The sequence below is a fragment of the Bactrocera oleae genome, chromosome 6 (genome assembly GCF_042242935.1).
Source record: "Bactrocera oleae isolate idBacOlea1 chromosome 6, idBacOlea1, whole genome shotgun sequence".
Lineage (NCBI taxonomy): Eukaryota > Metazoa > Arthropoda > Insecta > Diptera > Tephritidae > Bactrocera > Bactrocera oleae.
In genome coordinates this window covers 12,631,443-13,701,263 of record NC_091540.1, presented here as the reverse complement: position 1 = coordinate 13,701,263, position 1,069,821 = coordinate 12,631,443, and the positions used below count along the sequence as shown (strand labels likewise).

The window sequence follows — 1,069,821 nt, the reverse complement described above, 5'->3', positions numbered from 1 at the left end:
TGAAGACGCCGAACTGCAAGCAATATGGGATGAAGATGATACTTTGAGTCAAAAGCAAATGCAAAAGTCGTGTTAAATGTTGCACAACAAACCATCTCAGGCCATTTAAAAGCTATGGAAAAGATACAATAGTGTGGAAAATGGGTGTCACATGATTTGAATGAAAGCCAACTGGAAAAATTGAAAAACACCTTTGTCAATCTTTGAAAATCAGTTCATCGAATTGTCAATGTCTATGAAAACTGGATTTATTTTAAGAATCAATTGATCAATTTGAACCATGCATGGATCGAAAAACAATCAGAATAGGACAGAAAATACGTCAAAGTAATTTTGTTACACGACAATGCACCTGCACACAAAGCAAAATCGTTTCAGGATATAATCAAAGTGCTTAGCTGGGAGCTGCTACCCCATCCGCCGTATTCAACAGATTTGGCACCTGCCGATTACCATTTGTTTTCATCGATGGGACACGCATTGGCTGAGTAGAACTTCGATTCCTACGCAGAAGTCGAAAATTGTGTGTCTGATTGGTTTGCTTCAAAAGACGAACATTTCTATTGGCATGGTATCCACAAATTGCCAGAAAAGTGGTTAAAATGTGTAAAAATCGTTTTTCTCTAGCAGCTCTGGTTTTCGCACTATGTGCATATTATATTTTCAGTCAAAAATACTAAAACTTTAGAACTAAAAAATATATTGCTCTTACTTTACATGAAAAAAAAATTTCTTTTATGTGTTTTTCTTGCTTTAGTCGAAACAGCAGTCAATGCCCCATTAGTAATGAGCCATCATATTTGCATTCCAACAACGCTGGTATCGCTCTTCCTTTGTGCGAATATACTGATGAAAGCGTTCTCAGTGTTCTTCACTTAAGTCGCCTAAATTTCCTGGCAAGCAGTCTAAATGGCCGAAGAGGGAGTCCATATTGATGCTCATGTTACATCCTAGTCTTTGGAAGTGCAAGATGCGCTGCTCAATGTGTTAAATGTAGTTTGGAAATTTTTTATTTTCTAAGAAATTTTGCACATCCCAAACAAATTCAATCCATGCAGATTTCTTCTTATCTGTCGTACAATCAGTAAAATGTTGGTGCTTTATTAGTTCCCTGATTTGAGGACCGTCAAAAATACTAGGTTTAATGTTTTCTGTGCTCAATTTTGGAAATATTTTACTGATATGTTTAAAACATTCCCCATCCTTACTCTGAACATATAGTCATCACAAACAGCACAAAAATTATTCGGATTATTTAAGGGGGGAAAGCAGTTTAGATGATTCAAAAAAATCGATTTATTTTTATTGCATAAATTGTTAGTAGAACTATTTAAGAAAGTGTTGCTTAAGTTTCAAAACGAAATTCCAATTAGTTCCGAGCACTAAGGTAAACACCGGTCGATTCAGTGGCGAAGCGCACTTTTTTTTCAAAAACGTTTTTCGCGAAACGACTTTTTTTCAACTTGCTGGAATCCTAGCTCGAAAAGTTATTGACGAATTGTGTGAATATATTTTATTCAAGTCCAAACAATATGAAATAAACTCTGGAATGATATTATTAAGTAAAATATATTTTTTTATGTAAGAAAGGTGAAAAAGAATGATATAAAAACATAACACATTGTTCAAACACCACCAAAACACTAAATTTCAACTCTTTTGGCCAGAGTTTGGTTAACATTTTTGGGAAATATGTTACTAACGAAAGAAAAAAAGTTAATGATTTCAGATCAAAACTGTGATCTTCAGAGGCCTATAACTCCACCACTTCCGGCGGAAATGGCATCGAAAAACTTAAAACTGTAGTTTAAAATAGGAATAAACTACGCTGCAAGTTTAAGAGAATTCTAAGTATTCTTTCTCAGTTAAAAAATATCGCAAAAACATTCGAATTTCGGCCACCTTAATTGGTTTTTCCTCTTAAACAAGTTCATCTTAATGTAGAACCGCCATGTCTATATTTATAATCTATTTCTAAAGGGTAGTAATATGTTGCCCTAAAATTTAGTTCAAGTAAGATAACGTAAACGATATTTCAAGAAGTACATGTATCATTAAAACTAGTGCTGCTAGAAAGAAACTAGGGATAAATTAGAATCAGAGTAAAATTAATAAGAAACAGTTTATAAACTTCATAAAACAAAAAAAAAGTTTATTTTGTTTACCAGTGTCATATACGCTGCAATTACTTGGGTGCCGAGCTCGGCTAGCTAATACAGCGCCACCTGTATGCGGAGCTTTCATGGTCATTAACGATGGCAGAGAACGTATATTCATATATATATATAATATCCATTCATTGAATATTCATATAAATATAAATAATATACGTGCTCTGATACAAGGATGCCGATTGATGGATATTACTTTGTGGATACTTTTATTTGTTTTTCATTTATTGTACGTAATATATGTATGTATGTATATATAGTAGTTTGTCATAAATTTTAACGATATTACTATCAATTCCTGCATATCAATTCGAATAATTTTTGAATGAACTAGCGAGTGCTTTAACGGAGAGAATAAATGCAGAAACATTGCTCATGCGTGGAAATTAACTTTATTCTCCTAGCTTTCCTTACAGTGCAGAAAATGGGAGCGCTTCTCTAGCTGTGAGATACAACTTAATAATTAGCAAAGTGTCTACATGGGCGAACGCGTACATATGGTACACACTAACAACAAAAAATGTATATATAGAAGTGTACGAATTCCTGCACAGGACATTGTCTAATGTCGACTATTGGCAGCCAACATTGAGAACCGCTGCGGCAACAGGACAAGTAATCGAAAGTGGTTTCAAAGCGTTTGTACACACTTTCATTCGCAAGCCAGATTAACACACGGATGGTGTTTGCTTCGGAGGAAAAGTGACAGTGTAAAAAATCGAAAAACATTGAAAATAGCAATTAATATCATTTTGTGTTTTAAATTAAAAATCGATAAACTAAAAAGTTACATATCAGTAAAATCATGCTGCTTAAGGAAAGACGTATCGCCACACAAATTGTGCACTGTCTTCTAGTATTTGTATTAGGTGAGTATATCTGTGCAGTACAACAGCAGAAAATCGATAAGCGTTTTGCACGAGGCCACAGGCAGGATATTACAATTTATTACAGTTTAGTGAATTAAAAATGGAATACATAATATTTATGCAGTCATTTTTTTTTTAATGTTACTATTACTATCATTATTGTATTATAAATAGACATTATTTTCTTAAATTTCAGTGTCGCTTTGTGATAGCCTGCAGCTGGGCGCCTTCACCACCAAAACGCCCAGGGTTACCAAGTACACGACGAAGCCAGCATCGGTAAGTATGCATTGGTAAAGCAGTGGGCGTATTTAGCTGTTTCGTCACCAAATTTTAATTGATTCAATGTTAAGACGTAAGCAAAGTCAGCCGCTTACGATCGATAAGCTTGTATTGGTGTGCAGCTACAATTAGTGTGCTGTATAAGTTATGCTTTTATACGCTAATGAGTAGAACTGCAGCTTCAGTTCCAATACACATAATATTAAGTTAAATAATACAATATAAGTGCGTATTGGTAGAAAACGAAGTATGTATGTCTATAATTCGAATGGCAAACACATTTTTATTGGCTTCCTTTTATTTGGGAAAGTTTAAAAAAAAAATCATTGAAGAAATTAAGTCGAGTGCATATTTAGTCTAGTTATCGCTTGCGCGTATTATTATAAAACATATTTATTATAAAGCTGATTAATTTTATTTACTTTTGTAGTCCTCCTCAATGAATCACGATGCTACAACATCTATTTATCGGCTCAATGCCACAAATGGAATCACCTGCATTTTGGTTAGTGTGGATGGCCTCATCAGTATTAAATATCGGAATAAGTTGAACGAAGATGTTGAGGCAGATCTCTATCTACCCGATGATCCAAAACTCACTGGCGAGTGTGTGGAATCCAATATGGAAATATTGAGATTAGACTTCAAAGGATTCGTTCTGACAATGACTTTCCGAAAGGTGAGTGAACAAGTAAAAAGTGGCATCGTTCATATTAGTTACTAAATACTTGTATGTATGTGCATTTGCCCGAATGTGACTGGCCAAGAAGTTGACAGCGTGAAGATTTACCTATCATAGTTGTAAAACAGTGGCTGACATATGTTAAGTACCTATAATATATATAATTAGGAGTGATCATTTTATAGTTTTGTGCCTCACACATAAATTCCTTTAGGCGTATTGATACAGTGACTCTTAAATTCTTCTACCAGCATTAATTGCGGTTTCGTCGATCACAAAGGCTCCCATGATCACCAAAGTTTGTTATATTAATATATAATGACAACTGCACGACATATACCAAACATTCGTAGGGGGTAACATCATCGACATTGAATAACTTATTGCTGCCTTGAAAATATAGCAATGGCTATTAATGAATCTACCAATGCAACACTGCTAAAATATTGTCTGCAGCCGTTGCAGCTAAGTAGCAAAATGTATCCGTTCGATGGCTCCAAGCTGTTAGATTTTATGAGAAGCTTTTTTACGTAAGCTATACACAATAAAAGCAGGTTTTGATAATGCCCGCAGTTGAAGAACCGGGCAGATTCTTTACAATACCACCGTATATACTACATGGTTTCGCTTAAATGCTGTCTCGGACTTATTTATAGATATGTGTATTGGTTGACTATACCGACTTAGCATTATTGAAAACTAAAAAAGAAGTGTTTCGGGTCAAACTTCCAACTTCTCTGCAACAGAGATCTGTACCTGAAATTGTGAAATTCATTCGTTATTTTAGCGGCAGGCATCATTGCCTGAATAATTTTAAGGAACGCTGCCGAGTTATCAGAATTTCCGTGTCCTTTCCGGTTACGTAGACCCGCCGTCGGCAAAACCGGCCATGCTCTTATTTCATAAATTATTAATTGTTTGTTGCTGGTTGCAAAGCACGACGTTGGAAAAATGGAGAGTCGAAAAAGGTTTCAGACTATTATTATTACGTAGTTTGCTTTTTATATTTCAGCATTTGACAACCCAAGTTGCTAGATTACTCACGACTTCATCGTAAAGTTTGACACTTTTAATGTTATACAGACGTTTTGACATACCAGCGCCATTTGTGTTGTTTACAGTAACTTAAAATATTCATTTCGGCTAAATCTCTCGATTCTCATACATAAACTTGATCTGCTGGGCTTTCAGCCAAGATTCCTTCAATGGGTATCTTCCTATCTTTATAATAGAACACAACGAGTTATATTTGAGGATACACCTTCAGATACAATTAATGTTTCTTCAAGTGTTCCACAAGGTAGTCATCTTGGCCCGATTCTGTTCTTGTTGTTTATTAATGATATCTCTTCAGTAATAGAATTCTCAAAAGGTTTATTCTACGCTGACGACGTAAAGTTTTTTAAATCATAGACTTCAACTTAGGAAAGGTGTCTGTTACAAACAGACTTAAACAATTTGGTTGCATGGTGTGATAGAAATGATTTGCCATTGAATCTCAATAAATGTAAGACGATGTGCTTTTCCCGTAGACCTATGCACCACACTTCTTATGTAATAAAACACCATATTCTAGAGCAAGTGTTTAACTATGTTGATTTGGGAGTTAATATGAACCTTAAGCTTAATTTTAGTCTTCATATTGATACCATGGTCTTGAAAGCAAAAGCTGTCCTCAGTTTTGTTAAACGTTGGTCTAAAGAATTTAGAGATCCGTATATTACTAAAACACTTTATACAACTTTGGTTAGACCTATATTGGAATATGGCTCTGTTGTATGGAACCCTAGCTACCAAATCCATTCTGACAAGTTAGGGTCTGTTCAAAAACAATTTTTACTTTTCGCCTTAGCGCATTTCCGATGGGATTCTAGGGTAAGTCTACCTCCATACACTAGTCGTTTAAAACTTATTAATCTACTTACACTTTCTAGTCGTAGGGAAATGCTTGGCATAATATTCTTAGTGAAAATTTTGAATGGAACAGTTTGGAGTTCTTTTCTCCTGTCTGAAATTAAATTTAATATCCCGTTTCGCCTTTCGAGGCAGTTTAGAGCATTACTGCTAAAATCCTGTAGATCAAATTTTGAACTAAACGAGCCATTCCGCCGTATATGTCATGATTTTAATTCTCATTCCAGCACATTTGACTTATCTGACTCACTTTTCAAAATTAAAAAGACTTTATTGTTTTCTCTTAATAAATGAATATGTAACAATTTATTATATTGTAACCTTAAATCTTGGCTGTTGAAATTTTTGTTTCTGTAGCTGAGCAGTTTAAGATCTCAACACTTAAAAAACTTCTTGCCTTTTCTGACTCGGCTAATTCCGCACGTATGCGGATTGCGCCCCTCGCGTCGGTTGGGCGGGAGGAGGGTAATCGTTGGGTTATTATTATTATTATTAAAAAATGGAATAAAATTGCAAAAATTTTCAAGCGATCAGTTTTTAATTAAATTTTTGGCGATTAAGCTCTATCAAGAACCAATGCTTATCGATGACATGGTGAATTAAAACGGGGTCGTAGAACTCTTCAAGACGAATTTCGTGACGGTTGTTCAAAATCAGTTGTTGTTCTGGAAACTATTGATGCTGTGCGCAAACTGATATTGCAAGATCGTCATGTGAACTATCGTGAGATTGAGACAACTATAGGGATTAGTGGGACCAGCATACCTTCAATATTACACTACATTCGACTGTAAAAGAAAATTGTTCACGTTGGATCCCACACAGTTTATCAATTGCCTAAAAAAGGCGCGTTTCGATTGGTCGAGAAAAATTAAAAAAAAAACAATACGATATCAGTGTTTCGAAACACGTCTATGACACCGTGACAGGTGATAGATCGTGGATTTACACGTAGTAGTTACTCGACTGTATGGGGGTTTCCAGATGAGACGAATGCAACAAAAGTTGTTCGCGCACGTAGCACTTTCAAGCACATCGTTGCCTGGTTTTGGGGTGTATATTGCACATACTACTAGAGCAACGTGGAACAGTAAATTCTGAGTGCTACACAACTATTTGTTTGCCAGTTATCTTTGAAGAAATTAGGAAGAACAACCGCCGAAGACGGATCACTTTTCACCACGATAATGCGAGCTCTCATACAATAACTGAAACAACTGCACTTTTGAGCAGTCAAAACATCGATTTGATGCGTCCTTCACCGTATATGTAGTCCTGACTTGGCACCGAGTAACTTCTTTTAATTCCCGTACGTAAAAAATAAACTAAGAGATCAACGTTTTTCGACATCTGAAGCGGCAGTTGATGCGTTCAGAACGCATGTTTTGGAGATAACTCAAACAGAGTAGCAAAAGTGCTTCGAAAATTGGTTCAAACGCATGCAAAAATGTATACAACTTAATGGAGAGTATTTTAAAAAGTAATAAAGCTTAACCCAAAATATAAAAGGCTAATCCCGCATTATAATATTTCTTTTATAAATCCAAAGCAACGAGTGGCTCTTTCTATTTTAGCTTATTACACAGTTTATTGGCTGGCTTGGAACTTTTACCTGACCACTTAGTACCTATATATATACTCCATAGTCTTATATATGCAAATATTCGTTAGCCCTTTCAAAACCAAGCTCAATGCTATTACTTTTTAATTCCAACTTCCAACAGTCATCTGGTGGCGAAGGATGGTACATAAATCAATTCGAACTCACCTATTCTTCATCGAATTCGCTTTTTGAACATCCTGATCGCCCAAATTTGGATGTGAAACTTACCTCACCGATACACACGCCAATGTACTTTCCAACGCCCGTCGGCAAGTCTTACGTTTGTGACAAGGAGCAAAGCGTCGTATTGTATGCACCAATAGATTCCGGTGACATGTCGGGGCACATTGCGCGCCTCTACCTGCGTGACTTGCACATGCAAAGCTTCATGTTTAAGGAAAGCGGCAAGTGGGGCCCGCCGTTCCATTGCAGCGCAACGGGATCATATCGCGATGAGACGGCACCACTAGCGGTGGGCACCGCCTTAGCGATAGCGGTACTAATTACTATATCCGGCTACGGTGGTTGGCGGTAAGTAGCAACGGCGCAGACGGTGTAGAGCACGTGTTTAAACTGTTTTATATTTCTCACATGCAGCTACTTCAAAATCAAGAAAGTCCAATATGGTTCTATGGAGTAAGGAGGATCTGGACAGAAAATGAAACTTGCATACAATTTGGTCGATGTCTTAATGGATTCGTGTAAGATAATTCAGTTCTTTAACATGCAGCCTTACAAAAGTTGACGAAACATAAAGTAAAGTGTTCCGCTTGCGAAAAACGTTGTACATATCTGGTTATTATTCGTAATTTATGTCAAATGTAAAATATTTCTTTTTCAAATTGATATGTCTAAGAACAATTATCTGTGTATTCAAATAGCAAACGGTAAGGAAATGGAAAATGCCATGTAGCAAGTAATTAGAAAGCGAACATTAAATGCGATTAAATTATGAGAATTGCAAAAAGTCTTCCATTATTGTTAAATAAATACAAAACACAAACAAAAACAACAAATTTAAAAGTGTAGTGAAAATGTATGCGCACTACAATGAGCATATAACCGCATATGCATGATATATATATATATTAATCTACACATACATACCTGCACGTATGTACATGAGAGTGAAATTCTTAAATTTTTTGTTTTTGGTTAAAATTATGCGAGAAAATTATAATAAGGCAAGTTTAACAATTTAAAGTAACTAAAAAGCAATTTTCTCATGCATTTTAATAAAATTAACTAAATAAGTATATATTTTCTATTTGATTGACAAAATCTGACATATTACATCTGAAATCTTAACTTTCTCAAATTCTATGCCGATTTTTATTGCATATTAAATTATAGTAAAATTGCACAAAAATCTCAAAGAAATCTTAATGTTGTTAAAATGTAACAAATATGGTATAAAAATCCTACATATATGTATAAACATACATATAGCATGTTTAACGTTGGCCACACGTTAAAATATTAATGATGGTCTAAAGCAGTTTGGAAATTTGACGTTACTGCTGCCGAAAAATAATTAAAATTTTGTTAGAATAATTGACATCTGAACTGTAGAGTGGCGCAACAACAAAAAATAAAATTGTGAATTATTTCGATTTTTATTTTTAAAATATTAATGATGGTCTAAAGCAGTTTGGAAATTTGATGTTACTGCTGCCGAAAAATAATTAAAATTTTGTTAGAATAATTGACATCTGAACTGTAGAGTGGCGCAACAACAAAAAATAAAATTGTGAATTATTTCGATTTTTATTTTTAAAATATTAATGATGGTCTAAAGCAGTTTGGAAATTTGATGTTACTGCTGCCGAAAAATAATTAAAATTTTGTTAGAATAATTGACATCTGAACTGTAGAGTGGCGCAACAACAAAAAATAAAATTGTGAATTATTTCGATTTTTATTTTTAAAATATTAATGATGGTCTAAAGAAGTTTGGAAATTTGATGTTACTGCTGCCGAAAAATAGTTAAAATTTTGTTTTAGAATAATTGACATTTGAACTGTAGAGTGGCCCAACAACAAAAAAAAAAAATTGTGAATTCATTTTCATAAACATTTACGTTTTTTTAAGAAAACCTGACGGCTTATGCGTTATATAAATATAATATAAACAAAAATGAATTTAAGGTTTATTTTAATAGAAAAATATATTAATATGAATACGAAGAAAAGCTTAAGATATATTATCTAGCAGAAATATGAACTAAATGTCTGACAAAGCGCATTAATTGGAAAGCTAATCTAGACAATTTGCTGAAGTGTTAGTTTTGAATTACAAATAATTGAATTTTTGCTGCCGAGTTTTGGAAAAAACACATATTATATATATACTTAAATACTTTCCAAATGCATATAGAATAAAAACATATGCACACTAAAGTGTATGCAGCAAATGCGAAACATAAATATGTACCTTGAGCATATCAAATACCTAATATCAAAACTATGTACCGTTGTTAGTTTTTAGCATATTTATTTTTTTGCTTTCTTGTTGTAACTTGGTAATTGAACGGCTGGATTGCAATGCTAAAAAAACAACCAACGGCCAATATCGATTATAACGAGCTGCATGCGAGTTGGTATATAATTTGGCCAATAGACGACAGACATTTGCAATGCGCGAGCAGTTGCATGAAAATATCATTTCATATATGCACACACATGTACACAAAGCATTTTTATTGTAAATACTAGCGTACATTGTTGGGTTAAAGAGATTGTTATTATAATTGATTATATATACACACACATAAATGAAATAAATATAGTATATCAACTACTTATCAACATAGTTTATAACTGTATATTTGCAAGGAAATTATATATCATATATTATATGTTTTGTGGTGTGGATACAAAACTCTGCTGCGTTGTCTCGAAGTTATAGAGCAAGTATGCCAATGTTAAAATTCCGAGGACAGAGGTCTTGGGTGAAAGTTTTCTTCATCACTGAAACTGCTTTAAGCGGCTATTTTCAAATGAAATAAACGCACAAAATGTTTATGGTAAACACCAGTGAAATGAAGCAGCCAAAAATTGTTATCGTGCTATAGTTATGGAAATCAATTACTTTGACTGATTACTAAGCTGAGAAACTGACATTTGCGCGCTTATGCATATATGTATATATATACAAATCTCAGCGTATTTATCGATTGCAAATGAACGCTGTCTATGCATTTGGTAATGCTGCGGCAATTTTCATAAACACACAAAATGCGCCGCGCACAAATATCCGAAGCAAGTTAACCGTTGCGTTCAGCGTTCAGTGGAAAAAAAATTGACGGCGGCCATATGCTTTGAACGATGATTAGTAATGGTTTTAGGTTTTTAGTTTTTAGTTTTTCCTACTTTCGCACTGAGTTCGCGTTGTGCCGCAGCCATTTTAGCATTTCAGTTATTTTAGTCGGTTGCGCACAAGCAGAGCATGAACAATAAGCCAACAGGTATGTAACATTGAGCAAATCAAATAACAAATCAAAGCGCATGCACATTCGCCGTGCACTGATAGTTAAAATCGTGCGCATGTATGTATTTGTACGTAGAAACTGGCATACATATGTATATACAGGCCTACAGGCGTTTAACAACACAATAGATGAAGAGGGTAAATATTGGCTAAACATTTACTTCCAACAGACAGTTGAACAGTGTGCAAGCAACAGCAAAATGTATGTAAAATCGTGTTTGGTGCACCGATCGCTATACAGGGTTTTAACACAATTTAGTCGCAACATTCTTTTAACATTTTTAAAGGCAACAACAATATTTTTATTTCTATTTTATATTTGAAATAATTTGAATTATTTAGAAAATTTGTTGCTATAAATTTAATAACGCATACAACGCAGTAACCGAGTGCGTATGTACGCGTTCAAATTGCACAACACAAAGCGTCCTTATGACACCAAAGAAATTAGCCATTATTTCAAGCAAATGCATTATTAGTGGCAGCCAGCGGGTTCGTGTTTTAAGTCTTCTGTACTCGGCCACAGGAACATAAACGAGCAATACTCGTACGATATCGGCAGGTCTGGCCTCGAAAGTATTACATCACAGCATTGCTACCGTTTGCCCTGCCCGCTGTGCCCGTGGTTTTTCCGCCGTTTTATTGTTATGGCGGTCGGTTTGCACAAGCGTCGACCGCTGGTCATTCCACACGTTTGCTCCTTTTCATATAATAATTTATTGTTTTTATTGTTTACAGTTTCTGCACATTTTGTCGATATTTATGTGTTAATAACCTCAGACTAATTAAGAAGCTGCCATTAAGTGAGGCCGAACGTGTTTAGTGTCATAAAGGACTAGCGGCTCTTCTGTTAGGCAAAGGTTAGCTAAAGGATTGAGTTTTGTTTACTGCTCTTTACGGCGCTGACGTTGAATGGTTGCAATAGCGTGCAAGGTTTAGAGTAAGGGTTGAGAAAAACGATCTGCAAAATATTGAGCGAAACATTTAAAACAACAAATATTCTGAAACAAATGAGCAAAGTTGTAGTGTGCAATTGGTGATTTATGCGCCTACGTTCTATTTCGATTGAAACATAACTGCACTCAAACACACACACATACACACGCCTGAATTGAACGAATTGTTGGTAAGCAGGTAGCTGCGGGCGTAGCATGTATAATTGTGTGGCTTAATTGTTTTAAGGACTGGCATTTGACCTTGGACATATGTTGCACATAAATGTGCTCGCGTTTCGCTCTGCGCGCAACGTTTGTGCCTTTACTTTAATCTAATCGGTAAACATTTGCATATTTGTTTGCATAACATAAATGTTTGCGATAGGTAATAGCAATAAAATTAGAGCACTATTCGGTTATTATTGGAAGAAATATTTTCAAGCGTGTTCAGTAGTCTGTCTAAAATTTCTGAAACCATTTTTGAGCTCAAAAAGTGACGGAAACTGATAATCAAAGGGTGCGAAGCTTGAATTTTGTATATACAAGTAACAGCTGTAGGAGAAGAAACTGGCGCACCCAGAAAGTAGGGGAAGAAGCGGCAAGTATATAGATATGTAACGAAAGACCGAATATTGTTATGAAAAAAGTCAAAAAATATCAACTTTTTTAATGATTTAATTTTAATGATGACAGTCGATTATTTTTACATAGAAATTTAAATTAGAGTGTAGTTTTTTTCGCAGTTAGAGGTTTTTTTAAGTAAATTGAAAATTATTTCTGACGTTCTGTTATAACCCATTTCATTACAACTTGCTTTTTACCACTGCATTCAAAAACTGTCTCGCAGTACAGGAGTATATGCTCAAGAGTTGAATGTGATTACGCTTGTGTACCAATATGCTCATGCCCCATGTCTGACTGCGGGCAGATTTAACATTTGTAGAAGGCGCTGTAAAACGTACCAAATAATGTGCCAATGAGAAAAATCAACAAATTTGTAAATGGACAGAAAATGTTTATACTCTTGTACTTGTATAAGTAAACCAACAATGGGCTGACTGCTGAAAAGCAGATTCTGCGTACAGCGTTCGCTATGAACAAATATTAATGTTTATGTGACGAAGTGAAAAAGTTGAATATTATGCTGAATTATTGTGGAGAGCACCACTTGGAATGAGATACATGGGAATTAAGTTGGTCTTTAACAAGCTATGCTACTGAAAATGTAGCAACACAAAAGTAAAAAATAATCGATAAGTAATATCGATAAGGTCACTGGAATAAATAAAAAAAAACACAACCTAAAGATCTGATTTTCTGCAGCAAAAAAGTAAAAAATAATCGTTAAATAATGTTGAATTGGAAATTAAAAATATCGATAGCCAATGAGTTCTTTGCATAAAGTCATAGGGATAAATCAAAAAAAAAAAAAGATAACCTAAAGATCTGCTTTTCTGGTGACACGCAACACAAGTGTAATAATGTATTCAAATATATCCTTACTGAAGGCTGTCTACAAAAACTAGCATTCTAGTATTTCCTTTTTTATTTTTATTTATTATACGTTGTTCTCTACCTGGCCCCCAACGAATGCGTTCAGCTGATTTAAAACCACTTATTTAGTGCCATTTAAACTGGTCTAAATTATTAATTGCAAGATCTATGAAGCGATATATCAAATCAAAATGAGGGATGTAGCAGCATGAAGCGCATGCAAAATCTTTAGATTGATTATGATTTTTTCTGCATTTGAATTTTTTTTTTAGAAAAGAAGAGGAAAAGAAGGGCTGACATTTGACCTTGGACATGTTGTAAAGTTGTTGCTACAACCACACCAATTAGTCTCTTATCGTGCTACTGCAGATCTATTTGTCAGTGGTTATTTACTTGAGTACTTTGTGTGCTTACTAATGCAAAATATTCTCTAACGTTGAACCGAATACAATTTTTCGTGTATTATCCACATGATCAACTCGGAATGACAAGATATGAAAGCTACTGAATGGCGAGTGATCTCTAGTTAATAAATCTGACAAATCAACAAGACTTGCGACAAAAACAACAGTAGCTACACAACAGACACATGTGAGCGCTGTGCTTTTTGCTCTTGTGTGCGTACACCGTAAGTGAGGCTGGCCAGCGTTCGAGCATTCGAAACAGGTAAGTCGGTAAACGATTTGACCTGCTGAACATGGCTGTTTGTGCCACGAAGGTGTGGCTCCGGTGAACGCTCGCAACAAGTGTGAGTGGCAACGTCAATGTGTGCGACTGAGTTGGCAGCACAAGCGAAAGGGTGGGATTTAAGTGTAGCTTGCTGATGTCAAAGCAGGAAAGATAGAAGAAAAACAAAGTGTATTGTTTGTGGAAATTTATATATATGAAAAAAAAACAAAAACAAACACAAATAAATACATACATACATTGGCGACTACAACCGAATGGTCATTCGACCGGCCGATCTGCTAACGACAACGAACGCATATCGCTGAAGACGGACGTTTGTGATGGCTGAAAAAATTAGCACCGATCATTAGCTTGGTAGTGCGCAAACGGGTGTGAAGTCCGAAAAAAAAGTTATGCGAATAACGCGAATGCGATCGCGTACGCAAAGGTGACCGCAAAGTGATCAAAATGAGCTAAATAGCCACACAAAAAAAAAAAAAAAAAACAAAGAACACATAGAAAATTACCAAAATATTCAAAACAATAGAAACAAGCGTCAAGCTACCGAAAATACTAAGAATATTTAATAATTAAATAAGGATCTACGTAGTTATATAAAGTAATATAAGTGCAATAAGTTAGCGAGTTATCTCATATTTACAAGAAAGTGTGTGGAAAATTATAGTGTGCGCTGAGCAATAAATAGGATACACAACTGCAACAGGGACGTCAGTCATCTCTTTTGGAGCGAAGAAAGCAAAAAGAAATTCTACAGTTCCAACAGAGTAAGTTTAAGCAAGCAGGTTTGTTAGTCTACATTCGGGTTCATATTGGAATAAAAAAAAAATTGTTAAGCCTTGACTGCTTTAACATAATTTCAATAATGAAAGATTATAGCAGTTAAATGACATGACATGAAAGTCTTTTTTTAAATTATATTACTAATTCTGATGCAAATTAACACTTTTATTAAGCTTGTGTAAATCATAGGGTCAGTATAAAATACTGCATATGTTATAGATTCTCTAGCTTATTCACATATTCTTCGCAGCGCCGTATATGAAGATACGTTTAGTGCATAATGAGACAAAATATTGCATAAAAAAGTAAAGTTCGCAAGATAATCTTACATCTTCGCTCTGACTTACACTTGAAGTTAACAGCTACAATAAGTAGCACGAGCCTGAACATAAGGACTAGCATGCTAACAGCAGCAACATTTCTACATCCCTTTATAAAAACCCTTTAACAAGTGCTTTATGTTTCACTATGTAACTCTTTGTATTGCCATTAGACACTTTAAGATGCACTAAGTCTTCTATCGGCGTTTCATACAAAAGCTATTTAAAAACTGTTTATTTTACTTTTCGCAGATCGCAAAATTATACATAATATAATAAAAAAAATATTGTATAAAAAATATTTTTTTTTTTATATATAAAGTATTTACCTTCTTACAGCGTAGCGTTATAATATAGGTGACACAATGTTTCTAGTTTGAGATTTTCACACGCAAATTAGTAAAGTTATAAAAGTTTGCCCGCTTGTCACAGACAAAAGTAAATACTCGCACGTTAAATGACAAAAAATGGTATTTTAATAAGCTGACACTAATCAATTGTATACAATGGCAAACACAATAACCGTACAAAAGCCAACAACAGTAAACGTCGTCGAAAAAATTATAACACGTTAATAAAAAGTGCGAGAAGCCGAGGAAGAAAGGCCAATTCTGCTATATACAGCCAGCAGAGCAATTACGACCAATGTGAAAATTATCCTATTAAATAAAGCTGTTAAAAAAAAAATCGTACATACTTATGCATGTATGTATGTATGTATGTATGCAAGCATGTTATGGCAATACACAAATGTAAGAGTCGCCAAAAAGCAGAATTGCGTGTTGAAGGAATTGACCAGCACTCGGCGACGCAGCGCATCACTGTTGGCGGGAAAGCAGCTGAGCTGCTATGACGCTGGCGATCATAAAGACAGCACGAATGCGCGCGTACATACTTGACAAATGGATACTAATTAATTGCAGTTTGTACAAAGTTTTAGTAACTGGCAGCAAGGGGCTGGTTTGGAGCAGTCCAACGCTTTCATTGGTTATGAAAAGTGCGTTCGGCAATTAGCTGTATCAGCCGAAGGAATTACTATTTGAATTGTTTATCATATGAATTAGTTTAGATATTGTTGCGCAGCGCATCGCCCTCTACCGCGATTTCGTGTGAATGGTGCTCGATTAAAGAGCTCAAATATTGCGCGCCTTAACTGAAATTATCGCTACTGGTGACAACTTTGGCGGGCCAGTGTGAAACTCCTTCCGAAAACATGCACACACACAAACACACGCATTATACAGTAAAGCGCCTTTGTGTATTCGTGTATGTGTGTGTGATGTTTCTACAAAGACACAATGTGTGGGCGCCATCGCTTCTGTTGGGCAAACTTGTTGCGTGCTGAATTATGGGGAGGCGTTTTTTCGTACCATCGAAGCTAATTGGAATTTGAAGCGTGTGACAGCGACTGTGATTAGCAGCTTTGCAGCGGAAGTTGACAGCAGTTGGGGTAGTGCCGGTGGATAATCGCGTATGAAAGTGTGAAATTTGACAATTTCATTTAATTCACATACCAACGGAAATAACAATGTCAATATGGACATGGTGTCGCAGCACGTGAAATAACAAAGCCGGCTGATAAGCTGATAATCATAACAACGATAAAAGTCAACAAATGACATACGCAAATTTGCTTATTATGAATAATTATTAAAAGTTTAAGCGTTTGCCGATATATCCATGATTTCGAATTTAGTTCAAAACCAAAGAAAAAATACAAAAACAAAAAGAAGGAGCAAAGCCAGGGAAATGCGTTGATTTGCATAAGGTTTGTTAGATCAACGAAAATCAATATAACGGGTGTTTTTTTCGAGGTATAGAACTTTAAGTTGGTATTATTGCTCAAGATTGCGACCGATTTCACAGCTGTCAAGTAATTTATTCTCATTTTGGTTTGGCAATTCATTATGAATAGACTCACGCCTGAACAACGCTTGCAAATAGTGCAAATTTATTTCGAAAATAATGGTTCTGTGCGGAATACGTATCGTGCACTACGTTCATTTTATCGTATCAGCTGGTGGAATCATTGGTCCGTACTTCTTCAAAAACGATGATGGCCAGAACGTTACAGTCAATGGTGATTGCCATGATTACTAACATTCCTGAATTGAACAACCATTATTTCTAGGAGCTGTGGTTCCAACAAGACGGCGCAACATGGCACACAGCTCGTGCCACAATCGTTTTATTGAAAGACACGTTTGGTGATCGCCTAATTTCACGTTTTGGACCTGTGAACTGGCCTCCAAGGTCTTGTGATTTAACACCGCTAGACTACTTTCTGTGGGGTTATGCAAAGTCATTGGTCTACGCGCATAAGCCAGAAACGCTTAACCATTTTGAAGACAACATTCGCCGTGTTATTGCTGATATACATGCCACAAGATTATCTTTCGGATAAATAAAATTCTTGTCAATCGAATAAACCCTCGTTCTTTTATTGCAATTTAAAGTTCTATACCTCTAAAAAACACCCTTTATATAGTATATGGTAGTTTGGGTAATTCCTGGACCAATTTTACAATCTTTCCGCAATAAACTAAAGCATAACCAATATTATACGTGCAGTCAATTTTGCTGAGGATCTTAGACATTTGCCGATATATGCGTTTTAAAGTCAGCCGATAGTTCGAAAATCATTATATTACGTATATGGAGGCTAAAGGAGTTATTGACCCGATACAACCCTATTTTAACATATATACATATTATTTACCGAAAAGGACTATCTTCGAATTTCTGTAATATATCTCACAGATTGACTGATATTTTCAAACAAATGTTCGCTGCAAGCGCTGTGGTCCACATATTCGCTATCTGGTATTTAGACAAATTTTGGTAATAAGATGGAGCAATTGAAAGCCACTGTTTGTGGTAAGTTTTATGGCGATACATTCATTGGTGCTTGAATTGCATACTGGAAGGTGAAAGCATCAGATGAAATTTTAATAATATATTTAAAATTGAGTTATATGGGGAAGTAGGCGTGGTTGTTATCAGATTTCGCACTGAAACATAGAAATAAGAAGATAAAATTATATAATATATACATATACAGTTTGGTAGATATCGGTCGAGTAGGTTCACATATATGAATTTTCAACGAAATGTGGGCGGTGTCACGCCCATTGTTCAATTTTGATCACGGCCCCTATAAAATCCTCTCTTACCATTTCGGTGGTAAAATTTTATGTCTCTGGCGTGTTTATTATTGGTTTATCGCTCTTTTAGTAGTTTCTAATAGAACCGTTATATGTGGAGTGGGCGGGGTGATCACCCGATTTCAACCATTTTTACAGTGTCGGTAGAAGTGCTTAAGGGATTTATCTTGAGCGTTTTTGGTTCTTGTAACTTAAGTGGTTTAGGATATATGTTTATTAAACCTCTTAAAGGACGGGGCCACGCCCAGTTTTTCAAAAGTTTTTGATCTTCTGTGCCAAATTACAGTTTTATATCTTAATTTAGTTCTTAGTTATGGTCTTTTCGTTTAATTGAGTTTTGTGGGCGTGGCTGTCGTCCATATACGTACTCGTCCTTACTCTTTTGCCTGGGAACACGTGTACCACAGTTTCATCACGATATCTCATTTTTTACTAAAGCTACAGCTTACACAGAAAGACGGACGTACAGACAGACATCCGGATTTAAACTCGTCGCGTCATTCTGATCATTTATACTGGTACATATATGTTTATATATATAAGTCCATATTTATCTCGCTTAGTTTTGGGTCATACAAACAACCGTTAGATAAATAATACTATTATACTCTGTAGCAACATGTTGCTAGAGCATAAAAATAGTTAAGTTTAAAAAGTTTCAAATATTTCTAAAATAATTTGTATTTAAACTTTGAATCTGAAGCAAATGATATTTGGCAAGTAATCGTGAGAATATCGGTGCGTTTGAATTATTTAAAGGTGTTAATCGAATTCAAGAATTAATTAAGAGAAATTAATTTTAGGTGCATGTGCTGCACGAAATGCAATTTAATAAAATTATTTATTGTTTTTGGTCACATACATACGTGGAGCGGACTTAGACTGCGACATCTGCGATATTTCAGTTGGCTACAGTATTTGGCTGATGCCGCGTGAAACATGCGCTAAATTACCGTGTATTTAGGATAACAACAACTTTGAGTCAATCTATAATCCGTACACACATGCATGCAATTCAGCTTCTGAAAATAATTAAAAAAGAAATAACGAAAAAACATATGCTCAAATGAGTGCAAGAGTCGCCATTTGTATTCATCGAATATCGCTTCAAATTAGCCTGTTTTGTATACTTTTGACTGCCTTTCAGCCAAGTGTGCAAATAATATGAGCAAGTCGAGCGGCTTTCAACCATTTTGTACGCCACGAATAGTGTGTACTCGCATACATTCCTATAACATATGTATATATGTAGATATGTGTTTGTCATATACATATGTATACATATATATAGTAAATAAGTTTGTTTGTGGCTTTTGTATTGGCTTGATTTTAGTGTAAATATTGTATTAAAATTTTAAATTGTTCAAATGAATTTCGAATAGCGCACATACTTATGTATGTACCTGCCATTACGGCGAAGAGGCGAGGCGGCGTAGCAGCATGTGATATATGCAAAACGGAGTAAGAAAATGTTAAAAGTTTCATTAAGTAAATAATACAAGTAACTGGAGATCATGATGCGCGCATACACACACATACACATTTCTATTTGCTTATGGAAGAAGGTAGATGCCACACCAATATGGCGGTCATATGGCACACCATTGTTGTTTGTTTTCATACACTTTATATTTTATATTTACTCTACTCTTCTTTTTGTTTTGTGCCTATTTCCAACGGTGTTAGTAAACATTTACATTTGCCTTGTTGCCAGGCTCGGCTATGCGTGAATATACATTTGTATAAGTCTAGTCTTTGTAAATAGACAATTCGTTTGTGCTTATAATGTGTAAAGTAATGCATTAGCTTCAACAAAAAAGCGAGTAAAGCGAGAAAAGCAAGTTGGCTTATTAAAAAGTTGGAACTATATACAATCAACATGTTATTTGAAAGCAACTTCTAAACCATACTTGATATCAGTAAGCAGTGACAGTAAGAAAGCAACATCTATCATTTATCAGCACTAAATTTAAAATTTTATTTTCCTTGCTTGCTTTTGGAGTGCAGTTTAAAAACATTTGATCACGCTCACATTATTGCGCTGCTTCATATGCTCAGTTGACAAAAAGTTGCAAATGTCTGCATTAACAGAAAGCCACTGCATATATGTGTAGTAACATTATCCGCTGTCACAAGCGTGACAAGTTCGTCGCTTAAGTCTTTTGTTTGTTCATTCTTTACACTAATCAAGCGTGTTTTTATTGCTGATTGAATTTGGTTTGAACCAAGCGCAACTGACACAAACTCGGCTGCTCAAGTTGAAACTAGTTACGGTATTAAATTGAAATGCACGATTTGCGGCAGTGCCTTGCACGGTTGTCATGCACTACACAGACGAGTTGATGTGTAGATATGTATTAGAAGCTGTAGTGCTTACTACCACATGTCTGTCTATTTCCAGAATAGATAAACGATGATTTCTACAAAGTACCTTTGCACGACCATACGTCATCATATGCCATAACACAAAAAAAAAACGTCAAAAACAATTCAATCAGTATCAATACAAATACAAAGAATATATATAAAATAGATAAATAACAACAAAAACGCGTCATAAAATCCAATAAAAAATTTTCGTCCAAAGAGGTAGCGTTGCCTAATACATACATAGCTACAAATTCATGGCGTGATAAAATCAAGCAGCGCTACGCAGTGTACAGCGGCAACAATAACAATACCAACAACGGCAAAAACAATAACAGAAGCAACAATAAAATGTCGGCAAAGCACCAATTTCGACGGTCATAAAAATAAACAAAACTATTAATACATTTTGTTAATTTATGACATTTACGGCAGTTCGTCAACGGTTGTCTGCGGCAAGATGCCCACAAGCTGTGCAGTTGGAAAGAATGCAGAAAAAGATTTAGACATCACTTCGGTATGCAGAGCAGCCGCACGGCTAGCTAGCAACCTCACCCAAGCACTAGCAAACAGCAAACGGCTGCGGCTTTGGTCGCGCAGTAAAAGTAGTAATGTAGCGGTTGCGGCAGGCGGAGTTGAAATAAAAAGAGAAATTACATTAATGAAATGACAGCAGCGATACAACAGCAACATAGCCATCATAAATGGCCGGCACAAATGCTTATAAGTGTCTGATTGATTGTGTTGTGGGAAGTGTCTTTTGTTTTTGTTTTTTTTTTTTTTTTTTTGTGCACATAAGTGCTCCTTTTATAACGTGCCATCTTAGTGGTTATTCGACGCGCCGCAACTACAACTGCGTGCGTGCTGTTCTTTGTTAACGCAGCAGCCGCCGGCATTCGAAGTTCAACTGCTGCTGCGGTTCCCAGAGCTTGCAGGGCCGGTGCATGCAATAAAACTCAAAAGCCGACAAACGTTTTCGGCTCCATGTAAGTGCACCCATACGCCATATACCTTCAAAATGTTATATGCAACATATAGTGTGCGCTTACTGCTTACTTCATGGTCTCATGGTGTGTGTTAGTAAATGAAAAGTTGAGTAATGAAGTCATCCGCTTTGGAATGCACGCAACGTTTTGAGTCGTTGTAATCGATAGAAATGTTGGCATTAAACAGTTGTACCTTCAGTAAAGGTAAATTGAAAACTTTTATCAACAATTGATTCGTTGACAACGCTCTTCAATTTTTCGATTTTCGATCTCGATTTGATCGAACCTGAGGTAGTGTACTTGTATGCGTGTTGGCGTTGCCGCCCTCAGTTCTACTCACTCGTTCATTAAGTTCATGCTTGTGTTTAATTGTGATAAATTTATTTTATGAACTAATAAAATTTGTATTTCTGTTGCTAACAAAAGGATTTGTTTGTTCGATGGCCATTCAAAACACTTCAAAACACTTTGAGTGCGAGTAATTACGACATTGTTGAATTTCGGCACAAACACTGAATTATTGAGCAGTTCTGTCATTTTAGAGAGCGTAAAAATATTTTGATTATTTTGCTCTGCAGGTGCAATTGCTTGTCTTCTCCATAGCCAGCGCTCATTAAGGAAGAAAAAATAGTTTTTGATTTAGTATTTAGTTTTCTAGAAAAAGTTATGAGCTGAACGCTGAAACGTTGCACTGCTTGCAGAACTCTGCAATCTGAGTAACAGAGCTATTGCTTGTCAGCTGATATAATTACTTTTAAAATGTCTACTTTTGTGCGAATCCATTATGTTTAAGCGTATTCCTAAGGTTAGCTTCCAGAAATGTATATAATTGTTGCACAAAGCCAAAGTCAAAATCAATAAATATATAACAACTAATAAACATAAATGCATACAATTTTTTCAGACACGATGACCACCTCACATATTTTGTCTGCTGCCGATCCCGCCGGCATGAATGGTGCTAGCAATCATAGTAATAGCAATAACAACATCAATAATATGACGGGCGTTAATGCCGACAACAACAGTGTTGGCGGCGCACTTCACAATGGTACCAACAACACTAACGGCGGCGGCCATTCGGGGGCTCACTCGCCGCATCACGCACACCACAACATGGCGGCCAACAGTAGTGGCAGCAATGGGGTCAATGTTGGCAACACCGGCGGCATGAGCGGCAGCATGAACCAACTCGGCGGATCGCTGGCGGCGAACCGCAGCCCGGGCATGGAGAGAAATCTGCATGTCAGTCTCGATGACCGCGAATTGTGGTTGCGCTTTCAGAATCTCACCAACGAAATGATCGTTACAAAGAATGGCAGGTAAGTTGATTTAGCTTGGTCAACATGACACGCAGTAGAGCTGATGTGTTCATGTAGTGAGTGTTTAACGCTGTTATTGTAGTCTAAGAGTATACAGATAGCGTGCTTTCTGCTATTGTTACGCGTTAATTGGCAATGAGTTCTATAATATAGTTTCAATATAGTTTGAATAGGTTTTTCTATTTATTTGTTTGGATATGAAAAATAAGTTTTACGATGCTCCTAATTAATAGTTAACGTTTGCACGAGGTGTGATATTTTTCCTCATACTTTTACAAATAGAGCTTTTAAAAATAAATCTAGTTTAATTATTAAATAAAACGAGCAGGGCTGAACTGCAAATGAGCCAGCTGGAAAATTTGTGTTTGCAAAGCAGTGGAGGGAGGGCGGTATGAAATTAACTGATGTCGTATTTTCAAAAATATACTCACTTTTTTAGACGCATGTTTCCGGTGGTCAAGATTAGCACTTCTGGTTTGGATCCAGCTGCAATGTATACAGTGTTGCTGGAGTTCGTGCAGGTGGACACACATCGCTGGAAGTATGTCAACGGCGAGTGGGTGAGTCCAGTTTACAAAGACATATGCTAAGTTCAAATTATAATTAACGCAGTGTCATGCGGATTTTCTTCAGGTACCCGGCGGCAAGGCAGAGGTTCCACCCGCAAACCCCATCTATGTGCATCCCGAGTCGCCGAACTTCGGTGCGCACTGGATGAAAGAACCGATTTCGTTTGCCAAGGTGAAGTTAACGAACAAAACCAATGGCAATGGTCAGATTATGCTAAATTCGTTGCACAAATATGAGCCACGTGTGCATTTGGTGCGCGTGGGCTCAGAGCAGCGTCACGTGGTCACATATGCATTCCCAGAGACACAATTCATTGCTGTTACCGCATATCAAAATGAAGAGGTTACATCTTTGAAAATCAAATACAATCCGTTTGCAAAAGCTTTTTTGGATGCCAAGGTAAGTACTTCGCTAAATCGTAAATCGTTAATTTTCTAACAAAAACACACACTCTTGCACAAAGGAGCGTCCGGATACATTGTATTCACATGAGGCACCATACGGCTGGCTAATACCGCCGCCAACACATTATACAAGCGTTGCACAGGCACCACCTCCACCGCCACCCAGCTTGGCCGTGTCGAACACTCCATTGGGTATGAGTTGTGATCGTTATGGGCGCGCGCTCAACACTCGCGGTATGGCTACACATAGTGCACGCGCCTCACCGTACGCCCGACCGCGTCTCGCCTCGAGCACACCTGGCACAAGCTCGCCAGGTCCTGTAGGTGCGGGCGTAATTAATGGCAGCGCTGGTAGTGCATCGCCGCCGCAGCAGCCGCCTTCGGCACCGCACACACCCACCAGCATGCAGTCCACACACACTAACAATATGAGTGCTGGCGCCAGTAATGCTGGTTTGACTAGTTCCGCGAGCGCGGTCGGCACTTTTTCAGGATTTACCAGTTCCTATTCGCAATCCAGTTTTATGCCGGTGGAGCCGAGCTCTTCGATGTTTTCATATGCCGGCAGTTGGCAAAGCAACGGTGGTTATTGGGGCACACCGGCGGCGGTGCCAGCTGTACCACCAACAGCGGTGCCGGTAAATGTCACTCAAAACAGTAGCAACGGCAGCGGCAGTATTGCCCGTTCGATGTGTAAGTAGTAACATAAAAAAGCTTCTGAAAAAAGTAATTATCTGACAGATGATGATTTGTTTGCTTCGCTACAGCTGCACATAATTCACCATCTCCCACTAACGGTGCTTCACCAAACTACACGAGTCCTTCCCCTGGTTATACTATTCACCATCTGACATCGCATCCTTCTCATCAGTACAATGTTGCACAATCGGCGGCGGTAGCGGCACATGCAGCGGATATGTATCAAAGCGCCGCACCCACACAGTCATACGCCGCGCCGCCAACACATCAGGTCTATCATCCCACGCCCACATCGCCACCCCATCAGTTGTACACGAATGTGCTGAATGCACCAACGGCGTTAAGTTATGCCGGCGGCTCGTGGCATAATGGCGGTGGCGCTGAGTATGGATTGTATCAGAATGCGGCTTATGGCTACCAGCCGGAGTATATACCTTTAGTCTCGGACTTGGGGTAAGTTTATGTGAGACAAAATCTCATTTAAACTCTAAATATTTTGAATTTTACCCTTTGCAAAGTACCGCAGAGTTCGCCAAATTCGTACATTTGGTGAGGCTTATGTGTTCTCAACAAAAGAACTTTAATTATTACTTGTAATTACCGCGAATAGTACTTACAATTGAAAAATTCAAAATAAAAAAGAAAACTGCTTTTAGCGCGATTTTAAACTAATTTCATTGAATGTAGTTTTTATTGATATCCTCCTCCCACTCACCCACCAACAACCCTAAATCCCCGTCCGTCTTTCACCAATTTATCTTATGCACCAGCAGCTATACCACGCATCCGCTAGAGCCCATCGAAGTTCCTAAATCGTTCGAAGACTCACAAGCCGCCATATACAAGTCACCACATCAGACGGGCGGCGATGGCGCTGGAAGCTCAGTACTAACATTGGAATGCACCAATTTGAAGGAACATTCGTCCTCCGTCGCCGTGAAATTGGAAACGCTAGACGCTAGTGTAGTTGCGGCTAGTCACGAGCGTGGCGCCGCGGTCGCAACTGCTGCCGAAGTTGTCGCTGCCACAGACAGCCAAAATACGCCAAGCGGAGCCTGGACACCGCTCACACCACCACAGAGCGCGTTGCAATAAAATAATCGTATGTGGATGCAAAGCCTTCAGAAGCCATTTTGTTCAAATTTGTTGTATTAAACTATTTTTAGAATTTTAGCGGAATGATCATTAAACTTCTGTTTATCGTGTTTATAATTTAACTTAGTTTAGTCCTCAACATGTATATATAGACGATTGATTAATAAATAGATATTAGATGCTACAAAAACACTTTCGAAGCGTCGTAATTGTTTTCTAATAAGTTAGTTAAGCATCGTTTGTCTCTGTGCTGAACATTCTCCTACTCTTCAACAAATAAGAATAGCGTTAAGTCGTTACCAAACGGCTGCTAAGACTTGCCAGCAGGCACAAAGCTTTTTCATGACTTTGCAAGAGAAACACTCGCATACTTGAGATTGCTTGTCGAGTAGTGTACACTAGGGTGGAGCGAAAAAAAAATTGTTTTTGCTTATTCTGAGAGTAAAATTTGTAAAGAATAAAAAAGGAAATTTTAAATAAAAATTTTGTTAACATCTAGAGGTAAAGTAAATTTCGAGTTAAACTTTTTTCCGACCAAAAAAAATTTTGTTTTAGTTTAAACTCTTAACATTTATATGAAAATTGCCGAGTTTGACGGTTTTTGACTCAAAATTTATTTTAATGCTAAAGGAAAGCATGTGGTCGTTTCAGACTTTTTTTAAAATTCCAATAATGACTACAGAAATTTTTTAAGTTGATAGCTCTTAATTGGCCAGAAAGACTCTTTACTTGAAAAGTGAGATGTTAGAAAAAAATTGTTGTTTCCAAAAATTTTCTTTTTTTATAATCTACAAATTTTACCCTCAGGCTAAGCAAAAAAAAAAAAAATTCGGTCCACCCTAGTGTACACAACATTTTTTGCTTCAGCTTTTGCCCTAATACCAAGTTATAGATAAGCACTGAAATTATTCAGCTTTCCACAAGGTGCTGTGTTTCCGTGTCCTTTAGTGAATGCTTGCGCTGTAATCAATCATAAGCGAGACTAATACGCAATTTTTACGTTGTAATACACCGCGTACGAATGTTGTGAAAGAGACTGCTTAACAGGAGGAAGCTACATATGCGTTTGAAGGCCATGCAAAGCAAAAATATTTATTTTCTCATGTTCCATAGTTGTTTGTTTGCGAAAATCGCAATGAGTTAAAAAACAGTTTTGAACAGTATAATTAATAAAATTTATTTATAGTTTCCATAAAATGCTTTGTATTAACATTTAAGGTAAAAATATAGATTTGTTCTCGAATAATCGGAATTATCTGTGGTCTTTGGTGTGTGGCACTGCGCATACATTTGTTATGATTTACTAACAAGCACATTATAAAGATTAGCAGCTCACTTCTTTGCATTTATTTTACATTTTCTTAATTACTAAATTACTTCCATCCAATTTAATTAACTATACATTAAAGTTTTATAAAAATACATATATTTAAATTGATTAGCTGTACGTAATAAATATGTATGCTGAATATACATATACATATATATGTAGGTATATATGCATGTACTCATGTATTGCTATACAGTGATACTGTTAATTGATGTTGCACTTATGATTAGAACGAGTTACTGTATTTCAATTTTTGCCAACCGTTACGCTGCCTCTTTAACTGTCTTAAACTATTTGGTAGTCCATAGAAAAAGTATATTGACAAGCCTGTGGAGGGGTTAGAAGAATGTGTACAAACATATATGTATATACGGGTACGCATAGATATGGTGAAGAAAATGATGTTGTGTTAGATGCATGTACACTAGGGTGGTTCGAGCCTGAGGGTCAAATTTTTAGATTACAAAAAAAGAAAATTTTCGGAAAAAAAAAATTTACTTTTACTTTTAAAGTAAATTTCGAGTTACAATTTTTCATTCGAAAAAAAATTTTGATAAGTGTTCTAGAAGCTGTGGAGAGTGCTCTTTCTGGCCAATTAAAAGTTATCAAATTAAAAAAAAAATTTGTGGTAATTATTGGAGTTTTAAAAAAAAGTCTTAAACGACAACATGCTTTCCCTAAGCGTCAAAATAAAATTTGAGTCAAAAACCGTTAAATTCGGTCATTTTTATATAAATGTGAAGAGTTTAAACCGAAAAAAAAATTTGTTTTTGTCTTAAAATTTTGTTTGGTTTTTTAATCTACAAATTTTACCCTCAGGGTAAGAAAAAAAAATTTTTTTTCGCTTCACCCGAATGTAAACGTAGATCGGTTATAAGTTTTGTAAACATTCGTGATTAATTGTATTACGTGATAGTTTTAGTTAATTAAAGGAAACGGAAATTAGTTGTTTAAGTTTGATAATAGCATGCACTCGCCAATTTATAGATACATTACGACTGATTAATTATTAGTTTATGCTAAGTAAGGACTAAGCTACACACATGCAACTTTTGGGGAAAACAAGAACTAATAACAATTAAATATAATTACAAAAAAAAAAAAAAAAAAAATTAAATTAAAAAAATATAACACCAAAGCACTGATTTGGTTTTTTGTGAACGTTGTGTGGTTTTCCAAGCTGCACACATACACATGTACTTATCAACAATTACAATATTACAATACAAATATAGGTTATACCTATGTTATAACAGTATTTAAGCTAACGAGTTCTACGCCTACAACAACGAGTTTATGCTAAGGCTTTGAGCCAGTTACTTGAGCTTTAGGTATTTGTGACTAAATATTTGTTTAATAAATTCCAACAATAAATATCTTTAACAACTACAATACTAAAATGCAGTATATATGAATACGTTAATACATATATTCCCAGATATGTAGATACAGCTACATACATACACACATACAATATGCTTGTATATGCATGTAAATACCCATTATAAAGATTAACGAGCAACCATTGTCTGCTATCCATACAACTCGACGGCCCCATTTGGCACGTGTTTAAGTAAGCTTCGTGCGTTTGTAATCATATTTGCGCCGTCGTCGCTAACTTTGGTGGCTAGATTATTTTCCGATCGTGCCATACTTCTTCTCGTAGTGCCATTTTGTTTGGGCCTAAGGATTATTTGCTCCTCGGTTTCTTCTCGCAGTGATATTGGCTCGACTGACTTTGGCCGACGTATTTGCACTGATTCTGGACGCTGTTGCAGGCGATGTGATGGACCGCGTTTCAAAACTGCTTCCAGCTTTTGTTTAAATGGCAATGCCTCTTCTTGTGATGTGTCAGCTGGTGTTGGTGACGCGATCGTTTTAACCGCCAATGGCTTTTCGTTGATTTCCATTAGTTGCTGTAAGCTGGGTCGTTCTTTGTTGGAGCGCAGGTTATTGATTGTTTTGTAGAGTATTGGATCAAATTTCGGTGGTTTCGGTATACCGTTAACATTTGAATCAGACGGTGTAGTGACGCCATTTAATTCGGCTAACTCCGTGTTCACAATTGCTTTCAAGACGAGTTGGCGTATGTCTGTTTCGCTTTTTGAATGTTTGAGTTGCGGTCGCGGAGAGCAGTTTTCCGTTGTTGGTTTGTCTATCAGTGTTTGGTCCTTTTGCGAAATCTTGTGCGGTGTTGCTTGTGCAGGTGGGAGCATTAAAATTTTACTTAGCTTATTCTTAAAGTGGTCGGAATGAATTGCATCATCAACGGAGAGTAACGATGATTTTGAGTTCGTTCGGATGCGTGGCACAATCTCTTCCATTTGCATTGGCTTACGCTCGGGTGTATCAGTTGATGTGAAAGTATTTTGCACATTTGTATCTTTGCTGTCAATTTGACTGTTCGAAAATTGCAGATTTACAGCTTCGTTTAGAGATTTTTGGCGTTCCAAAGCTTCCTTGAGCGCAGTACTGTTAATAATTTCATCAACTAATTGCTTTGCTGCCGCATAGGTGGCGGTGAAACGCTCAGTAGCACTGTTAAGGCTGCTGCAGCTGGAGCCCTTGATACTTTCCACCTCGGGCACAGCTTCCAAATCGTCCGATGAATTGCTACTGGTGTGCACGGTTGCTATTGTATTCATTTCGATGACGCTCGGCAGCATTTCAGAATCCACGCTAAATTTGCGATAGTCAGGCATATTGGATGTTATTGTAGTGCCGACATCCGCTGCTTGCAACACATCGTCCAACATTGCTATCACAGACTTTTCATCCTCTCGCGTACCATCTTTCTCCCCATCTGTTTTATCTAACGAATTCTTTGACGAGTGACTTCGATTGTCTTCAATGTAGAAAACTTTACCATTTGGATGTCGCATCTCGATCAAGTCATCACTAACTTCATTCATATTCATAATTTCGTCTAGACTTTTCACCGTATGTTCGTTTTGAGAGCTTAAAGTGGTGTTGTTTGCCACCCCATTGGCACTTTTCGACTTCTTTAGAACACCATTTGATTTTATACTTTTGTTTAAATGCCCATTGACCGGTTTTGGGTTGCGCGCACTCTCTTTCAAGGCACGCTCAAATGCGATGCGCTCGGGATTTCGTTTGGTGACATCAGTAATGTCATACATGCACCAACAAGCAATGAATATTGGTATGCCTGTAAATCATTTCAGTGGAGTGGTTCAGGAAGCAAGGGAGTAAATAGTAAATCAGTTCCATTGTTAGTACTCTAAATAATTGAGCTAAGAAACATGCTTATATGGTACGTGTATCTTTCAGAGTTCCAAAAATGGATGATGCCAATTAAAGTTAGTATACTGTGTAAATAAGGCATGCAACCTAGAGTAATACTCATACTTACCAATCAACATCCATATACCGAAACGGATCCAAGTCATCACATCCAGCTGCAACATTAGGTAGATATTAATAAACACGCTGATGGCTGGTAAAAGCGGTACTATGGGAACGCGGAATGTTTTTATAACCGGCTCGCGTGGTTGAAGGCAAATCATGACCAGTGTAAGTATAGCAAATAACACTAAAATGGGTAATAGAACAAGTACCCATAATTGGTTTTCAAGCAGAGCATCGTAAGCTTCTTTGAATATTAGACCGATGAATAATGAGAGGAGACCTAAATAGAGAAGAGTGTTAAAGCGAAAACGTATGAAAACATAAAATTCTTACAAAATACTGAAATTAAAGTGCCAACGATCCGAGTTGAAAGAGAGTTTGGTGTGTTCAGGCGTTTGATGTTGAACAATTGCTGTAATACAGCTTTAGAGGTGACTCGAGTACCCGCTGATGTAAGCATGGAGTTTTCGGTTAACGGCTGAATACCGCTTTCACAATCCGAACCCTCAGCCGACTCCATGTACCTGTCAATTGCGAATGAGATGTGTGAGTAAACAACGTAAGGTGCTGACAAATTGAATTGTATACCTAAGTATGGTAATTGAAATGGCCACCACGCTGTAAGCCAGCAAAGTGCCGATTGACAGTAGATTAACTAATTGCTGTAGGTCGAACAATCCCGCCATGAGAGCTAAATAATTATAAACTCGTTAAAATGTACAGTAAATATTGTGATTACACTACTGACCTGTGAATATAGCGGCGCAGATTGAACCATTTACCGGTACCCGAAAGCGCGGACTGATTTTTCCTAAAAACCGAAATAATAAACCATCTTCTGCCATGGAGTACATGACCCGCGGCAACGGAAACAAAGCACCAAATAAACTGGCTAACAAACCGATAAGCCCACCGATGGCCACTATCCACATGGCGAAGGTCCAGCCGACTTGTTTGAAAGCAAATGGCAAAGGCGCATTCGGGTCTTGCTCATAGTACGGTACCATGAGTGTGAGTACTGTTGAGACGCCGAAATAGCAAAGAAATATGATAAACAGCGATAGTAAGATGGAACGTGGTATATTGCGGCGCGGATTGCGCACCTCTTCGCCGGTGGTTGCGATGCAGTCGAAGCCAACAAAGCCAAAAAAGCAAGTGGCGGCACCTTTTAGTGTGCCTGCGAAGCCAAATGGGAAGAAACCACCAGAGCCAATATTGCTCGTTGTGATGGTGGCGTTGATGGCTTGCGGATCAATAGACCAGTTGGCGAAGTTTGCTAAAAAGTACAAAGTAATGTAAAGCGAATTCATCTAACAATCTTATAAATAGTAGTTCACCTTTGATAGCTCCAAAAATTATGACAAACAATAGTATGAAAATATTGAGGCTCGTACAGAAATTATTAGCCAAAGCTGACGTCTCCACGCCAAAGGCCAATGCAACTGAAAAAGCGTGCGTGAAAGAGAATCTCAAATTGAAAAGTCTTTAATTTTACGTACCACCAAATACAATAACCAGCCCGACTGCAAAGAAATCGAAGTAGCTTGCGAGGAAACTAACATTGATTGGCGCTATCTCGGCAAAGGTGTTCTTGAGCGTATCGTTTATTAGCGTATCCAAATAGAGACTGATGCCACGGCAAACACTGGCGGTGCCAATAATATACTCCAACATCAGATTCCAACCGATGACAAAGGCAGCGAACTCGCCGATACAAACATAGCTATAGACATAAGCCGAACCAGCTTTGGGTACACGCGCACCAAACTCCGCATAACAAATGCCTGTAGAATGTCAAAATATATGATTTCAAAAACAATTGTTTCTATACACATGCATATCGTTCATATCACCTGCTAGTAAAGATGCCAGCGCTGCGATTGCAAAGGATAGCACCACAGAGGGACCCGCTTGATCGCGTGCTATTTGACCGGCTAACACATAAACGCCTGCGCCCAAAGTCGAACCAACGCCTAAAGCGGTCAGATCGAATAAGCCGAGTACACGATTCAGCTTCGTATCACTCTCCGCTCCCTCGTTGGGTAATATTTTCCGGCGCGTTAACACTTTCCAATAAGTTGTTTGCCGTGCCATTTTCGTACAGATGCAACACCGATTTTAGCGAAACTGTCCCTACGAGACGTTGACGAATGCGATCCGAAGTGGTGTGAAAGTGCTTATGACTCAAGCTAATTCTGAGAAACCTATAAAGAATTAATATAATATGTTATTAATTAATGACTAATTTTTCAGTAATTGTGAAATCCATATGTGTTGTAGGTGAGAACACTCAACTAGATCATTGTTTTTCTATCAGTAGTCGTGCAGTTAATTAGATTATTGTGTGTGTATTGGTAGACGTAGTCTAGCAGCATTGGCTTTTGATACGAATAACGCGAATAACAGTAAATTTTAAATGCACACCTATCATTATATACAATTGACGGACTCAGCGTTAGAGTTGCTGTAACTTGCACACTCCAGAGATATAGGATAGCGATTTTAAGAGGTGTTTAAGAGCTAAATTGTACAGGTTGGTTATAAATTTTCTGCGCTCGAAATGCAAAAATTCTGTTTTTGTTACGAAATATATTTTTTTATTCAATATAATCTTCCTTAACTTCAATACACTTATGACAATGATCCTCCAATAATTTTATGCCATCCTTATAATGACTTTTCGTAGGCTCTGCAAAATACCCGTCTACGGCTGTAATAGCTTCTTCATTCGACGAAAAACGAATTGTTTCAGGTTTCTGAAGAGTTAGTAGTCGCTGGGAGTCAAATATGGTGAATACGGTGAATGCTCAAGCAAGTTGTACTTTAATTCATTGAATTTTGTCACTCTTTGTGAACAGGTGCATTGTCGTGATGAAAAATGATTTTTCGGTTGCGGTTTTGTGCCGTCCTTCGGGTGGATCGTTTTCAAGCCTAGTACGACCACGTTTAAATTCTCCTGCCCATAATTCAACAGCGCGTTTTGAAGGTAAGCACTCTTTATACACTTCTAACACAATTGTTCATAAATTTCTATTCCTTTTAAACCTTTCAAAATAAAGAATCTAATCACTGAATAATCACGATATTCAATTTTTTCCATATTGAAATTCCACACATCCACTTCAAATGGCTTGTAAACAAAGAATTAATTGACAGAATGACGTGTAACTTTGCATGTGTTCTCATGGCAGATGTAAAAATATGAGGGAAAAAAAATGTGGAGTAGTGCTATTTCTTGGCGAGAACAGACACTTTTCAACCAACCTGTATATAACTTTAATGAAATCAGACAATTACAATTGAGAAAACGTGTCTTACGTCGCTATTTATTTTATAATTATTACAGACAATTAAAGTGTTATGAGTTATCGCCATAAACATAATGAATTGAAGCTGAAAGTATTTAAATTTTTGGAGAAAATGCACAATTTATGACACTTGTTTCGGAAGTATTTACATAATCGATTAAGTATTAGTACTGAAAAGTGATTTTTGTCAGTCGCCCACCAAAGAAACAATGTAAAAAGTATCGAACGATGAAAGATTATGTCAGTATGAGAAAGCAATTAGAATTCTAATCCATATATTAGATGCCACGAAGTGTAGAAAATTATTCGATTTTTATGTGACTTTCTTGCCGTAAATGGATATGAACCCCCAGGCATAAAAAATAATTCAATCATCGACACTTACATAAACGCACATTCAGTAAGCTTGTTTGAAATTACACTACTTAACAAAAATTTAATTTTTATCACATGAATACTTATATCGAATTTTGAATGTACTAGGACCAGTAAACAATAATATGTGAATGAAAATAATTTCACACGTTAGGTTTTTTTTGTGACATCAAAACATATACTTTCTTAAAAAGTACCAACATTAGCTACACTTAGAGCAATTATTGCTTAATATAAAAAAAATACTTATGATTTTCGTGAATATTTGGCTTTTGGAAGGCCTTCAACAATAACCTACTAGCATTACAGCGCTACATTTCCCTTGATAGCGCTTCTCCTTTAAGGAAATGTCCTGATGGCATCTCTCGTCTTGTTCATTATTCACAACACCCAAATTTGCCGGCAAAAAATCCAGATGAGAGACTAGCATATGTATTTTATGACATTATAAGTTCATTTATTAATGCTGGAATTAGTCACCGACATTCCGCACTTCTGTATTTAACGCCCGTATCAAACGAAGTTTGTCAAAAGTTATGCCCGTAGTGGCAACGTAGAAGTCAGTTGTTTTCGTTTGTTTTCATTTCACCAATGTAACCATTGCTTAATTTATATGCACACATATAGCTTTTCAGTTATAATTTTTCATAATATAAAAGCTCAAAACTGAAATCCAACTATTAAAATTATTTATAAATAAATATATTCGACTGTGATTTTGAGTTAGTTTAAAAATATTTCAAATATATTCAAGTTTAGTATTTAATTACTACAAAATATCGAAACTCTGGCAACCCTGCGTTGCAAGAGAGCAATCAGCTGACTCGTTTCTACGGAAAAAATCCAATTTTCGTGGATATCCCACCGTACGGTCGGTAAAAGCGGAAGCTGCGGTGAGTGTTCATTTACATAGCGCTCTCATAAGAACGGTCGTATCAGCTGATTCTACGAGTTTCCGCCGGTGACTGTTTCCAGCATAAGTCTTTGAGAGCGTATTCTATTTTTTTCATATCTTCAAAGTTTAACAATTTAAGAATATGTCTACGAGAGGTTTTTTGAAATTTTAATTGAACAAAAGACTTTTCGCGAAACTTTCAATGCGTTTTTCGCGGACCAGACTTTTTCAATATGATATCCAAGATTTCTTTTTGTTCTACTGAACCGATTTACTTGAAATTTTATAGACCTCTCTCGAGTATGAACTTCAAATTCAAGTCTTTACTATTTTTAAAAAAGGAAATTAAAAAAATGGTAAAAAAATCTTTTTTTTTCAAACAGTCGCCATTTAGTCAAGCAAATTTTTTTTTTACTTATCGCTAGTTTATACAATTGCGACATCATTGCAGATTTATAATATTTTTTTTCATTTTAGATGACTAGAAGGGTGAAATAATGGGTAATTGAGACCCCACTTTCATTAGATGCCAGTTTTTTAAATTTTAAAATTTTTTTCTATACTCTTGTAATATTAATAAATAACTGATAAAAAAATCGATAGTAAAAATATTAAAATTACCTAAAATGATGTAAGTAAGTCGATTAGAATAGTTATACAGTGATATAAATAAAGTTATTTAAAAAAGTCACATATATGAAATGAGAAAGGAATATGTAGCTGTCACAAAAAACTGGGCGTGATTGATTATACTCCTATATTGTTAATAAGTATACAACAACATAAACCAAACTTATCGCAAAGTTCGTGTGACATATACAGTGTTTAACAGTGTTATTGATTGATTTTTTGCGAAGTTACTTGCAAGCGCATAATAAATCATAAAAAAATAATTTGTAATCGTTTTGATTACTTGCATTGTTTGCCAAATAAAGCGTTTCGGTTTTTGTCGATATTCACATATTCAACGTATATGTGTGTAAGTGCACTTTACAAGTATTTTTTTTATTGAAAACATTCCTGAACGGATTTGCATATCTGCCGCGCAAAGTCCAACGTATTTGCAAATCGAAGTCGTTAATGCATTCTTTGAATTTATGCTCACAGCAGTAAACCTTATAAAATAATCTTTATTCAATTATTATATTAATTATTGAACATTATACTTTATTAATAGAAGCTCTGATTGTGGTTATCCCATTTTATTGTATGTAGGTCAGCGAACAGGGCTTCACTTGGCGTGCTACTTTAGAACACATTTTCTTCTTATCAGTCATAAAGTGAAGATTTTATAATTGTAAATGGTTCAGGCATAACTGCTGGGTACGCTTCGAAGGCTGGCAGCATAAAAGCTTAGTAGTGGAGTATTCATAGTCGGTTGCTACTTATATTATGATATCTCATATGTACATATATATACGTATATGCTCAACAGTCACCTTAAAATTGTTTACCTTAATTCATTATATTTTTTTTATATCTCTTTTTATCTTTGAAATATTTTTTTTTATCTACCGGGAAGCCGAATGAATTTAGAAAATCATTTGAAATTGCTGATAATGCATATTTATTTAGATGGATGACTGCGAGTTCGGTTATGACTTATGTTATTGTTTTTTTTATTAAGCCACTTAAAGTAACTTATTAACTTTTAAATAAGTATGTTAGCAAAATGAGTGTCGGCGTTGATGATCAATCACCTGAATTATATGGAGTGTTAAACGCACGAGAAGTGAAAGGTTTAGTTATTAAATTAAAGCGATTTTCATAATAAAAACATTAATATACGCGTACAAGTATTTAGCTTCAAATTGATTGATGATTAGGGAGCTGTGATGAGTGAGTGTTTACTCTCAATAGTTATGACTCATAGCTGTTTTCTAATTCAACGAGCTGCAGCTAATCGAGTGGGGAAACACCTCAAATAATATATAAATGCACTTTATGTGTAAGTATGTATATGTAACACTAATTTAATACATATGTACAGACATGCAGCTGTGTTATTCCACCAGAAGTAATACTAAAATTCACAAGTTTAAAATTAATTTAAATAGTAAAATTAATATAATAATAAATAAATACACAAGCTGTTATCGCAAATAATAAAAAGCTTTTATTGGCTAATAGAACGTCAAGAGCAGTAAATAATATTTGTTTAAGCCGAGATTTGTGCACAACAGGCAAAATATAAAAATAAATATGCGCTAATTATATGCGCTCTGGCAACTAGATATCGAAAAAAGCATAGCCTTATCAACTTATTTACTTTTTGATAAACGAAAGCGCTGCGGCTAGAGCGTTCTGAAGCGTCAAACAAGTATAAACGCTGAATAATTTTTATTGCTGCCAACAACCACGCACTCACGGCACTCATACGCCGTGTTATACCAAACACAAACACATCACACATAAGCAATGCATGAACATGGTGGAAGCTTCTGAGAGCGCAAATTAGTGGAGGTCGGAGAAGAGAAAACCATATCAAAGCTAATTGATTATCTTAAATTCTTAAATTTGCGTAAATAAGCGAAACACCAAAGAGAGGTGTGTAAAAGCATTGATTCAGTTGCTAATTATAACAAATTGTTACAAATAGATTATATGACGCAACACTTGCGTGCTTGGCGGTGGGTACGCACGTGCATATATGTACAAACATACATACTTCCATACATACATACATACAAGTGGGTGCCTACGCTTCCTGAGTAGAGTTTACGCGCGCGGCATTAGCCAGTTCATGCGAAAATATTGAGGCAGCGAAGCAACAAGTCAATAACCGCAACTGCCAAGCCGTTTAACACGCTTGTGCATTGCTCGTGTACAATGTAACACAATGAGTGTGCGGTAGAAGCTTTGCTGTTCGACAAATGCAAAAACACAGCTCAAACTGTGACAAATTGTACATAATACTTGTAATTTCTTACAGGTACAGCACTAGAATGCCGACTTTCCGAGATGTTTTGGAAATATTGCTCTATACAAATGAACGCAGTGAAAGCTAAATGATTAGAATTATAAAAAATTGGCTTACTATTTTTTATTGCTTGATTTTTATCAATTCTTTAGGCCTTTAGTAATAAAAAAGTTCTCCAAACGTCAAATTGTATTTAATGAAATTAAATAAATATTCAACGCGCATTTCGTCAAATGGCTTTTAGCCTAAATGCTTTTATAAGCTAGTTGTATGTACAATTACCACATACTTATTACTTGGCTAGTTTTATAAATGCGATTACAAATTACGTAGTGGCATAAGATAAGACGTTGTTATTAAATGCACGAAGGTCTACTTTGTAAACAGATAATACGCACACAATTATAATGCCTACTTGAATATGATTTTACTAACGAAAAAATATGTAAAATTTTAAAAGTAATAATTATATGTGGCGAAGTTCGTGGTTGAAGGGTTGTGATTACGCTAATATAATCTTGTGTAGCTAGTTTGTCTCTCATTAGAGAGCTTTCTGCTTTGTACACAAAAATGAATGCACGACATGACTGCACGACAGCGAAATTTTGCTTGTCTGCAAATGTCGTCTTGAAGCCAGCTACTTGAACATATTGTAGACGGCAGCGACATATCAAACAGCCGCTGTACATAATTTCGTTGTTGCTGTACTAAAACCTTTCAGTACAATAAAATTTCAATAATGTGCTCAAAGTAAAATTCTTTGTGCAAAAGTAAGTAAATAAGTCGATTTATTCGATATTTGTAATAACAATTGATATATCAGAGCTATTTTATGCTTATAAAATTAGATTTGTTAGCGCTTTTGATAATTTTACGCTTCACAAACAACACATTGTCGTCGGCAATATTAGAAATGGTTTTAATTTGCCGACAGCCACAACTGCAAGCCTGTTGCCGTGCAGTCGTGCTGTGGTTTAAATAACTGTGTACATAAGCACTTGTGTGCTTTAATATTTGTTAGATGCTGCCTGTCGCTTGTCGTCGTCTATGTGTTCAGCGTATTACTTGACTAATTTTCTTGAAACTTTTATAAGCTATAATTCATTTGGCGTTATGTGTGAAAATTATGTATGTATATGGATTCTAGTGAAATAATATGTAGAAAACTGGGTATGATTTCCACTTGACTGTTTGTGTCATTGTGACTAATATTTATTATAATACAATATAATACGAACTCAAGCAACCTAAAATTTGTGGTTTTTTTAAATTAAATTAAATTTTTTTTTCGCTATTTATAATTTATTGGCGTTTGTTATAAAGCATGCTAACGGTTGCTTATGTTCTGAACGTTTTTTATCAAGCGCGATGTATGTAAATAAATTTGAAACTGCTAATTTTTTATATACTTACCGTTTTTCTAATTTTTTTTACAGTTCTTGAATTCTGATGACTGAGTTAGGTGTATTTTTGAATAATTTATTTTTGTTGTGTTCATTTGCCGGAAGATATTATTTATGCACTTTGTATATTTAGTTGGTGAAACACTGGCGTTCGCGCTCAACAAGTTTTCATTTAATGTCTCTTATCACATTATCTTATTTAACTTTATTATATAAGATGGATAGTCACAGCTACAGAGATTCTCCGTTTTGCTTCTCAGTACGCACACTTTCAACAAAGAAATTTATGAAATTACAATTAATTCGTATACCAAAAAAAAGAAAAAAAAATTAATGCGTTTCTGGTAGCCTCTCAGCACTGACACTTTCGCCCTCAGCTCAAATGTAATTTGCAACCTGTTGCTGCTTTTGCACTTACTACCGCTGCCGTCGGTGTTCCCGTCTCAACTGTCACACGACGTGTTTACAAGTGCCGAGCACAGGCCAAGTATCGGGTTACGCATCAATTACGAACTCAGCCTCACTGCCAGACCGCATACGGTCCGCCCGCCCTGTGCGCTGTGGCGAAGCTACAATCAAATGGAGTGAACAAAGCTAATAACAACAAATCGAACAAAAGCAATAACAACAACAACAACAGTAGCTAATGCAAAAGTATAATAAAGTGCGGAAAGGCTAAGAAACAGTACACACGCACACACTCACGCATATCAACATACATGCATGCAAATACGCGAAAGTAGGTAGCCAGACAACCGTTTGCATGTGGAAAAAAAAAAAGTAAAATAAACAAACAAACAAGTAAACAACTTAAACAATGGAACTCCAGATAAGACGCAGCGAATGCGGCCGTACAGAGCGAGTAATTAATGAGCGGCGTGCCATAAGGCATTATTGTCATATGTGTCTTCCTGCACATATCGCTTGTATGTACTTTATGTACGAGTATCTCACAGATGCTGATAACATGAGCGCAGCCGAGCAGCAGCAAAAAATTGAAAACTTCATAGAGCATCTGTTCATTTGGCATGCACTTTCGATCGTCAAGTGTCAATCGTAGGCCAGTTTGTATTGCTGCGCAGGTTCCAATACTGATTACAAATGCATTAGTTGCGGACTAGTGTACGTTTACATAGTTTGGAGTAGCAATGGCGTCGGCGTGTGGCAGGTACACAAGGCAGGCAGGGCAAGAAGCTGGCGAAAAACTGCATTTATTGTAAACAACAACATCAGCAACATAATAGACTGTTGTAAAAGTAAACAACAAAAATGTAATTGTTTGTTAATCGCTCAGCAATCTCCGAGTAGTGAACGGCTGGGCGCGTTAGTGCTGCTGCTTCGTGTTTTCAGGAAGTCAGTACAATTTTGCAAATATATACGCACATACAAACATATATATGTAAACTCAGGTATATATGTTGGTAACCATGTCGTGTAGATTTTTATTTGTTGTTATGGTTTTTGTTTTGAAACAGCATATTGTCATGCCTGCCACATTTTTCACATAATTTACACATTCGACTTGTGTGTTTGCTTAATAACAGCATTATTATACCCTGAATAGGGTATATTAAGTTTGCCACGAAGTTTGTAACACCCAGAAGGAAACGTCGGAGACCCTATAGAATATATTCATAAATGATCTGCGTGCTGAGCTGAGTTGATTTAGCCATTTCCCTCTGTCTGTCCGTCTGTCTGTATATATACAAACTAGTCCCTCAGTTTTAAAGCTATCGAACTGAAATTTTGCACCTGTCCTTATCTCACTAAGAAGCTGTTCATTTGTCGGAACGGCCGATATCGGATCACTATAGCATATAGCGGCCATACAAACTGAACAATAGGAATCAAGTGCTTGTATGGAAAAATCATTTATTTGACGTAATATCCTCACGAAATTTTGCATGAGTTATTTTCTAAGGCAACAATGTAATCTCCAAAGAATTTATTTACATCGGATAACTATAGCATATAGTTGCCATATTAACTGAACGATCGTAATAAAGTGCTTGCATGGACAAATCTGTAGTTTGACGAGGTATATTAACGAAATTAAGCACGAGTTATTGTTTAAGGCAAAATAATAATAATGCAATCTAAAAAGAAATTGTTCAGATCAGAACACTATATCATATAATTGCCATACAAACTGAACGATCGGAATCAAGTGCTTGTAGAGGCCTTTGTATTTGTAAAGCGTATTATAGCTTCGGTGCAACCGAAGTTAACATTTTTTCTTGTTCTCATACATATACGTACATATGTACATACATACATCTTGAAAGAGGTTCGTTGCGTTAAGTATAATCCTCCTTATAAAAATGAATGACATTTTCCTATTAACTTTCTTATTTAATAGAAATATTAGAATAAATATGAAAAACTTGCAACTAAGTTACTTTGACATATGTAGATGTTTACTATGCTAACAGACTTGCAAATAATCCCTATATATACATATGTACATGTCAGTCATGGCAATCACGCTACTTTAATGCGCTCATAAACGATTTGAGTCAAGCCGCCTGTACTGCAACTAGTAATTGGTATCAACATTTGTATGCATCAGTAATTATAGGCTTTATCAATTGACATACGAAATCAAAAGCCTAATTTTGAGTTCTTTCCGATCTATAGACCCACCGAGCTGCGGAATTCGAAATAATCGTCGGAATGTGTTGCGGCGCACTAATATACATTTGCTTCAGTTGTATGCCTCAAAGGCACGTATTACTAATTATTTAACACCGCGTACTTTGGTATGACAACTTTTTGTTGCTACATTACTAAGTATAGTAATTAATTGAATTTCAGAAATACATACTTCCGCAAATCCGTGTAATTCGATTCACCCGATGTCAGCTATCGCTCGGCGCCATGCACGTGTTAAACAAGTCCCGATTCATTTCTACGCACAATAACTAATATTCTAAAAATAATTAATTTTAGCAATATATTGTAATTAGTGTTGTTGACTATTAAATTTTCCATCAAAATTGTATTTTGTTCATCGGCACAGTAGTTTGAACGCCGAGAGCAAGGTGAGGCGACACGCAACACCATTTGACGTATAAGCCAGCGAATTCACACACAACTGTAAATATGTATTCAAATAAGTATAGCGCTTTTTTTCGTAGAAGAGCGTAACACATTATTACATAAATTTTGAAAATTTTTCCAATCGAATTCCTTACACTTAATCAGCTTATAAATCTCGAATACAAATTCCCGACTTTTCTTTAATAAATTCAATAACTTTTAAAACACAAGTTAATTGTAAAAGCATAGCACAACTTCCGTTTGATGTGCGCTTTTTAATATAAGCGCCACATTGTTTTCGAAATCAAATGTTTTTTAGTTATGTTGTTTATAGTGCAAGCGTTTGCCATATATGTAAGATAAATTTGAATTCGATTTCGAATGCGAGCGCGAATGTGAACGTGGTCAATTAACATTTCGTCAAAGCGCGGTTTTTAATAATGTTTTTGTTGCTATTGTGAGCAGTACGTTTTATTTTTGTCGCGGTGTTTTACACAACGCGTACCTGTCGGTATGTAAGCATGTGCATATGTATGTATTTATACGCTGGCGTTTCATGTGCACAATAAATTTTCGCATTTTATAAGCGGTTATTCTGCTGTTGTTGTTGTTGTTGTTGTTTGATATTTTTAATTATTCCGGCATGTTTGTTATTGCCTGGCGTATTTTGAACGTTCTTCCCCTGAGTGAATTGTACTCGCTTAATTTGCTTACTTGTCGCCCGGTGTCACTTACTAACTGACTGACTGATCGACTGGCTGAATGGTTGCTGGTTAAGTGGTTAGCGGTCAGCCGACGTCGAGATGCATTCGCGTATATTTTTAAAGCGTGCAAGCTTTTGCATAAAACAAAAAAAAACAGCAATAACAATTTGTATGTTTGTATGTGCAAGTGCTTGTAATATTTAAAAGCGACGTGAAATTAAACGGTTGTGACGTTTGTATATATGTATGTATGTATAGTGTGTACGTGGGTAATATTTAAAAATAATTGCCCGTAAACACATACATACACAGCTTTGGAACTCTTCATGTTCGGATAAAATCATATATATGTAGTTATGTATTTATTTCCGAAGTATCTTTGTGCTGTGTTTTGACTTGCATTGATTCTTGTCGATATACATATTATATATGTACATACAGTTTGGTTGAAAAGTTGGTTGGTCTCACCAAAAAATAGCGCTACTAGCTCCAAATTTTTTTATGCCAAGTTCGTACATCTGTCGTGAGAACACATGCAAATTTACAATTAATTCTTTGTTTACAAGCTATTTGAAGTTGACATTGAGCAAGTTCATAATATTGTTAGTGATGATCCAAGTTTGACTATGCATGAAATTGTTAATACCATAAGAATCTCAGTGAAACGGGTACTTCATATTTTACATGGAGAATTACATATGAACATGTTTGGAAAGTTAGTGCCGCACACGTTAACAATTCAACTCAGCATAATTTGGAGCATTTTAAACAGAATAAACCGGATTTCTTGCGTCGTTCTATAACTATGAATGAGACTTGGATCTACCATGATCCTAAATTGAAACAAGCACGTTTGCAGTGTACTGAAGCTGATTGTTCAGCTCCAAAGCAGATGAAGTCACAACGATCAGCAAAGAAGGTTATGGCATTAGTTTTTTGGGATGCAAAAGTAATTTTGTTGATTGATTATCTGCAGAAAGGTAAAAAATGAACTCTGAATATTACTGCATTCTTTTGGATCAGCTGGATGACAAAATTTGTGAGAAAAGACCTGGTTTGCAGCACAAAAAAAAATAATTTTTCTTCAAGCCAATTTTTCTTCACAAAGGTGTTTTAAAAATGACAAAATTCAACGAATTAAAGTACGAATTGCTTGAGCATTCAACGTACGCACCAGCTTTGGCTCCCAGCAACTATTACCTCTTCAGAAACCTGAAACAATTACTTCGTGAAAAGCGTTTTTCATCGCATGAAGAAGCTATTACAGCCATAGACGGGTATTTTGCAGAGCTACCGGAAAGTCATAAAATAATTAGAGGGTCATTCGTATACGTGTATTAAAGTTAATTTGAATAAAAAAATATATTTTGTTGTTAGAAGTCTGGAGCCTTTAGTGTGTTTAACTGTTTGTTACACATACGCGTGCAAATATATACACGTTTGTACATATGTACAGGTAGCGGGATAACAAGTTAAAGTGTGCTCGACCTGGTTGAAGGCGTAGCTCATAAGCATTATAAAGCTTACAAAAATTTCATTCTAAATTATAATAGTACATAAAATTACCGTGAAGTGCGCATATGTGCGTGTGACGTGTGTATGTACATATATTATATAACTATGTAAATAAAAAACAAATAAGTCATGAATTATTCTCACTTTCATTCTAGTAAATACAATAAAGCGCATTACGGCGTAACTAAATTAATGGCAAACGATCAAAGTTCCTAAAATGTTACGCGCTAATCACCGCTTCCCCTCGCTTTGCAGCATACATATTGATGCGCTGCCCAGTTGAGCAAATGAACGTGAAAATGTTGAATATTGCCATATAATTGTTGAAAGTAAGCGCCGTTAAATATATAATAAGCGTAATAACACTCACACACATGTACGCTAATTTAGCTCAGACGAACCGAACTACGTAAACATTTTCACATCTGCAAAACTTTCAGTAAACACAACAACCACAAATACAAATTTGACACAATCTCCAACTGAGCTGATAACGCAGATAAGGATAAACTGACGTTCGTATCACATTCACGATCTAGTTTTCTCTGTGTATCTGTGCACATATATTTCGTTGAAACGCACACACGCGCACAAGCATTCCATACGATTTCTTTGTGTGTGGCAAATATTTACATTTTCTGTTTAATGATAATCGCACAGTTTCAGTACCAGTACGCAAAAAAAAAACAAAAAAAAAAACGCTAATTGCGGCTAAAATGCGAGAAGCGCCAGAAAAACGAATACAAATAATCCGTAACTCAAGCCACCACTATCAGCAAGATATCCGCGCCAGTGCAGTGACTAACCAAATTGAAGCTGGCCGAATAGTCGACGCTGCACGAAGCTGCCAACGACAATGAATTTTGATTACTGAGTTTTAGCTAAGAGTACGTCTCGTGAGAATTTACGGTCTAGAAGGTATCGCCGGCAAGCCCGATACCGTCACTTATGATACTTTCAAACGCTGCGATTGCTGAGCTACGACTGACTGAGCACCGAGCGCTAGCGCGCCGAGCACCTGTTGGCCCATATACACCAGCAGCCTTCGTCAGCGCTCGGCTGCACCTGTAATCAAGTGGAGCAGACCGCACGCAGCCCCGTGATGGCTGAGCGCTGCTTTATTGCTGTTGTTTTTGTTGTGATATTGTGTAAGCAGCTGCTGAAGGGCAACCTCTGCTCTCTGTTTACAAGTGCCAGTTCGTTTGTTGACATTACGTTAGAACAATTTCCGAGCAGGCGCTCTTACATTAACACTTTGCGCATATTCAAATCTTGCCGAAAAAAAAATAAACGTTTCTTGGCTGGCTGTTTTTAACAGTGAAGGATTTTCTAGATCTTCATCTTATATAAATTACGAAACCTACGCTTGTTGCATGTGCGCGTGTATTTGGCTTTGCAGCTGTACGTGTATCGTTTTTATTAAAAGCAACGGTAAGCTGTCATGTTCACCTAAGGTGGTTGTTTGCTGCTCGGCTGCGTTCTATGCTGCTCTGGCTGTTTGTCAGTTAATAGTGATAAGATACGCGTATTCGCCGCTGGTTACGGACTGCGCGAAAAAGTAAGCACTTATCAGACGCCACGAAAATGCCGCATCACATTTTGTTGGCTTGCACTTGAAAATTGCAGTCAGAGAAAAAATCAGCTCACCCACACAACAACGAAGCATATAGAGACAAACTTCCAAGTCTGAGCATGTGTGCCAACAAATGAAGAAAGCTTTCAATCAACCTTTAATTTGCCGAGTGCAAAGTGTTCGCTTTTATTAAAAAAAATATTGCTGTATTATTTATTTATTTTTGTTGATTCCCACTTGCTTCGCTCTCACTCTCATCATCTCATCAACAGGTGATACTGTACACTCGTTGCGATTCCCGTAACTGTTAATTACTTAAATACAGCAAGTTTGCTTTGTAACTATTTCACGATTCCAAGAGGCTATCGTGGATTGCAGTTCCAATTTGATAAGTAGACAACCGCTTATCTAACAAAGGTTCGAGTGTCTTCTATTGTTTTAATATCGGCACCTAGAAATCAATGAGTTGACAGAACATTTTTCGGGTGAATAATACTCCGCTTTTGTTAAATAAAATACTTTTGTGTTAATTATAAATTGAACGAGCCAAATATGCTGAACATAATTGCGGTCAATAATTGGGTAGAGAGTGACTAATTCGTGATTTTTACTTTATCGCTAGAATCACAATCGGCAGCCGATAATTTACACGAACCTCAACAGCACCCTGAAGAACTAGTAAGCGGAAGACACGCCGGCAACCGCTACTCTCTGTTTATGATTTATCAAAAGAAATTACTCTTCGTTTTATTCGTTCTCGAACCAGATTTTACTAAATAAGTTAGTTTATACTAAATTTTGACCCACTTAAAAAAAAACTTCAAATTAGATTTGCTTAAATTGTACACCTTTTGCAGTGCTATTTTATTTCATATTATCAGAATTGCTTTGCTTGCTGGTAGGATCTAGTAGCTTTAAAAAGCTAAAGAGCATTTTTCAAAACTTATGGTATATATTTAAGAGTTAAGTACGCTTAGTTAGATGTCTGCATTAATAAATAATTTTCATGCGCTTAAGCAACAAAAAATACAAATCGGTATATTACTTTCTAAATACCATGATAACAGTAACTGTATACCCAATATATAACTATTGCTAATAGTTTATGCAAAAATGCATATAAATATTCAAACTTAAAATTCAGCAAAGCTTTTAAAGCATACCATGGTACATATCCCTTTTTGTGGTTTACTTAAACTTTGTTTTGACAAATGCAACGCTGACCGAGCGTAATAGGTGGGATAGCCTTTGTTGATTTGACGTGGAGGTTGTATCATCAGCCTGGCAGAGAAGCTTTAAAATATTTGCGTTAATTAAGTAATTAATAAGTTTTTGGTTTAAATCACGCCACCCTTCAAGACTGTCACGAGTTTGCTATTACTGATATACTTAGAAAATTAAACCAACTTAAGTTAATGCTAGACTATTATAAAACTACGGTATTCGGACACTTCGAGCCCCTTTTAGCAACAAGGCCATTTTCTATGTCTAACCAATTAATACATACTCCCGATATATGTTTTGTTTAACATATTCGGTACCACATCTTTGCTCTTTTAACTTGTATTATTCATGATTATGAGTGGAACCTCGGTGTAATCATTATGTAGTGGCAGGCCGGACTCACTGCTCTCCGTTGTTTCTGGAAGTACTAGACGAGATTCACGTTTACGCTGACGGCTGTAACGAATACCATAACTGAAGTAGATCAGCAGTCCGATAGCTATCCAAATGCCAAAGCGGACCCAGGTCATTACGTCCAGACGCACCATCAGGTAGACATTGATGAAGATTGACAGTCCGGGCAGCCAAGGTACCATTGGAACTTTGAACGCCAATTGTGTGCTGGAGCGCGGTTGACGCGAAATTATGAACAATATCAGTGGTAGTGGCAGACCAGTGATGACTAGGAGAACAATATAAGGCGGAGTTATATTTTGCGGTTCGATTTCCACCTTTTGAAGAAAGTGTGAGAATACAAAGCACCAAGAAACTGAAAGCCAAAAACGATAGAAAAGTTATTATAATGACAACGTCAGCACTCTAAAGAATATATAACTTACAGTATAATGTTATCATAAAAGTCACCAGCCTACTACTCTTTCCATTTGCCAATGTTACATTGTTGGTGTTGAATAACTGTCGCCAAAGATTGCAATTAGTTTGAACGCGTTCGGCTAAGGAACGTCCATTCCCGATACTACGACCATCTCTGCGGTCTTCGCCGTCATAGCGTAATATGAGCACACAGCTCGCCACCATCGAGTAGGCTAAGAGCGTGCCAATTGACATGATGCTCACCAGCTGACTGAGTTTGAATATGGCAGCCAGCAACCCCGTGAGCACGCCAGTAATCAAGGTGCCTTTGAAGGGTGTTTTGAAGCGCTGGCTAATCTCTCCCATGCACTTGAAGAGCAGTCCATCTGAGGCCATCGCAAAGACAATGCGCGGCAATGGGAACATGGCGCCCATCATACTGGCACAAAGACCACACAGCGCACCAATTGTTACCAAATACTCAGCTACCCACCAGCCATAGCGACTGAAGACATGCGGCAGTGGTGCTTGTTCGTCCTGCTCGAAGTAAGGTAGCATCATTGTGAGCACGGTGGAGACACCAAAGTAAGCGAGGAAAATCATTGCAAGCGATGTGACCACCGCAAAAGGAATGGATTTTTTGGGATTTTTGGCTTCTTCACCGGCCGTTGCGATACAATCAAACCCAATAAATCCATAGAAACATACCGCAGCACCGCGTATGATGCCCGTAAGACCATATGGGTTGAAACCGCCATTACCGTAACCTTCAGGAACCTCCGATTTCGGTATAGACCAGTTGCTGAGTGAAACTGTGTGACACAAAAGTATTGATATAAGTATATAAGATATATATATTGTATATTAGGGTGGAGCGAAAAATTTGTAGATTAGAAAAAATAAAACTTTTGGAAAAAAAAATATTTTTTTATAACTTCTTGAGGCGGCACTTTTAAAGTAAATTTCGAGTTAAAATTTTTTTTGGACAAAAGTGTTCTAGAGTTCTCTTTTTGGCCTATTAATAGTTATCAATTAAAAAAAAATTTTTTTTCGCACCACCCTAATATATGTATATATATATATTATATAATCCTTTAAATATATGTAGGAATGCTGGTTAAGGCTTTACCTTTAAAAAGCCCGGCGATTATTACAAAGAGCACAACACTCAAATTTAGGAATGTGAAGACGTTATTCAAACGAGACGACTCCTTGGCACCCACTGCAATGGCGAATGCAAAAAGCACCGTAACGATCAGCGCAAAGAAATCCGGATAGTCCCCAAGACCCTCGATGTTCATAGCGAAGTTCTTACTTAAATAATCACGCATCGCATAATTAAAAAGTTTGTCCAAGTAAGTGCTCAATCCCTTGACCACACTAGCGCCACCTTTAATTACACATAAGAGAGGAAGAGAGTAAAAGTAGTTATCATTCTGTTGTAATTTGAGATTACGTTAAAACTGACACTGAAAAGAAAAGTTTCATGGCGAAAATTAGCACTACCATCGCTTTCGCACACAAGCCAGTTAGTATTGGCTGAAACCGACAAGAAACCTGTACATACTAAATATCCCAAGAGGTCCACAATTATCAATGGCATGTGAGTATGAGCTTGCAGTTGTTGGTGTGTTTGTGTAAATATTTTAAATTGGACATCAAAGATCGAAGTGAGATGGTGATTCCAGAGCGCACATACACAGAAGCATGATGTTTTATTCGATACGGATACATATGTATGTATTTACGCACATAATATATACATATACATACATCAGCATTAAATTGAAAAACGCGACGTAAATTACACTCAATTAAGCGTACTCCAAAGTCGAATTGGAATCGGCATCAAATTAGGCAAAGACTTTTCTACATGTGCGTGCAAATTCAACGAGTTGTTAGGGCTCAAGCACGAACGACGTTTTGAAGTTATGTACTTTTTTTTAAAATAAAATGAACCGATTACTCACCGATTGCATACTCCAATATCAGATTCCAGCCAATAATGAACGCCATGAATTCGCCGATTGTCACATAACTGTATATATATGCCGAACCAGCTTTTGGCACACGAGCGCCAAACTCGGCATAGCAAAGGCCGGCAAATATCGATGCGATAGCGGCGATAAGAAAACTTATAACGACCGCAGGTCCAGCATAGACCTTCGAAACTTCACCAGCAAGCACATAAACGCCGACACCCAATGTTGAGCCAATGCCGAGTGCTGTGAGATCAAATGCGGATAGTACCTTGGCTAGTTTGGATTCGGTTGTATCCTCCATGGGTTTGCGTCGTGTTAGCACATGATAGGCGCCGGATATACTGAGCGAAGGCATTCTGGCGGTGAAAATAAGAAATTTGTATTTTACTTAGGATCATTAGTTGGCGAAGCACTTCGTTAAGTAATAAATATTTTGTATGGCGTGTTTACAATACATTGTTGCTGTGACGCTTTTGAAAAAGATAAGTCACGTTTATGTACGAGTACTATTGGGTTTTAGGGGTGCACGGTGCAACTAAAATTTTAAAATGTTCGATACATATGTACGTATGTATGTATATATTTATCAATTTATTAAATAAAATTTCAAATACTCCAGTTTCTACAAAGAGAAACAAATAAAGCATTTAGCACGTTTGAAATTTGAACTATGCGCGCTGCTAAACAATATAAAGTAGAAATTAGAGGCTTTAGTCGAAACTGAATATGTACGTTATATGTACGGTTACAAGGTGTCACACGACCGAAATTATAAAACAAAAACGATCACAAATTACGGTTAGTATACCGTTGGAATAAATATACAATTATCAAACAAACAACAATACAATTTCTACATTATTTTATTAACACCTTTTTTGTTTAGCTTTTCGTAGAAATTAAATTTGTATATTGTTCAATTAAGATTTTTATAGATTATGGCTATATTGTACAATATATAAAAAATAATATTTATTAAGCGTGTGCGTGAGCGTTTTATATTACTCGGGCTGCTAACCAATTGGTAAGTTGAAAAACGCAAGCTCCCCACTGTGTGCAGCATATTTTCGGCAGATACGCGTCTGAATTTTGCTGCAGTAAAAATTTATTAAAGAAATCCAATTTCGCTTTAAAATTGCATTTTTGGGCGTTAAGCATGCAGTTCTTTGTGGCGTGCAAGACCTTCGAAGAAGTGCTGATGTAATTGCAAGCAGAAATTTTAGCGCGGCTGAATGATGGAAGCATATATATTTAATTGTTTTTTTAAATATATATATACCATTTGCAATACAATTACTCTTATTAAAATTTAATTTTTAAAAGGTTTATTTCAACGCTCGCAACTACGAATGCAACGCACTAATTGGTCGTTCCAAACAACATTTAGCTTAAATTATAAATAACAGTGTTTTTATTTATTTTTCACATAAACAAATACCTTGCTTACGTTGGTGTAAAATTAATAAAAATCTCTCGCACTATTTAATTTTCGACTTCCACTATTACAGCACACAATGCCACGTATTCCCTTGTGTATCCTTTTTGAGCGTTGCTGTCGTAGTTAAAACAATTGTCTTGCATTTAAATTCAGCACACTAAAAATCTATCACAGGCAATTACTAATCTGTTGCGATTCGTGAATGCCAATAGTTTGAGATCTTTTGATCAATTGGCTTCTTTGCGGCTTGAGCGTCGGTGACGATTTGACATGCAAGCGGTACATAACACATCTGCCAAGTCGCAATCCACTTTTGTAAATTACTGAAAGCTCGATATTTTAGCGCGTAAAATAGTAACGTAACCAAAGCTTTTTCATGAAAGCTTTTACTTGGTAGCTGGTAAGTAATGTATACAAAAATGTGAATGAAAGATTTGAAATGGGGTTGAAAAGCTGTGTGTTATGCTGCAGCGAGTCGTGTACGATTTTTTTGATATTTTGGAAAATTTCGCTTAAACATTGTCTTCGGACGCATTCAATCGCAGCCTTATTGAATTGTTTAAAGGATGATACTCATTGATGGAATAATAGAAAATTACAATCAATAATTAAAACTTTGTGAAAAAAGATGTAGCAGCTAATCTTAAGCTCTAAGCTGGATAAGCGAGAAGAAGTATCAAAATAATAGCGATACGATTACGCCACGAAACGTCATAGACCAAATTTTCAACATCCAATATAATTCTTTCGTTTATGACGTCGCAAGCTGTTGCATTTTTCTATCAAACTAACACCATAAAGGTTACAGCATAAAATTGTCGTGTCTACACACACCAATAATTCTAAAATTCAAATATCGGTTGATCCAAGTATAACTACTGTTTTCAATAGCCTTTTTTTTGACAGATTACGTATGAGTCGTGTCAAGCTGTTATGTTATTTTTATTCAGTATTGTTTCGCATTTTATCACGAAAATCGTTAAACTTTATTACGAAAATTCACGTACTATAAAGAATGTGTTTCGCGCTTCGCTTAACTTATGGTCAACATATAAGTAATATCCGACCGAATAGACCACGTCCAGCACGCAGTGTAGAAAATATAGCGGCCGTAGCTGAGATTGTACCGAGGACCGTGCAGAGTCGATTCGGCGCCATTTGCAGCAACTTGGACTGACGTATGAAACGACTTGGCGCATTTTACGTCGAAATCTTAAATTGAAACCGTACAAAATACCGCTTGTGTAAGAACTGAATCCGTTCGAACTTCCCAAGCGACATTGCTTCGCTCTATGGGCTCTTGAAAAGTTACAAGAATATTCAACATTTTCGAGCCACATTGTTCAGCGATGAGGCCCATTTCTAGCTCAATGGGTATGTTAACAAGCTTAATTGCCGCATTTGGAACGAAGAGCAACCTGAAGAGATTCAAGAGCTGCCATTTCATCAATAAAAAACAACGGTTTGGTGTGTTTTGTGGACCGGTGGAATCATCGGTCCACATTTCTTCAAAAATGATGCCGGTGAGAACGTAACCGTTAATAGCGACCATTATCACGCCATGATTACCGACTCTCGTGATCTCGTCGACATTTCGTTTCAACAAGACGGCGCCACTTCCCAAACATTGCATCAAACAATGGATTTATTTGGAGAACACTTCGGGGATTGGCCGCCAAGATCGTGTGATATCACACCGTTAGACTTTTTCCTGTGGGGATATGTAAAGTCTAAAGTCTATGCAGCCAACCCCGCTTCAATTCAGAATTTCGAGCAAAACATCACGCGTGTCATTCCCCAGTTACCAGTCGTAATCCTCAAACGAGTCTTCGAGAATTGGACTCAACGGATGGACCATTTGGGACGTACTCGGGGCTAACATTTGAGAGAGATAATCTTCAAAAAATAAACGCCGAAGAATGTTTTTTTGAATGATAATAAACATTCCCCATTAAGTTTGAATTTTCTGTGTTTTTCTTCTTAAAATAAAGTAGGGAACCTCGAAATGGATCACCCTTTATATTTATGAATATTCAAATTATTAGCTTTTATTTTATTTGCCGATTAGAATACAAGGAAAATCAATTTTATCGGTTATGTACTTACATACATATATATATATATTTTTTAATCTTTGCATTATACTTTGGAAAAAGCACGTAAAATTGCTATGACTCATACTTAGCTTCTTTCTTTTCTTTTTTAATTTTTCAAAGTGCTATTCTATATATTGAGTTACCGTGTTTTACAGACAACAAATATGCAATTTAACACGGCAACTCTGCGTAAACTAAAATTTGCCAACAATACATTTCATATATGTACGTCAGTGCGCTCTTATCTTTCACTCTCTTCTCCGCCGCCAAGCATGTGCTGCGCTCTCTTTCGTTTACTAAACCTCACTACTAGCTAGTGAATTAGTAAGTCAACGGAAAATATTCAATAGTTTGTATATATGTCTCTAGGTCCACTTCCCACATGGCATAGCAATCATATGAATGATAATTGAATTTTGTTGTTGTTGGGGGAATACGTCTGAAAGCCTAAATTTAGTTTCGCGTGTAATAAAAATAGCATATCGAATACACTCTCGCACAAATGTATGTATGCATTGATATGCGTTCGCTGCACATTTGCCTTAGTGAATTCCGTCAAATATTAAATAATCGCCGTTTGGGAACGCATTGTATGCCCGACCGAATTCAATTCTTCTAGCCAGCTGCAACGTAGGCAAGGCAATATGGGCATTTATATGAATATAGGTGCAAATACAACCATACAAACATGTACCTACATACATATATGCGTCTTCTATTCAACCTATCGCTGGAGCCGCCAACTAAGAATCTAGCACGGCTGCTTCACTTACCCGCAACTTTCTAGGAACTCCTCCATTTCTGTGTCGAGTTGTTGCTTACTTTCAATTCACTTTATTCAAAATATGTGTGTTAATTATAATTTTATTTTTGCGAAATCAAATAACTTCCGATTATATTTTATTGGTGATTAAGTAATAAACTATTCACTAAATACGCGGCGAACGGTAATAGATGGAGCGTGCTCATGCTGCGTTTCTACTTGTGGACAGTTCACATGTGAATATCGAAACTTTAGGTGTTGTCTAAGAAATATAAGATATAGCTATTATGCACAATCGGTATCGAATGGATAAATGTGGTGGCTTTTTCGCCGGTCGCAGCGGTTTTACTCTGCAAAGAGCACGTGCAATTGGAACAGCTGACGTGCGACGAATTAAGAGAGCGCAAGAGTTACCGCCCTGTTTGCGAGTCAAAAAAAATGTAAGCACTATTAAAATTAAGATTTACAAAATTACTGCTTATCTAACCAAAACTGAAGTGTTTATGGAAGCGCGCTCGGTTAGTTGGCGAATAATAATTGTTCAATTACTTTGTACTCAGAGTATGTAAAAGCTTTTGGTTTGCAAAAAAAACTACTGTAAACATAAATGCATACAAATATAATTTTGTTTTTAATTAAGGTAGGTCACTCTACGCTGCAACGCGCTCTTGCTATTGCACCTTTGTTGCTCTCTCTGCTTGCTTGTAGTGAAACCAGCGAATGTAAATGTACATTCTCTGGTGAAACGTCAATTGAACGCCGCTTTACTTTCTTAGAGTAAATTGTTTGCACCGCCATGTGAGTGCGTGAAATATACAGCCATATGTATATATGTATGTAAGAAAAGGTCTTCTTTCAAATGATAGTTCATTGGCGCGAATTGCATCAGCAAATTTTTCAACAAAAATCTACGAACTAATTATATTATAAAAATGCAATTAGCGACTTCAAGCCTTAAGTGTAAGCTTTAGTTATTGTTTCTTGTTATAGTTCTTTCTTGACGGCTTAAATTTCTGTAAACAAATATAAAATGAGACATTATGAGTACTGCAAAGAAAAAAATAATAAAAATATATGGGTTGAAAATTATAGTATTTCTTTCAAACCGTTTATTAAAAGAGACATATGTACATAAATATAGCGTATGCAAACATAACGCCGTTTGTTTGTAATTTGTAGTTGCATAAAAAGTAGCTGTGAGCAAGTAGCTAAGAAATGTAAAAGCAGGGAATGTTAATAAATATGCATTAACATTCGCTGTTAAAAGCTACGAGAAAGCTTTCTGCTAAATTAATACTCTGTACAGAGCATGTTATTGTTAACTAAATTTCGTATATATTTATTTGTCGCGAGTGGTTTGATTTGGGGGTTATGTTCCACACTAAATACAGAAACATCTTAACTCAAATTATGAAAATTAACTTTAAATGGAAAATCAGCTTAACGTTGACTGATTAGATTTGTTGCTTTTAGCACGCGTGAGTATACGCACTTAAACTAAGAAAGCGCATGTATGCTTTTAATAAATTAAGTGCTAATAATTTTTAATTCTATATTCACACAAGTTTGAGAGTAAAAGAGATCTGTAAATGTTATATGTAAAAATATGTTAAAGTAAAACTAAAGTATATTTCTTATTAAATAATTATGCCAAATTTAAATATATCACTATTTAAGCTTCATTGGTTACTCTGCAATATAAGCACAGGATAAAAGAGAGCATCTACAAAAGGCACATAAAGATTGTGCGAGCCAGCACGCTGTGCTCTATTCAAGCTTTCCAAACGGCATTGCTGTCTATTGGAGATTTAAAATTCGATGCAGCGTTACTGCATAAACTCAGTTGCGAGCGAACATTCGCGGTTAAAGGATGTGTAAATCATATCTTAAATTTGACGCGGCGCTTTATATTGAGTGTTAAGTGTTTAGTGTTATAATTGTGTCTGTGTATTGACTGTTGCAATGTGTAAGTTTGTGTTGGTTTGTGTATGCGCGCGGCGTGGAGGCGTAGGTGTTGTCGCTTATCGCTCCAATTAGTAGGCGCAATATAGTAGAATACTACAGAGTGTTTGTTACACAAATTTTGTTGGATTTCTAGAAATTGTATGCGAAGTATGTAAATTTGCGTATTTAATGAAGCAACAAAACGGCGTCGCGAGACTTCCGGAAAAACACGAGCTGTGGAAAATCAAAGAGTGCAGGCATAATTGTTGTTAGTATATAATTTATTGTGTGCGACGCGCTACCGACTATATGTACACGCGTACAAGTATGTAAATTGGCGTACCAATACATCGTAAACACTTCTCGCATACACTCGCACGAAAGGCACTTAAAAGCTCGCGTTTGTGTTGTGTCGGCGTCGGTGTTGGCTCTTCCTTGCTGTGTTGAAGGAAGCGTGCTGAAAGTGGCGCAGTAACGAAAAATTGCGCACGCGCTGTTCATGGCGTGCATGCTGTGATTATTTATGGCAGCATAATAATAATAATAAAATACAAAAAAAAAAAAAATTAAAAAAAAACAACAACAGAAATATAGATGGAGCAAAACATAATGCAAAAAGCTTGGTTGTAGCAAAAAGTTTTTAATAGAAAATATTTATGCAATGTTTTTTTGTTCGGAGGCTTCTAAGTAACAACGTGGTGTTTGGAAAGTAAACAACCAACATTTGTTGAAAGAAATGTAAGTAGATATTGTTATAGGTATACAACCTACATATGCATATATTTATTATTTATTTTTTATTATTTTTTTGTATTATATACTTATGTGTTAGATATGGCCCAGCAAATTTGGTAGTACGTGTTTCGATATGCTAAACAAAAATTTATTTTTGCTTATAGTTAATAGGTAACAATAAAATTTAGCGTTTTTTTATTACCATTTCTATATAAGTCGATTGTAATTAAAGTTACTTCAATCATTCCTGCAACACTCAATGCTTTTATCTTCCATAGACAGGCTCCGAAGGAATTTTTTTTTGTTCCTTAAGGCAATTTGTAGTCTGCCTTTTTAATCGTTGAATGCAAAATGCCGTTAGCGTGCGACGTTTGCTGTGGGTGTCAATAATGGCGTTGGCGACAGTGGAGAGAAATTTTCCATAGAACGGCGCTCAGCAAATAGTAAATAGAGAAAGCAACGTTTGTAGAGTGTTCGAAGCAACTTGCGTTTGTAGGAAAACGTAGCTGTGAAAAAGCAACCCTCTCTCGTTGCCTTCCCGCACCTCCCACTGCCCCTCCCCACCGTTATACATATTCAGATGTGCACGAGCACTACGTGGTAGTAGAGCTTTTCATTCAAAATAGTGAAGTTGTTGTTGTTGCATTTACACTTACAATTCATCGTTAGTGTTGCTACAGTTGTTTTATATGCAACCACCCACTACGAATCACAACTAAAGCTACGCCATGCGGCACAAACCAAAACATTCTCATTTACTCAGGCGAATTACACATGCATCTAACAGACCGCATTCTTCTTCTCTATTTGTAATACTACTATATTTAGTAAATACATATATTATATAGCATAATATTTAATTTTATCGCTCTTATTTAATTTCTGTCTCTTACTAATTTCACATATTCCTGTGTGTACTTGTGAATTAGTAATGCCTTATCTTATATGTGTTAATAATTTACATGGAGCACGCACACATCAAGTTATAAAGTTATTTCACATGCCGGCTGGAAACTGAAAAACGTTGATCCTTGCATTCTTCGTCATCCGTGGTTGCTCGCTCTCTCTCACCCTCCCTTTCTCACTCTCTCGCTCACCAACGTGCGTTTGTGTTTTCTGCTTGGCTTGCATTGTTTTTTGCTGCTGAGCCGTCGTCTGTTGCAGGAAAGCTGGCAGGAAATGGTATGGCTGCAGCTGCGACTGACTGACTGCCATTGTCCTCGTCGCCGACATTGCGTTCGTTGACATTTTCGCTTTTACGCCTTCAATTGCTTGGCATCTTTCAACGGAGTTGGCTTGGCTGCTCATGGCAAATGCGAGACGCGTTGCAATTTTCTTGGCAATAACCGGTGACTGATTGCGTTTGGTGTGTGAATTCTAAGGGGTGGGAAAATAGAGGACTGGTTCTTGTTATGGCAGAAGCGTGTTGTTGTTTTTGCACGAACATGTGGCCAAGGTTTGTATAGCTTGTAAGCTTTATATCTATTCTTATTACAATTGCAACTGCTCACATGGCGGTTGTTGCGCTTGTTGTTTTTGAATTTGCTCTTGCCCTTGAGCGTTGTTTAGGTATCAATTACTCAGACAATGAATGTTGATTGCTCAACATCGACAATAAATGACACAATTTCAGCATTCTCCCAGTGAGCTTACATCTATGTACATATGTTTATAAGTGTGTATAAAGAACAAGCGATAGCAATGCAAAAGCGCTAGAAGTCGCGGAACTACCGACGTGCTTTGGGCAGCAGACTTGTTGCCGTTGAACGTCATCAAATTATTATGGAGGCTGTGCATTTGCAAGGGTTATTAATTTACTGTTATCTGCAGCTTGTTTAATGGAAACGAATAATTGTCGGAATACAACTTGTATACAATAGTTTATAGAGCAACTATATTGCATACTTTTAGGCATATTCGCTATCGGTCTCTATGATAAACTGTAAAAAGGTTCACCAAGCAGGAGAACAAGAATTCACTTTGTGTTGTTTATTTCTGTGGTTCGTACGAGTAAGAAGAAATCACTCTTTTGGCTTCTTCTATTTTCAGTTATGTCTATGAAAGTATTGTATCGCGCGATCTTCTCTTATGACTTACAACAGATCTCTAATTAGCGGTATTTACCATTATTATTTGAGATTAGTGGTTTACTGTATTATAATTTTTGTTTAGCATTTTTTCTATGCTTTCGCTGGAAGAATGTCAGTACTGATTATATCCAAAAATGAAATGGAACTAATATCTGGCTCAGTTTGGATATGAATGCTTTACTATTTTCAGTGATTCTACTGTGCTTAGCTCGTAACTTGCATATCTACATTTGCTCTAGCCCTAAAAACAGCTGGTGTCGCATTATTTTGCTTTATTATATTAACCGTTATGCATTTGGACATTTTTCACAAGTCGGAAATTCGGTAAGCGGCGAATACCTACATAAATGCTGCATGAAATGCAAGTTCTGCCTTTGCGCAGTTGAAAAATATTGTGGCCGGAAATGAAGCCTTTAAGACTTTAAATGCTTAAATGCATATATTTAACTGTGAATATATACATGAAAGACCACTGCAATGCGGTGAGGCTGTAGCGCCAACTGCAAATAGAATTTTTAGAAAAAGCACTCACATATGCACATACATTTGTACACAACTACATACATATACACATATTTACATATGTATGTGAGTGGAAGAAGCTGTAGAGACAACGTAACCGAAAAAGGTTTGGGACAAACGTACAGTACAAATTAGACAAAAATAAAAGATGATATGAAATAAAATAATGACTGCGGCATGAAGGGATTACAGCTGGAAGGCAGCTTTGTTTGACCATGAGAATACATACGTTTGTAAATAACGGCAATAGCGACTGAATATAGTTGTCTATTACAAAGGGGGAGCACACTGAAAAGTGTTTGCAGAGTAATTTAAGTTAGCTGCTCACGCTGAATTGTGAACGAGTGTACTGAAGTTACGAGGCATTATGTTGGGATTACTTGCTTAAATAATTCGACTTGCAAGCGCTACACATTTTACTATGACTGTCTAATAATTAGTTGTTGTAGAGGTGTATATATAGATTGATTTTAATACATATGAGTATTTAGGCGTATGTCCGCATGTTAATTACAACTTTAAAGCTTTGAATATTAGCAAAAGTTTTTGAGTTGCACTTTCTAGAATTTGATGCCGGTGTAGATAATCGAAATATTCTATTTTCCATTGACAGGAATATGGCTAAAATTTCACTCGAATTTTACTTTCTTTCATTAAAGAAGATTTACATACCGAGTTGTTGATATCCAGGTTTGCGAATTTTTTGATTCAAAATTTTTTATTTTTTAATTCCGATGTGGGTAGTAAAAATTAGATTTTCATTTTTTAATCTCGACGTTGGGATTAAAAATTAAATATTCATTTGTTTTATCCAAAATGTTTGGGACTAAAAATTAAAAATTGAAAATATTACTTCTTGATTTGAATGAATGCGAAAAAATGTTAATTTCAAAACATTTTTTTTTAATTTAACTATATGCTTAAGATAAAATTTTTTTTTTTAATTTTTCATATATTTTCCCGTTTTTGGGCCAAAAATGCCAGAGCTTCGATCGGCTAGTCAAACTAGCTGTTTTATAAATCTCCGACTGCAGTGCGGACGGTCTAGATTAGCGACTAGATTAAAGGTAATCTAAACACTTTTGTTTGGAACATCGTATTAGCGTTACACTTAGAACGTAATAATGTGTCACAGGCGGTGATAGTTGAAATCTTAAAGTTTCTCCACGATAAAAGTATTCACAAGTAATAGTTTTTGTAGCAAGTAGGAGTGCTACAGACATGTCAGTATATTGTGCCATTTTTTCTTAACCAATAAATTTTCATTATTTATGCTGGCGTTTGCAAGTGTGTCTTTTGCAAGTGGGTCTTTTGTGAAAGCTCTCAACTCGAAGAGTATCGGAAAGATCGTTAGAATAGTCATTCGGTTTTTTTTAAATACTAGTTTAATGTGTGTATGTGCGCAAGCTTCAGGTTGTATGTTGGTGGAAGGCATAGCTTAATTGGCACTAGTGAGTGCTCGCTAATAGTAATGGCATATCTTCATCAATTCAGGTCTGTTGTTGTGTTTCTTCTTTGGTGAAATACTATTATAATCCGGTGAGATCTCGTAAATATCAGAGATATATATATTTGACAAGCACTTCAAAAAATCACATCAGTGCATATATACATTGGTATTCGCTATACATATTTTTAATTAAACGTTATTGTAAGGTAAAATTGGTGCTGCAGGCCGTGTAATTCAGCTGTCTTCGTGTTAATGCATCGCGAAAGGCAATACATAACCGTACGAGTGACGTTTGTACTCGCATGCTTAAGCGCCGTTACTCGTACGTTCCGTTGTAGGCAGTCATCTGATTTGCGGTGAAGCACATTGTGCTTCATATACTAGTTAGTAGATACACATTTGCATGCGTGCTTTATTTCATTTAATTTGACGTTTAGCGCCTGTGGTTATGCAATAATAATTAGACATTGAATGTATTGCAGCTGAAAATGTATGCAATCTTCTCTCACTCAAGAACGCACACAACATGCGCACATAAATGCATAACGCATATATTTGTACATCCCCGCGTGTCATACAGTTTGCGCACCCTTTTGTAATTCTTTGTATCGCCCTCCAGCTCTGAGGTGTTTTGCCACCGGTGTGACAACTCGTTTAGAGGTTCGTGGGCGTTTCTCACACTTTGATCGATGTTTATTGTTGCTTGTAATGACATTTACATGAGTTTTGGATTATCGATAATTACCAGCAACGTGATTGATTACTTTCTCGCTGCAAAGTACCTGCGCTTCGGTGTGGGCCGCAGTCGTATGAGGTGAGAAAGCTATCGTGGGCGATGACTCTGATTGCATTGAAAGTGACGATTTGACGATTGTCCTACGTTTTTGTTAATCGCCACAGTCACCAAGTCACGTCTCTTGTGTTAATTTGTTGGCGGAAATCATTTGATAATGTGTTAGTAATAAATTTGAAAGGTTGGAGGGATTTCAGTGGGGACTTAGGCGAATAAAAAAGTTAATTGCGTATATTAAAGAGCGAAATTTGTGATTCACTCTAATAGGTTTATTGTACATATATCTTAAACCATTAAAGCTAAACCAAATTAGCTTTGGACAAATTATTTAAGCGCACCTACCGATAGTGTGAAAATGGAAAAAATCGGGTGATAACCACGCCCACTCCCCATATAATGGTTTTGATTTAAACTACTAAAAGAGCGATAAATCAATAACCAAATGCTTCAGAGACATACAACTTTACACGCCAGATTTTAAAAGGCGGCTTTACAGGAGCCGGGGTCAAATTCGGACACTGGGCGTGGCACATCCCACATTTAGATGAAAATTCATATCTCGTAACCTACTCGACCGATTTCAACCAAATTCGATGTGTATTGTTATATAATAATAATGTAATATAAGAATATCAGCTATATTACAGTGTGAAAATTAGCGAAATCAGACAAAAACCATGCCCACTTTCCGTATAAAAAATTTTAAAAGCCACTTGATTCTTCAACTTTATGTAAATTCAGAACCACTCAATGCAGCCGGATAAAACTTTGCACAAATAGTGCCTTCAAGGTATTTCAACTTACGCTCAAAAGTTGTCGAAATGGACTATAACTTTTCAAGAATCCAGACACCACATATGTGAACTTCAGTGCGTATGGCTTTTTTTTTGCCGAAAATATTGGTCAATAGGTGAGATATATAATTGAAATTCTGGTGAAATTTTTTTTGCTAATAATATACCCTTGTATCAAAAATTGATTGAATCGTATCACTACTTCCCTTAGACTCCATAAACCTAATATAAAAATTTTCGAACTTTCAGTTGACTTCATACCACATATATCGGCCAATGTGTTAGTTAATTAGATGATAATTGAGAGAGCGTGTTTCTCTATTAACAGTGTATCTTTGTGCTTAAAATGGATAAATTCGGGTGAAAACTTGCTTTAGTACCCATATAACTGATATTCACGGCTATGAGCTTCGCAATCAGTTACTATGATACTAAAGTTGATTGTAATCCATTCACGATTTCCCCAGGGCTCAAAAGCATTAAACATTTGTTTAAAGTTAAGTCAATTTGACTAAAAAGCTATAAGAATAATTTAATACAAAGCTGAAGGCAATGAAAATCGAAGTAAAAAAGTCCATTTTTCCAAAAACAGGACAAAAGCGAGACAAGCCAGATATCATAAAAGTAGAAAGTTCAATTTGTGTTTTACTCGCAAAAAAAAAAATGTTAGCAGTTCATAAGAATTCCTTTTGAACGACTGAACCATTCAACTAGAACGTCTGTCTGACCGGATCGCACTGCCACCTACGTGAATACGGTCAGGGCAGGCCAGAAAAGAAAGCGAGCGAATGAGGAATGAAAAATTGACATAAGCTGAAGCAAGGCATGTTCCTCTCACAACAAACGACCTTCATACATTTTTCATGTACCAGTATTGACCGATAGAACAAGAAGGCATGTGAAATACTTGTGAGCTTGTGAGTTGTGGAAACCTTTTGGGCTCAAGGTGAGCAAGCGCTTCATTGAAATGCTGTCGATTTATATAGGTATACTTATTTAAAAGTCAACTAGCAATGCTATCAGTAATAATTTTATTTGCATTGCCATGTACAGACGGAACCATCTATGTGCAGTTCTACGGTGTGTGCTACAATTTGTTACGTATACGCCGTGTGCGCCGAGCCGCTGCTCGGCCACATTGGGATTTTGTTTATTTGTTTTTGTCATTACAGCTGTCATTGTATTATATTGTCAAATGCAAATGGAATTATATGAAATGACAAACAATAAACCGATAATACAATGTTGAGAAGTCAACGACACAAGAGAGTGAAACAAGTATAATATGGTGACGTGTGAAACTGGCTGAGAATGGTCAATTTACCAAACACGAAAGCAAAATAGACGAAAAGGTTTAACAGAAGACATGATAGTAAAGCACACACTGGCTAAAATATTGATATTTCGTTTTGCGCAAACATCCGGTTCCTGCAGCGTGTTTATATACGCAAATTTTGTGGCCGCATACAGATAAGTGCCAAGTATTAATGCATAAATGTACTTATTTATAATATTCATGGGCGTACAAGTGCCAGCACTGGTAGCAAAATGAAATGTCAAATTCCCGTTGACATGACACGTTGCGTACTTAGGTGTAGGTTGAAGTGGATAAAAATGTTGTCTAGATATGCCAAAATACTTATCACTCGTTTGCGAAATAAGTGAGTCTTTGATGTGTCAAGTTATCCCTTGTCAAGTGTCAAGACAGTGCTTTAGTGGAATTAACCGATATGTGTGACGAAACGTGGTGAGCAACAATCAAAAATAATATATACATATGTACTCGTATATGTTAACAAACGATTTTTGATTTTCAATAACTTTTGATTTCGATCGTCAATATCCGTTTGGACATATTGCATATAATATTTCACAAAAACGTTTGGTATACATATAGTCGATTTTACTTCTTGAAGATGTTGGCAATACTGGTAAAATATTGCTGGTTTTAATAGCAGCTCGCATTGTACATACCGAAGAACCCATGTTATTTTACTGGTGTGTGTTACCGCGCTCTTAAATTTATCGACATTGTTCCTTGTTCCGCCGGTCTTTTGTCCAAACACTTCGTGGAACTTTTTGCAGTTATCAGACGTTATGCGGTTGGTGAAGGGGTTATCAATATCTGAAAATTGAATCACGCTTGACATTTCATACATGTTTTTGCGTTTTTTGGAATAAAAATTTTTTGCCTTTAAAAACACACTCTATATTCTTTTTAAAAAATATATGCATTAATCATATGCTGGCAGGGTTGCGAATTTTTTTTATACAAAAATTTGGGTTTAAAATTTAGATTTTCATTTTTTAATTCAAGATGTTTGGAATTAAAAATTGAAATTTGAAAATATTACTTTTTAATGCTAAATTTTTAAATAAAAAAAAATCGCAACCATGCCAGCATGTCATCAATGCATCTATTTTTTAAAATAGCCAGAGATTTTGATTTGGAGGAACGCAAAACTTGTTAAATCTAAAGAAAAATCTTCTTTTAATCCTTAGTTACAAGCTTAAGTTTAAAATTTTTATTTTTTTGGTTTTCAATGCGATAGTTGTAATTAAAAATTAAAAATAAATTTTGAAGCCGGTTTTTGGGATTAAATATTTTTTAATTGTTTTTTAATGCAGTATGCGAGATACATTTTTTTTTTGTACTTTTTTATCCGGTATGCGGGATTAAAAAATAAAAATTAAAAATTTTAATAAGCTTATAATTAAGAATTAAAAAAATATTACATTTTTTCACGTTCATTCAATTTAAAAAAATAATATTTTAAATTTTTAATCCCCAACCGCTTGGATTAGAAATTGAAAATTTAATTTTTTATTTCAACAGCGGCATTAAAAAATGAAAATCTCATTCTTAAGCTAAAAGTTTTGAATCAAAAAAATTTGCAACCCTAATTATTTGCATATATGTATTTACTAAGATATTTATTTCGGCCTGAATACGTACATACATACATACATTCATTATGTCTGTAAAGTTGAATATTGTTGTGCAGTCAAGCTTAAGCTCTCATTGGTTGACACTGCATTGTTTGGCTTGTTTGACCAAAAGTAGCGTCAACACCCAAACCACCGTAAACATTTTTATCACGTACTGCAACGTAGGAGCTCGGCAATAACTCCGTTGAGTGAACATAAATGAATTATGACACAAATTGCAGTCATTGCCGATGAAAGAGCAACCGCAGTTGCTCACAGACATACGCACACACACACACACATAAATAACAAAGGAAGTGGGAGGATCGGCAAATATTTGCCTGACGGCACACCCGCCTATGCGCACGGACACCCAACCACAACTGCACATACACACACACACACATGCACAGGCGTTCGCACCGAGTCCTATCCTTCAAAAGTGATATATGTTTGTACACATATTCAAGGAGATAAGCGATATAATTTACATTTATCCATATATGCATATATGTATATGCATTGTAATATTTTGTTGTTGCTTATGTTGGTGTCTTTATTATTATTGCAGCAGTTTCTGTCGACGCAGCTGATGTTTACTGCCACTGCAACAAATTCGAGAAATTCATGTTGCTTGTTGCATGTGTGTGTGTGTTTCTGTTTGTTGTTATTCCTTTTGCTGCTGGTATTTTTACTATAATTTTTAAATGTCAGCAGTTAACAGCAAATAAAATAAAAGCTATAAGTGCAAACTTGCAACAAATCACAGCAACAGTAGACAGTTACACACATGTCAGTCAAAAAGTCACCGCCCAAACAGGGTTGATAGATAAGCTACAGACATAGCCATAACGCAATTGCATGAAGTAACTCGAAGTTCTATCTAGGGCGTTGCACATAGTTGGCTTGAAACGACAATGGCTTTGAGCCTGAGCAATCGGCTGGAGTTCAGCCAAAGCACCATTTGCAAGACTACGACAAAAGTCGACAGCTCAGAGTCTCGAACAAGAGAAACGATAAAAAGTGTGGAAAATGGAAGTTAGCAGCAATGCAAATCATTTGTCGCGCCAGTATCATCAATTTTGTGGCTATTGCAGCTTGTTCTTCACTGAACTGTCTGCAGCTGCGGCTATACAAATCTGCCTTAATATTATATACGATGTTTGCATTTTTACATATTTTTTGCCTTGTGTCACTGTTCTCAAGATTCCTTTCTGCAATACAAATTGCCGCGCTCTTTTTGCTAAAGGAGGCATTCAAATCTTGGCGCTTACTGTGAGACACTATAGGCGTATTACAGAGCATATAGGTATATGTATATATATATATATATATAGATTTGAAATCCTCTTTTTGCAAAAAGAGCGCTGCAAAGAATATATATAGATAAATAAATATATATTATTGGCCCTTTTTTTCGAATACAACTTTCGCCGATGAAAGCAGAATAAAGCTGCAAAATTTTTAATTCGAAATAAAGCAGCCGAGATTTAAAGCTTACCAGTTATTACTAATAAACAACGTTTACGAGTACAACTCTCACCATTTTTTTTATACCCTGAACAGTTTGCCACGATGTTTGTAATACCCAGCATAAATATATGCTATATCTAAATGATCACCATGACGAGCTGCGTCAATTTAGCCATTGCCGTCTGTCTGTATGTACGTGAACTATTTCTTTAGTTTTTGAGATATCAATCGATGAAATTTTGCACACGTTCTTTTCTCTCCAAGAAGCTGCTCATTTGTTGGAGCTGTTGATATCGAACCACTATAGCATATAGCTGCCATACAAACTGAACGATAGGAATCAAGTGCTTGTATGGAAAACTTTTTCATTTGACGATTTATCTTCAAGAAATTTGGCAATAATTATTATCCAAGGCAATAATGCAATCTCTAAAAAAATACTTCAGATCGAATCACAATAGCGTATGGCAGCCATACAAACCGGCTGATCAAAATCAAGTTCTTGTAAGGAATCTTTTGTATTTGTGAAGTGTAAAAGAGCTTCGGTGCAACCGAAATTAACGTTTTTTCTTGTTTTCGAAATACATCGACTTTAGCGTCAGCTATCGGGTCCGAGAAAAATTATGCCTAATTAAAAGGCTAATTTTTGAGCGACAAATCATCGTAGTGCTTGCAGGCATGACACTGAACTCAATCTTTAGATTTCTCTGATAAATTTTTGTTATAGTTGTAGTATATTTATTCCCAACAGCCCGGTATTCCAACTTAAAGTATAATATATAGCTGTGCACTGTGGTTTGTGTGAATATGCTGCAAATTTACAACAATATAATAATCACATTTTTATTATTCCGAAACTCAAGAATACACAGGCATATGCTCGATTAAAAATAATTATATTTATTTGTATATTGTCAGATGTTGAAAAGTGCAAATCCAACCAAATTCAAATATTAAAGCTAGAGACTTAAAACCTAGTGCAAATATGACAAGTTTCATATTTTATAGATTTGCATGGCAATTTTTGCTTAGTAAAAATATAGGAATATAAATTGTATATAGGGTGCATATATATCTATAAACAATACATATGTAAAAATCAGCATATTTATGTAGTTCTCTATGCCGTTATTATGTATGTACAAATGTGTTGTTGAATGTGCGAAATATGCATTTTTTATAATGCCGCAAAGCATGTTTGATATTCGCAGCACTCTTCGTTGTTGTTGATGCTATTTAAATTTTCAATATGCCAACAAATCTGACATTAATCCTTGCACTTCAAGTGCAGTGCAACAAAAACAAAAATTTTATTATCTTTGACAAAAATTTGTTCGTGTTTGCATATAAAAAGGAGAAGTAAACAATAGAAAAAATTTAAAAGCTGAATTAACACAGTGAAAAAGCATACAAGCAATTTAGATTGTGCTGCGAAGTCTTAAGCTTAAAAGCTTCAAAATTCACATTTGCACAAGCTTAATCAAAACTACTTGAATTAAATATTACAAAAACTACTAATAAGGCGAGCTCTCATTTAAGAAATTTGATAGACACAAGCTTACGCAATTTTTTTGTAATAAGAAACTCAGAGCAAAGATCACAGCTTTTCAAAAGTGAGAAATGCTCATACTCGTAAATATTGGGTTTAATGATAACAGCTGATCATATGGCATTTTTTCGCAGCCAACTTCACACTTAACAGCTTTACCGTTATATATTTGAACAGTTAGTTTGTGAAAAATTTTCCTCAATTTTTTTGGAATAGTTTCTGTTTGGTGCGCTATCGATGGAAGTTCGAAAACAGCATTGTCGACATATTTTACTGTTTCTTTATCAAAAGTGTAAAAATGCAGTACAAGCATGGCGAAAATTATGTGATGAGTACGGAGACGATGTGTGAACAAATGCTAATACCAAAATTTGTTTGTAAAATTTCATTTAGGCAATTTCGATCTTGAGGATGCACCACGGAAGGCAACTTGAAGCCGATGTAGATAAAATAAAGTCGTTGTTCGTTGAAAATCGTCAAATAACAACGCGAGAGATTGCTGAAAGATTAAATTTGTCTAACGCAACCATTCACAAGCACATGAAACGTCTAGGATTAATTGTGAATATTGTAAATGGGTCCCTGATTTTCGTACAGAACGAATTCGTTGCATTAACGATTGTGAGTTGCTTATCAAACGACTAAGAAGTGATCCATTTTTGAAGCGCATTGTAACTGACGACGAAAAGTGGATTGTTTACAAGAATCTAAAGCGCAAGAGATCATGGTCTAAAAAGGATAAACCAGCTCAAACCACTTCGAAGGCCGAAAGTCAACAAAAAAAGGTTATGTTGTCTGTTTGGTGTGATTTCAAAGGGAACGTTCATTTTGAGCTTTTGCCCGACAATATCACGATTAATTTTGAAGTGTATTGTGATCACCTTGACAAATAGAGTGGTGCACACAAACAGAGCAGACCACAATTGGTCAATAGAAAAGGTGTAGTGTTCCACTAGGATAATGCGAGACCACATACAAGTTTGATGTTTCTCAAAAAGCTTTTGCAGCTTGAATGGGATGTGCTACCACACTTTTTTCAGACTTGGCGCCTTCCGACTATTACTTGTCTCGGTCTTTGCAAAATTTTTTGTATGGCAGAACCTTCACCTCAGAACAAGACATCAAAAACCAGTTGGAGCAGTTTTTTGCTTGCAAGCATCAACAATTTTAAGAGCGTGGAATTAAGCTCTTGCTCGAAAGTTGTCAAAAGTTGTGTTGGATCAAAATGGAGAATACATAGTTTCATAAAATGTTTCATACAATAAAAAAAATCGTGTTAAAACTGCACTAAAAATAATGAAATTGCTTAGTGAATGATAATATAATAATTAATATCTCGTTACCTGTTTTTTTCTAACCTAAGTCTACAAATTGCTGTTTGTCCCGCAAATACCGAAGTCAGAACTCGAAAATTCAGTCACTTAGTTGTACTTGCCGCGGCCTCATTGCTGTGGCACCGTTCTATTTCGCTATTTGCTATTGCTCCACGTAACTCATACACACACATACGGAAAATTTGAGCAACACTTCATACACCGTTACATGCAGTCGTCGTTCCACCCACCTTACTTACCATGCAGCTTAGTTAGGATATTCCACACGATTTCCAGCGCCTATGCTACGGCACGCTACTTGTCGCACACGCACATACGTATATACGCTATGTAACTGGCGCATGCCACTGACAGTTAGTCGAAACTCACGTTGCGTCCGCGCGCTAAATGAAACGGAATCGTTGAAGTCGTTGGCTTGCTAGCTCGCATAGCGGCGGAAACTCGGCTATTGCTCCAGTGTACGGCACTTATGCGCGCATACATACACAATGTGTTCGTCTTCGTTGTTGGTGGAACTGCCACTTGCACATTTCGTCGACTCCGGTGTGCTTCGGCGCGGCACTCGACTGGCATTCATGCTAGGTAGACAGGAAGGAAGCGGAAGCGTCTTCGGCACGACACATGAGAGCTACACGCGGGTACTGGAGTTGGAGCTGGTGCTGGTGCTGGTTGGCGTGAGGGGTGTGCAACAACCACATGAGCGGTTGAAGAGGAAATGCTTTTGCATATTATGCGCTGCCATCAAAAAGTCATAAAATCATAATTTGTTTCCGGCTTTTATTTCAAATTTATTTTACAAAATTGTTATGGCTGCCAATGCCACTTACGTTATACTCCTGTACACATACACGACGGTACAATCATGTAGCTAGCCACCTACTGTACACAACTTTGCAGCCACATACACGAGTATATATTATATTATATGCGGTGCGGGTGTGTTATGTGTGTGATGTTGTATAAATTTTATTATGTTAGTGGTTTTATGAATTTATAACGGCTGAATGCCATGTCCACATTTTACGAAGCATCTACCTACAGTTATGCACAGCTATTTGCTTGTAATGATGCTCATTTTTCATTCTGTACATCGATATTGCAATTCATATGTTACTATTTAAAAGCGCGGCAGGGGTTCAAGAAACAGGCGCGCCATTTGGAGATAACTTATACATTAGTACCAGAAAGTTTATAGAAATTGTAAATAAAATGAAATTTTTTTAATCTTCATAAATATTTATTTTGTCGCCTTCAGAATATGCTTCTTCTGTAGCGATACACATATGCCACCTCTTTTTCCAATCATCGAAACATGCGTTGTAGGTCCGCGTGCGAAATCGCTTTCAGTTTCCTCTGCGAATTTTCTTTTACGGCCTCAATCGCGTCGAAGCGAGTTCCATGGAGTGGTAACTTTACTTTGGAAACAAAAAAAAAAGTTGCATAGGGCCAAATCCGTTCAATGCGGTGGTTGATCGATGATATTGAACGAGTTTTTGGTCTTAAAATCGTTTATTATACTCAGTAGCAACATGTTGTACCATGAAACCAGAAGGTTTCCGAAAATTGCTTTTTGTTGATATACGCGATTTGCTTCATCATGGATTTGTTCCAATGGTACAAACGGTCAGTAAAGAGTATTATTTGAGCGTTTTGAGGCGTTTGCGCCAAAACATCCGTCGTAAGCGGTCGGAATTGTGAGCATACAGTTTCCAGAAACTTTCTGGTCCGAATATATTATATTTTTCAAAAGCCGATGAGTATATTGAAGCGTTAATTGCAGTGTTGTCATAAAAGCACCAAGCTTGAATATGAAGACACTACTAAAATAAGTTGTGAAACGGACTATCTTGCATGACTTTGAAGAACTAGGAATAACGGAAAGTCACAATCTTTTACTAATTAAGTTATGCAACATTTATGTAATAAAAAGTCGCACGAAGTTTAGCAAATCCTCTGCAACTAAAACTATATTATAATCATCTATATAAATTCGCGGCGATTTCATCGGGCCTACTTAATATTTTAACGCTGTTATTGAACTTCTTGCTCAGTACCCGCTTTTGATATCGAAAGAGATGACAACGATTGAAAACGAAGAGTTCGAGTTGACACGAGAATTTAGAGTGATCCTTGCGCAAATTTGTTCTGGATTCTGTAGCAGGTTAAACTACTAACTATGCAGAATCGACCCCTATATACCAAATATATGTTCAGCAGGCAATGAATCTCCGCATGACACTAACCACCTCTTTGCATGCCCAACCAACCGCATTCATCTAACATCAAAGAAACCGTATGGTCCGTCCCCGTCGAAATAGCTTGTTTCCTGGACCTCCTGTTAGATGACCTCGACGACAGCCAAAGTGAACCTTACCACCCAAGCGGCGATTAGACAACCGTTAAAACAACAAAAACAACAACGATATATTGTGGCAAGACGCTCATATATCGGTACGAAAAGTCAGGTGTATATATAAATATATGCACATATATAAACATATTATGTATCAACACTTTTAACATTATATTTGTGGGAAAAAACCGCGTTGTTATATATATATATGTATATATAACCTCTTTGATGATTTTAAGCGCTATTAAAATGAATCTACAAAAGTGAGGAGAAATTCAGCTATTTTTAATAAATTTTAAAGTTGTTTATTTTAGAGTTTTCTTTAAATTTTTTAAACTGAACTGTAGTTGGTAGTAACTGTAAATTATACTACGAGTAACATTACCATTAACTTAGAAGTGAGTAAAAATTTGCAGCAAATATATGAATGAGCATATTTGTATGCAATCACACACACACATACACACGGAAATATGCTTGTAACGGCGCATTCTAAAAGCTTGTAGTAATCAACGCGCTCAGCGTTGAAGAAAAATAAAAGTATAATGGAAACCTAGAAATGTTTGTATGTGTTATTCTGCACGTAAAACGGTAAACGAAGAAAAATACATAGACTTGTATATGTGCGCATGTGTGTGTGTGAGCTTAAAGCAGCGTAGAGAGCGGCAACAGCGTGTTTGAGTGTGGATTTTTATTATTCTTGCTGCCTCTTCAGCAATTTGCTAAAGCAGTTGAAGGCGAACAAAGCATGGGCGTGCGTGTGTGGCATTGCGGTTGTGTGAAGTCACTCACACACACACACACACGTGCCGGCGTTTACGTACATGTCTCAAGCATTGCTACACCCACGCAAACATTATCCTGCCACACGGTGTCTGCTATAGCACCCAAACACGCCTGTGCGTCAGCGTCTATGCCTTGGCAACGTAGTGGCTGCAACTCCTAGACTTTTCCGTGTTTATTTTATATTTTATTTTTCTTCCTCATGTTTAATGCTGCTGCTTACTGTTTGCAGTCGCAATTTGCAATTTACGCACTCAGACTCTCAAGCTTACGGCAGGACTGCATATGCTGCTTCTATGTTGCAAGTGCAGCATTGCAATAATTATAAAAGTTGCACAAACGCAAACGCAAACGCATAAATATGTGCTTACGAAGGCGTATACGTGTGGAATGTAAAGTGGCAGCTGCAATAACTATGATAACTTCGAAAAAATAACAACAACAGCAATAATTGGTAGAGCTAACAAGTGAAGTCCAAATTACTGCTGACGAACTCCGAGCAATGATAAGTGAGTTTTGCAATTTTCTTCAGCTGCTTGATGATGTGGAAAGCAGTTTGTATATAAATACCTATTTAATATAACAGGGTCTTTTTACAGTTTTTAGCAGAATACTGCAGACTAAATTGTGTTTTACTTTGTAGGCGTACAAAATATATTAGTTGACACACATAATAGTGGCAGAATTTAGCGTACCTTTATGGTTAAATAAAAATGTACCTTTTTCACCCTGTTTCTACCCTCAACAGGTTATATTAAGTTTGCCACGAAGTTTGCAACACTCAAAAGTAAACGTGGGAGACTTAAAATATATATATAAACGATCAGCATGTTGAGTTGAGTCGATTTAACCATGTCCGTCCGTCTGTCTGTATATTTACGAACGAGTCCCTTTTTGGATTTTTGAGATAGCATTCTGAGTTGTTGCACCTGTCTTTTACTCACTAAGAAGCTGCTCATTTGTCGGAACGGCCGATATCGGACCACTATAGCATATAGCTGCTATACAAACTGAACGATCGGAATCAAGTTGTTCTAAGGAACCTTTTGTATTTGTACAGCGTATTATAGCTGGAACCACCATGTAGCATAGGAATTTAAATTGCTTACTTTCCTGTGTCTGAAATTAGGTGACGAAGTGTTGTAATAAAATAACAGTAATACTTTGCCGGAAAATGTGTGCTATTGCAATTTATACATATGTATGTATCTGTCGCAACATTATAGTATTTTCGGTTCTCCCTTGCTGCCACATGTCACCTCGTCGCTTCAACTGAATTTGTTGTGTCAGCGGTATTATAACTGTAATAAATGTCTACTAAGCACTAAATGGCAACTAGAAAATATACGTTGACAAAATTTCGTAACTTCCGAGACGAGCAGTGTTGACGCGGCAGAAAATATACGATTTCGTATGTTAAGGTTGTTGCTGCGTTCCAAAGGCGTCGTGTGTGTGGTTGACTCACAAACGCCGCATATGTGTATTTTGCTCACATTCATTTGCATATTGCAATATTTTTTCTTACGCTTGCAACCTGCCCGCCACACAAACCGACTTACCAACTAACTGGCTGTCTGTCTGTCTGCCTGTCCAACGCACACCAACAGTATGCAGAGTCACATGCGTTGCCACACGTTTGTTGTTTGTGAATATGTTTACTTGTGTTATGCGTATGTGTGGGTGTTGTTGTTATAAGGATGCAAGTGTTTTCCTTCATTTGCGGCATTTATTGTCATAATCAGGCATTCCGCAAATGCAACTTTTGATTGTGGCATTCTTGCTGAAGTCTTCTCAATTTTTGTTTCGTTGCTTTTCTAGTCATTCTGTCAGGCGAACGTGTGCGCTTTGCCGCACTTGAACAGCAACTGAGTGGAACATGACATTCGTAATTGTACTTTTGGTATTTCGTGCGTGTTTTTGTGTCATAATTATTATTACGCTTGTCTACTGCTTGTTTTCAACGCCTCAGTGTGGGCCTGAACACACACTGCCAGAGGCATGCATGAGTGTGTGTGTGTGTCTGTATGCGCATGTGTATGTGTACTTTTTTTTAATTAATCATTTGTTGTGTTTTTATGTGTGAGTGAAGTGCAAAGTATTCGCAAGTAGTTGAGCTGTATGCAAGAAGCATACGCTTGTGCAAGCTTTAATTATTAATATCTTGAGCTTTGAAGGTGTTTTGATGTACGAAATATAATACCTAAAACTATAAAGATGATAATTTTGAATAAGTAAAATACGTTTCTGAACTTATCATAACTTTTTTTAGCATAAACTCAGTAAGAATGCGATCTGAAAAGAAAGTAACTTTTCGCAACTTCTAAAAATGAAGCCTACTTTTAGGCGTGATATTTTTTAATTTATGCACGGACTGCTGGCAGCTCGTTTTTAATTTGTAATTCCGTATAAGCGTTTGCCTTGATCAAAGATAGCTGGTAAAGCTTTTAAGACCGGCTATTCAATTATGAGAATACAACTAAAATTAGCCATATACAGTTATGCTACAAAACTGTAAGCAGTTATGCATGGTAGAGTTTAAAGTAATTTAAGAAGAATCACCACATTTCGATGCGAGAGCGGGGCATGCCTCTGCGTACATTTCGAGTTAATCGAACTCACTTACCCCTGCGGGAGTTTGTGGCAGTGACAATTACGAACAACATAGTTGCAAATTAATGTGCCGCCAGTCGCTAGCAAGCAGCGCAGAGCAAAGGCAAACAGCCGCAAGCGAAAAGCAGCAGTGAGCGCGAAGATAACGCAAACGTTGGTAGATGCCGGTGTATTAGTGTGCGCGTTGCTTTTCTGGCTAGCGTCTATCGGCGTTGTCTGCCTTTCTACTATTACATTGAGGCGTTTTCATTTTACTTACAAATACATACATATAATTTTGCTTTTGTTTCTTTGTTTCCAGCCGTGCTGCCAGTCAGTTAACCATTACCTGCGCACTTGCTTTGTGTGAACTCGCTTGAGCGCCTAAAAGCATTTAACTAGACATTCAGTTTTTTCTACGTCTGCCTCATATATACATACACATATATGCACTAGGGTGAAGCGAAAAAGCAATTTTTTTTTGCTTAGTCTGAGGGTAGAATTTGTAGATTATAAAAAATGAAAATTTTTGGACAAAAAAAAAAACATTTTTTAACATCTAAATCTTGAGTTAAACTTTTTATTTCGTAAAAACTTTTTGATAAGTGTACTAGAAGCTGTGAAGGGTCCTCTTTATGGCCAATTAAAAGTTATCAACTCAAACAAATTTTTTGTGTGTTTCATTATTGGCGTTTTAAAAAAAAGTCTTAACGACAACATGCTTTCCTTAAGCGTTAAAATACAATTTGAGTCCAAAACCGTCAAATTCGGTAATTTTTATATAAGTGTGAAGATGTGTGATTATTATTGATGTGGGTTTAAACCAGAAATAATTAGTTCTTGTCCAAAAAAATTTTTAACTCGAAATTTACTTTAAAAGTGGGCCCACTCATGATATTAAACAAAAAAAATTTTTCCAAAAAATTTTCTTTATATATAGTCAAAAATTTTAGCCAAAGGCTAAGCAAAATAAAATATTTTTTTTTTACGCTCCACCTTAATATGCACATATAATATACCGTTACGTCAGTATATACGCATGTGCCTAGCCATGCGAATTTGTAGTTCGCTGCCAATAACGTGGCATGTTGGCTTTTACCTACGCACCCGTCACTTTCCTATTCAGCTTCGTAAATATGTCTGTGTAAGCGGCTTTCAGCGACAGCGCGCGTGTATTCTGCATATGTATAAGAGTAAGTGTGCACGTATGAGAGAATTAGCGTCGCTTTGATTTGATCATTTCGTGCAGTTTTGTATTTGCGGTAAACTAACGGGCGAAAATTGCCTTGTTTCTATTGGGAATATATTAAAAATGAATCAAGAATTCCTTTAGAAACTCATATCACTTGTGCAAAATACGAAGAGCATCGTGCACCATTGAAGATTTAAGGGTAGGCTAAATGGCATTTAAATTAAACTTGAGTTTGTAGTGATCTTGCCAAAATGCGAGCGGGTTATGGTGTGGAAGCCATAAAATATCAGTTTTATATCTAAGTTGAGTTAACTCTGATTTTTCGTTCGAATATATAAGGTTGGCCGTTATGTCCCTTCCGCTTTTTTGTCTTTTGAATTTCGCGGCTATGTACAAAGCGCTACAGAGCTCGTATCTGGCAACACTATACATAATTTGAAAGGTCTTGACATAACCTACAAAACAACGCTATGCATGATTAGTTTGGATATTGCGTTCAACAGTTATAGACGTGTAAACATGGAGTTCACTAACACCGAAATTCACGCTATTTTAAAGTTTTCCTTCGTTAAAGGCAAATCCTCTAGAGAAACGTTCCGTGAGATTAATGGTGTTTTGGGGGATGGTACTCTATCACTTCGAACCGCGGAGGAATGGTTTCGACGATTCAGAGCCGGTGAAAACGACACCATGGATAAGCCAGCCGGCGGAAGACCTCTGACGACAAATACATGGAATGCATCGAGTTAGACCGGCATATGGCATCTCGTGACATCGCCCAGGAGATGGGAGTTAGTCACCAAACCATTTTGACCCATCTGCAAAAGGCTGGATACAAAAAAAAATTTGATGTTTGGGTGCCGAATAATTTGACGCAAAAAAACCTTCTGGACCGAATCAACGCCTGCGATATGCTGCTGAAACGGAACGAACTCGTCCCATACTTGAAGCGGATGGTGACTGGCGACGAAACATGGATCACATACGACAATATCAAGCGAAAACGGTCGTGGTCGAAGGGAATCATCCACTATGAGCTGCTCCCATATGGCCAGACGCTTAATTCTACCATCTACTGCGAACAACTGGCCAACAGGAAGGGTGTAGTGTTCCACCAGGACAACGCCAGACCACACAGTTCGTTGATGACTCGTCAGAAGCTACGGGAGCTCGGATGGGAGGTTTTATCGCATCCACCATATAGCCCGGACGTAGCGCCAAGTGATTACCACCTGTTCCTGTCCATGGCGAATGCCCTTGGTGGTGTGAAGTTGAACTCAAAAGAGGCTTGTGAAAAGTGGCTGTCCGAATTCTTCGTGATGGAAACAGATCATCGAACAAAACGGCGCATATTTTAACTAAATCCGATCACTGTAACACTTTTTATAAAGCATTGAATGAAGAGCAAAAAAGCGGAAGGGAAATAACGGCCAACCTTATATAATGCTAGCTTGCATTTGCTCTTATATTATATATTGCCGAGTCTACAATTAATTTTCACTATTAAAGTCATTAATTCGGCGTGCTTTACAAAGTTCAGCCTGTTTATTTCTTGCTAGTTCACTATTTCAATTTCCTGTATTTGTACCTTAGACCGTAGTTGTTGTTTTAGGTTATTTATTTATTTATTTTTGTTTTTTTTGTTGCAAACTGTTCACAATTGTTGTGCAGCTACCATTTAATTTTGTTGGCCAGACTTTTCTTCCACTTCACAACGCATTCATTCGTTGTTTTTCTTTTCAGGGTTTCCACCCTGTTGCACTTTTTAAGTTTGTAAACATGGCTGGACAAGAACTCTACTCTTTTGTTTCCTAATACTTGCAAACTGAAGTGCACAACCGCACAACCGCTACTTTGCGTTTACAAGCGTTTTGCTTTTCCAATACATACGCACCTACACAGTATACACACGCGCACACATACATACAGGCATACATATAAACATAGAAATTTAAAGTGCATTTATGGGATTTTAGACTAAGTTAGTGTAAGTAGTAAGTGGGAATATTTATTTTAGAAGTTTAATGCGTAATTTATATTGCTCATAAATAAATAAATTAAAAAGTATTATTGCAGAAAGGTTGCGGCATTGCTGCGCACAATGTCTTGAAATACATGGGAAAATTTAAAATCAATACATTGCAACATTATGAGTTATTTACAACTGAATATTTATAAAATACAATACAATATAAAATTGATTTAGTGGAGACAGCCAAAGAAAAAATATTCTGAAAGCTCTCATAAAATCTGTTATTATTAAATCCTTTTTTAATACTCTCGCAACCTGTTGCTACAGAGTATAATAGTTTTGTTCACCTAACGGTTGTTTGTATCACCTAAAACTAATCGAGTTAGATATAGGGTTATATATATATAAATGATCACGATGAAGAGACGAGTTGAAATCCGGCTGACTGTCTGTCCGTCCGTCCGTCTGTCCGTGCAAGCTCTAACTTGAGTAAAAATTGAGATATCTTTATGAAACTTGGTAGACATGTTTCTTGGTACCGTGAGACGGTTGGTATTGCAGATGGGCGTAATCGGACCACTGCCACGCCCACAAAACGCCATTAATCAAAAACAAATAACTTGCCATAACTAAGCTCCGTAATAAGATACAAGACTGTTATTTGGAACACAGGATCACATTAGGGAGGGGCATCTGCAGTTAAAACTTTTTTTTAAAACGTGGGCGTGGTCCCACCTCTAATAGGTTTAATGTGCATATCTCCTAAACCGCTAATGCTATAATAACAAAATTCACTAGAAGCAAATGTTTTTAGACGGTGTGAAAATAGTTGACCACTCCCCATATAACGGTACTGTTAAAAACTACTAAAAGAGCGATAAATCAAGCACTAAACACGCCAGAGACATTAAATTTTATCTCTGAGATGATATAAGATGTCTTTATAGGAACCGCGTTCAAAATTAGACAGTGGGCGTGGCACAGCCCACTTTTAGGTTAAAACCTATATCTTGAGATCTGCTCAACCGATTTCAACCAAATTCGGTGCATAACGTTCTTTTTATATTTCTATGTCATAGTGCGAAAATGGGCGAAATCGGACTACAACCACGCTTACTTCCCATGTAACACCATTTTCAATTCCATCTGATTCTTTCACTTTCCACTATGTAAATCAGGTAACAATGATTATATCGGGGTAAAACTTTGCGTGAATAATGCAATTAAAGTATGCCACCTTGCGGCCAAAAATTGTCTTAATCGAACCAAAACTGTTCAAACCCCTAAGTACTAAATATGTGGACCCCAGTGCCTATAGTTGACCTTCTACCGAAAATATCAGTCAATCCACAAAGAAATCTCAAACGAGTATACCATTTGACTTTGCGAGAGTATAAAATGTTCGGTTACATCCGAACTTAGCCCTTCCTTACTTGTTTTATTAATATTCCTTTTCCTTAAGTTTGCTACAAAGTTTTGTAATCCTCAGAAGGGAATGCCGAGACCCTATAAAATATATTAGGTTTAGTAAAAAGAAATCCATTATTTTTGCTTGAAATTGAATGCTTTAACTATTACTTTTCGTATCCAGCGTTATTCATTGAACAAGCAAACAACATATTTTTTCATTGTGTTGCGAATGCCAAATTTTGTAACGGGAAGTGATGATTTGTGGAAAGCATTAAATTTTTGTTTCCATTTGAAGAAAAGTGCTGCAGAGTCGCATCGCATGCTTGTCGAGTCATATGGTGATCATGCTCTAACAGCAGCAACATGCAAGAGATGATTTCAACGATTCAGAGATATTGATTTTGATGTGAGAAATGAAGAACGTGGAAGACCCCCAAATAATGTGAAGACGCCGAACTGCAAGTAATATTGGATGAAGATGATACTTTGAGTCAAAAGCAAATGCAAAAGCCATATTCAATGTTGCAAAATAAACCATTTCAAGCCATTTAAAAGCTATGGGAAAGATACAAAAATGTGGATAATGGGTGCCACATGAATTGAATGAAAGCCAACTGGAAAAACCGCAAAAACGCTTGTGAAATTTTGCTTCAAAGACACGAAAAAAATGAGTTTTGCAACGAATTGTCACTGGCAAGGAAAAATTAATTTATTTTAAGAATCAATTGATTAATTTGAACCATGCATCAGAATAGGACAGAAAATACGGCAAAGTAATTTTGTTACAGGACAATGCACCTACACACAAAGCGAAATCGTTTCAGGATACAATCAAAGTACATGGCTGAGATCTGCTACCCGCCGATTACATATAAATCCGTATAAAAAGTAAAGGTCAATACTTTGAGTAAATTTTTTTTACTTTCCCATTCAAAATTAACTCGTTTCATACCGGTATATATCGATTAGCCAAGTCCGTCCGTCTATGCTACACGTCTGTCTGTATATACGCGAACTAATCCCTCAGTTTTTGAGATATCGATCTGAAAGTCTTACACGTTCTTTTTTCTCCAAGAAGCTACTCATTTGTCGGAACCGCCAATATCGGACCACTATAAAAAGAAAACTTTTTTAGTTGACGACATATCTTCACGAAATTTCTTAATTATTATTATCCTGGTAGGTAGGTAGAGTGGCTGTCTTTCGACACACCTAGGCCTTTAGGAGGCCCAATGTGATACCACCGGGACTTGAGTCCCCACACTCTATTGATTCCTCTCTGAACCATCCCGTGCTTCTCATGAACTTTATCAGTATGACAAGTTTTATCTGTTCAACCTCCGAGACGTTGTCAAGAAACCCTGGACCGATGGTTGCGATTCTTTTCCTATAGAGAGCCTTACAATCGCATAGAATTAAACATCTTCTATTAAATATCGTCTCCTTCTCTTCTTATTATTGTACAAGGTAATGGTAAAATCTTCGAAGAGATTGCTCAAATTGAACTACTACAGCATATAGCTGCTACACAAACCGATCTGTAAAGGGTATTATACCTTCGGCGCAGCCGTTTACGTTAACGTTTTTTTTTTCTATATAACATGCTATTCTTGAGCTGTTGAACTGAAATTAGATAATATTAGGTGCGTAACTAAGTTCTCGCTGATTACAAACTAGTTCTTCGAAGTATTTGAAAGTAGATTTTAACGGATTTAGCAACATGAGGATTTAGCGGAATCACTTCTTCGTGCTTCTTACGGCACGTTGTTTCACTTGTTGCAGCACCTACGTAAACTGTTTGGATTTCTTTGACTGAAGGACGAAAATCAACACTTCTAGAAAATGACAATTATTTGGCAAAAATCAAACATATTCGCACAATAAAAAGTATATAACACATAAACAAAGTCGCTAATGTAGAAACGCAGTTTCTTTTTCAAATGTCTAGGTTAAGTTTATCACGTTTTGGATATATCAAAATCGATCACCACTAACTACTGCAGCCATCTATTGACAAACAGCGGGAACTTAGCTGCGTATCTAATAATTATTTTTTACATATATGTACATATATATTATATATATATCTTACCTTCATTGTAAGCGCCTGTGGAAGTGTCAATTCTCCTTTCTTTAGCAGAGTGGCTGAACTAATCCGACACACATATCTTTCTTGTTTATATTTGTACGATTTAAAATCTCCACCTTATCAAAAGTATAAATTAAAGTGGGAATATGTGTACAAATAAGTTGGCAGAGAGAAATTTACGTGATAAAAAGGCATCATAAATTTGTGTGTGATTTTGCCGAAAGCAGCTCGCGCCACTCCGACTTTGCGACATTGTCAACTGCAAACAAATAAAAATAAATATTTGAGAACGTTCCTAACCAACGAAAAGCAATAAAAAGTTTTATTTTGTTCTTTATTTCCGACCGCACAGCTTTCAGCCCTTCCCAACAATGCAGTGTGGCTTTTAGATTTCTGCTAGCAAAAGTTTAGTGTATCGAGCTCCCATTTGTAAGTCCTTACCTGCTTGGCGCAAATTCGGCATTACGAGTGTCTTCGCAAAACGACTCGGCTGTGGAAAGTTTGTAAAGATAAAAGAAACCACAGAAGTCATAAGATTTTTGAATGACTGACAACAAAATTGAAACAGCAATAAAAAATCTATCTTAGTTAAGTGCGTGAAACGTGGGAAAGCATGAGAAAAAGCACAATTTGATAGCAGAAAGAAAGAGAAGTACTATTTCTTGTCGCAGAGTGTGCGAGCAACGCAGCAACTTCTGTACTATTTATTGATGATGTCAATTGACTTCGTCTGATATATACATTAGGGTGGAGCGCAAAAATAATTTTTTTTTGTTGCTTAGCCTGAGGGTAAAATTTGTATATTATAAAAAAAGAAAATGTTGGAAAAAAAAGAAATTTTTTTTTGGTTTAAGCTCTTCAAATTTACATTAAAATTACCGAATTTGACGGTTTTTGACTCAAAATTTATTTGAACGCTTAAGGTAAGCATGTTGTCGTTTAAGACTTTTTTTAAAACTCCAATAATGATCACAAAAAATTTTTTTAAGCTGATAACTTTTAATGGGCCAGTAAGAGGACTTTCCACAGTTTCTAGAACACTTATCAAACATTTATTACGAAATAAAAAATTTTTGTTTTCGCTCCACCCTAATTTACATATATACATTCATACAATATATATATATATATGCACACATACGCAAGTATGTGTCTACATTTCAGTCGAAAATGCGTTAACAAATGAATAAGCGCTTAATTACGCCTGCAGGCACACACGAGCCGCACACACTGTGTGGCGAGCATACATTGTACCGTTGCACCCACATAATTGTAACGGTTTATACGCGCCAACGCCTTTTTGCTTTGTCTGCTTTTAGCATACTCACACTGCTGCTCGCTTCTAATCTTTAATACCGATTTCATTTCTCTGCTTTCTGGGCTCTATCGGCCCACCTTATTTGCGGATTTGTCATTCGTGCGTCGCTGTCAACCTTGCAACCGCTGCCCAAGGCTTACCTTTTCTATGTAGGTGTCTCTTATGTAAGAAAAATGACCCTTGAAAATGATTAAAGCTTTCTTAGCTGACGCTTTACGTTCAACAACACTAACAGTCACCGTGTTTCCGAAGCAGGGAAGAGGCGTACTTAATACAATAAGAATAGCAGTTTTATTGTGCTTACATTTGCGGTTATGCTTTTTATATCTTTTTTTTATTTTGTTAAGCGTGACTTTTGCTATTTCCTTGGCAGAGTTCTCTATGAAGTTATTCCGTTAACATTGCTGTGCTTCTTTCAGTGAAATCTTTTGTTGATAAATGGTCTGCGCCCTCTTCCTTTACGAAGTTCTTGCGGGCTGTTCAATACATCAAAGTACACGGAGCACTTCATTGTTGCCTCTAATGATGTTGGCGCTCTAATGAACCGTCATTTATTGGCTGCTTATCGAACAAATCAGTTAAAGCGAATATACTTCAGTTTGTAACAAAGTGCGTCTGCAGTCAGGTTGAAAAAACACCAAAAATTAAATGACAAAATTTATGTCATTAAACTAGTAATTGATAGCGCCGGTGAAGTAGGTGATCAACAAAGTTGGGAAGAAAATGTATGGGAGTGCGATTAAAGTACTTGAGCTGCAACCACTGGTGGTCTAAAAAAATAGAAATTTTATCTAAAAGCACCCTAGGTTGTACACGATTTCTGCGTAGACTAACTCATTTCTTTAGTTTAGGTTGAGAGTTAGCCTTAAAAAGATGTAAGAATCGAATTTACAAGCAGGTATCTAGGTTTCGTGCTATATACATATATGGTAGTATATGCTAGTGAGTCCAATGAAGAAAGCAGCGTGAGCGGCACTAATTTCTTGCATTAGAGAGAGAAGTGGAAAGTGAAGGATGTTGCTCCATTACTCTCTCTACATAACGTGTGAACGAATGCCACCTTGCGTCTCCGCATTTTACGCATTGTGGCTTAGTGTTGGTAATCGCTTATGGGTAGAATTATGAAATTGAATTTTCGCAATGTCGTAAACACGCGTTTAGACGTGACTTTCTGGCGTTTTCTTGACAAATGCTTCTACGCTGTTTATGAAGCAATGAAGCGAGAAAGTGCAGAGACTAAAAGTATGCTTCTATGGCAGAACAACGGTGAGTGCAATTGTTGCTGAGTACTTATGCAGCAATAATAACGTACAGGTGTATGTGTGTGTGTGCGTTTACCTTAGTGTTTGGTAGTGTACTGTACTGTACATGGAACAAAAGATGAATTTTTAATTATTTTCTATTTTGCTCTCTTCAAAGTAATTCCACTCGGATATAATACACTTGTGCCAACGCTTTTTCTAATCCTCGATTCTGACTTGGTCTCATCAATCATGGCAAAAAGCTTTCCTTTCATTGCCAACTTCAGTTTTGGGGGTAAAAAAAAGTCGCATCGAGCCAAATCTGGTAAATATGGTGGTTGAGGCATGATTACGGTTTTGTTTTTGACCAAAAATTCACAAATAAGCCCTGTGTGTGAGCTTTTGATCAAAATTTAGCAATTTCAAAAAAAAACTTCGCTGCCACGCGTTTTAAGCCCAAAACAATCTAGAAAATTGCATGGCATGAGCCGATTGACATGCCAACATCCTCTGCAGCTTTCCTAATAGTGATTCGATGATTTTCGAGAACAACATTTTTTTTTCACTGTTTCGATGTTTTTTTGAAGTGGTCGCATCTCCAGGCTGTTCATCGTCATCAACATCTTCTCGACCTTTTGTAAAGCGCTTGTACCACTTATAAACACTATTTTGAGACGAAGTGGATTCACCGAAGGCCACAGTCAACATTTCAAGTGCCTTGGAGCACTTTATTCCATTTTTAATGCAAGATTTGATACATTTGCTTTGTTCCATTTCTTTCAAAAGTCAAACATCGAAGAACACACAAAATTGTGACTAACCTTTTCTGTTGTCAAAAACAAATTACTAACCGAAATTGCAAGCACATGATAAACATATGTATCCGTTAATAACAAAAACAAAACCTCGTATGTTAAATTTATCGAAGTTTCACTGCTAATTCCATATAAAAGAATATTTCGTATAAACATCAACTGAAAGTATACAACTTTACTTTATGCGCCAAGTATGCGTGTGTGTGTGTATTGGCGCCATTCCGTTGTTTGCTCGTTGCGCGTAAGTGTAGTCAAACTGATTTTTATTGATGCGACATAATATTGTGGCAAGCGCAGCTTACACGGTTTTCCACGCGCGCCTTTAGGTAAGGTGTAGTTTCTTGTATTGTTGTTTTTTTCATTTCGCGTTCCCCTTAACGCAACTTCATTTACGGCTTCACTGAAATTTCTGAGTGGTTTCGCAACACTTTCGAGTGTACCGTAGCATTCGCGCTTGCGCTTCCAACGCGCTTAACGTATTAATTGCCAAGTTCTTGACGTCTCTTTTTACTGTTCGTTCGCCATTGCCTCGGAAACGCGACACATGCACGCCTGCGCGTGCCACTTCCGTTTCACGCAATAAAAGCGCACAAATTGGCAGCGTTGACGGCGTAAGTGCAATCCACAATATTTACAACGGCCATGAAGTCACCTGCCACAGCGCTGACAGTTGTTGCAATAATGTGTGGCAAGTTTTATTGCGCACTTGAAACGAAATCAAAGCTATTGCCGAGCACTGTGCAAATAAAGTCAAATACAGTTAAGATGTTCACATAAATCGTCTATACCGAGCAAAGCGTGTGTGTGTGTGTGTGTGTCAGCAATGTAAACGCCGCAGTGAAGGTGACATTTCATCAAATTTGTTAAAGCACACACAAAAGCGTTAAATTATAAATTATTTATACGTTTATGTGTTGGTATTTACACACACACAATCATGTAGTCTCTCATGCGAATTTCCCAAGACGCTCACGACACGAACAATTTACGCTCATCGCCAAGGGGAAATTTAAAGTGAAATGGAGTTTGACTTGATTTGTGGATAAACATTCATGCGTGGCCACATGTGTGTGTGTGCGCTTTGATGCTTATGTGTGTGCGTGTGGCAAAAGTTATGTTTACGGTCATATTTGGAATTGTTTGCATTCCATTTTATTTTCTCTGAAATTTGAGCAAAGCAAAATTAATTTGACACAATTATAGTTGTGGGAATTCATATGTCAGCCGACAATTTGTGTTGACTTATTTCGAAAGTCGGCAATATAACATACAAAACAACCTACATATATACATACACGAATATGTATGCAGCAAAGAGCTTGTACTGGCCGGAAAATAAATTGTGTGCGAATAATGTAAATTGAATTTGACAAAAAATCTGGTTTGGTATAACGGGGGTGAGTTTTCATGCTTTATCATATTACATAAAACTGTTATGTATACGAATGTTTTCGTATTTCAAGAAGCCGATGTTAGGCGGTATTCAGCGAACAGCTCGTTCGAAGTGTTCTCAAGGGTGGAGAACTAAATTGTTAAGAAGTGAATATATTGAATTTGTAAAGCTAAAAATTGCTTACACTGAGCTTAATGTAGTCAGTGTGGCAAAAAGTCCGTTTTCAAAAACTGAAAAATACCACAGGTTGTGCTGTTGGTCCCAATTGGAAGCATAACGGTAGTCATTATTATATAACCAGTTGTTTCATTTGAATACTCTCTAACCTCACTCCATTCACACAACTAAGAGCAACTCTTGGTCAGCAATAATTATAAGGCCTCAAATTAAGAGTGAAAATCACAGCTGAAGCTCACACTCGCCATGGCGACACAGTTCGTTTTTATACCCTGAACAGTGTATATTAAGTTTGCCACGAAGTTTGTAACACACAGATGAAAACGTCGGAGACCCTATGAAATATATACATACTTAAATGATCAGCATGATGAGCTGAGTTGATTTAGTCATGTCCGTCTGTCTGTATATATACGAACTTGTCACTCAGTTTTTAAGCTATCGATCTGAAATTTTGTACCTGCCCCTTTCTCACTAAGTAGCTGCTCATTTGTTGGAACGGTCGATATCGGACCACTATAGCTGCCATACAAAATGACCGATCGGAATCAAGTACTTGTATGGAAAACTTTTTTATTTGACATAATATCTTCACGAAATTTGGCATGAGTTATTTTTTAAGGAAACAATGTTATCTCCAAAGAAATTATTTAGATCGGATTACTATAGCATATAGCTGCCATACAAACTGAACAATCGGAGTAAAGTGCTTGCATGGGAAACCTTTTCATTTGACGAGTTATTTTCACGAAATTAGTCACGAGTAATTGTTTCAGGCAACAAATTATTCTCCGCAGAAATTGTTCAGCTCAGATTACTATATCATGTAGCTGCCATACAAATTGAGCGATCGGAAACAAGTTCTTGTAAGAAGCCTTTGTATTTGTGAAGGGTATTATATATTTGGAATGTTTTCCTTACGTCTCGCCGTTGTTTCCAGGCTCACTAAACGGTTTGAGTTGTTGATATTCCGCTGTCCAGCCATGAAACACTTGCACTCATATCCATAAGCAATCACTCGAACAGTTGGCGACTTTTGTAGCCTCACGGTTCCCCAAACTTACACACACATACGTACATCTGTATAAATGTTTGTGCTGTGTTGGCGCTCTTTATTGACAGCTGGCATCGCTGTGCTTTTAATTTCATTTTATTGTATTTTGTTTTCACTCCTAGTTTGGCTTTATTGCATTTTATTCCCACCCAACAATGCTCGGGTTTCATGTGCAGCCGCAGTCTGTTGTTTGTCTACCAAAAAGTTCGAGATTTTCGGTGGGAGCGCCTATGCGGTATTGTGGTTGTAAAGCTTGCTTGTTGATAGAACAGAGTACCTTCACGAGGTTTTGCTGGCCGAAATCGAAATCCGTGTTTTGGCATTCCACTGTTGCGGATTTAATTATTTGTTACTTCAGTTTTGTTTTTTATGAGGTTCAAATAGCAGCATTAAGCTTAAAGTTAGTTGGTTTTCATGAGTTCCAGCACTTACTTCATGATCGATATTATTATGCTGCAATTTTTTTTTTACTTACACTTACCGGTTCTTTATTGTTTCAGCAAACGCCTGCGGACGTGTCAAAATTTTACCATTCAAAGCGATATTAAGCATCACATGTCATGTAATAACGGTTTATTCTATCGGCGGAACTGTATTACTATACACTTTGACTAAGCCAGCAATACACTGACAGTAGCGGCAGCGACAAGAGCAATATCAAAGGACCCACAGCATTATTGCAAATTCCCATAGCGCCCATAGTCAAAGTAAGTGGCAGTGATAGCCACGCATTGACGGTTGAGCTGTCGCGGCACGCCACGCCACGCCATGGTGGAGTCCTCGGCCATTGGCCGGCCACTAACTGGATGTGTAAATCCACAGCAGCCGGCAACAGCTGCCATCACCGCCGCACAGCATTCGCCCTCCGGCATGCGTTGTGGCACGTTGGAGACGCGCGTGAGAGGCGCCTGGTATCGGGTGCTGGTGACGCTGGAAACCGACTTTCTAGCAATTAGTTTGGACGAGTCCTGCGATGCGGCGGCCATCAGTGTGGACCAATCGACCACACTGAATGGTACTTTGGGGTAAGTAGCTGGTGGTGCTTGTGAATCCATGCATACATATGTACGGATGTATGAGCAATGAATGTTTAAATTTTGCGAAACTTGTAAATAAGCTTGGCTCTGTGCGCAATCGCTGGCCGTTTTGTAATTAAGTGCATTTTTAATTGTGTATATCGTTGTTGTTTTTCTTTTTTTTTAACGTTGCACTTTGCAGCAGCAACCACAGCGGTCATAATGGGTCCATATCCTCATCGGCCTCTATGCAGGGTATGGGCGGCACAGGCGCGGGCAATGGCGGTGATACGGATTGTACGGATAACGGTGGTGGCAGCGGTAATGGCGGTGACCATTTGCTGAACAATAATACAATGGACAATGGACTGGATATGTGCGATGTACCTGATCATGTGGCAAATCAAAAGAGACATGTAAGCTAGGCACTATACGTACGTGTTGCATTGTTGTTTTTAATTTCTGCTGCGTTTTTTTTGGCAGGTGCGCATCATTAAATCGGACAACAACGGTCTCGGCATTTCCATTAAGGGCGGACGTGAAAATCGTATGCCTATATTGATATCGAAAATTTTCAGGGGCATGGCGGCGGATCAGGCCAAGGGACTGTATGTGGGCGATGCCATTTTGTCGGTGAACGGCGAGGAGCTGCGCGAAGCAACACATGACGAGGCGGTGCGCGCGCTGAAACGTGCTGGGCGCGTTGTGGACTTAGAAGGTGAGTGATAATTCTATTAATCAGCTGGCGATACAGCAAGCAACTAAGCTATATTTTACTTCTAGTATATGTTTATACTAGATACTATTGTATAATCATCGCCAAGATTTGGTAATGAAACATTATATTCTAAAGGGCAACCTAACCCTCGCTCATAACAATTGCAACAAAAGTTCGTTTGGAGTCAACAAAGTTTGCTAATTATGTAACATTCAATGTAACTTTCTTTAGATCCGTGCGACTTGTAGTACTAGTATTACTCTCGTATACTTTTAAAAAACCTTTTGGACCAAACCACTTGCCAAACCAGTACCGTTTTTGTGCGTTTGTAACGATTTCACATGTGGGAGACACACTACACTTTGGTAGGCATTAAATCCGTATATTGTTCGATATGTCGTGCACGCAATTTCAGCTTGAATTATCAAACGCTGAGTTTATGCATTTGGCACAGGTTTATTGCGCCATTTCCAGCTGTGGCAGTTGGCTGATTGGTGTTTGCCCATCACCCTTGTGCATGTCGTTTGTAGCTGCATGAACAAGCGGCAGCAAATTGCGTGCTTTGAATACTTCACGGTGTTATGTGAGCCATCAGCGCCATCAACGTCGCCACACAGCAATCAACAACGTCCCTATGACTGCGTCGCGTTCAAGTTCGCGTTTCACATCCGCTCGCCGGCATTTTATGGCAATCGGTGCTTGAGTCCAATTCATTCATTCTGCGTTGTCAACGGCGTTCGAGTGTTGACATTTACTGCCGTTACGCCATGCTGCAATGCCAACCATGCCGCATATTGGCTCTCAACACCGGAGGTTCAATGTTGCACCATAGCCTGCGACACGCCGTTCTCGCCTTCGTGGCGTAACATTACCAATAAATTGAACCAACTGCGCATTATTAGATGTGTGTGTGAGTGTGTGAGTGCGCGCATACTTATGTAGACACTTTGGGGGCCATGAAGTCGGCACACGCTGTGTGCTGCAACCATACAGTGCACCAACATTTAGACGTATTGGTAGTTTAATTAAATTTTTGCTCTTTTGCGCTTGCTGCTGAGAGCGCGGCGGTGCTGGCGGCAGCTTTCGAGAGGGCCATCAGCACACACGATAGCAATTGGCTTCAAACGCGACTTGGCTTCAGCGGTGGTGAAAGCAGCAACAGTTGCGGACACTTGGGTCACAAAAGTTACGTCTGTGGCAACAACATGGGTTATGCGCTGGCAAATAGTCTCGAGGTTGTGCGTTCGCGGCTGACGGCTGCCGGCAATCAAATGCTAAGTCAGCATCTGCTTTCACCGCACACGCGTACATACGCATGTGTGTCAATGACGCGAAGTTGCAACAGATACACTGCTGTCACCGTTGTTACTGCTACTCGCAACTCCGTGCGTTGCTGCCACTCGAACGACGCTCGTAGCCTGTCGTCGTCAGCTGTTTGCCAGCAGTTCAGGCGCAATTATGGCGATATTTGATGGCGGCAACTTTCCAATGACAGGCAAAGCATGCCACCACCACTAACTGCCACATGCGGTGCATTTTGTTGAAATTCATTTGCGTTCCACACAAGCACACTCACACTCACCAGCCGCTGCATGGGTGTCACTCATGTACATATGTATGCATGTATGATAGGTAGGTGTGTATGTGAGCTGGGTGGCAGCGGAAGCCAGCTTTTGTATGTGTGTGTGTGTGTGACAGGATGTGGCTTAGCGCGTTCGCTCAGTGCCCGCCGATGTGTGTGTGTCTGTGTGTGCCTGCGGTTGCTGTGTTCGTTTCCTGTCGTTCATTAAGCATTAAAGCAGCGTTGGGGAACAAAGTTCAACAACTTCAATAAATTTCTGCTTTCGGGATATTGTTAAAGTTGTAGCCGAGCACGTGAGTGCAAAAGATTTGCAGGGGAACTCGTGTGTAACTTGCTTAATTGAAAACCAGGTTACTGACAGCACGGATATGTTGTGTGAAGACAATCAGGAAATGAAAACTAAATTCAATTTTTCAAAGGAATTGCAATTATTTCCCAACTAAGGTCTGTAAGGGGGACGATATTAAAAACAATTTATATTCTCTAAACCTGTATAGAAAAAGAGTTTGCTCTCTACTAAGCCGAAGTTTATTTTATTTGGATGGAGCTGAAGCTAGTTGTTTAGCTCCAAAGCAGGTGAAGTCACAACGCTCAGCAAAGAAGGTTATGGCATCAGGTTTTTGGTATGCAAAAATAATTTTGTTGATTGATTATCTGCAGAAAGGTAAAAGAATCAGTTCTGAATATTATTGCAGCATTTTGGATCAGCAGAATAAAAAAAATCGTGAGAAAATACCTGGTTTGCAGCACAAAACAATAATTTTTCATCAAGACAATGCAACTGCTCACAAAGGTGTTTTAACAATGACAAAATTCAACGAATTAAAGTACGAATTGCTTGAGCATCCACCGTATTCAACAGATTTGGCTCCCAGCGACTACTACCTCTTCAGAAACCTGAAACAATTCGTTTTTCTTCGAATGAAGAATCTATTACAGCCTTAGACAGGTATTTCGCAGAGTTACCGGAAAGTCATTATAAGGATGGCATAAAAATTATTGGAGGATCATTGGAATACGTGTATTGAAGTTAAGGCAGATTATATTGAATAAAAATATATATTTCGTAGCAAGAACAGTATTTAAGCATTTCGAGCGCAGACACTTTATAGCCAACCTATACAAAACAAGGGTTTTATCAATATGTTACAAAATTGAAAAGTCATTCAGAGCCAACCCAATCCTACGGCCTTGATTTGTACACCATGCTAAGTCACAAATCGTAACTCTTTATAAGAAATATCAAAGATATAGTCACTGCTTTCAAAATGGTCGATTATATTAAATATATTTAATGAAGTTTGGATGATAACGAGTAAAAGATATCTTGCAACATCGCGTTGTGTAATATTTGCAAATGAATAATCATTAAAAAGGAAACGCTTCCAAAGTCAGAAAGTCAGCAACGATAGTCGCAGGCAACAGCTCGATGTGCCATGTCCGTGTGTCTTCCAATATTCCCACCTTTCATGCTGACCAGAATGACTACTCTATACAATCAAAAAGTTGAGCTGGGCAATGCCGCAAGCAGTGTGCTTGCGAAGCCGTGTAGTAAAAGGTAGAGAGTGAAATATGCAAAAAAAAAAAATAACAATAAAAGAAAAACAAAAGTAAAAAACAAATAGATAAAACGACTGGCCAAGTAAATCAACAACATTGAAGGTCCTGACTGCGGCGGATACTGACGATGCACGGCGATAGACTTGATGTGCAACCACCGGGCAATGGCTACAAATTCATCAACATAAAACCGCAGTCAGACTAATAACGAACCGTCAGTCGGACAGTACGGCAGTCGGGCAGGCGAAGCACATAAAGCACACTGATGGCAGTTAAGACAGGAAAATAACAACAATGCTTAACGACGCTATGGCAAAGACTTTCACATACAACTATGTATGTTTTTACTGTTATTTTTATTTACATTGTACATTTGTTACTTTGTTGGACCGGCGAGACACGGAGACATTAGTAGCGAGCTGATTGCCGGACGAGTCAACTATTCAAGTGTGTTGAGAAGTGTGGTCGCAGCAAGACCGTCACGGTATAAACACAGCTCAAGCTGAGTTGTGGGTTAAAGGTGAAGATAAATAACAACAAAAAAAAAGTTTAAAAAAATTACGACAACTAGTAGTAGAAAAAAGGTGAAGCGGAAAATAAATCTAAATAGACAAGAAAAATGTCATCAAACTATTCATGGCATAAATACGCTGGAACGAGTAATATGCATCTGTAAACAAGTAGCAAACGTACACAAATGTGTATTGCTTGGAAGGTAGGCGCCTGAGGCAAAGGATTATTTAGCATAACATAAGGATATGCAAGTAAGACAGCAAAACTCTCATTGTGTGGCGTGCCGCAATCACCTGCAGTAACAAACTCGTTGCATGGTTGACTTATGTTGTTGTGGGTAGCAGTTGTCTCACTAATGCGTCTAAACGGTTCAACCAAGTTGTCTATTAATAAAAGCACACAACTTACAGTCACATTGGTTGCCTGGTCAGTTCACAGACACGGAGTAATAAAAAAATTGCACCTTTTGGCTACACGCCGCTATCAAAATTAACTAAAGAAGCGCAATTCGTTGAATTCCCTTAAAGTTCTGAATCAACAGTATCTGAGATGGTATCGCATGCCGTTTTTGTCAATTATTGTGTGAGATTTCAGAAATCAGCTCTAAATGAACAGTTAATGTTTTTCAGTATATATGTAGAATTATATAAAAAAAATATAATATATACACAAAACAGTAGGGTGGAGCGAAACAATTTTTTTTTGGTTTAAACACTTCACATTTATATAAAAATTACCGAATTTAACGGTTTTTGACTCAAAATTAGTTTTAATGACCACAAAATTTTTTTTTAGTTGATAACTTTTAATTTTCCAGAAAAAGGACTCTCCAAAGCTTTTACAATACTTATCAAAAAATTTTTAATAAATAAGAATTTTAACTCGAAATTTACTCTGAAAGTGAGTGGGTCGCCTCTAGATGTTAAAAAATTTTTCTTTTTTTACAATCTACAAATTTTACCCTCAGGCTAAGCAACAAAAAAAATTTTTTTTTCGCTCCACCCTAACATAAAGTCATACATGTTTTATCAAAAGTTTGCTTCATTTCGCCATAAAAAGAATTCGCCTCGTTTAGAGTATATCGTGCCGTTACGTGTTTGCTTATGTTTTTACTAGTTTTTTACTAGTTCGTCGAATGCGGAGTCAATGCAAATACCGCTAGTAACTTATGCGTTATGTGGCATAGACTTTGTTCATTTCACTTTTTTGACAAAAATTCGAACGCAACACAAATATTTGTATCAATTTCATTTGCCCATCCAAGTGGAACCGACAAGTAGGAATATCGACTAATTGTAAATGTAAGGCAAACACACATACATACATAAAGAAATAAATATATATAAATTCAATTATAAGCAGAATGAAAGCGCAATATTTTCCACTTCAATTCTTAAACTAATTAAAATCAAGGACTATACATATACATACATAAATAAATGTGGGTATGTGTGTATATGCAGTTTTCATATAGATTTGGCGTCAATGCGTCCTCTACGAAGTTCGCTAGAACTTTTAATTCTATTTGTGGCGTTCGAGTTGGTGTTATCTGTCAAGTGGAGGATACCAGAGATCAAAGCTTTCGAAAATCTGCTGTATTTTTTGTGCATATTTTCCAAGGCAAAAATGAGTCAATATTTTTGACTCGTGTGGATGGAAATGTTAGAGGTATAAACTCAACTAAATGGTGATCCAAATAAATGTACCTTTTTCAATAGCCTTTTTTGACAGATCACGCGTGAGTTGTGTCAAGCGGTCATATTATTTTTGTTCATTATTGTTTGGCATTTTATCATGGAAAGACTTACATCTGAACAATGTTTACAAATCGCTCAACTTTATTATGAAAACTCACGTTCTGTAAAGAATCTGTTTCGCGTGCTTTGCTCAACTTATGGGCAACATAATCGGCCTACTGAGCGTACTATTCGCAACACCATCACTCATCTTGAGACTCAGCATTCATTATTGGATAATATTCGACCGAATAGACTACGTCCAGCACGCAGTGAACAAAATATAGCCGCGGTAGCTGAGAGGGTACGCGAAGACCGTGAAGAATCGATTCGGCGCCGTTCACAGCAACCCGGACTGGCGCATGGAACGACTTGGCCCATTTCACGTCGAGATCTTAAATTGAAAACATACAAAATACAGCTGAAGCCGTTCGATCTTCCCAAGCGACATTGCTGCGTTCTATGGGCTCTTGAAAAGTTGCAAGAAGATCCGACGTTCTCAGCGCAAATTTTGTGCAGCGATGCGGCCCATTTCTGGCTCAATGGGTATGTAAACAAGCAAAACTACCGCATTTGGGACGAAGACCAACCTGAAGAGTTTCAAAATTCATCCAGAAAAAACAACGGTTTGGTGTGGTCTGTGGGCCGGTGGAATCATCTTTCCATATTTCTTCAAAAATGATGCCGGTGAGAACGTAACTGTCAATGGCGACCGTTGTGACGCCATGATTACCGACTATTTGATGCCTGAAATTGAAGCTCTTGATCTCGGCGAAATTTGGTTTCAACAAGACGGCGCAACTTCCCACACAGCGCATCAATCAATGTAATTACTCAGAGAACACTTCGGTGAGCAGATAATTTCACGTTTTGGGCCAGTCGATTGGCCACCAAGATCGTGTGATATCACACCGTTAGACTTTTTCCTGTGGGGATATGTAAAGTCTAACGTCTATGCAGACAAGCCCGCTTCGACTCAGAATTTGGAGCAAAACCAACGGATGAACCATCTAAGATATTGCCACGGCTAACATTTGAAAGAGATAATCTTCAAATAAATGCCAAAAAAAGTTCTTTCGAATGATAATAAACATTCTCCATAAAATTTGAATTTTCTGTGTTTTTTTCTTTAAAAAACTAGGGAACCTCGAAATGGATCAAATGTTTTTACGTCCATCCATTTATCGAGAGTCTGAAAAGCTTTTACACAAAGCTGCAATTCAAAGAAAGTTATATAATTTCCATTCGAAATACCGACATTCTGTAAAACTCATTTGGCTTGTCAATAGCAAAACAACAGTGCCCTGAAATGGCCACCAACAAGAAGTCGCGGCAAGCAGCTTTGCACATAGCTGTCATTACATTGACCGAAAGTTCTCTTCGCTAAGTGGTGGTGGGAGCGCCAACGGAGGCGATTGCTAAAGTAATCAATTTTATTGACGTTACATTGCAATTCATATTCTTGCAGCAATGTTGGCAGATTGTGGTAAGATATCAGCTCCACTTGCATTGGCTGCCACCGCATCGACTACATGTATCTTGTCGCCTTTCACTTGTCTAACGAAGTTGTTTGCACTTCCTACGTCGCGTCCCACTTTTCACAGCCGCACCGTCAATGCCTCAATGACTGGCGTCACTGTTTTGTTGCTGCTGCATCGCTAGCGGTAGACTAGTTCTTGCTGGCTTTGTGTCGTATATCTCATTATCGATGACTTTAATTTCATTTCGCCGCGGTATCTTGCACTCTGGCAACTAACAGTACTTTAGACTTAGTTATGGCAATGTGATGTTATTGCTTTTACTGCTGTTGTTGTTGTAGTTGCAATTGCATTGCTGTTTTATGTCATTGCCAGTTCATGGCAATATTTGGTTGTTTTTGCTTTAATTTTATTTTATTGCAATATCGTTCTGTTGCTATATATTGTTGTTGTGTGTGACAACTAACTGACGTCATGTTCACATACTTGCTTGGCAATGTGTTGTAGTTCCCTTACTTTTACTTCTCTGCTGGCGTTGCTGGCAAGCTTACTTGCCCCACGGCCTATTCGTGGCATCGCATGTGGCATGCAACAGCATCTGTAGTGAAGCGGCAAAACCCGACCATTGCTGCAATGCGATTTTTAACGCTTGTTGCTGGTGCTGTTGCACAATCACTACCCCACCCGGTGAGCGCGTGCAAGTTTTTCAACGCTCTCCGTTCGCTGGCTCCCGTTTTTCTCCATTCTGGCTTCAGTGGTTTTATCACAGTTCTTATTTAATGCTCACTGCCGCCATACTCATTGATTTTATCTTCCATTTTCAATCTGTCTGCAGTCATATACATACACACACTCGCTTGCATGTGTTGCAAGTTGCTGCAAAAAGGTTGCGAATGGTTGCTGAATTATTGCTGCCAGCTGCAACATTTGCGCTTTTTTTTAATAAAAATATTTTTGCGCTTCTCTACCGCCAATCCGCTCTGGCGCTCCGCCATCTGTCTTCATCACTTGAAAGTTGCTCTCCCTTCGTACACATACTTGTGTGCGCCACTGTTTACACTCGCGTTAAGTGTACATTTATTGTTCGATGGTTTTGATCGAAATTGCTTCCACGCTGCTTTTTCCGTCTGCGTCGCTTTTTATACAGAATATGTTAGATGAATTTCGCATTTTTTCTACTTTGTCTCTTTGTTATTGAATTTGCTCGCCTTTCGTTTACTCAGCTGCCACACATTTGTGCACTTGCCACTTTTTTCTTACGTTTTGTATTTTTATTCCTTTTGGGAGCCACTTTGCTAAATTAACTTTGGATAAATCCGTTAACAAAAAGAAATTCCGCGAGTTTCTTCTATTCCGTTACAATGAGAAATTGTGCAGCGATAAGCAACGCTCGAGGTTATGTGTAAATGTATAAGCTCGTATGAGTATTAGCAACTAATATTTTTAATGCCGATAAACATTCGAAACGAAGCCGTAAGAAAGCTTGTGAATGATGTTGAAGATATATGGGATAAGTGTTTGCCTCGATGAGATTTGGCATTTGTTATTTAATACTCTCACAAGTGAATAGTCACCTACCAACAATAAGGTATTTACATATTCACATATGGCTTACGTACGTATGTATTAGGGTGGAGTAAAAAAAAGTTTTTTTGGAAAAAAATAAAATTTTGATAAGTGTTCTAGAAGCTGTGGAGAGTCATATTTCTGGCCAATTAAAAGTTATCAACTTAAAAAAAATTTTTGTGGTCATTATTCGAGTTCTAAAAAAAAGTCTTAAACGACAACATGCGTTAAAATAAATTTTGAGTCAGAAACTGTCAAATTCGGTAATTTTTATATAAACGTGAAGAGTTTAAACCACAAAAATTTTATTTTGTCCAAAAAAAATTTTAATTCGAAATTTACTTTAAAAGTGACTAGGTAGATGTTAAAAAATTTTTTACCAAAAATTTCCTTTTTTATAATACACAAATTTTACTCTCAGGCTAAGCATAAAAACAAAAAAAAATTTTCGCTCCACCCTAGTATGTATACATAAGTACATACCACGACCGAAGTTCCAGACTGAATAAAGTTCAAAAACTTGCGCCTTAATCCAAGAAAGTTACAAAATATTCACGCTCATCACGCGCGCACGAAAAGGTGTAAAACTTTCAGCTTGCTTCAAGTTAGAGTTAGACTTGTCGAGCGCGAAGAAGTGACTAGCGACTGGAATAAAACGGCCATGAAAATTTTTGGCACGTGATTTTCGCTTTCAAATAAGTGCAGGTTACACGTAGCATGCTTGCGAACTGGGAGAGAGAGAAATGGGATTTTCTTAGCAGCGCCCGAATCTAAGCTTCACAGCTTTTACTGTTGTTATTCGTAAACGTATTTAAAATGAGTTTATTTAATTACCCTTAGGTATTTATCTGCTCTTTAGTTTTTGGTATCCTTCGTGGGTATCGTTCATTCAAAGTATTAATACCCCTTTGGGAAATTTATAATGGAGTTCTTCAATATCTTTGCAGCATCTTTTTTCCATTAAGCAAGTATCTTCGCTATTTTATCCAATGTAATCGTTTCGGCTTGTTTATTGTTGCGAAGTTTGTCAATGTCAATGTTAGAATAGAGAGAGTGAAGAGAAACCCTCAAACTGTATTTGAGAAAAAAAAGCAAAAATGGTTGAATGACATAATGCGCACATTGAGTAGCTAAAAAGCTAGATTTATAAAAATGTATTTACTTGTATTTTAAATAAAAACAAGTACGGAAGTGGTAAGCTCGGGCGTAACCGAACATTTTATACACTTGCAGCTTGCAAGGCTCAAAGCCGGCTAAATACCTTCAGGTGTAGGGAAAACTTTATATTACTGCTGCGAAAGTATTCAACATTCATTATTCGACGAAATCGTGAATGGATTAGAATCAAATTTGTATCTTATTAACTTACATTCACTAAGGTACCACACATACCAACACCAATATATGTATAAGGAGTAAAGTCAATTAGATGTTTGAAAATTTTGATATTAGTCCCCACATAACTAGAACAAGTTTTCACCTAATTTTATCCATTTTAAGCATATAAGATACATTATTATTAGTTAAACACGCTTTTTCAATTTCAATAAGATAACTCACATATTGACCGATATATGTCGTAAAAAGTCAGCCGGAAACTGGAAAATTTGTCTATTAGGTATATGGGGACTAAGGGAATTATTGATTCGATTCAATCTATTTTCGACATACAGGCATATTATTATCAGAAAATCATTCTGTCAAAATTGCTATAATATCAGTATCGATCAGAGATATTTTCGATAAAAAGTTCGCAATAGTTTTTAGTTGAGGTTCACATATTGGGTACCAAGGGGCTGGAATAGTCAGCAAAGCACTCTCTCCGAATTTTTATAATATATCTCAGAGAGTGATCGATAAAAAGTTCGCAATAGAAACTGACGTCCACATATTCGGTACCTAGGGGATTTGAGCAATTTTTGGTCACAGGATGGCATACTTCAAAGGAACTACTCGTGCAAAGTTTCATATCTTTATATTCATTGCTTTTTGATTTCTCTTATAAAAATGAAAATATAAAGTGGAATTTCAAATTATGTTATGTGGGAAGAAGGCGTAGTTGTAGTTTGATTTGTCCCATTTTTACACAGTAATATAGAAATATGAGTATAATGTTACCGCCGAATTTGGTTGAAATCGTTCGATCAGTTCTCGAGATATGGGCTTTCACCTAAATGTAGGCGGTGCTACGCCCATTATCAAATTTTGATACCGACTCCTATAAAACGTTCTTCTATCATCTCGGTGATAAAATTGTATGCCTCTGACGCATTTATTTATACATTTATAGTACTTTTAGTAGTTTCTAACAAAACCGTTATATGGGGAGTGAGCGGTGTTATCATCCGATTTGAGCTATTTTTGCACTATCGTAGGAAGGGTTGAAAAGTTTGTGCAAATTTAATTGTCATAGCTTTATTTGTTTGGAAGATATATATATAATAAACTTATAAGGGGGCGTGGCCACGCTTACTTTTTAAAGCTTTCAAACCGCAGGTGACTCTCCTTAATGTGATTCGTTGTGCCACATTTGAGTTCTCTATTCTCTTTTACGGCTTGGTTATGGCACTTTATACATTTTCGAATAATGGCGTTTTGTAGGCGTGGCAGTGGTACGATTACGCGTATTGCTTGCATAGACGGACGTATAGACAGACAGTCATTCGGATTTCAACTCGTCATCATCCTGATCATTTATATAGATATATATATATATATATATATATATAGGGGGGGTATATATTACTCTATATCTGTAGCAACATGTTGCAAGACTGCAGTTAGATACATTAGAAAGATTGTGGTCACGTCCTTGATCTGCAATGTGACATAGCACAGCATAACGGAGACAGCTCAACAAGCTCAAAGAAGTCAGCAGTTAAAAACAGTTGTTGGCAAATAAATGAGAAAACGTTAAGTGGAGCAATAAAAACGCTGCAGCTGAATGCAACCAACGGGAGAGAGAGGGCGGACGGATTTCGGAGCAGTTAAAATGCTGCGAGGCAATGACAAATGAGTGTGACACTACGTGGAAATTGCGGATGCACGAATGGTGGCCGTGCGAGCGGTGGGCGTGAGGCGAAAACAATGCTGTAGGTTGAAAGCGAGATAAAGGAAGAGCATGTGTTGACTGCAATGTCACTTAAGAAATGGAATGCTTGCTGCACTCAAAAGGCAACAGTGCATTTGACCATTGTTGTTGCACAATGGCAGTGACAACTTAAGTGCAACTGGCAATGCTTTCAAATGTTTGTTTGTTAATTCCAGTTGTTGTAATTTGTTTCTATTTTCCATTTGCCATCTATCGTGGCATATAATACCGCCTGTGAGTAGATGACCTGAGCGCTGACCTCAAGTTTTTTGTCTGTGTTCTGTGAATTTTTCAGCAGGTTTTTCTAGCTTTGTGCTTATGAACTTAAAATGCTTTGATGATGGTAACATAACGACACCAAGGTGTGGTTTTCATATACCCTTAATGACTTTATCAGCTGAATGGTTGGGAACTGATGAACTTATATCAGTCTGAAGTGGCGATGTTCCACAATTAGTGGTCGCACTACAAATACTCAAGAACTAAAAGAGAAGCATTTATTAGCTAACCAAGCGTTAACTTCATACCGGTACACCTGGTATGTATATGTAACAAGCATGTCTAAATATATCAGAAAGTTATATTCCATAAGAACAAGAATTCTATTAAGTCAACATTTTGTTGCTCTCTCCGATCTCGGTTGCAGTTGTGCTAACAGAAAGTAGGCGGTATAAGTAACGAAAAAGCTGCATCTGTAGTTGAAGTGGTGATCGTTACAAAGCAATGATGATAGCAAATAGTTTGTTTGAATTTTAGCACCAATACATTCACAGGTATTCACAAGGTGTAATATTGTGTCATATCGTCATATTGTCTTATTTTTTTATGATGTTGTTGTTTCCCTTGCAAAATTGAAATAAATGAATAATTGAAAATGACAAACACAACACGGCGAGGTATGTTTTTTGAGTGTGCTATTCTATCAGCGTATCTGTTTACTTTTTTATATTGTTTACGTTTAGCTGTCTAAAATTAATAAAATAAATAAATTTCATCAATTTCTTCAATAATATGGAAGGAAGCCACGATATTCAGGTAAATTAAGTTGAAGAAAAGTGAAATATAAAAATATTTTGTTGTTTCTATGGTTGCAATGTGAACCAAAATGCTGCCGTTTCAACATAAAGAAGCTTTAATTTTATTTTAGTCACTTTCTCGTGGCATTTTTGTGTTCTTAATTTTTCACTACCAGCTGGTGAAGTGTAGAAATATTACATTTTATGACATACAACAATTAAGGGGTGCTCACAAGTGTCGTATTTTTTAAGACTATTGAAATACGGCATAAGACATTAGACGAAGCTTGTGAATATATACATGTATATATACATCTTCGAATACTTATTTTCCATAGGTTAACTAACAATAAATATAAAATATCTGAGGAAGTTAGAAGCAGCCAATCGCTAACAAGGGTAGTACGTTATAGATATATTCTGAATTTTCGTTGCTGGGAGTACGCAGGGTATATCGACAAAGTGCACCATTTGTGTGCAATTTTGTATAGTCAAAGCTTTTCATTGGCAAAAGGTACTAAAGCAAATATTTTACTTTTTACGCTTCGTTTAACGTCCTTTAGCTCTTCATACCAGCTTTCAGCTGCCATGCGGCTAGTTTCGCCCATTTTACCGCAGTCTTCCTTTCCTTCTGCCATGCTATGTTCACCTTGTACCGCGCTCTTCTGCCACCGCCACGCAGCCAAATACTTGCAATGGTAAATGCTCCACGCCAAATTTCATATTTCTGCACACATCTAAATCCCACACTTACACGCATAGCTTTGGGCTGACAAGTTACTGGTGGCTTTAGCTTTCAAAGATTTATGAATGAAGACGGCAGTTGGATTTTTCATTCGCCACTACCGGCCACTTGTGCCATTTTTGTCACACATACGCACGTGTAAGTGTTCTTGTGTGTGTGTGTGTGCTGAGTATCCGCGATACACACTTGTGCCCATTTGTTGAGTTGTGTGTGTATGTCGTGCCAGTGAAATATTTGCACTCGCATGCCGTGAAAGCCGAAAAATGTGTACATGAACGGACGTGTACATTCGAGCAAGGTAGCAAACTGTAGTAGCTGTAGTTGTGGTTGTTGTTGCTGCTGCTGTTGTTGTAGTGTGCGCAAATTATGAGAAATGTACTGAAATCTACGACGCAGATTTATTTAATGTTTCATCCTTCCTTTAAGCCTCGCTCTCGGTCGTGAGCTCGCACGCTAATGCTGTTGCCAAGAGTGTGGGGAACGCTTGGCGGGAGGGAAGTGAAACAGCGAGAAATATATATATATATATATATTTTTACAACACTAACCGCTACTGATTATTGCCACTTGGAGTATACTTTTGCAACTTTCGTAACAGCATCTGTATGGCATATATACGTGCCGCATGTACTCATACATAGGCGTACATATATACATTAAATACACATATACATACATACATACGTTCGGGTATTGCTATTCGCTTGTTTATGAGCATGAACGCCGATTTTCACCACAAATGCGAATCATTAAGTTTAATGAGCGCTCACATTGCGTCTGTGCTGTTGTTGAAGAGTATCTGCAGAAAATTTATATGAACTTAATGGCTATATAGAAGAAATAGTACATGAATACTCAGCAAAATGTGTTTTTAGATTAACTTAACTTACTTCGTGACTGCGGCCAAAATACTTATTCCGGTAAACTGTTTTTGATACTGAAAAAATTAACATATCCGCTCGGAGAGAAAATGCGAAATTTCTTTGTTTCACTAAAAAGCGTTTGGGCGCTGATTTTGCGTTAATCGAAATGAGTTTGCTCGTTTGGGTGACTCGATCTGAACAATTTCTGCCACTATGTCCTTGGCCAATAACCCATGCCAAATTTGATGAAAAAACTCCTCAAGTTAAAAAGTTTTCCATACAAGCACTTGATTCCAATCGCTCAGTTTCTTTATGCTAAAGTGGTCGGATATCGGCCGTTCCGAAAAATGAGTAGCTTCTTGGTGAGAAAAGGTCGGTGGCAAAATTTCAGATCGATATCTCAAAAACTGAGGGAATAGTTCGTATATATACAGACAGAAGTATATGGCTAAGCCGATTTAGCTGATCATTTATATATATATTTATAATGTCTCTGCCACTTGCTTTTGGGTGTTACAAACTTTGTAGCAAACTGCATGTACCCTGTTCAGGATATTAATATTCTGCGTACATACATAGTGTCTCGTTAGCATGAAGGACACGATCCACCAAATGTCAGTCAAATGTTCGCGCTTTTCGCTGATGTTGTCCAAGTCTAGTTACAATGAAATTGAAAGTGTGCTTTAGCTTTTATTTACACAAATCTTTAGTTATAACTACTACACATATATATAAATAAGGCAATCCATATTGCAAAACCGAAAACAAATTTACGTTTACAGTCTTATTCTAAAAACGAAGTAAACGACCATTCCTATTCGCGCGCCGCTGTTGTGGTGACGCTGCAAATAAGATCTGACGCAAATTGCCACCATCAGCGGGTACGAAAATCAAACGTCCGCTCTGCAACTCACTAAGTCCACTGAGCAATTCAATTTGTTCTGCCGACAATTCCGCATCTTCGGCGGCAGCCGCTGGCTCCAACTCGTTCAACTCCACACCAAAATCTTCCTCCTCAAACTCGTGTGGCACGACCTCAACAACGCCAGGAGCGCCATATGTTTCCGCCGGCAAGCGTGATTCCGCTTCATCCACGCCGGTTGGTGGACCGTAAGTTGCGGCTGGTATTGGTTGTGCCGCTGCAGCAGCATCCAATTCACTACTCACATCGATGGGAGCTGCGCCAGCGTTGTCGTTATTGCTCGACGCCACAGTAGGCGTGAAGCGCGCCTCTTCCACTGCCGGAAAATCAGCAACAGGCTGAGCGGTAGTATCAGCGTCAACATTAGTGGCAGCACTGCCAGCAACAACGGCCACTTCTGCGTCGAATGTGGGATTGCTGGCGGCAAATTCTTCGGCATCTTTATTGGGTGGTTGAAAGTGCTCTGCGGGTTCAACGACGGTGTCGGCATCGTCCTCAGGTGGACCATATTCGTTTGCGGGCGTGTGCGTTTCTACCGCTGCCGCTGCGCTTTCTTCCTTAATATCCACTTGCAACTCAACTTCGTTTTCAGCGTCGCTCTTCGGTGTTGCGGTTGTGGTTGCGAATTTTTCGTCATTCACCGCTTCGCCTGCATCTTCGACAATCAGCTCAATATCAATAGTTACATCATCCGAGCTAGCGGCGTCTTCGGTTTGCGCGGTTGTAACTTCATCAGCTGGCGCTGACGTGCTGCTCACTGTTGGCAACTCTGTCGTTTTGCGTTCATTTGGCAACTCAAAGGCTATGTGTGGCCGAAAGCCGGCTGCCGGGTAACCGGTTCTAGCTTGCACTGGCTGTGCGGTGGTTGCCAGCAGCTGACGTGCTGAATGCACTCGCTGCCGCTGGTGAGTGCTCGTACGCTTAAGTGGAGTTGCCGCAACAACCGCAATTGCCACTGCGAGCAAAAAGAAAGTAGTGTAGCGCATTTTATGTGTTACGTGCCTGTTGTGGTACGTGGATAGATTACTTTTTTGGTGCTGCTTTTTTGGGGTGGTGCTCCCAATAAGGCTGCGATCGTGCTACTGCTACTACCGGCACCCAACCTAAGCTTTTATAGTACGCTATAAAAAACTCGAACTTATTTGTTTATTTCCATTGTTGCGTTGCTCTGAAATTATGCGCGCAAAAACAAGTACAACCTCAGAATAATATTTACTTGTATTTATTCACTTTTTTGTTAAAATTTTTCATCGCTGCTTCCGAAATTTATATTCCTATATGGGTTTATAGTCGCACAGTTCGTTCCGAATCTCGAATTTCGAATTCTTTTTGCGCATTCAGCTGACATTTCCGGTTGCAAGGTTGAAAAGTCAGCACAACAACAAAGTCCACATTGATAACTGGCGAAAAATATGTGTGCGCGGCCTTTGAAGTGACTATTGATTCAATAACTAAAATAATGCAAAGAGCGCAAAACGATAAACGACGTTAAATTCAATGTTAATTTCGCCTATAAGCACACATACATATATATTTACAAAAACTGCTAAACATACATACAAAATAGCGCACGAATTTCATATTGTCATTACTACTTTTACAATTTTTTTGCAGCCAAATTAATCGTGTTATTTTTGCATTTTGTCTGCTCGTTGACGAAGTTGCTGCGGCTGCTGAGCCGCGATGACGCAGCCGAAATGCCAATCACGTACAAGCGGCGCATCGCAAATTTATTGCCTCTTTTGGCGTCGAATTTTTTAATTAATCCATTTTTTGCATGTGTGTTCGCTTTGCCGTCACTTCTGAGCGCCTTTTCGCTGCGTAATTCTATGCGCTTTTTACCGCTTTTTCTTTTTACTCTTTTGTCGTTATTTTCCTGCTTGTTTTGAAATTGTTTTTAAAAACGGTTCAGCACGCGATTTTGTTTTTCAAATTTAAATCTATTTTTTCAGCATTTCGCTTGCTTGTTGTTGCCAGCATGATTGATGTTGTGGTTGTTGTTGTTGTGTCGCTGGTACAGCTGTTGCCCTCATGACAAATTATGATTGTAATCTCATTATATGCAGCAGCTGCTGCAGCGCGCAGCCAGTGCAGTCGCTACCAGCAATAACAACAACAAAGTGCGCATTTATCGTTGCAAGCCACAACGCCGTCGCTGGCAGACTGTTTGTTCCGCTATAAACTTTCAGTTCGCCGTTACTCGGCTTAACAAACTTCTACTACAAGAGTGAGCAACATTTTTGCAATTTAGTTGGTGAGCGGAAACTTGGTGAGTGGGCATGGAAGTCGTAGTCGATAGCGCTCGGTTAGTGCGTATATTGCACTCGGTGGTACCTTTAAAATCCAGCAGCGTGTTAGAAATCGGCGTAAAGTATCATTAATTGCAATAGCTCCTCAGTGTAATACATACAGGTTGGTTGAAAAGTTTCTGCGTTCGAAATAAAAAAATACAGGTACGAAATATATTTTTTATTCAATATAATCTAGTAGTGTTATTTTTTGGTGAGAGCCAGCAACTTTTCAACCAACCTGTATATTATATGTTCGATTTTTTTTCTATATTTTAAATTTTAAATATGTCAGTTATTTATTTTATATAACTTCATGAAATGCCTCTATCTAAATTAGCAAAACCAAATAATACACATACATAGAAGTCATGATTCACAAATTTCCGCTTATATTACATAATGTTATTCATTTTCGCGTTCGTGTTAAATTATGCATGCATACGCACATATTTACTTCGCGCCGTTGCAATTTATTTCACAAATTGTTTACAAATAAATCTATTTTCGCAGCCATGCCCTGCCATGCTATGCGACACACTCGCTGCTGTGGCAGCACGTGCTTACAAATACCTTTACGTACCTGTGGCAAGTGAACGCACCGCAAAAATTGATTACAAATCACGCACAAAAATACAAATCGATTTGTAAAGCAGCGTACCAATATTCCAAATATTCCAACTTCTGTAAATAACTGATTTTATAATCAAACTTACACATTTATGGCAATCGCTATGGCTGTTGTTGTAATCACCGCAAAGTCAGACGCGCAAACACACAAATGCATGCATTAATTAGTTTGTAGTTATGTATGTATATGTATATGTTTGTACAGTTGGGTTCATTTAAATTTGCATTTTGGAGAGCAGGGGTTGCCAACTGCCAACTAAGGTGTTCAAATGTTGGGTTTTGCGTTTCTAATTTTGTTTGGCCTGCGTTGTGAAGCGCTGGCTTTATCGTTTTGTGTATGCAAAGCGAAATGTCATGCCATTAGGTTGTTTAGCGCCCAGCCTGTTGTTTTAAAGTGGTCAAACTCGACTATTTGCATTGTGCGTGGCTGCTGTTGTTGTTTAGTTTTTGTCATAGTTGTGCCACGCATGCGGTCTCTGCTTATTTGGAGATTTTATAGCGCGCATTTTTGTTATTACTTCATGCCAATATTAATGCCTAACAATAATGAAAAATTACGAGTTATTTTAATTTAATAATAGCGCCTAGCTAATTACGGTTGGCCAAGGATAAGTGCGCTTTCGCGTATATCCAATGGCTGCATTATCGAAATAAATTAAATTAATAGCAAATTTCATTTGAAAACTCCAACTTTACTGTTTGCTAGTGTGCAAAAATGCTGCATGGTAACTTTTGTCAAATTTCGAGCAATTTTCTTCCGAAATTCTTGCTAACAGTTATGCTTTCGCAATTAATTTTTTCGCTCGTTTGAGTCCTTTTTTTTTGGGCAACCGCAAACTAGCCGCATTTGTTGGACCAACAAATAACGAGTTCGCAAAGCGCTCGTAAACTTGTTTGTGAAGCCCCTTCACTTCCCCGCTCACGACATGTGCGTAAATGTGGCCATTTGTTTGTATGTATTGGAATGTTGGCCTTGTTGTTGTATGTGTTCGAGTGTGTTATTAATGAATTGGCTATTTTTGTATGTGCGCGCCATTCCATGAACCAAGTCACCAAATGGCCATTGTAGTTGCACGAGCAGCAGCAACAAATACAACAACAACAACAATTGAGCATACTTCGGTTTCGTATTCATCAGCTACTGCCGCTGACTAATGAACTTCCGCTCAATGTGCTTTGCGTGTTCGTTTTTCTTCCTTGCCTTTGTTCTTATTCGCCGTTTGCTCTTCACATGTCTTCTTCACTATTATTTTGATATTTGCAATTTTTTCCTACTTGTACACTCCTGCTCGATATTCAATAGTGTTGCCGTACAATTTGTCATTTCGGCAAGTAACTCGTACGAATGCACATACATACGTACATACATAGTCTGTGTTTGTTTTTTTGTTGCGCTGGTCTTTTCGTATTCAGTGCGTTGTTTTTTTGTTATTAATTTTTTATCAATTATTTGGCGTTTTTTTGTGTTAGATTCGCCTTTGTTATTCTAAGCACTCCACTCTCGAGTTCAGTTCGATTCATTAACCCAAATGCTGATACGAATTTCAAGCTATTATTTGTGCGACGCATATATCATTGGTAATGATAGCATTATAATCCATACCCCCCAAGCACATTTTTTTGTTGTGCACATTTTTGAAATCGTTGGATTTACAGTGACAGCCTTGTGTAGATATATGCTAACGCTGCCATTTACTCTTTAAGCTTTCTTGGCATTAAAGCTGCCACACAATTACTTACCTCCACTTTATGTTGCACATTTCAAGGGTTCAAAGCACGTTTTAGTGCGTCTACCGTTACTCACTCGACACCGAAGGCGAATGACGCGCGCTCTTGAAGGTCTTTCTGGCTACCACTACGCTCGCTGCATTTCTGGAAATGTGCTCGTAAGTTGAACTCGAAAGTAGACATTCCTGCGCACGCACAAGAACACACACAACCATTTACCCTACAAGAACAGTGACAGTCATCTGACTGGTAATATGATAGTCATAGCAGAAAAAAGTTTGTCAGCGCGCAGAACAAAGTTTCGATCATTTGCTTAAGAGCCCTGTGCAAAAACTGATGTAAACAAACGCATGTCTGCGAGTTTTGCATCTCTCTTTAACGCATGGGTATTTGGAATTGATTCACTATATATCTACACTGCTCACTCTCATGTCTTTTTCTGAGTCATTGCTGACCATAAATCCATCATAGCTGAAAATTGTCAGTTATGACTGTAAATCTATCACAAGTGAAAAATTCTTTTGCGCAGTAGTTAATATAATTTTTGCTTCTTTAATAAATTCAAAACTTTTAATTAGTTATAATAATTTACTAGTACATAATATAAAATATAATTAAAAAATAAATTATGGAAAGAAATTTTCACTTAATTCCATGCTTGCTTCTCTCAAAAGCTCTGCTGTACGTGTTTCTTTTGTTCATGAATATTTCAGAATATAAAAATGCCTAAATAAAATGAAAATTAACTAAAAATATAATTTTATTTAAAACTTAAAAATAACTTACGCATATTATATTTGAAAACTCCTTCGTTGACAGTCATTTTTCTGTTCATTTGAATGTCAGTACTGACATAATAAATGTGAGTTTATTGCTGAACCCTTTCGCAGTTTCTTGTAGGGTAGGTGCAATAACAATATGGTACATATACACACATTTGCCGACTCTGAGTGAGTGCAATAAAATCTGTCACCACTGCCTACAACACTCTCACATTGTGCACGCAACCAGGGAAGCTGAATACGTATGAGCCAGGAGATAGGCTATAGAAAAGGCAGAAAAATGCAGAAGCTAAGTGCAAAGCGCTAGGTAAAGATAGCGTCTGCACTCAAGCCACGTTGACCGCCAACGAAGATGTGTGTGGCGCAAAAAGAAAATATTATGAGAGGAAGTTATTAAAAATAGTGAAAGAAAAGAGTGAAAATCTGCATTAAAAACGTGTGCAGCAATGATAATCACTTTTGTGTGTATGTGTGTGTGTGTGCAGTTTTACACCTGCATAAGTCTACGCAGCGTCTAAGTGCACGAAGACATAGTAAAGTAAAGTATGCAAATACATACTTTGAAAAATATGCAGTTGAAGTGGCTGCCTGATGGCATTGACTTCAGAAATTCCATTAAAGTGCGTTCAAGTTGTTTGCTATTCGTTATATGCAAAACTTAATATGCGTTGTCTATAGCATAACACGCTAACAAATGCGTAAGGCATAACTATCGTTTGAAACTGCATTCAAATAATCATAGTTTTAAATGTGATTAGAGTCTTTTAGTAAGTTTTCTTTAGAAAAAGCGGCAAACTAGTAATGTTATCCACGAACTCGGTGGGTATATATGTATGTAAGTGGGTGCGCAAGTTTTAAATACACCGTAAATTAGGTAAAATTGTGGTTCGTGTGTATAAAAAAAAGTTGTGCGCAGGTTAACAGTCCTCACGTTAATATCTAGAATTACGAAAAATAACTGGAGATTTGTAAAAAAAAAATTACATTTTAAGCTGAATAGCTTAAGTTTTGATGAGTTATTTGAAATTGTGTCGTCTGGCGAGTGACAGTTTATGCATATATTATTTCGGTAGTGTCCCTAGCAGCGCTATTCATACGCGCGCACGTTCATTTACAGTTATATGCGGTATCTGTATAATAGATTTTGACTATTCCAATCAAAACGCAGCCGAAATCATTTGTAGTTTTGAATAAACACTGTGCGTGGCGCAAGTAAATAGCAAAAACAAAAACAAATAGCAGCCAGCAAATGTGCCTCATTAGCACAAGCTTGTGTGTGTATATACATGTGGGGTGTGTGTGTGGTCGAATGAGTAATTGGACCACATAACCAATGAACCACATTCACAAGCGCAGAAGTTGTAGTAATTAGTAGTTGCGAATGTGGTGGTGCCTAAAATCGAGCACTTGAACTTGCCGCGCGGGAAGAGTGTTGGTGGGGAAGAAGATATGAGTGTGTACCACGATCCAAGGATCATCCGAAATGTGTTTACATATTTACATATTGTATAAATATAAATATAGTTTACTCAACGCTGTCGAGGGTCTAGCTGCCTGCCACCCGCTGTCCACTGTAATCGGAGTCCAGCTAAGCGTGTCCTCTGCAATTTATGCAAATGCAACTGCCAATGTTATTGCATTATTGATGTCGCTCTTGTTGTTATTGTTATTGTGATTGTTGTAGTTGGCTACAACTGAAGTCAATTGCAAATATAAGTAGGCAGCGGGATACGGTGTTAAAAGGGCACACTGTGCTCGGCTGGTTGTGGTTGCTCGAAATGATTGAACTGGCCAAGTAAACAGGCGCATATAACGGGTGATCCAAGTAGTGATACTTTTCTCAATAGCCCTTTTTTGAAAGATTACGCGTGAGTCGTGTCAAGCTGTTATGTTAGTTTTGTTCAGTATTGTTTGGCATTTCATCATGGAAAGACTAACACCTTAAAAGCGTTTACAAATTGTTCAACTCTATTACGAAAACTCACGTTCTGTAAAGAATGTGTATCGTCCGCTTCGCTCAGTTTATGGACAACAAACGCCCTACTGAGCGCACTATTCGCAACACCGGCATTCATCTTGAGATTCAGCATTCATTATTGAATAATATTCGACCGAATTCACCACGTCCAGCACGCAGTGAAGTAAATATAGCGGCCGTAGCTAAAAGTGTACACGAAGACCGTGGAGAGTCGATTTAGCGCCGTTTGCAGCAATTCGGACTGACGTATGGAACAATTTGGGGCATTTTACTTTGATATCTTAAATTGAAGGCGTAGAAAATACAGCTTGTGCAAGAACTGAAACCGCTCGATCTTCCCAAGGGGCATCGCTTGCTCTATGGGCTCTTGAAAAGTTCCAAAAATATCTAATTTTTGAAGCCCATTTCTGGCTCAATGGGTATGTAAACAAGCAAATTTGCCGCATTTAGGATAAAGAGCTACCTAAACAGATTCAAGAGTTGCCATTTCATCCAGATAAAACAACGGTTTGGTGTCGTTTGTAAGCCGGTGGAATCATTGGTCCATATTTCTTTAAAAATGATGCCGGTGAGAACGTTATTCTCATTGGCGACCGTTATCGCGCCATAATAACCGACTATTTGATGCCTGAAATTAAAGCTCGTGATCTTGGCGACATTTGGTTTCAACAAGATGGCGCCACTTTCCACACAAGGCATCAATCAATGGATTTATGGAGAGAACACTTCGGTGAGCAGATTATTTCATGTTTTGGGCCGGTCGATTGGCCACCAAGATCGTGTGATATCACGCCACGTAGTCCTCAAACGAGTCATCGAAAATTGGACTTAACGGATGGACCATCTGAGACGTAGTCGGGGCCAACATTTGAAATTTTCATAATCTTCAGCGGACTATAGTCGTAATTCCAGCGGTAATGCACCGCGTCATTGAAATTGAGTCATGGTGGCCACTATGACATAAAATTACTTGAATACCAAGAAAAAAATAAAAAAAACTGAACCGATTTTTACCAAACTTGCGTATCTTACTTGATTTTAACACCATGTCCTTCTTGTTGGTAGACCCTTTATTTGCTATTTATTGCTGGTCACCAAACTGCCACATGCACTTTGCGTTGCATGGCAACCAACTGCATCTAAATTAGCATCCCATTATTATTGGCTGCCGCGTGCCAGTCCGCTGTCGCTGTTCCTCCTTCATAACCACTATGTGTGTGTGCTTTTGCGTGTGTGTGCCGCAAACCAAATTATTTCAAAGCAGCGCTTAACGCTGGCGGGACTCCGTGTCAGCCTGAGCTATTAAATATAAGATACAGTCGCTGACTGCCACTATGATGACTGCCACTATGCCATTGTTGCTGCGTCTCAGGCTCCGTAGCCGATAATACGCCCGTTGTGTATACCGTGGCATTTATTTATGAAACCACAAGCACTAGCACCGTGACTGCCGCTTAACTCCAATGGCACGAATTAGCCAAACTAGCAGGAGGGAATTCCTTCCCGGGTCTAGAAACTGTGTGTGTATTTGTGCTTTGGCACACTACCAAAGCGGCTGCGTCAATACATTATTGGTATAATTGCAACAACAGCTTTAGTGACGCATGCCGCAAAGCAATTGAGTTTTGGTGAATGCTCTGTAGAATTGTTAATCATTTATTGGCCACAGTCTAGCGCCACACTGTGCATCCTTAAGAGCATGCCAGGATATTTGTCGTAATTCAGGAAGCAGAAAGACTGCCCTTACTGCATGTTTGCTGTTTGCTTGGCGATTTACATTCAAAGTAAATGTGTACCATATATATGAGTATATATCAAATAGTAAAACTGTAATGTTCGAATGTCCCTTTAGGCTAACCTAATGGCCTAAAGAGATATTCGAACATTACAATTTTACTACTTGTACTTGAAATATTTGCACTGTTGGACTTGCGTCACTGAAACGCGTACGGAAGCTACAAAAACTCTGCTATGGCGGTAGTTATATGCTAAAAAAGCAATTTTAAACTCAAAGTAAAGTACAAAAGTGAGTGGACTACATTATATTAAATTCACATAAGAGTTGAAAATTTTTGAAATTCGTATAAATATTTATAATAATTTTCAAAAGAGAGTATATATAATATTTTCGTATCGTTATTGGCACTGAACGTACTCGCCATGATTAATATGACTTGTTTATGAATTTCGTACGGAATTATAGAATCGATATGAATATCTTTGTAATATTTTTATATTTTCTTATATTTTTTACGACATTCATACTCGTTTTTGCTTTAAATAGTTAATTGGCTCGACAAATATTTTACTCTACAACGCTGGCATGCAAATTTATTTCGAGCGTTTTAAATGCGCTTAAAGCATCTCCTTGAGTTATTTGCAATTCACAGCGGCAACCATTACAACAAAAAAAACTCCAAATTATTTGCTTTTAATCACCTTTTCTAAATGAGATTTCATTAGCAAATCGTTTGAATATTAAATACTGAGCTTGAATAAGGCGCTGAAATGGACTTCACCAACACTTTCATCATATTTATTACACTTTCATGTTATTTCGCTGAATCACAGCTGACGCAGTTGACAGCGTTCATTTTACACACACACACACAGTTGTCAAGCCTTCTAATGACCGTTTCATTAAAATTGTATTCAAAATTTCGTCAACAACAAATGTTAACGGAACAAAATCACATTTTGTTTGTGATGCGCTGAATGAAATCAAATCAAATTCAGACAAGTTATGCGAAAGACTTTAGAAAAGTTGAGTCTAAGCAATTATAGCAATTAACGCATCAACTGCTGCGTTAGTGTGCGTGTGTGTGTGTGTGTGTGCATGGAAATCTAAATGCTTTTCTAATTAAATTGCACTCATACGCACTGGTGTACCAAGCAGCAAGTGAGCGTTAAAGAAGCGCCAGCGTCTGTATGGCTTTCAGTTAAGAATGTTGCTGCTGGGGCAGAGCGAGTTGCATGTGGCGCATAAGCGCTGTTAAACACAATTAAAAACTGCGCAAAAATTCAACTAAATAACAGCAATAATAACATGACGCACACAATATGCATGCTCGCCTATGTTTGTGTTTGTGTATGCATTAGGGTGGAGCGAAAAAAAATAATAATTTTTTTTGCTTAGCCTGGGGGTAAAATTTATAGATTATAAAAAAAAATTGTTTGGAGAAAAAGTCACTTTTAAACTAAATTTATTATAACGCTTAAGTAAAGCATGTTGTCGTTTAGGACTTTTTTAAAACTCCAATAATGACCACAAAAAATTTGTTTACGTTGATAACTTTTAATTGGCCAGTAAGGACTCTCCACAGCTTCCAGAACACTTATAAAATAATTTTTACGACATAAACATATTTTTTTCGCTCCACCCTAGTATGTATATCAATAGCTGCGCACATATTTAGCATTCCGTTGCGCATAGTGTTTGCTTTTTAAACTGTGTGTAAATGTTGTTGCCTCAAATAGTGGAGTGCAAAATACAAAATTCACATTGCACTTAGTTCATAATGCAATTCATGTTGTTGCTGATGGATTGTTGCTACACTTACACATGTACTGTTGCACATTGTTTGCTCTTACATAATGTTCGCATTGTTGTTATTCTTGTAGCACTTAACCTGTTCTACATCAACATTAACATAATATGACTACAACAATCTGCTGAAACTTTGAGATGCCAACAACAAGAACAACAGCGCTATGCACGTGGTGGCAGCAACTAACTGCAACGTGAATGCGAAATTTGTCGTGGCGTTGTTCGTGCTACAATTGTGCGCTGCAATACAAAAAAAAAAAACAAGAAAAACTAGGAAACAATAGTAAATAGTAAAAATTTGATGTGTTGCTGTTGCAGTGGTGGGCAAATGGGTGTAAAGCAGCTTAAACTTGTTGAAAAGTGTTCGCTGCGATTCCATTTCTATTGTTGTTGCTAGACTTGCACACTTGTACGCATTTTATGTGTGTTGCGTTTACTAGCACAACGAAAGATCGGCATATGCTACGAGTACTAGGTATTTCAAAATATTTATTTGTTTTAATGGCGAGGCCCATTGAACTTTGGAGAAATTGGAGAATCCGTATTATATCTCAAATTAAAAATGAAATTGTTTTAATTGCTCAGTTTGTCACATAACTTTTAATAATTTCAATCACTTTGCTGAATTGCTTCGAATTCTCATCGGCGCATCACTACAGGTTGGTTGACAAGTTTCTGCGCTCGAAATAAAAATATACTGTTTTTGGTACGAAGTATATTTTTTATTCACTATAATCTCGCTTAACTTCAACACACTAATTCCAATAATTTTATGCCATCCCTATAATGACTTACCGGAAGCTCTGCAAAATACCCGTCTACGGCTGTAATAGCTTCTTCATGCGACGAAAAACGCTTTCCACGCAGGAATTGTTTTAGGTTTTTGAACAGGTAGTAGTCGCTGGTAGCCAAATCTGGTGAATACGGCAGATGCTCAAGCAATTCGTACTTTAATTCGTTGAATTTTGTCATTGTTAAAACATCTTTGTGAGCAGTTGCATTGTCTTGATGAAAACTTATTGTTTTGTGCTGCAAACCAGGTCTTTTCTCACGATTTTTTTTATTCTGCTGATCCAGAATGCTGCATTAATATTCAGAGTTGATTGTTTTACCTTTCTGCAGATAATCAATCAACAAAATTCTTTTTGCATCCCAAATGATGCTATAACCTTCTTTGCTGATCGTTGTGACTTCCACTGCTTTAGAGCTGAACAACCAGCTTAAGTCCACTGTAAACGTTCTTGTTTCAATTTATGATCATGGCGGTGGATCCAAGTCTTATCCATAGTTATAAAATAACGCAAGAAATCGGTTTTATTATGCTTAAAACGCTTCAAATTATGCTGAGAAATTTGTTTTCGATCCAGTTTTTGTTGAATTGTTAACATGTGCGGCACTAACTTTCCATACAGCTTTTTCATATGTAATTCTCCATGTAGAACAGGAATTACTCATTCGTCTGAAATGCCTATGCCATTAGCAATTTCACGCTAAGTCAAACTTCGATCTTCACTTACAATATTATGAACTTGCTCATTGATTTCTGTTGTTGTTGCGGTTTTTGTTCGTTTTTTGTGAGGATCGTGTTCGAGCCAGGTACGACCACGTTTGAATTCACCAGCCCAAAATTCAACGGTGTGTTTTGAAGGTGGCTACTCTTTATACACTTTTAACACGTGTTCATAAATTTGCTTTGCTTTTAAAAAATTCAAAACAAAGAATATAATCACCGCGCAATATTTAATTTTTTCCATATAAAAAAAAATATGCTGAGACGTGAACTTTAAATGGCTAGTAAACAAAGAATTAATTGATAGAATGACTTGTTACTTTGCATGTGTTCTCACGACAGATGTACCAACTTGAGAAAAAAAATTAGAGCTTGTAGTGCTATTTCTGTGTGAGATGAACCAACTTTTCAACCAACCTATATTGGGTTAAAGCGGCGTTTTATTAATATTTCACAATTTATGCCGTTTCCATGGTTCTGTGCTGGTAACTTAAGTTGCAATTTTGTTAAACTCTGCGGAATCAAGATTGAATCAGAACACTATTGTATTTAAAATTGTGCAAAAATCTTTTATTAAGGCAAATTTAGCCTAACCTAGGCAGCTTTTTATACCCTGTACCAGGTATATAAAGTCTGTCACAATCAGAAGGAAATGTAGGAGAACCTTTAATATATGAATGATCAGCATGTTGAGCTGAGTTGAGTTAGCCATGTCCGTCTGTCTGTCCGTTTGTCTGTATATAAGTGAACTAGTGCCTAAGTTTTTGAGATATTGATCTGAAACTTTTCACACGTGTTTTCCACCTAAGCAGCTGCTATTTTGTCGCAACCGCCGTTATCGGACCACTATAGCATATAGCTGCCATAACAAACTGAACGATCGGTATCAAGCTCTTGTATGGCACCTTGTGTATATGTGCAGGGTATTATAGCTGCGCTGCAACCGAAGTTAACATTTTTTCTAGTGTTATATGTACAACAAATATTTTATATTTTATGCAGTGTAGTTTATGTTTCCAAAGCAAGTTTCTCATCCGCTTTTGCAGCAGCAGTTTTTTCGTCGTTTTTGCATTTTCTTTCTGTTTAACTTTGCCCTCTACTCTACTTCACTTTTGTTGTTGTTGTTTATGTTATTATTCTGCAATTTTTGCGAAAATGTTTGCCATTTGTTTTAGCACCAACGCTGATATGAAGCAGACTTTGTGCTGAGCAAGTGTTGGCGGTTATTTGCTTGTTTTTTCTTGTTGCTTTTGTAGTGTGATAAGAAAATCCAAAACAGCTTTTTGCAGTAAAAATTAAATAATAAAAAAACAATGAGAAAAAATGAAAAGTTGCTTCCTTTATGAAATTTAACAAGGCAAGCACGAAAATGTCAATTTTATAAAGATGAAATGAAGCTTTTGTGTTCGCTGTGTTATAGAAAAGCGAAAAAGTGTGTGTTTTTGCTGGCTTTATGAAATCTAAACTAAAACTGTATAATAATAAATATATATATTTCAATCATTTTGCATTTAGTTTAAAAATAATAGCTCAAATATATATAAATAGCAGTGAGAAATAATGCTGTTGCGTAGTGTCTTGAGCGCTGGCAACCTGGTGGCATTTTCGTCTTAATACAAAAACTAAATGCGGCCAGAAAGAAATTTGCATAAAATACCGTTTCAGCTTTACTTAAGTGGGTATTCTAGTTTAGAAATTTAAAAAAATCTAGTTTTTTTTTTCAACATCATTGTAGTATAACCCTTTAAGAATATGTCTCTTAACAGATTTTTTGAAATTTCAATTATTTTCGGAGTTACAGCTCATTTTGTGATGCGCCGACAAAGTGGACTGGCAGCTCGACGCAAGCTTTAAAGTCGTATTTCTCTTATCTCTTATATCTGAAGTTTTACTCAATCGATTGACTTGAAATTTTATTCAGAGCTTCTTTATACATTACACTATGATTTGAGATTTTTGCAAAACTATTGTTTTTTTTATATTTTTAAAAAATTCCGAACGGCAAAAAACAGTTGAATACCGAAACATATTTCTCAAACAGCCGCCATTTTGTTAAAAAAAAAATTTTGTTACAAAAATATTAAAAAAAATTTTTTTTACAAAATCCTCTCGTAGTGCTATAACTACATCCTTCCTCTTTAAGGATCCCTCAACAATTACTATTTCGGCTTACTGGGAGTTCTGATATCCTACACACCTAAACTTTTTTTTGTTTAACATAATATTAGGTAAAGTAAAAAGTTCGTTCGGTTTTTTATTGATTTTTCAAAAGATGATAACTTCGTGTGCATTTGTCCGATTTAAGTCAAATATGTGCCGTTTTGTTCATAAACTTGTTGCCAACGAGATGCCAACTTCATTATACCCCTCTCGTAGAAGGATGCGTCCCTATTGGCAAAAAACTCGGAGAGCCAATTTTCACAGGCCTCTATTGAGGCCTCTCTTGAGGCTAACTTCCCACCATTAAGCGCGTTCGCCATGGACAGGAAAAGATGGTAATCACTTGGTGCCAGGTCCAGACTATAAGGTGGGTGCATTAGGACCTCCCATCCGAGCTCGCGGAGCTTCTGGCGCGTCATCAAAGACGTGTGTGACCTGGCGTTGTCCTGATGGAACACAATTCGGCCTCTGTTGATCAAAGATGGCCTCTTCTGGATGAGTGCTGCCTTCAAGCGATCCAGTTGTTGGTAGTCGAGGGCCGAATTGAACGTTTGGCCATAGGGGAGCAGCAAAACGTTCCTGGCCGTCAATCAGGTCTTGGCCACCATCTGGGCCGCTTCCCCGAGCTTTGACCACGACCGTTTGCGCTCGATGTTGTCATAAGTGACCCATTTTTCATCGCCAGTCACAATCCGCTTCAGAATCGGGTCGATATTGTGGCGATTCAGTAGCGATTCGGTCAATCATGTTTTTTTGCGTTAGTTTGTGTGACACCCAAACATCGAGCTCCTTTTTGAATCCAAGGTTATGCAAATCTTTCCAAACGGTTTTCTGGCTTATCTTTAGTTCCTCATCAATTAAATAAGTGCTCACGTGACGGTCTGTTTCCACTATTTTCATGATTTTATCGCACTTTTCGACGACAAGCCTCCCGACGCGTGGTGCATCTTTGACATCGAAATTACCGGAACGGAACCTAGCAAACCATTTTTGTGCTACACGTTCGTTTACAGTATCGGGCCCATAAACTAAATTAATTTTTTTTGTCGCTTTGGCTGCTTTTTCGCCTTGATCGAAGAAAAATTGTAAAATATAGCGAATCTTCTCTTTGCTGGTGTCCATCTTTGACGAGCGCTCACAACGTACTTAGTCAATCAATCGAAAAACCGTCAAGGACAAACTTTTAGCGCGAATAAACACGTTTTCAGCGCTGTTCAGTATGACATGATGCGACATGTAACACTAGTACTATGGACAATAACGCCAGCTCTTAGATAAAAACCGAACGAACTTTTTACTTTACCTAATATTATAATTTATTTGTACTCTCTAAATATCTATGAAAAACATATAAAAAATGTATGGTTTTTTCGTTTACCGGGTCCGAAAAAGAGCCTAACATTCGGGCTTCTAAACTAGATCCTCTTAAAAGTCCATATCTCTTGAACCTTTTAGTTAAAGCTTCAAAAGATGTGGCAATTGCTAGGGCACAAGGCAGCCCTTTCACTTCTTTGCTTCTATATATAGAATATATACTTTTATATTTATAAATATTTTTTATATCCATACAATTTTATACTATTTATTTATAATATACATAAATATACTAAAGCAGAATTAACAATGACTGCACTAAAGGTGATCCAAATGATCTCTTCACTTCAATCAATTATTGCACAGGAATAAGAGTAATTGAACCTCAGTGCGCCATTTTAAATAGGTTTTTAAATTTATGCTAAACAAGATTTAATTTAAGTTGCAGACATTAAATGTAATCTCCTTTAGAATTCACTTTGTTCATTTGTTAAGCTGTGTGTGTGTATGTGTGTGTGGCGTCTTTAAAGTTGCCAATAGAATGTGAAGGCAATGTATGGAATGTTAATTAGCAAGTCACTCAGACACACTTAACTGTGTGTCTATAATACTTAGATCTAATATTACAGATTTCTGCATGCCATAAGCATAGTTACAAGTAAATGTCACTCATACGACCTGTCGTACGCCACACCCGCTTGATCATTGCATGCGTTGCCGTAGCTTGTAGCATTTATAATAATTATATTATTATTAAGACACATACAACAACACATAATAATGGCGCAAAGCCAATGCCAAACATATTACCGGCAGAGAAAGTCAATAAGTCTTTGGCCAGTGTTTAAGAATAGCTAGTTTGAGGCAAGCGTCAACGGTGTGCGAGTAAGCTGCAAAGCTGCACTGATATCAGTATGCTTAGATTGATAAACAATGCGCTCTCTATATATATATATATGTGTGTGTGTGTGTGTGTCTAAGTAAATGCTTTTAATAGCCGCAATCAATTTACAAAGAGATATGGTCTGAAGCTTTGGCCAATAATACCATATACAGATATTTTCAAAAACCAATAACATGCTTAGACTTCACTACACACAGACACACACAACCACATTAATGCAGCTATAGATTTTTGCTAAGCAACATAATGTACTAACATTCATTATAATGAGTTAGTAGCGGCATTTAATATGATTAACTCAATTTATATGTGCATATTTGCGTACACACACACACACGTGCACAAACACCATGTTGTAGTGGCATTGAAAGGCACGTGTAAGGCGCTTAACCACAGCAGCCAAACGTCTAACCGCACGCCTGCTGGTGAAATATATCTACTTGCACGTGCCAAATACATATGTATCTATATGTGCACAAGTTTAGGGCAGCTGCTGATGGCCGGAGTGTGGTTGGATTGTGTTTTTGCTTTGGGTTTTCTTGGTTGGTTAGCTCACCATTCGACTGTTAAGCTGCTCGATTGAGTTCGTTTACCTGTGCACAGTGGTTTCCCTCATAGGCCAAAAATAAAAAAAAATCAAGTTAAAAAATTTGTGTTCATGTTTTCATGCAAAGTCAAATTTGCCTTGCAAAGCCGCTGCTTTGCCCTCTTGTTGTGCTGTATTTTTGTGTGTTTTTCAATAATTCTGATATTTTTGCTGATATTGCGGGTATTGATAAATACTTAATACTCAGCGCCTCAACTTTGTTGCAAACCATATCTTCGGGTTACAAGATTAATGGAACAAAATTTGTAGACTATGCTCCTGAAACCACACAGCAGCTGGTTGGCAAATGTCGCTGGTTTTAATTCACTCCATCGGTGCATAAAATTTACATCATAGTTTTGAAGTTATAAAACCTTTCTTTCTTCTTCTCCTGAAACATTCCATGCTTCCGTTTGAAGAGCTTTCTGTAGAAGCTGGCAGAGAAGGATTAAAGTTACAAAAAGTTACCATTACAATAGACACGGAAAATTCCACGTCTCACATGAACAGATTGCTTTTAAGCTCTGTTCCCTTTATTACTGGGCAACGAAAGCTTGCTTAAAACCATAAGTCAACTAGAGATTTACTTGATTAGACAATATGAAAATTATTTGTAAAATTTTTGTTCCTTTTCTAATATCTTTATATGTGATATATAAATCTTCTGTATAAATCTTTTAAACGGCAAGACCGATTCTGATGCAATTTTTTGTGTGTATTTAAGGGGATTTGAGAATGCTTTAGATTCACAATTCGATCAACTAGATGTTCATTTAACAATGAATTTATTTGTTATAAATTGTTGTTGATGTTAGAACGTTTTAAATAGAATTCCAGCAGACTGCGCTGCAGTCGTGTCAGTTATTCAAAAGTATGTGTGAGTTTCAGTTGCAACTGGTAGATGGCGCTGAGATCAGATTCTAAGATAGCACAAGTATAGTCTAAACTATTAAGACTATAGACATGTGTAGGGTGTATAGTGTCTAAACATACATACCGCTATGCTACTCTATACGATACATATCTGAATGAAGATTCATAAAGGATAGTACGGCTGAACACATTTGTTACTTTTTGGTACATCCATTACTTTCTTCTTACGGATATTACTTAAAACTATTTATTTTGAAATTTGTTACTGTTTCGCAGTATATATTATATTTTACATAATTTTTCATTAATTTTCCTAACCTACATAACTATCCTAAGACGTCTGTCGGGTCTGCTTGTATTATAATTAGGTTATTATTTATTTATTTATGTATTTATTAAACTAACCCATCGTCTATGTACATTCAAATATATATAATAACTGTAGTAGTATTAAAGAAAAATTTGATTAAAACTCTGTAATAAATATGAGTTAATAATAGCTTAGATAGTCAGTGGTGAAATCAATGATAGCTGAACAGCGTGTCTTTCGTGCCAGAGATGAAGCTACAATAAGATCCGCCGTCGAAGTCCAGATCGTTGTGTAGTGAATTGATTAGGTTAGCGATGCGATTTTGCGGTCCATACATGATGTAGTTTTTGGACGATTTGTTGGTCTTAAGCAGGCGTATGCGTCTTAACGTTAGATTAGTAGCTGTAAACTCAAAACTAATGCGTATCTCACTACTACACTGCTTGGTAAAAGAAGGCTAGGCTAGCAATTTAACGGCGAGATCTGAGTGTATTAATTTTGAACTCACGGCATGTTTCCTCCGTTGAGTTGTCTTGAGCTGGTTGAATGCGGTGATACATTAGGACTTTGCGCATTTTTTTTGTATTTTTTCAAAGACAATGAGAGTATCTGTATAGTATATGGAGACTAAATGACCGAGCCATATTCCAGTATGGGTTGGACAAGTGAGTAATATAGACTAATCCGCGATCGAGGGTCAGCAAAATCTCTGCAGGTTTTGGTAACGAAGCCCAGCATCTTGTATGCCCCCAAAGTTGTCCTATTAACATGCTGAGCAAAGTACAGCCTATTATTTATGTTGACTACGGATCTTCGAGGTTTTCAATCTCAGTCATTCTCTTATTATCTAGCTTATAGTTGGTAGGGTGAGTGACATCTGGGCGCGAGAATGAGATTACTGTATATATTTTTATGTTTGAATCTAGTTTATTATTGAGACAGCATGCAGTGAGCTGATCTATGTTGTGTTAGAGTACTTACATACAACATCTGTGTTATCTGTAATCGTTCTAAAAAGTTTCAGATCATCAGCATAGTGCAGGCAAACTGAGTTGTAGTTGGATCCAATATTATTAATAAATATGTTAAACGGGAGGACTCATAGATGTGATCCTTGTGTTACTTCTGTTTTCATGTCGTAACTAGCAGATAAATGACCATTAATCTTGACTTGAAATTGTTTGCTGGTTAAGTAGGAGCTGATCCACTTCAAGGCGTTACCATGTATGCCGTTTGAGTTTAACTTGTTCAGCAAGATGCAGTGATTAACTCTGTCGAATGCTGTACTAAAGTCGGTATAGACGGCATTAATATTATGCTCATTATTCACGCAGAGTCCTATCGCACAGCTTTTAATAAATATCTTGAAAATACCGTCTGCTCCAGCACCCTTCTTAAGGTTTAATGACTTGTTTGTTTTATGAACATTGTCGTCGGTGATCTCCAAGTCGCTTAGCGTGGATTGCTGACAAACGAAGTGTCTGCCCTGGATGAATTCTGGACGCTGTACTTTTTCCGCGATAATTTCGGCCAACTATTTGTCCATTTGACATGGAATGACCTTATAGCTTCATTCAAAAATCAAAAAATCTTTGTAGTAAGTTTGCTTCGTTGCTCTCTACTTCGTATGTTGTGTCTTTATATTGCTGCTCGCAATTTCCTAGCGGATATGCATGAAAATTCTGAACATTTTGATTGATATGCAGGACGGGCAGTATCCATTTTCTTACGCATGTCAGCATAAGACCCGCACATAATTGTACTTAATCCCGCTTCTCAAATGCGTGCTTGAACGTGCGCGGAAATCTCCGCAGCAGTTAATGCATAATTAAAGCGCATTATGCCGGCAGTCCAGCTAGCTGTGTTGCTTTGCCTAATTGTATGCTTAGCCAATCTAAACGCTTGCCACGCCCCCGCATAGCTGAAATTTATTCATAGCTTGCTGGGCTTAGCAGCAGCGGCAGAAAAATATATAAGGGCGCTGTCAAATAGATGTTTAATGCGTAAGCGTGTTTGCGTGTACGAGTATGTAGGGGTGTTGCATTTACAATAGTTTGTGCGTCTAAAATAATGCGACAGAGATTAATGGCGTACATTATGTGCGACAATTAATTATTGCATACCTTTGGGCGTGCACTGATAACTAATACATGGATGTTCCTAATTATTTGTGCTGAGCGGAATGCGAAGTTTGCTAACTACGCTTTAAAGCACGTATGGTATTAACAGTAAATGTGAGAGAAAGCGGTAAACAGCTGTACTAAATTTAGACTATTAGTAAGTCTAGTAAGTAGTGGCGCTTAAAAGACATGCGCTTCACTTTTCGAACACTTTTGACTCAAAGCGTTATATTTGCTTTGAATTTCTATATTTGGCTGCCGCTAGCTTAACGGATACATTAAGTGCACTCTTAGAGAAAAGTTACGCCGAAAGCGCCGCTAAAAGCTTTTGTTGTAAAATGTATTAAAATATGAGGTTTGAACATATTTCGTATTACTTTTTAGTTGTCTTAACAGTACATGCGTTATCACTTCAAAAATTATTCTTATACTCCACAACTTTCCATTTTATGTGCTTTTAATTATTTCAGCTTTATGGTGTTTTGAAATCTCAAGCCTTTGTCATCCACACTTCATTTAACGCTTGCGCTCACATTATATATTCACTGGCGCAAACTTTACCTTTGCCTAATGCAAATACAAGCAAATCTATTCAAAACAACAAAACTTGCGTCCGCCTGCGTTTCTTAAATACCCCGGCGACAGTTGGCAAACTTGCATACGCTTCAACTTTAAATAAAAACAAATATATATTTGTTGAAAAGCATTTCAACTTTATATGAATCTTATCTTATCTCTAACTTGGAGAGCACATTGAATTGTAAATTGCATTGCGAACATTCAGAAATCTGCAACTATTTTGCAGCTTACGGCTGTTCTTTTAGGCCAATGCTGAAAGTTGAACTGAAAAGTTTCAATCTCCGCCTGACCGCTGTTCGTGTTTACACCCCGCAATTCCATTAGTATGAGTACTACAACTCGACCTGTCAACTCGCCGCCAACGCAACGCGGCGCCTGGGGCGGCGGCAAAGTTGAAAGTGCAACAACGAAAAATACTTGGAGCGGTTATTAATATGCAACTGCAGCTCTTGTGTCTTCTATAAGAGTGGTTGCGGCGCAACTCTTACAATAATAAACAAAATCCGTACAAAATACAAAAATAACCACAACACGCGCACTTGTTATGGTAGCAATGCTTAGGCGGAGCGATAACAGCGTAAACTACAGCATAAATTCGAGCAAACTGTTGGTATCGTTGTATGGGCGCGCAGCGTTGGCAGGCGTTGGCAATGCCAGCAGAACACTTGGAAAATAAATTTTGTCGCTTTCGGTTAGTATGTGTTTTTTTGTTGTTATTGCTTCCTGTCAACTTTGCTTGTGGCGACGACGGAAGTGGGGTAGCGGCAAGGCAAGAGTTTGAAAGTGGGCGTGGACTTCTCACGGCCACTTGGTAGACACTTTTGAACAGCCGTAATGCCTAAAAAGCAGCGCTGCAGCTTTTCCTTTAAAATATTATATATGTATATGTATGTATGTGCTGATGTGTACTTGGAGGCATACTTATATATATATATATTAGGGTGGAACGAAAAATTTCTTTTTTGCTCAGCCCGAGGATAAAGTTTGTAGAAAATAAAAAAGAAAATTTTTAGAAAAAAAAAAAAAAATTTTTTTTAACATCCGCTCGCTTTTAAAATGAATTTCGAAATAAAATTTTTATTTTGTAAAAAAATGTTGATAAGTGTTCTAGAAGCTGTGGAGAGCCTCTTTTTGGCCAATTAAAAACTATCAACTTAAAAAAAATTTTTGTGGTCATTATTGAAGTTTTAAAAAAAAGTCTTAAACGACAACATGCTTCCCATAAGTGTTAAAATAAATTTTGAGTCAAAAACCGTCAAACTCGGTCATTTTTATATTATATAAATGTGAAGAGTTTAAACAAAATACAATTTTTTATGTCCAAAAAAAAATTTTGCTCTAAATTTACTTTAAAAGTGAGTGGGCTCTAGATGGTAAAAAAAATTTTTTTTTTCCAAAATTTTTTTTTTCCAAAAATTTTTTTTTTTCCAAAAAATTTTTTTTTTTCCAAACATTTTTTTTTTCCAAAAATTTTTTTTTTTATATTCTACAAACTTTACCCTCAGGCTAAGCTAAAAAATTAAATTTTAAAATTTAGACGTTATAAATCGCCAGACCATTTTTGAATTCGCTACTGTTGTGAAATATTCACGCTGGCCTTAAAAAAAAGCAAGTGCTCACAACTGCAATGCTATGTTTAGTAAATCCCGTTAGAATTTTCCGCTTCATCCTAATATATATATACGCATAAACGAGTATATATTTGCTAAATAATATGTACAATATAATATTGGTTGCGTAAAATAAATTCTTATTAAACACAAATACATATATACACATACATAGATACTTAAGTCCACAGACACATTTGAAGGCGGCAGTAAATGCGAGTTTAATAGCGCTGTTGTTGTACTTGTTTATTCCCCAAACTCAAGTTGCTCACTTACTTGCTTATAAAAGTTTACTGCCTCCACCGGCAGTTTCAGCGTCACCAATACACGGCAACCCTTTTGATATTATGCTTTCACACAATTTAGGGAGCGCTATGGGCTGGCGACAGAGGTTGGCAATTGCAATGCAAATTTTATTTTTATTCAAATTTGATGTGGTTACTTTAGCGAATGGACTTTAAAACGCTTATTTTGGCACACTTTGTAATCATTGCACTTTGGTGAATACCCACGCCCCACTTAAATGGCACACATCTAGGGACTTATAGCGCTGCATAACTATTTGAGCTAACTTGCGAGTGTTTCGAAATGACTACGGTGGTACTTTTGGCGCATAAATTTGCTGTGGGTATGTGTAACAAAAAAAGTCAAAAATAAAATGGTGGCAACTAAGTCGCTGACGGTAAACAATAGCAATCGATGAGTTGCAGCAGCTTTAACATAGAATTTAATGAAGAAGTAGAAGAAAAAATAGCATTACCATGACTATGCGACGTAACTTAATATATAAACGAAAGTAAGCATGCAACGTGGCAAGTGGCATTTCACAGCCACGCTGCCACATGCAGTGGCAAGAAGTACACTAAAGATGGTAACAAACGCCGCTGCTTTCAAATGCTGTATGTTGATGACTTAAAATAAAAATACATTGATGCCATCATGTTGTTGTTGTTATTGTTGATGCTTTTGTTAGCAACTGCTGTTGCTGTCGCCTTTACATTTGATGATGCGTTGATAGAGCAGCACATTGCAGCTATGCGCTTGATGAAGCCATTGTTCGTCGACATTATGTTGCATGCAACGCCGTTCAACAGGGGATGACGATGTATATGCCACTGCTTATACATGACTATGCATGCGTGTATGTTGTGTGTGGCTGCCGTGTGTTGCGTGCATGCACATATGTGCAACAGCAATTTAAGAGCGGTGTCGAGTGGAATTTGCAGTGGCTTTCAGCTTTTAAAAAGCGACAAAACGGTAAATGCTTCAATGTGCACATGTACGAGTAAATTCGTATGCATCAGTGTGTGTGCAGTAGCTATTAAAGTGCAATGCAGCCAGTGGAAAGTCTAGAGCTGACTACGCACAGCAATGGCAACAATTACAAAGAAATATGAAAAATTAAAGTGTGTAAGCAAGACAAAAGCTAACATGCAACATTTTGCGGCAGTTTTAGTAAATAAAGTGAAATTCTGAAATTTGTTGCACGTAGGCGCAGTCGAACGTTACGTTGTCGCACAATAGCTGTTTGTACTTTCTATTGCTATTTCTTGCTGTACATTAGGGTGCAGCGAAAAAAAGTGTTTTTTTGCTTATCCTGAAAGTAAAATTTGTAGATTATAAACAAAGAAATTTTTTGGAAAAATTTGTTTTTTAACATCTACTTCTAGTAAATTTCGAGTTAAAATTTTTTTTGGACAAAAGAAATTTTTTTGGTTTAAACTCTGCACATTTATATAAAAATTACCCAATTTGACGGTTTTTGTGTCAAAATTTATTTTAACGCTTCGGAAAAGCATGAAGACTTTTTGTTAAAACTCCAATAATTACCATAAAAATTATTTTTAAGTTGATAACTTTTAATTTGCCAGAAAGAGGCCAGCTGCTAGAACACTTTAAAATTTTTACTCAAAACATTACTTTAAAAATTAGTCAAATGTTTTTCCAAAATGTTTTTCCAAAAATTTTATTTTTTTATAATCTACAAATTTGACCCTCAGGCTAAGCAAAAAAAAATAACAAAATTTTTTTCGCTCCACCCTACTGTACATTTCTTTTTTCTTTAATTTTGCAACAACAGCTGTGTTGCACAAAGCGTTGGTAGTTCTGCTCAAATAATAATGAAATAATAAATAATTTTAAAATTTTTCGCAGAGTTATCGAATTGGAATTTTTTAGGTTGCAACATATCAATCTTCTCGGAAATTGCGGGCCTGTGGGCACTACATCAAGCATCTTTATTAATCTTATGGGATGGACTAGTTTTAGCAGATACATATTTTAAGCTATTTTGAAGTCCATTTTTTTCATTTAAAACCTTATTATCGCGGCGGCATTTTTCAGCAGAATTTTTAAACGATTTTCTCTTCTGCAAATCCTATCTTAACATACTCTAAAAGTTTTCCGCATACTGTTACCACTTCTCACAAATAAAACGCAATATATATCTGCCTTTACACACGTATGCTTTACGTTAGATAACTTTTATTAATGCCAACTAGTAAGTAATTTCATTGACTTAAGCATAATCGGCCTTCTACGACTGGCCACAATTATTACTATCTACACATATGTGCATTTATACGAGGTTTGTTCAAAGGAAAAGGTGAATTTTAAATTTTTTTGATATTTTTTTTGAATAGTACTTATTTATTGATCAATATCTATTGTGTCCCCTTCAAAGTAATTTCACTCGGATATATTACACTTGTGCCAACGCTTTTTCCAATCCTCGAAGCACTTCTGAAATGCTCTTTCTTCGATTCTGACTTGATCTCTTCAATCATGGCAAAAAGCTTTCCTTTAATTGCTGTCTTCAGTTTTGGGAATAGAAAAAAGTCGCAGGCAGCCAAATCTGGTGAATACGGTGTTTGCCGATTGATATGCTAACATACCCTGCAACTTCCGTAATAGTTATTCCACGATTTTCAAAAACAATTTTTTTCACTGTTTCGATGTTTTATTCGCTTGTTGACATGGTCACACCTCCAGGCTGCTCACCGTCATCAACATCTTCTCGAACTTCTGTAAAGGCTTGTACCACTTATAAACACTATTTTGAGACAAAGTGGATTCACCGAATGCCACAGTCAACATTTCAAGTGTCTTGGAGCACTTTATTCCATTTTTAATGCAAAACTTAATACATATGCTTTATTCCATTTCTTTCAAAAGTCAAAAATCGAAGAGCACACAAAAACGTGACTAATCTTTTCTGTTGTCAAAAACAAACTACTAATCGAAATTGGCAAGCACAGGATAAGTGTATGTATCCGTTAGCAAATACATAATATCGATGATCGAATGTACGCAGCGCGAGAAAAAACAAAATTCAGCTTTTTTTTGAACACACCTCGTATGTACACGGGTATATATGTGCAGGCATGTGTGTGTGTGTGTCGCTGCCTTCCAGTAACAGAGCCCACAGCAGCATTCCAACAACACTAAACCGCTTAATGTGGCGTCATGACAACAACTATCACACCGCAGCAAACAAGCTAAATCATAAAAATCGCTTGTGGTACAACAACAAGCCGATTAATTTGCAATTCGATAACATTTGCATATAGCGCGAGCTTCCGCATTGTTTGCCGCCGAGCCAAAGCAGGAATGAGCGCGTACAGTTGTCGTAATGAGGCATTAAAAATGTGGCAAGTAATCGAAGCGGCGCTAATAAGCCGCAAATCGCTTAAGTGCGCAAAGCAAAAGCAATTGGAACGTGCAATGGCGCGTCAAAACTGCTGCACCCGTCCACAATGCCAACAACCGTTGTCTGTGTGTCGTATGCTGGTTGTTGGTTGAAAGGAGTAGTATAGCGGTAGTATGCTTGCAGATGAGCAGCATTTGAGGCAGGTGTGCAAACACTAAGCGTTAAGCTGATTGCACAACTATTTACCGGCACTGCGCGCTTCCTACAGCTCATGCGTTTGTAGTAATTTCGTTGCGACTCGTATATTCCGCGCCAAACCCCGCTAATGTGCTTCGTTGAGCCGTTTGCTATTTGGCAACAACTGAAATTAATTCACAACGCAATCGAGCAGGCAACATAACGGCAATTACTTAACTCTTGGTGTGCGCTTTGAAAATGGGGAAATGAGCGTACGCGCCGCACTGCCGGCGGTAATGCGAGACGCGCGTGCTAATATAATGGCGGGAGTGCGGCGCTGATGGTGTCAGTTTGCTGCAAACGATGCAGTGATGTTGCCAACTAATTTGGCAAACTAACAACCGTGTTGCAACATTCAAACAGGCGTATCGATTTGCAACACTTGACACCTAACGGCAGTGTCCGCCCGCCCATCCGCCAACCAACGAAACGTTATGCCAGTGCCAAAACGGTGCAAAGCGTTGGCGCCTGCAGCTCAAGGCGAAGTTGTTGCCATTTCGTTATGTTGGTTGTGTGTGTGTGCTGTTGCCACGACGGTGTGTGCTTGTGGCGGGAAATGTAAATTGTGTTAGCAGCATTCAAGTTTACCTGTTGGCAGCGGCGGCAGCAACAGCAGTTGCACGTCGCCAATGGCACTGACAATGACAGCAATTGCGGCAGCGAAGGTATGTAGTGCAAGTTGATTGCGAAGTGTAAGTCGAAAGCGGATGCAACGAAGTTGCACACACTGCCAATGAGCTAACGGTATGAAGACATCGCTTATTATGTGTGAGTGTGTGGTGTGTGGTGTGTGTGTCTGCGCAGTTTGGAAGTTGTTACATTTAAGCAGTTACTTTGGAGCGCTGATGTGGCGGCAATTGTTTACTGCGACAATGTCAATGATGACAACGATGATGCGATTGGCGTTGAAGACAAGCTTGTTGCTGTATTCGCATTGTTGGCAGCAGCGTCTCATAACAGTGAAGTCAATTTGCTAAAAAGGCAAAATAAATGCAATTATTGAAGTAATAACAGACTACTGATTGAAAGACAAATTATTTGTAGCGCATATTAGTGGTTTATGTTTATGCTAGACTTAAACGAAAGTTAGAAAAATATAATTTTGTGGCATATCGCTTAAAACAGCCGCTCAAACACTTTCTCTAGAAAACAGTTTTATCAAAACCCGACGTTACAATGACGCTTACACCGACCAATGAAGACAGCATTTATATTTATTGTATAATATGTTTCAGCTTAGTTATTAGGGTGGAGCGAGAAAATTTTTTTTTTTGCTTAGCCTGAGGGTAAAATTTGTAGATTATAAAAAGAGAAAATTTTTGTAAAAAAATTTTTTTTTTAACATCTAGAGGCGACTCACCCACTTTTAAAGAAAATTTCGAGTTAAAATTTTTTTTGGCAAAAAAAAAATTTTTTTGATTTAACACTAGAACTTCGAACCTGTCAAAATGACCGGTTGCATCATTTATTTATACCATTTCCTCTTTACTCCTATTTAATATTTTACGATAATTTCATGGTTTTTATTAAATTTGTGTATAGAATAGTTTTATAGATTATTTAGTTCTTACGCTTCTAATTTTCAGAGAGAGAGACCTATTTGAAATAGGTATATGGTAAATCTTCGTAGTTCTACTGTTAAATTCATTCATTGACTCAAAATTTATTTTAACGCTTAAGAAAAGCATGTTGTCGTTTAAGACTTGTTTTTAAAACTCCAATGATGACCACAAAAAAATTTTTTAAGTGGCTAGAAAGAGGACTCTGCACAGCTTCGAGAACAGTTATTAAAATTTTTTTACAAAATAAAAGTTTTAACTCGAAATTTACTTTAAAAGCGAGTGGGTATCTAGATGCTAAAAAAATTTATTTTTCCAAAAATTTATTTGTTTTACAATCTATAAATTTTACCCTCAGGCTAAGCGAAAAAAAATTTACCGCTACCATTCCTGCCGCAGTATCTCTCGCAGCTGTGCGCTGTTATGAAATGTTGACGAACTGTAATGAAGCATTTTACTGCTATTAGAATGTAGCAAATTAGCTCGCCTGCCATTGCACGCCAATAGGCTACCACCAGCGCCCGCTTTGTCTTGCCGTTGCCGCGTGTTGCATTGCTGTAATTGAATTTACATTTTGAGCATAACGGCGTTGACGCCCTTAATGCATTGTTGCGGCCGCTTTTGTCGATGGCAATTGCTACAGTGCCAGCTCGCTGCTGTGTGACTGTTTTTCGTCCGCTCCGCCTGCGCTTAAACTTTGCTTTGCGCGTTGTTACAGCACTTTTTACATATTTTAAGCAGATCAGTCGCCGCTATAGCGCATAAATTTGCATCGTAACGCGACACTCTCCATGTAGTTGCCACATACATAAATATGTATTACTGATAAAAATATAATCATATACGCGTGCGCTATAAATATACATATTTACAAGTGCATTTGTATGTGTGAATGTAATTTATGGCGAAATTGGCAGATAAAGATGCCACTCTGTTATGTCATACCATTTATAGCGCTGTGGCATGTATTTCAGTACTCAAATATTCAAAGCCATACACAGTTATATATGTATGTATGTGTGATAGTTTGACATGCAACGCGAAATTTACGCAAATTGCACTGGTGTTCTACATATATAGCAGGTCTTTTTTCGTACTTTATGCTCGCCTCTTTGAATATATGTTTTTTGTATGTGCGTGTATTCGCAAATTCGCATTAAATTTACAATTGTTTTGTTGCCTTTGCTTACTGCAATGATTGGCAATACACAAATGTACTCATTTTTTAACTCAACATAATGTATATATAAAAATAATTTTTATTTTATTTTTCATTTTGCGCGTTTAATTCATACAAAACACGCTCAGTTAAAATTAAGTACTTCCTTTTATCTTTTAGTGAAATTTCTGCGCGAGGTGACACCATACTTCCGAAAAGCCAGTATTATCTCCGAAGTGGGCTGGGAATTGCAGCGCGCCTTTCTGTGTCCGCTGGGGCCCGGGGCGCCCACATCGCCGCCAGCGCCGAAGATAACACCGCGCGCCGATACGCGTTACATACCGTTGCAGTTGACACATTTGGCGCGCAATTTGAAATACATCGATCCCGGTGAGTACAATGAAACAATTAATCAATATTTTTTGATAATATAAGGCTATGCGCCTTAAAGCTTGCCTACCTAGTAAGTTCGGCATGTTTTAGTTTTTCTCCTGCAAGTATTTGCTAATTTTTCGCTAAAGCAAATAATATTACATTTTTACTATGATATGTGGATATGCAAATAAATACTTGCATAAATCAGCTTGCTGCTCACTCAGCTGGCAACAAAACCAGCGCGCATTGTCGACCTAAAATCTCTAAAATCCAACTGCATACTGATTAAACGGCTCACAGCGTTATGTGGCAGACTTGCTATATATTCACAGGCATCCACCCACACGCATACACTCACATCCGTCGCCCGTGAAACTTGGTTGTTGCCCACAACAGCAACAATACCAACAGCTGCAGAACCAACAACGTGTGCTGCAAGTGTGCGCAGCTCGTCATTTGCATGCGGCAGCCAGCAGTTGCACGCAACGTTAATGGCAACATCAGCAAATGCGATGAATTGCAGCAAACTGCTGGCGCAAAATACACACTCAAAGACAGTGATCTGCTGACAATGAGCGCCAGCCCTTACCGTCAGCCTGCGGCATAGTCTCATTACTCGCTGCTGAGGCTGGCTATGGAGGTGATGGCGGCAGCTACGACTTTGCCCCGCTTGTCATTATTGCCGTTGCTGCTAGCATTTGTGGCAATAGTTATTGTTATCATTGCGCTACACACACACACACACACATACAAACATGCATACTTGCACACTCTTAATCACTTGCGTCCTACTTGTGTATATCTTTTGCTTCATCGCCTTAGTCCACGTTGTCCCGCACCGACGTTGTTCTTCGTTTGCGTGTTCGCTTTTATGCCGGCGACTTTTGTGTCGCTTCACAATGCCAGCATACACAAACGCACATCGCCGGCGCTTGCAACGTCTTTGCGCCACAACACGACTTGACGGCATTTAACCCACCCCCCGCCTGCGCTGTACTGTATAAAACTCAGCGCCCTCACTCTTTTTGCGTTGCATTGAGTTCAGGGTTTTTGTGGTTAATCTTTCCGCCACGTTGATTTAATGCAACGTCGACGCTCGGGACCGGCAAACGCCTCCGTTGCAATTGTTTAAGCTGATGATGTTGCTGACGTTGTTGTATTTGTTGTCAATACTATTGTTTAATCACTAGGAAAAGTACTAACGGCGTCATTGTTATTGTTATATTTGCTGTGCGCACTGCTCTCATAGCCGCAAATCCGACGCCAGAGAGCGCGGCAAAGCGAAGCAACGAGAAATAATGGCCACGTTACGGTTGGGATGGGATGGGAGATAGCAGCAAGTGGCAAATGAGTGTGTTGCAAGTGTTGCAGTAATTGTAATGTCTTATTTGTTGCTATTTTCCTTTCTTTAATCCGCCGTTATTGTACATAACAACAAAGCGCTGCTTTCACTGTGCTCCCCCCCACCCCCATACACAGTTTCACTGCTGGTGAATGACAGGCGGCGTTGGTTTTTCTATACGTTTTTCTGCTTCCACTGTTCTACACATTTCGAGCGTTCTGTATTTAATATGCATTACTTTTAATATAGATATTTATACTGCACAGGATCATGCTATCCAAAATTGCAATAATTTTTGAGATAGCGTGAGTAGGCGCAAAGTTTTATCAACTCTCTGCCAGCGTTAATTTTAGTGTGTGTATAAAAATCGCAAATATTTGTATTGAAACACAGCTCCCCAGCGCAGCGCTCTGATTTATTGTAAAAACTATATTATATATATTCAATATGTTGTTTCTTTATACGCGCAATAGAATCACATATACAAATATATAAATTAAATAATATTCTTTTCGTACAATTCTTATCGCTGAGCGCAGCAAAATTTGTTAAGTCAACGCGTCAAATGCCGCAGCGCTCATTGTTGGCGTGTCTCAATGCATTTTTGTTGTTACGTAGGTTGCTTTTTATATTTCGGGATTTGGCAACCCTATTGTTGCAATCTGGCAACTCACAACTTTATCGTAAAATTTGACATTTTTGATGTTATACATACTCAGCACGTTTTGACATACGAGCGCTATTTGTGTTGTTTACAGTAACTTAAAATATTCATCCCGGTCAAAATATGAAATTAAATCGCGCACCTTTTTGCGCGTTTATTTTTTACAACTTTCGCGGTAAGTTTACTTATCAACAGTACATCGTTGAACTTAGGTAAATTTTTGGCGCTGAAACTACATTAAAGATACTAGAACACTAGTTCATCGATGGTATTAAATTCAATCGGGGTCGTTGAACACTCCAATTTGAATTTTGTGAAGGTTGACCAAAATCAGTTGTTGTTCAGGAAACTATTGCGGCTGTACTCAAACTGATATTGCAAGATCGTCTTATGACCTATCGTGATGTATCGAGTAAAAAATAAACTAAACGGTCAACGTTTTTCGACACCTGAAGCCTGAATTTGATGCGTTCAGAACGCATGTTTTGGAGGTACCACAATCAGTGTGGCAAAAGTGCTAGGACAATAGGTTCAAACGCATGCACAAGCGTATAGAACTTAATGGAGCACATTTTAAAAACAAAAAAGCGATTTTCGAAGATTAAAATTTGTTTTTTTTTTTGTAATCCCGAAATATTAAAGGCAACCCTCATATTGTTAGGCATATCTTTGTTTGCTGCGCTGCCACATGGAAATCCGCGTATTTGTCGAAATTGTTTCATATCAGGTGTCGGCATTTGGCGGCAAAAACCGCCAACCCGCCAAAGCAGTGAACCAACTAAACGTAACAAACAAATGTGCAGTGATTTATTGTTTGCGGAAAATGCATTTGTGTTTGCATACAACTGCATGCGCATACATAACGACACTCCAATATGTGGCAGACAATGTAGAGTTCAAAATTATTTTTGCTCTTCTCAGTTGCAAATAAAATAGCGGTTGGCAATACAAGCGAGTGGCTAGAAAACCAAAACTTTCCAATAAAGCTGCGCAAATTCAGCTACAAAAAACAACAACAATTTAGCAAACAATGCAACAACAAAGTGCACAGTACAGCGATATATATAACTTTTATCCATTTGCCGTAATTTTTTTTTTATAATTAGCTGCAAAAATTATGCTGTCACTCAGTTGAAATTTGTTTTTTTTTTTTCGCTCTGCAGCTCAGTTGAATTCAGTCAAATCGCATATAGCAACACATTGTGTCGCTAAGCATTGTGTATATTGCCTTATTGATCAGCAGCTAGAGCATATATTATCGCTGCTGTAGACTGTGTAGAAATAAATAATATGCTGCGGTAAAACACCAAACTTGTCTTACAACCTTTTTTAATTCAAAGTCAACCCACAACAATTAGGTTGAAAATCTCTTCAACATATACATACAACTGTGAACACTGGCCCGACACATTGAAAGCGTACTTGCAACAAGATTTCTTCCATCGCTCCCTATTTTTTATCACATCAGTGTAGCTTTAAGCGACCAGAGGCAGGGAGAGGGTAAGCGCGCCACACCCAGAAGCAATCTCGACTGCCTAAAGACCAATTGCAACCACAATATCTAATTGCGCCGAAAAGTAGCAGCAACTTTCAGCTGAGGTGTGTAAAAAGGCGATTGTTTTAATTGCCAACAACAAAACAGAATATATTTGAAAGTATCTGTTAGCAAAGCTGAGTGCACATATACTCGTTTATATGCACATTAGAGCAGGTTGATGTACATGGAGTCAAAAAAGAAAAACAAAAAAGAAAAAAATATATATATACTGTAATATATATCTTCCATACAACCGGTTATTCAGATATTTTCAACTTCAAATCGCTGGCTCGAAACCGGTTTTAGACTCATAGTCTCTTTGGCAAAGTTGTGCAGAAGAATTCGCAGAGAAGCTATAATACCCTTCACAGCACTTGATTCGGATCGTTCAACTTGTAAGGCAGCCATCACTATATATATATATATATATCTGATCTGAAAAATTTCTTCAAAGATTACATTTCGCCTTGAATAATAATACATGCCAAATTTCGTGAAACAACTCGTCAAACAAAAAAGTTTCCATACAAGTACTTGATTCCGATCGTTCATTTTGTATTGTAGCTATATGCTATAGTGGTCTGATATCGGCCGTTCCAACAAATGAGCAGCTACTTAGTGAGAAAGGGACAGGTACAAAATTTCAGATCGATAGCTTAAAAACTGAGTGACAAGTTCGTATATATACAGACAGACGGACATGGCTAAATCAACTCAGCTCAGCACCCTGATCATTAAGGTATACATTTTATAGGGTCTCCGACGTTTCCTTCTGAGTGCTAAAAATTTCGTGGCAAACTGAATATATCCTCTTCAGTGTATATAAAGTCGACCTGCTCTAATATATGTATATACATACATTACGGCCGAAAATTATATGGGTAGCGAAAGGCGAAATTATGCAACAAAGTTGCTGCAACAAAAACTGTTTAATTAGAAATAAATGGCGAACGGTGTGCAACGTGCGAAATAATGAAGCAAGCCAACATAAAAAAAAACAACAACAGTGAAATGAAAACTACGATAGTTGATAGCTACCTAGGCCATAACTAAGGGCGCCTCCTAGTACGGCAGATAGTGTACAGAAAGTACGAAAAGTTTGAAATTTACTACACACCCGACTTTAACAGTGTGATAGTAAAAACAAAAACAAAACTTTTAAACTTCGGCATTGCGAGTTTTGGTTTGTGTGTGTGTATGCGTTGCAGCAGTGTGCACAATAAACTGACTGCTGAAAATAACCGCAAACGCGCGAAATGTTGCTGATATACTAGTAGATGTGGCAACTTCAACGCCTACTTAATATATTCGTGTCTATGCGTGCATGTGTCTGTGTGCACGGTTGCTTTGCTGCCCTCGGCCGCTTATTTTCATAAAAATTCAAGAAAAAAGGAAGTCAGCACAGAGTGGCGCCTTGCGACTGCATTACGCTCTTCATTACTACTCCCGTTCTCCGTCAACGTTATCATATTTTATTCAGAAAGGCAGATTGATCAGTTGTGAGGAAAAAAAATATACACTTTAGTAATTTTCCTGCGCTGAAATTTGTTGTTAGTCACCGTCTCATCAACATTAAAAATAATAAAAAGCGGTAAAAATTTGCATTTGTGATAAATGCTGACGGCGAAAAAAGCACAACTTCCACCCGCTGTCAACGCGTTTCGTCTATTTCCGTTTATTCCGACATCATTTTCTATATAGCAACGGAATTTAATCAAGACTTTTGCTTCTGTATATACATACAAGTATATTCGATGTTTTCAGCAGAGCTGCTCCTTTCAATGCTGATAGCGGTGGTGCGTTAGCTGCGACAGCATGTGCGGGTGGGGAACTCATCAGCGTTTCGTAAATTAAAATATTCTGGCACTTTTTCGCGTAATATTACTTTATTAAAAATTTATGCTTCTTTGAATGAATAAACAATGCACCATTGCGGCAACAACACAACTGACCATGACACGACAAGTTTTGCATACTTGAGAAAGTACTGCGTTTGCTCTGTTAGTAAATGAGGAAGTATAGCATAATATACTGGTAAATAACCGAAGGAATGTTTTCCGTTGGAAGGCATCGATGTCGTTATTATTTACCTGCCTTATTTGGGCTAGTAACCACTAAGAAGTTTGGGGGAGAATTAGAGAATATCTTATGTTCTCATTACGACGCATCTCTGCATTTAATATTGGACGAAAAGATAGGTAAACACATAGCAGTCATTGCTCAGTACCGCATAACGAATCCTCGAACAAAACAAACTCAACGAAGAATTTGATGGAGATTTGTTGTTGCTGCACGAAACAATGGCAATACAGAGGTTGGTTGAAAAGTTTCCGCTCTCCACAAGAAATAGCACTACTAGCTCCAATTTTTGTTTTTCTCAAGTTAGTACATTTGTCGTGAGAACGCATACAAAGTTACAAGTCATTCTGTCAATTAATTCTTTGTTTACAAGCCATTTGAAGTTGATGTGTCAGCGTATTTTTTCAATATGGAAAACATTTAATATTGCGCAGTGTTTAAGTTCTTTGTTTTGAAAGGTTTAAAAGTATAGGAAATTTATGAACAATTGTTAGAAGTGTATAAGGAGTCCTCACTTTAAGAACGCAGTGTTGAATTTTGGGCTGGTGAATTTAAACGCGGTCGTACTTGGCTTGAAGACGGTCCACGCGAAGGACGACCAAAAACCGCAACAACACCAGATATCATTGAGCAAGTTCATAATATTGTTAGTGAAGACACAAGTTTGACTAAGCGTGAAATTGCTAATGCCAAAGGTATCTCAGACGAATTAGTACTTCATATTCTACATTGAGTATTTTTCAGAAAAAGCTGTTTGAAAAGTTAGTGCCGCACACGTTAACAATTCAACAAAAACTGAATCGAAAACAAATTTCTCAGCATAATTTGGAGCGTTTTAAGCAGAATAAAATCGATTTCTTGCGTCATTTTATAACTATGGATGAAGGTCTTGGATCTACCACCATGATCATAAATTGAAACAAGAACGTTGACAGTGGACTGAAGCTGGTTGTTCAGCTCCAAAGCAGGTGAAGTCATAACGATCAGCAAAGATGGTTATACAAGGTACAATTCAAAAGTTCCAGGACTTTTTAAACAACGCGGCTGCTAGTTGCGCCATCTGTCTGAAATTGTTATCCCTCAATTGTGTTTTCTTCAGCGTTGTCGTATAAAATTTATATAACAGCTGAGATATCGCGCTACATGTGACATTACATTTGTAGTGTCGGTCGGAAAATGAGCTTCGAACAAAGAGCCAACATTAAATTTTGTTTTAAAATTGGTAAAACTTTAACCGAAACGTTTCAATTGATGAAAAAAGTTTATGGCGATGATTGCCTATCCCGTAGCAGAGTGCATGAGTGGTTTCAACGTTTTCAAAGTGGTCGTGAGGAAATAAATGAGAAATGAGCCGAAACCCAAAAAATCGCGCCTGGAGAAGTCAAAAGTGAAGACAATGCTGATTTGTTTTTATGATTCCAAGGGTATTTTCCACAAATAATTTGTTCCACCCGGCCAAAACGTTAATGCGGTATTCTTCTTTGGAGTTTTGAAGCGGTTGATGCGCCGTATTCGACGTGTTCGGCCCGAATATCGCGATAATGCGCCGTCTTATCGATCGACGCATGCAGCCGATTATTTGACCAAAAATCACATTTTAACAATCAACCACTACCCGTATTCACCTGATATGGCACCTTGCGATTTTTATTTGTTCGGAAAACTACATTTGGCCATGAAAGGAAACCGCTATGCTGACGTTGATGCCATCCTCAACGCTATACCGACAAATGACCTAAAAAAGTCATTCTATAATCTTTTTGAACGCGCAAAACGTTGTATTCAGACGAAAAGAGATTATTTTGAAGGCGACCAATAAATTTTTCAAAAAAAAAAAACACAAATAATATTCGTTTTTTAATAAAAGTCCTGAAACTTTTGAATTGCACCTTGTAGCATTAGTTGTTTGGGATGCACAATTAATTTTGTTGATTGATTATCTGCAGAAAGACAAAACAATCAACTCTGAATATTATTGCAGTCTTTTGGATCAGCTGGATGAAAAAATTTGTGAGAAAAGACCTGGTTTTCAGCACAATCATTTTTCATCAAGACAATGCAACTGCTCACAAAGGTGTTTTAAAAATGACAAAATTCAACGAATTAAAGTACGAACAGCTACTACCTCTTCAGAAACCTGAAACAAAACCTTCGTGGAAAGCGTTTTTCGTCCCATGAAGAAGCTATTACAGCCATAGACAGGTATTTTGTAGAGCTTCCGGAAAGTTATTATAAGGATGGCATAAAATAATTTGAGGATCATTGAAATAAATGTGTTAAAGTTAAGCGAGGTTATATTGAATAAAAAATATATTTCGTCTCAAAAACAGTATTTTCCATTTCGAGCGCAGAAACTTTTCAGCACACCTGTTGTATGTTTCTTTTAGCCAGATTTGTGCACTTTTCAGGTTATTTTCCGAATTTCTTATTAGTCAAACCAGCTTCTTTTGTTATGTGCATTACAGGCAGCGCGTGTTATAGCACGTTGCTGATAATGAAAGATATATGTTTGTAAAGTCTGTTAATTATTTGTCTCAGCTGAAAAGTAGGAAATATCAATTTACTTTAATTACCTCTATAGTCAAAATTGTAGCAATTATACACGCATTGTAGATATGCCCGTGCAGTCAACAGTACGCGCATAATGGGTGTGAAAGTATTTACTGAGTCTCTGAGAGCGCTGGTGCATTCATTAATACTTTCCATTACTGCTGTTCTCGCTTATATGTGCTGCTTAAGTTATTAATGCTTATTTGTTGTTGTTTTTTTCTGTTGGCTTATTTGCAGAAAACCGTTGTATCGAACTGCATTCGCCGGATGGCGTGCACTCGTGCATCCTGCGCGCCACCGACTCAGCGGAGGCGCTGATCTGGTTCAATGCGTTGCACTCGGCGATGTGTGGCAGCACTCAGCGCGCGCTCACCGATGCCAATCGCGCGCTGATGAATGTCATCGGAGAGCTGAAGCACATTGGCTGGCTTAGCAGGCGTTTGAGCGGCGGCAGCACTAGTGGCGGCGTCGGCGGTGGCAGCTCTGGCAGTGGTGGCGGTGGTGGCGGCAGCAGCGCCAACGCAATTGGCGGCGCAGGCGATTTGGTAAGTGGCCAACGAAAGTCTGGCGTACTCAGTGCCGTAAGTAGATTTAAGCGTTTGATTTTCTTTATCTGTCATTGCAACGCCTTCACTTTCGTATTTTGCGTTCCTTTCATTGCTTTCCGTTTTCCAATCATTCTCGGCGCATTACCATTGAATTTTTAATGAATTCACTTTATTTACAATTCTTTTCCGGTATGCTACGCTTTTTTTGTTGGTTCGTTTGCTGACCTTGTAAATGTGCGACATGCAATGATGACCGTACGTATTGTGCCACAGCCAAGCGGACGTTCCAGCTCGGAGAGTTCCGATGAAAACGACAAATGGCAACCGATTTTTGTTGCAGTCACTGAGCGCGAGTTCAGGTAAGTGATTGCTCTTGCAGGCGTGTGGAATCAACGCGTTGCCACATACTTTTAAATAACACACTTTATCTGGATTATTGGCAGATTTGGCAATATCGACGCGTCGCTGCTGAAACAGCAACAAGAAAACACTATACATATGTATATACATATATTTATTATTTGGTTTTAATCGTTGCATGTGTATGTGTGCATTATAACGTGTGCACTCAACTGTAGTTCAAGTAATCCGTGAGATTACCTTCGAGTGTGGTACTTGAGAGTGTTTACTTATATTGAGCACGTCGCCAGCAGCTGAGGCGAAATACGTGGGTATACCATAAAAAATCTAAGAGACATTTTGTCTACCTATACCATATGCTTATGTAACTGACTTTGTGTAATCTGTATTTGCCAACTGTATTTGCAAATGGAAGTTAATAATACGCTCCGTTGCACTGTTTGCCAAAGGTGGGGCGAAATCTCATAAAGTAAAAGAGTTTCGCATTATGGATTACAAGAACATTTTTCAGTGGCATTTCTAAAGACATACTCGCACAGATCTACAGCAATTTCTCAAGCGCAGCTTGTCTGCCTCTAGCCGCCTTCCCAGGTGTTCACTTAAACGCTTCTTGAGCTCGTCAAAAAATAAAATAACATTTACGAGTGAAAATGCTGTTGCGTTGCTTTGTCATAGCGACACTGTTCCTGGTATAAAGAGATAAGAAAGTGAATTGTGGCAGGTGAGCGTTGAGTGCCACATTAGTTGATGGATTATTGTAATCACGGCATATATTTACTATTGTGTGGCTGAATATTCTTGCGATTTCACTCTACTTTAATGCCGCATAACATACAATTATTTGTATATATATAATATATATTCCAAAACTGCACATGCGTTCACGTGACTGCAGTTATGTGGCTCACGGTTAAACTGTGTAAGTAATGCGTGACGCGTTTGCTCCAAGTGCATTTTACTGTGAAAATATACGCCAACCGTTTTTTTTTTGGATTAGTTTACGCAGCAAACTTAAGACAGTGTCTCTAAAAGCCGCTTTGTATAGAAAATATTTCTGACATCTAATGTCAATCTCTCACAGCAAAATATTCGCTATTTGCGTAAAAATGCAACTCTGTGGCCGACCACTGAACCATTCATATAATTAGCTTTTCTCTATCTGTTTGTATTCGCCTAGTAAACCTCGTAGAATTTTCACGACGAAAATGTGCGATTCCCAAATTAACTGTTTGTATCTGTAATCCTGCCGAGAAAGTCTTACGTATGAGTTATTGATCAAGAGTTTTGTGGTAACCCGGCTGCATTAACTCTGAGCTAAACAAAAAAAAAATTGTAGAAATATGACGAAAACTGCAAAAAATAAGACTGCTTTAACAAAGTGGACTTATAGCATATGTGGCAATGACCCTGTATGGTTTCATCATGTTCGTTCCTGCTCCTGTAAGCTTTCTGTTGCCAAATTATGAAAGCTACGTTAACTGTTTCTATATATGTCAGTTTATATTCTTTTTACTACTTATTCTTAGTTGTATTTTCATTGTCAGAAATGCAGAATTATTATAATTTTTTATTTCATAAGCAAAGTATTCCTTGTGTCCATACAAAAAGCTTAAAACTCTGCAATCTACCGCTCCAATTTGTTATGCGAAATATGTAAATTCGTTTCGATTCGCTCCTGTGACTATGTGCAGCGCAGCTTTGCCATTATGTACACAGTTAATCACAAGCGATTTGCCGGTCACTCATGTTCATTGTTATTACTGTGTAGGGATGCTTTGCTTTTTTGTTCGCTCACAAATGCGTTCGAACACACGTCACTCCTTTCATGCGGCTCATTTATTATTGTTTGAATTTGTTTCAGTTTTTTTATTTAATTTTTTATTCACTTTTCGTGTTTTATTTTGCACATTTTTTACTTTGTGGCAACATTGCGCAATATTACATCATCAATCAATGACAAACGACTTGGTAACCCTTTTTTTTGCAGCTTTTGTTCCTTACAAGTTTTGACTTAACTGCGCTGACCGCGGCCAGCTGGGAGTGAAACGATTCATATGCTGGTATAGCGAACGGTCAACTGGTTATGAAAGCAGAGCGGGTGTGAACGGCGTGTGAGAGCGAGACGGAGCGCAGATATAATTTATAAGTGGGGTTACTCAGCAAAACATTACTGATGGGATTTGTGTGGTACAACGGGTTTTAATTGGATTGAGTTACTCGTATAACAAGGCGTAAAGAGCAGGGAAAATGTTTGATTAAAATGCCAATGTGCTTACCGTTTTGTACGGTTAGAAGAACAGAGAGTAGTGTAAAATACTATCGAAATCCGCGCTTCAAAGCTTGTAATAAGAGAAGCTTTAAAATCTTGGAATTCACTAAAAAGTTTTTAAGTAATCTGAGTTCTCAAAGCAATACTGTAAGAAATTTAAGAAGTAGTCACTTCTTGGCCGTTGGCATTCAAGTGGAGGTGCTTTTCCGACGTCACCCGAATGTTGTAGCTTTCTACTGTTTGCATTTAAAGCATCTAGCTGGCACTGTATTTGCGCGTAGCAGGTGAACAACAGGAGGTTATATTCGGTGTGTGCGTGTGTGGTGTGAGGGGGTTTATGAACGCGTACTGTCTCCGCTTGTTTTCCGTTTCCACGCGGCGCCCAAAGACCCGCCTCTGCGGCGATTGCAATTTCCTGCAAATTTTCGCTTTGTGTATTTTCTGTGACTCTGCAGCAAATATTTCCATTGTTCCTCCTTCGCTTTTTGTATGCTCGTTTGTTTGCTTGTCTCGGTTGCAATTATTGCAATATAGCAACATTGCTTGCAAAGGATATAAAAATAATAACAACAATCATGACAACGTAGTAGCAGCTGCACAATGCAACGGAAGTAGTGTCTGTTGGCACTGCACAATGAGAAGCAGCAGCAAAAGTAGGGGTAGAAGAAGAAGAGTACTCTGTGTAGACCGGGTGGTGGGGGAGGAATGTGCTAGTTGACGGAGCAAAAGTCAAGTGCCACGCAACACAATTTCCGCAAATTATATCCGAAATTGTTCAGAACTGTGGTCACCTACATACACACAAAGCTGCCAGCTGTTGCCTTTTGACAGCAATATGAACATGTGGCACACATATACTCCAACACATATACATATATAGAATTATGTACATAAAATAGTGTAGTGTATAAACATCGCATGGAACCTTCGTTGAGGGACCAAAACTTACAGAGCAAATATGTATATATTTCAGTGGAGTCAAATTCGTATTTAAATAAGTATATACGTTTGTGGAGTCTTAAATTAACATAAACTTAGTTAAGGCTAGTTATATGTAGTCGTTCATCATTATTTTTATATAAAAGTGTTTTAATTTTTCTCTTTTTTTTTGTGGGGTTTAATCTCTATATATTTCGAAAATGTTATCATCTTTACCTACTCATAAATGCTGCCTTTACTTAGGCATCAATTCTATTCTAAATGTTATCGTTTCTTTATCGGTATCTGTATTTTCATCACATCTTTAGTTAACGGTTTCTGGTTTAATCAAAATAACCGATCGCGTTATTGTTTGGTGGGGTAAAATGTTCCTTATCAGATCGATTGCCTCTCGTTTACTTTTAACGAGTTATGAAACCCAACCTAAGGTTATTGACTCTTTTGTTTATCCTTAGCGAAGTCAATTATATTTGGTGAGATCAATTACCCTTTGTTTACATTTAACGAAGTCAACTACCTGAGCGCAATGACTTTTTATTTACCTTTAGCTAATTCAACAACCCGGGGTCAATGACCATTTTGCTTATTTTTAGCCAAGTCAACAAGGTTAATGACCCTTTGGCTTATTTTTAGCCAAGTCAAAAAGGGGAATGACCCTTTTCTTTACCATTAGCCAAGTCAATGACCTTTAGTAAGATCAATGACCCTTTGTTCGCCTTTAGCTTAATTTTGGTGAGGTCAATGACTCTTTTGTGTACCTTTAGTAAAGTCCACAACCTGAGGTTAGTGACCCTTTTGATCAAAATTGCCTAAGGTCATAGATTCTTTGATTTTTTGATTGAAGCTGTGAAGCCCATGTAACCTCTTAAGGCGGGAAACCAGTTTAGAAGATACAAAAAAATAATTTTTTTTTATTGCATAAATTGTTAGTACAACTATTTGAGAATATGTTGCTTAAGTTTCAAAACGAAATTCCAATTAGTTTCGATAATATGAGCACTAAAGTAAACACCGGTCGATTCAGTGCCGAAGCGCTTATACCTATAAATATATAAATACTCATATTAATAATTTGGTCTCCATACATATGCACATTTTCCGAACATTACATTTACTTTGAGGGTGAAGGTGCAAGTTGTGAAAAGCTAGTTAGTGGCAGACGAGCTCTAAGTAAAAAGAATATTCAAACAAAAAAAAAATGAACTGTAAACTGATTTTGAATGACATAGTGCATAAAAATATTGGAATTCTTCTGATCTGTCAACATAGTTGACACCAAAGGACGTTCTGCAATGCATTTCCATACAGCCACACATGCCAAATGATATCCAAATGAGAGTTTATTTGTATGTGTGGGTGTTCGCTTGATGTTGCAGCTATAAAGTAATACACGCACACTCTTACAAAAAAAAAAGAAAAAAAATATTGAAGAATGGAGCGAGCTGTCACTTGTCCAACTCACAAAGCCAAAGAAAGCTATCTGCTAGCGTTGTGAGCATTTGCAGCGTTTCACTGCTACACACACAACTTGCAATACTTGCTTGTAGGCATGTGTGTGTGTGTGTATGTCGCTTGAATGCTGCACGCTAACTGTGTCAGCAAGCTGTTGATTGTCAGCCGCCAGAGGATGTTCGAAGCCATTCGGGCATTTGGCATTTGCAGGAAATTAGTAAACCGAAATGAAATGAATTCGCCAAGTAAGAGAGTGCGAGCAGATATAGTTCGATGTGAATTTGCATACCTGTATTTCGGTATGTTTATCTTACGGAAATTTAGAATATTTTGGCAAATTGCAAAATTGCAAACGGAAATTGTCGGTTGCTATTTTTCAGTATGAGTTTTGCTTTTCTTTTGAATGTATATGTAAATATTTGTGATTCGATGTGTTCTCATACTTGTCTCGTTTTCTATTTCGTTGGTTGTGAAATGGGTTTGATTTGAATATGAAAATTGCAGTGTTGCCTGTGATAAGCGGATTGTTATGTTCGCATCTATAAATATTAACTTGACGCATACAAGATAAAACCTCGCACCAGCTGTAAGTTAAATCAATAGCGGTGTATTTTGATCATTACTTGGACTTCTTTTTCTTTTATCTTTCCGCTGTCGATATCTAGTTGGATAGCTTACTGTGTACTTAGTAAGGCACTGTGATCTTTGTTCTTCACTGCTTCCACTATAGATCCAATTAGAAAATTGTGGGAACTGGGCTATATATTTTATTTACAGTTTGCCAAATAGTTTACCAGTGCTAACTTTTTGCTTTCTATGTTGAATTGAACGCATGATCGGCATTGTAAAATTTCGATAAAATTCGCCAACGTTTAAAATATTGGAATTTTTTTCCTAGAACTGGAATTCTAGTCAGATATTTTTAGTACATGGATACGCTTACAAAGCCAGTGTTGCGAGAGTGGCAAAAAAGAAGCGAATAAATACTGATTGGAACAAATTCGCAATACAATTACATAAATAAATCAAAGTGCAAAACAAACTAAACAAATTGAATTAAAAAGAAAACAAACAAACAACAAAGCTGCAAATAAATGAATAAATAAATAAAGTGAATAGCGAAAAGCCACAAAATTTTCAAGCGAACGGCAAAAGCCCAAAATTGGAAACAATTTGCCAAAACAAAGAACCGCATAGAACAGTGGCGTCGCGCCTAAAAGTGTGCTACATAAATGGGCAAGATTTCTCTTAGACTTCGTACGCTTGCGATAAATATATGTATTTAAAAGCAATAGTTGCCATATTCTAGCTAAAACTGTGTGTGAAACTCCTCTGACTCCAATAGTTATACTCTATGTAAGCATATTGAAGCTTGGTTTGTCCATTTGAGTCCGCTTTGTAGCACCCCATTTGCTAAGCGCCTACGCTCACTGCACGGCACTGCACTGTTGCTATTTGCAAATGTTTTGCAGCAAACAAAGTTGAAATATCGGCACTTGCACTTTACGCCCGAGCAATAATTTACACATCGGTCGCAACTCCACACCAGCCACCCGCGGCATGCAAAAAAATATTCTTGAATTCGTTTTTTTTTTCATTTTTGTGTCTATTTTTTACATTGCGGCGCAAAAATATTTTCTGTATTTAGTTGTTGTTGTGGCATTTTGGTTTTTTGTTTTCCAATGCATAGCTTTAGTTGGAGCGCCCTTCATTTGCTGCGCTGCAGTTGCGCCTTTCGTTGGCGGCCGATTTGGTGCGCCAATAAAATGGCATACCAATATACACACTATATATGTATATAGGTTGGTTGAGAAGTGAGTAGTGCTCACGAAGAAATAGCACTACTAGCTTCAAATTTTCTTTTTTCAAATTGGTACATCTGTCGTGAGAGCGCATGCCAAGTTACAAGTCATTCTGTTAAATAATTCTTTGTTTACAAGGCATTTGAAGTTGACGTCTCAGCGTATTATTTCAATATGGAAAACATTGAATATCGCGCAGTGATTAGATTCTTTGTTTTGAAAGGTCTAAAAGCAAAGCAAATTTATGAACAATTGTTAAAAGTGTATAAAGAGTGCTCACCTTCAAAACGCATCATTGAATTTTGGGCTGGTGAATTTAAGCGTGGTCGTATTAGGTTTGACGACGATCCCCGCGAAGGACGACCAATAATGACAAACACACCAGAAATAATTGAGTAGTTTCAGAATATTGTTAGTGAAGATCCAAGCTTGACTAAGCGGGAAATTGCTAATGCCATAGGCATCTCAGATTAACGAGTACTTCATATTTTACATGGAGAATTATACTTGTATATTATATATGAAAAAGCTGTTTGGAAAGTTAGTGCCGCACACGTTAACAATTCAACAAAAACTGAATCGAAAACAAATTTCTCAGCATAATTTGAAGCGTTTTAAGCAGCTTAAAACCGATTTCTTGCGTCATTTTATAACTATGGATGAAGGTCTTGGGTCTATCACCATGATCCTAAATTAAAACAAAAACGTTGACAGTGGACTGAAGCTGGTTGTTCAGCTCCAAAGCAGGGGAAGTCACAACGATCAGCAAAGAAGGTTATAGTTGTTTGGGATGCAAAAGGAATTTTGTTGATTGATTATCTGCGAAAAGGTAAAACAGTCAACTCTGAATATTTTTGCAGCCTTTTGGATCAGTTGGATGAACAAATTTGTGAGAAAAGACCTGGTTTGCAGCACAAAAAAATAATTTTTCATCAAGACAATGCAACTTCTCACAAAGCTGTTTTAACAATGACAAAGTTCAACGAATTAAAGTACGAATTGCTTCAGCATCCACCGTATTCTCCAGATTTGGCTTCCAGCGACTACTAGCTCTTCAGAAATCTGAAAAAATTCCTTCGTGAAAAGCGTTTTTCATCGCATGAAAAAGCTATGACAGCCATAGACGGGTATTTTGCAGAGCTTACGGAAAGTCATTATAAGGATGGCATAAAATTATCAGAGGATCATTGGAATAAGTGTATTGAAGTTAAGCGAGATTATAGTGAATAAAAAATATATTTCGTCTCAAAAACAGTATTTTTTCATTTCGAGCGCGGAAGCTTTTCAACCAACCGGTATAGGAAGGAATATGCGTGTGTTTGGGCGCACGCTATTTTTTCACTAATGCTGCGCCTAACCGGTGCTGGTAGGAGTAGAGGCGCGCGCGAGGCATTAACTAGTCAATGGGCTGCATATTTGCCGAAATCTCTTCGATATGCAACGAGTAGGTGGCACCAATGGGCACGTGCGCACGCTTTGGTTTGCTTTTTCGGTGAGATGCGAAGCTTTGCAAAAGTGGGCACCAAATCGGCGAAAAATAATGTTTTTATTTTATTTATTCTTTGTTTGTTAGTAGTTTTACAAGCGCCATTGTGTAGCGATAATCACTCACACATACACAAAACACAAACACAATGTGGGCGTATTTGCAGTGTTTGCCTTTGTGCATCCTGTACATTCGTGAGAGTGTATGTATGTTATGGAGGAACACGTTGTGGTCTGGCACTTCCTTGCAAGTGTTATGGGTTTTTGTGTTTCGGCCAATCCTTTTGTCCCAGCTTCACATTTATCTTCTATTAAAACTATTTTTAGTACAAATTTTCCGCAGATTTTTGAAATTGTTACCAAAACTTCCACACCAGCAGCCATTAGCGTTCGCACTACTACACACACACATACACTAAGTTTCAATATGCACAACCACACACACGCGTTGGTCAAACTACGGCTTCATTGTTTGTTTTAATTATTATTCTCCTTCTTTTACCGAATTTTTTTCAGCTTGTTGTAGTGGGTACAACAATTTACCGCAACCCTTGAAATCACACTATTTTTCACATTAGTTTGTCTTGCTCATTCTTTTAATTGCTTCTTTACTCGATTTTTGTTTATTTTTACAGAATTTACGAGTCCGCTCCTTGGTCAGTGGAGGCATGGGGACGTCCGTTGGAGAGCTTCGCATTGGCAACGACAAGACTGGCTGGCGCTGGCAATAATTCATCTTTGAACGTAAGTGTTGCAATTTATGCTCTTGTACTGGACGAGAGCTTTGCTCTGTTTGCTTTTGTTTTTTATCTTTCTGATTTTTGTTTTTTTGCGCGGTGGCTTGTGCGCAAATAGATCTTTCGAAAGCGATAAATCCTAGTAAACAGCATATGCTGTGAGCAAACAGAGTATAAAGGTTTTAAACGGACACCACAAAAATGCAAGTGAGGTATAGCGGAGAATGCGCTATTGTCGTAATTCTATGGGATTTCGCTTGAAACTGTAGGAATTGGAGAAATTCCAACTGCTAAGCTGTGAAAGGATTTGAGTTGAAAATTAGATCTCTAACTCAACTGTTATTTCTGCAACGCTCTTTTAATTAAATTAAACTAAAAATTATTTCACTTAAGCCTTAAGCGGTTACATGGGTTTCGTCGAGCAAAAACGCCCTATTTTCTATATTTTTTTTTTTATAAAAAATGAAATACAATATTTTAATCGAGCTTTTTATTATTACGAAGATACATATTTGATAAAGATTTTGTGAAATTTTGAAAGGTATATATACAAAACTAGGTCATTACGACGTCATTTCCGGGAGTCGCTCGAAAAAAAAGGCAGAATTTCTGACAGAATCATCAAAAGTAAAAAGAAAAAAATATGTGTTTGCACTAAGACCATTAACTAGGTATTGGGATGACAAAAAACAAATAAAGAGAAAATTGTATCTCCAAAACTATAACTGGGATCAACTGTAGAGTTTATGGTAATATTCTAGAGTTGTAATAGAATTAAATAAGACTATAATTTTTTTTGTTTTTTTGAAGTCGTGAAATCCTTAAGAGCATTTCAATTTAGAACACATAAATATTTCTTCGATATTTGCCTGGCTTCGACGGTGTCGAATAACGAAAGATCTCATTGAATTTACAACAATTTTGTTCAACACTTATTTGCAAAAATTGTCGTTTATTTTTCAGGGTCAACAGACGACGGTGTTTTGCGTGCGCTGCGGCACCAACCGCGGCGTTCTGGTCTATTGGCTGCGCTCGGAGACGCATCGCGATATGGCTGCGTGGGCGCGTGCACTGGTGCAGGGCTCACACAACGCCGTCAACTATCAGCGTGAGTTCTCATTCCGCTGCCTCTACCAGGGCAGACAGTGTCAATTGGTTGTGCATTTGAATCGTGGCTTTTGCCTATACGACTGCAGCGGGTTTTCAGCGGCGGCGGCGGCGGGTGTCGTAGTGCCGCCCAATCAGACCAAAACTCAGTTGTGGCAATTTCCGTTCGACAAATTGAAGGGCTCAGCGGACGACGGCATACGCATGTTGTTCTTGGATTTTGGCGATGATGGCGAAATTGTAAGTATTATATTTCTTTCTATAAAATTTCGAAGACAAGCGAAATTCGCTAGTACTTTTGCTTGGCGTGCGAAGTGTAATTAAGCAATTATGTATATTCGCAGCGAAATTAGCGTTTACGTTGCATTTTCCTGCAAATTGTCTGCTGCTTGTTGGTCGGTAATTCAAGTTAATTAAATTAAATAACTTTCATTTCATTTATGTCTGATTTCCTGCTACTGAATTTCGCATTCCGCGCCACCAGCCGTGGCGGTCTCTGCATCTTAATAATATTTCCTTTTTTCATTTCGCGCCTTCCGCCTTTTATTGCTCAACAAAGTGAAACGCATTAAGTTTTCAATTAAAATTTCACACGGTGCGCCCAACGGTACCAGACGCCAGCCAACTGTAAGCAGGGCTGTCAACTGTCATCGCCAGCAACACAGGCAGAGCAGCCTTAGTCACGATGTTGGCAGTCTGCTGCTTGCCGGTGTTTCTGCACATCGCATCAACATATCGTTGGCCGTCGCGTATGACATGATGACCCGACTGCGTGTTCTCTCTTTTCCACTGCTGCTTGGTCGTTGGCACACCTTTGTGCACGTCAATGTCATAATCAATGAATGGCTTCTTTCTTCGACACCGCTACACTCCTTCAGCCCTACGCAGTTGACAGCCTTCCGTCACTTAAGTCACTGTGCAAGTAGCAGCCAGAGGGCTCTTCACTTGATCGCCTTTGCTAACGTTGCAATTAATTTTAAATCGGCCTTCACTTCGTTTCGTGTCGGCGTTTCACCCCATCGCCCGTTGTGGCGCCGCACATCAGCTCAAACTAGTACAGCTGCTGTTTCTTCTGCTTCAGTCAGCGGTGGACGAAGTGTGAAGAACGTGGAAAGTGTTGCTGCCGCTACATTTTGTAGCACGTTGTCAACTGTAATTAAACTAATTTTTTCACCAACACCTTACTCGGCTTAACCTTCGCTTGCCTTGTGCACCTTCTTCGTGTGGCATGTTTCTGCCACCGCATACTCATGTCTTGGAAGTATGTGTGTTTATATGTGGTTATTGCTTGGATTTCAATTTGTTTTGTTGCATTTACTTAATCTTCTCTCCGAATTTGGCTTAATTGAATCTACCGTTTTGTTGCAAGTGTCGACTTTCTTGACCCAGTTCTTTGCGGCATATTTATGAATTGTTGCCTTTGTGCGCGTTTCGAGATCTTATATAGATTATCTTGCAAATAACTGTATTTACTTTCGCAATTGAGTCATTAAATATGCGGCCTGCCGTAGTTTTTCAATGTGCACGTCTAGAGTCCAGCATATATCTCTGAGCTAATGTTAGCCTCGGCAGTATGATTGCTGGAATATTAACTAGAAAGTTTTGCTTGAGGGATGTCTTCAGTTGAGTTGAGATTACTTTATCTGTTAACAAGTATCACTCTAGCCTAGAGTCGGTGAGCTCAGTTTATGTAGCGTTAAGAAAATTCCAGCTCTTCTCTTTAGGATAGAGAAGTCATGGTGGGCAAATGTACCACTGATACCCACAAATACGACTCGCTACAGAAGGCACCGTTTTTTTGTTTTTACGTTCTGTAACACACCGAACTTAATAAGTCTATGTGTATTTTGGCACTTTACAATGAATGTAATCAAAGATTGACTATCGCTTTTTACTCACTTAACCACCTTGCTGGATATCATGCCAATTAACGATTCGTCTCTTGAAGCAAACCAATCAGACACACAATTTTCGACTTCTGCGTAGGAATCGAAGTGCTGCTCAGCCAATGTGTGTGCCATCGATGACAACAAATGGTAATCGGAAGCTGCCAAGTCTGTTGAATACGGCGAGTGGGGTAGCAGCTCCCAGCCAAGTACTTTGATTGTATCCTGAAACGATTTTGCTTTCTGCGTTCAGTTTGTTCAGTTTAGTTTGTATGACAGCTATATGCTATAGTAATCTGATCTGAACAATTTCGGAGATTGCGACACTGCTTTAAATAATAATCCATGCCAAATTTCGTGAAGATATCTCGTCAACTAAAAGAGTTTTCCATACAAGCACTTGATTCCGATCGTTCAGTTTGTATGGCAGCTATATGCTGTAAACTAAGGCACTTCATACTCACCGGTACACCTTGTAGATTAATTCGGTTTAGGCAACGCTAATCAGGGTGATGCGAAAGTAACTCGAATAAATCATAAAAATCCACCATTTTTTATTCTATTTAAATTGAAATATGTATTTTTGCACAACTAAACTATGAGGAAACACTGAAACCACTTATTGCAGGAACTGGATATGGAATGCTGTCCCAAGCCGGTGGTCTTTGTGGTGCACAACTGCCTTTCGGCGAAGGTACACTCGATTACCTAAGAGGAGCAAGCGGAACCTGTAGTGCAGCGAACAGTTTGAGCGTCTGACATAGCAAGAAATACTTTGAAAAAGCGACGTAGCCGCACAAGTGGCGAGAAGAAGTAACGTAGTAAAAATTTTTGTAATTTCATACCAAACGTTGATGAGTGAATACATTTGAAAAAAATAACAAAAAATCAAGATTATACACTGTGCAACATGTTGCGCGGTTATAATAATGCAATATATCAAATTTACTTAGCAATTAATAATAACGTAATTATACTTAATAAAATTGTGGTAAGAATAAGTAGATTTGTATAGCATATGTTAAACCGTTGTTGAAGGCTGCGCGAAAGTCAAGTGATCAGCTTTTGAGAGCGTGTGTGCTTCCTTATTTTGTATAAGGTGGAAAACTAGTCTACAGTATACTTCAAAATACTCATTTCATTATGTAAAAATGTATTTATTAGTACAGTTATACATACATATATATGTATGTGTTATATTTAAATGTATACACACACACTCCACAATATTTCCAACTTTAAGCTGTTGCCATGCGGTACTTTGCAACAATATTTTTCACACCGAAATTACAATTTCCAAGCCTACAGGGTTGCATATTTATTTAGTTAAATTGTGGAATTTGAAATTAATACGCACAAAATCGTGTGAAAGTGTTTAAATTTTAGATTTAAAAAGTAAGTCGAAAAAACTGTCTGTATGTTTGAAAAAAAAAAAACCAAATTCAAATGAAATGTGTAAAAAAAAATAATTCTTTCTTAAATTTGCATAATTAAATTGCACTTTCGCCTAATATTTAATTAACAAATACAAACAGGCCAAAGCCAACGAGAGCACATGTTATACACACATACATATATACATACATACAAACGTTTATAAATACATACACAACAAACATAAGGTGAAGCGAGATTTGCAAATGCAAATTAACAATGCAATATTTATTTATTTGTATGTTTGTACATACTTGGAATACAATGCCGAACAAAAGAACCGAGGATAATAATTAAATTTAACAGATAAATAAATAAAACGTAGCACATTTAAATTTACTGCATACAATTTACAAAAACTATGGAAATCAGCAATTACCGTTAGATAAAAAAAAAAAAAACAGAAACATATCTCGGTCAGCTACAGCTGCATCTGCATACATAGACTTAATAATATTAATTAAAATTGTTAATATCAAGCGCGGAAATCAAATGAAAATAACGCTAACGGTAAGTGAGCGGAGTAGAAGATTTGGAATACATTTTTCTCTAATTGTAAGTTTCCCTATACACATTTGACTCGTATTTATGTGCATATGTATGAAAGATGAACAAAACCTAACGTTTGCCACATAAATACCAACTAACTGAATTAAAAAATAAAATAAAAAAAATAAAAATAATAATAATAATTAAAAAGTACGAACCACGCCCCTAAAAAAACAAAAACAAATTTTTTCTTAAAAAAAGAAAACAAAAAAAACACAATAACGCAATAGCTGTGGCGTCAAGTCAACATTCGACTCCTTGTTGCAAACAAGCAAAAGCGGGAAAGCACAAAACCAAAAACAAATAAAAAAAAACATGAAAAAGAATCATGTAACAAAATGTAATGTAAGTAGAATTGGTAATTATGGAATTGGAAAATTCAAAAATTTAACAAACATTGTGTGTGCGCTAGCAATTGTCTAATGAGCAAAAAAAAAAAAACAAAAAACAAAAAAAAATCAAGTAATATATAATGGCAAAAATTAAGTAAATACTATTAATAATACAGACAATTATTATGCCAGCAATTAGAGCAAGGCGTGAGCGTAAAAACGACATTTTGTGCAATATTATATCTCTCCCTATGAAATGATAGAATCATATACAATAAACAATTATGATGCGAATTAAAAACTGGAAAAGTAAATAAAGTTGTTTTATTTTTATTTGGTTTGATTTAAATTATTTCAATTTCAGCATTTAGCTCAAAATTAAACGCTGTTAAAGCGTTCAACAGCGCTGTAACGAAAAACGTCGCGCTTTACACGGCGCAGTCGCTGTCGGCGCGCGTCGTCGTCGGCTTTTGTGCTGAAAAATCACACTTTCGTCACACGAAATGCAGCAGGCGCCCAGCATGCGTCAGCAGGTTGCGCTGTTACAACAAAAATGTTATATGAATAACATGCCATATAAATGTTATGAACACTGTTAACATTACTGCTACGGTTAATGTTAGCAACACTGCTTGTGTTAACAGATAACACATTAACAGCATTTGAGTGCATTTAAAGCAGTATGCTGTGCAAATGCAGCGTCTACATATAAATTGAGTTAATTTATTGTTTGTTTTAACAACTCAATTGAAGTGGAGTTTACAAACAAATAATACACACAGTTTAAATTTTGTGATATTATATATTTAAACTTTATATTAAGATATATATTTTATTAAGATTTTACGGTAAACATATGATTTAAACACTAGTAAAAAGTAGGAAAGAGCGGTCTAAAAATGCTAGTCTTGGTAACCATGCCTGGTTTCATCACCCCATTGCAACGTTTTGGAGAAACAGTTCGTTGTTCACAGTAACGACTCTTCAAGAACCAAGAGTAACGAAATATTTATTAAACTAATTGCTGGAAATTATACAAAAATATTGATTTTAATTTAGTAATTTGTTTGTACTTCTGCCTCATTTTAGTTCTATTAGATATTCAGGGGTTTTGTAGAATCTGATAGTGGTCGAATTTAGAATTGAAATCGATAAAGAAATGTAGTTGGTGTTATGAATTCAGATATTATTGGTTTGACGTTCGAAACAGCAATTGTAACGGTTTTGGCTGTCACGGAAACCAATTTTTATCGGGTTTGTTATCAGAAACAAAGCATGACAGGTTTGATATGTAAGTTAAGAAAATAATTTATAGTATTGTTACGATTTAATTTATCGTTATTTCTATGGGTGAAAACAAAGGAATAAAATACAAAATGTCAGAAAAAATCCAGGTATTTTTATAGGATTTACAAAACATAATTTAGCACCCAAATGCGTCTTCATTCAGTTGATAATAAATGATATAAATCTGCAAAGTAAGCATGTATACAAACATATACATAAGTAAATGTAAGCCAAATTTCAAATGCGATTCTCTGGTGCATCAAGTGGATTACTGTGATCTTTTAATACCTTTCTTTAAATTTTTTCGTTGCTTTCTTTTCCAATAAAATAAAAGCCAAAATAGCGCAACTCATTATAAACTTTAGTAGATTTATTCAGTATTTTAAATTTATCAAACGCTTCCAAATCTATTCATTAGCAAGTTTTGTCACATTAGTAAACAGCTGATTCGAATATTGGTTTTGCATATGTTCGAAAAGTCTTAAACCTAATCAGATTCTGTGACAACATTGAAAATCAAAATTGGATTGCAATTCTGACAACTACGCAAATCTGTCTTTGATTCCACTACACCCCTGATTATACCAGAGAACGTTGTTCTAAGTTCTCTGATTATACTACTAAAAACTCCTTTGAGTTATGGCGGTGTACTTCCTAAAGCTTTGCAACTTATTCACACATTTATGAGTCAACATGCGTTCGAAGGTTTAGGTTTATCTCTGGTTTGGGCGTCACTCTGGTGCTTCTTTAGCGAGTTTTCGCTTTCACAATAGCACACATTTCTCCGCGTCTCAGTCGCGCAAACGCTACAATAACAATGCATATAGCTATGCCATGGCTGTCAGACCGAATTCTACTCAAAACATTCAAAATTTTATAATTAAAATAGCATTTTCTCAACATACACACAACTCGGAGCCATTATACTACAGTACACGCGCGCGCTGCCTATTCCATTTGACATCCGCTTTACATAAAATTTACTTGACGAATTTTCGGCTTTTCAGACAGACAGCAAGGCAATTGCAAATACTGTCAGACTGAAACTCTAACTTCGTCTGCTCTTACTTGCCTGTGACTTGCAAATCAGTGTAAGTAAACACTGCTGACGGTGTCAGACACAAATTTTAAAATTAATGCAGCTCTTGGATTCCAAACTCGCGTCACAGCGCACTCATCTCATGCAAATCGGCAGCAACAACAACCAGTGTTCAGAATGTCTGCGCCCGTCTGCTGTTTGCAGGCGAAATCTTCACCGTCGGATGTTTACTTTTTAAAATAATTTTTTAAATAAATTAAATTATAAATTTTATTTAACAGGCAAACAGCAAATGACTGCTAGCGGCCAGCGGGCACTGTGTATGGTAAGCACTCGTGCGCTGTGAACCGCAAGTACAAGTTAAAGCGCTCTGCAAATAACTTTTTAAAGCAATGACGCGACGTCACGAAGGCGACAGCGCGTAGCGGTTCAAAAGCCAAGGCGAGCGTTAATGGAAATGTTGATGTGCACGTGTTGCTTGGTGTTGTTGTTGTGTTGGTCAGACAAGGCACGCGTCGCAAGCCTATACACATACATCGTTGAGCGCCGGTCAACTGAAATGGGTGAGCGCAAGTGAAATTATGTGAGTGCGGACAGAGTAAAAACAAAGCAACAAATATGTGCGTGCGCGTGTGTATGTGTTTTGAGCGTGAAATGCAAACGAGCGACAAGGTCGAATGAATGGCTGGTCACTTGAGGAACGCCGCATAAGCAAGGGAAATCGAAGACGAAATTTCGGCAGCCATACAGAGAAAACTGCACAGAGTCGGTGTGAGAGCGCAGAAACACAATGGTATAAGTTAATTTGATGAGACTTTGTGTATGTAGTGTAATTCTTCTTTTAATATTTATTCAAATTGTGTAAGTTCTACTTTTATTTGCACTAATTTTTGACTGCGCCATATTTTCAACTTTACATTGCGTTGCTCATTTTCTTTATATGTGTATGTATGTATGTAAATAAGCTTGTACACATATTTATGAGTATACGTGCATCCACTTGTGACCATACAAGTATTTCCCATGCTGATCGCAGTTTATCAAACACTTGTTTTTGTTTGCGCCCATCGTTCACTGCTCTTCGCCGCTCTGTCACTTCATCCGCTCTCTTAACGATTGCTGATAAGGTGTTCGTTTTCGTGTGTGATTTCGACATTTTAAGTACAACACACGGAACTGGACGTCATAAAACATGTGAACAATAATGGTTGTTTTTGCTTTCCGCGTGTTTGCGCTAAAGCTTCAAAGTTTTTACATATTCTGTTTTGTGTCGAGACAATTGCTGGCATTTGTTTTTGCTTTTTCTTTTAGTCACTCTCACTACTTTGCATTGCTGCGGACCTGTTACTTAAAACAGTTTAAGAGTGACTTGTGAAAAAAGTGAGAGTGATGTGATGACAGTCAGTTACCATATGTCTAACTAACTGGTGGACTGACAAACTACGCTATCAATACTTCGGCAAGCTAATGACAGTCGCTATATATTATATATAATAAATATTGCAAAGTGTTGAACATGAAAAAAAATAAAAATTTGTTTTGAAAAATCGTAGGCAAACAACTGCGAACATATACATATAAGTAGTTGTATTCCAATGGGCAATAATCGGTATATGGATTACACTTTTGCCTTGGATTCTAAAAAAGACGCTATGAGTTTAAGCTTTTATGTGACTAAGTTTGCAATGTAACCTTTGTGACTAGAAGCTCTATACTGTGAGCGTCAAAAAAAATTAAACACCAATTCTACCAAAGTTAAAGTTGTTATTACAATGCAGTCTTTAATACAACAATAAGAAGTTTTGTTAGGTCACCAAACGTGTTTTTAAAAAATCGATTGTGGCACGCGCTGTGTGACATGTTGCGCCGTCTTGTTGGGACCACAGCTCCTAGACATCATGGTTGTTCAATTCAGGAATGAAAAAGTTAGTAACCATGGCTCTATACCGTTCACCATTGACTGTAACGTTCTAGCCATCATCGTTTTTGAAGAAGTACGGACCAATGATTCCAGCAGCCCATAAAAAGCACCAAACAGTAAGTTTTTCTGGATGTAATGGTATTTCGACACACACTTGAGGATTAGCTTCACTCCAAATGCGGCAGTTTTGTTTGTTGACGTAGCCATTCACCAAAGGTGCGCTTCATCGCTAAAAAAAATTGTTGACGATAGAATGAACGTAGTGTGCGATACGTATTCCGCACAGAACCATTATTTTCGAAATAAAATTGCACTATTTGCAAGCGTTGTTCAGGCGTGAGTCTATTAATGATGAATTGAACAGTAATGCCAACTTAAAGTTCTATACCTCGAAAAAAAACACCCGTTATAAATAATAAACAAAAACTAAACGCAGCCAAAAATAATTCGCTTCAACTAAAAATACACTCGTTTTTTCGCGTCAATAAAAAAGTCAACAGATTTCAACAAAGTTAAAATCTATTTACATAAACTAAATTAATATTCATGATATTATCATTAAATAATTTTCCTGCCTTTGGACTTCAGGACCACACTTAAGCTTTTAGACATGGATTTTCAAAATTTTTTTTTGGTAATCTGCAGAGATTTTGTGCCATTCTTTTATCAAGTTTCTTTTTCGATCATCCCTCTTTGAAATGTTTCTCTGCCTGATTTTTCGGTCAAGGTGCGCCCACAAATGCTTAATAGGATTAAGATCTGGATAGTGCAGATAGTGAACCAGAGTTTTTGGTGTTCGTTATAATAGTCACTCACTAACAATTTTGGACTTGTGTTTGGGATCGTTGTCCTGTTGAAAGTTTCAATTCGCTGGTAGTCCTAATTTTTCAATACTTAAACAAACCAATTTTTTATTACGAACTCAATGAAATTCTCACAGCAGATGCTGTCATACAGCCTCAGACCATAACTGACCCTCGACCGTGCTTTACGTTATGTATATAAAGAGCAAATAGAGATTTCCAGCACAAATGAGATTGTCTTTTTTTTTATTAAATAAATAAAGCAAATGGAAAACGCCAATAAAAAGTAAGCTTACAGAATGTTTTCTGCGTTAGAGGCAAATTTTTAAACTTTGTGGCACAAATTAAAATTTTTGTTGAAGATGAATTGGTTTGGCGCTGTATGCGATATATTTTTTGTATGTATATATCTTTCGAAAGAATGCAATTCCGAAAACGTGCAAAAAATTTTACTCAATTGTTGAACTTTAAATATAACTTTATTTATTCTTTTTTTCATTATGTGGCTCTTCTTCTTTGAGTTAGAATTGCAAACCAAATATGATTTTCAATTGTGTCACAAAATCTGATAGGATTTTCGTATTTTCGAACATATGTAAAACCAATATTCGAATCAGCTGTTTGCTAATGTGACAAAACTTGCAAATGAATAAATTTGGAGCATTTGTTAAAATACTGGATAAGGTATACTTAAGTTTACAAAGAGTTCCGCTGTTTTAGCTTTCATATTAGTGGAAGAAAAAAGCAACGAAAAAATTTAAAGAAAGTTATTAAAAGATCACAGTAGTCCATTGATGCACCAGAAAATCTCATGTGAAATTTGGCTTGCATTCACTAGTATGTATGTATACATGCTTACTTAACAAATTTATATCACATTATCAACTGAATGAAGACGCATTTGGATGTTAAATTACGTTTTGTAAATCCTATAAAAAAACCTGGATTTTTTCCATAAACTCAAAAATTATGACATTTTGTGTTTTATTCTTTTGTTTTCCCCTATAGATATACCAAAAAATTAAATTGTAACAATACTATAAATTATTTTCTTAACTTACATATCAAAACTGTCATCGAAAATCCAACACCCCTGATAATTATTAACTAGTGTGTTCTCGCGACAATTGATTGATGTCAGCCGAAAATTGAAAGATAAAACCAGCTGTCTCTTATTTATTTCGCATTGTAATAAAATACCGCTTCTTGCAAAAATGTTGTTTAGGCGAATCACCGCGTTTACATCTATCACCCCGATTTTATAGCTTGCCGACCTCACCACCTCAGAAGTTATGCTTTACGCTCTCAGATTTTCATGTCAAAAATGTCATTAAGAATTATCGGTTTCATAAGTTTGAAAATCTAGCTATTTCTTCATATATAAAAACAGTTACTTAAACACAATTCTACAATAGCAAATTTAAAACTCACACAATTTACGCCAAACTCTGCGGTCTGCCTCATCCGCTGCTCGCACGTAGATAATTTCGCAGTCATTCGCAACCGTTGTACTTCATCACTCGTCCATGAATAAATCTTTGCTGCTCCAACTTGAATCCAACATTTTTTATGTTTCTCGTTATCCCCGAACATTAAGCGTAAGTATTGCAGATTCTTTTGTTTTCAGGCGAAAACTTGACGAGCGGCGCCGACGTAGCGGAGGCAAGGAAAAATTGCGAATTTCCACTTTATCGATGCATTAAAGTTTTATTACATTAGAACTGCGAAAAAAACACAGAGAAAAAGTGTAGAATCGTTAGCAGATAAAACTATGCAAAAACAAAAGGAGCAAAACAACAAAAAAAAAACAAGAAAGCAAACAAAGAACTAGTGAAAATCCATTAAATCGTCAATGGGGAAAATGCAAAACTATCGAATAGCAAAAATACAGGCATTCTAAAATAAGAAGAAATCAGCGCCAAAATGAAGGAACAAATCAAAGTATTCTAATTTATAAAAGTGGAAAAGGCTAAAATGGACAAGAAGAAAGTTACCGAAGAAATATTGTTGGAGAAATGGAAAAAAATGCACATAAAGGAATGCAATGCCAAAAACCAAAGGGAACAATGCACTTATAGCAACAACATACCCATCTTCAGCTAGCGAGCGAGCAAGAAAATGGCAGCGGTAGAGTTTTGCGAAAGAGTCGAAAGTTTAACGCTCGATTGCATACGGCAGCCCACAGGACCTCACCAAGTTTAGATCCACCACAGACAGCAAAGCGTTGGACATTTACCGGTGAGTGCTTATATATACCAAACAGTGTCTGTGTATGTATGGAAAAGTGAATGCATGAATGAAAACCGTTATATATAGTATATGTAAGGTTGTGTATGTATGTAAAAAGCATGAAAGAGTCCACTTTAACCGAGTTTAGAACGCCTAGCTGGTGAACATTTGAATGTGCGCAACAACTCCGAGGGTGTTGAAGTGGTCCACTTCCGCAGACCCTGTTCAGTTGATTGCACAGCTGAAAAGTGAGGAGTCAATGCTGCACATACTGTGAGCGACAAGCTGTTGGCGGGCGAGCGGGCGGTGGCAAGTGCATGGAGTTGCAAATAACGAGAGCTTAGTGAGCTGATATTACGATGAAGCGATGACAACAAATCGGTCAACTGGCATTAATGCGACGGGCAATCCGAAAAATACAAAAAGCAAGCTAACGAAAAAAAGTCCGTTGTTAGGGCTGTGGCGGTGGAACTGACGAATACGGGTCGATAGAAAGTTGGCTAGCTTGCAAATACTGCATAAAAAAGCAAACAAAACAAAGAGCGCAAATAAAACCTCACACACGTAAGTTAGTGTCAAATGATGCCGAGCGCTACTGTTGCTGCTGGACTATTGCCGGTGGGTGGCGGGCTTAGTAACGGTACCTGCGAGTTGATCTCCCACAGCGACACACATAAAACCCAAATGAAATGGAAAGAAGTGACGCGGAAATGAATTTGAATTGCATTTGGGTCGGGTGGAGGCAGACCACCAGAGTTGCAACTAGTACTTGGATAATTTAGATTTTTTATTGCCATATCGAGCAGATGGACGGAAAATGTGAAATGCATTTTAAACGACTTTATTTATTTATGGCATGCTAATATTTTAAAGCGATTTCATATTACTTTAACGCTTTTAAGTGCTGGGACTTAAACTATTTTTTTGTTGAATCTCAAAATATTTTTGTAACGACTTTAAATTATTTTTTTGTTGAATCTCAAAATACTTTTATAACAATTTTTAATTATATATTTTTTTGTAGAATCTCAAAATATTTTTGTAACGACTTTATATTATTTTTTTGTTAATTCTCACAATATTTTTGTAAAGACTTTAAATTATTTTTTTTTTAATCTCAAAATATTTTTGTAACGACTTAAATTTTTTTTTTTGTTGAATTTCAAAATATTTTTGTAACGACTTTATATTATTTTTTTGTTGAATCTCAAAATACTTTTATAACGATTTTTAATTATATATTTCATTGTTGAATCTAAAAATACTTTTGTAACGACATTAAATTATTATTTTTTTTTGTGGAATCTTAAAATATTTTTGTAACGACTTTAAATTATTTTTTTGTTGAATCTCAAAATTTTTTTGTAACGACTTTAAGTAATTTTTTTGTTGAATCTCAAAAGATTTTTGTAACGACTTTAAATTATTTCTTTGTTGAATCTCAAAATATTTTTGTAACGACTTTAAATTATTTTTTTGTTGAATCTCAAAATACTTTTATAACGATTTTTAATTATATATTTCATTGTTGAATCTAAAAATACTTTTGTAACGACTTTAAATTATTATTTTTTTTTGTGGAATCTCAAAATATTTTTGTAAAGACTTTAAATTATTTTTTTTGTTGAATCTAAAAATATTTTTGTAACGACTTTATATTATTTTTTTTTGAATCTCAAAATATTTTTGTAACGACTTTAAATTATTATTTTTTTTGAATCTCAAAATATTTTTGTAACGACTTTAAATTATTTCTTTGTTGAATCTCAAAATATTTTTGTAACGACTTTAAATTATTTTTTTGTTGAATCTCAAAATACTTTTATAACGATTTTTAATTATTTCATTGTTGAATCTAAAAATACTTTTGTAACGACTTTAAATTATTATTTTTTTTTGTGGAATCTCAAAATATTTTTGTAAAGACTTTAAATAATTTTTTTTGTGGAATCTCAAAATATTTTTGTAACGACTTTATATTATTTTTTTTTGAATCTCAAAATATTTTTGTAACCTCTTTATATTTTTTTTTTGTGGAATCTCAAAATATTTTTGTAAAGACTTTAAATTATTTTTTTTGTTGAATCTCAAAATATTTTTGTAACCTCTTTATATTTTTTTTTTTGAATCTCAAAATATTTTTGTAACGACTTTAAATTATTATTTTTTTTTGTGGAATCTCCAAATATTTTTGTAACGACTTTAAATTATTATTTTTTTTGAATCTCATAATATTTTTTTAACAATTTTATATAATTTTTTTTGTTGAATCTCATAATATTTTTGTAACCTCTTTATATATATTTTTTTTGAATCTCAAAATATTTTTGTAACGACTTTAAATTATTATTTTTTTTTGTGGAATCTCAAAATATTTTTGTAAAGACTTTAAATTATTTTTTTTGTTGAATCTCAAAATATTTTTGTAACCTCTTTATATTTTTTTTTGTGGAATCTCAAAATATTTTTGTAAAGACTTTAAATTATTTTTTTTGTTGAATCTCATAATATTTTTTTAACAATTTTATATTATTTTTTTTTTGAATCTCAAAATATTTTTGTAACGACTTTAAATTATTTTTTTGTTGAATCTCAAAATATTTTTGTAACGACTTTATATTATTTTTTTTTGAATCTCAAAATATTTTTGTAACGACTTTAAATTATTATTTTTTTGAATCTCAAAATATTTTTGTAACGACTTTAAATTATAATTTTTTTTTTGTTGAATTTCAAAATATTTTTGTAACGACTTTATATTATTTTTTTTTGAATCTCAAAATATTTTTGTAACGACTTTAAATTATTTTTTTATTGTAACGACTTGGCTGAATTAATTAATATGCCTGAATTTTCGTTTTACTTAGCAAGCAGAGACACACATCCATACATACACAGCTTTATTGTAAACGTGACGAAACTTAATAAACGCTAACGAACTAGTCATCGGCTCACATTCGCTAGATGTAAACGACCGGCGCGTTAAGTTGACCGTCAGAAATCGAACACATATGCCGCACGAAGTATGTGGGTTTTAGAAATTCTATTATATTCTAGGTATGTAAAGTCTGCGATTAATTTTTAATAATCAGTTTTCAGCACACACACACACATACATAAAGCTGCATTGTTATTTTTGAGCCAGTGGGAGTCATCCTGCCTGTACTTGAAAATAAGTGTATAATATAGGTGAACTAACCAACGAAAGGTCTGTATCAATAAGCTCCAGTTGTGCGTTACAATTTCCGGTAAGCGGGTGACAAAGCGCGTTCAGCTGCCAATTAAAAAAAAATTAAAAAATAAAATAAAATAAATACACCTATGCACGCACTCCAGTAATGTTAAGAATATTGATGTCAGGCTGGCAAGCAATCGTCAGGTTCTACGGAACTCCATAACAAATCAAAACAAAAACCCCCATTGGTCAGTGCCAGGGTCAGCCTCGCATCGGATGTTGTACAGTGTGTGACTCTACTCGTCGATAGCAAGCAAGCACAGCTGTCGGTGGGAAACAGTAGAATCGTTGCATAAATATTCGATATAAATACTAGTTTATTTGGTGTAAAAAATTAGTTGATAACTAGAAATTGAAGCGTCTACACAAATACCCATTAAATTACCACAAAATGACGCGCAAACTGTGTATTTTGGCAGTCTGCTGTATCCTTTTATACACCGCGACACCCATACAAGCGGGTGTGTTACGCGCTGACAAGCCAGCTGTGTCACCAGTAACTGAAACACAAGCCAACGGGAGCGATAAACCGGAGAGCACGACAATTCAAATTATTGTCGAAGATGAAGTGGCGCTCAGCAGAGATGAAGATGCAACTGTGAAGATTGCTATAGCTTCCTTAGATCCTGCACCGGACACCATCGAAGGCATTGCAATTACGTTGGACACAGTAGACGATAAAACTGCGAAACCAAGGCAAAACGATGCGGATGAAAACCAAACTGAGGAAGAAGTGCAAACCGAAGCCGCACTCAGTAGAGACGAAGTTGAAGCACACGAAACTGCTGATCTTGCAAAGAGTATACCAGCCAGCAGCGCGGAACTCACGAACACACCGCAAAAGTTCTCCAAGTTGCTGTTGCTGAGCACACCAAGACTGGCACGCGAACAGGAGGAAAATATTGCAGAACCCGAAGATGTTGATATTAATACCGCTGTGTCTACGGATGACACAACAGAGTTGAGCGTTGAAATCGAAAGTGACAAGGACAAGTGCAGCGAAGTAAGTCAAGAAGCTGACAAAAAAGCAACGACCGAAGAACCCAGCTTTCTCACACGTGTACGCGATGCAATTTTTGGCAAAAAAACAGTGGAGAATACAACGCAGGCAGCTTTAGCTAAGAAGGAAGATGCGGTGGATAGAGAGGAGATTAAGAAAGACGATGAAGCCACCATACCAGCTGCTGCCGAACAGACGCCAGCGCCACATAACGATAATACAGCGACCGCTGTGCTCATCGAAACCGAGGCTGACTATGTGCTCGTCGACTCCGATGTCGAACAGCTGGAGCATCTCGGCAGCTTCACACACGCCGACAGCGAGGAATACTTGCAGCCCATAGTACATTCCGTGGAAGTAGTGCCGACGCATTTTGAGGAACCGCTGCTTTTCACCACTAGCTACGTGCAAGCTTGGTAATGCTTCAGCGCGGATCGTGCCAAAGGAGTTATTGTTAAACTAATTTTAATGTCGTGTTTTAGTTTCTCGAGCTTAGATTTTACGTTTTCACACTCTCGACGCTACGCCGCTCTTCATGCTTTGCGCAAATATTCACATTGTGCTACATGCTATTATGGCAAAGTGTAGAGTAACGATTTTTATAATATAGACGAATATTTTTTTTTTTTAATAACTATGAAATGTGTTTCCAGTTGGTTTGCTAGCATCACATGGGCACCGCCCGATTCCAATTTCGCGCATCTTATTGGCTTACACAAATATTTAGTTTGCGCTAGTTAGCTCTTCACTTTGAAATAGAAATTTCATTTTGTGTGTATGTCGCAGCTACAAAGTGGATTTGCAGTAAACTCGAGCGGATGACAGCGTTGTCCTGCATATATGCAGACCCTCACTGTCAACATGCACGGCGGCAACTGCAAACTCAATCTACAGATAAAAAGTTTAACCACATAACACAGACAATTTACTAATAGTGTTGCCACACTATGTTAAATTTTTAGATCAAAGAAAATTTTAATTATTACTTAACGGTACAGAAGCGGTACGAGCCATTCCAAACCCAATTGCCAGTTCCACTTTCACAGCACAGACGTACCGACACTATTAGCCCAGCACAGAGACAGTACAACAACACTGCTTGCATTTTGTTATATTTTCGTGCCAAGTGGCAACATTCTCGCAAGTAGCACCTGCTGTCCCTTGATGATGACCTTGCAGCATAACATTTATTTTACTTTTCAACACATACTTAGGTGACAAATATTTTGCCATTTTTTGTGACCATACCACGGGTATAAGCAATTTTCCGTTCAAATACTTTAACGACCACCAACACACGGAGACGCTTGCTACCGTGTGCACATGTTATATGGAAAGTACATTTCTGCGGCTGCATAAGTTTTCCCTAATGTGACCAGCAAACCACGAACGCTACCATAACAGCATGCTTACCTACACGCAGCACAGTGCTGAGTAGCCGGCCGCACAGCTGTTCGACGAGTTATAATAGTGTGGTGGAGGCAAGCGGAAGCAGCAGCGCATATAAAAATTGTATGTCATCAAACAGCGGTGCAACAACTCGTATATCAGGAGTATACGTTTCAGTCAATTGCGCGTGTATGTGTGGGTATCAGGGGTCTAGGCAAGCAGTTAGGTTTGTTGAGCGTTGTTGGCCTATGGTTGTGGGTTGGCTGGAGATTTACTTCAAATGGACTTGAAAATAGTTTTCACAGCCACTGATGAGCTGATGCTGGTGCAGCGTTACACGCTGTCGTGGTTGTGGGCGCTTGCTACGCTTTGGTTGCAGCGCCAACACACACACACACATTCAATAAACTTGAACAACTACTTATGTGCTTTTGAATGAGCATTAGCACGTGTGTTTGTGTGTATGTGTGTGAGCTCATAACGCACCTTTTTCAGCACACTAACTTATTCAAAGAGAAAGAAGCGGCTGTGATAATAAATTGTGGGCAGCGTTCATTTGAGCCCCGCGCGCCGCCAACTGACGTTGGCTTCAACACTTTGCACTTCGGCGTCTGTTTGCACCGCAACACCGGCGTGGCGCCGCGCTTTTAACTTCTGAGTCGCCAAGCTTCATTGAATGTGCAAATCCGCGAAAGTGGCGAAAATGTGGAAATGTTTTGGCAAAGCGCTGAAATGTTTAAGAGCAATAGCGAACAGCGGCGACGACAGCGCGCCCAACACTACAAAGTAAGCGCCAACTCAGAAGCGTAGAGTCGCGCCATAGCCCCTAGGCGTGGCTGCGCCAGAGCTGTGGGTGAGTCAACCAAAAATTCCATATGTTTTGGCAGCATAAGTTGAGGCGACGCTTGATGCAGAGTCAGTGCACCGACTTAGCAAACTAAAAGCCAGTTGATTAGGGCAACGATGTGGTAAGTGAGGAGAGCGAAAATTTGTTGCCAGTGTGCGGCTAGCGCGTCTAATGTGCAACATGGAGTGCCACATTATGTGCTCTGTTTAAGTGCATATAAATTTAAGTGTGTTGGTGTATACACGCTCAACGTAAAAAAAACTTGCAAAGCGACGAACGACAATGGCATGTGGGCGTACAGCGGTGAGGGTGAGTATGCGTTCCCAGTAGATGGAGCGTATAGTAGAAAGAAGCTGTAATTGAATTTTCATGAGGTAATAATTTCTGTGCATACAAGTATGAGTGCATGCGTATGTGTTCACATGTGTTAATGTATGAGGCCGGGGCACCTTTCATTGCTTTAAAATTTCTGAGTGCTAAATTTTGTGTGTACGCGTGTGTGTGTGTTGAAATTCAGCTAAACCGAGACCGACGAATGTTGCAGAATAATTTATGTACAAAAACCAGTACAGCTGAAGATATCTGCACATAAGTGTATATATATATAGTATACATATACATATTAGGGTGGGTCAAAGAAAATAATGTTTCTTTTTTCGCTTCGTACTCTTAAAAATTGTTTGATAGACAACTCTTAGCAAGGCGCTCTTAGTATGAGATCTTAATCGTAACGGAAAGGTGCCTCGCCGAACGGTTTTCTATTTTTTTATTATTATCAGTTCAAAAAATTCATATCTTGCTTCCAACTAAGGGTTTAAGGCAACGGTTTTCTATTTTGAAGTTTGACTATTTTAAGGTAAATTTTTTTTTTCGAATTTTATAACTCAATGAATATACATTATTTATAAGAAATTTTCTGCTCTACACAAATCTGATAATAGAAACAACTTAGAAAACCTTTAGTCGCAGGACCCTCCCGTACAATTAAGAGCTCATGGAGAGCCTTTCTAAGAGCTGTCTATCAACCAATTTTGCAAAGTACCAAGCGAAAAAAGAAACCTTATTTTTTTGATCCACCCTATTGTATATATGTACAGACAAACATACACACATATGTGTTACCACTCGTACCATATACCAGGTAAGATGTGGAAAGCTGCGTTTCTTTATGTCTACAACAAAAATTGTTCGTGTTGTCTTTGAATTTAACGCAAGCATAACGAAGTGTTGGCAACAAAGCGACGACTCCGCCTAAAAGGTGTGAAAAAAATATATGAGCACTAAAATCACAAGCATTTCAAAATATTATAATCTGCGCATAATGCGAAATTTCAATTTCGCGCCTCAGCAAGCTCTTTAAAGTTTGTAAAAATTAAAGAACCTTATGGAGATAAAGTCGTTTGGGAAAAAGAAAGCAAAATGAAAAAGGAAATCAGAAAAAAGTAAATGGTTGTAAAGCCAACGCGTTCTAGATATATGTGAAAGGAAGCTTGGTATGCATTCCTAAATAGACTCTTAAGCATTCGATCTGGAAAACTCGTAAATTTTAATAAAAATTTAAATATTTATGCCATTTAAAATAATTATAAATAGCATACAATTTAAGATACATGCGTAGCCTGTTTACCGCATTTTACTATGCTGACTCACACGTCTTGCAAAGATGTTTGTCTGTAGCGCTTGGCAAGATAAAAAGCTTTTCACCCAAGCTGAGGCAAACAGCAACAATTGAAATAGAAAATATTTCATACCAACAAGTCATGATAAAAATTTAATTTACGAAGCACAAAAGCATTTATTTGTTGCTGAAAACCGCTTCCTTGCCGTCTTTTGAACGGTTGCTTTAAAAAAAATCTTGTTAAATATAAAAAAAAAAAAAATTTCGAAAAGTTTCATGATTACTGCGAACTTGTCCTTGCCATTTGCTTGTTAGGCGAATGGCTTTTGTCAGTCTTATTTGCGAAATGTGCTTGCGGCAAACATCTATTGCTAAGTAGCACCAAAGTGCATTTAATCATTTACAAAGTCTCAATTTTCTGCTCAGCCACACACCTTTTCGGTGTGAGCGCTTCAAGTTTTCTCCCCCGCAACCCAACAGCTGCTCCTAAACTTTTCTGCCATAACGGCCACACTGGCAAACTGAGAATGTAAAATAATGATAAATAATGATTTCCCGTTGTCGCAAAGATGCTGGTCATGCCTGTGCGTGCTAAGCTGTTTTTACCGACTGCGACAATAAAATCGTAATACGCCACCAACTCACTTCGACTACGAACAAAACACGCAATTTACTCTGTCACATAATGACCACCAACACTTCTGCGCAGCCACAAGCCAAACTTATTGCGCTAGCATGCCTTACTGCTGCTTACCGCGTGGAGACTTGTGGTTGATGGTGAGTGGTTTGTTACTGCCTGTGTGGTGTTTAAGGTGAAGACGCCCATTGCCATTTCGTCACTTCGAATTTTTAAGCTTCTTAAGCAGCAAACAGTTGGCAGCGAAGAAGCAGTTTTGGTCTGCAGCAGTCGTGTGTACAAAGTAGAGTAAATGGTTGTAAAATGCGGAACGCAGTGGTAGGTGAATAAACAGCCGGCAACAACTTTAACTATTATTTAGCCATTGCCGTGCTAGGGACCACATAGGATTTGTGTCATTACAAATGTATTTGTTTTTGTTTTTGTATATCACACGGCGTGCAGTATTCTTTACCGTTGCGGTCTTATTAGGAGCCTTTGCGAATTCCGTCCCAAAAGGACGAACTAAGATGGTTGGCATAGCGTTTCCGGCGCATCAAACACCGAGACAGCAACCAGCGACACGACGGCAATACAACAGCAATTGCATAGCAGAGCGGGGGCAGTGAACAGTGCAGCTGTGGATTAAGCGTGCGTCTTTGCCTAGAACACTAATGGCGCTGGGAACTATCATAATTGGAAGTACGCCAAGCGGGCGGATACAGAAAGATATAATATAAGCACGAATGTAAGGCGTAGTGTAGTACGGCCGGAAGCACTAGTTGGACCACTGTGAATACAGCTGCACTGTGAGTACATAAAAGCAATCAGAAAGCAAAGCAGATTAAAAGTGAGCAAATGAGCATTTTTGCTATATTAAAGTTGGTAGCGATATTTAAGTTGCAGTTAGCACAATTTTATTAAAACCACTCAAGAAAAATGTAACAATATGCAAAGATAAATCACACTGATGGTTGCTTTCATTGCGAGCCAACACACACTTGATTAGCATTGCTCACTAACTCTAGCTTATGCATTCCAGTGATTAGTTCTAAATGTACGCAATGCTTGCGGATTTGCCTTGAACTCTTTGAACACATACATATATATATTATTTTGTATATATGTAATCGAAATATCATTAACTGAAGCACAGCTAAAATGTACGATAACCAAGGACGGTCGATTTTTTACCATAAACATACAGTGGATGCACAAAAATGACATATTCGATTTTTCTTTGCAATTTGAACATTTTCATTTTCATATAAATCGTTGTTAAACGCTTTCTAAACTTTGTGATGTAGAATTTCAATTTACCCGCTTTAGTTTACCGCTACTCATGCTCATTAATTATGTTTTTCCTATGATTTTCAGCGCACAGTGGGCTAGAGTAAATGAAATAATGCTCTGCACAACAAGTGGTTTAAGCAAGGGCAAAGGTAAGGGTTTTGTGTGAATACAGTACACTGAGAGAGAACTGAATTAAGGTAGGAATATAATACAACAAATTGTGCGCCTAATATAAATACTAATATAAAGAAGACAGCGCACTGCAAATAGATGTAGCTGGTATCTCAAATGCAGACAGAGCAGCTACAGAAGCCATTAGGCGCCTTTAAAGTCTGCACAGTAGGAGACGAGGCGAAACTATACTCACGGTGTGGTCTAATTTAATATCTTAGAGTTTAGTCGGTCTGTATAAGTATAAAAAGCACAGCTGGCGCTGCACTGTACGGAATATGCTTGAGGTAGCCGTATTTTATACACCGAAGGCTATTCGAAGCAAACGTTAACTGCGGTTGCAGCGCAGCTATAATAATACCCTTCACAAATACAAAGGTTTCTTATAAAAATTTGTTTCCGATACATTGTTGCTTTAGGAAATAATTCATGCCAAATTTTGTGAAGATATTACGTCAAATAAAAATGTTTCCCATACAAGCACTTGATGCCGATTGTTCAGTTTGTATGGCAGCTATATGCTACAGTGGTTCGATATCGGCCGTTGCGACAAATGAGCAGCTTCTTAGTGAAAAAACAACCGATGCAAAATTTCAGATCGATATCTCAAAAACTGAGGCACTATATATACATATATATATTTTATAGCGTCTCCGATGTATCCTGCTGGTTGTTACAAACTTCGTGGCAAACTTAATATACCCTGTTCAGGGTATAAAAAGCTTTAAAAAAATGCAATTTGTGCGCCTGTAGCGCAAGGCTTTTTCATTTCTCACATTTTTTTTACCTGGCTCGCAGAATAAAGGCGCATGGAGACACCAACTAGACTGTGGTACAAAAAAAAAACCAAACATTTCTAATGCGCGCGGCACAGAGCTAGCTTTTCAAGCGCAAATCGGATTTTTTAATCTTTTAAATAAAATTAATGCGCATATTTGCACAGCAAGCGTAACTCACGCCTTACAAATTTACGGCGCAACGACACTCACCCAGCTGTCAGTCAGCTGCGGTTTGGTGACTAATGCCAGCGAGCACACAAAAAAGCTAACAGCGCGAAAAAGCAGAGATTTATTTGAATATGTCTGCCGCTTTGCCGCTTACCGATTTGTCCACCCTTGCAGGTTATTTCTTTTGGCCTCTAACTCATTAATTTTACGTACACTTTTTCATGTTGCAGTTTGCTACAGTTTTTCTCGACTTGTATGTCTGCGCGCCCCGCGCTGCCTGGCCGTCATGTTGGCGCTGCGCCTAATTGTAAATGTTACCACGTGTTGATTATGTGCCAAATGCCAAATGCGAAAAGGTTAAAATGCCATTTCGGCCATCAGTCGACGCGACGCCGACGCTGACGACCGAGATTTATGTGGCTTGCCGACTAAACGCCGTCTTGTACGCTGCGCACCTCTGCCGCCAGTTAGTTGATTTTGCTTTGAGTGCTCTACGCTGCCTGCCGTTGAGGGGATGTTGGCGAGCGTTGCTTTTCACAAAGCTAAGTGGGTTAAATAAAGACACTATTAACCGCAAATTGTGGCACAACTTTTGACATAAATTCTTGTGGGCGCACTTTTAATTGATTTATATGGAAATTTGTAGGCACATTAAGTTTTATTTGCGCTTCATAAATGATTGCTGACCCTGGGCTGAGCATTTAGCTTGGCACCGGGAATAATCTTTTTTGCGCATAAACTTTGCTGAACAAACAAGCAAGCTTTTATCGAAAGCAGAATATAATGTAATAAAGCAGTACGAACTTTGCTTTCTTATTTACAGAGGCATCCGGCTTGATAAAATAACTGTGAAGCAATTTAATTATATTCCTACGAGAGCGCTTAGCATAAGAACATATCTTCAGCAATCTTAGCAAATTCCAAATTAACATAGTTTGGACGCTTGTACGTCAGCAAATGTATGAGTAATAAATCAGAAAATTACCGACTGCCTTTGTAGCACATAAACTGTAAACATTGCCTCCACTGCTAGTCATTGCACTAACCGAAAACCAACAGGTAGCCGCCTCAATATCTTGCCGAAATAATCACTCATACGACCCATTGGCCCACATACTAAGCACTGTGTGTTCTAAAGCTCTATGGGCGGAAAGAGTATGGAGCTGGCATCTTCAACACACAAGTCCTTTATGACTTGACCAAAAGATTTTTAGATTTACAGTAGAACAAGACACAAACACAAATATAATGTGTGCACATTGTGTATACAAAACAAGAAGAAACGTTAACTTCGGTTGCACCGAAACTATAATAACCTTCACAAATACAAAGGCTACTTACAAGAACTTGCAACCGAACGTTCAGTTTTTATGGCAGCTATAAAGTATAGTGATCCGATATCGACAGTTCCGAAAAATGAACAGCTTCTTGGAGAGAAAAGGACGTGTGCAAAATTTCAGATAAATATCTCAAAAACTGAGAGGCTAGTTCGTGTATTTACAGAGAGATGGACGGACAGACAGACAGATAGAGAGATGAACATGGCTAAATCGACTCAGCTCGTCATGTCATTATCATTTATATATATATTTTATAGGGTTTTTCCTTTTGGGTGTTACAAACTTCGTGGCAAACTTAATATACCCTGTTCAGGGTATAAAGAAATGCAAATGCAGCAAAATATTAGATTCTTCAACAACTAAATGGTAAAATTGCAACATAATATTTATTGTTAAGTGTTGGCGCTCGCCGGTGGCACTCAGTTAGATACTTCATAAATACAAACGTCTTATTTGGCATTCATTTCGATACTGAAATCCGCCAGTAATTGGCTCATTTGTGCGAGTTGTGTGGCTTGTAAGTGAATTGCTTATAAGCCGCTTACGACAGCGGCCGATATAGACATGCGACGTAGTTAAAGTGTGTTAGTGTGCGTAATTTGTATGTGATATATGATAACTGTTGTTTTATTCGCAATAACAAATTTAACAGCTGCTGTTGCTACCGCAGCATTTCACGCAGCTCATGCGCATCGGTAAGCAATATGTGCATGCGCCGCAAGCTCCGATGCCACACACGGCAGGCGCAGTAAAATTCCTGCTTAACACCAATTCATTGTTTGTGCTTTGCAAACTTTTAAATTCCTTCAATTCTTGGCCGTCTACTCACACCGCTGGCAGGACAATGACGTGGGCTTGTGCCACGGTCAATTTACACTGACAACAAGCTTTGGCAATAAATTCCCACTAAGCTGTGCTGAAATGTTTAACGTCATCGGGAAATATATACACATATATATGCATGCAATGATATGCTGCTGCTGTCGACCGGTCTCGCAAAAAGGTAGGCGAGAAGTGCTTGCATATTGTGAATGCCTGAACAAAAGCCCTTTGTGGCTACAACGATGAGTGCCGTTAGCTGTCAATAGATTCAAGTGTAACGCTTTGTCTGCTACTTGCAACGCTCGGTTGATTTGTAATAGTGTGTAGAATAAAGTAAGTAAGTGCTGAGTTCGGTTGCAGTCGGATCCAACCAGTATGAGATATATATTTCTGGTGCTAGTGAAGGTTTCAACAAGTATCATCCTCCGTAATCACAATATAGTTGACCGTGAGAGCTTGCGTTCTGCTCATAGGTTTTTCAAAGGTGTACCGTTATATCTAAGGTTTTAGGCTGATGTTTGAACAAAGTTATTGCGAACACTAATTTAGAAAAATATTTGTAAAACTTTAATAGAAAAGCTAGCGGACATTTAAGCAACGGCGACCAACTTCTTCTCGCTTTGATATACTTGTATTCTTGTGACTATACGAACACTTGAAAGAATGCAGTCAGCTCGATTATTTTTGGCCAAAGATTAATGCTATTTATGCACAGTATTCACATCGAATAGACAGAAGCACGCTTGTAGCAGCCGATAATGCAGCTGAGTTGAAAAGGTTGCGTATCATTCACACCACAACTTGGCATTACCTACGCCACACACGTGACTCGGTCTTACGACTGAACTTCGTAAAGCTGCCACCGCAACAGCTATAATGAAAATGACGGATTTTCAGTTGAGTGTGGGCGGATGTTGCTGCCGGCTGTAGCTGAACTATGTCCCGGTTGGTGCAGCGCCCTGTGACATTATGGCAGCAACAGTGACAGTGGCAGTGAAAAAGGTGCCAGATTACTCACCTAAGATTATGTTGACGTATTACAAAGAGACATATTGTCACAGTGCCACACGCACACCTGTCTGCCCACACAGAAAGCTCCAACAGCCGGCTGGCGTCTAGCCTAAAGCAACGACGTTGTGGCAGTGATACTTAACGGGCAAGGCTACGGCATGTGGGCGAGACTTCGGTTCTTGCGTGGCAGTCGGTGTTTTAAAATCGGCTGCTGTGTGTCCCCACACAAACACTGCGTGGCATGGGGATTTATGGAGCAGCTCAAAAGCACTTTTTGCGCAAAAATATTCATTGAATAGAAGGTGTGTTCGCCAATACCACAGTTTGAGCAAGCTCACATAGAGCTTGTTGTTGTAGCCACTTCGATGTATGTGAAGTGTTTGTGGCAGAGGTCACGTTTAATCTGTCATCCTGATTGATTTTACCTTAATGCAAAAAAATTGCCCATTACACGTGGTTTGAGTAAGGCAAAGTATAGCGAAGGAAGCAGCTCACTACATTTCTAAGCCGTTCTTTATACCAGAAGCTGACATAAATATCCATACATGTAGTGTAGATATGAAATCTAATAATGTTTAGTCACAAACAATTTATTTACAGTTCTGAGTACACAAAGTGTTGCATTCGGTGCGGAATAGGTTGTCCTCCGCTGCAGATTTACGTTAGGTATAATTGACTTTTGACTAAAAATTGCAAACACTGAAAGAGTCTCTGGAAATTGTAGCACTGCAATATTTCTGCTGTCAATTCATCGGCAGCAAACACGAGACATCGGAAATTTCGAAGTGCTACAAAAACACACCGTAATAACTTTTTTTTTGTGTGAGCAAACGACTCTCCCGAGTAGATGGACCATTATGAGGTTGGTAAACATATGCACCGAATCTAGAAGTATCGCAAGAAGACCGTATCAAGGAGATCCGTCCTGTTCAAAAAAATGTCGCGGCTGTTACATCGTCAATTCAGGCAAATCCAAGAATTTCGATTCGCAACTTTCTGGCGCAACTTGGAGTTAGCAGACGCTCATTACAATGGATAATCGATGATGACTTAAACCTTTTTCCATACAAATCTCAAATAAAAAGCTGGTTAAACCCTGGAATTTTGTTAAAAAATGATTGAAATGGCCGAAGCAGACAATAGCTTGGTAAATTGCCTGTTTATGTCTGATGAGACCTATTTTGATCTAAACGGAAATGTAAGCAAGCAAAGTTGCGGTATATGGCATGTATCCAGAAATAATCCACGAGACGGAAATGCACAACGAGTCACAGTGTGTTGTGCAGTTTCAGCGAAGTGTATTGTCGGGCCATACTTCGTTGAAGAAAACAGTGTAACAATAACTGTCAATGGCCACCGTTATTTAAAGATGTTCAATGAGTTTTTTTTAACACAGAGCTACGCCGCAGACGTATCCCTTTCAATAGCGTTTGGTTTCAGCAAAATGCAGCAACTGCACACATAGTTAGACCGGTTAGTGCGGAGATCCAACGAAAAATTGAAAACAAATTAATATCAAGGAACTTCACTTTACGCTGGCCCCCAAGCTCACCTGACCTGACTGCACCAGAATTTTTTTATGGCGTTATGTCAAGCAGTAGGTGCTTAAAACGAAACGAAGAAATCTGATTGCGTTGAAGCAGTCCATTAAATCGATAATTGAGGCAATACCATTTAAGTCCTTCAGGCCGCAATGTATAATTTTCTAACTATTTTTCACTAAAACAAGGTTAAACTATAAGTTTATTATATAAAAATGATTTCAAGATGAAGTGAATAAAAAGACTTGACACTCAAAAAAAACTGTCTAACTTAGGATAACATAAACCTCAGTTTTGCGCTATATATAGCCACTCTGTAAAGTGAGTGGGTTTTTTTTTTCGCTGAGTGTAGGTGTCGCATATGCGTGGCTGAGCATGGAGATCATTTACGGTCCTCGGTAATTTTTCAAATAATTATTTATATGAAATAAAATAAAATTTGCTACACAATAATAAAAAAAATGTAATGCAATGAATAAAAAAAAAAAATTACTACGGTTCGTTTTTGTAGCACGATTTGTGCGCCACCCTGTCGAAGGGTTGTAAACTTCGACTGTTTCCTCAACTTAACATATGGTATATATATGGTGTATTGCAGGCGTCACATGTAGGGACGTAATTTATCCTATGCATCTTTCATTGCTGTGCTCTGAATGCATTTTGAAGTTAAACAAATGCTTTTATCACGGCTGTACGTTTAAAACCTTTGATGAGTGTAAAGTAATCCAGATCTTTATGCAATCACAACTAACGAATGCAACTCACAGTGGCTTCTAATTGCTTCTAAATCACACGCGATGAAGATGCTAAATGCGACTATCAAAAGTGACTGTGCTACATAACTACAAGCCGAGTCATGGACACGCTGAATGCATTCAATGAAATTTGTAGTTAGTTCATAAAAATCTACAACACAGACACACAGACGTTCCGTTAAGTGGTGTTATTTCAGCAGCAATACAGGTGAGCAACATTAAATATGAAATTAATCACTTTACTAACAACAAAATGAGCAATCTAGCGGCGCTTTATGAAGTTCAAAGTCGTTGGTATTGGCGCAATGTTTTTTGAGCACTAACTCGTATAAATATGAAATGTGTTTGGAATTAATGCATGGCAAGAGCAGCGATTGTGTGAACCAAAGGCGAATGTCGGTAGACAAAGGGAAAGAAAAATGTGTTGATTGGAGCTGGTATTTGAGCCTGTGTGTGTGCGTCTAAGTTGCGGTGTGCTGCTGGAATTATGATTAGAGCATTTCCGACGTCGACACGTCACGTACGTGCCGAATAGCGGACAGAACTGCAGCAATATTAGGAAGCAAAGAAGTAATAAATACAAAAAGCGAACAAAATAAATCGAATGAATCGGAACGAAGGCAATTCTGTGTATTTGTGGCGCCTAACAATTGGACTTGGTCAACTTAGTTGGCTCAATTATGCATTGCATGTAGCGGCTGCCCTCACTAGAAGCCAAGAACACTGTCGAAAAACTTAAAGGCAAAACGCATTAATGAAGTAGTAAAACAATCTTAAACAAATAATATTAAATTAATTAAATGAATGAAATTAAATATTATGCAGCCACAAAAAAACGCCAACAAAATATTTAATTACATTTTTAAAAGACCTTCAGAAGTTTCCCGTATTTGCAAGTAACAAAAACGTAAACGAAAAATTACGCTTGTATGTATAAAAACACAAGCATTTCGTTCAATCGTCATCAGTTCACAGCTACCCAAGTTCGGTACAGCAAACTAAAAACAATTCTCAAACATGTCTCGTTTCTTCCAAGTCTTGCTCGTCGCCTGTTTGGCTTACGCACTCTGCGCTGCGGAAGCTCCACGTTATCGGGTTCGCAATGGACGCATGCAACTCTCCAAACAACGTAGTCGTTTCTTGGCGCGTCAAGAAGTCGCTGAGGAAGCAGCAGTGACACCATACCCCTCCGCTAAGGAACTGATTCCAGAGATTCCATTTGATGAAGCCGCCGCCGCTGCTGCACCTGAAGTTCCCGTTGAACCCGAAGCACCAGCTGCACCCGAAGGCGACATTAATGTCTCAGTGAATGTTGATCTCCCAGCGGAACAGGAACCAGCTCAAGAAGAAGCTGATGAATCCGCTTTCGCCGATGATGCTGAGGATGAACACGAACCAGATCTCATCTATGGCCCACCAGAGGCGGAGGATGTACCAGTTGTCAATGAAATCATCCCCGTTGATGAAATCGAAGCCACCATCGCTGAGGAAGAGGAAGCGCAAGCAGCTGCTGAGGAAGCTATCCAACCTGAACGTTTGACTTTCGGTCGTCGCCTCAACGCACGCAAATCCGCTCGTCCCGCTAAATTGCGCGCAGCCGCTCGTGCTCGTGTCAACTCCGTTAAATCGGCCAGAATTGTAAAGGCTAAGGTTGCAACAAAAGCACGCTCAGCTCGTCTGCAACAATTGCCACAACAACAGCAGTTCTTTGTTCCTCAACAGTTTGTTGCACAACAGCAGCAACAACCTGTTTTCTACTACACCGCTGGGCAACTGCAGCAGTGGTAAAGATAACTCCATTCTAAATATTTTTTTCTGGAAGAAGGTGGTGGGAATCGAATCGGTATTATGACTTTATTACAAGTAAACAATGGGGCATAGAAAATTGTTAACAATTAATATTAAGATAAAAGAAGACAAAAGTGATAAAGATTTAAGAATTGTTAAAGATTTTTGTAGACTGAAAATAAAAACAAAACCAATAAAAGCGAATTAAGTGTGTTATGCAATTGAAGGCCTGACACCGTCAGTTATGGGTCATCGAAGTATGGGAAATAGTTAAAAAGTTTCGGTAAACTCAAATTGTTTCTATTTATAGCTGTTTGCCATTTCTCAGCTCGCTTCTGCTCTTTGGTAAAAAAATACATGTAAAAGCAGCAATAAAGTTATCGTTTTGAATTTGTACAAGACAGTCTGCGGATATCTAAAGTGGGATAACCGCTATCTTCAGTGCTACGAAGCTTTGTTTGGTATATTTTAGATCAGTTTTACTAATGTGAATGTTTCAAATGACAAAGGAACATACAAATTGCTTTTTTCTTGTATTTTTAAAACTTAAGGGGATATTCTAGTGTAGAATTAAAAAAAAAAATTTTTTTTTGTTGCATTTTTTCAAAGTTTTTTGAAAATTTAAATTATTTTCGGAGATATAGACAGTTTACTGACCCGGCCTCCAATCTGGTTCAGCTGGGTCTAACCGAACAAAAGACTTCACGCGAAACTTTAATTGCGTTTCTCTCAGACCAAACTTTTTCAATACGATACCCATGCTTTCTCGAGTTCTACTGGACCGATTTACTTGAAATTTTCAAAGAATCTTTGTTATAGACTCTTCCGAATATGAACTAGCTTCATCCCAAAATTTAAATTTATACTATTTTAAAAAACTGGTAAAAAAAACTGGTTTTGTTTTCAAACAATTGACATTGTGTTAAACAGTTTTTTTTTTACTTATCGCTAGTTCAAACAATTGCGACATCACTACGGATTATAATATTTTTTTCTTTATTTCAGATTTTCTTCAATTCAGATTTCATGGGTATGCTCATGTGCTAATTTTTTGAGACCCCCTTCCTCAGCTGCTAGTTTTTAAAATTTTTAACTTTTTTTTTCAATTTTTTCTGTAGTCTTGTAACATTAATAAATAATTAATAAAAAATTGATAGTAAAAATGTTGGTTTCTTTTACAACACTTTAAAAATTACCTAAAATGCATGTTTCTAGATAGCATACCCTCTTAAGTCTTAAATTGAATTATAGTAATTTATAGAACACAAAAATTAAGGGTTATTACAATGCGATAAAAATAATTAATCCACTAAATAAGGTTTATAACTCTATCGCGCATGCGTCAGAAGACATGTTAGCGCATGATAAATGACGAATGATAAAATATAAAATTATATTCTTTACGACATCTCGAAAGCATTAGACATTCTACGAAGGTCTCCCTCCGCGAAGGCGTTCTAGTGCCGTACATCATAACCGCTTAAAACTGTAGATGTAAGCTCAATTGAAACTTAAAATAGTCTTCACCGACAGACTAACCGAGAGATAGACATCTCGAAATAACTACCAGTATTTTAAAATGCCACGAAGAATTGTTGAGTGTGTGCAACATATTTCGGTACTATAAAATTAGCAACTAAACCGAATTCAATCCCACAAACTTTGAAGTTAAAGAAAACATTCCCCAAAAATGCTTAGAGAAACTTCATGACAATAATTCCTTCCAATTTATTGCATCAGGACTTAATATTTCGCTTATAACAATCACGGCTCAAAGGTACACCTATTTATTTATACCATACACTGGCAGCCTATTTAAATATAACCTAATAGATGCATCATAGAAAGGAGAACGAAAACGATATAAAAAATATGCAAATGTACGCCATTTGTACAAACATACAAAAACAGAACTTTAAATTACGGTATCGCGAACCGTGAACAATCATTAAATATTAATAAGGCGTTTTATGAACTTTTAAGGTCATTACGGCCAAGCGCAAATCAAACGCTTTTACGACAAATTAAAGAAATTAGTATAAAAGCCTGAACTGCTGCGAAAATAGTATCAGTACTTGGTATTAACTACCCAGTAAAGTACATACTACTAAATATTTTAGAAATGGCTCGTTTCCTACAAATCCTGTTAGTGGCCTCCCTGGCTTTTGCACTCTGCGCTGCGGAAGCTCCACGTTATCGTATTCGCAATGGACGCCTGCAACTCTTCAAACAACGTAGCCGTTTCTTGGCGCGTCAAGAAGTCGCTGAGGAAGCAGCAGTGACACCATACCCCTCCGCTAAGGAACTGATTCCAGAGATTCCATTTGATGAAGCCGCCGCCGCTGCTGCACCTGCAGTTCCCGTTGAATCCGAAGCACCAGCTGCACCAGAAGGCGACATAAATGTCTCTGTGAATGTTGATCTACCAGCCGCGCAGGAACCAGCTCAAGAAGAAGCTGATGAATCCGCCTTCGCCGATGATGCTGAGGATGAACACGAACCAGATCTCATCTATGGCCCACCAGAAGCGGAGGATGTACCAGTTGTCAATGAAATCACCCCTGTTGATGAAATCGAAGCCACCATCGCTGAGGAGGAGGAAGCGCAAGCAGTTGCTGAGGAGGCTATCCAAACTGAGCGTTTGACATTCGGTCGTCGCATCAACGCACGCAAATCCGCTCGTCCCGCTAAATTGCGCGCAGCCGCTCGTGCTCGTGCCAACTCCGTTAAATCGGCCAGAATTGTAAAGGCTAAGGTTGCAACAAAAGCACGCTCAGCTCGTCTGCAACAATTGTCACAACAACAGCAATTCTTCGTTCCTCAACAACTTGCAGCTCAACAACAACGTCCCATTTTCTACTACACCGCTGGTCAATTGCAACAGTGGTAAGAATGTGTGATTTGTGGTAAAACGCAAAAGCGGTTATACATACGGTAGTATAGAAAATTGTTAACAATTAAATTTAAGATATAAGAGAGTGTTGAGGTGTAAATATGTAAACACAAATTGTTAAAGATTTTTTAGAGTGATAATAAAGAAAAGTATACAAAACAACCATAAATAAATTATGTGAAGTAGGCGAAAAGGAAAACACAGAAAGTTTACGAAAATTGCAGGAATATAGGCGCGAAACATATTTGGAAACAAAGCATTTTGACCACATAAAAGTAAAAGAAATTAAACTTCATCTGAGTAAGGTTCGTAAGCGCCGGTATTACTATTCTTGTGCTATTGGTTTTATATTACCTAAAAGAATTTCGGATGAGTCCGTAATAAAGTTCAATAAAATTATAATTTTAAACTTCACAGCGGTCAGAAATCTTCCCTAAATGAAAGCTTTTTATATGCTATCGAAAGCCTTGGAGGAACTTTTCGATTTTGATTGGGCTAGTGGTATGATGCTCAATGCTGTACACGGTTTTATATTTTAGAACGGAATACTAAACGCTGGCTTAATGACATAACTTTAACAGTTTGTCAAAAATGGTTTAAAGCCGACTCATTGATGATGACTTGCAATCGTTTTGTTTTGGATCTTTTCTAGCCTGCTGTGTCACCTGTCCTCTGGATTAAGTATCATGCAGATATGCATTTTCCGAAAAAATGCTGCATAGAAATTGAAGAATGCACTCTCCTACCTATTATGCGATTAACTCAGACGGTTCCTAAGAGTTGGCATTGTGCTTTGTCCTTTAGACTTCGTCATGGTCCAATATTAGCATTAATTTCATAATCCTCGTCTGAATATCTTTATTCATCTCCCTCTCTCATCTGTATCTTATCATAGACCTATTGAACGCACGTTTTGCCAGCCAACATATCGGTTTGAACTATTGTTAAATGAATACGCCTGCCTCCCATTTCAGCCTCCTAATAAAAATGAAATTGTTGTGTAGCAAATAAGGTTTTAACATTTGCTATTCTTTAAGGTTGTCGCCTGTTTTATTTGCTTTGCGTAAAGCAAAAGTGCTAGAGACAATTAAATCACCGCCTCAGCCAGTTTCCAAGAGTCTTCATCATGTCCTTCCCCACTTCGGAGTTTAGAAAACTGATCACGGTTTTGATATAATAATAAGACCTATGCTAATATTGTATATTACGTCGGGTCCAAAGAACTTAGAAAAGACTTTTTGGTCGATGCCTTAAATTCCTTTGTTTGAAACTGTGACACAAGTTTGGGATGGTCGAATTTTACTTTTATTCTGTTCTATCGAGATATTTAATCAATGGTCAGTTTGATCGATTATGCAAAATTACCTTTGGCTAATTCGTCCTCTTGTTTTAACCATTAATAAGCAAGACAACATCCTATTATACCCCGAATAATCTTCTAATTTTGTCCTTCCTTTTAAAGTGATTTTATAAGACACAACGAGTTCAAGTATATCTGGAAATAAAACGCATCACTACTTTTCATTTTACAGAACTTCTTCATTCAAAATGAAGTTCCTATTGACAGTCTACAGAGGGACACTATGTTATAATTGCAATTGCCCTTTAACAAAAGTAAAATAAATTAACCATTTTATACAACAACACATCTAAACATCTAATAACTATTCTATGTGGTTCGTTTGCTTATGGAAATAAGTACGATAACAATAATTTGAATATAAAATCAAAAACTCAATGATAACTTAGCAATTACAGTTGTTTGTGTATAACGAATGAACAAGTAAAGTGCACAGAAAATCAAAAATAAAACAAGCCGAATTCAGAACTTCGTTAGTATAGGCAAGTATGTGCATCATTAAATATTAATAAGGCATTTGTGTACTCCTCATACTCGAAACAAATGGTCTTGCGTTAAAATGCAATAATTGGTATATAAGCCTGAACTGCTGGTAAAATAGTATCAGTACTTGGTATTAACTACCCAGTAAAGTACATACTACTAAATATTTTAGAAATGGCTCGTTTCCTACAAATCCTGTTAGTGGCCTCCCTGGCTTTTGCACTCTGCGCTGCGGAAGCTCCACGTTATCGTGTTCGCAATGGACGCCTGCAACTCACCAAACAACGTAGTCGTTTCTTGGCGCGTCAAGAAGTCGCTGAGGAAGCAGCGGTGACACCATACCCCTCCGCTAAGGAACTGATTCCAGAGATTCCATTTGATGAAGCCGCCGCCGCTGCTGCACCTGAAGTTCCCGTTGAACCCGCAGCACCAGCTGCACCAGAAGGCGACATTAATGTCTCAGTGAATGTTGATCTCCCAGCGGAACAGGAACCAGCTCAAGAAGAAGCTGATGAATCCGCTCTCGCCGATGATGCTGCGGATGAGCACGAACCAGATCTCATCTATGGCCCACCAGAGGCGGATATACCAGTTGTCAATGAAATCACCCCCGTTGATGAAATCGAAGCCACCATCGCTGAGGAAGAGGAAGCGCAAGCAGCTGCTGAGGAAGCTTTCCAATCTGAACGTTTGACTTTCGGTCGTCGCATCAACGCACGCAAATCCGCTCGTCCCGCTAAATTGCGCGCAGCCGCTCGTGCTCGTGTCAATTCCGTTAAATCGGCCAGAATTGTAAAGGCTAAGGTTGCAACAAAAGCAATTTGCTGCGCAACAAAAACAACGCCCCATTTTCTACTACACCGCTGGTCAACTGCAACAGTGGTAAAGTGAGAGGGCTTATAAGAAATGTAAATAGTATAGAGAATTGTTAACAATCGGATTGTAGAGTTGTTAAAGATTTTTTTAGACTGATAAATATACCTAAAACCGTTATTCGAACAAAACATATATTATAAAATATGCGATCTTGTGATGTAGGTTGTTACTTTCGGCTGCTGAGGATTGTTCTGTTATTTATATCTATATCTATTCTGATATTGAACATAATGTTAAAGTTTCCGTCCAGCACCCGACCTTGACGATAAATGGTATATGTGTGGTTTCAGTACAAACACACGAAGTTCTTTATAAGTTACTCTTATAGTAAAAAACAAAATGAATATCTACTTATATTTTCTTTTGTTGTTGATTTCATAATCACATTTTGCTTTTGCCTTCATACCAAGTTTATTCATTAAAAATCTCAAATAGCCTCATAGCGCTCTGGAGCACGTAGTAACTCGATCGGTATTTCAAAACTCTCTAGTTTATCCTCTTTGGGCTCCTTTCTTTGTGGCTCTGACTGCGCCGTATCGACGTATTGTTCGGACTTTTGAGCATTTGTTTTCTGTTGTTCCACTCCGGACTGTTGAGATCCCTTAGTGCCCTCTTCCTCTGGATATTGCTCGTATTCATAGTCGGCACGAAAGCCACCATCGCTTATATCATCATCAGCAGAACTGGGCAACTCGGCAGGAGGACCGTAAATGTCATGAGGACTCGGTTGCCTCGGCCTACCCAACGGAGGCGGTCGAATTGGCCAATTAACCGGCGGCGATCCATAAATGTCGACAGGTCGTCGATGCTGCTGTTGTTGTGGCACTTTGCCATGCAGGCGCGTATTGCTTTGTGAATTCCAAGAGTGCCGCGTCTCATTGGGCAGTTCGTAAGTTTGAGACGGCCGATAACCGCTTGGGCGGTACTCACCCCTGCGTTGTGTGTCATCTTCCTCGGCGCTGGGCTTGTGTCGGAATGCTTGAGGATATCTGTGATGCAAAATACGATGACGGTGCCGCGCTAGACGTGTCGCGTCCTCGGCAACATTCAGAACTAGAGCCAGCAGTAAGACGATTGTAAATAATATTAGTTTTGACATTCTCGCTGAGCGCTCTCCTGCAAGTTGCTCTGCAAATTTACGACTTTTCGATTTGTTGTAATGCTTTTATAGCAAAAATTTAATGCGAAAACTTGGCAAATGATCAACTTTCCTATAAATATGATAGAATATTGTTTTCTTTCTTGTTTTTTCGAAAATCTTTGTAAACATTACATTCAAAAAAATATTGAATAAATGCCAATTTTCCACCTGCCAACTCGGTTTGTAACGAATCGGCCGCCACTGTAACCTTCAATTCGACCAGCGAACACGTGAACCGATTACTCGTGTGACCCCGGTTAACAAATTGAGTTTGTGATTCATTTTTATCGCTTGCAAATTAGTAATAGCTTATATGTAAGTCCACGCTTTGCCGGTGACTTTACTGAGCACAGTGTCTCGTTTTAATAATATGGGTCATTTCATGTCAAATCGAAAAATAGTTGGATGCGTTCCCCACCGTATCAAATGAGTTTTGGTGGAAAGTTTTGTCTTATCATAAAACAAAGTTCTGGCGAAAGAAAAAATTTTGAAATTGAAAATTTTACTGTATTCCCGATTTTATGAGTTTATTTATACAATATTTCAGAAACTACTGTATATTAAACAAAGAACGCTGGTGAGTTTTCAGAGGACACTTAGAGGTATGGGGAAAAAATTGTTTTGAAAACAAATTTTGAAAATTACCAAAATAAAAAAATTTTGAATTCTGGAAAATCTTAAAAAGTAAACATCGCGGGAAAATTTTGGCTTAAAAATTTTTTATATTATACCACTTACATATCTAAAGAAATTCCGAAATTTTCATAACGGTGTTCTTCTTGGTTTCAAAGATATGAATTTTTGAATTTGGCAAAACGACTTTTTTCTAGTTTTTCAGCTTTTGTGAGAATTAAGAAGTTACGTTGACAAGTCACGAGAATTATCTATTTTTTTTCTTCATTTCAACCTTTTAGAAACAGAATGTATTTAAAAAAATTAGCGAAAATCACTTTTGTAATAGTGTCTACTTTGTCTTCATAACAAGCTTGCCTGAGGCTAAATGTATAGCAGCTCGCCAAGCAGTGCGGGTGACGAAGAATAAAAGTTAAGCAAAAAAGGCTCATTTTTGTACACTGTGCAACCATATATTCGGGTATGTTGCCTATTTAAACGCATTCAACAAGTGTCAAAATTGAACTTCAAACAACAAAATCTGCAATCTTGCATACAAAATAGACACAGCAGCAAACAAAACAAAAACAGCAAATATTATTTTGTTAACATCAGATGACACAAGCACACACACACACATAGAAGTGACGGTGTGTGATATGTGTAGCTGGCAGATCGAGCGAAATGTAAGATAGAATGACAACAACAAGTAAAACAATGAGCATAAGATAACTGCCGGCTGCAGAGATGATTCCCCGTGGAGCGGACACCCTGCGTTTGATGCGGGAAAATCGCGCAAAATGCAACGTTGCCACAGTTCAATATTCTTACAATTCAATTTAAAGCGTTTAAGGCGCTTCGTTAAACTTCGGAAGTTTCGCAGCGCACGTAAAGACAAATCAAAAACAGATACAGCACAGTTACAAACTCTGCTCTCACGCACACAGTCACACAAATCTATATACCAGCGAATAAATTGCTTTTGCCATACTTTATGTTTTGTTTGTTGTTGTGGTTGCTGTTGTTGTTAATATATGGTATCATGTTTGCTGGGGACGCTCTGCTGCGGTCGCCGGCCACACACAGCCACTGTCAATGGCGCTGGTAACGGTGGCGTCGGCGGCGGCGGCGGCGTCTGAGCCACAGCGTTCGGTAGCCAATCACGCTTGCCAAGCACGTAGCGGCTGGCTACAACGACGCTGTTGCTGCTGGTGGTCATTTCCAATCGAATTTAAACGTCGTTGCATGCGCGCGCGTGTGTGTGTGTGTGAGGTTCCCTGATACTTGGTATGCATACGTGCGCCGGCGTATGTGCGCCTGTGTGTGTGTGTGTCGGCTATAATTATTGAATTTATTCGCTTGCACCTTCGTACGCACACTTGTAGAAGCCACTGTACGCTTGTACATTGGCCTTTTTTGTGACAATCTACTTGGTCTATTTTGGTCCTAAAAATACAAAGCTTGTGCCAAGCTTGGTGGCGGGTGGGAGAGTTGTGCACAGCATTATTGTTTTTTATTTATTCTTGCTTTATGTTACAAACATTTATAGTATTATGAAATATGTTTAATGTTGTTATGTCTATTTCGTTTGGGTATTTGTTGGCCATTTTTTTCATAATCGCCATCTTTCACTTTTGTTTCCAAAGGCTAGCGCTGGTCAATTGCTTTTGTTGTTATTGCCGCAATATTTGTATTCAGCAGGCACGCTGCGACTGTGTGGTGTGCGTGTGTTTGTATGCTTACTCGTTGAACATTTAATTTCCGGTTTCCGATACTTGCTGCCTGTTGTTGTTGTTTTCGTGGTTTTTGTTACATTGTCTACAGTGGTAATTTTTCGTGGAATTTGTCATTTAAATTTTAAATAATATTACAAACTCAAAATGCATAAAACAATTGTATATGCGGTGTTTAGTTCACCTAGTGTTGTTGTTGGCAATTTTTGTATTCTATTTCTGTTATAGCATTTATTGATAGAATTTATTTGCTATATTTTTGTGTTTATTAATATGTGTACATATATTTATGTAAGCTTTCGTGCATTTAGTTATGCATTAAAAATAACAATTTTTTGCTTTGTTTATTTTACTATGGTGACATCACCATTTGTTGACCCAGAATTTATTGTAAAATATACATTTAATCGGCATCCCACCCAGGGTGATTATCCTCAAGTCGTAAGCTTTTAAAAAGTATATATAGTACATACAAGTACATATGTAAATATGTATCGTTTTTGATTTTGATTTTACTTCTTTCGCAACATTTTTATACTCTTGCAACAAGTTGCTACAGAGTATAATAGTTTTGTACACCTAACGGTTGTTTGTATCAGCTAAAAGTTGTATATACCAATAAAAATTATCCGGCTTATGAGACGAGTTGAAATCCGTGTGACTGTCTGTACTTCCGTCTGTCCGTCCGTCTGTCCGTCCGTCTGTCCATCCGTCACAGACAGCAGTAACTTGAGAAAAATTTAGATATCGTAATGAAACTTTGTACACTCATTCCATGGCAAAAACAGCGGACAGGTTCGTATATGGGCGTAATCGGACCACTGCCACGCCCACATAACAAAATTAATTGAAAATCTATAAATTGTCATAACTAAGCACTTAATTAATATATAAAACTGTAATTTATGCTAGGCATCGCGTTAGATAAGGGACCCTGTGGGTTAAAAATTAATAAAATGGGCTTGACCACGCCCTCTAATAGGTTTAAAGTACATATCTCATACATATAGGTTTAAAGTACATATCTATACAATAACCGAATTCGTTTAAGACAAATTCTTTAAGAACGCCTACCGACAGCGCGGAAATGGATGAAATCGGATTATAACCACGTTCTCTCTCCATATAACGGTTTTGTTAAAAACTTTTAAAAGTGCGATAAATCTATAAATAAATGCGCCAGAGACATAAAATCTTACAACCGTGATAATACGAGCGGGCTTCGAATCGGAACAAAACTATTCAAGCCTCCAGTTACTCCATATGTGTACGCCTGTACCTGTTGCTAACTTTTCACCGGAAATAACGATCAATCTGTGAGATATATTGTAGAAATTCGAAAAGAATAATTTTCTGATATCAGTATGCCTGTATGTCAAAAATGTGTGGAATCGGATTTATTATTCCCTTAGCTTCCATATACCTTATAGAAAGATTTTCCAACGCCGGCTTACTACTGCCAGATATGTCTTATTTGATAATGATTTTAATATAACTTTCGCTGACAGGAAGTAAAATATAGGTATAAAACTAATTTAGTCTATGACCTATAATATAAAAGTTAATAAAATGCAAATTTGATTGTAACCGATTCATTATTTCGTCGAAAAATGAATGTTGCATTGTTTCGCAACATTCTTCAAATATAGCTTTGCCAACAGCTGAAGGTATTTGCCCGGCTTTGATTCTTGTAAGTTGCAAGAGTAAAAAATATTCGGTTACAGCCGAACTTAGCGCTTCCTTACTTCTTAGCTTTATTTTCAATTTAATATTCTTAACGCTTCCCTTCGTATGTATGTATATGGTATGTAGTTATGTATGCGGTGTTTAATATATTCAGAATATTAAGTAATAAATATTAGAATTTTATTCAGTAAAGGAATGTCCTTGCTAAATACATACATACTTATAGTCATGGGTTCATGTGTACGAGTATATACTTGGAAAAAATAAACAAATAATAATAAAAATATTATAATATAAATTACGTAATTTTTACTGAAATATTGAACAATATAAAAAAGGTGCTTTCGGCCAAAATAATACATATGAGTGATAAGAAGTATGCAGACTTCTATAAATAACGCGATATTGCCTGTTTGAAATGCTGAAAGTTCCATAAAACCTTCGCTGAATTTCTATATCACTCCTCTTACTTTACTCAGTTACCGCACTCACTGACAAACTATGCCTTGATATACCCTCTACTCGAGTCAAAGCTAACATATGACTGTCTGACTGTTGTTGTTGTTAAGTTCATTAATCTAAGCAGTGAATTTCATAAAGATATGATGTGGTAAATTGGAATACCTGCTATTAAACTCTAAGTAAAGTCTAATTATCCAAACCCAAGGCCACTTTTTCAAGGCCAATTACGAAAGGAGTGTCGCGACAACTGTGCAGGCTACTCATAGCAAAGAGAACATATAGCATGTTGCAAGTGTTACTTACTTTTCTTATAAAATGGAAAGGCGGCACAGTTAAGTCAAAAACATTCATTGTGCAGCACGAAAACGCTTTGTATTCTTTAATAAGAAGACTTGCTGCCAATTTTTCTCAGTTTAATGTGTAATATATGTCAGTAACAGAGTGAAATGTAGCTTGCATTATAATAATTAGTAAACGCAATAGTTTCTGGCTGTCAATCTGTAACATGCAACATTTTCCGCTTGCTGCGGCACGTTGCCTTAACACTTTACGCTCTTTACTGCTGTGAAGCTGAAGTTTGAAGTGTGAGCCAACAACTTGTAAACAAATTGGGAAATGTAAAATTATGAAGACTCTCACAAAATTATGGTATGAGGCAATAACTTCCGGACAGACTTTGCAATTTTAGCTCAAAGTGTGAAATGAGTGTAATTAAAACTTCAACAACCGAGCAAGCGACGCCAAAAGCGAAAAGTAAGCTTTTCATATGCAACGTATAACGGTAAGCTGGTGTGTGGCATGCATGTGTGCAGTCAGAGGAAAACTATTTCTTTTGCTAATTATTTATGCTAATTATACATGTTGATGTAATTTTTATTAAAAATTTTATTTTCTAAAAAATTATATAAAAACAAATAAAGTATATAAAAAACGATCAGCCTTAAAAATAATAAGAATCCTATATGCTTTCTTCAAACACATTTTCACTGAATACTAAACAAATATACTGCTTAGCGCCAGCTCTGCACACTGGCGGAGTAGGCGAAGGAGCGACCAGCCGGCACATAAATTGGCGGTGTGATTAAACGTTGTGAACGCAGCAATATAGGCAATGTCAATGGCGATTTCACTACGGCTGGCTCCAAGTTCGCTTTGACATAGACACGTTCCGCATCCGGATTCTCTTTGGCGCCTTCCTCTGGCTTTGGCGCTACCGGATTGTCACTTACACCACAAGCAGGATGACCAGCCTTGTCGGCTGGCGACACTGGATCCTCAGGCTCATTCACAGCAATGGTTGAGTCCTGATTGGCGGCTGCGATCTCTGTGGGCAATAGAAAAGCACGACTTGGACGCCAACCTGATGGTGGATACGGTGCTTTATCTGCTGATGCTTTGGAAACAGTTGGTGCAGCAGTCTCCTCTGCAGCATTCACAGCGTTCACTTCGTTTACTGTTTCAATAGTAGGCAGTTCCGTTGTGAAGGGCGCAAGCGGCGTTGCAGTGCTGGTTTCGTACGCATACACAATATCCTTATCATTTAGAACAGGCGCTGCTTCAGTGTTTGTGTCGAACGCTTTAACAATATCCTTATCATTTGGAACAGGTGCTTCTTCAGCGACAGCAGAATCCGATTCTTGTGCGGCTTTTATTTCAGTGGGTAACAAAAAGGCGCGGCTTGGACGCCATCCAGCAGGTGGATAGGGTGCTTTAGCTGCGCGCCCTTGCTTGGCGGCATCATCGCTCGCCAGTTCAGCGGGTACCCATTTGTATGGTGTGGTGGTCTCAGCTGCAACGGCCACCTCCGTAGTGGTGTACTCGTTCGCAGGCAATACGATTGTTGTGCCAACTACACCAGCGCCTTCTGTTTGCTCGTCATCTGCAAGGCTTTCATCTTCGCCGGGTAGGTTGAATGCACGGCCAGGCCTATAACCAGCGGCCGGATATGGAGTTGGATAAACTTCCTCTACCACAGCCACCTCGATATCGCCACTATCTGCCTGCTCAATACGTGCCGACAAGCGGTTACTGGGTAGCTGACGTGCATGTGTGACGCCACTCAGCACTGCGGCTGCAAGTAACAAATGGTGTAATGTCGTATATCCAAGATTTAACATTTTGCAAAACAATTTGTTAATATTAATCTAGAATGCTAGTTTTTAGTGAAGTCCTTTAAAGGGTTTTCCTGCTTCGCTTTTTGCTTTCGTAGCACGCACTCCGTTTAAATTTCGTTTTATGTGTGCCCAATTAGTGTATTCAAATACTTAATGCCGACTGTTTTTAATAGAGATGTCAGCAATCATTTTTATATCGAACGCCAAATTTGCGTTCGCGCTGTCGTCCATAAACGCAATTGAGTTCTCTCCGACGCAGGTGTTCTCCGATACTGCGCTCTGCGGCGGCAATCAAATTCGCAATTGTTTCAATGTTGCGCATACGCCCCAACGTCCCTTTAAAGCAGCGCACTACGTCTTCCCAGATCGCACTCAGTTCGATTGCCAAATTATTGATCGCAAACACACACACATATATACATATATATATACGTCAACATTGACGCGTATGTCGTGATTGAGCGCAGCTAATTTGAGCAATTCAAACACACTCGACGCTACCTCGGTTACATGGGACTGCCTGTTAGGTTCAGGCGTATAAAGCGATTATTGCTTAATAATTCTCATTCTATACATTCGTTGTGCTCGTAATCCGCTTTAAATTTGGTTCGAGAAAAATGTAATATAAAATTAAAAATTTACAAAAATAAAACAAAATAAAAATTGCATAATCACCGGCAATGTCAGCGAAATTAAAAATGTTTACGTGCTTGGCATCATAATCTGCATGTTGTTTCATTTGTTCTGATGTTTTCGTGTTTTCTTTTTTCAGAATATAACGCTCTTCTTCTTATCGTAATGTATATAGGTATGTATGTTTCATATTGCATATCTTTCGTTCTTCCATTCATAATGCCGACAGCACACATATTTGTATGTACAATACATATGTCTGCCTATGTGTATGTAAAACTTTGCTCGAGTACCAATGGGCGTTGGAGCTTTCATGAGCGGCATATTAAAATTTTATAGCTTCTTATTACTATGCAAAATATGCTCAATTGCGTATATTTCAGCGAAAGCAAACGTAACTCACACTTTTACATTAACTTAACTTGTGCAGAGTTTTCCAATAAGAATGATATGATTTAAAAAAAAAAAAAAAAAAAACACACTAATTGTTAAGGAAATTCAAATGTGTTTTATTTAATGTGAAGTACGATCGATACAATTAAGTTCTGAGTATAACATCATGCAAATGACCGCCAACACTTCTTTTGCAGAAACGAATTCGATGAACCCAATTTTCAAGTACTTCTTCCACTAAATAAAGTTGTATGTCATGAGTAGCACGTTCAATATTGACACTAAAGCTTGAAGAGAGTCTGGTTGATTGCTTAAGACCAATGACTTTAAATAATCGCACAAGCAGTAGTCTAATATTGTTAAATCACAACTTCTTGTAAGTCATTCAATGTCACAATTTTTTGAAATCATCGAATCTCCAAACTTGTCTCGCAATAATTCGTTTGTTGCACGTGCTGTGTGGCACGTATCTCCGTCTTGTTGGAGTCAGATGTTGTCAAGAGCAACTTCTTCCAATTGCAGCCATAAAACGTTGGTTATCATCGTTCCATACCGCTCTGCATTGACAGTGACCGTATCACCAGCTTCATTTCGAAAGAAGTATAGATCGATGATTCCACCAGACCAAAAACCATACCAAACTGTTAATTTAGGTGAATGTAATGGTTGTTCATGAATAATTTGTGGATTTTCTTCGCATCAGAATCGACAGTTTTGTTTATTTATGGCACCACTCAGATGAAAGTGAGCCTCATCGGAGAAGTTGATTTTCTTAAAAAAATCGTTATGGTTTTCAGTTGTTCCAAGGCAAAATCAGCAAATTAACGATGTCTACGTTGGTTCAATGGATTCAGTACTTGAGTGAGAACAATTTTATACGGATGTAAGCCCAAATTCTTTCTCGAAACCCACCAGATTGTGGTTTGAGACAGCCCCAATTCTTGAGAACGTTTTGGAATCGACAAATTGCGGCCTTCAGCAACACTGGCCTGACAGGCAGCAATATTGTCATTACTTCGAGCGGTTCCTTGTCTTATTGTCACTTGAACATTATGTAATGAAAATTTAAGCTCTAAATTTTGAATTCGACGAATAGCGGACAGAGGTGAACGATTATTATGACCATAAAATGGCAAAAGCGCGCGAAAAATTGCAATTGAAGAACGATTATTTTGTTAAAAAAATTAAATAGTTCGTAAACGTTGTTCTTGGGAATATATTTCTGAGATGAAATTGTAAACATTACTAAATACAATGAAAAAAAAATTACAAATCATGACATATTAAAAATGGCCGAAACGACACTTAGAAATCATATCATCCCTATTGAAATCCCAATATTTAATTTGTGAAAAACCACTTCCTGAAATGAAACTTTATGGATAACACGAAAGTTTTTTCCAACAACTTTTCCATATGGAGAGGTTCCACGCAAATTAAGTGGCAGCAAAGACCTTTGATTGTGCGAACTTATTAGATCCATTTAGAACTACAACAACGAAGTGAATGAGTTAGAAAATAAACACCACGATATTAATGGTGATTATAGAGCACTCATGGGTGAATCCTATCTCAAGCTTTCGCTTTATTGTACCACACAAAGTTGATTAGAAAAGCTTACGACTAGATTGCTTTCATGACCGATATTATCTGAAAATAAAATCGATGACTTTCAGGATTCATATTCAGATTGTTGCTGTTCGCTTGGCAGTGAGCTTTGAAAATTTCATACCGGGGGCATTACTAGCAGACTTACCCCTCACCCTTTCCTCGATTGAAAATAAAAGCTATGAATTTCAAGGTACATATCCATAATGATGATATTCGCTTGAATTGATGATGTACAGCTATCAAAATTTTCATACAGGTTGCATGACCCGCAAACTTCCACCTCATACTCTCATCGACGGCAGTGGTAGAAGGATTCCAGGATCACATTAGAGGTCGCGTTGTGCCCATTTCTGACAAAATGCTGAAATTAATTAGCTATCCTTTGAATATTTCCACTCACAGCAAAACAGACCAAACACGTCATTTACCTAATTTACCGTAGCAGAAAATAAAAATCACCAAAAGTCAATTGTTGTTGTTGGAAATGTCACGAGCATAAATTCACTGCAACTGAGGGCGTTGTGCTGTCAACGAGAATGTCAAACAATTGTCGCACAAACACCAACGTAGCAGAGCGGCGGACAGCAGGCAAATAGCAGACAGCTACAACAACAATGTTGTTGGGCACACGCGACGGCACAATGTGGAGAACGACGCTTGATTGCATTAATTAAGTCACACTTATTTGTCTTCAATAAACAACAACAACAATAACGAAAACAGCGACAGCAACAATTGTCGCTGCGGCCAATTACGATGGCTACTACAAACTAAAGCAACAACAAACAACAAGCGTGTACATACAACAAACAATAACGACAACATTGCGAACAAGCAGACAACGCATTCAAGCATCAACCATTATGTCGCCGCACACACAAACACACATGCGCAACCACACACACACACTCGACAACAATAACAGCGCACAGCCAACAACCAACAACCAACAGCCATTGTGGCAACAACTAAAGCAAATAGCCCAACCGAGTGACAATAAAATCGCGCAAATTTTATGTCAACAACAGTGCGCACCGAAACGCCTATCGTGACTGAGTGTGAGCGCATGTAATTAAGCGCGTATGTATGTACCAGCGCTTGGCCATGACAAAGCCGAGACGAACAAAAGTTTTAATCTATGCGCGCTAGTTAATTTCTACAAAGAAAAGAGCATAGCTAATAAGCGTTGAATGTTTAGGAAGCGGAACAAAGACAATTGACTCGCCATCACTGACGCTGCTCTGTGATCACTTCCAATAAAAAGAGAGCAGAAGCGAATCGTAGCAAGAAAAAATGATTGAGTTATAGAGCTTCGGTTCGTTTTTTGTTGTTGAAACTTAGCTGGGCGCACTATACGCCATTATGGCTTGTAATCAGGCATTCTTTTTGGCTCACCTTTCAGCCAAACAGAGTTTCATTAATAGAAAGCATTGAATCTATTTGGGTATGAAGTCGGTTGGTATACTCCACCAATCGGTTGGTATATTCCAACTAGACAATCGCAAAATGTAAACAGAAAGCAGTATTTAGCAGTCTCACAGCTATAAGTTTAAGCTATACCCCCCCTAAATTAAATCTTGCTCTCTGTATCTCTGCAACAGGAATCTAGAAGCCGCTTTCCGTATAGGTTTAATTTGACGACCTCATTCGTTAGAGTGAAAGTCTAATATCCATGCATTCACCATTACCTACCATGCATTCACTTAACCATAGAATTTAAGAACTTGCCGCATGCTGTTCACTACCACAACTCACCTAGCGTCTGACGAGTGGCGTCGACCACAGCGTCGAAATTTTAAAAGCGATAAAAGTGCGTTTAATTGCATTGCAGCGGCTGACGTGGCCACAAAAGTAAAAAACTACTAAAAACTTAATAAAAATCTGACAGCTTAAAAATATTGCAATAAAAACACAGATACCGTTATGTGTCAGAACACTGCGTACGCCTGTATACGGCGTTTACGTGGTCAATTCATAATAAAACTTGGTTGATGTGGCCGGAACCCAGCGATGCCCGGATTTTAAGCACTTCGTTTATGCACTTGTGTTAGTGCGTGTGCGTGTGTGTGAGTGCGACATGGAATGTCGAGAAGTGTTGTCAAATACAGTTGTATGGCAATGAGTGAACAAATGGTTTCGCTGGCACACAAGCGCAAGCTGGCGCTGCAGAAATATACGTGTGTGTGTGTGCCGCGGCATGCTGATGTGCGAACACAAATAAGTACTCGTAAATAACTGTGTAAATAAGGCTTTGCATGATTTTTTCAGTTTGTTTGCGGCAGTGCAGTTGCTGCAACTTGAGTGCATGGTTAACCCGGCGTCGAACACCGGAATAACGGCTATTTACACGCCTGAAAGTCAGCAACTGCACAGACGGAGGCGCAGAGCAACGCCAATATTATTTTTATTTAATTAACAATTGCACCGGCACTTCATTAAGGCTGCGTCACAGCGGTTAGCTGTTTGCAACATATTTAATTGGCGTGAGTGAAGCTGTGCCGCAAATGGCTTTCCACCTTAATTAATTGCATACCCCAAACCATTTAAGAAGATTATGGATGTAGGCATTTATCGCCTGATTTTCAATTTCCTACGCTGCATTGAAGTCGAAAAAAGCAAAGCAGCTAATATTTATGTATGGCCGAAAGCTATCATTGCAACGACGGTGTCAATTCAATTAGGATCGAGTGGAATTTTGTATTGTAATAGGCTTTACGGCTCGTAACGGAAGCTGCTGCAGCCACCTACTTCTTTGTTTACGTGTGCGCGCGCCCAAACTGGTCTCATCAATGGTCTGTCCATTTGGCACTGTAGCGGCGCAGCAAACCAGCGCCGCAGCTATGGATGCGCGTCAGCCAGCTGCCAATTCCGCATACACAGCATTCAATGCGCTTGAATTGAAGTGGGTGTGCATTATGTTGCATACCTTTTGGCGCTAAAGAATTTCGCCTTGTTTGCATGCAGAGGTCACACACTGCGGTTGCTTCGGAAGGCATTCAATTGCGCCGGTGTGTGCTTGCAAGCGGCGCATATGTGCGTGTGTGTGCCTTCTTTTGACATTCACAAATGAACTGCGCTTAGCCAAACAGCTTGAAGTGCTACGTTGTTGTTGTGTTTGTTGCATGCCGGCAATTTCATTTGCGTAGTCGATTAGCTACCTGCGGCTTTTAAGTCGCCTTTTGAAAAGCTAAGTCAAGAGAGTGGACGCATGCAGACGTCAAATGCATGGATGAATGCGCATGGACGCGATGAATGAAAGGGTTTCGGTATATGACAGGTTGCATGTGGCAAACAGGGCGTTACTACATGCGCTTCTGTCTAATCTGCATTGTAGCGCTTTGATGCAGAACATTTGTTTGTTTCGCGGAATATGGAACAGAAGACTTCATTCAGGCGATCGCTTGTATGAACCGTGGCTTATTGAAGCGTGTAAGCGGCGCTTTTTGTAGGACCTCGCTTTTAAGCGCGTTTTGCAAACATGATTTGTGGACTTGAACTGATTGGATTTATGGTGAATGAAGGTACCGTGGTAAATGGTGACATGATTGGCACTCTTTCACGGTACCGAGTGATGTGATGTTATAAGGTATGGAACTACGTTTTGGTAGCAACAAGAATGGAAACACTTTTCAGTAACAACAAGGAAAAATCAATACAGTGACCTCTTAGTTATGACTGTAAACACGACATAACTGATGAACACATCAAATGGTGGGGTCTTATTTCTTATACATTGCCACAACTGTTAAATCAAAACATGTGATATTTTTTTGCAAGAAAACTTTTTTTTTCATTAGACAGTTAACAAGATTAAATTTACAAATACAAATAAATGTTACAAAATTTGTGATGTCATCGTTGTGTCGGCTGGGTGGTGTCCTTGTTTGTAGATTCCTTTTATATATTTTTTGGTGCGCTGCGCTTCAAGCACAGCTTTAGCTAATTTTACACACATACATACATACATACTAGTTTATTACAGTGGGAGCACACTTTAATTTTTTTGTTGTTTTTTGTTTTTTTGTATTAAGCATAAAAGGTTTGTCAAATTTTCTTATTTTTACAAAAATTTACAACTTTCTGCGGCACTTCTGCAGTACTCACACTTAAGCGGCAGACCTGCAACTCAATGGCGGCGCTGGGCAACAGCTTTGTATTTGAGTGGGCGCGCGGCAGCACGGGCAGCCAAGGATTGGCGGTAAGCCGCCGCTTTGCGTTGACGTTGGCGCAGCGCAGCGGCGCGACGAGCAGCAACCAGGCGCGCTTGTTGTTCGTCCAAAGGAGCGGGGAAGGTTTCGGCAGCTGGGTCGGCAGCGGGCACATCATCGACTGGGGCAGCGTCAGCGGGCAATTCATTGCCGAAAACATCTGGTGGTCCGTACACTTCATCGGGCTGGTTAGCTTCTGGTGGCCCGTACACCTCGTCGGGAATGTTGGTGGCAGGTGCACCTTCATCGAAGGGCACAGCTGGTTTCAGCTCATCGGCAGAGGGGTAAGGGGTGACAGCTGGTGCCTCGGGTGCGGCATCGGCTTCCACTTGACGTGCTAGATAGCGGGTGCGTGGACGCTGGTAACGCGCAGCTGCCGGACGGTAGTAAACGCGTTGACCACGTTGCTGGGGCTCAGCTTCGATGCTGACGATGCAGGCGATGAAAGCGAGCACGGCGCATAGCACGAAAATTTGGAATTTAGCCATTTTTTATTGTTGTATTTGATACTCAAGTGGAGGTTGAAGAAGTTGTTAAATCGTTTGGTTTTTCGAGGATATAATTTTTTTTATCAATCGCGCTAATTTTTTCGAATTATGCAATTTAATTTGATTTAAGAAATGAGAATTTGTGTATGCGGTTTAGTGTGCGAACACTGGAAACTGATATCGAATGACCGTGAACGCTTTGCTTTTATACGCTAAGCCAGCACGAAGCTACCGACTTGGGCGCACGTCCAGCCGCCGACAATTTGGCATGCAGGAACTGCGTGGTGGCGCGGGCATCCTTATTTGGCGCGACCGTGTACGACAAAGTCGCCGCAACGCTGCCTGCAAGCATTTGGGAGTTATGCTGATTTTATGACTAGACGTGACGAACATTTTACCGGTCGCAAACCAAACTATAAAGTTCTAGTGTGTGCGCGCAGATCGACGGTGCGGCGGCAGCTCTAGAGCGTATAAATTCGTGTTAATTGACAGAATGAAAGCGAAAACAGTACTCGTTTTTGTTACTGCTGCTCAGCTGAGCGATCAATGGAATGGCTAGCCATTCCCGTACACTGCCTGTACCCGCTAGCTTGGCGTCGATAGTCGATTACCCGCAGGCTGTTGCTAGGCGCTGTCAATGCTAATTCTTCGGTTCCGCAGTAAAGTTTGCGTGCTCACTTGGTATGGCAAGTGTCGTAGGAATATGGTAATCGGTAGCAAGGCGAATCGGGCAAAGGGTAATTAATAAAATGTTCGTAGATATTCATTAATCTCCATATATATGAGTGAACTAAATTCAACGCAGCGTTGCTAATAAAATATATTTGCTTTGCTTTGGCATAATGAATATTTTTGGATTGTAGTAATAATTATTAACAAGCAAAATCGTTCACTTCGGTTGCACCGCAGCTATAATACCCTTCACTAATACAATGGTTCCTTACAAAAACTTGCTTTCGATCTAATTTCTTGTAGATATCTCGTCAAACGAAAGATTTTCCATACAAGCACTTGATTCCGATTGTTCAGTATGTATGGAAGCTATATGCTATTGTGAACCGACCTAAAGAATTTCTTCCGAGATAACATTGTTGTCTTGGGAAATAACTCATGCGAAATTTCGTGAAGATATTACGTCAAATAAAAAAGTTTTCCATACAATCACTTGCTTCCAATCGTTCAGTTTGTATGGCAGCTATAAACTATAATGGCTGACTAATAAGCAGCTTCTTAGTAAGAAAAGGACAGATACAACATTTCAGATCGTTAGCTTAAAAACTGAGAGACTAGTTTGTATATATACAAACAGACGGACATGGCGAAATGAACTGCTGATCATTTATGTATATATTTTATAGGGTATACGATGTTTCCTTCTGTTCAGTGTATAAAAATCATTCTACATGTTATAAATTATGTGAAAAATATCGCTTAAAGAGGAAGTGTGTCGAAAGTCATGTGAGAATATGTCAAATCGCACGCATTTATGAATATGGTAAGTTTCTTTATTAAGCACCTCCTTTGATTATGTAATACTGCTAACTTTGGATGCGTATACGTATCCGGCTTCGAATTGAACGCTTTCGTTGTTTCGCAACAAAGCTCGTTAACTGAAGACAAGCACGTTCTGGCTGATGAGCTTCACAAATAATCTCAAAAGTGGTTGCGTTTGCTACGAAAAGAAAATATATATTTAATCAACACTGCCAGTTCAGGCTAAACGAAACCCTGAATTTATATCAGAACATAGATTACCAGTACAATAATATTGCAAAAAACACGAAATTCGGATATACCCATATTTGAAGTATGAGCTTGAACGGAAAGGAATAAAGCTACGGTATAGAGTTAAGTCCGTTTGACTAGGGGAAGTAATATTTAGCTCAAGAACGCTTAGTTTGCATATGAGTATACCTGTAGTGAAGCGTTGCTGACAAGGGCGTGCTTACGGAAAAACGACAGCACGTTGACGTTGTGAGCTGATGTGCTGATAGAACGCGGGACACAGGCAGGCTGCCAAAGGTGTGCTATTTGATTTCCATTTACAAAAGAACACACATAGCACACACACACACACATATTTGATTGCGTGTCTGCACAAATACAAATCTCTATGAGTGAGTTGCGAAATCTATTGTTATTGAACTTTGACGGGGCTTTTAGCAGTAAGCGCTTCTGCAACAACAAATTCACTATCGTTCGCTTATCGTTTGCCAGCTCACTGAACTAAGCTTTTCGACCACCATTGAGACAAGTTAGTGAAGAAATAGTGCTGCCTGCAGTTCTGCTTTGAAACGATAAATATGCTTGTTGGGCGAAGGTAGGGGCGTGCAAGGCGGAGCACAAAAGATCTAACTGCTTGAGTACATTTGAACCCGCACAAATACATCAAATATCGCTATTATGATGAAATATACCACATAGTTGTTGTTATTGCTGCATAGAGAAAATGCTGGCATACACAATACAAACACACACATACACACAATTGCAGCTTGTAACTTGCGCCGCATAAACTCCATTGAGCTGCATAAATGCGTAATATAACAGCGCAAGTCAAAGCAAAGCGTTTGCCACCAATCTAATACACAGCTCCACATATTGTGCATATATAGTTGTGTGGGTGCTTGGCACTTTTTATGATAAATATGTGTGCGCTTTCGTTGGCATTGTATTGCAGCGTCTTGTCATAGAATTTCAATATTTCTTGCGCAGCTCAAAAGCAACAGCGCACTCCTTGCCAGGTTCCTTACGAGGCGCCATAGCGCTGCATTTCCGCTGCAGTTGCTCGACCGCGCCGCCACTGTGCACAACTCGCCTGCCATTGCAATTTGTATGAATATGTGATTGCATTTTTATTGCGTTGCAATTGTGTGCAATTTTTAAGATTGGTAGCACAGCAGTAGCGCACCAGCAGAGGCAACGCGCTGGGACCGCCAACTTCCGTTGCCAAGCGCTTCTCATCCGTTTTGTCATTGCGCTTCGAAGCTTGTGTGCGTATGTGTGTGCACGAAATGACTGAATATCTGTGCTTATGCTTCCGCTTGCAACATTTGTAGTTATACAAGCGTAGGTATTTATTCGCATGTGTAAGTTATTGCTGCTTGTTTTTACGTTTCGTTAAAGTTAAATCAGAATTATTGCTATGCATTACGCAATAGTAGAGATCTACTAGGAATTTAACGGCAACACGAAAACTTATTCGTCGAAAGAAATTTTTAAACACACATTTTTTTTTGGTCAGCTAGTTCCAACACCTCAATATATAATATTTTTTAAAAATTTCGATTAAGGGGAAACCAGTTTAGGAGGCCTCGATTCGAGTGCTTTTTGTGATTTTTTTTAAACTGAGAAAGAATAATTATAATTCGTTTAAACCCTCAGCGTATTTTATTTCTATTTTGAACAACACTTTTAAGTTTTTCGATGGCACTTCCGCCAGAAGTGGTGGAGTTAGAGGGTGTTGTTCATTGACGTTCGCCATCATGACTGCTGGCGGAACACCTGGAGGTCACAGTTTTGATCTGAAATCATTATTTTTTTTTCTTGCGTTAGTAACATATTTTCTAAGAATATGAACTAAACTCTGGCCAAAAGAGTTAAAAATTAAATGTTTCGGAGGTGTTTGAATAACATGTTATGTTTTTATATCACTTTTTTTCACCTTTCTTGCATAAAAAATATGTTTTACTTAATAATATCATTCCAATTTTAATTCATAATTTTTGGACTTCAATAAATGATATTCACACAAATTTTCAGATCGATTCGCCAATAACTTTTCGAGCTACGATTCCTGCAAATTGAAAAAAAGTCGTTTCGAGAAAAATGCATTTGAAAAAAAAAGTGTGCTTCGGCACTGAATCGACCGGTGTTTACCTTAGTGCTGATATAACCGGAACTAATTGGAACTCGTTTTGAAACTTAGACAACATATTCTCTAGTTCTACTAACAATTTATGCAATAAAAAAAATAATTTTTTTGAATCATCTAAACTGGGGTCCGCCCTTAAAGGAATACATAAGTTTTACGGCTTCAAAAAAACAAACAATTTTTTTATTGTCCTATTTAATGCTATAGCATCTCTAAAATTTTGTCCTAATTCTCAAGTTGATACCAGTAAAAAAATAGTCTTAGAGATAAAGCTTTGAAAAGTTGCGTGCTCCAGGTCAGCTATATAGTCACTTAAAATCTCTTAAAACTTTAAACGGGTTTTTCTTGAAACTGTGTTTTCAAAGTCGGTTGTCAAGATTTCTCATGAACTACTCAACCGATCTTAATGAAATTTTACACAGGTCTTTGAAATATAATATAATATATTGTACAAGGTTTTGCAGTGGAGGATTTTTTTTGTTCAATTACAAATATTTAATAAAAAAACAACGTCAAGAAATTTTCACTAAAATTTGCATGCTTTTATAAAAACGTCTGCCAAAAATACAATTTTCACTTTATTTGTTTTTCTCATCCCAATACCTAGTTAATGGTCTTAGTTCAAACTTTTTTTTTTTTTTTATTTGATGATCTTGTCAGCAATTCTGCCGGACTACCGTCGTAATGATAGAGTTTTGAATATCATAAAATCTTTATCAAATATGTATCGCGGGAATAATAAAATGTTAGAATAAAAGATTTTATTTTTTATACAATATGAAAAACAAAATAATTGAAAATAGGGCATTTTTTGTTCGACGAAACCCATGTAACCCCCTAAACTACTTTTTTTTACTAAAAATAAATACCTGAACCATATGACTAGTGTCTTTTCTAAAGCGCATATCTGCATCAAAGCTTATTTTGCACAAAATGAGAAAACGTTATGTTATGAAATGAACAAAGCTATATTTTTATATGTAAAAATAGCCCGTTTTGAAACGAACACGCACATTTAAGGCTTATTTACTTGGAAACTAACTCATTTAGACCATAATCTTAGTGACGATATTGTATTTATCAGCACTAAGAGCAAGACACTATATAGAACAGTATAATTCTAAGAGATTTTTCATATAGAAACTTTTTGTCGTTGCTCAATCTTATTAAAATTGTTGGCGCTGCAGCTCGCATAGTTCTGCAAGAAGTGGCATACATTTTATTGCCACGAATTGTCAAAAGGTGCAATATAAATTTATGTAAATACAAGCGCACATACAATGTATAACATATCTAGCCACTCATGTGCATAGCACCACCCACATAAGCTACTATACACACAATCTGAGCGGTGCGCGTGCGAGTGTGTGCTTTTAGTTTACCTGCCACAACGTCCACAACGCCCATACGCCCACTTTTGTCACTTTGCCATGCTGCCGAAAAGTTGGTCTGCTATTCGGTGGCACTTCACCTCACCTATGCTCAAGCAGAACCGATACACACACACACACACATATATATATGCAATGTGCATGCGACGCTGGCGCAGGTAGAGATACAGATATGACTTTTGCTCATTTGGTTTGTGTGCATTTTAAATAGTTCTGTTTCCTTGTTGTTGTTGTTATCGTTGTCGTTGTTGCTCTCCGGTTTATTACACATGGCTGCATTGCTTTTGTTTTTGTTTTTGTTGTTGTTTTTGTCTACTTTTCTTTGGGAAGTCTTTGGGAAGTTGGCTTGCACTTTGGCCTTGGCTTTCGGCAACCAAACAAAAAATGACACTGCACAAAAAGCAAATCACAAGAACGTCAACAGCAACAACAAAACTGATGCAAGAAGATTGTGAAATTTTGTTGGAATATTTAACTGGCAAACTTTTAGCTTTTCACCTGCAAAAGCGCAGCTCGGTCGGTGTGATTTGCATATGTATGTACGAGTATTTGTGTGAGATAAAAAGCGCACACCTTTCTGAACTTCTCGAGATGCGTTAGCAGCAGTGTGTGAAGCCGGCTGCATGCCTTTGCAAATAAGCACTCAAACACATGCATATATATATTAGGGTGAAGCGAAAAAAAGTAAATTTTCGAGTTACAATTTTTATTTCGTAAAAAATTTTTGATAAGTGTTCTAGAAGCTATGGATAGTTCTTTTTCTGGCCAATTAAAAGTTATCAACTTAAAAAAAATTTTGTGGTCATTATTGGAGTTTTAAAAAAAGTCTTAAACGACAACATGCTTTTCTTAAGCGTTAAATTTAATTTTTATTCAAAAACTGTCACATTCTGTAATTTTTATATAAATGTAAAGAGTTTTAACCAAAAATCATTTTTTCTTGTCCAAAAAAAGTTTTAACTAGAAATTTACTTTAAAACTGAGAGCCTCGAGATGTTAAAAAAATTTTTTTTTTGTCCACACATTTTCTTTTTTTTATAATTTACAAATTTTACCCTTAGGCTAAACAAAAAAAAAATTTTTTTTTGCTCCACCCTAATGTATATATATATGTATGTGTGCCCTTCCCGTTGGTGTTACTTAGTTTATATATATTATACTTATGTAGTATTATTAACTATTAGGTAATTGTAATTGAGTTCGCGCTTGGATTATTCGGTCTTCATGCAGAACTTCGAAGCTGAAACTGAAAACTCAGTTATTGAAGTGTCGAATATGGTTTTCGAAATGATGACTAAGTCTGCTATGCTCTTAGTATTTGCTAGCCTGAAAATTTTTAGAAAAAAAATATACTTTAAAATATATGCAGAAATTTACTTTCTTTTGCCAATCGTTTTTAGTTGACGCCCAGTTACTGCCAAATGAGCGTGAAAAATAATATGAGATTCAAAGCACCCACACCACTTGCACACTGAAAATGTGGAAAGTCCAATTAAAATTCCTCACAATTAAAGCAAGTAATAAATTTTAAATAAGAAAACTGCTGTCTTCTGCACAAAAGCTTGTTTATATTTATAGCTGAGGTATATGCGCGCACAGCGTCTATGCCAGCTTGCTGCTCCTACACAGCATGACAGTTGCACTTTTTCCTCGAATTTCTACTTAAAATTGTTGTCGCATTTCATCCACCTGCTTAAACTTTTGTCTGGTAAAAGCTGATGGATTTCGGAACAATATTTACATAACCAAGCAACATATCTACATATGTATGTATGATATATATATATATATATATATGTGTGTAGGTATGCTTTTGTGTAGCGAAATTTATTTAGGCAATATTTAACATTCATTGGTCATAATAACTTAAAATTTTACGAATTTCACTCCGCTGTTGCATTTAAGCGACAGCTATATCTATTTTCATATTTATTCCGGCTTTTCTGTTTGGGCGAAAAGCTTTTATAAAGCATATATGCATGCTTGATTGTCTTTTCAGCGATAAGCAGCGTTTTATGCTTGAGCTATGCAATGAGCGTATTTCGATAATATTACTCACACGAATTTCTTTTTAGCTTCTTGGCGCTGTTTACTCTTTAACGAGTGGCGCTATCAAACAAGACGGCGAGTAAATTTTATTTTATAGCTTGCAATCAACCAAAGTTATATGTTTGCAGTGTTTGTTGTAAAATAAAAGCGCGGAGTCAAGAAAATGCACTGGCACTTGCTCGCTTCTGAAATTTTTATTAGAAATGTAATTAAAGTTCGGCTTTAAACTCAAATAAATTAAAGTTAGATAGGCAGCTCCTTAGAAATAACATTAATTATATTACGAGTAAAAGTATTTTTGAGTTTGTACCCAACATCATGCGTTGGGTGAAGTAATGAGCACGAGAAATTTACTCGTTATTTTACTCATTTGCTAGCTAAGCTCATTCTTATATACACTACCCTACCACAATATTAATTATGGGTAATTTGGAAATTATTCAAACGTCACACATTTTATAAGATTTCTAAAAGCGCGAAAAATATAACCTCAATTGCGTTATTCTAAAGATGAGAAGCACCAAAAAACATTCTCATCTGCTTTCAACATTCTGGCTAAGACAATAAACGATTAAAATACTGCTTTTAAATACTTTATTTACGAGGCGAGCAGCAAAAGTATTGCTCAAAATTGTGAATTAAAAACGAAATAAAAAATATATTAGAGTGTGGCAAATGCACTACCCAAGCATATACAAAAACAAGAAAAAAAGTTAACGACGCTATAATATCATTTTATTTTGATTGGTCAGTTTGTATGGCAGCTATGTGCTATTGTGATCCGATCTGAACAATTTCTTCGGAAATTGCATAATTGCCTTAGGGGTTAGGGGTAGTCATAGGCAAGAAAAAATGAGAATTTTTTTTGCTATTAAATCATGTTATTTTACAAAAGTACTAATATGCCATTATTATACAATGTTTTGACTTGAAGTCACGAAAATTAAAAAAAAAAATTAATTTTAATTTCCAAAGTTATAGCAGTCTGTGTTGACCCAGTTCCAAAAAAAGGTCCTTGAGGTGACAACCATAAGTACTTGGACATTCATTTAAAATCAATGGGATGAATAAAATTAGTTTTATTAATAAATAATACTGGGCCTGAAGCAAACCTTTTTTTTAATTAACAAAATGGCGGCCTCAGGAATTTTTTTTCTAGATTTTTGGGAAAAAATCAACAGCTTTTGGTCTTAAAAGATCGAAATTTTTGAAAAAAAAAATCCTACGCTTAAGCCTGAGTTTATTATGTATTCTAAAAGCTGTATAAATTTCATTAAAATCTACTGAGCGGTTTTCGAGTTACAGTTGCCACCAGTTCAAAAATTATAGTTTTGAGAAAAAAGTAGTATTAAAAGTTTCTTGCAGTTGCCGCTAGCTATTAGCTAAGTAATTATCAGATCAACTTGAAATTTTCAGAGAATATTTTCAAGATATTACACTTAACGAAAATGCAAAAATTGATTTTTTGAAAATTCTGACTACTCCTAACCCCTTAGGCAAAAATACGGAACACATTTCTTGCAGACTTTCCTCAAATGAAAACGTTATCCATACAAGCACTTGATTGCGATGGTTCAGTTTGTATGGCAGCTATAAGCTATCGGCGGTTCCGACAAATGAGCAACTTCTTGGAGAGAAAAAGACGTGAGAAAATTTTCAGGTTGATGTCTCAAAAACGGGGAGACTAGTTCGCGTATATACAGACAGACGGACATGGCTAATTCGACTCAGCTCGTTATGCTGATCATTTTGATACATATTTTATAGGGTTTGTAGGGACTATAAAATGTATGTATTATGTATTGGATGTTGTATATAGTTTATGAAATACTGAGTTATGCAATTGATAAAAAAGAGAGAAAGGTAATATTTCCGAAAAAATAATAATTTGATATTGTTTTTTTTTTCGAAAATTTATCAATAATACTAAAACGAGTAGGTAGGGGTTAGTTTTGGGTGAAGCCGATGTACAATACTCTCACAAACCTTAAGAACGTGCTGGATGTGTAAATATCAAAGTGCTTTACTTCACAAAATGCGAGGTCGGAAGTCAATATTTAATTTTCAGAGGTTTCTTAACCGATTGTGGGCATATTTGGCTCCAAATTTACTTTAAGGTAAGAGCATTATACATACCAAGCTTTCGCCTCCCTTAAAATTCTCAGACGAAAAAAGAAGTTGTCAGAGCTGATAATTTCTGCTAGCAGAAATTAGCTACTGCCACATGAAGAAATATGTAACTGTTGTTTTTGCACAAAAACATAGGAATGTCAAGGTAATATAACATACCAAATTTGGTCGATATCGGTTAAGTAGGTCCTGAGATATGGGTTTTCATGGAAATGTAGGCGGTGCTATGCTCATCGTCCAATTTTGACCCCGCCTACTATAAAGCCATTTTGTACTTTCAGGGTGGAAAATCTAATGTCTCTATCGTATTTATTTATTGATTTAAAAGCGATGATGATAGTTTTTAACAGAACCAATATATGTGGAGTGGGCGGAGTGATCTCCCGATTTCATCAGTTTTTACAGTGTCGATAGGGTTGCTTCCGGGATTTGCCTTGAGTGAACTTGCTTGTTTTATCTTAAGTGGTTGGTACCTGAACCTCTTAGAAGGCGGGGTCATACTCATTTTTTCAAAATTTTTAGCCCACAAATGCCTCTTGCTATTATGATCCCCTATACCAGATAACGGATTTATATCTTAATTTAGTGCTTTGTTATAACACTTTATAGATTTTAGTTTACGGACGAACAGAAACACATTCGGATTTCAACTCCTGATCATGTATATATACCTGATTATCATTTATTTATGGAGTATATAACAAATATAACTATCTCGATTACTTTTAATTGATACAAACAACCGTTAAGTGAGCAAAACTATTATACTATGTGGCAACCTGTTGCAAAAGTATAAAAAGGGACAGACTACAAGACTCAAATACATATATGTACATATGTATGCATGTAGTTCAAAATATATAAAGAAACAATAACTTTTGTTTTGCTAATATTGATAACTTTAAATGTTGGAGTTAGTGTGTCGGCGGTTGTCATCACCCTGACCAAATTTTAAGTTTTAATTTGCTAAAATAATTTTCTTAGAATTTGTGAAGTTGTGGGCAACAGTTCAACTCATTAGTAAAAAAAAAATCCAAAAAAAAAAACAAACAAAAAAAATAAAAAATTAAACAAATAGAAATGAGCATAAAAGTGGAAAACACATTGCTCTGCCGCAAAGATAAGACATACATATTCGTACGTGATTATTCTGTCGACACTTTCAAAGCATGCTCACTCTTCGCACGTAAATATGATTGCTATTGTCACAAAGGGTGTTCAATTTCGAGTGATAAAATGCTGTTGTAAGGCTTTTCTGTTTTTATGATGCATAAGTATATGTATATATACATCAACTGCTGTGTCGTCTTCGTGTGCATATAAAGTGCAAATGCATCATACATCAATCTGTTGTTGTTATTGTTGTTGTTTGCATGATATATTGCGCCTTAGCACCATAATATTCATTTATTGCCTAGAGTTCAGAGCCATTTGGCCAACATTCCGCCAAATCGTGCATCCACGCCTACTTTTTGAGCACATCGAGTGAGCTGTTGAGAGCAGCAAATTGCTCAATCAATTACGTTGACTATGAGTGAGTCGATTTTTTGCCTTCCATCAGGAGTGATGTCGTTAATTTTTATGACGGCTGCTTCGGAGTGTACTTTGTTTATGATGAGATGAGTTGACTAAGCGGTATTCTCACCGATAATACGTACATAGATTTAATGACGCGCTACGAAGACACCGGGAATTCCGACACGTGACGCTTCAAAAGGACGTGAAAATGTTGGAAATATTTTAAATTATCAAAAAAAATTTAATTCATCTGAAATATTTAGTAGCCAGATTTTAACATAACAAACGGAAATTAAAGCGTTTCATTTCGGTTAAGATTACATCAGAATATTCTACAAGCATTAATCTGTTTCCTTGGGTACCTTTCATCAGGTTAATTTTAAAAATTAAAATTAAACAAGTAAGGAAGGGCTAAGTTCGGATGTAACCGAGCATTTTATACTCTCGTTTGAGATTTCTTTATCTATTTTGCTTGATTTGCATATTGGAAAGTGAAAGAATCAGATGGGATTTAAAATGGTGTTATAAGGGAAATGAGCGTGGTTGTAATCCGATTACGCACATTTTGGCACTAGACAGACGGACAGACAGCCACCCGGATTTCAACTCGTCTCCTCATCCCGATCATTTATATATACATAGCCCTATATCTCACTCGATTAGTTTTAGGTGATACAAACAACCGTTAGGTGAACAAAACTATTATACTCTGTAGCAACATGTTGCGAGAGTATTAAAACTCGCGTGTAGTTACAATACTCGGTTAAGTTATAAAAAAACGTTAATTCTCCGTTTTTCGAAGTTAGTCTCCAAAATCGAAATATTCGACTTCGAATTTCGAAAATGAACTGATTGCAGGCTTCTTTACTTTATTGGTAAACAAAATTAAAATTTTTTTGTTACAAGAATTTTATAAACTGTTTATATTCTATAAAAGGCCGTCTATTCTATAAAATGGCCTCTTTGGACTACCTTGGGAATAAAATACATAAAACGTAAATTTTCTTTTGTGTCAACAAGTAGGATATACTAAATACACCTGTTTTAAAAAAGTTTGAGCTTTGAGAGTGAATTTAATACCGAGTAGTATGAATATGATGAATGTCCCTCTAGTAGCCAGAGACCACATTATATTACCCCCTCTTCATATAAAGTTAGTTCTGATAAAACAGTTTGTAAAAGCTGCCAACAAGGATGGGGCATATTTTAAATATATCAGTAAAATATTTCCAAAATTGACCACAGAAAACATTACAGCTAGTATTTTTGACAGTCCTCAAATCAAGGAACTAATAAAAGACCAACATTTTACTGATTGTATGACAGATAAGAAGAAATCTACATGGATTGAATTTATTTGGGATGTGCAAAATTTCTTAGGAAATAAAAAGTCTCCAGACTACAATCAACACATTGACAGCTCATGTTGCACTTCCAGAGACGAAGATATAATATGAGCATTAAGATCGGATAGAACACATACCTAAATTTAAAGCTTCGCAATTAATCCTAGACGTTTAATGTGCTTGTGAACGGTCGCGTTAGACAAATTTAATATTTCAGCGACCTATCGAGTTGTTATTCGACGAGTTTTCATTGACCAGCGATTTATTTATTTTATCTACATCGGCTACAAGATGCCTTCCAGGACATGATGAATCCTGAAGATCGAATATGTCGGTATTATTATTATTATCACTGCTGTCGTGGACGTTTGTGTCCAGTAGGCTCTTCTCTCACCAGATAATTTACATTCGGTTCACTCACTCAAATGCAACATATGAGCATAATATATGTGCCAAAAATAATTTAAGAGCTTCAATGCTGAGATGAATGAAATTGCAGACAAACCAGTTATTCTCGTAAATTATTCACTGAGCTTGCACTAAAGTCACAGCGGCATGCACAAGCATCGCTTTTTCGCTTAAAATCAATGTCAAAACGTAACAAGTGAAGTCACAATTCGCTTGTCAAACATGTTTGGCGCGCTGAACTGGAAAATAAATGTATAGTTATGTGTATGTAATTACGAAAACTATAGTGAGCAGCCAAAGGCAGCAGCGCGCGAAAAATTGGCGTAAACGGCGGCGTTAGCTGGGTAGGTTGTAGGTGCAAACAGCGGGGTTTAGAGGCAAGTGAACAGCGTCTGCATGCGATAAGAAGTACTTCGACATTCGTGACACTGATACGCCGGGGATCCATGTCAGACAGAAAAAATGATCACGAGAGCGTCGTGACGACCAACTTGCGTGACTCAATCGCGCTGGAGAGCAACACCAGCTGAGCTGTGAAAATAAATTGTGACAAGCTTGCCAAAGCTGTGGACAACAATAAGCGAGTATAAAACCAGCGAGCGCCAGACCGAAGCAACACAGTCATTATACAGCAGAGATCAGACCAAATCAGCGGATACGCAGATGAAAGTAGCATTTGCAAAGTGAAATAAGACACATTATAATTGCTTACATACAAATTATTTCGTGAATTAGCAAATATTATATTGCATGTGTATTGAATTACGGTTAGAAAATAAACACAAAATAAACAAATAGAATGCACAGCAGCAAACAACGCAACACTTTCACCGTGGCCACCTTGTTGCTGCTGCAAATGACTGCAGCACAGCGCCCCTCCTTCGCTGGCATACGACCACCGGGGCTCAATCAAAAGGACAAATACAACATGAAGAACAACATAAACAACAACAGCAACGTGGATATTGGCAATCGTTTCGGTAAACCAGATGTGCCAGCACTGCCTTTTGGCGCTACACAAAAGCCACCAGCAAATTTCATACCAGTGGTCTTTCCCGAGTCCAACTACCTGCCATTGGCCACGCCGACTGTCCGACCTGTGCCCGATGGGATTGTGAACCGTTTTGGCAGTGGCGATGACAAAGTGCAACAAAATGTAAACATCAATAATAGCGCGGCCGCCAGGCCCGCCTCGTCTAGCTCGCCTGCTGTCGGCGGTGCTGTGCATAATCGCTTGCCAATCGACGCGAAAGACGATAGAGAGCTGGTGGCTATACTTAATCGCTTGCCCGAGGACCAAAGACCTTTCTGGTTCATCAACGCCGCAGCGATCGAAGCGCAAAGAAACGGTTCATTTGCGAATTTCGCCGGCGCAGTGGATACCCGCGGCAGCTTCTTCGGCTAAAGTGAAAGCCAATCACACAAACACGCACACACAAACTGAATTTCCTTTCATGCGCACTTCTACCATTTAAGTTTCAGGTTTAATTATTTATTATATGTATTTTCTATGTGTTAAAATGTGTTTAAGATATTGTCCATAATCGAATCCATAGTGCTCGGTGTAACAGGTTGCGCGTATATGGAAAGGTACGCGTTATTGTTAAGTTAAGTACTCATCGCTTGTCATATATACATATACATAAACAAACAAATGTACATATGTATTTCTGTAGCACAAACTGCTTCCGTACGCGCCGTTAAATGTTTTGTCCGAAACAAAAAATGTGCTAAAACAATCAAAAATGAGCACTCAGAATAATGTTGTGTATAATAATAAAAAGTAAACCACAAAGTGGAATTTGAAAAAAACAAAAAAACGCCGAATTCTGTTTTTCCTTAACGTTCTTATCGCTTAATTACATTACATTTAATTATTTTTGCCATTTCACGTACTTTTTGATATTTTTGTTGCGGACTTTTGCTCAAAAATAAACCTTTGTTGTTTTGAATTCATGCCAAGCAATCAAAACAGGAGATAAACAAAGTGTAAGAATCGCACAATTAAGCATATATATGTAAGATATTACACGAAGTCACCGAAAGTAAGCGATAATCGCGCTAAGGTGAGGTATTAATAGAGCTCGGCTCGACTAAGTGATCTCAGTTGGACTCCCGCTCTCAGCGCTTGATCTGCACCAAGAGAGGCAGTACGAAAGGCGTACTAAAATTAGTTTGATATTTATTTGAATGAATTAAACGCTTTCTGACTTCAACTGAGGTTTAATTGTTATTGAAAAGCATTGTATGCAAATTACATTGCGCCGAAAATAGAAAACAAAAAACAATGCTTTTAGCTGTCATTCCGTGTTAGGTTTTTATTGAAATTCACACGAAAAAAATATTTAAAAATTTACAGCGTGAGCTACAGCTTCGAAACTAAAAAAATATATAATAATAGTAGACTGGTTAGGTTAGCTAAGGTGTGTGATTTAGCAATATTTCGCTCGTAACATCCAATTCTCAAAACAAGCGAGCGATCAACACCTACTTGATAGCAGGTGTACAGGTATGAAGTGAGCGTTAAGATGCAAATGTGGTGGTAGCGAATATTTGTTGTGAACGAACCTTAATTTTTTTTACTGCTTGGTTGGCATGACATCTGTCAAACATATTCAATAACCTTACATACAGTCATTGAACAAACAACATATTTTTTCAAAGTGTTGAAAATGTCAAATTTTGTAACGGAAAGTGATGATTTGTGGAAAGAATTATTTTTTTGTTTTGATTTGAAGAAAAGTACTGTAGAGTCGTAACGAATGCTTGTCGAAGCATATGGTGATCATGCGCTAACAGCAGCACAATGCAAAAGATGGTTTCAACGGTTCACAAATAATGATTTTGATATGAGAAATGAAGAACGTGGAAGGCCATCAAAAAAGTTTGAAGAAAGCAAATGACAAGCAGGTTAAATGTTGCACAATAAACAATTTCAGACTATTTGAAAGCTATGGGAGAGATACACAAATGTGAAAAATGGGTGCCACATAAACTAAATGAAAGCCAACTGGAAAACCCGAAAAAACGCTTGTGAAATTTGGCTTCAAAAACACGAAAGAAAATCAGTTTTGCAACGAATTGTTACTGGCAAGGAAAAATTAATTTATTTTATTTCTCCTAAACGGAGAAAATCAAGGGTTAATCCGGCAAAACGACAACAACATCTACTGTGGTGTAGCATGAGCTTCTAAAACCTCTTGAAACTGTTAATGCTAATCGCTACAGACAACAAATGATTAATTTGAAACACGCATTGATCGAAAAACGATCAGAATTGGCCAGCAGACAATCAAAGTAATTTTTTTACACAACAATGCACCTGCACACAAAGCAAAATCGTTTCAGGATACAATCAAAGTACTTGGCTGGGAGCTGCTACCCGAACCGCCGTATTCAACAGACTTAGCACCTGCCGATTACCATTTGGTTTCATCTATGGGGCATGCATATTGGCTGAGTAGCACTTCGCTTCCTACGCAGAAGTCGAAAATTGTGTGTCTGATTGGTTTGCTTCAAAAGACGAACATTTTTATTGGCATGATATTCAAAAATTTCCAGAAAGGTGGTAAAAATGTGTAAAAAACAATGGTTATTAATTTGAATAAGTTTCTTTTACTTTCCCATTCAAATTTATTATATTTCACAAAAAAAAAGTTCTCTCATTCGCTCATTTTATACTAGTACACCGATAGATGCTAACCAGCAAAGGAAGACCACAGTTGGCTTTTGCGATTGTTCTAGCTAGTTCAACCTTAGATCAATGCATTAATATTTGAACTTTGCAAAGTCAAAGGCATTTTCTTATTGTTTTCTCTTACACAAACATTGATGCGACCAGCAGAGAAAAACTGAGAGTGGTTGTGACAAAAGGTGCCATCGCTCAAATGATTATACATACATTTATTATCTTCAACCAGCATAGATCACTGAACCGCTACTGACACAGTGGTGAGAGAGCCTATGAAATATTCATTTATGCATCTTCGCGGAGAGCAGCAGATTTGTGAGCAAAATCTCTCAACAGCAGTTACTATAAATTTAGTTTCGACACCAGAAAGAATATACAAACGAATTAATTTTGTTAAGTTTTAGGTCCTTTATGGTGTATAACAAATAGTCTGAAAAAGTATACAAGCATATAAGTATTGTACTTAGCCAACAAATATTGAAAGCTAGTTTTTTATACTCTGGTATAATTAAACGCCATCCTTTTTGACGACGAGAAAATGTGTGCTGTTTTAATTCAAATTTATCCAGTTTAAGCCTCAGATACTAAAGCACGTAACTTTAAACTTTTTAAACTTGGGTAAACACCCAGCTGAACCACATTTACTCACACGAAAAGTAAAGTTATCTCTCAAACTCAAAAGCTGATAATTTACCGTTATTGTCCATTTTAATAGTTTTACCAAACATCATTATCTTTCAGCTTTTAGTAATGTTTACTAACACTATAAAGTACACTCACACACACTTATTTGCAGCTGCAACAGCTGTTGAAAAGTATCATAAATAAACCACTTAACAGTTAAGAGGTTAAGATTTAAAATTAAAAGCATTGGTAAACATAATATTATTGTGCTGCCAACTAGAAGCCCTTACACATACTTACACACACACACACCGACACATGCATACACTCAAATATAGTTGGTCAATGGCTGAAGATAAAATTCAGCAACTGGCAGCCGAGTAGGTGGCAGAGGCAGCGGTGCGTTGAGGATGAACTGATGAACATGATTATGTGCGTTTGTGTGTGTATGTGTGCGTGGAGCAAAGTAAAGTATCAATAATGACGCTGACCAGAGGAAATTGCTCACAAGTGTACACACTAACTAATCCTTCCACCAATCGCCAGCAGCAACCTAAAGCAATGAAACGGAACTTTGCAACAAGCAGGACAACGACTGGCGCGCTTGACCGCAGCAAAGCAGGACAATAATGACAGCCAACAGCAAAGTTAATTTCCCGCAATAACACTCATCGCAATTTCTTATGTCATCAAATAAATTTCTTACTGCTGTCACTGCTGTTGCCACACGCAAGCGCGTTGACGACGTTGCTGATGATAACGATGCTACTTGAGCAAGCGCTGTCCCAGCATGTTGACTTAGTCGCGCAGTGCGAACTTAAGCGCTTATGTTATGCATGCATAGTAGGGTGGAGCGAAAAAAAAGTTGTTTTTTTTTTGCTTAGCCTGAGGCTAAAATCTGGAAATTTGGAAAAAAATATAAAATTTTTCAACATCTGGTGGCGACGCACTCAGTTGTAAAGTAAATTTCGAGTTAGACTTTGTTTTGAACAAAAAAAAATGATTTTTGGCTTAAACTCTTTACATTTATATAAAAATTATCGAATGTGACGGTTTTTGACTCAAAAATTTTTTTAACGCTTAAGGTAAGCATGTTGTCGTTTAAGACTTTTTTTTAAAACTCCAATAATGACCAAAAAAAATTTTTTTAAGTTGATAACTTTTAATTGGGCAGAAAGAGGACTCTCCACAGCTTCTAGAACACTTATCAAAATTTTTTTACGAAATAAAAATTTTAACTCAAAAATTTACTTTAAAAGATGTTAAAAAAACTTTTTTTTTCTCCAAAAATCTTCTTTTTTTATAATCTACAGTTTTTACCCTCAGGCTAAGCAAAAACAAAAAATATTTTCGCTCCACCCCAATGCATATATATAATTGTTGTGTGTGTGTGTGTGTGCAACATATGGTGTTATAAACAGCTGATTCGCATTGTTGTTGGTCGCCTTAGCGCACATTTGAGTAAATAATGTCAATAATCGTAAAAATTTGTGGAATGGCATATTGAATGCTACAGAGTTGACACCCACACATGCAACTGGCCGCAGCTTAGCTGGGCACTCATGCCACGGAAAAATACATAAAACGCAGCCGGCCATAAAAGATAATAAAAAATGGTGAAAATGCAGTGGAAATTGGAAATTAGTTGTACCAAAAAAAAAAAGACGCAGTACAATTGAAAGAAAGCAAAGACTTTTAAGAATAAAATAAAAAGTGAAAACTATAACTGAAGATTGAAAGGAAGATATGAGCCAAGAAAATTGTATTGAGTGAATTGTGTGGTCGCCCACTAATATAATATTGGCACAAGAAAAGTAAATTCGTAAAGTGATTACTCTTAAGGAAAAGAACATGCTAGCAAAATTTAATTGAGTAAATTTCTTAAACTTATTTTTTAGCACAAAGTTATTTGACAAACGAAGAGCGCTAAACTCTTTATCTGCATATTGCTCCAAAAAATTCTACAAATATAAATTCGCAATGAACGCAATAAGAAATCCTTGTAATATTACTTGAAGGCAGGAGTTGCACTGAGTCAACACATACATGTCAGTAAATCGCAATACGCTGAAATTATACATCTTTATCTTGCCGGCGTAGTGGTTTGGTTGTAAAGTCTCATTGCAGTTACACTTGTTCTCAGCGTTCAAAAATGAAGTCTCAACTGGATATCACCACTTGGTTTCTCTGTCGCTCAGTTCTGTAACACTACTGCTTACTTCAAATCAATATCTGTTTACATACATATAACTAAAGATTAGTAGGACAAATTAAGCCAAGGCGTTTTGTTTTCTTCTTCTCGCTTATTTGTCAAAGCTTTGCCTCAGGCAAATATGCTGAATATTTCATTTCGACACAAGTCATGTCATTATTATATGCAACAAAAAATTATAATTTCAGACCCCTCATTTTCCATTCGCTTGTCACAATATCCCGCAAACAAAACTGCAGACATGCCAGGGCACAGCATTCTGTTGAATTTTTAGTTCAAATTCAGTTTATTCGGTGTTTTTTTTCAGCTCTTTTGACATGCTTTTGTTGCTGTTGTTGCACCATCAGCTGTGGCGATAATCAGCCTCATTTTTATGGCCTCTAACAGCCACATAGCCACACACACACACACACATACCAACATACCACACTTCATTCACATCCGGTCTGTAACGCGCCTGCGGACTTTTTGCTATTGTTGTCGCTTCCAAAGCCAAACAACCAAAGAGACATGCAAATTTTCCAAACTATCTGTGCGCTACTTCATTCTGTCTTGCAGCGCCTTTTATTTCACTTTCAAAGGCAGCAAGGAATTTTTCATTCGCACATTCCAACACTTCTATTATACGCGCGCTTTCACGCTGCACTCCTTGCTCATCTTTATCGCTTGTTCGCCACCAACCTGTGGAATCTGTCGGTGCTGTGACCGAGACAAATAAAATTGAATAAAATTGCAAATCCAGTTACGTTCCGCAGCCCTAGTTTTCTTCTGTTTGTTGCATGCTGCTGCACTATCCTCTTTATGCTTATGCTGCTGCGGGCGCTCGGGCGCTCGGGCCTTATCGCCGGCGTCCGTAGGTGACAAGTGGCAAAATATGGCTCACAATCAGTCACATTAAGCACAATGAGAATGCGCGCATAAATGTACGAGTACCTTTGTGTCTACTAATATATATATGTAAATGTATTTACGATTGTGTATGTGTGTGTGTGTGGGGGTAACAAAATAGCAAGACCAACAAAGGCGCAAGCCAGGAAATGCCAGAGAAATAATTCAGAAAATTTTCGAAAACAGAATGATGAAGTAAGTCAGGGATCTCGTGGAAATCATTGTTGCCACAGCTGGCTCAGCACGACAATGTCGACGGAAGACAAACTGGCTGGCAGATAAATACATCGGCAGGCGGAGGTGTGGTCGTGTAATCGAGGAGCAAAGGATATTCATCTGCCATACTGATTGCTGTCATTTTGACGCAATAAAAGCACTTCGTGTGAAGTGAAAAATGCAACTGAATAGTTGATGATGTTGGCGTCAAGGACGAGAATAACAATGCATTGAACCAATACGACTGCAACGCCAAGGATTACGAAGAACGAAGGCAGTGTAAATACTAGGAAGTGAAGTGAAGGTGGGCCAAGCACAAGTATTAAATCTTTTAATGATGTGGGTGAGAGAGCGTATTTACTGAAGAAGCTATGTTGGTAAAGTTTAATGAGTTTTTAAATTACGGTAAACGTTGTTCGGCAATTCGCTTTGCTTCAGAGTATTTATTAATCTGTTGATGCGAACTTACAAACAAACACGTAATATTCCCCAAACGATTCACAACAACTTTATGTTCGGTCAGTAAGGAAGTCAAAGGCTGTTAACGTTGCGAGTTGAAGTGTAGACTATTTATAAAATCCAATAAGTATATATGTGTTTATGTATGTGTATATGTCGGATGACTGTCAACAGATGAGCTCAGCAGAAAAGTTGAGATTTTAATTGAAATTATTTTAATTGAAACTTAGCTTGAGTGAAAGAGCGAGGAGAGCTGTAGGGAGTAAATAAGGGAGATTCCAACTTGATAGATGTTCGAACTTAACGGTACGTTATCAGTAGATGGCGATTCTTATTAATCTCAGCTTTACTACTGGGTGCGTGTTTATGAAATCTTTTTATAAATCTTGGAGCTCAGCGTTTGCGGAAATAAGCAATACAAATCTGGACTTTGAATTTAATTAGAATTACAGTTAGTTTTCGATTTTTTCATTTATTTAAGTTTTGTATATATAATACTTTGATTGTATAACTTTCCTAAAACATTTCTGCAATAAAACAAAATAACAAGCTCACATTCTTACCACGACTTGTAATGTGCGGTTAAATCAAATGGCGAGTTGATCACTACATAAGACTCGCCGAGTGGCGTGCCAATGGAGCCGCTGACAAGTGATGCTGGTTTCACTTGCACTAAGCGCTCCGAGCTGATCACCAACTTGGTAGGTGCATTAGCCGACGCCGCTGCTGCAACGGGTGCTGCCACAACTACTGCAGCAGCAGGCGCGGGTTTTGCCACCAAACGCTGTGTGCTCACCACTTGCCTAATGGTCGCTTTCTGCTGGGGTGCGTTAACGATCTGCTTAATGATGGCTTTTTGTTGTGGCTTTCTCTGCTGCAGACGTTGTGACTGCTGCACAAGATGTAGTTGAGCTGTTTGCTGTTTGGGACGCTGTTGTAAGCGTGAGGGGCGCGCTTGGGTAAAACGTGCGAACTCTTCGGCTTCGGCATTGGGCGCAAAATCTTGTGGTGCGTCGACGACGGGCAAGGGATCTATGGCGGGCAGTGGTGGTCCGTAAGTGAGATCAGGTGCGCCGTATACCAGCTCAGGGTCGATGACTTCTTCCTCGCCTTGGAAGGGATTTTGCGGCTTCAATTCATCAGCTGAAGGGTAGAGTGCGAACTCAGGCTGTTCTGGTGGTGAGGGAACTGACTCCTGACGTGCGGAGAATGGTCTGCGTTGCTGGAGGCGACTATTGCGTTGGCGAAAACGTGGTGGCTCCGCGGTGGCAAAGGCCACTGCCAACACTAGTAATAAAATGGCGGTCTTATGGAACATTTTCCGCGAAATTTAAGTTGTGAAAAGTAAATACAAGACTTTGTCGTTTGATATGTAAAAGTTGAGCGCTGTTGCTCCTGCTGTTGCTAATGCCTGTTGATGACTGATTTATTTCGAGACGGATGACAACGTTTTATACTATACAACACTTTTTCGCCCACGCACTTCAAAATTTCTGTGTGTGTGTTTTTTTAATAATTTGATTAGCTTAACTTTCGCACTATTTTTCGTTGGACACTTAACCGCTGTTGTTGATATTTTGCACGTTCAGTTCTCTATGAGATTATTATTAAATATAATTAGTCACTTGTTTATTTGGTTTAAGTTTTTATTAAACAACGCTCGCATATAAATGAGCTGGGATATTCCCTTTGGGCTGTCAATCGTAAAGCTAGCTCACCGAACTAACTTTGCTGTTTACTGAGCTTCAGTATTTGAGTCCCCCAAAACGTTTAAGGGTCGCCGAGCCAAAATAGGAGTTTATAGGGTCAATGTGTTCCAAATTTGGAAACAACTTTTTATACTTATTATTAAACATTTTTATAATTCGTTAAGCGGAAAGTAACATGTGTATACTTGTACTTGACAATGTAGTAATTTATGAGTGCACATATGAAAATCTGGCAATGCTATTTCCAGCTTCAATATTGTACTTTAGCACAAAGCAGATCAACATCAAAATGGGAAAATTATAGCTAGATATTATTGAGACCTGAGTGGTTCTTGCTTTAATCGTGAAAATTACGCACAGAAATAATTTAATATATTATAAATAATAATTGCAAAAGTTAATACATTGCATTACTTTTTACACTGCTTGATAATTTTATATGCTTAAATGCTATGTGTCTGCGGCAGCCACGTTTGGCACCCGATTAGCCATTGGCCCTTGACATAGCAGTCAAACGAGCGGAACAACCTCATCGTTATTGTCACGTAAAGCCAGTGAAGAGTCAAGCTATTGACGCGTCGTCGCACAACTATTGTAAGCGCGCACTTAGAACGACTACTAGGTACTCGCTACAACAACAGCAACAACGACAACACCGTCAGACGTCAATAAGACTTGCCGGGGTGCACCAAATTTGGCAGGAGGCCTAGTAGTTGCGCGTGTAATTGAGCGTAACAGTAACTTTAGAGTCGTTTTGTTGAATGAAGTTCATAAAACTCAGATTTTGTGCCAAAGTATATAAGCGCAATAGTGATGGGATTAAGATAGCATTCTCGCAATCAACCAGCGGCAGTGTAGCAGCAGCGACAACACCAAATCAAAGGAATCTTTAATACAGAAAAATGTACAAGTATACCGCACTTCTGGCGCTCCTTTTCGCCGCTACCTTAGCAGTGGTGCAGGCCGAACCACCGCGTTTTCGTGCAGCACTCAGACGCGCGCCGGGTCGTTTTTTTGCACGTCAAGAGGCGGAGATCGCAGATAGCGCAGACGATGCGCCACCTGCTGTAACGGCTGACCAGCCTGCGCCATATCCCGCAGCTGGAGTTACACCATCGATTCCCTTCGATTTGCCGACAGAGACAGAGGCACCACTCCCCGATGAAGTGTACGGCCCACCAGCGGAGGAACCCACACCCGACCCAACCTATGGTCCGCCAGAGGAGACTACTACTCTGGCCGCACCGGACAATGCTGCTGAGATCGACGTCGTATCCGATAACTTAATTCAACCACGTCAAAAACCGGTTTCGGCCAAACAACGCGCCAGAGGAGTTGTACGCTCTCAGCCGCTGATCCTGCGAGCTGTGCCTGCTGCACCGGGTGTTGTAGAGCTGGTGCGCGCTGAGCCCGGTGTTATTTACCTTTTAAAATAAATAGATTGGTCATGGAAGAAGTTAGAGAAGTGGCGAAATTTCGAGGTTTACGGCGGTCACCTAATCATTTCAAATTTGTTTTGGTTGTTGTTATGTTGCAATCGATTATAAAAGCGATAATAATAAATACATTTATATATTTTTAGCGACAATAAGCTCTCGGTTTTCTTTAATTTTGTTTGCTTGATGGTGTCGGCACATAATTGTGCTCGCTAGTGATTTTGCCTACAGCTTTCCAAGGCAATATTTTGATTTGTTTGACTTTGCCTGCTGTCAATGAGTAAACTTTCCATAAATGCGATCAATATTTAATTCGTTTATAAAGTGAAATCGAACGTGAAAGGTACCGTTGAATTCTCTTGTGGAAACTCACTCTGCAACTGCATGAAGAAGCGCAGTGCGTTAGTTTGTGAGTTTGTGCACGAACTTGTACTTTGCCTTGAACTTGAAAATCAGCTAACCTTGGCACTACTTCGTAAACTTTTCAGAAATCAACACATGTTTATGTGTATGTATATGTACATACATATGCTTTGCATATACACGGATGTGTGCTTGTGTTGTTTGCTCACATGAAACTATTAGTTGTACTTAAAATATTCGATGCACGTACAACGGTATCGTCGACTGTACACGCACTCGAATTGACAAAGGTGGAGAAAGAAATAAAAATAAAAAACAATCTAGAAACTACTAGTATTAATTTATGCATGTGTGGAGGTCTAATAAAAAATACAAGTTCATTAGAAAAAATATATTCAAATTATTTTCTTAACCAACTTTGGGATGCTCATGAAATATAATCATTTTCACCGACTATCTGTAATAGGGAAACCCCTCTACAGCGAATATTACATACAATAGCATTATTGAAACGTTTGACAAACGAAAATACAACCATAAGAACCCCATTAGCAGAAGAAGGAAATATTGTTTCAACAAGGCTTGCATTGAGTAGGTTAGGTTATGTGGCTGATACCTCGATATGACGGAGGGGTCACACTTGGACTGTTCTGGCAAAAGCGGGCCATTCGAGGAGGAGGCGTTGAAACGTTTCTATCTCATCTTCATCCAAATAACTGGTGCAGCTGGCATCCGGTAAGATGTTTAATCTTACTGCGTGAGTCCCGATGAAGCAGTGTCCAGTTAGAACTCCTACAACCATTGAAAGGTGAACTTTGTTCAGAGCAAGATCTAGGAAGCTCAGACCTCTTCTGATTTACCCTAGGCCAGAAGGACCTTGCGACTGCACAGCTGGTGGTGGTTTTCCAACGCTTGTCGAGCTGGTCTGGGGCCCAGCAGTCCAGTAGCAAACCTCGAGCTTCTACCCGTTCCCATTCCGTAGTTATTGAAACTGAAGTACCTTGAAGCTGGAGATAAAGAGTCTAAGCACCCCTTCACCAGTCTTAGGCGCACGGTCAGTGAGTTCAAGGCTAATATCGCGACCATACAATCGGATCTACTGCTACCTTAATGGTACCTACTTCTGGTCTACTAAGGTATCCCTGAGGTAGCTCATACACGGTATTCAGAAATTTTCCCTCACGACGTAGCTCTCGTCTGCGTTGGCAATCACCCGGTAATTCTACTTCCTCACGCTTTTCCAGAATATCATTAACAACCATGATCCAGAGAAGTAGCCGACCTTGCCCCACGATAGTTCTATCGCAGAGATATTTGTAGAAACGGTTCTTTAGGTTCGATTACCATAAATTTATTTAGAGCTCTAAGGAACGCTTCCGGCAATACATTATTGAAAGTTCCGATATCGATGAAGGTTTCTACTGCAAACTCTTTGTTCCGCCTACTCCTCCCTAGCCAGGAGACAAGAGTGCACAAGGCATGATACACTGACCTACCTTTGCAATAGGCATGATGTGCCCTGGAAAGTCGATTTATGTAGGAATTTTTTTAAGAAAGATGAAAGCCTGATGGATCTAAATTTCTTGGCCGACATATGCATTCTTTTACCGCAACTCAAAAACGAACGCAACTCTAACCCTTCTCCCTTGTATTGAGTAAGAAACCAAATATTTGGATTTCGAAATACTCCACATCTACTCTACTCTCTTTATTTGGCTACCAGCAACTCTTTGCTGTATACAGACACTTCAAGATAATGCTCGCTGGAAAGAGATTTAACGACTGTGAAATATTTAAATATTTTTTTGAAAGTCGGGTTTTAGCGTACAAATTTCTTTCATTTAAAAGAAAGGAACTTATCAGCTTGTCAGAATCTTATATCAATTTAACAATGCTGTGTTTACTACTTCAACTAATTCTGAGAATAACCTGAGACACAAGTATAAAAACAACAGATGAGAAAGACTCTGCACAGAATCCTTCGAATGAAGCCTGTGACCCCATATTCTAGTTTTAGCTTTCATATAGCCCATAATCTTTACGCTTTGATAAGTAATAATATATGACTATAACCTAAAATCTGGCAATGAATGTTGAAAAAGACTGTGAAACTTATACGAGTTGGCGTCGTCTGCACTTAAGTAAAAACTCACACGAACATAAAACTCAAATGTACATTTGACACCTTCAAAATTTTATAGCGCCATTGTAAGCGCTTAAATGCTCGCATGCAAATTGGCTTAACTAAAATGCTACTTAAATAGTCTGTGCTGTATTCAGCGACTCACGCTATCAGAAATCCATAAACCTTGCTGTATACATGCGTACGCCAATGCTCTTGTCATAATTCAGTCAATATTATCTAGTAGGGGTTTTATGATATTTTTATTGCCGCGCGCTCTAAAATTTCTGATATCAAATGCACCCAACTAGTGAAGTCGTCAAAAACTTTGCTATTTGGTTGTCTATAATTTCGACTTCAACGCTGCCACTGATGGACAATCGCAGCGCCAATTTTGTATAATGTATGACATTCATCTGACATTCGTTTGACATATGTAGACAAGCGAATGGGCAATTTAGCGACGTGGCTGCGAACAATAATCAACGAGCCACTATTTGGGCGAAACAACAATGAAAGAACAGCATTAATAATGGGAAGAAGAAGAATTACGTACTTGACTTGGAACTGCGTTGGGTACAGCAACACAATGTGTGACCATGATTATGCGGACAACAACAACACGCACAACAACATTCGACAGGAAAAGAAGCTTCGAGCATTGAAATTAGTATGCAGTGGTGCGTGCGTCTATAGTGGGATCGTGAGGAATTTTGGCAGCCGAAATTTGGCTTTATGTGTACCGGCTTCTACTAATTTGTAATCATGAAATTTTGAATGCGATTAGTCTACATCAGAAAGCGGAAAATACTTCTAGCGATTTTTTCAAATAATTCACAATTAGTTGTGAACTTAGCTTGAAAGCTTGAGAGCCTGCCACAGCCGCAGTGACAGTGTTGTAATTACTTCTACACGATTTTTTGAAAATGAAACACATCAGTTTGACATTACTGTTGTTGCTGCTGTTGGCGCATAGTTTTGCCAGTCCAGTGGCACAACGCACACGCGCAAATGCAAAAGTTTTGCGGTATCCACACACAGCTCGTCAACTGGCGCCATATCCAGCTACAGGCTATAGGCCGCAAGTGCCGTTTACACTACCAACCGACCAGACAGCCGAAAAGCCAGCAGAAGCAGTGACCTCGGCGACGGCCACACAGCTGGAGGAAGTAGATGCAGCAGAAGCAGACGAAGATTTGGCCGAAGATGTGGATCCGATCGCGGCTGATGCGGCCGAGGACGACACTGAGCTTCTGCCGGAGCCGGAGGCAAGAGTGAGCGGCAAAGACGATGAAGAGCAGGATGAGAACGCAGACATTATACCCGAAAGAGCAACTGGTCCTACACCAAGTAAACGCTATTGGTTCTTCCGAAAGTGAGACAGAGTAAAGCAATAATGTTATGAAATATGTATAAACAATAAATGTTCTTTTTTTTTTTTTACTACAAACTAATTTGTTTTCATAAATAAAACAATGTAGTACGGCTGAGTGAGCGACTTTTCTAGCAATGCAATGTTTGAATTTCTGAATGAAAGCTCTCAAGCTCACAGTAGACGGCTGCGTACCGACAGGCATATGGCAACTTGCAATAACGGTATTTGCACAAGGCAAACAAGCAAACTAGCAAACTTTGCGCAAACATTTTCTTTATTTGCATCTCTTGTCATGCATACACACACACACAAACATATTTACGCACAGACACTTGTACAACAAACAGTACAATTTTTAAAGCTGCATATATTTGCGGATTTGTATGCGTAATTACCGTTTCAACCGCAAAAATATTTACTCAGCGTCTGCAAACAATAAATTTATGCTTGTGTTTGTTTATGTGTATGTGTGTGTGTTTGTGTGTTGCAACGCTGTAAATCTTTGCAAACACACAGGCAACCGCTTGCAACTACGCAATTAAGCCTGGACAAATATGGGCGGGCACTTATGTGTGTGTGTGTGTGCATTCAATTATTTAAACTATGGTGAACACACAAAAACTCAGTCGGTTTTTTTACCAATAGTTTGAGGAAATTGAGACTCAAGAATCATATTTGTTTTCTAATCTTTCGCAATGTGTGCACTAGTAATACGCCCAGCAGGTGGTGTGCATATTTAAAATAACAAATGATTATTTAACGGTAAAAAAATGACAAAATCAAAGCACATGTTGCGGCAGCAGAACATCCGACGCATTGAATTTCATTCAATTTTCTATGCGACAAAACAATTCGCTGTGAAAATAACTACACAAGTGGGTAATAATATTTGCCACGTACAAGCGTATGTAGGTGGAGGGGTGTGTGGGCATGTGTGAATGCATAAAAATACAGGCCAAACTTGGTAAACGCAAATATTTATACAGGCATGCTATAACATACACACACCCACACACATGGGTATATAAGTGCATTCCCTACAAGAATAGTGACAGTCATCTGACCGGTAATATGACAGTCACAGCTGAAAAAATTTTGTCAGCGCGCAGAACAAAGTTTCTATCATATTCTTAAGAGCCTTTCGCAAAAACTGATATAAACAAACGTATGTGGGTATTCGGAATTGATTCACTATATATCTATGCTGCTCACTCTCATGTCTTTTTCTGAGTCATTGCTGACCATAAATACATCATAGCTGCAATTTGTCAGTCATGACTGTAAATCTATCACAAGTGAAAAATTGAAACAGCTAAATAGGTATTTCACAACTTCTCGAAACTTCTGTGGAAATGCATGCTGTCTTTTTTCGACATATACAGAATTTGCTTTTGGAAAAATCGTAAATACTGACAGTGATTTTAGTGTTCATTTGACAGTCGGTACTGACATAAGTAAATGTGAGTGCATTGGTGAACCCATCAGCCGTTTCTTGTAGGGTTCATAAATGCGTTCAAATGTGTATGTATATGCCTGTATGCGTGTGCTTTCTACGCCTGGTTAGCATACGGCTTCATTCAGTTCTTTTTTCCAACTAATACATATGCCCGTGTGGGTGTATGTGTGTTTTAGCATTGTGTCAAATCAGCACACTTGCTGCAGCCGAGCGCAACATATTTCACAAAAATAAAAAATTAAAATTAAAAAAATAAATATAGCTACACCAATACACATAAGCTTCAATATATGTTCATAAGCATGTCTAGCGCTTTTGATTTAAAATTGTTTGAATTTTGCATTTATGCTTTAAACGCTTTAAAGTTAAAATTTATTGCGTTATTGAATTTTTCACATAAATTTTTTTGCTTCCACACCATGTGCCATAATTTACACTGATACGACTGCACTCATACATTTGATTTTTTATTTGCCTGCTTAAAATTTTCAGCTGATGTATGTGTAGCTGGTGTTGGTAATGTGTCAGCAAATGTCACTCATACGACGTGTATGCCATATTTTAAGGCCTGCATATGTACCATAGGCATGTAGCTGGTTCGCTGGGTGTTCAAACAATTCTGTTATAAAATCAATTATTTTTTATTTGAAAAGTGCATTGCAAATATTTCTAATTAAATAATGGTCCGAAAATTATTTCCTACGGCTTTATTGTTTGCTTTTAAGCGCTTAGCCCCAACCTCATTATCTTACCTTATCACAAGAACACGAAATGAAATGCATTACGAAAGTAAACTCTAAAGCCAATAAGTTACAGTTAAAAGCTTATCACAGACAAGGTCATGTGATGGCCGGCAATGCACAAGCACAACGAAGTGCAGAAAAAAAAACAAGAAAAAACATTAAATTCGGCTGCACCGAAGCTATAATACGCTTCTACGGTGCATTTTTATAGCTTGAAAGAGTATAAAAGTATCTTTAGCTTTATTTTGATCGGTAGTTAGTATGACAGCTATATCTTATAGTGGTCCGATCTTAACAATTTCTTCGGACATTACACCATTGCTTTATGCAATAAACCGTGACAACTTTTTTAAAGATATAGATTCTTCGTAGATTGTATAATGCAATGCCAAATTTCTTGAAAATATCTCGTCAAATGAAAATGCTTTATATAGAAGCAATTGATATCGACCGTTTAGTTTGTATGGGAGCTATATGATATTGGAGCACTAATATCGACAAATGAGCAGCTTTTTTGTGAGAAAAGGATATGTGCAGAATTTCTGGTCGTTATCTCAAAAACTGAGAGACTAGTTTGCATATATACAGACATATAGACGAATATGGCTAACCCGACTCAGCTCGTCACGCGGATCAACTATATACATACTTTGTCTATGACATTTCCTTTTGGCTGTTACAAACTTCATGGCAAACTTAATGTATTATGTTAAGGGTATAACAAATTAAATTAAAAATGCTCACAACATCCACAAAAGAACAATAAGAATAATAATCCACTAGCATAATGACACTGAATTAAATGAAAGACAAATGGAAAAACGAAAAAATACTTGTAAAATTTTGCTTGAAAGACATGAAAGAAAATCAGTTTTGCAACGAATTGTCACTGACAATGAAAAATTAATTTATTTAAGAATCCTATATGGAGAAAAGTATGGGTTAATCCGGGACAACGATAACAACAGCGACTGTGAAAACCGATCGATTCGGTAAGAAGGCCATGCTCTGTGTTTGGTGGGATCAGCAGAGTGTGGTATATCATGAGCTTCTAAAACCGGGTGCTACTGTTAATACTAATCGCTACAGACAACAAATGATCAATTTGAACCAAGCATTGATCGAAAAACCATCAGAATTGGACAGACTTGTATTAACGTATTCACCAGACTTGGCACCTTCCGCTTACCATTTGTTTACATCGATGGGATAAGCATTGGCTGAGCGACACTTCGATTCCTACGCTGAAGTCGAAAATCTGGTGTCTGATTGATTTACTTTAAAAGACGAACATAACCAGAAGGGTTTTCCAAATGTGTAAAAAGCAATAGTCAATACTATGATAATTTTTTTTTACATTGCCATTCAAAATTAGTATTTCAGTTTCACAAAAAAACTGCTCTTTTCATACCGGCACAGCTGGTATATATGTACAATCAATAAGTATATGTTATATTAACCTCTACAAAGTTTTTTCTTTCTCCAAAGCTGTCACTACCTAAATATGTAGAGTTTCAGCGTTCTTTTCAAGCTTTCAGAAAAACTCTGAATCGTCTGGACCTGTACCATAATTGAACAGGTACGCTTTTGAAAAATATCGTTTGGCCTCTATACTTGTGGGTACTAGTTTAAAAGGTTATATTATAATTGGTGTTGTTGTACACCAACTGAAATATACTAAAAATTCAAGGCATAATGTTAATAGTATTTTTTTGCCGAAGAATTAATAAATTGAAATATATAAGAAATCAAGAAAAGAATATGGTTTTATTAGGAAAACGACTATTATTATAGTAAAGGCGCTTTAAGTTACTAAAGCGAGAAAAAAATTACATAATGCGTAAATAAGTTGAGTCGCAGCGTTCAAATTTAAAATATTTGCGCAACTATGAAGTTGTAGAGAGTTCTACATTATGAGGTTTTATACAGTTAGAAAGCCGGAAAAAATTAATTTTCCATAACATTTTCTGAGAAAACTTTTAAATTTATTAATCCAAAAATTTATGCACATATTATGGTATCTTTTAACCATACTTTAAGACTTAGTACTAGTAAATATATTTATTTGGAAAAGAGCTACAACCAATCTTCGGGAGCTCCTCTCAAAAAATACGTTTTGCGGTGACTCTCTCTGAAACTACCTGAACTGGATCATCTGAAATTAAAAACCCAAACAGATTTCGTTAAAGTAATGTCAAATCTTGTAATTAAACGAAGGAATGAGCAAAGTAAAATTTTTTTTTGACAAAATGGCTTCTCAAAAAAAAAAACGATTTTTCCACGAAATTTCAGCTTTACATTGTTTATAAAAATAAAAATATTTATCGGAGAAAAAAAATATTCGATTAATTTCTAAAAAAAATGTATTTAAGAAGCTCGTGTTTAAATTTGAGACTAATCGGTGTAGCCGTTTTTGAGTAATGTTGGTCAGCGACTTTGAAAACACCATTCTGAGAAAAAATCGCTGCCGCACCGGCCTTGTACTTCCAAGCGCTCTGAAACGCATTTTCAAATTTGCGTGTAACTTCGAAAATGTATTATACATATTGCAATTATGCCAAATATCGTTTTGTCTGTCGTTCGCGTCAAGTGTGCGATTTGAGGAGTGCAAGCTAATGCACAACCGCTGCGTTACTAATTAAGACGCCGTAAATGATGTTATCATGAATATTCGCACTTCATTTTTGTTTGCTTCATTATTGTTTGCCTGTCAGTATAGTTCATTACAAATCAACAAGTTGCCCCACATCTAAAAATTGTCAACATAACAGACCACAAAACATGCTCGGCCGCTGTCGGTTGCATTGTTTATGCGTTAATTGATATAAATTAAATGTTAAATGTGACATACGAAAGGTATCAAGTAATATATTAACACGAGTAAATATTGACTGTCTGTATATTTGTATGTATTTATTTGAAAATGCGCACATTTATCTTTACAAATAAACTCATTAATTACTTAATAAACAGTTGTCAATTTTCATTAAATATTGATAAGCCGAAAACGACAACAAAGCGACAACAAATGCTATTAACCCGCAAAATCCAAACACATTTGACATTTAACACAGGTTAAATGTCACTCAAGTTGTCACGCACCGTTACAAAAAAACAAAAATACAAAAACAAAAAACATATTATATATAAGGAAGTTCTAAGTTCTGCTATAACCGCACATTTTATATTCACGCAAGATAAAATCAAATGCTGGATTTTCGCATATATCATAATTTAATTAAAATTAAGAAGTATGCGTTCATTTATTTGCAATCACAAGCAAGACGATACACTATAATTAGAAAGAGATTCTTTCAGAATTTCATTCTAATTTCTAGCATTTTGACCGATAGATGTGGTATAAAGTCAACCAGAAGTTCGAAAATATTTATATTTGGTATTTGCGCTAAGGGACTTCCCTTGACCCGATTTTACCCATGTCCTTATGAAAAAAATATTTTAACCGAATTTCAATAGTTGAACTCTTGACCAACCGATATGTTCGGTAAAAAATAAGTCATATGTATTGATGTCCACATATTTGGTGTCTGTGTGCTTGAAAAGTTATAGTTCGATTTCGAGTTATTTTGAGCGTTAGTTTAACTTGAGCACACTACTTGTGCAAAGTTTTACACTAATAACTGCATTGATGTCTGACTTGTATGCTGCAAGGTAATAGACTCAAATAGAATTAAAAAGTTTGTTATATGCGAAGTAGGCGTGGTTGTCAACCGATTTCGCAGAATTTCGCACAGTGTATGATAGAAATAATTGGGTTACTTCAAACACCCGATTTGGTTGAAAATGGTCTAGTAGTTTCTGAGATAAAGCGTTTCATCTAAAAGTGTGCGGTGCCATGCCTTCAATTTTTACACCTTTCAGCTTCCATAAAGGTTTTCCCTGCGATTCTGGCTGTGAAATTTCATATTTGTGGCTCCTTTATGCAGTGTGTTATCGCACTTTTAGTTATTTTCAACATAATCGTTATATGGTGAGTGGGCGTGGTTATTAATTGATTTTCTCCACATCTCACAGTGTATAAAGCAATGCTAAAAAGACTTCTTCTCAGTAAGTTTGGTTGAGATAGCTTCGGTGGTTTGGAAGATTTGTACATTTAATCATTTAGAAGGCGGAGCCATGCCCACTTTTTTAAAAATGTTTAGCGCACAAGTGCCGCTTATCGCTACGATCTCTTGCACCAAATTTCAGCGTTGTATCTTAATTTAGTGCTTATTAGTTATGACACCTTATAGGTTTTCGTTTAATGACGTTTTGTGGGTGTGGCAGTGTTCCGAGTACGTCCATTTGCAATACCAACTTTTTTTGGATGCCAAGGAATATGTGTACCAAGTTTCATCAAGATCTCTCAATTTTTACTGAAATTATCGCTGGCACGAACAGACAAACGGTTGGACAGACAGTCATTCGGTTTTCAACTCGTCTCTTCATCCTGATCAATTATACGTTTCTATATATATATATATATATAACTTCACATCTATCTCGATTAATTTTAGGTGATACAAACAACCGTTAGCTATACAAAACTATTATACTCTGTGCAACATATTGCGCGAGTATAAAAAATTAAACGAATTCAGTAGCGACTAAAAACAAAAAGCAAGTAACATAATCTCGGTAATCTCAACGAAGCGAAGCGCATTATGTTATAGTTCATATCCAGTTAATAATGTAATATTTGCGCGACATTTATTTGTGAAATGCCTTTCGCTTTTCTACTTTTGACATTAATGAATTTCATTTCATTTGTCGCGCTTCGCTTCCATGCTGTTGTTTATTTGCATGCCTATTAAAATGTCGCATGAATTTAATGCGATATACTCAGCTATTTATGTAGATATGTGTGTGTGTTAAAATTAGCTGTGCCTGAAATGGTACATATTTACTCAAACAACATTTTTATAATTCGCATGGCGAACTTTGTAATCGAAAAACTAAATAGAAGCACTAATTTTACGCATACATATGTACGTGCGGGTGAAATTTGATCAGTTGGCATGTACATATGTATAAAAATGTGTATATGTATGTCTAAGCAAAACTATAGCTTTTCGCATAAAGTAAATCGCCGCCATCAGATTTTGGCAATTATTGCAAATATTTATGCATTGATTTCACTAACAGCAGTCCGCTTGTTCAGTGGTGCAGGCGCAATAAATACTAATATTTGCATGTGTGTGTGTGTAGCTGGGCTGGCCCTCGAGTGCACCGCAGAGCCGCTTTTATGAAATTATCATATATTTAATAAAATATTGTGCGTTTGATTGCCTATTAAAATATTTGGAAACATAATTTGTAATGCAGTTCGAAAGCAGTGTTGTTTTAATGACGCTCAACCTGGCGTATACGCAACAAATTTAATATTCATAGCGTACACAACAGCTGAAGGTACGTAGGTCTTCAACTTATTGACTCATGCAGGAGCATTTAAAACAAGCGCATTAGTTAGCATGTCAGCGCAAAAAGTATTAAACTTATTTAAATCAAAAATTTTATTTCACAATTTTAGTTAGCAAATGAAAAGCTAATAAAAATATTAAAAAAAAAAACACTTTATTTAATTAATGTAAAAAAGTCGTCGTATACTCATCGATGTGCATTACCAATTTACTTCCGCCACATATATGTTGGCTTATTTATACAATAAAATAGCTGTATGTAATGTTTTTTAGCTTGCTGCTAGTCGAAAGCATTTGAATCAAAGTTAGCTGATTAATTGCGGATTGGCGAAAATATTTCAATAATACTTAATTTTTAGTGTCATCGCGTTTGTTCTATTACAGTGGTATGCTTTTAATTATGTTTTCCATATATTATATGTATATACATTAGGGTGGGCCGAAAATCCGTTTTTTTAGAATTTTAATTATTATTACCGAAAATATTTTTTTAAAAAAATTTCTTTCGTCATCTTAGGCTTGCCAAATCCAGTTAAAGTTAAAAGTTTTTGAAAAATACGTTTTTCATCTAGAAAAATTAATACCATTTTGAAAAATCTCATTTTTTAGAGGAAAATCGCAATTATCTCAGCAGCTATCAACTTTACGTAACTTTACTATAGGACCTTTTTAGTAGAGAATTAAATTTCCGATCGATACAAGCTAAGAAAAAACCTTTTCAAAAACTTTTAACTTTTACCGGATTTGGCAAGCCTAAGATGACGAAAGAAATTTTTTTTTTCTTGAAAATATTTTTTTTTAACAAAGAAAAATATTTTCGGTAATAATAATGATACATACTGAAATATATGATACATACATATGATTATTTTTAATAATATGTATTATTAACTTATCAGACTAGGAAAACCAGTTTCGAACAAGCCTAACACTGACGTTTGATTAATCGCAGGGTTAAGTAGATTTCACTATAATCGCATTGCAAAAGAACACTAGGTAGTCTAGCTGCTTTGTGTACATATACATATGTATATTTTTCTTGCCATTTCGTTTTCAACTTAGAGTTTCATAAAGTGTATTAATTGTAGAATTTTGGACTATTTTCAGTTTGTCTAAATTTCCACAAGCTCACTAGTCAGCGAATGCAATTATGATAATATTAAATAATGTTCACATATTTTGAAAATTGAATTGAGTTGATTTCAGTTGGTCACATAATTATTTAAAGAACAATTTTGGCATGTTTGGGCACAAGTAAGCTGCCTACAAACCCGGCTTTTGATCACAACTTTGCATACTTTTTTTTTGCTTGTTTTTCTGCAACTCTCAGTGGGTTTAATTTGTAATTGATGCACATTTGTTGTTTTTTTATTGTAACCCTATAATTTACTGCATTTTTTCATGTACTTTTATAGATATTTATACCCTGAACCAGGTATATTAAGTTTGTCACAATATTTGTAACACACAAAAGGAAACGTTGGAGACCCTATTAAGTATACAAGTATATGGTATTGTATATAAATGATCAGCATGACGAGCTGGAGTCGATTTAGCCATGGCGTCAGTCCGTCCGTCTGTCTGTATATACGCGAACTATTACCTCAGTTTTTGAGATATTGGTCTGAAATTTTGCACACGTCATTTTCTCAAAAATAAGCTGCTAATTTATCGGAACCGCCGATATCGGTCAACTATAGCATATAGCTGCCATACAAACTGAACGATCGGAATCATGTTTTTATATGGAATTTTTTTTTTTTTTGACGAGCTATTTTCAAGAAATTTGGCAGATATTATTATCCAAGACATCGCTACTATCTCCGCAGAAATTGTTTAGATCGGATCACTATAACTTATAGCTGCCATACAAACTGAACGTTCGAAATCAGCATAAATATCTTTTTATACCCTTTTATGCTATCAAAAATGCACCGGTGAAGGGTATGTTAGCTGCGCTGTTGCCGAAGTTAACGTTTTTTTTTTATTTGTTTTTTTTTTATTTGTTTTTTTTTGTTACTTTTTTGCATGTAATTATTAAATTTACAGCGCTATTTGTATGGCAACTTTTTCATGCACTTGTTGTTGTTGTCTTGTGGTCAGAGCGTTCGCTTGTGATTGCGCATTTAATTCGCTGCCTTACTGATTACCCATCACGCCTTCAATTATATTATATATATAGTTGTTGTTGTAGTTTTTTTTTGTATATGTTATGTATTCAGCTGCAAGTAATGTCAGCGGAAATGCTCGCGAACATTTAAACCGCAAGCGTAGAGATTTTTAATTGATTTTTTCCACAACGAATTGCCAATATTTTTTCCTCTCGATTTTTGTTGAAATTGCTCATCTGTTTACTATAAATAGTTTTAATTAAATTGTGTTCGTTTTTATAGCACGCGGGTGTAAACAAGTTTTTCTGAAATTAAATTGTGATTTGATGTTTGCCTTTGGTGCCACAACCCACTGTGCAGGAGGGGCTTTTTCATTAACAAATTATATCTTAATAGTCATTCGTTTATGAATATGTGAATGCGCTCTTTAAAACTATTGTTGAAAGCGTATTAAATGTAAAATTGTCTCAGATACTTGCTGTGCAATTTGTGTAAATATAAGAGCGCTTTAAAAAACCAAAAAAAAAATAGAAAAAAGTTTTTAAAAATTTTAGCAATTTTTTATGCAAATAACCAACCATGTGTGGAAGATTAATATTTAATGCGTCAGACTTTTTAAAACATTAAAGTTCTCGAAAACCGTTAACTAACACAGACTCCTAAAAGCCATGCAGGCAACTCACACACCGTTATTACCGCCGCTGTGCTCCATTTTGTTCCAGCAATGCACTCAAGAAAGCTCTAGTGTTTGCAATTAGAAATTATTTAACAGCTGTGCTAATAGACAATAATGACAGCAACAAGAAAATAACAAAATCAGCAGCAGTTAAAACTATAACGACAACAAAACAAGTAATAAAATGAGCATGAGCATAAATTTTGTTGTTATTTTTTAGCAAAGGAGCTCAGGGAGACCAAAACAGGTGCATGTGAGCTAATGAATGCACACATGTTAGTCGGTATGTATGCATATGTTTGTATTGGTGAGTGAGATGTGAAAAATTAAGAGAACAAAATAATGTAGAAAACACGGAGCAGTTGAACTGAAGCGAACAGCTGTGTTGGACATGAACCGAAGCACCGATTCACACACACAAGAACGAGCGCATTATTTAATGACAAAGCAAACGCATCAGTAGATCGTTAAATATAGAAATAAGGATGTGCCACACATACTCAACAATGCATATGTGCTAACAGCATATATATATAAGTACGTACATACAGCGGCGGTCACCTAATTAGCAAAGCTACTGTTTGCATCAGGTTAACATTAATAAGTCGAAAAGTTGACTAGAATAATTTAAACTTTTGAAGAATAATTAAACGGCATTTCACTGCTTTTAAATAATATGTAACGGGTGATACATTTAGAGGCACTTTTTTCAATAGCCTTTTTTTTTTGACAGATAACGCTTGAGTCGTGTCAAGCTGTCATATTATTTTTGTTCAGCATTGTTTGGCATTTTATCATTGAAAAACTTACGCCTAAACAAAGTTTACAAATTGTTCACTTTTTTTACGAAAATTCACGTTCTGTAAAGAATGTGTTTCACGCGCATCGCTCAACTTATGGACAACATAAACGCCCTACTGAGCGCACTATTCGCAACACCTTCACCCATCTTGAAAACCAGCATTCATTATTGGATAATATTCGACCGAAAATATAGCGATCGCAACTGAGAGTGTACACGTTCGCAGTGTCGTTCGCAGCATCTCAGACTGACGTATGGAACGACTTAGTGCATTTCACGTCGATATCTTAAATTGAAAGCTTACAAAATACAGCTTGTGCAAGAAATGAAGCCGCTCGACATTCCTAAGCGACATCGCTTTGCTCTATGTGTTCTTGAAAAGATCCGACGTTTTCTAGCAAAATTTTGTTCGGCGATGAATCCCATTTCTGGCTCAATGGGTATGTAAACAAGCAAAATTGCCGCATTAGGGACGAAGAGCAATCGGAAGAGATTCAAAAGCTGCCATTTTATCCAGAAAAAACATCGATTTGGTGTGGTTTGTGGGCCGGTGGAATCATTAGTCCATATTTCTTCAAAAATTATGCCGCTGAGAACTTAACCGTCAATGGCGAGCGTTATCGCGCCATAATGACGGACTATTTGATGCCTGAAATTGAAACTCGAGATCTCGGCGACATTTGGTTTCAACGAGACGGCGCCACTTCCCACACATTGCATCAATCAATGGATTTATTGAGAGAACACTTAGTTTGTTAATTTAATTTTATTCTGCATAACGTTTTCCACTATTTGTAAAAGCATCTGCCAAAACCTCTCGTTTACATAATTTTTATTGCTTGATATTTTGTTTAAAAAAATTATATTTTAAAGCTTATATCTTTTGGTAAAACCATTATTTTGAATAATTGCTGCATATCTGCGTGGCATTTATTCAAGTAACTTCGCACATATGTTTTTTGGAAATTGCTACACATTCCGTTATTACATTTTCGAATAGTTCGGTGCAATTACCGACTTGGTGCAATCGAGCCAACGTTTTCAATTACTCCCAGATATTTTCAATGGGGTTCAGGTCTGGACTGCATGAAGGCCAGTCTTATAAAGAAGTCATATTTTCGTCCAACCAACGTTAAGTTGACCGCGCGGTATGTTTGCGATCGTTATATTGCTAAAACAGCCAAGTAGCAGGCATATTGTGGTGGGAATATGGAGACATTACATCTCTCAGTATAAAAATATACTATTGATGATCTATATGACTCTCAATTTTTGTTATAGGTCCAACACTCCTCGATGACATAGCACTAAATATCATTATATTATCGCCGCCGTGCTTCCGCGTGGGACAAGTGTATTTGGGGTCAAATTCTTTACAACTTTTTCCAACTGGTGACAGTGGTGACTGATGACTATTTATTTTCGTTACATCCGAAAACCGGATTCTTTTCCACTTCTTTGGAGTCCAATGACAATATTGCTTGGTCAAGTTTTCTTCTACGATTTCGCTCTGACAGCAGTGACTTCTTCCGTTAGATCCTCGCAAAGCGTCCTTTTTCTCCTAAACGTCTTTTGGCAGTTTCAACCGATGGTGCACTTTTTATGAATTTTATTTGCTGTTTCTTGGCGGTATTTTTTTGATTTGCTCACGATGCGCTCATCATCTCTAGCGGTGTGGTTATACGAGGCCTTTTCTTGCATGGCACTTTTGCTGTGGTTTTGTGGGTTTTAAAAAACTGAACAGCGTTGAAAACCATTCTTTCAGAGATAAGAGATTTGGAGCAAACTACGCAAGGGAACCATTTTAAAATTGAAATCAAGCAAAACGTCTTTACAGATTAAAGAAATATTGGTATTAACACAAAAAGATTTCTTTGTTATATATCGTTGTTATTGTAATTAGTTGGCCGTAGCTGTATGTGCAGAAACAAATAAACAAGCGAGCAAATTAAAGAATGTCATATTGTGCGCTGGTTCTTGGATGTAAGCAAGTTGCGCGAAGCAGTCGGGGAGGGTAAGTAGCGGAGGCAAGTAGAGCCAGTTAAAACTAGAATGACTGGTATAGAAAATTCGACCGTTGTCGAGGTTGGTATAAAGACTTTTTGAATTGAACGACGTCGGAGAGTAGGCGTTAAATTGGTTTCTACTGGGCAAGGAGTTAGTTGAAAGCTTCAACTTCATTTAGCTGCGCATCAAGAAATTCAATGATCGAAGTACTATATATATGGAATTCATTATAACTGTGATCGCTGTCAAGAAGGCGCTTGAATTTTGCTTCAATGAGATATGTGATCAGCTGACTAAATGCAAAGTTTGCACTAACGTCGGTCGAGCCGCTTTGACTAGGCTTAACACTGAATAAGAATATTTCTATATATATATATATATATAGAATCTAAGAATATTTCATTAAGCTTTTGTGTCGCCAAAAGACCATAAACGAACTAGTCCTTTTGTGAGCTACTGAAAAGAGCTACCGAAGTCAAAGTACAATATAAATATGCGAATATGGTATATATTTATTCGTAAGTATGTATGTACATGTGAGTGCATGAATATTTTTACGAAAGAGTTGGTTGCTGCTCGCTGCTTGGACGCAACATCTGCAACTACTTGACATCGCTTCAGTAATGGGCAGAAGAAGAAAAAACAACAGCAACAACAATAGCAAATTAACAAAACATTAACAATAAAGTGAAAGCGCCAAATATGCCATAACCGAAGGTCCTGCTCTGCGAAAAGGTTGAAATACAAATATCGTTACAAACACACACACACACACACACAGAGAGAAGCAAACAAGCATGTGCAACAGCCACATAGCATAATAGCGTACATCAGTGCCGACATACATACATTAGCAAATGTGTACGAGTATGTGTCAAGTCGTGTGTGATGAAGTGGCCCGAGGTTAGATGCGCCGCACTGAGGCTGATGGTGAGCGGCGGCGCGCCATGTCGGATTGTACGAAAAGCAGGCAACTTCATTACATGCTTGGTTTATTCAAAACAGTCAACGTAAATTACATTACAGGCGCACGCTTACACACACACGCGCACACTATATGCGGACAGATGCTTGCGCCACAAAATACATTAGACGCTACATATTAAAACAATAACAACAACAACAACAACAACTATGAGCTGCACAAACACATTGTTGAGCAGATGAAAAAGCGTTATTACAACAGCAAGAACAGCCACAGCCACAGTAAACGCCTGCAACATAAAGGAATACAATGGCGAATCGCTGTTAGTTGTTAGCGCGACCAAAGCATGAAATAAGCATAAAATAAGTACAAGAATGGGACATGTTGAGCGAGAGCAAGCGTCCTGCCCCGTCATTCATTGCTAACAAGCCTTTGGTTGGCCGGAAAGGCGAACACCCGCACGCACGACAAATAGGTATGCCTGGCTTTAGCACATAAATGTATGGTTGTGTGTGTGTGTGTGCCTATGCAATTTGTGAATTCGTGTGTAATACATACGCACATTTTATGCTCTGCATCCCTTTGCATGGACAGACTTTTCATACAGCTGGTAAAGTTCGGTGACAAATGAATGGACAAGCACTTGACACACACACCCACATATATATATATATTTTTTTTTTCTTTTTGCACTTGCGCATATGTTTGTGAACGCATATTTGGTTGCTGGCATGACTTATGGCGCGCTGTTGCAGATGAATGGCTTAATCCACACACACACACACACACACACATACATACATGGCAAGCAAGAAAAATAGTTGCTGTTTAATTTCGTATTTGAATTTCGCACTAAATCGCGTTTGTTGTTGTTCTAACATCATTGAACAAGCGCAAACTTAGTCTCTGCTGCAGCTAGCCGCCATACACAATCACAAGCTGTACATAATCCTTTGCTCTCTATCAAACACCGGGCAACATTTCCATTTACGCTTTGTTATCGGTGGCAGTGAAGTTAATTTATTTATTTATTTTGTTTTTGCTTTAGCTTAAGTTTGTCTGCGTCTGGGTTATTAAGCCACCGAATGAACCTTTACTTAAATATATTGTAGTCCCTAAAAATACAACAACAAATCCCTTAAGTGCATATGTGTGTATGCGTTTAAAACAAGCAGCAGTGTGTAATAATAACAACAAAGCACAATGACACAAATGAACAACCTCAAATTATTGGGCACAACATAACTGTATGGTACATTTATTTACATATGTACTTTTGCGACTTTACATGTACATACAGGTTGGTTGAAAAGTGATAAGTGCTCAGCAATAAATAGCACTACTAGCTTCAAATTTTTTTTCTTCTCAAGTTGGTACATCTGTCGTGAGAACACATGCAAAGTTACACGTCATTCTGTCAATTAATTCTTTGTTTACAAGCCATTTGAAGTTGACGTATCCGAGCATTTTTTTAATTTGGAAAACATTGAATATCGCGCAGTGATTAGATTCTTTATTTTGAAAGATTTAAAAGCAAACAATATTTATTGTTGAACTTTGGGCTTGTGCGCGGTCGTAGTAGGCTTGAAGACGATCCACGCAAAGAACGACCAAAAACCGCAACCACACCAGAAATCATTAAGCAAGTTCATAATATTGTTAGTGAAGAACCAAGTTTGACTCAGCGTGAAGTTGCTAATGCCAAAGGCATCTCAGACGAATGAGTACTTCATATGGATAATGGAGAATTACAAATGAAAAAGCTGTTTGGAAAGTTAGTGCCGCACACGTTAACAATTCAACAAAAACTGAATCAAAAACAAATTTCTCAGCATAATTTTGAGCGTTTTAAACAGACAAAAACCGATTTTTTGCATCGTTTTATAACTATGAATGAGACTTGGATCCACCGTAATGATCATAAATTGAAACAAGAACGTTTACAGTGCACTGAAGCTGGTTGTTCAGCTCCAAAGCAGGTGAAGTCACAACGATCAGCGGAGAAGGTTATGGCATTTTTTTGCATGCAAAATGAATTTTGTTGATGATTATATAAGGTAAAACAGTCAACTCTGAATATTATTGCAGTTTTTTGGATTAGCTGGATTAAAAAATTTGTAAGAAAAGACAATTTTCATCAAGACAATGTACCTGCTTACAAAGCTGTTCTAACAATGACAAAATTCAACGAATTAAAGTACGTATTGCTTGAACATCCACTGTATTCACCAGATTTGGCTTTCAGCGACTACTAACTCTTCAGCAACCTGAAACAATTCCTTCGTGAAAAGAAAAAAAGGAATGAAGAAGCTATTACAGCCGTAGACGGGTATTTTTCAGAGTTACCGGAAAGTCATTATAGGAATGGCATAACATTATTGTAGGATCTTTGGAATAAGTGTGTTGAAGTTAAGCAAGATTATATTGAATAAAAAAATATATTTCGTAACAAAAACAGTACTTTTTCATTACGAGCGCAGACACTTTTCAACCGACCTGTATATGCAGGTATATACATATGTATAGATATATGTGGGTATGTGTGTCATAAGGATAAGATGAAGCTCAATTAGTCAAATACGCATTGGAGCTAGCTGTTTGTGGCAAGTATTTATGTCTTTGTTTTTGTAGATTGTAGAATTATTTTATGACCTCATCCCATGTGACGGCCTGTTTTTAAGGGATTTTTTTGAGATTTTTTCTACGACCAGTAAATAGTTAGAGTTTTAAGTTTATAATCATTTTTCATCATACTAATATATATTTCAACAGAATAAATATAATATAAATAATAATTTAATAATTTAAGCTGAAAATATCGTGTAGCAAATGAGTTACAGCGCTCTGAACACCACCGCCTCAAGAAAATGAGCTCGCACTTCCGCCACGATTCCTGATGGGTTTATCTTATACAAGAAAAAAAAAGTATTAATGGACTATTATCAAATGGATATACCAAAAATTTGACTTTTGGTAGACATTTGAAAAATAAGTTGCGTTATTGGTTTTTTTTTTTGCTATAAAAGATCGAAATTTTGAGAATTTTTGATTGATAATAGTTCCTTCCATGCATTTACATGTGCTGAGTGTATGTTACCCTAGACATTTCAAGTCATTCGGTCTTCTAACTGCTGTATCTTTCAAACGACTTCGAATTTTGAAATTCTAGACATGCTGGGAAAGCAACTTATAAAAAAAAATCTATTGGTTACACTCTGTGATTAGCCTAAGTCCATTTGGAAATGCAAACGGAAGAACAACAATAAAACCCTGTTATATTTATTTGGTATACAGACGCGTGCAAAATATTTGTAGCTTGTACAAAGAATATAAATTTTTGGGCGCATTACAACCTTATGCATTTGCCTTGATGAGTTCAATACCTCAACCGCGCCCCTGAGCCAGCAAATGCGCGCTTGCGTTTGAGTCGCCTAAGCACTGTTTAACAAATTTACAATATATTTTTAGTTTATTAATTCACGCGCATATACATATTTCTCTTTTTGACTCATCTCAGCCGGCGCTAATTTTATTTTGTAAACAAAACTAGAAGGTGAGTCGTTGAATTGAATTGGAAAATTAATTATACTCAAATTCCAGATACGCTAAAGCGATAATTACCCTCCGAGCATACGAAATGTGGCTTTAGTTGGGGGAGAAATAATGCCAAAGGCAAGCAGAGAGAGAGATGGAGAGAGAGAGAGAGGAAGCGTGCAGGGCGAAAAAACTATAAGCTCAGTACGTTTGCGGTGGCGTTGAGGTGCTTGTGTGAACAACAACATTATGACTATGGGGGTAGCATACATAATTAATTTGAAAATACGTCACGTAAGTGGCATTAAATGCAGTAGCGAACAACGCTTTTGATAAGAATAGTGTAGCCATAATCCAAAGCGAACAAGTCGGCCGTTAATGCATGACATGATAACCCCAAAAATTACTAACCGCTCACTGCGCGCCGGCTTATGCTAGTCATAATTCGAGAATACTGAATTTAATATTTATCAGATATTTTACTAAAACATGGTATAAAAGCTAAGGTAATTTAGTGCACAGCTACAGACAGTGAAGTGACAAGGCAGTCGCAACTTAGAACTCAGTCCCAGGAAGCAGCCTCTACACACAAACGCGCTTTACTCTTAAGCCAAACTTCGAAATGTTTAAGCCAATTGTTGGTTTGCTATTACTGGTCGCGCTTTGCGCCGCCGAAACCCCAACGCGCTACCGCACAGCGGCACGTCGCCCCGCCGTGGCCCGTGTACGCTTCCTTGCACGCCAAGAGGTCGCACCCGCACCTGCACCGACGGGTTATCCGGCTGCAGGTGTGACGCCTGAAATTCCCTTCGACTTGCCCTCATCAACTGTCAAGCCGGATGTAAGCTACTTGCCACCAGATAATACCTACGGTCCACCGTCGCCACCGCAACCGGACGCTACCTATGGCCCACCAGCGCCACATAGCACTTACGGACCACCGACTGAAGCGCCTGTCACGCCAGCTGCTGTATACGGTCCACCGGACAACAGCTACTTGCCACCCGAACAAAGTGTCACCGTACGCGATGTGAATTTAGCGGTTGATGTGGCTGCAGAGGAAGAAGAAGCTAACGTTGAAGAGCAGCAGCCCAGTGAACCACAGCCGGAAGTTAGTGATGAGCCCAAAGAGGTAGTAGAGGAGGCGCCCGTTGAAGATGAAGGCGAGGAACTCTACGTTGCAGTTGCAGAGGATGGCTCCGTCATTGCGGTGAGCAACTCATTTGATGCCCAGGAAGAGGCAGCGGCGCAGCAGTCAGCACGTTTGGTCTTCCAACGTTTTCCACAAGGCAGACGCCGCGCACCGACTAACGCGCCCGTGCCCGTGCCCGTGCGGCTGATTAAGGCGCGTCGTGTAGCGCCAGCTAAGTTGCTGCAGCGTGTGCAACCGCAACCAAAGCCACAGCCGCAGGGTTTCTCGTTCGCCTCGCAGTACACCGCCTGGTAGTTAATTAAGGCATTTAAGTTTAGACTCGTCAACTGCGCGTGGGCACAGTGTTAGTTCAATTTAGTATAGTGTTGCGGTAAACAGTTTTAAATACAATAAACAATAATAAAAAATAACAAAAACAATGTGAGTTTATTTTTGCATTATTCAAAAATGGCGCTTTCAAAAAAGTACTATTTACCATTGTCCTTAGATTTCTAAGTAGTGTGGCAAACCTTTCATCGGAATCAAATGGAGCATGGAATGGAGCTCTGGTAAGTATAAGTAATTTGCTGAAAGTGCCTTACGCTCTTAGCTTTCAAATTTACATGTGAGCATTACTGTGCATGTGTAAGCATCGTCTTTGGTTTACTTTCAACAGTATATTTTTCCGCATGTGAACTCTACCACAGCTACATATGCTCGCACACATACACATACCATACTCGTACTTAGATGTGCTTACCTTTTTAGCATAAGAACACAGTAATTTTTAATGGCTATAAGCGACTGCGAGGAGCGCTGCCGTCTAAGCTGGCTTGAAGCAAGGAAGTAGTCGTACTTCAAACCCATTACAATAACATTTTAGTAGAAATGTGGAAATAATGGAAGTCAGGTGAATGACAAGCGAAAGGCCATGAACTCCACTGGTCACAAAGTGCTTTGGCTGCTTACGTGTGCGTGTGTGAGTAGGTGATCTAATGTATTTTTAAAGCTTTTACTGATAAAAATCCCAAAGAAATGAAAGGCAAATTTGCATGAGTGCGCCAAGATTGGCTTGTGCCAGCATTAGCTTGATTTGCCGAACTACACGCTGTCGTCCTGACACCGCATTAACGATATGTGCCACATATAATGATAAAACGGCAAGAACAAGCCACATTAGCAAAAGTAACTGCCGAATTAATTTGCATAACAAAAAAAAAAAAAAACGAAAAGAACGAATTACGACCTACTTACACACACGTACATACCTACATATCTAGAGGCATATGTGTGCGTGTGAAAGGCCGCCACAATGCCTTAAAATATCCAACGCATGTTTGGCCAAACAATATGCAACATCTGTGGCACCATTTATTTTACTCTTAATTACAATTTTGCAGGCTGATTCCACATGTTGCCACGCATCCACATCTAACAACTGTTCAGCGGCGCTGTAGTACCACGACGCGAGCATCTATAAGCCGGCCTGTGGCTAAGTGGTCAAGGCGCACGAACCCAAACTAACAAAGGGGCATACACGCGTTCGCCGCGAGCGCAAGCAACACAAGCCTCGAAGACAGGCAGGCATTCGTTGCCTGGTCATTTTCGACCAAGATGAAAGACATAAAAATCGCACGTGTTGAAGTGTGTAAAACCGACATTAAATACGTGACCAACTTAGCAAAGATTTTGCCATTTCACTTAACGTGTCACGAGAGAAGTAACAACAACAATAACTTTCGACAGCTGCACCGCGCGTAGGCTGTGGCCAAAATGGAAAATGGATGACCAAAATAACAAATATATGTACATGCACGCACCTCTGTGCAAATATATAGGCATTCACATATTCATATTTTTATTGCGCTGGAACTCGGTGCAGCATAATCGGTCAAATGGTCAAGGTTGTATTCAATTAGCAGTAAACTTGCTGAGTAAAAGTGAAATGCCGCAAAGCATAAAATTTTGGGACTAAATTCGAATGCGTTCAAGGGTTACATGGGTCTTGTGGCTTAAATTAAGGCTGTTTTTCTGGATTTTTTTTTTTTGAAGCTACAACATAACCTATATAATGTCAACAGCAGGTACAAAAATTGTAAATTCAGCCATTGACAGGGCCTTAACTAACGTCAGCGTGAGAAAAATGTACTCACGGTAATCACTGTAGCTTGGGTAATTTTTAGCTGAAATCAAAAAACCAAAATTTTACTTTCAATAGGTGAGTATAGCTACTGTTTGAACAAAGGATTTTGATAAAACTTGAAAATTGAAAATTGTTTTTTGCACATTATATGCACTTTTGCACTAAATTTGGTCAGGTATTACATTCTCAACTAAATTGTAAATGTTGGAAAAAAAACTTTCGTTCAAGCAGTAGTCACATATGTTTAAAAGATGTACATATGTAAAATATCAAGTTCATCGACTCATAATTTATCGAGAAATTTTGATTACCGACTACAAAAACGCAGTTTTGAGAAAAACGCCTTGAAAGTTTCTGAAAGTCGAGTCGACCGTAACTACGAGCTTTAAACGCATATATATTTGGAAATTTGGCTCGAATCGGCTTGACGTTTTCAGACAATATTCCTAATGAGTTATACAATTGAATAAAAAAATCGTTTATCTAAAGCTACAAGACCCATGTAACGTCTTTATGTGTGTGTGGAGAGACAAGGAAAAACTATGTATAGAGATATTGACCGTTAAACGTTATTTGGTAAAACAATCGGCTATGAAATACACTTGGGCGGCACATTTGAACTGTGGACTCCGAACCTATAAATAGTAAGAAAGCTTCAACTCGGAATGAATACGACATACTCAAACAATTCGTAGGAACAACTTGCTTTAAGGATCAAAATAACTAAGCCGAAGAACGACACGTTAGACTTTTACGTCATTTAACGTTACTTTAAAATATAGCTTACATATTTTTACTTACAATGGCGATTGAATATCTTTCTGAACATTCAATATTGCGTCTTGGAATACTCGATTAAGAAGAGTAGCTATTCTAAAGCGCTAGCAGATAAATCAAACATTTTCTTAATTAATGTATTCGGTTATAGTTATTGCAACATGTTGCTACAGAATTTTGTTCACGTAACGGTTATTTTTATAACCTAAAAATAATGAGATAGATATAGATACATACATAATGTATATAAATGATCAGGATGACGAGATGAGCTGAAATCCGGGTGACTGATTGTGTGTCTGTCCGCGTCCGTCTGTGCAAGCTGTAACTTGAGTTCAATGATAAAGATATCTTGATGACCACTAACTTGGTACCATAAAAAGTTTGGTAACGTTGGCGTGTCCGATTACTGCCACGCCCACAAAACGCCATTAATCGAAAACCTAAAAAATGTCATGACTAAACACTTAATTAAGACATAAGCCTGTAAGTTGGTACAGAGATTGCAGTAGCAAGAGGCGCCTGTGATAATGTGAACTTTTGAAAAAATGGGCATGGCCCAACCCTCAAATAGGTTTAATGTACATATCTCCTAAACCACTTAAGCTACAAAAACCAAATTCGCGCTGGAGAAATGCTATAAAAGCCCCTACGGACAGTGTGAATAGATGCAATCGGATTATAACTCCGTTCTCTCACCATATAACGGTTTTGTTAAAAACTACTAAAAGCGCGTTAAATCAATAACCAAATGCGCCGGAGACAATAAATTTTACATCTAAGATTATACAAGAGGGTTTTAGCGCAGCCAATGGCAGATTAACACAATGGGGGTGACACCGCCTACATTTAGGTCAAAACCATAACTCGGCACCTACTCGACCGATTTCAACCAAATTCGCCAAGTAGTATTATCCTCACCTTCCTACATGACAGTGCGAAAACTACAACCACGCCTACTTCCCGTATAACACAATTTTAAATTCCATCTGATTCTTTATCAGTTTACAAATCAAGCACTAATCAGTGTTTCCACATAAAACTTTTAACAAATAGTGCCTTTTAGGTGTGCCAACATATGACCCGAAATTGTCCAAATTCAATCAATTAGCCCTTCCTAACTAGTTTTGTTTCGAGATTTTCCAAGCAAACCGAATTTAATTTTTAAAAATGTAGGATAACATTTACTCAGACTTCGCCTTCTCCACAAACTTCTGCTATGAAATATGTTGGATATGCACACAGAAAGCACGACAGCAACAAGTATGTGTTGGTGGGTGCTCATAGGTGCATGTGTAAGTGTTGCAGTAAATAGCACCGCCGTTAGATAAATGTGCCGTTTTGCTTTATTTCTCCATGTTAGCCATATTCTTTGCATTGCCTTACGTCTTTATTTGCTTAGGGAGTCCGCGCAAATTGTTTGTGTCGAAACCATTACATTAGCCGCAACTCCATTGAGCTTGCAACGTAACTCCACAAATTCAATGCAAACAATCAAACAACATTTGCGCCACCCTTTCGCCACAGCACCGCCGCTTGGTTGCAATTTTTCGTAACATGCACGTTCTTACAACAGCTGCAACAACAAAAGGAACGAACAAGCAAATAAAAATTAAAAAAAAAAGCACAAAAACAACGCTCCCAAAAGCCGAAGAATAATGGACTACAAAACAGCAAATAAATTCAATATTAGCCAACAACATCATCGTCTACTTGGCCAGCTAAGTGCCGTTTCAGACAGGGACGCAAAAGAGTCTCATACCAGTTTATTGTGGGCGAGGGGACGACGAGGAAAGACGAAGGGACCGTGCCACTCGTGTTCGGGTGGCACGCTTTGTGTTCTTTTTCGTAACAGCTCGCTGCTACCCTTTTCAGCATTCCTTTTCACTTTCAAATCCTTTGAATGGTTGCAAGAGCGCTCGGTTTCAAATGAATTCGATCGCAAATTTGAGTTCTGTTATCTATTTTTGTATGTAATATGCAAATACGTATGCATAGAATAATAGAAATATTATGACAAATTGTAAATAAGGAGAAAATTAAGATATAGATTATGGAGTAAAGAAATTATGAGTTTTTAATACTTAAAGATTAGGAAATTCCTATTATAAATTTGGCCTTGAAAATATTAATAGCGGATATTCAATACATTCTTGTGGATTAGGGAATTCCCGTTTTTAGTATTTTTTTGAAACTATTTAGCGGGTAGGTACTTGTATTATGCATATTGTTCTACCATATTCATGGTAATTCATTGCAAGCAAAATGTGTGACCATCATCTCAACATACAAATGAAATACGCAGCATGCAGTGTTGCGCGGTGTTGCGCAGTCGAACCGCACAAATATTTACGAACATTTTGTGAAAAGGAATGCAGAAAAACTAGACTCGAGTTGCTGGACTCTTTTTGACCGTGTGAATGCCCAGAGCGACACCAAAAGAAAATTTGAAAAAGATCAGACTCTTTTGCATCCCTGTCTGAAACGGCACTAAGCAAACTGACAGCGTCGAGCGCTGCGGGGCGCGCTTGTTGGCGGTGTCGGTGTTGGCGATGTTAGACACAGGCTAGGAACACTTGCGCGTTAACACACGGTATGTGTCTCGGTGTGTATGCCTTCCACACAGTGTAGAAGAATATGCAGAAAATATCGCAACAAGCGCCGCATAACACGTTACAATGACAACAATAACAACACTATTGGTGGCACAACTACAACCCAACACTATTGTAATGCAACATGCATTACAAACAACACGCGCAGACAGACAGGCAGACAGACAGCGAGATGCCGAGTGCTAGATAAGGCGAGCGGCAGGATATTCAAGGATACGCCCAAACAAGCACATCACTACTAATGGCATGGAACCGCAAATATGTACCATATACATATTTACATATGCAACGTTAGGGGCAGCAGACAAGGCTAGGTTGCGGATCAGCGCTAACGCTAGGCGGCTACGCATTAAATATTAACAACAAACATACATAGCTGTCTAAGCAAAGTGTTTTAACTGAACAGTCGTACCGAGACGCTCAAGAACCTGGGTTGTTTATGTGTCTTGAAGCCGGTCCATCGACGTTTTCTTACAAATGGTGATCCTGTATGGCTATTTATGGAAGTCCTTTTATCAAGAGACTGATTAAGAGAGCGAAACAATATTCAATTGCATGGAAAACTTGCTTTTTACTATAAGATCTACGCAGGCAGCTCACAAAAAATTGAGTGACGAAGAATGCTTAAATTAATTTGGTCTTGATTCCCATATATACACTGAAAGTGGAAGCAGGTAGTATAAGGGGTAGTGGTATCTGATTACAATACCAAGAAAGGAGAATTTGAGAATTAGTCAAGAAAACCTCAAGCACCAAAGGTTTAACCCCTAAAATTTTCGAGTCTAATATCTGAAAACTTTTTCAATGTATTTGATATTAATTTTAGTAGACTAAAACTTGCCGATCCAAACAGTGTTAAATCGCTGAAATCACAACCCTTGGCTGGATAAAATGCGGGTCAATTCCGGTAACGTAGAACCAGCTGTTGTGGAAATTAATATTAATTTTATCGCGAACTGTGTTTTTTCTGAGTCCAAGGAGCTAATGCTTACTAATTTTATGTATGTGCTATGGTTGTCCTTAACCAATATTGCTGCGCCGATAAGCAACAACCACACATCAATATATAAGTATATGCATATATAGGTATATAGCCACATAGCAGTAATAACAGTATCAAACAGTATAATAATAAACATTACGCAATTATGTAATTTACAAAAAACCTTCTTGATTTCTTAATATTTTTTTTATAGTTTTCGAAATGTGTGTTCTGTTCTGCGCCACAAAGCAGCAGCTACAGTGGACGTGGTAAGTTGGAAATGTAATTTAACACCACAATCACGTCTGGCGGCAACGCCAAATTTGTCATATAGTTTGAGCGCGCGTTGTCGATCAGACGCTATAGACTCATTGGAAATTTTGGGTTTTCGCTTTGTCTTATTACAAATACGAGCGTCAATATAAATACATACATATCTTCGCATAAGCGCACGAAGGAAACCTACTTGCGTATATAAAACTAAAGAAATGCGAGACAACAACAAAAGTGTGGAGGTCAAACGCGAAGTCAAAATGCGTTCATAACTACCGTTGTCGACTTCGACAAATCGTATTTAATAGACACAGTGATTCCTAAACAACATCAGTTCACTTCTAACGGTCTTGGAGACCACAATTTTTTACGAAAATCCACGGGTTTGCATTAAGGAATTAAAGAACAATAATGTCAAAAATATTGTACACACTGGCCGCAGTTGGCTTATTGGCCACACTGACTTGCGCTGAACCGCCACGTTCTCGTTTGCGTTTTCCCGGACCCGTCAATAATCGTCCACTGCCATTTTTAGCTCGACAGGAATCAGTGCCATCAGTGCCAGTAGATGCAGCTCCTTATCCGCCAGCAGGTTTGAAACCAGAACCCGCCTTTGAGTTACCAGAGCCCACTTATGGCCCACCAGAACTAACTTATGGTCCACCAGAGGAAACATATGGACCACCAGACCAAACATATGGACCACCAGACCAAACATACGGACCACCCGACCAAACATACGGACCACCCGACGAGACTTATGGACCACCAGACGAGACATACGTGCCACCTGTAGAGGAACCTCTACCTGAGCCTGCACCGTCCTACGGACCACCACCATCAGGTACACCGGCTGATGAGTATGGACCACCACCACCACCCGTAGCTGATGTACCACAAAGTGCATCGATCATTGACCATCGTGCTGTCTTCCCACAAACTATCTTCACGCTGCCACGTGTTGAACGTTTAGTAGCTTTCCGTCCAAGACGTCGTCCAGCGCCAGCTAAGCTACGCCGTCCAGGCCCGCGTCCTAAGCCGGCCAAATTAACCCGTCCTCGACCACAACACCAAACACTAGCCCAAATACAGCCAGCCAAATTAGTTTTGCACATTCATCATTAAATAATGCGAAATCCCTGCTCTGATTTTCAGAGGCAGAGTAGGTGTATTATTGTTATTAAAATAAGTATTTGTTTGTACATAAATAAGCTTTCGTTGTATTCTAAGGTACTGTTAATTCGTTGTACTTTTTCTAAAAATATGCTTTACTAAATGTTATAAAGAAATCTAATCGAAATCAAATACCGTAGTTTTTACTAAGCACTTTGAAAGGTAATACAAGATCACATTATAACTTATTGTTTTACGCTCGTTTTTACTTTGCACAACAAGTGAGTAATGATACGTCAACTTAGTTTCGATTTCCACTTTTTTTCCATATATTGCATGCATTACCGAAAATTAGATTATAGTACATTCAGATCCCTTTTTAATAAATTATGTTAAGTTGAAAGTGAAGGAAATACGGGCGAAAGATACAAACATTCTAATTTTGAAGTATTTTGGAATTCTTACTCTTTAATTAAATACTTGTCTACAAATGCTTTTTTAAAATATAGTATGTCAATCAGTGTAAGAAAATATACTACACACAAAAATGTTTTGAACTACTGTATGTACAAGTATATTACCCGTCAACAGTGTATCCTTTTCCCCAATTAAAATACTCTTTTAACGGAAATGTGCACTGGTACTATTTAATTATTTTCACTGTATTAGCAGCACACCCAACCATATTTCATACACAAACAAAAACTAAATGTTAAAATTACTTTAATTTCTTCATTTATTTTGTGAATTTTAGCGCAGTTTATAAAAAATACTGTTGATATTTCCATTTTTAAGAACTGTCAAAATAACGGAAGAGTGATAGAAGAAGAGTCATAAATATAAGGACGGCATTCACGTAGAAAAGTAAGTAAGTGGTACATAAAATTTCCTAACGAATGATCCGTGTAATTTGTGCATGAAATAATATAAATCAATATGACAGTAATTCAAGTTTAAAAAAAAGGTATTTATATATTAAAACTTTTGTTATGTACAGTTTTTGGTATTAGTTTTGTTGGTTAAATATTCTTTAGTAGACTAAATAACTACATTTTATTCACAACATATGGCAACACTTAATATTTAGCTACTCCAACTTCGAGCTGTCAGTCACTTACACTAAATTTGTAAACAAATGAAAATCACCAGAATTGCGTATTTACAGTCAAAAGTTAAAAACAAAGAAATCATAACAAAGTAATATGGATATAAATCATCGACTAATAGAGGCCGTGCGACAGTGTCCTTTGCTTTACAAAAGCAATGCATCATTATCTGATCGTAGATGTGGTTGGCAACAAATCGCTCAACAAATGAAAATGCAAGGTACGTGCATATTGCACTAGATTTGGCTAAACAAAATAATTCAATATCTGTAATTTTATAGAGGCACTGTTAAAGACACGTTGGCACTTTTTACGTGAACATTACAAACGTAATGCTATCGCAGACAATCAATTAGAGTCTAATCAGTTCCCCTACAAAAAAGAAATGGAATTTCTATTGCCATATTTGCGTCCACCACCCAGGGAAGAAGAACAAAACGAAGCTGTATATATGCCAGAAGGCGTTTTAAAGCCAGAGTTCGTTATCACTGAAAAGGATTTGGAGAACGATAGCGGCAATGAGGAATATGTCTTTCTGGAAGTAGAGACGCTTGGCCCTGAATACGAAACGTCCAATGTGGTAACTGAACAAATAAGTGCAAATGATCTTAAAAAGGAACTACAACAAGAGCAAGAGCAACAGCATGAGGAATATGAAACCGAGGAACTTACACATTTTGAAATGGAAGTACATGTCAAGGAGGAAGAAATAGAAAATAAACGGACATGCGATGTTCAACAAATCGACCAAACACCCATGAAAGAAGACGCAAAGGCTACTTGCAATAGGAATGGAGCCAAGGAGGACGAAGCTGTGCGCAATCAAATCCAAGAGGCTTCAGAGGAAAAGCGTGATAAAGTAGAAGTTCGGGAAGGCGATAGCAGTAGTGACAACGTTACCAATAACAGCGATCGCTGTGAAGATGCTATTTTCGGTGAATTGGTATTTGCAATGTTAAAGAAAATGCCAGCAGAAAAAAAACGTAACGTTAAGCGTGACATTATGAATTTACTACTGACATAAATTGATTAGAGTGGATAGCAATTGCAAAAGATGACTAGAGAAATCTTTATGCATTTTAATTTTAAGTTATTTAAACAACTAAAACTATATTCATACAATAAGATAAAAACAGACTTCTAGATTTAATGTATTTAGAACAATTCATAATTTATAATCTTAAAAGATGTATGTACCATATACCATATCCGATTATTAGTCGTTTTCATATAAAAGTTTGTAAAAAATATATGTAGATAATGCTAATGCACATCTTAAAGTTTTAATTGGTACAGTTAAATATTATGTTAAATTTTCTATTCTGCTTATAGCGATAATTTCCACCAAAAAAAATTTGTATATTAAATTAAGCATCGTTTCCAAGAATTACTACATTTTAAAACTCATCTTTCGTATATTCGTATATGTATGCCTAGCCTTGTGCTATAAACCGATCTCATTAGTCTTTCTCAGCACTCGATGCATATTCAATTTGCAACAGTGTCGCCTACGGCCGAAAACGAATATAAAAGGTTTCGCACAGTTTTCGAAAACCCCAATTGCAGTGGCATGCGTCACACCTATACGCAACGACTCTGTTAACTGTTCATGCCATGAATATGACATATTTTCCAACACCATCACTGCGCTCAAGTTTTGACCCATCAGTTTGATCTGCTTTACAGCATCCTCGCTGCGCGCCAGCACAATAACAAAGGCAAAGCGCGTAAAATTTAACCAATCTTGCAACAGATGAAGACACACCTGTTTGGCCAAATCGATTATAATTAACTTACAGTTAAAGGTTATCATATCCTGTATGATAGCCTGTTTGAACTTGCTATTAAAATCTTGTCGCGCTACATCGGTAAGCTTGAAGGGCGTTAAATATTCGGGCCATTGCATATACCATGGGTACTGGCGATTTATGAAACTGTGCGCCAGCTTGCGACGCGTATCGAAAGAGTTATTAACTGCCGCGGTTTGTTGTCCCAAAGATTGAATATCTATGGCCTTGGCTCTATACAATGAGTCCTCCTCGTCCTGTGATTGGTAGGAAAACTCATCTGCTTGCATGCCACTTGGTTTAGATTTTTCCAATACAGTGGCGTTGTTGTCCTCGCTCGATTCACATAGCAATAGCTTTCCCTCGTCTTCATCGAAGCAACAACGAATCACTGTTGGTGGTTGATAATTTTTGAAGCCGCGTTCGGCGAGATATCCATGCAGCCAGATGTTGTCGAACACTGTGTCTGGATAATAGTAAGAGCACCTGTGCTTGCTATGCGTGTCGCACACATTGTCAGACAGTATTAACGGCCATATACTATCAAAAAATGACTTCCGCAAAGTCAATCGTGACATGCTAGCTTCTGTGCGCTTATCTTCTTTATACACGTAGTAGCGAAAAAACGTTTTAAATTTTTTTTTTAATGAAAAGAAAAATAAAAAATATTCAAAATGAAACAGAAATGTCGTTTTGATTTTATGAATTTGAAATTTAATATAATATTTGGCGTTCAAGCAACTTAAATAAAAGACAATCGCATAATAAGACTCGCGCATTATGGATGATGACGAACTCTTTACGAATATATGCGAGAAAGTGCGCTGTACGCTACTGTCCGCCGATATGGAGAAGTTGAACTATGTGCGTGAAATGCAGGCACGCCTTCAACATCAAAGCATTTTCACCAATGCGCTAGGCTCCGACAAGTATGTCGACGAAATGGATCAGAATTGGATTGAGCGCGTGCGTAGCTACAGCACGGAGAAGTCCATATCTGACAGCTTTGATGGTTCCGAAACGGCGGAAATGGAAGACTTAATGGAGGAGGAGGAGGGAACAGCAACTAAGTCGGAAGGTACCGAAGAGCAGGCGGGTGATGTGTGGCAAGGCTACTTTAAAGGTTTTCAAATATTAAGTGAAGCTCAGGAGGGTGCCATTGGAGACAATAAAAAATGCATTGAACTGACATGTAGCGATTTTGATGATACAATAATTAACTATTTGCGTAAGTAGACATAAGCAAGTGGATCATATTTATTTACTACAATATCATTTATTTACGATTTTTGGGTAGGACGGGGTTTTGAATGTTACCACCCTCAGTTTTGTTATATAATTTATATATCTTTCCCGCATTGATTTAGATGCCGGCATTAGCTGCTTTGCTATTGATCTCTTTTACGGTACTGTCGTTGAAAATCAGGCTTTGATTTTGCGTGTACGAGAAAGTGAACTAAAGCTCTCCAAGGAGATCGGCTTTCCGATATCATCCACAATATTCGCCAAACTTAGTCCACGCCTGCAATACACCGGCCTAATGTATCCACCAGACGTCGAGGTCGTGCTAAACAAAGGCGACGAGATCACATTGACTAGTATGCGTGAATGGTCGACGCATTGTAGCAAGAGTTGCGTTTACGTGAACGCGGCTTTTCTATTCAACGATGTGAATGTTTTCGATTTTATTTGCATCGGCCCCGAAATACAAGTGTCTGTGCACAAGAAGGACTCGCACTTGCGTTGCACCGTGGAAGTGGGTGGGAAATTGAGCTCGCGAATGCCGGTTTTATTCCCTTCACGCTGCACGAAATTCCTTGTGTCTATGGAGGAATTGGAGGATATCACTTTCTGCAAGGAGGTAGGCATAAATATCATCGTCTCGTACATTGGTGGCACAGAGGAATACTTCGAAAATGTAAAATATGCATTGAAGACGTTGAGTTGTGATAATATGCGTATATATGCCCGTATTGTGCTCAATGAAGTAAAAGGTTGCGACAACGACATGGATTGGATGGCCGAAAGCTATGATGGGTTCATCATTGAACTGAGTCCTTCTGACAAGCATCCAGAGAAAGATATACTACATCTCTGTCCGGCCGGTGAGGCGTTTATCAAACGCGCATATCAGCTACAGAAAGTGATCGTATTGGCACCTTCTTTGATCGCCAGCAAACGACTGATCGTCGATCCAGCGCACTATCATCACATATTTCACTATCCCGATAAATATATTTTGCCTTGTGATCACTCCAATAGTGCTTTCTACTTCTTTTATCTGCACGATTCAATTTCGGAATTGCTGATCGAAGAGGCTCTCAGTAAGCTGCCATATTGCGATCGTTCGCTTACCGGCAGCGACACGCTGGCGCGTTCGGTCGCCTGTGCCTCGTATGAGATGAACGCACCCTTGATATTTGTGTGCTCGTTAACCGGTCGTATGGCGGCGAAGATTTCACATTTCCGCCCAAAAGCACTAATTATTTTCATAACACGCATGAAGTCCGCTGAGACTTTTATTTCGATGCATCACAACGTCAGATTTCTTTACTATAATGGTATAACGGATGAAAATTATTACAGTTCGTTGTACAAACATCTGCTCTTCGGTTTGCTATACGCCGAATCGCAACGATTGGTCAAACACGACGACAATGTAATGTTCGTGTATCGGGAGACCGCCAGCATTCGTTTGCCGAACAAGTATGTGACATATAAATTCCACGCGCGCCATTTCCCACAGCATTTGGATAAGATTCTTTTTAGCAAGTTCCCAGACGGCTTCTTTAAACATCAACCCAGACAAGACGGTAAAGATAGCAAAGCAGCACCAGTTGAATCTGTATCAAGTACGAGCACGGATATCTTAGTTAAAAAGATTAATTAATTGACATATTCTGAAATTGACTGTAAATTCTAAAGGCCTATTGGATCATCCTATAGATATGCAACGAAATTAAACGTATACATACATATATACTTTTATAAAAAAAAATAAATATTTATAACATATAAATATACATATGTATATAAATCAAAAAAAAAATTTTGTGTATATTTATAAAAAAATATTTAATAAAAAAAATTTTATGTAAAAAAAGAATATTTCCATATAAAAAAAAGTATTTATATACATATATAATTTTTTACATTATAAAAAAAAAATATTTATATACATATATAATTTTTTATATTATAAAAAAAAAATATTTATATACATATATAATTTTTTATATTATAAAAAAAAAATATTTATATACATATATAATTTTTTATATTATAAAAAAAAATATTTATATGAAAAAAAATTATATACATACATATATTTATGTACATAAAAATATATTTATTTCAAAAAACAAAAAAAAAATATAAAAAATGAAAACCAATTATATAAAAAATAATATTTACATATATAAATACAAACATATTTATATATACATACATATACACACATATATAAAAAGAAATATTTATAAAAAACAAAAAAAAATATTTATATAGAAAAACAAATATTTATATATAAGAAAAATATTTATATATAAGAAAAATATTTATAAAAGAAAAATATTATGTATAAAAAAAAATTTATATACATATAGAAAAAAAAAAATATTTATATATGAAAAAAAACTATATATAAAAAAAAGCATATTTATAAAAAAAAAAAGTATTTATATAAAAAAAAAGTATTTATATAAAAAAAAAGTATTTATATAAAAAAATAAGTATTTATATAAAAAAAAGTATTTATATAAAAAAAAAAGTTTAATGTACATATGTATGTAGATCTCATAAATGAATTTATTCGCTGTGTAGACATTTTTGGTAACAGATCTCTTTTATTAATACTACATCTTAATCTTCTTCTACTTCGTCTGGATATAAACCATATTTTCGGCTTTTATTTTTCATCAGTGGAATGTTAGTATGCATTTAACATTAATTATACAACTTTCACAATTATTGGTCTACTCTATTCACTTTTACGGTAACAATATATAGTTTGGGGAATCTTTTTTCGTTGAGAATTGTTGAGGTTAGCTGTTTAAAAATAATACCGACTTTAAAATATTTCAGCAAACTTTTTACAGACAACTAATACAAGGATTAATAATCATGATCTTAGAAATAATAATAATAGTAATCAAACGATAATTATAAAGCTTAAATTGAGTCGAATTTTTTTAGCAGGCTCAAAAAAGTTTCTGAGAATTTTTTCAACTTAATAATTGTACGCACCTTTCGAGCATACATAATTTTGAAATCGCATTTGTCGTTTATAAGAAATTTGTGAAATGCGTCTATTAACTCAATAGGTCACTTTGAACAGTACGCTTATTCTTTACACTTTTAAACGCCGACATTTTGGATAACTTATGCGTAGGTTATACAATGTTCATTCATTCAAATTTCAACTACAAAGCTTAATGCTTAATGCAATTGCTACTAAAACAAGTTTTGGTGAGTTTTCTGCACAACTGGCGTGCATACGTAAGAATCAAGGAGGTGGTGTTATGGAGCGCATTACGACTTATTTAGAGGCACGGCGGTGATATGCTCATAGGCAGCCTGCAGAAACACAAAACAATATAACTAAATTCACAGCAAGTGAAAAAAGCAGAATTACAACCTTGAGTGTCGTGTAGCAATAGCCGGCAATGCCGTTCATTTCAAATTGAAAATTAGTGCCACCGGTCAAGTCATCCAACAACGCTAACTCGGCACCGAGATGAGGTACGGCCGCGCGCAGCACCAGAAAAAGCGTGAGTGGCATCATGCCGTCGGCGGCTAATATCACAGAGTTCACTAAAATATGGAAAATTGGTAGAATGTGAATACACCGTTATAATGTACGCTCTTATAGAAACTTACGGCTAGCAATAGCCTTGTGTGCGTCGGTTATTTGTTGTATGCAACGCTCTATCACAGTTAACATCGCTTTAGGACTATATTTTTCTTTGAGTTGCTTCAACGTTTGTATGGCCTCGGCGTAACAGGCATGACGCACGATCGGTAAAAATGAGCTGCAGTTATGAAAGGCGGTTATGATTATAAAAATAAGTGGAACGCAATTACGCTACCTTTCGAGTGCTAGACATGCGGCTAGATCTTCGTCTGTCAGCTTGTCCGCATAAATAAGGTTCTGTCTGTACATTTCGTCCTTAACACTGCACTTGTTAGCGTAGAGCACGAACAGTGTCGAATAAATGCCCTCACTTAGTACGATGGGATACAGCAATGTGATGTGCGAAACTACTTCGCGTGTGCTTTCGATAACGCAATAGTCATCGGGCAACGCCGGAAACATTTTCTGCACAAATCTATAAACACGTTTCGAGATCGATTCCCATTCTAGCATTGCTTGCTTTGCCAGTATGGGTGTTGGCTTCATTTTCCAGCAGCCGTATGAGTTGTAAAAGCAGTTGGATATGCGTTGATTCAACATATACAATGGATGATAGCGATCTTTGAACGCTTGTTGCAGGTAATCTTTGACGGCGGCCACATCTTGTTCTGTCAGCGAAGTGATACCGAAGCTGGGCACGATTTCCAGATCAGTTTGGGAAGTGAAGCTGTGAAAAATTATTAAAAAAAAAAAAATTATTAAAAAAAAAACTTATTAAAAAAAAATTATTAAAAAAAAAAATATTAAAAAAAAAATTGTTAAAAAAAAATTATTAAAAAAAAAAATAATTAAAAAAAAAAATAATTAAAAAAAAAAATAATTAAAAAAAAAATGATTAAAAATAAAAATTATTAAAAAAAATAAAAAAAAATTAAAATAAAAAATTTTTTAAATAATAATTTAAAATAAATAATAAAAAAAAACATCTATATTAAGTGATCAATATTTTTTTATGATAATTTGTTACCTATTATTATTAAAACTTTCGCCAATATTCAGTATACTATCGAAAGAAGAGCGTAAACTCGGCGTGTTGGCATCGCCCAGCCAATGATTGATCTGCGCGTTAAGCAAACCGCTTATGGAGTTATTATCCTCGCTGTTGTAGTGTGTAAAGCTTGTTGTACCCCAGACGTTATCGAAATCGTTTACGTCGCCGTCGTAAAGCATTTCCTGTGAATGGGAACGTCGCGAATCCGTAAGACTGCTGCTCAGATCCAGTATGCTCGATTTAGCTGTTGTGAGCAAACTATTTGTGGACTTTAGACTAAGTTTATCGAAGCTGTTGGAAAAGCCGAGTGATATGTTTTTGGCAAAGTAACTACGAGTCGACTGATAAGCGCTGTCTTGCTGCTCTAATGTGCGCTCACGCTCTCGCAGTGAGTACATGTAAACCGCAATACGATTCCATAGCGCTTTTGTCAAACTCACGCTATCGTCGGATTTCTGATTCCCGTTAACGATACCACTGCCGAACACTTCTTCTTCAAAATTTTCAAAGAGCGAACGCCATTTACGATTATTATCTACAACAAGAGCACCAATAGCACTGGAAAAGAAAAATTAATTAATTTTGTTTGGCAAAATTCGCATAGCAATGCCATTATTAATACTTTGGATATTTGGGAAAATGCTTATTCATAGCCATAGCTCCTGATATAATGCGCACTTCTTGCCATGTACCACCTAATTGGCCGCTCAACACATTGCCTAACATTTGGCGACACGCAAACTCATCGCTCTCGTTTAGGCCTGAATCCTATATACATGAATTGTTTTTGTAATAAAATAGTAGAAAGACGAGTTTGATTTTTACAGACCACAATATTTGCTGCACCCGTGGGCATGTAATAAACACCCTTTCCAATTGGGCCCTGCAATGACAATTCGCCCTCATAGTAGTAATCCTTCTCCAGCACAGCTATACCCGGACCAGCTAGTTCGTCGTTGGCAAAGAGACCCTCGAAGTAGTCGCCGTTCATCGTAATGCAGATGCCAGCACCGATCCGCTTATTGTCCGCAAACATGCCCATGTACTTGTCACCCGTTAACATGTCGTCCAAAATGCCATAACCGCATTTGGCATTCGCCTGAAATTCGCCAACATATGTGCAATTATTGCTGCGCTGCATGCCATGCCCGTGAAATAGACCATCCCGAAAGTGACCCTCGTAAACCTCATTATCTTTCAGCTCGTAGGTGCCGTGACCGTGGAATTTGCCAGCCTTGAAATGACCTTCGTACAGACCCACCGAAGGTATTACCATTTTTCCATAACCTAGAAAATCGATATGTCAAATGCATTTGCCACAGTTAGCTAACAAACTAAAGCTGTTAAGTTTACCTTCTATTTCGCCATTTCTAATTTGTCCGAAGTATACACGTCCGTCCGAATACTCGAGGTAGCAGCTGCCATTCAGCACACCATTGCGCCAACGACCATAAGCGTGCACCCCGGCATATTTGGCATGGTTGCGACTAAACAGGTGAGCAGTAGTGCGCACGCTCGACAACTTGGCATCCGCCGGTCGTCCTAAAACGATCTTCACTGCCGACTCAATTTGATCGTACCAAAGTTTCTTATCGTGGTTCGTTCGTGCCAGCAGTGTGAATGTGCGCTCCGGTGTTGTTATTCGTAAAGCGGTGTCATTTTCCATCTTCACCCACAGCGTCACCAAGGGATATGTGTGCAACTGTCCACTAACCTGACAAAAGCAATCGGAGAATAAGATAAAAGTGTTGCTGGACATGCTCATGGTGGTTTGAGCCAATTTCAATGGCACCGTCGTTGAGGTAAGTATGACGCGTCGTTGCTTACGACGAAAATGTCGTATTTTCGTGTTGCGCTCATTGCGCTGCCAAAACTCTAAGGTGTTCTCCGCCAGCTCTAAGTCAATGCGCTGTTGTCGTGAGTACGCGTCCCAAGCGAAAAGATGCTCTGTGTATTCGGGACGCGTTTTTACGAGTTGTTCGAGAAATTGCACATAATGGGGGAATACTTGAAATGGCTGCTGACAGATGCGCAGCAAGTCGATGTTATGCTCGCGCTGTCCCGGCATTAACGGTACACTCGACAAATGGCTATACAGTTTGGAGGCCTCTGCGAAAGCATCGACCGAGTAAAGGTCGCAATAAGCTTTTGTGTACTGTGTAAAAAGTTCAATGCACTCGCGGTAATTCTGCACAAATACCAATTCTGTGGGGTTTGTAAAGTCGGAACGGTAAAATTCTTCGAAGGATTTCAACGTACAAGCTATCAGGTACAAGAGTTTGTGATAAAACTGGCATATGTATTGCAACTGCATCAACACGAAAGCTGTACTCTTCTGCTGGAAAAGCTCAATCATTTGTATGCCATGACGGTACACCAACAGCATTTTTAATTGCTGTTGAAGTCCAGTGTAGTAGGCGTGGAACTGGCGTTGAAATTTACGTCGGTTCTGCAAAGTATAATTCGCGCAGGCGAGCACCAAAGGAATGGTTTTCCGATTGATGGCGTCACGCATATTCAAAGTGAGCAAGTGTTGTTCAAAGCTTGATAGCTGCTGCTCCTTTAATTGTACTTCTCCGCGAGCATTCAATAGAACAGTTTGAAAATCGCCGCAGCAAGCATTGAGTATGTTGCGCTGCGTAACTTCCAGTTCCACTTTGTCTAATTTCAGCTCGGTAGGCGAACTTATATCAGCTAGTTCTTTTTGGTTATTTAGTTGCAGCTGCGTGTTCAGACCCCAGTGAAATAATCTGCCATCTAGTGTGCGAGCTACACTGTGTTCTCTACCAGCAGCCACACTGCATACTCCCAACGCTTCCAGTTTTTGCAGATAATTTACTGTATTGCGTTTAATGTGATCGCCAGTGCCGAGAAGACCACCATTCGCAGCACCAAATGTGCAAACTTGTGTGTGCAGCAGCGAGTAGCCTTGTTTAAGAATTTCTTTAAGATTGTAGTCAATGTCATCTTGTTGTGTTTGGCTAGATTTCGTGCTGCTATAAGAGCGCACCGATGAGTTCGAGTTTAATTCAACTTTTTTATCTACATTATCGTCTCCACAATTGACAGAATTTTCCATTTCTAGCTGTTTACCAAAGCCAACACGTGCAGATGAAGGAGAATGAGTTGATGTTGCTGGGCATACAAAATAATTGTTAGTTTTGTAAAACTTATAAGAATTTGAGTTTACTTACAAGCAAAATTAGTTTGTCGTCCATTGCTTAATAGTTTCAGCGGATCGCCTTCTGTAGGGTAAGCTCGTTGAAGTAATAAAACAAAAAACTCATCACCAGCTACGAGATCCAGTATATATTTACTTTCTTCGATGAGGCGTATATGCTTAGGCTGCACTTCTGCGTGAAATATATCACCACAACTGCCCATTACATATAATTCTCCAGAGCGTGTGACAAAGACTACACCTCGAGACGAACAGCAAACACGTTCAATAAAAATTCCCTCCTCGGAAAGCTCGAGTGGATCAAATGATAGCGATCGCCAAGAATTTTTGCACAAATTTGTGGTCTGCTTTATAGTTTGCATCAGCACTTCACCGTTCTCCGTTACAACAAACAGTTGGCATAGTTGCCGACAATAGGCTATATCCACTATACATTTGCGGTGCAATTCTAAATGCAGGGTGTTGGGGGAATGCGTCGAATTCTTAGCAATGTAAAGTGAGCCATCAGCTGTGAGTATCAGTAGTAACTCGTATTGATCAACAGCACAGAGACGTGTGGCAGGTTCACGTTTCAAAGGTGGCACTGAATTCCATTGCAACTGTTGTGCCACACCCTCGCGGTATATAATAAATGCCTCCTCCGTATTTTCCTCTGCCATTATAAAACTGCAAAAAGTCACACATAATTACGCAATTTAAATACAGATCTGATATGCCAATATGATATACTCTACTCACCTTGAGATTTGTGAATTTCGAGACTTTTATTTTATCTTATCTTTTTAGCTATATCCTTACTTTCGCTCACATTAGCAACTTAACATATTTTATTTACAATTTTGTTTTACATATGTCTGTATTTTTTTATTTGTATTTTAAAGAATCTAGGAATACACCATTAATTGCAGTGATCTCCGAATAATTGTATCTCGATTTGTTTTCACATGAAAATTAAGAAACCTATACAAAGAGAAATCAATTAACTGCGATTCAAAACAAACCCATTGACGGCGATGACGTATAATAGCACAGCTGATTGTGTGCATCGTTACCTACTCGTTTAAAAGTTATTTATTTATGCATTTATTCTGGTAAATTCAAAGTGATTCCTCAATAAAATACACCACCGCCGTTTCAAACAGCTAATAATTATTATTTCAGATTTTTGTATATATTTATATGATACATTAACTCATTATCTATGTTTCCATACCCAATACCGACAAACCGAAAAGCTAGTCCCGAATGACATGAGCGGTATCCCGAATTGTAAGTGACGTACTATCAGCTGATAGAATGAGATAAAATGTATACGTCAAAAGAAATAAACTGAAAACAGTGAAAGCAAAACAGAAATTGGCTGGGTGAAAAACAAAAATAAATATATTAAATATTACCTTGTAGCGTTACAATTGTGTTGATTTAGATTTATTCGTTTGCATAAGTTTCGAAGATGTAAAAACAAAGGTCCAAAATATTCCATTTTACGCTTGTAGGAGTTTGATAAAATATCAATTGAAAACAAGACGTGATGTCAGCGGCCCATAAATAAACCAGACACGACAAGTAAGTAATTTGATGGTTGTGGGAGCTTGGAAATGTAGTGGTTAAACATTAGATTCATATACAGATGATTGTACGATAATGTCGTCGGACAATGGATTTTATGGCATGTGTTTAAAAGTGAACGCATATCTCTTAGAACTTTCACACTTCGTCACTGCAAGGAGAATAAATCTCTCCCCTGCCAAATTCACGGCCATCCGATTTACAAATTACGGAGTACAGACTGGATCCCAACATTTCCGTCGTTGATGGTAAAATTCGGACGATAAATAATCCTAAAATTTTAGGCGTTACATTCGACAGTCTGCACTCCTTCACTACGCACGCAACCGCGATTGTTACAAAAGTACAGATCCAAAACAAGATCCTCTAGTCGCTAGCCGGCAACATTTGGTGCAAGAACAAAGAGACGTTGTTGGCAACGTATACATATAAATATTTCCAGTTCGTCGACATATTAGAGGAATGTTCTTCTGAAGTCTCCCATCGAGTATATTCATAGTGAGGACACCATGCTCCCTGTAAAGGAGTATAACACACTTCTCTCCAAGCAGTTTCTGCTCGTTGTGTTTTCGCCGAAACCATCCCTACAGTAACCTGCTTGAAGCGGAGTCCTCTGCTAGGAACATCAAGAGAACATTTCTCCAACATGTCGACGAACTTAAATTTCGGTCGCGACCAATTTCCCACAGACATTGAACGCCACTCATAGTGGAGCTAAAAACACCTTCATTGTCTCCCTCAAGTTCAAGCACCACCGATCTTTGCATTCCCAATGAAACCAACTCACTTAACTCCCCACCCCCTAAGGTTCTACGAACCCGAATTTTTATTTGGCCAAGGGCTGTCAACTCGGCAGCATTCTTCACAATTATTTCAGGAATGTTTTTGCCGCTACAACAACACTTAACTTATTGCTTTCCTCCAAACAGGGTCTGCATAATCGTTATAACAACAACAGTCAGTCATTTGCATAGAAGTATTCATGGTAACTTTAGAATTTATATTCTAAGAAGTGAGAAATAGCACAGCAAAATTCATGATGAGTGGGATTCAAACTGAAAACGTAAATTTAAATTGGGAATATGAAGTTATAGATGAGACAAAAATTCCTTTAGCAGAAAACATGGAGATTGCTGCACTTCAGCACAACACTTCAGATGGGTCGGAAATATCTGCTGTAGGTGGGACGAGAAATTCCGGTTTAGCATATGACTCCGGGAATTACTCTGCCAGTTCAAACAACAGCGAAATGTCGTGCCCATTTCAGATGGAGCTAAATAATCATTGTCAGCATATACATAATTTGCTGAAGGAGCGAGATCAAGCGCTGTTCAGTGCTATGCAAGATGTTCGAAAGCTACGCAGCGAACTTGAGCGGCTAAATAAATCGGAAGATTGGTATAAAAAGGAGTTGCGGGCACAAAAAAATACGCGGTTGGAGGCGCTTGAACGAATATATGCGCAAGAACGTAAATATATGCAAGAGAATCAACGTTTACAACGCGAATGTGTGCGTCTGTATGAAAAATGCGGCGATTTGGAAAAGGAGCTGCAAGCGAAACGAGATAAAGCTATGCAAAAATTAGTGGAAGATGAGCAGCTGACAACTGTGAGCGATAAAACTGATGAGCTGTTAAACAAATTTGAACTGGAACAACAACGTTCATTAGTTAATGACCAGGAAAAACTAATCAGTGTTCTACGTAAGCAAAAACATGTTTTGCTTGAGGACTTGAGAAGATTGAATGCGGAAAAAGATGCAAAAGTATTGGATCTGCAGGAAACACTTGCTGGTGTCGAAGTTGAAAATACTCATATGACAGCACAGTGTAAACGTTTGTTAACCGAAAGGCAAATATTAGAAGGCACGCTAAAAACGAAAGATGAAGCGTTAAATGCAGAAATCGCTGAGAAGCTAAAAATGACAAATTTGATTGAGGAGCTAAAAGAGCAGAGCAAAACACAGCAGGAATTGCTAGCGCACAAAGAAATCGAAATGCAAGAGCTGCAGCGGCATTTCAATGAGAATATACAAAATGAAAGAAATATGGATGAAGTGCATCGATTGAGTATCGCTTATCATGACGAAATCAATGCTAAAACCTCTGAGATATCGTCACTAAAAAAATCTGTATATGCGCTTCAGATAGAATTAAATACTTTGACCGATTTGCAATTGCAGAATGAGGCGCAGTCCCGACACATAGATCAACTCAACTTCTCACTAGAAACACAAAAATGTGAGCTAAAAAATTTAAAGCAAACGGACGAAGAAAAGACACAGCAAATATCTGAGTTACAGCAGAATTTGGAAAAAATTCGCACGCAGCATGACATTACGCTTGAGCAAATGAGTGCTGAACAATCTAGTTTAAAGAGTGTCAAGCGGGAATTGATTGCTCTGCATGAGCAATATGCTAGCATGTGTGCGCTTTGTGAAAAAACGCGTTTCGAATTGGAAATTCTCGAAATCGAAAACGGAAAGCTGAGATTCCAATCGGACGGTGGCAAACATGAAATCGACGCGCTGAGGACAAAATTGAAAGAATACCTTAAACACACAGAGGATTTGGGCATGAGAATAAATGAGCTTGAAGCAAAATTGCACAGTGCAACCGTGCGAAATGAGGAATTAGAAGCGAAATTGGTGCAGTTCGTGAAAAGTAACGGAGCACAGGACCATTTCAGTAACGAAAATGAGCAAATAATCATTGTACAGGCAAATAAAGCGCTGAGCGATCGATTAAGCGAGGATAATAATAGTTTTAAAACCTGCGAAGGCAGCCAAACTGATTTAGGAAGCATAAATGATAATGAGCATGATGATAGTGGGTTTTTGGAAGCTAACAACGATAGCCTAAACGAATGTGTGGACAAAGCAAAAGCTAAGCCTGATATACAGTGTACAAGGGATTCAGATTGTGCCACTATCACAGCTGTAAATGAGACCCTTATGCAACAATTGAGTCGGCAAAGTGAAATTTTAAAAGAGAGACAAATATTAATCGTTGCTTTGGAGGAGCTTATTTGTAATGGCACGGCAGCACTAGATAACGGTAATATTGTAAATAAAGTACAGCTAGTGTAAATATAACTAATAATTTCTAAACGCTTTTAGGTCCTTCCATCACAACTAGTGTTGAAGACAATCGGCCGTTTGGTGAATTATCGGAGCGACAACAACAACTGATGGAATATTTGAATTCTCAAAGTCTGTTGATTGAGGAGAAACGAAAACTTTTGGAAGCGTTTGAATCTCTAGTCAATGAAAAACCCGGTCCACATGAAAAATCACACGACATTCAAAATATTTCAAATATTAGAAAAATCATCGATGAAAGCAGAAAACTAAAAATTGTAAATACGAAAGAAGCCGATGTATCAATGAACACAAACATAAAAGACAACATTGAAAGAGATACAGCTTATAGCAAAGAGTTAGAGTATTTGCAAAAGCAATTACTGGAAAATGACGAAAGGCATTTAAAAGACAGTAGCGAACAAGCGCGACTACACAACGTTCAAATGAGAAACTGCGAAGAAACCATTCATCGTCTTCAAACAGAGAATGAACGGCTAATAAACGACATGCAAAGCTTGTTGGAAGCAAAATTTCAAATTGAAAATGCGCTTGAAAAGCAGACACAATTGATTGTTCAACTGAAAAGTAAGTTGTCCATAGTTGAAGTAAATGAAAACACAACCGAAGCTAGCAACACACCGGAACTATTACCACACGAAAGAGATGAACTTCTGCGTTTGCGTGCCAATGTTGAGGAGCTTGAAAAGCGTTTGGAGGCAGCTATGCAGCATGACGAAGCCCGACGCAACGAAAGAGTACGTCTCATACAACAGCTGATAGAGCAGCAAAATAGCAAAGTGAAGCAGCTAACGGAATCTCAAGAAGACTGGGAAGAGCTGCTTACTTCGCTACAAGCTGCACAAAAATTAGAGGATAATGCGAGAGCAGAGTTGCAGATGAAAAACGACGAGCTGGAGGAGCTGAATGCGCTATTCGCCGAGCAGAATGTAGAGTTGAGGCAACTCCAAGAAATTACTTTGCTTGCGAAAAGCAATGAAAAACAAAACGAAAATGCACAACTGCAATTAACATACCAAAAGGAGTTCGAAACAATGCAAGCTAGTCTCAGCGCTCAATTGGCCGACAGCGAAGCAAAGCAGCGCCAAATTGAGGAATTACAAGGCAAAAATGAGCGTCTTGAACGTCATCTCAATGAAGATTACGCCGAAGAAATGGCAAAAAATCAGCGACAGTTGCGAGCTTTGCAAATAAAAATGGAAGATCTAAAAACAGAACGAAATCATTATGCTGCACGTCTGACGGAAATGGAGACAGAATTGCAACAATTGAAGAAGAGTAAACGCGATGGACTGGTGTTGCCACCAGAATTTGTAGTACTTCCTAAAAACACAATACACACTTGCACCGATGAAGCAACATCCTCCTCAACCGATGCAAATGGAAACTCCAGCGCCAGCGAATCAGATAGCAACGAACGCATGCGTATACTCACCAAAGTACTCGAAGCGGAGTATAAGCGAAAAATGAAGCGCTACGACTTGCACATACACACGCTCTTGGCCAATATCAAAAAGTTAAAGAAGGCTCTGCGTGCGACCGAGCAGCGGGCCGCACAATTGACACTCGAACAGTGTAAGACGTTGGAAGAGCTGCGCGAACTGCGTTTGACGCGTAGGCAGCTGGAGGAGATGCGTTTGAAATGCGAGCATAACCAAATCACAATTAAAGTATGTTGTTGTATTGGTTTATTGTTAAAATTCGAAAATAATTGTTTGCATTTACAGGCGCTCGAACAGGCTCTAGAAATGGAGCGCAAAAAATTCGAGGCTTCCGACTTGGGCAAGGCAGCGAACATTGAACGCGACTCGGCTGCGGAGGAAGTGCGAACGGATGAGCCGGCGCATGAGGTAGCCAATTTAATAGATGATTATAAAAAGGTATTTTACACAGTTATTTTACACCATCGAAATTGTATGAAATATAAAATCGACTGAAATTTTGCAGTTAATTCAACAATCGGCGTTAGCTACACGCCGACCGAAGACCAGCACCATACTGGATCTCATTCAACGTAGCAATCAATGTGTGCCAAATTTACATAAACTGGACGCCACAGTCGACGGCTTGCGCAGCGACTTGGAACACTTTATTAGCGCGCATACAAGGAATATGCGTCAAACTTCAAGTGCTAACAAGTTGGATGGGCCCTCGCTGTTGGATGAGCTGCGTGCTGCAACTGAAAGTTACTAAATTTTTAGTAAATCTTTATTATTAGTGGTTTAAACTGTGAACGCGTCGTGACAGAATCACTCCTTTATATCCTACTTTTGCTTTCTGTGCATAAAATGCAAACAAACATTGCCAAATTAAGTTCAACTATTTCTATATTTACTTATTTAATAGTATTTTTATAAGCTGTTTTCAGTTCTTGTATGTATATTTATTTGTTGATTTCGTTTTATATTTATTCATAAAGTACTTTTCTTTATTTACACCTAAAGACATTTTTCTGCATACTCGAGTTATTCTTGCAAAAAAATGTATATCCAGTTAATTGCCAAACGACCAAATAATCGATGTTGACTCTAATAAAAATTGCCTAAATCTGATCTTTTGCAAATTGGTTTTTTATGTGTTTATTTTTTATTTATTTATTTTTTATTAATTTTTTATTAATTTTTTTATTATTTATTATTGAGTTATTTATTTTTTTATTATTTATTATTGAGTTATTTATTTTTTTATTATTTATTATTGGGTTATTTATTTTTTTATTATTTATTATTGAGTTATTTATTTTTTTATTATTTATTATTGAGTTATTTATTTTTTTATTATTTATTATTGAGTTATTTATTTTTTTATTATTTATTATTGAGTTATTTATTTTTTTATTATTTATTATTGAGTTATTTATTTTTTTTATTATTTATTATTGAGTTATTTATTTTTTTATTATTTATTATTGAGTTATTTATTTTTTTATTATTTATTATTGAGTTATTTATTTTTTTATTATTTATTATTGGGCTATTTATTTTTTTATTATTTATTATTGAGTTATTTATTTTTTTTATTTATATAATTTTTTTTATTTATTTTTATTTATTTATATTTATTTATTTTTTTTTATTTATTTATTTATTTTTATTTATTTATTTATTTTTATTTATTTATTTATTTTTATTTATTTATTTATTTTTTTTTTTATTTATTTATTTTTTTTATTTATTTAATTATTTAATTTTTTTGTTTATTTTTTTTTTATTTATTTATTTTTTTTTATTTATTTATTTATTTTATTTTTATTTATTTATTTTTTTTATTTATTTATTTATTTAATTTTTTTGTTTATTTTTTTTTATTTATTAAATTTTTTTGTTTATTTTTTTTATTTATTTTTTTTTATATATATTTTTTTTTTTATTTATTTTTTTTTTATTTATGTATATTTTATTTATTATTTATTTTATTTTATTTATTTCTTTGTTTTATATATTCATTTTTTTATTCTATTTATTTATTTTTATTTATTTCTTTTTTAATTAATTAAATTTTATTTATTTGTTCATTATTTAATTATTATTCTTTTGTTTATTTATTTATTTTTATTTATTATGTTTATTTAGTTATTTATTTTTTTTATTATATATATTTCTTTTTATTTACTTTTTTCATTTAGTTATTTTATTTAGTTATTTATATTTTTATTTATTTAATTTTTATTTATTTAGTTTTTTTATTAATATTTTTATATATATTATTTATATATTTTTTTATATACATAATATTTATAAATTTTTTTATATATATAAAATTTATATATTTTTTTATATATATAATATTTATATATTTTTTTATATATATAATATTTATATATTTTTATATATATATATATTTTTTAGTTATTTTTATTAATGTTTTTTTTATATGTTTTTTATTTTTTTTTTTAATATAATATTTTTTTTTTATATATTATTTATTTTTTTTTATATTTTATTTATTTTTTATATTATATTTATTTTTTATATTTTATTTATTTTTTCTTTATTAATTAAAAAAATTATTTAATTAAAAAAATTTTTTTTTTGTTTTCTGTTTATGTTTTTCTTTTTATATACATATGTATATATTTATTATTTTTTTGTTTACTTTTATGAGAGATGAGTAGAAAGATAAGCACAAATATTGGAGAAGCGTAGAACTCTCACCACTCAGTAAAGCTTTTCGGGCTGATAATTTTGTAAATCACTTTTTAAAAATCATATTGATGATAGCACCCACTCATTTTAGTCTATAGAATCAGTTTGGTAACTGAATTTGAGGAGTTAGGAAGCCTTACGGTTGCTCTCATATTTTTTAATCTTTGTGTCCTGGCGATAATAATATCAATCTCGTAATCAACCGCGTCAAGTTGATAAGGATTTGTAATGTTGCGTTTCCTTCAAACACTTTGCACCATTTTGGTTGCATTACACTACCTCACTGAGGCCAAATATGTGCCCGGCATTTCCTATATAGATGACGTGCAACTCTCATATGAAAATGGTAAGCCATCATTGCTTGACATGAACTTTATAACGTTTATATAATTCACAGGCACTTGGCAATGTGATCGCATAACTTGTAAACATCGTATTCATGGCTGCAAGATTTCGATTCGTAACAATCCGGACGACAAAAATGAGTTGATTCGCTCGAGCGCCTGCTATACGAAAGATGGTACCGCTACACGGCAGCTGAGCCAAGTACAACGCATGGTAAAACCAAAAACTGTCAATATCGATATAGACTCATATGTTGGCGCGCTGTCGTTATATACGACAGGCTACAGTTTGAGCTGGCAGGAGGTGAAGGGCACCGTAGCCGCTGAGGATTGGGCTAAAACGCAGAAGATCGTCAGAGATGATATGAAAGCTGTCGATGAGTCTAATAGCTCTTTGAAGACTCGCTGATACCAGAAGCTGGCAATTTGCCATGGCAACAACAACAATTTCATCAAGATATGTTATATAATAATGACGCCTGTAATTTATTTTCGACCCAGACTACCAACTCAATCTAGATAAAATAAAAAATATACGAGTTTATAAATATGTATACATATATAGTTTTAAATAAAAAAATATATATACCTAAGTACATAAATATATATCTATTTTGTTTTTGCCGATATAATTTTTTCTTAATCGCTTTTAACCACTTCAATTTGTTTACAAATTAAAAATTGTAGGCTCTCAGTTGTGTTTGAAGATATACTCTGTAGATACTCGTATACTTGTATATATATATTATATATACAACTCTTATCTAATTTATTGACACCTGAAATCAGTGACAGCCCAATCGTCGGTATCTGAAATTCTTTAGACAAGTCTTAACGCGCCCTGCACCTCTTCCATTCTCTTTATTTCAGATATTGATAAAAAAAGTGACTCATTCTTTAAAATTATGTCTTTTTTTCTCTTCTGGCACATCAGAGCACTTCATATACTAAGCTATTCCTATTTAACTAAGATGGTTGTGTTCTGAGAAAATGATATGATAACCGCTGGTCCAAAGCTTATAACTGCCTGTTATATAATTGCCGAACTTTACAGGTACAAGATTATGTGGTTTGATTGTTTGTCACAAAGCTTCCCATAGCTGTAAGATCATGACGCAAAGTGACCCTGTTTAGGCGTACCAATTGAATTTTACCAATATTTGCTATGATCGGAATGATATTATCAAGCTTATGTTGACGCATCCGAAAGCTATGGTGAGACCACAATTATTTAAATTATTAGGTTAGGTTAGGTTAGTCTGGTAGGCTACTGAACCACGCATAGACCAGTTTTGAGCTTTTGCGATATCAAATGGAGTTCAGTGACGAAGTCCATGAGTAGTAGTCATTCTTTAGGATGCCTGCGCTTGACGCGGATTTCACTAAACTCTGTGTCCTCACTGTTGATACTTCATCCAGTGACTCATACCGTGCGGCCCCCAAATGCTTAAAGCGTAGCCCTGTCAATGCGCGATAAGTGCAAAAGAGATAATCCATTGTTTTCCTGGTGCCTTGCGCTTGACATTTTCTGCAGGCGTGTGCCGCCACCAAACAGCGATCAGTGAGTATTCCGATCATGATCCTACAGCTCCTTCTATCGAGTGCAAGTAGGAATTTTGTATACTTCCGATCTACCGGTTTAAACATGACTTTTGCAGTTTTTCAGCCGGGTAGATCATTCCATCGCGTTTTGATTCTTCTGTCCATATCGTCGTTTAGACAATTCATGGGTTTTCCAATGTTGATCACGTTTTTGGGTGGCGTACACCACTCTTGCCAATCTCGTCCACTATCTCATTGCCCTCGACGGCTTTGTGACTTGGCAACCAGTATAAATGAAGTCGCTTACTTCTGGCGACACCCTCCACGGCTGCCCTGTTTTCTAAGACACTTGCGATACGCAAGTCTGGACTGTATTAACTGTTATAACTAAGAAGGTAGTCCACTGTAGCTTTCTTGGTACTAAGAGACCAACCTCTCTTTTGGTCATAAGCGAGTTTTCACCTGCGAAATTTGCTTCTCAAAGTTCTTTAGTTCTTCCAATAGTATGATGTTAATATCGTTGGATTATGTGTCGATTCAACTTCAAGTACAAGTATAAGTCGAAATTCTGACGCGTACAAACAGCTGTTACGATACGAGCGAGCACTTGGTTGGACAATATTTGCAAACCGAGACCTTGGTGTACCCGAAGACGGTCGAAATTTTTGTTAAGCCGTATATGAGCGCCTCATCGTCGTGGTCTACTGGCAATGATACGGAATTTCAATCGGTGAACACAACAATCGACGCTGATTCATGGCCCAATTTGCAGAGAAAGACGAAAGAGAACCTTAAACATTACAAAGAGATACCACGTTCTCTCGGGTTCTCGGCTACGAGTGCGAATAAGTGTTTAATGAAATTTTACTAAATACTAAACAAATATCCAGCAACCAAGTCATAATTTCTTTATTAAAATTTTAACAATCTTAATGATCTTTTTATAGATTTTTTTTTATTATACTCATAGCGGTTATTTACATACATATACGGATTTTTATTATTTCACAGCATATTTTCCAGTGTTGATTTTTTAACTAAAAAGAGCGTTCTGCAATGCTAAACTCACTGTCTTCCGAAATGTATACTCATTTCCCCCAAAAGCCTGGACCTCGGAATGCTTCTATTACGTCTTGATTAGCTGCTTCGAGGCTTCTTCTCACTGCTTCACCGGTCTGCTGGAGAGTTCTAGCAATTTGACGATTAATATGAGCAGTATTCGCAGCAGCATTTGCAACAGCCTCCGCAGCAGCTTCTTTAGCGGCTTTTACAGCAGCTTTTACAGCAGCTTTTTCAGCAGCATTCGCAGTAGCAGATGAACTTGAATATGATGTATAGGTGTTGGAATAGGAGGAGTCTTGTAATACAGACGCACCGCTGCTGCTCACAACCAATTTGAAATTATTGTCTTCATATTGCTTAATTGGCTCAGTTACCGACTCATCGACAAGTCTCTCGTTGTTGGCGGACACACAGATATTGCGTCGTATTAAATCTTTCGGTTCTGTAGGCGATCTAGATTTCGTCACCACGCATCGATCCGTACCTGCGGGACATAAGACGAGATCACAACGCCAGTACGCTACAAAATCAAAAAGAAAATATTGTATAACAAACTGAAATATTTCATTACAACAAACGTTGTCTATAACAGCTTACTGGCATTCAGGTAAACAAGAACATCGCCGGCTATGGTTTGGCTATATGTATTGGTGACCATTTGGCTATAAGCGCTAGCAGGATCAGTTAGACTAAAACAAACGAGTCCCATGAGTAGCGCCAGAAGATTGAGTGGTTGCTTTCCGAATCCTTGCATATTGTCCGATGTGCGTAGTTATAACGGTGCTATTGGTAGGTCAACTTATTATGGTGTTTGTGCTGAAAAGTTTTCAAAATCAGCACAAATTTACGAAAGTATTATATGTAAATATGCGGCTACACAGTATGCCGTCCCTATGCTGTAACTATGTCATTAGAAGTACTGATTTCTGTGGCTTCAATGGTTTTCGCGTAGATCGAATACGAGTATAAATCAACCAAACTGTTGATCAAGTTCATATAAAAATATTTTTTAATTGACTAGCTTATAAGCGGAACCTTATTTTTAAATATAAAAGTATTATATTATATATTTTGTGTTTTATAAACAAAAAAAATATTTAAACAAGCAATAAAAAGTCATAAATGCCCAATCACTTAATCGAATTTCGATTGGTGATAAATATCAGTAAAAAAAGCCTATAGTAGGTGCCTACTAATCAAAAGTGAACGTTTTGAACATTGGCGCAATGAAGACCCCATAAAAGCTTTGCTAAAATAGTCTGTTGTTTTTATCAAATCTCATGTGGCTTCACATTTAATTTATAGACACGTCTAAGGCCAGAGATAACGCGTTGCATGAATGACTAAGATTGAGTCACAACTGTTGGTTGCTTAGATCCTACGATTATTTTATGACAGACAATAAAAGTTTACGATTATTTATAGCGATTGGACAGGTTGAAGTGTTGGCTACCTGATTTTGGAGCGAATAAAGGTTTAAATGCGTTTAATATCTGAAATTGTTTTGCGGAAAACCCGATTATAAAAGCAAATGGCGAAAGCGTAGAAAGCATTAGTTAAAGAGTTGAGCAATCAACCAAAGAAATATTGGTTTGGCGCTAACGACTGTGAGTTAAAAAATATTTTAAAGTTACGTAGAATTCAGTGCGCTACCGTTCTATACCGTTCTTTACTTCACTACACTATATTTCAGCTTTAATGACCGCCTTTATTAAGATCTCAAGCATCGCCTTCTTGGCCTTTTGTTGCCTGGCTGAGGCGCAATATGTGCCCGGTGTTTCCTATATAGACAATGTGGAACTCGCCTACGACAATAGTGAGCTTGCAGAGCTTTTTCGGCTAACCGAGCATTTTTTTTTAAAAATAATTTAAACATTTTTTTTCAGTGACAGACATTTGGCGATGCAATAAACTCGTATGTCCCACTAGTACGCACGGCTGTAAGCTCATAAAGCGCAACAATCCCAACAAAGCAGACGAATTGATTTGCAACAATATTTGCTACAACAAGAAGGGTGAAAATTTGTTGAAGTTCACACATACCGAGTCCATGTTGACAGCGCAGACAGTTGATATTTATGTAAACTCTTATGTGGGCAGCGAAGTTGTCGGCGATGTGTGGCAGTGGAGCACGGGTTACAGTCTGTCGTGGCAAGGAGTAAATGCCACCATCAAAGCCGAATATTGGCCAAGAGTACAAGAAAGTATGAGAGATCTTATAAAGATATTTGACGAATCATATGGTAAAGAGTAAACGGCACATATAAGGGAGCTCATTAAGAAAATTATATTCAATTTACTTTTTTAAATTATTAAAATTTAAAATAAATATAATCTCACTCGGCATCAAGCACTTTTTTTGTATTTGAAATTCTCGATTATTATTTATTGCTAAAGGAATACGTACTACCACAGAATGTTAATAAATTCATCACATTCTCATTTCATGCTCTAATACTACGCTTAGAACGTTCTGTGGAACTTAACTAACAATGTAAGTTTAAAGCACTGTTCTGTTGAATTCAAAATAACCTCATCGGATCGCTCATCTGTGCATACATTTTGGAAATGTTTAATAAATGGTCGTTATTTCAGTAACAATCAACTCTAGAAAAATTGTTTTTACATTTATGCAGTAGAAAATAGAATTCCCTATGAAAATAATAAGATCAGATACATTTTTCATATAGGAAAATTAATACCATATTGAAAAATCTCATTTTTTAGAGGAAAATCGCAATTATCTTAGAAGCTATCAACTTTACGTAACTTTACTATAGGACCTTTTTAGTAGAGAATTAATTCCGATCGATATAAGGTAAGAAAAGATTTTCCAAAAACTTTTAACCGACCGAAAATTTTTTTTCTTGAAAATATTTTTTTTTTAACAAAGAAAAATATTTTTGGTATTAATAATGAAAATTCTAAAAAAACGGAGTTTCAGCCCAGCCTAATGTTTATGTCAGCAACGAGTCACTAGCTTAGAGTACAATTAGTAGCATTTCCTCTCCAGTAGTGTTGAAATGAAAGCGCTATTGAGTTGCCCGGCTGGCTTACGTTAGAACACGTTTCTTTATGAAATTTTAAGCTCGACTAAGATGGAGAAAACTAATTGTTTTGCGGTTACAGTGTATATACATACATATATACGTGTGTATATTCATAACCTAAGTACGTAGTTTATGAAGAATTTATGAAATAAAGCTTGTGCAACGAGTGATCTGCTGTTTTCGAAGAAATTGCACTGTTCTCGTGTATTGATGTTAGGTGTAAAAACCGACTAGTATGAGAATATTAAGCCCATTAATATGATACACTATATAGGTAACATATCTATGTCTACACTAGACAGAAAAAGTCTGCGTACAAGGTAACAACAAAAATAAAGCGTTGGATAAAATAGTTTTATATACTTTTTATAAAAACCAATTTATTGAATATACATTAAAGCATATTAAATATGTGTATTCTTACACCGAATTAGTTTTAAAATTGACTAGCAAGTCTGATCTGCAAGATCTGTCCAACGTGTTAAAACATGCGCTAAAGGTTTTGGCATGAAATAGATAAGCTCAGCGTTTTCTGTCGAAGGTATGTCAGCCCATTATTTAAGGTAATAGTGCGTTGGTGGATTTTACGTTTCAGTGCATCCCATAGCTGCTTTTTAGGATTCAAATCACTTAATGTCATTTTATTCTAAAATTTTGTATATAAAATGAGTATGAGTTGGACGTTTGGGTAATGACCACAGAAGTAGTATATAAAAATTTAGATTATTGCTTCGGACGAAACTCTACCAAATCAAATAATTCACAAACTGACTCCAAATGCCTAATGGAATTTAGGACGAAGGATTACCGTTGTTGATTTTGGTGGAAGCTGTGAACGACTTTGAGTCCTGAATATTGGTATTGCACACTTTTCAATGGAAAAAATGTATAGTTTATTTGATTGTAATTTGTTATATAACAAACTAATGTTATCATTAGGTTACTTGGGTGTCGTCGAGCAAAATACGCCCTATTTTCAATAACATTTTTTTTTCATATAAAAATTTTTTCATATAAAATATAAAATATTTTATTCAAACTTCTTATTATTTCGAAGATACATATTTGATAAAGATTTTGTGAAATTTTCAAAGAAAAATATTCAAAACTCGGTCATTACGACGTCATTTCCAGCAGTCCCTCGGAAAAAATGTGCTTCCGCGTTGACAGCAGAATTTCTGACAGGATCATCAAAAGTAAAAAGAAAATTAATATACCCAGTTGAGGGTATAAAAATACGCGTTTGAACTAAGATCATTAATTAGGTATTGAATCGAGAAAAAATAAGTCAAATTGTATATTTGGCAGACGTTTTTACAAAAACATGCAAATTTTGGGTGAAAATTTCTCGAGATTTTTGTAATTGAACAAAAAACAACCCTCTGCGGCAAGACCTTGGTTATTATATTTCAAAGACCTGTGTAAAATTTCATTAAGATCGGTTGAGTAGTTCGTGAGATATTTCGACAAAACACAGTTTCGAGAAAAACCCGTTTAAAGCTTTAAGTGACGGTATAGCTGAACTCGAGCGCGCAACTTTTCAAAGCGGTATCTCCAAAACTATTACTGCTTTGATTGAGATTTAAGGACAATATTCTAGAGATGTTATAGAATTAAATAAGACAATAAAAAATATTTTTTTTTAAAGCCCTGAAACCCATATAAGCCTTTAATGAACTTAAAGCGTCTAGGAGCTTGTGGAGCTTTAGGTTCTACCTGTCTAATATATAGACCGGCGACGATATTATTGTAGTACTGGCCGTGAAAAGCCTTCAAACAGCGCTAAACAAAAAGCAACTATCGACTCGATAACGCATTTACTACTATTGATAGATATACTTAAGATTCACTAACCAAAGAAACTTTAAGAAAATAATATCACAAGGATACTGCAGGGACCATGCATAACGATGAAAGTGTTAAATTTCTAACGAAGCAAAAATGCATTGTTAAAGCCGAACAAATACAACTTTTCGGTACAAAATTTGACATTTTCAACACAATGAAAAAATATAATATGTTGTTGTTTGTACAATGACTGTAAGGTAATGGCATATGTTTGACAGATGCCATGACAACCAAACAGAAAAAAATTAAGCCACAAATGTTCACTGCCAACACATTATATTCTAACGCTCACTTCATACCGGTACACCTGGTATGTATGGATCTTCTTTTTTCAGGTGTTATGCACTTGCACTCAATACGAATGGAACGAAATGGAAGTACAACGCAGTTTAAAATATATAGTACATGTCAATGACAACCACGCTACATTTGAACATCAAAATCGATTCGTTACTTTAAAAAATTTCGCGGTAATTTGATAAGGTGATAAACATTTTGCACTCTCGCTCATGCGTTACATTGAATGAATGTACCTACATGCATGCCGGCAAATATTTACATTTTTTTTTTGTTTTTTATACGCTCACAACATGTTGCTACAGAGTATAATAGTTTTGTTCACCTAACGGTTGTTTGTATCACCTAAAACTAATCGAGTTAGATATAGGGTTATGTATATATAAATGATCAGGATGAAGAGACGAGTTGACTGTCTGTCCATACGTCCGTCCGTCCGTGAAAGCTGTAACTTGAGTAAAAATTGAGATAGCTTAATGAAACTTAGTACAAATATTTCTCGGTACCGTAAGACGGTTGGTATTGCATATGGGCGTAATCGGACCACTGCCACGTCCACAAAACGCCACACATTAGGGAGGGGCATCTGCAGTTTCACTCAGAACAAATGTTTTTAGCAACTCTATCGACAGTGTGAAATCGGGTGGCAACTCACTTCACTCCCCATATAACGGTACTGTTAAAAACTACTAAAAGCGCGGTAAATCAAGCACTAAACAAGCCAGAGCTATTAAAATAAATAAATGAAACGCTCGATAATAGTATGTCTTTGTGTCAAAAATGGGTTGAATCGGATCAATACTTCCCTTAAAATAAAATTTTAAAATTTTGCCAACACCTGAAGTAATTACCCGGGCTTTGATCCTTGCAAGTTGCGAGAGAATAAAATGTTCGGTTACACCCGAACTTAGAGCTTTCTTACTTGTTTTTTTTTTTGTTTTTTTAGGAAACGTATTTATTTAAGCCGTCATATTATTTTGAAGAAAATCGTTAGCTTTCAGCATAAATAGTTTTTTAATGCGCACACACTCACTCCAGTACGGTTTTCAAAAATTTTACTTACAAACTCTAAACTGGTATTTGAAACCACCTAAAGACTACAAAATTACTAAATTTACAATATTCAGTTAATTATTGCGGCGCTGAGTGTGTAAGATTTGTATTTGTTTTCATGCGCGTATTGCGAACTTTGCGACAAGTCGTTATCGTATCTCTGCAGCGACTGAGCTCGGCACTGGGTGGCTAGCCGCGCAATTGTATTGAAAACCCAAACAATTTCAATATAATTTAAAACAAACAATAAAAATGACACGAAACTGCAAAGAATTTCAATATACACGTATGCACTATATTATATAGACAAGCGTGTACATACATACATATGTACTTTATGTACATATGTCTGTCTGTTGGTTCATTAATTCTAATAGCGGCATAGAGCATCGCGAGTGGCGAGAGACAGGTGGTCGGCACTTATTTCACTTTTAATTATTTTTATACTATCTATTCCATACAGTCTGTGCTACAAGTTGACATATAATTATATTTTACTTGGTCAGCTGCTAAACTATTCTAGCTGATTCTTGTATTCAGAGCAGGATTACGTAATTTTTTAGCTTTAGGCATATGTTGTCTGAACTTTAATCTGATCTACATATTTTACTTAAGCGTTCGTTTGTTACTCTCTTACAAGAGATAACTTAAAAAATTTGTTTTATAATTTGTTACATGTTACACATTTTATGTTTCTATATATATGTTATGCCTTTTGAGCTTCCTTATGAACTAATAATCAAGTTTTTGTTATTTTTTCATATTCTTGAATGTTTCAGAATTTCTGCCCATTAATTCTACTTGATATGTGGTGTCAAAATACAAGTGATAATATGTGTGAATTACCGCAAAGGTTGCGAGATTTAACCTTTGAGTGTAAATGTTTTATTATTTAACTAAAAATGTGCTACAAATATAAAGTAAATATATCAAGTCTTCACTTATTAATAGAAAGTATAAATTTTTGCATGAGACAACATGTGAGACAAATGTGTACGAATCCTTTTCGTATTACTGATAATCGTCCACTACTCCTCAGCTACTATTGTTGTTGTAGTCGTAGCGGCAGTAAAAGTCCTTAAGTAATTTGCAGGAATGCTGCCAAGTTGACAGCACTTGGCCGTATAAAAATCCGGGTCCGTTCCGGTTACATACCTCCGACCGTCGTGAGAACGATGCTTGATGCTTCGAATGAAGTTTACGCAGTAACTTTTGACTTATTTACGTTTAAGTCCATGCGCATTGTGCAAGGGTTAATTGTTAAGCGTGTACTACGTCATCAATATATGCGGTAGCTAAAAATTTAGAATTCCTGTTGTACGATTAATAAATTGTCGTTTATAGCAGCGTGAGAACAGCGCCCGCCAGTAATGAAATATTTTTCTTGAAACACAAAAATCGAAAATGAATTATTCATAAAATATGTGTACGTTTTGTGTGTTTCGGTGTGTTAACATTTGCTAAGTACTGCGACAATGTACATGTAAAATATATTAGTAACTAAAATATATTAATATTATTATTAAAAACATCACAATTAAGTGTATAAAATCAAAATAAAAAAAATCGAAAAAAATGTAATAGTTTTAAAATATATGCAAAAAAATTGAAACGCATTTAATTAGTAATCACTAGGTGATGCTAGCTTGTGCTGTTTCAGTAGCATTTCACAAACTGGTTGACATTCGTAAATATGTATGTGTGTATGTATATAAATTTGTTCCGATTGAGAGAAGACTTATTCTGATAATTTTAATTAGTGAAGTGCACGATTTGTTTATGAAATCACATATATAACGGAATTAGTGTTGATCAATCATGAGTTGATTCATATTTGGTGTAGCTATAAGTGGCAATTATTGAGAGATAATAATCGGTCCAATCTATCACACTTTATTACAATATATTGTGGAATATTTTATATAATTTAAGAATGTTTGATGTTCTCACATAAAGAATTAATTATTCTCCTCGTTCTCTTTCACATAATAAGCATATATCTAATATATGTATATCACAGCACATCACAATAAAATAAGCCGTAAGAGATCATATGATGATATGTCACGTCATACGAACATGTGTAATATGATGCATTGCGATTTGATATACTATGCTCAAGATGTGATCTGATATAGTATAATATTATCGGAAATAACGACATATGGTCAGATAAAACTATGTCAGATCACATAGTGAGCATATTATCTGATATAACAACATATGATCAGAAAAAATTATATCAGATTACATAGTGAGCATATTATATCACATCACATTGTATCATATTGCAAAGTCGTATGACGTGACATATCATCATATGATTACACCATAACAAATAATATATTATCACACCAATTCCTCATTATGTTATTATATATAAAATCAGTTTATAACATGTAACAGAAAATCAGGTCATGTTATGTGACGATATGTTACATCACATCATAGAAGTTATATCGCAGTACATTGTATTACAGATTATCACATCATATAATATTATATAATGTCAATTAGTCAGTGTCCAATAATTACGCATATCACATGACATTGCATCACATCTTCCTACATCTTATCCTAACAGGTAAATGTCGCTAAAATAGAAAATCATATGTTATATGGTATATATCATAACATAAATTCAAACATTTAAAAGGGTTTTATTCCATTAGATTTGTAACGAAAAAATTGCAGCGTTAGTGCAATATGTTTATTGTTTTAATTAGGTGTCAAAAGGTCTGAATCAAGGAAAATAATCTATTTACTTGGAATTCTGCTATTCCTCTCGATCGAAGCGCTTACTTATGCGCTTATACTAATTAGTTATTTATAGTTTCGAAACAGCAGTCACAACACATCATATAATATGATGAAGTTGTATTAAGTTATATGAGAATTACCTAGAAAAGCTGCCTGGTTGTTATATTAAGCTGCGACTTCACTTTTGTTGGAAGAGTGCTTTGCGTTGCGCAAATCTGATTTGATAATAGAAGGAACGATAAAATGAGTTCCACAGTTCTATCCAGTAGCTCGATATATTCTAAGCGAACCCTGTACTCTATGTAGATAGGCTTGGTAAAATTTTCTGCCAAGCGAGCATCTTTTGCTCTATTCTTAAACATTCTTAAACAGAGACTCTTACGCTTCTCAGTTCACCTATGTACCTCTGATGTGTAGAAAAAAACCTAAAGGCTCACCTCTCGTAGCAGCGCATTAATTTAAGTTTTTATTACTCTACAAAATGACCAAGTTTCCGTTTAGAAACTAAAACAGATTGGCATTTAGTAAAATCCACAAGACATTTGTATGTGTGACTAAGTAAGTTATGTAAGCGCCGATAAATTCCCTACTTCATGGTGCATAAGTTACGCTTAACACCCTACGGCGGCGCCCGCCCTCAGCTGAATGCGCAGACTTGATGCCGTCAAATATATGAGCACTTTGGCTCACTGCCAGCTCAGGCGGCGAATCGATGTAACAAAAGTGCAAAAATGCATTAAACGACACCTTAGCGCTACAACAAAAGTAACAGCAACAACAACAACAACAATGGCAACGAATGTGGCAGCAATAGCATGAGCTTCTGAATGGAGAATAAACGCAAATTTAACACACACACACACACCGAAATCTGGTTATGTAAAGGTGTTGCGCATGGCACATGGTACATGTGTGTGTGTGTGAGCATAGGCACATTAATACATATATAGGTAGATAATTTTATAGCAGTAATAACAACAACATAAATTCGCATTTGATATGAAATTATGTGGCAGGCAGCATAAAAAATCATAAATTACGGATTTTTATTAAGGTGCCAGAGTACCTACCATGCGTCGCTGTGGCATGCCACAGCAGAGACGACATTATGCGAGGTGTGAATCGTGTAAAAGTGCTTGTGGCAAAGTGCGGACGGTGCTAAAACTTAACGGCTAACATTTGTAGTTGAGGTGTAAGTACATATTTATCGCTCCCACACACACACACACACACACAAGTGAGAGCACGCTATTTATTAAGCACATACGAGTATTTACATTTCCACGCGTATTTGCAATTGACTTTGCATTGAGTGAGCCGGTGGTCTCACACGGCGCTGGCCGTTGTTGTTATAAATTGGCATTAGTTAACGATTTAATGCATTCTTGGAATTTCAATTGTTGCGCGCGTTTAATTGCGACAATTTCCAAGTGACACCGAATGCACAACCGCAGCTTTTCGTGCCTAGATTAATTTTCGTGGCCAGCTAATTAAAGGTATATGTAGGAAAAAGGTGCGCAAACTTGAGAGCGATTATTATTATTACTTGTTGTGGTGTAGGTGTTGGTGCTATATGACCCTATATCTTAACATATCATATGCCATGCAGCTATTGCTCTGAGTTAGAAAATAATATTTAGAAGAAAATTGTTTCTGAAGTGATGTTATAGGCATAAAAAAGCAGCGCTAGGCACTGTGCATAGTTGGAAACGAGCTACTTCATCAACTAGCTCTACAATGTATATAGATCAGCACTTAAAAGCTTTTCAGGAAAATCAGAAGCAGTAAAGGAAGTGGCAGTCATCAAACAACAAAGCTTTGTGTTGACAAAATACACGAATTCTCAATATTGTGGTTTGAGACAGTCCAAATTCTTGTAAACGTTTTGGAATAAACCAATTGCTGCCTTCAGCAACACTGCCCGAACGGCAGCAATATTCTCATTATTTGAGCGGTTCTTTGTGTTATTGCCACTTGAATATTATGTAAGGAAAATGTACGATCGAAATTGACAATGAATCTACAAATAGCGAGCACAGTTGGCCGATTATTACGTCCATAAAATGGCAAAAGCGCACGAAAAGTTGCAATTGAAGAACGATTATTTTGTTAAAAAAATTGAATAATTTTTAAACGTTGTTCTTGGGAATATCTTTCCGTGATGAAATTATAAACATTACTAAACACAAAGAAAAAAAAATTACAGATTATGACATATTAAAAATGGTTGAAACGGGACTTAGAAATCATATCATCCCTATTGGAAAACCCGATATAACGCACTTCGTCGCCGGTTCAGACGGGTGTGTTTAACTAATTTTACAATACGTATGTAGGCATATGCATGCACATTACTATAAGTAAGCGTATTTGTTATAACTCCTAAATATACGAGTGCATATCTGCGTGAGCTGACATTTTTAATCCTCGGCAGCTGCGACTGCGCATGATAATATGTCAGCCACTAGAGTCGGCGTTAGCAAAGCCCAATTATGCTTTCAGCGCCACATATTGCTGATAGTAGAAGTAATGTGCAATTGGTGTTGGTGGTCACGGAGACCTATTTAAAACATACTTGTACAATATTTGAACAATTTCTTATCGTGCTTGGTTGCTGGGTTACTACGCAGGGGAGTATAATGAGTGAATTTCTCAACAACAAATATATTTTTTATTAGCCAGCGGATGGGATTTGTCAAAATAAATAATTTTTAAGGGCATTATTCATTCAGTTATAGTGTGTGTGTGTATGGAAATCATAATACCCACAATGATTGAGGTCATGTAATGAGCATAAATATTACGAAGTCTCATTTCAATGGTTGCAGATAGCAAACCGACTTCTTTTGTATGATAAACGGAAGTTTTCTTTGAGTGAAACATAGTTCATTAGGTGCAGTACTCAGGAGGAAAACCTAAAACAGTAAATTGTGATCATATAAAAAGTCATATAATTCTGTGACCCGCGGTGCCAATTTTTAAACTGCACAAAAAGCAGTATCTGTATTTGAATTTCTTGCCAATCTTCATATTGCTAAATTTGCTTTGAACGTTGCATCGACTTAATGCAGCCACCACTAAACATAAGCTGAGCTTATACATCTGCTACTATCTATCAAGGCTGTTCAAAGAGCAATAGCGCTGTTTGTACTTTTCATTGTCATGTAGATGCAGCTCTTGCACAAATAAAGCTAATTTAACCTTCGCAACGTCTAATTTACTAAACAGTTTTGTCTACTTGCTGCTCGATTCTAACCAAAGGAATAGCCCATAGAGTGCGAAGATCTGCTATGCGGCTGCCATCCACACTTCATAAATTCCACATACGGCTCAATCGTGTCTACTGCTTGTCTGCCCAGCTGTCATAATGTTCAACCTGCCGTCAACAGAATGCCGCTGTCGCTGCTGCAGACGCCGAAGGCACGACGTTGTGAGACGCGGAACAGCGCTGGGCTGGACATATTGCGAAATTCACAAAGCGGTAAACGCCCATTAGCACTTTGGCACTCAATCGATCGTGTTTGCAGCATAAAATTTAAAATGTTGAATTACTATGTGCAATAATAATAACAACAACAACAATAATAGACGTAATAGCAACACACCCAGATGGCAGAAGACAACAGAGCAGAGCGACATGCCACAGATACCTTCTCAACTGCCCAACGCAGGAAGGAAGCACACAAGGCAAGAGCCGCAAGAACGCGAAGCAGGTTGACTCTGGTAGTGTTGCTGAAAATACTGACTCACAGCCGAAGCCACACGTAACTAACAATTTATTTAATGCGACGTACGTGCGCGCTTTGATGTTACGTATCAATGCGACAGAACGGATGAACGGGCGTACAGACGGACGGACGGACGAATGCGCGAACGAACATCTCAGACACACAGGCGGACAGATAGCATAGCAGATGCGCACACTATGATGATTGGTTGCTGACGGAGGGAAGCCGACTGTTATGAGGTATGAGCCGTTCGCAAGCCAAACAAAGTCCTTCTGCGTTGGAACACAAACTCGCGCTTGCGCAGCCAGTGTGGCGAATTGCGTGCAACTCCGATTTCGACTTCGACTTGTATAAAGTGCGCGGGTGTTGTAGCGCTTGTCCTCCTTGCAACGCCGCAAAGGCGTTGCACTAATGAAGCCATAAAGGCACGTCTTCGTTATGTCGTCATCATTGTCGAGGCCAATGCCACAACGCAATTAGTTAGTCAGTCGAGCGAAACGTCATTCTTAGGCGTACACGAAATTAAATAAAACCGTGTCGCAACGCCCACACAAACGCTCACGGCGATTGACAACAGCTTGCAACTCAAAGTGATTATTTGTATTTGGCGCTGAGTTTGAATAGATCGACACAGCTTTCGTAAAATGCTTGCTAAGTACTGGGAAGGGCGCTAAGGTGCTCAAGCTGAGGTTTTCAGTTACAGGCATAGGCGTAAGGACTGAAATATGGTATATGGAATTTGGAAACCTCAATTCCGTGTCCACATATATAACAGTTTTAGACCCTAACCTGAGCTAAGCTGGGCTTAATGTCAATTTTGGGGTACACGGGGGTATATAATAGTGGCGTAAAAAAACCGTTTAGGGACGCAAAAGTACAGACATTTTTCTGCAGTAAATATTCTTTCAGATACTAGACGAATTTCGAATAAAAGTTCTTAACTATATTGGTGTTGCAAAAAGATTTTAAAGCCGTTTTCGTAAATTTGGAGCCAAGGCTGCCAGCGTGAAATGGCTCGTACACATACTCACACACACACACACACGAACACGCCGTATACAGTCAAATGGAGCTACATTATGCGTCACAGCAGCATACATACACACATATAGAATATGTTTAGCTGTATGCTGTGCTCTCCTAACGAGGTGTCAGTATCAGTGAATTCTAATCGCCGACACAATAGACCGATGCGACCTTTTTTAGAAGCGCACCAACATAAACTTAAACGAATCACCGTAAATCAGCGAACTTGGCCTTTGTCTTGCGAAGCAATGCTGGAAAGACTGAGAGCAGCAGCGGCTCGTAATAAGTGAAAAATAAACTACCAAATGTACTGGTCAAAATCAAAGCACGTTGTTGCCTGAAATAGTAAACGCAACAATAACAATAACAATTGTTCGAGCGTAGCGAAAGAAGGATTCCTTTGGTGATGTGCGCGCAGTGATTAAAGCGTACAGCTGGCTGGCCATATATCTACACACACACACACCAATACACACACAACAGCGTTATAGCCTAAAATGCCAAGTTCGCTTCACGCATGCGTGCGCATTGCCCGCTAACCAGCGCGAGCGGCGACGGCAAATTGCCCTTTTCACTAGCCGTTTGTTTTGGCAATGTTTTGCTTTCGGTTGTTGTTGTTGTTGCTATTGATATGGTTGTTGTTGTTATTGTTGTTGTTTACACCGCCGATTCACTGATTTACTACGATTCATTTGAGTTTTATGTGCGCATAGCGCAACAAGGCATTATTTGGTTGCTGTTGTTGTTGTTGCGATTTAAATGCATCGATATTGACACCTTGTTAGGCTGCGCGTCCAAACCACGAGAAATTATGCTTTTTTCTACTTCTTTGCTATGCTGTGCACTTTCCGCGTCGGTGCCTTTAGTTTTGCTCGTGTAATCGCGTAAAAAGTGCAATTTCGTGATTAACGTTGAATGATAAAACGTTCGCGCGCACTTTTATGACTTTATTGAAAAAAGCTAAAGGTGAAAGTACCAAAGTATTTGCTTCCAGCCAATTGCACCATTGTTGTTAAGCTGCGCGTTTGCTTGGCTTGGTTCTGAGTGCGAGCTTACGCTGATAAGATATATATAATATATTATATATATACTATTATATATATATACATTAGGGTGAAGCGAAAAAAATTTTTTTTTTGCTTAGCCTGACTTTCAAATTTGTAAATAATAAAAAAATTAAATTTTTGGAAAAAAATTTTTGTGGTCATTATATAAATTTTAAGTCAAAAACCATCAAATTCGATAGTTTTTATATAAATATAAAGAGCACAAACCAAAAAAAAATTTTTTTGGCCGCCTCTAGATGTTAAAAAAATTTTTTTTTTCCAAAAATTAAGTTTTTTAAAATCTACAAATTTGATCCTCGGGCTAAGCAAACAAATAAAAATTTACATTCATATACATATGTATGTATATTAGGGTGTGTCAAAAATGCGAATGTTTTTTTCGCTACGTACTCTGAAAAATTGTCTTAGAAATGCTCTCTCTCTCTCTCTCTCTCTCTCTCTCTCTCTGCTTTTCAGTCACTTGCAAATTCACCGGCTTTCATACAATCATATACATACACACATATATATATATATTTATATTAAGATGTGTCAATAATTCGTATGTTGTTTTTTTGCTACGTACTCTGAAAAATTGTTTGATGGACATCTCTTAGAAATGCTCTCTAAGTATGAGCTCTTAATTGTAACTGGAAGGTCCTCCACCTAACATTTTTCTCTTTTTTCCAACTACTAGTAAATTAATTTGGTTTGTGGATTTCGTAGAAAATTAAATGCTCTTCAAAAAAGGTCTTATACGATTTTACCTAAACTTAACTGTTTAAAAAATATTAAGTTGCAAAGCTTATAGTTTTAAAGTAAGTTTTCTGTTCTACAAAATTTCTCTACAAATTTTTCGCTTTCAAATAGTTGGAAGCGAGATATGCATTTTTCTATGTGATAATAAGAAAAAATATAAAGGCGGACAACCTTCCCGTTAAAATTAAAAGCTTATATTTGGAGAGCCTTTCTTGGAGGTGTCTATGAACCAACTTTTCAGAGTACGAAGCGAAAAAACCATTCGTTGTTTTTGACCCACCCTAATATAAATATACATATATGCGTGTGTATGTGCTTGTTTGAAAGCTGGTTCTTTAATCGTAAAATGAGTGCTAGCGGCTTTCTGATAGCTCACCACTTTGTATAAATATAAATACATACAAATTTCGAACAAGTATTCACATATATTGAGTCAAATCAAGCAAAAATCTGCATTAGCGAGGTTGAAATATTTATGTTTGAATTATATTCTAATATCCGATTTTATTTTTTTACAATTTGCAAGCATTTGCCATAGAAATGATTTAATCAGCTTCCAACAAAGTGATGTAATGGCTTCAGGTATAGTCTGTGTTGCAATACAGAACTTGTTATGTTATGAAAGAAAATTTTCTTAATATTTGATTGGCTTTTACTAAGCAGTTGGAGAGAATTTTATATCAACCGAACTGACTGTTGTATATATCATCGTCGCTGCATCCTGTATTGAAATATGAGTAAATAGTGCTTGAATCAAGCGCTGCACCTTTTAATGAAGTCGAAAGTTAATGATAACAAGAAGAAACGTTAATTTCTAATTCACCGAGAATTTGTTGCCGATCATTTAGTTTGTATGGCAGCTATTTATATGCTATAAAAAATCCGTTCTCAACAATTTCTTTGGAGTTTGTAGCGATGCCTTGAAAATTCCTCTGCCAAATTTCTGAAGTACCACGTTAAATGAAAATATTTTCTGTACAAGCACTTGATTCTTATTGTTCAGTTTGTATGACAGCTATATGGTATCGGCGTTTCCAACAAATGAGCAGCTTCCTTTTAAGAAAAGTACGCAAAATTGCAACATTTTAGACCAATATCTCAAAAACTGAGAGACTAGTTCGCGTATATATAGACGACAGATGGACAGATGGACAGACAGATGGGCATGGCTTAAGGGGTTGCGTGGATTTTATGGCTTTTTTATTGTATTATTTAATTTTATAAAATATCTAGAATAAATTATGCTAAATTTTCAAGTTTATACCAGTAATAGTTTTGGAGATACAGCTTTGAAAAGTTACGCGCTCGAGGTCAGCTTTATATTCACTTAAAATCACTTAAAACTTTAAACGCGCGTTTCTCGAAGCTGTGTTTTCAAAGTCGGTTGTCAAGATTTCTCACACAGCTTATACACAGCCTTTTGAGATATGATTAACAAAGTCTTGCACGAAGGAATTTTTTTGTTCAATTACAATTATTTAAAAAAAAAACAAAAAACGTCGAGGAATTTTCACCGAAATTTGCATTTTTTTTTAAAAACGTCTGCCAAAAATACAATTTTGACTTTATTTTTTTTTCTCGATCCAATACCTAATTAATGGTTTTAGTTCAAAGACGTATCTTCTTAATTTTATTTTTGGTGATCCTGTCAGAAATTCTGCTGTCAACGCGGAAGCAACTAATGACCTAGTTTTGATTATTTTCTTTTGAGAATTTCACAAAATCTTTGTAAAATCTTATCTTTATACCTATAAAAAGTTTGAATAAAATATTTCAAATTTTATATGAAAAAAATATTTTTGAAAATACTGCGTTTTTTGATCGACGAAACCCATGAATCCGACGAAACCGCTTAATCGACTCAGTTCATCACGCTGATCACTTATATATATATACTTAATAGGGTCTCTGACGTTTTCTAGCGGCTGTTGCAAACATCGCTTCGGATTTTGGCAAACTTAATATACGCTGTACAGTGTATAAGAATGTTAATAAATGGTTTAAACACCTAAGGCATTGTGTGTAGTTGATGTGAAATATCCACAAGCGCAGTAATAATCATCGCATCTACGCGCAACAACACAAAAACTCTGCCAGTGTACTTCCGGGCTAAGAAAATTGCGAGAAAATTTGCTTCCTTAAAAAGCGTGAAGTGTAATTTTTAATAAATGTAAAATATGAATTCAAATATTTACAACTAAAAACTAACAATTAAATGCGTACACACACACAAATATTATTACAAACAAAACAAAAGACTTGAGCAACGAACGCGGCAATTTGCTTTCAGCGCGCCTATTGATTGCCTTGCGCCCATTTGTTCATTGCTGCAGCCTTTAAGGCATTGTTGCTTTGTTGTTTTTGCTTTCGTACAATATACAATATAATACAAATTTCTCATTTACTTTCATTTTCGCTGCGTGATAAAGGCGCTTACAAAGTTTACAAAACAAATGAAGACACGGCCGTGTAAACAAATTATTAAAATGTGTGAATTACTAATTATGCATGCATGTATGTATGTATGCAGAAAAGCAAATGAAAATCAAAAAAAGCTTCATATCGCGGCTGAGACAATGCCCAAATGCGGTCGCCGCATCGATAAACGAGACAAAGCGTGCGCTAATGCTGCTGTTGCCGCCGCCAGTGTGTAAGCGCGCGCTACGAGCCGTTTGCGTACGCGCAGCTGCGGCGTTTTGCAAAGCGTTCGCCAACAATGGATGCGTGATTGAGGCAGGCAGTCGAGATAAAAAGCAAATGAATGACTAGCAATTACTTAATAGTTTAATTAAGTGTACCGTTAAACCGCATGGACGAGCTTGTGTTGCTGGCTGAAAGCTTTATTTAACTGCGAGTTTTATTTTGTTTTAGCTGGCGGCTGTGGAGCTACGAGGAATGCTTTGTTGAATGTGTTAATCGTGTGATTGAGTTGATTGAATTGTGTTTGTAATTCAGTGTAATTGTGAATTTCCAAGAAAGAGGAACTAATGCGCTCTTGGCTTTTGATGTTTGCAGTCTAAGATACATTTGATATGACTACAAATTGATTTTTATATCAAAACAATCGAAAATGTGCCACAATCGCCCTGAGGTTTCATAGGAGATTTGTGCGCTTTTAGTTGAAGAATTTTGATAACTTCCATTGTAAGCGCGTCATATGCAGTCCACGAAAGCAACGTTGGATATTCAAACACAAACTTCACGTGTTTGAAATTCTCAAGATGTTTGAAGAGTTCAATTCTCTAAAATTCCGCCAAAGGAAGCCTGCAGCCACAGATTTTTTAGGTTTTCCTCTGTTTATTATTACTTCGATTTAGTAGTATTCTAAACTCATATTTTTAGTTTTATCATTTGGTTAACTTGTCATAGCCATTCTCCACAATTCACAACGCTAAATGCTTTCTTGTTGACCGCTTTTGTTCACACAAATAACTAAGCTCTGAGAGTTTTTGGTTACTAACTCAAGTTTATGCACACATAATTCCTACAATTGCCGCTTGTGCCAATTTGCCTGCTCCATATTTCTGCTATGATGGATTTTCGGTGATTTTTTCATCTCACTTTATTAGCATTTTTACGTGGCCAACAAGAAGATTGCCTGCGCAGAAAGCAAATTTCGCCGCACCAACGCGGCGCCAAGCCATGTCAGCGCTATCGCTTGCTGCTATGCCGCCAATATGGTGAAGTGACGGTCAAGCAGTGCTTTGGTATCTGGTCAATATAAGAATTCAGAATGTTTGCTTAAATTTCGCTTAGCAAAAATCATAAATTAAAAGCAACAAATGTTCTAAGTTTACTCCGCCCGCGCGGAGAGTGCTTGCTGTTGATGGCGTCTGCGCCGGTAAAGTGGGTTTCTATTGTTGCTCTTATGGTTTATTCCTTGCTCATCTCCGGCTATGTTGGCGTCGTGCGCGCCACGTTGCCACGGCATCCTCTTCGGCGGCGAATGTCGTCGCTGTGGGACATCATGAACTGTTAATTTATTTTATGCTCGACCGCTATTCATTTAGTGCGCTGCGAAGTGCTTTTGCCTTACGCCACCCTCCGCACCACTACCAACATGTGGTGCATGCGTCCAGTAGACTTGCAAAAGCGAAAAAAGAAAGTAACCGAAATCGTTAACGAAAAAATTCCCTTCGCAGTTAAGTAAAAATAGAAATGAGGCAGAGGGTCAGATGTCAGCTTGTTTTCTCGGCCGCGTTGTCGCCTTTCGGCGCATTTCACCCACTCGGCGTACAATGTTGCCGCCAATTGTTCTGCGTATTGTTGTTGTTTCATGGTGATAGTGCGCCAAGCGGCCTGTGGCATTTGTAGCTTTCCAATTCTTAATTTGTTTTGCCCTGGCAATTTGCGCTCAAACAAAAACTATTAGAAATCATTTTCTTAAACAAATGCGCACAATCGATCGTTCTTCATTTTCGTTTGCTTGCTCTTTGTTTGCGCACAAATGTTGTTGTTACTTCATTACGGTTGTCTTTTGGTGCAAGTTATGACATCAAAGAATTTATAGAAATTATGCTTGAGTATTTATAGCTGCGCGAATAATTGATTTCGAGTATTTACTTCCCGCTTGAGTTATTCTCACAATGCATATACGTATGTGCTCTATGGATTCGTGTAAACGGTACAAAAGGAAATGAGTGCTGGAATTTAATTTATTAATGTAAGCAACGATGCATAACGAGTGCCTTGCTTTTTCTTTCGAAATATAGCTTAACATAAAGACTAGCAGTTAGAAAGGTCGGAAAGAACACATGACCGTTATGCGGTGGAAACAAAGATCAGTTTGGCAGCTTATGCTCAGCATTCGCTTATGCTCGTATAGGTGCTTGTCCATGCTAAAATCTGTGATATCTGGTGTGCAAGCAGACTAACAGCAATTGAAGGCGGATGATATTGAGAGTTAAAATTTAATTAAAAAAAAGTTGATTTTGTTTTAGTAGTATTTCATAAATTTCAAGATTTCAGTCATTATATAACAGACTCATTGTTGAGCAAAGGCCCTCTGTAAGATCGCTGGATACTGTCAAATGTGATTAACAAGTTCATTAACCTTAAAATCTTACAGAGATAAATACACATAAATGCTTCGGAAGATCGCTTCATCTCAAGTGCCGTAAAGAGCAAAACCAATTGTCTCATTAAAATGCTGTTAACCTTCTGCTCTAATTTTAACATAATGGAATAAAAAACACAACTACAAGAACACAATATAAACAATGAAATTGTTTTATTATTAATTTACTTTACACGTCAATGAGTCAAATACACTTCGCACTGCACACGCACATAAAAAATTAACAGTTAATTTTGTGGTCTTCTATGGCAAAATGCGCTCATCAAAGTACTCGGACTCTACCCACATACAGCAGAGAAGAGTAAATTGAGTATCGCTAACCCACCACGCCGCAACATTTATCAGCTGTGCGTAGACAATTTGTCTTCTTTACAAGTGTTTGGTATTCTAGCTGCTTGACTTTCCGCATATGCTGATTATATCTATATGTGAGCTAGCCCTCTAGAGAAATTTGAACTTAAGTGGTATTTCCTTTCAGAGCTGAAGTCGGCGCTGACATATTTTCAACGAATATGAAATCGACGAGTGAATTTTTTCACTAAACATTTCAATACTCACCATGTTTATAAAAATAGTTAGTGAAAAGTTTGCTTTTAGCATATTGTTTATTGCTTTAAAAAGAAAAAAATCTAAGTAATAATGTTTTTCTATACAGTTTTAATTTGCTCTGTTCACATTATGCACCGATGTGATAATGGCACGAAGAAAACGGCATCAAATTCCTACAGGGTTCTTACATGGTAACGCTTTTACAACGAATTATATGAAATAAACACATTTGCTTCGCCTATAATTTATCGAAAATATCTCGTTTTACATTAGTACGCATATTACGGTAAATTGACTGTGTAACCCACCACGCGTAACCGTTAAGATGATTGATTATTTTAAATTGTGTTTGTTCTATTTTTATTTCATTAGTTTTAGTTGGCTTTTTTACTGGTTAAAGCAGTCCGAAATTAATTATTCCATCGAGCTTTGGTTACCAAAAAAATTGTGTTTTTGTTGTGTAATTAAGCAAAATAGTTCAATTATTTCTTGACATATATGTATGTATGTATGTATACATATTTCGCATGGCATATGTGCGGCTGCTCTTCAGCAGCAATTAAAAACAACTTTTATATCTCTCAAATAAATTTGCTTGGCATATCATGCCTTCAGAATGCCCGAGGCCCTTAACTTCCTAGACAGTCCATTAAATTGGAAAATTACCTGCACAATAATCCCGTAATCTCTGACTTTGCCGCCGCTGCTTTTTCGCCGAGCAAGCGTTTGAAGTTGAACAGCCGTCAGGCAGTAATTTCAACAATGTCTTATTTGCGTATAAATTTTCATTTGGCTGCACAGCAGGGCGTACAAGTAATATCTACATTTTCTGCCTTTTCTTACTTTTTCATGCCTTGCTCAAGCCTGCGTGCGAAGAATTGTGTGTGCTAAAGCTAAGCGCTTTTAATTGCTTCACATATTTTGATATTGCAATGTGTGTTAGTTTCGCTTAGAATTTGCATTTGATATTTCAATGAAGTGCGCAAATTTTCCCCTTTTGTTGGCCATCTAGATTAATATTTATGAAGATATTAACTAACAAATTTAGTGTGCATTTTTTGCAAACAATTTGCCAATATTGCCTTGGAATTTTTATTAAGAGTGTCTCAAATATTAAAAAAAAAAAATACAATGCTTATAAAGTTGACTTTCTTGCTTCGTTGATATTGTTGATGTATTAATTTATTTCAGCTAATAGCGGAAACAAAGACTTTATTCAATCAATTGTTACAAACTAAATTGTTTGCGTGCGCAAGTTTGTTGCTTAAGTCTTTTGATGGCCTTTCATTAGTACAACGTTTGTGCACGCGACAAAAGCTTAGTTTTTTAAATTCGTTTATAAAGACTGTCGGCACTCAAAAAAGCATTGAAAAGTCTCCTGTTTGTAAATAATAAATTTGAATATAAATACCAAAACTCTTTATGGAATTCGAACAAAAAATACGCAATTAAAAAAAAGAGAAGAAGCAAAAGATTTCTTATATTATTAGTTACAGCCAAGCTTGCGAATTTTTCAATTAAAAAATTTGGAATTCAAAATTAAATTTTCATTTTTACTTTTATTTTTTAATACCGATGTTGGAATTAAAAATAATATTTTCATTTTTTAATCCCGATGTTGGGGATTGAGATATAAATTTAGTTTTTTTTTTCAAGCTGCGATTAAAAATTAAAAATAAAAATTTAGAATAAAATTTTAAAAACTAAAAATAAAAATTAAAAAGGAATTTTTAAACCGGTTTTTGGAATATAATTATTATTTTTTATTTTTCAATCCGGTTTTTGGGCTTAAAATTTTTATTTTTATTATTTAATCTGGGATTAAATTTTTTTTTATTTTTTAATCCGATATGTGGGATTAAACATTTTTTTTATCCCGTATTTGGGATCGCCCATATTTGTGATTGCAAAATAAAGTAAAAATTTAATTTTTCTTTTTTATATTTCAATCTGTTAGTTGTGACTAAAAATTAATACATTTTTAATTTAATTTTATTCTTAATTTTTAATCCGGTTTTTGGAATAACATATTTTTTTTTTATATTTTTCAATCCGGGTTTTGAGATAAATTTTTTTTTTTTTTTTAATTTTCAATCCAGTTTAATTTTCAATCCGGTTTTTTTTTTTTGTAATATCTTTGACGCCTAGGAAGTCTAAAAAATTGTTAAAGCTTCAATAGGATTTAGTTTTGGTTTCTAAATATTCATTTTTACAGTGTATTGGAGTCTCTAAAATTTTCAAATATTACTATATATAATATTAATAAATTGCATGTCTCCACCCGCACTGCAATGCAACTTTTTCTTTTAACATACGAACTTTTTCCCCTTTTCCCTTATTTGGTAAAAATTCTTTTGCCCTTTGTTATGTCTTTACATGTGCTATTCGGCGTTGTTATTTGCATTTTAATTATTCGCAAGAGATTTCGATCAGTTTTCACATGAATTGATGAGTGAGTGTTTCGATTCACAAACATGCAGTGCCGCTAAGCGACTCCGCCAGTCGCCACCCGCGCACGTGCTACGAGGGCCAGCGCTGTTCTGCAGAGTACATTCAACTTACTAGCTGTCTGCTTCACTCACACATAAATACTGACATACTTACATACACATACATGCATAGTAAACAGCCTCGCTTAGTGTTTTATAGGTTTTGCTTCTGTTATGTCAGCTAATCATAATCAAATGGCTTACATACTTGTAACCTATTCGCTAACATTGCTACCGCCGTAATGTATTTATATATATAATGCCTTCGAAATGCCTCATCTAATTCGCTCAACACCGAAAATGATAGAATTTGCACTGACATGAGGCGGCATTGTCATTGCCATTGCCGTCGGCGCGCCTGGCGATTATCATAATCACGAGCGTCATTATCGTCACCTCCGCAGCGAGCACCGTTCGCACTCAACGCACATAAACCACAACATTTACCACCTGGCGTGGGACATTGCCATTGCTACCGTCAACGTCAACGCCGAAGCTGACACGTAGCGGCAAGCGAACGGTCGACCGACCGACCGACTGCCACCTGCTTTGGCGGCAAAACTTATGCGTGAGATTTGCGTGTTTCTACGTTTGGTGCTTCCTTCGCTTGGCCACATGCCAAGCGTCAGGCGAGTGTATATTCTTTTTGTTTGTATTATGCTATTCGAGCGCTTACTTGCTTCATTTAAATTTTTGGAAAATTTATGTTTGCTTCCCCATATTAACATACCTACATATATGTGTGTATGCGTGTATGTATGTGCTGCGTCTGTTATGAATCAGCTATGCGCTAACGTATGTCCCTATAATTAAAGTACACACTGTGCCGTTGTTTTTGCACTGCCTTGTTGTTGTTGTTTTTGTTGATGTTATTATTTGTACTCTGGTTGAATCGACTACAAGTACGCGCTCGCGCATTGCTGCGCTGTGTGGCGAGCGCTTGTTCTAGTTTGCCAGAGTCGTCCGCGTCGCCAATTTTCGCCAATTCATGCTTTGCCCGGCTTTTAACAGTTATTAATTGCTTGTAGCCAATAAATTGTGTACATGCAAATTCCGATATGTCTTTGCGCTCCTCCGCCTTCGCGCTTTCCGACGAACAACTACAGGTAACATTTGCGATTCGTTTAATGCTCGGTGTTCTGGCAATTTACGGTTGGTGACGATCTTTATTTGGTCGCCGCTGTGCCGAATTGCGTTTTTTTCATAGCCAAACGGCAAACATTATGGGGTCATTAAATTTTGATTCATTATGGAATCTAAAAACATAAGATTTGTTTCTATTTGACGCGGAAACGCAAGTAAGACACAGCGCTTTCCGTAGCGAGATGATTTATGGCGGCCATAGAGAGACTCTAATAAATTGAACTGTTGTGTAGTTCTAGGAAGGTGCTGAGAAGACTTGAAAGCGCTGTTCGTGAACAAGTTACGTGATCGGCAAAAGCATGTAAGGCAGGGAAAAAAATCAGTACTGTTTTTGTCAGACTCTTGTTTCTTAGAAGGGTTTAAGGCTCTAAGAAATTAATCTAGTGCAATGTGGAAGATACACAAATGTGCGTAAACTCCAATGCCAAGGACGTGTAGCGATACCTTTAACTAACTGCTGCCATAATCCTCTATATTTTGGAAATGCAGTTTCTGTAGGCGCAGAAGCTCTTCGTTAAAAAACAAACTGTTCCATTGACTTATATAATATATGGCCCAGAAGTGTAATTTGAAATTTTATCAAAATCGGTTCATGAGATATAAAGCATTTAGGACACCCAATGCACAATTCCTGAAGCTCTAATAACAGAAGAATGTTAAGCGGTAACTGAATCCCACTAATATATTATATATTATACATAATTAGTACTTTTATTACAATAATTACAATATAAACTCTGAGTAAACATTACAGCTTCAATTAGGAATTATTAGCTACGAATTATTTGCCTGCATCTGCTAATTGAATTTCAAACGCAACTACAGCAACTCAAACCTTGTGAAACTTGGTTCGAATCAACCATCCGCAACACCATACAAGTTGCAACATAATTGGCCAAACACCAAGTTTCAGCGACAAGACATCAAAGTTGCTGGCCGCAGTGCAGAAGTCCAATCGCGCACAACACGAAGACAGTCTGCAGCAGTCGAGCGAAGTGAATAAACGTGTTAAGCGGATTGCGCACAATCGTTGGCGGTTTAAGCGCAAGCAAATTGTACGGGCTGTGGCAACACAAGTAACGAGTAAAGTTAAAACAAGATATACGGTGTGAACGATTTACGAAAAATAAACAAGCGTTAACATAAAAAAAAATTACTATAATTGAGTTGCCAGTCGAATTTATTGTGCAAAATTAAAAGTAGTGTAGTTCAATTGGCTTGTGTCGCTTTGTATGTTTGCAACCGATGCAACGACAGACTGTGTGCGCGCGCAGCAGCAGTTGGGCATGCTCCGTCGAGTGGGACGGTCGTTAGTCGGCTGCCAGAACGAGAACTTAAGTAAAAGTCGAACGCCTAGCGCGTGTGTGAATGTGCCAAACGAAAATGTGTGCGAAACAGCGCGGCATGCCATAAAGAAGAAAGTGACTAGCCGCCAGACGGTTGAAACGACAAAGCTTAAGATGAGGCCCGCGATAAATGTGGTGCCGCGTCGCGGTTCATGGCAGCGCTCCATATGGCCCATGACCTTGCTATGCTGGTGTTTTATAATAGTTAATTCGCCAGCAAAAGGGCTGAACTACGACGCTGACACGACCGCTGAGTTGAACACACAAGCCGGGGCTCGAGCGATGGGTCTTTATGGAACTCGCGAACCGCGTTTCGGTGATCGTTTACTACCATTGCGCAAAAAGACCGGTGCAATAGTAAATGTGGCGGCGTCCAGCCAAAGGCAAGCGAATAGTGTTTTGAGTAAAAGTAATTATGTGGTTAGTTACGCGAGTGTTAATACAAATAACGCGGCCTCAAGTGGGAAAGTTATGGCACGTGCCACAAATACAAACACGACTGCTGAAGTGAATGCATCGCCTAATAAGAGTGTCGATGTGACAAGCGATGTGAGTGATAGTGTTGAACCCAAAACTGATTTGTATACAATGGAAGTCCATCATGCTGATTATACAGATCCTCCAACGACCGTACAACGTCGTGGCAAACAGTTGAGTCGACGCGAAGATACCAATATCGGTGGACTTTTACTAGACTCGACTACCTTCAGTAGTAAGGACACGAATATTTCGAAAGCTGATCGCTTGGTAGTCATGTCCACCGAGTTCTTTGTAGTACCAACAAGCACACCACTACCAAAGCACGTGCACACTTCTGGAGCGCCAGTACGCACAGGCGCTAAGGCAGCAGTTCTGCCTGATTATATACAGCCACCCTACACGGGTGTACCGACTGCTGGACCACGTTCAGTTTTAATTGTAGCGCCGCGGCCAGTAAATACCTCAAATGCAGCGAATACAGTCAGCGCGGGTTTGCCTCCATCCATAATGCCCACACATCTGCCATTCACAGGCCTGCGCAAGGAGCCTTGGGTGGTGCCCGTGTTGGTGTTGGCAGCTCTCACAATGCTAATGATGACAGCTTTTGAGATTTTCGTGCTGTTCAAGGCATGGCGTACGTCACCATCGCGGCGTCATCTCTTTCTTGGTCAGATGCTACTGTTAGGACTTTTCGCTTGTGCTGGGCTGGGTGCCGTCTTAACAGCGCAGCCCTCACTGCTCAGCTGTGGCACAATACGTTTCGGCGTGGGTGTTGCGTACGCGCTTGTTTTTGCCGCGCTACTCGTCAAGTGCGTTTTCCTCATTAGTCTGAATGGCGGCGTGTATCTGCCTGCACCCTACCAAGGTTTATTGTTGCTTTTCGCCGTGCTCATACAAGTAGCCATAGGCACACAGTGGCTACTCACACAACCTCCGGAGATTTACACCCAAAGTGTACCGATACTTGGCAATAGTCTGTTGGCTCCTACTATAGCGTCCAGTGGCGCCACATCTGCGGCACATACCTTTGCAGCGCTTTTTCAACCTCATACCGCCACACCCACCGACGGTCCATCCACAGCAGCGCTCGGCTCCAGTCTCGGCTCGGATCTATATGCGCGTATCACTGCTGCTGGTACGATGCTGATACCGCTATGCAAAACACAATTTTCGGAGCTGCTCTTCTCGCTCATCTACATTGTCTTCCTGATTGTGTTCGTCGCTGTGTTGGCCATCAAATCGCGCGGCATACGTGACAATTATCGCGAGGCCACCTACATTGGTTTGGCCATCGGTGGCGCTATACCCATTTGGTTGGGCTGGATGTTGTGCGGACTGGCGGTGGCGGATCGCCATAAGGATGCTTGTATCGCTTTTGGACTGATAGCGACATCAGCAACTGTCTTTCTAGTTATGTTCATGCCGAAAGGCAGACAGCTGGCGGCCATGGGCAAGGAGGGCCTATACGTGGAAGATCGTGAGGAGCAGTTCAGCTCTCTGAGTCGTGCTGGCTCCGGTTACTCACCCTCATTCTTCCACTTTAAGCCGATCAAGTACGGAGTAATGGGCGGAGGTATGCAGAATTCGGCAACAAATACGGGGAACGGCGCCAGTATGAAGCACTGCTCAAATGGTCTAGGAGGAGGCGGAGGAGGTGAGTGAAATGTTTCATAGCATAATTTCAGTTTGAGTGTAGTTATGAGTTTTGTATGAGATTCATCACAGCAGTCCATGCGTTTTGGAAATACGAAAACTATTTTTTTAATCATGCAATGGAGTTAGACTTAACTGGGTTTTGATGCTCATGAGATGCCGTTTTCGAAGCTATTGAGATATAGCGTAAGATTGTTACGGATATTGACCGTCCATTGAGTTTCGTCAACTCTGAGTTAGTTGTGTTTCCTCTACTAGTCTAGGGGAATGTTTTAAATAAAACAGTAAGAGTTTTCTGATGCACGCTGCTTGATGTATAAAGAGGTTGCTTGAGCTAGAGAGGACTTCGGTAACCGCCTATTGGTCTTAGCCCCTTTTACCATAATTATTTTTATACTCTCAGCTTGCTGGACATGAGTAAAGTGAGGGGAAAAATGAAAGTGTGAGTAGATTTTTACTTTCCAACAGTCTAAATCGCATTAGCGTTAAATGATTTTACTATACAATGCTTTCTCGCAAATAGCACGTACTCAGCGCAAAGAAGCAAGCTGCCGAGTAATGCCTAAACCACGTAAAACTGTAAATGCAAAGCATAACAAAACTCTAAATATAATCAAGCAATAATAACAACAAACAAAACGAAAACGTTTGTAAATTGCATGAAGTATTTGCTTTGCTTCCCCATTGGCCTAACTGCAGCTTTACTTAATTCCGCTGATGCTTGCATTATTCAAATTCGCAGCGCACATGGAAAACATGTCACTCACATGTTGCGTCTATGTCACAGTGTAGCGTCAGGCGCCTCGTCAAACGAAAGATTTTGCTGTCGGAAAGACGAAAAGTTAGTAGGCAATAGCAACAAATGAGTTTGTATGTAGGCGCAGGCAAGCGTTTTATGAACATATGTCTTAACTACATACTGCTGATGTTGTCTTGACTGCCGCGTTGCCAGCGCAACCAAGCATGGCCGGCAGTTGGCATGCCGAGCGGTAAATGCCTGCGCATACGTGTGTGTACACACTGAAGTGTGTAATTTGAATGCGTGCGTGCGTGCGTTGCCTGAAAATGTGCGCTTTTCCGCATTTAAAAGAGTTTTCCCACTACACACACGCCCATGCATGCTCCAACGAGACTCACTGGCTTTGACAAACATCGAAAAGACGCCTGCCCTCCCCTGTCCGATGCCTACATGTGTATATATATTTGTGTCTATGATTTGAGTGCATACAAAGCGCGTAATTTCAATTCCAAACACGCGGCGTACACAAATACTACAAGGCACTTGCGCATGCGCGGCAACCTTTAATTATAATAAATGAAAGTACAATATATGCGAGTACATGTGACCACAAATGAAAACTATTTATTTTTTTCTAAGAGTATTACTAGTACTAGCATTTTGTATGCGCAAACATGACAGCTGTCATGTTGTTGATAGTTTTGTAGTTTTTGTTTTTTTTTGTTTTGGCTTTTTTCACATCTGACTAAGCTTACACTCTTTCGTGCGCTTTTAAGTTTCTAATAAATATAAATTTGAAATTCTGTTTATTTTATCGACGTTCTACATTCATTTTGAGTTGTGTATAAGATAAACTACTTTGTTGCTATCTTTGTTTGTTTTCGCCAACTGCACGCCTAAGCTCGGTTAATGAGCTGAAGACATGCATGAATATCAGCAACGCAGCATTGCTTGTATTCGTATAGGAAAATGTGTTTAACATAAACTCAGCGCAGGAATTGTGCAAATAAATAAAAAGACAGCGCTTAAGCTTTGTGTTGCGCGCTTGTTTGCTGTCTCATTATCTGATTAAGTTTCTGCTCCAACAGTAATCGTTTCTGTTTTTCTTGAGGCGTTTATAAATAAGTTCATATATAAATCAAATATATTTCAAGGATACCAGTTTCAAATTTAAAACGAATATTATTTAATACAATTATAAAAAAAAAATATTTTTTCTAAATGTAAAATTGGTAAGAGCGAGTAAAGAAAGAGTCTACTTTTAGGCGGAATGTTTAAAAACCAAGAGAGAAGATAACTCTGGTATTATGAGCAATTTGTTTCAATATAAGGAGGTTCTGTTAGAGTATACAATACAAGGTTTGTTCAAAAAGTATTGCAAATTTTGTATTTTTTAAGAAAATGATTATTTTTTATGAATACTTATTTTGAAATTTAGCGCGCTACGTGTATTCGTGGCCTACGTGTATCGCATCTTCACCGATATATACTTACCTAATAGTGGAAATAATTGCATTATATCTAGTGGTGATTACTTTGAAGCGGGCAAAATAGATATTCATTAATAAATAAACACTATGTTAAGAAATAAAAAATTCGCGATACTTTCTGAACAAACCTCGTATATCAAAAACATATACGTGGCAATTCGAATGGCTCAAAAAAATTTGTTTTCCATAGTGCCGACTACCTAAAAGTATACTTACAGTGAGCGCTCTTAAAAGTGTAACTGAGAAATATTGTAGATGTGTGAGCGCTAACCTCTTCTCTTCAGCTCTAATGTCTTCTCTTTAACTCGATTTGAAACTGTGTACAAAATTGTTGTTCCAAAAAAAAAAAAAAATTTTGTTGCACATGATTTCAATTGAAACAAAATAACTGGCGCTAAGCAATTGCACAGGTTTTGATTTATTGCCCAAGCCGCTTGCATTGACTTGCTGACCTTGAAGTGAAAATGTTGCAACAACTGCAAATATTGTAAAACGCTATTGTTATGAAGCGCTGGCACTTTTCTATGTCGAAATAACTTCGAATCAAAAGCCTTAAACAATTTAACGCGCTAATCTGGCAACAAATAACGGCAGCGTCGCTTCTTTGCTGTCAAATTAACAAATAATTGCTATTTTCTATTGCCTTCAGCTTCGGCGCACATAAAGTGAAACGCGCGCTGAGCTACTTACATGGCGTGGCGCCTGTGAAAGTGAAAACTGCATTGCTGCGCTCGCTTGGCGCCCAGAATTCGTGCAATCGGCGTGTAGCATGATGATGGCCAATAGTTGAAATTGAAAACGTAAAGAGATACACGCCAAGCCGAAACTGCTTAGAAATCATTCGCATTCATTGACACACTTTTCACGCCTCAATAAGTAGGAATTTCGCAAATTGCACGCTTTGTCAGTAACAAATTAAAACCGAGCGTAGAAAAGGGTGTAAAGCGTTACTTCTTCGCTTCGTCAAGTTTATTGATTATGTTTTCGATTAGATACATACTCGTACGTTGTATGTGTTGCTTTGCTAACAATACCGTAACGCACGCAAACACAACAACAACAACACTGCTGGTTAAGACAGCTTTCTGCTTTGCACGCTAATTCCATGAAACTTTTCCATACACAATTCACTGCAAACAATGAACAATGCATAGCAAAAACAATTTAAGCGCACAGACAAAGGTTTTTTTTTTTTGGTGCGCATGTGTGTGTTTGTGCGAGTTAATGATATTAAATTAGTTATTGTTGCGCTGGCGTCTTTATGTGCAAATCGTGCAAATGTTTTGTTTTCAAACAAAGAATGTGACAAGTCATTAGAGCTGAGAGCACTTTCGTTTGTTTCTACACAAAAAAGTGATGAGCAAGTATATTTTGTGTAACTTGGTGCAATTAGCTGTAACTTGGGGTTATTAATTGGGTTTTAAACCAGAAAGTTAATAACTGTTGAGTCGAAAATTACGCACTAGTTGTGCTGGTTGCGAAAGATAGTTGCATTACGATCATTTCAAATTCTACTTACAACAACAAATAACGAATTTAATGCGCTTACTGAATATTTAGCTGCTTAGATCAGCTTTGCTATAAGCTAATCGCAAATTTTATGCAGGAAATTCAAGTACTTACGCTAGCTCTGCTTATCGCCAATTTATAGATTCGTTAACTTAGCAATGCATAAATCGTTTTAAATCTGACCAAGACTTGGCAACTCAGCAGCAATAAACAATGTTTTTGTTTATAAGCAGAAAACTATTTTCTTTCCAGCAAGCCACACACATGCATATGTTGAAACTTTATTTAGAAAAGTTGCTACACGATATCATGTCAGCAAGGAACTATAGCTTAGAACTAGCTACTAACATAACTTTATCATTACAAGTATGCAATAATATCTTTAAAGGCTAAAGCAAATGCAGACTAAACGACTTCGCCTAAAGTTAGACGAAGCGCACCACAATTAAATAATTACAACATTTTATATATTTGATTATTTTGTGAAACGCTAAATTAACAACAATTATAGCCCAATTAACGAAAACATAACACACCTTGACCCCACAGTTTTGAAAATTGCGCATAAATTATTTCACTTTCATAAAAGCTAATTTCGGCGCTGAATTATTAAAATAATTTAAAATTTCGACAAACCATCGAAGCAACTAATAGCAAGCAATTTGTTTTATGCATCATTTAAGTTTGTGTAAATAATAAGTCGAGCTTTGCTTGTTACTTGGCGCGTTAAAGCAACGTGTACGTTATGTTTTCTCAGCAACGAGAAGTAGGAAATTGCTTGATCTCTGGCCGCAAACCTCTTCGCATCTACATTTAGTCTGGAAATATATATGCTTTTTGGTGTTGTTTTTCTTCATACCCTGAACAGTGTATCATATATTAAAGTTGCCACGATGTTTGCAATACACAAAGGGAAACGTCGGAGTTCCTATAAAATTTATGGTACATCTAAATGATCAGCGGTATGAGCTGAGTCGATTTGGCCATGTCCATCTGTCTATCTGTATATGCGCGTACTAGTAACTCAGTTTTTGAGATATCAACCTGAAATTTTGCACACGTTCTACTCCTCACAAAAAACTGCTTATTCGGATCGGATATCGGAAACACCGATATCGGACCACTTTAGCATATAGTTGCCATACAAACTGAACAATCGGAATCAAACGCTTGTATGGAAAACTTTTTTATTTTACGTGGTATCTTCACGAAACTAAGTACAGATAATTTTTTGTAACAACGCTACAATCTCTGCAGAAATTGTTCAAATCGGATCACTATAGCATATAGCTGTCATACAAATTGAACGATCTTGAGGGCTTGTATGGAAAACTTTTTCAGTTGACTAGATATCATTACGAAATTTAGTATAGATTATATGCTATAACAACGCTTCAATATCTGTAAAAATGTGCCAGATCGGACTACTATAGCATATAGCTGCCATGCAAACTGAACGAACAAAATCAATTTCTTTTATAGAAACTACGTTATTTGTGATGGGTAAGCTAGCTTCGTTGCAGTTAAAGTTAACGGTTTTTCTTGTTTTCTTTTGTTTTTTTACGCGGTTTAATTAATTTTTTCCTTTTTGCATTTTCACAGTTATTTCAGTAGTATGCTTGTTTGAGTATGTGTGTTGCTAAATTGTTTGCTACATTTGCTCAGACAATCAACCGCAAGTGCTGCTTATATAATATAATTCCATTAAATGCTCTTATTTTTCACTTATTACCTTTCATCGCGTTGCTGCAGCAAACGCAAACACAACATACACAACAACAAACCGGGTGACGCTAGATAACTGATTGTGCGCTAGTTTTAATGAAGACGTTGCTTCTAGTTGTTGTAATTTTTTGTTGGTTTTTTTGGTGGCTTTTTGGCTTGCGGCATGTGCTGTTGTTTGCGTAGGCATTTTTCTTTGTTTTTGTTTTTGTTCTTCTCATGAGCACCTTAGCATTTGTACGCTAAATAGCACAACAATTAACAGGTAATTGTGCTGGCTGCCTTCCCCCTGCCCCCCTTGCCAAAGTGGAATTACATGAAGCACACTTTTGAATTAGAAAAACTAAAAAATAAATATAATGAAAGTACTAGTACAATTTTTGTTTTTGTTGTTGTTGTGTTAGTATTTATTTTTCAAATCTCATATTTGTTTGACAAGTAATAGCATGTTGTTGTTGTTGTTGTTGTTTTCATATAACCTAACAACGCTGCTTTGCTATGCCATTTGTGTTAATTGTTTGTTATTGTTGCAATGTGGTTCGCAATGAAATAGTGCGTTTGCGCATGCGCAGCCACCAGAGTTCATTATTTGCTCACTTGCTGCCTTACAAACTGCGGCAATAAAAGTTTTGTACGAAACTTTTGTATATCTGTTATTTACAGTTATTTGCTACATTTTGTTGCAATGCCATTGAGCTTTATGTGTGCAGTAATTACATAATGTGAGTTAGAAAAAAAAACTGCTATTGTGATGAAAATAACATTCGGAAGTGTAGCATGTGGTATAATGAGAAGGAGTAGAGACTTAGAGATCATATTTTTGAATAAAGCATATATTCACTTAAAAAGCTGCAGTCGCCCGGCTTAAGCAACCCTTTGGAGACTCCGAAAACACAGCAATTTAATTGCAACAGCAAAAAAAAAAGTTGTAAGAAATTGAAAGCAGTTTGCGAAGCTTATATGCTTTAATTGTCGTTAAAATTTTTCTATCGCTCGAAGATATACTTCCTTGGCGTTTTCCCCGAAAACTACAAACTTCTAAGCGAAGCTTTTGCAAATGTGCCTGCATTGGGCTTACAACAAGTTTTTTTTACGTTTTGCCACAAATTATTTACGTTTGACATTAAGTGTCGGCCAATGGTTACACACACATACATACTTATATATATGCATAAGCAAAAGTGCGCCTTACATAACCGTTTTTATGCTTAGTACTTTGCAATTGGGCAGCGTGTAGCGCAAATAACTTTTCATTGGAAGCAAAAACCTCAAATTGTTTCTCATACTTATGTTCACACTTTGCAATTAAGCCGACCACGGTAGTGAAATAGTGCACAGCAAAAACCATTGAAAAACTTAGTGCGCGTGTAGTGGTGCGCAGTGAATTTGGAGTCAGTGAAGTGCAGCACAACAGGAAGACATTTGAAATGCATTTTCTGCGCTGCTGATGCAGTGAAACGGTAAAATGTAGCCGCTGGCACTTACGCAATTTTCGAAACTGAAAACCAAAGACTTCAGACACGAACTGACGAGGCGTACCAGCTGGGAGGCAGGCAAATGCACTTCGCTGCATAAGCGAAACCATTGTGACACAAGACAAACTGCAGACTGTAGTACGAGCAGGTGGGTCGGTGGGCGTTCAACTCAGTTGCATGAGCATTAAGCTGCCATAATAGCTCATTTGTGCATGCAGACATGACAGTTATGGCGGTTTTACTTTCCGTCAGACATTTATTGTTTGCTACAAAAAAATTTACGAGCAAAGAGCAGCGCAAACATAATATACATACATATGTAAGTAATAAATAAATTTGTTTTGCTGCAAGCAGCATGAAAACATGTGCAGTAAGGCGTACTTGTTATGCCACAACAACAATTTAAAAAAAATATACATTAATTGTGGCACATTTCTCTGTGAATTGTTGCTATAGCAGCAGCATTGCGCTGCCCCTTAGTGAAATTGTAGCTCTGTAGTGTCATGAAATTTCACAATTCCTTTCAGTTGTAAAGAAAAACATCGTCTTCATAAAATAAATTTAACAAAAATACCGAACATTGCGCGCATTTGACGGCATAAGCGCAGAAATTGCAGCTAAAGCAAGTTTTGCATTAAAAATCTTAGTTTTTGTTTTTATAGATTTTTGTGAAATATAAAATTTAATTATTTTTTTGACTGAAATATTTTTAGTGTAGGTTGGTGGGTAGGTAGAAGTACTGTCATCATGGGCTCAATTTTAATGCACTATTGTAAGTCCTTATAGTCTAGCTATTCCATTTCGTCCTACCGCTCAAAGCATTTGGCGCTCTCAATGAAGCTACTTAAATATCAAGTATTTTGTGTCGAATTTGTGTTAGAGCTGGGTATTCGCAGAAAAAGTGGAAGATCGTTTCCGTATGCCCTTCTTGCTTGCAGCTGCGGCAACTATTGTTATAAGGCAGGCGCATTATAAACGCATACTCGCCAAAAAGCAAGTGCCCCGTTATAATAGCTGTAAGCCTGTATATGCATTTTCTGGACTTGGCTAGTGGCTCCGGTTCGAATTCGTTTAAAGAGACTCCAAACTTTGCCAACTCATCTGCCCTTTCGTTGCCGATAATGTTCCTGTGACCGGGTATCCAAATTATTGACAAGTGGAGTTGACCTGCCAGTGAGCTTAAACCTTGCTGCAGTTGTTGACTACGTTGAAATTAATCTGTGCTGTCGACAAGGCGAGCAATGGCGCCTAGCTGTCCGTGTATATGGTTGCTTTCTGTATGCTCTCGTAGTTATTCATTAGAACTCCACAGGCCTTAACTATACCTACTTGTAGTACTTCCGCTTGCAAGAGTTTTTAGTGTAAATGCCACAAAATTTCCAAGTATTATACTTTTTAATATGCAAATAAACTTCGAATTTGTATTTTAATAAAGAGGTATTGAAAATAAGAGGTGTATTAAAAATAAAAAGGTTCTAAATATTAATTGCATTATATAATCGAAAAGTAAGCAACTTTAGTATAACGTCTGAGATAATTTTTGCGCAATATTTCTATTTTACAGCAGCATTCTCAAGTTTCTAACTTTCAAATGTATCACTGACTTATAATGCTACTGCTTAACGTTCATTTGTACTGTGCGACTAGTAGAGGTGAAAGCAAGATGCTGCGAAAACGAATATGTGTTCCAGCCAGGATTGCAAATAATGCATTAAATAAATAAATGAATATACATTTGCATTACTTTTTTTTTGTAAACCTCAATACGGAATTAAAAATAGAAAAAATTTAATCCCACGTTCCGGATAAAAAAAAATATAAAAATTTAATCACAAAAACCGCATTGAAATTTTATTTTTAATTTTTAATCCCAACTATCGGATCGGTAAAATAAAAACGAAAAATTTTCATCCCAAACATATAGTTGAGAATTAAAAAATAAAATTTATGTTTTTTATATTAACATTTTTTCGGTTTCATATAAAAAATAGTATTTTCAATTTTTAATCCCAAGCATCTTGGTTTAAAAAATGAAAATCAAACTTTTAATCCCAACATCGGGATAAATATAAAATTTTAATTTTTACTCCAAAAATGTTCATCAAAGAAATTTGCAACCCTGGTTCCAACCCAAGCTGCAGAAATACTTAGAATACTTATCGCTTAAAAGTTATGGTGCCATATTCCATATGTTTGATGACTAACGCAGCCATAAAATGAATCATAGCTTTTGCTTCATCATAATAGTACAGTAAAATTGCTTTAATCCCGCCAAAGAACTTTTTATTAAAATAAAAGCATATCTCTTAAGTTTATTAGCTCCTGATTTCCTACTGGGTAACTGTTGTATGGCATTGTACGCATGTGTGTACAAAAAGAATGCTACGCAGATAAGTGGCAAAACATGGTCGTTGAACTAGTTAAAATTGCTGTTGCATGCAACGCTACAACAAAAGCAACAAGTTTTTGTCGGTCTTGACAAATATAGGTACGAACAATAGTGAAAAAAAATTGATAAAAGTATGAAAAATGAAATCAAATCAAATATAGAAACCTTATGGCAAATTAATAAGAAGAGTAAACCTGCTTGAATGGCACAAAAAGCAACACATTGCTGTCATAGTGTAAAGTTTTTATACCCTGAACAGGGTATTTTTAGTTTGCCACGAAGTATGTAAAACCCAGAAGGAAACGTCGGAGACCCTATTAAGTATATATGGTATATAAATGAGCTGAGTTGATTTAGCCATGGCCGCCTCTGTATATATGCAACCTAGTCCCTCAGTTTTCAAGCTATAGTTCTGAAATTTTGCAGCTGTCCTTTTCTTACCAAGAAGCTGCTCATTTGTCGGAATGGCCGTTATCGGACCACTATAGCATATAGCTGCCATACAAACTGAACGATCGGAATCAAGTGCTAGGCATGAGTTATTGTCTAAGACAACAATGTGATCTCCGAAGAAATTGTGCTTTCATGGAAAACTTTTTTGATTTGACGAGATATCTTCAAGAACTTTTGCATGGATTATTATTTATTGCAATAATGGAATTTCCGAGGAAACTGTTCAGATCGAATCGCTATAGCATATAGTTGTCATACAAGCTGAACGATCGGCATCAAGTTCTTCTAAGAAACCTTTTGTAATTGCGAAGGGTATTATAGCTGCGGTGCAACCGAAGTTAACGTTTTTTCTTGTTTTGGTATTTATTTGTCATAAATATATATATATATATGCAAGCCATATGCTAATACCTATGAACATATCGTTAACTCCTTCCAGCTGCAGTGTCGCTCCTCAATTGCTGCGCTGACGATAAACCGCTTTGCGCGCGGATGCATTTCAGTGGGTCTGCGTGGGCGCCGACTTTCATAGAGCCCCTTAAATTTGACAGCTCGCTTTCAACACATTCGCCTTGGGTCCCTCATATATGTGTTGAGCGCGAATTAAGCTGCTTATATTACGGCACAAACCTTTATTTTTGAGCGCCTAAACTCGTGGCTTGCGCATTAATTCAGCGAATGGCAGTTTCTTATCATGCGAGAAAGATCTGAAGCCGTCACTTTGGTAGGAAATTAGATTTTTTTTCTTTAATAACATAACAGTGCAACGCGTACGTACGCCTTAAGCGTATGTGTGTGTGGTATAACGGTGTTTGGCCAGCGTATAAAAGTACTTAATATTTTTGCGTGATATGCTTGTTTGGCATGAAATATCATAATTCTCATTTGAAAATCTGAAAATAAAAAATAATTAAACCGCGCGCATTCATTGTTATGTGGCAGGCGATTGCGTGTTGGATTTTTTATTATTTTCAAAAACCACTTTCATCAGTTTATTTTGAGGTTATTAAAAATTTTACAACATTTTTTATCTGTTAATAAGCGTAAGCAGCAGTTAAAAAACACGCCAGCTGGATTGCGCAATTTCATAGACTGTAATGACTTGTATAACATAAGCCACAGAGCTTTACGCGACTTAACAAAGACTCTTGCATAAACTTTACAAACTAAAAAACTGAAAATTCTTGAACTCTAGCCTAGCTAGTCGTCAGCAGTGATAAGAAATATTGCATAATTTTATAAAAACCTGACTAAACGTTGATTATTTAACAAAAGTCGCCAATGGGATTCCCACTTTGTGATTTCTCGCAAGGTTTTGTGTGTTGAGTCGGCAAAAAGTACCGCTTATTGCGCAGCATCATTGCAAATAAACAATTTTTCAGTCTAATCTTGTACTTATGGCAATATCATAAACAAGCTACGCTGCTCTTTTCGGATTTATCTCGTTTTCTAACTATTTTATTACAACGTTACAGCTTGAAAACGACCTGAGCGAGACTGAGAAACTCTATATTTCGTAATCACCAGCCTGCCTAGACCTCACTGTCACTGCTATTTCTTAACCCGTTGTCCACATCTTAAAATAGTATTCAAATAATTTACTAATTATATAGTGACATTTTATTGTCTTGTTCTTTTGAGCTTTCTCACTGCTTCTTTACGCATACGAGCTGACACACAAAAGTCTTCAACAAACTCTATAATGGAAAGACAAAAACACAATCGAACATGCTTCTTCTACCCAGTCTACAAGACACAAACAAAACATGTGAACGTTCCCTTTAACTGTCAAATATTGACAAAACGTTGTTGGCACAGGCAGCTCAGCTATGTCAAATTGCGTATATTTTTCCAGTTTTAATGGAAAGAATGCCTGAATTGACATTGTGCTCATTTTACTTGCGGCAACTGGCAACTTGCAAGTGAAGCGCAACAATGTAAGTTACTTTTGAACTATGCACAACAAAAAAAAAAAGGAAAAAAACAAGTTTGCTTCAATTAATAAAAAATACATAAAACGAAAACTGAAAATAATATTAAATAAATTTTTTTTTTCGCAAATTGGCTTGCTTGTTTGACTGATTGCGAGCAGTTATCAACTACAATGCAGCTTAACCACGCCATAGCCATTGTCAACACCACTGACCAAGTAGCCTGCAATCGCGCTGTGGCAAGCAAACTGGCTAACCTGCCATTGTGCAAGCAGCGCGAAAACGAAAGCGGCATATGCCAACATACATGCAACATATTGTTGCACTGCATATGCTGCAAGTTTGTGTGAACTGCTGAACGCTGCTACGTCACCAAGTGGCAGCGACACCACTGCCCGGAGCAGTACAAATTTCTACGACTCGCCGGCGGCGGAAGTTGTTGTGCATGTCTTGCATGCCGCTGGCAGATCGGAGCAGCCGCAACATTGCCACATACGCGCTATGTGGTGCATGTGAATGTTGTTGCAATTGTTGTAATATTGTCGATCGTTTTGTTGTCGCATTTTTTGCTCCATTACATTTACAAGTAGCTAGTCAGCAAGCATGTAAGCGCTGCACTGTCGCCATTGCAATGCGCAATGCAAGTTGAAGACACTAGTGTTGTTGTTGCTGTTTGTTGTTAACCTTGAACTCTTTTGTAGTGATTTCGCTGCTTTGCTGTTCACTTTGACTTTTGCACACTCTTTACTTGCCACACGGCTTGTATAATTGTTGTTGCCGTGTTGTTGTAGCAACAGCGTGACGCATACAACTTGCAGAATCGCTTGCTAAATTACCACAACTATGTACGTCCAGCTAACGTTGCACGTCAGTCAGTCACTCAATTCTTGCATAGTTTGTCTGGTCCATTGTTTTTGTCGTTTTACGCTAGCAGCGCTCGCGTATATTACTCACTGTAATCATCAGCATGTCATCAGCGGGCAATAGCATTCAACATTATCACCTTCAGCGATTTCAACAGCTACAATGTCAGTGCCGTGCAGCACTTGTTCTGCGCTGTAGTGCCGTACAAGTCATCATCAGCAGCCGCCACAATTGCTCGACTCGTCTTGATATCAATAATTTTTGATGTACTCCCTTAAGGACTTACCGCATACACTTTAAACACTATAAACACCATAAACACTTAAGAGTTCATTCGCTTTAATTATACGCTTTAATTTTGTATGATTATGGGGCGTTGTGGCGTGCACAGCCGCGGCGAGCGCTCGAGCTCAAGCACCGCCTCGTGCATACTTATGTGCTTATGCGCTTAACTCTGTGTGGCAGTGTGTGTGCAGAGCTATCGCCGCATGTTGATTTTTATAAATACTCACGTTTGTTGGTGAATTTGTTTTGTTTATGGTTTTTTTTTTTTGGTTTTTTATTTATTATTTTTTTTGTATTCGGTTCGCACCTAATGGGCAAGCAGTTTGTCGGACGTGCCTCGTTTTGTGCTCTGTGGCGTTAATTTTATTTCCAGCAAAGTGTGCATTTAACGTTAAATATGCGGATGAGCGGTGGATGCAAATGAGTAACACCGTAGCTTTTATTGGATTTGAGCTTAGCGCTGGGTAGGAAAGTGGAAAAATAAAGCGCGCATTGTTTAGAAAGTAAATTAAGGCAAACGGGTTTGTAAAAGGCGCTGAGTTACTTTTCATTTAGTACTTGGATTAGAAACTATGCTTTGATTAGTAAGTTGTTTAAATAATGATGCAGCTGTTGGTTATCTATTGATTAACTGTTATCATCGATGATGGCAAATCACGAATACTACTTTAGGTGAATAAAAATATGGGGTTGCTACTTTGTGAAAGTCGCATAAGTTTGAAATGTCTAGCCAACTATACGGAGTAGAGAGTACTCTAGCACAAAAGTCTATAGATGGTACTAGGGTGGAACGAATTTTTTTTTGAATTTTTGGGTACTAGGGGGGAACGAAAAAAAAATTTCGGAATTTTTTTTGGAAAATTTTTTTTTTCAACATCTAGAGGCGGAAATTTTAACTTTACTTTAAAAGTTTTTGGACCACCTCTAGATGTTAAATTTTTGTTGTTTTTTCTAAAAATTTTCTTTTTTTATAATCTACAAATTTGACACTCAGGCTAACCACAAAAAAAAAGTTTTTATATTAAATTTTTTTGTTCCATCCTAGTGGGTGCCACCAAAAGCGCTAAAGTGTGCTGTTTAATTGCGATGTATGAGATATAAGTAAACCTAGAAGTGCACTCGCTTTCATTGCACCATTGAGTTGGCTCGTCTGATTACTAGAGCATATATTATTATATTATATATACAGCAAGCAGAAAACGCGATCTCGGTTTGCCGATATTTCGTCGACAGTGTTTTCCATTTTCGACTTCTTAGTTTTTACTAATGGCGACCTTCAAATCTTAGTCAAACAGTAATGATCAGCGGCTCATGACCTCCAGAAGCGTAGTTTCAGATATATACCCGTTAATGGACTTTGAACTGTGAAACTCTATGCCAATTAAAATAACTCACTTTGAAAAAGTATCAAATTCGCTATAAATAACTGAAGCCGGTAGAAGAAATCCCTCAATATCACGTATCAATCAAATTAAGCAAGAAAAATCTTAATCACCGCAGCTGAAAGACCGCACCACACCCAACTCTACATACAAATATACGATTACATATGCGCTGAGCTCTGACAGCAAGAAGCACACGTGCTGTCAATATGTTAAAAACTGTTGTTGTTGTTATGGTTAAGCCGGTTGTGTGCTGCTAACACAAGCCGCATGTTATAATAACATACATGTGTGTGTGTGTGTTTGTGTGCGAAACTGTATTTAAGCTGGAGCAACTAAGTGGCAGGAAACTTAATACTTCCACTAGCTCACAGCAACATCAACAACAGTAACAACAACAAAAAAACGCAGCGTAAACACATACACCTACAAACAGGCAGCGGGAAAAATTCACAAAATGAAATTGAAAACGCGACTAATAGCGGTGGTTGCTGCGCATAGCAGCGGCCAGACAGATAGTGGTGGCAACGTTAAACAGCAATCGTGGCTCTTAGGCGAACAGGTTACACCGGCTGTCACCGACTTCGCTTGCCACCGCTCTGCCGCACAGATACAGCTGCATTTGTGGCGCACAATGTGTATCGGACGAGTTGAGTGAGCAGACCGTCTGCAACGGCCAGACGACCGACAATGTCATGCGCAGCAACGTAGTGCTATCGAATAAACAGTAAGTGGTCGATGCGCTCATCGCATCATAGCGGCCGGTGGAAAAAATTAATGAATGAACAAACGCATTGAATGACGAAATAAAACGGCAAACTAAAAATAAATTAAATCAACAACTTGTTGGCTGACGTTGTTGTTGATATGTTTGTTTTACTATGCGGCGGTTGAATGTCGGCGTTTAAACTTGATTTATTAGTTTATGATTGCCAATTGATAAATTGAATCCAAAGAGTGGCTACGTCGATCACAAACAGCTCGGAGCAGTGTGGTGCGGCGCGGCTGTACGTGTTGTAAGTTGCAGCATTTGTTCTGGTGCGTGACCAGCGCGAGAAAATTATCGATAATATTGATGTTGGTTGATGATGATGAGGAAGAGGATATCGCTGTCGTTCAGTTGGTCGCAGTGCCGTTCACAGCACAGCAATATTGCTGCATCCCGTCAGTCAATGGCACTGTTGGCACACATGTTGCGGTTGCCTGCTTGGGTCAGCACATGTGTGCGATCGGCAATCAATACAACCGGTTGGGTGTCTTCGCATCTGCGCGCCTTTGCCGCCTATCAGCTGCAGCGAACCGGTCGCGGCTGCCGGCTTGACGGCTAACCGTTTGCCGACAATTTCAATTGCTGTTGCAACACTGTTGCAAACGCTAGCGGTAGCAACAACAACGTTGCAAAATAAACAACAACGACATTTATGTCATTGTCTAATTAAGCGCAGCGGCCACGGCTTAACAGTGTTTATATTAAGAGACACGATTTGATGACTTAGGCGCTTGTCAATCATATTTTGTCGTTGACAAATGCATTTGTTTGTGCCGCCATAACGGAAGTGTGTGCAGAATATAATATAATATTTGTTTTGATCTGCTCATTCGCGAGCAAACGCTATTGTGTGCATTTAACAAATCTAACGGTACTTTTTCTGCGTTATTCACGGTTTTTATGGCGTTTTTATTTATGACTGCAAACAAATTTCGTAAATGGGCGTTGGACCAAGTTGGCCCATAATTACCTAATGGCTGTGTTAATGCCGTGTTATGTGTTGATATAAATGATTATTTAAGTGTTTGTGTGCACAAATATTATTGCTACATAATTAAGACTGTGTCAACACAAAAAAAAAAAAAAAATGCAAGCAACTGATACTGCAGCCGATGCTTTAAATTTCATCGCTTCGGTGTTAGAGTAAATGCTAGTTCGCGACGATTCGAGGCTTCACCTATACTAATATCAATTTTGGTTGTGTATAAGCTAAGTGTGAATGTTGCAAGAAGGCTTTGTAATAAGGTGTCTCTAATAGTTTGTTAGAATTAGGGGTATTTAAGTCTTTAAATCTAATATTACCGATTGCCTGGAGAACCAAAATGACTAACATGACTTCATGCAGTCCCAGCGTCTAACGGACGCCTACCACCACACTTGAGGTAATGAAAGCAACGTTCTCCTTTCGCGGATTCATCATTAATATACTGCTAATATCGAAAGAGTTCGGTAGAAAATCGATGCTTTTGGCTACGCTAGCCAACAGACACATAACACAAGAGCTGAAAAATTCCGGGACTAACAAACAAAAAAATACGGTTTTTGCTTTACTCATCAATATAATCTCCATCAAGTGCAACACAATCATGCCAGCGCCGCTCTAACATTTCAATACCACTTTTGTATAACAATTTGTGTTTTGCCTCAAAATAGGTCTCAGTGCCAGTGATCAGCACTTCATTCGAGCGTAATTTCTTACCGGCGCGCATTTTTTTAAGGTCTGTGAACCACCAATAGTCGTTGGAAGCCAAATCTGTAGAATAAGGTGGTTGCGGCAGTAATTCAAAGCGCAAGCCATGCATTTTTGTCATTGTTTTGATTGACTTGTGACACGTTGCGTTGTCTTGATGAAAACAAAACTTTTTTCTTTGCCATATGTGCCATTTGCCACTTTTTTACGACCTCGGACTTCAAACGTTTCAATAACGCTATATAAAGCGCGATATATAGTCAGCGGTCGCGGCGCTGCGCGGCAGCATGCATTTAACAGCTTTATTGCCAAACACGCGAGCTATATAGTGTAAGCGATGTATATATATAGTCAATAGTGACTTGATGCTTTTTTCCTTTTTAAGTTAGTACTAACTGAAAATGAGGTGAATTCAATAAAACTAGCGCCATCTATGTGTGAGGCCCGGAACTTTTCAGCACATGTATAACGCAACTAAACTTTATTTTTAAGCGACTACTTGATCTAAATGAGTACTTTACTCACAAACTTCTGCGACTGCATAATCGTTTGCTGTGAAAATGAAGAACGTCGAATAAACTAATCAAAAAATCTACAACTAATCTTTAATTAAGAATATTGTCTGACCCTTAGGGATGTAGTTAAAAGTTATAGCAGACGTAGGTCGTAAAAAGCAAAGTAAAATTTATTGTTTCGTTTACAAGCGACACTAGAAATCGGTCAATCAAATCAGTTAAAAGAAGGCACAAAGCATTCAGTGCAGCGTACGACTAGCTCACATCACTTATTAAGCTATACTTAAATTTGTGTACACAAATCACCGTTATATTTGTGGTGAATTGGGAAAAAATAAATACTTTTACAACCATTAATTTATTTCCAATAAAGTTTAAAACGTTGAGTAAACGCTACTGTGCTATTGTTGTTGCTTTTATTTCACTATTTTGCAGCGCTCTTAGGCAACGCTCGCTGCCTACGTCTTGCGCTGCCTGCAGGCTCACACATCCGCCGCGCACTCGCCATTTATTACTTCAAACTATTTATTTACTACAACTTCGCCACTATTTCGCTTTGATGTTGATTGGCGCTGCGCTGCTTTGGTTTCTATTTCATACAGACATCGGTCACATTGCCGCTGCAAAAGCAATGACGCTCAGTATTGAGCACATCGCTTACACTATATAGCTCGCGTGTTTGGCAATAAAGCTGTTAAATGCATGCTGCCGCGCAGCGCCGCGACCGCTGACTATATATCGCGCTTGCTCCCATCTTGGTGGAAGCGCCATCAGTTATTACTACAACACTTTTATTGTTGTTGCTTGTTGCAATGCATACTGATCGATTGCATGCAAATACAAGCATCGGAGGGGTTTTGCTTGTTCAACGTTTGTTGTGGCGGATGGCTGGTCGATTGGTCGGTCGCTCTGCTGGCACCGATGCGCTTCGTTGGCTGGAGAAATTTTACGCTGGCAATGGCCACCCATACGTTCGGTGCACAACAGGCGTCGGCTTATCGATGCGCAACTGGGTTAATTTGCGCTGTATTTTCCAAATAATTACCATTTATTGATGGCATGCAGATGTAAATAAAGTTTGCGATTTGCTTGCTTCGATGTTGAAATAAAATTCGAAATGGTTCTACTGCACTCGCGTGCTCATCGATCGAAATGAGGCGAACTCAATATATTTTTTTCGCATGTAGTTGAGGTCAGCAACAAAGTGTAGAATAATAACTCATTGAGTTTACTGGAAACAGCGAAAAAGTGACAATATTATGTGTAGTAAGCAACAAGCGTTTAAGGCTAAGCACACAGTGGTGGTAAGAAAGAGAAAAACGCAGAATATTTGCCTTTCATTATGTGCTCAATTAAGAGAGCCTCGTGACTTAGATAAATATGAGCTGGTACTGCTATTATATACAGGACTTAAAACAAATGTCAAAAATCACACGTAAACAAATATACAAGTACAGAGATCTTTAACTTTGAGAAATAAAATACCAACAACAACAATAAAACAATGTATTTTAAATATCAAGCAACCGAGCGGCGATGATAGTGCTAATTATGCCGCGAACTGCAACAAAACTAACAACAATGAGTTGGAAAAAAACATGGAAAGCAGACCAAAAGCGCTGCGCTGTAAAAAGCACAAAAAAAGCAAGTAATACAATTGTCCTTGACAATGAACTCCGTTGCTGCTATGGTTATTACCAACAGTGACGGTCAAGTACGACGAAAAAGCAAAAACTACAACAACAGCAATTATATGATACTTGTTTAAAGTTGAAAAAAAAACAACATAAAAAATAAACAAAAATAAAAATTAACTTTGTCATGCCATTCTCGAGTAACGTGAGACCACAGCCGAGATATATCGCACGTTAACACACGTTTTGTCTGCAACACTCCTTCTGCTTGGCTGCGCGCCTCACCACAGCATCATTTAAGCCGAAAAGTTCGATAATGGCAACTTTTTAATTTTTTTATATATTTTTTTTTTGTTTATTTTTATTTCTTATTGTAGACCGACGAGCGCATTTACGTGTGTTGGAAATCCCAATAAGAAGTAATTAGAATAACAGGCAAATAAGCTGTCAACAAAAGTAAACAGCGCCGCAGCAGTTTGCCACGTTGTTTACAGTATTATTTTTATCGTTTGTCATTTTCAACATTAATTATTTCATATGCCTTAGTAAGCTACTCTAGGCTTGGCAAATATTTTTTTCTGTCAGTAATAAATACTTTTTAGCGATTATACAAACAAAAGAGTACACAAATATTTGCGTTTATACATTTTTTTTTGCTTCATTTCAAAACGCTTTAAAATTTTCCATTTTTTTCAGCTGCATAAACATTGTAGTTTTTTAAACACACTCACACGCGTTATTTATCAATGGATTATTCCAGTTTTTTTTTTTAATTATTTTTATAGTGATTTTAATTTTAAAGTAGCATTTATGGCTAGTGCCTGCTGAAGCATTTGTTTCTATAGGTACAAGTGCGTTTTATTATTAAAGTTTTTTTTTTTTTTTTTTTTTTTAAATCCATAAAAAATGTAGCAAGCAAGGTTGCATAAATAGTTGGGTCTTTAAATTTAGAAATTCGTGCGCGTTTACTTAGTAAAGCAGTCTAAAATTGTTAATTGTATAAGAAATGCTTCAGGTTTTGAATACTGCCGCCGCTGTACATATGTAACTAGAATTATAACCTTCGCCCCAACGTCACCCTCACCCACTGTGCGAGCTGTAAAAAAATTGAAATACAACAAACTACAAAATTAAAGTAAAAAAACAGCTTTAGTCACGTTCAATTACGTCGGGCGGTAGCGGCAGCAGAAAATGAACTACAGGCATTCGCCTGCTGATGGTAAATGACATTATTTTGTTGTTGTTATGCGCTCTTAAATTATTTTGTTTGACCAAAGCCAAGCAAAAAGCGTCAGAAAGTACTAACTTTGTTTGCAGCTCTTGTTGTCTGTTGATTGCAGTACACCGACAAACAATGACGACGAACGCGACAGCAACTGCGATGGCTACAACGACCTTAAAGCGTGGCCAATTAGCTGAGTTGCTGATGCTGCGACTATGATAGTTCGACCAGCACGAAAATCTTGCAGTAAAAATCATAAGGAGCGTGCAAGCTTGAGAGTTACGTAGAATCGTGGCTATGGCAGCGACGTCGGGTCTGTAGAAACGGTTCACTTGCGCTACTCGATGTAGAGACAGAAAGCAGAAACTGTTTTCATCAAATGTAGATGATTTTTATTTGAGAGCGTTCTCTACAATTGCGCCACAAATACGAGCGTAGTTTTGAGAAATAACGCCAGAGCATCTATAAAACATATTTCGTAAATTTTTTTTTAATTGTTACATTCTTAGACTTTCATGAAATATTTTTTTAAATTAAAATAATTTAATCGCGTGCGCTTGTTAGGTGCCTGACTTTGTCACCTCGAAAAAACATGCTTCTCATTGTTGTCACACTTCGGCCATTAGCATTGTCTGTTCTCATATAGAAATTGTTGTAATTTCCTTGATAGTGATTTTCTTTGATTTTTTCCCCGCTTACTTGACCACCTACGCCCAACAAACATACAAAATAATTGCAACATCACTCTTGTTTGCTGACAAAAAAAAAAAAAATCCAGAAAAAAAACAATAAAAACAGCGGTCACTCCACAAGTAAGCCAGCGGTAGACGCGGCCGACTAGCATGCTTATCCCCACTCCACGCTGCTCACACCACTTAACCGTTACAACATTTTTGTTGCTGCCACAAAATTGCACTTCAAATTGTTTTCCAAGCAGCGGCAATTTTCAAATTTCTAAGGTATTTATTGTTGCCTCTTGTTGTTGTCAAGCATTTGTTTTCCTCAAAGTTCGCTATGCAAATTATTGTGAGTCTGTGGCAACACATTGTTTGGCTGTTAATTTCCTCCTTTCACCCACACAAACAAACATACACAGTTGCAAGGCAACCGACCGGTCGCAGCTGAATTGTCAAACTCCCACTCACCGCAGTTGCAATAGTCGAAAATTGCCCATTTCTGCCCTGAAGAAGACCGACAACGCTCGATGGACAGCGTGACGATACGAGCAACATTAGCCGCACTGCGCCGGCGGCGGCGATGACGGGCGCCAAAACCGGGGGGGTAGAGCGTTCGCTCAACCTGTCCGGGTGACTTTGACTTTGATGTTCTAGCTGATTTGTTACATGCTAGTTGCAAGCCGCTGCCTGCTGACAGACCTTGTAGCTTATGCAGCAGCTCACTTTTCTTCCTTCTGCTGGGCATGGGGTTTTTCGCATCGATTTCCATGAAAATGTTTTATGTCATGCTGTTGATGTTCTTCGACTCTTGATGATGTTGTAGTCGTGTGTCTTTTGTAGTGCAATGTCGTTGCTGTTGTTGTGTGTGCTTGTATGTATTTTTGTGTTTGCTGTTAGTTGTCACTGCTGACGTTTTGTAGACAGCGACAACTGCTCCAACTGACAGCTACAATTACACGTGCACGCGAAGAGCGTTGACCACTAAGACGAACAATCGGACAGACCGGCCGACACTCAAGCGGTAGATCAACAAATGTTGATTTTATGCAATGGATATATAACAGCTTACAGCTTAAACAAACGAGTAATTATGTGTTCAGCTTGAAACAATTGAGCCCGAAAATTAAATAGGCTTGAAAACTGTAGACAGTATTATGGAAGTCGTGATAGATATCTTCGCTTAGGCTAGCTACTAGTGTAGCCTAGTCTGACCTAGTATAAAAATCTCAAAATATACTGCACTGAAAAGTAATCGCGCCGAAGCCAACGGCGGCTCATGCTTAAAAGCTAAAGAAGAAAATTTTCCAATCTGAAACGTAAATCATAATACAAAATGTATAAAATTGCGGCCATTGCCAGTATATATAATTCTAACAACTTTCGTTGTAGATTTACGTGAGTACCTGCCGGCGACGTCCCTACCTCACGGTGTTCAAAAAACACAGCGTATCAAAACAATGCGTTGATCAGCGCCCCAAACAATACGAGCTATTTGCAAGTATTTCTTTGGATACCAGTGGCAGTGTGTCTGGGCACACACTACCATCTTGGTAAGATTCGAGGCCGACCTAAAACCTCTTCCGTTTTCGGGTACGGAACCCATTTGCTTTTTGCAACTTCTTTTTAGAACTGAAAAAAAAACAGTTAAGCTGAATTTTCAATTCTTCCTGCATTTAGGTTTCAACCACAGCCACCACGAATCTCCCCAAAGGCCTTAACCCAATGAGCAGATTGGACCGAAGTCCAAGGGCTTTCTGCTCCCCGTGGTACCAGAAAGTCTCCGGTAAGACTGCGTAGCCGAAACTACTGCCAGTTGAGCTACCCATTACTCAATGACTGGTGACATTTGTCGCTTGAACTTCAAATGTCTTTTTATTCGCTTTTTTCATTTAAAGTGTTTCTAATATCAGTTCAAGCTGAGTATTATAGCACTATTCCTCAACATACTATGCTGATATTACTGTGCAAAGTATATAATAACAGTCATAGTGCATATTGGCTTTTAGTCGCCTTTTACGACAGACATGCCTTGCCGCGGGCATATTCTATCCCCTGCCCGCAGGGGTATATAATTCTAACAGCAAGTTGTAGAAAAACTGATGAACACCAGTTTTGACCAAGCAGCATACTCACGCGCAACTTTCCTTGGCCAATATATATCAACCGCCATAACGTATTTTAATAAGAATTTTCATAGTGTCGGAACTTGGACGAAAATGTTTTTGCATTTCCTTACCTCAACAATTAGAGTCTGGCGTCAGAGACGCACGAAATTTAACAATTTATTTCACGATCGAAGTTTGTAATTTGTCGACTACAACGGCTTTACAATTGGCAATAAATAATTCAACTAAAACATCCGAGTGAGTTTCAAAAATTATAACCAAACACCAACGAAAGTTGTTCAGAGTGAATGGAAACCCTGGCAAAGCTAAATCGATTACTTATTATTGCAAGCGCTTGAATTTTACCGGAATTTCAATCAAAATATATTTGTTTTGCTTTTCATTTCGCTTTATTTCGGTTTTTTTTTTTTGATCGTTTTTTGATCAGCCGAAGCTGTGCGTGCTCATATGTCAAGTTTGCTGTTCAAGTCTTCTGTTATGTCATTGAATTACACGTTTTTCTGCACCCATTCGAATTCCATAAGCATTTTTGACCCACAAAATATAAATCTGGTTTTCCGCACTGACATAACGTATTACAAACGCTAACGACTGCCACAAACAATTTGTGGCATATGCGCGAATAGGAATGAAGCAATCAAAATAAAAGCGCCAAGGCAGCAGCGTGCAACATTGAGCATTGAGTGCTCGAAACTAGTTCGCAACAAATACAAATAATACATAAAGCACACATATGCATGCTTGTGCATGTCTGCATGTGTGAATAAGCGCTTGCGCTTACATCGCTGGCAAGTATGTGTGGAGTGTGTTGTATGTATGTCGCGCGGTCAGCAGGCCGACGGCGTTGCATTTTCATTTTCTGACACATAATTCCACATTCGCCAGCAATCAACGGAGCTGCCAAACATGCGGCTGCAGGCGTTGCAAGCGCTGTGGCGGCCGTATGTTGAAGCATGCTGCAGGAAAATGCACAATGGAAAGCGTAGAATTTAGTTATGTGGTAGCATTGGCATTAGCAGCGCTTAAGTGACACACACACACACACACACACACACAGAAATGTGCTAGCGCTGGTTTTTTTTTTGTTTTTTGGTTTTTTTAAGTGTATGTGTGCCTGTGTGGCAAGCAGCGTTGTTTGGAAAATGTCTAAAGAAAACTGTGCTTAATTGCATTTGCGGCTTGTGGTGGGTAGTCACTCGCCAACGCCAGCCAATCAACACGTAAGCTGCCACACAAATATGCCTGCTTGTGACTGTGTAAGTGTGCCGCGCGCATATAGTCATGACGCACGGCGCTTGCATGCCGTAAAGAGGTGCTAATGACTGCTTCCAAGTAACAACGTGAAAAACAACGGATTTCAGAGAAAAGTGGCAGTGTGTGGCAACTGCAAAACTCACAACGAAGGCACGCGGCAGCAATGTTCTTAATCGCGTCTAGCGCGGCTTAACACACGTCGTCTCCGTGCTAGATATGTACGAGTGTGTATATGTGAGCTCTGGGTATATATGAGCACATGCGCATGCTTACCTGTGTATTTGTATTTGTGTCGGTTTGTTAGCGCCCGATAAATGTGCCATTAACACTATTTAATGTAAATTACAAAATTTCACTGCTGTGGCCTTTGGCATTTTGCACTTTGCCGACAATGACATTTGCGGCTGTAGCTGCGCAACACCAACAACAATTACAATAACTGCAACAAAGGCAATTATGTATTTACAGCTTGCTGTAGGCGCCTATTAGTACAAGTCATTATTTGCTCATAACAATTAACACACGCCGCCGACGGTGTGGCCAAGTTAAGGTGCAAGGTGTTGAGTTTATGCGTAAATAATTTTCGGAAAATTAAAAACTCATTTTCATCGCACATGAACGCTTGGATATGAGCACATGTGACCCAAATAAATTGGCGCCATTTAAATAATTATTTCACAGTCAAGAAATAGTGTGCGCATAGTGGTTAGTTTGAAAAGAGTCAGCGGCTTGCATTGGAACGTGTGTAGTAGCGCATAAGGAGACACTGTTATATGAGCAGAAGTTTATATTTCAAATTTAGACTTTATAGAGTTTGAAAGCTATTATATCTTTTTATTGGAAAACCTAAGAATCGGATGTATTAGCAATTTGGTTAGAAATTTTAAATACGCTGTTCGTTGCCTTGAGTAAAAATTCCATGATATACAATAGTTACACAATTTATTGTGGAAAGCCAGTTTCGAGAAAAATGCGTTTAAAGTTTTAAGTGATTTTAAGTGACCATATAGCTGACCTCGAGCGCGCAACTTTTCAAAGCGGTATCTTGAAAACTATTTCTGATATCAACTTGAGAATTTAGAACAATATTATAGAGATGTTATAGCATTAAATAAAACAACATAATTTTTTTTTTTTTTTTTAAACCGTGAAGCGCATGTAACCCCTTAATGCGCGTCAATTAAACATGTTTTGTGCAAGGTTGACAGCTATCAAAAATAAAAAATTAAAAAATGTATCCAAGCATACATTCTTAAAATCTTAAGCATACACATGGTTAATACACATACACATAAATAACTTCCTACCGAGTTGAGCAAACATTTATGAACACAAATATTTTCCCACAAATTCGAAAAACGCTTTGGCGCCACAAGGCAATACAAGTCTCAAATAAATATTTAATCAATTCATAAATCAGTATTAACCAATCGACACGGCTAGCTGCTACAAACTTAAGCGCTACACTTAAATTGAGGAAGCGCAGAAGAAGCTTCGAGCTTGTTAAGATTTAGTTAAGTATTTCATGTGCACAACTGATCTACAAAGATTAATGGTCTTGAGTTGATTAAAATATGTTATGAAAAAGACTCTAAACTCAACTGCTGCCAATGTCATGTAGGAATAAAGAAAACGATTGCTTGTTTAACTTGTGTGTGAGTAGTGGTGTGTGAAGATAGTTTCACAAATATCAACATTTTCTGATTAGAATTCGCTTAATTTTCATGGTGCATTGAAAACAATTGCCTGAAAATCAAAGCGTCACAGTTGTGCGCAAAAAAGAAAGTGACCCTTCTTCAGCCGTCGTTCTGCCCATTTAACGAGCTTTTAACACTTTTATCCATTTTCCATATCGCTACATTTGACGCCATCAAACGCACTATTAATCTTCGTCAACCTTGCCAGCCGCGTTCCATTGAACTAAAAAGTCCATAAACGCTTGCATTCGACCACGAGCAATTAGTGCGCTCTCATTTGTTTGCTCTTGTTAGCACTTTCCACCTCCAAGAAAGCTCGTAAACTCATTGCTATTAAGAGCAAAGAAATAAATAACTAATTAATCAGCGTTTGGCTATATTCGAGAACAAACATTTGACGTGGTTCATTCACTTTTTCTGTGCTAAAACAACAAACACGTAGAATGTGGCAGTGTGCGCGAGTCTGTACCGCACCATTAACCCAATTTCACTGCGCTCAGCAAGCGCTGATTTCACTGCGAACGCTTCTAGTTACAATAACAGCGCGCAGGCGTTTTTCCGCGTGGCATACACAATGTTTCGAGGGGGTTAGAGTGGGTGTAACAGCGCATATTACACATGGTTTAGCAGCGGCCTTACTAAGTGGCTGCTTAACTGAAAGAATTAGTTGGCTGCTTAACTGAAAGAATTAGTTGGCTCAGCGTGCTGCAGAGTGCCTGTTAAGCTGTGGCATTTAATTAAAATGAAATTATGTTCGCAGCTTAATCTATTTCAAGTTTTGCTGCTTGAAATTCCTTGGCTACTACCGAATGGCAGTCAAAAGACTTAGGCAACGAACTTGCGTGACAATTTTGCAATAAGTGTTGCCCGCGAAGCGCACGCGCGCACTTACATATCTATATAAACAGAAGTGGCTGAAAATATGTCAAATGTTGCACATGTATGAGTAAGGCTTGACCTTAAGGCTTAAGCGTTGTGCCGCAGAGTCAGGTTTAAGGCACGAATTAGTAGTGTTAAAAAGACGCTTATGCAATAGAAACAATTTTTAATTAATTATTCTGTTATGCTATAATTTCGTAATTATTTAAATTTGCATTTACAAGCAAGAAAACAAGACAAGCAATGCGCATTCGATTTGACGCTTCCTACTTATGATAGCTGAAGCAGCGCAAACGGTTGAACGATCCAATACTATTTTGCTGTTTATTTAACGCTTGTTAGCCAATTCTTAGTGCCATCAGCTCAAGAGATATTAAGACAAACAACAAAAAGCAAAAGCAAACCGGCATTCATTAAGCATATAGTAAACGAAAAAAAAACTTAGCAAACTGCTGTGCTGAGTCTCCATACCCAGCGCTTAGTAATTTTTTACACATATATTTTTAAGTAATTATCTTTATAAAATCAATAATCATTTATCTTTGCATTTGTAAATTGTTCATCAAAAATTTTTATTTCATTTTATTTACATAATTTCATTCATACCACTCATTTTGCCACCAATACGAACACCATCAACATCAATCACCCTACATCATTGTTCACTGGTTTCATGTGCACCACACCAACAACAAAAATATAAAATCATGTAACTTTAATTAAAACGACACATGTCAATGATACTAAAATGTTGATAAAAAAATGTTTGCAATCATTTAAAAAATTATCAAAATTGTTAAACGAAAACTCGTTAAAAATATTAATTGAAAAATCATAACAAAACACGCTAATAATTAAACCAAACACTCATAATCATAAAATAATAAAATAAATCAAAACCACCATCATAAATGCATGCCATAAATTTAAACAAAAAAAAATTAATTAAAAAACACTTTCATATTTGTTTAATTACGCTTTTATCACTTCCACGTGATTAACACAAACCGCAAACGCATTACCAAAAACAAAAATCATTTTGAAAAAAAAAAAAACATAAAACCAACATGCTTTTGTACATAAAAATCCACTAAATTTCCTTCACAACAAATACATCAATCACCCATCAATCAAATTGTGTATAAATATTTATGTTTGTGTGTTTATTTGTTTGTTTTTTCATATGTTTTTTTACCACCACACCCCGCAAATTGCTTTGGTTGTTTGGTTGCGCGCGTCTACCCACCACGAATACAATTAAACTGCAAAAAAAAAAAATATAAATAAATTTTTAAACATAAACAAAAACAAAAAATACCCGGTGTTTGTTGGGACGGTGTCATTTCGTTGGAATTTATATTTTTTCTGGTGTCTAATCATAAATATTTTGTATAAAATTCCAAAAAACAAAAAAACAACAACAAAAACAATAACCCGTATGCTTTGGTGTAACGTTACGTAATTGAAAAATAAATAAAATTATAAATAAATAATTGGATATTGTACAATGAAAAAAACGCAACGTGCAGATCGCGTTGCCTTGGTCACCGCTGCACCACCGAGCTACACACGTATGTATCACTATTTTCCAGCACATTTATCAGCGCACCCGTTTTGTTTTTATCCACAACCACCCCCACCACCACCGCCACCACCAATTCCACCGCCAACGTTGACACAATTGCCCTCACCACCGACACTCAAACAATTGGGCAACTCCCTATCGTCAATGACACAAGCACATATCGCACAGACACTCCGGTATCCAGGTAAGGTTTGTATTTAATGCTTTATTATATACCAAACTTAACTCTTATTCAATACACATACGTCATTATGTAATAATATTGTACAAATGTTTATATATATTTATATGTGTTGGCTTGATTGCATGCGATTTCAATATAAATAATAAGAAAACTAAATGAAATTAAGTTTTATATGAAAAGCTTCTAAAATTTATGATTTCTTGTCTAAATAAGCGCAAAAAGTTTACTTCTAATAAAGATTTTATTAGACATTCTTCTCTTGAATTTTGATAATCTGAGATTATAAATTTTCGTTATTTTCCTCAGACTCAGTATTCTCTGCATTAATTTTAAGAATATAAATGTAAATTCCTTATAAGGCAACAAGCATGAAGTTGCTCAAAGCACTGGTACCTCTAGCCCAACACTTTTCACTTGCTGATCTAATAGCATAGTAAAAGACTGAGAAAAAAAATTTCATTTAAAGATTTAAAATACTTTCCAAATATCTCACATAACTATTTGCATATAAAAGTTGATTTCTAAGCTTCTCACTAGCTTGTAGTCTCACGTCTTTTTTCCATAGCAAACTTACTTTTCAGCATTTTCTTCTAACATTATTTTCATTTTGCTTTATCCATCCATTCGGCAGGTTTATTTATACGACCCGATGAGACCAATCTTTACACGACGTTGGAACCAACACTAAGCAGTAATCCGAACGTGTACTTCCAACGCGGTGGTGCCGTACATCCGGGCATGATGTATTAGGCACAAGCAACGAACTCCATGCGAACGTTTAAAAATTCACAGCGACACAAGTGAATTGAGAAAGATGACATTGACTGCTGGCAGTGGTGACAAAAAGCCGCGCGACAGTCGAGCACTGAGCAACTCAAAGTATAAAAGTATAACTTAATGCAATACGAAACGCTAAGCTAAGTTACAAACTGAAAACAAATTTTATTTTTTATTAACTTAGAATTATATGAAAATCAATTTTATAGCACATAAGTCCAACACTTAAAGTTGTAAGAACTCCACACGTGCACATTTGCTCCCAGGGAGTGTATTTTATATAAGTATTACTTAAGCTTAGTTGTACTTAAGCGCTTAAGCAAAAACGAAAGGAAAAATATATGAGTAAGCATAAATGAGGAAGCGAAAGCGTTACGAAAATAGATTTATGAAAACAAACAATTGGTTCGTAAAAACTTAAGCCGTATTTCATAAGCGACCACAGGCATAAAAAATAAACTAAGCGATTTAAGAAACGAACACTCATAGCACATTAAGCGCAATTAATGCTAGATTTACTTCGTATTGTATAATTATAAGCTAGAGAACATTAGCGCCACAACATCTTCATATAAGGAAGTTAACAAAACACAGTTTTAGAAATGAAATTACGCTCACTTCATATTTCCACAATTTGCACACGATTTTCAACGCGCCACCCTATTAGTGATGGGTGATTAATTAATAAACACTCATTGCAGAGTGAGTTCGTGTTATTACAGCGGCGCGCGGAACGAGAAGTTCATGCTACCGGCGTTGAGAGCAAGAAACAAAACAAAAAAAAAATTGAAACAAGCGCCTAGTCGTTGCACGTGATATGCTCCGCTAAACGCTCAGCTTAAGCATCAACAGCTGCCGTACACGCCGCAGGGAAAGTGACGTTGCGTAAGTCGACGGCCGACAGTCGAAGGCAAACAAAACTGTACAAAGGAAAAAGCAACTGTAAGCCGAAGAAATGTTGAATGAAGTGCTTTCGGTTTTTATTTTGATTGCCAATTTCTAAATACACTCGCCAAACAACAGCTCAGACATGTGCTTTGTTGGCATTTTAATAACAATAACGTTTTTTTTTGGTGTTTTATATGCCTCGCATCTCGCTGCCGCGCATAAGTAGGCATGTGCAGCGCCGCCAAATGCGCAGTGAGCATGCGCAATATTCGAGTGCGGTGCACTTAAAGTATAACGAAAGAAATACACGCATTTTTGTGGTGGCTTTCAATAAATTTTTTGCGCAGCTTGAATTAGTTGAAAGCATTAAATTTTGATTTTCGATTTTTAGCTTAAGTACCAATGCACTTACGTAAGTTTAAGTCTACTTTTAATTGCTAGCAATTACATGTAAATAAACGATAATAATAATAATTACAAAAATAATAACAATAACGTGAAAGTAAGAGCAGTAACTGTATGTTTAGTGTTAAGCAAGTCTCTTAATATTTACTTATGTATTACAATAAGCGCTTCCATACTCGTATATTTGTGTGTTTTTCTTTAAGTATTAATGGTAAGCATGTAAGTGATGAAATTGTGTATTTGTAAGTAATTCGCCGACTTGTCAATACGAACCTTTTATACTGTGACAATGTATGAAAAGAGTAAAATTTTAAATAAAATACTTATATCGAGTTAACAGAAATATATGTATGTAAATACAACGCTGTCTTTTAACATAGTTTAAACGATTTTAAGCAGGTAAGTTTGATAAAAACAAGCGATACATCAATTTTAGCACTTTAGGGCTTTAAACAAGCAGTAAGCTGTTGCAGTACCAAAGAATGTTCGACAAGGCACAAGCTAGAAGTATCTAACTGTATAATATAATATTAAAGCTTCATAAATAGCAGGTGTCACATGACATTTTTATATTAAAGTACTGATTTTATGAATATCGCCAAGACAGCGCCACCTTACCTAAGAGCTACGAAGTATTTGCTCTACTAGTGTAATAAAGTCTACTCAGCCAGTCAGTTTAAAATATATGAACCACAGCGACACCATTCTGCTAAATTTTCAAGATTTTTAAATGTTTTCGTAAGCATTTCCATGGTCATACTGAACACAAATGTCGAACATAACCGTTCACTTTGACAGCTGATATGAGCGCAATTGCGGCAGGAAATTCTACTGCTCTAAAAAACACTCTTTAGTTTTTTCATTGCATTACTCAGGTTGCCTTTAAAATTTCGAAATTTGGCAACCCTAGCGTTGCAATCTAACCACTCACAACTTTATCCTAAAGTTTGACATTTTTGATGCCATACATACTCAGAACGTTTTGACATACGGACGCTATTTGTGTTGTTAACAGTAACTCAAAATATTCATCTCGGCAAAAAAATGGAAATAAATCAACTCAGAAAGTTTTGACATACAAACACTATTTGTGTTGTTAACAGTAACTTAAAATGTTCAACTCAGACAAAAAATGGAATTAAATCACGAAAATTTTAACGCGATTATCTTTCACAACTTATGAACTTATTTAAATTTTTGGTAATGAAACTTCAACAAAGACCTATATTTATCGATGGTATGTTGATTTCAATCGATGTCGTAGATCAATCCAAAGCGAATTTCGTGGCGGTGGACCAAAATCAGTCGTTGTTCTGTTGCCTATCGTCAGATTGAGACAACTATAGGCATTTGTGGGATCAGCACACATTCAATATTGCCAATATTGCATGAAAATTTTACTGTAAAAAAATTGTGCGTGTTGGAGCTGACACAATTTGTCAATTGCTCAAAAATAAAGGCTCGTGTCGATTGGTTCAGAGAAATTTGAAACGCGTCTATGACATCGTAACAGGTGATGAATCGTGGATTATTTGGAGCCCAAAAGTAAACAGCAGTCGACTGTATGGGTGTTAACAGATAAACCGAATTCAACCAGAGTTGTTCGCCATGCCACCAAGACAATACAGAACAGTATATTTTGTGTGATACACAATCATTTGTTTGCCAGTTGTCTTTTAAAAAAGGAGAAAAACCAACCGCCGCAGATGGATCACTCTTTACCACGACAATGCAAGTTCTTATACATCGACTAAAACCACTGCATTTTTGAGCACTCAAAACATCGATTTGATGAGTCATCCACCGTATAGTCCTGACTTGGCACCGAATGACTTTTTTTTATTGCCGTACGTAAAAAATAAACTAAGCGGTTAACGTGCGGTCAACGTTTTTCGATAACTGAATAGGCGCTTGATGCGTTCAGAACACATGCTTTGAAGATACCTCAATCTGTGTGGAAAAAGTGCTACGACAATTGGTGCAAACGCATGCAAAATCGTATAGAACTTAATGAAGATTATTTTGAAAAGTGATAAAGCGATTTTCAATGATTAACATTTGCTGTTGTTCGCTAATACCGAAATATAAAATGCAACCCTCGTATTAAGACCGTTAGTTCTTCAAAAATATAAGCAGTTCCATATGTACATACCTAAATATAAATATAACCTAAATTAATTCTTTAAGCTTGTAGCCACAAGTAATTTACTACTTAGCACTTTCTAATAACATTTACACTTGAGTGCTTTTCGAAAATTCATAATTAGCAGTAAAAATATACATTTTCTGTTGCAACCGAAAGAACAGTAATATTTTGCAGCATTTCTTAGGCAGCGAGGTATTTTCACTACACTAGCTTCTTGATTCAATGCATGACCAATTACTAATTGCTATAACTCATGCGATATTATTTTGGAGTTGTGAGGCAACGGTTGCTTCAGAGTTCCAAAAGAGAGTTATGAAAAAATGCAAAGTTCTATTAACTTCAAATTGCGGTTATGTGGATAATACGTTACTTTCAAAAGCTTGGCTTAATTATTTGGAAATGCTCTTCAAGCAAAAACTTTAGTCATACATTGCTAATATTGAACTTCTGAGAAGCATGAGAAGCTCTCTACAGTTCGCAAGAATGCAAAGCTGTGCCACCATTTCCGCAGCTTATACTTAAACCATAATATGACCGATTGACAAGTGATAGAGTTTTCTACACCGCAGTGACTTATACAAGCGCAGACACAGTGCGTAGGATAACGAATAAAGGCTACTAACTTTAGGACAGTTCAGTATGCTGGAAAGAGTAAAGATGCTGTCACAGTAAATTAGCAACATGATTAATTATGCCTCACTAATCAAGGAGATTGTAAATGTCAAATTAAGGCAAACTGACAGCTGATGCTACGTTCGTACATACAATGTGAGCGCATTGAGTGGGGCACACTGAATTCGAGGTTGATTGAGTGGGCAGCAACGCGCGCGCTAATAATTGGAACGGAAGAACTGGCGTCACGATAGACTGACCACAGCAGCAATGTCGCACATGCACCACCAGTGTGGCACGCACTTTGCAGCCGCAGCTTCACTACTCTACTTTATCCGCGCCTAATCCACTTAAGTCAGCGCGCATGAATGCAATTCATCATGTAGTCCTATGCTGCAATATTGTGGCCGCAGCTAATTCAAACTTATGCAATAATCTGAGTCGATGCACAAAACTGGCGCTGAGTAGACAAATCGCGCAGAGAAATAAAAGCAAATGCGCCAACATTGACCGCCAGCTCCAACGGCTGCGACGCATGCGTTAAATTTACCATTTAAGGCAATCGATTTCAATTAATTTTGAATGTGCAACACAGTGCCATGACATTGGCGCAACACTTTTGGCACGCGCTGACAGTGGGTGGATGTTGGCGACGGAGCGCTGTGTGTGCATTTAAAAAAATGGAGCAGACTCGAATTTTAGCTGCCTCTTTTGCATTATCGAATAGCAGTAACATCGCTGCGCTGTGGCGTGTTTGAGCAGATTCGGTGTTGCTGCGTCGCCTTGGCGCCATTGCAACGCCTTCAACCACTTTTTGAGTTATGAAGTGTGCTTGGCTGTGGAAGTGCGCCGGCTATGGCATGGCAAAGTTGTATATGTATGTGAGAGTATCAGCGCCAGTCTCGCTTGTATAGTCGCAACAGCTAAAGGGCGTGCATGGCTTGCGCGCTGTCATCCTTGCCGTTTCTTGTTGCTTTGCATAGCCGCGGCATGGTAGAACCAGATGATTGGCGTGTTGGCCTCAGTTTACAGCAGCATGCCAGAAGCTGCAATTGCTTTACTTTAAAATACCAACCAACGAATAACGGATCTTGTTGGCTAGCTTATATTGCATAGCGTTAGAATGTTGCATAGCTTTGCTGGCTACATTTCTTTGAAGCGTATATATAGAAACTGACATTTTCTGGAGGAAATTCGAGAAGCGCTTTTTAGATTATTAAAATAAACTTTTGGGATTTCGCATATTTTCTGCTATTTGCTTTGATTTATTGATATTGCTGAACCAACGCCAATAATATTCGTGATGAAATATACCAAAGGAAAAGTTCATTCCAATAAGTCAAGGTGCTCAAGGTGTTTGGCAACTTCATCCCTGGCTATTTGCACAGAGCTCTGCAACTTTTTTAGCATTATTTTTTATTTTTTTTTTCATTACAAGCAAATATAATTTAAAAAAGTTTAATTTCCAACACTCAAAGCAAAATTCCTGAATTTCAGCTCAGACATACAGACATGGTATTTTCTGCAAATATTTAAGGTATTTTCACACTTTCGAACGCGAACATTTCGCTGAAACCCATTAGTGGCAACAATTCGAGCGCCCGACACTTCTTTGACGAATTCCATGATCGGCGTAAATGAAATTGTTACACCGACCAAGTCACTCACTAATTGTTGCCATAATGAGATTGCAATGGCCGTGACTCAAGTGATGTCCAGACGCACGCTTAGTGTATGGGTATGTGTGTGTAGTATTGCTAGGCGTCGTTTTCAAATGAACTCGCCGCTTGTAATGTTGCAGCAAGGCAAGTGAGCGCCATAATTGAACGCTGGGGAGCAGAGTCGCGGCAGCTGAAATAGCGCGTCAAAGCGCAGAAGTGCCGCGCATGTGCAGATAAACGCCTGCTGGCGGGTAGGTGAACTAAACTAAGTGAGCCGGCGGCAGTCAGTTACTTCGTACAACATCTAGCGCAAAAACCTTAAATGCACAACGCGACGCAACGCGTGCAACAAAGTAGGAGTAATAAACTTCGTAGAAAATGTGAGATCCCCAGCGACAATTGCAGCGAGCGCCGACTAATAATGCGGCGACATTGACATGCTGGCTGATTTTTAGAATACAAGCGTGTAGTTGTTTTTGCAACAAGACAAGAGTGCTGGCGTCTGTTGGAGCAGTTGCAATTACGACAAATATGGAGTTGGCGCTGACTTTCGTTGTGCAGTGTTAGTTGCCGCCGTTGTTGTTTTTATTGTCGACGTTGATTTCTTACCTCACCGTCTGGATAGACTGGCAGAGCTAGCAAACAAACCATTTCACGCTGAGCTGTCAGTGTCACACAATAAATGATACCGCAACTGATAAGATTGACAGGGCGCATAGCAGAGCGCAAACGCGTCGTTTGTGCGGGACAGCGGCGGCGTCGCAAGCGGCATGTAGCATGTACACGTCTAGGCAACGCCTGCCAGCAAAAATGTAGTGATAAAGAAAGCAAACGAATGCGCCAACTAACAGAACTGCCAGCGCTGTCCAGAGCTAAGCGTTGACGACTGGCTCAAAGGGCGGCGCGTACAGTACAAGAAGCGTTCGCATAAATATAAAATATCAAGCTATGTGCGCTGGAAGCTTTTGATTGGCATTTAACAGCCGCAACAACAGCAAAACCACACACACACATACAAACAACCATGCGCGACAATAAAGAATTGTAAAAAGTGCTCAAATGTGTAACAAGAGCGGAATTTCATTTGATTTCATTTTGCTATGAATAAGCGGTCCGCGCATATGGCGTATCGAGGAGATCACACTAAAATTTGATTGACTTGTGTTATGCGCCGCGGCAGTGCCGGTTCACTGCTGTCTATCTCATTGAGATCGCTCAGCTTTAACATACTCAGCCGCTTTGCTAAACTGCGGGTGTTACTTTAATTGAGCGCAACGCAGTATTAACGAATTACGAACGAATCGACTTATTATATATTATATATAAATATCGTCTATGCCCGCTTGTCTGGTTCATGGCAACACAAAGAAGCTAGAGTATTTCTGCAAAATATTTATTTAAAAATCATGTATTCGTGTTGCGTAATCTTGCAAATATCGATGCAGCACGCTTTGGAGTCTGTTCAGTAAATGCATACAAACACTTTGCAATCTGCTCAGCTTATAAATAATATTTCATACACTCCCACAATACAATTAAAATTCCATTGGTCGGACAAATCGTTTAATTGCCGCCATAAGAACTTCGCACTGGCGAAATTTTTGTTCATGTTCCTGTGTTGATTTCATTTCAGTAGTTTCTTTTTGCTACATTGTTTTTTAGTGAACCCACAATAGTGCGCACAAGTTGCAAGCAACGAAAGTGCCAGGCATAAATTTTCTTTTGCGCGCGCGGCATTTTTGTGCCAATACAGCAATATATTGGCGCTGTCGGACAACTGCTGGAAACCTTTTTGGCTTTCTCATATCTATGCGCTGTCAAATTGAAATCATAAAAGTCATATTTGGAAATTTACTTGCCACACGCCGCCACATTTTGCGCAAATGCCGAGGAAACAATGAATACCAGTGCACAGTCAATGGCTGGCAGCGGCGGCAGCAGATGGCAGCACCGATAGGCAAGGTCGGCAGCGACTAGCACTTTAGGCGCTTCGTAAAGAAGCCAACGAGCTAATGGAAGGCGTTGGTGGTAGATGAATCATTGTTCACTGGCAACAAAGCAGCCATGGAAGAGCCGCAAATCATTGAATAAACGCGTTGCCGATATTGTAGCTGCGAGCAGCTGCGCAGAAACGTGACTTCTGGGTAAACGCCCAGCGAAAAATGTGCAGTTCTGCGGGAGCCAAATCGAAGTGAATTACGGTTAAGCTGAGCGCACATAATTAGCTAAAGTATATAACGGTAAAAGTGATTACACATTGAAACTGAAATAGAAATTCGAACCAAGGTGTTTAGAGTGAACGTTATATCGATACAACTGAATTATTATAACCATTCATTATGTTATTGAAACCAGACATTCTGCTAAGATCGAGATGTACTTCTACTTTTACCGCTTATAGCTTTCGGTATGGTGTTCAGCGCATATTTGTACACGAAAAACTAACCGAGCCTTTCTGGAAACACTTGACTACTAGATATGTGCGTTTAGCTTAAGTGTGAATCTAAGCTGTGAAACTTTTTCTATTCGTTATGCTTCGAAGTGTAATCGCGCACAGAGAGTTCAGCGCTCTCACAACTTTTTCGAAGCAAATGTCATAATTGCAGCAGTATTGCGAAAGGTATTTGAATCTGTATCATTTTAGGGTGATACTGCAGCATATACTTCCTGTTATCGTTTGACATATTAGCCCATGCCACCTACGCGTTTACATGCATACCACCGACAAGCGCCCGATTCTACACAAAAATTCACTGCAAAATGATATATGTATATGGAGAAGTGTATACCCATAAATAAACATGTAAGCGCTTATTTGACACACGCACAAACAAATAGCATTAAAGCCATGCGAGTACATTGTACCTCAAGTGCAAACTTAATAAATTTACGCCACTGTTATCGTAAATTCACTTTTGCTGAAAAATGCCATTTTTCTTTCTTCCACAAACGGCGACGTACAACTAAATGGGTCGAAGAGGTACAAAAATAAGGAATACCATAAAATGCTAAGTAGGCATACACACACACACACACACATACATACATACACGGCAAACATATGAACATTTGCAAACCTATGGATGAACGTTGAAGCCTGTGGAACCAGCAGTGAGTCCAGCGCTGACGGCTGCTCATTTGGCGCGCATTGCTTTTTGTGGCACGGTGCATGCTGGGCTTTAATCACAAAGTGTCAACATAAAACACCCAATGCTATAAGTAATATGTTGCAATAGTGAAATAGCGAAATATATAGCAAACCAGTAGGTATAGTTTGAAGCCCTTCGCGCTTGGACAACTAGCGCTGGCTGTTCTCGGTGGGCAACCCACAGTCTGCTCTAGCTGCCTCTGCGCAAATGCGTGGGATTTCCATAGCAGCTCGCTGCCAACCGTTGAAAGGCTTACAACATAAATGTGCATATATATATATATATATATGTTTGCGTGTGTGTGTGTCTGACGTGCGGTGTATTTTACTTTCGTTGTTGGGTAGATGGTAATCTCATTACGCCTCTTCCATAATGGTATTCTGAGCTTTTTTTTTTGTTTTTTTGTATTGGATGCTTCTTTTTATTTATACTCAATAGTTTGGCTACCTTTTCACGGCTTGACATATGTGGAGCATTAAAGGCACTTTTGCTTTTAAATAGCTGAGCAAATGAGAAAGAAACAAGTTTCTTAATATGCAGAAACATGGCAGTAAAGCTTAACTTATTAGAATGGAGACATTGGCTCTCTCTGATATATTGATCTGCGAAGAAAGCATATGAATACACACGGAGTACGCAGAAGGCTGGTAAATGTATTACTACTCAGAAGTATGAACAACTGAAAGCTCACGTTTTGAGTTCGGGGTCAAAAACCGTGCAAAACATGTGTAAAATCACATGACTAGGGCGTCATGAATAACACAAGATACAGAATGGAGTATTTCCATTAGTTACAGCTCTAAATATATTCCTAATTTTTTAACCAAAACCATGTTAAACGCCTGAGCAGTGTACTGAAAGTCTGTTCGTAGTCGCCACTTATGGCACAAATAGTCACCGACGCAAAACCGTGGCCCGAATTCGCTGATACGACCTATCTTATGAGAGCGCAATGTAAATCAACAGTCACCACTGCTTCTACCGTTTGCTTCAACAGAACGTACGGTAGGATATCCGCGAAAATTCGATTTTTTCTGTAAATATATAAACGAGTGAACTGAGAGTGAGAGATCTCTTGCAACGCAGGGTTGCCAATCTCGATATTTTGTAGTAATTAAAAAATGAACTTGAATATATTTGAAATATTCTTAAAATAACTCAAAATCACAGTCCAATATATTTATTTATAAATAGGTAAACTTTTTTTTACTAGTTGGATTTAAGTTTTGAGCTTTTACATTATGAAAAATTATAACTAAAAATCTAAATGTGTGAAAAATCGTGTATACAAATAGAACAATGGCAACATTGTTGAAATGAAAACAAAAGAGAACAACTGATTTCTGCGTTGCCACTACGGGCATAACTTTGAACAAATTTGGTTAGATACGAGCGGTAAGTACGAAAGGGAGGAATGCCGGTGACTGTTTGTGCTATTATACATACAAGTATATGCATTATATTCTCAATATCTTTTCGTAGCATTTATTAAGACTTTGCAGTCAGCTTTTGCGCTGCTAATTTCCAACAGTTTCAACAACGCATTTGTAAGGAAATTAGCTAAGCGTTGCAAACGTCACAAGTCCACTAAGTTACGTTTATGTGCTAGATGTGAGTGTAAATTTTTTTGCTGCGCAGTTACTTCTGAACAGCGGGTACAGACTCTGTTCGCCGATTGTAGTAAACGGCAGTCAAGATATAGCCAAAGCAGCTGCCACTCGTCTCTAGGATTTGAATTCCTTTTATGGGTGGCGGCGTTTGCTATTGGTGTTTATTTGCTATATATTTCAGCTGCTGTTTGTATACCTTTCACCTCTGTCCTCCCAGCTCTATGTCAGATATTTATGGAATTTATGTTTGTTCGTTGCAAAAACAGTCACATAAAAAGCACACAATACAATAAGAAAAGCTTCACAATAAAACACAAAAGGTTGTCTGCATTGTTGTGCGAGTACAAGTTGTCTGCTGTGTCGCAAGTAACAACAAATTTATGTTCACTTCGGTGGCATAATTCTAACATGACTGGCTGACGTGTTTCCTCGCTTGTAACAGGCGCTTGTTCTTATTGTTGTTGCTTCGTTTTGTTTAACAACAATGCAATTTCGTATAGAAATTTGCATGAAATTCACTTTTCGAAGCAAACGAAGTTCCGCCTAACTCATTTTCGGTTTTCTGACTGTCGGGTTTCGGGCTGTCGAGTTGTGCATTTTAACCGAAAATCAATCACTGGAGTACACTTTCTAACAAAATGTATATACAGTTTATTTTGCTTACTGTGGCACCGAACACTTTTTATATTGAAGTCGACTTTTATGACGTAAAAAGGAAAACCATTTAATTAGCATTTGACTATTTCATATACCATTTCCTTAAGTTTCTAAAATCATCGCATTTCCCCGATAATGAAGTCAATAAACTGTGACTCGCGTATGCAAGTACGAATCGATTTGTGGAAACTAGGGTGGCCCTGTTCTTTCGCTTTGTTTTCTTATGCTTCAAACAGTCACCGACATTCCTCCCTTCCGTACTTACCGCCCGTATCAAACCAAATTTGTCATTGTTCTATTTGTATACACGATTCTTCACACATTTAGATTTTATATATTATAATTTTTCATAATATAAAAGCTCAAAACTAAAATCCAACTATTAAAAAAAACCTTACCCATTTATAAATAAATGTATTCGACTGTGATTTTGAGTTATTTTAAGAATATTTCAAATATATTCTAGTTCATTTTTTAATTACTACAAAATATTGAGATTGGCAATCCTGCGTTGCTCTATCACTCTCAGCTCACTCGTTTCTACGGGAAAAATCCAATTTTGGCGCATATTCTACCGTACGGTCTGTTGAAGCGGACGGTAGAAGCTGTGGTGACTGTTCATTTACATTGCGCTCTCATAGGTTAGGTCGTATCAGCTGATTCGGTCCACGGTTTTGCGTCGATGACTGTTTGAAGTATCTGTCGCGACAATAGTTCATATCTAACAACAATTCGCACTTTTTCTTTCGACAAAAACCGCGCGATAAATTTCAGCACCAGTTGCGGCTGACAACAAGAGTTAGAGCGCTAACGCGGTGTCTCGCTCTGGCTTGCAAGCCAGTAATTTTCACCTTAGCTGTGCTTTTATGAGTTGTGCTGTATCACTGGTTTACCATAATGTTTGGAGTTTCGGGTACAGTTAATTTCGCAGAACTTGTGACTTTGTGCCATTTAGAAAATCCTGACTTAAACGTATATACAGTTTCCGCTGTCGCAGAATCATAAAACCACAAAAGTTCAATGCTCGCTAAATTGTGAAATAAATCTTAGAAAGAAATCATGTACAGTCGTTCACCCTAATGTATGTTCTATGTATAAATTGATACAGCTGCGGGCTATAAAAAACAAATGAAAAATTAATTACATCCGTGAGACAACTTTTTTGTCACTTTCCTTAGCGTGGTGCCCATCTACGAAGCTTACGTGTGCATTTTCTTTGAGTTACACGTACAATTTCACTGTTACATTGCAACGGAGTAGGCGTGCGTGTGTTTCATTCTGGTTGTGCAACTAATAATTTCCACTTTATGCTATTTCTTACTCTCACTACCGGTGACTCTTACTTACCCGACTGCCTATTGCCGTTTGTCACTGCTCTTACTGTTGTTTTGTGTGTGTTCTTTTAGTATTCTCGTTATTGTTTTTGGTATTGTGGCAACAGCTATAATTTCTAATTTACATACATCAACGTCAACGAGAATACGAAAGCGACTAGTTACGTGTATTCCACTTACGTAATCCTATCCGTAATTGCTCCTGTGCAAAACCACCTCAAGTACGCTCTGGAGTATGAGGCGCAGTCTGCGTCGAGTATAATCGTGCCACATTAACTCGCATACCCAGTTGCTTGTAACATTTTCACCACAGCAACAACACGCTCGCTGTGGCCGCTGGACAGTTGTAGCGCCTGAATGGCGTGCTGAGATTGCCACAATCAACCGTTCGTGTGCTTCACCTCCAAGGCTGCAGTTATCGCTCTATTCCTTGATTCATCATTCGCCAGTTTGCTGTTAATAATTTCAATCCTGTTTTGCGGTAATTTCAATTAGTGAGCCGATGCGCAACGCTCTCACTGGGCAATGCTCCGTGTGTAGACGCACAACTGTTTTTAGACCTCATAACTTAGAAGTAACTTATGCCAAAGTCCATGGACTTGCGGAAGTCTGATTATCACAGTGCAGTACGCTAGTAGGGGTAATTGCATTGTTAGATCATCGGAGTAGAAAAGTTGTGCAAATATAGGCAATTCCAACGTTGTAGCTTTGTAGACCCTTAAACTGGCTAGTTTTGTGTGGCAGCGCATATGCGGTATATTGTTCCAAGAAATTGTACAAGGTTGTCATAACCTTTCGGGCACGTTCCCTGTATTTGCCTGATCGTTACTAACTAGATTAAATACTCTGTAAACACTCTTTAGCTTTTTTTCAAGTATTGAATTTCTGTGATTGTTTTTGGCCAGCAGTAATGCGCAAAAGAACGGAATTTACATTTTATATTAATCTATGATGCATCTAACCTCATTTTCTCACTGTCAACCGAATCTATTAACCGTAGAAGCGACCTCCATTTAAAGCTGGCTTTGGTTGTTGTGCCGCACTCCAGTAACTGTGGTTTAAATTACAAAAAGGCCAATAGGAATTTCGAAAAGTCACACGAGCATATCTCACCCCAGCATTTCGTCAAACCAATCGGGTTTGTTTCGTGAAGAGGATTGTGTTTTAAGTTATGTAAAAGAACTCTAATGCATGAGTATTTTACCGACCAATACTCACTAGAGCGCCACTGAACTCAGTCTGTAGCAGTAGCTGAGGCATACGAAGTCTGCAAAGATCAGTTACTTCAAAAATAAAAGTAGTATCTTATAAACATTCCTATTCGGCTGTTATGCAATCGCTGTAAAATTAACTGTTTATCCCTGTGTTGGCAATATTAGTGTACGGTGACCGGAATAAAAGCCATCAACAGTCCCCTAACGTCTGTTGCACGCAATTCTTGCCACGTTCCATCGGTAAGATTCGTTTCCTAGTGCAATTCGTACTTTCATGCTGCCTCCATCATTTGTCACTTCTTAGCGGCCGTTACAGTGACTAAACATGACACGATCTCTGCGTGCTGGGTACGCAAATGGTAAGCGCCGAAATAGAATAACAGAGGCGTAACAGCTTTAGGGGTAACGATTGTCGCAAAACATTGCAAGCAGCTTCGTTTTTCTAACACCTACCAGCGCTAAACCCCATCTCTTGTAATCGCACTGTGTGGCAATAGCGGTGTGGCCACTAATTGTCAACTGGTTCCAAAGTCGCGAGCTCATTTGGTGTGTAAGTGCGTTTGTTGGCCAAAACATTACGTGTGGTTCCAGTGCGTGCGTGAAAAATGTGCCCATCGCTTGCGTACATCAACGGCCAACGGCATTTGGCAGCTGGCGACCGACAACCAGTAACTGGCCACAGCGGTAAACCGAGAATTGCCGCAAACCTGGCGCACACTCATCTTCTATACATTCTCTACCGTATGCCAAAGGAAGCTGCCGGTTTAACTGGCCTGTTGGCGGGTGTTGGACGTTTTGTTGCGCGAATTGTCGCAAGGGGTGCCGGCGGCCGTCATTTATTTGCCTTGCAGGCCAGCAGGCTATAATAATAATAGATGCCAGGATGGCGCAGAGCTATGTTGTGGGGCGTGTTGGTATTCAACAGCTAGTTTACATCTTCGTTCTGTCCTCAGGCGGTTCAGCTTCAACAGGCAATTGATGATAGCGGATGCGTAAACGCATTTTGTGGAAAATGCCGTTAGGCATGATCATGCACCGCGCTTACCGTCACCACTTCAAGCGCACAATTCAATTAAAAGCGCTCAGCCAAACCAGAGTCAGCTCCGGTGCCACAGTGCAACACTTTATTGCATCATGTTGCATGCAAACGCGTTGGTTAAGCAAGTATAGAGTACAAAGTAGTTGTATAGCAAAAAGGGAGTATCAGAAGTTTAGCAGCTGGATTGCTTGTTATTCTTTTTACCCAAGGTGAGCGGATTCCTCCGCGAACCAGTTGTTGGTTGCAACTAAGTTAATGCAACACTTTCAGTTACGCCAAAGTGAAGTTCTTTGTGTTGTTATATTTTGAAAGCCTCTTAACGAGTATTTGTTGGCCGTGTTCTTGACAGTAAGAAATAATTTTTGAATAGCGGAAATCGTATGATTCGCGCCTACAAATAAGCTAAGAGTAACTGTAATTTAACAAATTAACCTAAGGGAAGGTTTCTCATTTTTTTGTTGAGAATAAAATATTTTTGGTACTGGCGTCCACTTTAGCCATTTAGGTTTAAGCTAGAGTTGGCATTACACTCGAAGTTAAGTTCTTCTTCACTTGAAAAGTTAAACGAAGATCCGACGTTTTCGAGCCAAAATTTGCTCAGCAATGCGGCCTATTTCTAGCTCAATGGGTATGTAAGCAACCAAAATTGCCGCATTAGAAACGAAGAGCAATCTGAAGAGATTCAAGAGCTGCCATTTTATCCAGAAAAAACAACGGTATGGTGTAGTTTGTGGGCCGGTGGAATCATTAGTCCATATTTCTTCAAAAATTATGCCGCTGAGAACTTAACCGTCAATGGCAAGCGTTATCGCGCCATGATAAACGACTATTTGATGCCTAAAATTGAAGCTCGTGATCTTGGCGACAATTGGTTTCAACAAGACGGCACCACTTCCCACACATCGTATCAATCAATATATTTATTGAGAGAATACTTCGGTTAGCGGACCATTTTGGGCCGGTCGTTTGGCCACCAAGATCGTGTGATATCACACCGTTCGACTTTTTCCTGCAAAGATATGTAAAGTCTAAAGTATATACAGGCAATCCCACTTTGATTCAGGGCTTGGGGCAAAACATCACGCGTGTCATTCGCCAGTTATCAGTCGTAATGCTGAAACGAGTCATTGAAAATTGGACTCAACGGATGAAGTATCTGGAACGTTGCCGGGCCCAGCATTTGAAAAAGATAATCTTCTAAAAACTAATGCCAAAGAATGTTCATTCGAATAATAATAAAAACTCGGGATGAAGAATGTAGAAATCAACAACGGTCAAAAAGTTTTCTACGTATTTGACTTTTTTTCTGAGGTCACTGTATGCAAATTCGTCGCATGAGAGATGTGGATAGCAGAAGACAGTACTGTTAGTTGAATATTGTGTTTACTTTTCATAAGAATATATATATAGGTATACATAATTTCGCCAGTTCTGTTCAATGCCGTGGAGTACTCTTTAAGGCAACCTTTCGTAGGTAAAGAACTACTGCTGCGACAACGCTTAACTTTCTTGAACTACTAGTCCTAGGTTAGAATCACTGTTTTCAATGTATATTTCCGTTTGCTGCTTTAATGTGTCAACGTTTTGTACTTTATTGAATAAAGGAACCATTCTGAGCGTTTCGTTTGTATGCTCTTCAAAGATGCAGGTAAATTTACTGAGGTCAAAATGAGGCACAAAAACAACTCCTTCAATACGAAGTGCACTTTAATGCAATGCATACCGTAACAATGCGCCCATCTTCAACTATGAGTTTCATATTCAACAAAAAATAAAACAAAAAATGCACAAATCATCTTTCAATTACGCGCCCAAAGCAGAAACAAAAATTGTATGTAACAATAGCATGCTAACAAAGTTTCTCGACATAATGCAGCATTAGTGGGCCGAACAGTGTGGCAAGGCACTTGAAATGTGCCGCATGTTGGTGTTGATAAAGTATATAACGGTATAGATGCAACAAAGTGCTATTAATTGTGTGATCATGCAGCTTCCTTAAGTGAGCTATCTGCACACAACAACACAAACATAACATGATGCTGCAACAAAAACAAAAGTGAACAAAAAGCAGCGCGAAAGCAACAACTCCAAAGCATTTGTGTCTTCACATAAAGCAAAATTAAAACGCTGTATTTTGATATTTGTGATTACACATATGCTATGGAAAAATTTCCATTAGCGTTTTGGCGTGCGCAGCTGAGCTTCTTATAGATGTACGGAAAATTGGGTCAAAAGCGTTTGAATGGCTTTTAAAAGTGTGCGGAGCATTGAGGTCGCCACGTCGGCAAATGCAACGCCTCTACAAAACGTTGACTTTCGTCATGCAATCATTCTCTGAAAAGTGTGGTTGCACGCACACACACACACACACGCAGGCAAACGCACTTATCATAGAAATTTATGTGCGCTTGTGTTTCTCTTATCTCTCAAACGCTTTAGTCGAGATATTTTGTAACTGCTTTTCAGCTGGCTGTTTGCCTGCTTACTTTAGCCACTTGCGACTTCCACACTCTTAATAAATTAACTGTTTCAAACACTTTACCAAAGTTTACAATTTTACGAAATTAAAAAAAAAAAGTGATTTTAGTTTCTTTGTGCAATGGTGCTGGTGTAAACATGCGGTGACATTTCAGTTAAAGCAAACTGTAGTTTAAGTTACTGAATGAACCAATGAGCGTGACTAATTTCATTTATTTGCAAGCCTCTACTTCCTTAAGCGATTTGAGATCTTCTAAAATATAAAACATGCAAATAAACATACATATCTTTGCTGCCGAAAAATAAAAGAGTTGATATCAAAAACGTTTTTCTTTGTACTTTGCTTCGCTTTTATCGCGTGCTCACGACATTTCACTTTCGCATTTACTACTACGCTTATATTGAATTCTACAGCAAATAAAAAAGATTTCCGCAACACAACAATAGCGACAACAACATACGAAATATATGCGAAATTAACCGAGACAGGATCAAGAGTTTAGTGTAAGAGCCGTGAAACTACTTGCGCTCGCTTAAAAAGCGACTATGCATAATGAACTATAAAAACATAGCAACAATCAGCGCGAACAACAACAATATATGCGATATTTGTGAATTTTGCATTATAAAAGAATGGAGCTATCTCATAACAATGGCATTGGCAATGAATGGCAAAATGTGGTGATCACGCTCATCATGAGCCATTCAGCATTAAGTGGCGACAGTACGAAAGGATCAAAAATAAAACAAATAAAAGCAATGAAAGCAATGAAAGCACAAAAACGAGTAAAAATAGGGGTTGCTATAAAATAGCTAAGTGGAGCCATAAACTGGAAAATAGTACTTACTAAATTGCTCTGGGTTTTGTTACCAAATATTTAAACAAATTTAAACAGTTTTTATGTAACACTAGTGTCCCAAAAATGCTGATTTATACTCATTGGAAAGAAAAGAAAAGCGTATAAAGTTTTCTTTGCTCATTTAGTTGTTATTACAATACTTGCCATAAAATTATGGCTAATGAAAATATGCTACTATTTTGTTCTCCTCACCATGCTGGTTGCAAAAACTATTTTAAACTTAGCAGTTTTTGTAACATTTTTTCGCGCTCGCTTCCTTTGACACCCTGTATATTTAAGGCGACTTTTCTTGTCGCGGCGCTTGTGTATTTCATTTTGTTGTTGTTTCTATTATACATATTTTAGCGCCTTTCGCCCGCAGCTGCACTTGCTAAAGCGTTTGTGCAACACGTGCAGATCTTTGAGGCAATTTAATATGGTACTTTGTGCTCAAATTTGGGCAACACGTTTTTCCGTAAATCGCGACGCTCATTTTTCAGCTGAATTTTGTATTCAGTGCAGTTTTTATTGTTGCACCATGATTTCTATTTTAATAGCTGTTCATTTTCTCTTCGCTTTTGCGTGTTTTGGCAATGGTGAGGCGAGAAAGCGTGATCTGTTCTTTTGTTGCAAGTTTGGTTTTAATGATTCTCTAATGCACATTGTAAAAGTAAATAAACAAAAACAAGTAAGGATGTGCTAAGTTCGGGTATAACAGCACATTTTACACACTTGCAACTTGCAAGGCTCAAAGTCGAGAAAATACGTTCAAGTGTTGGCAAAACTTAATATTAGAAAATTTTGCGCAAGAATTCAGCATTAATTATTCGAAGAAATGGTAAATAGATTACAATCAAATTTGATATTTAATTAAATTATATAATATAAGGTGTAGTAAAAAGAAATCCATTATTTTTCCAATAGATGGCGTTATTTATCTGTATCTCGCGTTGTATAAGTCCGATCGGGTTCAACAAAATGACGTTAGAAAGATGACATTTTGTACTAAAAAAAAACTTTTCTGACAGTTTTGTAATTGGTTGATTCAGTTTTGTTTCAGCGTGCGTCAAAGATGGACACAAGCAAAGAGAAAATACGCTATATTTTACAGTTTTTCTTCGATAAGGGCGAAAACCCCAGGCGGCTGAAAATGTGAATAGCGTTTATGGTTCTTATACTTTAACAGCCAATTATGCGCAATTTTGGTTTCGTCGATTTCGTTCCGGTAATTTCGATGTCAAAGATGCACCACACTCTGTAAGACCAATTATCAAAAAAAAAAACGATCAAATAATGGAAATCGCCGAGTCTAAACAACGTTTACGATTGTCCAGAACCTAAACATTGCACAAAAAACCGTTTGGAACCATTTGAGTAAGGCCGGATACGAAAAGTAATAAATAAAGCATTCAATTTCATGCAAAAATAATAGATTTCTTTTTACTACAGCCAATATTATATAGGTCTTGGACTCACTGCGTTTTATTGCTATATTTCAAATGAGAAATATGTGTTATTAACTCAACTGAAGAAGCTAAATTTATAATTACATTTTTAAATTTTTCGATGCCATTTCCGCCGGCAGTGGTGGAGTTAGAGGGTGGTGTCCATTGACGTTCGCTATCATGACTGCTGGCGGAACACCTGCAGGTCACAGTTTTGATCTGAAATCATTAATTTATATTTTCTTTCGTTAGTAACATATTTTCAAAGAATATGAACAAAACACTGGCCAAAAAAGTTGAAAATTAAATGTTTTGGAGGTGTTTCAACAAAATATTATGTTTTTATATAATTTTTTCACCTTTATTACATAAAATATATATTTTACTTAATAATATCATTCCAGAGTTGAGTTCATATTTTTCGGACTTGAATAAAGGATATTCACAACAATTTTCAGATAGATTTTTCAATAACTTATTGAGCTAGAATTGCTGCAAGTTAAAAAAAAGGCGTTTCGACAAAAACGCTTTTGAAAAAAAATCGCGTTTCGGCATCGATCTTTGTTTACCTTAGTGCTCATATCATCGGAACTAATTGGAGTTTCGTTTTGAAACTGAAGCAACAAATTTTTGAATAGTTGTACTGACAATTTATGCAATAAAAAAAATCGATTTTCTTGAATCATCTAAACTGGTTTCCCCACTTAATTTTACTAAGTTAGCGCACATATTCGCCGTTATATGCGGCATAAAGTAAACCGGAAGTTCGAAAATATTACGATATGTTATATGGGGGCTAAAGTAATAATAGATCCGATTCAACACATAATTGACATACAGGCATACTTTTATCAGAAAAGGTTTCTCTCCAAATTGTAATAATATATCTCACAGATTGACCGTTATTTCCGGTAAGAAGTTAGCACCAGGCATTTCGCTCCCATATTCCGGTGACTGGCGGTTACAGATGAAGCATAAATGAACTGAAAGATGCCAGCAAATGCAAATCTGGGACAAAATATTATATTAATTGCCATTTCACAGTTGTGCGAAGTTTGACCAATTTTGGTATTCTTGCTGGAATTAACTTACAAAGTTGTACAAGGCATTGAAACATGACCTTTTTGTTCGACTCGTATTGGAAACTAAAATAAAGCAGGCGATAATTTGATTTGAACGTATTTAATACAAAAATAATAACTACAATAAATATGTACTTAATGTATGTACGTACAGTTCTCACTTACTTGCACTTATTCCACCTCATAAGCGCTAAACCTGCAAAAAAAAATGTAAAATATTAAAAAACCAAATAAATTAGTAACAACAGTTAGTAGCTTGTGAGCACTTGCACTGAACGATTTTCCTAATTACGCAACTGCCATACAATCGTACAACAACAACAACAACCACAACAGCAGCAACGGCGCACATGGCAGTCAAGTGGAATGAGCAGAAACAACCTTAACTATGCTGCCGCAGTAATTGCCCGACAAGAATGTGCAACACTGAAAAATAACAACAATTACTACAACGAGGCTTGCCGTCACTGCTGTCGTTGTTGTTGTTGGCTTTGTTGCACAGCGGAAAGTGTGAAACTCACGTTATTGCATTTAACTGGTAGCAAAAATGAATTAACTTTCACGTTATGGGGCGGACAGGCACTCGCCGCGTCGCCTGTAGACGCACGGTGCGGCATGCGAGGTGCGACGAAGCATCAAGGCTGGCAAAACTGCAGCTAAGGCCAAGGAGGCAACCACGTATGCACCGCATAAATAGACAAATGAAGCATTGCCACTTCGCGCCTCACTTGCCTGCCCACTTAATACACAAGCCACAGCGCTTTTGTGGCATGCAGATATGTGCATGCGTATGCTCGCAAAGGCTATGGCGTGCACTTACACATGCGTCGAGAATGCAACTAGAAGTAGTGGCATAGCTGCGCAGCGAAACACTTTCATTTCCCTGTCCGCCACACATTGAACATTTGTAAAGCTTCGTGTGTATTTTGTGTGTGTGTGTGCGCAAGGAGTAGTTGTTTGTAAGTGCTTGTTGCAATTTTGTTTGCTTGCAACAAATGTCATGTTGCATGCTGTGAGGAATGGTGTTAATTCTATGCTGTGCAAATAACTCGGTCTTTTATCAAATCGCCGTTGTAGGCAAGCCATGCTCCCAAGCGTATATATATGTGTGTGCGTGTGTGTGTGTGAGTGTGTTTGCCTGCTTGCGCCGTAGCTTGAAGGCAAAAGTGAAAATTGGACATTGTTACGCTCGCATGTTGTGCATTAATAATCCCCAGTTAAGACAATTTTTATTAAGAAGAATTGCCATTGCCAATTACCAAATTGAGAAGAAGAAAACATTAAGAAGTGGAAAAAATGATAATATAACAAGCTAGGAGAAAGGTGCGCAAGTAAACAGTCACTCGAAAATGTTTAGAAAATGCGTAAGATTTATTTCTAGCAACTGCCATTCTAGTAGGCGAACTTTTAGGACCTTTTGAGGAGCTTAGAAGCATTTAAAGTGATTCTTGCATAAAAAAAAGAATTTGCAAATAACGTTTGGACACGAAAACATGGCGGAGAATACAACTGTTAAAATTTATTTAAACTGAAAAAATTCATAGTACTTGAACGATAGGCTTTAAAAGATTTGCCAGTATCATTTGACGCATGGGTAGTTCAGGCACCATTCTAGTGCAAAGAAAAAGATGAGAACGATGAAAGAATCGCTCACTTTACGAAGGACCAAATGCAGGAGAAAATGTGCGCTTTTCTATTTTAATAGGGCTTAACTCAAAGCACGAAGCTTCTGTACGTTGTTCGTGAACGTTTGGACACGAACACATGGCGGAGAATACAACTGTTACAATTAATTTATACTGTAAAAATTCAAAGTACTTGAACGATACGCTTTAAAGGATTTATCAGTTTCATTTGACGCATGGGTAGTTCAGGCACCATTCTAGTGAAAAGAAAAAGATGAGAACGATGAAAAGAATCGCTCACTTTACGAAGGACCAAATGCAGGCGAAAATTTGCGCTTTTCTATTTTAATAGGGCTTAACTCAAAGCACGAAGCTTCTGTGTAAAATAATGCATCTTAGTGAAATCTCATGCTTTAGTTAATATGTGCTGATCACTTGATTATTTCAAAGAACACAAATGTAAGCAAAAGTAATTAAATGTTAGATTCTGAGAAACAAAAAACTAAATTGCATTTTTACTGGTAGTTCAAACTTTCTGGTAAAGCCTTAAGACAGCCTACACTTACACTTACGCAATCGAAACTACACACATAAAAGCTACAACAAAAACTTTATATTTCAGATTCGTGTACTGAAAGCTCTAATTACATTACGCAGCTGCCGATAAAAATAGCATCTACAAGTAATAAAGAGTTAAAGGCCTATAAACACAAATAATGCTATTAATACTCGTAGTAATCACATACTATATAACGGTGCATTGGTTTAAAGCCAATGCAATAAGCAGATGAATTCAAATGGCTCATTTACAACTGTTTTTTTTGTGTGGAGTTCATATTGGAATTCATGGTGAATACAAAAACAAAAACAAGAAAATCGTTACTTCGGTAGCACTGAAGCTATAATACCCCTCACAAATACAAATATTCTTTACAAGCAGTTGATTCAGATCGTTCAATTTGTATGGCAGCTATATAATATAGTGATCTGATCTGAACGATTTTTTCAAATACTACATTGTTGTTTTAGACAATAAGGCTTGCCTAATTTCGTGTAGATAGCTCGTCAAATGAAAAAATTTTCCATACAAACATTTGATTCCAAGCGTTCAGTTAATATGGCAGCTATATGCTATAGTCATCCGTTCTAAACAATTTCTTCGGAGATTACATTGTTGTCTTAGGAAATAACTCATGACAAATTTCGTGAAGTTACCTCGTCAAATGAAAGAGTTTTCCATAGCAGCACTTGATTCCGATCGTTCAGTTTGTGTGGCAGCTATATGTTATAGTGATCCGATATCAGCCGTTCCTACAAATGAGAAGGTTCTTAGTGAGGAAAGAACAGGTGCAAAATTTCAGATCGATAGCTTCTAAGCTGAGGAACTAGTTTGTATATGTATAAACAGACGGACAGATGGACGGATATGGCTAAGTCCACTCAGCTCATCGCTGATAATTTATGTATACATTTTATAGGGTCTCCGGCGTTTTTTCTGAGTGTTACAAACTTCGTGCCAATCTTAATATACCCTGTTTAGGGTATAAATAAGCAGATTCATTAAATTTCTCTTAATGTAAGGGCAATAATTTTTCTGTGCCGTAACATATCTAAGGTGTTCTCTTTATTCGCATAAACCGAAATTTAAATTTTCAGTCAGATGCTTCTCAGCTTCAAGCAAATTTTGATAAATAACACTACTCAATAAATCTGAAGGAAAAATTTGCGCCTACAGTGCTAAGAGGTGTGTGGGGGTATTTGAGGTGTACTGATTACAAATTTGAGTTTAAAGATTTTCCAACACGTACAGCTATTTTTGTCATTCTAGTATATGATGTGGTGGTGTTTTGGTGCCTACACCCCTTGACTACAACACAACAAATTCCACGTGTTAGGAAATTTTTAATATCATTTTCGGCAAAAAATAGCCTTTAACTTTACATTCGCAAAATGACTGTAAACTAGTGTAATTTTGCTACTCATCGAGGCAACCAGTATTTTTGCATAATATCTTTTTCACAATATCGTATATAGATTTTCAAATTTTCTCAACAAATTCACTTAAAATATGAAAAAAAAATCACAAAAACAACAGAAAACACTGCCTGTGCCCAGCGCATATTTCATGCACCCAAAGCGATTGGCTGCAGAGACCGCTTGCCACACGTCGAATGACATGCAGATTCTTTGTTCGTCTCAAACTGTTGACTTTGCTGTTGTAAATCTTGCGCTGCGCCATAACTTTTGCCATTTGTGTGGCGCATTTCATTTCAGTTTCAATTGACTGACTGCCATTGGCCTCTGCTAGACACAAAAGAACACACTCACGTGTTTTTTTCATATTTCGTATTTGTATATGCAATAGGCACTTCATTTAAATGAACGTAAGGACAGCAGCGCAATTTGCTTAACAGCCATCGAGCAGAAATAAGCGAAATGCATTTTTCAATCTCTTTGCAGGCATTAAGCCAGTGTCTACTTGTAATCTCCAGGCATTTCCTTCGCCGACTTTTGCATCTCATCATGCACGGCTGTGGTTGTGTGCGTGTGTGTGTGTTAAGATACGCATGCGCAGCATTTCAAGTTCAAGTTCAATGCGCCTGTAGTATATATACATGCATGTGTGCATGTATGTGTGCGTGCGTGTTGCAGCAGCAGCTAAAGTGGTGCTTGTTGCCAAGCTGCACCCAAAGGTAATATGCCATAAAAATGCATTTAAACATAAATGACAAATGAAAATTATGTTCCCCCTTTGTGGCTAAAAGCCCAACTTCCATTCGTATGGTTAACACCCTACGCTTCCCGCCAGCGTGCTCCCTTCTGCTGTGCTGTTGTGTAGACGGCTTTTGGAATTGCTTCTTCGTCAGTTTGATGCATAGCTACACATCGGCCGTTTGGCACTTCATTTCATTGCATTTCATTTCGCAGACCCCAGAGCCAGGCGGCTCACATTGTGACAGGCATTTAGTTGGACGAGCATTTTGCTATTTTAGATCACTTAAAGGCAAATCCTTCACTTTTGAACAAAACGTGTTTTGCGGTGGCTAAGCCGATTGTGCCATTTATTTAGGGAATTATATAATATTAACTACACCATCGTAGATCCCCACTAAACGTTCTGACGCCAGAGTACATCTAAGCGATTTTCAAATATGATAGATTTCCAAAAATCGTGCAATCGTTTATGCCTTTTGATTGTTAGGAATGCTAAATATGCGTGTCGGCTTATGAGCCCTGATAAACTCAAACAATGAACAACATGCTCTACAAGAGTGAAATTCATCTACAAAAAGCATAAAAATCGATTTATTGCATTTTTAAAGTGATCCTGTATCCAGAATAATAATCACAACAAGCTTTAATTGCTCGACCACTGACACCTCCAACTCCCATAAATTATATTTTTACTAAGCAATGTTTGAAAAAACTGATTTTGTGCGGAGCTAAAAGGACCACTGCTCATAATCATTGCTCTTCTTCTATCTAGCGCCAATCTTTAAAGGGTTACATGGGTTTCGACGAGTAAAGAAGGCCCTATTTTCAATATTTTTTTTTTTTCATATAAAAAATTAAATATTTTATTCAAATTTTTTATTATACGGAAGATATGTACATATTTGAATAAGATTTTGTGAAATTCTCAAAGAAAAATATTCAAAACTCGGTCATCACGACGTTAATTCCGGCAGTCCCTCGAAAAAAAGGTGCTTCCGCGTTGACAGCAGAATTTCATGATCAAAGGTAAAAAGCAAAAAATAAGTGTTTGCACTAAGACCATTAATTAGATATTGGATCGAGAAAAAAATCAAGTGAAAAATATTTTTTGGCAGACGTTTTTACAAAAACATGCAAATTTTGGGAGAAAATTTGTCAACATTTTTTGTTTTTTAAATAGTTGTAATTGAACAAAAAAAAATCCTTCGCGGCAAAACCTTGTAAATTATATCTCAAAGACCTGTGTAAAATTTCATTAAGAGCGGTTGAGTAGTTCGTGCCAACCCTCTTTGAAAACACAATTTCGAATTAAAGTTTTAAGAGATTTTAATATATATATGTATCTCCAAAACTATTACTGATATCTACTTGAGAATTTAGCATAATATTCTAGTGATGTTATAGCATTAAATAAGACAATAAAATTTTTTTTTTTTTTAAAGCCGTGAAACCCATGTAAGCTCTTAATGGAAATTACATTTTCAACAGTTTTGTACAAAGGTTTTCGGAACGGTGTCGTCAGACTATGACACAAACATATCTTTATGGGTAGATAGTTGTAATAAAAATGCTCATACTAGTACCTTTTTGGGCGAGTAGATCTAATAAAAAACACTTAAGTTATTCAGAGTCGCCCGACTTTCGATTGCAGTTGAAGCTTAATTACCTTACTTAGCTTATGTCCCCACAACTAGATCGTGTGCATATAGACAAGAATCAGTTTTAGGCAAGCGAGATTTACTCATTTATGTGATACTACAATATATAGAAATATATTTTTTTACCTAACTAGACAAATAATTTGCACTTACTAAGAACCCGCCAAGTTGTGACTTCGTTGTCTTCAATCTTTGCAACGCGCTGCGCTTTGGTCACACTTCTCGTCGGCTCTTTCTTAAAACCGCATTTTGTTGCGGCGCACTGAATTTATTTCGCATCATTTGCCACAAAACCCCATCATCATTAAGCATAATCGCAAAAATAAAATTAAATGAATTACGAAGATGTCAGCAAAGCAGATCAACGGCGGCAACAATAGCAACAACAGCAGCGGCAACGGTGCAGGGGCGATGTACAAAGAACACCGTCGAGAATTGCAAACCAAAAATGCAAACATAATTCGTTACAAAAATGAAATAAAAAGTCGAAATACCAAAAACACAAAAAAAAAATGTTGAACAGCGAAAAGGTTTCGAGTGAGACAAATGCATAACAGAAATCAGCAAAAGTGATTCTTCCACCGCCAGCCACATTTGTATGTGTAAATGTAGTGCCCCGTTGTCGCTGTTTTTCGTTTTTATTTAAGCTTTCCGTGGACTTTTGCGGTTTGCAGCACATACACTCACAAAGCAACACTGCAACGCACGACCAGCGAACATTCCCCATAGGCGATACCCGCAGGCAATCGCGGCCGTTGGTTATGCTACTGCGGGCGGGTCCATCACATATATGAGTGCACGCACACGGCACTATGGCACTATGCACGACAGGAGGGTGGTGTAGCGGGGCTTTTTGCGAGCAAACATGTAGCATTTATATTAAAAATGTCCAGCAAAAACCGCAGACTGAATGCGACATGGTGTTGTTAGTGTGAGCCGCACAGTGTACGAATTGTGGATGATCACAGTATTCTATGTCACGAGTACAGTTAGGAAAGTAGTGTGCTTGAAGACTGAGCGGTGAACTGCCGGTTGTTGTGGAAGCTATAATACCCTACACAAATGCAAAAGATTCTTTACAAGCACTTGATTCCGATCGTTCAGCTTGTATGACAGCTATATGCTATGGTGGTCGGATATCGGCCATTCCGACAAATGGGCAGCTTCTTGGTGAGGAACGGTCATATGCTAAATTTTAGGTCGATAACTCCTTATGGACTTAAGACACTGAAGTCTCTCTCACTTTGCTCCACTGTACGTACAATGCTGCTGCCTGCAAAAGGTTTTCGTTGTTACAACAAATTTTCTTTTTGTTGTTTTTGTTATGCTTTTGCGGTTTGCTGTTTTTCATGCCGCTTTTTAGCCACGCATGTGTGTAAAGTTCAAATGTGGCGGTGACCAGTTAACCTTGAAAATAGCGTACAACAGCAGCAACAACACTGAATGCAACAGTACAAATCGCGAAAGTCACAGCCGCAATGCATTTTGTACTTCGCAACAAAAGCCATTACAACGCTAAGGAACCCAAAGAGGTTTTAGCCCCGCGTATATGCCGCATTTCGCCCTTCGCCACGCATTCATGTCACAATTTTCACAAGTGGTTCAAGCGCGCGCAGAGAAAAAACAAACGAGCTTCGGCTGTGCAGTCAACCGTAGCGGCGTATCCAAGCTCAAGTGCATTTGGCCGGACTCCATTGCAATGCTTCATCGCATTTAATAAACAAATGCTTGGGCTAAACAAATGTGTGTGTGTGTGTGTGTGTGTCTATGCGCCTCTTTGCGACCACTTGCCTATGCTAAGTAATGCGTCCATGCGCAGATGAATGACACTCCATCTGTCTACGCATGAGCGTTCATCTCTATCTTGCCAACAACAACCCCAACACCCTGCCCTTTACCGGCCGTCGGTCTGTCGGCTGCACTATCAACATCAACCGCTCCATGCAAGCAACGCCTTCGTAGCTGCGCTGTTTCCATTTGTACATCTGCCATTCTGCCATTCCTTCACATATCCGCCCGTCAGAGTGTGCTTTTGTGCCCCACAACATCCTCGAAATGGGCGAATAATTAAAACTGCACATAAAAGCAACTGAAAAGACGCTGCATAAACAAATTTTACTTTAAACGAAAAACCACTTTACGATGTCGTTACAGCAAATGGCGGAATGATTTTCTGAGTGTCGATATTGAAATTGCAGCCCGTTTGTTTAGTTTACACAGCAACTCCACATCTATACGAGATATCGTACAAACACTTGCTGCTAATTAAGCGCGCGTGTTAGACTCAGCCTTAGACGACAGCCACATGGAAACAAGCATAAGGCTCTAGAGAGTCACCAGAGATAGCGTAAATTGTTTTTGAGAATATTGCGTATCTTCGTTTGATTAGATTTGATGCCAAATTACGTAATTTATGGTTTTAAAAGCAAAATTTGTAATTGGCATCGCAAGGAAGTAGGAAATATTCACTTTGTTTCAATTTCGAGTACCGCGAATGCTTCTCATCATACTCTTGCAACATGTTGCTGCAGAGTATAATAGTTTTGTTGACCTAACGGTTGTTTGTATCAACTAAAACTAATCCAGATAGACATGGAGTTACATATACATATATAAATGATAAAAATTACGTGTTGAAATACGGATATTTGTCTGTCCATCCGTCTGTCTGTCTGTGCAAGCTGTAACTCAGTTAAAATTGAGACATACTAATGAAACTTGTTACTCGTGTTCCTTGGCAGAAAAGTGAGAACGAGTTCGTAGATAGACCTACACTGTAAAACTGGATGAAATCGGATGATAACCTCGCCCACTCCCCATGTAAACGGTACTGTTAAAAGCTACTAAAAGCGCGATAAATCAATAACTAAATGCACCAGAGACATTAAATTTTACACCCTGGATGTACAAAAGGGCTTTATAGTAGCCGGGGTCGAAATTGGGAGAGGGGCGTGGCACCGCCCACATTTCTCATATCAGTACCTACTCGACCGATATCGACCAAATTTGGTATGTAATGTTATCTTGTTATTCCTATGTAACAGTGCGAAAATGGGCGAAATCTGATTACAACCACGCCTACTTCTCATATAAGACAATTTTAAAATCTGAACCTTTCACTTTCCACCGTACAAACAAAGCACCAATAATATATTACGTAATGAAACTTTGCACGAAAAGTGCCTTTGAAGTGTGCCATCTTGTGACCAAAAATTGTCCATATCAGACTACAACTGTTCAAGCCCCCAGATACCGAATTTGTGGACCCCAGTTCTTACTGCGAACATTTTATCGAAAATTTCTGTGATGTATTGTAGATGTCAAAAATTGGGTTGTATCGAATCAATAATGCCTTTAGCCCCCATATAACTAATAGAAAGATTTTCGAACAACCGGCTGACTTTATAACTCATATATCGGCAAATGTGTAAGATGCCCCAGCGGAAAATATGTGAAATTGGTCCACAAATTACCCAAATTACTCAAACTACAATATACTATATATATTTATTTTCATTGTTCTAACAAATCTTATGCAACTGAAGTTATTTTCCTGGCTTTGATGCTGACAAGTTGCAAGAGTATGAAATGTTCGCTTACACCCGCGCTTAGCCCTCCTTACTTGTCTTCTGTGTATTTGTATGAGTATTGAAGTCCAGTTATGATTTATACATATATACCTCAAGTAAAATTGCGAATTTAGATTTTCAAAACCACAAAAAGAAATTATAAAATCAAAATAGAAAGTTTATTCGGCGGCAGAGTCAGTCAATTGAGTCAAAGCTTATTGTGCCAGCTCTTTCATCAAATGTCTCATGGCTACTTTCATCTGCAGTTGGTGTGAACAAGTGATATTTAACGCAAGTATAATATTTGAAAAACACCAAAAAAAAAGCAACAAATAGCAACAACAGCAATAGCGCCAATGCAATATAATTAACAGGCAACAATAACAGCAATAGCAGCGAATACTTTGCGCATTATTTTTATGGCGATTTCTTTAAAATAATAAAGTTGCAGACCGTAAAACGGAGGTGGGACAGCCAATGCTGCGGCAACTAATTGAAAAAGTCGAGAAATTCAATTTGTGCGCGGGTCTGTGAGTGTGTGGCAAGTAGCGCAATTGACTGGATGGATGAGTGCGTTGCACGCGAACTCAAACGGTGCAACTGATAGCAGAAAAACAAAAACAACAACAGCAACAAGCGAGAGCAGCCCAAGCGCAATAATAATGATGAAGCGGCATAATTGTGTGCGCCGCGCTTATGTTGCATGCAACAATCGCCTGAAATGGATGAAGCGCACTGGAAGCCGATTGTGGTGCGATGATGAGCATTACGTGGCGGTTTTAATTAATTGCAAGCTAATGTGTGATTAACACGCGATGCGCCGCCAACAGTAGGAAAAGCGGCAACAACAAAAACAACAACAACAATAGTAATACATAAGCCAGTGCGATTAGACGCAACAGCAGCAATAAAGGGCGCAATTGATGTAGTTGCGTTTGTGGTTGTTGTTGTTGTGGTTGTTGTTGTTGAAGCAGATGCAAATGCAGCAGAGAAAGAGTGAAATTTCTAGTTTGCAATGGCGACAAACAAATAGATTTCACTTTTATTGCAATGACAACAGATGAGTGTGGTATTTTACGTTCCCACACGCACACGCACACATACACAAACAGACCAGCAAACCAAGTGCAAATCACTTATAAAATGTATAGTATAATTTAATAATTCAGCAGTGAAGGAAATTATACATTACGCCTGCGCACAAAGAACTATATGTCTCTCAGCAGCGGTTGGTCAACGTTGCTTTTGTAAAGCTTGAATGCATCGCTAGCAATAGCAACTACCTCGTAACCACATAGCCGCGTGCAGCTTAGATCGCTGCCTGTCAGCGCGAACGTGGCTTGGCTCAAATTGATAAATACGCTAAGAAGTGACCGCCCAGAAATTTAACACTGCCCGACGATGCGCTCGTCCGCTGGGCACACAGCCAGCACATTCCTTTGCGCAATCTCAGTGCTCGCCTGCTTGTTAAGTTCGCAACCTCTGCCGTGGCGGACCGCCTCATTTCCGAACAATAAAACAAAATTCAATTGGCGCAATTTTTCAGCAACATTTCACAAGTGTACGCTAGCCACGGTCATGGCGAAAGATAGAATGCTTACTGCAAGCCAACTCGACAGCTTTTGATTGTGGGCAAAAGGACACACGCGCACACACATACACACACACACAGGCTGACTGGCTGGCTGGCTGGCTGTGTAGCATGATCGGTACGTCAGTCCTTGGTCTAGCCGCCTTGCAGCAATGACGTTGCATTATTGCCAATTGTTAATTTCAAGGCTGTTGCGCATTTTTTGAAAAATCACCCGAGTGCGACGTCGCTGGCACATCCCTAATGCCATTCGTCTGTTGTCACGCAGCGCGTCCCTACACCAACGCCGCTCGTTGCATTGTAAATGCGCTGTCCATTGCAATTGCACCTTCCTGACTGAGGCCGCCACTTGTCCACCTCCACTTTGGCTGCGCGCATCCTTAGCCTCCTTAGCCACTTGGGACTCCATTGTCTACGCTGACAGCAGACATTTCTTTTGCGGTCGAAGCTGTCAAGTGCGTTTTAATACTTATTTGTCTCTACGATTGCATTTCTGCAAATGCATTTATGGCTGCAGCAGCACACTTATGCGCAGCCGTGTTGTTGGTGTTGGCATTGCATGTCCGTTGCAATTCGTGCGCCCTCCGCTGTTGCTGACATTTATTAATTGAATTCGATTTATTCTGCGTGCCACAGCGCTTCATCTCCGTCCAATTTTTTGCCGCCAGTACGCTGAGACTATTCTTATTTTTTGGCACAACAACAGGACTAGATCCAATAGGTGGTGTCTAGCAGCGGGTGGCTGTGAAATTTCAGTTTACTGCCAGAGGTCGCGCATAAAAACGAAAGCAAAACTTTAAAAAGTCAACGAAAAGGGAGATCGTTTATGTAATTCGTGCGGACATTATGAATTATTGAATTATTGAGAGACCTTGCATCTTTTGTTCTATAATTTGTTGTTGGTTTAAGGGAAACAAACATATGTTTATATATATGTACATGTATATACATGTAGCTGAACATTCGTTCCGGATTCCGAGTTAAGCGTCCCAGCCATCTCGGGCTTAGAAATTAAAAAAAAAAAATTAATTGAATAAATTCGTTTCGCTCTCTCACCTTTTTCACCTTAGAAATTAAAAACAAAAAAAAAATGAATTGAATAAATTTGTTTTGCTCTCTCACCTTTTTCACATCTTGTAAAATGACATTTGGCACATATCAATTAAATCCATCAGTTCATCCTCATGATCCCTTATAATTCAAATAGGCCCTAACCGACTAAACAGCTTAGGCTAAACATTCTTAGGCTACGCAGAAGGAACTTATGGGATGGGAATATATTTAACGTCGGTGTTGTTTCTAAATTTAATTTTTAATATGCTGATGAGCCTTTAGTAGAGCTAAGCCGCAACTAGCATTAAGCTTTAGCGGTTTAGGTCTAGCTTAACTATAGCTTCACTGGTGTGCGATTTGGCAGTCAATGTTAAAAATTGCCTCCAGCGAATTAGGGTAGAGTCTCTAACTCCACACCGAGGCCAGTGATTAGTGTGTTAAAACTTCTTCTTAGAGATATTACGCATATGTACGCTCTAATACAAAGATTTCACGCACTAGTAGGCTTTTGAGAATTGATCCTTCTGCAAAAAGTGTTTCTATCATATTTCGATCTCTTATCTCTACTCTAAGGAGTAAACTCATTACAACACAAACACGGGAACATATGCCTCTTTAGTTGTTGGTATTGTAGCAGCGAAAAAACAGATGGCAGCGTTCTCCAGAGGCTTGTTTAGACGGCCTCTACGGTCTCTACTATTAAGATCAAATTCCGAAAGAACAACTGAAGTCCAAATGACTTTTTATATGCAGATTATAAAATACTTTATATCACTTCAACAACAAATAAAAAAAAAACTTGTGTCGACCCAAATCCAAAGCAGTCGCCAAAACTAGACTAAATTGCACACCTACAAAAGCAATAAATAATAAAAGTGGACACTTAGATATGCAGAAAATCGGTAAAATTGAAAAAATATGCTAATCAAATCAAAGTAGAAGCAAATATCAACTAAATCCAACTGAGCCACATTCAGCCACATTGAGCGCCCTTTTGCTGCGCGCACAGCCAGAGGAAATAATTTTCCAAATTCGAAAACTACTATCGCGCGACGGACATTTTTGTTAACTCGACCGCAATAAATTTCAATTTGCTGCCAAATAATAAGCTACAACACGACCAACAACAGCTATTACAACAACAAACGTTGCCACATGACAAACAATAAATAGCCAGCGAGCGAACAACAATTCGGCAAACGTATTTTATTTGTGTTGTTGTGTAGCGGGGAGTTGTGTTGTATTGCAGCGACGCAGCAAATAAATATTTTCAGGTGTGAAAATCAACACGGAAATCGAACGAATTGCTGGCAATAGTAAACAACAACACTATGCCGGCAATGCCACAGCAATGCCACTTTACAATGTTGCAACAAGGCAGTTGTTAGCAACAGTTACGTTTGTTGTTTGGCATTTATAGCTGCCGTTGCCATTGTCGTTGCTTCTATCGGCACGGTTGCTGCTACATTTCTGCTTGATTATACATACTTGTTTGCAGTACTTTGGTATTCGCTGTTGCGCTTGTTGTTGTTCTTGGCATGGCCCTTGTTGGCCATTAATCATTTGAGTGTTTGCACGGTCAGCGCCGCAGAGAAGTCGCCTGACTTGCCCTCACCGCCAGCTCGGTGGCTGTGGCTGCTGGGCGCGCTGCCTTAGCCAATCAATTGGTTGGCTGGGCTGGCAATGCGGCTACCATTGCCATTGCCACTGTGGCCAATTTACCAGCCACCTATTTACCCACACGACCGACTGGCGTCTCCTTGCAGCACGATGCCGTTGTGTCATTGACCAAAAATGGCAGGAACGCCACCAGCGTACGTCATCAACACTACCAGCAATGCCAGCAACAAAAAAAACTACTACAGCAGCAGCAATAGCAACAACAATAACAGCGCCGAGGCGTACCGCTACACCACCGCCGTCGTCAGCATCTTCGGCGCTGTTGTCACCAGGCACGCTGGTGTTGTTGCACGGACAACGGTGAAAAAATCGCTCAGACAAAAAATAGAAATCGCCAGAAAATGCCAAATAAAGAGCTACATACGGTTTGCAAGAAATCGGGGATTCCATTTGTTTGCTGCTGCGCCGTGCTTTATGCTCGCTTAATTGGCTACGTTGCACACACACACACACACATGCGCCGAATCAAAAAGGCAACCATATAGGTAAGCGTGTTTGTTTGTGCGGCATTGCATGCCCCTAAATAAAGTGTGCTTTATGGCAGCTGTGGAAAAATGAAGGAAAGCCCAACTGTGAAAACCCAGTGGAAATGCAGGGAATGCAAGTGGCTACCGAGCAGAGCCGCGGAAAATTGAAATAAAATGGACTGCAATGAATCTAATTGGATTGACCTGCAGTGTGCTGCGACCGCGCCACGTATAAGCAACGCTAGCAGCAACCGAAGTAACGGCAAAACGACTAGCCATGGCGTACTCTAAGTCAGGCGGGCAGTGTTCGGTGAGGTCGGAGCCTTACGCCAGCGAGAATATTGCGAATCTGCGCGTGAGTGCTGCTGCCTTCGCTGATTTGCTGCTGAATCGCGTATTGTGCGCTTCAAATTTAAGAAGTATTGTTATTTTGATTTTGCTTGTGTTATTTCTGTTGCCATTCGTATTGAAATTGGCTGCTTAGTGTGGCTCAACGTGACGTACGATTTTGCGGAAGTTATTGTCTCGGTTGCCAATAAGCTCGCATACATACACACACAGACACACTGAAACAAGCGCAACTACTTTGCTACAATGTAAAAGAAATAATAATACACTGTGAGAAATGGTTGCTTCCATGTGTTTGCTTTTTTCAACAGACACAGTTCTGCAGCAACAACCTTTGAAGCAAAGCAATACAACAAAACGACTTTAAACTCTACCCAACCCAGTTGCCAAAGCATATTGCTGATGGCTGTTGTAATTTCTTATGGAAAAACAGAAAATTTAAGAAAAAGTAGTCGAATTATAGTCGCACTAGTCAGTGAGACCTATTGCTTTCCGCTGTAGTAGTAGGCCACGTTAGAAACGTCAGCTACTCTCAGAGCGTACGTAAACGACGAATTGTTGTGGAAGCGCGGACGGTTTGCGCCGACGTGTTAGCGACGTTCTTCGGATATTGCTGAATACATTTCTTCAAGTGTGCAATTCGCAACGGCTCTTCGAGGATTGGAGGCGGCCGAACACCGACGAATTGGTTGTATCGGCAAATCACACTGTTTGGCAGTTTGTGCTCGTCTCGCATCAAATGCATGAAACGCGACGTAACTTCATCAACGAAACTGCGATTGCAACAGTGAAAACACTTCGCTGCTAGTTCTTTTCATTATATAACTGTTGTTGTTTTGTTACGGTTGTGGCTTTTTTTAACTCTTTTTGAGCGCACAAACAAAATTTTATGAGCTCTGTACGCTTCTGGCGAAAACGCAATGAAACAATAAGAAGCAGTTAAACAGCGAGCGCTCGCAATTCGGTATTGCTCACAGAAAATATTAACGAAAATCTCAAAAGTAAAAAAAAAAAATTTAAATAGAAAAACATGCGGCACGGTGTTGCTCAAGCCTGGCGAATAGCCGTGCAAATGTGAACTCATACACTGACCAGCTGTTCACACATTGAACGCGATCATGCCAACCGCCGCGCTCGACGCATACACTCAACTGCAATTCAATTTAGTTCAGCGCAATTCGACCCAACGAAGGTCAGTACAGAGCGCGCGCAAACAAATTTGCGTTCTCGTTAGCGCAACGAAATGACGTTCACGGCATTGAATGCTAGCGCATGCACACATTGCAACAACGACAGCACAAAGTGTAGGCGCATAGGCGGCCAAACGGGTTGAAGGCCGCAGTGCGCACATTATTGCTGGCGTTGAAGAACTGAGACGAATTCAAAGTCAAAGTTGCAAACGTAGACGTCGACGACTTTTTGGTCACAGCCAATCGGATTTTGAATGTTGAATGATGGACGAATAGCCACGCTGAGATTTATGATCACGTCAATAACCTTTGATCTGACATGTAACCGCAGCTTGCCATAAAACGATCAAATATAATATAACAACAACAATAGAAAGCATTGAGCAAGCGTTGCTTGAAAGCAGCCACAGCGAATGGCAATCAAATTGACAATGTAAAAAGAACGTTTGCGCTTGCGCTTATGCCACTCAGCTATACGTAGCAGAAAGCAACGGGAATTCGAAATTGGTGAAAATCAATTCCACGAATATCTCACGCACGTACCCGCAGTTTGGCGCACACAAGTGCATACTCACACAAACAATAAAAATGTGATGCCTTGCCATAAATAATTGTGAGCTACTTGTGTACTTAGTTACACAGTGACTGAGTTGTTTTCTCATTTTATTTGTGATGCAACTCTTTGACTCTTGCCTACGCACTTTAGCAAGAAACATGCTTGAAAGATGACGTAATAAGCTCACACGATGTCAACAGCACAGCACAGTACTAAAGTTGCTGTATGATCTGCGGAAAGTCCTGTGATCGGCTGTATGAAAAAATCGAGCTGCACAAAAAAGATTGTTGTCGAAAGTATGTTGCGTGTGAACTTTCTAAAAAAAAACAATAATCTGCTATAAATAACGCTTTGCTCCGTTAGCTAACCAACTATTAACCTATAGTTCAGATATTATTCTATTAGTGCTACCTCAAAAGTAAGAGCATACATAACCTTTAAATAGCGTAAGGGGTTTCGCTTTCTGTAAGTCGCTTAGGTGAAATATAAAAGTTAGTTACAACTTAATTGTTAGCAAATTTTCACTTGAAAGCATTTAAGGAGCAACGCTTAAGTTGCCTGAACTTAAAGACTATTGTGGCATATCAAAGTGGAACCATTAAGCCCTAAGCTAGCAAACTAACGCCTTGTCTTGCATTAATTTCCGAGCCATTAAGATGAACCATTCACTTGATTGCCATCACTATTTTTCCTTTTGCGGTAATTACGCGCATATCAGTAAACGCTTCAGCCGTCAGCATGCTCTAATCACAGCCTAATCAACGAACGCTAATGCCAACGTGCAGATCAATACTGCGCTGTTGTCTAAGTAATTCCGCAGTTTCATTTACATATCTGCAACACAACGAAATTTTCACGCCTCATCAAATCACACCGCAAATTACCGCAACGAACGTCACATACCCACATGCGCCCGGCGGCAGACGCAACGCGCCGAATAGACATATCGCAGCTGATTATATTGGCCATCAACAGGCTGCTACCACCAACTGCTGCTGCACCGTACAACATATCGGCTTGCGGCTAATGGCAGCACATTTGCGGTTTCTGGTGTGTGCTGCGGTGTGGGGCGATGCGACGCGCTGTCAGCGCTTCAATTTCAGCTCATCAATTCAACATGTAACGCCACCCGTCGCCCGCCGTTCAACGTGCGCCTGCGGTCAATTCTGCTGAATTTGAGTATGGCGGTTTTATGGAGATTTTCACAGCCCAATAGGTGTGATTGCATCGTCACTCATGCTACGCAGTTGCTGGCGCACTGACTCACAGACCGACTGGCTGCTTAAGTACCTGATGTTGCTGGACAGGCGAGCGGCACGCTGCCAACTACTGCCACAGCCAAGTGCTGATGGTTATCCCTTTTTGGTGAATGATTTAGAATGGTCGCGTAATTGACAGGTGAGAAAATTTATTGTAATTCATGGTGGAAACAAGCTTGCCACACTGCCAACACAGTGCAATGGCAAGTTGAAGTTCAATTCCGTTTCTCTGTTCGCGGCTCGATAAGCGCGTCAGGCAAATTCAAAAAGCAGCAACTGAGACGCTCAAACGATTCATAGTGCTCGACTGTTGCGACTGCGCAATCGCAAGTGTTTTTCAATTTTCGCTTTGTCCCCGCAACAGCACCGTGTTTGCGGCTACAGTATGCGGCAGCAATTCTCTAACTTTTCTAAATGATGCTGGAAATATTCCCATTGTGGCAGTTTATAGCGCTACAGCTCTGCTGTGGATTTTTTGCTGCTTGCTGGTGGCATTATCAGCTTGTGCCGCGCGCGCTCATATTTCGTGGCTTATTTGAATATCCGCAGTGTGTGCGCATATTTTGTGGTTTTGGTTCTGCTCGTGCCGGTCTCTGCAAGCGGCCGCCCTCCCGCCCACAATTCAATTTTCAATTTCCATTTGCCAATTTCAATTTATTTAATTTGAATTTAAACTCACTCGTGACTTTCAAATTGACTGATTTGCATCTGCAACTGCCAAGCAATCAACGGGGCCCGAACCGACTGGGCGGTCACTTGGACAGACGCTTGCACGTTTCGTAACCCGCATGCGTTGGCAATAGAAATAAATGCTGCCAAAGAGCTCTCCTCGTGAATGATTCTTGCGGTGATGAATAAATGGAATTACTGATGCGATTTCCATAAGCGCTGTCAGTGGCTGCCTATGGGGCACGCAAAGCACGGGCATGTATTGATAACCACGACTGTTAGAACCGATGTAGGTAGAAAGGCAAGATATGCGCTTCAATCTAAGTAGACACGGTGGTGTGCTAAGGAATCGATTGACGCCTACTTTGTTCCAGCTTATGCATCCTTCATGGTTTTTAAGCATGAGCATTTGAGCTTGGACTATTGCTTTTATCAGCAGAGGTAAATAAATTAGGTACTGCAAAACTTTGCATCAAATATCTATTGGATCTAAGGGTTCCATACAGCCACAGTGTGTATTATGTCCTTGCTTCTCATATAGTTAGAATCATCATGACCTAGTCCATCAAAACTTTGATTTGCTTTCTCTTTGTCTTCACAGCGCCTGTGACTCAGCTAGACTCTTCAGAATGATATTAGACAATGTTTTCGCTGCTGTTATTCTTGTGGTTTCTGTTGTTGTTGTTGTAATCATTACACATTCCTAACCAAGATTATAAAGTTTTTACTCATGCTTTTGCCATGATTGCAACACAATCTAAGTATCCTGCTTTTTTTGTTGTTATTCGTTGCTGCCGTTATCATTATTGTTGTTGTTATTGCAGCGAAAGCCATTAAAGCAGTTATAGCATATAGCCGAAGAGTAACGAAAAGAAAAGCTATTGACGTGCTGGAAGTTTTACTATCAGATGCAGCGATGCGCGCAGTCCACACAACAACAACTACTATATTACTACAACAACTACAATAACAATCTAATAGTGCAAAAGCGCCAACGCGAATTGCCAGCGCACTCGGCAGTAATCAGTGGAAAATCCATAATCGCACAAGAGTTACTGCAATAATGGCAACAACAACAAAACAACCACAACTGTTGCCAAGATTTATTGTGCAGATAACCGCGAAATGTTGCAACCACTTACTCACTTCCACTGCCACTGCCAGAGCAGCGTCATAATAGCAGCGGCGACCGCAATGAAAACCGCTTCTGCGCTTACTCCAACCTCTTTGCTGCCGCTTCAACATCACCACCAATTGAAGTCTCAGATTTAGATTCAGATTTAAACGCTGTTGCGGCCACTCCAAGACGTTTGCACCGGTGTCTGCCTGGTAGTCTGGCCAGACGCTCGTGCGTCCATTTGTCGCTCGTCTGCCCGTCTGCAGAATAGTCTAGCCTCTTGTCAGCTTCTGTGGTGCTTGCTGTCTTTCCGTCGTGAAAGACGCTGGTGCTACAAATGCGGCGTCTGAGTTGCAATTTAGGTGCCATGCAAGTGAGGCGACTTTGTTCTATTTAAAATGTAGTAACTTATGCTGCTAATCCTTGAAGAATGTTGTAAGCACATGTGCCACATTTGTGTTGTTATTAGAAGCCAGTTTTCTTTTATTTTTTTTGTGCTTTGTGACTTGTTTTTGTAATGAGAAAAAATATCCATTCAATCTCGGCGTCTCGTTAAGCTCACTCCAGCGCTCCAATGCTGATCGGCTGACCAAGATTACATTTCTTTGTGTTTGCAGCGCATAAAACGATGCTAGATATCGCATTCAGTCGCAATGGGTTTCGCCACAGCGGCTAGGAGATTAGTCCTCAAAGGGTTAAGCGTTGTTCCAAAATCAGCGCAATCTAAGGGCTTGATGGTGCCTGGTGCCACGTACGTTGTTTGAAAGTTAGAGTTGCCATGGTATACAAAAATTGTATATAGCACATTGCATACTGCTTTGCGTAAAGCACAAAAAAGAATAGTCGTCATGTTACGAACCCACCTACACTTTCATCAGGCCATCGAATATGCCAGTCCGTACGATATGCGTAACAAATTTTAATGTTTAGGGCGATACTTCGATATTGGCAGGCAGTGGGTTTCACGCACTACATTTAGTTTTGAGAAAGAACTTCTACGGGATTTTCTACCCTCTATTAGTTGAATTCACATAGATAGAAGCCTCTCTAAGGACAAATATTTATCATCACAAGTCTTCTTGGCCTGACTTAAACCGCTAAGAGGACCTTACGCATTTTAAGGCCACTAATATATTATATTATTATATTATATTACCTTTCTCATTATAAACTAACCCTTCTAACAACAGATCGACTTAAAGAATTCTTTGGTGCAAAAATACTATTATTGAGCAAAGCAGTTGGTAACCTTGTTCGAAGGCAAGCTCGTAGCTTAGTAGCCGCCATCTATCGCATTGAAGCGCTGCCTGTACTAGCCGGAGGGGGGTGGTGATAGCCTAGAATAAATTGGTGAGCTTCATCTGCCTGCGTTGATATGCATCAGCTCAGCTAACCCTTTTAGCTTCAAGCAGCAACGAAGACCCAGCAAGAGTGTATCTATGTTTTATTTATTTTGTTTGGTTTCGTTTGTTTATTGAATGCGATTCTTATCGGAGATTGTGTGTAGCAGAAAAGTCACTTACAATTTATTTTCGCTCAAACAAAATGAGTTCCTTTGACTAGGCATTCACATTGATTGGAAATTCAATTAAGCGCGAATATTTAAATCAGAAATCCCAACGGTAAGGTAATTAAAATGTGCAAAGCTTGCTGAAATCGTGTCTACCATCTTCTACTCGCAAGCATATTTTAATGAAAAGTTTCACTTTGCTTGAAGTTTTAGAACGCGGTTCACAGTCAATTTGATTTGCTCACAAAACTGGGTTTTCACTTTCGTTCAGCGAAATGTGCAGCTGCTGGAAAATGCTTCGCGTGGAAAGGGAAAGCGAAAATTAGTTCGGCCCAGTCACTATGGAGGCGTTGAAAACATGCGAATTGAAGCGTGGCGAAAGCTAATGGCATTTCAAAAAGAAATAATGAAACTTACAGTCAGTATTTAGCAAAGCGCCGTCGTCACGCCAGATCTGTAGCACGTCAAATCTACACGAATTGCAGTGCGACGCTTGTAAAGCGGTATGCAACATGCAACGCAACCTTGCAACAGTCAGCTTGCATTATAAGCTTAAGGCAAGCATAACAATGCTATAATTAACAGGCGTCTTGATTGCGCTCTAGGACATGAAAAATTATGCTTGCTATGCTCAGTGTTGCAAAAGGTCCAATAATAGCAGTAATTACAATAAATGGCGGTCAACACAGCGTTACCAGCTTAATATACAATAACTTTAACGGGGGTGGGCTTGAAACCAAAATAATGATCTTTTACGAAACCCCAAACTAAAATGTGCTGGTGATAGCACTTGTACGGGCGATTCGCCTACCAACGCAAAACTCATATGAGACCCAGTCGCCTAAGAGTAGACGACCAGAGCATATAAGACACCCCACCCGCTCTCAGTCCGATAATAATGAGATACAGTTTAGTCAGCCTTACAGTTTCCGCCGATTTCGCTGTTATTATTTTAGGTATCTTAGGTCCTAAAAAGAATAAAAATCTTGTTGAAATCAAAAATGAAGTCAAAATCGTAAACTTTTTTTGTATATCTTTTCGTGAACACAAACAGATTCACTTTGAGGTTCTCAGCTTAAGAACAATGCGACTCTCTATACTAGATATTGCTCTCTTGAAGTACTTCAGAGATTGCCTCAAGTGTTTCAGAGACTGAAATGTTAATACAAGTAGTTCATTTAAATGCAGCCTATAATATGTCTTTGCGCACAACTATAGCTAGTGCTTCTAATGAAGAATAATAACTAACATATTACTGGCAAATGAAGGCTATAGGCAAACTGAAGTAAGTAGACGTTTTAACGAATTTCTTTTGAAACCGCCTACGACGCCATACGCAGAATTCTACTTAAAGGACTAATTAATGCAGAGACATCATCACTATTCATAGGTAACAAAGGAGCGTAATTTTCACAAGCACTCACATAAGTACGGCTCATAGCTCACTGTCAACCGAATAGCTTCACTTTGTTCGCGTTTTGTTCTCAAATCTATAAGAATTTTACCATTCGAAATGTAATTGCGACGTTAAAATGTGTATTGCGAAGGCAGACTTTTACCGTTGTCACACATTCAACACACTCGTGCTTTACGAGTCGCCAGATGCAGTGCATCGACAATTTGCAGACAGACAGGGGCTGGCCCAGTGTCGCAGACAATATTGGACTGCACCCATTTTGGCATTGACAGGCTTTTTTACGAGCGCAAACGGGTAATTAATCTCTGACATGTATCCGCCGGTAAACACTCACAAACTATTTGTCGCTTGCATATGGCATTAAAGCGACTTTTACAGACTGACTGCCCGGAACACTTATGCATATTTAAAATAATCAACACGTGCGTAAGAAAACATTATGTGTTTACCTTGCGTTTGCGTTGGAAATCGAACGAAAATGTTGAGCAATTTAGCATAAGAGATGTGGCTGATTAGGGACTGAGATGTAGTTAGGCTAGAGGGAAAAATGTATACGTTTTTGCTAATCCCTTCCGCAAAACAATGGAAATGGGAATAATATCGCAGCTACGATTTCAATGTGGAATAGCAAGCCTCTGCATACGAGTATTACTTTAATCGTATAAGTAACCAGTAGGGCTGAAGTCAGCTGGCCAGCGGTTTTATCAGCTGTCTTCGATTGGTCATTTCTCTGCTCGCTTCTGCCCTCTTGTCAAAAAATTCACTTGTTAAAGCAACAACAAAGTTATCGAGTTGAATTGAAGCAAGAGAGCATGCGAATAAGTACCTCATTAAAGTGTTATAACCGCTATCTTCAATGCTACCAAGTTTTGTTTTCCATATTTTAGCACACTTTTACCAGAGAATGTAGATTATAGAGAAGGTTCACAGTGCGGCCATTAGCAAAATATTTCACTTTTGGGAGGGGAACTGAAAATGATGAGCGTTGTACATTCTCTGCTTTTACAATTGTGAATGCTTCAAATGACACATGAAAATACAAATTTCTTTTTTTCTTGTATTTTTTAAACATAAATCTTAAAATCAACTATAATAATTTATAGAAAACCAAATTAAAAGGTTACAGCAACGTTTTTTAACGCGAAAAAAAGAATTACTCCACTAAGAAGGAATCATAACACTATTGCGCATGCGTCAGAAGACATTAGCAAAGGGTTGCACCACAAGCGCTGTACATTTATTTGAGCATCTGGTAAGTTTGTTCGATTCTTAGTAGAGTAACGCTGGCGAATCGAAAGCAGCTATTATTATGTTTGAACTTGCAGGCTGCATTTCTTCGAAGGTGGAATGGCTTCTTTTCACGTGTTGAAGTCAAAATTTATGCGACTATATTTATTTTATTTAATTAATAATAAATCAAGGAAAAATCTACTACATAACTAAGATATTTTTAAGTGGCACTCACAATAACACATATTAGTTGCGGATTAAATTTTAAAAGAAAATGGAAAACTAATTTATACAAACCTATTTCTGAACTACTCTCGAAACAACTTATACTAAACCAGTTACGAAAACAAATATAAAACTGGGCTCATATCCGAAAATGTTACTCCTAATTTGCGCTTTCTTTTTATACCTTGAACAGGGTATATTCAGTTTGCCACGAAGTTTGTAACAGCCAGAAGGAAACGTCGGAGACCCTATAAAATGTATACATAAATGATCAGCATGATAAGCTGAGTTGATTTAGCCATGTCCGTCTATCTGTCCGTCTGTTTATACATATACAAACTAGTCCCTCAGTTTAGAAGCTATCGATCTGAAATTTTGCACCTGTTCTTTCCTCACTAAGAAGCTGCTCATATTTCGGAACGGCCATACAAACTTAACAATCCGGATCAAGTGCTTGTATAGAAAACTTTGTTAGTTTAAGAGAAATCTTCATGAAAATTCTCACTTATTATAAACCAAGGCAACGATAAAATCTCCGATTAAATTGGTCAGATCGAACTATTATAGCATATAGCTGTCATACAAACTAAACAATCGGAATCAAGTCCTTATATGAAAACTCTTTCATTTGACGAGGTATCTTCACGAAATTTGACATGAGTTAAATTCTAAAGCAACAACAAAATCTCCGAAGAAATTGTTTAGATCGGATCACTATAGCATATAACTGCCATACAAACTGAACGATCGGAATCAAGTGCTTGTATGGAATCTTTGTATTTGTGAAGGGTATTAATGCAACCGACTTAGCATATAATTTTGTGTTGCCCCGCATGGCATGGTTCTGCCATTACAGTTAATCCTCCGATTATTCTAAACAACCGAGGTGCTGAAAACATTTATTGCACCCCTAAGTTATTAATTTCTCTGCTCATCAAGCCAATTGCACTGCATATTAATTATGTTGCGACACGTCACGACACGAAAAAACGACTAAAAATTAATGGAATGAACCATAAAAGTGACTAATCAACACACATTTCCATGAAGTAACTATTTTAGATGCATTTCAATATTTTGCTCTTTGCATTCAATATAAAACTATTGCTTCCAATTAAGTGTCGCTTGACAGTCGTGGCATGTGAGTCACCAATTCGCACATTTTTTCCAACACTCATAAAAAACATCAGCTTAATAACATACCTGAAACCACTTCAGAAAACAATCAAATCAATGTCGAAGGAATCCAGCGTTGTCTATTATTGCAGGCAGACATTTCCGCTGTCACCAATAGCTACTTTTATATTTATTGTTATTGCAATTTCGCAAAGCGTCACAATTTTTATCTCCAATTCGCAATCTTTAATTGCAGCGGTAAGCGGAAGCGGTGCGGCGCTGCTAGTCGTGGCATGTGACAAGCAATGAGCTGCTGCTGATGGCTCTTACTCTTACTCTCCACTTCGTAGGTGTGGGTGCTTGACGTGGGCGCGTACTCGTTGTATTTCAACATTTTTAATTTGCAGCAAAGATTCGAAAGTTTATTTTTAGATTGGATGAAAGAGTATACAGATTATTATCTTGATGAGCAGAAGATTAAAATCAAATCAAAAATGGACCCAGATCATCAAATATCCTATTTCTGCCTTACAAATTTCGCCAAATTGTAAAATGTATGGAGTATTTGTAGGTTATGGTTACAGCGTATTGGTATTTCAGCCACATAAAGGTACATAAAAGTATATTTTATGCAAGAAAATATGTAAAATAACAATAACAAGTAAGGAAGCGCTAAGTTCGAGTGTAACCGAACTTTTCATACTCTTGCATTTTACAAGTATCAAATACGGAGAAATACCTTCAGGTGTTGGCAAAATTTTATTTCAAGCAAGTAAGGAAGCGCTAAGTGCGGCTGCAGCCGAAAATTTTTTACTCTTGCAACGTACAAGTATAACTCAAAGACACTATTTGTGTCCAAAAGTTTTAACCGAATATATTCCTTGGTGCTTGATTTGTGTCCTGAAAAGTAAAAAATTATTTGGAATTTATAATTGTGCTATATAATAAATAGGCGTGATTGTAGGCCGATTGCGCCCATTTATATAATGTAATATAAGATATATTCAGGATACTGTTATGTATCGAATTTGGTTGAAATTGGTCGAGTAGGTCCAGGGATATGTGATTTCATCTAAATGTGGTAGATGCCACGCCCACTGTCCAAAATAACACGGCTCGCTATAAAACACTTTTGTATCATTCTTTGTGCAAAATTAATGCCTCTGACGCATTTGGTTATTGATTTATCGGGCTTTAAGTAGTTTTTAACAAAACCGTTATATGGCGAGAGGGCGGGGTTATAATACGAGTTCATCCATTTTCACACCGACGGTAGGGGTTCTTATGGGATTTGTTCTAAACGAATTCGGTTATTGTGGCTGCAGTGATTTAGAAGATATGTACATTAAACCTATAAGAAGGCGCGGCCACGCCCGTTTTTTCAAAACTTCTAGTTTACCCTTGCTACTGCAATCGCCTGTACCAAATAACATGTTTATATCTTAATATAGTGCTTAGTTATGGTATTTTATAGGTTTTCTATTAATGGCGTTTTGTGGGCGTGGTCCGTGTACCAAGTTTCATGTTACAGGCGTACAGTCACTCGAATTTCAACTCGTCGCATTATTCTGAACATTTATGTATATACTTGTATTATATAACCCTATATCTAACTCATTTATTTTTAGGTGATACAAATAACCGTTAGGTGAACAACACCAATATACTCAGTAGCAACATGTTGCCAGAGTATAAAAATTATCTTTACGCACGCAGTTTCCATGGAATCCACTTATTATACATTTTCAGGCATGAATACTATGCGAAAAGTCACATTTTTTATACAACACTTAGCAGCATGTTTATTTCTTGCACAAACAACTTGTGTTCACACACATGCCGCATCGCTTTTCATATACACCACTTCAAAAATGTATGCAAAAATGTGTGTACCGCAATTTGTAAAAAATAAATAAGCGCTTCCGTTGCGTTTGTCCAGCACCTGAGTCAGCCAGTGAGTATGCAGCAGCGCTCCTGAGTGCTGATCCTTGCGTGCCGCAAACGGTGGCATACGAATGCTGATTGCTGACAACAAATTTTGTCATACGCCCTTATTGTTGCTAAGGCTGCTGCTGTTGTTGGTTACTCTTGCGACACTTGCCAGAGCTGCAGCACGGTCACTGACTCACCAGCTTGCCGCTGCCTGCCAACTGCGGCATGCCCCTGCTGTCTGTATTGTTGTTGTGCATTGTTTTTGTTGCTTGCTGCTGGTACATTTGTTATGCGTTTGAATGGCTGCCGCACACAATCGTCGCGTTGCATCTCAGTTTACACATTAATTATCACCTGTTGCATCTGCTTGCTACAAATTTTTTTAAGCGCGCATATATTACGAATGTTCGTTGCCATTGCTAATATTGTAGTTGTTGCGTTTTGTTGTGGCGGCAATGCAAATACGAGTATCACTTAGCACGATGTCCTCTTGGATCATTGCTTGTCGCGCTTTTTGCTGTTTTCTTGTGTTGTTGTTATTGTGCTTGCTATTTGCCTATTCATGTATGCTCATCCGCGCCGTCGGCTCGGCGTGCAAAAGTATCGCTGACAATTATATTGTTGCAGTGGCAATGACAGTGGCAACGGTAGCACTTCGCACACACACACACAAATGTGGATGCCACGTTGACAGCGGCAGGCGCAAACAGCCACGGCAGCAGCCCGAGTAGCCGTTGGCAATAATAAACATGACAGTTGACAATGACTTTTAATGTTTGACTGCATTCTTACATGGGTTTTACCCTTTCTTCACATCGGCGGATGCTGCAAGAATATCTGGTGGCATGTACTTAAACGCCACATACGGTACATACATGATTCCAGCTTAAGTTGCACTTAAATATATTTTATTAACTCGAGTTTCACTTTCCGCCTCCAGCCAGTTCTGCCGGAATAACTTTATTATTATGCTTATTTATAGACAAATAAACATTAGCTTTGAAAGTAAGATAATGGCATGCAAAAAAACTTCTACTTGGCTACACACTAGCTACAAAAAGTTCCAACCACGACGGCTTACATGTCTGCACTACACCTTCTATCAGCTAAAGACGAATTCGTCTGTGAGCTTGCTCCGACTTTTAGGTAGAACACAAAATGATATGACCCGAACTGAATGCTAGAATTTTCATGGCAGTAAATTGCTTGGATTTAAACACTTGCCATATAAAAACTTTTCATATCTATGTTAAACTTATGAATGCGAAAGCTAATTTGACGTTAAGGGGTTAAAGGTAGTCAGAGGCACGAAAAAATGAGAATTTTCAATAATTTTGTTTGCTATTAAGTCATGTTATTTTACAAAAGTAGTAATATGGCATTATTACACAATATTTTGACTTGAAGTCACGAAAATTTCAAAAAAAAATTTTTTTTTGAATTTCCAAAGTTATAGCTGTCTGTGTTGACCCAGTTCCAAAAAAAAGTTTCTTGCGTTGACAATCATAAGTCCTTAAAAAAATTTAGTTTTATAAATAGATAATCCTGGGTCGAAGCTGTTTTTTTTTAATTAACAAAATGGCAGTGATAGGAAATTTTTTGCTAGATTTTTGAGATAAAATTAACTGTTGATTTTGATCTTAAAAAATCGAAATTTTTGAAAAAAAAATTTATTCGATCAGGCCCGAATCTATTATGTATTCTAAAAGCTGTATAAATTTAATTAAAATCTACTGAGCGGTTTTCGAGTTACAGCTGTCACCAGTTCAAAAAACATAGTTTTGAGAAAACGCATTTAAAGTTTCAGACTAGAGCTCCCAAACGCTTTGAAGTGCACGAGCACTCTTTGTTATTTGTCGAATAACTCAAAAAGTTATTATCGGATCAACTTGAAATTTTCAGAGAATATTTTTAAGATATTACACTTTATTATCTGAAAATTCTGACATACCCCTAACTGCTTAAAAGAAATAAGCAAGCCGGTAATTAAGCTATTGACTGAAAATGTGCGCTATATCAAATTTCTTCACAATATAAAATATGTGTAGGGTATAGCATGATCGGTTAGGTTGGATGTGCCTCACGTAGCGACTTGTTTTCGGCGTCTTCTGTTGACGTAGTTTTAGTCATACAGGAGCGAGCGATCATTTGCCATGCGTTTGTGTCAAAAATTTTTATGCTTGATAACTGTTTACGTCGAATTAAGGTAATCAATGAAAAGATATGCGGTTATTAGTGATGTCATATGTCCAACCTACATGCAAAAATACGTAGATTTAATGGAATTTTCCCACATTCTCGGCCCTTGAGCAAAGTGCTTCGCATTGCCTTTGAATCATCCAGAGAAATCCACATAATGCTTTCCTAAAAGTATAAAAATTATGTGAGAGTTAAAATTGGAATTAGTTACGAGTTTGTAAAATGTTACTAGATGTTCAAAAATTGCAGCTGTTGGGGGCCAGATCAGACGAATATACGAAAGTGTATTCAAAAGTTACTCTTCTCATTTCAAACATTTTTTTTTTTTGGAAAACATTGCAGTCTACTGCTGAGAGTGATTTTCTGGCTATGCTCTATAAGATTTACTTGATAAATATTATAGTAACAGATATGAAATTGTATTAATAGTAAGCGGCCATTGTAAAATGTTTGGAGGGGTACCTTATATCTTTGGCTCAAAGTTTATTTTAAACCGGGCATATTTACTTATTAAAAGCTATTATAGGTAACACTATTACTAAGTCTTGGCAACCGTAAGTAGCATCCCACAAATATTTTGTCAAGATTTTTTGTTTCGAGAGGTATTTTTTGTCAAAAATGGAGTCCAATATCAAATAGAAAACTAATAACTCAGTTCAGCTGTCAAACTTGGGATTGCTTCATAGATAAAAAAGCGTTCTACGTCAGCTTGGAGATTCTCTGCTTTACCGAAATGACAATCTGAAATTACCTTTGTTTTAAAATATCAATAAAATAAGTAAAAACATTAACTTCGTTTGCACTACTATAATACCCTTCACAAATACAAAAGTTTTCACATAAGAACATGATTTTAATCGTTCAGTTGGTATGACAGCTACATGTCATAGTGGTTAGAAATCGTTTGTTCCGACAAATGAGCAGCTTCTTGGAAAGAAAATCTCAGGTCGATATCTCAAAAACTGTAGATAGACGGTGCGATAGTCATAAGCTTCTTAATTCTATAAATATATTTTTTTACTTTGATATTACTTAGCTACTCTTAACGAAACAATCGAGTGAAGACTAATACAATTATTTGTAGTCCTCACGCTCGAACTACATTCCTTAGCTGAAAAGCAGTATAACACTGTTTCGAACGCCGCTAGAGCTTTGTTGTGCTCATCGATAACTCGATTTAGCTTCTACAATTTTCATATGTGAACAATGAGGTAGAGAATATTCAGTTCTATGCGCTGCATTTACTCGCGCCTTTGCAACCAGAAATTTGGATTTCACAAGCTAATGCTGTTCCTTATCAAGTATTGGTTCCTCGACTTTGTCAAGCGCAACAAAACTCTATATGTCGACAAATTGTTTTGTTTATAATTAAATTAGTAAGCACTTTTTCTTTACGTTTGCATGCCTATATTGTTATTAAAGAGATGGAGATATTGGCAATGACATTTACAATTTAGCACAGATGATAAATGAAGCGCGGAAAATCGCCGAAAGGCAGTTAAGTCATAACTCAAGCAGATTGCTGCCAATAAACGACGGACAAACGCTAGCATATAAACACACGCACGCGTAGCAGCGCATGGATTGCGTGAATGAAGAATTCAAATTGCTATGGATAACAACAAACACTCTGTGGCATGCCACACTGTAAAGATCCTACCAGCGTTAGCAAGCAACTCGATTCCTGTAAATTGAAAAAGTAAAATAAATGCCAACCAAGGCAAGAATACAAAATATACCGTGTAAGCAAGCCCTACGCAGCTTGGGTCCGACAGCCGCCGCGCAAGCGTCTTTTACTAGCCACGTTCCAAGTGCGCATTGCGCGCCGCTGTAAGTTGGTGCGCGCTTTGCGATTTTGCATTCGCTTTACATAAATTAAATTATAAAATACTTTATAGGCGCGAGCAACAATTTGAAACATGTCCAGCCAAAGCCAACCAAGCGCTGGCAGGCGCGGAGATGGCAGCGCAGGCAGCGACAGCAATGCTCCTTTGCTTTTGCCGCAAAATAAGAGGGTGGACATGTTTTCAATTCTCTACAAGAGCAGCAACTCCTTTGTGTGCCAGCGTCATTCAGCTACAGCACAGCTCCCACCAAAGATCAGCCACACTTACACAAATGCTATGCACATGTTGCTCTGGCGGCAAAAAATTGGTTTATGCCAGAATTATTCTGTTGTGCCGCTCAGCTCTTGGCTTCACTTTTTCGCTATTTTTTTTTGTGTTTTCAGTATTGTTTTTATTACAATGAATATGTTTTTCAGCAGCGCCACGCCCACATTTTGTATTTATACGATCAACAAATAACCAGCGGGCAGATTTTGTCGACGCAACAATTGCGGCAGCCGCTGCAACTCCCAACTTTGAATTGAACATCAACGTCAGCCAACACGCGGTCTTACAAGCTCGCTAAGCGCGGTGCTAAGTGCGTGGTAGTCTGCCGCTCGGCATTCCTGCCGCCGCTCGAGGCTCTAGATTGTATTGTGCTTGAGACGTACGTACGCTCGCCGCCTTCATTCGAGTTGGTGTCTGTGTTGGTGTTTTTGTGTGAGAATTTTTAATTTAATTGCAATTGTTTTCTATCACCATCAACTTGAAAGTAAGAAGAAAAGAATTCTTCTGCTTATTCTGTGCGCTTTTTTGCCTCCTCGCAGCCGATAAATGCAAGAGTAATGAGTGCATACTTTGGGGCGTGTTGTAGTTATTTGTTTTGGTGTCGGACGGCCAGGCATTGGGAGCGTTCAACAAGCGTATGATTAATGTGGCAATTTTTCATGTTGTCTTCACTTATTGTTGCCATGCGAAAGCGTTCTATGTATGCCAAGGCTTAAGAAGTCTTCTACTTTGAAAGCGAACTTAGCTTGCGGAAAAGTTCACACGCTGTTTTTGCTGAGCTGGAATTTATATGTATGAAAAGTTTTTGTACTGTAGCAGTACATTTCAATATAAATGATTACCGAGTTGAGTTAATTGAACTATAAAGCGTTGAAGTTCCCACCGCTCTCATTAGGCGTACTTATTGCGGAGTAGTCTAGCGTGGGCTTTAATTAGTCGAACATTTAAACCATTACTTACAATCGCTATTGCTAATGATGTGTGATGAAATTGTGGCCTCGAACCAAAATTAAAAGTATTAGTGCAAATATTCATTACCTAATCTTTTAATTACATATATGCCACAACACACAGACAATTTGTACACTCTTACAACATGTTGCTAGAGAGAATAATAGTTGTGTGGATCTAACGGTTGTTTGTATCATCTAAAACTAATTGAGATAGATATGGAGTTATATATTATACATATATATAAATGATCAAGAGGACAAGACGAGTTGAACTTCCAGTGACTGTCCGTCCGTCCATCCGTCTGTGCAAGCAATAACTTGACTAAAAATTCAAATTTCGTAATGAAACTGTACATGTTTCTTATCAAAAAAGTGAGGACGAGTTCTTAGATGGGCGTAATCGGACCACTGCCACGCCCACAAAACGCAATTAATTGAAAACTTACAAAATGCCATAATTAAGCACTTCATTAAGATATAAAACTCTAAACTGGTACAGAAAATCGCAGTTGAAAGGGTTGAAAGTTGGTTTTAAATTACAAAATAGGCGTGGCACCGCCATGTTATAGGTTTAATGTTGTTTCCAAAACCACTAAAGCCACAATAATGATATTCACTTAAGACAAATTCTTGAACAATCCCTACCGACAGTGCGAAAATGGATGCAATCGGTTTATAACCCCTCCCTCTCCCCATATAACGGTTTTGTTAAAAACTATTAAAAGTGCGATAAATCTATAAATAAATGCACCAGAGACATAAAATTTTACGCTCGGTATGGTACGAGAGAGCTTTATTGGAGCCAATAACAAATTTGAACGATGGGCGTGGTACTGCCCACATTTAGGTGAAAGCGCATATCTCGGGACGTGCTCGACCGATATCAACCAAATTTGGTTGGTAATATTACACAGATATTTCTACATTACAGTGTGAAAATAGGCGAAATCGGATAACAACCATGCCTACTTTACATATACCACTGTTTTAAATTACAACTGATTCCTTCACTTTTCAGTATAAAAAGATAACAAAGAACTAATGTATCCGAATAAAACTTTGCACGAATAGTGGCTTTAAGGTGTACCACCTTATGAACAAAAATTGTCCAAATGGCAACAAAACTGTTTCAGTACCTAGGTACCGAATTAAAAGACCCCAGTGCCTATTGCGAACTTTTTAACGAAAATATCGGTCAATCTGTGAGATATATTATAGAAATTCGGCGAGAAACCTTTTTTGATAATAGTATGCCTGTATGCCAGTATGTATTAAAAAGAATCGCAACTATAGGTCGTGGGTCCCTTGACGACGTATCAGAAGTTGCTAGTATACAATTATTTGTGCTAATAAGCTTCATCAGGAGCACAGGTTGTTTCAGAGAGGAGACGATAGAGTGAAAGAACATTAGTCCCGATGGTATCACAATGGGGCTCCTATAGGCCTAGGTGCGTCGTTAGACAGCCACTCTACCTACCTACCTACCATGCCTGCATGCCAAAAATGTGTTGAATGGGATTTATTATTCCCTTGGTCTCCATATACCTAATAGAAAGATTTTTGAACTTTATACCGCATACTTGACTTTATTTCTATCAGATATGTCTTGTTTGATGATATATAATATAATTTTCACTGACAGAACGTAAAATATAAGTACAAAATAATATTTTAATATAAAGTTTTGCCAACAGCTGAAGGTATTTCCCCGGCTTTGATCCTGGTAAGCTGCAAGAGTTTGAAATGTTCGAAATTAACGCTTTCTTACTTGTTTTTTTTCATTTACCAACAGCGAAGCATTCAACCAACAAAATCGATTCATCCGCCGCCGAAGCAAACAACAGACTTAAGTCGCGAATTTTATGATGGTCAAGAGTATTTACACACTCTACACTTAACAATCAGAATTTTGGAAATATGACTTTGTACTTTATCAACTAAAATTCCATACCCATTCGATTAGTTACTGAAACTTTGTAGTAGAAATATTCAGAGCCGAACCAATATCCCAACAAGCCCTTGGGTACAACTGATGCTATCAGCCAATGCGCGCACAATTAATCAACTCGTGTTGCTACTTCTTAAGCTACTTATGTACAAGTATATATATATATATATATATATACACACAAATATACTCGATCTGAGCAAAGCTGATCGACGTGCTGATAACTGAGGGATGCCTGCGTCGAAGGCAGTTGCGCAGAAGACGAACTTCATTTGTCATTACAATATTCTGCTATCTTTCCATATAATTAATTTTAAATCGTTTAACTTAAATCTGCTGCTGCTGCTTGTTTGCCTATTTAATGGTCGCATGTCACATTACTGTCTGCATATCACACGTTTATCATGCGCATGCGTAGTGAGAATGTGTTGGCGCTCAAGTGAAAACAGTTGAAGCGTGTTCTATTGGCACGATGGCCAGCATTCGCATAATTATAGCTAGTACTTCTTTAGCACCATTAGTGTTGTGGCACTTTCACAAGTCATTAGCCGCTAGTGTGTGTGCCTTTGAGCTTTCGGAGGCCGCCTGACCCAGCTACACACATTTTCGCTGATTCGATTAGAATGCCCACAGCGCATGCGCAGCGATTCGCTTTTCTTTTGCCATTTGTGGCACGAAGCTAAGGTCATGTGATGTTTTACACAGCTGCAACAACAACAAGAGCTCAAAAATAAACATACACATCATGTAAAACTATTTTTAGCAACACCTCAATATATCGCTGTCTGGCGCATGCAACAACCCTCCTATTTGCAATGCCACTATGCGTCTCCACAAGCGACGCAACTACTTGACGAGCATACGCTTTGCCTTTTAATCCTTTGCCATTTAAGAATTTTTTGCAAAAACGCTGAACATGTGCAAATTCTGTATACGGTATGCCTGAGTGTAATCCCCGAAGTCCACGCTTGCACATATGTGGCTTATATTCGCATACACGCATGTTGTGAGCTAGTGGCCACATCCTCCTGCTGTGAATTATGTGTCTACATAAATTACCAACTGCGAAATTAATCATTTTTGCTGTGTTGCAAAGTTTACTCATTTTCCCAACGGCGCATAAAGAAGACTTAGAAGCGCACAAACTCACACAAGTGCGCACAAATATAGAGTGCAAGTGGGAGCACTCGGGCGGCAGCGGCTACTTTGGGGTGGTGGCGAAGCAGGCCGAACATCACTCAAGGCAGTTATGCACAAGCTTTCTTCTATTATATTTGTACTACTTATTTTGTTTGTTGTTGTTGTTGTTGCGCTTTTGATTTATGCAAATGACAGTGGCGCCACCACGCCACCAGTGTCATTTTATTTTGCGGCCGTTGGGCCCACAAGGTAAATAGTGAAGGTTAAAAATGGTTACAAAATTGCAGGGTAATATCGGAAGACGCTTCCATGGCAAACTAATTTAAATTCTTGTTAGAAAAATAAATGAAATTCGTGCACAGCGAGAATAGAACAACTATTACAACAAGTTAGCTTAAACTTTCTTTTCCTTTAGAAACTGAAGTGGTCAGCAGTGATTTTTATACGCTGAACAGGGTATATTAAGTTTGCCAAGCTGTTCCTAACACCTAGCAGGAAACGTTTGAAACTCTATAAAATATATATCTAAAGCACGATCAGCTGAGTCGCTTTAGCCATGTCCGTCTTTCTGTCTGTTTATGCGCGCACCAGTCCTTCAGTTTTTGAGATATCGATCTGAAATTTTGCATATTATCTTTTCTCAACATGAAGCTGCTTATTTTTTTGGAGCTGCCGATATCGGACTACTATATCATATAGCTGTCATACAAACTGAACGATCGGAAGGAAGTGCTTGTATGAAAAACTCTTTCATTTAACGGGACATTTTCACGAAATTTGGCACGGATTATTGCCGAAGGCCAATAATGCCATTTCCGAAGAAATTGTGCAGATGGGATAACTATAGCATGTAGCTGCCATACAAACTCAACGATCGAAATCAAGTTCTTTTAAGGTATCTTTTGTATTTGTGAAGGGTATTATAGCTTCGGTGCAACCTGTCCTTGTTTCATATCTAAAAAGAATATGATGGTTTTCTGATAATTGAAAGACAATACATAAACTGATGATCCTATCATACCAGCAATCCTCCTGAAACATGTGTTTATTTTAAAGTTTTCCTATAGAAAGCCATCTGCTGCCTCTGTCATTTTATATCTCATTATTATTATGGACATAGGTAGCAACTTCTAACTTTTTGTGTAATATCGGAACCTGTCAAGTCTACAGATTGCAATGGAACATAAGTGCATGCAAGGACTCAGTAACTAAAAGCCGGATTGCTTGACAAATTGAATGAAACTACTAATAAATGGCTTCATAAATCGGCCATCCACTTTAGGCTGACCACGCAATTTACCGACTTTTTGGCAGACTTTAGAAAAGCCACACGAAACCATCATTCGGCGCATACATGTTGACCATGAAGCCGCGTTGGTGTTGTGTTTTAACATTGGCGCGTGACAATTGTTGGTAATGTTGGCATCAGCTTATTTGACTAAATTACAACTCATTCGATTAAACCGCAATTTGCAATTTAATTTGTAATTTTCATACGAACGTGGCGCTGCTCATCGGCAGTTGTTGGCCACAAAGTAATCAGGCTGATGGCACCACTGATGGCTGTAGCAACGCCTAACTTGCCGCTAACAAACAACGGATAATGGCTGAATAAATTACGAGTTAATAAGGTGCTGTGAGGAATTAGAAGCTAATTTATTGGTTAAACAAAATATGATAAAGAAATTCAAAATCAAACAGAATACGTATGCCACAAATGGCGGTGGTGGAGGAATGACAAGCAGCGACGCAAAATGCCATGGCCGGCGGTGTTAAGCGGCAAATGTGTGTCATAAATGTTGTTGCACGGTGATTAGAGAGATTGAGTCAGCAAACTGAGTGTCATGAGTGTAATAAGCACCTGCTAATGACCAAGTTAATGGCGAAAATCCGCGAAGCCAACGCGGACTGGCAAGCGCAAGTAAGTAGCACGCGCACAATGGAAGTGGCGGTGTGCGGTGTGCGGCGAGTTATTGTTGTTAGAGTGTGGAGAATTTACAATTTACAGCTCATACAACACCACTTCGAAATGTATGTCAGCGCATTAGTTCCTCGATTTTGCGATCGCTAATAACAAACAACGCTTAACTTCGTCTGAATTTGCGGCAAAGCTGTGAACTCCAAGGATACACGCTTGGTTTCCATTTACTAAAACTAACGGTTTGCTTGCAATAAGCCATTCAAAATTCCAGTTAAGGGATGCAGCGTTCAAATTGACCACAATTCTCGAAATATGCAACACAACAACACTTCAGGCACAAGCAACAGAAATTAATTATCAACATATGCAAATTGCTTTCAGTCTGTTCTCTGCTTTTGCGGGTATTTTGCGCTTCGCTTAGGCGGACAAGGTTGGCTCGTTGTGAAAACTGGCTGCATTGGAATTTCAACTACCAAAATTTGTAAACAAATGAACGATAATGACAAAAGCCAGACGCTATTTGAGTTGTTCTAAAAATGTTTGGGCTTGTGTGTTAGAATAAGATGTATGTAAGTGCTGCGCCGCTAAGCATTTAACCAGACCACGATCGATTTTTCAATCCAATAGTTTAGAGGTTATGATCTTCTATTACTCAGTGAGTCAAAAATTAGCGGGGTTGACAGGAATTCCTTACAGCTTCACTAACTTTTTGTACACGCTTTCGTACAACTCACAAGCGTATATTTATTAGCCCAAATTATACGTAAATTAAGCCGCACATATAATTAAACAAGCAGAGTTTTAAAACAGGCGACGTAATGCACGAGTACTGAAGAATGCAAAAAGTCAAAAAACTAAAAGTTTGCAGAAGACGAACAAAGACCCGTACCGTTTTAGGCTAAATTTGGTGTGCTGGAACTCAAAAGCACATAAATATACCTCCACCGAATTTTAAAACGATTTATAATGAACGCATAAATTTTAGGGCAGTCAAAAGGAGAACGACTAGCAAGAGGCACGCAACCAGCGCTGAGTACTCCTTGAGCGGAACGAAGGCATAAAGTGTTTAAGAGGCGTAAGAAACTTAATAAAATGTGCTTTAATCGAAAGCTGACATACACAAAGGCACACACACACACAAACCAAGCGGCACACGTACATGTGAACTGCTTATCAGCGAAACGCCGTTGAGCAATGGGCTTGCCAATATTAATAAACAATAGAGTGCGTCGCTCAACAAAATCGCGAGGAAACAAGAAAAAACGTTAACTTCGGTTGCACCGAAGCTATAATACCCTTCACAAATACAAAGGCACCTCACAAAATCTTGATTCCGAACGTTCAATTTGTATGGCAGCTATATGCTATAGTAGTCCGATCTAAACCATTTCTTCGGAGATTACATTGTTGCTTCAGAACATAACTCTTGCCAAATTTCGTGAAGTTACCTCGCCAAATGAAAGAGTTTTCCATACAAGCCATTGATTTCAATCGTTCAGTTTGTATGGCAGCTATATGCTATAGTGATCCGATCTAAACAATTTCTTCGGAGACTACATTGTTGCTTTAGAAAATAATTCATGCCAAATTTCATGAAGATACCTCGTCAAATGAAAGAGTTTTCCATACAAGTACTTGATTCTGGTTGTTCAGTTTGTATGGCAGCTATATGCAATTGTGGTCCGATATCGACTGTTCCGACAAGTGAGCAGCTTCTTAATAAGAAAAAAACAGGAGCAAAATTTCAGATCGATAGCTTAAAAACTAAGGGACGTTTCCTTCTGGCTGTTACAAACTTCGTGGCAATCTTAATATACCCTGTTCAGGGTATAAAAAGCAAAACATATGCTCTGTAAATAGCAAAAACAACAGCAAAGAACAAACGATTACTTTGTTTATCATCATCATTATGGCAGCAACAATAAGTGAGATACTCAAAGAGGCGTGTGTTTTTGATGAGTCGTCATTGATATGCTATGATGGTGGCCAATGGCCTCAGGGCCAACGCTGTTAGGGGCCAAACTACTACTGCTACCGCTACTTCTGTGCAACAATGTGACTTTTTAACTTCTGCTTCCACCTCTGCTTCAACTCTCACAACATTCTTCGGCATTTCCCGCCGACTATCGCCGCAGAACGCCGCAATGCGTCAGTATTGTTTTTGTTTTTGTACTTTTTACTGCCTTTACGTGCTTATGCGCAACAGTATTTTCATAATGATACCGAGTGTCGAGTTGAATCGCAGCGGGAAATGAAGGCAGAAGAGAATTCTTGAAATTTCGCCATAAAACGTGTTACGTTGCATATGATTCGGTATGCCGATTATTACCAAACTATTTTTTAACAACGCCAACAACAACAGTAAAAAATAATATAAAAACGATATGAACAAAAAGTCATTGACTCGTGTATTGCATAAGCATCATAAAAATGATTGGCACGAAGCGCAGCCATGCCACAAATGCTGAGCAACAACAACAGCAAGCCCACCATTAAGGCAATCGGCTTAAGACGCTGTTGATAATATTCAATGCAATCGCCTAGTGATATCATCTATAGGTGCGCGATGACGTCCTCACACAATCTTCGTCCATTGGTCAAACGGCATAATGAATGAGCAACACAAAGATAAAAATTAAGTGGAAAACCAAAACATCCGAACAAATACTTCCAAACAATAACTCAAAAGGCTGGTCTTTATTGTGTTATTCTAAACAGAAAATTAGCTTTGTATGTGACATTTGTCCGTTCATGATTCTGATTCTCAATTTTGTTGAGTGCATTTAATGCGCATGACCAATTGTGATATATTGTGATATTCTCTTTTTGCATGCGCTCGGCTGTGTTACGTGACAGGCATGTCGCATGCGAGATTGTTCTGGAGTGTCAGCTATGGCCCATTCATTGTGTTATTATTATGGGATTTATGTGTTTGCCTGTGCATTAAGAATAACAAATTAAATAGCAGTCAGAGCCGCTGCTGGCAGGTGATAAAGGAAGTGAATCTAAAATTTCTAATATAAAAAGAATTTATTGTTTTTCTTTTTAATTTTAATTTTAATGCTGGTTTCAACATGTTTATACATGTGTGAGTGTGTGTGCAACATATATTTAAATATAACTGAATTTTATGCAACACTTTACGGTGAGCTTTTAAATTATTATTGGCGTTATTATGAAGCTGCAGTAAAAGAGTCTGTGACCAAAAGTCATTTAAGAAGGAAAACAATAAGAAGAAATGTGATTTTGTTTCACCCAAGGCCTCTAAAAATTGCTGAAACCATTTTGGAATGCATTGAGCCAAAAGCACTTACTTTTTGTGGTACGATTTTCAAAAAATGGAAGATTTTGTTAATTTTGTATATTTTGTATATTTTTACTTTAGAAATACCAAGGCGTTCTAAATGGAAATCTACGCAAGCAGTGGTGCATGCTGATGGATCGATTAATGAAAATTCACATATATCTGTAATGGAATAAACACATAGCTTAGCTGTAATACTAAGTGAAGAGAAACTTTCTCAAACATCTAGAAAATGTGAGGCACAAATTATGATATCTATTTACAGGGTTGCAAATATTGCAAATTTGAATTTAAAAAAAAAAATTATTTGGTAATGCCACATACGGAACAAAAACAAAAAATTTAATCCCACAAATCGGATTAAAAATTTATTTTTAATTTAATTTTATTAATATTATTTTCTATATTTTGTATATTTTAATCCCAACTACCGAATTGAAAAATACAAAAGGAGAAGTTCAATCTCAAGCATATAATTAAGAATTAAAAACTAATTGGTGTTAAAATAAACATTTTTTCGCATTCATTCAAATCAAAAAACTATATTTTTTTTTAATTTTTAATCCCAAACGTCTTGGATTATTAAAATAAAAGATTAATTTTTAATCCAAACGGTGCCTATGTGGCATTTTATTGATTTTTTTTTGACAAATATTTAGTTGGAAAAAAAATAGCCGAAAGAAAATCTCGTTCAAATTTCTCCAAAAAAAAAAATCGAATCTACAAGGAAGTGGAAATATTACGTAAAAATTTATTGAAATTGAATCTGTACAAAAGCAGCGTAAATGAAGTGTAAATGAACTCTAGGCACTCCATACTGATTATGTCACAATCATTCTCTGATCCTTCTTCAGACAAATTCACATTAAGCTATACGTATACTATAGAACCTATTTTCAATCAATTTTATAAATATATAAATATAAACATAGCATATATGAAGTAAAGTCAGCCGAATGTATCGAAATCCTGATTATCAGTTATATGGGGTCTAGGGCAAGTTTTCGCCTGGTTTTATGTATATTTTTAGGCACAAAGATACACTGTTATGAGTAAAACACGCTCTCTCATTTTCATTGAGATAACTCACATATTAACCGATATATGTGGTATAAAGTTAGCCGTATGATCAAAAATCTTTATTTTAGGTATATGGGGGCTAAGGAAAGTATTGGTCCAAGGGTATATTATTATCAAAAAACATTTTTCCTGAATTCCAATTATATATCTCACAGTTTAACCGATATTTTCGGCGATCAGCCATATGTTCTGGGGTCCACATTGCCCATTGTTCAATTCGACACCTACACCTATAAAGCTCTTTTGTGTCATCTCGGCTGTAAAATGTAATGTCGTTATTGATTTATTGCAGTTTTATTAGTTTATAACAAAACCGTTATATGGGGAGTGGGCGTGGTTATCATCTGATTTCACCTATTTTTCTGCTGTCGAAAGTGGTGTTGAAATCATATGTCCTGTGCAAATTTGTGTGTTATAGAAATATACATTAAACCTATTAGGGGGCGGGGTCATGCCTACTTTAAAAAAATTTCCAGACATTTCGTCGTAACAAATTAAGATTTTATATCTTCATTTGCGGCTTAGTTATGGCATATATACATATTATAGGTTTTCAACTAATGGCGTTTTTTGGGCGTGGCAGTAGTCCGCTTACGCCCATCTATTATTTCGTTCTCACTTCATTTACCAAGGAAAACGTGTACCAGATTAAGATATCTCACTTTTTACTCAAGTTATCGCTTGCACGGACGTACAGACGGACACATGGACGGACGGGCAGATATACAGTCACTCGGATTTCAACTCGTCTCATCATACTGATCATTTATATATATATTATATATTATATAAGCGATTATTTCCAGGTGATACAAACAACCGTTGGATGAACAATATGCAACATGTTGCAAGAGTATAAAAAGTTGCAATTTGTGTGTAAATATTTACGGTTTGATGTCATTCCCGTCACAATTTTTAAAGCGTTAATGATAAGTTTAAGATTTCGGAGTATAAGAAATTGTCTCTCAACATATATCTCCTGATTGAGCTATGTCTTATAGCGGTTAATGTGTGCATAAAATTCACAAACTGTTGCTATAATTATGACCACTAGCTGATATACTTGTATGTAACCATACCGTTGCTGCTGGAAATAAACGCGGAAGATTGTCGGTTTTATAGAAGACCTACACAGACGTACGCATTTCCAAATGTCATTATGCGTGCCGTAAGAGACGTATGAGAGACTCTAATTTTGCGGAGTCATAATGCATAATTTGCAATTCAAATATCACTCAAACTCACTAAAACATCAATAAAAACATAGCAGATTGCAAGCACAATTGCATAAAAGGCAAATTGACAGACGAAAAGCAGACAAGAAGAAATCATGGAAATGTATTCGTTTGTCTTTTAACCCTTTGTTGTTGCAAAAAAAAACACAAATCGACGAAACAGTTGTGAAGGATATCTGCGTCTAAGCGCGGCGAGCAAATGCGACGAGAGAGCGCGAATGGTGGGGACAGCGCGGCGAAAGCACTCCGCATAATATGAGTGGGTATGCCTAAACCAATATGTCAAAAATGTTAAGCAGACACATATATGCAGATATTGGCATAATAAACGGACGGCACACGAACCGCACAGCACCGATGGCCAACAACGAAAGCAGCAAATGGCAAGGAAAGAGCCATATGCCTTGGCCTGGCCACGAAGCGACCATTCGACGAGCAACTATGAGGCAATGAGGGAATCAGCGCGCACTTAAATAGAAAAAGACATTAATATACTCAGCGCGCACAGAAACTATACAGACATACAACAACAACAACGGCAGCAGGAACTAAAATAAGCCGAATAATCAGTGAACAAGCAATGAATGGCAACAACACCAATAACAGCAGTAAGCACGACAGCAACAGCAACTTCAACAGCAACAACAGTAATCATAGCAATAACTAAAACAATTGCAAATGAATATCGCTTGAGCGCACAGACCGATTATGCGAATGGTGGGGCGGAAAGGTGGTATAGTGCAAGGCTTTTGCATAGACAAATAGATGTGGACGCAGGCGCATACACACATACCTACACACAGAATTATATATTAACCAAACGTATGAGAATAACCAGAGAAGCCAAATGTCGAACTTGTGGACCGACGCCAAGCGGCTCAGTCGAGCGTCGGAAGGCGCGACGCAAAGGACAATTCGCCAAGTTGGCAGAGAAATGAGATATGCCTCTATAAAGTTGTAAACTTTTGCCAATGAAGCCATAAAGAAAAAATTTCCATTTCCTTGTTGATATGCACGCGTTGTTGGCCCCGCCAAGGCTCTAACCGAAGTCGCAAGCAAAAAGCACAAGAACCAAAAAGTGATCGGTTAAGTGAAATGGATTTGTACAAATGTGGCTCCTGCATAGCACTGCTTGGCGTCGCGCTTTGGCACAGCATACTCGCTGCCAAACATTTGTTAAAGTGTGTACACATGTATGGTGTATGTGTGCGTTGGAGCGGATGGACAGTAGCGCTGTTGCGAACGGCCTTTGCTGGCCCCAAACATGGCCCCGACATGCTGCAGAAATTAGAAATGGAAGCTAAAAGCAAACATTGCTTACAACACAAACAACGCGGCGAACATGCCGAACATGGCAAGAGTACGAGCCGAAAACTAATATAAATATATGTACGCTCAGCAGCACTCGAAGGCGTAGTAGAAGCGCTGACAATGGCGCATATTTATGCCACAAACGAAATTTTATGTTATCTGCCAATGATGGTAGGCGCGCGCAGGGTATGACCGCTGGCAGGGCAGTGCAGCGTAGCCCTGGCGTTGTGGCTGCAGCTAACAAATGTGCCATACAATCGATTTCCAGCGCTGCGGCGCGGCGGTCGCCGCAGGCTGTCAAGGCAGCGCGCATTTGCAAATGCCTATATTTATGATTGCAAGTGGCGTGTGTGCGTGTGTACGCTTGTGTGTTTGTGCGCTGAAGAAGTCATCGCTTCATCATAAAAATGCCATAAGCGTATTTATTATTGAAATTAATTCAATTGCTAAGTGGCCATTGGGGAGTTCGGTGGCGCGGCGCAAACAATGGTTTACAATGTTGCGATGTGTGTGTGTAAGCATATTGATTTTACTAATTTTAGTATTTTACAACGCTCTATAATGTTTTCAAACAGTTAACTGTAGTGCGCATACGCTAGTGTGACGTCACAAGCAATTTTATATTATTATGGAAGCAACAAGCCGAGCGGCAGCCTAAAGAAAACAACTTGGGATTGACTGACAGTCGAAATAACAGTGTGAGGTCTACAATTTAGAGAATTGTGTTTTTGGGTAAGAATCAAAATTTTAAATTGAATAAAATAATTTTTCAGCAATTAACGTAAAATCTTTTATCGGAATATGACATTGCTTTAAAGGATTGCTAAAACATGTGAGACAAAAGAATTTAAACTTAGATATATCTTAGGAGGTACAGGTAGATAGTATAGTCCCACGTAAAAACAACTTTTAGTAGAATTTATCATCTCCGCAATAAGGTTTCATAATGCGTTGCCAAAGCAGAAACTCGTAATGATCCATGGTGACCTATTGCCATCAATGGCAATAATCAAACATTCTTTAAGAATCGATTCTTATCTATTTTATTTCAGAAATAAGTATAGCTTAATAAAAAAGAAATAAACTTGGATTATAAACTGTACAAGTATATACAGGTTGGTTGAAAAGTTTCTGCGCTCACCAAGAAATAACACTACTTTTTCTTACGTTGGTACATCTGTCGTGAGAACGCATGCAAAATTACAAGTCGTTCTGTCAATTAATTCTTTGTTTACAAGCCATTTGAAGTTGATGTCAGAGTATTTTTTCTGTATGGAAAAAATTTAATATTGCGCAGTGTTTAAATTTTTTGTTTTGAAAGGTTTAAAAGCAAAGGAAATTTATGAACAATTGTAAGAAGTGTACAAGGAGTCCTCACCTTAAAAACGCACCATTGAATTTTGTGCTGTTGAATTTGAACGTGGTCGTACTAGGCTTGAAGAACATCGACGCGAAGGACGACCAAAAACCGCAACCACACCAGAAATCATTGAGCAACTTCATAATATTGTTAGCGAAAATCCAAGCTTAACTAAGCGTGAAATCGCTAATGCCATAGGCATCTTAGATAAAGGAGTAGCTCATATTTTACATGGAGAATTACATATGAAAGCTGTTTGGAGAAACTTGCATCTATCACCATGATCCTTAATTGAAACAAGAACGTTTGCAGTGAACTGAAGCCGTTTGCTCAGCTCCAAAGCAGGGGAAGTCACAACGATTAGCAAAGAAGATTATGGCGTTCGTTTTTTGGGATGTAAAAGGAACTTTGTTGATTGATTATCTGCAGAAAGGTAAAACAATCAACTCTGATTATTATTGCAGTCGTTTGGATCAGCTGGATAAAAAATTCGTCCCAAAAGGCCTGGTTTGCAGCAAAAATAATAATTTTTAACAAGACAATGAACCTGCTCATTTAAACAATTTGGTTAAACAAGGACAAAATTCAACGAATTAAAGTACGAATTGCTTGAGGATCCATCCTTTTCACCAGCTTTGGCTTCCAGCGACTACTAGCTTTTCAGAAACCTGAAAGAATTCCTTCGTGAAAAGCGTTTTTCATCGCATGAAAAAGCTATTACAGCCATAGACAGGTATTTGCAGAGCTTCCGGAAAGTCATTATAGGGATGGCATAAAATTATTGGCGGATCATTGCAATAAGTGTGTTGAAGTTAAGCGAGATTTTATTGAATAAAAAAAATATATTTCGTACTAAAAACAGTTTATTTTTTTCATTTCGAGCGTAGAAATTTTTCAACCAACTTGTACTTGGCGTTAATAAATTGCAAACTTTGTATCTGCAGTGCATTACGCAAAGGGTACATGCGTTTTACTTAAAGGCAATAAAAACTGGCAATAAGAAATTAAACTTGGCATTTAATAGATTTTTCCGAAAGTACGTAGAAAATGTAAGAATAGCGGATGCCGTAACTTTCTTACTTTGTAGCCCTGTGCTTGGCAATTGCGAATTATGCAACATGGGGCACATGTTCGATTTACTCGTACTAAGTATGGCCTTATGTAAGAAAGCTTGCATGGCTGCGTTCTCTACACGCGCGGAGGTGTCTCTACACCTTGAACCTATCAAATTTGCACTAAACAAATTTATTGCCTGTCTTCGTTTGCAGCTTTCATAACAACATGCAGCAAATACTATTGTGTCTCGTTTTGCAGCTGTAAAAGTTTCGCTTGTTGATAAACAAAAGTCAGCAAAAGACACGCGGACAGACAGACAAATGATTGCAAACAAAGTAATTATATACTCAAAGCGTTTTAATTGAAAGTTATTGCATTTTTATGGACGTGCGCTTGTTGTTGCCACAATAGGAAAATGGCACTGATACTCGTGCAACATGTTGCATGTACATACAAAAGCAATCAAAAGACGGCAAATTGAAATGCGCACTTATCGAATATACAAAAGCAACAACAACGACAACAACCGAAAAAAAATAATCAAATAATGGAAAAACTTTGCAGCAAACGAAGAAAAAAATCGCAATTGTAGAATTTTACAGCGCACCGCAGATTATTGGCGTATAAATTTACAATAAACATACACACACAAACAGGCAGTTTTGATTACGTCGCCACAACAAATGTGGGAAGAGCGTGAAAGGATCGGCGCGCCGCTTGAAGCTATTTTTAAAAATTAACAACTTTGCATTTTACTGCTGATGACCGCGATGATGGCGTCGATAGTGTTGCTGATGTTGACAATAATGCTTAATGTCACTGCTGGCCATAAATACACGTTGCCCACAAGTGTGACTCTAAAATGGCATGCGATGGTCAACATCAGCGATTCGCATTTAAAAATTCAAAGTAATTGAATCCGCAGAGACTTACTCGTGTAGAGCTCTCAGCTGGGCAAGACACAGGCCGTTTAAAGCTTGCGCGACTTTGCCCATAGGAGTGTAGTTCGGGCCTCGATCTAAAAACATATCAAGAATAATACAAGAGATCGGGATTCATGGGTTTAGTAGTCGCTAATATTCGTATTATTATTTTGCAGTCCTTTATTATAGTGTGAAATCTGTCTCAAAGCATCTAAGTTCTTCCTTAGAAAATCGTTTTGAATCATTAAAATTATATTACACAAAGTTTGCTGGTGCTTTCAACGTCTGTGAAAAGCCGATGCCACACACACTTAGGTTATTGCTTTGAGTATAGAAGTCGTAGCCATCAGACAGTATAAAAAGATCAGAATTTTTAGAGCTCCAGTTCGCGAAGAAATGCACGAAACAACAGTCAAAATGAACATAATCAAAAGATGATCGAGAAGCAAGCCGTGACTTATTGTTCTTTTTACCTACCGATTATGTTAGGTTAGGTGAAGAGGTCGATCCTAACCTCCACCAGACGAATATACTATAGAACATTATTGGCTTGACTATGGTTTCGTAGAACCAAAACAACACCTTTGGTGAGAGTCGCCACATTTTCCCTATAGCTTCTCTGCAGCAATATAAGGCAACCGAAGTCTTCCTAACTCTCTCCTCAACGTTTGGCTTCCAAGAAAGCTTTTTATCAAGGATAAAGTTAGGTAGGTATTTCAACTTATCAACAGGTTGAAGACGTGAACCCCGGAAATAGGGGTGAGGTACATTTGGGATCTTGTACCTCCTAATAAATAAAACCTTTTCAGTTTTACTTGGGTTGATGAGTAGGCCGCTTCTTTTCGCCCAGTTCGATACCGCATTGAGGTTCCCTTTTGTTAGCTCGTAGATGGTATTTAGGAATTTTCCTTTAACCATAAGAACAACATCATCATCGTAGGCTATTACCCGACAGCCTCGCTCCTCGAGTTCTTTAAGTAGGTCGTTAACCACCGAAATCCAAAGCAGTGGGGAAGATACCCCACCCTAGAGGATATATTAACGGGCCTAAAATCCTTGACACCGACGTGAGAGCTCTTACCGGCCTTCGGTATGAACGCAACCGTAACCAATCTCCATGCTTTTGGCACATGGCCTAATCTAACACAGTTCACGTAGATGGGAGCCAGCCAGCTACATAACACCTTGACCGTAGGCTGCAGTATGATGCCTTCAAGGCCTGGGGACTTAAAAGGTTTAAATGAATTCGACTTCTTACCTACCATAGTGTGGTTGAAATTTCTGCTACGGTTACCGAATATTTTTGTGATTATGCAACAGCTATTCGAGCATGACTTCTTTCATTGCAAGTAATCGGTCAGTTCAGTTTTATGCGAAGTAATTGGCAAGTGTTATGCGATCCATTGTCATCACCATAAGCTCTAGCAATGGCGTACTTCACTCCAACTGATGAGCATTTTTCATAACTGCGCTATCAGCTCATCCGAAGAGCTCGGCCGGCCAGCAGCTCCAGCGCTCCTTTGGCACATATGGAGCCTGCCACTCAGCCTGCTAGACAGCAACGCTTTGCCTGCCATTTATTAGCAAATGGCGTTAATAGTAAGCACTTGCGAGCTGAGCAAACTCACAAGTGCCCAGATATATGAGAAAAGTGCGCATAGCATGCAGCTTAATATCGGCGAGGCATTTATTTGCGCACATTTGCGTTGCGAACGCTTGTTTAGTGTGTGTCTTAAGTTTTATGTGTTTTTGATTGGAAAATGTTGCAAACACTTTAAAATGCACTTGACATTAATAACAAGACTGACGTGATTGTGATATTGCTGGCAGTAAAATTTAACACTTCCACTGCAAGTGAGATATACGCTACGGACCATGAGACGTTGGTCGCTGATGCTGGTGAGTATTTCACGCACTCGCCTTGACCATGATTTCGCTGCGTGGCTATGGAATTCTGCTGGTTCTCTCACTTCTTTGCTTCAAGGCAGTATTCACTAGGTGCGTACAGCGAAAAATATCTTACGCACTTTTGTCTAGTTGTGTGGATTGTGTGGAGCAAACAAGAAACTTTTTTATATGAGGGCAAGCAAGGCCATATAGTAACTCATACCGTTCGGCAAATATGTTTGGAAAAGAAAATGGTTTTTAAGGGGTAATCAAACGTCGCTAACAGGATGCTTATATGGAGTAAAAACGAGTCATTGATCAGTTTGAAGTTATCGGTGCCGCATTCTCTTACGAAGTATGAGATTAGCTCGGAAGTCCAATCGGTTTTCATGTTTTGAGTCTCAAAACCTTGTAGCCGTTTTGACGAACCGTACTGAATATACCGTTATTTGCAATTCAAGGCTAAACAACACTTATGATTCGTTGCTATATGTCTTTTACCCTGTTTACACAAGCGATGGGTCAAAGAACACTCGGGAGCAATTAAATTTTCGTTCTGCAGACCGTGCAACTTCACCAAAACATGCATACACATGAAACTAGATCCATCTTGCATGCAAATAAACAAATCTACAAGACAATTATTTATTTCTTTTAGTTTTGCTGTTTGACATTCTCGACTATCTGGCAACTATTGCAACAGCATATTTGTCGCACACAACCAATTAGCAACATTTACATATCATAGCCTAAGAATCACAACAGCAGCAACAACAATTGCTTGCCAAACATATGTCGCAGCAATCAGTGTATGTTGCATGCATTTGTTGCACATACATTGTATGGACGACTACAAAGCATCATACAACCACCGGTTAGGCCAAAAGCGGGCGCGCAGCTGTGTGGCAACATTGGCAATGCCAAACGGTGGCGACAAATCGCCAATTGCCTGTTTGAAATTTCGCTTCGCATTTGTCGTTCGCACTGCCTTTGTGGCAGTGAGGCGCTGGGCCACTCTGCTGCCTTGCTCTTGTTGTTGGCGTTATTTGGTGCGTGTTTGCGCTTAGTTTTGCATAGTAGTTTCCTTTGCTGCCTGATTTCCACCGCTCAGTTGCTATTTGCCTTTGAATTTTCTGCACTCACTTCTGCCTCTTTGCCGTTGTTGTTGTTGTTGTTGTTGCTCTATCTGCTGCCGAGCATTTAAGTACTAACGCGCTGCCCAATACGTCGCTGTTGATTGCGCTGCAACGCTGTCACACTGCAACAAATGCAATGTGGCATATACACAATTTTTATTTTGTTGTTGTTGTGGTTGAGTCTTTACTGTTGCATGCTATTGTTTGCCTAGGCGTTTTTTTTTTGTTGTCTTAGCTGGTCAATTTAGAAATTGCGTGTTGAATCACCGAAAAGCAGCGCCCAAGTAGCACAGCAAACGGCAAGCCGTACAACTTTACTCCTCGCCGGCGACCACCCGCTTGTCGCCGACCGCCGCGGCACTTCGTCAACTTGCCACCGGCGGCCGCATACCAATCTAATGTCTACATTTGTGTTTGACCACAGTGTTGCCTGCAAGCGTTTGCTATTGCTATTGCTGTTGTTGTTGTTGTTGTTGCCGCGTATACACATCTCGGCCTGCTGGTTGCGTGCCACTTTGCACTTGAATGCGACTTTTCTTTGCGCAACAGCATTTATTGCATTTATCGAATTTTGCTTTTGTTGCTGCTGTGGTTGTTGTTGTATGCACAGCGCATATGCTGACTTCTAAGCCCTTCTAAGTCGCATGCTCGTTCGGCTGCCATTACCATTTTCGGCATCGCTGCAACATGGCTTGCGTGCGTGCAATCCTTCTAAGTTGATTTAATGTGTTTTGTTGTGTTGTTGTGCTGTTTCCCCATTTTCGCTCGCTAGCCTCGAGATTCGTGTTGCAAATTTGTTAAAGGCATTGAATTCGTGATAAGATTTTCATGTTATTATTTGTTCGGACATGCAAATACGCATGTTCTCTGCTGGATATTCCACGAGGCTTATTGTTGCAGCGTCGCATCGAACTCGGTTACATTGTTGCCGGGTTTGCGCGTTGTTGTAGTTTATTTTGTTTGTGAAGTGAAATACTTACAAAAAATCGTATTAATTGGAACTTTAGCGACTAACATTTAAGGGGTTACATAGGTTTCGTCGAGCAAAAAAACGCCCCATTTTCAATAATTTTTTTTTCATATAAAAAATTAAATATTTGATTTAAAATTTTTATTATTTCGAAGGTACATAATTGATAAAGATTTTGTGAAATTTTCAAAGGAAAATACTCAAAACTCGATCATTACGACGTCAATTCCGACGGTCCCTCGGAAAAAAGGCGCTTCCGCGTTGACAGCAGAACTGCTGACAGGTTCATCAAAAGTAAAAAGAAAAAAATATGTTTTTAAACTAAGACCACTAACTAGGTTTTGGAATGAGAAAAAAATAAAGTCAAAATTGTATTTTTGGCAGACGTTTTTACAAAAATGTAAATTTTGGTGAAAATTTCTCGACGTTTTTTATGTTTTCAATAGTTAAGTGCTGGTTAACTCAACCAAAAAAAGGAGTCCGAAAGAAGGAGTCTTGTTTGAGTTAACCAGATTTCAACTGACAGATGGTTGCTAACCAGTCATTGAGAAACGGCCCTTAGAACTAAATAGAGATCTTATAGAGATCTATGATCAAGTCGATGACAAACCCTATTTTCTCATGCTACATATTTTACAGTTGAGTAAGTTCAGCTAGATATTTTGATTATAATCTACAGGAAGTTCTAAGTAGCAGAAAGAGAATAAAAGAGTGTATAATGATATGTTCCAAGTATTTTGTATCGGGTTTGTAATAGAGCCAGTCATTCATAGAGAGTGTGGAAGACCGTTTCCTTATTCCCTTCGAGCTTGCAGCTGCGGCAAATATTGTTTTATGGCAGGCCCATTTTTAGCGCATGCTCTTCAAAGAGTCCTTGATTCTGCTTTTGTCATACTTGGGTAATATTTGTTTTGTTATCTTATCAATACCAAGCATTGATTTCCATGTGCTCTGTGCTAAAAACCTTTCTGCAATTGTTTACGACACCGTCATTAATCCTTGGCACCGACAAGGCCACCAATGCTGCCTGGCTATCCATTTATATGATTGCTTTCCGCATCCTCTCGTAGTTATTCAATAAAACTCCACAGACTTCCTCTATACCTAGTACTTCCGCTTGGAAGATACTAACTGAGTTTGGTAGATGGATAGAAAGAGAGTTGTCAAGATCATTGGAGTACACTCCTGCACCTACTCCGCAGTCAATTTTGGATCCGTTAATATAAATAAAGGTATTACCTTCCTCCGCTACTACCCCACTTCTCCATTCCCTCTATTAAATGCTGCGAACTCATCTTTTCTTTATCTCTAACATTACAGTTTCCTAAACTCCTAAGCTTCCGCTCGCCTTACCTTACCTAACCACGCTAATAGCCTACAGTGCTTTTATTATATTCTATTTCTTTGTCTTTTTCGTTTCATCATTGGATTTCACAGTGCGTTTGTTTTGCTAAGCACATGCGTGCGCTAATTGCCGCTTGCACGTCGCCTCTTATTGCGAATTTATGAGCAAAAATTTATGGGCCCACCAATCAGCTAAAGTGACAGCCGAACCGGGTGGTCCTGTTTATGGCTGCATAGCACGTTGTAGGACCACATGCTCGTATGTTGCCAGTCACATTTACACGTGCGTCAATGTGCACATGCGATTTAGTTAGGTGCCCACACAAGCATACACATATGTGTGTAAATATGTGCTTGTATGGATGCATTAAAGGAAAAATGTTTGGTTTAACTTGCTAGCAATCTTTACAAAGCTAGGCTTTGGAATTAAGTTTGAAAAGATATAAATCACATATATATTAGGTGTAGTAAAAAGAAATCCATTATTTTTCCAATAGATGGCGTTATTTGTCTGTATGTAAAGGTACCATAATTTATGCAAATTAATCGTAGATTTTTGAGCTTTTCTGTTATGAAATATAAAATGAAAGGTATGACTATTGAAAGCGGAATTGATGTATTGTAAATTTTATTGATTGCATTTTTATTTGAAAACGCAAAATTTGACTGCAAATGAAGTCTTTCGAAGTACTTAAAAATTTCAACTGCTTATCTTTAGGTTAACGCTTTTGTCTTCGGCTTCAGGGCACCATATGTCAAAGGAAAGCTTAAATTTAAGCACCAAACTTCCAACACTAGCAGCTAAACCCGCCACTGACCGTCTCACCGCACACGCTCACTCACGTGCCCACGGCATTGCGCACGCCTGCAATTGCGACAAAATTCCATCAAAAGAATAAGTTGGAATTGCCGAAGTAAGAGAGCTAAGCGACAACGGCAACTACAAATGCATACACATAAAGAAAATAAACAGCGACAACGCGGCTACGCGAAATGTAATAAATCTAGTAATATTGACATTTATTTCCTCGCATAATGTCATTGGCGTGTATTCGCCATAAAAACCTACCTGCTGTTAGTACTTAAGCTGCTCAGTCTTCTATTTTCTATTGCTTGAGCTTAGCGCGCACACATACAGACATTCTAACACATGCACTTGCGTTTCATTTGACGCTATTAACTGTGACTAGTTCATGCTTCAAATTCTATTCGCCAACAAGTTGCATAGCGCAGCGAAAACGGTGGGTTATTTTGAAAATTTAGTCGCTCAAACTTTAATATGATGATGGGAGCATCGAGCGTTTAAGTTACTTTAGACATAAGGCATGCCTGTTAAATTTTTAAAAAATTATATAAACAAAGAGACTGACACACTGTGCCCCATGGGGCGGCTGCGACATTGGCTGCACTTGGAGCGTGAAAAAAATGCTTTGACGGCGTGCACGACGCGCTCTTTGCAATGCCAATGCCAGTGTCAAGCAGTAATAACAGCGACGCTGCCAACAACAACAGCAACAACAACAACTGCACACTTAACAAGCTCGTACACGAAGCACAACATCAAATCTAACAACAATAACAACACCTGCAACTTAGAAGTGCGATCAGTTATGGCAAAGTGGTGGCATTTAAGCGTTTGCCGCCACTTTTTATGCACAAACCGAACTCTATAAATATAGATGTGTGTGTATATGTACCAACATTTCCGTGTAGCTGCAAGCGCGGCGCACCATATATAGCGACAACAGCGCGCAACTTGTCGTCGATGTTGATCATCGTCGCTGCGCGTATACCACAACGTACGTAGACAAAAAGACTGGCGCTAAACGCTCCAGAGCTGATGGCATGCCGTAGCGCTTTGCTTGCTATTGCGAGCATTCATTACTGTTTGTTGTTGCATTTTACCACAAGCGCATTTGAACAAATCGCTGCTAAATTGTACGCGCCGCCGACTGAATCACATTGAGTGGCGGCTAAGTTGGCCGATTTGTTGGTTTGTCAGTTGTCTGAATTGAGTTGGCTGGCCACCAATGGCGCGACAACAAATCGACAAGCATAAATGGCTTTATATGCTCACAATATCACATGCTTACTTCTAATGCCAGACATAGTTTGATGGCGCGCTTATGCGTGCGGTAGGCAATTGCGCTTGCTATGCGCTCAGGCACTACTTAATACAACCGATAAGGCACTTGTGCACTTGAGTGCTTAGTTGTTGGCACTTCCGCTACTACAAGTGCAAATACAATGTAATAGACTCGGTGATTCCCAACGCACTTTCCCAGCAATAGTACAAAAGTATGGTCTATGTGTGCAGCGGCCTAGCAATAAAATGCTTTAAAATACTTAATATGCCTCTTTTTATTCTTGCAGAAAATAAAACTGTCTTTGCACGGCACCAGTCCACAGCTTGGTTCTGCCAATATAATCTGTCATTGATTGGTCTCTATCTACGTCACGGTCGCCGCCAGTCATTTTGTCTACCCAACCGTTTGAATTAATGCGTTTCCATATTTGTGAGGCATTTAGCCGGCGAAGTCCGTGAATTTGTATTAAAAAGTTTGTCATGTCCGACCATGACTTTGACGTGTGTGTTTGTTAGGTTAGAATGATGTATATACAGCTGACAAAAAAATCAATAAGAAACAAGCATAACAAAATTTTGTGTGGCAGAGATGACTAGGAATTGCACTGCACGAACGGTTGCAAGGCCACAGAACTGTTGACAAAGTATTCTGTGGGTCCTATAAAGGTATGCACCTAACAGTTTTAGCATATCTCTTGAAAGAGCTAAACTTGAAACGCTTGGAGCCCACACTTGTTTTGAGAGCTCATACTTAGTCCACTCGAAAAATGCCTCTTTTGTTGTGTGAATTTTGATCTTAGTTTTGCAATAATATACCTCACTTGCAAATATAATTTTTTTTTTTTAATTAATTCAAGTGTGAAAATTGCTTTCAACAGCTCTATTACTCGATTACTAGGAAAGTGTGACCAACACAGATGGTCTTAAGTGTAAGTTAATTAAAAACGCTTATGCAACAGCACCAAAGAATTCAATCAAGCATAATATCTGTAATTACTGGACAACGTTATCTAAGCCAAAGTATGTCAGAGAATACATATATAAGCTCACAACAATATTATATAATGCAACACGCCACAGAATTCGGCACGCTACGTCATTTGAGGGTCAAAGTTGTTGCATTGAACGCCAGCAATTACAATTCAATCGAAAGCAATTATTGCCGCACAAAATTTAAGTGAATGAGCCACCGTTAACGCCACGCAAACATACAACAACAATAAACAAATAACATAACGTGCTAACGGCGCATGCTTGCAGCGCCGCAACGGAACGAGTTCGTTGCTTAAGTCTTTTGATTTGCGATTGAACACAACAAAGTGGCGCAGCAATGAAGTGATTCGTGCAGCAAGCTGCCTGTGTATTGTTTGTTTAACACCGCTAATTGCAGCTAAAATTGCCGAAACCAACAGCTGCTCTGCAGCCAAGCCAAATGAACGTATATTTAGCGAATTGAAGCGTATTGGATGTCTATTGGCAGAAGCGGCGCGCTCTAGTAAGCGACACAAACCTTGAACATAGCAATGGCCGAAATTGCGCGCATCGCAATGAAAATTGACGAAAATCCTTGAAATATAACTAAGATACTATCAAAAAACGCAAATCAAAAATAGCCGAACGTTGCGCGGCGCTCGCTACCTGACCGCAATTTTGCAGCTGTTTTCGTTACTTTGGAGTGTATTGAAAAGAAAACTAATAAAATTCCAAATTAACCACACAGGCAACGGCAAATAATGAAGGCAGCCGGCATAACGTTAGGCGACGTTGCTGATATGCCGAAAATGGCGCGCGGCACGCAGGTCAAACGGTCGTACGGTCGTACGCTCGCTGCAGCGCGCACTCCTTGAACTACAGTAAAGCAGTGCCGGCGATGGATTTCGTTGTCAAGACTCAAAAGCATTGAAGGTAGCTGTAATAAAGAAGACTTTGCTGGACACACGCTACAATGGATTTACAACGGCATACAACTGAAATCCGCTTTGTTCGTCTTTGTTCGTGTTCTTAGCGGCGACGGTAGGCCAATACGCGCGACCGACTTTTCGCCAAATCCACCAGCAACGCAGCGCCGTGTAGGTGCTAGTGGCGCTGCTGCCGCCAGTGGTTATGTTGTTGGTGTTGCTGGCGTTACTTTGGCCACTTTCATGTGCAAATTCAAGTGAAATGTTTGCCTTGGCTGCTTGGCTTCCGCAACGGTAACTGTTTGCGATATGGGGTGGTATCAGCGATGCCACGACCGCGTCCATGGCCTTAGCCAACGCGGCAGCACCTTCAACCGACGCCGTCAGCTTGTTCGGTTGCCACTTCAGTGGCTCAGTGGCTGGCAGAACGCGCGACGTGACAAGATGGCAATCTGCCGACGTGAGTGAGTGTGGCGTTGCACTCGCTGCATTTAGGCAAATAAATACTCGTAAATTTAATAAGTACACCGCAAAAGCCGCAAAAATGCTGAAATGCTGCAGCGTCAAGAATAATCTGAGTGCTCGTTGCCCGCTGCCCGCTTGCCGCGCGCCACGTTGCGTTGACACTGCACTTCTGTTGCCAAGCTTTATGTCTCTCGCGTTTTGTTATTTTCGGTATTTTCGGTTGTGTGCCAAGTTTATCGTTGCTTTTTACGTTAACTGTCGCTTTGTTTTTGTTCCTCAACGTTATTTTTTTTTTTGTATTTTTTTTTGTATACAAAGTGAAGTTTTTATTGACTGTTCGTGGTGTTAATGGCTTATAAAATTTGGAAGCTGTCAACGTGGCCGCTAGCCGAAAGGCGATTACCGCAGCAAGAGCTCACCAATAGCAATAACAATAACAAAACAATAATAGTAACTGCTTGAAATAATAACGGCATATTTGAATAGCACTTAACACGGCATTGACCTGAAGACAGATTGCACATATTCTACACTCGCAAAAAAAAATACAATAAAAATATATTTGAGTGCCTATGTACATACATATGTGTACATACTGAAAGATTCTCTAACTTTGAAGTTTTGTTCTTCTTAATGGCATAACTTTTGCAACCAAGCATAACTTTTATTTTCGTTTTATGAGCTTGTGCAAATAATTGAATTTTCAAAAAGGGGTAAAAGGCGAAAAAAAATGTATAAACTTTACTAAAGACAGACTTGTGTTCACTTAATTAACGCTATTTCCTATACAAACAGGCAGTTACTATGATGAAAGATAGGCAAGTATTGGAAAAATTTTGCTAAATTGAGCCAAAAGTGTCGATTTCATATTTTTAAGATCTTAGTAAAAATGTAAAGTGCCACTGCACTGCCTGCAAGCTACGCACTTCCTGCAAAATCATCATTGGAGCCACGCCTTAAATTCGAACTTTACTATGATTCCACTAGGGTTGCGGCTTGCAATTTCTTTACTTTCTCGTTAACTCTGCTAAAGGCTTACCACTGTCTGCTCTGCTGCATCACAGCGTTGCCTGTTGGCATATGCATTTCTTTTGTGGCTGCCAATGACTACAACTGTCAATAGCAATAATAAAGTCCGTTTGCAATAGCTGAACTCACGCCCCTGTGGAGCTCACTTTACTAACGACAACGACAACAGTGCTTTGCATGTGTGTGTGTAAACAAGTGGCTGAACTGAACTTCTGCGGCTTTTAGGCACGACTAATAGTTCGACTGCTTTTAGCCACTGTGATAGCATGCTGTTATGGGACCTTAGACTTTTCTATAAGTCACAACAACTTCTTTGCCGCTTACTTGTATTATTAAAAGTGATAAATATACCGTTATTATTTATGGCTACCGTAAATTTTGCTGATTTATTGCAGCAAAATGCTGGCGAATTTGCAAATATAAAGCTTGAAATGCATATTTTCTAAGCTGCGGGACGTTAGCAATAACAACAACAACAACTCGCGGCTAGACCAAGTGTGACAGTGCGCACAATGTTTAGGCATTCAGTATATTGAGTATGAGTGTATTGAGTATGGCGACTCAAAATACAATAAATATTAGACAGATTTTTTTTTATTATATTGGTAATAACCATTAAATACAATAACAAATACTACGCTAAAGAAACATTTAAACATAAATATATATTTGGAATGTGGAATTTATATATCAAGCTTTCATTTCATTGCAGGCTACGGCTACAATTTGTTATCCCATAGTTAGAATTGCATAAGAAGAGATAAGAAAACTTTGAAGCACGTTAATCAATTACTTTAACCGTTTGAGAATTTTATGTCTACAAGGTTGTGCCAATGAAATAGTGGTTGTAAGCTGCGTGGCGCCTAAAAGTATGCCTTCAGGAAAAATGCGCTAAAGAGTTAATAATATGTTAAGGGCGTCTTGCTATGAAACCACTCAGCCCTCACCAAAGCAGTCACTCAAAATGAGCCTAATATAACGCAACAGCAAGCATATAATTACATGGGTAATATAACACACAGGCTATCACACACTACAGCTCACTACTAGTTAAGTGCTACGCGCACTAGCTTAAAACAAAGTCGCAATTTTTTTATCCTAAGGCATTGACATAACTACTTAGCTTTAGTATGATACTTGTTGCTGCAGTTTCTATTGCAAATGCCTCGGCGAATGTGTGTCTAATAATATCGTGTGGTTAGGTTAAAGCTGATGATGTGGTTGCCACTTGTACTTTTGCCACAAACGACGCTGTCTTGACTGCTGATGACTCTATAAGTAAATGCAGTGAAGTGGCAACTGCAGCAACAGCAACAAACGGCCGCGCTGGCATTAGCAGCCGCACTCACTTCAACTAATAACAAATTCTGACAAATTGGCAAATTAACTGCTGGCCGCGCGCGCAAACTGCCTGAGCAGCGCTTTCAGTAGTCTCGTTTGCTCCATTAACCGCTGTACGAGCTGATAGCAATAATAACAATAATAATAATAATAATAATAATTGCAACAGTCGCGCGCAGCTTACACACACATACACACCCGTACAAATCACTACCGAAACAGCACTTCGAGTTCTAACATTGTTTTTATGCGCCATTTAATTTGTTGCTAGTAATGGTCTGCTCGCCTGCAACACAAAGTGCGCGTATCGCGCGAATAAAGGAAAGTGCTATTGCCGCAATTGTATGTTATTGCTGCTGCAAATAAAATCACTTACAACCAAACGCGTCAGTTCAGCAGCTCTGCAGCCTACCGCTAGCATTTAGTAGCTGTTTAAGAGTCGTCGACAAGTTGCGCATAATTGCTGCTTTGTTGCCGCACGCAGAAGCAGCTTTGTTCTTGTAAATTATGCTGTTTTGTTTTTATTATTGTTGCGCTTGTTAGCTATTACTGCTACTGTTTCGCACTTGACCTGTTGTCGCTTCTAATGGCAACCGGCATCGTCTAACTAGTTACACTTTTACAACAAATACACGCGCATATTTAGTCAAGTACATTAGATGCCTTCAGCACACTCAATTACAGCAAACTCATGATCATCCTTCGGTCGTGGAAAATTACTGCTCACAATGTTAACTTATTCAACGCGGCATACATATGTACATACATATGCAGAGATATACATGCTCGTATATGTGTTATGATGTCTTGCCTACCCAGCAAACCAAGTGTTATCGAGCTCCTTGAGTATTCATATTTCCGATTTTTTTTAAATATACAAAGTTCTCTTCGGTATGCGAGAGATTAAAGATTTACTTAAAAAGCGCGATATTAATTATTTGGAATCACGCATAAAAAAAAAAAAATTTTTTTCTATTTTTTAACACACTAAATTAAATGCTTTCTTATAATTAGACTCAGTGTTATGGTAAACCGAAGCAAATACCGTAGCTATTCGTCAACTTTCGTGAGCGCAATTTTCTTTAAGAACGCGCAACCAATCATTCTTTATAAAATTTCTTTACTGGGCTACTTATCCGTACAAGATTTGTTGTACAACACTAATTGCGTATTTATGTGGCGTCTACTAATGATCTTCAATAGCCGGAAATTGTTGTAAGGACATGTCTTGATTGCTATTCAAGCACTTCAACAATGTGAAAAGAGGATAAAAATGCAGCAAAATTATGATGTGCAAATTACATTACAACACAACAGATCCAAGGCACAGGAAAATAACAACTTTACTAGGTACCTACTACAAGCGAATATGTATACGACACCCAGCTAGAACTGCTACCTCATTGATATATAAACATATAATTTTAAATTATTTTATTGTTGAAATATATATATACGCACGAAATAGATAAGAAAATAATACAAAAAAAATATACAATACTGTTGCAAATTATAGGACTGTGCTTGTTCAGTTGTAAATTTGTTTTAAGCTCAAGAAAATATCTAAAACTATATTTAATATAACAGGGTAGTCCAGTAAATGTACTTTTTTCAATAACCTTTTTTTACAGATCACGCATGAGTCGTATATAATTATTTATAATAACTCAGAATAAAAAACTATCAACCATTCGAAAGGTGCTTAATATTTTCCAATTGGAAAATATCATTAACAAAATTGGTTTATCAGATTTGTCAAAAATTCCTTAATTTTTTACGACACAATATTCAAGCGAAATATATACGAGTATATACAAGTTTTCTACTTAATACAGGTTGGTTCAAAAGTTTCTGCGCTCGAAATGAAAAAATACTGCTTTTGGTACGAAATATATTTTCTTATTCAATATAATCTCCACTAATTTCAATACACTTATTCCTATGATCCTCCAATAATCTAAAGCCAACCCTATAATGACTTTCCGAAAGCTCTACAAAAGCCTAGTACGACTACTTTTAAATTCACCAGCCCAAAATTTAACGGTGCGTTTTGAAGCTGAAGACTCCTTATACACTTCTAACAATTGTACATAAATTTCCTTTGCTTTTTAGCTTTCAAGACATCGAATCTAATCACTGCGCGATATTTAATTTTTTGTATATTAAAAAAATACGCTGACTCCTCTAACTGTCAACTTCAAATGGCTTGTAAACAAAGAATTGACAGAATGACTTGTAACTTTGCATGCGTTCTCACGACAGATGTACCAACTTGAGCAAAAAAATTGCAGTTAGTAGTACTATTTCTTGGTGAGCACTACTCACTTTTCAACCAACCTGCATATCCCAAAAATCACTATAAAAGGAGATAACTTTCGTAATTTTCGATCGAAATCCGATCAAACCTAAAATGGAATTAAAATGTACAGAAAAAATGTATGGCTTAATCCCTCTAAGTATAATATTTACGTATTACCAAAAAATTGATTTCCAATAAATTATGTACTCACACACACACACATAAGTTTTATTTTAAAGATTTGCGAAGAGCCCAATTGAAATACGAGAAAGAGAAAAAATATTTGAAAAAACGTGCCAAATAAAATGCTACGCAGAACGACCTTCGACTTAAGCCAAAGAATCACTTAACAACACAAAAGGAATTATGGTATAAGCAAAAGTTTCCTGTTTGTTTTAATACGTTCTTTTGATTGTTTCATTTGTTTTTATATGTTCTTGCCAGCATGCGCTAATAATCACTTCAGCGAAAATGGAAAAGGGTAACTTCGGACGCAACATTTTTTGTAATTTATTTTGCGCTGATTTATGACCTCAGGCGAACTTGAAGTGAATTATGATATCAGCGCAAAGGTATCATAAATTCTGCACACATAGTAATTAGAATCGAAGAAACGCTGCAAGCAGTTATAAGTGCTCTTTCACATTTTTTATTATTTTTTATTGAACTTGATTTCGTTTTTTCGCTTTTATATGCATTTCTTAATTATAACAGATTTTATATATTTTGAAATGTCCATAAATAGCAGTTGTGAAACTTGTGAAGGACGTACAAAGAATGTGAAAATATGGCAACACTACTTTTGCGCATATGTGGAATGATACATATGTGTGCATATATTATATATACGAGTACATACGTATGTATGAAAGACGACTTACCTTTATGCGAAAAGAACTTCAAGGTAGTTTTCCAAATTTTGTTCAAACTTCGTTATTAGCTTTATATGCGTACTCACACACGCACCTGACTTCATTAACACCATTTTCAGCTACACATATAATATGTACATAGCCTGGCGCACTCAGCAACCGCATTTCTTCACTTCTCAATAAACATTAAATTTACAATGTAAAACCATCACTACACACAACTTTATTTCCCCACACTTTTATTTCGGCTTTATTTAATTAAATTTCTACACTTTAAATTTTTAACGCAAATTTGCACTTTGTTTTTAATTTTCATATTCGCGGAAACTGACAATTGCTACAGATGGCGGCGGAAGTTTGACAACACAGTGTTGTATTTCTCTTGCATGTTGTTTTTTAGTTTGCGTATCACCCTGTGGCAAATGTGCGAAGCTGTGCGGAGTGCACATAACTAAAGCGTACACAAACACTTAAAGATTTTCTTTATTATTATTGTTTATGTCCGTTTTATACTTCTTTGTGTAATTTTAATTATATTTTATTGCCGTCAAGCAAAAGCAAAAGAAATTTTTAACAATCTAAACAAATAATGTGTAGTACAACCCTGAGTGGTGTGAAACTTCCGCCATTGTTGTGGCCAGCTGTGAGTTGACGTTTCAATTTAAGTAGCGAATTCGAATTTTGCTGTGTAGTGTTTCGTTAACAATTAGTTTATTTTAAAATTTTGAATAAAGTTCTAAATTAAGCCGGTAAATGTTTACATATGCAGAATAATTTGATTTTCTAATATGTTCGTTATATTATTCTGCGCTATGTTAATACAATTCTACCAAAGTCTTCGTTCCTTTTATATTTTCGCCTAAAATAGCTAATTCACAACTTCCTGAACTAAGTAAAAAGACTAATTTTCCACTTAATGTGAACTTTGGCTTCATGTTTTATTATTTCACGATTTATGCAAGAAATATTTTGATTACAAATTTATAATGCAATAGTCTAAAACTACATATGGCAAGAGTTGTTAGCATAACATAAATTTAAATTTATTGAAAACTATGCGGATATGACTAGCTGATTTTCTGTGGAAAAAATCAAGCACAGGAGCTAGACAATATTTGATAGGACTTCAATAAAAATATAAACAAAGAAAAAAGAAAAAGTGAATAATTCGTATTCAGTTAATAAGTGATTGATAGTAAATGCTTTGGTGGTGAGATAACTTAAAAAGAACTTAAATTATTGCTTATTAAAGCAAGCTTTTGGCAAAAATATCTTTGGATTGCTTTTTTGGTGTTATTCGGAAAGAAAAGTGCAAAGGATAGAAAATATTACTAAAAACTAAAAAATTCATGTGAGAAACTAAAATGCAGTCAATTCTAGCTTAAATATTGACTTGCAAAGCACTGACAGATAATGCTAAATGTTATGGCACGTTCTAAAGCGATAAATAATTATAAAAAAAAATCAGCCATTGATACTCGCTACGCTGCACTATCACTTGTGCTTCATATACATGGTGACTATTTTGTCCAATATGTTCTCTACGGACTGTTGCTCCTGCCGAAATGTCTCCATTGCCTTTGCCGGCACAATCCAATTGAGAAATTCTTCAACATTTTGGCGCATACGTGCGATAGCCGAAAGTGACTGATCCTCACACGCTTTGCGATTGGCAAGCTTTAGTGAAGCGACGATAACATTATCGATCAGCCGCTTCTCGTAGCCTAATTTCTGCAGCTTTTGCTGCGATGAGATTTTCTTCAGCAGTAATGCCATAAGGAAGCGTAGGTGTGACAGTGTCTGCGAGTCATTATTTTTGACATTCTCCTCCTCTACATCAACATTGCAGCTGTCACATTGTTGCATATGCGATTGGAGTTCCGCTTTGATTTTAAAGAACTGGTGGCAGCCTTCGCACATATATGGATTGATTTGGTTGTGGATTTTCTTCATATGTGTCTTGAGGTGAGCTAATTGCGAGAACGCGACCACGTCCGTACAAATCAAGCATTGAAACGGTTTCTCGCCCGTGTGCTTGCGTATGTGTAGCTTTAGAACACTGGAGTAGGCGTAAGTTTGCCAGCAAATCTGCAAATGGAAAATATACAATAAATTAATCAAATTTAATGTTGTCAAATTAATGCTATTGAACTCACCCTACACTGATACGGGCGCTCACCAGTGTGCATACGCATGTGCACATTGTACTGTGACTTCTGCATGAAATATGACTTGCATACCTCGCAGACATGTGTCTTCACATTTGTATGGGTCTTCATGTGCTTGGCCAGTGCATCATCTTCGATGGTCTCCTTGCAGATGTCGCAGTCGAACTGGCCCAACTTATAGTGTAGTTTGTTTATGTGCGCCTTGAGCACTGGCTCGTTTGGAAAGTGTTCCTTACAGATCTCACAATAGTGATCGGGTCCATTTTCATGGCGGTCCATATGTGCACGCAAGTTGGAGGGCGTGGAGAAAGCGGTCGAGCACTTCTCACATATATACTGTTTGATGCTGCTCTTGTGATGGCTAATGACGTGCTGCTTCAACTAGAGATAAAAAGGAAAGAAATAAAATAAGTAAATTTGAATTGTCTGAAAATTGGTCCAGCCTAGCATAGGCACTTACATGACCACCGCGTGCAAAGCGTTTATCACACTCTGGACAAGCGTACGGTTTTTCGCCCGAGTGTAGCCGCATATGCAGCCGCAAACGCTCCTTCACCGCAAACATTTTCGGGCATTGCTCGCAAGCGTACTGACGTTGATTTGTGTGCGCGCAGTTGATGTGATTTCTGAGGTTGACCGCCTGTCGGTAGCAGTTGCCACATTGCTCGCACTTATATGGGCGCTCGTCCGAATGGATTAGCATGTGACGACGCAGATCATTATTGCCACGAAATTGCTTCGAACAAATGTGGCAAACGTGCAACTTACGCATGAACACTTTACCCGAGCGCTTATTCGCTGCCGGTGTCAGCGTCGACTCCGAAACAGAGACTGTATCGGCAAGCGAATTTGTACAGTCATTTGTTGAGTGGATTAGTTCCGACAAATCGGCTGCCGATTGTGTAATGTCTGTCTCAGAAAAAGCCGAATCAGCTAATGAAATGGAGTTTTCAGAAACTGTCGTCAGAACAATAACGGATTTTTCTGCTGCATCCATGTAATTAATCGTGTCGCTCGTGGCAACAGCAGCTGGTATTACAATAAAGGCTGCATTGACAGCCTCAGCGGCTGCGGCTGCGGCTGTTTGTGCTACATTAGTTAAATCGGCTGCTTCTGGTATCTGCTTAACTGTGTATTTCTCTGTATTTGAAGACTCAGCGGCATCACCTATTTCGCCCGCTGCAGTAGCGAATGACTCTTCTGCCTGCACCAATTGCATTTCGGCGGCTTGTAATTTTTCTTGTGCCGGCGCTGAATTACTTGCGCTAACTGTGAAATCTGTTGCATAGCTAGTTTTTTGTTTCTTTGACACTGGCGTAGCTGTGGTCGGCACATCTTTGCTCTTTCGTCCTCTTTTCGTTGCTTTTGCGCCGCTAACGCGCCGACGTACTTGCTTTTTCTTAGACGCGGCATGCGCGTACTGCTGCTCCTCGCCATCGCCGAGCTCTGTGCGCGCGGCGGGTGGCGACGAGAGTGATACACCGCTGTCGGTAAGTACGAATGCACCATCTTCTTTGGACAACGAGCGGCGACTGCGCACCATTTTTTTTTATTTTTGATTTTTGAGAGAATTTAGAATTTTAGCAAAATTAATTTGTTTTTATATTTTTCTTTTTATAGTTGATTAAAGCACCGTCACCGTCACCATGAGCATATGCTATAGTGTTTATAAGCTAATTCTTAGTGAAGCAATATATTTAGGGATTTACTATAATTATGCATTGGGTTAAAACTTGTCAAGCGCTAGCGCTGTAGACATACACCGCTCCGTCACTGTAGATTTTTGTTAGTTAATTATTTTAAATATTTGTTTTAATTTTGATTTAATGTTCACTTGTGTTCAGACTTAAATATTTCAAAACCAACACCAAATATAATGTTTATGCTTTTTTCATGCCTTTCAATATATATAAGTTTATACACGTAGTTGCTTAGTTGCGCGCGACAATTGAATGGCGCTACTGTTCTGTGAAAACTTTTTTGCGGGCAATTTAATTTTCATTACGCTATATAGAGGGTGTTTTGGTGATTAGAGTTCTTTTTTATAATTTTTTGTACATTTTTGTTTTTGGTTTGCTTTAGAGCGGTACGAAAATGCTGCAAAAAGAGAGCAAGAGAGAAAGAGAGAAAGAAAGAAAAAACATTGTAATTTAAGCTTTTAAATATGTATATATGTACATATATATAAACTGTGATATGAATAAGTGGATGTGCATGACAAACAGCGGGGCGGCGCACAATAAACAGGCGACTAACTACCGCTTCGAATTGATATTGAAATCAGAACAAAAACTCAAGTTTTTTTGTCGGTCGCCTGTGACGCTGAATTAATTTGTGCACATTACAATTTGTAGTGGAGCACAGCAAAGCCGCGGTAACAACAACAATAACAACAACAACGGCGACAATAACAACAACAATAACAGCACCGAGCCTGACCACACCAAACCATGCGCCCGATAATGATGAGTGAACACTCAGCGGAATGATGAACTGAACTCAACTGAACTGAAAACAACTGAATTGCTGAATTATACAATACGCTTATGCACGTATGTATTTATTTGTCTGTATGTCTGCATGTGCATACATTTCGTTGCGCTGTTAGGTGAGGCGACAGTGTTGGATTGATATGAATTGAAAAGCGAGAGTGCGACGCGGCGCGGCGCGGCGAAATGCATCAAAACAGCAACAACAATACAAAGTAAAGCAAAAACAAAACAAAAAATAAATAAATACAGCAATAACAAAAACGTAGAACACAAACAAAACATTAATAATAATTAAAGCACAAAGCAGCTGTGTCAACAGTTGAAACATTTCGTTGTGCTGACGTTGAACTTTAAAACTTCTGTTCTACGAAAAACTAAATTAAAAACTCAACTGAATAAAGAAATTCTAAAAAAAAAAAAATAGGCAAATCAGACCACATGCGGCAACACATTTCCAGCTAATAAAAAATGTACACACATACACACACATATTTATACATATATATATATATAAACACAAAGCAAACTGCAGCACAGATGCCGTTGATAAGCGTAGCTGGCGAGCGCATGCATTTGAAGTTCGTTCTCGAAGTCTTTTGTTTGCAGTTAGCAAACGAGCGGAGACTTTACGCTGACAAACGAACGCATTGAAGCGTATAACTAAACAAGTTGTGTACATTTCCAGACAATTTACAAAACAATTAAGCAAATATTGACACTTAGGATAACACTACTTGTAAATAACTGCAACTATGAAGTAATCAAATAAATATGAGTGTGTTTATGTGTATGTGTGTGTGTGTGTACTGTGAAAAGCTAAAGTATGTGACACAACTGATAAGGAAAAATGTTAAGCAAACGTCGGCTGACTGATAGCGTGCGAGCGCTACAACACACGTACAATTAGAGAAACAGATAATGCAGACGATATCAGAATGAGAGCGTAAACAACACACACACACTTAAAAGCATACAATATAGTAATACATATTGTATCTACTGTATGTGTAGCAGACTCAAGCTGAGTAGCAGCCCAATGAAGACCTGCTATGCTCACCCAGATACTATAAATGCGCACGTTTATGTATGTATGTATGTATGTACAAGTATGTGTGCGTGCGCGATAAGATAAGGCGCACAAGTCAAGCACAGCAACGACACAGTTATGCAAGCATTATCAGTGTGATTTTACGGTAGAATTTTATAGAAAAAACTTGATAAAGGCAATAAAGCAAGTTCGAAACTCATTAAAGTAACACGGCTTCAAAAAACAAAAAAAATAAAACAATTTTTTATTGTCTTATTTAATGCTATAACATCTCTTGAATATTATGCTAAATTCTCAAGTTGTTACCAGTAATAGTTTTGGAGATGCCGCTTTGAAAAGTTGCGCGCTCGAGGTCAGCTATATACGCGCTTCAAATCACTTAAAACTTTAAACGGGTTTTTCTCGAAACTGAATTTTCGAAGTCGGTTGTCAAGATTTCTCACGAACTACACAACCGATCTTAATGAAATTTTACACAGGTCTGTGAGATATAATTTACGAGGTCTTGCCGCGGAGAATTATTTTTTTTTTAATTACAAATATTTAAAAAACAAAAAACGTCGAGAAATGTTCACCAAAATTTGCATGTTTTTGTAAAAACGTCTGCCAAAAATACAATTTTCACTTTATTCGTTTTTTCTCCATTCTAATACCTAGTTATTAGTCTTAGTTCAAACAGGTATTATTTTCTTTTTACTTTTGATGATTTTCTGAGGGACTGCCGGAAATGACGAACGCCGAAGAAATACAAAAACTAAAGAAACAAGTAAGGAAGGGCTAAGTTCGGATGTAACCAAACATTTTATACTCTCGCAAAGTCAAATGGTATACTCGTTTGAGATTTCTTTGTGGATTGACTGATATTTTCGGTAGAAGGTCAACTATAGGCAATGGGGTCCATATATTTAGTACTTAGGGGTTTGAACAGTTTTGGTTCGATTTAGACAATTTTTGGCCGCAAGGTGGCATACTTTAATTGCATTATTCACGCAAAGTTTTACCCCGATATAATCATTGTTGCTTGATTTGCACAGTGGAAAGTGAAAGAATCAGATGGAATTTAAAATGGTGTTATATGGAAAGTAGGCGTGGTTGTAGTCCGATTTCGCCCATTTTTGCACTGTGACATAGAAACATGAAAAGAACGTTATGCACCGAATTTGGTTGAAATCGGTTAAGCAGATCTCAAGATATGGGTTTTCACCTAAAAGTGGGCTGTGCCACGCCCACTGACTAATACCATCTCAGAGATAAAATTTAATGTCTCTGGCGTGTTTAGTGCTTGATTTATCGCGCTTTTAGTAGTTTTCAACAGTACCGTTATATGGGGAATGGGCGGAGTTGCCACCCAATTTCAACTATTTTCACACCGTCAATAGAAGTGCTAAAAACATTTGCTTCTAGTGAATTTTGTTATTATAGCATTAGCGGTTTAGGAGATATGCACATTAAACCTATTAGAGGCGGGACCACGCCCACTTTTTAAAAAAAAGTTTTAACTGCAGATACCCCTCCCTAATGTGATCCTGTGTACCAAATAACAGTCTTGTATCTTATTGCGGAGCTTAGTTATGGCAAGTTATTTGTTTTTGACTAATGGCGTTTTGTGGGCAAGGCAGTGGTCCGATTACGCCCATCTGCAATACCAACCGTCTCACGGTACCAAGAAACATGTCTACCAAGTTTCATAAAGATATCTCAATTTTTACTCAAGTTAGAGCTTGCACGGACGGACGGACGGACGGACGGACGGACAGACAGTCACCCGGATTTCAACTCGTCTCTTCATCCTGATCATTTATATATATATAACCCTATATCTAACTCGATTAGTTTTAGGTGATACAAATAACCGTTAGGTGAACAAAACTATTATACTCTGTAGCAACAGGTTGCGAGAGTATAAAAATCTAATTAACAGCTGCCAACAACACTAAGGCAGAACACTGTTCAATATACATTTTAAATACGTCAAACATTCAAACTAACCGCAAAAGTGTTAATACGTTTGTCTGAAGAGGATTTTCAACTACAGCATAAGTTTTAAACTTTAACTAGTGTAGACCCCGAAGTGGCCACACTTAAAGTTTCGATAAAGCAGAATGAACTTTAAATGCAGTTAATCGTTTGCTTTATTGGATCGACTTTTTATACCCTGAACAGGATATATTCAGTTTGCCACGAAGTTTGTAATACCCCGAAGGAAACGTCGAAGACCCTATAAAATGTATACATTAATGATCACTATAACGGAGCTGAGTTGATTTAGCGATGTCCTGCCTAACCGTCGGTCTGTATATATATGAACTAGTCCCTCAGTTTTTAAGCTATCGTTCTGAAATTTTGCACCTGTCCTTTACTCACTAAAAAGCTGCTCATTTGTCGGAACGGATATCGTACCGCTATAGCTTAAAGCTAGCATACAAATTGAACGATCGAGTTCTTGTAAGGAAACTTTGTATTTCTGAAGATGGTTTTTCTTGTTTATTGTTTCTTTCACCAGATAATGTGAATAAATAGAGAAGGCGCAAGTGTTAAGAAGTATTAATGTGATATTTTCACAAGAGGGAACATCGAAAACTATAACTTCGAACCCTTAGAAATACACCACACAATGATCGAAACGGGGAAAGGCTTTAAATAGACACAAAGGATGTTCTTAAATGAATTATGCGCATGTTGATTTACATTTGCATATCACCAAAAAATTATAATTTTTGTAATTTAAAATAAGTCTTCAAATTATATAAAAGGATTTTTAACCAATAATACCCTGGAATTTTCAATAAAATAAGAAATTAATAGATAAATTCTTCAACACATTTTTGTGCGTTGCATGAATAATATCTAATAGTCAAAGGATAACAACAAAACAGTGGCTAAGCGGCCGCTTTCTCACTTTTGCGGTGGCTCAGGTCGTAAGCGTGAAGGAGTTAAGCCATTCCGAATACAAACGCTTACGTTCGGATCCTGTAAATCATAAATCAGCTTCTTTCGCGGGCTTTTCGAGTATCTCAAGCGGAGCAAATCAATTGAAGAGCAGGGTGATTCAAAAATAATAATATTTAAGAAACAATTTGTTAAACGGCAAATAAAAATTAAGAATTTAATCAAAATTTAGTTAATAAAAATAAATTAGTCAATATTCGGAGACATAATATTAGTAATATTATTATTATTTTGGTAAATAGCTACCCCACCTTTGGGAACAGTATCTCGTTTGAATTGAACAATACAATTGGAATTACGTATTTCAATCGGATTATTATTGGTAATAAATTTCCACTTATCTTGGCTGACGATTTCAACATCAACTTCGCTAATAAAAAATTATAGCAGTTGACAGCTTTTCTTTCGGAAAAATTGGAATTAAAAATGAATAATGTTACACAAGAATTCAAACAAAATATGATTTGACACGGTATTTTTCAGATATTTAGAGAATATCAAGTGACGAACTTATGTTTCTTATTTAAGTTACCATAAGCCCATAGTTTCAAGGCAAAAAAATCTTGAACATGTTTTGTAAGATAATAAAAATATGTTAAACAATATTAACTTCTCATTTATTTAATAAAAGAAAAACAATGTGTTTTCTTATCGAACACTCAAAAAGTGTAACTTGAATTAATATCAAAGAAAAAAAAATACTGCACGATAAATAAATAAATAATTATAATTGCATAAGTTGATAAAAAAATGCTATGCAATAGCTTTACCGCGGCAGTCTCCGAGTGCCACACGTTTTTTTGTTTATTTTATTTTATTATTTGACATTTTAGCTGATCTCAATTCAGTTACTTAAATAGCATATTTTACTCAATGGAATAATTAGAATATTTCCGGAAAATATGTTCATATGATTATGTTTATTGGAAATTCCCTTATTTATGCGTATTTACACAAATGTGACAATCCCGCATCCATTCTTAAATACACGTGCGCTGATGCTTGCTACTTCTTACCCCGCACAAATACTGACTTTTGTGTACACTTTTTGCTTTTTGCGAGAAGGAAGTTGAACGATCGCAGACAAGGAGGGATCAGGGGCGCACTGCCACATAATATTTCAAAGATTTACCTATTAGTCGAATTTATTTTAAAACCAATAAAAAAGTATGAATTGATGGGTATTTATATTTTGTAGTATATTATTATTATATTTCGAAAATAAGTCATTTATGCATCAGTATTTTTCAATACCAATTAAGCAACATAATAATATATTATGAGCCCTCAGTTGAAACGCCTCTGTGTATGGTGGCAAGCCAACAAAATAACGTCGAATTCACGTGGACAAAACAAACAACCAAAAAACCCGTTGTTAAAAAAAAAACCAAATGACAACTTTGTCGAGAAACATAAATATTTACATACAGACATATGAGCTCGCATACACATTGACATCAAATTGTGCGAATGGTCGCGAAGTTGACAAAATTTGTTTCAATCGAGAATTTTGCGACAATGTCGGTTGGCTATGTTGTCACTTTTGCCTTTTTGCAGTGCTTTGGCATTGAAAATTAACTTATGCTCTTTTGTGCTACTGCGATTTTCGATTTTGCTGCATTTTCATGCCATTGAATTTAGATAAAATGGGCTAAATCGAAAATCAATAAAATTTTGATATTAAGTGAACATGCTTAAGCACCATAGCAAGTGTGCCTAGAACTAATTGAACTAATAAGGGATTTCATATAAATGGCAATTTTATAACATAATGTCATATACATATAATGAGTAATATGAAGTAAATTAAAAAAATAGTGCAAGTCGCCATGTTGTCAATTCTCCTTTCTTAAGGGAACATCAGACAAATTCCTCAATTTCTGATTTTTAGCATCGTGCTAAAGCGAGGGGAGTGTGGTACTACTTGTATAGCACAGCTGAGCAAATTTACATCAAATACTTTGCCCGAGTTCACATCCTAGCAAAGATGTAGTTTTATTCCTTTTTTAATATTTAAAAACCTTTTTTATTGAATTTATTTTAATTTTATTTTTTTCCTCATTATATAAATATTCTTCGTAAGCTATTAATTCTTTTTTTAATTCTAATTTTCCTTAATACGCATGCCAAAAAACATCTGCGCACACATACATTTGCCGTTCCTATATAAGGTGGTGAAAATTTGCTTGGTACTTTCTTAGAGTGGTGTAGTTTATTGAGTTCGCTTACAAAGAGGAGAAGATTCCTTTTTGACGTTAATAATTTACATTTCAGCACAGCTTACATTTGCGCCTTCTCTATTTATTAACATTCTGTGACATTGTCGATTCAAACGAATTTTGTCAACTTCGCGACGATTCGAGCTCGTATGTATGTATGTTTGTTGACAAAGTTGTCATTTGGTTTTTTTCCAACGTTTTGTCAGAACTAAATTTTTTGCTTCGCCCCGTCTCCGCGCAAACTCGCCGTTACTTCCATGGCGTGCCACCATGGACAGAGGCGTTTCAACGGAGAACTTCATCATATTATTATATTGATTCATTTGTATTGAAAAATACTGATGCCTTAGGACTTATTTACGTAATATAATACTTACGTAAAAATATAAATACACATATTATACTTAAAATCGTTTTTAAAATAAATTCGATTAATTAATAAATCTCTGAAATAATTATGTGGCAGTGCGCCCCTGATCCCTCCTTGCCTGCGAAGGTTCAACTTGCTTCTCGCAAAAAGCAAAAAGTGTACACCAAAGTCAGTATTTGTGCGGGGTAAAAAGTAGCAAGCATGAGCGCACGTGTTTTTAAGAATGGATGCGTGATTGTCACATTTGTGTAAATACGCATAATAAGGGAATTTCCAATAAACATAATCATATGAACATATTTTCCGGAAATATTCTAATTATTCCATTGAGAAAAATATGCTATTTAAGTAACTGAATTGAGATCAGCTAAAATGTCAAATAATAAAATAAAATAAAAATAAAAATTAAGATTTATTATTTTTAGTATTCGACGCTTACGTTGTATTTTTAATCGCTTAATCGGTTTAGAAATTTAAAAAAATCAATTTTTTTGTTTTTACATATTATTATAGTATGACCCTTTAAGAATATGTCCCTAAAAAGATTTTTTCAAATTTGAATTATTTTCGGAGTTACAGCTTATTTTGTGATGCGCTGACAAAGTGGACTGGCAGCTCGGCGCGAGCTTTAAAGTCATTTTTCTCTTAACTACTTTTTTAAAAACGGTGTGTATGATATCACAAGTTCTATTCAAACGATTTACTTGAAATTTTATATAGAACATCTTTAAACATTATATTATACTATCGCACTACGAGAGGGAATTTTTTTTATATATATTTTAACAATTCCGAACGGCAAAAAAGCAGGAAAATAGGGAAACATACATATGTTTCAAACAGCCGCCGTCTAGTGAAAAATATTTGTTTTCCAAAATCCTCTCGTAGTGCTATAACTACATCCTTCCTTTTAAAAGATCACTCAACAATTTCCATGTCGAGTTACTGGGAGTCCTGACATCCTGCACACCAGGACGCGCTATTTTTTTAGCAGTCCCCACATTGCCGGCCTGGAATTTTTGGATTTTTTTTTATTTGATATTGTTCATGCAACGCACAAAAATTTGTTGAAGAATTTATCTATTAATTACTTATTTTATTGTAAATTCTAGAGTATTATTGGTTAAAAATCCTCTTATAAATATAATTTGAAGACTTATTTTAAATTAAAAAAATTATAATTTTTTGGTGATATGCAAATGTAAATCAACCTCATAATTCATTTTAGAACATTCTTTGTGTCTATTTATAGCCTTTCCCCGTTTCTATCATTGTGTGGTGTCTTTCTAAAGGTTCGAAGTTATAGTTTTCGATGTTCCCTCTTGTAAAAAACTCACATTAGTATTTTATAACATTTGCGCCTTCTCAATTTATTAACATTCTGCGATAGCACATGGGCTTTAAATGACCGGGCGTCACATATAGATGGCGCTAGTTTTATTGACTTCATCTCAATTTCATTTAGTACTAACCTTCAAAAAACAGCTGTAAAAATTTCATGACATTGTTATTAAATTAGTTTGCGAGTTATTTTGCTAAGAGTGACGCTACTATCGTTATTTTAAAAACAATGGATGATAAATAATTTCGTGTTTTAATTTTAAACTGCTTCTTGGTGGGAAAAAAATAGCATTCAAGCGAAGCAATGGCTTGAGAAGTGTTATGGAGATTCAGCATCAACAGAAACCACTCGATCGTAGAGACACCAATGATGCAAAACACAGTGGACGCCCAAGTGATGCTATAACAACAGAAAACATAAAAAAAAATACACAAAATCGTTCTGAATGATCGGAAAGTGAAGCTGCGTGATATAGCTGACATCCTAAGGATTTCAAGAAAGAACGTTTTGGCTTTATATTGCATGAGCGTTTGTACATGAGAAAGCTCTGTTCCAAGTGGCTGCCGCGTTTGCTGACTGTTGCCTAAAACCAGCAACATGTTGATGATTCTGAGCAGTGTTTGGACATATTTAAACATAACAAACCGGAATTTTTATTTTTTTTTTTTTTTGCTCCCAGCGCCTATTAGTTGTTCGCAGACCTCAAAAAAATGCGCGCCGTTTAGAAATTTTGCTCGAATGAAGTGCTGATCACTGAAACTGAGACCTATTTTGAGGCAAAAGACAAATCGTTCTACAAAAGTGGTATTGAAATGTTAGAGCGGCGCTGGCATGATTGTGTTGCACTTGTTGGAGATTATATTGATGAATAAAGCCAATTTTGAACAACAAAAAATATATCGTGTTTTCTTTGTGGGGATCGGTCATGTTCAGCCCATGTGTTACATATGTCAACTGCCAATCTTTAAATTTTTTAAACGCATGAAAATTTCTTTATATTCACTTATATTCCATTTCTTTTTGACAATTATTTTGCAAGCTATTAAATTTCGGTTGAAATTTCACAAACGAAATTATTTCAGGTTCCTTGCTTTAATCTTTAGTACACACGCAAATGCACATACACAAATTTAATGACTTTCATTTTCATAACAAATTTTATGACTGAAAAGTGTTTTAGAGCTGAAATCAGCTTTAAAACGAACAAAGCAACAACTTGCTTGCTTTAGAAACAGTCGCGACCGATCAATAAAAACTCAATTTGATGTCAGCGTGCACGCTGCGACGTTTAATTTACGTTTGTCATTGCGCCTATGATATATTTGCGGTACCCCGAACTTTTGCGCGCAATTGTAACGGTAGCCAATTGCACTCTTAATTACCTGTTTGCGCACACACGAACAATTAGTCAGCCGAAAACAGCAGCTGAAATCGATACCGGAACGAGCTAATAATTGTTTGCACACGCGTTTTGGCGAGCGAGATGATCAAAGGCCGAGCGCTCAAGCTTCCGAAATAAACTTAATCGTGCTGCTATCAGACGCAACATTTGTCAACTGCTGTCAAAATTACGCAAAAACCACAGAATAAGGTGAGTGACGGCTACGCGACAGCGGCAGCGAAGGCGCAGAATGTGTGTCTGTGTGTTGAGGCTTGCAGCGGGGGGGTGGGTGTCGCGTGTGGCAGCAACATACGCGTAACGATCAAACGGCTGCAGCTTATTACGTTGAAATCGCAACAACAACAACACCAAAAATAGCAACAAACGGCAGCAGCGCTAATGAATTCGAAAAAATTTTGTGAAGGAGACGAAAACCAAAAACAAAAAAATTATTGGGGGTGACAGGGGGCAAAATTTGAATTTCAACGCGCAGCAGCAAAAAACAAACGGCAACTGAATTACACACGCGTATACATACAAACGGAGAATCGGCGACGAATTTTGATTTAGAATATTTAACGCAGCGCACAAAAACAAAATTAAATGAATTACAAAACAGCGAACGAACGAACGGCGCGCGAAAACCAACTGAAATGGAATGAGTGGAAAACAGATTTTTCAAGAACACCGAGCGCTACGCCGACAACTCGTCGGTGCTCGAGCCGTTGAGGAAAATTTAGAGCAAAAAAAAAGCAACAAAAATATATATAAAAGTATAAATACTTGTATAACAAATGTCATAGAACGTATGACAAGAAAAAAGGAGAGCACCAATACGTGCGCAGCGCCAACAACAACAACAACAGCATTAACAAGCTCAACGCCATAATAATTTCTATGGCGTGCCGAGTGGGAATCGGAAAACATTACAAAGTCAATATATGTATATATGCATGTTTGAACATGTGAGGGTGTGTGTGCATGTGTTGAATCTCCGCTAGAAAGTCATTGTTGACGCGGCGTTGCGGGGCGGCGTAGCATTTTGCTGATAAAACCAAATTCAACGCGAAAAACAACAAAGAAACAGCATTGTGAAGTTAAAATGAAAAAAATATGGATAGCGGCGAAATGTAATCCATGCACACACACAAACACAACACAACACACGCCGCACGCATGCATTGCCCTTCATGTTGACTCGGAGTGTTTATGTAAATAGTGCTGCATATCGCTGTGGAAGCGAAGGCAATAAAGCACATCGTTTATGCATATGGCGGGCAGATGTTGCAGCGACTGCAGCAGCGTGTGGCAAAGTACACAAGAGTCGCAGCTTTAAAGAAATAATTTTCAGGCGGGTTAAATGTGTGTTTATTTCGAAAATATTCACTACAGGCATTAGTGAAGCAAAGAAATCGCTGTGCCCGGTTGCTTGCGTATGAGATCATTAACAGAAAAGCGTGCAATAATTCACTAAAAACTATTTTTTTTTTAATATTAAATAATTATATAAAACAACACACTGTAAACTCGTTAAAGCCGTCAGAATTGCTGCTGCGGGTGTTGAAATTAAGCAATAATTATGAAAACAACAACACTGTAGTAGTTGCCACTCAACAAGAGCAATGTTTGCAGCAATTATGAGACGCGTTGCTGCAACGCATCATCGGCTTAGCGCGTAATGCTGCAAACAGTCACCGACATTCCGCCCTTTCGTACTTACCGCCCATATGAAGGATGACATGATACGAGACTCTCACAGTTTTCCTCATTTTTTTCTCATTCTCTTTCGCTGATTATGAAGATTAGTGAATTTTGAGCAGCTGATATCAAAAGAGGCGAGTTGCCAGAAATAAATCCGCTAACAAAAGCAGTGCGAAACGAAATTTCAAGCAACGACACATATACTTTTGAATAACGTGCAACTAAAGTTTGTTTACTATTCTTTGTTATAAATTCGAAATAGTTGCATTTTAAACGTTTATCATAAAATTGTGATATATTATTATGAGTTGTATTGTTTCTTTGATATAGTTTTTTTTATTTATGTCTTAGTTTATTATGTTATATGATTTTTAAAAGTTTTACAATATGTTTACGCGTATTTAGGGCTGTATATGCGTGATATAGGTCTACTCCTGAACCGAGTACCTTAAAATAATAATATCGAAATGCAAAATACCCAAAAGTTATTTTTAAAATACCCTAACCATTTTCTTTCGACAGTGGCATGATTGACAAATTTTATAAAAAATGTGGGTTTTGACAGCTCTCTCTCTCGCATCAAAGAGTTTCGTATCATGTCAGCTATGCCCATATGAAACAAAATTTGTCAACATTTATGCCTGTAGTGGCAACGTAGAAATCAGAAATTTTCTTTTGTTTTCATTTCACCAATGTTGCCATTGTTCTATTTGTATACACGATATGTCACACATTTAGTTTTTATATATTATAATTTTTAATAATGTAAAAGCTCAAAACTAAAATCCAGCTATTAAAAGTAGTCTACCTATTTATAAATAAATATTATATATTCGACTGTGATGTTGAGTTAGTTTAAGAATATTTCAAATATATTCAAGTTTAGTATTTAATTATTACAAAATATCGAAACTCTGGCAACCATGCGTTGCAAGACAGCAACCAGCTGACTCGTTTCTACGGAAAAAATCCAATTTTCGCGGTTATCCTACCGTAAGATCTATAGAAGCAGACGGTAGAAGCGGTGCTGAGTGTTCATTTACATTGCGCTCTCATAAGATAGGTCGTATCAGCTGATTCGGTCTACGGTTTTGCGTCGGTGACTGTTTCCAGCATAAAGCAGCCTGCTGGAAACCGGAGGCAGCTGTGAACCACGCTGAGCGACAAACAAAATTTCATTTTGACATTACTGCAATAAGTGAGCATGTGGCGCAGAGCTGTATATGCATGTACATACGTATGTATGCATGTAAATTGACCTCTGTCGATCTACCCCATATACAACAAATCAATGAAGCGTCAAACCATCTCATATCGCAGCGCACTAGTCAAAAGTGTTCTTAGAAGCCACTCCGATTGCCAAACTACAATTAAACTGCACACATGTACATACATATGTATGTTTGTGTTGGTGACTTCGAATTGGTGCATTTGCTCGCTTCATTGGCACCTCACCCAGTTAAGCTGCCACTTCGTTGCGGTAATTTACGGGAAACGCGCGCAAATGTGTGCATTAACATTTCGCTCGGTCGTCCGTCTACAATAAACAGCTGGCCTTACTTCGTTGCTTGACGGGAATTGTTTACGTCTGCTCACACCGCGCACCCATGCCCGCAAGCGCCGAGCGCGCTCACATACCGAAAGCGAAGCAAACATTTATGGGTATGCATTCGCCAAAGCCAAATGCTTCATTGTAGAGGTTTGCCCTCTTGCATGGGCGGCTATAAATGGTCGCGAACGGAAAATGCGCTGATGGGGTGAAATGCAAGCGGTGAAATATGAAACACTCGCGTTTTTACGACGTCTTGTGCCACTGAACTTTGTGAATTGTGTTCGGCTACTGTTTTGTAGCTTCTTTGAAACATTTTAGAATTACGCTGAAAATGTTCTTTTTTAACACGCCTGCATTTGACCTCACCTTCTGTATTGTACAAGCACTTGCAGGCGTTTTTAAAATTGATAACCTTTAGTCCGATGATTTTAAGTGCTAGAAGATGAAACTAGTTCCCCAATTTAAGGGATATCAGGGTAATTGGGTTCAAAATAGCGACGGTTCGGCAACCGTCTACAGGAAGATAAAACAAGACGAAACATTAACTTCGATTGCACCAAAACTGTAATAACCCGCAAAAATTTTTTAAATTCTTGATTTTGATCGATTGACACAGTTTGTGTGACAGCTAGATGCTATAGTGGTCCGATCTAAACAATTTCTGCAGAGATTGTTGAGTAGCCATAGACAATAATCCATGCTAAATTTCGTAAATATATCTCGTCAAATGGAAAATTTTTTTGTACAAGCGCTTGATTCCGATCGTTCATTTTGTATGACAGCTATATGCTATAGTGGTCCGATATCGGCGGTTTCAACTCCTGAGCAGCTTATTGGAGAGAAAAGCATGTGTACACAATTTCAAATAGATATCTCAAAAACTGAGGGACAAGTTTGCCTATATGCAGAGAGACGGACGGGCATAGCCAAATCGACGCAGCTCGTCATGCTGATCATTTCTATGAATATGTACAATTTATGGGGTCTTCAGCGTTTCCTTCTAGGTGCTACAAACTTCGTGGTAAACTTAATATACCCTGTTTAGCGTATAAAAAAGAAATGACAGGTCAGGAAGTGATGCAGTGCGTTTCCCCTGCTTAACATAGAACACAAGTAAACTATTCAATATAACTTCAATTACTACTTTATGTAGAACTATCGCGTTTAACCGCTTATAGAGTGCATTGCAGTACTGCCTAGCTGCTAATTGTACACTTCATTACAGCTTAATGAGCGAACGTGCTCTTTTCAAGAACATAACAAAGCGACGAAACGAATGCAAAACAAATCTACAAAGAAATGTTTTTATATTGAGAATGCAAAAAAATTTTCTGCAAATCGAGCATGAATTCCAGCTTGATTTCACTGGCGTTAGAAACTCCACTTGTAAGTTTACATGATGTTATTATTTTGGCTCGTATTCGCAAATTTGCGGAGTAATTAAAAACTTTGAAAAATCTGATGGCGACTCTATAGGTAGTTAAGGGCGGCATAGGGTTTTTAAATTTTTTTTGAAGTTTTATTTTAAATTAATTTTTTTTTCGTATTAATTTTTTTTGTAATTAATTTTTTTTTTCAAATTAATTTTTTTTTTCAAATTAATTTTTTTCAAATTTTTTTTTTTTTCAAATTAATTTTTTTTTCAAATTAATTTTTTTTTTTCAAAATAATAAATAAATAAATTTTTTGCGAAATAACGCTTTCATTTGATTAATTTATTAACACTTTTCAATTGACAGTAACAAATTAAACGGTTTTTTTTTGCAAAAAATTGCGTGTTTTCCTTCAAATGTAACAGAAAAATTTTAATTTCGAAAAAATTGCCCTAGCTTTAGCTGGGCAAAGCGTTTATCTAACGTTATAATTTTAATTTTTTGATTTCAGATGTTCCAGCACCGTGTTACGAAGGGCATCGCAATTCCAATTTTTTCCGAGACGCTCCAGTATAATTGCTGCCATTGCCATATTTTTTAATATTTCTTTACGAAAATTTAACAGAACATTTTTCAATTGTCATACTATAATTTAACACTGGTTGCTAAAAATAGGTAACTGTTAAAACATCAAAAAAATTATAAAAATTGGCCTTGTTTTGCATGAACTAAACCTAAACCTCCCTTAAGAATGATATAGATATGCATACATATATACATACATATGCATGTACAAATGTACATATATGCTAACATAAAAGTTGTTTAGGTATTATTAAACATATGGTATATTCTAATAACGGATCATTAAAAATTATTCTCTATTTCTAATGAAAAACCTCGTGAATTCACTGAATGGATGAAAGGTTTTCGAAAAATTCAATTAAATTTGCATATAAGAAATTCTAAATAATTGTAAAATCAAACTATATACATATGTATATACTTAAAATATAAGTACAAATATAAAAGCACAGGAGGCGACAGCGTTGGCTATAAAGCGAAAAATAAAATATATGTAAATTGAGTTTGTGACACAATGGCGATTGAAGTCTTTAGTTCGTTCGGCAAAGGGGTTGCATATATTATACATATATATATATTTGTATGTATGTATTTATGCTTTCGAATTTTCGATTTTTATTACCCAAAATATATGCGCATATGTAAGTGAGTTTAAAAGAGAGGTTAAGTATGTTCAAAGGTAAATGCCAGAATTTACAAATCGAAATGAAACTGAGTTATAAATGTAAATGCAAATATATTTGCGTATATATACTTATACATATGTACATATGTATGACAATTGTTGCTTTTTATCATATACTGATTTATTTTACCTTAAGTTCTAAAGTTTTCTTTATCTTTGTATTTTATGCTTACGCCTTCCCCCATATTCGCATGAAGCTTTCGTTCGTAAATACGCGGTTGAACTTATTTTTGCTGATAAGAAGCACAGTTATTACAATAGCGAAAAAGTGTGTATTTTCGTCGGCTATATACAATATTTTAACACTGAGACAGACACTTTGTGTTGTGGTGTTTATATATTCGCTTTAGCGTATGATAATTCAGCTAATGCCTAGCGTTTGTGTATCTGTGTAATATGATCTGAACGCACCCTTATTTGAGGGTTGGTTCGGTGTTGTCTGAAGCAAGGATCAAGGGCAGAGTTTGTTACACCGTTGAAGTCTTTCGATTGCTATTAGTATAAAAGAAATTTTAAGGAAAGATATTTGTACTGAAATTGGAACTGCACTCATACTAAAAATTGATTTTACAAATATCTACACATGTACAGGGATGTAAAATACCGAATTTTGCTGCATTTTTCAAAATTTGTTCGCCGCACACTTCCTTTCGTACTATAAGCAATAGATGTCGTTATCAGAACAAATTTGTAGCAAATAACTTTATGAAATTAGTATATGTATACTTAAGAATGAACCAACACCTTTGCAAAGTTTACCCCAGCACCACATAAGTTTACACATGTACACAAATGTACATATATACCTAATATCAATTCATATTAGACATATACGTATGTTGCCATCTACGATAAAACCAATTCCCACAAGCGCAATGGTTATATATCAGAAGTAACTTACCAATGGGCACATACAAATTAGCAACTTATGAGACAGCCAAAATATTGGCGCTTCACCGCGACACACAGAACAATTACATAGAATTTACCGACTCAAGTTATTTTGAGAATCTTTTTTTTATAAAAAAAACAATATGCCTTGTGCTCCATACTCAGTGAGAATACACAAAGTCGATTTTGCAAGAAAGTAATCCAATTTGTATTTGCTATTTACCATTTGGGCGACAATGCAAAACCCCACTTTGACGTGTGAATTTTTCTCGCTACCAACCGATTTCTAATAATGCTAGACCGTCACATCATCCTTATATACCATAGATCCTTCACCTTATACCACAGGTTTTCGTAATACGTTTGATATTTGCATTTAATTTTAATTTTCACGAACGATTCTTTTCACATTTTATTTCAATTAGAACTAATTAAAAGAACTTCTAGCTGACGGCGCTCCCGCATTTGACGTCGCCTGCTTTATTTGACAGCTCTTGTTATTTGAAAATGAGGATGTGTGTGCTTTCTTCTCTTACTGCAATTTTTTGTTGTTTTGCTCGCCATTTATTCCCATTGCGTTGTTGGTGTATTGTGGTTTATGAGAAATTAAAAATGAAGTATGCTCTCTCTCAGAATTGTTGAAAAACACAAAGAGCACAGTCAAATGTCAAATGGCGAAAGGTAGTGATGCCAGAGGGTGAAATAAACAAAAGATTTCGATGCAGTAACAAACTTCAATGCTTAAGCAGAAATTAAGCGAGATTTCACTTTCCTTTAAAGAAAATATTTAATTTATTGTTTTATAAAAAATCAATTGTTTTGTGAAAAGCTTTTTTTAAGTATATTTTAATATATATATTGGCGGTATAAACATTATCTATGCTAAATGAACGCATACTAACAATAGAGTAAATCATACTGCGTATATATTTAATTGCATAATAAAGCTACGAAACCAATTAATTATTTTAAATTTGTAAATAATTCGATAACGAAGAACGCAGTTTTTTGGTTTTTTTTATTTATATTATATGTTCTTATATACAAAATAACTGTTTATTTAATTTTTTGGTGATTCAATTTAGCCATGTGGGTCAAAAGGCGCGCACTTGAATTAAACTTTTTGTCACATATCTCACAAGTTAATTTTTCAATTGTATGCATCTCGTTCATATGGATATTCCTACGTGGATTAGTTGTGAATACCTTATCACAATAATTACAACGGAATTCCCTTAAGCATTTCTCTTTAAAGTGCTCCACACGTATGTGTTTAACGATTGTATGCATATTGTATGCCTTAATTTTTTTGCACAATTTGCAGTGAAAAGGATTGTGCTCCTCGTGACGCACTAAATGCCAAAGCCTTTGTTTTGCACGAAATGTGGCGAGACATATTTTACATTCAACTAAATTGTCTCTTATCGCGTTTACCTTTTCATTCAATTTATTACACCAATCGTGTTCTATTTCCAAGTGGCTCTTCCATTCTTTTAAGTTTGCAGCCTTTTTCTTACAAATCGGACACAGGAATCGTATGTGACATCTTAATGACTCTGCGCGGCGTAACTTATGTAAAGCAATCTTTTTATGCTTTTTCCTAAAGTGAAATAAAAACATGCGACGTGAGGAAAATCTTTCCTCACACAGACGACAACGCAAAAAATATGGAATCGCCATGTGTTGTATACGATGATTTAACAACTTTCCGTATGGAGCATCGGAAATAAATTTTTTTTCACACGAGTTACACTGATAAGATAATTGACCTTGTCGACTTATTACCGTTTTTAAATTGAGTATTGAAATGGAACGAAAATTGTGAACGATATCCGTGTGGGCATTCCATTTCTTTATATTGCCACAGGAAACACCACATTGTGGGCATATATAATTTAAAAAAGCTTCTAAATTATGTGCGTTTAAATTAGTTTGTTGAGCTGCATCCGTTGATGTCGTAGGTTGATTAGAATCATTTGAACTGTCATCTAAGAGTACGATACACTTTTTTTCCTTTACATCTTCCTCTGAATTATCATTACAAACTGAATCATTATCACTATCATCTAATTCGATGATTTCATTGAATGAATCTTGACGCGGTGCAATTTGTTCCTCGGCTTGTTCAAGACTTACGTTATTTAACAGAACATCATCGTTGTGTAAAACAGCTTGATTAGTTAATTCTTCAACTACTCCATTCGTCGATTGCATGTCATCAATTTTAATCTCAAATGGTACAACAAAATCGGTTTGAGTGTTTTCCGATAAATTTTCTGTATTAGTACACATCTTTCCAAATATTTCGCAATCTGATCCATCGTCTTCATCATCTGCATTTTCTGATTCACTTAGAAGTTCGACTACTTCCTCCGGCTCATATGATACAAGTTCCAATTTGGATTCTTCGTAAACTTGGTCTGCTACAGCTCTAAGAGCTCTTCCAACAGCAACTATTTGTTCGTCGTCAAATGAAACCACTTTCAAATTGGTAGTATCCATTTCAGCGACATGTGTTCTCAAATTTTAGAAACGCACTGATGACTTCTGTCAACTCTTAGCTCCCTACCAGGAAAAGTACTTTAATGCAGATTTATTTTCGGATTGTTTAATTATTTACCTTAACTCCTTATTCTTCAAGGCGCTGCTTCTTTATCTAGATTTTGGAAGCCAAAAAACTAAATGCTTTGCAATCGTTTATTTCAAGTGCCTGCTGTCAAATAATTAATTTGACAAGTAGAATGTAAATACCATTCACAATAGACAAACTTGTTGATAACAAAATGTTTACTATTTTTTAATATTATCCTACTTTTAAATTACATCAACAAATTTTATTTCCTTTGTACAGTACTACGATTTATTATTTAAAACTACACACAAGTATAAAATTTCGTCCAAACCACACTAGCAGCTAGAAATCAGAATGCCAACTTTTTCATCAGCAAGTACATCTGTTGGTCAACTTCAAAGCCGTGCAAATTGTTGGCATCCCCTTGTAAACGCATTAGCAGTCCACCGAAGGATACGTACGCTGATAGGCGAGACGATGCTTCATTATGTGCCTCATCACCTTCAATACGATATACCTTCCCGAACATAACATACTCGAAACTATCGGCACGTGTACCTTCTTGCTCCAACGGGTTGAATTCACCACTGTCAGGGCAGCCGTCCTCGCGCAGTGTTGTAGCCAGCACCAAGCGGAACTTGTCTCCCAATTCCATAGGATACAACCATGAGTTAATATCTAGTATCAAATCCATTTTGAAGGATTCAGATTCACAATGCAGTCGCGATACACGATCGAATTTCTTGCCCTCTGGATCCATGTCTTTCACATTGAAAATATCCTCAAATAAAACGCCAGCCATACTTGCTTCTGGTTTGAGTTAATTAAACTTTTGATTAAAAGTTATACCAGGCCAATTTATATTTATTCGCGAATTATCTTATATATAATATTAATTATTTTATGAAATCTTATTTGTTTTCATAAAGCACGCTTTTGAAAGTTGTAAAGTATTGTTGTTGTTTTGCCTTCTCCCGGCGCACTGTCAAAATTGACACAAGCTATAAACATTTGTTCCTTGCCAGATGCATCGAAAATATATAGTAATGGAGGAATTTTTGAGTTGGCAGGGTTTTCAACAATTTTTGGTGATATGTGATGGCTTAAGTTAATATGAATATATAGCTGTTTACGATTGGTCATTTATCTGTTTTACTATCAAAAAATTTACATGGGAAAGCGGGAACAAAGTTATCGAGTTGAATTAAAGCAGGAAAGTATACGGATACATCATTAAACAAGAATAATAGAATACAAGATTACGACAAAGATTTACGGTAATTTTTTTTGGTCTAGGCTGTAACAATTAAACAAAAACAGGTTGCAAAATGCCGTCTTGTTGTGACGAAACTCTTTTGAGTTGAGAAGAAGAAGCATAGAACAGCATGTAAATTGCAAACAAAAACGTAAGTACTTTTGTAAATTCCGGAAATAGACCAAATTTATTTGTTAATAGTGAAACACACAAGAACTACGTCCCAACGTGGCGGCTGGCGTAATCTTGTATTCTATCATTCTTGCTCATTAAAGTGGTATAACTTCTATCTTCAATGCTGCTAAGTTTTGGTTGCCTATATAAGCTCACTTTTACTATTGTGAATGGTTCAAATGTCAAATGAAATTTCAACTTCTTTTTCTTGTAGTTTTAAAACATAAGGCTTAAACTCCGTTTTAATAATATATATAGAAAACCTAAATAAATGGTTACATTAACGTTTTTTAACACAAAAAAATAATTTTTCACTAAGATATAATCATAACACTATTGCACATGCGTCAGAACACATGTTAGTTGCCCGTTCGGTTGAGCATCTGGTATAGTTTGTTCGATTCGCTGGAGAGTAAGCGAATCGAGGACCATGGATAATCTATGCGTTTAACATAACAATGTAATGTTTTGTGCTCAACGAGCAATTTAATTCATGACAGCAAATGCAAAAACAGATATTTTTCCTTCCAAACATTGTTGTTTCAGAGAGAATACAGTGAGTGCAATAAAACATTTTCATATTCCTATAATATATATTTATGTATATTTGTGTGTACTGCTTTACAGCTAAGCAATAAAAATAATGTTTTACATTGCATTGCTTTTCAAGCATCCAAAGAGCGTATGTGCTGCTTGCATAGTTGAGAGAAGCAAGCATGAAATGTTTGTTTGCGTTTTTTGTCTTCGTTGCTATTCAAGTTAACCACTTACATTGCTGTAAATCAAGAATGTTAAAAATCAAACATATGTTAATACAGGTTGCAATTGCTTCGGCAATATCAGGTGCTTTTGTGCGGCAGTTTAATATACATACCTTCATATATGTACATATAAATGTAACGTTCGTCGAAATACATACATATATACTTTTGGAAAATATTATATAACATATCAAATGTAATGAGTATTACTACGTGTTTAAGTCTTTAGTTTGAGACAAATTCGCCCGCTGACTTGCGGTTGATACATACATACATACATAAACATATATATTTGTTTGAAAAAATTATATAGCAACAAATAAAACATAGTTTCAAAATAGTTTCGTTAAAATTTTTTTTGCGTACTTGTTTCTACACATGACCAGCATCGAGTTGAAATGGGTTTTTTGCAAAAAAAAAAACCAAAAAGAAAAAATAATTAAAACAAACCTTTGTTATAAAAATTATATGCAGTTTCTTATGATAAGTATAAATGTTGTTGTAGCGGCAGAAAACATCACTGAAATAGTTTTGAAGAATGCTGCCGTCTTGATATTCCTTAAACGTATAAAAATCCGTGTTACATAGAACCGACGGACGTGAGAACATACTATTATATTTATTGCCATAAACATTTAAATTTAAAAAACTAAAGTTAATTGAAAGGAATAAATTAAATGTGCTCATGCGATGCCTTGAACTGTGGTGTTGAATATTTCCATGCTAGCACCGCCACTTCACCTACGCTGGGCACACAAACTCATGAACTAAGCAATCTAGTCACTTTTGTCTTCTTTGATCTACGATTTATGAGTTTTACGAGATTGATTATTGTATATCATTTTAACATCTATTGCATACTTAAAATGCAAACACACAGCCACGCACACATGCAAAGTGGCAAAGTGCTGTGATTCGATAAAATTGTGTTTTCATGCAAACAATTAAATTCTTGGAAGAAAATATTATATTTCTGCGATTTAGTTATTGCTTGCTTTTTAGTTTTTGTTTGTGTAATTATCTAACTGAATATTTGTATACATTGCGCTATTTTAATGTTTGTGCATGAATTTTCTCACCTTGTAAATTTTTCATGCTACGCCAATCCAAAATCCAATAGAAAACTATGAAAAAAATAACAAAGCGCTGCAGCGCTGCTGTCTCCTGGTCGGAAGGCAGGAAAACCAAATGATTGTTTACACAAACCGAATGATACAAAAAGAAGCCAACATTTAGTCATAACTAACAATAAGCAGCTAGAGATGCGCATATATGTATGTATGTATGTATTTTTTTTTTATGGATACGCCAAAGGTGGGTGTAAATCTTCGAAAGATATTGATGGACCGTACCATCAATTATGCCCGATTCACTGTACAATATAAAGTGTACAGCGCATACGTGCTAAATCACCCCCTTGCTCTCAGACCTGTGTTTCCCTGCGGAACTACCGTTAGGCTTTCCTTCGCAGGGCAGGTATTATACACAATAATGCTTCTTTATTTCTATTCCCTTATGGGGTGGTCTTAGTTTGCAATGCGTAATGCAGTATCTCGGGACTGCGCTCTCGGTCTTTTAGCTACTTCATCTTCGCGGCCCGTTTGCATAATATACGATATTATGCCGCATACTGTATCCCAGCCATTTTGGGAGGATAGCATATGACGCAAAACATCAGTGGAACGTATTGGTTGAGGTTTCCCTAGTTTCTCAGATAGTATTCGTCTTTCATTTCGGAAACGGACACATTTTACCACGAGGTGATCTGCCGTTTCAATGTAATTTTCGCAGTATATGCAGTAAGGTGTTTCAACGTGCTTGTATTTATATATAGATGCTCTGAAGCAGCCGTGGCCAGATAAAAACTGTGTAAGGTAATAATTCAGCTCGCCCTGTTCGCGCATAATCCACTCTTGGATATTGGGTTACTGACACATGTCAGTAGCTTTCTCACTTGCTGTCTGGGGCCCCGCGTATTGGGCATTATCCTAGCGATTGCCGACACAGACCGCGCCGCTTTTTTATGGGCGGCGATTAGGTGCTGTTTGAATGAGAGCCTGTGGTTCAGGATCACTCCCAAATATTTGAGTTGAGGGCTCAACTTTATGGTGTGCCCATCAATGCTGATCTCAATGGTTTCAACTTTCTTTCGACTAATCTTTAGCACCACCTCAGTCTTGTGTGTTGCTAGTGCTAAACCGGCGTTCTCTAGCCAGTTTTTAACATGGCTTATGGCTTCACTGCAATTGTTCTTGGCTTCACTTAGAGTTTTCGCTATGACTACGACCGAAATATCGTCCGCTTATCCTACTATTTTTACTGTGTCCGGCACCGCTACTCTTAGAACTCCGTCATACATTATGTTCCACAAGACAGGATCAAGAACTGACCCCTGTGGGACACCGCCAGTAACTTTGTATGTTTCGGGACCGTGTTCGGTATCGTAAACCAGAACTCTGTTTTCGAAATAGCTCGTAACAATTCGACAAAGGTAATCCGGGACCTTTAGCTCTTTCAGGGCCCTTATAATTAGCGTCCATCCTGAGTTGAAGGCGTTCTTGATGTCGAGGGTAATGACAACGCAGTATTGCTTACTACCTCATCGCCATCTACTCCCTTCCAGTGCTTTTTTTGTTAGTTTTGTGACAGTGTCTAAGGCATCCATGGTGCTTCGTCCTTTCCGGAAACCAAACTGCATTGGGTTCAATCCACAGTCTCCTTCGGTGCATTTCTTAAGCCGTTTACATATTATGGCTTCCAGGACCTTTCCTGCCGTATTGAGCATGCAGAGAGGGCGATATGATGAGGGTTCTTCCGGAGGTTTGTCACCCTTTGGGAGAAGAACTAGCCGTTGCCGCTTCCAGTCTCGGGGAAAAATCCCTTCCCTCAAACAACTTGTATACGCTTGACGAAACAGTTCGGGTTTTCTTTTTGTGACGTGCCTGATAACGAAATTGGGTATTCCGTCCAGGCCAGGTGCTTTTCCTACCTTTATTCTTGTCACAGTATGTTTCAGTTCCTCATGGGACACCTCCGGGATTTCATCCATGTTTATACGAAAAACTGGCACTCGAATGGGTTCACATATTGGAAACAGGGCACTAACTATCTCGCGTAGGATGATGGGAGATATAGGTAGTCTTCTTGATCTTCCCAGTTTCCTCATCACTATCTGGTAAGCTTTTCCCAAAGGGTAATTTTCTACTTGTGACAGGAGCAGGTTGAAAGCGTTTTTCTTACTCCTCACTATTGCTTTATGAAGTTCTTTCCGCTTTTTCCGGAAGTTGACAAGCAGTTCCTCAAAGTCATGTCTTCCTCTAGCCCGTTGTTGCCTACGTCGAAACTTGAAGCATTCAGTTCTCAGATGAGCGATTTCTTCGGACCACCAGTACGAGGGTGCTTTGTTTACCCTGTTTTTCTTTCTTGGCATTGCGGCATTGCAGACCATTGTAAGGGATTTCGTTATGTTCTTCGTTTGGCTCTGTGCATCACCTCGTGTGTCTTCATTAATTTATCCAATGGCATATTCAAGCATTTCTAGATCGCAAGCTTTTATCTTCCAACGTTTGATCATATTTTTGGGCATCGTACTACTGGGACTTTGCCTTTGTCGCGAATTTATATCGAACGTTATGACTTGGTGGTCACTATGAGTATATATTTCGGAGACTTTCCATGATATCTGTGCAACTATGGATGAACTTACAAAGGTGAGTTCAATATAAGACGACGCCCTGCCTTTAATAAAAGTTGGTTTGCGTCCGTTGTTAAGAAGTACTAGGTCGAGATTTGCGAATGATGATAGTAGGGCTGTACCCCTCGCATTTGTAACTGTACTTCCCCATTCGACCGCCCATGCATTAAAATCGCCGGCTACCACTAGCGGTACCTTACCCCTTGCGTGCGTTGTGAGCTTGAAGAGCATGTCCTGAAATTGCGTAAGTGATCAGCTATAAAAATGTATGCCTTTTATCCTTGCATATACAAAGACATTATCTTGACTTTTGGGTGCTTCTTCAAACGGTATATTGCTTAAAGCCCATATCGTGGATTTTGAGCTTTTGTCTTCAGTCCAATTACTGTCACTACCTGGGGTTTTGTATTGTTCGCTGAGTAGTAGTACGTCTGTGTTGAGATCTGATGCAGTTTTTGTCAGTAGTGCTTGAGCTGCTGAGCAGTGATTCAGTAGTGCTTGAGCTGCTGAGCAGTGATTCAGGTTCAGTTGGAGGCACCTAATCATTTGCCTGTGGTTTTCCAACAGCCCTTTTGTATGCTGGGCAGCTGTAACTACCAGTCGGGTGCTTATTTCCACCTTGTGGGCATAGCACACACAATGTATGTATGTATGTATATATGTATATGTGTATGATCTTAGAAAGTTGGCAGTATCGAGATCTAGCCAATTTGAGGCGTATACGCAACATCTTAGCGGAAGATTGCAAGCAGTTATTACCGCTGCGCGCACAAGCACTCACCAACACACACACACACATGGCGTTAACGATTGCATGCATTGATATAATCCACAGTCAATGCTTCTGTTTTATTTCCAAATCGAAAACGTTGCGCATTGAATAGCCTCATTTGGTCAGACTACCCCTTTCCAGCACACACCCTTACACACACACACACTCACACACAGGTACAAACGCAGTCGTGCTGAAGCCACAGGCGTTGAACTCTTTAATTTTTCGTCTAATTCGGCAGAACGTACAGCGCCGCAATGGCCATACCATTGTTTGTAGAATGATTTTTGTTTACATTTTCGCTACTAAAAATAGTTTCCTTTTCTAAACAATCACTTCACGTTGCTGTTAGCATTTAGTTGTTTGCTGCTACAAAGAGAAAGTCAAATTTGTTCGGAAAAAGAAAAGTCAAGACATGTGAGCCATCTGTATTTGGTTGGGGTTTTAGCGGGAGCACTCTGCATCTAAATTGGCGGCATATATTTAAACGATAAGTAAACCAATTTAGTTGCCAATAACTAATTTGTATGCTTTGAAGGTGCTTCTCAATATCAATTAGTGCCATAACCACCAAGTCCATTCAGCAATACAAAGACTTTGCGCTAACTTCCTGCAGTATAACTTTGCGCCGACTTTCTTCGGCAGTTCTGTTTATAAGCTTCAAAGCTTCAGCACTTGCGCAACTTTCGTGGTGATCGAATTTGTCCATTTCTTACTGCTGTCAGTTTTCGTAGAGCTTTCATTAAGTTTTAATTAAACTTAAGCAAAACTTATTAAAAACCTGAAGAGAGCATTCATATTTAAATATATGTATATGCATATATGGTTCTATAAATGTTGGCTAATCACATTTACTTTCGAAATTAGAAAACAAACAGTTGGCGCGCATTAACTCCAAGAAGTTCTGCTTTATTAGGTTCAGAGTGTTCTTAGATTGTTTAGTTGTAGTCTCGGGTAAACTTATTCTTTTTACTTTGCTTTTCATTCCAAGAGATTTTTTCGAGGGAAGGTAAGCGTTTCCATGATAAAATGTTCTCCATTCAATCGTTGCTAGTTCAACTAATCAACAGTAGAAAGCGGCGCCTGATTTTATACTACTTCAGAAACTAATAAAAAAAAACTAATACAGAACTTGATCATCTGCGAGTTCCGCTGAGCTTTTGATTAGCATTTTTAAATGAAGTTTTTTCTGTACAGACCGTGTTTGACTTGTTCAAAATGTCACGGAGATATTGTTGTATTGAAAATACTGCCGCAGCCAATATCACACTTCCCAGCAAATATTTATTAACAATAAAGTATGATTAAAAAAAAAATATAAAGTTTTTGACGGCCTTATTTATTATGTTACCACCAAACTAAATAATCCGCCTACACAACTTTCATACTAATAGCTGCTACATACATATTTTTTATTAAAAATTATCTATTAAAAAAGCTTCTTCACATGCACCCAAAGTGGCCTCCATTTCCTACATTTACAGAGCTACTTGCCACTTTGGCACTCTCGTCATCTTTATTAGCCCTATTTTTATATATCACTTGCATAGGCGAAGGCTCCCCTTTTATCATACTTAATAGCCACAAGCTTCCATTAGTTTCGGAAAAGCAAATATGAGAAACGCTAAAAACCAAGTGCCGTGTAGGAAATACACACGTTCATATTTATTCATGACTTTGCAACGGCTTGTAGCCTTGCCAAACGACAACATCATAAATGATATATAAAATAATAGATAAGCTCTAATGAGTGTTTCGTACTAGAAAATAATCGGTGTATCGTTGGTATTGAGCTGTACTTAGGAAACACTTGTTTTTTGATCAGTTGATTTCGAGGCTCTTACGCGGGTTGCCTTTATATTTCGTGAACAAGAATAAATATTATATTAAATATCGAGCTTCACTTTATTGTTTTTTAAAATAAAATGTACATGCAATATAAAATGTATGTAGGTCCCACTAATGCCTATAGTCGCTTCAATCTCACGATAGGTCACATGACGATCCTGCAATATTAGTTTGCGCACAGCGTCAATAGTTGCCGGTGCAACAACTGATTTTGGACGGTCTTTAAAAAAAATCGTCTTGGCGAGTTCAACGACTTCGATTGAATTCACCATACCATTGATAAACATTGGTTCAAGGTTGGAGCTTCTTCGTTTAAATTTAATTTAGTTCCTCGTTGCACCGTTGCGGAGTTAAGCCACGTCGAAAGTTGTAAAAAATAAACGCGATATAATACAATTTTTTCGTCGAGGTGAATATTTTAAGTTACTGTAAACAACACAAATAGCGCTCGTATGTCAAAACGTTCTGAGTACGTATGACATCAAAAATGTCAAACTTTACGCTACAGTTGTGAGTTGCCAGATTGCAACACTAGTGTTGCCAAATCAAGATATATAAAAGGCAATCTACTTATTGCTTCCCAACAAAAATATTTAAACATTTTAGTTTGATAAAAAAAAAAGTTTACATTTACATGTAGTAAATGGAAATAGACAATTTCTTACAGGGCGTTTAACTAACTACAAAATACTCAGCATAATTCCAGCTATTTCAATGCGCCAGGCTGTGAAGCACGATCCTGCATTAACTTCTGCCAATGATCTTTTCAATTTTTTTTTTGCTGTTTTACTTTTGACACACACAAACACACACTCATGCGCTCCCACATTATCGCTTTCGCTCTCGAGTACACTTGCTCGTGTGCGCTCCGCTTGTTTATATCTTATTTTAGCGCCCACACCTCAAACCATATGTGCACATATCGCCATCTCAGTCGCGCTGCTCACTTTCTATTGGCCAATTGTCTAGAAAACTGTTTTGTGTCGAGGCAACACTAAATTCAACACTGAAATCGGTGCGTATTTTGAAAAACCGAAAATGTTTGCGGTGGATATTTCGAAATTTTTTGGAATGTGGGTGCAGTGCGTCGCGGCGCGTTTAAGTGTGCACAACATGTTCTGCTCGCGGCTAACCAGACTGGCCAGTCTAGTAGAGTTTCTCAGTATTTTTCAAGTTGTGATTTTCATCAAAGTCTAAAGTTGAATACTCAGTGCTGTAGAATAGTTATTTATTTTTCTAATACGTTTAAACGGAAGTCGCGCAATAAACGAATGAAAACAAAAACAGAAAATTTGGCTCAGCCTCAGGCGGTAAGCGGCGGCCAACAGCGACAGTGGCGGTGGCACGATCAGCCGGAAAAGTAGCAGAGTTGAAAATTGTGCAAGCACACACACATACACACGCGGCTGTGTATGGCAAGCATGTCTATTTAAAATTGTCCTCCGTCGTCCAAAAGACAAACGGCGACAAAGAGACCACTCTGCAGAAATTCAGATTTCAGAATTCAGAATTCAGAAATTCACGTCAATGTTTCTAAAAATACGCTTTTTAAATTATTATTTATATTTCTATTCCTAGGTTCCGTTTGCGGCTTTTCAACTTTCGTTTTCTCTGCTTTCCTTTCGTATTTTTTGCCTTGCTGTTTTTTGTTCAATCCCCTCGCTCGTTCAGTGTCGCCTAAGTTTTGTTGTTATTAATTTTTTGTGTTTTTTATGTTTCTAAGTACGTTGGTGGAAATATTTGCGTTCAAAAAAGGTGAGTGCGCTTAGATATATTTATGGCATACCATTAAAAACGTTGTATATAATAAGCATGTCTAGACTTTGGTACAAGATTTTGATGAGATGCGCTTTTATATTTGTTGTTGAAGCGATTTTTTTTTACAAAATTAATATAAAACTTTTTTTGATACAGTAGCGCTAAGAGTTTCATCATTTACAGCAAAAAAATTACAACAAAATTTTATATACGAAATTTTGTAGATAAAAAAATTATAATCTCATACGCATAAATAATAAAAATAATTTCGAAAATAACGCATTTTGTTAGTGTTAATTTTGCTGTGAAGAAAGTCAAAAGAAACACTTTTTAGTGTAAATTTTCACTAAAAATATAATCTTGTATATTTTTTAAAATTTTGAATTTAAATTTTTTTAATAATTGATATTTGGTTGTACGCACTTCTAAGCTATATTAAAAAAAATTAAGGACTCTCTGTTGCTTTTTTCTTTTCAACAGTATTTTCAGCAAAAAAAAAGTATGGATGAAGTATTTTAATGAGGGATATGTTGTTTTTTTTTTGTTTTTTTTTTTAATCCGCTAAACCTAACCTACTCACATCACATATCCCTCCCACGGAACCACCTGCTTAAGTATTACTTCGTGGGATATGTTGTATTTGGGTGTGTGTGTGAGGCATATATTTGATCCTAGCACTATTTTATTTTTAATATTAATACCACTCGCATGGTATATTGAGCGCTTTGTGCTTAGATTAGTAGAAATCTTTTATAGACTCTGTCATAAGTATTTTATTTTATTTGTTTCCAACTGTGATCATATAGCGGATGCGCTCTTAGCTTCTTTCGGCCGCTTTCAGCAATCCGTGTAGCATTTACGACTTGCATATATATTTAAGCGCATGTATGCAGAGGAATAAAAGTCTCTTATTGAAATATAAAAATACAAATATCAGTCAAGGTATAAATCGCTATTGAATAAATAAACAAATTAATTTTAAAATATTTTTAAATATTTGTAGTAAAGTAAACACGTCACAAAATACTTCATGTACTTGCTGCTTTTATTGTCATGGCATTTCATTGTATATTTTTTTAATCAAAATGCTGAAAAACTGTAAAATTCAAAAGCGTCAATTTTTAAACAAGTCAGCGTGACAGCTAACAAACGACGTCAACTTGTGGCTAAATGGACGGTAAACACGCTCGGAAACACCGGCGAACTTAAAAATGTTAATAGACGCGCACGTAGACGTAGTGCGCCCGACAAACGCCCGACTTGTCGTAACTGTCACATTAGCCATCAAATGTTGAATGCTGCTTATTTCAGTTGAATTATATTTTATTTTTAACAGCAATCATTAAAAAAAGACAAAAAAAAAAAGAAGTGAGCGCTAAATCGTAGCGATCTCAGCGATATTCAAAATTTATAGCGGCACATAAACGTTCCCAGCAAATGCCGCACACAGCAGGCGGCGTCGACTGTAAGGGATTCACCTGCGTTGAATGGCAATTGAAAGGCAACGCGCTCTTCTACGGCTGCGGGACGCAATGAGGACGCCTGAGGAGCGTTGCATGCCGCGCAAGTGTAGGCGCAGCAACTGACACTCGCCTGGATGACAGCCAACGATCACTCAAACACACAAGCACAACAGCAAAAGTAACAACAAAAGCAACAAAAAAAGAAAGTGAAAATATGAAAACTGGCAGGCGACAGCAAAGACAACGGATATTTGGCTGCGCCAGCAAAGTGACTTTTTGGAGCGTGGCAAGCTGGCCGAGGGTGTGGGAGGTGAGCGCGAAAAATAAACAGAAATTTCATTGTGAGTTTGGCGGCAATTGCAAAACCACACAAGTATTTCGGTTTTTATTGGCTACTTAAGCTACTTTGTGCGCTTCACTGACATTACGTATACGCCACGCCGCACACAAGCGCAACCACAACGACACTACTGTACAAAGTAAATTCTTGTGCAAAATGCAATGATTTTCCATTTAAAAGTGAAGTTGAGCAACGGAAATGGCCGCAAGCTAAAATAGGTTTATGCACAAAATGCCACAACAACAAAGGCGTTTAAGTAAAAATATAATAAACATTCTTACAACACATAAAAAGATTTTCACATGTACAGCTGTTGTTATATGCGCGCATTCTTTGGCGCAATCAAAGAATAGCTGGCGCGTCATAAATGTCGTTCAAGCCTTCAGTGCAGCGCGCGCCCTTCGACGAACGCCTCCGCTACCGCGCATGAAATGCCACGCAATTACTGCAGTATTTATGCCATTCACCCGCTGGATTTTCGTTAATTGAGAAGAAAAACGCGCGTGCAACAACATTAGCTACAAAAACACGTAGAGAACATGTCAGTTTTTGCCTTGCGCCTACCGCCCACTTCTGCGCTTGCATTCACGTTATGCGCGCAAGAGTGATGCATTGCATTCGACACAACAATTTGTCGTTGCTGTCAACATTTGTGTTGCGCGCTGCGCCAGTCGGTGCCGCGTTGCGGTTTCGCTCGATTTCCTCTTAATTCATGTCGTAATGTCAGGCAATTTGAGGCAACAATTAATTGTCGCCATTGCGACGATGTGTTCGCGATTTCATCTTGCGTTCTCAACTACATTTTCAGCGATTTACGTATTACGTTGTTGGGCGCTGTGTGATGGGAACTCCCTTGAATCAACCTAGTATTGTCCGTTCGCAAAGGGCCGTGATGTGATTTGTTTGCTTCTCTCACTTTTAATTCGCTGCGAATGAATTCCATTTTAAATGCAATTTGCCTTTGTCAAATCAAGTCCATTAGTCTTACCGCGCTAGGGGGAATCACGCAAATGTTATAGCAAGTATAGTATGTCTGTATTTGTAGTTGATTTACTGTCGCGTTTATTGATAGTTTTATTGCCAGCTATTATTACTGCAACCTGCTTGTATGCATGCCACAAGATGTTATATTTGTGATTTATGTGATTCTTTGCACAGAAATCTATGAGAATGATTTAGAAAACATCTTATGAGTGCAAGGCGAGTTATTGTTGGTAATAACTTGCCACAAGCACTTTTTGTAGCGGAAAACTTGGTAATTTACAGATTAAATCGGAAAGAAGACTCAAAGTTTCGAAAGCTGTCAACCGATACATGTTATGATCATAAAGGGTTACATGGGTTGCGTCGAGCATAAAACGTACTATTTTCAATAATTTTATTTTCATATAAAAAATGAAATATTTTATTAAAATTTTTTAGGATTCCGAAGATACATATTTGATAAACATTTTATGAAATTTTCAAAGAAAAATATTAAAAACTCTGTAATTACAACCTCATTTCCGGCAGTCCCTCGAAAAAATAATGCTTCCGCGTTGACAGCAGAACTTCTGACAGGAGCATCAATAGTAAAAAGAACAAAATACGTGTTTGAACTAAGAACATGCACTAGATATTGGATTGAGAAAAAACAAATTAAGTTAAAATTGTATTTTTGGCAGACGTTTTTGCAAAAACATGCAAATTTTGCTGTAAATTTTTCGAGTTTTTTTGTTTTTTAAATAGTTGCAAGTAGTCCGCGGCAAGTCTTTGTAAATCGTATCTCAAAGATCCGTGTAAAATTTTCTTAAGTTCGGATTAGTAGTTCGTGACAATAAAATGTTTGTTTGTTTTTTGAAACCGTGTGAAACCCCTTAAGACCAACCGACAGCTTTTAGACGACTTTGACTGCCAGCTGGAAGCTGCGTTAGTTTAAAACTAGTTAGTAGACTCAATTAAAAAAAGAAAAATGACAGAAAATTTGGCCAACTTAGCGCAGTAAAAATTGTTGAAAAAATTATTTGAAGAGTTCTTTATAGACCACAGTTCAGCACAGAAACAGACATCTCGAACTTTTGACTTCATTTGTTTTTTAACGAACCGTTAAATTTCCAAATAAATCAAGCGCACTTGTCGAAAATAAACATTACCATTTCGTAAGATTTACGCACACACACATACACACGCATACATAAAAGTGAGAAAGGAAAGCGTGCAACAACAATACACAAACAAACATGTGCAAGGTGTTGAAAATACTGGAAAAATACACAAAACCTCAGCAACGACAGTAAAAATCTATACTTTTCGGTGGATATTACATAGCCGCAAGGGACAGCGCGGGTGTTGAGCTACTTACGTCAACGGCAACAGTCAGCAGCGTGTTCACTTGCCATAACAACATATTGTTTACAATGAAAGTGAAAGGAGGCGATAAATTCTGATTTGCTGCCGTAAAGGAAGAGAATGCCATAAAAAGGCGGAACATGTTGCATGCATTGCTTGCCACAGAGTGTTGAAAAAATTTGAGGCCATGTGAATTGTGCTGCCGCGTACAGCGTAGTGCAGTGGCACTGGATTGCAACTTGCCGCACCGCAGCGCACTTGCCACATGTAGGCGTATTTTTTTTTATCAATTATCCAAAACATATTTACGCATACATGTGTATGTATGTTTGTCGAGAATCCAAAGTGCGTTTATATGTTGCATGCGCTGTGCTGCGTGGCGCGTGGCATGCTTTGTTTAAATATGCACACAAGCTACACCGCTTGCGCTATACATATGTACGTGCTTCGTGAAAAGAAACAAATGCATGAAAGCGATCTTTGTTTACGACTCGTGCACGCCTCGCAGCATGCGCCGAGATTTCTAAACGCTCATCAATTTTCTTAATTTCCCTCCCTTCGCACACATTATTTCCGAAAATAGCCGCTGTGTTAGCGAGAAGGGCTGAACACTGCCTTGCGCTGTTGTTGCAGTGTTTCTTATACCGCCTAGTGTTTTAGTTGTTGTTTTTGGTTTCCTACTTCTAATGGAATTTATTGCTTTTCCTGTTTGTGGCGCGTTATGTGCTCACCGCACACATGTGTGTGTGTGTGTGTGTTTGTTGTTGCATTTATGTATATTTATGCGTGGCCTATGATGTTTGTTGTAGCATAGCTTCTGCCTGCATGTCATTATCCCAGCACTTTGCTACTGTTTGAAATGTTTTTTATGTCTTCAAACGAAAGTCAGTTTCCCCCCCGCTTCGAAGAGGCGGTGGAATTGCTATACACAAAAACAAAAATTTCAACTTCTAAGTTTATAGTTGAGTGCGAGGCTTCCATTCTGAGCTGTGAGCCGAAAACTTATTCACTAGTAGAAACAGGAAAGTTAAAAAATCGACGAGGCTTGGCAGCTGAGATTAATTTACAAAACAATTGGCGTTTTTCCTAATACTAATCTTTTCGATATTAATTTCTACAACTCTTTAAGCTTTTCAAAATTTAAGTTCAGTGGAGAAACTGGTTTAACGTTAGCATACTCTAATCTATGCTACTTAGTAAATTCTTTGAAGTGCGTAAGAGGTTGCGGCTCTTGCGGCAACTACTGGCTATCGGTACAGCTAATTTATGGGTCTAGTAACAATTTTGCTGATCTTGAGTCTGATGCATTTTCTCAAAGTACTATGCTCTCGCTTCATAATCACTATTTTTGTCTGCATTGTCAGCGCAATACGATTTTTGGTGTTGCCTGTCGTTCATTTTATCGTAGTTTACTCAAATGTGCATAAATTCTTAATACACAAATGTACACTATATACACCATATAGTATACATGCATTCATATTTTCTCAGAATCTAGTGAATGAATGAAATTTGCCGCCATTTGTCGCTTGAGAGCGCATCCACATTCTGCTCTTTAGGCAACGCGTTGAACGCCATCTTGCAGGCGTAGCACGTTGCCCATGCCATTGACGACACACGGCAATACAGCGTCACTTGTCAGCCAGCAAAAAGCTGACCAACGCCTAACCGACGCAACGCGCTGCTTGCTAAGACGCACTGCGGTGCAAGCAGCTATGGTCCAACAGATAAATGACGTTTAAATGAATTTTTATAGAATTGAAGAAATAAATTAAACAAAATGCATTATAGGTGTGCGGTTATAACGGAAATTAAATGCCGTGTGTATGTATCTGTGTATTTATGTGTTAGCTAACACTGGCGAAATTGTGAGTTAAATAGCTAAATTTAAGCGATTGCTTGCAAAAGCAGCCGGTCACACAACTGCGTTCAGTTTTAATTACCTATATGTATATATATAGGTATATATATGAAGCAGGTATATATATATATATATATATGAAGCAGAACTCTTTTTTATATAGGCGTATAGTTTATACACATTTGCTGAGCTTGTAATTTTTTAATTAATTTATTTCTCTCCTTTATAATGCAAATCAAACAGCAGATTGCTTGTCTTCCAACTTAACGCTCGAATTTTGACGCAGCATGTGCACCACACAACTTCAATAAATGCTCCAAATAAATAAACGCAGATATAAATGGATACAGCAAGTTATATGTAAGATGGTATATGTGTATGTGTGGACACATTTACTAGCATCTTCCATTTGATTTGTTTCGCGCTTCCATATTTTGTGATTTTTTTTGTTGTTTTGTCTTTGTCGCCGGCATGGTTCCGCCTTTTTGGCTGCTGTGAAAACTGTGTCACGACGCGCCAAGATTAATTATGACAGCTCGCATATAAAAGCTAACACGGCGGCAGAGCGCTCTGCTAAAGCTGAAGCTGACAGACATGTTCTAAGCAAATAAAGTAGAAAAACGCACGCACATACATATATGTGTGCATATATACATATGTACAAATATACATATAATATATGGGGAAAGAATAAAAAAGTAATATTGAAATTTGTACGTATATTAAATGAAATTAAAGAAATATGAAATTCAAACGCACATACGCCACACTCAAGATCTGCTGTAGCGTCTTCATAACCTCCAAAACAAAAAAAAAACAAAAAAAAAAAAAACATAGTAACAGCAAAGCGCTTTGTTGTCAGTGCTCTATAATGGGAATTTCCCACATCAAGGTCGTACAAATTCACTAAAATACCATTGGTCCATACACATCACACATACAGGCACACAATTGAATTTACATCATAAACCACTTATGAAAATTGAAAATTTATTTTATATCCACACATTTTATGCTAACTGTTCTTTTGTTTTTCAAAAGGCGAATACGAGTAATGATTTACGGCACGCTGCTGCCTTTGCATTTATGATTTTTAGAATTTTGCACTAAAAATTAAGTGTCGATGATATTTTTAATACACAATATACACACACATAATTAATAGTAGAATTGTGCCAAAAAAAAACTTCTTAACTACACGTGCTGCTTTGAAAAGGATTCTACTACAATTTTGTGCAAATAGAGTCAAACACTGTTGGTGTCAAGTCAAGCGTGCTAAGCTCGTGCAGCTTGCGCTTCCCAAAACCTCGCGTCTTTAGAAGTTTTCCAGCCTTGATTATAAATATAATATAATAGCAAAAAGCATATGTATGTTTCTATGTTGTGTTGATGTTGTGTATATGTTTCATTAAATAAACATATGTAAATATCTTTCTCGTGCGACAGCAGCTGGCTCGATTTAAACTTCGGCAAATTCTTGTTTTATAGCTTTTTTTTTTGCTTTTTGCCAGCCTTCCCAACAGTTGCACTCAAAATTCTCAAAGATTTTCTATTTTCATGCTTATTTCCATAGACTGTTGTGTATTTTTTAGTGGACTTGATACTTTTGTACTTTTTGCCGTTAGTTAATTAAGAAATCGTGTTTCTTTGCACTGTGCGCCGATTTGGTTTGATTTATATGCCAGAAGCTTTGTTGAAGACGACTTGACAAAGTGCTTACTTCTGCTGCATTCTGATTTTTATACATTTTATTTAAAAGCCACATTAGAATGTGTAAGTATATAGACTTCTTGATTCATTTCCATCTTGTTTCTTCAGCAAGTTTAAGTGAAGATGAAACTATTTTAGTTATGAAAAATGAAAAGCTTATCTTAACTTCACAGTAACATAGATACATACTTTGTTTTTCTAATTTTTTCCCTGCATTACATTTCTCGATAACCGTCTTCTTTTGGTGATTTGTTTTTTGTTCCACGTATATCATAAGGTCTTCAAGCATGTACTTTGAGCAACATCGAGAAGCCAAAAATAATGCGCGATCCTTACAGATGCTCTACCAAATCGATATGCAGAAGTCTTTGAAATAACGAAGCCAAGCGATATGCTGTAAGATGCTTCGGTAATGCTATTGCGAATGTAATCATTACTAAAAAAGTTACAAATAACTATATATTATATATAGAAATTCAATTCCAAATAGAAATATTTTTTTCAATTGCCTTTTTTTGACAGATCACGCGTGAGTCTTGTCAAGCTGTCATGTTATTTTTATTCAGTATTCTTTGGCACTCAACTCTATTACGAAAATTCACGTTCTATAAAGAATGTGTTTAGCGCGCTTCGCTCAACTTATGGTCAACATAATCGGCCTACTGAGCGTACTATTCGCAACACCATCACCCATCTTGAGACCCAGCATTCATTGTTGGATAATACTCGATCGAATAGATCACGTCTAGCACGCAGTGAAGAAAATACTGCACTCTATGGGCTCTTAAAAAGTTCCAAGAAGATCCGACGTTTTCGAGCCAAGTTTTGTTCAGCGATGAGGCCCATTTCTGGCCAATGGGTATGTAAACAAATAAAATTGCCGCATTTGGGAGTAAGAGCAACCTGAACCTGAAGAGCTGCCATTTTATCCAGAAAAAACAAACCGGTGAGAACGTAACCGTCCATGGCGACCGTTATCGCGCCATGATAACCGACTATGTGATGCTGAAAATGAAGCTCGTGATCTCGGCGACAATTGGTTTCAACAAGACGGCGCCACTTCTGACACATCGCATTAGTCAATGGATTTATTGAGAGAACACTTCGGTGAGCAGATAATTTCACGTTTTGGGCCGGTCGATTGGACACCAAGATCGTGTGATATCACACCGTTAGACTTTTCCTGTAGGAATATGTAAAGTCTAAACTCTATGCGGACAATCTCGTTCGAACGAGTCATCGAAAATTGGAATCAACAAATTTTCTGTGTTTTTTTGTTTTTATGTAGGAAAAATCAAAATTGATCATCCTTTATAAATTCCGAAATGCAACTCTGACTGCAAATTAAAAAACATATACGTTTTGAAACACGCGTTTGCATGTTGATCGGGAAAGTTAAAGCATTTTAAATTATATGACAAACGAACTGAGTACATGTTTTCGAAAAGATCAAACAAATATTCGAAACAAACCATGCAATTCTGGTAGATTTGTCTTTTTCCGCTTACTGTCGCTTTGTTTGGGACGACAGGAAAGGGGAAGAGACGTATTCACTTAGAATTTAAACAACGGTTTTTAGTAAAAAATTGCTGAAATAAAACGGAATGTGACAAAAAATAATATTATATAAAAATGGTGAGTAAAACAGATGCAATTATTTGTAGCATATATAAAATAGCGTAACTCGAGTTTTAAAAATTTCGAAAACTCATTTTTAAATTATAAAATATTGAAATAAATATAATTTTTTTCTTCTTCTTAAACACTAAAAGCAACGCTAATAAGCGCCTTTGAGGTTTGAAAAATTTTTATGAAATATTTGTGCCACAAAAAAAAGCTGGAAATCGTTGCCACAATACCACTACTGTGAGCGCATGAGACTTATAAAATTTATTTCAACGCAAAACAACTTCAATTGCGGATTTTCATGCAAATAGCAAACACGCACAAAAACACACGAACATTTTCATGAATTATTATATCGCAATGTGGCTAAATGTGTAATGAGTAAGCGCAACTAAAATAAACAATTCGGCAAGAATAACACAAACATTTCGCAATTGAAATGAAACAGAACAATTTTATTAGAATTTCCAGAAGAATCGATTTTATTTCGCGCTTGCATAACTTTCAATGCAATTGCCAACGCCAGCGGGAGGCGGTAAGACGTGCGCCATGCCAAAGCAATTGAATTGAATTAGGAGAATGTGTGCGTTGCGGTTGAATTAAAAGAAATGCTTCGCTGCAAATTACTAAACATGTATTAACTATTTGAAGAATGTGTATATGTGTGTGCGTGTAAGCAACAACAGCCAGATTTATATAATAAAATTTCATATTTAATATTTGAATAAAAGGAAAATAATATTTTAAAGTTTTCTTGCTAATATAAAAGGCAAATTAATGAACCAGAGAAGTTCATTAAACAGCTACGTAAAATAACAGTAATAAATTCATTTCTAAACAAATAAACATTTACTTATGCATAATCCATCAAAGTGCTGTTAAAACGCACTTTTTGTATTCCTTGATATAAAATAAGTATGTGTGTGTATGCAAAAAAAAAAATAGAAGAAAAAAATCACTTAACATTTCGCCTACAAATTTTGCCAAATTGAAATTAATTTTTAATTTTTTAAGATTGCCACAATTTCGAAGCATTTCAAAACGCCTTCACCCGCGCTGTTTTCGCGTTAGCAAAATTTTCTGATGGCAACAAAAGTTTCAAAATTGATGCGAGAACAACTCGCATCAACAACACACACAAATAAAAAATTGCATATATTTTCAGCAGAAAGCAGCAAAAAATATTTATAAAAAAAAAATTGGAAATCAAGAATCGAAAATCAAAATTATTATAGCCATACAGCGTGCTGCGCATTGCCGCTGTTTGCTCGCGCTCACTTAGTGCGGCTGTTGGCCGCGATCGCTGATTTCGCGCGCGCAAAGCAAGCAATCGTTCGATATCGTTTTGGCCAAGCGCCAAATAATAAAACGCTGCGATTACACTGCTACATTACGGCGATTCATATGGCACCCATATATGTTTGTATGTGTGTACGTATGTATATAGTATAGCGGTACATGCCATTTGTTGCTGTTGTTCGCGTGTAGTACGTAATGAAAGCGTTGGCAACAGTCAGCCGGCTGTCCTAGCATTGAAGAAAGCATGGCTAGAAAATTTGGAAAGCGTCAGCGTCTTTGTTAAAGCTATTCGCGGCAAAGGAAATGTAAACAAACTCTTTGTTTCGGCTTTAGTAGCGAAATTGTACAATATATATGTATGGGGATGTATATTGGCCAAAGAAAAGGTCTCAACTCTATTGTACAATTGTGGATTATGGTCAAGATACGCGATTATGAATATAAAAGTGCGTATGGAAGTAATGAAACCAAAATTCTGTACAGCAATGCATGTGCTCCACTCTGTGCTCCGCCTTACTTTGCGCAGGCTAAAATACCTTTTGGAAATCAGTAATTCCTTATTTTAATCAGCTGAAATTATTAAAATCGGTTGAGTAGTTCGTGAGCAATTTTAAGCAATCTGACAACCGACTTTGAAAACACAGTTTCGAGAAAAACGCGTTTGAAGTTATAAGTGATTTTAAGCGACCATATAGCTGACCTCGAGCGCGCAACTTTCCAAAGCGTTATCTCCAAAACTGTTAGTGGTATCAACTTGAGAATTTAGGGCAATATTCTTGAGATATTATAGAATAAATAAATATAAACAATATTTTTATTTTTAAATGAATTTTTATTTCAAGCCGTGAATTCCATGTAACCACTCAATGTTGTCGCCTTTAAAATAGTCCTCATTCGAAATTATGCACTTATGCTAGCACTTCTTCCAATCGTCGAAACACTTCTTCAACTTGAATTTTGAGATAGTGTTTATGCTGGAATTAGTGATTGTCGTGCCGCTCTTTCGTACTTACCGCCCTTATTAAACAAAATGTGTCAAAAGTTATGCCCGTAGTGATAAAGTAGAAATGAGTTGTTCAATGTTGTCATTGCTCAATTTGTATAGATGGTTTTGCACAAATCTAGTTTTCCAGTTATAATTTTTCATAGTGTAAGAGATCAAAACTAAAATTCAACTCTTAAAAATAGTCTACTAAATAATTGTATTCGACTGTTATTTTGAGTTAGTTTAAGCACATTTCAAATATATTTTAGTTTATTTTGTAATTACCACAAAATATCGGGACTGGCAACCCTATGTTGTGAGGGAGCAATCAGTTGACTCGTTTCTACGTCTATCTTCTTCTATCATACCGTACGGTCTGTAGAAGCGGTGCTGAGTGTTCATTTACATTGCGCTCTTATAAGATAGGTAGTATCAGCTGATACGGTCTACGGTTTTGTGTCGGTCACTAAGTGCAGCATTAGTTCTTTCAGCGCAGCGCTGCGCTGTTTATGTCAGCTGCTTGTAAAATGACAGCCCTTTAATATTAACTTTATGTTTGGAAATAGCAATAAGTTACACGGAGCCACGTTCGGCGAATATGGGAGTAGGCAGTATTATTAAGAATTTTCCAAACTCGCAAAGTTTTCGTTTTAAAATTCCCGTTTCTTTTTGAACACACTTCGTACGAGTATTTCCAATGGACTCAACATGTTAGCTCAAACTATAAAGGTAAGAACCAGAAATCCACCCCTCTATAAATATACACTTTATACATTCATATATGAGCTATACGCGTAATCAAATAATTGATATTAAGAAATTGCACCCAAATCATTTGCGGCCCCATCTACCTGCCACAAGCCACAACCGCTTTCCGGTGGTGCTGTTATTCAATACGCGCAATAAAAGAATAGCAATGGAAACGCCCGCCGCAAGGGCGCTGAGCTATGCGGGGTACGTTAATAACACGCCGCCAACCAGAAATAGCAACAACAAAATGTAAAATATTTACTACACTCAAATATTATGATCGGTATTGAACGTTAGTAATACAACACAATTACAAAGCATGCCCTTGACGCACGTTGCGCTCTGCACCCTGCACCCCAACCACCAAGCTCACCACTCGACATTTGGCAGGCGAGCGACTTTCTGGAGCGATGATTGTTTTATCGGGCAGCCTTCGAAGCGTAAGGCCAAAAATAGCTGCCGCAACAGCGGAGAAGGCGGCAGCAAGTAATGCTGAATCGATCGGGCATTTGTTGCTTGGCTCGCTAACTGCGGGCTGCGCATTTTATTCGATGACTAAAAATAGACTAACCAAATCTTAAGGCAGCAGAAAGACGGAAATCGAAGGCAGCGCTGATGGAAATAAATATGGCGGAGGGGCGCGGGCGGCGAACACAAGTAATTTTATTTTATATAAACAATGCCGAAAAGAAAAAAAACACACAGCAACAAAACAACAATAGCAGCAGAGCGAATATATGGTATTCAGTTGCTGAAATGGCTGGCGTAAATATGCCACACATACACACACACACACACATACTCATAAATGAACATGCACACATGCATGTACGAGTATGTGGAGAATTACAGCATTTGTTGTTGCCGACTGAAGTATCTCATATGAATTTATGTATTTGCTCAAAATGGCGTGAAAAGGAAATCGATGATTTAATCAATTCGAACGCAAAAGTAAATAAACTAAAGCGCAAACTTCCAGAAATTTGCACGTACTATTTTAATACACAAAAACTACACTTCAATTACAAACACTCATACATCATACATTAGTTTTTGTAAAAATACTCTAACCGCTTCGCTATGCATTCAACCTTAGCGCTCTCAGTAACTGCATTTGTAAATACTGCACCATATCGGTATTCTTATGCTGGAAACGGTCACCGACGCAAAGCTGTGGACTCGGTTCAGCTGATAGGGCCTATCTTATGAGAGCGTAATGTAAATGAACAGTCAGTACCGCTGCTACCATCCGCTTCAACAGACCGTACGGTAGGATATCCACGAAAATTGGATTTTTGCCGTAGAAACAAGTGAGCTGAGAGTGTGAGAGCAATCTCTTGCAACGCATGGCTGCTAGTCTCTATATTTTGTAGTAATTAAAAAATAAACTTGAATATATTTGAAATATTCTTAAACTAACTCAAAATCACAGTCGAATACATTTATTTATAAATAGGTAAACTATTTTTAGTAGTTGGATTTCAGTTTTGAGCTTTTATATTATGAAAAATTGTAACTGTAAAGCTAGATGTGTGTCATGTATACAAGTTGAGCAATGGTAACATTATTGAAATTAAAACAAAGACCAAACAACTGATTTCTACGGGCATAACGATGACGGGCATAACTTTTGACAGATTTCGTTTGATAAGGGCGGTAAGTACGAAAGGGCGGAATGTCGGTGACTGTTTCCAGCATAAGAGTTGTCAAGTCAAATTTTGTCAAGATTTTGTGTTGCATTGCCGGTCACAGTAATAGTTCTGGGCCAGTTTTCATTGAAACAATTTCGTGTCATAAGAGAAATGCATTGTTTCGCCGAAGATTTCTCTCAATACGGAAGAAAGGTTAAGGTGACCTGCTAGCTACACATTTAAGAGTAACTGTCGTTCCTAAATAAAAGCGGCAGCGGTAAATTACTGTCGAAAATTCCTCATTGCCATATATTTTGTGTGGCGCAAACCTAAATAAACGCGGCGACAACGCTGAGCGTTGAAAAATGTGATTTTAACAGCGCGTTAAGAGTAAGAAGTGAGGTTGGCTAAAGAAAACGAAGAAATTGTTTCTTTATCTTGGCTGAAAAATTTCTTGACGTGCAAATGCTTGTACAAACGTATGTAAGTGTTAATAAGAAATGAATTAAATTCATTTAACATTTTTTGTACTAAATTTCGAATTTAAGTGAGAGTTTGACGTAAAGTTGCCGCTTTATGTAGGGATGCCGCGTCGGCGTTAACGCTAAGCGCAAACAACGCGCCGCTCGACGCTTTTATTTAGGGACGGCACTAAGGCACTCAGCGGCAATTTCGCGGATTATTTATGTGCATTAAGAATCCATATTATTTTTAATTGCGTACTGCATTTGCATAAATAAAACAAAACCAAAAACCACATAAATTTAACAAAATCTTACCAAATTCCGTCTGCCAACACTTCACTTCCACTTACCTTCCTTAGTCACACCGTCGACAGTTCACCGACACTTCACTCCGCCAGCTGCGGTTAAACAGAAGAAATGGAGAAAATAATATTGCCATCAGTCAGCAATCCGTAACACACACACACACACCCACATGAGCACACAAACATATGGTACTTGAACGCGGCGCCGTCCTGTTCTTGTGCTTCGTTTTCCTTTTTTTTCTCTGATATTGTTTTTGTTGCTACTTGTTCGGTTGCTGACGCTGATTGCATATGACTCTTCGGCAGTGTTGCGAGAAGATGTGAAGATGCGTCAATTATGGCACACTGAAGCGTCATTTCTCAAATTGTTTGCGATTTTTGAAGCTTTGTCAGTGGAAGCGATTGGTAACACGTGTAACGAACAGCACTTGCTAAGTTTTTGTCTTTTTTCAATGCAAATGAAATTTGCAATGATATATTACCTCAATTAGCTTGATGGAGCTATTTTTGTTACTCTACTCTAATAAGCAGAAACAGCTTCATCTACAGATGAAGTGAGGTCGGTTCTCATTTCTTTGTTGCTGGTGTTGTTTTAATAGCTATCTAAATCGCATTTACCATAAATGTAATTATTGTCAACAAAGTCAACTAACGATGCTTCCGTTCCAAAACGGTAAAGAGGATCATAGCTCGTGTAGAAACATCAGTGAATGGTAAAAATAGAATTCTAGCCCTCCTTCCGACAATTCAATGATATTCAGTCTTCTGATATTTGAAAACGAAATGTTATATAATATAAGAAATTGTTGCACATTTCTCTCAGTGCATAATTTGGCCAAACAACACAATTCAATTTAAAGACTTGAACAAGAACTGAATTTAAGCGCAATTATAAGTCTTTAAAGTGCCAAAATGGTGGCTAAAAATAAAGCTTATTGCATATCATGCAGCAGAAATGTATGCGCGTACCCTTGTATTTTACTTCCACCGCAAATTGGGTATAAAAATTGTGTAAACTCAGTTTTGTAGCATATTTGTTAAGCCAGAGTCAAGCGAGCAACATCCAAGGCGAGAAATTCGAAAATGTTCCGATACGTCAGTAAAGTTTTCTTACAAAATATTTCAGAATTATTTTATAATAACTCGAAACATAAAATTTAAACGTTTTTCTACACAGTTCTGTTTTACAGCATTGCTGACGCTTGCATGCGCCGCACCCGTCGATGAGCAGGTAATGGTTACCGAGCCCATTATGGAGCTGCGGACGCCACCGATGGATAATATGGGCCCGGTTGTAGTGACAGAGATGGAACCTCGCGTACCCGTTATTGGCATTATGGACGCGGGACTGCAGCAATCCACAGATGGCGCTTATAACTTCCATTATCGCGGCGAGGACGGCTCCTTTCGGCAGGAGAGCGCAGTGGTCATCAATCCAGGCACTGAATATCAGTACCTGAAGATAAGTGGCAGCTACTCGTACTTCGACGCCAACGGCAAGGAGGTGGTGGTGCATTATAATGCCGACGATCGCGGCTTCGTGCCCGAGGGCAATAACATAATGCCGCAAATTTCGACAGCGGCGAAGATGAACAGCCAACTGCCGCGCGTGGTGGAGAAGCCAAGACCACAAGAATCGAATGTTCCGCATGTTTCAAATGTTCCGCATGTTTCGAATGATCCACAGGTTTCGACTGTTTCGAATGTTCCGCATGTTTCGCAAGTTCCCGTTATGGGCAGCGTTTGGAATAGTCAAGTTATGCAGGTGTAGGCGCTAAGCCGATGTTAACATATGTAAATGCGAATTCGGTTAAGAGATAAATTATGAAATGTACGCTTTAGATGCGGATCTTTTTGTTTCTGCTTTTATTTTATGTTTCTTTTTAAGTTGAATTTAGCATCTTCTTAATTTGCTGCAAATGAGAATAAAAAGACTTTTCACCACGATCGCATGTGTTGTTCAATATCTGTTGCATACCTTTAGGCGCTGTTTTTGGTGAAAACTTAGTTACGCTTGGTTTAGAGCTGATTTGAAAGTTCGGCAAGCTAAATCGACTTAATGCTTTAAATACTCAAATAATAATTGGCATTTTTCTGGATTATTTTAATTTATTAATTCTAATAAAAATTTCGGGTAAACTAAATATACATACATACAATATTGTATCTAAATTTCGCTAGAAACTACAAGCGTGCCTACGTACAAGCAATCTAGGCAGCCTAGAGCAACTTCGAATACTTAAGGTTACTACGAAAGGCTATTAACTAAAGTGTATATGTCTCATAAACTATAAACAAGGTTATACATACATATATATATATTGCAAGAAAAAACAAAAACATTTAAATAAAAGTGCCGCTTAAGCGCCGACTTGCATTATTGTATGAATTGTATTCGTGGAAGAAAAAATACCGATAATTTGAAAGGGTGTTTATAGCTACGAACATATAAATATGTTTAGTTCATTAAAAGGTAAAAGGTATATATTACTATATTTCTAAACCAATATTGTAATCGTTTTGTATTTTTTTAAACTCAAAACTCCATTTGTCAGTAGTCAAGGCTGGCAACGCTGAAGAAATTCATTGAAAATATCTGAAGTCCTTTAAATTAAAATATAATACAGTGCAAATGTGCACATCTATTTCTTGGCGGCACCCAGACTGCCACCGACGTTATTGCCCATGCTTGTGCTCAATAGATGAGCGCCTGCGGTGCCTGGTGGCGGCGAGCTGAGCTGCTGGCGGAAATTGCCCACGCCCATGGGCTTGCGCTGTTTGATGCGTTGTTGCAGCGTGTGCAGTAGGCCGGAGAGCACATCGTGATTGGGTATCTTTTTGGCGAAGAGCAAGCGCTTGACGGAGTCGTCGTAGGTGAGAAGTGCGACCATGTTCTGCAGCAAGAAACCTTGGCAGTACTCGAGTAGCTTGTTGGCATTGTAGACCTGCAAAGACTCAATGCCATATTATTTATTCGTTAAGCGTCATTTGATGACCGTTAGACACTTACCTTCGCGTGTATGTACATGGCCACCACATTGTCGATGTCGATCATCTCAGAGCAGCGTGATTCAGTGTAGCGCAAGAAACCTTCCAGCTGGAAGAAGCTTGCCGCCGCCATCAGCTCCAAAACATCAGCGTTACTAACCTCCAATGTGGCGCAACCACCGCTGTACAGATAGTGCATGACCAATTGGAAGATGTGGTAGCGAATGTCGTTGATCTGCACTGTGGGCGTGTTTCCATCGCTCAGCTTGGAGCTGAGCATGCTCTGGAAACGCGGCGAGGCGGTGACAAGCACTATTTTGTGTCCATAGAATATCTTGCCCTCCACTCTGAAAGTATAAAGCAGACACCGTTACGTAAGCAAACCAGCGGAATATCTGTTTGACTTTTACCTAAATGTGACATCGCTCAATTCTGGATTATTGACAAATTTGGGGTCTATGCGCGAGCTGTTCACCGATTGCATTGGCGCCTCCTTTATTGGCTTGATGGTCTCCCAGCCAAAGCAAGTGGCGAAAATGTCGGCTAGCAGCAGTGTTGTGCCCTCATTTTTGCTATAGCGAAATATGTTGAAGAGCAACGGTAAACACTCGCTCACGAACTGCGCGCTGTAGTCATCCGGACAGACTTGCAAGAAATCCTGCAGCAGTTGGTCGATAACAGCATCCAAGCGCAACTCGTGCGCCGCCGCCAGTGCGTGCATCCAGCAGTGTAGTGTCCAGGGTACGCCCAAAGTGCGCAGCTCTATTGTAATATCTGTGAGAGAAGTGTTATTGATAGCGGTTTTGATAAAACCAACTTGCTTAAGAATTACTCACCCAAATGATTATTTTCGGCGCTGTGATACATTGCCTCCTGCAAACTTTTGATTTGTGTCTTATTTAATGTGAGTGGTAGCTCGGCGCTTATGCGGTCACCGCCCGCATTGCTCGTGCATGCTGCACCCCGCGTCGCATTACCTACCGGTTCACCTTCAGCTAGCATTTCCTCGAGCGAAAGCACGTCTTTGCTTCCCGGTGACATTGGATGGGAGAGTAGTTTGCGGAGACAAGCGCGCTGGCCATGCGCTGCGGTCACAGAGATGGCGCAATAAGAGCCCCGCTGAGCTGAGCCACCCGCAAAGCACATTGTGTCTTTCTGTTGCGTGGAGAGAAATGCGTTGGCGCCATGTGCTAGCAGCAGCGAAATGACCTCGACATTGCCAGATCCGCATGCCACTTGCAGTGGCGTCAGCGTTGGTTTTTCTTCACTTAGTCGTGCACCACCTTCAACCTTGCCACCCCTTTCCAGTAGCAGACGCAAAGCCAAGTAATTGGCACGACTTGCGGCGAATGTTACTGCCGTCCAATGTTGCGTATCTGGATGTACACCAGGAAAGTTCGGTTGACCGACTGGTGGCACTTCCACATTTGGATCACAACCGGCATCGAGTAGCGCCTGTATGGCCACCTCGTCATTGCGTATTGCGGCGATCATAAGCGCTGTCAATCCCGCGTGATTCAGTGTGTCATAACGCGTGGTGGGTGGCAATAAATTTGCCGCCTGTGCCATTAACTCAGCGCGTGCAGTAAGCATGAGTTTAAAGGCAAGCGTGATGGTGGCGCGTTTGCCCAACTCTGTGGTATCTTCACTAATGCTCAATGCTATGGGGGTAGTTGAACCAGGGTGTGAGAAATGTGTCTTTTTTGTAGGAAGCTCCTCTTCGTGGCCAATCGGTCGCATTGGACAGTCAACACCTGGTAAAAGTAGGCGCGCTGCTTGCATGATATCGTCTTTATCTATCATGACAGCGTGTCGATATTCCGCGTGAGCCGAGGCAACTCGCAACCATTCCACTAATGGTGGCAAAACCACGTATGCACGTTCATAGCATAGCTCTTGCACATTTTGACTGCTGCCGCCCGCGCTACCGCTGGAGCTAGAAGGCGCGCCACTAAAATCACTGTGTTCTAATTGCGAGCAGCGCATGAAGTAAAACAGTGTGGAGAGCGCAGCATTAGACAGAGCTGTGTGTTGAAACTTTTGTTGAGCGCGCAAAGTCAAGTCTTTTAGTTCAGTTATGCTCCCGACGCATGTCGTTAGCAGACAAGGCTCCAGCGAGACATTGCTATTGGCGCCCGAACTGCCGCTCTTTTGAGTGCCCGAGCCAAGTGATGACAGACTTGCCCACCTTGGCATAGTGAGTGCTCCTGATGCTATGCGTCCTGCATTCAAGTGTGCGAAGGGCTGTAGAAGACCCCACAGGTCACCGGAATGAGCAATAGACTGATCCAGTGTTGCTGTGGTAAATTGGCTAGATGAATCTGCAGGAAAGCTTTGCAACAATAACTCCTCGAGAAGATTTTCCATCCCAGCACATAGGTATACTGCCGCGTACTCGTGTATAAATTTCCCCAAACGCGCGTCGGCCATCCAACGATGAAAGCGTCCTACGGGTAGCTGAAGCCCAGCGCGTGCTGACTTGCTTTGTTTTAAGGTGCTGTCACCTGTTACAGCGAACATTGCTGCGGCGCGTAGACAAGCCTTAATGCAAGAGTCCGCCAGTGCCGGACAAAGCACTATCTTGTATGCGGTTGCGACTTCTTGTTTTGAACACAGACCTAAGCAGGCGGATAGTCGCTGCACCTCACGTGCAATACGCACCAATGCACGTTGCAGCAGGTATCCTAAGCGTGGAATGGTGTCCACTGAAACTCGTTCTGCTTGCTCCTTGCAACGTCCATTTCGTATTACGCGCATTATACAGTGTTGGCTCCATGGTGGATGTTGTAACTCTACTAGTCGATTATGTGAGTCCACCCAGACAAACTCGTCAGCGTTTGTCACATTCGTATTTACTGTTTCCAGCGACGAGTAGCGACCTAAGCGGCGCGCGGGTTCTGAGCTCTCCGAACCGGCGCTGAGACTGCTGTAAGTGCTCGTGCTCGTTTGCGAACGCATTGTCAGCTGTTGTATGGCCAATTTTATATCCTCCAAACCACTACCGCTCCATGGTGCCTTAGTCGCTGGGGTGGCACGATGGCGTGCACGCGAATGATTTGTGCTTGTGCGAGAACGCGTACTACGGTTAGTGACAGCGGCGGCAAGTCGATCTTCCGGTAACGGTCCTAATGCTACTCCACCACCAGGTGAGGAACTGCCATGACCTCCAGTATCCGACATACTCGCATGACCCGATGAGCGATTCTCATCCGACGAGCTATGACACTCCTGTACGCGTTGCAGCGCCCGAAATTCATGATGATGTGTGCGCGTGCTAGTCGCGCTTGCCTTTGCGTGCGTATTGCGCTGATAGCCTCCACCACTGGGAGTCACGTTCGCACAGGTCGAATCAGATGTTGGTATGCCGATGCTGCAATTGCTCAAATCCAATGATAATGGCAGCGGACGCTTGTCGTTGCTGCTGAACTTTTGTTGTGTTGTGACCGGCTGTTGAGGTTGTGGTTGCTGTGGTGACAGATTGCCACTCAACATGGGCGGCTGCGATTTGATAGGCGTACTTTGCACCGTAAGCCGTGCTGGTGCCGCCAAGGTGCGATGCGGCGCCGGTTTACTAGGCGCTTGAGGTGGACTGCTTACGTTTCTTATATTGATTGTAGTATTGGGCACAATACTGTGCGCGGTCTGTGAGCTGACCACCATATTGGGCGCGCCACAAACGGCACTATTAAAACGTTGCGCCACCTCCTTGGAGATGCGTGGCGCTGGTGTTGCCACAGCGGGACTTTGTATGCGGCCAGTGGAGGAACTCAAACCATTTGATGTATTGAGCGGCGCGGAGGTGGCAGTCATTGTGGTACCGGTGGATGGCGATGAGGGCACGACGCTAATTTGGTTTTGATGTGGCAAGCCCGTTGTTGTTGGCGAGCTGACGGGGCAGTGTAGTTGCGAATTTGTTGGTTGCGGGCTGAATACCACGGGCATGTCGCCGCGCATGTTGCCAGTCGGTCTGTAAATGAGAAAGAGTGTAAACTAATTAGACAGTGGAATATATGATTTTGTGTGCGCACTTAAGCAAAATGTGTGAAATCACTCTCAAGTGAGAAGTGACAACTGATAGCTGCAGCGTTGCATTACTATGCTTTGCAAACTGCCTGCTTGCCAGTGTGCCTCAACGCGTCAAAACAGTTACACATAATTAAGCTGCTTAGCTGCTTATGGTTTACAACAACTGCCCAGTGACTAAGTCAAATGTCAAGAAGCGCAACAACAATAAATTAATCCATTAAAACAACACTCAAAGTAAAGTTTACGTTCTTCAACAACAAATTGGAAACTTTAAGCGCTTTCTTTTCTCTCTTCATATTTAATATTCGCCTTTCAGCTTTGAGCTCTGCACGGCTGTCAGTTCTATAAGCTGTCTTAGACGTCAGCGTTCTCCCCACTGGGCACCGGGTTAATGCTGTCACTCAATTACCGCTAATCCGCAGCGCAAATTCTTGGCCACTCAGAATTGGAACGAGCATTCAGCTTTTAATTATAAATGTGCTGAATCCAATCTTTCCCTTTATTTTTCATTCTTCAACAAATCGCCTTACTGAACATTATGCGCTCGAGCGCGCAGAAGAACCAAAAGATTATAGAAATTTGCATAAGAATATAAATAGCGGCAAAATTATTGTAAGAATCGTTGAAAACCACGAAGTTCACCAACAAAATTGAATAAAAAGCTGTGTGTGTGTGTGTGCGTTTGCCTGGATAAATGTCATAACTGTTCACCAACGCGGCCGGACGCGCTCAATGTTGCTGACAATGAAAACAAAATTATGTCATTTATTGTTCTTGTTATTGTTGTAGGCATCAGCGCCTTATTTGCATTTGAAAAGCTGTAGTAGCCACGCCAACAAAGCGCCAAACGGAAACTAACAATAGCAGAAAGATTTGAATACAAAGCTCAGTAGCGCATGCGCGCAAACAAATAAACATAAAGCGGCAATAAATTGTTGTAATTGTTGTGTTTGTTGGCCTTTGCCTTGCATTGTTGTAAATCGCACATATTTTGCCGTCCAAATAATGTGGAAGAAGAAGATAATAAAACAATTAAACTAAATTTTTTTTGTTTTTGATGTTGCTGCCTAAGAATCTCTTTGCATGAGAAGCTGCTGGCACACTTTTATTGTTTAGCACTAAATAACTTGAAGAATAAGCCTTTGTTTGGTAGGAAATGGGTCAGAACTGCTAACCACCTTTAGGGGAAAACCCATATCTCGGCATCTACTTGATCGATTGATTACAACCAAATTTGATAAATAACATTATCTTGAGATGCCTATGTTACAGTACGAAAATGGTATTACAACCACGCCTACTCCCCATATAACATAATTACATAATTTTAAATGCTATCTGTTATGTTCTATCTCTTCCCAATAGACAAATCAAGCACCAATGAATATATCGGTATAAAACTTTGCCCGAATAGTGCGTTTAAAGTGGGCCACCTTGTGACCTTGTGAAAATTTTCAAAATCAGACTACAGCTGTGTAAGCCGCCAGTTACGGAATATGTGCACCCATGTATCTACAGCAAACATTTTATCTAAAATATTGGTTAATCTGTGAGATATGTTATTGAAATTCGGAGAAACACTCCTTTTCAGATAATAATTTGCCCGTATGTCATAATAAGTTGAATGGGGTCAAATTTCCCTTAGCCCCGATATACCTAATAGAAAGATTTACGCACTTTCGGTTGACTTTATACCGCAAATATCGACCAATAAGTGTTGTTGTTGTTGCAACAACAGCCAATATGTAAATTATTTTAATAATAATAGTTTTTCTGATAACGGTGCATGCTTAAATTACATAAAATCGGATGAAAACTTGACCTAGTCCCCATATAACTAATATCAGGATTTTATTTGACTTTACTTTTTATATATTGGTGATGGTATGTGGGGTACCTTAATGAAACTCAGCGATCATCCTTTTCTGTTAATAATGTGTGGTAATATGGCAAAAATTGATAAAAGTGGTTCAATACTACCTCTATCTCCCATATACCTAAAAGAAGATTTTCAAACTTCCGTTTGGCTTTATTCCGCATATATCGGTCTGTATGTACAATAACGTTAAAAAACGTAACTTATACTACAATATATTATACTATATATATGCATATAAGGGTGGAACGAAAAAAAAAATTGTTTTTTTTTTTGCTTAGCCTGATGGTAAAATTTGTAGATTATAAAAAAAGAAAATTTTTGGAAACATTTTTTTTTACTTATTTTTTCTTTTCCACAAATTTTTTTTTTTAATAATCTACAAATTTTTATCTTAGGTGAAGCAAAAAAAAATTTTTTTTCGCTCCACCCTAATATATATACAATATTGTAGTCTAACGCCGAAAAAATTTGAATTTAGTATACGAAATATGCAATTTCCATATACTACATATAAACATAAAATAATTTATGTTGTTTTTACAAACCTTATGCTGAATATGGCGGTCAGTGTGTGAGTTATTTATTTATAAAATTGCTTGAAAATATGTTCTCAAGTATACCTTAATAATGTCAAAGTTAAATGCAACAAGCTTAAACCTTTCTCTGCGCCCGAAATGCCCTGTATAGTGATTTCCAACTTTCCAGCTGATTTTAAAACGTTTAGGTTAATCAAAATGTGGCTTACTTTAATAGAATTAAGTGGACAAGTTTTCTTCAAAATTATATCAATGATTTAACGCTAATCTAAGGATTTGGTGTAAACCATCGTATGAATCTCATATCCCTAATATAATGAACTCCCGTCCTCTGGTTGACGTTTTTCACTTCAACTCAATATATTAAATTAACCTCTTCGGTTGAGTTTATAACACATAAAACTGATTTAAAGATAATTTTAATATAATTTTAGTTGATCCGAATAAAAATAATAATTGAGGCTATGACCACTAACATAACTTAAAAAAATAACAAATTTTATTGCAATCCATTCAAGATTTCGTCGAATAATGAATGGTGAATTATTTCGCAATTTTTTTTATTAACAGTTTTGACACACCTGAAGGTATTTCCTCTGCTTTTATCCCTGCAAGTTGCTAAAGTATAAAATGCCCGTCCTTACTTGTTGTTTTTATACTCTCGCAACCTGTTGCTACAGAGTATAATAGTTTTGTTCACCCAACGGTTGTTTGTATCACCTAAAACTAATCGAGTTAGATATAGGGTTATATATATATATATAAATGATCAGGATGAAGAGACGAGTTGAAATCCGGGTGACTGTCTGTCCGTCCGTCCGTCCGTGCAAGCTCTAACTTGAGTAAAAATTGAGATATCTTTATGAAACTTGGTAGACATGTTTCTTGGTACCGTGAGACGGTTGGTATTGCAGATGGGCGTAATCGGACCACTGCCACGCCCACAAAACGCCATTAATCAAAAACAAATAAATTGCCATAACTAAGCTCCGCAAGATACAAGACTGTTATTTGGTACACAGGATCACATTAGGGAGGGGCATCTGCAGTTAAATTTTTTTTTAAGTGGACGTGGTCCCGGCTCTAATAGGTTTAATGTGCATATCTCCTAAGCCGCTAATGCTATAATAACAAAGTTCACTGGAAGCAAATGTTTTTAGCACTTCTATTGACGGTGTGAAAATAGTTGAAATCGGGTGGCATCTCCGCCCACTCCCCATATAACGGTACTGTTAAAAACTACTAAAAGCGCGATAAATCAAGCACTAAACACGCCAGAGACATTAAATTTTATCTCTGAGATGGTATGAGATGACTTTATAGGAATCGCGTTCAAAATTAGACAGTGGACGTGGCACAGCCCACTTTTAGGTGAAAATCATATCTTGAGATCTGCTTAACCGATTTCAACCAAATTCTTGATTCGTTCTTTTCATGTTTCTATGTCATAGTGCGAAAATGGGCAAAATCGGACTACAACCACGCCTACTTCCCATATAACACCATTTTCAATTCCATCTGATTCTTTCACTTTCCACTATGCAAATAAGGCAACAATGACTGTATCGGGATAAAACTTTGCGTGAATAATGCGATTAAAGTATGCCACCTTGTGGCCAAAAATTGTCTAAATCGAACCAAAACTGTTTAAGCCCCTAAGTACTAAATATGTGGACCCCAGTGCCTATAGTAGACCTTCTACCGAAAATATCAGCCAATCCACAAAGAAATCTCAAACGAGTATACTATTTGACTTTGCGAGAGTATAAAATGTTCGGTTACATCCGAACTTAGCCCTTCCTTACTTGTTATAATTGGTATACAACATTTACCGAATAGTTTTGGGGAGTTCTGTTGCATTGCCGGTTTTGGGCATAAATCTGGGTTCGTTCCGGTTTCATTAAAGGTTTGTGAAAAGGTCTTTATTTGTAAGTAACATAATTATATATCATTTAGACGACATTGCAAGTCGCAATGAAGACAGAAACACATTGATGAATAATTTGGCTTGAATTCGCAGCAGACCCAGCCAAAGCCAAAACAATGTGAAATGCATTTATGCCGATTTTAACCTAAAAATTCTGCCTGGCCCATATTTAGCACATGTTTACCGATTACGAGATTTTTTTCTTATCAATGTTCGGCCTTGTGTTTTTGAGAATTCGAAAGCAAGGATTGAAATAAATTAAAACGTTTGAGTAATCCAACGCTAATTTGGACCACTTACTTTTCCCGTACAAAGTCAAAGTGTGGCGTGATGTAAGCGACAGGGCCTTTTTCCAATTAGTGTACTAACGACTTTGATAAAAACAAGCAGACGCCATTTAAAAAATTATTGTGAATATTATAGATAAGCTAGTGTTTATGTGCGTCGAATCTGTAAGATCCATAAATAAATCATAATTGAGTTCACCTTGAAGGCGTACGTACATTGAGCAAAATTTTGCAACAGCCATTGAGTTTTTCCATTAAACGGAAGCTGGCTGTCAAATGAAGTAGTAAAAGTGTATGCTAATCAGCGATCACATGCACGAAGGCCTTTGCCGGCCGATCGCGTGAATATCTTCATCAGTCTGATTATTATGTGTAACAAAGGGAGGGAGTTTGTGTGCAGTTGAAAAAGCGCAAATTGGCTGAGAGCGGTTTGCAACAGCGGACGTCACGAACGCGATCAACGAACACAAACACACATACACACAAACATTTGAGTTGGCGCAGTGAGCGCTGGCTGGCTGAATGTTATGTGTTCATTGCCAATTTTATTTTTATTTATTATATTTTGTTATATTTATTTTCGATTTTTCCATTGTTGATGGTAGCAGTAAAAACTTTTAGTTAGCTGCCGAAAGTGTTGAAATCATAATTAATTATAATTATAGCTCCACTAATTGCTTTCATTTTCACAAGCTTTTTTCTCTAAAAGGCAGTCTGACAATAAACAAATTATTAAAACCAAAACTAAATATTTAAGAGAGAATAGTTATTAGTTCTAATTTTAAGAAGGCGCTGTGAGAAAAATTTAGTAAAGAGACTCACGCGAAGTCTTGTACTTGTATATCTATGACGAAATCTTGAAATGGCTTAAGTAGACTTTAGCTAGAGTTTTATTTATTATACCCTGAACAGGGTATATTAAGTTTGCCACAATGATTGTCACATACAAAAGCAAACCTCAGAGATCCTATAAAAAAAAATATATATATATATATAAATGATCACCATGACGAGCTGAGTCGATTTAGCCATGCGCTTCTGTCCATCCGTCTATCTGTATATATGCGAACTAGTCTCTCAGTTCTTGAGGTATCGATGTGAAATTTTGCACCAACCTTTTTCTCGCCTACATCTGACTACTCATCTTGAACAAGTTATTGAGTAAGAATCAATCCGTTTACTACACTATATCGCTCTATCTACTTTATTATTTTCGAATATACCGAAAAGAAAGTGCTTCTATTGCACACTTCATTACTACAAATTTGGATAGCTCTAGTTTAAAGTAAATATATCATTAAAACTTTGAAATAAGCTTTTGCTTATACTATATTTGAAGAATTCACTTTTCCACAACAGATAAATACTAACAAAAAGCATTCTTGCGATACACCGATCTTCCTCTTAGAATACTGCACCTTTTTAGTATGAATATGAATATCTTTTAGCGACTACAATAGACTGTGTCTCCTGTTAGCGACATATATGAGATATGATAATCGACAAGTTATGTAGAATATACTTTATCCAACAGATGGCGCTGTAGTTGAGTTTTTTTAAAAAAGCTGCTTTAATATGCGATTTGAATGATATTTGTAACATGTATTCGTTTAGAGCAAACAAAATAGTTTACTGCACATTTTATTGATAATGCTTGAAACATCTCTCAAAATACTGGAAGTTAGAAAATTTTTTTTGAAAGTAACAAATAGACATATAAGTTGCTCATTTCATATAAAAACCAAATAAAATTTAAAAAGTCATAATAGCATTAGTAATAATATTGGTGCTTGCAATTGACTGCCCATTTTTTATAATATTGAAAATGTCTTAATCCGTTAAAGGAAATTTATTTGCCAAAAAGAAAAAAAAAACAAATAGTATAGGAGTGGAGTGTTCGTTTCATAAATTCGCTACGCCACGGTTATTTGTTATGGCCAATCTAAAAATGGCAAATAATAAAATGAGCGACAAAAAATTGTAATTAATACGCCGTAAAAATGCCGTTATACCGTTGCAATTGAACAAATGTGGTAAATTTTTTAGCGGCTGACAGGACGCCAACACAGTGGAAATGGCTATCGTTAGTATATCAACCAAAAGTCGTATGAAAAAAAATATTTAAAAAAATGCTTATAAACAAAAAGGGACCTCAAAGTTGAGACAATAAGTTAAAGAGTAAGAATAAATAAAAAAATAATCAAGCCGATAAAGGCAATGCAAGCTGTCACAAGGTTAAATGAATGCAAACTCAAAATACAAATAAAACAATAACACAAGATAAAATATAAATTTGGAAAGCGTTGGGCAGCACCGCCAACCATTTGAATTTGCTGTGCGCAACTGTAAAATTTTATATGGGAAACAAACGCGGCTTTTTGCTCGAGCCATACTTTGAACAGCTTAATTAACTGGCTGCAGCTGAGCTGCCTTATAATCGCAATAACGCAAAAACACCACCAACAATTACCGCAAAATTTGATAAATTGAGACATTCAAATGCATAAATTTGCAAAGCGAATGCACAACAACAAAACCAACACGCTGCAATAAAGCGCACAATTGTGGGGTGCAGAGCAAATAAATTTGGGCCAACGAATTGCTCATAAATAATAGCCACAAGTAAACGCGGCGTATACGTAACCACAAATGAGCCCATTTGCCACCGCATTTATTGCATGCAATAAACACACACGCGCCGGCAATAGGCGCACTCAAATTTATTGGGCGCAAAGCACTGAAATCAACAATTTCTTGAGTAATTTGTTGCTAAGAGGTGCGAAGTCAAAGCGTAAAATTATTTAAATTGTTTGGAAAATATTACATTGAAAATTTTAAAAATTTTTTAAATATACTTTTGAACAGCATACCGTGCGCGCCACTCCTGTACAAAGCTCCAATCGCACGAGTCACATGACTGCTGGCTCGCATTGTCCTCGACGCCGCCAGCCAACTGCTCCGCCTCAGCCAACACATGCACCGTGGCGAGCGTTGGTTTTGCTACCGTCTGCACTAAGGCGCTGGCGCGCTGATAGTTGCCTTCAATCTTGATGTTAATCACACCATTCTGCACGCTCTCGATGTAGGAGGGCAAATCATCATCATTCACACACTTCGAGCCTAAGCACTCCGCGCTGTCTTGCTTTGGCGCCACTACATTAGGCGCAGTATCATCCAACAGCTGTGCGGCTTGCACCACGTCCTTGGCCGTCTCGCCCACATTGTGTTTGCCGCGATTGGCAATCGAGTCGCCGAAGTAGATGACAACCTTGTGATTGGGTTTGGGTGGCGCCGCCGGTTTGTTGCCGCGTGTCACATCTGTTGCCACAGCAGTATTTGCTTGCTGTTGCTGTGGCGCGGCATGCGGTGATGGCTGTTCAGAGTAGACGTTCGGCGTAGTCGCGGCGACGCGCTGCTGAAACATTTCGCTGCATTTCAATGACTGTGGCTGGAATGTCTTGAAGGAATTGTTTGTGCTGCGGCGACGCAGTATGAAATTTTCGTTAAAGCGTCCGAATAATGAAGTGGGTGGGCGTGGCGCAGGCCGTTTTGTTGGCTTGGCGGGCTTGTAATTGCGCAGTTCGCGACACAAGCTGCAGCTGCAGTCTTTACCGCAATACATTTTCGTTATAATTACTGTGAAATTGTTTGTTGTTTCAAGGCAACGTTATTTATTAGCGCGATAGCGTCACTCCAATATTCAACAATTCACTTCAACAGCGACTACTGTTACGATTTTCACTTCACATGTTAACACTATTTTCACACATATTTATTGAACATTTGTTTGTTGTTAATTTTGTAAGCTTTTGTTATTGTATTTGCATTTGTTTGTTTGCTTGCAATTTGCGGCCGCGCATTTTTCATATTGTTCCGCAATTATTTCACGATTTCTCTTTCATCAATTGGCATAATTGTCTTTTCGGCAATTCGTCTTTTTGGCTACTTGGCTACTTGGCTACTTGACTGCGCGGCTACTTAGCCATTTGGCCAGCATAGCATTTGTTGAAGTTCATTGCGTTTTCTATACAACGAATATCAAAAAAATCGAAATTAACTCATTCACTGTTTGGGGCCAATGTTGGCCTAGTTGGCCTGCAATTAAATACCCAAAATTGTAATTATAAAATGAAACGAAACCACCAACAACAGCAACAGTTGCACGTAAAGTGATGTGTAAGTCAGCGAATGCATTGTGCAAAGCGTGCGAAAACACCTTTTGAGTTCGTGCCAAATTTTAACAGGCGTAACCGTCTTGTAATCAATCAGCGCGCTCTTTCATAGCTGCGCCACTTCATTAGCTTATGACTGTTATTCGCGTTTTAACACTTTTCTAACAAAATTTTGAGTTTTTGTATTAATTTTGGCTACAGTTATCATGCAAACGCAACGTTGCAACTTTTGTGGGCGTTTTTTGAGTTCATCATCCGCTTTGAAGATGTGCTGCAGACGATTGTATCTTTTTTTTCATGTGTGCAAGCTTGCATGTGTGCGTGTGCGCAATTCATACGAAATCACGAAAAATTAATTCATTTACAATTAAAGTTAATTTACAAATAAGTATTCAATTGAATTGTTTGCCATTATACTCAAATATTGCAGACAATTAGTTGTTATTTAAGGGTGTAACTGTCGTTGTGCAGCAATTAGCGCATCAACTAGAGCACGCTTACGCAAGACGCATTACTTTGTGTAGTTTTTGTTACTGTAAAGTGGCTTATGGTCAATTAGGTATACTTTTTAGTGGCTTATGGTCAATTAGGTATACTTTTTAGTGCAACAGAGTTGAAATTGCGTATACATTGGCTTACATATAATAAAGTATATCCACATTTTGGTCGTTGTTCAAGTAAAGAGATTGCTATAAAATAAGTCAGTTAACGCCAGTTGCTAAGTGATACAATATCAAGACATTAAAATTATATAGAACAGCGAGATTTGGATTCGCTTCTAGTTTAAGCCAACATTGAAAATATTTTTGCTTTTAATGACAGTTGTCATTCACCAATAACTGGTAGCTTCAGGGGTTAACCCTTATGTTAGTAACCGGGTACCCGGGTACCCACCGCGGTGTATTTGTGTGAATAGCTTAAAAAAATTCAATATTTCATTTTAAGCTCTCAAATCGTCGTTAAAAAAAAGCTATTTGTGAGTTAATTTTTTTTTTTTTTTTTATTCTACGTTGTTTTTTTTAAATTGTCACTGACTATTAATATTTGAAGAAAAAATTTTTTTAGAATTTTTTTTTAATAAAATAAACAAAATAATAATAATACTCAGATCGTGGGCTGAAAGGCGTCGGTAAAGTTGGTTACTAACATAAGGGTTAAATGGGTTTCACGGCTATAAAAAAAAATTTATTTTTACTGTCTTACTTAATTCTATAACATCTCTAGAATATTGTCCTAAATTCTCAAGTTGATACCAGTAATCGTTTTGCAGATACAGCTTTGAAAATTTGCGCGCTTGAGGTCAGCTATATAGTCGCTTAAAATCACTTAAAACCTTAAATGCGTTTTTTTCGAAACTGTATTTTCAAAGAGGGTTGTCCAGATTTCTCACGAACTACTCAACCGCTCTTAATGAAATTTTACACAGGTCTTTGGGATTTAATTTACAAGTTTTTTTTTTGTTCAATTACAACTATTTAAAAAAAAAATCCTCGAGAAATGTTCACCAAAATTTGCATGCTTTTGTAGAAACGTCTGCCAAAAATATTTATTTGTTTTTTCTCCATCCAATATCTAGTTAATGGTCTTAGAGCAATCACGTTTTTTTTCTTTTTCTTTTGATGATCCTGTCAGCAGTTCTGCTGTCAACACGGAAGCACCGTTTTTCCGAGCGACTGCCGGAAATGACGTTGTAATGACCGAGTTTTTAATATTTTCTTTTAAAATTTTAACAAAATCTTTATCAAATATGTATCTTCGAAATTATAAAAATTTTAATAAAATATTTAATTTTTTTATGAAAGAAAAATTATTGAAAAGAGGACGTGTTTTGCTCGACGAAACCCATGTAACCACTTAAAACTTGTTTGATGTTATCAGCTAAAGAAAAGCTTAGCTTAGCAACTAACAAAAAGTTAGGCGCATCTCTTCACAAAGGTGACTGATTTTAGTAGTAATTTTGAAGTTGTCGATAACTTCGTGTAGCTTGAACATAGTTTTAACACCCAAAAATAATGTCAACCTTGAATTGAGTAGGCGAATAAGCAGCAAACTTCGCTGTCCACAAACAAAACTAACACATATAAGTTTGTTGTTAAGATCGATTTATGGTATATACATTGCAAAAGCGTATACAATGAAATATTCTATAAAAAAGTGCGAGATAATGACTTTTTGATATAGCATAAGAGAGTACCATGATATGTGTGGTGACAGCTAGACAAGTCTTCAATTTCAATTTATTGCTACTCGTTGCTTTCAAAATGGCTGTGAAGCAATTGGCACACACCTGTTTATGCTTTTATCGTACTTTTCTGGCGCGCAGTGATCACTCATTGGTTCTCTAATATTATATAACTTAAACCATAAATATTATTCAACAATGGCACAATTGGTTCTATAGTTTGTTACCGATTGGCTTACCCACTTTTCTAGAATAATTATGCAGTCGACCATTTCAACAGCTTGAAATGTTCACAGCATCGTTCTAGTATAGTACCTAAGCCCTTCAGAAGGTTTTCAAGCGACTTATTTTAACTTTTTTGCTTCGGGTTACTACATAAAGTGAATATTGTTTGAAAGACTTGTTACATCTATCCCTAACTATGGTAAAAATAAGGCTGAAACTTTATGTGGTGCAGTTTATTGACTTTTCACAACGCTTGTATAAAACTCACAGGTGTCTTAGCTCCGTCTAATATAATATATAGTATTATACATAATATAATATTTGTCATAATAAACTGTTTGCGACTTTTTAGATTTCTTGCTTTATATTTTTGCCAAACTTCTCCCCATGCAACTCTACGTTAGGACAGAGAAGTCTTAAGTACGAGCACTTTTAATTCAACTACTGCTGCCAAGTCGCCGTTGTTTCCCTCGCTTTAATGTGTATTTATTTAATTAAATTTTTTTTTATATTTTAATTTTTATTTGTTCTTTGTTTGCATCACACACACTCACACCTGTTTAGGTTGGCTGTGCTACATCACTTAGCGAGTGTTTTTTCCGCAATTATAAATCATTTCGGCGTTTCTAAAAATTTCATTAAAAAAAATGCGCACACACACACATACACGCATATCACACACATATGTATATGTGAGTTTGCTAAGCGCGAGCACATGCGTAAGTATGTCATTATTTTGCCGTTTCCGGTTGGTTGGTCAAAGCTGCGGTTCGTTAGCAGCAAAAGTAAAACTAAACCAACTCGAGCCTCAAGCCCTCGTGAGGCTGAAACTGCCACCACCGAGCGTTTAGTTGGAGTCTAGTGTTTGCTAAGGAGCGCGCTGGCAGTGAGTAGTGTTTTTAGTTACGCGCGGAGGCAGAGGTGCATCAGCTGTTTGTTGTTGTGGGTGTAATGACGCTTAAGACTTTTGATTTCGTTTGCATATGCTAAGAAGTGCCGTCATGCTGCGAACGCTTTGAGATTTTCTTCGATTTATTTTTAATGAAATGCAAATAAGTTCAGATTTGCAAGTCGCAAGTCATTCAAGCGTTGCCTTTGGACTGCAATAGGCATACATTTGCTGTCAGTTGACGTGATTGATGGTTTCGGCTGATTTGTTGGCTTCGAAATACTATGCAAGCTTTTACTATTTTAGAAACAGTTTAGTACGGTAAATTTAAAATAATTTTTTTATTTTTTATTTTTTATATTCACATTAATATTTACAACAAAGTGAAAACACCCGTTGTATTGAAAACACTACAGCACACAGCATTTTCGAATAACTTTTTTTCAGAATTTTATTTAAAACCAACACCACACAGTTTGAGAACACACAATTTCAACCAACCGCCAACGGCACAAGCTCAAAAAATGCTTTACGTCCGAACGCGTCGCTTGACGAAACGAAACTGAAACTTTGCCGCCGCGACGGTTCGCTTGGTTACGTTTGCCAAGCGCGACTCCAGCGTCACAGCGTCGGCGATTGCGTGCCACATGCTGGCTGCGCGCTTGTATAATGTGAGCGAGTGTGCCTTGCGCCAGACAAATAGACAAGCAGCCGACAGCTCAACAAGCCACACAGCCCGACAGCCAAGTATGACCGCTACAATGAGCAGCAATGTTGTTGTAGCTTTACTTTGGTTTGGATTTCTCTCCGCCTAGCTTAGCCGGCTATGCGATGCTTGTGCGACTGACTTCGCGCTGCCACTTGGTTGATTCGTTTATACGTTTTTTTTCTCAACAACAATATTACTAGTGTTTTGCTTTGCTTTATTTTGCTGTTTGACGCTACGATCTTGCGGAGTATTATCTGAGTTTCGTTGTGACAGCGGCAGCGGCAGAGGCAGGGCGTGTGGTAGGGGCAGTCCATTGTCTCCGCCTAAACACTACTGTTGTGCCATGATCGGCGTGCAAACAATGGCAACACCGTAACTGGAAATTGGCTATGCTGCCAGCCGCTGTTACAGCAATAACAATAATAAAAACGACGGCATTAGCATGCAGCTATTTGTTGTTTGCTGTTGTTGGCGTTGCAAGTAGCGACTCAATTTGAAATTTGTAATGAATGAACCCGTGCAACGTGCAACTAGCAATCAAACCATACACAGCAACAACGGTAGCAGGAAAATATATAGAAGCAAATGGACAAGCATACACCGGCCTATAAACATAGAAGCGCACACGTACTCGACAACTCGAAAGACAAATTAAATAGCAACGGTGTATCAACGGTTGGTTTTGTTGTTTCGATTTTCTTTATTGCGCTGCAGTGGCTTTGCGCATATACATATATATGTGTGTGTGTGATTTTTGCGCCTTGCTGCTCAGACATTATTTTCCTGCGCTTACAAGTAAGTATTCTACTGTCGAGGAAGTGCTTGTAGAACGTAAGGGTGACCAGCGCATGCGCGCATCATTACCACCGTTGTGTACATATATACGTGTGTGTGTGTGTGAGTGGGTAGCGTGGCAGCAAATTATGTGCTGTTTTCTTGTATTCACTGTTAGTTTTGTGCTGTTCTCGGCTCTAAAGTGTTATAAACGCAGCGTATTCACATTTAATTAGTTCGTAAATTATATTAACAGCTACAAACACACAGTCACACGCGTGTACGGGACGCAGCGTTGCAACGCTTGCAATAACTATGCTTAAGTCTCGAAAATTATTACTTATACGCACTTGCTAGATACCAACGACTGCAAGTGTCATAAATTCTACACTCTGCGAGCGCGTCCATATACATTTCTGCTAATAACACTTATGCAACAGTGTTTTAAGTGCTCAATTAGTTGTTGTTGCAAGTGCGAAAATATATTACGGCATGAAGAGTTCTCGATAATAGAGCAGTTTGTTACAAATATATCTGCTACTCAGTTTCATTTGTCCGCTCGTGGACAGTGAAAATAATTCTAGGAAGTTGGAAGTCATAAAGATGGCAAGAATCGCAGAAATACCTATGTGTGTATGGGCTTTCTTCTTCATATATGGTACTGCGCTGCTTAGTTTGGAACAGCAAACGCTTGAAAAATCTTTTAAGAAATATGAACGCGCCTCTGAAAAGTGGCTTTTGAAATGAAAGATCTAATTTGACCAAGCGCGCTACTTTATTGTAGCATAAAGGGTTCGTAAAAAAATGTTTACTATTTTTCCAATACTACAGCGATACAATGGTGCACACAACGCTTTCGAAAAGTTGAGAAAACCACTTGGATTACGATTTTTTTCTAAAACTCGTATTTTAGCGCATAATTCTAGTGAATATTCTTTAACCAATCACAAAGTTGCTCTTTCCACTAAACACACGAAATTTTTGCAAAAGCTCGAGGGGAAGTATACAAGTAAAATACGTTTTCGAAATGTTGGGAAAACTACTTAAATTCCGATTTTTTCCTAAAACTCGTATTTTTAGTAAATAATAGTCGAAGTAGTCTTTTCCACTAAACGTACGAAATTTTTGTAAAAACTCAAGGAGAAGGTATACAAGTAAATACAATACAAATGACGAGTTCCTGTTGTTATTTCTAACTCACGATAGAAGGTTTTGGCATCAAAGATCGATCTTATCTCACCGTTGAATACCTTTGACGGTTGTCCAAAATTTTTGAGTAGCTTTTGAACTTTTTCGAATAAAGTGAGTGGTTAAATTGCGTGGTAGTTCAAACTGGACATTTTCATTACTTTAACTGTTTTTAATGGTGTCAATGTACGGAAATATTATTCTCTCTAAACGCTTAGGTGGTCAGTATAGTTAAAGCTGTGTGAACTGGTGATGGAAACTATCATTTGACAAGCACAAAAGAAAATGCTTTTCATGTTCTACTCTCCAAATAAACTCAAAAGAGTTTATTACGGAAAATTCATGCTCTCACGCTTTATTATTATGTGATAGGTAGTAGTTTGGACTACAGTGGCAACGTTAGCTGCTGACTTATAGGAAATGAAATAACATTTTAGGTAACGAAAGGTCAAAATGCTACATCATCCTACATTGTACCTAACTTTTGAACTTGATAATGTAATAGCGGACCATTTTCTGTGATTTTCTTCCGAACAAACCTTCAGCTGCAGTCTTTTTGTCGTGCACTTCAAGCTACATTTCTCCTAATGCTTACTTACAGAGCATCATATCAGAGTTCATTAGCAGTTCAATGATGATGAATTAGTAAAGTACGCTGCAATAAAAACGTCAAGTGCCACTTTACCAACAACGCAGCGGCCGTATCAATCTGCTGCTCGCGAAGAAGAGCAATCAAAGCAACGCGCATGCGTCTCTATGTGCGTTTAAATAAGTTCGAATATACTTACTTGCATGCGAGCGGCGCTTGTGCGTTGCACTTTTCCGCATCATTATGCGAGCGTTGAGCTCGAAGCCGACGAAGTACAGAAAAAATGGAGACAACAAGAGCTTGGAAGACAACGTAAGAAAATATTTCGTAGTCAAGGCATTACGAGTTAGAAAAAATCATAACGAAAAAGCATAAAATAAAGTTACAAGTAATGCAACCAACAATAACAACAACTTATATTACATGTGTGCACAAAAAATATCAATGAAGTTATTACAAAGAAAGTTGCCAACGGCGCGCAAATGCTCACATGTAACTCTGCAGGGGCAGAAGCGTTGCAGCGAGTAGGTCTTGTTATGGAAAAATATATCGATGCTGGAATTTGATAATATTATATATACCGGATACAATGTTTGACATCCAACATTTGCATGAAATTGGTGGCCACACACACATATGTATTTATTGTATTGCAGATGCCTATATTGAGAGATTCGCGAACTAGAACAGAAGCAAAAACATTTGGCTATACAAAAAAATATAAAAAAAAAATGTGTACATAGTGTGTGGAGCAGCATAGTGTGTAAATAATGCAAATAAGTTGGTGTAAATCACAAAAAAATAACTTCTCATCATTAGCACAGTGAAAGGCTATCCTTTCAGTACTAAGAAGTCAGCTTTAGTATTAGGCGTTCAACAATTCTTATTTTTTCTGAGTTGTATTAAGCCACTTAGCCCTACGTGTATGTGCTGTTTAAGCTAACTTTAATTTTAAAAAGATGCCTGTAAAAATTGTACTGTTTTAAAAACTACTTTTTACTGCTACTTTATCTCCTTTTTTTCATTGCAACACAGTTTCGTTTCACTTTCGTTGCTCATGTGATGGCGGTCAGTGGGCGTTGCAGCCGCTTTTTTGTTATTAATTAAGCCTCTGTAGAACAATGCCGTTGCACAGTCAGTGAATCTAATTATGCTTGCGTTCTCCATGATGCTGCCTGTGCCAGCACATCTCACTGGCTTTCTCTTCATTTTAGATGCATGCAACACATCACTTCTTTCATTCTGTTGCTTTGTACTCATTTGCTTTTTGTAATTTACCCCATTTTTGTTTAATTGCTTTGGATGATATTTGATCTTTATCTGCGTGGTAATCAACAACAAACCATGAAGCTTAAAACATTTGTAAAGTTTAAAGTCAAATTATCACACTAATTTACAAGAAATTGTAAGTTTTTTTTCAGATATTGTATTTTCCAGCTTTTTGCTGAATAAAAATTGCAGACAAAGTAAAGCTCCGTTAAGCTGTGCGTTTCAGAAAACATAGCAGATTTTACTGTCAAAAAGTGAGCTTTCGATAAAAATATATAGTGCTTTCATACATGCGAAAGATTTTTTGCTTAACGTGAACAGTAACGAACTATCAAAAACTGAGCTTTCGATGAAAGCTATAGAGCCTTCATACATGTGAAAAGCTTGTTGCTTAATTAAAAAATTTATTGAATACTGTAACGAACTGCCAAAAATTGAGCTTTCGATAAAAGCTATAGAGCTTTCATACTTGTGAAGAATTTTTGTTTAACGAAAATACTTATTGATTACAGTAACCAACTAAGCTATTAAGCTTTCGGTAAAAACTGGAGAGCTTTTATGCTTGTGAAAGTTATTTGTTTAATCAACTGACAAAAATTAAGCTTTCGGTAAAAACTGGAGAGCTTTTATGCTTGTGAAAGCTATTTGTTTAACAAAAGGATTTAGTGATTACAGTAACCAACTGTTAAATATTAAGCTTTCAGTAAAAACTGGAGAGCTTTTATGCTTTTGAAAGTTATTTGTTTAATTAACTGACAAAAATTAAGCTTTCGGTAAAAACAGGAGAGCTTTTATGCCTGTGAAAGCTATTTGTTTAACAAAAATATTTATTGATTACAGTCACCAACTGTTAAATATTAAGCTTTCGGTAAAAACTGGAGAGCTTTTATGCTTGTGAAAGTTATTTGTTTAATCAACTGACAAAAATTAAGCATTCGGTAAAAACTGGAGAGCTTTTATGCTTGTGAAAGTTATTTGTTTAATCAACTGACAAAAATTAAGCTTTCGGTAAAAACAGGAAGTAAAACACAAAAAGTAAAGAAAACGTACTTTCTAAAATAATTTACAATAAAATTACTTATTCTTCTCTGCGCGACTTCATGTAAATTGCTTGTAATTATAATAAAAACCAACTGTAATTAATTCTCACTCGAAGCTGCGCCGAAGTCGATCAAAAACTTAGCAGCGACGAAAGATTAATAACTAAGCGCACGAGATGCAGCGCAAAAGAGCAGCAACAATAGAAGCTCACCACAAAACACACATCTACGTACATAGAGTATCCGCATTGAAGGCGATGGCAGCAACCTAAAGCTACGCCGCCGAAGTTCACGCTCTTCCACCGAACAAATACAAAGTCTGGCTAATTGACGTTTGAAACAAAAGACCGACCAGCGAGAATTGGGTCAATATTTTGTGATGGATGCGCTCAGATTAGAGCACTTTTTTCAGCGGAGGGTGTGCCCTCCATTCTGTGGCTATGTGTTTGCTTAATTTTGGTAATTTCTAAATTTTTTTTTCAGCAGCAGACTTCTTTGTTTAAATTTTTCTTGAACGCATTTGTTTTTGTTAAGATTTGTTGTTGTCGATTTTAGAATAGATTACCGGCAACGGGCTAATTACGCTTGTACCTGCAATTATTAAATTGGTTACGGCGCTGCGGTTGAATGGAATGTGAAGCGAATTGGATGAACGAACGTCAAGTTGACAGTCTGAAGGAAAGTCATTAGAAATTTAATTGGAAAAAAGGCGGAAAGATGTGCAGAATTTAGTTGCGTTGCATTCATATTTATTATGGTGTGCAGGCGTTGCCATATACAAACATATAAACATATGTGAGTGTGAGAATATGAGTGAGAGAGAGAGAGGCACTAATAGGGGAACTTAACGGCAGTTTTATAATAAAAACTTAGAAATAAATTTTATTTTTAAGCAGAAGTGAAATATTTTAGGGTTGCCCTTGCGATTTGTTCGTATGCTCACTATTTCTTAAAACTTCGTGCCTTTCAGTCAGATATTGCATATTTCAGTGGACGTGGAAGCCTACTAATGAAGAACTGTTAACTGAAATACTGTTACCAGAACGCTACAAAATACATAATATTAAAATACTGTTACAGCAAAAACAGCACAGGTTAATTTTTTTTCAATCAAATACATTTCAATCGAAAATTTCTTGTTCTAAGTTTCGAAATTTCAATAAGAAAGCAAAACAAACGAAATATTCTAAATTAAAGAAAAGTGAAAAAGCTTACAGAAAACGAAATAGACACATACACGCCTAGCACAAAATGCCAGCGATGACTCTGCAAAGCAAACTGACATTGTTGCATGATGAATGAGGATTTTATGCATATATACAAACAACTTAACAATGAGCGCTGGCAGTTACGCTGCATGACCACAGCGCCAGACGCACACCCGCGCCTAGCAAAAGCAGTAATGTGGCGGGTGCGCATGCGCTTGCTTCAAAAAATGCTTACGTGCTGTTTCCACGCTAGCACTGACTTGTTGCCTAAGTGAGGCACGAAGAATGTGCTTAATGCCCGCTTACTAATGGATATGGCATTTGCCATTGTTTGCGGCATGCGCTTGCAACATTCCATTTCTCCGTAGGCGTTTACGTTTGGCATTTCTTTTTTTTCGTTTACCCACGCAAAATGGACATTAAACATAGTTGGCAGTGCGTGCGCTTGAAAGTTTTCGGCGAAAAGTTGGTTTTCAGTTTTTCCTTTAAGCATTTTTTTTGCGTACGACGATCACAGCCGCTTGTTAAATCGCGCAAATTTCAATTGTAACGACAATAATTTATTTTGTGCTTTTGAAGCTTTCGTATTTTATAGCGTATTTTCCTTAAGCGTTCTCCGCATGCGCGTCTGCCAAGCCACCCTTTGTGTTGTTGTTGCAAACGTTGTTTATTGCCGATGTTTTAATGCCAAAATTGTTGTGTAATAAATTCATTTTCATTATTACTGCGCTGCCGAGCTGGTAATTGGCCGCAAAGAAAGTGCCAGCAATTAAAATTCAAAAAGTCGAAACAATGTTTGCAGAGGCATGAGAAAATATGAAAATATGAAAACTCAATTGAAATGGAAATGCGCAAAGGAGCCGTCAGCGCAGCTCAGCCCCTCACTTGCTACATGTTACTTGCTACTTACCGCTTGACGCGTCTGCCCGGCATGAATTGCATATGCGCGCATTATATAAAAATCGTACAAAAAATTGTGTATGAAGTAGAAAAAAAGTCTCTTCGGGTGTTGTTAGCGAAATGTACAGGAAATGATTGCACTTCAATCGCGCTTCCAACAAGCGATTACACAAGTTTTAGTCTCACTTGTAAATGATTGCAATCGACAGTTATTGCGCTGGTCATTGTTGTTGTATTTAATAAAAAAAACCTAATTTTTTCACATTATTGCCCCAAATTTCCTATGAGAAAATGTGTGAACGTTGATGATATTGATGTGTTAATGTGAGTTTATAATGTTTAACTCTAAACTTACATCATCTCATCAAAATATAAATGTTACCAGATGTTAAAAAACAGCAGCTATAGTGTAATTAACGATTGATGGCTGGCTTCCAAACTAAATTTCTTAGAGACAAGCAACAACATAAAACGGCATAAGAGGTTGTGGAATTTTTTTTAAAAGGCAAGTAGGGGAGTGAAAAATTCTGGAAGCGGTGTAAAGTATATAATATAGGTATAGGTCAATAGTTACGAAAAGCAAATTTATAAGACAAAAATGTGTTGAATTTACGCAAACTAATTAAAGAGCAGCAATGGTGAGTGGTACGTGTATTAATTGCATATAATTTGTTCGTTGTAGCGCCAAGATTCAATGTCTTTTGCAGCTTATGTTGTGGCATTTCATAACTCCTTTCACCCCTTTTCAATGAAATAGGTGTGTAAATTTTGTGGAATACAGTAAAATAATCACTAAAGCTGTGGCAAATTAAATACAGAGAATAACTGCTAAAACTTACAGAACTCTGGTTATTTAAGATATATTTTCACTATTAACGCTATACATACATATTTCTCCCACATGCGATAATTCATTTAACTCTACGCTTTCGCCTTTCAAAATAAATTTGCTGCAAGGTAGTGTCGCTAATCACAATAAAATATATAAAATATCTGCGTTTTCAATGCTATGGTGATAAGGGAAAATGTAGCAAGGTATTTGACAAATGCTTCAGTGCAATGCCAAACAATAGCTGCTGCAATATGCTGAAAGGCAACGCAAGTGCATGGCAGCTCAAGTTTTGACTGCACGTTGAGGTTGCATGTTGCACTTCTGCACTTTTACTTTTAAACAATTACATGTTTTTCATATGAGCTTTGATAAATAGGGGTCTTTTTTTAAATTGTCGCACATACAGGTTGGTTGAAAAGTTTCGATTTTCAAAAATAACTGGCATTACTAGCTCCACATTTTTTTTCTCAAGTTGGTACATCTGTCGTAAGAACACCTGAAAAGTTACAAGTCAGTCTGTCAATTAATTCTTGGTTTACAAGTCATTTGAAGTTGATGTGTCAGCGTATTTTTTCTATATAGAAAAAATTTAATATTGCGCAGTGTTTACATTTTTTTTTGAAAGGTTTAAAAGCAAAGGAAATTTATGAACAATTGTTAGAGATGTATAAGCAGTCTTCAGCTTCAAAACGCACCGTTGAATTTTGGGCTGGTAAATTTAAACGTGGTCGTACTAGACTTAAAGACGAGCCACGCGAAAGACGACCAAAAACCGTAACCACAACAGAAATCATTGAGCAAGTTCATTTGTTAGTGAAGATCCAAGTTTGACTAAGTGTGAAATTGCTAATGCCATAGGCATTTAAGACGAAGGAGTACTTCATACTTTACATAGAAAATTACAGATGAAAAAGCTGTTTGGAAAGTTAATGTCGCACACGTTGACAATACAACAAAATTTCAATCGAAAATAAATTTCTCAGCATTATTTAGGTATTTTTAGCAGAATAAAGCCAATTTCTTGCGTCGTTTTATAACTATGAATGAGACTTGGATCCACCACCATGATCATAACCATGCACCTGCACCCACAAAAGTGTTTTAACAATGACAAAATTCAACGAATTAAAGTACGAATTGCTTGAGCATACACCGTATTCACCAGATTTTGCTTTCAGCGACTACTACCTCTTCAGAAAGCTGAAACAATTCTTTGTGGAAAGCTTTTTTCATCGCATGAAGAAGCTATTACATCCGTAGACGTGTATTTTGCAGAGCTTTCGGAAAGTATTTATAAATATGGCATAAAATTATTGGAGGATCATTGGAATAAGTGTATTGCAGTTAAGGGAGATTATATTGAATAAAAAAATATATTGCGTACCAAAAACAGTGTTTTTTTCATTTTGAGTGCAGAAACTTTTCAACCAACCAGTACATACATACAAACGCATGTTGTACGCCGCTGCTGGCAATTAAACAGCAATGTGAACTGAACTTCTGCCACAAGGTTGTTAGCACGACAACAAATACAGCAACACATGGAAATTACCGTTAGTCATGCAAGTACATACATACAAACATAGAAAACATTTAAATGCTAGCTGCTGCGGCATTGCTTGGCGGCATTTCGAATTGAGTGCAACATCCCATTAATGCTTGAATAGTGAGAATTTTCCGTTTGCTAATTCGTGGCATTTGCATTATTTTCGACGCTCCTCTCAAGCAGCTGCCATTGTTCGGTGTTGTTGACATGAAAATTTGAATATTTTTGGTGAATGCATGGTGAAGGAAAGAAATTTGCATTTTTACGATTGTAAATTTTATATTATTTTGATGATTTTACTAATTATAACTGTGTGAAAGTTGTAATAAGCACGTATTTTGTGGTCTGAAAATGTTTTATTTTTACTATTTAATTTAATTTTTTTTTTGAATGAAAACTGTTTAAACAATACTCAAGTGCAAAGAAATTTTCATAGTTAAAAGTAATGCCACCTAAAGTGCCACTGAGCTTAAGCAGCTTTCTATTTCAAAACAGAGCTTTCTGGGCACACTTATCTGCTTCTTTATATTCTATATATAATATTTTATTTAGAAATCTCAAACAGAAATAAACTGAACTTTTGGTGAAATTTTTGTAAAAATTTGGTTTACTTAAAATTGGTAATGCCGCCTTAGAATTGCAAGAGTTCTAAAATAAATTAGCTAGAGAGAAGGTACTCCATACTCCCATTTTCCCTGTAACGAATGTTTTTGTCATGATATTAGCCCAACTAAATCTAATGATCAAGTGCAGACACCATGCGGAAGTAACCTCTTTTAACCAATATACACATATAAATAAGACCGTATTTAGATTCTAAAACTATATTTAGTGCTTAAAACTAAACGCAGTGTTTGCAGCAGCACAGTAGCTAAGCAGCTTTAAACACATAAATAAAAAAAATTAATTACATAAGATCCAACTAGCAATTTTCATCACTTTTCTAATACTTTTAAAGGCTCAACACTATTTTTGCCAATCACTATTTGGTCGCACATTTTCTCAAATCTCTTGAACTTATTTCATGTAATTTCGTTTCATTTTTCCGGCAACTGAAGCGCCACATTGGCTTCATTTCCGCAATTTTGCTATCTTATTCGTTAAATAGCTCTCAAGCGTCAGCTTCTACTCTTCCCGCGGTTCCCAGAGCAAACAAAGCGAAGAGCTACTCATTAGCTTCCCGAAAAAAAAGCAGTGCCAACTAAATAAGCACTTCACTCGCATAGTAAATAAATAAATGCCACCTTCCGTTTCCGCAATATCTCGCAGCAATGCGGCAGTGATGGAGAAGAAATCAGAATCTACGTTTGGCGATGCGGCAGTTACAAATACAAGTGTGAGAAATGTCTTCAAACAAGCGGCACGTTTTTTTATGCCGCCGAAGCCGAATGAAAAAACACATAAAAACAACTACAAAGCATTATTGTGTGGCATGCTAGTGAAAAACTTTCAAAACAAAAAACATCGTGCAACAAGTGTCGCCTGCGCATTGTTTTGCGGCACTTTTTTTGCTTGCCGCATTTGCAAGGCGTCAAAACCGCGTTGTGGCACTCGCCCATTCACTCAGCCGTTCAGGCACACGCTGCAGTGATTAGTTAAATAATTGCACGCTTGGTAGGTAACAAAAATGCCCATTATAAAAAAAAACTACAAAAACTATGCATACAGACAATTGTCAGCATGCCGCTCACACAGTGAATGCCTAAGCGACTCCCACACTTTCACGCGGCGAATCACTGCAGTAGCAGTAGTTGTTGTTGTTATTGCTGTTAGCTTTGGGTGTTTGTAAATACTGCAATTTAAGTGGCGGATGCTCTACTGACTGTTGTAGAGTTTAGTACTTTTGTTTAATTTTGTTCATAAGGCGATACAGAAAATCACAATAAGGTGCCAGCGATAAGTGTAGGAAGCGATTTACTTTCAGATAAATCTTTGTGAATTTTAAAATGTATCTTAAAATATGGTTTAAATAATTTTAAAGTTCTGTTAGTTAACTTTGGGCTCGCCGATTACAGCTATATGTAAGCAAAGTCTTGAAAATTAAAGGCATAAATAATATAAAAAAAATAGAGCAAAAATAGTTTCGAGTAGATATATCGGTATAGAATACAATAGAAAGGAAATGAGGTATGCGCCGCGACCTAAGGTCTATTGTGCCCACCCCTAAGTCTCAACGACTCACTTAGCCGCAGCACATTGCTGATGTTTCCCTATTCGAAAACATGAATCCAAGGTCAGCTCATAAGCAGTTGTTCTGGGGTTTCCGGCTCCATGTCGCAGAACTGGCAGTTTGCACCAGAGGTTAGGCCCATGTTGTATAGATGCTGCATGAGCTTGCAATGGCCAGTGTAGAACGCGACAAGTAGCCGGAATTTATTTCTCGATAGATTGATTACATTTTTAAAATTACTGCGGTCGTAACCACCTATTAGCAACCTAGCATGACGCATGTCGCCGAGTTGTTGCCAAAGTTTCTCCCAGACATATCGGTATAGTTTAAACTATCCTTCTCTCACTGTTATCCAATAAATAGACACTTTTACGGTTAGGAATTTTATTTTACAACAGAAACGCCCTCAGAGACCTTTCCAATAAAATGGGATTTTTATGCGACTGAAAAGTGCACTTTTGATCCACAGCGGACTAACAGTTTCTAGCAACTTAATTTATACTCATACACCCATAATTAGTTGTACTCTGAAGTTGTAAGTCAAATCGATCTTCAGATGAAGTTAAAGTACGAGTATTAAAGTTTCGCTACGCGTATTTGGAGCCATTGCAAACTAATATTTTGAACAATTTTTTTTATTTTTTCGGAAATTAGGTTACACCATCATGATCACTAGGACAACTGAAGTGAAACACCCGTTCTTTGTGATGCCAAAAACTCTTGGATAAAGGCACTGTCATCTATCTCGACGGAGCTCTTTAAGTCTGTCACAACTATGTGAAGGGTGCTTATATTGATTCCAATTTATTAACCCGGCATTTAAGTTGGTTCGATTTGAGTCTAGCAAAAGCTTGGCAGTCACGCAGATGGTGTGGAGATTACCTTACCTTACCTTACCTTCCTTCAGAAAACTGACGTCTATCAAACTATTTCTCTTCATGGCATATATATATGCCTAGTGAACAGTGTCCGGTAAAGGCTATGAGACAAGTAAAATGAAAATTTTCTATTGACTTTAAATCCCTTATTGAGCTTTGAATGCACTGCAAAGCTTATAACGCACATGTGTGACAGCCGCGTGTGACGTAGTAACAAAAACAGGTATTTATTTAAACCGCCTCACAATTGTTTACATAACTTTTCTTACACTCTAATAATTATGGCCAGCTGAGTGCAGCCGCAATTATAGCAAGTGTCGACGCCAACGCCTCACTGCAAACGCACCTTACGTACTTACGATAAAATTACATAAAACCAGCATCGTTCGAATCTATAAAGATATTCATAACGGCAACAAATACAAAAACAACTAAAGCCATATGCTTAGATAGAGCGCTGTAATGAGCTTGCTGTGGCGGCTGTTAAGACGGATGTAATGTACACCCATTTGCATATTTGTCTGCGTGTGCGCTCATATGTAACTGTACTGTAATCATTGTCTATGAAGCTGTAAGTACGTACAAACTGCGTGGCGAATGTGCGTTGTCACGACTGTTTGTTGTAAGATTTCGCAAAAAGAAAACAATAAAAAAGTGTAACGCAAAGTGCTGTCATGTTGACAATTAAAACGCGTTCAAACGCCTCAGCGCAGAAACGCCCGAAGCTTCTCTGTGGCAGCTGATATTTCTCTGATTCTCTTCTTGCGCGCCAGTGGCTTTTGTTATGCCTCATTTTATTCTTGCTTTTGGTGCACGCTTCTTGCTGCTTGGCGGACGCTTGAGTTTATTGCCCTCTCAGCTGACACACCGCCGCTGTCGTGATGGCAATCAGATTGCTGAGCTTTCTTGTTTAGAGTCTCCTCTGAGTGCTCTTCATACGATTTGGCATTGTTGTTGCATTTTTGTGTGTTCATTTGCTGGTTGTTGTTGTTCTTGTTTACATTATGTCAGTGTTAAGTGCGCGAATTTCATTTTTATCATTATTAGCGACTCTTTTCGAGCGTTCCAGTTTATTGCCGCCGTCGCTGGTTTGCGGTGCTCCTTAGCACTGCGAAGCTGCTTGCTTTTGCCATAATAAACATTTAATAGTTTTCGTTGTCGCCAATTATTCTCCATTTAGTAAGCTTATTAACTTTAGTGATAATTTCACTTTCATTATGTTGCAGAGTGTGTTGTTGTAGCCAAATGGGTTATGTTCAATTCACCGGTACTGTGCCGATATGATTAGGGTTGTTGGCGTGTACTTCGTAATAAAAATGTGCTATGAAGGGGTTTTTTACCGCGTCATTTACATGCGAAATACTTTTCGATTTATAACTAATTACTTTAAAAACTGCTTATGTTGAAATTTTAAGTTTTTCAATTATTTGAATGTGGCGGATGACTTGGTAAAGTCTTGGTGGCGAATCTTTGAAAAAATAAATTTTTGTTTACTTTTTCATTGAAAAACCATGTTCTACATGGTAACTTCGGTACAAAATTTGTTTTTTTTTTTTAATGAAATATTATCTATCTAAAGAGAAGTGATATATTTGGAAAGGGTTTAGAGTTTTTTAATTTTTTTCGTAGTAAAAAATATTTCTTTTCTATGAAATTTACCCAAAACTTGTATTTTAAGGCGTAAGTATCCAAAAAGCTTATTACTATTATCTAATAAAATGAGATTTGTTAACTATTTGTTATCTGTCTTGCTATTTTAGTCTCAGTATTTATATAAACCCTTTTTTATACTCGTGCAACATGTTGCTACAGAATTTAATAGTTTTGTTCACCTAACGGTTGTTTATATCACCTAAAACTAATCGAGATAGATATGAAGTTATATATACATATATAAATGATCAGGGTAACCAGACGAGTTGAAATGCGGGTGACCGTCTGTCTGTCCAACCGCCCATCCGTCTGTCAGTCTGTGCAAGCTGTAACTTGACTAAAAATTAGGATATATTGATGAAACTTGGTACACATGTTCCTTTGAAAAAGGGTTGGGACGAGTTCGTAGCATAATTGGACCACTGCCACGCCCACAAAACACCATTAATCGAAAAAGTATAAAGTACTATAACTAAGATACAGAACTCAAATTTGGCACAACGAATCACATTGAGGAGGAGCCCCCGTGGTTTGAAAACCTTTAAAAAGTGGGTGTTGCCCTGCCCTCTAATAAGTTTAATGTATATATCTTCCAAATTAATAAACCAATATCACCCAGATTTGCACGCTCGACCGATTTCAACCAAATGTGGTACATAACATTCTTCTGATATTCTCATATTACAGTGCAGATATGAAAGAAATCGGCCGACAACCACGCCTACTTCTAATATAACAAAATTTTAAACTCCATCTGATTCTTTCACATTCCAGTCTTTTATATTCCAGTAAAGCACCATTTAATATAACGAGATGAAACTTTGCATAAATAGTGCCTCTAAGGTATGCCACCCTATAACCGAAAAATTGTGCAAATCGCACCAAATCTGTTTAAGCCCCTTGGTGCCGAGATAGAAATGTAAAAATGTTTCTCTAATAATAATGTATCTGTTTGCTTAAAATAAATAAAATTGGGTGAAAACTTTTCTTGGCCTCCATGTAACTAATATGCAAATTTTCAAAAATCTAGTCGACTTTACTCTTTATATATAGTATTGGTGATGGTGATGTATTTTAATCCATTAACGATTTCGTCGAGTAATGAATGTTGAATTCTTTTGCAACATTTAATATGAAGCTTTCACAACACCTGCAGGTATTTATCTGGCTTTGGGCCTTGCAAGTTGCAAGTGTATAAAAAGCACATACTTAGCCCTGCCTTACCTGTTTACGATTATATTTAATATTTTTCGTTAACTCTGATTTAAATAATTAATCAAAAGCAACGTCCCTATTTTCGCCTCTTCAAATTAGTACACATACGAAAGGTCTCTTCTTAATTGGCGACAAGGAAAAGGCGAGCATATGAAAACTACAAGGGCATCCGCACAAAGTTTGTTCAAAATCAATGTCTTTGCCTGCAGCACACCAACTGAAATTTTTATATGAACACACATAACATACATATAGTTTACTTCACACCTTTTTGTACAAGAAAAAAACCAAAAAAAGAAAAAAAAAATTATAATAATAATCAATCAACATAGCATTGAAGCTACAAGTTGCCTTTGAATAATCTAAACGCCTCGATTTAATTGAATTAATGAATCGTAGTGAAGCAAACCAATGTGTACAAACTTGTAATTAATTGTAATACAAACGCATTGAGTACACTCCCTTTTAAATCACGCCAAGACAAGAAATATACTGCTGAGGCATGTTTCTATACGAAGCAATGTAAATGTAAAGACGTTTGTGTGTATGCGTGCCGAAGTGAATGCTAAACCGTTACAAAATTGAACAAAACTATTCACAACAAATCAAACTAGACGCACCAAAAATATTTTGATTTATTTATAAAACACACACACAAACACGCATGCGCGTAGCAAAACCTTAAAAGTGCAAGTGTCAATCACAGCGGGCGAGCAAAAAACTGATTAACAACTTGAACAACTTCATCTGGCAGACAGACTAGCACGTTATAACAAAGTAATTGTAGAATTGTAGTACAAAAATAGCAAAAACAGTCATTAAGTTTGCAATAAAAACGAAAAGCCACAATGATAATGCACAAATTGGCATCAATGGAAACGCGAGAATCGTGCTGTATTGGTAAATAAAATCTACACGTCGAATCTATTACGTAACGGTAATGTGGTTAAAGTGTTAAGCTGTTAAAGGCGTACAAATTCTATAAATGCGAAAAGAATCAGAAGTAGTGAAACCGATTACTGTACCCAAACGGTTATTATTGCGCCAATTTCATAATTGTGTTCCACTTTTAGTGCTAATAATTCAATGTTATTGATCATGTGATTATGATAAATGTATATTAGAGCAGAAGCACATGCGGGAAGAAACTTGCAGATCCACCCAGCGATTATTACAATACTACTCATGTTAGTCATTTGCTTGCCAAGGATTCAAACAAGCTTTCGAGGTTGAATTTATTGTGAGCTGGTAAAACAGTTTGGTTGATAAATAGGAGCGTTTTAAGCAGCATAAAACCAATTTCTTGCTTGGTTTATAACTATGAATGAGACTTGGATCTACCACCATGATCCTAAATTGAAATAAAAGCATTGACAGAGCACTCAAGCTGTTTGTTCAGCTCCAAAGCAGGCGAAGTCACAACGATCATCACAGGGGGTTATGGCATCAGTGTTTTGGGATGTAAAAGGAGGTTTGTTGATTGATTATCTGCAGAAAGGAAAAAAAATGAATTCTGAATATTATTGCAGCCTTTTGGAGCAGCTGATAAAAAAAATTAGTGAGGAAAGCCTGGTTTGCAGCACAAAAAAGACAATACACCTGCTCACAAAGGTGTCTTAAAAATTACAAAATTCAACGAATTAAAGTACCAATACCTTGAGCATACACCGTATTCACCAGATTTGGCTAACAGCGACTACTACCTCTTCAGAAATCGGAAACAATTCCTTCGTGGAAAGCGTTTTTCGTCGAATGGGTATTTTTATAGGATGGGTATTTTGCAGAGCTTCCGAAAAGTCATTATAGGGATGGCATTAGATTATTGGACATCATAGGAATAAGTGTATTGAAATTAGGGGAGATTATATTGAATAAGAAAACATATTTCGTACCAAAAACAGTATTTTATATTTCGACACTTTCACCCAACCTGTATGTGTAAGCTAAAGTTTTAGATTTAAATGTGACAAAGTAGCGAGTAAAGAGTTCAATATGCATGCTCGGCTTAAGATTTTTAAAAGTAATAGGAAAAAATTCGAAATTTCAATTTTCTAGGATAAAAATTCATTACTTTCATTTGCGCTTAATACGCTTTATTCCACCATATCTTTCACAATTTTCGAAGAGCGATAACTAATTCTCTAATCTCATCTACAACATCATTTTGTAAGTGCCTCAAGCAAGCAAATCCGCATACCATTTTTTAACACGCTTCTGCGCATTAATCCGTCACTACAACATAATCACTCGATAATAAACGCCCACTCGATTCGCGAGATTACGCGTGTGTAAACAAAAGACTTAGGACACGAACTTGCTGAAAACACAACAACTTCAAGTAAATATGTAAGAATGAAAGAAGAATCAAAAAAAATAAAGAAAATATGAGTGGCTGATGAACGCAGTGGTTTTCTAGTATTCATTCCACTCATTCACTACCTGAAGTGTTCTACAAACAAAGCAATATAAAGTAACAAAATATATGCATAATTGAAAACAAATAGAAAAGCAGCGACAGCCGAGTCTTAGCCACTTTATATAAAAAATTTGGCTTCCATTTTTTTTTACTTTGTTTTTGTTCAAGAATCAACTTTCGATGTGTGCTTAAGTATTTAACTTTCTCCTCGGAGCTTAGGCTTAAGTCTGGTGGCCTACAGCGCTACGCCTCAACAATTAAAGCTTGAGTTGCAGCAAGAAAAAAGCGCGCAGTGCTTATTTTTATTACTTAAATTTAGCTATATCCGCTTTTTGGCTAAGTTTTGCGCATTTTTTCTGTAAATAATACTACGATTTTTCTTGTTTACACTTTACTCTACACTTTTCCATTTATTTATAGATGTTATTATTATTTTTGAGATTTCTATATTAAAACCATGCCGCTATAACACGCTGTTTCCACGCCAGCTCACTTTCAAGCTGCGCAGTCACCTCTCTCCACCGCTTGCGCTTCTATTGGGTTCTGATGGGCTTTAGCGCGCTGCCGTGTCCAGCGGCCATGTAATTATGTCTTTAACTCGGTTTTAGCACCATAACGAGCCAAATGGTAAATAATTGGTTGGCTGTCGTGGAAAACAGCCAAACGGTCAAAGTTGCTGACTACTGGTTGGCAAATCTGATAGTTTTGGCGCTTTTGGCTGTCGCTGTTTACAAGCTGCTTATTTGTTTGTTTATTTTCGTTTTTAACCAGACTTTTTGTTCATATTGCCACCGGTTTGTTTGTGTTTTTTTTTGCGTCTGTCATGGGTGGACCTTCTAAGCGTACGCGGTCCACTTTAAGGCAGTCGCAGACAACATCAACTAATTACCAACTGCTTACAAAGGTTGCTGCTGTTCAGCTCATTTATCTTCGTCTGCGCTTGTTGCTGTCAGTGCAATTTTCTATTTCGGCCTCTCGGCCTCTCAGCCTCTCGTCTTCTTTTTCTACACTTTGCAGTTTCTGTTGATTTTGCTTAAAAAAGCGCGCATTCGCGCCAAACTTTGTTGTTGTGTTGCGCATTTGGTGTTAGAGTATTTATGTAATTCCGCCTTTACTCGTTAGTTTTTGGCAAATTCTTTGGACGCACTTAAGTTGCAGCCAACAATTCATCACTCGCAGCGCTGACTTTTGGACTTGAGTTACTGAGTAAGTAAGTCAATGTAAGCGTGTGTGGATTACGAAATCAGACCTGCCGCCTTTTAGCACTGAGTATGTAAACTATTTTTATTGCAAATATGCAGTTGCAGAAGATAATTCAGTTTTGGATAGTTGAAAATATTTGCAAACGCAATTTGCTATCGAAATCTAAAATCACTGCCACAAGCGTGAGGAAGGTCGCTTCGAGCTAGGTCCATCTTAGGTGTGAAGTGGCAAATGCTTTTCTTACTTTGGTTTTGTCCTCACGTTATTACGTTAAGCCAATTGACACTTGTAGTTCTTCTTATTGGAAGTCTAAATAATTCACGTGAGAAATTACCCTGTCATTCTACTTTTACTAACATTGTGTGGTATCTGTGTGGTATCTTCTTCTCTTTCTTAGCATATTTATAAGACTGCAGTCAACTGAGAAGAGTAAATGAGCTAGAGTCATACCTTCTATTCTTCTTTGCATACAATATGTCATATGTAGAACTAGACCAGTGCCTGCTCTGTTCGAAATAGTTTTTTGCAAATAAATATCGCTATATTATCACTACAGCTGAGACAATCTCCAAAATAATTTTCAATTAGATTTTCCTAGACTAGTTTCGAACACACATTTTTTGTACAGAATTTTCGTAGAATTTTTTCGTAGGCTTGTAGTGATAAAAAAATTCTAGAGTGAGTGAAATCGTTCTGCAAAATTTTGAGGCAGTAAAGACTTATTTAAGTATTATTGGCAGTGCTATTACTGGCAGTGCTATTACTGGCAGTGAGCAAAGCGGCATAAAAGTCACGACAATCAGAACTACTTAAGAAGAACGAAACCGCATTTTTATGCAAGCAAGACTTTTCAACTCAGCAGGAATTCGCAAACTAATTTGGCAATGCTTTCTGCCACTACAAAAACAGTAAGTAATAAGAGTATGATGACACCCTTAGCAAAATTCCATGCCTTAAGTTTTCAATTGCAGTAGAGCAGTAAAACACGAAACTAAAAAAGTTTAAACTTTCTGCTCAAAACTTACTACTTAAATTTACTAAAAAAAGCAACACTTCTGCGCTATTTTATTGTTCAAATGCAAATTCTCATAACTAACTTAGTTAGCGAGTAATTAACTCAAAGGCGGAGGAGTATTCAATTACGATTTAGTAGCAATTACAAAGTGTTGACACAAGCAGGTTGAGTGTGAACACCGAACAAGGCTAACGTCACTGGAGCATTAAGATTTACTACGTGTTGTTGGAAGTTCTAGAGCAAAAAATTTAACAACGAATTGGTGACATAACAAAAATATGAGCCATAAAGTCAGTACTTAATTATGCACAAGATATTTTAATACATAAAAAAAAAATATATATTTTAGAACATAAAACAAGAAAAAACGTTAACTTTGGTTGCATCGAAGCTTTAATACCCTTCACAAATACAAATACTTTCCTTAGAAGAACTTGATTTCGATCGTTCAATTTGTATGGCAGCCATATGCTATAGTGATTCGATCCGAACAATTTCTTCAAATATTCCATTATTGCTCTAGATAAAACCACGTTTCAAATTTCATGAAGATAACTCGTCAAATGAAAAAGTTTTCCACACAAGTACTTGATTCTGATTGTTCAGTTTGTATGGCAGCTATATGCTACAGTGGCCCGATATCGGCCATTGCGACAAATGAGCAGCTTTTTGGGGAGAAATGGTCATATATTAAATTTAAGATCGATATCTCAAAAACTGAGAGACTTTTTCGCGACTGGTTTATGTATATAATATAAAGGGTCTCCGACGTTTCCTTCTGGGTGTTACAAACTTCGTGGAAAACTTAATATACACTGTTTAGGGTATACATATATATATTTTAATGAACTGCTGACAAAGAAGAATCTTTTAAATAATTGTGAAATTAAATTTTTGTTAGATGTAGAAAATTTGACTAAAAAAATTTATTGTTTTTATAACAAAATAGTATTTTAAATCATCTTTGTTGTTCTTAGCCAATTGCTGGTTCTATCAACATACATATAAACGATTGTAAGCCAGCTGCACAAACGAATTTGAAATTCAAGCCACAAAATTGCAAGCGTTCGAGCGTTGGTTGAAGTTGTTTAGAGCAACATATTACAACAACAAGCATAGTGTAAGCAACAAACGATATGAAAACAAATGAATTGAAAACAGATTGAAATCAACGCACACACATACACACATATTTATGTAGCGATAAACAGTTAAGTTTTAGCAACTCATCATCGGCACTGCTTGTTTGTGTGTTAAGCGGTGAGACGCACACGAAAAAAGCTGCACGCGCACGCAAATTCACACAGTCGTTAAATACACTATGAAAGTGTAGAAGTGTTGAAGCGGCAAGTAAACCGCCAAACGTTGACGCAGCTGTGCAGCGTGTTTGCGGTGGCTACGACGCCACGTCAGAAGGGCAGAATGCTGGTCAAGGTTAATGGTGAAAACTAATATCCGACAAGTGCTGGCCTGCGCACAGATGATACAGCGCCAACACAGCTGTTAAGCGTTTGCGGTCGCTGTCGGTTGTCATTGTTGTTATTATAATGCAGTGTCGTTTTGTTATTGTGTTAGCAACTGCGGTTGCGCTTGTTAAAGCCAAACAGCGCACGAATTTCAAGTTTTGCGCAAGCTTGTCGTAAACATAATTTAATTTTTTTTCGTAAAATCTTGTTAAATTCACTTGCTTTGCAATTAACTGAAACTGAAATTAATTGTTTTTTTTTTGTGTCATTAAGGTACACAAGTAACATACAAACTAATATACATAACTTTCTTCAAACTTTTTCAATAAGCATATTGGATTTCATTACCAGCATGCTATTCCGACTGGGGTTTAAGCGCAAAAATACATACAATTCTTTATATATTGCCTAAAAGTAGGCTTCGATTGTGTTTGCAAGCAATACAGCTAAAGAAAGTCATATGAAATGTTGCTTGTTGTTGCCTACCTTTAGGCGTTCTAAGCTCATATGCAATCCACATACACACGTTCCACAACAAAAACCACACAATCAAATCTATACACACTGAACATAATATATGTAAATATATACACACTGAACATAATATATGTATATGCTTTTATATATATATGTGTGTATATGCATGCAAATGTGGTAAAAATCAATCAGGCATCGCCTGTACAGCGACACTCACCTACGCGGCTTCGGTCGCACGATTTCATGACTCGAATCGGTGATGCAGAGCGGACTTAATGCGCCGGCCAAGTGTTCGACACCAATGCGACCCGGGTCCCAGCTGTGACGTTCGGGCATATCGTTGTTGTTGCTATGGTTGGCGTTGTTGCTGCCACAGCCACTGCCGCTGCTAACACCGACAATACCGCAATCGTTGTTGCTGTTGCTGTTGCTGTATGCGTCAAAATGTTTGCTCTTATTGTGTTGGTTGTTGTGTTCGCTGCTGTTCGTATTGTTGTTGCTGTATTGCGGTTTGGAATGTGTGACAGCACTAGTTGCTGCGTCCGACCGCGCTCCTACTGCTGTCGCTGTCGCCGCGCTTGATTTGGGTTTCACGGCAATCGTTGGACGTAAATTGTAATTATTGCTGCTACCGACGATGTTGCTGTTATAGCCACCAGCAGCGCTGCGTTGCTTGCTGCTGATTGTGGTTCTGGCTGCCGGCAATGGCACTTGCTGATTGCTAGCAATAATCGTGTTGATGTTGGCGGTGTTGGCGGTTGTTGCAGGCATTCGTGCGCTGTTTGCTGCATCGGTTGCACGTACATATATAGTTGATGTGTATGTATTACTGACGCGTTAAACTTTTTGTTCGCAGTTGCGGTTTAGCCAATTGCTACTGTGCACTTAGCTTTGCGAATTTCTCTCCGTCGTGTGTTGTTGTTGCGGCTGCGCAGCTTCTTTTTGACACCCGCGCACTTGAGAGTGTTAATATTTACGGCGTTGCTACTTATCGGTGCTTGTAAGTGGCTGCCACTGAAATTAAACTAAGAAGAGCGAAAGAAGTAGAGGATTATTAATAAAAAATTAAAACTTACCAAAAAAAATTAACAAATATAATTTATTATTATTATATATATTATAGAATTAAAATAAAATATTATAGAATTAAAAAAAAATTATTATATAATTAAAATAAATTTTTAACCAATAAAAACCTAAAAGCAACACTAGTATATTTGTTTTATTATATTAATATTAAACATATTGGGGTTTCCAATAGGAATGATATAATAACTAAGTGCCGTTTCGTTGTCTTAGTTAATATGTCATGAACTTTAATTTTTTTGTTGATTGACAGTAATGTTTACAATTTCATCATGGAAATATATACGCAAGCACAATGTTTACAAATTATTCAATTTTATTATCAAAATAATCGTTCTCTTTTTGTTAAAGTTGCGCTTTTGCCATTTTATGGTCGTTATGATTATGGTGACTGGTGCGCTAAATAAACAAAACTGTCGATTCTGCTGCGAAGTAAATCCACAAATTATTCATGAACAACCATTCCATTCAACTAAATGGACAGTTTTGTGTGGCTTTTGTTCTGCTGGAAACATCGGTCCGTACTTTTTTCGAAATAAAGCTGGTGATACGGTTACTGTCAGTCGTGAGCAGTAGAGTAGAGCGTTGATAATCAACTTTTTATGGCCGCAATTGGAAGAAGTTGAACTTGACAACATTTGCTTTCAACAAGACAAGGGGCTACGTGCTACACAGCACGTGCAACAACCTAATTATTGCGAGAAAAGTTTAGAGATTTGATAATTTCAAGAAATTCTGACATTGAATGACCTTCAAGAAATTGAGATTTAACAAAATTAGACTGCTTGTGGTGTTATTTGAAGTCATTGGCCTTTAGCAATAAACCAGACTTTCTGCAAGCTTTATTAGTCAATATCAAACGTGCTATTCATGACACACACTTGATTTAGTGTAAAAAGTACTCGAAAATTGAGTTCATCGAATTCGTCTTACCGCAAAAGTATTCCATTGAAGGCCATTTGAATGATGTTATATTTAGAACTTAATTCCATCGATTATACTTCCCATTAAACAAAAAAGCATTAAGATTTCCTTAACAATTAACGTAGTTTTTTTTAAGAAAAAAATTATATCACTCTTATTGAAAACCCCTTTATATGTACTCTTTCATTTTATTAAATGTTGCACCGCTTTATATTTATTGAAAAACAAAAGAATGCTTTCAATTTGATAAATATTAAATGGTTTAGAAATTTTTTTCAAATACAATATTTTATATGTGTACTCTTTACCAAAGTAATTAATTACTTTGTGACCAAAACTAAGAGCAATTAAATACAAGCAACCATTGTGGGATTAGCATGGTCCGAATAATTCCAATACTTGCGAGTTTATAATTGTCATTTCAATTACATAAATTCATTATAAATACGAAATTCATCGAATTCCCTCACGTGATATTCATTAATTAACGATTACACGTTGAAATGTGGCCAGCAAGTTTTATAAGAAAAATCAAATGGCGATTTGCGATTTTGTCATTTTGCGCGCAGACATGCCAACATAATTACATACAAACTGCAGCGCATAGCTGTATTTATTAACGAAATAGCAACAGCACCGCGACAATTTCGTAGCAAATAGATTGTCGCATTTTGCGCGTGTACGTGCCACACATATTATATACCATAAAGCGACAAGGCGGCCGACTGCTAACACAATGTTGCAACATTGCTGCGAACGTGCAACTGCAACATGTGTGCGTACCGGCAACACACAACGGTGACAACAACTAGCAGCTTGCAATGGGCGACCGCAAAAAAGTGCCACCAAACCGGCTACTCAACCGGTTGCTAACCAAAAGCGTTGCTGTGCGCATGCAATGTGTGCATGTATGTAGTGTTGCAACTAGTGTCTAAGACATCGCATCATAGATGCTTATGTGACTGCGACTGCAGCTGTGACTGTGCGTTGCAGCGTTCAAATGTAAACGAACTACTACATTAATTGCATACCAATGTGGCTCCTAAGTGCTTAAGTCCTTACGTTGCGCTGTACGCCTTGTGATGTTTTGTGGCAGCAAATGTCGCAGCGCATAAGCTGTGCACGACGCCGCCCTGCTGGAATGTGCGGCCTGCCATGCTCAAGCTGCGCGCGCTGCGACTTATTGAGTTCGCTTTGTGGGTATCGGAGATAATCGGCCGCATCGTCAATAGTCAACTAATTTCATGTTTCATAATTTATAAGAAATTTACGAGGCAACATTCAGCGCTGCAACCAACGCGCCACCGGTCGGCTGTTTTGTTATGTTGCGTTCACTAAGAAGCCGACAGTCACAGCACAAATGCGATCACGACAGTCTGCCATAGGGGACGTCAGTGATGTGTCTCACTGGTTTGTTGTTTTTGCTATTATTGTTGGTGACGACCAAAGAGCAAGCAGCAATAGGCGATTTGCGAAGCAGCAAGTAATGATGTGGCAACTCGGTATTTTGCCGTTGGCGTTGATGCTGTGGTGGCGTTGAAGCTACGACGACGGCCAATGTCAACTTATGCGCCGGTCAATATATATACCACATAAATATCTATATATATATATATATATATATATTACCTGCTGTATGGCTGCAGTGGCGTAATGTGTGTTAGGGTGCAAGCAGTTAGTGTCTGTATTCTATATGGCTGATTTTGTGGCCAAGCGTAAATTATGGTGAGAATTACTAGTTGGTAACCACAAAAAACAACAGCAGCACAGCAACAACAATACCAGCATTTTTATGCCGCAATGTGCATGCCTCATGTCTGTTGTAGCGCTTTATGGTGCCCCTTGCCGTGTAGCAGCATACATTTATGTGCCCAAACATATTTACTGCCCATCAGCGCCTTCGCCGATTGCTCGTGAAGAAATTATGCGCACGCGTGTGGAATTAATGCGAACATATTTTACTCTTATTCGGCAGCAATCGGCTGTTGTTAAGTTCTGCATTTTATATGAGATCATTTTTTAGATTAAAATATTTTGCTGCCATTTATTTAATGGCGAGCAGCCGGCAGTTAAACAACTTTGTTGCGGCTGTAATATATTTGAGTTCGGTTTATATTTAAGAAAAAATAATTTTGTATATTCTAGGTAATTAACATACACTCTGTACTTAGGGTGCATTTACTCGTAAAAATTAAAATTTTTAATAAAAATTGCGCAAGAATTTTCGGTTTGTTGTTAAGCTTGTTGGTTTATTGTGGAGTAATCTCAATGTATTAGCTGCGCAACTAAGTTGCCGCTGTTTTATTTTTTAATGAAAAGACAATTTTCTTGCAAGCAAATGGTTACAAATGAATTGTTTGAAGTATTGCCCATCACTAGTCACAACCTTTATCAAATATGTATCTTTGAAATAATAAATTTGAATAAAATATTGAATTTTTTATATGAAAAAAAGTTATTGAAAATAGCGCGTTTTTTGCTCTACGAAACCCATGTAACCCCTTAAGCGTTGCCAGGTGGGTTTTAATAGGTTTGGCATTGTGAGGCCGAGTGTTGTCATGCAGCTTACTGCACTTTTTCGTGCCTCTTCTGTTATTGAGGCCGCTTTTCGCGCAATTCCATCAATTGAAGTCGATATCGTTCCCCATTTAATGCTCATCGGATCCTCAGCGAGCAACGTCTACAATTCACCGTTATCGAAGGTATTTGGGCTTACCCCCGCGGAATATCGAAATAGCCGTCTATGAAGCGACTAAACCAAACACGGCACGTTGTTTCACTTGGGGCAGCACCACCGTAAACTTTTTGGAGTTACGAAGAAAATCAACACTTCCGCAAATTACGATTATTTGGCAAAAAATTGGACATATTCGCACAGCCAAAAGTATTATATGACACATAAACAAAGTCAGTAATGTGGAAACGCAGTTTCTTTTACACATTTTTAGGTTAAGTTTATCACGTTTTGGATATGGTATATCAAAAACGATCACCACTAACTGCTGTAGCCTACCAATAGTGTCAAGAAGCAGACTCTTGCAGAGTTTAGCGCAATCGTTTGACAGTTTTTTTTTGTACCACTTTTTCGTGTTCCTGTCAAATGCCTATATGCTATATTTTAACTTATAGCGTAAAACTTAAGATCAGCCATAAATTATCATTTAAGAAAACCATAACTGTTCATTTAAAACCCATTGCGGCGGCTACTGCTATTACCGTGCGCAACTTACACATAACATTCGCAATTGATTGGGCAATTTAAATAACAACAACTAAATACTAGTCATCAAAATGCCATCAACAAAAATCAATACCACACATTTATTTTTCATTTGCTACTAAGTTCGAATACATATAAGGCATAGCGAAATACATATGACATCTAACGTGGCAAAAACAAAAACGATTAAAGCCGAGCAGCAATGCGCAGCAAGAAAGCCAATAAACTTTAATTAGCCAACAATTGGCAGAAAATGTTGAATAAGCGTAAGCAGGCAAATGACTAACTAACTTGCTAAACGGCAACATGAGCAACTGTGGCATGCAGCAACCACAATCAACCAATATACATTGGCTACAGCGCAGGAGTCAGCAAACGGCTGCCGCTTACTAATTTCACATTTCTTCAGCGCGTTTGTTAATTTTACCTGCTTCGCCGTTAGTAGTGAGGCTGCGCCATTGAAATATTCTATGAAGAACTCAAATATAGTTTGAGCAAGAGCCTCAATATGTTTGTACGTCAATGTGTGCTTGTGTGTGTGTACATAAAGTCAAGCCACTCAATGCAGTCTTTTGCGTGCCAAATGTCAGCCATTTCCTGCCTGCAATCACAGCTGTCACTCGAAGCGTGAAATAATCGACATTTCGCAATTGTTATTGTCTCACATATGAATGCATATTTTTTACACACATTTTTGCGCATTACATTTATTATATATTTTTTGCAACGTTTTGTGTTTTTTTGTTTCATTTGCTAGCTGTCGCTTTGATTTGAAATGATTTGATTTGTCATTTTAATTGCAATTAAGTGCTGCGCTAATTGCTATTGTCTGTTTGTCAGCGCCTTGCCACCTTGCCGCAGCAGCGTGTCTGTTTATTTGGTCGTTATGTCAGTCGTGCGCCTGCGCATGCGCAATCACGTTGCTGTTGTTATGAGATTGTAGTTGTTGTTATTGCGCTGTCATCAGCGTTTGAATTATTGACGTTGTCTGGAGAGTTGCACACTATTAGAAAATAACTGCTTTTGTTTATATTTTCTATTGGCGCGTTGCATATGTGTGTGTGTGTGACTGTCGAGTATTTGCTTGCTTATGTGGAGATTTGGCCCGTTTGTTGTTGTTTATGTCATATTTTATAAAGATTTATTGCATCTTAATAGTGGGAAAGGTGTGGGGGCATACTGATTTTTTCAAAATATTTGTCATAATTCATTTATTTATATTTGTTTGCTTTTTATCAAACCAATTGATAGTATATAAGTGCATTCGCGCATGTTTTGCAGTAAAATGCGTAAACATGTTTTATTCAATGAAATTTAATACAAAATAAAGCTCTGAAATTGGCGCATAAAAGTCATTGCATTCGAGACTCGAAACACATTTTAATGGTCGCAGTTAGCCATTAGACGCCAATTGGCACTAAATAAAAACATGTTTCTGCTATATAATATATAAATGTTTTTCGGTTACTTTTCGACTTGTAAATGAGTGTGAAATGCTACCTATATACCCTATAAAATGTATATATAATATATAAATTATCAGCATAATGAGCTGAGTCGATTAAGTCTTATTCGTCTATCCGTCTGTCTGTATATATGCGATCTACTCCATCAGTTTATCAGATATCGATCTAATATTTAACATTTGATATTTTTGCACCAAGAAGCTGCACATATGTCGGAACTGCTGATATCGGGTCACTATAGCAAATAGTTGTCATACAAACAGAACGATCGGCATCAAGTGCTTGTATGGATAACTTTTTCAGTTGATGAGATATCTCATGAAATTTGGAATGAATCATTATCTAAGGCAATAAAAGAATTTCCGAAGTAATTGTTTCTATCGAATCACTATAGCATATAGCTGTCATACAAACTAAAATCAAGCTCTTTTAAGGAACTTTTTCTATTTGTGAAGGGTATTATATGTAGGTTCGGTGCAACCGAAGTTAATGTTTCTTCTTGTTTAAATTAAAATCGAATGTATAGGCGTTGGTTTTATGGGCTCGCCAGACAAGCGAATCGAGTTTGTTGCTTAAGTCGTTTGATTTGCAAAGCAATTAATGCGTTTATAGCTGACAAAATGGCGTTTTAAATGAGTTTTGCTTTTTACGTTTTATGTTGAATGAGTTCGAGGCTTGATTAACAACCAAAATGTAATTAAAAATAATATACAATAAAACAAATGTAAAACCCAAAAGAGCGGAAATAAAGATAAATAGTGCGGCTATTTCAGATTTATTTAAAAAAAAAAAATATTTTGCATATTAAATTATTAAAAAGACATTTAATATTTATTGATTTTTAAAATTGTATAACTTTAACCAGCCAATTCCACACAATTAGCTTGTTTTGTTTACTAGCAAAAAAAAACAACAGCAATCGCTCTGCTGGCGGCGCAGACAACCTTAATTAGTTTTTCGTAAAAAAAGCAAACACGTCAGCTGTGCGCATTGTTTGCATAGCTCGTGTGCAACGTGCGGTACATATTTGCGCTAAACAATCACAACAACAAAAGCAAGTAATTGCCAAAGTATAAAACATCACAGCACGACATAAACAGTTCGACTCGCCAACGGCCACTCAAGTGTGCACACAACAAGAAATCTGCCAAGCAAACACACACACACACGCACATACATTCATGGCAATAACATTTAGCTGCTCGATAGACCATAACAGACGAGGCCGTGGACAAAACAACAACATGCACATGCGGCAGTTGTCATGATGATGTGAAATTAGAGTTGTGTTTTTATTTGGTTTGCAAAGCTGCCACAAGCTAACATGAGCAAAAAGTGCCGTTGCCAAATGCAAGTGATTGTGTATGCTCAGCAGAGAGTAGATAAATGCGGCGGAGGCATGTGACAGTTTCCGGGAAGTAACACTTTGGAATAAAAGCGAGTGCGTAAAGTGCACAAAGTAGTGCAAAGCTTCTTAGTTTATTTATTAAACAGAAAAAAATAAATAAATAATTACAAACAATATTTTTATTTCAGCTAAAATATTTTTAAAATATTTTTGAAAATTATTTGTTGAATATCAGTTGCAAGAAACCACATATGACACAGCGTTGAATCACAGTTATCTTAAGAATTTGCTTATTGCTTCACCACACGCCGCAGCAGTTTGTGCGCATTTTGGCTGATGGCCTTTGATGCCCACCCACGCATGTGGCATGAATGAAAACGCGCACACATGCATACTTGCACACACATACATACATCTTACATATGTATTGTTGCATGCAGATCAGTCTTTGGCAGACAGACGCACAATTGCTGGCTGATTGCATTGTGTTGCATGCTGCATGTAACATGTGGAGGCGTAGCAGCGCTTGTGCGAAGCAGTGCAATGCAAAAGAGGTGAATGAGTTAGAAAAAGCAGCTATTTAAATAAGAAAATATAAAATTAGAAATATAACTTCACAAAAATGCGCACTTTCTAAGCAACAACAACAAACAGAATTTGTGTCTTACATATATACTTATACGTATATGCAACTTATATGTCAGAGTAGTATAACGGCATCGCACACAGGCCCAAATCTACTCACAAACAGAAACATTTGTACACATGCAACATGCGCTTTGCTACCACTTTGACAGCTTGACTGCCGCCTGCCTGTCTCGACCTGCTCAAACGCTAGCACAAAAAATGCAGCAACAACACAAGCATGCTGTTATTCTGCGCTTCACACCTTTCAAGTATTTTTCTGCTGTTGCATTTTTATTTTATTTTTTAAATGTTTGCAGTTTTTGTTGTTTTTATTGCTGGTTGCGTCGCTGTCAGTTGAATGCGTTTTTGAATGGCGTTAGTTTGACAGTTTACTTACTTCTTTGTATTTATTTTTGTTCTCTGCCCATTTGGCTGCGTATCTGCTTCGTTGGCTGGTGGGCTGCTTGACTTATTTTCGCCAGCTTGCTGTGAGCTTATGGAATTTTGAGCTTCTCTTGGTGTGCTGGTCAGGATTCCGCTGCGATTTATGGCTTTTAGGTGAATGTGTCGACACAGCCAGCAAAATTTTATTTCTTTTTATAAGTGTACTGCAGACTACGGGCCAAAATGTGGCATATATACATGCGTATATATATACCATATATACAGCTTGATTTTTGAGATGAAAGCAAACATGTCGTAAGTGCTTATGAGTGAGGCAAAACATTTTTTTGTGATCAAAACTCTGATGATCGCAGTCGGAAAATCACGCAGAAACTTAATATAATACTTAAAAACAGAGACCGTAATCAATATAAGTTTTATTTCAAAATCACGTAAAAATCATTATGCATTAAGTTTTACGATTTCTTTTATCGATAATGATAAATTTTGATTAATTTTACAATAAATCATAAATTATTATTATATTATTTTTGAGAAAACGAAAAAAAACAAAAAATAAATAAATAAAAAAATCATTATTTTGAGCAACATAAAATAATTAATAAATCAAAAATAATCATTATTTATGATTTTTTTTTATTACTCAAAATAAAACTCACTTTTGACCACAAGTTTCTTATGAAGTGTTTTGCTAACTCCGTAACATGCTCTTTTAGAACAAAAGTAGTATATAATACGATTTTCTTCAGCAATAATGATTAATTTTGATTAATATTATAATAAATCGTATATTATCATTATTTTTGAGCAAAAAAAAAGTAAAAATTTTTATTATTATTATTATTTTATTTTTCTTCAACATAACACTCATTTATGGTTACAAGTTTCTTATGAAGTGTGTTGTTAACTTCGTTGCATGACCTTTTCGAACAAAAGTATATTTACTTTTTCTCTTTCATTTTTACCTACAGAAATAATTTTTTGAAAAACTTTTTTGTTTTGGATCCTTTAACGATAAAATTTACAATAGTAATGCAAGCCAAGCTATGTGCATATCCTAGGCCCTAGCTCCATAATTACGCTTGATATTATTTTTTTTAATTTTTGGAGGCTTGGTAAAGGGGCGTGGCAATACCTTCCTAAATTTGCTGCTTGAGATTTGTTCTAAAAGAACATGCAACGAAGTTAGCAAAAGCATTCATAAGAAACCGGTGAACTAAAAATGAGTTTTATTTTGAGCATAAAAACAAAAAAATATAAAAAAAAATAGTAAATAATAATTTTTATTTTTTATATTTTTTTGCTCAAAAATTATGATGATATGTGAATTTTATTTTTTTGCTCAAAAATAATAATTGTTTATGATTTATTGTAAATTTAATCAAAATTAATCATTTTCGGTGAAGAAAATTATAAAAATCCGAAATTAAAAGCTCATCATGCAAATGCTAAGATCGTTGAAAAAGGCTTAACATGAAGTTATCTGTTTTTTGTATGTCGATTTTAAGTGCTTGATTTTTGCATTTAAAAATTCCAACAATAGTTATTATTTACGGTCCCTGCTTAAAAGACGAAAATATCTTAAAACTTTCGTTAATATAAGCCATTTTAGAGTAGAAAACCACAGTCCTCAAAAAAAATCTAAAATGTAATATGTTTTGTGTATTTATGTATTTCAAACAACCAGCTACCATTAAAAGCAGAATCACTTAACTCCATTTAGCATGTTAATTAAACATTTAATAAAGCAAGATTTAAAGTGATTTAAGCGCTGAACAAGCAGATTTTACATCGAATAAAACATTTCACTTGACAAACACACGTTTGTGTTACGCAGATGCGCGCTAAACACATACAGCTTAGAATTCAATTTGGCCTGCCCATTTCCGCCAATTTCCGACTTCATCTTGCAGTCTAGACTAAACGGCTGATCCATTGCACGCCAATAGTTATTACATAAGTAAAAATTTGTAACCGAACCTGTTCAATTCAATTTACAAGCCTCGTACAAGTAATTTCACATAATTTCTTGTTTTTGCTGCACACACTTTTCTAACACAAAAGTGCTAGTTCTCATCCGTGTGCGACACAAATGAACAAGTCATGCAGCAACACGCCTCGTGTTGCGCATGTTCGCAGGCAGATCGCGCTTGCTTGAGGCTAGTTCCGTTGCGTCGTAGCGCCGTCGCTTAAAGCTGCGCATAATTACGCGACTAATAATAGAAATGCAATGCCGCTCGCGCAGAGTGCCACAGGAAGTGGGCTAAAAAACAAATACTGGAATAAGCAAGCTGGCAGAGCGCTTTACGCTGCTTCGACATTCAGCGATTAAATAACAAAAAATAAAAAACAAATACTGTCTATAAAAATAAATTGAAAAAGTTGTAGTTAAGTTGCATGAAGATACAGAAAAAGCGCTGATTGCTGCTTGTAAGAAATTTAGGTTAATGGCACATTGCGGCTGATGGATCAGACAGATCGCTCGATGAACAGCCAATGGAACGGGCAACGCTTTGTGGCATTTTAAGTTGGAAATTGTTGGTGTTGGAATTATAATTTATATTGGCTTGCTTAAGTATGCTGATTCATGTCTTAAACTCTATAAAGTCTTTCTCTTGCTGATATTATACATAACCCAAAGAGAGAATTATTAGCACACACTCGTATGATTTACCTGCTAATTTTCTCGGAGGTCTTTGCTGTACATAAATTTGTCGATATTTGTTCAGTACTTGTATAACTAAAATCACTGACAACAAGAGAACAGCGCAGTAATTGCTAACTCTGTAGATATATATATATATATATTGTTTTAATAGGCTTTTACTCAATGAGCTCTCTAAAGATAATGAGACTATGAGTGAGGCGCAACTATCCAGGCTTATGTCAGATCGGAAAGCCATAATTTCGACACCTTCCACAAAGCAGGAACCCCCTCAATGAGCTCTCTAAAGATAATGAGACTATGAGTGAGGCGCAACTATCCAGGCTTATGTCAGATCGGAAAGCCATAATTTCGACACCTTCCACAAAGCAGGAACACCCCCCCCCCCCCCATATTTTTACAAATACAAACATAAATATATTTGCTCAACAAGTTACCTCTCTGCTCTTATATGTATAAGTGCCATAGCTTTTAGGTATGTACGTATGTGCTCTGAGGTAAATAAACCACTTAAGTAACCAAGGAATGTCAATAAATTCAAATGAAGCACATTTTAATGCCCTGTATGTGGCGAAGTTGCACATAAAAATGCATTATATACAATTATGAAATTTTTTTGAGTGATGGATGATTGTTTAAGCATTGAAGACATAGTAAATAAAAATACAAAGTAAGCGACAAAATACAAGAGCAGCTTAGGCTAGGAACATAGTGGAGCGACAAAAAAGCGAAAACCAAAAATAAAGCGCAGAAAAACTAAATATTTTCGCTATAATAGAATTAAACATTTCAAATCACTTTTGAGGCGATTTTGTTGCACGCTTCGCTCGAATGTGTGCTCAGCCTTAGAACACGTGTGGTGAAATTGCACCGCTGCAGACGGCAAAGTGTAAATGCCTGATTTTAGTATGCAATTTTCGTAGATTTTCAAATTCCCACCATAAATATTGAAAACGAAGAATATACGATTAATAAATATAAATAGAAGACAATGAATTATTGTGAGATTTTCGTAACTTTGTATTTGAAAGCAAAGCGCGCTAGACAGTTAGCTGCACTGTGGACATGTCGACTAGCGGGCGGTATAAGTTGTTAGCCACGGAAGCACGGCATTGCACGCATGCGCAAAGTGTTCGCAGTTGCCGTTTATACTAAATTATGCTCCATTCGTGGCTCCTCATACGCGAATGTAGAATTTATTACAGCTCCATGTCTGCACACAGCTAGACTAATGCTTGCTTACACATGTACTAACATGCTACGCTACTAGCCACGTTTACTAATAAATATTTATTTACACACATACATATTTGATACTTTTATTGTTGCTACTGTGTTCTCCACTTTGGCGCTGCCACTTGCATACACATAAGCACGTAGTTGTAGACAATTAATGGCAAATACCTTTTTACGCCTCATAATTTAATCCACAAATGATACCTGCCGTGCTGCAAACAACTTACATAACAACAACAATAATTTACATTAAACACAGGCAAATGTTAGTTAAATACCACACAGCCATTAAGCGTACGAACGCAAGACATTTGGAATTTTTTTTTTGTTTTTTGTAGCGCGCATTGAAAACGCTTTACGTGCGCGCATGCGCAGCCAAGCAGAATTTCAAATTATTATAATAAGTAGCGGACCATAAGGGTCGCACTAATTGGCAGGGTGAAGCGAAGAAGCCAAACATAAAAGGAAAACTAAGAACTAACAACCGAGTAAAAGCCTGTAATGAAAAGACTTTGTGGAGGAACAAGTTGATAAGTCATTAGCAGCAGTAGGCGCGACAGCACTGAAAGTTTTGTAGCAAGCAGTTAAATAAACAAGAAAAAAAGTTAAATTCGGTTGCACCGAAGCTGTAATACCCTTCACAAATACAAAGATTCCATACAAACACTTGATTCCGATCGTTCAACTTGTATGGCAGCTATATGCTATAGTCATCCGATCTGTACAATTTCGTCGGAGCTTACATTGTTGCTTTAGAAAATAACTCGTGCCGAATTTCGTGAAGATATTACGTCAAATAAAAAAGTTTCCTATACAAGCATTTGATGCCGATCGTTCAGTTTGTATGGCAGCTATATGCTATAGTAGTCCAAAATCGACCGTTCCGACAAATGAGCAGCTTCTTTGAGAGAAAAGGACAGGTGCAAAATTTCAGATGGATATCTCAAAAAATGAGGGACGAGTTCGCGTATATACATACAGACGGACATGGCTAAAGTAACTCAGTTCTCATTTACTTGCATGTATATATTTTATATGGTCTCCGACCTTTCCTTTTAGGTGTTACAAACTTCGTTGCAAACTTAATTTACCCTGTTTAGGGTATAAAAAGTGAGGAGACCGAGAGAAATATTGTGTAAAATTGAATATTCTGTTTTGAAAATTACACTGCTAATTTTCACGTACTTGCTTAGAGCACATATGTTTTTAAGAATTAATTGCAGCTGAGTATTAGTTGACTGAAAAATAAAAATTTACTAATCTCTGGAATCTTCGAATATACAGGATACTCTGCAATGCTTAAAAAGAGTGGTGTATGTAAGTAAAATATAGTTATAAAATACCGCAGTCTAGTACAGCAAATCTCAAATATAGTTAGTATTATGTACTTCAAAGCTGCTCCAAACAGACATTACATGCATACATTTTTTTAGAACACATCAAATATTGCCGCAATACATATTTTTTTCAGTGTAAAAAAAATTAAACAAAACAATTTTGTTTGGTTTTGTCTTACTACTTTTACTCGCGTTGAAATTTTTGTTACGCCCCATGATTTATAAGCTTCCTACAGCTGGCTGCGGCCCTTTTCGATTGTTCTAATATAAATTAATCATATTTCTGCCTTTCGGTATTTAGCGGCAATCATTATTATTGCTGATGCTTTGTAAATATGTAACTTTAATGAGCCGACTCTTTGATTAGCGGCGCATAATTTATGTTGCCACTAAATTTGAGACTGCTTGTTTGCTAGCTGGCATTTTATTATTGTTTTTGTTTTTATATCTATCATTTCTTTAAAGCTACAACTAAGTATGTGCTCCTTAATTACATAGCCCAAAGGCAAATGCTGCCATTTAAAGAAATTTATTTGCTGCTTACGTACATATATACTCGTACATACATAGCTGAGTGTGTATGTGTGCGTTACATATAGACTTGACTCTTGTTGTTGCGTTCTGCTTTGGCTCATTTGCTGGCACCATTTATTGTCCATGTTTGCCTGCGTCCAATCAGCATATCATGCTGTGCATATGATTTGTGGCATTCGAAATTCATAAAGAAATTAAGTATGTGTATGTGTGTGTGTGTGTGAGTTGATGTGCGCACATGCACGAAATGAGTCGGCTACCAGTTTTACGTGAATTACATCGAAGTCAGGAGCACTGTGTGTTGGAAGTGATAAAAACTTGTTGGAGAGTATTCAATTTACTACTATCTCATTTTAAATGAAATTTGGGCATCGTGGAAGGAAAAGCACCGGACTAATATATTTTCTTTAATGCAATAGATGGAGTAAATTCTAAATCGTTTGAGCCAAAAAGTCAGAAAGGCATAAGAAATATATAATTTCAAAGCGTTATCTCTCGCTCGATTACACATAACTTATATAACTTAATATCTTCACAGGGTGAACAGGTTATATTAAGTTTGTCACAATGTTTGTAACACTAATAAGGAAACGTAAAAGATTCTATAAAGCATATATTTAAGTAATCAGCATGATGAGATGAGTCGATTAAGCCTGTCTGTCTGTTCGTCTGTCTGTCTGTTTGTACATACGCGAACTCGTCCCTCAGTTTTTGCGACATCGATCTGAAATTTAGCACTTGACATTTTCTCACCAAGTAGCTGCTCCTTTGTCGAAACGGCCGATATCGGACCACTATATCATATAGCTGCCATACAAACCGAGCGATCGGTATCAAGTTCTTGTATGGGAAACTTTTTTATTTGACGCGGTATCTTCACGATCAATTGACATGGATTATTGCCTAAGCCAATTATGCAAGCTCCGAAGAAATACTTCAGTTCGGATTACTATAGCATATAGCTGCCATACATATTGACCGATCAAAGCTTTTTTAAGGCATCTTTGTTTTTGTAAAGGGTATTATAGCTTCAGTGCCACCAAAGTTAATATTTTATCTTGTGTTATTCTCATCCACTTTACTTAGTTACTGCAACTGAAACCGGTTAAGCCCAGTTAAGTAAATTCTGACTAAGCATTAGTGATACCGTAAGTTGCTTTCGAAATTGAACAAAATTGGTTCATAACCACTACCATTTCTTTAATGAGATAAAAAATGCTTAGAAAAATCGTTCAAATTTCGTAGAGATGCTGAACTATACGCAATTAGAGCGTGGAAATACAGGGTGCTCTTTACATAACGTTTGCATTAATGTTTTCAAAACAGTATCATCAGTTTTGTTTATCGATATATATCACAATAATTTCTGCGATCAAATGCTGCTCTTAGCGTCTGTTGGCTCTTCATCTATACCTTTTTATAACCGCTAACCGAATTTGCTGTTGAATTTTAATTAAAAAAGCAAACGTGCTACACTTGCCAAATAAGTTGCCGCAACGCTGGCTTTGCTCAACACCAGAAGCACTATCAATTACTTGTTTGCCGCTGCTCCGTTTTGGAGGCTGCTTTTAATGCTCCCGTTCAGGCATCTATATATGATGGTATGTGTGTATAAGTATGCTGATTGGCATGCTCGTGTTTCTTTATTGGTGTTTGTCAATTAACTACGATTTCGGCTACCGAACATCGCCAAATTTATCACCAATTGAGTTTAATAAGCAACAGGTAGCAGGGCACTTCCTCAACCGACTAATGAATAATTTGCAATCAACATTTATTACCACAATTTGGCCAACACACCTGTTTATGCACACACCCATACACACGCACACACAAATACCTCACATAATTTTTGTGTAGAAGGCTTTCGGTGCTTCCTCATTAACTCAGTACGCAAACCACTTAAGAGGCGAGTTCAGACTCTCACCTCATTCTTGAATTTATAGTAATTTGCACACAAAGTACTTAAATGTGCTTGTAATGCACAAGTGGTAGCTGCTGCGGAACATATTTCGCAACCTTCTAATGCTGGAAACAGTCACCGACGCAAAACCACACACCGAATCAGCTGATGTGTGAATGAACACTCACCACAGCTTCTACCGAGCGTGTCGTGGGATATTTGCAAAAATTGCATTTTTTCCATAGAAACGAGTCAGCTCTCTTGCAACGCATTGTTGGCAGTCTCCATATTTTGTAGTAATTAAAGAATAAGCTTGAATATATTTGAAATGTTCTTAAACTAACTCAAAATCACAGTCGAATACAATTATTTATAAATAGGTAGACTGTTTTTAATAGCTGGATTTAGTTTTGAGCTTTTACATTATGAAAAATTATAACTAAAAATTTAAATGTGTGAAAATCTTGTATACAAATAGAATAATGGCAACATTGGTTCAATGAAAACAAAAGAGAACAACTGACTCTCTCTCTACGTTGCCACTACGGGCATAACTTTTGACAAACTTTGTTTAACACGGGCGGTAAATACGGAAGGGCGGAATGTCGATAACTGTTGCCAGCATAATATACTGGCTTACATAGGAGTGAGTACAACCCTACTTCAATTTTCTCGCGTGCTTTATTTTTTTCAAACATCCTTTGTTTTAACGCAATCATTACACATTTTTTTATTCCGTTGTATTGTGTCTTGTTGTTGTTGTTATGTTGTTGGCAAATTATTACTGTTGGCAATTAGCAATATCAGTTTTTGCTTGAAAGCAGGCCAGCCAGCATTTTCTTCATTCACACCGGAAGCTGCGGATGTTGTAACAACAACAACAGCAAAAGCGATCCCACAAATCATAAAGATATAATAATATATTGATAAGCTATGACTATTATTTATGCGAATTTATCATACATGTGAAAACATATGTAGACAGGAAAATATATTAGCAGAAATATAGCTCATGGGAGAGTTAAGAGCAACATGAACTGAGTGTGGGCTCGTTTATCTACAAGTACACTGTCTTAAATATTAAAACAAAGACTCAATATTAAGTCAAGCGTACTTACTTTTAATAATGAAGCATTTTTGAACTGAAACCAAGAGAGTAGAGTTAATTATTAGTATTTTATTTTGTAATTATGCATAAAAATTAATTAGTTATAAATAGCTGATAAATTAAAATAGATAAATGAAACAATAAGCTGGTCTCAGGTTAGAAAACTCCAAACTTTGACTTTTTAGTATTAGCTGTTCGATAACACTGGTAAACAAAATTAAACCTTTTTTCGTTTTATGAAGTTTTCAAACTGTTTCTTACTAATTTGACGTCGCTGATTTCAAATATAACCTCAGTTTCCTTCTAGTAGCTTTCGTTTTAGTGATGCAAATACTTCTTGAAATATCGTTACTCGGCTTACTTGAAATAAATTTTAGAGCAAAAAATCACAAATTTACATAAATAAATCGCTAAGTCTACATTAAGCAGAAATTTTTTAAATGATTCGAGTAGTTTTTGTGCTGTTTTTGGTAACTATATGTTTAGAGAATGCCGTTAAAGTGCGTCTAATTCTATAAAAAATACCTATTCGGACTACTTTGGGAATGAAATATCTAGAACCTAACTGGCTAATATGCGTCGATCTTAAAATATTAAATTTTCTTTTGGGTTAACAAGGAGGATATACCAAATACGCCCGTTTTATGTGCTTATGGACTAGCTGAACCAAAACAGAACACTGGACTGAAAAAGTTTGGCATTTGAGAGTGTATTTAGTACCGGGTATTATGAATATAATAAGTGCTACTCTAGTAGCCAGACACCGCATTATATTACCTCCTCTTCATTTAAGTTAGGTTTGATAAAACAGTTTGTAAATTCTCTTAACAACGACGAGGGATGTTTTGAATATATCACTAAAATATTTCCGAAAAGGAATTGAGCACAGAAAAAATTTAAGTTGGTATTTTTGACGGTGTTCAAGTGAGGGAACTAAGTAATAAAGCACTAACATTTTACTGATTGTATGACAGCTAAGTTTGAATCTGTTTGGATTGAATTTATTTGAGTTGCGCAAACTTTCTTAGGGAATAAAAAGTCTCCAAACTACATACAACACATTGCAACTTACTTTTCAGCCATTTGCCTTTTGCCATCGCCCAGAAAATGTAGGCGACTTAGCTAAGAACAAGGAGAACGCTTTCATCAGTATATTTGCAGTGTGGAAGAGCGATATCAGCGTCGTTGGAATGCAAGTATGATGGCTGATTGCTGCTGAAGCAGTCAAAGCAAGACTGATGTTTCTACTTATGCAAGAAAAGCACAAAAAATAAAGTAGTTTTCATCTTAAGAGAAATATATTTTTTAATTCTTAAATTGTAGTTATTTTGGCTAAAAATGTATTATGTTCATATTTCGAAAATAAAAACTGTTAAAGAAAAAGTGACTACAGATTTGCAATCAGCATGGCAAAATTATACAAAATCGGGTAAGAAACCTCATAATACAAAACTACTGTATCTCAGTGTAATCAAAGGTATTTGGGTGTGCTTAGAAATTAAATTACATATTATCAGACTTCACTATGTACTTAGCTTAAGGAATTTGCAGAGAATTCTTGAGCTTACGTACTAATTTATTTATGGAGAAACTGACTTAAGCTTCTCGTTTATAGAGAGGTCTAGTTTTCTACGAATTTTGAGGTTTTCAGCACCTGTCTGAATTGCTGGATAGTAATCTAAACATTTTTTGAAATAATTGTTATTCAAAGATTTACAGCTTAAAATCTTTATGGTTCCTATATGATTGCTATTTGGATAACAATGGTATTGCCCCTTTCTTCTCAAATCATTGGTTGAATTCTCAAAAATGCGCTGTAGTTATTCAAGGCAATTTCTAGATTTAAAGACTACTATATATGAAACGCCTTCAAGCATTTCTAATAATAAACTTAAACTGACTAACTGAGAATAATGCCATATCTCTCTAACGTCTTCTGGGCAATGCAAGTGAACACTTAACCCACCGTTTGACCTCAAACTGAATTCGGCAGGAATAATTTATATTTGCACATTGTAATATATGCAACGCTGTCATAATGAAGAATTGCTGTTGCATGCCACAAATAGTAAACACCCACAAACGAGTGGAGCGCTCGCATTGCACCTCATAAATTTGTGTGCAATCAATAAAAAGTGGGCTGAACGAGGAGCGAACGCGGTGTCAAACAGTGTGGAATGGCCGCAGGACTTGAATTTAAATAAATTAATAAACGTTTTGATATGCCACAGCCGCAATGCAACAGCCACATAGTCACAGGCGGTGTCAGAGCCAGAGTCAGAGTCAAAGTGAAATGCACAGTTAAAGCCAAAGTCAAAATACAATAACTGCTAGGCATACAAAGCGATAAAATCGCGCGAGACAGCAAGAAAAGCAACAAAAAGAGAAAAAGGTGAAATGCAGGCGTGAAGCCAACGCGGAGGCGCACACATTGACTGGAAGAGAGGTTAAGTGAGTTGGAGGCGGAGTGCAGCGGACATTATTTCGGCAGAGAGCCGAGTCGGTCATTATCATGCAACAAGTTGGCTTAAAATAAATGTGGGCATAGGCCCAGGCTAGCCGATGCTGATAAAGACACTAGCGTTAAAGAGACAACAACAACATAGAAGAAATAGTAGTTTATTAAAACAAAAAAAAGCAATACAAACAAGAAAAAGCGTGAATGCACCTAAGCTATAATACCCTTCACAAATACAAAAGATTTCTTACAAAAACTTGATGCTATTTGTACAGTTTGTATTACAGCTACATGTTATAGTGATCCGATTTGAACAATTTCTTCAGTGATTACACTTTGCTTTAGCATAATGACTTTTGCCAAATTTCGAGAAGATATCTTGTCAAATGAACGAGTTTTCCATGCAAGCACTTGATACCGATCGTGCAGTTTGTATGGCAGCTATATGCTATAGTAGTTCGATCTGACCAATTTCATCGGAGATTTTATCGTTGCCTTGGACAATAGTAAGTGAGAAATTTCGTGAAGATATCTCCTTAACTAAAAAAGTTTTCCATACAAGCACTTGATGCCGAACGTGTAGTTTGTATGGCAGCTATATACTATAGTGGTCTGATATCGCCGTTTCCGACAAATGAGCAGCGTCTTAAGAAGAAAAGAACGTGTGAAAACTTTCAGATCAGTATCTCAAAAACTGAAGGACTAGTTCGCGTATATACAGACTGATAGGCAGACGGATAGACGGACATAGCAAAATCGACTCATCATGCTAATCATTAATATATATATATATATATGGCGTGGCAATATATATATATATTATGGTGACTCCAACGTTTCCTTCTGGGTGTTACAAACATCGTGGCAAACTTAACATATTCTGTTGCGGGTATAATTAAAAATTAAAAATGTTGAAAAATGTGGTGAATTGGGTAATGTGCAATAATAAAAATATTTTGCCAACTACTCAACTCGTGCGGGCGTAATGCTAATTTGAATGGCCGCAAAACTTGTTGCCAAATTGTAAATCCGCCTCCGCGCCGTTAGAGCGCTGCTCGCGTGTTAGTAGGGTAGATCGATGTAAACAGTTATGCTACGTTGCCAGTTGTTGTTGTTACTTTGTTGGCAATAAGAACTTAAAAATAGGCGAGTGGTAAGCAGAAAACAACAACAACAACAACACATGAATGCCACATCGATAAAAGCGGTATCATAAAATAACAGTTATTTTTTCGAAGTAGCAAACGGCGTTGCCAACATCTACGAAAGCTTACGATTGCGACAAGCAGCAAAAACGAAGCATTCAAACGGTTTGCATTTAATGATGATGAGCATGATAATGAGGTGGTGGTGTTGCAACCGCAAGTGTATGCGCAAAAAGAGTCATAAATGCACTAAATTACTGCAACAACTGCTGCCGCGGAGACACGAGCAGAGCAGCTTCGGTGTTGAAATTAGTAAAAGGCACATTACAACAATTTTATTTATTACAAACTTAAGGTTGCCACACTAAAAGAAAATAGTTTTCAACATTTTGCGGAGGTATTGGCAGATCTGCGATAACATTTTTTGATTGTGGCGCGTTGTATAAGGTAAAAATATATGCGTATATATTGTTTGTAGACTGATCTAAGAATTCAGATGCGCACTACAAAGAATAAAATTTTATAACAAAGTACGTTAAGCCCTTTATGTGGTAGTCGTAAGTTTTTTGGTTGAGGCATGGAACGTAGAAGTAAATCGTATAGAGCCAATGGTTATCAATACTTGGAGAGAGAAATGAAAGGTTCACATAGAGTCGCATATAATGGATATGTCATAAAATACAATATTTAAAAATTTGTTTCAAAGTTATATAAAATACTTCCGACTTTAATTTCATACGGACTTAAGTTTTCACAAGCAAGCCAGTAGTCAAATTTCCACACATACACACATAACATATGCAAATTATTAAATGTCCTTTTTAACAATGTGCCACACCTACTTAAATGAAGGAAACTCAAAAACGAATACTTAAAGTGCTGCTCGCGCGCTTGCCACTGGGGCAGACATGATAATTTGCTTAAATTAAAATTTTTGTTAAACACTCCGAAAGCGATCATTAACGATAACAAAATATCCATAATAGAAGCAAAAAGAGAACAACAAATTTAAGAAAAATTAAAACAAAAACAAAAGCAAAAAGTAATGCAAAAAGCGAACAAGTAAATGCCCATAATGCAAACGCGTAATTATGCGCACGCACACAAAGCAGCTGCATTTAGGTAAGATTGTGTGTGTACCCCCAAGCAGCGCAACATATGGCTGTACACTGCCGCAATACTGCGCGAAGCGCATACAGGAAACGAGTGAAAAAACAGATTTTGCAGTTTTTTCGCAAGCCTTGCTGGCATTTCGGTCCACCGTAACACCGGCGACAGCGCGCCCCTGACGATATCAACATAATTATTAGCATCGTAAATGTGTTGCAGACGCAGGACGCAAATTGAGCATCACAACAACAGCAACATATCAGCTATATGCCATGGTAATAGAGTACTATATATGTATGTGTATGCGTGTGTGCTTGTTGCAAGAGGCTTGTCTGTTGGGTGCATCATTTTATCTGTCATCCGTCATTGATTCCAGCTGAACGGAGAGCGACTGCTGTCAAAAATGCTTCATTAACAAAATATCTTAGTTGTTAATGATGGCAACAACAATAGCAAGAAAAACATCAAACCAGCCAGAAATTCGCTGTGTGACAGCTGTGCTTTGGCTGGTCATTCGTTTACTGTTTGCAAGTGTTGCCATAACCAATTGTGCGTAAGTAGACTAATTCGTTGTCAACGAATACTGAGTAAATATTTCTTCGATTCGTAAAGCTCTCTTACATTTTTTCTTCAAATAATATATATAATTGTAATACAATATAATGGTTTGGTTGTATCAAGTTCGCTTCGTAAGTCTTTTGCTTGCTTGGATGTTATTTGCAAATAATTTGTGGCGCTTGAACAGGCCCTAAACAAATATTGCGCAGAATCGCAATGATCAAAGTGAAGTGTAATAATGCTTAGAACTTAGTGTGGTACATATATTTCTATAAATCCAACATTTATGTCAATCATGACTTTTTGAGATGGTGCTTTAGTAGTCGAGCTGTTCTTAGAATCCATTAGACTCTAATAACACTTTAGAAGTTTGTAACGTATCCAAGTAGAGGTACTTTCTTCAATAGCCTTTTTTTGACAGACAACGTATGAGTCTTGGCAAGTTGTTATATTAGTTTTGTTCAATATTGTTTGGCATTTTATCATGGACAGACCTACGCCTGAACAATGTTTACAAATCGGTGAACTTTATTACGAAAATATAACGGCCATAGCTGAGGGTGTACAGGAAGACCGTGGAGAGTCGATTCGATTAATTTAACGTTATATTCCGGTCGTGTTGCCACCTAGATGGTGTGATATCACACCGTTAGATTTTTTCCTGTTGAGATATATAAAGTCTAAAGTATATGCGAACATATATCCCGCTTCGATTCAGGCCTTGGAGCAAAACAACTTACCAGTCGATATGCTTGAACGAGTCATCGAAAATTGGACTCAACGGATGAACCATCTGAGATGTAGCCGTGTCCAACATTTGAAAGAGATAATTTTCAAAAAAATAAATGCTAAAGAAAGTTCTTTCGAAAGATATTAAACATTAAAATATATATTTTTCTTTTTGCTTAGCCTGAGGGTAAAATTTGTAGATTATAAAAAAAGAAAATTTTGGAAAAAAAATTGTTTTTTAATATCTAGAGGCACTTTTTCTTTAATATCTCGACTTACTTTTAAAGTAAATTTCGAGTTAAAATTTCTTTGGACAAAAAAAAATTTTTTTTGGTTTAAACTCTTCAAATTTTTATTATATAAAAATTACCGAATTTGACGGTTTTTGACTCAAAATTTATTTTAACGCTTAAGGAAAGCATAATGTCGTTTACGTCTTTTTTTAAACTCCAATAATGACCACAATAATTTTTTTTAAGTTGATAACTTTTAAGTGGCCAGAAAGAGGACTATCCACAGCTTCTAGAACACTTTTTTCAAGAAATAAAAATTTAAACTCGAAATTTAAGTGGGCCGCCTTTAGATGTAAAAATTTTTTTTTTCCAAAAAATTTCTTTTTTTTATAATCTACAAATTAGCTCAGGCTAAGCAAAAAAAAAAATTTTTTTTCCGTCCACCTTTATAAACATTATCCATTAACTTTGAATTTTCTGTGTTTTTTTTTCTCTAAAAAAGCAGGGAACTTCGAAATGGATCATCCGTTATAACTTGATGCTCCAGGCAAACATTCCATACACTTCTTGGATCACTGAAGTTACTGCTGGACACAGTTAAGATAAAGGAGGAAATTCAGAGTTCAATGAACTGCAACCGATTATTGCTCATTTTTTTGTCGTACAACGTCATTTTTATAAAAATAATCGCTATTTGATTATAGCTTACTTCAGTAAACTTATTGTGCTTGTCGATATCAAACACAGCGTACTCAAAATCATAGAAAGTCTAACTGGTAGTACTGCAGATAATGCAGAAGTGATACTCACTAAAATATAAACGATTAAAATATATTTTTTGCTCAGGATATGAAAGTTGAAGAGATGAGAAATATATTTAAGTACGGAGCTTGTTTGACCCAAAGAGTTGTAAAATATTTCGCAGGCAAAAATATATTAAAAATAAGATGCAGTGATGCAAAAGTAGCCAGAACATCTGCTCAAGTGACCGAACTGATAAACAACACAATAAATCGGAATACCAAAATAAAAACTTTATTGGCCGAAACCGCAGTAAGTTGCACAATTGAAACCACATACATATGAATGTATGTATGTATGCATCCACCTAATTAAGTATCTGCACATAGCACAGAGCCATCTGTAGTCAACAACATACATGCACACACACTTACATATTGTGGCAGGCTGAGTGCTTATGTTGCACGTAAATGCTGCGCAATTCGGTAGTGTATATGTGGCAAGACAACAACACTGCCAACAATGCAAGCAAAAAATAAATAAAAAAATATGCAGAATCGAAAAAATGCGCAACAATGAAAACTGCAACAAACACACGAGTCAGTAAACGTTCGAACTGCACGAACAGCAATGGTGGAGGTGAAACAACAACGTAAACAAGAAATAAACCACGACGAGTTGAAAAAAATCTTTCGCCTAAACGAACACGCGCGACGTTGCAAGCAGCAAAAAGCCAACGAAAACTTGTGCCAAAGAATGTGGCGAAATGAAGCCAACGCCACAGGCTACAAAAAGCAAAACAACAACAACAACAACAATACACAAACAATACTAAACCACAACAGAGCCGGCATGAGGAGCATCGAACGCAGCCTGCAAAAAAGGCGGCAGGAAAAGTGCCGTCAACAAAGCGACGCTGTTGCCACAAAATGTTGAAAGTACAAATATGCAGCCAGCGAGTTGCATGCGCGCGTATGAAGCTCAAGAGCCGTTTTAGTAGGCAAACGTTTGTTGTTTATTGGCTGGCTGCATATATCAGTGCAGATGTTTGTTTAAGTGTGTGTGTGTGTGAGTGAAAGAAGCACGGCTGCTTGCCACACCGGCTGGCGGTTGAGGACGCGGCAACGCACACAACTGGTTCTTGAACTTGAAAGTTCGCCTGCCAACAACAACAACGCCACACACCACAACAACCGGCAATAACAAGAACGCTGAAAGCAAAAGCAACAGCAACAAAAACAATGATGTCAGAAACTTAAACGAAAAAACGAGCAAATAAAACGCGAAAACAAACGAGACATCTTCTGTTGTATGCCACGCAACTTGCAACGCGCCAACTGCACCGCCGATTCACAACTTTACCAACGTCACACGCCACGCCTCACCTAGCCGCCGCACACTGACGCCCGTCTTTGCGGCGTCAGCGCAACGCCAACTTGGTGGACTCGTGAAAATCGTCGCGCATTTTTCGGCTCTGTTCGCAGTTTTTTCGACTTCAACTTTGTCATTCCTCATGCCTCAGCCGCTGTTGTTCTTTCCTGCGTCGCTTCTTTCATTCAATACGTTTGTGCAGTTATTCTTGCCACAACTTGTTGCTGTTGCCTTTGGTTTTTTGTTGCTGTTTGCTGAATATTTGTTAGCGCGCTTGTAAGCATTTTTCCACTGCTGCCGCGCGGCTATGACTTTTGTCTGTCAACTGCTGCTCAACAAAAGCTATTTCACAGTGTGAAATTTATTTAAAATTTTTTCAAATAGTTTTTCATCGACTTCCGCATTATCGATATTTTTTATTTGGTTGCGGTGTCGAGGCGGCGCTGATTGTTTTGTTGTAGAGGTGTTTGTTTTTCAACAACTTTTGGCATTTTTTTTCTTTACTTTTGTTGTTAATGTATTTGAAGTTATGGCATGTTTTGTGCTTTTGGTGATGGCGCGCCGCTGGTTGTCTGCGCTTTTGCTGCTCGCTTGTAGCCGCAGGTGCTGTTTGTGTGTTTGTTATGGCTTTCTGTGGGATATTAATTTTCCTGCTTCTCCTAATATTTCGTAATACAAGCTATGACAATATTTTAGAAGGCAGCAAAGTTCAGCTTAAGGCTCACAGGTATTTGAATATAATTTTTAAAACAGTCACTATGTATATAAAATATTAGCTATGTATCAGTGGAATTACTGTGGTGAAGCTGAGAGTTACATAAGTTTATGTTTTACGTCGAGAGGGCACAAATTCATTATGATGAATCATTCAGCATTGCTGTTTTTGAACAATTTGATTACAAAAAAATCTCAGACCAGGCTTAGATAGGGTCAAATGGATACCTAGCTTAAGCTATGAAGATAATAATCGACTAAAATCAAAATAATTTTTTGTTGTGAGCAGTAAGTTATGAACTGAAAAGATACTTCAGGATCTATGTAAAATATCTTAAAGCTACCTGCTTATTTTGGATCCGCTTATCTATAAAAAATTATCTATAAAAGTTATTAGTATTAGTTAATGTTAGTCATTCCTCAGCAAACAATGAAAACTTGTGACACAGTCTGTTGCGGAAGATCATTCTTATACGACGCATGAGCAGTAGGTAGTTGTGATAATACCTATAGATCGCTCTATCTTTTAGATTTGCTTAATCATGGTGACTCGTGCTATTTTTAGCATTTCGAACATCTATGGTTTCATAGATTGACTTCCATTCAAATTGTAGTAAAAGCTCACGGCGTTATGAATTAATACTCGAAAACAGTAGCCTGCCAAACAAAGGTTAGTTTAGGTTAGATTAAACTGGCTGGCTGCCACACCATATATAGCCCTACTTGAACTATGAAGCTCCTAGATATCTAAGCCGAGTTCTAGATAAGGCCGGACATAAGCAGTGGAGATAGAGGAGATGTTCCAGCGTCTCTATCATGCCTACTACTAGTTATGGCACTCTTGGCAATCTCATCAGCCATTACATGACACCTATACTACTCTACTACCTCCCTGCTTCTAAGGACATTCTTCGATGAAATGCGATGTAAGATTATTGCTGTAATACCCGCTTAGCTACCGACGAAAATATTGATATTCTTTAAACAATTTTCTGCGCTGTTAGCTAGCTCAGCAGCTTTCCTGATCACAAAGACTTCTACCTAAAATATACTACAATATTCCGGCAGCTTGAAGTGTCGCCTGAAATCCAAGCGCGCGCAATAGATTGCCGGCGGCGGTGTAGCAGTCAGTTCTGCCACCGACATTTGAGCTAATATCCAAACCCACTTTTTATCTTTGTTCTCCACCATGTTGAATTTTAACATCAGTTGGATATATAACTCTGCCTTAGTTGCCTTAGCCAGACGATACCGGCCCGCAATGCCCAGACCTAGCTCTAGCTAGTTGCCAAGCCTAGACGATGATGCCAGCGACGTCCATTGCCCAGTCAGCAACCGCATGGAGGATATAGCTAAGATGATTTTCGCCGACCACGTCAAACAAAACAAAGCTGAAATATGTTTTATAGCTCCTACTACTCTTTAGCCCTAATTATTATAAATAATTGGTCTTGAAGTTCTAATTACATGTCTAAGCGTTGTTTATCCATCACAGCTTGAACAGTTGCTAACATGAAGCCAATTAATTAATTACAAACACAAATATTTTGGCAAGAGCTATTTGGTTTTGAAAAGGACAAGAGCAAGCAACAACACAAACAACTATTGAAAGCATTTGAGCATTATGCTCAAGGTAAACTACATAGTACTGTTGAACATAACGAAACGCTGATTTTCTATTTTCAGCAGTTTAATTCCGCAAGAATGTTCAGCGCACCAAAGCTCCGAGCTAGAGTGTGTGTGCGTCGCTTTTTCGCTGTTTTGCCAACGTTAGGCCACAAATGAGCCACCACACTTGTGCCATAAAAGTATTCAATATTTGGCTATTTTTAATGAAGATTAATCACCATTACTTTTGCGTTGAGTGCATGCCGAGCGATACATTAATCTGCGCTTAAAGATTTGACAATAACCTTTTGTATTGTCGAAGCCAAGAGCATACACATACACACGCACAAATCAGAATACAAAGTAACTGAAATCGATACTTTATTGTAGGCATGTAAGTGAGCGCGTAGCGAGCGTGTAGTCGTAACGCCGTCGTTGCCAAGCTGTCAGCAGCGCTAATGTGAACGCTTAAGGCTCGCTGCGTAAGCGCTGCTTATTGTTGTTACAGCGTAAGCGCTAACTGGCCGCTGGCCATTGGCTAAGCAGTACGCATGTGCGTTGGTATGTGTGATTAATTGTGCGCGCCAATCTTGTCATGCCAAAACAATAACGAGTTGCTCAAATTTATATTTTGCTTGTGTAAAAAAAAAACAAAAAATGTTGTATGCTTATGTCGAGAGCGTTGCGTTTGCTGTGGTATTTAAGCTGCTGGAAATCTTTCGATATTGTTTTGACTTTTCGACTTTTATTGCTTGTAACGCTGTCATAAATTGTGCGTAATTTGAGCCGAAGCAGCTACTGCAACACACACATGCGCACTAAAGGGCCACCACAATATCATATACAATTTTTTTTATTATTAAAATTTCATTTTTTTTTTATTTATAAATGTTTGCTCTTGCTTTATTTGCTTAATTAACGCACTTGTAAATATGAATAATAAGCCAGTGTTAGCAGATATCACAAAAGGCACACGCCAAAGCCTTCACAAGTGACAACATTAAGCAGTTCAACGCACACTCAGTTAGCAGACGTTTTGTGATTTTTTTGTGAGAAATAATATTTTAAAGAAAATAGAAATCCACAACAACTATGCTTTTGTTGTATTTAATGCCAATTATATATGCAAGTTAAATCTAATTTATTAGTAGTAGCGTTTACACGCTAGGTGTGTGACAGAAAACCCAAAAAAATATTTAATGTAGCAGCCCACGTAAAAAAGCCGAAGTTGATGAGGGAGTTACAGTTTTGTCGCCTTTAAAATATAATATGAAACCACTGAGCTTCAACTAATTAAAAGCAGTTTAATTTGCTGTTGTTTGGGGAAGCTGTATTTAATATTTTGTTTGCTACTTAAGTTAAAGCGGAAAACTCAAAATGCTTTTATGCTTATAAGCTCTTTAAGCTCACAGACATTTAATACCATAAATGTAATGGAGCAAATTGTGTGTTATGCATTAATGAAAGCGCATGTGTGCTATAAATTTCAAACTCGCTTTTGTGTTAAGAAATAAAGAAAGATAAGAAAATCTTTTAGAATTCATAGCTTTGCGGCAGACTGCGACCTGTAAGACCAGTTCTATTAGGCCTAGTGCCATAAAACTAGCGATTATAGCAATTCGAATAAATTCTATCACAAAAGAAATATATAAAGTGTGGCGCGCTCATACGCTGTGAATTCCAGTTAACATATCTTTTGCGGCCGCATGAATGAAATTATTCAAGCTCGGAATTTTAAGACAGCATTAAAGCGACTGCATAAAGTAGCAAATGAAATTTGAATTTATTAAATTCCTATACAACAAATAAAGCAACACTTCGCGCATAAGTTGAGAAATCTAAGACAGCAGTAACCCCGCCAACAACAATAACAAACAATTGCATATAATAATTAACATGATATGCCGCTGTTGCGCTCGACAAATAAATACGAAACCTGAAAATCGTAAATCAAAAATAAGCAATTTCACAGATTAACGCAACTTTTAACGGTTCGCGACAGTTGGCCGCCACAGTAGCTGCATCAACACCACCTGGAAGCAATAACGCACTAGCTGCCGACGCAGTGCCGCCACCCGTGAAACTAAATAACACACACACACATGCATACATACACACTCATATAGATGGAGTGAATACGAAAATTGCAAATGTGCAGCTACATATGAGTGCCAACGAAAGGCAAGCGACGAATATCGTATAAAAATGCCAAAGCCAGCAGTGCGCCTGTCGGCTTCCATTACTCAAACAGCACTACGGCCGATGTTGCGCGGAAGGCGTGCTTGCGCTGGCATTGCCGATGTGTAGCTTGTTGATTTCGTTGATTTCGGTCAGCGGCACAGACATTCCACAAATTCCAACATAATTTGCAGTGTGCTGTAGGAAGACCAGTTGCCAGCAGTCATGCGGTGCAAATTGTGCCGTCAAGGTGAAATGGCAAAGCTTGATGGGATTTCGAGCCGAAAATAACGATGTGAGAAAATTGAAAATAAATTAAGATAGACACGCTTTAGACTGTGCATTATAGTAATCAAACTGATAGCGTTTCAGGAAATAACAAATGTAATAGGCCGAGCGCGGACTGCGTGGCAGAAGAGTGTCAGCTGGACGCATATACATTTTTACTACGCATTCTTTGCGCTCAGATTTTATAGATTAGGCTAAAATAACTAGAAATCTTTAAGGTTGGATATCAATCAAGCTAGTCATTTAGAAGGCTGACTTTGTTTATTATAATTTTATATATACTATATTTTTTTCTAAACTTCCATTAACTCAACTAACCAGTTTATGAGGGGACTAACGTAGACCTATTTTATATATACAATCACACACAAAAAAAAAAACACACACACACACACACATACGTACTTAAATATTTATGAGTGTCCAATAAATGAGTGTCTATAAATATTTATGTGCTTTTTATTTCTTCATCAACATGGCATATAAAATTTCACACCCTCTCAAAAAATGAATAGTCATCTGCAGTAACAACAACAATATAACGAACAATGCTACGTTGAATTCTAAATGTCAGTAAATTTTAATTAGTTATACACAGATAATCAAATTTGGTTTTAGTGGCAATTCTTGACACAGGTTGGTTGACAAGTGAGTAGTGCTCACCAAGAAATAGTTCCTAAGCTGTTCTTTTCAAGTTGGTACATCTGTCGTGAGAACACACGCAAAGTAACAAGTCATTCTGTCAAATAATTCTTTGTTTACAAGCCATTTGAAATTGACGTCTCAGACTATTTTTTTAATATGGAAAATCTTGAACTTGAATTTGATTCTTTGTATGAAAGGTTTAAAAGCAAAGGAAATTTATGAACAATTGTTAGAAGTGTATAAGGAGTCCTCACCTTCAAAACGCACTGTTGAATTTTGGGCTGGTGAATTTAAAAGTAGTCTTACTAGGATTTACGCGAAGGACAACCAACAACCGCAACCACACCAGAAATCATTGAGCAAGTTGACCATATTGTTGGTGAAGTTCCAAGTTTTGCTAAGCGTGAAATTACTAATGCCATAGGCATCTCAGACGAACGAGTATCTACCACCGTGATCCTAAATTGAAACAAGAACATTTATAGTGAACTGAAGCTGGCTGTTCAGCACCAAAGCAAATGAATCCACAACGATCAGCGAAGAAGGTTATGGCATCAGTTTTTTGGCATGCAAAAGGAATTTTGTTAATTGATTATGTGCAGAAAGGTCAAGCAATCAACTCTGAATATTATTGCAGCCTTTTGAAGTAGCTGGATCAAAAAATTGGTGTGAAAAGACCTAATTTGCAGCACAAAAAAAATAATTTTTCATCAAGACAATGTACTTGCTTACTAAGGTGTTTTAACAATGACAAAATTCAACGAATTAAGGTGCGGATTGCTTCAGTATCCACCATATTCAACAGATTTGGCTTCCAGCGACAACTACCTCTTCAGAAACCTGGAACAATTTCTTCGTATAAAGCGTTCGAAGAAAAAGCTATTACAGCCGTAGACGGGTATTTTGCAGAGCTTCCGGAAAGTCTTTATAGCGATGGCATAAAACTATTGGATAATTGTTGGAATAATTAAATAGAGATTATATTAAATAAAAAAATATATTTTGTACCGGTATTTTTTCATTTCGAGCGCAGAAACTTTTCAACCAACCTGTTTCTACGTATTATTACGGTGCATGGCTACTTTTAGCATGCTGAATATATTCTTATACAAATGAAGTAGAATAATGAGGCACTTAGTTGCAACTCAACACGGCATTTTACCAGAAAAATACTACAAACTGGTGTCACTGAAATTCAGTCATTTATAAGCCAAATTCAAATTGTTGATATTTTGATATTTCAATTAATAAATGAAAGATTAGAGATCTTTAAGTAAGCCTCCTTTATAATAATTATGTCCACAGTTTACTCGAAAAATGTATAAATAACCGTGAGCTACATTTTATGTAAAACATTTTCAAATTAAATATCTCAAATGGCAGCTGGTCTTAGCTTAGATCCGCCCTTTTATCAAAAATAAGCTAAACAATCTAACAGCCACTAGCATAAGAATGACCTAAACCTCACCTTAACTCGTCACACTTATCTGCGATAAATATACAACCAGTCTGATTGCCATTGTCCTTAAGTGCCTCAGTTGAGCTAACGTTTGTTTGAAATTATTAAAATCTAATTCCAAGCAGCATATATTAAACGGAAAAGAAAATATACAATTAACTTGCGTTTCAGTTTTTTTATAAATGTTTTGATATATTCAAAGACTATATTTATATGCAAAAAATATAAAATATATTGCTGAAGCATATATAACCGTCTTGTAATAATATAAACATTTTCTTTTTAAATTGCTGCACAGTCACTCAGATTCACGCATATCTTTAAGAATCTTTTGTATCAGCCAACTGTGTTAAAATCTCAGAAGTGTTTACTAAATCTACCCTCCCAAACTAACATACAATAATATATACATTACTATGCATGTCATCAGCGCACGAAAATAGGTGAGCGTGTGTATAATTTTATAATATCTTAGATAGGCGGCATGATACTGACGGTCGAACAGCGTTAACTGACACCGAGCGAAAAATTTTAATGAGACACCTCACTGTGAACCAAAAATACAAAAAATAAACCAAATAAGAAGCACAGTAGAAATAGCAAAAAAAAAATATCAAAATCATAGATAAATAAATTTGTAAAAGAAATTAACATTTTATTTTTATGCAAAATCGAGTGAACAGCGAGTCGGGCGTGAAAGACTCAAGAAACGAACTTGCTGTGCGGTCAGGCACACAACTCTGTAAGTTTGTGTGTATATATGGTATGTATACCCGCTAGCTGTCGGTGCAACCCAAATGTTTTGTGTAAATACACAATTTGTGCGTTTCTACGAACGGCGAACAAGCGAAAACACTACATAAATTATGGTGAAAATACGAAAAATAAACAAACGCAAGGGAAATGACAAAATTCTAGTTCACCAATTGGTCACCTGCACAGGCACACACAAGCATACACTAGCACAGAGAAAAACGGCATTTTAATGAAGTCGAAATGTTTTTACGCAATTAAATTAAATTAAAGCGCGTTTATGGTAATTACTGTCGCACACCAAGGCAAGGCTGGAGGCGGAGAGGCGCATGGCCTTACAAACACTTTTTTTTTATTATTTAACTGCTTTTCTAATTAGTGAATCACATAACCTGCAATACACGCTTAGAACTTATTTACTTACTTGCAACGTGGTTGCATGCTTCAATGTTTGCATATGTGTGTGTGTGTGTGTTTGTTAAATTGGCAGCATCATAATGGCAACGATTCACTAATCACTAATGCCATGCAAACCCGCACAGACACGCCAACACACACACACATATATATATACTTGCCACAAATGTAGTAGACGCACAGTTAGCAACATCTACTTAAAATGTTTCCCTGACAGCTTGTTGAAACTTATCTCCGACTTCATCTTTATTACTTTTATGGCAAGTCTTTTGCCCACAGCACGACTGCCACTGGGTAGCTGCGCACAGCTGCACACGGCTAACAACAGGCCAACAGTTTATGCAACATTAAAGGGAATGCGCACGCTAGACATTGTTGCGCTGCCATCGCATGTATTTATGCATACATTAACACAAACACGCACACAAATAGCTTTATTGTTGTTGTGCATAAATTGGCACTTTTCGCTTGCAACGGCAGACAGCAAGAACTTTCTCCTCAACAATAGCAAATGTTGCGCATGCAAAGCAACAGCACGTGTGCGCCGTGTGTGTGTGTCTGTCGGCTGGGTATTTAATTTTAATAAACTGCAAAGTCATTTTGCAGCGATTAACCCATTAAGTGTCCGGCACCACTGTCGCCTCCGACCAAATTGGTTAATCTCTCCACAAATAATTTTGCAGAGCAGATCTCGTGACGTATTTTGACATACATATGCACAGATGTGCTGCATGCAACATTCTCGTCACAGCATGCCAGATTGGGGTTTTACATATTTATTATATTAATACCCTGAACAGCGACGAAGTTGTAAGACCCAACAGATAACGGCTGAGACCCTTCAAATTATATACATAAATGATCAGCATGACGAGTTGAGTTGTTTTAGCCATGTCCGTCTGTCTGTCTATCCGTCTATCTGTCTGTACATTTATGAACTAGTCCATCAGTTTTCAAGCTATTGATCTGAAGTTTTGCACCTCACTAAGAAGCTGCTCTTTTGTCGGAATAACCGATATCAGACAACTATAGCATATAGCTGTCATACAAACTGAAAAATTGGAATCAAGTGCTTGTATAGGAAACTTTTTTATTTCACGTAATATCTTCACAAAATTTGGCATGAGTTATTTTCTAAGGCAGCAATGTAATCTACGAAGAAATTTTTTGGTTTGGATCACTATAACATATAGCTGCCATACAAATTGAACGATCGGAATCAAGTTTTTGCAGGGAACCTTTGTATTTCTGAAGGGTATTATATATTCGGAGTCAACGTTTTTTGTTTGTTTTTAATATTTTTTATTATCTTATCGCTACCTATCGCCTCAGTAATTTATTTATTGTTTATGTACTGCTGACACTCGCCTGGAATTGAGCCTCTCTTGTTTTTGTCATTAAGCTTAACTATATCTATATACCTATAACTATAACAGATGTGTCAGCTTACTCTTTTCAGAAGCTAGGAGCAATATTTTTCATTGATAATTAGAAAGGTAATAATGTGGAAAACTCCAAAAACTCCTGCTGCATAGTTTAGTACTTTCAGAACCAGTGTAGTCCTTAAAGAGTTACATTTTTAACGTGTTATCAATGTAAAGAAAATGATATTGATTTGAAAATATCATGAAAGAGCGATAAAAAAAAATAAAAGTCGCTATGTTAGTATTTCTCTGCGCTAAGGTGTTTAGTTAGTATTTGTTAGATTCGAACACGAGCACAAGACCATTAACTATGCGTCTTTGCTCGCAATCCGTCACATCTACGTAACGCTGGACTACGTGAAGTTATATTTTGCCAAGAGCAGTTACTCAAGAATTTTATATTGTTACAATAGCGACAAAAACAATAATTCGGAGGAAAATAAGGTTTATGGTTATTAACTTTGCAAGGAGACACAATTGCGTACACTCCAAATTACTTGCGACCTCGTTTAGAGCTGCCAACAGAAGAATAAAAAAAATGTTAAAGAGTTGTTTTGTTTATTTAGAGTAGACAATCTATAAAAAAAGTGTTCTTAAGATGCGTGGAACTATCGCCGCAGGCTGCTATTCATAGCGTATATGAACATATAGACATATTAGTTTGTATGGATTTTCCTGGAGTTTACGCCAGTTCATGAACTTGGTAATAGCGCTGTTACAAAAATATCAAAAATACTACACTATTCTTAGAGTTTGTAGTTTCTACTAGTCTAAATAATAAGATTGCAATTTTAGAGTAAGCTTTGTTATTAGCTAACTAGTTTGCATGTACATATGCAGCTTATTATTGAATGACTTATTACAGATATTTTTATGCAAAATCGAGCAATGCATGTCGCTTATGTCACAAAACTCTTGATTTTTGGAAAAAAAAAATAATTGCTGTCACATTTTATATGAATTTACAGGCCGCAAGGTATTACGAAAAATAATGACAACAAGTAATTTAACCAATTAGCTGGCAGTTATCGCGCAATTTAAAGCAAAAATAAGCGATTTAGTTTTTACTAAAAAAAAAAATAAATGAGAAATTGTTTGCCAAAAAACGCAGTATTGAGACTGCAAACGAGCGAATTTGGTGTGAAATGCCAAAAATTAAATAAACACGAAATAAATCAATACTGCGGTCAACAGCAACAAACGCACCAATTGGCAACACTGAGCGAGCAGCGAGTAGCAAGCAGGTTGCTAGTTAGCAGTCAGCAATTGGCAGGCGATACATTCGTGTCACTGAATGGCAACTTGTCCATTTGACTGCTGGCTCTAGGCTGCTTATTGGCTGATTAGTTGAATGAGTCGGGCAAAAAACGTGGCAACTGTTTGTTGGCTTGTCAGAGCGCTCGTGCTTACACAAAATTTTCCAGCGATTTTTGTGCTGCATTATTGTTATGTTATTTTCTTTTCTTGCTGTTGTTGTTGTAATAGTAGTGCAGCCGGCATATACCCGCTCCCGTTTCTTCAATTTATATTTGATTAGATTTCCAATGCAAATTCGTTGGCATTTTGGCGCAACAGCATGAAAAAGTAGTATCAAGTAAGCAGAAACAGAAACAAAACGGTTTTTGAGGCGCGCAATTGTGGCTGCGAAGCTCCAGCGTGCATGCGGGCGCAGCAGCAAAATAAGCAAATTTATGCAACAAGCACAAATAAACTGCAGCATGCACCAAGTGAGATGTTGTTTGCAAAATAAAAAACCAAAACAAAAAAACAAAAACAAGGCAGTAAAAAAATTAATAAAAAGCAAACAATGTGGCAAGGCTAGCTGCATGTTAGCAGCAACCAACAGCAGTGCCCCTTTAAGTCCGCGCCTCATTGCTTACAAAATACGGTCACGTTTTTGTTTTTACGCTGTTTTATTGTTGTTGTAATACTTGTTTTTATAAACAAAACCCAATAACAAGAGCCAAACATGAATATTTCATTTTGCATTCGCCTTCGCTTCGATTGCATTTGCTCGTTTTACATTTTGCATTTTAATTTGCCTTTGTACATTTACTCTGTTGATGCCACATTTTGTGGCAAGCGCACGCTTCAACATCAATGCCAAACGGTTGACGCGCAAATGCGCTCTGTTAACGAAGCGTCTAACGAAGTGTGTGTATAAGCGAGTGAGTGGCTGCATGTCGCACTGACGGTTGACTGTTTGACTGCTTGAACCACCAGTTAATCGGCTGCTCTGATACAATGCCGTTGCAAGGTTTGTTGTTTGCATATAAAAGTAATGAAATTGACAAGTCAAACTTGGCTGCCAAAAACAAACACTGCATAAAGAAACGCAAACAACAGTAACAGCAACAACAACAATAGGAACAAAGTGTGAAAATTCCAAAAAACAAAACAAAAAAAAAGTGAACGACGAACGGCCGAGAACCCACTCCTGTTTGAGTTCTGGTTGAAGATGTGGTTTCAGCTTATTGCTTACAGAAGCTGTGCTTACAGTTACAAAACCACGTTGTTGCCAGTAGCTCGTACATTATAGTGAGTAATCAACAGTAAAGAGTAGTCACCAGTTGTCAAACTTTTTTGAGGTTATTTATAAATTGCTGAAACATAAATTTCAACTGAACGCTAACGTAAATAATTGCTGTGAAATTTATTTTGTGACCAGAAAGTTTCCAGAAATTGTAAAAAAAAAATGAAAATTTTTTAATCTTCATCAATATTTCTTTTGTTGTCAAAATATGCTCCTTGGGAAGCGATACACATATGCCACGTCTTTTTCCAATCAACTAAACAGGCCTTGAAGGCCCGGATCCGGGATTGCTTTCAGTTCACTCTGCGAATTTTCTTTTACGGCCTCAATTGAGTCGAAACGGGTTTCACGGAGTGGTAACTTGAGTTTTGGAAATAAAAAAAGTCGCATGGTTCCAAATCCGTTGAATGCGGTGGTTGATCGATGGTCTAAATGTCTAAAGAGACTTGCAAACGATGGTCTTTTTGCAAAAAATTCAGCTCTTTTGGAACTAGCCAAGCATTGACGTGTCTCATGCCCAAATCAGTCAAAATCAAACGAGCTGCTTCACGGCCGATTTTTAGTGCTGTCTCTCTAACATTCGATTTCCTTCACTTTTTTGATGTTATCGTCAGTGGTAGACGTCGACGAACGACGGACGACCGGAACGAGGCATGTCTTTGACAGTTTCTCGATCATACTTAAAGGCTTTGCACCAGTCGTGGACTTGAGTTATCGATGGAATAGATACACAATGATTCCGTACTCGAAATTCGCTGCGAAAACAAAATTTAATATAAATTCTTTCTTCAAGATTTTTTTTCCATTATAAAAATCGTAAAATACTACTGAGGTCGACTGATTTCAACAGCTGCTGCAAACAAACTGGTTGACAGATTGTGCTCATTTTTGACATAGTAATTAAAGACAGTGCTACCAGCTTTACAAAGTGAAAAATATTTAACGCGGACAGTTTAAATGACAATTTCCGGAAACTTTTTGGTCACAACATTATGTTTAATTGAAAATATTTCAGCGGCTAGCTGTTCTTTGCGACCACTAGCCCGCGCACAATTGTCTCAAGTAAAAGCGGTTAGAACTTAGCATGCCAATAATTTACCAAAAAGTAAGCAAAACGCTTACAAACAGCAAAGTATGGCAACTCAGTGTTTTTTTTTCCACTCTCCATAATTGCTGCCAAATATTTGCTGAGTTGCTTATCTGTGCAATTTTTCTTAACCTTCATGCGTTTGTGCCCTTACTACGCGTTCCTTTTATTTAATTTCTTTGCATTTTTTGCTTCGCTGTTGTCATATTTTAACTTTCGGCCAAGGCATATGCACGTCCTGCAGCCGAACTTATCTTTACCATACAGTATTAAGCTTTTAATGTGCACAGCTCATGGAATGCTTAATTGCTTTACAAACTTTGAGGGCAGGAGAAAGTGTTCAATGCCAGCAGACAAGCAGTTATAAACATACGTCTGCGCATGCGTGCATGACACTGCTCATATGTGTGCGCGTTTTTTATGATTTTGTTGTGAGTCAATTTGTTTCATCGTCACTTCGACTGTGCTTTGCAGCATTTCAATACAAAAATTTCCTCAAACTTATGCTGTTGTTACAACAACAACCACAATACGCATTTCAGCTGTGGCTTTAGTTTTAGCAGTTCTTATTTTCTCGTTTACGCTGCTTATTTATACCTTTTGAGGTCTGCTGGTCGATTTACTGCACATTGGCACAGCATTCCAATGTTCGTGTGAGACACATACAAGCACACACTAGCGCTCGCGCATAAATACGCCATTTACATACAAACACGCATATTTTCAAGTATATATATATTTATACATATATATATATATATATGTATGTGTGTGTATGCGCGCGCGCCTCTCGTTGCAGTTTGCATGTTAAAGCGCGTAGAATCGCGGCGACAAAAATTGGGTCAGCGCTGTCATTTGGGGAATGCCTTTGCGGCCGCTTGCTACACACACACACAGACAGATGTTGTAGATTTGTAATGTTCCAGCAAGCATTTCTTACTATAATTAATTTACTGTTTTTTGCGTTTTTACTCATAATCATAAACCTCTTTGATTGTTTGACCAGCCACAGTGTGACATTTGCATAATTATTCATTGATAGCCCCAGATAACGAACAGCGTCTGCGCGCCAGCACAATAGTTCAAAAGTCAAGCAGTTGAACAAAGCGAATAACAGCCAATGGCACAGATAACGGTGCATGGTTGTTGGAGGTGAGCGCCGCGTCTCTGGCCTGCGCGCACGCAGTTCTTGTTGTACATATTGACCGTTACAACGCAGATTATGCCTTCAACATGAATGCTCGTTGGCGGCAGCTGACATTTGTGAGATATGCGACTCAGAAACACACACACACACATATGCACATTTTTTGTATTAAGCATAGCACGCGATAAAGCCAACATAAGCGGTATGGATTTTGTGTCTCGGAATTTCTTTTCACATTTCTTATGCAGCTGTCAACTGTCGATTTCCCTTTGCGACTTATTGTATGCTTCATTGATTATTGCAAAAATCAAGCAACAATGCGATTTTGAAACGCGCAGGCAGCCAGCTATACAATACAGCAAAGCTTTAATCTTTTGTTCAGCTGTAAGCTGTCCGCTACTGCCCCTTACGTTGAACTGCTTACCACAAATACATAGCACATTGTGTTACTTATTGACACTTGACACTTGAAGCGTTGCCTTTGTTTTGCCTGCAGTCGCTTTTCATTATCTCAGCGCACTTTGTGTTTCGCTAGATTGCATAAGACATGAAGGTTAACAGTTGGCCCGCTGTAGAGCGTTTTAAGCTGCAGCAAAAGCTTAAATGTCATATTTTTCAGTGCACTTCTGTATCATCACACACACACCCACACATATACAAAAGAGATATTTTCATTTTTTATGGTTGTATGTTATTGCTGTATGTGTGTGTGCGTGTACGCGGGCGCGAGTGGCTCGCAAACTGGGTGTGCGCTAAGTACACTCGCAGCGCGTTTGTTGCTTAAGTCTTTCGTTACGTTCAATTGCCGCCTGGCCATAGCTAGCGAATAAGCAAACAACACAAGCGCTTATTAAAAATATAAACAGTTTGATGATTTATTTACTTTTCTCACTTAATTCATGTTGTTATGCCGTGCACTTAAAAAATGCTGAATTGATTGCTGGCAAGGTTATTCAGCTGGCGGCGACTGTGATGTCGATTATATCAATAAATACAAAAATTTTTGGATATTAACTTAATAAATATTGTCTAGTTTGAAAAAAGCTGTGTTTTTATCACAGCTAATGAAAACAGATCGCTGACAGACAGTAAGCAGTGCTATATTTTGGTATTCTTATATAGAGTTGACACTTTTGAAAGACGAAATTCCGCGCGCCTTTGAAGTTGCTCCTCCTTTACTGATGGTTCAACAAAACAATTTTCCAATGTTATCAATAAATTATTGACACTGGAGGAAACTTAGCAAGAATGCAGTTAAATCATAGTCTGCATATTAGCGTATATTTTCATCTATCTATAAAACACAGGTTCTGTAGGCGTTATGAACCAAGCAAGTGCGGCTGAGTTCGAAATATTTTGTTTCTGTTACTTAGAAATGCAAAAATCATGCGCGCACAAATGGTTGTGAAAGCATTACAAAGTGACCGCGGCTTAACCTCAAACTGCTAAAAAATAGCAAGCTGTGTCAATAACTGAATTGTTTGGCTTTTGCGCCAGCGCCAGTGCATTTCTTTACCAGCAAAAAGGTTTTTTTTTTTTTGAAAAACTGCTCCATCGGCGCTAATGCGACTCCGCCAGGCGCATGCCATGTGCTGACTGTTTATTTGTATGAACTATTTTATATTTCCTACACACGAGCATAGACATGCAAGTGTGTGTGTGTGTGTGGCAACGAGTGGACACATGAAGCCCAGCGCGACTGTCAAGCGCGCCGCGTGGCATGGCGTGTCATGGTGTGGCATGTCGTGGCGCAATAGCCATTTCATAACGAAATTACCTACATTCAACTGTCATAAAAGCCACAATAAAATGAAGTTAGAGCGGCAGCACTTTGCGCATGCGCGCCATGCAATTGGAATTTCAATATGTGTAAAATTTTAAGTGTCCTTTGTTTTGTTTGAAAACGTTTGTTTTTTCTCCTGTGGCTTTTTGTGTACATACTTTGTAATTGTAATAATTTTAGCTTCGCCAGCAACACGTGTCCCCAATTTTCCGCGTTACGTTCAAGTGACGGTATTTCTTATTGGTTTGTAGATTTTTCTGCAATGCGCAAAATATTTGCAGCGCTCCTAGGCTGAGAGTTAGCAGTGAAGTGGCGCAGCGTTGTGCCCAAATGACTTGGCGGCTCAACGTCTCGACATCGTCATTGTCGTCTAAAACCCCCTCACAATTACTTACAATTACTTTTGTTCGGCGGCCTGCCGGCACGCTGTGGTTTCACTAGTATTTGTTGTTGTTGTTTGTTGTATTAAAAGTTATGAGCTTTGAATGGTCGTAATTTGCAAGTAATTTTCGTGTTCAAGCCATTCTGTTTGGGCGCTTTTGGTCTCGTATGTCAAGTGGTGACATATGTTGTAGCGTTTACACACACACACGCACACATGCATTGGTAAATATATATATGCACACAAGTAAAGCAAAAGTGCGGCAGTTGCGATTGTGTTTTGACTTTTTTTTTTTAATTATTTGTGTTGTGATGTCAAGTGCTTTTTCTATTCAAATAAAATTAAAATTGATTACATTTTTCAGCTGTGATGCAATATTTTGTAGGCAGGCCTACATACTTTTTTGCTTTGCAAGCAAAACTAGAGCAATGGGTTTGTATGTATATTTAACAAGTAAGGAAGAGCTTAGTTCGACTATAGCCGAACATTACATACCCTTGCAACTAACCAGCATCAAAGCCACGGAAGTACCTTCAGTTGCATAAGGTTTGTTAGAACAACGAAAATCAATATATCTATGTTAGTATATAGTAGTGTGGGTAATTTGTGATCAATTTCACATATTTTCGGCAATGAACTATAATATAACCAATATTATATGTTCAGAAAATTTGGCTAAATTATCTTACTTATTTGCTGATATATGCTACATAAAGTCAGCCGGTAGTTCGTAAATCTTTGTATTACATATAATAGGGGGGTAACGGCATTATTGACACAATAAAACCAATTTTTGACATATAGACCTATTATTATCAGAAAAGAATTATCTTCGAATTTCTATAATACATCTCACAGATTGACCGTTATTTTCGATAAAATGTTCGCTGTAGAAACTGCGGTACACATATTCGGTATCTGGAGGCGTGAATAGTTTTACTACGATTTGGACAATTGTTGGTAATAAGATTTCGCAACTCAAAGCCACTATTCGCGCAAAGTTGTATTTCGATATTTTCATTGGTGCTTGATTTGCATAATGGAAAGTGAAAGAATTGATAAAATTTGAAATTGTGTTATATGGGAAGTAGCCGTGGTTGCATTCCGAAAATGTAGTGTGAAAATAGGCGAATCACACTGAAATATAGGAATGTGAAGATAGTATTACATACTTAATTTGTTTGATATCGGAAGAGTAGATTCTTAACGAGAACGAAATGTGGGCGGTGCCACGCCTATCGTCCAATTTTGACTTCCTATAAAGTCCTCTCATACCATCTCGGGGGTAAAATTGAATGTCTCTGGCGTATTTAGTCATTGATTTATCACGCTTTAAGTAGGTTTTTAATAGCACCGTTATATAAGGGAGTAGGCGGGCTCACCCGATTTCAACCATTTTTAAAGTGTCGGTAGGGGTGTTGAAGAAATTTTTCTTGATCAAATTTGGTTGTTGTAGCTTAAGTAGTTTAGTAGATAGGTACTTTAATCCTCGTAGAGGACGGGACCACGCCCATTTTTTGTGCTCAGCTCTTGCTACTGTGATCCCCTGTGCCAAATTACAGTTATATATCTTAATTTAGTGCTTAGCTATGGTACTCTATAGATTGTCTGTTAATTGTGTTTTGTGGGCGTGGCAGTGTCCGATTAGTCTCACCTACAAATTCGTCTTCACTTTTTCGCTAAAGAACATGTTTACAAAGTTTTATTTTTACTCAAGTTACAGCTTGCACAGACAGTCACTCGGATTTCAACTCGTCTTGTCTCGTCGTCCTGAATTACATATCTAGCTCGATAAGTTTTAGGTGATACAAACAACCGTTAGGTGGGCAAAATTATTATATAATACTCTGTAGCAACATGTTGGAAGAGTATAAAAAGTTGTCTGCTAATCAGCGATTTAAGATGCAGTATGAAAATTTATTTAAAATTAATGTTTTTTTTATACAAGTGAAAACCTGCAACAAATATTTAGTTAGCAATTAAGACAACTATTTTTGCTATTGAACAAAAATTTTAATTTCAAAAAAATTGCAACAAAAAACTCAAACCCTCACCGTGTGTTGTCAGGCCAGCGTTGCATGTACTTCGTGTTTAACTCAGATGCAAAAAAAAAGTAATATTTATATATCCTTTCTACAGCATTTTTAAATTGAATAAATCAAAAGCGATAAAACAAAAGCGAAACCAATGCAACGGAAGTTGACTACGCGTCATATAATCTTAATAACAAAAGACTTTAGACACGAACTCGCTATGAAATTACCAAATGTACACACCGACCAATGTAAGGACTGTTTCCATACCCACCACTTTGCGTACATAAAATGCTGCAGCAGCATGCTTTTTGTTTGTATAACAACAACAACAGCAACAAATTTAAAACGGAAATGCCGCTTTTGTGATGCAATTAATATGCAAATTGCGAGTCATACAGAACAGAAATTAAGGGATGCTCAATCCACTGCAGAGGAAGGTTTTCTGCCACACACATACATGCAAGCACGAGAAGATATTTGCATGCGTGTGTATAGCAAAGCCTGTTGCGTGTGCAAAGTATTCTGCAATTTATTTAATTAAAGTGTGTGATAGAGGGGTTCACGCTCGCCGCAAATATTAGCCGCTTAACAATAACACTTTTTTTACTTTGGAGAGGCAAGTGCGCTAAGCTAAATAATAGAGATTTCATATTGCATTTTACGTCAGTAATTGTAACTAGCAATCAATTAAGCAGCTAAGCAACAGGTTTTAGATGCAATAAAACTGCATCTGAAATGGTAGTGTTATAATAGGCTCATGCGCTTGCTAGTCAAATTATGCAGACAGTAATAAAAGCTTCACTTAACTTAATTAGGGGTCTATTAAATTTGCGTATGGGTTAGTGAAACTTTAAGTAGGCTGCGATAAGTAATTCAAGCTGAAGGCGTTAATCGCGAAATTTGGGTAAGAAATATGGAGAATACTGTATACTCTTAGCTCTTAAGCGGTTACATGGGTTTCGTCGAGCAAAAAACTACCTATTTTCAATAATTTTTTTTTTCATATAAAAAATTTAATATTTTATTCAAACTTTTTATTAATTCGAAGATACATATTTGATAAATATTTTGTGAAATTTCAATCAAAGGAAAATATTCACAACTCGGTCATTACGCCGTCATTGTCGGCAGTCCATTGGAAAAAAGGTGCTTCCGCGACAGCAGAACTTCTGATAGGATAATCAAAAGTAAAAAGAAAAAAATATTTTGTAGTAATATTTGAACTAAGACCATTAACTCGCTATGAAGACAGAGAAAATACAAATAAAATGAAAATTGTATTTTTGGCAGACGTTTTTACAAACACATGCAAATTTTGGTAAAAATTTTCTCGACGTTTTCTCCGTGGCAAGAACTTGTAAATTATATCTCAAAGACTTGTGTAAAATCGGTTGAGTAGTTCGAGAGCAATCTTGACAACCGACTTTGAAAACACAGTTTCGAAAAAAACGCGTTTAAGGTTTTAAGTGATTTTAAGTGACTATATAGCTGACCTCAAGCGCGCGCAATTTTTCAAAGCGGTATCTCAAAAACTATTAGTGGTATCAACTTGTGAATTTGGGGCAATATTCTGAAGATGTCATGGAATTAAATTTTTTTGTTTTTTGAAGCCGTTAAGCCCATGTAACCCCTTAACTCTTAACGCTGTTCTACCCTTTTACACATTTCGCTTCAATTTTTAACTAACTGCCTGCGGCAAAATATAACAAAGCTACTGTGCACAACACTAATTACAAATCAAATCAAGTTATTGAAGAAATTATCAGCTTGCAGATCGATTATGCAGACGGAATCCAAGAGGAATGGTAATAATAACAAAATAAATGGAATTTTAATTGTCGGAAAAGCTGTACAAGATATGAAGAAATGAGCTGCTTGCACAAACATACACACGCACAAGCATTATTAATTTGTTCAATTAAGGGCAATAATACTTTTAATTCACTTAAAGCCTACAACCCTGAGACAGTGGTTGATAAAACGACGCCACTGTAGACTACCTAAGCCATTTAGGCGTTATTTTTTTGTACCGCATTATATATTAAGGTGGAGCGAAAAAAAATTTTTTGGAAAAAAATTTTTTTTTTACGTCTAGAGGCGGCACTCAGTTTTAAAGTAAAGTTTAGAGTTAAAATTTTTTCTTTTTTTTGTCCAAAAAAAAAAGTTTTTTATTAGAAATATTAAAAAAAAATTTTGTTTATAGCCTACAAATTTGATCCTCAGGATAAGCAAACAACAAACAATTTTTTTTTCGCTCCACCCTATTATATATTCAGTTATGTTTGATTGCAGGATGCTGTGGGCCGGGCTAACCTAAATTCTTGCAATCCGTAAATTGTGCCATTCGAAAGCGTGCCGCAGCCAGATATTCAATGCCACTACAAAGCCACTACATCCGCAAACAGCAAGCGAACTCGAAATCTTAGTGAAATAAAGCTAGTCTTTGTAAATTGCTTTTTGTTATCTATGAAGTCAATAGAATTCCAGGCGGTCACTTGTTTCTGCTTACTCTCTGGTTTGCATTGCTTTTGTTTTCCATTCGTTATTGTTGTTTTGTTTTGATTTTTGTTATTTTGTCACGCATTGAAGAAAGTCACATTCGAAAGTGAACAAATTTCCGAACTGGATTGCCGTTGTCTGTTCGCTACCTGCCAAGCGCTTTAATTTGAATTAGAATAGTGTCAGCGTAGTGAAAAAAAAATGTTTATAGCAAAGAATAATTCGAAAATATCTACAACTTTGTCGATTCGATTTAGCTGCCGCACACATAGGCAGTTTAGTAACGTTTGTACAGTTTAACAGAGCCAAAAAAGTGTTTGTATTTCGTTAAGCATAATAATTGCCTCCGAGTGGTAGCTAGCATGGTTGTATATGTGTATGTAAGCACTACAAAGTAATAAATCGAAGTCTTTTGTTTGCTTTAAAGTGGAAATAAATTTATAAGACGCTTAATTACGTTTACTTTGTGCGTATAATTTTAGAAAGGTAAGAAAAAATTTGTAAAAAGTTTAGCTAACGCTCAGCGTTAATAGCAAATATTAAACGAAATATTATATTGTATAGATTTAGCTAACCATATTTTTCCCGGCAAAATCGGGGATGTGTTTTTTTAGTCGTAGATTTTTTCCATATTATAATTCGCTGAAAATCGCAACATACAGATAATGGGTGAGAGAGCAACACAATTTTATTCAATTCACCCCTTTTTGTTTTTGTTTCTAAGGCCGAGACGCTTGACTCGAAATACGGACTGTTCTGGTCAAACCGGAGCGAATGCTACCGCTAAGTACTAAGTACAGATGCTTACCGCAAATTCTTTTTTTTTTATTAAATTATTTTGGGGAAATGTATTGCATAGCAAATAAATATAATGGTTCCAAGAAAAAAGAAATTTTTTAAACTAGTTCTCATGCACTAAAATTAGTAACAATATATTTTCATAGTTTCAGCGAGGAAATCAAGTCTGAACTCAGCGCTTATACTTTTCCATCGAGTTCCGGCCTTAAGTCTTTCATATCAAATGAAGTTTCTGCCTTAAGTCTTTTAATACTGAAGAAGTTTGTGTCTTAATTCTTATTTTAAGTATTACAATGGGCCTTCTAAAGGCCTAGGTGTGTCGAAAGACAGCCACTTTACCTACCTACTCAAGTCTTATATTTACAACAAAGTCTCTTTATTGCATATACACGATTGTATACAGTTATAAAAAGGTGTTAAACATAGTTAATTTATTATTTATGACTCAACTACCTTCGTATGCAATAATCCATGCAAAAAAACTCCGTTAACTTCTTTCCGCAGCTGCAATCACTTTGCGCTTTGCTCCGCTCACTATAGAAATCACTATTCGTTGATCGTTAAACGAAGCACTTTTGATAGAAATCAAAAGTTTTGCAATTTCAAAACGCTTATATGGACTATAGGACTCAGGCAGGTATTAATAATTTTTGATTTATGCACTTAAAGTATGCAATGCAATGCGCTGCTGAATGTATGCTTTAGTGTAATGTGGGTGATGTAATGGCAAAAGCGCAGTTATATGGCGCACAATAAATTTTGCTTTATATGGTAATATAAATATATAACACTAGAGCTCATTTTGCTTTACGCCACTTTTATTTTATCAATAATTTTTAGCTGAAAGATTTTAATGGCTGTTTAATGTATGTTGATTTTGCACATTTACAAAGCAGCTTAAATTGCATAGGACACAGCTAACACCAAAAAAACTAATAATAATGTAAATATTCAAGCGGTGAGGTCCTTATCTGCACAAAGGTGTAATATTTGCCGATACTTTCTCTTTTAGCAGCTTCTGAACGACACAGCAGCCTTTCTGTAGTAAACAATATACGTAATTACAGTTATTTGTATTACTAAAGTATTTTGTTGTTATTTTTTTAGAACTAAATTTTTCTATTTGACATTTGTAGCTATACCAACGAGCAACCACAAGCCAAAGAAAGCTGTGCCCAAGCAGCTGTACTTTTTTTATTGTTGTTGTAGATTACAGACTCCTCGTTATGTGGCTTTGGTTGCAATTTTCTATTGATTGCTAGTGCGCAGAATTTCTTCTTCTTTAATTCGCAAATTTTTCGCATAGTTTAGGTGCACTTTTTCACTGCCTCACTCTTTTCTCGCAGTGAGCGCTGAGCTGCTTCAAGTTTAACACTTTAAACCAAAAGCCATAAAAACAAACTAGAAATTTGTTGTATGTTCGTATAAGCGATTTTGTACAATTTCCCCACTGATGTCACTTTTGTTTTACTTTCCACACCGGTTCACTAGACCCGACTAAAAAAACAAAAACGTACAAACGTCACAATCCGCAGAATTGTTCTGTTGCTCACGAAAGCCGACACGCAACTGTTGCTTGACCTGTCGCAGACTCAGCAATGTACTCGATTTTTACTCGTGCTCAAACTTGACTGCAGCAATGGCAACACACATGCAACACCGCATAGAGAGCGTGTGGCTCACAAATTTGCTGTAAATATCAGCTGAAGTAGCAGTGAACGTACACAAAACATCGCAGAGCAAAAGTTGAAGCTGAAGTTATCTCTGCTTATGGACATTACATTTGCTTGGCTGGAAATGGGCTGACAGATGGAATGAGTGCTTTTCTTATTGGAAATGAGGGTGGACAGCACTTACTTGTGTTCTGCTTAAGCGTGTAAAACGTTTTAATTTTTATTAGTGCCTCTATTAAAAATACACTTCCAAAATTATCCATGTAAAATTGTATGTTTTTAACTACAAGTATATATAATTCAATTATTTCTAAAGCAGATATCAATATAGTTATTTTAATGAATCCTTTTACCCATTAAAACCGTTCGAGATTGTACCTTTATATAGCGGTAGTTAGCATTATTATTTGTACGTGTTTTTTGTATGGAGAAAATTACTTGTAGACAGGGTTGCAAATAGTGCATTAAAAAAAATAATATAATTAACATTTGTATCAAAAAAAAAAAAATTTTTAATAATATTATTAATAACTTACATACATACTGTATTAAAAAATAAATTAATACACTTTAATTCCAAAAACCGGCTTAAAAATTTATTTTTAATTTTTAATTCCAACTGCCGGTTTAAAAAATCAAAATTGAAAAATGTTAATGTGAAGCATGCATTTAAAAATTAAAAATAGAATTTGCTTTAGACATTCACATTTTTTTGAGTTCATGCAAATCAAAAAGTAATATTTTAAATTTTAAATTTAAAAACTTGAAATTTATTCACAACATCGGGCTTAAAAAATTAAAATTTAATTTTTATGCCCAACATCTTATCGTTCGCCCTATTTAAAACTCGGTCAATACGACGTCATTTCCGGTAGTTTATCGGAAAAAAGGGGCTACCGCGTTGACAGCAGAACTGCTAACAAGCTCATCAAAAGTAAAAAGAAAAAATACCTGTTTGCACTAAGATCATTAACTAGGTATTAGAGTGAGAAAAAACAAATAAAGTGAAAATTGTATTTTTAGCAGACCTTTTTGTAAAAACATACAAATTTTAGTGAATATTTCTCGACGTTTTTCGTTTTTTAAATATAATAATTAAACAAAATAAAATCCGCCGCGGCAGGACCTTGTAAATTATATCTCAAAGGCCTGTGTAAAATTTCATTTATTGACAACCGACTTTGAAAACACAGTTTCAAGAAAACGCGTTTAAAGTGACTATATAGCTGACCTCGAGCGCGCAACTTTTCAAAGCGGTATCTCCAAAAAAATTACTGGTATCAACTTGAGAATTGAGGACAATATTCTAGAGATGTTATAGAGCTAAATAAGACAATAAATTTTATTTTTTATTTTTTGAAGCCATGACACCCGTGTAACCTGTTAAAAAATTAAAATCTAATTTTTCCCAAATTTTGGAATTAAAAAATAATTATAAAAATTGTATTCACAGTTCTAAAATAAAAATAAAAATTTATTTAACGAATCGAACATAAGCAGTTCTGTAACACAGTGACTAATTGACCAACTATTTAAAGCTAAGCTAAAATAAGGCACTCAATTCCATTACTCATACGCTCAATTTGAACTCGCTTTTCTACTCATGGCATAAAGTGTTATATTCAGGAGCATTATTTGCGCTCACGCTCTTTATTACAGCATTCTCTGCTCAGCGCTTCTTATGCTTTGAAATATTGCTGCCACATAATGAACCATTTCGGCATTTTTCGCATTTTTACCACAAACTTTATGAACATATCTGCGCATTCGATTTGCTCTGCAGCGCAGAGGCTTAGATACGCCGGCTTAAGCCGCACTTAAGGCAATAAAAGCAGCGTGGCGTTGTTGATATGTTTCGGGTTTGGTATACGCAAAACGCCGCTGCAATTTGTCAACTTAATAATTGTTGTTGTTGCAGTGATTCAATTCTGTAACCCACAAAGCTGAAGCTATAATTTTATTAGAAAATCGTTTAATATTTACTGTGCTGCTTTCGTCAATCTTCAAACAATTCAGCCACTTTGATCTACAGACTTATATAAACCGCTCTAATACTTATTGCATTCCCTTCTAATTTTTTTTTTTGTATCTCTTTTTGTACTTTCTGTTGTAATGCCAAGCTTTTATGGCCCACCATTCCTCTTGCACATGCAATTTTATGCTCCTGTAAATTTTCGCGCTCAGCTTCTTCTTTGCTTTGCATTGTTTTTCCAGCAACAACATTGGCGCATTTTAGCACAACAACTTTTGCGCTTTACTCTGTTACTCACTGCTTTGAATTCGCTTCGTAGATTTTATATTGGTACTCCTTTACATCCTTACCGGTGTTTGTTTGTTATTGTTGTTTTTGTTTGTATGGCTGTCGCTTTATCTTTCATCATCAATCCCTTTCTCAATATTATGAGCTTAAGCATTGCCTTAAGTATATTTTAATTATTAAATAAGCGCGTGGATTTATTGGATTTTATATTTATGCCAAACTTCACAGTCTCCTTTCGCTGTTTTATTATTCTTTTACACATTTTTCTTCTGATCCACGAGCATTTTCGCTTGCTGCTGTCGGCGTTGCGTCAGCGCAAACGTCGCAATTTATGACGCGCATTTAAGCTCCTCAAATTACAAGCGTTTAATATACAATAAATGTAAATTTGTAATTAAGTGCGTGTGTGTGTTTATTTATGGATCACTGCTGATTAACGCGCTTTTTATACTTTTAACGAGACAAATTGATGGACATCTTCGCGATTGTGACCTTTAATTGCGCCTCCAACGCGCTGAAGTTATAAAATGAAGAAGATTGCAGCGAAAATAAAAGTTACAATAAATTTTTCTTTTTGGTTTTCGTTTTTGAATACATATTTATTAGCTGATATTTATGGCATCACTAATGAGCGTTGGCAGCATGCGCTTAAACAGATAACTGTAAAGCTGAAGCTCTTTTATAAGACGACGGTGTTGAATTGGTCGATTTTTGGTATTGGCAGCGCCCCATAGATTGTTTTAATGTACAATTTGAGAGGGAAAATAAGATTAATACGAATTTCACTATGACAAGCTTAGATTAAGGATCGCCATTGTTGCTTTTTTTTCGTAAAATTTTTCTGTTTACAAAATATCAAACCGATCAAGATTTTAAGATTACCTAGTTATTGCGAAATTAAAAAGTTTGCTTCCTATATTGGTTTTCTAATTAAGAAGTCAGATTTTGAAACCACTACCATGTCAAATAAACAAATACGAGGTTTGTTCAAATAGTATCGCAAATTTTGTAATTCTTAAGTAAATGTTTACTGGTGTACCAGTATGAAATGAGCGTTCTTTTGTGAAAATTAAGTACTAATTTTGAATGGGAAAGTAAAGAAAAACGGTACGTGTGGCACTCGGGGACTGCGGCGGTAAAGCTATTGCATAGCGTTTTTTATCAACTTATGCAATTATAATTAATTATTTATTTATCAAACAGTATTTTTTTTTTGATTCAAACGAGATACTGTTCCAAAAGGTGGGATAGCTTTTTACCATAATAATAATAAGGTTACTAATATTATGACTCCGAATATTGAATAATTTATTTTTTATTAATTACATTTTTATTAAATTCCATATTTTTATTTGCCATTAAAAAATTGTTTCTTAAATATTACTATTTTGGATCACCCTGCTGTCTCTTCAATTGATTTGTTCCGCTTGAGATATGCCAAATTACGCCTAAAAGTATGCAAGCATTTTGCGCATAGTTTGTGGTCGTGTTAGGTTTATTTCCGTTACGGAATTTCTTGATTCAGTCCCCGCGCTCAAAGCCAGCGATAGAAGCTAGAAAATAGCTTAAAAAATTATTCAAAGTATTGATCATTGCTTTTTACTTATTTTGACCACCTTTCTGGCAATCTGTGGATACCATGCCAATAGCAATTTTCGTCTTTTGAAGCAAACCAATCAGACACCCAAGTTTCGACTTCTGCGTAGGAAACGAAGTGCTGCTCAGCCAATGTCGTGCAATGTCGTGTAACAAAATTACTTTGCCGTGTCTTCTGACCCTTTCTGATCGTTTTTCGATCAATGCTTGGTTCAAATTGATCATTTGTTGTTTCTAGCGTTTAGTATTAACAGTTACACCGGGTTTAAAAGCTCATGATATAACACACCCTTCTTATCACACCAAAAACCGAGCCTTCCTACCGAGTCGATCTGTTTTTGCAGTCGATGTCGTTGTCGCTTTCTCGGATTAACCCACGATTTTTTCCGTTTAAGATTCTTGATATAAATTCATTTCGATACAAAACTGATTGTCTTTCGTGTTTTTAAAGCAAAATTTCAGAAGTGTTTTTTCGGTTTTCCTTTTGTTTTTAATTCGAATCAAGTAGCTCCCATTTGCCACACTTTTGGATCTTTCCCATAGCTTTCAAACGCTCTGAAATTGTTTGTTGTGCAACATTTAACATGACTGCCATTTGATTTTAACTCAAAGTATAATCTTCATTAGCTGAGCTTAGCGCTCATTTCATACCGGTACACCTGGTAGTTATTCATGAATATCTATTTGGTTCTCTGCAAAGTAATCGCCTCTAGATGTAATCCACTTATGCCAGCATTATTTCCAATCATCAAACCACTTAAAAAAATAATTTGTTGTGATCTTATTCAGCTCCTCCTATGATGCAGTTTTTAGCTTGCCTCTTCAGTTTTGGGAACAAAAAAAAGTCACAGGAGGCCAGGTCTGGTCGTATATATGTAAGTGTAGGTACTCAAGCTCGAGATCACTGGAAAACATCAAGATGGCAGCTTTAGCGTTAATAGTAAAGAAAATCGGATAACACAAGCAAATCCATTAAGTTCTGGAACACCACAGACCTTTTCTTCCAAAAAGTTGTATAAGCCAGGTAGAAGAATTTTAGGGGTCTAAAATATCTTTGGCCGGATCATAACTCAATGTTTGTTTTATAAACTCCATAATTTTCACTGGTTTTTCAAAAACTCTACAGGCGTTAGAAGGACTTTATAACTAAAAAAAAAAATACTGTCTCTGCATTAGAGTTCTTTATTAAACCCTGACGAGGGTATATTAAGTTTTCCACGAAGTTTGTAATACCCAGAAGGAAACCCTCGGAGACCCTATAAAATATAGCATACTTCGGTTGAAATTCGAGAAAACATTTTCACGCTGTTTGACACTTTAGAGTCCATAAACGCCGCAACAAAACGCACCTCGCCCACACGAATGTGGTTTAATGTGCCGAATAGTACACACACACAAACACAAACAGAGAAACAGTAACAATGAAAGTTCTAATAAGAATGTCTGCAGATGCATGCGAGTCAACGGAGGCCAAGGTGTGGGCCATTGGTGGCAGTGCAATTCCTTTAAGTTGCACAAAAACATGAAATTCTAACGAGCAAAATTAAAAAATAACAATAAGCTGATGCACATATAAAAATAATATTGCAATAATAACAATAATTGCATGTAATTATTGGCATTAAAAAATGTGCAAGGCAACCGAAATGGTTGCAGCGTATGCATACATATATATATATATATATATAAGTGTGTGTGTGTGTGTGTGTCTCGTGCTCCTCTGTTGTCGACGCTGTAGCGAGCAGCTGTCCCTGGAGATTCCTTGCCGGGCGAGCAAATTCTCGACTTGCTTGCGTTATAAAATGCAGTGAAGACACTGAAAATGCACGAAGAGGCAGCAGGCAACGTGGTTGAGCGCATGTAAGCGTAAGCAGAAGAAGAAGGTTTTGTCTTCATGGCAGCTGGAGGCGGTGTAGAAGCAGAGGTTGCAGCGGTGTCACAAACTTTTGTGTATATATATATTATAATATATGAAACATAGCGAAATCGGTTAGGTTAGAATCAAGCCAAGTTGTTAGGTCTTCATAATAGACGGATTAAGTGCTGTCACAAAGCAATTTCGTTCAAAGCACAGACAAGGTTAAGCAATTATATGGCAAAGTGCAAGGTGGACACTCGCGAGCGCATATTTACGATAAAAATCCCGAAGAAGCACACAAAAAACTATTCATCTAAAGCATATTGGGATTTCAGCAATATCAGTGAGTAACAGTGAAGACCAACACATAATGTATACAATATCTTGAGCACCACCATGGCGGAGAGTCCAGGTTTGCGAAAGCCTGGCGCACATATCGCATAGCTCCAGGGTGAAATGCTGCATTGCTGCGTTGAGTGGCATAAAATGCACTGAAATGAATTGCATGCCCGTTTTGTTGGTTGGTACAGCTGCACCTATCGCTAGCTGTTGTTAGTAGTTGTTGTGGCGCAGCTTGTTGACTGCTGCGTTGCAACTGCATTTTGGTCTTTTGTGCGCAGGAGCAGCGAAATCGTGCCACCAATAAAAGCAACACAAATCCGCAGCAAGGCGAAGGCTACACTTTGTTGCGGGCAAAGTGCGGTAGTGAAGTCGGCTCGCAAAGGCTGCGAGTGCGAGCGCTGTTGCACGTTGTTGCTGGGGCTGGGGCTTTATGTTGTTGGTGTTGTTGTTGGCATTGTTGTTGTTGTCGTTTTGGCCATTGAACTGTCTTCTGCGCTTTCAAAGCGCGCTATGTGACTAAGTTGACTTGCGACTTGACGGCGATGCTGCAGCAGCAACAACAACAATACCTACCAGCATGTGTGTATGTATGTAGTTGGTTGTATTTGTTGCTGCCGCTGTGTTGTTGCTATTGCTGTGCGGCTATAAAATTACATTGCTTTTGCTTTCGAAACTTGGCTGCCACCGTTCTTCGCTTGTTGATTTCCTTAACTTCGAATCTCTCGCAATTTTTTTTGTTTTTTGTTTTTGTTGTTGCCTTTTCACTATTTTCCTTGTTTTAGCTGTGCTGTCGCAGTTTTTGCTGTCGTTGAAAATTGTTACTAAAAAAAATCGATAAGTATACAGCAGCAGCTAGCACAACAACGGCAGCAGTCGCGGCAATATCAACCACAACAACAACAACTGCTGGGTAAAGCTGAAGCGCTTTTATCTGTATTGTTTTTGTGCATTTTTGAGTTTTTGTTTTTAATTTTAGTACTGGCAGGAATTTTTGCAAGTGTTGCACTGGAATGTGCGCGTGCGCATGCGCAAATGCTGTGTCATTACAGGAGCCCCGCTTTTCTGCCTTCTTCAATGTTTGTGCTTTGTGCTCTTCATTTCTTGCGTCAGCTATTCGCAATCAATGCCGTTGCGGCTGTGGCAGCGTCCTTTTTCACGTACTTGAGCTGCCGACGCATATGACCGTAGACATAAATACATGGAATGTACGCCTTATAAACACATGGGTGCTTATGTTGTAAATAGCGCAGCACTTTTAAATCGATATGGGCTTAGAAAGGGCTGTGCAAAAATATTCTAAATCGCCTAAGGGATGTTTGAAAGGGAGTATTACTTGCTGAAACAGGATGGCGCATAATACAACAACAATAAAAAGTAATATGTAAGAAAGGAGTTTTATTTTCATAAAACCTATATTCCGATTCGATAGTCCAATTAGAATTCTATCTACATATATATTTCTGTTTGTTTATATTTCTTAATAATTTTTACTGTTGATTCGTGAGCTTGCATTAAATTAATACAATATTTTTTTAGTCTGAACAGGGTATATTAAGTTTTCCACGATGTTTGTAACACCCAGAAGGAATCGTCATAGACCCTATACAATATATATTTAAATGATAAGCGTGACGAGCTGTGTCGATTTAGCCATGTCCGTCTGTCTGTATAGTCCTTCAGTTTTTGAGATATCGTTATGAGATTTTGCACACGTTCTTTTCTCAGCAATAAGCTGCTCATTTATCGAAACCGCCGATATACGATTATTATAGCATGTAGCTGTCATACAAACTTACCAATTAAAATCAAATTCTTGTAAGCAATCTTTTGTATTTGTAAAATCGGTGCAACCGAAGTTAAAGTTTTTACTTGTTTTGGTATTCTTTAACATAAATTTGTCAATTCAAGCATTACAAGTGACTAATTTCTGAGAACAAAAAACGAAAATATCGATTTCACTTTTAACACTGAAATACACACACACAAACTTCGTCAATGTTTTTTAATATTTACATATTAGCACTAATAGTCTTCAACTTAGCCGGAATCGCGCATTTATACGAGCAGTTAAACTTCGACTGTCTCTTCTAACTGCCCACATCAGCACTCATTATGACACTGAGTTCTTCAAAAGACACTTGAAACTATAACTTTAGTGCATTTTCAGGAAGCAATTAAATTAAAGCGCCATAAATGCAACCAGCAAGCCACCTAACTAAATGACCGGTTAGTGACACATCGTACGCGCCCAGTATCAAGTACCATTCTCGATAACTCGACAAAGCAGCGCGAGTTGGCGTTTATCATAAACGACGAGCATCGTTTGAGAATTCCAAAAATGTAGCCTTCATTTGTCACAAATTGTTGAGAGCATTATTCTGGCAGTTGTCAAGCGTATGACAGTTTGGAATTTCAGGAGAAAATTAGATAACAAAATATAATAAGAAAGCAATAAAAACAACAATAAACATATTATTGCGCCTAATAAAGCTGAAATGCATGGCCATTTGACACAAAACACACATACACACACACACATTGAAGGCGTAGTGTCTAAGCGGTGACTGCATTGAGGCCGCTGCTGAGCAAACCAAATTGATGGTTATCTGATTGCTTCCTCAACCCTAACACAACATGCACTCCAAATTTACTGTTGTACTGATTTGTTGTTGTTTTTTTGTGTTATTATTTCTCTGCTGCTTTCTACTATTGCCTTTGTTATTGGAAACCTCAATTTTTTCTCTTACCAAACTCTCTAAACATTTCAACTATGCCTCGCTGCCGCTATGATGGCAAGATGGCAAAGGCAGGCACCGAACAATGGGCACGACTTGATTGATTTGGAGTCATTTGTTCTTTCGGTAAAATGCGGTTTTGGTATCTCAGCACACACACACACACACACTCAAGCAAGCACATACATAGCGCGCCAAAAACAACAACTGCAACTGTCTAAGGTCGCTGTTCGCGCATTGTGCGGCTGCAGGTAGTACGCGACGGTGGAGCGGTGTCGGCGAAGGTAGAAAGGTCGTCAACGTCATCGCCAACCAACTGTTCTTTTATCGTTTTATATGTGGTCTCCTCTAATGCAAGCTGTCTTCCTCGTCTGCTCAATACTCAATAAATTCATCTTTTCTATTTCTGCCTTTTGTGTTGTTGTTTTACGTTTGGTGTTTTTTCGGTGTGCGGTGCGTGATTTTCATGCGGTTAGCGGTGTTGAGGTGGAATCCGGCATTAGTTGGTGATTTTATATGAATTCTCATTCGTTGGGAAACGTGTTTATTGAAAAAATGCAATAAATGAAATTACACGCCTGTTACAACAACACAGTCGCCAGTGTTGCTGCTGCAATCGGCAGGCTTTGGTGTCGCTCATTGTTCGAGGCTGGTGGTTAAGCACCTATTCATTGTGCGCAAACATGAAAACTGCAAGAGAGCAGCGCACGTCTGTTTGTATGTGTGTGTGTAAGGCGATCTAAATAATTGTGTATGCATTCATGGAATGTGACGAATCATTGAGGGTTTCGAACGAGACGTTGAACCGAGCGCGCTTTCAATTATCAACTCATTGTTTTGCCTTCGTTTTGAGTGCTGAGCATTTGTTGAAAACTATTTTTCAATTGCACGAAAAAGCAAAGCGGTATGCTTATATGCAGATCCGCAGCCGCAGGATGTCTGTGAATACAAATGGTTTGTGTATTAAAGCATGGCTAGTTAAGATTATTTAAAGAGGTGTGAAAAATTATTTCTTGTTCATAATTTTTTTTTTCTTTTTTTTTGTTACAAATGTGCAAGCTACACAACTTTTGGTAACTTTTCATGCCAAGAAGTTTGTAAAACCCAGAAGGAAACGTCAGAAATCCTATAAAGTATTTATTTAAATCATCAGTGTCACTTAGTTTTTGAGATATCGCTCTGAAATTTCACACACCTCCTTTTCTTTCCAAGAAGCCGCTCATTTGTTGGCACCGTCGATATCGCTTCACTATGGCATATAGCTGTCATACAACGTGCAAAATTATGTCATTGTATGTAAAACTTTTTTATTTGATGAGATATCTGCACTAAATTTGGCATGGATTTATGTTCTGAACAAATTGTGCAGATCGAAACACCATAGTATATAGCTTCCAGACAAACTTTCCGATTGAAATCATGTGCTTGTACGGAACCTGTTATATCTGTGAAGCTTCGGCAACTCAAGTAAATTTTTTTTAAGTGAGGAAAAAGTATTCATTTTGTGAAGAGAAGTGTTTGGTTAACAGCGCGCCAGTGTGTTTATATTATTTGAATCAATTTTATATATATGCTATATGCTACAAGATAACCCAACGGATCTCATGTAATATAATACTCGTGTTTCACTAAGCAAATTTCTAACTTTTTATTAGGTTTTATATTGTGATATACATATTTTTTTTTTATTTCTATAGTTTTCAATCCTGTGCTTAACACTAAAAACTTCCAAATGATTACTGCTTAATTTTTCTATTAGTTAAAAAATGAATATATGCTTTATTTTAATTTTGAAAAAAAAAAAAACTTAATACCAATTAAATAACCACAAAAAGATACCGCCTCAATCTAATCCATGATCATTAACAGTTAAAAGCCAGCTTCATTGAAAAGTTCTAAAGAAAACATGATTACCAAGTGAGCACAACACAAAGGGCGCTTTCACAAACAAAACAAAAACAACATAAATAAAACAGAAAAATACCGTGGCTTGAAACTAGTAAAAGCAAACTTGAGGGAAGAGACAAAGAATAGCAAGTGCTATTGAAGCTTTGAAATTCTTATAGTTAAATGCTAAGAGCTTTGTTAAGCGATACAGGGACTAGAAAATTTGAATATCAAGACTTTTTAATGTTTTCGTTATAAAAAAAAACGAAAGCAAAATATAAAAGAGATACAAAAGACACCATAACGGAGAAAAATATATGTTGCATTTAATTAAAAACTATAAATTATAATAAAATTTTGTCAAATTAACACATTCGGTGGCAGCCGAATTGCCATTCATCACTCTAGCAATTTATTTTCTAAATAAGTTGATTGGTTGTAAACCGAAATTTGTCCTAAATTGCTGCCATTAACTAAATTACATACATACATTTACAACAGAATATACTGTGTACTAACCACTTTTGATGATATCCTCCTGTGTTGTATGTGTGTCTAACGCGAAAATAGGAAAGTGTTGCAAAAATCTGCTAATTTGTTTGCTTACTGCTCAATATTAATAAAACGATTAATGATTGTTTGTTTACAGGTTAAAGTTTGACAAGAACTTACTGTTGCTCCAGATAAATAACATATGTTTTGGATTAGCCTCAGGGTAAAAACCAGGTTTGGCACTGCTCATACTAAAACAGTAAAGTGGAAAGAATTTATATATTATTTATCATTAATTTTTTAAAGACTTGTAAAATTAAGCTTTCGCTTGGTATAAAGTGTATGTATCCGGCCAAGATTTGTAGAACTCAGCTCCTTTTTTAGGTGGCTGGTTGAGCAGGAATGCCAGGTCAATGCTAATGGCTGCATAGCTTTGTTAAATTTGTTCACAACAATGACAACAAATTTTAATGTTACACCGGGCCACTGCCCAGTAAACGCAACTCAGCCCGCAGGCCGAGGTTGCGAAAGGGCAGCTCCCTCGACCACCCAAGCGGCGAAGCGAAAAAGTGGACAGCTGACGCCACAGGAGCCGCCCAACACCAAGCGGCAGAGGGGCAACGTTGCTCAGGCGACTGGTGGCAACCGCTCCGCCCCAAATCCTCCCCGGGTAGCGGAGGGACAGCGCAGGTATGCGGATGCCCTCAAAGGCATTCGTATGGCGGTGCTGCCGCTGAACTACCCGGCGGAGACGATAGGGTCGGAGGAGCTCACCGTGCTCCAAGATCTGTTCATGGAGGAGGTATTCAGGGGGTCTGGATGCAAAGCCTCCTTCCATGGGGTTTATTTCAAGGGAGGCATATTGCAGGTTGACTGCAAGGATGAAAGGTCGGCTTGTTGGCTGCGGGAGATCGCTCCCACGCTGGCAGGCTGGAATGGACCCATCCTCTGCGCGAAAAAGGGGGACGAAATTCCGCCCATGCATAGCATGACGGTATTCCTCCCCAGATGCGCAGGCAAGCCTTACGAATTTGCTCTCGGGCTCATCCGCAACCAGAACGATGGCCTCAATACATCGGCCTGGCGGGTGACCAGCAGCACTGCGGAGGATTCAGGGTGGAGGCTCAACCTCTCCATAGATGACGAATCGTACAAATTCGTCAGGAAGGTGAGCTTCCGCCTGAACTATAGGTTCAGCTCGGTGGTCCTGAGGCCATTCAGGCCTAAAACGACCACCGAGGGCGATGTAGGAGAAAAAATGCAGGTGGATGAGGTTGCGACTCATCCCTGCGCAAGTACGTCAAAGCAGGCGGCAACTGCCGAGACATCGGTGAAGGTCCCTTCCGAGAAGACGGGCGAGCAAGGAAGGGCGCTACCCTCCACTCAGGAGCTTCTGGAGGGGCTCACGAACCTGGCGGGAGACATCGCGGAGGACGGTGAGAATGAGGACCAGTTCCTCATGGAGCCGATCCTGTAGTGGGTCCGCGAATAGAAGTTGCCCAGGTAAACCTGCACCACGCGGCGTCAGCCTCGGCGGTTATCGCGAGCCGGTTTACGATCGATGGTCTGGGCATACTACTGATCCAGGAGCCATGGGTCAGAAAAGGAGAGGTCAGGGGCCTCAAAATGGAGTCAAACAAGGTAATTTGGGACCTCTCAAGTGAGAGACCCAGAACCTGCATAGTACTTAGGAACGGTATTGATTTTTTCTGTATTTCAGAGTTCCTAACACAGGACTTGGTCGCTGTACAAGCCACGAACGACGAAGGAGCGGACTTCGTCGTGGCAGCGGCCTATTTTCCGGGGGAGACTCCGATAGCACCCCCAGAGGCAATCGGCAACCTGGTAGAGCACTGCAGGCGGAATAAACTGCCCCTCATCATGGACTGCGATGCGAATGCCCACCACATCGAATGGGGCAGCACGGACTGCAACACACGGGGTGAGTCTATTATCGAGTTTATAGTTAGTAATAATTTAAGTATAGCAAACGTGGGGTGCGAACCCACCTTTGTAACTAGTGTCAGAAGGGAGGTGCTTGACATCACTCTCAGTAGCGAGTCTGAGATGGGGCTGATCTCACAATGGAGGGTATCATCGGAACCCTCCATGTCGGGTCACCGCATCATAAGATTCGTGCTGGGGATGGGGGTCGGGCAACCCCCTCCCAAGCGTATCCCTAGGAACACGGACTGGGCCGTTTTCAGGGACTCGCTTAAAACAAATGTTAGCAGTAGCAACGGTGCGCAAGCTATTCAATAAGGCTAAGCGCACCGGAAACTGGGAGGATTACAGATGCAGCCTAACTGCTTACAATAAGGAGACTAGGACCGCGAAACAGAAGAGCTTCAGGAAGTTCTGTGAGAGCGTCTCCTCTACCCCAGAGGCAGCTAGACTGCATAAGGCTCTGGCTAGAGGCAAGACGGACACAGTACTAGCGATCAAACGATCTGATGGGACCTATACGTCCAGCGCAGAAGAAAGAGCTACGGCTCTTCTACTAGCGCATTTCCCGGAGACGATTCAAGAAGACCAGATTCGACCTATGGTCGAACGAAGGCCGTCACGCTTGGACTGGACAGTCGCAAAACAGCTCTTCACTGCAGACTCCATCAAGTGGGCTCTGGCCTCCTTTGAAAAATACAAGTTACCGGGTGCGGATGGTATCCTTCCAGCTTTTCTGCAACAGGGGGAACAGGTGCTACTGCCCCACCTTGTTCGGCTGATGAGGGATAGCCTAGCGCTGGCATATATCCCAGAACCATGGCGCACCGCAAAGGTGATCTTCATACCCAAAGTAGGGAGGAAAGACTACTCATTGGCGAAATCGTTCAGGCCAATCTGTCTTACTTCCTTCCTACTCAAAAGTATGGAAAAGATCATAGACCACGAATTACGATCGAAGGTGCTGAAAGCTTCACCGCTTCATGAGAAGCAACACGCTTACAGAGCAGGTAGATCAACTAACACTGCTCTGTACCAGCTAACCTCAGAGATCCAGAATTCGTTAGATGGGGGCGAGGTGACGCTATGCGGCTTCCTCGACATAGAAGGTGCTTTTGACAACACGTCTCATGAGTGCGTGTCAAGAGCACTGGAGAAAAGGAGTGTGGCAGCACCAGTGCGCAGTACGGCTGCAATCCATCTGCGGAAGCTGCAGTAGGAGAAACTAAAATTCGTCTGGGAACAACAAGAGGTTGCCCACAGGGCGGAGTGCTATCCCCCCTACTTTGGAGCCTAGTTGTAGACGACCTCCTTGAACGGCTGACTAGCAATGGAATCCGCTGTCAGGGATATGCGGATGACATTGTTATCTTAGCTAGGGGAAAATTTGAAGACACACTCTGCGATATCGTTCAGAGGGGATTGGGACTGGCAAAGGGATGGTGTAGGGGGGTTGGCTTAAACATCAACCCCGCTAAAACTACAATCATTCCCTTCACCCTGGACGGCAGAGTGGTTGAGATGTCCAGCACGGTCAAGTATCTGGGACTCACGCTGGATTCCACACTGCGATGGAATCAGCATGTGGACCAGACCCTAACCAAAGCTACAAAAGCACTCATGGTGTGCAACCGACTTGCTGGAAAATCCTGGGGGTGCTCCCCAAGGACTATCAGGTGGATGTACACCATCATTGTGAGACCGATTATCACGTATGGAGCAGTATCGTGGGGTTCGAAAGCATCGCAGACTTCGGTAGGACTTAAACTGTCGAAGCTGCAAAGACTTGCCTGCATCTGCGCGTCGGGAGCAATGCGAACGTGTCCGACCGCAGCACTGGAGGTCATGCTAGAACTTTCACCGCTACACCTGGTAATCAAACAGACTGCTAAACGAACTCTGCTCCAAATGACAGCAGAGGGAGCTGGCAAAGGGAAGGTAATCTCATCCCAGCAGATGAAAGAGCTAAGTGAGGAAATACCACTAGCCCTTCTCCCAAGGGATAGCATTACCAAAGTAGTAAACTTCAGCAGGAAGTTCCAAGTAACCCTGGGCAGCAAATCTGAGTGGAAGGACTCTTCACTAGACCTGCTGCTAAGGGGTTGCACCATCAAGTGGTACACCGACGGGTCGAAAACGGAGGAGGGGATTGGTGCAGGGGTCGCTGGGCCAAGCACCAAACTCTCCATTCCCATGGGAAGTTTCCTTAGCATTTTCCAAGCCGAGGTCTATGCTATAAGTCGGTGTGTAGGAATAAATCTCCAACGCAACTATCGCAATAAAAGTATCCCTATACTCAGCGATAGTCAGTCGGCACTAAGAGCGATCTCTGCCTTTGAGGTCAGATCTCTCCTAGTGATGGAGTGTATAGAACGGCTGAACAGCCTATCTGAGCACAACCGAGTGCACCTTATTTGGGTGCCTGGCCATAGGGGTATAGCTGGGAACGAACTAGCCGATGAGTTAGCTCGCTCTGCAGCCTCTACAAGAATGGTAGGGCCGGAACCATACTTAGCGGTTGGTCCACATACCATCAAAGAGCTCCTCCGCAGGGAGGAAAGAGCAGACAGGGAGATATATTGGCAACAACTCCAGGGCATGCACCATGCCAGACTGCTAATGGGGGGTTACGACCTCAAGCGGTTCAATGCCATAATTAATCTCCCAAGGAACAAATTCCGGCTACTGGTAGCGTTCTACACCGGCCACTGCAGGCTCAAGAAGCATCTCTTTAACATGGGCATAGCCTCTTCTGCAAACTGCCGGTTCTGCGACATAGAGCCGGAAACCCCCGAACATCTGCTGATGAACTGCACAGCAGTCTGCAGACGCAGAACAAAGGCCCTGGGATCCATGTTTCCACACAGGGATTGTATCGCCTCACTAGCACCCAGCAGAATTTTGGAATTTATCAATATGCTGGGCCTAGATGACACGATATGACTTAGGGGAGGGCACAATAGAGCCGTAGGTCGCGGTGCATACCTCAAAAATTAATCAATCAATCAATACACCGATATTAATGCGTTAAAATAAGTATTGCAGATTGTACGAATAAATTTCTTATAAATAACCGGCAATTAATAAAAGGCGGTAGATAGATATGCGAATATGACAAATGGGCTTCCGTGCAGCCGTTTACAGCGACATCTATTGTTTACTAGTAAGATAAAGTACACCATTATATATAAATAAATTAATGGAGTGAACAATTAAACATAATTTATTTACATTCTAAAAATAATACGTATGTATTTTTAGATAGTTAAAGAAGCCATATAAAGCAACTTTTTTAAATAAATGCCGAAATTGAATCCGTGTTACACCCTGCACCGCAGCAATGCTTTTTTCGATTTTTTCGCACAAAATGTCAGTTTTTCGAAGTCTGTAAACAAATATAATTTTTTCGAATATATTCCTCTTCCCCGCATCTCGCTTAATTATTCTATCTTTCATATCAAAACACAAAGGCAGGAAAATAGAAGATACGTAAAAGTGCGATTACTGCTGCTTCTTCAAAAACAAAACGAAGTGCTGTCTCTAAATTTTCATTGATTTCGCAAATTAGTTGATAAAGTTATTCGAACGTGCACGCAAGTGAAAAAAGCGATTACACTGTGAACAAGCGACAAGTACAAACTAACACAAAAAATTTGGTGATTTTTCTTTTGCTACAAGTGAATGCAAAGGAAAAAATCGCCAAACTCCACCTCATAGTAAACACTCTTGCAGTGCATTGAGATGCAGAGTTACGGTGGAGCAACAGCGTCAGCTGCTCCCCAACAACTACCAATACAAGAACAGCCCCAAACAAATCTCTATGACGCAACGCTGCGTAACAGCAACGTACATCAGCAGGTAGACCATGACGCAGGTGGTGCTGGTGGAGTGATTCGGGGTGGAAGCAGCAGGCGCGAAAGCAGCGGTGAAAACTCGCGTTGTGAAAGCGATGATGACAGAAATCAGCCAAGGTCAACCGCGGCAGTTGGTGGCATAAATATCGCGCCTTCCACAACACGAAATGGGGCAGAGCAGAGTGGCAATGAGCAGCCTTCAGGCTCCAATAACATGGAAGGTGCTTCGCCTATGGCCTCTTACAACGAAGAGAGGATGCGACGAAAATTGCAATTCTTCTTCATGAATCCCATCGAGAAGTGGCATGCGCGTCGCAAGTTCCCATACAAATTCGTGGTGCAGGTAAGCCAATTTTGTTTATAAAACTTAATTGTAAACAAGCTGCATATGCTAATTAAATTAAAATTCGTGTCCGCGTTGAGTAATAAGTATGAAAGTGATAATGTTTGAGAAATTTATGTACTGCTTTGACATAGTCTACCAAAACTTGAACTTCTGCAGTATAATCACGGTAATCATTATTTACAAAGAAATTTCAAAACCCACCACCATAAATGATAGCTGATTAATTAAATATGCCCTTGTAGTTGATATATTATATATATGTAGTAAATTAATGCATAATAAAAAGTTGTTTTCATAGAAACCCGGAAAGTTTATACCGCTTAAGTTTGCTTTTAATTTGGTATATGTACATACCCGAAATGATATTTGGATACAGGAAGTGTTTATCGAATATGTGTTGTGTGATAATTCAAGTGCATATGAATAATCAAGTAAATGCTAAAATGTTAAATATTTCATGGCGGGGATTTTAAGATGCAATGTAATCCACAAAAACAGCTCACTACAATGTACATATGTACAAAAAAGGAGCTGCATATAGAATATACATATAAAAATATTTATTCTTTTCTCTTGCATTCTATTGTTTAGCATTTTTTCCCATATCGCATTACACAGTGCTGATGACAATTACAACGAATGTTAAATTTCTTATAGCATGATTATATCTTAACACACTTACACATATATACATATATAAGTAGATATTTTTAACAAAATACTCAACGTAATAATTGCAATATTAAAATGCACATACAAAAATGTTTTGCTCTTTCGGTTTATTGACACGACATATAAATATGTATATACATATATATATATATATATATTTACAGTGCACTCGTTAATTGCCTGCTTCTTACCCCTTTTGTTTAAACTGCCGCAGCTCATGCACAATTTAAATATGTCTGGCTTAAGTGTGACTTCATACACTCCGCCCACCTTTCAAATTGAAACTTTTCCTTAAATACGATTGCATTGTTCAATTGTCATCATGCATTGGTAATTGTAGGCATGCAAATATGTATGTATGTAGCAACAATATACAATAATAAAACTGGCGTTTAAAGCATGACTTTTGTCTCAATATGCATCAACAACAAATTTACGAATGATTACATGCACCTACATACATACATATGTACATACTTGTATGTACAATTCTCCGCAATTTCATATAAACACTTTCATACATTCGCTGAATATAAATGATGATACATGTATTACTTCATGAATGCACAAATTTACACACAAATATGCACAAGTAAATTGTATATATGTATTTACATTTTGAAAAACCAACAGTTCAATGCAACTGAAACCGACATTCGAGCTTTGGATTGCAAATTAGTTTGTTAAGCGCTTTCTTTTTTTGCTGCGTAAAGGTAATTGATAACAAGAACAAGTGTTTTTTAAACGAAGAAAAAATCGTCAGTATGAGCAATATTCATGCATACAACAAAAAATGCCAAAAAGCTGAATATGATATAACACACAAACATACGTTGTTGTAAATTTTTCACAAATATATACTTACATATGTATACACACCTATATGTACATATGTGTAGTTCAAGCTCATGTATTGTAGTTGTTGTAACGGCATAAAACAGTCCACAAATTATTATAAATAATGCTGAGGAGTTGGCAGTTCTTGCCCGAATAAAAATCCAGAATACATGTTGTTATTGTTGTAGCGGCAGAATGCTGCCGAGTTGACAATCCTTGGCCGAATAAAATCCGGATCCATTCCGGTTACGTAGACACGACTGTCGTGGAAACGCATCATGGATTCAGCTTCGCTGCCGGTTTTCGTAGCATCGTTCGATAAATTTATACATATGATTACAAGATTCAATTATATAAAGTTGTGTCGATAGCCCAAAAACAACAATTTGTCAAAAGTAATTGGCCCCATTATGTCAAAATCAGCCGTTCCGCATATGTATATACATATATATTATTTTCAGTACAATTTTTTGAACTCTCAAACATTTTTCGTTTGTTATTTTGCTGTCTATCACTGTGCGGCTATGCTAAATGAATTTGTCAGTTTATGAATGTGCAACCTATTAAAATAAGCTAATAATTCGAATAAATACTAAATAATACTAAAAAATTCATGTCTGTGTAAACTTGAGTTAAATAATTCACACCTGTGAATGACTCAGTGGTATGATACATGCCTACATACATACATATGTACACTCATACATGCAGGCATACTTAAACTTACTTAAAAAGTGAAAATGGCAGTCAAGTATTGAATATGATTTTATAGCATTATATGTATTTTGTAAACTTTTTCCAACAAATTAACCTCCATGTAATCTCAAAACTAACTCAACCTAAACAAGTAGTCAGAGTTTAATGTCATGTGATGCATATGCAGACCATATTTTACCAAGCATTAAGTGTTATCAATTTGTAGAATTCTGCCGCTACAACAACAAGAACATCAAATGTATGTAATCTTTGAATATGTGCAAATATTTATATCACTTCTAATCTAAAATACTACTTTGCTTGCGGCGCAAGTAATGGCGATCGCAAACGTGAACTAAATGTAGAGTTTGTTCTTCATTATCTTTGTGAGTCAAATGCGACTAAACGCTACATGCCACTACGCGGCGTACAGACGCATGTACATACATACATATGTGTGGCTACGTAAGCGCTTGCTGTCATATTTTGTCTCTATATTTAAATTTTATATGCGTTTTTGTACAAATGTTCCTTCTTTTGCTGGTCAGTGCTAATTTTCTACGAAAATACTGGCTGTTATTAAAATATTTTTTTTTTTTTTATAAAAAACTTAAGGTTCGGTTTAAGTAGATATTTTTCCAGTTACATGCGCATTTTCGTTATCTCGCTATGTTATTTATTTATTGTCAACAAACAAGCACTCCATTTAGCTTTGTTCGGCAGCGCTCTTTTACGGTTAGACAATTGTCTTAGAATAGTTTAAGATAAACAATTAGTTAAATAAACTTGTTTCATTGTTATTTTTAGCTAATTAGTAATTACTAACATGCACATGCTTGTATATATGTACGCACATGAATCACGAGTTTCAAATAATATTTATATTGTAATTAAATTGTGTCTAATGATCAGATATTTACTGTTATCTTCAGTATACTTGAAGTAATTTTCCTTAAATTATAATTTTTTCATTAAAAATGTGTTGGCGATAGTTTCAATTGCTTATAATAATTTTCCAATGCTTTAAGTCTTTTAAATTAAAATAGATAAAGAAATTGAACCAGCATTTATGTGTTGTATAAAAATATATACATACAAATGAGACAGTAAAGTAAATATGTGACAACCCTAGTATTTTTGATACTAATGAAAGCGACCTTTCGAAAAAAGTTTATCAGTATGGAAATTAGAGTTCGAAAATTAAATGAATTCGATTTCAACATAATCAGGGGTGTTGTGGAATCCAAGACAGATTTGTGTTGTAATCCACTTGATGCACCAGGCAAGTCGCATGTGAAATTTGGTTTGCATTTACTTGTATGTTTGGATACATGCTTACTTTATAGATTTACTTATATCACATTATCGACTGAATAGAGACGCATTTGGGTGTGAAATTACGTTTATTACGTTTTGTAAATCCTGTTAAAACATCTTTTTTTCCATCAACTCAATAACATTGCGCAAGAAATTTGTCCGGCTTCTCAAAGCCAATAATTTCGTAATTAAAATTTTCTTCTCGGAATTCTATAACACAAACAATAATAATTGTAAGCAAATATTTAAAATTCTAAAACTTACTATTCTCGTTGGCCTAAACGTACGTAACAAATGTAAACAAATAAATGTGTGAACTGTCAATGAAAACTCATCGAAAACATACAATGTTGGTAAGAACGACTTTGGTTCCACAATCTACAAATTGTGTTTTCAAGAGGATTTCAATTCGGTGCGAACATAATATATGACATTTTGTGCTTTATTCTTATGTTTTCCCCTGTAGAAATAACGATATATCTTCTTGTTTTGTTTCTGATAACAAAACCGATAAAATTGTTTTCCGTGACTCCCAAAATCGATACAATTTCTGTTTCGAACGACAAACCAATAATATTAGGATTCATGACACCTACTACATTTTTTTTTTATCAGTTTCAATGCTAATTCCGGCATTGTATAAATCTACAAGTAACCAAACCTAAGACTTTCCCTAATACACACTCAAAAATGGCGCACTTGGTACGGGTTGCCTCAAAAATTCTACTACTAAAGTCACACTTGCTATTATACAATGGATTCCGGCAACTATCAGATTCTAGAACACCTTGCTTTTAATTTTTTCGTTGCTTTTTTCTTCCAATAAAATAATAGCTAAAATAGCGGAATACATTGTAAAATTTAGTATACTTTATTCAGTATTTAAAAATGTAAATTTAATTTTATCAAACGCTTCCAAATTTATTCATTTGCCTATTTTGGCACAATCGTAAACAGCTGATGCGAATGTTGGTTTTGTCTATGTACGAAAAAACGAAAATCCAATCAGATTCTGTGTCACCATTGAAAATCAGAATTGGTTTGCAATTCTGACAACTACGCAAATCGGTCTTGAATTCCACAAGACCTCTTAATAATAAATTATTTTTAACTTTTTTCAAAAAGTATCAGTCCCATATTATATTGACGTATTAGCGCTATTTGTCATCGAACTGACACCTTGCCTAAAGCTTTTATAATGAATAGCCAAATTGATAGAAAATCTTATCGTAATTGATATGCCTAATAGCGAGTGATGTATAAATCATTGTGATTACGTTAAATTTCTCAGTAATTTAAATAATTGTAATTAGTTTTTGTATTATATGTATATATTCAACTTTTCTTGAGTTGAAGTTAAATAATTTTATTTCTCTTTAGAATCAAAACATATTTCATTCATTACGTAACAATGTGTAAGATGGATTCAGCTAAATATAATAGAATCGTTTATTAGAGAAATATTCAATCTGAAAGTCGTAGGCGTCACATACATTTTGTGTTGTGCTTATAGTGTTGCACCAATACACTCATAGTCATATGTATGTATGTTCTTAAATAACTTTTGTGAGAAATGAGACAATTAAACGATTTAATTGAATGAAAAGCATTCACAGATCAATTAAATGAGCTGAAAATCCGTATGCTTTGATACTATGTGTGCTACGATACTATAAACCTATATACTCGTACACTAACATATGTAAAATCGTGAATGCGGTTGTTGGTAGGAATGTGTAGAAAAAAGTACGCTTGAGAATAAATTTGAGTGACGTCAGACCATCTTGACACATCGCTGTCTTTTAAATAATATTTATTGATGCACAAATATTTATATTTATATACTACTTGCAGGTGGTGAAGATCGTCTTGGTGACCATGCAGCTGTGTCTTTTCGCGCATTCCCGCTACAATCACATCAACTACACCTGGGATAATCGCATAGCCTTTTCGCATCTGTTCTTGCGCGGTTGGGACTCCTCGCGCGAAGTGGAATCCTATCCACCATCGGTCGGCCCTTTCGCCTTGTATGAAAAATCCGATTTTTACAACACCATTGATTATGCCGTGCGCGGCTATGCCAATATAAGTCGTTCCATCGGACCCTACGATTACCCGACCGAAAACAATGAGATGGCACCCCTACACCTCTGCCTTTACAACTATCGCGAGGGCACAATATTCGGCTTCAATGAGTCGTACATCTTCAATCCCGACATAACCGAGTTCTGTTTGTATTTACCGCCAAATGTGACAACGCTCGGGGTACAGGCGTACCTCAAGCAGAATGGCGTTGAGGTGAGCTTCTCGTCGCTGGTGAAAGCGTCTTTGGTGTTCGCCATTAAAACGGTGAATTTTAAGGCGTACGGTGGTCCGCTATCTGCGCCCGATTGTTTCAAGTTCGATGTGACGATTTTCTTCGACAACCGCGATCACGACGGCCAAATGCTGCTATCGCTCGATGCGGATGCGCAACGCTTGCGCTGCAGAGGTGACATCGAATTCATTTCGAGCGCGGAGTTCGATGAGGCTTTGCGTAGCATGTTGAATATACTAGTGTTGTTGGTGTGCCTGCTGTCCTTCGCGCTGTGCTCGCGCGCGCTCTATCGTGCCTATTTGCTGCGCTGCCAGACGGTGAACTTCTTTCGCATGCATTTCCACAAAGAGCTGAGCTTCGAGGGGCGCATGGAGTTTGTGAACTTTTGGTGAGTTGCTACGAAAACAGTAAACGTTCTTTTCTTATATTATAATTATTTTTGTCTAGGTATGTGATGATCATCATCAATGACTTGCTGCTCATAATCGGTTCGTCACTGAAAGAGCAAATCGAACGGAAATTCCTTGTCGTTGATCAGTGGGACACCTGCTCACTCTTCCTGGGCGTAGGCAATCTGCTTGTGTGGTTCGGCGTGTTGCGTTATCTGGGCTTCTTCAAGACATACAACGTGGTCATATTGACGTTAAAACGTGCCGCGCCCAAGATACTACGCTTCCTACTCGCAGCGCTGCTCATCTATGCCGGCTTCACATTCTGCGGTTGGCTTATACTCGGTCCATACCACATGAAGTTCCGTTCGCTCGCCACGACCTCGGAGTGTCTGTTCTCGTTAATTAATGGTGACGATATGTTCGCCACCTTCGCAACGCTCTCATCCAAGGCCGATTGGCTGTGGTGGTTCTGTCAAATCTACCTGTACTCCTTCATCTCGTTGTACATCTACGTTGTGTTGTCGCTATTCATCTCGGTCATCATGGATGCCTATGACACGATCAAGTGTTATTATCGTGATGGCTTTCCGATTTCAGATCTAAAGGCATTTGTGGGAACGCGCACAGAGGAGGACTTAACGTCAGGTGTGTTTATGAGTAACATGGATGACTTTGATGGGAACGGTGTACTGGAAGTGCTACGCCAAGTTTGTTGCTGTGGGCGTTGTCGGGTGGGCAGCGGCAGTGCTGGTGGCAGCAATGGCCCCTCAGGGTACACCAGTCTAACGAGTATTATCAAGTGATTGAATGTTAATGATAACGATATTGATGATGTACACTAAATTGATACTGTACTGACGAATGCGACGAACGAACTGTTAACGAACGCTGACGCTTGGAATGTATGCTGTAACGCCAACGCTGCTGAGCTGTGCTGCTATATTCGCAGGCATTTTTGATCGCATGCATTGATCTAATTGTATATTAATATTATTTTTATTGTTATTTTAGTTATTTAGTATATTTTTTTCTTTTTTGTTAATAACGCTTAGTTGAACGTGCAATTCTGTTTATTTGAAAGTTATTTTTTTTTTACAAAATACGATTGATCGTTTTTGCATTTACAGCTGCGATGTCATTTAAGTATGTGTCTCATACTCGTTACATTTGTAACTCATTACTAGAATTCACAAAGTTGCATTTCGAACAGCTGTGGCATGTCATTTAATGCAGAGCGAACTGCTTAGTTCTAGTTTCAAAGTTGTGGATATGTTAGAATATATATTTGTAAATATAGTATCAGGGACTAAAGTAACGCCTATATAGGCACATGTAATGCGTCTTAAAATTAGTAAAAGTATGAATAATAATTCAATAAACAGCTTTTAGTTTTGTTTAAATAATTGCTGTTGTCTTAAAGCTTCTAAAAAGTACACTGTATTGCCATGTAGATTTACAAAATGCTGGCAAAAATACCTTACGCCTGTTTTGTTAGTTTTAGTGCTTGAAAAAACAAATTCTTTTTACTGAGAAAGTTACAAGTAAATTTTTAAAACCAAAGAAAATATTGTTTGTATATTGTTGTATATTGGCAAAAAAACAAAAAAAAAAAAAATAATAGAAATAGATTCGACGCAAAATTTCTAAAAACAAAAAACTTTGTTATTATAGTTGAAAGTAGTGGTTAAGCGCCTAAAAGTATGCATTACACTCTTTTTCGTGTGAGAAAAGTTGAAAAACGCTGACAATAATTAAACACATACTAAGATGCACGCATAAAAATTTGATATTAAAACATAAGATTGCGTGGTTGTTATACATTTTTGATAAAGCAGGAATTTTCATTATTAGCGCAGTTGATATGGACTGCTGCAGCTCGCTTTTAGATGCAAAAATAAATTACTTGCTGCTAAAACTATCACCTTTTTTCTGGTTAGGTAAGAAAATTTATAATTTTCGTTTGTATTGATTATTGTGTTGTTATTTTTCAAAACAGCAAACTCCTCTCCTTAAGGGTTTGTGCATTTCTCATACTAACATTGACCTTAGTTATTCTCTCTTCCGCTCATTCCATTGCTAAAGCATTTGCTCTTTTTACTGTATGTACCGTTAATATTGTTTGCCACCTGAAGCAGCTCCTAAACCAACTACTAACTTAAAAGTAACCTGAACAATATTGCATACATACATACTTACCTGAAATCACTCGTGCAATTTCTAAACAACACAAAAGCTTTGCAAATTCTTATAACATTTTGTTGTTAACTCATTTACAAATTCATACTAAAGTTCGGCAGTTCGTACATTTGTCTACGAAAGAAAGCAAATTTATTACACATTTATTATATGCATACATACATACATACATACATACATACATATTAGTTCACACTTAATATTTTGTTAGTTTTGTTAATCGAGCATAAAGCTTTTGCAACTGAATAAGCTGTGTATTTAATGTAAAAATACCGTTATACAAATAAAATGTAATAAAATGTTGTAGTTAAATGAAATTCAGAATTTTTCTCACCTTTTCTTTATATTTTCCTCTCTTTTTCGTTTTTCTTTCTTACCGCCTTACAGTTGTGTTTATGAGACGCGCGTCTGATGAATGTTTTTTGGTTATGAAGTAAACGAAATTCTGAACACGAGTCGTAAATGTGTATAAAGATCTAGTTTTAAGTAATAATATGTTTTTGGTAGCGAACTGTATACATAAATATATGTACATACCTACATACATACATACATACATAATAAAGATACCTTGTACATTAAATTACAAAATTCGAAGTGTTGATTAATTTTTTATGTCAACTACAGTTAAAGCTAAAGTTAATTGGGTGCTCATTACTTCCCAAGTTGATTTTTGTTTTTGTTTTAGTTTTTTTTTTCCAAATTCTCAGCACATTTGATTTCTTATTTTAATTGCGTATAACTTTTAAGGGAGTGATATCGGCGGTTCCGACAAATGAGCAGCGTCTTAAGGAGAAAAGAACGTGTGGAAAGTTTCAGATCGATATCTCAAGCGCTGAAAGACTAGTTCGACAATCCAGATCAATAGCGCCCTTGCATCAGACGCTGTAATTTGTTGTTTTGAAGAAATTATTTGAACGATTTTGTGAATTTAAGTACATTATAAATAAGACAATAATAATAATAATAACTCCTCCTCATGTGGCTCTTGCATCGGATTTGTTGTTTACCATTTTTTCTTTATTTTGAATTTTGCATCCTTCCATACCTCAAATATATACATACATAAGTGCTAAACACTTTCACAGAAATAAAAATGCAATTTTATTTAATTTATGCCAACCGTCTTCGCCGAAGATGCATTAATGATGATTCTTTTTGAAATAGCCCTCCAAAAAATATCGAAATTCAATGAGTTTATCTCTTGCTTAAACCTTTGGCATACGCAGAGTTTTTTTCCAACAATAATTCATATTCAAATCATTATATTCACTTCAAATAATCGCGCTCGTTTCTATCTCGCTCTCAATCACTACAACGACAAAGATCGACTGTTTCTAAATGGAATAAAAGAATACCAATTTATTTTCGATAAATGTCGATAACGCCAACAGAAAAGTTATATAGTCGTTCTTACTTCATTTTAAAACAAAAATGACAACGGAAATAGGGCCGTTTGTTTTTTTGCCAAAAACTGAAACTTCAGGTGGTGTTTGCAAAAAATATCGATTTGGAAAATAACCGGCACCCTGGTAAGCAGTAGGGGGGAGCGAAAAAAAAATTTACACATTTCTTCACATTTATATAAAAATTACCGGATTTGACTCAAAATTTATTTTAAGGCTTAAAGAAAGCATGTTGTCGTTTAAGACTTTTTTTTTAAACTCCAATAACTACCACAAACAACTTTTTTAAGTAGATAACTTTTAAATGGCTAGCAAGTGGACTCTACACGGCTTCTAGAACACTTATCCAAAATTTTTTTTACGAAATAAAAATTTTAACTCGAAACTTTACTTTAAAAGTAAGATGTTAAAAATTTTTTTTCCAAAAATTTTCGTTTTTTATAAACTACAAATTTGACCTTTAGGCTAAGTAAAAAAAAAATTTGTTTCGCTCCACCCTAGTATGCCACCTTAAATCAATATGTGTTTGCAGTATTGATGTTTTATACAATTTTTTTTACATAACTACAAGATCTATCGCTCCAATCTGCTTGGAAAACCAACATTGATTGCAGCAGCCAATCTCCGTAAATATTGCAGTTAAATGGTTGCACAGATGCGTCCGTCTAGAGATTCGAATTTAACGCAGAAGTCTAGATTTACCGCAAATGCAATTGCAAATTTTTGAAGCTGATGTGGAGCTTGGAAACCTGCACGCTTTCAGAAGTAAGGTTTGAAATTCAACTATGTGCAGTGCAACCAAAGCCAGCTGGTAGACAAAATAAACCCAACAATTCTCAATGCAAGAGCTCAGCAAGAATACTTCACTTTTATTCAACTCATTTTTTATTTATTTATTTATTTTTTTTTACAGTTGTTTAAATTAATTATTTTTAATATGGCAATTAATGTTTTATTTTTATATTTTGCTGCTTCAACATGAATTTATATATAGTTTTAATTATTTACTAGTAACTCACTTTGTTTTCTGCTGTGCGCTTCACATACACATACATATGCAATATACAATATATAATAGAGTTTACCTTGCGCTATTGTTAATGTACATTATTAAATATTTTTAGGTAGTTACGTTTGTAAACATGTTTTTGTTTTTATTTTTATTTTTTGTTTGTTTTTGTATAGATATTTATTACATTTCTTGATTCTGATTATGTGTTTTAGGAAGCTGAAGGTTGGCAATTTATTAAATTAATTACAATTGTGTACATAAACAGCTAATAACTACAACAACAGACAATACATGTAGAATAGTTTTCCTTTGCATTTCTTGCTATATTTTGCGCATTTACTTTTATTTATTTATTTTTACTTTTATGTGTATTTTTGTTTTTTGCTTATTTTTGTTTTTGTTTCGTGATTTCGCTTGTTTAGATGCAACAATTTTCTTTGCAGCATTTACTAAAACTAGAAAACAATAATATACATTTTCATACATACATACAAAATATACTAATTATTTATATTTGTCACTATATATTCTATATTTTGTTTAGCATACTTTTTATAAATACAAAAAAAAAAATATACAACATTTACATTGTGCGCAAAGTGACTAATGCATGGACACATAAAGAGCAACAGGCTAAGAAATTAACTTGGCAACTACGCGGTTACGTAGTAACGCAAGCCTAAGTTGTGCAGCGCTATTTAAGTTAATAATGTTGTCACATGCCAACAATTTTATTGCGCATGCGCAACTCAGTTGTAGCGTTTGAAAGCATTTTGCGCATATACAACATTTTGCCATTTCATGCAATTGTTTTTGTTTTTTTTCAGTTTTTTTAATGCATTTTTGGTTAAAGTTTATAAATATTTAGTTTATTTTCGCTTTTATGTACATACATACATATGTATGTGATTCGCTAATAACATTCATTTTAAATTTGTCCTCTCACTTTGATAACGGCACTTGCACGGCTGCATAGGTCTACATGCAAAGCGCAACCGCGTGAATTGCCGCGCGCAGCGTTTCATGGCAGGGTCTCACGCTACGCTGCGCCGTGCATTTCTACTAACAGTTGCAGCACTTGTTTGCTTAGTTAGAGCGCTAGTTGTAATTGTTACAAAAACTTAACTAGCTTTTACTTTTACTTGATGTAGTTATATGTGTTGTTTTAAATTGTAATAGTTACTATTTTCTATTTACACATACTCGCACATATATATTAATAATTAAATACAACACTTTTTTTCAATAATTATTATTAATTTTTTTTATATAATTTTTTTTATGCATTTATGTTGTTTTCGTATTTTAAATAAATTTGTGCAGCTATTAAATTAGCAGTTGCATTTATATATACATATATATATATGTACATATGTAATTTATTTTTAACTATATATTTAATAGATATGATAGTACACTCACGCGCACACAGTCACACACACACACACTCGCACGCGCAAAACTCAGCCTGAACATCTCCTCACTTGTGGTTTTTTACATTTTATATATTATATAACTATAAACATTAAAGCTAAACACGCGCACACACACATACACAAACTTAATTTAATAAACATTTTTATTTATAAATAAAACTTATGTTTCGCATTTTCAGCATTATTTTTAATATTAGTAATTTAACAGCACTGCTCTTAAAATGTAGTTTCCTTTTTTTTTTTGTTTTTTGATTAAAGTGTATTTTGTTTGGTGTAGAAGTCTTATAAATTTTGCAGCTTACAACGAATATACAAAACATTGCGCGCTGCCACAAAGTGCAAGTGCCACGTTGACAATTTTAGTTATACACCCATTTGCGTTAAACAAGTTGCATTGCTCTCACAAAATATATATATGTGCACAAATACATGTAAAGCAGAGTTTGTATAAATAATTTTTTTTTTGTTTTAGTTATTACGCATGCATATGCAATTAATTTATGCTTAGTTGCATTTGCAACATTGCAATTTTTGCTGTTTGTTTTGCAAAATTAATATTTTTTTATCTAAGTTTCACTTTAATTTTCAAATAATTTTTACCAAAACTAGTCTGGTGTCGGCTGACTAGATATGTACATTGAAATTATTTCTAATAAAATTAACGCTTTGCCAACCGTTTTTCTTAAACGCAGCGTTTTGTTACTTTATGTAAACGTAAACTCAGTTGTAAGCACTCCATAGTAAGCTTAAGCACAAATCATTGTATGCAAACAATTACAACAATTAATACAACAAAAATACATTTAGGGGTGTTGTAGAATTTGATAGTTGTCGGAAATAGCATTGAAACCGATAAAAAAAAAAAACAATATGTAGTAGGTGGCATGAATTCAGTTATTATTGATTTGAAACAGAAATTGTATCAGTTTTGGCTGTCACGGAAAACAATTTTATCGGTTTTGTTATCAGAAGCAAAACAAGAAGATATTCGCTGATATATTTGAAATGTAAGTTAAGAATATAATTTATATAATTGTTACGATTTAATTTATCGTTATTTCTATAGTGAAAAACATAATAATAAAATACAAAATGTCATAGTTATTGAGTTGACAGAAACAATCCAGTAATTTTAAGAGTCTTTCACAAGACGTAATAAACGCAATTTAACACAAAAAACCCGTCTTTATTCATTCGATAATGTGATATAAAACTGTAAAGTAACCATGTCTACAAACATACAAGTAAATGCAAGCCAAATTTCACATGCGACACGCCTGGTGCATCAAATGGATTAATGTGATCTTTTAATATCTTCGCTTAAATTTTTTCTTTGTTTTTTTCTTACACTAAAATAAAAGCTAAAATAGCGAAATTCATTGTAAACTTTAGTAGCGTGTATTTAATCTTTCAAATTTATCAAACGCTTTCAAATTTATTCATTTGCAAGTTTTGTCACAATAGTAAACAGCTGATTCATATGTTGGTTTTGCTTATGTACGAAAAAACGAAAATCCAATCAGATTCTGTGACACCATTGAAAATCCCCATTGAAATTGTTTTGCAATTCTGACAACTACGCAAATCTGTCTTGGATTCCACAACACCCCTGATTTTTATATACATTTTCACTAAACCATTTATAAACATGTGCGCTTTTGTGAAATACAGTTGGAAAAGCTGTAATTTTGTATATTTAATATTTATTTTTGCAATTAATTTTAGTTTCTGCTTTTCTTTTAAATTGTGTTCTTTGTAGGGTTCCAATTGTTAAGCGGTTTTGCGTTAGACACAGTGCTATAAATATATATTGTGCATATATATATGTATAAACACACATATGCATGTAGGTAGTGTGCTACGTGTACTGTTTGAGATCAAATACTACATTTAAGCATTTTTAAATTCTCCAAATTGTTTACAGTGAATTTAAATAGTAATTACATTATGTATATACAAGTAGCAATGCAAATCGAAAATATTTTCAAAATCTGTTAATGACGGTGCGCCCACAGTTATAAATAGAAATATGTATGCATATTGTTTAGCTAAAAACAAACGCAACAGATTGCTTCCATTTATTTCGTTTGCGCTTTATTTACACTTTTGTTTTTGTTGCAATTTTGAGTATGTGCAATTGCTGTGCAACAATATCGAATGTAAAAATAACGGTGTTGTAATATTGTGTATCAAAACATTTTTAATAAGCAAAATTGGAGAGTTTTTTGTTGTTGAATTACAGCGTGACTTTGAATAAATCTGCAAGACAAGTAACATACAATTTGCCAATAAAAAAAAAAAATATTTTTGTTAGAAAAACGTTATTTTCCTGAGAGTAACTCTATTAATTTTTCTTTTGCAACTGCATTGTGTCACACACCTTCAGTTGTCAGTTGCCACGAGAGCCGCACGCTCGCGTCTTATTTCGCTTCGTAGTTCATAAGCGCGTACAAATTTATACGCCACTTAAACCGTTAGAATTTTTACAAACGATTTTTCCAACATGCTGCTTTCAATTGCGTCATTGCGTAAATTTATGCAGGAAATAAATAAATTAATAAGTAATTTTTTTAATTTTGGAAAACAGCGTAGCGTGACGGCTGTGGCATGTCGCAAAGTTCATGCATTTTTTTTTTTGCAAAACTTTTGCATATATAATATATATTTATGCACGCTGACAGTTACAATATTACACAATACTCAAACCGTTAGTTCTTTGTACACTTTCCGTTTGCTGCGTGCACTACACGATACTCTCACGATCGCGCGTTAACGCCGCCGTCGTCGGCATGTCATTAAACACGTGCGGCGCATGCACGCCACTTGGCTTTACGCGCCGCAGCGACGCCTCGTTCGAACGCTTGCCGTTGCCTTGAATGATGCGCCATAGCCATGTCGTGAATGTGCTGCCGTTGCGCGTCGTCGGTGTGCTACCTGCTGCCGCTGAGCCTGAGGCATGACTGCCGTCGATATCCGGTGCGTAGCTAACGCTGTTATGACCAGTATGTCCCATGCCACCAGCGCTCCGTCCACTATTGGCGTTCGCCGGTGTAGTGAGGGCTTCGATAGTGGTGTGCTCTAGTGCTTCTAGTGAACGCCAACGCTTTGTAAGCGCCAATATTTCGTCGGGTGGACTAGTGAGGGACGTCTGTCGTTGCAGTAGTGGCGACTGGACGTCCTCTTCGATGGTCATGCCGCCGTTGCAGTTGTTATTGAGATGCTTATACGGTAGTAAGACACTACCGCTAGTCCCGCCGCTTACGGTACTACCGCCACCGGCAGTAGTGGAAACGTGGCTGCTACTACGCCGGCGGTTTAGTAGCGTGGATGCGACGGGCACTATGCTTGGCTGTAGACCACTACTATGACCGTAGCGAAAGCCACCATTGTCTCGCATTAGTAGACCAACATCGTCGTCGTAGTCATCGCCATGCAAATTATTCGGTTCTGTATCCACGTTGACATCATCGAACGCCGTGCGGCTCATATTATCCACTTCACCGTCTGCGAGGCCATTTACATTAGCGTTTTCGAATTTGGTGGTCTTGGTCTCCCTTATGCCGAGCGCTGCTACAGCATCCAAGGAGCGCGAGTTGTTTTTCGACAATTTGGACGGCGGTAGTTTGACGGGCTCGTTACGTTTACGCAGCTGCATAGGCATGGGATCAAGGGAGCGCGTCTCGCGCAGTAAAATAGTTTGAGCGACGGTGGGGTGTCTGCTAATATCACCAAACTCCTGTATAGAGACGGAGGAGGGCAGCTTTTCGCTAATAATGCGACGATGTGGACGCACCAAGGCAAGTGGCTTGTGGCTGGGCGAGCTTGCAACGGAATGTGGCGCGCGGAGTGCACCTACCAGCAGCGCACTACCCACGATGCTTGTTATACCAATGCCGCCAACGTCACCAACTACGCTACTATTGACTGCGCTATTACCATCACCATAACCATTCACGCACTCATTATCACAGTTCGTTTCGTCTTCGGAATGCTCCAGCGTGTTGTGCGATGCATGCGCCGACTCAAGCAGCGTGCAAGTCTCACCGACACTCCCACTTCTATTACCACCAGTCCCCGCGCCACCATAGCCGCCATAGTAACTCATGCGCTCTGGTATGCTGTTGCCGCCAATGCCATTCAGTGACGGCCGATCGTAACGACGTGACGACAAGTGCGGCGAATCGCGCGCCACGTGATATGTGGAACCTTGTAGGCTATAATTAGACTCGATATCGGTGCGTGGCACCATTGAAGTGCGCCGAGAGCCACCACCGTAGAAGTGCATTCCCACGATGCTCGGTTGGCGCGAATCACTATTCAACTTCGGACTTTTGCGCGGTCGACAGAACAGCGGCGGTGGCATATCAGTCATATCTACCTCTTTCCTTTGTATAGCCTTTTCTGTGGCGTCTGTTAACCAGTACGTGACTACATCACCCTTACCCTTCATCGACACAAGTCCACGCTTCTCAGTCACATAGCCACCAAGCTTGTCAAGCGCCTCCTTACATTTACCTGATATGTGTATTTTTAATGCCTCGCCATTGGACTCCATACGCGACGCGGTGTTAACTGTATCACCGAACAGACAATAGCGTGGCATTGTTAGACCCACCACACCGGCAACCACGGGACCAGTGTGAATGCCGATGCGCAATTTGAGCGTTTCGTTAGGTCGATGTGCTATGCGATGCTGTTTGACCGCATGCAGCAGATCTAGCGCCATCGAAGCAATTTCGCCGGCGTGTCGATCGCCATTCTTGATTGGCAGTCCAGAGACGACCATGTAAGCGTCGCCTATGGTTTCCACTTTGTACACATCGTAGCCACGAATAATGCGATCGAATACCGTGTAGAGATCGTTTAAGAAATTCACCACTTGCAGTGGTGTACTCTCCGCTGACATTGCAGTAAAGCCTACAATGTCACTAAAGTAGATAGTGACCTAAAAGAGAAAGAGAGAAATATTAAATATGAGTTCAATATACTGATCAGGGCGCTATATTCTCTTACCAGATCGTATGATACCGGTTCGACGCCTTGACCCATTGTTAGCTTCTCCGCCACAGTGCGCGGTAGCATGCGGTGCAGCAAGTCCTCGGTTTTACGCTTCTCCTCACACAACATACGAGTACGGTCGGTAACGATTTCCTCCAAGTTGTTGGCATATTTCTCCATCATTTCCATCATCTGATCCATTATATTCTTCGTCTTTCCACCACGCATTTTCTTCAAGCGATTGCTAAACGAGCCGTAGTAAAAAGTGTTAGCTAATATTAGAAATTCCCTGTGATCTTTTTGCTGTATATTTACCGTATAGTTGGAAAATCAGGTCTAATCTCAGGATCCTCGCTCCAGCAATCTTTAATACAATCAAGCACATAGTCGGGACACAACTCGTGTTCTCTTATGCATTCCAGTTCAGGACGAAACGGTATGCTACCGGCCAATGGTAGCTCCTTCACTCGATCAACGATTTCCTTTGGCTCGTAGGCTACCTGACCGAATGGACCTTTCCGACTCACTATTTCGTACATAATTATGGCAAATGCATAAACATCTCCTTTTTGAGTGCCATACAAGTGTGGATTGCGTAACAGCTCAGGCGCTTTCCAAAATTGATCTAAAAATAGAAAGAGTAGTATGTTAGAAGGATGAATGAGCATTCGAGGAAGTTTGCGTTAACATCGGTGAAGTACAGTATTCTATCTTCTTTATCGACCGTCCGAGCTCTCATCTAAAGATAAAATAAGGAGATCCTAAAACTAGTTCTAGACAGTAATATTTTCTTGTGATTAATGCCGAGAAACGGTCTTTAGTAAAAACTAGATATTGACACCCATTCTAGAAGCTCACGGGGCGCTAAACAATTTGGCATCTGTCTTCGTGTATCTTAGACAACATAAGCCGTTCAGAAGCAAGATGCAATATCGGTAATGAATTGAAGCTTTTCACCATGTATCACTTACTTCTATAGTGCTGGTGCTCGCCAATGGACTCACTTTCCGCACAATTTCTCAGCTCGTGCAAACCAAAGTCGGCCACTTGCAGCATCCAACGCGAGGTAACCACACAGTTGGACGATTTCAGATTTCCGTGATACATCAGCTGCGAATTGTGTATGTAAATCATGCCCTGAAATATAAACTTTTCATTCGTAACGTTGAGCGTTGTTAAGCCACCAATTGGTGTTACCTTAATCAGATCGTGTATGAGCGACGCGATAAACAGATCGTCCAACTTAATGTCCTCATTCTCGATTATATCATAGAGGCTGCCCTTGGCACAATAATCGGTGACTAGTAGTATACGGGTCGGCTCCACACAAGCCCCAATAAAGCTATTTATATTATCATGGCGTAGTTCGCGCAACAAACGCATTTCCTTCATTATCTCGCGCGAAATGTCCCTCTTGCGGGGGAACTTCAGCTCCTTGATGCGAACGACCGCGCCACGTAAGCGCGCCGTCGAGGTGAATACTTGATTTGAGCAACGCGAACCAAACGATTGGGCACTCACTAAACTCAACTGTTGGACGTGTTGTTGTAGCCGAAACAATGAATGCCATTTGTAGATGTAAATAGAAAGACGTCGTTGCAAAGTTAACGGAGCATATGTCGTTAGGGAAATGAGCCAACATTGATGGTTGGACGATTGACAGCATTGCGGTTAGCGTTTGCATAGACATTTGGGCCGACAATATCACGTGTTTGTTGTTGCGTGTGTACGACATTTGTGTATGTTGGATACGTTGAAAATTTCGCATGGATTTTCGTACGGCGCGGGGAACATTCGTTGGTTAGTTGATTGGTTGACGGCAGCATCGGCAGCGACGACATGTGAACGAAACCATAAAAAAAAATAGAAAGAAATGTGTGATACGTTAGTGAGTTTCAAACGAAGTGGTTGCTAATGGCGTGACTGAAAATTAGAAATGAAAGAAAGAAGGACTGCCAAACTTTAGAAAGTGCTTGGCTTGATGACATGCAAAATTCTGTCGATGGCTGTGTTGGAAAACTGAAATTACCGAAGCAGAAAGCCGTTAACTTTGGCCAGATGGCTGTGAAAGAAGTGGTTAGGAATGTGGTTAGCTCGTTTCAATGGCATTGAAAAAGTGTTCAGAAAAATATAATCGGCGAAGCATTGCTACCGATTGGTCGATTGGTTCCAGTTGTTGTAGCGTCAGCAAGTATATTCCAAATATTTTGGCAGACTTTACAGTACTTGGCCGAATAAAAATACGCTCGAAGAAATTTACGACATATTTTACGAACACAACACCAAAACTGACTATAATAACTTAAAGCCTCAACAAATACAAGGAAATAGGCTTTAAATGCGAGCGAGAAAAGCAATCTGCATTCACATGATATGCATCCGCCATAAGCCTCGAGTCAATAACGAGATTTAGCATACATTGAAGAAAAGAGGCACAACGTAATGCTAACGACTTTATCGAAGGCAACGTGACATTTTGCACGCACCAATATCTTGCTCGTGTTTTCTGTTGGCATTTGTCCGTCCAATTGGTAAACAAGTAAACAGTCCGCTCTACAAAGACTTCCAGGCTACAGTCAGGCGTTCAATTTAAGTAAGAATGCACGTGCTTGAGTGTGTGTGTGCGTTGATGGGTAAACAAATATGCAGATCGGGAGATGCTTGAGTGGCTGTGGTTCTGGTGTGACGGAATTGTCACGTTTCTGGAATGACCGTTACGCAGCAAATTGTCACAGGACGTGTGCAGTGTAAATGTTGCAACATGCCAGCAGATGCATATGAAAATGTAGGCTCATTGTTGACATTGATATCTGCGCTGATGCGTGTGTATTGGTTAAAGTAATAGCGGTGTAAGCAGTAAGTTGTATGGTGTGTATGGTGGGAAGGAACTGAAAGACAATCGAAGAACTGCTGTCGTAACGGATTAATTAAAAATTACTTGATGCACAAAAGGAAACCACATCATGAGTGGCTGGAAGAATGTGCGTATATAAATTTCACGTTCACTTTTCATGTTAACTTGACGGCGTTAAAACCAAAGGATAACAACAATACGTGTTATAGTTGATGAAACGCGTATCGTAGCGCAAATAAACCTTACATTACATACGCATGTATGTGTACCTCTGGCGAAGAGACAATTTCATATTATCAACCCTTGTCGAATCTTGAAAAAATTCGATGCTTGCAAATAATCTGAATACTAAGAATACTAAGTCTCAACGTGTTGATTTGTTAATTATGAGTGAAAAAATGTGGTTTGGCCTCCTTGTGTTAAAATAAGGTTACTCATACGACAGGGTGTCCTGGATTGAGTACTAAGTAGTTCATGCTTTTGCTTGAAGCGCTCTAATTACTGTAACTACTGATTTCTATAACATAAACTTACCTTACTTGGCGATGCGACAATATCATTGCCCGAGTACCCCTTTATTTCCGATATATCAATTTTCCACAAGAGACCCTCGATTTCCAACTCGATTTTCCACTTTCGATAAATGCTCATTGTGATGACACCAGCACAGAATAGCAGCAAACCAAGCACCCCAGCCGCCACCACGGATGTAATATGTCGATCATCCTTTTTGCACAGCTCATTAGCGAAACCACACATCGGCTCGTCGAAGGGACGATCACCGCCCGAGGGCCAATCAACGCGCACAGAGCCATTGATGAGTTTGTATTCCTAAAAGGTGGGAAGATGTTGCGAAAACGAAATGGTAAGAAGAAGAAGAAAAATAATTTTAAGCGACAAAGGAACGATTTCAAATGAAACTCAAATAAGTTGCAAATAGATGTAAATAATATATAACGAATACTTGGTGCAATTGAACTCATAAGCAAAGAAACTAAAAAAAAATGACGACTCACTCACTGGAATATCTTCCCCTTGCTGGAAATATGCCACGGGCACCATATGCGAGTTGCAGGACACATTGTCATTGAAATAGTGCTTGTGCGGCTTGTAGGCCAGTACTGAGAAATTTCCCTCGGAATCGCCATTCTGGTCTATTTTTATGGTTGCACCAGTGATACCTGCAAAGAAATAATTAAATGACAGCAAGATATGTTTTATTGGGAGATTTTTTTATAAAAAAACTAAGAAAAAATTATAATAAATATAATTTTTATGCTAACAAAAAAATTTTTTTTTTATTTATTTATTTTTGTTTTTACATTAAAAAAATAAAGTGTTTTAAAAAATTTTTATTTTATATATTTATTTATTTTTTTGTTCTTATAATAAGAAAATTAAGTTTTTTATATTAAAACAGTTAGATTTTTTATAAAAATTTTATTTATTTATTTTTAAAATTTTTATTTATTTATTTTTTTGTTCTTATAATAAAAAAATTTAGTTTTTTTATATTAAAACAGTAAGTTTTTTATAACATTTTTTTAAATTTATTTTTTATTTATTTATTTATTTTTTTGTTCTTATAATAAAAAAATTAAGTTTTTTATATTAAAACAGTTAAGTTTTTTATAAAATTTTTATTTATTTATTTATTTATTTTTTTTGTTCTTATATTAAATAAATTTAGTTTTTTATAAAACTTATTCTTTATATTAAATTTTAAAATAAATTATATTTATAGACTTATTTAAAAAATTTGTTTGATTTCAATTTTATAAAATCCATTTTAATTGTTAATTTTCTAATCAAAGAAAATTACAACATCAACTTTTTAAGAAATAAACGAAATATTTTAATAATTATTTAATTTTTGCTGCTAACTCACTTCTGTAAGTACGATTTTTGATAATAGTCTCAATTATTCTAGATCCATTACTAGCTACATCGTATATCACATCATCCGTTAGTATGCGCTCCTCCTGGCGCAGCAGTTTGTCCAACGCCCAGGCATAGAGCTTAACGGAATCATAGAGGTAAGCGGCATATATAGAAACAAACTGTGTAAAAAGAAGAAAATAACAGTAAACAAAAATGACAGTAATAATTTTGCAGTGCATAAATATTCAAGAGCTTTCGTTGCTCGTGGGCAACAAAAAAGAGTGGCAGAAGTAACAGCACGCTATTGTTTTTAATTGAATACACGCTCCTCACTCTATATATATCTCTTTCTCTCAATCTCTCTCTCTCATTCTTCCCCTACCAAAGGGCAATAATACACGACTTGTTAGCATACTTGTAGGCGCCTGCAAAATCAACAAACACCAGCTTACAGACAAAATTCACTTGTCTGCTTGGCTCCTTGGCCACTGGCGCACCTTAAATATTTTGACATGGCTTTTGGCATTCACAATTAATCTGTTTGATGAAGGCGTATGCCCAGCGCATTAGTGGGAAATTCGCAAAATTGCCTAATTAGCATAGCAGACATATTTTTTACTTGCGCACTTGTTTGAGTGTCTGTATTTGTATCTGCTATTTAAGTAGGAATAAGTGCTAATGGACTACAAATACTGTATTCCTTTGTCGCTCGAGACGCTTATTGAATTAAATGACACGCTACTTCAAAGGAAAAGGAATTCTTATAACTCAGAAGTGAGTACAGTATTAATTTATTACAATTTGCTGTTACTTCCGTTACCCGGCATAGGTCAACGCAAACTCTACTCTGATTTCAACTAATTTTCCACTTGTTACATTGGCATTTTGCACTTCCAACTGTATTTCGGCTTTTATATATGTATACGTTTGTATGTATGTATGTATGTGTATGTGTGTGTGTGTGTATATATACCCACCTTAAGATATTTATTATGGTAAAATAACGATGGCACAAGAAAATCGAACGGCTTCCTGGCATTGTACTGACGCACTTTGGCCGTGAATTCTTCATAACTGTCCGTGGGTGGCGTGGAGGCCACGACTAGCAAACTGCGCGCCAACTGCTTGAAGCTCTCCGTTTCGTGACAGACCTTCATGGCCTCAACATGGTCCGGTTTGCGTAAATACTTTTCGGCTTCTCTAAAAAGAATTAGTGCAATTTCGTTTATTTTTTCAATTTATTATGTGTGTTGCTACTTACTTTGGTGTGTAGGGCATCATATCGACAAAGATGACCATGTATTCACCTTTGAGGAACAAATTAGCCGTTTCCATGGAGAGCATAAAGTCGACCAGTGAGCTCGCCGAACCGAGGAAAACGTAGATGCGCGTGCGATTCATTGTATTTTGCACAGTCTGCAAATGAAAGGAAAACATAATAACGGTAATCATAATACAATTTCACAAATACAGTAACAAGTTGTGAATTACTTCGCGTTAGTTTTAATGGTAAAAGTTTAAATGGCGGCAATCAAGTTAATTAATTAAGCTCGTGCTCACAAACAAATGGTGCAGGGTTTCGACCATTTACTATTTCTTTTAATGCACTCAAAGAAGAAATCTCAGAAAGTAATTATTTCCATGAAACAAGTTGCCACAACACTAAAATTTGAAGACGCTCAATACTATACTTTTGCTATATTACTTCTCATGCATTTTAATTAAAAAAAAATTTTTTCGTAAATATTTTAAGTTTATAAGAAAAATATTTTAGTACACTGCAAACTTATTGCTTCAAAAATTTGTATTTGCTTGTTTAAAAAGTACACAAGTGAAAAGCACAGCATAGATTTAATATTTAAAGCAGATTCGCCTAAAGGTATGCTTCAGGAATTGAGAAAATATGTATATAAGCAATGGCCCCACTAAATGTATTATTTCAAGAAACCTCTTGGAAACTCACCTGATACCAAAAACTCGTACGACAGCATGGCAATCCTAATGCACAGCATTTTGGCATATTCGTAAGAAACGACTCTTTATGGTTTATTGTCATATTCCTCTTGGTGGCCTGTTCTTTGAGCAAATCAGCGACGGTCGTCCACAGTTCATCATGCAGAATGGAGAATTTCTTCCAGCCATAGTAACGCAATAGCGAAATTACAGACTTAATTACCTGCGTTGCGAAGGAAGAAGAAGAAGGAAATGGACATTAATAAACAGAAGACATTTTATAACTATAAATCAAGTAATGAAATAGTATACGTGGAAACGTAAAAACCTTCATATTAAGTACGAGTATATTATGTATGTAGCTTTGGCCTTTAAAGCAGTCTGTTGAAAAAAATAATGGTTGTAAAATTCGTCATTCTGTGAAGCCCTATCAGTGAAATATCATCAAATGCAGCATTTTTAAGTTCTAGCTTTGAGCATGATCGTTAAACAGGTTATTATATAGCTGGGACTGCTGTAACTAAGCCGGGAATATATCGTCTGGTGCCGACTATCTGAAGGGCTTGAAACTGCCTATCGCCCAATATACATTACTATCTGACACTATATCTACAAGGCTGGAATCTGTCTCTACTCCACTGCCCACTGTAAACTCCATCGTGTGGTTTTTCAGAGCTGCCTGGGAAGTGAGTATTCATTCAGGTCTAAAGACTTTTCACTAGATACCGTCCAGCGGCTACTGAAGAAATACCTGCGGTTGTGCTATTATTTTCCTAAGTCAGCCGTATTCTCGATATCATTACAAAAAGATTTCCATGAAATTCATTTAACATGATTTTATGGTATTAAATTTAAGCAAATCATATATTCTTCGCTTCAAAATGAGCAGACTAGAAAAATCATATACGAGTGTTTGTGGACAAAACAAAAAAAACGCTCAACGCAGCTGGCTCTGAGAGTTTGAGTTGACTCTGACAGGTGATGAAGTGTCAGACGTGCTTCGCTATGCCTGAGCAGCAATTATAAATTTCTCATCAACATACTCGCAGAAAATGTACGGATGTGCACTCAAAGGCTGAGCCAACTAAGAGTTTAGCTTAGCGGAATACTGTGTAGGACACGTCGAGTGCCACAAATGCTGCACAGCTGCTTGCTAAGCAGAAATGATGACCAGCTGGACGCCTGACAACCAGCAATGGAAACTAACAAATGTCTGGCACGATGACGCACAAATACGTATGTATCATTTATATTTTTTTTTACTTTTGCGCCTAAAAGCCGCATACTTGAACGACACGTGCGACGGCAGTTAACTAGTTTCCGTCGTCGTTTGCGTTCAAGCACTTTTCTCGATTGGCGTTGACGTGCAGTTTGTGGTGCGTTAGGCGGAAACTTTTCTATTTTACCCCTCTTTTGGCTGTTAGAAAGGCTTACCTGCGTGTCTGGCGGCTCTGTGCGCGCAAATGTCGGTATGGCGGATGCTCTGTATTCAGCACATTTCTGCAAGGAGAAGGAGAACAAATTTATTCAAATGAGTTATGCATACTTATTAGTATTTAATGAGTATAAAATAACGTCAAATATTTTTATATGAAAAAAAAAAGAAAACAAATCTGCTAAAGCGAGAAAACAAATCAGAATAAGTGTGAGCTTAGAATTTTTATCACCGTATTTACATATAATAGTATGTATATAAATGACTTTTAATACGAGTATATGGTTGAATGGATTTTGTTGTTGATTATATCTGCTTTTTAAAGTGTTAACTGTGCTTGAGTGTAAATTTGTGTGCACTCTTTCTTTTCAACCGAAATTTTTAGTTTGCTTACAATTCTTTTAGTTTACTAGGGTGTTAAAGGCTATTTTCCAAAGTGATTTTGGTCTCTGCAGCGCCCGTAGAATTTTAAGTAAATGAATTTGAGTTCTCAATATTGATTATAACCTATCCCATTTAAATAACATAGGGTTTTCGTACTTTTCGCAATTAATTTTTTCTTTGCGAATGCAGTTAATATATTGCTGCGGCATCGAATTATTTTTATAGAAAATTGCACGCTCTACAAAAACTTTCTGTGACATTTTTCAAAAAAATCACTTGCGTTAAAGTTATTCAAAGTCAAAGTTGAAGTACTATATGCATCCAGTGTACTGTATTTATTCAAGTATAGTACACCATGTCGTATGAGTAACATATAATTTATAAGGCACTTGCATGCGCAAGTGAATTGATGTATAACTTTAACTGAGTATAACTTTTAAACGAAAGATTTTATGAAAAAATCTATTAGGACCTGTTTTATAGAGCAATAAATTTGGTATTAGAATATCACTTTTTTAAAGCTGTAAATCTAATTTCTTAATGCAAAATATCAAGAAATCGCATGTCATATACATGAGAAAAGAAAATTAATTTAGGCACCGTCTAAATTAAAAATAACGAGCTTATTTACGTTGCACTCTTATTTTTAGGACTAAAACTATAAATTCAATGGGTGTTTACAAAAAAACAATCAACTTGGGAAATACCAACCACCCTAATATACCCGTAAATGCTCATTCATGTATCAAAAGTTTACATACAAACACTTCTGACACAGTATTTTTCATCATATTCTTGAGAAAAGTAAATATCAAAGTCATGCATTCCGGTTTGGCTAGCGTACAAGGGTCAACCCATCTTGATATTATAAGCAAGAATAAAATTTTGTTTTGCTTTTTCTTTACTTAATTTGATTAAAAAGCTTAAAACCCAAACTTAAAAGAAGCTAAGAGCAGAATCAAAACGGAAGAACATCAATGAAGTGAAATCAAAGCAAACAGCTTTCTATTACACTTGTTCTATTTACATACATACGAGTACATTAAAATGTATACATGCCCTTCTACTACAAAATATGGTAAACTATTACTTTATATATTTCCAATACATTATGCGTCCCACCATAATTTGCAAACAAGTCAGCTACAAAAAGATTAGAAAATAATATAAAACCTAACCAGTCTAAAGCCACACATACACATTTTAAACATATTTAAGTGCAAAAGCAAATACTAGTATACTAGAAGCTGGTTAAAATTGGAAAATTCAACTGCTTACTGTACATAATCTAAATATATTTCATACTCCAGTACCAACATATTACTCTCATTACACACTTTCACATTTTTTGCTCTAACGATTTCTATTAGACCGCACTTGTCTGCATGTTGTAAGCTCCTTCCACATTTACATGCATTTTCAGGGATAATTTAATGTATAATATGTCTACATACTGTCAGCCACACCTGCTATCAAGAATGATACAGCGCCACCCAACACAAAAATCGCTCACCCATGACGATTACCGCCGCAGTGGTGGGAGGAAACAAGGAAGTGTTACAGTTATGTGCCTTCCGGTGTGCCTTGAGCACATAACGTCTACGCACAGCCAGTGACATTTGCATAATTGAAAAGATACCTCCACACACATACACACAGTAACATATCAGGCACATAGAGCAAAGACAAGGACATGTCACAAGCTTAAACTTGGATACTTGATAGCTTGCACTGAGTAAGAAATCACTTGCAGAAAGCGCAAAAGCAAAGTTAACGCATTAAAGACATTAAAAGACTAAGGATTTAATGCAGCACTATTACGTAGGTGGCCTTTCATATTTCGGGATTCGGCAATACTAGTGTTGCAATCTGGCAACTCACCACTTTATCATAAAGTTTGACATTTTGATGTATGATTAATAACTCAGAACGTCTTAACATACGAGCGCTATTAGTGTTGTTTACAGTAACTTAAAAAATTCATCTCGGCCAAAAAATAATATTATATCGCGAGTATTTTTCACAACTTTCGACGTGGCTTAACTCAGCAAAAGTGCAATGATGCACTTAATTAAATCTTTGGCGATGAACCTCCATCAAGGACCAGTATTGTTTGATCGTAGGATGAATTCAATCCAGGTAGATCACTCCACGAATATGGTGAAGATCGTCTAAAATAAGTTGTTGTATTCCATAAACTATTGATGCTGTGCGCAAACTAATATTGCAGGATCGTCATGTGACCTGTCGTGATATTGAGACAACTAACTATAGGCATTAGTGGAACTAGCACACATTCAAAACTGCAAGAACATTTTACTATACAAAAAAAATTGTTCACATAGGATCCCATACAATTTGTCAATCGCACAAAAAAAGGCTAGTGTGAATTGGTCGAGAGAAATGTTAATAAAAAAATACGAAAACGATGCTTCGAAACCTCCCCTATGGCATCGTGCCAGGGGATAAATCGTGGATTTACGCGTATGAGCCCGCAAGTAAACAGCCGTGGGCTATATGGGTGTTTCCAGATAAGCCGTATTCAATCAAAGTTGTACGCGCACGAAGCACTTCCAAACAAATGGTTGATTGATTGTTGTGGAAAAACTGAACAGTAAATTTTGAGTTAAACACAATCATTTGTTTGCCAGTTGTCTTTCGAAATCAGAAACACCAACTGCCGAAGACGGATCACTCTTCACCACGACAATGCCAGCTCTCACAAATCGACTGAAGCAACTGCATTTTTGAGCACACAAAACATTGATTTGATAAGTCATACGCCGTATAGACCTGACTTGGCAACGAATAACATCTTTTTATTTCCAATGATAGCTGAAGCTTTCATCGTACCAAGTATATATTTTTGTACAAATTGACACGCTTTCAAACAAAAACTAAAAAAATATACGAAAACATGTTAAATTGACTTACATATGATATCATTGGAATGTTACGACTTTGCGATACAATAGCCTCCACATAGCAATGACCCTCCGGACCGAATATCGTCACAATGCCGTCACATATCATCTCGGTTATGGCTTTGGTAGCAGTCACCGTGTCACCTTTGGTGTCATTCCAGCGCAACTGCAACTTGACATTTGGCAGCAAGTTGACATCGTCGTTGATCTGCAAAACGATTAGGCAGTTATTAATCAAATACTGAAGAAATATGCTGTTTTTATTATTGGCAATTACCTCATCTAAAGCCATTGTGAGTGCACCTGAAATGGCCAGACCCTGCTTGTCCATTAGCTCACCGGTAATGGCTGTTAGATAGCCAACATTGAGTATGGTCCTATTTTGTTCGTCGCGCAAAGCTATGACACCCGGTACACAGAATACTGCCACCGAGAGCAATAATAAATAATGAAAGGGCCAACGCGTCATGGCCCCTTAGGCCGGGGCCGATCAGCGCGACACCTATGAGGAAGAATTTTTTGCTCTGAAATTATAAGAAAAATGTAAAAAAAAATTAGTTCCTGGTATGCAACAATTAGTTAAATGCATAATTAAAGACTAGTTTCCTCTGCATAATTGTACAAGAAGCAAAAGCAAAGTTCAGCTTCAAAAAACTCCAATTAGACTAGTTGTTTTGTTGCATATGTACGCACTTATGTACAAATTGGTTGAAAAATGAGTAGTGCTCACTAAGAAATAGCATTGCTAGCTCCGAATTTTTTTTCTCAAGTTGGTACATCTGTTGTGAGCACACATGCAAAGTTACAAGTCATTCTGTCAGTTAATTCCTTGTTTACAAGCCATTTGAAGTTGAAGTGTCAGTGTATTTTTTTAATTGAGTAAAAATTTAATATCGCGCAGTGATTAGATGCTTTGTTTTGAAGGTTTAAAAGCAAACGAAATTCATGAACAATTGTTAGAAGTGTATAAGAAGTATTCATCTTCATAACGCACCGTTGAATTTTGGGCTGATGAATTTAAACGTGGTCGTACTGGGTTTGAAGACGATGCACGCGAAGGACGACCAATAACTGCAACCACACCAGAAATCATTGAGCAAGTTCATAATATTGTTAGTGAAGAACCAAGTTTGACTAAGCGTGAAATTGCTAATGTCATAGGCATCTCAGACGAACGAGTACTTCATATTTTATATGGAGAATTATTAATAATTATTATAAAAATTAAAAAGCTGTTTGGAAACTTAGTGCCACACACGTTAACAATTCAACAAACACTGGAACGGAAACAAATTTCAAAAATATGATATCAGTGGTTTTATAACCATGTATAAGACTTGGATCTACCAACATGATAATAAATTGAAACAAGAACGTTTACAGTGGACTGAAGCTGGTTGTTCAGCACCAAAGCAGATGAAGTCACAATGATCAGCATTGAAGGTTATGGCATCAGTTTTTTGGGATGCAAAGGATTTGTTGATTGATTATCTGCAGAAAGGTAAAACAATCAACTCTGAATATTATAGCAGCCTTTTGGAGCAGCTGGATCAAAAAATTCGTTAGAAAAGACCTAGTTTGCAGCACAAAAAAATCTATTTTCATCAAGACAATGCAATTGCTCACTAAGGTGTTTTAACAATGCTAACATTCAACGAATTAAAGTGCGCATTGCTTGAGCATACACCGTATTCACCAGTTTTGGCATCCAGCGATTACTACCTCTTCAGAAACCTAAAACAATTCCTTCGTGGAAAGTGTTATTCGTCAAATGAAGAAGTTATTACAGCCAAAGCTTCTGGAAAGTCAGTTTAGGGATGGCATACAATTATTGGAGAAACATTGGAATAAGTGTATTGCAGTTAAGGGAAATTATATTGAATAAAAAAATATATTTCGTACCAAAAACAGTATTTTTCATTTCGAGCGCAGAAACTTTTCAACCAACGTGTTTATACAAATATACATATTTTTTGCACAACACATGACATGTTGCCAAGTGGGGTTCGTATGCAAAATTAGGGGCACAATAGCACAAATTCGCATCCAATAAACCGGAAGCTAGTCATACGCGCGAGTGGCTACATCCATACGAAGTCAAATCGAGTCTGCAGTAATTAGTGACATAGAACATAATACACTTGCGGTACTTAGAGGACATGTGTTTACGGTAATTAGTATTTGATTCACTCAGTAGTTAATTTCAAATGCAAAACACGTTTGCGGGGGCAAATGAACAAATTTAGCACACCTGTATGATTCACAGTTAAATTTTGAGGCACATTTAGGTTTTAAATTCAAAACATAATCGACTTGCCGATTTTCTATTTGCCGCTTATTAAATTGCTATTATTTTACTAATTAAATATGTTGGTAAAGAGGAAATAAAAAAAAAAAAAGCAATAACAACAAATCAATTCAAGTGAGTTTTAATTGAGTTTGGCGTCTTTTAAGTAATTTTAATTGATTTGATTTGATTGCCTAAAGTGGTGTTTCAATTATTTTGTAATGGCTTATAGCAATTTCGTCAATTAAAATCATGCATGTATGTGTGTGTAGATATGTCGGTGTAGTGCTTTCGGCTGTTTTTATTATGTAATTTAATTAAGCGGAATGTAAATTTTGATTTTCACACAACTAAAATTATATGCAAATATTTGTAGACATATGAATATGTATGCATGTATGTGTATTTCTTTTGTCAGCAAATGTTCTTTAAGATGTGTGCATATGTGTGTGTACAAAATAATGGATTTATGTAAACTGCAAAATAATTGCGCATATAAATTGAATGCTTACGACACAGATCATGGCAAACTAAAGTAATTAATATTCATTATGTATCTTTTTAGGCTCATTTACATAATTCCAATTTTCATGTATCGTATATATAGACTCCATATGGAGTGATATATCATACCATAATCCATGTAAAAATAAAATTACAAAGACTTTTATGAGCAAATATTCTAATGCCGTTATGCAGTACTATACTCTTATTTAATTTCATGACATCTCTAGAATATTGTCCGAAATTATCAAGTTGATACCAGTAATGGTTTTGGAAATACAGCTTTGAAAAGTTGCGCGCTCGAGGTCAAGAATATAGTCATTTAAAATCACTTAAAACTTTAAACGCGTTTTTCTCGAAAGTGTGTTTTCAAAGTCGGTTGTCAAGATTTCTCACGAGCAACCCAACCGATCTTAATAAAATTTTACACAGGTCTTTGAGATATAAATTAAGAATTTTTTTGTTCGATTACAACTATTTAAAAAACAAAAAAAAACGTGGAGAAATTTTCACCAATATTTGCATGTTTTTGTAAAAACGTGTGCCAAAAATACAATTTTCATTTAATTTTTTTTTTCTCATTCCAATACCTAGTTAATGGTCTTAGTGCAAACACGTTTGTTTTTATACTCTCGCAACCTGTTGCTACAGAGTATAATAGTTTTGTTCACCTAACGGTTGTTTGTATCACCTAAAACTAATCGAGTTAGATATAGGGTTATATATATATAAATGGTCAGGATGAAGAGACGAGTTGAAATCCGGGTGGCTGTCTGTCCGTCCGTCCGTCCGTCCGTGCAAGCTCTAACTTGAGTAAAAATTGAGATATCTTTATGAAACTTGGTAGACATGTTTCTTGGTACCGTGAGACGGTTGGTATTGCAGATGGGCGTAATCGGACCACTGCCACGCCCACAAAATGCCATTAATCAAAAACAAATAACTTGCCATAACTAAGCTCCGCAATAAGATACAAGACTGTTATTAAGTACACAGGATCACATTAGGGAGTGGCATCTGCAGTTAAAACTTTTTTTTAAAAAGTGGGCGTGGTCCCGCCTCTAATAGGCTTAATGTGCATATCTCCTAAACCGCTAATGCTATAATAACGAAAACCACTAGAAGCAAATGTTTTTAGCACTTCTATTGACGGTGTGAAAATAGTTCAAATCGGGTGGTAACTCCGCCCACTCCCCATATAACGGTACTGTTAAAAACTACTAAAAGCGCGATAAATCAAGCACTAAACACGCCAGAGACATTAAATTTTATCTCTGGGATGGTATGAGATGACTTTATAGGAACCACGTTCAAAATTAGACAGTGGGCGTGGCACAGCCCACTTTTAGGTGAAACCCCATATCTTGAGATCTGCTTAACCGATTTCAACCAAATTCGGTGCGTAACGTTCTTTTCATGTTTCTATGTCATAGTGCGAAAATGGCCGAAATCGGATTACAGCCACGGCTATTTTCCATATGACACCATTTTAAATACCACTTGATTCTTTCACTTTCCACTATGCAAATCAAGCAACAATGATTATATCGGGGTAAAACTTTGCGTGAATAATGCAATTAAAGTATCCCACCTTGCGGCCAAAAATTGTCTAAATCGAACCAAAACTGTTCAAACCCCTAAATACTAAATATGTGGACCCCAGTGCCTATAGTTGACCTTCTACCGAAAATATCAGTCAATCAGTCGAAGTATAAAATGTTCGGTTACATCCGAACTTAGCCCTTCCTTACTTGTTTCTTTTTACTTTTGATGATCCTGTCAGAAATTCTGCTGTCAACGCGGAAGCACCTTTTTTCCGAGGGACTGCCGGAAATGACGTCGAAATGACCGAGTTTTGAATATTTTCCTTTGAAAATTTCACAAAATCTTTATCAAATATGTGTCTTCGGAATAATTAAGTTTGAATAAAATATTGTATTTAACTTTTATATGAAAAAAAAAAAAATTATTGAACATAGGCCATTTTTAGCTCGACGAAACCCATGTAACCGCCTAATGGCGCTACAAATACTGTTATCATATATTATTACTTTATAAGCAGCTTAACAATGTACAAGCAGTCACTTGCGGCATTATCAAACGATTTCAAGCAGTATTAAAGTCACGATCGTGTGCCACTAATACTTACTACATCTGTGAAAGCTTTTGTGAGCTTTCATCTTCACTTTCGAATTAAGTGGCGCAGCAAAGCTCTTCATACTAAGCCACACCGGCTTAAGCTCTTATCTAGTTTATACTATATATTGTATACTACATATTGAAGTATTTCTAATGCTATATATATCAGCTTAATCTCCGCCTAATTCGAAAAATGAAAGTTAATGACAAAGCAACAAATTGAATTCAATAAAAATATTTTTTCAACTTATCACTGTAACTACACAAAAAAAAGGCAAAACCACCGCGCTGCGGTTTGGGAAGGTTTGTTTATTTTTATAGAAATAACTGTAAGGTTGAGTTTAGAAGCATAAAGACCTAGATTACAAGACATTTGCATTTTTGCGATTTTCATTTTCGACTTTCAATAAACATTTGCACTAGACAATTTTTGCAGCAGGCTGGTGTAACGTACGGCCACCACAATATGCACAGTCAATATTTAGCTTTGGATGTCGGTACCGCGCAGGGAACGGCTACATTGCTCACGCTTCATTTCTTCTGCATTTTCTTCGCAAGCGTTATATTATTCTTCTGTGTTACTTCGCATTTCTCGACCTTTGAAGGTGTTGGCAAGCCCGATGGATCAGGTAGTAGAAATGAGACCTCATATATGTGCGGTTGGCTTGAGTAAACATCGTGATTCATGTTCACGAACCAGTTCATCATGTCGTACATGTCGCGGATGTTGCACTGCGCCACTACAGCACCCGCGTCACGTCCATGCTGATGCGAATCGAAGAAGGTGATAAGATTCGCCGGGAATTCGATAACAAATAGAACGGTGCGATTGTCGGAAATCATTGCGGCGAAAAGGAAATGCTCATTCACCTTGCCTGCCTGCCGAAACTGCTGCAAGCCCGTGTTGACCGCCTGCAGCAGACGCAGCGCAATAGTGCGGCACGACTCACGTTCCGGATCGGCTTGCATATGCGTGAAGAACCACTCCTTCAAGCGAAAGTGTGGCTGGCGCTTGAGCACATTAAGCGCGTCCGGTATATTGAGGTTTTGATTGGCCGTCATTTGCAAAGCAACGCCGCTGCTGTCCTGACCCGCACTGCCGCTGATCAGATGTGCGTAGGCGCTGTTGCCCTTATTGATTCCTTCGGCAAAGATTTCTACAGCACGCGGCGGTAGATCCTGCATACGTTGGCAATAGAATCCACGCCCCTCTTTCGCGACCATATCGGCCAGGATGAGCGTGATTAGAGTGCACGAATTGGTGCCACTGTGATGGTATTCGCCGTAGCGCGACTGGCTGAACTCCTTGGGGAACCACCAGATATTCAAGTTGCCATTGCGCTCGAGGACCGCCATGACAGCTAACCAATAGGACTCAGTAGTGCGGGCGTGAATTTCTTGCCGTGCGAAAACAAGTAAACACCTTTTACATATTACACTGGCACAAGTAGAGATTCTGCTTGCCGCTCGCCGTTAGTTTTGTTACACCCTACCCGCACTTTTTTTTTTTGAATTTGGAAATTAGCGAATTTGTGTGTATTTTTTTTTTTACCGAAATTTCATGTCACATAAAGAGAAAATTTTAATGTATGAGATAGAAAATATTTGTCAGATGAATTTGATAGAAAATTTACATTTGCTTTTGAAGTTTCACATTTTGAAAATATGAGTGAAAAAGCGTCGACCAAATAAACAAGGTAACAAGTTGGGTTCTTACAGAACAGTTGAGGCAAAAAGTGCCGAGTAGCACGAAACACACAAAACCCTTACACAAATGACGACAAAAAAGGCATGTTATGTTGTTTCTGAAATGTTTTGAACACATGCACACAACTGCAGGCATAGAATTTTCTCCGTTTTAAAAGTATGTTGTGCGCCTGAAAGCAGGCAATAGTCAGTAATTCTGCGTACATAAAATCTAAAAGTTCAAATATGCACATTCGATTTTTCAAATATTTTGAGACAACAACGTGCAGCTATGCAAATTTTGAAAACACACAACAGTCATGGTGCTTAAACGAATTTACTTACATATCACGGTAGGAGATTTTTGACTGAAATACAATTTGTGCATCGAAGTGTATTTATTTAGACAAATGAAAAGTAAAACTGGCATTTACCATAAGTTCAATACAACAATGCATTTGCAGACAAGTTTACTTTGATTATTTGTGTATACGAATACATGGTGTTGTTAGGTTGCATTTATTAAAATTTATTCAATTAGATTCAGTGATAAAAGGCAGCGCTGAATGTGTGCTGAATGCCTTTTGTAAAAGCCTGAATAAGCTGTTCGATTGTTTGTGTAGCAGTAAGAGTTCAAAGAAACTGCTGCATGTGCGCTGAATTCCACTTATCAGCAGCTGAATTTGATTTTTCGTAATTTTACACCGCGCTGATTGAATATTAAATATTTATATGCTGTTAGCTTTAGAATTTTAGCTTCTGAGTTAGCTGAATATACGCTGAATACGAAAATATGTATAAAATTTACACCAATAAAATTGGTCAATGAAAATATTTTATTTCAGCTGAAGAGGCGAACGCGAAGAAAGTATTTTTTTTCAACTGTAGCTAACTTTTCATATTTCAATGACAATTCTACGTGAATAGTTGCTTGCGTTGTTACCAAAATAAACGTTTTACAGACGCATGAACCATTACGATAATTAATTGAAATTTAAATAATGCTTACACATGCATTACCCAATTCGAGTTCTTTCTTAGTTTTATAAATTTTGAGTAAAAGAATGTTTTATATTGCAAACCAGTTATCGCTATTAGCACTCGCACTCGATTTATTCATGTTAAGTTCTATTTTTAGCATACAATTCAACGTAATTTACAATCACCAGCCAACTAAGTACATACACTTATATATATATATATATATAATATACTTATATATTTACATACGAATATATTTAGTTTATTTTTAGTATTTATTTATTGCTTGGTGCAACAACAACTGCGCACGATCGTGCTTATTTTTAGCATAGCGATAATTACCAAATGCAGCTGCAAAGTTTCTAAGCACTTAAAGCTTTCAAGCATTCGTTACAAAACAAAATTAATGTTTCTGTTATGCAAATATCATATGGTATACCACCCACACATTACTGAAGTTGTGAATACTATTGTATTTGAAATAACCACTTTACTTTGTATGTAATCTTAGTATATGATCATTGCTGAGTTTTGATGGGCTCCGTGCGGGATAAGCTACGCTTAAATGCCGCTCTCATCTGTTAAAGCGCTGTTCGATTAACTAAAAGCTTACTGCTGTACTAGGGAGTGCACAACAAAGTAATATAATGCAAGAAAATTGATGGAATAGTGTTTTGTAGTTTTTGTATGCGCTTCCAAATGCAATAAGATATAGAGAGTTCATGTCAATCGCCCAGTTTTAAATACATTTTTAGGTTTCAGAAAATATCAACGAATATAAAAACACTTTAATTATGTTAAGTAAGCTTTAAAAAGTTATAGTATATATAGTGACATAGTTTATAGTAAATCAGCTACTAAACTTGAAAAATTGTAATAATTGTGCCCACTTCGATTAAGCAGAATTTCGAGTGTGGCGTATCGAACAAGCAATCAAAGAGAGATAAAAGAGCAAGATATATCACACACTTCATTTTATTGTATTCAACTAGACTACTACTTTCACAAATGAATTTTTAAAGAGCAGTGAAAAATCGAACTATAAAAGTTATCGATAAACAATAAAATTCAAGCTTTATTCTCTAATAATTCGATTCACTTCCCTTACAATATCTGTGCATATGTATGCGGTGGGTATAAATACTAGGGTGGGTGAACAAAAAAATGTTTTTTTTTCGATTCGTACTATGAAAAATTGTTTGATAGACACCTGTAAGCATGACACTCCAAGTATGAGCTTTTAATTGTAACGGGAAGATCCTTCGGTCCTAACGGTTATACATTTTTTTCTTATTGTCAGTTGGAAAAATATCATCAAAAATATCTCATACCTCGTTTCCAACTACTTGAAAACATATTTCGTTTTGTGGATATTTTAGGAAATTGACTGCTCTACAAAATGGTCTCTAACGGTTTTTTCGTTAACCTAACCGTTTAAAAGATATTAACGGTTGAAGTTTGACAATTTTAAGGCAAACTGATTTTATTTCTTTAGAATTTTACAAGTCAATTAAAAAACATAATTTCACATTGCAAAGCTCATAGCCTTTTAGGAAATTTTCTACTCTACAAAAATGGCCTTTACAATTTTTCGATTAAGTTAAGCGTTTACGAGATACTCTTTAAATGCCTATTAAAGAAAAAATAAACAGAAAAAGAGATAATTTTTGTACAATCAAAAATTATGTTTTTTCATTGAGTTAGGTGAGGTTTACTAAAAAAGCGTTAGAGACTATTTTGTATAACATTAAATTTCCTACAAAATCCATAAAATGAACTAAGTTTTCAAGTAGTTGGAAGCGAGATATGAACTTTTTTAACTGATAAGAAAAAAATATTTAAAACCGTTAGGCGAAAGACCTTTTTGTTACAATTTAGATTTGTTACTTGGAGAGCCTTTCTTAGAGCCAATTTTTCAGAGTACGAAGCGAAAAAAAAAATTCGCTCACCCACCCTAATAAATACCAAATTAATTTAAATCAGATTCATTGATAAAAAGAAGCGCTGAATACCTTTTTTAAAAGCCTGAATAAGCTATTCGATTGTTTGTGTAGCAGTAAGAGTTCAAGGAAACTGCTGCTTGTGCGCTGAATTCCACTTATCAGCAGCTGAATTTGATTTTTCGTAATTATACATCGCACTGACTAAATATTGAATATTTATATGCAGTTAGCTTTAGAATTTTAGCTTCTGAGTTAGCTAAATATTTGCTGAATACAAAAATTATGTATAAACAATCGCTCACCCACCCTAATAAATACGTTCAATGAAAGTGCAAACGGATTATCGATCATGATTATCGCACATCGCTAGTTTAATACACAATTGCTAAGTGATATCTTTACGACTCTGTTTACACTTGCAAGCGTTTGCTTGAGCAAGCAAATTGAAAAGAGGCATACATATAAATATCTGTAAGTATGTACAACAAGATGTATGTCTACACTCGTTTACTGAGTGACTTGAGTACATTGTTGTGCTATTTTTAGCACCAAACCTTAAACGCGATACTTGCATTTATTACCAGCACTCTAACTGGCCACCCCGCCACCAACTATTCATGTCATATTATATTTCATCTACTCGCTCGCTTGCTTATTTTTTATTGCAGTTGTTATTGCTATTAACACATCCATACATGTATTTATGAATATACAAATATTAATAGCGTTGTGCGGGTATGTAAAACGTTTTCAAAGTATTTCATTTATTTTCATGAGTTTTGCTTTTTATTTTCGTAATTATTTATTTACTACTTGACAAACGCTACTGGTGTATTGAGCAAATATTTACACTGCCTTAATAGTCGTTATCGCCATAATTCACCCTCCCGCGCATTGCACTGCAGAGCATGCCGCTTACGTGTTGTTACAGCCAGATGACAACAAATATTCTTCAGACTGTGCGTTGCATATATATAATTGATCAGCCGATCGTGCTTTGACAGTTAACGTGCAGATTTTTTATATATATATATCCTTCTTTTCGTTGATTAGGCGACATTTTTGCTATTTTTCAACGCTTGGCGCATTTTTCATCGGAAAAAATATGGTTTGTTAGTAAACTAAACATTATTATAGTTGCGCCACAGCATAGTCCAAATAGCAAGCCTCGTAGCGCGCCCTTGCACCCAACAACCGATCGCGCAATAGTCATATTAACGCTTTTTGTTTTAATTGATTTATTTGACTGTTTCGCTTTGATATTTGTCATTTTTCGTTTTCACATAAGTGGCTCAACAATTTGTACACCATTAACACCACTACGTTAATGCTGATTTGCATATTATTTTTAGCAACGACGGGGCGCCTCTCACTTAGCGGCCGAGAGTGGATTACACGACTGTCCGTCGTATTACAATATTTGCCAACTTGTATGAGTGTATAGCTGTGCGCGTATGCGTGTGATGACTACATGGTTATGTGTGTGTGTGAGTGTACGAAAAGAGCACGCATACATGTGTCACATACAAATGGGCGCTGGCGCTTATGACGCACCGACGTCTGACAGCGCGTGTTCATCGCTTGGCTCATACATGCACACACACCTACATAATAACATAGGAATATAAATCTGCTGATTTTCGCTTGTGCTGTGACTGTTGTCTAGTTGAGCCGCACCGCATTTGATAACAGTCTGGTTGTGACGCGTCCGATGTCTAAGTCTTTGCTGGAACCGCTGACGTTCACATGTCTAGCATATGGAGGTTTTTCGCCTAAGCTCGCTTATAGCGTAATATCTTTAGCTGTGGAAAGGTTTTAGCTTGGTATAAGCATAGGTAATGCGCCGAATAGCAGCGATTGTTGTCATATGCTCAGCTCTTTCTGATAAGCTTTTAGTTCTAAGTTCTAAGATGGCCAGAATCTATCTGAGATACTTGCTCGTCCGAATGCAAGTTAAGGGGTTAGGGGTAGTCAAAATTAAAACAAAAAATTCTAGAAAAAATTTATTGAGGCCGCCATTATCTATTTATAAAACGAAGTATTTTCATCCCATAGATTTTAGATGAATCTCCAAGGACTTATGATTGTCAGACAGCTATAACTTTCGAAATAAAAATTTTATTTTTTTGGGAATTTTTCGTGACTTCAAGTCAAACCCTGGTATAATAATGTTATATTACTACTTTTGTTAAAAAACGTGATTTAATAACAAACAAAATTACTGAAAATTCTTATTTTTTCGTACCTCTGACTGACCCTAACCCCTTAAGCAAAGCTGCTCGTGCGCTTACTTCTCTCACATCGATGCTTTATTTAAAATTTGCATTTGAGGAAAAAATTTGAATACTCTGAGTTCCTAAAAGTGTACTGCAAAAACTTAAGTTCGAGCCGTCTATGGTCAAACTTAGACGGCCCACCCGGAGACGGATGTCCATCCATATGTATATAGACACTTTCAGAGTATGGTAATATGTGCGAAATATTTAAAAGAAAGCTCTGTTGAGCCGAGTTACAGCTATAAGCAACTTTCCAGACTCGCAAGTTTTACAGTATCTATAGAACAGGCAATCTATCAATAAACACACACATTTTCTAGCACCTCGAACTTTAAGTGTTGTAGTTAAGGTGTGTAGGTGACAAATCACCACCATTTACTAAAATTACATAAATATAATCAGAACAACTCAAATACCCCCACAGAACTCTTAGGCCTTCAGACGCAAATTTTTCCTTCAGATTTGTTAAGTAGTGTAATGACTTCCCTGTATTAATTGCTTAAGCTTGATTTCACGATCAGTAGGAGCTTTTGAAAATATAATAAATAAAAGCTCCAAGCTCCTTATCAAACACCTGGATGAATTTTTCAAGCTTCATTTCACGAACTGTGGGAGCTTTTGAAAAGATAATAAATGAAAGCTCTAAGCGCTTTATGAAAAACCTCAAATATCCCCACAGAACTCTTAGCACTTCAGTCGCAAATTTTTCTTTCAGATTTGTTGCTTAAGCTTCATTTCCAGATCTGTGAAAGCTCCAAGCTTCATAATATAATTTTTTTTTCTATCACGTGAGTGATTTTTTTACGGTAAAATATTTCGTGTAAGCATTGCTTTTTACCAGGAAAAGACATAAAAGCTATTAAACTGTAATTTCAAGCATCAGAAAAATCCCGCATCTTTACTTGCAACGCATATAAACATTTCATTGGAAATAGTGCTTTCCAACTAACAGGCAGCGACAACAATGAGATTTTAAATATAGCAGAAGGAAGCGCTTTCCAACACAATAAAACCGTACACCCACAAAAATGCCATACGAAATAATTGTGTGGAAGAAGTGGCAATAAAATAAAATGTTGCAGCTTACAAAATGCTGCACTCCGTGGGCGGCGGTCGTGCAACCTACTTTACAATCGAAACCGCATGGTGCACATACATATGTATAAGCTGACAGTGAAGCCATTGACAAACACTTATTTAAATAGAAAGCAAAAGTTCATGCGAAACGCTCATGTAATACTTGGCACTGCAACAAAGAGCTGAGACAATTTCGGATACTAACACATATGAAATTGATAACCACAACTACAATAACAACCAATGAATTGAGCAATAGAAAATTATTACATATTCGCTTGCATGTTATGAAATTTAAATTATTAATTACGCTTGGAAATATATATATCTATATCATATTTACTTAAGTATGCAAAGTATTTTATTATGAATGCACAACTGCTGAAAACTTGCAATGAAAATATTGCTAAGCACACTTTAAGGCGTTTAAGCCAAACGAGTTTCGTTATTTTCATGCCGGATTGATGACTGCGCAGCAAAATGTTTGCACACAAATCTAAATTTCAGTTTGTGCGCCTAACAGTATGCAAAGTTTTGCAGGCAATTCACTTAAATTTCAAAGTTTGCAAAATTTATATTCTCTTTGAGGCAAACTCATGCTCTCACAAGCATAACAGCACGTACAAGTATGCGCCTACCCGAAATGGCAAATATGTGCGTATGTGTGTGTGTGTTAATGCAAGCTGTTGCCTACTCGTTGCTGGTGCAGGTGGGAACTGTTCAACGCTGTTGTCAAGCTGTCAACAGAAACTTCAGCAATAGGTAGCTGGTTTTATATGTAGTAGCGAGGTATATAGTATAAGTATGCTCGTAAGTATATCGGAAGGTAAATCAAAATCTTTTCTTCTATGTCTGCTTATTCGCCATTCAATGCGCAAAATTTTAACACGAGGTGAAATGCTTTCATTTGTAATTCACTTTATGTATTACACACACACATGCATTCGTGTTAATGCAAGTATTTAACCGTAGCAGGCGTAATTTTAATTACTTTTGGCATTATATATAGTCAAAAGAGATATTTGTAGTATTGCTGCTGAGGCAACGAGAGTAAGAAATTAATCTTTGATAAAGAAAGTGAATATTTATGCCCTGCACATGTTATATTGAGTTTGCCACAATGTTTGTAACACCCAAAAGGAAACGTCGTAGACCATATAACATAAAATATTGGATATAGTAAAAGGAATATCATTATTTTTGCATGAAATTGAAGCTTTAATTATTACTTTTCGTATCCAGCCTTATTCAAATGGTTCCAAACGGTTTTTTGTGCAATCTTTAGGTCCTAGACAATCATAAACGATGTTTGGACTCGGCGATTACCATTATTTAATCGATTTTTTCGATAATTGCGGAACCGAATCAACGAAACGAAAATTGTGCATGATTAGCTGTTAAAGTATCAGGACCCTAAGCGCTATTCACATTTTCAGCCGCCTGGCTTGCGTTTTCGCACTAATTGCAGAAAAACTGTGAAATATAGCGTATTTCCCTTTGCTAGTGTACGTCTTTGATGTGCGCTCAAACAAAACTGAATCCACCAATCGCAAAAATGTCAGTAAAGCTTTTTTAGTACAAAATGTCATCTTTCTAATGCCAGCCAGTCGAACCCGATCGGACTTATAGAAAGCGAGATACAGATATATAACGCCATCTATTGGAAAATAATGATTAGCATGCTGCGCCGAGTCGATTTAGGCATGTCCCTTTGTCTGTCTGTCCGTCTGTATATACACGAACTAATCTTTTAGTTTTTGATATATCAATCTGAAATTTTGCACAAGTCCTTTTCTCAACAGGAAGCTGCTCATTTGTCGCAATCGCTGATATCGGATAACTATGGCATATGTAAAATTTTTTCATTTGACGAGATATCTTTACGAAATTTGGCATTTTCTAAGACAACGCTAGAATATAATTGAATTTTTTAGATCAAACTACTATACTATATAGCTGTTATATAAACTGAACGTTCAAAATACAGTTTTTATATAGAAATTTCGACATTTGTGTAGCGTATGCCAGCTTCGGTGCAACCGAAGTAAACGTTTTTTCTTCTTTTATATCACAAAGTGTATTATTCCATGATTTTTTACATAAAAGTTCTTTAAGCAAAAAACAAACATGGTTGCAGTTATAGTATATATTTCGGGTACTATAAATAGCGAAAAATGTGGATTTTAGAGGGTTGCCACCTATTAAAGTGAATTTGAGTCACAAAATCAGATGAATAAGTAAAATATTTTCACGAATTGCAGCGAATCCTAGTGACTAATATATTGATCATATAAGCGGTTTAAATATTTTTGTGAGTAACTAGGGTTGACAACTCGATGACTCGACAAATTTGAAGGAAAAATTTGCGACTGAAGTGCTAAGGAATCTGTGGGGCTATTTGAGGTGTTTGATAAAAAGCTTGGCGTTTTTTTATTATATTTTTTCAAAAGCTCCTACAAATCGTGAAATCTAGCTTAAGCAATTAATACAGGGAAGTCATTGCACTATTTAACAAATCTGAAGAAAAAATTTGCAACTAATGTGCTAAGAGGTCTGTGGGGGTATTTGAGTTGCCCTGATTACGAATTTGAGTACACAAATTTTCCATCACGTATAGCTATCTTTGTCATTTTAGTAAATGGTGGTGGCTTGACCCGTACACACCTTGACTACAACACTAAAAATTCTAGGTGTTAGGAAATATTTAATATCATTTTTGGTTTTAGCAATCTAAAATTAGCAAGAAACAGCCTTTAACAACACATATCTGAATGTTGAAATATGTAAGTATGAAAAAAAGCATATGCGTGCAAGGGGATGGCATTTCAATGATTAATATATAAATCCTGCAAGTGTGTCTAAATTAGACTTGTCAAGTATTTGACTCTGGCAACTTCTGTGTGGGAAACAAAAAATTGGACGAAGTAACTTTTTAGCAGGCTTGCCGCTACCGATGAAAAGATAAAATAAGCACCGTTATTTTTCTAAACTTTCCATCCTCGTTTCTTATAGAAAAAATGTTGCTAGTAACTATTTTGTAATGCTAATATGAGCTAGTACTGCTTGTGGTTGCCAGAGGCAAACTCCTGTCAATTGCGGTTTTATCGACTAAATTGGCATTAATAAGCATTTTAATTTAATAAAAAATATTTGATTTAATTTACTACCATTTTCAGTCAGCTCTTACCAATCAGCCGTATCGACTCACGCATATTTGCCTACTTGACGAAATGTTGCGTTGCCTGTTTTCCGCGCTACTTCTATATAAATATATATATTATATATACATTAACACACACACACACACATTCGTGCAACGGCAAACCATTGACAGTAAACTATGCCACAACAGACTGCCGCAAATGCCTGGCCAACTCCTGCAATGCAATTTCACTTTCAACCAGACTTTTGGCGCACGTTGCAACAACAATGGACGGTGGCAAAAATAAACGCGACAAGAAGCCAGCAGGCAAGCGCCAAGAGCGCCACGCCAGCCAGTCAGCATATCCGAAAATGGCGTTTACAGGTTGCACTGGGGAGTTTTGCCATTTTTAGTAAACGCCAGCTACAACAATAAGAACAGCAGGCACTCAAGTGATGTTGCGTCGCTTCGCCTGCAACACAATGCCAGTTGAATGGACACAAAAGTGGAGTTAAAAGTCTTGCAACAGCTGCTGTTGGTAGTTTTTTTAAGGCAATGATGACAACAACAAGTGCAAACAAGTAATTTATGTAGAGCTGTTGTAACCACGTGATGCGTGAAAGTGAAGGGCAACCAGCGACATTCCGGTATACAACAAGTGGACAACAACAAATGAAATTATAGTATGAAAAGCTAGTAAATGAAATTAAAAATAATAATTTTGAAATGTTTTACCGAGTTTGCGATGCTTATGAATAGCGGGTGTTTGCTTGGCGTTCAATTTAGAGTCCCTCGCCACCACATTAGAAAATGCGCAACTCGTTCATGTGGTGTTGTCTTTCAACTAGTTCTTGGGCGTCAATTGATATGGCCACTTTGTGATACGAGCTTAGATTTCGAATTAATTTCCGAACAACAATCCATCGAGCACTTGGTTTAAACCACAGTTATATAAGCATAAGCGCATAGCGAATCCGGACGAAAAAATAAAGACTAGGCTTAGTATGAAGGCACTACAGAGAATAGCTACTTGTGAATGTGCACGAAAAATCAAAAGTCCAAATAGATAAGTAATGGAGAAATACCGTTAGCAATGGTAAAATAATGAATGTCGAAAATGTTGAAGTTTCATTATCTTTATGACGCGTCAAGCCAGTAGAAAGGGTGATTGGGCATGAAAACTGCAGCAGCGTACAATTATTGCATATCAACACATACATACGCGTATGTATGTTTGTATATGAGAGCGCGAAGGTCAACTCCAATGAAGTTGGCTAGCTATAATATATGCAGTTAATAATTACAACAAAAAGGATAAACAAAACAAGAAAACGAAAACGAAAACAGAAAGCTTACAAATAAATTGTGTGAAGATATTGGCAAAGGAAGTGGTGAAGAGCGCAAATTAATAAAAATTAATATTAAATGGTAAGCAGCATAAAATGAGATATAAACAATAAACTATAAAGCGCGAGAAAGCAAACGCAGGGCTGAAAATTTTAAAAAACTAGCAAAGGTGGGCCAACCAGCGTTAAACAGCGCGGGTATAACAACAACAACAACAAAAACGAAATGATAAAGAATTCACAACTGCTGTTCGCGTGCAAGTGACGCTTGTTGTTGTTGCCAATGCAGCTGTTCGCGAAGGTGGCATGTCGCATGTTTATTGTTGTTGTTTCTTGTTTTATTTTCTTTTCGTGGCTCGTTGGCGCAAACGAGCTATAAACATAAATACTACAATATGACAACAACAACCGGCTGAACGTACAGATATGAATAACAATAACAAGTAGACAAAAACAAACAGCAACAACAGTAACAACAACAAGATATAAAAACAACAATAAAACATCAGTCCGCGCAGCAACAACCACAACAAATATGTAGCACATTGCAGTGTGCGAGTGCCAGCGACTTGTTATTGCAATTGCTGTTGTTGTTGTTTTTGTTTTGTCCGCTTAGTTGTATGATTGCGTTTGTGTTTTTGTTTTTGTTTAGCTTTTGTTGCGCTTTTTTGCATTTGCAGTATTTTCTCTTTTTCTTCCTTGTTGCTTATGTGTGCAGTTGTTGCTGCCAAAACTGGATTTTCTAAAAATAGACCGTGGGGAAATACTTGAATGCGCGCCACATGTGCCACCAACCAACAAGCCTACCAGCTAGCAGCAACTTATCAGCGAGGCGAGCGACCGACAAGCGGAGCAGGCGACAACCAGCTCGCCAGTTCAAGGCACACATCCTTCAGCACTCGTATGGTAAATACTGCACGATGCGAGTGTGTGTATGTGTCTCAGACACACACAGAGCCACGCAAAAGCGCAAAAAAAACGTTCGCAATTGAAAAGGCGTAGTTGTCAGCTTAGCGTTGGCCAAGCGAACGCTTCTGTCAGTGACAGAATTTATTGCTTTTGTTGCTGCTCTTCTTGGCTGCCTATATGACTCTCCAACTGTATATCTGTCATTTAGTCGATCTGTTAATGTGTTCTCTCGACCATCCTTCTGGCTTTGTGTCTCTTCTGAGCTCCGAGTTCACACTCACGCACACACAAACACACACATTCGCGTTAATAGCAATGACTTGGCGGTAGACCAAACTCTTAGTACTGTGTTAGTGCTTGCGCTTGACGATCCATATTCTAGTCAATTTGAGACAGCAGAACCGCAAACATAAGCGCGTGCCACAACCAAATGCTCTGTGGCACAAACAAATGCTTTTGTGGTTTCTGCCAATGTTTGGTTTGGGTTTGCTTCATGCTCTTACTGGGGTCTTCGCTGCTCTTCAAGCAAGTCACCAAGAGCTGGGAACTCAGCAGAAATATAAATTGAGAGCGTAACTCAAGCAAAAGCGGGCCTTCAAGCGTGTGAGTACGGAGCGCAAAAATCAATGTCTTGAAAGTAAAGGTAAAGCGCACTAATGCAATTGAGCACATAAGCGCTATAAATTACTATGTTTTTGTTCATGCTCGTTTGTAGACAGTTCTCTCGCTTGCAGCAAAAATAGAAAGTTTATTTTAGCAAATAAGGACGATTATGATAATGCTTGCGTTTTGAGTTCTAGTCGGCTCGCACTCACTCATTTTATATAATTTTATACTATTTTTTCCTCTCTCTCTCCTCCTCTCTTTTTCTGTTTTGCAATACCATTTCTGCAAAACTTTGTTATGCTACTTATTTCTTGCTTATCTGCATTCGCACTCTTTCACTCCAGACCCCCTCTGTTTATTTATAGCCACTTGCTCCTTATTCATCATATCGGTTGGTTTTAAAGCTTCACAGCTTACCACAAGTATTTTCTTTCCGACAGAGATTTCTCTGCATTACTGGGGTCACAGGGAGATAATTTTGTTTACAATTAGCACTGAGAAAGTAGACATCTAAGCCAAACTAATTTTGAACTTCAACAACTTTTGTTGTTTTGGGAAAATAACGGGTGATCCAAGTGGAGGTGCATTTTCAATAGCCATTTTTGACAGATCACGCGTGAGTCGTGTCAAGCTGTCATATAATATTTTTTCATTTTTTTTTGGCAATTCCTCATGGAACGACTAACGCCTTAAAAACGTTTTTAAATTATTCAACTTTATTACAAAAATTTACGTTCTGTAAAGAATGTGTTTCGCGCGCTTCGCTCAACTTATGGTCAATATAATCGGCCTACTGAGCGTACTATTCGCAACACCATCACCCATCTTGAGACTTTGCATTTATTATTGGATAATATCCGACCGAATAGACTACGTCCAGCACGCAGTAAAGAAAATATAGCGGCCGTAGCTGAGAGTGTACACGAAGACCGTGGAGAGTCGATTCGGTGCCATTCGCAGCAACTCGGACTGACATATGGAGCTACGTGGCGCATTTTACATCGAGATCTTAAATTAAAAACATACGAAATACAGCTTGTGCAGAATTTGAGGCCATTCGACCTTCCCAAGCGACATTGCTGCGCTCTATCTGTTCTTGAAAAGTTCCAAGAAGATTCGACGTTTTCGAGCCGAATTTTGTTCAGCGATGAGGCTCATTTCTGACCTGAAGAGATTCAAGAGCTACCATTTCATTCAGAAAAAACAACGGTTTGGTGTGGTTTGTGGACCGTGGAATCATCAGTCCATATTTGCCGGTGAAAACGTAACTGTTAATGGCGACCGTTATCGCACCATGATAACCGACTATTTGATGCCTGAAATTCAAGCTCGTGATCTCGGCGACATTTGGTTTCAACAAGACGGCGCCATTTCTGGCACATGACATCAGTCAACGGATTTATTGAGAGAACACATCGGTAAGCAGAAATTTCACGTTTTGGACCGGTCGATTGGACACCGTTAGACTTTTTCCTGTGGGGATATGTAAAGTCCAAAGTCTATGCAGACAATCCCGCTGCGATTCAGGCCTTTGAGCAAAACATCAGACGTGTCAGACGTGCCAGTGTCTAGTCGAAATGCTTGAACGAGTCATCGAAAATTGGACTCAACGGATGAACCATCTGAGATGTAGCCGCGTCCAACATTTAAAAGAGATAATCTTCAAAAAATAAATGCCAAAACTCCTCTTTCAAATGATAATAAACATTGCACATTCAACTTGAATTTTCTGTGTTTTTTTCTTAAAAAAAGTAGGAAACCTCGAAATGGATCAACCCTTGAATGCATATAATCGCCAGTGCTAGCAAAATTTTCTTACCAACTAACCATTGTCCTGCTCTCAAATGCAGCCCTTAGTTCCGTTTCGAGCAAAATTATTTAGGAAAAGACTATATAAAACTTCGGTAATTCGGTTAGTGCATATTCGACATTTGCTGCCATATTTTCATACTATTTTAGTTTAAATTTTTCTATAAACTTAAAAAAATATGCGGCTTTAAGCTAAGCGAGAAAAAATCCATTAAATTCGCCAATATAACGGTAAAGGTTCGAAATTAATGAATTCAAAGGAATATTTTTAATAATTTTTTTATCGTAAACTAAATTACCGTTAGTCTACTGAAATCCTTTTTGCCAAAGGTGCTGTCTTGCATTACTTTTAAATTGCGTTTTCGACTCCAATTAAAATGTTTTTGTGAATAATGCAATTAAATGCCAAAAATTTTTATTTTTTTTTATCGCATGATAGTTTTAAAATCAAAACAACGTAAACTGCACTTACAAGCTGCAAAGTTTTTATAGCGCGGGTAATTAATTTCGAACAACAACAAAAAATGCAACGAAAGCGAACAAACCCTCGGCAATAGAGACGCATTGATAACAGCTTCAACTAATAAATAAAACGCCATGCCAATCAACGCAGCAACAACAACTACAAACACAAACACATTAAAAAATATTGGTAAATCAGCGGTAAACAAAAAAACTCGCGGCTAAAGCAACAGGCCTGCGCACACACACACACATAAATAAAAATAAAAAATAAAAACAAAGCTAACAAATATATTCCAAAAACAAATGTGGTATATGTGGCAAAAAAAAAGTGGGAAGCATGACGCAGTTTATAAATAAACTTAAATTTAACGCCATAGCCAGCTAAAATCGGTAAAAAGTCAGCAACCAGTTTAAAATGCAACACTCCTGCACACAACAATGTTTCTGTGTGTGTGTGTGCTATGTGTGTTGTTGCGCATGCAGGTTTATGATGAAACGACGGCAACAGACTATGCGGCAGCAGCAGCCACCTTAACTAGCGCCAAATGCAACCTGTTAAATGGGCAAATTAAAGCGGCAGTAACAACAACACTGACAATAACAACAGCAAGAGCAACAAAGTGCATAGAAAATTGACATACAACAAGCCGTAGTCGAAATCAAAGCTGTTGCCCAGCCCGCTAAGCAAGTCAAGCAGCCAGCAGTCAAATCACAGCAACAATAACAATTACAATAGCAACAACAATAATAAGAAGCTGGTGAGGCAGCTGTTAACCGCCGGCCATTGCCTGGTGGTCAAGTGTTTTTTTGTTGCTTGCTTAGTTGTTGTCGTTGTTTTTGTTGTTTTTCGCTACCGCCAGCCTATTTAACTAGTCAGCCATGCTGTCACCCGGGTGCAAATTAAACAACATCCACATCAATGGATGCGCCGATTATACAACAACAAAATTAATTGCAACAAGTAAGGTAGCGGTAAGTTCAGGTGTAACCGAACATTTCATACTCTCACAACTTTGCAAGGATCAAAGCCGGCTAAATACCTTCAGGTGTTAGGAAAACTTGATATTAAAAATTGTAGAGAAAAAATTCATAATTTTTCGACGAATTTGTGAATAGAAGGATGGTTGAGAAACCGTAGAAGACATGCCTCGTTCCGGTCGTCCTTCGACTTCGACCACTGACGATAACAGCAAAAAATCGTCAGGCGAGTATTAGAGAGATAGCACGTAAGCTAAGCATCGGCCGTGAAACAGCTTGTTGATTTTCACCGATAATTTGGATATGAGACGCATGAATGCTCGGCTTGTTTCAAAAGAGCTGAATTTTTTGCAAAAAGACCATAGTTGTGAACGATTTTAAGACCAAAAAACTCGTTAAATACCATAAATCAACCACCGTATTCACCGGATTTGGAACCATGCGCCTTTCTTTTAAAAAAATTCAAGTTACCACTCTGGGAAACCCGTTTCTACTCGATTGAGACCATAAAAGAAAATGCGCATAGGGAACTGAAGGCGAACCGGATCCGGACCTACACAGAAGAAGATGAGCTCTGAGATTAACATAACAAAACCAATATATAGGGGTTTCTAATAGGAGTGATATGATTTAAAAAACAAAAAAAACTAAATGTTAAGGATATTCAAAGATTTTTTATTTAATGTGAAGTACGATCGATACTATTAAGTTCTAAATATAACACCATTCAAATGGCCTCCATGACTTCCTTTGCTAGAATGAATGCGATGAACCTAATTTTCGAGTACTTTTTAGGCTAAATCAAGTCGTATGTCATGAATCACATGTTCAATATTGACTTCTACAGCTTGAAGAGAATCTGGTTTATTGCTAAAGACCAATGATTTCAAATAGCCCCACAAAAATTAGCCTAATTGTGTTAAATCCCAATTTCTTAGAGACCATTCAACGTGACCATTTCTGGAAATTATCGGATCGGTAAACATTACTGAATACAATCAAAAAAAAATTAAAGATCATGGCACATTAAAAATGTCCGAAACGAAATTTAGAAATAATATCATGCCCATTGGAAAGCCTGATATAAGAAGTAAAGTCAACCGGATGTTTGAAAATCCTGATATTAGTAATAAGGAGGCTAGGGCAAGTCGTCATCCGATTTTATCCAATTTAGGCACAAAGATACACTGTTACTAGAAAAACAAGCTCACAGAATTTCATTAAGATAACTCACATATTGACCGATATATGCGATATGAAGTCAATTGGAAGTTGGAAAATCTTTATATGAGTTATTTGCGGGCTAAGGGGATTATTGATCCGATTTAATCCATACTTGCATACTATTGTCAGAAAATCATACTCTTCGAATTTCTCTAATATATACAAGTATGTTACAAATTGACCGATATTTTGGATAAAAAGTTCGCAAAACAAACTGGGGTTCGTATGTGGCTGGGAGCTTGAAAAGTTTTGATGCGTTTTGAACCAATTTTTGGTCGCATGGTAGCCTGAAAGATTAATTCCTGCTTGCTTTTTATACTGGAAAGTGATAGAATCAGATGAAATTTAAATATTTCTTATATGGAAAGTAGGGTTTAGTCTGATTCCTGTTACCCCCAATTTTACACGGTAACTTGAAAATGTCAAAATAATGTTATGCGCCGAATTTGGTTAAAAATCCGTCGAGAAGGTTCCGAGATATGGGGTTTTACCCCTATTAGTGGGGGCTGCCACGCCCATCATCCAATTTTTACACCGGCTCTAATAAATCTCTCTCGTATCATCTTGGGTTTAAAATTGTATGGCTTTCGTTTGCACGGACGGACAGACATACAGTTATTCGAAACTCAACTCGTCTCGCCATGCTGATAATTTATACAAGTATATACATAACCCTATATCTAGCTCAATTAGTTTTAGGTATTAAAAAAACCGTTAGGTGAACAAAACTATTATACTCTGTAGCAACATGTTGCAAGAGTATAAAAACAAATGCAAAGGATGCAGTTAACTGCATGAATACAAAGCGATAGCTAAAAATATTACACAAACAAGAAACAGAGGCGCTCGACACTCAATATTGGCCACACTGATAAAGGCAGTTAGTATGCAAACTGGAAGTGACAAACACACACACAATGACACATATTGATAGATGGAAAAGTTGCTGGCATTTTGGAAGATGGATCATCGAGTCGAACGTTCGATGGTTGGATGGATCGATTGAGCGAGAGATTGCTGCTTGTGATAGCGGCGAAAAATCTCAGATATGCACACATACACACACATATGCCACACATTAATGCAACTAAGCGTTTGCGCTATACAAAACATAACGAGTTATAGCGCGCAGCGCTGGTTGCTGCAAGTTGCAAATTGCTGTGGCAGCTGGCAATATCTGAACACTTATAGTCACAAAATGATTTTGATATGGTGAAATTGAAAATTTTCGCACCTTGAATGGAATTTTATGAAATAAATGCGATATTTTGAAGACAAGAGCAGAGCATCAATGCCATGGACTGCGATTGCCATCTCTGTTAGCAAACTTAAGTTGCTTGCTGTCTATAAAGCGATCGAAAAATGTATGCACAAAAATAATAAATGTCGTACACTCCCATAATTATTGTATTAGCTTGAAAATATTAAACTACTGCTGTTTGCTGGTTAGTTCTTCTATGCCAGCTGTTGCATAGACTCACAAGGACCTTTAGAAATCGAATCAAATACTTGCATTTTCTTTCATGATAATTTGCGAAATTGGCCAGATTGTTTATTGGTTGTGCTGAAAATTGCAAACCCAGCAATAAAAATCGCTTGCCATAATATACGGATTGCTTCTGATTTAACTCCGCATTTTACAGTTATTAACATAATGCAAATTTTTTTTGTGATTTCGTGTCATATTAAAACGGCTAACAATAATATTATTGGAAATTCATCAATTTATAACCACACTCACACACTCATAAGTACCAACGCAAAACTGCTAAGTGCAAGGCGGAATGCTGTGTGTATGTTAACGCATACATACTTATGTTTGTATGTAGTAAATAAAAATAACCAGCGAATAATTTTAATCGAATTCCAGCGTTCCAGCACATGTTTGTTTCTCTATTTGCATAATTGACCACAAATACGTGCTGCAACGCCTAAAGCTGTGCTACGATTTTGTAATGCGCCAAAAACCGCTTGCTATTTTCCACACCGATTTGCATAAGTCCACACAGCAATTGCAAACAGCCGTGTATTACGTAAGTAAAATTATGCGTTCAGTCATTGAACATTTGAGTCTGTGTAAAATATGTAAATTTAAGTAGACTAGTATTTTAAAAATGGCCGAAATAATATATTTTTTATTTCTGTTTTTCAGCTGAGCATAAATATATTGTGACACAAATTGGCTATTATTTATATATTTTGTGCATTAGTGAAAAGCGCACATTCTGTCTAATTGCATACAACTACAAAGTTAGCTGAGCGTATGCTAATACTGCATTCAGCAGCGATTTTATGCCACACAGATTCGTGCAGCCACTCAATGGAAACCACAATTGGAGTTAATTAACCACAAAAAGATAGTGAGTTAATTAGGCATGAAGCGCTCAAGTACCAACAGTTTGTAAGCGTTAATTCATGTGAACGCGCCTTCAAGTAGGCAAGCAATGCGCTAATTTACTTGAAACGCCAGAAGAAATCACTGGTGTAGTATATTTGAAATCCTAAGCTATGAATAGAAGTTTTCATGCCTTGAATTACTGAGCTTTAAATATAAATATTAAAGCGAGTCTAACTTTTTAATAACAGAATATACAAATTTAGATTCACCCTAGGTATTCTAAAACGCTGCTGTAAATCATAAGACTCATTGTAAGTGTAGGCGTTCAGCTAAAAGTATCATTATATGTAAATTCATAAGCGCGTGTGTGCGTGTTGCGCATATGATCAACAGTGATCGGCGCGGCTAACTACAACAATCTACACACAATGGCTGCCAGCACAAAGATCACACATACAAATGTATGTAATGCTTTCGCGCGCTTTGCTCCGCTCGCTCACTCACTCACACGCTTCTGCTTGTTGGCTTGTACAAGCCTCAAGGCCATTTATAAATACGCGCTGCTAAAAATAAACTCAGCGCTACTAAAGCGCACAGCAGCGGCGCGCGAATAGGCGCAGCGCTGAAAAAACACCATTATGAATGTAAATGCTTACGCGACTGTTTGTTCGCTTAGATTATCCACAAAATCTGTATGCACAGGCACTCCGTTGGGGGAGGGGGTGCAAAGCGCGGCAATGGCATGCCGACTGACAAGCGTAATGCAAACAAAGCGGCGGCGGCGGCGGTGATGGCGCTGGCTCTGGCTCTGGCTGAGAGTTCCGGCAGACGTGTGGCCGCAAGCGAGGCGCTCAACTAGACAGCAGCACACGCGCAAACCATCGAGTGCGCACACACAACCGCACACATGTGCGTACATTATAGTTAACAAGTCACTGTACAACACGCTTTTTATTTTGTATTTGGTTTTACACCGCAAATGTATTCATTTATGCTGTGTCGCTGAGTTATTACTTTAATGTCAGCCACGCCGCGTTAATACGTTTTATGGTCATGTAAACACACCAGCTTAAATAACAAGATAAAACTTATGTAAATGTTTGGAAACACCAAATCATCTGTAAACGATTCAAGTCAAAGCGACACAAATGAAAATTTGCAAAATAAAAGTACGTATGTACGTAGTTGCGCGCGTGTATAGTTTTGAAACAATTTGTCCAGCCATCAGGCAGTTGATGGGATGTGCGACTGTGTAAAAGTAAGACTCAGTCAGTTTTTGAATTGCTCTCGAGCTCTGTTTCTAACTGCGTCATCGCTTTGCTCAACGCTTCACTATGTGCCTAGCCTAAAGCATATCAATTCACTTGTCGCTTTACTGCAAACAAGCGCCGCGGCCCAAACTAAACTTTGTTTAACTCTGTAAACATATCGTGTCTAATTAGCAGCTTGCGATTTTTTTCTTATTTTCATGCCATTTAGCATAGTCTAAAAATAGCAAGATATTACAAACATGATCATTTGCATAAATATCACAGGTACTTAATTCAACATGTTTGGTCTACGTTCTAAAACATTTTTTTCTTTGGAATCACATATTCACTCTATTTCATATATGTATTTATGTATGTATGTATGTATATAGAACTAATGGATTATGGATTTGGAACTTGTAAATTTATTCGTAAAATATGCTTATGACCAGCTAGTTTACTGAAGCCGTAGCAAACGTTAGCGTGTGTAGCAACAACAAAATTAAATATTCCACTTAGAAACTTTTAACCGCAGATAGAAAAATAAAAAAAAAATGTCTTTAATTTGTGCACAAATTAGCAAAAATGTGAAATGTTTGCCAAAATTAACACAATTCAAATTTCAAATTATGATAATACACGTATATATATCAAGTCTCTCGTATGTGTAGAGAATATCAAAATTTGCAAAAAATTCGCATAAAAATTTCGCAAAGATAAGATAAGCTCTAATTTTTTTGAGCGAAAATATTATAGATTATAGTTTTGTGGATTTTTCCACCAAGTAAATGATGCTCTTATTTCAGTTGACAACAACTCAAAACTTGAAATGTGATCTCCTATAACTAGCATAGATATCTGTGAGCGTAATCATTATAAGTTATATTTTAAAAATCACGTAATAATGATTATATATTGAGTTTTACGATTTTCTTCACTAATAATGATTAATTTTGATTAAAATTATAATAAATCGTAAAAAATCATTAATTTTCAGCAAAAAAAATAAAAATCTCCAAAAATTATTATATATGATTTTTATTATTACTATTTTTTTTTTTTGTTGATTAAAAATAAAACTCACTTTTGATTACAGGTTTCTAATGAAGTGTTTTGCTAGTTTCGTGGAATGCGCTTTTAAAACAAAAGTATATTTTTCTTTTCACTTTTGTGTATAACACAAAAATTTGATAAGAAATTATTATTTCGATAAACTCCATGCAACTACACCCGTATTTACTGACAGAAACAATTTTTTTTTTTTATAACACATATTTTGGATTCGATAACGAATTCGAAAACTTCCAATAGTCATGCAAACCAGGACATACATGTCTGTTGTGTTTCAAGGCCCTAGCTCAATAATTACGCTTGATATTAATTTTTCTAATTTTCGCAGGGGAGGTAAAGGGTCGTGGCAAAGCCTTCATAAATTTGATCTTGGAGATTTGTACCGAAAGGACATGCAACGAAGTTAGCAAAAACTTGCATAAGAAACCTGTTATCTAAAAAGGAGTTTTATTTTGACCAAAAAAAAAAAATTATTATATATGATTATTATTTTTTTGCGCTCAAAAATATTGATTATTTATGATTTTTATTTGTTTTTTTTTTTGCCCAAAATTAATCAATATTTATGATTTTGTTTTTGTGCTCAAAAATAATGATTATATGTGATTTTTTTTTGCTCAAAAGTTTTGATTATATATGATCTTTTTTATTGCTCAAAAATAGTAATTATATATGATTATTATTATTATTATTATTTTTTGCTTAAAAATTATGATTATATATTATATATTTTTTGTTCAAAAATAATGCGTATATACAAGTATGATTTATTATAAATTTAATCAAAACTAATCGGTGAAGCCAATTATAAAAATCCGAAATTAAACAATCATTACCGAAATGCTGAGTTCATCGAAGAAGGATTAACGTGACATTATAAATATTTTTTTTTAATGACGATTTCAAGTAATTGATTTTTTCATGCAAAAATTGCAACAATAATCCTTATTTACAGTCTCTAATATTTATATTTAGCTTTTTTTGGTATCATTGTAAGAAAAAATTTCTATTTTATTTATATACTCTCTTAAGCGCAGTTAAAAAAATTGAGCTTCAACTCTTTACTTTGCTTAGAAATAACCGTTGCTGAACTTAAGCTAAGCGCATAATAGATAAAGTGATCGATACGAATGTTTAGAAACTCTATAGAAAACCAATTTTACGAGTCTATATGGCATTCCACGTGCTTTATTTGGGACATAAATTTAATCGTTTATTATTTTCATTATAAAAAGGCCGCTTCACCGCACTCAACATCAAAGCCAATAAATATGCAACTCTTTCCAACGTCTTCTTCATAACGCCTACCAAATTTTATTGCTTTTTTGTAAATTTTATGATCGTATTGGCTTTTTGTCAGTTTAATAGCCCAGTGCAGTTATCAAACAGTAAATGCACATTAAATGTCTCATATATCATAACACAATATGTTTACAAGACCCATTTGAGCTATATATTTGTAAGCGAAGTCACTAGACAGATTACAAAGCGAGCCGAGCACTCAATGGATTTACAGTTAACAGCTACTTTATGTGCCCTGCTTTTGTTAATTACAACTTTTTCACTTAGAAATTTGACTGCAAACAATTTTAAAAATATTTATTTATTGAATGGCATTCTCTCTAAAAGCTCGCTTACATGCTTTGCCTCAATTGCTGATCATTTTATTTTTAAAATCTGGTTTGCTAACGTCTAGCGCTTAAAATAGTTAACCGATATTTTGCGAAATTCAATTTATACAGTTTCGCCGTTTTAATGATGTTTTGCATGTTTCGCCGGCACTCCCGCCATAGCGGCCAATACACGGGCGATATTGCAGTGACAGCGCAAAAGCGCCGGCGCAACAGCAACGAGTATATAAATGATTGCCAACAACTGCACTGACTACTGGCTAGACAGACGTGACGGTGACACACCCGGTAAAGTTTTGAGTTGCAACTAAAAATAGAATTAGTAAAAAATGCTACAATATGTATCACGATATGTTTGTATTCGCGAGTGACGAGTGGCGAGCGGCGAGTGTGCGGGCGATTGTGCGTTTGAATGAATGTTGTTGAGTGCGTTTGTAGTTGCGGTTAGTTTCAATTCTATTACTGTCGAGCTTCTCGCTTTTGTTGCTATTGTTGTTTATGTTAAAATTGTCAAGAGAGTAAAATAAATTGAATTTGTGAAACTCGTTTGCCGCAACTGGCTGTGACTAAGTTATTTATAGGTCAGAGCCGTTGAAAGTCGGGAGTAGTAATATAGGCGCCGAGTAAAAGGAAGTGAGTAATATCTATTAAAACAAAATGAGGCACTTCATTTCAAATGTATCTGATTGCTTTATGTTAATAATAATACTTTCTATATTCGATAATAATAAGCTTTTTCGCACTTCTTTCTTACTCAAGTCTTAATATATTAAACCGGTAAACAGACAAAACGAATGCAAGGCTCGGTTTCTGAGAGCTCATACAAATTTCTGCTCGCATAATAGTCGAGAGAGGATATAAAAATTTCCTGTCAATCCAGGAACAAGGCAATATCATTAGTATTCTCTTTCTGGTAACGTTTTACAAAGTGAGTGTTCGAAAATATATAAAGTGAACACTTTACACACTTTACACTTTTGGCTCGACAGTCGAGTCAACCTAAGCGGAATGAACCCGGATTTTATTCGGCCAAGGACTATCAGCTCGGCAGAATTCTGCCGCTACAACAACAACAACAAGTTAATCAAAACGTAGATTCACCATGTCATACTTTATTAGTTAGCTGTCTTACTGATTGTTGATTGTTAGAATAAAATTTTCCATAATAAAATGGCTCTTTACAACTGGCTAAGACTTCTATTATTTTTGCTAAATAAATTCAAGTGCGCACTCTATATTTCAGACTATAATTGCTGCTCAATAGTCGCTTGATTATCTGCTAGGTTTATCAGCCTAAAGTGGCTGCCACTTCATTAAGGTAGTAACCTCTCAACAACAACAATGCACAAGAATAAGTAGTCGACAGGCGCGTAAGCCAACAACGAGCATTAACTGTCGAGAAGTCACTACAAATTGGCAACAAATTGTAATTACTGAATTCTTATTTGTTTGTCTAAAGATTTTTATCATAATGCTTCTGTTACATACGAACAGCATATGACGATAAGAAATGTGTGTTTATTTAATAGTAATTAAGTGCGCGATACGTCAAATGCATAGAGATAATTTATGGTGTTGGGCCGATCGGTGGCGAGCAGGGTGCAATTGGAGAGCAGCACTATAACAAGCGTAAAAGACCGTGCAGAACATACGTCTTTAAATAGTCATATTTAAACATATAATATTTAAAAAAAAAAAAGCGAAAATTAAAAAAAAAAAATGTTAAGAAAAAAATATTTTGTTTTTTGCTATAACTGTAGTAATTTGCATGTCATCACCTGACGTTAATAAGCAAGCGTTTGACGCGCGACATATCAAAACATTTGTCGCTTCTATTTGTGACTTTTGAATTACAACCGCATTTCTGCTGTTTGAATCTCGCTTTTTTTACGCTACGCCGACAGCATATACACATTAGGTGGTCCATGCAGTAAATATTATTAGTTAACATATGTGTATTTGTGTATTTATATGTATATTTGACTAGGCATATACTTGTTAAATGCATACTAATACTGGTTCGAAGACGCCTGATAGTTGGTTGAGATCTATTTTCGTGGTGAAACTACAATCAGATTTGTATCTTATATATGTCAAGAAACAACCAAAAAATAAGCAAAAACTTTAACTTCAGCTACACTGAATCTATAATAATCTCACTGTGCATTTTTTAGAGCATAACATAAAAAGATTTTTATCTTGATTGTGCTCGTTCAGTTTATATGGCAGCTATACGCTGTAGTGATCCGATTTGAAAAATATGCTTAGAGATTATACAGTTGTCTTAGACAATAAGCCATGCAACATTTTTGGAAAATACCTAGTCAAATGAAAAAGTTTTCCCTATAAGCACTTGATTCCGATCGTTCAGTTTGTATGGTAGCTATATGCTATATTGATCCGATCTGAACAATTTTTTTGGAGGTTGCCTTAGCGCTCTAAATAATAATTCATGCCTAAATTCGTGAAGATACCTCGTCAAATAAAAAAGTTGTCCATGCAAGCAGTTGATTCTAATCGTTCAGTTTGTATGGTAGCTATATGCAATAGCGATTCGATCTGAATAATTTCTTCGAATATTGCGTCATTGCTTTAAGTAATAATCTATGCCGAATTTCATGAAGATAGCTGTTTAAATGAAAAAGTTTTCCATATAAGCACTTGATTCCGATCTTTCAGTTTATATGACAGCTATATGCTATAGTCATCCGATATCGGCGGTTCCGACACACGAGCAGCTTTTTGGAGAGAAAAGGACCTGTGCAAAATTTCTGGTCGATATCTCAAAAACTGAGGGACTAGTTCGTATAAATACAGACGGACGAGCAGACGGACATGGCTAAATCGACTCAGCTCGTTACGCTGATCAATTAAATATATATATACACTGTAGGGTCTAAGACGTTCCCTTTTGGTTGTTACAAACATCGTGGCAAACTTAATATACCCTCTTGAGGGTATAATCATTAAAACTATGTCATCGAACTCAACCTCTTCAGAGTGGTAGTTTAGACAACTAACTACTACATAGCTTTTTAGTTAAACTTTGATACTACCTCATAAAAATGTATTAAACTTTCAAAAGTCGCTTAGAGTTCTGCGCTGTGCATAGATGTGACACATTTTCTTCGAGCTTGATATACTCTTTCTTACTATGAGAAATTCAGCTATGTTCACCGCGCTCCACATTCATATACTTTTCCTGTTGGCTCTACTCTTTTTAGCTCTTAACTACGGCAAAAGCTCACTTAATTAGTTAGAAAATGACTCAACAAACTAAAGTGGCAAGTTATTAATATTGCCACTGATAATTAGCCAATGCCACAGCATAACATTTATACAGGCGCTGAATAGCAGGATACGCCACGCATAATTTTACGAGCCGGAGCTACGCATGTTCTAATACACATATAATATATATAAATATTGTATATAGATAATAAAGTTCATATATACAAACGCATGTGTGCGTAACCAATCAATGCTTCGACGAATCGCACTTTGTTAACCCTGTCGCCACTTACTTAGCCGCTGTCAATTATTTAATTTCATATTCGCCGTATTATTCAATCAACGGCGACAAAGCGACACTCGGCACGATCTCTTTAATTGACTTGTCACAGAGTCTTTGGCTAATTGTGAAACCTATAAATAACCCAATAGCCGGTAGTGTTCACAAAAACATATGTCTATACAAATATACATACATACATACACACATATATATATAAGTACATCTCTTTATTAAGACGCGTACGTATATGTGTCAGCCGTTGTGCATTAGGCGCCTGTGAGCTGTCAGTAGGCTGGCGCTATACTGTGCATACACACACACACACTCTTTAGCAAGTAGCTTTCGAGAATTTCTCGCGCATTTCGCATATCTAACCCAACCACACATGCACACAAACAGACACAACAGCTACCATCTGGGCAAGAGTTACTTGTAAACCTTTAATTAATGTTAATCAATTTCGTTTGACTCTCAGCGCGCACACTCAACGTACACACACACATGCAAGTAGCTGTATGTGCGTACTTCGCCATACAATTCGTTTATTTATGGGCCACTTTCCTTGTATTCATTTCATTAAATCTTGGCTGCATCGAAACGACGCGCCGTCGGCGTGCCGAGCGAAGTGACACAGACTCTTGATATTTGGCACAGTCACATACACGCATACATGTTTACTTAAATAGATGTGGGTGCGTGTTTGGTGTTGCTGGTGGCGACTATTGGTGCCGCTGGCAACGGCGATGGCAACCATGCCAACAGCAACCTTGACCATGGCACATTCGCAGCACATGAGAGCTGCTCTGCTGCTGGCTGCTTCGCTTTTATTTATTTATATTGTGTTTTTGTATTTAGTGTACACAGTTGTGGAATTTTATTGCTATTCTTATTAAAATACAAATTCAAATATGTTTATATGCACATTTATATATATATACAATATATATATATATACAAGTATATATGTATATATACATATATGTATGTGTGTTTTTTTGACAGTCATTTCCGGCGTACTACGCGTTAATTAACATTTCGGCCGCTCGGCGCGTTGTTGAAGCCAAGCTGCGGCGCCGAAGTTATTACGCGAATTTTTGTTATTGTTTCGTCAAAGATAAAATCTAACAAACAGACGCTATTTTTAGCTGCCTCTGAACTGCGATTACAACGCTAGCTTTTGGTTGCAGTGTACGCGGTGTTACTGCCAGGTGACGCTTTGTTTATGTTGTTGGCAAATTAAAGTAATTTTTACAACTGATTAGTAAGATTGCGGTACTAGTTGATCTTATCACAGGAAAAAAAACGTTAACTTCGGTTGCACCGCAGCTTCACAAATATAAAAGTTTCCGTACTAGAACTTGATCTTTATCGGTAAGTTTGTATGAGAGTTACATATCAAAGTGATCCGATTTGTACAATTTCTTTGGAGAATCCATTGTTGTCTTACACAATAATCCATGCCAAATTCCGTGAAGATAGCTCGTCTAATAAAAAAGTTTTCCATACAATCACTTGATTCCGATTGTTCAGTTTGTATGGCAGCTATATGCTATAATGGTCTGATATTGGCCATTCTGACAAACGAGCAGCTCTTTGGTGAGAAGAGGTCAGATGCTAAATTTCAGATCGATAGACGGACAGACAGACGGATATGGCTAAATCAACTAAGCTCGTAACGCTAATCATTTATATATATATATTTTATATGGTCTCCGACGTTTCCATCTGGGTGACAAACATCGTGACAAACTTAATATATCCAGGTTAGGGTGAACAAACAAAAAACGAATAACCAAAAGTAAACTAAAGAGCGCAAAAATACCTTTGCCACCGAAATTGAGCTAAGTATATGCGCTAATGCTTAAATAACAATAAATTATTATTTCTTATACACGAATATTTAAACACATTCAAAGATATACATGCCAAGACAAAAAGCCTAACAAATGGAAAAAATTTGCAAACAAAAAATTATTAATAACTTTTTTCACACGCTCGTTGACAGGTGCCGCTGATGGTTTTGCTGTTGTTTTTGTGTATTTGAAATCTCGCACATCGATACCTACATATACTTGTATATAATTGGCACACATGCGCAGAGTCCCACACACACACACAAACACACACATGTAAATACATATGTACAAAGAAATATATTTCCGCTTGCATGGCTTAAGCTTCACACGTTTAAGCCACTGCGTGCGGCCAACTCATTACGGATTTATGTGTTATTATTGCACGCTCAATTGTTGGCGTCATTGTTGTTGTATTTTTGCTATTATTATACTTTCGCAACCTGTTGCTACAGAGTACAATAGTTTTGTTCACCTAGCGGTTGTTTGTATCACCTAAAATTAATCGAGTTAGATATAGGATTATATATATATAAATGATCAAAATGAAGAGACGAGTTGAAATCCGGGTGACTGTCTGTCCGTCCGTACATGCTCTAACTTGAGTAAAAATTTAGATATCTTTATGAAACTTGGTAGACATGTTTCTTCGTACCGTCAGACGGTTGGTATTGCAGATGGGCGTAATCGGACCACTGCCACGCCCACAAAACGCCATTAATCAAAAACAAATAAATTGCCATAACTAAGCTCCGCAATAAGACACAAGACTGTTATTTGGTACACAAGATCACATTAGGGAGGGGCATCTGCAGTTTAAATTTTTTTTTAAAGTGGGCGTGATCCCGCCTCTAATAGGTTTAATGTGCATATCTCCTAAACCGCTAATGCTATAATAACAAAATTCACTGAAAGCAAATGTTTTAGAACCTCTACAGTGTGAAAATGGGTGAAATCGGGTGGCAACTCCGCCCACTCCCCATATAACGGTACTGTTAAAAACTACTAAAAGCGCGATAAATCAAGCACTAAACACGCCAGAGACATTAAATTTTATCTCTGGGATGGTATGAAATGACTTTATAGGAACCGCGTTCAAAATTAGACAGTGGGCGTGGCACAGCCGACTTTTAGGTGAAAACCCACATCTTGAGATCTGCTTAACCGATTTCAACCAAATTCGGTGCATGACGTTCTTTCATATTTCTATGTCATAGTGCGAAAATGGGCGAAATCGGACTACAACCACGCCTATTTCCCATATAACACCATTTTCAATTCCATCTGATTCTTTCACTTTCCACTATTCATATCTAGCAATAATGATTACATCGGAGTAAAACTTTGCGTGAAAAATACGTTTGAAGTACGCCACCTTGTGACCAAAAATTGTCTAAATCGAACCAAAACTGTTCAAGCCCCTAAGTACTAAATATGTGGACCCCAGTGCCTATAGTTGAACTTCTACCGAAAATATCAGTCAATCCACAAAGAAATCTCAAACGAGTATACCATTTGACTTTGCGAGAGTATAAAATGTTCGGTTACATCCGAACTTAGCCCTTCCTTACTTGTTGCTATTATTTTTTTACATTTTTTTTATGTGTTTTGAATTTTTTGCTTGAATTTTTTTAAGCTTTGTTTTTGCTGGTGTTGTTTAGCTCGTGCTGCTATTGACTTAATTACAAAATGAGCAATTATTTATTTACATTTAATTTTAAACAACAAAAATAGCAAACAGCACTATATAAATGTATTAAAAAATAATAAAACAGCAACAACAACATACATATAACAACCAAATGAGCATTAAAATATCAATTTGCGTTACATATGTATCAGCGCGCGTGGAAATTCAATGGCTTGTTGTTGTTGTAAAGTGATTAACACTCATAGCTTACATACAATACTTGCGTATGTGTGTGTACATATATGTATATGTAAACGACAGCGGCGGGTTGAAATCAATGCGCCAGCCGACAACAACGTGGGTGTTGCCACGTAATTCTTTGTGCGAAAACCTTTTGACTTTTGAGCAGCTTATTATTGCAATGTGTCTTTGCTTGTATTAGACAACAAAATTGCATAGTGCAGTGACAGCAGTGTACAACAAAAATATAGTAGCCGTACATAGCATATTTCCAATGAGAAAAAGAGAAAAAAAACCGAAATGAAAACAGAAACAAACACAAAATATCAGTTAGTAACTAAAATATCACGAAATTATGCGTTTGTCACATTAATATGTGTATCTACAAATTAGGCACAATTATTATTTGCTCATTGATAAGATTACCTCAGGCCTACGCGAGGGCAAAAATTATATTACAACAACAATATTATAGCACTAACTTTCCATTTTATTTACAAGTTGTTAAAATTAACAAATAACAGAATGTATTGCTGGTATAAAAATAGCAATGGGTACTTGGCTTAATAGCGAAAATATAATGCTGTATTATTATTGTTGTTGTTGTTACAATATTGATGAATAATGAATTGCTTTATTAATTATTGTGCATTGCATTAGGCCTTTAAGCTAAACCAATTAATCAGCTAACAACAGAGAATGTAAACAATAGCGTGTTTCTCACTGCCTACCCCCACACATATACGCATGCAGCAATACACACATATGCTATGTATGTATATGTAGTGTCGCCATTTATGTTTGACTGTTATAGCATTTGCAAATACACAAAGAACTCAAATGAATTTCTTCTCCCGCGTTTCGGTAAGCTTATGCGGAGAGCAATGGCTTAAAGTGAACACGTGTGCTTGACAGTTTAATTGACATGCGCGTAAACAGTGGCAGTGATGGCGTTGCTGGTGCTGCTGTGGAGTGAAGAGTGTTTGTTAGGTGCTCATGGTGGTTCCCCTGCGAAGCAGTGAAGCTGCACAATTAACTGAGCATTGTGCTTGTCATGTAGTATTTTAAGCAAAAAAAAAAAAAGTGTATTCATATAAGCTGCGACATAGAATGCAGATAGACGGTGTGAGGCAGCAGGTAAATATCTCAGGTTTTCAGTCAAATATAGACGGCAGCATATCAAATTACAAAACAGTCAATATAAATATTAAACGTAGCCTTAGAAGTTGAACACTAGCGCATCTCAACCATATTTCGGCTTCGGGCTAAGTAGCTGTCAAAGAGTTTTGGTGTGAGAGCAATTTTAAATATGGTAGTTGCCTACTGACGGTTACATTAAATTGAAGAAACTTATCGAAAAATAATATTAATGAAATTTTTTTTATTAAAATTAAAAAAACCCCCTTAATTCGGTTACACTGAAATATTGCATAAAAAAAAAAAAGGTTTACATAGAATAGCTTAATTTTGCTTGGTAAGCGTGAATGCCAGCTATAATCTATTGTCGTCCGATTAAAACAATTTGTTCGGAGATTATATCTTTGTTTTGTGCAATTATTCCCGCTGAAGTTCGTGAAGATATCTTGTCAAATAAAAAAGTTTTCCATACAAGAACTTTGTTTTGATCGATCTGTTTGTATGGCAGCTATATGTCATAGTGACGCGATATCGGCGGTTCCGACGTATGAGCAGCTTCTTGGTGAAAAAAGTACGTGTGCAAAATTTCAAATCGGTATGTCATAAACTTAGAGACTAGTTGGCGTATATACAGACAGACGGACATGAATAAATCGACTCAGCTCTTCACACTGATCATTTATACATGCAGTCCATAGCGTCTCCGACGTTTCCTTCTATGTATTACAAACTTCGTGGCAATCTTAATATTCAGTTTATAAAAATGTTATTATATAAAATTAGTGAAGACGTGTTCATATAATGAGTGAGTTCATATGTAATTTTAAAGCATATACTACAAGCTTATTCCAAGCTATGATTTCTGTGAAGTAATTTGTTAACCTTGAACAATACACAAGCAATATATAATGCCAAAGTTTCAATGAAAAATGAATGACGAATTCACAGCTGTTGCACTAATAAAGTCATGCATAATAGAAGAAGACGCAGTTCCGCCGTAAAAAAGCCAAAATTGATTACAAAGTAGCGAAATTGCAGGCATTAAGTTCAGTGCCTCAAATTAAGTGCGAATAAATAATATTTGTGTGCAAAAATAGTTAAAGTGAAACTTGGATATATGTACACTTTGTTTTTCAAAATACAGCAGTAATCTTTCAATTTTGTTAGTAATACGAAAATCCAACCAAAGTAATGCCAACCCACCACATATTTGGTATCATTGTAAACACAACTCAAGTTAAAGCAATTTGTTTGATTTATTCCATTTCTACACCGAATAGCATAAACATACAAGTATGGAGCCAGCAACATAGCATTTGACCCGCCAATGGCGTTATTTCACCAAAAACCGCTCGGACGAGCGTAACTGTATGTACTGGGTATTATAGCAAAATCTCGCAGAACAAACAAACAGCAAGCGGAAAAATTTCACGCAGCTTATTGACATTGAAGCATTGGAATTCTAGCAAAAAAAAAATGTAAAGAAAAATAAATAACTATATACATATATTCTCTAAAAATATTGACACTATAAACATTTTTGCTCGCCAAAGCCGACGCACATACACACATACCCAGTATGTATGTAATATAACGGTTATGAAATTACTTACGCGATATTGTTGTTATTGTTGCAATGCACGTGCTTGTTTTAGCGATGTTTTTGTTAGAACGCACCGTTTGTGGCTACAACTTTGCTTTTGCAATTTTTGATTAACACTATTGTCGTAAGCAACAATTGTTACTTCAAAATTTTTTTCAATTTTCTCTTGTGGAATTTTTGCTATTATTTTACGCTTTCGTTGTACGCAATCGACAACCCGATAGCAATGTTATATAAATGCAACGAAGTCACTTTGGCGGTTTGACGGCGCTCTTTTAGACCGTTATCCATAACTGTAATGAAAAGCAAGAGAAGCATAATTTAAACGTGTTTGAATAATGTAAAATATTTTAGAATAAAAATATTAGTTTTGGATTCGAAAAATGTTTCCGTAGTTGTAAATGGGTAAATTAAATATATTCACGTATTTGCAAATATATATACGTACATACATACATATATGTATATGTAAAAATATTGTTTCAAGTCTGTGCTAATACTGATAACTGTTGCATCATACTAAGTTGTGATAATGCCAAAAATATTAAAATATGCCATAAAGAGGCTTATAAGTAAGGTTGAAAAGGAGATTGCATTGTTGCCTTAAATCCATCCCAAATTTCGTGAAGATAACTCGTCAAATGAAATAGTTTTCCATACAAGTACTTGCTTCCGATTGTTCAGTTTGTATGACAGCTATATGCTATAGTCATCCGATCTATACAATTTCTTTGGCGATGGGATTGTTGCCTTAAATAATAATCCATCCCAAATTTTGTGAAGATAACTCGTCAAATTAAAGAGTTTTCAAGCTTCTTAGTGGGAAAAGGACATGTGCAAAATTTAAGATCGATAGCTTAAAAACTGAGTGAATAGTTTGTATATATACAGACAGACGAACAGACAGAGGGGCATGGCTAAATCAACTCAGCTAATCATGCTGATCATTTATATATATATTTTATAGGGTCTCCGACGTTTCCTTCTTGGTGCAACAAACTTCGTGGCAAACTTAATATACCCTGTTCAGGATACAAAAAATATCAATAATAATGCCATTCCCAAGGAACTTTGAATTTTATTGTGTTGCAAGAAGTAAAAGCTGCTGACGTCATGACTTTGAATAAAAGCCAATTTTCCCGTTTAAAGCACAGTTGCTGTCAAAACTCGCTAATATTGGCTCGAAGAGTTCACTATTTCTTCATCTAGTTTATTTTCAAGAGAGATTTCACAAACAAAATAGTAGCAGTTTGTGACAGCTGTCAAAAAACAATTATTTAAGCTAACTTGAGAACTTTTGTTTTTTGATCTCAAATGTGACATAACACTCTTAATAGCTGTCTTCGATTCGCCAAGCGTTGGAGAGCAGCGAATCAAACAAGCTATACTAGATGCTCAAACAAACGAGCAGCACTTGTGGTGCAACCCTGCGCTAGCATGTCTTCTAAAACATGCGCAATAATGTTATGATTCTTTTGCGATAAAAAATGTTGCTGTAATACATAAATTTTGATTTCTATAAATAAACATAATTGATTTTAAGTCTTATGTTTTATAGCTTAAACACAATGCGGACGATTTTCGTCGCAGCTAGGGTGTATTCCGCGCTCAAAAATATTACAATAAATAATGAAACCAAACATAAACAATCTTAATATTGCCAACGCAGGCATTTTCTTAATTTTTTTTTGAAAATTCTTAAAATGTTTACTGAAAATAATATTTTGCCACCGCGGTCGGCGATAAAATTAGAAATAGCTCTATCTTATCATGGTGAACAAATATTCGTCGTCGCCCGTATTGTGTTTAAACTATTAAAAATACAAAAAAAATTGTATTTTCATTAGTCATTTAAACCATTCACAATAGTAAAACTGATCTAAAATATGCAAAACAAAACTTGGTAGCACTGAAGATAGCGGCTACACCACTTAAATGAGTTATACGTCAGAGAAATGGCGAATCGAAGACAGCTAATATATTAAAAGATATAAATAACTCTAGTTATCTGATTATACAACATATACAAGGATTATATACCAACTTGTATGGGCTTATTAATCTCATTGAGTAACACTTCTGTTTTCTCATATGAAAGAGAGTTACAAGAGTGTAAGTAGTTTTGCACATAGCGTAGCGAACATGTATGTACATGTTTACATATGGTTGTGTGTTGAATTGCATAACTGAAAGTGGATAAGGATTTTACATCAGAGGCGAAGTCTTTTCATCAAAAACGCTCAAAGCGAAATAATAACAACTAAATTCCACTACAAAGAGCATATGTACATATTTATGTACATAAGCAGATGTGTGTGTAAATATATACATATGTATTTATCAGCGATTATGAAAAAATATAACGGTTTTGCGTTCCATACCCTAGTACAAGCATGTATGTATATGTGCGCTGAGGAATGTACTAACTTCTGCGATAAGTTGCGGAATTTCTTTATAACAACAAAACATACAACAACATTGAAGTTATTTATGACTTTAAAGTGGTAAAAATAGAATTTTTTATTTGCAAATGTGCTAAATGTGTGACATTTGGCAATAATTGCACGCTGTGTATCAACGAATACACTGGAAAAGCGCTATAAATTTTTACCAGCGCATATTATGTACAATATTATTATTATGTTAGATTAGGGCAATGTGCATATGCGTTTAGTCATAGCGTCTAGCGTTGGCAGAAAAACAGCGAAAATGAACTTCAATAAATAACACATATGTAGGTAGGAGTAGGAGACGCTAATGGGTGTATGCATGGGCTTTATTCAAACTAAAATTGTGTAATTTTGCATGCTAGCGCCATTTTACAGTACTTTAGGATTACTGTAAAAATTATTAAATTTTTTGCGCAATTTCAGCTTAAAGTTTAACAATTTCAGCGCTTCTACTTATGATTATTTTTTCCCCCATATATAGAGTTAAATTGAAAAATGTTGTCAACACTTGCTACAATACCGTTACCTAACAACCGCCGAAATCGCAATTTCGCCATTCTCGCTCCTGCCATGTGCAAAGATTAGCGGTTTTGTGCTGGGATGCAAGTGCTTATATACGCGTTTTATGCCAAAGATAATTCCATTGAACAACGCATGCGTTTGTATATTTGACTCTTTTGGCCTATGTTTTTAAATGTTTGTGCGTGTGCTTGTACGCGTGAGCGATTTCATGGAAATTCAGCTTAAAATTCGTAGATTGCCGAAATGATTGTATCGACAAAAGTTCACATCAATGCCTCTTGCATTGGCAGACACCACATAATGCATTGCACACAACCGCGCTCAACATGGCGTATGAGTGATTATGCGCAATTTATTTATTCTCATGTATGTTTCCATGAATTGTGCAACACTATTTATACGATAACAGTTCAATGGCAAAATGATGCTGCACGTGTGCGTCTACACACATTTTTCATACAATTTTATAAGCATGTGTGTGACCTGTATGCGCCAAGTATGCGTTGCCCTTAAGCATTCAAGTTTGCGTTAACCAGCGAATATCACAAGAATTAAACGCAGTTATGCTTGCGTTAAGCAATAAGCAATGTTTCTATTCGCTATATCAAAAGCTGTTGTTAGATTCACTGCGTTTAGCAGCGATGAAAATGTATCTAACAAATATTTAATATTTTATACGTATTCCATTTAGTTATTCTAGCTTATTAAACCGTAAGCTATATACATACTTTAATATTCGATAATTCGATATTAATTGTCTGAAATTTATGGCTGTTGAAAGCGCGCCCAAAGTTCAATTATTTGACTTCGGGGCTTGTCTATGCAATCGAGTGTGTTTAATTGAGGTAAATAATGTTGTTAGCTGTAACTAAACGGTGCCGTAAGGCGCACCAAATCGTCTCGCTGGCAAAACAAACACCACAGAGTCAATACTAAATAAGACAATAGCGTTGCAATGTCTACAACAAGCATACACCCACATGCACATACCAAATTACAGCACACATACGCAGCTACACAATATTAGCCAGCTTATGCTTGCGCGCTGGCAACAGTGGCAACGTCAGTTAGTCAAGTGCGCACACTTGTAGTATTCTACGCCACTGAAACGCCCTTAAAAATCACTTAGCGCACACAGTGGGTGTGTTTATGTGGGTATTCTCGGAGTTAAAGGATAACTGCTATGCGCGCGTAAATATTTATTCGCACTAATAGTGGCAAACAAGCAACCAATCACGCTTCAACCTCTAATTTCTCAACAGATACCCACTCGTACACGCGCTTCTTCGGTGCTTAAAGCACAATTCGAGTGAGACGAGCGTACGGCGGAAAGCAAATAGCTCGTTGCGACTCTACTCAAATAAAGCACACGACATTTTCCGTTTAATCGTCGTGTATTTGCCGCTTGGCCATAAATTACGCATTCCGCTTTACAACACTCGACCGCACAGTATTTTCCGCAGGCTGCCCTCAGTGGGTATTTACTCAACAATTTCCTTGGAAAAATTTTACATTCCACACAGTTTTCCTGCAACAATGCTGCGTGTAACACTTGCACACGCAAACAAGCAGATATATGCTTAACTTCAGATCTCTTTTAGGCATATAACGGTCTTAACGGTTTGCCAATGCGACGTACTTAATGGCCCTTAAGTTAAGCGTTACGCTTGACGACACGTGTCGTTTAACTTTATGCCACCACAGCTGCTGCTGCAGCCAGTGGCGACATCGAATTACAGGCGAACGTAAAGCAAAAGACATTGCTGACTTTTTGTACACCAACTCGTAGGTTGCTACAACAAATGCATTACCAACATGGCTGCCACAAAATGTGGCATGCGTGTGTATTAACGCATTATTTACTGCCGTGGCTAGTTGCTCAGTTCCTCGCTTGTTGCAGTTGGAGAACACTTTGTTCATTTCGTGGTAGCAAATAGTTGCAAGAGCGATAATGAAGCTTAATTACTGCGAGTATTTTTTTCCATCAAAGATCGAAGTGCATTACGAAATAAAAAAAGTTTGCAAAATATAAGGATTTGATTCGGATCGTTCAGTTTGTATGGCAGCTATATGTTATAGTGGTCTAATAACGGCGCTTCCGACAATTGAACAGATTTTTGTTGAGAAAAGGCCGCATGAAAAATTTCTGATTAATATCACAATAATTTAGAGACAGACAGACAGACGGACACGGCTAAAGCGAAGTAGCGCGTCACATTGATCATTTAAATATATATTATAGGGTATCCAACGTTCCCTTTTGGTTGTGACAAACTTCGTGGCAAACTTAATATACCCTGCACAGTATATAAAAAGTCAATGAACGCCAAATTGCTATCATTAAACACAGAATACAAGGTGCGTTCTAAAGTAAACAGTAAAAAAGTAACAAAGTAAACTCTAGTGGCGCCATCTATATGTCGACTTCCAGTAAAAATTTCATGACATTTCCTCTATTGGAAGAGAAGTTATTGCGTTTTAAGTGTCAGTATGTTTTTGTCATCGGTGCGAAAATGAGCTTCAAACAAAGAGCCAACATTAAATTTTGTTTTAAAATTGGTAAAACTTTTACCGAAACATTTCAATTGATGAAACAAGTTTATGGCGATGATTGCCTATCCCGTAGCAGAGTGCACGAGTGGTTTCAACGTTTTCAAAGTGGTCGTGAGGACATACATGAGAAATGAGCCGAAGCCCAAAAAATCGCGCCTGGAGAAGTCAAAAGTGAAGACAATGCTGATTTGTTTTTATGATTCCAAGGGTATGGTCCAGAAAGAATTTGTTCCACCCGGCCAAAACGTTAATGCGGTATTCTACCTTGGAGTTTTAAAGCGTTTGGTGCGCCGTATTCGACGTGTTCGGCCCGAATATCGCAAAGATGGAAGTTGGCGTTTTCGGAAAAATGCATTTGCCGATGAAAGGAAAGCGTTATGCAGACGTGGAGGCCATTCAAAAGGCTTGCACCAGCATACTGGCGGCCATACCGGGCAACGAGCTAAAACACTCGATCGAATCAGCAAAACAACTCAAACAGAATTTCTCATGGCATTTGGCAAATCAAGGCTAATCGATATAAAAGTTCAATGCATCATTGCTGACCACACTATTTCCTGTTGTAATGTTGCAAAATGGTAAAAAAAAAAACTGCGAAGAATTGCCGGAGTAAAAGTGCAAGAGAAACGCTGGCTGTTTTTATGCACTTCATATTTGTAAAGAAAATGAAAATTGCAGCAGCAAATGCTTCATGCAAGTACTTAGCTCATTTAAGTAATGAACATGTCTATCAAGTGAATGATGCCGCACTTTTTGTGATTATTGCAATGCGAGTCTTTCCATTGCCAAAGTGCAAGAGATTGCACAAAAAGCATTATCACTATTTCTACAACTATTTTTCTAGTATGTGTGTGTGTTAATTTAGGAAGTGGCAAATGTGAAAAAGGGCAAGAGCACGCAAAACGTTGCAACACATGGCACTACACATGACATTGATAAACGATATGTATATGGCTAATGTTGCAAGTAAACGGCGATTTGTTCAAAATGCTCAAAACTCGTTTATATTTTATTTGTATTTGCAATGCTTACACTTTTCTATTTGTCAATAAAATATTTGCATATATAAACACCGGAAGTATTATGGATATAACATGCTTGCAACAGCCACAAAGCCCACAGGAAGATAACATGACTGTGCGCGGCGAATGCAGGGCCCAACGAAACTCGTGATATGAGTCAAGTATACAGCAGTTGGCATTCTTACATTGCACATTTACGCACACATACACACAAACGTGTATGCGACAGTTGGCAATTTGCATCGGAGCAGGAAAAGCGCAGTAGAATTGTGGCAGGAAGGTAGTAGGTTGCGCACGTCCACAAGTTCGCCAGCCGTTGCAAGTAAATAGTAGCAAGTCGTGTGTTGTAAGCAAGCTGCGACAGCGCCAGCGGCAGTGGGCAGCCAGTCTCCATCCGTTTCGTTGCAAAAGCCAACGCATTGGACTCTGGCCGTCTAGCTGACGCATATTGATAAAGACGTTCTTTTGTAGTAATTTGCTTGGCGCATTATTTTATACCCAAGTGCAGCATGTGGCCGAAGTGTTTTCATTATACTTTCGGCCGAACATTTGTGCGTAATGCCAAATGGGATATGAGTTGGATATAGTCTTGAAGTTGTTGTATTTGCCAAATAATTTTGAAAAACTCCGTGCAGTGTACAGTGCTTGGCCGAACTGAAGTTCGAGTACGTTCCGATTCTTTCGGCTTGACTGGGAATGGCAATTATATCTGTGATAAACTGTACGTGAGGAATTATTGAGGTCAACCGCTCATTTGAGTGGCTATGAGCGTTGGAACCTAGCAACTAGCGACATCCTAAAGCTACTTTGTATATTTACAAGAACAGCTGTTACTATAATACTTAGTGAAAATCAGCACAGAACCGCCTAACCAAAACCTACACTGCTACCTAAGCATTTAGAGATAATTTTCAAGAAAAAACACAAATGTGCCCTTTGCAACAATGTACATTGGTATAAAAAGTATAAAAGTATAGTCGTCTTCAAACTTAGTTTTCCGTGCTTTTGATTTCTTGTTTTTGTAGCTATTTGCCTCCGCTCTTTTAATAGTTCCTAGCGGAATTCAGAGTTTTCATTCATTTCTGTAGTTTGCAGCAGATTCGCGCTTTGTCTGCGTCGACAATAGCGGCACTTACACAACAATAAATACACACGCACATGCAGAAGATTTACCCGTAAGTATGTAGATATGTATTGCACGCTTAGTTTGATTTTACTTTTCTATGCTGAGCTCTCTATTGCTAAGCGGAAATTGTTGCGCTTTATTGCTTGACTCATCTACTGTTTTTGCTGCTTTGTTGTCGTCAACAAACGGTATCATAACGCAGCGACAGCAGCTGTCGCTTTAACATCGTCGTGCGCTGGCGACAACCGGCGTTGCTGTAATCAGCATTTTAGTTGCTTGCGTTGTTGTAGACAAATATGTTAAATTAGTTTAATACTTTTATTGAGGATGCGTTTAGAGTAAGTTATGTGAAGGAAATCTTGTCAAAGAAATTAAATATTTGCTGAGTAGCTGGCAGGGAAATTGATGAATCATTGATGATGATAATTTATCGATAACTTGATTTGGTATGCAATGAAAAATGTCAAGCCAATGGCCAATGCTGACAAACTAGCTACCATTGAGCGAACAGAAACCAACATACGCCTATAGTAAAATAATTGGTTAAAAACTATACCGTTAGACTAATCTTCTTGGAGCCAAGTCGCGATTGCCAAATGTATGAAATACTTTTCAAACATAAAATTGCATAAAAACTGGCATCGCTACCTCTAAAAAATGCATACACTATTTCAACGCAAGCTCCTATTAATTCAACAATACATACACATTATTTTCCGAGTAACTGCAGCCGTAGATGAGTGCCGCCGCGTCACGTTTCCCAAGAGAAATAACACTCGAATTTAATTTCCTTTCGTATGCCGCTGTAGCAATCGCAGTATTAATTCTAATTACCTCTTTGTATGACAATATGCAGGTTGCGCTCCACATCGCTGCCAGCGTTAGAAAGCAATTAATAAGATATGTGAATGGTAAAGAGCTAGGTGGAGGTACAAACCACAAAGATTGCACAGACAGCATTGTGTATGAATAGCAAATCGAAGCAGTTTCCAAGAAAGGATTCTTCACTAATCAACAAAGTTGTTGGCAGTTTTGGCTGACTGTGTACTCTATGTTCTCGTATTGCTTGCCTTGCATTTGTAAACACATTTTTACATGAAAATGCACACACACGCATACTTTGTTTCTAATATGAAATAGTCACAAATATTTCGAAAAAATAAGCAATTGAAATTAAATGCCAACAAAAGGGATAGAAAAACAACATGGTAGCTCAATTTAGAATTTTTTGGCATCAACAGAGTTTGTGGTTGCCACAGGCTAATGGCATGTTGTGTGACCCTAATGCTGTTGCTCCTGCATATGCACGTAAACATCGAGGCATTTTGGCATTTTATATATTTATTATTTTATAAATTTTGTTGTGTTTGAAGTACACCAAGTCTCTCTCCACATAGTAAAAGTGGAAATATTTTGAATATTTTTGTTTACTTTAAAAACAGAAATATTGTAAATGTGCCCAACTGTTGAAAAATTTCAATTCAAAAAATGATACCCGGAGCAAATTATTGCAAAAAGCAAAAGTAGAGTTTAAAAGTTTCAGGCTAAAGCGGTTTGAGAAAGCTTACAGTTAAAAATGTTTTTCAAATAGGGTTGCCAACTACTTAACATTTTTTGGGGCAAGCGTTCAATTCATAGTCACAGAAGAAGTTTTAGCGTACAGTTCAACAATTTTTTTATTATTATTATTATTTTTTTTTTTTGAAAGAGTTGCCATCTATTCTACTCAATAAAAATTAGCAAATTTAATACGAAGCATAAATATGAGCGTAAAATTTAGATTAAAATCTGGGCAAAAGAAATGATTTCTTTCTTGCATAAAAATAATTTTGAACAAGAAAAAAATGTAATATTGAGCAGTGCATAACCCTTTGAAAATGATAAAAAAAAGGAAAAAAATTCATATTAGATCGGAACCCAACGGAAACGTAATATAAAAAGATTTAAGATAATTAATAATTTTTAAGAGTTAAGCATGGTTTATCTCGATTTCCATCAAAACTACGAGTCCTATAGAAAAAAGTTATATGACAATGTAAGTAAGGAAGGTAATGAAAGGATCTATAACTTTTGCATATGGACTTTTTTGACATAACCTCAAAATTTATGTGAAAAATTCAAATAACCAAGTTTTTGGGTGGTCTTCCATCTTCTGCATTTTCAAATTAATGCTTTTCGCAAATCATCACTTGCCGGTACAAAATTTGACATTTACAACACAATGAAAAAATATGATGTTGTTTGTTCAATGACTGCAAGGTTATTGAATATGTTTGACAGATGACATGCCAACCAAAGAGAAAAAATGAAGGCTCGTTCACAACAAATATTCGCTACCAACACATTTTTATCTTAACGCTTACTTCATTTAATATCATAATATCGCATTTGCATTTAATATGTCATGATTTCGTTTAAGATTTCATCTTTTTATCACACATTATAATTAAATTTTAATTTCACGAAAGAAAGCTCAGAATTCATGTAGCGCAATATTTAAGGAAGCAAAGGCGAAAGTGAGAAATCTAAATTGGTACGATTATTTGATTTTCGACTACAGTTTTCGATTTTTGTGCTAAATCAGCAAGGAAGGAGAAAATGAAATTTTCATAAACACGCACATTCAACATAGTACAAATGAAGTGAAAAATATACAAAGCACATATTTGAGAAGAAATGAGCACACTCATACTTGTATTACTAAACGAGCATGTCTAAATGACGCCAACGGAAATTTTCCAACAAAATCGGCGTGTGCTGCGGCAGCATGTGATGAAATTGTGAAATATATTGAACTAATAAATTACATTGCGTGAAATTATTGAGTGCCTGTTTGATTCACACATACACACACACACACAGACAAACAGGCACACAACGGCGCTATTGATTATGCTACTGGATTATATGCTATCATAACTGTGTCAAATGCTATAAAATATTATGTCAAACCGCTGCTGCTGTAGCGCTTCACGCTATCAAGTAACATACACCACAAAAGCAAAAAAGAGTTAAAGCATCCTTGTCGGTGGCTTTCGAAAGGGCAAATACACAGTTCTGCACAGCCACACACACATGCGGACGTGAACTTGTATGAAGGCTGCTTGTCAACAAGGTTTTAAGCGTATTTGTGCGCATCTGTGTGTGTGTGAGTGTGTGTAAGCAAGGAGTATATTGTGAACCGTCAGCTTGTGGTAGTTGTAGTGCCATTTAAGCGCCATACAATTGACTAATCACTGCCAAAGAGCACAATCTGCACTTTGCCACATGACAGCGTTCACGTCAAGTGGCAGCTGCAACATATACCCGCTGCCATTTCTCATACGCTTCCACCATCGCACTGCTTAATAATCCGACGCAAATAACATGCTTGAAATTCGTTCAATATGCCGAGTAAATTGTTGGTGGCTACTGAATTCCGTAAAGGAATTCCAACAGGAAGAAATTACTGCAAAACTTGTTGGAATTCGCTTCGCAGTTAAAATTATCTAACAATCTAACCTTTTCTATTAGAAAGTGCGGAAAAATTAAACGTTTTTCTTAAAACAACATAATTAGGCAACAATTCTCACCCAGTTTATGAAATTTGATGAGCCATTCGAGTACTATGTATTTTGGTCTGGGTACAAAGAAAATCACTTTTACGAATATAACTCGCTATTACTTGACGTACAAACTATATTTAAGCCCAAACAAGAAAAAAATTAAACTTGGGTTGCACCGAATTCCTTTCAAGAATTTGATTCCGATCGTTCAGTTTTTAGGGCCGCTATATGCTAAAGTGATCCGATCTGAACCATTTCTTCGAAAATTATTTTATTGCCTTAGACAAGAATCCATGCCAAATTTCGTGAAAATATCTCGTCAAATGATAAAGTTTTCTTGCAAGCACTTGATTCCGATCGTTCATTTTGTTTGGTAGCTATATGCTTCTTGGAGACAAAAGGACGTGTGCAAAATTTCAGATGGATATCTCGAAAACTGAGATACTAATTCGCATATATACAGACAGACAGACGAACAAGGCTAAACGAAGCATTAAAACCAGAAAGTTTCCGAAAATTCTGAATAAAACGAAAATTTTTTAGTCTTCATCAATATTTATTTTGTCGCCTTTAAAATATGCTCCTTCTGAAGCGATACATATGTATATGTCACCACTTTTTCCAATCATCGAAACATGCCTTGTAGGCGCTGTCCGGGATCGCCTTCAGTTCCCTCTGTGAATTTTCTTTTAAGGCATGTGGCCAAATCCGGTGAATACGGTGGTTGATCGATGGTATTGAACGAGTTTTTGGTCTTAAAATCGTTCACATTTACAGCTTGTTATCCCACGATCTCAAATAATACTACTTATAGACCGTCTGGTCCGTTGGAACGAATTCATGATGAACCAAACCGCAAATATCAAAAAAAAAAACAATTACCTACCCTAAAAAAACTAAAATACCCTATTTAGGGTATAAAAAGTGTACATGTATCAAAGTCAAGTTCCAATTGCAACAATTTGCTTTTTGAAAGTGACTTAACTTTAACCTTTCCCTAAACCTTTACAAACCTTCGCTCATTGTCGTCTATAATGCTTCGCTCTATTTTTAGGCGCAACACTCAGATGAAGTGATTCTCTAGTAGAGTTGCTCTTATATAAATTCTTGGTAATTTTCAATAAAATACAAACCATTTCGCTAAAATCCAATTTTTAAGCTACAATGAAGTTATATAGCGGTATATACAGCTATACGGTTATGAAACAACAATGAACTTGTTCATCACAGCACAAAGGATTACTGCATTACGAAATGTTGCAAAGAATATTTAGCAGATAAATACTTCTATTCTGTTATATTTATGTATGCTTGTTTCTTTTTATCGAAAGCAATAGCATGTGTATTGGGAAATAACGACAGAATTGCCGATATCTACACATACATAGAAATACATAGGTGCGTATAACCAACGTAACCTCAGCTCATATGACTAACAAGCAAACACTTATATGTGTGTGTGCATTAAATGACAGCCAACTGATGCTGACAGCCATATTAGTTGACATGTAATTTAATCGGTATTGAATAAAATATTTTTCTGCAGCAACTCCCCCGCCTCCTACACTTTTCGTCTCGCTTTTAACGCATTTCGCTAAAATACTTGTATTTATTTGCACACAAATACCAGCAGAAGTCTGTACTTGCACGTCGCGCAGTGGTTGGGCCGCCACCACCACTGCAACTGGCATATGGCATATTGTATGACTGAATGAAAACTTGGCATAAGTGCACTTGAATGAGCTAGGAAAATTCACTAACAGAAAATGAGTCGAAAGAAAGTTAACTTGGCAATGAACGGGTGAAAACCAATACTTATGCAGCTGGTGCTTACTTATTCATAGAGAGATACATATATACGTGTATATTGCAAGGGATTTGACAATAGCTAAGTGAGAGAGTGTGAGAGAATGAGTGGTGAAAGCGGGCAGTTATTTAGAAGCGCTGGAGAGTAGAGTATGCCATTGAAATTTACAAACAAGTGGCATTGATTGGCTAAATAGGTTAAGAATGTTTATTCCAATAAATATACTCTACGTTTTGTCTATACCAATAAATATAGTACTATGTCTATAGTCACAGTTAGATATTGCAGAAAATTATTTTATGGTTGAGCAAAGTATTGTAATTATTGCAAATGGTATAGTCTCGAACTGCAAACAGCATATGCAACACAAGATTTAAAATTTATATAAAGTAATCATATAAAATTTTAACAAAAAAAAAAAAAATGATTATTTAAAATTGTGTGCAAAAATTAAACACTATTCGCAATATTTCATACGGTTGGGTAGTTCTTCGATTAGAATGGTTGATTGCTGGAATTATATTTATTTATTATTAATATTGTATTAAAACTGCAACTGCAAGACAACTAATTAAGATCCAAGACATTCGAGTCAATAAAAGCAGATCGCTGTAGCATTTTAATTTGAAGCTCAATTCATTTCCGCTTTATTAAACGCACACGTATATGTCTGCATGCATTTGTGTATATGTATGTATGTTACTTCGCCATTTCACCTTTACGCCTTTTCTGTATGCTCTTTGAGTTGAGCAGCCATTGTCAACAGCGACTACAGCCAACGCAGACAATTCATTAAATAGCAAACGAGTGCGATCAAATAAATCACTTCAACACTTCCACGCGACATAAGTATGTGCAAATCAAAGTTACTACGCACATATACATACAATTCGCTGACATATGCATGCCAAATCACATACATATATATATTAAAGCATGTGCAATGTATGTATAAAGCGCACAACTGCAACTAAAGCAAAACCACAATATTTGAATAATTCGCTTTCTTTCAACACTTCGTTGAACGTACTCAATTAGACAAACAATTCCTCAATCAGGAGTCTATCAGCAAATGACATTTGAATATATTATGCACATATGGTATATAAGTATGTAAATAAAAAAATGTGTGCGTAAAAAATTCAAAAAGCGAGCTATTAGATTTGACACTTCTGTTGCTTAATGAACTCAAGTGTGGCGAGCGCGCGAAAAAATTAAAGCACTAATTAAAAGTTGCTGTTTCGCGCTTAATTAGACGCGTATGCGTGAAAAAATAATTAAAAATGCAACACACATACACACGTAGCGCTATATGTGCATTTGCGGTGCATTGTGCGTTAAGTATACGCACAGGTGGCTTTTTGCGCATAAAGGAGAGCGAGTTTCAATTAGTGCACTACATAAAGACTTTATTAAACAGAGATATTTGCATGTAAAGTAACAGTCTTCAAAATATTAATATTTTAAAATAATTTTATTAAATAATATATTTTTAAAATACAAATTAATTATAAGTTATTTGTCGGCAGCGCCAAGCAGGCTGCAGCAGAAATCAGAAATTCATTAAATTTATTTTACAATAAAATTCATGCCAATCAGCCTATATATGGTGTGTACATAAAAAACGAAGTTATATAAATAAATGTGTGCGTGTGTGCGCCGTTAATAGAGGAAAAAAACGAACAAAGTGTACAAAGCAAATTTGCTAAAAATACACTGTCGGAGGGAAGATAAGCACGATTCTTATCGCTTGTACATATGTATATGAATTAATTTTATATTTTCTGATAAGAACCAACACAGCCAGCAAGCAAATGAGGAGTAAATGTGATAAGAATGGCGGCTAGTTGGCAAATAACAATATGTGGGAATATCAGCATACAAAGAAGGCATGAATAAAGTACATAGTTAATAGAGAAGAAATTAGCAAATTTACACAGCAAAATATACACACATAAAATTGTAGCAATTTAAATATAATCAGCATATATGCTATGTACACAAGTATATATGAATGCGCCTGCTGTTGGTGAAAATAAAAATCGAGTTTACTAACTGATACTAGTTTGCGTATGTGCTTCAATTATAAACACGTTTCATCAGCGTAATGCTTTAAGGTAGGCACACATAGAAAAATAAATATGTGCGGGGAATTTGAAGTGTTTTTGTTAGCTGATTATTACATGTATGTATGTGAGCATGTAGATAGTTGTTGGTAGCGAACAAATATCCTAGCAAATTTCTTTTGATAACTTTAGTAACTAATTTAAAATAAATATGAGTAGTTTGAAAAAGTATTCATTAAAACCACTTCAAACAAAGGAGTGAAAAATCATTCCTTTTATAGACTGACAGAAATATTTAACGGGAAATACTTGTATTAACGTGAGAAAAGTGTGATATGCTCGATATACGAAAAATATGGCACAAACCATGCCACGCTTTATTCACAATAATACAAGTATTTTTCGATAAATATTTCTGTCAGTTTATATAAGGAATTCTTTTTCACTTTTTTATTTTAGGTGGTTTAAAAGCGTGCTTTTTAGTTTTTTTAAACTATATCTATTTTTCACATTTAATTTTATGTAAAAGCATGTTCTTTAGTTTTTCAATCATACTTATTATTTAGCCTTACGTGGTATTTTCAATATGTTATTCAAATGACAGCATGGATAGTTAATGCTTTTAGCTGCATAATTTTAGTAGCATTTTTTTGGAGGTTGGATAGTTAATGCTTTTAGCTGCATAGTTTTAGGGGTATTTTATTTTCAGGATGGACAGTAAATGTTTTTAGCTGCATAGTTTTAGGGGCATTTTTTTTTTGCAATATGGATATTTTATGTTTTTAGCTGCATATTTTTATAGTCGTATTTAGGAATGGCTGGGTAACCTCACATATCAAATTTGATTGAAATTAGTTTGAAAGTTCCTGAGTTATAGGATTTCACCTAAAGGTTGGTGGGGCCACTACCATTTTCCAATTTGTACACCTCCTACTATAAAGCTCTTCCCTGAGATCATTTTTTGTTAAATTTAATGCTTATGGCGCATTTATACAGTGAATTATCGCAATTTTAGTAGTTTTCTACTTAACCGTTAGATGGTGAGTAGGCGTGGTTATTATCTAATTTTACCCATTATCACAACGTGTAGAAAAGTGCTAAAAAGACTTTCTCTCAGCAAATTTCGTTGAGTTAGCTTCTGCGGCTTAGAAAATATGTATATTAAACCATTTAGAGGGCGGGGCTACGCCCACTTGTTCAAAATTATTAGCCTACTGCAATCCCCTGTGCCCAGTTACAGTTTAGTATCTTAATTTAGTGCTTAGTTATGGCATTTTATAGGTTTTTTTTTTGTGGGCGTGGCGGTGGTCCGATTATGCCCATCACGAACTCGTTCTCACTTTTTTGCCAAGGGATGTGTGTACTACGTTTCATTTGGATATCTTTAATTTCAACTCGTCTAGTCATCATGATCATTTATATATAATATATATACGCTATATCTTTCTCGATTATTTTTAGGTGATACAAACAACCGTTATATTCGGTAGCAACAAGTTGTAAGAGCATAATTAGACTCGCTTCCATTTTTTTAGCTTTCAAACATTGTTTTTTATAGTTAATAATCGCTTACAAGCTGCCGCAGGGGAAAAGAACATATATTCTTAGCTTTAACTGTTTTTCCATTTGAAACGTATCATATTTATGTAATATTATTAAATACACACACAAACAAACAGCCTTACACACACACATGTACGCACAGCAGGGCGTGTTCAGTGGCAGTTTGCGCATGTTTGTGTGTTCTACGGCTGCGTAACCCCAGCAGCTGGCGCATTTCTAAACGTTGCCGCTGCCCCAGCACACACATCGCCAATTTGACATGTTGACGAGGCTACAAATTTATTACGCTTTCATGATGAACACATTGCTGCAGCCTTTTTGCTGACAGGAAAACAGGCAGACAAATTTGTTAAACAACACACACACGCATCGATGACTTCCACACCTTCTACCTACATATGTGCCTACACTTCGTGCGTATATCGTCTGCGTGTGCGATAAAAATGTTCGCCTTGCTCTTACAACCCACCTTTGAAAGAGCGGCAATGGCAGAGTACCGCTCAACATATCGCCTGTTGCCCCGGTTGCCCGTTGTCTGCCGCCGCAAGCGAGTACACCTTAAGCAGTGACGAGTGAAAAAAGGTGCAAACAAATTTAATCAAAGTTTCATTAATAACTCCCGCTGTGACGCTGATAAGCATTTCAACGGTAATGTGCACCCATTTTCAGGATAGATGTCGTCCGTTTCACTGGTTATGGTTCCATTGCATTCGAATTTGTTTTCAAGTTTTTCACTTGTTGCTCATTTGTATAATTCATGCAATGCCCGAGGAAAAGTAATTTATATGAGTAAAAAGTTTAATCGCGCACGAGTATATGAATAACAAAATATTTTCGTAGAAATAATATCACTTCGAAAGTCTTTATTTGCTCACCCAAGCGAGCAGCGATGATAAATAGCTGTTGGCAGCACATTGACTCATTAATCTGAGATTATCCTTCTACCAGAAAACAGTAACTGAAACAAGTATGCAGATGTGTTTGCTTAGAGACCCCTCCAAGGTTTTTGAAGGAGAAGAGATTTAAAAATAAATTTTTCAAAAATTACATCTAGTAAAAAAGTATTTTAAAAAAATATTAATGAAAATCATCTACACAATTTTTTTGAAATTATTACGAATTTCACGTATGTATTCGTAATTTACAAAAAATTTAAAAGTAATATTTTTATGAAAAAAACACAAATATATACCGTTATGCTTACATGCATTTATAATGTCACAACGCTTTCGATTTTTTCCCAGCCATGCACGCTAAGTGCGAGTACGTTATGTACCATCTAACCATATGCCAGACAAGCTGTGGTTTGGCTCTTCAATTTTTGAGTTTAATTAACTCAGTTCGACGTCACTGCTGCTAAGTGCAGCGCAAAATGTAGTTGACTATTCAGCGTAGGAATCAAAGGACGTGTGTGAAAGAATTTTTTTTGATGTGCTTGTGTAAACAGTGAAAATGTGTCCAAACGTGTGTCCGAGTGCTGTAAGGTCACTTGAGGCCTTGAATTATTTTTGAAATATATTTTTAACATTTTGGAACTCATACTTTGTTCAAATGTTGAAAATTAGGTAAAACTGAAACACATTTGCGTTAACTTATGATAAAATTATGAATTGACATTTATTACATGAAAATATAAATTTTATTGGAACGTAGTGTTTTCGTGGAAATATTCCAAGTGAAGTGCGTGAATGAATACAAGATTGGTTATTTCGTAAAAAAAAAATATTTGAGGTCAAATTTATCACTAACATACATTACTATGTTTAATATTCACATTATTTGCTCATAGTGTTCAACCTGCTTGCTAATCTACGCCGAACATTGAAGTACAATAAAGCACCTGTGACTGTTGACAGATCACGTATGGAACCACTTGGCGCGTTTATGTCGAGATCTTAAATTGAAAACGTACAAAATACAGCTTGTGCAAGAACTGAGTCCGCTCGACCTTCTCAAGCGACATTGCTGCACTCTATGAGCTCTTGAAAAGCTCCAAGAAGATCCGACGTTTTCGAGCCAAATTTTGTTCAACGATAAGGCCCATTTCTGGCCAATGGGTATGTAAACAAATAAAATTGCCGCATTTGGGAGGAAGAGCAACCTGAAGAGATTGAAGAGCTGCCATTTTATCCAGAAAAAACAAACCGGTGAGAACGTAACCGTCCATGGCGACCCTTATCGCGCCATGATAACCGACTATGTGATGCCTGAAATTAAAGCTCGTGATCTCGGCGACATTTGGTTTCAACAAGACCGTGCCACTTCTGACACATGGCATCAGTCAATGGATTTATTGAGAGAACACTTCGGTAAGCAGATAATCTCACGTTGGACCGGTCGATTGGCAACCAAGATCGTGTGATATCACACCGTTGGACTTTTTCCTGTGGGGATATGTGGGGATCCCGCTGCGATTCAGGCCTTTGAGCAAAACATCAGACGTGTCATTCGCCAGTTACCAGTCGAAATGCTTGAACCAGTCATCGAAAATTGGACTCAACGGATGAACCATCTGAGATGTAGACGCGTCCAACATTTGAAAGAGATAATCTTCAAAAAATAAATGCCAAAGAATGTTCATTCGAATAATAATAATAAATTGCCTATTGAGTTTGAACTTTCTGTTTTTTTTTTCGTTAAAAAAGTAGGAAATCTCGAAATGAATCACCCTATATATGTGTACATATATCAATATTCTTATTTCAAATATACTGTACTCATGCTCAATTACTAATGTTGTGGCTTCTTTTTGATCCGAAACTCAAGGCAATGTTACGTACATTTCTTCAAAGAAATATGCAATAAGTAAAGATTATGAAATTCAAGAGACTAAAAGAGATGAATAATTTTACTTAAACCAAACTCATAGTGGCGTAAAATGTAGCATAAATTAATACTCGTATCTAAAAGCATTGGCAGATATTAATATAACGGCACATTGTAAAAAAAAAAATTACAACATAATACGATGCTACAAAGTCAAGGTTTTTCATATTCTATATGTATCACACAAATAAGCCAAACTTCCCTTCACTTGCTAAGCAGAGTATAAAGCTGATGTTAAAAACGTATAGTATGAGCAAGGGCAATACCTATTTAAATTCGTGCGCGTTTTGTATTTATGCAAAAGTTGCTGCCACGAAAGTACAAACCGAAATGGCAATGCAGAAGTGCGAGAGAATTCAACTTAACGATGCGTAAAAAATTAAAAGAAAATTACAACGAAATTGTGTGCGGTGCAGTCAAAGGGAAAATGACAAATGCTCTCTTGAATTCGCAGTCATTACTCACTCTAATGCTGACGTTTTACATAATACTTTTGAAAAATTACAAAAACTGTAACAACCACATAGCATTAAGAAGAACAAGAATTGATAATGAATGGCAACAAAGTGTGGCTAATTCGGTTAACGAGTTTAATGTTGCACGTAAATTTTATTATACTCAGAAATAGTGCACAGAGCACGAGTAACGAGTGCAAACACGTTATGTCACAAACTCGGGTTTAATAACCGTTGGGTGTTTAGCTATTAACACTGCTAAATTTAACATAAGTAAGCGCATTGTATCAAGCAATTTTTCAACTCATCTTCATATCTGATTTATTTAGGCGCATGCAACTACAACGCTTTTTGCAACAAAGTTTTGCTGAATGACTGAAAGGTCTCAAAGTTGATTCATGCTATAGAGAAGTTCAAACTTTCTTAAACACCTCAAAGAAAATAATTCAGAGATATTTATTAACACAATAGCGAACCTTTCAGTTTTCTTTCCTTAACTAAAGCCTAAGCGTCCTAAACAGCAAAATTCGAGTTTTGTTTTTGTAGCTGTTTTCAACACATGCCAAATAAAGTTCATCAGTTTTAGTTAACGTGAGAGGTCAATTTTCTAATTAGCAACCCTTCTTTTTTTTTGTGTGTTTTGTCAATAATTTCAAAACTAAATTTATTATTGTCACGGGCTAAAATAGACATGGGGTTTTAAGGCATGACAAGAAGGCACTCGCTGCTTGGCGTCGTTCTCAGTCAATCCAAAACCAAAAACCTAATTTAATATTTGTATGTGTATGTATTAACTGTATTTAGTTACGTTATAAGCAAAAAACAAAAAAGCAAAAGCATTTAAAAGCAAACCACATACGTACTACCCACCGCTCCTTGCGAACGCCACGTCTTTTTACGTGTGTTCGTAAGTGTCTTCAGTGTTTGTTGCTGAAGTATTTCGCTACATCTCATTTATTAATTTATAACGCAAATAATAACTGGTAATTTTCCATAGCAAAATTTGTGAAAACAATTACGTGTCGAATTTAACATCTCTCCCACATTTTCGTTTCTACGCTGAAAGGAGTGCAGCAGCGAAGGGACGCGCATTGATATTTATTTTTGATTTTCTACAAACATTTCTTTTTTTGCAATATTAAAGAAAAAGAAGAAAGGGGTGTGTGTATTTAAATTTGACACTTCAAATTAGTTTATCTACTTTTTTTTGATATCTGTGTTGTTTTTTTTTTTTTATTATTTTTTTTTTTTGCTCAAGTCACCACTCCCATTTGCTTTGCCTTGCGTTGGGTTGCCGTTTTACGGCTGTCAACCGGGTTTTGTATTATTTTTCTGTTTCTATAGACGCGTTTAATTATTTTCCTTCATTTTTCATGTTTTCGGTTTGAAGTCAATTTGTTTGCATTTCATTTACAATGTCATAGCAATATTTTAGACCAACAAATGGCGTGCAAGCCCAAATGTAAGGCTAAAAATATGCCTTCAAGCAACAAGTGTTTCGAGTGCGCGTGTACGTTTGTGTGTAAGCGTGTAAATATTTTGACAGCTCATTCTTAGCACGGTAACACCAATTCTTGCCCAGCATTTGCTTTTCATGTAATTTTAAAATTACTTTTATTAACTTCACTGCTAGTTTTAACTTGACTGCATGGTCCGCGGTCTGGCTTTTTCTGACAGCGTTTTTGACATACGACCGCTATTTACGTGGCAATTAATTTTTTGTCGATTTTTTAGCGTTTTTTATTGAATATGACGAGCTATCAATGCCACGCCCACATAAAAAAGTTTAGTTTTTTTTAAAAGAGCATACCATTTGTACTTTAAAATTCAAAACAAAAAATAAAAATAAAATAAATTATATAAAAAATATATATAAAGTAATATATATAAATATATATAAACGAGGTGAATTCAATAAAACCTGACGCTGTGTGAGGCCCGAGCCTTTTCAGCCCATGTGTTACCATATGTATTTCAAAATTAACAAAACAACAAAAAAAAAACAGGAAAAAGTAAAATATTATATATCACTGCCAAACTGTCACTTTTGCCTATTCGCCACTGGTCAATTTATTTTGAGCATATCTACTCATCCCTGTAGCTAAAAACAACGATTTGCGAGTGCAACGTAGCTGCGCTCAGTTATTATAATTATGATAATTGAAATTCGAAAAAAATTTATTTTTTGTCAAAAATCTCATAGCGTTGAAATTATCACAGCTAAAATCTATTTTGCACGCTTTCGTTAAATTCTGCTGCGGAATACTTAGCAATCATTGGCTAATTAAATTAGGCGCTCGCAAACATTGCCACACAAAACGCGCCGCCTGACAGCTGAACGCATGAAAATCGCTTAAAATTGTATTCTTTGCCAAAATTACTACACTTCACAGTCTGTGAAACAATTTTGTGAAAGAGCTGTACAAGTTCAGGCTTTAGACTATTAATTCGTTTAAAAGTGAAACTTTGTTTTTGCCAGCAATTGCAGAGTTGCATACGTAGTAAACAAACTTTGGCACTGCGAGCGGCCTCCTGCCAACCGCAACCAACGTAATGGGTGATAGTATCCAACTAGTTGCAAGTTGCCACAACTGACATATATACGCTATTTACACTTGGCGCACACATGTGCAACATGGTATGCATTCGTTCGGTTGTGCTTCGCTGTGGTTTCGCGCCAACACCCGCAACCACGATCACACAGGTTTAGCGCTTTTTGAACGAGCGTTCAACTCCTTTCGTTCCGTTAAGTGATTCGTGTGGGTTACATGGCCAAGCCAAAAGTGTTGTGGCTGCACAATTGGTTTGCTTTTCTGCAATTTTCGTAGCTAACGAGATGTACATGCCTGACCGCTGGCGTCTGAAATGCTTTTGAAAGGATGTGGGTGGGCAACAGAGCGGGCTGTGGCTGTATTTAGGTGCGAAAGAAGTGCTGACTAGTATTAGCGAAAATTCCGAAAATAGGAGGGTAGGATGCATAATGTGGGTGGTTAGATGAAAGAGAAACTGTTAAACCCTAACGACTACAACTTGAGGCTAACTGGCTGAAATGTCAGTATTGTATACTTATTTTCCTTCAAAGAATAGCGCATCTGCTGCAGTCATACATAAATGCACCCCACGGAGTCACCACAGATGCAAAAATGTTCAGTCTGGCTATAATGGACTCTAAGCCAATATAATAGAATAATCGAGCAATCTTATTCAGCGATCTCTAAATTTTAAGCATTGAGTACTAGTATACGAGGACTGAAGACGGTTGTATCATCAGTCGGTTCTCTCCAAGAGTGCTTTCATTTACACATTTCCGTTTCGAACTTCGCTCTAATTGTTTGCGACTTAGAAATTTACATTTACTCGGCTACCAGGCGAAACTAACTGAAACATTTGAAACGCAATCTTTGCTACTTAATTTTCGTCCATATACCTTGTATTCTGCTAAGTATTACAATGCAACAGTATTTTTCACAATTCCAGCATGAACTCATGAATTTATTATTGAGTGCATTTCAGAGAAGATTTTCTGTGTCTCACTTTGCATCTGCTGAACTTTAGACGCATTGAAAATACGAAAAGGCCTTAGGAACAATGCCCAGCTGAGTTGACTTTGCCAAAGATACAAAATGTTTTATAACTAGCACACGAAAGTAGTAGATTTGACATGCCGTGTAAGAAAGTCTAGTTTAAGTTAGTATAGATACAGTTTACGGTTTCTTTTCCTGCGAAAAAATCAAACAGCCAATTAAAGGGGTATTCAGATTTAGAAGCCCGAATTTTAAGCGCTTTTTCGGACCCAACAAAAAAAAAAAACAAGAGTTATTCTTATCATGCATTTTTTATATGTTTTGATTGACATTTAAAGAGTACAAATCAATTCTAATCATCAATAAAAAAATATAAAAATTCCAGGAAGTGGGAACTGATGCAAAAATGACGTGACCTGATGTGCAGGATATCAAGACTCCCAGTAACCCGGAATAGAAATTATTGAGTGATCGTTAAAGAGAAAGGATGTGGTTATAGCACTACGCGAGGATTTTTTCACAAAATGGCGGCTGTTTGAAAAATATGTTTCGTTACTTCCCTTTTTTTTTGTTCGGATTTTTTTTTTAAATACAAAAAAAAAAGTTTCCCAAAAACCTTTTCATAGTGCTATAGTATAATGTATAAAGAAGCTCAGAATAAAATTTCAAGTAAATCGATTTAGCAGAACTTGAGATATCATGCACACTGTTTCTTAGAAAGTAGTTCAGAGAAAAACGAAAGCTCGCGCCGAGCTGCCAGCCGATTTTGTCGGTGCATCACAAAATGAACTGTAACTCCGAAAATAATTGACAATATAAAAAATATTTTTAGGAACATATTCTTATACTACAAAAATGTGCAAAAAAAATCGATTTTTTTTTAAATTTCTAAACTAGAATACCCCCTTAAAATGTAAGCTTTACCGAAGGGTAAAATGAAAATAAATAGTTTTTTTCCTCTTATAATGTAATATTTACATATATAACGTTGCCTAAAAATTTGTTTACCTCAAATTTTTCTCAAGTGATTCAAGAAAATGTCGTCTTCGGTTTTGCATTTGTATTTTTTCTTTATTCTTGTCGGTTCTTTACAATAACACGACCTTTTTATTCAATGTTGTTATTTTTAAATAATTTCCTCTTTGTTATGCCTTTCGCGTAACATTTAGTACATTTTGCGCATAAAAATTTAGCGTTCACTGAAGCCTATAATAATTGTATTGTTGTTGCTTTTTCTATATATACCTATGTGTGTTAGCGTCGTTTTCTTTGTATTTACGAAATGCGTCTATTTCATTTTCATTATTTTATTCACTGTTTTGAGTGCGTAATTCTTGTAGTTTTATTGCCGCGCTCTGCCTCCGGCCAGTTCGCGAGCGTTTTGCGGCGAAATCGCGCGCCGGCAGCTACATGTTTTTTAGGCCTCTAGGCCGTTCGCTGCCCTCTTTCCGCCAACTTGTGCGCATTATTCACACAGTAGCATAAAATCTGCATAAATAAATATTTTTAAATACACAAATCTGTTGTATTCTTTATTCTATTTTTATAAGAAATGTATGTGTGTGTATGTCTGGAAGATTTATTAGTGAGTCGCTTCCGTGACACATGGCGGAAGAGCCTCTTATGTGTGACAGCTTCCAAAAAATGTCTACATAAACTAATTAGTTCAATTATCTTTTACAATATGCTAATTGAAGGCAAAAAAAGATGATGGAACAATTAAAATAAAACAAGAACAACGATTAGTTTTACTTTTTGCAATTTACCAAGAAACGGTTGAGATCCACTTAAAACTTAAACTAGTAAAGACCAGTTATTTCAACAGTTCACGGGTTTTAAGAAAGTTTGAGAATGCGACTTTCGACGTGGATAAAAATTTGTTCACGTTGGATTCCACACAATTTGTTAATCGCTAAAAAAAAAGTCTCGTGTCGATTGGTGGAGAGAAAAGTTAAAAAAATTACGAAAGCGGTGCTTGGTAATGAGTTTTTTTTGGCATGTCGCAACCAAGGAAGAACATTAAATTCTGCTTCTTAACCAGTTGTCTTTCAAGAAATCAGGAAAACCAACTGCTGAAGACGGATCACTTTTCACCATGACAGCTTTCACATCAACTGATACAACTGTTTTTTGACTACTCAAAACATCGATTTGATAAACTAAGAAGTCAACGTTTTTTGACACCCAAAGAGGCGGTTGATGTATTCAGAACGCACGTTTTAGAGATACCTCAATGAGAGTTGCAAAATTGCTTCGACAATTGGTTCAAACGTATATCAATGTGTGTAGATCCTAACAGAGAACATTTTGATATACAACAAGTAAGGAAGGGCTAAGTTCGGATGTAACCGAACATTTTATACTCTCGCAAAGTCAAATGGTATACTCGTTTGAGATTTCTTTGTGGATTGACTGATATTTTCGGTAGAAGGTCAACTATAGGCACTGGGGTCCACATATTTAGTACTTAGGGGTTTGAACAGTTTCGGTTCGATTTAGACAATTTTTGGCCGCAAGGTGGCATTATTTAATTGCATTATTCACGCAAAGTTTTACCCCGATATAATCATTGTTACCTGATTTACATAGTGGAAAGTGAAAGAATCAGATGGCATTGAAAATGGTGTTACATGGGAAGTAAGCGTGATTGCAGTCCGATTTCACCCATTTTCGCACTATGACATAGAAACATGAAAAGAACGATATGCACCGAATTTGGTTGAAATCGGTTGAGCAGATCTCAAGATATGGGTTTTCACCTAAAAGTGGGCTGCGCCACGCCCACTGACTAATTTTAAACGCGGTTCCTATAAAGCCAATTTATACCATCTCAGAGATAAGATTTGATGTCTCTGGCGTGTTTAGTGCTTGATTTATCGCGCTTTTAGTAGTTTTTAACAGTACCGTTATATTGGGAGTGGGCGGATTTGCCACCCGATTTCAACTATTTTCACACCGTCAATAGAAGTGCTAAAAACATTTGCTTCTAGTGAATTTTGTTATTACAGCATTAGCGGTTTAGGAGATATGCACATTAAACCTATTAGAGGCGGGACCAAGTTAGAGCTTGCACGGACGGACGGACGGACGGACAGACAGTCACCCGGATTTCAACTCGTCTCTTCATCCTGATCATTTATATATATATAACCCTATATCTAACTCGATTAGTTTTAGGTGATACAAACAACCGTTAGGTGAACAAAACTATTATACTCTGTAGCAACAGGTTGCGAGAGTATAAAAAGGGGTTTTTGATAATAAATATTAGTTTTTACTTTCCAATCCCGAAATATAAATGACAAACATTGTAATACATACTTAGGAGTTCTTTCCATAATAAAGCACCGATATTTCAGCTATCTAATTGTGGCCTTCGTAAGCTCCATAGCAGTGCTCTAACACGCAAACTATAAAGGGGCATGATAGCCTGCTTCGACCGGTAATAGTAAACAAGAACTACAATGGCTTTCGATTTTAGCAATTTGGCCTGCTTATTCTTTAACACATTATCTAAGCAACACGTCTAATAACAATATTATAAGTGATCCTGTTAAACTTCTATGAAAAAATATAGTTCGCTAGCCAAAAATATAGCCTGAGATCCGCAGCAATCTACGAACTAAGGAACAAATAACCAAAACAGTCGTGTGTTTTCATAACATTTAAAAAATATATATTTTTTTTAAAACTTTCGTAAATAGTTTCTTATCATATAATACGATTGTTTACATAATTCTAAAATAGTGCATACATTCCAGCCATATAAGAGCAAATTTATAAATATTTATCCAACAGCTAAATACAGACGTATTCGAATACCAGCGACTGCCTCACAATTCCCCCATGCAACTGTAAGCGGTAATAACATATTATATAATTCAAAATAAGTCTGTGCTGTTTCTTTGTTCACTTTCATCAAGCTCCGGTCTTTGAATTTTTCACGCTAATTTTTATTACTGAAACTCGAAACTTGAGCAACGCAAAACCGAAACGTGACCAGAAAATGATTATGAATTTGTCTAAGCAAAAAATAGGTGCAATAAAAATGTGAATAAAAATACCGAAAAAACAGTTATTGCAAGAATTTGCCTTTACCATAAAGTGCTATAAAATTTGCAAATTGTTTTTTCTATTACTGCACACGTACTCAATTTATGCTTCAATATGTGTTTAAACACAGAACATGGCTATCCATTTGGCTGTCCATTTGATACGCCCGCACACACACACACACACATATATAGGTGGCAAAATGTGGGTGTGGCGCGCAGCAAGGCGCAAGGGTTTTGCGAAAATTGCCAAGTCAAGCCAAACCGCGTATACTGGCATTAAGCGTATCGGCGAAGTAACTACGAAAATGTGTAACAAAATGTTTAGTACAATTATGCTAACTAGTTAAAACCGTGTGATCACTTAGCGCTACGCTAATTAAATTTACTTACTTGCCTTGGTTATTAAATTAACAGATGCCGACGTAGGCAGCGGATGCGGGAGACGGGAGACGGCCGTCATGACGGGCGTTAAATTATGGAAATCAATTTAAAAATAAAATCGTGTGGCGAAGTTGAAAGAGTGTAGCTGTCACCGAGGATCGAATGCCGACTAGGCGAAAATACATACAAGTATATCGAAACTCAACAGCAACAAGAACAATAATTTGAATTATTGACTAACGAGTGCTGATTAAAATGAGAGCGCGTTTGTGTGTTAAAGTATGCTTCATAACTTATGCATATGTATTTACTTCTATTTTATATGCATACTCGTATATTAAACATACTATACCAGGTGTACCGGTATGAAATGAGCGTTCTTTGGTAATAATGAAATACTAATTTTGAATGGAAAAGTAAAATAACAATGTTTTCAAAGTATTGACTATTGCTTTTTACACATTTTGACCACCTTTCTGGCAGTTTGTGGATATCATGCTAATAAAAATATCGCATTTTAATGAGCGCCGAGCAACAGAAATGAATGCTAGATAATATCTTGTATAACACGTGTTTCAAACACTATCACAAAGGATTATATCAAATACATATCTTTAAGTGCGCACTACAGACATTACTTTCCAAATTACTATATTCAGTGAATCCGCAAATGCATGCGAGCGCGCGAGCATATTCAATTTAATTGGTTTAATATGCAGTGTCAACTCGTATTTTGCGATAATCAATCACTTCCAGTGAATAACTTTGACTACCAACTACTCACACGCCTTCATCAAAGCACAATTATGCCTTGCCATTAAGCACACTCATACATACTTACTTTCTAATATAACTGCACATATCCGCATGTGTCATTGTCATGTGGCAAATTTGTGCAAGTACCCTTGCCCCATTTACGCACTCAAGCAACAATTCGTCTGACAATAGACCAACCTTCACACGACTCACATGCATATGAAAATTTTGTGGAAAATGTCCTTTCATCAGCAGAATGTCATGGCTAATAATGCAAATAAACAATTGAGTGCCATTATCATCCTTGCAAATATGCTGCCATAGCAAATAATCGACACTTTAACTGCCCCGAAGTTAACAGAGCAGTGTAATTCAATAAGCGTATGCATAGCAATAGCTTAGCCTTCGAGTTGAATGTAGCAGAGAGCAACGACTTGTTGTTGTGTAAGTGCGGCAGTCAGCTGTCGAGAAGTTTGTTTGATTACAGACAGGCCAACGATGTTGCAAATTGAATTTTGCTGGTTAATTTGTACTCAGAGCGCATTATCTGCAAACTCGTGTGTTTGTTTGCAATCAAACGAAGTGTTTGCAATTCGATACACACACACATATCTACACGTAATATATATGTAAGCCAGCACGTGTGATGACATTTACATTTATGACTGTGCGTTTGTATTCAATGTTTAACACGTGATTTATATTTCGGCCTCAAGACTGCGAATGTAGACTGGAGCCTGTCATCAGCGCTTGTCACCTGAAGTGAATTGTAGCAGGACGAAAATACATTAACTATAATATTGCTAGGTGGAAATGAATGCATTTACATACGCTAACTAAAGTACTTATTTATATGTGGAGAGGTATAAGCTTATGTGTGAGTGGGAGTTTGAGCTTTAAAATAGCTGATTAACGCTTATGTCGAAGTTTAGTAATTTGTATACAAAGGCATTACTAATCCCACATCTTCCCTGCTAGCCGAATAGTTGCTAAACAAACTGTTCACTTCGCCCTACATACACACATTCACATGCATTGGCACTTAATAATTTAGCACAACTGCTTTTGTTTAGCTGCGTTTTAGTTGGGTCAATCAATGTGTTTAAGCGCGTCGCTCAAGTGCGCGCAAGTGTCGGCATTAAGCCACTGACACATGCGCAGGAAATTAATCAAACTTTAGCTTATAATCGGGTATATGTAATGTTAGTTACGTATACGCCAGCGCACACCGACATTCCCGTATTTGTTTGTCGCCATTGTGGCTGTGGCGATTTAAGTGGTGCAACGGTGCGTATACGTTACGGATTAATTTTAATCGCCTTTACAAACACTCAACAAATAACTCACAGTCCAAGCGGCGCTAACTGGCGTCGCTAGTGAGAGAACGTCGACTGGGGTTAGTGCGTTAGCGTCAAAAAAAACTTGCTAAACATTAATTTCAGTAGCATATTTATTTGGTTATAACAAAATTGTTTGTAAGCGCTTTTCGGTTTAAATTTTCGATAAAAAGTTCACTACTAGCGCGTGTGTGAAATATGAACGTGTGAAAAATTCAAATGAGGATATAAAACTATTTTTGGAAAATTAAACGTTGGTTGCGTACATTTCATACGAAAGTGCCTTAATAAAGTTGGCACTTCAGTGACACGAAACCATTTTCAAATGCAGCACATTTATAAAATTATGGTGGGAAGTCAGTTAAATTAAGATAAATATAAGGTGGCGCAGAGGTAGAGCGTAAAACATAAAAAAGGTAAAATTTCATATATATATATTCATTTACAAAGCTTGAAATTACCGTTATAGCGGCGCATATGTTTTTCTGCTTATTTATTGAAAGTATCACAGCAATTCCAGTGAAATTATGGCAAACAGCGAAAATAGCAAAATGTGCAAACGATTATAAGTCTGCAACACTTTCCAGCAAAAATGTCAGACAGCATCAAAGCCAGTTAAGCGTGTATAATTCAATGCTTTAATTAGCAGATATTCATACCAACACAAAATATTAAATCATTGAAATTCATATTATTCTGGATTTAATGAAATGCGATGAAGAAGTGAAATATTTTTCAAAAAGCGCTGCGCATTCTTGGTGTAAGTGTGTCTGAATAAGTCACAACATGCAGTCAATGTAATTTGATTGTAATTATTTGAAGTCACAAGCATTTAGAATGAAAGGCCAAGCTACATTTATTACAAGAAATTATTATATATATGGATATAATGGATATAAATACAAAAATATAATTCAATGATTCTAAAAAGAGTCTGCATGAAAAACGCTGCGCATGCTACCATTTAAGCGAAGCACGTGTCAAGGTTATGGTAAAGTAGTTTGGCTATCATCTAACCGACAGGCGATGATATCTGCACTGTCAGGTTTGTTATTGAGCGATTGAAGTATGTACGTTTATTTTACGACAACTTCTTTGCAATTGAACAGATCAAAGTCAAATCTAACCTCAAAATACAATATTAAAACGCAACTATCGCACTCATCCGCATTTAAATATCTCAAATACAAAATGCTCTACCTATAGACTAGTACTGAAATGTAGCGCAATTACTTTCACAATACTTCTATAAACAGATGCAACTCTGTGTGAACTCGAACACAACCATATTGCGCTAGTAAAATGCCCAGCTAAGTGTGATTATTTGAATTTCAAAAAAATTTTCTGTATTTATTGAACCTGATTTTTTTATCTAGTAATGACCATTCGAGCATGGAAAACTTTACATAAAACGCCATCACTTGTTATAGAAAAAAATCTGCATAACTGTGAAAATAAATTTTGAAAATTTTACAGCCATCAGCAATAGACTTTTAAACAACGTGTGCCTCATGTGCCTTGATTATTATGCATAGCACGTCCGCTGCCAGACGCCGCTGGCGGAATGTGCTTGTGTGCAAAGTCTGGCATACTGGTGTCAAAATATTTAAAAAAAAAAAACTATAGTTAAAATATTATATTAAAATTCATAATTTGCATTAGGCGCTGCTGTGTGGCTCTCTTAATTATTCAGTTAGTCGTGTTTGCGGTGATTTTCCTCTGCAGCGTGTGAGCATTTTCTATAATATTTTTGTGAACTATTTACGTGTTTTTGCTTTGGTTAAAATGACTTGCATATATTGTTATACTCTTGCAACATGTTGCTACAATGTCAATGAATGTCAAAAATGGATTGCATTGGGCCAATACTTCTCTTAGCCCCCATATACCCAATATTAAGATTTTTGAACTACAGGGTGACTTTATACCGTACATATCAGCTAATATGTGAGTTATCTCAATGTAAATTAGAGAGATTGTTTTAATTTTAACAATATATTTTTGTGCCTAAAATAGATTAAGTTGGCCGAAAACTTAACCTAGCCCCTATATAACTAATAAGAGAGTTGTCGAACATCCGGCTGACTTTACTCCATATCATTGGTGCTGGTATGTGAGATACCCTAATCAAACGCTGGGAACATATTATTAGTCTGTGGTATGTTAGTAATATGTGTTATTGCCAAAACTTGATAAAATCGGGCCAATACTACCCAAACTCCCACATACTACTTATAATGATTTTCGTTATTCTAACAAGTGTTATGCCGAAAATGTCGGTCAGTGAGTATCATTTATATATAAAATTGCTTTAAAATATGTTCTCGAGTATAACTAAGCAATGTCAAAAGTAATGCAATCAGCCCGTCCCTTTTTCTATCGCCAATATACCCCGTAAAAAGATTTCCGTCTTTCCACCTATCTTTTAACCGTTTAGTTTGGTCAAAATGTGTAATATTTTAGTAAAATTAAGTGGACAAATTTTCTTAAAAATTATATCGCTTAGCGCTGCATTACAATGTTATTGGTTTACCTTGGTCTAAGCCTCATATACTTAATATAATGAATTCGGAATCTCTGGTTGACATTTTCCACATCAACACAATATATGGTATCTTAAATTTAGCCTCTTCGGTCGAGTTAATATCACATACATATGTATATCTCATTTGAAGGTGTTTTTAATATGACTTTAGCTGACGCGAACTTAAATATAGCAAAAAAAATTCAGTCTAAGTTTATGGCCTTCAACATAGGTCAAGAAGATACCAAATTTGATTGTAATTTTTGCACGATTTCAATAATCGAATAATGTATGTATAATTCTTGCGCAACATTTTATCTATAAAGTTTTGGCAGCATTTGAAGAAATTTCCCGGGCTTTGATTCCGGCAAGTTTCAAGCGATTTTAACGGCTATTGGTTACAACCGCACTTAGCGCTTCCTTACTTATTACGTATAAAAAAAATTTTCTTTTTGGTTGATTTATTTTTATTACTATTCCAAATATATTTGCTGAGTAAACGGCAAATGAAATATTTTTCAGACGTACTTTTCTTTCATTATCCACTTTTTGCCTGTAATTCTCAACCAGTGAATGCAAATTCTTATAGACCAAATAAATATTGCTAGCTATAGTTTTGGAAAATTACGTTTTATATTAAAAAAAAATAAATAAACTTGTTCTCATTTTTTCGCCATAATGACCAGGTTTAAGCAATAATCAACGCTTGCTAACATACTTCATTGAGAAATACTCAGATTTAATTCAAGCAGCTCATAAAAACAGAGATAAAAAAAAAATTAAGATATATCTCCAAAAAATTTAAGTAAAAATTTTTGTATAAAATAACGATCTATTTTATGGGTAATTTGAAATGAATTATCGTTTTCGTATATCATCCGTAGTTTATTGTCCAGAAAGTGAAATTAAAACCAAACCATATCTTTCAATCTTAAGAACTAATAGAGAATTATAGTTTAACTGAGCTCCAATACCTTTAAATGCTTCTGCTATTACTGTTTATTATTTTATGAATTTTAATTGTATCAAAAACTGTTTTCACCACTTCAGACAAATAATATAATAATGAACAATTTACAAAAATAATATAAACAAAATATTCTTTAAATATTATATCAAAACAAAAGCACTATCTGTTGTTGCAACCAGTGCAATGCTCAAGCAAAACAAACTCAATAAACTAAATGAATAATGAAAACAAACTGAAGAAAATTTGGCAACGACCCAAAACGCAAGCGGAAAAAGGAAGAACTCGCACACACTCATAGGCAAAATCTTTGTAAACATATTAAAAATGTAATGAATAAAAGATCATTAGGTGCAAAAGAAAATAAATAAATATTTGATTTGACTTGAAACAAATTGCAGTATTTATTTTTAGCAACATTTTAAGCTACGGCATGGTAGAAAGGGGCTGTGCGGACGGAACATCACTTAGTGGCACCTTTGTGCAGTTTTTCGCCTTTTGTTTATAACTGTAGCATATTTCATTTTTACATATACAACGTATGAGCCAATTTGATATTTTTACAGCACTAATACATACAAGCATACATACAAGTATGTAAGTAAACATTGGCAGTTATAAACAAACATTTTTATATAGAGGCGTGAAGAAAGTGTGTGTAACACACAATTAGGCTTGTGCTTTTGTTGCGAATTTTTGTCGGCAGCTTTGTGATATCTGCCAACAACTGCAATGCGTCGATGGACTTAATTGCCAAAAGTTTTCGACGTACGTTTTTTTCTTTTTGGAAACAACCATTGATATACAATGGATTTGTGAAAAAGCGACATAAAATTTTAATGGCTATTGCTTTTTAAAAGTGAATCTCTGCATATATACTTTTATATAAATGTTACGCAATTTTAAATAAAATTATCAAAGAAGCCGCTTTTTATGTTCATCAAGCGCTTTGTAGCTCTGAACCATTTTCTTTACTGCTCTTGATTTACATAAAACAGTTAATTAGAAAAGTTAAGTGCAAATGTATGTGTGCATATATAATTTTAATTATACACCTTGAACAGAGTATATTAAGTTTACCACGAAGTTTGTAACAGCCAGAAGGGCGCAATAGACGCTAGCTCGCGTTGCAAACCTCATACAATTTCTAACACCGAGAAGGAAATGTCGGTGACCCTATGTAGTCATCCAACAAAAATTTGCATAAAAAAATTTTTTTGTGCGAAACATTGTCTTTTTTGCGTTCTTTGAGGCAAAATAAATATTATTTATACACGTATTTTTTTATTTCGATACGAAATGCGCTAGTGGCAAACGCGAGAGACAAAGTTGAAGAAAATTTGTCAAAATTACAACTGAAACTTATAAATTAGTTACAGAAAAGTCGCATGTACATTTTTCAAAAAATAATAATATTAAAAAAAAAAAACAATAAAAATAGTTTAAAAATATAAAAGTTGCATAATTTTAGCGTACCTCTCATTGGAAAGCTGGGAAAAAATCATAAACAGTAGGCCTGCTAGTTATTTTTATAATGAAATACTTTTATATGTATACGCAAATGTTTAAAGGTACTTTTTTCAATCGTTGAAATCTTGAATAATCGTAACTCCAAAATTTTTCATATTCAGTACAATATTTTGCCTCAAAAAACATAGAAAAAAACTGTTTCGCAACAAAAAAAAAAATGTATGCAAATTTTCGATGGAATGACCCATACGACCACCTCGTACCTATATAAATGGTCAGCTTGACAAGCTGCGTCGTTTTAACCTTGTCCGTGTCCGTCTGTATATAAGCGTGCTTTTCACACTGTTTTTGAGATATCAAACTGAAATTTTGCACACATTCTTTTCTGCCAAAAAAAGCTACGCATTTGCTAAAAGCTAAGCTTCGGTGCAGCCGAAATTAACGTTTTTTTTATTTTTTTCTTATTTATCAACCCTTCGTTAATTTCATATTGACCAAGTTCCCAACTATTTCTGAGACATCTTATTTAAATTCAATATTCTTTTCACCTCCTGCCATTTTAACAGAAATTTATTGTATTTACGCTTATTTTTAATTTTCGCAATAAATTTTCACCAAGCTTGTTGGCGTTGCGGCGCAGCAGAGGAGCGACGCTGACAGCTGCCAACCGCATGTTAGCAAATCAAACACATTTAAGTATGTGCATTTAGTAGGCGTCGGCATTGTATACATTACACTCATTAATTGGAAAATATGCCGCTTCACTTTCTGCAAAATACCAACAGCAACAATCTAAAATCTACGTAAAAATGCGCATATTGTTACAATTTTGACGCTGTGGCGTACATGCCAAATAAGCGACGCGACGGCATAAAATGGAATTCTAATTTGCACCCAACGTACACATGCAGAGAATGACAATTCGCAAAGTCGATTGTTTTTCAGTTTATTATTATTGTTTGTTTTTGTTGTGTTTTTGTTTGTCGCTTGCATTCTTGCTTTACTCAAGCCAATTCGAGGCACACGTATGCGGATAGGTGGGATATATGGGTGTGAGTGTACTAAATTTACTTCGTGCTACTAATAAGAATATTTTGTTTTGTACACAAATATGTCTGTATGTAAGATTGTGTGTATAAATGTATTTAGCAAATGCCAATTTTCGCGCGACAAGCATACGAAATGGCGCCTATGGCTTTGGCATTGGCGTTGGCGTGCGAGTAAAAATTTTGTAATTTTAGGTGATTTAAGGAAAGCTGAAGAAGGAAAGCAAGTTGGAAAAAAGCGAACGAACTGCGCGCAGGAATGAAATTAAATTAGAGTAAATAAATGATTAGAAAACGTGTTAGCGCACTAAAATGCCGTTAACATGACAACGCGTAATGCAATTGTGGACTCCAGCTGTTCAACCGCAGCACGAACAGATCGTGGAAAACAAAAACCGAAAATAAATAAAACGTTCTACAAATGTACTGCGGTATGTACACAGCTTAGCGCCAACTGAATACACAAAATATTGAAAAAGTATTTTATCTCAAATGCTTTTTGTTATTTCTCTTTAGCGGTTATCAACTAGCAAGCGATATCTAATTATGCTGTGAGCAAGCAAATAGCAGCGCAGCGCACTTAAATCAATAGCTCGACCACAGCGCAGCAGTTCTGTCACGCTGGGTATTTCCACTTCAATTACTAGTGCTAAAACGACCAACTTTTTCTTAAATAAAGTTCAAATTGAATGTGAAAACAAAAGAGCGCCAATGATAAGTGCAAACGACAAGTATAAAAAAGTTGAAAGGCACAAGTGGCGCGAGTGGTCACTTTCCAGAACTTTATAGTTCCACATAGACGGTGCCACACAATTAGAAGTGCCGGGAAAATCGCTTTAGTTGCGCTAGAGTTTTTTGCTGATATCTCTCTGCTTTAAGCTGTAAGTAGCTTATACCTTTCGATTTGTCAAATGGTAGGTAAATTTAGACGTTATAAACACACCTCAGAAAATTTCAAAAAACAAAATAACCGAAAGTTTGCGCAAAATTTTGAAAGCAGTCAAATGCCGTTAGTTTTCGATATTTGCTTTTAATATTATTAAAATTTAACGCTTCGCCAAATATTCGAACAAATTTTTTTTTATTTGAGAAAAAATTTCAAAAAAAAAAAATCATAACAAAAAAAAAATTCATATCAAAAAAAAATTCATATCAAACAAAATTTCATTTCCTGTGAATTGATATTGACAAATATAAGAATTTGAGCATTTTTCAACGACTGCATATACATTTACGTCGCGATGGCTGATATTCTCATTTCAGTGTTTAAAATTCAATAGTGATATATTGGAAATAATTCGAAACAAACACTTTTTATAACATAAGCAGATTCTGTTAACATTTTTATAATACTTCAACTGTTATCAACACTTTCACTTTCTCATTCGTTTATGTCGTACGTTAGAATTAAAAAAATAAATAAATAAAAATAAACACATTGCTAAATTATAACGAAATTCGGTTGCCGGATTGATCTGCTGTTTGGAAATGTTCAATAACGCTATTCAATACCGACCAAAATCGTACTAATAAACAGTTTTCGAACTCCCAACATGTGTGTGCTCATATGTACAAAAAATTAGCAGAGCTAATCGACAGCGTTTGTGCTGATAACTCTCGAAATACTTGCGCACGCATAAGATGGCTAAGCTAAAATTTGTGTTACACACATTATTAGTGGATATGATAAGATAAGATAAAATTAACATAATAGCGGTAAACGCTCCAGAAGTTATTTTATGTAGAGTGAAAGCTCATTCCAAATTAATAAATAATTGGTGTTGAGAAATTTGAATTGTTTTTTTTAGAGAATAAAAACGAGAGAAAATAAAAAAAATTATGGAAACAAGCAAGTAAGGGTTAAGTTCGGATGTAACCGAACATTTCACATTCTACTACTTATCATTCACTAACATATCTGATCAACCGATCGATAGTTTTGGAAAAAAATTCGTTTGCAATAGGTACTGGCATCCATATATGCGGTAACTGAGCGCGTGAATGGGTATGGTCCGACTTGAACAATTTTTGTAAAATTATGTGTTTCTAACGCAATTATTTTTTGATTTATCGCGCTTTTAGTAGTTTTTAACAATAACGTTATATGGAGAGCGGCCGCGGTTATCAACCGATTTCATCCATTTTTTCCATGTCGATAGGGGTGCTTAAGAGATTTGTCTTAAGCAAATTTGATTATCATAGCTTGTATAGTTTAGGAGATATTAGTACATTAAACTTATTAGAGGCCGGGGCCACGCCCACATTTTAAAATTTTTTTCAACCATAGATGCGCCTGGCTTATGCAATGCGCTGTACTAAATAACAGCCTTGTATCCTATTGTGGTGTCTAGTTATGGCACTTTATATGTTTTCAACTAATGTTGAGTTTTGTAGGCGTGGCAATGGTCCGATGCCGCTCATCTATAATACCAAATCACCTTTGGTGCCAAGTGGTGCCAAGGAGCATATGTACTAACTTAAGTTAAATCAATTTTTACTCAAGTTATCGCTTGCAGAGACGGGCGGATGGACAGACAGACAGTCATTCGGAATTCAACTTGTCTGGTCAACTTTTATATATACAACAAACAACGTTAGGTGCACAAAACTAATATACTCTGTAGCAACATGTTGCAAGAGTATACAAATTCAACTGATGACAATATATTCTTTATAACTAAGTCGAGGCAGAACTTTGGTAAAATATGTTATACTTACATTATGTGCACACGGCTGTAGTGAATATTTATGTACTCGTACTTTTGTTTTTGGCAGAATTTTCGTTAAAAACTTGATAGATGGGCTTTTAGCAGCATTATGTTCAACAGTTTATTAACACTTTAGTAAAAAAAAATTCTAATATTAAAGCCAACACAGTTTTTTTTATTTTATAATTCTCAAAACGCACACACAAACATACTTATGTGCATCTTTGTTAAACTGTTCATGAACTCTGTGGCAAGGGTTAATGACTAAAGCAAAGTGTGCTGAGCAAATAACTCAAACAAAAAACATATTTTTTTTAATGCTTTCAATATAATTTTACAATATATTATATAAAAAATATATAACAATCTATATTTTTTTTTACATATGTATTAACACAATTATTTTTATTAAACACATCCTAATTAAATAATTTAGTCATTTCAGTTACTTCCAACTTCTCTAAAAGTAATGTGAAATGAAAAAACTCGGAAATTGTAACAGTAAATAATGCATACATATGTGCTTCATAATATATCATCATATGTCTCGTTTCCACTGCACCGACATTCATACGTTTTTCTCACATTTAATCTGTGTGCAAAATGTGCGAAATGCCGAAAACAAAAGCGCAGTGAATTCTACACTCGGTCAGCTGATAAAAGCTGAGCCGGCGGTTATCGCCAACGCTGATTGTGCTTCGTTTGAATTTTCTTTCGTTTTTAGGCTTTACGACTTATGCAATTTTTAATTTTTAATTGCTTACGTTTTTACTTTTAAATTAAAATATTTAATTTTGTATAAATTTAATAAGCATTTCTGCTGAATAGCACCGAATTGCGCATTAACAAAGCAATTAAGAGTTGAACTCAAACGAATTTTCATTTTATTTATTTTTATTCTTTCAAATTTAAATTATGAATTTTCTCGCCCCAAAACACATTTAAATTTTTTTATTTGTTAAAATTAATTAAAATTTGTACTTATTATTTTGACAGATCAACATACACAAATAAACGAATTTATGTACATACACATACATATGTATGTGCAAAGAAATGTCTGTATGTTTCTGAGCTCTGGCAGCATTGCACGATGGCACTTCTTCCGCATTTACAACTGCGTCATTTTTCCCGGTTTTTGCCCCCTACTTGGAAGTAATAGATAAACAACAAAATACAGAAATAAAATAAATTATGAATGTTGAACAGACACAAAATAATGTCAAAATTTTATTTGTTGTTTTTACTAAATATATAATAAAATATTTTATGACACAGTTACTTTTTACGTATTTTATAGCATTTTTTTTTTATAACTTGCATTTACTTTTAATTAAACATCATTCCAAATCATACATTTTCACTTAATCCGGCATATCATTTTATATTTGTTTTTAGTGTTGATTAATTTTTTTTTACTTTTCTCTGCCTTTTCCCCGCAACGATTCCGGTATCATAACAGAATTTTTCCAGAACGAAAGCTGACTGAACCGACCAACGACGTTTAACTGACGTACCGACATATAAACCACACAGCGACCGCAGAAAACGAGCTAGAAAACTTCCAGCATTCACTAGGAGACCACGGAATTAAAAAAAAAAAAAACAAAAAAAAATGAATCTAACTATCTAGAGACGTAGACCCAACATTTACTCGCAACTTTTATCGCAGACGAATAGAATAATACTGAATGCACACAGCTCTCAGCCAATTCACAACGCAACGCAACAACGACTAACGACTGAGAATAGTCGCCGATAATCTGCTACATTCGTGAGAGTGCGCCGCGCTAACGGCTGCCACTCAGCTGTTGCTCAATTGCAAAATGCGCAACTCCTCAACTCCCCAGGCCCCAATCGACCAGCCGCCAGCTCCAAGCGCCCAGCTTCAACTCCCAACTATCGTATTTAAAGAGAGCATGAGAGTGACTAGCAATTGGCGCAGGCGAGCGACATAGTTGAGCGAAAAGGGTTGATACACAAGTGTGGGTAAGTGTAATCTATGAAAATGTTTTTTGTGTTAGCTTGACAATCAAACGCAATTTTTCATTAATAGTTAACACTGAATATTAGCTGATAGTTAATAATTCGACACCTACTGCCTTAGTTTCGGCTACCACAATCAAACTATTGATATGTTATACCTTTTGAGCTTACCAAAACAAATTCTTAACATATCCTATCAGCGCTAAGCAAAAAAAGACTCGGCAATTTGCATTTAAATATGAGCAAATGTCAAATTCACCACGAAATAAAGAATATTTATTACTCTTCAGTAACTCAACGTTTCTCTTTAATTTGTTTTCTTTTTTTCTTGCTATACGAGGTGTCAACGAAATGATCATACACGCTCTCGCTCGCTCTCATCCACACTCGCCCTCTCTCTTTGTGTTCAGCTCTGTGCGCGTTTCTCGCACTTTATCGCAGCGAATGAGCTCCACAAACAAGTAAAATACACAATACATATATCACACAACAACGTAAATTGCAGCAAAAACATACAACAACAAGAGCAAATCTATTTTTAAACTCATTTTAATATTGTTCTTTATTTTATCAGCGTGGTGTGCTCAACAAAACAAAAAAATAAAAAATAAAAATAATAATAATAAGTACGATTCAACGTCAACGTTAACGGCAATGGCAACAGAACAACAATAACAGCAACAACATGCCGAATTAATATTATCTACACGCCATGCCCGTGTGTAAAGACGAGTGTCTATAGCAAACAAATAAAAACAGACGGCTGAATGACTGGACGGACAGACCAAATCTTAACGAATATATGGACAAACGCACACAACTAACAACAACGCGGGAGAACAGTGGACAGCGCGTACATTTGATACATGTGTAAAACTTAGATCGACCTACCGTTTACCTGCCTTTCGAAATTTACTTCTCTACGGACACACGTTTTACAGAATGAAGACCAAAGGCAATGGTTTCAGAACCGCGTAGATCTGAACCCACACAGCATATGTGTACGATCCAAGCTGTAAAAATACAAGGATAAATTGTGAAATATATTTATAAATAGTTTTGGTAGATTATTGGTTTCGAAAATGCGCTTTTCTTATATTCTCTCACTTCCTTTAAAAATGTATGTATGGTATATTATTGTTATGTTTCGTTAATATCATTAATCTGTGGCAACTTTGAATCTCCACAACATAGCAAATACCCGCAACTACCAGCTGCTACGACAATTTATAAGATGCTGATGCCGATTCGCTAATACAAGTATATACATCAATACATACATAGGTCCTTTGACAATAAGTTGCAATTAGTTTGGATGAAAGCAGCCTAACAAATATTGGCTCGATTATATTATATAATCAACGGCGAATATTTAGCTTAATTTCATGCATAATAGATTGATAATTAGCGCGAACGTGCAAACATTATTATCAAAAATGAATGACGTCAATCGCTAGTTAAGTGGCTATTAATATGAAAATTATAGAACTGTTCTAATAAATAATTGACAGATAAGATTGTGCACTTGCGCCAATAATTCTTACCGTTCTCAAGTGTCATCTATCAACACTTGCATTCAAAAGTGTAAACTATAATTAATGAATGATAAATCCTTAATAGCTTCAATTACATCAAGTTAAGTGCACAATTTTTCATTCATTAAAATCACAGTGAATTTGCAAAGATATCCGTAAAATAATTCGCATGCTTTCGCTCTCCACCTCGTTCGGTCGCTTTATGTAATTCTCTCTCGATCGGGCATACACACTGATGACTACAGCTTCGTTAGATCGCCGTCTCGTTTTAGCTCTGCGGCATACTAGTGCCCAGCCCACTAAGGCTAGAGCGCAGGTGAGCTCGACTTGGCGTAAGCAACCCCCGAAACGGCATTGGCTCTGCATAATTGTGTGTGCGGTTTTTGCGCAAATTTCTTTCCAACTATAACTGTTCAAATCTGTGAAATATTTAGCATTTCCCTAAAGTACTACTACTCGCCGTGTCTCTTTGTGCGCTTTTTTCGCGCGAATCCACTTTGCTTTTCATTCCCTTAAAGCACTCCGAACAGAATCTACCAAGTATAGCATTGTCTGCTTTGTTTACTGTTGTTTACTTCACTTCACTTCCCTTCGCACACACACACGCACACTGCTCCCTCGCAAATTAAATGCCAACGTTGAAGATCGCGGCGATCTTGAGATTTGCGCTCATCGCATACGACAAATACACATATTTATATGGCTACATATTTTCGTGCCTTCATTCCTCCATTGTTTCCTTCTGATTTTAGCCCCTTCTCCGCCCAGCGCGTACAAATCAGCATCTCTGCTCAGTTTCGTGAAAACAGTCGCTGCTCAGCGCTCGACGCGCGGCGCCTGACACTGCCCGTAATATTCGTTCACCGCGAATACAAATTGGTTAGTCGCCACTTGTGTAGCGTTTGCATTACGCCTACTTCATAAGAGTAAAAGAATCCGCACAAAACGCCAGCTCTCCAACCGCTTCCTCGACATCTGCCAGTGGCGTCTGCCTCTGAAGGTGCGTATTACGGCAGCTCGAGTGTCGACACAAAAAGCAAAAGTTTACTTTGTACTCGACATGAAAATAAACACGAAATCGCTTCTGCTACTGATAAGATGTCGCAGTGCGGACTAATCTTTATTACGCGCTCGTTTAGCGCATATTCGCCACATGCACACATACATACACAGTTCACTATAGTAGTTCAAATCGTGAAATTTTACTCGTCCAGCGGCTGTGCGCCTGCAGCCGCCGGCATTCACAAGTCACATATGAGTTTGTCACTTTATTAGACGGCCTTATATACAATATATTCTTGATAGACTGTGTATGTTTGTATGTGCGCGCGTTAGTATTTATTTTGCGATTTCATTTGCACTACTTGTTATTCCGTCATTGGATCAAAAGGAAATGATAAATAGTTGCACACAGAATTCGTGTTTTGCTTTTATTGCAAGCCCCAGACGACATGCGAGCATTACTGCATGTGTGTGTGTGTGTGTGTGCATAAATGGCGCACATATCGGCGCTTAGTGCGTTAGTTAATTAAACATTTCAAGAATTTAAGCTTTATTGGATTTTCTCTGTAAGGTCATTCATATAAAAAGACGCGGTTAAGACTTAAATGATTGAGAAGCCCAGAAGTGTGCATATTTAAAGAGAAGGCGTTGATTATTAATGTTGAAAGCAAGCCCAAACGGTCTTGCAGTAGACTTGAAAGAGTTTTGGACATCTTGACCGAAACGCTCGAAATTTCACTAAAGAATGCGAAGCATATCTAGCAGTTCTTTAAAATTAAATATTAAATATTGAGATTCTTACGAACTAAACAAAGCAGGTATTACTGGCCTCACAACAGCCTGAGCTTACACTATGGATAATGTCAATCGAAATTCGTAATAAAATGCTGAAATGGAATGCGTTTAATCTCATCCAAACGTTCGTGAGCTGATGTAATAGATATACTCAAGTACGAGATTAATTTCATATCGTCGTAAACAAATCCCATATTGCACCAAAATCAAAGCCTTCCGTATTCTTTGGCACATCGCTAAGAGGTGTGCTCAAAATGAATACGAGGCAAACAAAACAATCTGCACTTTCTAGATCCTGTTCCGTTACAGGATCGGACCGGTATTTTTATACAGCAATATTCTTAGAAAAATATTGGTGAAATGTTTCTGCCGTTTCTACAATAACAATTTGAAGACTCAAGCTAACTGATAATATTTGTTTCCATTGAATAATCTGTTCGAACTTGCACTCTCAATGTAAAAGTCTATATACATATCATATAAGTAGGGATTTAACCAAACACCTGCGCTCAAAAGATAAACAAAAGGAGAAGAACAAAGCGCGATAATACATATACATTTGTACAGGATGGTTGAAAAACTTTTGCTCTCACCAAGAAACAACACTAATAGCTCCAAAATTAAATATCGCGCATTGATTAGATTCTTTGTTTTGAAAGGTTTAAAAGCGAAAGAAATTTATAAACAATTGTTAGAAGTGTATAAGGAGTCCTCACCTTCAAAACGCAAGTTGAATTTTAGCCTGGTGAATTTAAACATGGTCGTACTGGGTTTGAAGACGATGCACGCGAAGGACGACCAATAACCGCAACCACACCAGAAATCATTGAGCAAGTTCATAATATTGTTAGTGAAGAACCAAGTTTGACTAAGCGTGAAATTGCTAATGCCATAGGCATCTCAGACGAACGAGTACTTCATGTTTTATATGGAGAATTATTAATAATTATTATAAAAATTAAAAAGCTGTTTGGAAACACACGTTAACAATTTAACAAAAACTGAATCGAAAACAAATTTCTCAGTGGTTTTATAACTATGGATGAGACTTGGAACTACCTGATCCTAAATTGAAACAAGAACGTTTACAGTGGACTGAAGCTGGTTGTTCAGCTCCAAAGCAGGTGAAGTCACAACGATCAGCAAATTTTTCATTTCAAACAGAAACTTTACAACCAACCTGTACATATACATTTGTATATATAAAATATTAATTTGTGAGCAAAACAAAAACCTGACAACAGAAATCGTGCAAATCTGCCATGAATGTCGGAATTTTCGCTGTAGAATGAAACATAAACCTTACAACAGCAGTAAGGACTGCTGAGAACCGCTGCTGCCAATATGCATGACAATCAAAAATAGGAAAATAAATTGAAAAAGTTTATAAGTTCGCCGATGATTTCGCATGAAATGCCAAGGTAAATTTTTTTACCTTATTTATTTGAGGTATTTACTATCTTTTGCAAGCACATACATGCATCCACATGCATGATATAAAGTTTTCAACGGAAAAAGTAAGTCTGCATGTGCCTTTTAAAGTAAAGTTTTCAGTCCAAAAACTGACTGATTGACCGCTTTAACTTACTGGAGGTGATCATGTTATTGTTAAAAGATATTTCGTCAAGCTTGGCCTACACTTTTGGAAACATATTAGTTTTCTATGCAAAGCTTTTACAAATGGCAGTCTGAAACTGTTTTCGTGTGACCCAAACAACCGGCAGCCACCAAACTTCTAAAAAAAATTCTAAAACAATAACTTCTGTTCAAAAAATCAGGAAGCACCTGCATAACATTAAATAGTAGGAAAACAATCTCAGTCCACCCACTACACTCACACACACATCGCAAAAGAATAGTAAGTCTCACGAGCAAGAAGCAGCAGCAACTTGTTGAATCATCATCGTCAAATGAAAAGCAGACATCGGGATTCAAAACGGCAAGTAATACCATCGTGATCAAATTATAACCGCATTAAGAAGGGCTGCAGGTATCAGAGGTATCAGCGTTTGTAGAAGACATTTCAATTTGCGATAATCTCTTCCCGGCAGCAGATAAGAATTCGAGTTATAATAAAAATTCATACAAATCAACATTACGACACAAATACATACATACATATGTATTTACATACAGATGCATAATTTTATATTACAACGAAAAGAGTGTTGGAAGAACTGAGTAGAGTAGAGTAGACTAGAGTAGAAGAATTGACGCGCATTGTATTAAATGTTGGGGAAAGACACCAGCACCACCGCTAAAATGAACAATAAAAGTGCGCGTTGTAGCAAATATGTATAAATATGTAACAACAGGCACGAAAAAATGGCAAAGATTTATAAATAACAATCTTTATCAGTCGTCGCTGGCATATTACAAAAATGTACACTTGTGTGTGTGTATGTGTGTGGGAGAGCACGCCACTTCACAAATACAAATTGAAGAGCGCACACTTTTCTCTGGATCATACGTCCACATGTGCAGAGAGGAGACGCTAAAGAGCGTGAGCCAACTCCGTTGTGGCGCCAACCAGCAGCGCTCGCAGAGAGCACGTATGGTGTTTGATCGTGGTAGAGATGTTACAAAAGCAAAACAAGAAATGTAATAAACAAGTGGAATAATAGAAGAAAACCGAATAAAATGCACCGTATGTAACATGTAAATATATACATATGTGTGCATATTATTATCTACACACTACAAATATGGATTCCTTGTAGTAAGAATTCAAATTAGTTTATATAGTATATGTGTACAGTTACTGACAATAAAATAGAATCAAATAGTTGTTTCCAAAATAGTTAACAATCTTTATTATTTGTCCGATAGATTTCCGATACGTTCCACAGATCTTTATTATTTGTCCGATAAATTTCCGATACGTTTTGTCTGTAATCGATTCTTACAATATTTGTTTTTTAAAACGCCACGATGGTGGCTCTGTTGCATTTTACTGTTATATTTGGCTTTAAACTAAACAAGTGTGCTTTTGTTGTCGTGACAAAAAACTTGAGTGAAAGAATAAAAATATCAATTAAAGGCGTTATTTAGTAAACAATTACATATGTATGTATGTTGTAAGTATATAATATGTAGGATATTTGTTAAAACTTGACATTTTGTCACAATTAAGTATTATTTGTAGAAGAAATGGACCGAGGAAAACATTGCGCAGCGGCAGAGCGGAAGCTCATAAAAAATTTGCAAAATAACGATTATACTCAAAGAAAAATTACAAAAACTAAAAGAATATTCCAAAAGTTTCTGTTTACTGCTTTGAAACCATCAAAAATGCGAATTGAGTGGACGGCTACGAAAAACGACGTCTCAGAATGACAATTATATAGAGATCTTTATCAACACTTGACCCTTTAAGGTCCTCTTCAGCTATGCAAAGAGAATTTGGTGTACAAAATTTTTTGAGGACTGTTGCGTGTCGCCTTGTAGGACACAACAAATAATTTCAGCAGGTGGTTATGGGGATGTTTTTCGTGTTACGGAGTCGGACTGCTGTTTTGGATGCGGGAATTAAACACCGTTCTCACTACTTTAGAATTTCAGAGAATGTAATCCTACCTGTGTTGAATGGAACATGCCTTTAGTTTGGCAGTTCCAGCAAGGCAAGGACCCGAAGCATACCTGGGGTCAAGTCTTGGCTACAATATCAAGGTATCGATATTATGATTTGACCGGATTTAAGTCTTATAGAAAATCTGTGGAAAATTGTAAAGGAAAAATTGGGTCCCATTAAACCACATGAATAAGGAGGAATAAGTACAAGAAGCGTGGTATTTAGTCTATAAAGCTCTAGTGGAATCTATGTGCCGTACTCGCAAATTTTGGTTTTACTACAAAACTCTAACTTATATACATTTTTTAGTTTTAATAGTTTACACCTTACGAATTTTGGTTCCATGATTCTATTTTATTGAAGTACTTGACAGTTTATTTAAAAGTTGTCTGCTGATTACATTTAAATATATATTTAGTAATTTTTGCTTTTGAAATGCTTAAAATAAATTTTATTAACTATAAAAAAGAAATGTTTCCTTCTAAGAACTGTGGCAACACTTTTCTTTTGCAAATAGTTGTGAACAAAATTTTCATTCTATTTTATTGTCAGTGACTGTATATATATATACATATATATAGCATATAACTGAAGGCATAAGAATACCACTCGCTGGATTAGGTTCGGAAGACTAATCCACAAAGTGATAAAGAACACTGTAGAAGAACCAAGCTTTCGAGAGTTCGGTATGATTGTCAAGAAAATTTAAAGCCGACCACAATTTCCGAAATTTTTATAGAACTATTATAAAACACTTTTGAACCCTTGTGACCAGAGTTAAAGGTCTTGCAAACTATATACAAGTTTTCAAAAAGTCCGATACTGAAATTCTTACTAATAATGCGCACATAAAATGCTATACACATATACCAATATATCGGAAGTTAATTTACGACAAAAAAAAAACTACAAAGACACGTTAACTTCGTTTGCACCGAACCCACAATACCCTTCACGAATACAAAATATCAATATAAATTCCATGCCCAATTTAGTAAAGATATCTCATCAAAAGATAAAGGTTTCCACGCAAGCACTTGATTCCGATCGTTCAGTTTGTATGACAGCTTTATGCTATAGTAATCCGATCTGAACATTTTCTTCGAAGATTACATTATTGTCTTAGCTAATATTCTAATAATAATAAAATAAATAAATTTACTTCTGGGTGTTACAAACATTGTGGCAAACTTAATATACGCTGTTCAGGGTATAAATATGGTTATTCTTATCAGATAGTAGTAAATATATTCGTGGCACCTCTAACACTTTCGCTGTAGACCACCTTAGCATTATGATTCACCTTCCCTTTTCGGTTTCCGGGTATACATATGTATGTATATGTAAAAGAAAATTAACTTCAGCTTAAATATCTTTAACATTATGATAGATAAAGTGCCTAAATTTTCGAACACGTAGTATTTGGCTTAAAGTGGTAAATCAGTATTACCTGGAACCGTAACAATTTTTTTTCTGTAGAAGGCCAACCAATTGTGGGTGTAATCCAATATTTATTGGCCGAGGTGCTTTTGTAATAATAACAAAGTAACGTCCACATTAGCGGAAAAACCGTAAGGGAGGCAACTCTGGCCAAGATAAAGGCGCATCTTATCAACGAAGGATTGTCGTACGTGCTCAGATGAGAGGAGTTGCAAACAAAGCACAAAATTCCACAGAGTGTAAAACAAGAGGCGAGCGCCACACCGCAACTAGTGAAATATTATTATCACGGATTACGCTCTACCTACTAATAAATATGCATGCAACAATAGCAACAACAACACAGGCATGCTAAGCTAAATGTATATATGTATAAAGGAAAATATATAGGCAGTTTTGTAAATGAATGAAAATGATCATGTGTATGTGTGTAGGTATGTATGTAAATATGCAGTTAGGGAACGCGTACTCACACTACTCAGAGGATGTTAAACGAATTTATTAGTTACGACAGCCGCTAGAAAACGGAACACGTGCATATTTTCCGCAGTCAATTTCGAGCACAAATACTTACAAACATATGTATGTAGCTACATATGTATGTGTGTTTTCCACTTTATTTCACTTGTTTATTTATTGCATTGTTGTAAATAATATGCTTCGACTATGTTTGAGTGTATATGCAAATACACACACACATATATATATATACATATAGCACTCGTGTGTATGCGTTGTATTAATTCTCACTTATTATTTTTCACTTTTTAACAACTTTACATGCACACACACACATACATGCATTGCATGGTTGTCAAGCATGTAAACTGCACTTGTTGATTTGTATTGATTCTGTAAACCAGAAAAGTGGTGCACAACAACACGGCGTGTAAATAAATAAAATAACACAAATTTACATATTTGAAATCAAAAGAAAAACACAAATACGTAAATATTCAACTTTTCTATTATCAACGACGGAATCTTGAAGCTAAGCAGATCGCGACCACTTGCAAGCGCACACACATGAACACATGTACATATGTATGCATCTATATATGTGTTTCGATATGAAAATGGCACGGTGCCACCACGACAACAACCGCAGTCAACCGCTCTCTTTCAACACGATTCGCGGAATGAGCGCAACGGCGAAAACCGTTCGCAAGATCTGTCGTACGAAGAGCGTTTGACGTCGACAGAAAACGCTCTTTTAGTAGCGCTGGCGAACTCACCATGCACTAAGTCAGTAAATAGCATGGTGCCTACTCACTAACTATTTTCGTTTGGTCTTTTTTTAGTATGTTTGGATTTCTCGTTCACTGTCAATTTTTTGTAAGCAACGTTTTGCCGCTTTGGGCGTTTTTCACAAACTTACATACTTGTACATACATATGTAAATAACAATACCACAAATCCGCCACACACCACAAGCTTAAGCGCTGCTCACTTTGCTTTGTTAGCAAATTTGTTTGAAAACACTAAATTTTGTAAAACCAAAGAATAAAAAAAACGCACGAAAATTAAGAAGAAATGTTCGAACAACAGAAATTGCAAACCGTTGACAGATTGGAATTTGGTATTTTTCAAACGCGCCAACAGTCACAACAGCAACAGCTACTACAATTCGGAATTTCTGCACGCTTGCAAAGTAATTTCCCACAAGTGAAAACGCAAATAAATAAAAACAATTTTAAATTAATCGCCGTCGTTAATTGCAATACAAAGGTGCAACTGCAACACACGCACGGAAATGAAAATGAATTTATCACGGATCACATTCGGAACGCAACAAGCACGATAAACAAAACACAAAAATACACGTCACATCGTCGCGCGAAGCTCTTTACAACTGTCCACTACGCTGGCACTGGAGTCAGTCTCTACCAACAGCAAGCAGCAGCAGTAGCAGCAGCATACATTTCATTGCTCACTCGCTTGCCGTCAGTTTCATACTTTTATTTTTCGTATTCTTTGTCCATTTGACACTTCGCTAAGTAAGAGGCCACTTGGCGTCCGCACGTTTCAATAATTGTCGCTTCAGCACGGCATCATTGACAACAACTGACTGTCCGTGCGAGAGCGAGCGTTCAATAGTACACGCCGTGGCATCTGCTGCTGCCGCAATCACAAACTCAACACAATCACAACAACACAACTGCAGAACATCACAACAATCGCGGCAAATAGACGAGCTGGCTGAAAGCAAGCCAGTCAACTAGGGTAGTGCGCGAATAGCTGTTGGAGAACCGGCGCAAGCAATAACGTTCGCATTGGAACACCCTGTTGGGAGTGGGCGGGCGCGCACACGACGTAGCACCACCACATTGTACGGGTAACCGGTTATGTGGAGTTGTGTGGCACCAAACAAGTATGGTGGAAAATGTCTGCCTCAGAGGGTGACCAGTATGTCGAGAAACAAATTTAAAAAGGAAACGGATATGAGCGTAAGTAGCATTTTATTTAAAATTTGTATTGTATACTACAAACAAGAAAATTAATACTGATTAAACAGCTTATGATGTCTAATTTGGTATGCTTCGCCAATAAGTGTAGCAAATTCCGTAACTTATGGCAACTACAAACAACAAGCTAATTAATTCATCACTTGGTTTTGTTGAAATATGCTCTTGGCGCTTATTCTCCATGCTCTGACTGAGTGCTCATTCATCTCCAAGTAGCTTTGGCTATGGCAGAACGCGCTGGAGTCTAACGAAGAGAGCGTTACAGTTGGAGTGTTGTGAACACAATAAAGAACAGCAAGTAGCAGTTAAGTGATTAGTTGAAATTTGAGAAGCCAATAGAAAACAGCTGTTTGAAAGTCCACAAAGCAAATTAATTTTTGATAAGATTACATTTCAATATAAAACAAAAATAAGATTTCAATCACACATATATAGAAATTTGAAGTTGCAGATTTTGCAGTGTAAAGACAAGAGACTCGCCGTCGAAAGTAAACACGACGCAGTAAAGCGTAAAGATTCCAAGAGAAAAAAACCCTAAAATCAAAAGTCACATACTTGCAGAAGCAGCTGATATCATGAGTAACGCAACTGCAACGACGTCTCATCAACGCCGCATACTCTGTGTGGGCATGTGTGTGTTGGACGTCATACATGTGGTGGAGCAATATCCCGCGGAGGACACCGACAAGCGCTGTCTAGCCGGCTATTGGCAACGCGGCGGCAATGCTTCTAATAATTGCACTGTGTTGCGGCAACTTGGCGCGCCACAAGTTGAATTTCTGGGCATGTTAAGCGCTTCACCTGCCTTTGGATTCCTGTACGAAGACTGCCGCAAGCGTAACATTATTATCGAGAATTGTCCAAACACCGATATGGATCCACCATTTTCTTCGGTCATACTCAACAAAGCCACCGGCACACGTACAATCATTCACTCAAATCCCGGCTTTCCACCTTTGCAATATGAACAGCTCACGCCACTTGACTTAAACAACTATGGCTGGGTACATTTCGAAGGACGCAATAATGAGTCGGTGCTGAAGCTTATACAAAACATACGTAACTATAATATAGAGTTGCGAAACCCAAAGGATCGTATACGCATATCCGTTGATTTGGAGAAAATGAAAGATGAAATACTGGAGCTGGGCGAGGTGGCTGATTTTGTTTTTTTGGGCAAAGATTTGGCAATACACTTGGGCTGGCGCGAACCGGCGGCAGCTGTAATGGGTTTATATGACAGGATCAAACCACAGAAGCAGTTGGGTGATTCGAAGCCGGCTATTATATGCCCGTGGGGTGCGGAGGGCGCCGCTTGCGTAGATGCGCTGGGCAATTATGTATTCATACCGTCGAAACCGGTGTCCGAAATTGTGGACTCGCTTGGCGCAGGCGATACCTTCTGCGCTGCCGTTATATATGCATTACAAGTGCTGCAGAAAGGTTTACCGGAGGCAGTGCTCTTTGGACACGATGTTGCTGGTTACAAACTGCGTTATCGCGGTTATGATGACATCAAGCACTTTCGGTAAGAAAGTCGCAAAGGTAGAAACTATTATTACTCACGATAGCACATGCTTGTATATCGATTATTATAAACCGTTATAATATATCGTAGCTAATTTTAGTCAGTCGCATAGAAAATTATTAGACATTTAATGGTGACTTTTTAAATAAATGAAATCTATTAAAATTGCAAAACAAAAAGTTGACTTTACTTGCCTGTAGATGGCACTTGTCCGCTTCTAGCGTTTTGCTTCGATTTTGTTGTCGAAAGTTTGACTACAGGTTTCGACATGTTCTATCAGTTACAAATTAAACGCAGGAAAAATTAGTGTAAAAACGTTTGTACTCAATCAAATTTATATTTGTATTGCCGAAACCTTTTTATTTCTGATCAAAATTCCAAAGACGTCAAAATGTTTTCCTCAATTAATTTTCTATTTCTGATATCGCTGGCGGTCACCACGTGGATCATACTCTGCTATTTCAAGCAAATCGAACAGCAACGCGAAGATCCAATGACCATTGAGGTCCATATGAGTAAGTGCGCAGCCCGATTCAAATCGGATTTTAATGTTTCACTGCGCTTTCAGATAACGCATATGAAGAAACTCTGAGGGGAAAAGCCTGCTTTGGGAATTATGATATTTATTTGAACTTTCTGGCCATTTTTGCGTGTATTTATGCGCTGGCGAAAGTGGCAACGTATGCTGAAACTTACGTTGCTCAAAAGGTGCATGAGCGCTTCAAACTAGCGCAGCTGCCGAGCAATAGATCTGTGGAGCCAACCAGCATGGAAGAGTTTCGCACACAGCACATGCAACTTACCATGCAAATCGAGTACTTGGAGAAGGAGAACGCCACATTGGCACAGAAAGTGAAACAACTGGAACATACTAACTTTATATTGGGGGTGAATAAGTTCAGCAGTAGCGCCGCGACAACTAGTACCATGCGTATGCTTGCCGACGCTGGCAATATTCAAATGCCGCAGGAAAGTCATAAAACAACTTCAAATGGTATGCTGCATACTTTACGCCCAAATGGAGTTGACAATGCCCTAGGTGGCGTAGAGGTTACCTGCAATCATACTAAAGCGATCAGTGGCGATGATGACGTTGAAAAGGACAACAATAATGCCGGCTTTGCTGCCGCTGGAGGTCTTTTCTGTTTTCGGAATGTAATCATTCAAGATAATCATTTTCAGCGGACACGTCAGGTATATGTAAATGAGGGCAATGTAAAATTGCAATTTCAAGACTTTAACCAAGAAGGTGACCACATCACGCAGATCTGGCAGAAATATTTGGAAATGCAAAAGTATGCGTTACAAAAGCCGACCACGCCTCATAGTGCAACGGAAGTGGCAAATGCTGTGCCTATTGTTGTATCCACCGAAGAACTACAAACGATGCAAGGTACCGATCAGCAAAGGGGCAAGCGCCAACCACAACGCACACCACACGCCGTCCTGCCAACAACCTCCACTACCAAAAATTTACCCAACTCTCACACAACAACGCACACACATATGCACATCCCGCAAACAACGCTGACTTTACCCATACAAATTTACTATAAAAATCTGTTAATTTGTCTATTGTGTTGGTTCTTTTGAGTTCGAATGTGCTATTATGTCTCACTTGAACCTTCCTTCTCACATCTCAATATTTGCAGGATGCATTTTGACAAATTCAAATAATATGGAATAATGAAAAATAGAATCCACTGCGGCATTTTTTATTTCTATGAAAAAATCGGTTACTGCATAATGTCCTATGAAATAAATTTGAGCCACATTAATAGTTGTGTTAGAGCAATGTTCGAAAATTCAAGGTCTTAACTGAACCAAGCCAAAAAAGATATTACCGTCATCGTCGGATGCCGTTCTGGGCTTCAACAGTTTAAATTCGTTGTCCAATAAAATTAATTTGTTATTTATGTTGTATATTTTTATAAAATGTTTCTTAAAAATTGTAAATTTGTATGTGAAAATACACATGTTTGTATATATGTACGCATATGTAAAATGTGGTTACGTGAACTTAAACCGAACTCGTAATTTATTGTATAAGTAAAATGAAAAGTGAGCAAAGATAAAAAATTGTTATTAATTTCAATTAATATCCGGTAAAACAGTTCTTTGCCCAACACAGATTCGCTTTATTTAGGTGCTGCCATTCTCCTTCAATGTACCAAATGTACTGTCAGCACTGCTGTTTTGACAGCTGCAGTCAGCTGGTGTCGTGATTTGTGTATACTATATTTAAGCGCTATAACTTTAGCTGATATCAATATATTTTCAGAACCGAACAAAGCTAAATATATTATAAGTTGCGTGAAGAGCGATCAGCGCCAGTAAAATGGGTAAAGGTTTTAACAATTACATGTGTAAGAAATTCTTTCACCCAGCTTCTAGAGACAATCTGAAACGGGTAAGACATTCGCTTAAGTCTAACACAAGCACATATTTGCCATGCATATATTATATTATTATAATCTTATTTGGTTAAATATTATACTGTTATTTTTTTAGGTATGGATGGCGGAACAGCAAGCGGAGGCTTACAAGAAGAAACAGGAGGAGCTGCGTACACAATACGAGAAGGAGCAAAATTTGCATGAAAACAAAGCTATGCTAAGCAAGGATAGCAAAGACAAGCTAAGCGTGAATTTCATGTACGAGCCGCCACCAGGTGTGCGCAAAGAACGAGAAAAGGACACAACTGAACCGGAGTATAAGTTTGAGTGGCAGCGTAAGTTTAATGCGCCACGTGAATCATATTGCAAAGGTGACACAGAAATTCGCGATCAGCCATTTGGCATACAAGTTCGTAATGTACGTTGTATAAAATGTCACAAATGGGGTCACATCAATACCGATAAAGAATGTAGTATGTATAGCATTTCTATGAGTGAAGCGCGTAAACTACATTCCGAAGCTGAGGCCAGTGAGATGATGGCTAAAAATGTGTTGGAAGAGCAGATGAAAGAAGATGGACTGGTAATGAAAAAATCCGCATTAGAACTTCAGAATATCAAACAAATTCATCAACAACACAGATTGGTGCCAAGTGATGACGAGGAGAGTGAAATGAAAGAGGGTTCGCACAAAGGGAACACTGAATTAGCATTTCTAAAGTCTCTGAGCAAGGAACAAAAACTGGAGTTGTTAAAAAAGCTGGAAAAGATTGAAAAATTAAAAAATAAAAATGAAAAGCGAAAGTTGAAAAAAGAAAAGACACATAAAAGTAAGAAGGAAAAAAAATCGAAGAAAAATCGTGCAAAGAAGTCGAGCAGCAGCAGTGGAAATTTCACAGATGAAAGTGACGACGAAGGTCATGCCTCCTCTAAAGGAAGACACAATACAGAGAGGAAGAAATCAAAACTGGATAAGAGAAAAAGACGGCATAGTCAGTCAACTGATGAGTCTCAGTCTTCCAGCAGTTCATCCAGTTCTGATTCAAAATCCGATGAAGTGTCAAAGGATTTACGGAACAGACGTCGCAGCCCATCCTGCGCTTATCGTAGGAAAGACTCGAAATCATCCCTGGAAAAAAACAGAGGAAAGGATCGTCCGTACAATGATGACCGGCAGGCTAACCGAAACTTACATTCACGAAGAGAGCGTAGTCACTCAAGGGATCGCAAAGAAAGTCACAGAGAACGACGTCACTCCAGTGATCAGCGATATCGTAGTCGTTCTAAAGACAGAGATAGTCGGCGCTCAAAGAATGACCGACGAAATCGGAGCAGATCAAGGGATAGACATCATTAGCACCGTTAATAACCAAGATAATAATATAATACATATGCATTTCAAACTGAGTAATGCAAACTATTGTGAACATAAATGTATGCATGAGAGCATAAGAGTAATAATAAACTTTCAAAAACCAGTAATTACAATTCATTTTAAATTTAAGGGCGTGTTAGTTTGAGGGAATCATGTTGATCCATTTATGAACCGAAATTTCTATGCCGAAAAACAATGACAATTTCTTGCAAATATTTTGTACATGTTTTAATGAATAAAATTCTAAATTTATTAATATGTTAGTTGTGTCCAATATCTGAATCCTAGTAATAAATTCAGTTCCTGACGGCGGTGGTGGTGCTCGAACCAGCGGAGACACAAAAGTCGGTACCGTGATTTCCAGAGTCACGTGGGACATTCTTTAAAAGAATATATGTTTTATTATTTACAAAATTCGGAAACGTTAAGTAGTTACCTTGACTTGAATGTGGCTCTTAAGCATTGCGGCCCGCAAAATGGACATACGCAGACGTCTTTGATATTCTCTACCCATGCTTATAGCACGCTCAAATGTGTTGTTACGCTGATCCGCCTCTTTGGCGCATAGTATTTTGTTTTGAGAATCGATACGCGCTTGAATTTGACCATCTAGTATCAATTGCATAACTTCATTCTCCAAAGCGGGCACACTGCGATTGAACGCAGTTGCCATTTTTCGCATATCAGCAGATAGGTAAGGACTAAAGTATTGAATAAGCGCACGATTCCGTATTTTTGTATAGAGCGTGTTTACGTGCGGAGCTATGTACATGTCTAGCAACAAATTGTCGCGAATCTCATCGAGTAACTTTAGGCAGGATGCGTATTTGGATTCGTAGAATTTGAATATTATGTCGCGTAGCTGGGGTTCCAATTCCAAAAACAGCTTAAACGAACTTGAAGATATTACATTTTTCTGCAATTCTTGACGATCGAAAGTGGCCAGTGCACAAAGTCCACCATACATAGCAACATTGTTTTGTGATAGCATCTCTGGGAACTCGCAGTGATCGAAGCTGGCTTGCAAAAATTTTTTTGCCGCTGATTTATATTTTTTTGTCTGTAGTTCAGCGAGACCTGCTGCGCATTTGAGACGTGTGGCAACGGACTGCAAAGCACACTTATTTAATAATATATACGTATATATGAAACTTTTAATTTATTTACCAAATTGGCTTCTTTAGGACCCTCCATAAAATCGGGAGTGCTCTCTGCTTTATTTACATAACTAAGCACATGAGCCCAGTTTTGTAAGTACAACGACACCTTGATAACATTCAGACACATATTGATAACATGTTTTCCGCTAGTGCAATAGTCGCGTGCGCGTGAATAACATTTCAAAGCGTTGGTCAGATCACCACAGCTTAAGTAGTGATCGCCCAAGTCGTCATGACCACGTCGTATACTTTCTTTGATCGAATTTGATTTATAATTCTTTAAATCCGAGTCTAATTTCTCCAAATTGAATGCAGCTTGTTTGCTTTTCGTTTCGACCCAATTGCTGTCGAAAGCTGGCATGTCTAGTGCATCTGTACCAGCACCACCACCAGCTGACGTACCAGATTGGGCAGCTACATCGGGTAGGCCGACAGCACCAGCCTGTCCCGAACCACTAGCTGCACCAGCATTTAACTCTAAGAGCTTTTTGTGCAGCGATTGATACATGCTAACATTATAAGTAGTCATTACATGCTTTATAGCCATTTTCAGGGCCTCCAAACGTAGTGTTGGGCATACATCGGCGACAAATTTTAAACGATATAAAGTCGCTAAGCCTGTGTAAGAGTTAGCATATACCTCAAGATCAAGTGATGGGTTCTCAACAATAAGCTGGTGCTCTTCGTTGTTATCATTGTCCTCTATGGGCGCGTCCACTTGCATCGGTTCAATAGCATTCTTTTGTTGGTGAGCGAAAACAACGGACAAAGGGTGGTGTACAACAAAGAAACAATGACGTCCAGTTAATCGACTATTCGCCTAATATATTGTACGCAACTCACCTGTATTAATGGTCCCTGTCCTAATGGTCCCGGCAGCAGCGACATATTCTTTTGGTATAAATTAGTTAATTACTTATTTACGCCTCTATAAACAATGGAAATTGTAATCTGAGAAATTTAACTCGTTCAATACCTGAATTTCACCAATCGCTTGCACACAGCCGGTTTTGACAATAATTTTGCTTGCTTAGTTTTAAAACAGTTTGCCAGATCTAACAAAATGTAATATTGTCAAGAACCTAACCAATTTTTTGTCAAAAAACAACAATACTCAAGAGAAATATACATGAGATATTACACTGCAATGCATTTTAAATTTGTATTTACCCCTTAACTAGTTTAAACAACTATATTATATATGTTTTTTTGGTCATTGTTATAACAAATTTTCAACAGTGGTAGGAAATTATTTTGTTAGAAACGTTATTGTGACTGGTTACTTTTAAAATGAAGTTTAACATTTACCACATGTTCATGAAATAAACATCAGCCGGCAATTTTTATAAATAGGTTTTCATAAATTTAATCGCTTGAGATTGAAAATAAATATAAATACCATGAGCGCAGTGACTATCGAAACTTGCGAACAAATTCCGGGCGTGCAAAATGAAACTGAGAAAGAGCGTACGGATGAAAAAGTTGTAGAGGAAGCGATTCTTGACGAAACTCCGAAGGATGAGAAGTCAACTAATGTAACTAATGACGAGTTTAATTACTTAAAACGAAATGAATTTACCTCCGAGATTTACAAGATTGAAGTTCGGAATTTGGGCTATTTCGGTATTGGGGTAAGACACTGTAAATTTTTTTAAAAAGTAGGAGTAATATGTGTAACATTTTTGGTCGTACTTAGGAATTTAAGAAGCTTTTAAAGTCCAAGCTAAATCTCAACATGACTAAAATTAAATCCCCACTTCGTAAAGAGTTCGCATTCGTATGTTTTCGTAGTGAAGAAGATCAACAACGAGCAATTGAGACGCTGAATGGGTATAAATGGAAAGGAAAAGTGTTGCAAGCTGGTGTAAGTTTAAACTTATAATAAGATTAAGTCAATTTAAACACGAAAATCTGTATGACTTTTTTCAATAGGCGGCAAAAGCGTCTGCAGATCCATTACAGAAACGTCGTAATGAAAACGCTCAGCGTGAGGAGAAAGAACGTCAGCCAAAACGACAACGTACTTCTGCCGATGCGATATGTCCCTACGCTGCCTTTTCCTATGACGAACAGTTACAAAAAAAAAGTAGCGAAATGGAGGAACTTTTAAAAAAATTCATAAATAAATTACGTAACACTAACCAGGCAGCCAAGAAGCAATTGAACGAATTCAAATTTACTGGTGTTAAAGCGTCTCCACAGATTAATGGTTACCGTAACAAAAACGAGTTCACTGTTGGCAAAAATGCCTTGGGCGAAGTTGTGGTTGGCTTTCGTTTGGGCAGCTATGCTGATGGATCCGTTGAGGTTTCAGAAATTCAAGACTTACCACATATACCCGACTCGGCTAAATGGGCAGCAGAGAGTTTTCAACATTTTGTTCGAGATTCAAATTTTCTGCCATTTAATCCAGAGGATAATTCTGGCCATATTCGACAGTTGATGGTACGCACATCTGCCCATACGGGAGAGATAATGTTGGTAGCCGGTGTTTATTCTTCGAATTTAAAGGATACTGAATTAGCAGCTTTAAAGAAGAATTTAAAAGAATACTATGAAACATGTGTCGACGACGTAAGAGGTTTCAAATGTACATCTTTGTATTATCAAGATGTGAAACATCGTGAAGTCGGTCAAGTGGTCTCGCCTATAGAACATATTTCTGGCAGCACACACAATACTGATACAATTCACAATCTAGTTTTTAAGATAAGCCCACTGGCTTTCTTTCAAATAAATACGCAGGGTGCCGAAGTTCTCTATGATAAAGCTATCGAGTTGGCCTCACCTAAACCACATTCCACGGTATTAGATATTTGCTGTGGCACTGGCACGATAGCTTTGGCATTCGCCAAACATTGCAAACAAGTACTTGGTGTAGAAATTATACCAGATGCAATTAAGGATGCCGAATTCAACGCTGCGGCCAATTCAATTGAAAATTGTAAGTTTTTTGCTGGTAACGCGAATGACTACATACAATCGATGGTGCGTGAAGTTGTTTACGGTAACGCACCTGGAGCGCCGCTGGACCTGATCGCTGTGGTGGATCCACCGAGAGCTGGGCTACGTAAGTATTTATATAACGGCATTCAAGTGGACAAATCACAATCTCGCATTCTTATTTTAGATAATAGATCGATAGCAGCCATACGCGCCGCAACAGCAATAAAGCGCCTAGTGTACATATCTTGTAATCCAGCGCATGCCCAACGAAATTGGATTGAATTGGGTCGACCAGAGTCAAAACAATATAAGGGGGATCCCTTCTTTCCAAAAACCGCCATTGCAGTAGATATGTTTCCACATACTACACACACTGAACTGGTAATCCTATTTGAACGTGCGACGCAAACAAATGATGGAGAGGAAAACAAAGAGGCAAGCAGCACCGAAAATATCGTTGGTACACAAGTTGAAGGAAAAGGAATTGAAGTAGATATAGAACCAAATAAAAGTTAATATTGGTTGCATTTCTGAATCTACATAAATTTTTATATATGTACATACCAACATTTTGTGTATATATGTATAACACACTTTAATAGTTTAACCATTTGTATCAAAAATAAAATTACGCAATATTGTAATATATGTTTAAAATTTTTCTTTCCGACATAAAATTTTTGGTTTTAAATTATTTGAAGAGAATTGCACTGATTCCGTTTAACGTATACGTTATTTAAACTCTGTAGTTCACAATTGTGTGCTTGTCAGTATATTTATAAAAAGGCTTTCTGTCGGTTGAACATTTTGAAATTGTTGCTCACTGATGCAGACTCTGTCGAGTAAATGTTTATTTTATTTTTGTACAAAATAAATATCTGCAGTTTTTGGTTTGGCTAATTACTCCTCCATCCTTCCACATGTCAGGCATAATATACAAAATTAAATAAAAATTTCAAGAAAAACGTAAAAATTTTCAGTATAACAAAATTGCATTTAACAAGATTAATTTCACCCAAACTCAAAATTGGCGGTGCAATAAAAACAACAACTATAACCAATCGCTACAACACCATTGTAATAATCGTGAACTTATTAGTTAGTAAGAAGCAGTGCTATCAGCTGTCCACAATTTGTTGTATTTATTAGAGGGAGATTTATTAATGGTATGCTATCTAAAGAATTGAACAAATTAATTTAAATACTAGTGCAGTTAAAAGTGGTATGAAATTGGATGACTTTCATTGAATTTATTAAAAATTTAAACCGACAAAAAAAGGAAAATGTATGACGAGGCTGGTCTTCATCGCTTTGGCACGACTTTGCCAGAACTAGACGAAGGTATGTAAATCCTAAGACAACTAATATTTTTGTTTTTAAACGTTTTACTTCATTTCAGATTCCGTACCCTCAAAGAAACCAATTCGTTTGGAAGATCAAATTGTGACAGACGAGAATGGCAAACGTCGTTTCCATGGGGCTTTTACCGGTGGGTTTAGCGCTGGCTACTGGAATACTGTGGGCTCACAAGAAGGTTGGACGCCGGCGACATTTAAAAGCTCTCGCAGCGAAAAAGCGGCACAACGTCTGCAACAACGCCCTGATGATTTTATGGACGATGAAGATCGTGGTGAATTTGGTATTGCGCCCCAACGTCTACAAACACGAGCTGAATATTCGTCGTTTGAGCCAGAGTTAAGTCGTAAGCGTAAGTTGATGGCAACACATAGTGGACCAATCCCAGGAAAACCTGTACTAGAACAACTGATTGTTCCAAATAATATCAAAATTGGTGAGCGCATTTTAAAAAGCATGGGTTGGCGTCCAGGGCAAGGTATTGGACCTAGACAAACCCGTAAAGAAAAGAAATCAGCACGTAGTAGAAATCAACGAGAAATGTACGTTATGCAGCAATATGGATATCAGCCAAATGCAACCACAGCAAAGTCTCCAGAACATTCCGATGATGCTGGTGGCGAGACGGAAAGTTCAGATGAAGAAACTGATAAAATTACATTTGCACCAGATGATTACGAACCATATGTGTGTACAGCAAAAAAAGATCGCTTTGGTTTGGGATATCGTGGTAGCTTGAGTCGGGATCCTGTACTTTCCAACATTCAAGGAGCAGTATCAAGCAATAAACACATAAATTTGTTTGAACCTGCTTTAGAAGCAGTAGGTAAAAATAATAAGAAAATATCATTTAAAGGGCAAGCATTTGGCGTAGGTGCATTAGAAGACGAAGATGAGGATATATATGCGAGAGATGATATGTCTCGTTACGATTTCTCATTAGAGGACCGTAAGCAGCAAAAAAAGAAAGTCATAATTGAACAGGATCAACTTGTGGTAGATGGATTTTCGGCATCTAAGAATCAGATACGTTTAAAAAAACCCGAAAATATATTAGTTCCAGCTAATTTTACGCCACGTAATTGGTCCGAACGAAAAAGTCGTTTCCAGCCCATAGATGCAAAAAGGGCTGAAGAGCTGGAATCATATTTCAAAAAAGTTGAACATGCAAAAAATAGATTAAATCCTGATGAACGCGCTGAATTACTGAGTGAGGAGCGACAAATCGACGAAAAGCCAACTACTAGTATACACTCGCGAGAAGAGCAAATACACAACAAAAGTCAAAGCAAGACTAATACTGACTCACAACCTGCTCTTCCAGAAACAAAGTCGACCCGTGTTGCAGGTGGTTACGACAAAATGACTGACAAAGCAAGGTCCATTTGGGGGTCTTTGGAACAGAATGATCGCTTCACACGCGCTAGTGACATTGAAAGAGAGATTTCGTCCGTGAATAGCAGTGAATTTGCTGGAATGGTTAAAGAAGCGTACAACAAATCAAAAGTCGACTCCTTAACAAACATGTTTAAGCCTTTCATGCATGATGAACAAAAACAGCGGCGTTATGAGGAATTTCTTGTGGCTGAAGTGAAAACCGAGGAGGAGATTACGTGTTTCTTGAACAAAATACAGCCGGTGCATTTAAACGATTGGGATCGAGAAATGGAAAAGAAGGAGTTTATACAGGCTAGCAAAATCTTTAGACCCCTAGATGGGCTAATGTCACAACGGTTAGTATGCCTAAAATAATAATACAGTTGTTACTTAAGCAATATGTGTATAATACTTTTAATTTATTAAATTTTTAATTATAGTTTTGTCACAGAGTCTGGTATTGCAGTAGAGCAAAAGTCAACCGAAGTTTCTGAAAACATTGTTAGTAGCCCGAAAAAAATAAACATCGAGCGTTCAAAATCAATGTGGAAACCTCACTCTTTACTATGCAAAAGATATAATATTGCTGAACCCTACGGTGGACACATGGAGGAAGATAAGCGACCTGCCTCTTCTTCGAAAATGTCCGTTTTCGATTATCTGGAAGATTGCTTGCATAAAAAGTCGGATTTTAAGACGCCAGTCATTGTGCCAATGAAAATACCCGATATAAAACCAATACTAAAGCACACAAAGTGCGGAACGGCAAAGGAACAAACAAATAACACAAAATCTGCAACTTCGGTTTCGACTTGCACGGTTTCAACTATGACCTCGTGCAGTCCAAGTTCCTCGTTTTCCGACACGTCTATAGTTGTAGTAGATCAATTGAAAAGTGAACATTCGAGTTCAAAACGTTCTAAAGATGACGGCACGAAAGTTGGTCGCCCTACAGCCAAGACCGATTTGGAAAAACTTTCTGCAGAATCAATTTCGAAACCATCCTATGAGAAGTTGGAGCTTTACAAAGCAATTTTTGACGATAGTAGTGACGAAGAAGGTGTTGAACAATACGAAGTAACTGTAATCAGCAGAGAAGGTGAAAATACAGATAGTTGCGCGCTAAAGAGAGCCGAACAAGTAAATTTACTGCGAAATACATCGCCGCCACGTGGCATCTTTAGCGCCTTGCTGTCTAAGAAAGCACGCGAAAAAACACCGGAAAAGACTGATTGCAACTCTATAGAATCAATTGACTTAGAGGAGAAATCGTCGCCTTCCGTTATGGTTTCGGGAATGGCTCTGATACCAGCCTCTGCGAAACCGGTTAATAGCAACAAAATCGAATTTAAACGGCCTACAAGCATATCTTCCAAGACATCAGTGAATTCAGCCTCAACGGCGTCTACAAAGTTATCATTAAATGACGCATCAACAATGCATCAGTCTTCAAAAGGCGAAAACAATTGCACATTAATGTCAACGGAAATAAAGTCGAGAAGCGAACGTCTACAGGGCTCGGGCAACGCTTCCGTAACTACAGCTGTAACTTTCGATCTGCCAAGCACTTCATCGGATGTGGTGACAGATGCTTATGGCCCACAGTTGCCACACCACGTGCGAACTCAAGCGACTAACAGCGCTGTGAACCAAATGAACAAGGTGGTTGAAGAAAAGATGATTCGGTTTCTAGTGCAGCGTGCCAAAAATTCCAGACAACTTGATAACGAAGGCTGGGTGGAGAAGAAAGTACGCAAGATTTTGAAAACCTCAACACGAAGTTCAAGCAGCAGCAGTAGCAGCGATGAGAAGGATTCTAGCTATAAAAGCGAACGCAATGCGCACAAAAAGAAGAGTAAAAAGAGCAAAAGTCATAAGAAATCAAAGAAAAAATCGAAAGAGAAACGACCGAAGAAGTCTAAGAAAAAGAAGGATAAATAATAAGGTTATAATTTATATGTATTGCTTCATGTATATATTTACATATAATATATAAAAACTGAAAACTGTAAATTCGCTATTTAACATAAACTAAGCTATTGAAATTATAACACGAAGCGTCTTTCAATAAATTTTTTTTTGCATTTAATATCCACAAAAATATGTATCATGGCGCCCAAACTCGAATAATCCAAAATATATTTCTAAAAAAAAATTCTGTCTGAAAACAAAACAAAAGAACACAAGATCGTCTTTATGTAGCTAAACAGGCGAATCTTGAATTAATGCAGTGAGAGCTGAAGTTGCAACCGACATTTGAAGTCCACTTGGAATTATTAAAGAAAGACCTCGAATCGGTCACAGTCTCGTAAAAGCAGTCAAAAATTTGGCCTTGCTAGGTTCGGTGTCTATATACAGCTTGACGCATTTAGAAAATCTGTTTTAAGCTGAAATAAAGCAATAAGTAGTAAACCCATACTTGACACGACAAACCAAAACCAACGACATAAACAAGTATTTGACTACACTGACCAAGTACAGGTGCGCCCTCTTTTCTATTTCAACACAATTTTTTTGCAGAAATAGGCTAGTTTCGTTTGCCTTTTTCCCACAGATCCGGGCACATAATGACCCTTTATACAGCGCTATCAATTTCCACTGACTGTTGTTGTTGTTGTAGCGGCAGAATTCTACCGAGTTCACAGTACTTGGCCTGATAAAAATCCGTATCCGTTCCGGTTACGTAGACCACAATGTTGTGGGAACGGATTTCCACTGACTCGTCTTGGTCGCTGACCAACATACTGAAAATGTACGACTATTCCCTGAAAAAACCGTTAAAAGTTGAAACGAATATCCTAGCAAAAGTAAAAGAACCAACGAATTCTTCAAAAGTGAAGCAAGTCATTCATCTCTTACAACTCAGCGCTTCAGTAACTAGCGTTTAAAATCTATAAACGCAATTTGTCTCCGTGGCTACATCTTTCCATACTTAGCCAAATACACATACCTAAATACTTACCAGAAAATGAACACAGAAGCATACGATCACTTGACGCGACGCGACTTAATTTGCGCATCTCTTCAGTTAACCAACTCTCTGCGGCTCTCTTGCAAGCAATCACCTTTGCAGACCAATTGGACCCAGTTAGCTAGTCAGCTTAGTTGGTTGGCCAGCTTGAGCGCCGAATTCAGTTGTGTTTTACGGGTATCCACGAGCGGTTCGGTTTTCAGACGAACTGGCGCATGTTGGACGGCAGCGAAACGACGGCGACGAGACGTTGAAAAGGTGGCGAAGACGACTAAACGCGCAGTGCGACGGCGCAGTGTACCGTGGCGCTACGAATCGTGTGCAAAGTATAGTAACAAACGAAATAGTAATAATATTTTTGTGTGTACAAAAAGAGCGACGCAGGGAGCAGCATACCATTTGCAGTCAAAGAATTGTTGGCCAAAAACGAATCTTTGAATTTGCGGTGCAGAAAAAGAAAAAATCACCAAAGAATATCAGTTTGTGCGAAAAGGTAACGAGTGAGTCGCCAAGTGTCGACTAGCTAGCTATTAGCTAATGAAATTTTTTATGAATGCATGCCATACGGTTGTGGCTTGTTGCAAAAATGCTTACGTTAAAAGTGAAAATGTATACAGTGCACAGTTGAAAAGCAACAAAAAAAAATTGAAAAAAAATCAAAAAAAAGTGCATACACGGTGCTGAGCGTGTAGGCAAATGGAGAAAATCGTGCGATTGTGCGATAAAACCAGTTGGCAGTTGACGGCGGCGCAGCGGACGCAAACGCAAAGGCAGACTCTGTGCCGAAACGCCAGTTTCAGGTCTCACACTCAAATCGCTTTGTTGTAGTTTACGATTGTATGATCTTTTGTTTTTTGTTTTGAGATACGAAATATGTGGTTGTTTTATGGTTGATTTAAAATAGGAGTTTTAGTATAAACACACACATAAGTATGTATATACAAATGTAGCTGAATTTGTTTAAAAGTTGCAACGTTGAAAGCGAACTCAAAAGTATCGCTTAGAACAAAATTAAAATTGCAAAAGTCTCAAATTTGCAAACCGCCAGTTGGCCAGCGGAAAAAAGCAAAATGTGTGTGGCGAGAAGTGTGAAGTTCGATAAAAACGCACGACAGGCACGCCATATGCGGAAACTGCCAACAGCAGTGACGTCGTCTTGCCAACTTGGCGCTGCGAATATGAAGTGCAAAGAATTCAAACTGCCTTGTTATTGTTATTGTTGTTTCAGTTTTTTTGTTTGTTGTTGCTGCTGCTGCTGTCTTGCAATTGAACAGCTGCTGACTGCCGGCGCAACTGCCGCGATACTCCAATTGGCTCTCCGCCCCCGCACAAGAGGGTCGCACCAAAGGGCCGCCACAGTGTCGTGAGATTCTTGTATAATCAAGAGGAAAAACACGGGAAATCACAACAATATTAGTGCAGTGAAATGCCAGAAATAACAAGCTTTCGCCAAGCACGCTTAACTGGCGTTTCATACCAAATAAAATCGACAGAAAATTAGTGGTGCATAACAATTGTGTACTAATTCTAGGCAACATGAGAACTCTCATGACAAATCAAAGAGGAAAAATTCATTTAAATGCAAAAGAGTGTACGTGTGTGAAACTTTTGAGTTGTGGCCAAGTTAGAACAATAAAAGCGTAAGAATTATATATCCAACAGATTTTTAAAAGGCAGCATAAATAAATCAAAAACATAAATGGCAATAAAAAAGACGATCGTAAGCGATAAGCGGCAAATAACGCAAGAAGAGCAGCAAACTTCTTACTTACGAAAGACTCTGCTATAATAAATAATCAGTAGACATTTACTTAATACATATAATAACAATAATGCTTCACTTAACACGCTAACAACAACAACAAACAGCGAAAAATGAATATGCACACTCAGCAGTAGCTTTGTTTAAGAGTGAAAACAAAAATTTTAATTTTTGCTTCGCGTCACTAAAGTTCTAGTGAGATCATGCTTGTGCTGCTTCTATGTAGCGTTCCACTTACTCTTTTTAGCAAATACATTAAAAATTACAAAGCTTTACAAAAATAAAACTAGTTATTGACTAAGCAGAAATATGACACGCTATAAACAAGTCCAACTTAAAAGGCTAGTGCTAGCGACTTGCTTAACGTGGCTAAATATTTTCAATTATAAATGCCAAAAACTCAAAGCTCATATAATTTTTTTATTGACAACAGCAGTGTCATTTTTTCACGCTAGGTCTTTCGTTAATCAATACTTTCTCGACTTTCTTGTAGTCGCAACGAGAATACATATTGAAATATACATACAGGTTGGTTGAAAAGTTGGTTGGTCTCACCAAGAAATAGCACTACTAGCACCAAATTTTTTTTCTCGAATTAGTGTTGTACATCTGTCGTGAGAACACATGCAAAGTTACAAGTTATTCTGTCAATCAATTCTTTGTTTACAAGCCATTTGAAGTTGACGTGCCAGCGTATTTTTTCAATATGGAAAAATTGAATATCGCGCAGTGAGTAGATGCTTTGTTTTGAAAGGTTTAAATGCAAAGGAAATTTATAAACAATTGTTAGAAGTGTATAAGGAGTCCTCACCTTCAAAACTCACCGTTGAATTTTGGGCTGGTGAATTTAAACCTGATCGTACTAGGCTTGAAGATGATCCACACGAAGGACAAACAAAAACCGCAACCACACCAGAAATCATTGAGCAAGTTCATAATATTGTTAGTGAAGATCTACGTTTGACTAAGCGCGACATTGCTAATGCCATAGGCATCTCAGACGAATGAGTACTTCATATTTTACATGGAGAATTACATGTGAAAAAACTGTTTGGAAAGTTAGTGTCGCACACGTTAACAATTCAACGAAAACTGGATCCAAAACATATTTCTCAGCATAATTTGAAGCGTTTTGAGCAGAATAAAACCGATTTCTTGCGTCGGTTTATAACTATGGATGGGACTTGGATCTACCACTATGATTCTATATTGAAACAAGAACGTTTACAGTGGACTGGAGCTGGTTGTTCAGCTCTAAAGCAGGTGAAGTCAGAATGATCTGCAAAGAAGATTATGGCATGCCAAAGGTTGATTGTTGATTGAATATCTGCGGAAAAGTAAAACAATCAACTCTGAATATTATTGCAGCCTTTTGGATCAGCTGGATGAAAAAATTCGTGAGAAAAGACCTGGTTTGCAGCACAAAAAAATAATTTTTCATCAAGACAATGTACCCGCTGACAAAGGTGTGTTAACAATGACAAAATTCAACGAATTAAAGTACGAATTGCTTGAGCATACACCGTATTCAGCAGTTTTGGCTCCCAGCGACTACTACCTCTTCCGAAAACTGAAACCCTTCCTTCGTGGAAAACGTTTTTCGTCGAATGAAGTAGCTTTTACAGCCCTAGATGAGCATTTTGCAGAGCTTCCGGAAAGTCATTATAAGGATGGCATAAAGTGATTGGAGAATCATTGAAATAAGTATATTGAAGTTAAGGGAGATTATATTAAATTTAAAAAAATTGGTTTCGTACCACAGACAGTATTTTTTTCATTTTGAGCGCGGAAACTTTTAAAACAACCTGTATGTATGTACTCGTATATAAGAAATCAGGGTCTGACTTAACAGGTGTCAGCCAAGCTTTGAAAACTAATCAGATCACAATTCCATTACACATTTTTTTGTTTACTGTTCTCTTCTTCTTCTTTCAAAACAAAGCGCGCTTAGAAGGAAATCTCAACCTATATACGTATGTATGTATATTGCTCGTTTTCACCAGGATCAGTTTTGATCAAGCCTCATTGCATTGTTGTTAAAACTGTTGTAGCGCTCATTTTATACAAATAAAGTGGTATTGATCTAAAACGATATATATTTTCACAAAAAATCCAATAAAAAATTAGAAAACACAGTTTTCCACAACTCGATCAACAAAACATTTTTTTATTATTAAATTGTTATTAGTATAAAGGAAGTTTGAACTATTTTGCCTCGGCTGTTTTCTCAGCTGTTGGGTGTAATTTCAAGTTGTTGGCCAAACAGTTCCCTTAAAAAATAAAAAAATAAAAAGATTGTAAAGCAAACACACCTCGGACGATGGAGTTCAACATACTTAGGCGCTCTTTCTCACGCTCCCGCTCTCCTAACGGATGCTATGCACGCTCCGCTCTAAACTTAAGAGCATGCATTTGTATGTGACTGTGTGTTTGCAAGCTGTTCGTCAATGAACCGTGCTGCCGGAACTCTCCGTTGCACTCGCGTTGGCGCTGTTGAAACGTAATATCGTAAAATTAATGGCATAACGTTATGTTTACGACGATCTAAGCAATATACACAATGGATATTCATGTAACATACCATGTAGAGGGTCGATCTGCTCAGTGCATGCCAAATGGTTTGCTGGCGCACTTTTTAGTTCAACCGCTTGTCCGGCTGTTTAATTTACTTCACTTTCATATTAAATTTTCACAAACAATTTCTGTATATTTGCCATGCCTTTCGCCTGCGCTCCGTGCAGCGCCGCGCTTTCTCACAAGCCTCATAATTCACTTCGCGCGCTGTTCAAATCTTTTCATACACATTTTTATTTACTTTTTCGTGCGCTGTCCGTTGCCATAGAAAAATTAACAAACTCAACAGGTAGTTGACGCGAAACGCTCATGAACTCGTACACACATATGTACATACATACAAATAAACATATGGACTTGAGCTGAGTGACGAATGCGAGTGTAGTGTATGCTCTGCCGTGTCTCTCGTGCCTTCTGCGGCTTTGAACCAGCGCTTCACCTGCTGTTTGCGCACAAATATTTGATTTGGTTTCAGCATTTTGCGCCAGCCTATGATAGCTATTTTTATCTATTTTCACACGAAATATACCGAAAATGGTTATTGACGACTTTTCTTCGCTTGTCTTCTGCTCAGCGCAGGTGCTTGACAGCAATTCATCAACCAGCAGCGCAACCTTTGTCAATGACTATTTCAAAGTCGCACAGCTTTCAGTGTCTTTTGGCATTGTCACCAATGCTGGTAGCCGCCGCAAGTGTGTTAAAGCCGCAACGCTGTTTAACTGTTGGCGAATTCCATTGATTGTCGTGCTATTTGCGATTTGCTAAGGCCGCGCCGTGCTTACGGATTTCATTGCTTTAATTTATGTGTGTGTTGTTGCAAATTGGAAAAGTAGAAAAATTAACTGTGCTCTTACAAGTTATTGCGTTTTAAGGCATTAATATATACATATATATATGTATATGCTATATAACGGTATAGTTAATTATATGTTTGTACGTCGAAGTAATAGTAGTCTAAAAATATCTGAGAGTCTTCTAAAACTCTGCTGCAAGCTCTTAAACGCAAAAATTTCCCAGAAATCAAACTTTCTCTTATGTTATTGTAATTACAAGTAATTTTTATGCATAAACAAATTATTGAAAGTTTTCGATTTGTGGCCCTAAATCTAATTTTTATGCTTGTACAACTTCGGTAACAAATATTGTTCGTGTTGTTACAGTTGGGCAGCACAAAAAAAACTGGTACATGCACATAACGCAATTTATTAGGGTGTTGCCAAATGCAATACGTAAATACAAATTACAGTTTTTTTTTAGATTCTGTAAAAGTTATTTAAATTGTAGAATATAACTACTTGAGCAATATTTTACAACATTTCCGTTATATGAGCATAAGCTCTTTGCACTAGCATTTTTAGTAAAACTAACCATTTATGCCTCAAATGACTGCTTCTAGTTGAAATTTTATGGCAAAACAAGTAAGTCAGATCTAAGTTCGGGTGTAACCGAACATTTTATACTCTCGCAAGGTAAAGTACGGGATTTTCATATATATATATTTTACTTAAAAGTAGGCAGCATTACATGCCTTATTTAGAATCACAGGCAAGAAGCTACAATAGTATTAAAAATAGATTCTCTCGGAATTTCATTAATATTTTAAACATATTGACTGCTTAATGCGGTATAAAGTCAACCGCAAATTCGAAAATATTTATATTAAACATTTGGGCTAAGAGAAGTATTGACAGGATTTTAACCAATTTTGGCACAAATGCATGCTGTTATTACACAAATATTTTCCACAAATTTCAATACTAAAACTTATAGACTAACCGATAGGTTCGATAAAAAACAGCCATTAATTATAGACTAACCGAGAAAGTTCGGTAAAAAATCAGCCATATGCACTGGTGTCTGGGTCCTTGAAAAATTATAGTCCGATTTCGACAAGTTTTGGGCGTTAGATTAAAAACTTTGAGGATACTATTTGTGCACAGTTGTACCCTAATAGCTGCATTGTTGTTTGATGTGTATACTGTTAAGTAAAAGAAACAGATAGAAGTTAAAAGTTTGTTATATGTGAAGTAGGCGTGGTTGTCAACCGATTTCATTTTGTAATGTATGATAATAATGATTGGATAACCTCACTCACCAAATTTGGTTGATAATTATCGAATAGTACCTGAGTTGTAAGACTTTACCTAAAAGTGGGCGGTGCCACGCCTATTATCCAATTTTTACACCGCCTCCCATTAAGTTTTCCCCTGCCATCTTGGTTGTGAAATTTCATATTTTTGGGTCTTTTGTTAGCGCACTTTTAGTAGTTTTCAACATAACCGTTATATGGGGAGTGGGCGTGATTATTATTTGATTTTCTTCATTTTCATAGTGTATAAAGAAATGCTAAAAAGACTACAAGACAAGTTTGGTTGAGATAGCTTCAGTGTTTTGGAAGATATGAACATTTAAGCATTTAGAGGGCATTGCCACAACCACTTTTTAAGAATGCTTACCCCACAAGTGCACCTTACCACTACAATCCCTTGCACCAAATTACAGTGTTGTATCCTTATTTAGTGCTTAATTATGACACTTTATAGGTGTACGTTTAATGGCTTTTTGTGGGCGTGGCAGTAGTCCAGTTACTCAGATTTTAACTCCTCTCGTCGCCCTGTTCATTATAGTTTTCACTAGAAAATCGCATAGCACAAGCTGCTGTGTACATTTCAGATCTTTTACAGTTTTGCACTTTTCCTAACAAGCCGAACCACCCTAATGTGCGCTTCGAGTTTAGAGAGTAACTTATAAAATCGAAACAAACATAAATATTGGTTTTACAACCACCGTTAGACAGTAAGCGCTTTTTTAATAATTTTTAATTTTAGTCATTACTAGAGTGTTTGTACAAGAAAATAAGAGAAATACGAGTATTAGGCCAATAAGCATGAAAAAGAGATTGCCGTGCAGAAAAAGCAGGCGAGTCGATTATGCAGCGAACGCCAGCGAGATGGTCGTGTAGCGAGGCCAATATAAATATTTATATACCAATATGTATATATGTATGTATATGGTATATAATGTGAGTATATTAAAAGTTGCACGCGCAGCAATGTTTGCTGACTGCTGCGATACGTCAAGCGATCAATGTGCGAAGAATGCGGAAAGCGTTCGCTGTGGAATTTCAGCTTTGACCATTTCGGCTATTGGCCACTTTTCGATGTTAAATGGCAGCGAGTCTGCAGTAGAGTCGCTTGGTGGTTGTTTTCTGCAAATATTTGCAAACGGTTAAATTTTATAATAAGTAAATTTTTCTTAAATGGTGTAATGTTATTAATTTTGTGACAAAATCGCACTTTCAGATGCTGAAGTTGTTCAAAAAATCATAAAAAAGTAAAAAAGAATTGTGTTTTACAAAAATTGTGTGTCCCTTAAATACGTTAATGGGAGTATTCGCTGTGTAAAGTGTGCGACGGAAAGTGACGCATGCGCGCATACAAATTGCCAATTCCGTCAGCAACGCTGTAATCAAAAAGTTTGTCGCATATCTGATTGTGCGTACATTCCATACTAATCGCATATTCAAACATATTGCGCCAAGCAACAACAGGCACTGCGGCAGCCAGCCATTTTAACATTTCAACAACGTTCACAGCAATAAGCATGCGCGCCGGCTAATGGTGATTGTGTAAAAGTGTTGAAGAAAATAAAACGAGCACAAATAGCAAATCGAATGCGAAATTTCGTGAAAACTGCGTGCATGCAAATAACAAAAACAAAAGCAAATATAAGAAATAATAAAACAAAAAATAAAAAAATTAAAAAAAAATAAAAATTAAAAAGGAAATAAGTGCAAATGTATTTGCTAAGCGCGAGTGAACGCACGGCCATAGCAGCGAGCGTTGTGCACGTGATTATGTTAGTTTATTCAACAATAACAACAAAAGCAACAGCAAAGTGTGTAGTGTTCCAAATTTGTTGCTGAAACCACAAGCGCGTAGAAAGTCCATTACATAGTAAATGTTAGCAACAACTGCAACTCAGCTCACGCCAGTCGTACTAAATACCTAAACATAGACATATACATATACAAATACACAGATTTTAATTGCATTCGTGTTACTTGTGGTCAACGGTAGCTGCAGCTTTTCAAAATGTGGCAAGTTATTTCGGAAACTAAAATTTCTGCTGTTGCATTTGCGCACCAACCCAACAACAACAACAACAACAAGAAAAATATTGCGTCTACTTGGCCACAATTGGCACAGAAATAATGAGTCAAAATGTTGCCGATAGTTTGGTGAGTAAAAAATGCAAAAAACAAAAATATTTAAAATAGAATATATATAGATTAATTTAGTATAGAAAATAGACAGATATTGCGCTGTCTGCTTATTATTTGTTTCGTTCGATGTCACATGGTCTAACTCAGAAGCAGTATTACTTACAAGACGACAACGAAAAATGGCTTGATTCTTGGATAGTATTATAAGATGTATAGTTTCACGGTAGTGATATTCGCGCTTTCCCAGAAAGATGTGAAAAAGTTGTGACTAGCGATGAGCAATGCTGCGTATAATTCATTTGTAACCATTTTATTACAATAAAATTGTATACTAAAAGTAAATGCTAAAAATATCATATGTATGTGCGTATAGAAAAAATGTAATGCCATTAAAAACAGCGCCCACTTCCCGCTGAATTGATCTCATTTTTTCTTTCTATTTATTTATCGATTCACGCTTGATTTTTGTGTTTTAGCATAGCTTTGTGAGCCTTTTCGGTTCTTTCCATTTCTGAAAAACATTTTTAGCATCATTCACTAATTCGCCGTTATTTAGCACATTTATGGCGCTTTTATTCAAGCGCTGGTTTAAAGCCGAGCTTTTGCTGCCCAAATCAAACGCCTTCTAGGCATTTAGTATTCAAACACTTTGGGTTTACATGAAAATTAGGAAGATTTCTCTTTTATCTAAGCACGAATTGGTGAAGAGTTTCTTTTTACAGGGCTGGCTGCCAAATTGTTTAGACACACACACACAAACACAATAAAAATTATCCATTTCACACGATTGTGTGGCGCGTATGAAATCACAAAGCGAAATTAATTGTATTAAATGACGTAAGACCGTTTTGAAAACATGAAAAGCGCCAAAACTAGAAATTCAAAGAACTAACAAATATGAAACATGCAAAAATATCACATTTACCACAAAAAAAATTTATAAAAATCAATCATGAATTTTCTCTAGTGTTTGGCAATTGCTAAAATTGTTGCGCTGCAATTTTTCTTGTTTTATACTTTCATTTTTTATTATAACAAAAACTGTTTCATTTATTAAAGCGCCAAGCAAACTGTGGAAGCAAAAACACGCTTTTTTGTATTATAAATAGTTTAATTAATTTTATTAGCTTAAGTGCTATTTCGACGACACTTTCGCTGCTGCGCTTTCTCATAGGCGTTGTTATAATCAATTAATTTAAATTTTCCATGATAAAGTGCAATTAGTAATGAATTAGTCTCACAACTGAACGACAATCACTGTATTGCAACCGATACAACAACTCATATTGAACAGTAATTGCATTAATGGTGAGTTCAAAGAGATTTGCTATTAAAGAAATTGGTTAGCGATTCCGATAGCGATATAAAATATAATAAGTGATTAGTAAGCAAAACAATGACAATAAAAACAAACTAGAAACAGCTGTACTTAAATATATTTGAATATAAATATTTATATATTTACTGTATTAATTAGAAATAATCTAATAAAATAGGTAATTATACAAAAAAGCTATAAAAAGTAAAAACTATAAAAATATATGTTATATTTTGCTTTTATTTATGGTTTTAGTGCGCTGCTCAATTAGCATTCACACCGCTTTATACCTTGAACAAAGAAAATTTTTTTCATATGACGTGACATTTTCATCATTTCGTGCAACCTCCGAAGATATAGTTTAGAGCGGCTCACCAAAGCATATAGCTGCCATACAAACTGAACGAACGCAATCAAATACTTGTATGGAAAACTTTTTCATTTGACGAGATATCTTCAAGAAATTTGGCATGAATTATTGCCTCAGCCAATCGTGCAACCTTCGAAGATATAGTTTAGAGCGGTTCACTATATCATATAGCTGCCATACAAACTGACCGATCAAAATGAAATGCTTGTAAAGCAGCTTTTGTATTTGTGAAGGGTATTATAGTTTCGGTGCAAACGAAGTTAACGTTTTTTTTGTTTTTGTCTACTTTTTTCTTACAAATCATTAAGCTTTGTTAAATAACTCAATGCTGCAAACGCTGCCTCAGTTATTTATAAGTTAAAAAATCTTTATTTTGTATAAAAAGGCACGTTTCTGCTAAGGTTGTGCCCCAATTAACTCTAAATATACAAATATGCAATGCATTTAAATGTAAATTACAGGTCTCGGCCACATAAATAGTTACAAGTTACTCAAATTGATAAAAATTGTATATAAATTTAAATGATTTTGTAAATCAATTTTAAAAGTTAGACAAACAAATTACTTCAAAATAATAAATTTACGTTGAAATTCACAAGCGTTCCGGACTTTTCCGGAGCAAATATTGTCAGCTAATTCTAGAGCAAAAAGTTATCTTAACCAAGGGTAAAAAAACACTTCAACATTAATCATAATTTACTTTACATCTCTCTACTTTCTCTCTCGCTACTCTACTTTCCAAATATTTACTCTGCAACCAAATGTTACTATTAATATGAAACCAACTGTATGCGCAGGTATACAAAGCTATGGTTATGCATATAAATTGCAATTTAGTTAGTAATTTTGTTTTGTAATATTAACTTTCCTGCTTAACTAACAGGCATGCCAGACATTTGAACAACTTTTATTTAGTTGCGAACAGGTTGGCCAAAGCAAAACGTAAATATTTAATATTTTACACAAACAAAATTGGTAATGTTAAAGTTAAAATGGTAATGGCACGTGTCTTGTTTGTGGATTTTAATTAATGTTCATGGAGTTTTTAAAAACATGCGTTAAAATTCATCATGCGTGACCGTGGACTCATTTATGGTACTTTTCATTATTTTGTAATCAAAAATTTTTTTCATTCATTACCGATGTAGAGATGCCCATTATATGAAGTCTTACATAACCTGTAATAATGCGCGCTAAATTGAAGTTAATAGCGAAAGCTTTCTGTGATAAAAAATGAAAGCTTTTTCTAGCACTTTTAAATGGCTTAAAATATTTACTTATTTTTACTGGCGACTTTTTAGTTTGTGTGATTAGTTGTAGGTATATAAACATAACTTTCATTCATTCATAAAGATAAATCATAAAACTAAAACTATAGTAAACAAATGTTATATAACAGCACAGAATATAACAAGCACAAATAATTTCTAGTACGCAAGTTGCCATCAACTAAATAATGTAATAGATCTGACAGCCAACTTGACAGCAGAGTTCACACGTTTATGTGCTCTTATGACAGCCAATAAGAATTGTAGCAAACAATAACAAACTAGAAAGATAAAAAGAAGAGGTGAGCGAAAGAATAAATAAACAGAGAACATAAACGCGCGCGAAGAACACATATACAACAGCAAAAATAGAGAGAAGACTAGAGAGCAGCCAAAGCATATGATTAATTGAGCAGGTATCTTCACAAAAACAGGGGCTGTGCTGCACAGTGAAGCTGGATAATGCAAATATTAAACAATTCACTTTATTTGATTTAACTAAATTTATGTAGAAATAGAAGAAATTAATATATAATTTTTTTATAAACACTTCACTAGCAATCTCTTGCTAGTATTGCTGCTGTTGTGACAGCGCTTTGTTAGCTATAAAACTGATAGGTGGCTCATAAAATAGTAAAGATTATCATTATACATTGCGCTCAATTGTAGGCAACGATTTTCTTAGGCGCTTCAAAGCGCTTATCGTAAAAGACAGGAGGAAAGAGAGGCAAAAGAACGGTCTCATTTTTGCTGTAATAAAAAACTTAGAAGATAATGCAGGATATGTATATATAAGTTTTTTTTTATGACGTAGCGAATTGCAATGAATTGTAAAATGTATCAAAAAACTTAAACAATCCACCGTGCGCGCCGTTTCCTACTTGCTTGGGTGGTGGCAACAGGGGTGGCGCGTGAGTACGCCTGCTAAACGCGCGCCGGTGAGGACAGCAGTGGTGGTGTTGGTGGCGTAAGTTTGCTACCAGCCGCCTGCTTGTTATATGACCAGTTGATGACGTCGTCATAAACGCCATCGTCATCCCTCGGCACAGGCGAGAGCATATGGTCATACGTGCAGCGCTCAATGGGAATCAGAATCAGCGGGTTTGTCATGAATGCGCACCACTTAGAACGCTGAGTGCGGTTTCGGCGTTTGTTGGAGACGGTTTAGCGCGTAACTTTCGTGCGTGTTGTTCGTTCGCCGCAAAAGTGTTGAGCGTTTTTTATGCAAAATAAAAAGAATATACACAACAATTTGTTGATATACACATACATACATACATATATATGTATATACTTTAATTGTGCTTTAAAGCGAGTGCGCTAGTACGGGCGAACAACCGCGTTACATACGCGTGACACGAAATAGTTTACGATTGAGAAAAACGTGCACACATGCAAATTTGGAAATAATATCAAAGTTTTACAAATTATTCGATACCTACAGTGCTTTGGGTATACATAAATAGTGTACACCATATATGTATGTATATATTTTGTTGTTGTTGTTGTGCGAAGGAGTATGCTACGCCGTTTAGTTGTTTATCAACTTGAGCGCACAGCCAAACACAACAATCAACTTTTCGGTAGCGTCACAAGCGGCGCGCATTGTACTCACACACACACACACACACAATACATATATACAAACACAAGAGAACGACGTGAACATAAACAACAAGCACAACAACAATCACGTTTACACAACGTCGACACAGTTTGATTTTAATTTAAGTTGAATTAAGTGAAACCGCGTGAATAATTTTGGAAGAGGTCGCTGGGTCGACCGCTCAGACTGTAGGCAAATCCAGGCGAGACTTCAAGTAAACGCGCCGGCAGTCTGCTGCGTGAGACGGAAGTGCTTAGGGCGTGTTAAGTGTAGTAGCGAGCGCAGCGCCGCAGCAGTGTTGGCATAAAAACAGACTCCATAAACGCCCATTTAATTGTCAACTGCAGTGAAAAGGACTCGCGGAGCCTCAACAGCGATACGCTTGTGTTTATATTATAGTACCGCAATAGCATAAATCGTCTGCGTGCAGCTATAAAATAGTGCAACGACCCTGCTTGCATGCAAATGTGTGCGCGTGTAACTGTGTGTGGTTGCGAATAAAAGCTTAGATCCTACAGCATAGCAGCGAAGTAGACAATATAAAACGGAAACGGAAGTTTGCTGCTAGTAAAAGAGTCGAAATAGTTGCAGATAGTTGCAGACGTCGTAAACGCCCAAACCTCCCTACGCATACTGTGCCTTTCAACTACACACATACAAATATACTAATATACACGTACAAGTCGTATAAATACGCGGTGGTGGTGCAAAGCCTTAAATGCCACATACACACACACACATATATATATATATATATACACTAACAAATATATTTACAAGCCAACGACAATAATGCCGAAATTAATGAACTAAGTTGAGTTTGCAATTGGCTTCATTGTTTTTGCTTGCATCGGCAAATGAAAATCGATTTTCCACCCAACACAACAACAAGCAGAACAACGCGCCCGCAACCATCGCAGCCCACAAATATTGAAAACTGTGTGCCTCAGCAAAATACTCGAACGGATTATTTGAATATATACTCAGACTCAAGTGTAACAAGCGCAATTTCCAATAAAAAGTATACAATATAAAAATAAATTCGAAAAGGTGAATGTGCCGCTTTGTTCGTTGACCTTTTGTGCGCGACTTAATAGGAGGGGGCAGTAACGGCACAACCCCGCAAGCGACGCATACATTTACCGCAGCAATTTAATTGAGTACTCAACGGCAAGGTAGCAGAGCAGCAAAACAACAACAAATAGATAATAAATCGCATTTTGCACTCATCAAACGTCAAATGGTATGGCTATGGGAGCGTTACGATTGTAGACCGTAGCGTTGATTAGATTTTCTTTAATTAAGTTTGTAAGACATTTTTCTTTTCATCTCCTTTTTGTTTGATCTGCTATAGTTTTTATTATTGTCGGTGCATTGTTTCACTGATTGCAATTGTGTGTGTGGAAAAAGTAAAAATTTTACGACTACACAGCCAGCAGGAAATTAGAAATTGAGTTGATGCCAATCCCAGCATTTCAAAAATATATGTTGTATAACTGTGTTTCAAAAACTGAAATTTCAAACTTAATGGAAATTCCTGAATTTCTGTATAAAGATAACGCGTCTAATTTTCGTCTGATATTTTTTATGGAATTTCAGTAGACAACGTGAAAAACACGAAGAAGTTAGATATTCAATACGAAAAAATATAAAAATTTATATTCATTTTGAAACTGTGAGCACTGAAGTTATATTTTTCAGGAACAATAGTTTATCACCGAGTGCTCTTTTGTAAAGCTTTAGTAAGCTTTAAGTTATGCTTAAACTGTTAAATGACTTTTACGACCAGTGATCACTTACTCATAGCGCAATCATAGTTAGTTAAAGAATTATCGTTAATGCAAAACTATGCCTTATCCGCTTTAAAACTCTCCGACTAACAAACTATACGCTATTCTCTATTAAAAGACTTGCTTAAAGCTCTTTTTCCGACAGGCATGTAACTCACGACCTAGATGATTCCAGAAATGCGCGTCAAATGTGACAGAGCCAAAATAGACTTTGACATAAAATGTAATAAATGTAATATGGGCGGTTGTCAGTTACCACCCGCGCTTTAAAAGCACACCCTCATTAAATGAATCTTACAAATATAGTTTGCGCTCAGTCAACGCAGCCCTCGTGAAACTGTATATACAATGTGCATACATACACTTGCATGTATTTTCGCAAACTATATTCATATCTACATATAATATGTTTATATGGGTATATATAAAGTACATTTGAGGCTTTGTGATTCATGCAAGAGGCGTAACTGAGACATTGCTATGACACGAGGGGAAGCACGCTGAGCAGCTGACAGCGTTAAATGACTGCAATAGGACGCATAAGCTTAATTATATACCTAGTAATGTATGTGTATACATAAATAAGAAAGTGAGTAATATACAAAAGTTTATTTACATATCAGGCGCACTCACAGACGTGTCTACATACAGACCTATCAACAATTTAGTTACACAAAACACACCTCTAAAACCTAGACATATTGCACATGTGTGTTGCTGCCCTAGCGCTGCTATGCCACACATTAATGTAAACACGCGCTCCCTCTGCAATCGAATTTTGCACGCGCTGACATACATACAAACCTCCTGACAGCGCTTTTATCGCCGGCTCTGTGAAGGAATGTGCGCATGCATGTATGCGTGTAGGAACAATACTTAACGTAGCTAATCGCAGCAAACAAGCTGTTGTCATAAAAATATATGGATGTGCACGTGTAGTGGCAGCAGCAACATAAAACGGATGTTGTCGATGTTGCTGAATGCGCAGTGGCAGCCAAATAGACAGGCAACCAGACCGCGCGGCATAGAAGCGCTGACAGTTTTGAAAACACCATTAATGACACAGGCCTTCATATTACCCTGTCATATAAGCAAATTCAGTTGAGAGATTTGAGTTGAAAAACTACACACTTGCCACCAACAACAAATTGTAGGCAACGAAAAGTGCAAAATGCCTTCGTAAGTTTTTAAGTAATCAGCTACAAAACTACCGGGAGGGTGAATGATAAATGACCAGGCACTTTAACATGCTCCCTAACATAAATATTTATGTCTCAATAAACGCATGCATACAGTCATAATATGTGTGTAGGTCTAGCATATTTGCCGCCTTGAAAGCCTTGAGTAGAGTTATTTGCAAAATACATTTACATTTTTTTTGCTGCAAACTCATTTGTTGTGCTAATCTACTAAGCGTTTTGCTGTTCCTCAATTGTCAAATCACAACGCAATGTGAGCTTATGACGTGTCTATTGTTTTGTTGTAAAAAAACAAAAGTATTTCCCAGCAATGTGAGTATGTATGTATGTACTTATAGATAGGTAATTATTAATATTCATTGCTTCTGTGCAATTGAGCTTTCGGCATGAGAAATATGTGAGTTAGCATTAATTGGTAGGGTTGCCATGTTTCTTAGCAAAAAAACAGAAAAATACAATGGTTTTGTATTTGTAAGAATCTTATATTTCCTTAAGATATTGGTTTTTTGTATGGGAAGACATTCATCTGAGCTTAACGCTTGTCAACCTCATTCAAGAAAAGTATCATGAGTTACAAGTTTCTCAAAATATTTACTTTGCCTAACTTAATTTATAATATAATATATTTGGGTCAGTTAATATGATTAAACTCCATGTTCACTCACCTTCCTACTGCAATCATTTATCGGTGATGCAAAACATGGTATTGTAACTCTATCGTCTCTCTCCAAATCTTTGAAATAAATTTTCAACGTTTTTATATATGTAGTTCAAAAAGATGTGTTCTTGTTATTTTACAAACATTAGATTTTAAAGTGTAGACCTGATTTCTATAGCATATTGGGCTTATATAGAAAAGTGTTTCATTGCATAAACTCAGTACACCCTTTGAGGTTTCAGTCTGACTTTTCTGTACGAAGACAATATTTAAGTGTAGCATCTCGCATACTCACCTTGAAGTTGCTAGGTCTGGTTATGTATTAAGGAGATAGGGGTAGTCAGAGGCACGAAAAAATGAGAATTTTCAGTAATTTTTGTTTGCTATTAAATCATGTTATTTTACAAAAGTAGTAATATGACATTATTATACCATGTTTTGACTTAAAGTCACGAAAATTTCAAAAAAAAATTGTTTTTCTTTCCAAAGTTATAGCTGTCTGTGTTGACCCATATTTAAAAAGAGGTGCTTGCGGTGACAACCATAAGTCCTTGGAGATTCATCTAGAATCAATCGGATAGAAAAAGTAGTTTTATATATAGATAATCCCGGGCCTGATCGAAGCTTTTATTTTTCTTTTCAAAAATTAACAAAATGGCGGCCTCAGGAAATTTTTTTCTAGATTTTTGGAAGAAAATCAACAGTTGGTCTTAAAAAATCGAAATTTTCGAAAAAAAAATTTTATTCGATCAGGCCCAAGTTTATTATGTATTTTAAAAGCTGTATAAATTTCATTAAAATCTACTGAGCAGTTTTAAAGTTACAGCTGTCACCAGTTCGAAAAACATAGTTTTGAGAAAAACGCATTTAAAGTTTTTTGCAGCTGCCGCTAGCTAGCTGCTCCCGAGCGCTTTGAAATGGCCGAGCGCTCTTTGTTATTTGTCAAATAATTCAAAAAGTAATTATCGGATCAAATTGAAATTTTCAGAGAATATTTGCAAGACATTACACTTAACGAAAATGCAAAAAAAAAACAAATTGATTTTTTGAAAGCTCTGACTACCCCTAACCCCTTTAGAATATATTGATAACTGAACAGGTGTAGTTGCTGTCTTTAAATCGCTAACTTAGAAAGTGGTGAATCGAAAAAACAAGTCAAATAGACTTGCCAATTGTGTATTTTATCAGTAAGATTTTTTATTACTCTGCTTAGAATTTCGTTTAATAATATCATATGAGTAATAATACGAGAGACATTAATCGCTTACTACAGCTACAACCACAAGCTCAGTTGAAATCCCAACTTGGTATTTATTTCGCCATTTCTCTCAAATTAAGCTAATCACCGATAACAATATGTACTTAGATACATCTACATATGACTGTACTAAGCTTGAGTCATGGCGCTGCATTTAAAAAAAAAACAGCTCCTTTGTTTCGGTTTTTGCTCCCTGGCGCCGCGGTGTTGTTGTTTTTGTGGTTGCTTCCGTAGTGTTAAAAACAATTAGTTTCGTGCTTAATGGGCGATACACCCGCATAACACTTGCTGTTATTATTATTATAAGCATAAGAAACTAAGCGCATTTGAGGCGCACTGTATACACACATACATACATATATATTTTTACGCGTATATATGTACATATATGCTTGTATTTACATTTGTACTGCTTATGAATTTGTCCCGATGGAGCAACAGCTGTTCGCTCTTTCTGTTGTCCAACGACAAAAATGTATAGATATATACATATGTATGTATATACATAGATCGTGTTATGTGTTTGAAAGCAAATTGTATGTGCTTTATATAAAAAGTTATGAAATACACGAAATGGTTGCTGTTGATTACATCATTAACTTTTCCTGTGGTGCAAAGAAATTGTTGACAAATTCGCAATACTCTCGCTCCTCGCCTTTCGCCCCGTGTTTATGAGCATTAAGAGCGTGTCTGGTACATACAAAGCTTTACACTGTTTTTGCTTAGGAAATGGTCCTAATTTGGCATTGCAAATAAAATAGTCGCTCACTGTATTTTTTTTTTCAAATTAGTTTCGAATTTCGAAAGTGTTCGTGAATTTTAGTGGCTTTGGACATGCGTGATATGCGAGATAAGCGGCAATCACGTAGACACCACCATAGCTTAAACCGCTACGGAAAGAAAGGTTATCGGCAGGCGAGCGGATCTCGCGCTTGCTGTCGAATTAAAACGAAAATTGGAGTATTTTGTGCCGTGAACGCACTTTTCATCGTAATTATCAATTGGCTTTCGGTTTTCTTTGGAGCGTAGCTGATTTCGCATAAAATTGAATAATTGCTTTCAGACGTACATATGTGTGTGTGATATGTAATTATTTGCACACACATGTATATACATATGTACATATTTGTGTATTTATGGAAAGATTTTTGACATTAGAGAATTTTACATTGTTTTTATAGAAGAATACTATTCTAAGGTTTTATTATTTTTATATGTGTATCAGGGTTGAACATTTTTGGATTCAAAAATTTTGGATAATAATTAAATTTGTATATTTTAATCATGATGTTAAATTCAAATTTCATATTTTTATCCTGATGTTGTTTTAAAACCAATAATTTTTTAATTCTTAATTACCATATATGCTTGAAATTAAAATTTTTATTTTTTATTTTTCAATACTACTTGGGATTTATTTTTAACTTTTAATACGGTTTTCGCGATCAGGGTTGAAAATTGTGGGGATTAAAAATACAATTTTAGTTTTTTAATCCCAATCTTGAGATTGAAAATTGAATTTTCATTTTTTAATTATTTTTTAAATTCTTATTTTACTAAAATTTTTATTTTTTATTTTTCAATCAAGTAGTTGGTTTTATTTTTAATTTTTAATACGGTTATCGGGATTAGGGTTGAAAATTGTTGAAATTAAAAATAAAATTTTAATTTCTTGAGATTAAAACTTGGATTTTAATTTTTTAATTACTTATTAAATTCTTATTTATACGCTTAAAATTAAAATTTTAATTTTTTATTTTTCAATATTTTTCTTTTTATTTTTCAATTTTTAAGTTTTTAATTTTAAATCCGGTATGCGTAATGCCAAATACGGTATTAAATAATAAAGATTTTATTTTTATTTTCATAATTATAGTAATTAAAATTTTTTTTTATGCATTATTTGCAACCCTGGGGTTGAGCATTTTTTCATTCAAAATTCTTGGATTAAAAATAAAATTTCTATTTTTTAATGCAAAAGGTTTGGGGTTAAGAATTAATAATTTAAAATATAACGTTCTGATTTCTAAAACAAATTCTTTTTTTATTTCTTAATTATATGCTTGACATTAAAATTTTTATTTAAAAATTTATTTTTTTTTATCCCGTATTTGGTATTTGAAAATAAAAAAAATTTAATTGAAATTTTAATAAATAAATATTTAAAATTTAAATTATAATTAATTTTTTGGCTGAACATACATTCTTGAAATTTAATCAGTCAAAAAATTTATTATAATTTATCTATAAAAAAAATATTAACAATACTCGTAACTTCGGTCAATTAAGTAATACTTGCAATTAATGAATGAAGATTTTCTACACAGAAATTAAATTTTAAAATTTCACTGGAAACGAAGATCTGACATTCTTAGCGTAAACAAAACGGAGCTGTTGAAGCATTTTTGATGTTTCTTCCAGGAACTCTCAACCTATGATAGCAGGCTGCTTAATTGAGTATTTCAACGCCATTAAATTCAATGCTTAAGGTTTTTTTATAAATGAATGTTGTATGTGTACGAAGAATGCGTCTGGCACTTGCTTGTGCCTAATATGTTTACAACCACATTTTTTCACACTTCCGTAAGGTATTACTGCATGCGTATGTGTGTGTGTATGTAAGGTTAAATGCTCAAGAATAAAGAAACATACCTCCTTCATTCTTCTAATCCTCAGCGAAGCTTGTTCCTGCTGTTGTGTATATTTACTTTGTTCTTACTGCACACCAAATATGAGCGAGTGCCGAGTGTGGCGAGGATGTGTGAAACGGCACAGCTCATTTGACAGCTAGGTCATTAGGAAGTGTTTATGCGGCGCCGAAAGGTGGTGACTGCGCGCACAAACAACGAATATGGCACGACGCATTCGCGCTGCTAATATACCGTTAGCGATGTATTGACAATGCGTAGGCAATGCCCCGAATGTGTTCATGTATATATATGTGTGTGTTTGTGTTCATGCCTAGCACTTTGATCACACAGCTTGCGGTTGAAGTAAAATAAACAAAAATTTGTGAATGAAAACATTTTTCTAAATTAGTTTGAAAATAAGCAAAGTTTTGTATCAATACATAAATACATACATATGTAAATTCATTTTTCTCATCATTTATGGCATTTAATGTTGACTGTTGACCTCCATGCCTGTAAATAAATGCAAGTGCTATGTCATATTTTCAATGACTTCCTTGAATCTCCAAACAGTTAGTTCAGTTTAAAATTATAGCTTACATACACACATACACCTTTAGCAGTGATTGTAACTGTGTGTGTGTGTGCACTATAAAACTGACCGGTTACTTCATTAGGCAATCGAATTGTGAGAACTGACTACAAAAAGTAAATAAATAACAGTTACAAATAAAACAAATAAGGAAGAGCTAAGTTCGGGTGTAACCGAGTATTTTATACTCTTGCAACTTGCAAGGATCAAAGCCGGGGAAACAACTTTAGTTGTTGGCAATATTAAAAATAAAGCGAAAGGGTTTAACTTCATTGCTCGAAGAAATCGTGAATGGATTCCAATTAAATATGGTATCATATTAACTTATTTGAAAGTCATAGACTCACTAAGTTTTATTACATTTTGACATTGCTCAGGTATACTTGAGCACTTATTTTCAAACAATTTTATAAATATGTAAATCTAAACATACATATGTATATATGGAGTCAAGTCAGCTGGACGTTTCAAATTCCATTTTAGGTACAAAGATACACTGTCATTAGAAAAATACGCTCTCCCAATTTCATTGAAACATTTCCCACATTGGCCGATATATGTGGTATAAAGTCAACTGGAAGTTAGAAAATTTTTATATTAGGTATATATAGGAAGCTAAGGGAAGTAGTGACCCGATTTAACCCATTTTATATTATATATTATATTAGTATCAAAGAAACATTTTTCCCGAATACAAAAAATATATCTCATAGATTGACCGATATTTTCGACTAAAAGTCAGCTATACGCACTAGGGTTCACAGAATCGGTATGTGGGGGCTTGTACAGATAGAACGATTTTGACAATTTTTAGAACCGAGACGGCATACCTCAAAAGCACTATTTGTGCAAAGTTTTATCCGAATATATTCATTAGTGCTTGCCTTGTGTACTGGTAAGTCAAAAAATATATGGAAAATGGACGTGGTTGCAGTTCGATTTTGTCCATTTTCTCACTGCAATATAAGGATGTGATAGTAATGTAAGCTACCGAGTTTGGTTGAAATCGGTCGTGCAGGTCTCGTGATATCGGTTTTCATATAAATGTGGGTGTTGCCACGCCCATCGTCCAATTTTGAAAGCAGTTCCTATAAAGTTCTCTTGTATCATCCGTACTGATGTATCGCGTTTTTCGTAGTTTTTAACAAAACCGTTATATGGGTTCGGGGTTCTAATCTTATTTCATCCATTTTCACACTATCGGTAGGGGTTTTTATAGGACAGATAATCACTCGAATTTCAACTCGTCTCTTCATCCTGATCAATTATATGTATATGTATGGTATGTAATCCTATTTGTATCTATCTCGATTAGTTTTAGGTGATACAAACAACCGTTAGTTGAATAAAACTATTATACTTTGTAGCAACATGTTGCAAGAGTATAAAAACTCAAACAAAACTGAATTGAAATGCAATTTAACATCTTAGTTCAAGCGACACTCATTCCTTTGTTTATAATGGATTGAGGTGAAGCGTAGGGGAAGTGAGGTCATTGATAATTGCAAAATGTAAAGTTTATAGCCAACTAAGCGGCATTTGTGTTATGAAATATATGTATATAAGCATGTATGTATGTATATACGATAATGTGCATATTATACCGATAAGGCAGTTAAATTCCAGCGGTGAAAAATGTTTTCAATACGAAAATTTAGTAACACAAGGTTGCCTGCTGTAATTGTATGTAAATGTTGTGAGCTTTTCTAAAAGAGTTCAAGGGCTAGTCTATTTTACTAAATCGCAATTATATACTATAAATTCATAGTTACAATAAAAAGATAATAGTTTAATTACAAAGCGTTAGCATTCCGAAGCTTCAGCAACAGCGCGCTTAGTTTGTGTCGCCGGTAGGTTTTGGTTTAAAATATTTCTAATCTCAAACGCTATACACTTATGAGCAAATTTAACCCGTACTTTCAAGCTCATTGTTCAATTTTTCCATGGCAAAAATCGCAGTCTAATTTTTGCGGTCGTAAACAAACATCAATATACCAATCGAGAAAAAAATATTTATTGATTCGATTTGCGCGCGCAATTCATATGTACCAGGCTGGGTCAAATTTGATCTTAAGTGTATATCAATGTAAAACTACTTCTACTGTGCTTTAAAAACTTCTCTCCGCTTCCCCTAAAGTGATAAAAACTAGTTTCTTTTTTTCTTAACTTTTTTAGTGGATTAATAATCGTTTCTACGAAGAGCTTTCTATTTCAAGCAAGTCTACTCGTATAGTCGAGTAATCCCAATTACTGGTCTAATTTAATTAAATATTTGTCATTTGTACCAGCTTGAGTTGGCATTCAATTTGACAGCTTTAGAAGCTGTTGCTGGTATCTAGAGTCTCCCAATAGATTGTACTTATATTTAGACAACTCGATTATAGACTGTATAATTAAAACATTAGTCGAACATTTCTTTAATTCACGCGCTGAAAACTTGTTCCAAGAACTTTGGTGTGTAGCTCAGATGTAGACTGCAGCAAAATATTTCATTATAGAGGGTATGAGTCATAATTTCACTAAAATCGTCAATCAGGTTTCAAACCTGTTGAAGACTGTGACGTGAGAACCAGCACTGTTTACTTCTGACATCTCTATTTCATCATTTGCTAAACTGCTAGAAATCACCCTAAAGAGTGAAGCTACGGACGTAGAGCTATGAATTATTGGCAAGTCATAGAGTGTCATACTTGACTTCATTGGCAGATCATTTGGCTGCAGTATATTTGTTGTGGACTCCAGCAAATTTGAAGTTTACATTTATATGTATATACAAAAATTAAATAATATCTAATTACCTTAAGCAACAAACAGCAAATCAGTTGACTGAATATACATACAAAGCCCAAATAAGCTTTTAATACGTGCTATATACATATGTACATGTATATGTGCCATTTACACTCAATGAATGAATGGACATCATGTAAGATTGACTTATTGTCACTCGAGACATAAAGCCGGCTGCCGTTTCACTAGCGCAATACAGTCCAGTGCTAAGTGAATTTTTGAATGCGAACCCAAGTTAATGGCTGCAGCGGCATTTAAAATAATTATCACAATTTTGCAACAACAAATAAGCAAATTTTGTAAATCCACTAATTAGTAATGGGAAATACAAGGAAAACCCACGTACTTATATAAACATAGCTCATCGCGAACGGGCATAACTTTGAAGTGTGCTCGAGCTTGTCGCCTAAATTGCCAGCTTCACTTGTTTCGTTTTTGGCAAACGTCTAATTGTTTAAATATCACGATAAATACCAATTATAAAACACACATACACATACATACATATGTACAGGTAAACAATGAACAGCACTTTAAATCTTGTGACATTGCTAGCGCATTGATGACGCCGCCGCTGACGCAAGCAACTACTAATAGCGTCGCCGCTACAACAGCGCGAGGGTTCGCCGAACGAGCAGACCCGCAAGCCATGCCGAAATGTCGACGCAGTGCTCAGTAGTACAAATGCGAGCAACTACCGCGGTCAACCTGCTCTTCATTTGGCTATTAAATTGTCGCAAGTAAACCCAAATTGCGTAGTCAAGGTCACGGCCATATACGCAACACTTGGCGAGTTTGCCAATTGTGGGCGCTCGCTTTGCAACTGTGCCTGTGTCTGTGACTCTGAGCGTGTGCTTGTGTGTGTGTTTGCGTGGCAGCTGCATGCTGCGGCGATAATTGTTAATTATATTTGTAATTTGAAAGACATCTATTACAGTTCTATGGACATTGAACTCACACGCAATACGCCACAAGCTGTGCGGTCAATTTGTTGAATAAAAATTAAGAAACAAGTTCATTGAAGTGACTTTGGCGGCTGTTTTCATTTGATTAGTGAATATTGTGGCATAGGCGCAATGTTTAATGACAGCTATTGTTGACAGATTGACTTGCAATCTGAGTGAGTGAATTGAGAGTAAGAGAGAGATGGCATAAGTGCGTTCTCATATGACTGTGACTATGCAGAATTCTATACAACTTTTTTAATCTACTGACCTTTAAAACTAAAGAAGATCTGTGCAGATCTGCGTAAGAATTATATAAAACAGCAATCTATTAGAAAATATTATATTTTCTGGATATTGCATAAAATAATTTATAGGTAGAAATAGCAGTGAAAATATTTATTTTGGAATTTCAATGAAAATTTTCACCGAACAATTGCAATCAGTTTCATGTACTCCCGTTATTATATTGTCGTTGTTCAGTTTCAATTCGTTACGTTTTTCAATCGTTTTGCAAATGCGCCGCGTCATGTTCGTTGAACGCATTCAATTTCATTGCACATTTTTTCATATAGAGTTTCATAATTGAAAGTGGCAGCCCGTCAGCAGTAGATACCAATACAACAGCCCCAACAATAAAGCGAGCAACTTGCAACAACGACGAAGACGACGACAGCCAAATTGACTTTGGCAGGAGCAACGGCAGTCAAGAGTCATTGCGGCGTCAGCAAGCGCGTCTGCCACGACCCACACGTACCTCACCGCCACCCCCCAAACCACCCAAACCTCTAAAGCTGACAAAGTGCCACAGCAGTGAGCATCCGTTGCAACAGTTGCTACACAATTCAGCGATTTGCAAGCAGCACGAAATCAACCAAATAAATCACGTGCTGCTACAACAACAACAACAGCAACAGCAAAGCAGACATCAGCATCATCATCATCATCAACATCTTCACAAGCATAGTCATAGCCATCATCAGCATCAGCATCAACATCTGGCGCAGCAATCACAAACTCAGAGTGAACTTACTTTACAACAAGAGCAGCTGCAACAACAACAACAACAGCTAGTGGAACCAACTGTTAGCGCTAGTTTAATGCCTTCGCTGGATTACAGTGTGCCGCCACCGCTACCGCCAAAACCGAAAACTTTGCTACACATCAAAACACAACAGCAGCAGCAACAACAAGCACAACTGTTGCAAAAACAACAACTGTTACAGCAACAATTGCAAAAGCAGCTGCAACAACAGCTTAAACATGTGTTAAAACCGCAGCAGTTGCCTACGTTAGATCAGCAGCAGCAACAACAACAACAACAACAAGAATCACATTCCATTGACGCAAAATATCAAGCACCAAAATCGCCCAAACCACCAGCATCTCCACGTACACCAAAATCGCCACAATCATACCCCCCCGCCCCACATGAATCGCCAAGCGTTAAGAAAGATGCTGTGAAAACCCACACATTACAATTCCATCATTTTCGCCATCACAAGTCGGCGCCCACATTTGATCTCTTCTTCAAATCGCCCACGAATTCATCATGTACCACGCCGCTCTCGAAGTCACGCCGCAATAGTTCATATCATTCGTACGATGACCTCGACGCCACGAGCGCCGAGAAGAAAGTGGTGTCCAGTTTGAAATATTTGTGTGCCTGCACGGGCGCCACCTTGCGCAATCTCTCGAAGAAAACAAAAGATTTGCATGCGAAAAATTACTGTTACACGAAGGTAAATTAACGCAGAATATTTGATTTAATAATGACGAAGAACTTTCCAAGCTGTGCTGTGGTTACCGAATGCAGTCATTTTAACAGCTTTTAATTGATTGAGACAGAAGATTTGTAGCAGCACTTTTTCTTGTAGAAAATATGACAAGCAATAACTTATTTATTTGGGGCTAGGGTAGGTTTTCAATAGCTTTTATCCATTTTAGACACACAGTTGCACTGTTAGGAGAAAAACACGCTCACTCAATTTCATTAAGATAACTCACGTATTGACCGATATATGCACTGACTTTCAGCCCGAAGTTCGAAAATTTTTTTATTAGGTATATGAGAACTAAAGGAATTATTGATCCGACTTAATCCTTTCCCGACATACAGGCATACAATTATCAGAAAAGGTTTCTCGCCGAATTTCTATAACATAAGTATCTCACAGATTGAGCTATAGGGTTCGCAATAGGAACTGGGGTCCTTATATTCGGTATCCAGGAGCTTGAATACTTTTGGTTCGATTTGAACAATTTTTGGTCGAAGGTTGTATAATTCAAGGACACTATTCGTACAAAGTTGTATCCCGTTATACTCACTAGTGCTTGATTTGTATACTGGAAAGTGAAAAAATCAGATTGAATTTAAAACTATGTTTTATAAGGGAAGTAGGCGTAGGTGTAGTTCCATTTCACCCATTTTCGCATTGTAACATAAATATATCAGAATAATATTACCTACCGAATTTGGTTCAGAGATATGGGGTTTCACCTAAATGTGGACGGTGCCACTCTTGTACCAACTTTGCACCATCTCTGGTGTACGATTTTATGCCTCTGACGCATTTACTTACCACTTTATCTTGAAGAAAATATGCCAAGCAGTAACGAAATATTAATGAAGATGCCAAAAAGCTTATTTTTTCGAAAATACCTTACTCTTGCCTAATCAACGAGAAAGTTGTTGCATCACGCCTTTCATTAACATTTCCGAGAGCTTTGAAAGCAAAATTATGCGAAATAAAAGTGTAAATAAATTCAAAAAACATCAAACGTTCAAAACCTCATGAAGTAGCATGTATATATGCTTAGACATAATTTATAATAAGGAATTCAATAAATTTATTTTATTTCCATAAAATATTGCTTTACTCGTATTTTTGCATTCCTCAGTTAAGTTTATTGCATAAATTGGCAAATTGTTTACTTTTGTTCAAATTATCGACAGTTTTATTTATGATTTTCGTAAAAGCAAAGACTTCTCGGTTTCTCGTACAATATGTAAAGCGGTAATTTGTACGCAATGTGCCGTTCTAAACCGGTTTATCGTAGAACCCTTTGTTCAGTGCGAGTGCAGTTGTCAATAAGTCGTCGAGAAAATTCGCCTCTTTGTTCCATACTTAAAATTTGAATACAAACGTACATGCATATGTATATTTGTAAGCGAGATGTTTCATGCGAAGTTTGGTAGTAGAACTCTTTGATGCTGGAAACAGGCACCGACGCAAAACCGTAAAACGAATCAGCTAATACGACCTATCGTATGAGAGCGCCATGTAACTGAACTGCGGTGCAGAGTCCGCTTCTACCGTCCGCTTCTGCAGACCGTACGGTAGGATATCCGCGAAAATTGGATTTTTCCCGTAGAAAGGAGTCAGCTGATTGCTTTCGTGCAACGCAGGGCCAGTCTCGATATTTTGTAGTAATTAAAAAATAAACTTGAATATATTTGAAGTATACTTACTTAAAATCATTGATTTTAGTTTGGATCTTTTTCATTATGCAAAATTATAACTAAAAAACTAAATGTGTGCAAAATCATGTATATATATAACGGAAGGACGTAACGTCAGTGACTATTTCCAGCATGAGAGTGAGCGCTAAAAAGATTTTAAGACATCTATAAAGTGCTTAGACAAGCTGGATGTTTGTTGGCTGTCATTAAATGCGTTGAAGCGAACTCATAGCGATAAAAATTTAAGATTAGACTTTTTTTCGTTTCACTTCACTTCTGACAGTGAAAAACTTAATGACCGAAATCGAACAACCATTTTGCAAACAAGCATATTTCACAATACCTACACACTTAATATTGGTGGAAAAAAAATTCGCAGTAATCACATGTTTTATTTTTAAATACCAAAATATATACAAACAAACATATTTGTGTGTATAAAGTTATATACATACATATACATATATGTATATATATATATATTTATTTTAGCAATAGATAGCACATTAGACAAATTGACGCGCTGACAACTTTATGTGATTTGCATATTTTCGATTATTTTTTTCGTTTCTACAATTTGGTTGAAAAGTTTCTGCGCTCGAAATGAAAAAATACAGTTTTCGGTACGAAATATATTTCGTTATTCAATATAATCACCCTTAATACCAATACCCAATACACTTATTCCAATAACCCTCCAATAATTTTATGCCAACCCTGTAATGACTTTCCGGAAGCTCTGCAAAAGTCTCGTCGCTAATAGCTTCTTCAGAGCTTTCCACAAAGGAATTGTTTCAGGTTTCTGAAGAGGTAGTAGTCGCTGGGAGCCAAATCTGGTGAATACGGTGTATGCTCAAGCAATTTTTACTTTAATTGGTTGAATTTTGTCATTGTTAAAACACTTTTGTGAGCAGTTGCATTGTCCTTATAAAATTTATCTTTTTGTGCTGCAAGCCAGATCTTTTCTCCCGCATTTTTTCATTCAGCTGCTCCAAAAGGCTGCTATAATACTTAGAGTTGATTGTTTTACCTTTACCAACTTGAGGGAAATTTTTTTTAAGCTAGTAGTGCTATTTCTTGGTGAGAGCCGAAACTTTTCAACCAACCTGTGTATCGACTTTTATTGTTTGTCCTTATTTTTAGGGTAACATTGAAAAGGCGTTTGGTTTTTTGCTTCTAATTTTTTATAGACGCTTCTTTCTGTGGCTATTTATATAAACACTCTCTGCGACGCACAAGCGAAATGTCGAACTGTCAAAGCTAATAGAGGGAAAAGTCGTCACGCGTGGGCGTTAGAGTGGGGATGGACAGGCGTCAAACAGCTGGGTCAGGGATTGTTTATGTTTTATTTGCAATATTGTTTATCGTACAACGTGTTATTATTTCAAGCAGAGTTGTTTGTTTGTACGTAGGTATGCGCGATTAATCGTCATTGTTGATAACGCTGAGATAAGGCAGCGAAATGTGTTGCTATGCATTCACCGAATTTGAGCTTTCATTGAGCTTTTCAATCCAAAATGTAAAATTAAATAATATTGCTGAAAGTAAAAATTATACAAATGTAAATACACTAAGGTAGATCAATGCTTATGCAAATAATACTTTTGATGATAACATAAGTTAGCTCAAGTCAAGTTTGATTTCCAAACTTTTAGAATCGTTTCACCAAAATAGCAGCAACGTTTTTTTTATTAGTTCTGCTTTGGAAGAGATCATTCCACAAAGGGAAATAATAGATTTCACACTATTTTTCATATATTTTGTTGTTATGATATTTGTAAGACATACATTTTTGGAGTCACTAGAACTCTAAAGAATTGCAATAATTGTGGACCTTAGGCTTCGGATTTTATAGTTTGCTTTTTTTACATTTTTGCTTTACACGTCTTTCGTTTTTAGTTTGAGGTCTAATAATGACAGATCAACAAATATTTTGCACACTTTTTCTAATAAAACAAAAAACAGCAAATTATACATACCCTAATGCGCATATGAGTCAGTAAGTTAGTAGCGACAACCGCATTATTTTTAACCGCAGAAAGCATTAATTAAAAATTATTGTGCATACACTTGATATATGCATTCTCAAAAAGATCAAAGAAATTCTTTCTTCAAAATTATGTTTATATTTTTAACGGATACCACCTCATTTGCAGTCGGCTTACCTTAAAATAATTTGCCTTGGAAACCAATAAATTGGCGAATAATTGTGCTAATTGCACATATATTCGAAAACACAGCTAAGTGTCTAAATAATATGGAAATATGGCCCAAACACTGCTTAAATTGAAGCATCTCATAAACTTTTGGAAAATTGCCTCAAAAAATTAAGAAAAAAGTAGAAAAAAGTTATAAATAAAGAAAATGTGTCTTTATGTACAAAGAAAAATATTCATAGTTTTGTTGTTATTGTTTTTTGATTCGTTTTACAAGTATGTTTGTGGATATTTCAACACAATTAACGGTACTTAATCTTGAATACGAATTTTTAAGTGCACAATTAGTGAAAAATCTTTCAAGAGCGGCATGCCAAACATTTAGCGATTACACATGCGCACCCACACATGCATACATACACATACTTGTATTAAATAAATATTTATGTGCAAACAAGCCATAAAATATAAAATTACCAAAAAAAAAAAAACAATAAGGAAGGGCTAACTTCGGGTGTAACCGCCGGCAAAACTTTATATAAAAATTGACCCAATTTTATCTATTTACGGCATTACTACATATTATTAACAGCAACAAATGCTCTCTGAGTTTTATTAAGAACACTCAGGCAGTCACCCGGATTTCAACTCGTCTCTTCATCCTGATCCTGTATATATTACGCTATATCTAACTCGATTAGTTTTAGGTGATACAAACAACCGTTAGGTGAACAAAACTATTATACTCTATAGCAACATGTTGCAAGAGTATTAAAAATCGTAAAGCAAAAAAAAAAAACAAGCGTCCGCGAATTTCGTAAAAAAAATAAAATACTGTATTATCTTCCGACACGGGTGTGCGCCCTCGCAATCCTCAATCAGTTGAGCAAACCAAACGATTTCTGTGGAATTGCGAAAATTGTATGTGGAAAACCGGCAAATTTGTAAACAAACTGCCAGCGAGTGTGCCTTAGCGATCGGTTTTCTTGGGGCAGAAATGAAAATTAAATGCTGGCCGTGCGTTCATAATCATAATAAGTAACATATGTCTGCAGCAGCCTATTTACACAAACAAAAATCATATAAATAAATGATTGAAAAGTTGCTTGGTGGGCGGTGGCTACAATAAAAGTAAAGCGAGTGCCAAATATTTTGCTCTGGCTGCCAATCAGCCTTTGTCGTGAAAAGCGGAAAAGCCACTGTACCCCATGCTGGCGGTTTCTTATATTATGAGAATATTAAATAGCTATTTGATACATACAATGTAGAACAGCTTGGTGCACAGGTTTTTATTTTTTTTCATTTTATTTTTTTTTATATTATAGTAGGGGGAAGCATCGAAAGCCGAAGTGCGGAACTTTAATTCGCTAAACCTAACCTACTCCCATCTCATATCTCTCCCACGGAACCACCGGATTAAGTATTACTTTATGGGAGAGAAAAGGACATTTAAGCCTCCTCTACAGTACGGACTGACTGACTCCTAATCTGTTGTAAGTATCTCAGTTTTGTCATAATTAGAGCTGACGCTTCGCTGACAGCTTTCCATTTATCAGAGGACTGACACATACATATGTGCTGTCAAGGTTTCCACCGTTAGACTACCGAGTGTAGATTTTAACTTTTCGCTAATATTTAAAAAACGGGGGCACTGAAATGCGTGTTCAGAGTCTTCTATGCACTCTGTATATTTGCGGCAATTAAAACAGTGCTGTCAAGCCCGAACCTATTCTGATTTCTCAGGTTTCGGGGCTTAGCACTGTTTTTGGTTGAAATTCCAAAAAAATTTCTTTAAATACAACGGCAATTTGGATATGAGTACGTATGCACGTATTCAATGGGTCTTTGAAGCCTAAATTAACGTCAGTTTCAAAATTAAAAAAACAACGAAAAAACTCTTTAGATTGGCAACAAAAAAAAAATTAATAATAATAATAATATTTGCATGCACTCGGGTTAGCGCAGCCACGGGATCGGTTGCTAATATGAGCCGCCCTCGTGCCAGCATTGATACACACATACTCGCCGCGCTATTATGTAATAATAATTGAATGAACTTGCTTTGCCACTAGCATTATAAACTATTTTAGATGGTCGCTTTATTGTTGTTGCGCTGATACATAATTGAATTCATGACCAACACTGCAACTGCTGTCAGTGAAAGCGTTCAATTTAGTTTCAATTAAAGCGCGAGTCGCGTACCAGGCATACGGCGCTACCAGCTAATGACCCACAGGGGTGGGCGGCTGCTGCGGCTCTACATAAATGAGCCACACATATGTACATGTGAATGCATGAGTGTGTGTGTGCTTGTGTGTATGAGGGGCATAAAACGACTGTGTTGCATATGCAATTCATGTAATTATGTGGAAAATGCTGTGTTTTTTAATTTAATTTGCCATGTTGAGCATTTGCATATATAGCAAGGCATTGCCACTAGTCGGCTACACACATATACACATACATACATATTCATGGAGGCTTTGCTGCGGTACACTGCTATTGTTGAACGTGCTTTTCAATTAATGTTTCAGCGCATTTAAATTTTTATGTGTGTGTGTGTGTAACTATGAGATTTAAATTTTTACGTCTACAAAAATATATATATATACATATATATAAATATATTGCTCGATTATATATATATATATATGTAACTGTGCTTGTATGTGTAATTAGTATGAGTCTTTCCTTGTAATTCGAATTCATTCAGCGGATGTTTGCAATTCATAATTTCGCTCCACTCACTTTTTAATAAACAATTTGATATTATGCAAAGGCATTTTGCAAATATGAGTGCGTCGATCTGGCAGCCAATTCTGGCATTTGTTTACAGTGGAAGTACATTTCCACATTTCATTCAACTATTTTCCATGAGTGTCTTCAGTGGCCTGTTTATGGCAACCGCCATGAATTTCGTAAATATATATTTATTTTAATTAACAACCAAAGCGGTGAAATGGCGTATAGCTTCCTTTTGTAATTAAAATAAAATCTGCTAATTTCCGTTTAATATAAAATCAATCATTTATTGAAAACTTTTAAATAGATGCGAGAGAAAGTTTTTTCTGCCATCAATTATTGCAATTAATATCGACTGATAGGATTGGCGGTGAAAGCCAATTGGTTTACAGTAAATATATTGATTATATCAGCAAATGAACTCGACACTTTCATTGCGCATAAAATTTGTATTTCGTTTAATATTTATTTATTTATTATATAACATCTTATAATATTTTTTGTGAAATACCTGCCTATTTTCCAAGTTTTAACTCGGTTAACGGATTTTTAGTTGTTATTTCGTGTGCCATGATAATTGTCATATTATCTAGACTTTAGAAACTTTTTCTTGAATTCTAGTACTTTTAACTTGAATACTCTACCTGTTTAGTCTTTACTTACATAACGGCTCTGAAACACCTATGATTTAAGCTGGTTATAATATTTCCGACATCCATGTTGGTATTTTTGTTTATAGCTTCAGTAATATGCCTCAGTAACATATATTTCTATAATTAGCATATATCACTTTTTCATCATCTAACGAATTGATCATGGATTTAGTGATTTATTATCTCGGTTAAAAGTTTGCATTGCTACTTGCTTAACGCTAAAGTGACGTCACAAGAAAATTTTTCAACAAAGTTTTCGCGCTCTAATTATTTTATGTTGGATATAAGACACTTCATGTTAGTACAACAGTATTCAAATGGCTTTAGCATCTCAAAAGCCCTTCAAGTGCCCAATTCTCTTTAAAACACCACTAATTAAGGATCACTCAATAACTCGATTTTGCTACTAAATTTTATTATATAACAGGGGAATAAATTAATTAAAGCGTTTTGGCCATAAGAAATCGTAGACATGTCATAGAAACGTTTGACAATTAATCAGACAAGCAAGCTAATTAGAAAATATACTTTGTGCAATATCTGTTTTCAAACTAGGCACGTAGCGCTCTACTCAATTTTTCTACCCGTTCACCTTTTTCATTTACTCGAAAAACATTCAACCGCCACAAAATCGATTTATTGTGAGCATATCGAAAACAAACATCTATTAGAGTCATAGAACCTACGTACATACCCACATATGTATATATAAGCATTTACTTTTGTATGCATACACTATATGTATGTATATATGTATTATCGATTGTGTGCCTCGTCAAAAACTAGCTGCTTTCATATACTAACATGCCACCGATAATTGAATGTTTTAATAAAATTTAATTTTCCATTTTGATTTATGTGCCATTGCAGCCCACGTGGCGTCTCTGGGGTGAGGAGCACGAAAAGAATGCCATTTTCACAGTCTACCTTAAGAAGGTGCGCTACCATCGACCAACGCCATCGGCGAATAATGTAAGTATGAGTACGCCAAGTGACGTGCTGTTGCGGCAGGCCGCCTAACCGACAGTCAGTCAAAGCTACGAAGCTTTGTAATTAAGTTTGTTTGCCCAAAAGGCAATTTCACCTTGACTAACCCAATTGGAAATGCATTAATTAATTTTCTTGTTTTTTACATAACGACACACTTACACTCTTGTGCGACGTTGTAGGATTCGGACGATGAAATTAGTCACCTTGAATGGGAAACGGTGCGAGTGCGCTTCGTGAAGGCGGCCACTTTGGCGCGGTTAGTCGAGGCGTTAGCCACAGATGATGGTGAATTGGAGTCGACTTTCATCAATGTGTTCCTCTCCACTTATCGCACTTTCTCCACACCCAAAGAGGTGCTCAATCTGCTCATACGACGCTACGACACACTCAATGACAAGCATCTGCAAGAGATCGAAGAGCACCAACAACTTGAGGATGTGAACTACGACCCAGCGGCATCCATACATGAACAACATAAAAAAACACTAGTCTCGGCATTGCATGTGTGGTTGGATGGATTTCCGGAGGACTGGAATGAGGATAGCCTGCGGCAAATATTGACATTCGCATCCAAGCGTTTACCGCGCTCAGAGTTGCATTTGAAGGTGCTGCATCGACTGGAGCGCATACTGCGTCAGCAGGTGTATGGCGAAAGTAGTGTGCCTCCATGGCTGGCGAGTGGCGTGGGTGCAAATGCCAACGGTGGTGGCATGAATATGAGCATGAGCGTGGGTTTGCTGCCGCAACAATACAACGCTGAGTTCACAGAACAATTTGCGGGACTGTGTTTGGCACCGGCGTTTCGTGGACCCACGCATTTTCTGCAAGCATTTCGCTTCCCGCATGTACCGGTACGTCATTTTGCCGAACAGCTGACACGCATGGACTCGGAACTATTCAAGCGCTTGATACCACATCAATGCCTAGGTGCAACATGGGCGCGACGGGACAAAAGTGGCTCTGAAACGGTGGTGGCTACCATAAATCAATTTAATGCTGTGCTTTTTAGAGTTATTTCTAGCATACTGATAGAGCCCAGACTCAAACCACAGGTGGGTTTCTATAGTCATAATATTTTACATCATCTTCGTACGTTGCGTATATAATTGAATTGTTTTTTCATTTCAGGAGCGTGCTTTAAATATAGCGACGTGGATTGACATTGCGCAAGAGTTGCGTTTGCTGAAGAATTTCTCTTCGCTGAAAGCAATCATATCGGGACTGCAATCAAATCCTATTTACAGACTTTCAAAAATATGGGCCGTGCTTCCCAAAGAAAAGGTGAGACTTGTAAACTTATGAAGCATTTTTTCCACATCCATAGAGTCATTTGAACAAACCTAAATGTCGTTTTCAGATGGAAATTTTCAGTGAACTTGCCAGAATATTTTCGGAGGACAACAACGCTTGGGCGCAGCGCGAAGTACTCATGCGTGAGGGCACTGCGAAATTCGCCGATACGGTGGGTGAGCACGATCGCCATCTGCAGAAGATCATACAGAAACAAGTGAGTGTACATTGCGAAACAGTATCGACCCAAACGGTGCAACTGACCTACACTGCGAACAACAGACACACCCTCATTTAGCTATGCATTAGCACACACTACTAATTATTTCTACTTTCGTTCCATGTCACAGAGCACGCAGACGTCGCATGGCACCATACCTTACCTGGGCACCTTCCTCACCGACTTAACAATGATACACGCCGCCATACCGGACACGATAGGCGAACACCAGCTCATCAATTTCGACAAGAAACGCAAAGAGTTTGAAGTGCTGGCGCAAATCAAATTGCTACAGGGTGCCGCCAATACGTATAACCTGCGTGAAGACACCAACTTCGATCGCTGGTTTGCGTCGGTGCTAGTGCTGGATGAGCGTGAGGCGCATGTACTCTCCTGTCAACTCGAGTCGCCACCGCCGGCACCACGCAAATCAACCGCATCGACGAATACATCGCTAACGAACACGACGATCTCCTCGAATGGTCACCGCAAGACCGATTCGATAGCTTCGAACTCAAGCAGCGGTGCCGGTTCCCAATTTTACTGTGAATTGAACAACAGCTATAGTTCGCACTACAGTTCGCGTCACAATTCACTCGATCGTGATGCACAGGCGCCGAACGCATCGATCTTGTCGGCCTCCAGCAGCGTATCGAATCTATCCATAGACTCGAGCAACTCGGGCGGACAGAAATCTAATACGAAAATGACGCACTCACACTCGACAAACGGTGTGCGCGGCAGTGCTGGCAGTGGAAACAACAATACACAGCTGAATGTCGGCTCGCCTATCATCAACGCCCAGCTGGTGCAATCGCCGGGCACCAAGACCAATAATGCGCCCGATTTTTACATTATACGCGTGACGTACGAAACGGAAAACGTCGAGTTGGATGGCATTGTGCTATACAAGAGCATAATGTTGGGCAACAACGAGCGCACACCGCACGTCATACGAAATGCGATGATGAAGCTCGGTCTCGAGGCTGATCCCGACGACTATACGCTCGCACAGGTACTGCCCGACAAGGAGTTGGTGATGCCAAGAAACGCGAACGTCTACTACGCGGTGAATACGACCTACAATTTGAATTTCATCCTGCGGCCGAAAAAGAAAGATGGCGCCAGCAACGGTAGCTAGTGCATAGGGTTGTCGGTGCATGTGCAGTTCCGTACGTTGTTCGTGCTTCTGGTGCTTTAAGCGAGCGGCGTTGACGCGTGGTGACTTATGCTACACAACTACAACTATAACAAAGGATTTATAACTATATTTACATGTAAAAATACATATATTTCATACTCATAAAGATGTTTTTCCATTTTGGAAACGTTTTATAATTTATGTAATCTCAAATAATGGACAAATAATTAGTGTAAATAATTGCTGTATTTTAGTTTAATTTTTAAATATTTATATGTATGTATTTTTTTGTAATCATATGCTATGTATGTATATAACTGTAAGTTCATAATTAATTTAATTAGTTTATATAATTTTTATATGTATTTTTTTGTAATATTCGAAATTTCGCTTATGTCTGCGCGTTTATAATTAAATAATTTTATAAATTTGTGAAAAGCTAAAATATTTATTTATTTTGTATGTTAAATGTATAAGTTTTATTGCTTTAAAAATGCTTTAAAGAGAAAAAACCAATAACTGCAAAATACTTGTAAAGAGAAAATGTGAAGATAAACGGAAAGTTAAAACAATAATTGTAATTAAAGTCGTATTTTAATTAAGATTTAAATGTATAACAATTATTTAAAGTGAGTTCAGCATGAAAGTCGCTGTGTTATGGAACCTTTTGAAGCAATGTTTAATTTAAAAATAGTTTAAAGGGGTTCAAATAAATTTTTTTTTATAAACAAAAGCACAATTTTTTTTATTAAAAGCGAAGGTTGGTGACAAAGAAGACATGCTGAGCAAGAGTAGGCATCTAAAAGAATTGCATAAATAAATTGTGGAAAAAAATTACTGCCATCTAATGGAAATTATAGCGTTTAAGCCAATGATCTTAAAAATTTGCTTTTTCAGCTAATAAAAAGATTTTTTTAATTTTCAAACTACATTAAATGGTCGAAAATTTCATATTAAAATTTTGTACTGAACTTTTACCTAATAGTAAAAGCTTTATACCCTTGTCGATTATACAAGAGAACTAGAGAACAGTATCGAAAGCAGAGAATGGAATTTTAAACTAAAATGTAAATTCAAGACCCACAGAGCGAATGCATATCTCGCTACACCTAAAATCTTTCTTATATTTTTTTAAATCTCGCACTGTGCAACAATAAGTTTCGTAAGTTTTTTTTTAATAAATTTATTGTTTTTTATTTATATAATGGTCAATGAAAATTAATTCAAGGGAATTCTTCGAACTGTGAGAAAGTTAGAAGAGTCATTACTACGACAGTCGGATTTGTAGTTGGTCAAGGGTTGACAACTTGGCAACATTAGAAGAATTAGTTTCTAATATCAAGCATACAGCTAGAAGCGATAAACGATCACAATAACGAGGAGATCAGACACTAACAACAAGTAAGCACGCTAACAACTTCATCACGCATATTTAGGCATGCTTCCATAAAAAACCTGTATATCCTTGCAAACCCGTACAAATGTATTTCTATAGACATACATTGAGTTACATAGCTGTATATATACTCTCTTCCTGCATAAACATTCGTGGAGTTAGCGCAGCCAACACATGTTTTTAACGAGTACTCGCTCCGCCATTTATAGAGACGAGCAATTAGGGCATTTTGCCAACGGTAACACGCGTACACAGTTTTGGCTTTATTTTTATTTTTGTCACTGATTGGCCGCTGGCAATGCTGGCAACACAAAAGTTGGCCACAAATTGCATGCATTCTCATTTATTTATTACGATCGTTAACTGGTCGTTTTGAGAGCGAAAGCTGTGTATATTAAGCAACAAGGTTTATGTGTGTGCGTGCAATGTTCATAAAATTAGCAGCTGACCATAGAATGTATGTGGCAATTAGGTTAAAATAAAAAAATAAAAATTCGAAAATAATAATTAGTGCAAAAAAGCTGTTTAATAAAGATAATGCATTACAGTTACGCAATATTGTGCTTTTCAAGTACAAGAAATGTATTGTACAGTATATATATTAAGAAATTGTTGGAATAAATAATTGATAACGGTACTTGAAATAGTTGTGTTTCAAATTATAGAAGAACCAAGTTAAAGAATAATTTAGAAAAAGTTTTATATTATTTTCCGCGTAACATTAGTGGACTTATAAATGTTGCTTACATTTAGGCGCAATTATTTCAAATTTGTTGCAGAAAGAGTCGCCGAATAAGCGAAAGTATAATTTTTTACAGCAATATAATTCGCCTTACAATTTTAATTTTACATAACTTAGAACTCAATAAATCATGCAAGGTATTTCTCACGGAAGTAATCCGAACTGAACAATACTGTTAATTTCTTAAATTCCAACATCAACAAATTAAGCGCTTTTTGAATAAATAACGAAATTCGAGAGTGATCACCACAGAAACTCAGTTTTTTTATTAAAATTAGACATCTCAAAATTAAATTAACTTCTTTGTTTGCAAAAATTACTCATCCCCCTTAACAACACACCCTCTGAAGTTTTGATGTGTAATTTCAAAGTTCGATTTACGAAATTAGCAGTGAAATTTGTTTACAAACATTCTTAAAGTTCTTAGTTACCAAATAAACTTGGCTAACTACGTAATAACTGAAGGAATTTGAAAATGTTGTTGTATTATGGTATGCATGTATGTAAATATATGAGTAGCATGCTTCGTTGCCAGTAAACACTTGCAGTTAAGGCTATTGTAATGGCGTTACGAAGGTTAAGGTGATTCACTCACGGCTATTGGCGTCAAGTGCAAGTTTGCGTTCACTCACTCCACCAGCACACTTCGATAGACAAATTGGCTTCGGTATTTATGCAAACTCTGGCCAAGAATGTAGCACACGTTTACAAATGCCATCGATTGTTGTCTTTGGGTAATGAATTTAGTGTTAGTATGTCGAATTATGTCGAATTATGGTGAAGTTTCATGTTTACAGTGCACTAACGGAAATAATAGCTTCGTAATACAATTGATGTAAGCCCTAATTTTTTATTATAGTATGCAAAGCTCGACTAGATGCGCTTTAAGACTCAATAGCTATTCAAAGTATATGTTTAAAGAACATATATTATGGGTTAATCGTAAGTAAACTGCGTAAAGATAATAAATTATCATATGTAAAATGAAACACTGTAGGCTACAAGCACTCTGCGCATTCTTCGAAGTTACTAGCTGTCTTCGATTCGCCAAGCGTTATAGCTTAAACGAAATACGTCGGTGATTAGAACACACGATTCTTTATGAAGATGAACACAATACGCGGCGGCAGCCAATTTCGACCACCATGACGATTTTTGGGATGGAGCTATTTTGAATTTTATCGCCGACCTGGGCGGCAAAAACGGCATTACCATATTAATAAAAGGTTATTTTCAGTAAAAGCCTTAAGAATTTTCCAAAAAAAATTTAAGAAAAGGTTTGCGTTGACAATATTTAGATTGTTTATGTTTGGTTTATCATTTATTGTGATATTTTTGAGCATGTAATACACACTAGCTGCGACGAAAATCGTCCGTATTGTGTTTTACATGGCGGCAACACGTCAACACTCGGCAAAAATTCGTCCGACGGCGGTGCCGAGTACGACGAATATTCGCCGTCGCTCGTATTGTGTTTAAGCTATTACTCTCCAGTGAATCGAACAAACTACTTCTATATCAGATACACAAACAAACAGACAGCACTTGTGGTGCAACCCTGCGCTAACATGTCTTCTGACGCATGCGCAGTAGTGTTAAGATGCTTTCTTAGTGGCGAAATTTTATATTTCGCGTTAAAAAATGTTGCTGTAACTAATTATTTAGGGTTTATATTAATTATTATTATTGCTTTTAAGTCTTATGTCTTCAAAATACAAGAAAAAAAGAATTTTTAACTTAATTTGTCATATGAACCATTCACAATAAAAAAAGTGAGCTAAAATATGCAAAACCAACTGGGCAACATTGAAGAAAGCGGTTATACCACTTTAATGAGGTATCTGATTACTCTTCTGCTTCAATTTAACTCGATAACTTTGTTGTTGCTTTCAGATGTAAATTTTTTGATAAGAGCATAGAGAAATGATCAATCAAAGACAGCTACTAGCATATCTAAACCAGAGAATAATGTTAATGAATAGAGAAGGCGCAAATGTTAAAAAATACTAATTTGATATTTTCACAAGAGGGAATAACGAAAAATAGAACTTTGAAACTTTAGAAATACAACACGCAAAGACCGAAACGGGGAAAAGGCTATAAATAGACTTAAAGAATGTTCTTAAATGAATTATGCGCATGCTGACTTACATTTGCATATTAGTAGTAAAGTAATAATTGTTGTAATTTAAAATAATCCGTTGAATTATGTAAGAGGATTATTGGTTAAAGCCCCAGAATATGCAATAAAATTGGACTTCAACACATTTTTGTGGGTTGCATAAACAATTTCTAAAAGGCAAAGGATAAGAATAACATTCTCTGATTTTAGCTACCCTTTTGAAGGCAAAACTCGAGCTTATTGTATTATTATTCTCAATATACTTCGCATAATGCTCTTTGAATACATTTTTAAAGCATATGTGTAGGCGCATGTGATTTCACTGTTACAGTGCCGGCTACATATGTAGATATGTATGTAACTCGGAAGATTAATTTTCACAATTTCTCTGAATTGCATATTTCTTATGGGGTTTCTAGGGTTTCACGGCTTCAAAAAACAAAATTTTTTTAAATTGTGTTTTTTTTTTTTAATTCTATAACATCTCTAGAATATTGTCATAAATTCTCAAGTTGATACCAGTAATAGTTTTGGAGATACAGCTTTGAAAAGTAGCGCGCTGGAGGTCAGCTATATCGTTGGTTAAAACTTTAAACGCGTTTTTCTCGAAACTGTGTTTTCAAAGTCGGTTGTCAAGATTTTGACGCGAACTCTCAACCGATCTTAATGAAATTTTACACAGATCTTCCAGATATACTTTACAAGGTCTTGAATTCAAGTACAGTTATCTTCTTTCAATTACAATTCAATACCTAGTTAATGGTCTTAGTTCAAACACATATTTTTTTCTTTCACTTTTGATGATCCTGTCAGAAGTTCTGCTGTCAACACGGAAGCACCTTTTTTCCGAGGGACTGGGAAATGACGCCGTAATGACCAAGTTTTAAACAGTTTCTTTTGAAAATTTTACAAAATCTTTATCAAAAATATATCGTCAGTAAAATATAAAGCTTGAATAATATATTTGATTTTTTATATGAAAAAAAAAATTATTGAAAATAGGGTGTTTTTTGCTCGACGAAACCCATGTAACCCCTTAATTACTAGAAAAAAATGTGTACTTATAAATAAATCTTTTTGAGCAATGCACCGGAGTACTCTTTGCTTACATTTTAATACTACTTCATGACCCCATCACAATATATTATATATTTTTGGAATGCGAAATATGCATATTCTGCTTGCAATATTCCAACTTGCGAGTTAAATGAGTAAGTACAATTCTTTTCCACTTGAACTCAAATCCTTTCTTACTTGCAGCACTAAGGAATTCATTTCCATGGCAACATCTACTGCTCGCCTCAAGAATGCTTGCTTTTACTGCCAGTACTGCGCTCACATAAATCTCACATACATACAGACATTTTCTTGCATTTCTTCAATATCATTTGCATGCACATCGTTATAGGCCAATGCTGTGCAGCGTTTCTTCCTTTCGACTACTTATTAAACTAATGGCATCTGCTCCCAATTTCTGTATACGTACACTAAGCGCATATACTTGAGCTGAATATTCCAGCAAATCCTGTGTCATGTACTCATAGACAAGCAAATCCTTTCAAGATGTGCATACAAATTGCAAGGAATTTCAATCGCGAATCAATACGCTGAGCTGCAAACATGCACAAACACAAAACCGGTTGCAATGAATTGCAAAAACAAAACAAAAAATAAAAAAATAAAAATAAAACAAAAAGGAAAAAACAAGGAAAAACAATTTTCTTTGACCTTTTCCGATTCAACGGCAACAAATCGCGGTACAAGCCGCCCGACACGTACGAACGCTGCGCCGCAAGCGCGAAAGCTAGTGTTAAAGCTGACACACACACATATACATATGCATTCATACACAGGCGTTGCATTTGGCACCAGAAGTTATGAAGCGGCATTCGTTTTACTCCTGCCACCGCTGTGTCACTCCTGCCCACTCGTGTGGCACTCGGCCGCACTTCAATTAAACTTTGGAACTACGCAAGTGAGCCCTCAATGACATACTCGACGCCGCGATTGCGATTGCGAGTGCAATATTTGACAGACAAGAGAGAAGACAACTGCAGAAACTACTAGCGAACGCGGCGGAATGTGTGTGTGTGTGTATCTATGTATGCATGTATGTAGGTGGCTGTCGGCTAACGTTTGCGAATGGTGCGGGCGTACGGGGCGTATGAGTGACTGACAGCGCGATATTGCTGTGATTCACTGCTTCAGAAGTTTGTAATACATATGTTGCTCCCGATTGCAGTTGTGTGCTGTGCACGTGAAAAAGGGTTAACAGTGACGTCATTATGAGTTCATGTACTTGTTTGCCCACTCAAGCGCCGTTAGCAAGCAGTCAAGCAGTGCCATCGGTTGGTATGTGTGTGGACGTTTGTGTTTATTATGCCTAGAGGGTGTCCCATTTAAATTTGCCCCAAAAACTATTTCGTCACAAGCAACCACAACTACACTTACACGTATTCACGTGTAAATACACTTGTTTACAAAGTTCCGTGCGCCAGTTAGTACAACAACTCGCACATAATTATGCGCAGACATGAAGGCACCACTATAATGACCACACACACACACACGAGAGCGCATAAACACATTTATATGTGTGCGCATGCTGTATCACATGGCGAGTCAAGCATGCTGTCGCAACATAATAGGCACCAAAGCACCAATATCAACACCATTTCGAGCGCTTACAGCAAACATCATCAAAAGCTATAAAAACAACAAAAATCAATAAAACCACAGACAATATGACGCTGTCGAAAAATAGTTACATAGTCACATAATGAAGCAAGAGCATCATAGTGATAAAAATAACAATGCAACAACAAAAGTGGCAAACAAGCCGAAATGATTTGACTTTTATGTGTTAGGTATGCCATTAAATACATATGCACATGTGTGTGTTTTGAACTTAAAAGTGACGTTAAAAATCAAAACTTGGAATTAGTTTAAATTTAGATGCTTCTTCCATAATTAAAAAAGTTAAAAGATAATTACAGCCAATTGGAATGACATTGTGATTTAGGAAATATTAATTTTAAAGAAATATATTGAATATTTAAGTGTAAAATAGATTAGAAACTGAAGTGTCAAAATATTAACAGTAAAGACGTCAACTAGTAAAAAAAATTATAACTAGTCTATTAGCAATTTAAAAATAAGAAAAAACGTTAACATCGGTTGCGCCGAAGCTATAATACCCTTAACAAGTACAAAGGCCCCTTACAAGAACTTTATTCCGAACGTTCAATTTGTATGGCAGCTATATGATATAGTGATCTGATCTGACCACTTTCTGTGGAGAAGAATTTGTTGCCTTAAGCAATAACTCGTGCCTAATTTCGTTCAGTTAATATGGCAACTATATGCTATAGTCGTCCGATCTATACAATTTCTTCGGATATTAGATTAATGCCTTAAATAATAATACATGCCAAATTTCGGAAGATAGCTCGTCAAATGACAGCGTTTTACATACAAGCACTTCATTCCGATTGTTCAATTTGTATGGCAGCTATATGTTATAGTCATTCGATCTGAATAATTTCTTCGGAGATTACATTGTTACCTCAAATAATAATACATGCCAAATTTCGTGAAGATAGCTCGTCAAATGAAAGAGTTTCCCATACAAGCACTTGATTCCGCTTGTTCAGTTTGTAATACCCTGTTCAGGGTATAATTATTTTATTAAAAATAAATGATATTCTGCAGGAAATACGTGTTTTTCACCGACTTACGACATCAACACGATTATCTGTGAGCTGCACAATGGGTGCTGAGCTCCTCTTTGGCATAGCTTTGTGCTGTCACTTAGCTGTAATCGAACTTGAACTTTTGAAACACTTGAAATGCTTAACATTTTTCAGCTTGTCTGAATATATTATTCATATTGCTGCGCATAAAACGAACTAATTTAGTTCTCATCTCAAAAGGTTCTTAGAATTTGTAAATATGTTTCTTACTCATAACGAAAATTGCAACAAGAAATTGTTCAATAAAAGAAAAACTACTTACTACAGTAGGAAAAGGCAAATTACGAAATGGGGGAAAATATTTTCAGGTAAGAATTTCCATTTATGCAAACAGTTATGATGGTACACAATTGAAAGAACACCCCGCCAATGCATACAAACCCACGACCATCAACCAACAAGCAGCTGACATATCTACGCGTTGCATCACCTTCGTTAAATGATTTTTCTGCCTTTGCCACATCCATCGAATCTTCAACGTTTTACTGAAAACATCAACACTCGCTCACTCAATACCCTCTTGCCACCCTTTCTGTTCATTGCCTTCGTCATTGATGACTTTGCTTTTGTTTGCATTTAATTGCATTGCTGAGGACATTGCTATTGCTGTTTTGACATTTCGCTGCAGGCGAGTTCAATATATTTTACCGTGTCCCAAATGACTTGCAAAATGAATAACAAAAAAAAAAAAAAAACAAACAGCAACTATAGTAACGAAACAAAGCAGCAGCATCTGTGGCAGCTGGAAGCTGTCGTACGCAAAGCACATGTTGCCAGCTGCAACGTGCAACAATGCGCAACACATTGTGATCACAAAGCGTGGCTTAACAACAGCATGTGTTGCTTGCAGCTGTTGCTGCCTTCTTTTAATTGTAGTCAACTTAGTTGATTTTGTTTGCGAGAAAAATTGTTTTAAAATAGAAAAATTAACGAGTTTTTTATTAAAACAAAAATAAAATTAGTAGTATAGTGTTGTTGGCAGCAGCGACCACTTAGTACGTTATAACTGAGCCGAACTAATCGCTCGTTTAACATTACTCTTCTGTTATTGCATATTTTATACTGTGTTACACATTTCCTTTTCCTTTCTCGTTGCTGCAAGTGCTCGTTGCTTCAACAAAGCTTTCCACCACTTTGTTTCGCTTGGCACGTTCCTTGGTGCTCTGAGCCATACTGATACACTCTCTCCTTTCATAATTACACTCTGGCTCTCTTTTCACCTGTGCGTTACTAGTGGGTAGAGACGCCCGTTTTGAATTCACTTTCGAACGATTACAAGTGTTTTGAAATGACGATTGTTTAAGAGGGGGGCGTTAACGCTTGAAATCAAAGTTGTACATTTTTCAATTGAATTAAACACTTTTGCTAAGGGCTGGAGTTTGTGAGACAAAGTTATTCCGGATTTGGTTTCTATACTAAAATAAATATATTCCCATCGTTTCGTTCGATTATATGTGGAACAAGCGTTTAACTATCTTATGTTTCAGAAAGATTTGCTGCCTCCGAGATAACTTTTTTCATACAACTTAACAAAAGAGAACACATTTTATTGACTAATATAATATTTAGATTGAAGTGAATTTATACAAGGTGCAATTCAATAGTTTCAGGTTTTTTATTAAAAAACGATGAGTCTCCTTCCGCTTGAATACAACGTTTTGCACTTTTAAGAAGGTTATCGAATGACTTTTTTAGGTAATTTGTCGGTATAGCGTTGAGGATGGCGGTCGTCGCCTTTTGGATGGCATCAACGTCAGCATAGCGGTTTCCTTTCATGTATTATTCATGTTGTAGTCTAAACAGGCAACTCTCTTTTCATCAGCATCCTTCTTCCTGGGTCTTGCTGCGTTAGGAATTGATTTACGTGCTCCATGTAATTAAGCAACTGTAATGGTTTATGTTAGCTCACAGCCCTGATTTTTTACAGTGTACCCCCGCACGACACAATTCAAATGGAAAGCGACTTCTTACAAATAGCATTTTAACAAATCCGAAATAGTAGCAATTCGTACAAGTGACTGGCAGACAAACGGGCAGACAGGCATGCAGACGGCGAGGGGCCGTTGAGCACCACACAAGAATCCACGAAGAAACAACGACTGCCTCGCACAGCGCTCAAACAAGCCGAAGTGACGAATGTGTAAAGCTTTTTCTCGGCCTGAACTCGAAACACGATATGGCCAAAGTAGTTGGAGTGGAGGAGCCTAACCGTTAAGACACGCACGCGAAACTCGGCGAACAAATTTTTGATGCAGAAAAACTATGTGTTTGGAAAAAATTGAAAATCAAGATGCAAATGTGTGCTCATGTGCCAGTAGAAGAATAAAAAGTGCAAATTGAAAAGTCAAGCAATAATAAATTCAATAAATCAATGTTAAATCACACGAAAAGTGTGCAATGGAAGCATTAAAAAACAAGAAAACGAGTCACGACGGGCGAGCAAACGTATGAAAAAGGACGTTCATGAGCGCGAGGACGCAACGCAGGCAATAAAAATTGTGACAGAAGTTAAAGAGGAATAGATACAAATTCTATCAGCAAACAGCAAGCAGTAGGCAGTCACCACGACCATCGAAAGCGAAAAGAAGAACAAAAAGAAGTAAGCTTGTTAAAAGAGTGCTGTAAGAAGTGTAAAAACTATAGGCGGGCGGAGGTGCTCGTAGAGGCAGCAATAGAAGGAGCACGTGAACGAGGGGCCCGAGAAGCGGCGGTAGGCAGCGAGAGGTACTAGTATGTGGTACTGCGCGCTGGAGGAATACACCAGCTGAAACAAAGCTATGGAGGCGCAGTGCCTGCTGCGAGGCGACACAACGTCTCTACACCGTGCAAACCCTTCGGCACAAACTAAAGCGAAGACACGTTTGTAATGTTCACGTAGAATGGGCAACGCAAGGTAATGACCCAAAAATGAAGGAAATTAATAGGCAAATGCAAATTTGCAGAAAAAGACGGGAGTAAGCGTGAAGGTGAAGGATATTTGTAATTTTCGGAAAGTCATGAAAATGTCAGCATGAAAGTTACGTTGCATGAATTTCGGAAAAAATCATAAAAAAATACTTTTATCGCGTTGGAATGAGAATATCACATGAGTGAATAGGACAGAAGTGAGCTTTTCGTGCAAACGAGGCATATTTTTAGGGGCTTATGGTGAAAGTTATGCCTGAGTAAAGCGAGAATACGAAAAACGCCAGTTGTAAAAGCAATAAAATGTCAAATTATTACTATTGACATACAAAAAAACAAAAGCAACAAAGTGAAAGTACCTTAGCTTCATCGAATATAGGCACATACACGCGCGCACACACATTCCCAATCATTTAATTGCTTACTCGCTGAGTAACCTTGAATGTGCAGTGGGGGAGCGCTGTGTTGAATGCGAACACGCCGTGCGCCATTTGGCGGGGCAGATTCTAGGAGAGCGTGAAACAGCGCATTAAAATATGTTGTAATAAAACAACAACAAAAACTTTGAAACCAGAAAACAATACAAGTTATGGTGATTGCCACATGGCCAAATGCTTAACAAGGAGGCAGCCACATGCTTCGCAACGGTTGCAGCAGCTTGTCACACAGTCATCACGGTAAACAGCAACAAGCAGCATCTTCCCAACGTCCATCCAGCTCACTCCGATGACGCATGCCATCAGCAACAGTCTGCTGCAGAAGGCTATCTCGTTGCGTGAGGGCATATACGTTGCCAGTTGCTGTTCCCAGCGCCACTCCACAGCAGACGACCGCTCCGGTTGCAGTGCGAATGCCGAGTGCGCAAGCGAAAGACGTGACTTTGAAGTAGCTAAGCAGCTGAAGATCTTGCAAGAGTTAAGAGGCACGAATGCTGAACACACAAGCGAAGGTGTAGCAACAGCAACAACAACAAACATAACGCTCCACAAGGACTACTGGCAGCCTCGAAACAATTCACAACAGCAACAGCAACTTGTATGCACTGGAAACACTACAAAAGCAGGCAACAAGGCTTTCAGCGAGCAGCGAGTATTTCTCAATGAGACTGTGGCCCAGCGTGTTGGCGTCATTTTGATTGACGAGTGCGTACGAATTCTTGAGCATATTGCTTACAAAAGTCTCTTGCTGTTGGTTATGCTCATGCTAGTTGTTGCAAATGCGACGAATGAGAGAGCAACGAGTGCGCTCGAAATGCTTGCAGGATATCGGTCTATGCAGCCAAATAGCGAAGCTGTCGTAGTGTATGTGGTGAATTTGAAATTGTCAAAAATAGCGAAACATAAAGGAAGTGATAAATACAGTTATAAAAAACAAAGCCAACAACACAAACAAAAGCAATGTGCAGTGAGAGGCAGATGAAAAAACGTGCAAGATGAGAGTGAAAAGTGGGCAAGAGCAAAAAGTTGAACAGAAGCAACATAAGAAGCAATATAGCAAACATATGCAAATTAAATAAAAAGTTGACGTAAAGTGTGAAAGTAAAATGAAAATTATGGCCAAAGCACAACATTGTGCAGGTGAAAGAGTTATCAAGAAATACAATAGTGTGGTGAATGTGAGGAAAAAATAGTGAAAAATGAAGAATTCATATATGAAAGAAAATAAATAACAAATATGTACAAAAAATACTAAAGTGAAATATAAATTTAAAGCATAAAGTTGATGATGTTGATATGAAGTGAAGTGGTCTCAGCGTCAAATAATTAAGCAAAATAAAAAGATAAAATTACACTTGGTAAAACAGTAAATGATTGCCAAGTGTACAAAGTAAATACTTGCAAAAAAAAAAATATATTATAAAATCTTACGCACGTGAAAACAAATAATAAGAATTACTTCAAATATATTTAAACGAAAACAAACGATTTTCCTTTCAACACTCGCCAATTGTTGCAACTACTCCTAACCTATGTATTTAACCTGCTGCCATTTCAAAACAATCCAAATAAACGTTTAATATAAACATATAAAAGTCAACAATAACAAGAAGCAACCTGAGTGCATCCTAAAGAGGCAGCCATAAATATCTATTATTGCTGAAGATATTGCCAAAAAAATTTCAAATCTCACCAAACAGCTACTGAATTCATTTGAAAAATTTTTTCAAAATATTTCTGCGCGTCAAACATAGTTTGAGCAGCGCAAGAGAGTGTAAACTGTTAAAATTGGCATTGCGGCATTGAATTTCAAAGGTAGCGCTTTTCAAACAGAACCGAGTTCTAAACGTCAAAACTTTCACTATCTTTTCAAACATTTTTCGTAGGCGCAAGCAACTGCAGCTACAAACGCCATTGGCGTACAGCCGTAGTTGGCAATCATCAGCGTCTTGTAGTTTGCTGTCGCCGCAGAGGTGTTAAATATTAAATTTACAAAATCAGGAAACGTGTCAGTCAACGAGCAGTGCATACCGTTGTTCAGCTGGCCGGTCAGCGCGACAGTTCGTTAAACATTGTTGCATTGGCTGGACACCGAGCGGTGACAGTTGACGCTGTATCGTTGTACGACACGTCCGTTATGCCAGCGAACGATGGCAAGAAGAAGTGAAGTCGGAAGGAAATAGGCAGGAAAGTAACACTTTGCATAGCAAAGGCAGGCAATGGACGACAGCGCAATGCATGGCAAGACAACAACGATAAAAGTACTGAGACGGAAGAAGTATAGCAAAAACACGACGATTGCAAAAATAACTGTAAACTGAACAACAAGCGAAACTGCACACTTGTGAGTCATGCGAATGTAAGTGCTGCCGCAAATACAACAAAAGCAACAACTGCACGAGTAGTAAGACAAAGGAGATAAGTTTGAGATATTGCAATGCTTGTAAGTTAACTGTAACAACAATACTTGTAATAATTAAACGCTGCAACTACATACGTGCAAGCGCTGCCAGTTTAAATGACGACAGTGTAGCAAGCAAAGCGAGTATTCAACAAATTTAGAACACAAAGCGAAAAAGCAACTACTTTTGCAAGTTAAACGCCAAATGAAAACTTTCAGCAGCCAAGTGTCGTCGTCACAAGTTGGCGAAGTTTCAACAGAAAGTAGTAATAATAACAAACAACAACATTTTCGAAATGAAAGCAGCACAGATTTATACGGCATTTGTTGGAAAGTGTGTTGATCTAAAAGCAGATGCGAAAAAAATATGCAAAAGTTATAAAAACAATGCAACAGCAAAAAAATATAATGAAGCTTATAATAAAAATTAATGGAACTTAAAAGAATTGTGAGCAAATAAATTTTACAATTACTAATGCAAATACAAATATATTTAAAAAGGAATACTCTAAAATAAAAAGCGTAATAAATACTTAAATACAACAGCCGAAAAGTACCGAATTACATAAATCAAATAATTTTTGATAAAAAAATAAGGTGAGTGTGAAGTGAAAGAAAACATTTTAATATTTGTTATTTTTACGAGATAAATCAGATTATTCATTGTTACATATATTATTACAACTGCCTTAAGATTATAAATATAAGGATAGTTTACTGTAAACTTGTTTTAAAATGTTGCCATTCGTCAAAGCGGACTGTTTTAGGTCGAACTCAACTCAAAACTTTGATAGTAAATTTGTAACTTGAATGTAGATATAACAAGTAAGACAGCGCTAAGTTCGGGTGTAACCGAACATTTTATACTCTTGCAACTTGCAGGACTAAAACTAGATTAAAGCCGGTTAAATAACTGCAATTTATTAATTTTATAAAAATATGAGTCATACACCAGCCGACATAATTAGTATAGGTTTTGTTGGAATAACGAAAGTCATTCTACATTGTGACCAGAAAGTTTCGGGAAATTGTAAATTAAACGAAAAACTTTGAATCTACATCAATATTTCATTTGTTGCCTTCAAAATGTGCAACTTCTGAAGCGATACACATATGCCAACTCTTTTACCAATCATCGAAACATGCCTTGTCCGGGATCGACCTTCTGCTACCTTTGCGAATTTTCTTTTACGGCCTCAATCAAGTCGAAACGGGTTACACGGAGTGGTAGCTTGAATTGTGGAAACAAAAAAAGTCGCATGATGCCAAATCCGGTGAATACGGTGGTTGATCGATGTTATTAAACGAGTGTTTGGTCTTAAAATCGTTCGCAACTATGATCTTTTTGCAAAAAATTCAGCTCTTTTGAAACAAATCGAGCATTGACGCGTCTCAAACCCAAATTATCGGTCAAAATCAAAGAAGCTGTTTCACGGCCGATGCTTAGCTTACGTGCTATCTCTCTAATACTCGCCTGACGATTTTTTTGATGACAATGGTAGACGTCGAAGGACGACCGGAACGAGGCATGTCTTCGACGGTTTCTCGACCATCCTTAAAGGCTTTGTATCAGTCGTAGACTTGGGTTTTCGTTAGAATAGAAAGTGCTGAAAAACATTCAGCGTGGGCAGCTTAAATGACCATTTCCGGAAACTTTCTGTTCACAATGTATGTACGGTATAAAGTCAATCAGAAGTATGAAATTATTATATAAGGTATATGAGAGATAGGCGTAGTATAGAACCAATTTTATCTATTTTTGTCATTACCACAGTTTGTATACTGGAAAGTGCAACATAGAAATGTCGGAATGATGCTACCTACCGAATTTGGTAGAAATCGGTCGTGGAGGTCCTGAGATATAGGTTTTCACCTAATTAAGCAGGTGCCACGCCCATCGTAAAATTTGTCAGCGGTTACAATTAAGCCCTATCCTATGATGTCGGGTGAAAAATTGCATAGTAGTAGTTTTAAACAGAACCGTTATATGGGCTGTGGGCGTGGATATCATCCGATTTCATTAAGTTTTACAATCTCTGTATGGTTATTTAAGGAATTTGTCCTGAGCGAATTTAGTTATAATAGCTTAAATTATTTAGAAGGTATGTTCATTAAACCTCTTAGAGGGCGGAGCCAACCCCATTTTTTTTAATTTTTAGCCCACAAGTGCCTTATACTACCAAATTACAATCTTCATTCATAGTTTTATATCTTTATTAAATGCTTAGTTATGGCTTTTGAGAAGAACTTTAGTTTGCGAACTCGTACTTACTTCTATGACAAGGAACACGTGTACCAAGTTTCATTAGGATATTTCAATTTTTACTCAAATTATTGTATATGTTGCACAGAGGGACAGACAGATCGGATTTCAACTCGTCTCTTCATCCTGATCACTTATATATACATAACCCTATTATTTATTTATATATCCTATCTTGATTAGTTTTAGTTGATACAAATAACCGTTAAGTGAAGAAAACTTTTATATTCTGTAGCAACATGTTGCGAGAGTATACAAATTTGAGTAGTGCTATTTCTTGCTGAAAAGAGAAACTTTTCAACCAACCTGTATAAATTAATTGTGAAATGTTTGCTGTAGTTGAGAGATCACTAACCATTCACAATAGATTTTTGATCATTTGCGCGTTCTCACAGATATGACGCAGAAATATAATATATCATATGAACTAATATTCTTGGTATTATAGAAGTATCTGTTCTTATCCGCTAATGATAAACTTATATCGTAAGAATATACTATCTTTTCATAAATGGTTTTGAAGTAATCAAGCAAGTTGTTACTTGTCACTTGGTAGTCTAGAAGTTTACATGGCCGCATTACAAATCTTGCAGCTATTTCAGGAGTCCAGAAAATCTGAGTTTGAAAAAAGGAATGGAAAACAAGAATTATTTTTTGGTGATTTGAAGGCACTTACTGCTTAATGGCTAAATCTATTTTCCTAATACTTTAAACAAAATCCTGGGGGCTTATAATCGCGAAAATCTTACTAAAACAAATTGCTTTGTTGCGAAAGCTTCCGCAGAAAACCTTAGCGTATATCATTATAGTCTTTAATTCGATAATTATAGGCTACTTTTCGTCAGACTGTGCTTTTAACCTCAATGCTTCACTCCATTCACATAAAACTTAAACTTTATCGACAAAGCAAATTCTGCGAAAATTATTTATTACACACCAGCTTCAACCGGCTTCCCTGTTGTATAAATTTAACTTCTGCCACCAGACTCCATCGTGTAAACGAGTTTATAGATGAGCATTTACTTTATTTATGTGACAGCTGAAGGAAATAAACAGAAGGCACACCGACCGGTGAATTATGTGAACACCGAACAAAGACTATACATAATGAATATTCTATTATTTGCCCATATGTAAGTATGTATATATGTATGTATGTAATATACAAGTATGTGTATTGGTAAGCAGTGCAGCGCTATGCGGCGGACGTGTGTTGCACGTACACGCAGTTAAATATTCCTAGTGAAGCGACATATGGCATATGTCAGACAATGCACACATACGCACACACTTACAAACATATATGTACATATACAAGTTTATGTCGATGTGAGTACGAAACCGACTTACCGTTGTTATTAGTTGGCATAATAGATGAAATGAGAATGCAAAGACAAATGGACATAAAAGCAAACGAATAATGCATAGACAGCACTCACACACACACACACCTACACACAAGTACCAACTCACCGACGACATTTGTTTGTGAAAATATTAACATTTGCAAATGTTTGCCAACACACAGGCAAATCGGTATAGCAGTCATGTGCAGGTGTGTGTGTGTGTGTGTGTCTCGTAGACACGTCGCATTCATTGCAAACGCTTGCTTGGCTGAGTGTCATTTCGCTACTGCGGCATTCGCCGACAGCCGGTGTAATAGCGCATTCATGCAGAGTGTGTGTCCATTGTAGTTGCATAAATGCGGGGGTGAGGGGTGCGTGGGCAAAAATGCTAAAACAATGAAATGAGTAATGTTTGTGTGGAACCTCAATGTGCTTGTCCTATTTATGCGGCGTGTAGCTAACTGGCTCCATCACTTTGCAGACACACATACACACACAGACTGAAACACATAGACTCACACATCCATGCAGCTATTTTGTATTTTAGCACGAATGTCCTTCGCATTCGTTGTTGGGTTGTGCACTGCGCTGTTACTTAATTATTCTTTCTTCGGAGCAAGTGTTTGTTGTTGATTTGTTTTGTTGTTATTGCAGTGGCGTTTATTTCATTGCGCGCCTACTTCTTTCAAAAAACCTAAACTTAGACAATAAAATTAATTAACCAAACATTACACTGCATTGCACTTAACTTTTTCGACGTTAAACGACCTCATTTCGGCAAATCGTTGTCGGCTTGTATTCGTTGATAAACTCGATTTTCTACTACAGAAACCTTAATTAGTTAGTCTTGCTGTATTTTGTGCTTTATAAGTCCATGGAAGCTCAACTGAGTGCTTACTGCTTAATAACCAACACATTATTACACGCATACATAGATGCATGTGCGTTTGTGTAAACTACTAAATGGCTGAAATTCCTTAATTTCGTACGCTGCGTTTTCGGTTTTCGGTTTTCCTTTAGTTCGTGTTGACATGCACTCTGTGCGACAGTGAGGAGACATTCAAGGTCATTTGTTTTGGCTCCATAATTTCTTGCTGTGTGTCTGTAAAGTCAAGTTTGAGGCGCGTGAATTTACATAGTTCACCGGAAAACCAAAATCGCAAGCAAAAACCAAATTGCAATCGAGCCCATTTAACTTCGTAAGTGAGAGCAAGTCGCTATAGACTTATTTTCTTTATAAATTTATTTAACATAAAAAACTTGAACATTTTAATTTCAGCATTATTTAGATAATTTAAACAAAATATTTAAGTAAAGTTCAAATATGATAAGAAAAATAATTATACGCTTTAGCGCACATAACCTCAAAGATAAAAGCTTAGAAAGAGTCTCTCTTTATCTCTACGTAATACACTTTTCAAAGTTCTGTCGTAAAAATACTCATTAAATTCGTCGTAAAAGAGCAATTATACTTGAAGAAAACGAAGCACAGGCAGCAAATCTTCAACTCTGATAATCAAGCATAACTTTGTTCAGTCTCATTTCGACGATTATATTTAATTGGATTCAACTCCCCCCCTTTACATTGTTAAAGTTACATGTATAAACTAATAAGTTAAGGCTATTAACGCAACCATTTTGTATTATCGTATAAAAATGCTCCGAAGTTTCCTGAGCGAGCATCCAAAGTTGTTTGTACGAGTATTAGCCATTTTTTATACACTTACAAAATAATGCTAGAGAGTATATTAGTTTTGTTTAGCTAACGGTTGTTTGTATCACCTAAAAATAAACTAGATAGGATAGGATGGAATTATATAAATATAAATGATCAGGATAACGAGACGAGTTGAAATCCGAGAGTCTGTCTCTGTCTCTGTTCTATCTGTCTGTCTGTTCGTTTGTGCAAATTTTGAAAAAATGAGCGTTGCTCTGCCCTCTAAAAAGTTTAATGTACATATCTCCCAAACTATTCGATCTAAAAAAATATTCGCTCAGAGCACCCCTACCGACACTGTAAAAATGGTAGTAATCTGATTATAACCCCGCCGGCTCGCCATATAACGGTACTGTTAAATACTACTTACAGTGCGATAAAACAATAACTAAATACGCCAATACAATAAGTTTTATCCCCAAGATGGTATGAGAAGACTTTATAGAAGTCGCGGTCAAAATTGGACGATGAGCGTGGCACCGCCCACTTTTAGCTGAAATCACATGTCTCGGGATCTGCTATACCGATTTCAACCAAATTGGGTACATAACATTTTTCTCACATTTTCATGGTACAGTGTGAAAATGGGGCAGATCTGACTACAACCACGCCTACTTTCCATGTAATACAACTTTAAATTCTAAGTGATTTTTTCACTCTTCGCTATGCAAATCAAGCAACAATGAATAAATCGGCATAAAACTTTGCACGAATAATGCGCTTAAAGCAGACCATCTTATGACCAAAAATCGAACCTAAACTGTTCAAGCCTCCAGATACCGAATATGTCGACTCATAGTTGACTTGTCAGCGAGAATATCGGTTAAAATGTGAGATATATAATTGAAACTCCGATAGAGTCCTTTCCTGCTAATAGTATGTCTGTATGTTAAAATTGGATTCAGTCGGCTCAAAACTTCCTTAGTCCCCATATACCTAATATCAAGGTTTTTGAATTTCCAAATGACTTTATAATATGCGGTAAAAAGTCGGTCAATATCTGATTTCTCTCAGCAAAAATTAGAGAGCGTGTTTCAATCACAACAATGTATTTTTGTGCCTAAAATAGATAAAATTGGCTGAAAACTTAACCTAGCCCCCATATAACCAAAATCAGGAATTTCGAACATTATTTCGCAAAATTGTTTAATATAAAATGTTCGGTTACACCCACACTTTGCCCTTCTTACTTGTTTATATGTATACTTTTTTTTACAATTATGCAACAAAGAACTTTAGGCATACTTTTAGGCGAATCGTGGCATATTCTCATAATTTTATATGTCCAGGGGATATTGTATGAACTTCTCAACATTAATTTAAACAGAAATATATTTATTAGTGTGATTTAAAAGGCAAGTACTTGTACTAATCCTTCACTGTTCTGTGACGTTATTCTGCGGTTTAAAAGACCTTATTCTGAATACTTGTTAATTCAAATTTCAAATTAAATCTCATCGATCAACAAACAAATGCATACTGTACAAACATTAAAAACAATTTAACTGAAAGCCAACGCCAAGCCCGAATTACTTTAATACATACTACAAAATTCTTAAATAAATATAAATAACAAAGTCTAAATTTCAATTTCATGCCGAAGCGCAAACAAATTGTGTTCGCCAATTTTCAAAATCACATATTTAACCACACATATATATCTATTTACCTCACACCGCTAGTTTCTAACCATATACTCGTTTACACACAGATTCAGAAAACAGTAAAGAGTTTTGTGGATGCCACAGAACGACTTTGCTTTGAATTTCTTAATGGCGATTAATACATAAAATCGCATTGAACTTGCCACTGCCACAACATGAGGCATACAAGAACAAGACAAATAAAATCTACTGTCTAACAACCAAATTCCAACATATAGTATTCAATTTGTATTCTACTCATGCAGTAGGCAAGTGGTGGGCAGTGGCAGTGTAGTTTTTAAATGGAGCACTAAATGTTCTTACAACCAGCGCCCACCTTACGCTCTGCTTGCGTGCGGCCAATAAAGGAGTGTAATCCACTTTTTGTTTGCGTATACACGATACAGAGAAGCAGAGCAGCAGAAACGCAGAGAAAAGTTTGGCAAAAGTAGTGCGAGCCAGAAGACATAAAAGTCCAATGAAGGCTTAGACGACCAACAAAATAAAGTTAAGGGTCGGGGTTGTAGTGGAAAGAGGGACGTGCGCTGTGTTAGCTAGCGGCAGCGAGGCTGGTAACGTTTGTTGTGCTGCGTGTAAGCGGGTCATTTGTATGTTTTTATTGTGTCACCAACTTTAATGTCAAGCATTTCCTCTTGCACGCCAAAGCAGTGTAGAGGCGATCGTGTGCTAGTATGTGCTGGGCAGTCTGAAGATTTGAGAAAACAAATGAAGTCGCATGCTAGCGAATGTGTGTAAATATTTGGGCGAGTTGTGCTGCTTTCAGTTTGAGCGTGAGTTTATGATTTGTATGGAGAAGGACTGAAAACGATATGAGTAGGCACTGTGACAGCTACTAGCTATGTATTATATATATTATATTTCATACTGTTTGTGCAAATATTTATGGCATAATGTACGCTTCTGCCTATATGGCGTTGAAAATATAATATTATAAAATACTACTGTCAAATATTTGCCGACAATCTTTTTCTTTTTAAGATTTGCTAAACATCTCTATACAAGTTGTTAGTTGTAAAGTGCTAATGTCTTCCAAGTTGTGCGTTAAACATTTTCACAAAAAGAGAATCTACGTGTGTGTGTGTTTGTGTGACACACTTTGCTAAGCAGTGCCAGCCCTCTTTAGAGGGTGTTCTAGTCTAGAGTCATGAATTATAGGTAAGTTTTGAAGTGTCGTAAAAATTAATTTTTTTTACGATTAATTTTTCTAGTAGTTATTTATTAACATTATAAGAATACAGTAAAAAATTTAAAAAAGTAAAAAATTTAAAAAGTTAGCAGCCGATAAAGTGGGGATCTCCAACGATTTCAACCCTACTAGCTATCTGAAACCAAAAAAAGAAAAAAAAAATTATTAATCGTAAATTATGTTGCATTGTCTGGAATTAAAAACTGGTGGATATCGTTTTGAAAAAGTTAGTTGCGAGAAAAACGTGTTTCGCGAACTGTTCCAACTAATTTGGATGCCAGCTCAGCAAAATACTTGCCATATATCTACGAAAATTATTTGAATTTTGAAAAATTCTCTTGTAGACACATTATATTATGCTTTTAAAATATAAAAGAAAAAAATCGATTTTTGTTTCTATTTATAGACTAGAATACCAACTTAATGCCGTTATTTGCTACATTTGGCTCGTCATGCTTGTAGCTCATCGTATGATTAGCTTTATAGCGCAATACTCATATTTTTGTTGGTATGTGTGTTTGTGTTAGTGTATGCTGACTACCCAATCAATAGTGCTTGTTAGACAAACTACGACAGTCGCGAGTCAAACACGTAATAATAACCTTCAAGTATTAATTTCATTTTCATGCCTCACTGCTTTTGCTATAATGGTTTGTGTGTGTGTGTACATATGCTTGTATGTAGCTGTATGTTAGTATCAAATGTTGTCGGTGTAAGCACATCTAGATTTTACTAATTCTTTTTGATTTCATTTCTTCGATTTCACTTTTCTTGTACTTAAGCAATTTATTTGAGTTTTTATGTGTGCTGTCGCCAAGTATTCAGAAGGAGCACAAAAGTCGCTGTCAACTGAATGGGAATCAAGATTCTTTGCGAGAATTGCAGTGCTTCACTTTCGCTTTCGCTTTCACTTCCAACTTTCTTCTATTTTTTGAATTAATTTGTGCACTGAGCGCGAACTTTTTCAATAACTTAATCATAGCATAAGCTGGCACATGCAATGCATGTGCTAAGTACGTATGCTACGTCCAGACGTTGGCAGTGGTTATGCTCGCTCGCCTGACGGAAGCCGCATTGTGCGAAACTCTTTTCTTGAGTTGCAAAGGTGAAAGCGGTGTAGTAAGCCACTTAAGTGGCATATTTCACATTTTATGACGTTACTTAAAGTGTGTAATAATACCGTCTTTACAAAGTATGTGGCATATTTCATAAAAGAAATTTGTACATGGGCGCATTAATGTAGCATATGGGTGTAAGCGAACATTAATGCTACTATTTTTGCGGTTTTCTCTAGAAAAAGTTGTACAAAATGCATATTTCTTGTCTATAAAAATCAATTTGTGGTTACACCGACTATGGATCAATTGTCATGAGAAAAGGTGTACACTAAAAAGTGCGTAAACCGCTCTCATAAAATAGATGAAGTGTTATGTGCTTGTTAAACTTATTATGTGCCTGCACGTGTCTTAGGCTGCGCACACAGTGACATAGAGAACAAAGTGGTAGCCATTATAGGAAAAAAGAGAAGTTAAATTTATGAATTTTAATTGAACGTTACAAGCTGAGTAAACATGCCACCATAAATATTTGGAATGTTATTCCTAGCTTTCAGCTATAATCTGCACTCAGTCTTACTTAGGCTGCTCCATTTCTTAGAATTTGCGTTTGATGGTAAAATGTTTTGTTGTAGTTTCGCGCGCTAAAAATAACTCAGCACAGCAGCACAAATAAATTATTCGAAAATATTATAATTTTAATTTGCGTTTATAAAAGCGTATCAATTAAATCATTGTAAATGTGTGCGAATAAGTATCATACAGAAATATGCTGTGAAAGTTCTCCTTCATTTACAAATCGCTATAAGTCACTACAAAAAGGTGACTCATACGCCATGGTGACCGTAACGACTATTACTTAATAGGCGAGGTTTTATTGCGTATTTATTTAGAAAAATAAATAACTTATTATACAAAACTAGTAGGAAACCCTTTTCGCCTGTATCACAGCGTTAAGTTATTAAGCTGAAGGGTCACATGCGACCCTACAATGCTTACACATACATATAGCAATGTATGGACGGGTGTGTGAATAGCAGCCGCTCTAACGCAAATAGCCTAATTCCACTTTAAAAAGAGCTTGTACGCACATGTACAGCTATATGCAATATCCTGCTCTAATGCCCAAATACATATACCTTCACAGACACGTACACTCACAATGCTACAGTTCAACTTAATCATATCACTCTCAACCTGTGCATCTGTACTTTCAATATTTCCTATTTTATTACACCTTCTTTCATATTTGCTGCCTCTTAAGAGATTTTTGTGACGAGGGGATCATGAAAACAATGTGGTTGCGACAGCACGGGTCAAAGCGGTATTGCTGCTAGCGTCCTTATACCTATTGCTATCGCCATATAACCCAATGAGTGTTGGCTGTGTGCGAGTGTATGTCTGCCACTGCGCGAATGTGAATTTCAATGTATGTGTGCGAGTGTCGACGTCGCGCACATAAATTTGCGGCTACTACTGTGGCTGTGGCGGCTGCAACGGTTGAGCCTGAGCCGCAGCGCCTGCCAGTGCATAAATAAAAAAGGATTATTTTCAAACTGCGAGAAAGTTGATTTTACTTTCCTTCGTTAAGCTTTAATGGGGTTGTTAAGATGCTACCTATTCGTGCAGTTACCACTTTCCTTTGGTTGGGGTGCTAACGTGGCTTTCTTGTTGTTATTCTGCTTACTTAAGGGTTGCGTTTACTTTCTTTTCGCATAATTTTCCTTTTTCATTTGCAAATCTCGTCGCAAACAGGTACTCGCTCTTGAATGTATTTGTGTATAGGTGTGCATATGTGTGTGTGAGACAGGATTGAGCGTGTTGGTGCTGCGAAGTATTTCTTTTCATGAAAGAAAAATAAGGTTTTATGCTTTTGAGGATAGCTATTTTGTGAATATGACCGTCAGCCACCCCATACCGTTGTGCTGGGCCGTTGATCAGGAGGGTGCGGAAATAAATAATAATTTTTGCGGCACTCTATGATGATATTGGAAAATGCGATTATCCGCGACCAAATATTTTGACTGTGTGTAAGTGTGTGTGTGTGATATACACAATCGTTTACCCATAACTATGTAAAATACTTTTAATTTTGCCACTACAATAAATTGTTTGAAAAAATATGGTAAGCTCTTAGGCCTTCAACTGCATGAAAAAATTATAAATTGTTCAATTCTAATTCAATATTTTATTGAGAAGCTATTATTTGTTGGAATATTGCTTTGACTAAAGATATTGGCGATTTTGGAGAATTTTGCTGATTTTCCGTATTTAAAATGAAAAGATCTTCTATTCAGAGACTGTATGAGTAGTATAGGTAAAACTTTGAATCTTGTTTGGTTTGAGCACTGTGTATAGAACTGAGAGTATTTTGATAGATATAGTTAAATGCCATATACCTGATATCTTGAAAGCAACTGGAAGTCCGAACTATTCGGAGATAAATGTTTTTTTTTCCAGTTTAGGGAAGTCGCGTGTTTTGAATTTATTCATATAGGTCGCTCAATCTGTCAATTTAGCTATTACAACCTAATCTATTCAATATATGTATATGTAGTAAGGTAGGTCCAAAAATATGAATGTTTTTTTTCGCTTCGTACTCCGAAAAATTGGTTGGCAGACACCTCTAAAAAACGCTCTTCAAATACCAGCCCTAAATTATAACGGGAAGCTTTACCGGTATCTATTTTTTTTTATGATCGGATAAAAAGATTCATATCTCGCTTCCAACTACTTGAAAACATATTTAATTTCAAAGATTTTGTAGGATATTGAATGGTTTATAAAATAGTTTCTTACGGTTTTTTCGTAAGCTTAACAGTTTGAAAGATATTACCCGTTGAAGTTTGACTATTTTAAGAAGATTTGTTTATTTCTTTTGAATTTTATAACTCAATGAAAAAACAGCATTTTAAACTGAATCGAGAAATTCCGTAACGGAAATGAACCTAACACGATCCCAAAGTATGTGCAATGTGTTTTCATACTTTTAGGCGTATTTTTTCATATCTAAAGCGGAACAAAGCAATGAAGAGATAGCAGGGTGATTCAAAAATAATAATATTTAAAATACAATACAATTTTTTTAATGTCAAATAAAAATATGGAATTTAATAAAAATTTAATTAATAAAAATAAATTAATCAATATTCGGAGTCATAATATTAGTAACATTATAATCAAGCCTTTGCATAGCTTTTGTCGCGGGCTTTGATCGCTGCGACCGAATCAAGAAATTCCGTAACGGAAACAAACCTAACACTATCACAAAGTATGCACATTGCATACTTTTAGGCGTATTTTTCCATATTTAAAAAATATGGTATTTAATAAAAATTTAATTAATAAAAAATAAATTATTCAATATTCGGAGTCATAATATTAGTAAAATTATTATTATGTTAAATAGCTACCCAACTTTTGGAACAGTATGTCGTTTAAATTGAACAATACAATTGAAATTATGTATTTCAATCATCTACTTCATTGACTTTGACAACTTTACTTTCGGAAAAATTGAACTTGAAAATGAGTACTGATCCACAAGAATGCAAACAAAATATGGGACCACCATTGACGTTATTGTCCAGATATTTAGACGATATCAAGTCTCAAACTTATGTTTTATATTTCAGTTGCCATAAACAGGTATTGTAAGATTAACTTCTCATCTATTCAATAAAAGAAAACAAATTGTTTTCTTATCGGTCACCACGCTCAAAAATTTAACTTGAATTATTATCAAAGAAAAAAAAATACTGCATAAAAAATAAATAAATAATTATAATTGCAATAGCTGATAAAAAAATGCTATGCAATAGCCTTACCGCTGCAGTCTCCGAGTGCCACACGTATTTTTTTTTCTTTTTGTTTCCCCCTGGTAGTCGTTGATAGTTGACGATGAATATCTTCTAAACGCTTAACTTAATCGAAAACTTATATCTAATATTTTTTTTCAAGCAGTTGGAAGCGCGATATGAATTTTTCTATCTGATAATAAAATAAATAGAGAACCGTTAAGCGGAGAACCTTCTCGTCGCAATTAATAGCTCATAGTTGTTGCTGGCCTTTCTTAGCGGTGCCTATCAATCAATTTTTTAGAGTATCAAGCGAAGCAAATCATTCGTTTTTGTTTTATCCACCCTAATGTACATACATATGTAGCAAATCAAAGTTTGTACTATGCAAAAACTTTGACAATTTGGTTTGGACCAAACATAGCTGCCAAAGCTCATCCTGTGGAATTTCCCAAAATATTTGCTAAGAATTCTTTTGTGCTTAAATACCACATTTAAATAAGTCGTAGCAAATAGAAATCAAGTATTAAATATAAAAAAACTTAGTTTTAAATACAAACAATAAACAAAAGTTGTTAAACTTCCAAATACTTTGGAAAAATCTAAACTTAATCTAAACTTTGCCACAAAGTTTGGCAACTGTCCCAGAAATTACCGTTATGTCGATGGAAACTTGTTTTCTAACACGCCGCGTTGGAAGCCTTTAGCTTTACAACTTTTAATTTACTTCGCACCTGGGTGCCATGTGCTGGCGCGCTAGCCTTCTAAATAACCTTTCCGAAACAATATGCTGCAGGGGGGAAAATAAAAATATAAGTGGTGAGCACACCTAAGTCTTGCAAACCATAATTGGTGAAAGGTAAAAATGAATTCAAAAAGTGAATTCAAATAACTTGTGATATTTGTGTGTATAAAGTAGAAAAAGTGAAATCAATGCTTTGAATTGAGACGTTGAGGTTGTCAAGCGGAGACGAACCTAACCTCACTTTGCAGGCAAATCATCAACTGGGGCGCTTGCTCTATGGCTATACATATGTACAACATATAGTAGGGAAAGTGCATAAAGCAAATCGGAGCAAAGGAGGTGTTGTTGCGCGAAAGAGCGTGTGCGCGGAGGATGCGACGTAAAAAAGTAATAACTTTCGTGACATATAGCATTGTGGGGCAAACATATACGGCGCTCTGAATATGCGTTGTGTTTGTACATTCTCATTTCGTGCTCATAGCATTGACAACAGTAATAACGGCAGCCAACTTTTTGCCGCTTTTGTGCTGCTTCATTTACCTTCACGCTACAACATCACGCCACGCTGTCGCACTGCCACGCTATACCGCTCCAAATTATGCCGCGCCACGCTACACCACCACTCGAACGATGCCACGTAAACTCGTAGTTGCTTCTCAGTGCACGAGCACCTCGTTTGCCGCTAGCAAGCGTCATCCCACCAGCGTTTGCATCAAATTCATAACAAGCATGTCATGGCGCTTTTTGCTGCCACGCGCCGCACCACTTTTGACAGCGCACAGTTGTCGATGTTATTCGGCTGCCAATAGAGACAACCGTTATTTGAGTTTTGAATTGTGCACGCGCCTGGAAGAATACGTAGATTGATGGCTGACTCTATGCGCCAGTCGCAGGCACAACGCGGCGATGGTGGGGCTGCAGATTGATTGAGCGGCGCAGCGTGTAGTCAAGGTAGCGCGCAAATGTCTATTCGAGTTTCGTCAAAAGACCGTTATTTCTTGACTTTCATCTTTTTTAGCTTCTTACGTAGGCAGAAAGTGGATGAACACTTTAATTTACGCTTCTACAAATATGATGCAACAATTCTATCAAAGTTTATTACATCAGCGCTTTTAGCGAACCATTTGTTGCAGGCATTTCTGGCTTGAATTAAGTTATCGAACTATTATGTCATATTCCAAACACAGTGCTAGGAATTATAAAGATAATCGAAAGAGGTCAAGAACGTGGTCAGTATTGCGAATTGTGTAGTTCAATGATTTTTAGTCTTTAATCCCTACGTTGAGATTAAAAATTAGATTTGAGATTAAAAATAAGATTTGCAATTTTTAATCTCGATATTGAACCCAAAACGTTTGTGATTAATAATAAAAATTTCTATACTTTAATTTAAAGAAAGTACGCAAACGCGGAACAATATTTTTGAAAACAATTTCTTGTTTTAATTTTTAATTATATGCTTGGAACTAAAAATTTTCATTTGCGACAGTTGGAATTAAAAATTAAAAATAAATTAATCATTTTATTTTTTAATCTCGTACTTAGGATTACAAAATGTAAACAAAATCACGTATTAAGTTATAATTCTTATATAATATATAATATATAAAAAAACCCGTATTTAGGAAAAAAAAAAAAAAATTGATTCAAATGTTAATTCAATAATTTTTTTTCAATACATTATTTGGAACCCTGAACTTGGCATAAGGCATCTATTAACTTTTGGTTTGCTATACTAGAAAATCGATTTCGACAATCCCATACATTACTTGAATATTAATGGCATAGGTCTGATCTCCATATGATCAAAGTTGACTCGGAATCTAGAAAAAATATTTTACAGATACAGTTTGCACGCGCAGTTTGAATGGACCCGTGTAGATTATATACGATCAAATAGTATTTATTGCAGTTCTGGAGTCGTGCTATAATTTAGGACTGGATATAGATATATATAAATATTAGGGTGGAGCGACAAAAAACCTGAGGGTAAAATCTGTAGATTATAGAAAAAGAACATTTTTGGACAAAAAAAGATTTTTTTATAATATTTTTTCATAAATATTACAAAATTTTGCTAGGAAAATATAATATTAAATCTCACTGCTTTTTCACATTACTTTGCTTCGGCAATGCTTTTATGCTATTAGATCTGTTGTTATTTTTTTCTGTTAAAATTAAAAAGGAAACGCGAACAAAAACCATTTAAAAGTTGAAAACTTTGTGCCTACGTGCCTAACAAAAGGCAGCCAGAAAGACATTCCCTTGTTTCCTGTCGAAATATTTCTTTTTGAACCATACACACCACACATACATACATACAACACATGTATATGTGCATGCCGAATTTGTTCGTACATTCCTGTGCCTTTGTAGCCAAAATATTTGCTTCTTACCGAAATATTTGTTACATTTTTGCAACCATTTTTGTGGCGCTCGTCGCCGGCCGTACACACTCCGACACGCGATACATAAGTTGCATGCTTCTTTGAGTTGGAGAATTTCCTTTATAGTTTATTCTATCTAATTAGATTGGCTGGTGCTCGCTTCAAGCTTAAACAACGCTTTGTCTATGAGCCATAATGAAATATTGGCGCAATATACGTTCGTATAAATTAGTTTACTTCGCAAAATTCATCTTGTAATTATATGAAATGAGAACCAAAAACACGTGCGCTGTATGTGCCGTTACAAATGTCTGTATGTGTGCATAGATGTTAACGCATAGTTATTTCGCGTCGTTACGTAAACATGAGTCCTTATTTCCGCCATCATATCCGCGTATCCGCTCTGCACACATACGTTTCCGCCGTTGCGGTGTGGCGCGGTGACTTTTTGCGTTCAGTGACGCGAATGTGGCATCACACACGTAAATTAGTAGGCGGCAATGCACAGCATTAAAAGGAACTTCACTTTAAATTGGCCAAATGTATACATACGCACAAAATAATCATAAGACGGACGTGACCATATATCACAAGAAACTTTACGTAATACTTACTTTACGTAATACTTATTTTACGTATTACGTCTTCAAACAAATTTAGTAACAGTATAATTTGAGAACTCTTCGTTGATCTTACACACATTTTTAAGTATTTTTGGAACTAAATATAACCCCCAAGTGAAGGTGAGCAGTTAAACACTTATGGGACAGTGAACTGATTGCCTCTATTTAATGGCTTAAGAGCCTTTAAGAAATCTTCGAAGAGATTTATTCAACTACAAATGCAATTATTTGGGCTTTGAGCATAAATGATTACCTTTTAATCTTTTTGTCCGGCTAATGATCTGGTAGGTAACCATATGTAAAGCAGCGAATAACTTCAGCATGAGTAGTTAAATGAGCAGTATTGAAGGTTAAAACATTGCTTTTAAGGCGTTACATGGGTTTCATCGAGCAAAAACGCGCTATTTTCAATATATTTTTTTTTTTATATAAAAAGTTATATAATATATAAATTTTACTTTATATTTATAATATTTTTTTTTTAATATAAAAAAATAAATATAAAAATTTTATTTTATATTTATAACATTTTATTTAAACTTTTTATTATTCCGAAGATACATACTTGTATTTGATAAATATTTTGTGAAATTTTGAAAGAAAAATATTCAAAACTCGGTCATTACGACGTCATTTTCGGCAGCCCCTTTGAAATCCAAGGGTGTTTCCGTGTTGACAACAGAATTTCTAACAGGATCATCAAATAAAGTGAAAATTGCTTTTTGGGTAGACGTTTTTACAAAAACATGCAAATTTTGGTAAACATTTCTTGACTTTTTTTTTGTTTTTTAAATAGTTGAAATAGAACAAAACAAAATTCGTTGTGCAAGACTTTGTAAACTATATCTCAAATAGCTGTGTATAATTTCATTTAGATCGGTTGAGTAGCTCGTGAGAAATCTTGACAAACGACTTTGAAAACACAGTTTCGAGAAAAACGCGTTTTAAGTTTTAAGTGATTTTAAGTGACTATATAGCTGATCTCGAGCGCGCAACCTTTCAAAGCTGTATCGCCAAAACTATTACTGTTATCAACTTGAGAAGTTAGGACAATATTCTAGAGATGTCTTGGAATTAAATAAGACAATAACAATTTTTTTGTTTTTGAAGCCGTGAAACCCTTGTAACCCGTTAATATAATCACTAGTATACGTTTTTTCCCGGACAACGCCACTTTAACAGAGAGCGTAAGCAGATTATTATTAGAAATTTACTTAATTTCTCGCCAAAGAGTTGCTAGCTAACTAAGCAGAAACAAGATTTATCGCTCAGCCAACTTATTCGACCGGTTTTTCTTCTCTCACATCTGATCCTTAAAATGAGATGATGTAAGCAATAAAAAAAATCGATATCCGATGTTAAGACAAAAGATTAAGCCGCGCGAACTTATCAACTGCTGAATACCAACAGACTCACGCAGTATTCAAGAGCTTCTAAAGACTAACAATTAGGCACACGCTAGTCTATGTAACCGAAATGTGTCGAGAGTTTTTATGCGACTAATGATTCTCTACTTCATACCAAATCATTAAGGAGTAACAATATTTCCAAAATATTAGCTTGGCAAAAACACCTACATGAACTTAATTAAACTTAATTATTAAAGTTCTGCACTTTTTAAACAAGATTTTCCTGGTTTAACCTGTTACGAGTATATTGCCGTTATTGATGTAATTGTATTTTCCATTCAAATAAAATCAATGTAACCCACTTATACTTAGTGTTTGCGCAAGAGACTACAACAACAGCTAGAACAAAACAATAACAACAATAAGCTGAAGCACAAATAATAATCAGAGATATGTTGTCATAACCATTTTGTTTTCTTTGGCAGCCGCAAGTCCCCGCTCTTGTCAAACGTTGTGTCGCTTCGGGACTTGTATTTAGGGCGCGCCGTACAGAATTGATTTTTCTTGTTGTTATTTCTTTTAATTTCTTGACTGTCTGCTGTTTTCCTATGCCCAACCATCTGTCTTAGCTAGGCCACGCACGGCAGTGCTCGTCCACCGCAAAGGCTCAATATGGGATTTAGAGTGAAACAAATACAACACACACACACACTGCAATGTTTGGTAACTGTATACTGACTATTGTATATGCAGCTATATATGTGGCGAGTAGATGACACTAGCATGGGGCACACCCTAGAAACGCGCCGAAGCCAATGCCCTGCCGTCTTGCAGCTCGCTTGGCGACAGTTGGTGCCTTCATTTTGACCTCAGCGCTCGAGTTCATTTTTCGTTTTTGAGTTCACAGTCGTTCAAAACATTTTACTCGCAATTTGATTGCCTTCTCCGCCCGCACGTCCGCGTACCATAAGAGTGTAGGCTTGCCGTGTTTACTACGGCTGCTATTTGCATGCACGTCTTCGTGCCCCAATACATCCCCGCGTGTACCAGTACGGTACAATATATTTTGGTTCTGTATGCGCAAATGTACTTGTATGTGTTTCTCTTGGCTGTCACTTTCTTTTTGTCACATTGCTTGTACAATAATATTTTTTGCTGGCTCTTCTGCTTGTAGTCATATCTTTTGGCTCTTTGTGCCTCATTAATATTTAATTTAAAAAAAATCAATATGTATGTCATGCAAGTCACACATTTTTACCATTTTCTGGGCTCTTTCATGTTAGCAAAGGCAAAAGTGAAATAAATAAGAGGAAACATAGAATTTGGAACATCTACGACGCCTAAAAAATTCTCATTTCTATGTTATGTGTTGTGTGTGTGTGTGTGTGCGGTTGCTTGGCTTCGCCTCGTTCGTTTGCATCTCGCTGTTTTGTTGCTTTGAAGTTTTATTTTCTCCACTTGCAGTCCACTTGCTGCGAAGCCTTTGGATTTTTCTAGGCAATTGGTTAAGCTGTAAGTTTTTTCTTCCTATTTTATATATATTTTTATTTTTTTGGCTTTTGCTATCATTTTTATAAATGGTTGACTGCCATATCAGCTGCGCTCCGCCTCATTTCTCGTGCCTTTGAAATTTATTACTTCGAAACACATGGCCAATATGCTAGCGCTTGCCTGTGCAGCTCCACTCAGCTAGACTCAGCTCTATTCAGCTCTGTTTTTCATAAATTCTTAATTTAATACCTAAAATGTGGAGCGGAAATGCTTTTAGTCTGATTCTTGCCTGTGGTTGGCTGCCTCTTTTTGCTGTTGAGCGTTTTTTGTTCATTATTAATTTCTAATTTTAAAGTAGGAAACTCAATTGCCTTCTAAAAGTGTGAAAAATGTGGTGTAATGTCTCTCAACCAAAGAGGTAATTTAAACTGTGTCAGGTGTGCAAGACCGTAATTCAACCTTGTGAAATGCGAGAGTGAGTCTCACATTTTCGGAGTACGGTCAGGTGAAGGTTCTGCTCCTACTGCTCAAACAATCAGCCTTTTTTGTTGGTCTTTCAGCGGCTAATAGTGTGGCAGAAGAGAGAATTCACCTTCGAGTAAAATTAATCGTTTTTCTTCTTCACATTGTCCATTAGAATTCTCCTGCTGGCCCTACGAATAACTGGTCCAAACGAACCATTGCGTTCGAAGGAAAAGTTCAATATTTAGACCCAAGCTCTTGTAGAATATTTGTTGCATGAGCTTTTGGAGTACTTGCCTGTCTTTGGTCCAAGACCTACTTCCTATGTTTCATGATGAGATCGTTCGCCATTGAATTGTGCTCGGGGGTAAATAAAACAGGAAAAAGCGTTAACTTCGGCTGCTCCGAAGCTATAATACCCTTCGCAGATGTATTTTTTAAAGCATAAAATGGTATTTATTTTGACTTCGATCGATCAATTTGAATGACACCTATAACTTAAAGTGATTCGATCTGAACAATATATTCGGAGTTGGAGCGATGTCTTGGATAATAAAATCTGCGAAATTTCTTGAAGATAACTCGTCAAATGAAAAAGGTTTTCATACAAGCACATGACTCCGATCGTTCGATTTTTATGGCAGCTATATGCAATAGTAGTCCGATATATGCGGTTCCAACAAACGAGGAGCTTCTTGGTGAGAAAGTGACGTGTGCTAAATTTAAGACCAATATCGCAAAAACTGAATGACTAATTCGCGTATATACAGACAGACGGAAATGGCTTAATCGACTCAGAACGTAACGCGGATCATTTATAAGTATACATTATAGAGTCTCTGACGTTGCCTTTTGGTTGTTACAAGCATCCTGGCAAACTTAATATACCCTGTTTAGGCTGTAAAGTGGAGATAAGTTAAACGACTCTAGGTATTAGCTTCAGTAGTAGAATTGAATAGGGTTTCAAAAACCTTGATCCCGATGTCAGAACTCGAATTAAGAACTCTTCGGTAGATATTTATTATATACAAGGAATTAAATGCTTACTGATGCTTAGGCAGCTCGTGCTTCGATAGTAATATTGTGCGGTAAATTTCGCTCAAATGTCACATGTAGCAGACTGAATTGCCACCGAAAATAATATTTCAAAGAATTAGTTTCATAATAGCGTAAGCTTCATTAATTTTTTAAGTCTTCCATGCACGGCATACGCCAACGCACACATCCCACGTTTTCTAACCAAAAAATATATAACTTTATCGCTTTAAACGACCGGAAGCAAAGATTATGCAAATTTTTACGCATTTATCTTACTCGCCCATTTGCTTAGCACCGCATTGATGAAGCTTCGAAATTTTAAAATAGGTTGTTATATACTTGCCACATCAGTGTCCTTTTACAGTCTCTTGATTTGTAATATGTGTGCGCGCGACAATTTTATAATATTTTAAAATATTCTCCCGTTAATTTTTCGCTCTTGCGCAGTTTCATGATAAAAATTCGGTTTACTGGCGTTTTGTACTTGGCTTCTTGGTTTAAATAAATTTCCTATTTATTTTAATTAACAGTATTTTAATTGAATAGCACAAATAGCGGTGCTTATTGAGCATTTAACTCGCAGTTCCACTTGCTGCTCGCGTGACTTGGCAGACCAGCCGAAATTGCTCTTTGTCTGTGTGTGCAACAAGTACGTCGCACCGTATTTGCATGCCAAAAAGTCGCACACTTGGAGAGACGTAGCCCCCCCCGCGCTTGACTTAAATTCTCTGCGAAATATCACACTTCAAATGCCACGTTCGCACTTTTTCGCGCTAAACCTTAGTGAGCGGCAGCGGTGCAGTGCGTATTTAAACAGCCTGATTGTGCTGCTGTACAGCTGTTGGTCTGGGCTGGACATGCAAAGGTAATTTAAATTTTATTAGACCACATAATGTATTTACATTTGCATTATTTCAACTTTCCAGCGACCGCGCGTCGCACTTCAGCCCCGCAGCCGCAACCGCGTGGCGTCCAACTGCCACGTAGCCGCTCGAATAGCTGCGCACTGGGGCGTATGAGTACTAATTCGTCTGGCGCACACCATCACCGCCAGCGACACTTGTCCTTTGGCAATTCGCAGGGCTTTAAACATGCGCACGAGTGCAACGCGTAAATCACAAAAATGCGCTGTAACTATAAATTTGGTAGCCAGCGTCCCTGCACCTATGCCCGTGGTTGTTGCATTTGTTGGCTGCGCGCCGGGCAGGTTAATGTTGTGGCTTTCAACGGCATGTGGCTCGCTATGCGGTTGTGTTGCATGTCCTCACGATGTTTTATATCGCACTGTTGGTTATTGCTGCGACTGAAAGAATGTGTGTGTGATGTGCTGCAGTCGCTCTCCGCACGCCAAACCCACTCGCATAATAGCACAAATGCAAAACTCACGCATTTAGCCAAGCGGCCAACCAACTGCATTGTACATACACACGCGTGCATGTGATGCCTTGTAAATGCAAGTATCTCGAAGCAGCAAAAGTTCAGTCGAGCGCAGACAATAAATCCCGCGAGAGTGCTTCGGTTCTCCTTGCACGCTTCCCTTTGCGGGTCGTGACTTCTGTTTGATTTCTGTTATTTCACAGTTGCATACATACAAGTATATGCGTGTTTGCGCTTCGGTTGATTATTCGCGCTCGCTCATAACGTAGGAATTATTCAGTGCTTTTAATGTTCCAACAGATTGATTAAGCTGTGCTTTGTCCGCTGGGGAACGCTAAATGCTGGGTTAGAATGTCAGGCTCCGACAACAGTTAGCGGAAGAGCAGCGCATTCTTCCATGCACATACTTTACATGCGTCGTTGTATGAGTGTGTGTGTGCATACATGAGAGAATTAATACTTGGTAAATAGTGCGGTTTTATTTATGCAACAAATGGTAGCATATGCGTTCAACTATTGTTGACCCTAAGTGACATAAAGTAGGTTAGAATTGAATAACTTGAATAAGACCGCATGTTGACTTACTGTAGCGTTGTATTTATGATCCCTCACTAATTTGTCCATAAAACTTAGCTAACGTGTAGTAAATTTTTTCTCCGTATAATTTAAATAGAGTTGAGCCTATAGTGGTATAAAGTGTCATGTGAGTCTTGAAACCGAAGTATGTATAAATATAGAGTACATATGTAGATACGGAAAAAAATATATGTATTAAAGTGGAATTTTTTTTTACTTAGCCTGAGGATAAAATTTGTAAATTATAAAAAAAGAAAATTTTTCAAAAAAAAAAATTTTTTTTTAACATCAAGAGGTGACCCACTCAGTTTTAAAGTAAATTTCGAGTTAAAATTATATATCGTAAAAAGCTTTGATAAATGTTCTAGAAGCTGTGGAGAATACTTTTTCTGGCCAATTAAAAGTTATCAACTGAGACTGAACTGTTGTCATTATTGGAGTTTAAAAAAAGTTCTTAAACGACAACATGCTTTCCTTAAGCGTTAAAATAAATTTTGAGTCAAAAACCGTCAAATTCGGCAATTTTTGAACAAATGTGAAGAGTTTAAACTAAAAAAAAATTGTTTTGTTCAAAAAATATTTTAACTCGAAATTTACTTTAAAAGTCTAGAGGGGCCCTAGATGTTAAAAGCATTTTTTTTTCAAAAATTTTCTTTTTATTTAATCTAAAAATTTTACCCTTATGCTAAGCAAACAAAAAAAAATTTTTTTTCGCTTCACCCTAATATATATAATATAAATTAGAAAACTTTGGAGCTGCTGTCTGTAACAGCCTCAAGGAACAAATTTAATTCCAAACATTAGATGGCAGCCCATAACTGCAATCTATTGGTGAGAATCCCATATTACTCAGCTATTCTACAATGATTCCCTTACTCTTTTAAAAAATTTTGCTAAATAATTCACTAAACACATTAATTTTTCTAATATTCACGCAGTGCGTCTTGTAATGCGCCTTGGGGGCGGCTTACCATACGACGGCGACCCCCCGACAATGAGCGCAGCTGGCAATGATTATGCAGAATTATGCGATCTTGGACCCTCACGATGGAGTTCGCGTGGCTATTATTATGCACCACCCGCACATGCGTCCGCCTTACATCCTAGTGCCGCGCCCGGCCTACAACAACCGCAATCCTCATCCAGCGTACCGACCGGCAGTTCGGCCGGTCTCAGTGCGCATCCGTTGCGCACACCGAGCAGTTACGAGGCGGAAGACGTTTCTTTTGGCATGATAAGTCCACCGCCGGGTGTGATCGGTCCGTCGTCGGTTGGTCTAAGCGGTACGTACGGCATCGGTTCGCGTATTGGCAATAGTACAAGTTCGTTACGTGGCGGCCGTTCCGGTCTTTATTATTCACCGCCCGGCACATCATATACAATTGTGGAAAGACCACATTCGCCACACTACTATTACAATACGGCTGGTGCACCGACGAAGGGTGGCTCATTGCCGGGACGCGGTTCGTCATATCTATCGTCAACAGCATCACCCACCAGCCACATGGCGGCCACAGGTGGTGGAGGCACGTTACCTAACTCAACGGCGACGTTGGGTGGGCGCGCGCACAGCAGTATGGGCATGGCGAATGGCAATAAAAAGCGTCCTATCTCGCCGGAGCAAGTGTTGCGCATGTTCGGTGCGACGCAATCCTCTTCAGTTCCTACAAGCAGCTATCACTATAGCAACGGCACAAGAGATCGTACTGGACGCCGCAGCCCGGCGAGTAGTCCGCCCTCGACCACGCATCAGGTGAGTGCACGGAATAATTACACATTAATTGAATTAGATGTGCATTTTTGTCTACTGCTTGCAGATGTATCGTGAGCGAGATCGAGATCGTAGCATAACGAATATACATGAATTAACCACACGTACCATAAACATGTCACGCGATCAGCAGATCGATCATGGTTTTGGTATTTGTGTTAAAGGAGGAAAAGACTCAGGTAATTCAAAGAAACAACTATGGAGTTTATCATAAATAAAAGTGCAACAGCGTACAACCGTTTCCAGCGGCTATAAGTGTGGTCATTCTATCAAATAGGCTTGACTATTTTAAATCTGTGATTGAGACTGATATCAAAACAGAATTACCTAACCAATATTGCTATCTTAATACTGAGCTAACGTGGCTTGACCGAGCTTCTCATCACATATATGTCTTTTTTTTTGTTGGTGCATTCTCATTTGTATTTCGAGTTCAAATTTGTGTGCTTGAAGAGTCCTTCACCTCCAAGCGCTCAGCACCATTTAACTATAGTCTGTAGAAAAAGTAGAACAAGAAGAAGATAAGTTTACGCATAGAAATACTGTTAAGACGTTATCTGTTCATCATTTAACTATTAAAACTTATTCAGAAATTCTAAAAATTCAACTAGCTTTAAATATTGTTCAGCAATTTACTAAAAAATGCATTAAAGGCATGCTGTTCTATCTGCTTCGAACGCCTTCAGCTGCGCTCTGACCTTGATCGACAAAGATTGCTTTTCACTGCCTTACACAGGCGGGCACAGGCCCTCCAACACGCTTCCTAAAACCCTTCAAAAACGGTGCATTCTTCAACTGGCATACATGTGTATGCGTATGTGTGTGTGCGAGAGCGTGCGCCTATGCAAGTGACACATTTGAATGTAATTTGACATTCTTTGTTTTCCTTTTGCGCTTTGACGTTTCTCCTTGCTTGGCAGTGAAGCAGCCAGCAGACAAAACGAACATTTTCGTACATGAGTACACTGCGACATTTCCAGCATTGGGTGGTGAGAGGCGTATCGAGGAGGGCTAGGAGCAAAATAATAATGGTAAAACAACAAAACTATTAACCACAAAAGTGGCAGGCACAACAAAAACAACGCTCGTACATACGTCAATGGCAGCAACCGGCAATGCCGCAGTCGAGTTATTTCTTTTATTTGCTTATTTCTTTATATGGTATACCTATAGGTGTGTGTGTGTGCGCTTGCTACCCTCTTTCGGTGGCCTTCGGTTATTGTTATAACACACCCACACTAACGCGCGCACAAAAACAAATACTGCAGAATTGCAGTGATATCGGAAAATACTTATGTGCTGCACGGCAAACAAGCAGAAGCCCGAAGTAGAGCGACACAATTGCAACGAGCCGCAGAGACCGCAAAACCGAGCGCAGGCGGTGTATTGCAGCTGAGCGAGCGCAGCGAAGGGCATGCAAGACACATAAATACCATCACATACAGCATTACGTCAATTATTACGTATTTATGTATGTGTGCTTGTGTGTATGCATGTATGCAGTGTGCCATACTTAACGCTTAAAGCCAGTGATATTTATAACGTAACTGCATTGTTGTAATTTTTAAATCAATAAATTCTATTATAGCTCGTGAGACAACGTCGCTGTCATAGTAAAGCTCTCCATTCATATACATTTCTTCAGCACGTTTGTATGCACAGTTGCAGCTATGCACATAAGTACACCCCTCTCGTTGTATTTATGGTGAGAATTACAGTGCTGCTAAGACCCATATCAGCCTTAATGGGCGGCACGTACTCGGTTGACATCGTTACAGATATCTGGCATGACCCACGCGGCACGCACCTACGCACATCTCACCAACATGAGCTACGCTGCCGGCTTGCAACTGTCACAAGTGCGCATTCAGCTGCAAAACAGGCTTAAGGCTGTATGTCGGTTAACTGGGCAGTCAGTCACTCATGCGCTGCGCCACTGACCAAGCTGCCTCCACACTGGCGTGCGCTTTTCGTTTACAGCGTGTGACATTTGTTGTCGCCTGCGGTGTGCACGTTGCATGCACCATTTTTAATTACTGCAATTTGATAAAAATCGCAAATTCAATCTGTTGGCGCAGCTGATCCGCTTGCAGTTAATGTGTTTACGAGTTGCACTGATGCATAATGAAAAATTAATTGAAAAATCCTTTGCTTCGCATAGTACACTTTATTTATATTTGAAGGGGCTTGCTACGATTCAAAGTAAACATACTTGTTTGGTCTGCGCGAGCTGCCCACCTGACATTTTCTGCTAACCTTATGTTGTTATATTTAAGTGTTGTCTTTAATTAGAGCAATCCCTTTGACAAGACGTATGAGGATTTAGTGTTGGCTTTGATATTTCCGGTGCGCACAACAGCCAGCTTTCGTGTGTTTTGTCTCTTTATAGGGCATATACTTGTACATACATACATGCCTACAGGTTGTTTAACACAATTCTTGTTTTCTTTCAATAAACGTTATTTATAGTTTAAACAGTCACTGAGGCAAAATCGTGAACAGAATCAGCTGATACGACCTATCTTATGAGAGCGCAATGTAAATGAACACTCCATCCATCACTTCTACCGTCCGCTTCTACAGAACGTACGGTAGGATATCCGCGAAAATTTGTCCCGTAGAAACGAGTCAGCTGATTGCTTTCTTGCAACGCAAGGTTGCCAGTCTCGATATTTTGTATTAATTAAAAAAGTAACTTGAATATATTTGAAATATTCTTAAAATTATTCAAAACCACATTCGAATACATTTATTTATAAATAGGTAGACTATTTTTAACAATTGGATTTAGTTTTGAGCTTTTACATTATGAAAAATTATAACTAAAAAACTAAATGTGTGAAAAATCGTGTACACAAATAGAACAATGGCAACATTGGTGAAATGCAAACAAAAGAGAACAACTGATTTCTGCGTTGCAACTACGGGCATAACTTATGACAAATTTGATTTGATACGGGCGGTAAGTACGGAAGAGATGAATGTCCGTGACTGTTTGAGCTATTAGAATTGTAAAGTGAAGTTTCCAGACGGAGACCCTATACAATTTACGGTATTAGTAAATATTCAACGTGACAAGCTAAGTCGATTTAGCCATGCCTGTCTGTCTGTCCATCTGTCCAAATTTCGCATACAAGAAGCTGCTCATTCGTTGGAACCATTGCATAACTGTTTCATTTGGTAAACTATCCCTACCAAATTAAGCATAGATTATTATCCAAGGCAAAGCTTCAATCTGCGAACATATTATTTGATTCGAACTGCTATAGCATATAGCTGTCATACGAGCTGATTGATCAAAAGCAAGTGATTGTGTCGATAACTGTTTTACTTGAGAAATTATCTTTACGAAATTCAGCGTATAGCATTGGTCAAGGCAGCGCTACAATCCCCGAATATATTGTTCAGATCGAACCACTATAACATATAGCTATCGCACTAATTGAACGAGGTTAAAGTTTTTCCTTGTCTTTCCGAATGTAGCAAATATTTTACTTCTTTTAAGTCAAACCATAATTATTTACAAATAACTAAAAATTCACAGGCGAACGTACATATATTGCTAGAAAATTTTCATTTTCCTACAATTATTTTACTAACCTCAATATATTTATTTATTATGTACAGAAAATGTACTAACCTATTTGTTGAGAATCTACTTTGCACTGTCGCTGCAACTGAAAATTAATTTCCCCCTTTTATCTTTCATTACTTTTGCCACGCAACAACTTTCAATTACAACACCAAACCAATTGTGCAACTAATCACCTCAATGAACACGCAATTCAACGATTTAATAACGACACGATTAATATACACAATGTGAATGATGGCACCTGTGGGCGCTGTGGTGCAACGGCAGGATTAGGCGTCTATATCTCACGCATCGAAGAGAATTCAGTGGCAGAGCGCGCCGGCCTGCGCCCCGGTGATACAATCCTAGAGGTGAATGGCACGCCGTTCACTTCAATAAATCACGAGGAGGCGTTAAAAGTGAGTATGATATTATTGGCTATTGAACATTATCACCAATCGCATATTGAGCACATAACTATCATATCTATCAACAACTACCTTTGCGTTATATAATCGCATAATCGGGCAATCAATCAAACGTATAATCATGCTATCGAACAATCGATTGATCATTAAGCATAGATAGACAAATACTTGCATGAGTACTTATATATACACACACACACACACACCACACACACGCACACTCAACCTTGGGCATAACACATTTTCAGCATAAAATTTGCATTAAAGTAGATTTGTAGCCATAGTGAATACACATACATACATACATACATATAATACCTACAAAGCGCGTATATTTGCCATTAAAAATTTCGCTCGTTCCATTACGAAATCATTAACAGCTTTAAGTCTACACATATAGGCAGGCATGCATACATACATAGATGTTTTACATGTGTGAAAATGGCCACCTCGTTAGCGTAATGACAATAGTTTTCGCCATACTTTGTAAAATTTAATGCCTCACCCATATACAGACGCACAAATGTATACGTTCACACACACACACACACACATGTACGAATATTTGCAAATTGTTGCCAGATTGCAGTCTTCATTCAGAACAACACATGCTCATAAAGATATTTATGTGCGTGTGTGAGTGCATACATCAACTGGTGCATAATTCCAGCACTCACTCATACATATACACACACACACACACTCATACATAAATGGATATTTATCATGAATTCAGTGCATTTTACATATCCACACACATACATATACCGGCACACTAACAGCTCATTGCCATTCAGGCTTTGGAGCAGCCATTAAATTATACTAACAATGAAGTTAACTGTGTTGGAGCATTGTAAATTTTTTTAATGTTGTTGTACACTTTATTGATTTTTAATGTAATTTCCTTTGCATTCCATAATGACAAAACACACACACACACATACAAACATGCACATGCACATGCCTGTGAGATGTTACTAACGCCGACGCTGAGCACATGTTGTGCCACCCTATATTCATCAGCAGTAATGTCAATTGTCGTCGATCAGCTTACATGCCCCAACAACAATTTATATAGCATACATACACATACTACTTGTATACATGCTTGCATTTAGCTCACAAAACGTTTTATATTCAAATCCGCTCATGCACTACATTCACTCACACATACACACACGCGCACACACCTAAATATGTACGTTTGTATGTTTGAAAGCAACTCATCTGCAAAACTTAATTGAATCGATTTATGTGTTGCACATCTAACTGTCATCGCTTTGCAACATAGTAGTTGTTGTAGTTAGTTGCACTCACGGCTGCTTTAGCTTACATGGCGAATTCGAATTGTTTGACTGTATGTGTGATTTTATTGCTGATGACAATGAGACTACCTGCTATTCGTATACTGTTGAGCTGAGAAAATGCTCATAGGCAGTTACTAAGCTGCTCTGAAAAGTGCATAATTTTTGAAAGGCATACGACATTCTTGTAGCATAATTTTAGGCGAATCATATACTATTCCTTTAGTTTACATTGCAACTGTGTACTTTTCGTCTGGGTTTTTGAAATAATTTTTGGAATAAATCCATAGTCATTAACTCACACTTGCAACTGCGGACGATGTGATTACTCATATACTCGTATAATGTGTGTTTGTGTCACTACTATAAACTGTCATCTGTCACCTGACAAATCTCACACACTTTAGAAGACTTGTCGTCACTGCAGTGCATATGAAAAAATACGCTCATAGCGCATGCAATTATAGTGAGAATTCTCTTTGTTTATATGATAAAGGTGTATAACTGGCATTGTTTAGTGATTATGGATTCTTAAACAGTCATGACTGCTGACGGGTATATGAATAGCTTTTCAACCTGTAGTATACTTGTACTAACAGAGAATTGAGTAGACGATTACAGTGACTAGCGCTGATTTCTTCATAGTATGGCTCTCATCTAGGCGTATATTTGTTGAGAAATTTTGAAGACTTTTAGCATGGAATCCGATACCAATTCCAAAAGCTTTATAATTACACTTGTTTACAATGATTTTGCGACTGTGTTGTTAGAGGCTGTTTATTGCTAATTTTGGGTTGCTAAAACCGAAAATGATAGTAAAAATTTCCTAGCGCGTTGAATTTTTTTGTGTTGTAGTCAAGTAGTGTAGGCGTCTAACCATCACCATTTACTAATATGACAAAAATAGCTGCAGGTGTTGGAAAATTTTTGAACTCAAATTCTTATTCAGAACACCTCAAATACCTCCACTTACTAACCTCACCATTTACTAAAATGACAAAAAAAGTTATGGAAAATTTTTGAACTCAAATTCTTATTCAGGACATCTCAAATACCTCCACAGACCTCTAAGCACATCAGTCGCAAATTTTTTCTTCAGATTTGTTGATTAGTGTTATTATAAACCTTAAATATGTGTTCAAACAAATGGCATACATATATGCGAAATAACTTTATACTTGTAGTAATTTTAAAACACCGATGCCTTCGGCATTATGAGAACTTTTTCACTTAGTATGTATAGCAAGCGATTTCATAAATATATTGTATGAAGACATTATAGAATGTTTGTAAATGATTGCACTTTTTCACATAAGCAAATTGTTTGTTATTAAAGTACAGCTATTTGCGAAGTGCACTCGTACAACTCAAATCTGCATAGAATAAGTTAATCATAAAGCACCGGCGCCAGACGCCATTCATGCAACACAAATTTCAATTGCAGAAGCTACAAAAAAAACGAAAACATGTGAATTTGTTGCGCCGCTTTCAATCGTGGTAGCGCATTTCAAAGCCAAACACCAACAAAAATTTAGAAGCTTGCTTATATTTGTATAGATATATATATATATATATATATATATACAGACACGTAGTAGCTATGGCAGGTGGCCACATTCCCACGTACAACATCACACGACCAACACCACACCGCACCACCCACTTCAATGTTGTTTATATGTATGTATATATGCATTGCTGTATGTTTAGATTTCCCACACAAATTCTGATTGGGTGGTTGGGCGTCGAATTTACATTAATTGCCCTCCAAAAAGATGCGCGTAAATATTTGCCGTATGGAAAAAAAAACTCTTTTGAATATGAACACAAAAGCATTTACGTCAAAAATGTAATTTCCATCCTCATCAAACGGATATGCAAAGTTATGCTTGCAGCAGCCATACAATTCTGCAGAGTTCAGAAATTTTGCAAAATTTTACATTTAAATACGGGAAAATGCACCAACAAGCTTCTGGCTATAATCCAACAAAAAAGTGTGTATCTGAATAGTTGGCTGAGTTTTAGTAATACACTAAAGAGGAGCAGTTGGACCGACCAACTCCACTATTTCAAAATAAAAAACTGTAAAAAAGCTTTGGGGTTTGGGTTTTGAACGCTAAATAGTGTTCTAATTAAGCTAAGCAATATTCATTGCATGAGAAACGAAAAGCTGTGTTACAATTAGACAATAAAGAAAATTTTATTAAGAATGTTTTGAAACATAATTTTTTTTATTAAACAAGTATATATGTATTAGGGTGGTGCGAAAAAAATTTTTGTTTTGGCTTAGCCTGAGGCCAAAATTTTTAGATTATAAAAAAAGAAAATTAAAATAAAAAAAAAATTTTTAATATCTAGAGGCAACCAACTCACTTTTAAAGTAAATTTCGAGTTAAAATTTTTATTTCTTAAAAAGTTTTTGATGAGTATTCTAGAAGCTAAGGAGATTCCCCTTTCTGGCCAATTAAAAGTTATCAACTTTAAAAAATTGTTTGTGGTCATTATTGGAGTTGAAAAAAAGTTAAAATAAATTTTCAGTCAAAAACCGTCAAATTCAGTAATTTTTATATAAATGTGAAAAGTTAAAAAAAAAATAAATTTTGTGAAAAAAAATTTTAACTCGAAATTTATTTTAAAAGTTAAGTTAAAATTTTTTATAAAAATTTCTTTATTTATAATCTAAAAATTTTACCCTTAGGCTAAGCAAAAAAAAATTTTTGTTGTTTTTCGCTCCACCCTAATATGTAGATATGTATCTTAATCGCCAGTTGCTCAATTTCCGCTCTTACTCTTACCACTATCATGCCATAGTGGTCCAGTCATCAACTTGAATGGTGCGTTTTCTGCTGGGTTTTTAGAATTAGACATTTACAGCCTCAATATGTATGCATAAACCAGCGAAATTTCGCATACAAAATTATCATGTTGGAGTGAACTAAGCGCATATTTACATACCTACATAAAACGGCACACCAATAAGGCAATTGTTGATGATTTTGCCCCGAAATTAGGTCAACTTTTAAACAGAAAAGTTGACAACAGCTCGTCGATTTACACGCAAAATGATGGACATTGGCAAAAGCGTCTACTTCGGCAATAAAGTGGCAATGCTATTCGACCGTAAGGCGATGATTATTGATGGGTAATTTGTGGAAGTTGACCAACATAAGCTCTCATACCTATGCGCCTATGAGAAGCTATAATAAATTCGAGAGCGTTGAGATCGAAATATCGCTACGCTGTAAAAAATATGGTTTCAAGTAGAGTTTTATATAAATAGTTGATAAAAACTTTCACATTGTTTAGTGTTTGAATTATTCGCTCAGATCTTTTTTTTACAATATTGTTAACGTTTCAATGCACAGCATTTCATTCGTCATGAAAAAATTATTATAAAATATGCGAGAGATTTCAAATACTGAAACACAAACATAGAATTATTACCGATCTGCTGTTTTCAAGAAAACTCCATTACTTTGTTTATATTTCATTTTCACTAAACGTACTTTCGCAGTAAAGTATTCACGCTGTGCCCCCACGCTAAGAGCCACACACCCTTGTAAATGTTAGCGAGCAGCAAATTGTGTTCATTTTAGTCACCAGTGCACAACAAATTAGCGTAAAAATTGTTGTTAGAAGAAAATTCATGTCATCTGCTTCGTTACATTCATGCACAAAAGTATTCGTACATTTCATTGCTCACAATATTTATATATATGGTATTACTTAACGTACTGTTATTAATAATAAATATTCAAATAACAAAACCAATCAATTTCCCTGCGAAAATTCAAAATTGGCAATTTTTTTTATTGAAATGAGTTACATTTTGATTGACTAAAACAATTGGCCATGTGACACAATTCCCTTTGACACTTCTAATACACAATGAGAAAAAATTGGCAATAGATAAGTTTTCGTTTTGTTCTTTTTTTGTGTTTTTGTGTTGTCTTTGGATTTCGGTTTTCTAATTTTCTTTAATTTTTTAAGAAAACTTGTTTCAATTTATGAGATTTACAGTCTCACTTAAGTTATTTTCTGTTAGTTACAGCACACTGACCAATTTATGGTGCACATAGTTACAATACAGTACACACTTATTAGTATTCGTACAGTGTCAATTATGCTTCGGTATAAAGGTTGCACAAAGAAAAGCACATTTCCCAACGCAGAGCTTAGGTGAAGACTTGCAACCTTTTTAAATATTTATAAAGCTTAGTATAGCTCTTACAAATAGTAATTTTGAAACAAAGTAAACCAACTTTTCCTTTTAAGCTTAATTAAATCATAATCAGCTTAAGTATTTCGGCATAGGGCAACCTTTTGTCAATTTCACTGCAGAATTTTTTCAATTTCTATTAACAGTCCACTTTTTAGAGCCTAGGAAACCATTTGGCCAATTACAAACAAAAAATGTCACCACTACAGCTTCCTACTTTTCAGCTACAATCCAATACATCAGATGAATTGACTTAAGATTTAGATATAATAAAGCAGAATTTCTAGTAAAATGATAACACACACATATTTTTTACTAAAAATAAGCGAAAACATAACTTTTGCTTTAAAAAAATTTAAAATCGTATAAGCGCCACTAAAAGTATGTCGCTCTAATAAATGCGCACAGTTCAATAAAGCATAACAGAGCAAAGAAAATGCATAATTTATTGACTCGAAATCCGTTCATTCGTTTAAAACCACCGAAATTCTCCCGTTTACCCGCTCGCACGTTCGCACTGCACAGCGTTGTATTTCCACTCAAACACCAACACCAATACAAACAAATAGAGAAATAGACAGACTGCACGGCACATATTTACAACACAGGCACGGCACTTAAGCTATTATACAATTCAGTTGTTCACTTTTTACATTTAGTTTCCTCTTCCTTTTAGTCGATTGATTTGCCATATTTTCCCGTAAATTTTCCTTTTGTGTACCCCACATTTGGTTTTCATTTCTGGTATATTTGATTCCACTTAATATTTTGATTGCGTTCGATTTCGATTTTTCTTTATTTTTGCTTTTATTTCCTTCGTTTATTGGTCTGTGCTCCTCCTTCTCTTTTCTCTTTTGTCTCTTCTATTGCCAAATTTTTTCTTAACGCAGAGATGTGTGCAGATATTGAAATCATCACGTCAAATCAGTATGACGGTGCGCTCACCACCGACGCTCAACTCCCACGCGCCACTACATGGCTTCGGTCCACCCTCGTCGCGGGATCCCATGTACGCATCGATGGCGCCACTACTGCCACAATCGGCGGCCGGTTTACCGCCCGGAGCGACGATGATTGGCGGCGGTGGTCTACCATTTCGTCAGACATGTTCCTGGATGGACCGACATGGTCGTCCCGCTTCGCCACCCATGGAGTATGGTGGACGGCATACCGATCGTCGTGAACGGTAAGTTCGTTGTACCGAAATATAAGCATATTCTATTTAATTACTATCTCAAAACTAACGCAATTACTTAGAATTCGACGCGTAGAGCTGCTCATTGAACCGGGCCAGTCGTTGGGCCTCATGATACGCGGCGGCGTTGAATACGGCCTTGGCATCTTCGTCACCGGCGTTGATAAGGACAGTGTCGCAGATCGTGCTGGCCTCATGGTCGGCGACGAGATACTCGAGGTCAATGGTCAGTCATTTCTCGACGTGACCCATGACGAGGCGGTTAGTCAGCTGAAATACCATAAACGTATGTCGCTTGTGATACGTGATGTTGGTAAAGTGCCACACTCCTGTACATCTATTGAGATGGAGCCTTGGGACGCGTATAGTCCGACGGGGACCAGGTGGGTGATTGCTTTAAATAAATATATATACTTGTATATATATATATAAACAGTTGAATTGAATTTGGAATTTTGTTTGCAGAGCTCGTCGAAAAGGTCAAATAACCGCTATGGTGGAGGAGAAGGCACGCTCTCTCCTGCCACGCCATCAATTCGCAAGTCTCTCGTATTATATCGCCGAATATGCTGCGAGAGCGATGACCATAGATGCCTTTGTTGCCGTCTTATTAGAAATGTTAGACACATATGAGAAAGTGAGTCTGTGTTACTTGAGCACTTTTTCGCATCAAACTATTTGCAAGCATATTCTCACAGTGCTGTTCGTGCTCACTAATTGAAATCTCTCTTCCAATAGCATACGTTAGTGACGGAACTACGCGAACTTATATATCCAGAGGATCGTACGAGATACGATGAGCTTGTTTATCGTAGAGAACGTGATCCGTATAGCGTGGAGAGGCACAGGGTGAGTTCACATTTTTCTACTACTAATAGTCTGGCTTTTAGAAACATAACTTTTACTACCTACCTAACTTAAAAGCTTTGTTAAGTCGAGCTCAACTCACTCTTTAGCGACTATGAGATCTTTTAAAGATATCTCTTTTTGGTTTCAAATAAACCAAATGATTTAGTGATTATTTCTATAAACCTCGGGTTGTTCGGCTGCCTGACAGGGTGCTTTTATTAAGAAATTTAATTTTTTCACCTGTAGAGAACAGCTGTTACTAAACTTTGCTTGTGTTATAGCAAGCATGAAGTATTTCTTTAAAAATCATTGCTCGAAAGGGATGTTGCTGTTAATACCATTGTAGATTTTAAGTTGAGTTTCTTCAATTCTGCCATTAGGAATGCTGTTATAGTCCAATCTGAATATACATTGCTATTTTACCTCTCTTTCTACCACTCTCTTCGTTTCTATAGCGTAAAGGAGAAACCGCACGTGATTTACCGGTAAGCTTTTTAGAAGATTTATTCTACGACACAGACACTATTTACTATTAGATACCCAAAGGTCTTTAAGTGTTTTCTTCTGACTATACAAAAAAAAAAAAAAAAAAAAAAATTTATAAAAAATTAAGCAAAAAAAAATCGTCATGAAATTAACTTTATGCTCTGAACGTTATTATTATTAGCAATATACTATTAGCCCGTATACGTATACAAAAGTACTCTATACACATACATAAATTAACACAAATACTCACACATACTTATATGTATGTCAATGCTTTCTGATTACTTATTATATACTAACACCAACTAATTGTGTAATTTAATAAAAGGCATGTTAACTATACTTGTTGTTGTAATGTAATTGTTGTATTAAACAAAAGTTGTATCAATAAACTATAATTGTATGTGTAATAAGTATTGAACAGTTATAATATACATATATATTATTTTAACTTTGAAAGTGTTATCGATTTAATTATGATTTCCTTACACTGTAACGTATCTGCCAAATACTCTATTTATATATATAATTTATAAAAAATTTTATTGTTATTGTTTGTTAAGAAGAAGTGCAGAAAAATGCTGTAGTTGTTATAGCTTTTCTATTACTTTCCACATTTTAAATACAAAATATAAAAACAAAATTAAACTACACAGCCTTAAAAAGTCTGACAGAATCATGAAGAAGAACACACAAAAGACAATAATGCAGACAAATCATAAAAGCATACAAGCAAAACCGGAAAAAAGAAACAATATATATAAAAACTTAACATATGGCTTTAGTTTTATTACAATGTACACTTTATAAACTTATTACTACAGCAAACACATACACATATACGAAGTGTATAATTTTTCACAAACTTTTGTTCACACTTCTTAAAAAATACAATAACTCATAAACTGTAGCAAATGTACTAAACTTAATATGCCTTAAGCGCTTAGCCAGCGAGCAAAGCGTACATTGTCAAAGAACTAATTAAGCTCGGCCGCAAGCCCAGCTGCATTGGTCTTACATATGAAATTATTTAATGAAATATTAATTATAAAAAAAAATGGAATCTCAAGCAGTTATCAAACGTTATAACTATACGAAATACAAGCAAACAAAATATTCAATAAAGCTATGCAAATTTAAAGACGCCAACAATGAGTTTGAACAGTCATTGAAGAATACTCGTATATTTAAATTCGCGCTCATATTAAATAATAACACACATTTAAGTACTCTAACTTGATTAAGTAAATATTTTACCCACTTCTGTTACGCTAATACTGCGCTTGTTGAGTTTGGCATTAGCAACTGCCTTACTGACATCACAATGGCGTAAGTTTTGCAGACGTCGGCACAAGCGCTAAAATGACGTCATCTTGCAGTGTGGAGTATATTGTCATGCTATTTGTTTTTCTAACTTAATACTAAATGTGCAGCGGTGATTCACAAGTAATCGAAAATTTCGAAAATGTTTCGCGCTATTTGCAGCACAGGCAGCGCATATTTTATAGTTCGAATGTCAATTTTTGGTTTTTAGCTTAAAGGGTATAAGAAATATAAGAATTTATTAGTTTTCTAGAACTCACTAAAATAAATAGTTAATTGAAAATTTTTAAAAGCGAAAATATCAAGGGTAATAGCAAAGCACTTAAATTTTTTTTAAACTTTATGACCAATGCATTTCATCTTTTTATAATTTGTATCTTAATCGCAGTATCAGCCTACTACTACTTCTACTGCAGCAAGCTCTTTGCCATTTAAAACTCACATTTTTTTAAGCAGGCATATCGAAAAGCACTTAAAAGTTTATGCACAAAAAGTTTTTACTAAATTGATAAATGGGAAGATGCTGTTAAGACACTTTAGAATTAAACTTTATGTGCACACACATTTGGATCGTTGCTTGTCCAAAGTTTTGTAATAACGGGCAGCACTTACTTGAATGGGAAGTTATAGGAATGTGAAAAAAATTTTTTGGTGCGATCAATAGTTAAAGTTCGATATACTTTGAACCCAATCACCAACAGTAACTACTAAAATAAAGCACTTTTTAAAGAAAATGGCTGTCTTAGTCAGAAAAATAAAAAATATCGTATAAACCAATTATATGCATCAGAATTATGTTACTGATACGTAGCTCGTCTTTTATATATCAGGTTTTGGCAACCCTAGGGTTGCAATCTGGCAACTCCCAACTTTATCAAAAAGTTTGACAGAACGCATGTTTTGGAGATAGCTCAATCAGTGCGCCAAAAGTGCTACGAGAAATGGTTTTACACAAAGCAAAAACGAATAGAACTTAATTTCGTTAATTAATATTTGTTTTTGTACTCTAATCCCGAAATATAAAAGGCAAACTACGTGTAGGTATGTTTTTAGTTTAGGTCCGATTAGAAAGTTAATAACAGTTAGAAGAGTTACATATTGATTCGGTCTAACGATTATTTCATTGAGTATTATTTGGTAAAATATGACTACATTTCATTAAAAATAATAACAACAATTTCATATTTAAATTTATCACTACTCATGTAAAATAATTCCTCTGCAATCACTCACAGTCTATGCACTCACTAATGTAAAATTTATGTCAACACCGCAAATATAAAAATTGGCAAATAAAAATGCATTCCCCTGCACCAGCAATTCACCAGCATAACATAATTTACGTATACGAAATTTATGCCCTCAATAACACCACGAAAACTTTGAGTAACCCAACCAAATGCACCGGTCACATTATGTTTTCTGTGATAATCAAATTGTATTTAGTGCCACCACCATAAATAATCACCTCCATACATACAAGCATACACACTGTGTACACCCCAAAAACGCTGTCCGCTTTCTTCTGCACACTCTCCTACTTTCTGTAGAGATTTAATGCCGCAAACTACGCCACAAATTAAATTTATGAAAAAATATGTAAAATTTAAAGCAAATTCTTGACATACGTACATACAAACGTATTTATATACAGATTACATACATACATATGTATGCGGGCAATTAGGTCGGGGCACTGACAGCCTCCACTCAGTTTCGTATATGCTTTTGTACATACACTACTTGAATTGCCTTACATATCTACAGGTAACCGATGTTGACATGGAAGTAAGCGCGGCCACCGGACGCAGTCCATCGTCAGACTCCGGGCTGGGCATGACAGTGTCGGACATGAAAAATCGGTACAGCAATTAATGAAAACGAAACGCAAAACACAAAAATAAAATATATATTTCAACAACGAAATGTATTCTTTCCTTCTATTCCATTCTCTCTATTGCTTGCTCCTTTTGGATTGCGTATTCCTTGAAAACTTCACATCTTTTGTATTTTTTGATTTTTCTCAACTGTATGAATGCTGGGCTCGCCTGCATTCTGCCATGTGGTGACCTACATACATACATACGCACATGCGTTTGTATATATAGGCCAGCGCAACAATTGCCCTATCGCCCCATGTCTGCCGGTCCCGTCTTGCATCGCTCATCCCACTATTATCATCATCCAGCGTCATATCCACATCCGCATCCACCACCACATCATCATTCATCACTGCGTCATCTGGGCGGCTCAGCTGCAGCGGTGCAGCGCGAAAGGGAGCGAGAGGCGCGTTGCTTGGCCGCCGCCGCTGCGGCCAATACAAAAACAATCGGCGCCAATACGCCTAGCAAATTGCCGGCGCAACAGCAGAATCAGAAACAGCAACATCCACAGCATGCATCCTCATCATCATCGTCGTTGGCAACAAACAATCAATCAATCTATAAAACATATGCCACGGGCGATAATAACAACAAAACTGACAATCAGCATCAGGTGAAGCATAAATTTGAAATGAACAATTAACAAAAAACAAAAAAAAAAACAAAAACAGAAATTAACAAAAAGTTTTGCAAAAGTAGTAGAAATGCAAACGTAAGAGAAACTATTTAAACGCAAAACACTTACTGCTGTCTCTTTCTAACGCACTGCAAACCGCAAAGCATTGCAACACTGTAACGCTTTCAACTGCCAATCACCTCTCTTAGGCTAAGTGCATAGTGGCAACGCTAGCAACGCAGTGATTTCTTGAATTCATCAGCTTCCTTGCTTTGTAATATGGGAACCGCTATGCGCCTAGCCTTAACACACGCTCTTTGCTTTTACGTGCATACACTCGCTATCTTTCTCTTTCTCTCTCTCTCGGACATTTTTACACCTTTCACAAATGTGCAGCTTTTATTTAAAGAGTATATTTAGTTACTCTAAAATATTTCCGTGTTTGTCATTTTTTAAATCACACGCGTACAAAAATTTTACAGAGAAAGTTATAGATTTATATTAGGACATCTTTACTTACATATGTATTAAGCTACGTGCAATTAAAATTTGAAAAATTGACATTCGATTGCAGACAAAACTTTGTTTAACATAGAAAATCTATTTTCTTTGCCTAGGTGATGTGTTCTACGGAGCCCATTCATCTACTCCATTCCTTTTATTTTACTTTTTTTTTTATTTACAGTTAGACTCTACGTTTATGAGCAGACTAGGGCAGAGTAATAAAATTAAATAAAATTTAATAAAAATTTCTTGGTATAACAATTAAAAATCATTAAGTCCAATTTTGTTAAAAATTGTTTTGACTCAAAAATCTTTTGAATATACATAACTTTTTCAAATAAATAAAATAGCAAAGTGTTCTGTAATGCCATATAGTTTTGTTATATCAAATTGAAATATTATTGCAAGAAAACTTGATCAATTTGCCATTTGAAATAGAAAATCTCAAATATATATAAAATGTATTTAAATCATTTATTATATCAGTACACGCAGCTTTCAAGCGATCTTTCTCTTAAACGTAGCGTATTTGTATATAAACATATTTTTTTTTTACTGTTTACTTGTGTGTGTGTTAAAGTCGTTTATTTTCCCAATATTTTCTGAATGTCTGTATTCCAAACTAGAACTAATTAATATTGATACAATTTCAAAATAAAGCAATTATATCTTTTTTCTGTATTGGATGTTTCTCTTTCTTTTTGCAAAAATTCAATTATTTTAAGTGTATTTATATCTACAATATGCCTGGTGCTGAGAACTTCTTAAGAATAACCAAAATGTGTTCAGTAAAAAGTTCCCAGAGCCAACAGATTCCTAATCAGTGGTGTGTATGTGTGTTGTTATTGTTTCAGTTTGAAAACACAAACTGTTTGTTATCATAAAATTTCTCCTTTGTTCAAATACATTATTTTTCGTTGTCAATCATCTACTTATTTTTATGTCTCTAGGAATACGGCTGTGATGACCATAGGTCCCGTAGAGGCAGTGAAACTCAAATACCACACTCGGAATACGAACAAGATGCGGTGAGTAGCGAAGTACATTCCGACACACAATGAAAAATATACACACACTTGCTTACTCAACAACTTTTAGCTACACTTTACACAGCATTAAGGGGGAAGCATGTTCAAGACACAATAGGGTACTTATAATATAATGTGGGCGTGTAGACGCATATGTAAAGTTTTGAAAGGAAGTTTTTCAGAAAGCTTCGGAAAATATTAGATTATGAGAAACATGATGAAACTCAGCTTTGTGAAAAATAAATTTTAAGCAATTAAATATTAAACTAATCGTACGGGAGAAAATATTTATGAATATTTCTTAAGGATTAGTTTGAAATACATTACTGTGCCTATATGTATTCGTAAAAATATGAATTTGTGTTGAAATATATACTTTAAAGCCCATGCGCAACTATATTCCACATGGCAAGTATAAACACATTAGGGTGGACACCTCGTATATGTTCAAATGAGAGTTTGATTTTTTTTAAAAGTACTCATTTATTCAGCAATATTTATTTATTCCCATTCAAAGTAATCGTCCTCGGATATAATACACTTGTGTCAACGCTTTTTTCAATCCCCGCAGCACTACTGAAATGCGCTTTTCGGTATGGCCATCAGCTCTTTCTCCGTTGCTGACTTGATCTCATCAGTTGTGGCAAAACGCTTGCTTTTCATTGGTTTCTTCAGTTTTGGGGTTAGGAAAAAGTCGCAGGCAGCCAAATCTGCTGAATACGGTGGTTGAGGCATGATTACGGTTTTGTTTTTGGCCAAAAAATCACCCAGAAGCAGTGATGTGTGAGCTGGTGCATTATTGTGATGCAAAATCCACGATTTGTTATTCCACAATTCCAATCGTTGGAGCGGTATTGCAACTTCCTTATATCATTCCTTATTAACTGTACGACGTTTTGGCAGGAGCTCATGATCCACCACAGTAGTTGACTCCTGAGCGATACTAAGGCGATATAACTTCTGCTCAAAATTTAGCAAAAAAAGTCAAAAATCGAAGAGCTCACAAACACGTGACTAACCTTTTCTGTTGTCAAAATCAAACTACTAATCGAACTTGGCTCCTAATGCAAGCACATGATAAACATATGTGTCCGATTATAACAAAAACAAAATATCGATAAACGAATGTACACGCGAAATATCAAAATTCACCTTTTCCTTTGAACACACTTCGTACTCAAAAAATATCACGACAAAATTATAGTCGAAATGTTTGCTATAAAAAACTGCAAAACAGTTTGAAGATTTAAAAGGAAATATTTCTTTTTTTAATTTGAAATTATTAGGAAATAAAAATGCCCAGCAAACGGTAAGGTGCTCATGGTAGGTGCTTACCGATTATTAACTTTGGTGACAGACCCATTTAGCTTTCAACTTCATCAAATATACCACAGTACGCTTTTTTTCAAATAAAATCAACAATTTTATTGCGTCAATATTCACAAATTACCGTAAATATACAGATAAAAAATATTATGTTCACCAGCTGGTGGTGCAACCCTTAAATTCATATAACTTCTTAAAGTAGGTTAAGGACATATGGTCCTAGATCGTTTGTAATATATGCATGCATGGATGTATGTATTTCGCATATATGTATTGTATATAGTTTAATAATAGCGTACGTAAAATTAATTCTCCTCATTATCCTCAACACTTTGAAACGCTCACTGCACAACCGCACATTCGCCGCACTGCTCCTCACTACGTTTAGCGACTACGATTACTTCGATATTTCTTTTTTACACCGTCACTTGACACCCTTGCCATTCTCCAAGTGATTTCATTAATTACACCAATGAAAAGCATCAAGATTGTGGTACTAAGTTTGTTACTGTAGCGGTCGCAGTTTTACCGGCTGGTTAGGTGCGCTGTGCAAAGCCGCTTACATTTTCTCATGCAACGTCGGTCGGAACTCCTCCGCGCCACCCTGGTAACTTCGATTCGGATGCAATGCGCTTGTGGTGTTGATTATCTCATTGGTTGGCAAGTGATAGTCGCGCGGCGGCGTGTATGGGCGCACCAGGCGATGCCAGTTGTTCGGCGGGCTGCCGTTGGGTTCAAATTTCGGGCGCGGTATCCGCAATTGTTTGATTTCTGTTAAGTAAGATTCCATATCGTTGCTCTTCAGGTGTTTCTCTCTATGTGTGTATGTGTGTGAAGGTAATGCGAAGTGCTGCAATTGGAAGAGGAAGAACGTCAGTTTATTTAAAGATGTAATAAAGTCAAGTGTGATAAAACTAATTGCTTGAAAAAATAGCGTTTGATACTAAATTGAATTAGTATACAATTTAATTGCGATCGCACGATTTGAGCGTTTAAAAGTTACCAATTTTCTCTTTGCCACTTTTGGCTGCGGGGAAGCCAGAGCAATTAAGTATATAAATTGCTAGTGATTTTAATAATTTTTATACACAAAATTTAAAAAAATATGTAATAACTTCCATTGTAAATGGAATTAAACATTGATTTCTTTGTGTGCAGTGTCGAAATTTTTTCAGATTTTTTCGTAAAAATTGCGCCAATTTCTATTGTGTGATATCAATCAACCGGCCAAAGTCGTTCATAGCGCTAGGCGGTCACTTAAATATACGCCTGACCTTCTCAAAAAAAAAATTCTGTATTTCATCCCGGTAGTGTATATGATATATTGACAAAAAGCTTACGAAAGCCTTTGAGCACTACGATTGTTGATTTGAACGATAGCAAATCGGACTCAGAAGCTGTGATTCCGTTGTATAATAAAGAGAAGTGTTCGAGCGTGATAGTTGAAAACTGAAAAAACTTATTAAAATGCCAGTAAATATGTGTTTGATAACTGAGATTATTACAGTTTTTTAAAGAAAAACTGCAATTATTTGCTGTTCACGTTGAAATCGCGGCAGAAATAGCTGTCAGGCAGGCAATTATAAATCAAAATGTGGACACACATACAAAAGTCGCAAAGCAGCAAGAAAAGCGTGTGTTAACAACAGCTACGTGTGTGCATGCTATATGCATATATGCATACATATTAGGGTGGGGCGAAAAAAAAATTATTATTTTTCCTTAGCCTGAGGGTAAAATCTGTAGATTATAAAAAAATAAAATTTTTGGAAAACAATTTTTTTTAACATCTAGAGGCTCACTTTTAAAGTAAATTTTCGAGTTAAAATTTTTATTTTGTAAAAAAATTTTGATAAATGTTCTAGAAGCTGTGGAGCGTCCTCTTTCTGGCCAAATAAAAGTTATCACCTTTTGTGGTCATTATTGGAGTTTTAAAAAAGTCTTAAACGACAACATGCTTTCCTTAAGCGTTAAAATAAAATGTGAGTCAAAAATCGTAAAATTCGGTAATTTTTATATAAATGTAAAGAGTTTAAACCAAAAATAAATTTTTTTTGGACAAAAAAAATCTTGTCCAAAAAAATTTTTACTCGAAATTTACTTTTAAAGTGAGTTAGTGCCGCCTCTAGTATTAAAAAAAAAGTTTTTGTCCAAAAACTTTATTTTTTTATAATCTACAGATTTTACCCTCAGGCTAAACAAAATACACATTCGCTCCACCCTAATACATATGTACATAAATATGTTTACGTAGTTGTCTGGTTGCGAAGAGACGTGAAACGTGCGCTTTTGCGCACTACCCAACTGGAAACCGAGGCAACTCCCCTGTTAATGTGCCATTTAAAATGTGTTAAATGCAACGAATGAAAAGTGAAAGTAAAACAGCGGTTAGCGACAACAGCTACTACAACAACATCAGCAACAGCAACAGCAACAAAAGTAGGCAAACAGAAACCGAATATAAAAATAGAAATACATGGAAAACCGACAAGTATGCGCTGGAAAAACTCAACAACAACAATAATATTAACAATAATAACAATAACAACAACAACTGCACGCAAGCAGAAAAACCAAACAGTTACGCTTTTGTGGGATTATATAGCTACAACAACCACCACAACAACAAATTGTTGCCGAAATTGTGGGCAGACAAACTGTCAACATGACATCAGCCGAAAAGCAGCCGGCAGCCAAACTGGACTGACTAACTGCCTGGTTGGCTTTTCCGGCTGCTTACAACGCAACAGCAAATAAAGCGACCGTTATGCGTTGCGACAGTGCAAAGTTTGAAACAGCATGTCACGGCACGACTATTGCTCGCCACGTAAACTGTACATTTGCACGCACATAATGCGCAAACGCCAGCCATAGCAGCGAGCAAACCGTTTAAGCAAACAACCAGCAATCATAAATACAAGCACAACAACAACATTAATAATAACTGCAAATAATGCTGGCAATTCCCGAAGCGACGCGCATATTGCACTTTGATTCACTTGCTGTGCAATTACATTAATTTCCGCCACCGCATTGGCGAGCCACGCAGTGACGCGGCAACTCTGTGGGCCAACGCTGCATGCAACATGCCAAAACAAAAGTAACAGCAACAACATTAAAGCGCGCAGTGTGCATATATTTGCTATTTATGACAACACTGCGTGTGTGTGTGTGTTTGTGCTCAACTGTTTTTGTTCGTGTTTGTGCTTGAGCGCATTCGCGCCATCTTCGCTCCCTTTGGTTGCTGGATGCCACTTTTCGGCGGCGTTGCGGAAAATCCATTGCAGCGATTTTCCGGTTCTTTCGAGCTTGGCCTGCCCACAGCTGGCAATTGCGCCACACCATTCCATTCCATTTCATTTCGTTTTGTTTCGTTTCTTATCGAACTGTTTTTCTAGCTGTCACTACATCGCGTAGCTGTTATGTTTATTGCTATTGCTGTTGCTGTTGTCGGCCAACACACACAATAAGGTTATAACATGTTTGGGTGTCCGCGACCAACATTGACTGGCGCGCGCGTGTACCAAGTTCAATGCAACGCCTTTTTTGGTCTCTTTCGTGCTTCAAAGTTCATCATCATCATCATTATGCAGCAGAAATCAAGCAAATTGAATTAAATGTGTCTGGCGGCCATTACAACTTTTTTTGTGTTTAGTTTGTTTACTTTTTATTTAAAGAAGCTGCTGGTGGGAAGGGTACTTGAAAACAGACTCAATCTATTTGTGGGCCATCGTATATAAGTATGCATGCTTGTAAGTATGTATGTGTGTGACCAGCTCTTTGTTGAAAGCATATACGAGGTGTGTTCAAGGGAATAGATGAATGTTGACTTTTCGTGGGCGGTGTACTCGTACATTCCATTAGCGATATTTTGTTTTTGTTATAATCGGACACATATGTTTAACATGTGCTTGCATTAGGAGCCAATTTCGATTAGTAGTTTGATTTTGACAACAGAAAAGGTTAGTCACGTGTTTGTGAGCTCTTCGATTTTTGACTTTTGAAAGAAATGTATCAAAGAATATGTATTAAATTTTGCGTTAAACATGGAATAAAGTGCTCCAGGACACTTGAAATGTTGACTGTGGCATACGGTGAATCCACTTTGTTGCAAAAAAGTGTTTATAAGTGTTACAAGCGCTTTACAGAAGGCCGAGCAGATGTTGATGACGATGAGCATACTGGAGGTGCGACCACGCCAACAAGCGAAGAAAACATCGAAACAGTGAAAAGAAATTTTATTCTTGAAAATCGTTGAATCACTATTAAGGAAGTTGCAAAGGATGTTGGCATATTAATCGGCTTATGCCATACATTTTTCTTGTATGATTTGGACACAAAATTTGTGGCAGCGAAGTTTGTTCTGCATCACGATAATGCACCAGCTCATACATCTACGCTTCTAGGTGATTTTTTGGCCAAAAACAAAACCGTAATCATGCCTCAACCACCGTATTCAGCAGATTTGGCTGCCTGCGACTTTTTCCTAATCCCAAAACTGAAGAAACCAATGAAAAGCAAGCGTTTTGCCACAACTGATGAGATCAAGTCAGCAACGAACAAAAAGTTGATGGCCATACCGAAAAGTGCATTTAAGAATTGGAAAAGGCGTTGGCACAAGTGTTTTATATCCGTGTGGGATTACTTTGAAAGAAACAAAATAGATATTGATGAATTAATAAGTGCTTTAAAAAAAAATCAAAATTCACATTTTCCTTTGAACACACCTCGTATGTACATACTTGTCTATAAGGGCCTTTTTGTTGCAAGCTTATATGCTTATATGTATGCATGTGTGTTTGTAATGTGAAAAGCAGCAAACAAATTGACAGGTGACCTCAATTACTCTATACTTAAAAGTTTGAAAAGTTAGAAGCCTTGCTGTAGTTGTGGCATGTTGGCGCTCAGCTGTTGGTCAGTAGAGATCAATGTGCCAGCGGCGCTCACTGAGCTGTAAAATATTTCAAGCATTCGAAGGGAATTAAAAAATGCATACAAATGAAAGTTCCATTACACATACATAAGCAAATATATATGAATATGTATGTAAATATGTAGTCAAGTGAGCAATCACATGTCCAACACTAGTAGTTAATTTTGAACGCCTCGACACTGATTATTCCTACTGACAGACTTTTGCTTTTATTTTTCTAAATTATTTAAAGCGGAGGAACGTATATTTTCTGGTGTGCGCTTTTCTCTTGTCACAAATTGATTTTTAAAGCTATTTTCATTTTTAATTATTTCTTCTTTAGTCATGCTTGGTGGAAAGAAACTTCTTATTAGCGGTAATTTCGATTTTGGTAGCTAAAACATAAAATATTATGACACGTGACAGTGAGCGCAAATCTGCATTTGCTTTGGCTTTGTAAAAATCTTATAGAAATATAATTTCAATCTCAGCAAACTTTCAAGATTTGAAAAATCACCTTTTGGCCGTCTTTCGTTACTCCAAATTCAAATAATATTTACAGTTTTAAATATGTCTACGAAATAAATTTAATCTCAGATATAACTGGTTGTATGTATATACGTATATATAATTTCTGCACCGGATTTTAGCCGATATTACTCATACCTCTTTAATACTCTTGTTTCACAGATTTTATCTAACATAATTTCAAAGTGCATATTACTTTCTGCAGCTGATCTCATAATAAAGAACGAACCTTTTACCCATTAATTAGACACTTGACTAAGCTTTTGCATATGCCCCGAGACAAATAGAGTGCCTTACGCACTTTAAGCCAACATCATTATCCTATATCCTTTATACTCTTGGTGGTCATACTTATACTCGAAGCTCAGAAGCATATTTTCCCGGCAATGCAAGTCAAACGAGCAATTAACTTTAAGCTTAGATGTCTAACATGCAATCTAAAAACTATACATACACAGGAAATTCTCAAAGTGAAAATATGAAAGGTAAACATAAACGTTTACACTCACACACAGTCACTTAAACGTTATTTAGCACATTTCGAATGAAAAATATCGCCTGTCAATCGTTTATCTCTGCAATCCATCAAATCAAACTGTCACAGTCATTTCACAACATTACACACTTTTTCTAATGAATTTGGTAAAAATCGGCCAAACCCATTTGCATTCGCGTCATTACATGCACACACGCACCAGCGTCTGCAACATAATTTATTGCGCCGACTCCAGCCAACTGTTGCGTTGACCACAGCGCCGCGTCGACCAGTCGCTTACGTGTATTTATGTGCATGTAAAGCATTGCTGACAGCGCTTGCCACAAAGAGTTCCGGGTTGCCTGCACTTATCGTGAGCGCGGCGCGAACAGTTGCGGTTACGATGGCGGCGCGACAGTGCCGACCCATTTATTGTGCCCACAAACGTCGCGCAAATTGTTCGTTTGCTCTTACGCTTTTGGTTCACGGCACCCACCGCTTCGCGCTTCGCGTTTTCGCTGAACGCGCTCGTGGCGACTCTCCGAACTGTGCGCGCCCAACGCGCGTCCCATTATTGACACAGTTTCAGAGACCAGTTTGGTCAACTCTCGGTGATGGCGCGGCGCAGACGTGTGGTGGCGCTGGTGTTGTAAGCTGACGCAGCTGGCGCACCGCAACGGCGGCAGCTGACTTTTGTAAGTGTGCGTTTTTGGTAGAAAACCAATAAATTTGACAGCGTAAATTTACTTGGAAGTGGGAAGAAAGACACATAAAAACCAAAACCACAAAAACAAACAAGAAAACAAGGAAAAAACTAGGTCATTAGTAAGCACAAATGGCCATAAGCGACCGCACAGTCAACCCGGTAGCGAGCGCGCAGTGCTCGTGCAAGCCAGCAAATCTCAAACGATCGCATTGCGTGTGGGAGCGCAGTTGTTGGAGAGCGGCTGCGCTGTGCAAGAGCAAAAAAGTACAAAAGAAAGTGCAAACGTTGGGTTAATTTTCCACCGAATGAGCGACCAACAGCGTCGGCAACACTGTCACATAGCTAAACACACATGAACATTACTGTAACTGTTGTTGTTTTTGTAATAAAGCGTGCACAGCTGCATGGTGGCACAGTGGCGAAACGAAAGACTCAAGCAACAAACTTTTCAACTATTGCGTCCGCCATTGCGATTGAAGTAAGAGAATGCAACAATTAATTAGTTGGTATTGCTTTTAGTTTTTTTTCTTGTTGTGTTTACATTGCTATCATTGCTCTTTAGCATATTTAACATTAGTTTTATATGAAGAGGAAGTGAATCGAAAACTGCAGGTGAGCGCTACTTCGTGCTGTTGTCGACAAAAGCAACTCCTTCCTATCGCCAAAAAAACGCCAATTAATATAAAATAATTATGAAAACAACCCGCAGATAAAGTCAAATTAAGTATGCATCACCTGGCATGCTTGCACTTATTGTCGCGCTACCTGCGCGTCCCCGCCAAGTTTGCCATATTTCACGCCAGTCACATGTGCACAATATCAATGAGTTTCTGCGTCGATTTTCTCGTTTCTTTTATTTTACTCTTTATTTTTTTCTTTTTGCCTTTTGAACACATAAAATTTGTCTTTTCACTTTTATTGCTCCATTGACCCAGAATTTTCCCTTCGTGAACTTGACTAGCACGATTTCCTAACGGCTGACCTTTGCTTATAAGCAAAAAAATAAAATTTCATTTACAGTTTATGTTGACAATTTACACCTTAGCGGCAGAATGTCATTGTGGCGACTCGGTGGTGTAAATGCTGCATGGCTGAATGTGTCAAGATTTCACTTTTCACCACACAACACAAGTTTTCTCCTTTCAATTTCTATACATTCGCCTATAAACTCCGTTAATGTATGTAAATATGTGAGTATGTGACTGTGTGAGTATATGAATGTCTTCCGCGTGCTGTTCGCGCATTATTGCCATTGCTGTTGCGGTTTTCGCGCTTTCAAATGCAAATTTCTTTATATTAATTTACATGACTATCATTTTTATTATTTTTGTTATATTCACTGTTAGTTTTCCCCTCGAGAAATTTGAGATAGTTTTTTATTAGCACAATTTCTATTATTAATTTTACCATATTTCTGTTAACATTTACATGCATTCAGCTACATACATATATACAAGTATACATATATATATATTGTATATATATATATATTATATTGAGCTTGTGTTATGACCATATTAATTCAACGTGAATGTGTTGCTATTGTATTTTCTAGACACAAATACAAAAGTACAAAAGCTCTATTGATCACCCATGCCCTTGACACACGGTGCTGATTTCTTTGCTCACATTTGATTTGTGTGTCATTTCTGCGGCGATTAGGGTCAATGGCTTATTGCATGGTGTCTATTTACAGTTCAATGTTTTGTTATTCATTAACTTTATTTTTATATTATTTATTTATTTGTAATTTGTGGCATTTTGTTTAGCTATTTTTAGCTGTGGGTGTAATTTGGTCTTGCCTGCGATGTTTTTATACTCTCGCAACATGTTGCTACAGAGTATTTATAATAGTTTTGTTTCTCCTAACGGTTGTTTATATCAGTTAAAACTAATCGAGCTAGGTATTGAGTTATATATATATGTATACTTAAATGATATCGTAATCCTGACGAGTTGCATTCCGAGTAACTATCCGTCCGACCGTCTGTCCGTCCGTGCAAGCGATAAGTTTAGTAAAAATTGAGATATCTTGATCAAATTCAATACACATGTTGCTTGGTACCCAAAGAGGGTTGATATTGTAAAGTTGAGGAATCGGGCTATTGTCACAATCACAAAACGCCATTAATCGAAAACCATAACTAAGCTGCACAATAAGATACAAGACTGGGCATCTATGGTTGAACAAATTTTAAAAAGCGGGCATGGCCCCGCCTCCAAAAAAGTTTAATTTACATATCTCTTAAACCAGAACAACCAAATTTGCTCAGGGTAAATATTTTTGGTATTCCTACCCAACCTATGCAAATGTGAAGATAACCCCGCCCATTCCCCATATAACGGTGTTGTTAAAAACTACTAAAAATTCTTTAAATAAATACGCCAGAGATGATAAGAGAGGGCTTTATAGGAGTCAGTGCTAAAGTTGCACTAAGGGCGTGGTACCGCCCACATTTAGGTGAAACCCCTAACTCGGAATCTTACTACCGATTTAATTCGGCAGATAATATTATCCTGATATTTCCGACTTACGGTGGGAAATTAAGAGAAAACAGACAAAAACCACGCCTACTTCCCAGATAACACACTTTTAAATTTCATCTGATTCTTTCACTTTCCAGCATATAAATCAAGAACCAATTAATGTATCCATATAAAACTTTGCACCACTAGTGCCTTTGATGTGTGCTATCTTATGATTAAAAATTGTTAAAATCGGATCAAAACTATTCAAGCCCCTAGCTACCGAATATGTGGAGCCCAGTTCCTATTACGAAGTTTTTATCGAAAATATCGGTCAATATAAGAGAGATATTAAAGAATTTTAGAGAAAATATTTTTCTGATAATAGTTTGTCTGTATGTCAAAAATAGCCAACATGTGAGTTAAAATTGAGAGAGCATATTTTTCTAATAACGATGCATCTTTGTGCCTAAAATTAATAAAATCGGGTGAAAACTTGCCCTAGGGCACATATAACTAATGTCGGAATTTTCAAAGATATAGTTGACTTTACTACTTATATATTGATAACGATATGTGTGGCATCTTAATGAAACTCCGAGAGCACCTTTTTCTCTTAATATGTAGTAAAGCCAAAAATAGAAAAAATCCATAGAACCTATATAGCGATTTCCGATTTCCTACCTGTCTTTTAAACATTTAGATCAAAATGTGTGATATTTTAATGCAATTAATTGAAAAAAATAATTTAGTTTGTGGGCTATAATATATGTTAATAAAATACTATATTAAATCGTAATTTATTAACGATTTCAGCGTACAATGAATTTTAATTTTTTGCAACATTTTTAAAATAAAGTTTTGCCAACAACTGAAGTTATTTTCTCGGCTGTGCTCCTGCAAGTTGTAAGAGTATGAAATGTTCGGTTGCACCCAAACTTAGCTCTTCCTTTTTTTTTTTTTGGTAAAGCTATTATTATATTTCAACGTTTTTATAGGCATTTATTATTTCTTGTTGCGTGCTGCCATATGTATACAATTATAAGCATATATATTTACTTCTTTAGATTTTCTATACCGCTGTTTATTTTATTTAATTACTTTTATTGTCGAATTGTTAGTATCAATGAATTCATTATGTTTACTTGTTCTTGTTATTTTGATACGAGATTGTTCAATTGTGCTGCGCAAGCATAAATAATTAAAATAAATATATCTTATTCAAGAAAAAATTTCCTACTCTGCCTCAAAAGCTGTTGTGTTTTCAATGTATTTTACCGTTACAAAGTGGTTAAGTTAACTTTGCTAACTACTAACGCTTTATACTTTTTATATTATTTTTTATAGAAGCAGCATAGGTAAATTACATACAATATATTATAGTGTGTATTTAGCATGACTGATAGAAGAAGTGTTGTAACGGCATAGTCTGCACTCCGGGCAATCATAAGGCTAATCGTATTACTTTCCAACTTTAAAGTCTAATACAAATTATATGTCATGAAGCCACAAATTATAGAGACAAGATTGTGACAAGCTACGTTATAACTGAAACAAACTGAAGTACATTTATATTATAATAACTGTATACAAAGCCTTCCCAACTTTCGTTCATGACGTCACGAATAACGGTTTTCTTCTGTCAAGCGCGCTCAAAACAAAAGAAATGAGCGTGATGAAACTGTCGTAATCTTTACTTCTGTCATTTTTCTAATTGGTATGGGTAGGAAGTGTTGGATGCTGTCAAAGTAAGCCATATAAAAAATAATAATAATTTGGTAGTAATGATGTGGGTGTACATATGTAGTTATGGCTATACAGTTTCCCTTTTTTTATTTATTTTTAAAATTTTTTTTGCCCTCACTTTATTGATAGGAGGTCTTAAAGGCTAGATGTCGTAAATAAATCTATTTAAAACATGACTATGTTATTATATTTGAAATGTGTCTGTCAGCTTCAAACATAAAAGCAGTGAGGGTATACAATTTGCTACAATATAACAACGACAACAACCCGCATAATCGCATAAGAAGCTTATAACTGCACAACTATTGCGTTGCTTAATTGTTTTTTTTCAACTCGCTTTCGAGCACTTTGACAATTGCCAACGCCGAACACCATCAATATTGGCAATAATTGTCGATTGGCCTAACAAAGCGACGCACGATCGCTCGCCAAATGTGCGCTCATTTAATATTAACCCCTTTTAGCTGTTAGACACGAAATTTATGTTTTCATTTTTACAATTTTTTTTTTTTTTTTGGCAAACGCAGCTTAGAGTTACGCGGTAAAGTTGCGCTTTTTTGTACAACAAACTGTAGGAGACCGAGCTCAGTTACAACTTATTTTGTTGGCGAACAAAACAAATGTTGCTGTCGGTCCGCAATTGATTTTAATCCTATTAATTTCAATGCCGCAAATATTGTGTGAATACAAATTGAATTCGATTTGCACACACAGTCAAAAATATATAATATATACGTGCATATATATTATTGAACGTTGATATTATGATTACTTTTTTAGTACTCAAATTACTGTTTGGTTCACAAAGTGAAACTAAATCTTCTTTGAGCCAATTTTTTTATTTTTACAATGTTTTCACACATTTTAGTGCTTCCATGTCGAAAAACGTTAACAGCACTGCTTTCTATATAGAAATCGCGAGTTGACATGAAAAACCAAATAAATCCACATTTTTATATTCTAAGACACTAAGCTTTCCAACACTTAACAGTATCAAAAGTTAAATGAAAATTTGCATTACTTCAAAAACAGTTCAAATACAATTAATAACATATATATATTTAGAAAAATGAATGAAATAGATCAAAGAAGCTATTTTTCAAAAAATTGGATTTAATATATTTTTCTTGTCAAATATATGGTAAATATAAGCCGCTGCAGATTCTTGGTGTATTCACGCGCTAATTGAAAGCGTATCGAATGTTTATTTTGCAAATTTTATGCGCGCAAATATTTGCTAACTTTTAAACGCTCGCAAATAATTACTGTTTGCAGTGTGCAAACCAAAACGGCTATTTTAGACAAGTAATTAAATAGAGTTGATGGTTTGGGCTATAAAAGTGTGATTATTCACTTTTCTCAAAGCGCAAAGCTATGCGCCCACTTAACTGGTTGGAGTTTAATGACTTTTTCAGCAATAAAATAAAACAAAGAGAAAACCATTTCAACTTCAATGTCACTTTTTAAGTTAAAAGCAAAGAAATCTGAAAACCAAACACCAACAGGCGAACTTGCAGTCAAAAACAGTCAAGTTTAATAGTAAAAAAAATATAATAAAAAGAAGCATTTTTTATTTTGGAACTAGCAAATGCAACAGTGGTGCAAAGTTCTATTTTAACGCGTAAAAAAATATATTTTTTTACATTTATTGAGGTGCATAATTTAAGTTTAAGCACAAGTTTGAACACAAAATTTACAAAATAGTTTTTGTTATAATAATCGCCATACAATATTTGAGCTTCAGAGCTGACAGAGCATCTTTCAAACGGATTTACAACAAAACAAGCCTTTTAGGAGAGAGTGTAGATTTCCACTAGAATATACTCTTCAAACTAAATATTGCCTGTTTGCTTGAACGTACGCCACTCTGCAAATTTTGACCACTTAAAGAATAAAAAAAGATACGTGTGGCGCTCGGGTACTGCCACTGAACTTATGCAATTATAATTATTTATTTATTTTATATGAAGTTTTTTTTTCTCATAGTAATTCAAGTATTTTCTAAGATATTGAATTCAAGTTACACTTTTTGAGCGTGGTGACCGATAAGTAAACTAATATTTTGCTTTTATTGAATATATCAGTTCACATATTTTTCTGTAAGATTTCAATCTGGCCGTCCCTCTTTTACGAATTGCTAAACGTCAGACCTCCTGAACTTTGACAGTTGCCTGAGTTCAGGAGGTTTTGACGTTTAGTAATTGCGTTCTCGTTTCCAGTAAGAGATGAGTCAGGCATCTCTTTATCTCTGATTGTTTGACTTGACTTGACTATCCTCTAAATATCTGAAAAATGCCACGTCATTGGTGGTCCCATATTTTGTTGTGGATCCTTATTCATTTTAAAATTCAATTTTTTTAAAGAAAAGTTGTCAACCGCTTTGATTTTTTATCAGCGATGTTGAAATATCCAGACAAGATATGCGGAAATTTACTACCATTGATAATCCAATTGAAATACCTAGTTTCAATTGTATTGTTCGATTCAAACAAGATACTGTTTCCAAAGGTGGGGTAGCTATTTACCAAAATAATAATGATGTTACTTATATTATGACTCCGAATAATGAATAATTTATTTGTTAATATATAAATTCTGTAATTTTGTATTCTTTTTGAATCACCCTGCTCTTCAATTGATTTGTTCCGCTTGAGATATGCGAAAATTCGCCTAAAAGTATGCAAACATTTTGCGCATACTTTGTGATCATGTTAGGCTTATTTCCGTTACGGAATTTCTTGATTCGGTCGTCGCGCTCAAAGCCCGCGATAGAAGTTATGCGATAGCTTAAAAATTTATGAAATGAACGGAAAATTATTTTATTTTATTTATCACAACATTTTATTTAGCAATTAGCCACAATCTATTCATGTGGTTTCTAACACAATTTTGCCGTGTTAAAGTCTCTTAATTACAATTAAGTAACTTCCTACATTGTCTCGCATGACATTAGCTATGCGACCTTGCATTCTGAACAGTTACTGCAACAACGGGCTTTGGGCGTCAACACTAAACTGATACTAATTCAAAAGTACTGAAAAGAACAGAAATTCCCATGGAATATATAAATGAAATATATCAGCCGACATTTATCGGCACTTAACTGCATGGCAACGCCTGCATTTCTTATATATTCGAAATTCTTTTCAACGCCATTCTTCGGGCTGAATTCGTCAGCGACCAGTTAAGCGCTTCGAGTGCACCGCACACTTGACCCCACCGATAAAAACAGTGGCGGACAAGTGCCGCAATGACCGTTGGGCAATTGTTGTGCTGCCGCCGTGTCATGATTCAGCAGCAGCGGCGCTCAACGACCACCACAGCATATTCAATGCACAGTTATTCATATATATGTATATACTTATATGAGTCGGCTAGTAAAATATACTCAGCTGCTCAAGTGTCTAAGTGGCTGTGACTCTTCGCGTTGCTTTTGTGCAATTTCTGCTCTTTTGTCTGTCATTCTACCGCCCTCCCGTGTGCCCTGCATGCCACAACAACAGTTACAAAAATTTCTTTCGTTTTATTACAAGCATTTGACGGTGCAGACTCTATTATTGCGTCGCTATCATTTTTGTTGTAATTAAATCTCGCTGTCAGTGTTGAACCAAACGATTCTTATGATTTCTCGACACAGCCAGTCAGTCGTTCGCTTCCTATGCCGAAATTGAAATTGTGCGCTGTGAAAAAAGACATCATATTTTTCATGTTGGTGATTTATACGCCAGCAACAGTAGGCTGCTAGGCATATAGACACAAATGTATCTACATATATGTATGTGGGTATGAAGCTGTGTCTGATCTTCCCTGCAGCTGTGCGGACCAGCGTGCTATCGCGTCAATCCTGACAGCGTTAATGTTGGCGACCAACAATTGAATGTTGCCACATACACACACACATTTATGCGTATATTTGTGCAGTAAGTCTCGAAAGTTTACGCAAAACCCGTTGTTGAGAGATTTTTCTGTAAAAGTCACGAAATGTTGAGACATTGCGGAACATTAAATTGCATTTATATTAACTCCATAAATTCCTATTATGCATAACTTCCAATCACATTTATTAAAATAATGTTACTAAAGGTAAATAACAATGTTAAGTTTCTAAATCCTTAACTGTAGCTTAATCCTAAAAAAATGTCTAGCATAATTTCAAAATACTGCAGAACAAAAATTTGTAATGCCGAAATCACAAATCGCTAAATCTCGAATCCCGAAAATCTTTAAATCCGATTTCCAGCACTAGCAACACTAACGCACATAAATCGTTGTCCGCTTGTGTGTTCTGCCACTTTTTGCCTTTTCTGAATGTTACTTCACTTTGCGGTGCTCGATGTTCAACTTTTGTCCGCTTTAATTGACTTTGACGGCGTTTTTGTGTGCAACGCTGTTTATACGCGTACAATTTTTTATTTCAGTCAAACTTTGCTAGGTCATTATTTCAGTTCTCAGACAATTGTTTTAATACATATATAAGCATTAGTGTATATACTCGTACATATATCTGTATGTGTATAAGTTGATACCTACATATACCTATTTTAAGCGGCTGTGTGTGTTATTGCTTAAGTAATCCGTAGATATCAACGGTGTCATCAGCTCTAGTTTTGTAGCTACACGCACCATTTGTATGCTTTGTTGTACAGAATTAATTAAGGATTTCGCAAGCGGCAGCGTTGCTTTAATTATGGCTTAAAAATCATATAATCTAACAGCGTGAAGTAGAACAAGCGTGTAGAGGCATATGTATTGTAGAGTGTGTGTGTACTGATATTAAATGTGGCTGCAAATTATATTTCTACCATAAATTTGAATGTATTGTATATACATACATAATGTATGGAAGTGTGTAGCGCAAAATGGAAAAATTGGCTATAAAGTTTGCTTTAGTAAAAAAAAAAACGTTATATGGAAATGTGTTTCCTAACTTGCTAATACTAACCTGCACTTGGTTCGTGGAAATTTTTCTAACCCAGTTTAATCTCAGTTCAACACTCGTCCGTATATTCATTTCACTATTATTGTACTTTCTCGACTGCCTAAAAGCTCATCAAAGCCTCGCATAGACGACAAACTTTCTTTCAAACATGAATACTTCGATTTTTGGCTATAATTACGCGTTGGTCTCATTAAAGTAGAAGGATATAATTCCAATTAGAAAATAGTTTATTATTTGCTGTACAGGAACTACAGAGTAACATTATCTTCTATGAATATTATGATTTCAGATTTGTGACATTTTTTCGAGTCTCTTTGTTTTTATAACTAAAGCTATCGCGCATAAATCCCAAACCGCATAATAGCCCCTATACCATTATTGCTCATAATAAAAAGCCAATTAGCGAAATAAGCAAATTACAGCAATTATTATTTTTTTTTTTGTTTTTACTTCCTTCACTTTAAAATTTATTTGTAATTAATGCGCAAGTGGATTTTCCGCTACATTTACTGTATTAACGGAAGTTTGCATTAATCGTAATTTAAAGTGGTTCCTGCTAATACTACAATAAATACAATTCGTGGCATAATATAACTAGCAAAAATATATACATTTAAATATACATTAGGTTGGCACCAAAAAAAAAATCTTTTAGTAAATTTTCGAGTTAAAATTTGTATGTCGTAAAAAATTTTTTAGTAAGTGTTCTAGAAGCTGTGGAGAGTCCTCTTTCTGGCCAATAAAAAGTTATCAACTAAAAAAATTTTTTTGTGGGCTTTATTGGAGTTTTAAAAAAATGTCTTAAACTACAACATGCTTTTCTTAAGCGTTAAAATAAATGTTGAGTCAAAAACCGTCACATTCGGTAGTTTTTATATAAATGTAAAGAGTTTAAACCAAAAATAATTTTTCCTTGTTCAAAAAAAATTTTAACTTGAAATTTACTTTAAACTGAGTGGGCCGCCTCTAGATGTTAAAAAAATTATTTTTTTTTTGTCCAAAAATTTTCTTTTTTATAATCTACAGATTTTACCCTCAGGCTAAGCAAAAAAAAATGTTTTTTCGCTCCACCCTAATATACATATACATTAGTATTTCGATATAACGAATATTCGTTTTAACGAAAACCGCTTATAATGCGCAAGCAAATTTCTTGCATTGAGTACCTTAAATAACGGACAACGGGGATTTGTCAGTACTCGGTTTAGCGAACAACATGAAGAAGACATACATATGTACCATATGTAGAAAAGGTTAACAAAAAAAAAATATTGATAGTAATTTTGATGAAGAGGATAATCTGCATATTTCATCATTCTTATGGCTGGATAAGGATACCTTGGCAATGAGGAATGTAGTTAAATTGCTGAATTCGGTTTTTCCAATTGTAGATAACGTAAAATTATATGCTTAGGCATTTTCAAATAAATATTTTTATTTAATATTTCGGCTTCAATTCTCAGTCCAATGAAGTTAATGATCAAGTGGAATGGAATGACAAAATTAAATATATAGATATAAAAATGTGACATAAAGTTGCAGAAAAATCAATCGAACAAGTATTAACTTACTGTAATGACTGAACTTCTGGAAGAAACCATCAAATGTAATCTTTGCATTCGAATGAAGCAAACAACGATTAATCAATTTTTTCAATAGCTATAAAATTGTATATATTTATATATATAATAGAAGTTTTATTACTGATATGCAAAAATTTAGTCCCATGAATTTGTAATTTAAGCACATTACTTCCTTTAAGGTAAAAAAAAACAAACAAAAAACATAAATAAAAAACAAAAAAACAAAACAAAAAAAGCCCATAATGCATATTTTTTTTTAACAAATATTTCTATAAACCAATTTACTAACCTGATATTTTACTAATTTTTATTGAATAACATACCTCGCTACTCATATAGAGTACTCGAAGTAACGAAAAATTCGATATAACAAACTGGCTTGAAAATTAATTTGTTCGTTATTGCTGTATATATATGTATATACATATGTATGTATAAATGTACAGTCATTTACCATATATTCGTATACAACAAGAGAGTGTGTGTGATTTTATAGATTTATTGAAGTTTTTCGTGGATTTGAGCAAATATTTCTAAGGAAAGCAAAAAACAAGAAAAAACATGAATTTCGATTGCGCTGAAGCTATAATACCCTTCACAAACAATAAAGTTTTCCATGCAAGAACTTGATTTGTAGCGGTCATTTTTAAGGCAACTACATATATGAGCAGTTTCTTGTGGAGAAAAAGTCGAACTTCGTGAAGATATCTTGTTATCTTCCATACAAGCACTTCATTTGAAGAGTTTAGCTTGTATTACAGCTATATGCTATAGTGGTGCGATATCGGCGGTTGCGACAAATGAGCAGCTTCTTGTAGAGAAGAGGACAAACTTCAGATCGATATCTCAAACACTGAAGGACTAGTTCCTTTATATACAGGCACATGTTTAGACAAACTGACAGGCTTTATCGGCTTAGCTCGTCACGCTGATCTTGTATATATTATATATAAATACTTTATAGAATCTCCTACGTTTCTTTTTGAGTGCTACAGACTTGATATATCCTGTTCAGGGTATAGAAATATAGTTAATGGCCGGTGTGTCTTTAATGATTTTATTAACCACAAAATTCATTACATACAATTTATGTTTGGTAAAACACATTTTTATTATAAAAATGTCTCAATTATCAGCAAATTAGGAGCCAAACAACATTTCACTCCTTATTCGTTTTTGCTTGTTTTTTGCCGAAACACCCACAGCACATGCACACAAGTAATTTTAATTACTTTCATTACCAATTACCATTACAAGGCATGCAATTTCTTTTACAGCTTTGTAGGCTTGCATGCCTACTACTGCCCAATGCAGCGGTGTAATGAACTTCAAAACACTAATTACAACAGTTTGAATGCAAAAATATCGAACAACAAAAACAATTTAGAAAATATTAATTATAAGTTATTGAGTCGAAACCGCATAGATTGCGCTTAAATAGCTCAAGTTCATATTAGGCAATTCTTACAAACACTTAATATATATTTATATGTCTTTTTGTCACGAAATTCGCTGCGATCAGTGTTATTATTGCTCTTGTTGTTGTATTTTTGCTGCCCAGACGCTTTATGGACCATGAAAATTTTAGTTTGTTAGTTAATCAAGTCAACGATTGCGCCAACACTGAACTGAACACACACAAAAACGCATACTCTGCCAGAATTATAATTTAATGTCGTGCATAAGTGTGTTGGTTAGATTAAAACATGAGCGCTGCAGCTGAGTTAAATAATGCACTTGAATCTTTGCTTAAGACTGCTGTAGCTCATTCGTTAGCGCATGCGTGTTTTGTCGACTGTGTATGTGTTGCGTCTTTGTATGTGTGTTTGTTTGTGTTTTTCGTTGGGCTGCAGTTGGTGTGAGATTTTCGTCAGAGCGCTGGTTGACTATGCAGCTTGCCGTTTGTTCAGGAGATTAGCCGCTGGTTGAGTTGAATGAAATCGAGCTGAATTCAATTAAGCGCTGCGGCGTTGCGTTTTGCGCGTTAATCTTTTTTTCACATTTAAATGCATAATTTATTTCGGCAGCAGCGAAGTTGCTCTGAATTCACGCTTGGCGTTTGTGTCATGCAGTTTGAGGTTAATTGAATGCAAACAAATGCGCCAAGCGGCGCTTGTAAGCAGCAGAAAGGAAGCAGGCGCATGTTATACAAAAAAAAACAACCGGACTATATGTTTAGAGTTATACATATACACAAACACATACACGCACATAGACTCGTGTACGCGCTTGCGCTTTTTGATCTCATTTTGGCAATGCGTTGAGCTACCGCGGCTGTGGCCTGTTGTGGCTTGTTTGCTGCTGTGCCGCGTACTTTTTATTAGCTCACACATTGCCAGCGCCTCGTTATCGGCGCGTACCAGCAGCATGTTTCGCATTTAATATGCTCGCATGTTTTCAGTTGTTTCAAGTCGTCGGCTAATGAAGCTGTTTTGTGTTTTTCTCTGTGCCGCTTTGGCGTTTTATCGCCGCTGTATGCACTTTTCCACGGCTATCATTTCGCGCAGATGGTGTTTTTGATAATGAATGGGCGGCATACACACACAACGCGCACCACACATACATACATGCGTGCAGGCATATCACGACGGCAAGCAGATACGCAGCGCGCTTCGGCTGCAGTTTCACAGTCTAAATATCTCGTTAACCAGCTAAGTGTCGGATGATGATATGCCGTTTGTGCCTCAGCACGACGCTGTGGCTCACTGCACATTGCGAAATTTAATTAACGTGGCAAATGCAAATTCAAGCACTTCGCTTTGTGTGTGTACGCCACGGTTTGTATATATTTTTTGTCGACATTGTTGTTTGCCAACTGCGTGAATTAACTTACGATGCTACAAGCAGCACTTTGTGGCGCATATTTATCATATATATACAAACACACATACACATATATATATGTGGCTTAATAAACCAGTGGCTTGTGAAAATAAGCATTTTTAATTGTCAATTTCTTAAGCGGAACAGCTGAGTTGCCACAAGCGATTATGAAAGAAAAGCGAAAACTTAAGAAATGACATGGCCGCGTGCGCACACGACATGCCCAAAGTAATGCACACATACCTGTACGAATAGTTGACGAAATATCGCCAAAATAAATCGTTAAACACGTGAGCGCACACGCTTTCGGTTACCAAATACATGCCGTCTGCCAACGATTACTGCGCTGTCTTGTTATATCACCAATTTAAACGGTCGCAATGCAGCCATGGCACGCATCGCTCAACACTAAGCGTATTTGGAAGACACACTAAGGCGCTTATTATTAATTCTCCACATCGGCGAGCCTCGTATGGCAGTCGTTACACGCAGCCGCCCGCGCTGCGTTTGCCTTGATGGTAAGGTTTTGTGCAGCGTTGCGTACAAAACAGCGCCAAATCGAGATAACAATGCAACAACAACTATAATAACAACATCCAACAACATTTACAAACAATAAAAGTTTTATAGAAATGTTAACTGCTTGTAATATTCGAGTAAATCTAGCGGCGAAACAGAGCGTTGTAAGCAACCGGTTAACAACTACAAGAACAACAACAACGCTAGCAACTATAACATAGCCACCATAGAAAACTCATTAGTCAGCACAACTAATATATTTAATAGGAAAACCAAAACTAAAAGCTTTAATAGCATTTAACCATAAGCAGTCGACTGCACAGTGGGTTCGAAGTGAAAATATTTACTTAAATTTTACATACTGGTTCTCAAAATAGATATGTTTTCCAAAATCTGAGAATACCAGAAAAATTAGTAGGTGGTACAAATCTACATCAGGCATAACACACGAGCATTACTTTTGAAAGAAGATCTATTGTGCTTGTGCTCAGTCGACGCGAATTGTATTGTAGAGTGTTAGTAATGCCACTAAAAATAAAAAATAATTAAAAATAGAAATACCTCGTAACCTCGTACCTACCTAAAAAATTGAGATCAAGGAGTTCACCATTTTCTGTAATATTTGCTTTTCTAAGTTCTCTGGTTAAAATACTCATCTTTATAATTACCTCAGCAAATAATTCAGTGTTTACGGGTGACAAATTCAAATAAAGGAGCGGAAAGTATGATATGATCAAGGTCAGAAGATTTATTCATTAAAGTGAAGTGAAAAATGCACACAAATGCACAAATTTTTTTTTGCTTAACTTGAGGGTAAAATTTGTAGCTTAAAAAAAATTTAATTTTCGAAAAAAAAATTTTTTTTTTTAACATGTAGAGGCGGCCTTAACTCACTTTAAAAATAAATTTCGAGTTAAAAAATTTTTTTTTATATTTTGGAATATTTTTTTTTGGTTTAAACTCTTTACATTTATGTAAAAATTACAGAATTTGACGGTCCGCAAAATTTATTTTAACGCTAAACATGTTGTCGTTTAAGACTTTTTTTTAAAACTCCAATAATGTCTACAAAATTTTTTTTAAGTTGATAACTTTTAATTGGCCAAAAAGAGGACTCTCCACAGCTTCTAGAACACATATCAAAAAATTTTTTGCCCAAAAAAAATTTTAACTCGAAATTTACTTTAAAAGTGGGTGAGATGTTAAAAAAAATTTTTTTTTTCAAACATTTTCTTTCTTTATAATCTACAAATTTTACCCTTTGGCTAAGCAATAAAAAATTCTTAACACTCGTTTGTTGCAATAACACTCAAATTGGGCGCTGTGACACGTTTCTCCGAACTCGATTGTCTTCTTTATAAGTATATATAGGCAAAATTTTCAGCGTGACGAGCTGAGTCGATTTGATCAAGTCCGACTGTTTGTTCTTTTGTATGGATTATTTTCCAAAGCAACGCTACATTCTCCGCACATATTGTTCAGATCGAACCATTCCAGTATATAGCTGCCATACAAGCTTACCTATCCAAATCTATAAGATCTGCTAACTTACAGTAGTAGTTAATTTTGTTTCTTCTTTTTAATTAATTTCGAAAATCATTCGTACTTTGAAGTTTGAGCGAAGAATCCTATGCAAGAATATCAAAATATCAGCACAAAAAATTTCCCTACAGTCACCTTTCAAATACAAATAAAAGCATTATTTAAGAAAAGAAAGATAATTACAAAAATAATTGTTATATAAAAACAAGCATATCTACACACACACACACAGTTATAAATAAAAGCTCGCCACTATAATTAACTGCTATATTCCTTTTTGAAGACTTTGACTTCTTGAAAGTTCTTGTTGACGTCTGGAACAATTAATTCCTTAGCAATGAAACGAATTTATTTGAAAACGCAACATGTCAAAGAACAGCTGCAACCAATACACAACTAAAACACGACTGGCTTACAGCAGTCAGCGCACAAAATTCGTGGTTTATTGTTTGTTGCCTTTTAGGTTTCGCTGTCGCGTTTGTTTCTCCAACGTTTCAGTTTCACTTAGCTTCGTGTATTTCGGGTTGGCTGGCTGCTTTAGTTTCGCAGCCAAAAATGGTAGCCGAGACGTTGCAATTACGTTTGGCTGGCCAACAAAGGCAATGCCAAAGTGCAAGCGAGCGATTCGCAAACCAGAAACAAAGGCGCTGAAAAGCGTTCGCCTAATAAATCAGCACGTATCGCACGTTAGTGGTCGTAATAAAAGCGATAAGCCAGCTAACAAAGCAAACGCCATGGATTGCCTTAGCCGGAAGTTTCGCCAAAGTTTGCTTTTCCCACGTAAATTGCACGCAATATGCCACAACAACAACGGCACATCTACAACAATAGCACGTACAGCGCGCAGATAACCTTATAAACATACGTGCAATTGTATATATGTATGTGGTACGTCTGTATTTTGCAATAGCAACCCACCTGTTGATTGATTTATCGCGACGAAAACGCAAGCAACAAAAAGCAGACTGACGTCTGAGCTGATGTCGAATGCGTTAATGGTAGGAGATTTATGGATTTCTTCGATTTCTATTGCACTGTTATCAATACCACAACGACGACTTGTGGCAGCAACAGTGCTTTCCAATTTCCAACTGCAATTACAGCTTTTCAAACTTTTTATTTATTTTTAATACGTTAATTTGCCTCAAGTCACAAATCACCAGCACTCGTTGCGCTTCGAAAGTCAGCACCGTTCGCCAACTGGTTGGTAGGTTGGAGTAGACAACGTACCGCACACGGTAATCAACACCGAACGACTGATGGCCAGTCGGCTGTGTGGCTGCCTTGAAAGCGCGGCCAAGCACAGATACAGTGCGAAGCCAAGCAAAGCGCACAGCTGCCGCGGCGACAAATGGCGTGCAGCGCCAAAGAGCGGCTACAAGCAGTGCCGCCGTCGCTACTTGGGACCACCGTATGTGGAGTATTTGCTGTTGTTGTTATTCGCTTTTGTTATTGTTTTTGCTTTTGTTTTCACATGTGGTTTCTCATTCGTTTCGGTCACAGTGGTATAATAAATTAGTAAAAATCAACTAGAGCGATGATTGTGTATGTGTGTGCGGTTTCAACAACAACAACAACATGTAGACAGCCGCACGAAATCGCAGCCAAAAACCAAGAAACCAAGCACCGAAATCAGAGCCAAAGTTGGAGCTTTTACAAAAAATTTTTTCATGTGTCTTGCTCATCCACAAACAGCGCGCTGGTCTGACGCTCAGTTGTGCAGACGTGCCGGCGGGCATGGCGGCATTCAGGCAGTGTCACACGTTAGCCACACATTGAGCGCAGCCACTTGGCAGATCTGTGGTAAGAGCGAAGTCCAACGTAGGCGCTGCGCTGTCTGCAACACTTTTGAGCGCTTTTGTATGATCCATGGTATGGCTTTGTTGCGCTTGCTCTGTCCAGCAGTTATTGGCTTTGTTGACAACAGCGCCACAATTTTGCGCTCTTTCAGGTTAACATATTGAATATCTGTTACGATTTTGTGCACTGCTGTAACCAGAAAAAGAGAGCGAGTGTTGTTAATTGTTGAGACGGGATGAGCCTAAAGACCAGAACTATTTGCAGTATGCAGGCTTAGCAACACATTTCATAAAAACAAGATTAACGGAGTGGAGTCCCAGTCGCTATTTCATGCTATCTGTCTAGTTAAAACGTCATATCCTCATGACTCAGGATACGATTGAGTTAAGAGCTCCACTGAGTCCAGGGATAGGCATGATTGTGGCTCCGTTCAATTAAACAGACAGTAAAAGGCAGCTATGACGAAAATTATATTAAAAACTAAAATAAATTTTACTCACTTTGCAACAATAACTTTGCAACATAGAATGCACAAAAGCGACAACTGCGCGCTTAGTTGGCTATTGAGTAGAAGCCATTTCCGGCTTTTCACTGCCACCGTGGATGCTCAGCGAAAGCAGCTGTTGGCTGCAGTTGGCTGCAACGTTGACCGTGGACTTTGGTGTCGCTATTGGGTATTTGCTTTGTTCTCGAACAATGCCAACCAATGCAGAAGCCAAACATTAGCAACAACAGCAAATGACAACAACCAACGACAGCAGAGCAGAGTGTAAGGCAAAGGGCGCTCAGCAAATTGAACGTAAAAGCTCTTTTTGTATTTTGACAACAACTGAGCAAAGCGGCAGCTACAATAACAACAACAACCACAACAACAATATATTGAATGTAAAGAACGCAACTGCATTCATAAGAACATTTGCCTTTTTGAAAAAAAAAATCGATTTGTGTCTGCAATTAGAAAATGGCAGCGAGTAATGGACAAATCGGGATAATACAACAAATAGCAAATAAACCTTTGATCTTCACTGCATTGTCGCTCGACAAAAGGTAGCCACCAGTAAATGGAGTAAATAGCTTAAACGGGTATAACGAGATTGTCTGGTGGTCAGTTGGCGCAGTGAAAATAGTCGTGGACTGCACGCAGACGGTGATGGCATAGAAATTTACCGTAAGCGGCGGCAGATGTAAACAACATTGTAGAGCTAAACAAACATCGCAGATATGTATGTGTCATGTGTAAATTAACAAAGAACATGCCTAACGGTTTTAAAACTCAATATTAGCGCTTTAGAGATATTTACCTTTAGGCAAGCGATCGCTAAGCGAAGGTGTGGCATATTTACACACACATACTTACACATAAAATATGGAGAATTATGACATAAATAATGCGAAAAGATAACATTGTGGGCTCTGCAATTGTTCAGCATGCAGACATACTTACATACATATAAACATGCGTTGAAATGAATGTAAATTTCCAGTTCTGAGTTGCAAAATGGTTTTTATTGACCGTGCTTGCGAATAAAAGTTAGAAAAAAAAGATACAATACAAAAAAATCAACTGTAACTTGATAAGGCAAATACAATTAAAAATAACAACTGCAAATATTTATCAACAAATTGACTTTGGTATGAATGATATCACCACTGTGTTTATAACAATTTGCGAAATGCTGATAAGACGGCAGTCGATGTGTTAAGCAGTGTTCGACAAGCAAAAATGATTGATAACTGATAAGGCGAAGTTAAAAAGTTATAACACGTATACTTGTAAGATAAAAAAGTATACCCTTTCATACCAATTGGAGCTAATTAAGTAGATAGAAATCTACGGTTTGCAAGTTGAAATAATTTAAGTAATATTTATGTTATTTGGCGAAAATTTCATGTTGGAGGTTTTAAGCTGTCGCTAAAGCTCGAAAACCTAAAAGTAGTAGCACAGAATCGTTGCAATGATTTAGAGTTAAAGCTCTTGTTTTTCTGTTAAAGCCAAGCAAACGAAATAGCAACAATAAAAAAAAATTTATCAATACTAAGTAATCACCAGTAGACGTCTAGAGCTGCCATCAACACCTACCTACAAGCGAATTAGATTACTGAGAGCGTTGCAACCGAGTTACTTTAAACGGACTCTTTTACTGACATTGTCTGTAATATATATGGTGGAACCTTCGACAAATCATAGCAAGACGCAATGCGATCCCAAGCGTCTGAAAAGTCCAAAAAGTAGCTGAAGTCCATATCCGGCACATCTTGGGCAGCCGTAAATACAGATTGGTTGAAAATTCACTCACCAAGAATTTTTTTTTTTTGAAGTTGGTACATATATCGTGAGAACTCATGCAAAGTTACAAGTCATTTTGTCAATTAATTCTTTGTTGGAAAAAAACTGAATCGAAAACAAATTCCTCAGCATAATTTGAAGCGTTTTAAGCGGAATAAAACTAATTTCTTGTGTCGTTTTATAACTATGGATGAGACTTGGATCTACCACCATGATCGTAAATTGAAACAAGAACGTTTACAGTGGACTGAAGCTGGTTGTTCAGCTCCAAAGTAGGTGAAATCACAACGATCACCAAAGAAGGTTATGGCATCAGTTTTTTAGGACGCAAAAGGAATTTGGTGATTGATTGTCTGCAGAAAGTAAAAGCAATTAACTCTGAATATTATTACAGCCTTTCGGATCAGCTGGATGACAAAATTCGGGAAAAAAGACCTGGTTTCGAGTACAAAAAATCTTTTTTCATCAAGACAATGCAACTGCTCACAAAGGTGTTTTAACAATGACAAAATTCAACCAATTAAAGTAAAAATTGCTTGAGCATCCACCGTTTTCACCAGATTTGGCTCCCAGCAACTACTACCTCTTCATCAACCTGAAACAATTACTTCGTAGAAAACGTTTTCCGTCGACAGAAGAAGCTATTACTGGCGTAGACGGGTATTTTGCAGAGCTTCCGGAAAGTCATTATAGGGATGGCATAAGATTATTGGAGGATCATTGGAATAACTGTTTTGAAGTTAAGGCAGAATATATTGAATATAAAAATATATATCGTACCAAAAACAGTATTTTTTCATTTCGAGCGTAAAAACTTTTAAACTGTATATAGGTGTAAGTTGAGTCGCTGCTTCATCATTTTCATAAGTATAGCCATAATAGGGTATATTAAGTTTGCCACTATATTTGTTACACCTAACAGGAAACGTCTGAGATCCTAAAAAAATATATACATTTAGATAAGCGTGACGAGCTTAGTCGATTTAGCCATATCTGTCCGTCCGACCGTCTGTGTATATACAAACTAGTCCTTCAGTTTTTGAGATATCGATCGGAAATTTGCAACCGTTCTTTTCTCACCAAGAAGCTGCTTATTTGTGGGAACGACCGATATCGGATCACTAAAATATATAGCTGCCATATAAAATGACCAATAAAAATCTAGATATAGATCCTTTTATATCATTTTATGCAATAAAAAATGCACCTGTGACAGGTGTTATAGTTTCGCTACAGCCGCAGTTAAAATTGTTTCTTGTTTTAAATCAATTTTGGATGTTTAGACAGATTATACTGGACTTGATTTAAGCAAACATTCAAGAATTTTAAGCTTCTTTGAACCGAACAAAAAGTATAGAGCGCTTCCCAAGCGGAATTCTAAGGCAATTGGTAGTAACGCGTTCAATATAATCATCGGATGCGACCGCCTATACAATTTTGTGGCATAACACCAAGCCCTGGCTTGCTAATTAACGGAGTCTGTTGGTCAGACCCCACTCAAAAGTGAGATGTATGCACCTTTATACCCTTACCCTTTCGCCCTACTCACCTACAACTCTCTGTAAGCGTAACCAGGTAAAAATGTAGTTACGTTTACTTATCATCTAAAACAACAACAACAAAACTTAGTATAAACTAAGTAATATAATCCTACTGCATAACAACTGGTTGCATAAATAATGGACGTCGTAGAGGCAGTCGTTAATCCAGCTGCTTGAAGCCAACCGGATGTGCCTGGGCTTTGCAGCCACGGAGGTACTGCAACAACACCAACGAAAGGTATTCCTATCCCATAATACGAGTGCACGTATGAAACAATGCGACATACCAACAACGCAACGAAACTGCATGAGCGAAATTTCTAAAACGCCTCGGAGAATAAATGGCAAAATGGCAACCGAAAACAAAAAATTCCATCATAATAACAAAAGCAGCGTTCTTTTCGTTTTCTCTTTTTGTTTTGGTTGTTTTCTTAACGTTTTAGCGTTGTTTACGCTCTTCGCCCGTTTGGCCAAAATAACGCAGCCGCAGCATCCGTAACGAATCGCCGTTGCGCGCGGCAATAAAAAGTGGTACAAACTGATGAGCCTGGGAAAAAGTTGGCGGCAAAATAGCGTGCGCAGCAGCTGCTTTTGTTGCTGCTACTATGTGTGTAGTGGCGTCAGCAGAAAAACCCACCGCCCAGGTGCTGAGCCCATCCGCCCGTTCATATGCGCACTTTGCTGTAGCTGTAGCTATGTGCCACATATTTTTGTTGGTGTGTGTGTGTTTGTAGTGGCAACGGCTGTCGCAATATGGACTTGTCGGTCGATTTCTTGTCGGCAGCATGCATTCAGAACTTTTTTACAGACAGCAGTACATTAAAAAGGCAACATAAACAAAAAAAAACAAAACAGCAACAGCTGCAGCATAACAGTGCTCGTAAAACATAAGTGACTCCACGAAGCATCGTTTTACGCAATCTTCACACACCTCACACACTGACACACATAGGACCCACACATATGCGCCGCAATGACTGGCGTACAGGCGCGATTTACCAAGCAGTGGCGATGAAAATATGCGCTGCGTGTGAGCACACTTAAGCACACTCGCATGTCCGCATACATGGCTACAAAAACAATAGCAACAGCTCTCCCATATCCTTCTTTGCCTTGCGCCGGCGGCATTTCGATTTACCTCATTTTTTATGCCATTGAAACTCCGATTTCCAAGTTGCGTCCCACTGCCGCAGTACATTACACACACATGCGCACACACACACATTTACACTGACTGTGCCTTTAGTTGTTAACGGTCTGCCTTACTAACAGACTAACAGACTAACTGACTATCTGACTGTCTGTCTGCCTGTCTGCCTGTCTGCGAAGTTAGTTCTTGGCCGCCGGTTTGACTGCTTGCTAAGCCTTTTCATTGCTCGTCTAGCTGTCTGCCTCGTTGACGGCTTGCCGCCTGCTTTATTTTCGTCATTTACTGCTTTTGCTCTCTTTTGTTGTAATTGCCGACGTCGCTGGTTGCCTTTGCCAAGCAACCGCCTCGTACTTAAGTTTCCAGTTTATTGTTCTGTTAAGTGTCGGCTGCTTGACTTGCCTATGCGTTCTTCCGTGTTTTGTTTTGATTGCTGCTTCGCGTCGCTTGCAACCTTAACCCTTGACGTCACATGAGTAATATCTCGCGTATTCTAAGTTGTGGCATTGAGTTCGCTGGTTGCCAAGAATGATTGCTCGACGAGTCTCAAAATAATCGATAATTAGAATTTATTTGATATATGGATGAAGGCTTCTAGAACGACCACGAACATGATTCACACAATTCGAATGCGCTCCACTTTGGTGCAGAGTTCATGTTCACCGCGCTGTTGAAGGGCAAGTGCGCCCTGCGTCAATTTTTAGTTGCATATGTTTAGGCGGCATGTATAAAGTTTTCGTACAGAGTGTGATTTTTAATGCAGATTTGAGGAGATATTAAAAAATTTATATATGTATATACCAACTTTTGAGAAGTATTGTTGTGAAGCGACAGTTCTTCACCACTTTTGCCAATTGTTATTATTTTTTTTTTATCATTATATTTCGCTTGTTTTTAAGTGAAGTAAATTAGCACTAAGCATACAAAAAATTGCATGCCTCTACTGTAGTAGAGTAGTTCATTATAAATTGTTGATTTTAAAGTATAGTTGGAAATACATAATAATAAAAAAACAATGTTGCAACACTTCACTTAGTAACACAAACCCAACATAACATAAAATATTACGCATATCAATAACTCAATTTCACGCTCTTCTCTCTTTTCAAATAAACTGCAACTCGCTACTGTATACGATGTACCAAAATGTTGGCTAACAGGAACAGGTAAGTTTTTTAACATAGCTTTATCAAACCCGATTCCTACGCTCTAAGTTCTATGCCTATTTTAACTCAACTAAATAATACTAACAAAAAGGCGATGAAACACACAAACCAAACAAAGAAGACAAAGCAAAAACAAAACTTATAAGCACAGACTGATGGACTTTTTGCAAAAATTGCTGTTTTCACAGGCAAAAGGGATCAATGCAAATAATAACAATATTCTTTGCTCAGAGCGAAAATGTGCATCAACAAAAAACCAAAAAAAAAACACACCATCGCACTTGAACCATTTATCAAACAAAGTACACACGGCGAGAGCCACATAATAGTCATATGATTTAGTGGAGCGTGTCAAATTCAAAACGATTTAGTTTAGAAGTTCGAAAATCAAACAGAATTAGTGATATAGAACTACAGTTAGGACGCGTGTAACTAGGCACTTAGCTGCAATATTGTATTTAATTATATATTTGCGGTTTATTTTTTACTTTGCCGCAGTAGACTTGCCAGTATTATATGGGTTAGAGAGCATAATTAGTTAAGCGAATTGTCAACAAGAGTCACAAATGTACATACATACATATACAAATATTGTTAAAATATACTTAGCTAGCAGCTGTTGTTGTTTTAAATGAGTATTTATAACTTATAAGTGTGTTAGTTTATAAATCTAACATATACATACACACATACATGTAGTACAATCGTGCATACTATAGTATACTCTACACACATATATAACCCCAACTATATATAAAAGCATAGCTCCCAATGTACAGTATATACATATATTTAGTTGTTAAAATTATAGTGAAAATGGCTAGTGTTAAACAGGTTGTTGTTACCGATTTATCAAATTAGGCCGTTTCTTTTGATACATGTTGTTACTCTGGTCACTGTAAGCCTACATCAACTCGATCATAAAATTTCCAAGTAGTTTCGTGTCTATAACTCTGTACCGCTATTTACTATATAAATATATATATACCATATATATACATATATTATATATGTACGTATATATTAACTTTTTAAATAATTATGAATCCTAAATAAAACTGTGACTCACACTTCTGCTATAACTATTGTCTATACTACTACTTACCTACTTGCTTAGACACTATAATCTACTTAGTCTGTACTTTAGTATTTATTGGTATGAATTAATGGCAAAAACTTACGTTAGTTTATAAATAGTAATCAAAAACAAAAAAAAAATTAATTTTATTAAAAAAAATCGTTAAATCTCTCAATTTGTTGAATTTCGTTTTTTAATTCTTATGCATTTTCTTTCTTTCCTCTTTCATAACTTAACTTTTGGTTTCCCACTCCCAATTCGTATGAAATGAAATTTTCCGTACAAATGTAAAAAAAAAACTTTTAAAAAAATCGAAAATCTAACAAATTCGCTACTCAAAATGAAATCATCTATATCCAAATTAAAATCGTTTAAATCAACCGTAATCCAAACGTAATCAATTCAATCAACCAACCAACCAAAAAAATATGTGTGTTTGTTTTTTCTTTTTTTCTCGTTTGTTCATTGTGCATTTTCAGGGTGGCTACTTAGATGGACTACGTTCACATTTGGGTGGTTTAACACAACGTGTCAAATCATGGTATTGGGGACGGCCTCTTGTAAGTGCAATTGTATTTTTCATTTTCCCATTTCTTCTTTTTGCAACCAGCAACAACAACCACAAATAAACAACAATAAAATACCAAAGAAATTTAAACAAGAAACTTACAGTTCTTTACGCCTAAAATAACTACAATTAACACATACTTAACTTAACTTAACTCAACTTAACTTAACTTAACTTAACTTAACTAATCAACTAACCCGTATGTTTAATTAAACTTAACCACAATTTAATCGATTAAATTGCATTACAATTAAACTAACTAACTTAATTTTATTGTTGCATTCAAGTGTTGCACTGCATTTCCTATCAAATAGTTTACAATAATACCAAAAACCAAAAAACAAAAAAAAAAAAAAACAATTGTTAACTGCCCAATTTGCACTGTTGTCATCAGAAACTATCGTAGGCTTATTTGTAATTGAGTTTGTTAACTGCGTGCTGCCTACAACAACCATCCTCAATGTCCTCATGCATAATACACGCCGCCCACCGCAAGTTTGTTTCTTAAGTCTTTTGTTACGTACGTTCTCTGCTTGCTTACAGTTGCCGAAAAGCATAACCTCTACATACATATCTACTGGCAAACACAAAATGCACGGCATGTCTACACGAATACACACACACACACACACACATGCAAGCATTCTCAATTGAACTTACACTTCCGTAACTGTCACGTGATTTTTGCCTTATTTATAATTATATTTTAACTTAATTATGTTTTTTTTTAATTTTAATTTATTTGTGGTGTTCCAATCCACTCCATTCCATTCCACGCCATTCCATTTCCCATTTTTTCAACATTTTTAAGTCCAAAATAAAAACAAACTATATAAATTATGCATAAAAGCGAATGTAAGTATTGACAAGTTGTATTCTTATGCAAATCTGAGAGAAATTTAATCAATTTTGTACGCAATTACTGTAAATTAAATAATCACGTTGCATACGTAATCATGTTGTAATGAATATGTAAAACACTTAACAGCTTGAAAAATATAATTGCACAGTTCAGCATGAGTCACCCAAAAATTACCGGTATTCCTAAAGCGACATTGGTTTGTAGAAGTCAGCGTAAAGAGAGAAGCAAACGCATTTTGCTTCCTATTTGGGAACATAATTAGTTGATGCTTTAATTTTAATGCTACAGTTGTTGAATAAACAAAAGAAAATATATCAAAATTTGTGAGCTTAAAGTTTAATTCACTTTTCCTGAAAGTGAAAAGAAGAAGAAAGTGAAAGAAAGCTTAGCGGTGGAGAGTGTTTCCATTTCGTGGCAGTAAACTGTATTTACTGTTAATAGCGCTGAGTTACACAACAAGAGTGAGACTCACAAAAGTATTGCCATAGCACTTCTTTAACAGATTCGGCCGTTATGGCCAATTCACATAGAACTTTTGTTTGGCTTTGCGTCTGACATTTGTTTTGACAGCAAAGTTCGCTGTACGCTTTTGTTTGTGTACGTTCATATAAAAAATTTTCGCAGCGCTGACAAGCAAAATGTTGGGCAACTCTCATCTTTTTACGCTTTGCCAAGCAACCGTCGCCATTTTTATTATAGAGAAACACTGAAAGCAAAGCGTTCATTGTGGCATACCCTTTGTGTACTGCGCTTCGTTTTTTCAGTATGAACTGTCACGCAAAGCAAATACAGTTGCATGTGAATAGGCCTTTAGGATATTGGTTTCGATAATCCTTTGTTTACATATACATATGTGAAGGTGCGCCCAATAACCATTTACTAAGTCAAAATACTTGGTAAAAAAAAGCGCGGCATGCATATTCATTCAGTTGTAAGGACTTGCACTGCTTAACTGTAGTATTTCTACGGTTTTGTAAGTCAACCTAACCTCATTTCCACCAGCAGCATGAAAAAGCGGTGCTTTAACAACCTTACATAAATCAACTCTTCCAGCAAAAAAGCGAAGCATATTTTTTATTGGTATTTATTTGCATGATGCTGCAGTAATTAATTATGCTCCCAAAAGCGTAAAAATAAAAATGACACAAAATTTGAAAATAAACAAATCTACTATAAATAAAAATATCAACATTATATCATTGCATTTTTATATTATTATTATTATTTTATTGTTCACATGTTTTTGTTGTAATTTTAGTAATAATTTATTTAAAGTTAACATAACAATGTGTCTATTTAAATTTAGAATAGATTTAGTTGCTCTACATTCCAATTAATCACCAAAGGTTATGTGCCCTTTTCGTTAGACGCGCCCTTTTAGCATCCGACACATGCCACATATTATATAAATATATACAAACATACAAGATATAGCTTGAGTTGTGAATACCTAATTTGTTAGCTGTAGTTGTAGTGTTTCTTTGCAATAACAAAACGTAGTAGCTGATATTTTAGTTAGTGCTTTTAGTTTAGTAAATGTCTTAGACTCACAAATAGTAAAAAAATCATTTAGCACCACAACACACATAATTACATGACTACATGCATATCTACTATGCCACATCATGTCTTCATTTGCTCGTACAAAATTCATCTTGACCATAAACGACGCCAGCTGTTTACACTTTCAACACTAAGGCGACAATTAAGAAAAAAATATATATTGGAAGCATATATATAAATATATATATTATATATAAATATATTAGGGAGAAGCGAAAACAAAAAAAATTTTTTTTTTTTGCTTAGCCTGAGGGTCAAAAAAAAAGAAAATTTTTGAAACAAAAAAAAAAAAACAATTTTACATCCAGAGGTCCCATTCACTTTTAAAGTAAACTCTCGAATTAAAATTTTTATTTCGTAAAAAATTTTTGCTGAGTTTCTTCACACGCTGTGAAGTGTCCTCTTTCTGCCCAACAAAATGTTATCGACTTAAAAAAAATTTTTGTGGTCAATATTGGAGTTTTAAAAAAAGTTTTAAGTTACGACAATATGCTTTCCTCAAGCGTTCAAATAAATTTTGAGTCAAAAACCGTCAAATTCGATAATTTTTATATAAATAAAAAATGTTTAAACCAACAAAAAGATTATTTTCCAAATTTGTTTTTTCAAAAATTTTCTTTTTTAAAGTCTACAAATTTTACCCTCAGGCTAAGCACAAAAAAATATTTTTTTCGCTCCACATTTGTGAAAAACTTAAAAAGTTCGTTTGTTTGTTTGCTTTTGCTAAAAATAAAATACATATTTGAAAATACAGAGTTTTTTATTCACTGCTAAAACAAATAACTTAAAAAATGTGTTACTTTTCTTTAATTTTTTTGTAAAGAAAACAGTTTAGCAATACGGCTAAAACACTGCCAATCGAATTGAAAATTTTAACGCTTAATTAAGAAAATAATATTTTTTGTTGTTGTTGCATACTTTTAGGTGCAATGTAGTTTTATGATATTAACCCAGTTGTGCGCATGTCACTTTATACCATGTTCCCACCAAAATGTGGTTAAAGTGATTAGATTATGTACATTTAACCTATTCACTAATCTAGACTGTACTCACTGCTGCTAGAGTTATATAAAACAGCTGTTTTTGACTAGCCATTCAAAGCTGTGACATTTTCCCGCCACAACTCTATTCGATCGGCTTCGGCAGCCCCACCTCACATTACTCGCCTTTTTTTATACTATTTGCTGCCATTTTCACTTTTGTACTGAATATTGTTTAATTTTTTACTTTTTATTTTCTTTGTTTGTTTTTTCTCTTTCTCTTTCTTTGACCGTCTCTTGTGTCTAAATCAGCTGTGATGTGATACATTTTCCTACTGCTAAACAGATGGCGCTAAAAGAGCGTCGCGCAAAGAGATTTCATGTAGAATATCTTTAAATCTCCTCGGTGACGAGATTAACAAATATCATTTTTGTGTAGCGAAATCTTGCTAAAACTAGTAGATTAGTAAGATAATCTACTCAACAGCCTAAATCTCGTGATTAAGTGTCGGTCGGAACATGGTATTAAGCACAACTTTCTAATATGCTCAAATTCAACTAATTTCTTACTTCAATCCATTGTGAGCAACAATTAATTTGAAAAAATTTTAATTTTTTGGGTATACATATACATATATACATATTATTATATATACATGTTTGTAAAATATATATTTTTTCTCACATCCGCGCATTTTACTCGTCGCACTTCGTACAACATTTTCGAAAACCTCATTTTATACTTAGCCATACAAGCATACATACTTACATATATATGTTGCAACACACACAAAAGAACAAGTTTTCAGACTCGAAACCGCTGCAAATTTTTACAAAAAGTTCAATGAAAAAAAAAAAGATGAGAGAAACGCATTCAATTTACAAACTTTTTCTCAAGCAATGCATTATTATTGAAAAGAAAACTATTTTTGTTCAATACACCGTTTCTTATGCAAAAATATTTCTTTATTACTTTTTTATCTTCAAATGTTTGCCTACTCTGCAATTTGCCTAAAATCAAAACCAAAAACAAAATCAAATCCAACAACTTTTTACACAAATGCAAAATTTAAACTAAATAATTGATTGGCTTAAATACGCAACTCGAACACAAACAATTTTCCAAAATTGAAAACCAATAATAATAAATAGGAGTTGGCCACAAAACTCTCGAGAAGTTTCGATATGAAGGAGGAGGGAGGCACACTGCTGGGCGACAAAGGTGTACGCAGGCATCAGGTGAGTGCTCGCAAGCCAAAAGTGTGGTAAGACCGTTAAGTATTGAATATTTTTTTATGCTCATTACTAATATTAATTTGTTGAGTTTATTGCAAATTTAATAAATATAAAATATGCAAAGCTTCTCGCTCGTAAACAAAGCAATATTGTGCGTAACATTTTGACAAAACGCATATACAAGTACATAGTGAATTTTTCAATTAGAAAACGTATTTTTTTTTTTTAGCCAAGCTATTGCAATAGAACTGCAAAGCCATAGAAACATTTAAGAAATACATAGAAACGCTCAACGCACTCACAACTCATCACACAACCATAAACAAGCATACCTCATAGTATATATACAATTCTCAATAAGTTTCTTAACAATGAGTTTCATTTTTCACGCATTTTCAAACAAATCGCATTTGCAGACTTCATTTTTCGTACGCTGTCGCTCTCAACGCCATCACTCTCTGTTCTACACAATTCACTAAGTTTGCATCCCTATATTTTCAATTGAAATTCAAAAAATTTCACTGCAACCTGAATTTTATTATTTATTTTTTTATTTCATATTAGTTGGCATTAAACTACACCCAATTGTTATGACTTATTTACTCTATCGAAACGTAATATAAATACTTATGCTCCTTGGTTACTGATTTTGCTGCCTGCTAACTAACTAACTAGCCAAACTCTCACCTATATTAGTTAACTAGTAACTCAGTTTTACTAACTAGTTCTATTATTTTGTCAATATACTTATTTTTACTAATTTACATACAATAAATACTACACCCGAAACACTTACAAAATATTAATGCTATGATGACACATTTAACATATTTTTTTCTCTTTGTTGCATAATTCTGAGTTAGGAATTAACCCTAACAGAGAAACTAAAAGTTTCTCAAACAATCTTCCCAAGATAAGACAGCAATATGCTCTGAACTTTGCTCTCTTTTGAGAATTAATTATGTCACACGGTTTCCTTTCTCACAAACGCATGTTTATTGAGTGTGTGTATATTTGTACAATGAGCATAAAGTCAGACTGTAACCAATCCAAACGCAGATCTGCTCTTTTCTATAAATTATTTGAATTTATCTAATTATTATGAGGCTTCCCAGGCGCCATTTGAGATTAATAGGTATTAAGCCAAGGAAATAATAATAATCGAAAAATTTCTTACTTAAAAAACGCAAGATTTTCTAATCAAATGTTATTACTAGTATATCTGCAATACACAAGCAATAATATTCCACAACCTCAAAATAATAATTTTAGTAAGGACTCAATTAAACTTAATAGGCCTATAAAACTTTACAACTGCTCAAAATACCAATTTTTCCAGAACACATAGGTATAGCCAAACTCTGATTCTAGATGACTACGTCTTTTCAGGCACTTAACAAGCACTACAGAGCTGCTTAACAATTTTAGAGATCATCTAACGGATTCCCAAGGAAATATGAACATTTCATGTATAAAGTGCCCACCTAACCTTACCTAACCTTCAATATTTTCAAAAGTGTACAAATTGTAAATAGAGTTTAACTTTCTAACCCTTTGTGCATCTAAATGGCAACCCTTTTTCTGTCTTCCTCGTGGTTTAGAACATGTGGCTTTATTTGCCTGAAATTGAACTTCATTTTTCTACGTATTTCGGCCAAGTAACTAACTGTCAATTGTGACAACCTTTAAATATTTATAGTTTACTGTATATGTATGTGTGCATATTGAATTCAAAGTATTAACAATTTTTTGTTGATTTTTCTAATAACTTGCAGTCCATGCAACGCCTTTCGGCCGAGCAAAATGGTTCAACGACTGAACAAACACATGAACACAATCCAAACGTCGTACCTGATCATAGAGGCAACTTACACATTACTGTTAAGAAAACTAAACCAATTTTAGGTATTGCTATCGAAGGTGGTGCTAACACAAAACATCCGCTTCCAAGGATAATCAATATCCATGTGAGTACACACCGTATTTGAACCGAACTCTGAAAGCTTACTTCTATTTGCAACGCGATTCGTTATTTAGGAAAACGGTGCAGCATACGAAGCGGGTGGCCTCGAAGTCGGGCAACTCATACTGGAGGTGGACGGCAATAAGGTCGAGGGTCTACATCACCAGGTAAGTTCAAGTTTCCAATATAATTAATTTCTTAAAAAATCTCATGCAAACGTCTTGTTTTACTAGGAGGTTGCCCGACTGATTGCCGAATGCTTTTCGAATCGCGAAAAGGCTGACATAACCTTCTTAGTTGTCGAAGCGAAAAAGTCGAATCTGGAACCAAAACCAACAGCGCTTATATTTTTAGAAGCCTAACATTTGCTTGCCCTGCCGGCTAGTGAGGACCCATTGGAACGACAAAAGCTTGAGTTCCTATTCGAATGGGGTATCGATTTAACGACAACGCCAAAACCAATGCCAACACCAATACCATTAACAAAAGCTAAAAATCCACCGCCACTGCCACTCAACATTAAATCCATCAACCATCCATCACATCAACCAGCGTCGGCGACACACGCACACACACACACATCACTCGCGCCGCATCATCAGCAAACGACGCAGCAACATGGTGCCAACACAACAACAACAACGACAACAATCACAACAACAAGAACGCATACGCCACAAACTACACAAGCGACCGCGGGGATGCCAACACAAACGACGAGCGCCAAATATACGAAGAGTCCAACACAACAACATCAACAACAACACCAGCAGCAGCAGCAGCAGCAGCAACAACACCATCAACGTACAACGCCAACTACAGCTACAACAACACCAACAAAAAGTACACAACAACAGCAGCAACATCAAAGACTGACACCTGGTGATCGCACGAGAGCCGCGGCCACTACAAAAACAACAACAACACCAACAGCATCAGCGCCAACGTCCCGTGAGCACACGCCCACGCGCAGCACACACACACAACAACATCAACATCAACAACACAGCCAGTCATCCTTGCAACGTCAACCATCGATAAATCAACAAAAATCACAACAACACGAACAGAGGCGCGACCTCGATCGCAAAGACTCACAACGCGATCGCGCGAAAGAGCGCGAACATGAGCGCCAGCGTTCGCATACAGATGCGCGCGAGCGTGAACATGAGCGCGAGCGCGACCGAGAAAGGGGCCGTGAATTAGAGCGCGAGCGTGAACGGCAGCGTGAATATGCCCACGAACGTGCACGTGATTACCAACAACACGATCGTGAATATGCTCGCGAACGAGAGTATGCCGCACGTGATCGTGAGTATGAGCGTGATCGTGAAATGTCACGTGATGCACGTGAGCGTGAGTATGAGCGTGAGCGTGAGATGTCACGTGATGCACGTCTCAGTGAGTATGAGCGTGAGCGTGAACGCGACTACACGCGCGAACGTGAGTATGATCGAGAGCGCGACTCCGAGCGTGAACAACCACCGTCATCAGCACACACAACACAACAACATCAACATCAACAAACTCATCATCACCAACAACAAACACATTACAATAAAACGAATTATAATTCCGTTTACCAGTAAAAAGAACAAAAGGAAAACCAACAAAAAAAAACGAATTTGAGAAATTTTTGCTAACGAAATTAACCACCAACAACAAAGAAACGAATGCTTGAAAAATGAATTACTTAACGCAGTAACAACAGTAACAGCAATAGCAACATGGTACAAACATAATAACATGAACAACCAAATTTAAACAACCACTCAACACAACAACAAAAGAAACCATGCATGGAACAACAATAAAGTTTATAATTTTGAATTGTGCAAACTGTGTAACTTCCACGCATTAAAGAACCACTTAGCAGCCACCCGATTGCAATAGTCCAATTCTAGCAACAACTTTCAACTAATTACAACTATCTCTCTGCATAGCGCCGCCGTTCGTTTCACTACTGAATTCCTCTCCTACGCGATCCATCTTAGTAACCTACGCTCTCATAGAAACGCTTAGAGTGTTCTATCTCTCTCTTCCATCATAGAAAAAATATATAAAAATTACAAAAAAAAAATGTTTTGTGTGCTTAAACGGTTATAATTTTTAGCTTTTGTACACTAACTCGCTAAATTGTATTATTTGCAATTTTCACGACACTCACACCTACACACACACACGAGATACTCAAACAAGTTGGACAGACATTTAACGGCTTATTTATGCTAACGCCTCGTATATATTTTTAGATGTTTGTGCTTAGTGTTTTATCGTCAGCTTCAAATGCTTCAATCGCTTAAGACCACGTTCACAGCAGCAGCAAGGACCAACAGATGTTCGCGCCATGCCGAAAGACACGAGTTTTGGCTTGGCTTAGTGCTATAAGCCATATAAATATTTTTGACAGTTTTTGTTTAAGAAACTATGCTTGCAATCTCCCTTCTCTTTGGGTAACCGATGTATGAAAAGTTTGCCAACTGTGCAAATAGTCAACCGTGTTGCCAACTTTTTTAAAATGGCGACCTTTTTCTGCTTCAAAATAGCGTTGTTACTTTGTAAACACTTAAAAGTTGTGTTTAACACGATTTAAAGGCTATCCTTTGTACTGTAAGCTTCGTGTTTATAGTTACCGATTTATATTAACAAAGCATTACATTGATCGTAGTTAACAAGAGTAGAGTCTGTTTTACAATGGAAATTGTCTAGCTAAAGCTACTTCAAACGGTAGTAATATGAGCAAATTCGATCAAGAGTTTTCTTTATGCCGGCGCTGTTGAACATTTAACTTTATTGCATATTGAAACTTCCAAATTTATTCGTATCAATAAAACACTGCCACAAAAACAAACACCGTATACACTTTTACACAGATGAGTATCTCGAAAGAACCCCATAGTAACAAGCAAACCGAATAAATCCAAGAAACAAAATTAAATACAAACATTAAAAAATGGTATAACCCCAACACTTTTTATAAAAAAAATTTAAAATTAAAAAAAAAAAAACATAAAAAAATTAAAAAAAAAAAATATTTAAAATATAGAAAAATACAAAAAAAAAATAATCCCAAAGAAAGTACCAAACCTATACAAAAACAACACTGCAGTTCAAACCACCACTCAGAAAACTATAAAATCTATATTAATACTCCACACATGCCGTTAACCAACCTAATTTAATTTAAAATATTATGTATAAAGAAGTAATCTGCAAGGGCACGCATATACATAGTTGCAACACTAGTCTCTACTATCTCTATATATGTATGTACGTTGTAGTCTATATTAAATTATCTTACTTATGTATTTGTAATTATGTAAAACTGGATTGTATTGTGTAATTAATTATATTTGTACGTATGTAAAGTGTATATCAGTTAATTGTAGTTTGTATGTTACATTGTAATTTTGTGTGCCACAAATTGCACACTAACCTTTAAAATCCTGTACTTTGTGCTTCACACTACGCACACATACTTATCTATGTATATATATGTGTGTGTAAATCTGCTTTTGACTTTCTACATTTTAATAAGTGTTAAGCAGCATACTTCTGCGCGCCTGCTGTAAGTGTAGCATACCTACAGGCGCCAAGAAAATGCTGCGTTAGCTTTATTTGTGTGTTTGCAACTAATATGTGAAACAGTCGAGAAAGGACTTCAAACTTTTACAGAAAACAATGACACCTATGACACACACACACACACCGACACCACACATATATATACGTTATAAACGCAGGCAGCTTTATATGTACATATGTATGTGTTTAGAATGCTTTGCGTAATTTTTGTGTGATTGTATGTAAAAAAATGCAGCAACTATGTCGAAAAGTTGAAATGCAAACAATGTAAAAGGTTGAAGCAACGCAACTGAACAGGTATATTATTAAATGATGCAACTGAGATGAAATTCGAAAAGCAAAATTATGCAAACAAAATAAATATTTATATAAAGAAGCCCACCTAAAGCCAATAACTAAGTGAAACACTAAGATGGCAGTAGCAGGAGAAAACAATGTCGATAATATGTATGTAGTATATAAACCAAATTCAATCACACAAACACAACCTAGCCTCAAAAGTAAATAAATAATTAAGCGAACTAGAGAATACACCCACAAACACACACACACACACATAACCAAACGGAGAAGATGAGGAAAAATCACAAAAAAAATAATATTAATTGAATATTTCTTAGAAAGCACCACCTTGTACCCCCTATTAGTATATGAGGCAAATAATAGCACATAGTCTACAAAATAGTTAATAATAATAAACGGAAACAATTAGAAATGAACGTTAGACAACACAAAATACGAACGAACGATAGGCAAAGAATAACTAAAGCAGAATTTCTTGAGAATAACCGACAGTAGTCAGCTACAATTAGTAACCTCTAGTAAAAAATAACGTAAATACCTTAAAAAAAAGTCACAAACAAATTTTAGTACAACTACGCACTGCACTTTCAAAATCCAAATGTAAAAACCAAAGCAAAAACAAACAAATTTCGCAAAACGCAAATCTTTAGCAAATCGCCAAAGAAACCAAAAGCAAAACGCAATTTAGCCAAAAGCGCTAAGGCAACATTATAATTAATATGTAATTGCAAAGTATCTCTCACATGGTAAACGAGTTATAAAACATTAACTAAAAACAAAAGCTAAACTAAATGCTCTAAAATACATTTATCAACCAAACCAAAAAAAAAAAAAAAACTATCGTACTTACATACATCTTAAATAAAAACGCATGCAACATCAAAGCAGTAGAAGAGGCAGAAAGCAGAGGAGAATTGAAAAGCTTAACGTATCACAAATCAAATGATCAAATGTAGCAAACACATGCAACATGCAACAAATGAGGTTGATTGGCATTAGAGATAAAGGTAAATAAAGTAACAAAAACAACAACAACAAACGTAATCGTTAAATTAGAGAATTGCAAAATAAACAGCCGACAGGGCGCGTTACGAACGCTCAGCAACAGCAAAAACGCAACAGCAACAATATTAATAGCAACAGCAAGATGAGTTGCAACAGCAAGTCCGCTAATTACAAAAAAAAAACGCTGCACTAAACTAGACAATGCAAAAAGCAGGAAAAGCGCAAATTCGGACTTGTAATACAAAAATTATGTGAATCTAGTGAAAAGCTTGTTTTAGAGAAACTAGAAAAAATTATGAATAAGGAATTAGGCGAAGAAGTAATGTAGTGAAAAATTGGCAACTTTTGCCCAAATGTACAAATACCAAAAATCAATTGTTTTTTTTTTGTCAAATTTTATGCGCGTTTAAACACAACGCATGTGAACTTGCACGCATATGCAGAGCGCGTAAACCATATTGCGCTACGGCGTATGCGCATGCGTTTATATACAAAAAAAAATTTAAAAAACAACCCCTTCCCACCCCTCTCTTACACGTACTACAACCAACTAACTAATCTTGGCACTTTTGCTGTCCGTTTATTTTGTTTTGTAAATACTTTCGGCTTTTGTAGGAAATCGTGCTACTTCTCATGCAGCATTAGCGCTTTGTTATTAACAATTGTAAATTTAGCTAAAATTATTTATTTTATTAATGCGTGTATTGAAAGAGACTTTGAAGCAGTTGGCGCTGGAGTAAAGAGTGAAAATTTCTAAAACGGCTTTGAAAGCAATGAGAATGCGTACATCATTAGCCACTCGAAAATTCTCTTCACCACATTAAAGCGAAAAAAATATATATTTTTTGCCATTTCAGAATTTTGTATTAGGATTTCAAACTATAATGAATTCGCTCGTTGCAATAGTTAGACGAAAGATGAGTACCGCTAACATTACGTTCGACCAGTGTTGCCAAAAGTGATGATTTATCTTTAAAATGCAGGGTTTTTTTATAAACAAAATTATCAAAATCTTAAAGTGAAGTTATTAAAACGAAACCAAAATTTCATGCAAAAAAAAAAACTTCACTATCAAACTGGCAGTACTTTCAGTGTATTTGATAGACAAAATTACCACTTTGTCAGCTATTTGATTCTGCACATTCATAAACAGTATAGCAAGATGATGATAAACCTTTGATTTCTTTGAATGCAAAATATACATATATATGATAGTCTTAAATATGCAAGTGATAGATTCTGATTGGAGCGAATTACATCAAATTGACTTTAAAAAATATGGCCACAGCTCACAAATGAGTATTAAGAAGTTTTGCGCTGATATTTTAAACAAAAAAATTGATGACACTTTATTTTTCGCTTACTTAAAAACAGCGAATGTCGAAAAAGAGTTTTCTCCCAAATTAATTGAATTTAAAGTAAAATTCGCAACAAGCTGGAAACCAAAATTTTGAGGAGCATTATTTACGGGAAAGATTCTTTACCAAGAAAAAACGTTACCTTCGGTTGCACCGAAGCTATACATATACAAAAGGCTTCACATATACAAAAGGTTCCTTAGAAGAACTTGGTTCCGTTCGTTCAGTTTGGCTATATGCTATAGTCATCCGATCTGAACAATTTCTTCGGAGATTCTATTATTGCCTACGATAATGATTCGTTCCGAATTTCATGAAGATATCTCGTCAAATGAAAAAGTTTTTCATGCAAGCACTTGATTCCGATTGTTCTGTTCAGTTTGTATGGCAGCCATATGATATAGTGTTTATATATAGTTGGTTCCAACAAATAAGCTCCTAGGTGAGAAACGGCCATATGCTAAGTTTAAGATCGATATCTCAAAAACTGAGAGATTAGTTCGCGTATGTACAGACGGCTGGACGGACAGACGGACATGGCTAAATCAACTCAGCTCATCATGCTGATCATTTATGTATGTAATTTATAGAGTCTCCGACGTTTCCTTCTTGGTGTTACGAACTTCGTAGCAAACTTAATATACGCTGTTCAAAATATAGACTCAAGTAAAAACAAAAATTTATTAAAACATTTCAAAATTTATTTGTTCCAGCTTTTTTTTATACAAGTGTTTACTTTATAAATAAATTTGTAAATTGTTTTTGTATTAAAACCTTTAAAAAAAGATATTTGTTTTGGAAAAAGACTTTCTTTCGCAAATTTGGCTCATTTTTGAAGATTTAATCTTCACATGACAGATTTTTCACAAAGACTTTCTGGCAACACTGCGCTCGACACATCTTCCGTTTACAATTTTTAGTGATTTATATAACAAAGCTCGATTTGATAAATTATCAATATTTTCCGTCTCGCTCTCACTCACTCAATCTTCTATCTATGCTTAAAAGCCTATATATGCTTTAAAGCTGTCATGTTTCTCTCATTGCATCTCTGTCTTTTCATTTTTTAGTTACATGTCTTTAACTTTCTCTCCTACTCAATTAATATTCTACTAAAAATGTTCTCCTGGAAACCCAACGCTGTTTCTGTCATTGTCTCTCTCTCTCTCTTATACGCATAATCTCCTGCACTCTCCCAGTTGTTTTGATGTTTCTGTCATTGAAATGACAACAATATTTAGTACCTGCAACGAGTTATTTAATGCTTCAGTAAATTATTCAAAATCTGATTTCTTCAAAATAATTTTTTAGATAAAGAAATTATCAAACTAAATAAATTTTACATAGTGTTTTTGTGGTCCCAATAGCAATAGCAGTCTTTAAAAAAATTGTTGCATGAAATATATGTATAACTTTTTCAAAATTTTTAAGCATCATTTGATATTTGAGCTTTTACAAGGAAAAAATTCTAAACTTAATAACTTAAAGATTGTTTTACCAAAGAAAGCTTAATTATATATAATTAGAAGAAAATAAAACGAAATTAAAATTAAAATTAAAAAATAAAATTTTGTTAATTATTCATACGGCAAATTAAATTATAATGATTTACTATTGTCATAACGGTTAAAATAGTTATAATTGTAATGCAGGAGCAAGTGTGTGTGTTTGTAGCAACGTAGGCAGCAAGCGAGCATTGTATGTGTATGTGAGTAAATTGTGCTTGCAGTGTTTTAAGACAAATATTTGAAAAAAAACTGTTGCAAACAACAAAATACAAGAGAGCTTAAAGTAGAAAAAATATAACAAATCTAAAAAACAAATTCAAGAAAATGTAGAAGTATGATGAAGAGGCTTGTATTAGCACGTCAGAAGAGCGCTGCTTGAATTTTCGCATGCATGAGTGTTTAATTTTAGCATACAAACATGTATATACAGATGTTGTATATACTTATATATATGCACTATGCATTTGTAATATACATACTAAGTTATATACCTTTTAATATATATATATATATTTAAGGCATTTAGCGTAAGGTAGGCAAAGTGGCAGCCAGAAGTGCACGAATGGCCAACAGTTAGAAAAAAAGCACTAAGAGAAGTTAAGTTGAATTAAGAAACTATAACAAGATACACATCTTATATGATAAGTAATATCACGTGGCAACCTAGTAATACACCTAATTATTAAACTGACCTGTATTAATATGTAAAATACTATATATCTCTGTGCTAATTATATAAATACTATGTCTATACGTATATATATATGCATATACTTAATACCATATACCCACATAATTATATTATATATATACATATGTAAAATGACATGCAATCGCTACATTTAGAGTATTTATGAATTTCAATTTGAATTACTAAAAGAAAGATAAGCAATTTCCCAACAATTCTCAATGCAAATAAAAAGCAACAAAAACAAATTGCAACAATTAATAAAAATAAAACAACACATACATATTTAAATGGGCAAATGCATTTATTGATATAGCAAAAATAAAAACAAAAACACATTCACCATACATACAACAACATAGTCATACATACACGTATATACATTTAGGTAAATAATCGCATAAATAATAAATGAAAGTACATATATAAGCTTATGTAGCATATAAAGAGTGCAAAATAAACGCATAGCAGTACTTACATACATAGTTGCTATGACAGACATGCATAAAGTGGTTATAGCAGCCAACGAGAAAGCCTGAGAGCAATAGCAAATTTAATATATAATATTATACAAAACTCTATATATAATGTAAAATAAAAGCAGTTGTAAAGCAAAGATACAGTTAATTTAGTAAATAAATAATATTTATGTTTAGCTCTTTTGATGCTGTAGATATGTATGTGTACAAATAGCAACAAAAAAGACCGATATTTCAACAAAATAATTATAATAAAAGCGATTCCGTTTCGCAACTGCTAGTAAATATCGCTGTTCAATTAAAATTCGTTTTGGCTTTAAGTTCGTTCACTTATTTATGTCAACATATTTTGTTAAATTTTCGCATACAAATGTTTCGTTACATTTCTCAAAAATGAAAGAAGGCAAGTTTTGCTTTCCTATACTACACTTTACTCATTACAATGTCAACACTCTCAACGTGCTCATGAAGTCACTTTCATAATTTTTACCAAAAAAATTCACAATTTTCCGCTTTTACTAGATAGTAGTCTTTGAAAATATATAAAATATTACTACCGTTTAATTATCAGCTGTAGAACCAGATAATGTTAATGAATTGAAAATTTTCATTCATTTACATACTCTGCTCGGGTTCTTTGTTAATTCATAAACATTTTAATTCATTAACATTCTTTAACATTTTCATTCATTAACATTCTCTGTTAGAACAACTCTACATGTGATAGAAATCAGAGACACGTACGAGAACAAAAGAGTTAAGAAACGAACATACTATTGCCAGAGAACGCAAATGAATAGAGAGGTGCAAATGTTAGCTGTGCTAAAATGGCCGCTTTAGCCTTCGTTAAATAAGCATAATGCTTACGGAACGCACCCACAAAAGTTGGAAAAATTGCATATTAAATGTTAATTTTATTACGAATTCTGCTGTTTTTGCCAGTAATCCACCTTTTTAATTCAAAACAAAATATAAATAGGTATGCGCATCGATTTTTCATTCGTTGTGTCTATTTATACTTTATCCGTTTCGCACAATGCGTGGTGGATTTCTCTTTTTCGAAGTTATATTTTTCGATGTTCCCTCATCTGGAACTACAAATTAGTACTCAAAAAGATTTAATTTAACACTTGTGCCTTTTCTATTCATTTACATTCTCTGCTTTTCGGCATATTGTAACGACTTTTCAAAAATTCCATTGCATAAATATTTTTATAGCATTTTCAGCAACTTCATATAGTTATGCGAAACTTAAATCTTACTTTTTGAAATATCACGCTCTCTTTTTATAAAACTTTTTATTATTATTTATACGCAATAAGTGTCATTTAACCGCATTAATTTGCTTAAAATTATTAAATAAATTATTTTAATTTAAAAAAAAATCTGTAAAAATATTTAGCAGTTCTGTAAATTACTAAAACTACAAGACATTTAATTACCCGTTTATATAGCTAAATATACAGATATAGTATATGGTTAATAAATATATCTAAAATCGCTAAATAAGTGCATACATATGTAAAAGCTATGAAATGAAAAGTAATACTAGAAATGGCTAAATATTTAGTATTCAGAAAAGTTAAACAATATATAAAACTAATTAATTTCATTAAAACTGTATTTAAAAGTTAATATTAAAATTAAACTAAATTATTGCTGATTATATTTACTAAATAAATAAAGAGAAAATTATATTAGTGAGAAAAAACAAATAAATTAGCAAGAAGTAAAGCACTCACATAGCAATGAAATAAATATAAAAAATAAGTATATATATATACATATATATAAATTAAAAATTATTTAAAAAATAGTATATATATAAATAAATATAAAGCGCTGATTTACTATTACCGAATTATATTATAATGATAATTACTAAAACTAATTGATATCACATTTATTTAATTTAATATTTCATTAAAAAGGATAGAAGAAAAACGCAAAAATCCTGAACAATGCAAGCATGCAACAACAAAATTATTATTAACAACATTGTCCTTGGTATTTACAAACATAACCCAATAGAAAAAAAAAAACAGAAGAACAAAAAAATAAAAGCAAACACCGCTAAATAAAAAGAAGAAAAACATGAAAGCGTAAGAAAAAAAGAAAGCAAAGATATTATTCTTAACAAATTAAAGAAGGAAAAATTAATAAATTGTTTTTAAAAAATAAAAATTAACATTTTACAACAATTTCTTTTTCGCTCATAGCTGATAGCATTGCAGCACATAAGCACTGCGCACGAAACATACACACATATATTTCTTGCAGTGTAGAAACCTTTGCTGTAGTTTCAAATCAAAACACTTGTTTTCATTAGAGCCGAGCGTTAGTTAGAGCGTTTGAACCAGTTCCGCTGCCTGATTAGCATTACAGGCTTTGCAGCTGAGGCGGCTAACTCATTTGTTTACCAATTTAATTTTTAATGTAGCTATTGTCAGCTACTCGGCAGCGGTTTTAGTTTGACACTAACGCGAGCTGTGATAACAACTAAATTCGTTTCAAATAGCATTGAGATGCCACAAAACTTTACACGCGAGTGCCTTAGTGCCCACGATCAGCAAGTGCTGAATGCCATATTCAAACCGCTGGAGCTCACTTCGAGTGTGGCGCAAGCAATTACACCTGAAGTGCACGCCGAACTTGTGGATGTCGAGCCGGACAGTGCGGCAGTGCAACAATCCAAGGCGCTGGAGGTGCGCGCCATCAAATTGGCGGAGGAAGGCAAGTTGTTGGAAGCTTTGCAGAACTTTGAGCAAGCGCTCAACGTGGCGCCAACACGAGCTTCTGTTTACAACAATCGTGCACAGGCGCTGCGACTAGTCGGCAGGGATGAGGGTGAGTGACGGATGGCACAATTAATATTTTTTTAACCAAATACGCAAAACATTGTTGTTGACAAACTTTGGCTGATGTGCAATATAATATTTATAACAGTGGCTCACAAACTGCTCACAGTTTGCGAAGCAATGTGTAAGTTTTGCTTACGTTGTGCATACTTCAGACACCAACCATACAAGGCGACATCTAGTGTTGAGAAAAGCACATTATATTTAGGGTAAATTGTGGTTTTTTGGTTGTGAAGTATATTTGTGGCAATAAGTTCGTTAAGGCAACTTACGGTGAGTACTTCAATTTCGTTTACTCTCTCTTAAACTTCATAATACAGCGCTAAGCTGATATTTAAGGTCAAAGTTAGTTACATATATATAAAATGCCTTTCTATAATGTTAACAATTGCTTGCAATCTTTTATATTATCTTCTAAGAGTATATCTATATAACATATTTTTTCAACAGAGGCACTCGTCGAACTGTCGCATGCGATTGAATTGTGCACCGAGCAAACGCGCACGAAATGCACCGCGCTCTGCCAGCGTGGCGTGCTCTACAGGAAGCAGAACAATGTGGATGCAGCGCGCAAGGATTTTGAGGAGGCGGCGCAGTTGGGCAGCAGCTTCGCCAAAATACAGGTACAACATACACGCACACATACACTATGAAACGCCTACCCCATGTGCACTTGTTACACACATACTTTAATAAAAAACACTAATTTTTTTTTTTTAAACTTCTTTCCAGCTAGTGGAGATCAACCCCTTTGCGGCACTTTGCAACCAAATGCTGCGCCAGGCATTCGATCAATTGAAGTAGTATTTATTGCTGTTGCGGAATTTCTAAATAAAAATAAACTGCACAAGCGCTGCGTAGCAAAATGAAGCTATTAACTATTTTAATTACATAATATGAGCGTTTAAATAGAAGCACATCAAAAATCCTTTGAGCGCAGAAAAAGTCTTTTGCGGCGTGACTAAGCCAACACACAAAAAAAAAAATACATACATATATGTGGTAAAAATAAATCCAAAACTAAAATCAAAAATGTCGCTGCTGCTAAAATAAGTTGCGGTAAATTGTGCTCATCTCGACGAACCCTTGCCAAGCTAACAGTGTGCGCATGCGTTGCTTTAAAGCAGCGCAGTGCTCGCAATTTTTTATTCTGTTTTCAGTTTGCAGTTGCAGATTGCGGCAAGGTGCGTTTTAGCAATACTAACAACAGCAACAACAAGCATATTTAGTCCTAGCAGACAACAATAACAAATGTCTAGTGTCTCTACATATACGCATACATATCTACAATGCATAAGTATGTATATATGTGCGCATCAGCAACAGTTGCAACCGACACTCAGCAAGTCTCGACTGCCGACGCGTCTTAGCAATTGGCACGTGGTATGCGCGCGAACTCTTGCCTGCCCCATATCACTGTTGCACGACCAGCCTGCGATTGCAACTAGCCGCATGCAGCCAGACACTGCTTTGCGCTATTGGTACGTGTGCCAGTTTAGTTGTGGTTGAGGCGGTTGTTGTTGTTGCCACAGTGATTATGATTAAAAGGCATTTACGAGCAGCGCGTTGCCACATCGTCTGTTGAACGTCGCACGGAGCGGCGCAATGTGCATATAAAAACAACTGTTACGGTTTTGCGGCGGTCACAACAATAGCAACAAATACAGTCACAACTGATGCCTTAACAGTTATTAAATGCAACACATGCCACAACAACAACAAAAGCAGCAATCACTACGAGGACCTCTGGCGCGAGGGGAGCAAGTAAAAGAAATCCCTAAGAACGGCGTAGAGAATCAGCGGCGAAAGGAGAAACATTTATCACACAAACACACACACACATATACATACACAGAATTGATTTAAACGGTATTGTGTTCAAAAATGCTATCTTAACTCACCACTTTGTGTGAACGTATGAAGAAACAGCTTTCAAGAACACAGTGATTCTTTCTAGACGACTCTAGCGAAAAATTTTTTTTTTTTCTTAGCCTGAGGTTAAAATTTGTAGGTTATAAAAAAATAAAATTTTTGGAAAAAAACCATTTTTTTTAACACTCACTTTTAAAGTAAATTTCGAGTTAAAATTTTTTTGAGCAAAAAAATTTTTAATAAGTGTTCTAGAAGCTGTGGAGAGTCCTCTTTTTGGCCAATTAAAAGTTATCAACTTAAAAAATTTTTTTGTGGTCAGTATTGGAGTTTTAAAAAATAATTCTTAGACGACAACATTAAAAGCGTTAAAGTAAATTTTGAGTCAAAAACCGTCAAATTCGGTAATTTTTACATAAATGTAAGGAGTTTAAAACAAAAAAAAATTTTTTTTGCCTAAAAAAATTTTAACTCGAATTTTACTTAAAAAAAAATTTGTTTTTCCAAAAATTTTCTTTTTTTATAATCTACAAATTTTACCCTCAGGCTAATCAAAATAAACATTTTTTTTTGCTCCTCCCTAATACATATAATATATCCATACAATTCCTTTAAAAAAGTAACTGTTTTCCTCAAACCCTAAAACGAACCACTGTTCACATATACATATGTTTCCACTTTTACATAAATAACTGCAAATAATACAAAATACATGTACATCTCAGGCCGCAACAGTTGCAATCAAGCAGTGGCACTAGCAACAGGAGCAACCTCGGTTGATAACAAAATTATTTAAATAAACGAAAGTGGTTTCTTGGCTTTTTGCGTTGCCACGAATGAAAAAACTCGGTCATTCGTATGGGAGATTTTTCTCTAAAGCTGCGCCAGCGCAATGTGTTTTTGCCACGGCTGTATGTGTTGTGTGATGTGTTATGTGGCATGCGGCATGCGTGCCAGCGCGTCATGGTGGCACGAGCTGAAATCAAAAGCTAGCAGAAAAAAAACCAATGTTGAAGCAAACCGCAGAAAAGACTGAGTGCTGAACTTCTTTCGAATTGCTGTTGAAGGAGGAGCGGTGGAGTTGTAACTGAAATCTCCACTGCAGGACGTTAGTATCCAAAACCCTTCGACCGCAACTGCTGTTGCCGATGATGCTGTCACTTTTTGCGTTTCTTGTTGTTGTTATTGCTGTTGCCCTTGTCTTTCAGTGACAGCCGCCGTTAAAACAAAGTCCCAGTATCAAAGCAAATTCGCTGAGAATAGTTTTTCTGCTCGCGCGCACCGAGCAGAACAGTTAACCATTGAAATTGTGCGCACCGACAACGGCCGACGGCCGACGACCGACGACCCAGACACAGCGCAGATCCTGTTTAATGCAATTTTAGTGAAATTTGCTTTTGCTGCTACCACTGTTGTTATTGTTGTTGACTGCTGCTGTGGCAGCTTTGGAGACGCATTCGAAATAATGACGCGATTGCGGTTAAGCTGTGTCTGCAATGACTTGGCCAACGCCAAAAGAACAGGTGCACCCACAAGGATAACAAAAGCAACAACAAAAACTATAAGTACAACATAGTAGAAAAAGCAGAGTTGAAGATGCGTATGAGCAGGAAAAAAAATCACAATTCATGTCAGCGGTTTTGTGTTCCAACAATTGGGATTTTCGCATTAAGATGTCTTCCCGACGTTTAAAGTGCTTTTAGATAACCCTGCCGCACTGCAAATTGAAGACGATTAAGTTCGTAAGACTAAAAGCCAAAGCAAATAACATTATTTTAGCAAAGCTGTGACAGAAATTAGAACCATGAATGAAAAGAGATAGAGACTATAGCTCTGCCCAAAACACTCTTTTTCTCTTGTCTGTAATAAAGCATAGCACCGGGCGCTCATTGCTGCCTCATTAATAACCAACATTTGCAAATGTTGACATTCATTAATTGCCACTTGATTTACCGACCATGACTCCTTTTTCACTTTTCACAAACAAGACGAGTTACTACGCGAATATCTGCAATTTACACCATGCAGTCGCGGCAGCCACAACGCCTCCACGCACTTGGCTCCTGCGTCATCAACCACCGCCTGCACAGTCGCTCCGACATGAAGATGGCACTGAAGAGTCAACAAAGGCGAATGGCGCCTGCCGACATGAATAGCAACTGAAATCATGTAATTATGTTGCCTTTTGTCAGGTCGGACGACATAAGCAGCCGCCGAAGTAACAGAATAGGCAGACGCTGCAGAACGCCAAACGCCATAAGCGCAATGCGAGTTGTGCAAGTGGGCACTGCCGAGCTATGCTGTAACTATTTTTATGCAAATCGCTACTGACAGCTGTTGAATAGACCAGCCAACCAACCGTTCAACCACTAAATTGTTCGACCAACAACGGTAGCAGCAGCAACGAACGTGCGCGCCTCACAAAGACAGTCGAAGAATATCGCCAACAAAACTAGAATAAAATCACTTGAGTCAACAGCAGCGAGTTGGAGCTAAGGTGTACGTATCTCCTTGCCTGCATAACCAGGCCTATCTAAAAGCTTTTGGTAAGCTGTATCGGCGTTGGTGTAGTTCATAGTTGTGGCTGCGCCGCAAAACGCTTTGATGTGTAGGCAAATCTCACGCGTAGTCTTAGTTTTAGTTAGTGGAACCACAAATCTGTGTTTGCTACAGCACAATGGACTGACAATTCACAAAACGACCGACCCAAAGACAAACCGGCACATTCTGCCGCACAATACTTCCGATTCGGATTGTTATTATTGCATATTTGAAGTTTAAGATGCTCACTGGTAGGTATTTCACCACATGCCAACTCGGATTGGAGTCACCACAGAAATACATTTGCACAATGACTGTTAAGGTATTTGCACGCAAAGTGTTGCCAAAGAAACGAATTTTTTAAAGGATCCTCACGCAAACCTAATATTTATTGATTAAGATGTGATGGATAGGATTTCACTCAGTGACTTCAGGATGAATTCTTAGATACTCAGAGAACAACAAAAGAACTCTAGAGACATCACTCGGTTTCCAACGGTTTCGGTTGCGACTCTGTGTAGTAATTACCAACGTTGAAGAGTCTCTCACTGGTAGTATTTAAATCCTCATTTATATAAACGTATAAGCTACATTGGAATATCATATCATATTTCTCCTTCTCGGCCTATGCGATGGTGGTTTGTTAAGCGTTTCATCATTATGTATCTTTCCTTGCTTCACCGTTTCTTCATAGCCGCATTGTTGTTTATTATTCCAGCTAATGCCTTCTTTATCTTGATTGTATAACTGCTATTGATACAAGTAAACCACATTATCCAATATGTGCTATGTCACTCCGCAGCTACATAAGGTGGCGCTAGAGAAAGCATACAAACCGCATATCCTTTATTGTCTTTCACAATCAGCTTAATTTTCATTTGAGGCTTCCTCGTGGACTGCCTCTTGAATATACATAATTTCACTCACCGGTATGCTCACAATATGAATGCACCAGGCACCCCCACCTTTCAGCATCCTTCATCGCAACTCCCCCATTGTAATGATTGTAATGTGTGCTCTGTATTTGGTGCCGTAAAGGAATTCGCTCGTATTTGCTTATTTGCGTATCAAACGCACCTACTTGTCTGCCGCCAGCCGACTGTTGAACAACCAAAGCAACCGATGCTACTTCCACTCAACCAGTTGCTGCTACAACGCCAACTCCAGCTCCAATTCGGCGCACAGCTCGGCCACGGCACTGCTGCAATTTCCATGATAAATGTTTGTGCCATCGCTCGCGTGTGCAATTGTTCGCAATTCATGTTGTTGATGTTATTGCCGTTGTTGCCGCTGACAATTGCTCACTTGGGTTGCCAGCCTGCAGCGCTAGCCAGTGGTTGGCTCATTGGTCACTTGGCTTGTTGGTTGACTAGCTAGTGGCGCTTGCTGCCCCGCCGCTGCGTTGTATTTGGTAAATTGTTTTATTGCGATTGCAATTACGCTGACGCGGTCGTACGCTTACTGTTGTTGTCAGCTACCGAGGAGGTCCCATGCGGCGGCGCAGCTACCTAAACGACATCAAAAATATTGTCGCTACGACAAACAAACTCGACAATATGGTCACATGTGACGTCTGAGTTTTGCTTTTGGTTGGATAGGCAGTTTGTTGTTTAGTTTTTGTTTTCCTCCTTTCCTTCGCCTGATTCATTCACGTGTGATATTACACAAATAAGTACATTGATTGTCTGAGCATTCACTGGTGCGACGCGCATCTCCGCTATTGCCAGCAACATGCCCAAATATGTATGTATGTATGTGCCCATATGCCAGTCTAGTCGCACATGCGCAGATTGCTTGCCAAAGCCAAGTTGAGTTTACGAATAAGACACCATCGCGTCGATCTGTCTGTTAAGCGACGGTGAATGGAACGGCTTAGGAAATCAGGAAGCCCGCTTTGCTTGACCTATCACTAATAGACGGCATTATTGTATCATTTAGGGACAGCTCGGAATTGTCTGAAATGATAATAAATGGCTGGGGTTTGTAGAAGATGCGTTCAGTGAACGTATATGGGCATGGATAGTCGAATTATGCGCTCGGAAGTATATACTATATGAATTTGTACATTTACTTTATTATGTTAGAAGTACATATTTGGCACTCGTAGTGGGCTGAAAGTAATTACAACGGATTTACATTGTTTGAAGTTGTGGAGAGTTAATCGTCGGAGATGCGACATGTGGATTCATATTTTTCAAGAACAGTCGCGTTTACACTCTAAACATTTTCTAGTGTTCGTTAATGAACATGTTGGAATCATATCACAGCTTAACTCTTATCACATCCAATATCTACCTCATATTTCTAACCAGTGAAGTGAATTCCAGCTCTAGATTTGCGTTAGCGATCGTCACCGGAGAATTAACGAGTTGGTTGATGTTCAAACGAACTTTAGGTGCTAGCGCAAAGAGGTAGTTAGAGCTCTGCGACGATTGATCAGTAATTAATTGCAAATAACAAGAAAATCTGCTCAGGCTAAGCCGACAATTGAGCACAAAAGTTCGTGTACAAAGAAGGCACAAATCCGGAAAATTAAAAGCGTCATCTGTTTGCAAATGTTTTGTGTTTGGGGTGTCAATGACAGCCAAGAGGGATAACATCACAACCACAACAATAACAATACAACATGAGTGTGCACAGCAAGTTGAAACAACCGAAGCCACAAAGCAAATTGAGCAACTAAAGGAAATGAAAAGGCAAACAAAGACGAACGACGACGACGACAGCCGGCACGCGCTCAGGTAGAAAAGGACAGTTAACCACTGATTATACATACGTATGCATGTATATGTGTGTATATACATGGCTTAGACATATGGATGATGCACAATCGAAGCGATGGTCTAACTGCATAGCTCGGTTGGCTTGCTAAATGGACTACCAAAAATGTTCCAACCAGAGATCGAACCAAGCATACCTGAATTGAATAGCGGACGAGCCGAGCCAAACAATGCAATTGACTCTGGTAATCAAACAGCCGGTGCTGGAGGGCAGGCAAAGGATCAAACTGTGATCTAAAATGCAAAAGGTGAATAACCAGTGCAGCGCCGCGCAGCGCTTAGGGTCAGCTGAAAAAATCCAATCTGAATATGTGCTCAACAAAAGGGTAGAGGACCTGAAGCTCTTTTTATGAGTATTTAGTTTTAAACTTTTTATTAAAGAGAGGAAGCTGCCACTTCCACCACTGCTGCCGCCGCGACTGTTGCTGTTGCAGGAAAGAGTGCCGATAGACATCTAATATCTGGCTAGCTCGATCAAATTACAGTTCCGTTTCGAGATCAGGTGGGTGCGAAAGTCGAACACAGTTAAGAATTTTAATATTTTTTAATGCATGATATTAGACAGACACGCGTTAACTGTTAATAAAAAATGATTTTAATGGCACACCGCATACACAAACACACACACAATTGCAAGCGTGTTGAAAAAATCCACATACAATTTTTTTGGACACACAATTTCGGGTTTCGCTGCAACTTCCCTGGAAGTGCGACATGTGTTAAGATACCCGTTGTGCGTCGTTCTGCGGCATTGTTGGTATGCAATGCGCATTTCTTGCCTCACCTACGGCTGATACTGTGTTTTTTTCGGCACAACTGACGCCTTCGCCTGAACGCACAACACAAGGACCAAGGATGTGCATTAAATTGCGGCCCTTGTATAACAGTTGAATTTGTATCGGCTGTTGCTGCTGGTGTTGGTGGTGGAGTGCATGCCTTCGTGCTTGCTTGATTTGTTGTTGTTTCTTATTCAGTTTCTGCATTTTCTGCTTTTGAATCATAGGCGAAAGTAGTGACCCTACAGTTCGATTTTGATGAATGCAATAATGGCGATGCGTCGCACTTTCGGTCGTCTAACGTCAGATAATTATTAGAAATTCGAAAATAATATAAAATTAATTTTGAAGTTGAAACAAAGGGATCCATTTTGTTTAGAATTTCTGGAAAGCACTTCTTTACTCACGAGATCTTTACTATTATGAACGATCCACAACGAAGGAGAGATGCTTTTCGAAGAACATTTCGGATACATATTTTTTGCACACATGCGCATGCGTGCCCAGTGTCCAATGTGAACTCCTGCAATAGCGGCGAGATGAACTTGAAGGCATGAAGTTGCGCTTCACTCTCGGCTAAAAGAATCTCGCGATCGGACAGAAGTTGCTCGTCGACCTGCTGAGTGCGCACGATATCCATTAGTCAAGAGCTAGAATGCAAGACGTTAATTGAGATCCAACTCGATCCCATTCCGATGTGAGAGGGCCAGGTTACCCCGCCTGGCTAGCTTATCGACTTTGCAGTTGCCAGCGATTCCGCTGTGACCAGCTACAAAAAGAGCCTGATGTTGAAGTAGCTAGATGATATTTCCAGTGAAGACAGTCACTACTTGACTAGCGCACTGCTGTCGGAGTGAATGCTCACTTCTCTAAACGATGCTGCACTTCGTAGCAGTGCGTCTACCGCCACCTTGATAGCAGCCACTTCCGCCTAAAAAACACCACAGCGTCCGGTAGCCTAAAGCTAAGATTGACGAAGAGCGCCTTACTGAAAACCCGCCTACAAGATTGAGGTTAAGTACTTACGAAAAAAGTAACTGGAATGTCTTCTACGCCAAAATCACGGAACCACTACAAATAGTTAACAAAAATCAAAGATTCCCAAATTACTTCCTGAAAAGAACAGTCTAAAATAAAAGCAAAACAACACACCAACCGGACGAATTCTTGTAGGAATTCGGTATTTGCATATCTAAAGAGATTTCGCGTAGAATTAAAAGGCACTCCGCAAGGTACCTTGAATCAAATAAAAATCAAACGCAATAAATTTATTACCGAATCGCGGCTACTGGTCTTCCATTGCTACGCCATTATCTACACAATGGGCATGTCGGCTTGAACTGAAGGCATTTCCTTCGCCACAATGCAACAGATGGCTGTGTAGTACTTTTTTGTACCAAAAGTTTCGTGAGTCGGCAAGCTAAGAATCACTCGCACACACACACAGATACAACGGAAAATGTATCGTGAAGATTGTTGGCAATTATTAAAATGATAATTGCACAAATCTGGCTATCAATTGACGACCATCGAAGGACCTCCGCAAGCCACGCGAGTAATGCGAACGGCCATACCCACAAACTCCAGCCGGCAATTCAGCGCACATGCAACGAGCAACCAGCGATAGACGGCCCAAACGACATAAAGTGGCTAATATTGCTAAAAAGGCGGCATTGCAGCCGCAATCGCACCCATTGCTAACAATAACGAACAACTGTTGTCGCTGCAACGACAGCCGCGTCTGGCCGCATGGGCTTATCAAACGCTCGAACAGCCATGGAGGGAAGCAAACTGAAGGTTTTCGTTGACAATTGGCTTTTAATTTAAGGTAACAAACAACTGTTGCCAATTGGCCATGTGTGTGTGTTTCTTTTTATATTTGACCAAATGTGCAGCAAACGAAGAAAGCCGCTCAGGAACGCTTTATATATACATACATATGTATATACATAATTGAATACGGTAACGATTGAGCATATGTACACAGGCTTTCTGCTATATTTTTGTGCGCTATGAATCTGCGTGAACGCGTAACGAAAGCTAACGGTGGTGTGTGCGCCACTGCCGCCCTCTACAATCGCCAGTGCTTCGCTTCTGCTACGGGCGTATCTGCGCTTGTTTGCCCAAAAACGAGTAAAATTACTAAAAAATAAATTTTGATAAAGTAATTGTGGTTGCCGCTTGGCGGAGCGCGCCAGGAACGATTAGACGCAGCTGAGGTTTGAGTTGACCAGCGACATAGCGAGACTTTGGCTGAAAATCACACAATCACAATAACATTAATAGAAAAACGACAAAAGAGTAAAGGAAAACTGATACAGAGGCGCGGACATGGGGCATTTGAAGACCGCATGCGGCGCTTGTTTGCTAGGCGAACAGTAGTTCTGGCCTCCGAACCTGGTGCTGCGTTTGTGCCGCCCAGTTACAGGCGCGCGCAAAGCTACGGTCGGCTCAGAAACATTCAGCGGCTCACAAGGAGTGCGTACATATGATTGAAATCAGCGAATTTGTGTGGCGTATACAGTAGCTGCCCTGGCGGGCGGACATTGCTGTGTTGACGATGCACGGCGTGTGCATGCTGACCGCCGCGGCCATAGTGGGTCTGCGCGCTGATTGTAGATGCCCTACGCGCGACGACGTTTGAGAACAAATCGCAATAATTTGCATTTCAAAGTGAATTTATTTCAATTTTATTTGATATTAATTGCGTATAAGCCGCAAGATCGCTGCGACCACATGTTGCAATAATAGTAGCATAAAAACAATAGCAGGCGAGTACAGTGGCGCGATTTGTTCTTGCCTCAATAAATGATGATCGCGCGCTGAGTTCTGGTTGAGCGCAGTGCTTGTTGTACAAACATTTACACACAGGCATCTGCGGATGACTTTCCAGATAGAAATGCGACCTGGCGCGCAGGCCACAACAACAACAACCCAACTAGTGGCACTTGACCCCGCTACTAGACTTATTGCCAATATTATTCCAGCAATTAGTGTTGTTGTAACACACACTTTTGTTTTTGTTATTAGTAGTAACATCGCTGTTAGCAATGTGAAGAATGTGCCGCGCTGCTGCTCATTACTTCATTGTCAACTCAACGGCACTTTGGTGGCGCCTTACACGCGCACCTAACCACTGCTGTCGCTGCCACTGTAACGCGCAAAACCAGAGCAAACTCCAGCAGGCTGCCAAACAACAACAAACACAATTGTAAGCAAATATGGCTTGTGGCGTATCGCCAACATGACCACACGTAGCGCCTGCGCTGCACACAAATCTGGCAACGCTCTTTTGTCACTGCCCATTTACTGGTAATTATTTGTAGTTTGCCACGCTGTGGGTGGCGACTAGCGGCGCAGCGCTCACTTACCCAAAGACTTTGGTTTGCCCTGCGCTTCTGTTAAACAACTTAAGACGCTATGTGTAAATATATATACATATGTGTAAGTGGTATATAATAGGTATAGAGTGTGAGGTTTGGTAATTTTCTGGTTTTCGGTTAGAGCAAATTTTTTAAGTCGCTGCCAAGTTGTCTGCTGTAATTAAATGCGATATTCAGTGACTTATTTGCTTCCTTTTATGGGAAAGCGTTAATTTCGTTGCGATATGTTGTCGCTGTGCGCAGTATTTACCGGCTTGCATTTCTCAAATTCAGCAAAGTCTTTTTCTACATTTAATACAAAATGCCTACAAGCATTGCTGTTACTTGAGAGAATTAGTTCACGTGAATGCATGCTTAATGCGCTGATTACCACTGCTGACCCTTGAGCTGTCACTAACTGAATGAGACAGCGCCCTGCGCCGAGCTTGGTTAAACTTAGTTTAAGAAGGCAAGTTCAGAAGTCACATAAATGAAATTGACAAGTTTTGGACAACTTTAACTATCTGATATCTTAGATATGCTATTTAAGGTAATTTTCGGGCTTTATTTTCGCTGATGATTATTTTTTTGCATTTTTACCTTATTTACCAGGGAAATGCCAAAAATATCACACACGATCTCACAAATACTCCCACAACTCACGGCTGAGGTTTTAAAATAAATACAAACAGATTTAGGTGCCAAGCTACCACACCACCACCACTCAGCTGTGGTGAATAAGCGAATGAGTGCAACAAAAACAATGCCGCATCGGTTGACTAACAAAGTGTGAGAAGTAAACGCCCCACCAAGCAAGCTGGCTAGCCAATCCGAGCGCGGCAAAAAGGCACAAATGCAAAAACAACAACAAAACCAATAGAGCGCCGTGAGCAGGCCTGCGCAGACAATGCAGCTGAAACCAAAGTGTGATGGAATTTTTGTTTGTTATTTATGTGCGGCGACAATATTTGCTTGTTGTTATTGTTGCGTTTGTGTTAACTTATGGTTTTTGACGATGGCGGCGCTGTTGTAGCTGTTGATGTGATTACGCTTGTGAGCGTTAGTGGTGTCAATCGCACAAAAGGCAAATGGTGATTTTAGCAACAATAAAAACAACGAAAAAAGCAAAAATTAAAAACAAATGAGTTAGTAGATAAAAAGCGCTTGATTAAAATAGTAAATGCTTCTTTGCTGAAATTGTTGTGTGTGGCTTGTTGTTGTTTTTAATTGTTTGCTGTTTTATTCGTTGAACGCTCGCTACGCGTTCGGTTGGACTTATTAGTAACACAAAAACAACATTGTTGACTGTATATTTTGGCGGCAACATACGGTGAGTCCGTTACAAAAAATTACGATGGTAGCTTATCGCCAGCGACCTCAAGCTGCCTGTCGAACGCGTTAGCTAGCGAGAGTGCGCGTCCCTAACCCCTAACGCCAACTGGCTGACATTCGTCAGTCACATTTCTATTTTGGCGTTTTTACCGCAAACACCCTCATCGTCGTGACAATGTAAATGCCCTCTCGATATATTTTATGTACAAATGTGCACATATATTGTATGTATGCCTATGACCCCTCATGTGTAACTGAAGTTGCGCTTTTTCCAACAACTAGTTGCCCCGATAAGGCAATACAAAATTGTAATTGCAGGCACACTTCACATAGTCCAGTGATAAAACAAAAACCGCTCTAGCGCAACATCTTCTTGCGAAGGGTGCACACTCACACGCATACACATATGCATATACCATAGGTGCTCATGCATGTGTGGCACGTATAGCAGAGAAAATGCCAAGTAGCAGGGAAAGTGCGCTAAGGAAGCGTGCCTGGCACCCGCCTATCTATTATTTCGAATGGCCCAATACATGCGCGTTCTAAACGCTTCGCTCTGCAAGTAGAGGGCTGCGTATCGCCTTTTCCTTAGCCATTAAGACCCGTATGTATATTTGGCTATAAGAAAACCACTTACAGCCGTCGTGCTAAGACTCACTTCCTTCTACACATTCATAGAAATTAACATTCTTCCACATGTTTGAGAAAAATTGGCGCGAAAATGTCACGGAAGTGCAACGTATCCTTTCAACAACATGGACTTTTTCAGCTTCTATACCACCTTAGTGCCATCTTACTACCAAAAATACGTTACAAGTTATTCAAATGTGCCCAACCAGCATAATTTTGACTAGTTTTATATGCGTTGTATGAGAGAACATTAGAATTTTATTTAATTGTTCGTTTACCTACAACTGCGTTAGGTTTATCGTCGACCATACGAGTAAAACAGGTGGCGCAGGTGTCTATACTTTTGAGCCTATTTACATTGGAGCTCATTGGATTAATTTTCTTTCAATGCTTGTAAAGTTTATTGGGCGCAATCGGACTGAGAGTGTAAAGTATGATAGAAAAATGCTGTGCTTCTCTTCACAATGACAAACAAAACGTTCGTTAGCACCGTTATGAAATTAAACATATTATAGGAATAAACAATAGACTATATACGTTAGTATAGATATGTCTCCAAAATATTAAACAATCTATGTCGTTTTGTGATAAGCTTCGTAGTAAAGTATAAGCAAATGAGTGCATCAACGAAATTTAACCACCTCCATTAACCTGAGAAGCTCTTATAAAACATATATATACAGAAATATCAAGTAGCTAAAAGTGTATATTTAGTAATCCTCCTCAAAGAAAAAGCCAGAAAAAACGTTAACTTCGGTTGCACCGAAGCCTCAACACCCTTTACGAATACAAAAGGCTCCTTTGAATAAATTGATTTCGTTCGTTGAGCTAGTATGACAGCTATATGCTATAGTGATACGATCTGAACGATTTATTAGAGATTCCATTATTGCCTTAGATAACGATCCGTTCCAAATTTCGTGAAAATATCTCGTCAAATGAAAGTTTTTCATACAAAAACTTGATTCCGGTTGTTCTGTTCAATTTGTATGGCAGCTATATGCTATAGTAGTCCGATATCGGTCATTCCGACAAATAAACAGCTTCTTGGTGAGAAACGGTCATGTGCCAAATTTAAGATCGATATCTGAAAAACTGAAGGACTAGTTTGCATGTATACAGACGGTCGGACATGGCTAAATCAACTCAGCTCATCATTCAGATCATTTATATATACATATATTTTAGAGGGTCTCCTTCTGGGTGTTACAAACTTCGTGGCAAACTTAATATACCCTATTCAGGGCATAATAAGTGAGGAATAGACTTAGGTCGAGGGTAACCACACGTTATATTATATAATGGGCATTCGGTGGTATTTATTATACTCAAACAGTGCTTTATGTCTTTTAGTCCAACTTGTATACAATTTTCAAACACTTTTACTGAGTTCTTTCCACATTGATAAAAATTATACTTCGCAAAGTTTTTTGTTATGTAAAATTAGTCGCACCTATAGCATACTTTTCAGAGCTTTCGAATACCTTTAATAAACTTTCCTGAAGGGCTGTTGATTTCACGCATTTATATAATAATAATCAAAATATCACAAATTTGCTTCTTATAGCTGTGAAATTTTACGCAAAATAGATTGAAATATGTTTAAAAATAAAATTGTAAGTATGTTTCTTAATCTGAACCAAAAACAATCAAGAAAAGAAAACTCCTACACTGACTTGCTTTATTATATTGGCCTAAAATTGGCTATTATACCTAATCGGTCTAAATCATTCATATTTCCAAGGATCTTTAGGTAAATTGTCTACTATTAATTAATTAGAAGTTTTTTTGCTGAAAAGGGACCACAAATTATTTAATATTAAGAACACTGGTTGGGCTTGAACGACCAGTGAAAGCTTTGGACCACTGCTTAAAGACTTTCCAAAACAAAGCTTTTTATATTTTGTACATACAGCATACATACATACACACATACATATGTACATATGAATATACACATAGCTAAAATAAAGTGTTTTTTAAATCTAACAATAAAACATCAATTTCGGCTTCTAGTCATTACAGGAAACGAATGATCCAATGATCTGAATCAGCTTCAAATTGCTTGGCTTAGTCAGCAACAAATGCAAAAGAGTCAAACACACTGACGTTGGCACATACAAACACACTCGCATGATTATTTCTATTAGTAAGCAGTAATACAAGGAAATTCGGGGAAATCTACGCTCAAGCCTACAACCATTGAACTATAATGGTGGGGAGGGGGTGAGTATTTTCGCTTGCTGCCTTGTTAAATGCGACAAACGAACGTTTACATGTACCAAGGCGCGCAACAGCCGTCAGAAACAGTTGTTGCAGCAACACAAAAAAAAAAAAACAAAAAACAACAAATTGTTGCAACAACAACGAAAACGGTAAATGTAGTGGCACCTAACTGCAACGGCAGTGAATTCAATGCGCCGCCAATCCACGAGTATATACCAATTAGTAGTGGTAAGCGCGTGCTGTCTATAAAATCAGCAACAACAACGTTTACATGTTAGCGCAATAAGAACAACGTCAGATAACTGTGCGTGTTGTGACCCTTGCGGCAGGACACGGCTGTAAGGCAACAACAAGCAATAAAGGCTCCAAGCCAAATTAGAGCGCAAATGAGATGAAAAGGTGAAAACGTTAACTGCGCAGTCGCTAGCAGATAACAGACGGCGCTGCAATAACAACGCTTACATACAACTATAAATTACGGGTGCGCAGCCCTTAAAGGTTAAATGTGCCACTGCATGCCGTTTTGATTCAATGTTCTCCTTTATAAGCGCCTGCATATACTGTACGTACATAAATAAATGTATGTATATGCATGTGTATGTATGTATGTATATATGTATATTGTGTGTCGCTAACTGTGTGCTTGGTTTTGTTGTTGCTTTGTCGTGTGCTGCAATTTGCTTTACTACGATTTTTTAAGCTTGAAAATCAACCACTTCAACAACACCAAGTCACCACCAAGAGCGGAGCGTATTTTATTCTCCACACCACTACACACACACACACAAAAGTACACAGTAGAAAAATAACTTTACGGCCATCCCTACGGTAGTAGTAAGAAACCACCACCGCCGCCGACTGTTGTGTGTGATGCATAAGCAACAACAAGAACAGCAGCCACCAACTGGCGTACAATCACCGTCAAAGAGCCAACCAGCTAACAACCACTCTTACCAACACCAACACAACTCTCAGCCAACTTGAAAACAGTCTCAGTGACGGGCTATGCGATTGGGCTCTGGTCTGGTCATAGGCAGCCAACGAGTGAAGATTCAGTCAGGTGCCAAGCACCGTGCAACACGGACGTGTGTTCAAGTGGATTTCAAACCATAAATAAATGCCAATACGACAAAAGTTGAACAAAGTGCATGGAAATTAATTAAAAAAGTGTTTTCTCAATAAAACCGTTAAGTCGCAATTCGTGTAAACTCGCCGTGTGGCAATAGAAGAGAAATCAAAGACTGCTGCTTTGTAAAAGACAAAATTCGTGTGTGCACCAGCTAAATACATAGAAGTGATTTTACAGAAAAATACACAAATTTAATTTAAATAAATAACCGTTCTTGTTTGCTGAAATATTTTTGATAAAATTGTGTTAAATAATTAACTTAGAATTTCGACATACCATAAAACCTGTGCAAACAATCGGTTGAAAAATCAGTATCGCATCGAAATAAATTGAGGAATTCGCACAAAATAATCAAAAATATAGAAAAAATGAATCACCTGTCTCCACCGCTAACGCCACATTCACAAAAACCAGCACAATCGCCTTCGCTGGCCGCCTTTGCCAATTCCGCGCTGGACGTGAATCTCGGCTCGACGAAGAGTTGGATACAAAATGCATCAGCATTTAATTCCGTTATCGCGTCGGCGCAGAAATTGAATAGTAAGTCAATTTGACAAATGAAATGCTTTATAATTTTCTAAAATTGAAGAGAAGAAAAGAAGAAAAATAATAAATTTATTTTATATACTAACCATTGCCATTTCCGTTCTCAAATACAATAATTGTTATTTATTATTTAAAACATGGTTTTTAATTGAGTTATTAAAGGTTAAAACATATATATATATTTGTAAGATAATTGCACGACTTTTGATTTTAATAATTAACGCCTAAAATCATTTCTAGCCATCGTTTTATTTACATTTAAAACATTTCTAAGTAATTTTATCAATTTATTTTATTATTTATGTTCAAAACAAAAATTATTAATTCGAAATTCCTCTTTAACAGCAATATCCACAATTCGTGGTTATGTTCTTCAATTAAGTAAATCCTTCTCCCATCCACTAATTAATTTTTTAATTTAATTGTATTTCATTTCTCTCACCTACAGATCTCCCTTTTCCCTACAACTCCCTCTTCTACTCCAGCGTGTTATGGCCACAATTTCTACTCTCCTCCACTACAACAGCGCTCGGCACGCCCACCACACCAACAACGCCCCACTCACCCACATCGTTTACAAACAATCGCGATTATTCGCTCACACCCGAAAAGGATCAGGAGAACGCACAGTTGCCGCCACAACAGGATGTCAGCCACGGTGAGGATATGCCGCTAAATCTGTCACTGAAACAAACATCGTGCCTGAAGCGGCTGACACGCTTCCCAAACGCGGACCAACAACACGAAAGCAACGAATCTGATCTGAATGCTTGCACTCCAGTAAGCGTTGACATTGTAAGCACACCACCACCACTGCGTGCTGTCAATCTCAAGGTTAACGCTGCAGCTAGCAATGAGCAAACTGCGATCAACAAATTAGAGCCGCGTTCGCCCACAAAACGCCGCTCGCATGGCTCGATCATCTGGTCGCCGGCGAGTATGTGCGAGAAAACGGAAGCAAGCGATGGCGCAGCAAGCAATGCGGAATATAGCGGCGCATATGCCGTTGATCCGATTGTGCGTAAATTCAAGTACGAACGTCGCGCCAGCTACCCGCGCCGCTCGATCGGCGCTGCGATCGCTGATGTCTCGCTGCAATCGCCACTCTCTTCCAACACTGCATTGGCCACACAATTTAATGCGGCCGCCGTGGCCGCTGCTGCCCGTGCGCAGGAACTTAAGGCGGCCAATTTAGAGATGGAAGTCGCACAACAACAAATCTATGCGCATCGCAACGCCTTCATGGCCGGCCTGGCGACGGGCAACAACTTCGAAATGCTGCAAGCACACCTCAAGGAGCTGCAGAGTCGCGCTGATGCCTTTGTGCAAAATAACAATAACAATAACGAGAATTCAATGCTCAGTCGGAATGCCAATCGGCTGGGAAGAGGTGGCAGCTACGATAGCCATGACGATGGCATGGAACACATGAAAACGGAAGAAGATGCGGATATGACAGAGGAAGCGATCCGTTACTCGCCAAATAATTCGGCTATAATGCATGAGCAGCAGCAGCAGCAACAACAGTTGCAACATTATGTAGCACAACAACAACATCAGCATCCGGACTCGACCGCGATCATTAGCGCAGCAGATGTTCATCAGCGCTCCTACAGTTGCAGTAGTGAGGGCGAGAGCGAGAAGCGGGGGACACGCAACTTTCAGGTAAGTTTTTTGGCAAGCAATGTTGGTTTAAGAAAACGAAATGATTAAAATTCGAGAATAAGAAATGAAAAATGAGAAATTGATTAGGAGGATGCGTCGCTGGTGAAAGGACGTGACTAATTTGGTCAGCTGTAAGCGGCGAGTGTAAATTGCAGCTTCAACTATGGTAGGCATAGTTGCATACAATAGAGAGATCAGTGTATTGTAATGCATAGAAATTTGCCTAAATCTGAGCAAAGTATGGTTTACAGTTATTTTCGCAATAATTTTGAGACTAACGCTACCGAATTTAGCATCTAAACTGCTTTAAAACTCCTTACAAAAATAGCAAAAACTACATAGACACAAAGTGTAAGCCTCAAAGTGCATTTAATTAAATAATTGCGTGATTTTTATGTAGGGAAATAGTTAACCCACTTATTTAAGCACGGAAATGCCATACAAAATGGTAAATCATATATATATCTGCAGGACTTTCACCATTGGCACAAGCGTTTATTAAGCTATTCATTATGAATGTAAAAACAAAAGCAAAACATCAAAAATATTGATCAATTAACACGCATAGAGACACTTAGTTAAAGTACACGGGGTGATGGGCTCAAACCCTTGGGTCACCTAACCAACTTGCGCACAAACACACAATACATACAGATATTGCCTATTTATTGCATTCGCCGCTGAATTCTCGTTTAATTTGCCTAAAAGGCATCGATTTCGTAATATATCAGGTGTCCACTTCAATTATTTTTTCAATATGCCAATAACTCGGCTCTAAGTGTCACCTACTACTACTATCTAGCAGAATTTTACAAATATACCAGCAAACAAACTGCATTTGCATTGGTGTGCGTGTGCGTCACGATTTGTGTCACGATATTAAACAATTAAACGTATTCAAAAGTGATTTCGTATGCAGGGGTGGTGGAAACAAGCAAGCAAGAACACTTTCATGCCGAAATTTAAGTGTGGCAGTTACTTTCGGAACACATTTCTAACACGCTGGCATACTGATTGTTTCAAACAAATGCAACGACACTACCAACGCTGCGAATTAAATAATAGTTTTTCTCTCACACACAAATTTTGATTGTTTGTATTGACCCTATTAAAGCACTGTGCGTTAATAGAGGACACTAATCTACGTTTTCGACGCTTATTCAATTACTTTGCGTAATTTCCAACACTTTGCACCCACTATCATAATTTGTTTGCTTTATTGTTTAATTCTACTATATATTGCATTTGTGTCTTTCGCGCGTCCTTCTGCTGTTTGTTTGATGTTTTATGTTCCTTGCAGTGCTTGAGTTTTATGTTAATTTTCAATTTACTTAATTTGTCTGCATTGCGTGACCGCTCACCTCTTCACTCGTGCCGCTGTTGGCAAGTGTTTGAACGCGCCGTTTATTTACACACTGTCCTTTGGTCTTTGCGGTAGTAAATTTTCTGTCTTAATTATTTATTTGTAGTAATTATGATTAGTAAACGTTTCGACTTTCGCAGCGTTGAGTATTTGATAAAATGATTTTAGGGTTGAGGCACAACTGAAAAGGGGTTTACAATGGACTAACGCTACCGCTGCCTTCGAATGTGCACGAAAATGTTTGGAAAGCTTTTGATTGGCACAATCAGATATATAGATGACATTGTTTACAATAATGTCAAATGTTGTTCGAAGAGAATTACGTTTTGTTTGCACAATGTCGCGGTATTGCAAATGAATTGAACTCAGTTAGTAATCATGTGATATTGAGCAACAGAAAAAAACAATTTTTTTAAAGTTAGTTAACATGAAGACTGCGTTATTAAGTATAATTGTAACCCTATCATTTGGGAAATTTAAAAGAGCTAAGAGCTGAAGAGAGCGCAAATGTTACTGAAATTAGCTTTAAATTTTCAGAATATACCTCTTGATAGCGAAAACATTGTTTCTTGTTTTCAACAATAGTGCTCAACATTTCCTCTGTGCCTAAGTTTCTAAGCCTAGCTGCAATCCTTTCTGTCATACAAACTCTGTTTTCAACATTTCTATTATTTTCTTAAGTATGTACAGATATTTTAAGGATAGATTACAAAAAGCGCTCATAATCGTTTCACCTGCGATTAAGCATTGTTGTCAATATGGCACGGCGCACGACCAAACGGTAACGTTTAGCGCGTATGATCGCCTAAATGCCAGACAAAGTGTCAAATTGCAATTATTATGTGATCAAACATACTTATTTTTTATTACATTACAAACACATACTTTTCTGGTTGTTTTTGTAGGCATTGCATTCACAATTTTGTTGTCCATAAGGCTTTTATTGCAACCCGATACGCTTGCAGGGCTTCGTCCTTAGCGTTGACAGGCGTTCTTACTGCGCGCACTATCACTTTTTCCGCTTTCTTTTACTCTTAACTTTCTACGTCTCCATCTCTCTCTCTGTCACTCTCTCTCTCTGTCTCGCAAGCAAGCTATGTTGTGGTAACAGCAATTTCCGAGCCGCAGCAGATGGTCGTGTGGCGTTTAATAAACATTTTTTATTGATCATTTCGCCGGCACAATTGTTGTAAGGATTTTCATTAAGAAAAAATGTGTTTATGTGCGAGTTTATAAGTGTTTTTTATTTTTTTGAGAGATCCAACACTCTTTACATCTGTTGTTACAGCGCTGCGCGATCAGTGGGTGGCCGAATTTGAAAAAAAAACTGTGCCTTGCGCGAGTCACTTAACTGGAAACTCTGCCTTATGGCTGGCACACTTTTTTCTTTCCGTTAATGCAACTAGCACTTTTATAAAATTTTTAAGCTGCAGCTGAAAATATGCTAGCAGAAGCTGTAATGCATCCTGCGCATTTTGCTGTATGTATCTATGTATTTAGCAGCGCTTAGTCAGCGCTTTCTTCAGCTTTGACTCACCTCTACGAATCAATGGAAAAAATCTAGTGCCAAACCCCAGTTAGGGGTTTTCTCCAGCTCATTTGTATTCATAGCGGCTTTTGCTGGCGAATCCAACTTCCGTTTTCGCTTCCTAACTTCGCACGCCAAGCAGCTTGAGAGGCAGCATTGTCAGCGCATTGCAAACCTGCGCAACAATTGTGGCTAATTAGCCAAACAGTTATATATACAGACACATACGCATGCATGTGTATTATTTACAAGTCACACACACACCCACACAGATTACAGCAACAAAGGCGAGCGCTCGTCAATAATAACGTTAGTGAAAACACAAAGGCGACACTTGTTTAATGAGCAATAAATAAATGCAAGACAGTCAAGAGTACAGTGCTATGTGCGCGTGTATGGATTGACAGCGCTAGCAACACACACATCCATAGATTGTTAACAATGTGCGTACAACAACAACAAAAACAGCGATGTTTCCTCTTTTTATACCAAAAATAACTAAACAAACAAACAGAGTTAGCTTCACATACATTTATGTTTCAAACGCAAACACACGCACACCCAGATACATATATATATATATATATATACTTGTATATATATTATATGTATCTAGTCTACGTAAATCCCGCTTCGGCACTCTCAATAGTAGACAAACAATCAAACAACACGCGCATTGCAGCAGCTAACTGTCGTAGCAAACACTTGTGTCAAGCTGCAGACCAGCGTTGCCAGCCTGCGCGCAGACTAGCAACAACAAAGATTATGAAATATGGTATTGTTGTACTCAAACGACTACTTATATTTGAAGAATAGTAATTAATCTTTAAGAAATATGCTTTATGCATGCGACTGGTTGCTTGCTTGGCTTTCGACGCCCTCAAACGTCCACGAACCAATCTTTTGAGTTCATGTTGCACGACAAACTGTATCAACATTTGACTCTGTGCCTGATTTCATGGCAGCGCAGAATACTTCGGGGAAATTTTTATTGAAATTTGTATACTTTTTATACAAATATTTGGTTTATTTAAGCGGAAATAAAGCAACGTTCGCACTAGTAGCACATTTAAATATTAAATTAATAAAAGTTTAACGTTACTTTAGTACGGTTATGAGTGCAAATATGTAGGTTTGGTTAGTGAGAAAGTTTAGCAGTAAACAACGTGTTGTTTCGTTTTATAAATACATTTATACTTACATACAGTGTCGAACAAAACTAAAGCACGCAGTTCACCTTGTACACATTTCATAAAAAAAAATGTAAGAGTTTTGCCAAACTTTAAAATTTTTTATAAATATAATAGGATTATATATTTAAAGCAAAAATTTATGTAATAAGATTTTGACATACAAAAATTTCGCATAATATGTATATTTGCTACGATAAAACTAAAACACGAAACTATATTTACTTATTTCTTGAGCTTAATTTCAACAAGTACCGTTAAAATTCCAACTACAGTTAGAAATCGTTATTTGAAGAGCGTGTTAGAGTAATTTTATTACAATTACATCAGTCATTTGTGATCAACCGATGGCAAGGATAAAATGATTCGAAACTCTTTGATTCAAGAGAGCGCTGTCAAAGTCCACATTATTTATAACCTTGGGCAGTGGTGCCAATAAGGAAGGAAATAATGTTTGAGATTTTTTAATGTGTTTATTGAGTATTTTTCGGTTCTCATGAAAAATATATATATAATAAATATTAGTTTAACAAACTAGATATCCTATATGCAGTCCGAATATATGTACATGTTTATTTTAATCACAAATGATTTCCAAAGTTAGCTTTTAAAGCTCAACTTAACAAAATATTTTAATATTTCAAAACACTTACAAGTTTCAAATAACCTAAACATGAACAGTACTTATTTTTTATATACACAAAAAACAAATATCTTGATTCTGCTAAGCAAAACATTACTCTGCGAACAAATACCCACTCTTTCTTAAAATCAACACTATATTAAATATCTTTAAATAAAGATTAGAAACACACGTAAAAGTCACTAAAAAATCTGATCTCACAAATAACCCATTGATTTTGCAATTTATTTCTACGGGATTCTTAGTGGTAGTTCATGATCTCGTGGCTTCCTCCAGCAGCACTGAAAGTTTTTAAATACTCCATCAGAAGGCAAAGAGAGAAGTTTCGGATCATTTTATCCATGACCGATGGTGTTGCTTCGTAATACAAAAAAAGTACTAGGAAAATGGCGCGTAATAAGTATACAGCACTATTTAGGAAAAAAATTATTAGCGATTTTAAAAACGGTGAATCAGTAACTAATATTTCGAAAAGTGCACAATTAATCACAGCTTGTCTCAAAAATTATAAGTCTTTCTCGTTCTTCGGGCTCACTAACCACATTTCATGGATATGGCAGACCTAGTAAAACTACTAGCCGTGAGGATATGGTGCGTTCTATAAAAAAAAGATCCCTTGGTATCAGCTAGATCAAACCAGAGTTAATTGGGTTTGAGTATTTCGTACAGATCCATCCAGCGACGATCTGTAGAAAATAACTTTATAACATATAGAAGTGCCAAAAAGTCATACATTTCGCAAATTCGCAAAAATCGAAAAGCGCGTCTTGAATTTGCAAAAGCTCACGCTAACTGGAGTATTACAAAATGAAGGAGCGTACTTTTTTCTGATTAGTCCAAGTACAATATTAAAGGAACTGATGGATTAAAGCTGGTACAAAGACTAAAAGGTTTCAATCCGCCTTATCCGCAAGGTACTGTGAAACATGAAGGAGCTAAGGTGATGTTTATCAAGTCATGGCATAGGTCCGATCCATCAAGTTAATGGCATAATGGATCATTTTATGTACAAAAACATTCTTCAAAATGTCATGCTTCCTCATGCTGAAGAGGAAATGTCGTTAAAATGATGAACTTTTGAAGTGGCCCGCGCAATCACCTGATCTCAATCCCATAGACAGTCTATGGGAAATTGTAGATGGAAAAATTGTAAAAATAAGGCCTTTCTCTTTGCCCAAGTGGAACGGAAATGTAAAAAACATTTCTCAAGACATTTTAAACAATTTAATTGAATCTATGCCCTAAAGCTGTAAAGCCGTCATAGAAACAATGGATATACCATTAAATATTAACCACAAATACTTTTATTTTTTTATTATATGTAATGTGCTTTAGTTTTGTCTCATGTATTCTATGCATATTGTTAAACTTTAAGTCATATTTAAGTGTAAAGAGAATTAATATGTTACGTTTTTTTTAATACATCAATAAAAATATATATATTTTTGTGAAATAAAATAGAATATATTAATTTTATAGCAGTAAATAAATTATTTGCAGCTAAATGGTAATATTGTAAATTTCGAGCTTTAGTTTTGTCCAACACTGTATGTATGTCAGCACGTGCTTGCATATTTGGTTTTTAGTGAAATCAGCGAAAAAGTTGTCTAAGAGAGAACACATGTAATTACATAAGATTTACTTAGAGTATCAAAAGTTATAATTTTGAAATCATTACATTTGGAATATTGCCCCGGTTGAACATCGATCCTGACTCCAGACTTGATTACTTAAGCAAAAATAGGCACTAAGCACTACCATACTCAACTGTGTAAATTAAAGCAACTATTTTCTTAAAACTTTCATAATATTTGCACAACTGCATCTAATTACGCCAGCTCGTTGGTAGTGTGGAGTTCATTTTGACGAAAAAGCGAAGTGTAAATCGTTCAAAACAGCTCTAAAAACTGTTTGTAAACTATGTGAAGTTAAATAGATACTCGTATAAGTATGTGTAACTTCGCCCCACCGCCAAAAAGCTATGCCCACTTCAGACACCTACGCAAACATTTAAGGTTTGGGAGCACATACATATGTATAAGTGATTATATGAATATAATCTTCATTTGATTTGTTATTGCTGTTACATTCTTTCCCAAGCTTCGTATATGTACAGCTGTTTTATACGAACCCATTCGAAGTCGAGCCGAAACATTATAGATGCGCGGAAAATCATTCACATGATTTGAAATGTTTGAAAAAGTGCTATTGTATCCGTTGTTGACGTAATGGAATGGCGGCACATGCAGGTGCAGTCGAAATGTAACCATATCGATAACATATCGAGAAAAAGTAGTGTGCGCGAGTATTTAAAATTTGTATAAAAGCCATTAAGAATTCTACAAAATCGTCCTTCTTACAATTTGTACTGCAAATCAGCTTTTTCGTGATCACGTTAAAAAGTCTTCGTTATATTTTAGGCAACTAAATATTTGCTGGAATTTATATTTCCAACAACTTTAATATTTTTGAAGCATAATAGTAAAATATAGTTTAAAAAAATTACAAAAGCGCGCTTTTAAAACCACTTCAAACCAAAAAGTGAAAATTAATTTCTTATATAAACTGACAGAAATATTGACCGAAAAATACTTGTATTCTTGTGAGTTAAGTGTGATGTGCTCGATATACGTAAAATATGGCACAAACCATCACATTCTAAAAAAAAGTCGTTTATACAGGTTGTTGGAAAGGTGGTTGGTCTCACCAAGAAAAAGCACTACTAGCTCCAAATTTTTTTGTCTTCAGTTGGTACATCTGTCGTGAGAACACATGTAAAGTTACAAGTCATTCTGTCAATTAATTATTTGTTTACAAATCATTTGAAGTTGACGTGTCTGAGTATTTTTTAATATGGAAAAAATTTAATATCGCGCAGTGATTAGCATCTTTTTTTTGAACGATTTAAAAGCAAAGAAAATTTAAGAACAATTGTTAGAAGTGTATAAGGATTTCTCATCTTTAAAACGCAGCGTTGAATTTTGGCCTGGTGAATTTAAACGTGGTTGTTCTAGGCTTGAAGACGATCCACGCGAAGGACGGCCAAAAACCGCAACCACACCAGAAATCATTGAGCAAGTTCATAATATTGTTAGTGAAGAACCAAGTTTGACTAAGCGTGAAATTGCGAATGCCATAGGCATCTCAGACGAACAGGTACTTCATTTTTATATGGAGAATTATTAATAACTATTGTATTATAAATATGAAATAGCTGTTTGGAAAGTTAGTGCCGCACACGTTAAAAATTCAACAAAAACTGCATCGAAAACAAATTTCTCAGCATAATTTGGAGCGTTTTAAGCAGAATAAACCCGATTTCTTGCCTATAAATGATCTTAAAATGATCTACCTAAAAACTATAAATGATCTACCACCATGATCCTGAATTGAAACTAGAACATTTACAGTGGATTGAAGATGGTTGTTCAGCTCCAAAGCAGGTGAAGTCATAACGATCAGCAAAAAGGGTTATGGCATCAGTTTTTTGGGATGCAAAAGGAAATTTCGTTGATTCATTATCTGCAAAAAGGCAGCAATCAACTCTGGATATTATTGCAGCCTTGTGGATCAGCTGGTTGAAAAAATTCGTGAGAAAAGACCTGGTTTGCAGCACAAAAAAATCACTTTTCATTAAGACAATGCACCTGCTCACAATAGTGTGATAAAATTCAACGCATTAAAGTACGAATGTCTTGAGCATCCACCGTATTCACCAGATTTGGCTCCCAGCGACTACTACCTCTTCAGATACCTGAAACAGTTCGTTTGTCGAATGCGTCGAATGAAAAAGCTATTACAGCCGTAGACGGGTATTTTGCAGAGCTTTCGGAAAGTTATTGTAGGGATGGCATAAAATTATTGGAGGATTATTGGAATGAGTGTATTTAAGGGAGCTTATATTAAATATATATATATATATGTTTCGTACCAAAAACAGTATTAATCATTTCGAAAATATACTTTAATTTTTTTAACTTCCCGCTAAGAAAATTGAAAATTTTCTAAAAATCGGGAAGATATTGGTTTCACCCCATTTTGCAAAAATCGAGTTCTCAACAGATCTCGACGTTTTGAGGGTCGAGGAAGCTTCCCCGAACATTTCTACGATGATGTCCGTATGTCTATATGTATGTGTGGATGTATGTGTGTGTGTGTGGATGTATGTGACCCTCTTATAACTTTTAAACGGCTCAACCGATTTGAATAAACTAAACGGCATTCCAAAGGGTTTCATTGCACTTGAATTTCGTGTGAGTTTGGACCCAATCGGACCAGTAGATTTTGAGAAATCTCAAAAATAAAAAGAATTTCTTCCAAACGACTTGACCGATCGACACCAAAAACTAATCAGTTCTAAACCTTGAAAAAACACATCGTTTGCCGCAAACCGGGTCAAAATCGGTTTTTACTTGCGAGATATCGAAAACGAAAAATTTCGAAGAGCTCAAAAGCAGTGAAAAAAGCGAAATTTGAACGTTAGCGTATGAAATTAGAGGGAAGTTGCAGGGATGGCCCTTGAGGCCAACCGTTTTCCACATTTTTTTTATTAAACTTATTTGTGCATTAATTTTTGTTTACTACAATATTTATAATAATTTTTAATTTTGATTTTTTACAGTGTAAGCAATGTGGCAAATCCTTTAAGCGTTCGTCGACATTGTCCACGCATTTGTTGATTCACAGCGACACAAGACCTTATCCATGTCAATATTGCGGCAAGCGTTTCCATCAAAAATCCGACATGAAGAAGCATACATACATACATACAGGTGAGTTAAATTGCATAATGAATACATTACCTAAACCTGCACTGGTTTGAGTAGTTTCAAATAGAAAAATTAGTTTCAAAATGACTATTCCTACAATCTCATATTAAAAATCGAATATGTCAAAATTTTAAGTCATAACTGAAGTCAGCTATTTAGTTGTAGTTGTAATATGACATATGGCCAGGATGACTGCGTGAACAAAGCTGGTCTTATCAGCGCATTCTATCAGCTATTAGTTCGTGCAACAGTCAGTTTTATTAAGCGAACAAATTGTCGAAACAGGGTGCCAACATATATTAATGATTAGTTATGAATTATTTCACTATATGTAGCTATAGGTAGAGTTTTCAAGTTTTACTAGGTCCAAGTAAAACGCTAAACTCATGCTTAGTAAATAAAATTGACATTCAAATGTCTATTTTTCTTCTTTAATACACTTTATTATCTGTTTCAAAAACTTTTATAACTCAAATTTTTTGCAACACCTTCTAAAACTGCACTGTTGCACTGCTTGCACCAGTCAGTTTGTGGCACCCTCGATATCTCAACTGATGCGCATATGTGTGTATAGGTGTGTATATGTGATAAAGCGTGTCACGTGCCACTCCAACGGACAATGTTGTCGCCACTTTGCCAACAATTAAATCACATGGTCATGCGTTTGCATACATACACACACATATATATATATGTATGTACATATATCTAAAAAAAAAATATTTATTAATGCATGCCGCCGTTATCTGATTTAATTTTACTAATTGCGTGATTTTGTTGCACAAGTGTAAAATCATTTGTTGCAATGTTCGCCATTCGTCCGAGTGGTAGTCACATTTAAACACTTATATAAGCGATAGTTGCATTGAACGCATTTCCCTACAAATTCACTTCAACGCAAAAGTGATTAATATTCTTAATTGCTTCGCCCTTAAGGCCCACTGTGTCCGCTACCAGCACACTTTTATATGCTTCGGTCACACAAAGTGATTTTATTTTTAATTAATTTATTGAACACTTGCTTATTTTTTTTCGTATTTGCTTTCATTTTGCAGGTGAAAAGCCACATAAATGCACTGTTTGCCTAAAAGCTTTCAGCCAAAGCTCCAATCTCATCACACACATGCGCAAACACACCGGCTATAAACCCTTCGGTTGCGGCCTCTGCGATCAATCGTTCCAGCGCAAGGTCGATCTGCGTCGCCATCGCGAGAGTCGGCACGAGGAAACTTTGGCACCGGTGAAGATGGAGGTGAGCAGCAGCAGTTGCTGAAGACACGCCTATGGACCGAAAGTGGTCCAGCGCTATAACAAGACTGGCAGTTTTATCTTTATGCCGCAGTGGTATCCCTTATGGATCGGTTAGTTATGTGTGTAAACTCGAATTTAAAATAGCACTAATCGTAGTTATACTTCAAACATACATATGCACTAATACACACACACACATATATATAAAGGGTATGCAAATCGTATTCATATACTCGTTTGTATTAGTATGCAGTTTTGCAGTTATTTGCGTGACATTTATGAGAATCTAAAAACAATTAGATTTAATGCGCACGCCAAGTATTGTGTGGTACCAGTTGGTCTGTTAAAATACTAAGTCGTTTAAGCCAAAGTTTTGTACACACTAATTTATTGATTAAGTCGTTAAATAAAATAAGTTTTATATAAGTTTTACTTGTACTAAAACTTTACTGAGCCAGTGAATGTGTGTCGGTGTGTTGCCTTAGCCTTTGATATTCTAAATATTTAAGTGTTGCGCATAAGAAAAAAAGTACATTATTACAAATAATTAGAAAAAATAAAAATAAAATTTAATAGTTAGTGTTAAGGAAACTGATTTTTATTCGTTTGATTGTTAAATTGACTATTTTGCTCACTTATTGTTGCTCAAATAATTGAAAATTTACATATAACAAACTCTAGTAATAACTGTAAATACAATTTTGTAGAATTTTGGACATTTTTACAACATTTGGCCTTATATATTTAGAAAAAAATTATATAATGTTAATGTTAAAACAAAATTTTGTTAATTACAACGCAGCTAAATATACCAAAGAACTAATTTAATTATTTAAGTTGGAGTGTATAATTTCTCAAAACTTCTAGAATTTTTCAAAATACGCATTTTGCAGGTTTTTTGAAGATAAACTTTCTGTAGTAGTTTAAGTAGTTTAAGTACAAGATTATATAGTTTAGTTAATTTAAATTTGTAGCATAAGTATTATGCATAATTTTTGCCTTAATCAAAACCTATTTATTTTATAAAGAATTTTGAAAAAAAAATAAATAAATGTTAAAAAAGTCGAAAACTACACTTTTACTTATTTTGTTAACAGGAAATAGAATTTTATGAAAATTCAGTAGTAAACAATATTTCTTATTAAATAAGCATTAACGGAAGAGATCGGCAAACGATTACTACATTTTAGAAATATGTCAATGAGCGATCATTTCTCATATCGTTTAAAAAGAGAAACAACATTCTCTCAACAAGCGCTCACGTGGCATATTACTGCTAAGTATTTTTTAATAGTGAAACAAATTCCACAGTCAATGCCATGACAAATTCTTTTTAAAATAACTGTTCACAAAGACATTTTAGTCACATTAAGATCGCGCTCTAAATTCAAGTATAACCTTTGACAGTTAAGACAAATGGTAGGCTAATTTGTTGACGTCAGCTTAGCAAAGAGTTGCAAGGGTTGCTGCTTCAAGTAGCTAACTAGCTACTATTAAAATATTTCATTTCCATTTGACATGGATTGATAGCTTTAACAAATACTGCAACCTTTAATTGTGCCCTGCTTTTCTTGCGTTTTTACGTTGCATCCTTATGAACTTCAATACTCAATAATTTAACAACAAATTAGGCACATATTGCCAGCCGATCGATCGAACGAGTGTTCAAACCTGATTTCAGCGAAAACTGCACGAGTTAATAATTTTCACTATTTTGCGACAATTTTGGCGGCAACACAGCAGAGCTCAAAGAGTTGCCGCCGGCGGCTTTTCTTTGTACTGAGTCTCTACAATGGCAAATATGCCACTTTGTAATATACCGACAACATTATAGCCGCTTAAAAACTATAAAACCCTTAAAATACTAATAACACCGTAAAGTCCGATGACAGTTCAGTTATTCAGCGGTACATTTCCAATTGTTTCCACAACAAATTACAAATCACACAAAGTACTGGCCAAAAACAATACCAAATTTCGAGCTTCGTCAACAGCTCCAAACAATTATCGACGTACTTCATTGATTGCCGATCAAGGCAAAGATCAATGCGATCCTCATTACATATCATAATTATACTCGTAGTTAACGCTGCAAATGCTCATAATCACCGATCAGTAATGAAGTAACGCTCATCCTCATTTATTGCGAATCAGTTGGAACATTTCTTTCAAAATATCGCCCGTAGGTGGAAAGAAGGGCAGAAAGGCATTCTGTAATCACTTTTCGTGTACGCCAGTCAAGGTACCAAAAAATGTTCGTAAATCTCGTTCACAATTTCCTGAAGCAAAGAGTCAACAACAAGCCATGTGGCCACAGCAAACTGCACATCACACCACCGCTCCGTTTCATACGCCAGCACCGCTGTGAAAATTCCCGAAATTGCTGCTTCGATCACATTCGATCATACAAAGTGGTTGTGCCACGATCGTTGATCTTTGTATTGGTTGCCTAAAGTGTGGCATTTGGTGTGCAACAATTTGTAGCAAGGTGAGGGAAGCGACAATAAAATATGAGTGCAGTGCATGAAAACGACGCCAAATCAATTTAAGATCCATACGAACGCACACCACCACATAAGCCACTTGCTAACTGAAACCACATTTTTACATGTCTGTCAAGGACTTTGCGCCTTTTCACTACGAATTCGGCAGCTGATTGTTGCTGGCTCTTCTCTTCTCTAGTGCTTACTGAAAAGCCGACAAAGTGCTGGGCGGCATGTTGAATGGCATTTTTGACATTATCGACGCCGACTAAGACGTGACAAAATTTCTTATTGCAAAAGCGGCAGAGAATCATACATTAACCGTGGCAATTTGTTAATGAGGTGTGCCCTGATTTTCAAAGTTAACAATATTTAGCAATAGTTTATCTAAATGGTAGCATTAAATTCAGCTAAAATGCGGAAATTAGGTTTCTACTGGTGGGGTCTAATACAAAAGCTGAAAATTAAATTATACGAAAATTCGAACATAAGAATTCAGAAAGCAGTGACGAAGGTATATGTACTTATAACGGGTAATCCAAGTAGAGGTCCTTTTTTAAATGGTCAACATAATCGCCGTATTGAGCGTACTATTCGCAACACCGTCACCCATCTTGAGACCCAGAATTCATTATTGGATATTCGACCGAAGAGACCACGTCCAGCACGCAGTAAAGAAAATATAGCGATTCAACGCCGTTCGCAGCAACTCGGACTGACGTATGTATGGAACGACTTGGCGCATTTTAAGTCGAGATCTTAAATTGAAAGCGTAAATAATACAGCTTCTGCCAGAACTGAAATCGCTCGGTCTATATTTCTTCAAAAATGATGCCGGTGAGAACGTAACCGTCAATGGCGACCGTTATAGCGCCATGATAAACGACTATGTGATGTCTGAAATTGAAGCTCGTAATCTCGGCGACATTTGGTTTCAACAAGCCGACGCCATTTCCCACACATCACATCAATCAATGAATTTACTGAGAGAACACTGAGCCGCTCGATTGGCCACCAAGATTGTGTGATATCACACCGTTAGACTTTTTGCTGTGGAGATATGTAAAGACTAAAGTATATGCGAACAATCCCGCTTCGATTCAGGCATCAGAGAACTTTAAAATGAACCACTTTATGAATCTCCATCCATAGTTTCCCAATAAACGTCCAAAATAATGTTCTCGAATTGCTGCAGTAATAATGATAATGATGAGAATCCTGTAAGTTCAGATTTACAGTTCACCTTTTTCCGCTAAACCTTCAGGACAGCAATTGAGAGCGCTGACTGCCGCCCAGAATTTGTGAAACGCATGTTTATTGTTGGACCTACAGCTAAACCTATTTAGTGACTTATGTATATATGAAAGGGTGGAAAGTATAGAGTGTATAATAGGGATATTTTATACATCGTTAATAAATATTTAATTACGATTTGGCAAACATTCTTGCAAGACACAATGACAACAACATGAACTAGTTTTCCACTATACATATGTGCTCATATTTCATAGAGCCGCCTGCATTCCGAAATAGTCGGCATAGTCGGCATATCTGCGCTAAGTTTGCTATCAATAAATTCATTAAGTACACGAAAGTGAAATTACGAACACGAAACGGCAGATGAAGTCCTTAATATTGTATTAAACGCATAAATGTAACTATGCGTAGAAGAAGTGTAGCAGGTGAAAAATAATTGTCCGTTCCTCGAACCTGTTCAACTACGAAGTTCCTCTCGCTCACCTTCTCTCATTTCGTATCCCAGCGATTTGGTCATCTTTACATATGCCTTTTGGCCCGGCCGAATACCTGAAACGCATGCCTAAATCTCTAAGCAACCTGTGCGTAGAAATCCAGCTGACTGCCACTGGCATCTGCAACATATAATTTCCGACTCACAAAACAACAAAACAGACGAAAAATCAAAATGCATAAAAAGTGAACGAAATCCGAAATTAGGCGCGTGTCTACGAAATGAAATCACAAAATCAACTCATCTTCGCTGCGCTGTCTGCCGCGCGCAGTCAACATTTGTGCGCTGCGATTGCGTCCGGGCGCACAAAGATGCATTTGTGTGTATGTGTGGCACACACATGTCCTTTGGGTCGAACTTTTCAGCTGATGCACAGGCAACAATTGTGCCAGCAAATTGATGTAGGTACAAGCGTCGAGGAGCGCCAACTAGCGAAGAGGGGCTTGTTGCAGGGATGTGATCTGCGGCTGGATGCCAATGGTGCCACAAATTAAAAATGCGCACACTGAAATATTTTTTATGCGTTCTTTTTTTTACGTGTTTCTCATTGTTGCTGTTGTCTTTGGTCAATGAGTTTGCCAGGCCAAGCTGCAGCGGATAAAATTTTCAGCGCACACCTTTCGTTCGTTGTCTGTCGCTTTGCCAAAGCGACAGGTGCGCATGATGCAAGCGCACAATAGCAACAACAATCGGTCGTGTATGCGAAGCAGCATTTAAGGCAACAACAACAACAACATCGGCTTAGAAGCCTCAACACATCTTCCAGCTATCCATCTATGAGTGCACACACATTCATAAAAACAACAACACATGCATACATACATATACACATGCTGTTTGTCTACACTGTCAAGTGAGCCGCTCGATGCCGAAAGGAGATTCGTGTCCTTTCATTGTTGTTGGCCAAATCGGTGAACAACCACACTGGCCTTATGTTGCGGCGGCTGATCCTGATTATTGGCAACGCAACATACATAAGTCAAGTCAAGTCAAGTCAAGTCAACACGAGTCAAGTGCCGACTACAAACAAACGGCTACAACAACAACACCGTGTTGCTGCAGTTATCTTCTGCACTGGATTCTCGCAAATGATGCGTTCGCGCCCTCCTGCTATTTACTTGTTGTTTTTATGTGGCAACCGCAGCGTTGTTGTCCCTTTTGTCGCCAGCAACAACAACACTAACCACAATAGCAAAATCATTTCGGCATTCGCAACTGTTTGCGCATGTTTGTTGTAGTTGTTATTGGTGCTGTTTACTACTTTACGGGTATTTCAAGATTCACAGTTGCAACTGCAGTTGCATGTTGCATGCCGACGTTGGCTAACATGAACGACGCACGGCAAATAGTCGACGAAAGGACACAACAATATTAATTCCTTGCCATAATTTATAATTCAACAGATGACACGAGCCAAGCTACAAGGCAATCGGCGCGGACGATCAATGTGAAACGGATCGGCGCGCGTAGAACTACCGCTCGTTGGCTAAGCGGTAGCGGCGCGCAGCGTGGCGGTAACAGCTCGAACAGCGCAGCGCGCGTCCCTTGCTGAAAACGGCTTTAATGTGTGGCACATGCCGCACAGGTTGTTCGCAAATGTGAACGGCAACTGTTTTGCGTGTCTTCTCGTGTTTGTTGTGGCATAGCTTTTGCTTTTATTTTTACTCTTTTGCCCAACATGCCATCGAGGGGTAGCACCCTTAGCTCGGTATCCTTTGTGCTACTTCAAATGGCTGCAGAACTGCAAAACCATTTATATATTCCTTTATTTCTCCGCATTCTCAGTTTCATTTCACTACCTTACGCCATTTACAAGCATTTAAAATTTGTTGATTTTGGAAAAACCAACAAAAAAAAAACAAATATATTATATTAGCTTGTGTCCATTTATTTGGCAACATTTGAAGTTGTTGCCACCGTTGTTTTGCTAAGTGTGTGTGTGTGTGTAAACACCAGTTATCGGTTTGTTGAACTTGTGTGTCACCGTCCGTCGTTGACCTGTTAATCGGTTCATTCGCCTAAGCGATCCTTCGATCCAGCGGACCCACAACCGATCACCATTTAATTTACAGCCATTTAACAGTTATTCGCCATTGTCCTGCGGCAGCGTTGCCAAAAATTGCCTTGTGCACCTCTTATACATATATTGCATTTGTTTTGTTTATTGTTTACCAATCAATGAGGTTAGTTACTCGCACAAGCCGTTTGGGGTTCTTCAACTTTGCACTCCACAAATGTCCTGTAAGCTCTGCACCTGTGACGCTGTGCTGGCTTCACAGTGCATTCCACTTGGACATGACCCACGTAACTAATTTATGGTTTCTCTGCTGATATAAAGAATCGTCCTTAATTGAAAATGTTTACATTCAAAATAATTGTAATAAATTAGAACAATCGTTGATCTGTTCGATTCGTCAAGCGGAATTCGAGGGCAGATGTGATGAATTTATGGAAATTCTTCAAGCCTAATTTACGTGTTTTATAGCGTCGTGTTGTAATATAACGTAATGTATGTGTTACCGCTAACATTTGAAGAAATTGCTAGTATGGTTAAAAAGAACTGGCACTTCATTATACAAAGTTGAGCCAATAGTTTTAATAGAACAACTAAATTTACTCAGCAGAAGACAATGCTTTTCTATGAACAGGGAGCTTAAGCAAAATATTGATCGACTAAACCTTTTAACTTGTAAAGGCGTGAAAGGCAGATGTCCTTCTCATATGCAGTCACACCAACGGTATAACTAACTGTTAAGGTCCATTCACATACAAGCTTTCTCGCTTTGTATGACAGTTCGTACTAATGCTGGAAACAGTCACCGACGTAAAACCGTAAACCGAATCAGCGGACACGACCTAACTTATGAAAGCGCAATGTAAATGAACACTTACCAACGCTGCTACCGTCCGCTTCTGTAGACCCTACGGTAAGATATCCGCGAAGATTGGATTTTTCCCGTAGAAACGAGTGAGCTGAGAGTGAGAGAGCAATCTCTTGCAACGAAGGGTTGTCAATATGGATGTTTTGTAGTAATTCAAGAATAAACTTGAATATATTCGAGATATTCTTTAACTAACTCAAAATCACAGTCGAATATATTTATTTATAAATAGGTGGGCTATTTGTAATAGTTGGATCGTAGTTTTGAGTTTTTACATTATAAATGTTTACAAAATCATGTATACAAATTGAGCAATGCCAACATTGGTGATATGAAAACAAAAGAGAACAGCTGATTTCTACGTTGCCACTACGGGCATAACTTTTAAGAAATTTTGTTTAATACAGGGCGGAACGTCGGTGACTGTTTCTAGCATAAAACAAAGGCACAGCGTTGACGCAAAGCGAAGCAAAAGTTCTATGTGAATAGACCATTAATATTTCAAAAAATTTTGACTACATTATGATAATAATGAGTTGTAAGTCCCTACAAAACTCTACAAAAGCTCTCACAAGCTTTTTAACAAATTTACCGGTTTGAAGTGAACCGTTAAAATACAAATGCTTGAAGATTTAAAAAAAAAAAAATTTTAAGTACTGGCAGTTCATCGAATCTCAAAAAATTAAAGGGTACCAAGCGTTGCAGCTGGACACCTGTACCCCCATAAATTGCCAGTATTCCCCGGTCCAATTGAACGAATGTGCACCCTTTCAACAGTTTGCACTAAAACTTAATATAATACATCTCGTAAAACATTATGAGCAAGCGGTGGCTCTGCGTTATGCGGGCGGAATTAGTAAGTACCATTAGAATGCACTACCATGACTTTGACTAATTAGAAGAGCGGAAATGCATTGTCTAAACACAATGACTTCGAAAATTAACACAATATCGAGGATAAAAAAACGCTTATAAAGTTGTTAGCAATCTAGGTAAGGGATACAATGGATTAGGGTGCACATAGCTGATTTTCCTGCTTAGCGGTTTAATGGGGGCACAGCCAAGCCGTTTGTCGTAGTTTGCCGCAAACAGACGCAGAGGGGTTGATGCGCCGTTCTAATCCTGTGCCACATGTTGGCATTGTCCTGCGCACGGCACCTATGAATAAAAAACGGCCAACAACAACTACAGTAGACAACATTAAGTGGCAACTGAAGTGATGGCAGCAATGGCCCAATCGGTATGCGCAGGTGACTTTTTCGAAAGGGAAACAGAAACGCCAGCCCTTTAAGACGCAGCGCAACGCCGCACAATATTACACAAAAATACATAATCGTATCAGTAAATAAGAGAAAAAATAGTACATGACAAAAACAACAAACTTAGTAAATTAAATGTGTAAAAGGAAGCCAAAAATGCAGAACAAAAATGAGCCAAGTGACGAATAGCGGAAGAGCGGAGGCCATCAGCATTCTGCTGGTTTACGCTGCCAGCCGAGCAGGTTGCTACACTAACAGAAAAACAATGTCTTAGGTCAGGATGCGCCTTACAACAGTGCAAACGAAATAACTGGAAAAAATTCAATTCGGCGGTAGCAGGCAAAGCAGATGGGCAGGTGGCGATTTTGGCCGCGTTCGATTTGAGATGCCGCGACAATAAGTGGTGCAAGTGCATTGGAATGAAGTGTGCGCTGGTGGCGCGGTAAATTATCCAAAATGCGATTCGATTCGCAATTAAATTGTTTAAACATCATACATACATACATATATTTAATAAATGCTCTAAGTGTACTCATATTGAAATAAAGCGTTACTTTAAGTCTAGCTGACGATTTCAATACATTTTTTCTGAAATTCTGCCACCTTTTAGCCTTATTGACAAAACATAAGTATGTCACTTTCTAACTATATAACCTTATAAAATTTAGTTGCAGGATTATTTCATTAAATCTTGCATCACAGTTCTGTCGGAGACCTCAGTTGGTATTTCCATTGATTTAATTTTTTGCGAGATTCTATTTTATTGGACATAATTTTTATTTCACAACGACTCACCTAGCCCCAGCATATTGAAGCGATGTGATCCCTATTTGGAAACATGGATCCAAGGGCCTTAATTCTGCATCTGCAGACTACTACGCAGTCTACTAGCAGGTGTTCTGTTGTTTCCGGCTTCATGTCACAGAACCGGCAATTTGCAGAAAAGGCTAAGCTCATGTTGTATAGCTGCTTCTTGAGCCTGCAATGGTCGGTGTAGAATGCGACAAGTAGTCGGAATTTATTTCTCGGATGATTGATTACGTTTGTAAACCTTCTGAGGTCGTAACCACCCATTAGCAAACTGGCATGTCGCATGCCTTGGTGTTGTTGCCAATATCTCTCCCTGCCTACTCTTATCTTATTACGGAGCAGCTCTTTAATGGTATGTGGACCAACCGCGTTGCAAGGTAACGAAAAACTAAAAATTTTATAAATTCTATACATTTGTATGTATATTTTAAAAATTATCGAAAAATTTGCGAAAGTCACAGTTCAGATTTGTTTGGCATTTCTCAAATGCTCTCCACCACAAAGTCAATAAATGTAAGCGATTAAATGTTTTCGCAAAGATACGTTACACAAAAATTGAGGATTTCAAAATTGGGTCAATACACGCACGATTGTCTAAAGCAAAGCTGGAGCAAGAGAGCGCACCACAAACAGCAGGCGCTGCAAAAAATATAACTGAGCAAATATAAAAAAAAGCACACAAAAAGAAGAAAAGCAAAAAAAATATTGAGACGAGGGGAGCCGCATTGACGACAGGTGTAGCCAAAGTGGCAGCAGGTCAACAATAACAATAACAGGGAAAAGAAAAAACTGTGTTGATGAATGTGGCCGAAGAGTGGGCAGAAAAAATCGAAGACGCGTCGAAGGTGCAACAGCCGTTTTGGCTCTAAGCTGCACTTTTTTTTTGGATTATTACGATTTTGATGAACTTTGCATGTGTGTTTGTGTGTGCTTCTTATATGTGTATGTGTAGTTTTATTCATCGGTGTGTATATATAATAAATTAAAATATGCTATTGCCTTACATTTGGGTTGTGATTTTCGATTTAATGCATACGAAATTGCTGCCAGCGCATTCGAGTGGCATGTGGCAACCGACACGCGACACGCGCTATTACAGCCAGCATACTGCTAGCAATCTTGTAGTAGGAGAGGCGCACAAGCGCTTACATGACGATCGACAAAAGCATCGAGCCGGCGATTTTTAGTGCAATTTTTACTAAAAGTCACAGGCGATTACAAGCAGCGACGAGCATATGGTTTTTACCACATTGCCCACCCTGGACACCCCGAGATTACGCAGCATTCGAAAACCGGACAACTACAGCGTGTTTGCGCGTCGATCCAAGACCGGCTACTGCAGCGGCTAATGTAATATTGCTCATCATTGAGCGCAATGCCGCCAAGCTGATCGCTGTAAGGCCGCTTGGGTCAACTGCCGGCTGGTTACAGCAGTCAACGCAGTTAAGGCACAGATAGCGCAGACAGCTAGTCAGTCAGTGAGCCATCAGCCGAGCTAACAGTCATTCATTTTGGTCGAGAATAAAGGTAGCAAAAAGGAATAACAAACGGCGACACCCAGGACTCATTTACGAAGACAGGTGCAGATTTCTTATGCGACGACGAGTGTGTTGCATGTAACATTTAGAGCCAGAAAAAAAGGATATCTGGTTGAAAATATATTTAATGTATACACTAACAGCATTCACACACCACTACATAGCTATTCATGTATGCTCTTTCATATACATTTGTATGTTTGTGCATATTCTCCCTCTTTGAGTAGCAGCCGGTTACAAGGAAATCTCTCCGGCCTAGAACCATAAACGTAAATTAGTTTAGAATTGTGTCATAAAAGTTGAATGCGACATGGTCTTGCAAGTTAGTTAGAAAGTGTATGATTGTAGGCAGATCTGAAAACCGCAAACTCTAAGACAAGCTTTGGGTCCATTAAGAAACCGATTTATTTAGTAAGAGCTACTTTTTCAGTAAGTATTTACATTAATTCGCTGGAATACATTGATTTGCAGAGCGTTTGGGTTGCTGTCTTCTCCGTCGTTGGTGGTACGGCATTAACCCCCAATCCACCTCAATAGCGCTGATTTCTGTAGCTTTTAGGAGAAACATCTAGTAACGTTGAGTATAATAATAGTTGAGTATAAGAATAGTGAGAGACTTGCAACGAATTATTCAATACCCATAATAATTATCAACTAAAATGATTATACCAAGCGAGAAAGACAAGTAGCGGGTAAAGCTCAAGCAGACAACCCAAAGTATGCACAACCGATAATTATATTTAGTGACTTGACGAACAAATTCGAAAATGTATACTTTAGAGGTGAAATTAAACCCAACATAACATTACTTTTGAACCTGTCCAACTATTTTTACTGTGTCAATAAATTGTCATTGATTTTTCAATTCTTCAATTCTTGCTAAATACCATTGATTTTCTTCGTCTGATTTTCGCAATTTCATAATATTTCCTTAGTCACTTAGTGCATTAACGACCCAATCGGAATCCATTCAAGTTGCCAAGCATATGTGAGGATTAGACATGTTATTTCGATGAAACTTGTGAAAATCTTAATCCGTTTCGATTAAGAAAAACTGATAGCAAAGAAAAAGGAAACCAATACAGTCCAATGACTTATGCGTTTAGACACAAGCGGCCAAAGACCGCCATGACCGTCAGCGAAGACAAATCCAAGTTAAGAGCGCTTAAAAAATCAAGTAAAATGAGATTGTAGAGCCAATGAAATGCAAGTGACGATGCCATATGTAGAAGCGTGTGTTTGTTGTTAGAAATAGGGGTTAAAGACAGAATGACAGAAAGCTGTATATCAGAGCTAGTGCTCACAGTGAGAGCTTAAACCCTAAACCGACCGTTAAGTTGCTATTTGCCGTACAGCGATTAAATTAGCAAAATCTAGAATTTACAAACACACAAGCGATTTTCTTTTAATGAAAATACTTGTATGTGTAAACAATGTGCGACTTGCCACACAACACAAGCTAGAAAGCTTAAGGAAACCATAAAGGCATTTACCCTCAGCCAAAACGAACCAATTCGAAGCCAATCGATGAAGAAATGCGATGCGCTTTCTTAATGTAGACAATAAAGAAAAAGATTTATTTGCTTAAATAGGAAGCTACAAAAATATATGTACAATACAACAGTTAAACTTTTAAGACTCGTACGTGGCCTCTACCAGATTTTACTGGGGCGATCTAGATTTTTATTATTCGGATCATCAATGGTTGCGGTGAATTCCTTCAAAATATCATCGTCCACTTTTATTTCTTTATCGATATGGAAGTAAGGACCACGTTTAGCTTGAATAAAATACAAATATATGTTAAATCTACATTTCACAATTAAAAAGTGTACATTCACACACAGTTCATAGGCGAAATCAGCGGTCCATCAGGCACCTGCGGCACGCCAGTCATAGCAAAGGACACCCAAAGGTCCACCATCTTCTTTGCAACCTCAGTATCCTTCGCATTCAACGGTGGCTTCATTGCGAATAGATAAATCAGCTCATCACTATGATGTACCCCGCCGTTAAAGGGATACTGTGCGTTGCCCATATCCAAACCGAATTTCGTCTTCTCACCGGCATAGTCAAAGGTGTAGAAGTAGATGGGCGGGTATACGGCTTTTTCGAATAATTTGTTCGTGAAGCCAACCGTAGCAGATTTAAAATAAAGTATGTTGGCGAGCTATTGGAAAAAGTATGTATGTATATATTTGTTAAGTGATCGCTTAAAATTTTATTACAATAAAATTGAACTTACATCGAAGTAGGCGGGTAGAGCGCGTCTATGATCGGAACTGTGCCATAGATTCGCTGGGAATAATAAGCGCGTCATAACATTATTATTAATCAAGGCGGTTGTATCGTTCTTCCGATGCATCAAGCCAGTAGCGAAATCTCCCACAGTGACAGTGTTCAGATTGGGATGAGACACTTTGAAATCATCGTAAAAGACTAACTCGAGAAAAAAAATATAAATAATTAATACATATGGTATACGAGCAATAAAAGACAAAAGCCAATACTAACAGCCTAATGCAATCGAGCCATCGTGTTTAGTAAAGCCAGCCATTATGGGCACATTCTTATTTGTTTGCTCAATAAGTATGACCGGGTGCACTGGCATTGTCCCATAATGATCGCCGATAATCAAACCATATCGTTCCTTAATAATAAAAATATAAAATTTTTTTGTGAACAAAGTGGAGCGAAATGTTGGTTAAGAGGATATACTTACGCTTTCCGACGCCTTAAGTATGTCCATAACGGGCGCGCGTTTCAAGCACTGTTGTGCGCGATCAATACGTTCGCAATCCTCACACTTCAAAGCGTGACAAACACGTGTCACTTGAGCGAGTGGCTCCATATTTGTAGATCGCTCATCTACAATTGAACCCGATTGTGTAATGAGGCGATGGAAAGACGACGGTGGTGTTTTAGGACTGATCAGTAATGCGCCGCCTAATTTACCGCCTGAGCTCTCACCGAAAACAGTAACTTTTGAGTTGTCACCACCAAATGCGGCAATATGATCCTGCACCCAGTGAAGTGCCAACATTGTATCCATTAAACCGAAATTACCAGACATATCCGGTGATTTTGTGCCAGAAAATCCAAGTATACCTAGACGATATTGAGTCACTACAAGCACAATATCCTTTTCGAGCAAGTAATCGGCCCGGTAGTCGCTAGCAAAACCATCTTGTAACCTACCGCCATGCATGTGGAACATCACCGGTTGCTTGGCATTTAACTGGCGAATAACAGAATATTGAAGTTAATTCAAAAATCATGTATTTATACCACACACACCTTTTTAGTAAAGATGTTTAAAGTGAGACAGTCCTCTAGATCACCCTTCAGTTTATCAGGTGACAAACGGTTGTATTCAAACAATTGTGGGCAAATGCGGCCGTAGTCGTTGGCTTGAAGTGGCGTTGACCATGGTTTCCGAGGTACCGGTGGCTAAATCGTTAAAAAAGATTTAAAAAAAGTATTAATCACTAAACTAGAGAATCGCTTCTGCAGAAGTAAACTTATGGTAGACCTGAGTTTATCACTTCTTCTCTATAATAACTATGCTACTTTATACTATATACCTTAAATCTAAGTTCTCCACTTGGTGACTCTGCATAGGGTATTCCACGGAATTGCATATAAGTTTGACCAGTCCATGATGTAGTGTTGGTATTGCCGATCACTACACCTTGACCAGATAAATTCACTCGAACATCAGGCGATATTATATTCTCTGGATCATTAGAACAACTGACAGGAATAAGCACCAAATAGATTATACTGAGAAGACCGGTAATGGAAGCCATACTCAGCTCAACGATGATCCGTAATCAACTAGCAAGAATCTTAATAAAATATTATGTAAAGCTGCTTTCTAAGCTTACACCGCAAAAGTGTAGATAACGAATCACAATTATATATGTACATATATGCACATGAAATACATATATACTTACCAAGTTGCCGGCGTACCTAAGAGCGTTCCTACCTTTGCGAGGGGTATATGTTCGGAGGCCACTATGGACAATATTATAGAACAACTGATCATGTAAAATCTTCATCTTGGACTTGAAACTCTGTGTATTTGGTCAGCAGAAACATTTTCAAAAGTATACAGAAACCAAGCGGAAAGGTTTTAAAACTCGGCGCTATATTAATTGGAGAAGAAGCAGGGCCAAACATCTGTCATAAGTAATGGTTTGTCATTAAATGCGGATGAACGTGCATACATACATACATGCATACATACATACATGCGTACATACATACATGTATACATAAGTATGTACAGCTTTACTTGGAATATTGGTATATGGGTATTATTGCTAGGTAAAGCTTACCCAATAGTGGCAGACTTGATTAGCATAAGAAAGCAAACCAATAAACATTTTTCAATAATTGTGAGAATATTAAAAAGAACAGTAAAAACCAGAGCATTCGCATAAATGAGACGCTCTATTATGTAATAACATAATTAGTAAGCTGTGCAATAAAGTTAATACCTGAACCATTTCTCAAAGTACAGACATTCTGGATAATAGTTCCGTGCAATTGTTCCTACCTCTTCGGGTATATCTAAACGGAGTGGACTCGGAATTATCTCCGCCTCTATTCCCTTTTTTTACGCTAATGTAACAAAAATCGGAATCGTATACTAAATATATGAGACACGAAAAGGGACAGTCTTATTTCCTATCAAATGTTATAGTAATAATGGAAATGTACTTGAATGGTTACAAATCTCTGATCCCACGAAACTTTGTTTATTTACTATTTCTAGGAAAAATCATAGGCATTAGCAGAGAACGTATATTATAAGGTAGGTCCAACTACGGACAAGCGTGTGAATTTTCAAAACCTAACAGAATGCGATGAGCGGGTTTCACCACAGCTAGCTCGGTAGGAGAAATTTGAACAGTGGCGCGTGAACAGAGCTGAGCATGCAATAAAAATTATGCTCAGAGACTTGCTTTGATATTTCAGCTCCATGTTAGCCTTTTGGCTTATATTTTTATACGTTTATAAGCAATCATATTTATTGATATGAAATTAATAATAAAAGAAATATAAAAGATTTATTTGCTTAAATAGGAAGCTACAAAAATATATGTACAATATAACAGTTAAGCTTTTAAGACTCGTACGTGGCCTCTACCAGATTTTACTGGGGCGATCTAGATTTTTATTATTCGGATCATCAATGGTTGCGGTGAATTCCTTCAAAATATCATCGTCCACTTTTATTTCTTTATCGATATGGAAGTAAGGACCACGTTTAGCTTGAATAAAATACAAATATATGTTAAATCTACATTTCACAATTAAAAAGTGTACATTCACACACAGTTCATAGGCGAAATCAGCGGTCCATCAGGCACCTGCGGCACGCCAGTCATAGCAAAGGACACCCAAAGGTCCACCATCTTCTTTGCAACCTCAGTATCCTTCGCATTCAACGGTGGCTTCATTGCAAATACATAAATCAGCTCATCACTATGATGTACCCCGCCGTTAAAGGGATACTGTGCGTTGCCCAAATCGAAACCGAAATTCGTCTTCTCACCGGCATAGTCAAAGGTGTAGAAGTAGATGGGCGGGTGTACGGCTTTTTCGAATAATTTGTTCGTGAAGCCCAACATTACAGATTTAAAATAAAGTATGTTGGCGAGCTATTGGAAAAAGTATGTATGTATATATTTGTTAAGTGATCGCTTAAAATTTTATTACAATAAAATTGAACTTACATCGAAGTAGGCGGGTAGAGCGCGTCTATGATCGGAACTGTGCCATAGATTCGCAGGGAATAATAAGCGCGTCATAGCATTATTAGTCAAGCCGGTTGTATCGTTCAGCCAATTCATCAAGCCAGTAGCGAAATCTCCCACAGTGACAGTGTTCAGATTGGGATGAGACACTTTGAAATCATCGTAAAAGACTAACTCGAGAAAATAAATATATAATAATTATATAATATGTATATGGTATACGCGTAACATAAGACAAAAGCCAATACTAACAGCTTAACACAATCGAGCCATCGTGTTTAGTAAAGCCGGTCATTATAGGCACACTCTTATCTGTTTGCTCAATAAGTCTGACCGGGTGCACTGGAATTGTCCCATAATGATCGCCGATAATCAAACCATATCGTTCCTTAATAATAAATATAAAAATTTTTTTTGTGAAAAAAGTGGAGCGAAATGTTGGTTAAGAGGATATACTTACGCTTTCCGCCGCCTTAAGTATGTCTATAACGGGCGCGCGTTTCAAGCACTGTTGGGCGCGATCAATACGTTCGCAATCCTCACACTTCAAAGCGCGACAAACACGTGTCACTTGAGCGAGTGGCTCCACATTTGTAGATAGTTTATCCACGATTGAACCCGATTGTATAATGAGGCGATGGAAAAACGACGATGGTGTTTTAGGACTGATCAGTAATGCGCCGCCTAATTCACCGCCTGAGCTCTCACCGAAAACAGTAACTTTTGAGTTGTCACCACCAAATGCGGCAATATGATCCTGCACCCAGTGAAGTGCCAACATTGTATCCATTAAACCGAAATTACCAGACATAACCGGTGTTTTTGTGCCAGAAAATCCAAGTATACCTAGACGATATTGAATCACTACAAGCACAATATCCTTTTCGAGCAAGTAATCGGGCGAGTAATCGCTAGCAAAACCCACTTGTAAGCTACCGCCATGCACGTAGAACATCACCGGTTGCTTGGCATTTAACTGGCGAATAACAGAATATTGAAGTTAATTCAAAAATCATGTATTTATACCACACACACCTTTTTAGTAAAGATGTTTAAAGTGAGACAGTCTTCTAGATCACCCTTCAGTTTATCAGGTGGCAAACGGTTGTATGCAAACAATTGTGGGCAAATGCGGCCGTAGTCGTTGGCTTGAAGTGGCGTTGACCATGGTTTCCGAGGTACCGGTGGCTAAATCGTTAAAAAAGATTTAAAAAAAGTATTAATCACTAAACTAGAGAATCGCTTCTGCAGAAGTAAACTTATGGTAGACCTGAGTTTATCACTTCTTCTCTATAATAACTATGCTACTTTATACTATATACCTTAAATCTAAGTTCTCCACTTGGTGACTCTGCATAGGGTATTCCACGGAATTGCATATAAGTTTGACCAGTCCATGATGTAGTGTTGGTATTGCCGATCACTACACCTTGACCAGATAAATTCACTCGAACATCAGGCGATATTATATTCTCTGGACCATAAGAACAACTGACAGGTATAAGCACCAAATAGAGTATGCTGAGAAGACCGGTAATGGAAGCCATACTCAGCTCAACGATGATCCGTAATCAACTAGCAAGAATCTTAATAAAATATTATGTAAAGCTGCTTTCTAAGCTTACACCGCAAAAGTGTAGATAACGAATCACAATTATATATGTACATATATGCACATGAAATACATATATACTTACCAAGTTGCCGGCGTACCTAAGAGCGTTCCTACCTTTGCGAGGGGTATATGTTCGGAGGCCACTATGGACAATATTATAGAACAACTGATCATGTAAAATCTTCATCTTCGACTTGAAACTCTGTGTATTTGGTCAGCAGAAACATTTTCAAAGATATACAGAAACCAAGCGGAAAGGTTTTAAAACTCGGCGCTATATTAATTGGAGAAGAAGCTGGGCCAAACATCTGTCATAAGTAATGGTTTGTCATTAAATGCGGATGAACGTGCATACATACATACATACATACATGTATAAATATATGCGTACATAATTATGTACAGCTTTACTTAGAATATTGTTATATGGGGATTTTTGCAAGGTAAAACTTACCCAATAGTGGCAGCCTTGATTGGCATAAGAAAGCAAACCAATAAACATTTCTCAATAATTGTGAGAATATTAAAGAGTACAGTAAAAATCAGAGCATTTGAAGAAATGAGACGTTCAATTGTGTAATAACATAATTAGTAAGCTGTGCAATAAAGTTAATACCTGAACCATTTCCCAAGTACAGAGTCGGAATGGACTCGGAATTATCTCTGCCGCTTTTCACTTTTTTTACGCTAATGTAACAAAAATCGGAATCGTATACTAAATATATGAGAACCGATAAAGAACAGTCTTATTTCCCATGAAATGTTATGGTAATAATAGAATTGTACTTGAGTGGTTACAAATCTCTGACCACACGAAACTTTGTTTATTTATCACTTTGAGTGAAAATCATAGGCATTAGCCTTTTCTTATGTTTCTGGTAAATTGTGCCCCCGAAATAGACCTTAAACTAATAAAATCAATATTCGTGCGCCTAAAATTAGGCAATATTTCATTTCCATTCACTATTTACTTAAACACAGAAATAGGTAAAAAATTACAGCTAATTTATATATTTTTAAATTAAGTGGCATCGCTACTATGAAATGAAATCTCTTCGCTCAATCAGTAATATGCATAAATATTCAAAAGTTATTACAAATATACGAATTTATTAGAAGCCTATACAAACTGTTTGCTTTACGAATTATAAAATATATTTTAAATCATTCTGCAATGAGAAATTTCATAAGGCAGTTCTTTCCCTTATGCGATTTTTGAAAGATAACTGTGCGAACAAACCTTTTGTTTTTATTTTTGTTATTCTTATCGTAGAACTGTCATTCGCCAATTCCTTCTTGGCTAATCTCGGATGAATATTCAGTTTATTATAATCTATTGTAAATGTAATTTTTAAAATTTGTATAGCGGATATTTACATATTTTACGTACACATCATCAAGTTCTCAAAAGAGAGTTTGAAAGCATTTACATGTGCATAAACATATTTTGTGAATAAAGTTAAGTTATAGGAAAAGAATGCGGCTGCAGTTTGCTTTGGTTTTATTACTTTCAGCCGGCGCCACGCTGTCGAATTCCAGCAATTCGAGCTCGTCGCTAGCACAGCTAGAACATAGTCTCATCGATAGGCCCGAGTGCAAGGAATTACAGTCACTTTGTGCACACCTCAAACAAACGGATAATGTGTCAGTATTGGAGTGTGTTAGCACATTCTCTTCCAGTCAATTGGAAGCTGTGCCTGATAAATGTCAACATGCTTTATGGGTGCAACAACGCACAATGCAGACGGAAAAGTGGGTAACAGATCAGCTAATCCCACAACACTGCAGCGCACAGAAACAACAACTAACATCGTGTGGGAATGCAGTGAGCTTATGGAGCTGTATTCACGAACGTGCAATGCGTATGGAACACAGCAGCGAATGCCGTGCATATATATTGCGTTCCATTGCGACACTGTTTCCAGACTTTGATCAGTTAGGCGATTTTTTGAATGTCTGTGGTTCGCAAATAGAACAATTAGAATGTGGCCGTTTAAACTTGGAGCGCAGAAGTATGTCACAAATTGAAACTGTGCAGTGCTTACAGGAGACAGCTGCTGATGCACTTGAGGCAAAATGTAAAATAGAATTAAGTACAATGGAGCAGCAACGAAAAGATTTGGAATTTTTCGAAGCGTGTGGTGAGGACTGGAGACGCCTATGTGGACAGGTGAGTAATTGCGCTTAATGATGATTTCAATGTTTGCACTTTCGCTGCAAATTATTGTTTCAAGTGCATGAAGTAGAAATCTAAATAAGTGTTTTAATTTGTACGTCTACCGAAATTATGTTTATTTAATGCGATATACATATATGTATGTATAAATACCTATATTAATTTTTATTTTTCTTTCTATTTAGGAAACTGCTGGTACAGCTGCAGCATTTAAATGTCTTGTTAAAAATAAGGCTGATCCCACAATGACACGCCGCTGTAACGAAAAAATTGCACAACGTGATCGTGAAATCGGAAAAGATTATCGGCTTTCACATGGGCTCGCTAAAGCTTGCAAAGACGATATCAAGCAATATCACTGTCGACGTGGGGTATCCGAGGACAAACAAGTCCGTTTAGCACAAATCTTACTTTGTCTTGAATCGGTTGTGAAGAACGGCTCGCTGGTATCCACGGAGTGCCAGTCGGAAATAAATGATCATCGTCGAATGCTGATGCACGATTTTAAATTATCGCCAGAAATTCTAAGCGACTGCGCCGATGATATACCAAAGTTTTGTGGCGATATTGAAAAGGGTCAAGTTGTCAGAGGAGGCACTGTTGGAAACACCGATAACGGTCAAATAATTCACTGTCTCATGGAACATGCACGCGCCAAACGTAGGAAGGATCGCCGCGTTACTGCACAATGTCAACGTTCTCTGGAGAAGCTAATAAAGGCAGCTGACGTAGGCGAGGATTGGCGTGTGGATCCAGTTCTACGACGTGCTTGTAAACCGGTCGTTGATGTGGCCTGCCGCGACACAGACGCTGGCGAGGCACGTGTGATGTCCTGTCTTATGGAACGCATTGGCACGCCAGTAATGAGGCCGGACTGCGAGCAAGCCCTAATGCTGATACAATATTTTGTAGCGCGTGATTTCAAATTGGATCCACAATTATACAAACATTGTCACGACGACGCAATAAAATATTGCCGAGCTAAACACGTATGGGATGACGTAAACGACATTCAAATGGATCCAGAACGTGGGCCACTCATTTTACCTTGCCTACATCGTATTGCGTACAGTGATGATGAAAACTTAGCACTGCGTAAGGACTGCTTCAAAGAGGTAAAACGTGTGATGCGTCAGAGGGCCGTATCTGTAGACCTAATACCTGAAGTTGAAGACGAATGCATTGAGGATTTGTCCATATATTGCTTTGACCGCACACAAAAGGGCGCTGAAATGGATTGCTTGCAAACGAATCTTGAGAAACTCGCACCGACGTGTAAAGTAAATATATTTTCTCCACAATTTTTTTTTTTTGCTTTTTGAATTTTCATCTTGTTTTTAGAAAGCCGTTGCTACTTACACAGAAGAAGAGGCGGAACATATTGAATTGAATCCGGTTATTATGTCCGTGTGCATAAATGCAATGCAAACACATTGTGAGCACATATTGAAGGGCGAAAAGGACAAAGGTGATATGATGGATTGCTTGATCGCGCATAAAAACGATGCTGATCTGCGCCAGGATCTGAAATGTCGTGCTGCCATTGAACATTTTCAAATCATATCGCTGAAAAATTATCATTTCACATACAAATTTAAAACTGCTTGCCGTCCACACGTCACACGCTTCTGTGCATCAAGCACCACCAAAAATGATGTTGTCGCCTGCCTGAGCGAAGTAATGCGTAATGACACGATACGCGGCCAACGTCATTCAATACCCAAAGAATGTCGCCAACAAGTCAAAGCGCAACTCTATCAACAACGCGAATCCATACTGCTGGACCCAAAGCTAGCAAATGCATGCAAAAAGGAGTTGGAGACTTTATGCATTGGCGAGAAGGGACCTGGTCAGGTGAATAACAATGCAAGTTTCTTTTTCAATCACTTATTCACCACACATTTTACATTCTAAATATTGTAACAAAAAATATTTGTACACATGATATTCGAAATTATGGCTTTTTGATAGTTACTTAATAATACCTCGACTTGCATTAAAGGCTTTGGAATGTTTGCAACAAAATACCCAACGTCTTGGAAGTTCCTGCCATCACGCCATTTTCTTAGTGAAAAGATCTCAACTCTCCGATAGTGGCACCGATTACACATTGATCAACACATGCAAAGAAATGACTTATAGATTTTGTAATAATGTCGACTCAGACCAATTGCTAGACTGCCTCAAGACATACAAAGATGACCCGCTCTTCGATCAACGTTGTCATTTGGTCGTTGTAAATCGCATGATTGAGCAAAATACCGATTATCGATTCAATCCGTCCTTGCAACTGGCATGTGGCAAGAATATCGACCGCTATTGCTCGCATATTGTGGCTACTGCACAACCAAACGAAGAATTAAACGGCTTGGTAATTACTTATTAATATAAGTTACATGTACAGTCTTATGATTTCATATCAATTTCACTTCAGGTTGTTCAATGTTTAAAAGATAAGTTCCGTGAATCGCGTTTGGACTACAACTGCACGCAGGAAATGATTAAAGTGCTACAAGAGCAAGCATTGAACTATCAACTCAATCCACTGCTACAAAATTTCTGCAAATCTGAAATTGAAGTATTGTGCAAGGCTAATCTACAAAACAGGGAACACGGCATGGTCGAAGAGTGTTTGAAAACAGCTTTTCTTAATCACAAGATTATAAATCGCGATTGCCGCGTTGAGGTTGCAACCTTAATAGCGGAAGCCAAGGCGGACATACACGTAGATCCCATACTTCAGGAGGCATGCACCGTAGATCTGTTAAGATACTGTTCAAACGTACAAAGTGGAAATGGAAGAAGTGAGTTTGCTGTCGCATTATCCTTAAACAAATTGTAAAAACTTAAAATTTCGATATTACAGAATTGAAATGCTTGCAAGTCTTACTGAAAGATCAGTCGAAGGCAATGGAAGAAGATTGTCGCATGAAATTACAGAAACGTATTGAAATGTTCCGCAATGCAGATACTGTAAGGAAATGATTTTCGTTCAATTCTCAAAGTTTTCAATATTTCTAAACTGAATTTAACTTGCAGGTACTCGCTGAACCGCCAGAAAATATGGAACAACTGGTTAGTCAAGTTGTTTCCTCACCGGCGAAAAAATTCTTCTTAATCATATTTATGTCTGCTGTGGGCATGATTTTTATGATGGGAATCTTCCTTGGACGCATAACCAAACGCGCAATAAGCACCAAAAATAAATAAACTGTCAAAAAAAAAAGAAAAAGAAAATGTTTATAACACCACAAACGTATCCTCTTCCTCATCCCTCCCAATCCGTAAAATCCACTATAAAAATTTCAATTTCAAATTTCAATTCAAAATGGTCAAATGCTTTATAAACTGAAAATATTTTGAGATATGAATTTATAGTTGGATTTGAGTGTTTTATGTGCCTATTTGTTAACGGCACAAATCTTGTTTTAACTTTCCATTCTAATCAGCATTGCATGGCTTATTATATTATATAGTTAATAATTTGGAACAAAATGGCGTGTATAATTTGAAATGAATCTGTTTCAGTGTACTAACTATTTGTTTTTGTATTTGTAAAAAGATTATATTTTATACAGAATACATATATAAATTGTAGAATATATTGTTAAATGTGCTTAGTATAATAGAATACGATAAAAATATTGGCAAAGTCAACGCTTTACATTAAAAATACCTTTTTTATGAATTTAAAACCCGATTTGTTTTTATTCTATGAGGGATATAGAGGCCGTATGGATAAAGTTAGTGTAGATGAAATAGAAATATTTGCTATTAAAATAAATACTATCAATTTACTTAACGAAAAGTGGATATGACAAATTTTAAGAACAAAAAACCTCATTAGTGGCTTCTATATTAGAAAATCCTGTTATTTATTTTACTTTGGGTATTTATATTACATGTAATACATTTATCACACATGTGGCATCTCTTTTGCTAGTTTGACAGTTTTAAAATTTACATGTTTTCTGAATTCCCAATTTTACCTTCATTTTCATTTTCGCTTTGTGCTGTGCTGTTTTCTCGTAACATTAGCTTGTTTGCGATCGCAGATTTAGTTATAAAAATTTAGGTGAAACAACCAATATTAGCTGTAATTAAATAAAAAGAGTTCACTAATTGAAAAAGAACGGTTGATACACGCCTTCTTTGTAATAAACGTTGCGAGTGAAACCTACAATTGTAAGGTCTCAAGCTAAACGAAAAAGAATTGAAACCGAATGAACGAGGACAAAAGAAAAAAGAAAAGGTTGCGAAAATAACAAATTCGGTTGCTCAAGCAACAGTGGTGTTGCATGAATTTGTAGGCAGACGACACTTGCCACATTTTCAGCACCATTAGGTAGCGGAACCTACAAGAAAATGGGTTACGATTTACATCGCTTTCAGGGTGAAGTAGATGAAGAGCTCACTTGCCCCATATGCTCAGGTGTACTTGAAGAGCCGCTACAGGTCAGTAACCGCTTAACAAATCTAAAAAGGAAAAAACAGAAAATTTGTGAAAATTTAATATAAATACGTATGTTAGTATAAGCGTCATGAATTTCTTTAACTTGGCATTACTCCTTAGGCGGCAATGTGTGAACATGCTTTTTGTCGTGCGTGCATTAACGAATGGCTCACCCGTCAGCCCACCTGCCCAGTAGACCGCAACGCATTAAATACCGCAAATTTGCGCGCCGTGCCGCGTATACTTCGTAATCTGCTTTCACGGTATGTATATGCAGATGGCCAAAAGTAAAAATTTAACATTTCCTAAACACAAATTTTTGTATGGACTTTTCTTTAGACTTTCCATCACCTGCGATAATGCGCCATATGGTTGCACATTGGTACTCAAGCTGGATGCACTAAACTCTCATCTTGAAGAGTGTGAACATAATCCAAAACGTCCATTGCCGTGTGAAAAAGGATGCGGTTTTGTTATACCCAAGGACGAGCTAAAGGATCACAATTGCCTACGAGAATTGCGTTCCATGATACATCAACAACAAATGAAAATGGGAGAACTTAAGACAGAGATCGGTGATCAAAATTTGGTCATCAATGAGTTGAAGCGTGAGTTGCAACTATTCAAAGACTTTATGCGCGCAATGCGCGTTTCCAATCCAGCTATGCGAGCGATTGCCGATCAGATGGAACGTGATGAGGTGATACGCTGGAGTTCTACTTTGTCACGGGCACGAGTAACACGCTGGGGTGGTATGATCTCAACACCGGATGATGCACTACAGGTAAGGCGTTTGGTTAGGAAAAATTAACAAGTTTCAGAAATACATTTTACAATCCTAGATGATGATAAAACGCGCATTGTCCGAATCTGGCTGTCCACCACACATACTGGATAATCTTATGGAGAATTGCCACGAAAGACGCTGGCCACGGGGCTTGAGTTCACTAGAGACGCGACAGAATAATAGACGCATCTATGATAACTACGTCTGCCGACGTATACCAGGTAGACAATTACATATGCTTAGAAAAACGTGCGCTATTAATATACAATCGGTTAAATATTGCAGGCAAACAAGCTGTGTTGGTTTTAAGCTGCGATAATGCTCATATGTCCGAAGACGTAATGGTGGAACCGGGTTTGGTAATGATTTTTGCTCATGGCATAGAATAAATGCGCACAAGTTACATGTAGAAATACACAAACAATTTAAAGAAAAACTCAAAAAGACAAACAAATTAATTAAAATAATAAAACAGGCAAAAAAAAGAAAAAAAAAGTAGACGTGCATGCAAACCTAAATATGTGCACATCTAAGCTATCTTAAACATAGCGGCAATTGCGTCAGCTTGAGCATAAAATTTTTTCTTTAATTAAGCAGCTACAAGATTGTGCGAGACACATTGACACATTAGCGAAATTTTAAGTATTGAACAGCCAAATCTTTAATGGACTTTAGACTTATAAAAATTTACTCTTGCAATTACATAAATAACTTTGAGATTTTCCTTAACATTAAATATACTTAATTTTGTTTTACTTTTGTAATTAATTTTTTTTTAATTTGTTGTACAAAATATCGAAATGCACTTGAGATTTATTTAAACACATGTGTTTATTCAACTTTAAAAATGAAAAATTACAACAATTGTTTTAGTTTTAGTATAATAATTCCTAAAGTGGCTTAGTTTGGCAGTAAATTGATAAAAAGCTTTATAATTTGCAACCGCATAGGTTTAATTGAGGCGGCGTTGTATATAAACGCACTGAATTTCAACGACGGCGCTTGGTCTCTGCCTGCAAGTTTAAACAGAAATAAAAAAACTGTTTATGTAGTTATTAAGTACGCTTCTGACTGCATAATTATCATTGTCTATTATATAAATTAAAAGTGTGAATTTTATTTACATAAAACAAACCAACTGCACCGTATGTTTGTAGTCTTATTTAAGCGATCTCAGACAAGAAATGAACTTTGTGTTAATAAATAATATTAATAATGAATTAACAGCTAACAAATATATAACAACACACACACACACACTTAACGCATAAATAATCGCATTGACGCAGGTTTATTTAAGCATATAAAAGTATTTTACATAGTCCTTGCTCATATATGTACATATGCATATACAATACTTATACAATTTAGCAGCACCAATTGCTCCAGATTTTTCTTGCAAATTGTTGTAAAATTTTTTTTTTTTTGGTCTTGGTACTCAAGTAAACCTGTAATATGATAATTTCACATTGCACTTTGCTCAGCCAATAAATAAATACGTTAACGGCGATTAGTGTTATATATGTGTATGTACACACTCACACATACATATATATATATATATATATGTGATTATTGTATCAATTAAAACAACAAAACTATGTGTAAGATTGACAACTGCAAAGTTTGAATTTCTGTGGATATACATACATATGTATATAGATATTTCTATATGTATGTATATTCAGCGAAGTGGCACTGTTTTGCTCTTATTAAATAAATACATTTTTGAATTAAGCCCAATAAAGATATACATGATTATCAAACAAGGTGTGTAAAAAAAAATTAGTCTATTTGGTTTTAAGTGTGGCAGTTAATCAACATTTGTAACTGTTTTGAATTTAACGGCTTAAATTTATTTTATATTTTCCTGTTGCTGTTTCCGTGCGCTCTTAGCTTTACAATACATGATTGTGCTCTTGTAACTTGTAGCTCTCCCTCTCTCTCTCTCTCTCTTTCACTCTCTAAGTCATATGTTTACTTTATCTTCGAGCATTGATTGTTGGTCTGTATGTTAAGATGCTGCTTTATTTATTTATTTTAGCATTTAACGCTATCTTCAAAGCAAAACCCAGAAACTAGTTTCCGCCTTAATGACTTACGAAAACTTGTTTGTTGAACGCTTAGTCGCTCTTTCCATATACAGCTATATACATATGGATATGTATGTGGGATGCTGCGTATATTTTGCGGTGCTTATTGGCTTTCTGGTTTGGACTCTTGTTGACCATTGTTATAATATATTACGGCTATTGCCTGCTTATTTGCTCGAGTTTGCGTTTTGGTCTTCCCCCACGTCGGAAGGGTTAGTAGTTAAATAATAAATTGTTATATGCCATAAGCACGTGTATATTACGTGTGTTATGAATCATGGAAGTGATTGATGCTATACATAAATGTTGAGCTGAGTTGAGTTAGTCATGTCCGTCTGTCTCTCCGACTGCCTGTATCTATATAAACTAGTCCTTCAGTTTTTAAGCTATCGATTTGAAATTTTGCACCTGTCCTTTTCTCTTTAACAAGCTGCTCATTTGTCAGAACGGCCGATATCGGATTAATATAGCATATAGCTGCCATACAAACTGAACAATGGGCATCAAGTATTTGTATGGGAAACTTTTTTATTTAATGTAATATCTGTACCATATTTGGCGTGGGTTATTGTCTAAGGCAATAATGCAGTCTCCGAAGAAATTGTTTAGATCGCATCACTATAGCATATAGCTGCCTTACAAATTGAACGATCAAGGAATTAAGTTCTGTGAAGATTATAATAGCTTCAGTGCAAACGAAGTTAACGTTTTTTCTTGTTTAAACATATTTTTTCTGGTTTAATTTCTAATGAATGCATATTTTTAGGCTTGATAATTTTCCGATTTCAAAAACTCAATGGATAATTCTAGTATAAGTTTCCATGTTTGGTACCTTTTGCCATCGATCGCTTTCTGGCCCACTGTTGCGCTCATTTCTACCTTTGCTTAGCTGCTCAGCGCTTACCTTTAACGTCAAATAGTAAAGTCGAGAGTTATCTTCGACACAGTCAATGACTCAGGCGATAGTCTGCGTTTGAGCAGCGATTAGTGTAGATCGATTTGTGAGACGTTGTAAGGCAAAGCCTTAGCATTAGTGGCGTGTGTAATTGAAACGAAAAATATTCATACATACATATATAAAATAGTAGACAATGCGTTTCCCAACTTTTTCGGCGGTCTTAATACTCGGCGCAGCATGCATAACTGCGTCTAGTTTGAATGTTGTCAGCGAGGATAATACACGCAGTGCGCCATTACGTGAGTAGAAAGCAAATAACGAAAGCATACATCATTCATTATAATTTTTTGTTTTCTGCTCCGCCCTAGCGATCAATGGCGCTGCTGTCGACGAAGTCTTAGTGGAGTCTTCGCTCTATATCAAGCCAAAATCGAATATGCGACCGCAAGTGCGACGTGTGCGCAGCATACCCTACGCCATGCCCTTGAACAGCGCATCATTGCTGGAGCATGTGCGTGTGAAACGCATGCCACAGTCAGGTCAATCGCAGGCGACTGCTGCAGCTGATGCGAACAGTTTCAAATTTGGGCCGCATGGCTCTAGCGCAGCTGCCGCCAATGCTGGTTCACAAGCATTCAACGCTTTCGGTCCGCATAGCGCGTTCGGTGCCTCCTCAGCGGGCACCTTGACACAAGCTTCGCAGTTTGGTGCTTTTGGACCGCAAAACTCTGCCGCTGCTTCAATGAGCCAAGCTTATAGACTGCCCAATGGACAGGTGATCAATTTTGCCAGCACAAATAGCTTTGCTAATGGTGCCAACGGCAATAATGCCAACAGCCGTGGTTCATCGGTGTCTGTCAGTCAACGTTAGAGCACTAAGTTTTAGAAACTGCAAATAAAACTCTATATCAATGTTAAAATGTGCAATTCTGTTAATATCGCGGAGCAGGATGAAGCTGGCGCCATCAAATATTTTAGTCGCTACTGAAATATAATGACATTTCTTACTTAAGCAGAATTATTGGTATTTTTTTTCTTTCTAATACTTCAATCATTAATTAAAAAACAGGAATTCCAAATTACGTAGCCTCAGCGCTGCGCTTATAATAAAAAAGTAAATACTGAAGAAATTTGTTTGTTTGCCTTTCTTTATTACCAACAGGCGCACACGCGAAATATGCAAATTTATGCAGAAATCTACGAAAAACATTAAACTAAGACTAATTGAAGACCGCATTTTATAAGCTTATTCCGATTCACTTTCACTTTCCGACTGGAAATCGCCAACCTCAATTGAGAACTTGTACTCTTGATCGCAGCCCAAATATGAATCGCTCATATAGTACAGCGTGTACTCGTGTCGGCCGGGGCTGGGCGCCACAAAATCTAACTTTATTTTTGCCTTCTGCTGCAGCGTAAGACGTTTAATCGAAAGCAGTGAGTTTGTTTTAGGATCACCAATGACCACCCACCAACCTTCCTCGCGTTTCTGCAAGCAAATAAGTTAAGATAACACAGAAATTTAAAGCAAAAAACGCCATTCTTGACATACCTGTGGAAAGAATGGTGCAATAACTGGCCCAGTAACTTCGTCTTCACGCTCCAGTTGCACAACGACATTCACTGTGGAGCCGGAATTGATGCGATCCTTATCCAGCACTTCAAAGTTCATTTCGATGTTTGGATAACGGTTACAGAAACGCGCCACGTCGGCCATTTGTGCATCAGTTAGTTGGAGCAGTCGTGAGCGGTCATCATCCTCCAACTCCATGATGTCAAAAACAGTTTCGATTTTCTATAAAATACATATAATAAATTATTTTCGTTTCGAAATTTTTTTTTCTTCGTTTATTGTACCTTCTCTGTGCAACGCTTAATGATGTCGGCTGTAAAGTGCGGCAACTGTTTCAAATATGAGTCCTTGCTCCACATGGCTTGCGTAACCATTTGCGCCAACTCCATGGCAGCCACAGCCGGCGAGAGCCAACCATTCGAACTGAGCACATCCACACAGGCCTGTATGAGACGAACGGCTTTGCTCAAAATTAGTTCGGTGTCACCCTGTAGTTCGGGGCCCAATTGTAGGCGTGATAAATGTGCTTGCAACAACAAATTTGTTTTAATATGTGGATCATTGAATCTGCATAAAGAGAGAAGTGTTTATAACTATATATATAGGCGCAGTCGAAATTTTTTTTTTTTTTTTGGAGAATTGTAGTAACTAGTGGCTTGTTGACAGTTGTTGCGTTTGATACGCAATACGCAGGCGTTTAAAGCTACTTACTTTGGCGCAGAATCGTTTGGACCAGTCAATTTGTTGGGCAAACGTTGTGAGAGTGTGCGCAGAATATTCTCTTCGTGATGGCGCACAACGATGTCCTCGTACTCTGCTGCCGATGAGATGATCTCGAGCAAACCGCGCACTTTGGTCTTGCTATTTAATGATAAACTGAAGAGTTCTGTAATAGAAAGAGGAAAAATATAAAAAAAAAAAATCGAAAATGTTTTTAAAATATGCCACACGCTTACCAATTGTTGTGTAATTAATGTAATAGTATGCTGCGATCATGCCCAAATTCAACGGTAGCGTGTCCATATCGTCTTCAATGCTAATACACTTGGATTGCTCCAAGTCGGAAAGTGTATTTTCAACCAACTCGGATAAGTGATCGGAGAGATGACGATGCGTAACACCCTGTAAGTTGTAATAGTTGGGATTTTGTGTGAGACGCCTATATAAGAATGTCCAAGTGAGATAATCGACCGCATCCTGTTTGTTCTCGATGGTTTTCGTGACCACCTCCACATTGAAGTGATCGTGTAGACGGTGATCCAAGTGACTCTCAATCGGAAGCGGTTCATTTATGAATTTTTTGAAAAAATCCTTTTTGGATGATTGACACATCAGCACACATTTAGCATCCGCGTCTTCAATGGGACGATTAGCACGTCCAATCATTTGCAGCACATCAGTTATGGGGTAGTCTTCATAGGAATGATTCTTGCCATTGTAGAATTGTGTGTCCATAATGATAACCAAATGCGCCGAAATGCTCATGCCCCAGCAGAGATCGCGTGCCACCACTGCCACCTGCACAGCGCCGGAGTCGAAGAGCTGCTCCACCAAACGATGATCGGATGCCGTAAGTCCCTCATGAATATACGCCACGCCCTGCGATAGTGTCTCCTTCAATGTCTTATCGGACATACGGTCGAGGAATGGTTTGATGTCTTCTTCTTCGGCATGAAAGAAACGATTCGGTTGCATATCCGATGCACTGTACGTTAGTATGTCGATGGCCGTGAGACGCGCTTGCTTACGCGATGAAACAAAAACGATGACTGGCTTGTGTGGACTGTATTTGATGATCGCATTGTATACTGGCTTCGACATGGAAGCAATACGCGTTGCGTTGTGTGTGATGCTGTAGCCTTGTATGTGCAACTCTAGTGGAATTGGACGCACACTCGGATGGAAATTAAATGTGGCGTTGGCATTGCAGCCGAGCCATTGTGCGACATCGCGCGCATCGGCTAACGAAGAGGAAAGCGCCACGATACGTATCTGTTTCTCAATTTGCGATGAAATGTAACGCATGCGCGAACAAACGACTTCCAAAACTGGACCGTCTTCGCCACCAACCAATTGCAATTCGTCGACTATAAAGAGATTGACCGCTTGCACGTTTTTACGTTGCTTCCAACGGCGCGACAACACATCCCATTTGTCTGCAGTGGTAACAATAATCTGACCTTTGGCTAGCAATTTCAAATCGGTACCAGTTTCACCGGTTAACTTAACAACCTTGAGTGAAAGACCGCCGAACTTTGCATGCCAATCGGCAAATACAAGATCGGCAAGAGCTTCTTTGGATACCAAGTAGACACAACGACCTTCGGCTTGCTGTGAAAACAAACGCATAATAGCGAATTCGGCTATGGTCATTTTACCAGATCCTGTGGGTGCGCCTACAAACACGTTATCGTCGCTATTGTAAACCGCATTGAAAACCTGCGTCTGTATGGGATTGAATTGTGGAAAACTTTCGACATAGAATTCCTCAAATTTCGGTTTGCGTAGCGCGGAGATGGGCAATGGCTGCAAATCGAGCAGCTCCGTTGGTGGCATATTTTTCTCGGGTAATATTAAATGTCTAAAAGAGACCGGCAATTGTGTTTCCGAACCAATCCAACGATCCGAGACAATACGTAAGAAATATTGCGGTGGCAGCGGTTCAAAGACTGGCACAAAGAACTTGATTTGGTGCTCATCTACGGCATATTTCTCCTTGAGCAGAAAGAATTCGTGATGTAAAATTACTTCGGAGTCAACATCCTCAATAAGTATCCAAAAGCCTTCGGATAAACCATGCACTTTCTCATCCCATTGGAAATCGGGTGTAATCGTGAGCTCTACGCGCAGTGTGGCACGCGTTATAGGCTGTATATGTGTGGATAGCTCTAACTTCGGAAATTGATGTACAAATTTATGTATTGTCTTGCCCAGCTTTGGCACGCGTATCAACTCGCCAATCTCATTTGGCTCCAGATCGTAGAGGCGTTCCCATGGGAAGTTTTTCCTCTCCAATTTCTTAGCTATTTCATCGGGCATCTTCTTGAATTGTCTCAGCGGCGTCATAGACTGCCACATACGGCGATCAATCATCTTACAGAGTGTCAACGTCTTGTCGGCCAACTGCGCCCAGCCACGATAGAGCACAATTTCGAAAATAGCGCGCATTAAACGTGACGCAGACTGCGTTATGAATACCATATCGGACATTAGTGCGAATCCTTCCAGTTTTAATTGCGATATGTACGCTTGCAACAACACATTCACTTTGGCGCTATGCTCCTCCATGGACTCTTTAATCGGTATAGGTACACGTTCCATAAGCTTTTGCAATTCCAGCTTTTCCTCTTCGCGCACAGCAATGTGTTTAAACTCCGAGGAGAGTGAGAACACACGGAATAGCTCGATCTCGCTAAGCGTTTGCTTCAGCAATTGATTGTATGTCATCATGGTTTCGTGCGTACAATAGTAATGCGAAGCTATGCGGCCCAACTCAGTCACTTGGAATTGGCCGCTCTTGCGATCATATTTGACAAGACCGCTGCGATCTAAATGCAAGGCGGCAGTGTGTATAAGATCGGCGCGATGCTGCTCCAGCAGCGAATCATCGCGTATGGCGTCGTGAGAAATGCCATACAAAGTGGGATTACGTAACATACGTATATAAAGATATGTATAACCCAGCCAATGTACGGCGTCCTTCAAATTTTGTACTGTGCCCAGCACAATTTCAGCATTCAGCATATCTGGCATTTTTGAAATGAATTGTGATTCGATGGGCAGTTGCTGATTCAACAGCGATAGGTAGAATTGCAATTCGCTGTGATTTGTGATGAGTATGCCCTCGCCTTTGGTATCGTATTGCGGTCGACCGGCACGACCCAACATCTGTAGTACGTCCAGCGCGCTCAATTCTACCCAACGACCCTTTTCCGGATTATAAACTTGCGTGCCTTTGATGATAACTGTATGTGCCGGCAAATTCACACCCCAAGCCAATGTGGCTGTGGACACCAAAACCTATTAAACGATTTAAAAGTAAAGAAATTTAAATACATACTATTGTTTGATTTTATTGCACTATGAAAATCTTACCTGTATATGACGATCGGCGAACAGATCTTCCACCAATGTACGATCAACACGCGTCATGCCAGCGTGATGTATAGCGAAGCCATAGGGCAGCAACTCCTTCAATTCTGTGTTTTTCACCTGTTCCGCTTCTGTGCGCAACACTTCCATGCTGGCTGAACCTTCACGCAGAAAGCTACCGAGTGTGTCCTTCTCAAGACACATATCACGCACGGCGCGCGCCGTTTTACCTGTCTCTTTGCGTGAGTGCACGAAGACAAGCACTTGATTGCGACCAGCGTGCTCCATTGTCTTCTCGTAAACGATCTCATTCATGACTTGAAAACGCTTTAATGCTTTCTTTTCAGTAACACCAATATATTGCTGTTCTAACGCTACTGGCCGGAAGCTATTATCGAAGTAGAACAATCCCTTATCCGGCTTGACGCGCAAGAATGTTGCCACATCCTGATAGTTAGGCAGCGTGGCGGACAAACCGACCAAACGCACATCCTCCTGTGTGGTCTCAATGTTGCGTATGGTACGCGCCACAAGCGCTTCCAGCACTGGACCGCGCTCATCATGCAGCAAGTGAATTTCATCGATGATAACTAGTCGCACTAAGCTAGTAAATGTCTTTTCGCCACCCTTACGTGTGATAATATCCCATTTCTCTGGTGTGCATACTATTACTTGAGTGGCGGCGATTTGCTCGCGTGTCAATTGATGATCACCAGTCAACTCGGACACAGTCAAATTATAACAAGCCAAGCGACGTCCAAAGTTGCCCACCATTTCCTGCACTAACGACTTCATTGGCGCCACATAGATGATCTTAAATTCATCCACGTTAATTGTGCCATCCTCATTGATGTGTTTGCCAATTTCGCGCATCATTGTCAACAAAGCAACGTTTGTTTTACCAGCACCGGTTGGCGCACATAGCAACATATTTTCATCGCTATCAAGTGCGGCCTTCCACAAACGGCTTTGTATACGATTGAGCGTTTTAAAGCCTTCAAAAACCGGCTGCACGTACTTTGGTAGTTTGTCAATGGGCTGCAGCTCTTCCTTGTCTTCGTAAGGTACTTGCTTTAATGCGGGCACATGCACTTCTTCGTAGCCTTTGCGTTGCTTGCGAAACGAACCGTCTGGCAGTTGACATCTTTTATTTGCCATGAAATGAGAGCCTTGAGTAAATGCCAATTCCTCCAACTCGAGCACTTGTCGCACACCTGCCACCTGGCCGGCGGTGCCCTGACCAGAGTCATCATTCTCCTCTTTGCCGCGTTTATTTGCTCGCGATGAATTGCCATAGTCATCTTCTTCGGACTTGCCAGTATCCAATTGGCGCAATATCTTTGCTAAATGATTGTCATTGCGCATCTTTTCACGTATACGCTGACGTTCGCTGTCTGTTTGTGCTGAGGCCAACATTGTGCAATATAAGATCATCTGGCGATTGTTTTTCAGTTGTTTAATGAAGTCGAAACAGTCATAGCCTAATAAGAGTACGAGTTGATTTTCACAGTCTCTTTCGTCAGAAGCATCTTTGAGAATTTTTAACACATCGGCCGCTTTGCTTTGTGATACCATGGCGTCCTTGTAGTATTTACTCAGACAACGTTGTAGCCAATACGCATCAATATCTAACGGATGCAAACCGCGTTCTTTCTTCACATTTGCTGCCTCCTCTGTGAGTAGCTGAAATATAAAAATAAATTTATAAAATTTTTTAATTCGATGTTTTGTTTAGCAAATCTTTACATTTTCTGCGTGCAGGGTATGATCGATGCGTGCTTCTTCGCCCTCTTCTTGTCCATCTTCGTCACGAATTTCACCATGCATATCGTTATCACTTTCTTCCTCGGATTCCTCAAATTGCACATTTATGCCATAAGTCTCATCAATTTGCTCTTCGTTGCCAGCGATGTTTAAGGCGTTCACGGCGTCCGAACCAAAGTCTGTGATTTTCTTACCTAGATTGACTAACAAAGCGAATCTAAGGGAAATAATCATAAATATGTTGTCAATATTTAGTTGTAGTTTAAAAAATATGTTAACTTACCTCTCATCGGTTACTGAACCTAACAAGCTATCGATTTCACGCTTGCGTTCGCGGTCTTTTAGTTTATCATTCTTTAATACCGCTAAAATTTCATCTGCCGCACCACACAAAATATCACGCGGCTGATCACCCAGCGCTTCTTGTATGAAACTTAATAACACCTCATATGTCTGGCGTGTTTCCTGCGTTTTGGGTCGGTACACAATTCCGACCATTTCATCTATACCTTCGGACAGCAATGTGGCTCCTTTCATGCGCTCGAAATCATATTGCGCTTCATCTCTCTTCTGACGTTTGGCTTTGCGTTCTTCCATTTTTTCGGGTTTTGTGCGTTGATAGCGATCGCCCATGCGTGTGCCTTCCAACTTACCGACTAACGATACCACTTCTCCGGTAGCCTCATCGCGACGTGGACGTTCAATAAGCCGTACATCAGCTTGCAGCACAAGATTTGAATTCTAGAAATAACAACAAAAGTCTATAGAGATCTATATGCACAAGAATTTGTAGCAAGCATTTTCAAACGTTTACTTTTGTTCTTCACATTCTACGCTGATCGGCTTGAAGCATTTTAATATACTTTTTTCATCAATAAAAGAACTTACCGCTTTGTATTCATATTGAAGTTGACGAGCTGCAGCATCAGCCATGGTGAAATATGATTTTCTTAGCTAATTTATTAAATATTTTTTATTAATTGTTATTTTCACAGCTTTTATAAATTGCAATATTTTCTCCGGCTGCTTCTATGCACTGTCAAAATTTACTTTACTGCGGTTTTTCTGTCAATCGTAATTTTTTTTAAAAAATGTGTTTAATTTAGTGCAGAGTTGTATTTGAGGCGTAGAACGTATCTTCGGCAGAGAACGTATATCATAGAGAAGCAGATAACGTATATCACAAAAATTCGCAAAATGAAATTCATATTAATATATATGATTGCATATAAACGTATAAAATATAAGCCAAAAGGCTAACATGGAGCTGTAATATCAAAGCAAGTCTTTGAGCGTAATTTTCATTGAATGCTCAGCTCTGTTCACGCGCCACTGTTAAAATTTTTCCTCCGAGCTAGCTGTGGTGAAATCCACTCATCGAATCTTGTTAGGCAACTGAACCTTCTCTATAATATACGGAGCGGTATCTTGGGTTTCTAAAGCATCGCAGACTTCGGTAGAACTTAAACTGTCGAAGCTGCAAAGACTTGCCTGCATCTGCGCGTCGGGCGCAATGCGTACATGTCCGACCGCAAAACTGGAAGTCATGCTAGAACTGACACCGCCACATATGGTAATCAAACAGACTCTACTCCGAATGATAGCAGAGGGAGTTGGCAAAGGGAAGATAGTCTCATCCCAGCAGATGAAGGCGCTAAGTGAGGAAATGCCACTGGCCCTTCTCCCAAGGGACAGCATTACCAAAATAATAAGCTTCACTAAGAATTTCAAAGTTACTCTTAGCAGCAAAGCGGAATGGAATGATTCATCACTGGACCTGCTGCTAAGGAAAAGCACTATTAAATGGTACACCCACGGGTCGAAAACGGATTAGGGGATTGGTGCAGGGGTCGCTGGGTCAAGCACCGAACTCTCCATTCCCATAGGAAGTTTTCCGAGCATTTTCCAAGCCGAGGTCTATGCTATAAATCGGTGTGTAGAGATAAACCTCCAATGCAACTATCGCAATAGAAGTATTGCTATACTCAGCGATAGTCAGGCGGCACTAAAAGCGAGCTCTGCCTATGAGGTCAGATCACTTCTAATGCAGGAGTGTATAGAACGGCTGAACAGCCTATCAGAACACATACCATCAAAGAGCTCCTCCGTTGGGAGCAAAGAGCAGGCAGGGAGAGACATTGGCAACAACTTCAAGGCATGCACCATGTCAGGTTGCTAATGGGGGGTTACGACCTCAAACTGTTTAAAGCCGTAATTAATCTCCCGAGGAACAAATTCCGGCTGCTTGTCGCATTCTACACCGGCCATTGTAGGCTCAAGAAGCATCTCTTCAACATGGGCTTAGCCTCTTCTGCAAACTGCCGGTTCTGCGACATGGAGCCGGAAACCCCAGAACATCTGCTTATGAACTGCACAACAATCTGCAGACGCAGAATCAAGGCCCTTGGATACATGTTTCCAAACAGGGATTGTATGGCTTCACTAGCACCCAGCAATATATTGAAGTTTATCAACATGCTGGGGCTAGATGAGTCGATATTACTTAGGGGAGGGCATAATAGAACATAGGTCGCGGTGCATACCTCAAAATTAATCTATCTATCTATCTATAATATACGTTCTCTTCTTCTATTCGGAGTTTTGGGTATATAGTAGATATTGGTATATAACATTTTAAATAGCAAAATGTCGGTGGAAATTATAGTGGTTTCTATAATTAATATGCAATTCAAGTTATTACGTTGTGTTAAGTTTTATTCTGTTCTCGAATCAAGAACTCAGCTGTAAAAGAACGAGTTGGATCCATAAAAGCAACGCTGTTTGATAGTAACGAGTAATTCGTTGGTGTTTATCTGTCAGGTGAACAGCAGACATTTTCTTCTTAAGTGTCTTTCTCGTGCCCGAAATAGGTGCTGTCTGTGTAAGTGTTAAAATTTAAACTAAATTGCATAATTAAATATTTATTTGGCATTATATGAGCACAAGATTGGAAGAAAGATAACTTTGTTGTAGTAAACAAATATAAAACATAAAGCTAGGCTGTATAAACAAAGTAAAGCTTTCTTAAAATTTTTGTACATTCGTCAGCAACTACAACGTTATGTAACCTCAATAAGAGGGATGGTTTTTGTGGATTAAAACCGACCTTGTTCTAAGTTTAGTCTACATAATTTCTTTTTTTTTTGTTTTTACTAAATTCCAGTTTGCAAAAGGATTAACCGAAACAGGGAAAAGTAACATAATCAAAAATGTTCTCATCACTGTTTGAAGCTGCCAAAAACTCGCCATTGCGCACTCCATTTACTAAAGTCCAATGCGACAACACCGGTAAGTCGGCGACTGGCCCAGTGCCCGGACGCCAGATTCAGGCAGCTGCAACACCTAGCGGTGATTCGTGCGAATTCGGCAGCAACAAATACTTTGCGCTATGCGGTGTCGGCGGCATTCTGTCCTGCGGTACTACACACACCTTCGTCGTACCGTTGGATTTGGTGAAATGCCGTCTGCAAGTTGACCCCAAAAAGTACAAGAATTTGATCAACGGCTTCAAGGTTACCATTGCTGAGGAAGGCGCACGTGGTCTGGCTAAGGGCTGGGCTCCAACATTCTTCGGCTACTCAGCACAGGTGAGTGAGTGGGCGAAGTGAAAATGGTATTCGCACGTGATTTTAATGTGTGCAAACAAATAAGTTAAAAATCTTCATAAAATGGAACATGCTAATAGCTAAAATTAGTGCAGTCAAGCGAGTTTTGTGAAGATACCAATCGATGTACACTTGTGGAGGACGTCGAAATAAGAAATGAGAAAATTCTCAATATTGTATCGAGGTTACACAATCCCTTGTTGTTATCGGCTTATTGATTTTTAATGCTAAAATTACTTATTCGATTTATTTCATTGCTACACATCAAAACTAATCGGTATATGTTATTTAAAACCGCTATTTGTTAATCTCACCTGACGAACATTGTATGATTAATGTGTATGCTTATTACGTCTGACTTTCACCTTTTGCTTTTTTTCTTTCACCCTCTTAACCAAAGTTTGATTTATCAGATATCAGCATTTCCACACGACGTCATTAATTTAGTTTTTGTCGTCATGTGATAAAATTGTATTTATGGTTTGGTAATTAAAATGGCATCACATAAGATAAGCAAATACATATATATATGTATGTACCATATATAAAAGTAGTTCAAAGTTTTAGACAAAAACCTAATATTTTTAATTAAAATTTTTTTTTGTATAATATTTAGTTTTATTTATATCAAAAATATAGTATCGCATATCACAGCTTAAAAGTTAGTGCGAATTTTCTTTAAAACCATGTATTTGCTAGAGATTTTTAGGTTAATATAATATTTGTTTATATTTTTATTTATGTATTTTTTATGTTTGTTTACTCATACAACTTGTAGGGTCTGTGCAAGTTCGGTTTGTATGAAGTCTTCAAAGTATACTACTCCAACATCTTGGGTGAAGAGAATTCATACTTGTACCGTACATGGTTGTATTTGGCTGCCTCTGCATCGGCTGAATTCTTCGCCGATATCGCTTTGGCTCCAATGGAAGCTGCCAAGGTTAAGATCCAGACCACACCTGGCTTTGCCAACAATCTTCGCGAGGCTTTGCCAAAGATGATCAAGGATGAAGGTGTCGGTGCTTTCTACAAGGGTCTGGTACCATTGTGGATGCGTCAAATTCCATACACCATGATGAAGTTCGCTTGCTTCGAACGCACCGTGGAATTGTTGTACAAGTAAGTAACGTAACTGTCCTTACTCTTTAGTTTTTAGAATATATTTTAAATTCATCTGGTTTTTCCAATTAGACACGTTGTACCCAAGCCACGTGTCGAATGCACCAAGGGTGAACAATTGGTGGTGACATTCGCTGCTGGTTACATTGCTGGTGTCTTCTGTGCCATTGTATCGCATCCTGCTGATGTGGTCGTTTCTAAATTGAACCAAGCTAAGGGCTCCTCTGCCATCCAAGTGGCTAAATCGCTCGGCTTCATGGGTATGTGGAATGGTCTGACGCCACGTATCATTATGATCGGTACACTCACTGCCCTGCAATGGTTCATCTACGACGGTGTCAAGGTTGCCTTGGCTCTGCCACGTCCACCACCACCAGAGATGCCAGCTTCCCTCAAGGCTAAAGTCGAAGCTTAAACCAATTTTAGATTTAAACGAAACTCATCAGCAAACTACAATACGTATCTAAATTAAATAAGTTCAGCCAGCGATATTAAAGTGAGACGGTATTAAGTCGTCACAGTTACAGTAGTTAAGATGCAAAAAAGTATAGCAAGGTTACCGGAACAGGACGAGTGAATACAGTGAATATACATACACATTGACTCGGACATACGTATCGACGCATTTATTGGGGAAGCAAAAGAAGAAAGACGATACGCTTCTAAAATGCATATAACTGCTTATAAAACATAGTGTTTAAGGTGAAAAGAGTGGAAACACAATGTTATAGCACATACACTAACTTTACTATAGGTTAATTTTCACAGCATTTAAAGCAACATAATTCTGGCATTCCAGTGGGTAATGTAAATGTCCCGCTAGAAACTATGCATTTCTATTTAAAATTAACTAATTAACTCCAAAAAAACATTCTGTATATATTTTTAACTACTTATTTCATATTTTCAAACACTTAACTTGTATAGCCTTTTTAAATGTTAAAATTCTATTTGTGTGCGAGCAGGGAAAAAAAGTTATGCAAAGCGTTATGGCAAATTTACTAACGATTGTAACACTAGTTTAGCAGCATTAAGTAAAAAGTATAAAATATGTATCGTTTTATCTATGTTTTTTGTAATCCCCGCTAAACAGCGTTGCTAACGTTGTCCGAAAAAATATAGTAAAATGTTCAAAACTAAGAAGCTGTGTTTCTTTCTTAGTTTAAAAGTTGAGTGGGTAAGTATGAACTCGAAAAAAAAAAATAAAAAAATACTAAAAAAAAATTAAAATAAAAAAATTAAAAAAAATATAAATAATTAAATAAAAATAAGAAAAAAAATAAAAATAAGAAAAAAAAAGAAATAATAAAAATAAGAAAAATAATTTTAAAAAAAGTAGAATAAAAAAAAAATAAAAATAATATAAAAACAAAAAAATAAAAAAAAATTATAATAATAATAAAAAATAAAGACAAAAAAATTCAAGTCATATAAAAAATATAATAATTATAAAAAAATAAAAATAATTATAAAATAAAAATAATAAAATATTAAAGTAAGAAATAAAAAAAAATAATAAAACAAAAAAAAATTAATAAAAATTATAAAAAAAATTCGTTCCAATTACAGTCGGGCCTACGTAACCGGAACGGACTCGGATTTTGGCCGGTCAAGCGCTGCCAAATCGGCAGCAACGGCAAATTACAGCAGGGATGTTTTCTGCCACTACAACAACAAAAAAACACAAGTAAAAAATATATTTATATTGAAAAAAAAAAAAAATTTTATTTAGAACTTTGTAGTATATGTATTTATGTACAAGTATAGGTATTTGTATATGTTTGTCTTAATCTAAAAAATATACATTTGTTGTTCTTATGCTAATTTAAAAGCTAAATATCTACAAATCGCGTTTAACAATTACACATATGGCTCATTTAAAGATAATAGCTTGATTTCATGTCAAACAATTCAAGTATTTTATATAATATATATGGTCTTTACATATGTACATGGCATTAAAAATATTTATTTTAGTTAAAGGAAACGCAAAACCAAGCAAATAGAAAAACGTATGTTGAAATGGTATAGCGCGGTCTAAATTGCGGTAAAACCATATATCTCTCTAATGGCTTAACAAACCCGTGGGGTGAAATGGAACATATGACAAGAGTATAATGCTGATACTCAGTATATTTTGTATTATTTTTAGAGCATAATTATTTTTGAAGGCCAACTGCAGCGTAAACGCTACATAAAAGTACACACATGACATACATACATACAAACATATATATGTAGGTGTTTAAAACCGTTTTCTTTGTCTTGATATGTGCAGATATATATTTTTGATTTTGCTAAACGCAAATTTAGCACTTTGAAGCAAATGTATAAATTAATTTTGCATTTAATTCAACACTCATTAAGCGCTGTGTGCGTGTTATTTTCGTTGTGTAAAACAAAAACGAGTTTAGGCGGTGCTTCACTCGTGTTATTTTTAGGTTAATTATTTTTTTCAATTTAAAACTGCTCTATTGACAGAAAAAACACGATTTTTAACTTAAAGTCGTATATACATATGCATGTATGTATGTATGCATGCACTTTTCGCCTTTTGTGAAAGTCTTCAATTAGCTGCCAATTAAAAAAAAAAAAATTGCGTAAAATTTAACAAACAACGTACAATTTGTTTTTGTTAAGCAAAATTTTTTATGTAACTTTCTTAACAACCATTTCAGTCTTACAGTTTCAGATACAAACGCGAGAATAAGTAAAAATGTAATGTGTGCTAACATTATGCATATGCTAGGTTAACAAATTAAGAAATTAAAATCCAGCTTAAAAATATTAGTTACCTATAAAATTTTGTTTATGCTTTTATTATACATTCATTTTTCAATTTTTATTTATTAATATTTTTTTTTTCATTTGTATTTTGCTGTCTCTATATTATTTACTGGCTTTTTATTGCATTTGAAATTGTAACAAAAGTGAAAAAATTTTCCTTTTTGTATGGCAACATATTCGAAATTACTTACACACGCTTAAAAACGTAACAATTTACATATAGTATATATATATATATAAAACTAGACGTTAAAATTAATATTTACAAAATTGTTTATTTTTTGTTTTGCTTATTTATTCATTTTGTTACAAAAACTATTTAAAAATGTGCATTGCTTACAAAAAGAACATACAAAACCATATACATACAATATAAATGTCGTTGCGTAATTAAAACGTTTTATAAAAATAAAAAATAAATAGATTTTATAAAAATTAAAAAAAAAAAATAGATTTTATAAAAATTAAAAAAAAAATAGATTTTATAAAAATTAAAAAAAAATAGTGCATAATATATAGTAAATTATTGGTTTGTTGTGGTTAAAAATATAAATTATTGTCAGTTTACATAAAATCAAATAAAAAACAATTACACACATTACAAGTGCCATTGAGACGGCCTGTGGCGTTGCAACAGAATCATTAAGTCGAGTATATAAAAATAATCACAAATAAACAGTTATATATACATATATATTATTTTTGACATAAAAATTAGTTTGCCCATTAACGTCGCTGCAACACAAGCAGCGTGTTTTCTAAAGCGTGATCCCTTTCGAGTTCTTGATCTTGATTACGTGACTTTGATCTGTCAAAAAAAAAAGTCAATTGAAAAAAGTACCACTACTCGGATCAACCGTTAGTTGTTTTCTTCAAAAAAAAAAAAATTTTTTTAACAAAAATAATAATTACAGTTATGGCTAAGCTTCATACAATAAGCGAAGTTGAAAACACAGTGCTCATGTTGCAAGCAATTGTGGTAGCCGAGAAACGACTTGTAAAAAAGTAAGTAAATATAAAAAACCATTTTAAAAAATCGTCAGCACAAGAATCGTTATGAATTTATGCGTCTATAACCCACAAAATAAAATATGCTTGTTTATATAATAAAAGAACGCAGTTAACAATCACACAAACTCCGCGCACATAACACAATATTTGCCGCTTACAACTACACTAAATGTCTATAGCAAGTGTTTGTTTGCAAACTTACAACTATAATTTGTATATATATATATTTTTTTATTACTATATGTAGGCGTATTTTAGTGTTTAGATATACATATATGTACGTGGCGTTATCATTTTTTTGCTTATGCTTACGCATTGATGTTTGTAGTTTTCATATTGTTGTTTTTGTTATAACATAAGTTACTAGTTTAAGAAACGCTTGCTATTTTTTAGCGCTTGTATGCATAGTTTCAAGTAGTTCCTGCATGATTGTACTCACTTTCTTTACTCTAAGCTAACGCTAAACACTACTATGGCCCCAAACGCCTATGCAAACACCCTAACACAGTAGTTTAGCAGATTTTCTAGTAAATATTGAGTTTGCATTCGTATTTTGGTTACTAAATGTTCGTATAAAGTTTTCTTGTTACCGTACTCTTATTTGCTTTATTGTATTTCTTGCCTATCTACACGACTTAGAACTTCAAAAACGTGAAAAAGTAATGCATTGAAGTTCCAACGTTTAGATAAGATGCTATTATTATTTCTGTAAAGTCTAGCGCATGCGCGCAGCAAAGTCAAAGTTAGGCAAAGCCAACAAAAGTAAGTTTGCGTATTGTATTGAAACGCACTGTGCTTACTTTTGCTGCTTGTGTCGCTTTGCTGCACTATGCGCATAGCCTTAGGTATGCCAGTGAGTCATTGCGCAGGCTATAAATGGCAAGTCATCACGTTTTATAAGCTATGTAGGAATCATTTGTGCTTGAGATATCAACAAAGTTCACGTTAAAGTGGCATACACCGAACTTCTTTGTTGTTGCCTCAAGTAGTATACAAATAAAAATAGTAAATTTCACATTGATTAAAATTATTTAGCGCTACTAAAAGTGGCATGTACATTTTATGCGCTAACGCAACGCAACTCCACTTGTTGGCCGTGTAGTCGAAACCAGCTCGACTTCACTTAAGTTACGCATTAATGCTGGCCAAACAAGTTTGTGCGTGCGGATTACAAGCTCAGCTCATTTAAGTTTGTCACTGCCTTTATTAACTTCTTAACTAAACTCTACAAAATGGCTGTGCTTTGCCTTGCCTACGTATTGATTTCTGTTACAACGTAGTTTTTAAGTTTACTAGTTAACTCTCTACAACTTTTCACTTGCTTACGTTTGTATAATTAGTCAACGTGTTAATATCACTGCTCCATCTCAAAGTCTTTATTGTTGAGGCCCTCAAAATGCTAACACATGCAGGGGTCACTAAATCGGTTTTTTTTTTAATGATTTTAAGTTAAAGCTTTTCAAAATGTCCACAATCGGTTCTCAAATATTGCACTGAATTTTCTCTCACTACACTGTCCAGCTGTAAAATATATGTTTTATAATATTTTCCTTAGTTTTGGTGTTTTGACCGTCACTACGCGTTTTAACTCGATCAAATGCTACAATTTTATTTTGTATTTGTTGTTGCTTTTGATTATCGTAATCGCTTAACAATTCTTACAAGTTGTGGTAATGAGTTTTGGTGCACTTCAGTTTACTCACACACGGTTTAGTCTGTTGTCACCGACCCTCGTACTTGTGCGTACATTTGTCTTGTTTTGGGGTTTCATTTGTTATTGCTTGTTTTTGTAATTGTTGCTGCATCTAATCTAGTTGTTCTTTATTGGCATTTATGTCAGATTCTTTTCTACTGCATTGTTGTTTGCGCTTTTGATGTGAGCCTGTGCTCCTAGCGCTGCGTTAGACTTGCATCCTATCTATAATCCATCACCAATATTTCTCCTCGATCTGTTTTTGTTGCCTGTTGAATTTGAGGAAATTTTCCTTGTTTAGCTTCACTGTTCATTCAAGTTTGCTCACCAACAGCTTGACTGCTTGCTTTTAATTATAATGACATTTACCAGTAGGGGCCTGACTCCTGACTCCAATTCTTCTGTGCCTGATACTCTTTCGAATTGCTCAGCGCTTCGGAAAGTGTTGACATCACATGACCGCGGCAGGAATTGCGTGATGAATTCTTGTCATATGGCGAGAGAGCGTTGTAGTAGAAGGGTGAACGCTTTGTGATAGTATAGTTCTTACCCTGTGTAAAAGAGTAGATAAAGACGAATGATTAATTATTGAAATATTTATGTGAGCATAATGAATATTATGTCCTACCCCATTATTATCCCAGTATTCTTGGTTATTACCACGATAGCAAATGCAGAATTCAAGACGCTTGGAAGATGGCGGCAATGTGATCTTAAATGAGAACGTATCGAAGACGACGTGCGCATAGGTAGCTGGACCATAAGCCTAAAAACACACAGAAACAAAATAATTAGTGCCAAGCACTTTTTGTACGAAGTTTGCTTTGAACTCACCCTCGCGAAGGTACAGAATATGTCCTGCTGGTTTTTCCAGTCGTCCCATGTGACGCGTACAACGACTTCCTTTTCGAAAGAGATGTTCTTCACTTTCACCGTACCTACAACAATGGACTCCTCATCCTTGACAATCACATTTTCAAGAGAGACAAAGTCAAGATCGATTTTTTCTCTGTAATGCAGACATTTATTTTAATTAATTTACAAGTGCAAATGTTTTAATGAAAATTTTTTTAATGAAAATTGTTTTTTTACGTTCTCCTGCGAGCTTTGTACTCACCTAAATGTTAAGTAATCGGATGCTGGTTGTTTGAAGTCGACGGTCCATTGATCGGCCGGATGTGGACTAACGAGGCCCTGTGTAATTTGCTCCAAGAATTTCGTGCTCCACAATGGCGGCACATTCGAGGGCTCGGACATGACGCGCACCTCCGTTAGCGGTTGACCCTCATCGTCAGCGAAGATCACTCGCTTGGTACAGCGGCTGAAAGCGCAAGAAAAGCGAAATTACATTAAACTAAAATTTTATTGCAAATAACATGTTGAATATAATAATGTTTAAAATTAATTGTTGATCTCTTTTAAAAGCGAAAAAATGCGAAAATCGATATATGTTGCAATACAGTCGGTGGGCACATGTTTCTACATATTATATATATTTCGAATTTAGCATTTGAAACAGGCGTCGATCACGCCATCCGCCAAAGAACTCAACCAATAACGCATCAACAAGACATCACACCCACCGGATTTTGTTAAAAAAGATTGCAAGTGACATAAAACAAACAACAACAACTTGAGCAAAATACCAACAGTGGTATATTTTATTTTGCTGCCAACGCAAAATAAAAATCTCGCCAAATATTGCATTGCTCGACTCGTTACTGACGCCAAGAAAATGAAGAATTTTTAATTAAGCTTGGCATTTGAATTGAAAGTGTCTCGAGACCTATGTGCCGTGATGCGGTCAGGAGGTGAAGGTGTTTTTAAGGTTTTTTCGGTTTTCTCGGTTTCCTCAGTAATAATACGGTTTGTTTTCAAAGTTATTTATAGGGTCGACTTCGCAGCTGGCCCATTAGAAAACCAGTTGCGTTGGTCTTCAATGTGAATAAGTCATCTAAATTTAAATCAATAAATCCACTATACACACATACATATGTATGTAGGTGCCTACATATATGTATATACATATATAGCGAACAGATGTGGCATGCGGCATCTCGTGATGTAAATTGCCTTATTTACTACATACATACATACATTAAATGGTGTGAAAAAATATTGTTGATAGGTGAGGTGACCACGTAAGGTCCAACAATTAAAAAACAAAAATCCTAAAATGAAAGTGAATTGCACTTTTTAAGTATTTGTATACATATGCATATGTATGTGCTTGTGGCAGTGATTGAATGAGTGTCAAAGAAGCCTTTCAGAGCTTTCTTAGCAGAAATCAACATTTTTATCAAGAACAATCTTCGTAAGATCTAGAAAAATTACAAAATAATACCAATTTTGCATATTGTGGACAGTTTAAACATTTTTGTAATTTTTTATTTATATTAAATTATTTTTATAATTTTTTGGCGAAATAAAAAATTCATTAAAAACAACATTTTCTTTCAATTTGCAAATTTACAGTTTAATATTTTTATTTTTTATTGTTTTAATTGTTAAATCAACATTTTTATCCAGAACAATCTTCGAAAGATCTAGAAATTTTACAAAATAATACTGATTTAAAATATTTTTGACAGTTCAAATATTTTTGTAATTTTTTATTTATTTAAAATTATTTTTATATAATTTTTTTGCGGGATAAAAAATACAGTTACAACCACATTTTCTTTCAATTTAAAAATTTCGAGCGTTTTAATGTTTTAAGTGTTAAATCAACATTTTTATCAAGAACAATCTTCGAAAGATCTAGAAATTTTACAAAATAATACTGATTTAAAATATTTTTGACAGTTCAAATATTTTTGTAATTTTTTATTTATTTAAAACTATTTTTATATATATTTTTTTATTGTTTTAAGTGTTAAATCAACATTTGTATCAAGAACAATCTTCGAAATTCTTGATTTTAAATATTTTTGACAACTCAAATATTTTTTGTAATTTTTTATTTATTTAAAATAATTTCTATAATTTTTTTGTGTGATAAAAAATACAGTTACATCAAAATTATGTATAAAATAACTGCAAACAAATTTTCACGTAACAAATTTATGCAAATAACAATATGGCAACCACAATTTTAACAAAATATTAACTACATTAAAATATGTTAAACACATTAAAACTATATTTTTTAATGAAATTTTATTCAAATGTTTTCGAAAGGTATTAATATATTTTTTTTCAGTGTAAATTCAAAATATAAGCAAAAAATTGTGTTTTAAACTAATACCGTTATTTTAATTACAATCAATTAAGTTTGGATTACTTAGAAGTGTATTGTCTAATCAAGTACCTTATATGTATGTTTGTATGTATGTATAATTTAATTTATAAATCTCTGCTCAATGCTGTGAAATCGTGAAATCTCGTTTTGATGGCTCTATATAAAAGAGTTAGCTAATTAATTAACGATTCAGCACGAATAAACACACAAACACACGTTGGCTTTATAATTAACATTTTCTATTAATATTTATCGCATGCAAATTAGCTATCTGCCCATAATTGCTACAGCAAGCGAACGCATGCCGACTGCTGAAACTGAAACAGCGGTTTTTTTATTTTTATGGAAGGCGAGTGAAAATGTTAGGCGCCACTGGTGAGCGGGATTTAAACCGTGAGAAATAAACAGAATTAGGCCGATAAATGCAAAGCAAGTCAATATTTGCTAACTTGTTTGTGCGTTTATTAGCCATCGAGCCTGCTAAAAGTGAAATTCGCAACACTGCTAACTTTAACACCCTTTGCGTGCGCATATTTATAAATTACAATACCTACAAGCAATGAGGTCAGTGGCTTACACGGCGTCGGTGCATTCGCCTATCAGTGTCTGACCGCAATCGGCGCATTGTTGTATTGTTCAGGTTTGCAGAAGGATCACACTGAAGACACGTTCATTTTCCTGCTCGACGCTGTTTTGTCTACAACATATAAAAGTGCGTAGATTACGTATGCAGACTCACTTCTGCAAAGCTCTCCAGTCACACATTGCCATATAAATGCTCTCAGTCGCTCGTAGTAACAATCGCTCAGTGCGTCTACCGTGTATTTTTGTTGTATATAATACTAGACACTCGTTGTACTTATGTATGCGTGTCTTTGAGCGTGAAGAATGCGTTTTGCGAAAGAAATCTAAAGGCATTGAGAAAATCGCAGCGACTTTGAAGCTGTGCGGTTTTATTACTTGGAGTAACAAGTGTTAACGATCGCACGCTCGATCACTGATGGAGACCAAGCAGGCGCTAGGTGGCGCGCTTTACGAATTATTACATATTACGGTTGGTTGTACACATTAGGGTGGCGTGAAATAAAATATTGTTTGCTTAGCGTGAGGGTAAAATTTGTAGATTATAAAATAAGAACATTTTTGGAAAATTTTTTTTTTTAACATCCCATTACTTAAAAAAAAAATTGAAATTTCGAGTTAACATTTTTTTTGGACAAAACAAATTTTTTGGTTTAAACTCTTCACATTTATATTAAAACATTTATATAAAAATTAGCGAATTTGACGGTTTTTGACTCGAATTTTATTTTAACGCTTAAGGGAAGCATGTTGTCGTTTAAGACTTTTTTTTAAACTCCAATAATGAACACAAAAAATTTTTTAAGTTGATAACTTTTAATTGGCCAGAAAGAGGACTCCCCACAGCTTCTAGAAAACTTATCAAACATTTTTTACGAAATAAAAATTTTAACTCGAAACTTTACTTTAAAAGTGAGTGGGCCTCTAGAATTTTTTTTCCAAAAATTTTATTGTTTTATAATCAACAAATTTGACCTTAAGCAAAAAACACAAAATTATTTTTTTCGCTCCCCCCTAGTACACATACATATCGACAGTTTGTAGATAGGTTTTATATCAAGTACGAGAGCAGGCTTACACGAGTTCCAAGGCATTGCGGAATGTGCAGCGTTCTTGCGCACTGGGCTGTGGGCTGAGTACCAAGTACTCGACTATATGTGTGTATGCGAGAAATATATTGATTTTTATTTATAAATATGCCTTGTGTTGCGTCTGTTTTACTTTGCTTTTATTATTAGTTTTTATGTTTTTGCTGCGTTGCGCCACGCTGCCGTTTTTTTGCTTTCGTGGCGATCATGTGGACAACGCATGTTAAATGCTTGATCGGCGGTTATTGGTGGGCGCTGGCTGGTGCTAACAGTGGCCAATATGAATGTGTCTCTGTGCAAACAAGTGCGTATAGCCAATATATGTGCGTGCAGCGATCGGTTGGCAGCGGTGCTTGCGATCACAAGATGAACAGCATAACAGCGCTGTCTGGGAAGTTGCACTTAATATCGAATTATACAATTCACACGCAACAGGTTTACTTCTTGCTTGACTTGATTATTGAATCAAAAGAAGCAGTGGAAGTAAATCGTTGGCGTCTTCACTAGCGGTCAACGATACGCTGGCTTGCAGTGCGCGACTCACATTTAAGCGGCGCTGATAAGCCTTGCCGGTGTTTGCTTCTTGATTTCTCCACGAATTTGGGTTGAATGTTTGCATTCGTGTTTGTCCACTATTTATTTTGATTTTTTATACCCCCATTTTATTGTTATTTTACATTTTACGTTCGTTTGCCTTTTGACTCCGTAATTAGCTGTTGTCATAAGAGTGTCGCTCTTCTGCCCAAAAGTAACTGCGCGCCTGCGCTGAACTGCTTATTACAACTTGTAGGGTGTTTGTTTTGGTTTGACAAGTGAAAAAAGTTGCATGGAAAAACAAAAATGCAGGCGCATGCGCACTTTAGTACAAAGCCGGTTTTATCGACTGTTGGCAGCCTGCCGTTTAGCGCTCTTTAGATGACTTCACTGTTTATTTTATTTTTTCGTAAGGCTAGCTCAAAATATTTACAGTTGCAAAAATTATTGTTTGGGTGGCTTTTCGTAACTGCAGCGTGTAGCCATGCTGGCTTGAGACGAGGAAGCAACAGAGCAAAGCCTATAAAATTAGCCGATAATTGGAAAATTAATATGCGAGGCGCTGTATTTTAAATTCGTAACTATTGTATTATGTGGAAATAAAAATTTCTCTTTTATATGAAAACATTAAATATATTACGAAATATTAAAGAAACCTTAGGCATATGTATGAAACTTTTTTGAATAACTTTTTCACGAGGAAAGTAAAGAGATCGTAGGAAGAAAAAAAAATATCAGGGTGTGTAATCGGTAATTATAAGCATTTTAATTTTATTTATTATTAAAAAAGATGCATTTGTACAGGGTTTTCCAATATGAGTGATATGCTTTTATTCCAAAACACACTAATTGTTAAGGAAATTAAAATGTTTTTTATTTAATATGAAGTACAATCAATACAAATAAGTTCTGAATATAACATCATTCAAATGGCCTTCACGACTTCATTTGCAGGTACAAATTCGATGAACATAATTTTCGAGTACTTTTTCCACTAAATCAAGTCGTATGTCATGAATAGCAAGTGCAATATTGACTTTTAAAGCTTAAAAAGAATCTGGTTTGTTGCTAAAGAACAATTACTTCAAATCATCCCACAAGAAGTAGTCTAATGCTGTTAAATCATAACTTCTTGTAAGCCATTCAATGTCACAATTTCTTTAAATTATCGAATCCCCAAACCTTTCTCGCAATAATTCGGTTGTTGCACGTGCTATGTGGCACGTAGCCCCGACTTGTTGGAACCAGATGTTGTCAAGAGCAACTTCTTTCAATTGCGGCCATAAAAAGTTGGTTATCATCGTTCTATAGCGCTCTCTATTGACAGTAACGGTGTCACCAGCTTCATTTCGAAAAAAGTACGGTAAGATGATTCCACCAGACCAATTTAGTTAAATGTAATGTTTGTTCATGAATAATTTGTGGATTTTCTTCGCATCAGAATCGACAGTTTTGTTTATTTATTCGACGAATAGCGAGCACAGGTTGACGATTATTACGACTATAAAATGGCAAAAGCGCATGAAGAGTTGCAATTGGAGAACGATAAACGTTGTAAACGTTGTGCTGCGTATATCTTTTCATGATAAAGTTGTAAACATTAGTGAACACAATGAAAAATAATTTCAGATCATTGCATATTAAAAATGGCCGAAACGACACTTAGAAATCATATCATAACTATTGGGAAACCGAATATACATATGTATGTCAATTTTTCAACACAAACAGCAGTATGCCGCAGTGCATTAACCGCACAATACGCTAACTGGTAGTTAAAAAAATTCTGAGCGGAATAAAACAAATTTGTACGAGGTCAAGAAATTTTTGATAAGAACCCAATTCATATCTAAGTATGTAGGTATGTAGATTTAGGTATTATGTACACACTAGTACATGTAAATACAAAACTGGCAATATTAATGAGTAAACATTCAAAAATAGTAGCCAAATTTTTGAAATTATGAAGACGTTGTATTTAATTATTTCCATTAACAAAACATCAAATTGTTCTAAATTTATACCAACAGACTAGTAGTGCACTAAGTTTAATGATAGTGCAGTCAAAATGTATAATTATTGTCGAATTTGAAATATTTTCGAAAATCTGTTTTCGTAATATTAATATATGCCAACACACGATCACATGTCTCATTGAATTTATTATTAGGCAGCAGCGCGCATTTTAATAATTGCCCATTGCGAAGGCATGCCAAACACAGTGATTAATTTGCAGCAGAAGAATTACAAAACGAACAAATACATATACGTGCGTAGATACAGGGTGAATCACATTTAGTCAAACAGCATCACAATTTCGACAGCAAACGGTTGACAGCTGTCAGTTACAAAATTTGAGAAAACTTCAGTTGTCTTAACAGCTTTTGATTAATGTAAAAAAGAAATAAGAATTTTTTGTTTTCCAAACAATTTTAAAAACAGAAAATACGAAAAAATAAATATAAATAAAATAAAATAAGAAGATATAGCAATCTTGCTGCCATCAAATGATAACACATTCTTAAATAAGTGTAAAATATATGTATGAAGAAGTTTTTGCCTGCTACAGTTCGAAATTCTCCCCACTTGCTTGTTGTTAAATAATATTGCTTCTTCATCACAAAAATTGACGCAAAATTGTCAAAAATAACCCGAAAAATTTTAATTTCAGGAAAATAAATATGTGGGCGTGTTAAAAATTAGAGCACAATAAAATATGAGTTCATCGTAAAATAAAATTTAAAAAGGAAACATGAAAAAACTGAAAGAAATTGGAGCATAATAAACAAAATACAATATTAATATACAAAATATATTTTTGAATTCAATGTACATAAGTATGTATAATAAGTGTGCGATCAAACATTTGCCTGAGATATTTCAAACAATTAATTTTCGGCGACTTTAAATCATTAAAAAAAAAATGTTAAGCACGCATAAAAGTTAAATTAGCGATTGTCAAACTCATAGCAAATACTAAGTCTGCCTGTCTTTACAGGACTTTTGCAAGAGCGCGCCGTTTTTCATGCGTCCAACGCCCATGTCTACGCAATATGGCCGCGATGTTAAGCAACGAAAACTTTTCTCGTCTAGCGCTTACAAGCGAAACTGTTTAATTTGTGCTGTGCTGTGCTGCGTATTTTAATTTAATTTTACTTTAGATACATATGTATTTACTTTCATTGCGTTGTATTTTTGGTTGACACGCAGTCATCGGTGCCAGACGCTTGGCGGGCGATCACGATCACTTCACGTGATTCATCTATGATCCGTCGCCCATGTGGCGAGGTAATATACTCTACATAATTGTAATGTAAATATAGTACATGCACATAATACATACCTACATACTTAAGTGCATGCATGTGTGTGTATACTCGTATAAATAAACGCACACAGTGATCTTCGTTGCTTTCTTATTTATTTGTTTAATATTAATACTTAAATTTTCGCGTTTTTGTATGAACTTGCATTACAAGTGAATGTTTGTTGTACAACAATAAAAAAATCATTGTTTTATTGCGTAAAGCGTTTTTATCGTGAATTTTGTGTATACGCATGCATACATACGTATATAAATTAGGGTGGGTAAAAAAAAAACAAGTGTTTTTTTTTCTTTTGGTACTCTGAAACATTGATTGATAGACACCTCTTAGCAGTGCTCTCCAAGTATGAGCTCTTAGCTGTAACATTAAGGTTCTGCGCCTAACAGTTTTCTATTTTTTTTTTTATTATCATCACATAGAAAAATTCAAATTCCGCTCCCAGCTACGTGAAAAATATCATGTTTTATAGATTTTGTAGAAAATTGAAGGTTCTACAAAATGGTCTTCTATGGTTTTTCGTAAACCTAAGCGTTACGTTTGAACTTTGACTATTATAGGGCAATATTTATTATTATTATTTTTTTTTTGATTTTTATAACTCAATGAAAGAACATCATTTCAAATTGCAAAGCTTATAGTCTTGTAGGACATTTACTGCTATACAAAAATGATCTATATAAGTTGTCGATTAAGTAAAGCGTTTACGAGATATTCATCGTCAAACATTAAGACCTATCAAAGGCAAAAAACATAAAACAAATAAAAAAATAAAACATAAAAAAAAAACATTTTTGTAGGAAAGTAAATTTAATACATTAGAGAGCTTTGCAATTGAAAATGATTTTTAACTCAATGATATAAAATTTAAAAAAAAAAAAATTGCTTTGAAATAGTCAAACTTCAAACATTAATATCTTTACAACGTTTAGGTTTATGAAAAAAAACGTAAAAGACCATTTAGTAGAGCATTCTATTTCTTTTAAAATTTATTATTATTATTTTATATACATAATTTTTCTATCCAATCATAAGAAGAAAATAGATAACGGTAAAGCAGAGGACCTACACGTTACAATCTTATTTACTATCTTAGAGGTGTCGACCAACCAATTTTGCGAAGTGAAAAAAAACTTTGAATTTTTTTGGCACACCCTAATATACATATGTATATACTACATATTTATGTTTATACTTTTTGTGTCTGTAGCATAAAGATATTACACGGTGCGACCTTACAGTTGATTCGTGCAATCTCTAATAAAAGAATATATGTATAAATACATACAAATATATGGATGTATGTAGATATGTGGAAATGAGTTTTTATATATATTTATGTACATAGTCTTAGGTAGCATAAACTGCTTGCTTATCGTTACATTTTATCAATCGTTCATGCGATAACTCATAATATGAGTACATACTTATGTTCAAATATGAATTATGAAATTATTACAGTTCTAGATAAAATAATTAAATTTTAATTGCACGCTCACACAACGCTTTAATTTATTTATTATCGGCATAAACTAACTCTAATATTTCTGAAAAAAAAAAATAATATTTTCCAGAACTCATGACTCAGAATTTTAACCGAAAAGTTCTCCGATCTTTCCATAGAAGCATTAACAAAAATATATTACTCTAAATATAATACTTATATAAACGATTTTTTTCTGACCCGTTCGCTTGCGAAATATTACAAAATTTGTGTGTCAACAATGTAACGGAAATGCGACAGCATCATCTCATGGCATGAAAAATCATTAATGTGAAAATAATTTTACGCAAATTGACGCAAATTGTGATTTATGCGAGTAGAGAAATTCGCTGAATTCAATTTCTCCACAGCGCAGGCAAATGCCAGAGAAATTCATTAATTTCAGCGTTTTATTAATAGCCACCTATACTGGACATGTATATATGTACATATGTGTGACTTTTTGCAGCGCCATTTTTTATGGTGTATACAGTACATACATACATACATACAAAGAAACATAAGCAGTACGTGTTGCTTTCTAATAGCCTTCGGCGCAGTTTAAGCGCCGGCAGTAAAAATCCAGTTATCAGCGCGCCACTTTTAGACTCAATAAATGATTACAACAATGATTACAATAATAATTACGATAATGCGACATTCGCAGCTAGTTTGTGAGCAAAAGCATAAAGCTTTGATTGCAGCAATTACAATGCATTTACATACATACATATGTATATATGTGTGTCTATGTATGTATGTATATGTGTAAGTATGTCGTTGTTTTGACTAGTTGTATACCGGGAAAAACAATTTGTTTGACATTTAAAAAACCGTTCATCATCGCAATTAATTTATGAGTATTGGAAGAGGCGTGCGGCAGCGGTTGCAGCACACGCACAAACACACATTGCAATGCAAAGTTGTCGCCGAATTGTAGACCAAAGTTGTTGCAATCAGCAACAATTATTTTTGCTAGAAAGCTTTTTTATAAATGAAATTTTTTAGATTTAAAAAATATTTAAAAAAAACACAAAAACGCTTGCTTTCTGCACATTATTTCAGTGTTTGTGGCTAAATTTAAGTAATCAAGGCGGAAAGGGTATTATATACACCACTATATATATATATGTTTAACACTATAAGCCGAGTTTTCATTTATACATACATATATATGTACATACATGTATATAAGTATAAGTATTTGCAGCCACTGTATTTTATACGCGCAAACGTTAATCTTTGCAATTAAGCGCCTTAAATGCAGTTGAGCGAATGTTAATGCACGCGATCATTAACAAATGTTGTCATTGATATAAAAGCGACCGCAGTTTGGTGTGAATTCGATAATGAGTGAAACATATATACATACATACATATATTAATGCATGCATAAGGTTGTATATTTTAATATTTTTGTGACAATAATACACTGAAACATTTATGGAATGTACATCACCACACGCACACATATACATATCAACGCTTGTGCGCAGCAATTGTTTAATATTTATACTCTCGCAACCTGTTGCTACAGAGTATAATAGTTTTGTTCACCTAACGGTTGTTTGTATCACCTAAAACTAATCGAGTTAGATATAGGGTTATATATATATAAATGATCAGGATGAAGAGACGAGTTGAAATCCGGGTGACTGTCTGTCCGTCCGTCCGTCTGTCCGTCCGTCCGTGCAAGCTCTAACTTGAGTAAAAATTGAGATATCTTTATGAAACTTGGTAGACATGTTTCATGGTACCGTGAGACGGTTGGTATTGCAGATGGGCGTAATCGGACCACTGCCACGCCCACAAAACGCCATTAATCAAAAACAAATAACTTGCCATAACTAAGCTCCGCAATAAGATACAAGACTGTTATTTGGTACACAGGATCACATTAGGGAGGGGCATCTGCAGTTAAAATTTTTTTTAAAAAAGTGGGCGTGGTCCCGCCTCTAATAGGTTTAATGTGCATATCTCCTAAACCGCTAATGCTATAATAACAAAATTCACTGGAAGCAAATATTTTTAGCACTTCTATTGACGGTGTGAAAATAGTTGAAATCGGGTGGCAACTCCGCCCACTCCCCATATAACGGTACTGTTAAAAACTACTAAAAGCGCGATAAATCAAGCACTAAACACGCCAGAGTCATTAAATTTTATCTCTGGGATGGTATGAGATGACTTTATAGGAACCGCGTTCAAAATTAGACAGTGGGCGTGGCACAGCCCACTTTTAGGTGAAAACCCATATCTTGAGATCTGCTTAACCGATTTCAACCAAATTCGGTGCATAACGTTCTTTTCATGTTTCTATGTCACAGTGCAAAAATGGGCGAAATCGGACTACAACCACGCCTACTTTCCATATAACACCATTTTATATTCCATCAGATTCTTTCACTTCCCACTATGCAAATCAGGCAACAATGACTGTATCGGGATAAAACTTTGCGTGAATAATGCGATTAAAGTATGCCACCTTGTGGCCAAAAATTGTCTAAATCCAACCAAAACTGTTTAAGCCCCTAAGTACTAAATATGTGGACCCCAGTGCCTATAGTTGACCTTCTACCGAAAATATCAGCCAATCCACAAAGAAATCTCAAACGAGTATACTATTTGACTTTGCGAGAGTATAAAATGTTCGGTTACATCCGAACTTAGCCCTTCCTTACTTGTTTTTTGTTAATTTCAGCAGATATTTGTGGTTTGAGTGTTTAGCTTTGGGCTCATGGCTTATTTGCGATAATTGATAGCTAAATGCATAAAATATGTCATGCGATTTCTGCAATGGACAGGATGAGACCACTTTTATACTACTATACATAAGTAGATATTAAAAAAAAACAAATTTTGCGCTATACGATATACTCGTATACTATGGCTACGTGGGTCTTAAAAATATAATATTTATGTATGTACATACTAAAATGTGTTCTCTTACTTGAGAATAATTTTAAAAAAATTGATTTTTATTAATAAGCTGGTATAGTATGTATAACATGGTAAAGTATGTACATACCTATATATATATGTATATAAATATATTAGGGTGGAGCGAAAAAAAAATTATAATTTTTTGCTTAGCCTGAGTGTAAAATCTGTAGATTATAAAAAAATAAAATTTTTGGACAAAAAAAATATTTTTTAACATCATCCCAATCAGTTTTAAAGCAAATTTTCGAGTTAAAATTTTTATTTCGTAAAAAAGTTTTGATAACTGTTCTAGAAGCTGCTAAGTTATCTAATTAAACAAATTTTTTGTGGTCATTTTTGGAGTTTAAAAAAAAGTCTTACACGACAACATGCTTTCCTTAAGCGTTAAAATAAATTTTGAGTCAAAAACCGTCACATGCGGTAATTTTTATATAAATGTAAAGTGGTTAAACCAAAAACTTTTTTTCGCTCCACCCTAATATACATAAGCATTTTAACAAAGGAATTTGGTACTACGTTTATAAAAAAATATTACACAAGCCATAATAAATATAAATACATTTTACGAGTTATTTTGTAAAAAAAAAGGAAAATTAAGTGAAAATTCAAAAGAAGCCAACGCAATTTTGTTTTATTTGTAGAATAACCAAGCATTTTTATGGCGCACCACTCTTCAACCAAGTCTACAAGAGACAGAAAACATTGACTAGGAAGGTCGCTCGAAAATTACAAACCAAAAATAGCCACGAAACATCCGCCGCTTACAAAAAAAGATAATAATAATAATAAGAAAATCATGCATTTTCATCAACATATGCAGAACAACGCATTGACTCATCTCGAATGATTCCCGACATTTTGAAGGAAAGAGAAATTTATGAATATACTGAGTGCGGCGAATGCCATTTGAGTGAGTGAAAGCGACCTTCTGCTTGTAGCGCACACCCGCCTTCAAATTTTGCTATTTAAACAGCATTTGCTTCCTATTTTGTTTAATAGTTTGTCATAGCGGCTGACAGCTGCTGACGGCAATGACGTTTCTACGCTGACTAAAGGCTAAATGCCAACTTTCGAAATTTTAAATAAATATATGGCTTGAATGACAACTGAAACTGTGGCAGATTGCAGGCGCGTTGAAATAAATATTACATGCCATTATTAAAACCAAAAAGGCGACGAGCAGCCGCCTGACACACGTAGGAATGTGTGTCTATGAGTTAATGTGGCACATTTTGCAACGCTTTACAGTTTTGCGGGAAATGCAATAACGTCACCCGACTGGTGCGCCACCGCCGTCGCCTATTTATAACGCTGGGCTACAAGCGTTGGCGTTTGCGTCAAACTAAACTAAGCAGTTGCGGTAAGATGTGGCACAAACACTACACGGCCGTACAGCCCAGAGCGTCTATTGTGTAAAAATAGCGAAAATGATTTATATAGTCTAAGCGCACGACAACCGAAGACCTGCACAAACACACATTCAATGCGATAGCGCCAAGCTGGTGTCACATTTCCGCTATTGCAGCACCAAACCGCCGTTGCGCCACCACACGCCTATAAAAAAAAAACACGACTTATACATAGCGCATAGCGCAGCACAAGGCACGACTCGAACCAAGTATGCGGCGCTACCATTAAATGGAACGTAATGCATACCACAGTGTTTGTGGCCCAACGCGGCGTATGAGTAACCGCCAAATAAAAGTAATCACTGCACGCTTGCTATCATATCGCAGCTCACAAAAATTAAAAAATAAATAATAACAAATGGCAACAACAATAAGTAACACAGCTACTGCACTTTGAGTTGTATCAAATGTACAGCAATATTTCTTGGTCCACTCACCTTTGTCCATTGCATTTGCAATTCGTGCATTCAGCCAACGCGCCCGCCGCGTCGCTGTTGCGACTATCGCTGTTGCTGTTGCTCGCTGTGGAGCGGTGTAGGCAGGATTTGCGGCTAAGGCAAGACTTCGGCTGCAAATTCATGATGGGGGCGGAAAGCGTGCGCGGCAAGCCGCCGATGACGCGGCTCTCATGGCCTTTGCCGTAGCCAGCGGTGACGGTGGTGGGCAGACGCGCCGACTGCTGCTGATGTGTGTACTGCTGCTGCGACTGCGGCAGCTGCATTGGCTGCTGCTGGTTCAGCTGATGGCTGGCGAAAGCGGCGGCGGCGCTATTGGCCATGGCCTTCGAGGCGAGTGTGATCACTTGGGGCCGACAATAGCGCGACGCTCTGTTTGTTTCGTCATTGTAACTGGAAGCAAGAGGAAAAGAAAACAGACAGTTAATACGTACAAGTATACAAAATATATGCATACAAATATTATATAGTAAAATATTTTATATTATAAGCGCTTAAATAAAAATATCGTAAATTACTTTGGCTACCATGAGCCAGCTAATTTTATAAAATTTTACGGATTTACAATATGGCATTCAGATGTAAGCGGTTTTTTCTGGGTTGGCTTCTTATTATTGTGGGATACCCCAGGGCATAAAGAAATTTTAATTTTTGGTTCGTTCTTGCGGAAAGTATAGTATTTATTACATTTATATTCATTTAATAAATTATTAATATTTAAAATAATAATAAAATGCGTTTCCTCAATTAAATTGAAAAATAATGAGCATCGTTTATTTCACCAATATAACACCATATAAGTAAATTTTGTTGCTTTTTTAATTATATTTTCTTAAAGTTGTTTTTGAAGCTGTGAAAATGCTCATACAGTTCGAAGATGGACACATTTTGTAAGAAAATGCTCGAAACGTAAACTTTTTACGCATTTGGCACAAATTGGCCAAGCAGCTTGTCAAAAAACTGGGCAACTGTCGCTGGATTTCCGACAGCGCGGTCACGACTAGCCGTTTAGCATGCCACATTAGCGAGAACAATTTACAAAAACATAGGTTGAACTAGATTCCATCAAAAAACAGGAAAAACAACAAAAACAAAAAAAAAAAAAACAGAAAAAATGCAAAATAAAAATCCTCCAAAATTCTAGACGGCATCTTCTCTGCATATCTAGCTGCAAGTATTTTTCACCAAAGCAGAAGCCAATGAAAGCGCTCATAAATTTGCTGCGCGTGTTGTCGTTAACCTTTATAGACCCCGCAACCAAATTAAAAACCGTCAACAATAACAAAGCCAGCGCAGAAATTTTAAAGATAAAAACTCGCACAAACAGCACACATACATACATGTGTATATATATGCGCGTAATAAAGCAACAAACGTAACTTAGCAAAACAAATACCACAAAAGTGAACTGAAAAACTGCAGAAAATGCGAAAAATAAAATAAGTAGACATAACAAAAAATAAATCTTCTGGAGGCACGTAGTCCCCAAAAACAAATTAGCCGGTGGGTTCGCAAAGCGTAAACAACATTTCTGCTGCTGCAAGTGGCCAATGACGTCGTTAGATGAGTGGGCCTACTGATTAACTACATATCAACTGCGGCGGCATTTTTTGCCGGCGCTGATAAACCTATCAAATAATTACAATAAAAAATAGTCTGCGAAAATTTGCGAAAGTGTGTGTATGCGTGTGTTTTGAACAACTAATAGTTGTTGGCTGTCTGTGTATGTTTTGCACTTTAAATGGGCAACGAATTGGCGCACAACAAAATAAAAAAAAAAACTAGAACTTAATGAAATATTGTACATAAACATATATATTGCTATATTTATATTCTTAATTAAAAATACTATTGGCTGAAACGACCCGTAACCAGAGCAAGGACTTTGAAATGGAAAATTTTTTTTTTTTTTTTAATTTTTGATTGTCTATAGTTTTAAAAAATATGAATGATATGTACAAAAATCGAGTAAGCATCAGCTTTCTGATCTACATACATGCAAACATTTTTTGTGTGAACTAAAGATTAATATTGACGAAATTTTTTTACATATTTTAAAAACTCGTCAAATTATTATGAAATAGTTGTTTTACAAAATCATGTAGTATACTTTAGATATAAAACTAGAAAATTTACATAATTGTCACTAATTTTTGAAATATGGTAACAATTATGAGAAAACGTTATCAAATAGAAACAGCAGCAAAACATGAAAACAGAAGCACATTTTTTCGATTCTGTTTATTATGCGCAATGTCAGGCCCAAGGTAATTAATATTTATTATGGCACATAAAACATTTTATTTTTTTTAATTATTATTTTTTTTTGGCAAATATACTGCGGAATAACCTTCAGTACTCAAACGTAATACAGCTGCTCTCCGCGCGCTTTTTACTTGTTAGACCAACATTTTAAAGTGCACTCGCAACATACTTAAGCAAATCGTGTTGAAAATGTATCTTATGCAGTCTCACTCCATTTTTGCCATTTGTACTATACTCCCAACTGTTGAGAAATTCTTTTTACAGCCACTAATTGAAAAAAAATCGAAAAATCGAAAAATGCAACTGTGTTTATGCGCTTTTTGCAACTGTTTACAAGCTACACATATGGCTTTTATTTATGGTGAGAGTATTTATGCATTTGTATATAGGTATGTATGCATGTACGAGTATGTGTGTGCGTAAGTGTAAATCGACATGTGTCGATTTTGTGGCTTAACTTTTTCGAGCAGCGCTCATTTATGTGCTTGTAGACCGTCTGTCTGGCTTTCTCACTACGCCGCGGTGTGTAAGTATTGGCACACAACTACACTAAAGTTTATTTATTTATTAATTTTTTCACTTATTTATTTTTGTATTTGATCAAGATATGCGCGCAAACTTTGCTTTGACTTTAAAAGCGTTGACGAGCACGAAAATTATCAGCAAAGCGTTAAATTTGATTTTTTGGCTGTTTGCAGATGTATGCATGTGTGTGTGTGTGTGTAAACAGTGTCAAGTGGCGACATTAACCAAAAAATTATGGAAAATTGTTTAAAACAAATATATAAAAGTGTAAACAATTTCGGATTTCAGTTAGTTTACATAGCTTTTATTTACACATTATTTTTATGTATTATATATAAATGAAAAAAATAAAAAATAAAAAAAAAATTGAAGAGCACACACCATTTTTTGAAACTATCACGACTAATTATAAGCACCATTTCTTGCAGCAGCTGCTTTGCGCAGCATACACACATACACACAAATAAGGCCTTGAAAAATGTTGTAGTTAGCAGCAGCAAAGTATTTTTATTTTTATGCTCAAAAACAATGTTTATCACAACAATATGATTTCAAAAGCAATTATCCGCTACTTTGTACAATTGGAGTTTGATGACTTTCGACAATTGACAATATGCATTTAAAAATATCAATTGTATTATATTTGTTGTTATATAAGTGTTTGTAGTAGTTGAAATTGCAAAGCAAATAAATTAACTTAAGCTCAAGTGATGATTAGACATTTTGCTAAAAATTAGAATTATTTACAAAAAAAAAAGGTATACATGTTTTCTTATCTATATTTATATAGGTACTTATATAAGTGTTTGAGTATTTTTAATATTTTTAAACTAATTACTATTAATAACTGCACGTGAATTTTTGAAAACATTTGAAATTTTTATTGCTCTGCATGTGGCATACGTGCCTCTAATTAGACCATTACATTATCAGATACATGCACACATATCTACATAAAAGCCTTAAATTGCTAACTTTTTTTCTACATTTTTTTAACTATACAGTGCGAATTATGATATTACTAAATTAGACTACACAATATTTGTCTGCCTTATCTATAAGTTATATTTAGCAGCTTAATAATAATATAATAATAAATGCTTTAGATATGGCGTGTTATCAGAGCATAACTTAAAAAAGTATGCATTCGTCACAACTAATTAATTCATTTGTATTAATTATTGCCAGCGCATATGTGTATGTATGTATATTTGTGTGAGTTTCTTCGTTGGAGGGTTTTACACGACAACTGCGTGGTTGTGGAGAGAGATTAATTGAAGGACTTAATTAGTGTTTCAAGTGCAATAACCGAAAAAAAAAAAATGATAATGGAGAAAAAAATCTATCAATTTCATTGGCATAAGTATACAAATAAGAGTTTATTAAAAAATATATATTTACTTCTGACTTTTTTAAATTTTTGAGCCAAGTCTAAATTGAAGCGAAACACGTATTGAAGTGAATAGACAAGCCACAATTTAGTTGAGCAAGTTATATGAATATCAAAAATTCCTATATTTTATATAAAATATGGAAAAAACCACTATTTTCTACTAAAATTTATTCACTCAGCACGCGTCGCCATTAACAATAAACTATTAATGAGTCGATAGTTTTAATGTGTTCAAGGTTTGATAGGAAATCCTTACAAAAATTTCTAAATTTTCACTGATTAATTACCAGACAGCTGATAAGTTAGTGAATATTATTATTTTAGCCTCGAGACGTCGCGTTCTGCCGCTTAATCGGCGCACTTTCAATTGATTTACGAAAACAGTGCGCATTGAGTAGGTTACTTTGGCTTTATCAGACACAATCTGAATGGCACGAGTGCTTATGCATTTTATTTGCCTATTGTTAGACACAAACAAATAGAAATTAAATTAAAAAAACATAACACAATTTCTAATGAAAGTGAAATGACAAGTTTGATTGAGTAAAACGACAGCAGCTCGGAGGGGAGCACCATATACATACATACCTATAAGCATATAACTAACAATTTAAGCGTAAATAACTACAATAACTTTATAAATGTGCATATGTACAAGCATATATGGTATTTATACATAACTAAAATACGCATTTTCTATTTATTTGGTGCAATATTCCTGGCGCAGTTTGTTACAATAATTTAGTTTATTTATGTAAAAATGGTATCTATTTTAAAACAAAAAAAAAAACAAGAAAGCAAATTAACTTCGTTTGCACAGAAGCTATAATACCTTTCACAAATAAAAAAATTTCCAAACAAAAACTTGATTTTGTTCGTTCAGTTTGTAGGGCAGCTATGTATATGCTATAGTGGTTCGATCTGAACAATATTTTTGTAGATTGTTGTGTAGTCTTGGAGTATAATTCATGCAAAATTTCGGGCACATATCTCGTCAAATAAAAAAGTTTTCCAAACAAAAACTTGATTTTGTTCGTTCAGTTTGTATGGCAGCTATATGCTATAGTGGCTCGATTTGTACAATATATTCGGAGATTGTTGCATTGCCTTGGGAAATAATTCATGCCAAATTTCGTGCAGATATCTCGTCAAATAAAAAAGTTTTCTATACAAGAACTTGATTTTGTGCGATATCTCAAAAATTGAGGGATTTTCATTTCTTTTATGTATACATTTTATCAGGTCTAAAGAATTCGCCTAAAATTGCCATACTGACTCATTCACGCGCTCTTTATCACTATAAAAATACATACTTGTATGTACGTATATACAAACATACTTGACACTATCTATTCACATACATATGTATTTTCGCACACGCTGATTTCCCCAACTATCGCCTCTAACAACGATTTATATGCGACATCACATTATATGGCGTTACATTTTTTATTAATTTCTAAATCAGGCAAGAAGGCAACTATATTGGCTAGTTATAGTAGTTGGCAGCCGGCTTGAGGCTGTCAGTAAGCCGGACGAGCAGTCAGACTATTAGCACGCATCAGCCGCGTGCCTTATCTATAATTGTGTGTACATAGCTGTTACATATATGTACCTACGTATGCATGCATGTAAGTATGTAGGTGCTGCAAGTGTTTACTGTCTCGATTTGCGGCGGCTGGGCGAGTTCAAGTGGGTGAGTTTATTAAATAGTGATTATGTACTTATAAGCTTCGGACGCACAAGCTTTGCTACATATTTTTAAGTTGCCATGATCTATTTTCGAGGTAATTTGTTGAATAAGTAGTGTGTTCCGGTTAAGCTTGTCGCGATTCGCCGTTTTTTTTTGTTTTGATTGTACAAGTATATTTTATTGTCAAGCGTGGCTTAGGAGATTTAGAACACATTAAAATAAAATACATTTCATAAGCCGATTAGGGAAATAAGCGAAAATGCATGTTATTATTTGTTTACAGTATTTTTTCAACAAAGTTGTATTTCAATAGTATTGAAAACAAAACAGATTATAGCATTAATTTTGGCATTTCGCTGTAATCCTAAAAGTCTACCCAAGAGCAGTCTGATAGATGAAAGCGGAAACTTTTAAATCTGTAAGAATTATTCGCTATAAAAGCTGATAACACGACAAGCAGATTTTTCGATATTTCATAGTATTTTCCATAGCTGTAGTCTCTATCAGACGATCGATCATGCCAATGATCAGTTATAAATACAGCTTTGCCTAGCAATTAATGCACTAATAATGACGGCTACGCCTAGAAATTTGAAATAATTATCATGAAAGTGTTTGGCATAAAAGCGATCAGTGATCTCTAGATAAAGATATGATATGTTTGCAGCCTTTCCTACTAAATAAAATTTTGATTTTTTGCTCTTCATTGCTAATACACGTAATTAATAAGTACTTTCGAGGTCACTTCAAACGTATTGCCGTGGGCTTGTCACTTAAGCCAATGCCAAAACTTAGTCACATAACATAACATAACATGTGTATGTATGTATAGCAGGATCTGTTGATATTTTGTATACATATTCGATCCATAACTTTGATCTTGAAAGCTTTCTGACTCCTCTAATGGCACTCAGCAGTGTCAAGAGAAACTGCTAAGCCAACATGAGCAAAAAGCAGAAGATCCAATAAAACAATGGAACAAGTACTTATGCGCAAACGTCTGGCGGTTGACAAATGTGCAAACAAAACGAAAAGTCTCTCTATTTATAAAAATTTAAGATTTTGCAAACATGCTTTGTGTGCACGCCGCCAAATAAATAAATCCATGCGGAATTTCAAGCAGATCGCGTTAGCGCTGATTGCGTGTGGTACGTGTGCTTGGTAACAGAATGAATCTACATACAGATGTTTCGATGGGCGATTGTTTATATTTCATCTAAAACTATTTCACTGAGATTGCTATTGCTGTGTACTTAGTGCTGAATCAGAATTTTGTTTGATTTGCGATTAGAACATACACATGTCTACTTTGGCACGATCGGCGTTTGTTTGAGAGTTAAGTCATTATTGAAATCAAGATGGCAATGCTTTTCATAATAAACACTTGTGCTTATTGACATACTAACAATGTTACTAAGTAGTTCATTGTGGCATTTAAAATAAATCGAAAATATACCTCTGCATTTGTGTGTGCGAATTGATCCTGAGATCACTCTTCAACTTAATGTGACGCATTTGTGTGTGTGTGCTTAATAATAATAATTATTTACTATTTTCTTAAATGCACATAAATGAAGCCGCTTGCTTTTAAAATAACTGGATTTAAACGAATTATAATAAAATGCACGAAAACTTTTTGCACGATTACGTTGGAAAATTTTGCAAATATTTGAATTACTAAAAAGATTAGTAAATTTTCGTACAAAAGTTCAATACGACTCAAAGAAACACTATAACTATCAGCGTATTTCCCAGCATGAGCATATGACGGATTCACTTTCAAGCACGAACACTCGCCATACTATGACAACGTATTCACAATATTTGGTATTAATTGCCGACACTTTTCGTAAACACTGTATAGCAAACTATTTGTGCTGTATAAGTGCGCTGTGGCACATTTCGTTGCAATAATGTGTAATACTGCGCCTTTCACTAATTTTAGGACAGGCAGTCCTGTCTCAAAACAACTTTCTTCCTACACAAATTGGCATGTAATAATTTTCGTAACGTTCGCACTTCGATCACTCACCGATGATTGTTCATGTAGTCCGATAGGAAACTGACTGGTGGACTATGGCTAAAGATGGGTGGACTGTGTGAAATCATTTTCTCGGCTGCTGCTTTAATTACAATTGCTGCCTTATTGGCCGTTACTGTTGTTGTGATGCTTGTGGTTATACACTGCAGTCTATTATTGGCTGTCTACTGATATGATTAGCGACCAACGCTGTTGATGCTGAAGCGTGCTGCTTTCTCTACGCTCGTATGCTTCGTCAGCTGCTATGATAGTGCGGATAGTCCGGTCTTACCTTACTATCAGTAGTTATTATCGCTTCAGTAATTGTTTGTGCGTTTGAATATTTCTGCTGATATATATGTAAGTGTGTGTGTGCGCTGTAAGTAGAAAGGAAAAAGAGACGCATGAGTTTTACAAGTGATCTTGGCAACGTACAAACATATACACATACATACATACGTATATACATATATACAAATTCTTATAACTACACAATGCAGCTTCTTATCAGTGATAGTATATTCTTTAAACGCTAACGTACTATGAGGAATGCAATTATGAGTGAAAATATACATACTTAAGTGGCATAAAACAACGAAATTCATAGCGTTTAAAAACAACGATTTGCCATGATTTAAACTTAATTAAGTTTGACTATTTATATTGTATAATTTTATAAATAAGATGTAGCGATTTATGGCATGACTGAACAAGTCTTCCCGAGTGTAATTGGCGTTACTTGCCACAACAGGTTCGGTTGAAAGCTATCGTTTTTGGCGTGGTTTAATTGGCGTGAATTTCGCTTTTATTTTCCGGCTGTTTGAGTTTGTTTAGAAATATTTAGTTTGCTGTGTGATTCAGCGATGCATTTCGAGTTCTTAAAGTGACTCTTCAACTTGCTTATCACTTGTGCGCTGGAGTGAAATGTGTGTCTTGCGGTTTAAGCGGTCTGTTACGATCTTGATCCTCGAGCGGGTGTGTTCGTTAGCAAATGCTGCCTTGGTGCTGGATTTTGGTTCTTTATTATTAGCTTTACTTGCCTTTGAATACTCTGCATACTTAAAATTTAGACATACCTGATATTGATAAGTTTTTTAAGTTTATTGATACGATCACTATGGCAGTACATATTTTTAATTTGCAATTTTTAAATTTTCTATGAAATCTAGCATTTATTCTTAAAATTGCTTCCAAGATCGCTTATGATCTGTAAATTTTATAATTTGCAAATAAATATATATATATATAATATTTAGATATGTATATAGTTACTTAGTGAATTCTTAAGAAAACACTGTAGGTAAATCACCGATCACTGATCTTGTCACTATATTGAAGTGGTCTGAAATTTGTTTTTGATATTATCACTTCATATCAACATAATGCCTATTTAATTTACATGTTACTAATACCTAAAATAGCTCTCAATTGCGATTTCAAAACATTTTTTCGTATTTAAATGAAATCATTGCTAAAATATAACCTAACGCCGAGCGCTACTTAAGCGTCAAAACTAAATTAAATGTTGCCTCTAAATGATGCTAATTATGCTTAACAAATCAATTTATATGATTATTCAATGATCGTTGCTGTCAGCAGCTTGTCGTTTAACTACGAATAATTTTTTAATTAAATAGCGAACGCTAATGATTATCGCCTATCAGCAATATTTATATTCACTCTTCCAGCTGATTGTTAATACCTACTTCCGCAGATAATCAATTTTCTAGTTTATTACTCTCACATATTTAGTTGGTGATTTGTAGCTCATGCGCTTGGCTTTACATTAACATTTAATTGAACATAAAATACTCAATGGCGCTGAAAAAATTTTCATTTAATCCACAAATTGATCATTCACCTGTCCAATCGCTCACTTAAATAAAATAAGCAGTTACTCAACAGCACACACTCAAACAGTTCATTGCTGCAGCTTTGTACAAGCAAACATTCGAAAGCTTCAGCGCTAAGGTCGCTGGCGTTTCGCTTTAAAGTTTGATAGCGCCGGCTAGTTTGGCATATTGTTAGCGTGTGTGTATGTGTGTTTGTTACTTCCTCTTCGTTTAGCTATAAAACGCTTGCACTCTTTCCATAGTGCCATATGCGTATCAAAACATGTGTCTATAAATAAATATATGCGCGTGTGTGTGCATGTGTTTATGAGTAATTGTTTTTCGACTGCTCCGTTGTGCTTTAAATGCTTCAGGTTTGACGTTTTATGCTTGTTATTATTATTGCTGTTGTGGTTTTGTGTTCGTCACAGTTTGTTCTGCAGACACTTAAACACAAACATACATATATATGGTAAGCATTCATCAGCTGTTTGAAAGTGGCTTAATTATGTTTGCTTGTAGCTATTAATTGGTCGCTCAGCTGTCTAAGCGCTCAGCATGTAATAGGCGTTTGCTATTTGAAAGCGTCGATCGTGTGTGTTTATAATTGAGGCGCCTGTGTTTGCTTATTTCAAGTGTTTGTTTGCGCATATTTTAATTTGTTGCTACTTTTCCTGTTACCCAGCAACTTGGTGCTTTGTGATTTGTTTAACTTCGTATACAGGTGCAGACTAAATACATAAAATAATTCTACATAGCACATGGGTATGTGGGTTAGGGTTGTTGCGTTGTTTTAGTAACGCAAGTAAGCTCTGTGCTGGCTGCTCTAAATTATGGCGTGTGATAGCATTTTTTATAGGCGATAGTAGTGATAACACTATTTTTCGAGGTTCTTGGGTGTTTAGCGATTTTTGAAAGAAAGCATGATACATGAATCATTTATACACTCTTATCATTGTTGATTATTATTTCGAAGTTTACAAGTATAATTAAGTTTTATTGTATTGTTTTTTATAAACTATTACCGTTGCCTTTTTATATTTTGAGTTTTCACTTATATCATATCGTTTAGTTTCTTATTATAAATTACTTATAAATTATCGCAGCAGATTTTTCTCGTATTTTCTTTGTCACACACGCAGCTAGCCCACGCTATTAATTATGTTATAGTTTCTTCGTATTTTACGTGTAGTTTTCTAATAACTCATAAATGTTGCTGGCACAAAAGGATATTATTATGTATAAATGTATATGTTTAGTGTACAAGTATATAAAATTAACTATTGGCGCCCAAAATCTGGCACAGGCCACATTAAAAGATCTTTGGCGATCACGCTGGCGCGTCGTGCTCGTAACTAAACAAAAAGCTAATTAAGCAACGCGTTTCGCTTCGCTAATGTTGGCCATTAGACAAGACAACTTAAAAATACCATAAAATACACTATATGCATTTTTGCGTTTTTTATCCTGCTGCCTGTATGTACATATGTATATATTTTTGGAATATTTTACAACACAGCACTTGCAGGATCTGTTCGTTTTTCATACTAAACACACGCTGAATTTCGTAAAATTATCTTCTCTATATTTTACTGTTGGGCTTTCGCCACACGTACCGTATTTTATACAATTTCGTTGTTTACTTTTTATTATGTTGCTATGTTATGTTGATTATGCGTTTAATTTTAAATTCAATTATGTGATGATTTTATATATTTTATTGACGATCGTTGTCGATCTTGTGCTGGACGATTTTCTGTGTTGATTTAAATTTTGTAAACCGTGCGCGTTTACTGCACCAGCGTGTTCGTTCGCTTCGGTGTGTAGTAGACGAATGTCGAACTGTTTTCCCGGTGACTCGCCAACAAAACTCACCCAAACGCTGTAAATCGACTCGATCGACTGAACAACCCAACAGCGACCAACAACCAAACGACGCGGTCGTATCTCCGTGCGAAACCGTCGACCGACCACAAATCGCTTGCTCGCTTATGTTTTATTGTTGACTCTCATATTTCGAGCGCATATCTCACACACACTCCTAGCGGAATAAAGAGCAGCTGCTAACATCTCTCAACCTGATTCGATGGGAGGCAAGCGGGCTGACAAATAACAACAGCCGAAACAGCTGGTAGGCAGGTAAGGCGGCGATTCGCGTAGACAAGTCTCAGTTGTCTGTATGCATATACGAGCGCCGTAGCCGAGCATTACAACCACATATGTGTGCACACAATTACACGAATTCGACGAATAGTTAATGCTGCAGTTAACGCTTACGAACAGTGCTCTATCGCACCGAAAAAGTTAAGTAAAATAATTTCATCTAATGCTGCTATGGTAGCGTTATGGTAACGAAACATCGAGTGACCAAAGATATTTGGTGCAGATCATTATATTCTGAAAATGGTTTATTTCAAATCGCTTTTGGTTGGTAATATCAAAAACTAGCATATCATAATAATAAGCAGCTATGTTCCAGGACCTGCCCTTAGTCAAGGTATTCATGTGCACTGCACGCTGTAAGTCTATACAAAATTGCTCCAGTTTTGAAATAAAGAGAAGAATATTTATTTTCTTTCAATAATTGATAATTTCTAGCAGCTTAGTCAGTGTAAGGCAGGTTGGTGTTTCACTATTTGGACATTTAAAAGAAAATTATTCAGCTATTAATGCGAGAAGATTAATTTGCACTTATGAAATCAGGGCACGAGTAACATAATAATAACACATTTGGTCTTCAAACAAGATTTAACGTGCGTCACTTAGCACATTTGGTCTTTAAACAAGATTTAAACTTTTTATTTGGTATTGAGTCAACGAGATGCAGCACTGATAAATTGGGGTTAAAACTCAATTTAAAATAAATAAACGTATTCCACATCTCCTTTTTAATGATATTTATTGGCAAATATGGGAATTTGCTAACTACAAATACTTGGAATTTATCAAACTTTTCTTAAAAAAATTAAATCACTGTTTACGTTTATTTAAGCTTTGCTTCGTTTTCCAGATAAAAAATATGCTTTAATCGATTACCTGGTTTTATCGATTCTTTACAGCTAAGTTCCAACCACATATAATAATAATAATTATAAATAATAATATTTAAAAATTATTATTGTTATATTAATATTATTATTATTATAATTTTGTTAACTTTTCACAACAAATTTCTTTAATGAACAACACTGTTTTATAAATATCGTCGCCTTGAGTAACATGCACACGACTAGAGAAATTGTAAAATCTGCTCTGTGGTTACTGATGTCTCCTTATATCCTCGTACGTATTCAATTAAGTACATATGTTAACATTTTTATATATAAGAGCAGATAATGCATTTTGTTGAGAGCAAGAATGCAGTTGAGTGTATGTGCAACACATACACAGCCATACATACACACGTACAACGATCATGGTTTCGTTGACGGAGAGTGCAACAGGCAGGCTTTCAACTTTTATTTAACTTTTTGTGTACGTGACCAAATACGGGTTGCCATGTAACCGTGTTGTTTATGTAAAGGACAGATATGTTTGGCATATATTCAAGCATATATATGTGTAAAATTATTTTATACACTATTGATGATCAAATAATTATTTATTTGATTTATCAGATTGTACGCCACCAAGTATTAACTAATTTAATTATCTTACGATTTTTTCAAATCAAAAACAAACATTGCAGTTGTAACAATATTTAAAAAAAAATTATTTTGCTTTTTGTGGCGTAAATGGTTAAGATATTCGCTCGCTAGACCTTTGCTAACCTAAAAAAATTTATGTTTTATATTTTTTGTATTTTAGCAGAGGTGTATAGTGTTATAAAAACTAAGAAGTGCCTTAAAATATGTGAAATAATAATTACCAAGCCAATACCTTATGGTTGTGCTGCAACTTCATAAATAACGAATATTTATAACTTTAGAAAATCTGTTTTGTTTCTCTTTTAACATAATTTGAGGCAAACTATTGTAGTGCACATACCTATATATTATGATCTGTAAATAATGTAGCAGCACGCCCACATTTCTTGAACTCACTTCTGTAAAGCATTTCCTGTGACAATGGGTAACTGCCACTAATTGACAGCTTCCTTGGCACATATTTTAGTTTTCAAAAACTTACTGCAAATTAACTCAGTAACCCTAAGTCACGCTGTCAGCACACAGCAATAAAATAATCATAAATCAATTTCCATCGCTTGCAACTCCAACAATTAAAATGCTGTTGGCAGCTCTACAGCGGCTGGTGATCGGGGAGTTGATAGCAAGCGAATCCATGTATTTAAGTGGTGAATGTGTTGTTTTCAATTTGCCGGCAATTGTTGCAGTTGTTGTTGTCTAAGTAGCTGCGTACGTACGTATGTATGTATGTATATAGCCACTGTCTTGTCTCGCTGCAGTAATTTATGGACTGCACTGATTATAGACTTTCGGCCGAGCGTCAACAGTTTACACAGATGTTCCGACATTGCCGCTATTTTAAGCGCATACAATTTACATATCTGCGTGTAGCTGTGTGAGCGGCAAACATTTGCCTTTACATGTATGGTAAAAACTCATTACGAGTATTGAGTGAGTGTTTCTACTTATTTCAGTTTCTTTAATGCAACAAGCGTTTCGCGCTACACAACTGTGAGTGAGCGCCGCTCGTTGAGCATTGGAGCGCGCTGAGGTGCAGTCAACAAGCAACGCAGTCAACCGGTGTAACATCGACTGCGGGTCGGCTACATGTTTGGCCTGGAGTGGTCAATTTTTGCAACTTGTCTTTTTCTTTTCCATTATTTGCCAGGCCGGCTTTGTTCTACGCTGTGCGCTATTTTTGTTATCTCTTTTCGGCGATATTTTTGTTTCGGTGGAAATATGAACGCCTCCGTGCCGGTTGAATTTTCCTGCGGCAAACAGCAATTTCACGCATTTCAAAAACATAGCCGCCCCACACACACTCACTGGCACACAAACACGTGTGCAACCACAAATAATCACTTAATTTATGAAGTTTTATTGTTACCATTTTGTTTTGCAGTCAAACAATTGGCCGTTCGGCAAATGACTAGAAATCGGAAATGCCAATGTATTGTAGTTGCAGAGATAAGTGAAAAAGTTGTTATTTATAACAGGTTGCGGTGTCCAAATCCATAGAATACGCGTTTCCATAGCTTCCTATCAAGTGGTGAGTCCAGTCACAGCAGAAGCCGTGTAGGATTTGTAGTCTTTTGTAGCTTGGTACTTGGTACTTTCCATACAAATGGTTATCTACTAAACGCTTAATTAGTTTATTAGCAGGATTTGCTTATCAGCAACACAATGCTGTCTTGTTCTACTTTGCGCCGCCCCATGCTGCGACCAAGCGCTAAAATAGTGACTAAGTTTAAAAACGCTAATCCAAATATTTTTACTAAGAATATTAATAGCTGTTTTTCAAGAAAATAAGAGGAATTTTAAAAATAAACTCACAATGTTTGGTTGTGTGTGGTACTTTTGGCACTTACCGGCCACAAATGTGAAACGCTCGGCTTAGAACTGTCGAGTATATAGGCATAAACATGCACATGGATGTATAAGCATATATGATGCACTATATAACTTCCAGAAGTCAATGAACTGTTGATCTTAGACACTGACGTTTCAAAACACAAATATATTTTAAAACTGCTTTGATTATAACTAGACAAATTTGGACAGATTTTTTATAATTAATATTATCTCCGCGTTAATTTGCATATATTTTGTGATTGTGTTATTGTTTTTCATTTCAACAGAATTTATACCCATTGTATTTTAGTTCCATTTCTCTTATCACATATACAGTTTGGTTGAAAAGTGAGTGGTGCTCACCAAGAAAAAGCACTACTAGCGCCAAATTGTTTTTTCTCATGTTGGTACATCTGTCGTGAGAACACATGCAAAGTAACAAGCCTTTCTGTCAATTAATTCTTTGTTCACAAGCCATTTGAAGTTGACGTGTCAGAGTATTTTTTATAATGAAAAAATTGGAAATCGCGCAGTGATTAGATGCTTTGTTTTGAAATGTTTAAAAGGTTTATAAGGCGTGCTCACCTTCAAAACGCACCGTTGAGTTTTGGGCTGGTGAATTTAAGTACTGGGCCTGAAGACGATCCACGCGATGGACGACCAAAAACCGCAACCACACCCGAAATCATTGAGCAAGTTCATAATATTGTTAGTGGGGATTCAAGCTTAATTAAGCGTGAAATTGCTAATGCCAGAGGCATCTCAAACGAACGAGTACTTGGATCTACCGCCATGATCCTAAATTGAAACAAGCACATTTGCAGTGTACTGAAGCTGGATGTTCAGCTCCAAAGCAGTTGAAATCACAACGATCAGCAAAGAAGGTTATGACATCAGTTTTTTGGAATGCAAAAGGAATTTTGTTGATTGATTAGCTGCAGAAAGGTAAAATAATCAATTTTTTTGGAGCAGTTGGATGAAAAATTTCGTAAGAAAAGACCTGGTTTGCAGCACAAAAAAATAATTTTTTCTCAATACAATGCACATGCTAACAAAGATGTTTTGAAAATGACAAAATTCAACGAATTAAAGTATGAATTGCCTGAACATCTACCGTATTTAGCAGATTTGGCTCCCAGCGGCTACTACCTCTTCAGAAACCTAAAACAATTCTTTTGTAGAAAGCGTTTTTCGTCGAATGAAGAAGCTATTACAGGCGTAGGCGGGTATTTCGCAAAGCTTCTGGAAAGTCATTATAGGGATGGCATAAAATTATTTGAGGATCATTGGAATGCGTGTATTGTAGTTAAGGGAGATTTTATTGAATAAAAAAATATATTTCGTAAAAAACAGTAGTTTTTCATTTCGAGCACAGAAACTTTTCAAACAACCTGCATATGTATATGAATGTATGGGCTTAAAGGGTATGGACCCACCTGTACGAATACTTTGAACGCTCGTTTCGTATATCAAAATAGTACGAACAACCTTCGCTGAGAGAATATCAGGCTTATCAATATGAAATCAAGTAACATACTTTTTCATAAAATCGGCTATTTTGTAATTTTTTTCGGTTCCAAGCTACCAAAACCTGACATTTTAATGAAAGACGAGACAAAACACCTACGCTCTTGACTTAAAACGCTCAGATAAAAGAAAATATGATAAATCTATATAAGCCGGTTTGAATGTAACACCCTGAGAACAAAGTAACAACATGGACAAGAGACCAAAAAAAACAAGTTGGCTACGCCGTAAATACTGGGTGGGAAGCAAAACTGCAGCAACAAGAATGCACAACGAGCCAAAGCCAATATCGAAGAGCATTGCCAGCATTAAATGGCTTGCTTTCCAGCGCCTGAGCCGATCGGTGTTAAACTTGGTGCAATTGTTGTTGTACAAGTCAACGCTGACGCGGAAATTGAGCCAGTTTCGAATTCAAAATAGATGTGGGTAGATCAAGATAACAAAAGACATTTCGACGAAGAGGCAAGCCGCCTACAAGCCGAATGCCACCAAACACGAAGCCAAAATAAACGGCATGAACAATAACAAATTTACATGACCGCCGAACGCTTCGATTCGGAAAATACAATGAGCCAACCACTTTAAGCTGGTTGAATGCAATAAAAGTGAAAAAAATTAAAATTTGAGGAAATTAAAAAATCTCTATAAATAAATTAAGTATTCAAAAAGCGGATTGTCTTGCATTACAGCGCATTTTTTCATTGAGAAATTTTCTATTACCCTAAATTGTGCTATAAAAAGACAATAAAAATGATCGGCTCTATTATTTCATTTCAATAATAAATTGCCTCCCAAATACGAGTATACACACACACACGTACGTACATACATTTATGACTTGCTCGCAGTCTAGTAACTCTCGGGCAACGCTTGCCGCTGGCATATGTAAATCAGTGCCTTGTCGCATTTTTAGGTTTTCCGATAAATTTCGCTGCATCTGACAAACTCTGGCACGGCAGCATGGTGTGACAGTAGGGGGAAGCTGGAGCAGTGTTGAAAGCCAGTGCCGACAAAATAATAAAACTGAAGTGGGCAATGCTTTTAAAAGAATCTTTTTTTTAACGAAAAGAAATTATCTTTTTGCTGTTGTTGTTGTTGCTCTGATTGTCGCATCTAAGCGCGCTGCACTGCTTTATTGTTGTCGTTACTATAATAGTTCGTGCTGTTGCACACATGCAGGTAAATTTCGTATGCAACAAGGCATGTCGCTTGTCAACATTTCAACGCAACAAGATTTCCCTACCAAATGCAAAGGCATACATGCACACGCTTTCGCCTGTGTATAGAGCACTCGCCTTTTAGAGGTGCGTGCAACCGCATGGATCCACTTACTTACTTACTTATATACTTATATATGTATATTTTCACTGTAAAAAAATTTCATTGTGCATACGTGTACGTACATATGTGCCTACTGTGCCGCTTGCCACATTTTCGTGTTTAAATGCCACTACAACAAGACACTACCAATCAAATTGAATACTCACAATTACTTCAGCCGCTTTGGTCACACCGCGCAATATTTGTCGCCACATGTGTTTCAATTTTACGACCAACATAATCACAACTTCGCTGCGACCGCATTGCAACAACAAAAATTCGTTATTGGTGACAAACAAAAAAACTCCAACGAAATTGTCTTAACACCGCTTACTATTTTGGTAATTAAAATCAATGGGCTGCGGTAGCGACAAGGTAAAAGACACTCACATAATGTCACCACTACCAATTGGATTTAATTTGTATACCCTGCATGAAATGGAATGGTATTTTTAAAGGCATTATCAATAGTCATCTATGGCTCATGTGTGAAAAGGCGTTTTCGAAAATGTTCCGCCTGTTGTTTAGTGTTAAAACACTTTTCTTGAGAATTTTTACCATATATCAAGCACTTAACGTGATCACTTATGTTATGATCTTGGTAGAGGATTTTCGAAGCAGCACAAGTCTTATAAGATATAAGACAAATGCAGTGATGCTCTTACTTATTTTTAATTTTGCTGCTCGGTTCAAATGGAAATCTTTCCTTACTGCTAATGATGTGCCGATCTAAAATCATTAATGTTTCAAAAAGGGTTGAGATGTAGAACAGAAGATAAAATTTTAATTTCAATGACCTCAAATGGAAATCTAACCAAAAAAGAAAATGAAATACGAAATGTACTCGTATTGATTTTAAAACAACACATTTAAGGTAATAAAAATTTAAAAAAATTCTATTGTTATAAAATATTTCTTATTGTTCTATGAATGACTTTGGAATTGTCTGGTTGTTTCAAGTATCGACAAGGATTCTTAACAAAATCACTAAAACGCTCACTTCTTAACCAATAAATATTATACTAATACTTTTCAGTTGGTTCACTATAGATATCTAGAACTACAATAGCTATATTTTTGATCTTACTGGAAGTATACTAAAGAGTCACTGCGGTGAACTTTGTGACTGTGTACATAAGTTTTGAGACCAAAAAACAAAAGTACTCTTTTTCTACTTTGTAACATTTGGCTACAGAGTACCATATAATAGTTTTGATCACCTAAGGTTTGTTTGTTACACCTAAAGCTAATCGAGTTAGATATAGCGTTATATATATACATATAAATAATAAGGTTGATGAGATGAGTTGAAATTCGGGTAAGTGTCTGTCCGTCCGTCTGTGCAAGCTATAGCTTAAATAACAATTGAGATAATGAAACTTTGTACACGTATCTCTTGGTAAAAGAGGGAGGCCGGGTTCGTAGATGGTAATCGGAATGATAATCGAACACTGCCATGCCCACAAAACGCCATTAATCGAAAACCTATTAAATACCTTAAATAAGCACTGAATTAAGATATAAAACTGTAACACTGGTATAGCGGATTGCTGTAGCAGAAGGCACCTGTGTGCTAAAAATTAAAAAAAAGGGATTGGTCACGCCCTCTAAGACGTTTAATGTATGTATTTATCACCTTAACCACTAAAACTACAATAAGCCAAGCGACACTGTAACAATGGATGAAATCGGATGATAACCCCTCCCTGCCCACTTCCCAAAATTATCCTGATAGTCGGTTATAGATATTATATATATATAGTGCGGGCAAATCGGATTACTACCACGCCTACTCTCCATATAGCACAATTTTAAATTCCATATGATTCTTTCACTTTCCAGTACACAAATCAAGCATCTATTAATATATTCGGATAAAACTTTGCACAAATAGTGTCTTTGAGGTATGCAAACTCGAGTATAAAAATTTTTAAGATCGCACCATAACTGCACAACCCCCTCCATACCGACTATGTGGACCCCAGTGCGTACGGCTGACTTTTTGCCGAAATTATCGATCAATATGTGATATATATTATTAAGATAGAAGAAAATGTTTCTTTGACAGTAATATACCCTTGTTTCAAATTGTTGAATCGGATCAATACTTCCTTTACCTCCATATACGGTACCTAATATAAAGATTTTCGAACCTCAATGTAGGAGTTGTTTTAATGAAATTAAGCTAGTGTCTTTTTCTAATAAAATGATATCTTTGTGTTTAAAATGGTCGATTACTTGCCTTAGCCCCCATATAATTGATATTCAGAATCTTGAAACTTCCTGCTGATTTTACTCCATATATATGTATGTTTATATTTATACATTTATAAAATTGCTTGAAAACAAGTTCTCAAGTATACCTGAGCAATGTCAAAAATGAATGCAATCTCAGCCATTCTATTTCTATGCCTCCAATATATCCTGCAGAATGATTTCCGACCTGCCACCTGACTTTAAACCGTTTAGGTTGGTCAAAATGTGTGAGATTTTAATAAAATTAAGTGGCCACGTTTTCTTAAAAGTTATAAAATTATATTAATGATTTGGCGTTCAACAGAAATGAAATTGGTCTTGGTCTAAACCTCATATCCATAATATAATGAATTGCGATCTTTTGATTGACGTTTTTCACATCAACTTATAAGATTAAATTTAGCATCTTCGGTTGAGTTTATGTCAGATATATCTCATTTTCAAAATAAGTTAGTATGATAACAAATTTGATTGTAATCGCTTCACGCTTTCGTCGAATAATGAAGTTGAACCCTTTCGTTACATTTTTTAATATTGCCAACAGCTGAAGGTTTCTACGCAAGTTACGAGGGTATAAAATTCGTTTACAACCGAACTTAATTCTTTCTTATTTGCTTTCGGTTTGAATATTGAACTCAGGTTCTGGGAAACATATTTATAAAGTATGTTTTTCCAACTTATCAACTCTCAATCACCCCTGATAAAGTAAATCGAAGCAGAGTTCGAGTAGAATAACATACATATATGGAAGAAAAAGTTTTTGATTTGTTAAAAGATGATCGTGTAACGTGTGTAATCGATATCTTCGCAATATTTAGTTATGGCATAGTTTGAATGAAGATTAATTTTGAGCTTTTATGTGAAAGGGATACTAGATGCTTAATATTTTACCAGTAAACAAATGAGGCTCCCACAAAAAAAAAATACATAATGCCTTCTTTAAGAAAACAGACTATTTATCTTAGCTACATGAGCATGCATTTATTTACATAGCAAAGGTGTGTCGAATCGATATTATTTATTTCACAATAAATTCAAACTCATTGAGTACTTTCGCAGGCATAGTCAAGGAGTAAGCAAGCAATTACTTATATGTAAGTATCTGTGCTTGCCACAAATTTATGTGGAATAACAGCCCATTTCCTCAAGAACTAGCAAACTGAAAATTTTCAATGAATACCCACATCTATTACGAGCGAACGTGTAGTTATGCCGATGGGTACCCACTTGACTATGCGCCTATGCTTATATGTATATCAGTATTTATGTATTTATGTATGTGTCTTGCTTGTAGAAATGTTGTTAAGTACGCTATAAAGCTGCGCGGCTGAAAGCATCGCTCATTTTTACATGTAATTCCACTTGAGTTGCCTTCTCGGCTGCCGTGGAGTGCATGGCGTGGATCTGCAGACTGGTGACAGAGTCGGCCTAGGCCGCTTGTTGAGCGCAAACGCTGAGTTGTGATAAAAATGAATGTTTGCCCATGAACAGATTGCATGAGTATGAGTATTTAAGTGAAAAGCGCTCTGCTTAATGTAACCATACAAACCCAAACAAGTGGGCTTTCTACATGAACATGGGCTCCCTCATGCGAGTGCGCGCGTGTGTGTGTGTGTGTTGGAAACGTCACTTATGCATATTAATGTGCATGATCATGCGCTTAATTGAACGCTCGTGTGCGCTGGCATTTCTTTACGACTTTTTACTGCTCGCAATTGTGTTTTCGATTGTGCTTACTTACACACAATTGTTGCGTTTGTTTTTGTTTTTCTTTGTAGTATTTAATATTTAATATATATTTTTTTCATAACAAAACTTATCACTGGCGACTTGAGAGGAAACCACTGCTTTTTGTTTTGCATTTGTAGCATTCCCGCCATTTAGCGGACCGGCTACTCGCCGCTGTGGCATGCAACCTCTTTCAGTGCGCCGATGAAAAGCGAATCGCAGTTAAATGTCCAAGAAGAAGCATTATTAATAAAGCAACAACAACTAGAGGTGCGGTAATAATGTAAAGTACAACAACAACAATAACAACAACCAAATCAATGCAAATAGTCCAAATCAGTCGCAACCGGTTGACAGCTGAAGCCAGTTTGACCAAAGCAACAACAACAAGTCGTACGCTAATAGAGTGAAATAAAAGTCAAATGATCATGCGGCACAACAACAAAAGCAAGCGCAGCGTGCAGCAAACGTTCTAGTCCTCTGCTCATTTATTAAATCGCCTACGACAGGCGCAACACAGCAATTGTATGTAGACTTGCAACAGCAACAACAACCAGCAGCACTGTGGCAATTGTACGTAGACACCGTGGAGTGGCCGTGCTCAGCTTGATTGCTCAAGTACATACTTCGGCAGACATACAGATATATAACATATGAAGTGTTACAACAATGAAAGTATGTTGCTGCAACAACAACAACAACACCATCAACAGCAACTGTAACAGCAAACCGAATGCAAACTGGACAATAGCAGCAATAAAAAAGTGCCGGCGGCGATAGCGACAGCAACTTGACTACCTATACAACAAAAGTCAAAAGCAACAAACACAATGCCACTAGCAGCAAAATGTCCAACGGCAGCAACAGCAACAGTCACTTATCATCGTCAATGGTGATCATTTGTTGTTCGAGCTGCTTGCTGCATTACATGCAAACACAAACACATATACATATGTGTATAATCACATAACAAATGAGTGGCAGAGCAACTCAAAAAGGTTGCGACCATGGAGCTTCCGAATGGACCGGCAATTAAGGCTGACCGGCTGCTAGTTCGTCTTTTTATGCCATTGGATACATAAAGAATACGCAAATACATGTGACAACCAGCATTCAGAGGTACATTAGTATGCTATGCAATAAAGGGGTTACATGAGCTTCGTCGGGTAAGAAAAGGCCTACATATATTCAATAATTTTTTTCACTAAAAAAAAAAATTATTTATTTAATTCAAACTTTTTTCTGTCTTAAAGATACACATTTAAAGAATAATTTCTGAGATTTTCAAAAAATTAAAGCTCCGCCATTGTAACGTCATTTCAGGTGACCCCTCGAAAATAAAGGTGCGTTCGCGTTGTCAGCATAACTCCTGACAGGATCATCTAAAATGAGAAAACAAATATGTGTTTTAGTTAAGACCATAAGCTCGTGCTTGGACGAAGGAAAAAAAAGTTAAAATTGGAATTTTGGCAGACCTTTTTCCAACAAAATGAAAATTTCGGTAAAATTTGCTCGACATTTCTTTTTTTTAAATAGTTGTAATTGATGATTGAAAAAATCATTCGTCCAAGCACATGTAAATTGTATCTCAAACACATGTATAAAATTTCATCAAGATCGGTTGAGTAGTTCGTGAGAAATCTTGACAACCGACTTTGAAAACAAAGTTTCGTGAAAAACGCGTTTAAAGTTTTAAGTGACTATATAGCTGACCTCGAGCGCGCTACTTTTCAAAGCTGTATCTCCAAAACTATTACTGGTATCAACTTGAGAATTTAAGACAATATTCTAGAGATTTTATATAATGAAATAAGACAATAAAAAAAATGGTTTTTTGAAGCCGTGAAACCCATGTAACCCCTAAAGACTGGGCTGTAATGTGGCGGTATTGGATCGAACATTGCAAAAAATGTAGCTGATATACACGTTAGTCAGTTTGCGACTAACGAATCGGCGTAAGCCCCACCGAGACTCAACCACAGCGATTAGAGTAAAAAAAAAAGGTTTGTGACCGTCTTAATTCCAGGGTTTCATTGCGATTGAAAGCTTTATAGATATAAGGTTTATAGATCAAACAAAGCGTCTTTGTTGTTCGAACGTGAGGTCATATTTTTTTGAAGAGATTCGAGATTTAGCAAGAACTCCCCACCACGCTGATGAGCCCACGATCTCTACTAAACAATAATAACGGAATTAAAAGTACAACTTAATTTCTGGATGCTTATCGTCTTCACTCATTTTGCAGGCAAGTCAGGTTAGCCACGACATAGCGCCTTTTGCTGCAGCTTTGCCACTCATGCTTAAGTCTTTTATATGTTGTATGTATATATGTGCATACACATGTACTATTTATTGGTATATCTGTAATTTCACGGTTGCCACATTAAGTCACATTTCTCCATTCATACGTTAGTCCAAGTGTTTGCATTACGTGCACTTATATGTACGTCTTTGCAGAGCGAAATTTTTACGAGCTCAACTCAGCTAGCTTAGCTTGAGCACATGCGAGTTTCTATGGACTGGCATGTGGTCGCATTGCCAAGTGCCGTTGGAGTGCTTCAAAAGCTTATGCTCATCTCAAGAAATGCACTTGTGGACTTTTACTTCGTCCACTCAAACCTGCGCATGAGCACCGGCTTTTAGGTATACATACTTGTACATATGTGTGGCTTTCTATTTGAAAACATATTTACTCGCGCTGTTCCTACTGCACTTTGAATGAGCCGCAATGGTAGTAAAATAATGTAAATATGCTTATAATATGTACAATTTGTTTACAATTACCTCTGCATTTGAAATATTTGTTACGAGCGCCCAAAAATTAGGTGCGCGTATTTATTTTTGACCAAATTGAACTACAATGGAAACGTACTTACGTAAATATACACAGCGGTCTTAAATATTTCAAAACAGGAGCATAAAGATTGCGAACAACGCCCTTATCGATAGCTGAGACGTCGATAGCAGGTAATCAGAAAGCACGCGTATGTGTAAGTGTGTGAGTGGTTTTTTGCCAGGTAAACATCTGAAGAATGTTTGCGTTCATTATTCAGTGTTTACTGCTAATTATCGCCATTTCAAATAGCTTGCAATCTGGAATGACTACTATTAAATTTTTAGTAGCTTTGGGCAAAATGAGCATTCTTTCAAGTTTGCCTACTTTTTTCGAAAGAACAGTAGCAGCAAGCTGCAAATGCATGCGCTTAGATAAATATTTGCTTATATTTAAATATTTTTGCAAGCCGGTATCCTGGCTGCTTTGTTGTTGCTTAAGGAACAAGTTTCCACTGGGGCATTTCCAATTATTGTTGTACTTGATTTTCAGCTTAACAAGAAATTGCAGCGACGTTCCACCACAACATTACGGCGGTTCCATAATAAATATATATAAAATGTAATTTTTTTTCCGGCACAGAAAAGCTTGAGTTAAAGTATAGTATCGCTAAAGCACTCTGAGGTTTCTTGTAACCTTTGTAACATATCATGGGTTTCGCTAGATTTTTTCAGACGCTGAGCAGGCAAAGAGTTAGTGGAGCATTGCTTCTTGAATGGTTCCTCTTCTATTCTAAAAGAAACAACAAAGTTATTGAGTTGAATTCGTATACTCTCTTGTACGGATACCTAAATAAAGTGGTATAACCGCTATCTGCAAAGCTACCAAGTTTTCTTTTGTATATTTTAGAACGGTTTTACTATTGTGAATGGTTCAAATGACAAATGAAACCACAAATTTCTGTTTTTGCTTGTATTTTCAGCATTTTAGTTTGTTCGATTCGCTGGAGAGTAACGCTTGGAACTTTTCAAGCGCCCATAAAGCGAAGCGATGTCACTTGGGAAGATCGAGCGGCTTCAGTTCTTACACAAGCTGCATTTTGTACGTTTGCAATTTAAGATCTCGACGTGAAATTCGACAAGTCGTTCTATACGGAAGTCCGAGTTGCTGCGAACGGCGCCGAATCGACTCTCCACGGTCTTCGTGTACACTCTCAGCTACGGCCGCTATATATTATTTTCACTGCGCGCTAGGCGTGGTCTATGCGTTCGAATATTATCCAATAATGAATGCTGGGTCTCAAGATATGTGACGGTGTTGTGAATAGAACGCTCAATTCTTTACAGAACGTGAATTTCTGTAATTCGTAAAGTCGAATAATTTCAAAACGTTTTTCAGGCTTAAGTCTTTCCATGATGAAATGCCAAACAATACTGAACAAAAATAATATTAAAGAAGGCTATTTAAAAAATTACCTCTACTTGGCTCACGCTATGTACTACAGTTTCTCCAAAAAGTCACTAGACAAAGATATAGGGATTATTATTTTTGTCAGCGTGATCTATGATTGACATATTTATTGGTTGATTTGGTAGCTCTGCATGATTTTCATTTGTAATCTTTGACTGTTTTGAAAAAATTCACATTGTAATTACAGCCTAATGCTTTGCTCCCATATTTTTTATTGTCTCGGCATCTCTCAGACCCCTAGAACTTTCTCTTGGAACATTTAGTCCATTTATTGGAATACGATAACAACTACTCTCCTACAACAAACTACTCCCCTTTCAGTTATCCGGTCGAATAGGGTCGGTGCAATTGACAAGCTCACTTTACCGCTGCAAATATATAATACTGTTCTTGTACACTGTGCACCCCGTACTCCATACTCCTCACTATTTTATAGAATTAATTCCAGTTGCTCAATAAACGCCAACAACAAAATTTTAAATATTCAATTGAAGTTTACTTTTCTTTACGCTCTTTATCCGCGTTTTCCAATTATCATCATGATTCTTTTTTCTCGAGGCATTGCGTCCCCTTCTAGCCTTATTTCGTTCCGGCCGACTATTGGCAATTGCGCATGGCGCATTGCAATTTGTTTTGTGGTGCATTAATTGCTTCGTCTGCATAAATTTTCATTGTGGGTTGCAATGTGATCGCGCTCAATGATCGCACGCTGCCAACTAGCCAGCCGACATCAACGTTCAGCATTGAAAAGCAACAACAAGCGCATTGCAGGCACATTGGTCGCAGTCTGGCGCATTTGCGTAGATGCGTGTCTCCGGATTTCCTCTTGAATTTTAATTTAATTGAAAGACTTTTCTTAAATTACAAACACAAAGCACAGAAATCGCAATGAGCATGTGCAGTTTATTTTTATATGTATGTGTGTAATGGGTGAGTGTGTTTTTGTGGCCTGTGAAACTGATGGTTTTGAGAGAATCTGCTATTTTTATTTATTACCGTTAATAGTTCGACATAGAAAATGTATATTTTCAGTTAAGATTATTTGCAACACAAATTATGGAAATTGTATTTTAGTTGCATTCAATAACTTCAAACTCAATTGACCTAAATAATGACCAGTTATAAAAAAATGAAATATTTTATCTTTTAGCATTTGACAAGCTCACTGATTTCACTTTAGTTGTTAGTTTATGCTTGTTATTTAAACGATATTCACTATTTTACATACATAATTAATTGAAATAAATTAAGTGACAATCAATAAGACTAAGCTAATTTGTAAAAACCGAGCTTAATATCGTCTATAGGAATATATAAACGAAAAATACCAGTTATCTTCGATGTTCAATAACAAGCTACGGCGATAAGCAAAACTAAGTCTAAAAAGTGGAAAAGCGGTTATCGAATATTGGTGCAATTTAATTATCGATTAGCTCGACAAAAGTGCCTTATTCATACAGAGAGTATACAAAAATGTGACAGCTAATAAACTTCGTGGTAAAAAAGAGACACGAATAGTGATGACAAAAAAGTGTTTCATGGTGAAAAAGCGACATCACCAATTAAATGTAGCAAGAGTAGCTGTGAGCGAACTTTTTTCGGGAAAAGACCTCTTAAAATGTTAGATTATACCAACAAGGATTAAGCGTTGCCCAACTTATTGCAGTGTGAGAGCGCCTCAAAATTAGCGTGTTTTATAATGTTTTGCATTGTAGCCAGCCCAGTCAAAATAATATTTTTGGGGCATTTTTATTAAAACATCCAACATTTATTAAGCTTAAAAATTATTATATACATACATATTCGTTTAACATATGGAGAAACTATTTGAAACCTTTTTTTGTGATTTTATGATAGTAAAACGACTAATTTTTGAACTTTCAACAGCTAATAAAACGAATTAAACGTATTAGCTCTCAATTAATAAATATTTTTTTTTATCATTTTCCATTGAAAATTATTATTACGAAGATTAATATCATATACAATACTTTTAAATTTCGCTTTCTCTTTAATTTTCATTGTTTTACAATTTTTGTTAAAGATCTTAAACAGCGGCAATATCTAATATTTCTGTTCATATATTTTTTTGGCAGGTTTTCCTGGCCACCGCTCTTTTTCCAATTGCGAAACGTCAAAACCTTCTGAACTCAACTCAACTGTCAAAGTTCAGAGAGTTGTACATCTCTTTATCTATGTTACTAATCTCGTTAGACACGCTGATTTTTCCGAATACTAAACAAAAATGACACATAGAACATAACCGTAAATTAGTTGTTGTGAGACCAGAGGTGGGAAAAAAATAGTATTACTGCCGCAGCAAAAAAATCTTGTACAAAATTTTTAAAGTAGAAAAGCGAAAGGCAAACAAAGCCTACTCTGTCGGAAAGAAGCTGCCGTAAACTTTGTTTCTATCAATCTTGGGTTCAATTGAAATGAGTTACTAACTACCATGTACAGAAATCGAAAGCAGCTGAAATGAAACAAATGTGAACGTGGAAGGGATGACATTTTGCCTTACCTCAGAAAAATGACTGCTTCTAGGTGTTCAAAAGATCTTTGTGCTTTTTTTTATAATATTCTATTAATAACATTTCTACAGTATTTGTTTGCAGGTTTTCTTGGTGAAATTATAATTATATAAATGAAACGGTGTTGGCGCATTAAATAACTGCTTGTCATTCGCTCTAATGCATGGCGCGCTCATTTGCATATTTGCTGTTTTTGTTGTCTGATAAAAATATCAAATTTAAAAATAAACTTTGCTTTTGGTAAACATATTTAAATTATTGCTTTTGTCTTGTCTTTTGCATTTTTATGCTTCAATTTGAACGCGTGGCGCAAATGGCGCCACTGATCCGCTATCAAGCAATGCATGCACAATAACAAACTTTACTATTCGCCACTCCATGATCTTTTCTACAAAAACAAATACAGAAGAAAATGTTGATTTTGGTTTAATATGACTACAAAAGCAGTTTAACAGCAGCGTAACAGCGTGACTGCTGTTAATTAGAATGTAGTGTGCTATTTTCCAATGGTATATAAATAAAAATATCAGCGAATAACAAAATTATCTACGATTTTATGTGCGCGAATTGGCAGATGCAAATAAATATTTGTGAATGTTTGGTAGTACACATGTGGCTCGTTTTACTTACAAAACTGCGCGACGAATCAATACAGAGAACACAGATGGTCCTTACTAAGCATCGAATATCAATGAAAATTAGTAGCATGCGAGTTATCACATGAAAGGTACGTGAACAGCGTAAGGAATAGGCATGATATGGTGGTTTTTAGGAAAATTGCCATATGATACAATGGTGATAGAAGATGAACACGACAACAATTAAAATGTGCGTGGTCAGCAAAAGAACTTGCGCGACAGTTTTAAGAAAAATTCCATAGACCAAAATGACTGTGATGGCACGTGTACTCGTATGTTATGCTTCTAATATTTGTATTTTTTGCCATTGCACAGCCAACAATTCTATAGGTACTTTAAATCTTCGTTTATTAATAATAATTCGTTTGAGATAACCGAATTGTACTAAAGGTAAGCATTTATGTAAGCAGTGAACCAAAGTAGTCGAGTTAAGAATTATTAAACAGTTATTTGTGGCTTCAGTAGTATCATCTTCTCCCAGATAAAATATTGTTAGCTTGATGTCATGCGAAAAAAATTCTAAAACATCTATTTCTCAAAAAATAAAAATCATAAATAATGTGATGATTTTGCTAGTGTTCTTCATCGTCTCTTAATGACTTTAATTATATTAGCAGCCTTCTTGCACATTTTTTCCAAATCACAATGATGAGCTGCCACGACATGTACATGCACCACAATATTCTTTAAACACGTTTTTCAGTGCATGTTCATTTATCATTCAAATATTACCAAATTCTCTCATATAGCATTGCTATCTTGACGTCATATGTTAAAGGCTCTACAATAACTCGCTCATTTGTGTTTAATCAGTTTTGTCTTGTCCTCTGACATTCTTGTTTTTCATATATTACAATTAAATATGTATGTTTTGTAAATAAATATCGCCTATATTTAACTAATTAATTATTCCCACATTGAGTAATCATGTGAATGTTGCCCCAGCATTGAAGGCGGCAATCATTCAATAACCTATGCCACATAACACTATCATCACTCTGTCAACGCATGGCAAATTAATTACAAGTACACACTATTTATATACAAAAAGTGTTATTTAAATATATTATATTATGCAATAAAAATGTTAATCGCTGAATATGGATCACAAGCGATTTGCCGTAACTCTCAAGTAGTTGAGTGTTAATCAAATCATTGAATACTTACAAACATACTTAGCTTGTGATCAGAAAGTTACCGGAAATTGTGAATACAACGAAATATTTTTAGTCTTCTTCAATATTTATTTTGTCGCCTTTAAAATATGCTCCTTCTGAAGCGGTACACCTAGGCCAACTCTTTTTCCAATCAGCGAAACATGCATTGTAGGCGCTGTCCGGTATCGCGTTCAGTTCCCTCTGCGAATTTTCTTTTACGACCTCAATCGAGTCGTAGCGGGTTCCACGGAGTGGTAACTTGAGTTTTGGAAACAAAAATAGTCGCATGGGGCCAAATCCGTAAATACGGTGGCAGACAATGGTATTGAACGAGTTTTCGGTCTAAAATCGTTCACAACTATGGTCTTTTTGCAAAAAATTCAGCTCTTTTGGCACAAGCCGAGCATTGACGAGTCTCATAACTAAAGTATCAGTCAAAATCAAACGAGCTGCTTCACGGCCGATGTTTAGCTTACGTGCTATCTCTTTAATACTCGCATGACATTTTTTTTTATGTCAGTGGTAGACGTCGGTGGACGACCAGAACGAGGCATGTCTTCGACGGCTTCCCGACCATCCTTAAAGTCATTGTAATAGTCGTAGGCTTTTGTTTTCGATAGAATGGATTCACAATAAGTATTTTCTAACATTCGCCACGATTCCGCACACAAAATTTAGTCACTAGACAATTTCCGGAATCTTTCTGATCACAATGTATATTCCTATATATATTGTATATTTTTATATATAATAGTTAACAAGAATTCCGAAAAATTGAGTAGTAAGTCTTGCTATCTGTAGGGCATTACACGCGGGCGACTTGCACTGCGGATCAAGCGGACTGCAGTGACGCCAATGTAAATGGAAAATTTTCAAATCTCTTTAGACCCAATGCATAAATACCGGGTGCTGACTGTGACATCTGTAGGCGGTTGTACTTTAGTCTGATAAATCAGGTGTTAATTTTTAGATTATTTAAAATTTCGGGCATAATCGTTAAGGAGAAAACAACTTTTGCGAAAGGCTCAACAGATTTTCAAGCTGATTGCATTTTGGGAGAAGGCCTAGACAACAAAGAGTTTATTACCAGAAAGAAATGGCAGTCTTATATATTGTATGTACAATAATTGTTGTCTTATCACAGATTTGGCTTATTAAATAATTTTGCAAGAATTTTGACCACCGGAAGGGTTTCAAAATACTATATGTATATCTATCGGATACTGAGATTAGTTGAGATCATCAGCACTTAAAAAGCACTTTATATACATATATATGTATATATAGTACATTAATTTTATATACTTTACGCACTTTATATACATATATATTTCTCCGGAGTGATGGAGCAGCCCGCTGTAATGCTCAAGTAATTGCATGCGTTGGGTATAAAATTTTAAAATCTTAGTTTACAGCGGACTTGCAAATGTGCATGTAGTAGTTACTAAGTGCTTGTAGTTACATACTAAATCTAGATTATTTGCAAAGGTGCAATTGTATTTATGTTTTCGCGGTAATCTACACACATACATACAAACTAACATATTTATTATCGCTATCTGCCGCGGCGTTATTTTTGCAATAAAATTGATTTGAGGTTCATGAACTCTGAAACTAATTTACTCGCCCATTTAATTAGGCTTTTATATTTACTATTTTTGAGCGTGTAAATGTTTCGCCGCTGGTGCGCGTAACAAAGCTGGCGCTGCACGAACTGCGCGTGTGATACGGTCGTTTCGCTGCAAGTGAGCTGTGAAGTGTGCACTCAATGCAGCGCTCTGCGTGGTCAACCAAAACAGACAACTGTTGCTAAATAGCAAGGCGACATGTGTCGGAAGATTCTGCCAACACAGCGAAAGCACAGCTAACAAAGTTATTTGAATAATTTTGATAAGGCTGGTACTTGTGTGGTGGCGTTACTATTTGGCGTCGCGTAGCACGCAGTGACACGCGTCGTACACGAGCTACGCGAACAGTTTTGAAATGCCGAAATTTCACAGCTTATCATTTAATCAGGTACACAAAAAAAAAGAACAACAAAAAAACATAATAAATAAATAAAATAATTGGGCGGATAATGCAAAGCTCTTTCAGACATACATATATCGCCTAAATAAATGTGTATGCATGTCGACAATGTAAAGTCAGCGCTTGAGCGAGGCGCCATGTACTCAACAGCTCAATGTTGGCATTTTTACTCACGCCACTTAGCCACCCACAACTTGTCGCGTGCATGTATGTGTAGACGTGCGTGTGTTTTTGCTATAAACAAACCCGCGAAACTACAACAAACACGTTGATGTGCTTGATATGCATCAGATGTCTCTATATTTAATATGTATAGTATTTACGGTTTTTGTTTTTGTTTCAGCTTTTGCTATAAATAACAAAATAGCACGCCAAGGGTATTCGCCGACTGGGGATCGATAAGATCGGCAGCGCGACATTGGATTTTTATTGCTATAGTGAGCAATAGTGGCAAAATGAATGGAAAGAATGACGCAATCATATCGCAGATTTGAGAATACTATAGGAATTCGTAAGCAATTGGCTAAGAAGCATATCAAAACAGAAATACAAAATTCTACTTTATCTGATTGCAGATAAAAAATGTTTAGAAAAATAGTTTAAAACAGAAAGCAAACAAAAACATGTTACTGTAAACATTCAAGCAATCTCATCACGTATGTAAATATATAACGCTGTATGCTTGTATGTAGCTATGTAAAAAAAAATCAAAAAATAAATAAATTTTTAATAAAAGTAAAAAAAAAACCTTAATACAGCCTTTAGAAAACAATTATTTGTGACAGAAATTTTTCCGCTCACATTTGACACTTTTGTCCACATATGTATGTAAGCGACACACTGTACTGTAGCTACTACTGATCACGCCTCGATCAGGTGATCTAGGTCAGTTACGATATGCTCGGCGGCTGCTAGTTTGGCAAATGCTACAGCTAAAAGAATGTGTATACATATTAACATAAATACATACATATGTGCATACATATATATCTAATTTTTGGTATATATCGGTGCTTTTAAGCACAAATCGCGAAGTATGCGTAAACAGTTGGTTTTTACAAACGTTTCTATTAGCAAGATCTGTGGTATTGACAATTCTGTTGATTAAAGTTAAAACTTTCATATCGTTCCAAGCAGCCTTGAAACATATACGTACATAGGTCCCACTTATTGTCGAATAATATCAAAAGGTACACTAACACATGGGCCTCACACATAGCTGACGCTAGTTTTATTAAATTCCCCTCATTTTCAGTTAGTACTAACCTACAATAGACAGCTGTTAAAATTTCGTGACATGCTATTCATTAGTTCGCGAGTTATTGTGCTAAGAGTGAATCTACTTTTTTTATTTTAAAAACAATGAATGATAAACAATTTCGTGTTTTAGTTTTACACTGCTTCTTGATGGAAAAAATAACGTTCAAGCGAAGCAAGTAAAGTTTTATAGGGACTCCGCACGTTGATTTGCTGACTTCAAACGTGGTCGTAGAGACACCAATGAGGCAAAACACAGTAGGCGTACAAATGCGGCTGTAACATCAGAAAACATAAAAATAAAATACACAAAAGCGTTCAGCGCGCCGATAAGAAATTTCGCTCGAATAAAGAGGTTATCATTGCAACTGAGGCCTATTATGAGGCAAAAGACAAATCGTTCTAGGAAAGTGGTATTGAAATGTTAGAACGGCGCTGGAATGATTGTCTTGCTCTTGATGGAGATTATATTGATGAATAAAGAAAATTTTGAACAAAAAATAAAACTGAGCTTTTCTATTTGGTCCTCGACTTTTCAGCCATTGTGTTGTACATTGAGGAATAAGCTGGATCTAGCATCTCGTGGAGGTAAAAGTGTATATTATATATTTGTTTATAATGTACAAACTTATAAACAAATAGCTTTCGATGTCTTATTTTGTCGGAGCGACTCTTCAACTCTCATCTCTACGCCCTTAATTAATGACTGAAATTATTCTCAGAGTCCGTTGCGCTAAGGAAGCCCCCGAGGATCAACGCGGAAAAGTTAATTACTAAGGATCACACAAAATACCTAGCAGTACAAGGCAGTTTGCCTTGGAAATTCAATGTGGAAGAGAGGTTGAAAAAGCCTGGTGGTGCTCTCTACGCATGTAAGAAGATGTTAGGGTCAACATGGCGCCTATCACATGTCCTTATGCATTGTTGTTACACAGAAGTAGTTAAGCCAGTCTTACTTTACGGTGCTTTGGTGTGGTGTGTGTGGTTAAATGCATCTTAACAAACTGAAAAATACTTCCTGTCATTTATTTTTTTGGCCAATTGTTTTTAGGCCTTGACGAAGCGAAATTAGTCCATCAACCATTTTTGCTAAAACATTACGTTTTCTATCATACTTTTGACCGAGTTAATTTGCTTTTTTGTTTACACAACTAAAATATTTTAAAACATTCTTCTGAGGCTATACGGTTCTGCAAATCATAAAAAAAAAATTTGTGACAGTTGACAGGCAAATCTGTCAGTTATGTTAATATTCCTCGCCTAATATTCCTCACCCACTATGTAGTTGCCCTGCATTAGTTTCATTTTAATTCAGCTTATTTCTCCAGCCGTAAATCAAATTAAATATCCCCAAAAAACTTTTAATAGCGACAAATGGTATTAAAGTAAAAATAGCAAATCAGGCAGCTGATTAGATGAATGCTTTTAAAAAACAAAAATACTCTAGCAGCCAACGGCGCGATCAAGTGATCACGTAGGGCACAGTTTATTCCTTTGTCTTTACATACATACGTACGAACTTTGTGTGCTGGATTCTTAATCGTTTTAATCAAGCTGAAAGGTTTTAATTACTTTAGTGCTTTATTTCTGGACTTTCACAGATTATTTTTTATGGCAAGAAATTCTTTTTTTTTTCAAATGGACTACTTGAAAAATATGGAATACTCGAAAATGATTGTTGCGTAGAAAAATAGAAAAATGATAACGTTTTCAATTAAAAGTTTACAATTTTAATTCGACGCCTGGTTGTTAAAAATAATCATGGAGCCACTATAGTAACGGTTTATGCAAAAGGGGAAGGAAGGTTTGTTTCGCGAAAAATTGTGAATCTTTGCGATCATCAGTTCATTATTAACCAGGAAGAGTTGAAATAATTGAGGATTTAAAGGTTCCTGCGAGCGTAATGTTTATTGCAGAGAAAGTGGAATTCAATCATTTACAATAACACCTTAAAATTTAGTAGTATTTTTTTCTGCGAACACATTCAATATGTGACATACATCCATACATACATATATGCTCTAAACATAAATATTTCGTCAGCACGTAAGCTTGCAAAGACGCGTGTGCTGTCACACAACCTTACCTAAGGTCATTTCAATTTGTCTACTCAGACCACAAGCTAATTGCAAATACAAACATACATTGCATGTGGACCAAGCAAACTTTGTGGGAGAGTCGTTAAATTTAACACACTTATTGCACTAATGCACAGTGTAGCCTGGATATCCTAAACTAGCACTTTGTAGTGAGAATTTTTTTTGGATAAAAAAATTTTAAAATATAAATATTATATAATAAATAAATAATAGATAAATAATATATAATACTATGTATACGAGTATTTTAAATAAATAAATAGTTGATTAAGGTGACTTTTGGTTCTCTTAAGCATTTATTTTTGACGGTTTCCTAACTTCGTTATTAGCGATGAGCGCTTATTGCTGACAGCGTTTCAAAGTAAATTTACAACGGATCAATATAATAAAATTTGTTTTCGATAGCGGTTCAGTCCATTCAGTTTTGTCTATATTTCATATATATCTACGAACCACCTCACTCAGATTGTCTGTAGTTCGCTCCAAACATTTCAATCGACGTCGTGTGTTGTCTGACGAACACATGGGGAAATTGCCAACACAATGGGAATTTGAAGATTTGCATACATAATGTCTATGTTAACAAATAAAAATTAATCAATCAATTTGACAAAACGTGGGAAAAACTGTGAATGTTTGAGTACATGGTGGCAGCTCTCAACGTAAAATGAAAACAAAATTTAATAACAATATTTGAGAAATTACTCGTGATACAGTTTGAAAGATGGTATTAATTTCAATTATATGATTTTTTTTTTGGAAAAAATGCTTTGAGTTCCTAGAATTATAAGCAAACAACATTAAAGCTGTAAAAATAGCATAATTGTTGTTATAAATAACATATAGTATATGTATGCTTTGTTGTTATTATTGTTTTAATTTCTTAATACTCAAATACATGTATTCACGCAATGTGGGTTCAGCTTGTTGCATATTAAGTACCAGTGTGTGTCGCTTTCTAAATAGACGCCCATGTCATTTCTCTGGAAGATTTATATTTATAAATTTCTCTCAACAGCTTGTGCACATTTTCATAAATACGTAGTCATAAATGTATGTTTGTATGTATATGTATATGCATAATGCTTTTCTTTGACGTTTTCTGCCTTCAATTGAGCCAAAGCGGCGGAAGGCTCGTATGGGTGCTGACGTCAAGCTCATTCATCCATTTTGAAAATTTTGATGAGGAAAACAAACCAAAAAGTAATGCGGTTTTTAGAATATTAGTGTATACAAATTTATAATAAATAAATTTAAAAAAATATATACTATATACGTATATAGTATATACTTGTATATATTGTATATATATATTGGTTTAGCCTTTTCTATATAATGAATATGTTTATTTACTAATTCATGAGCTAAAAATTTAAAAAATTTAAATTTTTTTGAAAAATTCTTTATTTTGTTATATCTCCGCAACATGTTGCATAGGTATTATAGTTTTATTCTTATTATGCTTGTTCGTAACACCTTAAACTAAGCGAGCTAGCTATAGAAATATATATATATATATATGTATGTATATAAAAACAAGAAAAAACGTTAACTACGGTTGCGCCGCTGTAATAACACCCTTCACAAATACAAAAAAATTCTTGATTTGGATCGTGCAGTTTGTATGGTAGCTATATGCTATAGGTATTCGATGCACCATTGCTTTGGATAGTACCACATGCTAAATTTCTTGAAGATATCTCGTCAACTAAAAAGGTTTTCAATACAAACATCTGATTCCCATCGTTCAGTTTGTATGGCAGCTATATGCTATAGTGATCGGACCACCAAATGACCAGCTTCTTGGGTAGAAAAGAAATTCAGATAGATATCTCAAAAACTGAGGTACTAGTTCGCGTATATACGGAAGACAGACGGACATGGCTAAGTCGACTCAGCTCGTCATGCTGTTTATTCACATATGTACATATTATATAGGTCAAGTAAAAAGTTCGTTCGGTTTTTATCTAAGAGATGGCGTTATTGTCCATAGTACTAGTGTTGCGTGTTGCATCATGGCATACTATACGGCGCTGAAAACGTGAAACGAAAACGTGCTAAAAGTTTGTCTTTTACAGATTTTCGATTGATTGACTCAGTACGTTGTGAGCGCTCGTCAAAGATGGACACCAACAAAGGGAAAATTCGCTATATTTTAAAATTTTTCTTCGATCAAGGCGAAAAAGCCGCTTTGGCTGGCTGAAAAAAATGGGCCCGATACTGTAAACGAACGTGTTGGACAAAAGTGGTTTGCTAGGTTCCGTTCCGGTAATTTCGATGTCAAAGATGCACCACGCGTCGGGAGGCCTGTCGTCGAAAATTGTGATAAAACCATGGAAACCAGTGGAAACAGACCGTCACGTGAGCACTTATTTAATTGCTGGGGAACTAAAGATAAGCCAGAAAACGGTTTGGAACCATTTGCATAACCTTGGATTCAAAAAGAAGCTCGATGTTTGGGTGCCACACGAACTAATGCAAAAAAACATGATGGACCGAATTTCCATCTGCGAAACGCTGCTGAATCGCAACAAAATCGACCCGTTTCTGAAGCGGATTGTGACTGGCGATGAAAAATGGGTCACTTACGACAACATCGAGCGCAAACGGTCGTGGTCAAAGCTCGGGGAAGCGGCCCAGACGGTAGCCAAGACCGGATTGACGGCCAGGAAGGTATTGCTGTGTGTTTGGTGGGATTGGCAAGGAATCATCTACTACGAGCTGCTCCCCTATGGCCAAACGCTCAATTCGGCGCTTTACTGCCAACAACTGGACCGCTTGAAGGCTGCACTCATCCAGAAGAGGCCATCTTTGATCAACAGAGGCCTAATTGTGTTCCATCAGGACAACGCCAGGTCACACACGTCTTTGGTGACGCGCCAGAAGCTCCGGGAGCTCGGATGGGAGGCCCTAATGCATCCACCTTATAGTCCGGACCTGGCACCAAGTGATTACCATATTTTCCATGGCAAACGCGCTTAATGGTGAGAAGTTGGCCTCAAGAGAGGCCTGTGAAAATTGGCTCTCCGAGTTTTTTGCCAATATGGACGCAGCCTTATACGAGAAGGGTTTAATGAAATTGGCATCTCGTTGGTAACAAGTTTACGAACAAAATGGCGTATACTTAAATCGGACAAATGTACACAAAGTTATCATCTTTTGAAAAATCAATAAAAAAAACCGAACGAACTTTTTACTTGACCCAATATTTTATAAAGTCAGATAATAACAAGTTATTCGAAATTTTACATCGGAGTTTACAATAGGTTGTGGTGCCGCCCGTCAATAGGTTGAAAGTTTATGGTATATATTGCATATAGTACTGAAATTATGACCACCAAACTCGATGTCAACCAAACTTAGCTCTACCTTAGTTGTTTTATTTTTTATACTCTCGCAACCTGTTGCGACAGAGTATAATAGTTTTGTTCACCTAACGGTTGTTTGTATCACCTAAAACTAATCGAGTTAGATATAGGGTTATATATATATAAATGATCAGGATGAAGAGACGAGTTTGTCCGTCCGTTCGTGCAAGCTCTAACTTGAGTAAAAATTCAGATATTTTTATGAAACTTGGTAGACATGTTTCTTGGTACCGTAAGACGGTTGGTATTGCGGATGGGCGTAATCGGACCACTGCCACGCCTATTATCAAAAACAAGTAAATTGCCATAACTAAGCTCCGCAATAAGATACAAGACTGTTATTTGGTACACAGGATCACATTAGGGAGGGGCATCTGCAGTTAAATTTTTTTTAAAGTGGGCGTGGTCCCTCCTCTAATAGGTTTTAATGATATCTCCTAAACCGCTAATGCTATAATAACAAAATTCACTGGAAGCAAATGTGTTTAGCACTTCTATTGACGGTGTGAAAATAGTTGAAATCGGGTGGCAACTCCGCCCACTCCCCATATAACGGTACTGTTAAAAACTACTAAAAGCGCGATAAATCAAGCACTAAACACGCCAGAGACATTCAATTTTATCTCTGGGATGGTATGAGATGACTTTATAGGAATCGCTTTCAAAATTAGACAATGGGCGTGGCACAGCCCACTTTTAGGTGAAAACCCATATCTTGAGATCTGCTTAACCGATTTCAACCAAATTCGGTGCATTATTTTCATGTTTCTATGTCATAGTGCGAAAATGGGCGAAATCGGACTACAACCACGCTTACTTCCCATATAACACCATTTTAAATTCCATCTGATTCTTTCACTTTCCACTATGCAAATCAGGCAACAATGACTGTATCCCGAACTTTGCGTGAATAATACGTTTAAAGTATGCCACCTTGTGACCAATAATTGTCTAAATCGAACCAAAACTGTTCAAACCCCTAAGTACTAAATATATAAAAATATCAGTCAATCCACAAAGAAATCTCAAACGAGTATACCATTTGACTTTGCGAGAGTATAAAATGTTCGGTTACATCCGAACTTAGCTCTTCCTTACTTGTTTAAAAATGTTTTTCTTGCTGCGTTGTTTTTGTAGTTCTCCCATGTAGGATTATATGTATACAAAAAAAAAGTTTTGTATTAATGCTGTCGCAGTTGTTTCCACTAAAAATGACAAAAAATAAATTTATATATCTTGTACTTTTGCTTCAAAAAATATAAAAAAGATTTGTCATAGATGAATTCTGTAATTAGCATAATGATGAGTACGCATCACTTACTCATAAAGTAAGAATACACTTACCATTAATAGTAATCTTTTGTTTAAAAATAATCTTACTTTTAAGTTATTGCTACTCCTTTTCAAACTCAGCAAATATTTTGGTGCTTCTTACCTCTCTCCTTAGTCAAGGAGTGTCTGTCCTCGCTAGAATTAGCATCAGGCTACTTCAATATCAGGCTCGTTTGGGTGCCTGGTCACAGCGGAATCGCTGGGAATTGCAAGGCCGATGAGCTGGCCAGGGGGGGTACCCTTGCCCCGCTCACATCGGAATGGGATCGAGTTGGTTCTCCACTAACGTCTTGCATTCTCGCTCTGGACCAATGGACCTCGCAGGAGCTCAGCAGACGCTGGTCGGCGACCAGCTCCTGCGCGACTGCGTGATCCTTCTGGCCGAGAGTGGAGCGCAGGAGGTCGGGGGATCTTCTCGCCTTGAACAAAGTTCACCTCGCCGCCATGGTAGGAGTTCTCACTGGGCACTGTCCAATGGGAACTCATGCGGTGCGGCTTATAATACTACCCGAAGGCAGTTGTCAAAGCTGTATGGAGGAGGGTGAAGTGGAAACATCACTTTCTCCTCCATTGTCCGGCTTTTGCTAGGTTGAGATTGAAACATCTCGGCAATCATACTTTTGGCGGTCCAGAAGATCTGGCCGAAACAGATATTGGCCATCTCAACAAGTTTGTCATAGGCACAAAGCACTTTGTCGACATGTAAGGGTCTATTGATCCGACTCATAGGAGTTTTGGGTACCACAACGGAACGGCGTTTAAGCTGTCCAAGTGTGATCCTTCTTAGGATCGACCCGCTAACCTAACCTAACCTAACCTACCTCTCTTCTTCTGCATATATTGCATAGTTGTAAAGTCATATTAACGAGTAGTCCACACTACACTTATAACCGATATTAATTAAGTTTCTTCTGGTCCAAATCTCCCGAAAAATTTTTTCTTGATAGCAGTTAGTTACAGAGACTTTAATTTTTGAAAAATAACAAATCTCATTTCTAATATTTTCTTAAATATTAAAGATTTTTTTTCTTAAAGATTTTGCTCAATTTTACCCTAAATGACGGTAAAAAATGAAGTCGATTGAAAAAATAACATCTGTCTTTAACTCATCTCTTCACGATCAGCACAAAATCAACACGTTTCTTATGAAAATCTTACGCGATCGATTCACTCGATCCTTTCAGAGTCTATTTATTTACATTTCCTTACGCGCCGCCCTGTCTGATGCGAGTGGTGCGTTACATTCTTACATACATAAATGCAAATTGCTACAACATTTCACAATAAAAGTTAAGTAAATAAATTTAAGCAAGAATGTGTATAGATTTGCATATAAAAGTACATAAGAGCAATTAAATCTGCAAAAAAACCGCAATGCGTTATAGCCATGTATGTGTGTGCGTATTTCTAGCTAACATTGCGGTCAACAAGCGCACACAATGCGAGCTGTCAATCTCAGCAGAGTAGCCCAGCCCAGCGCGCACCCCACACCCCACACGTGCAGCAGTTTTTATGCTCTCACGCAGCGAAATCAAATTCGTATTATTTCTCAAGCTGTGCAATTTTCTGCTCAATGCAAATACTTTATCCACACGCACACATACTTATGTGTGTACAATGACCAACAGACGCTTATTGTTGTTGTTAAATCAGTCAGTATTATTATTATTATTGTAATCATTAGACGATTGCAACGCTCGCATTTGAATAGTGAAAACTGCATTAACAAACTGACACAGCATAAAATAGAAATAATGCGTGCGCTGCTTAACACAGCATAGCATAGCACAGCACAAAGCAGCGTCAATGGAATGAACGGCAATAGAATGAACTTTTTCATTGCCAAACAAAAGCGCAAACCGGAAGAGCTAAAATGCTCATACAAACTACTACATACATACATGTATGTAAGTAAGTGTGTGTGCGGTCAATAGAATTGTAAAACAGGCGAATTTTTGCTGTAACAAGTGCCAAGTGCACAACAATAACAACCACATAGCAGCTTCGAAACTGTCTTGCGTGATGCGGCAGTTAACAAGTGGCCCAGGGTGGGGCGCGTAGTGGCGTGTGGCGCGACTGAATGCCACCTGGCCGCGTGTGAGCCACTGCTCTTTGGCAATTAGCGAAAAATTGTTGAGAAATTAACAAAATGAATTTGTTGTGCGCTATTTAAGTTGCTAAATGAATTAGCGGTTTTGTTGTGGCGAGGGCGAACATAATGCATGTCTTTATATATACATATAAAAATATGTATGTGTATATGTAAGTATTTCGTTGTGAAAAGGCATTACCAGGAAAGGTTCACCGAAAAATTTATTTTTCTTACAGATTCAGAAAATGCGAAATTTTAGTAATGCACGTTTTTGGTTTTATAAAACTTGCTTTTTTTATGCTCTGTCACGACCAACACCGCGTTTCTCACTTCTGGTCATTCTTGCCCGAGTGCCCATTTTCGAATTTTTTTATATAGTCTAGAATGCGTTGCGAATAATGCGTTAAAAAAATAGTTTAATTAAAATTTTAATCAAAAAAAAAATTTTTTATAATCCTATATACGAGATTAAAAAAAAGTTGTAATCCCGCATATCGAATTAAAAAAATAAAAAATTTAGTCCCAAAAACCGGATTAAAAATTAAAAAAAAAAAAATTAATTCCAAATATGAGACTAAAAAATAAAAAAAAATTTTTATCCCATATACCGGATTAAAAAAATTTTTAATTCCAAAAACATGATTAAAAAAAAAAATGTTTAATTCCACTTACCGGATTAAAAAATAAAAAACCATTTTAATCCTACATACCGGGAATGAAAGAAAAATATTTAGTCCCACATACCGAATTATGAGACAAAAAAGTTTTAATCCCCTTTTTGGGAAAAAAATAAAAAAAATTTAAAACTTAATCCCAAATACGGGATTGAAAAAAAAGTTTAAACCCGCATACCGAATTTAAAAATAAAAAAATGTGGAAAACGGTTGGCCTCAAGGGCCATCCCTGCAACTTCCCGCTAATTTCATACGTTAACGTTCAAATTTCGCTTTTTTCACCGCTTTTGAGTTTAAAAGTTTAATGGGAGTTTAATATAACACTATTTCCCAAATTTCTCAAAGACTAATCAATTTTGGTGATTTCTTTCGTTAACGATATCTCTCAAGTAAAGCAACCGATTTTTTTGCGGTAAACGATGTGTTTCTTCAAGGTTTAGAACTGATTAGTTTTTGGTGTCGATCGGCCAAGAAATTCGAAAAAAACGTTTTTTCAAAATTTTTATTTTTGAGATTTCTCGAAATCTACTGGTCCGATTGGGTCCAAACTTACACGAAATTCAAGTGCAATGAAACCCTTTGGAATGCCGTTTATCGGTTGAGCCGTTTAAAAGTTATAAGGGGTTTACATACATCCCCACACACACACATACATCCACACATACATACAGACATACGGACATCATTGTAGAAATGTTCGGGGAAGCTTCCTCGACCCTCAGAACGTCGAAATCTGTTGAGAACTCTGCAAGAATTTGCAAAATGGGGGGAAACCAATAACTTCCCGATTGAGTGCAGACCAGGTTTGCAAAATTTAATCGCAACATTGGGATTAAAAAATGAGAATCTAATTTTTAATCCCAACATCGGGATGATTTGAATTAAAAAATTTGCAACCCTAATGCAGACTGATTTTATTTCGGGAGATCAGGAGTAAAAAAATTTTTTAGCAACCCAACAATTTTTCTTATATAAACAATAGAGAAATAGAGCTAAGATTTTGGGGTTTAGCCTAAGTGAAATGGTATGTTGAATAGCTATGTCTAATACATAATACTTTGAACGTATGTGTAATTAAAGCGATTGAACTTACAATAAAACCTTAATGGCACACCCAAGAGCTCTAAAAGAAGTCCCTTGAGGCAAATTCTTACATCACATGGGAGGAAATCACTCTCAATACACAGGTTCAATGAGCACTTCAAGTGTTTTGCAGCTTACAACATTGCTATAAATAATAGATGTTGCGGAAATCGTTCTATATTTAACACTAGCTGAACATATGTCAAGATAAAGATCAAGTTGATGTTGACTCTACAAGCTTAAATCTTGAACATTTTTCTAAATTTAGTGACTATTTCATCATGACACATTTTTTATTTGCATATTTTTCTAATTTTTTGTATGAAGCCACTGTAAGCTCCTGGGAGCTTACAAGCAACGTATCCCGCGTAGTTCATTTCCCGCGTATTATCTATTTTGGGTCACATACTACCACATTCACTTGAGCACAGAAGCAAAAAAAAGAAAAAATTAAATAACAAGAAACATGTTAATTTCGGCTGCACCGCAGCTATAATACCCTACACACGTCCATTTCTTATAAGTCAGCTTGTAAGGCAGCTATATGCTATCTGAACAATTTGCTCGAATGTAGCCTTGCTTTGTACAACAATTGATGCTAAATTTTAGGACGATATCTTGTCAAATAAAAAAGTTTGCTATATAAGAACTTGATTTTGTTCATTCAGTTTGCATGGCAGCTATATGCACCACTATAGCATAGTACATATAGTTGGCTCCAACAAATGAGCAGCTTTTTGGAGAGAAAACGACGTGTGCAAAATTTCAGACCGATAACTCGAAAAGTGAGGGACTATTTTGCGTAGATGGTACACAGACAGACAGAAACATGACTAAAACGACTCAGCTCGTTACGCTGAACATTTGTATATATAATTTATAGAGTCTTCTATATAACCCGCTGGCTATGACAAATTTCGTGGCAAACTTAATATACCCCGTGCAAGGTATAAAATTCGAAAGCAGACACAATAACAAAATTAGAAGAGATTTAGCGAAATTTCATTTGACCTATCGGCAATATTTACACTAACTACTTAAATAAATATATATATATTATATTTCCCCGGAACACTTTCAAGCAGTTAATTAAATTAACCTTCGTTGCTTGTGTGCGCGATTTTGGCACGAAGACAAAATGCCCAACTTGTGGAGACATGCCACAAAGTGAAATAGATCGAGGAGAAATTTACTTTAAATTGGCAATTTGAGATTTATTTTTAAACGCTTTGCTCCACGCGCAGGCGAATGCAACGCTGATTTTGGCACACGCAAGCCGATTGATGTTCTTCGCCATCTATGACAAAGCCAATAAGCAGCCGGTCCACACCACAGGCAGTTGTTGGCGCAAGCTAACTGCGTAAGCCAAACAAAACGCCAAGCAAAAAGTTGAGCAAAGTAAAACATTTAAACGCTAATGAACGGACTTTTCCATTTTGTGTGTGTTGGCGCTAATATTGACATTTCTCAGACATTAAATACGCAAACAAGCGGGAAGCGCTGATTTTTGCCGCTGCGCGCGATTGAAGTAGCCGCCTTTGGCTGGAGATCGCCAAGATTTGCCGGCTAGGCGAGACTTCTACATCCTTAATTGTGTAAATATATACATACACTTGGCTGCAGCAGCGCTTGTATGTATTTATGTGCATGTATATGCGTGCCTATGTGTATACATATGCCATATGTGTGTCAGTTTTATTTATAGACTGTCAAATTTATTATATGATTTGCAGAATTTATGGACGAACAATTATTGCGGCATATACATACATGCATATATGGTATATAGCTGTGTGTGTGTATTTATGATTATGTACAAATATGTCGGTGTCAATGAATGTGCATCATACGCCCCGCCCAACTGCTACAGCTACTCACTTTATATACATTTATGTATATATATGTGGGTGTATATACTTAACATATTATATAAGTGTGCGTATTAGTGATTGTGCATGTGTGCGGCACTCATAGCATATTAGGCGCTGCCAAAGCAGTGCAAATAATTATAAGTACAAATTAAGTGCGCAATTTTCGAAAAATGCTCTGTTGACATACAGCGAATACTCGAACACGAAAACGCTAATAAAAATAAGCAGACTTCAAAAATCTCAAAAGCAAATGTATTTTAATGTATACAGCTGTGCAGATGTTGAGTGGCGCCTTTTGTGGCCTAAATTTGCTGAAGGCTAAGAAGTCAGTAGTGTTGCTACACACCTACCATACATAAATATTGTATATGTGTAATTATATATATACATACACACCTACATATATAAACATGTTATCTCTATAAACAACAATGTATGAAATACATATAGTATGTATAAACAATGTGCAAACCGAAGAGCTGCATGCTCTTAACGGTTCTGTGCTCTAGTTGAATTTTAGTATTGTGTGTGTATATTTTGCATATTTGATTGAGAGATTATCAAATTATTTCAAAATATTTTTAAAATATCTAAATTTATTCTATAATAATCTAATTTGCATAATAAAATTTTAATATTGCGCAAATCATTTTCGCGCTTATCGCGCGTAAATTTCTAATTGAATTATTTTATAATTGCCAACTCACACATACATTCGCATGAAAAAATGCAAGTGCATATTAATGTCTATATTTACATACGTATTTATGTGCATATGTCAATAGGCGATCGACAACGCCGTGGCGAAAATCGTCTATAAATGCAGCAGCTGTTTGATTGACACGTGCAAATGTTGGCAGAGACTTGAAATGAGAAAATTACAGTGGACAAAAAAAAATTAAATACATACAAACAAACTTGTTTATATATATGTAAATATATACATACATATGAAAGCATTACATGATTTTTTCACTAGCTTTTGAGAATGGCGCAGATAAAAATCAACAAATCTGACATAACTATTTCCTCAAATATATAAAAATAATATTTTAGTAAAATTAAGTTAGAAAATTAATAAAATATTAAAAAAAAAAAATTACATTGTATTTGCAAAATGTTCACATAAATTTGTTTTATTGCACTAAAAATAATTTATTTAAATATTTTAAAAAATTTTCTATTAACTTTTGTTATTGCTACCATTTGGCTGGTAGCTACTGTTATTTCATAGCGTCTGCTAATAAGCATTACTGGCGCCCCGTAGGCACTGCGAAAAACCGCAGTGATCTGATACCACAACAGTTCTGCTTACGGATTTGTGTTTAAATAATATAAATTAGCTAATTTACAATAATATTGAATATGTGTAGCAAAAGATTGAGTAATACTTTTTTTATTGTATCAACGAAGGAAATGTGCGCAGTAATTAATACTAATTTCAAAAGTTAAAAGTTACAATAGTATTTGCACGTAATACTGAAAGTGAATTGATCGGCGAAAGAACTGCAAACATTTCATACAAGATTAATGCTGTCATAACTTGAATTAGAATATGATTTCAGCGTCACTCACTTTGCAGTACATATTGAGTATTAAAAATTAATGCTTCAATTTCTGTTTTGTTGATAAATTAACTCACTTAGACTTGTGCGGTGTAGTATTTAATTGAATTTTTGTTTTTTTCTACTTCAACTAATTCGCCCAAACCTCAAAGTTCTGATTTCTAACTAACTCGACTTAATCTCAAAAAACTTTAATTGTGGCGTTCAACTTAAAGCAAGCAAAATTTAATCGCAGAAAAATACACACATACTGTGAAATAATAATTAAAAAATTATAAACAACTTTTTTAGATCCGAAAAATGCAGAAACAAGAAATCAGTTGATACATATTTGGGTCAGCGGCAATAAAACGACAGCTATCAGTCGATAACTGCCTGCATTCTTGGCTTTGATAACAGCAATAACCTAGCATTAATAATATTAACGGGTCTAAAGCACCTCCCGGAGACATTAAATCGTGTACTTACATATATACTAGGGTGGATAAAAAAAGCAATGCTTTTTCTGCTTTGTACACTAAAAAATTGGTTGATAGACGCCTTTAAGAAAGACTCTTCCAGTATGAGCTCTTAATTGTAGCGGAAAAGTAATCCGCCTAACGGTTTTACGGTCTTCTATTTTTTTCTTGTTATCAGATTCAGAAAAATTCATATCTCGCTTCCAACTACTTGAAAAAATTTCTCGTTTCATAGATTTTGTGGGAAATTGAATGCTCTACATAATGGTCTCTCACTGTTTTCATAGACCTAACTGTTTAAAAGTTATTAACTTTTGAAGTTTGACTATTTTAAGACAAATTTGTTTTTTTCCTTTTGAATTTTATAACTCAATGAAAAAGCATCATTTTTAATCGCAAATTTTATAGATTTTGTAGGAAATTTATTGCTCTGCAAAAATGGTCTATTTTTTCTCTTTTTTTGTTGTTGTTATAGCGGCATAATTCTGTCGAGTTGACAGTCCTTGACCGGATAAAATCCGGGTCCGTTCCGGTTACGTAGACCCGACTGTCGTGGAACGGCTTTTTGTTTTGTATTTTCCTTTGATTGGTATTGATGTTTAACGATGAATATCTCGTAAACGCTTAAATTAGTTGAAAAACTAGTCAAACCATTTTTGTAAAGCATTAAATTTTCTACAAAATCCATAAAACGAAATATGTTTTCAAGTAATTAGACGCGAGATATGAATTTTACTATCTGATTACAAGAAATAATATAAAACCGTTAGAGAGAGAGAGCCTCTCTATAAACCAATTTTTCAGAATACGCAGCGAAAAAAAAACATTTGATTTTTTGACACACCCTAACATATATTTCTTTATATATAGATATTAATAGAAATTGATATTAGTGCATGCAGCGATAAAATTAATTTTATTATTATTTCTAATAAATTTTGGCGTTATTAAATTTTTATGGAGCGCAAATAAAACAAAAATCCGCTTTACACCACACTTTTGATGTGAAGTGTACTTAAAAATTCATAATTTAATTTGCGACTCTAATGGAATCGTCAATAAAATAATTATTATAAAAATTGCTTAATATAATATTAATTATTATTTGGAGCAAGTGCTGGTGGCTATCGCTTACGCACAAACGAGCATTTCGTCAGTAATATATATCAGATTAAGCGCGCATTATTAAATTTGAACATAAATTAATTATTCATATTTCTTACTAAAATAGTTGCTAACCATAAATTTTTGTTGTTGCTAAAAAAAAAACTATTTTTTTATTTCTTATCACCATTTGTATTTTAATTGCAATATACAAACTGAACAAAGTCTATTTAAAGCCAAAATTTTTTCCAAATATATTTCTTATATACATATATACATATGTGTTAAATGCCGACATATATGATAAACATGTTTCTGCACTAATCTAGTTTGGGAAAAGACGTGCTATTTTCAAACTACATATACCAGCTTTACTCCAACGAGGAATCAATAAATTTTCAATATTAGCGTTTTATCTCTACTTAAACATACAATGCTTCCATAATTTTAGCATAACGGTATCTGTAAATCATTATTATTGCCACACAATGCGTGCTTAAAGAAATACCAACAAAAGTGCACGCCTATTTAGGGCAAATATGATAAGAGCGCATGCTTTGAGTGGCGAGCGAGTGGTCATTAAACGATAACGGAACACTGATACTCGTGCTATTTACTTTGAATACTTCTAGATTAAGTGTTAATTGCTGCAGTTGTAAATGCCCGAGCATGCTTGAAAATTAAACAAACATACATATGTATTTATAGATCTACAACAACAATAGATATAAAATTCAAACAAAATGAAAAAAAGGTACGAGTATATCTTTTATGGAGAGAAAAAAAGCAAATCACATCATAAGCAACACTTCAGAAGACTCTTCACCAAGTGAAACTAGCGACTATCTGCTGGACATTTCATAACTTGTGCGCATGCGTTACTCATACTCATATATACTTGAAGACAGAGCAATAAAACTAACAGTATATTAAGCGACTCGTGCGAAAGGTGATCTATGCGTTTCTGCTGGGCGTATCTATACTCAATGTAGGCATGTAATTAAGTAATATTTATTTTTCGTGTGCATTTTGGGCTGTCCGAGTTTTTGCAGTTATTTTTAAAAACAGAGATGAATGTTTCAAAAATATGGAGAGTGCTAGAATGTTTACAAAAGTTGCTCTAGTTTTTTTATATTAGTTCCTATAATATTTTATAGCACATCCACGTGTTAGTTCAACATCCTCTATCTTCTCGGTGTGGTGATTACATTCTGTTGCACTCGTTTCTTCTTGCGTAAACTAATTTGTCGATTAATCTGAGAATTCGATTGACCTTTGTAACACCCACAAGCTAGTTTTTATTATATTTGGTTATTTCACGTTCTATATAATATAGTAGTATATACTATAATATTTACAGTTTGTTTTTTAAACCCTTTTGCCAATAAGTCGTAAATTCAATAAATATTAAATCGAAAATATTGAAAATATTATGCACAAGCTTTTTACGAGCAAACCCCACTATAGTTGTGTAGAAGTGCATAAACATGGAGAACACCCACATATGCCCAACCATCCTCTTGCCGTTGTAAATTTCCAGACTTGTCAATAGATTGTAAAATAAAAATAAAATATAAAAGTTAATTGGCAAAAATCTTAATAGAAAATTTGTTTATTTTTCTATTTGCGCCGCTTTCATATTTACTAAGCCAGCAGTGAAATAAATCCGGCCGTTGTCAGTACACCGGCGCCACTACGATTGCTTAATCTTAATCGCATCGAGTTCAATAATACGAGTATATCATGATATGTGTGTGTGTTTTAGATTTATAATTAATTGAAATATTAGACAACAAATAAAGTGACTACGGGGGGAAAAAACTCAGCATTGTTTTGACAATTTTAGATTACTGTAAATTGCTGACTGTTCAGAAATGTTAGTGCGAACATCACATGCTTGACTGATCCGCTGAAAATAATATGTAGATTACATGATCTGTCAATCTTTTTGTTATTGTTGCGATTTATTTAGTTCATACTCTAATGCTAAGGTTAAGGGTTATTTTTGAAGTGCAAATCGTACTTCTGTAGTAGATGTTATACTTTGTGTTTACTTGTGGAGGCAAATTTTGTTGCACGATTTCACATGTTACATACATACTTGTATGTACATATATTGTTTATGAATTTGCATACATACTTGTATGTACATATTATGTTTAAGAATTTGCATATAAATACATACTTATAATATTTGTATGTTATAACACATTTTTGTCTATGCAAATGTGACTACCACCATATGAAGGACACATGAGTTGATTATCAATAGCTGAGGGTGAAAGTAGATATATATGTATATATATATTGAATTGTATGTTTCTTATGATAATTAGTTGGAATTTCTATACTTTTTGATGACATATGCTATTTTCCTGTGTTGGCAAAGTGTTTATTATTTTGAGGCGGCAGCTAAAGTGGCTCTGACGGTCAGCTTATAAAATATAAACTCTCTCTTTTAGTTCTCTAAAATACCACTTTTGGTCTTTCTTACCCTGTTATTTCCAGAATCCAACATATTCGAGTATAAAAATACCCACATATGCTATAAATGTGATAAAATTTTTTGTTTGCCAAAAATAAGTTTATTCTGAATTGAACAATCGTCAGCTAATAATGACGTATTTAGAAATGTATGTGGTAGTTAAGTGGACTCTTTCTAAGCTCATAAACATGGTGACTCGCCACTTTTCTGTTATTTATGTGTGAATTATGGGAGCGTGGTCAACATTATTATTCACCATAAATTTCAAAAAAAAACTTTCAAAAGCAACAGCTTCACAACGTTTTCAGAAAAGTGTATGTGGCTTTGGCACGCACTATTTATTTTGAATTTTTAGTTTTAAGTTTGCCACGAAGTTTGTAACATCGAAAATGAAACGTCGGTGACCCTATAAAATATATATATAAACGATCAGCATGATGAGCTAAGTCGATTTAGACGTGTCCGTCTGTCTGTCGGTCCCTCTGTCTGTATATACGCCGAACTAGTCTCTCACTTTTTGAGATAAAAATATATGAAATTTTTTACATGTTCTCTTCTCATAAAGAAGCAGTTCATTTGTCGGAACCGCCGATATCAGACCACTATAGCATATAGCTGCCATACAAAATGAACGATCGGAATCAAGTGCTTGCATGGAAAACAATTTAAATTTGCGAGATCTACACGAAAATTCGCATGGGTTATTGCCTAAGGCAATAATGTCATCTCCAAAGAAATTGTTCCGATTGGTTCATATAGCTGCTAAACAAATTGAACGATCGGAATTGAGTTCTTGTAAGGTACCTTTGTATTTGTGAAGGATATTATAGATTCGGTGCAACTTTATCTTCTCGATTACTGCAAATTTATCCTCTCGATTACTCACCATAAATCAGAAATATATTCCCACAAAAATATAAAATAGATATCCTAGTGCGGAATATATAATTTTTAATTAAAAATGTTTGAAAATCCACCAAAGTGCGTTATGCGCTTTTCAGATTGTGCACAAAATTTACAATTTATAAATAAATTTGTATAGCACTACAATGTAGGAATGTTATAAAACATAAAAATTAAATTAAATCAAAACTCAATATTATTTTATAAAATTATTTTTTAATAATTGGCGCTGGCGGTGTATACCCTGCTAATTTCGAAACGTAACAATTGAATAGTTTGAACAGTTTAATTAAGTGCTGCTGCTGGATTTAAAACTAAAGTGACAAATTTCATTATTCTCATGCTTTCAAGCTTTTGAAAATAAGTTCTTTTACGCCGTTAAACTTCCTTACCGTGTATTTAGTTCTATTTTTAGGCTTTGACAGCGTCCTTATTCGCCTACGCTTCTCTTATCTGCTGTCATTGACGTAAGTGGCTCGTTAAACAGCTGATTGCCACGGATTACTACAAATGTGTGGAAAATGTTCGATTATAGCAAAAAAAACAAAAAAAAAGGTTACTTAAAAATGCAACATAAAGCGAAAACAATGTGAAAAGTAAAAAAAAAAAAATAATAATAATAATAAAAAATAAAAACACTCTTCGGCTGACTTTGAAGGCAAAGTTTTTACTTTGGTTTCTTTAGTGGTGTATTTACAGTTTTTTGAACATTTTGTAGCCTCTCCACTTCAAGAAACAAGCCCCTTTCGAAAAATATTAAAAAATGCTAACCCTTACTTTCCGAAATGTATTAATTTTCACTCCAACTTGTGTTATAATTACCTTATAGCAAATAAACGATTTGGCTGCGAACATTTTACATCGAACCTGTTAAAAAGCATCGTTGCATGTTCAATTTAATTACATTGACATCTGCTTCCGTTCAGATAGAGAGTACGAGGAAAAAACCCAAAATAGCAAACACTCAGAATCAGCTGATGAAAGCGTCAGAAATACATTTTACAGATTTCCATCAACGAGATCATAAATAATGAATTTATTTTTTAATACGCAAATTTTCTAAGGCATCTCATTCAATTAATTTTGATTTCATTCACAGCATTGTGAAATAGATAAGAATAATATCTTTTTTTCTATATATAATATAATAAATTTTTTTTCTAAAAAGCAGTGTCTAAGGCCAGCCAGTGTCAATGCTCTGGTCAGTAAAGCAGCAAAAAATTGTATTCTTGGTCGCACCTTGCATTAAAAATTATTTGTATTCTTAAAATTTTGCATCCCAGTACCCTCCAGCTTACCAGCATTGCATTCGCAGTGTTTTGGGCCCATTGATTGAGATACCGTAAAAGTATACACGGCAGCAACAATAATGAAGCAAAAATACCCATCAATCATGAAACAAACAAAAAAATAAATAAATTTAAACAACAGCGCAAAAATAATAAAAGTCAAGTAGCAATAATAATGAAATAAATTGGCGATTTTTCATATGATCTCTGACCCAGCAGCGCGGCAGCAAAACCCAGCGCTCTACATTTATAGCACTCGAGTATTTTTATTTCACGACACAGAGATTAGTAAAGTAGGGCGTGCGTACATAAACTCTAGGCGAAAGTTCCCAAATATTATTATATGTACAAATGTTTTTTATAAATTTATACTTACTATCAAACAATAGAATTTGTAAACATAATATAAATAGTCCTTAAGTAATCTTTTAATTGCCAACGAGCGTTGCCACTTGCAAAAGAAAATGTTTACTGACGGAAATAAGATAGTGTAAAATATTAATAACAAACAATGAAAAATCCATGCATAAAAATATCTTTTCTTTAGTGTAAATACACAAGCGTATCTCGGCGACCACACAGCCAGCGACTTGAAATTCCATTGTGAAAACCTTATCAAGACCGAAGAGTGCAGAAAAAACGTTGAACCGAGTTGCACACAAATGAATTGTAATCGATTGGTAAACGCCAATCCGACGACGTCTACAGACAAAGCTAAGTAAACTCTGCAAAAATAATAAATAAACCGGACTGGGCACGCGCGTATGTACGAGTATGTTGGAAGAAATTCCTATAAACAGAGACACCCACAACTAAGGCACATTACGCGCGTACACAGTTCCAATTACTGCTGCTCTGCAAGAATTCGTGGGTTCCAGCTACGCTTATGAAAAATATGCAAACATTTCCTTCAATTTTTATGCGTGGTCGTGTACGGCGACCCAAATGTTGCCGGCTCAGCGGCTGTTGTTGTTAGTGGGAAATGGCAATAAATCAGCCAAGGGAGCGAAACTACGGCAGTCAACTAGTCAACCGCAAGCAACAGTAACAGTTGTTAAGCATGCGACGACGATGTATTTTATTAAGGCACTTTTAGCCTAAAAAGAGCATAAGCTGGAAAAATTGCAACGCTTTGACGCAGGTATGCACATGCGAAATAATAAACATACGACAGTAATTCACGCCCACGCAGCCGCTGGTCTGCATATCTCACAAACAACGCGTTTATCTCCTTGCGGTTTGAGGCCAAACAACGTTTTGGCAGCGGAGCATGCGTGACTGACACGATGAAAATGCGAAAAAACGCTTGCAAATTCGTAGATATTTCTAATGACTTTTTATGTTGGCTTTGTGTGTGGTGCAAAAGTAACTGCTACTAATTTGGAAGTTCGGTTATGTTCACGTTTTACCCTCAAATAAAATAGTAAAATTTATGCGGTCGATAACTCATTTAAATGTTTCCTGCAACCGAATTTAACACTTACATAGTATGTTTATTGGAAATATGCTGCTGAATGTAAGCATAAATTCCCACGCAACTATTTGTATACAATTAACCTTAATACACACAAAAAGGCGAAGTATTGCACGTACCCACTTACCCAGAGGTCTCATCAGTTTTTTTCAGTAGAGCCATTTCTTCGATATTCTATATAACTGGTCCGTAAGATGGATTTGTTGTACGTTAGATCTAACTATTAAATCAAACCTTACTTTTTTGTTGTAATTTTATGAAAATTAAAATTTTTTGCATACAATAATAGAAAACACAGGCGAACGCTGCTTCTGCACCTATGACTTTCCATCATTCTACGTATTTTGCGTAAAAACAAATTCTCAGCACATTTTTTGATATACTCCCTAAATTAACTTTAAAATCTACACATTAACCTTAAAATAATAAAAAATTAAATTGTAAATTCACTAAATTTTTTTAGAAACAAAACTTCGCGTAAATTATAGGCTTTCCGGCGGAAAAATTAATGACAGCCTCTACACATTAGCTGGCAACGCGGGTCACATTAACCGTAGATACAGAGAACGTATAATTGCACAAGCGTTGGCAACACAAGAACAGCTGTTTTCTGTTTTGTAGCAGAGAACGTATATTACTCTGTTTATAGCCTATTTGTTGTCAAAAATCTTTTAGCACCGCCAAAAGCAATTTCTGCCTAAATATTTTGCAAAAATGGTGAGTTTTTTTCTACAGTATTAAATAAATAACACACGTATTACTTTTTGTACTTTAATGTAGTTGCAGACAGCATAGAATAGTTGTAAAATTATATGGTTTTTTGTTTGTGTTAAAACATTTGATAGTTATATACAATAAACGAAAGTATCCAGCCCGTGAAGAATAGTGAAGATTTTATAGACAGTTAACCAGCTCATAGCACTTACAACATGTCCATGCTTCTTTCGTCAGCCGATAGTTGTGCACGTTTACCACCCCACGAATGGAATCTCTCAATTTAATTACATTGACATCTGCTTCCGTTCAGATAGAGAGTACGAGGAAAAAACCCAAAATAGCAAACACTCAGAATCAGCTGATGAAAGCGTCAGAAATACATTTTACAGATTTCCATCAACGAGATCATAAATAATGAATTTATTTTTTAATACGCAAATTTTCTAAGGCATCTCATTCAATTAATTTTGATTTCATTCACAGCATTGTGAAATAGATAAGAATAATATCTTTTTTTCTATATATAATATAATAAATTTTTTTTCTAAAAAGCAGTGTCTAAGGCCAGCCAGTGTCAATGCTCTGGTCAGTAAAGCAGCAAAAAATTGTATTCTTGGTCGCACCTTGCATTAAAAATTATTTGTATTCTTAAAATTTTGCATCCCAGTACCCTCCAGCTTACCAGCATTGCATTCGCAGTGTTTTGGGCCCATTGATTGAGATACCGTAAAAGTATACACGGCAGCAACAATAATGAAGCAAAAATACCCATCAATCATGAAACAAACAAAAAAATAAATAAATTTAAACAACAGCGCAAAAATAATAAAAGTCAAGTAGCAATAATAATGAAATAAATTGGCGATTTTTCATATGATCTCTGACCCAGCAGCGCGGCAGCAAAACCCAGCGCTCTACATTTATAGCACTCGAGTATTTTTATTTCACGACACAGAGATTAGTAAAGTAGGGCGTGCGTACATAAACTCTAGGCGAAAGTTCCCAAATATTATTATATGTACAAATGTTTTTTATAAATTTATACTTACTATCAAACAATAGAATTTGTAAACATAATATAAATAGTCCTTAAGTAATCTTTTAATTGCCAACGAGCGTTGCCACTTGCAAAAGAAAATGTTTACTGACGGAAATAAGATAGTGTAAAATATTAATAACAAACAATGAAAAATCCATGCATAAAAATATCTTTTCTTTAGTGTAAATACACAAGCGTATCTCGGCGACCACACAGCCAGCGACTTGAAATTCCATTGTGAAAACCTTATCAAGACCGAAGAGTGCAGAAAAAACGTTGAACCGAGTTGCACACAAATGAATTGTAATCGATTGGTAAACGCCAATCCGACGACGTCTACAGACAAAGCTAAGTAAACTCTGCAAAAATAATAAATAAACCGGACTGGGCACGCGCGTATGTACGAGTATGTTGGAAGAAATTCCTATAAACAGAGACACCCACAACTAAGGCACATTACGCGCGTACACAGTTCCAATTACTGCTGCTCTGCAAGAATTCGTGGGTTCCAGCTACGCTTATGAAAAATATGCAAACATTTCCTTCAATTTTTATGCGTGGTCGTGTACGGCGACCCAAATGTTGCCGGCTCAGCGGCTGTTGTTGTTAGTGGGAAATGGCAATAAATCAGCCAAGGGAGCGAAACTACGGCAGTCAACTAGTCAACCGCAAGCAACAGTAACAGTTGTTAAGCATGCGACGACGATGTATTTTATTAAGGCACTTTTAGCCTAAAAAGAGCATAAGCTGGAAAAATTGCAACGCTTTGACGCAGGTATGCACATGCGAAATAATAAACATACGACAGTAATTCACGCCCACGCAGCCGCTGGTCTGCATATCTCACAAACAACGCGTTTATCTCCTTGCGGTTTGAGGCCAAACAACGTTTTGGCAGCGGAGCATGCGTGACTGACACGATGAAAATGCGAAAAAACGCTTGCAAATTCGTAGATATTTCTAATGACTTTTTATGTTGGCTTTGTGTGTGGTGCAAAAGTAACTGCTACTAATTTGGAAGTTCGGTTATGTTCACGTTTTACCCTCAAATAAAATAGTAAAATTTATGCGGTCGATAACTCATTTAAATGTTTCCTGCAACCGAATTTAACACTTACATAGTATGTTTATTGGAAATATGCTGCTGAATGTAAGCATAAATTCCCACGCAACTATTTGTATACAATTAACCTTAATACACACAAAAAGGCGAAGTATTGCACGTACCCACTTACCCAGAGGTCTCATCAGTTTTTTTCAGTAGAGCCATTTCTTCGATATTCTATATAACTGGTCCGTAAGATGGATTTGTTGTACGTTAGATCTAACTATTAAATCAAACCTTACTTTTTTGTTGTAATTTTATGAAAATTAAAATTTTTTGCATACAATAATAGAAAACACAGGCGAACGCTGCTTCTGCACCTATGACTTTCCATCATTCTACGTATTTTGCGTAAAAACAAATTCTCAGCACATTTTTTGATATACTCCCTAAATTAACTTTAAAATCTACACATTAACCTTAAAATAATAAAAAATTAAATTGTAAATTCACTAAATTTTTTTAGAAACAAAACTTCGCGTAAATTATAGGCTTTCCGGCGGAAAAATTAATGACAGCCTCTACACATTAGCTGGCAACGCGGGTCACATTAACCGTAGATACAGAGAACGTATAATTGCACAAGCGTTGGCAACACAAGAACAGCTGTTTTCTGTTTTGTAGCAGAGAACGTATATTACTCTGTTTATAGCCTATTTGTTGTCAAAAATCTTTTAGCACCGCCAAAAGCAATTTCTGCCTAAATATTTTGCAAAAATGGTGAGTTTTTTTCTACAGTATTAAATAAATAACACACGTATTACTTTTTGTACTTTAATGTAGTTGCAGACAGCATAGAATAGTTGTAAAATTATATGGTTTTTTGTTTGTGTTAAAACATTTGATAGTTATATACAATAAACGAAAGTATCCAGCCCGTGAAGAATAGTGAAGATTTTATAGACAGTTAACCAGCTCATAGCACTTACAACATGTCCATGCTTCTTTCGTCAGCCGATAGTTGTGCACGTTTACCACCCCACGAATGGAATCTCTGCTTTTTACCCAATACGACGGAGTTGCGTTTTTCATCATGCTGCTGCTGGGATTTCATACGGCAACGATCAATAACAGCTTCCTTAATGATGTTGACAAAATCCATGTCGTTAAATTGTGCCATCAATAGTTTGAAAAAAGCCCAAATCTCACTACGTTGTTGGCTGGCTGTGCTACCCGTTTGTAGTGTTCGGAAAAGTGGCGCACTAACGGTGTCTTGTTCCTGTCTATATAAAGCTTCAAGCGGGTTAAGTGGATGTGAGTCGTAAGCGTCACAGACATCTTCAAAGCTTAAAATGGCTTGTAGTAAAAAGCGACGATATTTTGTAAGCTGATCTTCACATGTACTAAGCTCATCACCGACCGGCTGTGCCAATACATATACATTTTGGCAAAAGAAAATCAGCAAAGTAATAGAAAATATTGTATGGATGATGTACATGTTGAAGGAAGTAGTTGACAAAAAAGCCTGCAACAAAAATTATTTTGAAAATCACTAATGGCAGGCGTGCGATGTGCAATCACACTGTTATAATCACACATTTTCAAAGCATGTTTGCATTTCAGCGTTAACATTCAGTAAAACATTGAACTTTCAAATATTTAAGTTACCTTTAACGCTATTAATTGAGTATCAAAAGATTTGTTGCAACTTCCGTACACAATAAGAGGCCTATCAACCAATTAGGCTATCGGTAGGGCAAGTGCCGTATTATTTCCACTGGTATATAATTTTAAATGAAGTTATTCCGCGTTTTACCGAGCACAAACTGTGAAGAATTGAAAACCTACACGCATATTTATAGCAAAAATTATGAACGGGATCTAAGAATACAACCAACTCGCAGGCATACTGGAGGCAAATATTTATGTATTTATGTGTATGTGTTATTTGCATTTAAACACATATTTACGTTAACAAGAAAGGCATACAGTTAAATAATTACAGCTAACAAAACGGTAAATGCCAACGATTAGCACATTATAAAGAAGTGGAGTGAGGGCGTGTTTTTTCTAAACCGTTACACTTTATGCATTTCAAAATGATATACAAATAATTGTAGTGTGCTTTTTGGCGTTAACGCATGCTCCAGTGAGTGTTTGAGTGAAAGGGGTGTCGACAACAAACATGTATAATAAGCTATCCGCTGCAGAGACAGTTTGTACTTCGGGTGGGTGTTAGGCGTTTGTCTGATGTCTATGCACTTTTCTCCGACAAATTATCGCAAGCAACAAGTGTCATAAATTCTACGTTTATGCTGACAGTCAAGTATAGGGAAATTTTATTAATTGCTTCTCTACGAGTTAGCTAACAAACAACACTTGCACTGTGAAGATGAAAACTCAAATAAACATGCGCATATATATATATATACAAATATATACAAATATATTTACTTGCCTTTGGGACGCATATAAAGAGTGCTTAGAATATATATTTAATTAGCGCACTTCTTGGGAAGGAGGCAGGCTTGAAGTCAAATGGGGACCCATTGAAATAGCACATTTTGTACAGAAGTTCTTAGTGTGAGTTTACAAGAAAATATTGTTGAAAATGGTGCGTAAACCAATTTTCGCCATGCAGTTTAATGCCGTCTCTTCGTGTTAATTCTTTCAACTCATTGACTTGCTTTGTCGTTATTTAATTGCGCCGAATGTAATCAAAGTTAACTCATTTAATCACTTTCAATTGCTATTGCAGAAATTCCGCTTCTGTGGTGATGGCGACTGTCCCGACTGGGTGTTGGCGGAGATTATATCCACACTATCCATGCTGAACGCTAAGAATTTAGAGACTTTAGCTAGTTTGGTGGCCAAGAGAATTGTCGGCGAACAGTTCGAGGTAGGTTTAAACATTTCTACTCTATACATAAACCATACTACTCATATTCTATTTCTCTCATATTCTGCATACCCAGGAGAATGCTATTAAAGCCATAACAGCTGATTTGGCGAACGATGGCAAATCTGCTGTTGCTTGCATACATTACTTGCTCATCAATGCTTCCCGTCATGCTGTTAGTGAGGCGGTATTCAGCGAAGAGATTCAACAATTGGGTTTACCTAAGGAGCATGCTGCATCAATGTGTCGCGTCTTGGCGGCCAATGTGACGCAAATACGTCAACGCTTGCAGGACAAAGCATTTAGAAGTGAGTACTTTACTCTTATTAAGAATTTATATATTATTGCATTTCATACGCTTACGTTCTCGCTATTTTGTCTACTATAATAAACAGTTAATGAGCTCTCGTCAGTGCGTTATATTCCACCTACGCCAGAAAAGCCCGATAACACGGTTGGTTGCGTCAAATTCGAATTAAAAATCGCACAGGAGCTAATTGATGGGCTGCCAGAGGACACCACACATGTGCTAAACATTGAGCGGGCGAATGTTGCGGCCTTACTTGATGAGCTGAAGGAGGTGCGCTCTATGTTGCAGCAATATAGTTGGCGGCAAAAGGACAAAACGGATGTATAAAAGTGAAACTAATTTATTGTGGACATTTATTTACACGGTATTGAATTAAAAATGCATTTTGTAGTAGTAAAGTACTTAGACGTACTAGTAATTCTTCAGGGCATAAGTTAATAATTATTAGTTAGTATGAAAACAATTTATATCATGAAAGCATGATAAGTATTTATACTCATAAGTCTCGTTTACAATTAGAATAAATGCTTTTGACAGAAATTCCTGTTGGGAAAACTAATATTTCGCCATAATCGTAATATCGTAACTATTATTGTATACATCTTTGAAAGATAAATGGCAAGTACACAAAAATACATATACATATAGATTGCATTTGCATTTAATATAAAAAAACGTTATATCGTAGACACGAAAATGCTATAAAGAAGTCTTATGACAACACCAATATTGAGTCTGTTTTTTTGTGCTTGCATATATTGTTGAAGTATAATCACATTTTATTAACATTTTTATTATCGAATCGCTATATACATATATACACCATTTACATATAAATTTTTATAATTGTGTAGTAATCGATAAATTTTCTGCGGAAACGTGTTAAGCGACATCTAGTGGTCATAATCATAAACCTGGTGGCACTTGTGCTGCTCAATACGACAGGCCTAGCTTAGTGCAGCTATTCGCCGATAGGTGGTGTTAATATGAATTTTGGTTTAGTGGACACTTCTTTTGAAAGTTGTAGCAGAGTACTTGTTCTCTATGTAGGTATGTATGTATGTTCTCTGGTTGTATTAGAGAACTTGTAACAATTGTTGTATGTTCCTTTTGTTGTTGCTAGTTCCATTTGAGGAGTGCTGCTGAGGTGAGCGTTCCTTCCTTTATACAGATGCGATTGAGTGAACAGTTAGTTGAATTTTCTAGACTGGGTTACTGACGAACTAACCAATAAATTATCTATTGATGAATGACCCAATATCTGTTACCAGTCCCTGAAATTATTTAATATGGCAGTTACAAGCTGGTGGCAGGTCAAAAAGAGTGTGACAACATTTTAGAATTAGAGCGAAATCTCCGAATAAAGCATTTCGAGAATAACGTATTTAACAAAATTTAATTTGTTATAAAAAATTGCATATTTTAAAAAATTTTCAAAATGCACAAATTGGCTTCGGAGAAACAGAGCTTAGTTAAAAATGATCACGAAAAAATATCGCATTTTTGATTACAGCCAATGCTAATGGCCGCAGTGTGACAACAATAGGACCCATGTTTTTTTGGAGATGACAAAGTCAAAGACCTTCTACGGGCACGAGACTAAATTTTTTTTATGTCCAATAATATTTTCTGAAAGTGGAATAATATGTCAATTAAATAAAAAAATGTATCCAAATATGTTTTATATGTTAGATCCTCTGGAATCATTTCTCCTAAATATGCTCCGATTTGAGGTGCAACCCCTTAAGGGGTTGAATCCACTTGCAATACTGAAAAAATACGTATTTTGTTTGAAACGGCATTTTACGACTTTAAAAACAAAATGAATATAGAGAGAATTTAATGTACTTTTAGAATCAACGATTAATTTATAAAAATATTGTATCCGCTTGTTCTTATAGCCGATTTCCAGAAGGACCTCCGGAAAAAGGTGTCTGGCGGTGAGGAAGTTATTTCGGCGTCCAATTATGTGAAACCAAAAACCAATCGAATTTAGTATTATGATAGATGAATACAGGTAGGTATCGAAGGCATTATAAAAATTTTGATTTTTGAGCAAATGGCGGCTTTCCAAGCAAAAAAATTAATTTTTTGTGAAAAAATTTACATTTCAAAGTGGCTTAAAAAATCGAAATTATTGTCAAGAATCTTATAACTTCGATCATTATCTAAAAATTATATATAAAAATGTGGTGTGAAAATTTCAAGCCGGTTCAGCTATTTCCGAGAAATTTTTCTCACCGACTCTGAAAACAGCGTTTCGAGAAAAACGCTTTTAAAGTTTTGGGAGTCCATTACACTGAGTTATTTTATAAATTGTATTTATTATATGTAAAATAATAATACAAGTATTATTATACTAGGTAAGGAACACTAGCTTCAGAGGCTTTAAGCTCGTCTGAGTTAAAAAACTCTTACAACTACGGTCATATCTCCAGAAATATTTGTCGGATCAAGTTGAAATTTTCGGAGAATATTCTCAAATATATGTACATTCGAAAAATTGCAAACAAAAACAAAAAACAATTAATAATAATTATAATAATTAAAATTACAAGTGTATATAACCGCTTAAGGGGGTCAGCCTATGTGGCGGCCTGTTTTTGAGGATTTTTTTCTACGAGCAGTTAATAGATAGAGAAAATGGGCTCGCACTTCTGCCACGATGCCGGCTGATTGTCTTATCTGAATAGTTCATTCCATGCACTTACATGTGCTGAGTGTACCTTACAAATTTCAAGGAATTCGATTAAGCCGTTTTTGAGATACGTTGGAGGAAAGTTTGAAAAACACAGCTTTGATAAAAAGGAGAGTTAGCAACTCAGCGCTCCGAACAGCTTCTTCTTCTAACTGCTGTCTCTTTCAAACGACTTAGAATTTTTAAACATCATTTTATTGCCGATTCTTGACATGTTAAGAAAGCAACTCATAAAAAAAAAATCGATTTTTTGATTTGAGCCCATCACAAGGTGACCCCATTAATCCACCGGCAGCGCTGAAATCAACCAACCGTAGAGTTTTTGTTGTAAATTATTGATACTTGCGTAAATGAGAGTAAATTTTAGCGACAACGTTGTTCTACCAAAGTTTCTGTTTCGGTGGGTTGAAAGGGCGAATTAATGTCTAAGGCCCATTGTGTTGCAAAACAGAAACTGTCAGAGATAGTCTTCATCATTATAAAGTTTATTTGAATATGACTTATATATCTATGCCAATATTGTCTGTTCCCTTATGCAGCTGAATTTTTAATTTGGGGTTATGTTTTCTCTGCCTCCTTCCTACTTAACATTAATATAATAGATGAGTTAAAATTAGCCGTGCAATAAATGTTATTTTAGCGGTGCTTAAATTTATTAATTAAAAAATCTGCATTCTAACTCCCTTAACTCCATTCCCTCACCGAAACGGTAGTACCTTAGTTTTATAACGGAAAAGTCTTTTATCGCGATTTTATGGTTGAGCACACAAACACACACACAATTTTAGTGTGGCTAATAAAAGCGGCATAATTTTAACCCTTTTTTAAGCCCAAACCACGTGATGACACAAAGCAAAGCAAAAAATGCTCCGAAAAGGATAACAAAATTTAAGTGATAAACCAGCAATTTCAAGCTAAAATTATGCGTGAAATAACTGTGGGTGGCACACGCGCGCCGATGGAAACGAGAACAAATTAAACGTCGAATGTGACAAAAGTTATGCGACAGTTTGGGGTTAAAAAAGATAAAATCGCTATACGCTGGGCGCGGAAGTGGTAAATTAAGTGCCAGCGCAGGCGGCAGTGCAAATGAAGCGAGATTCGATAGTAAAAATGTAAAAATCGTGTACGCAAGTAGCGCATATTCCACAGCCCACTCAAATTACAAACGTAACACACACACACATACACACACACACACACACACGGCTATTAAATAAAATTCGCTTCCCTCACGGATGAGTAATTAAAAATTTTCTAGCTCACCAAATTGTGTTTTATTAAAAATGGAACACATTGCAGCGCTACACATACACACGCGCCTGCTTAGCTGAGTAAACAATAGCGCTGCGGGGTAGGTAACGCTTGAAATTGCCGCATTGGCAATTTTTTCAATTAAACATTTCACCGTTTGTCGCCGCTAATTTTCTGCAGTCGCAAGCGCTCGTTTTCCCCAAGATTTTGCTGCTGCTGTTACAAGCATTGCACTGCCCACGGGGCGTATACGCATTCACCTTGGCCGCTGGTCTGCAGTTGGCCGCAGCTGCTGTTGTCGCTGTCGCGAAAATGTCACCTCAATTAAATTTTTTCCGCACAACAAATTTCCATCGTTTTGTTTTTGTTTTAGTTTGTTTTTTTTTGTCCTTTTACATTTTGAGCGCTTAAATTCTGCACAGCGCCACTGGCCGCTGTCAAGGCGCGCAGCAGCAGCAGTCAAGTTCAGATGGCAACTTTCTTGTGATGTTTTTGGCGCAGCAAGTTTTAGCATTTTAGTACCCTTCAGCGCCCGCTCATACTCACTTGCTTTGTTTTTGTTTTTGTTTTTTCAAGTGTTTCAAGCATTTTTTTTTCTGCCTTGACGCATTTACTTGAAAATTACTCAACGTTGCGGCCACATGTTGCTGACATTTGACGCGTTGTTTCATTTGCGATTTCGCCTTAGTTTCGCGTCGCTTCGTTCGATGTTGAAAATTATTTTCTTAACGGATTTTTTCTCGCTCATTTACTTAGTTTTTATTGTCGCTTGATTTATGACTGAGAATTGCTTCGAAATTTACGAGTTCTTTCAATTGGTTTCACTTTATTTTGCTTAGCTTTATTTGTTCGCTTTCTTTAATTTACACGCGTTTGGTGCTGGTGTAGCGCCAGAATGACATCGACGTGTTACAGGTGTTGTTTCAGCACTGTACCTTAAAGCTGGCAATTTGTAATTTTTGTAAATGTTAGAGAAACCAATTGAGTAAGAAGAAAAATTAAGCGAATTTTTGTTTCAATCGCGTCGAAAGCTGGATTCGATTTTCTCAATATACACTTTTTAACATAAAGTTTCTATAACCTTAACTAGTTTCAGGTCAATAAGGCTCCTCCGATTGGCAAAGCTCGTTAATTGAAGCAAGATATTCTTCCTCTCTCTGTCGCTGGTTCGAAATATTATATATGTACCGAGAACCTTCAACACGGATCCGAAGTAGCTCATTAGACAATGTAGCCTTCTCCTAGTTGTGCTCATCGTTTAAGTTGTTTCAAATTGCTACTGTTCCGTCGAAAATATCTTTTTTACGATTGTTGATTTTAAGAGACGACAGTCTAAATAAATAAACTGGATAAACGCTGATTGCTAGAAGATCAAAAAGTACCACTACTGTGAAAAAACATACTTAAATAAAATAATAATGAGGAAATCATAAAATAGGCTTGCACCATCCGGACATTCTTTAAGGAGTTACATGAGTTTGGTCGAGCAAAATACGCATTATTTTCAATAATTTTTTTTCATATAAAAAACGAAATAGTTTATTCAAACTTTTTATTATTCCGAAGATACATATAGTATTTGATAAAGATTTTGTGAAATTTTCAGAGGAAAACTTTTGAAGGTTGTATCTCCAAACTATTACTGGGATCAACTTGAGAATTTAGCACAATATTCTAGAGATGTTATAAAATTAAATAAAACAATAACATTTTTTTTTTTATATTTTGAAGCCGTGAAATTCATGTAGCCCTTTAGGAAAAATTCTTTTAAAACTATTGTATCTGAGCTAATAATATTTACCACGAATTATTTTAAGCACATTTTTTTTAACGCATACATTACTTGATTATATTTACAACAAAAACAGCAATAAATATTGTATAAACTCCGCAGCGATTTAAAGTGTCAAAAATGTTATTCAAAATAATAACTTTCCACCCGCAAAAGCAAAAGCAATGATAATAAGTGCAGATAAAGTCAAATCTAACCGCCCTTCAGAGAGAGACATGATTAAGTTAAACCAATAATCATAGAAACCGCGAAAGCAGCTACGAGTGGCGAATGCTCGTGCATTAAGGTGAGACAATTCTACAACAAACTTAGTGACATATTTAAAACAAATGATGTCTAAAACAATTTTATATCGTCAACTGTACTTGTATGTATGTAATTTGCTTTTTCGCCACAATATGCGATAATACGAAATTCGTATGACCTTTTAGAACCTAGCAAAAATATTATTTAAAAAAAAACTTACAATCACCCTAATGCTGCTTCTTGCGACCAAAGTGCATCAAACTAATTGAATATCATGCAACATGATGAGATAAGCCCAAACTGCCAACAAAGCGGATATACTTGCAACAGCGTCAGCAGTCAAAATATACAACAAAACAAAGGGCAACACGCACACAATAAAAATACGACGAAAAAGGGCGGAAAATGTAAAATACGAAATCATTTAGCAAAGCATTTATTTCATTATTACCCTTGAAGCTAAATTGTGTTGCGTCGGCAGTCCACACTTACAGACGCACGACGCCTCGTAGGCAAGCGCTTGATGCTTGGCAAATAGTTACAAACCTGCAGTTGAGGTTTCCACCGCAAAAGCGCTGCTTAACAAAGGCAAAAGATTGTTAAAAGTCACAAAGCAACACCCCACACATGCAAAAGCATAACAACAACACGCACGCACATCCCACCACACATTCAATGTCGCGTTTAAAGACCGTAACACATACAAGTACACAAACCGCCCGAGCAACAAAAAAAAAAAATAAGCAGAACGCGCTTTGCTAAACCGATACGCCGTATACAGCCACTTGTTCGCTGCTTCCACCCTGCCATTTACTTAGCACGCAAAGGTTTGGTGGAAAGAGCGTGTTCGGTCGCCTTGTTTGACAACAATTGTGACAACACTGCGGTGTCTACAACGGCAAATATGCACGAGCACAACGCTATGCTTCGGCAAGTAATGTTTGGCATATGTAATCGCAACATAAAAACGCTACAACAATAACAGCAATATTGTTTTCATTGCGTAACGTAACGTCATATATGTACAATGTACGAGTCACAAAGCCACCCGTATTGCCAGAACACTCAGAAGCTTCTTGTAAGTTACAGCACTATTCAGCATTTAGCAACAGAATTGCATTGCTTTGGATTCCGCATACGACACTTTGGCTAACAGAAATTCCTCCTGCTCCATGATCCAAACAGTAAATAACGGTGAAAGTACTATTTCAAACCATTAAAACTAACTTCGTCTTGCGTAACAATACGCTGCCTGGTTTTGCTAAGTGTTGCATGTAGAAAGCATAAGATAGAACGATGTGGCTGCGAAAAAGGTTTCTTGCTTATGACTTATAATCATATTTGCTGCAAGGGTGGATATCGTTAACATTCGTTAATTAAAGTATTGCTTACTTTTTTTGTTCGGCAGTCCGGTAAGGGCTTTGCTGCAACATCTCAAGCCGGTTTTATTTACATAATGTTTATCAAATTACTATTGGACAAGAAACTATTATGGTTTAAAGTTTTTTTTTCGAATATGATAACGATGCAGTCCTTGAGAGTCTCTACTTACAAAACTATTGTAATATCTATTCTAACATTAAGTTATAAGCGAGTACGTAGGTTGTCTTTTATATTTCGTGATTTGACAAAACTATTGTTGCAAACTGGCAACACACAACTTTATCGTAAACTGTGATATTTTTGATGTTATGCATACTCAGAACGTTTTGACATACGAGCGCTATTATGTATTGTTTACAGTAACTTAAAATGTTCATCTCGACCAAATGTGGAAAAAATGGAGTTAAATCGCGAACATTTTCGCGCGATTATTTTTTTTACGACTTTCGTCGTGAATTAAAACAGCAACAGTGCAACGATAAACGTCATTAAATTTTTGGCGTTGAAGCATCAACAAGCACTAGTGTTTATCGATATTCTGGTGAATTCAATTGAGGTCGTAGATTACTCCAAAACGAATTTCATGAAGGTCGTTCAAAATCAGTTGTTTTTGCAGAAACGAATGATACTGTGCACAAACGGATATTGGAAAATCGGCATGTGATCTATCGTTAGATTAAGACAACTATAGGCATTAGTTGGACCAGCAAATATTCAATATGGCATAAACATTTGATGTTAAAAAAAATTTTCAAGTTGGATCTCACATAATTTTTCAATCGCTCAAAAAAAGGTTCGTGTAAGAAATGTTAAAAAATTTCGATAGCGGAGCTTCAAAACACGTCTATTACAACGTGAGAGGCGATGAATCGTAAATTTATGCGTATGACCCTGAAAGTAAGCAGCAGTCAATTGTATGGGTGTCTCCAGTTGAGCCGAATCCAACAAAAGTTGTACGCGCACGAAGTACTTCCAAGCAAATGATAGTCTGTTTTTTTTGGAAAAACAGAACATGTCGCAACCAAACCACTAGAACAACGCAGAATAGTAAATTCTACAGTACCCAACCATTTGTTTGCAAGTTGTCTTTCAAAAAATCAGGAAAGCCAACCGCCGAAGACGAATCACTTTCTCAAAACATCGATTTGATGAGTCATCCAGCATGTAGTCCTGACTTGTCACGGAATGACTGCTTTTATGCCCATATGTAAAAAAGAGATCAACGTTTTTCGACAACTGAATAGGTGGTTGTTGCGTTCAGAACGCTTGATTTGGTGATATCTCAATCAGAGTGGCAAAAGTGCTTTGACAATTGGTTCAAAAGTGTGTAGATCTTGTAATGGAGAATATTTTGAAATACAATAAAGCGATATTAAATGATTAATTTTTATTTTTGTTCTCTAATACCGAAATATAAAAGGCAAACCTTGTATACACAAAAGTTTTGTGTAAGATATACATGAAACACCATTAAAGAGTAGGGTGTAGCGAAAAAAAAATTTATTTTTTGCTTAGCCTGAGGGTAAAATCTATAGATTATAAAAAAAGAACATTTTTGGGCAAAAAACAAATTTTTTTAATTCTAGAGGCTCACTTTTAAAGTTAATTTCTAGATAAATTTTTTTTGAACAAATAAAAATTTTTTTTTGGTTTAAATTTTTCTTATGCATATAAAAATTACGGAATGTGACGGTTTTTGACTCAAAATTTATTTTAACGCTTAGGGAAAGCATGTTGTCGTTTAAGACTTTTTTTTAAAACTCCAATAATGACCACAAACAATTTTTCTAAGTTGATAACTTCTAATTGGTCAGCAAGAGGACTCTCCACAGCTACTAGAACACTTATCAAAATTTTTTTACGAAATAAAAATCTTAACTCGAAAATTTACTTTAAAACTGAGCCTCTAAATGTTAAAATTTTTTTTATTGTCCAAAAATTTTCTTTTTTTATAATCTACAAATTTTACTCTCAGGCTAAGCCAAAAAAAAAAATTTTTTTTTCTCGCTCCACCCTATTAAAGAGTTTTATGTTTAATAGTATGTGATTACTTGCTCTGAGAAATAACCGTCTTGAAATGAAATGTAATGAAAAACCGAAGCTCGCAGAAGCTTTTAAGCTTCTCTTCCCGGCTGTAACTTTTTAAGAGCTTTCTTCTGTCACAAATTGCTAGAGACAATTTTGTAACGAAAAAGTTATTTTTTGGTTGTAACTTCTTTTACCATGAAACTATTCAATTGCTTTTTGAAATTACCTTTAATTATTAATCCAATCCAATGAATAATCCGCAATTTAGTAATATTTCAATGGGCTTGTAAACTAGATATATATTACTCAATAAACCCTTTTGAGAGATTTTTCGCGTGACTAATCAGTTGTTTTTTTTTCAACCTTGTTAACCCTTTTCACGCTCTCCGTATAACGCTGAGCAACATTTAGCACATTAGACACACTAATTCGCTTAATGGCAAATAAATAAAATAAATGCAGCAAACACGGCGGACGGCGCTGGCAATTGAGTAAATATTGGCGAAGAGGTGGCGAGGGTGAGCAAAGAGTTATGGTGCTTCATTACAAATGATAAACAGCGAAGAGGCAGTGCACTGATTCAACACACTCACGCACAAACTGATGCAGTCACCAGCCCCCGCAGCAGCGTCGATGGAGTGATGACACCAGCGCACCATACATTAAATAAATAGAATTGCAACAACAAAAGCAATAAACAACAGCATTCACTAAATTAAAGTGGAAAGTGAATCGAGTTAGCACAACAACGACAATAACAACAAACGCCACAAAAAGGGATACCCGCTGAGTATTTGACTCTAAATTAATACAATTGATACTTGAGTGCGCTCACTTAGGCGTGCAACCAAGCGTAACAGCGCCGCAGGATAATAACATTAATGGCGCAGGGCACGACGAGCGTAGCGCTGCGCGTTGGTATGTGGGGTGTGGCGTAGAAAAAGTTAGCGACGAGTAAATACAAATAATGAAATATAGACATTAGTGGAAGTGAGGAGGTAAATTGACACAAGAACAGCTTGAGGGGAGGGGGCTAGTTGGTTGTGGGGGGATAACAGAAAAGCAAGCGTATGTGAGTATTTGCGCATTTCGCTGCTCGGCACTTGTATTGCGTATTTAGATAACGCGCTAGGTAAATGCGTGTGTGCGTGTGTAAAGAAGTGCCTGCTTGCGGGGGAAATGAGAAATGATATCTATTAAATGAAAAAGGATGAGTTGGTTGGACAATCAAGCAGAAATAAATTCAAATGGAATCACAGATTATTCATTATAGCAAAGAGGGAAGTGGAAATGAAATGAAATTATTTCCTTGTTGCTTGGTTTAAGCACAAATATTAGCTTAGCTGAGGTATTTAGACACTTGTATAAATGTACAAATGTTTGTAAACATTTTAATTAAAAAGCAGAGAGCACAATTTTCTTTTTCATTATTTACCAAACGCAACTCAATTAATGAGTCAATGTTGTAGATACGAGTTTAGTATGTACACGAAAATCTTAGGTTTTAAGGCGCGGTGAAACTGCGGTTTGTTCATATTTTTGTCTACACACATGCAATTGTTGCGAGGCATACGTTTGGAAATATTTTGCTAGAAACAATCTCAAATCAATAGATGAGTTTTCTATCTTTTAAAACGACGAGCAAGCAGCTTCTGGCGACCGTCGAGCTAATCTTCGCAGAAATTATTTCCAATTTGTAACTGTTAGGACCGGCGCTGTTTCGACTTGACAACGTTTTTCACCAGCACTTTTCATCGCTTTTTGAATATTTCTCTTTCTTCATGGGCGCTACACTTTCCTAAGTGATTCTGATTGTATCTGCGTCTTTAAAAAGTAGAAGAGACCTACTCACACGACAGCACGTTTCAGAATCAGCAAAGATTTATTTATATGCATGTGTGCATAACTCCTGGATTGGTGGTAGAGGGTGATTGGTTGAGTTGGTAAATTATGAATATTATATTAAAAAGATATCGCGACAGTCCGCTTAAAACATGTGTGCCTACGTACATACATACGCATTTATTTCCACTTCACATTCGCTACAAATCAGCGCTAATTTATGTATATTGCACCTCCTCGCCAAAATGAAACGCTAAGCTTCCATTCTACTTAAGTTTTTCTTTACTTCCCCTTTCCCCCAACAGCCTTAGGTGCCTGCGTCAAATAATTTCGCACTTCAATTTAATTTGCGCGTGTGCGTAAGTGTGGCGCCTCCAGCACTTTCGGTATTAACGCTTGGCAAATAAAAATAAAATAAAATTAAAATCACATCGCACATTGTAAAGTGGCCAATTAAATTGTTATTACGCGGCGCCCGAAATGCGCTTAATGCTCAGCGCCAAGCGTCGCGCTGCACACACACCGCTTTGCAGCTGAACTTAGTGGCGCATAGTGGTGGTTGTGTGGGGAGCTCAGCTGGCGGTGCGCGTCACTTTAACGTCGATAATAAATGCTCCCAGCCAACACAAGCAATCAGCGCAGCAAAGAGTATCATGTTAAACGCTGTGTTGAACGTTGGTGAGTAGCGGTGTGTGCATGCGTCTCGGTAATCATTTTACGAATTTGTAACATGCGTAAATTTTCGCAATTCCCATCGCAACTGTCGCGCAACTCATTCCAACACATCATTACTTTCTTGCGACGCATGAATTGCTTACTAGGCTCTTGGCGCCCAGCTACTCATCAAGGCGCGCTCATTTACGCAGTCATCAGCACTGTGTACACCTGTCTGGAAAGCATATTTTTAGGCGCACTGCCGTAGCAGCTGTCTGCAGTTGCACAGTCATTGCCGCCACACACCGCCATTGGCGCGCACACACTCGTCATCATCAACGTTGGCGACGCGTTGCTTTGCTTTTGTTGTCACACACTGCGGAACGCCAGCCAGCCTTCACAGGGCGAGTGTGGCAGCTTATTGGAGTGCGGCGCGTATGCCCACCTGATGCGTAATTGAATCATTTAAGCGCAATTTGTTTGCGACTTCTCTTACCGTGCGCACGCACACATGCAGTTGTTGCCGCTCGATGAGAGATGTGTCTACTGCCATATTTTTGCCTTCACATTGATGCTATTGTTTGCAGGCATTCCAATTTTCAAATATCCTTGGGCGCTTGTGCGTGTTGTTGCGCTTGACACGATTGCCGGCGTCGCGCGTTCCCGCTACTATAACAGCCTGGCACAGTGTCGCGCTGACATTTGTAATTCAATTACTTTTTTGCGTGTTGTCGCTTCTGCTAAAACGTTGCTCAGAATCCGAAAGGAGCGCGCTAAAAGCGATTGTGTGGGAGCGCGGGAGATTTTCGGTTGAAATTCCGCGAATTTACACAATGACAAATTGATGCAGTCAATCTTGGGCTATGACGAACGTGAAATCGTTATTAGAGCTTGTTTATAGCTTGCATTTATAGTTCGATTGATATGTGTGAAAACTTTATTGAAGAAATGGTTTGAATATAACACATGAAACGATAGCTTTTTATTAAGTATGTGTAAATATGTATATAAATGCATTGGAGAAAGTTATGTTTGTAGCATTAATAAAATAAAATTTGGTGTTGGCAACTCTTAACCAACGGCATCGGCGAAGTATGCGCTTTGTGGCATCTACGCTCAACTTGAATCATATATCGTTCAAATTATTGCAGAGAAAGTCGCTTATCATCGTGCATCAGTATTGGTGCCGCTTTCTCAAAAGTCCAAACACATTTGCCATTGATTCTAAATATACATCAGAATGTTACTTTCTGTGTATGCATCGAGTTTTGCGAGTCCTTCGCCGCAGTTACCATCCAACCTTTTTATACCCTGAACAGTGTATATTAACTTTGCCAGAATATATTTGCCTTTGTATATTAACACCCAGAAGAAAACGTCGTAGGCCCTATAAAATATATACAATTAAACTCGGTTAAGAGAGTTTTCAAGGAACCATGATTTTTTTTCTCTCTTATAGTGGTTTCTCACTAATGCTCTAGATCACTAATTCTCGGCGCACTGGAACTTTATGGAGTCTTTAATATTTATAATTTTATAATAGGTGGATTCGTGTAATCCAAATTCACTACGTATTTCGTACCCTGATTTTCCCGACAAATGCATTTATAATTTTCAGTTTATCACTTAACGATAACACGTTGATTTTTCGTTTAGACATTATAAGTTGTTGTAAGAGCTGTATTGTTCGTTGCAAATGCTATTTATGAACTGCAGTGAGCATGACAAATAAGTTAATACAGTTAAATATTATTTCTTTGAATTACAAGCAAATAACATAGTTCCTGATTCCTGCAAAATAAGAATGAGTCATACATAGGAAAATTTTCGTTTGTAGAGTTAATACAAAAGAGGCTCAGTTATAAAGGTCAGAGCGGGAACAGCGACTGTCACTTATGGAAGTTTTTATTTCTCACTCATAGAGGTGTTTGAGCGGTCAAAGTTCGGGGCCTGAGAGTCCATCACAACACTGCTAATGTGTTTGGTTGCACTACCAGCGGATACACTTGGATGACGACAGGTATGATATTCAAGTTGCTTTAGCCTTAGTCCTGTATAATCGAGACAATCAATGAGGAAGTGATGATAAGAATACTAAGGCTTCTTCAAAAGAACTGCAAGTATAGGCAACTGGAAAATTTTTGACGCACTTCACATTAAATTTTACTGAAGGCATAGCGCCGTGAGTAACACATTCTTCTCCCAGTTGCGACATATATGCAAGTGAAAATGGGTTTCCGCGCGGCATACTGAAATCAGTACAGCTGGAGTAGTTAAAGTTTGCATATCTTTATTTATTTAAAATTCCATCTCCACGGCAAACTTTAGGCTTTATTTACCAGCTTAAAAGAATATTGCAGAATTATATATGCCGCATATCAAGAACTTGTGGCAGCTTACCACTAACGTAGCTACTTGCTACCAAAACAATACTGTTTCACTATTATGCCACTTATATATCTTCCCTTTCCCATTTCCCCTTCATGTGTGTAAATAACTCAATTCCAAATCAAAGTTTAATAGGCCAAAACCCAAATCGGGCCAACATGTTGTAAAACTATAAAAGCTTTGGCATTTGTAATCATCGTTTATGTATGCGCGCACATAAAATCTAACACATACAAATTGTGTGTGTAGTGCTAGGTAAGCCTCGTCAAATTGCCACCAAATGTGTGTATTTAGAGCTAATAAGAATCGACAAACCGCTGCAGGCATCGTAAATAACTACACGCATGCAATGCTGCACCAATACCAATGCAGCTCGCAACAAACGCACCTAACAAGCCATAAAGCGAACGCGCGATCGTAAAATAAAATCGCAAGCGCACACACAAAATCGAAGGGAAATCTTTGAATATTTAAGTTTATTGATATCCGCCTCGAAGTGTGTTTAATATCCGTGCGGTTGGCTACCTAATGGCTTATAGAAACATGCCACACACGCGCTTGCAGCAGTCAGAAGTGAAGCGGCACAACCTGTTTGCCACATATAAAATCGCATAAAGGACACGAAATGTCATATTAGGCATAAAAATCAATTCTAAATATTGCGTCAATATTATTGACATTATTGGCAACACCGCTGTTGCTCACGCTGCGCTTGTTGTTGTTGTTGTCGTTGTGTGCGCACCACAAAATAGCAACAAAACAGCACGATACATGAACATTTCGCCATGGTAATGACCGTAGGTAAAGAAGGATGAGTGCAAAAGTCACACATGCACATACATGCATAACTTACCTATACATGCATATATGCGAGTGTGTGTTTCTGTGCGCATGCATGTGTGTATTTATGTTACTGAGCATTGAACCAGTTGTTCGGCCTATAAAATCGACGTAAGCGACCCTTTAGTATATTTTTAGAGCTTCCGTTATGTATGTTCGTGTGTTTATGCAGGTTTGGCAAACCGCTGCGCCCTCGTAAAGGTGTTTTTGCATAATCAACAATTTGTTTTTGTTTTTTTTTTCATATATTTTAAAATCTTATTTTGTTGCAGTTGAGTTATAAAAATTTATTATTATAATTCTTACATGTGTTGAATGCCTCAGAGGAAATACACATATCTGCATTATCTGTCTCTACACACACATAGGTATATACATACATACATGTGTACATAAAATGAAAGAAACTGGTTTATTGCTATATTTTTACGAGCGATTTAAACTTATTTCCGAAAGCAAGCCCAGATTATGTCATTAGAGCATACGTGATTTAATAAAATAAATAAATAAAAACAATACAAGACTTTAGTTAAAATACTGATTTGAATTTCTAGTTTCTATATTTTTAAATTCTGTACGAGGAAAATATAATTTAATATATGTGTATAAATAAAAATATAATTTTATATAAATATATATAAATATAAATATAATTTCATATAAATAATAACATAATTTTATATAAATATAAATATAATTTTATATAAATTAATTTGCCGTCCTAAAAACCAAAATATTTCTTCCTTGTTGACCTCAGTTGCAAAGTTCACACGTAACGTTCTCCATTTGGTTCAACTTCTCTTTCTCTTATGGATTTTTCATATGATATCCAGGATGATCCAGCCCGAATATCTGAAGAATCTCAAAATTTTCCCAGAACAAAAAAATTCCAAAAAAAAAAAATCAATAAAATGATAGTGAACTAGTTCTAACGACCAATATACATGTGTAGGTTAGGGTGGAGCGAAATTTTTTTTTTTTACTTAGCCTGAGTTTAAAATTTGTAGATTATAAAAAAGAAAATTTTTGGAAAAAAATTTTTTTTGATGATACAAATATTACACTCAGGCTATGCAAAAAAATTTTTTTCGCTCCACCTTAATATAGGTATACCGGTAATGAAAATGATGTACTAAATTTGAATAGGAAAGTAAAAAAAAAAGGACTCAAAGTTTTGATCAATGCTTTTTTTTATACATTTTGACCACCTTTCTGGCAATTTGTGTATACCAAACTAATAGAAATTTTCTTCTCTTGAAGCAAACCTATCTGACACCTAATTTTCGACTTCTGCGTAGCAATCGAAGTGCTGCTCAGCTAATGCGTGTTTTATCGATTAAAACAAATGGTAATCGGAAGTTGCCAAGTCTGGTGAATACGGCGGTTGGAGTAGTAGCTCTCATCCAAGTATCAAGTTGATTGTATCCTAAAGCGATTTTGCTTTGTGTGCAAGTACATTGTCGTGTAACAAAATTACTTTGCCGTGTCTTCTGACCCATTCTGGTCGTTATTCGATCAATGCATGGTTCAAATTTATGATTTGCTGTTTTTAGCAATTACAGAAAAAAAGTATGATGTTGTTTGTTCAATGACTGTAAGGTTATTGAATATGTTTGACAGATGTCATGCGAATCAAACAGTAGAAAAATTAAGGCACGTTCGCAACAATTGTTCCCTACCAACACATTTGTATCCCTGCGCTCTTTTCATACCGGTTGCACTGTAATAATAATATATAAACCTGTTATTCGAAAAAATGTGTCCAAAAAATCTGTTATGTTAGACTTGTGCAAATTCCAAAAACCATTGTCTTTAATATATTTGTTTAATGTGTACTTTCGGCATCGAAGTGTGGACATCGACTTCTTCAACTGCGCCTTGTCTTTTTGAATCAATACAAGACTAACCATAATAAATACAATATTTTCTTCAGAGAATTATCTCTTTATGACATCACTAGTCTTCAGGGCGAAAACTTGAATTTTTAGAAATGGCCTCCTGCTATGGCGATTACTTGCAAGCAATTTTTTTTTTTATATATTTCCGATGTTATTTCTTTGTCAAGAGAGAGGGATTGACGACTCGTATGAGACACGTTTTCCAGCAACGCTGAATACTCACTGAATGCTTTATGTCGTTCAAAAGTTGTGGACGCGCTTAAGTACATATCCCTAGAACAAAAATCGAACAACCGCACATTTCGGTTAGAATATGATTGTATGGTACATGGTAGTAAATGGGGTAACTGGCTCTGACATTCGACAAAAATTGAATGACCGATAAACATGAATTCTGTTCTGTTCCATCCTCTCGGCAATAATGTCGTAGTTGACATGGTAGCTCTAGTTGAATAAGAAAAAATTTTTTTTCTATAATTTTGTGAATGAATTTTCCAAAATAGAAACAATAACTGTGGTTATTAACCTTCCAAGCAATATTTCCATAAGCACACAAGGGACAACCTTCGCACAAAAGGAATTTAAAACAATTTTTTTTCATATTTTATATATTCATGCAATGCACTGACAGGCGATCTGCGTAATCCGTAAATTATCATAAACAAATTAAATAAGTTCGTGATGTGTCACATGCAATGTGAAAACAAAAACAAATCCATGAACCGACTATTATCCTCGAATTCAGAGGGTGAGCTTTAGACACTTACGCAAGCCACAGCCACAAAGCCTTGCTATTAAGAAGCGTTGGAACGAGCTGGTATAGCAGAACCCTTTGTTCGCGCAAAGCAGCTTTTTATTTGCCAAGCAAAGTAAATATGGCAAAGTTAAATGAATTGCAGCAACATTTCTCTATGGAAAATTGTTAGTGCGACAAAAAACACACACGCTCACAAGACGAACGCACGGTTGTTGTGTTGGCGGATTGGTTGCTTGGTTCATCACATTTTGTGTGCCGCTGGGAGTCTGACAGCGGCCACCACAACAGTGTCAACGGCGGTTCAAGTGATGAAATTGTACGCAATCCCCGCTGGGACTGAGGCCTAACAAAACTCTGGCTGAGCAGAAGGCAACGCTGAGCAAAAACCTACGCAGCATTGATGGAGGGGTGAGAGTAAGGTGGGGAAGCAAAAGAAACGCTTTGCGAAAAAGTCACTAGCGAGCTTAAAAGTAATTTGTTTGCGGCGCAACATGACAGCATTGTGGTGATGAGACTGACAGTCACAGAGGACTGCGAGTTGGTGTACTGGCTCAAGTTTGCGGACTGCGTGAGATGGCACTGCTCGGCCAAAGGGTTTGTTGCTATTGAAGCTGATGTGCTTCTGTGACCAGCGACGGTTTATTTAAATCACAGCGGCGGCCATGCAGATTACAGGAGACACGCAATCTTCCGCTACTGATTACACGTCACAGCTTGTCTCAGCTCCCAGGCAAGCGGCGAAGCAAAGTGGTAGTTGATATGACCAGCTCAAATGATGGACGGGTTGGCAGAGCGCAGCCCAAATGGGCGAGACTTTTCCGTCAGGTTGAAGGGTGAGTGGCGTGTGTGAGTGACTTGTTTTACATTATAACTGTTGTAATCATATTTAATTACTATGAATAGACCTACGTGGTGTTCATGTTTAATCAGCATTGTTGTTATTGTTTTCATATTCTGACATAATGATTTGATTTTAACTGCGCAAATTTGTAACTCATTATTTACCCTCAATAATACTAAATATGCTCTGCTCTTGGTGGCTTGAGCTGCGGGTAAGTAGGCTGGGGGTGAAAAACGTGTTGCAAATGTTGCTTGTCATTTAAAAAACTCGCATAAAATAATATCCTTCCATAATTTGTTGTTGCTGTAGCTAAAACGTGTCGTCTTCGCTGATTTAATTTTGTTTTCGTCGTCATTGTGGGTTTGTTGTATTGCCGCCACGTGTCCGGACGTCGTCTCACACAGCCGATTGCTCCTTTGCCGCTGCTGCTGCTCACATACCGTGATTCTGTTAGAGTGCCAATCTAATACACAGCATGTTATCCTATTTTACAACACATCCTTACAGGAAGCTGTGAACAAATTGACCGTATCAAGTTGATCACACATATTGCTGAGAGATGAAACATGGAGAGAGCTGCTTTGCACAGTATATCGCTATTGGCTATAATTTACACTAACTGTGAACAGTTGCCGCAATGACTCTACCATAAACAGCAGCGCTCCAGAATTTTCTGGCAACTGCTTGGTTGACGTATAGATTATGAAAGCTCTAGGATTGAAAGATCTTGTAATGCTGGAAACAGTCATTGACGCAAAACCGTAGACCGAATCAGCTGATACGATCTATCTTATGAGAGTGAAATGTAAATGAATACTCACGACCGCTTCTACAGAACGTACGTTAGGATATCCGCGAAAATCAAAATCACAGTCGTATAGAATAATTTATAAATAGGTAGACTATTTTCAATAGTTGGATTGTAGTTTTGAGCTTTTACATTACGCAAAATTATAACTAAAAAACTAAATGTGTGAAAAATCGTGTATACAAATAGAAAAATGGCAACATTGTTGAAATGAAAACAAAAGAGAACAATTGATTTCTAGGTTGCCACTACGGGCATAACTTTTGACAAATTTGGTTTGATACGGGCGGTAAGTACGAAGGGCGGTCGTCTGTGTCGACTGTTACCAGCATAAGTCTTGTTAATATCTCGACCTAGTCATACACATGTACATAGTCTTTTTAAACGCGTGATCAGCGTCTTTTCATATGTTGGCGTTCTAGCTCTACGTAAGACTCATATGAGTGAACCTTTGCTCATTCTCATATCTGCGGTTCGTTTTTAAAGATCTCCGCCGGATGTCAACACTTGCGTGGAAGTGAGCTATAGCGTTTGGACACAGTCTTGATCAACTTATACTGGCTTTCCTGAACTTCTTAAGCCAACTAGTGTTTTCTCCTCCTTCGCAAGCGTGCCTCTTGCAAAGTGTTTAGCCACAGAGAGATAATGACCCATAGAGTGGGGCACCCCACTCACAAAACCTTTGAAAATTAAATTTTTTAAGAAGTTTGTTGCAATCACCGCGGTTGTTCTCGAATATAAAATATTTGCTCCGTCGATTTTACTTCCCTCGCCCACTGTATTTCTCACCCAATTGGTTTTGGTTGTGATTCGTGCGCGTGAGAGCGTGTAAAGTGCGTGTAATCATATTCAAAAACAGCGGTGCACCAACAAATTATAAAAGCTAACAGCATCAATAACAACAACACGTGCTGTCGTAGTTATAAAATAGTCATTAAGCGTTTAATAGTGGCGTGTCGGCAAGTTGGACTTACATGCGTTTGTACAAGCATCTATGACCGTCGGCAGCCGTCCGACCACGCATTCAATCGAACTGGTTTTCGCCGTCGGTTTAGTACGAGATCCTTGCTTTCCATGGTTGTTGTTGCTACTCTTGCTGAGGTGGTGGTGGTGTTGTCTTCGGTGTCAGTGTTTGTGTTTTGTGGTTTAAGTGACGCGTGTCACTCGGCTCATCAGTCATCCAAGCGCCAAGAGTGCTGCTACTAATGCCTATTCTCAGCGCCTTTATATAACTTTCTCATGTGTTGCTGAAGTTCCGCATTGTTTTCTGTTCTATTGTATTGTAGTTTCGGATCGCCCTCGCATTGTTTGTGTTATAAATTATGAGCAAATTTTTAAATGATTGCGCGATAAGAGTGTCTGTCAGCCGTTATTTAGCACAACCCACGTTGGCTTCACGTAAACTACCCCTCTTAATTGCGGTTGCATTGACTTTTACAGTTTTTTAGCGATTGCTGGGCGATTATAAAACTTAGCTCACACGAGTAAAAAAGAAACTATGTTGCCATTGCTGTAGTATTACGACAGGGTGGGATTAAAAACACCTTAATTTTAAAAGAAACCCTGTTTTGTGTGGGAATTGATCAGCTCACAAAATTGTTTTTATTTAGGCTAATATTTATTGAATCTGCTTGTTCCAAGCTCAACAATAAGTAATAAAATCTTAAATCTAATTAAAACTAGGCAAGTTTAAGGTTCTAGTTGAGCTTTTTTGGTGATAGGTTGCTCTTTAGCAGACTGGTAAATCTTGCCTTTTTAAGCGGTTTTGTTTACAGAACTGTAGCAAGGCATTAGCTAATAGATTTGGTTGGTTACGGAGTTTAAGTTCGCTGTTCTTTCTGCTGTCCGCTACCTCTTTCCTTACCATAGCAATACCAAGATCTTTGTGAATGTTTTCATTGCGAATGTATCACACTAAGGATTTTTGACTGGAACCTCTGTATTATATTATTACCGCGTGTCATGCGCAAAGTCGATGTCAATACATTTTTACCGGTTTGAATATCTGCTGTATATAAGATATATAGAGTTGGGTCTAGCACACTCCCTTGTGGTACAACAGCCTTATCGTTCGTTCATCTGATATGAAATTAGCTACTTTAATAGTAAATCTCCTATTTCTTAAATAATAATGCTCTAATGTTTTTTACAATTCGAAAGGGAATACTTTTTTTTATTTTATATAAAAGGCCTTCATGCCACATCTTATCGAATGCCTGAGCAACATCAAGGAATATTGCTGAAAAATAACTGAACTCTTTAGTAATTCTATTTACCTTGTACTATTGTATATATGTATAACAATTAGTTTAAAGTTTAAGTATAATACTACTTTACAACTAAATCAGGGCAGTTAAACTTAAGATCTAAATCGTAACTCTAAGAGATGCAGCTTTTGCAGTCGGCGAGTATCTTCACTGTTGTCCAGTAGGTTGATGGCGTGTATGTTAAGGTGGCAGCTTAGTCGTTTTACATATGAGTTTCTGCATCTCGCACTTCAATGTATTTATTTCAAGATATTTGTGTAAGTTAATATTTTTGTTGTACTACGTAGCGTTTGCGGTCAACCTGTGGGGTTTCGACTGATAACTTTGAAATATTTTTATGTACGTTCGATTTACTTACAGTTCCCCTAATTTGAATTCCGTATGACCAAACTGTTTTTAAAATGATTTAATATAAGATCAGCTTATTTTTAAATATCTTATATCTTGCTACATCTATATAACTAATTTTTTTGTTGTGCAATTGTTGTTTAGCATTCGTACGATTGGCCAAGGAGGGCCCTTGTCTTGTTACTATTAATCGAGATTGATTGATAAATTTTACAACCGTTATAATGTGCGATGTTATTTTGAAGGCAATGGTTGCAGTATTGCTTAGTTTGGCCGAACTCTTGACAGCGATGACTTTGCACCAAATCGCTAAATTTTCTGGGAGTGCCAATCTTTATTAAAGCATTGCATAAGCGATTTGTTTCGAATACTTTTTTTATGGCTTACTTGAACCTTCAGGCTAACAAAAACTATTTGATATGATCGATAGGAGTTGAAAAGTGAATATTTTTTTATAACTATTAGATAGGCTTATCTTATTTTAATTGGAATGTATGAAAAGCAAAATTATTGTTATCTAAATAGCTCACAAGTTTTCTGTAGCATTCATGCTTCAAACAGGCACCGACCTTCCGACCTTCCGCCCTTCCGTACTTATCGTCCGTTTTAAACAAAATTTGACTTTGGTTGACTTTGCTAAATCGAAAATAGGTAAATACTTAAAGCACGATAAACTAAGCACTAAACACGCCAGAGACATTAAATTTTATCTCTGGGATGGTATGAGATGACTTTATAGGAACCGCGTTCAAAATTAGACAGTGGGCGTGGCACCGCCCACTTTAAAGTGAAAACCCATATCTTGGGATCTGCTTAACCGATTTCAACCAAATTCGGTGCATAAGGTTCTTTTCATATTTCTATGTTATAGTGCGAAAATGGGCGATATGGGACTGCAACCACGCCTATTTCCCATATAACACCATTTTAAATTCCATCAGATTCTTTCACTTTCCACTATGCATATCAAGCAACAATGATTATATCGGGGTAAAACTTTGCGTGAATAATGCAATTAAAGTATGCCACCTTGCGGCCAAAAATTGTCTAAATCGAACCAAAACTGTTCAAACCCCTAAGTACTAAATATGTGGATACCAGTGCCTATAGTTGACCTTCTACCGAAAATATCAGTCAATCCACAAAGAAATCTCAAGCGAGTATACCATTTGCGAGAGTATAAAATATTCGGTTACATCCGAACTTAGCACTTCCTTACTTGTTTTAAATTAATTTTATTATTGTGCTATTTCAGTACGCACGCGTTCGCTTAATAAATAGTATACACTTGATGTAATTGATAAATCCAGAACATAGTACTTGCGGCTATACTTACTAAGCATACATTAGGAACTAAAAAAAAGTTATATCTAGTCCTGGTTTTTTTAGCGGTTTTAACATTATCTATTTATTATAATTTTTGTAGAATTTTATACCATCAACGACCGGCTACGATCATATTACTATTATTCTAAACGGCACTGTATGAATGAATTTGTTTACTTTTTGATTATAAAAAAAAACAATGAAACGAGCCGCGAAGCGTATCGAGAGTGAAGCGTATCGTTTCACGAAAATACACTTGATTTACTGAGCAGCGCTGTGCATAATTTTAGCATTTTACTGCCGTTAATTTATACACATAATACTATCTCACACTAATGTGAAGGCATTTAGTTGGTGTGCGGTCCGCTTAGAGGCTAGACCATGAAATTATTGCTGGGCGTTTTAGCTTTAATCACACTCGTCGTTGTTGTCACACTGGTGACATCAAAGTCCATCACAATAGATTCACCGCGAGTTAATATACCCGGGCAAGGTGCCGTACTCGGTAGTATCGCGGAAACATTGTGGACGAAACAGACGTTTTACTCATTCCGTGGTATTCCCTATGCGGAATCGCCAAGTGGTGAGCTGCGTTTCAAGGTTAGTTTTCAGTGTACGAAGTAATGCTGCTGCTGAAGTGCTTAGACGTGTGTTAGTTGTTAAAAAATAGTGGTGTAAAGTTTTGTTTGCTTATTCCAAGGCAATAAATATTAGAAAATAATAGTTTTTCAGTTTAGTATTTGGCGTGTATCATCTGAATCTGTTTAGAATATATGAATAATATACGTTATATAGAACCAGTCTTTAATTTGTGCTGATATTTTTAATATGTGCTTACATTTACATTTATAATAAGTTGTCTATGTATTTTTAGTGCCTTGTTACGCAGTCCAGTAAAATGACGGACTTTGTTTTACTAAGCAAAAATTCATAAAAAAAACTTGGAATAAATAATAAATTATTTAATGTTTTTTATCTTATGAATTAATTTACGATTTAAATATACTTAACGCTTGTTTTTAACATAAATCGTTTAATTGTTTTTGCTATGAATATGCTTACAGTTTCGCTATCGCTCTTTCTCTCGCTCACTCTCTCCCACATACACGTGTTTGTACAGCTTAGATTGTACGTATGATTGCCTTGTTACCCAATCTAAAATCCCAATTAAATGATAACAATTTAAGAGCCTCATAAAACCGAATGATAAAGCACATAGGTAGATATATAAATAGCCGCCTGACTGTTTTATCTCAAATTAGTGAACAGCTCGATAAGGTCCATATGATTGATATATGTTTTTCGCACACAAAACAATATGATCGGACTAACAATATAATGAATGACCGTCGCGTGGGTTCAGTGAGGTTCAGTGCGCTTCAGGGAGATTACTGACTTATAAGAAACAAAGCTAGACTTATACTATTATTACAGCCACCAGTAAGTCGCAGACCCTGGCAAGGAACCTTCGATGCGCGCAACTTTGGTAAACGCTGTCCGGTCATAACAACAGTGGGAAAATTAAATGCCGAGCAACTGGCGGAAGACTTGGAGGATTGTCTCAACTTGAATGTCTACACCAAAAACGTAAAGTCCATTTATATATTTTCTATATTTACATCTCGTCTATATACATATAATATATTGCATATGCCAACTATAGCTCGCGGCCAAACAACCTGTAATGTTCTACATTTATGGCGGCGGCTTTTACAATGGTTCCGCCTCAGACCATCCACCACAACATCTGTTGGAAAAAGATATTGTGCTGGTAGTGCCACAATATCGCGTCGGCGCGCTCGGTTGGTTGACGACACACACCGTTGACATGCCCGGCAATGCGCCAGTAATGGATCTTCTACTGGCCTTGGGTTGGGTGCAAAATCACATACATGCCTTTGGCGGCGATCCAACGCGTGTTGTGATATTCGGTCAGAGCGCCGGAGCGGTTATGTCTGGTGCGCTGCTGTTGAGTCCAAAAACGCCGGAGCACTACTTTAAGCGTTCGATTGTACAATCGGGAGCCATAACAGCATCGTGGGGCATAAATCGCACGCCATTGGCGCAGGTGAAACGCATCTGTGAGGCGCTGCAATGTGAGCAATGTGCCGACAAGCGCGTGCAATACGAATGCCTCAGGAAGGTTGATGTGCTGACGCTGTTGAGGGTGACGACAGAGGTGAGCTTTTAGTATATATAAGCAATGGTTTGATAAATATTTTGTGTTTCAGGAAAGCTTCAGTCCTGTTATAGGTGATGAGCAGGGCGTACTGCCGGCAGAACCACAAACGCTGTTACGGAATCTTAAGCGCACGGTGCCGTTAATGGCCGGTTTTACAAAGCACGATGGCACATTTGTGCTGGCAAGTAAGGTTTAATACAAATAAAAACTAATCAAACAAATAAATAATTAAAAACTACTGCCAAAACGTTAAAGCGCTTTATGATACACTGGTGGCGAGGTATGGCAGTATTTCTAAGCTCACTGTGCGCCAGTTAGCAAACACGCTGATCGACTTAGGCAAAGACAGTACTAGTCTCTCTAACAATTTGCTCTTGCGCATGCTCTTCAAGCCGAACATTTTGGATACCAACAATCACACCGCTGCTTGGCCGGCATATATTGATGTGAGTTAGCATAATCTATAAATTATATGTTCCGTTACACTTTAAATATTATTGCAGATTGCTAATATTATTTATATAAAATCGCCAGTGATTGCCTATGCAAATGAATTGCAGCGGCGCGGTGCCGCTCCCGTCTACTTATACACCTTCGATTATGCTGGCGAGCACACACGTTTCGGCTACGAGTTCGGCAACTCGCAATACCCCTTTGAGGGCGGCGTACATCATTCAAATGATAATATTTACGTGTTTGCCACACATAAACTGAATGCGAATGACACGCAAATCGCAAAGAAAATGGTTGATTTGTGGTACACCTTCGCCGCTGATGGTATACCCAAGGTTGCCGATCAACCGGCACTGTCTATCCAAGCTATGGCGTGTATGTAGAACTAAATACTAATATACGTTTAATTATTTACTATCGACATTTTAGCGGAGTCTGGTCCTTATTTTCACATAAATCAGGAAGTGAGCGTGGATAGTGACATTCTAACGGAACTTACGGCGACTGTCGACGATCCAGAGAGTTATAAATTGATAAGAACGTCCACTTTGCCGCCAGCATTGCCGCCGTTTGTACCAATCGATTGAAAAATCATTATAACAATTAGAAAATATAGTTCATTTGACTTGTACTTAAGAATCTTGTATATGCTTGTAAATACAATACTTGACAAAAAATACTCGAAATGAGTATTTAGAATCCAAAAAAGAATGTTCTTAGAAATTATTTTCGACAGTTTAAAAATTCGCGACGATTTTTGTATATCGTTGAATGAACGAAAATTCACGAAACCCCGAATTAACTACATTAAATGATTGAAATGTTACACACTTACCAACACTGTCTGCACTAATCGCACACATTTTTCTAATTAGCTAAGAAATACCGTTTCCTCAATTTGTTTCTAATAAATTTCTATTAAACAAATACATATATTTCTAGTTCATACCCACAAGCTTTGCTGCCAAAAAGCATTTTAAATTCAATTTTAGCTTTAACCACAAATGCCGGAAAGTTGTTTGCCAACACTATATTTTCGTAACCAAGCGAAGCATTTTAATGTACACCGCACACACAGACAAAAATGAAGTCTTCCTTATTGCAGCGAAAAGCTCACTCAAATTGTCCTTACTCTTGCTAACTGCCCCCGTCTTAATTTTCATATGTCAACAGTCGACGACAAAATTACGACACCACAAAGTAAACAAATTAACTAAATCATCTAGAAATTGGCAGCGAGTGAAGTGGACCAAGGAAGCTTGCTAAATTCATCTGTATATGTATGTATGCTTTGTATGTGTGTAAGCGTTGTTAGTGTATTTTCTTTTTGCTACTGTCTTCTTTATTATGCTTTTTGTTTTACTTACGCTTTGAGGTTTCTGTGGTGTGGCGCTTTGACAATTTTATCTGTGAGCTGTGAGTTAGCAATTAGCTTGTAAAGCGCATAACTCCAAAAAGCGGGTAATGAGTTGCGGATAGTATATTGTAGTGCTTTTTAAGCGTAAGATTTCTCTTTTATTTTTTTTTTAAGAGTCGAAGTCGAAGTAGTATAAAAGTCGTATGACAACAGTATTGGCAAATCAACGTGCATAAAAAAATAATAACTGTAAATTTTATTTAGTTAAAAAGACATTGAAATAACCTAAATCTTAAATGAAGCTTGAAGGGGGTATTCTGGTTTAGAAATTCAAATTCAAGAAATTAATTTTTTTTTTCGATTATTGTAGTATAACCCTTTAAGAATATGTCCCTAAAAGATTTTTTGAAATTTCAATTATTCTCGGAGTTACAGCGCGATGCGTGTGATGCGCCGCCAAGGTCGACTGGCAGCTCGGCGCGAGCTTGAAAGTCATTTTTTTCTGAACTACTTTTTTAGAAACGTTGTACATGATATCTCAAGTTCTACTCCATCGAATTGCTTAAAATTTTATACAGCACTTCTTTATACATGATACTATCGCACTACGAGAGAATTTTTTTTGGAATTTTTTTTTTTTTGAAAAATTGCGTACGAAAAAAAAACGGAGAAATAACGAAACATATTTGTCAAACAGCCGCCATTTTGTGAAATTTTTTTTTCCAAAATGCTCTTGTAGTGCTATAACTACATCCTTCCTCTTTAAGGATCACTCAACAATTTCCATTTCGTGTTACTGGGAGTCCTGATATCCTGCACATTTTTTTATCAGTCCCAGCTTTGTCGGCCTAAAATTTTTTTAAATTTTGATGATTTTTTTTTTAATATTATAATTGATTTGTACTCTTCAAATATCAATAAAAAACATACAAAAAATGTATGGTAAAAATATTTCTTGTTTTTCTTTTTCAGGTCCGAAAAAGAGCCTGGAATTCGGGCTTCTAAACCAGAATACCCATAATAATAAGTTCAGTCAAAAAGCCTAATATTTTCTAAAAAGCGATATATAAATAGAAAAAAATTTATTTACATAATATATATAGTAAAAAAAATTAACTTAATCGGTTTTACTTGTTAACCGACGGTATATCTAGTAGAAAATGAACTTAAAAAAAAACTTATTTGTAACAGTAAGTCTGTTGAAACTTTAAAAATTAAAACAAGCAAAAATGTTAACTTCGGCTGCACCGCAGCTATAATACACTTCACAGGTGCATTTTTATTTCATAAAAGGTTATAAAATGATCTTTATCTGGATTTTGATCGGTTAATTTGAATGGCAGCTAAATGCTATAGTGGAACGATTTGAAAATTTTTTTCGAAGATTATGTCATTGCTTTAAACAATAATCCGTGCCAAATTTCTTGATGATTGCTCGTCTAATTACAAAGCTTTCCACACAAGCGCTTGATTGCGTTCGTTCAGTTTATATGGCAGCTATATGCTATAGTGGTCGACAAATAAGCAGCTTCTTGAGGAGAAAGGGACGTGTGCAAAATTTCAAATCGATATCTCAAAAACTGAGGGACAAGTTCGCATATATACAGACGAACAAACGGACGGGCATGGCTAAATCGACTTAGCTCGTCACGCTGATCAGTTATATATATGCTTTGTAAGGTCACAAACTTCGTGCCAAACTTAATATACCCTGTTCAGGGTATAAATATTTTAGCATTATTTCAAAAAGTGAAAATTGAAATTTATTTTTATAAATTCAGAACAAATAACGCAGGCAACTCCGATGTAAACGCACACTAAAGTCCGACTGCAATTTTGACTTTTTTTTAAATTATTTTTGTACATTTTAGCTGCCGCAGCTCTTATAAGAATTCATCTTAAGCACATGAAGGCTTGTGTTTTGTTGATGACAGAGCTTTTAGTGTCATTTAATGTCACAAAATATATTTATACCACACACACCAACATGTTATATGTTCTATATTAGACTAAGCATATTCTACATTGTATCTATGTAAATGCATGTGTTTGTTTGTTTGTGCATGTATAAGTGATAATTGAATTAGAATGGCAGTAACGGCAAATAAACCAAAAAAAGAGAAAGAGCGCAAAGAGCATTGGCGTCTCTGCTTGCCAACAGCTTAAATGTCCACTACCCGCACCAACATAGAGAAGGGAGCGCCAGCGCTAACTTTAACTGGCAAAACTTATGTGGCAAAAGCATTAGCACATGACTGCCACACACACACACACATTCACACGAGAATGCGAACGACCAAGAATTATTGTGCTTTTAACAAATCCAACATGCATTTGAAATACTCACCACTTTCATACGCATAGATCTTAATTATTTCTCAAGGAATGAATTGCCAATTTCGACACACATACTCAAACATACAGTTACATGTATATATACATACATAAGTATTTGTAATAAATGCGCATAAGCAGTGTAGGTTTATATGATAATTTGTAAGCTTTCAAAGTTGTCTAAAGTAAAATGTGGTCACGCCATGCATGTGTGTGTGCGTGTGCTTGTATATTTGTGGCATACGATTGTCAGGATGTGGCACGTGGAGGGTATATGTTACATTTACATTTGCATTTTCAGCTAATTTACTGAGTTTGCCAACGATTGGCGGTGAGCAGGCGGACCAAATGTTGCCAAAGCGGTAAATTGGTGAATTGCTTTTTGGCGTAAATATCCCTTTTCCGGTAAACTGGTAAATAAAAGCAGCAGGAAGTTTTGCGTCACTTTACTAATTACATGTGTAGGAATTTAAGCGGTGTGAGTGTGTGGGTGGGCAATTTGACACAAGCACAAAAGCACAAGTATGTACATAAGCATATATGTAGCTACTTATCCCGATATGCTAATTAATTTGCCCTTTCCATCAACGATTCAGCTTTCACTCAAACCATTGAGGCACTTAAAAGTTGTGAAAATCTGTAGACATGTGTGTGAGTTATGCTCTGAAATTGAAATAGTAAACAAACACATTATTCTTTGTTTTAACTAAGTTTTTATTTGTTTGGTGAATGCTTGGCGATATGTTGAGTATGTAAATATTATTTTGGTCAAATAATCAATTTGCATGCTGAGAGACATGCTTTTTATCGGGGAAACACTGACTAGAAACTATTTAACCGATTTGGCTAAACATTTAATTTGTTATTCTAGACACATATAGCTAAATACTTAACCTGAAAAACATTTATTTTTTTTTTAATTATTAATTTTTTTAAACAATTTGTCATCAAAAAAAAAAAATTCGACTTTCAGTATCTTTTTTCACAAGTCTACTATTTCATTTATTTTATGCATATTACTTTTTAGTTCACTAGAGTAAACTATAAACAAGAATAATCTCTTCGATTTTTGCTGTGTGCTTCGCCGAAACCGCTTAACGTTTTTTCGAGGACTCTACTATAACACAAAAAATTATGAATCAATGTAAAATTATTAAAAAAATGTATGTATGTTGTATGATTGAAAGTAGTAATAAAAACATGTACAAATTACAAAACGATCGTATATTATTTTTCTGCTCAAAAAAATTCACGAAAAAACATCGAAATTTCGGTCGTATCACCGGTCTACCCCCTTAAGAGAAACTGAGATAGCTAGACCAAGCAATAATTGAACTACCATTCTACCCTAAAAAAATATTGGTTTTTAAAGCACAGCATTAATGTGATCTGTTTTCACATACACACACATATATGGTAGTCAAGCTTCCAAAAAATGTGAGAAAAATAAAAAAGTGTCGTGGATGGAATTTTTTCTTTAGAATTAGTGTCAGTGTGTAGAACTGTCAGAGGAATTGGGCAACGATAATTCAAGAACAGTGATAAGTTGATTGCAACTTTCACATACATATACATGGTATACAGGTTGGTTGAAAAGTTTCTACGAAATATATTTTTTTATTTAATATAAAGCTCTTTTAACTTCAATACATTTATTCCAATGATTCTACAATAATTGTGTGCTATCCCTATAATGACTTTCTGGAAGCTCTGCAAAATACCGGTCTACGGCTGCAATAGCTTCTTCGTTCGACGAAAAACGCTTTCCACGAAGTAATTGTTTCAGGTTTCTGAAGAGATAATATTCGCTGGAATCCAAATATGTTGAATACGGTGGATGCACAAGCGTTTGTGAGAAGTTGCATTGTCTTGACGAAAAATGATGTTTTTGTGGTGCAAACCAGGTCTTTTCTCACGAATTTTTTCATCCAGCTGCTCCAAAATAGTTGATTGTTTTACCTTTTTAAAAAATCTGTCCAAATTTGTCTAGTTATAATCTTCTCATTACAGTGTATATTTTCCATGTTTGGAACTGTTGAGTGTCATTTTCATGCATGATATCCTTGTAAGACCTGCTTCTTAGAAAAATTTTAGGCAGCACAAAATTTTTTATATACCTGCCCCACTTTAGAAACATTAAATATATGGTTGTTCTAATACTTTGATCTATGCTGCATACATTTTCAGGGTATGCCATAGTCAATATCTACAGCGGTGTATGAAAATTTAACACAACAACTCCAACCGCGCTATTCCCCTCTATAACTAAAAACATTTTAGAAAATTATACATACATACATATATACTATGAGTTTAATCAAAAAAAATTAAATTCGCCAGCAAAGCAAAAATCTTCCTACTACACTAAGCCACACTCATATTGTACATACTTGTACATATGTAAGTATGTGGCGATTAGTGCAAAGTTCACAAAGGACCTCGCTCTGTTTAATTTAGCAGAAAATGTTTTATGATATAATTAGACACCCGTGCACACGGTTCATATTTACATGTAATGAGCATTTCACATGTTTTACAAATGTGCATATGAAATTAAGTCCAAGCATAAATGCGCATATTCCACATACTCGTACGTGTACACTATGTGTGTGTGGAGGATATGCGAATTACACACATGTATATAGCATATACGCCATAATCACAATTACAATCAGAGCTGAAACCCATTTTACCACAGTGGCTATAAAAATATTAATGCTCATCTAGCAGACCACGTAACCGATTGTGCGCCGCACTTCAACCCCCTCCACGGTCGTGGCAACAACAAGATTGCGCGCGGCAGCCACTTTCCACCGTAGCCAATTAAACTGAAAGGCGATTGGCGCAAAAGTCGCATAATTAATCTGATTACACAAGTTCTAATACGAATAAATATGCGACCATTTACGTTTGTGTGTGTGTGTGTGTGTGTTTGGCCATATCAATAAAGATTGAGCCAATTAGCAAATTCGTGGCAATATTATTATAGCTTCAGCCATTTCGAAATCTCGGCGTTGTGTTAATATTATGCCAAATATCCATCTATATGAGCCAAAATGGCAAATGTAATTATGTATGAGCCTCATATACGTATAAAGGGTGTATATGTGCGTTCTGCCTGGGTTTATTGATTTCATTGGCAGCGATCGAATGGCTTATGATTTGCCGAACATTGAACTAGTTTCTGCATTTATATAACTTCATATATATATAAATGTGTATATGTATAAGTACATGAGTGTATGAATGCATGTGTGTACACTGTGTTAATTAAACGAAGCTGAGTGTGTAGCTGATTTTCCTCCTAACCTAAATTAATTATGGACGAGGCAAGCGAAAATTATTTAGCTGACGAAGATTTTAAGAATAATTCAATAATTCAACGAATTGATGGAATATTCTAACGAAGTGAATAATACTGCCAGTCTTCCTCTATTACAACCTCTCATATTCTTACAACCATTACCGCATATATAAACACTAGACCTTATATAAATTCCTTGGAAATATTTGCTTTTTTATTCTTCTTAAAATATCCCTCATTTCACTTATGGAGAAACTCGGGGGTATTCTGGTCTAGACGCCTAAATTTAGACATTTTTCAAACTAAAATAAAAAAGAAAAAGCATTTTTACTATACAGTTGTTATATGATTTTTTATTGACATTTAACGAATATAAAAAAAAAATTTAAAAGAAATAAAAAAATCGTCGAATTACAGACCTGTGGAGAGGGAGCTTAAAAAAAACGATGCTTCCTGCTTAATATGATTCCAACCCTTATAGTGATCTAAAACAAACAAATCGAAAAAAATTCTTCATAAGTAAAGATGTCGCTATCGAACTGATTTTCGATAAAAATAATCACCAAATGATATAACAAAATTTTGATCAAGTTTCAAAGAAAAATAAGGGTTAAACCTTATGTTAGTAACCAACTTTACCGACGAATTTTAACAACCGGGCACCGGGGTACCCATGATCTGAGTATGATTATTATTTTGTTTATTTTATTAAAAAAATTTTTTTCAATAATTCAGACCTTAAATTTTTTCTACAAATTTTTTTTCTTCAAATATTAATAGTCAGTGGCAATTTAAAAAAAAAAACAAAAAATAACAACGTAGAATAAAAAAAAAATTTAAAAAAATGAACTCACAAATAGCTTTCTTTTAAGTTAAAAAACGACGATTTGAGAGCTTAAATGAAATATTGAATTTTTTTTAAGTCATTCACACAAATACACTGCGGTGGGTAACCGGGTAACCGGTTACTAACATAAGGGTTAAGTAGAACTTGAGATACTCGTATCATAGCAACCACCACAGAAAAAGTTGTTTCGAGAAAAGTTCGTTGCCATGACACTAAAATGGCTATAATTTCAGTAATAACTCGAATTTTTAAAAATTATTTTAGGGAATCATTTTTGAAAGTTAAAAATTTGAAAATATGCAAAGAATTCGATTTTATAACAAATTTCTGGAAATTCTTTTCATTAAAGAACCAACTCGAAGTTGCGTATTGACGACAACCTGACTACTGCCGCCGAGGCCTTTAGTTTCGATCGATTCAATAAATCAACATTTGACACATAAGCCATGGTTTTCCAAGACTAACTAGTTTTTTGCGCCAACTAAATTAAACGCATGAGTTCAAACAATCTCTATAATCTCTGCAATCCCAAGTGACAACCTCTTCATACTGTATGCTGTTATTTTTTGTGAAGCCTCGCAAGGAACCGATTTTTATGTGAGCAATTTATAATTTAGACATTAAAGCAAATATAGAGCAAGCCATTCGCAAGTTAGAGTAAGAAACTGTCACTAAACCGCTTGTCGAGGTAGCCACATGAAAGTCGAGTCGAGTTCCATAGAGTTTATTTGAATCATCATGATCTACCCATAATTTGAATGACTTTTTAGATTTTGTGCAGCTTAATCTTTGCTTATTGAAGAACAAGTTATTTCGGGTTGTATCTAAAGATCAATAACTCGTAGTTTGAAATGTTAGCATTGACAAAGCCAATTCCTACTCGCTGGATGTTGGGGTTCCATGGTCGGTTTCCGAATTAGAATATTGTTCTTGGTTCTTTCAGTCGTTATCCAGCAAACGATTGCGTTAAATATAGTCAGAAATTACAATGAAATTAAGATATCGTATAAGGCGGTCTCTCAAGTTCATTTTACCGGCAATTATTTTATTTCATTCTCCGACGGCCATGACTGAATTGATCACTTTGAGGGCCCTGTCTACCATCAAACAAATTTTAATATTATTTCCTTCCTTTAGTTTCATGTCCCCTAAAGTTTTGATAAGACTTTGGAATGATCATTTAGAACTTAACCTAATCACTTATGTCACTGTAGACCTAACCCAACTTATTCAGAAATATTATATTGGATGGAATTCAAAACGCTTAAGATTACTTGAAACCCGTTTAGCTTTATAGTCTTAAATGACCATTCACAGTAAAAGTATTCGGTATTATTTGCTTAGATTTTAATGCTAGCCAAAGGCAATGCAAATATGCTTTAAATTAATTAACTTTTCACAAATGTAGCTTTAAGCGGATTAATTAATATTAACACATAAACCCCTACCCCGCTCATAGCTGAAGGGTGAACTCATGTTGAGCGTCGACAATAAGCTGTGAAATATGAGTTTGCCGTACAAACAATTAACACTAATGGGGGACAATGAAATTTCATGTGTGCGCTGCTGGCGGTGGACGACTGGCATCAAAATCCACGACACATGTTCATTTATCAATTCAATTGGAGGCGCGACAAGATGAAGACAAATACAAATTCTCCAAACTACCTTTCGCCCTCGGCACGCGTTTAGTAGCAAATTTCGCCTACTCGCTATACACTCGTAATATAATATTAACTGTACACGCACACATTTACATATATACACCGGCGCAGCGATCTGCATAAATCTATGTCGAACAGTTGGAATCAATGCAAATGGAACAGCGATAAACATTATGAATTACATATTTAAAAACGTCACGCCACAGCTGCGCGAATCACAATCGATGCAATCGAAATGGAAATGAGCTACGAAATGTCACAAATACACAATTGCACACAGTTGCAAGTTGATATCATGGCATGGGCGAGGCTAGCGCAAGAACACTAAGCCGTGAAGCTTAGCGCCATTAAGCGCGGCTGTCAATTGCAGGTGGCGCAGATAATATTCAAAGGATATGCAAGCGAAAGGACAACGCCGTACTTAGTCGAACAGAAGTCAATCAGCCATTAGAACTGTGCTCAAATGTGCGTTGGTTGGGTCGCAGGCAGGACGGAGGCGTAATGTTTGCATGCAAATTGACGCATTTAATGGCGTTCGCCTAACAAGGCGCGCAATTGCAATTTTACGGTGTCAATTTGCATGCACATATGTGTGTGTGTGTGTGTGTGTGTGCGAAGGCGCACTGCCACCGCCATTGAGCGATTGAGTCGCAAACATTCGAAATAGATAAAATTACTTTTAATTTTGTATGCGCATAAGAGTGTGTCGAATGCGCCTAATGGCTTGAGGCTATGTCAATTGTATGGGCGGTTAACGAGACTTTGGTGAAATTCTAACGTCAAAATTTACGCTAAAGACATAGCGATATTCAGAAATATTTACGTGTGTGTTATGTGTAACTTTTGTGTGTTTTGCGCATATTTTAATTCATTTTGCGCATTTCTTGTTGCCTTAACCATAAGCGCCAATAATTCAGCGTGGCGGCCTGAGTTATATAACCTTGACGGCATTTTATAGTTTTCGTTTTTTTTTTCTTTGCACCACTATTTTTTGTGCAACTTTTATGAATATCATTTTGGCTACGATTTATCCGCGTCACAGCACAAATGGTAGTATGCCATGCTTGCAGTTGTTGTTGTTGCGCGTCAAGTTCCATACGCAATCTAAATAGCGCTATAAATCAGTCGACTGGCAGGCGATTGGTTCGGCGTGCTTGTGGATGCGCCAGATTCGCGAAAGCAATGCATGAATTATAGACACAGGTTTTTCTCATTGGACGCAAATTCTGCCGCACACGTGAGTGAGGCGGAAGACCTGCGCTACAGGTGCCGGTGCGGTACTTGGCGAGTGAAGCGCAGCTTAGTAAGTGCTCGGTTCTCTGCATAGCTACTATTTGATATGCTGAACAACTTGTTTGAAGAAAAAGTGCAATTTTAACAATAAAAAAAAGGCTTCTCGAACCTTACTGGGTTGTGATTGACTAGGCCTTTAAGGGGTTTTACTCACTTGTATTTAAAAAATATATATATTTTGCATTTTTCGAATGTACATATGTATATGTAATTGAGAATATACTTCGAAAATTTCAAGTTTATCCGATAAATAGTTGTGGGGATATGAACTCATTTGTGAGAATTTTTTAACTCAGTGTAATGGGCTCCCAAAACTTTAAACGCGTTATTCTCGAAACGCTGTTTTCAGAGCCGGTGAGGAAAATTTTTCTGAAACGGCTGAACCGATTGGCTTGAGATTTTCACACGACATTCTTTAATATATTTTTCAAATAAAAATTGAAGGAATAAGATTTTGGACAATAATTTTTAAGCCACTTTGAATAGTAAATTTTCTCACAAAAAATGAATTTTTTTGCTTGGGAAGCCGCCATTTGCTCAAAAATCAAAATTTTTACGATGCCTTCGATTATTACCTGTATTCATCTATCATAATACTAAATTCTATTGGTTTTTGGTTTCACATAATTGGACGCCTAAATAACTTCCTCACAGCCAGACACCTTTTTCAGGAGGTCCTTCTGGAGATCGGCTATAGAAACAAGGGCATGCAATATTTTTAAAAATTAATCGCTGACCCTAAAGGTACATTAAATGCTCTGCATATTCATTTTTTGTTTTAAAATCGCAAAGTAAAATGCCACTTCAAAAAAAAATTTACAAAAATACGAATTTTTTTCAGTCTTGCAAGTGAATGTATCCCCTTAACAGGAAGTAATGTAAATCCTTAGGTCGGACGAAAGATTCTTGTCGGTGTAAGGTGTATCTGAAACAACGTGATGTTCTCAAAATATATGAAAATATTTTTTTAATTTAGTGTCGGCTTCTTAATAAAACTGGATTGTTGGTCAGACATAAAACAGTTTTAGTTAGTTCAGGGTAAATGAGATCTCATTATTTTTGTTTGCTTCGATGTTTAGAAGAGCTATCTATATATATAATAGAACTATCGATGATTTTTCAGCAACACTAAGATGATCCTCAACTGGAAGTAGCATAATTTATAATAATTAAGTTCATTAACTCAGCTTTTCATTATGGACTCGATAGTATACTTCAAGCACCTGGAGACATAGTGTCTTGAACTTTTTCATTTTCTAGACCGTAGCAATAGATATTAATTTTCTCTTGAATTTTGCAAGGAGAAAGCCTTTTCAACCAAATATTTTTTTTTAATGTTTGAAATGCGATGATCTCAAGTTAGGTAAGGTTAAGTTCGGTTAGCTTAGGTTTGGTTAGGTTAGGTACGGTTAGGTTTGGTAAACAGATTGATATTTATTGGCTCAAAGAATATTTCACTACGACAGCTACCGTTGTGATGCCCAGAACTCGTAAGTATGGATCAAAAATAAGCATTATATGAATCTAAGCTATTTTCAACGAATGTGTTCTTTTCACAAGCTTATTAACAATTTCTTGGTTTTAGCGCAACTTGAGCCAAATATTTATTTATATGTACCCCACTTGCCCCAACAATATATTTATGGCACTTTTGATTATGTATATTAATTTATTTGCCAAAATTACTCTACATCAACGCTGAATACCCATATGAATAACCTCATCATCGTATGAAGGACCAAGTAATAACAAAATTCACTACTCATCCGCACTCCTCACCACGCACATTGGCTGTGGTATCGCATGATTTCATCATCGTTTTGTATGATTTATTTGAACTGCTGCCATACGTCGATTCGACGCTGATAACTACCCAGGCCTTCGATACAAAATTGCTTCGGGTAGTGTAACTCATGAGTTACTAGCCGCCAGCGACCCATCTTTAGTCACCACCACATTCATATGCGCATGCAAAGAATTCAATTTACCAACACTAACCGCTTCATCTCACCACTTGGAACTATGCAGCGTTAACTATAATGGTGGCTTGGTAGAATGCGGAACGGCCAATAAGCCAGCCAGCGGCCCAACCCACCATCAGCAGTGTACAGCGGCACCAGTAGACGTTCCGCAGCACTCACAGCTTTCGGAGATAAGCATTTCCATATTCGATGCAACAACAGTATGTAAATTTCCTTATGAAATGCCAAGGCATCCGAAATATATTCCGTAAGAAAGCAAAGAAATCAACGTAACCAACTTTGAAGTTATGAATATGCCGTTGTGTGTGTGGAAAAAATATTGCAAGTTACATAAATCATAAACGAAAAATTGAATTGTGAATAAGTATATGCGTGCTGGTACTTTTTTCGCCGAAAAAGAAATGCAAAGCGTGCGAAATGAAAAATTGTGACAGGCCACGGCGATTAAACGGAGAATCATTGGCGCTATTTGTGCAGAGTAGTGAAATATTTACAGATTTTTATGATTTTTAAATTCATATAAAGCGTTAGCAAAGTTTCATGAGTAGTTTTAAATATTGTTCAATAGCAGTTAAGGCAACAAGCGCTACTGCACAATGGAGATGTATCTCTATTATGTTGAAGAAAATTGTTCGAGAAGCAGATCTGAACTGACTTGACAATACGAAAGTAAACTACTTCCTTTCACAAAAGCACTTTAACTGTTGTTGTTGTAGAAGACAAAATATTTACCTTGTTTTAGGTAACACCTTTTTCGTGTTCTGTTCAGCTACTTAGATCAACTTTTGATGGTAAGGGATGCTGTATAAGTTTCGCCGCTTGCCTTTCTAATACATATTATATATATATGAAAGAGCGGATTAAACATAACATTTGCTAGATCTTCGGACCTTTGCTTTTAAGAAGCTGTATATATGATAGCATATATAAAATAGCCCATAACTTAGTTAGGGAATAAATTCCGACTTTTATGAAGATCCACATTGATTTGGAAGCTAGAAACGGTTTTCGTTTTTTTTCTTGAATAAGAAAGTGTATACTTAAAGCAAGAAAATGACTAACGGTTGATGATCGAGGGTTCTTGATCTACTTAAAGATCAAAAGAATGCAAAATAGATCTCAAAATGCTTTCATATAGTCCCTAAAATATTGAAGCAAGGTCTGATTTTTGGCTAATGATCCTCAAAGAGAGAGAATATACGGTTGATTGACTAGCTGATGCATATGAAAATAAATTCAAAACGATTTCAGAACATTCGCTTAGATAAATCAAAAAGTTATATTTTATTATCTTTTCAATAGATCTTCATAATCCGCTTAGGTACTTTCTAAATAGTCAGAACGACCACAAAGCTCAGCAAGCCACATATAAAAGTCGGGCAGTAACTCCAGCTCTGCTTGTCGCTGCCATCTGTTGAAGGTCTTTCGTTAATTCATTATTGCCCGGAACGACCAGGATTTGGTTATTAAAAACTAAAATGACAACCGTTTAACGATTTGCCTACGCTACTGTATTCAACAACCCCTAATTATATTGCCACAATTCATTTTCATTTTATTTCTACTTTTTCCTGTTTTTGATATTCTTTGGATCGGTTAATGATGAACACAAAATGATCTGCATTCGTAAAGCGCCTAGATAGAAATTCGAAAGTGTACAACAACAATGCTACGCATGAAAATGAAGTGTAAGAAGTGACAACTGCGCATGCGCATCGGACTTTCTTGACTTCCTATTGTTGCAGTTATTTTGTTATCTTTCAAATTGTTTGATTTGCAAAAGTCAATTGGGAAATTAATTTACGAAGCAAACAATGAAATCCTTCTAATTCACCCAAAGTCTATGCGCTTCAACATTGTTGAATGCCGTTGCAAGGGAATGAGCTTGACTGTTTTTGCGTCGACGTTCGTTGATGAGGGACTGACAGTGCATGAAAGGCAATTTGTGCCAGCTAATTCGCATTGTTGCCGATGTCATTAGGGGAGGTGAGCGATACCAAATATGGTTAAGGAGGAAGACTCATATATTTCATGGTGAAATATAACGGATAATTGTGTTTGATGACTAATTAAGGGTGGGAATCGGAAATGCACTGGGCAAAAGAATTTAGATTCGCAACTCGCAAGTTGCTACGGTGAAAAACCGTCTCTATTAGAAAACGGTTACCAGGTTCGCATTTACAGTTAGTTTCGCAAATTGATTCGAATTCAGCAGGTATATTGTGGATTTAAGAGTTTTTCTTCACATATTTTCCAGATGTAGTTTAGATTAGGTTAAGTGGTCGAGCCTAAAAAGGATCTCACTTGCGTAGCTCAGAACGTCGGTCCGTTGTGGTACCTAAAACTGCATCAGAAGAACTTTACCGATCGACAAAGCGCTTTGAGCCTATCACAAATTTGTTGTGATGGCTAATATCTGTTTCGGCTATGTCTGCTGGTTCGCCGAAGGTAAGATTACCGAGTTGTTTCAGCCTCAGTCTTCCAAAGGCTGGGCAATGGAGTAGAAAGTGCGTGGATATTTCCACCTCACCCTCCTCCAGACAACTTTGTCCGGTAAGATCCTTATCGCATAAAGTTGGACAATGCCCGGTAAGAAGCTAGTCGCCGACCAGCGCCTGCTATGTGCAGACGAGGTCCATCCATTGATTCAGTGTTAGAACGCAAGACGCCATTGGAGGTCCAACTCGGATCCATTCCGATCTGAGCGGGGAAAGGGTGCCCACTCTGACTAGCTCATCGGTTTTGCAGTTATCTGTGGTTAAAGTAGCTTGATACTATTTGTGGTGAGGACAGACACTGCTTGACTAGCTTTGAGCGCACGATTAGCACGTTCAGCGCTAGTAATGCCGCTCGGCTGTCGATGTGAATGCTCACCTTCCTGAAATAGGTTGCACTTCGTAACAGTACGTGTACCGCCATCTTGAAAGCAGCCACTTCTCAAGCCAATACCCTTTTGTATCATTGTCGTCCTAGCTCACATTTATTTACAGTGTACTCTCAAAAATTGTCTGTTTTCATCTTTGTGTCACCAAATAGAATTAACTGCATTTTCATTACACACACTTACCACCTTTCAGCTCATCAGTCTCATTGGACAGTAGTTCATCGCCAACTGCTGCTCACTTCAGGCAGCCCGTTACAGGATCTACATACTTTACTTATGACAAACACGTATGACAGTCAGGCAAACTAATTAGTTGTTGGTGATCCATCAAAAAACGCAGCAACCGCTGCTACTGTCACTAAATCGGTGATTGCTAGCGCATTTCTTTTACCAAAGCCATTCAGCCGCGCTCTAGTTACTACGTGCACTACGACTGCGCGTGTGACTTTGTATCAGATTTCAGACCGTCGCAGTGCATATAATTGAAACAGATTGCTCGCTTCGCTGCGTCGTTGGTCTTTTATTTCCGCATAATTCACATATTTCGACAAACAATTGCAGTTTATTGTCTGAAAGAAGCACAAAAGATAGACTCACGTGTGTGTGAGCGTCGAAATAATGATTTGGAGGGTAGGGCGGCCAGTGTTAGACGACCTTTTGTTGCTGCGCCTGCGCGCGCTCTACTATTTCAGCTCCTCTTAATTGGCTTTATCCTTGCTAATTTCGCACCTCAATGACTTTTTGTGCCTGAACGAGTGAATGCATGATACGCACATACAAATATCACAGTGTTGCGCTGCGATAGTGAAACGACAATACGCTTTTGTTTTATCCTTAAGCGCCTAACTCTTGGTGGCTTCGTTCTGTATACTCTATGCGTTATCTGCGTTACATACAAGTATATATGTGTGTGTGATGTATGCGTTTTGAATAGCAAGGCATTTGACATACACTGTTTATGAAACGGCGCTACAAAACGGCTGGTAATTTGCTGCTCTAAGTGTGCTTCTCATCCCCTCCACACTTCTTTTTACTATTTTCCACAATCTGAATTGCTGCTTAATTATTTAACTGTTATTATTGTAATTAATTTTGTCGCAAATGATTTGAGTAATTGATATTTTATTTATCTTTTGTTGGCATCTTTCGCATTACATACAACATAGCTGGTCCGTTTGGTGCCCGAATTTGTGTCGTCGTTGGGATAGGCGAGTGTTGATTAGAAAACACAAATTTTGCGATCGATTGCGACTGTTTGTTGACTTTGCGGATTAATTGTGTTTGAAATTATGAATTTTTTGTTTGCTTTTTGAATTTTGATATAACGTTAGAGCAGCTGCTCTGGTTTACTTTCAATAATAATAATTACATTTTTTTGTCATGAATTTTGATTGATATGAGGCATATACCCGCTAGATCACCTGTTAGTCTGCAGATGTACGATGCATGGTGTTTTTGGCATTGTTCAAAGACGAGCAAAGATGTGGCAATCCAGAAGGCAGTGTTGAGATGTTTCTACCTTGTCTTCTACCAAACAGTTACTACAACTATTATAACCTTATCGAGTGGATACCGTTAAGTTAGTACTAATGTTGGTCCAGCGCTTAATAAGCGCACGTGAGGCTCCGCTGTGCAGTTGTAAAACGTAAGAAGACAGCGTAGATCCTTTCCCTTTCTATTCTACCGGTAGTAAGGCGGCGGTAAATTTCTTTGCCAACGCATTTTGCTTGACAGTTAGCTGCGTTTCGGCGCAAATTTCAAAGGATGCTTCGCGATAATTTGTACACAATCGGTGGTTATAAAGTATAGGCACCATCGTATTCACCGGATTTGGTCTCATGCGACTTTTTTTGGTTTTTACAACTCAAGTTACCACTCCGTGAAAGCCGTTTCGACTCGATTGAGGCCATAAAAGACAATTTCGCAGAGAGAACTGAAGGCGATGCCGGACAGCGCCTATAAGGCATGTTTCGTTGGTGTCTTATGTGCATCGCTACAGAAGCAGCATATTTTGAAGGCGACAAAATAAATATTGATGAATATTAAAAATTATTCGTTTTATTTACAATTTCCGGAAACTTTAAGGTCTTAATGTAGTTCTTAGTTGAATATAAAATCTCAGTATTCTGAGCATGTTTATCCATGTATCTTAGAAATATTTATAGAAATGTTTATAGAAATTTGAACCGAGAGGATCACGTAAAGCATAGTAAAGCGCTTCAGTCTAGGAATATATTATATGATACCTCACTCGGATCATATAGGCGCTCTGCAGAGACTGAATAATAAACGCACTTAAACACATACACACAGTAGCACATTAATAACTGCTTATTTGGGAAAAACTAAACGAGAAGAGATAATAAGCAATAACATTAAAACCATTTAGTTTATGGACTTTTAATTTAATGGGTAGGGCTGTCATACTTCTGTACAAGCAAAGCCAGTTGGGTAGGTTGAACATTCATACACACACACATACAAACATGCAAACACGCATGCATAAAGTGCTCGAGAATTAATGTTCTATATAAACACACACACACACATATACATGCACAATATGTGTAACATACAAATATGAGTAAATGACACAGCGGTGACTGGAACAAAGACAATGATGGCACATTCGGCGAATTATTGCGTTCCAGTTGCAATTTTGCTCTGAATGGCAAACTCATAAAAGTGAATGCTGCCAACGACATGCAGGCAAAGGGACGCGAATGCAGCGGGGAGGCATATATGTGCATATGTATGTAGTTAAGTTGATAGCTAGGTAGGCAGTTGAGTAGTGAGATCGCTTTTAATTGCATCCATAAGCGACTCGATACTCGCTGATTTGTTGGCTAAACGGTGGCAAACGGACAATTCATTATATTAGACACGCTGGCGCTGTAAATACCGGGAGCAGCCTAATAAAAATGCCGTAAATGTGAGCACTTGCGTGTATGTATGAGTGTGTGTACAAATATTGGTGTAGATGTGAGTGTGTTTAACTTAGCATAAACTTGCTGCGATATTTGCTGCTCCAATATTTATACGAAATTAATAAGTTGCTTCTTTATAAAATATTAGCTCTCGCTCATGTGCACGTTTGTATGCGTGTATATGTGTGTGTGTGTGTAGCTAGCGTTTTATGTTCGTCTGAGTCAATTTAATATCACACAAATATGGATTCTTTACATTCAATTAACTTTTCCAATTTTTTTTCAAGTTTTTTTTGTTGCAAATTTTGCACATTCACACATAAAAAAAGCACCCCAAAGTGAAGCGCATAATCTGCAGCAAATAGCGTGAAACAAGCAAAAAGCGAATGCATAAAATTCAATTGATTTTCATATGTGCGACACTTTTTATTGCTTTCTCTACAATTGATGGGTGTTCTGCACCAAATAAGGGCAAATTATTTGCGCCGTTTATATCTGTATATACACATATATATATATGTATATATGTATATTTGTGTTTGCAGCTTATGAATGTTGCAAAATTGCTGCTACTTTTCTTTGCCTTTGTGGGAGCGTTGTTCATACGAGGATTAATTGCAGATGTTCGAATTTGTACGTCAATGCACTCTTATTGAAATCATACATACATACATACGCGCCCATATAAAGCACGTAGATATATGTATGTGTTATGTTGTATGTATGTAATTTTTGCTACATTGGTGTTTATCGCGTGTGCGAACTCATTTGACAGTGCTGAAACTGGTGCATAAAGAAGATTTACCAAATGTTTTACGCTTCATTTGGCTTTGACTTTATATTTTCAATATTTTTATGATAAAATTCGGTACATGTCACTACTTTAAATGCACATATTTGATATTCGTATACATTAGAGTGTCCAAAAAAAAAATTAAAGTCTTTTATTGAACGCATATCTTACTAATTCGTTTCAATCACGTTGAAACAACTGGAAACTAAGTTTGCTGTAGATAGGTTTACGACAAGCCGTGCCGATTTACATCGAAAGTTGTAAATATTTGCTTACTATAGCCGACACGGACGAACTATCGTTATGCACGTTATAATTTGTGATTTTTATGCAATAAACATATAGTTTTCGTTCGATGAACATGCCAACTTGACTTACACAGTTTAAGTAAAATATATTTTTAGTACAGCTTGGTTGCAAAGTTTCTGTTCTCACCAAGAAATAGCACTACTAGCACCAAATTTTTTCTCAAATTAGTGGTGTACATCTGTCGTGAGAACACATGCAAAGTTACAAGTCATTCTGTCAATTAATTGTTTGTTTACAAGTCATTTGCAGTTGACGTGTCAGACTATTTTTTTAATATGGAAAAAATTGAACATCGCGCAGTGATTAGATGCTTTGTTTTGAAAGGTTTAAAAGTAGAGGAAATTTATGAACAATTGTTAAAAGTGTATAAGGAATTCTCATCTTCAAAACGCACCGTTTAGTTTTGGGCTGGTGAATTTAAACGTGGTCGTACTAGGCTTGAAGACGATCCACGCGAAGGACGACCAAAAACCGCAATCACATCAGAAATCATTAAGCAAGTTCATGATATTGTTAGTGTGGATCCAAGTTTGACTAAGCGTGAAATTGCTTATGGCATAGGCATCTCAAACATTCATTTGCATATGAATAAGTTGTTTGGAAGGTTATTGCCGCACACGTTAACAATTCAACAAAAACTGGATCGAAAACTAATTTCCCAGCATAATTTGGAGCCTTTTAAGCAGCATAAAATCGATTTCTTGCGTCGTTTTATAACTATGGATGAGACTTGGATGTACCACCATGATCCTAAATTGAAACAAGCACGTTTACAGTGGACTGAAGCTGGTTATTCAGCTCCAAAGCAGGTGAAGCCACAACGATCAGCAAATAAGGGTATAGCAACAGTTTTTTGGGATGTAAAAGGAATTTTGTTGATTGATTAGCTGCAGAAAGGTTAAACAATCAACTTTGAATATTATGAGCCGCTGGATAAAAAAATTCGTGAAAAAAGACTAGCACAAAAAGATCATTTTTCATTAAGATAATGCACCTGCTCATAAATGTGTTTTAACAATGACCTGAAAAAAATCCTTCGTGGAAAGCGTTTTTTGTCGAATTAAGAAGCTATTACAGGCGTAGACGGGTATTTCGCAAAACTTCCGGAAAGTCATTATAGGGATGGCATAAAATTATTAGAGAATCTTTGCAATAAGTGTATTGAAGTTAAGGGAGATTATATTGAATTTCGTAAAAAACAGTATTTATTAATTTCGAGCGCAGAAACTTTTTAACCAACCTGTAGGTGTATCAAAACATCAAATAAGTGATCAAAACGATATAAATATATAGCAGAACAAGCCTATCGACATCATCATATCATCATAAAATTCCGTACAAGAAGACTTATCTGATCCGAACGCAAACATAATATCGTTTCAAAAAGAAAAGAAAAAAAAATCAATGTGGAAAGACTTCATCCAAAATTAGTACGGCACTTGATATGTGTTGACACTTGAATATAATGCTGATGCATTTCTTATAAGTAAATCCTCAATACAAAAAATGCGCAGAGAAAAAGTCAAAGAGCGTGTGGAATCTATTAGAACTGATTTTCAAAATAAGATGCCATAGTTTGTGATTGTTCACTTTGATTGAAATAGGCAATACATTTCAATCAAAGAATTTATGTTGTTCGCGAATCAGAAGAAGAACGTCTTTCGTTAGTTAATTCATATGGAAATAAAGAACAATTGATAGCTAGGCCAAGATTAGTAAACTCATCAGAAAAAGAACAGGCAAGGGCGGTTTCGATGACTATCGATAACTAATTGAGCGCTGTGATATTTTAGGTGGAAATAAAAATCGAAAATTTAATCGTCAACCTCCAGGTACCATATACTCAGTCAAGTGCATGACAAGGGCGATTTATGCACTGAAAATAGCAATTCTTAGCGCTCAAATGAAAATGACAAATCAGAACAAGGCGACACGGTTGGATATTTGCTTGTTCATCGTAACATTCTATGTTAAGCGCTGGCGCCAATGTATTTTTGTTGTAAGAGCACCTTATTAGAATATGTGCCTTTTGAATTCAATAAAGACTTAAGAAAAAATCGTTACATTCTCGAATACAGGGTGAGACACGAATCGTATAGTGCAGCGGTACCATGCTTTGCAGTCCGTCATTTCCGCCCAAAGCGAATTCAGAGGCGATTTTGGCGGCGCTTCACCGAGTAGTTGGACCATTATAAGGTTGTGAAACATGTTTGCCGAATCTGGAAGTATCGCAAGAAGTATATGCTTATGAGGTCATTTCGAAAAAAAAAATATAGGCTATGCGATTTAGTTTTCGAGAAAATAAAATTCTGTCTTATACCTTCGAACACACTAGTATACATAAGTACTTGTAATTATAGCTAAATAAAAAATATGTATGTATATTTAGTTTAGAATGGTTAGAATTGAACTTCTGCGACCGTTTTGCCGTCGGTGATAAATTTTAGAAAGCGCTACGAGGCCAAGTTGTATGCATAAAATTAACAGATAGATATTAGAATAAATATCTAAGGAATATTGAAAATTTTCAATTAATATGTCAAGTAGAAAGAAATTCATTATTTTTGCATTAAATTTCTTTCGCAAACGTTTGCCATTTTAGCGATAATTTCTACACTCAGCAACCATCGTGCCTGTTGACAAAAATCAGAACAGTCGATTTTCACAAGCTTCTCTTGAAGCGAATCAAAAATCAGCAAGATGAGACGCTTTTGACAGGAAGAGGTAGTAGGTAGTAAGAACCGCCCAGCCTAGTTCCCAGAGCTTCTGGCGAGTCACTATTGTTGTGTGTGGCCTGGCGTTGTCCTGATGGAACAAATTGCCTCTGCTATCTAGGTAATTGTTTCCTTCCGGAGCGGTTCAATTGTTAATAGTACAGGTGCGAATTTATAGTTTGGTCGTAGAAGAACAGCCTATAATATTATGCCCTGCTAACCCCAACAAACATATAGCACAACCTTTCCGACCTTAAATTCTGGCTTTGTCACGAAAATTAATTATTTGCTATTTTATCTATAATACGTTTATCTATATAAAAAAAAGACATACAAATATATTTGTCTGTACTCGATCAGCTGAGAACCTCGGTCCTCGCTATAAATATTTTAGAATTGAAGCTTTCACGTGTACAGATATCAGTGTATGTATATGTAAGTGTTTGTAGGTATGTATGTAAATGTGTAGAATCCAAACAAATACCAAGAAAGATTTCGTAAAACTGTGAACCAAAATAATAACGGTAAAAAAGAGTTTTTAAAAACTACATAAAACAAATACAAATACTTATGCAACAAGAAAAGTAAGCAACTACTATACAAATATAACAAGAACAACACGCAAGCAAGCACGAAATAACAATAACAGCAACAGCAATAGCAACAAAGCAACACGAAAACATATAAAATGTTCAAATCATCAAACAATAAACTCAAAATGGACTCCATCGTCGCCGACGTTGTTGTTGTTGCCATTATTGCCGTTGTTGTTGTTGTTGCAGCATTGCTGCTGTGTGCATTCGGCACTACTACTACCACTACCACAGCTGTTTGTTGGTTGCTGTTACACACATGAAAATGTTGTTGTTCGTTTATTGTATGCGTTTTTTGTTGTTTCTGTTGTTGTTGTGTAAATTTTATGCTCATTTTCGAGCACAAACGGTCACACATTCCCCTTCCAATTAAAAATTATGCCATTAAAGCAACAATATGCTTACAAATAACAACAACAACAACAATTTACCAACCATGCGCAGTAGAACCTGCTCAGTTGCCACAAAAGCGTCGCTACGCTGCTGGCCAAGCGACTCTTAACCAAATAAGCCATAGGAATGCAGTGGCAATGGAACACGGCTGAGTCCTGCGCATTTCAAGCAGCAACAACAATTTGATTTTAAACATTTTGTTAGTGCAAAATTTTTTCCATCTTTCAAGAGCGACCATGACGTTGGGCACAAAGGCGTGGCTACGCTCACTCACTCAGCTCGCTTGAGTTACTCAGCTACTCAAGCACTCTGCAGCCGCTCCAGTTGTGCAGCAGTGCTTTTTTCGTCGGTTGCTGCAACTACAGGCGGATTCTGGCTTACGATTGTGTGGCTAGCGGTTGCGTAGCCTCTTGTTTGTCTGCTTTGTGTCCCGCTGTTTCTCAATCCACTGCCGTGGTGTGGTGAATTATTTTATGGCCTTCTGGTTACTCCAAACAGTTCATGGCTGCCGGCGATTTCCTTGGTAGTTATGGACACGCTGCGGCTGTGTGGCCGGGGGTCTTTGGAGTGTTTCATTTTGAACTTATTGTCAGCGCTTTTAATGCCACTTGTCTCTCTATGAAGTGGCAGGGGCGACAGAATGTTGGACGTGTATACATATGGACATAATAATTATAGTCATACAAGTTTTATAGATATTGCTATATGAGTGTTTGGCGTATGGGCAAGTGATTCTAAGGATGGTTGCTTGTGTGTGTGTACATATATGTAATATCGAATTTATAATCTTATGGCTGACGATTTTTAAAAACGATAATTTTTTTATTATCTTCTTGTATTTTTTTAATATCTAAATTTCTATATTTCTTAAAATGGTAGCCTAAAAAATTTTAAGTATTGTAACATATTGTCATTTCAATTAGATTTGTGTAACAATAAAATGTTTGCTTTGTTTTATTATTTTTCTTTACTATTAAATTATATAATTTCTAACCTCAATTAATCGTATAGTTACTAAAAACTCTCCTTAACCGCAACTTATTTCTTAAAAGGAGGGAGTAGTCGTCAACCACGGGAGTAATGAGCACTAAGACGCTATAAGTCTGATGTAAGATTCGTAATGGTCGGACTCTAGGCAAACTCCTGCAAAATTCTAAAACTTAAAATTTCTAATGTAATTATTATGAATCTATCATGATCATTTAAAATAAGATATATAGCCAAAATCTAACAAAAAAAGTAAGAACCTTAACATCGGCTGCACCGAAGCTATAAAACTCTTCGCAAATAAAAAAAAAATTCCATACAAGGATTTGATTTTGATCAGTTTGTATGCCAGCTTTATGCTATAGTGGTCCGATCTGAACAATTTATTCCGAGATTATACCTTGCCTTGGACAATAATCCATACCAAATTTCGATATCTTGTCAAATAAAGTTTTCCATACAAGAGCTTAATATGTATCGTTCAGCTTGTATGGCAGTTATATGCTATATTGGCTCAAATATCGGCAGTCCTGACAAATGAGCAGCTTCTTGCCGAGAAAAGGACAAGTGCAAAATTTTAGATCAAAACGGAGGCACTTGTATGTTGATATACCGACAGACAGATATAGCTAAATCTACTCAGCTCGTCAAGTTCTTCATTTATATATATATTTTATAGGATCTCCGAAATTTTCTTTTCGGTTCTAAGTTTTAATTTGTAATAAAGTATTGTATTTGTTACTAATATAAAAAAGTTGGTTATAACAAAAAAATTCAAGCTTTATGGGGTTCATATCATGTGACGGCCTGTTTTATCTGGGAATTTTTGAGATTTTTTTTCTAAGACCAATAACTAGATAGAGCTTTAAGTTTATTATAATTAATTAACATACTTGTATATTTCGACAATATAAATATTAATTTTAAGAGGGTATTCTAGTCTAGAGGCATGAATTTGAGGTCATTTTTAAAGTGTCGTAAAAAAAAGGCAATCAATATTTATACTATTGATTTTTTTACCAGTTATTTGTTAATGTTACAAGAGTACTAAAGTTAAAAATTTAAAAAACTGACAGCTGATGAAGTGAGGATCTCCAAATATTTACACAAGAGCCCTTGATTGCAACCCTCTTAGTCAGATGAAATTAAAAACAAGAGATAATTAATATGCAATGATGTCGTAATTGTATGAACTAGCGATAGGTAAAAAACAAAAATTCGCGACTGTTTGACAAACAAAAAATAAACGATTTTTATATCATTTTTATTTTTTTGAATTTTTTAAAAATAGTAAAAATTGAAATTTGGGCATGAGGATAGTTTATACTCGAGAGAGGTCTATAAAAAAGATTATCTGAAAACTTCAAGTAAATTGTTGCAGTAAAACTCGATAAATCGTGGGTATCGTATTGAAAAAGTTTGGTCTGAGTAATACGCATAAAAAGTTTCATGTAAAGTCTTTTGTTCGATTAGACCCAGCCGAAGCAGTTTGGAAGTCGGGTCAGTAAATTGTCTATAGCTCCGAAAATAGTTTAAATTTTCAAAAATCCTCTTGTAGAGATGTTCTTAAGTAGTTAAACTTTGAAAATATGAAAGAAAAGGATCGATTTTTTTGAAATTCTACACTAGCATACTCCCTTAAGCTAAAAATATTGTGTATAATAGGAGGTACAGCGTTCTGAACACCCCCACATCGAAAAAAATGGCATGCACTTTCTGCACGATACCAGCTGATTGGCTTATGGGAAACAAAAAAAAATGTGCGGCGCTAGACATTGAAAAAAATGAAATTTTGAGAATTTTTGTTTGATAATATTTTATTCTACTCGTTCACAGGTGATGCGTGTACCCTACAAATTTCAAGTCATCGTTAATTGATTTTTGAGATATGATGTAGGAAAGTGTGAAAACACAGTTTTGAGAAAAACACAGTTTTGAGAAAAACACATTTAAAGTTTCAAGTCCGCAAATCAGCGCACCGAACAGCTTCTACTTCTAACAGCTGTATCTTAAAAATTAAAAATTTTTTAAATCACTTTACTACCGTTTTCTAGACATGTTAAGAAAGCAATTTATGAATATAAAAATTAAATCGATTTTTGGAGCGCATCACACAGGATGATCTCTTTAATAATATTGAAACATAAAATTTACTATATGGTTCCATAATATAGGCATAACATTGCAAATATAAAACATTTATTATCCTCTTGAAATGTAATAAAACGCTGATAGGATAATAAAATACAAATAAACCAATAGAGTACGAAAACATACGATTTTGCCACTGGCAGACAAACATAAAATCTAATGCCATAAAAATCCGTTTTATAAAATACAATCATATAGTGCCAGAATGAACGAGCGGCGACCAACAAACACGCAGCTAGCGTAGTATAGACAAACCGACGAACTAGCACAATCTAATCATTGGACAAGTGCTCACTTAAAACAGCAGCAGCAGCAGAAACTATCGGTGCGCAGTGCTTTGCAAACATACATACACACATATACACATGCACACACATACCAGCTAAAGCACACAGCATTCACTTCACAGCGAATTGTTGTAACTCCGTTTGGACTTGGCTATCTGCGGCACTTTATCCAAATGTATGGCAGCCATACTCAATATTTCAAAAGTTATCCACCCCGAACGAGTTAAAAGCAGCGGCGCGACTGCCAATAGCCAATGTATTGTATGAGCAAGCAGTGGGGCTAAAAGCTATTACAACAGTGTTGGTAGCAGGCAACAACAACACAAAGTTGAATATCTATTGTTCGAACAATTTGGCGCAGCATAGAAAATGGCGTCAAAAGCGCCCTGAAAGCACTGTGCGTACACACACACACACACATACACTTATACATATAAACGAGCGCAGTTAAATTGTTTCAGTAAGTAAGGCGATTGGGGATACAACCGACTACAGCTACAAGCGTATGCTTAAGCTTATATATATGTGTGTGGCTGTGTGTGTGTGTGTGCCAGAGTGCTTTGCGAGTATATGAAGTGGCGCTGCAGCCACTCCTGCTTCCGTTATTATCCCACCGTTGCTGTAGTTGTTGGCTGCGCCGCAGACTATAAAACGCTTCATGAACGCGCGCGTACAAGCTGCCAGCCATGAAACATGAAGTTTTGCTCATTTTTATCATTTATCGATTTCGAATTTGCAGTTTCTTCACCGCCATTCAATTTTGCGCACCGCTCATGCTGCGAGTGGCTTCTGCCACTGTGTTGCTATCTAACAGCGCCAGTTAATACAAAATTCTCGTTGACTCACATCTGCATGTACATGCATACATGTGTATGTATGTATGGTATGTATGCGCACGACTTATATGCGTTCTATTTGCTGTTGATGAGTGTTGCAATCATTGCTACTGTTGTCGTTATTATTGTAAATGTTGTTATTGAACGGCATTGCGAGTTGCCTCATCAACGCTGGCAACATTGAAGCGTGAAGCAGCAGTTTTACATACAGAGTCTGATGGCGACACTGCTGAAGTCTCTACATACATACGTATGTATGTTTATATGTACATATGTATGTGTACGAAACACACTTGCAATTTGATTTAGCTCACTAAGCAGTTTTGCGCCATCAATTCGAGCGGCTTGTTGGGCGTGCTCGGCAGTCGCTCAGCACCGCGCAGCCTGTTTTGTGTACGATTTTCTGTTGGCTCACATTGCCATCGCTTACATTAGGTGCTTGAGCATATTCACATGTCTGTATGTATGCAGCCAATCGCTTGTCATTGTCAGATAAATTCAGCTCAATCGCTTCGAAAGTGTAGTAAATGTTAGCAGCAGGAATTTACGATGCAAATTCCACTTCACTTCCGCAATCTTTTTGCCGCTCGACGCTCATCGGCTCATGCCTAACCTAATACTGTCTGCCTGTCTATGGGCAATGCTAATAGACTCACTACCAAATATAGTCGCTATGCTCGAAGCTATTTTCAACACTACTGTGGTTGTTGTTTTTGTCATTTTGCTGAGGTGGCGTGGCGTGGATCATCGAACGCGTTATAAACATGCGAATTGTTGTTTGGTATAATTTTTTTTACCCAGTTTGCCGTTCATGTTGGTAATATGTAGGCTTTTTGCGCTTTTATTTCTAGTTTTTGTTTGGCTTATCGATTTGGTTACACATTGATTTTGATATTCGGCAAATGTGGCAATTTACATTCATTTCTCTGTGAATTGTTATGGAAGCGAATTTATATTGCCTTGTATTATTTAATAATTTTGTTGAGCGCTAAGCAGTTATGGTTGTAATAATTTATAGATTTTATGACTCACACATGAGAAATATGAATATAATCATTTTATTATTTTTTTTTTTCATGGTCTATAAAAAATATTTATAAAATTACTACACAGAAATTCATCCAAAAAATTATTTGACCAAAAGCTCAAATTTTCTTAAAAGGTCCCAATGAAACCCCACATATAGTAGTAGTATTATATTCAGACAGTACGGTATGCAGTGGTGGCTATACAGGTTGGTTGAAAAGTTTCTGCGCTCAAAATGTAAAAATACTGTTTTTGGTACGAAATACATATTTTTTTATTCAATATATTCTCAATTAACTCCAATACACTTATTCCAATGATCCTTAAATAATGCAGCTTTCCACGACGGAATTGTTTCAGGTTTTTGAAAGGATAGTAGTCGCTGGAAGCCAAATGTGTTGAATACGGTGGATGCTCAAGCAACTCGTACTACTTAAAACACCTTTGTGAGCAGGTGCATTGTCTTTTTTGTGATGCAAATCTGGTATTTTCTCACGAATTTTTTCATCCAGCTGCTCTTAAAAGGCTGCAATAATATTCAGAGTTGATTGTTTTACCTTTTTTCAGCGTTTTCATATGTAGTTCTCCATGTAAAATATGAAGCACTCGTTCGTCTGAGTTGCCTATGCCATAAGCAATTTCACGCTTAGTAAAACTTGGATCCTCACTAACAATATTATGATTTCTGGTGTGGTTGCGTCCTTTTGGTCATCCTTCGCGTGGATCGTCTTCAATCCTAGTACGAACACGTTTAAATTTACCAGCCCAAAATTAAACAGTGCGTTTTGAAGGTAAGAACTGCTTATACACTTCTTACACTTGTGCATACATTTCCTCAGCTTTTAAACCTTTCAAAACAAAGCATCTACTCACTGCGCGAGATTCAATTTTTTCCATATTAAAAAATACTTTGACACTTCAACTTCAAATGGTTTGTAAACAAAGAACTGGTTGACAGAGTGACTTGTTACTTTGCATGTGTGCTCCCGACAGATGTGCCAACTTGAAAAAAAAATTGATGCTAGTAGTGCTATTTCTTGTTGAGACCAATCAACTTTTCAGCCAACCTGTATATCTAGGTAATATTTTTAGTAAAATCTGCTAGACCGAGCACAGCCTTATTGTAATTCCAGGTATTGTTGCATCTCCTGACCATTAGATATATTGTCCTTAAAGCAGAAGTGCAGAAATCTTAGAAGGCCTTTAATAGTTTTTAAACTATCTGTCAACCTTAACTCGCTAGTTTTATGACAATAAAAATAGGTGGAAAAAAAATCGCACGAAAAATTTTTAACGAAGAAATATAAAATAAATATAAATAGATATATCTATGTAATAAAAAAATGTATAATCTCAAAACAATTTTTTTTAATGTTTCAAAAGAAAGAAAAGCCAGAAAATCAAAAGAAAGTGTCGCTTAAATGATCAAAATAATGGTTTGAGCTTCAATTCGACTGAATATTCGAGGAATAATTTTAAAAAACGTTCTACTAAATGTATACTACTTATCTTTTTTGCGACGTTTCCACAAAATTTTTATGCAACTACCAAGTCCGCTTAGCATATTGCCTTATCTTTCTTTCTTCTTTGTATGAGTGTTTGTATAATCTTTTGACTTTGCGATGATCCATACAGATTAGTGTCAACAGAGAA

General features: G+C 37.0%; 54 protein-coding genes, 5 long non-coding RNA genes and 1 pseudogene across 104 annotated transcripts; 37 read left to right on the top strand and 23 right to left on the bottom strand.

Annotated features, from left to right (window-relative positions):
• The first annotated feature begins 2,720 nt into the window (after window positions 1-2,720).
• LOC106621972 (lysosome-associated membrane glycoprotein 5) lies at window positions 2,721-10,333 on the top strand. The gene is made up of 5 exons (XM_014241005.3): window positions 2,721-3,040; window positions 3,237-3,319; window positions 3,753-4,001; window positions 7,643-8,052; window positions 8,119-10,333. The coding sequence occupies exons 1-5, from the start codon at window positions 2,977-2,979 to the stop codon at window positions 8,159-8,161; spliced, it is 849 nt and encodes a 282-aa protein (XP_014096480.2). The 5' UTR covers window positions 2,721-2,976; the 3' UTR covers window positions 8,162-10,333.
• Window positions 10,334-14,391: 4,058 nt separating this feature from the next.
• byn (T-domain transcriptional activator brachyenteron) lies at window positions 14,392-26,021 on the top strand. Of its 5 annotated transcripts, XM_014241017.3 has the most exons (7): window positions 14,392-14,894; window positions 22,652-23,069; window positions 23,509-23,629; window positions 23,682-24,038; window positions 24,103-24,736; window positions 24,811-25,195; window positions 25,516-26,021. In XM_014241017.3, exons 2-7 carry the CDS (start codon window positions 22,657-22,659, stop codon window positions 25,835-25,837), a joined length of 2,232 nt encoding a protein of 743 aa, XP_014096492.2. In that variant the 5' UTR covers window positions 14,392-14,894; window positions 22,652-22,656; the 3' UTR covers window positions 25,838-26,021. The 5 variants fall into 5 exon arrangements, with proteins under 5 accessions (XP_014096492.2, XP_069967983.1, XP_069967982.1 ...); XM_070111882.1 differs by lacking the exon at window positions 14,392-14,894 and having other exon boundaries at window positions 22,633-23,069; window positions 23,703-24,038; XM_070111881.1 differs by lacking the exon at window positions 14,392-14,894 and having other exon boundaries at window positions 22,633-23,069; window positions 24,106-24,736.
• A 967-nt stretch (window positions 26,022-26,988) lies between these two features.
• Window positions 26,989-45,686, bottom strand: LOC106621979 (cationic amino acid transporter 2). 6 transcript variants are annotated; one of them, XM_036360714.2, is made up of 10 exons: window positions 45,329-45,686; window positions 39,448-39,705; window positions 32,390-32,740; window positions 32,036-32,320; window positions 31,874-31,978; window positions 31,285-31,812; window positions 31,125-31,227; window positions 30,870-31,060; window positions 30,541-30,816; window positions 26,989-30,336 (listed from the first exon to the last, which is right to left on the bottom strand). In XM_036360714.2, the coding sequence occupies exons 3-10, from the start codon at window positions 32,628-32,630 to the stop codon at window positions 28,700-28,702; spliced, it is 3,366 nt and encodes a 1,121-aa protein (XP_036216607.2). In that variant the 5' UTR covers window positions 32,631-32,740; window positions 39,448-39,705; window positions 45,329-45,686; the 3' UTR covers window positions 26,989-28,699. The 6 variants fall into 6 exon arrangements, with proteins under 6 accessions (XP_036216607.2, XP_036216604.2, XP_036216612.2 ...); XM_036360711.2 differs by having other exon boundaries at window positions 45,502-45,686; XM_036360719.2 differs by having other exon boundaries at window positions 26,989-27,494; window positions 45,502-45,685.
• On the top strand, window positions 32,887-33,385 carry LOC138857875 (uncharacterized). The gene is made up of 2 exons (XR_011397097.1): window positions 32,887-33,069; window positions 33,223-33,385. It is a non-coding gene; the product is annotated as an uncharacterized lncRNA (long non-coding RNA).
• Window positions 45,687-47,093: 1,407 nt separating the features above from the next.
• On the bottom strand, window positions 47,094-54,890 carry LOC106621974 (cationic amino acid transporter 2). Of its 2 annotated transcripts, none has more exons than XM_036360753.2 (5): window positions 54,595-54,890; window positions 50,276-50,643; window positions 49,435-49,695; window positions 48,332-49,117; window positions 47,094-48,261 (listed from the first exon to the last, which is right to left on the bottom strand). In XM_036360753.2, the coding sequence occupies exons 1-5, from the start codon at window positions 54,618-54,620 to the stop codon at window positions 47,825-47,827; spliced, it is 1,878 nt and encodes a 625-aa protein (XP_036216646.2). In that variant the 5' UTR covers window positions 54,621-54,890; the 3' UTR covers window positions 47,094-47,824. The 2 variants fall into 2 exon arrangements, with proteins under 2 accessions (XP_036216646.2, XP_036216647.2); XM_036360754.2 differs by lacking the exon at window positions 54,595-54,890 and adding an exon at window positions 51,726-51,993.
• A 1,519-nt stretch (window positions 54,891-56,409) lies between these two features.
• Syn1 (Syntrophin-like 1) lies at window positions 56,410-157,884 on the top strand. Its single transcript, XM_036360752.2, has 10 exons — window positions 56,410-57,266; window positions 89,083-89,607; window positions 89,801-90,014; window positions 90,082-90,316; window positions 135,092-135,301; window positions 143,696-144,003; window positions 144,280-144,365; window positions 152,949-153,057; window positions 154,014-154,397; window positions 156,672-157,884. Exons 2-10 carry the CDS (start codon window positions 89,351-89,353, stop codon window positions 156,753-156,755), a joined length of 1,887 nt encoding a protein of 628 aa, XP_036216645.2. The 5' UTR covers window positions 56,410-57,266; window positions 89,083-89,350; the 3' UTR covers window positions 156,756-157,884.
• On the bottom strand, window positions 80,519-82,739 carry LOC118680556 (uncharacterized). Its single transcript, XR_011397142.1, has 3 exons — window positions 82,588-82,739; window positions 80,664-80,951; window positions 80,519-80,591 (listed from the first exon to the last, which is right to left on the bottom strand). It is a non-coding gene; the product is annotated as an uncharacterized lncRNA (long non-coding RNA).
• Window positions 157,885-160,530: 2,646 nt separating the features above from the next.
• Window positions 160,531-161,600, top strand: LOC118680831 (uncharacterized). Its single transcript, XR_004976426.2, has 2 exons — window positions 160,531-160,736; window positions 160,966-161,600. It is a non-coding gene; the product is annotated as an uncharacterized lncRNA (long non-coding RNA).
• A 7,077-nt stretch (window positions 161,601-168,677) lies between these two features.
• Window positions 168,678-170,499, top strand: LOC106624174 (enolase-phosphatase E1). The gene has a single exon (XM_070111482.1). It carries the CDS (start codon window positions 169,264-169,266, stop codon window positions 170,290-170,292), a length of 1,029 nt encoding a protein of 342 aa, XP_069967583.1. The 5' UTR covers window positions 168,678-169,263; the 3' UTR covers window positions 170,293-170,499.
• A 12,701-nt stretch (window positions 170,500-183,200) lies between these two features.
• On the top strand, window positions 183,201-184,236 carry LOC106624176 (uncharacterized protein CG45076-like). Its single transcript, XM_070111452.1, has one exon. The coding sequence runs from the start codon at window positions 183,240-183,242 to the stop codon at window positions 184,008-184,010; it is 771 nt and encodes a 256-aa protein (XP_069967553.1). The 5' UTR covers window positions 183,201-183,239; the 3' UTR covers window positions 184,011-184,236.
• Window positions 184,237-186,095: 1,859 nt separating this feature from the next.
• Window positions 186,096-187,110, top strand: LOC106624177 (uncharacterized protein CG45076). The gene has a single exon (XM_070111773.1). It carries the CDS (start codon window positions 186,133-186,135, stop codon window positions 186,898-186,900), a length of 768 nt encoding a protein of 255 aa, XP_069967874.1. The 5' UTR covers window positions 186,096-186,132; the 3' UTR covers window positions 186,901-187,110.
• A 1,772-nt stretch (window positions 187,111-188,882) lies between these two features.
• LOC106624172 (cytochrome c1-like) lies at window positions 188,883-189,740 on the top strand (annotated as a pseudogene).
• Window positions 189,741-196,082: 6,342 nt separating this feature from the next.
• LOC106624175 (uncharacterized) lies at window positions 196,083-197,636 on the bottom strand. Its single transcript, XM_014243858.3, has one exon. It carries the CDS (start codon window positions 197,371-197,373, stop codon window positions 196,267-196,269), a length of 1,107 nt encoding a protein of 368 aa, XP_014099333.3. The 5' UTR covers window positions 197,374-197,636; the 3' UTR covers window positions 196,083-196,266.
• A 6,340-nt stretch (window positions 197,637-203,976) lies between these two features.
• Window positions 203,977-204,892, bottom strand: LOC106624173 (uncharacterized). The gene has a single exon (XM_014243856.3). The coding sequence runs from the start codon at window positions 204,701-204,703 to the stop codon at window positions 204,134-204,136; it is 570 nt and encodes a 189-aa protein (XP_014099331.2). The 5' UTR covers window positions 204,704-204,892; the 3' UTR covers window positions 203,977-204,133.
• A 12,812-nt stretch (window positions 204,893-217,704) lies between these two features.
• LOC106622991 (uncharacterized) lies at window positions 217,705-219,722 on the top strand. Its single transcript, XM_036360769.2, has one exon. It carries the CDS (start codon window positions 218,219-218,221, stop codon window positions 218,822-218,824), a length of 606 nt encoding a protein of 201 aa, XP_036216662.2. The 5' UTR covers window positions 217,705-218,218; the 3' UTR covers window positions 218,825-219,722.
• Window positions 219,723-225,961: 6,239 nt separating this feature from the next.
• On the bottom strand, window positions 225,962-226,950 carry LOC106622990 (uncharacterized). Its single transcript, XM_070111671.1, has one exon. It carries the CDS (start codon window positions 226,825-226,827, stop codon window positions 226,069-226,071), a length of 759 nt encoding a protein of 252 aa, XP_069967772.1. The 5' UTR covers window positions 226,828-226,950; the 3' UTR covers window positions 225,962-226,068.
• A 1,078-nt stretch (window positions 226,951-228,028) lies between these two features.
• Window positions 228,029-228,809, top strand: LOC106622988 (uncharacterized). The gene has a single exon (XM_036360770.2). The coding sequence runs from the start codon at window positions 228,121-228,123 to the stop codon at window positions 228,652-228,654; it is 534 nt and encodes a 177-aa protein (XP_036216663.2). The 5' UTR covers window positions 228,029-228,120; the 3' UTR covers window positions 228,655-228,809.
• Window positions 228,810-250,726: 21,917 nt separating this feature from the next.
• Window positions 250,727-251,733, top strand: LOC106622998 (titin). Its single transcript, XM_014242345.3, has one exon. It carries the CDS (start codon window positions 250,811-250,813, stop codon window positions 251,633-251,635), a length of 825 nt encoding a protein of 274 aa, XP_014097820.2. The 5' UTR covers window positions 250,727-250,810; the 3' UTR covers window positions 251,636-251,733.
• Window positions 251,734-258,264: 6,531 nt separating this feature from the next.
• On the top strand, window positions 258,265-259,415 carry LOC106622997 (uncharacterized). Its single transcript, XM_014242344.3, has one exon. It carries the CDS (start codon window positions 258,522-258,524, stop codon window positions 259,233-259,235), a length of 714 nt encoding a protein of 237 aa, XP_014097819.1. The 5' UTR covers window positions 258,265-258,521; the 3' UTR covers window positions 259,236-259,415.
• Window positions 259,416-260,331: 916 nt separating this feature from the next.
• LOC106623003 (probable inactive protein kinase DDB_G0270444) lies at window positions 260,332-261,600 on the top strand. The gene is made up of 2 exons (XM_014242351.3): window positions 260,332-260,549; window positions 260,611-261,600. The coding sequence occupies exons 1-2, from the start codon at window positions 260,426-260,428 to the stop codon at window positions 261,351-261,353; spliced, it is 867 nt and encodes a 288-aa protein (XP_014097826.1). The 5' UTR covers window positions 260,332-260,425; the 3' UTR covers window positions 261,354-261,600.
• On the bottom strand, window positions 261,447-262,791 carry LOC106623002 (uncharacterized). Its single transcript, XM_014242350.3, has one exon. The coding sequence runs from the start codon at window positions 262,692-262,694 to the stop codon at window positions 261,774-261,776; it is 921 nt and encodes a 306-aa protein (XP_014097825.3). The 5' UTR covers window positions 262,695-262,791; the 3' UTR covers window positions 261,447-261,773.
• Window positions 262,792-262,802: 11 nt separating this feature from the next.
• On the top strand, window positions 262,803-265,145 carry LOC106623001 (pyruvate kinase). Its single transcript, XM_014242349.3, has 2 exons — window positions 262,803-263,344; window positions 263,484-265,145. The coding sequence occupies exons 1-2, from the start codon at window positions 262,897-262,899 to the stop codon at window positions 265,004-265,006; spliced, it is 1,971 nt and encodes a 656-aa protein (XP_014097824.1). The 5' UTR covers window positions 262,803-262,896; the 3' UTR covers window positions 265,007-265,145.
• A 741-nt stretch (window positions 265,146-265,886) lies between these two features.
• Als2 (Amyotrophic lateral sclerosis 2) lies at window positions 265,887-272,178 on the bottom strand. The gene is made up of 10 exons (XM_014242346.3): window positions 271,939-272,178; window positions 271,214-271,866; window positions 269,373-271,154; window positions 268,849-269,306; window positions 268,642-268,787; window positions 267,996-268,577; window positions 267,204-267,695; window positions 266,995-267,146; window positions 266,753-266,928; window positions 265,887-266,691 (listed from the first exon to the last, which is right to left on the bottom strand). Exons 2-10 carry the CDS (start codon window positions 271,857-271,859, stop codon window positions 266,647-266,649), a joined length of 4,479 nt encoding a protein of 1,492 aa, XP_014097821.2. The 5' UTR covers window positions 271,860-271,866; window positions 271,939-272,178; the 3' UTR covers window positions 265,887-266,646.
• Window positions 272,179-272,514: 336 nt separating this feature from the next.
• Window positions 272,515-278,432, top strand: LOC106623000 (putative leucine-rich repeat-containing protein DDB_G0290503). The gene is made up of 5 exons (XM_014242348.3): window positions 272,515-272,766; window positions 273,699-275,825; window positions 275,888-277,539; window positions 277,597-277,749; window positions 277,817-278,432. The coding sequence occupies exons 2-5, from the start codon at window positions 273,806-273,808 to the stop codon at window positions 278,060-278,062; spliced, it is 4,071 nt and encodes a 1,356-aa protein (XP_014097823.3). The 5' UTR covers window positions 272,515-272,766; window positions 273,699-273,805; the 3' UTR covers window positions 278,063-278,432.
• Window positions 278,433-280,102: 1,670 nt separating this feature from the next.
• LOC106622995 (uncharacterized) lies at window positions 280,103-280,918 on the top strand. The gene is made up of 2 exons (XM_014242343.3): window positions 280,103-280,360; window positions 280,412-280,918. The coding sequence occupies exons 1-2, from the start codon at window positions 280,243-280,245 to the stop codon at window positions 280,765-280,767; spliced, it is 474 nt and encodes a 157-aa protein (XP_014097818.2). The 5' UTR covers window positions 280,103-280,242; the 3' UTR covers window positions 280,768-280,918.
• A 1,865-nt stretch (window positions 280,919-282,783) lies between these two features.
• Window positions 282,784-289,429, bottom strand: LOC106622993 (uncharacterized). 3 transcript variants are annotated; one of them, XM_036360780.2, is made up of 3 exons: window positions 289,267-289,429; window positions 283,560-283,778; window positions 282,784-283,482 (listed from the first exon to the last, which is right to left on the bottom strand). In XM_036360780.2, exons 2-3 carry the CDS (start codon window positions 283,714-283,716, stop codon window positions 282,989-282,991), a joined length of 651 nt encoding a protein of 216 aa, XP_036216673.2. In that variant the 5' UTR covers window positions 283,717-283,778; window positions 289,267-289,429; the 3' UTR covers window positions 282,784-282,988. The 3 variants fall into 3 exon arrangements, with proteins under 3 accessions (XP_036216673.2, XP_014097816.3, XP_036216667.2); XM_014242341.3 differs by having other exon boundaries at window positions 289,221-289,400; XM_036360774.2 differs by lacking the exon at window positions 289,267-289,429 and adding an exon at window positions 289,009-289,166.
• On the top strand, window positions 284,188-285,315 carry LOC106622994 (uncharacterized). Its single transcript, XM_070110944.1, has 3 exons — window positions 284,188-284,569; window positions 284,656-284,778; window positions 284,849-285,315. The coding sequence occupies exons 2-3, from the start codon at window positions 284,661-284,663 to the stop codon at window positions 285,214-285,216; spliced, it is 486 nt and encodes a 161-aa protein (XP_069967045.1). The 5' UTR covers window positions 284,188-284,569; window positions 284,656-284,660; the 3' UTR covers window positions 285,217-285,315.
• Window positions 289,430-308,547: 19,118 nt separating the features above from the next.
• LOC106625021 (uncharacterized) lies at window positions 308,548-342,150 on the top strand. Of its 4 annotated transcripts, none has more exons than XM_036360783.2 (3): window positions 308,548-311,267; window positions 339,498-339,742; window positions 340,369-342,150. In XM_036360783.2, the coding sequence occupies exons 1-3, from the start codon at window positions 309,020-309,022 to the stop codon at window positions 340,423-340,425; spliced, it is 2,550 nt and encodes an 849-aa protein (XP_036216676.2). In that variant the 5' UTR covers window positions 308,548-309,019; the 3' UTR covers window positions 340,426-342,150. The 4 variants fall into 4 exon arrangements, with proteins under 4 accessions (XP_036216676.2, XP_036216678.2, XP_036216677.2 ...); XM_036360784.2 differs by having other exon boundaries at window positions 308,549-311,267; window positions 339,561-339,737; XM_036360781.2 differs by having other exon boundaries at window positions 308,549-311,267; window positions 339,498-339,737.
• Window positions 342,151-424,776: 82,626 nt separating this feature from the next.
• Window positions 424,777-445,245, bottom strand: LOC106625954 (uncharacterized). Of its 5 annotated transcripts, none has more exons than XM_036360786.2 (4): window positions 444,851-445,245; window positions 426,500-428,136; window positions 426,028-426,420; window positions 424,777-425,959 (listed from the first exon to the last, which is right to left on the bottom strand). In XM_036360786.2, exons 2-4 carry the CDS (start codon window positions 427,580-427,582, stop codon window positions 425,366-425,368), a joined length of 2,070 nt encoding a protein of 689 aa, XP_036216679.2. In that variant the 5' UTR covers window positions 427,583-428,136; window positions 444,851-445,245; the 3' UTR covers window positions 424,777-425,365. The 5 variants fall into 5 exon arrangements, with proteins under 5 accessions (XP_036216679.2, XP_036216680.2, XP_036216681.2 ...); XM_036360787.2 differs by lacking the exon at window positions 444,851-445,245 and adding an exon at window positions 444,638-444,819; XM_036360788.2 differs by lacking the exon at window positions 444,851-445,245 and adding an exon at window positions 437,842-437,984.
• Window positions 445,246-445,628: 383 nt separating this feature from the next.
• LOC106625265 (DNA-directed RNA polymerases I, II, and III subunit Rpb8) lies at window positions 445,629-447,372 on the bottom strand. The gene is made up of 2 exons (XM_014245089.3): window positions 447,248-447,372; window positions 445,629-447,192 (listed from the first exon to the last, which is right to left on the bottom strand). Exon 2 carries the CDS (start codon window positions 447,127-447,129, stop codon window positions 445,684-445,686), a length of 1,446 nt encoding a protein of 481 aa, XP_014100564.2. The 5' UTR covers window positions 447,130-447,192; window positions 447,248-447,372; the 3' UTR covers window positions 445,629-445,683.
• Window positions 447,373-447,459: 87 nt separating this feature from the next.
• On the bottom strand, window positions 447,460-448,181 carry Polr2H (DNA-directed RNA polymerases I, II, and III subunit Rpb8). The gene has a single exon (XM_070112227.1). It carries the CDS (start codon window positions 447,999-448,001, stop codon window positions 447,549-447,551), a length of 453 nt encoding a protein of 150 aa, XP_069968328.1. The 5' UTR covers window positions 448,002-448,181; the 3' UTR covers window positions 447,460-447,548.
• Window positions 448,182-473,212: 25,031 nt separating this feature from the next.
• On the top strand, window positions 473,213-474,170 carry Cpr78E (Cuticular protein 78E). Its single transcript, XM_014244572.3, has 2 exons — window positions 473,213-473,318; window positions 473,401-474,170. The coding sequence occupies exons 1-2, from the start codon at window positions 473,307-473,309 to the stop codon at window positions 473,992-473,994; spliced, it is 606 nt and encodes a 201-aa protein (XP_014100047.2). The 5' UTR covers window positions 473,213-473,306; the 3' UTR covers window positions 473,995-474,170.
• A 142-nt stretch (window positions 474,171-474,312) lies between these two features.
• Window positions 474,313-563,394, bottom strand: LOC106624799 (ankyrin repeat and BTB/POZ domain-containing protein 2). 3 transcript variants are annotated; one of them, XM_070111126.1, is made up of 7 exons: window positions 562,291-563,394; window positions 531,752-531,775; window positions 514,100-514,907; window positions 476,048-479,178; window positions 475,622-475,985; window positions 475,234-475,558; window positions 474,313-475,168 (listed from the first exon to the last, which is right to left on the bottom strand). In XM_070111126.1, exons 3-7 carry the CDS (start codon window positions 514,651-514,653, stop codon window positions 474,866-474,868), a joined length of 4,677 nt encoding a protein of 1,558 aa, XP_069967227.1. In that variant the 5' UTR covers window positions 514,654-514,907; window positions 531,752-531,775; window positions 562,291-563,394; the 3' UTR covers window positions 474,313-474,865. The 3 variants fall into 3 exon arrangements, with proteins under 3 accessions (XP_069967227.1, XP_069967228.1, XP_036216688.2); XM_070111127.1 differs by lacking the exon at window positions 531,752-531,775; XM_036360795.2 differs by lacking the exons at window positions 514,100-514,907; window positions 531,752-531,775; window positions 562,291-563,394 and adding an exon at window positions 486,737-488,593.
• A 10,070-nt stretch (window positions 563,395-573,464) lies between these two features.
• LOC138857770 (uncharacterized) lies at window positions 573,465-582,881 on the bottom strand. The gene is made up of 2 exons (XR_011396947.1): window positions 582,362-582,881; window positions 573,465-574,931 (listed from the first exon to the last, which is right to left on the bottom strand). It is a non-coding gene; the product is annotated as an uncharacterized lncRNA (long non-coding RNA).
• Window positions 580,076-589,842, top strand: LOC106623254 (mucolipin-3). Of its 2 annotated transcripts, XM_036360824.2 has the most exons (4): window positions 580,076-580,821; window positions 586,201-587,051; window positions 587,111-587,700; window positions 589,639-589,842. In XM_036360824.2, the coding sequence occupies exons 1-4, from the start codon at window positions 580,366-580,368 to the stop codon at window positions 589,686-589,688; spliced, it is 1,947 nt and encodes a 648-aa protein (XP_036216717.1). In that variant the 5' UTR covers window positions 580,076-580,365; the 3' UTR covers window positions 589,689-589,842. The 2 variants fall into 2 exon arrangements, with proteins under 2 accessions (XP_036216717.1, XP_069967616.1); XM_070111515.1 differs by having other exon boundaries at window positions 580,077-580,821; window positions 587,111-589,842.
• Window positions 589,843-591,490: 1,648 nt separating this feature from the next.
• Window positions 591,491-700,274, bottom strand: LOC106623253 (receptor-type guanylate cyclase Gyc76C). 12 transcript variants are annotated; one of them, XM_036360814.2, is made up of 17 exons: window positions 700,162-700,274; window positions 698,679-699,057; window positions 649,184-649,466; window positions 609,812-610,058; window positions 609,545-609,742; window positions 606,226-606,291; window positions 604,802-605,014; window positions 604,100-604,254; window positions 603,816-604,038; window positions 602,846-603,017; window positions 601,978-602,138; window positions 601,492-601,788; window positions 599,301-599,633; window positions 599,075-599,240; window positions 598,419-598,728; window positions 598,119-598,347; window positions 591,491-598,050 (listed from the first exon to the last, which is right to left on the bottom strand). In XM_036360814.2, exons 4-17 carry the CDS (start codon window positions 610,001-610,003, stop codon window positions 595,849-595,851), a joined length of 4,917 nt encoding a protein of 1,638 aa, XP_036216707.1. In that variant the 5' UTR covers window positions 610,004-610,058; window positions 649,184-649,466; window positions 698,679-699,057; window positions 700,162-700,274; the 3' UTR covers window positions 591,491-595,848. The 12 variants fall into 12 exon arrangements, with proteins under 12 accessions (XP_036216707.1, XP_036216699.1, XP_036216700.1 ...); XM_036360806.2 differs by lacking the exons at window positions 698,679-699,057; window positions 700,162-700,274 and adding exons at window positions 687,887-688,167; window positions 689,296-689,431; XM_036360807.2 differs by lacking the exons at window positions 698,679-699,057; window positions 700,162-700,274 and adding exons at window positions 687,887-688,006; window positions 689,296-689,386.
• LOC106623252 (uncharacterized) lies at window positions 614,754-616,092 on the bottom strand. Its single transcript, XM_014242698.3, has one exon. The coding sequence runs from the start codon at window positions 615,818-615,820 to the stop codon at window positions 614,996-614,998; it is 825 nt and encodes a 274-aa protein (XP_014098173.2). The 5' UTR covers window positions 615,821-616,092; the 3' UTR covers window positions 614,754-614,995.
• A 75-nt stretch (window positions 700,275-700,349) lies between the features above and the next one.
• Window positions 700,350-702,377, top strand: LOC138855585 (ketohexokinase-like). Its single transcript, XM_070112265.1, has 2 exons — window positions 700,350-700,652; window positions 700,721-702,377. The coding sequence occupies exon 2, from the start codon at window positions 701,246-701,248 to the stop codon at window positions 702,200-702,202; it is 957 nt and encodes a 318-aa protein (XP_069968366.1). The 5' UTR covers window positions 700,350-700,652; window positions 700,721-701,245; the 3' UTR covers window positions 702,203-702,377.
• A 69-nt stretch (window positions 702,378-702,446) lies between these two features.
• On the top strand, window positions 702,447-704,223 carry LOC106625057 (uncharacterized). 3 transcript variants are annotated; one of them, XM_014244854.3, is made up of 3 exons: window positions 702,447-702,713; window positions 702,767-703,392; window positions 703,465-703,844. In XM_014244854.3, exons 1-3 carry the CDS (start codon window positions 702,590-702,592, stop codon window positions 703,789-703,791), a joined length of 1,077 nt encoding a protein of 358 aa, XP_014100329.2. In that variant the 5' UTR covers window positions 702,447-702,589; the 3' UTR covers window positions 703,792-703,844. The 3 variants fall into 3 exon arrangements, with proteins under 3 accessions (XP_014100329.2, XP_014100332.2, XP_014100328.2); XM_014244857.3 differs by adding an exon at window positions 703,851-704,223 and having other exon boundaries at window positions 702,449-702,713; window positions 702,767-703,591; XM_014244853.3 differs by having other exon boundaries at window positions 702,449-702,713; window positions 702,767-703,844.
• A 171-nt stretch (window positions 704,224-704,394) lies between these two features.
• LOC106625056 (corepressor interacting with RBPJ 1) lies at window positions 704,395-706,076 on the top strand. The gene is made up of 2 exons (XM_014244852.3): window positions 704,395-704,608; window positions 704,710-706,076. The coding sequence occupies exons 1-2, from the start codon at window positions 704,537-704,539 to the stop codon at window positions 705,949-705,951; spliced, it is 1,314 nt and encodes a 437-aa protein (XP_014100327.2). The 5' UTR covers window positions 704,395-704,536; the 3' UTR covers window positions 705,952-706,076.
• A 106-nt stretch (window positions 706,077-706,182) lies between these two features.
• Window positions 706,183-710,660, bottom strand: CSN1b (COP9 signalosome subunit 1b). 2 transcript variants are annotated; one of them, XM_014244850.3, is made up of 5 exons: window positions 710,640-710,660; window positions 707,973-708,020; window positions 707,137-707,868; window positions 706,406-707,077; window positions 706,183-706,349 (listed from the first exon to the last, which is right to left on the bottom strand). In XM_014244850.3, exons 1-5 carry the CDS (start codon window positions 710,643-710,645, stop codon window positions 706,266-706,268), a joined length of 1,542 nt encoding a protein of 513 aa, XP_014100325.2. In that variant the 5' UTR covers window positions 710,646-710,660; the 3' UTR covers window positions 706,183-706,265. The 2 variants fall into 2 exon arrangements, with proteins under 2 accessions (XP_014100325.2, XP_014100326.2); XM_014244851.3 differs by lacking the exon at window positions 710,640-710,660 and adding an exon at window positions 708,106-708,196.
• Window positions 708,412-710,723, top strand: LOC106625053 (tRNA (uracil-5-)-methyltransferase homolog A). Its single transcript, XM_014244849.3, has 4 exons — window positions 708,412-708,760; window positions 708,826-708,993; window positions 709,062-710,199; window positions 710,260-710,723. The coding sequence occupies exons 1-4, from the start codon at window positions 708,530-708,532 to the stop codon at window positions 710,589-710,591; spliced, it is 1,869 nt and encodes a 622-aa protein (XP_014100324.2). The 5' UTR covers window positions 708,412-708,529; the 3' UTR covers window positions 710,592-710,723.
• A 446-nt stretch (window positions 710,724-711,169) lies between these two features.
• LOC106625052 (G patch domain-containing protein 1 homolog) lies at window positions 711,170-714,861 on the top strand. Its single transcript, XM_014244848.3, has 3 exons — window positions 711,170-711,416; window positions 711,475-713,164; window positions 713,249-714,861. The coding sequence occupies exons 1-3, from the start codon at window positions 711,359-711,361 to the stop codon at window positions 714,747-714,749; spliced, it is 3,249 nt and encodes a 1,082-aa protein (XP_014100323.3). The 5' UTR covers window positions 711,170-711,358; the 3' UTR covers window positions 714,750-714,861.
• Window positions 714,862-715,924: 1,063 nt separating this feature from the next.
• On the top strand, window positions 715,925-754,151 carry Rgl (Ral guanine nucleotide dissociation stimulator-like). Of its 6 annotated transcripts, none has more exons than XM_036360820.2 (7): window positions 715,925-716,105; window positions 723,418-724,355; window positions 750,648-750,749; window positions 750,947-751,819; window positions 751,896-752,048; window positions 752,125-752,274; window positions 752,408-754,151. In XM_036360820.2, exons 2-7 carry the CDS (start codon window positions 724,329-724,331, stop codon window positions 753,416-753,418), a joined length of 2,316 nt encoding a protein of 771 aa, XP_036216713.1. In that variant the 5' UTR covers window positions 715,925-716,105; window positions 723,418-724,328; the 3' UTR covers window positions 753,419-754,151. The 6 variants fall into 6 exon arrangements, with proteins under 6 accessions (XP_036216713.1, XP_036216710.1, XP_036216711.1 ...); XM_036360817.2 differs by having other exon boundaries at window positions 715,925-716,272; XM_036360818.2 differs by lacking the exon at window positions 715,925-716,105 and adding an exon at window positions 716,457-716,579.
• Window positions 719,689-720,124, bottom strand: LOC118680561 (uncharacterized). Its single transcript, XR_004976138.2, has 2 exons — window positions 719,878-720,124; window positions 719,689-719,811 (listed from the first exon to the last, which is right to left on the bottom strand). It is a non-coding gene; the product is annotated as an uncharacterized lncRNA (long non-coding RNA).
• Window positions 754,152-765,452: 11,301 nt separating the features above from the next.
• On the top strand, window positions 765,453-849,549 carry dysc (whirlin protein dyschronic). The gene is made up of 16 exons (XM_036360832.2): window positions 765,453-767,769; window positions 791,187-792,001; window positions 792,066-792,198; window positions 795,882-796,012; window positions 802,435-802,730; window positions 802,802-803,122; window positions 803,205-803,376; window positions 803,478-803,588; window positions 804,044-804,073; window positions 809,354-809,431; window positions 840,932-840,937; window positions 842,495-842,575; window positions 847,141-847,227; window positions 849,000-849,191; window positions 849,262-849,354; window positions 849,421-849,549. The coding sequence occupies exons 2-16, from the start codon at window positions 791,198-791,200 to the stop codon at window positions 849,547-849,549; spliced, it is 2,664 nt and encodes an 887-aa protein (XP_036216725.1). The 5' UTR covers window positions 765,453-767,769; window positions 791,187-791,197.
• A 99-nt stretch (window positions 849,550-849,648) lies between these two features.
• LOC118680591 (zinc finger CCCH domain-containing protein 13) lies at window positions 849,649-860,301 on the top strand. The gene has a single exon (XM_070111517.1). It carries the CDS (start codon window positions 849,649-849,651, stop codon window positions 850,774-850,776), a length of 1,128 nt encoding a protein of 375 aa, XP_069967618.1. The 3' UTR covers window positions 850,777-860,301.
• Window positions 860,302-860,563: 262 nt separating this feature from the next.
• Window positions 860,564-861,841, top strand: LOC106621792 (tetratricopeptide repeat protein 36 homolog). Its single transcript, XM_014240777.3, has 3 exons — window positions 860,564-860,960; window positions 861,422-861,594; window positions 861,704-861,841. Exons 1-3 carry the CDS (start codon window positions 860,639-860,641, stop codon window positions 861,773-861,775), a joined length of 567 nt encoding a protein of 188 aa, XP_014096252.2. The 5' UTR covers window positions 860,564-860,638; the 3' UTR covers window positions 861,776-861,841.
• Window positions 861,842-877,538: 15,697 nt separating this feature from the next.
• On the top strand, window positions 877,539-891,300 carry sens (senseless). The gene is made up of 4 exons (XM_036360837.2): window positions 877,539-878,156; window positions 878,611-879,827; window positions 889,173-889,323; window positions 890,376-891,300. The coding sequence occupies exons 1-4, from the start codon at window positions 877,985-877,987 to the stop codon at window positions 890,591-890,593; spliced, it is 1,758 nt and encodes a 585-aa protein (XP_036216730.2). The 5' UTR covers window positions 877,539-877,984; the 3' UTR covers window positions 890,594-891,300.
• An 11,539-nt stretch (window positions 891,301-902,839) lies between these two features.
• LOC106622680 (glutactin-like) lies at window positions 902,840-905,132 on the bottom strand. Its single transcript, XM_070111290.1, has 7 exons — window positions 904,878-905,132; window positions 904,591-904,743; window positions 904,016-904,531; window positions 903,808-903,943; window positions 903,539-903,732; window positions 903,139-903,463; window positions 902,840-903,073 (listed from the first exon to the last, which is right to left on the bottom strand). The coding sequence occupies exons 1-7, from the start codon at window positions 905,100-905,102 to the stop codon at window positions 902,946-902,948; spliced, it is 1,677 nt and encodes a 558-aa protein (XP_069967391.1). The 5' UTR covers window positions 905,103-905,132; the 3' UTR covers window positions 902,840-902,945.
• Window positions 905,133-906,330: 1,198 nt separating this feature from the next.
• On the bottom strand, window positions 906,331-908,642 carry LOC106626351 (glutactin). The gene is made up of 7 exons (XM_036376615.2): window positions 908,384-908,642; window positions 908,097-908,249; window positions 907,522-908,037; window positions 907,314-907,449; window positions 907,041-907,231; window positions 906,641-906,965; window positions 906,331-906,575 (listed from the first exon to the last, which is right to left on the bottom strand). Exons 1-7 carry the CDS (start codon window positions 908,606-908,608, stop codon window positions 906,448-906,450), a joined length of 1,674 nt encoding a protein of 557 aa, XP_036232508.2. The 5' UTR covers window positions 908,609-908,642; the 3' UTR covers window positions 906,331-906,447.
• A 1,317-nt stretch (window positions 908,643-909,959) lies between these two features.
• On the top strand, window positions 909,960-914,547 carry Glg1 (golgi glycoprotein 1). 2 transcript variants are annotated; one of them, XM_014241938.3, is made up of 7 exons: window positions 909,960-910,846; window positions 911,038-912,132; window positions 912,194-912,706; window positions 912,855-913,223; window positions 913,287-913,656; window positions 913,719-913,825; window positions 913,892-914,547. In XM_014241938.3, exons 1-7 carry the CDS (start codon window positions 910,154-910,156, stop codon window positions 914,060-914,062), a joined length of 3,318 nt encoding a protein of 1,105 aa, XP_014097413.1. In that variant the 5' UTR covers window positions 909,960-910,153; the 3' UTR covers window positions 914,063-914,547. The 2 variants fall into 2 exon arrangements, with proteins under 2 accessions (XP_014097413.1, XP_014097412.1); XM_014241937.3 differs by having other exon boundaries at window positions 912,194-912,718.
• Window positions 914,548-914,847: 300 nt separating this feature from the next.
• elgi (E3 ubiquitin-protein ligase NRDP1 elgi) lies at window positions 914,848-917,160 on the top strand. Its single transcript, XM_014241940.3, has 5 exons — window positions 914,848-915,307; window positions 915,426-915,568; window positions 915,645-916,089; window positions 916,148-916,313; window positions 916,378-917,160. Exons 1-5 carry the CDS (start codon window positions 915,218-915,220, stop codon window positions 916,479-916,481), a joined length of 948 nt encoding a protein of 315 aa, XP_014097415.1. The 5' UTR covers window positions 914,848-915,217; the 3' UTR covers window positions 916,482-917,160.
• Window positions 917,161-919,120: 1,960 nt separating this feature from the next.
• On the top strand, window positions 919,121-920,213 carry LOC106622683 (uncharacterized). The gene is made up of 2 exons (XM_014241932.3): window positions 919,121-919,382; window positions 919,452-920,213. The coding sequence occupies exons 1-2, from the start codon at window positions 919,277-919,279 to the stop codon at window positions 919,952-919,954; spliced, it is 609 nt and encodes a 202-aa protein (XP_014097407.1). The 5' UTR covers window positions 919,121-919,276; the 3' UTR covers window positions 919,955-920,213.
• Window positions 920,214-927,560, bottom strand: Brr2 (U5 small nuclear ribonucleoprotein l(3)72Ab). The gene is made up of 9 exons (XM_036360838.2): window positions 927,401-927,560; window positions 926,796-927,253; window positions 926,495-926,729; window positions 924,752-926,431; window positions 921,613-924,676; window positions 921,368-921,542; window positions 920,941-921,223; window positions 920,636-920,878; window positions 920,214-920,572 (listed from the first exon to the last, which is right to left on the bottom strand). Exons 1-9 carry the CDS (start codon window positions 927,443-927,445, stop codon window positions 920,330-920,332), a joined length of 6,426 nt encoding a protein of 2,141 aa, XP_036216731.2. The 5' UTR covers window positions 927,446-927,560; the 3' UTR covers window positions 920,214-920,329.
• Window positions 927,561-929,285: 1,725 nt separating this feature from the next.
• Mpcp2 (Mitochondrial phosphate carrier protein 2) lies at window positions 929,286-932,379 on the top strand. The gene is made up of 4 exons (XM_014241939.3): window positions 929,286-929,393; window positions 929,676-930,099; window positions 930,896-931,236; window positions 931,309-932,379. The coding sequence occupies exons 2-4, from the start codon at window positions 929,722-929,724 to the stop codon at window positions 931,649-931,651; spliced, it is 1,062 nt and encodes a 353-aa protein (XP_014097414.1). The 5' UTR covers window positions 929,286-929,393; window positions 929,676-929,721; the 3' UTR covers window positions 931,652-932,379.
• Window positions 932,380-932,931: 552 nt separating this feature from the next.
• Gbs-70E (Glycogen binding subunit 70E) lies at window positions 932,932-964,569 on the bottom strand. 3 transcript variants are annotated; one of them, XM_014241934.3, is made up of 8 exons: window positions 964,550-964,569; window positions 959,694-960,058; window positions 951,768-952,178; window positions 937,845-938,048; window positions 937,562-937,736; window positions 937,356-937,493; window positions 937,097-937,278; window positions 932,932-936,996 (listed from the first exon to the last, which is right to left on the bottom strand). In XM_014241934.3, the coding sequence occupies exons 2-8, from the start codon at window positions 959,768-959,770 to the stop codon at window positions 936,963-936,965; spliced, it is 1,221 nt and encodes a 406-aa protein (XP_014097409.3). In that variant the 5' UTR covers window positions 959,771-960,058; window positions 964,550-964,569; the 3' UTR covers window positions 932,932-936,962. The 3 variants fall into 3 exon arrangements, with proteins under 3 accessions (XP_014097409.3, XP_036216733.2, XP_014097408.3); XM_036360840.2 differs by lacking the exon at window positions 964,550-964,569 and adding an exon at window positions 963,130-963,435; XM_014241933.3 differs by lacking the exon at window positions 964,550-964,569 and adding an exon at window positions 960,259-960,789.
• Window positions 964,570-1,010,909: 46,340 nt separating this feature from the next.
• Window positions 1,010,910-1,014,041, top strand: LOC106620115 (COMM domain-containing protein 4). The gene is made up of 4 exons (XM_014238511.3): window positions 1,010,910-1,011,053; window positions 1,013,032-1,013,172; window positions 1,013,249-1,013,480; window positions 1,013,568-1,014,041. The coding sequence occupies exons 1-4, from the start codon at window positions 1,011,051-1,011,053 to the stop codon at window positions 1,013,807-1,013,809; spliced, it is 618 nt and encodes a 205-aa protein (XP_014093986.2). The 5' UTR covers window positions 1,010,910-1,011,050; the 3' UTR covers window positions 1,013,810-1,014,041.
• Lk (Leucokinin) lies at window positions 1,011,094-1,012,088 on the bottom strand. Its single transcript, XM_014238513.3, has 2 exons — window positions 1,011,942-1,012,088; window positions 1,011,094-1,011,798 (listed from the first exon to the last, which is right to left on the bottom strand). The coding sequence occupies exon 2, from the start codon at window positions 1,011,769-1,011,771 to the stop codon at window positions 1,011,259-1,011,261; it is 513 nt and encodes a 170-aa protein (XP_014093988.1). The 5' UTR covers window positions 1,011,772-1,011,798; window positions 1,011,942-1,012,088; the 3' UTR covers window positions 1,011,094-1,011,258.
• Window positions 1,014,042-1,037,182: 23,141 nt separating the features above from the next.
• Window positions 1,037,183-1,040,198, top strand: LOC106620114 (glutactin). Of its 2 annotated transcripts, none has more exons than XM_014238510.3 (7): window positions 1,037,183-1,037,452; window positions 1,038,287-1,038,439; window positions 1,038,516-1,039,031; window positions 1,039,084-1,039,219; window positions 1,039,290-1,039,480; window positions 1,039,538-1,039,862; window positions 1,039,917-1,040,198. In XM_014238510.3, the coding sequence occupies exons 1-7, from the start codon at window positions 1,037,234-1,037,236 to the stop codon at window positions 1,040,072-1,040,074; spliced, it is 1,698 nt and encodes a 565-aa protein (XP_014093985.2). In that variant the 5' UTR covers window positions 1,037,183-1,037,233; the 3' UTR covers window positions 1,040,075-1,040,198. The 2 variants fall into 2 exon arrangements, with proteins under 2 accessions (XP_014093985.2, XP_069967275.1); XM_070111174.1 differs by lacking the exon at window positions 1,037,183-1,037,452 and adding an exon at window positions 1,037,974-1,038,130.
• The last annotated feature ends 29,623 nt before the right edge of the window (window positions 1,040,199-1,069,821 follow it).

What these genes read in the sequence shown, in the direction of transcription:
- Rgl (XM_014244230.3), top strand. An exon ending in AGCCCAGACTCAAACCACAG is followed by an intron (nt 751,820 to 751,895) that starts GTGGGTTTCTAT and finishes TTTTCATTTCAG; the next exon opens with GAGCGTGCTTTAAATATAGC. An exon ending in CCGTGCTTCCCAAAGAAAAG is followed by an intron (nt 752,049 to 752,124) that starts GTGAGACTTGTA and finishes TGTCGTTTTCAG; the next exon opens with ATGGAAATTTTCAGTGAACT.
- Als2 (XM_014242346.3), bottom strand. Translation starts at nt 271,859, where the DNA reads ATGGCAGAGGAAAATACGGAGGAGGCATTTATTATATACCGCGAGGGT. An exon ending in ACGACAAACTAATTTTGCTT is followed by an intron (nt 271,155 to 271,213) that starts GTAAGTAAACTC and finishes TTGTATGCCCAG; the next exon opens with CAACATCAACTCATTCTCCT. An exon ending in GAAAGTTTTAATAATAATAG is followed by an intron (nt 267,696 to 267,995) that starts GTAACAAATTAT and finishes AATTTTTCACAG; the next exon opens with CTTCACTTCCCAAACTGATC.
- LOC106625056 (XM_014244852.3), top strand. Translation starts at nt 704,537, where the DNA reads ATGGGTAAAGGTTTTAACAATTACATGTGTAAGAAATTCTTTCACCCA. An exon ending in CTAGAGACAATCTGAAACGG is followed by an intron (nt 704,609 to 704,709) that starts GTAAGACATTCG and finishes TTATTTTTTTAG; the next exon opens with GTATGGATGGCGGAACAGCA.
- LOC106622990 (XM_070111671.1), bottom strand. Translation starts at nt 226,827, where the DNA reads ATGTTCCATAAGACCGCCATTTTATTACTAGTGTTGGCAGTGGCCTTT.
- LOC106622683 (XM_014241932.3), top strand. Translation starts at nt 919,277, where the DNA reads ATGCGTTTCCCAACTTTTTCGGCGGTCTTAATACTCGGCGCAGCATGC. An exon ending in TACACGCAGTGCGCCATTAC is followed by an intron (nt 919,383 to 919,451) that starts GTGAGTAGAAAG and finishes GCTCCGCCCTAG; the next exon opens with CGATCAATGGCGCTGCTGTC.
- LOC106624174 (XM_070111482.1), top strand. Translation starts at nt 169,264, where the DNA reads ATGACGCGCAAACTGTGTATTTTGGCAGTCTGCTGTATCCTTTTATAC.
- LOC106621792 (XM_014240777.3), top strand. Translation starts at nt 860,639, where the DNA reads ATGCCACAAAACTTTACACGCGAGTGCCTTAGTGCCCACGATCAGCAA. An exon ending in ACTAGTCGGCAGGGATGAGG is followed by an intron (nt 860,961 to 861,421) that starts GTGAGTGACGGA and finishes TTTTTTCAACAG; the next exon opens with AGGCACTCGTCGAACTGTCG. An exon ending in GCAGCTTCGCCAAAATACAG is followed by an intron (nt 861,595 to 861,703) that starts GTACAACATACA and finishes ACTTCTTTCCAG; the next exon opens with CTAGTGGAGATCAACCCCTT.
- LOC106623001 (XM_014242349.3), top strand. Translation starts at nt 262,897, where the DNA reads ATGGATGATGACGAACTCTTTACGAATATATGCGAGAAAGTGCGCTGT. An exon ending in TACAATAATTAACTATTTGC is followed by an intron (nt 263,345 to 263,483) that starts GTAAGTAGACAT and finishes GCATTGATTTAG; the next exon opens with ATGCCGGCATTAGCTGCTTT.
- LOC106620115 (XM_014238511.3), top strand. An exon ending in TTGTCGGCGAACAGTTCGAG is followed by an intron (nt 1,013,173 to 1,013,248) that starts GTAGGTTTAAAC and finishes CTGCATACCCAG; the next exon opens with GAGAATGCTATTAAAGCCAT. An exon ending in GCAGGACAAAGCATTTAGAA is followed by an intron (nt 1,013,481 to 1,013,567) that starts GTGAGTACTTTA and finishes TATAATAAACAG; the next exon opens with TTAATGAGCTCTCGTCAGTG.
- LOC106624177 (XM_070111773.1), top strand. Translation starts at nt 186,133, where the DNA reads ATGGCTCGTTTCCTACAAATCCTGTTAGTGGCCTCCCTGGCTTTTGCA.
- LOC106624799 (XM_036360795.2), bottom strand. Translation starts at nt 487,488, where the DNA reads ATGTATTGCGGTAAAGACTGCAGCTGCAGCTTGTGTCGCGAACTGCGC. An exon ending in GTACAGGAGTGGCGCGCACG is followed by an intron (nt 479,179 to 486,736) that starts GTATGCTGTTCA and finishes TCTCATTTACAG; the next exon opens with ACCGACTGGCAACATGCGCG. An exon ending in CGCCGAAAATAATCATTTGG is followed by an intron (nt 475,986 to 476,047) that starts GTGAGTAATTCT and finishes CTTCTCTCACAG; the next exon opens with ATATTACAATAGAGCTGCGC.
- Gbs-70E (XM_014241934.3), bottom strand. Translation starts at nt 959,770, where the DNA reads ATGATTTCACACAGTCCACCCATCTTTAGCCATAGTCCACCAGTCAGT. An exon ending in TCCGATTACTTAACATTTAG is followed by an intron (nt 937,737 to 937,844) that starts GTGAGTACAAAG and finishes TCTGCATTACAG; the next exon opens with AGAAAAAATCGATCTTGACT. An exon ending in TATTCTGTACCTTCGCGAGG is followed by an intron (nt 937,494 to 937,561) that starts GTGAGTTCAAAG and finishes GTGTGTTTTTAG; the next exon opens with GCTTATGGTCCAGCTACCTA.
- LOC106622680 (XM_070111290.1), bottom strand. Translation starts at nt 905,102, where the DNA reads ATGGCTTCCATTACCGGTCTTCTCAGTATAATCTATTTGGTGCTTATT. An exon ending in TAAACATCTTTACTAAAAAG is followed by an intron (nt 904,532 to 904,590) that starts GTGTGTGTGGTA and finishes GTTATTCGCCAG; the next exon opens with TTAAATGCCAAGCAACCGGT. An exon ending in TGGCTCGATTGCATTAGGCT is followed by an intron (nt 903,733 to 903,807) that starts GTTAGTATTGGC and finishes TTCTCGAGTTAG; the next exon opens with TCTTTTACGATGATTTCAAA.
- LOC106622995 (XM_014242343.3), top strand. Translation starts at nt 280,243, where the DNA reads ATGTTGCGTTTCCTTCAAACACTTTGCACCATTTTGGTTGCATTACAC. An exon ending in GCAACTCTCATATGAAAATG is followed by an intron (nt 280,361 to 280,411) that starts GTAAGCCATCAT and finishes TATAATTCACAG; the next exon opens with GCACTTGGCAATGTGATCGC.
- elgi (XM_014241940.3), top strand. Translation starts at nt 915,218, where the DNA reads ATGGGTTACGATTTACATCGCTTTCAGGGTGAAGTAGATGAAGAGCTC. An exon ending in CACCGGATGATGCACTACAG is followed by an intron (nt 916,090 to 916,147) that starts GTAAGGCGTTTG and finishes TTACAATCCTAG; the next exon opens with ATGATGATAAAACGCGCATT. An exon ending in CGTCTGCCGACGTATACCAG is followed by an intron (nt 916,314 to 916,377) that starts GTAGACAATTAC and finishes TAAATATTGCAG; the next exon opens with GCAAACAAGCTGTGTTGGTT.
- LOC106624173 (XM_014243856.3), bottom strand. Translation starts at nt 204,703, where the DNA reads ATGGCTAAATTCCAAATTTTCGTGCTATGCGCCGTGCTCGCTTTCATC.
- LOC106625057 (XM_014244853.3), top strand. Translation starts at nt 702,590, where the DNA reads ATGTTTTCCTCAATTAATTTTCTATTTCTGATATCGCTGGCGGTCACC. An exon ending in GACCATTGAGGTCCATATGA is followed by an intron (nt 702,714 to 702,766) that starts GTAAGTGCGCAG and finishes CTGCGCTTTCAG; the next exon opens with ATAACGCATATGAAGAAACT.
- CSN1b (XM_014244850.3), bottom strand. An exon ending in GTCCTAAAGAAGCCAATTTG is followed by an intron (nt 707,078 to 707,136) that starts GTAAATAAATTA and finishes TGTGCTTTGCAG; the next exon opens with TCCGTTGCCACACGTCTCAA. An exon ending in AGAGCCACATTCAAGTCAAG is followed by an intron (nt 706,350 to 706,405) that starts GTAACTACTTAA and finishes ATTCTTTTAAAG; the next exon opens with AATGTCCCACGTGACTCTGG.
- byn (XM_070111880.1), top strand. Translation starts at nt 22,633, where the DNA reads ATGCATACAATTTTTTCAGACACGATGACCACCTCACATATTTTGTCT. An exon ending in ATCGTTACAAAGAATGGCAG is followed by an intron (nt 23,070 to 23,508) that starts GTAAGTTGATTT and finishes TCACTTTTTTAG; the next exon opens with ACGCATGTTTCCGGTGGTCA. An exon ending in AAGCTTTTTTGGATGCCAAG is followed by an intron (nt 24,039 to 24,102) that starts GTAAGTACTTCG and finishes TCTTGCACAAAG; the next exon opens with GAGCGTCCGGATACATTGTA.
- Brr2 (XM_036360838.2), bottom strand. Translation starts at nt 927,445, where the DNA reads ATGGCTGATGCTGCAGCTCGTCAACTTCAATATGAATACAAAGCG. An exon ending in TTCAATATGAATACAAAGCG is followed by an intron (nt 927,254 to 927,400) that starts GTAAGTTCTTTT and finishes TGTTATTTCTAG; the next exon opens with AATTCAAATCTTGTGCTGCA. An exon ending in CCAAACGATTCTGCGCCAAA is followed by an intron (nt 921,224 to 921,367) that starts GTAAGTAGCTTT and finishes CTCTTTATGCAG; the next exon opens with ATTCAATGATCCACATATTA.
- LOC106625265 (XM_014245089.3), bottom strand. Translation starts at nt 447,129, where the DNA reads ATGGATACTACCAATTTGAAAGTGGTTTCATTTGACGACGAACAAATA.
- LOC106624175 (XM_014243858.3), bottom strand. Translation starts at nt 197,373, where the DNA reads ATGTTAAATCTTGGATATACGACATTACACCATTTGTTACTTGCAGCC.
- LOC106622993 (XM_036360780.2), bottom strand. Translation starts at nt 283,716, where the DNA reads ATGCAAGGATTCGGAAAGCAACCACTCAATCTTCTGGCGCTACTCATG. An exon ending in TCTTGTTTACCTGAATGCCA is followed by an intron (nt 283,483 to 283,559) that starts GTAAGCTGTTAT and finishes TTGATTTTGTAG; the next exon opens with CGTACTGGCGTTGTGATCTC.
- sens (XM_036360837.2), top strand. Translation starts at nt 877,985, where the DNA reads ATGAATCACCTGTCTCCACCGCTAACGCCACATTCACAAAAACCAGCA. An exon ending in GGGGGACACGCAACTTTCAG is followed by an intron (nt 879,828 to 889,172) that starts GTAAGTTTTTTG and finishes GATTTTTTACAG; the next exon opens with TGTAAGCAATGTGGCAAATC. An exon ending in GCATACATACATACATACAG is followed by an intron (nt 889,324 to 890,375) that starts GTGAGTTAAATT and finishes TTCATTTTGCAG; the next exon opens with GTGAAAAGCCACATAAATGC.
- LOC106622997 (XM_014242344.3), top strand. Translation starts at nt 258,522, where the DNA reads ATGTCAAAAATATTGTACACACTGGCCGCAGTTGGCTTATTGGCCACA.
- LOC106626351 (XM_036376615.2), bottom strand. Translation starts at nt 908,608, where the DNA reads ATGGCTTCCATTACCGGTCTTCTCAGCATACTCTATTTGGTGCTTATA. An exon ending in GTGGAGAACTTAGATTTAAG is followed by an intron (nt 908,250 to 908,383) that starts GTATATAGTATA and finishes TTAACGATTTAG; the next exon opens with CCACCGGTACCTCGGAAACC. An exon ending in TAAACATCTTTACTAAAAAG is followed by an intron (nt 908,038 to 908,096) that starts GTGTGTGTGGTA and finishes GTTATTCGCCAG; the next exon opens with TTAAATGCCAAGCAACCGGT.
- LOC106622991 (XM_036360769.2), top strand. Translation starts at nt 218,219, where the DNA reads ATGCACAGCAGCAAACAACGCAACACTTTCACCGTGGCCACCTTGTTG.
- LOC106624176 (XM_070111452.1), top strand. Translation starts at nt 183,240, where the DNA reads ATGTCTCGTTTCTTCCAAGTCTTGCTCGTCGCCTGTTTGGCTTACGCA.
- LOC106625021 (XM_036360781.2), top strand. Translation starts at nt 309,020, where the DNA reads ATGTTTGCAACCGATGCAACGACAGACTGTGTGCGCGCGCAGCAGCAG. An exon ending in TCTAGGAGGAGGCGGAGGAG is followed by an intron (nt 311,268 to 339,497) that starts GTGAGTGAAATG and finishes CGCAACGTGCAG; the next exon opens with ATCGCGTTGCCTTGGTCACC. An exon ending in ACAGACACTCCGGTATCCAG is followed by an intron (nt 339,738 to 340,368) that starts GTAAGGTTTGTA and finishes TCCATTCGGCAG; the next exon opens with GTTTATTTATACGACCCGAT.
- LOC106625053 (XM_014244849.3), top strand. Translation starts at nt 708,530, where the DNA reads ATGAGCGCAGTGACTATCGAAACTTGCGAACAAATTCCGGGCGTGCAA. An exon ending in TGGGCTATTTCGGTATTGGG is followed by an intron (nt 708,761 to 708,825) that starts GTAAGACACTGT and finishes GGTCGTACTTAG; the next exon opens with GAATTTAAGAAGCTTTTAAA. An exon ending in TCCACCGAGAGCTGGGCTAC is followed by an intron (nt 710,200 to 710,259) that starts GTAAGTATTTAT and finishes TTCTTATTTTAG; the next exon opens with ATAATAGATCGATAGCAGCC.
- dysc (XM_036360832.2), top strand. Translation starts at nt 791,198, where the DNA reads ATGCGCCTTGGGGGCGGCTTACCATACGACGGCGACCCCCCGACAATG. An exon ending in TATAGTCCGACGGGGACCAG is followed by an intron (nt 803,123 to 803,204) that starts GTGGGTGATTGC and finishes TTTTGTTTGCAG; the next exon opens with AGCTCGTCGAAAAGGTCAAA. An exon ending in CAAGGATAATCAATATCCAT is followed by an intron (nt 849,192 to 849,261) that starts GTGAGTACACAC and finishes TTCGTTATTTAG; the next exon opens with GAAAACGGTGCAGCATACGA.
- LOC106621974 (XM_036360753.2), bottom strand. Translation starts at nt 54,620, where the DNA reads ATGGAGGAGTTCCTAGAAAGTTGCGG. An exon ending in AATCGCCGGGCTTTTTAAAG is followed by an intron (nt 49,118 to 49,434) that starts GTAAAGCCTTAA and finishes TGTGTCACACAG; the next exon opens with TTTCACTCAGCAACTGGTCT. An exon ending in TTTTATGATAACATTATACT is followed by an intron (nt 48,262 to 48,331) that starts GTAAGTTATATA and finishes TTTGGCTTTCAG; the next exon opens with TTTCTTGGTGCTTTGTATTC.
- LOC106621972 (XM_014241005.3), top strand. Translation starts at nt 2,977, where the DNA reads ATGCTGCTTAAGGAAAGACGTATCGCCACACAAATTGTGCACTGTCTT. An exon ending in TCTTCTAGTATTTGTATTAG is followed by an intron (nt 3,041 to 3,236) that starts GTGAGTATATCT and finishes CTTAAATTTCAG; the next exon opens with TGTCGCTTTGTGATAGCCTG. An exon ending in TCCGGCTACGGTGGTTGGCG is followed by an intron (nt 8,053 to 8,118) that starts GTAAGTAGCAAC and finishes TCTCACATGCAG; the next exon opens with CTACTTCAAAATCAAGAAAG.
- LOC106623000 (XM_014242348.3), top strand. Translation starts at nt 273,806, where the DNA reads ATGATGAGTGGGATTCAAACTGAAAACGTAAATTTAAATTGGGAATAT. An exon ending in CACGGCAGCACTAGATAACG is followed by an intron (nt 275,826 to 275,887) that starts GTAATATTGTAA and finishes AAACGCTTTTAG; the next exon opens with GTCCTTCCATCACAACTAGT. An exon ending in ATAACCAAATCACAATTAAA is followed by an intron (nt 277,540 to 277,596) that starts GTATGTTGTTGT and finishes TTGCATTTACAG; the next exon opens with GCGCTCGAACAGGCTCTAGA.
- LOC106620114 (XM_014238510.3), top strand. Translation starts at nt 1,037,234, where the DNA reads ATGAAATTATTGCTGGGCGTTTTAGCTTTAATCACACTCGTCGTTGTT. An exon ending in GTGGTGAGCTGCGTTTCAAG is followed by an intron (nt 1,037,453 to 1,038,286) that starts GTTAGTTTTCAG and finishes CTATTATTACAG; the next exon opens with CCACCAGTAAGTCGCAGACC. An exon ending in TGTTGAGGGTGACGACAGAG is followed by an intron (nt 1,039,032 to 1,039,083) that starts GTGAGCTTTTAG and finishes TTTGTGTTTCAG; the next exon opens with GAAAGCTTCAGTCCTGTTAT.
- LOC106622988 (XM_036360770.2), top strand. Translation starts at nt 228,121, where the DNA reads ATGTACAAGTATACCGCACTTCTGGCGCTCCTTTTCGCCGCTACCTTA.
- Syn1 (XM_036360752.2), top strand. Translation starts at nt 89,351, where the DNA reads ATGGTGGAGTCCTCGGCCATTGGCCGGCCACTAACTGGATGTGTAAAT. An exon ending in TGGCAAATCAAAAGAGACAT is followed by an intron (nt 90,015 to 90,081) that starts GTAAGCTAGGCA and finishes TTTTTTTGGCAG; the next exon opens with GTGCGCATCATTAAATCGGA. An exon ending in GCAATAATTCATCTTTGAAC is followed by an intron (nt 153,058 to 154,013) that starts GTAAGTGTTGCA and finishes TTTATTTTTCAG; the next exon opens with GGTCAACAGACGACGGTGTT.
- Glg1 (XM_014241937.3), top strand. Translation starts at nt 910,154, where the DNA reads ATGCGGCTGCAGTTTGCTTTGGTTTTATTACTTTCAGCCGGCGCCACG. An exon ending in AACTCGCACCGACGTGTAAA is followed by an intron (nt 912,133 to 912,193) that starts GTAAATATATTT and finishes TCTTGTTTTTAG; the next exon opens with AAAGCCGTTGCTACTTACAC. An exon ending in ACGAAGAATTAAACGGCTTG is followed by an intron (nt 913,224 to 913,286) that starts GTAATTACTTAT and finishes ATTTCACTTCAG; the next exon opens with GTTGTTCAATGTTTAAAAGA.
- LOC106622998 (XM_014242345.3), top strand. Translation starts at nt 250,811, where the DNA reads ATGTTTAAGCCAATTGTTGGTTTGCTATTACTGGTCGCGCTTTGCGCC.
- LOC106625954 (XM_036360786.2), bottom strand. Translation starts at nt 427,582, where the DNA reads ATGGTGCGCAGTCGCCGCTCGTTGTCCAAAGAAGATGGTGCATTCGTA. An exon ending in GCTTTGCACGCGGTGGTCAT is followed by an intron (nt 426,421 to 426,499) that starts GTAAGTGCCTAT and finishes TTTTATCTCTAG; the next exon opens with TTGAAGCAGCACGTCATTAG. An exon ending in AGCGCCCGTATCAGTGTAGG is followed by an intron (nt 425,960 to 426,027) that starts GTGAGTTCAATA and finishes TTCCATTTGCAG; the next exon opens with ATTTGCTGGCAAACTTACGC.
- LOC138855585 (XM_070112265.1), top strand. Translation starts at nt 701,246, where the DNA reads ATGAGTAACGCAACTGCAACGACGTCTCATCAACGCCGCATACTCTGT.
- Polr2H (XM_070112227.1), bottom strand. Translation starts at nt 448,001, where the DNA reads ATGGCTGGCGTTTTATTTGAGGATATTTTCAATGTGAAAGACATGGAT.
- LOC106621979 (XM_036360714.2), bottom strand. Translation starts at nt 32,630, where the DNA reads ATGGCACGGCAAACAACTTATTGGAAAGTGTTAACGCGCCGGAAAATA. An exon ending in AATTTTTGGAGCTATCAAAG is followed by an intron (nt 31,813 to 31,873) that starts GTGAACTACTAT and finishes TGTACTTTTTAG; the next exon opens with CAAACTTCGCCAACTGGTCT. An exon ending in CTGCGCCGCTATATTCACAG is followed by an intron (nt 31,228 to 31,284) that starts GTCAGTAGTGTA and finishes ATAATTATTTAG; the next exon opens with CTCTCATGGCGGGATTGTTC.
- LOC106625052 (XM_014244848.3), top strand. Translation starts at nt 711,359, where the DNA reads ATGTATGACGAGGCTGGTCTTCATCGCTTTGGCACGACTTTGCCAGAA. An exon ending in TTTGCCAGAACTAGACGAAG is followed by an intron (nt 711,417 to 711,474) that starts GTATGTAAATCC and finishes ACTTCATTTCAG; the next exon opens with ATTCCGTACCCTCAAAGAAA. An exon ending in GATGGGCTAATGTCACAACG is followed by an intron (nt 713,165 to 713,248) that starts GTTAGTATGCCT and finishes TTTTAATTATAG; the next exon opens with TTTTGTCACAGAGTCTGGTA.
- LOC106623002 (XM_014242350.3), bottom strand. Translation starts at nt 262,694, where the DNA reads ATGTCACGATTGACTTTGCGGAAGTCATTTTTTGATAGTATATGGCCG.
- LOC118680591 (XM_070111517.1), top strand. Translation starts at nt 849,649, where the DNA reads ATGCCAACACCAATACCATTAACAAAAGCTAAAAATCCACCGCCACTG.
- LOC106622994 (XM_070110944.1), top strand. Translation starts at nt 284,661, where the DNA reads ATGACCGCCTTTATTAAGATCTCAAGCATCGCCTTCTTGGCCTTTTGT. An exon ending in GGAACTCGCCTACGACAATA is followed by an intron (nt 284,779 to 284,848) that starts GTGAGCTTGCAG and finishes ATTTTTTTTCAG; the next exon opens with TGACAGACATTTGGCGATGC.
- LOC106623252 (XM_014242698.3), bottom strand. Translation starts at nt 615,820, where the DNA reads ATGGCGGTCCTCGAGCGCAATGGCAACTTGAATATCTGGTGGTTCCCC.
- LOC106623254 (XM_070111515.1), top strand. Translation starts at nt 580,366, where the DNA reads ATGCAGAGTTACGGTGGAGCAACAGCGTCAGCTGCTCCCCAACAACTA. An exon ending in CATACAAATTCGTGGTGCAG is followed by an intron (nt 580,822 to 586,200) that starts GTAAGCCAATTT and finishes TACTACTTGCAG; the next exon opens with GTGGTGAAGATCGTCTTGGT. An exon ending in ATGGAGTTTGTGAACTTTTG is followed by an intron (nt 587,052 to 587,110) that starts GTGAGTTGCTAC and finishes ATTTTTGTCTAG; the next exon opens with GTATGTGATGATCATCATCA.
- LOC106623003 (XM_014242351.3), top strand. Translation starts at nt 260,426, where the DNA reads ATGGATATAAATCATCGACTAATAGAGGCCGTGCGACAGTGTCCTTTG. An exon ending in TCAACAAATGAAAATGCAAG is followed by an intron (nt 260,550 to 260,610) that starts GTACGTGCATAT and finishes GTAATTTTATAG; the next exon opens with AGGCACTGTTAAAGACACGT.
- LOC106623253 (XM_036360814.2), bottom strand. Translation starts at nt 610,003, where the DNA reads ATGACGCGTTGGCCCTTTCATTATTTATTATTGCTCTCGGTGGCAGTA. An exon ending in ACCATAATAAATATCTTAAG is followed by an intron (nt 603,018 to 603,815) that starts GTGGGTATATAT and finishes CTTTTTACACAG; the next exon opens with TTTGTTTCTATATATGCCGC. An exon ending in AACCGGTATCATACGATCTG is followed by an intron (nt 598,051 to 598,118) that starts GTAAGAGAATAT and finishes TTTCTCTTTTAG; the next exon opens with GTCACTATCTACTTTAGTGA.
- Lk (XM_014238513.3), bottom strand. Translation starts at nt 1,011,771, where the DNA reads ATGTACATCATCCATACAATATTTTCTATTACTTTGCTGATTTTCTTT.
- Mpcp2 (XM_014241939.3), top strand. Translation starts at nt 929,722, where the DNA reads ATGTTCTCATCACTGTTTGAAGCTGCCAAAAACTCGCCATTGCGCACT. An exon ending in TCTTCGGCTACTCAGCACAG is followed by an intron (nt 930,100 to 930,895) that starts GTGAGTGAGTGG and finishes TACAACTTGTAG; the next exon opens with GGTCTGTGCAAGTTCGGTTT. An exon ending in ACCGTGGAATTGTTGTACAA is followed by an intron (nt 931,237 to 931,308) that starts GTAAGTAACGTA and finishes TTTTCCAATTAG; the next exon opens with ACACGTTGTACCCAAGCCAC.